General features: G+C 38.0%; 10 protein-coding genes, 2 long non-coding RNA genes, 1 other non-coding gene and 6 pseudogenes across 98 annotated transcripts, besides 38 other annotated features; 9 read left to right on the top strand and 10 right to left on the bottom strand.

The window, feature by feature from the left end:
* Positions 1 to 22,951: 22,951 nt before the first annotated feature.
* Positions 22,952 to 36,360, bottom strand: LOC124900987 (uncharacterized). Its single transcript, XR_007058789.1, has 2 exons — positions 33,501 to 36,360; positions 22,952 to 32,448 (listed from the first exon to the last, which is right to left on the bottom strand). It is a non-coding gene; the product is annotated as an uncharacterized LOC124900987 (long non-coding RNA).
* ERBIN (erbb2 interacting protein) lies at positions 38,194 to 194,165 on the bottom strand. Of its 18 annotated transcripts, none has more exons than XM_047417376.1 (28): positions 193,934 to 194,165; positions 135,886 to 135,985; positions 132,058 to 132,105; positions 127,833 to 128,030; positions 125,876 to 125,993; positions 108,613 to 108,691; positions 107,102 to 107,191; positions 106,015 to 106,071; positions 99,355 to 99,418; positions 97,376 to 97,450; positions 96,290 to 96,434; positions 95,188 to 95,260; positions 94,763 to 94,892; positions 94,323 to 94,438; positions 92,397 to 92,466; positions 82,258 to 82,357; positions 77,542 to 77,663; positions 76,430 to 76,603; positions 74,202 to 74,387; positions 71,959 to 72,073; positions 69,774 to 69,957; positions 65,789 to 67,334; positions 51,720 to 51,863; positions 48,449 to 48,571; positions 45,510 to 45,716; positions 44,332 to 44,424; positions 43,791 to 43,865; positions 38,194 to 42,317 (listed from the first exon to the last, which is right to left on the bottom strand). In XM_047417376.1, exons 4-28 carry the CDS (start codon positions 128,019 to 128,021, stop codon positions 42,210 to 42,212), a joined length of 4,383 nt encoding a protein of 1,460 aa, XP_047273332.1. In that variant the 5' UTR covers positions 128,022 to 128,030; positions 132,058 to 132,105; positions 135,886 to 135,985; positions 193,934 to 194,165; the 3' UTR covers positions 38,194 to 42,209. The 18 variants fall into 18 exon arrangements, with proteins under 18 accessions (XP_047273332.1, XP_047273333.1, XP_047273334.1 ...); XM_047417377.1 differs by having other exon boundaries at positions 76,442 to 76,603; XM_047417378.1 differs by lacking the exon at positions 48,449 to 48,571.
* Positions 108,127 to 108,196: an enhancer, noted in NCBI's record as "active region_22614". NCBI's record gives its function as "activates an Ori minimal core promoter by ATAC-STARR-seq in GM12878 lymphoblastoid cells {active_cell/tissue: GM12878}" and the evidence as "EXISTENCE:reporter gene assay evidence [ECO:0000049][PMID:35858748]".
* Positions 110,095 to 110,184: a silencer, noted in NCBI's record as "silent region_16062". NCBI's record gives its function as "represses an Ori minimal core promoter by ATAC-STARR-seq in GM12878 lymphoblastoid cells {active_cell/tissue: GM12878}" and the evidence as "EXISTENCE:reporter gene assay evidence [ECO:0000049][PMID:35858748]".
* Positions 133,060 to 133,257: a silencer, noted in NCBI's record as "fragment chr5:65283311-65283508 (GRCh37/hg19 assembly coordinates)". NCBI's record gives its function as "represses an EF-1alpha promoter that drives an FKBP-Casp9 reporter gene in an ReSE screen in HepG2 liver carcinoma cells {active_cell/tissue: HepG2}" and the evidence as "EXISTENCE:reporter gene assay evidence [ECO:0000049][PMID:32094911]".
* Positions 135,781 to 136,399: an enhancer, noted in NCBI's record as "H3K27ac-H3K4me1 hESC enhancer chr5:65280169-65280787 (GRCh37/hg19 assembly coordinates)". NCBI's record gives its function as "activates a minimal SCP1, AML or CMV promoter by ChIP-STARR-seq in naive H9 embryonic stem cells {active_cell/tissue: H9 hESC(naive)}" and the evidence as "EXISTENCE:reporter gene assay evidence [ECO:0000049][PMID:30033119]".
* Positions 158,865 to 158,974: an enhancer, noted in NCBI's record as "active region_22613". NCBI's record gives its function as "activates an Ori minimal core promoter by ATAC-STARR-seq in GM12878 lymphoblastoid cells {active_cell/tissue: GM12878}" and the evidence as "EXISTENCE:reporter gene assay evidence [ECO:0000049][PMID:35858748]".
* Positions 159,421 to 159,557, top strand: LOC124900212 (small nucleolar RNA SNORA76). The gene has a single exon (XR_007059159.1). It is a non-coding gene; the product is annotated as a small nucleolar RNA SNORA76 (small nucleolar RNA).
* On the top strand, positions 175,167 to 175,935 carry LOC100303749 (LSM3 homolog, U6 small nuclear RNA associated (S. cerevisiae) pseudogene; annotated as a pseudogene). The gene has a single exon (NR_028474.1). The product of NR_028474.1 is annotated as an LSM3 homolog, U6 small nuclear RNA associated (S. cerevisiae) pseudogene (transcript).
* Positions 194,012 to 194,231: an enhancer, noted in NCBI's record as "active region_22612". NCBI's record gives its function as "activates an Ori minimal core promoter by ATAC-STARR-seq in GM12878 lymphoblastoid cells {active_cell/tissue: GM12878}" and the evidence as "EXISTENCE:reporter gene assay evidence [ECO:0000049][PMID:35858748]".
* Positions 194,192 to 194,816: an enhancer, noted in NCBI's record as "NANOG-H3K27ac-H3K4me1 hESC enhancer chr5:65221752-65222376 (GRCh37/hg19 assembly coordinates)". NCBI's record gives its function as "activates a minimal SCP1, AML or CMV promoter by ChIP-STARR-seq in naive H9 embryonic stem cells {active_cell/tissue: H9 hESC(naive)}" and the evidence as "EXISTENCE:reporter gene assay evidence [ECO:0000049][PMID:30033119]".
* Positions 194,192 to 195,401: a biological region, named in NCBI's record as "NANOG-H3K27ac-H3K4me1 hESC enhancer GRCh37_chr5:65221752-65222376".
* Positions 194,312 to 195,401: a silencer, noted in NCBI's record as "silent region_16061". NCBI's record gives its function as "represses an Ori minimal core promoter by ATAC-STARR-seq in GM12878 lymphoblastoid cells {active_cell/tissue: GM12878}" and the evidence as "EXISTENCE:reporter gene assay evidence [ECO:0000049][PMID:35858748]".
* Positions 195,441 to 196,065: an enhancer, noted in NCBI's record as "H3K27ac hESC enhancer chr5:65220503-65221127 (GRCh37/hg19 assembly coordinates)". NCBI's record gives its function as "activates a minimal SCP1, AML or CMV promoter by ChIP-STARR-seq in primed H9 embryonic stem cells {active_cell/tissue: H9 hESC(primed)}" and the evidence as "EXISTENCE:reporter gene assay evidence [ECO:0000049][PMID:30033119]".
* Positions 195,722 to 195,941: an enhancer, noted in NCBI's record as "active region_22611". NCBI's record gives its function as "activates an Ori minimal core promoter by ATAC-STARR-seq in GM12878 lymphoblastoid cells {active_cell/tissue: GM12878}" and the evidence as "EXISTENCE:reporter gene assay evidence [ECO:0000049][PMID:35858748]".
* Positions 224,558 to 224,607: a silencer, noted in NCBI's record as "silent region_16060". NCBI's record gives its function as "represses an Ori minimal core promoter by ATAC-STARR-seq in GM12878 lymphoblastoid cells {active_cell/tissue: GM12878}" and the evidence as "EXISTENCE:reporter gene assay evidence [ECO:0000049][PMID:35858748]".
* Positions 291,457 to 398,535, bottom strand: NLN (neurolysin). 5 transcript variants are annotated; one of them, NM_020726.5, is made up of 13 exons: positions 398,326 to 398,535; positions 361,914 to 362,173; positions 357,632 to 357,780; positions 343,206 to 343,313; positions 340,459 to 340,561; positions 339,319 to 339,479; positions 334,830 to 334,965; positions 332,256 to 332,622; positions 328,085 to 328,286; positions 311,039 to 311,225; positions 310,575 to 310,703; positions 308,349 to 308,485; positions 291,457 to 297,959 (listed from the first exon to the last, which is right to left on the bottom strand). In NM_020726.5, the coding sequence occupies exons 1-13, from the start codon at positions 398,364 to 398,366 to the stop codon at positions 297,825 to 297,827; spliced, it is 2,115 nt and encodes a 704-aa protein (NP_065777.1). In that variant the 5' UTR covers positions 398,367 to 398,535; the 3' UTR covers positions 291,457 to 297,824. The 5 variants fall into 5 exon arrangements, with proteins under 5 accessions (NP_065777.1, XP_005248616.1, XP_047273400.1 ...); XM_005248559.4 differs by having other exon boundaries at positions 328,139 to 328,286; XM_047417444.1 differs by lacking the exon at positions 398,326 to 398,535 and adding an exon at positions 379,740 to 379,797.
* On the bottom strand, positions 386,973 to 387,646 carry LOC100419549 (PRAME family member 17 pseudogene; annotated as a pseudogene).
* Positions 393,386 to 393,435: a silencer, noted in NCBI's record as "silent region_16059". NCBI's record gives its function as "represses an Ori minimal core promoter by ATAC-STARR-seq in GM12878 lymphoblastoid cells {active_cell/tissue: GM12878}" and the evidence as "EXISTENCE:reporter gene assay evidence [ECO:0000049][PMID:35858748]".
* Positions 397,123 to 397,944: an enhancer, noted in NCBI's record as "NANOG-H3K27ac-H3K4me1 hESC enhancer chr5:65018623-65019444 (GRCh37/hg19 assembly coordinates)". NCBI's record gives its function as "activates a minimal SCP1, AML or CMV promoter by ChIP-STARR-seq in naive and primed H9 embryonic stem cells {active_cell/tissue: H9 hESC(naive and primed)}" and the evidence as "EXISTENCE:reporter gene assay evidence [ECO:0000049][PMID:30033119]".
* Positions 397,271 to 397,350: an enhancer, noted in NCBI's record as "active region_22610". NCBI's record gives its function as "activates an Ori minimal core promoter by ATAC-STARR-seq in GM12878 lymphoblastoid cells {active_cell/tissue: GM12878}" and the evidence as "EXISTENCE:reporter gene assay evidence [ECO:0000049][PMID:35858748]".
* SGTB (small glutamine rich tetratricopeptide repeat co-chaperone beta) lies at positions 397,727 to 454,812 on the top strand. Of its 3 annotated transcripts, none has more exons than XM_005248548.4 (11): positions 397,727 to 397,983; positions 399,911 to 400,032; positions 407,676 to 407,779; positions 412,182 to 412,251; positions 416,362 to 416,461; positions 435,268 to 435,372; positions 439,946 to 440,084; positions 440,184 to 440,246; positions 448,459 to 448,496; positions 448,742 to 448,825; positions 450,383 to 454,812. In XM_005248548.4, exons 2-11 carry the CDS (start codon positions 399,933 to 399,935, stop codon positions 450,492 to 450,494), a joined length of 915 nt encoding a protein of 304 aa, XP_005248605.1. In that variant the 5' UTR covers positions 397,727 to 397,983; positions 399,911 to 399,932; the 3' UTR covers positions 450,495 to 454,812. The 3 variants fall into 3 exon arrangements, with proteins under 3 accessions (XP_005248605.1, NP_061945.1, XP_047273290.1); NM_019072.3 differs by lacking the exon at positions 397,727 to 397,983 and adding an exon at positions 398,631 to 398,823; XM_047417334.1 differs by lacking the exons at positions 397,727 to 397,983; positions 399,911 to 400,032 and adding an exon at positions 415,944 to 416,053 and having other exon boundaries at positions 407,745 to 407,779.
* Positions 398,221 to 398,830: a silencer, noted in NCBI's record as "silent region_16058". NCBI's record gives its function as "represses an Ori minimal core promoter by ATAC-STARR-seq in GM12878 lymphoblastoid cells {active_cell/tissue: GM12878}" and the evidence as "EXISTENCE:reporter gene assay evidence [ECO:0000049][PMID:35858748]".
* Positions 398,901 to 398,950: a silencer, noted in NCBI's record as "silent region_16057". NCBI's record gives its function as "represses an Ori minimal core promoter by ATAC-STARR-seq in GM12878 lymphoblastoid cells {active_cell/tissue: GM12878}" and the evidence as "EXISTENCE:reporter gene assay evidence [ECO:0000049][PMID:35858748]".
* Positions 399,011 to 399,060: a silencer, noted in NCBI's record as "silent region_16056". NCBI's record gives its function as "represses an Ori minimal core promoter by ATAC-STARR-seq in GM12878 lymphoblastoid cells {active_cell/tissue: GM12878}" and the evidence as "EXISTENCE:reporter gene assay evidence [ECO:0000049][PMID:35858748]".
* Positions 401,105 to 401,301: a silencer, noted in NCBI's record as "fragment chr5:65015266-65015462 (GRCh37/hg19 assembly coordinates)". NCBI's record gives its function as "represses an EF-1alpha promoter that drives an FKBP-Casp9 reporter gene in an ReSE screen in K562 erythroleukemia cells {active_cell/tissue: K562}" and the evidence as "EXISTENCE:reporter gene assay evidence [ECO:0000049][PMID:32094911]".
* Positions 421,178 to 421,247: an enhancer, noted in NCBI's record as "active region_22609". NCBI's record gives its function as "activates an Ori minimal core promoter by ATAC-STARR-seq in GM12878 lymphoblastoid cells {active_cell/tissue: GM12878}" and the evidence as "EXISTENCE:reporter gene assay evidence [ECO:0000049][PMID:35858748]".
* Positions 454,507 to 495,713, bottom strand: TRAPPC13 (trafficking protein particle complex subunit 13). Of its 6 annotated transcripts, none has more exons than NM_001093755.2 (13): positions 495,634 to 495,713; positions 485,371 to 485,439; positions 484,697 to 484,796; positions 482,960 to 483,044; positions 473,558 to 473,685; positions 469,858 to 469,930; positions 468,195 to 468,239; positions 465,087 to 465,104; positions 462,239 to 462,372; positions 459,843 to 460,041; positions 458,590 to 458,690; positions 456,356 to 456,506; positions 454,507 to 456,236 (listed from the first exon to the last, which is right to left on the bottom strand). In NM_001093755.2, the coding sequence occupies exons 1-13, from the start codon at positions 495,677 to 495,679 to the stop codon at positions 456,129 to 456,131; spliced, it is 1,257 nt and encodes a 418-aa protein (NP_001087224.1). In that variant the 5' UTR covers positions 495,680 to 495,713; the 3' UTR covers positions 454,507 to 456,128. The 6 variants fall into 6 exon arrangements, with proteins under 6 accessions (NP_001087224.1, NP_079217.2, NP_001230666.1 ...); NM_024941.4 differs by having other exon boundaries at positions 456,356 to 456,503; NM_001243737.2 differs by lacking the exon at positions 465,087 to 465,104.
* Positions 481,244 to 481,691: a silencer, noted in NCBI's record as "fragment chr5:64934876-64935323 (GRCh37/hg19 assembly coordinates)". NCBI's record gives its function as "represses an EF-1alpha promoter that drives an FKBP-Casp9 reporter gene in an ReSE screen in HepG2 liver carcinoma cells {active_cell/tissue: HepG2}" and the evidence as "EXISTENCE:reporter gene assay evidence [ECO:0000049][PMID:32094911]".
* SHLD3 (shieldin complex subunit 3) lies at positions 489,812 to 495,713 on the bottom strand. The gene is made up of 2 exons (NM_001365341.2): positions 495,634 to 495,713; positions 489,812 to 491,272 (listed from the first exon to the last, which is right to left on the bottom strand). The coding sequence occupies exon 2, from the start codon at positions 491,150 to 491,152 to the stop codon at positions 490,400 to 490,402; it is 753 nt and encodes a 250-aa protein (NP_001352270.1). The 5' UTR covers positions 491,153 to 491,272; positions 495,634 to 495,713; the 3' UTR covers positions 489,812 to 490,399.
* Positions 496,198 to 496,277: an enhancer, noted in NCBI's record as "active region_22608". NCBI's record gives its function as "activates an Ori minimal core promoter by ATAC-STARR-seq in GM12878 lymphoblastoid cells {active_cell/tissue: GM12878}" and the evidence as "EXISTENCE:reporter gene assay evidence [ECO:0000049][PMID:35858748]".
* TRIM23 (tripartite motif containing 23) lies at positions 496,407 to 531,050 on the top strand. Of its 5 annotated transcripts, none has more exons than NM_033228.3 (13): positions 496,407 to 496,546; positions 502,485 to 502,647; positions 506,521 to 506,642; positions 508,859 to 509,137; positions 509,697 to 509,879; positions 511,282 to 511,497; positions 515,695 to 515,829; positions 523,560 to 523,689; positions 524,209 to 524,319; positions 526,095 to 526,219; positions 528,792 to 528,868; positions 529,238 to 529,292; positions 530,438 to 531,050. In NM_033228.3, the coding sequence occupies exons 1-12, from the start codon at positions 496,466 to 496,468 to the stop codon at positions 529,254 to 529,256; spliced, it is 1,641 nt and encodes a 546-aa protein (NP_150231.1). In that variant the 5' UTR covers positions 496,407 to 496,465; the 3' UTR covers positions 529,257 to 529,292; positions 530,438 to 531,050. The 5 variants fall into 5 exon arrangements, with proteins under 5 accessions (NP_150231.1, NP_150230.1, XP_016864933.1 ...); NM_033227.3 differs by having other exon boundaries at positions 528,792 to 528,897; XM_017009444.3 differs by having other exon boundaries at positions 528,792 to 528,897; positions 529,238 to 531,050.
* Positions 496,408 to 496,737: an enhancer, noted in NCBI's record as "active region_22607". NCBI's record gives its function as "activates an Ori minimal core promoter by ATAC-STARR-seq in GM12878 lymphoblastoid cells {active_cell/tissue: GM12878}" and the evidence as "EXISTENCE:reporter gene assay evidence [ECO:0000049][PMID:35858748]".
* On the top strand, positions 515,979 to 516,078 carry RNU6-540P (RNA, U6 small nuclear 540, pseudogene; annotated as a pseudogene).
* Positions 531,051 to 533,190: 2,140 nt separating the features above from the next.
* Positions 533,191 to 557,444, bottom strand: PPWD1 (peptidylprolyl isomerase domain and WD repeat containing 1). Of its 6 annotated transcripts, NM_001278926.2 has the most exons (12): positions 557,234 to 557,444; positions 556,901 to 556,937; positions 553,125 to 553,227; positions 551,008 to 551,108; positions 550,742 to 550,862; positions 548,454 to 548,901; positions 543,671 to 543,861; positions 541,127 to 541,316; positions 537,521 to 537,702; positions 535,645 to 535,726; positions 534,559 to 534,741; positions 533,191 to 533,487 (listed from the first exon to the last, which is right to left on the bottom strand). In NM_001278926.2, exons 1-12 carry the CDS (start codon positions 557,300 to 557,302, stop codon positions 533,344 to 533,346), a joined length of 1,851 nt encoding a protein of 616 aa, NP_001265855.1. In that variant the 5' UTR covers positions 557,303 to 557,444; the 3' UTR covers positions 533,191 to 533,343. The 6 variants fall into 6 exon arrangements, with proteins under 6 accessions (NP_001265855.1, NP_056157.1, NP_001265856.1 ...); NM_015342.4 differs by lacking the exon at positions 556,901 to 556,937; NM_001278927.2 differs by lacking the exon at positions 556,901 to 556,937 and having other exon boundaries at positions 550,742 to 550,764; positions 551,083 to 551,108.
* Positions 556,995 to 557,655: an enhancer, noted in NCBI's record as "NANOG-H3K27ac-H3K4me1 hESC enhancer chr5:64858912-64859572 (GRCh37/hg19 assembly coordinates)". NCBI's record gives its function as "activates a minimal SCP1, AML or CMV promoter by ChIP-STARR-seq in naive H9 embryonic stem cells {active_cell/tissue: H9 hESC(naive)}" and the evidence as "EXISTENCE:reporter gene assay evidence [ECO:0000049][PMID:30033119]".
* On the top strand, positions 557,572 to 625,116 carry CENPK (centromere protein K). Of its 33 annotated transcripts, none has more exons than XR_001742177.2 (12): positions 557,572 to 557,642; positions 559,176 to 559,243; positions 565,842 to 565,943; positions 568,191 to 568,247; positions 569,104 to 569,176; positions 577,892 to 577,938; positions 591,541 to 591,623; positions 591,723 to 591,821; positions 592,162 to 592,288; positions 599,212 to 599,265; positions 612,599 to 612,673; positions 618,933 to 625,116. XR_001742177.2 is itself a non-coding variant. In XM_047417481.1 (12 exons), the coding sequence occupies exons 3-12, from the start codon at positions 559,229 to 559,231 to the stop codon at positions 602,263 to 602,265; spliced, it is 816 nt and encodes a 271-aa protein (XP_047273437.1). In that variant the 5' UTR covers positions 557,572 to 557,704; positions 557,877 to 557,937; positions 559,176 to 559,228; the 3' UTR covers positions 602,266 to 602,974. The 33 variants fall into 33 exon arrangements, 26 of the variants coding, with proteins under 26 accessions (XP_047273437.1, XP_016865185.1, NP_001336298.1 ...); XR_007058615.1 differs by having other exon boundaries at positions 617,183 to 625,116; XR_948282.4 differs by lacking the exon at positions 618,933 to 625,116 and adding an exon at positions 604,139 to 604,321 and having other exon boundaries at positions 612,599 to 613,514.
* Positions 557,656 to 558,317: an enhancer, noted in NCBI's record as "NANOG-H3K27ac-H3K4me1 hESC enhancer chr5:64858250-64858911 (GRCh37/hg19 assembly coordinates)". NCBI's record gives its function as "activates a minimal SCP1, AML or CMV promoter by ChIP-STARR-seq in naive H9 embryonic stem cells {active_cell/tissue: H9 hESC(naive)}" and the evidence as "EXISTENCE:reporter gene assay evidence [ECO:0000049][PMID:30033119]".
* Positions 557,796 to 557,935: an enhancer, noted in NCBI's record as "active region_22606". NCBI's record gives its function as "activates an Ori minimal core promoter by ATAC-STARR-seq in GM12878 lymphoblastoid cells {active_cell/tissue: GM12878}" and the evidence as "EXISTENCE:reporter gene assay evidence [ECO:0000049][PMID:35858748]".
* Positions 560,787 to 561,286: an enhancer, noted in NCBI's record as "H3K4me1 hESC enhancer chr5:64855281-64855780 (GRCh37/hg19 assembly coordinates)". NCBI's record gives its function as "activates a minimal SCP1, AML or CMV promoter by ChIP-STARR-seq in primed H9 embryonic stem cells {active_cell/tissue: H9 hESC(primed)}" and the evidence as "EXISTENCE:reporter gene assay evidence [ECO:0000049][PMID:30033119]".
* Positions 566,731 to 566,931: a silencer, noted in NCBI's record as "peak5269 fragment used in MPRA reporter construct". NCBI's record gives its function as "represses an SCP1 promoter by STARR-seq MPRAs in K562 erythroleukemia cells {active_cell/tissue: K562}" and the evidence as "EXISTENCE:reporter gene assay evidence [ECO:0000049][PMID:32103011]".
* Positions 625,117 to 628,877: 3,761 nt separating the features above from the next.
* On the top strand, positions 628,878 to 636,399 carry LOC124900986 (uncharacterized). The gene is made up of 2 exons (XM_047417970.1): positions 628,878 to 633,847; positions 634,088 to 636,399. The coding sequence occupies exon 1, from the start codon at positions 632,073 to 632,075 to the stop codon at positions 633,006 to 633,008; it is 936 nt and encodes a 311-aa protein (XP_047273926.1). The 5' UTR covers positions 628,878 to 632,072; the 3' UTR covers positions 633,009 to 633,847; positions 634,088 to 636,399.
* Positions 634,554 to 635,060: an enhancer, noted in NCBI's record as "H3K27ac-H3K4me1 hESC enhancer chr5:64781507-64782013 (GRCh37/hg19 assembly coordinates)". NCBI's record gives its function as "activates a minimal SCP1, AML or CMV promoter by ChIP-STARR-seq in primed H9 embryonic stem cells {active_cell/tissue: H9 hESC(primed)}" and the evidence as "EXISTENCE:reporter gene assay evidence [ECO:0000049][PMID:30033119]".
* Positions 635,061 to 635,569: an enhancer, noted in NCBI's record as "H3K27ac-H3K4me1 hESC enhancer chr5:64780998-64781506 (GRCh37/hg19 assembly coordinates)". NCBI's record gives its function as "activates a minimal SCP1, AML or CMV promoter by ChIP-STARR-seq in naive H9 embryonic stem cells {active_cell/tissue: H9 hESC(naive)}" and the evidence as "EXISTENCE:reporter gene assay evidence [ECO:0000049][PMID:30033119]".
* Positions 638,441 to 638,940: an enhancer, noted in NCBI's record as "H3K27ac hESC enhancer chr5:64777627-64778126 (GRCh37/hg19 assembly coordinates)". NCBI's record gives its function as "activates a minimal SCP1, AML or CMV promoter by ChIP-STARR-seq in naive and primed H9 embryonic stem cells {active_cell/tissue: H9 hESC(naive and primed)}" and the evidence as "EXISTENCE:reporter gene assay evidence [ECO:0000049][PMID:30033119]".
* Positions 638,441 to 639,067: a biological region, named in NCBI's record as "H3K27ac hESC enhancer GRCh37_chr5:64777627-64778126".
* Positions 638,618 to 638,667: an enhancer, noted in NCBI's record as "active region_22605". NCBI's record gives its function as "activates an Ori minimal core promoter by ATAC-STARR-seq in GM12878 lymphoblastoid cells {active_cell/tissue: GM12878}" and the evidence as "EXISTENCE:reporter gene assay evidence [ECO:0000049][PMID:35858748]".
* Positions 638,708 to 639,067: an enhancer, noted in NCBI's record as "active region_22604". NCBI's record gives its function as "activates an Ori minimal core promoter by ATAC-STARR-seq in GM12878 lymphoblastoid cells {active_cell/tissue: GM12878}" and the evidence as "EXISTENCE:reporter gene assay evidence [ECO:0000049][PMID:35858748]".
* On the top strand, positions 638,820 to 972,002 carry ADAMTS6 (ADAM metallopeptidase with thrombospondin type 1 motif 6). Of its 15 annotated transcripts, NR_135689.2 has the most exons (26): positions 638,820 to 639,397; positions 646,788 to 647,163; positions 649,598 to 649,962; positions 660,402 to 660,570; positions 667,822 to 668,033; positions 668,519 to 668,607; positions 669,120 to 669,265; positions 786,655 to 786,698; positions 791,257 to 791,362; positions 820,609 to 820,755; positions 823,496 to 823,632; positions 829,270 to 829,411; positions 847,297 to 847,400; positions 857,778 to 857,936; positions 860,077 to 860,140; positions 878,534 to 878,636; positions 894,521 to 894,654; positions 895,693 to 895,816; positions 896,340 to 896,420; positions 905,253 to 905,416; positions 905,808 to 905,946; positions 923,589 to 923,718; positions 932,520 to 932,724; positions 947,732 to 947,908; positions 949,967 to 950,123; positions 968,795 to 972,002. NR_135689.2 is itself a non-coding variant. In NM_197941.4 (25 exons), exons 2-25 carry the CDS (start codon positions 647,067 to 647,069, stop codon positions 968,902 to 968,904), a joined length of 3,354 nt encoding a protein of 1,117 aa, NP_922932.2. In that variant the 5' UTR covers positions 638,820 to 639,397; positions 646,788 to 647,066; the 3' UTR covers positions 968,905 to 972,002. The 15 variants fall into 15 exon arrangements, 12 of the variants coding, with proteins under 12 accessions (NP_922932.2, XP_011541419.1, XP_011541415.1 ...); NM_197941.4 differs by lacking the exon at positions 823,496 to 823,632 and having other exon boundaries at positions 668,524 to 668,607; positions 847,293 to 847,400; positions 857,778 to 857,923; XM_011543113.4 differs by lacking the exons at positions 638,820 to 639,397; positions 823,496 to 823,632 and adding an exon at positions 639,426 to 640,020 and having other exon boundaries at positions 668,524 to 668,607; positions 847,293 to 847,400; positions 857,778 to 857,923.
* RPS2P23 (ribosomal protein S2 pseudogene 23) lies at positions 704,481 to 705,407 on the bottom strand (annotated as a pseudogene).
* RPEP1 (ribulose-5-phosphate-3-epimerase pseudogene 1) lies at positions 868,959 to 869,611 on the top strand (annotated as a pseudogene).
* Positions 909,804 to 910,868, bottom strand: LOC100419140 (ribosomal protein L5 pseudogene; annotated as a pseudogene).
* Positions 1,017,250 to 1,017,750: an enhancer, noted in NCBI's record as "H3K27ac hESC enhancer chr5:64398817-64399317 (GRCh37/hg19 assembly coordinates)". NCBI's record gives its function as "activates a minimal SCP1, AML or CMV promoter by ChIP-STARR-seq in primed H9 embryonic stem cells {active_cell/tissue: H9 hESC(primed)}" and the evidence as "EXISTENCE:reporter gene assay evidence [ECO:0000049][PMID:30033119]".
* Positions 1,017,250 to 1,017,768: a biological region, named in NCBI's record as "H3K27ac hESC enhancer GRCh37_chr5:64398817-64399317".
* Positions 1,017,479 to 1,017,768: a silencer, noted in NCBI's record as "silent region_16055". NCBI's record gives its function as "represses an Ori minimal core promoter by ATAC-STARR-seq in GM12878 lymphoblastoid cells {active_cell/tissue: GM12878}" and the evidence as "EXISTENCE:reporter gene assay evidence [ECO:0000049][PMID:35858748]".
* Positions 1,017,751 to 1,018,251: an enhancer, noted in NCBI's record as "H3K27ac hESC enhancer chr5:64398316-64398816 (GRCh37/hg19 assembly coordinates)". NCBI's record gives its function as "activates a minimal SCP1, AML or CMV promoter by ChIP-STARR-seq in primed H9 embryonic stem cells {active_cell/tissue: H9 hESC(primed)}" and the evidence as "EXISTENCE:reporter gene assay evidence [ECO:0000049][PMID:30033119]".
* Positions 1,020,920 to 1,064,540, bottom strand: LOC107986419 (uncharacterized). 2 transcript variants are annotated; one of them, XR_001742681.2, is made up of 3 exons: positions 1,064,411 to 1,064,540; positions 1,054,629 to 1,054,688; positions 1,020,920 to 1,021,488 (listed from the first exon to the last, which is right to left on the bottom strand). It is a non-coding gene; the product is annotated as an uncharacterized LOC107986419 (long non-coding RNA). The 2 variants fall into 2 exon arrangements; XR_001742682.2 differs by having other exon boundaries at positions 1,054,629 to 1,054,685.
* Positions 1,064,541 to 1,067,074: the final 2,534 nt, after the last annotated feature.

Raw genomic sequence — 1,067,074 nt, 5'->3', positions numbered from 1 at the left:
TTTCAATATTCAATAGCCACATGCAGCTATTAGCTACTGCACTGCATGGCACAGAGAACATACCCATCATTTCAGTAAGTCCTATTGGATGGTGCTAGTCTAGACAGTAAACATTTGAGGAGACAATCAAAGACATAATTCAATTTAACAATATTAATTAACGATATTACTTAATCCTTTTGTATAAGTAGATACCACATTTGGTATTGGCAAGAAACAAAAAACAAAGTTAACTCTCTGATATTAAGGAACTCCCCATTTATTACTTCACTAAATTTGTTTAAAAATATTTTGCTACGGGAAGTTTATTACATTTGAGAAATCATCTACAAAAGTTAGAAAAGCTCATAAAATGTCTTAGAAATGATACCTCAGGAAGTGGTTGTCACTGTCTCTCTCATTATTGGATTATCAAATAAACAACTTAAAAAATGAAAATAGACTCCAAATACCCTAGACACTTGTGAAGGTTGTGCACACATGCTGATCACCGTGTTAGATATAGAGTAGGGCCATGTTCCCATCGAACACACAGGTTCCTAATCTGAGTCTTCTTAGAATCAAACAGTTTAGTATTAAGCTGTGGGAAGTACAATTAAATCAAACTAAATTACATTTCTTTTAGTTTAGAAACTGCCTTAGCAACATTTATCCTATAAACAATTGGGTCAGATAGGACCTAGAATCTAGTGGAAGTCAAGGGAAAAACAACTTTCCAGTGACTTATGGCAAAACCCACTCAGGCTTATAGTTAGACCATAAGAAACCAAAGGTCACCTTATGTGTCACAGAAGGTGTTGGTGCAAGCATTCAAGATGATCAAGTTGAATTTCAGAATGGATATATTAACTTACAGACTAAACATATAAAGAATATTGGATAAATGAAGAGAAATCATTTAGTATAAAAAATAACTGTCTTTCATGCACAGTATATTCAAAGACATATTTATTGAAATATTTCAATCCTTTTCAAAATAACTACTTCAGAAATCATATTTGGTTTTGAATTATACACAATTCCTGCTTTCAGACTTCTCCGCTAGTTGCTGGTGGCCAAATATTTGCTATTATATTTGAAAATGGCTGACTCAAGGTCACTTCTTTCCCTTAAAATCTAGAAAGACAAGAGTTACAAAAAGTTTTGATAATGAGGGAAGAACTTTCCATAACCTATTACTCCAGTCTTCACATAACTTTTCTGTGGTGGCAGTCAGAGTATATACATTTTAATAAATTATCTTTTCCATTTAACTTATGTTTATCATAAGCATTTTTTAATGTTGCCTTCCTACCTTCCTAGTTATCACTTTTACAATGTATACAATAGACAAAGTACTGTACTGGGTTCCTTTAATTAACTATTCTTGTATTATTGCCTATTTACATTGCTATCAGTTCTTTGCTTTTATATATAGTATCACCACAAACACCAAAAAACTTTCTAAGACTCAGTAACACTAAGAATCCTATTTTTATCTGATGACAATGAATTAAAAAATCAATATTCTAATGCGTGCCCTCTTTTATATTTAGCAGAATTTAAAACAAACTAGACAATATAGACTTTTAAAAACTGTTTAGAATTAAATATCTAAATTATATTTTACTGTTACAGAAGGCTTCTATATCTAGATTTTGAGGGTGATGGGAAAATTTAGTAGATTTTTGTTGCTGACCAAAATAAAAGATGCCCAGAGACTGTTAATTACAAATAAATGAACATTTGATTTTTCCTATTATAGCAAACCAGTGGAATTCTTCCCTCTTTTTAAACGTTTCAACACAAGTTGGCATTTACCAATTTATTTTATATATTTTACCTATATATATAAAATTTATTTTAGCAATATATTTTATAATAAATGCTTTATAAATAAAAACTTTTAGCTTATTGGTAGGTTTCCTTTAAAATGAAAAGATTATGTACAACTGTATACCTTTTCTCAGCACAGTAACAAGAAGGTTTTCACAAATATTTAGGTAAAAAAGCTGCTGTTCTATACCCTAGCATATGTATACAGTTGCCTGGTATATCAATAAATATTAATAATACTTGAAAAACTTAACCAGTTAAATCCAGTTCATTTAAAAACCATAAATAGGATAATTAAAGTAGACATGTTCTTGCCTTTGTTCCTAAAGATAATGAACATGCCATTGACTTGTGAAGAAACTGAGGATAGACAGCAGATGGAATTTTTGGCAAACATTAGGCAAGCGTGACTGCTGGCAGCAGGAACTGGCAAATGCTCTGGCAAACAGTGCTGATAATACCTCAGTCCATTAAAGAAGTGCTGTCCAGGATTTGCCCGTCAGAAGATATCTTAACTACTTTTTCCTAAAGCCAAGAGCAGCCCCTCTATAACCTCCTATGGGGCCAAGCAGCCAATTTAGGATTCACTCTTGACAGTCTGCTTTGTCAGTTTTCCGGCGAATGTACGTTCATGCCTAGAAATATTGCTAACATAGAACGCTGCTGTTTTGTCTGACAGTATATCACAATCTGAACAGCGCACGCATAATTTATTCATTGATCCACAAATATCTATTGAACTCCAGTGTTGAGTACTTTATTTAATTTTTTTATTTGTATTTTTTGAGACAGAGTCTTGCTCTGTCACCAGGCCGGAGTGCAGTGGCGTGATCTCGGCCCACTGCAACCTCCGCCTCCAGGGTTCAAGTGATTCTCCTGTCTCAGCCTGCCAAGTAGCTGGGACTACAGGCGCGCACCACTATGCCCTCCTAATTTTTGTATTTTTAGTAGAGATGTGGTTTCACCATGTTGGCCAAGATGGTCTCGATCTCTTGACCTCATGATCCCTCTTGACCTCGATCTGCCCGCCTCGGCCTCCCAAAGTGCTGGGATTAGAGGCGTGAGCCACTGTGCCCAGCCGAGTATTTTAATATATACATACCACATCTTCTGTTTTCAAAGTTGATTATGCTGCAAGTCAGCATGAGGCTTCCTATGAATGCCATAGCTCTTCCTCCTGCACACCTCTTCAGGGCCTTTATCACTTTTTATACTCTCTCTTGTAGAGTAAAAGCCAAAGTTGCCCTTACAGTGGCCTAAGAGACCCTACACAAACAAACTTCCCTTATATATCTGACACCATGACCTCTTTTCTCTCTGTGTGTGTGTATGGGGTAGGAAGGTGAGATGTAAAATTCCACTGCAAGCTAGGCGTGGTGGCTCATGCCTGAAATCCCAGCACTTTGGGAGGCCGAGCGGATGGATCACCTGAGGTCAGGAGTGCAAGACCAACCTGCCCAACATGGCGAAACCACATCTCTACTAAAAATACAAAAATTAGCCAGGCGTGGTTGTGTGTGCCTATGGTCCCAGCTACTCAGGAGGCTGAAGCAGGAGAATCGCTTGAACCAAGTAGGCGGAAGTTGCAGTGAGCTGAGATTGCACCACTGCACTCCAACCTGGGTGACAGAGTGAGACTCCATCTTAAAAAAAAAAAAAAATCCATTGCAGAAATACAAACAGTCCTTTTCACAGTGCTGACTACCTATTATATACTTAATTCACCAGAGTGGATATAAAAGACTCTTCCATCAAGAGTTTCCCATAGTTCTTGAAAGGAAACTAACATACATGACAGTATGAGAATAAATAAGTTGTTAATTTTAAATAACAAGGAATGGGAAAGTTCAAAGTTCAGAAATGGCATGATGAGGACTATCTTTTCATATCCAGTTATCATCATGACAACAATAAACTGAGGGCCTCCAAATCTTTCTCTCTATCCCACTCCTTTCTCCTGAGTGCCAGGTGGGCATTTCTAAATGCTCCAAATTAAGCAAGAGCAACACAGAATTCATTATTCTTGATTTCAATTAGCACCACCACCTCGACTCCAGACACAACCTTGGAAGTCACCCCTAAGTCATCTTCAACACTATCTGAATTTTATTTGCCTGACACTTTCTAGGTATGCCTTACCTAGGAAGAGATCCCCTTCTCTCAACTCTCATTACCAGTACCTTAGCTGGAGCCAATATCATTTCTATACTGGGTTGTTAACAACAGTATTCTAACAATGTCACTAACTCTAAGCTTTGTACTCCAGCCACTGCCACACCAATTGATTTACATAGAGTAGATCAATCTTTCTATAATTCGGATCATTTCTGCCACCCACTGTTATCCTCAGAATAAAACTCTGCATGACAGCAATGGTCCTCCTTGTAACACACCCTTTCCAGATGGCATTCTGGATGCTGTTAGGTCTGATGGAAGGGAAGGAGGTGCTCTTCTAGCTAACAAATCTATCAGAGTCTATGTTAGTCAAGGGTGTCTAATCTGAGGGAGTAAAGTGGGGTCTGGAGGAGGGATTTTGGAAATGTGGTTCTAGGCACAAAGCCAAGTTCAGGGTTTCAGGCTTTCAGTTAGGCTCTGCACTATCCCTGTTGGGTAGTTTTAGAGGAGTCAAAGGGAATGGAAGTAGATACTGAACCATGGCTAGTCGTATTCATTTTCTATTACTATGACTATAAATTTAGCATCAACACACACATATAATCTCACAGTTTCTGTGGGTCAGAAGTCTAGGCATGGCTAGACTGCTCAAGGTCCCACCTGCTGCAGTCAAGATATTGGCTGGGCCACATTCTCATCTGGAGTTTGAGGTCCTCTTCCAAGTTCATTCAGGTTGTTTGCAGAATTCACTTCCTTGCAGTTGTACAGCTAAGGCCCTCAGCTCCTAGAGACTGTCCCTTTCCACAAGCGGTTCACAAGATGGCTGTTTGCTTCTTCAAGGTCAACAGGAGAACATCTCTCTTATTTCAAGTCTTTCTTTCAGAGAAGACCTGGACTCAGTCATTCTTTCTGTCTTACGTGCTCTCTCTCTCTCTCTAGCTTCTGTAGCTTTTTCCATTTTATTATTCTCTCCTCTGTGGTACTAGCTGTAAAAATGTATCATGAGGCCAGGCGCGATGGCTCATGCCTGTAATACCAGCACTTTGGGAGGCCGAGGTGGGCGGATCACGAGGTCAAGAGTTTGAGACCAGCCTGACCAACATGGAGAAACCCCATCTCTACTAAAAATACAGAAATTAGCTGGGTGTGGTGGCGGACACCTATAATCCCAGCTACTTAGGAGGCTGAGACAGGAGAATCACTTGAACCCAGGAGGGAGAGGTTGCAGTGAGCCAAGATTGTGCCATTGCACTCCAGCCTGGGCCACAGAGCAAGACTCTATCTAAAAAAAAAAAAAAAAAAAAAAAATGTATCATGAAGGGAATTTTTCTTCCTTTTTTTTTTGTAACTTGTTGAATGATTACTATCATCCAGTATCCTATCAACTAGGTACTATTACTATTCCTATTTCATATATGGGGAAATGAGGCACAGAAACATTCAAGAACTTGCCTAAGTTCACACAGCCAGTACTAGCTAAAGGGTAGATCTGGAATCCAAGACAGTTCGGGAGGAGACAATTAGGTAGTCTGTGTCTGCTCACAAGGACACTAAATGAAAAAGAATACAGAAGAAGGAGTAACTGGAGACAGAAGTAGACTTTCTCTGCAGAGATGGGTATGTGGGTGTCAGGAGAGAGGGCATTGAGAGTAATGTCAACTTATGATTTCCTCTGAAATGTAACTAAATCCCACTTGAATCTGCCATCCAAACAGGGTCTACATCATAGAGATAATGAGATCAGATCTACTGTAAGGCTCTTGTTAAAATGAAGGGCCTATGAGTGTCTTTATCCCTTTGGAATGAACGAGGGATAGAATGAAGGACAAAATTCAATGCACTTTCTAGTGACCCAGATGAAAAATAGAAGGCATATATATCATATTTGTGGATTGCAAAAAGTTAGAATAGCAACTTTCTCAACTTGCAGAATAAGAATTTAGAAAGGTATCAATAGACGGGAATGATAAACTCCAGCTTACAAAGTGAAAGTCAATAGTAATAAATATAAGGTTCTGCCTTTAGGTTTGACTTTCTTTTTTTAAAAAAATTGTGGCAAAAAAACACGTAACATTAAATTTATTGCCGTAACCATTGTTAAGTGTATATTTACTAGTGCTAAGTACATTCACATTGTTGTTGTGCCACAAATCTCTAGAACTTTTTCATCTTGCAACACTGAAACTCTAAATCCACTCAAAACTAATTCCCCTTCCACCCCCACCCCCCAGGCCCTGGTAACACTTTTCAACTTCATGTTTCTATTATTTTGACTACTTTAGATACTTAAAATGACTGGAATCATACAGTATTTATCCTTTTGTGACTGTCTTATTTCACTTAGCATGATGTCTTCAAGGTTCATCCATGTTGTAACATGTTCCAGGATTTCCTTATATTTTAAGGCTGACTAATATTCCATTGTATGTACATACCACATTTCATTTATTCATTTATCTGTCCATGGACACATTTGGGTTGCTTCCATCTCTTAGCTATTGTGAATAATGCTGTGATGAATATTGATGTGCAAATGTTTCTTAGAGATCCCGCTTTGAATTCCTTTGGATATATATCAAGAAGTGGGATTGCTGGATCATATGGTAATTTTTACATTTCTACCAACAGTACACCAGGGTCCCAACTTCTCTGCATCCTCCCCAACACTTGTTATTTTCTGTTCTTTTGATAGTGGCCATCCAGATGGGTGTGGGGTAGTACCTCATTATGGTTTATATTTGCATTTCCCCAATGATTGATGTTGAGCATATTTTCATGTATTTATTTTCACTTCTAAATATTCTTTGGAGAAATGTCTATTCAAGTTCTTTGCCCATTTTTAATTGGGTTATTTGATTTTTTTCTTTTTTAAGAGTCAAGGTCTCATTCTATCGCCCAGGCTGGAGTGCATGGTATTATAGCTCACTGCAGCCTTGAATGCCTGGACTCAAGCAATCCTCCCACCTCAGCCTCTGAAGGAGCTGGAAATGTAGGCATACATGACCATGCCCTGCTACTTATACATTTTTTTTTTTTTTTTTTTTTTGTAGAGACGGGGTCTTTCTATGTTGCCCAGGCTGGTCTTCAGCAATCTTCCTGCCTTGGCCTCACAAAGTGCTGGGATTACAGGTGTGAGGCACTGCGCCTGGCCTAATTGGTTATTGTCATAATGTTGTTGAGTTATAGAAGTTCCTTATATATTATGTATATTAACCCCTTATCAGATATATGATTTGTAATTATTTTCTCCCATCCCATAAGTTGCCCATTTTATTGATTATTCCCTTTGAACACAGAAGTTTTTAAGTTGATGTAATTTTTTTTTTTTTAAGAGATGGGTGTCTTACCATGTTGCCTAGGCTGGTAGGCTGGTCTCAAACTCCTGAGCTGAAATGATGCTCCTGACTCAGCCTCCAAAACTGCTGGGATTACATAGTGAGTCACTATGCCCAGCCGTATTTGTCTATTGTTGACCTCGTTGCCTGGGCTTTTGGTGTCATATCCAAGAAATCATTGCCAAATCCAATGTCTTGAAGCTTTTCCCCTATGTTTTTTTCTAGGACTACTAGAGTTTAAGCCTTTAATTCATTTTAACTTTTGTATATGGTGTAAGGAAATGGTGCAACTTCATACTTTTGCATGTGGAAACACATTTGTTGAAGAGAATGTCCATTTTCTGTTGTGCAGTATTGGCACTCTTGTAAAAAATCATTTGACCAAATATGGAATGGCTTATTTCTGGGCTCTCTATTCTGTTCTATTAGTCTATGTATCTATCTTTATTGGTTTATCTTCAGCAACCCCACATCTTATTTATTCTTGCTTTGTAGTTATCTTTTGAAATCAGGAAGTGTGAGTCCTGCAATTTTGTTCTTCTTTAAGACTGTTTTGGTTATTTAAGGTCCCTTAAGATTGCATATAAAATTTAGGATGGTTTGTTCCATTTCTACAAATAAATGTCACTGAGATTTTGATAGGGATTGTATTGAAGCTGTAGATCCCTTGGGCAGTGTGGACATTTAATATTAAGTCTTCCAAACCATGAGAAGAGATGTCTTTCCGTTTGTATCTTTTTTTCCTTTTTTTTTAGGCAATGTTTTGTCCTTTTCAGTGTACAAGTCTTTCTCCACATTGGCCAAGTTTATTTCTAAGTATTTTATTGTTTATGATGCTATAATACACAGTACTGTTTTCTTAATTACCTTTTCAGATTGTTCATTGCTAGTGGATAAAAATGCAACTGATTTATGTGTGTTGATTTTGTAAACTGCAACTTTGCTGAAACTGTTTAGTAGTGGCAACAGCTTGTGTGTGTGTGTGCGTGCACACAGATGTCTGTGTAATCATCAGGATATTTTACACCTAAGATTATGTCATCTGCTAACAGAGGGAATTTTACTTCTTTTCCAAGTTGGATTTTTTTTTTTTTTTGTCTGATTGCTTTGGCTAGAACTTCCAGTTATATGTTGAATAGTAGTGGCAAGAGTGGTTATTCTTGCCTTGTTCCTGATCTTAGAGGAAAAGCTTTCAGTCTTTTACAGTTGAGTATGATGTTAGCTATGGGATTTTCATATATGGCTTTTATTATATTGAGGTAGTTTCCTTCAGTTCTTAGTTATTAAGTGTTTTTATCATGAAAGGATGTCAAATGCTTTTTCTGCATTGATTACAATAATCATGTGGTTTTTGTTTTTAATATCATTAAGGTGGTATATTATTTTCTTTTTTTCTTTTTTTTTTTATTATACTTTAAGTTCTAGGGTACATGTGCACAACGTGCAGGTTTGTTACATACATATACGTGTGCCGTGTTGGTTTGCTGCACCCATTAGCTCGTCATTTACATTAGGTATTTCTCCTAATACTATCCCTCCCCCATGCCCCCACCCCACGACAGGCCCCAGTGTGTGATGTCCCCCACCCTGTGTCCAAATGTTCTCATTGTTCAATTCCCACCTATGAGTGAGAATATGAGGTGTTTGGTTTTCTCTCCTTGCGATAGTTTGCTCAGAATGATGGGTTTCCAGCTTCATCCATGTCACTACAAAGGACATGAACTCATCCTTTTTTATGGCTGCATAGTATTCCATTATATATATGTGCCACATTTTCTTAATCCAGTCTATCATTGATGGGGATTTCGGTTGGTTCCAAGTCTTTGGTATTGTGAATAGTGCCACAATAAACATACATGTTCATGTGTCTTTGTAGTAGCATGATTTATAATCCTTTGGTTATATACCCAGTAATGGGATGGCTGGGTCAAATGGTATTTCTAGTTCTAGATCCTTGAGGAATCGCCACACTGTCTTCCACAATGGTTGAACTAGTTTACACTCCCACCAACAGTGTAAAAGTGTTCCTATTTCTCCACATTCTCTCCAGCACCTGTTGTTTCCTGACTTTTTAATGATCGCCATTCTAACTGGTGTGAGATGGTATCTCATTGTGGTATTGATTTGCATTTCTCTGATGACCAGTGATGATGAACATTTTTTCATGTGTCTGTTGGCTGCATAAATGTCTTCTTTTGAAAAGTGTCTGTTCATATCCTTTGCCCACTTTTTGATGGGGTTGATTTTTTCTTATAAATTTGTTTGAGTTCATTGTAGATTCTGGATATTAGCCCTTTGTCAGATGGGTAGATTGTAAAAATTTTCTCCCATTCTGTAGGTTGCCTGTTCACTCTAATGGTAGTTTCTTTTGCTGTGCAGAAGCTCTTTACTTTAATTAGATCCCATTTGGCTATTTTGGCCTTTGTTGCCATTGCTTTTAGTGTTTTAGTCATGAAGTCTTTGCCCATACCTATGTCCTGAATGGTATTGCCTAGGTTTTCTTCTAGGGTTTTTATGGTTTTAGGTCTAACATTTAAGTCTTTAATCCATCTTGAATTACTTTTTGTATAAGGTGTAAGGAAGGGATCCAGTTTCAGCTTTCTACATATGGCTAGCCAGTTTTCCCAGCATCATTTATTAAATAGGGAATCCTTTCCCCATTTCTTGTTTTTGTCAGGTTTGTCAAAGATCAGATGGTTTTAGATATGTGGTGTTATTTCTGAGGCCTCTGTTCTGTTCCATTGGTCTATATCTCTGTTTTGGTAACAGTACCATGCTGTTTTGGTTACCGCCGCCTTGTAGTATAGTTTGAAGTCAGGTAGCGTGATGCCTCCAGCTTTGTTCTTTTGGCTTAGGATTGTCTTGGCAATGCGGGCTCATATGGTTCCATATGAACTTCAGATTAGTTTTTTCCAATTCTGAGAAGAAAGTCATTGGTAGCTTGATGGGGATGGCATCAAATCTATAAATTACCTTGGGCAGTATGGCCATAGGATTCTTCCTATCTGTGAGCATGGAATGTTCTTCCATTTGTTTGTATCCTCTTTTATTTCATTGAGCAGTGGTTTGTAGTTCTCCTTGAAGAGGTCCTTCACATCCCTTGCAAGTTGGATTCCTAGATATGTTATTCTCTTTGTAGCAATTGTGAATGGGAGTTCACTCATGATTTGGCTGTTATTGGTGTATAAAAATGCTTGTGATTTTTGCACATTGATTTTGTATCCTGAGACGTTGCTGAAGTTGCTTATCAGCTTAAGGAGATTTTGGGCTGAGAAGATGGGGTTTTCTAAATATACAGTCATGTCATCTGCAAATAGGGACAATTTTACTTCCTCTTTTCCGAATTGAATACCCTTTATTTCTTTCTCTTGCCTGATTACCCTGGCCAGAACTTCCAACACTATGTTGAATAGGAGTGGTGAGAGAGGGCATCCCTGTCTTGTGCCAGTTTTCAAAGGGAATGCTTCCAGTTTTTGCCCATTCAGTATGATATTGGCTGTGGGTTTGTCAAAAATAGCTCTTATTCTTTTGAGATATGTTCCATCAATACCCAGTTTATTGAGAGTTTTTAGCATGAAGGGCTGTTGAATTTTGTCGAAGGCCTTTCCTCCATCTATTGAGATAATCATGTGGTTTTTGTCTTTGGTTCTGTTTATGTGATGGATTACGTTTATTGATTTGCATATGTTGAACCAGCCTCGCATTCCAGGGATGAAGCCAACTTGATCTTGGTGGATAAGCTTTTTGATGTGTTGCTGGATTCAGTTTGCCAGTATTTTATTGAGGATTTTTGCATCTATGTTCATCAGGGATATTGGTCTAAAATTCTCTTTTTTGGTTGTGTCTCTGCCAGGCTTTGGTATCAGGATGATGCTGGCCTCATAAAATGAGTTAGGGAGGATTCCCTCTTTTTCTATTGATTGGAATAGTTTCAGAAGGAATGGTACCAGCTCCTCTTTGTACCTCTGGTAGAATTCGGCTGTGAATCCGTCTGGTCCTGGACTTTTTTCGGTTGGTAGGCTATTAATTATTGCCTCAATTTCAGAGCCTGTTATTGGTCTATTCAGCAATTCAGCTTCTTCCTGGTTTAGTCTTGGGAGGGTGTATGTGTCCAGGAATTTATCCATTTCTTCTAGATTTTCTAGTTTATTTACATAGAGGTGTTTATAGTGTTCTCTGATGGTAGTTTGTATTTCTGTGGGATCGGTGGTGATATTCCCTTTATCATTTTTTATTGCATCTATTTGATTCTTCTCTCTTTTCTTCTTTGTTAGTCTTGTTAGTGGTCTACCAATTTTGTTGATCTTTTCAAAAAACCAGTTCCTGGATTCATTGAGTTTTTGAAGGGTTTTTTTTGTGTGTGTGTCTCTATCTCCTTCAGTTCTGCTCTTATCTTATTTATTTCTTGTCTTCTGCTAGCTTTTGAATTTGTTTACTCTTGCTTCTCTAGTTCTTTTAATTGTGATGTTAGGGTGTCTATTTTAGATCTTTCCTGCTTTCTCTTGTGGGCATTTAGTGCTACAAATTTCACTCTACACACTGCTTTAAATGTGTCCCAGAGATTCGGGTACATTGTATCTTTGTTCTCATTGGTTTCAAATAACATATTTTTTTTTCTGCCTTCATTTCTTTATTTACCCAGTTCATTCAGGAGCAGGTTGTTCAGTTTCCATGTAGTTGTGCGGTTTTGAGTGAGTTTCTTAATCCTGAGTTCTAGTTTGATTGCACTGTGATCTGAGAGACAGTTTGTTATGATTTCTGTTCTTTTACATTTGCTGAGGAGTGCTTTACTTCCAAATATGTGGTCAATTTTGGAATAAATGCAATGGGGTGCTGAGAAGAATGTATATTCTGTTGATTTGGGATGGAGAGTTCTGTAGATGTCTATTAGGTCTGCTTGGTGCAGAGCTGAGTTCAAGTCCTGGATACCCTTGTTAACTTTCTGTCTTGTTGATCTGTCTAATGTTGACAGTGGGGTGTTAAAGTCTCCCATTATTATTGTGTAGGAGTCTAAGTCTCTTTTTAGGTCTTTCAGGACTTGCTTTAAGAATCTGGGTGCTCCTGTATTGGGTGCATATATATTTAGGATAGTTAGCTCTTCTTGTTGAATTGATTCCTTTACCATTATGTAATGGTCTTCTTTGTCTCTTTTCATTTTTGTTGGTTTAAAGTCTATTTTATCAGAGACTAGGATTGCAACTCCTGCTTTTTTTTTGCCTTCCATTTGCTTGGTAGATCTTCCTCCATCCCTTTATTTTGAGCCTATGTGTGTCTCTGCATGTGAGATTGGTCTCCTGCATACAGCACACTGAAGGGTCTTGACTCTTTATCCAATTTGCCAGTCTGTGTCTTTTAATTGGGGCATTTAGCCCATTTACATTTAAGGTTAATATTGTTATGTGTGAATTTGATCCTGTCATTATGATGTTAGCTGGTTTTTTTGCCTGTTAGTTGATGCAGTTTCTTCCTAGCCTTGATGGTCTTTACAATTTGGCATGTTTTTGCAGTGGCTGGTACTGGTTGTTCCTCTCCATGTTTAGTGCCTCCTTCAGTTACTCTTGTAAGGCAGGCCTGGTGGTGACAAAATCTCTCAGCATTTGCTTGTCTGTAAAGGATTTTATTTCTCCTTCACTTATGAAGCTTAGTTTGGCTCATATGAAATTCTGGGTTGAAAATTCTTTTCTTTAAGAATGTTGAATACTGGCCCCTCTCTCTTCTGGCTTGTAAGGTTTCTGCCGAGTGACCCACTGTTAGTCTGATGGGCTTCCCTTTGTGGGCAACCCAACCTTTCTCTCTGGCTGCCCTTAGCATTTTTTCCTTCATTTCAACCTTGGTGAATCTGACAATTATGTGTCTTGGAGCTGCTCTTCTTGAGGAGTATGTTTGTGGTGTTCTCTGTATTTCCTGAATTTGAATGTTGGCCTGCCTTGCTAGGTTGGGGAAGTTCTCCTGGATAATATCCTGCAGAGTGTTTTCCAGCTTGGTTCCATTCTCCCCGTCACTTTCAGGTACACCAATCAAATGTAGATTTGGTCTTTTCACATAGTCCCATATTTCTTGGAGGCTTTGTTCATTTCTTTTTACTCCTTTTTCTCTAAACTTCTATTCACGCTTCATTTCATTAATTTGATCTTCAATCACTGATATCCTTTCTTCCACTTGATCAAATCGGCTACTGAAGCTTGTGCATGTGTCACGTAGTTCTTGTGCCAAGGTTTTCAGCTCCATCAGGTCATTTAAGGTCTTCTCTACACTGTTTATTCTAGTTAGCCATTCGTCTAATCTTTTTTTCAATGTTTTTAGCTTCCTTGCTATGGGTTCGAACATCCTCCTTTAGCTCAGAGAAGTTTGGTATTACTGACTTTCTGAAGCCTTCTTCTGTTAACTCATCAAAGTCATTCTCCATCTTGCTTTGTTCCATTGCTAGCATGGAGCTGCAATCCTTTGGAGGAGAAGGGGCACTCTGGTTTTTAGAACTTTCAGCTTTTCTGCTCTGGTTTCTCCCCATCTTTGTGGTTTTATCTACCTTTGGTCTTTGATGATGGTGACCTACAGATGGGGTTTTGGTGTGGATGTCCTTTTTGTTGATGTTGATGCTATTCCTTTGTGTTTGTTAGTTTTCCTTCCAACAGTCAGGTCCCTCTGCTGCAGGTCTGTTGGAGTTCGCTGGAGGTCCACTCCAGACCCTGTTTGACTGGGTATCACCAGCAGAGGCTGCAGAACAGCAAATATTGCTGCCTGATCCTTCCTCTGGAAGCTTCATCTCAGAGGGGCACCCGGTTGTATGAGGTGTCAGTTGACCCCTAATGGGAGGTGTCTCCAAGTTAGGCTACACAGGGGTCAGGGACCCACTTGAGGGGGCAGTCTATCCATTCTCAGAGCTCAAACACCATGCTGGGAGAACCACTGCTCTCTTCAGAGCTGTCAGACAGGGACGTTTAAGTCTGCAGAAGTTGTCTGCTGCCTTTTGTTCAGCTATGCCCTGCCCCCAGAGGTGGAGTCTACACAGGCAGGTGGGCCTCGTTGAGCTGCGGTGGGCTCCACCCAGTTCGAGCTTCCCGGCTGCTTTGTTTACCTCCTCAAGCCTCAGCAATGGCAGATGCCCCTCCCCCAGCCAGGGTTGCCGCCTCACAGTTTGATCTTGGATTAGCAGTGAGCAAGACTCTGTGGGTGTGGGACCTGCTGAGCCAGGCGTGGAATATAATCTCCTGGTGTGCCATTTGCTAAGACCTTTGGAAAAGTGCAGTATTTAGGTGGCAGTGTCCCGATTTTCCCGGTACAGTCTGTCACAGCTTCCCTTAACTAGGAAAGGGAAATCCCCCGACCCCTTGCTCTTCCTTGGTGAGGTGATGCCCCACCCTGCTTCGGCTCACCTTCCATGGGCTGCACCCACTTTCTGACCAGTTCCAATGAGATGAAACAGGTACCTCAGTTGGAAATGCAGAAATCACCTGTCTTCTGCGTCGATCACGCTGGGAGCTGCAGACCGGAGCTGTTCCTATTTGGCCATCTTGGAACAGAAGCCTTTTTTTCTTTTTTTAGACGGAGTTTCACTCTTGTCACCCAAGCTGGAGTGCAATGGCACAATCTTGGCTCACCTCCTTGCAACCTCCACTTCCTGGGTTCAAGCAATTATCCTGTCTCAGCCTCCCGACTAGCTGGGACTACAGGCACATGCCACCATGCCTGGCTAATTTTTGTATTTTTAGTACAGATGGGGTTTTACCATGTTGGCCAGGCTGGTCTCGAACTCCTGACCTGTGATCCACCCGCCTCAGCCTCCCAAAGTGCTGGGATTACAGGCGTGAGCCACCATGCCCGGCCCTGATTTATTTTCATAAGTTGAACCATCCTTGAATTCCAGATATAAATACCACTTGTTCATGGTGTATAATCCTTTTAATGTGCTGTTGAATTTGGCTTGTTAGTATTTGTTTAGGATTTTTGCACCAAGGATATTGGTGTGTGTTTTCTTTGTTTTTGTCTGGTTTTGGTATTAGGGTAATGTTGGTCTCATAGACTGTCTTTGGAAGTATTTCTTACTCTTCAATTCTTTGGAAGAGTTTGAAGGAGAGTGGTATTAATTCTTCCTTAAATGCTTGGTGGAATTCTCTAGTGAAACCAAGTGATCCTTGGCTCTCCTCTCTTGGGAAATTTTTGATTACTAATTTAATTTCCTTACTAGTTACAGATCTGTTCATATTTTTATTTCTTTATGATTAGTCTTAGACAGTTGTTTATTTCTAGGAATTTATCCATTTCTCCTAGAATATCTCATCTGCTGGCATATAATTCTTTCATGGTAGTCTCATAACCCTTTTTGTTTCTGTGATATCAGTTGTAACAATCCCTCTTTCATTACTAATTTCAACTATTTGAGTCTTTTTTCCTTACTTAGTTTAGCTAAGAGTTTGTCGATTTTGTTGATGTTTTAAAAATCAACTCTTAATTTGTTTTTTTCTGTTCTCTATTTTGTTTATCTCTGTTCTAATCTTTATTATTTCTTTCCTTCTGCTAACATTGGGTTTAGTTTATTCTTTTTCTAGTTCTTAAGGTGTAAGATGAAGTTGCTGATTTGAGGTCTGTTTTCTTTCTTTCTTTTTCTTTCTTTCTGGTCTGTTTTCTTTCTTTCTTTCTTTTCTTTCTTGTTTTGGTGTTAGGGTGATAATGGCTTCATAGAATGAATTAGGGAGGGTTCCTTCTTTCTCTATCATGTGGAATAGTGTTAAAATGATTGGTACTAATTCTTTGAATGTCTGGTGTGAATCCATCTGGTCCTGGACTTTTTTTTGTTGGTAATTTTTAAATTACCATTTCAATCTCACTGCTTGTTATTGGTCTGTTCAGGGTATCTAATTCTTCCTGATTTAATGTAGGAGGGTTGTATTTTTCCAGGAATTTATCCATCACTTCTAGGTTTTCTAGTTTATGTGCATAAAGGTGTTCATAGTAGCCTTGAATGATCTTTTGTATTTCAGTGATGTCAGTTGTAATATCTCCTGTTTTGTTTCTCAGTGAGGTTATTTGGATTTTCTCTCTTCTTTTCTTGGTTAATCTTGCTAATGGTCTATCAATTTTTTTTTTTTTTTTTTTTTTTTAGACAGAGTCTCACTCTGTTGCCCAGGCTGGAGTGCAGTGTCACAATCTTGGCTCACTGCAAGCTCCACCTCCTGGGCTCACACCATTCTCCTGCCTCAGTCTCCCGAGTAGCTGGGACTACAGGCACCCACCACCACCATGCCCAGCAAATGTTTTGTGTTTTTAGTAGAGACGGGGTTTCACCATGTTAGCCAGGATGGTCTCGATCTCCTGACCTCGTGATCCACCCACCTCGGCCTCCCAAAGTGCTGGGATACAGGTGTGAGCCACTGTGCCTGGCCTGGTCTATCAATTTTATGTATCTTTTCAAAGAACTAGCTTTTTGCTTCATTTATCTTTTGTATTTTTTTGTTTCTCTGTTTCAATTTCATTTAGTTCTGCTCTGATCTTGGTTACTCCCTTCCTTCTGCAGAGTTTGGGTTTGGTTTGTTCTTGTTTCTCTAGTTCCTTGAGGTGTGACCTTAGATTGTCTGTTTGTGCTCTTTCAGACTTTTTGATGTAGGCATTTAGGGCTATAAACTTTCCTCTTAGCACTGCCTTAGCTGTATCCCAGAGGTTTTGATAGGTTGTGTCATTATTGTTATTGAGTTCAAATAATTTTTAAATTTCCATCTTGATTTTGTTTTTGAGCCAATGCTCATTCAAGAGCAGGTTATTTAATTTCCATGTATTTGCATGGTTTTGAAGGTTCCTTTTGGAGTTGATTTCCAGTTTTATTCCACTGTGGTTAGTGCTTGATATAATTTAAATTTTCTTAAATTTATCGAGGCTCGTTTTATGGCCTATCTTATGGTCTATCTTGGAGAGAGTTCCATGCACTGTTGAATAGAATGTATATTCTGTGGTTGTCACATGAAATGTTCTGTATATATCTGTTAAGTCCATTTGTTCAAGGGTATAGTTTAAATCCATTGTTTGCTGACTTTCTGTTTTGATTGTCTGTCTAGTGCTGTCTGTGGAGTATTGAAGTCCCCCACTATTATGGTGTTGCTGTCTATCTCATTTCTTATGTCTATTAGTAATTGTTTTATAAATTTGGGAGTGTTAGTGCATATATGTTTAGGATTATGATATTTTCCTGTTGGACAAGGCCTTTTCCCATTATATTATGTCCTTTGTCTCTTTTACCTGCTGTTGCTTTTAAGTCTGTTTTATCTGATACAAGAATAGCTAACCCTGCTTGTTTTTGGTGTCCATTTGCATGAAATGCCATTGCATTCATCATGCCGTTTACTTTGGTTTTGTTTTTTGTTTTTGTTTTTTAACTTGTATTTTTGTTTTATAGGTCCTGTGTGATTTATGCTTTAAGGAGATTCTGTTTTGATGTATTTCCAGGATTTGTTTCAAGATTTAGAGCTCCTTTTAGCAGTTCTTGTAGTGGTGGCTTGGTAATGGCGAATTCTCTCAGCATTTGTCTGTAAACGAGTGTATCTTTCCTTCATATATGATGCTTAGTTTTGCTAAATACAACATTCTTGGCTGATAATTATTTTGTTTGAGGAGGCTAAAGATAGGACCCAAATCCCTTCTAGCTTGTAGGGTTTCTGGTGTTAAATCTGCTGTCAATCTGACAGGTTTTCCTTTATAGATTACCTGGTGCTTCTGTTTCACAGCTCTTAAGACTTTTTTCCTTTGTCTTAACTTTGGATAACCTGATGACAATGTGTTTAGGTGAAGATCTTTTTGCGATGAATTTCCCAGGTATTCTTTGTGCTTCTTGTATTTGTATGTCTAGGTCTCTAACAAGGCCAGGGAAGTTTTCCTCGATTATTCCACCAAAGATGTTTTCCAAGCTTTTAGAATTGTCTTCTTCCTCAGTAACACCGATTATTCTTAATATTATCCCAGACTTCTTGGATTAACATAATCCCAGACTTGTTGGAGGCTTTGTTCATATTTTCTTATTCTCCTTTCTTTGTCTTTGTTGGATTGGGTTGATTCAAAGACCTTGTCTTCGAGCTCTGAATTTCTTTCTTCTATCTGGACTTGTTCAATTCTATTGCTGAGACTTTCCAGAGCATTTCGCATTTCTAAAAGTCTGTCCAAAGTTTCCTGAATTTTTTATTGTTTTTCCTTTAACCTATCTATTTTGTTAAATATTTTTCCTTTCACTTTTTTTTTTTTTTTTTTTTTTGACGGAATCTCGCTCTGTCACCAGGCTGGAGTGCAGTGGCATGATCTCGGCTCACTGCAATCTCCACCTTGCGGGTTCAAATGATTCCCCTGCCTCAGCCTCCCGAGTAGCTGGCACACACCACCACGCCCAGCTAATTTTTTTTTATTTTAGTAGAGGCAGGGTTTCACCATGTTGGCCAAAATGGTCTCAGTCTCCTCACCTCATGACCTGCCCGCCTTGGCCTCCCAAAGTGCTGGGATTACAGGCGTGAGCCACTGCACCCAGCCTCTCCCTTCACTTCTTGCATCATTTTTTGGATTTCCTTGCATTGGGCTTTGCCATTCTCTGGCCCCTCCCTGAATAGTTTAATAATTAACCTCCTGAGTTCTTTTTCAGGTAAATCAGGGATTTCTTCTTGGTTTGGATCCATTGCTGCTTAAACTAGTGTAATTTTTGGGGGGTGTTGAGCCTTGTTTTGTCATATTAGCAGGGTTGGTCTTCTGGTTCCTCCTCATTTGGGTAGGCTTTGTCAGAGGGAAAGTCTAGGGCTGAAGGCTGTTTTTCAGGTTACTTTGTCCCACAGGGTGTTCCCTTGATGTAGTACTCTCCCCCTTTTCCTGTGGATGTGGCTTCCTGTGAGCCAAACTGCAGTGATTGTTGTCTGTCTCTGGGTCTAGCCACCCAGCGAGTCTACCTGGCTCCAGGCTGGTACTGGGGGTTGTCTGCACAGAGTCCTGTGATGTGAACCATCTGTGGGTCTCTCAGCCATGGATACCAGCGCCTGTTCCAGTGGAGGTGGCAGAGGATGCAATGGACTCCATGAGGGTCCTTAGCTCTATGGTTTAATGCTCTATTTTTGTGCTGGTTGGCCTCCTGCCAGGAGGTGGTGCTTTCCAGAAAGCATCAGCCATAGTAGTGTGGAGAGGGACCAGTCGTGGGTGGGGCCCTAGAACACCAAAGATTATATGTCCTTTGTCTTCCACTACCAGGGTGGGTAGGGAAGGACCATCAGGTGGGGGTGGGGCTAGGCATGTCTGAGCTCAGGCTCTCCTTGGGTGGGTCTTGCTGCAGCTGCTGTGGGGGGATGAGGATGAGATTCTCAGGTCACTGGAGTTGTGTAACCAGGAGTATGATGGCTGCCTCTGCAGAGTCATGCAGGTTGTCAGGGAAGTGGAGGAAAGCTGGCAATCATAGGCCTCACCCAGCTCCCACACAAACTGAAGGGCGAATCTCACTCCCACCTTGCCCCCAGCAACAGCCCCAAGTCTGTTTCCACATAGAGGGTGAGTCAGGCTTGAAAACTTGCCTGAGGCTTTCCGCCTCCCAGCTGCAAAAGAAAAGGGCTTTAATTCTTTCCCCTCCCACCCACCCCAGGTGAAGTTTGCAAGCTGGATTCAGGTCCTCCCCTGAGTTCTGGCCAGGAGGCTTCTCGCCCAGTTCAAATTGTTACAAAGTTCAGCTAGGGAAGTCCTTCTCCCCACGGAGTTTTACCCCCTGCTCTTCTGGCCTCCCTCCTGATGGATCCTTGCGGTGCCAGGCAGCAATGAGCTGCTTGGGTATACAGCAAGCTCTCAGGGCCTCCCTGCTGCCTCCTCCAACCCTGTATTTCACTTGGCTCAGCCCTCTAACTTTACTCCACTCCAGGTAAAATTGGGAACTTCTCCCACAAACAGACGTACAGCTTCTCCAGCTGGGGGGTGTGTTTGGGAGAGGAGGGTCTCCCCACTTCCGTGGTTGGGGCACTCACAGCATTTGTGGTGTCTCCCATGTCCTGCAGGAGCAGTCTGCTTCCTTCAGAGGGTCTGTGGATCCTCTCGGGGTTGCTGGTTTATTCTTGCAGTCAATCTGGAGCTAAAATTCACAGTGCAAGCCTCCGTGTGCTGTTCTGTCCAGAGCTGCAATCTAGTTCTGCCTCCCATCTGCCATGATCCTTCCTCTTCCTCTCCCCTAATTTCTGTCAATGTTTGCTTCATATATTTGGGAGCTCTAATCTTAGATGCAGATGTTTATAATAATAAGTATAAATAATTTATAATCAATAATAAAGTTATAATAAAATTATAACTAGTCATTTATAATGGTTTCTAGTGAATTAACACTTTTATCATTATATAATGTTCTTCTTTGTCTCTTTTGACAGTTTTTATCTTAAAGTCTATTTGAAGTCTTAAGCTTTAAGTATGGTTCTCATTAGGTTCCTGTTTACACGGCGTATCTTTTTTTACCCTTTCACTTTTAGCCTGTATGTGCCCATAGATTTAAAATGAGTCTCTTGTAGATAGCATATAGTTGGATCTTGTTTTTTTAATATCCATTCAGCCAATTTATGTCTTTTAATTAATGTGTTTAATCCGTTTACATTTAAAGTAATTACTGATAGGGAAGAACTTACTATTGCCATTTTGTAAACTGTTTTCTGTGTGTCTTGCAGCTTTTTTTGTCCCACCTTTCTTCCCTTGCTGCTTTCTTTTGTGTTTCATTAATTTTTTTTTTTGTACTGACATGTTTTCACTCCCTTCTCATTTCCCTTTGTGTATTATTCTATAAATGTTTTCTTTGTGGTTACCATTGCAATTACATAAAACATCTTAAAGTTCTAACAATCTATTTGAAACTAAAAACAGCCTAACTTCAGCCATGTATTAAAACTCTACTTTTTTACATCTCTACCCTCCCCACTTAACGTTGTTAATGATACAAATTACCTTTTTGTATTGCATATTCATGAACATAATTTTATAATTACTTTTTATGCTTTGGGTTTTTAAATTCTTTACCACATTTAAAAGTGATTTACATGCCTACATTATAATACTGTAGGATTCTATATTTATCTATATATTTACCTTTACCAGGGAGTTCAATATTTTCATATGGTTTTGTGTTGCTCTTTATTATCTTTTTGATTCACCTTGAAGAACTCCCTTCAGCATTTCTTATAGGATAGGTTAAGTGGTGATAAACTACTTCAGGTTTTGTTTATCTAGGAAAAATCTTAATTTCTCCTTTATTTTTTGAAGAATAGTTTTGCCAGATATGGTATTTTTGGATGGCAGCTTTTTTCTCCCCCACTATTTTAAATATATCACCCCACTCCCTTCTAACCTGTAAGGTTTCTGTTGAGAAATCTGCTGATATACTAATAGTTGCTACTTTCAAGATTTTCTCTTTGTCTGTGACTTTTGATTATGACATGTCTCAGTGTACGTCTCTTTAGATTTATCTTAGTTGGAGTTATCTGAGCTCCTGAATTTGTATATCTATCCTGCTCTTCAGATGTGGATAGGTTTTGGCCTTTATTTCTTCAAATAAGTTATCTGCCCCCTTTTTCTCTTTCTTCTTCTGCGTGATGGAGATATATGCTAACACCAATGAATTCCATGAGTCTGGGACCATTGTTGCAATTCATTTGCTGTGAATTTACTTCCTTGATTAAAAGCAATGCTGTATGGAGTATTGTGAAAGTGGACAAGGCATTCTGTAAGTTCACACATAGCAGCTTTGGTAGAAGCATTGTGCATAGGGGAAATAAATCCATATCCAGAGGGTTTATTCCAGCAAGAATACAGTACTTCCCCTTCCACAATGGAAAGTAGTCCATTACAATCAACTTGTCACCAGGTAGCTGGCCAAACACTCCACTACTGGTACCATAATCTTTATTAGTTTTCTATTGCTGCTAATAACAAATTGCCACAAATTTAATGGCTTAAAACAACTTAAGTTTAGTATCTTACCTTGGTCAAAAGTCTAGCACAGGTCTCACTGGGCTAAAATTATGGTATTGGCAGGGTTGCATTTCTTCTGGAGGCTTTATAGGCGAATCTATTTCCTTGCTTTTTCCAGCTTCTAGAGGCCACACACATCCTTTGATTCATGGCCCATTCCTCTATCTTGAAGTTGACTCAAATCCTTCTCATGCCAACATCTCTTTGATTATCTCTTCTGCCTCCTTCTTCCACTTATTAATGACCCTTTTTATTACACTGGGCTTACCCCAATAGTCCATGAAAATCTCCATATCTTAAAGTCATCTGATTAGCAACCTTAATTATGTCTGCAACCTTAATTCCTCTTGGGTGTGTAACCTAACATATTCAAACTTTCAGCAGATTAGAACATGCACATCTTTAGGGGGTGGTCATTATTCTGCCTATGACACTATTGCGTTCAATTTGTCATCTTATATTTAGGATGTTTCAGGTGCGTATACTACTGAGATTGAGTTATTTTCTTTTTTGTTATTATAGTTAAATTTGAGAACCAGTGTTATTTTAGCTAGGCAAAACAAACCAAGTAGTCTTCCATTCTTTTATATGTTTTGGGATTTGGGATTATTTATATAATTTGGGAATAATCTGCTTCTTAGAATTATTGAATTTTTGAAATTTCAGTAAAATCACCCATTAAATCAACTGGACCTGGTGTCTTTTTTTTTAAAGGCTAAATATCTGACTCTGTTTTCAATTTCTTTTATAGTCTTTTAGGATTTCTTCTTCTTTCTGAGGTAATTTTGGTAATTAGTATTTTTTTTTTTTAGAAATTATGCTGTTTGTTTCAAAGTTAGTACTATAAAGAGCTACATAGTACACAGTTCTGTGCTATTTGTCATTTCAAACATATTTCTTCTCCTTCCCCCATCTACTTCACTTGATCATGGTTGGTGTAAGTTTGCTTACTTTATGGTCTGTTAGAAACCAATTTTTATTCTTTATCATTGACTAATTCTACTGGATATTTTTCTTGTTTTAATAATTTCTGATTTTACCTTTAATAATCCCTTCATTGTGCTTATTTAATCTTTATAAAACTTCACAAGTTAAAATTATACTTTTTTCTAACATATTGTTTTCTTAGAAATTCATTTAAAGCTATTAATTTTCCTTTGGGTCTCTTTTTACATGGGTTTTGATCTGAAGCACTCTCAGTATAAGTCACTTAAAATTTTTTTCTTTTCTTTTTTTTTTTTTGAGATAGAGTCTTGCTCTGTCACGCAGGCTGGAGTGCAGTGGCTCGATCTTGGCTCGCTACAGCCTCTGCCTCCCGGGTTCCAGTGATTCTTCTGCCTCAGCCTCCCAAGTAGCTGGGACTACAAGCATGCACCACCATGTCCAGCTAGTTGTTGTATTTTTAGTAGAGACGGGGTTTCACCATGTTAGCCAGGCTGGTCTTGAACTCCTGACCTCAGGCAATCTACTCACCTTGGCCTCCCAAAGTGTTGGGATTACAGGCATGAGCCACCGTGCCTGGCCTAAAATTTTTTTCTAATTAAATTTTTATTTCAACAACAACAACAACAGGAACTAATAGTTATTGAGTCAGAAATCAGGCCAAAACCTTAGGCATGCATTATTTAATTTAATCCTCAAAGCAATTTTATGAGGCAGAGTCTATTACTATCCCTACATTAAAGATGAGGAAAGTATAAGTCATGTAATCTCTACATGTCTTATTCTAGACCACAGAACTAAAAAATAATTTTATTTGAATTCACAAAGTGTATGATTTCAGAACTTATAAACTTAACCACTTTATTATATTGCAGACAGCTGTTTACAAAGGTGTTTGAGAATGTCTAGATAGATGGATTCTTTTATTTTTTCTTGCCTATTTCTCATTTTACTGCATGTTGTGTAAGCTTTCTAAATTGAAAGTTATTTTGTGTTTTACTATAGGGTCATTTTTTCTGGTAAATATTCCATATTTGAAATCAATTAATGTTCTTCAGTTTCATTGAGTATAATATCCACCTCCTCTTCTCTCTCGATAGATAATACATACACGTGTATGTGGTGTTTTTAAGGATCAAACTTGTAAACTGTGCTACTGAAATGCTTATATTTTGTCTCTTTGACAGGTCTATTTCTGAGAGAAGCATATTAAAGTCTCTTACTATAACAAATTTGTCAAATTATTCTTCTATTTTTGTTATTTCTTATAAAATGAACTATAGGATTTTTATAATTATATGATAACTAATTATAAAATTTTTATAACTACATGATAAGAAGTACAGGATTTTTATAGTTACAGGATAAAAGAATCTGAGGCCCAAGGAAACTAAAAAAATAAAATTTTCTTTTTTTTTTTTTTTTTTTATAGAGACGAGGATGCACTATGTTGCCCATGCTGGTCTCGAACTCCTGGGCTCAAGTGATCATCCCACCTTGGCTTCCCAAAGTGTTAGAATTACAAGTGTGGACCACCATGCCCAGCCAAAAATGAACATTTTAATAATGCATTATCTTTTGTAATTCTCACTAAGACTCTGATTAAATATTAATAGCTCCATGATTGTGATATTTACTTTAAAATCTAAATAATACAGAGATATAAAGAGCAAATCTGACAGTGCCCCATCACATCTTTCCCCCTCAAGTATTTCCTGAGAAATATGAACAATGCATCTTTCCAAATCTCTTTATTTTCCTCTCTTCCCAAGTTTTTTTAAAATTTAAAATCACTAGCCAGGTGTGGTGGCTCATGCTTGTAATCCCAGCACTTTGGGAGGCTGAGGTGGGCAGATCACCTGAGGTCAGGAGTTCGAGACCAGCCTGACCAATATGATGAAACCCTGTCACTATTAGAAATACAAACATTAGCTGGAAATGGTGGCATGCACCTGTAATCCCAGCTACTCGGGAGGCTGAGACAGGAGAATCACCTGAACCCGGGAGGCCCTCGGAGGTTGCAGTGAGCTGAGATTGTGCCATTGCACTCCAGCCTGGGCAACAAGAGTGAAACTCCATCTCAAAAAAAAAAAAAATTAAAATCATTGTTATACTTTTCATAGTGTATGTGTAATTTAAATTCATACAATCAATTATTGATTGATTCAGCTTCACTATTATAAACAATGCTGCAATACAATCTCTATTGTTTATGGATATCTACATTATAGCTTTAGCTATATTGGGCTGTTGGATAAGAATTTCCACATACAGATTTATAGAAGTTGAACTATAGTCCTTTTTTACTAAAGTCTATTGATTCTTTTATTTGAATTACAAATCCCTACCCGATTGGCCTCTTCTCATGTCTCCAATCTCAGTTTGCTTCCTTTCCCTTGTACTTGCTTCTGGCCTTTGTACTAACTCTTCTCTCAGTTTGGAATGCTCTTTCCCTTGATTCTCACAAGACTGATTCTTCCTTGTAACTTAGATCCCAACTTAAATGTCACCTCCTCTGAGAAACATTCCCTGGCCACTAAATCTAAAGTGGTTCTCGGCCACGTGCGGTGGCTCACACCTGTAATCCCAGCACTTTGGGAGGCCAAGGCGGTGGATCACCTGAGGTCAGGAGTTTGAGACTAGCCTGTCCAACATGGTGAAACCCCGTCTCTACTAAAAATACAAAATTAGCCGGGTGTGGTGGCACACACCTGTAGTCCCAGCTACTCAGAAGGCTGAGACAGGAGAATCACTTGAACCTGGGAGGGGGAGGCTGCAGTGAGCCGAGATCCCACCACTGCACTCCAGCCTGAGCAGGACAGAGTGAAATTTCATCTCAAAAAAAAAAAAAAAAAGTGGTTCTCTAGTTATACTCTATTACTATATAAGCCTTTTATCAGTAAGAACTCTCTCTGTATTTTTTTAAGCTTCATATTTGAACTCTATTTGGTGTACTACTAACATTAATATAAAACTTTTTTATTCAACATTTACCAGGTATATCTTTTGACATCTTTTAATTTTCAATCTTCTTGTGCTGTTTTAAACATGTATCACTTATAAACAAGATATATTTGGATATTTAAAGACCCAAGGTAAGAGATGAATTAAACCTTTCTCAATTATGTGATTACTGACACTTAGATGTATTTGAACAATTTCAAGTATTGGAAGAAAAATGACAGAATTTTCTAAAATTAAAAATGAGAAATCAGGGCCAGGTGCAGTGGCTTACACCTGTAATCCAGCACTTTGGGAGGCTGAGGTAGGAGGATTGCTTGAGCCCAGGAGTTAAAGAGCAGGCTCAGCAACCTGGTGAGACTCTCTCTCTACCAAAAAAAGAAAAAATTAGCTGGGCATGGTGGCATGCACCTGTAGTCCCAGCTACTTGGGAAGCTGAGGCTGGACGATCACTGGAGCCCAGGAAGTAGAGACTGCAGTGAGCCATGTTCATGCCACTACACTCCTTCTGGGAAACGGAGGGAGGCCCAGTTTCAAAAAATAAAAGGAATTCAGATTGAAAATGCACAAATTTTTAAAAGCACAAGATAAAAAAGAAAAACCCCATTCCTAGTCATATTATAGAAAGACTGAATTCAATCAAATAAAAATTTTTAATTACATGAAATGTAAACAAGTAATTCTAAAAGCTTACAGAAATATCTGTTACATATAAAGGAACAAAGAATCTGAATCAGATTCTTATCAGATATCTTAAAAGTAACACTTTGATAAGAAAGATAATGAAGACTCCAAACAATAGGATGACACCAATAACGTAACAGTAAACTCAACCATGCCCCCTAAGGTCCTAGACCCAACCAGCTAAACAAATCCCATAAACTGCTAGGATTTACCTTTGAAAGCCAGGTGATTTTCCTCTTAAGATCCTGCTGACCTTTTCACTTGGCTTGAGACATTAATATGGGTAGAGCAAGTTGTATTAGCAATTGCCCACACTGCTCTGGCCTGCAAAGTGGAAGTCTAGGACAATTCTATCACCCATAATAACCCTGGCCATTGAGTTGAAGCTGACCTGGATATCTCCAGGGTCAAGGTGATATCATTGAAAGTGTAAGCTAAATTCAAGAAGAAATATTACCTTTTCTAATTGAATAACTCTAATTGGGGATAACTGCCTGCATCAGCTGCACATATGTAATAAGTCAGTCATCCCATCAGGAAGTTCTCTTGAATATCCAATATTTGCACTTTGAAGAGATAATTGCAATCACTTGAGGGATACATGATCTACTGGTGATGTTTCCGTAAACATTTGCAGGTCTCTCATTACCACCCCTAAAGTGCAAGTCACATTGTTTTCAGGAAGAAGGCAAGTTAATTGTCCAAGTTGCACTTACATATCAGTTGAGGGGCACAGATTGACAGTGCCTCCAATGTGGCTTCTTGGCTGGCTTATGCAATGAAGGAGTCCCAGACCAGTTTAGATAAGTAAGTCTACTCCTTATTTTGGAGGAGCTGCCTTAGGGTAGTGAATCCAATTTATCCTGTTTGTGTAAGCCGCCAACTGGATGATATCCATTCAACCCACGGAATGACTGAACGACCATTGTGAGAATGGAGGTGGGAAGTACACCTGAAATATACCGTTACTACTTGACAAATGAGCATGTTGGACCCTTCCCACCTTGCTAGGTCATTGAGTCTCTAAATAGGAATAATTTGGTACAGGCAAAAGAGTCACAAGGCCTCCATAGGTCAGTCATTCCCCGGTAGCAAACTAATAGCGGCTTTTCAAGAGGTGTTCCCCACAACAGGAGATGACAAGTTCAAAACCTCGGGGGCAGCGTCCCATTGCAAGAAACTCCAACTGGCAAAATCTTCAGTCATTGAGACTTATTGTTCAAAAATGTCATTAGGATTTGGGGGTCTTTAGGTAGAGAGGTTGCCACAGATGGCTTCACAGCAATCACAGAACCACTTATAATGCACAGAACCACTTATAATAACTGGTTTGTGGGATAGTCTATATAAAGGACAAAGTGTAATGCTCAAGTAAGGCATATACTATCTCTAATATTAGACTCCATAGAGACCAATAAGGTGCTAGGCCTGTGTTTCTGTGGTGGGATGCTAAAGAGACAACAGCTCTTCCTTCACTTCCAGGAAGACTGAGCATTGTTAATGTGCCACATAGTTCCAAAACACTTAGCAGGCAGGCTCCTGAATTTTTTCAGGGTTTATCAGTCCATCCCTTCTGATGGAGGTGCTATAATTCTGCCTTCAGGGCCATTGACACCAAGGCTTCTCTTTCCAACCAACAGGATATCTTCTATACAGTGAAAGCCTGCAGGAAGAAGGTGAGCAACCATTAAGTCACCATTCAGGTGACTTGTTTCAATCCTACCTTTGCTGCTCAGCCTCTAAACATTCACTAACAGGTAAGATGGTAGGGGATCCTTCTACCACCTTCTTCCAACCAACTGGGCGAGATCACATGCTAGAAAATTTTCTCATTTCCTCTTACCTGCACCACTGGAACCCTTCCCTTTCTTTTTCAGAAAGTCAAGTCTCTGTCAGCATCCCATTTTTATCACCAAAAACTGTCAAGAACTGTGAAGGGTCTGGGAGTTTACCTTACTTGTAAGCCAACAGTTTACACTGCCATAATATCATTAATGCTGGTAAAAGACATAAGACTCTTCAGTCAGAGATAAAAGATTGTATTACTGACAGTACAGTAAGCATCATGTGTTTCATATATATGTTGGTTCCTCCTCCCCCAACCCAGGACCCATGGGAGTGACACAGAGCAGCCCAGGTTGATGGTGCATATGCAGTGGGTTTGCATCAAAGCTGAAGAACTCCAAGGTTAGGAAATCTGAAGCTTGTATAATGGGCTACAAGCAAACCAAGCTAACCTTTGCCCCAAAGGAAAACATAATCCTTATTATATTGAATAGTAAACAAACCTGCCCTCTGCTTCAGAGAGAGTCACGATCTCTGTCTTACAAGATGTCTTACAAAGATTTTGGAAAAGACAGTTCAGATCAAAGGTAACCAGTGCCTCACAAGATGTGCAGAAAAAAAAGACACTCAGAGAGAGTCATCTTCCAACAATAACTTCCATGAACACAAACACAAAATTCTTTACCAAAATATTAACCAAATCTAGCAACATATAAGATGGGCAATATGTGATTACCTCATAGGAATTAACCCAATAACGCAAGATTATCCTTCAAAAATTAATCAATGGAATTTAACATATTAACACATTAACAAAGAAAACTCTATGATTGTCTCAATGAACACAGATAAAGCATTGAACAAATATCAACATCCATCTATGGTAAAACTCTTAATCTAAGACTAGAAAGGAACTTCCACAATCTGATCAGAGGCATCTATCAAAAACAATAAAACAAAAAACCAGCAGCTAACATAATATTAAAAGACTGAATTCTTTCTTTTTAAAATCAGGAAAAGGCAAGTATGTTCTCATCACTTCTATTCAACACTGGACTAAATAGTCCAGCCAATGCAGTAAGGCAAGAAACATAAAGGCATTATATATTAGGATGAAAAATGGAAGAAATATGATAGTCTATAAAAAAACTAGAACTGATACATTTAGTTAAGTCGCAAGATACAAGGTCAATATAAAGTCTCCAACTTGATGGTTCAACTTAATGATTTTCTGACTTTACAATGGTGTGAAAGTAATAAATATTCAGTAAAAACTGTACCTCGGTACAGTATTAAATAAACTACATGAAATATTCAACACTGTATTATAAAATAGGCTTTGTGTTAGATAATTTTACCCAATTATAGGCTAATGTAAGCATTCTGAGCACATTTAAAGTAGGCTAGGCTAAGCTATGATGTTCAGAAGGTTAGGTATATTAAGGCATTTTCCACTTATGATGGGTCTATTGAGATGTAACCCCTATTGTAAGTCAAGATGCATCTGTATATAAAAAAATCAATTGTATTTCTACAGTTAGTAATGAACAATCAGAAATTAAAATTTAAGAAACCATACCATTTGCAATAGCATCAAAATGTGAACTACTTAGGGACACATTCATTAAAATGTATGAGATCTGTACACCACAATCTACAAAATATTGCTGAGAGAAATAAAAGAAGACCTCAAGTAATATCATGCTCTTGGATTGGAAAACCAATATCATTAAGAAGTTAATACTCCCCAAACTGATCAACAGATTCAATGTAATCCCAAGTAAAATCCAAGTAAGCTTTATGTGTTGTAATTAATAAATTCATTCTAAAATTTATTCAGAAATGTAAAGGTCTTGGAATTACCAAAACAATTTTGAAAAAATAGGAAAATTTGGGAAGAATTACTCTACATAATTTCAAGACTTACTGTAAATCTCAGTAGTCAGGACAGTGTGGCACTGGGCATAAAAATAGGGATATAGATCTATGAAACAGCATAAAGAATTCAGCTATGTACCTGTACATACAAGGCCAATTTATTTGACAAAGCACCATGGCAATTCAATAGGGAAAGAACAATGTTTTAAATAAATAGTACTGGCACCAAAAAATGAACCTCAACCTACGTCTCATTCTATATATCAAAGTCAAGTACACTAAAAGTGATGACAAGGGCTTGGAGCTAGATTCAATTAGCTTCTTCTCTTTTCTCTTTTTTTTTTTTTTTTTTTTTTTTTGACAGAGTCTTACTCTGTCACCCAGGCTGGAGTTCAGAGGCACAATTTTGGCTTACTGCCTCCCAGGTTCAAGCGATTCTCATGCCTCAGCCTCCCAAGTAGCTGAGACTACACCTAGCTAATTTTTGTATTTTTAGTAGAGGTGGGGTTCCACCCTGTTGGCCAGGCTGGTTTTGAACTCTGAGCCTCAAGTGATTCACCTGCCTTGACCTCCCACAGAGCTGGGATTACAGGCATGAGCCAGCGCACCTGGCCTCTTGCTTTGTTGAAAGTCTATCTGATGTCACTGCCTTTTAATTGAAATCTTTAGACCATTTATATTTAATACAACTTTTGATATGGTTAAGCTTAAATCTACCATCTTACTATTTGTTATCCCTTTGTCCCTATTGTCGCTGTCTTCACTTTTTCCTCTCTATATGCCCTCTTTTGGATTATTTTATGATTTCATTTTATCTCCTTTGTTACATTATTAGCTATAACTCTTTGGATTTTGTTATTTTAGTGGTTTTTTATGGTTTACAGTATGTATGTTTAACTTACCACAGTTTACCTTTGAATGATGCAGTACTTCACATGTAAGAACCTTATAATATACTTACATCTCTCCCCTCCTGACCTTTGTATTATTGCTGTCATTTTACATTTACATATGTTATAGATCCCACCCTACATTGATTGTTACTTTTGTTCTAACAGGTAAGATTTGAAGATATTTAAATAATGAAAAATTTTAAAAATATTTACCCATGTAATTACCAGTTCTGGTGCTCTTCATTCCTTTGTGTAAATCCAGATTTCAATCTAGTATCATTTTCTTTCTGCCTAAAGTACTTCCTTTAACATTTCTTATAGTGTGAGCTTGATGGTGATAAATTCTTCAAGTTTTTTTATGTCATAAAAAATTTTTTTTCTCTTTATTTTTTCAAAGATAGTCTTTGGTACATACAGAATTCTAGGTTGACAGTGTTCTTCTTTCATTAGTTTAAAGATGTTAATATATTGTCTTCTTACTTGCATTCTTTCAGGCAAGAAATCTGCTATTACCTTTGTAATATATTGAAGACATTTAAATAATAAAAAATTTTTAAAATGTTTACCCATGTAATTACCAATTCTGGTGCTCTTCATTCCTTTGTGTAAATCCAGATTTCAATCTAATATCATTTTCTTTCTGCATAAAGTACTTCCTTTAATATTTCTTATAGTGTAAGCTTGATGGTAATAAATTCTTCAAGTTTTTATGTCATAAAAAATTTTTTTTCTCTTTATTTTTTCAAAGATAGTCTTTGGTACATACAGAATTCTAGGTTGACAGTTTTCTTCTTTCATTAGTTTAAAGATGTTAATATATTGTCTTCTCACTTGCATTCTTTCAGGCAAAAAGTCTGCCATTACCTTTGTCTTTATTCTTCTTGCATGTCCTTTTTCCTCTGGCTGCTTTTAAGGTTTTCACCTTATCACTGGTTTTGAGTAATTTGATTATAATACTCCTTGGTATAGTTTCCTACATGTTTCTTGTGCTTAGCGTTTGTTGAGTTTGTTGGGCCTGTGTGTTTTTAATTTTTATCAAATTTGGAAAATATTCAGTTATTATTTTTCTTTCTGGCCCCTCTTCTCTCCTTCAGAAACTGTAATTACACATATATTAGTGAAATTGACCCATAATTTATAGTTATTGTTCATTTTTAAAAATTCTTTAAAAATCTCTAAGCTTCATTTTGGAGTTCCTATTATTTTGTCTTCAAATTTAGTAATATTTTGTTCTGCATTGTGTGATCTGCTGTTAATCTTATTCATTGTATTACATACCTCACACATTTCTAGTGTAGAATTCACTTCTACAAGTGTAGTTTTCATTTCTAAAAATTTAATTTGCATTTAAAAAACTTTCATGTCTCTTAGCTTTATGATTATCTGGAATATAGTTATAACCATATTAATGCCATTATCTGAATTCTAACATTTGTGTCAGCTTTGAGGTCAGTTTTGATCTATTTATCTCATTATGGGTCATATTTTTCTGCTTCTTTGCATATTTGGTAATTTTTTGTTGGATGGCAGATATTGTGAATTTTATGTTGTGGGTTCTGGGCATTATTGTATGCCTATAAGTATTCTTGAGATTCATTCTGGTTTACAGTTATATTACAAGAAAACAGTGTAATCCTTCCAGGTCTTGCCTTTAAGATGTATTAGATGGGACTGAAGCAGATATTAATCAAGGGTTAATTATTCCCCACCACTGATGCAAGATCATTTTGTGTACTCTACCCTATGCTTGTGAATCATGAGGTTTTCCAGTCTTGCTGATAGGAATAGGTATTATTACCCATTGTGTGTGGGCACAGGGCACTGTTAACTGCAAGTGCAGGTTACTGTTACTTCTAATCCTTTCAGGTAGTTCTTTCCCTAGCCTTAGGCACTTTACTCACACAATGTGCTGCAGTACTTGGGTGAATTTACAAAGGCAACTCTATGCAGTTCTTTGGGGTTCTCTGTGTGCAGCCCTGTTCTCTCCATTATTCTGCCTTGTCAACTGTACCTTCGTTGGTTTCTCTGAACTCTTAGTTCCACTTCCTCAACATAAGGAGTGTGCCAGGCTCTGCAGGGTTCTCCCTTCCTGCTCCATGGCCTGGAAATTCTATCAAGGTAGTAATCTGGGGATAATCATAGTGCTCACCTCTTTTTTTTCTCCATCCTTCAGGGACCACGGTCCTTCATTTCTTGATGTCCAGTATTTTGAAAATCATTGTTTCAAATATTTTGTCTGTTTTTATTCATTTCAGGAGTTAGGGTAAATCCATCATGGCCAGAAAATAAATGCCAAAAAACTTACTCTGAAATGTATATGGAAAAACCAGGAGCTAAGAAGACTCATCCTATAAGATGGTGATTCTCTGTTATCCTCAAACCATAAGCATCAGCATTACCTGAGAACTTGCTAGAAATGTAAATTCTTGGGTTCCAACTCATACTTAGTTAATTAAAAGCCATATGGGTGGGGACCCCCCAACCCTCTAATTGACTCTCATATATAGTGAAGATTGAGGATCACTGCTAATAAGATATTAAGATAGATACAAAGTTTTAGTTATAAAAATAACATGGTACATAAAAGCAAATATAGAAAAATGTTGATAGAAGAATGTAGATGATGAGTGGTCATTATAAAACTTAAAACTTTGCTGAAAAAGAAAACACGACACAGAGGCATGGACAGAAAAACAGACCAAAGGACATAATAGGGGGCTCAGAAACAGTCCTGCGTATACACAGGTATGCAACTGTATTGATATACAATAAAGTTTGCATCGGATTAATAGGAAAAAGTAGCCATCAGAAGAGAAAACTTGGAGCTAGATCTCTACCTTACATCATATTCAGTGGTAGACTCAAGAAGAAAAGATCTAAATGTTAAGTAAATCTAAGTAATTAATAGAAGTAAATGTGGGAGAAAGCCTTTGAACCTTTGTGACTCAGGAATGAAGAAAACTTTTTTAATTAAGAATCATGAAGCGTAAATGATAGATTTGTCCTTATCCATGTTAATCTTTTTTTCTAAACAAACAAACAAGAGATACCATAAACAAAGAGAAAGAGAAACAGGCCATGGACTGGGAGAAGATACTTGGAATGTTTCAAATGACAAGTGTAATAACTGAAATAGACAATAAACTGGCCAGGCACAGTGGCTCATGCCTGTACTCCCAGCACTTTGGAAAGCCGAGGCGGGCAGATCACCTGAGGTCAGGAGTTAAAGACCAGCATGGCCAACACGGTGAAACCCCATCTCTACTAAAAATACAAAAATTAGTTGGGAGTGGTGATGAGTGCCTGTAAGCCTAGCTAGTTGGGAGGTTGAGGCAGGAGAATTGCTTGAACCCGAGAGGTGGGGGTTGCAGTGATCTAAGATCACACCACCGTACTGTACTCCAGCCTGGGTGACAGAGTAAGACTCCATCTCAAAGAAAAAAAAAAAAAAAGAAAGAAAGAAAAGAAAATAGACAAAAAACTGCTACCAATTAGTCTTTACAGAAAATGGGAAAAAAAGGAGACAAATGGGCAAAAAGAATAGGAAATTTACAGAATTGTAAACCTTAACAGCTGGGTAGTTGTCAAATACCCCAGTAATCAGAAAAATGGAATTTAAACCAATACCAAAATAAAATGTTATAGCTACCAAATATGTCAAAGTTAGAAAGTCACATAATATTGTTTGCAAATATGTGAGGAAATGAGAATCTTCACATCTAGCTAGTGAGAATATAAACTAGTATAGATTTTTAAGAAAGTAATTTAGCAGAATTTACTGAAATTAAATAGCCCTGTGACTTAGCAACTATATTCCTAGGTATATATGCTAGAGAAATTTTTGCACAGGTCCATAACATGACATGAATTAGGATACTTACCACTACATTGTCTATGGCAGCAGTGAAGTGGAGAAATTGGCAGTATCACAGGTGTCCATCACTAGAAAGATAGATAAGATGCAGTAGAGTCAAACTGTATTTATTTATATAAACAAAACATATGTAACACTAAATATTTATTGTTTCTGTAGTTACTATTCACCCAAGAATTCCAACTTAGATTTTTCTATAAGCACTTAAAATTAACCAATCTATAGTTTCTTTTAGAAAAAGTTATTTATGGCCGAGTGCAGTGGCTCATGCCTGTAATCCCAGCACTTTGGGGGGCCGAGGCAGGCAGATCACCTGAGGTCGGGAGTTCAAGACCAGCCTAACCAATATGGAGAAATCTCATCTCTACTAAAAATAACAAAATTAGCTGGGCGTGTGGGCGCATGCCTGTAATCCCATCTACTCAGGAGGCTGAAGTAGGAGAATCACTTGAACCCAGGAGGTGGAGGTTGCAGTGAGCCAAGATCGCACCATTGCACTCCAGTCTGGGCAACAAGAGAAAAACTCCGTCTCAAAAAAAGAAAAAGAAAAAGAAAAAGCCATTTATTTGACTGGGCATAGTGGCTCACACCTGTAATCCCAGCACTTTGGGAGAAAAGTGAGAGGATTGTTTGAGGCTAGGAGTTCGAAACCAACCTGGGCAATATAGTGATATTCTGTCTCTATAAAAATAAATTTTTAAGTTGGATTCTTGTCTCACTTGCAGAAACCATCTAGTATTTTACTTCCATTCTTATTTTACCATCACCGCTAATTGCACTTATTTCTGCTCCACTACATGGTTTTGGTCAATATTATTTCTTAGATTTCAGATCTACTTTTAAGATTTATTTTTCATTTCATTGGAGTATTCCCTGGTACTTCTTATGGGGAGGTAAGTTTTGAATCCCTGAATTCCTGAAAGTGTCATTATTTTGCCCTCCAACTTGAATAACTTTCAAATTTTGGATGTATTGCTTTACTGTCTTCTTGTATCCAAATCACTGGTGAAAGTTCCAATGTCAATCTCATCCTGTTCACTTTGTAATCATTTCCTTTACATTTTGGAACCTTTTAAGATGTTCTTTTTTTTTTTTTTTTTTTGAGGCAGAGCCTCACTTTGTTGCCTAGGCTGGACTGCAGTGGCACAATCTCGGCTCACTGCAACCTCCGTCTCCTGGCACGAGTGATCCTCCCATATTACCCTCCCAAGTAGCTGGAACTACAGGCATGCACCACCACACCTAGCTAATTTTTGTATTTTTTCTAGAAACAGGGTTTCACCCTGTTGCCCAAGCTGGTCTTGAACTCCTGGACTCAAGCGATCAGTCCACTTTGGCCTCCCAAAATGTGGGATTACAGGTGTGAGCCACCATGCCTCGCCAGTGATGTTTACACCTACTCTAAAATTTCATGAAGATGTATCTAGAAGTGTATGTTTATAGTTTTGCTTGGTACTAAATGGACTCATTCAGTCTGAGAACCTATGCTGTGCTTCAGCTCTAGGAAAGCTTATTTTTTCCCCTTCATTGTTTCCTTTGAAGGATTCACGTTGGAACATGAGGACTTCTCTTCCATGTCTCTTTTCACATTATTTCTTAGTTCATTTGCATTACTTTCTATGCAATCTAAACCCAAAGAGCTTTTTAATTTGCCCTTGGATGTCTCCTTACTACTCTCCAGCCCAGCTGTTGAATTTACTTTTGACAGTTCTATTTTACATTATAAAGACATCTAAATCCTTTCATTAACAGCTTGTTTTCTAAACTCAATATCCTTTATCCCTCAGAAGATATCATTTTACATATTGATTTCTTTAGACACTGGTACTTCTGTTTGGTGATTCTCATGGTGTCACTATCTGCACTCACGGTGGGCAAAAGGAACATGCCAATGGTCAGATCATGCTAGCTCAAAAGGGCTATACTGGTTTTCCTTCTTAATCTAGGTATCCGCACTCATTGCTCCTGCTTTGAACCAGATGTCCTTTCTGCACACAGCTTGGCATATAAAAGGTGGTTGAACTAAATCAATTCCTTATGATGCAGTATCACCATCATTCTTGGTCCTTTATATTGTCTTCTGAGGCATCTGAAGCAAAATACACATCTCATGGTAGAATTCTCTGGCACTAGCCTTTAAAGAATTTCTCAAAAATTATGGGCCGGGCGCAGTGGCTCAAGCCTGTAATCCCAGCACTTTGGGAGGCCGAGGCGGGTGGATCACGAGGTCAGGAGATCGAGACCATCCTGGCTAACACAGTGAAACCTCGTCTCTACTAAAAATACAAAAATTTAGCTGGGCATAGTGGCGGGCGCCTGTAGTCCCAGCTACTCCGGAGGCTGAGGCAGGAGAATGGCATGAACCCGGGAGGCGGAGCTTGCAGTGAGCCAAGATTGCACCACTGCACTCCAGCCTGGGCGACAGAGCCAGACTCCGTCTCAAAAAAAAAAAAAAAAAAAAAAAAATTATGGATCCAGTGTACTCCCTTTTTTTTTTTACAAAACTGGTAATATTATTATTACATAACACTCTTGCCTATCATAGTATTAATAATCTTTTCTGTCCTTTGTAGGTATGTGGACAGGATGAGGAGATTGAAGCATGCTCCATTTTGCTACCTTGAATAATTTATCTGCAAACAATTCCTCTTGTTCTTGGGAGAATGAATGTTCCTTTGAGGGATGCTGCAGTGAAGGATGATCCAAATATGAGATGTTTAGTGTGCATTCTGGACAGGCATTACTTCTCAGAGTATTAGGTTCTTCTTTTCATGAAGATGAGGAAACTTAAAATCATCTAAAATCCATGCTCTCTGCTCATGCTTTAATTTTTTAACAATTTGTATTAGTTTTTCTTTTCTAACAAGGAAAAGTTTGAAAGAGCAACTGAAAGAAGATCCTTCTAAAGCTATACCTTGGAGGAACACAATTTGATTAGGTTTAAGGAAAGTCAGTATTTATAGGCTTGTTTTCATGAAAAATAAGCTTTATTGAATCCCTTGAGGGGAAAAGCATAATTTTACAGCTTAGGTTTCTTCCTTCCCCAGTGATACTAGTTTCTCAAATTTTATCCTGAAATAAAACCGTGGGCCGATTGAGAAGCTAGATGGGCAGATGCGTGACAGATCACCATTGTCCCTGGTTGTTACATTAGAAAAGAAAGTTGTAACAGAAGGATTCTTTTTGTCAGCCTCTCTCCTAAAGATTCTATAGAAAGGTTCAGGAGTATTTTGATTGTTCTCTACAATAAAACCTAGGTTGTTCTCTTAAAAAAAATTTCAGGTGTTTTCTCTAAACATTCTCTAACATTTTAGGCTTTCTCAGCTTAGGATGAGCTTCTCAGGTGGTTGGATATTAGGACTGTACGTTATAGCTGACCACAGATTCTAATCTTGAAAAACTGCTTCATGAGACTGTAGAAGATAGCATTCTCTTAAGAACTTTCCAAAACTAAATGACTACTTACTATCCCCTGGGCTTATGAATTCTGTAAAGAATTAGCAGCTTTAGGTAGAATATGGTCAACTTTTTCTGAAGGTCCTTATTTAGAAACAAAGGAATACCCAAAGGTCTGAGTTGGCTGCCTGTCTAGATTACTTTTTCTTTTTTTTTTTTAAAGAGGCATCTTGTTCACTTGTTCATCAATTAATGCTCTTGAATCATAATTTTTATTTCAATGTCCATTTCATAAGAAACCTATTCACTGAACATTAAAACAGAAGGCTGTAAGAATGCAACAGACTGAGTGAAAAAAATACCCTTCCAAATAGATTTCACACGTCAATCTCCATCAGAGAAACATTTCCCATCTTAATGCCTCCCTTTAGAAGTAAATAATAATAATTTGAGATAAACTACACTTCTTCCACACCTAGATATACAGGGTTTTAATGCTAAAAAAAAATTGTATATTTTTCATGAGAATTTCTCTAACCCCGAATTTTGTAAATAAACCAGTTTAAACATCATTAGTTTGTTATCTATCCTCTATGTGTTACTTCATCTAGATATATACAAAAATTTGGAATGAATAAATGTTGGTTGATAAAAATATTACATAGCTGCTAATGGGATTTTTTAAGTGCAGCAAATTAATACTTAAAAGTTTGGTTCTGCTTATGGCAAGTTTTGTGTTTAAAAGAATTAAGTGTATATATATATATCTTCATATCCAGTCCAAAGAGGTCAGAAGAATATTTACAAAATAAATATGTAGGGAATTTTAGAATTTCATTGATTCAGATGAAGTGATAATTCCTTAATTAGCATAAATCTTTAGATTGTATCAACTATTGTATGCCGTATAAATTACTCTGATCAGTATTATTTTTTTACTGGTTAGAGTAAGAAATTACTCTTAAAGACAAAATCACTAAAAGACAGTTGTGGTTTTGATGAATTGCTATATAATACTTACTAAAGTTAGTTATGGGTATAGGCCTTAACTACAATTTACTCAACAATATATAAACTAAAAATGTCTTCTCCACTTCCTCAAAAAATTTAATTATTTTATTCAAATTTTGAAACTTTATTACAGCAAAATTCTAATTCAAAGTCCTTGTCATTTAATTTTAGTTTTCCAATACTTTCAAAGAAAACTTGGCTATAATACTCCTCTTGGTAAAGTTTCTTACGCAACTTTATGTGTTGCAAGAATACTATAAAATTTTAACTAACTAGAGTAGGATAAAATGCCAGTGCATATAACATCTGTTGCATTTATAATACTTCAATGTAATGTGCAGACAATGAAGTTAAGGTTTGCTGAAGATCCATTGTTCCGTGAGGCTTAATTCCTTTTCCAAAATTATAATTGGTATATGTGGTTCAAGGTAAAGTAGTTGAAAACTTCACAATTATACTTATTAAATATATTTCTGATTAAAAGTAGAATGTGCCTGTGAAAATCTGAAATCAATAAAAGAAATGTTAGCTATTTTAGAATGCCAAAATTAATATTTAAAAACAAACTAAGAATAAAGGGAACACCGAGACTTGTCTTAAAGAAGCTGTTTGTCATTCTTTTTTTTTTTAGATTACAACACACATACAATAAGTGAATTTTATCAAAATACAGCACATTTCTTCTACTATATCCATAAAAATCAATTCCTATGTAAATAGTACTGAAAATCAACTAAAATGAGTTAAAATTTACAAAGAGTTGTTAAAGGGTTTCAATCAAAATTATTAAAACTATACAGTACAATAACCAATTGATAACATCTTGAAAGAAGTGCAATATTTGAGTTCACATATTTTTAAAAGTGCTGCCTACTTACTCTGACTAGCAAGAATGGAAAGTGAGTCCAACTCACTTTTGCAAAAATAATGTTGGTTGGTGTTTTAAGCTAGTCTTATAAAAGTCTTAATTAAAATCAAGGTTGATAAACAAAGCATAACAGATTAAAAATTCCCAAATTGCATTTCTTAGTAAATAAAAATGAAGTGCAATAACCAAATATTGCTCTAATGAAAGGTTCCAGACTAGCCTCAACTAAACAGTTATTGGTCTTCTATGGCACTTTTTTCTGGTCCAAATAACCATGCATTAATCCTTACCATTACATGTTACTCAAATTTTATTTGATTACATAGAACAAAAACAAATAAAATTAATGGTCTGGATAAACAAAATTAATAAACCTCTATCATCAAATATTTGTTACAGTAACTAGGAACAAAGAAAGGCAGTTGGTGGTAAAACACTATTACACTGATACACATAGAAACCCTTTAAAGACTCTGGAAGTGTTGAGTTCACATTTAATGTTACCTGTAGAAACAGCCCTTTATTTGAACACCTTTACACACTGGCAGGCCTCAAGGACCCATCCCTTTGCTCTATAACTCTCCACAGCAATTCTCTATCACTGTGCCAGTTTCACAAAGCTTGCTTTGGTTTCCTAGCTCCAAGTGTACTGTTTCCTTTTACTTTACCAAGGCAATGCAAGGCCAAACAAAAATCAAAGAGGCTTTCCTAAACCTTCGTAACATTTTGTGTTACAGGCAACACAATCTTAAAACTGGCCATTTTTGTTTCATTTGCTGCTTAAAATAAAAATTATAAATTAGATTTAAATGGAGCACTAATTATAAAACAGATTGCAAGTACCACCATTTGAAAAAAAAAAAAAAATCAGTGGATTTCCATAACACAGAAAATGCATGGACATGCATCTACAGTAGAGTTAAAAATTTCCTGTGACTAAAAAATTAAAAACTGAATCACCAGTAGCAAATGTATAGTCAATGGCTATGACAAGAACAGATCCTGCCGAGCTCATAAATGCAATTATTGTCTTTTTTGCTTTATAAAAAAGACATTACATATTTTATTGCATTATTCTCCTAATAAAAACATACTACCACGTAGCTCTCCCCATCCCCATTCTTTGCTTCCAGATTTTTATAGAAAATAACTGTTTTAGTCTGGCCTTGGAAAGTGAACCCACCAGCACCACCTTCACCTACTCACTCTTCAATTCAATATGCACATAGCAAAAGCCAACACTTCAAATCTCTTGCCCACATCAAAAAAAGTAGTTTCAGGAGAAAAACATTAATACCAGTTGAATAAAAATAAGGGCATAAAAGCTATGAGAGAGATAGCTCTGCCATCTGTCTCTGGGCTAAAATCAAGGCTAACTATTGCCTTGCACACAGTTCAGTCATGTATATGAAATCCAAAAATAAACCTACAATCTATACAAAAACAACACAGGTTTGTTTTTGTAGCCTTGATTGCTATGTTTAAAAACCTAACAAGTTTTATATGGTATGAATTCAACAGTCTCCTTTATATTCTGTACAGTGGTTCTTTCCCTCTAACCACAAGTTCCATTATTTCATTAATGTACAAATTTGAACATAATTTTTTGAGTTCTTCTTTATATATAAAAATAGTCAAAATATTAATTTCCCCTGTAAGTATCTTCCAATAAATCTTGCTGTCTTCCCCGCTTTTTTTGTCCACAGTGCTTATGAGGAAACTTCTCGTACAATGATGAGTTCAACTGTATTCTGGAAAGTTTTTAGCAAGGACACTGCTTGTCCATGTTCAATATTTATAAAACTGTAGCCATTAGCCTAGAAGAGGAAAAATGCTTTTAGGAAAAACATTTTATAGTTATTTATTTGCATTTCTGCCAAGTAGTTCACAAACTTGGAAGAAAATAAGAATCACTTTGGCAACTTAAAATAACATACAGATTCACAGGCCCTACCCAAACCAAGGAATAAAGTCTCTGAAGATGGGGTCTAAAAATGTGTATTTTGTCCAACTTCTCAGCCAATTCTTATGTAGCAGCCCAATGTTAGAAATCACTTACTTAAGAAATAATGTCAGACATGGTGTCGTATAATGCTAATGTGTATCTGAGGTGACCAAACTGTAGCGTAGCAGGGGGCAAGGGCTACTCTTCCCATTGTCTTGGAGCCATCACATCAAGACCACCATATTTCTTACAATTAAGCTTAATATTTACTGAGGTTCTACTGTGTACCAAACACACAATTCTAAGGGTGTAATATGAATTAGATCCTTTGATTCTCATAATGCTCAAAAAAGATTCTTTCACTATCTTATTTTAGAGAAGAGAAAGCCCAGGCATGGAGAGGCAAAGTAACTTGCTCAGTCACAAATTGAAACCCAAATGGTTCAGAAAAATAAATGTGTATAACTGTATGAGTGAGTGTGACTGTGTGTGTGTGTGTATGTGTGTGTGTGTGTGTGTGTGTGTGTGTGTGTGTAGAGGGAGGGAGGGAGAAAAAGAGAAGAAAGAGGAGAATAAATGATAAAGACAATGTAGCAAATTATGAACGACTGGTGACCAATTGATGTAATACTGGTGTTTGTTGTAGTATTTTTGTGGCTTTTTTCTAAGCTTAAAATTATTCAAAAAAAATTTTTTTTAATTAGTTTTATTTTTAGAAAGTGTTGGGACCAGAATTTAAACTCAGGCAGTCTGGCTTTCAGAATCTGTACTTTCAGCTATTAGACATTAATGTCTCTCTCTCCCTTTTTTTTTGGTTTGAGGATTATTTTTTAAGTTCTTTAGTTCTCAGCTAAGAACGGTGACAGTAGGGGTAGAAAATGAGAGCTATACTTGTGTCCTAGGTTTGTCTTCCTTCTAAGACTGTAAGTGTTTAGGTAAAATGAGTAGCTGAATGAACAAAGAAAAGGAGGGGACAGGAAAAAATGAGTTTCGCAGATTTAAAATTTTTCTTCTCCATTTCTGAAAGGACAATAGCCCACATCCAAGAAGTGGTACTCTAATCCCCCTCAAATTAGTAAAAATTAACATTCCTGAGCTTAAACAAAATCCTATGATGTATCAAACTTTTTTTTTTTTTTTTTTTGAGACAGAGTCTCGCTCTGTCGCCCAGGCTGGAGTACAGTGGCGCGATCTCGGCTCGCTGCAAGTGCCGCCTCCCGGGTTCACGCCATTCTCCTGCCTCAGCCTCCCACCCACAATTTTCAAAGTTAAAGTGAAAACATTTTAAACTGTGAAAACATTAGAGTGTTATAAAATGAAAAAAAAAAAGATTTATTTTAATTACCTGAATAATTTTATCACCTGGCTGCAGTAATTTTGATGCTGGTCCTTCAGGTTGTACCCTTGTTACAAATATACCCTTTAACAACAAAAAAAATTATTTAACTAAAAACAGTATGTATAAATAACAGAGTACCAAGGAGCAATTTTTCCTCCACACCATGCAAATATTTGAATCATGGTACAAGTTTTCTCCCTGACTTCTCTGAGTAATACTGTAACAAACTAGTTATTTTTACCTCTAGTAATTCTGACTTTAGTGATTTCTCTTGAGAGTAATAAAATTACTTTTATAGGTGTGTGAAAAAGCAATAAGAAAGTTAAAAATCATTTCATTATATCATAAACATTCATAGTTTTTGGTTAAATTGTTTTAACTTGAACTGATCAAATTACAAAACAAAAAGGTAAGCAATAGAGTGGGGAATCCAGGTGATGTCTACCTAGATTTACATAAACATCTATTAGATTTTCACTTACATTTAAGTATTCAATCGGTAAATAAAACTTTATAGGTGTTTCAAGAATATACAAAGAAAACTTACATCATCATCAGGTCTGAATGGGTTTCCTCTACCCCCGACACCACCTGATATGCTAAATCCAAGTTCTGGATCCTTTTCAACCCTCACTCGAATCTGAGTTAATATGAAAATAAAGGAAACTTACTATTTCAGAAAAAGTTATAATGCAACAACATCCATATTTAAATACTGATTGGTTAAGTCCAAGCAAACATAAACATAAGAATTCATCAAAAATAAATATTTGGTCAGATGAAGTGAAATACAACATAGAATATTATGTTAATGAGTTAGTGAGTTAAAGGCAGAGCTGGGATTATATAAAGCATAGCTCCTAATTTTATTGCTTGTCTTATGAGGATAAGGAATCAATTAATATTGACCCTGTTTTACTTTTTAGACGTCACAGATTTTATATGACATAGTACATAAACACAAAACATGTATATTATTATCAGTTTCCACTTGTGGGACATCTAAATTACACAGTATCTCTGTTTAGTGGCTTGTTACATAAGATATCTAAAAGATCCACTGGTGGTTTTATGATACTAACTCTTTATTTATCAAATCTGTTTAAAGGCTTCAAAGGAGTTGGGATTTTAAAACATGACCAATTGAGAGTTTTTATAACCAAGCTAAAAAAAAAGATGCAAGAATTAAAACTGTGTTATAAAACACTCCCTTTCACCAGAGACACAACCAAAATGAATAAAGCATTTGATCTCTACCTTTCTAATATTATCATTTTATTAATAACTATCAAGATATAAGAATGTGTAGCTCGCTGACTTTTAAAGTACTTTTTAAGATTAAATACTCAAAGTAGTTTGAAGTCTGTAGTCAAATTTCAAAATCTAAGGAATTAAGATTTTAAGTGTCACAGAACAATTTCAGCTTAATGGTCTCCTATTTATATTCTTAAGGAATGTCTGACTACTGTAGTATCAACCAGTTTTGGTAAAGAAACTGTATCAGAATAAATAAATCATGCCCAAAATACTAAATCCTATGTTACATGATCACAAAGTCAAATAAAAATTACCAAGTTTAACGCCTTATAAACGTAACATAAAAATAAAACTTTAAATGGTAATAACTACGTTAATATTCTGTATGGATTTACTAATAATTAAGTAACCTATAAAAATACATAAAAAGCTTAGTCCCATATTTCAAATAGTCTTGATTATTCTTACCTCTTGTTTTGCCAGTTCATGGCCTTGTCTAGGAGAACAATGGGGCTGTGTATATGGAGGCTGGTGGGCCACTTTCAGCATCAAGTAATCAATTAGTTGTTCTCTAGAGGGATGCCTTGCCACAGATGCCTGAGGGGGGTGATGTATTTGACTATAATTTGCCTGAGGCCTGAGAGGCTGGCCCATCTGTCCATTACTCAAAGGCATCTAAGAAAAACATGAAGTATCTTAAAATGACCAATAATAATGTCTTATTTCAAATATTTGGATTTCTTCTTGGAGCATTACAAAAGCACTAGAGTTTTCACATTCTAATTAAGTCAAACAATACCATGCCACTTACTATTTTTCTATAATTTTAAAACTTAAAAGAAATAAGCTATTAATGTCTTAATTCTAAAGTTTCCTGAGTGCTTGTTGTTACACTCACTTTTTTAAGCTTTCAAATGGAAGTACATCATATCTACATTTTAAATTACTTGCTTTTTTGTGAGCTACACTTGTATTTTCTTAGATGTATCTATCTTATAATAACCAAATGTTAAAATGGCACATAGTATACCAAAATTTTAAAATTTAAGCCAGTCTATGAGATGCATATCTTTTCCCATACTAAATCAAACACACATACACAAAAGGTACATTTGCTGACGTTTTTCTTCAGAAAAAAACTAATTTTGTGGTAAAATTCTTTCCAAATTTATTTTTCTGCTTTTATTCCTTCTTTTCCAAAATTAACAAGTCAATTCAGCTATCTATGTAGAAAACTGATTTATTCCTTGTGTGTATGTTAGCAACGTTTATAATCTCTTATTATTAATTCCATAGACTATTAGCCATAAAAATTAAATGTTGACATTCTACCCTATTCATAAAGTAAACAGCAAAAAAATTTAAATTATTAGTTTGTTGTTGTTAGAGAACTATCTTTGTTTTAATGCCTCTCATTTTTAGAGAATAAACCTGACTTAAAATCACCTTTGTAGAAATGTGGCTAATAGCTTATTCTGTTAGCATGAGGAATCTATCTTAAAAACAAGAGGCAGGGTGCAGTAGCTCATGCCTATAATCCCAGCATTTTGGGAGGCCTATACAGGAGGATTGCTTCAGGCCAGGAGTTCAAGATCAGCCTGGGCAAAACAGCAAGACCCCATCTCTAAAAAAAAAAAAAAAAAAAAAAAAAAATTAGCTGGGCATGGTGGTGCACACCTGTAGTCCCAGCTCCTTGGGAGGCTCAAGTAGGAGGATCATTTGAGCCCAGTAGTTTGAGGCTGCAGTGAGCTATGAGCATGCCACTGCACCCTAGCCTGGGTGACAGAGCGAGACTCCATCTCTAAACAACAACAAAAAAGAGGTTACAGTCATATTACAAATATTTGCATATAAAAAGATTTTTGTGTAGAAAAATATGGTTCAGCTATTAACTTATAATTTCCTTGTTGGTTATTAACAGACAGAAAATCTCATAGACAAGGAAATTATGGGAAAACTATGAGGGAAATAGTTGAGGTCCAGTTCCCTAAATTAACCCAAATAGAAAAGTTTGCAGAAAGATATGGCAACACTTTCAGAACTGCATGCTTTTCTTGGTGAACCTTGCTGAAAGATATAAAGTAGTTTAGCTTTGGTATAGATTTGTATTTTTAAAAAAGGCATTCTATTTCACTGTTAAACTGTGTTATACTTGAGAACTTAGTTAAATTCTGAAGTCTAGGAACACACATGGGTATTCTGTGATAGGACACAAGGATGTTACTGACAAATCTTATATTGGTTGGAGAGAAGGAAAATGAAGGGCTATATTAGCCCTACATTTCTGGAGGAAAAAAACCTGTTTATTACTTGATCACTGTAGATTTAATGCAACTGATTTGCCCATGAGTAATTAACTGGTTCTGCTGTTGCTTTATTACTTACATACAATTCTGCAGATAGCCCATGATTTTCTCTACGTTTATACCATTTATTCCTACATGCAAATTCAGTATCTTTCTCCTGGGTAAAATCCAGGTGACAATTACTACTGACCTTAAGACTCCCTGACACCAAATATTTGGTCTTGCCTACATCAGTGTTAAACATACACATGGAATATATTAAGCTACAATTAGCAGATGGCTCAGGAAATTAGAAAGTATTAAACTCAGTAACCCTAAGCCACAAAATATATGTAATGAGAAAAAACTGGATGACAAAGCTCAATTAAAAGAGGGTAAAATAATAGAAACTTAAGAACTTATATATTAGATGAACTTAAGTATTAGATGACTTATGAACTTATATATTAGATGACCAGGTAGCTACTCTGAAGAGCAACATAGAAGTTTTATGTAATAAATAACTATGCTTCATAATTATATCTGGTCATACTAGAGGCATGGAATCAGTTAAGAAAATAAGAAAAAATAGTTGAGGGAGGATAGTAAAAAATTATCTGTCTGGCACTGGCCATACATAGATAATTGCAACAAAAGTACTAAAAACACAACCATCATCTATTCTACCATATACAAAAGTCTTTCAAGATGATTTCTAATTATCATTTGAAGTAATTACATTTGACTTTAGTAATAGTAAAAGATCCTAGAATGAAGAGTTTAACACAAGTTCATTTTCAATTCTCCAAATAGTTTTACTATCAGGAATACCAAAAAGGCCTTGATTCAAATGAAAAAATAAATAGGTGGTACTATATAACAGAAATCTAAATGCAAAAATAAAATAATTCTCCAGGGTAGAAAAATCATGAAATGAACTGAGAAATAGTAGACAGGGTCAAATTCTATTTTGTATTTCTGATATTTTAAAAATCCTTACTAATAAAGGGGGGAAAGCCCTCAAAAAAGTATTTTCATCTAAAGCACATATAATATCTAGTCCAAAAGCTGCAAAATATAGAAAGCTCACAGATACTACATTTTGTTTTCCCGAGCACCCACTTTCATCAAGCTGTCTGGAGGAACATCTTTGTGACTAAGTGTGGCTGATGAGTAGTTCTGCTGTCCTGAAATGAATATACCATCTTGACAAGGATCTCCTGAACTGGATGTCTGGGGATGCTTCTAATGAGCAGGAAATAAAAAGTAAACAAATAATGTTCTTTAAGATGTGAAACCAAGAGGATGACACTTGAGAGAAGATTAGGAAAAAATATTGCCAAATAGTGCAAAGATGAAGACCCAAATCAAACACTGCCATCATTACTGCCATCAATTAGTATCTTTCACTTCTTCCAAAGGTACATAGCAAGATATTTTTGTATGTATGAAAAGCTTATATGAAAACATATTGTTAATCTACTTATGTACAATACACACATGTAGAAGATGAATTTTGCATGTTATTTTTTCCTTTTAGTTTTACTTACAGTAATACCTAGCTTTTAATACCTTTGAACAACAAATATAGTTATTAATCAAAGTTTAGAGTCTCAAATTTTAAGACCAACTAAAACACACTCATGTTGAGCACTATAAAAAGATTTTTGGTAAAAAAAAAAAAAAAAAAATTAACTGCTGTTCTTTCAATAGAACAGTACCCCATGGGATTTTTTTCCCCTAAATTTTAATGACAAGCAGAACCAATACACTTATAGTCTTACAAAACTTATTTTATTGGGATAAGATTGGGGTGTGAAATGAATATAAAATTTGCTTTAGCTTAATTCTGCCACATTGATATGAGTTCAATAGTTTCAGAAGTACTGATATGGAGAAATGCTATTAAAACCAATTAACTGGTTAATATCTTTATAGGCCAAATAATATCCCTGTATTATAGTTTACCAAGCTGATAGCTTTAGGGGAAAAATAAGACTCAATCTCATTACCCCTGAATATTTCTTTCTTTCTTTCTTTCTTTTTGGAGAGAGTCTCACTTTGCCACCTAGGCTGTAGTGCAGTGGTGTGATCAAGGCTCACCGCAGCCTCGACTTCCTGGACTCAAGCAATCCTCCCACCTCAGTCTTCTGAGTAGCTGGGATAACAGTTGTGGTGTCACCATGCCTGGCTAATTTTCTAATTTTTGTAGGCGGGGAGGGGGAAGAGGCAGGGTCTCCCTACATTGCCCTGGCTGGTGTCAAATTCCTGGGCTCAAGTGATCCTCCTGCCTCGGCCTCCCAAAGTGCTGGGATTACAGGTGTGAACCACTGCACAGGGCCCCTGAATATTTTATTATTATAAATATGCCAGGAAGCAAGACACATATGTTTTTCACTTCAATTTTAGTTCTAAACACATCCCTATATATATTTTAGAAAACAAAACAGATTGTGATAAATAGCACTATTGTTACATTCAAAACAGTTTACGGCTAGCAACATAGAAATGCAAACTACATCATCATATTGAAAAATTAATCTAAAATCTACTTTGTTATGACATACTACAGCATACATATAGAGTTAAGGATTTCGAATTTAATCTTAGAAATTATATCCGCAACACATCTATCATGTGCAGTTAGTTCAAACCATGGCTTAGAATTTTTAGACGTGATCTAATTTTGTGTATTTATGCAATGAATACTTTATTTTCCTTCTCCCTTTTTGAGATGTGCTTTTAGAATACATAAATGAATTTAGCTCTCAGCTTGAAATTTTAACTCAAGTGTGAATGTATAACTATGTTTATCTACTTTTTAAAAGAACAAGCACACCATGAATGTAGAAGTAAAATTCAATGTATTCAAAGGCTCCAAATTAAAAAAAAACAAGCACAAAATGTTACTATAAAAGAATGTGGAAAATACAATTGCTCCAGGTGACTATAAATGGCAAAGATTACCCCTGAGTTAATAAAAGCCACTGATCTTTACCCCCAGGGACTCTTGGAATGAGAGACTGATAGTTATCACCCTTCTCTCTCATCTTTTAAATTGGGAGGTTCCTAGCTGGGCGCGGTGGCTCATGCCTGTAATCCCAACACTTTGTGAGGCTGAGGCGGGCAGATCATCTGAGGTCAGGAGTTCAAGACCTCTGGCCAACATAGTGAAACCCCGTCTCTACTAAAAATGCAAAAATTAGCCGGGTGTGGTGGTGCGCACCTGTAATCCCAGCTACTTGGGAGGATGAGGCAGGAGAATCGCTTGAACTCGGGAGGCGGAGGTTGCAGTGAGCTGAGATCGCGCCATTGCACTCCAGCCTGGGCAACAAGAACAAAACCCCGCCTCAAAATAAATAAATAAATAAATGAATAAATAAATAAATAAAATTGGGAGGTTTCAACGTAACTGCTGCCACTCTTAACAGCATAGGAATCACATGGTGGCAGGTGACAGAGGACAGCATACGTCTAGGTCAGGTACAGCCAGAGCCAAGAGAATCCAGGAGATTGCTCCTATTCTGTAACACCAGAAGAAAGCCAGGGATATATTAAAATGGGGGATACCATCGCTCAGGTAGAAGTAAAGGACCCAGAAGTAAGCAAATACTTCACAAGGAAACTATGGGGAGGGGATAAAACAGGGTTATTAGAGACAAAACAGTCTTTTCGGGATTGAAGGAGAGGGGCGGAAGGAAATATTCTAGAGACCATGCTACTACTTCAAGTTGTTATGGGAAAAAAATCTTAAAACAGGGCCATGCCAGAGTTGTTCTTTCTTTCTCTGCCTTTTTATCCCCCACACTGAATTTTGGTTAAAATCATAAACCTTTCTTCTTCACTACTAAGGAAATGTTTAGTAAAATGTGAGTAAGAAAGGATTTGTGCTTTGTCTTTTCACTGACACTTATTACAATTTCTCCAGTCTCACAGTTAATCATGCTCAGTGAATTATGATTAACATTAGTTCAGGGTAGTGCTTTCTCTCAGTCAATTCTCAGTCACTGGAGTTAAAATTATTCCTCCCTGTAACAGGTCTATGGATTACATATAGCATAGCCTTAAAATCCTTAGGAATAGAAAAGTTTAATATTAAGAGAAAACATACTACAAAGAATAGTTTTTGAAGATCTCTCAGTTATTCCTATTGTTCACTTTTTTGCATAAACAAGGGCTGACTACATCATTAGTTTATGACCAAAGAAACTCAGGAGATAATGAATTTATCAGCTCTGAAGAAAGATTTAGAACTAAGCCATGGAAGAACTCAGAGGAAATCAAGGTTTCTAACCCAGAGTAAACATTTTTTTTCCTGGAAACATTAAAACACTTAAAATTTGGGGTTTTCTCTTCTACAAGCTAAAAGTATTGGTCTAGTGTAGGTACTCACTCGAAAAATGTGCCCACCAGAACCTCTTCTGTCTGCAACACTCAAGGCAAGACTGCCCTGGCTGCCATGCAGATCCCTAGAGCTGCCACAGTGAAAACTGCTTACAGTAGTAAAATTGGAATTAAAGGACCTTGACAGCATGCTCTGAATAAAGAGGGGATAGATTTAACAGAGATTAGTGTAGCATGCAAAATCCACGAGACATGTTATATACGTAGACTTATTTACAAGTAACCCCAAAACCAGAGAAGTATCATGCAACACTAATTTTCATTAGTGAAAGAAATTGGAACCATTTACCATGTATTTATATGACAACATATACATATACACAAATTACACGTAAATACAACCATTCACATGTTTAAGCAAAGGAAGAAAGTACAGACATATAACTGCTTTTAGAATGCTATTTCCTTTACTCCTAACACATCTTAGATATATATGTCAGAAAATAGGAGTTGACGCCATATGCTGATGTATGTGTATCTAAAGTCATATACAGAACAGAAATTAATTTCTCTATATAAAGATAAATTTTACCAACACCCAGTAATTCTAAGTCAAATGAATTTTTAGAGAATCTACTTCATTTTATGCAAATTCTAACATATTAAACAAACTGAGTGTTTAAATATACATAACACAAAATATATTTGCAAAAAATACCACTTCAAAAATTTTTTTTTTTTTTAAGAGGTAGACTCCCAGTCCGGAGTACAATAGCAAGCTCCTGGCTCACTGCAGCTTCAAACTCCTGGGCTCAAAGATCTTGCCTCCTGAGTAGACAGGACTACAGGTCCTCATTACCACACCTGGCTAGTTGTTGTTATTATTATTATTATTATTATTTTTGTAGAGACGAGGTCTCACTACACTTGTCCAGGGTGGTCTCAAACTCCTTCCTTCAAGCAATCCTTTTGCCTCAGCCCCCTAAACTGCTGGGATTACAGGTATGAGCCACTGTGCCGGACCACATTTCAATTTCTAAATGTTTAGAAAAATATCTTGCATTAGAGAATAGTTTTAACATACGCGAATTTATGATATACCCTTTTTAATTTTATTTTTTAAAGAGACATGGGTCTTGCTATGTTACCCAGGCTGGCCTCAAATTCCTGGGCTCAAGCCATCCTCCTGCCTCAGGCTCCTGAGTAGCTGGGACCACAGGTGTGCACCACCATGCCTGGCTAGTTTTTTTATTTTTCATGTAGACAGGGTCTCACCACCTTGCCCAGGCTTGGTGAGTATAACTTTTAAAATGCTCCTGCTGCTCTAAAATTACAAGAAGAAGAAAACGAGAAAATGTGTGGCAAATTTTCCCCATTCAAATAAACTGGTATTAAAGATCACTATATTTTAGGAGTTAGTGGTGGCCTTTGCTGCTTAAATTTGAAGAGCCATTGATGGAATCCTCTCACAAACTGAATTCATATGAATACCTAATTGCTAATCCCAGTACTGCCTGAAGATGTACCTCAATAAACACACTGCCTGATTCCCGCTGTTCCACTTGTTTATTCCCAGTGTTATGAACTGCCGTTCTTCCATGTGAGTGCCTTTAGTCATGTCCCTGAGTGCTGAGGGCTTAATGGTCAAACTGGATGAAACCACATTTTGAGCATGGCTTGTTATTAATACAGAAATATCATAACAAGCATTTCTGTATTACTCTTAGCAAATACATTCCTTCTCAAAATCTGAAGTTGACGTCTAATGCCAAGAAATACAGGATTCCATAAAGAAAAAGATCTATAAAATTACCATGTACACTTCCAGTTATTCTGTGAAATCTAAAGTAGTGACTAAAGAAAAAGCTAAACTTATAGCCCAGACCTGCATTTTCCCAAACCATTTCACCAAGGTTAAGGATTTAACGAGGCAATCTGGAGGTTTCATAAACATTTGACTGGAATAAAAAAAAACAAAGAAATCATTCATACATACATAAATAACAGACACACACATTTGCTGTGCAGAGAGCTTTAATGTGTTATTGACTCAAGTGGCCTGATTAACCCTTTAGACAGATCTTGTAGCAAAGCTTTCTCTGTCATCTCCAAACACATGAGCTTACTGTAAATATTTTACTGATGAATAAAGCTGAAGCTCAAAACAGGTCTGGTTTTAAATTCAGGTTTGTGCAGACATCCACGTAAAACTGCTTCCTGTCACAACACATTGTAGAGTGCTCAATTAAATGCTAGGCATAATGTCCTGGGCAATGTTGTTCATTACATACTGATAGTTGTATAATAACGAGTGAACGTAACACTTACCATGTTGTGTTAATCATATTATGGTTTGGAATGCTTAATATCTGAGTTCTCATAAGGAATGTTAGTAAATGCTGATAGTAACCATTCACCTCTGAAATAAAAAGTTCTTATTCCTTTTCAAATTTTGCTTATTAATTAAATAAATCTTGAAATTTTCAAGGTGACATCTACTTTGTATCTTTGAATTCCAGGTACAGTTTTTTTTGTTTTTTTTTTTTTATTTTTGGCAGTGGGAGGTTAAGAGGGGTGACTATTAAAAGGTTTAAAAACTACTTAAGCTTCAATAGATTATTACTACTAACTCTCAGCTGAGTAAAGTAGCAAATTTTAATTTGGGAACTGACCTCATGAGGTAGGGCAGGCACTGTGAAAGCCCCCAGGGTAAAATTTTTAAATGTCTACTTTGCCATTAGAATTAAGATGGTGGGTGTAGGGGAGTGAATAGAGATCCTCCATCATCTTCTACCACTTTGAATCAATGAAGTTTGGAGTCTAAATCCTGCTGCTATTAAAGTAGTTAATTAGTAATATATTTATGTAGCACTTTCAATCTGCTTCTAACGCCCATACATTCTGATTACACCATCTAATGAATAAGCATCAAAGTAGCACAAAGTTGTTATATAAATAAAACAGGGACAATTTTCAGAATTACATGATTTTAGAATGTTTTGAACATAGGAAAAGAAAGCATCCCCACGAGAGACTTGCAGAAATAAAGAGTTAATTTTCACTGGCAAATTACTCAAATTATGCTTCAATATTAAGGATTATTTTTACTGAATAAAATTATTTTTAGGAGGCTGGTGGTAGAATCACATTAAACTCTCAGACAACTCAAAAGAACCACATCTAACATTATATAACCTAAAGTACTATATCTGCTCAGGAAGTAACAGTGGCTTCACCTTATTTATTGTGTCAACTTGAAATTCTTCAGACCAGCTTTTAAAGTTGTTCCCCCTCCTTCACATAACATATATATCATCCTGGGAAAATTACTTAATTATTCTGCGCCTGAATTTCCTTACTGGAAAATGGGATAACAAATAAATGGATGCTGGTTCACATACAAAGCAAAACACACACACACACACACACACACACACACACACACACACACACACACACACACACACACACACACACAGGTCAAAATTAATCTGAAAATCTCTGAAATCACTCGGAATGTACAGTTTTATTTATAGACCCCATATAGTAAAGTTTGAAAACCACTTACCTAGGTTAAAGGAAGAACAAAGGTAAAATCTAGGTACAAATGTTTGGTTATTCAAACCATCCTGCCTTAAAATAATAAATTTCTAGCAGTTAATGGTGGGTAAGAGGGGAAAAGATGAAAGATGGTGAAGAAATCTTAAGGGTGTACATATCACTGAATTGGAATGGGCTGCTCTTTGAAATAATAAGTATGTCTAGCAATCTTAGCAATTTAACATTACTTAAAACAATGTATCTTTTCAGTCTCTTAAAAACACACTTTTTTCTTATCCCACATAATTACTGCCTAGGAAAATTCACTCATTCACATGGTTTGTATCTCAAATTTGCATCACTAAACCTAGTATCGTATTGTGTTCCATGTTACTTGCACACAGTCATCACATCAAATTCAATATATTCAAAACCAACTAAGCTATTTTTTGCCAAACTTTTATACTATACCACAATGCTTTAAAGACTTCATTTCCTTAACTACCAGAACTTTAAAAAAATATTGATTTGGCAGGGCATGGTGGCTCACATCTGTAATCACAGCACTTTGAGAGGCTGAAGCAAGAGGATTGCTTGAGGCCAGGAGTTTGAGACCAGCCTGGGCAACATAGTGAGACCCTGTCTCTATTTAAAAAATTAATTAATTAAATAAGGTTAATGACCAAATATCTCAAATCAGAAACCTTGGCTACCTCTTCAATCTTTTTTCTCATTCCATCCCTAAAACTAAACAATTTTAACCCAAGTGTTTTTCAGACTCATCACCACGAGAGCCAAAACCCCAGCTCAAGTATCTCTCATTTGGCTGTTTTATTATTGAAACTGTTTCCTAAGCTACTTCTTATCAATTCATCCTGAACACTTTTGCCTAAGATATCCTAAAATACTCTATATGCTCAGGAAATAATAGTGGCTCTCTTTTGTTTATTGTGTCAACTTGAAATTCTTCTGATAGGCTTTTAAAGTCATTCCTCTACACTACGTAACACATATCATCCTGGGAAAATTACTTAACTCTTCTGTGCCTAAATTTCCTTATGGTAAAATGAGATAATAAAAATATCACACAGGACTCATGTGAAAATTGAGAAATATTTGTATAGCAAGGTAACTGTACAGTGATAGTAGTTTCTGGCACTTTGTAAATACCAAATAAACTTTATATATTATGACTTTCTAATATTCATACTTTATTATCAAATGTTCTCAAAATACATCTTTAATTCAACCAGGTTGAACTCCTTGTCTCTGCTTTCAGAATTCCTTCTTGATATATAACTTTTACCTTAATCTATTAATCTTAATCCTATTTATCAAAATTGTAAGTTTTTCAAAAAGCACTGTTTGTTGAATAATCCCATCTTCTGTGATTACTATTGCATTTATCATTACCATTTTATCTTTCAAAATGAAAACATTTTAGAAATGTATCAAAAAGTCCCCAAATCTCACCGACAGATAATTACTAGCAGTACATTAACATTTCATCTTTTGAACCAGTTATTACCTAAACTATGAAATAATCTTCTGAACTATATTTTCTGAAGAAGAGATGATTAATAATGAAATCATGAAGAAAATACCAAATTTCCATTGAAATTTCTATTTTTGTTAGTTTTATGTGTGTACGTATATAAGTGTGTATATAAATACGAATGTCTCTATTGACATTTTATTGGTATTGTTTCTGACAGATAAGTATATTTAACAGAAAATTATTCAAGATCATCATCCTTGATAAATAGGTATTTAAAACAAATTTTTACAAGCTAAACATACAGAGACTATCTTCACTTTTTAAAAATGTCTTAATCGAGAAATTGGGAGGAGCCAAGATGGCCGAATAGGAACAGGTCCAGTCTACAGCTCCCAGCGTGAGCGACGCAGAAGACGGGTGTTTTCTGCACTTCCAACTGAGGTACCGGGTTCATCTCACTGGGGAGTGCCGGACAGTGGGTGCAGAACAGTGGGTGCAGCACACCATGCCTGAGCCGAAGCAGGGTGAGGCATCGCCTCACCTGGAAAACACAAGGGGTCAAGGAATTCCCTTTCCTAGTCAAAGGAAGGGGTGACAGATGGCACCTGGAAAATCGGGTCACTCCTGCCCTAATACTGCGCTTTTCCAACGGGCTTAACAAACCGCACACCAGGAGATTATATCCCGCAACTGGCTCGGAGGGTCCTACGCCCATGGAGCCTCGCTCATTGCTAGCACAGCAGTCTGAGATCAAACTGCAAGGCCACAGCGAGGCTGGGGGAGGGGCACCCGCCATTGCCCAGGCTTGAGTAGGTAACCAAAGCAGCTGGGAAGCTCGAACTGGGTGAAGCCCACCACAGCTCAAGGAGGCCTGCGTGCCTCGGTAGGCTCCACCTCTGGGGGCAGGGCACAGACAAACAAAAGACAGCAATAACCTCTGCAGACTTAAATGTCCCTGTCTGACAGTTTTGAAGAGAGTAGTGGTTCTCCCAGCACGCAGCTTGAGATCTGAGAACAGGCAGACTGCCTCCTCAAGTGGGTCCCTGACCCTCAAGTAGCCTAACTGGGAGGCACCCCCCAGTAGGGGCAGACTGACACCTCACACGGCCAGGTACTCCTCTGAGACAAAACTTCCAGAGGAATGATCAGGCAGCAGCATTTGCGGTTCACCAATATCCGCTGTTCTGCAGCCAGTGCTGCTGATACCCAGGCAAACAGGGTCTGGAGTGGACCTCCAGTCAACTCCAACAGACCTGCAGCTGAGGGTTGTGACTATTAGAAGGAAAACTAACAAACAGAAAGGACATCCACACCAAAAACCCATCTGTACATCACCATCATCAAAGACCAAAGGTAGATAAAACCACAAAGATGGGGAAAAAACAGAGCAGAAAAACCAGAAACTACAAATCAGAACACCTCTCCTCCTCCAGAGGAACGCAGCTCCTCACCAGCAACGGAACAAAGCTGGACGGAGAATGACTTTGATGAGTTGAGAGAGGAAGGCTTCAGAAGATCAAACTACTCCGAGCTAAAGGAGGAAGTTCAAACCAATGGCAAAGAAGTTAAAAACTTTGAAAAAAAATTAGACTAATGGATAACTAGAATAACCAATGCAGAGAAGTCCTTAAAGGACCCGATGGAGCTGAAAACCACAGCACGAGAACTATGTGACGAATGCACAAGCCTCAGTAACTGATGCGATCAACTGGAAGAAAGGGTATCAGCGATGGAAGACGAAATGAATGAAATGAAGCGTGAAGAGAAGTTTAGAGAAAAAAGAATAAAAAGAAACGAACAAAGCCTCCAAGAAATATGGGACTATGTGAAAAGACCAAATCTACGTCTCACTGGTGTACCTGAAAGTGACGGGGAGAATGGAACCAAGTTGGAAAACACTGCAGGATATTATCCAGGAGAACTAACCAAATCTAGCAAGGCAAGCCAACATTCAAATTCAGGAAATACAGAGAACGCCACAAAGATACTCCTCGAGAAGAGCAACTCCAAGACACATAATTGTCAGATTCACCAAAGTTGAAATGAAGGAAAAAATGTTAAGGGCAGCCAGAGAGAAAGGTTGGGTTACCCAAAAAGGGAAGCCCATCAGACTAACAGCTGATCTCTTGGCAGAAACTCTACAAGCCAGAAGAGAGTGGGGGCCAATATCCAACATTCTTAAAGAAAAGAATTTTCAACCCAGAATTTCATATCCAGCCAAACTAAGCTTCATAAGTGAAGGAGAAATAAAATACCTTACAGACAAGCAAATGCTGAGAGATTTTGTCACCACCAGGCCTGCCCTAAAAGAGCTCCTGAAGGAAGCACTAAACATGGAAAGGAACAACCGGTACCAGCCACTGCAAAAACATGCCAAATTGTAAAGACCATCAAGGCTAGGAAGAAACTGCATCAACTAATGAGCAAAATAACCAGCTAACATCATAATGACAGGATCAAATTCACACATAACACTACTAACCTTAAATGTAAATGGGCTAAATGCTCCAATTAAAAGGCACAGACTGGCAAATTGGATAAAGAGGCAAGACCCATCAGTGTGCTGTATTCAGGAAACCCATCTCACATGCAAGGACACACATAGGCTCAAAACAAACGGATGGAGGAAGATCTACCAAGCAAATGGAAAACAAAAAAAAGGCAGGGGTTGCAATCCTAGTCTCCGATAAAACAGACTTTAAACCAACAAAGATCAAAAGAGTCAAAGAAGGCCATTACATAATGGTAAAGGGATCAATTCAACAAGAACTAACTATCCTAAATATATATGCACCCAATACAGGAGCACCCAGATTCATAAAGCAAGTCCTTAGGGACCTACAAAGAGACTTAGGCTCCCACACAATAATAATGGGAGACTTTAACACCCCACTGTCAACATTAGACAGATCAACAAGACAGAAAGTTAACAAGGATATCCAGGAACTCAACTCAGCTCTGCACCAAGCAGACCTAACAGACATCTACAGAACTCTCCACCCCAAATCAACAGAATATACATTCTTTTCAGCACCACACCACACCTATTCCAAAATTGACCACACAGTTGGAAGTAAAGCAAGCACTCCTCAGCAAATATAAAAGAACAGAAATTATAACAAACTGTCTCTCAGACCACAGTGCAATCAAACTAGAACTCAGGATTAAGAAACTCACTCAAAACCGCTCAACTACATCGAAACTGCACAACCTGCTCCTGAATGACTACTGGGTACCTAACGAAATGAAGGTAGAAAAAAAAGATGTTCTTTGAAACCAATGAGAATAAAGACACAACATACCAGAATCTCTGGGACACATTCAAAGCAGTGTGTAGAAGGAAATTTATAGCACTAAATGCCCACAAGAGAAAGCAGGAAAGATCTAAAATTGACACCCTAACATCACAATTAAAAGCACTAGAGAAGCAAGAGCAAACACATTCAAAAACTAGCAGAAGACAAGAAATAACTAAGATCAGAGCAGAACTGAAGGAGATAGAGACACAAAAAACCCTTCAAAAAATTAATGAATCCAGGAGCTGGTTTTTTGAAAGGATCAACAGAATTGATAGACTGCTAGCAAGACTAATAAAGAAGAAAAGAGAGAAGAATCAAACAGACGCAATAAAAAATGACAAAGGGCATATCACCACCAATCCCACAGAAATACAAACTACCATCAGAGAAAACTAAAAACACCTCTACGCAAATAAACTAGAAAATCTAGAAGAAATGGATAAATTCCTTGACACATAACACTCTCCCAAGACTAAACCAGGAAGAAGTTGAATCTCTGAATAGACCAATAACAGGCTCTGAAATTGAGGCAATAATTAATAGCTTACCAACCAAAAAAAGTCCAGGACCACATGGATTCACAGCTGAATTCTACCAGAGTTACAAGGAGGAGCTGGTACCATTCCTTCTGAAACTATTCCAGTCAACAGAAAAAGAGGGAATCCTCCCTAACTCATTTTATGAGGCCAGCATCATCCTGATACGAAAGCCAGGCAGAGACACAACCAAAAAAGAGAATTTTAGACCAATATCCTTGATGAACATTGATGCAAAAATCCTCAATAAAATACTGGCAAACTGAATCCAGCAACACATCAAAAAGCTTATCCACCATGATCAAGTGGGCTTCATCCCTGGGATGCAAGGCTGGTTCAACATATGAAAATCAATAAACGTAATCCAGCATATAAACAGAACCAAAGACAAAAACCACATCATTATCTCAATAGGTGCAGAAAAAGCCTTTGACAAAATTCAACAACCCTTCATGGTAAAAACTCTCAATAAATTAGGTACTGATGGGACGTATCTCAAAATAGTAAGAGCTGTCTATGACAAACCCACAGCCAATATCATACTGAATGGACAAAAACTGGAAGCATTCCCTTTGAAAACTGGCACAAGACAGGGATGCCCTCTCTCACCACTCCTATTCAACATAGTGTTGGAAATTCTGGCCAGGGTAATCAGGCAGGAGAAGGAAATAAAGGGTATTCAATTAGGAAAAGAGGAAGTCAAATTGTCCCTGTTTGCACATGACATGATTGTATATCTAGAAAACCCTATCATCTCAGCCCAAAATCTCCTTAAGCTGATAAGCAACTTCAGCAAAGTCTCAGGATATAAAATCAATGTGTAAAAATCACAAGCATCCTTATACACCAATAACAGACAAACAGAGAGCCAAATCATGAGTGAACTCCCATTCACAATTGCTTCAAAGAGAATAAAACACCTAGGAATCCAACTTACAAGGGATGTGAAGGACCTCTTCAAGGAGAACTACAAACCACTGCTCAATGAAATAAAAGAGGATACAAACAAATGGAAGAACATCTCATACTCATGGGTAGGAAGAATCAATATCATGAAAATGGCCATACTGCCCAAGGTAATTTATAGATTCAATGCCATCCCCATCAAGCTACCAATGACTCTCTTCACAGAATTGGAAAAAACTACTTTAAAGTTCATATGGAACCAAAAAAGAGCCTGCATTGCCAAGACAATCCTAAGCCAAAAAAAACAAAGCTGGAGGCATCACGCTACCTGACTTCAAACTACACTACAAGGCTACAGTAACCAAAACGGCACGGTACTGGTACCAAAACAGGGATATAGACCAATGGAACAGAACAGAGCCCTCAGAAATAATGCCGCATATCTACAACTATCTGATCTTTGACAAACCTGACAAAAACAAGAAATGGGGAAAGGATTCCCTATTTAATAAATGGTGCTGGGAAAACTGGCTAGCCATATGGAGAAAGCTGAAACTGGATCCCTTCCTTACACCTTATACTAAAATTAATTCAAGATGCATTAAAGACTTAAACGTTAGACCTAAAACCATAAAAACCCTAGAAGAAAACCTAGGCAATACCATTCAGGACATAGGCATGGGCAAGGACTTCATGTCTAAAACACCAAAAGCAATGGCAACAAAAGCCAAAATTGACAAATGGGATCTAATTAAACTAAAGAGCTTCTGCACAGCAAAAGAAACCACCATCAGAGTGAACAGGCAACCTACAGAACGGGAGAAAATTTTTGCAACCTACTCATCTGACAAAGGGCTAATATCCAGAATCTACAATGAACTCAAACAAATTTACAAGAAAAAAACAACCCCATCAAAAAGTAGGCAAAGCATATGAACAGACACTTCTCAAAAGAAGACACTTATGCAGCCAAAAAACACATGAAAAAGTGCTCATCATCACTGGCCATCAGAGAAATACAAATCAAAACCACAATGAGATAGATACCATCTCACACCAGTTAGAATGGCAATCATTAAAAAGTCAGGAAACAACAGGTGCTGGAGAGGATGTGGAGAAATAGGAACACTTTTACACTGTTGGTGGGACTGTAAACTAGTTCAACCATTGTGGAAGTCAGTGTGGCGATTCCTCAGGGATCTAGAACTAGAAATACCATTTGACCCAGCAATCCCATTACTGGGTATATACCTAAAGGATTATAAATCATGCTGCTATTAAGACACATGCACACGTATGTTTATTGTGGCACTCTTCACAATAGCAAAGACTTGGAACCAACGCAAATGTCCAACAATGATAGACTGGATTAAGAAAATGTGAATACTATGCAGCCATAAAAAATGATAAGTTCATGTCCTTTGTAGGGACATGGATGAAGCTGGAAACCATCATTCTCAGCAAACTATCACAAGGACGAAAAACCAAACACCGCATGTTCTCACTCACAGGTGGAAATTGAACAATGAGAACAGATGGACACAGGAAGGGGAACATCACACACTGGGGACTGTTGTGGGGTCGGGGGAGGGGGGAGGGATAGCATTAGGAGATATACCTAATGCTAAATGACGAGTTAATGGGTGCAGCACACCAACATGGCACATGTATACATATGAAACAAACCTGCACGTTGTGCACATGTATCCTAAAACTTAAAGTATAATAATAAAAAAAGCCTTAATCTTTGATGTATGAAATCTGTTTATATTTTAAAATTATGAACTATAAATTTTTAAGAAAAATAATTATTTTACCATCATAAAATAACCTATTGCACAATATTCTGCTGTTTTAAAAAAATAACTTTAATCAGCTGATAATTTCTTTGTATTTAAAAGATGGTGATGATGAGGATGAAGATAATAGCAATAAACACTTATTTAGCAGTTAGTTATATGTGTCAGGTACCCTTCTAAGTGCTTTGCATGTATTAACCCATCTAATTTTTAAACAATCCTAGTAGTTCCTTTCATTGCACCTAACATACACATGAATCCACCAAGGTAAGGAAAGTCAAAGTTATTTGTCCAAGTAGCTAACTGAGCAGCACAGCTAGGATTCGGAACTGTTAAGACTAAAATTCTCTCTAAATGCTTTTTAAAAAATTTTTTTGAAAGTAATTCTTTAAAAATTTAAATTCTTTTAAAAATGTGGTTTATAAAACATGAATCCATTTAAGATAAAAGTTTCACGTATGTTAGGTAAAAGCAGTCTCACATGTGAATACTTTTTAAGAACTGAAACAGGCAAACACAGCATACATTTAAGAAAGACATGGAGAATAAAATATCCTAAAAGGAATGCAGTAGAGTTATGGTAACGGCAGGATATATACTTTGGTATTTGCTAGAAATGCTTCCCAACTGATGAGCTAGAAGATACTACAGTGTAGTCAACTAGTGGTCTGGAAGGCAGGAGTCTGGGCAAGCAAATGATGAGAGAACAAGCACCCCTCGTAACTTCAAAGTATGATATCCTTGAAAATGGGAGTTATCAGGTGCAGATTTGTGTTCAGACACAGTTTGCCCTGTTTCTTTTCTCATAAGGCTTCTCTTTAGTTTCAATCAACTAATTCACACCTCTAAATTACTAGTGAAAACAACTAGGAAACTACTGTCATATACTCTTCAAGAACCCGTACCGTGAATTTCAAAATATGTAAATATTTCAGGCAATTAAAAAAAAAAGCGGATTGGCACACTGAACAATGAGATAGTTACTACTTGCTTCTTATGTACTGAAATCCAGGTATATCTGTCAGACAGGAGTAGGAAAACAGCCATATAAGATGAAAACTACACAGAACATAAAAACCAAACTCATCTCTTCTTCCAAATCTCCTACTCCTCCTCTATGTCCACTAATAGCCAAAGACATTCCCAACAACCAGTTATTTAAGGCACAATCTCAAGCTTTATCCCTTTTCCTTTCTGATTGATTACAGGAATATTCAATCAGAAGTAAACTCTTGTTAAAAGTCTATTTCAGAGCTCTCTCTTGAACTCATTTGTCTTAACTGCACTGATAAAAGTTCACATTTCATTTCTTATCTAGATTACTAAACGGCATCATAACTCAATCTCTTTGACTACAGCCTCTTCCTCTAAAATCTAGTTCCACAACGTCACCAGAAATTTATTTATAAAACACACCTATGTTACTCTTCTGCTTAAGAAATTTCCAAGTGCCTTAGAAAAAGCACAAAAGTTCAAATAGCCTCAACAGTGTGTACAGAGTTACTAGATGAAATAAAATGCATAGATGAGAATGAAGTAGCCTAATGCTTGTGGATATTTACCTATTTAAAGTTCATTTAAAGTTGAGGACTGCACTAAAAAGAACAATTATAGGCTGAGATTTCATGTAAACTGATATGAGGTACTAATATATTTTAGGCATTTCTGAAAATTTTATTTAAGGAATTTTTAAAAATGGCTAATTGAAGTTGTATGTTCACCTGTTTTTAAGAACACATTTTATATTTAATAAAGAAAGAAAGATAATGCTTGGGTAAAATCTAGTGAGTAAGTATAAAGTTAAATCTTAAAGAAAAATCATGTCTTGTACACTTGGGCCATATGACTATGGCATTCATATTGGTTTTACAAGGATATATATCTGTATCTACATTTTTAACTCCTTTCAAAAGATGAACATCTACACATAAAATTATAAATTGAACACGAGCATTAGTTATTTAATCAACTATTGCTAAGCAACACTAGAGCCACAGAAACACTTAACTGAGTTTAAGTAGGTCAGAAATGTAGAAATTCAGAAAAGTTAAGAATAAATGCCATGCCAGAAGCCATCTGTGTCAGTGACAATGTTAGTTCATATACTGTGGACTGGGGAAAAAATATTAGATGAAATATTTACATTTGCAATACATTTTTTGTTATTGTCTTAACTATATAGTAAACTATTTTTTAAATTTAGATAATCAACAATTATTAATAGCAAAGTTCAGAAAATGCTGAACAGAGGTACGTGTATTTTTAGTATGTGTGCACAATCTCAAAGAGACAGACACATAAACATATAAAATTAATACATTTTTGTTAGAAACAGTGGGGAGTGAAGGAGAGGATAGAAACACACATTATCATCCCAATTGTCCTGGCTGAGTTTAAATTTGGAACTCTATTCCCAGTACCAGAGAAAAACACCTAGAATATAAAGAGATAATCAGTAATTCAGAGAATCTTGTTTCATCATTTTTAAGGAAAATAATTAAGTTCATAAAGAAAATAATGAAAAACTCATGTTCAATTACCTTTTCTAACTTTTTGGCTTCAATATGTCGAAGTACTTGTTCTCTCCAGTCACGAGGAACTTTACTTTTTCCTGGAGGATCTAATAAAGAATGCTCAGAACCAACCCTTGCATTTGGTCTTTTTGAAGGACTAGTCCGTGAATAATTGAAATCACTAACTGACATAGTTCTCTCTGGTATTTCATTAATAGAGGGTCGAGCACTCTGAGGTCTTGATGCATTTGGACCATCTATGCTGTATGTTCGTGCAGAAAGGGGTCTCTGTGATCCTGGCATCATTGGAGGAGTTCTTCCCGCTGAGTGGAACTCTCTGTATGATAAATAATCTCCTTCAGGAATCTGAGCCCGCCTTGTAGAGCCTGGATCACCAAGATTTACAGAGGCTGTGGAGGACACACTACTTTGTCGCTGGATTGTACTTCGAGTTACTGCAGGAATAAGTCGGTCGTTTGGTGAGATGGCCCACATTTCCCCATGTCTTGCTGGGCCAAGTCTCTGATGTAAATGGTATGCAGTATTAGCTCGAACATTGTTATGATTAGAGAAATTCATATTGGCAGAATGTTTAGCATAACTTTGATTTTCTGTGCTCTCTGATCTAGGAAGGAGCTGAGGAGGAAAACTGGCATGGTCTATTTGGGGATTTTGTTTGGAGTGCCACAAAGTGTCTTTGACTGCAGCACTGCTACTGTATTGGATATTATACTGTGGAGGACCATATATTTGAGGTGCAGATTGTGGGCCACTTGTGGGGCCTCTTATTATATTTGGCTCTTCGGGATTATGATTTGAATCAAACTTGAAAATTGCCTTTGTTCCTGATATTAAATCAGAAGATGAGGAAGAACCAGTAAATACCTGCAATGGTTGATCATACAACAGTGTGGCAGACTTGCTCCTGACTATATTTTTTCCATCAACAGCAGATGTGATTTTAACGGTTGTACTTGGCTGCTGAGGTCCATTATCACTAAGAATATCATAGATTTTTAGCCCTCCAATCTCCATATTAGTTATGCTATGAGATTTCACAACAGATCCAACTGGACCACTTTTCTGAGGGGAGAGATCTTCAGTGCTTTTGGAAATACCTAAGTCAACAGAACAATCACTGTCATGTGGTTCAGTCCTATTAGGAGACTGGGAAGTTTCCTCAGAATGTCCATTTACCTTATTTACGGATTCCAAATTAGGATACTTGTTTCCATTTTCCAAGTGCTCAGTTTCCTCTTTAGAATTAATGCTTAAAAAGCTTGTTCCAAGCACAATATCCTGTGTTTTTGATCTTTCCATGATCTCTGGTTGAAATGTATCATTAGTTATAAGTTTATTAAGATTCATATTGATATGATCTAATTTGTGAGTGTCATCAGCTGTGGCTGTTGAGTCAACACTTTTCTCAATTAGAACTAATCGCTCTTCAACATTCAAATCATATTCAGGTAAGTTAAAATCTTTTTTATCATGAGCTTTGAACTTTTCCTCTGTTGAACTGTTTAAAATATCTCCATTTTGTAAAAGGCTGTTAAAATTTTCATCTTCTTGCCTAAAATAAAGATAATTTTATGAAAAACATAATAAAGCCGAGTTTTCTTAGTAACAGGGAACATTAATAAATAAATTGTGTAGGTAGACAAGTTAAAAAAGTTAATAAAAGTCAAAGACAAAAGGCATTTATTATCAAGCATGTAATTTTAAAATATTATCTTAATAGTTAAAAGAGCTTTATATTCAGTTGGAGACAAGTAATACAATTAAAATTCATAGATAATACCAAGATTAATTTTCATCAATACACTCAATCTGATTTGTCACAAAATAATTTAAAGGGCTGAACTATGAATAAAATTTTAATGTTTGCTGCATCTTTTCATGAATGTGCTAAAAAAACAAAATGCTTGAGGGAGGGCAGATATATGGAGAGAAACCTAGTAACATGAATAGTGGAGTAAAGAGCAAAGGACATTTTTACAGTTAATTTTGAAGCCTTACATTATTAACCAAATTAACCATAGTTAACGAAGTACACAGTTGTTATTACATTCAAATATATAGGTAAGAAAATTGTACAAAGCAAAGAACTGAATAATTGTCCAAAGTTTAACATCAAATATGTAAAAGGCATAGAAAGATAAATGAAGTCTAATCACTCTTCTAAGTAGCTAGCTGTATTTGGTAAATACTTTTAAATGTGTCATTCCAAAATTATACAAAATATTTTATTTCTACCTGTGATATTAAGTATTTGTGTCCTCTTGTATACATATTCAAGTTATGTTTCCACAAAAATTCCCTAATACTGGTCTTCCCATTACAAAAAAGATAACTTTCATTACTAGAAATACAGCACAAAAAGGTGTTGCTGTATTCCTTGCTTAGGCTTTATTTCATTATATTAAAAGCAGGATTTAGAAAATATCATACCGCTTTCCCAACAATAAATAAAATTTTATTATTCAACAAATTAATACGATAATATCTAGGAGGTTATAAAAATTAGTATTTTAAACAGCAGCTCATAGCTTCAAATTCAAAGAATAGAAATAAATGATTGATTGTGATTATAATTACACAGTACCTAAACTCATTTTCAGGCATAAAATTCACCTCCCTTTTCCAACAACACGCATTAATATATACAAATTTTACTTAAATATGCCTGAAATTTAAGAACAACTCTAAATGACTATTAAAAATATCCACACATTAAACTTTTGGTTTAGTAGTAACCCCGATCTTTTTTTTTTTTTTTTTGAGACCGGGTCTCAATTCTGTTACCCATGCTGGAGTGCAGTAGCCTGATCATGACTCACTGAGGCCTAAACCTCGCAAGCTCAAGTTAACCTCCCACCTTGGCCTCTCGAGTAGCTGGGACTACAGGCATGTGCCAACATACCTGGCCAATTTTTTTGTAGAGACATGGTTTCACCATGTTGCCCAAGCTGGTCTTGAACTCCTGTACTCAAGCAATCTATCATCTTAGCCTCCCAAAGTGCTCGGATTACAGGCATTCCACCACATCCAGCCAACCCCAATCTGTCTCTTTTTTTTTTTTTTGAGACAAGGCCTAGCTCTGTCACCCAGGCTGGAATGCAGTGGGGTGATCACAGCTCACTGCAACTTCCGCCTCCTGGGCTCAAGCAATCCTCCCACCTCAGCCTCCCAGGTAGCTGGGACTACAGGCACATGCCACCACACATGGCCAACTTTTGTACTTTTTTTGGTAGAGATGGGGTTTCACCATGTTGCCAAGGCTGGTCTCGAACTCCTGGGCTCAAGCCATCCACCTGCCGCAGCCTCCTGAAGTGCTGGGATTACACGTTTAAGCCACCATGCTCAGCCCAGCCAATCCCCATCTTTCTAACAGAGTTTAGCTGATAGAGTAACACTATGGTAGAATGGCAGGGCCTTACTCTGATAACCAAATTTCTTCTTTTTTTTTCTTTTCAAACCCACTGCCAACATTATAGACAACCAATTTCTCAAGAGCCTAAATAATAAAATGTGTTTTAGACTTCAGCTAAATTCCAGGCTATACAAATTAACATTTATCTCTCTCTCAGTGAGTGTGTCCTACAAAATTAAGCCTAAGCCAAATATACACCACCAGTCAAGAGTATCTGAATGAACCCTTTAATGGCAGCCCCTCAAAATGATTCTGCATTTCTAACTATAAAAATACTCCTTTCAACTTAAATTACCTCAAATATGCTGTTTATGTTGCCATATCTAAAAATATATAAATATTCAACTTTTTAACCAGAGATTGAGAATCTAGTCTATTCTTCCCCATTTAAAAATCTAATTTAAGATGGAAATGTATAAAAACTAAATGGAAAATCAGCAATAAAAATGGGGAAATAAAACATATTACTGGAACCACTTCTATAATATTTATTAAACCCTATATATTTATGTATTTGTTATCTGCCTTACTACTTCTATTTATTGTATAAATAAAAAACTGTAAAAGAGGTTCACACACCTGATTTTGGAATTAATATCAATATGAGTTTGTTTCACTGGAGAGCAGAGTGAGGTGTCTTGACTACTATCAGTATTAAGAGAAACTGAATCAGACATCCGAGATGGAGAAGAACAATTGCTGTTATTCTGATTGCTATTGTGTGTAACTTCATCTGATAAAGAATCTGTTTCCTTTGTATCATCTGAAACAAAACAAATTTAAGATTAATGATAAATTCCCCAAGAATTGTGTGAAATTCTTTTCAGTGATGACAAATGGCAATTATACCATCCTGGTTCTATATATGAGGTAATAAATTATATTGATAATTGGAAGCACCCCTGAAAATTCAGTCCTAATACAAAGATTAAATAATTTTTAGATGGTGATATAATTTTTCAAAAAGTAACCAATGCTGGGGTTATTAAGAATTCGATTTAGGCCGGGCGCGGTGGCTCACGCCTGTAATCCCAGCACTTTGGGAGGCCGAGGCGGGCGGATCACGAGGTCAGGAGATCGAGGCCATCCCGGCTAAAACGGTGAAACCCCGTCTCTACTAAAAATACAAAAAAATTAGCCGGGCGTAGTGGCGGGCGCCTGTAGTCCCAGCTACTTGGGAGGCTGAGGCAGGAGAATGGCGTGAACCCGGGAGGCGGAGCTTGCAGTGAGCCGAGATCCCGCCACTGCACTCCAGCCTGGGCGACAGAGCGAGACTCCGTCTCAAAAAAAAAAAAAAAAAAAAAAAAAAAAAAAAAAAAGAATTCGATTTAGTTACTGACAAGGTGATATTATTATGTACTGTTTTCTAAGGTCAGTTAATTTCAATGAATATACTTTTCACCCATTTACAATTTGAAAAACTGATAATGAAAATTCATTTACAACCTTTCTGAACTCAACTGGGCAAGAAATTATTTCATACATATATGGAATTTTTTCCCATCTACTCTAATAAAAATAAGCAATTCAATCCACAAACATATAATCACCAAACAAATCAAGGAATTTTCAAAGGTCAGCTCTTTCTTAATGTTTTTAAAACATTTCATAAACTTGTTTATGAATGGTAAACTCTCAGTATGTAAGGTGGTTGTGTGTGTAGCAATTACATGAACAGAAACAGACAAGTGTTCATATTCTATAATAGGTAGTATAACAAGTAGTATTTTTTTAAAGTAGTGCTACAAATTTTTTTTTAACTAACTGAATTCTAGCCAAATCACAGAAATAGTGTATATAGACATATCCATAGATGATTATATGAATTAAGGATATCTTTGATGTTCTGAGATCTTAGGAGCACAGCTCAAGTAGTCCGGATTGTATTTACAGTTAACAGTAGCAAATGGACTCTAACTTTGATCTCAGTGTATTTAGGTTTTGAGCTCTTAACTTAACCATTAAAATAGATGGTTGTTAAGTTCTTTCTTAGATACACTCCACTTCCACCTCATCATGGGGGTTATTGTGACAATTAGATAATAACACGTAAAATATTTAGTATAGTACCTAAGCAATTAGTGCTCAACAAATTCTAGGTATCACTACTACAAAATGAACCCAAGCTATCCAAGGGCCACCTTGATAATAAGTATCATTGATGCCATAAAGACAAACGGCTAAACATTTGAGGAAGATGATGTAAAGATACTCAGGTGCTAGAGGGGAGGGGTGAGGGAAAGGATACATATCCTTCAAGATCTCTAAGAGTCTAAGATTGTCTTATATGAAAGAATGGCTGGCAGAGGTTGGACGGAGTGTAAAAAAATGTTTTGTGATACAATCAATAAAATAACGAGCACCTACTATACATAAGGTACTGTGCTAAAAGATACATTATCTAGCCTATTTGATGCAAAAATCCTTCATTAGCCTCATTGTATGTCAAATCAGATATGTACACATGGATAAAATTAACTCAAGGATTACACAGCAGATAAGTGGCAGAAATGAACAATCCAAGTTTATCTGTCGGTAAAGTCCATGCCTTTATAAGTAAATTTGCATGAGGAGAAAGAAAAGACTATCAAGGACTTTCCCTAAAAATGAGAGAGAAGGAAAGAGAACCTTTCAGAAAGCCATGTCTAAAAATTTGTTTCTAAAATGTATCAAATAACATAATATTCAATGAAATTTATTTCAAAAAAATTTATAAATTTATTGAGGCAATTTCTATTCTTAGCACTTTCCTTTAACATCTAACCTTTTTTGTTATTACTAAGTGCTACGACTTTTGGCTGGTTAATAGAGGTTTCAATTAATGGTGGTCGCATCTCCGCCATTTTCATCTCTTCATCAGAAGAAAGTTCTTCAGATTCCTAGTGAAAAGGGGGTGAGGGGGATAAAAATTAAATTTTTGTTTCTTTAAATAAATAAATATTAAGTCATAAGACTTTAAAGGGAAAACAAATATTATAAACACATATTAAACCTTTTCAAGATACGGCAATAAAATAACAACCAGTCCTTCCAAGACTGTTTGTACAATTTGTACCTCTATCCTTTTCATGGCACCATTATCCTAATCAAACATTAGGATACTGCTCCTCTATTCCCTTTTTTATACTGAGATGTTCACGTGCTGCATCTCCTATAATATTCTTACAACTATAGTAACTTTCAACCATATATAGCTCTATGAATTAGAGTAACACTCTATTAAAAGCCTTTAGTGGCTCCTCAACACTACAGAACATTAAGTTCAAACTTCTTAGCTTGGCTTTTCAGAGCCTCGTAATCAGGGCCCTGTCTACTCTACTGATCTTATTTCATAATATTGTCTCTGACTTATTCAGTAACATAAAATGTTAATAACATAACATTTTATGTTATTCAGTAACATAAAATGTTATTTTCCATATGTTCCAAATGCCATTCTTTCACTCTCATCATTCCTTCCCCATTTCATTCCATTCTCCTGTATCTGCGAATTAAAATTTTCCAAAACACAGGTGAAATGCCCCCTTCTCAAGGCAGCCATAAATCTTCCTCCTAAATTTCTTTAACACTTAGTACATTTCTAACACACTTAGCACAGTCTATCCTTAATTATATATATTTGCATTCATTTAAATCCCTATATCCACTTATCCATTCTGCCACCTTAGCTCTAAACACAGTGCCTTACACATAGAAATTACACTAAATGAGTCATAAGTTCACTGTAACAAACCTAATAATTTTTTCACAGCCTGTGACATTAGCTTCAGTGCATACCATAGCGTATTGAGTGATATTAACCATCCTTTTTTTAAAAAATTATTCCTGTTGTAAATGACAGCTCACAGGATAACCAGGAAAAGAGATGGTGTGCTTGAATGCATTTTGAAATTTTAGGGATGAAGATGTATTAACTTAAATAGCCACTTGTAGCTAGTATGTACTGCAGTGAACAATGCAGCTATAAATCAGAAACACTTCAGATATTCATATTAAAAAGTTACAGCTTCACCATTTTACATTACCACTAGCAGTGTATGAAGGGAATATAAAATGGTGCAATCATTTTTCATTCATGAAAATATATATCCACACAAAAACCTGTACACAAAAATTCACTGCAGACTTATTCATTACAGCCAAAAAGTGGAAATAATTAAAATGTCCATTAATTGAAGAATGGATGAACAAAGGGTGGATATACACAATGTAGTATTATTCGGTCATAAAAATGGATGCTGTGTTGATATATGCTATAACATACAAAAACTTGAACACATTATGCTAGGTGAAACAGACCAGGCACAAAAGACCACATATTGTATGATTCCACTTAAATGAAATGTCAAGAATAGGCAAATTTACAGAGGCATATAAAGTAGATTTTTGGTTGCCTAGGGCCAAAGGGGATAAAGAGTGAGGAGTAACAGGTAAAGAGTATGGAATTTCTTTCTGGGGTGAGAAACATGTTCTAAAAGTCACTGTAGTAATGGCTGCACAATTTGGTAAATATACTAAAGGCCACTGAATTGAATACTTTAAATAAGTGATTTGTATGATATGTGAGTTATATCTCAATAAAGCTGTTTTTTAAAAAAAGTTCCAGCTTTTATTTATCCACTAGAAGAAACTCCACATCTAAAAACTGTCTCAGACATTCAACCAAAAAATCTTTCACTTTCAAGGATAAATGCATAAATAAGTTAAATAATTGGGTATGCCTATAGTAGTCTTTTCATTTTTAAGTTACAGAAATAAAAGCAATTATGTATTTTACAGTAGCCTAGACTATCTATAATCTAATTCGCATAAACATCTGAATACAAAGGGCATAATAATTTGTAAGTTTAAAGTGACAAGTGAGTGATATTTTTGCAGATATGAAATTTCTCAATGATGAATGCATTAACATATTTTCTACAATCAGTATCAGGTCTTTATTTAGCAACAATAAAATATTAAATTGAAAGTTCTTATAGTTGCTCCAGAATAATCATAAAATCATACCTCAAAAACATCATCATGGTTAACAATATGCTTCAAGTTCTCAGAGGCTTTCATATTTGCAGTCACTGGTAAACTCCCAGGACTAATCTCAGCTTCAGGTTCACTGATCTTCTGTACAGAGTTTCCTATCATATATTTTTCTCTTTCATCAACTTTGCTTTTTACTGTAGTAGTACTTTCTGAGGTCTAAGTAAAAGAAAAGATAAAGAGCTCATATTCTTTAAGTTTTATATCTATTTTAAAAGTTCAGATAAAAATTTGTAAGCAATTTGCCAACTTCCAATTCTGGACTAATCTCAAACATGAAAACTTTAAACATAGAAACCTGTGACACTCACAGATAAAATGCTCATTTTAGGAGCACGTGGCCCCCAAAGATCCATGAGCCACATTAAAATTTAAAAGTTAGCCAAGGTTACTTTCCTCTTAGAAGCTGCCAAGGCTTGTAAGTGTGGACAACTGAGTCACTTAGCTCAGCAAACTCAACTCCGGATGGTTAAAATTGTTTTCTGCTCATTGTGGACTGTACAGTAACTCTAATGACATGGTAAAACTTTTGTTTCTGTGATACAATAATGTGTGTGTGGCAAAGTCCTAAAGGAATATACAGACGATTTAGGGATTTGTGAAAGTTTCTGAAACATCGCAAGGAAATGCCAACTGTCTGTCATTGCAATTACATTTAAAATGAGAATTAGGTAAAATGGACCAATATTAACAGGGGGAAAAATTTCCATAATAATAATTTTTCTGGCATTCATTATCTTCTTTGTTCAGACAATGATTTTTTTAAAGGCTATGCTGACAATACACTGTCAATTGGACATTCTATAGCCAGAGTGGTAATGATAGTAATTATGGACTTCACTGATTATTTGTTTCCCAGTTCAGGTAGCTGAGAACAAAACCTTAAATTTGCAAGTGCAGTCACGTGGCACTTAACAACAGTGGTATGTTCAGAGAAATTTATTAGGTGATTTTTTTCCTCTGTGAACATCACAGAGTGTACTTACACAAACCTAGACAGTATAGCTTACTACACACATAGGCTATATGTAATATTACATATACATACACTATATGTATATACATACATATACATATACATATACTATATTACATATAGGCTATATGTAATATAGCCTATGGCCCCAAGGCTACAAACCTGTATAACATGTTACTGTACTGAACACTATAGGCAATTCTAACACAATAGAAAGTATTTGTGTATGCAAACATATCTGACTATAGGAAAGTTGTGTTATGACATCATTAGGCAATAGGAGTTTTTCAGCTCCATTACACATTTTTTCTTTTTTTGAGACAGGGTCTCGCTCTGTCACCCATGCCGGAGTGCTGTGGCATGATCATAGCTCACTGCAGCCTTGAACTCCTAGGCTCAAGGGATCCTCTCACCTCAAGTCTCCCAAGTAGCTAGGACTACAGGAGCATGCCACCATGCCCAGATAATTTTTAAAATTTTTTGTAGAGACAGGTTGTCTTGCTATGTTGCCCATGCTGGTCTTGAACTCCTGGCCTCCAGTGACTCTCCTGCTTAAGCCTCCCAAATAGCTAGGTCAACAGGCACACATCACCAAGCCCAGCTAATTTTTTTTTTTAAACTTTCTGTATAAACAGTCTCACCATCTTCATCAGGCTGTTCTCAAATCCTCGGTGTAAGTGACCATCCCACCTCGGCCTCCCAAAGTGCTGGGATAACAGGAGTGAGCCACCATGGCCAGCCATCTCCCTTATACTCTTATTTTTTGTTTTTGAGACAGAGTGTCACTCTGTCACCCAGGCTGGAGCACAGTGGTACGATCTCGGCTCACTGCAACCCCCGCCTCCTGGGTTCAAGCGATTCTCCTGCCTCAGCCTCCCAAGTAGCTGGGATTACTGGTGCCCACCACCACGCCCAGCTAATTTTTGTACTTTTAGTTGAGATGGGGTTTCACCATGTTAGCCAGGCTGGTCTCAAACTCCTGACCTCAAGTGATCTGCTTGCCTTGGCCTCCCAAAGTGCTGGGATTAGAGGTGTGAGCCACCACGCCCAGCCCCTTATACTCTTATAGGACCACCATCATATGTATGTGAGCATGTCGACCGAAATATCATTCTGTGGTGCATGACTGCACATTCAGAGTACATGAAAAGGGGCACTATATCAACTGTCATTTAAAAATAAGAACTTGAAATAGGCTTTGGTTAATCCTTTTGAATTTTCTAACCTTCACACCCACATCTTTATTTATATCTTGTTGATCTTCATGTGGTTTCAAATCTCTTCCTGAGTCTTCATTGGTCTCTTCATCTTTTAATCTATGTACAATGGTTTGAACAGTTTTGACCATATTCTTAAGCTCATCTGGGTATGGTGTTGGATATCTTTTTAAATTTCCCTCCTAGAGAAATAAAATAAGTAAAATATGAAGTACAAATATTTCTAATGTCAATCTCAAACAAAATTTAATCTGTAACCCATCTGAATTACATTAGATATCAAGCTCATAGGGATAACTGTGAAGACAGATGATAGGCTTTGAAGGCATTTTAGGCTTGATAAAAATATGGTTTTATGACAAAATAAGACTTTGCAGTAAATTTCAATGTTTTAAAAGTTTTATCAGACTCAAATATTTCCATTTAGAGATATATAGTATGAATATTGCCAAAAATTGTGTCACTTAGCTTTGAAACAGATACACATTTTTCAGCTATTCATCTACGTATATATAAAATTCAGATATTCGTATATTTATGTCTCACATACCAAGAGCCATATTTTTCCAAGGTCAGCCTGTCATTTTCTGAGATTCAGCTAAGTTTGTATAAGGGGCAAATAATTACATTCATTAAGTAACTAAAAAATATGTATTTACTACTCCTATCACTGTGACATGTTTTCAATTCCATAAAGAAACAAAATGTTCATAACAAAGAGTTCTTTATCTCTAAGATTTATAAAAATAAATCATTAAAGAAAGGGAAAGGGGAGAAAATAATCATTACGAATATGGTGGGGGGAGAGTCAGCTAAACTGAAGTTAAACATAAAGGGTACTAATTTGAAATAAAGTGCTGGTTAATTTCTCTAGCCTATAATAACGTTTTCCTCTTATATTTATATATACTATGAAATTTAGCTTTAAATCACATAGTTTTATATTGTTCCCAAATTCTTTCATGTCTGAAATATTTGGAATCAATAACACTTCAAGTGCCTTGAGGACAAGGAATAAATTCAATACTTTGTTATATCCCCAGACATCATAGTATATATAATACCAACTTAAATATCAGCAGACTTGTTTCAAATTTTAAAGAATAAAGAACAGACTCACCCTGGGAGGTGCCTCCCTTTCATCTTTGTCTTCATCACATTCAAATGCAACTTGAGCCCGCTGTTTCCTCTGTTCCTCCCACAATGAAGGGTTAAAACTTTCATTATCTGATATAAACATAACTAGAGAAAAGTAAAAAACAAAAACCTACTATATTTTACTGTAATTATGGAAAACTATCACTTGCTCATAATTTCTGTATGAGTTATGTTCACTACAATAAGTCTAAAATAGTTAAGAATGGTCAATGCAAGAAATTAGAAATCCTAATGCGTTGGCCGATTCTTTATAATGTCCATGTAAGATTTCTTTACAATGTCAATCACATATCCTTTCTTCCCTGAAGCTGATTCGTCTTGTTTTCTTACCAGAAGGGTTCCTGAAGAGAATCTACCAATTAAAATACCATAGATATATGGTTTTGGGCAGTGCTCTAAAAGGTGCTATGGTAGAAATGCAATTTCATCACTGTATTAAACATTATACATAATATGGATTATATACTAAGTTCTTACAATATATTTTCTATATCAAAATGTAAAAATAATGGAAATTTTAAGGTAAACCCAACACTTATATATTCTATCAGATATATAGGGTGAACATCCCTAATCCAAAAAATCCAAAATGCAAAAAATTCTAATGAGCATTTCCTTTGAGCATTGTGTCAGCACTCCAAAAGGTTTGGATTTTGGCATAGTTTGAATTTTGGGTTAGGGAGGCTCAACTGATATGAATTCTGCAAATATTCCGAAGTCAAAAAAAAATCAAAACCTGAAACACTTCTGGTCTCAAGCATTTTGGATAAGAGATACTCAACCTGTAATATCAAAAGCAAAGATTAAACAACTGTCAGTTTTTTGTTATTATTAGGCATCTAAAAAATACATAAGGCTTAAAAATTAATTCATTCAACTATTTATATCATTCCATAGTTGTGCAATACAAAATAAAATCACAAATTTAAAAGAAAATGACTATCCTTTACTCAAAACAGAGAGATTACAAGTACCCAAAATGAGCTTTAAAGAACCCCAGAAACTCCTGGAATACCCAAATATGGTCAATTCGAATATTTCTGCAAAAATAACATAATACAAAAACTTCTAATTATCATTTTTATTAAGCCCTTATTTGGGGCTTGCTTAACCTTTTAAAATCTCATACCCAAATTAAGGATGTCATGAAACCAAATCTTACCAATGGGAATGAAATTCTTTGATTTAGCCTTTTCTTTGTTTTCATTACTCCATTCAAGATTTTTTTTCCCTTATAATTGCTTTTTTAAATTGCTTAACACGTACTCAATGAAGTAGTGTATTTGTTTTTGTTCAAAACAAATGTGGAATGTGATTCAAATTCCTACTGACATACTTTTGTGGTATGATTGGAAAGGCAAGGACAGCCCAGCAGTTTCCAACAAAGTCTATTTTTTAATTCATATAATTCCCTCTCCCTTGTTCCAGGGCAGTAATTTCAATCACCAGCTTGGCCCAGAGATTCCAATTAGTGTTAGATTATTTCTAAAGCAACTTTACACCAGAATTTATTCAGAAGCCCAAGGTAAGTTAACTTATACCATGCTTCTCATTCTTGTCAAATTCTCGTCACTTACACTTTCTACTCTTTAGTATAAATCTCACATCTTTGAAGATTCAGGATATCAGGTAATATCCCTTTCTATCCATTCTAGAGGCTACTCAAACTGATCACCCAGGTATAGACTTACTGAGGACTCTAATATTTTAGCTACAGATTTTCTCTCCACCTAAGACCTGCTAATATCCTGAATGATGTCAATGTGGGATGATAAGCCCACCACCCCAACACTACAACTTTATAATTCCTTGATGTCCTCAATCCCAATGTCCCTATGCACATCAGCTAAATGATTCACAACCATAGTCATACCCAGGACTTTTCCACCTCTTTGACCACTACACCTGTTCTTCCAAATCACTCAATTCCTTATTATTGCTGGTAAACTTTTGGTTCCTTAACTACCTTTCTTTTGCTCCTTGTAAAATCACTCTAGGTTTTACTTCCTTCTCTATTAAGCTTAGATTTTATGATACATTAATCACTACCACTTCCTGAAATGCCCTTACCCCAACTTCCAGAGGCAACTTTCACTTCAATGTAAAAAGAAATGCAATAAAAACCCTCAGACTCATATTTCCACTAATATCCTGCTTTCTTAGCTACAAATGTATTGTTATATGAAGGCATACTTCCCTTTCTCTCTGATTAAGACTGATTCCTCTACCTAGGCCCAAGATCTCACCCCTGCTCTTGCATATTTATTCATCACTATCTACCTTTAGAATCTTTCTTTTTTTCCTCTTTTTTTTTTTAATCTTCCCACCTTCAGAATCTTGAAGGCAAGAATTTTTGCCTTTACTTAGCTCTAGCACGATACCTGTCACAAAGGTGGGATGAAAAATAGAATTAATTAAGTGTGAACAGTGCCTAATTCTCTCAAATTGGTATAAAACCCAAACCCAAACACATAATATTTTTTGACTCATCTATTTCTTGGAGGCACTGGGATAAAGACAAAAGCCTTTCTTATAGGTGAAAGGAAATTCATTCACCTTGTTTAGTGCTGTGTTTATAATACCCATGGGATACTTTAGGTGACACATGAACTCTAAGATGACCCAGAATATCATAATTGATACTGTATTTCAAACTTTTCTATTAGAAACTCTTCCATTCTAAAACAAATCTCAAAATCAAAATTTAGTAGTGGCAAGATTTTGCTACTTCTATTCTTCCTATCAGAAATAAATGTTTTACCTGAATTGTGATCTCTTTTCAAATTAAACAGGAAAGGAATAAATTTCAATGATAGAATAGAAAAAGAAGGCAAGGTAGATTTGAATTATTAAAGTAGAAACCAGCATGAGAAGAAATCAAGGCAAGAATATACCTATGATTCGGACAGTTTAGAGGCGGGATGAGTAAACTTTTTCTATAAAGGGTCAAATAAATATTTTAAGCTTTGTGAGAAGCAACTAATGATAATAGCATCTATTTTGGAGGATTATTGTAAAGATGAGAAGTTACGGATACGTAAAGTGCTTAGCATTGTGTCTGACTCAAATTGGCTATTATTCTTGCATTGTTATAGCAGGTTTAGCTTTGAAATACTCTTGTATTCCAGAACTAGTGCTAAACTATTAGAAAACTCTTTACCTTCTATAGGATAACTATTTCTTGCTCTCTGCCAGAAGCAATAAAAGACTTGCTTTGATAAGTTATTATTTCATGGGTAAATCTGATGACTTGTATTTAGATGTAGCAAAACCTATTCAGCTTTCTAATCCGATTAGAAGATTTGTGAGATAACTAATGTAAAGAGCTTCATTCACTGGAGGTTCTATAGTTAAAGCTTTGAGAATAGGTTTACAAACAACCTCTCTTCCATGTATTTAAATTCACCCATAATCTCCAAATTAAGCAATACAATAAAATATGGAAGTATGTTTCCATAACAAAATATAGTATACTTAATATTAAGCTGTCAATAGTGATTACTGTTTTATGTGAACAATAATTTCATGAATTAGAAATTAAGTTAAAAATAGAAGTGCAAACCCTGCTTATGCTGTAAGCAGTGCCATGTGGGGAATTACAGCAAATACTTGAATGCATCAATAGCTAAGTTTTTTGTTTGTCTTACTCACTGAAACTTATGTCTCAATTTCCTACTTTTCTTTGTCTCTGAAGATGATTTCTGGAAAATAGGAAGTAAGGGTAAGCATCCTCTAAATAATGTTATAATCAGCTATGCAATATACTAGATAATTGTTCTTTTACATGAGAGGACAGAATACTAGCGTAAGTTAAGCATCCCTTATGTGAAATGCTTGGTTCCAGAGTGTTTTGTAGTGAATGAATGTGGCTGTGCTCCAAAAGAACTATTATCATCATTTCAAGATAAGGAAACTGAAGTTCAAGAACCTATTTAACTTGCCCGTGGTATAATTTATAAATTAAGACTTATGATTGAAATGACTGATTTACATTTTTTCTTCAGTGTTTCTATGTACTAAGAATTAATTTATAAATAATTTCAAACCACAGAGATTTTCACTGGTGTCAGAAAGAAGATACATAAAAAATAGTTACTTTAAGTGTAACACAATAAACACACACACACACACACACGCAGAGAGTACAACATATACTAAAAACAATTTGCTCGTTAGTCTAAAAGGTCGTCATACCATAATCTATAAAAACATCTGTGCCCAGTAGTAAAAGGTATACTCCCCCTTGTCGGGCAAAATAAAGAAAAGAATTTAAGAGTAGTATTTATAGTCAGAGTTCAACAGATTATCCTGATCCAGTGTGTAGATCCAAGTGTAATATTAAGTTCACAGGTGAAGAAAATATTTCTTGGTTTAATAATTCTTATCACATAACACTTAACATGTATTCCTAGCATACAGCTAAATGTTTTTAAGTTATCAATTTTAACACTGCGGTTTAATTTAAAGGAATCATTTAAGGAAGCATATGCTACACTTATACTTCTAAATTCAACCCCTGAAATCGTGCCCTATTTTTCCATTATTTCGAAACAAACTGTTTTGGTCAATTCTCTGAAGTCCCATCAAACTGGTAAAAGTCTCTGAGACTTAAAGTTCACTTCACACCTTTTAAATTAGTATTTGTTTTTAACAAGAAAATCGATTATGAAATTCCTACCATCCTCAGTCCTTGGCTGTTGAGGGAACATGTAGTTGGTAAGCACCATTTTCTGGGTCTCTGAATCAGTTTCTTTTTGAAGAGGTATCAGGGGTTTGGACTAGAGAAGGAAAATAAATGCTTAATTTTCAATAACCCTAAAGCAAATATATATTCAGCAATTCCTCTGCATAAGTACACACCACTTTTTCTATAAAGTATCAATGTGCAGGTTACAAACAAATCTAACTATACACAATAACACTTTAGGCATTGATTTGATAACACTTTAGGCATTGATTTGAAACCATATTAAAATCCAACAAATGTAGTTTTTAGTATAAAGCAAGTAAATCAAGCTACTGAAATATCGTTTTAAAAGATTTCATATACTAAGTTTATCCATAGTCCGTTACTTATTAACACAGTGATATATTTAATACAGTTATAAAATAAGCCTTTCCATTGTATATTATTTTGCCCTCTCTAGTATTCCCCTTCACTAAGATGCTTTTGGAAAAAATGTGGAACAGTTAGTCTGGTTATCTAAATGTTTATTCTAGTTAGCAGCTGAAAAGAGAATGATGAAAACAATCAGCTGCTTCTTTTTCTTCCTCTTGTGTATCCTGTCTACAGTAATGACACCAGTAAGTCACTCGGTGGTGGAGTCCCCCAGGAAATTTGGACCTTCTTTTTTCTTATGATTTTTTCCCTAACTAGTCAACAAATGTTATCCATCTATTTTTTAATATAACTAATTCTTTTTGCTATTCACCTAAAATCCTACCAATAAAAGCCTTGGCTGACTCCAGACGGACAGAGAACTACCCAATTCTCCCCTCACATGTCACCCTATTACTTAATTCTTTGCACCTACTCCTATGAAAACCTTCCAGCTAGTTAATTCCATCCTGTAATCTTACTCCCATTTAAACATTCCTTTCTGTTCCTCAGCAAACAAAATCTGCCCTACATTTCAAATTCCTGAACAATTTCCTTAACTCTCAGATAATGGAAACGGTAGCTCTACTCCCTTCCCAAAGACAGTGCTTCTCTCAGGCCTCAAATACAGGTGTTTTATTCTCTCCTACCTCATCCACCCCAAGTCAGGAGGTGAGGGTAGCGCTTACAATGCTGTGACATCATTCCTCCCTTATCCTCAGATTTAAATTCCTTTTCCTTTGAGGCATATAACCCATACCTTCCATAGTCAATCTCCTGTCCTATTATCTACTGGCCTCTTGGTGGTATTCATCTATTCCTGGCTCTTTTACACCAAATTTTTCCAAAGTCACGAGTAATTCAACATATACAAAACACATATGACATTTCCATACTTTTGGCTTCTTAGCAGATGAACAATTTGTGAGAAGAAAAAAATAAGCCCCCTTAGATGAGCATATAAAAATTATATGGGAGGCTTTTAAAAACTCATCACCCTGAAAATCTTCTAAAACTGTTGTAATTGTTGCACAACTCTGTGACTATACTAAAAACCACTGAATTGTATCCTTTAAAAGGGGTTCACTGTATGGTACATGAATTACATGTCAACAAAGATGTAATAAGAAAACTAGTCACCTGTTATTTATGAGGCACAGACAGAAAAAGGAATGAGAACAGTATATCTGGCCTCTCAGTTCCCTGAACACCTAACTTCAGAGATCTTTAATCCGATTTCATTTCACATATTCTATTACTATGCCATAATTCCTAAAATATTCTTCTCTGAAATATAAAGATCACTCATTCAATGAATATTTCCTAAGAGCCTTTTATATTGCAAAGCACTATGACAGGTCCTGTGTACAGAGTGGTGAGCAAAGCATGTATCTTTACTGACTTTACTGTAGAGTTTATGAGAGGAAGAATACAGGTAACAAAATAGGCAACTGCTACTGTAATTCCAAGTGAAATTACAGGGTAGACAGGGTACAGTGTGCAAGAAGAACATACAGGAGGAGAAATTCACTTACCACTATCTTGAATGATTAGCAAAGCATTCCTGAAAGAAAGTCTAAGGTGAGGATAAGAAGGTAAGAAGCCAGGTAAGAAAGAGAAGGAAGAATGTTCCAAGAAAGCAGAACTGATTTAGAGAAATGAGAATGAATGTGTATGGGGTAGAGATGAAGCCACAAGATGAGCAGGCTCTTGAGGCATATGACATAAAGAAAAAAGAAACAATGAAAAGGTTTTAAGTAGGATAGTGCTGGGATCAGATTAAAGAATCACTCAAATCACAATGTGGTTCAGAATGGGTAATAAGGGATTGGAACTGGTAGCAACACTGGAGGCAGAGACCTATTAGGAAGCTACCTCAACAGTCTGTCAGCACTGTTCGAAAGCACTGTAAGGTAAGACAAAAATGAGTACCACAGATTATTTATAATTTTCTTTTTCTTTTCTTTTTAAGAGAATCTTGTTCTGTCACCCAGGCTGGAGGCTGGAGTGCAGTGGCATGATCATAGCTCATTGTAACCTAGAACTTCTGGGCTCAAGCAATCCTCCCGCCTCAGCCTCCCAAGGAGCTGGTACTACAGGTATGTGCCACTGTGCCTGGCTATTTCTTTTTCTAAGAGATGGGATCTTGTTATGTCACCCAGGCAGGTCTCAAACTCCCGGCCTCAAGCAAGCCTCCTGCCTTGACTTCTCAAAGTGCTAGGATTACAGGTGTAAGCCACCACGCCCAGTCTGATTACTTATAATTTTTTAGTAGCCACATATAATAAAATGGCAAAAAAGATGAAATTTTGATAATGCATTTAACTTTACATATTCAAAATATCATTTTAACATATAATCGAAAAAAATTAGGAATATGACCATATATATTATCTGTTCATACTAAGGCTACAAATACCAGTGTGTACCTTACACTCACACCAAATCTCAATTTGGACCAGTCACCTGACACTAGTGGCTATGGTACTGGACAGTGCAGGTCTAAGTGAAAGATGACAGTGAACAGTATTTAAGGGAAGTGGTAGTAGGGATAAAGCAAAATACACAAACACTAGGATGTTTAAGATTCAATAGGGCTTGTCTATCAACTGGACTGAAGTACAGGGAAAAACAGTAGTTAAGGGTTGCATTTCCAGGCCTCTGCCTCCATCAAGTATTATTTACCAAGCTAAAGAAGCTGAGGGGTGTGGGGGAAATATATTTGGGGCAGAACGTGGTATACTCAATTTTGGGCTTGCTGAATTTGAGACATGTAGGTGGCAATGTTAAGTAGGAATTGAGCTATATGAATGTGAAGCTCTGGCACAAGAACTGGGCTGAAGATATTGTTAAGAATAATGAGGATACAGATAGCAATTTCAGGAGAAAGTAGGGAGAAATTAAAGCAGAGCCTAGGGTAACCATGAGAAGCACAAACATGTAAGGCACAGGCAGAACAAATATGTCTGAAAAGGAGACTGAGGAGCAGTCAGGTAAAAGGACAACCAGCAGAGTATGGTAACACAGACATCATGCAGCCCTCCCACTCCACTGCACTCACAGTACTTGCTGATCACCCTCAGCAAGACTACTATTCCTTTGACCTTTTGACATTCTTCCCACCATTTACTCCTGTCTTTGACTCCCCTTTTGTACCACACTGTATCTTATTTAAACCACTTTCTTGCCACAAACCAAGACCTCTTTGCTGCATTATTCTTTTCTTGCACCTGTCTTGGCAAAACTACAGCCCAAAATCCTTCCAGTTGTGTGCTTTCTCTATATTACATTGCTGAGCAAATTAGTATCACCACAAACTTGTGGAGTGATTAATTTGTACTCATATTTGTGTACTGATACTAATAATACTTCAACTAGGCTCTACATGTTACCTGAAAATCCTTCTATGTTTCCTAAACTGTGTTCTGAAAATATCTTCCTTAAAAAAAAAAAAAAGGATTCAAGAACAGCTATGAGGTTGTGCTTGGTGGCTCACGCCTGTAATCCCAGCACTTTGGGAGGCCGAGGTGGGTGGATCACATGAAGTCAGGAGTTCAATAACAGCCTGGCCAACATGGTGAAACTCCGTCTCTACTAAAAATACAAAAAGCTGGGTGTGGTGATAAGTGCCTTTAGTCCCAACTACTCAAGAGGCTGAGGCAGGAAAATTGCCTGGACCCAGGAGGCAGAGGTTGCAGAGAGCCAAGATGGAGCCACTGCACCCCAGCCTGGGCGACAGAGTGAGACTCTGTCTTAAAAAAAAAAACAGCTATGAGTATGGAAAATTCTACATTCTAAGAGTATCATAATGTACACTATTTCCTCTCCTCCCTTTCACAAACGTCATACCCAAGCTCTCTCCAACAGGTTAAGAATTCCTGTCATAGCTTTTCCATCAGTTTCCATCCATTATCCAACTGCTTCTCATATTCTTTTTTTTTTTTTTTGAGACAAAGTCTCGCTCTGTCACCCAGGCTACAGTGTGGAGTGCAGTGGAGTGATCTCGGCTCACTGCAACGTCCGCCTCCTGGGTTCAATCAATTCTCCTGTCTCAGCCTCCCGAGTAGCTGGGGCTACAGGCACACGCCACCACGCCCGGCTAATTTTTGTATTTTCAGTAGAGACGGGATTTCCCCATATTGGTCAGGCTGGTCTTGAATTCCTGACCTCAGGTGATCCACCCGCCTCGGCCTCCCAAAGTGTTGGGACTACAGGCATGAACCACCGCACCAGACCCTCATATTCTTAATCTTACTCACACAGCTTCTTTCCAACAACCTGTAAACATGCTCTGCAATATTAAAGGATCCCTGCGCTTTTCCTGCTGCTAGCTATCAATTTCTTTATGTTCCATTCCATTTCCTTCTCATCCAACCTTCTTAAAGAGTAATCAACATTATGTGATTCCATTTCATCATCTATTTATTCCTTAAACTCCTTCAATCTGGGTTTTGCCATATACCTCTATAATTACTTTAGCTAGCTGCCAAATATAATGGATATTTTTCAGATATAATCTGAACTGACTTCTCAACAGCATTTATCCTATTAACAACTTCTTCCTTCAGGCCAGTCTTAACTCTTCCTTCTTCACTCTTAACTTGAGTCCATCATCATCCAGTTCTCCTTCTACTTCTATGGCTACTCTCTTTAAGCCTCTTAGTCTACTGCCATTTAAATGTTGGGGTTCCTCAGGATTCATCATGCATCACTAACATTTTAAAAGTTATTTTATATAATTCCTTTTGAGAAACAACAAAAGCTATGACACCATTCCCTAGAAAAAGTTAATTACGATCATGGGCTGAAACAAATGTGTATTTCTTCTTGTGCCACAAATCTTTTAAAATAAAGTGAATATATTTTTACAAATAAGCACAAAGAATAAACCTATAATAGTACTGAAAAAAGAAAATGAAGCCTTCAGGAGCAATTTTGAGAAGCTTCTGAAGGTTAGAAATTTTTAAATAGAGAAACCAAGAGCACAGAAACCATACAGAAGAAAATGAAGTCAGGAGGTTCATGGTCACCAGCGTGTTCTATGCATGGCTAACTTGGATATACCAAAGATACTTCTAACTCAACATGTTTAACTAGAACTTAGCATCTTCCCATAAACATATTTCTTTCATTTGTGGTTACTTTTCTTGGTTGTGGCAGTATTATCCACCTAGTCACTGAAGCCAAATCTTTGACCCTCATCTTTGCTTTTACTCTCTTCTCACATACATGCATTGCTTCATGCTCTATTGATGCAATCTTTTAAACTATTCCTCAAAAATACCTGCTCTTCCCCCAGTTCTGTTTCATTACTTTAGTTCAAGGCAACGTGTTCTGTTGCCTAGAGTATGACAATGTCCTCCAATTCAGTCTCCCCTACCTTCATGCTTGGCACTAACCCCTGATGAATCCATCTTCCACCATGCAGCCAAAAAGGCCTTTCTAAAATATCAGTGTGATCATACTATTTGCCTGTTCAATGTTACACTGGTTTCCGTATTATCTATCATAAAAATCACTTCTTCCTTTTATACTGATGGCAGATATGAATAATTGATCATGACTAGAATGAACAAATGTCCATTTTGCCTGAGACAGACACAACTTATACATGTTGTTCTCATGTAATTATCAATGGTGCCCCTTTCACTCCCCCGAAAGTGTCCTATTAGGGACAATAAACTACACAGCCACCCAAATCACAGCAATTTTCCACTAGCTTGAATTTGATCATAAGTCAGAATCTGCAACACAATTTTTCAGGAAGCCACTCATAATTGATAAGAGTACAAGATTTTAAAAAATCTTATTTGCCATCCTTGAGATATAATACAGGTTCCTCTGCATGGCATAGAAGATCCTCCACCAACTGATCTCTATCTGCCTTAGTAGCCTCGTTTTCTACCTTTTCCGTCTCACTGTTACACTCTTGTCACAATGATCTGCTTGTAGAGTTATGGAATATACTATGCTGCTTTGCACCTAAATGCTTATGCTCATGATATTCTTCCAAACCAGAACACTGTTCTCTTTTTTTTTCTTTAAATCTTATGTCTAGTTGGTCATGGTGGTGCAGGCCTATAATCCCAGATACTCAGGAGGCTGGGGTGGGAAGATCACTTGAGACTGGAAGTTTGAGATCAGACTGGGCAACACAGGAAAACCCCACCTTAAGGGGTAAAAAATAGACAAAAATCCTATTCCTCTTTTTTATTTAAAAAAACTATCTTGGAGATAGAATCTTGCTCTGTTGCCCATGCTGGAGTATAGTGGCATGCTCATAGCTCACTATAACCTAGAACTCCTGGGCTCAAAGGATCCTCCAGCCTCAGCCTCCTGAGTAGCCTGGACTACAGGCATGTGCTACCCCACCTGGCTAATGTTTTAATTTATTTGCAGAGACGGAATCTTGCTATGTTTCCCAGGTTGGTCTCAAACTCGGGCCTCAAAAGATCCTCCCACCTCAGCTTCCCAAAGCTCTGGGATCAGAGGTGTGAACCACCATACCCAGCCCCGTTCCTCTTTTGAGAGATAATTCAGGCACTGCAGGCATTTCCTCCTCTGAGAAATTTGCCTTTACATCCCTTGGTTATCTTCCCCATCTTTGATCCTAAAGCTTAGTCCTATTAAGTCTTTTAACCACATTGTATTAAAGTAACTTTCTAAATATTGTTCCCACCTTAAATTGCCTGGCACAAAGCAGTTGTTCAATAAATGGTTCCTGAGAATCACAAAATGGATGAGGGAATAAATTAATAAATAATTGTTCTGCTCATGCCTTCAGCAGCTCATGAAAATTATATTACTGCATGTACTGTTCTACATAGCTGAGCAATTTATTTTCATAAACATTAAATAGTAGAACAATTTACTTTTATAATTCACAACCAAACCTCTGTATACCTTCTCCTCTACATGTCATTCTTTCATAGCAAAATTATTGCTTCATATGGTAAGGGTAAGGGAAATTTTCTAGGTATATCTGATTTGTTTTACTCAATATTCTGTCAAACTTTGAAGAACAAAGACTCCTACCATACAATTTTTGTTTTAAACCAAGTGGAGAGTGAGAATAGAATGAGAGAACACTATAAATATGAAGAAACCGTAGCAGATACTTGGTTAATTTCATTAAAATGAACCATCTGGTATAATTTGCTGGCATTAATTTATCCACAGAAGTGCTACTGCAGGCCAGGCATGGTGGTTAACACCTGTAGTCCCGGCACTGTGGGAGGCTGAAGCAGGGGGATGGCTTGAGTCCAGGAGTTCAAGACCAGCCTGGGCAATATCATGAGATCTTGTCGCTACTAAAAACGTTAAAAAAAAAAATTTAGCTGGGCATGGTGACATGTACCTGTGGTCCCAGCTACTTGGGAAGCTGAGGTGGGAGGATTGCTTGAGCCCAGGAGGTGAAGATTCCAGTGAGTCTTAATTATACCACTGTATTCCAGCCTAGATGACAGAGTAAGACCCCGCCGCAAAAAAAAAAAAAAAAAAGGTGCTACTGTACTAATAGAATTAGTCTAAGAGTTCCTCGAGACCAGGAGGTATGTCTCATTCATTGTGAAGTTAGTAAATGGCATAAGATGGGGTCCAGCAAATTTTTCTGAATCTAGTCGCAAAATTTCAAATCGTTTAAACATATACTATTCAATTAAGAGAAATCAGTTCCACATATAACAGATACGGTAATTGCCTGTGTTAAAAAGCTCCAGTAAAGCTGGGCGTGGTGGCTCACACCTGTAATCCCAGCACTTTGGGAGGCCGAAGCAGGCGGATTACCTGAGGTCAGGAGTTCCAGACCAGCCTGGCCAACATGGTGAAACCCCATCTCTACTAAAAAAAATACAAAAATTAGCCGGGCGTGGTGGCATACACCTGTAATCCCAGCTACTCAGGAGGCTGAGGCAGGAGAATTGCTTGAGCCCGGGGGCACAGAGGTTGCAGTGAGCCAAGATCATGCCACTGCACTCCAGCCTGGGTGACAGAGCAAGACTCTGTCAAAAAACAAAAACAAAAACAAAACTCTAATAAAGGCAATGTATCATTTTAATATTTCCTCTCTAAATTTGCAAAGCAGGTAAATAATGTCTTATTCATAACCATGGATTAACATAAATTTAAGGCTTCTGGGATATTAGTAATGGCTAGGTAAGAAACAGGACCCCAAGGCAGGGTGTGGTGGCTCACGCCTGTAATCCCAGCACTTTTGGGAGGCCAACACAAGCGGATCATGAGGTCAAGAGATCGAGACCATCCTGGCCCTGTTTCTACTAAAAATAAAAAAATTAGCTGGGAGTGGCGGCACATGCCTGTAGTCCCAGCTACTCGGGAGGCTGAGGCAAGAGAATCGCTTGAACCCAGGAGGTGGAGGTTGCAGTGAGCTGAGGTCACGTCACTGCACTCCAGCCTGGCGGCAGAGCGAGACTCTGTCTCAAAAAAAAGAAAAGGACAGGACAAGACAGGACAGGACAGGACAGGACAGGACAGAACAGAACAGAACAGAACAGAAAAGGGTACCCAGTTAAAAACTATGAAGAATCCTTGCGGGTTTCTTTACTGTATTAACACCTCAGGGCTGTTAATATAATCCAGAATTAGAATATAATATAGTTTCCCAAGAAAATTTGGCTGCGGAGTTCATGAGTATCATATGAGACCAGTGTACCCAACACTGGGAAAATACAGCTTTAAATAAATTATTATAAAATATTGCTCAACATCAAATAATAAGCATTAATTTTTTAATTCAAAAGATCAGTAAATTGTACATTCTATTTTGTTAGAAAAACTTACAAGGAATCCTTACACACTGTTGGTGGGAATATATTATGGAGGTTCCTCAAAATATTTAAAATGGAACTATCATATAATCCAGCAATCTCACTACTGGATATATATCCAAAAGAAATAAAATCAGTATGTTGAAGAGATGTCTGCACTCCCATGTTCACTGCAGCAGAATTCACAATAGCAAATCAGCCTAAGAGCCCATGAATGGATGAATGAACAAAGAAAATGTAGTGTGTGTACACAAATACACATACAATCACAATGGAATACTATTCAGCCTTAAAAAAGAAGGAAATCCTGTCACTTGCAACAACATGGATGAACCTAGAGGACATTATGTTAAGTGAAATAAGCAGGAACAAGAAGATAAACTTCACATGTCTTCACTTATATGAGGAATCTAAAAAAGATAAACTCATAGAAACTAAGAGTAAAATGGTGGATTCTGGGGCTGGCGGGGTGGGCTGGAACATGGATTGGGATATATTGGTCAAAGGGTACAAAATTTAAGTTAGGAGGAATAAGTTCAAGAGCTCTACTGTACAACATGGTGACTACAGTTAATAACACTGTTATAGTCTTGAAATTGCCGAGTAGACTTTAAGTGTTCTCACTATAAAATAGGCAAGTGTATGAGATAATGCTATTAAATTCAGAGTTTGAGTCTGATTTCCTAATCGCTCAATATTTTAACAGATTTAGGAGAAATTAGGCAAGTCCAACATAATTCATTACTTATAAATCTACACCTATTTTATAAAAAGTATCTGCTTCTAAATATTTTGAGATTTTTCTTATATAAAAGATATGTTTACATGTGTACCACATGTATAGCTGCTCTTAAATGACCCTATGTAAATCGGAGTGCAAAACTATATAACACAAATAAGAACTCCATTAACTTATAAAATCAGAATGCCCACCTGATTATCTGAGAGCCACATAGCTGTCAATTGCTGTAGCTTTGTAAAGCTAAAGGGTAAATTCTTTAATCTGTAGGAAAAAAATACAAACAAAAATTAAACTTTAAAATGAGAAGATTTAAAATGAATGAGGGTTCAACCTAAAGGTTTTCTGAAAAATGCTATATAGTTGCACATGAAAATAGGAGAAAAAAAAATCGAGAAAAGTCCAATATAATTCTTCGTATAGGACATAAAACAAAATATCTAGTTTTATAAGAATTAGTTTCAAAAATATAATTCTTCAATTGAATCAATTCACCTGGTAAGAAAATGGATAATAGAATAACCTTAAAAATCTGTTGAAAAATTAATTGTCCCTGCCTTAGAGAAAAGAACACATTAAGGAATGTCTCATAACATTGCTTTGGTTTATTTGTACTTAGGGAGAACAAACTGTTATAGGAAACACTCTTAGTGATAGTTTGCTATAAAAACTGCACTGCTCTCTATTTGTGAGCCAGCAGTTACATAATCTAGAAGACTACCCTAAGATGATAATGATTAAAAACAAAGTACAGTCATTCCTCAGTATCTGTGGAAGACTGGTCCCAGGATCTCCCTCAGATACCAAAATCTGCAGATGCTCAAATCCCTTATATAAAATTGTATAGTATTTGCATATAACCTATGCACATCCCCCCATATATTTTAAATCATTTCTAGAGTACTTATAATACCTATTAAAATATAAATGCTATGTAAATAGTAGGTATACTGTATTGTTTAGGGAATAACAATGGGAAAGTTGGTACACGTTCAGTACTGACACAATTTTTTTCCAAATATTTCTGATCTGAAGTTGTTTGAATCCACACTTGCAGAACCCACAAATACAAGGGTCAACTATAAATACTCATTAGAATACTAAATGAAAATATCTTATTTAAGAGAGAATTATCTACTTCAGCCTTGCTATCTTATACCTAACTAGTCTTCCGTGCCTTTCTTTCAGCAACCCACTGTGGGCCGTAGGAATTAAAGGCTGAAACGTGACTTAAGAAAGCAGTGGTTCTTTTAAATAAAACAGAAGTTAGAATATCATAATTAGTCAGAAAATTGAGTTTAAATTAAAGCTCTACCTTACAAGCTACGTGAGTCACCTTAAATCTGAGTCTTAAAACCCTCCTACATAAAATGGGAATACTATTATACTATTTCATAGAGCTGTTTTGAAGACTTCACAAGACACTATGAAAGCAAAAAGTGAAAACACTCTACAAATGCTGTTTAATCATCATTAGTATGTTTACCTCACGAAAAAGTATGGACATTCTGTTTTTAACTTAAACATTGTTCCAATTTACAACCCTAGTGATCAATTTACTCTGCACCTTGGCTTTGTTGAAACCAGATCTCTGCCTAGGAAAATATTAGCAACAGACTAGATACATTCCAAAATTGTTTTGTTAAATAGCAATATTCAGGTGAAGATGTGACTTCAGAAATAAAAGGTAACTGTAAGAAGAGAATAAAGACTATATAGCTAAGTCAACCCAAAATGAACAGTAACAACCACCGTATGATAAATTAACATCAGATAAAATAAGACCACTCTTTGTATTTAAAGAAAAAAATATATACAGTTAAGTCCTCATTTAAGTTATTGATAGGTTCTTGGAAACCAAAACTTTTAGCAAAACTGTGTATGGCAGGTTCTCAAATAATGTCATTTTCTTATAACACTGATGAACGAAAGAAGTGATTTCATTGTATGTTGTTTCACTGAAAGTCACACTTTCCAAGAGCCTATCAATAACACTGAGAACTTACTATGTATATTTAAAGAGCAACAAGCACTAGCTATTCTATTATATATCATATGAAACTTAATTTCATCTAACCAATGTCTCCTATAAACCAACTGATGAATATAGTATTACGAACCTATTATCACTTAAATTAATGACTTTTAATTTTTGCATATCACCCATTTCCTCTGGAAGTGTCTCAAGTTTATTGGAATGGAGAAACAGCACAGTTATATTTTTCCAGCTTCCAATCTGAAAGAGAAATATAAACTGAGTATCAAAAAATTTGGCCTACAGGTTGATCAACATATAAAAAACATCATTTTTGAAAGTTATGAAAAATACTTCACATTTATAGAAGAAATAATGACTAGACTTTCTTTTTAATTAATTTTTATGTACATAAGAAAGCATTTAAGAACCTCTTCTAAATTAACATAGCTAATTATTCAGAAAATAAATAACTTGAAAACTATTTTAGAAAGAAAATAAATGAAGCCACACTAAATAGCTATAATGAAGATAATCAGAAAAAAATGAAAAGACAAAAATCTAAACAAATCTAAAATACATTACCTCTGGGGGCAACTGCTGTAAGTAATTATGATCAGCAGCAAAAGTTCTTAAGTTAGTAAGCTGCCCAATAGATGAAGGCAAAGCTTCAACTTCATTGAAACTACAATCCAGTTCTTCTACTGATATTAACCTTTAATTTAAAAAAAGAAATATATATTATTTGTTAAAGATTTCCTATATATAATCCAAAATTTCAGAACATATAAACATTTGAACTTGACTTTGAAAACCTAGTGAAACCATTTCACAAAGCTAAACTTCACCAATAAGTAGGTTTGTCTATCATAAACACACTCAACCTGTATACTAATTACTTAAATGTTTACAAAATCTTTAGGTCATTTATGCAAATACCTGAAAATATGTATGGCATGCTGAACTGAAAGTAAAATCTTCGAGGGTGTATACATTCACAAAAAACTTACCCTCCTATAGAGTCTGGCAGATACATTAACTGGTTTTCATCTATTTTAAGCGTTGTTATATTCTTCAACGAACCTAATGAGGGAAGAAACAACATACAATTTTTCAGCTTAAAATAGAAGCAAGTCCACCAACAGTCAGTGTGAGACATACTACATCTGACAAGAATTAGAAACAACTTTCCTAACAAACGTATCTAAAAGAGATACCACTCCCAATCCCAATGTTCTATTCCCTCATCCTGTCCTTTCAATCTTCATCCACATCACTATTTAACATAGTGTACATTTGTTTATTAACTCCCACTAAAATATACTGATAGTAGGAACTTTTTTGTCTTCGTTGTTCACTGTTGTAGCTCTGCTTCTAAAAACAATGTCATGGCACAGAAAAGACAGACAATACAAACTTGTTAAATTAATAGACTAAAGAAATGGTAGTATGAAGGTAGTTCATAACAGGTATATAAAAAACTATTCCATATATACTAAATACTAAAACAGTAAAATATTTTTTAAGTTTAAAAAGTGTTGACTAAGAGTAGAATCGTAACAAACTTACAAAAATGTAGTTTTAGCTAAAACCACTACGTGATTTAACTGAGAAATATTTTTGGTTTTTAAATTAAAACATCAAAAAGATGTCAAGATTGAAGTTTTGGGTCCTTTCATCAAAATAATTCAATTCCATTGACATATCATTGAACAAGCAACTACACAGACTCAATCATAGATCTCTCATGATCTGTTCAACTGATCTGTTTTCTTGTCTGAGTGTCTGTAATGAAACAGGACTGAAAAAAGTTACCAAAATAAAAGCTATGACAATAAAAGCTAACAGTTAAGCCAAATTTGCATAAGTTAACTTATTTTAAAGAATTTAAATATATTAGAAATAAAAATGAGATTACCTTAGAGTAAATAAAAAACAGTAATGTCAACAAAGGAGCAAACTGTACAACTGATCACACCAGGAAAAATTCAAATAAAATCCGTTCCTGTGGTAACGAAGTATAACTACCTCATAACAAGTGAAATTTGAGATTATGTGGAAGTCTCGAATTTATTTTAATAAAAATTACATGAATTTGAAAGCAATACAAACCAATAGTCTCAGGAAGCTGCTGAAGTGAATTGCTTGATAATAGGAGGTCTTGAAGGTTTTCACATGTTGAAATTCCTTCTTCAACCATTTCAATATTATTTTTAGAAACATCCAAATATGTGAGCTGTTTCAAACTACCAATAAACTATAAGTAAAAAAAGAAAATCTAATGACTCTATTAACATTAGTAATTTGTAAAAAGTTTAGGGAATAAACTTGATACCAAGTTTTAATTCAAAATTAAATGCTAATACAAGAAAGAAGACTCCCAGGTAGTTTTTTAAATGCCATTAGAAATGTATTCAGTAATATAGCTAAGATGTTCTACTAATTGTAGCATAGCAGAAGTGACAAAGGACATATTCTTTGGGAATTCAGGTATCCATTACCTCCTAAGGAAATAGCATATATGGGGATTCTTGTGGTTTTTTTTATGGGAGTAAACAATTTGTCAGTTGTTAAAACAGAAAGTTCGGCTGGGCGCGGTGGCTCACGCCTGTAATCCCAGCACTTTGGTAGGCCGAGGCAGGCGGATAATGAGGTCAGGAGATCGAGACCATCCTGGCTAACACGGTGAAATCCCGTCTCCACTAAAAAATAAAAAAAAATTAGCTGGGCATGGTGGTGGTCACCTGTAGTCCCAGCTACTCAGGAGGCTGAGGCAGGAGAATGGTGTGAACCCAGGAGGCGGAGCTCGCAGTGAGCCGAGATCGCACCACTGCACTCCAGCCTGGGCAACAGAGCGAGACTCTGTCTCAAAAAAAAAAAAAAAAAAAATTCAGAAAGTTCATGAAAAATATCCTAGTTTACCAATTCCTTGGGCAAAGCAAATTGGGACGTAAGTTCAAGTGATACCATTGGAAAGGACACACTCAACAGTATTAAAAGGAGACATACAAATGTTTATTATGAGAATTCTTAGATTATAATCAAGAATGTGCTCATGAAAAAAAGTAATTTGCTTCTGTTTAATAAAGAATAATTCAATTTTTTTATTAATTAAAAGTAATTATAAAAGGTACAATTCACAAAACTGCAAAGGAGAGCCAGAAATAAGTGATGCCATTTAAAATCTCATATACATACCCCTGGAATAAAAGTCAGTCTATTAGCATCCATCCAAAACTCTTTCAATCCACTTAGTTGCTCAAGTACTTCAGGCTGTTGGGATTAGGGTAGGGGATAGCAGTAATTCAATTAATTTTTATGAATGTCTTTATCTGGCAAAAGAAGCCCTGGGAATTTCTAATAACCTTTAGTTTCAAATCATTAAATAAAAGGAGCAGGGAGAAGGAAAAATAAAAAAGAAGAGCCAGGATGTAAGCCTTTCTACTGCATTATAGTTACTACAGTAAAATTATTATAGAAAATTATTAATGGAGAAATCAAAGAGACATGCCATAGCAGTAGATTACAAAAAACACATTTAAGCTTTGGATTACACAACAGGGGCAAGTTTTTATATAATTTGTAAAGAAATAAAAAATAGGACTCACTGCTTAGAAGTATACAATAAAAATATGCACTCATGCATTATCAGTAAGAAGATACAGCTTTTAGAAAACAGAAAAATTACAAATGTTCCCTGGTGACATTCATTAAGAAGGAGATAAAAGACAACGTGCATCCTAAATGTCCATAATCAGGGAAAGGTAAATAGACAAAGTCATAACTACATGATACAAATATACTGTAATTTAAACCTCTAGTAAAAACTTCTAATTACATGGTAGAAAATTCTTTATAATATGGTGTTGAGGACATCAAAATTAATCCAAGTGTTGTGGCAGACCTTCATATCCAGGCAAAATTTGCTCCTGGGCATTGTCCCTTCAAGTCTGCCCTCTTCAAAGTTATTTCTATCACCTCACAAAGCCATCTGCAATCAATGATCATGTGATGGCACAGAGTACTATCACATCTAATGACCATAGTTAACAGTCATATATAAAAGGCATGCCAATCAGATTTACTGTTAACATATAAATATAGATAAGAATCCCAGATGTAACTTGGATTAAAAGAAATTTCCTTTTGTGCATTACTGTTAAATTCTACTGTAAGTTTTAAAAAGTGTATAATGTTGGAAGACCAAAATGGTACAAAAACTAATGACGATTTTGAAAGCTTGTTGGATTCTTAAAATGAACGAGATTTTTGAAATAGTTAATACGGAAACGGATTCATACAGAACAAATATTGAGAAAGGACGTAACAGATAAATAATTTGGGAAGCACAGCATGTATTTTAGAGAATGAGGTACTCCAAAGTACCATGTTCCTCCTCAAACCTCAGCTGAAATTTATAATATTAATATAATACCCACAGGGCAATACTATAGCAAGCAGTTTTGAGAAATTCCTAGGCTTAAAACCATCATTTGAGAGCTACCACACTTTTAAACAACAAACTTGTAAACTAATTTAAAAGTTTAATAATGATACTCAGCTGGATGAGTTCCTCTTCAAAAAAAAAAAAATCTAGCTTATTTTCTGAGTTCTTTTGGAAAACTCACTAAAGACAAAAGCTACTTAAACACTACTCCTTTCCTTTTAGAGTCAGCTTCATAGCGCACTTGGCATACAAAGCACAAACAAAAAGGTTCTCATTACCACTTCAAAAATAACAGTTGTTTCACTCAATGATTTTCCCCTTAGCTATTAAGTAACATTATAGAGAAGTATCTTATTACTGAATAAGTTAACAAGCAATACCCCATGGAGCTCTCTCTGATTCAGAACTACTTTTACCTGCTGCATTCCAGACTGATGTTTCCCACTTATAATCACTCAAATTTTCTGCTTCCTATGCTAAAAATTGTTTAGTATCTCTTCCATGGACCTCTCATTGATTTTACATTTTATGCTCACTTGTGGTCAGAAGTTCATCTGTCTGGTTAATTTTTCTATCTGTCTGGAAAGTTCTGGCTAAGAAATTTCATATCTTGTAACTAAGAAAAAAAAGTAAACCTTTATCCAATTTGTAAGAGAAATACATTAATTTTCATATTTTGTTCTTCATTAAATATAAGAACTTAGGGAAAGTGAGACTGATGAGAACTTACCACTTCCGTGAATTCGTTACTTCCCAAATCCAGTCTTTCCAGCTGGGTCAGTCTATTCATAGTTCTGTTCATAATGGAGTAATGAAAAATTAACTAGAAAAATATCAATTACATGGAAGCTTTCAAAACAGTCTAAAACATTCTTATGGAATAGGTAATTATTTATGGGCTTTCACATGTTGACAAAATAAAAATATTAATTTTCTAAAAAATTTTAAAAGTCAGATTTCTAGATAAAATAATTATCAGTTATTATCTTATTTTGCCTTCTCATTGGTCTTTTCATTTCTATTTTTAAGAAGCAATTGCAATAAATTTAAACCCACAAGCCAGAATACAAATAATGAGTTTCTATTTTTTCACATAATGAATTTTCATATAGTACAAGTCAGCTAATAAATGTTGGCAGATGTATAATAATTACTACCATAATTACAAAAATTCTTTTTCAAAACTGCTCATATATTTGTAAGACTTTAAGATAACTGTAACTCCGAAAATTAATATTCAAAATGCTAACAGTACGTTGTATTACTCCCCACATGTTCAAATTAAATACAATACAATTCAAAATAAAGTTTTATATGAATCACAAATTAGTAGTTGACATTTATTTTAAATAAAAGCAATAATATACTATTCTTAACTTCCAACTTAACATCAACACTTCTCTGAAATTACAGGAACTTGAAAGATGTACAAACCAGTTTGTAATGAAATAAACTATGTTGCACTTCTATCTTTTCTCTCTCCTTTTACAAAGGTACCCTTTGAAACTAATTCAAACAAATATTTACACTCTTAAGTGGCTATTTTTGTACAACACCTATTATTTAATACATTGAGATGTAACCAGTTACCCAGATAAGAAATTCTGTATTAAGGATTTTGTAGGATATGACAAAATGAGAGCAAAATATAGTTATAATCACAATATCAGTATATTACATTAATATGTTAATACTTTGAAAATGAGTATCATTTAAAATCCACAGGCACTTCAAATTACGGCACGAAAAACACAGACTATTTCTATCTTCTCTGGAATTTTAACAAAAATTAGTAATAAGTAAAATAAAACTCAGTTGCAACATTTCTCCAGCTTTTTAGTCAAAAATATAAAAACAAACACCATCATTGTAATGAAACTGTCATTGGTCTACATTAGAAGCGAATTTTCCCTTTACATTTTAAATATGCCATTCTGTCATCAACTCTTCAATTCATCTCATAATGCCAATTTTTATAAAACTGCTTTCACCTAGATTTACTAAGTGCCTATTCTCAGGTACCATAATTCTGCTTCCTTACTCATATCTTTCCCCAGAAAACCTTTAAGTTCTAGCTTCCTTCATTAACAAGCGAAAGGTTGCTTCCACGATCTTTCTCCAGATGTATAAAATCACATGCTATGATTATAATTTCCTATGTTCAAATAACTATACCAGGTGGAGATTTGCAAAAAGTGAAGAAGATTGTGAGGAGGAAGAGAAGACTGAAAGAACAAAACATAATCTTACATTTCTTGCTTCAGTATTGTTATAATGACAAGATAACAGAAAATTCACATGTAACTATTGAGCACATAATGTCAATGGCATAACAGTTTTAGAAAAGGGTACAAAAATGAAAAGGTGTGCATTGGAAAAATTCAATTACAGATGATATCCTGGAAAATTTATATTTTAAAACAATTTTAGGAAAACGTGAGTGATACAGATATGTAATAAAAAAGAAAATATACTGTCATGTCAAAAAGAGTCTCCACCTCAACTCTCTATAGTTAATACTGACAACTGTGGCTATACTCATACACTTTAGAAATCTCAGAAATAAAACTGCATCCTAGAATAAGATCTAGCTGCCTCTCTCAAGGAGAAAACATAAACAATATCCCTCATATTTTCTCCCATCTGTTTCTAAAATTCATTTGTATTGAACTCATTTCACTTTCTCCTCTCCTCAAAGGAAAAGTAAAACATCTTTTGTGTTCTTAGTACTGTGCCCTCCAGTATTCTTTAGGTAGCATTAAATTTCACTTAACTATATATCTAAAACAACAGCTCTTTCCATTGCTCTAATCTTTGATATAGTCATATAACCTAAATGCACATGACTTTGTAATACTTAAAACTATATCCTCTTGTTTGTGAGGTCTCAAAGTTATAATCAAGCAAAAACCATTAGGAAAGAGAAAGAAATAAAGAGCATCCAAATTGGAAAATAAGAAGTCAAAATTAGTCTTGTTCACAGACAACATGTATCTTATACCTAGAAAAATCTAAGGACTTCACCAAAAAACTGTTAGAACTGATAAACGAATTAAGTAAAGTTGAAGGATATAAAATCAGCATGTGAAAATCAGGAGGATTTACATATGCCAACAGCAAACAATCTGAAAAATCAAGAAAGCATTCCCATTTATAGTAGTTACAAAAAATATGACATACCGGCCAGGTGCACTGGCTCACGCCTGTAATCCCAGCACTTTGGGAGGCCAAGGCAGGCGCATCATGAGGTCAGGAGATCGAGACCATCCTGGCTAACATGGTGAAACCCTGTCTCTACTAAAAATACAAAAATTAGCCAGGAGTAGTGGCGGGCGCCTGTAGTCCCAGCTACTCAGGAGGCTGAGGCAGGAGAATGGCGTGGACCCGGGAGATAGAGCTTGCAGTGAGCCAAGATCATGCCACTGCACTCCAACCTGGGTGACAGAGCAAGACTTCATCACACACACAAAAAATAAATAAAAAAAAATCTATATGTGTGTGTGTATGTATATATAATATATATTATATAATATATATTATATAATATAATATATATTATATAATATATAATATATATTATATAATATAATATATATTATATAATATATAATATATATTATATAATATAATATATAATATATAATATATATTATATAATATAATATATATTATATTATATATATCAATTTATTCTTAGGTATATACATATAACATACCTAAGAATCAATGTAAAGACGTGAAAGATCTATACAAGAAAAACTATAAAACTCTGATGTAAGAAATTAAAGAGGACACAAAAAAATGGAAAGATACTCCATGCTCATGGATTAGGATAATTAAAACGACAATACTATCCAAAGCAATGTACAGATTCAATGTCATCCCTATCAAAACACTGACATTCTTAACAGAAATATTTTTAAAATCCTAAAATGTATACAGAACCACAACAAAAGACTCCAAATAACCACAGTGATGCTAAGCAAAAAGAACAAAGTTGAAGGCATCACACTACTAGACTTCAAATTGTACTACAAAGCCATAGTAATCAAAACAGCATGGTATATAGGCACACAGACCAATGGAAAGGAATTGAGAACCCAGACATAAATCCATGCATTTACAGCCAAGTCATCCTAGAAAAAGGCGCCAAGAAGATAAAATGGGGAAAAGACAGTTTCTTCAATAATTGATGCTGGGAAACTTGATAACTATATGCAGAAAAATAAAACTAGACCTCTATCTCTCACCATACACACAAATTAAACCACAATGGAACAAAGACTTAAATCTAACACCTGAAACTATGAAGCTACCAGAAGAAAACACTGGAGAATGCTAATTCTCAATATAAATATCAAGGATACTGGTTTGGGCAAAGATTTTTTTGTGTAAGACCTCAAAACCACAGGCAATAAAAGCAACAAAAATAGACAAATGGGATTACAGCAAGCTAAAAAACTGCACAGGAAACAATCAACAAAATGAACAAACCACAGAATGGGAGAAATATTTGCAAAGTATCCATCTGACAGGAATTAATAATTAGAATATATAAGAAGCTTCAACAAATCAATAGCAAAAAAAAAAAAAAAAATTCTATTGTAAAATGCACCAGAGATCTGAATAGACATTTCTCAAAAGAAGACGTGCAAATGACAAACAGGCATATGAAAAAATGATCATCACTAATCAGAGAAAACTACAATGAAATATCATCTTGCCCTAGTTAAAATGGCTTATATCAAAAAAGACAGGCAATAACTAGCAAGGATGGGAACAAAGAGGAATCTCTGAACACTGTTGGTGGGAATATAAATTAATATAGCCACTATGGAGAACAGTATAGAAGTTCCTAAAAAAAATTAAAAATAGAACTATCACATAATCCAGCAATTCCACTATTGGGTATATATACAAAAGAAAGGAAATCAGTACACTGAAGGGTTATCTGAACTCCTATGTCTATGGCAGCACTATTCACAATAGCCAAAATATGGAATCAATTTAAATAACCGTCAACAGAAGAATGGATAAAGTATGGTACATATACACAATGGAATATTATTCAGCCATAAAAGAGGCTGCCTGCAGTAACATGGGTTGATCAGGAGGTCATTACATTAAGTGAAATAAGCCAAGCAGAGACAGATAAATATTGCATGTACTCATTCACATGTGCGAGCTAAAAAAAGATCCCAAGCCGGGTGTGGTGGCTCACGCCTGTAATCCCAGCACTCTGGGAAGCCGAGGAGGGCGGGTCATTTGAGGCCAGGAGTTCGAGACCAGTCTGACCAACACAGCAAAACCCCGTCTCTACTAAAAATACAAAAAATTAGCCAGACGTGGTGGTACATGCTTATAGTCCCAGCCACTCTGGAGGCTGAGAAACAAGAATTGCCTTAACTTGGGGGGCGGAGGGTGCAGTGAACCGAGATCATGCCACTGCAGTCAAGCCTGGGCGACAGAGAGAGACTCCGTCTCAAAAAAAAAAAAAAAAGATCTCATGAAGATAAGAGTAGAATGGTGATTAGCAGAGGCTGAGGAGGGTAGTGGGGAGGAAAGAATGAAGGGGAAAGAATATAAATGTATTTATTACCACTGAACTGTACACATAAAAATGGTAAAGACAGTAAATTTTACACATATTTTACCTCAATAAAAACGTATTAAAAAGGCTACAATCATATCTTAAAAGGAGAAAAGAATATTTGCAAATTCACTGAGAGTCTAATTTGAATCTCTAAAAGGTGTTAAAATCAGTTAATTGCCTATGATATCACATAGTAATTATAGGCTTAGCTATCACAGTAAACAATTTACATCTTGTTATTCAAATATCTTAGAAACCAGTCACATTTTTAGCTAAGGAACTATCACTGAGAGTATCAAATCTGTAATGTATACATATCTTTTTGAATTTTAATATGGATAATTTGACTTTAACTTATACTCACAATCATCACTATAAACATTCATCCATGCATTGAACAATTACTCAAAACACTGTCTTTTGGAATAAAAAACAGACACAGTCTCTGTCCTCACAGATAATCAAGGGAAACCAAGGGGAAGATACACATGCACATACATGCAGGTTATATGCTGGTCAGGGAAGAAGAGAGTGACATATAATAAAAACAGATACATTAACATTATCCAGCAAATACTGTAACAGATATAAATGTGTCATAGAAGCTGAGTAAACAGAACAACTCCTGGGGTAACTGGAGATGTTTTCCTTCTCAAGAGGTGAGAAGTTTGCTTGTTTGTTTGTTTTGAGCCAGGGTCTCACTCTGTTCTTATGCTGGAATGCAGTGGTACAATCATTGCACACTACAAGTGCAAACTCTTGGACTCAAGCGATCCTCACTCCTCAGCCTCCAGAGTAGCTGGGACTATAGTTACATGCTGCTGTGCCCGGCTAATTTTTTAATTTTCTATAGAGATGGGGGTCTCGCTTTGTTGCCCAGGCTGGGTGGGCAAATCTTGATGATGCGATTTCAACATGAGTTGGCAAATTTTTTCTGTAAAGGGCCAGACAGTAAATATTTTAGGTCCTGTACACCTAAAAAATTTTAGGGCCTACAGTGATAGAGCAGTGATAACCACTCTAACACCAACAACAGATGCATACAGTAGTGACAACTACTTTATCACTGTAAAGCAAAAGTAGCCACAGACAATATGTACATGAATGTATGTGGCTGTGTTCCAACGAAACTTGTTTACAAAAATTGACAGTGGGCCAGATTTAATCATAGACTGTAGTTTGCCAACCCTTAAAATGTAACACTATAGCAATGCATTCACAGTGTTTTAAGATATTTGGTCAATAAAAGGCCACAGACTACAGTGAATTTCGAGTTTGTAGACCTGTTTCTTTTATAATTAAATCTTTTTTTTTGCTCCTGGATTGCCATCTCTTGTTGTTAGCTTATCATTAGGGAACCAATCATCGCATTTCTAATTTACAATACACTACATAGCCAGACAATCAAGTTCTACCGTTACCAGGCTTCACATGAAGATCCTATGGATCTTTCTAATGAGCACTATGTGTATGAACTTTAGTAGACGAACCTGGGATTTCTGATTTCTATTCAGTATTGAGGTGGGCTTTACATATTTATTATTTTGACTTTTATGTCACACACAAGACTGCATTTCAGACAGCTATAAATCATTACCAACACAGTACCACGTTAAGCACCAACAACAGACACATACATTTTAATATTTTAACACCATTAATTAAATATGATGACCACACAGTCAGGATTTACAAATAATTTGCACCACATTTTAGGTAATAAAAATTTACATTTTTAAAGACTTAATCATTAAAAATTATAAATTAAGTTTTTTAAAGAATAGCACCTTTACTTACTTAGGCAACATTTTTAACTGGTTTTCTCTAAGCTCTAATATTTGGAGTTTAGTTAATCTGCAATACAAAAAAAAAATCATGTATTTAGGACAAAGACAATGAATTTAATAAATTAATTTCATATTCTAATGTTTTAAAGGAAGCAATGTAATTGTGTAATTACTAATTGCAAAGTAATATATTAAAAATTACAGAACATAAAATACAAAGGAAGAAAAGACTTATTTTTGCTCCTCAAAATTGTGGTCAGAGGAAAAGGGTTAGCACTTCCACACATTTTCAAAGCGACAAAGTGAATATCCCAAAGTATCAATCCTCCAGAATTTCATACCTTTTACCAAAAATGCTCACAAAAATTAACTCTTGGTAGATTCAAGAACAATAATGCAACTCTAAAGTGCTGCTCTGAGAAGAAATAATGAAACAAAAGAAGGAGGAGAAATCCTCTGGCACTTCATTGATGTACATTCCACTAAAACTAGAGAGAAAATGAGCAGATTAAGTGATGCAAATGCCAGATACAGAAGAGGAATCTGACAAGTACATCAATGATTTTTAGATAAAAGATGGCTACAAAATTAACATTTAGTTGGCTAGCATTTTCTCTAGTAGTTAATTTAAACTCAGTAATAACTGCATATCTATTATACATTCATCTGTTTGTTTAAAAAATTACTCAGAGACTTGAGGGTGGCAGGGAGATGATGAGGTCGCCCCCAGAAACAGATTCTCTTTTCTTAAGAATTTTGATTCCAGGGGAGAAGACAGATAAATCAATTATTAAATCATTTTAGAATGCTAAGAATATAGCATTCAGTATCTCAAGCATACAGAAATTAACCCCATTGAAACGCCCTGTTTTGGCCACCTAAGAAAACTTTTTTTTTCTTTCAAACTCTCACTGATTATTGTTTACTTGGAAAAATTAAGTCAAAGCCACCAAACAAAGTATAAAAGTCACAATGCTTGGGAATAATTTAAAAAGAGCCTATGAAACTGTAATGAGTAGTACTACCAAAGCAGCTTATAGTTTTGTAAACTTTATAAGAGCTAATAATAAAACGTTTTAGAAGAAACCATAATTTACCTGCCAAAATTTGCTGGCAAGAACTCAAGAAAAGCATCATTCAGATACAACTGGGTTAGGTTTAACAGCTGAGAAAATCCATCAGGGAGCCTACATAAAATACCAGAATTTAAGTTAAGTTCATGTAAGAAATTCAGTCTTTTATTAAAATCTAAGACTCTCACAAGATATTTTCCCAACAGACAGAAAACAGTCGCTTCTGTTATGAGTGGCTACTTTTATGAGAGCCCCTTCAAAGATTTGCCTTTTATAATAACCTACTTGTTTCAATGTATCTTCATCACTTTGTAAACAGAAAATGAGGTAATATTTGTTTTAATAATGTAAAATATGAACAAAACAGTCAACTATGAATGAGCCACAATACATAAAAATATATTTAGGGTATAACTCTGAAATCAGCAGGCACTCTTGAAATCTGTCTTATCTACTCTCAATTCAAAGGACTAGAAAAGAATTTCTAAACCTTGGCAGAGAAATTTTGGGCTGAATAATTCTTTGTTGTACATAGGCTGCCCTGTGCACTATAGGATGTTTAGCTACAACACTGATCTCTACAAACTAGATGCCAATAGTGTGCATGCATGCACACAAATACCCCACTGTGAAAACCAAAAATGTATCCAGAAACTGCCAAAAGTCTGCTGGGGCATGAGAGCCCCCAGTTGAGAACCACTGGTTTAGATTACTTTCAATTTCAATATTTGGCTCCTAAATAATTTTAAGATTATACGATTTTATAATAAGCAAATGAAAAGAAAAAACATTTAAAGCTGAATGACGTTAGGGCCATGTAACAACCTACGTGTGTTAGCTTTACTTCTATTTTTTGTTGATTATGAAACAAGTAAAGATCTAGAATTTGATACTAGAGCAATATTTTCAAATGAAGAGGCTATACATAATCTTTACATGTTGGTTCTGGATTGCTATGCTTCTTTCTAGTCATCTTTTGCTTCACCATTCAATTTTTCCAAAACTTAACAGCCTTGGTGCCAGGAAAACTTTGTTTACAGTCATCACCATCATAAATGGACATTCACAATCTTCTGATACACTGCAACCAATCATATAGTTTTTTCTTTTTTTGTTATTGTTTTGTTTCTGTTTCCTGTTGTTTTGCCTTCTGTTAAAACTGTGAAGAAACTTTTGGTTTCATTGTTTTCAAAAGTTTGAAGGTACCACACACCTGATTTGAAGGCAAAGACACTCCTCTAGGGTGTAAATAACACAGAGTGAGGAAATGTGGATTCTACTCTCATTTCTGACATTAACTATCTGTGAGACTTGGAGCAAAACACTCTCACTATCTCTTTGGGATCACAAATTTACCTCAGTAGTACATGGGGTTAGAATGATTATTTAAAAGATTACTTTTTAACTCTAAAATTGAAATTTTGTATAGACTTAAGATTGATATAAAATTTTTGTTAAAATATGTACAATAATATCTACTAGTTTCATAATTGTTTTATTCACAAAAGTAATTTATAATTCACCTGAGAACTTACTTGGAAATAGGGTTTACACTGGCCTCCACAATTGTCAAAACTTTACAATTTTTTATATTTTCTGGAAACTCCTGTATTCCTAGAAAACAAACAACGATCAAATTAAAAGATCTATTACAAAGGACAAAATAATAACAGTAACAATAATATATGCCTTCCAGATTCTAAAGTAATATACCAATTAACAAGGAACTAGATGAACTGACAACATCAATGTGAACTAAACAATGACCTGCACAACAATTTCTTTATCTTTCCTCCTTTTATTTGCCTCTTTATAACTGCTAATTACTTAAATTGGTTTTTACCTTTCTTTCCTTCTGAAAATTAGTGCCTTCTACATGTGATGTTAAGGACCTAAATTGTAGAACATTTAACATTCTTTCTGTTTCTCTCACTTTAAAAAAAAAGGACCGTTTTTCATTATTTTTATTTGTTTTTAAGAGGGAGTCTTGATCTGTTGCCCACGCTGGAGTACAGTGGGGCGAACTAGGCTCAGTGCAACCTCTGCCTCCTGGGTTCAAGTGATTCTCCTGCCTCAGCCTCCTGAATAGCTGAGATTACAGGCGCCCGCCACCATGCCCAGCTAATTTTTGTATTTCAGTAGAGACGGGGTTTCACCATGCTGGTCAGACTGGTCTCGAACTCCTGACCTCAGGTGATCCACCCACCTCGATCTCCCAAAGTGCTGAGATTACAGGCTTGAGCCACCCCACAGGCCAAGGATTGTTTTTTTAAATGCTGGGCTCTTGATTGAGCTGGTTCCTAATATACATAAGCAAAGCTGAAAATAAAGCTGCAGATAGAAGAGGAAGACAGTCTACATCAGATATGCCAGTGGATATGCCTGAAGGCAGCACTGTCCACCCTAAGATAATGAAACATTTTCTCTTTCCTGCACCTATCCTGTTTTTCCTAACTATATTTATATTCCCCTTTTCTCAACCTTTTCCCTTCACGTAACCCAATGTCATGCTAAAAATATGATAACTGCTTTAAAATGCAGTGATTTCTGAATACTATGATAGATATATTCAAGAGATCTATTAGACATTTCAGCTTTGGAGTATCCTAGACCAGTGCTTTTCCAGCCAAATGAGATAAAGGATTATGGTTTTTAAATTTTCCAATCTGTTGTGGACCAAATACACTTACAAAATACTGTACAACTGGAATAACATCAAACTGCAGTGAAAGATTCTGAGCATTTACTCATTCCTTGAAATTATCACAGCCAAAATAAAGTAATAAATAATTTGTGGACTACCATTGGTCCACAGATCAACTTTAAAAAGCACTGTTCTAATCTAGACTAAAGGAATGCTAATAAAAAACATTTAAGACATTCCAAAAATGAATTTTATATAGCCTGTGTTTGTAAGATCCATTGCTCCATTAACATGATATGATTAACAGGATTGTCATTAGAGAACCATTTCAGACCCTTTCAACTTCATCACTACATGATTTTAAGTAAACAACTTTACCACAATATCATATATAGAATGTCAGGTGATGAAAAATGAATGATGCAAAACCACCAAATAGGAAATGACACAGTAGTAACTGTTTCAGTCAAAACTCATCAATGCATGCTAAAACTAGTGGGTAAAAGTATGATGAAAAACAGGGTATTAATAGAGACTCAAAAGATTATTTCCACAAGACACATGGCAATTAAAAAGGAAAAATTCACTTCACAGTAGAGAAATCTGACAAGCACCACCTTAACCTTCAAAATTGCTTGAAAGTTGGCATCATCAGTTAACATCATCATGTGGCAACTAATCTGAGATGTACTCAAAAACAATATCATATCACTTTGGACATATACTTGCCAAAAACACACAACCTGAATTTAATCATAAGTAAGCACCAAACGAATCCAAATTAAGTAAAATTCTGTCAAATAAATGGCCAATAACTTTCAAAACTATCAAGGTCAAAAAACGACAAAGGAAGACTAAGGAAGTAATGAGAGGAAGACTAAGGACCCACGAGACCTAACAAATAAATGCAATACGCGAAAGTAACAAGTGTTTGTGAGGATGTCAAGAAATTGGGAACTATACACATTGCTGGTAAGAATGCAAACTGATATACCCACTATGGAAAGTAGTTTGGTGGTTGTTCAAAATGCTAAACACAGAATTTTTAACTGGCACTTTTTCGGACTACTAATTCATTTTAATGTTGCATTCCCTGGTCTTTTCAGTTTTCTACTTCTTACATTGATTTTGGTAATTTATTTTTCACTTAATCTAAGTTTTAAAATTTAGTAGCTTTGTATCATTTATTCTTCCCCTTTTGAATGGAAAAAAGTCATTTTTAATAAAAAGATGATAAAATAGGAATGTGGGAGATGTTTCTTTTGAAGATGGGAGACAGGAATTTTCTTACTGGTAAAACAAACTTGGCAATCCTATTCCAAGCCTCCAAATTAACACTGAACACTGATCTACAAGACATTCTTTTTACTTAGAATGCTCTTCCTCCCAGCAAAACCAGTAGGATCTTCTGAAAGCCTATCCTGATCTCTAAACTCAATGAAATTTAACTCTCCAAAGAGTTCAATTATGCATTTTATGGCATTTTTACAATTGTTTACTTTGTAGTACCTGTGTACTCTTTGTATTATTGCTAGGTTTTATTTAGATTGACTCAATTCTCCACTTTAAGTACATGTTACTATTCAGCACATTGTACCTTTGTACAACAAATGTTTGCTGAATTTCACTTACCTACCATCTTCTTTTCTCTCATTCATTTACATACAAAATACTTAACATTATTGAATTTTTCCTTAGGAGTGAAATCTTTATCAGTTCTTCGACGAACAATTGTTTTTAAGTGATCATTCCATTGAGGATGCATTGAAATGATGCTCCTAATATATTACAAGAGCATCCCTTTGCTGAACTGACTAAATATTTTTCAAATGAAAGGGCAGTGTCTGCTGCTGCAGAGCCTAGGGAGAACATGTAGCAGTGCCTGGTGGCAGTGGGGCTAGAATTCTAGGGTACATGTCATGCTCAGACGCCAATGTGGAGTTGTGGAGTTACAGAGTAAGCAGAGGGAGTTTTGAATTACTGTGAAAAAGTTGCACTGAAAATTTTTGTATTTTTTTAAAGTCATTCTGTGGAAATGTTTGCATTTCTCTTGGGTAAATACCTAAGACTGGAATTGCTGAGTTAATTATATGTCTACTGATGTGGTGGATGACACTGATTTTCAAGTAATGATCCGACCTTGAAAACATGGAATGGATTTGGTTGTGGTACATAATTCTTAATACTTTTTAAGAAGTAAAACATTCCATGTTTGGGTGGAGCAAGAAAACATTCTATACAGTTCTCACTGGCATTCAAATTCATTTTAAAATTTAGCTAAATATCTCATCTTTATTGGTTGTTATTAAAATCTATACAGTATTTCGAAATAGCCAAGTAAAAGATATTATTTCCAGGAGTTATAGTATTTTTAGTACATGATAAAGTCTATCTAAAGAGAAAAAGACCTAAGACTATATAATATGTTCTACTGATCTAAAATACCATATGGAGAACAATTTCAAGAGCTTTAAATTACAAATATTGTGTTTAATTCCTATAAAAATGTATTTATTAGCTTAATATTATTTAGTGGAAATTAATGCTTGGATCATCTCCCACAAATACAAAAGAATACTTCATAATTATTTATTTATTTAGCGATGGAGTCTCACACTGTTGCCCAGACTGGAGTGCAGTGGCGCGATCTCAGCTCACTGCAAGCTCCGCCTCCCGTATTCACACCATTCTCCTGCCTCAGCCTCCTAAGTAGCTGGGACTATAGGCGCCCGCCACCACGCCCGGCTAATTTTTTATATTAGGGGTTTTATATATGGGGTTTCACCATGTCACCCAGGATGGTCTCGATCTCCTGACCTCGTGATCCGCCCACCTCAGCCTCCCAGTGTTGGGATTACAGGTGTGAGCCACCGTGCCTGGCCCTGAATACTTCATACTTTTTATATTATAAAGTACTTTATTCCATAGCATGTGGTTTATAAAAAGTATTCCACAAATGCCTGTGAAATTACAAATTCTAAATTACTACTGGCTTTCAGACACATAGTAGTAATTTTGCCCTAAGCAAACAGTTTTGAAACACTGGTTTTCTACTTTTGAAAATTGCTAGCAATGTGTTTAGTCTGACTTCAGTTCCTACCACATACATTTGTAGGTTCTAAATCTGTATCTCCAGTTCCCACCTCCCTCCTTAGCTGCTGCTAAGAATTTTCAAATGCCCATTAGATTTTGTTCACATGCCTCAAACTCAACCTATCCCAAGCTGAAATTACCTATCTTCAAAGTTATTCAGCAAATGTGTTAGTATCAGACACTATGCTATATACCACAGATATTTAAGGCACAGTCCTTTTTCATGAGAAGCTAAAATGCAATAAGGAAAACAAACATTTTCATTTGACTAGCTTCTCCCCCATTAGTAGTGTTCCTTCTCAGTAGCTTTTGCATTTTCTCTTCTTCCAGATCTGTTAAATGTTGGGTACAACCAGGGCTCATTCTTTTTTTTTTTTTTATTATACTTTAAGTTTTAGGGTACATGTGCACAACGTGCAGGTTTGTTACATATGTATACATGTGCCATGCAGGTGTGCTGCACCCATTAACTCGTCATTTAACATTAGGTATAGGTATATCTCCTAACGCTATCCCCTCCCCGCTCCCCCAACCCCACGACAGGCCCTGGTGTGTGATGTTCCCCTCCCTGTGCCCAAGTGTTCTCATTGTTCAATTCCCACCTATGAGTGAGAACATGCAGTGTTTGGTTCCCTGTCCCTGTGATAGTTTTCTGAGAATGATGGTTTTCAGCTTCACCCATGTCCCTACAAAGGACATGAATTCATCATTTTTTATGGCTGCACAGTATTCCATGGTGTATATGTGCCACATTTTCTTAATCCAGTCTATCATTGTTGGACATTTGCGTTGGTTCCAAGTCTTTGCTATTGTGAAGAGTGCCACAATAAACATACGTGTGCATGTGTCTTAATAGCAGCATGATTTATCATCCTTTGGGTATATACCCAGTAATGGGATTGCTGGGTCAAATGGTATTTCTATTCTAGATCCCTAAGGAATCGCCACACTGACTTCCACAATGGTTGAACTAGTTTACAGTCCCACCAACAGTGTAAAAGTGTTCCTATTTCTCCACATCCTCTCCAGCACCTGTTGTTTCCTGACTTTTTAATGACTGCCATTCTAACTGGTGTGAGATGGTATCTCATTGTGGTTTTGATTTGCATTTCTCTGATGGCCAGTGATGATGAGCACTTTTTCATGTGTTTTTTGGCTGCATAAGTGTCTTCTTTTGAGAAGTGTCTGTTCATATGCTTTGCCTACTTTTTGATGGGGTTGTTTTTTTCTTGTAAATTTGTTTGAGTTCATTGTAGATTCTGGATATTAGCCCTTTGTCAGATAAGTAGATTGCAAAAATTTTCTCCCATTCTGTAGGTTGCCTGTTCACTCTGATGGTGGTTTCTTTTGCTGTGCAGAAGCTCTTTAGTTTAATTAGATCCCATTTGTCAATTTTGGCTTTTGTTGTCATTGCTTTTGGTGTTTTAGACATGAAGTCCTTGCCCATGCCTATGTCCTGAATGGTATTGCCTAGGTTTTCTTCTAGGGTTTTTATGGTTTTAGGTCTAACATGTAAGTCTTTAATCCATCGTGAATTAATTTTCGTATAAGGTGTAAGGAAGGGATCCAGTTTCAGCTTTCTACATATGGCTAGCCAGTTTTCCCAGCACCATTTATTAAGTAGGGAATTCTTTCCCCATTGCTTGTTTTTGTCAGGTTTGTCAAAGATCAGATAGTTGTAGGTATGTGGCATTATTTCTGAGGGCTCTGTTCTGTTCCATTGGTCTTTATCTCTGTTTTGGTATCAGTACTATGCTGTTTTAGTTACTGTAGCCTTGTAGTGTAGTTTGAAGTCAGGTAGCGTGATGCCTCCAGCTTTGTTCTTTTCTCTTAGGATTGACTTGGCGATGCGGGCTCTTTTTTGGTTCCATATGAACTTTAGTTTTTTTTGCAATTCTGTGAAGAAAGTCATTGGTAGCTTGATGGGGATGGTATTGAATCTATAAATTACCTTGGGCAGTATGGCCATTTTCACGATATTGATTCTTCCTACCCATGAGCATGGAATGTTCTTCCATTTGTTTGTATGCTCTTTTATTTCATTGAGTAGTGGTTTGTAGTTCTCCTTGAAGAGGTCCTTCACGTCCCTTGTAAGTTGGATTCCTAGGTATTTTATTCCCTTTGAAGCAATTGTGAATGGGAGTTCACTCATGATTTGGCTGTTTGTCTGTTACTGGTGTATAAGAATGCCTGTGATTTTTGCACATTGATTTTGTATCCTGAGACTTTGCTGAAGTTGCTTATCAGCTTAAGGAGATTTTGGGCTGAGACGATGGGGTCTTCCAGATATACAATCATGTCATCTGCAAACAGGGACAATTTGACTTCCTCTTTTCCTAACTGAATACCCTTTATTTCCTTCTCCTGATTGCCCAACCAGGGCTCATTCTTTAGCCTTCTTTTTATTGACAATCATGCCCTTGGCGAATGCATCTAATCTCAGGCTTTAAATATCCATATGGTGACAACTCCCAAATATTTATCTCTAGCACAGTTTTTCTCTTTACTAAACTCCAGACCCCTATGAACAACTAGATCTCAAAAAAACTGAGCTCCTGATTTTTTCTATTAAAAATTACAACTCCCACAGATTTCCACATCTCAACTGATGGCAACTCTGTCCTTCCAAGGGCATGACCAAAATCACTGAGGGCATCCTTGACTCTTCTCTCACATCCCACATCCGATCCGTCATATACTGCTATTGATTCCACCTTCAAGCATATCCAGGGGCTGTCCTCATCTCACTATGTCCATCACTATCACCTCAGATGACTGAAACAGCATTTGAACTGGTTGTTTTTCACCCACATGCCCACAGTTCCTGTCTATATATATATATAGACAGATTAAACTTAAACACAAGTCACATCATGCTCTGAATTATCTATTCAAAACTTTCCAAGTGACTCTATTCTACTGACGGTAAATGTCAAAGTGCATACAAATGCCTCCAAGGCTCTTCATTAGCTGCTCCTGTAAATCCCCACCTCCCTGGCTTCTATTCCTATTGCACTCCCATCTTGCTCACACTGTTTTAGTTACCCCGGGAACAGTCCTCACACATGCTATAGACGCTCACACCTTACAAAATAGCTTCTGGTACATCCTTACCTTAGTTATTCACATGGCTTCAAGTTTTTGCTCAAGGCCTACCCTCAACAACTGTGTTACCTACTCTCCAAAGATGGCTCATTTTATCCTTACAGATAAAGTACACAGGGGCAGGGTGCAGTGGCTCACGCATGTAATACCAGCACTTTGGAAGGCTGAGGTGGGCAGATCATTTGAGGTCACAATTTCGAGGCCAGCCTGGCCAACATGGCGAAAACCCGTGTAAACTGAAAATACCAAAAAAAATTAGCCAGATATGGTGGCCTGCACCTGTAGTCTCAGCTACTTGGGAGGCTGAGGTACAAGAATTGCTTGAACCTGGGAGGTGGAGACTGCAGTACGCTGAGATCGCACCACTGTACTGCAGCCTGGGTGACGGAGATTCTGTCTCAACTCACACATACACACACGCACGCGCGCGCACACACACACGCACACACAGACTGAATTTTATCACAATTTACTTCTTAATTCTCTGTCAACTATCTGTTCTTTTCTAATTATCACGACTTCAATAAATAATGCTTCTTCTTTGACGTATACTTCTTTAGTAACAAAATTCTGCTGGCCAGGCATGGTGGCTCACGCCTGTATTCCCACTACTTTGGGAGGCCAAGGTATTCGGAGTACTGTTTGAGGACAAGGAGTTCAAGACCAGCCTGGGCAACATGGCAAAACCCCATCTCTTAAAAAAAAAAAAAAAAAAAATAGCCGAGCATGGTGGTGCACACCTGTAGTCCCAGCTACTCAGGAGGATGAGGGGGAAGCCTCCCTTGAGTCCAAGAGTTCGGGATGCAGTGAGCTATGATCATGCCACTGTACTCCAGCCTGGGAAACAAACAGAGCAAGACACCGCCTCTTATAAAAAAAAAAAAAAAAAAAAAAAAAGACTGCTGCTCCAATGTGAAATGAAGCTCTAGATTAGATATCACAAAACACAAATGTCTTCTTCAAATCACTCTCAGTTACAGAAGAACTCTCTCTCTTTACTTCTGAGAAAGAGAAAACCCCTTCTGACACCTAGGAGCTGGCCTGGTACTATCACTAGTCCTTGGTCTTAATACAAACAAGCCCTGGCATTCAGATGGAGGCCTCAGTGTTCTCCTGCTGAACAAAACTATTTCACAGAACATCAATATCACACCAATCCATTCTGTAACCATGATATATCAAGACAAAAACACATTTATAATCATGTCTGAAAAAAGACAAAACATGATATTGTCCAAGCCAAAAAATACCAAACAGCACCTTTTCCCAGATAATAAGTGACTGATGTATTGTTTACTGATTACAGCTTTAGTTCTACTCTAATCAACTTCTCTATAGATAACATTAAGATACCCAATCATAGAATTACCCCACTTCTTGACAGCATCCCATCCACGGCAAACCGTTATTTTCTGAAACCTTCCCAATCACCAAGCAAAAGCCCAAATCCTGTATTTTTTTTTTACACCTTCTGCGACCCTCATGAATCCCAATAATATGAGTTTTTGCTCACCATGAAGTAATAAACACAAACTGTTTAACTGCAGGTGAGTCCCTGGTGGTCTCTGCCAGGCAGGTGTCAACATCCCACTGTCCCAGTTGTTGAATTTAAGTCAACAGGAGTCCCTTACTGTTCCTGCACTCCAAAGGCAATGATTACCATACTACAGAATAAAACATTCGAGTTCTGGTCAAAACTAACCGGAAATTGCAAACTCAAATGATGATAGCTTCCAGAGGATAACACATGTATGATTTGGACCAGATATAACACAACAAATAATAATGCCTACGCTATGGTAGGGCACAAATGAGTGCACACTCCAGTTAACAGTCTACATTTATCAAAACACTTGGCAGTGGCCAGAAATCACCAGTCTAAACATGGACAGTGTAAAACATGGTTTTCCTTCTTTCATTATCTTAAATAAAGTGATTTATTAAAACAGCTGGGCTCAAAACGTCAACTACAAAGCAAAATGGCAATTTTAGAAATTTAAAACACAAGAGCAACATACCATAACTTCCCCATCAATCTGTAATATCCTCTTAATCAATTTAACTTCTTTTAGTTTAATGTGAAAAGGCTTTTCCACTAGTTTGTCCCCAGTCATCAGATTTTCTCAAGTTAAAAGAACTGCTTTCTGCTTTGACCACAAACTTTCAATTCACTCTTCCTGGGCTTTTTGACTCAACTAAAAAGAAATACCTTGGTTAACCTCGCTAGTATTGCCATATTAGACAGAAGGATCTGAGCTACTCTTTCTGGTTTCTCTGCCTTGTAATCCCTGGCATTTTATTCATTATGTTCATATAAGAGAATTAATAGCTACACGGTTTTTCTTTTATCTCCCCTCCCCACCAGCTTTCCCCATCAACCACTTTGACAGAATGTTTTAATCACATCTTCTCAGTCTTCCCTACAAGAAAAGCCATTTGATTGCAACAGCAGATCATTTCTCTAATACTGGTTGCTATTTGCAATGGCTTGGGATAGCAGCTTAGAGAACTTTTTATAACTTTAAAAAGTGTACATGCACACATTATGTTTATTGCAGCACTATTTATAATAGCAAAAACTTAGAACCAACTCAAATGCCCATCAATGACAGATTGGATAAAGAAAATGTGGCACATAATACACCATGGAATATTATGCAGCCATAAAAAAGAATGGGTTCATGTCCTTTACCGGGACATGGATAAAGCTGGAAACCATCATCCTCAGCAAACTAACACAGGAACAGAAAATCAAACGCCGCATGTTCTTGCTCATAAGTGGGAGTTGAACAATCAGAATACATGGACGCAGGGAGGGGAACATCACACACTGGGGCCTGATGGGGAGTGAGGGGAAAGTGGAGGGATAGCATTAGGACAAACACCTAATGCATGTGAAGCTTAAAACCTAGATGACGGGTTGATAGGTGCAGCAAACCACCATGGCACGTGTATACCTATGTAATAAACCTGCACGTTCAGCACATGTATCCCAGAACTTAAAGTAAAATAAAATAAAATAAAATAAAAAGCATACATACAGTAAACCAAAACTCGAGAAAAGAAAGAGAAGAGCAAATTAAGACCCAGAACAAATTAACATTCCAGTTTTATCATAGACTGTAAAAGAAAAAACTGAATTTCTTGATAAATACAAATATTAAATCCCTTAGAATTATATACTTCCTAGACTGATCCATTTCATGTGTTTAACAATCTTACAGATGAACTAACAAATTTAGATTAAGTCCCCAGTTTAATAACCAGACCAATAAACAGAGAAGCAAAGAATAGAGGCCATTTCTTTTTATTCCTAAACCATGCTAACTTACCAAATGAAAAACACTGATAAGAACTACATAAAAAATCAGAAACTATCACAGCCTAAAAGCCAAAATCCTAAAAGCAAGTGCTTTTAAAGAAATACAGCTTGATGATATGATGAATAACAAAGTATGCCACAAATTTCCTGCCTCCTTCCAAACAGTGCACAACAGCTAATGAATCTGAAAACTGTACCTAGCATATTATGATAAACTTAAATATTAGACTGAAATGATATAAAAACCTAAAAGGAGAAAACACTAGAGCTTAAATATAAGCGAAACAGTAATAGCTTATATTATTAAATTTTAATAATTTCATGAAATTACATTTTAATAATTTCAAAATATTACATTTGCTTAAATGTACTAACCTTTCTTTTAAGCAGTCTATTATCAAATCAAAAATGCAACAAAATTCAAATTTCTAACATCCAGCCACATCGACCTAATATGCAACCTAATATGTGTGCTTTATTAATTTTTTTTCAACACAATAGACCTATACAAACATACATATTAGGGTTGAATACTACAGGTTGATTAAAATTATCTCAGCTCTCTTAAGGTAAAATGGGTTAAATACACCACTTATGAAGAATATAAGATGAGGAATTAAAATAACTAGAATTTTTACTTGGCAAGGTAACTTCTGACACTATCATAGTCTCTTGTCTCCTTTCAGCTAGCCTTGTTATGAACAATGAAGTGAAGTTTCACTTAGACATCAATTCAAGACTAAAAGGAGAGAAAATACAAGTAACAAGTAAAATGCAAAAAAACCAATTCTGCAAGTTAAAGAATAGATGTGGTCCCTTCTATGTGAGGAATCATATAACAAGAACAGACCAATTTAATTTTTAGTCAAATAAACTAAGACTTATTGGCAGCAATAAGTAACGTCATTCCTCCTTGAGGAAGAACAGTTAAGTACTTTTCCTAAATCTTTTGATCACATAAAGATTATCTCCAACGCCTCAAAAACATTCACAGGTTGAAATAATTGTTTAAAAGTTTTCAATATAGTAGAAGCAACAACAAAATGCTAAACTAGAAAGGTAAAAGAGCTACTCTGCAGTCTAATAGGTTGCCTAACTCTACAACATGTAATTCTTTAAATAGTTATACAAAAGCCTAGGATATTAATTTAATGATGCTGTAGGGTTAGAACATAGCCATAATTCCACCATTCTCATTTTAGAGTAATAAACATGAGGTTAATCCATTTTCATGAAGCATATATGCAAGTTATTTTCATTACTGAGCCAAGCAATACTTCTATACCATAAAGACTGATAGCAAAGTTTACCCAATACATACAATTTCAGATGTATACGATTTTTAATCAATACCCAAATTATCTTGAGTCCCTTTCCTTATACCTTAACAACTCCCATTTAAAAAGATCAGAAAGATACTCCTTTAGGATGAAAAGGTAGATGTGATGACTTCTAAAGTGACAATAATTCTAGAATTCTATAATACTCTGGATTAATTTATCTGTCAACATATGTAGAGATACTCCTTTAGGATGAAAAGGTAGATATGATGACAACTAAAGTGACAATAATTCTAGAATTCTATAATACTCTGGATTATGTGTCAACATCCATAGAGATCTGATGGTAATCAAATTCATTTACTTTGGAATGTATCAGGCACCACCAAGCACTAATACTAAGTACTAGGGATGGAAACACAAATTTCACACTGCCCTCAAGGAAAAGTCTGAAACGGCAGACATTTAGCCTGAATAAAATAATGAGAGGAATAGTCACACAAATCAAAAGCCAACTGATCTAAACACTTCAAAAATGGAAATTGTCATGAAAATCATGAGCAAACTGTTCCTGATTTAAAAGGACCAGAGACACAACAACTAAATGCTGTACATGATCTTTAACTTGTAAGGAGGGATATGCAGAAGGGGCCTAAAGAGTTTAAAAGAGCATTATTAGGCAACAGGGGAATTGTGATGTTAAATTTCTCAAGAGTGATAATGATGTTGTGGTTATTCCGATTCCCCTGTTCTTAGGGGATGCATATTTAAACATTTAGGAGTGAAGACATGATGCCTCCAACTTAAATTTAAATAAGCTTAGCAAAAAGACTTTTGTTTTTATTTATTTATTCATTTGAGATGGAGTCTCATTCTTGTCGCTGGAGTGCAATGGCACAATCTCGGCTCACTGCCACCTCTGCCTCCCGAGCTCAAGCAATTCTCCTGCCTCAGACTCCCGAGTAGCTGGGATTATAGGCGTCCACCACCAAGCCTGGCTTATTTTTTGCATTTTTAGTAGAGACGGGGTCCACATTCGCCAGGCTGGTCACAAACTCCTGACCTCAGGTAATCTGCTCACCTTGGCCTCCCACAATGCTGGGATTACAGGGGTGAGCCACCACGCACAGCCAAAAAGACATTTTATATAAGCAATGATATGCATATATCTTTTTCCTGAACATATTTAAATTCACATACATGAAAAAGAAAAGTAAGACAAATGTAACAAAATGCTAACAACTGGTGGAGCCATGTGTGTTCTTTTACCTTTTACACATGTTTCTTATTTGGGCATAATTTTTTTTTTTTTTTTTTTTTTTTTGAGACAGGGTCTTGCTCTATTTTCCAGGCTGGAGTGCCATGGCATGATCACGGCTTACCGCAGCCTTGACTTCCCAGGCTCAAGCAATCCTCCCACAACAGCCTGAAGTAGTCGGAACCACAGGCACATGCCACCATGTGCAGCTAAGTTTATGATTTTTTGTAGAAACAAGGTTTTGCTATGTCGCCCAGGCTGATCTCAAACTCCTGAGCTCAAGGGATCCTTCCACCTCGACCTCCCAAAGTGCTGGGATTACAGGTGTGAGCCACTGGGCCTGGCCAAAAATTTTTAAGATAGCTAGATAAAAAGCAGGACATCACTATGCATGAATCCAATCTAAATAAAAATTAAATAATAAATTTATTCAAAATATAAATAGCTCTAAAGTTAAACAGCTCAATAACAAAAGGTAAAATAAAATACAGTACTATCTTTAAAGCTAAAATTTATTAGTTATTGTGAACTGAACGTCAGTACGGCACTAACCACTAAAACCTTCACCTTAACCTAGGATGAACATAAGCAAATAATAAATCCTTAAAACAGAAGTCCTGATTTGATCATAATCCTATAAAACATACATTTCAATGACCTGCAACTAAAATAAACAGAATTTAATAAGTGGAGATATATAAATATATATATATATCTATATATATATATTTTTTTTTGAGAGTCTTGCTGTGTCGCCCAAGCTAGAGTACAGTGGTGCTATCTTGGCTCACTGTAACCTCCATCTCCTGGGGTTCAAGTGATTCTCATGCCTCAGCCTCCTGACTAGCTGGGACTACAGGCACGTGCCACCACGCCTGGCTAATTTTTGTATTTTTAGTACAGACAGGGTTCACCACGTTGGCCAGGCTGGTCTTGAACTCCTGACCTCAAGTGATCTACCCACCTCAGCGTCCCAAAGTGCTGAGATTACAGGCGTGAGCCAACATAACTTTGTGTGTGTGTGTGTGTGTGTAGACAGACACCTGGTTAATTAGCTTTCCAAAGTTAACTGTTAATTGTGAAAACAGGATGAATTCTAATAAGCCCTAAAATGCTTCATAGTAAGTCCTAAAATTTAGGAAAACTGATAGGAGAAGGATTACTTCTGGATACTCATATCATTAGGACAAAGAATGACTTTGAAGCTAAGAGCTGTGGAATATGATTACTACATATTTGCTGGCACTGCTGCACTAACTTGGTGGGACTTGTTTATAAAGTTTTTTCCCCAATTCTTATTAAGAAGTATTACATGACAGTATTTAGCGTTTAGTGAAAGTCCTATATTTGGTCAGACCATTTAAAATTTATCCTCATGTGATTCTTTCTTTTTTGTAATTATAAAAGAAATACACACTCATTCTAAAAATTTCAAGGGCTGATTTCTCTCTCCTTCTGAGGTAAGGACTTAACATTTTAGAACGTATCTTCCATACTTAATGAATATCAAACTAAACATACTAAACAAGACTACCTGGCCTTAATAATTTCAACATATATATAAAAGTGATATATCACATCAACAAAACAAAGGAAAAAAATCTCTCAATGGATGCAGAAAAAGCATTTGACAAAATTCAACGTCCTTTCATAATAAACTCTCAACACATCAGGTATAGACGGAAAGCACCTCAACACAATAAAGGCCATATGTGACAAACCCACAGCTCACATCATACTTAACAATGAAAAGTTGAAAGCTTTTCCTTTAAGATCTGGGATAAGGCAAGGATGCCTATTCCTGCCACTTCTTTTCAACGTTGTACTTAAGTCCTACCCAGAGAAAGAAATAAAAGGATTCCAAATTAGAATAGGAGAAATTGAAGTGTCCCTATTTGCAGACAACATAACCTTATATATAGAAAACCCTAAAGACTCCAACCAAAATACTGTTAGAATAAATTCAGTAAAATTGCAGGATACAAAAATCAACATACAAAAATCAGTAGCATTTTTACATATTAACAACAAACTATATGAAAAGGTTATTAAGAAAACAATCCCATTTATAATAGCTACCAAAAAAATAAAATACTTAGAAATAAATTTAACTAAAGAGGTAAAAGACATATACACTGAAAACTATAGAACATTTGATGAAAAAAATTGAAGCAGCACAATAAATGGAAAGAAATCCTGTGTTCACGGACTTCAAAATCAATATTGTTAAAACGTCCATACTACCCAAAGTGGTCTACAGATTCAACCCAATCCCTACCAAAATTCCAGTGACATTTTTCATAGAAAAAGAAAAATCCTATGATTCATATGGAGCCACAAAAGACTGAATACCCAAAGCAACGGTGAACAAAAAGAACTAAACGGCAGGCATCACACCCGACTTCACAATATGCTACAAAGCAATCGTAATCAAAGCAGCATGGTAATGACATGAATACAGACAGACCAATGGAACAGAATAGACAGCCCAAAAATAAATCCACGTATTTTGTCAATTATTTTTTGACAAAGGTGCCAAGAACACACAATGGGTAAAGGACAGTCTCTTCAATAAATGGTGTTGGGACAACTGGACATCCACATGCAGAAGAATGAAATTAAACCCTTATCTTACACCATTTAAAAAATCAACTCAAAATGGATTAAAGACTTAACTATAACACCCAAAACTGTTAAAAAAAAAAAAAAAAAAAAACTACTAGGAAAAAAAAAATAGGAGAAAAGCTCCATGACATTCTGGAGCCTGGCAATGGCTATAACAATGATTTTTCTTAATATGACCCCAAAAGCACAGGCAAAAAAAGCAAAAACAGACAAACGGGATCACACCACACAAAACAGCAGCTGTACAGCCAAAGAAACAACAGAGTGAAGAAACAGATTATGGAGTGGGAGAAAATGTTTGCAAGCTATACATCTGAGAAGGGGTTAGCATTCAAAATATGTAAGAAACTAAAAAACCTCAATAACAAGAAAACAAGTAATCTGACATAAAAATCAGCAAATGACCTGAATAGATAGTTCTCAACAAAACACACACAAATCACCAACAGGTATATGAAAAATGTTCAACATCATTAATCACCAGAGAAATGCAAATTAAATCTACAGTGAGATACAACCTCACACCTGCTAGAATGAGTAAAAAGACTAAAGATAAGTGCTGATGAGGGTGTCGAGAAAAGGGAATGCTTGCACACTGTTGGTGGGGATGTAAATTAGTATAGCTGCTATGGAAAACAGTATGGAGAGTCCTCAAAAAATCAGAACTACCACAAGATCCAGCAATCCCACTACTGGATATGTATCAAAGTGAATGAAATCAGTATGCTGAAGAAATATTTACACTCCCATGTTCATTACAGCACTATTCACAATAGCCAAGATAAGGAACCAACCTAAGTGTCCATCAACGGATGAATGAATGAAGAAAATATGATATACACAATGGAATACTATTCAGCCTTTAAAAAGAAGAAAACCCTGTTAATTTGCAATAACATGGATAAACCTGGAGGATATTATGTTAAGTAAAACAAGCCAGGAACAGAAAAAAAAAAAAAAAATACCACATAAGCTCACTTACATATGGAATCTTGCTGAGGCAGAGGCAGAGTAGCATGGTGGTTACCAGGGGCTGGGGATGGGGAAGCAGGGATGGAGGATTGGAATATGTTGTTCAAAGGGTATAAGATTTCAGTTTGACAGGAGAAATAAGCACAAGAGATCTATCCTGCAACATGATGACCGCAATTAAAAATGTAAAAACAACAACAAAAAAATCCCTTACATTTATTCTCCATGTGCTTTAAGCTATCACAGATTTTACATACACATATTAAACAAATTCTAAGCCAAGGCTATAACATTTAATTTTACTGTATTTGATACAAAACAGGTGGCAAAACTTGTAAAGTCGGGCAACTATCTTTACATAAAACATTCTTAGATGAAGTTCATATTAATACATTAGATTTAACTTATTTTTATATTTTTATTTTTGAAAACTCAATAGAAATCTTAGTAATGAAACATGTTCCCAAGTACAAAAAATTATGGGCAAAAAAAGCCTTACCATTCTTGCTGACATCCAGTTCCCTGAGATTAATAAGGTTTGCAATGGATGCTGGTAACGTTGTTAAATCATTGTCTGGCAAACTCAGTTTGTGTAAAGACTGACAGTTAAAAAGTTGCTATTGAAAAAAGGGAGGAAAGAATGTCAATTATATACATCTTTAAATATTTCATGAACTAACTTTTATTATCAGCCATATTAAAACTGAATGAGTTATAACCTACACTAATACCAGGAAAGATGCCTCATTGTTCTGGTTATGCTATTATGGATATGAATACAACTGAACCATTCAGATTAATTTATATCTTCATACTTCTACCTTAAGTAAAATGCACTTAGTGAGAATAAGTATATGGCTATATCCTCTGTTGAGTTAGTAAAAAAAATAAGTGGCTACTAAATGTGATAAACTCTGGAGCTTGTCTTTCAAGCAACCTTATTCCAAAATGAAAGCCCTATTTAAGAAGAGTATTCTTCTAAAAATGTAAAAGTGTTAGGTGTGATAAGACATAAATGATTCAGTTATTCGCACTGTTGTAGCAAGACTTTCTCTTTTCACCAAAACCCCTAAACCAAGACTCTACTGGTGGTGATTAGAGAAGGAGACAAATTTTGGTCCTCTATATTCTCTAGAACTAGCTAAGGAAGATAAATTGCCTGCTGAAGAACAACATATAAGGAAGAACAGTAAATTATCCAACCACAACCTAGGTTTCTAGTTCATAAACATGAGACCAACAACCTTTAACTTTTATCCATAGCCATATAAAGATTTCTCTGTAAGATGACCCCTAGGATAGCAGTGGCTTTCAAAATGTTCTTACTGACCACCAGAAAAAAGCCTGTTGCATACTGTCATCCAGTATGTATATACACACAAATCTAAAATATTTTCATAAAACAATGGCTATATACAACACACTCTATTTTCTATTTTTTATAATTAAGGTTGCAGGAGTAGGTATAAGATGTCCATTAAATTTGAATTTCAGACAAACAACAAATAATTTTTTAGTACAAGTATATCCCACAGTTTTATGGGACACACTTACACTAACAAATTATTCCTTATTTGAAAATTCTAATTTAAGCGTCCTATATTTCCTAATTCTCGCAGTCCAAATTTATAGTTTTTTTTCCAAAATGCTGCCCACACATACTGAATTGATTTTATGAGCTACCAATGGGTCTCCACGCACGGTTTCAAAAACACTGCTGTTTGGGTGGCAAAAGATCCCAACAATTAAATATATAGCAATTAACAATTAAATATATAGCAATTTAACTGGTATAGGATAATGAGAGGGAAAATTGAAATAGGATAATGAGAGACTGGGATTTAAGAAGAAAAAGTACACTGAAAAAAGTTTAGTGAAAAAAAAACAAGGTGATAACTTGAGAAGGTGTTTCATGGCAACAAACCAACTTTCTCCTTTCAGTTGTTACTAGACTTCAGAAATGTTAAGTCCTCCAAAACCTTTCCAAACAAATTGTAAATGGAGGAAAACAATATCTGTATGAACTCAAGAAAAGCTGTTTAACAATAAAATTATGATATGGTAAAAGGACAATTGCCCTCAATTATAACAATACACATTAATGTCTTATGAAAAGTAGGAAAAGACAGCATTAATTTCAATTATTGCTCTAGTTAAATCTACTGACTCCAGAAATTATTTAGTCTCATTATTTACCTTAATGGCTACAATACAACTAAAATTAAATACAAAATTTTACGTTATCTGCACAAGTATAAAAGCAATTAACTTGAAGAAATACAAGTTTTAAAATCGACTTTTAAAAATTTGAATTGTACGGCATACTCTACGATACAATTAAACCAAAAAATTCAACCACACAAATATATTGGCAACTTTATAGCAATATTAGGAATATCATATTTCTAGATATAAAAATAACCAAAGATAATTCTTGAAAGAAAGTATTAGCATACCTTTGGAAGCTCTTCAATCTGATTAGCATCTAAATAGAGTTCCTCCAAGGTTTTTTCAAAAGTAAAAATCTCTTTCGGAACTTGTTCTAAGCTGCAATGAGAATAATCAAGAGTAGTGACAGTCTCCTCTTCCCCTCGTAGACAGCGACATGGTACCAACCGCACAAACAAACTTCGTTTTGTAGTCATTTTTAGACACTGCAATATTCGAATAAAAAGAAATTTAAAACATACATATTACAACGGTTTTTCAGAACAAATCATTCCAATCTATCACAATTCATATGTCACAGATAAACACTTCTCCTGCCACTATACAAGCACAATGGAACCCATTTAACATTGCTTTAATACCCACATTTATAACTACTGGATTTCAAATTAAACTCAAGCTCTTTAGTACTTCACAAAGCAATCCATGAAGTAGCCATTTACATGCTTCTTCAAAAACTGTGCTTTGAGGCCGGGCGCAGTGGCTCACACCTGTAATCCCAGCACTTTGGGAGGCCGAGGCAGGCGGAACACGAGGTCAGGAGATGAGACCATCCCGGCTAACAGAGTGAAACCCCGTCTCTCCTAAAAATACAAAAAATTAGCTGGGCGAGGTGTGGGCACCTGTAGTCCCAGCTACTCGGGAGGCTGAGGCAGGAGAATGGCTTGAACCCGGGAGGTGGAGCTTGCAGTGAGCCGAGATCGCGCCACTGCATTCCAGCCTGGGCAACAGAGCGAGACTCAAACAAACAAACAAAAAAAACTGTGCTTTGAGTCTGCTTCTTAGTACTCAACAAGAAAAACTCTAATAAGACGAAGATTTTTATTTAATTTTACTTAATTTCTGAGTAAGAGTTCTATGAGTCTTCATTAAGGACATGATTAAGTGCAGTTTTGAGTAGGAAGTGGGAATGCGAAGATATTTTCAGGTCTTCTTAACCAGCCATCAGGGATCAACCACCCTATAACCTTCCTATGAAAAGTCCAAGTTTCCACATGAAAATTCCCACCTACCCCAAGTATATTTTGTTTCAATTAAATATTGGCCATATAGTTTTTCTAAAGAACTTATATGTCTTAAATGTGTTTAAGGTTACACACTGGTGCAAAAACTTGCTTAAATAAAGAACAGATTTCAAATTAATTGAGGGAAAAGGCCAATTCTGAATTAGTGAACATTCTCAGGGCCAACTTTATTAAGTACACAATGTATATACATAGGTTAATTCTAACTAGGCTAAGATTATATTAGCAAAGTAAGATTATATTTGCACAAGTAATAAAGCAATTAACTTGAAGAAATAAAAGTTTAAAAATCGACTTTTAAAAATTTGAATTGTGCAGCATACTCTAAGATAAAATTAAACCAAAAAAATCAAACACCACACAAATACATTGGCAATTTTATAGCAATTTTAGGAATAAATAAAATTAAAATGATAATTAGTGTTATCAATTCTTTCTGTGTAAAACAATCCATTCTTACTGTAGTCAGAAGATTCTATTAGAGTATTAGATTACCTCTAACCAGAACCAAGACTAGGTTAAGGCTAGTAAGGACTCAGGCACAAAATATAAGGAGGTATCAAAAAATTCAGTAATCAAGATAAATACAATATCTTAATAAAATGTTTTAAAAATACAGATTACTGAAAAAGAATCCATGTATAAACAAAATGTCCAATGTTAAAATACAGACAGGATCTGGTATTAGTGATTTTTCCTTTTGCCTCAAGCTGTAACAGGGATCTGCAAGGCACTGCTTCTAATTCTTCTACTTCATATTATATGATATTTTAAAAGTGACAAAGAATAAGATATGTATTTCCCTTGCAATCTTTTTAAAAAAGTGATTATTCTAGGCTGGGCGCAGTAGCTCAGACCGGTAATCCTAGCACTTTGGGAGACCAAGGCAGGCAGATCACCAGAGGTCAGGAGTTCGAAACCAGCCTGGCCAACATGGTGAAACCCCATCTTTATACAAAAAAATTAGCCAGGCGTGGTGGCGGGTGCCTGTAATCCCAGGTACTTGGGAGGCTGAGGCAGGATAACTGCTTGAACCCGGGAGGCAGAGGCTGCAGTGAGCCGTGATTGTGCCACTGCACTCCAGCCTGAGCAACACAGCGAGACTCCGTCTCAAAAAAAAAAAAATTTTTTTTTTACTATACTTACTCAATCACTCTATACCAGGCACTGTGCTAAGTTCTTTAGATAAACTACATGCAGACTCTCATTTCATCATCACTACAATTTTTTTTTGAGATGGAGTCTTGCTCTGTCACCCAGGCTGGAGTGCAGTGGCACGATCTCAGCTCACTGCAAGCTCCGCTGCCCGGGTTCACGCCATTCTCCTGCCTCAGCCTCCCGAGTAGCTGCCCGCCACCATGCCCAGCTAATTTTTTTTGTATTTTTAGTAGAGACAGGGTTTCACCATGTTAGCCAGGATGGTCTCCATCTCCTGACCTCATGATCCGCCTGTCTTGGCCTCCCAAAGTGCTGGGATTACAGGCGTGAGCCACTGCACTCGGCCTACTTACTCAGTCACTCTATACCAGGCACTGTGCTAAGTTCTTTAGATAAACTATATGCAGACTCTCATTCCATCGTCACTACAACTTTCTAAGATATGTGCTGTTATCTGCATTTTTCCATGAAGAAACTGAGTCCGTGCTCTTCTATACTGCTTCTCAATATATAATAATGCATACTTGAAGGAAGGTTCTTAAAACAATTCAAATATCAGTAAATCTTCACTACATACTCCTCCTTCAGAATTTAAAAAAAGAAACTCAGATGTCAAACATTAAATGTTTCCATCTAAAATCTCTGTCAACAAATAAATATCCAGAAAAGTTTACTACTTAGTAACAATCTTTGTTTATATTAAGGCATATTTTATCAGTAAGAATAAACAGTTCATCTAATAAGATTTTAATCGCCAGAAGAGAATTTAGATTTTACCTATGTGCTTATGAGATCATTTTAAAAATTCCAAAAATGAATACAAAATTTCTTGTTCTAGACATTTTAAGAATACAACTGATACTGAGTTAGGAGGACACTTAAGAATGGGAAAGAATTCTATCTGCTATGTCCAGTATGGTAGCCACTAGACACATGTGGCTATTTACACTTAGTATTAAAAGCTAAATCAAATAAAATTAAAAATTCAGCTTATTAGTCACACATGTAAACACTTAATGGCCACTGGACCATACTGGGTCCAAACATATAAAGATAACATATAAAGATGTAGGGCACTTGAGATATAAGACAATTTATAGGGTCAAGTAATTGTTCATGGAGATATAACAATTTCCGATTTTTTTTTCTGTAGAGCTAATCATGTTGCAGACAGACAAACAGAAATTGCAGAACTTCTCTGAAAGGAGAACGAATTCAGAAAAGAAAGATTAGATTGGGCTCTAGGAAGCTAAATAGAGTTGAAATCTCAAAGGAAAACTTTCTGTGAATAGAGACTACAAAGACAGCGGTTTAGACCTCAGATCAAATTCAGTGGGCCTGGTGCCAATATAAAAACGAACACCAAATCTATATAGGCCTGCAAGTGGAAGTGGTATAGACTAAAAACTGCTGACTGATAAGAAAGGCTGAGAACCTTAATTCTTGAGGGCAGAGGAGGAAAGTAACATACGAAAGAGAAGTAAATGAGTAACAGTATCCAAAGACTGATTCTCCTTTACAGAATAACACAAGGAAATAATCCAAAAGGAAGAAAGCCTAGCCTGATCAGAACTGAATTGATCAACATGGGAACTGCTCATTAGAATTTCAGGTATGTGATAAGGAAGAGCCACTTTATAAATCAGAAGTAACACTGTAGACATAAGAATCTTCTAATCACAACGAAGAAGAAAGTGTCGACCCAGAAAATGAGCACAATAATAAGCTTTTTTTTTTTTTTTTTTTTTTGGAAACAGGGTCACACTCTGTTGCCCAGGCTGGAGTGCAGTGGTGCGATCTTGGCTCACTGCAGCCTCGATCTCCCAGGCTCAAGCGATCCTCCCACCTCAGCCTCCCAAGGGTACTACCATGCCACCAGCCACCATGCCTGGCTAATTTTTGTAATTTCTACAGAGATGGGGGTTTCGCCATGTTACCCAGGCTGGTCTCAAACTCCTGCACTGACCTCCCAAAGTGCTGGGATTAGAGGCATGTGCCACTGCAACTGGCTGCTGAAAACTTTCTACCAAAAGAAATTGAAGTTACTTACCACTGGGTTGAATTTATCTCCCTGATGTTTCTTAATTGAGCCAACATTCTATGGAAAGCAAAAAAAGAACCAAAATTAACAATAAAAACGGATCTTTATGACTTTAAGGAACATCTCTTTAAATACCTAATTTATATAAAAGTTAAATTAAACTTCTCAAAAATTAACCTCTGTAAACTGAAAACAGTTAAGACCAAATAGTCAAACCAAAATATTAGCCTCTTAAAAACGTACACACAAGTGTATGCACACACACACACACACATATTTACCAGCTTCTAAATAAATGACTAGCTTTTTTTTTTTTTAAGAGACTGGGTCTCACTCTGTCACCTAGACTGCAGCCCAATGGCACAAACATGACTGACTGCGGCCTCAAACTCCTGGGCACAATCAATCCTCCCACCTCAGCCTCCTGAGAAGCTAGGACTACAGGTGTATACCACCATACGCAGCTAATTTTAAAAAAACTTTTTTAGAGACAGGGTCTCACTATGTTGGCCATGCTGGTCTTGAACTCCTGGCCTTAAGCGATTCTCCCACCTCAGTCTCCCAAAGTGCTGGGATTACAAACGTGAGACACTGCACCCAGCCAAATGGCTATCTTTATAGTGGATAGTCTTCATACATTTATAAACTCTTGAGAGCCCTCATTATATAAATACTCTTTCACCTACCATTAAAATGCCATTAATTTGAACTTACTGAGAAATAACTTTCCAAGCAAATAAACTCGAATGGCCAATTATATTTTAGTAATTTTTCATAGTTCTATGTGGCAGGCACTGTTAATTGTTTATGGGATTTATTTTCCCTTCTAAGATTTTTTTTTTTTTTTTTGGAGACGTATCACTCTGTTGCCCAGGCTGGAGTACAGTGGTACAATCTCAGCTCACTGCAACCTCCACTTCCTAGGTTCAAGCGATTCTCCTGCCTCAGCCTGCCGAGTAGGTGGGATTACAGGTGTGCACCACAACACCTGGCTAACTCTTTAGAGAGACGGGGTTTTGCCATATTGGCCAGGCTGGTCTCAAACTCCTGACCTCAAGTGATCCAACCACCTTGGCCTCCCGAAGTTCTGGGATTAACAGGCGTGAGCCACCACGCCTGGACTTTTTTTTGAGACAGGGTCTTGCTCTGTCACCCAGGCTGGAATGCAGTGGCACAATCACGGCTCACTTCAGCCTCAACCTCCTGGGCTCAAAGGATTCTCCTGCCTTAGCCTCTTGAGTGGCTGGGACTATAAGCGTGCACCACCACACCCAGCTAACCTGTTTTTCTTTTTTCGTGTGTGTGTGTGTGTGTGTGTGTGTGTAGACAGTCTCTCACTATGTTGCCCAAGCTGGTCTCAAACTCCTGGCTCAGCAATCCTCCCACTCAATTCAGCCTCCCAAAGTGCTGGGTTTACAGGTGTGACCTGGCCTTCCTTTCAAGACTCTAGACTATTCAGGGCAGTAAGGGGCCCAGCTCAATTACCACTTTTGAGCTTTCCATGCCTGGAGGGGTAAACAAGAAATGGGTAACACAGTGAAAATCAAAGACTTATATTCTGAAGTCTGCTTTGGGGGTGAAGTGCCGGTTAATTCTGGAAAAACATTTGCTTTCCTGATAAAAGGGAGCAAATACATCTGACACCACCACTCTCCCATTTTTCTAGCCTCGTATGTGTACACAGTATCTAGTGCTGCAACAACCATCCTATTACCGTAAGTCAACAAGGATGAGGATTAATAACCAGCCAATAAATAAGACTGACAGAGGAAAAAAACAAAACAAGCTGGGGTTTCAAACAGCATTGCTAAGCAATTAATGCTGAATTAATGCTAACTATTCTCTATTTCTGGATTTCTTGGTATGTGGGAAAACTAATTCCCTTATTTGCTTTATTAATTATAGCTGAATTAATGCTAACTATTCTCTATTTCTGGATTTCTTGGTATGTGGGAAAACTAATTCCCTTATTTGCTTAAACTATTGCTATGTTTTCTTTACTTGCAGCCAACACATTCCAAAGTGAGACAGCCTAAAACACAAAATAATACTCTTAATAAAAAGTACATACATCATAAATCATCTTTTTCTTAAAAACTGAGAGTAATATCCATTTATGTGTTTCAGAATTTCAGAATTGCCCTAAATACATCAAACTATTTGTCGCTATGCCAAATGGTATAGGACTAACGTGTTTAACGTGTGTGTTTAACGTTCTCTAAGAATTCTACATATACTGCATGCCACAAAAAACAACAACAACAAAGCTGTGTGTACAGCAAGCAAAGCTGGCCACCAAATCTTCTGTCACTCATACACACTCCCACAGACATGACAGTCTGGTGGAACGGAGCTGCCACTAAACTGAAATGGAGTAAGACCATGGTAGGAGCAAGGCAGAGAGAAGAAAGATGTTTGTATTCAAAAACTTTACTTTGAAATACTTGAAAGATATCTGAGTAGGACACTGAGTAAGCAGCTGGATATAGGCATTCAGAGATGTGGGAAGAGATCCAAGCTGTGGATATAAATCTGAAAGTCATCTGCTTATAGATGGTATTTAAAGCAATGAAATAAGATGAGATCATCAAGGGCAGGAGGGCAGACAGAAAAAGAGAACAAGTTCAATGGCTGAGCCCCAAAACATTATAGATGACCAGCAAAGGACACTGAAGAGAAGCAGCCAAGTGAGGCAAAAGAAAACACCCCACTCCAAGAGAAAAAGTGTGATATTCTAAACGCCAGGCGGAAAAAAAAAAAGTTTCAAGGAGGAAGATGTTATCAACTCTGTTAATAAGGACTTAGAATGGCCACTGTGTATTAATGTGAAAGTCATTGATTATCTTGACAAAACCACCTCTGGTTGGTGGGGCAAAACACTATTTGGAAGGGATTCAAGAAAGAACAGAAGAACTAGAATCGACAACTCAGGTAGTTTTGCTATATAAAACATTAGAAAAATCAAGTAGTTGCCGGACCCGAATATGAATGAAGAGATACAACAGCAGATTTGTAGACAGATAGATAGAAACAATCTAGTAGAGAAAGAGAGGAGCTCATTGATAATTTTCGTAAGTAGGATTTGGGCAACCATTCATAGACTGCCCTAGTAAACTTTGCCACCAATTTAAAAAGCTGCTCATGAGGAAGAAAAACAAATCTTGGCTGTAATTGCAACTAGCTAGTTAATATTCACTCGTTATTTTTGAAAAATACAGATACTATACCCTCTCCCTAGAGATTCTGATTTAGTAAAAGGTACAGTATAAAATTCAAAATTCTTTGTCTTAAACAAAATGTCGGGCCGGGCGTGGTGGCTCACGCCTGTAATCCCAGCACTTTGGGAAGCTGAAGTAGGTGGATCACAAGGTCAGGAGATTAAGACCGCCTGGCCAACATGGTGAAACCCCATCTCTACTAAAAATACAAAAATTAACTGGGCATGGTGGTGCGCACCTGTAATCCCAGTACTCAAGAGGCTGAGGCGAGAGAATTGCTTGAACCTGGGAGGCACAGGCTGGAGTGAGCCAAGATTGCGCCACTGCACTCCAGCCTGGGCAACAGACCGAGACTCCGTCTCAAGCCAACAACAAAAAAATGTCATGTGATTCCTTTTTCCAACACAGTTTCAACAATAATCAATGCATGGTCAATCTTATTTCATCTATACCATAGCCACTATTATTTAGCCTTCCCCATCCACTACTTGAGATTGTTTTGACAAAAGTCTCAGTTTGAGAATTACTATAAAAATTGAAAAGTAAAATCAATATAAAGGTTTTTTTTTTTTTAAATACAGCACATCTTCTATTTACCTAAAGAGATCACAAGACATACCTGGCTAGATTTTTTTTCTTTTTCAGTGAGCAATAAAGCTTAATTAACCAGTACTGCGAGGTCACCTTCATGGATTAGCATCCTGCTGTGAGCTGAAAGACTGAACAAGCAGAAGCATAAGCCAAACCCATCCCTCCACGCTCCCCACTGTGCAGATGGACTTACTGAGGCTCCAGCATACACTGCTTGCTCAGCACTTTATCTATTTCAGGCCAAAGTGTCAGCAGAACTGATACCCACAGGGCATCCAAGTCCACATCCAGACCCAGTTCCCTCTGCGGCCCTCTCTTAAACCGAGCCACTGACTGCTGATGGTGAGTTCCCAATCATGGGCTGCACTGAGGGTGCCAGAGGCCTGGGTGGGCATGAAGCCTGGTGGGTATGGAGTGAAGGGGATTTGGGAGTGGCATCTAGAAGGTCAGCATGAGGGGCAGAGAGGAGAAAAAGAACCCATGGCTTGCAGCCAGCAGGGGAAACGGGCCCAGTGCACAGACGGGGCCCCTAGTGAAGCCCATCCAGGCCAACTGCCCTCAGTGTAGATCTGAGTGGAACAGGACAAGACTGATAAGTGAAGAAAATGAGAGAAGCTGAGTGGGCAGGGGCCCCACTGCCTCCTGCCTGCAAGGAGGCCACGCTGGGTGTGCAAACGGAATAGCAAGTACACAAAGATCCTCACTGAGGGGGCCCGAAGAGACATGAGGCCAGAGGAGTCAGTTATTCCTTGCCGGCCAATATGTTAGGACCAGCTGCTCCATGGAGACGATCTGGTCCACTATTTCCCAGAAACTGGAATTTGCTGCTTGATACCTCCTCTTGGGGTAGAGCTGCCACACGGGAAGCAGGTGGGAGAAGGGCAGCTGGCTGGGGGACAGTGGTTCCCGGGTGTGCACTGGCATCTACCACATGTGCACTGTGATGCTAGGTTCATATGTGCTGCCCTGGGAGCTTGAGCACCTGGCCCTTTCTCTGTGCAGGGGACTGAGGCGCACAACCACAGTCACCCAGGTCCTCCCCTTGTCATCCTCATAGATGCCAGGTCTCCAGATCCACAGACAGTTGGGGGGGGTGCCCTGAGATGCGGAGAAGCTTTGGAGGCCATGGCAAGGCTGCACTCTGGGGTCGCCTGGAGGCACACATGTATACTCGGCTGGATTTAAGAGCAATCTTATGTGGTGCAATATTTCATTTTGTAAAAATGTAAAACAAAGCCTCCTCAGGCATGCCCACACCTATTAGATGGTATTTAGTGGTTGTGTAAGATCATTTAGTTTAATCACAGTTATCACAATGTTGCTAATCTGTATTTGGTATATTTGTGCTTAGTTCCAAGTCATTTTATGAACATTATTAACCCCTTACTGATAAGTACATAAATAGTAAACAATTAAAATAATAATATGAAAAAGAATAAAGATAGGAAGGTAAGAAGAGTAAAAAAAAAGTTTTTGAACTTAAGTAATGAAAAAATTATAAACGCTGTGTAAGAGCATTTATAAGGACAACAGTCAAAAACTAAATATATATAAAATGTGATATGCCTACAACATATACAAGAAATAAGGAAAAGATGTTGATGGCTAGATCATACTTATAACTAGAAGATCAACATCAATGTCTGGTCCCATCAGCCTAATTCTGATCAAGAAGAAAGCTGGGTATTATTTCAATATGAACAGTGTTAAAATTTTATATCAAACTATAGTTAGCCTAAACATGTCTAAAAATGTATTACTGTGCAATTAAGTGGTAGACATATACACTGAAGTTACCAAGGAATCCTTACATTTGCAAAATTTTCCATTTTTATATTTTTAGATACAATTTACATAATGAACACATTCTAAGAGTATAGATGGTAGAGAAATACAATCATATAACCAGCAGGAATCAAGACATGGAACATTTCCATCACCCTACAAGGTTCACACTTGCCCCTTCCCAGTCAACATCCTGACCAAGACAGCCTGTCCTGAATAAAAGTACATTTGTGTACAAGCGTTATAAGAACACATGCTTCTGTTCTCATAGGTAAATATATGGGAATGAAACTGCTGAGTCATAGTCTATAAGTAATTTAATTCTACTCAAAACTATTGTCTTACAAAGTGGTTTTATTATTTAACACTCCCAGCAAATAGAATTCCAATTACATTCTCACCAACACTTGGTACTGTTTTCTTAATTTTGGCCTATGTAATTGCAGTATCTGGTTTTTATTTTGCATTTTTCTAATTACAAATGGCTTTGAGGATCCTTATCTGTATCTAGATCTTATTTTGATGAGACAGATCATCAAGCCTCATACTCTAATGGAATAAGACTTTTGGAAAAGAGTGATCAAATTTTGTATATGAGAGGAAGGCAAATTACTGTGATCGAGAGTACACTGGGTTGAAAGACAATTCTCCATAAACATTTCACATTCCTGCATGTTCTCGGTCCTCTGAGCAATGTCATTTACATAAGGTGTTTGTATAAAGACATTCTAGGATAATAACACTAAGCAAGATTCAGAGAGTCCACCTTCCCCTCCCCAGAAAAGATTTGCTTATACTCCAGAGGAGAGGATGGACAGGTTACCAGTAGTCCTAAATAAGATCAGGTTTTCCAATTTGGGGTTCTTCTCCTGTAACGTACACTACTGCATGAGCAGGTACTACAGGACTTTCAGTATGTCACCCTGTGAAGATTAAGGCTCAAAGAACTGACACAAGACATTGCTCTAGTCACTGCTTTTGTGGTAATAATCTCTCTTTGTCTCTAATCTAAAGGTATTGTTTTCTGGCAGGCTTAACTTTTTAGCTTGTAAATAGGGTAAAATCTCAGATTTCACTATTTCTGACTTAACCACTGTAGACTGAAAAACATGGCCAGAATGTTTTACACCACCTAAAATCATGCCATAGAATCTATTTCCCCAACCCCATGAATTTGGGCAGGCCTTGTGACTTGTTTACATCAACTCAATGCAGCATAAGTTTTGTTGGGCAAGTGACAGTCCCTATGCCTCATGATTTGCAAAGTCCACCTTTACCTTCTTTGAATGTTGCCCTGAGAATACAATGCCACAAAGAAGCCTGAGATAAAAGACCACATGCTGATTCACATAATTCAGAGAAATAGTCAACTGCTATCGTTTTAAGCCAAGTGGTGGAGAGATTCTTAACACAGAAACAGATACCTAAAACAATTGTTTTTTTTTTGTTGTTTAAAAATAACTAAAACAAAATTTTTAAATAGTTATTTCCTTTTTATCCTTGTTAACAGCTATAGAATCTGTACCATAAGCACCTCCCTCATTTTTTATACCAGTAATCTGCGGATTTTTTTATTCCCCTCAGTCAATCTTGCTAGAGGCCTATCAATTGTATTGATCTTTTCAAAGAGGAAATGTTATATTTTGTTCATTTTCTTAGAGTATGCTTTCTGTTTCATTGATTTCTGCTTTCTTCTCTATATTTTCTGCCTTTCACTTATTCTGAATTTCTTTTTCTGTCCTTAGAATAAAACTTTCTAATCCTTGTTTCTTTATTAAACTTTAAAGATATAAATTATCTGAGTACTACTTTAATAATTTAAGCACTGCATTTAATAATTTTGATGCTGTCTTTTCTGAATTTATTTAATGTCCTTTCTAATTTTCCATTTGATTTATTCGTTTACTGATGGGTTGTTCAAAATTGACTTCCTTAATTTCAAAATATTTGGTAATCTACCAAACCTCATTTTGTTACTGATTTCTATGTAATTCCAATGCAGTCAACAGAACAGTACTATCATTTCAAGCCTTTGAAATATGTTGAGACTTTTGACGCCCCACGTAATTCTTAGTGAGAGGTTCCACGTGTACATGAATGTCACATACTGCCTCTCTTGGGTATAATGTTCTACAAATGTCAATTAGATAAAATTGGTTGACAGTTGTATTCAAATCTTCTATAGCCTTACCAATTTATGGCTTTTTCTGTAAGTTATCGAAAAGTATAGGCATCTCTTAACTATAGTTGTAAATTTGTCTATTCTTTTATATTTATTTCATGTATGTTGGAGATTCATTATACAGTGAATAGATATTTAGGGCTCATATCTTCTTGGTGAATGGATCCTTCTCACATTACGAGGTTTTTTTTTTCCCGCTAGTAATCCTTGTCTTTTAGTATTTTGCCTGATGTCACGATAGTCATAGGAGCTTTCTCTTGATTAGTGTTAATATGGTATATATTTTCCATGGATTACTTTTAACCAAATGTCTTTACATTTCAAGTACCCATTTGTAGGAAGCATAATGTTGGGTCCTTTTAGAAATCAAATTTGACAATTTCTGTTTTAATGGTGGGCTTAGATCTTTCATATTTTATGTAATTATTGCTATGACAACTTAAAACTATCACATTATTATTTATTTTTGCTTTGTTTTTGTTTTTTTTGAGACGGAGTCTTGCTTTGTTATCCAGGCTGGAGTGCAGTGGCATGATCTCGGCTCACTGCAACCTCCACCTCCCAGGTTCACCCGATTCTCCTGCCTCAGCCTCCTGGGTAGCTTGGACTACAGGCGCCCGACACCGCACCCAACACCACACCCAGCTAATTTTTGTATTTTTAGTAGAGACAGGGTTTCCCCATGTTGGCCAGGCTGGTCTCGAACTCCTGACCTCAAGTGATCCCCCTGCCTTGGCCTCCCAAAGCACTGGGATTACAGGTGTGAGCCACCACACCCAGTATCATATTTATTTTCTATTTGTTCTTTGTTCTTCTTTTCTTACCTTCTAATAAAGTTTTCCTTTTACTCCATTTTATCTCCTTTTGTGGACTTTTAGCTATCCTACATTTTTGGTTGCTCTAGAAATTACAATATACATTCTTCATTCATCATAGCCCATTTTCAAATGATATTACACCATTTCACATATAACCTAAGTACTATAAAAGAGTATGTGTATATTTACTTCCAACTTTTGTGCTCTTATATTTTACTGATACATACTATAAATTCGATAATACATTGTTATTTTTGTCTTTGTGCTATCCACTGTCATCGATATAAATTTAAAAACTAGAAGATAAACTTTCATATTTATTCACACATTTACCATTTCCTTCTGTCTTTATTTCTTATCATAGAACTGCTATTAAGGCTATTTGATCAATTTTTAAAATTTAAGATATTCTATTTTCCAGTTCCAGAATATGCATTTGGTTTTTTGGCATGTCCATTACTCACCTGAAAATACCCAATCCCCCATATATTATCCTGCCAATTGCCTTAATGTTCTTTTCTCCTAATTCCAATAATTGGGTCATCTATAAGCCTATACAATCACCCTTTTCCAGGTCTTTGTATGTTTCATATATTTTATAATATTCTAGACACTGTAAGGTAATAGTCAGAAATTCAGTATAATTTTTACTCATTTGGTTTGCGGGTTTTTTTCCAGACAGGGTCTCAGTCACCCAGGCTGAAGTGCACTGGCACAACCTCAGCTCACTGCAGCCTCAACCTCCCAGGTTCAAGTAATCCCCAACCTCAGTCTCCCAAATAGTTGGGACTACAGGCATGCACCACCACCACAGTCAGCAGTTTTTTATTTTTTGTGGAGACAGGGTCCCACTATGTTGCCCAGGCTGGTCTTGAACTCCTGGGCTAAAGCAATCCTCCTGCCTCCACCTCTCAAAGTGCTAGGATTACAGGCATAAGCCACCACGCCCCACTATAATATTGTTTTAAGTGTTATTTCCCAGGGAGTGCAAGGTCCTTCTACTTCTCCCAGGATAAAGGCTGGAAATTCAGATTTCTAGTAGAGTCCATTTGAGCTGGCAGCAGCTTTAATTAGACTCAATTCATCTGTAATCAGCCCAAATCCCAACCTCCCCATCACCGACCCACAGTCACCTTTTCGATCTTGTCAAATCTGAGGTAGTAGAAGCTTGGGTTGCAGTTCCAAATACTTTTTTGGTTCAGTTTACCTTCAGATTCAAGTCCAACAGGGTCCCAAATTCCAAGCACTCCTTGAATTTGCAGGACTACATGATTTCTTTATGCTTTCAATCCTCTCCTCTCCTGCGACTTCTTGGCAAAATGTAACAGGGACAGACCCAAGCATCATGCTTAATTATTTGATTTTTGCCTTTGAGGCTCTGTCAGAGTCCCACATCTTCCCTAAAGCCCACACTGTCATTCAAGGATCCTAATTCTTGAATGCCTTTATCCTATCCCTTCAATGTCTCTCCATATTATCCGCCTATACTGATACTAGGCACCTGCCCCCAGGCGGGCAAACTGCCACATTCACCTACACAGAACTCTTGTTATTTCTGAAATTCAGATCACTAAGGCTTCCTTGAGTCCACCAATTTTTGCTAGCCCTATTTTACAAAGTGTAGATCAAGGTTGAAGAATCTGTGGAATCCTCTTCCATCTCAGTGTAGCAGGACTGATGTAACTTAGGAAACAAGAGAGCCTCAATTTTTTTTTCAACAGAAAAAGTCGTTCATTCCACAATTAGAAATATGACTACAAATGCAAACATCTCAGACAGAATTAACCATGAAAAACTGACATTAGACCATTCTATAATCTGAAGGAAAAGGTGGGAGAGAATGAGGAAAGAAACAGCTCAATATAGGCTCATAGCAATACTTGGAAAAGGTGAAACTGCATAAAATAAAGACTGGAAGTCTGTGGGTAAATTTCACCTGTTCCTAGCATAGAGTTGACTTGGCTATTTTCAACAATAGGTCAATAAAAGGTGTGCAAAAAGACATTTGTGACAATACAGATCACAAATATGTATATTCACAAAGCTGTTGCTTAATATGACAGGGAAATTAAATCATGACATTGTTTCCAACCTAGAAATAGCTTTCTCGCTCCCTCTCCCTCTCCCTCTCCCTCTCCCCTAACCCTCTCCCTAACCGCGAGTGATCCGCCAGCCTCGGCCTCCTGAGGTGCCGGGATTGCAGACGGAGTCTCGTTCACTCAGTGCTCAATGGTGCCCAGGCTGGAGTGCAGTGGCGTGATCTCGGCTCGCTACAACCTCCACCTCCCAGCCGCCTGCCTTGGCCTCCCGAAGTGCCGAGATTGCAGCCTCTGCCCGGCCGCCACCCCGTCTGGGAAGTGAGGAGCGTCTCCGCCTGGCCGCCCATCGTCTGGGAAGTGAGGAGCCCCTCTGCCTGGCTGCCCAGTCTGGAAAGTGAGGAGCGTCTCTGCCCGGCCACCATCCCATCTAGGAAGTGAGGAGCGCCTCTTCCCAGCCGCCATCACATCTGGGAAGTGAGGAGCGTCTCTGCCCGGCCGCCCATCGTCTGAGATGTGGGGAGCACCTCTGCCCTGCCGCCCCGTCCGGGATGTGAGGAGCGTCTCTGCCCGGCCGCCCCGTCTGAGAAGTGAGGAGACCCTCTGCCTGGCAACCACCCCGTCCGAGAAGTGAGGAGCCCCTCCGCCCGGCAGCCGCCCCGTCTGAGAAGTGAGGAGCCCCTCCGCCCAGCAGCCACCCCGTCTGGGAAGTGAGGAGCATCTCCGCCCGGCAGCCACCTCGTCCGGGAGGGAGGTGGGGGGGTCAGCCCCCCGCCCGGCCAGCCGCCCCATCCGGGAGGGAGGTGGGGGGGTCAGCCCCCCGCCCGGCCAGCCGCCCCATCCGGGAGGGAGGTGGGGGGGGGTCAGCCCCCCGCCCGGCCAGCCGCCCCGTCCGGGAGGGAGGTGGGGGAGTCAGCCCCCCGCCCGGCCAGCCGCCCCGTCCGGGAGGTGAGGGGCGCCTCTGCCCGGCCGCCCCTACTGGGAAGTGAGGAGCCCCTCTGCCCGGCCACCACCCCATCTGCGAGGTGTACCCAACAGCTCATTGAGAACGGGCCATGATGACAATGGCGGTTTTGTGGAATAGAAAGAGGGGAAAGGTGGGGAAAAGATTGAGAAATCGGATGGCTGCCGTGTCTGTGTAGAAAGAGGTAGACATGGGAGACTTTTCATTTTGTTCTGTATTAAGAAAAATTCTTCTGCCTTGGGATCCTGTTGATCTGTGACCTTACCCCCAACCCTGTGCTCTCTGAAACATGTGCTGTATCCACTCAGGGTTGAATGGATTAAGGGCGGTGCAAGATGTGCTTTGTTAAACAGATGCTTGAAGGCAGCATGCTCCGTAAGAGTCATCACCACTCCCTAATCTCAAGTACCCAGGGACACAAACACTGCGGAAGGCCGCAGGGTCCTCTGCCTAGGAAAACCAGAGACCTTTGTTCACTTGTTTATCTGCTGACCTTCCCTTCACTATTGTCCTGTGACCCTGCCAAATCCCCCTCTGCGAGAAACACCCAAGAATGATCAATAAAAAAAAAAAAAAAGAAAAAAGAAAAGAAATAGCTTTCTCATATAATCTTTCTTTTTTTGGGGTGAGACAGTCTCATTCTGTCACCCAGGCTGGAGTACAGTGGTGCGATCTCAGCTCACTGCAACCTCTGCCTCCCGGGTTCAAGCAATTATCATGCTTCAGCCTCCACAGTAGCTGGGATTAAAGTGTATGCCACTACATATAGTTAATTTCTGTATTTTTAATGGAGATGGGGGCTTCACCATGTTCGCCAGATGGTCTCAAACTCCTGGCCTCAAGTGATCCAAGCACCTCAGCTTCCCAAAGTGCTGGGATTATAGGTGTAAGCCACTGTGCCCAGCCTCTCATACAGTCTTGACTGGATTCTAAACTCTTCCCCATAAGATACGATCCTGTAGCAGGATTAATTTCCCCACAGGTATTCCACCAGTTCACTTCCTCATGTTTATGTCTATGCCAGAGTACTTCCCAATCACCTTTGTTTCTCCTAGTAACTTGTAACAACTTCTTTTCCTCCATGAATTCATTATGCATGACTTAGGGAGCCCTAAATGGAAACAGAAAAAGGCAGTCAAATTAACTAGAAAGAACCCTAATTATGATGGGGAATATTAAGTCTATCCTTACAAAGAGAAACAGGCTAAAATACTCTAAACTGATTGTGACCACACACAGCAATATGCTATACCAAGCAGGTATATTTTGTCTCTCATCTTAAAAAAGAATCTCTCCTGAAACCACATCTCTCTCTACAGCTACCAACCCATTACTCTGCTGCCTTTTACAGAAAAATTCCTCAAACAAGTTGTCCACATGCACTGACTTCAATTATTCTATCAAGTGTTCCTAAATCCACTCCAATCACACTTTTGTCCCCATCATTTCAAGAAAAACAGTTCTTAAAACATCTAAATTCAATAGACAATCTAGCCGGGCGCAGTGGCCCACACCTGTAATCCCAGCACTGTGGGAGACCAAAGCAGGTGGATCACTTGAAGCCAAGAGTTCACAACCAGCCTGGCCAACATGGTGAAAGCCCGTTTCTACTAAAAATGCAAAAATTAGCCAGGCGTGATGCCGGGCACCCATAATTCCAGCTATTCAGGAGGCTGAGGCAAGACAATCGCTTGAACCTGGGAGGCGGAGGTTACAGTGAGCCGAGATTGCGCCACTGTACTACAGCCTGGGTGACAGAGTGAGACTCCATTGCAAAAATTAAAAAATATGGCTGGATGTGGTGGCTCACGCATGTAATCCCAGCACTTTGGGAGGCCGAGGCAGGCAGATCACTTGAGGTCAGGAATTTGAGACCAGCCTGGCCAACATAGTGAAATCCTGTCTCTACCAATAATACAAAAATCAGCTGGGCATCGTGGCACATGCCTGTAATCCCAGCTATTCGAGAGGCTGAGGCAGGGGAATTGCTTGAACCCAGGAGGCAAAGGTTGCAGTGAGCCAAGATCACACCACTGCAATCCAGGTCAACAGAGCGAGACTCCACCTCAAATATAAATAACTAAATAAAATAAATTCAATAGACAATCTAAATTCACTTCTCCCCCTTGCTTTCTTAGTAGCTTCGCTTCCCCTTACTTTACGAGATTTCTTCATTTAGCTTCCATCACACCACACATCCTCCTAGTTTTCTTCCTATACCACTGGTCAAACCTCAGTTTCCTTTGCTAGTTGCTCCTCTTTATGCCAACCTCTTAACACATTCCTAATGATACAAAGAACATATATCTTGGCTTTCTTTTCTATATATACTCACACCTTTGGTGATCATCCAGTTTCAATTCCCGAACTCTTATCTACCTTTTAAATACTAAGTACTCTAATGACTGCTGTCTTAGTTTGGGTTCTCCCAAAAGCAATGGCTGAGGTAAGAACCTGAGTAAAAGCAGTCTGTCTAGAGAATGACCTACAGGAGCAGGAAGAGTTAAGATGGGGATGGAAGAAAAGCCAATATAAGGAGTAGTAACTATCAATGTCATCCCTAAAGATAACAGGGTATCAATCTACTTAAACCTCCCAAGAAGCATATAGATGGTCTCTGAAAATTCTCTCCAGATAGGATGAGACGTGAGCTTTTATCCATCCAGTATGATACAGGAGCAGCACTGCCTCTATAGGCATTACCTCTGCCTCACTACCAACCTATGCTTGCTTTCTAATAATCAAAGGTCACAGGACAAATAAGAAGTCTTAGACGCAAAGTTTAATAGCATTTGCATAACATCAATGGTTCTCAATGAGTGTAAGGACACCGCAGCAGGTCCACAAATGTCAAAGCTCCACATCATAATAAGTCCACTGTCAATATACCTATTGAGAAAACACTTATATACATATGGATTTTTGTTTTTGCTGCAATAAAACTCCATGGCCCAAGGGTACTCTCAAGTAGCTGGGACTACATGTGTGCACCACCACATCAGGGTTATTTTTTTAGTTTTTATTTTGTAGAGATGGAGTTTCGCTATGTTGCCCAGGCTGGTCTCAAACTCCTGGCCTCAAGCAATCCCCCAGCCTCAGCCTCCCAAAGTGCTGGAATTACAAGCATGAGTCACAGCGCCTGGCCTCAGCCCACTTTTATGTATTAGCACAATAGATTCTAAACTGATTCCCTAATTCTATTTAGTCAGCACCTAATTTTTTTCCTTAAAATCATTTATTTTACTATCTCCCTTTCCCCTTTAAAAACCTAAAAAACATTTCTTAATCCCCAAACCTCCTTAATCTATTCCCAATTTGCCTTTATACAACTTTACTACTGAATCAAACCCTTTGTTCAGGTGAGGCCTTTTGCCTTACTACTGACTCCTCATTCCACCTACCCAATTCAAGACACTAATTACTTCTTCGGTTCTTTAAGTGGTATTTTAAATGAAAGTGACTATAAATAAAATGTTTTTATGCAGTGTGTCTACTGCCCTAGAAACTGAACCAGACCTGTTGAAAAGCATGACCTGATTTGAGAATCCTAGATGTGAGTGCCAGAGTGCATGAAATTCCACCATTAGTTATTTCTTCCGGTCCCTCTTCATACATCCTCTATTAAAATGCAAATTAATCTGGAAGAGACAAGGCCCTAATTTCTTTTTTTTAATTTATTTTATTATTTTATTTTTATTATACTTTAAGTTCTAGGGTACATGTGCCCAACGTGCAAGTTTGTTACATACGTATACATGTGCCATGTTGGTGTGCTGCACCCATTAACTCGTCATTTACATTGGGTATATCTCCTAATGCTTTCCCTCCCCGCTCCCCCCACCCCACAACAGGCCCCAGTGTGTGATGTTCCCCTTCCTGTGTCCAAGTGTTCTCACTGTTCAATTCCCACCTATGACATGTGGTGTTTGGTTTTTTGTTCTTGGGGTAGTTTGCTGAGAATGTTGGTTTCCAGCTTCATCCATGTTCCTAGAAAGGACATGAATTCATCCTTTTTTATGGCTGCATAGTATTCCATGGTGTATATGTGACAAGGCCCTAATTTCTTAAGGTGAATTTCTTTATAAGTTTATTCTTTCCCCTAAACTGAACAGAAGGAACAGAAATAAAAGAACCAAAAGGAAACCGAAAAAAACGTAGGAATTGGCAAAACAATGAGAGGTCAGGTTGAAGTTCTCATTTTCCTTGGGGTTAATTTAGGCTGGGAATGATTAGGAACACCAAAAACCTTCCAAAGAAAGCTAGATCACTCTCAACACCTTATTACAGCAGGATTTTCAAAGGTTAATTATTACCGCTTATAAGTAAAGCTTTAAAATACCACCACTTGATGACAATCTTATCTTTAAAAAGTTTCACTTTTTGTAGCATTCAGATCTATTTTAGGAATAAAATCCATAATCCTGTAAAACTATCCCAAACATCCCTTAAGGCTGAAGATTTATTTTGTAAGTGAAATAGTATAACAGATATGGAGAGGAAAAGAAGAAAAACAAAAATTTAAGCTTCTACTTAACCAAACATTATTTTGAAAGTACTTAATTTTAAGTAACAAATATTCTTTAAATTTTTCTGTAGAAACTATGGGGTGCTTAGTGCCAAGTTCATTCACATACATGGCACTCCCCATCTCTCTAAAGTACTTTATGCATGTTGAAATATAATCAAAGGTCACAGGACAAATAAGAAGTCTTAGATGCAAAGTTTAATAGCATTTGCGTAACATCAATGGTTCTCAATGAGTGTAAGGACACCGCAGCAGGTCCACAAATGTCAAAGCTCCACATCATAGTAAGTCCACTGTCAATATACCTATTGAGAAAACACTTATATACATATGGATTTTTGTTTTTGCTGCAATAAAACTCCATGGCCCAAGGGTGAGAGACAATCTAATATTTCAATGCTAAGAGTCTGGCAATACTAAGATGGACAATAAATATCCCCCAAAAATGACATAGCAGACCCCCTTGGAATAGCCCCCCAATTCACAATGACTCCTCCTTTCTCTGAGAAAAGGTTACCACAAATCCATAAAGCACCTTTGTACAAATTTTAAAACTGCAGCCCTTATAGGCATACAGCTTGGCAAGCAGCATGTGGAATAAGCAACCTGCACAACATAGAAGCCCTGTTGTGAGAGCTATTCTCCCTTTTGAAAGGGGTGGCCCTCTAACATCTATTTTGGTACCAGGTAACACTGCCCTCCTAGATGGAGCAGATTGGAAAGGGAACGGGCACCTGACTCAAGCCAGTCAATCATTTGCTCTCTCCCCAGGATATGTAAGTGGGACTGAAAGATAGCAAGTCTGTCCCTGCATTTAGCGGAACTGTAACATCTGAAGCCATAATCTATGGAGCTGCCGCCTTCTACCATATGGACATAGAAAGAGAATGCTCATCTGAAGAGAGAAAAATAAAATATAAAATATAAAAGAGTGATGGTTTTGGACTCCTGATGGCCTTCCAGTTATTTGTTCTAATTCTTTTCTGAGACTAACTGCATTCTAGCTGTTGAGTGTCCATAAGAAACTATTACATCCTTATTACCTTATTTTTACTGGTTTTGGTTACTTTCATCCAAGGAGTCTCATTAATATACTTTACTTATACCAAAGCTTTTGAGCTGATATCTGAAAGTTCAAATAAGTGAAAATTCATATATAAATATGATCCTCCATTATTTTGCAAATCACTCTGTCTCTATCTTTCTACCCACGCTCAAGGGCTCAATACCTATTCTTCTAAAAAGGGAACTTTGTGTTCCAAATTTAGGAAATCTAAACCTGAAAACCTGATGCAATACAGGCTTTGAACACTGAAAAAAAAAAAAACCAGCATGCACAAACAAGATAAATCTGCAATTGTCACAGTCACTTCTAGACACCTGGTTGTCTTTTTCATTACACCTCAACCAATTTAGATTTATCATCAAAACGACTAGACTTCCTGGGCACAAAAAGGTCAAACCTAAACACTTTGGTAGCAATTCTGGACTAAAATAACAAAAGGAATCAGTCAAATTAACGTTGAATGACCATATTTGGCTTTCTGATGCTAAATACAACAAATACAAATATGACAAATATGTCAGAAAGAAAACAAACATTTGCTGAGTTACTACTAGGTGCTGAACACTAAAGATACAAAGATAAATGGTCCCTGCCTCAAGGAGTTTCTAATTTTAGATAAAACATGATAGCCACCCAGCCCAGTGGCTCACACCTGTAATCCCAGCTGAGGCAGGAGTTGAGGCCAGGAGTTTAAGACCAGCCTGGGCAACACAACAACACCCTGTCTCTAAAAATAAAAATAAAAATAAAATTAGCCAGGCATGCTGGTGTACGTCTGTAGCCCCAGCTACACTTGGGAGGCTGAGGCAGGAAGATTGCTTGAGCCCAGGAGTTCAAGGCCACGATGAGCTATGATTCACGACTGCACTCAACTCTGAGCAAAAGAGCAAGAGCACGTCTTAAAAAGAATATAAAAAGTTACAAATGTGGGGAAAAAGGAGACCAAATAGTCTGGTGGTAAGGGAAAACAGTCAAATAGGACAGAATAGAATATATAAACCAAAGTGTAGAATCTCTCTACATACAGAAAAATAGTAGTTAGTGTTGCCAGCAGACAAACTTCGGTAGGATAGGCTTTGAAATATATAGGAATGACGTTAGGGTAGTCAGCAGGGGGCTAGAACTTAAAAGCTTTAAATACCATACTAAGTAATATAGACTTTGACTGGTAAGCAGCAGTTTTTAAGACTTAAAAGCAAAGGAGGGACATAGTCTAATTTAAGTTTTAGACAGATCACTCAGTTAGCAATGCAGAGCTAAAAACAATCCTGATACTATTTAGCCAGTAGTATGACTTATAAAATATGAGGGGAATGTCCCTATACCATCTCTTTCACTGCTTGGTTTAATAAACAAAAGTCATTAATAATTTAACAGTGTAGTCTTCATACTTCACTAGATTATGTAATTTGACGTAGACAATTAAAATGTCATGCTTTCTTCTGTTGCTGATTCAATTACTTTGGGGCAAGGTAACAAAAGTGAAACCACTCAATATACGAAAACCAGGTCTTTAAAAAGAGAAACATCTGAAGTTTATCATGCTTAATATTAAAAAACAATTAATAGTAATTCCCTAAACAAAAATGGCAAAACAACTAAATCTGATTATTGAAAAATAACAATATATGACCACCTTGGAACAAACAGAACTGAAAAGCTAAGATATTTGAACAATTTAGGAAGCAGTATCTGAAACTACTGTTCCTAGAAAGCTATGTTTATATGTGGTTTTTATTTGTTTTTGCTCCCTGGGGGAGCAGGGGGTGAGTTTTAGAGTGACACAAAATCAAGCTGTGTCAATGCAACTAGTTAAAACCTGCATATTTCAACACTTGACAATATAATTTTAATAGAAGGAATTCCCAGATAACAAAAAGCCTACCAATAAATCACTGAAAATTCAAAAACAATATAGCTGAACACAAAAGTAGCTGGCTTTGGAAATAATACTGCTTTACATTTGAGTCTAGATTCCACCATTTATCATTCTGTAATCCTGAACACACTACCTCTTCAATCTCAGATTCTTTATGTTAAAAAACAAAGGGCATAAAAGCTACATTTTCGTTAGCTGTTCTAAGAAACTACGAATGTCCAACACAAAGCCATATTGAGTGGCTTTACTTGTACTGCCTTTCCCAAAAGTAACTGAATCAGCAACAGAAAACATAATTATACATAAGCTGAATAAATAATAGTTTTTCCTTTCTATTGAAGATACATAAGAGTAACTTGTTTCTTTGAAAATATTTTATATATACTATTCATACTCACAGGTACTTTTTGTGTTTTCCTGTTTACCTGTTTTATTGGGTGTGGGGTGACCATGGCTTGCTGGCATGCTTGTTCTCACATTAGCATTTTTTTCTTTTTGCTTTATCCTCCCGAAATTGACACATTAGCATTTTTTTAATTGACATATATCACAGTAGCATAAGGTCAATACTAACTCTCATTCACTTATATGCCCTTAAACGCGGTATTGCATTATTTTTACTAAAAGAAGGGAAGAGACCTCTCAATCACGATATTTCCCTTCTTATTTGAAACAAAGATTTGGGAAAACAAAGTAGTTGCTTCGTTCATCTACTTATTTATGAATTGAGCTACATAATTTCTCCAAATTTAAAAATAAAAGCAATAGGCCAGGCGCAGTGGCTCACGCCTGTAATCCCAGCACTTTGGGAGGCCGAGGCAGGTGGATCACCTGAGGTCTGGAGTTTTGAGACCAGCCTGACCAACACAGGGAACCCTGTCTCTACTAAAAATAGAAAAATTAGCAGGGCATAGTGGCAGGCGCTTGTAGTCCCAGCTACTCGGGAGACTGAGATAGGAGAATTGCTTGAACCCAGGAGGTGGAGGTTGCAGTGAGCCAAGATCGGGCCACTGCACTCCAGCCTGGGCAACGGAGCAAGACATCGTCTCAAATAAATTAATTAATTAAATCAAAATTAAATAAAAGTAATAATGCAAGTAATTCTGCCTACCTTCCTTCTTTACTCAATAAATGTAGGTCTTGTAACTAGTTTGATAGTGATGTCAATTTTCTTTTCCACAGAGCCTCTCAAAGTCTGGTAATTGCACCTTGCTGAATGCTACTCTAGTACTTAAATATATTTTCCACACAAGAAAGGCACTGAACACAAGCCAAATATATCTTATTTGATATTCAGTTGAAGAAACAGTGACTTTTTCTTGAACCTATAGAAAATCCTCACCGTGCCGGACAGAGAATGTATAATGGTCTCCCCATCATGATACCTTCTACTTACACTGACTTTAGAACTTAATCCCTAACCAACAAGATGCCACTATTTTGTAGAATGAGGTTGTGGTAGGTATAACATTTTCCACAAATTCTTTTACACTTCTCCCCTCAAGAGGTGAAATCCTCTTCCCCGTCATTGGAATAAGAGCTGGTCTTGGTGACACGCTTCTTAAAAACAAAATATAACAGAAGTGATGCTACATGACGTCCAAGGCTAGGATAAAAAGGCTAATACAGTTGCCACTTAGGCTTTTGCCCTTTTCCTTTCATCCACTTGCCCTCTGAAACCAGCCACTTGCTGTAAGGAAACTCAAGTCTTACCGAGAAGTCACACGCAGGTGCTCTGGCTCATGGCCCTGGCAACCATCTAACTGCAACCACGTAAGAATTTGAGCAAGAACCAACTAGCTAAGCCAAGATGAGCCCCAGACCCATGATAGGTAATACTGATGACTCTTCTTGGTTTATAATATCACTAAGTTTCAGATGGTTTATTTCACAATAAATAATTGGTATAAGGTCTGATTAACCAAAGGCATCTTTGTTGGAAGAAACAATCGTGCATTGCTTGACAGGATGTGTTCTAAGAAATGCACTGTTTGGCAATTTCATCATTGTACAAACATCACAGAGTCTACTTACAGAAACCTAGATGGTATAACCTACTACACCTCTAGGCTATATGGTGTAGCCTACTGCCACTAGACTAAGAACACGTACCGCATGCTGATGTACTGAATACAGCAGGCATCTGTGACACAATGATAAGTATTTGTGTATTTAAACATATCTAAACATAGAAACAGTGCAGCAAAAATATGGTATGAAAGATAAAAAAAAAACTAGTACACCTATTATAAATAGAGCTTGCAGGGCTGGAAATTGCTGTGGGTCAGTGAGTGAGTAGTGAGTGAATGTGAAGGTCTAGGACACTACTGTACACTACTGCAGACTTTATAAACACTTAGGCTATGTAAATTTATTTAAAATTTTTTTTCTTTAATAATAAACCTTAGCTTATTATAACGTTATAAACTTTTTCTTTTTAAAAAAATCTTAACTTTTGTAATAACATGGTGTAAAACACAAACACACTGTACAGCTAACCAGAATATTTTTTCTTTTTCTTAGAGATGGGATCTCTCTATGTTACCCAGGCTGGACTCAAACTCCTGGGCTCAAGGGATCCTCCCACCTCAGCCTCCTAAGTAGTTGGGACTACCAGGCATACACTACCAGGCCCAGCTCCTATATCCTTATTTTATATGCTTTTTTCTTCCTATTTAAAAGAAATTTTTTTTTAACTTTTTAAACTTTTTGGTTAAAAATGAAAACACAAACACACACATTAGCCTAGGCCTATACAGGGTCAGGATCATTACTATCCGTCTTCCACCTCCATATCTTGTCTGACTGGAAGGTCTTCAGGGGCAACAACACAACCGGAACTGTCATCTCCTATGATAACAATGCCTTCTTCTGGAATACTTCCTGAAGGTCCTGTCATGGAATGATTTACAGTTACCTTTTTTTTTTTTTTTTTTTTTTTTTTTTTGAGACAGAGTTTCACTCTTGTTGCCCAGGCTGGAGTGCAAGGGTGCGATCTTGGCTCACCGCAGCCTCTGCCTCCTGGGTTCAAGCGATTCTCCTGCCTCAGCCTTCCCAATAGCTGGGATTACAGGCATGCGCCACCATGCCCGGTTAATTTAGTATTTTTAGTAGAGACAGGGTTTCTCCATGTTGGTCAGGCTGATCTCAATCTTCCGACCACAGGTGATCCGCCCACCTTGGCCTCCCAAAGTGCTGGGATTACAGGCGTGAGCTACCATGCCCGGCCTACCTTTTTATATGGAGGAGCACACTCAAAGATAATAAAAGTTATCATATACTAAATACATAAACCAGTAACAGTTGTTTACTGTCATTGTCAAGTACTGTGTACTGTACATAACTGTACTTATACTTTTATACAACTGGCAGTGCAGAAAGTTTGTTTACACAAACATCAACACAACCCCATGAGTCATGTAATACACTTTAAAATTATGACAGCTATATCACTAGGGAATAGATATTTTTCAGCTTCATTATAATGTTATGAAACCAACATTGTTTATACAGTCTATCATTGACCAAAATGTCATTATGTGGCACATGACTGTATATTAAACAATTTTACAGAAAATGTTCAACTCTAACATTTCACATGAGAACATATACAGAAAAAGCCTAACATACCTTGTTATAGTAGAGGTTAACTGCACCGTCATTTTATTTGCATGTGATGATGCTTCAAGGGACACTATTTGATCCCATGGATTTATCAAGAGGATACAGGCATGACTAAATATATACAAGATGTCTGGGCTTAATGAGCTTACATTCCAAGAAGGAAAAAACAATAGTAAATGATAAGGAAAATTCAGATTGTGTTATGTGCCATGAACTAAAAACACATTAAGGGGAGAGGAATCAGAGGAAGAGCAACTTCAGACAGAGTGAACGAGAGAAATCTCACTGAAGGTTAAATCTGATAAGAATGGGGCCAGGTGCAGTGGTTCACACCTGTAATCCCAGCACTTCGGGAGGCCGAGGTGGGCAAACCACTTGAACTCAGAAGTTCAAGATTAGCCTGACCAACATGGTGAAACCCACCTCTACTAAAAATACAAAAATGGTAGCACATGCCTGTAGTCCCAGCTACCTGAGAGGCTGAGACAGGAGAATCGCTTGAACCCAGGAGGCGAAGGGTGCAGTGAGCCAAGATCGCCCACTGTACTCCAGCTCGGGCAACAGAGTGAGACTCCGTCTCAAAAAAAAAAAAAAAAAAAAAAAAAAAAAAAAAAAAAAAAACAACAAAAAACAAATCTGGTAAGAACAGCCTGTCATAGATCTGGAGAAAAGCAATCCAGCCAAAAGAGAAGGTATAAATGCCTGGATGTGGGAACAAACACCAGTGTGACCACCACATAATGAACACAGAAACAATTATGTAAGATGACATCACAGAACCCAAACAGACCAAGTACCCACCTTATAAATCATAATAAGCAGTTTACATTTTATTCTAATCACAATGAGAATTCATTAGAAAGTTTTAAACAAGAAGAGTAATATCTAATTTAAGTTTTTAAAAGATTGTTCTGGCCAGGCACAGGGGCTCATGCCTGTAATCCCGGTACTTTGGGAGGCTGAGGGGGGAGGATCACTTGAGGTCAGGAGTTCCAAACCAGCCTGGCCAACATAGTGAAACCCCATCTCTACTTAAAAAAAAAAAAAAAAAAAAAATTACACACACACACACACACACACACACACACACACACAAATCAGCCAGGCGTGGTGGCCCACGCCTGTAGTCCCAGCTACTTGGGAGGCTGAGGCAGAATCGCTTGAACCTGGAAGGCAGAGGTTGTAGTGAGCGGAGATTGTACCACTGCACTCTAGTCTGGGTGACAGAGCGAGACTCCATCTCAAAAAAAAAAAAAAAAAAAGATTGCTCTGGCTGCTGTATTGAGAAAGAGCTATAGAGAGGCAAGATTAGTGCAAATGTCTGCAGTACCTGAAAATCAATGCTTCTGCACAGGATATGTGTCATACAAATGTTGGCTATCATTATTATTATTGCTGTCATTATACACAGCCCATGTTTGTTGCAAGTACATAGTTTTCCTTCCTCTGACAAAGTATATATTCCTTGAGGATAGAATTTCAGTAATCTTATACAAATGAGTATATCAGAATTATCTGAAGATTTTACCAAACTACACTGCCTGTTCTCCAACCAGCAGGATTCTGCCCCAAAAGGCCTGGGACACAGTCAAGGTATGTACATGTTATGAGCTCTCCAGGTGATTCCAATATTGTGCCTTAAAACCACTAGTCAGTGCCATTCCTCTTCTGTATCCTCCTCTGATACAACACCAAATCAATGTGTAACAGATTTCTAGAATTAATGACACACACGTTCAATTATGAAGTAGCTGCTTTGAAGCAAATGTAGTAAGAGATTCACTACTGCTTAATTAGTTATATTTCAGGCCTCAAACAATCAGAGGTATTAACCTTCACCTAAATCCATCTAATACTAGAGTTTCATGGAACCCGACTTTCAACTTGAAAGAAAATAGTCACACCGGCCAGGCGCAGTGGCTCACGCCTGTAATCCCAACACTTTGGGAGGCCGATGCAGGCAGATCACAATGTCAGGAGACCAAGACCATCCTGGCTAACATGGTGAAACCCCGTCTCTACTAAAAATACAAAAAATTAGCCAAGCATGGTGGCAGGCGCCTGTAGTCCCAGCTACTCGGGAAGCTGAGGCAGGAGAATGGCTTTTATATTTAATACTCCAGGAGGCGGAGCTTGCAGTGAGTTGAAATCGCACCACTGCACTCCAGCCTGGGCGACAGAGCGAGACTCCATCTCAAAAAAAAAAAAAAAGAAAAGAAAGAAAATAGTCATACCAAAAACGCAAATCACTTATAAAAAAATAAAATTTGTCTATATTAAAATTTCACTACCAAATACAACTCAGCAGCGGTATCTTCATTTGTAAAGGAACAATACATTCTCATTTATTTTCCCTAAGAATTTCATGTAAAGTAGTTTTTTTTGTTGGTTTTTGTTTTGTTTTTGAGATGGAGTTTCGCTCTTGTTGCCCAGGCTGGAGTGCAATGGCACGATCTCAGCTCACTGCAACCTCCACCTCCCGGGTTCAAGCGATTCTCCTGCCTCAGCCTCCGGAGTAGCTGGGATTACAGGCACCTGCCACCATGCCCAGCTAATTGTTTTGTATTTTTAGTAGAGACGGGGTTTCACGGTGTTGGCCAGGCTGTCATGTAAAGTTTTTAAAGATCAAAAGTAAACTCTAGATATAGTTGACAGAGTGATAACTTGAGAATTCCATTTGTTTGGTTGTATCCTACCTCAAAGTTGCCAATTTAATATTACTCAGTTAATAGTTTCCAAATAATAACAACCAATGCATATAGGAAACTACTTTAGAAAAGAACAAAAGAATAAAAAAGTAATTTATTCACCTTTATTTGGATGGATCTATGAGAATTATTGTTATGCAATAAAAAGCTATTCTAAAGTAGTTATTTTAATTAATTCTATCAAAAATTTACCTTTTAAAAAGTAATCAATCACATGATGAAACTTCTGTGAATAATGGAATTATGACCTGATACTCAAATGAGACAAATGTATATTTTGTTGTTTTAAAAAATTAATCTCAAGACAGATCATCTGGAAAACAAAAAACCTTTATCTGGTAACTGGAAAAGTTAATATCCTATGAACAACCACTGTAAGAATTACAAATCAAAAGCATTAGACTAAATGAAACAATCCTAATTTTCAAAGTTTTAAATTTTAGAACCATCCTTAATTAGTATTACTAAACCAAACTGTTCATTGATGAACAATATCAGATTTAAAGAGGCTTTAATTAGAAGTGCATAGTTACACAGAGAGTATTAGTAATGGAAAAATAATTTTGCCAGTTCAAGTATTACTTGTTTATCTTTCTAACCTCAGGATGAGCCTTATGTTTGAAGAAAATTGTGGGCCCTGATGAAAATTACTAAAAGAGGGGGAAAATAATTTAAGATACTTAATTCCCCAGTATTAAATATAAAAGCAGGAATATGAAACACCTTCATTTATGAAATGTCTAAATATAAATATACCATTATTTAACACACTATGTTATAGTAAAAAGCTACGGAGATTTAGGCAGAACCATAGTATACAAATTCAGTTTCTTCTCTCACGTTGCATAAGTCCTAACATTTGGTTTTAGTTATTCCACACCCAAATTACACACACATACACATTTGTAAACCTGTATTTTAAACTATGAAGCCTTATGGATGGATTCTGACATTTTTCTAGTAGCTTAATAGCCAATTTCTCCAATTTCCCAATAAAATTTTCATAATGGCAATTTATGAAGAAAAGAAGAAATGTTGTAATCAAACACATTTTATATACATTTTGGGACACAAGTCAGGAAGGAAATCACTGACCTATAGAACTTTTGCATTCAAATGTAAAAGCACTCACTCTTGATTCTCTTTATTCAGATATCATCTTTAATATACATTATACATTTACAAATAACAATTGCTCTTCCATCCACATAGCTTTAAAAAATGCGACATAGTCAAGCACTCTAGTAATTACTCTAGCAGGCATTTCTTTCAGATATTAACTTAAAATATATACAACTTATAAGAAACCTTACTTGGTTTTACAACAACTCTCTGGTAAAAAATGTCAGACAACTAGCTTTCTGCAGCACCAAAAAGATACAGTACTATGTAAGGCACCTCATTAGTGACTCATCTGTATGCTCCCATGATACCAGCACAGGAATCATGTGAGTCAAATTGACCACTTGCTCTCAAAACCAAAAAGCACCCTCCCCACCAAAGATACCTAAAATTCATCACCACACATTCTCTACCTCAAATGTAAAAGAAGTAGACTACAGAATAAGAGAACTGACAAAAAAAAGTCATCAATAGTCATACTTAGTATTACAAAATAAAGCTGGAATTTCCTAATGGAAATAAGTCTAGATGCTCTTTATTAGACTCCCAACCCCCTCAAAAACAGCATTTTCACTAACTTTAACTGCTAGCTAATGTTAACTTACAAGTCCATGGATCAACCACAAATTAAAAACTCCTGCTCTTAATAATTACAATTAATACATATACATTGGCAATACAGATCTACAATCTCTTATCCAAACTCTTCAGGCCAGTAGATGTGTTTCAGAATTGAGAATTTTTCATTTTGGAAAATACTGCTGCAGGGAAGTATAATTTACAAATATTAACTCTGATGGGAAAACGATATAAATAAACACCAGTATCAGCCTCACATCACAGTTCAGCGTAAGTCACATTTTATCAACCAAATGAATTAGGGAAAAAAGTTCATGCCCAGGGGTGAGACTATAGTGCCAGAACACTTGCTTGTGCATAATTAAGGCCACTTGCCCTCTTCAGGTAGCCCTTTTAACTGGGAGCAAAGTGAAGACAGCAAAAAAAGAGAAAAGTTCAATTTTCAGGAATTTCTGAATTTCAGAATTACACAGAAGGAATTGTGGACCTAAAATTGGAATGTTTTAAGAAGGTTTTTAATCAAATGTTTAAAATTTTTCCCTTTTAATGGAAATTAAACACATATGGATAGGGAGGTTTAGGGAATTAAGACAGTCAGTGGTTGTCAAAAGAGTCATTTTGAAAATACATGATAACATTTTCGTTGTCAAAATGAATAGACTTGCCAAAGGCCAGTGATGGTTAATATCCTGTACCAACTTTCAAATGTCCTCCAGCCATGAAGCTGAAAAAAAAATTATAATTATCTAAGCCTAGAACCTAACTGTAAACATATAAAGACAAAGGGATGGAGTTTTTTTACACACTAGTTTAACAGATTGTAAATTAAGGGAAGATTAAACTTGCTTGAAATTTCCCCAAGTGTTGTCTCTCCACTTCAAAAAATCTTGTCAAGGATAGCAATGCCTCTCTTAATTATAATTTGGTTGTCAATCTGCATGAGTAGCAGTTGCATTCATGAAGAGCCTACATCCAAGGGCAAAAGCATCTAATCAGTGATTCTTAACTCTGGCGGCACATGAGAATCATCTATGCCCAGGCCAACACCCTTAACCAATTAAATTAGAATCTCTAGAAGGTAGGACATAGGCATCAGTATTTTCGCTCTGTTTCATTGTTTGTTTTTGAGGTAAAGTTTACGTATAGCGAAATGCAGAGGTCTTAGGTGTACAACTCTCTTGGAGTAATAAACACCCCAATCAAGATACAGGACATTTCCACTACTCAGAAAGTACCCTCCTGCCCCACATCCAGTCAATGCCCCTACCAAGCAATCACTCCTCATATTTCTAATGCTATAGCCTCATTTCTGCACTTCATATAAACATAATCCATCATATAGTGTGTACTCTTCTGTATCAGACTTCTTTCACTAAACACAATGTTTCAGAGATTCATTCATATACATTTCATCATGAAAAAAGTAGTTCATTCTTTTTGACTGCGGAGCAGTATTCCAGCATATGAATATACTGCAATTTGTTTATCTGTTCTTTCTGCTGACTGACAGCAGAGCTGTTTTAATTTGTGGACTATTAAAGCTGTTATAAATCTCCCTATACATTTTGGGGACATGTTTTCACCTCTCTTGGGCAAATACCTAGGAGTGGAACTGATGTAGCTGTATGTTTAATTTTAAAAGAAACAGGTATCAACACTTTTTGAAGGTTCCAGTTAACTCCAACGCAAAGCCTTAACAATATTTTCTAATGAGGTCATGGCAAAGTATTCTAACATTTTTGTCTGTCACGTGTTCTTTGTTCCAGTCAAGAAAAAATCATGTTGCTTTTTCTTCTTTTAAATTATTTGTATGGGTTGGAAGATTATACTACCTATGAATTTCACTTGAAACAGAAAAAAAGGGGCATTTAAATATATATGCTATATAAAAGGGGGCACACAGTCATAAGTGTCATACGATTTGAGAACCAGATGAATTTGACTGAACCTGTCATCAGAAAAATAAAAATTTATGTGTAATTCCAATGTTGTATTCAATTTGTATTTGAGAACTATGAAGTCCATCCTCAGAATACTTACAAGTCCATGGACCAACCCCAAACGAAAATCTCCTGCTCTTACATTAAATTGTATGAGTCTTGACTTCACTTTGTGTAAGATGACCAAAGCTAGAAATCATAAAATATATTAAACTACATAAAACATATGACAAAGGACACTATCAACTGTGTTTTTAAAAGTTATAAAATTAAAGAATCTAAATATTAATACTTCTTCCAAATCAATAAGATGGCCTCCATAGAAAAATGAAAAAAGGGCAATAAACACATGACTCCTGAAATGAAATAAAACCGGCCAGAATATTTAAGATGCTCACCTCATTAGATGAATTTTTAAGTGATCAAATTACCATTATTTCCACCAGATTGGCAATTAAAAAAAAAACTGGTAACACCACGTGTTAGCTAGCATTATATAGACACATCTATTATCGCATTCTTAGTGGAAGCATATAATAGTATAAATGTCCTTGATGACAATTTGACAACACGTATAAATAAAGTTAATGTGTATACGCAATGTCTACTTTTAAAAATTTACCCTTAGAAAAAGTACAGATGCTCCTTGTCTTATAATGGGGGTTACATGCCGATGAAATATTTTCCACTTATGATAGGTTTAAGTAAAAAATGCATTTAATACACGTAACCTATCAAACATCATAGCTTACTCTAGCCTACTTTAAGCATGCTCAGAACACTTACATTACCCTGCAGTTGGGCAGAATCACCCAACACAAAGCCTATTTTATAAGAAAGTGTTGAACACATCATGTACTCTACCAAACACTGTATTGAAAGTGAAAAACTGAATGGTTGTATTGGTACTCAAAGTAGGATTTCTATTGAACATGTATTGCTTCACACCATCATAAAGTAAAAAAATCCTACATTTCCCTCCCCCTCCCCCTCCCTCACGGTCTCCCTCTCTCTCCCCCTCTCCCCACGGTCTCCCTCTCCTTCCACGGTCTCCCTCTGATGCCCAGCCGAAGCTGGACTGTACTGCTGCCATTTCTGCTCACTGCAACCTCCCTGCCTGATTCTCCTGCCTCAGCCTGCCCAGTGCCTGCGATTGCAGGCGCGCACCGCCCCGCCTGACTGGTTTTCGTATTTTTTTGGTGGAGACGGGGTTTCGCTGTGTTGGCCGGGCTGGTCTCCAGCTCCTAACCGCGAGTGATCTGCCAGCCTCCGCCTCCCGAGGTGCCGGGATTGCAGATGGAGTCCTCGTTCACTCAGTGCTCAATGTTGCCCAGGCTGGAGTGCAGTGGCGTGATCTCGGCTTGCGACAACCTCCACCTCCCAGCCGCCTGCCTTGGCCTCCCAAAGTGCCGAGATTGCAGCCTCTGCCCGGCCGCCACCCCATCTGGGAAGTGAGGAGCGTCTCTGCCTGGCCGCCCATCGTCTGGGATGTGAGGAGCCCCTCTGCCCGGCTGCCCAGTCTGGGAAGTGAGGAGCGCCTCTTCCCGGCCGCCATCCCATCTAGGAAGTAAGGAGCGTCTCTGCCCTGCCGCCCATCGTCTGAGATGTGGGGAGCGCCTCTGCCCCGCCACCCCGTCTGGGATGTGAGGAGCGCCTCTGCCCGGCCGCGACCCCGTCTGGGAGGTGAGGAGCCCCTCCGCCCAGCAGCCGCCCCATCTGAGAAGTGAGGAGCCCCTCCGCCCGGCAGCCGCCCCGGCTGAGAAGTGAGGAGTGCCTCCGCCCGGCAGCCGCCCCGTCTGAGAAGTGAGGAGCCCCTCCGCCCGGCAGCCGCCCCGTCCGGGAGGTGGGGTGCGCCTCTGCCCTGCCGCCCCTTCTGGGAAGTGAGGAGCCCCTCTGCCCGGCCTCCACCCCATCTTAGAGGTGTACCCAACAGCTCATTGAGAACGGGCCATGATGACGATGGCGGTTTTGTCGAATAGAAAAGGGGGAAATGTGGGGAAAGGATAGAGAAATCAGATTGTTGCTGTGTCTGTGTGGAAAGAAGTAGACATGGGAGACTCCATTTTGTTCTGTACTAAGAAAAATTCTTCTGCCTTGGGATGCTGTTGATCTATGACCTTACCCCCAACCCGGTGCTCTCTGAAACGTGCTGTGTCTACTCAGGGTTAAATGGATTAAGGGCGGTGCAAGATGTGCTTTGTTAAACAGATGCTTGAAGGCAGCATGCTCGTTAAGAGTCATCACCACTCCCTAATCTCAAGTACCCAGGGATACAAACACTGCGGAAGGCCCCAGGGTCCTCTGCCTAGGAAAACCAGAGACCTTTGTTCACTTGTTTGTCTGCTGACCTTCCCTCCACTGTTGTCCTGTGACCCTGCCAAATCCCCCTCTGCGAGAAACACCCAAGAATGATCAATAAAAAAAATAAAATAAAATAAAATAAAAATTTAAAAAAAAAATCCTACATTGAACCATCCTAAATTGGGGACGATCTGTACTAAAAAATACACCTAGACATATGTACCACAGTTTCACAAAAAGGGTTAAATTATAATAGCAAAAAATAATGGGAGAGGGTGCTAAATAAATATACCTTAGTAGTGACTGGTTAAATATATTCTGACTCATCCAAACAACTACATTCTAAGCTGCTTGTAATATTATTACCATACACAAATAGCAGCATGGTTATACTACCTTAAAGAAAGCCAGGTGTGGTGGCTCACACCTGTAATCCCAACACTTTTCAAAATCCCCGTTTTGGGTGTATTGTGGAGATCACTGGTGATACAACAATGTCATCTTCAAGTGGAATTATTAAAGTGTTCACCAGAAATCCAACTCCAGCTACGTTGTGCTTCAGGGTGAAAAAATATTGGCAGACTAGAGCAGATTCTTCCAAATGCACAACTTGTGTTCAGGTTTATATACTTTTTGTTTTGAAGGTTGAAATTTCTTTTTAAGAAATTTTTTCCCGCCAGGAGCAGTGGCTCACACCTGTAATCCCAACACTTTGGGAGTCTGAGGCAGGTGGACTGCTTGAGCCTAGGAGTTCGAAACCAGCTAGGCAACATGGCAAAACACCATCTGTACCAAAAAAAAAAAAAAAGTAAAAAAATTAGCTGGGCGTGTGTGGTGGCGAGTGTCTGCAGTCCCAGGCTGAGGTGGGTGAATCGCTTGAGCCTGAGAGGCAAAGGTTGCAGTGAGCCGAGATCACACCGCCACTGCACTCCAGCTTGGTGACAGAAGCGAGACTCCATCTCAAAAAAAAAAAAAAAAAAATCACCTGAAAGAATGCTGTATGATTATTAATCATCCCAGTTCAGTGAAAAGATAAGTAAATGAATGCATGCATGCATGCTATATGGGCATTTAAAAAACATCACCACTACCACCACACACCCACACCCCGAAGGGCCTTCAGTTTCTAATCCCCAACTACCACCAGATTCAATAATGCAGTAGACACTCTACCACAGAGAGCATTCCTAATATCTAACAACAGCCACATTCTAACATAACATTGGACAAATGTGAACTCTTCTTGCTATACAGTGGTCTCCCCTTATTAGGGGTGAATACATTTCCAGATCCCTCAGAATATACCTGAAACCACAGATAGTGTCGAACTCTATACACACCATGTATTGTTGCTCTAATAACTGAGACAGCTACTACTAAGTGACTAATGGGCGGGTATCATATATAGATATGGTAAACAAAGGGATAATTCATATCTTGCCCTGGATGGTGCATGATGGCACAAGATTTCATCACTACTCAGAACAGCATGCAATTTCAAACTTACAAATTATTTCTGGAATTTTCCATTTAATATTTTTGGACTGTAGTTGACTGTGGGTAACTGAAATTGCAGAAGGCAAAGCCTTGTGTAAGGGAAAACCGTTGTAGTTGTCACTGAATTCTAACAACTTACTGACCTGAAGACAGCCAAAATCACCTGGGATATGAGAAAATTTTCTCAAAGAAACACATATATCAATCTATATTCTGATGTTTGTTTGTTTGTTGAGATGGAGTCTGTCACCCATGCTGGAGTGCAGTGGCACAATCTTGGCTCACTACAACCTCTGCCTCCCAGGTTCAAGCGATTCTCCTGCCTCAGCCTCCCAAGTGGCTGGGATTATAGGCACCCGCCACCATGCCCAGCTAATTTTTCTATTTTTAGTAAAGATGGGGTTTCACCATGTTGGCCAGGCTGGTCTTGAACTCCTGACCTCAAGTGATCCGCACACCTCGGCCTCCCAAAGTGCTGGGATTACAGGCATGAGCCACCATCCCCGGCCCCTCAGAGTTGATTTTCTTTTCAAGAAGCAGATTACAGCAATTGAGAAGCAATGCCAAAAGCTAAAAAAATTCAGTGTTTCTAATTCAGCACATACTTTGTAGACACAAAAATTCCTAAATATTCTTGTTGGCCCCCCTATGTGCTAGCATAATTTTCTTTAGAAAAAAAATGGTTGGCATTTTTTAAAAATCCGAACCATTTTAAGACTTTTTTTAACATAAAAGTTGTCCTAAGAATCTATGGTGCACTTTTTGTTTTGTTTTTCTTGTTTTGTTTTTATAAGACGGAATCTCGCTCTGCTACCCAGGCTGGAGTGCAAGTGGGGCAATTTCAGCTCACTGCAACCTCCGCCTCCCGAGTTCAAGCGATTCTACTACCTCAGCCTCCTGAGTAGCTGGGATTACATGCGCCCACCACCATGCCCGGCTAATTACTGTATTTTTAGTAGAGACGGAGCTTCACCATGTTGCCCAGGCTGGTCTCAAACTCCTGACCTCAAGTGATCCCCCACCTCGGCCTCCCAAAGTGCTGAGATTACAGGTGTGAGCCATCGCACCTGGCCTACAATGCATTTTTTTTTTTTCAGTTCTGAAAAACCTCATTCTTTGAGCAAAGATATTCCTGCTAAAATTGTTTCACACTCAATTTTTAAACTTTCGTGGGACATGCCAACCTCAATAAATAATCACATTTGTAGTATATTTATCAAGATAAGTGCTATATATTCATAAAAGCAAATTAACAAAAAAGAAACAGCATGAAGTAGTATTTACAGCACTATGAAACAAATCAAACTAAAATGTTACAATGTTCATCATTTTCATTAAACTGAATCCTCAAATTTGATGTACTCAGGTCCACATGTAACCAAAACTGGACTGGCAAGACTGTCTTACATGGAACAAAGGGCTCTCTCACTTTCTAATACAGTATAGTACTCTCACCTGTTACTCTCATCTCTTGCACAACATACTTTCCCAAGAGTCAATGCATAGACTAAAAAGACTAATTTTCACCAATTCCTACGTGTTTTTCAAGCACAGGACACAACCTCTGAAACCGGAGTTGCAGCTCAGCTCTTTTTTCCTTCTCCTCTCCCCCACAGATTATTTTCAAAATGTATTACTCTCGAGAACAATCTGGGGGTGAGAGGAGAACAATCTAGGTGGGGGGTAAATTATATGCGCTTTTAATATATCGTCTCAATCAAAGACAAGCTGATTCCCTCCACACATCATTATTACCCAACTGTCAGTCAGCAAACTAAACCCAACTGATGTGTTCTTTGGTCACCACAGTTTTAAAAGGGGTAGCGGGTAGGAGAGTAGAGAGTGTAGGGGAGTAACGAGTGTAGGGAAACCAACATTCTGAAATCAGTAAGTTTTACATTTTAAAAAAGAATCCAGGTCTATAATGTTTGGGGGAGGGGGGTCTAATTTCATGCATAGGCACAAAAGAATGTCGAAATTAATGTTCTACAATCCCCCACAGCCTAAACATTCCTAGCTTATATGCAATATGAGATGTGTTGGCTTATGAATGTGCCACCTCTGCTTTATATCAAAGGACTGACAACCAAAAACTATTCCCAGATAATCCATGTCTTAATATCAGTAAGCTTCTAGTTTCAAAACAACAAAGAAAAAATTCACTTGGGTGGGTTAAGTAGAACTATCAAGAAAAACTTAGCAAATAATTGATATCAAATCTCCCCACAATGTTTGTACTACATTTTTTTTAAAGCATAATAAATCCCAGTTGAATTTTCCCAAGGTAGAGTATTGTGACTTGGACGACCACTGTAGTTTTCAGGAAACAGAAATGTAGCAACATGGATCCCTTAGACCTAAACAACAGTGGCTCAAGCCCTGGATTCCTTGAGTTAGGGGGTACCACTCCAGCTATACAACCCTCCCCATGAAGCAAGGAGTCTATTGCGCCAAGAGGACTTGTCTAACTGGAGCACATTTTCTCCCCTAATGCTACATCATTCTATGGGTATGCAGAACCTAAAATATCTGCCCAAACAGCCCTCAACAAGCTTCCAAAGCCTCTTTCACCAGATCAGTACTCCAGAAGGAAAACTATACCAACTAGACTGTGTATCCTTAGGCTTGAAGGGTACCAAGAGTCAACTGTATGCAGAGGATGTGAACATGTTGCTTGGGATGTCTATACAGGTCTGCCCAAATACTCTTAATTGTAGTAACGAGCAGTGGAGAAAGCAGAAGCAGAGAGGGCTGTGGACCAGAAGCCAGATGGTAACTTTGTACCACCACAGTCTGATACAAGAAACTCCAACAAGTCTGAAAATACTAAATTCTAACCTGGCCTCCCAGGGTCTTATTATGGTATACTTACGAAGGAAGGAGGACGAAACTTTTTTTTTGGCAAGTTCTTTTTTAAGATTGATTTATAACTTTTAAATTAGACGTACGGTATGTGACACTCCATTTGTACTCTTGTTCCTAGACCCACAAAAGTTAAGCGCAAGCATGTCTGAAAGGCTTATTTCTCCAAATCATCTCAATCTAAATAAAGCATTTGGATAAGATCCTTTAAGCTAATAGTATTCACTAAACTGTAAACCACAAGTTCTATGAGTTTCAAATTAAGACAAATTAATATACAAGGTATCTGTAAAGTCAAGAAGCATAAAAAATTTTAAAGTATGCTAGCTACATATTCATATAATATGCTCATTATGTTTTTCTTCTATTTCCATATACCTTTTCAGGGAAAGTATCTCAAAGTTTAAACAGTAAGTCCAATTGTTAATCTAGAAAAAAAAAAAGTATAACAAATACACAAGCCAGGAGCAGGGGCGCCAACCCATGGTCTCATTATAATCACAGCTACTTGGCAGGCTGAGGTGGTAAGATCACTTGGGGCCAGGAGTTTGAGGCTGCAATGCACCATGATCATGCCTATGAATAGCCACTGAACTTGTGCCTGGGAAGCATAGTGAGAGCCCATCTCTTTAAAAAATAAAAATAAAAATTTTAGAAGTATAATACAGTATTTAACCTGTTATTCCAGACTTTGTGGACTCTCTGTAGTATATCTATGGTGCTTTTTCCCCCAGATTAATAGAATATACTGCTTCAAATTCAGCACCAGTGAACGGGTCTGAAAGTTGGGGGGAAAAAAAAAGCTAATGATTCTTTATGTGAAAATATAACAGATATAAAAATAAGAGTATCCTGTGTTTTCTGACTTTTCAGGTATACCGTTCAATTATACTTAGGGCCATCTGTCTGGCAGTCATCCCACAGAACATGAGTCCTAATGTCTGAATTGTATTTACATTCTATTGGGAAAATCACACAAGCAGAAAATCTATAAATGCAGATTCAAACTTGCAAAGTAAATCCACGATGACATGTTGTCCAAAACTTGCGACAGTTCCAAGAGAAAGACAAGAAAATTAACATCATAAGGCACTTAACAGCATACATGTGTCAAACACAAATGAATCAGTCATGATACAACCTCCAATTAAATTTCAGCAAAACATCATTTGTTATATGAATTTGGTATTAATGAAAATTTAAATAAATGTTATAGTTTATATACAATTAACTTGTGCTGTTATAACTGTAACCACAGTCTAAAAACAAGGACTTTATACATAGCTTTACGAATGGAGATATTTAAGTACCACTATTTTGAAAATTCAACATTGAGGTGGTATTCCTTGATTTTTTGTTTTTCATTTAATTGAGCTCAAAAGTTTACAAAAATTATAAAAGTTTAGGAAACACTGCTCTAAAATAGCTATGGTGACTAAGCCTACTGAATTTACTACTCACTGGTCTCTGCAGAGGACCTAAAAATACACACCATTTCCAACTTCAAAATTACAGAAGTTATTTAACTGAACGTATCAAGGCCTCACGACAGATTTCTCATTCAGCTTAAATTCTTTATCTTAATATTATTTTTTCATTCACATAATACTTATTGAGCACTTATTATGTGCCAGATACTGCTCAAGGTAATGAGGTAGAGAACAAAGCTAAAATTCCTGCCCTCATGAAACTTATTTCTAATGCAAGAGAGAGAAACACAATAGTCTAAGTAGTCTAAATACTAAATAAGGTAAACTGCCAGAGAGGGAAAAAGATGTGAAAAATACTTAAGAGGCCAGCAGTCTTTAGAATTAGCATCCCCTCATCATACCAATTTTAGGTTCACTTGAAAAATTCACTAATGGGGTTAAACTGAGGGCTTCCACCGGCGTGTCACCAGCATTTAGTCTCTATATAGAATCCAGCTACAGTCCAGCACACACTTGATTGGTGATCAGTACCTTCACAAAATCTACCTTCTAATGTAACAGCACAGCAAGAATTGAGATCCAGAACAATCTTACAGATCAAATGAATTTCAAAAGTGTAAAGTGACTGTATTTGATTGCCCCTTTTTACTACTCTTTACTGGCTTAAGTTTTTACATGAACTAGATACAAGCCCTCTTACTATGCCATATTCTCTTTCATATGCCAATGACATACCCCTTAAAAGACAACTGATCCTACAGGAAAAAAAAAAAATACATATGAATGCTAAAATTACTAGTCAAACCTTTAAGGAGAAATAGTATCAAAGTATCTCCCCGAAAATATCTATATGGTGGTTTAAACATGCCTGCAAATTATTTGGTACTTCTCTCTCAAGAAGGCAGAGCTTAGCTCCCCTCACCCTAAGGGTGAGCTGGGCTTCTAACAGATCCATGATGGAAAAGTAAAAATAGTAACTTTACAGTGGAGAAACCTGGCAGACACCACCTTACCCAAGTGATCAAAGTTCAAATCACTGGTAATAAATAATGTTAATATCATACCCTTTTCTTGATATGGTAAGAAAAGCACTTCCCTTGCGTGATATTCTTTCTAAATATCCACAATCTAACATAATCATGAAAAAAATCAGAAAAACCCAAACTTAGAAACATTCTACAAAATATCCAACCAGTACTCTTCAAAAATCAAAGTCATGAAAAACAAGGAAAGACTGAGAAATTGTCAGATTGGAGGAAACTAAAGACCTGAGGCCGGGCGCCTGTAATCCCAGCACTTTGGGAGGACAAGGCAGGGGGATCACGAGGTCAGGAGATCGAGACCATCCTGGCTAACACGGTGAAATCCCGTCTCTACTAAACATACAAAAAATTAGCTGGGCATGGTGGCACACGCCTGTAGTCCCAGCTACTCAAGAGGCCGAGGCAGGAGAATCCCTTGAACCTGGGAGGCGGAGGCTGCAGTGAGCAGAGATCACACCACTGCACTCCAGCCTGGGCGACAGAGCGAAACTCCATCTCAGGGGAGCGGGGAAATACCTGAAAATTGGGCTGGGCAGATATTTTAGGTTCCTGCATACTGTAGTGGCTCACGCCTGTAATCCCAGCACCTTGGGAGACCTAGGCAGGAGGATCATTTGAGGCCAGGAATTTGAGACCAGCCTGAGCAAGGTAGCAAAACTGTCTCCACAAAAATGAAAATTAAAAAAATAAAAGACATAAAACTAAATACAACATGGTCTCTTACACTGGATCCCAAAATAGCAAGAGGACATTTGTGGAAAACTTGATGAAATTCAATTAAACTCTGTAGTTTAATTAATAGTATTTTATCAAGGTTAATTTCTTAGTTTTGATAAATGTACCATGTCTATATAAGATGTTGATACTAAGAATCCTCTGGACTATTTAGCAGTTCTTCTAGAAATATATAATTACTTCAAAATAAAGTTTTTCTAAACGACAACTAATCCAGTTATTTAACTTATTGTGAAAAAGGAATGGCTGAACATTAGCTGGAGGAATTACGTCTGACAGCAGCACTCATATCCCAACATTCAACCATTTAGTGTTAACACTTCACTTCACCTCCTTCAATTACCAGAAAGTGGGGTTTTTTGCTTGTTTTTTAGCTAGTACAGTCAAACAAAGTGAGACACTACCCTGCCCGAAATTAAATATTTCCTGGGACTGGGACTCAGTATTTTTTTTATAGCACAGATGTGACTGGTAACTATTAGAAAGTCTGAAAATCTCCTCATATTCTTTAGTATTTTCAGGGGTCTTCAAAGCACTTGCATCAAGTGCCAGAAGTAGATCTATACCTGACTCCTGAATAAACTATAAACTTTATAATAATATCAAGTAGCCCTTGTGGAGAAGAAAGGGACTTCTACGTAAATATAAATATTTCTCAACTTTCTTAATATGATACTAAACATACCATTTCCTCAATTGATTTTGCATCAAGAAGCAAAACATGGCCAGGCACGGTGGCTCAAACCTGTAATCCTAGAACTCTGGGAGGCCAAGGCGGATGGATCACCTGAGGTCAGGAGTTTGAGACCAGCCTGGCCAACATGGTGAAACCCCGTCTCTACCAAAAACACAAAAATTAGCCGGACATGGTGGAAAATGCCTCTAATCACAGCTACCTGAGAGGCCGAGGCAAGAGAATCGCCTGAACCTGTGAGGTGGAGGCTGCAGCGAGCTGAAATTGGGCCACTGCACTCCAACGTAAGTGACAGAGGGAGACTCTGTCTCAAAAAAAAAAAAAAAAAAACGCAAAACAGAACTCCAGTATGTCATCCTTTCATTAGGAAATAAAGTCCTGAAATTGTCTGTTACTCATGTAGCAAAAATCAAAATTAGAATAATGATGTTTAGAGGGATGTAAGCAATACTGTTTCCATAAATGGCTATGTCTATGTTATCTTTAGGTCAAGTTAGAAACAAAAAAATCTACCATTGTAAACTACATTAGCCTACCCTCACATATAATTTATCTTCCCTGAGCGTTTTGTATATTTTACCCTTCTCTTTTTATTATTTAAATAGAAAAAAAACCAGCTGGATGCAGTCGCTCACACCTTTAAAGCCCAGCACTTTGGGATGCTGCAGCAGGAGAATCATTTGAGCTCAAGAGTTCAAGACCAGCCTGGGAAATACAGTGAGACCTTATCTCTACTTAAAAAAAAAAAAAATTAGCCAGTCATTGTAGCCCGCACTTGTAGTCCCAGCTACTTGGGAGGCTGAGGCGGGAAGATTGCTTGAGCCTGGGATGCCCAGGCTGCAGTGATCAACCCACTGCACTCCAGCCTGGGACACAGAGCAACATCCTGGGACACAGAGCAACATCCTGTCTCAAAAAAAACAAAAACAAACAAACAAAAAAGAACTCATGAAAAAGATCTTGACAGCTATAGAATACGTGCTGTAAAATCGTTCTCAACAACACTGTCCATTCATTATTCAATAGCTCTTACATAAACAATGTGCACATTAGAAATTATTTAAGATTTTTTTTTTTTTTTTGAAATGCAGTTTCACTCTTGTTGCCCAGGCTGGAGTGGAATGGTGGCATTATCACGGCTCACTGCAACCTCCGCCTCCGAGGTTCAAGTGATTCTCCTGCCTCAGCCTCCTGAGTAGCTGGGATTACAGGCACCTGCCACCATGCCTGGCTAATTTTTGTATTTTTAGTAGAGATGGGGTTTTGTCATGTTGGCCAGGTTGGTTTCAAACTCCTGACCTCACGTGATCTGCCTGCCTCGGCCTCCCAAAGTGCTGGGATTACAGGTGTGAGCCACCACATCCAGCTTATTTAAGATTTAATGCAAGAAAAATATTTGTCTCTTCTGGAGAATTCGTGACATATTTCTTCATTTAGGGTAATGAAAACTCTGGCTCCCAGGAAGCTTAGCTAAATTTGATGTTTTATCACAGCAATTATGTTAAATTACTTAAAAGTAATGTATTTCTTCACTTCTTTCCTTGGATCTGATTTTCTACTTCTATTAACTATGTATTGACATCCTATTAAGTGTCACCTCAAATCTCATCTGTAAGGAGAAATGTTAAAAATAATAATCAATGAAGCTGAACATACAGGGATCCTATTTTAAATGATTCTACTGAAAATACAAAAATTATCCAGGCGTGGTGGCATGTGCCTGTAGTCCCAGCTACTCAGGAGACGGAGGCAGGAGAATCTCTTGAACCAGGAAGGTGGAGGTTGCAGTGAGCCAAGATGGCACCACTGCACTCCAGCCTGGATGACAGAGGCTCCATCTCAAAAAAAATGGATCACAGAGGGAAATGCAAAACTATAAAACTTTCAGAAAAATGCATAAGGGAAATTTTTCAGGATACAAAAATAGCCAAAAAGTCCTGGACTTCACAACAGAAGCACAATCCATAAAAGAATAATAAATGGGATTTCATCAAAATTAAAAGCTTTTGTTCTGCAAAAGATGCTGTTAGAATTAAAAGATAAGGTATGGAATGGGAGAAAATACCTGCAAACTATATATCCAAAAACGGATCCATATAAAGAACTCTCAAAATTCAATACTTACAAAAAAAAAATCCAGTTAGAAAATGGGCAACAGATATGAAGAGAATATAGATGTTGAATAGCACAGTTAAAGATGTTCCACATATTAGCCATTAGGAAAAGGCTAACATGAAATACCATGATGAGATATACTCCTTATCTATAAGAATAGTTTTTAAAATAGTAAAAAAAAAAAAAAAAAGTAACAACCAATTGCTGGCTAGGATGTGGAAAAACTAGATCTCTCATACACTGCTGGTGGGAATGCAAAATAGTACAACCACTATGGAAAACACTCTTTGGCAGTTTCTATCCGATACACCGCAGCAATCATACTCTTATACTTTTATCCCAGTGAAAACTGGGATGTTCACAGAAAAACCTCTACATGAATATTCACAGCAGGTTTATTTCTAATAGCCAAAAATTGACAACAATCCAGATGACCTTCAACATGAAATGATTCAACAAATTGGTAGCACATGGATGCCATGGAGTACTACTCAATAAAAATGAACAAATTATAGCTATAAGCAACAACTCTGGAATCTTCCAAGTAAAAAGCCAATCCCAAAAGTCATGTACTATATGATTCCATTCATTCATTCATTCATTCATTCATTTATGAGACTGAGTCTTGCTCTGTCACCCAGGCTGGAGTGCAGTGGTGTAATCTCAGCTCACTGCAGCCTTGACTTCCTGGGATCAAGCAATACCTCCATCTTAGCCTCCTGAGTAGCTGAGACTACAGGCACACACCACCACACCCACCTGATTTTTGTATTTTTGTAGAGACGATGTTTCATCATGTTGCCCAGGCTGGTCTTGAACTCTTGAGTTCAAGTGAGCTGCCCATCTCAGCCTCCCAAAGTGCTGGGATTACAGGCATGAGCTACCATGCCCAGCCTGATTCCATTTATATAACATTTTTGAAAAGACAAAATGCAGGGGGTAAAGGGAATATAGGAGGGAGATGGCTGTGATAGCAATAAAAATAAAAAATAAAAATAAAAAACAGGTGATCCTTGGGATGATGGAACTATTCTGTATCTTGACTACCAAAATTCCAATATCCTGGTTGTGAAATTATACTATAATTCTGAAACATATTACCACTGGGGTAACTGGATAAAAGATACACAAGACCTCACAGTAGTAGTTCTTAAAACTGTATGGGAATCTATAGTTATCTCAAAATAAAAACTTAATTTCAATGAGAAATCTGAAGTGAAACATATTTATAAACTGGTAGTAGAGAGATCTGAATTTTAACTTTATTTTTATTTTAAAAAGAAAATTAGCTAAAGCAACTAAAATATCCAAGAACAATTAGAAAACTACATAAAATAGTTTATATATTTAAGTTTTAAATTGAATGGCTAAGCAGTTTTTAAGTTATAAATCCAAAGCCACTATTCGAGAGAGGAGGAAAAGGGTGCAGTGTTTGAAATACGGCAGGCAACATGGACCCAAAACAAATTACCAGCACCATAAAGGAGCTCCTGGATCTCCATCAGGCTCATCCTGGATGAACAAATTTATGTGAAAATGAGAAATGACCAAGAACTTAAAAGCAGATTACAGGCATGTGATCAACATTTAAATGACATTGGAAGAAACGGTGACTACTATAGAAACTAATGAAGAAACAGATAAAGAGATATATAAATCAATGAAATGGAATATTCCAACATTCTTTGTCCATGGAGATGGTGTCATACTAGTTGCCTTCCACTGACAGCTGGCTGAAACAAGGAATTTATCCTGTATAGAAAAATACAAGACTTGGTTCAATGGCCTCTTTAAATCTGTAAGACATTCAAAAGAGAAACCTGCATACATTTTGAAATAAATGACTCCACGATTCTTCCACTCCTAAACTGAGGAGATTTGCAGATAACTCACAACTTCCTAAGCTAAGAGGTATTTTTATTTTTCTCCAACCATTCCAATAAATGTGATCAAGATACAGAATTTTTTCAGGAGATCATTTGCTCCATTTTTTTCTTTAAATTTGATATTTGCTTTTTGATTTCTTAAAAAGACTATCAAGAGAGTAAAAATAAAACCCAGAGAATGGGAGAAAATATTTGCAAATCATGTATCTAGTAACAGACTGGGATTGAAAATATATTAACTACTACAATTCAACAACTAAAAAACAACCCAACTCAAAAACAAAGAACTTGAATAGTCATTTCTCCAAAGATATACAAATAGCCAAAAAGTACATATAAAGATACTCGACATCTCTAATTATCAAGGAAATGCTAATCAAAACCATAATAAGGCCAGGTATAGTGGCTCACACCTGTAATCCCAACACTCTGGGAGGCCAAGGTGGATCACATGAGCCCAAGAGTTCAAGACCAGCCTGGCAAACATGGTGAAACCCCATCTCTACTAAAAATACAAAAATTATCCAGGTAGGGTGGCACATGCCTATAGTCCCAGCTACCTGGGAGGACGAGGTGGGAGGATTGCTTGAGCATGGGAGGAAGAGGAGGCTGCAGTGAGCCGAGATTGCACCACTGCACTCTGGCCTGGGTGACAGAGCAAACTCTGCCTCAAAACAAAAAACAAAAAACAAAAAAACCAACAACCACCATGATGAGATACCACCTCACACCCATTAGGATTGCTATTATCAAAGAAACAAAATAGCAAGTGTTGGTGAGGATGTAGAGAAACTGGAACTCTTGTATACTTTCGGTGGAAATATACAGTGGTAGAGCCACTGTGGAAAACAATATGGTGGTTCCTTAAAAAAAAAAAAAAAAAAAAATACTAAACACAGAATTACCATATGAGCCAGCAATTCCGCTTCGGTGTATATATCCAAAAGAAATGAAAGCTGGGTCTCAAGGAGATATTTATCGACCCATGTTCATACAGCATTATCCACAATGGCTAAAATATGGCATCAACCCCAGTGTCTACCCACAGATGAATGGATAAGCAAAATGTGGTATATACATACAATGGAGTATTATTTGGTCTTAGGAAGGAAATTCTGACATATGCTGAAACACAGATGAACCTTGAGGACAATATGCTAAGTGACTCACGAGGTACTTGGTCAAAATAATAGACACAGAAAGTTAAATGGTAGCTGCCAGCGGCTAGGAGGCTTTGGGAGTTATTGTTTAATGGGTATAGAGTTAAAGTTTTGCAAAATGAAAAGAGTTCTGGAGATGAACAGTGGTGAAGGGTATACAATAATATGAATGTACTTAATACCAGTGTAGAATACATTTAAAAATGGTTAAGATATTTTATTTGTATTTTATCACAACAAAAAAGTTCAGAAGAAAAATATATAAATCCAAAGAAGGGAAATTTTAAACATTGGGTGGAAGTTTCAGTGGAAATAATGGTACTTGAGTTGGACTTGGATGAACAGGATGTACACAAAGAGGCCAACTAAGAGCTGTAGAGCAATGACTTAAAAAAAGTAATGATGGGAGAGCTTCTACTTTCATTTAAATCATTTCTCAGAATGAAAACACGCCAACATTCAAATTTCAGTTTTCCAGAAATTGTGAACATGGATTACCAAATGTTGATAATCATTTTTAAAGAAGAGATAACTTTAAAAATCTGCTTCCAAAGATTCAATACAGGTAATTTCAACATCAGTAATACATTATTCCCACATATGCTGTCAGTAAAAAAGTAATCTGATCTTAGGTAATGCAAGTGCCTGATTAGAGAGTATTCCCAATTCCTCCTTCTCATCCCTTCTAACATTCCTGTAATTCATTTCGCTCATCCATAAGCTATAACTACTGAACAGATTGTTGCCATTATCAGCAACAATCAGGGACATGTATACATTTGTCAAAACCCACAGAATGTACAACACAAAGAGTGAAGCCTAATATAAACAATAGACTTTAGCTAATAATAATGTATCACTATTGGCTTATCAATTCTAACAAATATACTGCATGAATGCAAGATGTTAATAATAGGGGAAATGGAGAAGGAGGGTTTGGGAATTTTTTACACTTCTTAATCAATTTTTCTGTAAACCTGAAACTACTCAAAAAACTTAAAGTCTATTTTTTTTTTTTTTTTTGGAGACGGAGTCTCGCTCTGTCACCCAGGCTGGAGTGCACTGGCGTGACCTCAGCTCGCCACAGCCTCCGCCTCCTGAGTTCAAGCCTCCCGAGTAGGCGGAATTACAGGCATGCGCAACCACACCCGGCTAATTTTTGTATTTTTAGTAGACACAGAGTTTCACCATGTTGGCCAAGCTGGTCTCGAACTCCTGACCTCAAGTGATCCGCCTGCCTCAGCCTCCCAAAGTGCTGGGATTACAGGCATGAGCCACTGCACCCAGCCTTAAGTCTATTTTTTAAAACTTGAGATCATGAAGAATTACACACTACTTTAAGGATAAATCTTTCTCTGAAACTTCTTGGCTCAAATATTGATGTAAACTTTTTTTGTAAATTAAGCTGTATCCAGTTATTTCTAAACTAAAAAAATAATCATCTATAACAAACTGGCGTCCGCCAAAGAGAAGATGGAAAACCAGGTCTATCAACTCAGAATTTCCTCACTTAGATGAGCCCAAAACTCTTTTTTTCTCTAACACCTATTAAAAATCTTTGGGAAATAGTATTATTCTAAAGAAACTGTATTCTTCAGAACATACCTAGGAAAATGCTGGTATAATAAGCAAAAAAAACCAACAGAGTCAGGAAACTTGGATTTCTTTTTCTAATCTGAGTTATGTCATTAATAAGCTAAATTACCTCCACATTTCACTTCTCCAACTGGTCTAACAGCTTCCTGTTGTACTAATTAAAAAGAAAAAAGAGGTGGTACTCCAGACTAGTCATTTACAGTGATAGTGAGTGAGTATGAGGAAAACATCAGTATTCTGGGGAACACACCTATCATTCACACAAAATTATCTGTTAAATATATTACAAGAAAGAGGGCCAGACGCAGTGGCTCACGCCTGTAATCCCAGCACTTTGGAAGGCCGAGGCGGGCGCATCACGAGGTCAGGAGATCGAGACCATCCTGGCTAACATGGTGAAACCCCATCTCTACTAAAAATACAAAAAATTAGCCAGGCGTGGCGGCGGGTACCTGTAGTCCCAGCTACTCAGGAGGCTGGGGCAGGAGAATGGAGTGAATCTGGGAGGCGGAGCTTGCAGTGAGCAGAGATCGTGCCACTGCACTCCAGCCTGGGCGACAAAACGACACTCCGTCTCAAAAAAAAAATACTACAAGAAAGGGTAAGGTTAAGGTCTATGAAACACATGGGACAAAAATAAACCTTAGGGTATAAGTAGTGACAAAGATCCTTTTCCTTGTCACACATTTACATGTTTATCATACATGTAAATTACATCAAGCCTACTACAATAATTAAATAAAGGCTCAAAATAACTGTCATTTAATGATATACATAATTACAGTCATCCCTCAGTATCTATGGGGGATTAGTTCCAGAACCCTCACATATGCCAAAATCTGAGGATGCTCCAAGTATCCCTCATATAAAATGGTGTTGTATTTGTATATAACCTATGCACATTCTCCCATATACCTTAAATCATCTCTAAATTACTTATAATGCCTAAAACAATGCAAATGCTACATAAATAATTGCTATATTGTTGTTATTTGTATTGTTCTTTTTTTTTTTTTTTTTTTATTGATCATTCTTGGGTGTTTCTCACAGAGGAGGATTTGGCAGGGTCATAGGACAATAGTGGAGGGAGGGTCAGCAGATAAACAAGTGAACAAAGGTCTCTGGTTTTCATATGCAGAGGACCCTGCGGCCTTCCACAGTGTTTGTGTCCCTGGGTACTTGAGATTAGGGAGTGGTGATGACTCTTAATGAGCATGCTGCCTTCAAGCATCTGTTTAACAAAGCACATCTTGCACCACCATTAATCCATTTAACCCTGAGTGGACACAGCACATGTTTCAGAGAGCACAGGGTTGGGGGTAGGGTCACCGATCAACAGGATCACAAGGCAGAAGAATTTTTCTTAGTACAGAACAAAATGAAAAGTCTCCCGTGTCTACCTCTTTCTACACAGACATGGCAACCATCCAATTTCTCAATCCTTTCCCCGCCTTTCCCCCCTTTCTATTCCACAAAACCGCCATTGTCATCATGGCCCGTTCTCAATGAGCTGTTGGGTACACTTCCCAGACGGGGTGGTGGCTGGGCAGAGGGGCTCCTCACTTCCCAGTAGGGGCGGCCGGGCAGAGGCGCCCCTCACCTCCCGGACGGGGCGGCTGGCCGGGCGGGGGGCTGACCCCCCCACCTCCCTCCCGGACCGGGCGGCTGGCCGGGCGGGGGGCTGACCCCCCACCTCCCTCCCGGACGGGGCGGCTGGCCGGGCAGAGGGGCTCCTCACTTCCCAGTAGGGGCGGCCGGGCAGAGGCGCCCCTCACCTCCCGGACGGGGCGGCTGGCCGGGCAGGGGGCTGACCCCCCCCACCTCCCTCCCAGACGGGGCGGCTGGCCGGGGGGGGGGGGACTGACCCCCCCACCTCCCTCCCGGACGGGGCAGCTGGCCGGGCGGGGGGCTGACCCCCCCACCTCCCTCCCGGACGAGGTGGCTGCCGGGCGGAGATGCTCCTCACTTCCCAGACGGGGTGGCTGCCGGGCGGAGGGGCTCCTCACTTCTCATATGGGGCGGTTGCCAGGCGGAGGGTCTCCTCACTTCTCAGACGGGGCGGCTGGGCAGAGACGCTCCTCACCTCCCAGACGGGGTCACGGCCGGGTAGAGGCGCTCCTCACATCCCAGACGGGGCGGCGGGGCAGAGGCGCTCCCCACATCTTAGACGATGGGCGGCCGGGCAGAGACGCTCCTCACTTCCTAGATGGGATGGCGGCCGGGAAGAGGCGCTCCTCACTTCCTAGATGGGATGGCGGCCGGGCAGAGACGCTCCTCACTTTCCAGACTGGGTAGCCAGGCAGAGGGGCTCCTCACGTCCCAGACGATGGGCGGCCAGGCAGAGACGCTCCTCACTTCCCAGACGGGGTGGCGGCCGGGCAGAGGCTGCAATCTTGGCACTTTGGGAGGCCAAGGCAGGCGGCTGGGAGGTGGAGGTTGTAGCGAGCCGAGATCACGCCACTGCACTCCAGCCTGGGCACCATTGAGCACTGAGTGAACCAGACTCCGTCTGCAATCCCGGCACCTCGGGAGGCCGAGGCTGGCGGATCACTCGCAGTTCGGAGCTGGAGACCAGCCCGGCCAACACAGCGAAACCCCGTCTCCACCAAAAAAATAGGAAAACCAGTCAGGCGTGGTGGCGCACGCCTGCAATCGCAGGCACTCGGCAGGCTGAGGCAGGAGAATCAGGCAGGGAGGCTGCAGTGAGCCGAGATGGCAGCAGTACAGTCCAGCTTCGGCTCGGCATCAGTGGGAGACCGTGGAAAGAGAGGGAGAGGGAGACCGTGGGGAGAGGGAGAGGGGGGAGAGGGAAAGGGAGAGGGAGAGGGAGAGCGGAGGCACCTCTCTTGGTGAAGATGCTGGGCTGGATCTGTATTGTTCTTTATTGGTGTTTGTTTTGGAGATGGAGTCTCATCCTGTTGCCCAGGCTGGAATGCAGTGGCGCAACCTCGGCTCACTGCAACCTCTGCCCCCCGGGTTCAAGCAATTCTTCTGCCTCAGCCTCCCAAGTAGCTGGGACTACAGGCACACGCCACCACACTCGGCTAATTTTCGTATTTTTAGTAGAGATGGGATTTCACCATACTGGTCAGGCTGGTCTCCACCTCCTGGCCTCGTGATCCACCCGCCTCAGCCTCCCAAAGTGCTGGGATTACAGGTGTGAGCCACCATGCCTGGCTATTGTATTTTTTTATTGATTTTCTTCTCAAATTATTTTCAATTCATGATTGGTTGAATTCATGACTACAAAATCCATACATATGTAACCCATGGATAAAGCGGGCCAGCTCTATTACTGTACATCACACTAAATACTAAGCAGTTCAAAGAAAATGTTTATAATTAGTATTAATTTCTTAGAGATAAATAAAAATCCAGTTCAGGAACAACAAGGTTGAAGAGGCCATTCTCATATGACTGATGACACCTTCAAGGGGCAGAAGAGTAGTAGCAGGGACCAATTTCTACTTAAAAGAATCAGTCCTGGCCGGGCGCGGTGGCTCACAGCTGTAATCCCGGCACTTTGGGAGGCTGAGGCAGGCAGATCATAAGGTCAGGAGTTCGAGATCAGCCTGGCCAATATGGTGAAACCCCGTCTCTACTAAAAATACAAAAATTAGCCAGGCATGATGGCGTGCACCTGTAGTCCCAGCTACTTGGAAGGCTGAGGCAGAAGAATCGCTTGAACCCAGGAGGTGGAGGTTGCAATGAGCCCAGATTGCGCCACTGCAATCCAGCCTGGGTGACAGAGGAAGACTCCGTCTCAAGAAAAAAAACAAAACAGAATCAGCCCTAGCCTGGGCAACGGAGTGGGACCACATCTCTACAAATAAATATGCAAACTGGGTTGTGCACACCTGTCACTTCAGCCCAGGAGGTCAAGGCTGCAGTGAGCTATGATCACACCACTGACTCCAGCCTGAGTGACAGAGCGAGACCCTGTCTCAAAAAAAAAAAAAAAAAAGACCTATGCCTGCTCACGAATCTATTACTATACACCCAGAAAATACAAACATATCAACTAAAATACTAAAAGCAATTCTTCAAAAGTCATCACTATAGTAGATAATAAACATGAAACTCAATTGCTTCCTTTATTTAAATAGCCAGATAATAATGCAATTGATGAAATAGCCTCATAAAAACAGAAGCCCTTGCCCTCCCTCCAAAATGTTTTTAGAAATAAATATAACAAAAATATATGGTTTCTTAAAAATAACAAATATGCGTATCAACAAGAAACACAGATATGACAAGATGAAAATCATAAATGCCACTAAAGGGCATCAAACATCAAATAAATGGGAAATCTATCTTCCTAGAAAGAGATATGCTATCGTAAAGTTATCAATGATCTTCTAAATTAATCTACAAATGCAGACCCTCTCAATCAACATACCACCAAGAATTATTATTATTATTATTTTGAGATGGGAGTCTAGCTCAGTCCCCCAGGCTGGGTGCAGTGGCACGATCTCGGCTCACTACAAGCTCCGCCTCCCGGGTTCATGCCATTCTCCTGCCTCAGCCTCCCGAGTAGCTGGGACTACAGGCGCCTGCTACCACACCCCGCTAATTTTTTTGTATTTTTAGTAGAGACAGGGTTTCACCGTGTTAGCCAGGATGGTCTCGATCTCCTGACCTCGTGATCCGCCCGCCTCGGCCTCCCAAAGTGCTGGGATTACAGGCATGAGCCACCGCACCCGGCCAAGAATTATTTTTAGAAGCTGATAAAAATGATTCATGTCCACCTGGAAAATTCATTTAAAAGCAGAGTAACAAAGCAACACTTCCAGATATTAAATATACAATGAAGGGGAGAGAGGTCAAAATAGCATAGTATCATAAAAAACACAACAAATAAAAAAAAGAAAATCCTGACATAGTATAAACATATTTGGGGATTTACTATTGATAAAGGCAGACTTTCAGAAGTAAAACGATTATTCAACAAACGGCACTACAACTAGTTAGAAATTTGGGGAGCATAAAGCTAGATTATTTTTTCACTCCTTAAGCCAAAATTTAAAAAGCTAGGTTATTACTTTTATAATCTTGGTGCAAATACTTTCCAATAATAACATTAAAACCAAAAGGCATAAAGAGACTGACAAATTTGATTACATTAAAATTTAAGCATCCATATGGCAAACACCAGAGCCAATGCATAAGGATAAGCAACACATCAATAAAAACCATGTAGAACACAAAAGGCACACTGTATATGTACTATACCTAAAAGAATTGACATTTAATTTTTCAATGTCATAATTAGTAAGTCGTGGATTTAAATCCAGGCAATCTGACTCCAAAACTTATGTTCTTACATACTATACTATATTGCCTCTCTCAGATGTCCACAAGTATTATAAGACAACCAATACCCATTTTGGTCAAAAATGCATACAGGTAATTTTATATACCATTGATGGAAGTACAAATTGATACACACTCTTCAGAGGGAATTTGATTCTAGCTAGCTATCAATTTTAACTACACATACCGGAGTATATCTGGGAGATGGAATTGTGGAGAATTTTCATCTTCTATGTTCTATATTTCTATGTTTGAATTTTTACAGCAAGATTATTTTTATAATTGGGGAAAAAACAGATTAAGGTAATTGTTTTTACCCTCTGCCTATCAAAAGCCCTTCACCTTATCCAGCCTTCCTATCCTACCCTAAAGTGTCTCACTCTGTAGACATTTGTAAGACAGAATCGACAGAAATTTCAATTACTAAGGTCAGGAAAATAAAGATGACTCCTAGGGTCCCTGGCTTGGGAATGGCTTTTAAAAGAGCAGACAGGACCCTCTGTTGATACCAGGTATCCACGACAAATCAAAAAGCATCTACTATATACAGTCCCTGCTATTTTGCAGTCAGCATCAAGACAATAAACTAAATCTTCTGAAGTCCCCAGGGATTAATAGGGCACCCAAAGGATCCATTTGATGCTGCCAAGATCCTTATCTTTTCCTAGAAGACTGAGAGATTTATTCTAGTCTCAAAGGATATGCCTCTTAAATCACTTCCAAAATCTATAAGGAAGAGGAAAGTCAAACCAACTTATTCTAGGTTGTGTGATAACCTTGGCAACAAGATTCATTTTTAGATCACTAGTTTCTTGCACTGGTCCTACTACAAACATACCCTCCTCTCCCCACCCCCCCTCCATCAGACCTCCCTCCATGCTCCCACAAAGAGTCTAGAGTGACCTAAGGTGTGAAATTCCAAGAACACCATTATTAGGTGCTTCAAGACTTCAGGATCATGCAAACAATATAACCTGAATATATGAAAACCACAGCTGGGTGCAGTGGCTCACACCTGTAATCCCAGTACTTTGGGAGGTTCGAGGTGGAAGGATCACTCAAGCCCAGGAGCTGGAGACCAATCCTGGCAACATAGTAAGACCTCTACCTCTATAAAAAATAGAAAAATTAGCTGGGCGTGGTGGCATATGCCTGTAGTCTCAGCTACTCAGGATGCTGAGGTGAAAGGATTGATTGAGGCCATGAGTTCAAAGCTGCAGTGAGCAGTGATCATGCCACTGCACTACAGCCTGGGCGACAGAGCGAGACCCTTCTCCAAAAAAGAATAAAAAAGAAAAACACAACTGCATCAAAATCACTGCACTCATACTGAAATTGAGCAATTATCTCCACAAATAACTTGTCCAATGTAAAGAGTAAAAGTACTGGATTTCTTCCATCCTCCTTTCACAGTCGCCTCAAGAATTACTAAGGAATGAAATATTTCACATAAATGTACTTTATCACGGAATTAAAACTTGCCTTTTTACAGTTTGGAATTTTATCTCTTTAGAAATACTTCAGAAATTAATTGGACTGCAGACACTTCTGGCTCAAAAATGTTTGAACAAATGTTTACCTTAACTTCCTCACACACATAACATATGGAAACAAAACTATTTCTCACTGTTAGAGATAAGTTACAAGTATGGAAAGGGGAAAAAAAACAACTTAGAGTGAACCTGGTGGTGCTGGATTAGAATTGCATTATAGAAATATGCAGATGCTCCTCGATTTACAATGGGTTTACATCTGGATAAACCCATCATTTAAGCCAAAAATATCACAGGTTGAAAATGCACTTAGTACCCCAATAAAACCCCTGGTAAAGTCAAAGAAGTATAAATCAGGGACCATTGTATATATTTATAGATATATAAATAAAAATAGATGTAAATATGTGTAAGTACATAAAAATATTTCCTAGCTTTGTATATGAAGAGGGCCTGAGAGTAACAATACCCTAAAAACAACAATGTACACAAGCCCCAGATCTTGGCTTCTAAGTATCATTTTCCACTAAAAACAACCAGGAAAAGTAGAAGATATGTTAGAACATCTAATTGTGCTAAAAAACAAGGAGTACTCAAAAAAGGAAGAGGTATCAAAAACAAAAAAGAAAATAAGCCAGGGGGTTCTCACTGGCCAATCAAGAACAATTTGAGCACCAAAATAAATAGTAATGCATTATGTCCTTGCGAAGATAAACCTAGGTACATGTAAATAAGTGAATTTAAAATATGACAAACAAAACAAAATATTTACATAGTTTCAAAGCACCTACCGCAAAATATTAGTTAATTACAAACAGGGAATGAATACCTTAAAAAGGGCAAGTCTGGCAGCCACAACTTTAATCACATAAAGTGAATACCATAATAGGACACACTGAAATTGCCTGCCACCTGATAAGACGTAATAAGAAGAATGCAGCATCACTTTTACAATAACCCTGCCAAAGATCTAATCATAAAAATCTAATCAAAGATCTAATCATGAAAAATATCACACAAATGAAAATTGAGGGGTATTCTACAGAATAACTAGGCCTGTCATCTTCAGATCTTCAAAAGTGTCAAGGCCTTGAAAAAAAAGAGAAAGAAATTATTCCAGATTGAAGGAGAATAAAGAGATGACAACAAAATGTAACACATGATTCCAAACTGGAATAGTTTGCTGTAAAACACATTATTGGGATAATTGAGGTTCAGATGTTAGTAATATATTCATGTTTACTTTCTGATTTTGATGGTAATGATGTCATTATATGCAGGAGAATATCCTTGTTTGTAGGAAATAAACATTAAAATATTTAGGGGTGACGGGCTGGGCGCGGTGGCTCACGCCTGTAGTCCCAGCACTTTGGGAGGCCAAGGCAGGCAAATCATGACATCAGGAGATCAAGACCACCCTGGCTAACACGGTGAAACCCCATCTCTACTAAAAATACAAAAAATTAGCCAGGCGTGGTGGCGGGCGTCTATAGTCTCAGCTACTTGGGAGGCTGAGGCAGGAGAACTGGCGTGAATCCAGGAGGTGGAGCTTGCAGTGAGCCAAGATCACGCCACTGCACTCCAGCCTGGGCGACAGAGCTCTCAAATAAAAAAAAATATATATTTAGGGATGACGACAGGGCATCATGTTAGCAACTTAGTCAAATGGTTCAGGAAAAAAAATGTTCAAACTTTTCCATATGTCAGTCATTGTTTCAAAAATTAAAATTTAATTTAAAAATATCTATAGCAGTGCTGAAAACCTGGGAGGGGTATACCTACAGATAAGAACAGAACGGAATTTATAAAGAATACAAAGTAGGCTGGGGTCGGGGAAATAACAAAATGCAATACACTTGAGGAACCAGACACCCAAAACAAGAAGAAAGTGGGATCTCCAAAAAAGATGAGTTTTCTTAGCAAGAAGGATTAAGAGAAGCATATCCTGAGCGGTCAGCCAGAGAGCAAAACCATAGTAAAACACTGTGTAGCTAAAGCCTCTAGTACAGCTCTATGTATGTAGGAGATGTGACACTTGGACAGTGTGATTATGAAAAAAGGAGACTGCCTCCTGAGGAACAGTAAGCACCTGTACCAAAAGGTCAAGCTACCCACATACCTTCAAAGAGAAACTCGTTAAATATTTCTCCCTTTCCTCTTCTAAGCAATCACCAAAGCCAGAAGAAGGATTCATTGGGCTGGGAACATATATTTAAATGACCAATACAGTAGAGACTAGGTCATCATATAAAACTTTGACTACCATGAAAATCTAGTATTTGAAGAAAAAACAAAAAGCATGACATACACCAAAAGCACAGTAAGATCAAATTTTCTGTAGTGTTAGTAGAATAAACAAAAGACAATGTTAAAAGAACATCTCAGAGATTAAAGGTTACATGCAGACCAAAAATAGGGCTAGAAAACCAAAATTGGGCCAGGTGCAGCGGCTCATGCCATAATCCCAGCACTTTGGGAGACCAAGGAGGGAGGACTGCTTGAGGCCAGGAGTTCAAGACCAGCCTGAACAACAGAGCAAGAACCCATCTCTACAAAAAAAAATAAAACATTAGCCGGGCATGGTGGTGCATGCCTATAGTCTCGGCTGAAGGTGAGGTGACAGGATAGCTTGAGCCCAGGAGTCCGAGGCTGCAGTGAGCCGTGAGTATGCCACTGCACTCCAGCCTGGGCAACACAGTGAGATCCTGTCTCAAAAAAATAAAAACAAAAATAACTCCTATGAAAAACTAGAATTCTTAGAAACTCTGTTCCAAAAACAAGTAACAAAATAACTGAAAACAAATGAAAATCAAGTAAGTGGGCTTAAAGATCAAGCTTCAACACTCTCCCAGAATCCAATACGAACAGACAAGAAAAAAAATTTAATTAATGAAAGTTCCATAAATCCCAACTTCCACCTAAGTTCTTGAAGTGCAGTCCATAGGCCCTGGAAGTCCACAGTCTCTGGAAGTCCCTGAGACACTTTCAAGGAACCTTCCAGGTCAAAACTGTGTTTATAATATTGAAATGTCATTTTTCCCTTTTCCATTATATTTACATTTTACACTGATGTTGCAAAAGCAATGGTTGCAACAGCTAACACCTTTACAAGAACAAAGGCAATGCCTTCAAGCTGCAATAGTACCACTACATATTCCCAGGTTTATGTCTTTTTTTTTTTTTTTTTTTGAGACGGAGTCTTGCTCTGTCGCCAGGCTGGAATGCAGTGGCGCGATCTCGGCTCACTGCAACCTCCACCTCCCGAGTTCAGGCAATTCTCCTGCCTCAGCCTCCTGAGTAGCTGGGATTACAGGCGTTTGTGACCACACCGAGCTAATTTTTTGTATTTTAGTAGAGACAGGGTTTCACTGTGTTGTCCATGGTCTTGATCTCCTGACCTTGTGACCAGCACTTTGCGCGGTGGCTCACGCCTGTAATCCCAGCACTTTGGGAGGCCGAGGCGGGCAGATCACCTGAGGTCAGGAGTTCAAGACCAGCCTGACCAACGTGGAGAAACCCTGTCTCTACAAAAAATACAAAATTAGCTGGACATGGTGGCGCATGCCTGTAATCCCAGCTACTCAGGAGGCTGAGGCAAGAGAATCGCTTAAACCCGGGAGGCAGAGGCTGCGGTGAGCCGAGACTGCACCACTGCACTCCAGTCTGGGCAACAAGAGCAAACTCCATCTCAAAAAAAAAAAAAAAAAGAAAGAAAAGAAAGAAAATCTTCCTCCCTTTTCCAACCAAATACCTGTATAAGGCTGGATTTTCTTCATATACTTTAGCCAAAAGAACATACTGTAACAGATGGAGTGAAGAAGCAGATATGAGAATCGAGCTGTTTTCTATTAAGCCAAACATAAGAGACTTGCAAAAATATAAAACATTGCCACTATTTTTGCTATTTATTTTAGAAAACAATTATATTTTTATTAAAACAATGTTACACTAACATGCAATAGCTTATTTTCAAATAAATTAATTTTTTTTAATTTCTGTTTTGAGTCAAACCAAAAAGTCTGAGAACAGCTGCCTTAGGACTATTACTATTTCTTGTAATTATACCATATTATAACAGAGTGAATCCTCCTACAGGGAAATGAAATGTACAAGGCACTTAGCCTCAAAGTAAGTTGTCCCAGATTATTTTCTAAGTTATTCAGTCATCTTTCCATTTTTCTATTGCTTCACTGTAACACCACAGGTCATAACTTCACAATGCTGTAAACGTACCTTTCTCACGCCTTCTGGGATACCAAAGAACCAAAAACAGCTCATTATGTACATAAGTAAATGGGCTCTGAATAATAATGGCCCTAAAAGTGAAGTCCCCAGACTCTGTCATACCTGTTGTGATTAAGGAGATGTCATTTTTTATTTTCTAGTTTTTCTACTACATTCAATATGCTTTTAAAGCTATAATAAATAACCTCCAGATAAGTAGAGTCTTATTAAGTGAATTTTTAGATATTCTCCTTTTCTATCGTCTTCCACAAAGTGAATTTTTAGATATTCTCCTTTTCTATCGTCTTCCACACTATCACTTAAAGCCTGGCAAGACCTTCATTCAATGGTGTCTGGAACAAAATTTGAAGTGACAAAAATAGAGTGATAGAGTACTATTGTGCTTATTTCATGAAATCAAAGAAAGATAATTTCAAAATTTTAGGGATTCTGTGTCAGAGAAGACATCTAACTTGAAAGGTAGGACAGAAGAGGAAGGTACAGAGAAGAAGGAACAGAGAAATATATCTGTATGTTTTAAGAGGCCAAAAGTATAATAAAACAAGAAGGTAGAGAGGGTTACAAAGTCTTAATACATAAGAATAAATAACAACCTGGTATTATCTTAACAGTCAATTTTAAGAACACTAAAGAGAAAAAGGAAAACTGAGAAAACAAAGTATAAAACAAACAATGGCCGGGAGCGGTGGCTCATGCCTGTAATCCCAGCACTTTGAGAGGCCGAGGTGGGCAGATCACGAGGTCAGGAGATAAAGACCATCCTGGCTAACACGGTGAAACCGCGTCTCTACTAAAAATACAAAAAAATTAGCCGGGCACAGTGGCGGGCGCCTCTAGTCCCAGCTACTCGGGAGGCTGAGGCAGGAGAATGGCGTGAACCTGGGGGAGGCGCAGCTTGCAGTGGGCCAAAATCTTGCCACTGCACTCCAGCCTGGGCGACAGAGCAAGACTCCATCTCAAAATAAACAAAGCAATATACTGATGAATATAAAGTTAAAATACCAGCATGTACACTTAGTTGAAATGCAAAGGGGATATTCAGAATTAAATGGGCTAATAAAATAAGATCAGATAAACTTTTTCCACTGCATGTTTTGAACAGTTTTTTGAGGTGATAAACATAGACTAACAGTTTGGAAAAGAGGGAAATGGCAAAATATAATTAAGAACGACCAACTGAACACAGAGAAAATAAGGCTAGGTAAATGAAGCTAACTATAAATATAGGAAGCTAAGGGAATCAGAAGAGAAAGCTGAATAGCAGCTAAGTTTCTTTTTTACAATTAGGAAACCTAAGAAGAGACAGCTAAAAAGTGAATCTGAAAAATGGGAGTTAGCAGTAGGCCGGGCTCAGTGGCTCACACCTGTAATCCCAGCACTTCGGTAGGCCAAGGTGGGCAGATCACCTGAGGTCGGGAGTTCGAGACCAGCCTGGCCAACATGGCAAAACCTGTCTCTACTAAAAATACAAAAATTAGCTAGGCATGATGATGTGCGCTTGTAATCCCAGCTACTTGGGAGGCTGAAGCAGGAGAATCGCTGGAACCCGGGAGGTGGAGGTTGTGGTGAGTCGAGATTGTGCCACTGCACTCCAGCCTAGGCAACAGAGCAAGACTCCATCTCGAAAAAAAAAAAAAAAAAAAAGAGGAAAAGACAAAGACATCTTTAGAGGTTTATAATAGAGATGTATTCCCAGAAAAAGAAAACGGAAGCAAGCATGTAACAAATTCAAGAAATGAATGAGCAAGGCAAAGAGTCAAAATGCAAGCAGCCAAGTAGGGTATGTAAGGAGAATCTGGATAAGCAGCAATTACGAAAAATAAAAAAGAAACTGCTACCCAGCATCACTAAAATTCTGCATAATCCCAAATACTCTGTAAGTACTGCCATAATCTATTTCCAAAACAAAAGCAGCTTAAAGTCTAAATCGTATTATCCGTAAGCAATTATTTCAAATAAGTAATTTTGAAATATACACCTATTTTCTGAAACTTTTAACTATTTCTTAAAGGGTATTATTTACTACTAATAGTGCAATACCAACAATGTGTAAAATAATCGATTTTTGAGATTTGCCAATGATATATGTTAATGTATCTATAGTTATCACTTCATTAAGAAACAGCATACAATAAAAATTTGGTTTCCATGTTTGTACCTCTGTAAGCTTTTTATACATAAAGTTTACAATAGTTTGATCTCAAATGGCAAGGAGACCTCGTAACAGTACTACTTGAATCAGTTGAAGTCCTGAAAATTCATGATTACCTTCAATAAACAGAGCCTTTAAGTGTGTATTTTGTGCAATATAGACTTTGGAAGTACTCTCTATTTGCCAATTTAATCTTTGAAAATCCACACCATACTAGAAGAATATCCAAATTTTGAAGCCATTTAAAAATATTTTAACGGATGACTCCTCTATTAACCTCTTTTCAAACCTTTGTCACAGTTTAAACAAAGCTTCGAAAATACTTATAGTTTCACAATAGTATAAAACCTAAAATTTAAGTTAATTCGGTGATAAACTAACAGAATTCCAAGAAAACTACGAAGTAAATTATGCCTTGTTGAGGAGAAAAAAAAGAAACACAAAGGTGAACACCTCACTTCATAAAACGTGTTGTCTGCATCGAAACATACTACTCTTCTCCTGAGAAAAAAAATCAAGAACTAAATCTAAAAATAGAGGCTTAAATAGTCATTTTCAAGTGCTACAATACTTTTTTTATACAAAATTTACTAATAAATAACCATCTTCATAAAGCGATAATTCTCTGTAAGGGACTTGCTCTATTAAGGTTTTGTTGCTTTTGAAGCCAAGTATAAGCCATATAAGGAAACTGAAGTTCAATGCCATTTATTTTGTTCACCTCTTTCAGATGCCCAAGAATAACCTCTTTTGCAGCCTAATGATACGTTCCAAAATCATAAAGTAGATGAGTTATGCACTTTAAATTCTTTGATAAAGCTAGTTTGACTTAACAAGAATTATTCCATGGTTCACAAATCTTACCAACAATGAAAAAAAAAAAGAATCTCCTGAGACCATGCCCCGGGGAGGAAAAAAAAAATCAAAACTACAGTAATAAATAAAGGACTGCCTTTGGAGATGTACTTAATGAAGCTGAAGTAGCAAAGAACAAATTGTGAAATAATTTGATCCTGATCTTTAAAACTTATTTTTTCTCTTTGAACTAAAGAAAATCAACTCTCTCCTCGGGTTTCCGGTCATTACGTGAGACAGCATAGGCAATCTAAACATCAATATATATTTAGGATATACCTACCAACAGGATTACCAAATTTATTCAATATATATTCAAAAGTACAGTATTGTATTTCACCTCCCTGTACCGCAAAAATACCGGGAAAAAAAGTAAACAGAAAAAGACTAAAACACCACTGAAAAAAACTTTGGGTTTACTGCTATCAAAACTAGTCCCCATTGGTTCAGAAGTGTTCATAGCTCTGACTGGTGGAATGTCTGCCATGCTTCATGAATCCTGCCCCCACAGATGTAGGCAGAACCTATCACTATTTATGCAGAACCGACCAAAAACATTTGGGACAACACAAAAATGTAAAGACCATACTACTCGAAAAGCACAGCTTTTTATCACAATCACTGTGATTCCCTTGAAAATCGTTTTAAGCGTTTTACTTCCCCTCCCATCGTCTGTTCTGAACTGTACAGAAGTCCTATTAAACGTCTTACAGGTTGTTAATGTTGTTTAATTATCTCTCCCTATTCTTAGTCCTTACTCCTTTTTTCTTCGTAATGGATCAGTTACAAGAAAAGCCTAGTCGATCCTTGCTTTCAATTAATTAAACAAGTTATACGGCGCTAAACGTCTGAAAAACACACACTACACACAACTAAAGAAATATATTACTCACCCTGAAAAACAACTAAGAATGGCAAGATTTTTTGGTTTCTAAAATCTAACTAAATATACTGATCAGGGTTGGAAATAAAAAAATAAAAATAAATACCTCTATATACAATTAACGCAAGCGCCAATATAATCGGTATGAGTATAAACAAACGCGGCAGCCATCTCAATAACAGCAAATCACTCACTGCAGCGACCAAACTTTCTTCCCAAACAGAAGGTGCCTGGCTGAGCAACTTAATATACACTCTATACGTTCCAGAAAGCCAAAACTTCTGGCCCCTGTGCTGAACAAAGGCAATCGTTCTTCGGATTACTAAAAACTTTTCGTCCCACCGCATTCTTACAACCTCTTCCAAAAAATTCAAAGTCCAGATGGTGGGGGGGGCAGGGGGGAGAAGGGACGCGGTGGGGTGCAGTTCGATTATTTAGCCCCTCAATTATTAACCGCTTCGATATGAGAAAAGGAGGGTTTAGGGCAACTTGGAGAAGAGTGAAAAACACTAAAGAATCATCTCTTTTCCGAGTCACAAAGTCCCATGAACTTTGTGACTCAGAGACACTTTTCGTGAAAATTACCTTTCGGCGGGACACCGTCTCAGGGCAGCTTTTTCAAGGCTTCGCTTGACATGATTTCCTTCCCTTCATCAGTCACTTTGGATCCAGCTGAATATCTCTCTCGGGTGAGAGCGGATGTGGACTGGCCTCCCACAGAAGAAGAGTAGGTGGCTTTGGTGGGGGTTGGGGTGCGGGCTGGCTTCCTGGTCTCGAGTTTTGCAGGAGTTTCCCAGCCCCAACGAGGATCTCCGCCGAAAAAAAAAAAAACAAAACTTTTCACTCGTGACACCGCCCGGAATTGCAGTGCGAAACTCACTTCCTGCCTTGGCGAGAAGCAGGATCCAGCTCCGTCCAGGGGAACCCGGAAAACCAGCTCCGCGCGCACCGGAGAGGGGGAGGGGAGGGGACGGCCGCCGGGAGCCTCGGGTTCCGGGCAACCGGCGCGCCCGGCACACCGGACGGCAGCAGCACCCGGCCGGCGGGGGCGAGGACGCTGCCCGGGCGCTCGGCGAGCCTCGGCCGCGCTAGGCCGCCACCGCTTCCTCTCCGTTGCCCCCAGAGCCGGGCGGCAGGGTTATTGTCTCGATAGCGCTTGCCGCGCCCTTCGTCCGCGACGCCGCTGCCGCCGCCACCCGGAGCCGGAGCCGAGGAGTCGGGCAGGCTCAATAGCGGCCCCCTCCCCGGGCCGTCCGTCGGGCCGTCCGTCCTTCCGTCCGTCCCTCCCCGCTTTCCCTACTCGCCCTCGAACCCTCTTCTCCTCCCTCTCCCGTTTTCCCGCCACCGTCCCTCCGCTGCCCTGCTTGTTCTCCTTCGCCAGCGGCGGTGGCTCCCCGAGACGCGCAGGGGGCGGGAGCAGGAGGCAGCTCCGTCTCCTCACGAGCTTGCGGGGCCGCGGCAGGGGCCGAGACTGCGTCCCGCGCCGCCGCGCCACATTCACTCGAGCGAGAGACGGCGAGGGGAGGGAGGACGGAGGGAGCGGAGAGAAAGGAGGAGGAATGGGGCAGGGGCGGAGGGGAGTTACTGCCTCACAGGCCGCGGCGGCAACAGCGCCACCGCCCCGGCCGCGACGGGTGAAGAGGCTGCGCGCCGCGACTCTGCGGCGGGGGCGGGGGCGGGGCGGCCTCCCGCCGGCTTCGCCCCAACCGCCAACAGCCGGGCAGGAGGCCTGCGCGGGCCAGTCAGCGCGCGGGGGCGGTGCGGGCCGACGTCGGCGGCTGGGGGCAGCGGGCCGGGGGCCGGGGGAGGGGCAGCCGGCGGCCGTGGGTTCGCGTGCAAGGCGCGCCGTGAGGCCCACTCTGGCCCAGGCCCCTCGAGGCCTGCCCGCTGCTCCCTGCCCGCTCCCCGACCCCGCACTCCCGGACTCCCGAGCCCCCCAGGGTGGGGAACGCTGGCAACGCCGACCCTGCTGTCTGCTCGCGGCCCAGCGCCCAGCCAGAGAGATAGAGAGCCCACAGGCCTCCGCCGCGCCGGCCGATGGAGTTTCTTTGTACGACAGTAATCGGTGCACAGGGGTTGTTGGAGTCCAGCCCTGATTTGAAGGCAGCAGGTATCTCTTGCAGCTGCAGCACTCCAACTTCCTCTAATGGCACGGTCAGGTCGCAGGAAACCACAGCGGCAGCGCGGTGCAGCTTCCCACGCCCGCCCTTCGAGCTTGTTCCCCAGCGGCGCAGCTCAGCCTCCTCCAAGTCTCAGCCTCATACCGGCGGGGAGACAAAGCTGGCGCTGGGAGTGGGAAAAGGGCCCGCGAAATGGCCTCAAGATCGTGCCTTTGTTAGAAGAAACATGGGTACGCTCCGATGCGACGCAGGCTTCCAACCCCAGCGGTTCGGTGGTGGTGCAGTCGTTGAATTGCGCTGGCCCTAATAATTCAGCCTGGCAGGGTTCGCGTTTATTGCGGAGAGAGACTCTTAAGCATTCTGTCAACACATATGGCAAATAGAAAGCCTCAACCATAACATTGCACAGTTTTTGCAGTTCTTGCTTTAAATATGTTCACAGAAAAGACGGCCTTGTTTTACCCAGAGAAGGAGCGTAATGCGGAGCGAACCATTCGTCACCCCCATTCTCTGCTGCACTTAACTGTGTACAGTGATGATAATTAGCCTCTGGGTCCCTGAAGTCCCTGGTTCAGTTCTTCCGTCTGTATTCTAGAGATAATTATTTATTACCAAGTTTGAATAAAGAGCTATATCCCCTACAGACCTTTTTTTTTTTTTTTTTTTTGGCTTGCCAATGGAAAGAGTTCATAAATTCCACCAAGTAATCATTTACCAAAATGAGTTGTACATTAGTTGCAAACACTTGAAATAACGCCGAAGATATTCAAGTCATTTTATTCAGGTTGGGAGCATTTTTAACTACTTGAAGAACTGCTGGAATTAATACAGATGTTAGGTTATTTAGCATACAGCAGAAGTTGAAGATTTACAGGTAGTACTGAAGTGTTCAGATATATTCAGTGCTGAATTAGAGGTAAGAGTATTCGCTGGAAGCTAGGAAATGGCAGCAGCTATGCCAGTGTTACCAAGCTGGATATCTATGTGAAAATGAATCTTAACCATTGCATAAAAAGCTAAAGTTAGCATATTGTACAAGCTATTTGTAATCATCGCTGGGAAGATTTCTTGCTCCGTTTTCAAAAACCGTTTTGCGCCTGATCAGAACTCAGTGGCATAGCTCTGAACTGAAAGGGTCACTCTCCTAAAGCATCCCAGGATGGAATATCTCCCATACTAGTGGAAAACCAGCTAGATTCTGGGATTCCAGTGTTGCTTCTAATCTCAGGTTGATTCGAGACCCCTTTAAATGTGATGCCATAGATTCGAGTAAACCTAACCCTCCTCTCTAAACTTAACTGATCAAGCCACTGCTTTAGGCTAAGACTTGCCCTGGTCCTAGCCTTTTTAAAATTTATACTCACACTCAGGACCAATCTGACAGACTACCATCTAGGCTAGAAAAGTACCTATAATCAAAAACCCTCCAACTCACCTGAAATTCTGCCATTAGAGTTTTATCCCTTTAAGTAGTTTTTTTCTCTAGCACAAAACCATAATCCTGGGAAAAGTAATATTTTAATCCTTATTAGTCATTTATACCTAATTCATCAGATTGTTTCCCCAAAGCAGCTTTTGTTGGAAGGGAAAAATAGAGATAACTAGAGATAACATATGCTGAGGCTGAGTTGATAGGAGACGGAAATATAGTCTCATTCCTTGGAGCGTTATATAGAGAGTAGAGGATTACAGGCAATAAAAGGACCCTTTTGATGGCTAAATAAGTCCTGCTTACTCATACTGTAAGAATGAGCCACCTAATACACTGGCCTTAAGAGGATGGAATCTGGCCGGTTGCAGTGGCTCGCACCTGTAATCCCAGCACTTTGGAGGCTGAGGCGGGAGGATTGCTTGAGCCTAGGGGTTCAAGATCAGCCTGGACAACATGGTGAGACCTTGTCTCTACAAAACCAAGAAAGGAGGATGGAATCCAGGATACACTTGTCAATACAGTTGACCCTTGAATAATATGGAATTTAGGGGCACCAACCAACTATGTGAGCATATAACATTTGACTCTCCCAAAACTGAACAACTACTAATAAGCCTACTACTGACCAGAAGCCTGATAACATAAAACAGTTGATTAACACATTGCTTGTATCTTATATGTATTATGTACTGTCTTCCTACAGTAAGTAGAGAAATAAATGTTATTAAGAAAATCATAAGGAAGAGAAACTACATTCACAGTAATGTACTATGTCCATACCATAAGTTTACATTGTCTGTTTACAAGATGAATTGTCTGTCTGAAATACCAGGCAACCTCAGCTGCAGGCCTCAGTCTATGGTACATATCAAGCAGTTCAACTTTTTCTTGTAATGTCATGACTTTGCTTCATGGGAACACTTCCAGCATCACCAGTGGTGCTTCGTATGGATGCCATAGTGTTATTAAAGTTTTGCAGTATTGCACTAAACATGATGGAAAATACGTGAGAACCATGAGAGAGAACTTTTTACTGCAATACGCAATTTACTGGAGAGATGAACTGCTCACTCAGAGATGATTAGCATTACACAGCTTAAAGCGAATACTGGCAACACTTAAGCTCGCTGCAATTGCACCAAGCAGTGGCTATGAAATTATTACAGTAGTACAGTTTGCATGACAGTTAATTTTATGCAGTTATGATTTAATACTGTAGCTTTACATTTGTTTACATTTCTCCCCACTACAAATAGCACCATGTTTGGTCTGTAAGTGTGTGCCTACATTTTGATAAATTTTAACTTTTTATGATAGGTTTGTTTATATTTTATGGTAGTAAATGATAAAAATAGACTAGTGTCTACACATATTTTATGCATTCATGACATATATAAAAATTTTCAGTATTTCTAGGCTACACAGTTTGCAAGTTTTTCAAATTGTTGCAAATCTTCAAAAAAAAGTCCAATATATTTATTGAAAAAAAATTGCATTGACCAATGCAGTCAACCCTGCGTGGTCAAAGGTCAACTGTAGTTACCTATTTTGTCAAATATTTCCTTAATAATCTGTTTAAAAAGTATTTTCTCTGGAATTCTGCATCTGTGTGCATACAGAAGGGTGAAATGGCAGGTATATGATCAGAGTGTTCAGCAATCACAAACAACAATTCATCTTTGTTATTAATCACTGAGTATTTAATTTTGTTTCATATAAGCAGCACACACAGAGCCAAATCTTCCATTTATTCTACAAGGTACTCTCATTCTATGCTTTACAGATTAGTTTCCTTTGAAAATCCTCCCGCAGGACGTTACACTAAGATGGACTTAACTTTTCAGTTATGATTAAAGAAGAACTAAAACCCCACCTTAAACAAGGCTGCCTGTGAGTCTGCAACAATTAACTGAATTCCAAGACCACCTTAGAGAGTAAGTTAACTAATGTTTATTGATAGTATAGCTTCAAGTTCCCTGTTGTGATTCTCTGAATGATTCTCTGTGAAAGGCAGAAAATCTTTTCTTTGGGATTCCCCTTCCCAATGGCTGGGCTCAGGAAAGGAATTACTGTCTGCTAGAGATAAGCTATTTCAACTGAAGGAAAGCTTAGGGCCTTAAGCATTCCAAGGAAAGTACACAGCATCCATCGGGGGGAAAAACTGCTCTAAGGGAGAGCTCATCCACTTTTAAAAAGGATACCCCTGTCACTTCCCCATACCAGCCAAGCACCTGCACAGGAGCATTGAGGAGACAAAAATAGAGGGCAAGGACAAGTTTGGGATGATAATTCTTCTTTTCTCCTTTACCAGACCCCTAGTAAAGAACTGGTTACCTAAAACCAGTTTTTAGTAGAGTAGTGTTTGGGAAAAGTGAATCTTCAGGCTAGAATAGGGTTAGATTTGAATGAAGTCTAGAAACATTGGTTCAATTAGATCAAAATGCACTATAACATGTATTTTTAATAGGGATTTGACTTCCCCCTTTTTACTTCCATCTTAGACTCTTGATAGAGAGGCCAGGAGGTTAGGGTGGCAAGTATGCAGGAAAGAAGTTCTTTGGCTCAAAAGAGGCTGTACATGCAAGAACCAATATTATGGATTCTGTAATACTTTGAGAATGGAATCACCTCTCCCATAACATGTTTCGACATTTCAAGCATATTTTTTAAAATATTTTATGCATCGCATGGAAAGTCTGCCTCTATTTGTGAAAAGCTTTTGGAAAACTGATTTTTTTTCCTCTTGTATATGCTTAATAATCTTTTTTTCTATGCTATATATTTTGTAAACTATCAAAGCTGAATTTCTTTCAGATGTCTTATGAAGTTTTTAAATATGGGGAGAGAAATAAATAATGCATTATGATTATTTGTGTGGCTTCTGAAACAAGACTGCTTGAATTAGAAACTTGGCTACTTGAGTGACCTTGAGCAAGTTCCTGAACACCTATAAACATATACTTGAGCATCCTCTTCTCTAGAAAGGAGATTATAATACTGCCTTACAGATTATTAGGAAAACTAAATGGGACAATGCTCATAAAGTATTTAACGCAGTATCACAGTGCTTGGCAGACTCAAAAGTATTAGCTATTACTAGTAGTGCACTCTTTTTTTAGAGACAAGGGTCTCACTATGTTGCTCCAAGCTGAACTACAGTGGCTCTTCACAGGCACAGTCATAGCACACTGTGGCCTAGAACCCCTGGGCTCCAGCGATTGTGCCACCTCAGCTTCCTGAGTTACTGGGACTAGTGTACTACTGGACCAATCGTAGTAAAGGCACCAATAATATGTACTATGCTTCCACTATTTCCATTATTTCTAAGGTGACCATATAGTCTATCATCCAAAGTAGGATACTTTGAGAGTGAACAAAGACATTATTAATAATTACACAGGGGTGGGGCTCAGTGACTCATGCCTGTAATCCCAGCTCTTTTGGAGGCCAAGGTGAGCAGACCGCTTGAATCCAGGAGTTCAAGACCAGCCTGGGCAACATAGTGAAACCACATATCTTCAAAAAAATGCAAAAATTAGCTGGGTATAGGGTGGGTGCCTGTAGTCCCAACTACTTGGGAGGCTGAGGTGGGAGGATCACTTGAGCCCAGAAGACAGAGGTTGCAATGAGCTGAGATCGTGCCACTGCACTCCAGCCTGGGTGATAGAGTGAGATCCTATCTCAAAATAATAATAACAATAAATAATAATTACACAGGGACAGCAAATGTAAAACTAAGACTGTCCTGGATCAACTGAGGCAAATGATCAAACTAATAATTTTCAACTTTGTGCCTTCTTCTGATCCACTTCTCCTCTCCAGTCCTCCCTAGTATGAATCATAATCTATTTCTATCATATTACAATATGCATACCTCTTTCCAAATCAGAGCAGTATTAAATCAACAAAAGAAGTTTATTTAGACTTCTACTTAGACTTCTGTTAGACTGCTTATTGCCCTTCAATGCATGTTTTCACTTAATACTATCTTTCTTTAGGTAATGAAATTGCTCTTTTCCTCACTTATTCCCACACTTAATAAATTTACATTTTTCTATAATATTTTATTTTAGAAAACTGTTTAGCATAAAAAATGCCATGAAAATAGCCAATAAATTGGAATTAAACATAATTCGAGGTGTAGTAAGATGCTTAAATGCCCTGTTCAAAAATGCCAACTATGTTACATAGAAACTTTATTTACTAGTTAAGTATCACATCATTCCTATTTTAAAGTCAGAGTAGGCCAGGCACGGTGGCTCACGCCTGTAATCTCAGCTCTTTGGGAGGCCGAGGCGGGTGGATCACAATCAGGACATCGAGACCATCCTGGCTAACACGGTGAAACCCCGTCTCTACTAAAAATACAAAAAAATTAGCCGGGCGTGGTAGCGGGCACCTGTAGTCTCAGCTACTCGGGAGGCTGAGGCAGAGAATGGGGTGAACCTGGGAGGAGGAGCTTGCAGTGAGCTGAGATCGCGCCACTGCACTCCAGCCTGGGCGACAGAGGGAGACTCCGTCTCAAAAAAATTAAAAAATAAAAAATAAAGTCAGAGTAAATTCTCTCTGTATTGTCAAAAACTACTGTATCATAAGCAGACTACTGGACAAATCTCACCTACGTCTGATTTAATCAGTATTGGAAAATGATGTTTTTCCATTGAGTTTTCTAAAATAATTCTGAATATACTTTGGCACACATACTTTATTCCCTTGGGATGAAATTTATTTTCTGGGAAGTGACTATAAATGCTGTCAATTTCCTTCAAAAATGCTGATCTAAATTATAACATATTTTTAAATATTTCCTCTCCCTTCTGTTTTTCTCTAGCTTCAGATCTATTATTTTAGTTTTCTTAGCATTTTTCCCAGGCTGGAGTGTAGTGCCATGATCGTAGCTCACTGTAGTCTCAAACTCCTGGGCTCAAGTGATTCTACCACCTCAGCCTCCCAAAGTGCTGGGATTACAGATGTGAGCCACCATGCCTGGCTCCAGTTTCCTTAGTTTTTAATTACTTTCAATTCTCTTGTTCTTTTAGTTTTACTCTAAGATGAATGGTTCTCTAAGATGGATGGTTTTCCAATTCTAACTTATTTTCAATTCTTTTGTTCTCCTAGTTTTTCTCTAAGATGGATGTTTCTTTCTACTTCTTGAAATTCCCTCTGAGGCTTTTTGTTTTCTTATACAAAACTATATGTAGTATATCTTTCATATCTCCTGGTATGTAGCATACCAAGCTATTAATAGAAATACTTTTTATTCTTGATATTTTATTTAATTTACCTATATCTGACCACTGGGCAACAAGAGTGAAACTCCGTCTCAAAAAAAGAAAGAGAGAGAGAGATAGAAAGAAAGAAAGAGAGAAGGAAAGAAAAAAGAAAGGAAAGAAAGAGAAAGAAAGAAAGGAAGGAAGGAAAGAAAGAAAGAGAGAAAGAAAGAAGGAAGGAAAGAAAGAAAAAGGTATGGGCACTGACATTAGCATTTACTAGCTGGTGACTTTGGATAAATCATTTAATCTCTTGTGTAATGCTTCATGATTTATAAAATAGAATAAGTCCTATCTAATCTTTCTTTTTCTTTTTTTTTTTTTTTTTTTTGAGACGGAGTCTTGCTCTGTCACCCAGGCTGGAGTGCAGTGGCGCGATCTCGGCTCACTGCAACCTCCGCCTCCCGGGTTCATGCCATTCTCCTGCCTCAGCCTCCTGAGCAGCTGGGACTACAGGCGCCCACCACCACGCCCAGCTAATTTTTTGTATTTTTAGTAGAGACGGGGTTTCACTGTGTTAGCCAGGATGGTCTCGATCTCCTGACCTCGTGATCCACCCGCCTAGGCCTCCCAAAGTCCTGGGATTACAGGCGTGAGCCACCGCACCTGGCCTAATCTTTCTCATAGGATTATTGTGGGCACCAAACAAGATGATGAACATGAAAGCACACTATCAACACTACACAAATAAAAGCTATCCTTTTTTTTTGTATCAAGAGGACTGCAATTCATTATCATCAATAAAATATAATAAGCCATATTAAATATCTATTGACTTAGTTGCTCCGTAATATACATATTTTAGATTACATATTAAATGCAATATCTATTCTCTATAAAGCCTATGCTGTAACCCATAAGAGAAAACAAGCATAAACTCACCAAATCTTATATAAAAATTTATTATTAATCCAGATGCCAAAAATTCAGAAATTTAGATAATTCTGACACTAGCTAGATTTTACACTATGAAAATGTCACTAGGCAAATAAGAAGTGTTCGTTTCAGGGAGAATAATTGGCCTACTTAAAGAAAATAAGCTTTTAAAACTCTAGAATCTGAGAATGTTCAGTAGTGGAAGAATAAGCAGGAAGAAACCTCAGAGGTCATCCTGTTTCTGCTTCAACTGCATTTTATAGCTGAGCGAACACAGGTTTGAAGACTTGCCCAAAGTCACTCTACTGGTTAGTGGCAAAACCATAATTAGAACTCAGTTCCCTCTCACCTCAGTATATGTTCAACCATGCCACATTGCTACCACATAGCAATCCAAACACGGAACAACCCAGCAGCCACCAAAGAAAAGTTTGACAGAACTATGTTGAAAACTCCTGTTGGCAAAAGACACCAAACAAAGTTAAAACATTAGAAAAAATATAAGAAACAATTTAATATCCATATATACAAAGAGCTCTTATAGGTCTGGGAGGAAATAACAATCCAGTTGAACTATTTACAAAATCCAACTGGACAATCCAATTAAACCATTTACAAAAGACATTTTAAAAGTTTACAAAAATACATATATAAAGAGCCAATCAATATTTGAAAACATGTAGGGGCTTTAAAAACCTAGGTGAGGAATAACCCCATTTGAAATGAAATGATAATGAAACTCTAGCCAGCTTTGGCTGTTATTATTGTATTTGGGGCAGTGATTGTTTTCCAGTTCTCTCAAGCAAAGAGAACTCCACTGGACTATAATTAAAGGGTGCTCCCATGACCTGAACAGAAAGGGAAGTGAACTAATCTGATGATCGTGGGTTGGAATTAAACCAGTTTAAACATGGTCCCTGAAACTAGACAAGAGTCTTTCTGGTGCCACTCTCCATGAATGTCAGTAGGGAAGTTCATGGAACTTTTTGAGGAAGCATGGAATATTTGAGGAAGCACCATCTCAAAAGGGTCAGACCTGGGCATATCCTAGTGAACCCCTCCTTGATCATATTCCTCTAGACAGACCACCAGGCTTCTGGGTATGTATTTGCCATAGTTTTCCCAAATTCCAATAATTACATACTTTGCCCAATTCCAATAATTATATACTTTGGAAACCATGGATTTTAAAATAAGGGCTGAACAGTGTGAGATGGCAGCAAATTGTTCTGGCAAATCAAAAGTGCTGTTTGTGTAATGGATTTAAGGCCCTGAAGGGAATTAACTCTCAAATTCTCCTAGGTTAAATGGATTAAAGTTCTATTTGGACTAAAGAATCCTATGGAAGGATCTAAGGAGGCCAGTGCAGGAACAGCTGCAGGAGTCAGGGAGAGAGAGGAAGAAAGTCTTTCTCTTTCTGCCTCTATTTATAATATGGACTTTATCCGCTCTTCACACTTCCTTGAATTTACTTCCTGCCAGCTATTATAAAGACAAGTAATAGGGAAAAAATACGGGCTCAGGTAGAAGAAGGGAAAAAACTAGGCTCAACATAAATTTTATTTATTTTTTTTAGATGGAGTCCCACTCTGTCGCCCAGGCTGGACTGTAGTGGCACAGTCTCAGCTCACTGCAACCTCCAACTCCCGGGTTACAGCAATTCTCTTGACTCAGCCTCCCAAGCAGCTGGGATTACAGGTGCCCGCCCCACCACACCCAGCTAATTTTTTTTGTATTTTTAGTAGAGACAGGGTTTCGCCATGTTGGCCAGGCTGGTCTTGAACTCCTGACCTCAGGTGATCTGCCAGCCTCAGCTTCCCAACGTGCTGAGATTACAGGTGTGAGCCACCACACCCAGCAACATAAATTTTTAAAAGACTAAAACAGGCTGGGCACGGTGGCTCAGGCCTGTAATCCCACCACTCTGGGAGGCCAAGATGGGTGGATCACTGAAGGGCAGGAGTTCAAGACCAGCGTGATCAACATGGTGAAAGCCTGTCACTAGTTCAAATACAAAAATTAGCTGGCATGTTAGCCTAGCATGGTGGCAGGCACCTGTAATCTCAGCTGCTTAGGAGGCTGAAGCAGGAGAATCACTTGAACCTGGGAGGCAGAGACTGCAGTGAGCAGAGATCGTGCCATTGTACTCCAGCCTGGGCAACAGAACAAAACTCCATCTCAAAAAATAAATAAATAAAAAATAAAGGACTAAAACAGACCTAAAACTAGGAATTGAAATAACATCTTTTTAAAAGATTAAAATGTTTGTAGAAAACGAGATGAGAGATGTGAGAGTTAAAATTGTGAAAAAGAGCAAGTAGAGGAAAAAAAAAGATTTAGGGTTAAACTTTCATAAAAGCCAGAACATGAAATGGATTTCAGTATAATGTATACATAAGAAAATTTTTCGATAAATATTTAAAGATGAATGGCATTAACATTAAAAGACGTATTGATTTAAAACTTGTAAATCTATAATATAAAAAATAATAAAACAGTAACAAGTTCTGAATTAGTTAAAAAGAAAGAGAACTGCTAGAAGTCATTCAGTTCCTAAGTGAGTCTGATTTCCCCTGGAAAGAGGATCCTGCAGCACCAGGAGCCTCCGGGGTAGAGAATTAATGAAACAGAAGGCCACTCTGAAACTGCTCTGAGACCCTGAAGCTCATGGCTCACAAAGTGTCCTTCTCAGCTAGCTGTGCAAGCAAGCATCTGACGCCTGAAAGCCCAAGCTTCTACAGCTGATCCAAGCAACACAGCTCAGCCTCTGTAAACTTCTCCCAAGCCTTCCTCCATTCCCTCCTCCTCTTCAATACATTCCTATCAGAATAATAAATTAGGATGCTGGTTAATAGATAACCTGCCTGTACAAGACTATGTAGCTCGGAAGTTGGAGAGCTGGAATCTGAACCCAGCAACCTGAAAGACCAGAGCATAAATGCCAACCATAAACTATATGTAAACCTGTAACTACTTTTAATGCCTGCAACAGTAGATTTCCCACACCATGTATAAGCCAACATTTTCACTTCTAATCATTGGGTTTTGTTTTGTTTTGTTTTAAATCCACAATCTTCTGTCAAATAAAAACAAAAAGTTTTAATTTCAACTTGAAATACTTCCTGTTTTTTCATCTTCCTCTTCTTCTGCTCCTTTCAAACAAAAGCTGATCCCTTTCTTTTATTTTTTCCTCTCCATAAGGGCAATATGTATGTGTTATAGAAAATAAAGGATTTACAAAGTATACAAAGGAGGACAAATAATTCCACTGAATACCAACAGCTAAAAATAAGACCCTGATTATGTTGTTATTCAAGTGCCTGAGTATAACTATATAGACTAGGTGATTTCAAGGCCCTTGCTCCAGAACATAATACTTTTAGGTAGCAGCAATATGTGATTATGCTAGATCCATAACTAGAGTCACATCTTTTTTTGTGAGATCGAGTGAAAAATGAGCCACTCTAGTTTGGTTCTTCAGTAGCTTACCTTGTGGTAAAAACATGTGTTTTTTTCTTAACTTTATTTATAATCATACCGTCTTATTTTACCAAAAAACAATTGTATTGGGATCTTGCTGGTAACCATTCCTTATACGTGTGTAATGGAATATAACAAAAACAGAGTGAACATGGCTCACTCAGTGATGATTTTCAATACCGATATACTAAGTGGTCTCTAAGATCTTGGTATTCTTCCCTTTTCCTTTAATGTAAATAGGACTCATTGATGGTTCTCAGGCACTAGTGGAGAAGATAGTTTAAAAATAATTCCCAACAGAAGTTTCCATTCACAGATTCTACCTTTTACTTTCTCACGCTACCTCATTTAAAGTCTTTTGTGTTTAAAAGTATGTAATAGCCCTAAAAGAAGGTATTATGTGTTTCATCTGTTGCTCCAGAAGAAGTGAAAAACCAGACTATTAACCTGCTGTGTAATCCCTGCACGGACCACAACGCCTTTCAGTGGGAAGCCAGGCTAAGCCAAGAGCAGGGAGGATTGCAGTTTAAACATTGCAGGGTCAAGTTCAACATTTGTTCCATTCACAGAACTCCCACTGACATCAATGGGAGTTTTGTGCAGAGTAGAACTTCTTCCTCAGTTAAATTATTTCTGTAGTGCCTTCTATTTTTCCAGAACATATTCCACAAAGAATGTAATAAAGTATATGTAGTACTTCTCTTTTTTTCAGGCCTATTATTAATTTTAATAAAATTCCATCAACAAAAAAAACATTTTTCTTATAGGACATGATTTAGAAGGTCATTTTGCAGAGAATGTGAAGAGACTTTCATATAATTCTAGAGTCATCTGTTTGCAATTTTTGAGATTTTTTGGTATGTGTGATGTAAAAAGCACAGTTGAATTCAGTCAACAGCCTTTGAACCTCTGAAACTTTGTGCCCTATGATACATCATAATTGACTGATTGGGTACACAGAGTTCTTGAGCTTCTTAGATCAAGATACGTGGAGCTAGATATCAATTCCACAAGTATTCTGAGGTAAATAAAAGTCGCTAAATAGGAAAAGTAAAAGCACTGAAATTTATGTAATTGTTGGCAATCTACATTAGTGAAGAGTTGGAACACTATGTTGTAATTTTATTGGGTAATATAGTAGCATCAATTACAATTGAGTATTTTAATAAATAAATACTCATAATTTATAATTACTCATTGTTTATGTGACTTGTAATTTTAAGGGAACTTCTACTTTAGTATAATATTAGATTTTCTTTCTTTGCATAGCTATAGGTATTATCTAACATTTCTGTCAGTTTGGGAAATTACACACTAATTTACATTACAAAATGAATTACTGTATCTAACACCATAACTTAAGGTCATTTTTGACATTTCAGACTTAACAGAAAATCTAAGGTTTCTTATAAGCCAAAGGAATACTCCAGATTCAAAAATCTGGTATATGTTTTGCTTAATATTCAGAAATATTTTTAAACAGATTGGATTCTAACCATCATTAGTATTCTTTAAAAAGCTTTGGCATGATACATTGATACTTCACATAAGGGAGATGCTCCTTTTTTTCTGTTGCTCAGGAGAGTTTTTCAGAAGGCAATCTGTGGAAGAAGAAAGCTGATAGAAAGTAAAAATAGAGGCTGAGGAAGGAGGATCGCTTGAGGGCAGGAGTTCAACACCAGCATAGTCAACATAGCGAGATCCTATCTCTACAAAAAAATTTTTTAAAATTAGCCAGGTATGGCAGCATGCACCTGTAGTCCCAGTTACTCTGGAGCCTAAGGTGGGAGGATTGCTTTAGCCCAGGAGTTCAAGGTTCCAGTAAGCCATGATCACACCACTGCACTCCCATTTGAGTGACAGAGTGAGATCCTGTCTCGGAAAAATAAAAAAAGAGAGAGAAATGGCACTTTTCTGGCCTACCCACTCTTTGTTATCACTAAACATCAGCCAACTGCAACATTTTATACTGAATTTTAGTTTTCTAGAGGTCCATTCTTCTTTCAAACTGTAACTCCGTCAAGTCTTTCAGAGAATCATGAGATCACACAAACTACTACTTATTAATAGTGTGCTCAATCAGTAAAATCTTCTGAGGAATTCAAACAAGTGTCAGCTATCATCGATATTTACAGAGTGTCTATTATGGACCCAGTACTAGGCTGGGCGTTTCACATGTGATAAGTCATAAAGTAATTTAAAAGACACCAAGTTATGATGTTTTGCATAAATCTATAAGGTATATGCAATTCTAAGAGGAATTGGTTGTTCCATGGGCCTGGGAATCAGCAAAGTCCCTACTTGTGAGTAACCGTGATATGTAGACTGTCCATTCTTTTGTGGCCTTTTGAGTTGGGTACTGTTGTGAGGTTTTTAAGGATGCTATGGCTGGCAGTTTAAAAATATGTCCACAAATTCTTTGACATTACTGTCACCGAGAGGTGCAATCTATGAACCCTCTCCTTGAAAATGGGCTGTTTTTTAATTCTGTTTCAACCAATAGAGTACAGAGGAAATAATATGGTGTGACTTCCCAGGTGAGGGCATAAAAGGCAATGCAGCCTCCACCTTGTTCACTGGAATACTTGCTCTCGAAGACATCAGCTGCTAAGTGAGCATTCTGACTGCCCTGAAGGTGCCATGTATGGGAAAGGCCAAACTAGCCCACATGGAAAGACCACTTGGAGAGGCCCTGTGATTACATACAGGAAATGAGAGACAAAGAGAGAGAGCTCCCTGGCCAGCCCCCAGCTGCCCCACCCTCCCTTCCCCCTAACTGTTCAGCTCCAGCCATAATATATATATTATATAGTTTGGCCATATAAATTACATAAATGTTTTATATGTAAAATAAAATTGTATTTATTTACTTATTTAGAAACAGGGTCTCCCTCTGTTGCCGAGGCTGCAGTGCAGTGATGTGATCATGGCTTACTTCTGTCTCCACCATCTTATAATATATCTCTGACTATATATATATATGTTATATATATATAACTATATAATAAGATAGATAATAATAAGATAATAAACTCATTTCATTCCTTCTTCCGTTATCCTGTTCCCTCCCTTTAGGGAGTCATTTCTATTAGTTTTGTTTTATGTTATATTTTTTAAAGATTTTTCATTCATTTATGTTCATTTTGAGACACCACGAGGGATGACAATTAGGCTTTACGCCAAATTGCTACAGTAATTTTTAGGATCATGACAGTTGTAGATTGAGGAAGAATTAGTCTTCTGATGAAGTGGTCTTCATGAAAACAGGTCATTTTGGTTTTTATCCCCTCACTGCTTCCTCATCAAAGTCTTTTTAAAACGGAGAAGTAGTTCTCTGCCTCTCTTCCTCATGGTTATTTACCTACCACATCTACTAAAATGTGCTTATCTAGTTAAAAGATTTTTTAAATGGTTAGAAAGTAGAATTCATAATAGGATTTCATTTTACATATATAGATGTTTGCAAGAGGAAAACTGGTGACAGCTAGATCACAAAAATTTTTTTCCAGGACATTGGAATAATTTATTCAAGTCAGTATTTCATATCAATTTAGGTTTGTGAGGTTGGCAAGCTTTCATTGAGTTGGCTAAGGCTTAATACATTTGGTACGATATCTCTGGTTTCAGCTCCACACCTCCAATCTCATTCTTTTTTTTTTCCACAAGACTTTATTTATTTATTTTTATTTCCATAGGTTTTGGGGGAACAGGTGGTGTTTGGTTACATGAATAAGTTTTTTAGTAGTGATTTCTGATATTTTCTTGCACCCATCACCCGAGCAGTATACACTGTCCCCTATTTGTAGTCTTTTATCCCTCTCCCTCCTCTCACCCTTTCCCCCGAGTCCTCAGTGTCCATTGTATCATTCTTATACCTTTGCATTCTCATAGCTTAGCTCCAACATATCACAAAATATTGAAGCTACTTATTTATGGAGAGTGAAATTTAAAGTGATTTCATTTTCATTCGTTTTTATCTCTATTTTCTCATTTTCTATATGATAATATACTCAAATAATGCTAAAAAGGTAGTTTTCTTTCCCTTACATAAAAAGATAAAATATTCATTTTAAAATAACCACTCAAAAGTGGAATTGCTGTTTCATGGGTGTAGTTTCTGTTCGGGATGATGAAAAAGTTCTAGAAATGCATAGTGATTGATTGTTTCACAACCTTGTCAATGTACTTAATGCCATTGAATTGTACAATTTATAATGGTTAAAATAATAATGTGTATTATGCATATTATACCACAATTTAAAAACTACATAAAGAAGTTAAAAGTATTACTACGGATGGGCTGGGCGCAGTGGCTCACACCTATAATCCCAGCACTTTGGGTGGCCAAGGCGGGCGGATCACTAGGTCGGGAGATCGAGACCATCCTGGCTAAAACGGTGAAACCCCGTCTCTACTAAAAATACAAAAAATTAGCCTGGCGCAGTGGCAGGCGCCTGTAGTCCCAGCTACTTGGGAGGCTGAGACAGGAGAATGGCGTAAACCCGGGAGGCGGAGCTTGCAGTGAGCTGAGATCGGCCACTGAACTCCAGACTGGGCAACATAGTGAAACTTAGCCTCAAAAAAAGAAAAAAAAATGTGTATATATATATATATGTGTGTGTGTGTGTGTGTGTGTGTGTGTGTGTATTTTTACTACAGATGATCCCTAGAATTAAATGAAACTTCTTATGGACCATGATCTTGCCATGCTTCACTTATGTTCTTTAGACCAGCATCCAAAACACATTATTACTTGCTTGGTATGTAGGAGTAAAAAATATAAATTAATATTTATTGAGGGGCTGAGTTTTTCTTTTTTCTTTTTTTTCCCACAAGCCTACAAAGTTGATACTTTTCTTTTCTTTTTTCTTTTTATTTCTTTTCGTTTGAGACAGGTTCTCACTCTTGTCTCCCAGCCTGGAGTGCAGTGGTATGATCTCTGCCCACTGCAACCTCCACCTCCTGAGTTCAAGCGATTCTCCTGCCTCAGCCTCCCAAGTAGCTAAGACTACAGGCAGCCCCACCAGGCCCGGCTAATTTTTGTATTTTTTCTGGAGATGGGATTTCGCCATGTTGCCCAGGCTGTTCTCGTACTCTTGGGCTCAAGTGACCCTCCTGCCTTGGCGTCCCAAAGTGCTGGGATTACAAGCGTGTGCTACCATCCCTGGCCTCATTTTTTTTTATATATATATGCATTTTTTTCACATAGAGGGGCTGAGTTTTTAAACATAAAATGTGTGTACATTTTACACACAATAAGTCATTTAATAGTCCCCAAAGTCTATGAGATAAATACCATTATTATCTCCATTTTGAATATGAAGAAACTGAGGCTAAGAAAGTTTAAGGCCACTCAGCTAGTTAAGTGTCAAAACAGGGTCTGATTCAAGGTCTGTTTGACATATCACTGCTCTTCACCTCCTTGTTAGAGCAATTTGACTACATCAGCTCTATACAGTGTTGCCATATAGAAACTTGTTACACAGCATCTCCATGGTTATGAAAAATTCTTTCCTAACTTTCCAGCTATGAGTTTACTTAAAGAGTCTGCCATGTTTATTTTTAAACTTTTCTGTTTCCACTATATTTTAAAAACTGATTAGGCCAGGCACAGTAGCTCACGCCTGTAATCCCTGCACTTTGGGAGCCCGAGGTGGGCAGATCACAAGGTCAAGAGATTGAGACCATCCCAGCCAACATGGTGAAACCCTGTCTCTACTAAAAATATGAAAATTAGCTGGATGTGGTGGTGCACACCTGTAATCCCAGCTACTCAGGAGGCTGAGGCAGGAGAATCACTTGAACCCAGGAGGTGGAGTTTGCAGTAAGCCGGGATCGTGCCACTGCACTCCAGCCTGGCGACAGAGTGAGACTCCGTTAAAAACAAAACAAAACAAAACAAAACCCCAAAAAAAAAACCTGATTAACAGAGTTTTCATGGAAATCATTCACATGATTATTATTCTTATTAACTTTATCATCATGCTAAACATGATCATTATGGTACATTTACTTTGGTTAGAGACAAAGTCAACAAGAAGATGCAATTTAAGATGCATTTTGAACACATTTTTCTGAAGCAAGGTTAGTAGCTTTCTGGAAATGATGTAGAAAAGAATCACCCAATTATCTTTCTAAATCCATCAATTCAGAGTCTACAGGGTCCAAAGAGAGGACCAAGGTTTGGTCCTGAGTTTAAAAAACAGAGTCAGCTCACACATTCTTTTTCCAATTTGGAAGCTGAAGTTTTATCCTTTGCTAGTATACTGGAAGGGCAGCACATTAGTTCTAAGACCCACCCCTTACTTCTTCCTCATACTCCAAAGTTCTTAGGAGTGAGTGCTGGTTAAGGGTTGGTAGAATTTATACGCACTAGGATCTTCTGGCATGGCTTAGAGTTCCTGCAAGGACCCTAGAATGAATTCACTCCCTTAGATGCTATTATGAGTTTCAATTTTGAACCAGACCTCTGACCCACTCTTCGACGAGCAATTAATAGGAACAAGTTTCTTTGAGACCCTTGGACTGACCCTTTGGATACTGAAGGCTCAAGTTTGGGATGCAGTAAGCTACCTAGGATTTGAAGTTCAGATGAGCAATGAAATGAAACAGTGTACTGGAAGCCTGCTAATAACTTTGCACTGCATTGACTTAATTTCCCCAAATAAAATATAATAATGAATTCATTTAAAATAAGGAAGCTATTTTGAGAGCTGTCAACACAAATGGAAATTTGGGAGCTGTGCAAACTCACTACTGAAAGAAATATGAAAAACAATTAAAATTATCAATATTACCCATGCTTTTAGTACGAGGATGAAAAAGTAAAGTTCATGCCAAGAATTTGTTCAGTCATGCAGAACTGAAGTCTGAGCATGCAAGTGACTCAATCAGAATCAAAGGAGGATAATGAAATAGGCCTTTGAGACATATAAAGAACATATAAAAATTGGATAAAGACGCAGAAACAAACAAACAAACAAACAAACCACCTCCCACATTCTTGACCCTCATAGAGTCCAAAATATTTGACACTGAGAATATCTTCCACTCTCCTTGTTAAGCCCCTATAAGAAGTTCTTTAAATGAATTTCAACTGCCCATAAATGTGCCCCAGCCATTGTACAAATGATCAGCATTAAACTTTCTCATTTGGAGTCAGGCATGGTGGCTCATACCTGTAATCTCATCACTTTGGGAGGCTGAGGCAGGAAGATTGCTTGAGTCCAAGAGTTCGAGGCTATAGTGAGCTATGATGGTGCCACTGCACTCCAGCCTGAATGAGACCCTGTCTCCTAAAAAAAAAAAAAAAAAAAAAACCCATTTGAAAAGAAGGCATTTTTACCACCCTAATTCAAAGGTTACAAACCTAAATAACCATGGAAAGGCATGCACAGGAAATAATAAATGTATATTCAATGTCCATTACCCTTGTTCATGAGGGAAGCTTTGAAATAGAGAATCCAAAACAAATGTTAACCTCCAAATCACTCATACTTCCACTTGAAGTGTATTTGTTAATTGTAAATTGTTTCCCTATTTTATCTTTACTTAGGTGAGGGCTTCAAAACTTCAGCACTATTGACATTTTAGACTGGACAAGTCTTTGCTGTAGGGGCTGTTTTGTGCATTGTAGGATGTTACTAGTGTCCCTGGTTTCTACCAATAGATGCCAAAAGCACCTCATATTTGTGGCAACCAAACATGTTTACAGACATTGCCAAATGTCCCCTTTGGAGCCAAAATCTCTCCCAGTTGGAAACCACTGATTTACACTGCTATAAAGATTAGTTCACCTTTTCTGCTGGGCACACACCAGCTGGACAATAGGGAAAGTGATCTAGGAGAGAACAAGATGAAGCTGGCCCAGGACAAAGAAAATGTATTGCAGATAACCTGCAGTGTGGATAATCAACAAGTAATTCATGGGAATTAAATATATGGTTGGGAGCATCTTATTAGAGTCAATTGGTAGACAGTGAATGATTGAGGTTGATATGAATACCAGACGTAGTTATAATCACCTTTCGGCTACCCGACTCTGGCTGCTGAAGATCAAATCAAGTATTCCTTTTATAGAACTGCATGACTTGATACACATTGTGCATTTGAGAGCTTGCTTGTTTTTCAGTCATTGACAGCTGGTCTAGAAGAAAGGCTGCCAGACACTTGGGTCATACAACCAATCTCAAAATGCATATTGGGCCTGAGAAGATACAGAGGTGATGACTAAGTATTTTAAGAAGGAAGAAGTAATCACTTCTAACTTAAATGTAATTTGATGGTGTTTCTGCCACATTTAGGCAAAATGTGTTTTAGCCTCCTTTATGTATTTGTATATATTTTATGGACAAAACTTTTATTTTTATGAGAAAGTCTTAAGTTATGACAACAGGATGGTTCATGAATTGGTACTCTGAAGACCACTAGTGCAAAATACAGGCTAAATCTCATGCCCCCTTCCAGTCACTACCTCCCCCTTCCCCACTAGACCAACTTCTAACAGTATAAACTTTCGCCTGTTTTTGTACTTTATGTAAGTGGAATGCTATGTGTATTATCATGTCTGTCTTCTTTCACTTGACATTGTTTTGTGAGATTCACCCAGGTTGTTGTAATTTGTTCTTTTTCATTGCTAGCTGTTATTCCAATGAGTTCATATACCACAATTAATTTCTCTACTGTTGGGTTGTTTTCAGTTTTAGATATTAAAAACAGTTATTTTCTGAAAAAAAAATAGGCTAAAAGGTGCATTCATTAGGAAAACATGTATGTTGACTGTATTTTGTGTGTGTGTGTGTTATTCTATTAATCATACTGACTGGGTCCCGAGCTCTTTTGTTTTCCCAGTGTGAGACATTTAACAAAAAAGGTATACGGATGTGCCCACGGACTGGAAAATAGTTTACTCAGTTGTAATTAATTAATTTTTTTTTTTTTGAGACGGGGTCTCGCTCTGTCACCCAGGCTGGAGTGCAATGGCATGATCTCGGCTCACTGCAACCTCCGCCTCCCGGGTTCAAGCAATTCTCCCGCCTCAGCCTCCTGAGTAGCTGGGATTACAGGCATGCGCTATCACGCCTGGCTAATTTTTGTATTTTTAGTAGAGACGGGGTTTCACCATGTTGGTCAGGCTGGTCTCGAACTCCTGACCTTGCGATCCACCCACCTCGGCCTCTCAAAGTGCTGGGATTACAGGCGTGAGCCACCGCGCCTGGCCTAATTAATTAATTAATTAATTAATTTTATTTTGAGACAGAGTCTTACTCCGTCACCCAGGCTGGAGTGCAGTGGCATGATCTCGGCCTACTACAACCTCTGCCTCTTGGGTTCAAGCGATTCTCCTGGCTCAGCCTCCCTCATTCTCCTGAATAGCTGGTATTACAGGTGTGTGCCACCATGCCCGTCTAATTTTTGTATTTTTAAGTAGAGACAGGGTTCCACCACGTTGGCCAGGCTGGTCTCAACTCCTGACCTCAAGCGATCCACCCGCCTCAGCCGCCCAAAGTGCTGGGGTTACAGGCATGAGCCACCATGCCTGGCCTACTCAGTTGTATTTATATCAAGTTCAACAATCATACTCTCTGCATTCTTTTTTTTTTTTTTTTTTTTTGAGGCAGAGTTTCATTCTTGTTGCCCAGGCTAGAGTGCAGTGGCGCGATCTTGGCTCACTGCAACCTCTGTCTCCCGGGTTCAAGCGATTCTCATGCCTCAGCCTCCTGAGTAGCTGGGATTACAGGCGCCTGCCAACACGCCCAGCTAATTTTTGTATTTTTAGTAGAGACAAGGTTTCACCATGTTGGCCAGGCTGGTCTTGAACTTCTGACCTCAGGTGATCCGCCTGCCTCAGCCTCCCAAAGTGCTGGGATTACAGACATGAGCCACCATGCCTGGCCTCTACATTTTTATTAATAGATTTCTATCTACTTACCCACTTAGAGAAAAAGCTAGAATTAAGAGATGTGTCCAGGGGTTGATCCTTGAATTCTGTTTGTAAAACAATTGTATTAGTGAACTTAATGAAGACCCCAGAGAAGGCATTTACTGCATATCTAACACAGTGCCTGGCTCTTAGAAGACATGTATTTGTTGAATGAATGAGTAAATGAGTTGATAGATGGAAAAATGACTGTTGGGGCAAAATCAATATGATTAATTTTGTTAAATGTTATTTAAGCAAATAATGTTAAAAGGAATTTGCCCAAACGCAGACAGCCAAAAGATGAATGAGCTGAGTTACAGTCTCAGACTAACTCCAAAGCACTTAACCTCTAAACTAGGTGGAATACTCAGAAAAGAAATGCTAATGGGTAAATGTAAGTTCCTGCTCTGAAGAGGCAAAAATAAGTTGCACAAGTACATAATTGTGTATTGTTAATGGCCACTGCTCATGTAAAAGAGACCTCATGGCTTTGGTTGACCACAATGTCAGCTGAGCCCACAGTGTGATACACCATTAAAAAAGCGAATTCTGTCTGAAGCTGCATTAATCAACATATTAAAGCAGTAAAAGTCCTGTTCAACCCAGCTCAGAACCTTTTACTTTTATCTCCTTGACCAATGTCTGGGACAGGATGTTGTAAAAATATTCAGTTCCTTGTCTTTGTGTCCTTGTGTTTTACTATCACCAGAAATATACAGGCTTCACTTCATACGGAAAAGTAACCAAGAACAGATTAAGACTTTCCCTTTTTATTTATTTGTTTTTTTTTGAGATAGAGTCTCACTCTGCTGCCTAGGCTGGAGTGCAGTGGCACAATCTCAGCTCACGGCAACCTCCACCTCCTGGGTTCAAGAGATTGTCATGCCTCACCCCTGAGTAACTGGGATTACAGATGTGCACCACCATGCCTGGCTAATGTTTATATTTTTAGTAGAGACGGGGTTTTGCCATGTTGGCCAGGCTGGTCTCAAACTCCTGGCCTCACATGATCTGCCCACCTCGGCCTCCCAAAGTTCTGGGATTACATGTGTGGCCCACCGCGCCCGGCCAAGACTTTCCAATTATAATCATTCTTGATTACCAATTCTTTGTTTCAGGTCCGATTCTTGCCCCCGTTCCCCTTATTAGGCATGTTGGATTGTCCCTTACTTCTGGCCTATCCTTACTTGGTGTGTTAGTCAGGGTTCTCCAGCAAGACTGAAGAAATAGGATGGATAGATAGATAGATAGATAGATAGATGATAGATAGATAGATAGATAGATAAATAGACAGATAGACAGATGATAGGGAATTTACTAGGGTAACGGCTCACACGGTTACAGAGGCCGAGAAATCCCATAAGCCATCTGCAAACTGGAGACTGTGGGATGCTGCTAGAATGGCTCAGTCCTAGTCTGACAAGCCTCAGAACCAGGGAAGCCAAGCTCCAAGAACCTGGAGGGCTGGGGTGAAGAGGTGCTTGTGTAAGTTTTGGAGTCCAAAGGCTGGGAAACCTGGAGTTCTGATGTCCAAGGGCAAGAGAGGAAAAGTGTATCCCAGCTCTCATGGATAGATGAACACATTCGCCTTTTCTCTGTTTCTGTGCTCTTAGGGGCCCCAGCTGATTCGGTTGGTACCCACCCACACTGAGGGCAGATATTCCTCACCTCCTCTACTCAGACTCACATGCTAATCTTCTCTGGAAACACCCTCACAGACACACCCAAAAATGATGCTTTACCAAGTTTCCAGGTATTCCTGAATTCAGTCAAATTGACACCTAAAATTAACTATCACGCTTGGGAAGCGGCCACCAACTGTCATTGCTTTGGGCTCAAGAGACCCAAGCCAGCAATGTCCACTCCCACAGCCACCGCAAAAATTCTGGTCTGGATCAAACTTGGGCCCCAGTAATTTAGCAAGAGATTTGGCAAGTCTTAGTTTACTCTATGATGGAACATTTTATTTGGTTATGGGAATCTTATTGAGACACACATTGATAAGCTAAGGGCAGCCAAGATGATGAAATACCTAGAAATTGTACCATATATACGCATTTGATCTTGGCCAAAAGACTGAGAAAGATTATGTTACACAAGGAAAAGCTGGTGAAACTGGAGGAGTTTAACCTGGCAAAAAAAAGCAATGATGTGTAGTTGGTACAACTGTATTCTGTACATGAACAGCTGTTCTGCAGGAGAGGTAATAGTCTTAATCTCATTTTATAGGTAGGAAATGCAAATGAGTGAAAGCTTTAGGGGGCATTTTGGGTCTGGTGGGAGGGAGAACCTAGCCATAAAAAGGTATCCGTATTAGTCATGTTGCAACTCAATTCAAACCAGTTTACACACTGAAGAGAATGTATTGTCTTTTGAAACAGAAACATTCAAAGGGGTGATTGGCTTCAGATTTGAGGGAAAAAAGGGATAATATACAGCAAGGATAAGGAATTCATAACATTCCCGAGTTATCCCAAATTATATCCAAAGGTTGGAGAGTTTTAGGGTCAATCTCTTAGAAGAGGTTGGTTTTTAAAATACTTTGAGGAATAAAATGGACACGATTTTCAGGAAAACAATAAAGAATTGTTCTACACTATACAGCTGGGATTGAGAAAAGAGAATAACAGGCATAGTAAGAGGTTCTGTTTAACTAGACTAGAACGAGAAATGTGCAGAACAATGAATCAGAAATTTGAGATAATGGCAGAACCATTGATGAGTGAGTCTCATTCAGGCTCTTATGGTATTTACAAAACACATTAGGTCATGTACTCCTGTAAGTTCTTAAATGTTTACTTAAATTTAAAATGAGATCTGCTTACCTGGAAAAGAATTATTACATTATTTAGAAAAATGAATTGACATGGTTTTAGAATATCGCATATCTTTGGATAATTTACCATGTATGACAATAGTTATAAACTTGACATTTGTAAAGAAAGTATCAAAGTAGGATATAAAGTATCAAGATACTATGCTTTAACATATGATTCTATATTCATGATATATCTTTGGAAGAAGACACAAGAAATTCGTAATTGCCTCTAGGAGGGAGATCTAAAAGGCAGGAGTTGGGATGTAATAGGGTTAGGATCTATGTTCCCACCCCAATTTCATATTCAGTTGTAATTCCCAGTGTTGGAGGTGGGGCCTGGTTGGGGGGTGATTTGATCATGGGGGCAGTTTTCTCATGAATAGTTTAGCACCATCCACTTGGTGCTGTTCCTGTGATAGTGAGTTCTCAAAAGATCTGGTTGTTTAAAAGTATGTAGCACCTCCCCATTCTGTCTTCCTTCTGCTCCAGCCATGTAACGTGCCTTGTACCTCCTTTGCCTTCTGCCATGATTGGAAACTTCCTGCGGCCTCTCCAGAAGCAGAGGCCACAATGCTTCCTGTACAGCCTGCAGAACTGTGAGCCAATTAAACCTCTTTTCTTTATAAATTACCCAGGCTCAGGTATTTCTTTATAGCAGTGCAAGAACCAACTTATACAGAGTATGAGGGAGAATTTTCATTTCAAACCTCTTGGTACTGTTTGGGATTTTATATCATATGTATTTCTTATTCAGCATTAGCTAAATAATTAATAAAAATACTAATCTTGTATTCCTGTTTGGGTCAATATCAAAGTATGAAAGACTCTGTGCCTTTTTCCATTGATCTGACTGTTGGTTTTAATTCCTCTCGTTTTCTACATAATTTGGATCTTTTTTTAACGTTGTTGACCAAAATAGCTAATTGATCTACTATGTTGTTTGAAGACAAGATTTTAAGCCCGATGTATCTTCTTTTCCTTGCTATTGGTGATTGTGGCACCTTGATAGGAAAATTCCTGAGGCACAAATGGTGAGAAGTAATTTAATTGATAACCTCTCAAATGTGTTCAATTTTCTCCATTCCCGCTGCTGCTAATTTGACCTGGGACATTATATGCTCTCTCCTGGCTACCTTCACAGCCTCCTTAATGACTTCTCTCTCTTTAGTCCTATTTCCCTTTAATTCTTTCTCCACACTGTGGCCAGCAATCTAATCATGTCTCTCCCACTCAAAACCTTTGGATGGCTCTTCATTGTCCTCAGGGAGAAGCCTAGATTCCTTCATACGCTCGCAAGTCCTTTCAGGATGTGGCTCCAGCCTCCTCATCTTCTCTTGCCACCCTCACCTTCTGTGTTCCAGCTTTTCCATTCTTGGAATTCACCATGCCCTCTCTTGCTCCCGGAATAGTCTGCTACCCCATCTTTGCCTGGCTAACTCCTATTCATCCTTGAATTCACTTAGATATCATATCCCCTGGAAATCCCTTCAGTCTTCAAAACCTGAGTTTTAAAAAGGCTCTTCTGTGCTTTCAAAGCACCCTGTGCTTCCTTTCATTGTCTGTTACTTCTCTGTACTACACTTTACTTCCCTGATTCCTACACAAGACTCTTAGCTCCATGAAGACAGGGACCTTATCTATGTGCTCAGTTATATCACCAGAACTTAGCACAGGCCCTGGAATGTGTAAGCACTTAAATCAATTAGAGATACACTCTGGAAAAAGAACTATGCTTTCTTTTGTGGTGAAAAATAGGATTGTCATATTGGGTAATGGTGAAACCATGGAAAAGAAGAATCTTATCAGCTAATTTATTAAGTTGTGTTAATATAGTTTTGTTCATGAATATTGTTCTTTACTGAATGCCTGGAAGGAAGGCATTAGAATGTTTCCTTTGGGTTGAGAGTATATTTATGTCTAGGACACACATTAAAAGGGCTGACTCTGATGTTAGACTATTTTGTAGCATATAAGTATACCTGGACATCTGATGTTATCAGATGAGGCCTTTAACTTTTCTTGAAAGTCACCTTTTACTCGCCACCACTCTTTCTCTTTCTTATAGTTCCTACCTCTGCATAAAATACTTCTAAATAACCTCTTTCCAGCTTATAATATTTTATCCTAATATAAACACATTGCTTTACCTCTGAATAAAATGACACGAATTTTAATATTTAGAAAATTATACATTGTAGTTCCACAATTCTAAGATGCCATTTTTTTTGCCTTTTCAGGGAAAAAACAAATATGAAATTAAATGTATCAGTGCAGCGGCTCACACCTGTCATCTCAGCACTTTGGGAGGCTGAGGCTGGCAGATCATATGAGATCAGGAGTTTGAGACCAGCCTGGCCAGCATGGCAAAGCCCCGTCTCTACTAAAAATACAAAAATTAGCCGGGTGTGGTGGCGCATGCCTGTAATCCCAGCTACTTGGGAGGCTGAGGCAGGAGAATCAGGGGGGCAGAGGTTGCAGTGAGCTGAGACGGGACCACTGCACTCCAGCCTGGGTGACAGAGTGAGACTCTGTCTCAAAAAAAAAAAAAGAAAAGGAAATTAAATGTGTCAAGACCCCAAATTAGTTGAAGAAGAAGAAGAAGAAGAAGAAGAAGAAGAAGAAGAAGAAGAAGAAGAAGAAGAAGAGGAGGAGGGGAAGAGAAGAGAAGAGAAGAGAAAAGAAGAGAAGCCAACAATTTTAAGGCTCAGTGCAATTTCCAATACGTTATAATATGAAAGAATGTGTGTCTTAAATACACACATACGCACACACTTATATTTGGAGAAAAAATGTCAGGAAATACAGCAAAATATTAAGGTTGGTGTGATGTGGGATTATGATTAATTTTTCCTTTATTCTTCATATTTTCTGCAATGTTTCTACAAGGAGAGGATCTGTATTTTGGCATCATCAAGAAAAATTAATAAACTTTAAAAGTAGATATGACATATTTAACATGTATTTTGTTTCTATTCCATATTCTTGAGGTCCCTCAGTTCTCAGTTTATGAAATGAATTGACACACTCTTGGCTTAACTTTGGGCTACATGCCCTATTCATTTGATGCAAGTATTAATGGCTTCACTTCTTTTTTTTTTTTTTTTTTTTTTTTTTTTCACAGAAATGCTGTTCTTCCTTCTGGATGCAATTCCATAGAAAGCTTTTGCAGTCCTCATCTTATTATTCCTTGTGTGGCTGCCAATTTCGGTCTTCATTGACACTTGCATGCTTTAGGACATTCAGAAAATGAGTTAGGGCCTCTGACATTCCAATAAATACGGGACATTACAGAAATCAGTTTCCAAGAGTTGCAGATAATATTAGATTTTGTGACTATTGGATTAAATTAGTTAATGATAGATAAAGTGCATACCAGGTGTTCTGTAAAGACTCTTTCCTTCTCATCCTCATGATCCCTGAGAAAAGAATAAAGCAGCTCAAGAACCATTTTTTTCTTTTTTTCCTTTCTTCTGCTTGCAGCTTTTCTTTTTTCTTTTGTTTTCTTCTCTTCTGTTTGCTTCTCTTTTCTTTTCTTCTCTTCTTATATCTCGAGATGGAGTCTTGCTCTGTTGCCCAGGCTGGAATGCAGTCGTGCAATCTCACTGCAACCTTCTCCTCCTAGGTTCAAGTGATCCTCCCACCTCAGCCTCCCATGTAGCTGGGACCACAAGTGCCCACCACTATGCCTGGCTAATTTTTGTATTTTTTGTAGAAACAGGGTTTCACCACATTGCCCAGGCTGGTCTTGAACTCCTAGGCTCAAGCAATCCACCTGGCTTGGCCTCCCAAAGTGCTGGGATTACAGGCGTGAGCCACCACATTTGGCTGCCTGTAGCTTTTCTTTTTCTTTTTCTTTTTCTTTTTTTTTTTTTTTTGAGACAGAGTTTCACTCTGTTGCCCAGGCTGGAGTGCAGTGGCACCATCTCAGCTCACCGCAACCTCTGCCCTCCTGATTCTTCTGCCTCAGCCTCCTGAGTAGCTGGGATTACAGGCATGTGCCACCACGCCCAGCTGACTTTTGTATTTTTAGTAGAGACGGGGTTTTACATGTTGGCCAGGGTGGTCTCGAACTCCTGATCTCAGGTGATCCACCTGCCTCAGCCTCCCAAAGTGCTGGGATTTCAGGCATGAATCACCGCACCCAGCCTGCCTATAGCATTTCCTACCCAAACAAAAAGTTTAGCTCTTTTGTAGATCCCCTTCCTTTGTAAAAATTTAAAGGAGTGTAGCTTGGAAAATGGCACTTCCTATGCTGTAAAGCTAATTTCAATTCTTGACAGCCTGAAAGCTGCTACACTGGTTCACAGGGACAGGACAGAGGCAATGGAGAAATAACCAGTACAATCAGCAATTATGCATCTCAAAGCACTTTTTAGAAAGCTCTTTAGGTAGAAGAATCATGGGAAAAAACATGAGCTCCCTCAAGTAGTGGTGTAGCCCCACACCACCCTGCCAAAAATGTTCTTAGCTACCCATACCTTGTTCATTCAAACTTTTGAGCGATCTTGGGCACTCTGAATTCTGATAGCAATAATGATACATGGCTTCAGTGCTGTCCTTTGTCTTTTTGATGGCATATTTCTAGTCTACTTTTGCTGTTCTTATTGAAGAAATCAATTCCTTTTTTTAAAAAATGAATTGATTGTTTTTTCCAACATGTCCCATGTCAGTTGTATCCACTCCCACAGCTCCAGTTATCATTTCTATGCCAGTGGCTCCCAGTTTTACATCTTTTGCCCAAACCCCTGTCCTGAACCTTAGATGAACAACTGTAAGCTAAATATCTCAATCTGGATGTACAGAAGCATCTCATGTGCTATGTATTCGAAACTTATTTTCCCCCCATATTCTCCTCTTAATTTCCTACCTAGAGGAAGGCCTCGCTGTCTACCTGCTTTCCCAAGCCAACAACCTGTCATCTTTGGACCCATCCCCATTCATCATCCCCTCCATCCAAATGCCAAGTCTTATTGATTATACTTCCTAAATATATTTCAAATCCTCTCTCCCCATCACCACTGCTACTAATAGTCCAGGCCACTATCATTTCTTGCCTCAATTACTGCAAAAGTCTTCTTAATCACCTCCTTGACTTCAGTCTTTGTCCTCGGAGATCCAAGCTACAGATTGCAGCTGAAGTGATTATTCTAAATCACCAACATAATCATGTCACTCTGCTACTACCAAATTTTCAGGATTAAGTCCAAATTTCTCAACATGGCTTTATAAGACTTTCATGATTTGGTCCCTACTTGTTTTAACCCTTTTCTTTCCCGCTTCCCCAAACCTTACTGTAGCCACAGTGAGCTGCTTTCTGTGTGTTCTAGTGTTTCACAGTCTTTGCATATACTAGACACCACTTGGAACACTCTGGCTTCTCTGCATCACCTGATACTGGTTATCAACCACACTCAGTTTCAGATCTCAGTGTAAATGCTGCATGCCTTGGAAAGCTTCTCGGCATGAGTCCCGCCCTTGGCTAAGTAAGGCACCCCCTCTACACTCCCATGGCACCCCATACTCACTCTTGTCAGAGTATATTGCACACTGTTTTCTAATTTTTTATTTACCTGTATGTCTCCCCTTACTAGATTGTTAACTCCCTAAGGACATAAAATGTCTCATTTACTTTTTTTTTTTTTTTTTGAGACGGAGTCTCGCTCTGTCACCCAGGCTGGAGTGCAGTGGCGCGATCTCGGCTCACTGCAAGCTCCGCCTCCCGGGTTCACGCCATTCTCCTGCCTCAGCCTCCCGAGTAGCTGGGACTACAGGCGCCCGCCACTACGCCCGGCTAACTTTTTGTATTTTTAGTAGAGGCGGGGTTTCACCTTGGTCTCGATCTCCTGACCTCGTGATCCGCCCGCCTTGGCCTCCCAAAGTGCTGGGATTACAGGCGTGAGCCACCGCGCCCGGCCTCATTTACTTTTAACTCTCATGTAAAGTGACCCTGTAAAGGTCTTGTAATGATCCTAGTAAAGTCTTGGAATCAGTAAGCTCTCAATGACCATTGGCTGAACTAATGAATGAAGTTGTAGAAGTGATAGGTTCCCTGGCTGCTAGAACACTTACTAATGAAGCTCAAGTTACTCTAATTGTTTGGATTAACAAGTAAATCTTCAGGTCTAGGCCAGATTGGTGGAAATCAGGACTCCTACTTTTGATGGAGAGCCTGGCCTGGACAGTAGGCTCCACAGCCAGCTGTTTCCTTACCAGTGTGAGGCATGCAAATTGTAAAAAGCCCTTAATCCTTAATAATAATAATAATAATTATTATTATTATTAGTTGAAGTCTAGCTCTGTCACCCAGGCTGGAGTGCAGCAGCACAATCTTGGCTCACTGCAACCTCTGCCTCCCGGGTTCAGCGATTCTCGTGCCTCAGCCTTCCCGAGTAGCTGGGACTACAGACATGCGTCACCGCACCTGGATAATTTTTTTACTTTTAGTAGAGACGAGGTTTCACCATTTTGGCCAGAGTGGTCTCAAACTCCTGACCTTAGGTAATCCCCCTGCCTTGGCCTCCCAAAGTGCTGGGATTACCGGCGTGAGGCATTGCGCCCGACCCCTAATCCCTAATTCTAATAGAAGGAACTTCATCTTCCAAGATGAGTTATATATTAGGCAAAGTGAATTTTCTGCTCTTTTCTTCCTTTAAGCATTCACCTAGGGATTAGATGTTTTCAACCTTAGATCCCAGAAGAAGAGATAGGCACAAGAAGATGGAGATTAGTACTGGAGAGTAAAGCAGGGACAGAGCTTTTGAATGAATGGGTTGAATAGTTGGAATACTTTTATGGGAATATACAGAAACAAAGGTGAACAAGAGACAATGCCTCTGGCTGTGTAGAAGGGAAGCATCAGACAACAAGCAAGCAAACAAATCAACAAGATAAAATCAGAAGGTAATAAATACTATGATGTCAAAACAAAGTTATGTGATAGAGGGTGGGGGTGGGGAAGTAGCTGCTTATCATAGGGGGTCAAGAAAGGCCTCTTTGAAGATTTGAGCTGAGATCTGAATGGGGAAAAGGAGACAGGCATGTAAAGAAATGTTAAAAAAAAAAAAAAAAAAAGGCGGGCCTGGTAGCTCACACCTGTAATCTCAGCATTTTGGGAGGCTAGGCAGGCGGATCACTTAAGACCAGCCTGGACAACATGATGAAACCCCATCTCTACAATCAATACAAAAACATTAGCAAGGTATGGTGGGGCGTGCCTGTAGTCTCAGCCACCTGGGGGCCTAAGGCAGGACTCTCTTGAGCCCTAGATGTCGAGGCTGTAGTGAGCTGTGATCGCACTACTGCATTCCAGCCCGGTGACAGAGCAAGACCCTGTCTCCAAAAATGAATAAATAAATAAATAAGAAAGAGAGAAAGAATAATCCCATTGGAAGGGAAGAATAGCAAGTGCAAAGAAAAAATTTACAAGTTTGAAGAACAGCAAAAAGAGTGGTGCGAACAAGGGGAGCATAGTTGCACGTTATGGAGAAAGGGAGGGGTGCTTACATGTTTACACTCTGGGGAGTTGGGGCTTAACAATCAGTCCACTGGGAAGCCTCTGGAGGGTTCTGAGCAAGTGACTGACTTTATCTAAATATCCTTGAATTTACAGACTGAGCAGGTAGAGGGTAAAGTGGGGAAAAGAGAACTTTTTTTTAACCTTTCCTCCTTAAACTAAAACTGCGTATTTCTGCTTTCCAGCATTTCTGTACTCAGAATGAATTGCTGACCTGTTAAAACACATTGATTATACATTTTATTTCCTAATAAATTGTAGTTCTTCCTAAATTGAAGAACTTGGAAATATCACTGCCATTCGTGATTCTAGGTAAAGAACGAACACTTCTTGCACATTGTAATTTTTTTAGTGTCCCTACCCAATGGGAGATTAGAAAGTAATTTTGTTTAAGAACTAAAATTAAAGCAGTCACTAATTTTAACCTATTCTGCTCCCATGTGGTTATCGCAATTAAAATCAGAACTTCTAACAGTCACGTCCAACCAGAAGTCAGTTTTAAACCTTCATTCTAGACCTTTAAGTGAATAGCTGAAATCTTGCAAATCTTCTCTGTTTAATTGCAATTTACACAGCCTTTCTAGTGAAACTGTGAGGTTTAAAGGTGAATTGAATCTGAGTGTAATTAAAAAGTTATTTGGACAGCGTTCCTTGCTGGACATATTATCTACATAGTGTTTGTTAATGATTATAAAGCTGGGTTTATTATCTATAATTTAAAAACTTTATGTGGTTCTCTGTCAAAATAAAAATGTAATATACTGTAGTACTGAAAAAATATTGTTTTTCCTGAGGAGGTCAAAGCACTTCACTGATGTTTTCTCTTTGGTCCTCACCATTTCCCCAAGGTAAGTAGATGGAAAGTGTTATGCACATTTAATAGTTGGGGAACAAGGCCAAGAGAAATGAATGAACATGCCCAAGGACATATAATACGTCAGTGGCAGGGAAGGGATGAATCTCAGGTCTTCTCATTCTCAGAGATCTGGCATTTTATAATGTTGGGCAGGTACCAAACCAGTTCTTGTTTGGCTTGGTACATTTGAGTCCTCATGTATACAATTGCAATGAACTAATAAGACATCTGTTCAAGGTCATATCTCTGTTTGCTATTTACACTGGTGATGATTCTTAACTATTATTTTTAAATGAAGGCATTTGAGGGGTTTAAACAGTGCAGCGAGATTAAAACATTTCATCTAATGTATTGCATGTGGTTGCCTGTCTAGGAACTTCTACTGTCAATAGAAACTTTATTATTTTGCTAAAGATTAGACTTATTACCTGCTGTTTAAGAAATTAGAAACATAGGCTGGGAACGGTGGCTCATGCCTGTAATCCCAGCACTTTGACATGCTGAGGTGGGAGGATGCTTGAGGCCAGGAGTTCAAGATCAGTGTGGCAACATGGTGAGACTGTTTCTACAAAAAAAAAAAAAAACTGTTTTAATTAGTCAGTTGTGGTGGTATGCACCTGTGGTCCAGCTACTTGAGAGGCTGAGGCAGGAGGATAGCTTGAGCCCAGGAGGCCAAGGCTGCAGTGAGCCATAGTCATGCCACTATACTCCACCCTGGGTGACAGACCAAGACCCTGTCTCAAAAAAGAAAACCCAGGAATTAGAAACAGGCTGGGCACAGTGGCTCATACCTGTAATCCCAGCACTTTGGGAGGCCAAATTTTACCAAACACATTTCATGTGGAGGCAGGAGGATTGCTTGAGGCCAGGAATTCGAGACCAGCCTGGGCAACATAGCAAGACCCCATATCTACAGAAAATACAAAATTTAGCCAGGCATGATGGCATTCTCCTACAGTTCCAGCTACTTGGGAGGCTGAGGTGAGAGGATCACTTAAGCTCAGGAGGTGGAGGTTGCAGTGAGCTGTGATTACACCACTGCACTCCAGCCTGAGTGACGGGGTGAGACTCTGTCTCAAAAAAAAAAAAGGGAAAAAAATACACACAGAGACACACACACACATACACTTCATTGTATCATTTTCCTATTGAATGCTTTTTCTTCATAATAGGATATTTGAAATCTGTAGGCTCCTGTAAAAAGTTATAGTTGTTTAAGCTTTGGTTCTTGGGTTGCAGATTGCTTAATGTCCTATCATATTAGTATATGATCTTGCTTTTTTGCCTTCTCTTCTCCCTCCTATGCCTGATTCTTTATTGTAAACAATTCCAAACACATGCAGGCATACCAAGAATATTACAATAAACCTCTATGTACCTACCATCCTGATGGTAATTACATGCAATTATAATTATATAATTATGAAGATTTTACCAAACACATTTCATTTGTCCCTTTTTTTTGCATTTGCCAAACTTTAAAAAAAAATCCCAGACATCAGGTAATCTCATCTTGTATACTTGACCTACATATGAGTCTCTAAAAATAAGAACTTTTAACCCATCGTCATAATGCCATTATCCCCCACCCCAAAATTTAACAATGTCTTTGTATCATCTAAAATCCACTCCTGGCTGGATACAGTGGCTCATGCTTGTAATCCCAGCACTTTGGGAGGCTGAGGCAGGAGGATTGCTTGAGGCCAGGAGTTCAAGACCAGCCTGGGCAACATGACAAGACCCCATCTCTACAAAAAGAAAAAAAAATTCGTTTTAATTTGCCAGGCATTGGCATACCTATAATCCTAGCTAGTAAGAGACTGAGGCAGGAGGATTCCTTGAGCCCAGGTGTTGGAGATTATAGTGAACTATGATCACATCACTGTGCTCCAGCCTGGGTGGCAGAGTGAGACCCTTTCTCTAAAAAGTAAAATGAAATAAAATCCATTCCTTAATAAAATTCCTCAGATTGTTTTTAGAAAAACAGTACTTTCATAGTTGGGGCATTCAAATAGGAAACCAAACGTGACATTTGGCTGCCATGTCACTGTGGCACTCTGGCACAGCTCTCTCCCTTTTTCGTCTCATACCCTGCTGTTGACTAGTTGTAGAAACCAGGTAAGTTGCCCTGAAGAACGTCCCAGATTTTGAAATTATCTGTTTGCTTCTTCATGGTATCACTTGTCTCTTTATTTCTCATATTTTCTATGAATGGAAGTTAGCCCTAGAGACTTGATTAGGTTCAAGTTAAACCCTTTTTTTATTGTTGTTGCAAGAACGCTTCATAGGAGGTGCTTGTGAGCTTCCTGTTACCTCATATGAAGAGGCCCAGAGTGTCTGGTTGTTCCACTCTTAGTGATGCTAACATTGATCAGAGGGTTAGTGTGGTGACAGCTTGATCCCTCTATTGTAATGTTTCCCACCAGCCTTTCAACTAAGGGTATCAATCATTCATTATCTTTGCTTGAATCACTTATTTCAGAGGTCTCAAATCATTATTTTCTAATCTTATTATTCCTTCTGCATTTATTAGCCGAAATGCTTCTGTGAAGAGAAACTTTCCTTATCAACTAAGCTTAGTTGGTTAAAGAGAGAATAAATGCCTAATTCTTTCTTTTTATTTGACAAGTTGATATCCTAGTTACATCCATGGTGTCAAATGAAGAAGGTTTCAATCAACTGCATTCATGATTCTTCTTGAGACTCAAATTCCTGCTGACTTCTTACTTCTATTAACAGTACGTAATGACAGAATTTAACACAGGTGGAGTATTTGCTACACATTGGTTTTTGAGGAAAGCAAAAGATCTCTTCTCTCTTGTATCAGGTACCTCCTCATCTGAACTGAATCTCTTCTTCTGTTTCCTTTAGCTTTACCCCCTAGTGGGTATGAACAAGATATAGAGCCAAAGAGATGGAAAAAGAGAATAAAAAGCCATGTGGTTCATTGTCTGAAGGCAAGCATTGTGGGAGAAAAAAAAATTAAACACTTATTTCAAAGGAACCAAAAAATACTTCTACATTATCTCCAGCCTTGAAGACAAGGAACAAACTACAAAAAGTTCTTTATATCTTTGTTCATGACATATAACACAGCTTTTTTCAGACTTTTACCTTAATAATTCTATAATTAATTGGTGAGGGTAGCAAAAATGGGGATGAGCTAATGACCAGGACTTCTTGCCAAATCTTTCATGTTTCACATCAGAACAAGATCACTAAGAAGAAATATTCTTATAAACCCAAATGCCAAGGCGGCTTATGCTTTTGGAAACCCTATGAGCTCACAGGGTTTGTAGGATCCTAACATTAACAGGGAGCATAGTCCTGTTAATGCAGTTAGCACAGGCCTAATTGGTTGGATAACTTCTTTCTAATAACAACCCTTTATTTAACAACAACATATTTTTATTGTAGTTGTCAGAAATAATTTCATTCTTTACTCATGCACAAAATGAGTTTGGGATATTAGCTTTCAGCAATAAAATGTATAGCAACATTTTAATATTTCTTAATGTTATAGAGAATACAAGCATCATTACTGTGAAATGAGAGTGGTTTTCCAAAGTCCTCTTTCCTTTGCGGAAAGTAAAAAAGGTAAAGTTAATTCACAATTTTAAAAAAATTGGCATGGGATCTTGCTATGTTGCCCAGGCTGGTCTCAAACTTCTGGGCTCAAGTGATCCTCCCACTTTGGCCTCCCAAAGTGCTTGGATTACAGGCATGAGCCACCATGGCTGAACTATAATATTTTTTGAATGGTCCAAAAATTCATGTGGAAAATAATAGCTCACAATAAGAAGGCTTTGCCTCCCATTCACTTTCCTGTAATGGATACTGATCCCTCAAGGTGTAAATTTTTCTCTGGCCTGCCAAGTTAGGCATTCTAAAAATCAAGTTTTATAATACAGCCTGAGATTCTGCAAAGACAAGCAATAATAGGGATAGAGGTCTTAGAATATTTGAAGACAAGATTAAAGTAAGAAATTACCGACTTTTTATAGAAAACAAGCTTAAATGGTGTCTTTTTCTAAAAATAAATGAAAATAATCTTAACACTCAATTCTGCTACCAAATTAGTGGTAGTCTTTGTGGGGAAAACTCATCCAAAGGTTAGATTGGGAAACTCAGAATAACAAGTGCCCAGAGACTAAGGTGAAATAATTGGTTTTGGGTTTCTTGACAGTATTTCTCATTAAGTAGCAGATGTATTTGTGTATGGATATATGAAAGTGGGCATAAAGTGTGAAGATCTTTGTATCACACATTAACACCCACCAGAGACAATCAACCATGAAAGAGACACTAAAAAGCCAAATAAACAAAAATGACTTGGCTAGCTGATGTCAATCAGACTATGTTATTGGCCACCCACTGCTGGCATGATGGCCGCATGAGTAGAGCCTTGCGGAAAGATGAAGGCTGTGCATCAGCCCAGTTGCATGGGCTACCACTTACCAAATCTGACCTAACTGGTGCCGTTGCCAGATGTCCAACATGGCAGTAACAGAAACCAATGTTGAGCCACCACTGCAACACCATCCCCAAGAGACCAGACAGCTACTTGATGAGAAGTTGAATAGAGTGGGCCCCTTCCACTCAATTTTTTTGGACAGTAATAGATAAACGTTTTGGTTATATGTTAGCTTTTCCTGCTTACAGAGCCTCTGCCAGCACTATCTTCCAAGAGCTTATGCAGTATTTGATCCACCAACTGAATTCCACATAATATCCATCTGACCAGAAGACCAATTTTTTGTTTGTTTGTTTGTTTGTTTGTATGTTTTTTGTTTTTTTGAGATGGAGTCTCACTCTGTCCCCCAGGCTGGAGTGCAGTGGTGTGATCTCGGCTCACTGCAACCTCCGCCTCCCAGGTTCAAGCAATTCTCCTGCCTCAGCCACCCGGGTAGCTGAGATTACAAGTGGCACCACCATGCCCGGCTAATTTTTTTGGATTTTTAGTAAATACATGGTTTCACCATGTTGGTCAGGCTGGTCTTGAGCTCCTGACTTCGTGATCCGCCCGCCTTGGCCTCCCAAAGTGCTGTGATTACAGGCGTGAGCCACCGCCCCCAGCCCAGAACACATCCCCTTTTTACAGCAAAGGAGATGTGACAGTGGGCCCATGACCTTGGAATTTCCCTGGTCTTCATCACATACCGAACCAACCAGAAGCTACTAGCCAGATAGAGAATTGGAATGGTTTGCTGAAAACGTGCTTAAGCACCAGCTCAAAGCCAATAATTTGTGAGGATGGGGCATTATCCTCCAGGGTGCAGTGTCCCAGTGGGAAGAATCATGAGACTGAGAACCAAGGGGCAGAAGAAGGAATGATCCTACTTATTATCATTCCCAATGACCCATCTAGGGACTTTGTGCTGCCCATCTGCATTGCATTAGTTTCTGCAGGGTTAGAGATTCTGATCCCCACAGGAAGAACACTGCCTTCAGGAAACACAATAAGAGTCCTGTTGAACCATAAGCAGGTTGTCCTTGAGCACTTCGAGCTCCTTGCATTGAGGGACCAGCAGACAAGAAGAGGAGTCACTCTCTAGGCAAAGATAATTGACTGATTATCAGAAAGAGACAGGGCTGCTAGTACACAATAGGACATGGACGACTATGTTGTGGAACTCAGGTAATCTACTTGGGCATCCTTGTTACCTCCTTGCCAAATGGTGATGGAAATAGACAAAGGAAGTGTCCCTTGCCTGAGAAGGACATGGAGACCATGGGCTCATTCCCCTTAGGAATGATAGTCTGGGTCATGCCACCAGGTAAGCCACCAAAACCAGTAGAGATGTTAGCTGAGGGCCCAGGGATTTTAGAATGGTTAAGAGAAGAGATAAAGTGAGTACCAGTTGCAGTCTCAAGACCAGTCACAGCAGCAGGTGTAGTTTGTTCCACCAACCTTCCCCTTCTAAGGAAGACAGCCCCATTCATACATGAAGCAATGAATCCAAGTAGCACATGGGGTAGTCTATGCTGAACATGGAGATGATCTGCCCAGATCCCCCTGTGAGGAAAGATTTGCTGTCTCAGCTGCTGGGAATGCAATTGACAGACAGCCTTCAACTGTCAGTTCTTGTAGAAATTGGCTCAGCTGCAGAAATCCCCCCTACCAAGGTTACATCCCTCTGGAGGTAGTCCTTATCCAATGACTGGAGTGAGAGTACAAATGTCTGGCTACTTTGGCTCACTGTGGGATAACCCTGAGGAGCCATTTCAGCTCCAGAGCTCCCCTTAGAATTGGCTGAGGCTGCCAGGCTGGCATCACAGCTTGGCTTCTCCCTCTGCCTGATTCTTCCTTCTCTTCTTTCCTAATAAATATCCCAAACACTAAGCTGTGTTTCGGAGTCTGCCTCCCAGGGCACCCAAACTGCAAGTAGAGAATCCTGTTTCCCGGAGTTTCCCTCATCTGCTAATTTCTTTTGTTAGTGACGTCCACGTGAGGTCTATAGGTTGCCTTGTGCAGAGCTGGCACCTCACCTGTCTGAGCCACCACAACCCTGCATTTATTCCTTTCATTACAGCACTCACCACATCACGTTGAATTGTCATCTATGTTACTGTGTTAGTCTTTTCCTCTGAATGATTCGTCTCATTCAGGAAACCAGGGACCCTTTCCTCACCAACTTTTGTGTTCCCAGCACCTAGTGCATATTCAGTGCTTAAACGGTGTTGTTGAATAGTGATGAGTGATGGGAGAAGGCTTAGCCTTAAACAGGCTTTTTGTTTGACTTCTGGAAGTTCTAAGCCTTTATATAAAAAAGTGAAGATCTTTATTAGACTATTTGCTAAATTTGGCTCTGCATCAAAAACAGTCATACTGATCACATCAGAATTTATTTTCCCTTTGTGTTTGAGTATGAATCAAATGATAAGTGGCTACCAGCAGCAAAGGATTTTCCAAGCAAGGGTGAAGGGTGAATATCCTGGAAGTCAGTGCCTTCCTGGTGACATAGCAGTTGTCATTTACTAAGAAGCTGCTGTGCTCCAGGCATAATGCTCAGCCCATGAGTCAGAGAGAGAGAGAGAGAGAGAGAGACAGAGAGAGAGAGAGAGAGAGAGAGAGACAGAGAGAGACAGAGAGAGGGAGAGAGAAGACCATCCTACCCTAGGCAGGCTAATCTAATGTGGAAGACAGGTAAGTAAATAACTTGCAACCGGGCGCGGTGGCTCACGCCTGTAATCCCAGCACTTTGGGAGGCCGAGGCGGGCGGATCACGAGGTCAGGAGATCAAAACCATCCTGGCTAACATGGTGAAACCCCGTCTCTACTAAAAATGCAAAAAATTAGCCGGGTGCCTGTAGTCCCAGATACTCGGGAGGCTGAGCCAGGAGAAAGGCATGAACCCGGGAGGCGGAGCTTGCAGCGAGCCGAGATAGTGCCACTGCAGCCGGCATGGGCGAAAGAGCAAGACTCCGTCTCAAAAAATAAAAAATAAAATAAAGTAAAAATAACTTGCATGTAGATAAACCATGTTCTTCCTCAAACACCTGTGACAGCATCAGTACCAGGATGAGAGTGAAATGTGAAGCAGCAAGGATTCTTTGAAGTGAGATAATAAAAGCCAACAATAACCTGACTTTCAGGGGACACACACACACACACACACACACACACACACACATTATATAGGCCAACTGCATTGGCCAGTTTACCTCTGAGTTCCCCTTCCTCAGCAGTGTAGGAAGGAGCAACCTTGCGTTTCCTCCAGTGGTAAGGGTGCCACGAATGTAGTGGCACAGAACATAGTCCCAGGCCAAGGTGCTGGATACATGGGTGGAACTTCATTTCCTGAAATTTGGGAGTGGAGTGGGCAAGTCTGGAACCCTAAAGGAAAGGAGGAATTACAGGGGTAAGATTAGGTACTAACAAGACTTGGCCACATCAACGCAACACACCACATGGGAGGCCTGGGTTCAGTCCCCGGCCCATTAAAAAAAAAAAAAAAAAGGCCGGGCATGGTAGCTCATGCCTGTAATTTTAGCATTTTGGGAAGCTGAGGCCAGTGGATCACTTGAGGCCAGGAGTTCAAGACCAGCCTGGCCAACAGGGCAAAACTCCGTCTCTGCTAAAAATACAAAAATTAGCTGGGTGTGGTGGTGTGCACCTGTAATCCCAGCTACTCAGGAGGCTGAGGCATGAGAATAGCTTGAACCCAAGAAGGCAGAGGCTGCAGTGAGCTGAGATTGTGACACTGCACTCCAGCCTGGGTGACAAAGCAAGACTCTATCTCAAAAAAAAGAAAGAAGGAAGGAAGGAAAGGAAAGGAAAGGAAAGGAGAGGAGAGGAGAGGAGAGGAGAGGAGAGGAGAGGAGAGGAGAGGAGAGGAGAGGAGAGGAGAGGAGAGGAAAGGAAAGGAAGAAAGAAAGGCAGGAAAGGAAAGGAAAGGAAGAAAGACTTGGCCACAAAAGCAAAGTCAGAGTCCTTTCCTGCCTGGAAGGACTAGAAGCAGCAATGATTTTGCTGAACACCATGGAGCTAATGGCCCTGGATCTGTGACTCTTCTGGTCTAAGAACAAGCTCTGTGGTGGGATTAAACTACAAGTAAGGATTGTTGTGTGACTGTGTGACCCTGTTTTATAAAAGGAGCCAGAGCAATCCATTAGAACTACCACCTGAGGCCATATAAACCAAGGGAAACCAGCTCTCATCAAGGAAGTAGCCCGAAACCTTAAACTAGTTTTTGTTGTATTTTTTTTAAAGTTTTTAAATTGAAACATAATAATTGTACAGATTTGTGGGGTATGTGTGGTATTTTGATACATACATACAATGTGTAATGATCTAATCAAGGTAGTTAGTATATTCATCACCTCAAACATTTATCATTTCTTTGTGTTGGGAACATTTCAAATATTCTCTTCTAGCTATTTTGGAATATACAATATACTGTTGTTAACTATAGTCATTCTACTGTGCTATCAAACACTAGAACTTAACTCCTCTTATCTAACTATATTTTTGTAACCATTAACTAACTTGTCTTCAGCTCCTACCACCTGCCCCACCGTTTCCAGTCTCTAGTAACCATCATTCTACTCTCTACCTCCATGAGATCAACTTCTTACTTCCACATGTAAGTGAGGACAATTTTGTCTTTCTGTGCCTGGCTTACTTCACTTAACATAATGATCTCCAGTTCCATTCAGGTACATTTGCATTGCATTTTAATCTAATGTTCCACAAAGAGGTAGAGGCACTCAAAACAAATCTAATATTGAATCTTCTCAGGATATGAGAACTTGTCTATTACCGGCATGACTTTCAACTTTGGGATAAATATAACATGTCACTGGCATAGTGACACATAACGGAATGGCAGGGTGGAGTCTCTCATGGCAATCAGTAGATTCATGAATATAAGAATGGCTTGTCTAAGATCAGACATAGATGCTATTGTAATCAGAAGAAGAGAGTGGCTCTCCATGCAGTCATTTAAGGATAACATTAACCGTTTTATCATGCAAAGACAACAATGCAGTCATAAACAACAGCTGCATCTGAGAATACATTGTAGTCATCAGAGACCAGCACCAAACTGGGCAATCAAATAGAAGTCCAGTAATTAAGTTTGGAGATCTTTCCAAGCTAGCTACTGGTCCTATTCGCCAATGCCATTTATTAGAAGTATTTTGTTTTTCAATCAGGACTAAAGCATGTGTTGATCAAACTGAAAATGCTACTCCCAGGGACAGGAACTACGCTGGATTCACCTTCCAGAAAGACCTCTTCTAGTATGCTCCTCCTCTGCTTGAAACGGTTCATGGTTATTCTCTCTGATGTAGCAAATGTGCATCATTTTAATTGGCTTTCAAGGCAATCCATTATCTGGCCTCATTCTATATAGTAAAAATTCTTTCTGACTACTTGCATGAATCCTACTCTGGCCACTCTAGAAAGCTTTTGCTGGTGCTATTCCACGTACCTATATCACCGTCTCAGATTCCTTCCCACATTTTCAAACCCCAGAGCCCATTCTAGACTCCCCATTTACAGATACGCAACTGTCCTTGATCCAATCAACCTTCAGTGAGCTCATGCTCAGTCCCTCAGTACTTAGCTTCCTCAGACAAGTTTCTCATTTTATAGGAATGCTCTTCTCTTTTTTTTGTTCCTGTTTGAAGTTTTTAGTCTTTTCTAGTACCTTTGAAGCCCCAATATCTCTCCATCCTGATAACATCCTCATCCCTCCACTCAAGAACTGCCACTATGAATTTGGTGTGAGAGTGTCTCTAGATTGTATACCCAAGAGTGGAAATTTACATTGTAAGCTATATGCATCTTCAGCTTTTTTTTTTTTTAAGAGATGGGGTCTTGCTACATTGCCCAAGCTGGACTCAACTCCTGGGTTCAAGTGGTCCTCCCACCTCAGCTCCTTGGTGCATGCCACCTTGCCTGGCTTACATTTTAAACTTTACCAGGTAATTCCAAACTATTTTATAATGTGCTCGTATCAATTTATATTCCTACCAGCGGGAGATGTGTTGAAAGGAGCACTCCCCCAGGGAAGTAGACTCTGAGACAGAGATTAGCATACAGAAGGTTTATTAGGGAGTGCTCTTGGGATCAACAGTTGTGAAGGGGCAGGGAGTGAAGCAGGACTGGGCTGTGAGAAAGTTGGACTGTGATGCAATCTCAAGGAAAGCCTCAGCTCACCCCACAGAGAGCTCTGAAGCTGAGATAGCCCTTTAGAGTTGTCCCTATTTAGGATGAGGAGGAGGCTAGGTCTCATGTGACCAGTCATTGGATGCAGGCTGCCCCCAGGGAGGGTGCATACCTTGAGCAAGACAATTCTCTTCAGCTGATTCCATAATGTATAGTTTTGTTTCTAGACTTTCCAGTCTGTTCCACTGGTCTATTTGTTTATCCTTCTACCAATAACACACTATCATATATACCTTTGTTGTAGCCATAGATCAATTTTGTGAGAATTGGTATTTATAAAATCTTGAATCTACCTATCCATGAAGATGGTTTATCTCTCCAGATATTGAAGCCTCCTTTAATGTCATTCAATAAAGTATAATAATCTTCATACAAGTCTTGCACATGTTTTATTAGATTTATTCCCAGGTACTTTACACTTCGTGTTGCTATTATAACTGGTATTTTCCAACAGCTTGTTGCCAATTTTAGAAATACAATGGATTTTTATTTTTATCTGACAATCTTACTAAATTCTCACATTAATTCTAATATTTTTCTAATAAATTATTTTCAGTTTGCCAATAATCATAGTATCTATTTCATGTTAACAAATGGACAACAACATGCTTGTATAATAATTCACTACAATACAAAGATGTCTAAAAACAAAACTATTTTCCTCCTCCCCTGTCACATTCCAGGTTCCATGTCTTCCCATTTACTTCATGTTTACTATTATAACAGCCTTCCACACTTTTCTCCTTGTTCACTTAGTATATATATAAATATGCAAAGTGTTGGTTTGTTGCTTTACCAGAACAAGACTATACTAAACATATGATTCTGCAACCTGCTTTTTACACTTGCTTATTATCATGACGTTCTCTAACTCTATCTTTTATTCTATTATCTTTATATGTTTTACATAAATGAACTCATATCATACACGCTGGTTAGTTTTATTGGTTGGTCAGTTTGAGTGCCTCACTCTTAAAAAAGAAACAAACAAACAAAAACCAAAAAAGGCCAGGCACGGTGGCTCACACTTGTAATCCCAGTACTTTGCAAGGCTGAGGTGGGAGGATATCTTGAGGCTAGGAGTTCAAGACCAGCCTGATCAACACAGTGAGACCCTATCTCTACTTAAAAAAAACAACAACAACTGGATAACCAGGAGATTAAAGATGAAGGCTTTGACCCTCCTTCAAAAGATTGCTGAGTTACTTACATTTATCAGTTTAAATAAAATAGGTAAGGTATATATTATCTTTTCTTAATGATTCACATTTTGACATTTTTGACTACAAAGCAAGGTGTTGACCCCAATGAAGACACAGTTAAAGTTAGACACACAGTGCTGAGGGACCAAGTCTGTTAACCTATAAAGTAGTATATGGACACACAAACTAAAAAAGAAGAAGCTATGCTCAGCAAAATATTTGTTAGGCCTCCAAAGATAAAATAACAATCTGACTTTCTTTATCCTAGAGTAATGTACTGTATCAGGTGACTCCAGTTGTTTCAATGGCACTGTGCCAGGACACACAGATCATGTCTGTCCGGTGGGATTAAGTGAGAACAGAAACTGTTCCAATCAGCCTGCCAATAACGTTACTGAGATTTTAAAACTGTAATCTAGTGGTGATTTTAAGCTAGAAAAACATGAGGAACTAAGCATATCGAGACTTGGTCATTCTTGCTATGATTGTTGGAGTACAGCACTCTATTTCTATGGCTGCATATAAAGTCCCATATGTGAAAACTCTAGAACACATGGAGTCTTCTACTGAAGTATGGTGTGTTATCTGCCAAAAATATATTAAATAAACCAAACTCATCTGGTGTTTTCTGTAAATACTTCACTATACTTGTCCAGCATCTTGTAAGTGTCAACTGTGTTTATGAAAATAGAATTCTGAAAATGACTTATCCTATATTCTGTGATTTCACCAAAGAAAGAGCATATTTTTTATTTGTATATTTTAGGGCAGCAATGTTTTAGTATTATAATCTCCTGTTGGTACAGGCATACCTTGGAGATATTGCAGGTTCAGTTTCAGACCACTGCAATAAAGCAAATATCACAAAAAAAGTAAGTCACATGCATTTTTTTGTTTCCCAGCCCATATAAAAGTTGTGTTTACACCATAATCTTTTTTTTTACTTTTTTTATTTTTTTATTTTTTGAGATGAAGTCTCTTTCTGTTGCCCGGGCTGGAGTACAGTGTTGCAGTCTCAGCTCACTGCAATCTCCACCTCCCGGGCTCAAGTGATTCTCCCGCCTCAGCCTCCCGAGTAGCTGGGATTACAGGTGCCTGCCACCAAGCCTGGCTAATTTTTGTGTTTTTAGTAGAGATGGGGTTTCACCATGTTAGCCAGGCTGGTCTCGAACTCCTGACCTCAAGTAATCTGCCCACCTCGGCCTTCTGAAGTGCTGGAATTACAGGCGTGAGCCACCACACCCAGCCTACACTGTAATCTATTAAGTGTTCAATAGCATTATGTCTAAAATAACTGTACATAACTAAAAAATACGTTCTTGCTTAAAAATGACAACAATCATCTGTGCCTTCAGTGAGTCATAATCTTTGTACTGGTAGAGTGTCATGACTCACTGTGGATGGCTGCTGACTGATCAGAGTGATTGGTGGTTGCTAAATACTGGGATGGCTGTGAAAAATTCTTGAAATAAGACAACAGTGAAGTCCACTGCATTGATGGATTCTTTCTTTCACAAAAGATTTCTCTGTAGAATGCAATATTGTTTGATAGCATTTTACCCACAGTAGACCTTTTTTTCAAAATTGGAGTCAATCCTTTCAAAGCCTACCACTGCTTTATCAACTAAGTTTATATAATATTCTAAATCCCTTTGTGGTCATTTCCACCATGTTCACAGCATCTTCACCAGGAGTGGATTTTATCTCAAGAAGCCACTTTCAGGCCAGGCGCCATGGCTCATGCCTGTAATCCCAGCACTTTGGGAGGCCGAGGCAGGCCCATCTCTACTAAAAATACAAAAAAAAAAAAAATTAGCCAGGCGTGGTAGCACGCTCCTGTAGTCCCAGCTACTTGGGAGGCTGAGGCAGGAGAATCGCTTGAACCCGGAAGGTGGAGGTTGCAGTGAGCCGAGATTGTACCACTGCACTCCAGCCTGGGTGACAGAGCAAGACTCTGCCTCAAAAAAAAAAAGCCACTTTCTTTGCTTATCCGTAAGAAGCAACTCCTCATCTCTTCAGATTTTATCATAAGATTGCTGCAATTCAGTCACATCTTCAGGCTCCACTTCTAATTCTAGTTCTCACCATGAGAACTAGAATTACCTGACTTGGTGGGTCATGCCTGTAATCCCAGCACTTTGGGAGGCCAAGGTGGGCGGATCACCTGAGGTCAGGAGTTTGAGACCAGCCTGGCCAGCATGGGGAAACCCTTTCTCTACTAAAAATACAAAAATTAGCCTGACGTGGTGGCATGTGCCTGTAATCTCAGCTACTCGGGAGGCTGAGGCAGGAGAATTGCTTGAACCCAGGGGGTGGAGGTTACAGTGAGCCGAGATAATGCCACTGCACTCCAGCCTGGGTGACAGAGTGAGACTTTGTCTCAAAAAAAATAAAAAAATAAAAATAATAATTCTAGTCATCTTGCTATTTCCACCATATCTGCAATTATTTCTTCCACTAAAGTCTTGAACCCCTCAAAATCATCCATGAGGGTTGGAATCAGCTTTTTCCAAACTCCTGTTAATGTTGATATTTTGATCTTCTCCCATGAATCATGCATGTTCTTAGTGGCATTTGGAATGGTGAATCTTTTCCAGGAGATTTTCAATGTACTTTGCCCAGATCCATCAGAGGAATTACTATCTTTGGCAACTATATCCTTATGAAATGTATTTCTTATATAATAAGACTCGAAAGTTGAAATTACTCCTTGATCCACAGGCTGCAGAATGGCTGTTGTGTTAGCAGGCACGAAAACAACATTAATCCCCTTGAACATCTCCATCAGAGCTCTTGGGTGTCCAGTGCCTTGTGAAGGAGCAGTAATATTTCGAAAAAAGTCTTTTTTTTTTCTTTTGTAGCAGTAGGTCTCAACAATGGGCTTAAACTATTCAGTAAACCATGCTTGAAACAAATGTGCTGTCATCCAGGCTTTGTTGTTCCATTTACACAGCATAGAGCAGATTTACCATAATCCTTAAGGGCCCTAGAATTTTCAGAATGGTAAATGAGCATTGGCTTCAACTTCAAGTCACTAGCTACATTAGCCCATAACAGGAGAGTCAGCCTGTCATGTGAAACTTTGAATCCAGGCATTGATCTCTCTAGCTATGAAAGTTTTGGATGGTATCTTCTTCCAATGGAAGGTTGTTTCATCTACATGGAAAACCTGTCATTTAGTGTAGCCACCTTCATCAATGAGTTTAGTTAGGTCTTCTGGATAACTTGTTGTACTTCTATATTAGCATTTGCTGCTTCACCTTGCACTTTTATGGAGACAGTTTCTTTCCTTAAACCTCATGAACGAAACTCTGCTGGCTTCCAACTTTTCTTCTACAGCTTTCTCACCTCTCTCAGCTTTCATAGTAAGAGAGTTAGGGTCTTGCTCTGGATTAGGCTTTGGCTTAAGGGAATGTTGTGACTGGTTTCATCTTCTATCTCCATATCAACTACTAAAACTTTCTCCATATCAACTACTTTGCTTTCTTATTATTTGTGTATTCACTGGAGTAGTACTTTTAATATCCTTCAACAGCTTCTCCTTTGCATTCACAACTTGGCTAACTGTATGGTACAAGAGGCCTAGCTTTAGGCCTAATGCAGCTTTTGACATGCCTTCCTCATGAAGCTTAATCACTTCTAGCTTTTGATATAAAGTGAGACACACACAACTTTTCCTTTCACCTGAAAGGTGAACACTTAAAGACCATTGTAGGGTTGGTTATTAGTGACCTTATTTCCATACTGTTGTGTTTCAGTGAATAGGAGGCCTAAGGAAAGGTGAGAGATGAAGGAAAGCCAGTTGGTAAAGCAGTAAGAACACACACAGCATTTAGTGATTAAGTTCACCATCTTATATGGGTGCAGTTCGTGGCATACAAAAACAATTACAATAGTAACATTAAAGATCACTGATCACACAATCCTAGTGCTTTAGGAGGCCAAGGTGTGATGATTGCTTGAGGGCAGGAGTTCAACACCAGTGTGGCAACACAGCAAGGCTTCATCGCTACAAAAAAAAAAGAAGAAGAGGAGGAGGAGAAGGAGGAAGAGGAAGAGGAGGAAGAAGAAGGAGGAGGAGGAGGAAGAGGAGGAGGAGGAGATGACGACGATGGCTGGGTGTGGTGGTTGATCCTGTGGTCCATCTCAGCACTTTGCAAGGCTGGGGCAGGAGGATCATTTGAGCCCAGGAGTTCAAGACCAGCCTGGGCAACATAGGAAGACCCTATCTCAACAAAAAATTTAAAAATAGCCAGGCAAGGTGATGGACCTGTGGTCCTAGCTACCTGGGATAGTGAGGTGGGAGGATCACTTGATCCCAGAATATCGAGGCTGCAGTGAGCTGTGATTGTGCCACTGCATTCCAGTCTGGGTGACAGTGAGAGCCTACCTCTATTTTTTAAAAAAATCACTTATCACAGATCATCATTACAGATACAACAATAATAAAAAAGTTTGAAATGTTGTGAGAATTACCAAACTATGACAGAGACAGGAAGTGAGCACATGCCATTGGAAAAATGGTGCCAATAGTCTTGTTTGAAGCCAGGTTGCCACATTCAACTTGTAAAAAATGCAATATCTTCAAAGTGTAATTAAGTGATGCATAATAAAATGAGGTATGCCTGTATTTTATTCTTGGCACCATGAAGTTATAATATTGTCCAAACTAAGTGATTTGTTATTTTTTAAAGTTAGTAGTGGCTAGGTGCAGTGGCTCATGCCTGTAATCCCAGCACTTTGGGAGGCCAAGGCAGATCACTTGAGGTCAGGAGTTCGAGACTAGCCTGGCCAACATGGTGAAACCCCATCTCTACTAAAAATACAAAAATTAGCCAGGCATGGTGTTGCATGCCTGCAGTCCCAGTTATTTGGGAGGCTGAGGCAGGGGAATTGCTTGAACCCAGGAGGTAGAGGCTGCAGTGAGTCTGCAGTGAACTGAGATAGCACCAGTTGTACTCCAGCCTGTGCAACAGAAGGAGACTCCATCTCAAAAAATAAAATAAAATAAAATAAAATAAAATAAAATGAAGTTAGTCATATATAGATTTAATAATCTTTGTTACCATCAGCAACAAATATTAGTATGTATCACATAGAAGGTTCTACTGCACAGAGTTTGAAGAAGGATACTCGAGTACCTAGCATGCAGTTTCTGGTATCCAGAGATTAAGTGTCTATAGAGATAAGATGTCAATGGTTTAAAAAAGATAATGGTAATACTAGCTTTTTTGAACTATGAATTACCATATTCTGGTATTGTCCTAAGTGTTTTTCATAATTATCTCATTAAATCCTCACAATAACCTAATGTGATAGGTAGTATGTCCCCATTTCCTAAATGAGAAAACTAAACAGGACCTTGATCTTCACTGTGAGGATTCATTCCTCTGTTTGATATACTCATTTCTTAAGTATCAGATATTATATAATACAGTAATTCAAGGGAGGGAGAGCTCTACTTGATAGCACTGAATCTGAGCCTTCATAGCTTGGTTGGATTTTAGTGAACGGGGAGGAAGAGTGAGAGCATTTCAGGCAAAGGAAAAGATACTCCCAGAGATCAAATATGAAGGCAAATTTGGTGGGAACAGTTGGGCTCAAGTTAGTATAAATAGGAGAGATGAAAGTGAAATTCAATTCTATCAACAAACTTGTCTAAATGACTGGCAAAAGGTAGTTGAGGGACAAATTGTTGAGTGCTTTAAATATAAAGCTAAGAAGTTTAGACTTTATTCTATAGAAAGTGGTGGGTAAAAAATAATTTAACATGTTTGCATTGTGTAAATTATAATCGTAACACATGTACATTTAAAAAATTCAAACAATACACAAGTGTAGAAAGAATGAGGCAAAGCTTTCCCCTCCTATCTTGGTATAATTTTATTCCTCAGATGCAGTCAGTTAATAGTTTGGGTACAATTTTCCAACTTTTTTTTTTTTTTTGAGACAGGAGTCTCACTCTGTCACCCAAGCTAGAGTGGAAGTGGCTCATTGCAGGCTCTCTGCAGCCTCTGCCTCCAGGCTCAAGCAATCCTCCCACCTCAGCCTCCTGAGTAGCTGTAACCACAGGTGTGCACCCACACCAGGCTAATTTTTTGTATTTTTGGTAGATATGGGGTTTCACCATGTTGGCCAGGCTGGTCTCGAACTCCTGAGCTCAAGTGATCTTCCTGCCTTGGCCTCCCAAACTGCTGGAATTACAAGCATGAGCCACCACACCTAGCCCCAGCCTTTTAAAATTTATAAAAATATAGATCTTTTTTTAAAAACATATGTGGAATTATACTAGACATGCTTTTTGGCAATCTGTATTTTTCTTTAATTCAGTAATGGGTTGTGAACACTTTTGCATATCAATATATACTATTAAGGCTTTTGAACAAGCCTCCAGTATTTCAAAAGCTTGGATGCACTGAAATGAAAACATATCTAGAAAATATATATTACTAATAACATAACCAATGTTGTTATCAATATCTTTGTATGAATACCTTTGCACACTTGCCAATTATTTCTTTAGACTAAATTCTTAAAAGTAGAATTGCTGGATATATATGTATTAAAATTTGAGATATGCTTTCAATTTGCTCTCTGGAAAATTTGCATCAATTTATGCTCTTAAAGAAGGTATTCAAACGCTTTCTGCTCTGTACTTTCACCAATATCAGATCTTATTAACCAAGAAGTTTTTTGAGCAAGGATGTAACATGATCACAGCTTTGGTACATCAGGTAGCTGGCCTATTCCAGATCATTGTTTTTAATGCATGATTCATTGTCTATTTAAAGTCTTAAAGCCAACAACTGGGCAATCGGACACTAAGGAAATGAAGATTTCTAATATATTAGGAAGAGTGACTAAACACAGAATAAATCTCACCTGGCAGAAAACCAAGTTTATTGCTTTAAGTCAGTGGTTCTCAAACCTTGGCGCACATTGAAAATAAATAAATAAATAAATAAATAATAAAGATAAAAAACAAACAGAAAAGCCTTGGCGCACATTGAAATTGTCTAGGGAGCTTTAAAAACTATCAATGCCTGGGTCTCACCCCCAAAATTCTCATTTAATTGGTCTGTGGTGTGGCCTGAATATTGAGATTTTTTTAAAGCCCCTTAGATGATTCTAATATGAGCCACAATTGAGAATTTCTGCTTTAGATGTTAATTTTAAAATTTCGTGAACTTCATGCTCACCTGTCTCATAAAGATGCCTGATGTAGTTTCTTTTTCCTAAGGTCTTAAAAAAAGAATGAGAATTGAAAGTGTGTATGGGTTCCACAATTGTTGGGGGAGATTTCACTAGATTCAAACCAGGTACTGTATAGTCCTAGTCTGAAGGAATATATATTTCTTTATTTGGCAAAGACCCTGGATTGTTTTCCAGGATTTTAGTTCATTTCTAGTTCATTTCTATACTGTGAGCCCAAAGACTAAGAAACACAAATATTCACAGGCTTGAGTCAGATGTTATGTTAGGCCTCAGGTGAATTAAATAAAGTCCTGATAAATCTGCAGAAAACAAACAAAATAAACAAACATGTTTCTTGGAACATTCGCTGGAAGATGAAATGTACAAGTTAGAACAGTTCTGGCCTGGCTGATATACAGAGAAGGCAGGATTTACACAAGGCAAAATTAGTAGAATAATGAATTACCTAGTCCAATGGAGAACTGTTCTTCACGTATTTTGACTGCATGAGATCTAGTTTCTCCCACCTTGTTACTGTATAATCCTCAAACATATTCATTGTGATTAATGACATTGGAAGGAAAATCCCATCATGTTTTGAGGGATGAATTTCCCCTACTCTGCTGATTGGGAAAATGAGTCACTCATTTCCCACAGACCTTAGAATATTTTGGTACTCCATGTCAACCTATCATTGCCAAACAGCAGCTGACACTTTAAAGTGAACTTCTGACCTTCAGAGATGAAAATTATTCTCTTACCATTGGTATTTGGAGTTTCACATTTGCCTGGGTTGGTAACCAAGGCTGTGAGGGCTGCCATTTTCTAAGTATGATGAGAAGCGGGTTGCTGATCATTGGCAACAGAGCATCAGGCCTGGGGTTCATTTTCTGATACTTCACTGGAAACAGGATGGCTCTACTCAATTGTGTGCTGGTGAACAGGCTCTCAGGGCAGGTTGGGTGGGTGGATGGGTGGGGGATACATGGAGAAAGGAAACGGGGAAATGGAGGACCTGACTGGCAGCATTTGCCATTTTCTGAGGTATAAATACCCCCATCATGTCTGATTTCAAGCTACCAAGGTTTAACATTGCCTCATATAACTCTCATAAAAATTATCTCTCTCTCTCTCTATAGACAGACAGATAGATAGATGATAGATAGATGATGATAGATAGATAGATAGATAGATAGATAGATAGATAGATAGATAGATAGATATAGATAGATGATAGATAGATGATAGATAGATAGATAGATAGATAGATAGATAGATGATAGATAGATAGATAGATAGATCACAGTGATATATATATATCCCTGTAACTTCAAATTCCTGGGCTCAAGACATCCTTCCACCTCAGCCTCCAGAGTAGCTAGGACTACAGGCACATGCCATCACACCAGGCTAATTTAAAAAAAATTATGTATATATATATACATATACATAGAGAGAGAGAGAGAGAGGCAGAGTCTTACTATATTGCCCAGGCTGGTATTGTCTTCCTGGCCTCAAGCAATCCTCCTGCCTCAGCCTTCAAAAATGTTGGGATTAAAAAATTTTAAATGTTTAATAATCAATTATCCACAGCATGTAGGAGTTGGCTCCATCACACTGCTGGGTTTGCCTCATTAAGAATCAACAATCTTGGTTTTCTGGTGGGCAATTATAAATTGACAGCCAAGATATAGTATAATTATATAAAAGTTGAGGTCATTTTGTGGCTCAAAATTAAACCTAAACAAGCAGCAGAGCTCTTCTTACCCCTAGACCACAAGTTTCTTAGTACCTACTTTCAAAGACTCTAAGGGTCTAATAATGGAAAAACTCAGCTATTAGTGCTTCAAAGAGGTTTGTTTATAAAAATCTATAGTCTAAAATTAAGCAAAATAATTATTTTGGATGAGGACTTACAAGGTTTGGATGTGTCCCCACCCAAATCTCATCTTGAATTGTAGCTCTCATAATTCCTATATGTTGTGAGAGGGGCCTGGTGGAAGATAATTGAATCATGGTGGTGTTTTCCCCCATATTGTTCTCGTGGTAGTGAGTAAGTCTCACGAGATTTGAATCTGATGATTTTATAAGGGGGTTTCCCCTTTTGCCTGGCTCTCATTCTCTCTTGTCTGCTGCCATGTAAGATGTGCCTTTCGCCTTCTGCCATGATTGTGAGGCCTCCCCAGCCACGTGGAACAGTGAGTCCACTAAACCTCTTTTTCTTTATAAATTACCCAGTTTTCGGTATGTCTTTATCAGCAGCATGAAAATGGACTAATACAAGGACCATGGAATAGATTGAAATATAAAAGATGTTTATTTAACCTGATAGCCAAATCAACTTCTCCCCAGGAATGGTTGCCTACTTGATGGTGCTCTTCTTTTCCCATAAAGTTCAGATACTCTTTTAGGAGTGAGCAGCTATTTCAGGTCTTATTTGAAGCAAATATGAGTTGTAATCTTTTTAGAAGAAAGGGCTTCTGTTTTCTCTGCAATGTTTTATGTCCATCAAGTGTATGGCTCCTAGAGGAGAAGGGAACACTGGCTAGCCTGGCTCCTACTTCAAAAAGGAACAAGATCCACCTCTCCCTAGAAAATTAAACACATATTTCAAGGAGTAGTCATTTTTATTTACCACTGTTCCCTTAAAAATGTCAGAAATGTGTGAGTAAAATGTGTTAGTAAATTACTATTTGAGCCGGATGAGGTGGCTCATGACTAATCCCAGCACTTCGGGAGGCAGAGGTGGGTGGATCACCTGAGGTCAGGAGTTCGAAACCAGCCTGACAGACATGGAAATCCTCGTCTCTATTGAAAATACGAAAATTAGGCTGGGTGTGGTGGCTCATGTCTATAATCCCAGCATTTTGGGAGGCTGAGGCGGGCAGATCACCAGGTCAGGAGATCGAGACCATCCTGGCCAACATGGTGAAAACCCTTCTCTACTAAAATACAAAAAAAATTAGCTGGGTGGGGTGGCTAGCGACCTTAGTCCCTGCTACTCAGGAGGCTGAGGCAGGAGAATCGCTTGAACCCGGGAGGCAGAGGTTGCAGTAAGCCGGGATCGCACCACTGCACTCCAGCCTGGCAACAGAGCAAGACTCCATCTCAAAACAAAAACAAAAACAAAAATTAGCTGGAAGTGGTGGCACATGCCTGCAGTCCCAGCTACTTGGGAGGCTGAAGCACGAGGATTGCTTGAACCCATGGGGCGGAGGTTGCAGTGAGCCAAGATTGCTCCACTGCACTCCAGCCTGGGTGACAGAGTGAGACTCTGTCTCATAAAAAAAAAAAATTACTATTTGAATAATCACCTCTATGGGCTTCCCTACCACGATGTCATTAAAAAAAACTGCTTATTATACAAAAATAATAATAACTTGCATTTTTATAGTAGAAAGGTTAAGAGTAATCTGGAGTTTGAATAGATGTTTATTTGCACATTTAATATGAAATGTGACTTTAAGCAAGTTACGTAACATCTCTAAGACTTAGGATCCTCATTTGTAAAATAAACATAAAAATAGCAACTACTTAATGGAGCTGTTGTGAGAATTAAATGAGACAATATAAATATAGCAGTTAGCATAGGCTTGGCATTTAGTTGGTACATGACAAGTCAAGAAATTATTGTTAGATTGTTACTTTTTTTTTTTTTCTGAGACGGAGTTTCACTCTTGTTGCCCAGGCTGGAGTGCAATGACCCAACCTTGGCTCACCACAACCTCCACCTCCCAGGTTCAAGCAATTCTCCTGCCTCAGCCTCCTGAGTAGCTGAGATTAGAGGCATGCACCACCACACCCGGCTAATTTTGCATGTTTAGTAGAGATGGGGTTTCTCCATGTTGGTCAGGCTGGTCTCAAACTCCCGACCTCAGGTGATCTGCCTGCCTCGGCCTCCCAAAGTGCTGGGATTACAGGCATGAGCCACCGCTCCCTGCCAGATTGTTATTCTTTTGACCCTTTACAAGGTTCTTTAATCAACTCAACCTCACATAATATTTTATTATTATGACGAAAAGTACACAAGATAAGTATTATTATAGCCCTTTTAAAGATAAGGAAATTTTCAACCTCACATAATATTTTATTATTATGATGGGAAGTACACAAGATAAGTATTATAATAGCCCTTTAAAAGATAAGGTAAGGAAGGCCTAGAAACATTAAGAATGTGCCCAAGATGGAATAGCTGCTTGATGACAGAGCTGGGACATGCATTTCATTATGTTTTATATAAAATTAACCATAACACTAATTTGCTGATTCAAAATAGGGTTAAACTATTAAACAGCAGTGAAACTGGTATTCTAATCAGAAGGTTTTTTTAAATTCATGAGTAAGGTAAATGTTGCTAGACACTGATTTTGGAAATTCTATTATTCCTTAAAAACAGCCACAAATTTCTTCTATTAGCAGCAGCAGAAATTATTTTTAAATATTAAACACTTTATATGCTTATATATGTGTGTTTTAAACATATGTTAAACATTTAATTACATTAATTAATTTCGAGACAGGGTTTTGTTCTTTCTCCCAGGCTGGAGTGCAGTGGCCAGATCTAGACTCACTGCAACCTCTGCCTCCCAGGCTCAAGCGATACTCCCATTTCAGCCACCCAAGTAGCTGGGACCACAGGCGCGCCACCATACCTGGCTAATTTTGTGTTTTTATTAGAGATGGGATTTCTCCATGTTGGTCATGCTGGTCTCGAACTCCTGACCTCAGGTGATCTGCCCGCCTCAGCCTCCCAAAGTGCTGGGATTACAGGCGTGAAGCCACTGTGCTGGCCTGTTAAACACTTTGTATCCCTTTCGATCATCAGAATCACCCTCTGAGGTAGGCATTATATTCTTTTTATGGATGGTAAAACAGTAATAGCTAATATTTATGGCCATTTTGTTTGCATCAAACATTGTGCCACGTATTTTACATGCATTATCTCGTTTTAATCAGTTCAACAACCTTCTGAGATAGAGAGCCACTATTATTATCCCAGTTTGCTAATGGAGAGAATATATATGCAAATTTGCTATTAGAATTGAAGAACAGGAAACTTTTTATTATACATTGTTTTATTCTGCTTAATTATGTAATTTAAAGGTCCTGTGAGGATTATTTTGTCAGAGCCAGTCCCATTAAAAATAATCGTTCAAGTAGAGATTGGGGAAAAAAGAGTTGTCAGGGCAAAATTATGCTTAAAGTATGTTTGCACATTCCTTTTTTTTTTTTTTTTTTCGACAGGGTCTTACTCTGTCACCCAGGCTGGAGTGCAGTAGTGCAATCAAGGCTCACTGCAACCTCTGTCCCCCAGGCTCAAGTGATCCTCCCACCTCGGCCTCCCAAGTAGCTGGGACCACAGGCATGTGCCACCATGCCTGGCTAATTCTTGTCCTTTTTGCAAAGACCAGTGTGATGGTTAATACTGTTAACTTCATTGGATTGAAAGATACAGAGTATTGATCCTGGATTTGTCTGTGAGGGTGTTGCCAGAAGAGATTAACATTTGAGTCAGTGGGCTGGGAAAGGCAGACCCACCCTTAATCTGGCGGGCACAACCTAATCAGCTGCCAGTGAATATAAAGCAGGTAGAAAAATGTGAAAAAGAGATGGGCCTAGCCTCCGAGCCTTTATCTTTCTGCCATGCTGATCCTGCCCTCAAACATTGTACTCCAAGTTTTTCAGTTTTAGGACTTGGACTGGCTCTCCTTGCTCCTCAGCTTGCAGACAGCCTATTGTGGGACCTTGTGATCATGTAAGTTAATACTTAATAAACTCTCATATATATGATATATATATGTGTATATATATGATATATATGTATGTATATATGATATATGTGTATATATGATATATATATATAATATTTTATATATCCTATTAGTTCTGTCCCTCTAAGAGAACCCTAATACAACCGGGTTTCTCCATGTTGCCCAGGCTGGTCTTGAATGCCTGAGCTCAAGTGATCCGCTTGCCTCGGGCTTCCAAAGTGCTGGGATTACTGGCGTGAGCCATGGCTCCGGCCTGTTTGCACATTCCTTTGATCTCACACACTCTCCCAGCTTGTAGAATAAGACGACATGCCGCGAAAAACTTGAATTTGGGGGAGTCATTGTATTAGCCAGGTACTGTCCAGTTTGAGTAAAAATAAATTCGGTTTGGCAACTGCACAGTAAATAATAAACTATTCTTAACACTTAGTAACACATCATCGGTTTTCCAAAGATAAAAACGGTGTTGGGGTCAAAGAAGTATGTTGTTTCAGGGCATATGTTGCTATTAATAAAACATTCTCTCTGCAGGAAGTATACACAGACAGCTCACAAAAACAGGAAAGTCACTCAGGAACCTGGTTTAAAACTCCTGGTCTGAACTCATGAAATTGCCCTGAAGTCATAGAGAGTAGATACCACAAATTAGAAGTCAAATGAAGAGCATAGTTTTTTTCATACTTCAACTGGTACAATTCTGTACTTTCAATCCTGTGAAGGCAGATCTAGAGAGACTTATTAATAGAACTTTTTACACCAATCCCTTCATTTTGGGGATAAAGATACGGAGAACAAAGTTAGATAACATCTAGTGTTTTTGCCTGCTCAAATCCATTTCCCCTTCTGGTAACAACCCATCCCATGGAATTCTGGGGGCTGGACTCTTTCCCGACTCAAGGTCTTTTTAGTGTAGAGAGGGGTGATCTCACCTCCAGCTTCAGGGGTGGGCATGTATCAGGCACGGACAAACAGGGTCACATTAACGCACTCACTGACAGGTATGCGGGAGATCTGAATTGATTTAGTACAGAAGGAAAACTAAACCCAAGACCACACAGTTAATGCCAAAGCTAGGACTATAGCCTGAGTCTCCCACCTCTAAGACCAGTGATCTTTTCATGCTACCATGCCACAAAACATACATAAGTTAAAAAAAAGTTCTTACTAATTTAAAAGGTAGCTGTATTTCAGTGCTAATATACCAGACTGTCTCAGGTCTGCACGACTTCCTGTTTGTATGTTAGGTACCTGGAACATAAGCCCACATTTCCTTCTATGTCCTTAAAGAGAGTAATGATTTATAGCAGGGTAAAGAGGGTACAATGATCATTTACTTTATATTCAATGTTCCTCTAAGGCCACTTATAAAAATTATCTTATGCCACCAGGATACCACTATTCATTTTAGACAATTAATGATTACACTGTGACTTATAACCATTTGAAAAGGAGGCTGGGAAAAAATGGGAGCGAGTATAGTATTACATAATGCTTAGAGTGGTCCTATGGGAGTGACTGGATTATAGGTAATTTCCCCCTCATTCCTTTATTTTCCTGGTATGGGGGTAATATAATATTTCAAAAGTAAATAAGCTGATACTTTTGTAGCAATCTGATTATTCAAAGGCCAATTAACTATGCTTCAAATTATTCAACCCCTTTGCTACTCTCTCACAACTCCCTCCTGTTTCTGTTTTGGCTGTTCATTGCCTCCTTAATTCTATCTAGGAGAAAAAGTTGTGAGACTCAAACCAGACAATATTCTGCCTATTTCAGGGCTTAATTTTCATAAGAGTACCTGTGAGAAGGTGTGGCTGGATCAGGGCCAGTGACCAGGGCGCCCAGGAAGACTGTGAACACCCAGGAAAGCCGTGAGCAATAAAGAGGGACAGTTTAAGAATTATCCATATCGATTTTTAATTAACCATAGTAACATGCCCTTTTATGACCTCAGGAAAGTGGGAGTTGGCAGTACTGTACTTAAAATTATATTTGGTTGTCACACCAGACCTCAAACACAAAATGTCTAAACTGAATCCTGTATCTTTCCCTTCCTGAAACAGTTACGCACTCCATCCCCATCTCTATGCATGACTTCCATCATCCACTCAGCCAGAAATGTGGAACTTATCCCCAACTCTTCCTCACTGGCTATACTTAAAAATCATCAAGTCCCTCTTCTGTCTTCTTCCCCATTCTCATGGTTGCTACCTCATCGATTGCTATCTGGACTAATGCAATTAATAGTTTCTCAGCCACCAGCCTCCTCCTTCCTACAGTCCTTCACAATGATCTTTCAGATAAATGGCAAATCCATTTTGAGAGTGAAGGAGAGAAAGGACTCAAGGATCACTCCAAGGTTTCTAAACAAAGCAGCTGAGTGACTAATGATGCCATTATCTGTGATACGGAACAATGGAAAAAGAGGTCCTAGAAGAAGACAACAAACTCAGTTTTGGACACGTTGAGCTTGAAGTGCATGTAGTGTACACGTCTATCCTATAATAAAACTTACCAAATGATAAAGTAATGATCATTTGGTTTGGGAGTGTCTTTCTGTTCTTAGATTGTAAGTGTTTTAAAGGTACAAATCAATCTTTATTATATATTCAGCACTTTTCGCAGTGCCTGGCACAATAAATGTTTGTTAAGTTGCAATCCTTTCTAAATTAATATATGTGGGAGCTTAAATTGCTATGTATTATATGAGTTTCAGGCTAGAGGTGGTGGCTCATGCCTGTAATCCCAGCACTTTGGGAGGCTGAGCTGGGAGGATTGCTTGAGCCCAGAAGTTCAAGACCAGCCTGGGCAACATAGCAAGACTCCATCTCTAAAAAAAAAAAAAAAAAAAAAGTTAGCCCCGTGTGGTGGTGTGCACCTGTAGTCCCAGCTACTCAGGAGGCTGAGGTGGGAGTGAGGTGGGAGGATCTCTTGAGCCTGGGAGGTCTAGGCTGCAGTGAACCATGATTGTGCCACTGGACTCCAGCCTAGGCAATAGAGTGAGACCTTGTCTCAAAATTAAAATAAAATAATTTTCATTTAAAAAAGTGTAACTCATATCACAGACCGAGGGCTAATTCCCTTAATATATAAATAATTATTATAAAATAAGAAAAAATAATCGAAGAAAAATACACAAACAATATAAACAGCTTACAGGTCAGGAAATAAAAATAAATCTTTACATATGGAAAGACCTTCCTTATATTAAGGGAGATTTAAGATTTAAGGGTACAATGAGATACCATTTTCCACCTAAGACTAGCAAGAATTAAAATGTCTACAAACTCATTGTGTTGGTGAAAGTGGGGGAAAACAGGCTTTCTTATATAATTAAGGCAAAATTTTAAATGCCCAAAGCTGTTTTCATCCTACAGATATATTCTTAGATGTGCAAGTTAGCATACTATGCAGTCATTTAGTGCAGGGGTCCCAACCTCTGGGCCATGGACTGGTACGGGTCCATGGCCTGTTAGGAACCAGGCTGCACAGCAGGAAGTGAGTAGCAGGTGAGCCAGCATTACGGCCTGAGCTCCGAATTCTGTCAGATGAGAGGCAGTAATAAATTCTCATAGGAGCACGGACCCGTTTGTGAACTGCACATGTGAGGAATCTAGGTTGTGTGTTCCTTATGAGAATCTAATGCCTGATGATCTGAGGTGGAACAGTTTCATCCCAAAACCATCTCCCCAGCCCCTGACCTCTGTGGAAAAACTGTCTTCCACAAAACCAGTGCCTTGTGCCAAAAAGTTTGAGGGCCGCTGCTTTAATGGAATGAAGCAGTTCAACGTTACTAATATAGACTAATCCCAAAGATAAATTGTTTAGTGAAAGAAGTAAGGTGTAAAGGAGTTTGGATTGTGTAGTAGCTTTGGTGTAAAACACAAGACTATACATACATATACTTCTATATACAAAGTATGTTTCCGTAAGAAACTGGTAATATGGTTTCCTCTGGAGAAGAGAACTGTAGAACTGAGATGTAGATAAGAGAGAGACTTTTCACTGTACACTCTTTTGTGCCTGCTGAATTTTGTGCCATGCAAATATGTTAAGAATTTTACCAAAAGTAGAAGTATGTCTACTCTACGACCCAGCAATTCCACCCCTTGGTATATACCCAAGAGAAATGAGTGCATATGTCCACCAACAGACATGTACAAGAATGTTTGTAATAACTTTTCTCATCATACTAAAAAATCGAAAAACCCCTAAATGTCCATCAACAGGAGAATAGATATATAAATTGAAGTATATTTATTTAATGGAATACCATACAGTAATAAAAAAGAAAAAAATGATGACGCAACTGAACAGGAAAATAATGTTGAGTTACAGAAGCCAAAACAAAAGAGTAAATACTGGGTGGTTCTGTTTATTTCAAGTTTAAAAATAGGCAAAACTTATAAATGGTGATAGAAGTCAGAATAGTGGTAACTATTCTGGCAAGAGTAGGCTAGGAGTATGGGGCAAGAGGATATTGACTGGGAAGAGATAAGAGAAATTGTGGGGTTGCTGGGAGTGTTCTGTGTCTTGAGCTGGTGGTGGTTAAATGGGAATATACCTATGTTAAAAAAAAAAACTGAGTTGTACACTAAAGCTCACTAAATACACTAAATGTATTTTACTGTATGTTATACTTCAATAAAGACATTTTTAAGGCATGAAAAATACACCTTACCAATTTGAAAAAAGTAGATAAAATACTATTAAACAATTTACCTAAATATCAAGTGACTTCTCCCTTTACATTGATAAAAGTCAATGTGGCTGTGTGTGGTGACTCACACCTGTAATCCCAGCATTTTAGGAGGCTGAGGCAGGTGCATCACCTGAGGTCAGGAGTTTGAGACCAGCGTGGTCAACATGGTGAAACCCTGTCTCTATTAAAACTACAAAAAATTAACCTGGCATGGTGGCAGGCACCTGTAATCCCAGCTACTTGGGAGGCTGAGGCAGGAGAATCGCTTGAACCCGGCAGGCAGAGGTTGCAGTGAGCAGAGATCACACCATTGCACTCCAGCCTGGGCGACAAGAGCAAACCTCCATCTCAAAAAAAAAAAAAAAAAAAAAAAAAAGTCAATGCAACTTTCATACTAAGAACCAATAAAAAAAAATAGGGAAACTGCTAGGGATTTCTTTAAACTAAAGAGAGAGAAAAGTAAAGCAACTATTGATTGTAACAATAAAATTCTGATTAAACCAATTATAAAAAACAAAATGAAAGAATTATCTATTATGACCTTAAGTTCTCAAAGACTGTAACATAATGCTTCGGCCCATCAGGGGCTAAAAAAATTCTTTCGTAAATTTGTTAAACAACTTTTAGAAATGTAAGCGTATAGGAGAAAGCTTTGACTGACATTTTTTCAGGGGATGCCATAGTAACCGAGAGAGAGTTCAGTTTGTTGAAAAGTGGTAGTTAGACTTGGAAGGGACAAGGGCAATGTGGAGTAATAGGGTTTATCTGGTCCACAGAGAGGTAGAACAGTGGTGATCTTTGTAGAGAAAAGGTCAGAAGAACCAGGTAGTCAGGAAGAAGAGAGAGAGAGGCAAGAAAGAGACAAGGCTCTAGGCACCCAGAATGTTTAAAAGTGAACAAAAAAAAAGGTATGTGATACTATAAAACAAATTGCTTTAGGATACATCAGGAAAGCTCAAGAATGAGAGGAGGGAGGGGGACAGTTACCCAAAGTGAAAGCAACAAGTCCTGCTTTTTAGACTTTTTCAGTTCAGGAAGGTGCCAAAGGCAAGTATTCAGGTCAGCCCTCTGCACTGAAGGATTTCAACTTCTAGTTTATTAGGGTTTTTTCCCCCTAATAAGTTACTTCTCTGATTAAAAAGTAATAGAAGCTTATTGTAGAAAATTTGGAAAATGCAGAAGAATATTAAGGAGAAATAAAAAAATCACTCAGAGATGAACACTGTAACATTTTGGTATAGTACAATTTATTTTTCCTTCCTTCCTTCCTTCTTTTTTTTTTTTTTTTTTTCAGAGTCTTGCTTTGTCACCCAGGCTGGAGTGCAGTGGCGTGATCTCAGCTCACTGCGATCTCAACCTCTTGGGCTCAAGTGATCCTCCCATCTCAACCTCCTGAGTAGCTGGGACCACAGGTATGCACCACCATGCCTGGCTAATTTTTGTGGTTTTGGTAGAGATGGGGTTTTGTCATGTTGCCCAGGCTGGTATAGGGCAATTTCCAGCAAACAGAGAGCAGCAAAATGTCAAGTCAGTGAAAGGCTCCCTTGCCTTGGGAACACAAATGTTGTTTATTCTTGGAGATTCATCATTTTATTTTATTGGTGCATTTTTTACTAGAAGATTCATGACGGCAGAAAATTTTGTCTGTGTTGTTCATTGCTATATCCCCAGTGACTAGCACATAAGTGGCATTCCAGGAATATTTGTTAAATTACCTTTTTTTTTTTTTTCACATTTACTTAGGAAGATTAGCTGCTATTTCTTATTTTTTCCCTTCCATAATTAAAACATTTTAAATCATTTTCATGATCCATTTCATGACTTTTCTAATTTACCAGATCAATCTAGTCATTAAGTAGATCTATCTGTTGAAGTTGGGAAAATGTCAAATGTAAACTAAAGCTTTGTGGTTTATATGAGTGTCCCCATTTTATTTCTTCTATGAGGCCTTTTCATGCACTATCCCTGAAAACTCGCAAAAACGATTCCTTCCATTCTTTATGTTAATCTATTGTTCATATAATTTATCAAAAAGAACTCGAGGCCTGGTGTGGTGGCTCATGCCTGTAATCTCAGTGCTTTGGGAGGCCGAGGCAGGAGGATCGTTTGAGGCCAGGTGTTCCTAAACCAACATATTCAGATCCTTATCTCTACCAGACCAAAAACAAAACAAAACAAAACTTAGCTGGGCATGGTGGCATGCACCTGTAGTCCTAGCTACTGAGGGAGGAGGATCTCTTGAGCCCAAGAGTTTGAGGCTGCAGTGAGCTATGATTATACCACTGCACTCTAGCTTGGGGACAGCATGAGATCCCATTTCTATTAAAAATAATAATAATAACTTGAAAATCAATTTAACATCTAGGGCATTACAGCTTATTTTTTAAAGGAAAAACAGGATTTTTTTAAAAAATTTATGTTGGGATACTATATTTTTTCCCTCCAAAGCAGGGGTGAGACCTCTTGGCTCACTGCAGCCTCCATCTCCTGGGATCAAGCAATCATCCCACCTCAGCCTCCTGAGTAGCTGGGACTATAGACACACGCCACCACACCCAGCTAATTTTTAAACTTTTTGTAGAGACAGGCTCTCCCTATGTTGCCTGGGCTGGTCTCAAACTCCTGGGCTCAAGGGATTCACCTGCTTTGGCCTCCCAAAGTTTTGGGATTACAGGCATGAGCCACTGCATCCAGCCAGGACTTACCTTTGAATAGTGAAACATGATCAAGGAGATTCCATGATGTTTAGAAGTCTATGAAGGAAGAAAGAATATTAAATATCTTGCAGTAAAATTTTTCAAGGAGGGCAGATGAAATTACTCAAGCTTGAAATAGAGCCACAACTCTGCAGTCAACAGTCTCACTGTTGGAACTAAAATAAGACCCTTGAAATCCTCCAGAATCAGAGGTAGCCAGGATCCTTCAAACACCCCAAGCCAACAAGGCCTCAGTGCCCACAACATAGTTATTTGTGGGGTGGGGGATAACAAAAGAATCACACAGTTAAGCAAAGAGGGGTTTTATTTGTTCACATAACTGGGAAGTCTGGAGGTAGACCTAAGCTAGGCATGGCTGGGTTCATATCAGGGTTCTCTCCCAGCATCTACATGATCAAATCTCAGGAGAGACTGATCGGTACTGCTTGGAGCATCTACATATTTGCTGGAGCAATAATACTAATCAGAGAATAAGTGATTTGAATTGGCAAGGCCTGGGCCACATGTCCATCCGTATGAGTAGAAAGTGGGATCAGCCTCACTCAAAATAAGTGAGGTGGATTTTCCATGAGAAAGAGGGGTTCTGTCAACACCTGGAGTAGGAAAGGGTATTAGTGACAACGTCAAGCCCTGTGCCCCTGGAAAACAGCAAGGATCAGGAAACCATCTCCCTCCAACTTTTTTGTTTTGTTTTGTTTTGTTTTGAGACAAGGTCTTGCTCTGTTGCCCAGGCTGGAGTGCAGTGGTGAGATCTTGGCTCACTGCAACCTCCGTCTCCTGGGTTCAAGTGATTCTCCTCCCCCAGTCTCCCAAGTAGCTAGGACTACAGGTGCACACCATCACGCCGGTTAATTTCTGTATTTTTAGTAAAGACGGGGTTTTGCCATGTTGGCCATCTGGTTTCAAACTCATGACCTCAAATGATCTGCCTGCCTCTGCCTCCCAAAGTGCTGGGATTACAGGCATGAGCCACTGCGCCCAGCCTCCCTCCAACCTTTGTGTTCCAGGAAATGACTTACAGCAAATAATTGCCCTTCCCCATACGACTTAGAGACTTGGAGTGACCCCCTTGTCTAACTATGACAAAGCCATATAGAGATCCTCTAATTTCCCATTCTTTGACTCATAAATGATTAGCTGACCTGTTTGTTTCCACAGGCCAATCTGGACAAAATGCCTGCTAACTGGGCTAAACTTTAGTCAGGCCTCTGTCATTCTTCCAAGTCCCTGAACTTGGCCCACCCTTAAACATTAGAGCTAGGAACAAGCCCTCCTTAATGGCCCCTACTGAGACTAGCGTACCCAGCAGGGGGAACTGTTCCCTGACGCACCGCAGGATAACCTGCTCATCCTGGTAGACCTCACCTGCTTCCTTCCAGCCTGCTTTCCTCCTCCCTGTAAAAGAAAAGCCCTTTTCTGCCTGGTCTTGGAGATGCTTGCAGATCTTACAGTTGACCATCAGAGCATTCTCTCTATTATAATAGTCCTCTTCCTCTTACTGCAATAACCCTTTTGAGTAAAGTCTCACTTTACCTCTGTCCAGATTTGCTATTTGACCCTGGCCAGAGAAAACAATAGATGTCTACCACAACACACTATTATCCAGTTGGATGGGGCTTGAGGGGATGAAAATTAGTTACACCCTCCCTCTAGCTCTCAGTTTTGAGTCAGTGGAGACATAGAAGCAGGGAATCTGGGAGCTCAAAATGTCAGTCTTAAAAAGGAAGGAAGTTCTGACACCATGCTACAACATGGATGAGCCTTGAAGACATCATGCTAAGTGAAATGAGCCAGTCACAAAAAGGACAAACACTGCATGGTTCCACTCCTATGAGGTATCTAGAGTAGTGAAAATCATAGACACAGAAAGTAGAATGGTGGTTGCCAACGGCTGGAAGGAGGGGAAAATGATGAATTGTTGATTAATGGATATAGAGTTTCAGCTTTGCAAGAGGAAAAAGTTCTGGAGACTGGTAGAGATTGGTTAATGCAAATATAATTAATACTACTGAATTGTACACTTAAAAATGGTAAGATGATAAATTTTATGTCATCTATTTTTTTAAACCACAATAAAAATTATTTTTTAAAAAACATTAGTTCACAGCTAATAAAGCTGGTTGGAGAATGTGGCATAGTCTGTGGCCAAATGGGCTTACTGATACTCACTTCCCTGAATTAAAATAAACCTCTTCTAACTTCAGTCCTTTTTGCAGGGCAGGGCTTACTCTAGGAAACTTATTGCAAGGTAAGTCAAGTCCTTAAGGTCTGGCCACTCAGAGAGAAAGAGGGGCTGAGTCACACATTTAGCAATTCTTTCCCTCAATCTTGCCAAAGAAGGTGCTTTTTCCCGAGGAGAGAGTGAGACAAGGGAAGAAGCCCAAGCATCCCAAGCTGTCACTCGTGGGGAGCAGACAGAGAGCTGAGGGGATAAGCATTCACCCCTAACCAGTGTGTTGAAAGAAAAGCTGGGTACCTGTAATCCCAGCACTTTGAGAGGCTCAGGCAGGTGGATTGCTCGAGCCTAGGAGTTTGAGACCAGCCTGGCCAACATGGTGAAACCCTGTCTCTACTGAAAATACAAAAATTAGCCAGGCATGGTGGTGCGTGCCTCTAATCCCAGCTACTTGGGAGGCTGAGGCACCAGAATTGCTTGAACCCGGGAAGCAGAAGTTGCAGTGAGCCAAGATTGTGCGACTGCACTGCAGCTTGGGCGACTGAGCAAGATTCTGTCTCAAAAAAAAAAAAAAGAAAAAAAAAAGAGGAAGGAAGAAAGAAATAAGGAAGGAAGGAAGGAAGGAAGGAAGGAAGGCAGGCAGACAGGCAGGCACATTAGGGCAAGGCTCTCATGCCTGTGATCCCAGTGCTTTGGGATGCCAAGGCAGGAGGGCTTGAGACCAGGAATCTCAGACCAGCCTGGGCAACATGGAGAGAACTCATCTCTACCAAAGCAACAAAACAAAATTAGCCGGGTGTGGTGCTGAGAGCCTATAGTCCTAGCTACTAGGGAGGCTGAGGCAGAAGGATGGCTTGAGCCCAGGAGGTCAAGGCTACAGTGAGCTATGATAGTGCCACTGCACTCTGGCCAGGTGGGTGAAAGAGCAAGCCCTGTCTCTAAATAAATAAATAAAAAGAAAGACGATATTAGAATATAAATTTGAAAATTTATAAAGATGATAAAATTTATCATCTTACCATTTTTAAGTGTACAATTCAGTAGTATGAATTATATTTGCATTAACCAATTGTATTCACAGTATCACTAGGATAACAGGATGTAAAGTGATCTTTCTTTTTTCTAAATTAAACAAATATTATTGTTATGCCTTTTAAAACATAATTCTGCTAACATCAGAAGTACCACATTTATAATAATTTGATACACACAATTTATTAAGTGGCTAAAAGGGAAAAAACAAAGAGAATTATTAATGTACAGTTCACATTTTATAATTATGCTAATTATTTTCTGGCTTTTTCTCATGTAAGGTTCATTAATATCATCAGTGAAGCTGAACAGTTTCAGAATGCTTTTAATTGACATTAATGCCAAAACAAAAGGATAATTTTCCATCGTAAACATTTATCTGATCAACATGTTTTCATTTGAAAAAGAAATACATTCCCCTCAAGCACAAAAACTTTAAGATCAGATACAAGTAGATTAGATATATTTGACTGGATGCACATTTTTAAAAATATATATAATTTAACTCACTATAGTGCTAAGGACCTTCCTAGAGATATTGGATGTGCTTCCAACATCTCTATGGAGAAGGTAGTGTAGATTTCATTTTGCTAGTTTATCAGATGAGAGTAAAAGAAGCGTATTGTGCTAAATTATGTGCTTCAGACCATACAACTAAGGAGTGAAATAGCTGCATGTAAAACTCCATTCTCTTTTCTCTGTGCTTTTCAAAGAGTGTGTGTTTAATTATAAGCTTTTCTGCTGGGCACGAAGGCTCACACCTGTAATTCCAGCCCTTTGGGAGGCTGAGGCAGGAGCATCAGCTGAGGTCAGGGGTTTGAGATCAGCCTGGCCAACATGGTAAAGTCCTGTCACTACTAAAAATACAAAAATTAGTTGAGTGTGGTGGCGTACCCCTGTAATCCCAGCTGCTTGGGAGGCTGAGACAGGAGGATGGCTTCAACCCAGGAGACAAAGGTTGCAGTGAGCCGAGATTGCACCATTGCACTCCGGCCTGGGCAACAGAGTGAGACTCTGTCTCGAGGAAAAAAAAGAGCTTTTCTCTCTCATTTAATGTAATGAAAGGTTATCTATGAAGGTTGCAGTTATTCACAATCAGATTTTAAAGAGAAAAATTATTCATATTGTGTGTAAATTATACTTCAATTAAAAAACTTTTTCAATATAAAACAAAGTCAGAGAAAACTTTTCTCTGTGGGAACTTCAGGCAAATGAATGAGTACATTCAGAGTAGGCTGCAGTATGACACTTTGGATAGCACAGGGCAAAAATATTATACTTTGCATCTTTAAAAAAGAGGTCACATAGATACTGCTATGTCAAAATTGTATATCCTCTATCAGCCCAAAGCACATTTGGCTTGAATAATTTCCACATCCTCAGAGACATTCATTCTCTAAGGAATCAATCCATTTAGGAAATTATGTCCTAGAACTTGTACTAAAAAATGAAGGGGGCTTATCTATCACACTTGTTTTGAGAGGAAAATGGTGTGCTTTAGATAAAACATTACAGTGACCAAAATACCTCCCATCTGTCAACTTTATATTCCTCTCATTCACTTTCACATCATGCACTTGGTAGGACTCATAGGAGAAAAGCAGACAAGAACCTATTTTTACTGCTGTTGAAAGCATGCCAGTTTGGCAAGGGTGTGGAGCAGTGGGCACTCTCATGCACAGTAGGAGTATAAATTGGTTCAGCCTTTCTGGAAGGTAATTTGGCAATATACAGGATGTCAACATTTTAAATAAGCATATCCTTTGGCCCAGAAATTTAATTTCTGGGAATTCATCCCACTGAACAAATTGGACAAACATGCAAAGATATACATAAAAGGCCTTCATGAAGCATTGTTTACAATAATGATAAATTAGAAATCACCTACATCTCTATCACTAGGGGACTGATTAAATACATTATGGTAGATCTGTTCAGTGGAGTATTTTGCAGTGCATTAAAACGACCACGTGGCCGGGCGTGGTGGCTCGTGCCTGTAATCCCAGCACTTTGAGAGGCTGAGGTGGGCAGATCACCTGAGGTCAGGAGTTCAAGACCAGCCTGACCAACATGGAGAAACCCCATCTCTACTAAAAATACAAAATTAGCCGGCCATGGTGGCGCATGCCTGTAATCCCAGCTACTCAGGAGGCTGAGGCAGGATAATTGCTTGAACCCGGGAGGCAGAGGTTGCAGTGAGCCAAGGTCACGCCATTGTACTCTAGCCTGCGCAACAAGAGCAAAACTCCGTCTCAAAAAAACCAAACAAACCAAAACAAAACCATCATGTACACTTGTGTTTATTGCTAAGAAAAGGTTACAAAACAGCATCTGGATTGTGAAAAGTTTTCTACATGCATAGGAAGAAGCCTGGAAGGATGCATAACATAACATGATTATCTCCGGGTTTCAGGGTTTCAAATGATTTTTACTTCTTTATTCCTTTTATGTTTGTTGAAACTGTCCCATCAGCATGTATCACTAGTTTAATCATAAAATATACGTCATAGTAGTCAGCTTGGGCTGCCATAACAAAATACCACAGATTGGGTGGCTTAAGCAACAAAAATTTATTTCTCCCATTCCTGGAGGCTGAAAAGTCCAAGATCAAGATATCAGCTGGTTTTGTTCTTGGTGAGGGCCTTCTTCCTGGCTTGCAGATGGCCTGTTTTTCACTGTGTCCTCACATGGTAGAGACAGAGAGTGAGAAAGACAGAGAGAGAGAGACAGACAGACAGACAGACAGACAGACCAAGAGCCTTGTACCTCTGCCTGTTCTGCTTTTTTTTTTTTTAGGGTTTTTTTTTTGTTTTTTTTTTTTTGAGACAGGGTCTCACTCTGTTGCCCAGGCTGGAGTACAGTGGTGCAATCATAGCTCACTGCAACCTCCAACTCCTGGGTTCAAATGAGCCTCCAGCTTCAGCCTCCTGAGTAGCTGCCACTACAGGCACACACTACCACACCTGGCTAAGTTTTATTTTTTATAGAGACAGGATCTCACTTTGTGGCTCAGGCTGGTCTTGAACTCCTGGCCTCAAGTGATCCTCTCACCTCAGCCTCTCAAAGTGTGGGATTACAGATGTGAGCTGCTGTACCCAGGCTCTGCCTCTTTTTTTTTTTTAGACAGGGTCTTGCTCTGTTGCCCAGGCTGGAGTGCAGTGGCGTGATCTCGGCTCACTGCAACCTCCATCTCCCAGTTCAAGCAATTCTCCTGCCTCAGGCTCCCGAGTAGCTGGAACTACAGGTGCCCACCACCACGCCCAGCTAGTTTTTGCATTTTTTTAATAGAGATGGAGGTTCACCATGTTGGCCAGGCTGGTCTCAAACTCCTGACCTCAAGTGATCTCCCCACCTTGGCCTCCCAAAGTGCTGGGATTACAGGCATGAGCCACTGCGCCCGGCTGCTCTGTCTCTTCTTATAAGGGCATCAGTTCTATAGGATTAGGGTCTAACCCTTATGATGTCATTTAACCTTTATCACCTTCTCATAGGCTCTATGTCTAAATATAGTCACATTGAACGTTAAGGCTTGAACATATGAATTTTGTTGATGACATGTCTTCTGGCTTAAAAAACAATTAAGACATGTATGTTAGGCCCTTCTTGCATTGCAATAGAGAAATAGAGCATGGCGGATCTCGGCTGTAATTGTAGGACTTTACGGGGCCAGGATTGCTTGAGGCCAGGCATTTGAGAACAGCCTGGGCAACATAGCAAAAACCCATCTCTACAAAAAGTTTAAAAATTATCTGGGCGTGGTGGCTCACACCTCATAGCTCACACCTACCCAGATAGTCTCAGCTACTTGGGAAGGTGAAGCAAGAGGATTGCTTGAGCCTAGGAAATCAAGTCTGCAGTGAGCTATGAGCAAGCCATTGCACGCCAGCCTGGGTGGCAGAGTGAGATCTTGTCTCGAAAGAAAGAAAAGGAAAGAAAAGAAAAGAAAGAGAAAGAGAAAGAAGAGAGAAAAAGAGAAAGAAAGAAAGACAGAGAAGAAAGAGAGAGAAGGAAGGAAGGAAGGAAAAGAAAGAAAGAGAAAGACCTGAGACTGTATAATTTATAGAGAAAATATATTTAATTGGCTCATAATTCTGCAGGCTGCACAGGAAGCATATCAGCATCTGCTTCTTGGGAGGTCTTAGGAAGCTTCCAATCATGGTGGAAGGCAAAGGGCGAGCAGGCACATGACATGGCGGGAACAAGAGTAAGCACAAGAGTAGGGGCCATGCCACACACTTTTAAACAACCAGATCTCAGACCAAGAGATCATTTATTACCAAAGAGGATGGCCCAAGCCATTCATGAGAGATCTGCCCCCATGATCCAAACACCTCCCACCAGACCCCACCTCCAACATTGGGGGTTATCATTCAGCATGAAATTTGGTGGGAATATACATTCAAACTATATCAACATGTCAACTTGAACAATTGTTTTTAGGAGAAAATATTTGCAAATCATTTATCTGATAAGAGATTAGCATCTAGAATATAGAAAGAACTCCTATAACTCAACCACACCAAAGAAACCAAGCAATCCAATTAAAAAATTGATGATTTAGGGTCACTTTCAAGGTGGCCAAATAGGAACAACTCCGGTCTACAGGTCCCAGCGAGATTGGCGCAGAAGACGGGTGATTTCTGCATTTCCAGCTGAGGTACCTGGTTCATCTCATTGGGACTGGTTGGACAGTGGGTGCAGCCCACAGAGGGTGAGCCGAAGCAGGGCAGGGCATCACCTCACCCGGGAAGTTCAAGGGGTCAGGGGATTTCCCTTTCCTAGCTAAGGGAAACCATGAGTGACTGTACCTGGAGGAATGGTACACTCCAGCCCAAATACTGTGCTTTTCCCATGGTCTTTGCAACTGGCAGTCCAGGAGATTCCCTCCTGTGCCTGGCTTGGCGGGTCCTATGCCCACAGAGCCTTGCTCGCTGCTAGTGCAGCAGTCTGAGATCGACCTGGGATGCTGGAGCTTGGTAGGGATGGGGAGATCCGCCATTGCTGAGGCTTGAGTAGGTGGTTCTATGCTCACAGTATAAACAAAGTGGCAGGGAAGCTTGAACTGGGTGGAGCCCACCACAGTTCAGCAAGGCCCACTGCCTCTCTAGATTCCACCTCTGGGGGCAGGGCATATCTGAACAAAAGGCAGCAGACAGCTTCTGCAGACTTAAACAACCCTGCCTGACAATTCTGAAGAGAGCAGTGGTTCTCCCAGCATGACATTCGAGCTCCAATAACAGACAGACTGCCTTGTCAAGTGGGTCCCTGACCCCTGTATAGCATGACTGGGAGACACCTCCCAGTAGGGTCTGACAGACACCTGATACAGGCAGGGGCCCCTCTGGGATGAAGCTTCCAGAGGAAGGATCAGGCAGCAATATTTGCTGTTCTGCAGCCTCTGCTGGTGATACCGAGACAAACAGGGTCTGTAATGGACCTCGAGCAAACTCCAACAGACCTGCACCCGGGGGGCCTGTCTGTTAGAAGGAACACTAACAAACAGAAAGGAATAGCATCAACATTAACAAAAAGGACATCCACACCAAAACCCCATCCGTAGGTCACCAACATCAAAGACCAAAGGTAGATAAAACCACAAAGATGGGGAGAAACCAGAGTAGAAAGGCTGAAAATTCCAAAAACCAGAATGCCTCTTCTCCTTCAAAGGAACACAACTTTCCAGCAAGCAAACGAAACTGGACAGAGAATGACTTTGATGAGTTGACAGAAGTAGGCTTCAGAAGGTCGGTAATAACAAACTTCTCCGAGCTAAAGGAGTATGTTCTAACCCATCGCAAGGAAGCTAAAAACTTTGAAAAAAAGTTAGATGAATGGCTAACTAGAATCACCAGTGTAGAGAAGAGCTTAAATGACCTGATGGAGCTGAAAACCACAGTACGAGAACTTCATGAAGCATGCACAAGCTTCAATAGCCGAATTGATCAAGCGGAAGAAAGAATATGAGTGATTGAAGATCAAATTAATGAAAAAAAGCAGGAAGACAAAATTAGAGAAAAAAGAGTGAAAAGAAATGAACAAAGCCTCCAAAAAATATGGGACTATGTGAAAAGACCAAATGTACATTTGATTGGTGTACCTGAAAGTGACGGGGAGAATGGAAGCAAGTTAGAAAACACTCTTCTTGGATATTATCCAAGAGAACTTCCCCAACCTAGCAAGGCAGGCCAACATTCAAATTCAGGAAATACAGAGAACACCACAAGGATACTCCTTGAGAAGAGCAACCCCAAGACACATAATTCTCAGATTCACCAAGGTCGAAATGAAAGAAAAAATGTTAAGGGCAGCCAGAGAGACAGGTCGGGTTACCCACAAAGGGAAGCCCATCAGACTAATAGTGGATCTCTCGGCAGAAAACGTACAAGCCAGAAAAGAGTGGCGGCCAATATTCAACATTCTGAAAGAAAAGAATTTTCAACCCAGAATTTCATATCCAGCCAAACAAAACTTCATAAGTGAAGGAGAAATAAAATCCTTTACAGACAAGCAAATGCTGAGAGATTTTGTCACCACCAGGCCTGCCTTACAACGGTTCCTGAAGGAAGCACTAAACATGGAAAGGAACAACCAGTACCAGCCACGGCAAAAACATGCCAAATTGTAAAGACTATCAATGCTATGAAGAAACTGCATCAATTAACGGGCAAAATAACCAGCTAGCATCATAATGACAGCATCAAATTCACACATAACAATATCAATCTTAAATTTAAATGAGCTAAATGCCCCAATTAAAAGATACAGACGGGCAAATTGGATAAAGAGTCAAGACCCATCAGTGTGCTGTATTCAGGAGACCCATCTCACATGCAAAGACATACATAGGCTCAAAATAAAGGGATGGAGGAAGATCTACTAAGCAAATGGAAAACAAAAACAAAAAACCCAGGAGTTGCAATCCTGGTCTCTGATAAACCAGACTTTAAACCAACAAAGATCAAAAGAGACAAAGAAGGCCATTACATAACGGTAAATGGATCAATGCAACAAGAAGAGCTAACTATCCTAAATATATATGCACCCAATACAGGAGCACCCAGATTCATAAAGCAAGTTCTTAAAGACCTACAAAGAGACTTAGACTCCCACACAATAATAATGGGAGACTTTAACACCCCACTGTCAATATTAGACAAACAAATGAGACAGAAAATTAACAAGGATATCCAGGACTTGAACTCAGCTCTGGACCAAGTGGACCTAATAGATATTTACAGAACTCTCCACCCCAAATCAACAGAATATACATTCTTCTCAGCACCACATCACACTTATTCTAAAATTGGCCACATAATTGGAAGTAAAACACTCCTCAGCAACTGTAAAAGAACAGAAATCACAACAAACTGTCTCTCAGACCACAGTGCAATCAAATTAGAACTCAGGATTAAGAAACTTACTCAAAACTGCACAACTACATGGAAATCAAACAACTAGTTCATGAATGACTACTGGGTAAATAATGAAATGAAGGCAGAAACAAAGATGTTCTTTGACACCAATGAGAACAAAGACACAATATACCAGAATCTCTGGGAGACATTTAAAGCAGTGTGTAGAGGGAAATTTATAGCACTAAATGCCCACAAGAGAAAGCAGGAAAGATCTAAAATCGACACCCTAACATCACAATGAAAAGAACTAGAGAAGCAAGAGCAAACAAATTCAAAAGCTAGCAGAAGGCAAGAAATAACTAAGATAAGGAGCAGAACTGAAGGAGATAGAGACAAAAAAAAAAAGAAAAACCCTTCAAAAAATCAATGAATCCAGGAGCTGGTTTTTTGAAAAGATCAACAAAATTGATAGACCACTAGCAAGACTAATAAAGAAGAAAAGAGAGAAGAATCAAATAGACACAGTAAAAAATGATAAAGGGGATATCACCACTGATCCCACAGAAATACAAACTACCATCAGAGAATACCATAAACACCTCTATGCAAATAAACTAGAAAATCTAGAAGAAATGGATAAATTCCTGGACACATACACCCTCCCAAGACTGAACCAGGAAGAAGTTGAATCTCTGAATAGACCAATAACAGGTTCTGAAATTGAGGCAATAATTAGTAGCCTACCAACCAAAAAAAAAAGTCCAGGACCAGATGGATTCACAGCCACATTCTACCAGAGGTACAAAGAGGAGCTGGTACCATTCCTTCTGAAACTATTCCAATCAATAGAAAAAGAGGGAATCCTCCCTAACTCATTTTATGAGGCCAGCATCATCCTGATACCAAAGCCTGGCAGAGACACAACAACAAAAAAGAGAATTTTAGACCAATATCCCTGATGAACATTGATACGAAAATCCTCAGTGAAATACTGGCAAACCAAATCCAGCAGCACATCAAAAAGCTTATCCACCACGATCAAGTTGGCTTCATCCCTGGGATGCAAGGCTGGTTCAACACATGCAAATCAATAAATGTAATCTATCACATAAACAGAACCAATGACAAAAACCACATGATTATCTCAATAGATGCAGAAAAGGTCTTTGACAAAATTCAACAGCCTTTAATGCTAAAAACTCTCAATAAACTAGGTATTGATGGAATGTATCTCAAAATAATAAGAGCTATTTATGACAGATCCACAGCCAATATCATACTGAATGGGCAAAAACTGGAAGCATTCCCTTTGAAAACCAGCACAAGACAAGGATGCTCTCTCTCACCACTCCTATTCAACATAGTATTGGAAGTTCTGGCCAGGGTAATCAGGCAAGAGAAAGAAATAAAGGGTATTCGATTAGGAAAAGAGGAAGTAAAATTGTCTCTATTTGCATATGACATGATTGTATATTTAGAAAACCCCATCGTCTCAGCCCAAAATCTCCTTAAGCTGATAAGCAACTTCAGCAAAGTCTCAGGATACAAAATCAATGTGCAAAAATCACAAGCATTCCTATACACCAATAAGAGACAAACAGAGAGCCAAATCATGAGTGAATTCCCATTCACAATTACTACAAAGAGAATAAAATACTTAGGAATCCAACTTACAAGGGATGCAAAGGATCTCTTCAGGGAGAACTACAAACCACTTCTCAATGAAATAAAAGAGGACACAAACAAATGGAAGACTATCCCATGCTCATGGATAGGAAGAATCAATATTGTGAAAATGGCCATACTGCCCAAAGTAATTTATAGATTCAATGCCATCCCCATCAAGCTACCACTGACTTTCTTCACAGAATTGGAAAAAGCTACTTTAAATTTTATATGGAACCAAAAAAGAGCCCAAGTAGCCAAGATGATCCTAAGCAAAAAGAACAAAGCTGGAGGCATCACGCTACCTGACTTCAAACTATACTATAAGGCTACAGTAACCAAAACAGCATGGTACTGGCATCAAAACAGATATATAGACCAGTGGAACAGAACAGAGGCCTCAGAAATAACACCACACATCTACAACCATCTGATCTTTGACAAACCTGACAAAAACAAGCAACGGGGAAAGGATTCCCTATTTAATAAATGGTGTTGGGAAAACTGGCTGGCCATATGCAGAAAGCTGAAACTGGATCCCTTCCTTACACCTTATACAAAAATTAACTCAAGATGGATTAAAGACTTAAATATAAGACCTAAAACCATAAAAACTCTAGAAGAAAACCTAGGCAATACCATTCAGGACATAGGCATGGTCAAGGACTTAATGACTAAAACACCAAAAGCAATGGCAACAAAAGCCAAAATTGACAAATGGGATCTAATTAAACTAAAGAGCTTCTGCACAGCAAAAGAAACTACCATCAGAGTGAACAGCAACCTACAGAATGGGAGAAAATTTTTGCAATCTCTCCGTCTGACAAAGGGCTAATATCCAGAATCTACAATGAACTTAAACAAATTTACCAGAAAAAAACAAACCCATCAAAAAGTGGGCAAAGGATATGAACAGACACTTCTCAAAAGAAGACATTTATGCAGCCAACAGACACATGAAAAAATGGTCATCATCACTGGTCATCAGAGAAATGCAAATCAAAACCACAATGAGATACCGTCTCACACCAGTTAGAATGGCGATCATTAAAAAGTCAGGAAACCACAGATGTTGGAGAGGATGTGGAGAAATAGGAACACTTTTACACTGTTGGTGGGAGTGTAAATTAATTCAACCATTGTGGAAGACAGTGTGGTGATTCCTCAAGGATCCAGAACTAGAAATACCATTTGACCCAGGGATCCCATTACTGGGTATATACCCAAAGGATTATAAATCATGCTACTATAAAGACACATGCACACATATGTTTATTGCGGCACTATTCACAATAGCAAAGACTTGGAACCAACCCCAAATGTCCATCAATAATAGGCGCAATAAAGAAAATGTGGCACATATACACCATGGAATACTATGCAGCTACAAAAAAGGATGAGTTTATATCCTTTGCAGGGACGTGGATGAAGCTGGAAACCATCATTCTCAGCAAAATATCACAAGGACAGAAAACCAAATACTGCATGTTCTCACTCATAAGTGGGAATTGAACAATGAGAACACATGGACATAGGGAGGGGAACATCACACACTGGGACTTTTGTGGGGCGGGGGCCTGGGGGAGGGATAGCGTTAGGAGAAATACCTAATGTAAATGATGAGTTGATGGGTGCAGCAAACCAACATGGCACATGTATACCTATGTAAGAAACTTGCACGTGGTGCACATGTGCCCTAGAACTTAAAACATAATAATAATAAAAATTGATGATTTGAATAGTCATTTCTTCAAATAAGATATATAAATGGCCAAGAAGCACATGAAAAAGATGCTCAATGTCACTAATCATTAGGGAAATAAAAATTATACCCATGATGGAAGAAGTATACTTCATATGCACTAGGATGGCTACTATTAAAAAAACAACAACAACAACCAGAAAACAACAAGAGCTGGCAAGGATGTGAGGAAATTGGAACTATTGTGCATTGCTGGAGGGATAGTAAAATGGTACATCTGCTATAAAAAACAATATGGTGGTTCCTTAAAATATTAAACAGAGAATTTGCATATGTGATGGTTAATTTTATGTGACAACTTGACTGGGCCACCATGTGCCCAAATATTCGATAAAACATTATTCTGGGTGTGTCTGTGAAGGTGTTTCAGGATGAGATTAACATTTGAATCAGTAGACTCAGTAAAGTAGATTGCTCACCCCAATGTGAGTAGGCCTCATCCAACCCATTGAAGGCCCTGAATGGAACAAAAGGCTGAGTAGGGAAGGATTCACTGTATCTGATCTGATCTTTGACCTGGGACGTCAGTTTCCCCCTGCCTTTGGACTTGAACTTAAACTAGAACTTACACCATTGCCTCTTCTGGTTCTCAGGCCTTTGGACTCAGTGTGGAAATATATTATCAGTTCTCTTGATACTACAGCTTGCAAACTGCTGATCTTGGGACTTCCACTCCTGGGTAGTCCATTCTTCCATCCAAAAGAATGAAAACAAGGTCTTAGAGATTTACACACCAATGTTTGTAGCTGCATTGTTCACAGTAGTCAAAAGCTAGAAACAATTCAAATGTCCACTGATGGATGGATAAAGAAAATATGGCGGCCAGGAGTGGTGGCTCATGCCCGTAATCCCAACATTTTAGGAGGCCGAGGCAGGAGGATCACCTGAGATCAGGAGTTCGACACCAGCCTGATCAACATGGAGAAACTGTGTCTCTACTAAAAACACAAAATTAGCCAGGTGTGGTGGCACATGCCTGTAATCCCAGCTACTCGGGAGGCTGAGGCTGGAGAACTGCTTGAACCCAGAAGCGGGAGGTTGTGGTGAGCCAAGATTGCACCACTGCACTCCAGCCTGGGCAACAGGAATGAAACTCTGTCTCAAAAAAAAAAAAAAAGAAAGAAAATATAGTGTGTGTGTGTGTGTGTGTGTGTGTGTGTGTGTGTGTGTAATATTATTCAGCCTTAAAAAGGGAAGGGAATTCTTAACATAACATAGATGAATCTCGAGGCTAAGTAAATTAAGCTAGACACAAAGAACAAATGCTGTATGATTCCACTTATATAACATATCTAGGGTAGTCAAATTCATAGAGACAGAAAGTAGAATTGTGGTTGCCACAGGCTGGGTGGGAGGGCAAAATGAGTTGTTGTGTAATGGGTACAAGTTTCAGTTTTGCAAGAAGAGTTCTGGAGATAGATAGTGGTGATGATTGCACAACAATGTGAATATGTTTAATGTCACAGAACTGTATATTTAAAAGTGCTTTAAGTGGCAAATTTTATGTTATGCTATTATCTTATCTCAATTTAAAAAACAACTGTTAGGCTGGGCATAGTGGCTGTAATCCCAGCACTTTGGGAGGCCAAGGAAGGAGGATTACTTGAATCCGGGAGTTCAAGACCAGCCTGGGCAACATGGCAAAACCCTGTCTCTAAAAAATACAAAAATTAGCCAGTTAGCTCGGTGTGGTGGCATGTTCCTGTAGTCCCAGCTACTCGGGAGGCAGGGAGGATCACTTGAGCCCAGGAGGTGGAGATTGCAGTGAGATGAAATTGCGCCATTGCAATCCAGCCTGGGTGAGAGAGTGAGACACTGTTTCAATAAAAATAAAAATAAAATAAAAAACAATTGTTCTCTACATAGAGGTATGTATTCGTTTATTTATTTATTTATTTATTTATTTATTTATTTATTTATTTTTTAAGAGACAATCTATCACCCAGGCTGAAGTGCAGTGGGAGGATCATAGCTCCCCATGCCCGGCTAATTTTTTTTTTTTTTTTTAGAGACAGGGTCTTGCTATCTTGCCCAGGCTGGTCTCAAACTCCTGGGCTCAAGCAATCCTCTCACTTCAGCCTCCCAAAACACTGGGATTGTCAGAGGCATTTGAACCAGAGCAACTCCATCTTGGAAAGGGGCTGGGTAAAATGAGGCTGAGACCTATTGGGCTGCATTTTCAGACAGTTAAGGCATTCTAAGCCACAGGATGAGATAGGAGATTGGCACAAAATACAGGTCATAAAGACCTTGCTGATAAAACAAGTTGCAGTAAAGAAGCTGGCCAAAACCCACCAAAACCAAGATGGCGATGAGAGTGGCCTCTGGTTGTCCTCACTGCTACACTCCTGCCAGCAGCATGACAGTTTGCAAATGCCATGGCAACGTCAGGAAGATACCTATGTGGTCTAAAAGGGGAGGCATGAATAATCCACCCCTTGTTTAGCATATCATCAAAAAATAACCATAAAAATGGGCAACCAGCAGCCCTTAGGGCTGCTCTGTCTATGGAGTAGCCATTCTTTATTCCTTTACTTTCCTAATAAACTTGCTTTCATTTTAGTCTGTGGACTGGCCCCTAATTCTTTCTTGTGTAAGATCCAAGAACCCTCTCTTGGGGTCTGGATAAGAACCCCTTTCCAATAACAGGACTACAGGCATGAGCCACCATGCCTGGCCTTATATCTATTATGACTAAGGAAGATCTAACTTGTCAGAAAACTATCTAAAGCCTTTAAAAAACAGAAAACTTAGATTCATCTCAATTCATATTCTCTTGCCCATGGTCTGGCCTACATTGGGAGGTATTAGTGGCATCAATCCAAATTTACAGGAATTAACTTCTATCCTCTCAGTTCCCTTCAATCCAATTAGGTTTATTTACATATGACCCTTATTTCTCCAGATTGCGCCAGATCCTTATAGACACGGAGAGATTTATCTTCATCAGGTTCTGGGCTAGAGGGGGGTCACTATTCCTGTGACCCTAGTCTGCACCACTCTCTCAGGCATGCTCAACAACCTCAGCTCATGGTCGCAAAAGGAACACGTCCCCTTCTCTTCAATCTGATGGTAAGTTTCTGTTCTTTTCGGGGACTCTCTCCTCAGAGTTGGAGCAGCTTTCATCTCTCCTAATGGGAGAACTTTATTCTCAGTCCCAAAATCCCTTTTGCTGATGCAGTGACGAGGTGAAACTAAGGTGGACCAATGGTGCTTGAGTGGGGCTGGGGTGAGCACGAAGTGATACTGACAAGAGTGCCGGGTCACAACAGACCTGGGCAGGATGGGCTTCTGCCCGGGCTCCATAAGACCCAGGCATCTCAGCAGCTGCCTGATTCTCTGTCTGACTCTGACAGCATCCAGAACTTAGAAGTCTACCCTGTAGCATCGTCCCTTCCACCACCATTAGAAAAATAAAACAACAGCAAACACTGTTCCAGTTCCTTTTCACTATTCAAAGCCCAATTCTGCTTAGTTCAACTTACTTTCAACTGGGCATGGTGGCTCACGCCTGTAATCCTACCACTTTGAGAGGCCAAGATAGGAGGATTGCCGCAGCTCAAGAGTTCAGCATCAGTCTGGGAAGCATGAGATGCTGTCTGTACAAAATTTAGAAGACAAAAAAAAAAAAACTGGGTGTTGTGGTGTTGTGGCCCATGCCTGTGGTCCCAACTACTTGGGAGGCTGAGGTGGGAGGATCACTTGAGACTGGGAGATGGAGGCTGCAGTGAGCCAGTTATACCACTGCACTCCAGCCTGTGCCACAGAGCAAGACCTGTTTCCAAAAAAAAAAAAAAAATCTTCTGGAAAGAGAAAGTGAGTGAGTTCTTCCTGCCATTATATGCAGTGGGCCTTCACGTTGTACTGGCCATATTTTTACCGATTAGCCCACTGCCACTGCCTATGGAGCTTAGGAGAACCTCATGCAAACAGGACTTCTGATTGCCTGCCCTTATCTCCTCCTTCCTTGGGTGAATGGACATCTCAACAGTACTTTGATTCTCAAGGCTCATGGGACTTCAGTGGCAAAAGGGACCTTGGAAAAAAAGTCCAGTTCCTTCCAGTTTTGGATGAAGTTCAAGGATGTTAAATGATGTGGCCAAGAATACAACCATTGTCTGTAGAAATCTCCACCATTAAGTCTAGGAATAATGAGGATGTCTCCCTTTTTGTAGTTGGCTTTCAATCACTGCTTTACATGCTTTCATCAGGGGAGAAGTGAGGAGATAAAAGGAATCCCTGATTGGTCATTCTTGGTAGTTGTTCACAACTTGGATCTAAGTTTTTGTGGTGAAGGAAGTTGAATTCATGACTAAAATGAATAATTTTTTTAAGACTCTATATCTGCTCCACAGTCTCCCATTCTCATGGATATTTAAGAGTAGACAGGGCCGGGCGCGGTGGCTCACGCCTGTAATCCCAGCACTTTGGGAGGCCGAGGCGGGCGGATCACGAGATCAGGAGATCGAGACCATCCTGGCCGGGCGTGGCGGCGGGCGCCTGTAGTCCCAGCTACTCGGGAGGCTGAGGCGGGAGAATAGCGTGAACTCGGAAGGTGGAGCTTGCAGTGAGCCGAGTTCGCGCCACTGCACTCCAGCCTGGGGAACTGAGCGAGACTCCGTCTCAAAAAAAAAAAAAAAAAAAGAGTAGACAGAATTTAGCATATACTGCAATTGCCTGCAGAGACAGAATCATTACGAACTATAGATAACATAGCAACACAGCTAGGTGAAAGTGAATTTGATTTCTGAAACTTCAGTCACAAAGTTGGGAATGTACCACACAAACACATGCCGAATATTTTCAAGCTCAGCTTTGGAAAACTAGGTTCTACTCGTTTTTGGAAAAGGCTGTATGTTCCATGGCTGGGTTACTCATGGTTAGCTGGAATAGATCGTTCTAGCCATCCTTCATGGCTTGTGCAATGATTAGGAAGCAGGATGCTCTGTTGGTGGCTGCATGGAATTGGTGAGATGGGGATGGCTTAAGAGCTGCCCATCAAGGTTGGACAGTAAGATGGACCTGGCTCCCAAGGACGACTCCAGAAGCCTAAGCAGCTGGGACAGGCAGAGCCACGCTTGAAGCGTCTAAAGGACACACATTTCAATTCCAGAAATGGTAACCACTGGGTTTCCATTAAATTAGGCTGGGCACAGTAGTAGGAAAGTCAGATGGTACTTATCACTCAGGACTCAGGCTAAAGGGTGAAATATGAGGCAAGTGTTGGAGAGATAGGGCCAGGGTTAAGTCTGGGATAAGTTGGGTGTAGAGATCAATACAAAGCCCACTCCATCAGAGGCAGGGAGAGGGAAGAGATGGTAACATATCTATCATCCAGGGCTCTAGGGTTTGTCCCTGCAGACACTCTATCCAGTTAACAATGTGAATACTTGGGGACTAATTAGCCCCAGGGGTTATCATCAGGACACTAATAGTTGGAAGAAATCATGTTTGTTCAGCACTCCTGGGTGCTTTTTGTGTCACACACAGAAACATACACACACACACACACACACACACACAGAGAGAGAGAGAGGAAAGAGCTTTATTGTGAGGAATTGGTTTCTGTGATTATGGGGGCAAGGTAGGCAAGTCTGATATGTGCAGGGCAGGCCATCAGGAACGGCAGGCTAGAAACTCTCAGGCAGAGGCGGACACTTTGGTCCATAGACACAATTTCTTTTTTCCTTAGGGAAACCTGAATTCTACTCTTAAAGACTTTCAACGAACTGGATTTATCCTACCCAGATTATCCAGGATAATCCCCTTTCCTTAAAGTTAGCTGGCTGTAGATATTTATCACATCTGCAAAATACCTTCACAACACCATCTTTGGTTGTGACACAGTGTTTGGTTGAATGGCTAGGTACGATATAGCCTAGACAAGTTGACAAATAGAACTCTCAATCACATTGTCATTGAGTATCAGTTAAGTATATGATTTTAGATTTGGAATCCAAGCTTCTGAGAGGTAATGACTCTTGTCCTAGGAAACACACTGTGTTTATTTGCCTTGTACTTCGAAAATTGGAGAAAGACATAGCCAAAAATGTATTGCCTGTCCCAGAGATGTATAAATCTGAGAATAATCTGAAAATAGTGAGACTGAGTCCTATGGTGAAGAACTCAGTGGGGCCAGTTATGGAAACGAGGGACGGCAGAGCTTAGGGTAGGCAGCATAACCTCATACAAAGAAGACAAGCTTGGGAATCAGACACACCTGAGTTTGAATTATAACTTTGCCACTTTGCAAATGCTGAGACCTTAGACAAATTGCTGAAGTGTTAAAAAAAATCTCAGCCTCAGGTGTTTCTTTATAGCAATGGCAAGAATGGCCTAAGACAGCGGGTATTGATTCCTTAGTACAGATGAGGCTGTGTGACTTTCTTCTTGTTTCATTTGTTTGTGTATAGCTCAAATACAGATTCATTCATCACTTAACAAATATTTATGGAGCATGACTATACTAGGTGCTGGAGAATATAAATTGACATAAAATATACGACTGCTGCAAATTCGCAGAAACAGGAAGTAGAATGATGGTTACTAGGGCCTGGAAGGAGGAGGAAAAGGGGATTGTTTGGTCAGTATACAGTTTCAGTTTTGCGAGATGAAAAAGTTCTATTAATCTGCTGAGTAACTATGTGAATACCCTTAGCACTATTGAACTACATACTAAAAAATGATTAAGATGGTAAATTTTGTTATGAGTTTTTACCACAATTAGAAACTTCTAAAAAGAGGCTGGGTGTTGTGGCTTATGCCTATAATCCCAGCATTTTGGGAGGCCAAGGCAGGAGGATCTTTTAAGCCTAGGAGTTCGAGACCAGCCTGGGCAGGGACTCTCTCTCAATCTCTCTCTCTCCTTTTTTTTTTTGAGATGAAGTCTCACTCTGTCCCCAGACTGGAGTGCAATGGCATGATCTCGGCTCACTGCAACCGCTGCCTCCCAGGTTCAAGGGATTCTCTGGCCTCAGCTCCTGAGTAGCTGGGATTAAAGGGGCCTGCCACTACATCTGGCTAATTTTTGTATTTTTTTATTTTTAGTAGAGACAGGGTTTCACCATGTTGGCCAGGCTGGTCTCGAACTCCTGATCTCAGGTGATCTGCCAGCCTCGGCCTCCCAAACTGCTGGGATTACAGGCATGAGCCACCATGCCTGGCCCTTTTTTACTTTTATTTTAGGTTCAAGGGTATATGTGTAGGTTTGTTATATCGGTAAACTGAGTGTCATGGGGTTTGTCATCTGGGTAATATGCGTAGTATTGATAGGTATTTTTTCTGATCCTCTCCCTCCTGCCAGCCTCCATCCTCAAGTAGGCCCCAGTGTGTGTTGTTCCCCTCCTAGTATCCATATATTCTCATTGTCTAGCTCCCAGTTGTAAGTGAGAACATGCAGTATTTGGTTTTCTGTTCTTGTGTTGCTTCACTTAGGATAATGTCCTCCAGCTCCATCCATGTTGCTGCAAAGGACATGATTGTGCCCTTTTTATGGCTGCATAGTATTTCATGGTGTATATGTACCACATTTTCTTTATCCAGTTTACTGTTGATGGGCATTTAGGTTGATTCCATGGGAGAACCTGTCTGTACAAAATAAGAAAAAATTAGCCAGGTATGGTGGTGTATGCATATAATCCCAGCTACTCAGGAGGCTGTGAGGATCACTTGAGCCCAGGAGTTTGAGATTGTAGTGAGCCACGATCACACCATTGCATTTTAGCCTGGGGATGGAGTGAGACCCTGTCTCAAAAAAAAAAAAATTTTTTTTTTATAAAAGAAAAAAGGCAGCTGTTAGGGAGAATAATAAATAAACAAGAGAAATTGGGTAGAAGTAAGTAATTATGATGTAAAAAATCATAGCGATGTGTTATGTGACTAAAGGGCTACTTTAAATTTTAAAAAAATTAAGAGCATTTAAAAAGACAGTATGACCTTATTTAAGTAAATATGTATTTAAGTATCTGCTGCCTAACTAGACCCTACCCACTTACAAGCAATATCCCAAACAATATGAAAAATCTGGCTTCTTTCATACCCTAGGATGTGGAATCAACTATAATTTAAAAAATAATGCCAGTTTTTCCTTTTGTCCAACTAAAAATAGACATGTATATAGTACATATGGAAATAACTTATGTATGCATAAGTATGTATATATATACACACACATATACACTATAAGTGCATATATATACTTGTGTGTATATGTGTGTATACATATGTGTACCTGCCTTAGTAAACACAAAGGCCTGGTTGCTTATCCAGCCTACAAGTAACAAGATGGAATTTGAGGTGACTTTCATTTCATCTTCATACTTTTCTGTATTTGAATTTTTTAAATAATAAAAATGTGTCTACAGCCATAATACCTTCAGCACGCCCAATCTTGTCTAAATAATAAAAATGTGACATTTTTCCTTAAGCAATAAAGCTATTTTAAAAATTTAAAAATGCAATAGAACAAGAATACAGTTCTGCAGTACCAGTCGATTAATGTGAAGTTCTTAGAACATCCCTGGAACATAGTGTTAGGTCGAACTGTTATTATTCTGCTGGTAACTATGTTTCAGGTCCTGCTGTGAGTACCTCACATGTACTGTCTCCCTTAATTTTTATGAAAACCCTCCTTACAAATGTAGATACTGACACAGAGGATATGCTAAAGATCAGTTTTTAGGTAAGAAGACCCTATTTTGTGGACATTTTTTAACCCTTTAACATAATGGCTATTCAAAAGGCCTTAGGGCCTTTATATAAAAACTAATTGCTGAAAATATCCTCAACAGATACTATAAATATATAACTGCTTTATATGATGTAAAATGATGATATGTAAGTGCTCATAAGGTCACTGGAAGTATCAATTTAAAATAAATGAGTTAAATACATTCTAAGACATACAATTTATATAGTGAATTAAAATTTGTATCTGGCAGGCACAATGGCTCATGCCTGTAATCCCAGCACTTTGTAAGGCCGAGGCAGGAGGATTGCTTGAGCTCAGGAGTTCGAGGCTCCTGAGTAACAGGTCAGCTGTTACTATGTCACTGTACTCCAGCCTGGGCAACAGGCCGGGCGCGGTGGATCACCTGAGGTCCGGAGTTTGAGACCAGCCTGGCCAACATGGTGAAACCCCCGTCTCTACTAAAAACACAAAAATTAGCCGCGCATGGTGGCAGGTGCCTGTAATCCCAGTTACACAGGACGCTGAGGCAGGAGAATCGCTTGAACCCGGGAGGCGGAGGTTGCAGTGAGCTGAGATCGTGCCATCACACTCCAGCATGGGAGACAAGAGCGAGGCTTCGTCTCAAAAAAATAAAAATAAAAAAAAAAAAAACAGAGCAACATCCTGTCCTAAAAAAATAAAAATGAAAAAGAAAGAAACAAAATTGGTATCTAAGACCTAAGACTTAGTAGCAAAATTATTACTAATAGTAACAGCTTGCCCTTGAATAGCAATTTACAGTTTACAAAGCACATTCACATGCACTGAATCATTTTGCTTTCCAAAACCACTGAAGGAACTAGCAAGGCAGAAATTAATATACCTGCTGACAACTGCAGAAGCTGAATCATGTATGTATGTATCAGTTAGAATGTCTTTGGCCACAGCTAACAAAAATCTATCTTAACTGGTTTAAATAATGCAGAAAGATATTGGCTCACTTGTGTGAACCTTCAGAGGTGAGAGGTGGTCTTCAGGGCTGACATACCTAGCTGCGCTGACTCTGTTTCTCTAGTTCTGGGCCTCAAATCTGCACACAATAATGCCAGAGGAAGAGATTGTTTCTTTCTGTAGCTTTTTCTTGAAAACTAGGAAACTTTCCTTTAAAGTCCTTAGCAAACTTCTCCTCACCTATCACTGCCCTTGATTAATTCACATACCTATTCCTGAATCAATTATTGGCAAGAGGCATGAAATTATCCTTAGATGACTTGGGATACTTAATGAAAATAAAGGCTCTTGGCCAGGCGTGGTGCCTCACGCCTGTAATACCAGCATTTTGGGAGGCTGAGGTGAGTGGATCACTTGAGGTCAGGAGTTTGAGATCAGCCTGGCCAACATGGTGAAACCCTGTCTCTACCAAAAAATACAAAAATTAGCCGGGCATGGTGGTGCCCACCTGTAGTCCCAGCTGCTCGGGAGGCTGAGGCTTGAACCCGGGAGGCAGAGGTTGTAGTGAGCCGAGATCATGCCACTGCACTCCAGCCTGGGTAACAGAGCGAGATTCTGTCTCAAAAAAAAAGAAAAAAGAGAAAAAAAGAAAATTAAGGCTCTGTTAGGAAGGAGGAAAAAGGGAATGATAATGAATGCTGATTGAGCACTACAACCCGGGAAGGAGCAGTCAGGAGTCTAACCCAACTCTTGAGGCTAAGCCCAGGGATCTCCCTCTGCTCAAAGCACTAATGCCCAGAGCAAGAAAAGGTGTTTCAGAATAATCAAAATGGCAGGAGGCAGGCCACCTAACTTCTATGCTTCTTGTGTGATGACTTCAATTATTTTAGATTTTCAGTAGATTAGGATGCTCATTTTTGGGTTTTATGGGGGACATCCAAGGGGTAGTCTTTAGAAACAACTGTATGTGGGAATCCCATATGCCTGGGTTTTGCATGATAGAAGTCAGATGGATTTCTGGTTTAAAAAAATGTGCTTTGAAAGACACGTTCTGATAAATCACTCAGAAGCATTTTTAAAAATGGTAAAAAGATCAAACAATAAAAAACAAAAGCTTAAAGAAATCTTTAACATACTGACATATTTGGGGTTTTTTGTTTTTTTTTTTTTTTTGGATGGAGTCTTGCTTTGTTGCCCAGACTGGAGTGTGGTGGTGCAATTTAGACTCACTGCAACCTCCACCTCCTAGGTTCCAGCTATTCTCGTGCTGGAGTAGCTGGGATTACAGGCACCCGCTACCACACATGGCTAAGTTTTGGACTTTTAGTAGAGATGGGGTTTCACCATGTTGGCCAGTCTGGTCTAGAACTCCTGACCTCAAGTGATCTGCCTGCCTTGGCCTCCCAAAACTGCTGGGATTACAGGCATGAGCCACCGCACCTGGCCTTGCATTGGGTTTTTAAATAAAAACATTTATTGTAGTTGTAGTTTCAGCTCCTTGTATATCTCTTCTGAATCCTATTCTCCTTTCTCCCTCATCAGAGGAAGCCTTGAATTTATTATCCATTTTCATGTGGATGTTTTTATACTAGTATGTATAGCTCCACCAAAGATACATCATTATTTTGAATATATATATTACATATATATTTTTAACTTAAATAAAGGGCAATCTGAACGAACCCTTCTGCAATGGCATTGTAACACTGCTCTTGAGTTGTATCTACATTGATACATGGAGCTTTAGTTCCCTTATCCTAATTACAATACAGCCCATTGTTCAAATAAACATTATCCACTCTTCTGCTGATAGATGCTTTGGTGGTTTTCAATGCTTTGCCATTGTAAACAAAGCTACTGTGAACATTGTAGTAGATATCTCATGGTGTCCATGTAGAAGTTTGTTTGGCGGTCCATATCTTGGAGTGGAACTACTGGGTGTGCTCATCTTCAGCCTTAGTAGCTAGATTGCTGCCAGTTGCATGAGTGTGAAGCAGAATCACATTGCTGGTTTCAGAAGTATTATAATTTCTTTTATCTCTTTTTATTTCCTTTTCCTATGCATTTGAAACTCTCTAGTCTGTTGAGCTTATCCCATTTTAGTGTATTGAAAAAATTTTTTTCTTTTATCATAGAAAATCATAGTGGCTATAATGAATCTCTTCATCTTGATATGTTAGCCTGTTTTTTAAAGTTTATTATGTATTGGACATAGAGAAATGACAAGATAAAAGGAAATAAATACACATATACAGATACTGGTCATTTTCTCTCCAAATTGTTATTTCAGACAAGATAATTTTTTTCTTGGTAATTTCTTGCTGATTTGAGAGTACATAATAGAATTTATGCGTTTTGTATGGGGAATGGAAAGCATCCCCTTTTCTTCTCATTGTAGAAACCCCAGGATCATAACATTTAAGAACAGCATTGATAACCAATTAGTTTAATTAGTATTTGGCAACCCTGTTTGGTAGAATCCTTGGACTTGCACCTGGAGTGCAGAGATGGCACTACTGAATGATGCCACTTTTGCATCTTAAAGTGTTACTCTATTTTTATATAATGTCTACCTGTGAGATTCAGCTGCACTTGGATATGCTTACAGCAAGCTCCCTGAAGAATTTCTCTGTGTTTGGGGAGAGAAGCTACATCAGTAAATCAAAATTTGCACCCTGTTGACCTAGGAAATACAAAGACAACACAATAAACAAACATGAGATCATATTGCCATTTTGGTTGAGGACTAAGGGAACATTTAATCCCAAGCAGAGTGAGAGAGCGGCAGGAGGAAATAAAATGCATACTGACTGAGCTTGTATTGTTTTCTCCTCCAGTTTGCTTTGTAAAATCCAGATGGGAAAGGAATAAGCATTTATTTCTTTTGCTTTCCCCACTGTTATTTTTTAAGTGTCTTAGCATCAAAAGAAACACTTAGCTTGAAAGTATATTTTCTTTGCTTAAAGAACGTGGTGTGAGAATGTGTATAAGAGGATGGAGGAAGAGGGTGAGATTTGTGGAAACAAATATTCAAGATAAAAATGATAAAAATCACGATAAAAATGATTATTTCCAAGATTTAAGACAGAAACAATTCACTGGGGAGAGTTATTTATATTGTTATGGTTTCTAGAGGGTTGAGCCAAACAATTTGTCCTTCTGTGGTTTTTGTTTTGTTTTGTCTTTTTGTTTTTGAGACAGGGTCTCACTCTCTCGCTAAGCCTGGACAGCAGTGGTGCCATCATCGCTCACTGCAGCCTCTATCTCCCAGGCTCAAGTGGCTGGGACTACAGGCATGCACCACCATGCCCAGCTAATTTTTGTGTATTACGCAGAGACAGGGGTTTCACCATGTTGCCCAGGCTGGTCTCAAACTCCTGAGCTCAAGTGATCAGCCCATCTCAGCCTACAAAAGTGCTGGGATTACAGGCGTGAGTCGCCAAGCCCTGCCTGTCCTTTTGATTATTGATTAGACTGTTTAGAAATGTTAGAAACTGTTGTCAAGTCTGCCAAACAGCTCCTATTACTTCTTCCTTTAGGAACCCAAGATAACAGCCAGATTTTTCTGACAGGCACAATAAAGGTCAACTTTGGTAATATTCCATTAAAACATGACTACAAAAGTTTTTATACATAAGAGGTAATAAAGTAGTTTTAAGGAGTTTTGTTTGAACTGATACCTTTTATTTTATTTTGTTTTTTTTTTTTTTTTGAGACAGGGTCTTACTGTCATGGCCCAGGCTGGAGTGCAGTGCTACAATCTTGCCTTATTATAGCCTTGACCTCCCAAGCCCAGGTGATCCTCCCACCTCAGCCTCCCAAGTAGCTGGGACTACAGGCACGTGCCACCACACTTGGCTAATTCTCGTATTTTTAGTAGAGCCAAGGTTTCACCATATTGCCTAGGCTGGTCTCGAACTCCTGGGCAGAAGTGATCCACCTGCCTCAGCCTCCCAAAGAGCTAGGATTACAGGTGTGAGCTGCCGCACCTGGCCATGAACTCATACCTTTTATTATTCATGGTTAACAAGTCCTGAAAATCCTTTGGAGGAGGTTAGACAGTCTCTTACAGTACCTTTGAAAAGTAAAACTTCTAGTCACCTTGAATTACAAAACAATTGTTTGCTAATCAAGGAGAGCCCTGAAACTGGACACCTTCTTCTCTTGAATATTAGCACCCCTCTTAGATTCCAGCAATTGCCCTTGTTCAAGCCAGCACTTGCCAGCAATCAAGTTCTTGGCTCTCTGTCCTAACACTTCCCTCTTGGTGTTCACCTTCTGATAGGCACATCTGTACTTCAGCCACCACACCAATCTGTCATTGCCATTTCAAATATCATAAAACCTCAATGTTCCTTAAGTGGCTCTTCTGTCTCACCCTCTTCTGGCTACCAGAACTGCATCTGCCACCAGATCAGTAACTTTAACCCAGGAAAGAGTCACTGGGTTCAGGGTGAGAGAAGTGTATCCTGGGCACATGATCCACTTTCTAACGTAATGACTTCATTTCTATTATCCCAGAGGAATGCAGCAGGCGTTCTGACATTTTGTCTACTGGCACAAGAGAAAACAGTGTGTTGCTCTACTAGTGCTCCAGCTGAATTCTGATAGGGTATTAAGAAACTTACTAGGTAGACAGAGGAATTAATCAGGTTTTTGTATGCCTTAACACAAATACTCACCACCCTTATAAGACAAGTTGACTTTAACTGGCTTTTCCCCCACCTCCCCATTAACTTGAACTTCAGAAGATAAAAGTCAACCAGATAGTAGTTTGGCTTTCCTGGAACAAGTTCATAATTATACTTAAAATTTGGTCAATGAGTTTTCAAAGATGCCAAATCTTCCATAGAGCTCTTCTGGATTCTGCAGACATTCATTCATTCATTCATTCATTCATTCATTCATTTTTTGAGACAAGACTTCACTCTGTCACCCAGGCTGGAGTGCAGTGGTGCAATCACAGCTCACTGCAGTCTGGACTTCCCAGGCTCAAAGTATCCTCCCACCTTAGCCTCCTGAGTAGCTGGAACCACAGGTGTGTGCCACCACAGCAGGCTAATTTAAAAAAAAATTTTGCAGAGAAGGGGCCTCACTATGTTGCCCAGGCTGTTCTTGAACTCCTGGGCTCAAGCCATCCCCTCACCTCAGCCTCCCAAAGTGCTGGGATTACAGACCTGAGCCACCATGCGCGGCCCCACCTTTTTTTTTTTTTTTTTTTAAGAGACAATGTCTCACTCTGTCACCCAGGCTGGAGTGCAGTGGCACAGTCATAGCTCATTACAGCCTCTGATTCCTGGGATCAAGCGATCCCCCTGCCTCAAGCCTTCTGAAGAGCTAGGACTATAGGAATGCACCACCGTGCCTAGCTTGCACAGACATTTAAAAAAGGCATTTACTCTTCCTGCAATATTTATGTTAGAAAAAAATTAAAAGGCATTTACTTGTAGAAGTGGTTATATATAGTCTACTCTTACCCTAATCCTTCCAAACCTCTCATTTAGCTGGCAGGCACTGGGACACTGACTGTAATTTAAAACTAGGGTGTTTCACAGAAAAGCCTCCAATCCCCCACTCCCAAATTAAAAAGCACCTAGATTTGTTGTCCATGGCCTCACTAACTATGTTTTTTGCCTCAGACTTCTGTTGTGTTCCTGCTGGGATTTGGAGAGATTTGCCCAGAATCTTTCATTTATTTAATTGGACTTTGGGGAGAAAGGAAGGGTGGGCAGGAGAGAAAGAAATGCTTCACATGGCTGGGTAGACCACAGGATGTAGCTTATCTACTGAAAAATTAGTGACATGAAAATAATGAAACAGGAGGATGGAGCTCTGTGAATTTACGGTTTCTTAAGCTATTATTTCCCTGCCCTCACCTAAGGTGGAATTAGGAATGGAAATGCAATGTTAGGACACCTTCCCAAATGACTTCAGAAAAACTTCCCTATCAGGACCCCCCAGTGGAGGAAATATACTGGGGTCTATAACGGCTTGATAGATGAAGTGTGAGAAATTTTTCTCCTGCCACCTGATCTCAGTTGGAAATTCACTGGCTATCTCGCTGACTGAACAAAACAGAGGATAATAGCCTCTGGCTGAAGATTTTATAATTGAAGCTGAGACAGAGTGGGCCATGTGCATGTTGAGAACAGTGATTGCATTGTGAATTACAACAGAAGTCCCACTTGTCAGTCACACAAATGTTGAAGACCATAGAAAGGCATCTGATTTGGAACAGGGAGGACAAAATGTATCTTTTGGTTTTCCCCACTTTGCCCTGAATACAAAGGGACTGATGACTGCTTTGTTCTGGAATAAAGTCTTACATTCCTTTTAAGACCTATCCATCCAATCATTAAAAGAGAAAGAAAATTCCTGTCTGGAATCACTCCTACCACTTTCTCTCATCAAATGTATTATCTCATCAAAAATTTAAATAATTACATGAATAAGTAAAAGACAAGAAAATAAAATATATAGGTCTGATAGACTAAAACAAGGATTTCTGAGAAGCAGATGATTATTTAAAGAAACAGAAGGGAATGGAGTGTAAGTTTAAAGTCCAGCCCCAGTCTTTGTCTGAACCTTGGAGCCCTGAGGCTTCTTTAGTCTTCCATTGATCTGTTTAGTCAGTTTCTATCCCTACATAAAGAAGTCACAAATAGGCAGTAAGAGGTTGAAATGCTAGGGTGCTTTTTTTGGCTCTTACTGGTGGTAATGGAAATTATTAACACTGATGGGGCCGCGCACAGTGGCTCACACCAGTAATCCCAGCACTTTGGGAGGCTGAGGTGGGAGAATCTCTTGAGCCCAATAATTCCAGACCAGCCCGGGCAACATGGGAAGATCTCATCTCAAAAAAAAAGTTGCTGGGAACAGGAAGTAAGAAATCTTGACTAATCTGGACCATCTCTAAACAACTCAGTGATTATTTTAACAACCTGTTTTCTAGACTTATAGGATGTACCAATGCCTCTTGGCTATCTAATACATATCAGCTTAAAAGGGGTCCCACATCATTCTTCTAATGGCTGTCAATTTATAACCACTTGCACAAAAGTGGCAAAGTGAACATTTTCATCTCTTTTTTATAAGCCCTTTAACTACCAGATCTAAGAAACTCCTGGATATACCAGATATAGAACACCATTTGGTCCCACTCCTGAAATGCTGAAAAGAGAAAAGCAATTATTTTGTTAAAAATAGAAGCCTGCGGTGGCAGGTGGCGTGGTAACTATGTAAAATTTTGTGGCACCACAGTCAAATTGTATAGTGGAGTCAACCAGGGTTGAGGGGAAAACACAGAAAAGTTTTGGATACATGCCTTTCTATTATAATTTATCCCAATAAATTATGAACTCATTTGCCTTCTCCACTCCACTGTGAGCAGCTCCAGTTCTGGGGTGTCTTTTTGTATCCTCATTGCCAAGCACAGCGCCTGACACATAATGGGCACGTTAGAGTCTTTGAAATGAATTCAAAAAACAAATGTTTGAAAGCACATTTTTAAAGACAGTAGTTCTTAATTTCTTCTGATTAAAGCTAAGGACTCTATCCCTAGAAAAATGCAGGTATCCATGCACACGAACATATCTAATATAATTTCAGGGCAATCATGGGACATCTGCTTGCTCTGCCCTTTTCATAGACCCCCCAAGAAAACCAGATGAACAAATTCCGAGGTTTCAATACATAATCATAGGGAGAAGCTGAGAAGCTTTAGAAACGTTCTCCATTGCCAATTTTTTTCTTTTCTTTTTTTTTTTTTTTACAAAAAACATGTTTCTTTCATTTACCTCATGCAGAAACTCTCAGTACACTAAGAAAGGACTCTCATGTAGAAATCTGCCCCCCGCAGGTGTAGAAATAACTTATCCACATAGTTTTAGGTTTAGTTACAAATTAGGTATTTTGCAGTTACCATAGAAAAAGGCATCTTTATAACAAAAGATAATTTTAAAGAAGGTATATTTATTTAACAAACATGTATGAACTATTCATTAACAATCCAGGACTGTGGAGGACAGGGGACAGAAACAAGCCTCGAAGAGATCACAATATGGTGGAGTGCATGCATGGCACACCTGGCTATCTGAATCAGACGTTTGCCTCTGTGTGTGTGATGAAGACAGTAGTGAGTGGAATGGACAGAGAGTAACTGTAAATTCTGTAGGGAGGAAAACGAACGTTTACTCATTCTCTAACAGTCTTTTGCTTTACTATGGTCATATACAACAGTTAATCTCCCATCCTCAGTTCCCAGATACCCACCAGAAAACCGGTAATTAACCTCTGGATAAACTTTCACTGATTACAGATGAGGAGCGAGGCAACCTTAAGCCATAAACAATATTCCTACAGTATGGGGGAGCCGCAATCATCTGAATGCCAGTTTTCAGAGCCAGCCTGTGAACGTTTCATCTGAGGGATGTTTTCCCGATGATCATCTTATCATTATCGCATCTTAAAAGCTGGAGAAGCCCTAAAAGCCGGTTTGGCACAAATGTCAACTCAAGGGAGGAATGCCCTCTGTAACACTCCTGGCAGCTACAGGCTTTCCACAGCAGCGGAATGTATTTTTAACCAACAAAAAGTATTAGAAACAGCTTCCTCGTACTGAACTAAATCCTCCTCATATTTTCCAACCGTTTCTCTAATGGAATTTAATTGTTTCCATTTGGTTTCTGAAGCAATACAGAATTAGCCTATTCTCTCTCCCATTTCCTTCAAGAATTTGAAAACAATTATCATCTGTATTTCTGAATTATCTCCAGACTGAACTTCCCTAATTCTTTTTTATTTTTCTTTTGAGAAGTATTTTCAAAGTTATCACCATCTTGTTACTGCTCCTGCAAACACTGTACTACTTGGCCAAAGTCTGCTTAAAATGTGATATCTAGAAAGGAACACAATATTCCAACAGTAATTGATCTTACACTGGAGTCCGGGGGGATTATTCTTTTGATCTAGGCACATACTTCCATCAACACATTCTTAAAAAGCCTTAGTTCTCGCCTCCCGTCCCCCTCCCCCGGTGTGCTGTACCATGAGCTGATATTGGAATTTGGCCAAATAAAACTGCCAACTCTTTTTTCCTGAATACTACTATCAAGTCAGGCTTCCCCTTCTTTTACCTGGGTAATGGAATGTGTCTAATTTCATTTTGAGCTTGTCTCCACATTGAAATATTTTTAAACATTATTATTTTTTTACTTTTGAGACAAGAGTTTCACTCTGTTGCCCAGGCTGGAATGAAGCGGCACAATGTCGGCTCACTGCAACCTCCACCTCCGGGGTTCAAATGATTCTTCTGCCTCAGCCTCCTGAGTAGCTGGGAGTACAGGCATGTGCCACAACACCTGGCTAATTTTTGTATTCTTTAGTAGAGACGGGTTTCGCCATGTTGGCCAAGCTGGTCTTGAACTCCTGAACTCAGGTGATCCACCCATCTTGGCATCCCAAAGTGCTGAGATTACAGGCGTGACCCACCTTGCCCGGCCAAAATAATTTTAGATGTTAATAACATCATCATACTTAATAATTCCAGCCCTATTATCTGTACATTTGATACCTTTTTATGGGACTTTTTTTTCATTTTTAGCCAAATGACTTGAAATTACTCCCAGTTTAACGTTAATCATCATGCAACTATCTCAGACTGTTTCAATAGCTAGTAATCCACCTGGATAACTATTATCCAGTCACATTCTCCATCTTAGCCACAAAGATATCAACAGCAATGCGTGTCTTGCTGGACGCAATGAACAAACTATTTCTAGCCAGTTTCTCTCATGACAAATGCTAGAGACATTTTATCATAGGAGTACAATTGAGGTGAGCCTCTGGGGTCTATGAAATATGCAGCTAGTACAGGTTCCAGCTCATGTGAGCAGAATAAGGGAGTCTATTTCCTGTTCACCCCTTCCCCTTGTACGTACATCGTGGACTAGATGTGTTGAACCTGTATTTTCTCAGGAAAGGGAACTACAAGGTGAATTCAACCAAATCAAAACTCAGGAATCACGGTGTGGTGTGGGGGTGTGTGCATCGCTGTGTACATTACCTCAATTTTTCAAATTTTGTTTTGTTACAGACGTACAGCATTATTGTGTTTGTTAAAAAAGGCTATTTTGGTCTAATATTTACATCTTATAACCTTTACCTTTTGCCTTGATACAGCTGATACTAGATAATCACTTAGGTGGATCTGTTTCCAGTGGGAAATTTCTCTATTAAAGGTGACTCAAAAAATAAACTTTTTGGACGTTGACTGTTTTTCGAAGAACTGAGGGTATGTATGTCTTTCCTTTTCCTTTTTTTTTTATTTTATTTTAAGACAGGGTCTCTGTCACCCAGGCTGGAGTGCAGTGGCGTGATTATGGCTCATGGCAGCCTTGACCTTCTTGGGCTCAAGCAATCCTCCCACCTCAGCCTCCCAAGTAGCTGGGACTACAGGCATGTGCCACCATCCCTAGCTAATTTTTTTAGTTTTTGTAGAGACAGGGTCTCACTGTGTTGCTCAGGCTGGTCTCAAACTCTTGAGCACAAAGGATCCTCCTGCCTCAACCTTCCAAAGTGTTAGGATTACAGGTGTGAGCCACCACATTCATTTCTTTGTTGCTTTTATTCTCACCACACATTTATAAGAGAAGGCATGTTCAATTTCAGTGGGCTATCCAATTTCAGATGGGAGACATCTAACTGTAATGTGTTGATTTGAGGGAAGAAGCTGTGGTCACTGCATCTATTCAAATAAAATGGATTTTCTCTTTTAACATTCTTTGGGGGCTCAGTTAACTATGTTTAAACCCTATTTGAGGAATCAGTATTCGTTATGGACTGAATGTTTGTGCCCCATCCCCTACATTGAAGCCGTAACAGCCAATGTGATGGGGTTAGGGGGTGGGGCCTTTGTTGGGGGTGACTGGGTTTAGATAAAGTCATGAGGAAGGAACTCTCATGATGGGATTCCTGCTCTCGTAAAAAGAGACACTCTAGGGCTTGCTCCCTGCCACTGCTGCCTGCAGAAGTTTCTAAACCCTTTATGTTCCACATCTGCCTCCTGTCTCTTCCCATGGCTCTCTACAGAGCTATTTGTAACATGTCTACCTGACACTTTTGGGGATGTGGTCAGTAAAAGAGGAAGAGGGGCCTCACCACGAACCAAATTTACCAGCATGTGGATTGTGGGACTTCCCAGCTTCCAGAACTGTAAGAAATGTCTGCTTTTGAAGCCACCCAGTCTGATATTTTGTTATAGAAGCCTGAAGTATGATGGTATTTTAATGTAAATTTTAATGTAAATTTTAATCCACCTGTGTATGATAGAAAATGAATAAATGGTAAACACACACTGGCCTAGTGGGGAGGCAGAATCTCCACAGACCTATAATTCATACATAAAAGCTAAAGGTAAAATGGTAAAGTAGAAAATTGAGTCACTGCCTGCTACTTAAGGCATTTACAAGTACAATGATCATATCAGTAATTTTTCTTTGAAGAGCTATTTCCTCAATTTTGGTATCTCCCACAATGCAATTTTTCATCCGAAGAGCTACAGATATCCACCTCTCACCTTATTAGCTTTAGAAAGGCAAGACCTTGGCATAAGTAGCTCAGGTGATAACTCAAGGCAATTTTTAGTTGTTTATCTAGGTAACATGCAACATTTATACTAGAGGGGGACAAAGTCTACATCAGGTGGCAAAACGTCAAGACATTTCTCTTCTCTGCAGCATCGTAAAACTAAACCTTTAGGATCATGCCTACTATCCATTTGCATAAGATGTTGAAGATTTTATCCTTCACAACATAACAATGCCTAAAAAAAAAACAAAAAACCCGAAAGAGGCCTAAATCCCCTGGATCAATTACCAGGAGAGACCTTATTATATGTGGCTCAGTCCATAAATCTAAAGTGTACATTTGTCCAATTACAATTTACATAGTTATCCACCATTTCAAGCATGTCAGTGATATTCTCTGCTCTGATCTGGAAAAAAAGAACAACTAGACGGATGACCACACTAAAAAAAAAAAAGTTAAGTCCTTTCTTTTGAATTATGCTAGAGAATTTTTAAAAAGTCCTTTCTTTTAAATTATGCTAGATAATTCTTTGAGTATTAATTTTTTTTGAGACTGAATCTCACTCTGTCGTCCAGGCTGGAGTGCAATGGCATGATCTCAGCTCACTGCAACCTCCACCTCCCGGGTTCAAGCTATTCTCCTGCCTCAGCCTCCTAAGTAGCTGGGACTACAGGAACCCAACATCATGCCCAGCTTTTTGTATTTTTGTAGAGACAGGGTTTCACCATGTTGACCATGCTGGTCTTGAACTCTGACCTCAGGTGATCCTCCTGCCTTGGCCTCCCAAAGTGCTGGGATTACAGGCATGAGCCACTGCGCCCGGGCTGAGTTTTAATTTTGTGACTGCTCTTTGGTAGATTTTAAATATTAGAGGTAGGCCCTAAATAGAAAGAACACCATGGTGCTTTTGCTCTCATGCATTTCGGTTTTAACGTTAAAGTATGAAAGAAATATGAGTTCATTTTCATGGATAATAATATAACTTTATTGTGTGCAGCCTTTCCACACCAATTTAGTTTTTCTATGAAATAAGATTTCAAGTGGTAAAGTTACTGTTAAGGAGACACACTGGAAAAAGCTGAAGAGTTTTTTTGTCTGAAACTGAAAAACAGAAAAGTCTAGGGGGAAAGATGTGAGAAAACTACTATAGGCTACAAAGACCACAAAAACAGTTTTGGGGATTAGAAGGGGGTGACATTGAGTGAGTGTGTGGGAAGAGAAGGGCTGGGCAAATTATCTCAGAAGAGGGGGTAGTAGGATTTCAGGTGGATGTTTAAGGTATTTGCTTGGCAGATATAATCTAGGAATCTCCTAGCTCTTGCATTTCCTGCTATCTGTAACTTTATTATGTAGTATAATAATTTTTTATTTAGCACAAAGTTCATTTGGACTAGAGAATCGGAAGGTGCTAATTTTGTCCCCGGCTAGCAAAGTCATACCTGAGGTATGCGCTGGAAAACAACTGGAAGACCTAGGCAGGGGAATTCAAAGTTGTTTTTTTTTTAAATTTTATTATCCTGTCTTGGTTTCCTTATTGAATAGATTTCCACAGGAAAAATACTGTGAGTTTACTGATCTGCTGCAGAATTGGAATTTAGACTCACAATAAAGAGAGTTAAAGATAGATCCAAAGGTTCACTTAAAATAAAAATCACCAGACAGAACAGGCTACTGAAGAGTCTCTTCCCCGTGGTTAAGTTTCATCATACACATAAGGCTTTGGAGCAGCTGTCCTCAAATGCTTCTATCCAAAACCCACTCCTCTTCTGGAGTTTCTGAACCCTTTATGTTCCACATCCACCTCCTCTCTCTTCCCATGGCTCTCTACAGAGCCATTTGTGACATGTCTACCTGACACTTTTGGGGACGTGGTAAGTAAAAGAGGCAAAGTCCCTAACACTTATTAGAAACGTGAGAAGAGAAAAATGTGCTTGGACTTGCTTTAGTATTCTAATTGGCACACATGCCAAAAGACTAACGATCTTGTATGCTGAGGTGGAAATGAGCCTCTAATAAAAGCTACGAAATCCTCTAATACAAGATACAAAAACTTATACATTACACCAGTCTAGCTGAAACATAATTTTTTGATACTCTTTGACTGAACTTTAGACAGAAAAGACAAAACTGAAATGGAGGAACGTAATTTAAGTGTGGCAGAAAGTTGGGAATCATGCGGCCTGATATACAAAGATAAATGCATCACTGAGGCATATTCCCCTGGCCTTGAGGTATGCAGGCAAAGGAGAGGTCACACCTTCCTGGGAGACAAAGGATCAAAGTTGACACAGAGCTCCAAGAAAATATTTACCAGAAGAATGTGATGATTCATTTATCAGTCCAGAAATCCCAAGTACAAAACTTCAAGATACAAGAAGGATCAAATTATATCATATATATGATTCAATTTAAAAATTCTTAGCCCTCTTATATCATATTATCTAGATTATAATAGTAAAAAATCAAGTTACATTCATATGAAACTTTCATAAAAAGAAATCAAATCCAGTTTTATGAAATTTTATAGTACAATTACTTTCTAGTGGGTCTTTTCTTAGGTCACAGTATTTATAATTCCATTTACATCTTTATAATTTTTAAAATTAGAAAACAAAAGGATGTCAATAGAAATCTAAATTTTCACTTGCAAAACTCCCTTCAGTTTCCAGGCCAGTAACACATGGTGATGTCGACTTGTCCTCCAGACATGGACGGCTACCAAAGATCCCCAGTTCACGGAGCATGCAGGCCTCTACTCATTAGGAACGCTTTTTGGTTTGGCTCACGTTTCAAGAAATTGTGGAGCATGTCCATGCCGTCCAGAGATCCCCCAGGTTTCAGGATTAGGTTTCTGTATTTCATTCCAACCTAATAAAATAAAACATCATACCTAATAATTCATGGTTCTAGCAATTTTCCAAATCTCTAGATGCAAAAGAGGAGAGGGTAGGGGTGAAGGAAAAAGGACTTTAGCCTTACTCTGTCTAGATGTTTTCTCTTGCTCACAAACAGCTCTGTAGTATTTATTTATTTTGGTAGCTAAGAGATTTGGAGCTTAAAACTTCAGGTCTTCTACACTGTCCTTTATTATGGTCTTGTCTCCTTAGATTCTAAGCAGTGAGCTGACAACATGAACAAACAAACAAAATATAGCCAAATGGAATATACAACAGGTTCCTATTTGCTATGCTATCTCTCGTGATTTCAAAAGGCTTAGAAAGCAAGTGTTCACGAAGGCTACAAATAGCCTTCTGGGTACTCAGAAACAGTAGCATGGCTACTGTCAAATGGTTTCTGCTGCTTTTATGATGGGCTCATTCAAAACAACAACAACAGAACCCTCTTCCTTATGGATGAGAGAAGAAGGGCTGTACGTGCCCCGCAGGGGAGGGCAAGACATTTTTGTGGGTCCGATGCTGGGAATGAGGACCTTTGGAAAGTTTTCTTTGGGGATGGAGGTCTGGAATTTTAAAACGTCACAGTTCCTCTACTTTTATTTACACAAACACAGGTGCAGATAGAGTGAAAGAAAATAGTTGTTATTCAGTATCAGCATTGTTCAATATTTTCACTTCCCTTTCACTGTCCTTTTAAGGAAACAAGGCAAGACAATTCAGAAGCATAATTCCAAATATACAGATAATAAACAATTCACAGAGTAACACTTAAATTTATATCCATTATATCACTTGATCAAAAGGACTTAGTACAAGAAGAGCTAGAGAATTTCCAGCTCTGTCGTATAACAACATTTTGATTGGTACAACCATCAGAGGTAAATTTAGTCAAACTTTTAAGGAAAATAAAACATGGATGAAATCTACCAAGTCAGACACAAAATGATTTATGTCCTAGGGCCATAAGAACACAAACTTTTGGGGTTACCTTTTGGCTATAAATAGAAATCATTTGCAGCTTATTAATCATCTATAGGCCAACATGTAACTTCACAGTCTGGACTCTAATCAGGAGTAAATAACTAGTCAAAGTTACCTTCTCAGAAACTCTAGGGCTGCACTGTCCAACAGAAACATAATATGAAGCACATATGTAACTTTAAACTTTCTACTAACCACATTTTTTTAAAGTTAAAGAAACAAATAGGTAAAATTAATTTTACTATTTTAAACCACTATATCTACAATAGTATCATTTCAACACGTGTCAATATACACATTATGGAGACTTTTGTTGCTGTTGTTCTAAGTGCTCAAAATCCAACGTGTTTTTTATACTTATGGTACATCTCAATTCAGTTCTTCAGTTGTACTTAGCCTCATTTCAAGCGCTCAACAGCTACACGTGGCTACCATACTGGACAGGTCTAGGGCCCAGAGCATAAAATAGTCTTTAGGAAGGTTTGCTACACAGTGTTCTAGTATGATATTAAAAAGGTACACAGCAGTCTTGTTGCCTTATTTACAAGTTTTCAATCAATTTTCTTAAGAGAAGGCACTCAGTCACTGATACCGAACTTCCCAAACCTGACGACGAGGGCTTGAAGCTAGATTCAATTAGCTCCCTTCCCTTTCCGCCCCCCATTCCTGCCCCTGCCGCTGCCTCTGCCTTTCCTTTTCTTTCTCTCTTTTCTTTTTTTTTTTTTTTTGAGACAGAGTCTCATTCTGTCGCCCAGGGTGGAGTGCAGTGGCACAGTTTAGGCTTACTGCAACCTCTGCCTCCCAGGGGTCAAGTGATTCTTATGCCTCAGCCTCCAAGTAAGTGAGATTACAGGAGCACACCACCACACCTGGCTCATTTTTTGTGTTTTTAGTAAAGATGGGGTTTTGCGATGTTGGCCAGGCTGGTCTCTAACTCTTGGCCTCAAGTGATCTGCCTGCCTCGGCCTCCCAAAGTGCTGGGATTACAGGTGTGAGCTACTGTGCCCAGCCTTCAATTAGCTTTCGGGAAAACAAACAAACAAACAAAAAAAAACATGTCATTTCTTGCCTGTTCTGCAGCAATTCATGACTACTACAGCAGCAATCTAGAATCTAAAATGTGAGTGATGGCTGTGCTTGTCATGGATTTTAATTAAGCTAAGAAGGAGCATATCATGGCTCTTGAGCCCAACCACAATTTACCTCCCTTCCCTTCCTTTCTTTGGTCAAAATGCCAAAATTTGACTAGTGTTAAATTAGTGGGAGGAGCATGGAAAGACTGTGCTCTCTGGGTAGAGCAGTACAGGAAGAACGCAGACAATGTGAGTTAAATTTTTCTGCAGAATTACAAAAATATTTTAAACATTTTATTATGAAAAACTTAAAATACATACTAATAGTAGAGACAACAGTATAATGAGCTCTCACAAACCTATCATCCAGTCTCAATCATCAATATTTCGTCTGCAGAAATTCTTCAGCCTCAAGATGTATGTATCATGTATCTTTTATTTATTAAAAAGACATACGCATTTGACAAGTATAGAAACATTAAGGAAAATTGAAATGAAAGTTTTAAAAAATCACTCCAAATGTGAACATCTGATAAAAGTATTTTCATTTTGTGCAGAGAACTGTAATTTTAGGTAGTAAAGAAAAGGAAGCATTTGAGGAGCTCCATGGTGTTATAAAGAGACAGCTCATGAATGGTAAAATCATTTCAGAGCAGGGCACTGTTTAGTCTCACAATATGTGGCTCAGTACAGCTCAAATCTTCCTCTGCCTATGGCTCCAAACAAGTTGATTCAATTTCCTGAATTACAGAGCAATGGTCTTTTAATAGTTTCATTTCCTTTGCAATGAAGTTTTGAGAAGAGTTTAAGAGTCATTTTGGTAACAGGATCTTGCTTTTCTTAGGGAAAAAAAAATAGTTAAGTGAATTTTTGTGTTTCGGGGGGTACCAGGCTCTTTTGTGTGAGAGAACGTGGTCTGGGAGACATATGCCACAGGTGGAGGGAGTCTTTGCCCTAAGTTGTTCTATTAATACTTTGTTTATAAAGAAACTAACTGTGAGGAAATCAAGAAAAGAAGCTCTAAGACAACTGCTAAAATTTTTCATATTAGAAACATCCTTCAGGAAGATCTGCATACAGTAAAAACTAGAGCTTTCCTATGGAGGAAAACCAGTGTCATCCACCTCTGTGGCTTTTTTAATCCTAGAAGATTAGCATGTATCTTTTGGCAGCTATGCAAGTCTTCTCTAACAGTGACAATTTCTGAAGCAAGATCAGGAACTCTAGACTCAGGCCCGGGTTTGAATCTTGGCTCAATCCTTAGCTATGTGACCTGGGGCCTTGATTTCCTCATCTGTCAAATGGGAATATGCCTACCTCACTCAGTTTCTGGGCAGTTGGAGGAGGTGATTTCAGTATTCTGTTTGCTCTCTAGCATAATATCTGGCATAGAGTGGTAATCAACAAACCTCTCCTCCTCCCATCTCCTTTCCTCCTCCCCTCTCCTCTCTTTCCTTTCACACTGCCCCAGCTCAGTTACTTATATACAGTTCAGGGAAACAAATGCATTCCTGGTGTAGCACTTCCTCAAAATTAGTTCTATCTCCTAATAAAGCTAAAGAAAGGCATAAGGAACTTCATTTTCTCTATTAGTAAGAAATAGAATACATAATTCAGTAGAAATATTAAGTGGGAGAGATAAGGCACTTAGGCACTCATTTTGCTCAATAATATGCACCCTTTCAGGTAATATTTTAATAGCAATAATAATTACCTAAATGAAGGATGTCCATCATCTATCAGCAATGAGAATATATAAATGGGAAACAGATTGGGTCTCCTGCTATCTTGGGCATCTCTGCAGCAGCACATGCAGGCTCTCACTAACTTTCCACCCCTCCTCCATCCTTCCCAGCATGGATGACTCTGGGGAGGGCAGCCAGAGCTGTCTCCTTCCTACACTGAGCGGCAGTCATCAGGGCAGAGAGCGACCAGCCAAGGACGGGGGATGACGATCAGGCACCTGACAAGCTCACCAGCCTGCTCTAAAGCTGGACTTTGAAACCTCTCCTTCCATAGTCCATAACTCCCTCCCAAGAGCACACCCTTTGTTTTCTGTGAGGGTGGGGAGATCTTGAATGGACAAAAATTAAAAATAGAATTGCTTTGACAACAACAAAGGAGGGAGAGAAAAAAACTGGTGCTGACTGAGAGATGGAGACAAGAATAGTAGTAGGAATTGTTGCCTGATTAGAAGAGGTCTTCTGGAAACCTTACTGATTTGTGAGGATAGAAGGGTAAACCTTTATTTCTGGGGAGGGAGGAGATCCAAAGGAAAAAACACACTGGGTAGGAGTATGTATGGGGGGGTAGAGAAGTGGAAGCGGATGGAGAAAACCGTCAGGTCCAAAGAGGCACAAATATGTAAAACATTAATTAAATTAAATAGTTGTGAAGCAGAGAAGGGAACCCAACGCTGAATAAAATAGTTCCTTTTACACGAGTCTTATGATCTATCAGGGAAGATAAAGAAATAGACAACTAACCAGGCAGATTATTGGGGTACTAAGAGCAAACAAAGAAGGGCTGTAAGAGCCCAAAGGAAGATGAACTGCTTCCAGCTGGTTGGGATTCAAGATTTAGAAGGCCTGGCCTTGTAAATATTCAAGAAGTAGGTTGGAAATCAATTCGAATTCCTTCCTTTGTCCCTCAAGTCAGGCGAAACCTGAGGCTACTAGAAAAGGTTCAGTTATAAGAAAAATCAGCTGTTGGGTGGTACATCAGGAGAGCTGAGACAGAGAAGAGAATTAAAGCCATTTGTAAAAACCTTCTGGAGAGGAAATTTCATATTCTCTTTTAGCAACACATTACAGGAAGAATTGGGCCTAAGATTCTGTTTCAAGCACTGGGATCCTTAGCTTTATATTATAGATTCTCTATCAAGTGATTCTTTGTCATGTTTAACCAAGACTCTTCATGTTTTTGTGGCTATTATTTTATGTAAGATGTAGCTCCTTCCTTATGGCATTACAGACTGAAATATAGTTACACTTAACTCTCTTGAATTTCTCAGTATTTCTTTCAGAAGTGATACTTGTTCATATTTCTTCTCCTCTGATGGAAGAAACAAAGCTTAGCAATTTCTTCAAATGCAAAAGAGGAGGAAGATAATAGTAGCTTAACAATATAATTGCCTTTGAATTCACAATGTCTATTACCTCTTAGAAAATTTTCCCACAATGAAGTTGCCTTATAAAAAGAAATGGCCTTGGTTAAAATGCCCCCATTATTTCAACCTATGATTAGCTGCTGGATTCTGAATTCACATTTGGTGACCTTAAAGACCTTTGAGAGCTTCCTGGAAAAGCATTAATCCCAAGCAGTTCCATTCCATAATTATTTAGCAGAACAGTTAGAAAAGTGAAAAGTATGTCTGACAATGAGACAACTTCATGTTCACTGAGAAAAAAGTACTTTAGGTAATATATAACAAAGTAATTAAACAGTTACGATGTGATGTCTATTTACTATGAAGAACAATATTTAAAAAACTACAGATAAAACCAGAGGTAGCAAAGTTTTAGGCTATTATAGGTAAGCAGTCAGTTATTATACTTTGATAGAGGCCCTCAAAACAGAATGAAAACTATACCCTAAAATATTCTACTGCTACTTTCTATAGTTCTGCTTGCCAAGATCTGAAATGGTCCCCAGAGCAGACCCTGGGGTTTGTAGGATGGCAGGAGGTTACAGAGAGAAGGAAGGCCTGGACACAGTCTTCTCTATTGCATAACCAATAACATCAACAACATGTGGTTTCTTAGCTCCCAGCCTCTCTAGTGCCTGGGGACTAACAATAGAAGGCACTGACGCTTTGAAGGGCCATCCCGCTACCTTCTCAAAATGACCCACACACACATTAGGGAGGGTGAGACAACAAAGTCTGCAGGATATATTTTGATTTGTCTGCTTCCCATGACTTCAGATCAAATGAAGTATTCCTTTATATCATAAAAATTCATATTTTTATCCTGTCTATGTATCTGAAGCCACCACTCACTGACATGTGAAACTAAAGCAAATGCACCGAGTTTGGAACAACTCAAGATAATGCCATCTTTCTCAGTGTTGGCTAATAACACTCTGTGGTTGTGGCACAAAATAAGTAATGTATGGTGTACTGGTCTGAAGAAGTATTTTTCTGTTTCTTTTTTTTTTTTTTAACTTTTACGTTCGGGGTACGAGTACAGGTTTGTTACATAGGTAAACTTGTGTCACATGGGTTTGCCATACAGATTATTTCATTATCCAGGTATTAAAGCTAGTACCGATTAGTTACTTTTCCTGATCCTCTCCTTCCTCCCATCTTTCACCTTCTCCAAAAGGCCCCAGTGTGTGCTGTTCTCCTCTACGTGTCCATGTGTTCGCATCATTTAGCTCCCACTTTTAAGTGAGAACATGTGGTATTTGGTTTTTGATTCCTGTGTTAGTTTGCTAAAGGTAATGGCCTCCAGCTCCATCCATGTCCCTACAAAGGACATGATCTTGTTCTTTTTATTTTTTTTTTGAGATGAGTTTCACTCTTGTTGCCCAGGCTGGAGTGCAATGGTGCAATCTTGGCTCACTGCAACCTCTGCCTTCTGGGTTCAGATCTTGTTCTTTTTCTTGGCTGCACTGTATTCCGTGGTATACATTGTTTTTGTGGGGGGAGTTCTTCTTCCTCTTTTCTTTTTAAAATAAATGTTCGCTCTAAAGTAACACTCACATTAGAAAATACAAGTACCCAGTTACCAAAAATTAATGCTTTGGGACAACAAAAGAATTTCTTTTTCTCTTCATCACACATAGCTATAATAATGATCTAAGTTTTTTGGAGACTAGGATTGTTGTCCCAAAGCATTAATTTTTAATAACTGGGTACCTGTATTTTGTAAGGCAAGTGTTATTTTAGAGCAAATATTTGTGGGTTTTTTTTTGAAGAACATCCCCCGCCGCCACCAACAAAAAACCCCAAATAGTATATTGTAGGAGGGAACAAAATGTTTGTTTAAAAATCATCTTTTAGTATCTGCAAAGGGTGTGAGGGTGAGGGGCCAAGGGATTCTTCTTGGCTTTTGGAGCCAGGTCCATTATTGCTGTGACAGCAGAGGATCAGGAAGTGCCATGATACTCAGAGCATTTGAAAGGAAAGGAAAAAGTGTAAAGGAAGGAATTAACACCAGCCTTATGGCATAAGACATCTAATAATAACAGCACTGCTGAATCCAGAATTTTAGTAACACTGAAAATTGTTTTCAACATCACAAGTTTTAACTCCAAGTTGTTGGGATGATGCTTTCTCTAAGTTCAACCCAGCACCTTTGTCTAAATAAGAGTAGTATGGCTGCCTGCCAAACTGTGAAGCCTGAGAATAAGAGGAAGTATAGAGAAGACAATGCAGGAATTGCTTCTATTACACTTGCAAGTTCCTTGGAACCACAGGGATCAGTAATTTGGCTGCTACCTTGACAGCTGGAAGAGAAAAGGTAATGATAGAGGGTTCTGGGTATATGGTCACATAAGGGCAAGCACAGAGGAGGTGATGGCGAAGCTTGGCTGGGAGAGGCAGTGTACACTTATGCCAGGAAGCCTCACCAATGATTGCCAGTAAGACGTCATAATTGTACCTTTACCTAGTTAGACTTTTTTCTCTTTGAAACATTGTTTCTGGCTTCTAAAATAATCTATGTACTATGTAAAAATAAGGAAAAGCTCTAGGAAAAATACAGAAAAAATTAATAATCACTCATAAACTTATCCCCAAAGATAATCATTGACATTTTGATGTACTTTTTTTTAAAACACACTTTAAAATCAACATTCGTATTGTATGGTATAAAATATTTTATAATATGATGTTTTTTCACTTGGTAATAGTTACATTAAATATTGCAGACATAGTAAAAGCTTATTGAAGCCCTTCTTCCATGCTCAAGACCACTTTTTTTTGTCTTTTTTCTTTAAAAACTAGTCTATTTTCCATTTTTTATTTTTATCTTTGGATTTTTAATTTCTATTTGTTTTGGGGACAGTTCTCCAAAAGAGAAGAGAAAAGGTAATGAGAGAAGGTACTGGGTATGTGGTCACATAGTGGCAGCACTGAGGAGGTGACGGGGAAGGCTTGGTCCACTCCTCCAAGTCCACTCATATGTTCAAAGGATGTAAAGATCACTTTTGGTTTTGGATAATTTCAAAGACTTCTTGAACATGCAGTTATGTGAGTGAGACCTTCAATTAAGACTGCTGGAATTTTTGAGATGCACAGATGAAGGAGGCATATATTTTAGGTGAACGAAATAGAACGAATAAATTTGTGAAGGTGGAGAGACCTAAGGGAACACATAAACTTGTCTAACACACAGGGAGTACTGGGAAGTAAAGAAGGGTTTGATTGCCCAGCTGAGGGCTGTGAACAGACAGAGGAATAACAAGCAGCAGGAGGTAAAGAAGAAGGACGAGGGCCTTTGGAGTTGGTAACTGGGTCATCAGTGGTAACTACGGAGGAAGGGTAACTTTCCATTTCTGTTGGTTGGGGCAAAAGCAAGGAAAGAGAGGTTTGCAAAGACTTCTTATACCAAGAAATTAGGCTGTGAAAAGAACAGAGTAGTAGCACTGATTGGGGTTATCAGAGTCAGTAGCAAGTTTTTTTTCCAAGACAGCAAACCAGGAACTCTTACCAGGAACTCCTGGAGCTAGAGACATCTCCTCTGAGACAGGAGAAAATAAGACAAGTATTGAAGTACACAGAAAGAAAGATGAAGGTACTCATTCTCAATGATTTTTTTTTTTTTGAGATAATCTCACTCTGTCATTCAGGCTGGAGTGTAGTAGCATGATCTCGGCTCACTGCAGCTTCCACCTCTCCTAGGCTCAAGCAACTCTCCCATCTCAGCTTCCAGAGTAGCTGGGGCTATAGGCTTCTACCACCACACCTGGCTAATTCTGTTTATTTTTTGTAGAGATGAGGTCTTGCTATATCAAATAGGTTGGTTTCAAATTCCTGGACTTGAGCGATCCTCCCACCTCAGCCTCCCAAAGTTCTGGGATTACAGGTGTGAGCCACTGCAGCCAGCTTCAATGATCTTAATTTTCTTAATAAAGAGGAGAGATCATCTGCTGACAGATGAGAGAGGTGGTGGGAACTTGGAGGGAAATCAATAAGGGGAATGGAGTTGGACCACAGAGAACACTGGGGTCCAGTTCAGGCTACATGCATGACTTTGCAGTTGGGCATGTCAGTGGAGTCATACAATCTTCCCCAGAACACTTTGAATCCTAAGGGCACTATCTCTATGGTGGAGGCATTAAGGGATGGGTCCTGGTTGAAGGTCATGCAGGAATAGGTATGTCTGTGAGAACAATAGTCAGCAGTTGACCTTTGTAAATGGGTTGGCCAGGTAATGGAAAAAGAATTACAAGGACTTAACAGATTGGGTGGGGTGGGATGGGAGATGAAATGCTTCAAAATAATGAAGTATGGGTACCTTGGAGGTGTTATTTCAGGAGGAAGATGGGGAGGGAATGGTGATCTAAATCACATCAATGTATTTCAATACATATGTATAAGGTACTATGCAATCTAGAAAAAACATTTGGAGAAAAAAATCTATTGGTTGAAATCAGTACAGAGAGCCTGATTTTGATAATTTGTTCTTCTAATTTCTGAATCGAAGAATTTAAAAACATACATTGGAAAATGCATCAGCCTTGGAAATAATCTGATGGATGAGACTTCAATGAGAATGGAGATTGGGGGCTGTAAATCAGGAAGGTTTGTCTGGCAGCTACCTGGCAGTCAATTCACTGCATACAGAAAGTAATGGCTCAGGTTAACGAAGCAACTTTGTGACAAAGGTCACAAACTATGTAGTGGGTGGGGCATGCCAGCCACAGAAAAAGGGCGTCTCCCACAGAAAGTGCACAAAGTGTGTAGAGAATATCAAAACACAGGGAAACCATTTACATCAGGAAGGAGTTTACCTTTCTTTCCCAACCTCCTATAAAACTAAAATGTTGTATGGTACATGTCAAAACTAGCAGCTACAGATTCTCAAATCCATAAACAAAGCTTTGAATTTTTAATTATGTAATATATCAGAATGTTAATAAGCAAGAAAATATACTAGTTTTTTTTAAACTATAGAATTAATCACTTGTATACTGCAACTTAATGATGTATGATGATTTGAAAGATGCAGGGCCTCAGAGGTAAAAGCTGTTACCAAGCCTCTTACAGTAAAATCTAGATGTGACCAATATTTTACACTAGGAGTTAAAGGGGAGGGAGCAACTACAAAATTAATAAAAGGAGAAAAATAATACTATACCTCTGGATTCATTATCCCTTCTTTTTTAAAACAGCTGTAAAACATATCCATGGAAAATACTTCACTCCAAAGATATCCATAATATTGGCCATCGTATCCCCCTGCCAAATGTCCAAAGGTAGCTGGCATATTTGTGCCTTTAAAAAAAGATACATTTCAATCAATGTGATAGCAAACGTTAATGATCAGGTTAACAGCTAGCTAAGGTTTCCCTCTGAGGAGGCCAGCTGTGGGAGGAGAGAATGAATGACATGATCTCACCTCTAGTACTCCTTGGGCTGATGTGTCCTCTTGGCCAAGATGTTTATAAACATCTATCAATGGCTCAACCTCAGAGCTGGTTTCGGCCCCAAGCTCTGGAATGCCTAAGGATAGTTTCAGCGGCTTTGTCCACACCCACCAGATAGCTCAGTGTTTTAGAACTGAAATCAGTCCTTTCTTATCTCTTAAACATGTATGTGTTTTGAAAAATAATATTAACCCTACTCTTTGCCACACCTCTTTATATCTAAAATGTCTCAGAATTGCACTTATTTTAGGTTGATAATTACTGAAAAAGAACTTTTTTTTGAGACAGAGTTTCACTCTGTTGCCCAAGCTGGAGTACAGTGGTGAGATCTCGGCTCAATGCAACCTCAGCATCCCAGGTTCAAGGGATTCTCCTGCCTCAGCCTCCTGAGTAGCTCGGATTACAGGTGCATGCCACCACGCCGGCTAATTTTCATATTTTTTAGTAGATACAGGGTTTCACCACTTTGGTCAGGCTGGTCTCAAACTTCTGACCTCAAGTGATCTATCTGCCTGCCTCGGTCTCCCAAAGTGTTGGGATTACAGGCGTGAGTCACCGTGCCTTGCCTGAAAAAGAACTTTTCACCAATTCAATCTACCTGTAGGGCTACTTTATATAGGATTTTGTCAAAAATCCTGAGCTCAAGTGATCTTCCCGCCTCAGCCTCCCAAAATGCTGGATTACAGGCGTGAGCCACCATGCCAGGCCTAAAAATGTCCCTTCTTGATAGCATAACAGGATGGCTATAGTCAATAATAATTTAATTGTACATTTAAAAATGTAATTGCGACACAAAGGCTTGTGACACAAAGGTGCACTATGGCTTACTATGTGGGGAGCCTAGAATGACTCAACGGACCATTCTTATCTTTATTCTCTCTATAAATGTGGCTGACTCATTTTAATAACAATTTCCTTGGTGAAAAAAAATCCACCTTACCAACTACATATAAAAGCACAACTATATATTGGCTTAAAACATACACATACAAATATAAACACGCCCATGCATGAGTCCCATAAATCTCAGATTACAAACTGCTAGTCAAATGCTTTAACTGATCTCAGAATCAGAAACAAGGTGAAGTTCATGCTTCTCCCCCCAAATACCCTTTATTTTTTTTGAGACAGGGTCTCACTGTGTCACCCAGGCTGGAGTGCAGTGGTGCAATCATGGCTCGCTGCAGGCTTAACCTCCCCAGGCTCAGGTGATCCTCTCAACTCAGCCCCCTGGGTAGCTAGGACTGTAGGTATACACCACCACACCTGGCTAATTTTTGTATTTTGGTAGAGACGGGTTTTGCCATGTTGCCTAGGCTGGTCTCGAACTCCCGAGCTCAAGTGATCTTCCTGCCTCAGCCTCCCAAAGTGCTGGGATTACAGGTGTGAGCCACCATGCCAGGCCTGAAAATGCTCCTTCTTGATAGCATAACAGGATGACTATAGTCAATAATAATTTAATTGTACATTTAAAAATAACTAAAAGAGTGCAAGTGGACTGTATGTAACACAAAGGATAAATGCTTGAGGGGATGGAAAAAATAAACAAAATACTATATGTAAAGGAAAAAAAACTTAAAAAGTTCCCCTTCTGCCAATTTCTTCCTGAAAATCACAGGGAAGTCATGATGCATACAGGGAGGGAGGAGCTGAGAGTGTGCTGCCAACACGAATGGCTCTCCCAGCTCTGGGGCGGAGGCCAACTGCTCATGCCTGATTACACTAAAATGCTGCAGATCTGGAGCCACCTTTCCTTCAAGCGCATTTGGACGGGATAACTCATAAGGACATAGTATGCTTATCTGAAAGTCATGGCCTGATTACAGAAATCAGAAACAATTAGGTAATCTGTCTGACAAACTCCATCTCCCCTGCAGTGTTAGGAGAACGCCCTGTGCTTCACAGAGAAATGAACTCAATTCATAGTAGTTACATACCTGGAGTAGCTGCAACTCCTAATATTTCTGAGCAGTATTTGGCATATTCACTTGCAGCATCCAGCGATGTGTTGGTATGAAGAGACTGATCAACTTTGCTCAAAACAATCTGGCGCAGGGTCAGAAGACCTAATAACATAAGAATGTTTGGGCATGTTTTGAAGAAGACAGAACTGTGTGTTTTATTATCACAAGATTGTAGATTCCAAAAACAGATTCCAGTAGTACTCACAAAATGGGAGCAGGACATCTCATTCTACTTAAGATTTAAAAGGAGATGTGGTTTTTTGCCTCAGACAAAATTCCGGGGTTTCCTATTCCAATATATTTAATGTTCTTCACTCCTCATGCTAGCACGGTTGGGATACCACTTAAAATGAAAATAAGTTCTACAGAAGAAGGTGACAGCAATTCTACATTAAGAGATTCTAATTTATTTTCCTTTTTAAAATTAGAAGTCATACCTGTGTTGACCAGCCTAGAAGCAACAAGTTTTTCAAGCAGATCGTCTGCAATAGGGCTTCCATCTTTATAATGTTTTGACAATCTTCGGAGGGAATCGACGTCCCACACCCAATTTTCAAGCATTTGCGATGGCACCTCTACAAAGTCAGTTTCCACATTTGTTCCGCTAAATCGTGCAAAATCAGTCTAGAAAGCAAACACAGAGAATTTTTTTAAAGAACTCAATGAAAGTACATATGCAATGAATAATTATTAAGAGTCACGAAAACTTAAGGCAGAATCAGACTCAACTGTTCCTCTGAATGAGGGGTTAGAATAACCTCATAGTCAAGTGAAAATAAAACACAGCAGCTGAACAGTGTGAAAAACAACCCCCAAATACTCTATATTACAGTAGTAATTTCATTCCTTTGAATTGTAGACAAAGTTGGAACAATCATCAGAAAACCAGAACTGAAAAATACAATCAGTCTAAGCTAAAAACAAGCCTTAAGCTTTGAAAGCAGAAGTATTTTTAAAGAATTTTCCATTAAAAATGAAGAGATCCATTAAACAAGCAATTTCTCCCTAGCTCCTCCTTCCAATTGCTTACTTTTGTTTACTCAATCCATGCCTTTCTGGGGCACTCATCACTCTATTGCTTAGGTCTCAATCCATGCCTTTCTGGGGCACTCATCACTCTATTGCTTAGGTCTTAACTACTTAGGTCTTAACCAAAATTAATTAAAGAGTTAAATCACAACATTATAGACTTTGAGTGTGCGATGCTTTGCATTTTAAACTTTAAATGAGTGGTTCTAAGATTACCATGTTGTAGAAAGTCAGATTTCTACCTCTCAGATTGGGTAGACAATGTTACCTTAAAATAAGAAGCTGCTTTAGTAGGAGTTAGGTTTGTAAATTAATTGGCAAGTGGAGTGAGTTATATGCTATAGGAAAAGAGAAACAACGGATGTATTCAAAAGTTGGAGCACTCCTGGTAAAAACAAACGACCTATTCTGAAGGCCTGAGCTAAGAGTTAAAAAAACAAAAGAGGTTTAAAAAGAGTTTAATGAAACCAAGTTTAGTAAATTCTTGAGTCAGACGTCAGAAAAGCTCTCAAGTAGAAAAACAGAGATTCACTAAAACAGGCTAGTGTTTTTTTAACCTTCACACAGTCCTTCAAACACTTGTAAAACTGCCATTGGCAGAGAAGACAGCATTTATCCTACTGGGTCATCTGCAGAATGGGGCTCCTCATTCCGTTGTCTTTCACTGAACCTCTGTCCTGTTTTTCTCCTCTGATGCATTACATTCCATCCTTCTCTCCCTGACTTCATCATCCCTGGGGCTCCACACGGAGGGGAAAGGGAAGAGGGATGTAACCACCAGAGAAGGCAGCAGATGGGGTGCCGAATCAGCAGCAAATACCCACTCTGCTTTTTGGCCCAGGGCAGAGGCACAGATGTCAACGCCATCTCACATTCTGCCTTCCTCTCTTTATGCAAAAAAATGTTTTGCTTGATTTCTCATTATAATTGTGCCGATTCTAGATATGAAGAGATGCAAATATTAAAGGGGCAAGGATAACTAAATTCACTAGTTGTGGAATTAAGCCACCTCTATTGAGGACATCCCAATAAAAAAAATCTTGCAGGGAAAGAGGTAAGGGTCCCCAGAAATTGAATATTTTATCTCATTATGGTATATGATAGTGTAAGATTACATCTTATATCATAAATAAAACAATCTTATACAATAATAATAGCTAACATCTGTTGAGACTTTCCTATGTTAGGCATTACAGGCATACCTTACAGATATTGTGGGTTTAGTTCCAGACCACTGCAATGAAGTGAATATCACAATAAAGTAAGCCACACAAACTTTTTGATTTCCCAGTGCAGATGAAAGTCTATAAATTTACATTATACTCTAGTCTATTAACTGTTCAAAAGAATTGTCTAAAAAACAATGTACATGGCTGGTGCGGTGACTCACGCCTGTAATCCCAGCACTCTGGGAGGCGGAGGTGGGTGGATCACCTGAGGTCAGGAGTTCGAGCCAGCCTGGCCAACATGATGAAACTCTGTCTCTACTAAAAATACAAAAATTAGCCAGGCATGGTGGCGGGCACCTGTAATCCCAGCTACTCAGGAGGCTGAGGCAGGAGAATTGCTTGAACTTGGGAGGTGGAGGTTGCAGTGAGCCAAGATAGCACCAGTGCATTCCAGCCTGGGCAACAGAGTGAGACTCTGTCTCAAAAAAAGAAAAAAAAAAAATCAAAACCAAAAACACCCACAAAGACAATGTATACACCTTATATGTTAAAAAATGCTAATGATCATCTGAGCCTTTGGCAAGCTATAATCTTTTTTGCTGGTGGAGGGTCTTGCCTCCATCAATGTTGATGGCTGCTGACTGATCATGGTGGTAGTTATAATCAGGGTGCTAACTGATCAGGGTGTAATTATGGAAGGTTGGCATGGCTGTGGCAATTTCCTTCTTCCTTTTTTTCTTTTCTTTCTTTCTTTTTTTTTTTTTGAGACAGGGTCTTGCTCTGTTGCCCAGGTTGGAGTGCAGTGGTATGATCTCAGCTCACTGTAACCTCTGCCTCCCGGGTTCAAGCGATCCTCCCGCCTTACCTTCCCTAGTAGCTGGGACTACAGGTGGGCACCATCATGCCCGGCTACTTTTTGTATTTTTAGTAGAGATGGGGTTTCACCATGTTGGCCAGGCTGGTCTCAAACTCCTGACCGCAGGTGATCCACCCACCTCGGCCTCCCAGAGTGCTGGGATTACAGGTGGGAGCCAACGCAGCCAGCCGCTATTTCTTAAAATAAGACAAAGATGCAGTTTGCCATATCAATGGACTGAATCTTCCTTTCATGAAAGATTTCTTGGTAGCATGCGATGCTGTTAGATAGCATTTCACCCACAACAGAATGTCTTTCAAAATTGGAGTCAATTATCTCAATACCTGCCACTGCTCTACCAACTAAGTTTATGTAATATTCTAAAATCCTTCGTGGTCAGTCATTTCAACGATATTCATAGCATCTTCACCAGGAGTAGATTGCATATAAAGAAGTCACTTCTGTTGCTCATCCTTAAGAAGCAACTCCTCATCTCTTTAAGTTTTATCATGAGATTGCAGCAATTCAGTCACATCTTCAGGCTCCACTTCTAATTTTAGTTGTCCTGCTGTTTCTACCATATCTGCAGCTCCTTCCTCCACTGAGGTCTTGAACCCCTTCCTCAAAGTCATCTATGAGGGTTGAAATCAATTTCTTACAAATTTCTGTTAATGTTGATATTTTGATCTCTTCCCATGAATCATGCATGTTCTTAATGGCATTTGGAATGGTGAATCCTTTCCAGAAGGTTGTCAATGTACTTTGCCAAGATCCCTCAGAGAAATTACTATATATGGCAGCTGTAGTCTTATGAAATGTATTTCTCATAATAATAAGACTTGAAAGTTGAAATTACTCCTCGATCCATGGACAGCAGAATGGCTGTTGTGTTAGCAGGCATGAAAACAACATAATCTTCTGGAACATCTCCATCCAAGCTCTTGTCTGACCAGGTGCTTTGTCAAGGAGTGGTAATATTTTGAAAGGAATCTTTTTTTTTTGAGTAGTAGATCTCAACAGTGGCTTAAAATAGTCAGTAAACCATGCTGTAAACAGATGTGTTGTCATCCAGGCTTTGTTGTTTCATTTATAGGGCACAGGCAGAGTGGATTCAGCATAATTCTTAAGGGCTCTAGAATTTTCAGAATGGTAAATAAGCATTGGCTTCAACTTCAAGTCACCAGCTGCATTAACTCCTAAGAGGAGAGTCAGCCTGTCCCTTGAAGCTTTCAAGCCAGGCATTGACATCTCTCTAGCATTCCTGAAAGTCCTAGACGGCATCTTCTACCAATAGAAGGCTATTTCATCTACATGGAAGATCTGTCATTTAGTGTAGCCACATTCATCAATGATCTTAACTAGATCTTCTGGATAACTTGCCACAGCTTCTAAATCAGCAATTGCTGCTTCACCTTGCACTTTTATGTTATGGAAACAGCTTCTTTCTTTAAAACTCATGAACCAACCTCTGCTACCTTCCAACTTTTCTTCTGCAGCTTCCTCACTTCTCTCAGCTTCATAGAATGGGAGTTAGGGTCTTGCTCTGGATTAGACTTTGTCTTAAGGGAATGTTGTAGCTGGTTTCATCTTCTACCCAGACCACTAAAACTTTCTCCACTCAGCAACAAGTCTATTTTGCTTTCTTATTATTTGTGTGTTCATTGGAGTAGCACTTGTAATAACTTTCAGGAACTTTTTCCTTTGTTTCATAACTTGACTGACTGGCACAAGAGGCCTATCTCATCTTTTGACATGCCTCCCTCGTGAAGTTTGATCATTTCTAGCTTTTGATTTAAAGCAAAAGACTTATGACTCTTCCTTTCACTTGAACACTTACAGATCATTGTAGGGTTATTGACTAATCTAATTTCAACATTGTTGAGTCTCAGATAGGAGGCCAAAAGAGGGGGTGAGAAATGGGAAATGGCCGGTGGAGCAGTCAGTATACATATAACATTCATCAATTAAGTTCACTCTCTTATAAAGAGCATGATTTGTGTTGCCTCAAAACAATTGCAATAGTAATATCAAAGATTGCTGGTCACAATAACAGATATAAAAATAATGGAAAAGTCTGAAATACTGTGAGAATTACAAAAATGTGACATAGAGACATGAAGGGAGCACATTCTGTTGGAAAAATTGCACTGACAGACTTGCCTGGGCAACATGGCAAGACCCTGTCTCTATTTCATAAAAAAGGAAATCACTGATCACAGATCACCATAACAGACACAATAACAATGAAAAAATTGTCCGGGTGTGGTAGCTCACATCTGTAATCCCAGAACTTCAGAAGGCCGAGGTAGGCAGATCATTTGAGGCCAGGAGATCAAGATCAGCTTGGCCCACACGGTGAACCCATGTCTACTAAAAATACAAAAAAAAATTAGCTGGGTGTGGTGGTATGTGCCTGTAATCCCAGCTACTTAGGAGGCTGAGACAGGAGATTGCTTGAACCCAGGAGGTGGAGGTTGCAGTGAGCTGAGACTGCACCACTGGACTCCAACCTGAGCAACAGGGTGTGACTCCATCAAAAACAAAGAAAAAAGTGAAATATTGTGAGAATCCCAAAACGTGAACAGAGACAAGAAGTAAGCACATGCTGTTGGAAAAACAGCACTAACACACTTGTTTAAAGCATGGTTGACATAAACCTTCAATTTGTAAAAAACAAAATATCTGTGAAGTACAATAAGTGAAGGACAATAAAATGAGGTGTGCTCATATCATGGGCTCTTTACATGGATTATCTGATTTAAATCCCAAAATAATTGTATGAAGTAACTATTATCTCCCTTTTTGAGATAAGGAAACTAAAGCATACAGAGATTAATGATGTAACTTCAATTTGAAACCAGGCAGTCTGACTTCATAACCCACAATCTTAACCACAAATGCTAACTGTCTCCGTATCTTAGAGTAAAATGGAAAAAAAAGGTTAAATGATATTACAAAATGACTAAATCCTCTTGGATGGGATCTAAAATACAAAAGTCTTATATCAAACCCTCCTTTATGTGAAGAGTTAAAGTGAGTTTTCAGTGTGCTTCCTTAGAAATTTGACTTCTTCTTTATACTGGAAGATTTTTCAAAGATCAAACATGAAGCTGAAGTGTAAAGACCAGCCTTTGTAACCATCTATCCTGAACTTGCGATTCTGCAATACTACTGATGGCAGTGGTGGCCCATCTCGGCTGCAGTGGGGGAAGCGTGGCTGGGGCTGTGCGCTCCATGGAGCTGGCAGGAGCCAGGAACAGGCAGAAAAGTCCTTCCCCCTTCTAAGTTGGCAGGGCAAGAGCCTCACCCTCCTGGGCATAGCTGCAGCTGCCCAAGCTGTGGCTGCTGACCCAGGTATGCCTGTGCTCTTGGGGGCCAGGAGCAGGCAGGAGCCCTACCCTCCTGGGCACAGCTGCGGTTTCCTAAGCCATAGATGCAGACCTGGGCATCCCTGTACTCTTAGGGGCTGGAAGAAGGCAGGAGCCCCACCCTCCTGGGTGTAGCTACAGCTACCCAGCCATGGCTGCGGACCCAGGCATCTCTGTACTCTCAGGGGCCCCGGAAGCTCCCCCAACCCATTAGCGGCACCTGCTCTGATCTTGGAGCAAAGCTGAGGTCAATCCCAGGCACTGTCACAACCTGGCCAGGTGTCCATATGCTCAGGACAGCACTGACATGCCAGCCCCTTGCTGCCTCAGCCCCTACTGAACTTTGGGCACTGACGAGCATGGGAGGGAAGCTGAGGGGGGAACTGAGCGTGGCTTGGCACTGGCCTGCAGGTGCCCCTCTGCATGAACAGCCTGGGCACCATAAACAGTGGTAGCAGGCAGACAGGTTCCTGGGCAGAAAGGGGTGGGTCCCTGGTGAAGCCCCACCTTCAAGCCAGGGAAGGCCTGAAGCCTGGGGGCCAGGCTGCCAGTCCTGCAGACCAGAGTGGGAACTTATGGTGCTTTTGCCAGGCCCACCCATAAGCCAATCAGCCTGCACGTTCTCCCCTCTGAAGCCCATAAAAACACTGGACTCAGCCAGACTTGAGCTGATGTCAGGACAACCAGCTGCAGAGAGGAGCTACCCACTCCAGGGTCTCCTCTCTGCTGACAGCTGAGCAGACATCGGGACGATCAGCTGTAAAGAGGAGCTACATATCCCAGGGTCTCCTCTATACTGAAAGTTGAAAAGATGGTGGGACAAACCAGCTGCGGAGAGGAACTACCCACCCCAGGGTCTCTTCTCTGCTGAGAGCTGAACCCTCTACAGGATGACCTACCTGTGGAGAGGAGCTATCCACTCCAGGGTCTACTCTCTGCTGATAGCTGAACACTCACATTGGTACACCCTGGTTGTGGAGAGGAGCTACCCATTGTGCGTCTCCTCTAAGCTGTTCTATTGCTCAGTAAAGCTCCTCTTTGCCTTGCTCACCCTCCACTTGTTCGTATACCTCCTTCTTCCTGGGCACGGGACAGGAACTCGGGACCTGCCGAATGGTGGGGCCTAAAGGGCTATAACACAAACAGGGCTGAAACATGCCCCTTGCTCGCCATGCTGTGGGCAACAAGGAGAGAAGAGTTGTGGCCCTTCAGGGAACCCAGACCTAGGAGCTCCCTGAGCTAGGGCTGTGATACCTTCTTTGGGGCTATGTGGTTCCCAGCGTCTCTAAGCTTCTGGGTGCCACTGTGTTCCCCAGTGCCAGCTGTGAAAGCTGCTTGTGGTACGCCTGGTCCGGCTGCAGCCTTGCAGGCAGCCTTGCCTCCAGCGCCTGTGCTGGCACCTGGAGCTGCTTGCACCGCCATAGCCAGCATGCCTGGCTGTGTGCAGTGGCTGGACCCCATGCTTGCTCACTCATGCACCCCTTGCCACTCCACTTGCCCTTGGCAGGCATGGGATCCAGGCCAGTAGTGCGAGCTGAGTGCAGCCTGCCAGGCTGAGTGGGCCCAGTGGGCCCAAGCAAAACCTGGGCAAAGGTACCACTGGTCACAGAGGTTTCTGGCTGGTGATGCGACACCCCAAGGATCCCGTGACACTACTGCACAATTTTCTCAAGGTGATGGTTTTTAAATAGGTACTAACAGCAAATAAAGGCCAAATCACACCATCAGCCACCACCATATGATATACTGACAAAAATACAGACTTTGTATATCCTGCTTGTATGAAGATTTTTCAGTCATTAGTTGCATATGAGGGAGGAAGTCAACCCCAAATGACAACAAAAATGTGTGTATGTGTGTTTGTGTGTGTAGGGGAGGATTCAATATCCAGAAAAAAAATACACAAATGATAATTCATGAGCTAGAGTAAAAACTGAATAAAATAAGAACACAGTTAATGTCATGCAGAGTAGAGAAGAGAGCGCTTATTCTATTCAAAAGCCATTTTGTAGCTGGGGAGACAGCACAGCAAATGAATGAAAGATCAACAATGTCTTCTAAAGAACAAAAGGAAATGTTTGTAAGGAGAAAAAGCTAAAAATAACCCTAGTGCTTACTAATTTCCCGAAAGTTGGTCATGCTGTTTCTCTGTGAGCCCTTTGGGCAACATCATTTAAATATTTTTCAAAAAAGGAGGACAAAGAACCTACAAAATTTGAAAGCTCAATTTGCAGCAAACAACCGAATTCTCAAGAGAAAGGAATGCAGTCAGCCACTGTGTATGTCCACACAGAAACCATGGGTAAGACTCACAATCTAGCAGCCTAATGGATCTTATACAAAACAGCATGGGTGCTGAACCATTACTCACTGTTGACCAGCCAACAAATACCATTCCCCAGTTTTTAAACTATAATCCAAAGAACCCTAAAAAAGTACTTCATATAGTTATCAATGCAAACAATTTGAAGGTGTTGGTAATAGTTGCTTATGGGCCATGATAACTATTGATGCTAATGTATTTCCCAGATAAAGCAGTAAAAAACACACAAAATAATCCAATTAACAAATATTTTTTGTAGCTGACACTTCAAAGAGTTTTAGGGCATTTTTTTTGCTGCAGGAAATATTTAGATAACAAAAGCCTAGAAAACAATGTAAACTTAGATTCCTGTTTGGTTAGAAGTTCTTGAGAGGAAGACAGTTGTCTAAATACACGATTTTGGCCAGGCACAGTGGCTCATGCCTGTAATTCCAGCACTTTGAGACGTAGAAGCAGGAGAATTGATTGAGCTCAGGAGTTCAAGATCAGCCTGGGCAACATTGTGAAACCCCATCTCTACAAAAACTATAAAAAAATTAGCTGGGCATGGTGGTGCATTCCTGTAGTCTCAGCTACTCAGGAGTCTGAGATGGGAGGATCGCTTGAGCCTGGAAGGTGGAGGCTGAGGCTGCAGTGAGCCATGATCATGCCACTGCACTCCAGCCTGGGCAACAGAGTGAGACCCTGCCTCAAAATAAATAAATAAATAAATAAATAAATAAATAAATAAGAGAGTTTTCTTCACTATCCAAGCTAGAGTGCAGTGGCAGAATCTCAGCTCACTGCAAGCTCCGCCTCCTGGGTTCACGCCATTCTCCTGCCTCCCGAGTAGCTGGGGCTACAGGCGCCCGCCACCATGTCCAGCTAATTTTTTGTATTTTTAGTAGAGATGGGGTTTCACCGTGTTAGCCAGGATGGTCTCGATCTCCTGACCTCGTGATCTGCCCGCCTCTGCCTCCCAAAGTGCTGGGATTATAGGCATGAGCCACCATGCCTGGCTGTCTTTACTATCTTTTAAACAAACAATAGGATGTCTAAAATGTACTCTGTTTCAGATTTTTACAACAGATAACTTGATGCTATAGAGATTAACTTTGCAATTCCTACAGTGCAATAAGAACAGGAACAGAATCATATAAATTGAAGCTTCGGAAGTCCTATGAGCTTCTGCTGTATTTAAAGGCCTAAATCTTACATGTGACTGTTCTAATTAAGAGAACAGTTGCTTTTAATGGCTACAACTAAGTGTTATTTCCATGATAGCAAATCCCAACTCAAAGAAAAGGCAGTTGCTGAAATCAATAAGTGTATTGTGCTCATGAAAAAGGACAGGCCTCAGGAGACCTGACATTGGCTGTCTGAGGTGATCCAGTACTGATTTCTTAGCAGTCATTCCACATCCTGGCCTGTCTAATCTATCCCTAAATCCAGGGATGATGGAGAAGTTTATATAACAAGGCAAGGTATTTTTTTTTTAAAGTGACCACTATCTACTAGACTTTGCCATAAACAGATGATTAAAAGGCCATAGTTTTAACTTCACACATACCGAGTGATCACTGGAAATAATAGTAATAAAGATAATGTGTTGACATCCTTCTTTATCTTCACAACTGCCCTATAGTTCAACAGTTCAGTATCACCATCATCCTTTAAAGGACCCAGGAAATAACATAATTTGGAGAAGTTTTGAATACTGCATATTAAGTTCACAGGCTTGCTCCCAAACTAGCTGTACCTTCCTGATCAGGTACATCTTATTTAAACTGCTTCTTTTTAAGATGAAAACAAATAAAGGTACTATTCAAACTCAAATGCTAGAGAGTATGCTTTATTCACCACTGTATTTCCAAAATCCAGCACAGAAAGTAGAGGATGTCCAATAAATATCTGTGAAATGGATGAAGCCCTGGGGAGAATATTTCTGTATGAAGATTCAAACTTAAACAACTCAAAGATATTTTCCCTTGTTATCATTCTTGACCTCAACCTCTCACCTCTCTACTTTTTTTCAATACTTAAAATTCTACTTTTATTATTTTACTTAATATTATGCTTTTAATTTTTTATTTGTTGCACTTCATGTCCTCAAGCTAAATTCTGAACATTCAAGATACTATAACTTTTCTTTCTTTTGAACCCCATCCTACCATAGGTAATATGACATGTCAGACACATAGTCAATAATTCTGTTTCTTAAAATAACTATATAGGCTGGGCATGGTGGCTCACACCTGTAATCCCAGCATTTTGGGAGGCTGACTTGGGCAGATTGCTTGAGCCCAGGAATTCAAGATCAGCCTGGGCAACATGGTGAAACCCTATCTCTACAAAAAATACAAAAATTACCCTGGTGTAGTGGTACATGCCTGTGGTCCCAGCTACTTAGGAAGCTGAGGTGGGAGGATCAACTGAGCCTGGAGAGGTGGAGGCTACAGTGAGCCATGATTGTGCCACTGCACTCCAGCCTGAGTGACAGAGTGAGACCCTGTCTCCAAAAACAAACAAACAAAAAACTAAACATCCCTCTCTTTAAAAAATATTTTGATTTTTAAAAAATAATACATGTAGAAAATGCACTAAGCAAATGAAAGAAATAAGCACATTCCCAAATAAACATTATGCATTAATACATTCATATTTTGGTTTATGACTTCATTTATTTTATTTACACATGTATGTATTGTTTATATATGTATAAGCAAACAAATAAAATAACAAAAAGAAGATCTTGAAAGAAATTACATCTGATGTTAAAGTCACAAACTAAAACAGTGTGCAGGAGTTGGGGCTAGGGAGACAGGGTGACAGCAGAGGCCACAAAGCTGATGATAGGGAGTTCACTGCATTTTAGGACTGAAACCTCAACAGTCAACTCACACAGAGGGAAACCTAGAAATAAATAAATGCATTCATTCCACATTTGCATTCATTCTACATTATTAGAGTGTCATTTAATAAACTTAGGAGAAGGAAGCCCATCCAACACATTTGGAAGACCAAATTCAGACCATGAATAATAGTATTGTCTCCAGTGCATGGAATGGGAGCGCAAATACGCAATAAAGTAGAGCAGTTAGGTCATGACTATTGGACCCTGGGCAGGTCCTTCTATGTCTCAGATTTTTCATTTGGAAAATGGGGACAATAACAGTACCCATCTACTTCAGAGCGTACTGTGAAGATAAAAATGAATGAATGTAAAGCAGTGTGTATATTTCCTGGCACCTGGTACATGTTCAGTAAGTCTCAGCTGCCTATCTTCTTCTGAGCCTGCATATTCTGCCTGACTAGGTATGGTCTTGGCTGGTCTAACCTTGTCTTTCGCTTGTCTTTCGCTTCCTGGGGGTTAATACTGGAGATAAACATACCCACATTGCTCTTCAGCTAATCCTCCATCACTCCCAATACTCCAAGCTGCTCTTTCTGTTACTGTTTCAGGTATCAAATTCTAAGTAGGCAGCAATCATGAAAACAAAACAGAACCAAATACAAACGTGAGGGTTTCCAATCACCTTCCACAGATCTTCACTCAAAACCCACTGAAGGTAAGCATTTGTGAATTCTGTTGAACCTCAAGTGGCAGTAAATTGTCTCAGGGCAGATGGTCTTTTTTACCCCCTTTCTAGTTTTGAGTTGTATATTGATCTCAAAAGAGTTGAATTATACATAAGCATAGTTTCAAGAATACTTCACGTACATATGGCTCCTTATGCTTTTCCAAATGCCTTTTCACATATGCTTGGTTTAATTCTCCCAATCGTCCAGGGAAGTACATAGAATTGCTGTTGTCCCCATTTTCTGAATAAGAAAAATGAGATGGTTCAAAGAGTTTAAATAACTGTCCCCAAGTCATACAGCCAGGTCCACAGATACACAAATGATGTTTGATCCAGTGCTCTTGTCATAACACCAGGGTGCCTTCCTGACTAATACAGGGTACATTTATCTACAGCAGAATCTAATCCAAATATTTAGAGCAGACAAGCTGCTTTATTTATTAGTTTTTAACCAAATTAATGATTTCATGTCACACAATTTGAAGTTCTTCTGCCCATCCCTTTCACGTTTAATTAAGAAGGCTTTAGTGTAATTCTTATGTGTTTCCTTAGAATAACGACATCTTTACAGTTCAAAATTCATCACCGCTCTTAATGTACAACACAACACAGACATCACAATGGAGGCTAAGAGGCATTACTATTCTACAGAAGTTCAAAGGCTAGTGATTACTGACAGCTCAAACCACAATAAAGCCATGCAACAGGAACAGATACTACAGATATCACCTCTTGATTGCTATCTTCAAAATTACCTACCTACCCTGTAAACGTAATACGAGTGAAACTCACGTCCTGAATGAAGAGATAGCAGACATATTGAACTAGTGCATCTACATGTTTGAAAACGGGATGTTCTTGCCAACATGTTTAAATATTACGATGACAAGCTCAAACGAGCCCTTCTAGTCATGAAACCTGCCAACTGCCACAGTGGAGAGCTCAAACACTGAGCTGCCATTTCTTAAAACCAATGTACTGAATACATATGGCAAATTTTTAATTCACTATATGTTTCTTAGGTAAGCTGGAAGTATTAGTGAACATAGAAGTTGTCAATCTCTGTTTTCACTATCATCCATTTTAGGTCAGTACAAAAGGCTTTGAAATTATAAATTTGCAAATATATGGATCGGTGCCTATGAAAAACAAAAGTAGTGATCACTTGTGATGACCTTAAAAGTTCTTAAAATATTACAGGCTATCTGAAAGGATTAATAGACAAGAAGAGATTTTTCAAAGATAATCTCATGAAGATATGACCAAGTAAAGAATTGTACCAACACATTATTCATCAGTATGACACATTTGTGCTCATGGATGAGGTTAGGCAAAACTTTAAGAACTGAATATGTCTACTGTTTCAAGAGAGAAACACTAAGCTGGTGAATGCAATATATATATTAATAGTTCAGTCACGAGTCAGACAGCTCTAAAATGTCAGAGTACCAAGAAAAGATCTTTCTAGTACTAAAGTGACTATCTCAAAAGATCACAATTAATGTAAGAAATAATGGGAACAATGGAATGAGTTGTGGAGAACTGATGGAATACATGGTAAGCATATGATAATAAGTTGATAAGAGGACTGTGCCTGAAAAACGAACATGCATCAAGAGCACTGAAAACCCTATTTGAAGATCACTATTATCTTAATAAATGTGATTAAAAGACCAAAATGCTTCCTTGTGAAATCATCAAATAAGAAGGAAACTGCTATAACTCAGGAGTTCTTAACTTGAGATTCATTATGGTGAGGGCTTCGAGGGGTCTGTGAGCCTTTTGGAATTTCATGCATATTTGTAGGTGTATTTTTCTACAAGAGGTACCCACAGCATAAATCAGATTTTCATAGGGTCCTCAGATCCAAAAATGTGAGCATCCACTATTTTAAAAGCAGGTCATTATTAATCTATGTACAAACATATAACTGGATTTTGGATAATATAAGTAATATACCATAAGTCTAAAATTAAGAAAAATATTTTTGACTTCTAAATTACAAAAAATTTTTTTAAATGTAAACTGGAGTTATCCTAATTAAAGGAAATGTCAACCACAGTGTGGACATTGATAGAAGGTCCACACGATAAATATTTCAGGAATCCTAGTGCTATGATAATAGACTTTATTTATTTATTTATTTTGAGACAGAGTCTCACTCTGTCACCCTGGCTGGAGTGCAGTGGCACGATCTTGGTTCACTGCAGTTTCTGCCTCCTGGGTTCAAGCGATTCTCCTGCCTCAGCCTCCTGAGTAGCTGGGATTACAGGCATGTGCCACTATGCCCGGCTAATTTTTGTATTTTTAGTTGAGATGGGGTTTTGCCATGTTGGCCAGGCTAGTCTCGAACTCCTGCCCTCAGGTGACCCACTTGCCTGGGCCTCGCAAAGTGCTTGGATTACAGGTGTGAGCCACCATGCCTGGCCTATCTTATTTATTTTTTGAGACAGGCTCTGGCCCTATTGCCCAGGCTGGAGTGCAATGGCACACTCTCAGCTCACTGCAACTTCCACCTTCCAGGCTCAAACCATCCTCCCCCTTCAGCCTCCCAAAGTGCTGGGGTTATGGGTGTGAGCTGCCATGCCTAGCCTTGCAAAGCCTAGCCACACTACCGCACCCAGCTAATTTTTTTTATTTTTGGTAGAGATGGGTTTTCACCATGTTGCCCAGCCTGGTCTTGAACCCCTAGGGTCAAAGCAATCCTCCTGCCTCGGCCTCCCAAAGTGCTGGGATTACAGGCATGAACCACCACGCCCAGTCAGTGCTATGAAAATGAATTTTAAAAACACCTAAGAAAGAAAGATTATTCTGAAAGATTTATTTTCCTTGGATTAAAGAGAGATTAAAAATGGCCATATCAGGACATTTCTCTGGACATACTCATATACTATTCCCCTCTGTTTTTTAAAACAAAAGATGGAAGCACCAGGTTAAAGATAAAATGTTGAAAGAACCAGTTTTTAAACAAAGGTGACAGAATTATTTTGGAAATGAATGGGTACATTTTGGGTTATTACAATGATTAGGGCTACTCTGGGATATAGGGATGCTGGATGCACAGGACTGATTCTGCACATGTCAGGACAACAAAAAGACTGTTCCATATCCTGCTCGTCATTCATACCCCCTGCTGGACTATTCACATAAATCAAAAAAACTAGCTGTAACTAAACCGAGAAACTAACCCCACTGTACATATTTTTGCAAAGCATTTTTTTTTTCTTTTGAGACCGGGTCTCACTTTTTCACCCAGGCTGGAGAGCAGTGGCGCGATCACAGCTCACCGCAGCCTCGACCTCCTGGGCTCAGGCAATCCTCCTGCCTCAGCCTTCTGAGTAGCTGGGACTACAGGTGTGTGTCATCATACCTGGCTAATTTTTGTATCTTTTGTAGAGACTGGGTTTCACAATGTTGCTGGTCTTGAACTCCTGAGCTCAGGCGATCTGCCGCCCTTGGCCTCCCAAAGTGCTGGGGTTGTGGGTGTGAGCTGCCATGCCTAGCCTTGCGAAGCATTTTTTACACCATTTTAATTTCTAAGACTACAAGTACTAGGATCTACTGTGTAAGTTGAAGTGAGATTACTTTCTTTTGAAGTTTCCCAGGAGGTGTTCATCATTTTGGAACCTCATGCCACCATTGTCAGCACTGTTCTAGGACCTGAGCTGACAACATAAACCACTTCCATCAGTTTGCACTTGCTGCTGCTCCATTCAGGGTTACTTCCATACAGTGCAAACCTCCAGCATACTTCATTATGTCTTACTGCATAGTCATATCCAAGCATTATCACTTGAAAAATACAAAAATTTCTTCTATTTATATTCAGTGAGGACACCGTATGGATTTAAGAAGATTCTCTGTATAAAGACCATTAAGGAAAACTAGTAAAATCCAAATAAACTGTGGTGTTCAGTCTGGAGTACTGTATCAATGCTGGCTTCTTAGCTATGACAAATGTGCTATTGGAATGGAAGATGTTACAAGTAGGGGTGAGAGGCTGAGGGGTATACAGGCAATCCTTATATCATCTTTGCAAGTTTTCTATGAATCTAAAAGTATCCTAATAAAAATGTTTTTGTTTTTGTTGTTGTTGTTTTTTAAGTCTACCTTTAGAGACATACAGAGATTTCAAATTTGGAAAACTGTACCTTCATTTCTGTTACTATCAGTTTTTTGGGTGGTTTTCTTTTTTTTTTTTTTAAGTCAAGGTCTGCTCTGTCACCCAGGCTGTGGTGCAGTGGCACAATCATGGCTCACTACAACCTCAACCTCCTGAACTCAAGTGATCCTCCCACCTCAGCCTCCCGAGTAGCTGGGACCACAGGCACATACCACCATGCCTGGATAATTTTTGTTTGTTTTACCACGTTGCCCAGGCTGTTCTCAAACTCCTAGACTCAAGCGATCCTTCCACCTTGGCCTCCCAAAGTGCTGGGATTACAGGCATGAGCCACCATGCCCAGCCAAATAACAGTATATTTCAACTATTACGGTGAATTGCTGAACTAGACATTTTCATATGTTAATAATGGTTAAATGTTAGCAAGTTCATATGGTTCATGCTAGAATAGTCTGGGCCTAATTAAATGGACTGTATTACAAAGTTGAGAATAAATGTACTTTTTATTTTCAGAAATAAAAAAATCAGTTTTAATCTACTGCACACATACACCTCCACTCTGGCAAATTCTTTGCATGGTTAGACTATATTATCTATGATTTTAATTTGAAGTTAGTAAAGGCAAATGTTACAAAATTATTATTTAAAAATGAGTAAAGGGTCTAAGAGGATTGAAAAACCACTAAAGTAAACAAAGCATTGATAAGCAGAAGAGACAGATTACAGCACAGTTTTTCTGAGAAATTTATATCAAATTCCTAAAGGATTAAAAGGAAAAAGCAAAGTATTTGTAACCTTTCCTTACAGATAGTCTTATTCTTTTTCCATAGGCTGTTATTCAACAAACATCTTTCACTGGTAGATGAACCTCCAAGTAAAAATATGTTGTGAAAGAGGACAGGATAAGGAAAATTTTGGTTTTGCAGAAGGCCTATAAAATTCTTGAACACATTCAGCTTCTGAAAAAACCTGTTAGGAGCAGAAACCTGACAGCAGTCAAGAAGTTTTCTAAAAAAACTAATTGGCAGGTTTACTGGGGGAAAAAAAAAACTCACCTGTGCACAAATCTGATGCATCACGTGACCAAACTCATGAAAGTAAGTCCTCACCTCGTCGTGTCTCAGGAGAGAGGGACGACCTGCCACTGGCTGTGAGAAGTTCACCACGAGGGCAGCCACTGCCATCATCCGGCTTCCATCAGGCAGAAGGCAGCCAGGCTGGAGACCGAAGCAGGCCGCATGATTGTATTTTCCTTCCCTAGGAGCCAGAAACACGCGTTGGCAACATAGGAAAATTCTCCTCTAGCAACTACACTGGCATGGCCTCTTCCAGTCATTAAGCCATATCTGTTACCAGAGATGCCTTTAAACATTAATTTACCTTTTAGAAAGTAGGTTATTTTGCTAAAATGGAAAAACTAAAGCTAAACAAACAATAACCCCACTAACATTCTGTGTGAGCTCCGAAGTTTCTTTTATTGAAAAATCTCGAGGTAAGAATGAAGAATGCATGTCACACCGACAGCTGAATGTCCAATTTATTTTAATGAGGTTCTACTTTTCTTTTTCAAAGATGGGATTACTAAACACTAAACAATGCTGAAACCCACATTTGAAATAAAAGATACAGTTTGACTCACTAGGCAGCCTTTTCATTAAAATCGGAATAAAAAACTGAATTTCTGACGATAAGGTTTTTCCTTTTATTTGAGGAGGAAAGAATCAGTAATCACAATTAAATAAGCTTCTTTTATAAACTAGACAGGCCTTTTTGAAACAGAATGCTTTTAGTTAGCCTGGGAAAATGCATAAATTATACTATCAATTAGACTATTCTTGTACAGTGTCGTATCTGTGTGGTCTTTCCAAAAGCTATTAGACTTCATTCTCCAAAAGCTATCAGACTTCATTTTGGGAGTACGTGTCCTTTCCCCCTTTTCTTTTGCTCAGAAGACTAATAGTACCTGGTCTTTTTATTTTTTTTTTTTTGAGACAGAGTCTTGCTCTGTCATCCAGGCTGGAGTGCAGTGGCATGATCTCAGCTCACTGCAACCTCTGCCTCCCAGGTTCAAGCAATTCTCCTGCCTCTGCCTCCTGAGTAGCTGGTATTACATATATACAACACCACGCTGGTTAATTTTGTTCTCTTGTTTTGAGACGGAGTCTTGCTCTGTTGCCCAGGCTGGGGTGCGGTGGCAAGATACTGGCTAACTATAATGTCCACCTCCTGGGTTCAAATGATTCTCCTGCCTCAGCCTCTAGAGTAGCTGGGACTACAAGTGCCTGCCACCACACCCAGCTAATTTTTGTATTTTTAGTAGAGATGGGGTTTTCCCACGTTGGCCAAGCTGGTCTCAAACTCCTGACCTCAGGTGATCTGCCCTCCTTGGCCTCCCAAAGTGCTGGGACTATAGGTGTGAGTCACTGTGCACAGCCTAATTTTTGTATTTTTACTAGAGATGGGGTTTCACCATGTTGACCAAGCTGGTCTTGAACTCCTGGCCTCAAGTGATCCACCTGCCTCAGCCTCCCAAAGTGCTGGGATTACAGCCACTGCACCCAGACAGTACCTGGTCTTTTTAAAACCTATTCTGAATACCCTTTTTAAAAGTCAGTTAGACAAATAAAACAAGTTAATCCCTTTTACCTTTATGAAGAGAACATCTTAAGATGACAGGAAGTAAGTATTAACTAGGTCACTACTTTCACAAAGATTACTCTCTGTTACCCACACCAGGGTGCTGGTAGCAATGACCAGATCTCTCAGTACAAAAGAAATTAATTATATCCTGGCAGTGAGACAGCAGAATGAGGTAGCAAGAATTGTTATTTGACGCTGGAAAGAAAATCTGAGGACAGTTATAGGAGACTCCAATATTAAAGGATTACTCCTGAAAGAGTTCTTCGGTTAAAACTATATCCTGATACTTTTTATTTAAAAATAAGACTCATCTATATTTGGCAGGGTTTTACTTTTAGGTCATAATATTAGTGAAAGTAAGTCCATAAAGCAGCAGGTGATGTGATTTGGCTGTGTCTCCACCCAAAGCTTATCTTGAATTGTAGTTCTCATAATCCCCACGTGTCGTGGGAGGGACCCAGTGGGAAGTAATTGATTCATGGGGTAGCCAGTCTCATGATAGTGAGTGAGTTCTCACAAGAGCTGATGGTTTCATAAGGGGCTTTCCCCTGTTGGCTTGGCACTTCCCCTTCCTGCCGCCACGTGAAGAAGGATGTGTTTGTTTCCCCTTCTGCCATGATTGTAAGTTTCCTGAGGTCTCCCCAGCCCTGCAGAACTGTAAGTCAATTAAACTTCTTTCCTTTATAAATTACCCAGTCTCAGTCAGTTCTTTACAGCACTGTGAGAAAGGACTAATACACCAGGATAATCACTTAGGTGCTAAAAGACACTTCTGCCCACCAACTAGATGACACAGTTACTCAACCTACTTTTCAGCACTCAAAGTCAGTGGATTACAAACTTGTGTGTATTACTGAATGAGGGGGATACTATACTCTCCTTTGATCTATTTAAATGATTAGTAATTGTAAGAGGTTGACTTTGCTTTAGAAAGTAGCCTGGGGAGAAAGAGATCCAAATCCTTTTGTATCTGATGAAACACTATGGAATCTATAGTTATTACATGCTATAGACACAATTATAACATTTTTATAATTGTTACCACTGATATCTGGGGAAGATGATTTGCACATATAGTCTTTAATGCATAAAACAATCCTGTAAAAGGATTTCCAGTCCCATATTACAGAGGAAGAAACAGAATCTCAAAGAGGTTATGTCACTCAAGCATTCAAACTCAAATCTGACTGACTGCAAAGGTTTTGCTACTTCTACTAAACTGTGCTGCCTCTCAGCCAGACTGAAGGGAGTGGCCATAGATTATTGGCAGACAGATTATCTAATAAATATTTTGGTGCTCAATTTTATTTATTTATGTTTTTTGAGTTAGAATCTTGCTCTGTCGCCCTGGCTGGAGTATAGTGGCGTGATCTCAGTTCCAGGGTTCAAGCTATTCTCATACCTTGGCCTCCCAAGTAGCTGAGACTACAGATGCCTGTTAAATTTTTGTATTTTTAGTAGAGACAGGGTTTCACCATATTGGCCAGGCTGATCTTGAACTCCCGACCTCAAGTGATCTGCCCACCTCAGCCTTCCAAAATGCTGGGATTACAGGTGTGAGCCACCATGTCTGGGTGGTGGTCAATATTCAATTAAGTAAATGTAGTGCACAAACTAGATGATGATGATAATGACAATGGTAGCAGCTAACTCTGATTAAGCCTTTGCTATGTGCTGAGCAGTCTTCTAAATGCTTTGCATGTATTCAACCAATTTAATCCTTACAGTGACCATACAAAGCAGGTACTACTAATATTCCCAGTTTATAGGACCTATAATATAGGTAAGAAAACTGGGGCACAGAAAAATTAAGTAACCTACCTAGTAAATGATGATGCCAGACATTCTGGCTTCAGACCCACATTTTAAATCTGTATACTAAGAAGCCCATGTGAGAAATATGGAAGAGTAGAGTCTTTTTTTAAATTAATTTTTTTAGAGATAGGGTCTAGCTCTGTCACCTAGGCTAGAATGCAGCAGTGTGATAATAGCTCACTGTAACCTTAAACTCCTGGACTCAAGTGATCCTCCTGCTTCAGCACAGCTAGGACTACAGGTGTGCACACCACACCTGGCTAATTTTTCATTTTTTTTTTTTTGAGACAGGGTCTCACTCTGTCACCCAGGCTGGAGTGCAGTGTTGCAATCTTGGCTCACTGCAGCCTCCACCTCTGAGGCTCAAGTGATCCTCCCACCTCAGCCTCTCAAGTACCTGGGACTATAGGCATGTACCACTACACCTGGCTAATTTTTGTATTTTTTGTAGCAACAGAGTTTTGCCATGTTGCCCAGTCTGGTCTTGAAGTCCTAGACTCAAGCAATCCACCTGCCTCGGCCTCCCAAAGTGCTGGGACTACAGGCATGAGCCACCACACTTGACCTAATTTTTAAATTTTTTGTAGAGACAGGGCCTCACTATGTTGCCCAGGCTGGTCTCGAACTCCTAGCCTCAAGCAATCCTCCCACCTTGGCCTCCCAAAGTGTTGGGATTACAGGCATGAGCCACTGTGCCTGGCCAAGAGTAGAGTCTTAAAGTAGGCATAGCTGAATCCCTAAGGTCCCTTCCAACAACGTGATCCTCAGTACCTTGGATAGAGGTCCAAATAGAACTGTCCCAATACTTCTCCTGTAGCTTTATCCTTCACAGTATAAAGTGTAACACTCTTGTTCCAAACATGAGCATCTGTCATTTGTTCAAATGAAAGTCCCAACAACTCCTGGTAGGTGTTCAGCAAGCCTTCAGTGACCACCTCAATTGGGAAGTATTCCTTGAGGAACTCTTGGTCTATGGAATACTTGAGTTCCTCTGTCTGAGTCATGTAGTAATATAGATCCCAGGCATTGATTTTCCCATCATATTCAAAACCCCTGTCTTTGCATTCCTTTTTCTTCAAATTCAAAATAAACTCTCGTTCTGCTTCACCCAAGGGTTTTAACTTCTGGCTTAAATCATCTGTAAGGAAAAGGAAAAGTTAGTGATCTACTTGCTTTTGGAAGCAAGCATACTCATAAATACCACCTGTGTTTTAGCATGGTGCTTCCTCCTTTGCAGTACTCAATACAGATAAATAAGGCGGAAAGAGGTAAAGGAGGAGGAAAAACGTGAGGGAGGAAAGCAGGCTGTATTATGGAAGCACACTTTGCTCTTCGGGGTTATTGATTTTATGGTCCTAGCCCCTTTTTCTTTTAACACCCCCAGAACTGGGCCATGAGTTCCTCAATTCATCACCAAAGCTCAAGTTTATCTCAGAGAACGCTGACTGAAGAATGTTATTCAGGGAAAAAAGCACTAGTGAAACTAAAGTCATGTACATGATTATTCTTCAATGAAGACAGTCAGACTCCTAAGAAAGCTAGGGAAAACACATCAGATGTGACCTGTGGTCAATGTTATCTAGAAATTCCTATCACTGGGTTTAGTTTCTCATTACCCCATTTCTGTGAAGGTTTATCTGGACACAGCAATTCCAGTTTTTAGCTGGAGAAACTTCTGAGAACCACAAATTATATTGCTGTGGTCAATTTTTCACTTTACTGTATTTGGATAAATGAGTATGGTCTTATGTATTTATTTTTTACATTTTGTTACATACGTTACGATAAAAACATGCCTGGCTCTGCAAAGGACATGGCAGTTCAGAAGGCAACCTCACAATGTGAGAGATGGAGGAGCAGCCCGAGGAATACCGTGAAGAGAAGTGAGGAAACTCATGGAGGATACAAAGATATAGTTTTCCATATATATATCCATGTGCATGTGTGCGTGCATGTGTCTGTGTGTGCGCATGTATGTATACACACACACACACACACACATACATATATATATATATAAAGAGAGAGAGAGAGAGTGAGTGAGTTTTGCTATGTTGCCCAGGCTGGACTCCAACTCTCAGATTCAAGGGATCCTCGCACTTTAGCCTCTCAAGAGGACACTTTGCATAGGAATATGCCAATCTCAAATTAGAAGGAAAACTCCTTTAAATGAATTAAGTTAATCAGGTGGTTACTAAGGAAAATTTTAGTGTATGCAATCACCACTGAAGGAAACATTCTTTACAAACCTGTTAACTCTCTGAGCCATCCTCTTGTATACCATGCATCAGACTGTAGAGTAATTACCTGTTCACACTTCTGTTGTTTCTAGTAAGTGACAAATCCATTGAGAAAAAGACCTTGTCTCTTTTTAAAAAATTATTTTTATTTTTAGAGACAGGATTTTGCTCTGTCACCCAGGCTGGAGCACAGTGGCATGATCATGGCTCACTGCAGCCTTGAACTCCTGGGCTCAAGGGATCCTCCCACCTCAGCCTCCCAAGTAGCTAGAATTACAGGCATGTGCTACCATGCCTGGCTAATTTTTAAATTTTTCTGTAGAGACAGGGTTGGGGTCTCTTTGTTTCCCAAGCTGGTCTTGGACTCTGGGTCTCAAGTAGTCCTCTCACCTCGGCCTCCCGAAGTGCTGGGATTACAGGCATGAACTGCCATGCCCAGCCAAAAGGACCTTGTTTTACTCCTTTCTGTAATCCTACTATTTAGCATACTGCCTAAGGCTGAATAGTTATTTCATAAACGTCTCATGAATGAATGAGTGAATTATACAAAAACAAATATGTACCATTTATGGAGTTTAACATTATAGTTACTAGATAACAGTTTTTATACATATTATTTTATATTAGTTATTAGATACTAGTTTTATGTATATTATTTTATATTAGTTTTGTATATTAACAAGTGGTTTCTGGAATATTAAATGTTTTTTGTTTATGTATGTTTTATTTTTATGTACGTCATATTTGTCAGCTTATTTTATACAAATTCATAAGCAGCCATGCTATGACTACTAAATCCCTAGTGAAGAGAATAAAGCCAGTAACTTTAGTAACTCTCTGTTAGAACCTACATGTCATGTTAGGAATTAGTATAAAAAGCCTAAAGAAGATATAAGATACAGTGAAGCCAGGCCTATACTAGCAATATAAACAATAAGCAGTCCCTACAACCAAGCACACTATCTAACACTTAATAGGTGATCAATATACTTCTCTCAAATGAAGGAAAAGTAGGATGTCCTCAAAGGCATATTATGTTCTGAGGCCTTCTGTCTGGTTGACATGGTATAGCAAAACAGTCATAGAAAAAAAAAAAAGAACTAACCTAGAAAGGCTGTTACGCGGCTTGTGCTCTTTGCAGTGTTCATTTCAAGGACGAAGTCAGCATGTGTGCTATAACCGAGTAGTTTGGCCACCTTGGTTCGCAGTGGGAGTAGCTGCTGCAAAATTATGGTGTTTTCCTAGTAATAAACAACAGCAACAAAATAAAGGCTAATCAATAATTTGATCCAAAGCACTAAAAGGAAGAATTACTGTATGTATTTTTAGGTTTGTAAAATTATCAAATATTTTTAGACCATTTAAATTTCTGGTTCCATTTTGGTGTTATAGGCTTTTTTTTTTTTTTTTGGATTCATGATTTCGTTTTATTTCTGAAACAATTTATGACTTTTTAAACTTCAGAACTATGAGGTCTTAATAAAATTGTAGGTGCTACAAACTTAGAGTGAAAATATATTTTTAAGGAATATAGCGAATCCATATTTACTTCTACTGACAGAACTGCACCAAATATTGGTACTTTCAGTTCCTTTGGACATTTTTATTGTGGTAAAATACACATAACGTAAAATTTATCTTTTTAATTTCATACCCAGTTGTATGGCTACTATTTTTAAAAACATAGAAAATGTGCTGGTGAGGAAATGGAGAAATTGGAACCCTTGCACATTGCTGATGAGAATGTAAAGTAGTTTAGCTGCTGTAGAAAACGGTATGGTGATTCCTAAAAAAATTATACCATATGATCCAGCAATTCTACATCTCAGTAAATAACAAAGATAATTGAAAGCAGAGACTCGAAGAGAGATCTATACACCCATGTCCACAGCAGCATTATTTATAACAGCCAAAAGATGGAAGCAACCCAAGTGTCCATGGACAGATATACAGGTAAACAAAATGTGGTATATATATACAATGGAATATAACTCTGCCTTTACAAGGAAGGAAATTCTGACACATGCTACAACATGGATGACCCTTTAAGGTATGCTAAGTGAAATAAGCCAGATACAAAAAGACAAATATTTTATTATTCCACTTATATGAAGTTCCTAGAGTAGTGAAATTCACAGAGACACAGAATAGAATAGTAATTGCCAGGGCCTGGGGATAGGGGATAATGGGGAGTTAATGCTTAATGGGTAGAGTTTCAGTTAAGGAAGATGAAAAAACTCTGCAGGTGGATACAGGTGATGGCTGCAGAAAAATATAAACATATTCTCAATGTGAATATACTTAATGCCACATGCTATGGTCTGAATGTTCCCCAAAATTCATGTGTTGAAACATAATCCCTTTTGAGGTAGTGTTAAATGGCAGGGCCTTTTGGGAATTGACCAATGAATTAGTGCCTTATAAAAGGGCTACAGCTAAAGAACTTGGGCCTTTTCTGCCCTTCCCCCTTCTGCCATGTGAGGATATAGAAAAAAGGCCCTTTCTAGACACTGAATGCCGATGCCCCTTGATCTTGAATTTCTCAGCCTTCAGAACTGTGAAAAATTTCTATTGTTCATAAATTACTTCGTCTGTGGTATTTTGTTATAGCAGCACAAATGAACTAAGGCACCATAAAATTCTGCTTTTAAAAATGTTTCAGGGATTTTTCCCAAATTAACATTACAAATATCTTTTATATTTTATTTGTATTAAAAATACAAAAATTGATATTATTTTATTATTTTCTTAGCAATGAAATAAAAGTAATTCTCCTAGAGGAAGTAAGTAAATGTTAAAGTAAAAGAAAAAACTGATTCCAATAATCAAATCAGCAAATTATTTATAGACTGGTTTCTAAGGAAAATCACACACTGAGGTCACACTACCTGCATTCAAAATTTGGTTCCACCATTTACTAGTTACCTGATCTTGGGCAAATTCTGGAGCTTTCTGACCCTCAGTTTTCTCATTTGCAAGATGTGGAAAATAAAAATACATACACTGGAGAGTAATCATGAAGATTCAAATGAAAATATATGTAAAGTGCTTAGACAAATGCCTGGCACATAACCAAACACTATATAATTATCTGTTATAATTATTATTATTTTAAAACTAAAATGGAAAACATAGAAGAGAAACATACATAATGTAATTCTCCAAGTTCTAAAATTAAATAGTTTAATTAGATTTTTCTTTCATTTTTTGCAGTTTCTCCAGATCTTCTCTCTAGACTGCCAATTTTCTCCCAATATCTGTTCTCTCATTTTTTCTTTTAGTAATATAACTCTGAATTTTTTTTTTTTTTTTAATTTTCATAGAGGTGAGGTCTTGCCATATTGCTGAGGCTGGTCTTGAACTCCTGGCCTCAAGCAATCCTCTTGCCTTGGCCTCCCAAAGCGTTGGGATTACAAGTGTGAGCCACTGTGCCTGGCTGAACTCTGAATTTTTGCCGGACACTTGGTTACCTAATTACGTTTCCCAGCCTTCCTCAAAGCCAGCTGTGGCCATGTGATACTCAATGGGACAATGGGATGTGAATGAAGTGATGAGTGAAATTTCTGGGTCATGTCTGATAGATCTTTGCCTTGCTGGCTGTGAACTGAAGATGACCTCAATGACCCTGAAAGCCACACCCTGAGGATGGTAGAGCTGTCTTCCACCTCTGGACCACTCACCTCTTGACTTACAGTTATAAGACAAATCTTTTAAAAAAAAATTGTGGTAAAATCTGCCATTTTAGCCATGTAAAATTCAACGGCAATAATACTCATTCTATTGTGCAACCACTACCATCATCTGTTTCTAAAACTTATCCATTACCCCAAACAGAAACTCTGTAACCATTAACTCCTCAGTCTTCCCTCTCCCCATTCCCTGGTAACCTCTAATCTACTTTCTGGAAAGATAAAACTTTTATCTTATTTGAGTTAACTGTGCTTTTGACTTCTGTCAAGTCCCTTAGCCTGGACCCTAACATATGTAGAGATTAATACCAGAAATTGGGTGGTACTAACAATAAAAATGAAAAATGTACAGGAATGGAAGGTAAGGACCCAGACATTGCAGGCTGGGAAGCAGGTTCTCATTATACCATGGGCATTTGTGAAAACTGTTGCTTGCCATAACTCAGACAGCAGGCCATGTACCTACTGAGTCTTAGCCTAGAGGAATTGTTTGGGAAAGCTAATACTGTTGGGAGGTGTTTTTTTGGCATTTGTTGCTTTTTGAAAGATTACATGGGAGAGATAAGCTTGGGTGAGAATTGGCCAGTTTCTAAAGATGGAAGGAAAAGAATTCTGCTCAGGGAGGTTCTGCCTATGGCCTACAATCTTCAGATGGTTGGAAAAGCCAATTGCTCTGTGTTCCTAGTGTTAAGAGAAAAGGCTGTCACTCCGAGTTACTGAACTGCAGACATGAATTTGAGAATGCTGCCTTCCTCCACAAGCTCACTATGTTCAGAGGGCCTGAAAGCAGACTTCATTAAATGGAGGAAGAGTGAGATGGATAAATTCAGAAGACAGTATATAAGATTTGGCAAGTTTAAGAACTATGACCAAAAGTGATATTTGGGTATAGTTATTTTGACATGCATCTGATTAGCAGCAAACAGACAACAAACCTACATTTTTGAGGAGGCTGTATTACCAAAGATATCGTAAGTCTGGCCTACAAAAGTTTGGATTATTTGATCCCTAAAGCAACCCTTGGGATTCTACCTGACATTAGCAGGACCAGCAGTCCCCCAAGATATGGTCATCAAGGATAATGGACAAAAACAATTCCCTGTGGGCAAAACTGGGGGCCATGGAGTAAAATTGATAAAGGAATTCTTATGAGAAAGCAGACCCAAGTTTAGTCCAACAAGCTAACCAAGAAACGTCACCATAGTACAGAATCTTCCCAGTTCCTGAGGAATTTGAAAATTTTAGAAAATTGCTATGAGCTTGCTATGTTTCCCAGTCTTTCTTTTTCCAAATGGGACTTTTCAGTGCGGTTATTCTTTTCCTATGCCATCACTGGGAGTGTTGGGGGAGGGTGTGGGGGTGAGGAGCTGATAACTTGTCTTCCTTTTATAGTTTGCTGGATTATGAGAAGCTACAACCAGGAAGAACTGTATCACCCAGAGATCCTGGTCTTTGAGCTTCAGGCAGTAACTGGGAATTAACAAATGGTGAATGGGTCCTATGTAAGGAAAAAAGGGTCCTCATGGTTACTTGGATAGCTAGAGAGGCAGATCACGGTAGAACTGGCTAGATGACTGAGAATCCCTGTCTACTTCTTCCTTTTTTCTTTTTCATATTAAAGCAGGACTTACCAGTGCTGGATTGTTGATTTAGGAGAGGAGCAACAGAATTCTAATTTATTTAATCCATTCTATTTTTATTAGAACAGCTTATCCTGTGACCACACCAAGCAGGTTGTCAATGAGCAATGAAAAAGCTAAAAGTCTTGTAAGTCTGAGGAATTAGAGATACAGTGCACACACAGGAATATCAGTCTCTGAGCTGACTTTGACACTGGTGAACAAAGTAAACCCTTTTCTTAAAATATTCCATTAAAAACAAAAGAAAGACAAACATTTATAATACCTCTTTGCACCTTGTATTAAAAGCCATTTCCATCCTTCTTCTGGTTTCAGGGATACAACATTTCTTCATGACAGGGAAATAGTGTGGATATTTTAAGGTAATTTTATACTTGTCATCATCTGTCTTTTCTAAACTGTCAATGAAATCATCAGGAAGAGCACCTGCAAAAAATCATTTTCTCATATATCAAATTTTCCACTCATTGCTGGTTTATTTAGTATTGGCATGGTGCCTTTTGGTAGCTCTAGGAATTTTGTGTAGTAATTGAAATTCAAGTAAAATAATGACAATCCTTTAAATATCATTTTGATGTTGCTGGAATTGGGGTGGCTGTTAGAGGCCAGGTGCCTTGGGAGACGGCAATTCAAAATATGAACAGGTTTCAGTAAACTTGTGCAAATGATGTTTCAGTGGAGAACAGGCAAAATTAAGTGAAGAAAGACCCAGGAAAGCTGGGCACAGTGGCTCATGCGTGTAATCCCAGCACTTTGGGAGGCTGAAGTGGGTGGATCATGAGGTCAAGAAATCGAGACCATTCTGGCCAACATGGTGAAACCCCGTCTCTACTAAAAGTACAAAAATTAGCTGGGCGTGGTGGCACATGCCTGTAGTCCCAGCTACTTGGGAGGCTGAGGCAAGAGAATTGCTTGAACCAGGGAGGTGGAGGTTGCAGTGAGGCGAGATTGCGCCATCGCACTCCAGCCTGGCAACAGAGCGAGACTCCGTCTCAAAAAAAGAAAAGAAAAGAAAAGAAAAAAGACCCAGGACTGAGTAAGAAGAGACTAGTTTAAGATACAATGCAGGAAACAATGCAAGTCAAAAAAAAATTTTAAGGCACTGAAGGCTGTTAAACACAACTATAAACTACCAAGAAAAATTATGAAAAAAAAAAAAGATTATTAAGTCCCCTCTGGACTGTCTCTAGAAATTTTATATACCCTCATTAGCCTAAAATCTAATTTTGGTTGGTTTGATTGTCTCTTCTGTAGAAGGGGTGGTGGACTTAGGTACTGGATCATTTTTTAAATAATTATTTGAACTATGATTTAGAAATTTTGTATCTGGAAAGTAAAACAAACTGTGAGGTAACACTATTTGCCTAAATTATATGATTTAATCTAGAAAAATAATAAAACTTACCAAGTTCAGCCTTGGAAAATACAAGGAAGGTATCATCCTCATTGAGGTTTTTGTTAAAATCAATACATAGCTCACTCATTCTTTTCTTCATTGATTTGATTTCCTGAAAGGAAGATAAAAATACAGGGCATTAGCAATAAAAAGAAACTCATTTTTTGCCAGGCACGGTGGCCCACACCTGTAATCCCAGCAATTTGGGAGGCTAAGGTGGGTGGATCATTTGAGGTCAAGAGTCCAAGACCAGCCTGGCTAACATGGTGAAAGCCAGTCTCTACTAAAAATACAAAAATTAGCTGGATGTGGTGGTGTGTGCTTATAATCCCAGCTACTCAGGAGGCTGAGGCAGGAGAATTGTTTGAAAAAAACAACTCATTTTTATCACCATCAATTGAGTAAGTTTCACTTTCATATGAAGATTGACTTCTGTGCCCAAACTCCAGGAAGTACTTCTGTAGAGATGTGCTTGATAAAACAGGTTTCTGCAGTCCACTATGTCATGTCCACGTGTATCTGTGTGTAGCACTTATAGAAAGGCAAGCCTGGTGGTGTCTTGGAAATTAGTTGTGAATTTGAAGAATAAATTTAGGAGGTACAGTAAACACAATATATTGCACATAGTACATACACAATAAATAGTTTCTGAGTGAATGAATAAATCTAGCAGTGCATTACCAATTAGCAAATTTCTAATTGTTTCCAATTCAAAATTTTAATTCAGTAATCAGCATCTGGTTATGAAGTAAACCAAGAGATAAGAGCTGAATAATTCATTCTATTGTTGCTTCGGGGAAAAGGTGATGTTTTAGTTTTATAGAGCTTTTGTAAAAAAAGATGATTTATAGACTCTAAGATTTGCATAAAAAGTATTAGGTGGGAGATCAAATGAAGCAATAAGAAGGAAACCACCAGAAAAAAAAAAAGATACAATTTTATTAATCTGTCCCATTCTTCTAACAATGTTACATAATGAAATTTACTGCTTCTCAAAGTGTGGCCCTGGCTAGGAGCATCAGCATCACCAGGGAAGTTGTTAGAAACGCAAATTCTTGGGACCCCCACACTAAACCTACTGAAGTGCAAACTCTTAAAAGTCGAGTCCTATAATCAGAGTTTTAATAAGCCCTCCGTGTAATTTTGATGCACACTAAATTTGAGACTACTGACCTAACGCACTGTTCAGTGGTGTTTTCCGATACTCTCCCTCAACCCCCTTTCTACCTCTGCCCCACTTTGCAGCGCCCATGTAGTTCACATAGGACCTGATCCTATCTGCAACTCTAGGTGTGTGACTTCTACACCAGTTGGGCCATCCTTCCACCCCCATTGCCCTCAGGACTGTTCAGATAACCCAGGCCTCGTATTCCATTGACTAAAAGGGAATTCAGGATTAACCACAGGATCCACTCTGGGCCATTAAGACATGAGGAGAGGTTTACTGGTGGCTTCTCTATGTCTTTCTGGATGGTGGAGTTTTTAGATTTATAGCCATTTTAGGAATGAAAGGAAGCCACCCTTTAGATAAAACTAACACTGAGGAAGACACAGTAGAGAAATAGAAAAATCAGTTGGCCAATGACTCCACTGTGCATCAGGATCAAACCAACCCATGCAGCTCACCGACCCCTCGACCTTCTAGTTATACAAGCAAATAAATCTCTCGTTTAAACAGGGTTTTGTTAGCTGCAACCAAACATATCTTAACTAATACAGTGTTCATGCTCCAAACAGAATTAAGAATTGACCAGGAAGACAAAGGGTCAGGTAAGTGAGATCAATCACATTTCTCCTCTAACTCAGTGAAGGAAGAGGATACAAGGTGATCAAAGGGCTTTACGTGGGAGAAAGGTACCCATATCTCAGTGGTGCCTGTGGTTATAGCTAACATGCTGACAACACTTGATTTGGATTTCTTCCAAACTTATTTCCAGTCCTGCTGGCTAGAAGAATGACCTGGAAATAAATCATGGAGTATATTTCCTTTCCAAGAAGAAAAAGGTTAATTCTGGAGCCAAGTTTATTTTTGAACCTGGAAGACTTGACTGGCATTAGACAAAAGAAAAAGTTTGAGAGGCATCTTTCAGCAGCTAATCTCTCATCTTTTAAGGGGCATGTGTTAAACATAGGATACTCCATTCCAAGGTGCTGGTTTTAAAACTCTCCATCGGTAAGGATTTTATAATCAGTGCCCCATCTCTGTATGACCAAGGGAGTGAAAAGACAAATCAACTACTAAGACCTGAGAACAGCTCTTAAAGAATGTAAAACAGGGAAGGGAAAATAAGCTCAACACACATGAAATAAATAAAACTTGTACAAGGTTAAAGAACAATTTTAAGTTATCAGTTGTTTGTCTGTCACCATGAGGTTAACAGGAGTTGTAGAATTTAAAACCACTAAATACAAAATACATTGTATTACAGGTTATTCTATTACAACCCATCTGTTTCCCTATTTTCTGTTTTTTGTTGCACAAATTGGGTATCCCTTATCCGAAATGCTTGGGGCTTGAAACGTTTCAGATTTTGGAGTTTTCTGGAGTTTGGAATATTCCCATTATTACCAGTAGAGCACGCCTAACCCACAAAACCTGAAATGCTCCAATGAGCATTTCCTCTGAGCATCATGTTGGCACCCAAAAGTTGCAGACTGTGGAGCATTTTGGATTTCTGGATTAGGGATGTTCAACCAGTATTTTGTTTTATTTATTCATTTTTTTTTTCTGATAAGAAAAGAAAACATAAACTCACATTCTGTACTTGTTCAGGAAGATGGAGCCCATTTCTTTTCCCCATTTTAATTGACTTTTCCAAGTATCGTCTGGCCTCAGGTTTTATCTTCCCCAGATCACAGGTTTCCTGAAATTAAAGAGCATGAAAACCATTTCGGTTGAAACAGTGCACAGGTAAATTATAAACTATGAGGCCACAGCAAATTTATTCATCATCTCCGTTGGGTTATGAAGCACATAGGTGATTACGAGGCAGGCCCTATTGAAGACCTAATTTCTTTTATACTTTAGTGAGCTCCTGCTCATTTAAAACAGAAACATTAAATAAATAAAAAGCTAACTAGAATTTCCTTGCCTTGAATCAAAATCAGCAGTGCCTGTACCACTTGAAAGTGTGATAACAGAGCATTTGCATAATCTAATTCTGAGCATTCTTTATGACTGAGTGGTCTTTTTCACAAAACATATTTCTTACCACAAATCATCTGGATTTAATTTTCTATCATTTGCTAACCTGGTTCCTACTTGAAAGGCAGGAATAGAAATAATGGGTAAATTCTACACAAATGCAGAGTGGGACTCTTTTGCCAATATACCAAACGGGGAGAGCTGGATAAAGCCCGAGCAAAAGCCTTCCAACACTTCAAAAATGCCTTACTGTCATTTGCCAAGAGAGATCAAGGGACTACAGCAAGCCGCATAGGAACAAGTATCTGGGGAAAATGAGTCAGCACTGCACAAAGTGGAGGAAAGCTGGACAGTAAATTTGAATCTATATGCAGCAGCACAAACAACACTCACTCAAAAGAACAGAGGGCCATGGAGGGGAATGGAAAACTCCCCTAGCCACAGCAAGGTAATAAAGACACCAGATGTTTCTCTAAAGCAGGTGGCAGAATACACATGGCACATCTGGATGGCTGGGTAGTTAGTGGTTCCTAAGAAGAAATGGACTCTGGACAGATTCAGCAGGTGTAATGGATTCAGTTTGGTTGAAAGCCAATGAGGGACTTGTTTCTAAAGCCTTATAGGCCTTCTATTGGTTAAAGATTCTCTCCATGACAGACCCAGGCTGTTCAACCCTGAGCATCCCTAATTTCCCAACTAATTAAATCTGTAAAAGGACTGTGTTTAGCTTAGAGACTGCATTTTAGATTGTTGGTGCTAGATCTGTGCTGCAATAATTCTGTAATTGTATATCTTTTGTTGCAGCAGGTAACAGAGTTGTATTTTAACTAAATACTACTTAATACAGCCAACTGTATCTCACTTTGCCTGCTAAAAAATTATTTTATTTTTTTGGAGACAGTCTTGCTCTGTCACCCAGGCTGGAGTGCAGTGGTGCGATTATCAGCTCACTGCAACCTCCGCCTCCCAGGTTCAAGCAATTCTCATGCCTCGGCCTCCCAGGTAGCTAGGATCACAGGCATGTGCCACCACGTCCAGCTAATTTTTGCATTTTTAGTAGAGACGGGGTTTTGCCATGTTGGCCAGGATGGTCTCAAACTCCTGGCCTCAAGTGATCCACCTGCCTCGGCCTCCCAAAGTGCTGGGATTGCAGGTTTGAGTGACCATGCCTGGCCAACAAATAATTTTATGTTACAGTACTAAGGCATTTGTTGTGCATATATTTACTCTGAGGTTATCCTCAGTGGAGGCAGAAAATAGTTAGGCTCCTTTTTCTACAGCAACCTCCCTTTGTATCCCTGGAGAATTTGTGCATGCTGGCATGACTGGAGTTGGAACCCTCCCTAGCTAGTATCAGTGCACAATGGGATGCTAGCAGCAGGTGCCTGCAAAGGGAGGAAACCCACAATGGCCAGGGAGATAACTGGGCTATGGGCTGGTTCCCTCAGGGGTGGCCAGCAGCTCCAATCACAGTGTTCCTGCGGATGTGATTAACTTGGGTTGATCTAGGCTGCCTTTAGTAGCGCCAGGAAGTCTGTCCTGTAGTGTGAAGCACAGCAACAGGAGTCTCTAGACAGTGTGATACTGCAAGCTGTAGAGCTGGGGAGAATCCAGGCTGTAGTTATGTGCAGGGGACTTGGGAGGAATCCCTGGTGAGAAGGGCCTGGCAAGAGCTGGGTAAGTTGTTAAGGACCCAGGCGAGCAGGCTAAGGACCAGAGCAGAAGGCCATCCCAGCAAGGAAAGGAGCCAGCGAGAAGCTAAGGCTACAGGGGGACAGCCGTGTGTGTACCTGGGTTCCTGGGCCACATTTGGCCATGAGCTCAGGACACAGACTCATGACAAAGCCTCAATAGCTGAAGAATGCAGAATTCCTACCCTATGGCTATGCTTAATGAGGATGGGCTCTCATACTAGGTAGACTGCAATCTGCCATATCAGCATGTAGCAGGGCTGCTCTTTCAGAAAGCCTAAAATACATTCAGGATATGAACTCAAAACTCATAGTCTATGTTAAAGTTAAAACTACTTATTCCCAAAATAAATGACACAGGTGCAAACAGGTAGAAGGATATTCTGAGAAAAATCAGCCCGGAATTAGGTCTAATTAAAATATGACTAATTAGGCTGGGAGTAGTGGCTCATGCCTGTAATCCCAGCATTGGGAGGCCGAATTGGACGGATTACTTGAGGTGAGGGGTTCGAGACCAGCATGGCCAACATAGCAAAACCCCGTCTCTACTAAAAATACAAAAATCAGCCGGGTGTGGTGGCATGTGTGTGTAATTCCAGCTACTTGGGAGGCTGAGGCAGAAGAATCACTTGAACCCGGGAAGTGGAAGCTGTAGTCAGCTGAGATCGTGCCACTGCATTCTGGCCCAGGTGACGGAGTAAAACTGTCTCAAAAAAAAAAAAAAATATATATATATATAATTTATATATGTATGACTAATTAACTGTAATGAAATCTTTAACTTACCACAAAAATGACACAACAGAAATCTGACTATTATAACCAGACACTCCTTGCTAGGCAGACACAGGTCTTGGGAAATCCCCAGAGTTCTTTGGTAGGAGTAAGGCACTTCTAAAATGTGCTACTTAAGCACATTCCTATCCCAGAGCTGATCATAGTAATATTCTCTTACAATCTCCAGGCAAGGTCAGAATTACTGCCCAAGGATTTTCTAAGAGGGAATCAGCCAACACTTCTAGACTGTCTTGCTGTAATTGCACCTTCCTTCCTAACAAAAATTTCTCCCCTTGAATCTCAGCCAGGCCATGGGCCTCTTTAGGTGAAGTTTTTCTGCTTATAGAGTAGAAGGCTAAAGTTCTTAGAAGTGATTTTTAAATTTATATGATCTGACAGTATGGAACCTTATTTTAGTCTCTGTGGTGACAAGATTTAATTTTCCGCTAACTTCCTCCTGTAACAAAGAGTTTTAATATGAATGTGTATTCTCTCTCCCTGTCTGCATCTCTCACAAGTATGATTATATACTCATATTACAGACAAGAAAACTGAGGTTAAATGATTTTCCCAAGATCATATAGCTATCTAATGGTTAAAAACAGCAAAAAAAAAAAAAAAACTTTGAATTCTATTTTAATGTTTTTCCCAATGTACCATACTACTGTATTACCATCCTTAATCATTCTTTAAAATTTTATCACAAAAATTGAGTTGATTATTATTATTATTTTTGAGACAGGGTCTCACTCTGTCACCTGGGCTGGAGTACAGTGGTGTGATCATGGCTCATTGCAGCCTTGAACTCCTAGGCTCAATAGATCTTCGCACCTCAGCCTCCCAAGTAGCTGGGATTACAGGCACATGCCACCACATCTGGCTAATTTTTGTATATTTTGTAGAGAAGGGGTTTAATCATGTTGCCCAGGCTGTTCTAAAACTCCTGAGCTCAAGTGATCCACCTGCCTCGGCTTCCCAACCTGCTGGGATTACAGACATGAGCCACTGTGCCTGGCCAAATATTGAGTTTCTTAATTTCCCCCAAACCCTCCCCACCTTCCGTCTCATGACTTTGTCTTTTTCTTCACAAGAACTTTATATTTTCTGTTTCTAAAATCTATAAATAAAAAATTATTCCAGTGGGATTTTCTGTATTATACAAAGGAGAAATTACAATGCCGTTAAAAGAACTATGGAGATTAAGATAGTATATTTCTCTGAATATCATTTAAAAAATGAATTCAGGGCTGGGCACAGTGGCTCACGCCTATAATCCCAACACTGTGGGAAGCTGAGGTGGGTGGATCAATTGAGCTCAGTTCACCAGCCTGGGAAACATGGTGAAACCTCATCTCTACAACAACTAAAAAACACAAAAATTAGCTGGAGATGGTGGTGCAAGCTTGTAGTCTTAGCTACCTGGGAGGCTGAGGTGGGAGGATTGCTTGGGCCCAGGAGGCAGAGGTTGCAGTGAGCCAAGATTGAGCTACTGCACTCCAGCCTGGGCAACAGAGTGAGGACCTGTTGCAGAAAAAAAAAAAAAAAAAAAATAGAATTCAGGGCTGGGTGTGGTGGCTTATGCCTGTAATCCCAGCAGTTTGGGAGGACAAGGCGGGAGGATCACTTGAGCCCAGGTGGTTCAGGCTGCAGTGAGCTGTGACTGTGCCACTGTATTCTGGCCAAGGTGACAGCGTGAGACCCTGCTCATTTAAAAAAAAAAAAAACAAAAAAGAATTAGGAACTTTGAATTTGCTAAGGAATTATAATAGGATAACAGAGTATAGCCGGGTCTGGTGGCGTGTGCCTGTAGTCCCAGCTACTTGGGAGGCTGAGGTGGGAGAATCACTTGAGCCTGGGAGGCAGAGGTTGAAGTCAGCTGAGATCACGTCACTACGGTCCAGCCTGGGTGACAGAGCCAGACCCTGTTTCTAAAAAAAAAAAAATGAAAAACAAACAAACAAACAAAAAACAAAACAAAAACCCCAAAACCAAAAAAACAAAAACCCAAACCAAAAAAATTAAACTAAAATAGAGAAATAACTAATTGTATTATATTTGTAATTTAGTTCTTCTGCTCCCTCTTGCCCCTGCCCCAGTCCATGACATTTACTATAAAGTTGCTATCTTACTACATGGTGAAGAGGACATTCTTAGGTAGTTGTCTGCACTCCTGGGCTAGGGGGATACAGCCAGCACTGCTTGCTGACTACTAATTCAATATGCCATCGCAAGATTCACTGCTTCTGTGTGAGCCACAGCGTAAGGTTGCTGAAGTGAGGCATCACACTGCATGAAGATACATTTTCATTGGGGCTAGTTCAGTTCAACACACATTTACATTTACTGAGCTCCTAATTATTCCTGGCACTAAGGAAACAAAAAGGAATATTCTTGAAGAGCTTTAAGTCACATGAAGGAAAAGAAAGACATATTAATAGATAACATCAATATCACACATCATGTTAAAAAATAGGTAAGTACTTGGAAAAAAGAGGGGCACAAAAGAAGGATGCCTAGCCAATGGGGAAACTAAGCCAAGGTAATTGATGCTTTATATCTGGATCCCTAGGCTTTTAAGACCCCAAAAAAATTGTAAGTTTAGTAGTATTGATTATGACCAATGACTACACTTACATATTTCAAAAATCAAGAAGACATGGAAAATAAAAGGAATGAAATTGTAAATGAATTTGGGATATCTTTTTTTTTTTTTTGTCATTGTTTTAAGGTAGTGGTTCTTTTTAAACTTAATTTTAAAATTTTTATCTCTTCATTTATTTATTTTGAGACTGGGTTATGAGACTGGCTAATTTCTGTATTTTTGGTAGAGACGGGGTTTTGCCATGTTGCCCAGGCTGGTTTGGAACTTCTGGGCTTAGGCCATCCGCTCACCTTGGCCTCCCAAAGTGCTGGGATTTCAGGCATGAGCCACTATACCCGGTCGGTTCTGGTTCTTGTATTTTAATTTGGAGCTGGGTCTCCATGGCTGGTCAAGTAGGAGAGATTACATAATGTTTAAAATCATATACTTAATCTCATGACCTATTCATCTGCACTGTAACATTAAAGCTTTCCTATTTAAATCACTAATTGGCTAAGATGAATTGGCAAGATCAAAGCCTGCCGCTCTAAAAAAAATAAATAAACAATATTACAATAGATCACTGTACTTCTCAAATTTAGCTTGCATAATTCAGCCTCTATTTCATGAAAGAATTCCTCTTGTGCATTTATTCCTTAGCAGGCCACTGGAATAGAATATGCCTGATTGTTTTGACATGAAGACACTGTACATTTTTCTCGCCAAAATGGCTGGAAAGAGCAGGTATGAAATCTTCTTGGATGTTTGTTGGCTTTTTAAAAGCCAACAATTGAGAAGCCCTTGTCAGAATTGGGAAATACTAATACCTGCAGCCATAATTGCTGGCTTCTGACACTTGGCCATTTTTTTAGCTTAAAAGGATGAGGAAGTCCTTGTTTTCACTGCTTTTTCTCTTTTTTTTTCTTAGTGGAATTAAGGATACATTTAATATATGTTAAATTTTTATGTGTAACCTGATATCTGCAAATGGATATAACTATATATATGTAGTGAGGACAAATTAAATCCACCCTTCAACTTATAAAATAGGACATTAATAATACCGTTGCATTTACTTATGCAACAGGTAACCTGTGCAAAAAATAACTACTCTCTTGAATTTTGTGACAAACATTTTTTCCAGTTTTACCACTTATATATTGTATAGTTTTGCTTCTTTTCGAGCTTTATAAAGTATCATATTGTATGCAGTATTCTGCAGTTTCTTTCCTTCACTTTTACTAAGATTCAACTATATTGTTCCATGTTGTTATACTTATTTATTTTAATGCTATAAAATATTCCATTGCATAAATGTGCCACAATTTATAGATCCATTTTCTTGCTGATGGGAATCTGAGTTGCTATGAACACTTGTTCAATATTACCTTGCACAAATGCAAAGGTATCTCTAGGTAAATACTGAGGTGGGAGTGGGAGGATGTGCTAGGTTGTGGAGAATGTAAGCTCCAACTTTCTAATACTAAGTTTTTCTCCAACTTGGTGATGAATCAGTTATACTCTTAGAAGCAGTGCACAAACATTCTTGTTGATCCATATCCACAAAGATAACTTGGCATTGTTGGTTTTCTTAATCTTTGCCAATCTTGTGAGTGAAGAATGGTAACTTATTATGGTCTTCATTTGCATTTCTCTGATTACTAATAAAATTGAACATCTTTTCATACATTTGATTGCTATGTGCGTTTCTGTTGAAATATTTCTACATATCATTTGCCCATTTTTCTACTGGGATGTTTCTTTGTTATTGATTGTAGTAGTTCTTTATATATCCTAGAATGCATCACTGGTTTCATGTTTTGTAAAGTTATTTTCTCAGTATTTGAACTCTTTTCACTTTTCCTTATGAATAGAAGTTATATTAACATAGTCAAGTTTATTAGCCTTATATTTCATAGTTAGCAGTTTCTGCGTCTTAATAAATATATCCCTGCCCAGATATCATAAAGATATCTTCCTGTACAGACATCTAGAAGCTTTAAGCTCTAGTCTTTTATGACTTTAATCCATCAGGAATTGCTTTTCAGTTGGTTGTCAGGAAGACATTCAATTTTATTTTATTTTTCCAAATGGGTAACTTATGTCCCAGCAATTACCGAAGGCCTATTTTCTGGATCTGCCACTAACTGGTTTCTCACTTTAGTTTGATGAACATTTACTGAATGCTTGCTTTTTATCAGGCACTCTGCCAGAGGTGCAAAATAGAATCAAACATGATACCTCCCTCCCTTGAAGGGTTTAACAAACAGTCTACATGGTTTCTGGCAAGCACTTACCCACCAGTGATGTGGCTCTTGGAAAGTTATTGTTTCTGAGCTTCAGTTTCTCCACTTATATTATAAAAAAGCCTATCTCATAAGATTGGAATCAAGGTTATATGAGTCATATTGCTACACAAATGTAAGGCAGTCTTAGTAGTCATACACTGGGAGGGAGAGGACCACAACACACCGGTTAGTCTTATCCTCTACTGTAATTTCTTCCATCCATTTAATCAACAAATTATTTGTTTTGAAGGTTTTAAAAAAATTTTTTGTGGGTATATGGTAGGTGTATACATTTATGGGGCACATGAAATGTTTTGAGACAGGCAAGCAATATGTAATAATCACATTACAGAGAATGGGGTATCCCTTCCCTCAAGCACTTATCTTTTGTGTTACAAACAATCCAGTTATACTTTGTTATTTCCAAATGTACAATTAAGTCATTATTGACTACAGTCACCCTGTTGTGCTATCAAGTAGCAGGTCTTATTCATTCTATTGTTTTTCCTTTTGGTTCCCATTAACCATCCCCACCTCCTCCCCTATTTTGAAGGTTTTGAAACATGACTGCCAATTAAATGATACTCCCCAGACTGAGATGTGGTGTTCCTTGAATCTGGGCAGAATGCGGTGACTTGTCAACCCATATGGTATGGCAGAAGTGATGTCATGTGACTTCCGTGACAGCACATAAGTGCAAAGTAGCTTCTATGTGCCTTGCCGGAACACTCATGTTGGAGCACTGAGTCTCATGAAAGAAGTCCTACCATCCTGATACCACCACACTGTAAGGAAGCCCAAATTAACCCACACAAATGAACCACATGGAGACGCTCTGCGCTATGGACTGAACTGTGCCCTTTCAAGTTCTTTTGTAGAAGCCCTATCCCCAATGTGGCTGTATTTGTAAATAGGCTTTTGGCAGGTAATTAAGGTTAAATGAGGTCAGAAGGGCAGTTCTTAATCTGACAGGATTGTGGCCTTTTAGGAAGAGAAGGAGAGTTCTCCCTGTCTCTCTCCCCTCGCCTTCCTGTACCCCACCTCCCAACCCGTGCCATGTGCACACACTGAGGAAAGGCCAGCAGGGAAGGGAAGGGGCCATTTGCAAGCCAGGAAGAGGGCTCTCACCAGAACCCAACCATGCTGGCACACTGATCTCGGACTTGCAGCCTCTACAACTGTGAAAAAGTTAATTTCTGTCATTTAAAGGATTCAGTCTATGGTATTTTGTTATGGCAGCCCAGTCTAACTAAGACACTGATATTATTTGGCTGTGGCCCAACCAAATCTCATCTTGAATTGTAATCTGAATTTTAATCCCCACGTATTGAGGGAGGGACATGGTAGGAGGTGATTGGATCATGTGGTCAGTTTCCCCCATGCTGTTCTCATGATGGTGAGTGAGTTCTCACAAGATCTGGTTGTTTTATAAGTGTCTAATGCTTCCCCTAAGTTCACTCTCTCTCCTGCCACCATGTAAGATGTACCTTGCTTCCTTCTGCCATGATTGTAAGTTCCTAAGGCCTCCCACCCAGAGGAATTGTGAGTCAATTAAACCTCTTTCTTTATAAATTACCTAGTCTCAGGTATTCTTTATAGCAGTGTGAGAATGGACTGATACAGAGAATTGGTACTAGGATAGTAGGGTACTGCTATAAAGACAAACTGAAAATGTAGAAGCGACTTTGAAACTGGGTCAAGGGCAGAGGTTGGAACAGTTTGGAGGGCTCAGAAGAAGAGAGAAAGATGTGGGAAAGTTTGGAACTTCCTAGATTTACTGAATGGTTGTGACCAAAAATGCTGATAATGATATGGACAATGAAGTCCAGGCTGAGGTGGTCTCAGATGAAGATGAGGAACTTATTGGAAACTGGAGTAAAGGTCACCCATGCTATGCTTTACCAAAGATACTGGGCACTTTGCACCTGCCCTAGAGATCTGTGGAACTTTGAACTTGAGAGAGATGATTTAGGGTATCTGGCAGAAGAAATTTCTAAGCAAAGTATTCAAGAGGTGGCCTGGGTGCTCCTAACAGCATACAGCCATGTGTGTACACAAAGAGATGGTTTGAAATCGGGACTTATGTTTAAAGGAAAGACAGAGCATAAACATTTGAAAAATTTGCAGCCTGACCATGGGGTAGAAAAGAAAAACCCATTTTCTGGGGAGAAGTTCAAGCCAGCTGTAGAAATTTGCATAAGTAACAAGAGCCAAATGTTAGTGCCCAAGACAATGGGGAAAATGTCCCCAGGGCATGTCAGAGGTCTTCACAACAGCCCCTCCCATCACAGGCCTGGAGGCCTAGGAGAAAAAAAATGGTTTTGTGCTCCCCCCTCCTTCCCCTGCTCTCTGCAGCCTCAGGACATAGTGCCCTGCATCCCAGTTGCTCCAGCTCCAGCTGGGCTAAAAGGGGCCAAGGTACAGCTCAGGCCATTGCTTCACAGGACGCAAGCCCCAAGCCTTGGTGGTTTCCACATGGTATTGGGCCTGTAGGTGTGCAGAAGACAAAAACTGAGCTTTGTGAACCTCCTAGATTTCAGAGGATGTATGGAAATGCCTGGATATCCAGGCAGAAGTCTGCTGCGGGGGCAGAGACCTCACAGAGAACCTCTGTTAGGGCAGTGGGGAAGGGAAATGTGGCACAGGAGCCCCCAAACAGAGTCCCCACTAGGGCACTGCCTAGTGGAGTTGTGAGAAGGGGGCTACTGCCCTCCAGACTCCAGAATGGTAGATCCACATGACAGCTTGCACCCTGCACCTGAAAAAGCTGCAGGCAACATCAGCCTGTGAAAGCAGCTACAGGGGTTGTAACCTGAGAACCACAGAGGCAGAGCCACCCAAGGCCATGGGGGCCCACCCCTTGGATCAGTGCGCCCTGGATGTGAGACATGGAGTCAAAGGAGATTTTGGAGTTTTAAGATTTAATGACTGCCTGGCCAGGTTTTGGACTTGCATAGGGCCTGTGGCCCCTTTGTTTTGGCCAATTTCTCCCATTTGGAATGTGAACATTTACCCAACGCCTGTACCCACACTGTGTCTTAGAAGTAACTAACTTGTCTTTGATTTTACAGACTCATAGGCAGAAGAGACTTGCCTTGTCTCAGAGGAAACTTTGGACTTGGACTTTTGAGTTAATGCTGGAATGAATTAAGACTATGGGGGACTGTTGGGGAGGCATGATTGGTTTTGAAATGTGAAAAGGACATGAGATTTGTGAGGGGCTGGGGGTGTGATGAAAGTTTGGCTGTGTCCCTACCCAAATCTCATGTCAAATTGTAATCCAAATTGTAATTTCCGCATGTCAAGGGAGGGAGCTGGTGGGAAGTGAATGGATCATGGGGTGGTTTCCCCCATGCTGTTCTCGTGATGGTGAGTGAGTTCTTACAAGATCTGATTGTTTGATAAGTGTCTGGTGCTTCCCCTGTGCTCTCTCTCCTGACATCATGTAAGACATGCCTTGCTTCCCCTTTACCTTATGCCATGACTGTAAGTTCCTAAGGCCTCCCAGCCATGTGGAACTGTGAGTCAATTAAACCTCTTTCTTTATAAATTACCCAGTCTCAGGTACTCTTTATAGCAGTGTGAAAATGGACAAATACAGACACCTTGAGACTACATGAATAAAGACAGATGCCTGATTAGTTCCTACCTGCTTCAACCCAAGCCACCACTGCCTGAAACCACATGTCAGACCCCAAGTCAGAACTGTCCAACTAATTCCTTTCTGAATTCTTGATCCATAGAAACTGTGAGAGAAAAGAAAATGACGGTTGCTATTTCAGGCCACTAAGGTTTGGGGTAATATGTTATGCATCAATAGATAACTGGAGCCCATATTGCATGAAGAATTATGAAAAGTAATTTCACTTTTCTATGTATTAATTTTAAGTGGAAAATAAAAAGAGCTAAAATAACATTTTATATCCAATTGGGATAATATATTTGATTATTACATATATTATTGGTGTCTTGGGAATATTATTCAGAGCATCCTAATTTTAGTAGAGCAGGCCTGAAATTGCTGACATCATATAAATTTAAGATCCTATTTATCCAGCTTAATGAGGCCTTTATGTGTGGATTTTTTTTTTTTTCTTTCTGAGACATGGTCTCACTCTGTGACTCAGGCTGGAGTACAGTGGCACAACCACTGCTCAGTGCAGTCTCAACCTCCTGGGCACAAGCAATCCTCCCACCTCAGCCTCCCGAGTAGCTGGGACTACAGGCACTTACCACCATGCTCAGCTAATTTTTCTATTTTTAATTAATTAATTTATTTTTTATTTTTTTGAGATGAAGTTTTGCTCTTGTTGCCCAGGCTGGAGCCCAATGGCACAGTCTAGACTCACTGCAACCTCCACCTCCCGGGTTCAAGCAATTCTCATGCCTCAGCCTCCTGAGTAGCTGGGATTACAGGCGCCTGCCACCACACCTGGCTAATTTTTGTATATTTAGTAGAGACAGGGTTTCACCATGTTGACCAGGCTGGTCTTGAACTTCTGACCTCCCGTGATCCACCCGCCTTGGCCTCCCAAAGTGCTGGGATTACAGGCGTGAGCCACCGCACCTGGCCACTATTTTTTATTTTTGTAGAGATGGGTTTTTGCCATATTGCCCAAGCTGGTCTTGAACTCCCGAGCTCAAGTGATCTGCCTGCCTCAGCCTCACAAAGTGCTGGGATTACAGGCGTGAGCCACCATGCCCAGCCATTAATGAAGGCTTTATATGCTATATCATGGCTATCCTATTTAACTTACAGTATCACAGAGAAAATAAATAAAATATTTGGATATCTGATTTTGCCCTTTAGGTACGAATGGGATAAGTTTTACCATTTATTAAAGTGTCCAACTCCAGCAGAGAACTAATACTGGTAATTCTAGGTTTTTAAAAAAATTGCCTAAATAAACATAACCATTTGTCATGGAAGATGTTTAAAGGTAGGTAAATTCACCTAATGACCTTCAATGCAAAAACAAACACAATAGTTATTTTTTATTATCCTGATGTAGAGTTAGCAAATGTTGTAGAAGCCCCTAAAAAATGTTCACACAATAAAAATTATAGAAACCAGAATTACAGAACCAAATCTGAAATTACCTTAAATTGTTAAAATAAAGGCCCGAAATGAACCAGCTCAAATAAAGACACAAATCTGATGAACGCATTGGTGTCTATCAGGTCACTATAGTGTGCCAGTCTACTCTAGAGTCAGCAATTTGTTCCCAAGTTTAGTGGGATCAATCCCAAAACTATAGAAAATTTATTTTATTTTAATTTTTGAGAAGGAGCCTCACTCTGTTGCCCAGGCTGGAGTGCAGTGGCATGATCTCAGCTCACTGCAACCTCTGCCTCCTGGGTTCAAGTGATTCTCCTGCCTCAGCCTCCTGAGTAGCTGGGAATACAGGTGCTTGCCACCATGCCTGGCTAATTTTTGTATTTTTAGTAGAAATGGAGTTTCACCATGTTGGCCAGGCTGGTCTCAAATACACAAAATTTAAAAGTACTCTATGACAAAGAAATGTAAAGTGACAAACCTTTCATATCTTGATAACATTCATAAGAATCACAGAATGTGAAATAAAAACAAAAACATTATTCCAAATAAGAACTTAGAAATCATGATGAAAATAGGATTAATCAAAGGAAACTGGAAATTCTAGGAAAAATTCCAAATTACATAAAAAAAATAGAACAACAAAGAAATGTAATTTGGGGATGAAATAAAATGAGGAGACTATAAAGACCATGATTCAAATCACATCAAATAACTGTGGTCAAAAGGAGCAAGAAGAACAATTTAGCTAATGAAGAATAATCATAAAGTTATTTTCATAACTTACTTTCACCATGAAGTTTATAGACCAAATGTGAATTATTATGAATTATATGATTATCAATTATAGGATGAAAAATGCTTGTCTGATATGAGAAAATAGGATATACATTTTACATGTCTAAATCTTGATGACACATTGTATAATGAGTTACAAATTAAAATGCTATTTAATTTAAAATATTAAATATTCCAACTCTTGTCACGGTCTGCTAAAAAGGAAAAAGTAATTAGGATTCTGCAGAAAGAAACATGCAAAATTAAACAAAAAAAAAGCCTGGAATTTTGAAACTGTTTTTTTTCCCCAAAAAAATTGCTGAAGTGTCATGAAAATAAAAATTGAAAGCTGCTAGGAGGCAAATCAACATTGGTAAAAAGATCAAAAACACCTGGACAGACCCACCTAGAACATTTATTATCCATAATTTCCCCAAGTCTTGAAAAATGTAAGGATGACAGACAGGAATGACTCCGGCATACAGCATCAACAGTATGTCATCAATATTATGGTTCCAAAACCACGAGATATTTACAGATAAACAACTTGATTCCATTTGCTTCTAATTGATTTGGTCTAAGATAACCCTTACATGTAACCATCAAGTTCATAATGTTATTAAAAAGCCTTAACTTTACAGATGTTCACTCTTCTACATTTGGTCTTTAAGTGAATGGAATTAGCAGCTCAACATAACCTCAACGATATAATTAACATTATGTAATACTATATAATGCCCATTATGGTTTTATAATCATTCGAAACAAAAGCTAAGAAAATCCAGTCAGTATGTTTTATTTATGACTGAATGTTCTTTTTTGTTGTAGAGTTTTTCCCTCTTTAAAGGGATTTATAACACCACTTACCTGTAAATGAACAATTCTCTCAAATATATCTCCTCTCATGCTCATCTCAATATCAAAACGAGAAAGTCTTTTGTCTGCTTCTGTACTTGCTGCTCGTACTTCTTTGTCAGAGGATACATGCTGGGGAAAGTCTAGCATGGTCCTTTCCACTGCAGATGGAGAAAAAAACTATCACCACACAACAGGACTTGTCAAATCAGTATTAAGCCAAATACCTCATACCCAGATGAATGATCATGCCAATAAAAGTTTGTTTTATTTTATACTTTCTGTAAAGCCTCCTAAGGCTACCAAGAAAAAGCATCTAATATAGGATTTGGCTGTTCCAGCTGGCATCATTATGAACGGTAAAGATGTGAGCTGAGCACTTATCAAAGTATACTGGGGTACAATTTTTTTTTTTTTTGAGACAGGGTCTTGCTTTGTCGCCCAGGCTGGAGTGCAGTGGTGCAATCACAGCTCACTACAGCCTCAACCTCCCAGGCTCAAGCAATCCTCCTGCCTCAGCACCCCTCTTCCCCAACACCACTGAGTATCTGGGACCACAGGCATGCACCACCACACTCAGCTAATTTTTATATTTTTTTGTAGAGCTGCAGTTTTGCCATATTTCCCAGGCTGGTCTCAAACTCCTGGGCTAAAGTCATCCTCCCACCTCAGCCTCCTAAAGTATTAGGATTACAGGCATGAATCACTGCATCTAGCCTGAGGGTGTAATTTATCAACTGGCAATGCAGGAAGAGAAAGACACAGTTCCTATACTGAGGCTTCTTAGGATCTGGGATGGGAAAAGGGTACATAAAAAGATAAAGACTCCATAGAAAATCTAATCAAAGCAACGGACCCTACCCCAAATGCACACATACATAAAAACATTCAAAATTCCAGATAACTTCAAAGGATCCCCAGAAATCTAAGTGGACACATCCAACAAGTAGCCAGACATTGGAGACAGTCCATTAAATAATAATGATAATTTAGTTTGGTTTAATCTTCACATATTAAAGGTGGTTCCTGGGTTTTTCATCAATTTGTATTTTAACTTTAATTGGGTAAAAATCTCTGATGTCAGTGAAATAACCAATACTATAGAACAAAAATAAGTATGGTTTATAGTGATGGTTGTGTTATGCTGTGAAAATAAGTAAATTTTTATTTGATTAACTTCAGTATTGTGAAGGTATTATAAACAGTAAAATTTCCATATGATATATAGTAGACAGTAGAGCTATCCTTTATACAGCAAGAAATTATACAGTTAAACACTCGTATCAGTCCTCCTAAAACATTGTTACAAATAAAGCTATTAGAAATACCTGCCACAAATATCAGAATAAATCCATAAGGTATATTTTTGAAATATCAAATTATGAAATTATGCTTTTAGGATTTAATAATAATTTTATGTCTGTCGGTTAAGGAAAGAATGGAATAGAAAATTTTGAAATTTAATACAGCACTTATTTAAGTGATACTAGTTAACTATATGGTTGCAATATGTTTACTTTTAAAAATTAGCTATAAAACGGTGGCTCAAGCTCATAATCCCAGCATTCTGGGAGGCTGAGGCAGGTGGATCATCTGAGGTCAGGAGTTTGAGACCAGCCTGGCCAACATGGTGAAATCCTGTCTCTACTAAAAGTACAAAATTAGCTGAGCACGGTGGTGCATGCCTGTAATCCCAGCCACTCAGGAGGCTGAGGCAGGAGAATTGATTGAACCCGGGAGGCGGAGGTTGCAGTGAGCCAAGATTACATGACTGCACTCCAACCTGGGCAACAAGAGTGAAACTCCATCTCAAAAAATAATAATAATAATAAAAAAATAAAATAAATTAGCTATGAAATATATTAAGAAGGAATAAAAATTGCTCATAAACTTATATAAGCAACATCAAATGCAGGAGCCTAAAATTAGAAACATTCTTAAACAAACAAAGGTGCTGAAAGCCATTTCCTTCCTTACTTTGCCACAAAGACCTGGAACCAGATTTATGCTCTCACTGCCAAACCATAGACAATGCTGACGCCCAGTGCCTGACACTAGACAAACAAGGTTTCAACAGCTACTGTGAGAGGCATAATGGACTCAGAGAATATGCCCAGATAAGAGAAAGTTAGTTTTTAAGAAATCTATTCCTAAACTCAAAAATTTTGATAATTAACCCACAAAAATAAATTTATAGAGGAGCAAGAACAAACATCACAAACTTGAAAGTATGCTGAAAAGATCTACTATTGAGAGAAAAACAATTTAAAGTAATTATTTTATAAAGATTTTGTTTGAGCCAGCCATGGTGGCTCACATCTGTAAGCCCAGTGCTTTGGGAGGCCAAGACAGAAGGTTCACTTGAGACAAGGAGTGGGCAACATACATGAGACCAGCCTGGGCAACATAGTGAGATCCCATCTCCACACAAAATGTAAAAATTAGCTGGGCATGGTGGCACATGCCTGCAGTCCCAGCTACTCAGGAAGCTGAGGCAGAAGGATCTCTTGAACCCAAGAGTTCGAGGCTGCAGTGAGCTAGGATTGTGCCATAGCACTCCAGCCTGGGTGACAGAGTGAGACTTTGTCTCAAATGCCTAAGTTATGGGTTGGTATACCATCTTGGCCACAAGTGACTGAAGAAGTGAGCACCTGAACCAAGGACAAACCACATCCAGGATGGTACACGCACATGAAGTTGCCAGCTAGAAAAGCTCTACTGAATAGGGACTAACTCTATCCCTTTGACTTTGACTAATGAAGACAACCAGATCTTTTTATTCACGAGTTTAAATTCAAGACGTGTAATAAGATTGAGAAGCCATTAATGAAAGTGAAGCAGTTGGTAGTAGGAGCAGAAACTGAAACAAATGCTGAGATAAGAGAAAATAGCCAACAAACACTGAGATAAGAGAAAATAGCCAAGTCCTTTTTACAGTGAAACATAGAGTAGAGAACTCTTGGTGATGAAGGGATAGTGGGGGCAAGGAGATGACCAGGTCACTAGGGCTATGCTGGATTCTGATGATCTTTCAAATTCCAAAATGCCCACGAATGTTTACAATATCCAGTTCTGCAGCTATCTTATATTCTTGTATGAAGCCTGGATACACAGCCAAAGTTGTCTGTCATAATTATTCTACAAAGTATGTCCAACCCTTAGAGGTAACCAAAGGGAATCTTCACTCCTTATAACTTGAAGGGTCTAATATGTTATAAAAATAATGTATGTAAGGGCAGAAAATACAGAAAATAGAGAAATACATAAAGAGGAAAGTAAAAATTAGCTATAAACCCATCACCTGATATATTAAACATTCTGATGATTAATCTTATGTGTTAACTTGGAGGGTGTTTTTGATGATATTAACGTTAGAGTGATGAGCCTGAAGTAAAGCAGACTGCCCTCTATAATGTGGTAGCCAAAATCCAAACAGTTTAGGGCCTAAAAGACTCCCTGAACAAGGGAGAATCCTCCTGCAGTCTCCAGACTTCTGCACTACTGGTTCTTCTGGGCCTCTAGGCTACTGGCCTTCGGACTGGAGCTGGAACATCAGCTCTCTTGGGTCTCAAGCCTACCAGCCCCCACTGAGATTCTGGACTTTCCAGACTCCTTAGTCATGTAAGCCAATTCCCTATAATCAATCTATCAATCAATCTCTCTCTCCCCACACATACATATGTTTATATATATATATATACTTACACACACACACACACAGACACACACACACACCCTATAGGTTCAATTTCTCTAGAGAATCCTAACAAAACCATTGATAAAATTTATTTTCTTCCAGTTCTTCTGTGTCCTTTTCCCCATGTCATTAAATACTGCTTGTAATCCATGATTTTAATGGTTATACAGCATTACAGAGGATGGATGTTTCATAATTTATTTATCTAATCTATTAGTTGACATTTGGGAATTGTTTCTAAGCCTATGATATAACAAGAATACCTATTTATACATAAATTGATACATGAATTTTCCATATATATGATTATTTTCTTAGAATAAATGTCTAGGTGTGGAATTAATGAGCAAGGGTATGAATGTCTTAAAAGTTCTGACACATTGTCAAAATGCTCTCCAGAGAGCAGTGTAATCAGAGTGTACATTTTATAGCACCTTTGTCAACATAAACAATTTTAAAATCTTAGATAATTCTAAGCAATTAATTATAATGTAAAAATCAATGCTTGTAAAACTGGAAAACTGAAAGACAGAAAGCATGAAATGATTTAAGATGTCCACAAAGTGAAACACTGATATGCTTCTGCATCTGACCCACCTATATACTTTACTTCTACATCTGCCAGTGCCTGCAGACAGTTCTCGTAAGTTACTTCCTCAATACCGAGCATTCCAACAGCATCGTACACCTGTTTGGTCTGCACAATGAGCTCCTCAGTTCTTGTTTTAATTTGCTCTGGTGAAAGATCCCATCTTAAAACATTTCTGCCAGCCACAGTATAGGAAGACATTGCCTGAAGAGGAGACATCACTTCTCTTCCTAACGTCATTCTGAGTAAAATCCTGGAACCACCAACTCTAAAAAGAATCAGAAAAAGAATAAGAATTAGGGATTTCTGTTGGTCCAAAGTCAACATATGAATGTGCATTATAAAATTAAATATTAAATTAAAAAGAACCTTTTTAAAAAAACAAGCAAATACTCTCAGGTGAACACATATGCACAAAACTAAGTGCCCCTGTATTTCCTATTTTTCTTGCATAATTACATAGTTTTAATGAAATTTGTATAATTCAAACACTGAATTGTTTGTGTAATTAAATCATATAGATAAATAAAGTCAGGTGTTGGAGCTATAATAATTCTCCTTTATAAATTAAATCAGTAATCTTCCCTCCCTCTTTTTTTAAGACAGGGTCTCATTCTGTTGCCCACGCTGGAGTGCAGTGATGTGATCATAGCTCATTGCAGCCTTGACCTCATGGACTCAAGTGTTTCTCCCACCCCAACCTCCCAAGTAGCTGAAACTACAGGGGACATACCACCATGCCGAGCTAATTTTTAAAAATTATTTGTAGAGATGAGGTCTCCCCATATTGCCCAGGCTGGTCTTGAACTCCTGAGCTCAAGCAATCCTCCTGCCTTGGCCTCACAAAGTACTGGGATTACAGGTGTGAGCCACTGCACCCGGCCAGTATCTTTTTTATTTTAATATTTTTCCAATGCTAACTTTCACCTACTATGTACATAGACTCGAAAAAACCTTGCAAGTTTAGCGAGGAAACATTTAAAAACTTCTCTTCTTATACTGAACACCAATTTTTTTTAACCAAAATTTCATGTAAATTAAGAATGACAATTTGAATTTAAGACTTGGAAAATAAACTCTGGGATAGCTATGCCATTATCCTAAAAGAAAAAAAGAAAAAAGAAATTGTTTAGAATAATGATACCAGTCTTTACTCCCTTAAAACATTCAAACTAGTAATACTGATGCCATGTTTCTCTCTCTGTCTATATACATATGCATACATATACATATATATAAGTACATATAATTTTAGGGCTTACAAATAAAAATGTTATATTTAGTAGCTAACATTTATTGTCTGTTCAGGCATGGTTCAAAATACTTCCCATGTAGTAACTCACTCAGTCCTCCAACAACCCTCTAAGTTATATACTGTGGTTAGTCTCATTTTACTGAAGAGAAAACTAAAACACAGAGAAGTTAAGTAACTTGCCTAAAGCCACGCAGCTAGTTGTAGGGTCACAGGTAGGATTAAAAGCTAGGCAGTATGGATCCAGAACCCATACTCTTAACCACTATGCTAAGCTTCATTTCTATTATCTTACAGGATCCCAAAACAACCTTATAAGGTAGGTAGGGCATTACTGTATTCTCTTCTAATAAAGCAATTGAAGCCTCAGAAAGACTAAGTGACTTGTTTAAAGTCATTCACCCAGCTAATATTTATGAGCATGTACTGTATCTAGTTACGTGACAGGCAATGTGGATAAATGGCAAATTGTCTTAGACCCTGACATTCTAATACAGTAGAAAGGACAAATGGATAAATATGCAATTATACTACACTGAGATGAGTGTTATGACAAGTGTAAGCAAAGAGAACTCCAAACGAAGGGAACCCCATTCTGGTCTTGGGGCAGGGGGAATGTGTCAAGAAAGATTTTCTAGAAAGAGCAACTAGCAAACCAACATTTGAACAATGTGTAGGAATTATCCAAAGGTAATGCCATAAGGGGAGAGAAGGCTGAAAAGGTAAGTAAGGTCATTTAGCAAATGAAGAGCCTTGGGAATCATCAGAACATCCAACCTTGGCCAGGCACCGTGGCTCATGCCTATAATCCCAACATTTTGAGAGGGTGAGGCAGGCAGATTGCTTAAGGTCCAGGGTTCGAGACCAGCCTGGGCAAAATAGTGAAACATTGTCTCTACGAAACATTAAAACAACAACGACAACAACAAAAAACTCCCCCAAACATCCAATCTTATTCTGAAGGCAATTCGAGAGCCATAGAAAGGTTTTAATCAGGTGACAGATAACAGATTTGTGTTTTAGAGAAATCACTCAAATTATAATGAGTTGAAAGGTTTGTAAAAGAGATCATTCAAGAGAGAAGTTGTTCTTAGAGCTATTGGGGCTCATGATTAAAGTATATAAAACTAGGAAATAGGAGGAATCGGAATGATTTAAAATATATTCAGGAGTTTGACTCAAAAGGATTTGGTACTGAATGGATGGAGGCGGTGGAGGTGAGAGAGTCAAGAGAGTCAAGGGAAAGGAGGCTTTTTGGGGGAAAAAAGAGAAACTTGATTTTGGACATGCCAAGTTTGAAGTGGCTACAGAACATGTAAGAGGAATTAATATTAAGTGGTAATTTTACTTATAGGAGTACTCAAGGGAGTTTGCAGAGTGAGAAGAGAAAAGCATTGGGGCCCTAACTCTAATATGATCACTGAGGGAGAAGGAATATTAGGCCAATATGGGTTCTAGGACCTTGTGACAAGCAAGCAGTGAAAACAACAGCAAACGTACAGATGTTGAGAAATACTGAAAAGTCTTTGTTGAATACAGCAGCAGAATGCCATTCATGACTCTGGCAAAACCAGTGTCAGGGGAGCAGCAGGGGTACAGGTCAGACTACTATGATGGAGGAATAAGGAAGAGGTGAAGAACTGGAGAGAGTGTGAACCTAGGCAATTCTCTGTGGATCTGGCCGTGGAAATAAGGAGAGCTAACGCAGTGTAGCTAAAAGAGGCTGAGGCACAGAATAGATACATTTTTCACACAGGAGAGACCTAAATACTGACCTCTTCAACTTACTCTCCACAAGAACTCATGTCCACATACTAGTTGATGCTTACAACTCCAGGCTGCCAGGCTATTTTCTAATACATTTTCACATTTCTTCTTCCACCAGTTGAGTTATATGCTAACTAATGGTTAAGCCTGTTGTTCCAAAACCTGTTTATGCCTGTTATGCTTATTTTCATGTAATTTAAATATTTGACTGATTAAATGTATACAACATTTAAAAACTTATTTCTGGGATAGGTAAAAGGTTTCAGAAATACTTTTAAAAAGAGAGTTACAGAAAAATCAACTCCCACAAAAAACTTGTCCTTATGAAAGATTGGGAAAGGAATTGTGACAATTCAGAAGGCTTCTGAATTCATACTACTTATATGTTTCCTTATACGCATGTTCCACTTTCGAGAAGCTGAAACTGGAAATCAAAGATGATGCATTATAGGTGTAGTTTATACAAGAAGGATAGTGAGAAATGCCAATCAAATCATTTACAGTTAGCAAAAGGCCTTGGTTTTAGATCAAAAGTTTTGGGTATAAATATGTTTTAAATTTCCACAAAATATGTAAGAAATTTATCATAGTTATGATTCTACTTGAAACCACTTTTTTTCAATTACATTATTAAGATATTTAGAGAGACTGAGCTCCCTACAGAGATAGGAAGAAATGGAATATAAAACATGAGCAATGTTTTAGACAGAAAAACTACAGTCTTAGTAAAATCAATAAAACAGTAAAATGGGAGTAGTCAGGTTATAGTAAAAATGTGAGATATCTGAATTTAAGACTTCAAGGGTTAAGCAGTTTCTTTGCAAGAGTGTGAAGAAACAAGAGTCTAGTTTGGATAAATTGCCTACATGAACACTGGAGTCAGCAGGTTGATGGTGGATCCCGGGAGTAGAAAGGAAGACTGAACCAGGAACCCGAGTATCTGAAGAAGGAACTCTCAGCTGACTGGGAGAGACAACATGAGCAGGATATAAAATGGGAAAACCAGATGATGAGCCTCAAAGGTGTTTTTACACAATGGTGAAGAAGTGCAGGACATCACAGTGGTTGGAGGGGGCCTCTGGGGGAAAAGAAGATACTGATCTTTCCTCCTTACTTTGTGGTATGGGGTGTGGGAGGAAGAGGGATGCATGGGAAACATTTTTGTCAGGGTTCAGTGGATTTTAGAAAAGGTCAGGAAGAGAAGGGAAGATTCAGGGAATAGTATGAAAAAGTGGAGGAGTTTATTTACCATAGGACAAGGGTTCCAGAAATAACAATGGAGAAGTCAGTGCAGTAGATGGTTAGATATACATGGTTGTCTAGCCATTAACCTCTTCCCCTATCTAATTATATGCACATCTTCCTCTCAACACTCATACACCCCCAACATAGTTCACGTTCTTTGAAGGTAGCTGTCCCTACCCTCAGTACTCTTGCTTGGAATGCTGTGAGAGAAGGGGGTCTCATTCCCACTAAGTGTGAGTACACTTATGTCCTTGATTGCAGCTGGCAGCCATCCTATGAGAATGAGCAGAATCTGATTTACGATAAAACAGACACTTTGAATGGCAGAATAAAGGAAGGAAACCAAATATTTAAAGACACCATAGAGCCCATAGATCAACTAATTGTAAAGCCTGACCATTCCAGTTATGAGTCAGTAAGTCCCCTCTATGATGAAATCAGTTAGAATGGGGTTTTATATTATTTGCCTCATATAGGATCCTACTGATAAAGGAATGAAAACTGATAAAGGAATAAGTATAGGGAGAAACCAACAGTATGGAGGTCAGAGTACAAGAAATGGCAGATGAGTAGAGGGTCTCACATACTTGGTGTTGGTGCAAAATAATAAAGATGTTCAGTTCAGGATTTATACAGTTGGCTGAAAATTTCCAAAATAATTATTTCTGCCAACAGAGGCCACTAAGAAAGAGTCAGTCATGGCCATGACGGGCTGTACTTCAAGGAAGTCCCAGTATAGGTAAAAAGGCTGGCCCTGAGATGACTGAGTTACATGAATATGAAAGAGAAGAACAACGACTAAAACATAGGACATATCCATCTTAACACCCTGTTCTTTTCACCACTCCTCTTAGTATAAACCAATGACTATAGACAAATTTCCATTAGTATCATTAATATTCAGGTTTTTTTTTTTTTTTGGAGATAGAGTCTCACTCTATCCCCTAGGTTGGAGTATAGTGGCACAATCTCAGCTCACTGCAACCTCCGCCTCCCAGGTTAAAGCGATTCTCGTGCCTCAGCCTTCCGAGGAGCTGGGATTACAAGCTTGTGCCACCATGCCTGACTAGTTTTCTGTATTTTTATTAGAGATGGGGTTTCACCATGTTGGCCAGGCTGGTCTCAAACTACTAACCGGAAGTGATCCGCCCACCTTGGCCTTCCAATGTGTTGAGATTACAGGCATGAGCCACCGTGCCCAGCCTATTATTCAGCTTTAAAAGAAAATTACTTCAAGCATTTCACTGATAAGATGACCTTCGTTGGTTTTCATCTATTTCCTAACATTTACTGGAAGGCTGAGTGGTCACAGCATATCTGATTGTTTGTTAAGTCTTATTTTGTTTTTAATTGACACAATAATTGCACATCTTTATAGGATACAGTGCGATGTTTCAATACATGTATACATTGTGTAATTATCAAACCAGGTTAATTAGCATAACTATCACCTCAGACACTTGTCATTTATTTGTAGTGGGAAAGTTAAACTGATAAGGATGTCAATACCTCCACCTCGGCCGGACACATATATGTTTTATAGTTTCCAAGGCAACTAGTGAAAAGCTATTTCTCCCTTAATGTAATACTATTCCCTGAACCTGGAAGGGCTAAAAAGACAGAAACAAAAGCTAGAAATCATGATGTCATGGGTCAACTAAATACATTAAAATTTTTATCTTAATACTTTTTTTCTCACCTTCTGAGATTTTACCTTAATTCTTTTCAGGATTCACAGTTCTTGTTACCAAAGAAAAGGAATGGTGACAGCGGAATGCCTTATACTTCTAACTAAAACATTTTGATCTACTGAGTACTTTCTTTCTGCATTATCTCTGCTTTTCCTCTCCCATCTTCATTTTGCGGAGCATCCCTCCTCTTCCCCTTTGTTACATTTTCAAGCTCACCCAATGCTTTGGATGCTGGTACATTGATCTCGTCTTCCCCTTCCGTGCCTCTGCAGCCCTGGAAAGAACTGCACCTGGGTGGGAAAACCAGTGCACCTGTAGTCATTCCAGCAGCTGCACTTGTATTCTTGAGAACCTGGTGAAGATTTTTCTCTGACTTTTTGCAAGTGAGAGCTACATAAGTCAAAAGCAGACAAACGGCATGAGCCTGTCTTTTCCTACAGCAGTTATTACGTCTAATAATTTGAAAATGAAAAAGTAGATCAAATCTGAGATTCCAGTTGTCTAATTAAACACTAGATTTCTTTTTCCTACTACAAAATTCCAGGCTCTTTATTATTTCTGTCTCAATCATACCTTCTTCATCGTCTCCTCTGTTTTCAAAGCACTTTTCAAAACATGACCTTTGTGAATTTTTTTTTTTTTGAAACAGGGTCTCACTCTCTCAGCCAGGCTACAGTCCAGGTGGCGTGATCATGGCTCACTGTAGCCTCAACCTTCCAGCTCAGGTGATCCTCTTACCTGAACCTTCCAAGTAGCTGGGACTATAGGTGTGCATGACACCTGGCTAATTTTTTGTACTTTTTGTAGAGATGTGGTTTTCCCATGTTGCCCAGGATGGTCTTGAACTCCTAAGCTCAAGTGATCCTTCCACTTCAGCTTCCCAAAGTGTTGGGATGACAAGCATACGCCACTGCACCAGGCCAACACTGTGAAATTTCTAACCAAGAAATAATACAGAATACCATACGGGAATTGACAGGAAGGTGCATTTGCTAGCATTGTAATCTCCTGTGTCCAAAATAATATCATCATCATCATAATAATAGTGTTTAGGCAAAGGAAGAAAGCTGGATAAATTTTGACAGAAATCATCAGGTTACAGAATTTCATTTGGACAAATAAGTATGCCATAGTTATTCTGAGTTAATTATTGCCTTGAGACTTTTGTAAAATATTTTATGGAATGTACTTTCAGAAATGTTGATTTATGGGGTTCATTTTCTTTTGAAGCATAGTTTAAAGTCCTCTACTTCCTCTCATCAAGGCTTTCACCATTCCAGTTCACCTTTCATCTGTGCCATTCATTTTAGACATTTAAATTACTGTCATCACCTATTCAATTAGTTTGTTTTATATTCTAAATGAAACTAGGACTTCTCAAGCACAATGGCCACTGTACATTTCTTTCATCACAAACCCCCACCCCAATGCACTGCACACTGATGAGCAGACAGATGTTCATTATATACTTGAAACAAGATGGGACAAATATGACAAAAACATTAAAGCAACACCATCTTCCCTCATCATCACAAGTAAACATTCATACAGGGAAACACGTTTTATTAGAGCCAGGGCTATAGTGAAACTATATTATGTAAAATTTTACAACTTCTACCTCCTACCAATTTACATTTTTTCCATCCCTTTCCCTGTCACCATGTCACTGTGTTGTACTACATGGTTTGCAGGATATTTCCAGAAATTTGTCCCAATTCTTTGAAACACTTGGCAAATATTCCTAGTATTTGCTTTGCAATTAATGTTTCTCTACAAGCTGCTCTTGAGGTCTGCATTAAATCAATCTCCCCACAAGACCGGAATTCCTGTATAAGTTTAATTATTTCTCTTGTGTGGCTATTACATCAGAAACACTCTAATCCTGATTTCTACCATTTACAAAGTTGTCTTTCTAGCCATTGTTTTGACTAAATCACCCCTCTCCTCACAACTTCTCAGGCCATAGCTCAAGTCCAGGGTCCTTTCATCAGACCATATAGGACTCCTTTATTTCTGATTTCTACAATGCCAAATCCCAGCTACACACCTCACTGAGGTTTACCTGTTTCTCTTTTTCTTTCTCCTTCCTTCTTTTCTTTCTTCTTTCCTTATTTCTCTTTTTTTCTTTATTTTTCTCTCTCTCTCTTTCTCTTTACTTTTTAAAAAGACAAAGTCTCACTCTGTTGCCCAGGCTGGAGTGCAGTGGTACAGTCATAGCTCACTGTAAACTAGACCTCCTGGACTCAAGCAATCCTCCTGCTTCAGCCTCCCAAGTAGCTGGGATTACAGGCATGTGCCAGCACACCCAGCTAATTTAAAAATTTTTAGTAGAGATGGAGTCTTGCTATGTTGCCCATAATGAGCAATTCCTGGGCTCAAGCAATCCACCCGCTTTGGCCTCCCAAAGTGCTGAGATTACAGGCATGGGCCATCGTGCCAGGCCAACTTATCTATTTCCTCAGGTACTCAGTCCATTTCTTTCTTGAAGCCTTCAGCCAAGCAGCACATTATCCACTAGACCTGTGCAGTCCAACACAGCAGGTACATGTGGTTATTTAAATGAATTATGAGTAAATAAAATAAAAAATTCAGTTTCTCAGTTGTACCAGGCACATTTCAAATATTCAATAGCCACTTGTAGTAAGTGGGTACCACACTAGACAGCACAGATAGAGAATGTTTTCGCCACTGCAGAAAGTTCGAACGGACAGCACTGACTGGATGATCCCATTCCTGAGATTCCACATGACAGCACATGTATGCCAAGCAGCCCTGCCTGTGCCCTTCCTTGGGTACCCTTTCTCCTTTCCACTCGCAAACTAGGTTCCTAGGTGTCTTCTCTGGAAGGAAGAAAGGACAGAGAAACAGAGGAAGGGAGAACTCATTTACCGAGTAGCTCATGTGTGCAGGAGTGTTAAAACACTCATCTAATCCTCACAACATGCAGAAATAAGGAGTAAGCACTACTTTCAAGAGCACAGTGTGGCAGAAAAGACTTTCAGTTCTTTCCATAGGGAGCAGGGCCAAGGGTATTGATAATATGATTAGAATATAAAAATGGTTTTTCCACAAGACTGTTTAAATTTCATGTCCTTATTATTTTACAAGTGAGAATTAATCTTATTCACTGACTGAGCTTACTAAGATAGAAGTCACAAAAGTTTACCTAAAGGTTTCTAGTACGAGACCTTCAACACAGCAAATATTTGTGAACTTACTGTTTTCTCTCTGCTCTGTGTCCTTTCACAGCATACATTCTGCCACTGTTCCAAAAGTTCAGCATCACCAGTTGGTGAAGCTCTCCCATCATGCCAGTCTCTTTCTTGGACACTCAACCCCCTACCCTACATCCTCAACCCTGTCACAGGGCACTGGCTTTTCCACTTTGTCTTCACTGTAACCTGGATTCCTGGTGAATGCACTGCCTCTCCCATGAAGTGCACTGACATTCTCTCAGGCTCCTCACACTAGGAGGCCTTGACACAGGGTAAACCTCTCCTTGATCCTCAAAGGGCTGTCCAAATCATTACTGCACTACAATTCTAATCCTCTGAGGCTACTGGCTTCCTGCTACATCCCTTACTAACTCTCTTTGTTGCTGTCATCAACTAAACTCTTTGCCATTTTCTCATATTCACCAAAGAATTAGCTCTACAGTCCCTGTATTAGTCTATTTTCACACTGCTATGAAGAAATACCCAAGACTGGATAATTTATAAGGAAAAAGAGGTATAACGGACTCACAGTTCCACATGGCTGGGAGGCCTCACAATCATAGCAGAAGGAGAAGGAGGAGCAAAGTCACATCTTACATGGCAGCAGGCAAGAGAGCATGTGCAGGGAGCTGCCCTTTATGAAACCATCAGATCTCGTGAGACTTATTCACTATCACGAGAAAAGCACAGGAAAAATCTGCCCCCAGATTCAATGACCTCCCATTGGGTTCCTCCCATGACACATGAGGATTATGGGAGCTATAATTCAAGATGAGATTTGGGTAGGGACACAGCCAAACCATATCAGTCCCTGTCTAAAGTTCCATAATCATCCCAGGGAGACTCTAAGGATGGGTGGACAAGGCTTACCACTCCCTTAACTTCAGTTTCTTTTTTCTCTCTTTTCTTTTTGGGACAGGGTCTCGTTCTGTTGCCCAGGCTGGAGTACAGTGGTGTGATTATAACTCATTGCAGCCTCAACTTCCTGGGCTTAAGCACTTGATCCTCCCATTTCCCTAATAGCTGGGACTATAGGCATGCACCATCATGCCTGGCTAATTTAATTCCTGTAGAGATGGGGTTTCCCTATGTTGCCCAGGCTGGTCTCAAATTCCTGGGCTCAACAATTCTCCCACCTTGGCCTCCCAAAGTGCTGGGATTACAGGCATGAGCCACTGTGCCCAGCCAACATCACTTCCTTAACCTATTTCACTCCAAGAACCTTTGTATTTATTCTTCTTACCACCACTTGGAGATGCTCCTCAGAAATGATAAAGTCAGCTATTCCACTGTAATCACAACCTTCTATGTTTTCAGCTTCCATTTATCTACTCCCATGATTCTTAGTTTTCCATCTCCCTTAGAACTCCAGTCCTTTAATCCCTCTATTTTCTCACTCTAACAGACTTCTCCCACAGCTCAACCCTTCGACCTGGATGACTGCTGTACTTTGTTTTTGTTTTTGAGACAGACTCTTGCTCTGTTGCCCAGGCTGGAGTGCAGTGGCACGATCTTGGCTCACTGAAACCTCTGCCTCCCAGATTCAAGCAATTCTCCTGCCTCAGCCTCCCAAGTAGCTGGGATTACAGGCGTGTGCCACTACGCCCAGCTAATTTTTGTATTTTTAGTAGAGACGGGGTTTCACCATGTTGACCAGGCTGGTCTTGAACTCCTGACCTCAGGTGATCCACCCGTCTTGGCCTCCCAAAGTGCTAGGATTACAGGTGTGAGCCACTGCGCCTGGCTGACTGCTGTACTTTGGCAGGCTCCACTCTGGCCCTCCTGTGTCTGCACTCAGCTCAGATGAGGTAAGGGGATGTGCTCATGCAAAGCTTGCCACTAACATCCTGCAACTGTGCTTTGGGTGACAAGACTCCAGAATCCCTTGCTCAAATGGCTCCCAGAATCTGTGTGGGCCCCTTCCTAGGGTCCATTTTCCTGAGGGTGAACTGCACCATTGGTTTGTACATATCTTGCACTGAGGTGTGGCCATTAAGAGCAGGGAGTGTGGTCAGAGTTTGGACATATAGGTGGGGGCATCCGTACACATGTGAGGCCCCTCATGGTACAGGAGGGGGCCAGGGGTGGGCTTCCAATTGTAGTTTCACCTCAGGTTGCACAACTGTTAGAAGTGAACTTCATCTATCAGGTCAACCATCTCTCACCAAAACCCCAACTTCCAGTCCTTCTGCTATATCAATCTTAAAAACCTCTGCTCAGGACCATTTTAACCAGCTACCTTCTCTATTCTCATAGCAGGCTCTGAACAGAGCTATGGGTTTTGATACTATTATATCATGGCCTCTGATTTGAGTTGGACTCCCAAGCCTTCAGGAAAATCCACCCACAAACATCTGCCTCCCATGACCTATTACTTCAAACTGTGACCAGCCTCCCCGAATTTCTCCTCTCACTGTCAGTAGTTGACCTTGCTGCCTACATTACTAAAGCCATCACACAGAAATTCCCTCCACTTCCCTCCTACGAACATAGCTGCATCTGTATCATCCATTTCTCTTTACTCCTAACTAGTATAAGACAAATCTGACTTGCCTAAAGCCAATTTCTTGCTCTGTGCTTGGGTCCTATCCAATCTCTTCCAGAGACATCACCCATGAAACATCATCTCTCTCAGCAAAATCTTTTTTTTTTTTTTTTTCTGAGACAGAATCTCGCTCAGTCACCCAGGCTGGAGTGCAGTGGCACGATCTCAGCTCACTGCAAGCTCCGCCTCTTGGGTTCACGCCATTCTCCTGCCTCAGCCTCCCGAGTAGCTGGGATTACAGGTGCCCACCACCACGCCCGGCTAATTTTTTGTACTTTTAGTAGAGACGGGGTTTCACTGTGTTAGCCAGGATGGTCTCGATCTCCTGACCTTGTGATCCGCCTGCCTCGGCCTCCCAAAGTGCTGGGATTACAGGCGTGAGCCACCGCGCCCGGCTCAGCAAAATGTTAAATGTCTCATTTGTACTGCCTCTTTATACACACATGTGCTGGAGTATTTACATTTCTCCACCTTAAGTAAAAAAACAAAAACTTCCTTGATCCTGGGTCCCCCACTAGACACCACTATTTCTTCCTTTCCCTTCATCCTCAAGACTTTTCAAAGTGGTCCAGCCAGCCCTACTATCTTTTTGTTCTTATGTCCCAAACACTCTTCACCCTACTTCAATCTGGGTCCTGGTCTCATAAAAAAATGGAAACTGCTCTCACCAAGGTCCCCAGTGATTTCTACTAAATGCAACAGACATTCTTCACTATTTACATCTTGACTTTTTGTGATACATGACAGTGTTTTCCACTCTTTCCTGTTTTTAACTCCCTCTTTTTTGGGAACTTTTCCCTCTTTGGGCTTTTGTGATAATGATTCCTCTTTTCATTTGATGTCTCTGGCTGTTCCCTCATGATTTTTATCATCAGTTGTCTTTTTTTAGGTTTTGTTTTTGTTTTTAGCCCCTTCTCAGGATTCCTTAGAGCTCTTCAGGATTCAGTTCTATGGCCTCTTTTCTTTTCATCTTGCACACCATGCCTGTTCCATTTGTATGGCTACACATGTCACCTATAGCTAAAGACTTCCAGATCTGTACCTCCAGCACAAATCTCCTGAGTTCTAGACCCATATGACCAACTGCCTGTTGGGTAGCTCCACTTGGATGTCAATGGTCACCTTAATACAGTATGTCTAAAATTAAATTGCTCATCTTCCTTGCCCCCAGAACCAAAACTGTCCTCCTTCTTTATTTCTTATCTCAAGGACGATCACCAGTATGTACTCAGTTGTCCAAATCAGAAACCCGGGAGGTTCTGGATGCTTTCTAATCTGTTCTCCAGATTGCCTGCAGAGTAATCATCCTAAAACATAAATCTGATCATGACACTCCCTTTCAATGGCATGGTTCCCCAGTGACTTCAGGATCAAGTTCAAGCTACTACTTCTGAATCTGCCCTAACTACCATGCTGGCTTTCTCAGTGCCATCCTTTTGCTCTCATATCTATGCTCCAGACATAATGAACTACTTTCACATCTCCCTCAAACTGTTAAGCTCTCCTCAGGCCTTTGCAAGACACTACACCAAGAGTTTATATGCATGTTCTTATTTAATCCTCCCAATAAGCCAAGAGGAAGATATTATCAACCCAATTTACTGGCTACAGAGAAGTAGCTTGCTCAAGGTCACATAGCATTTGTGCAGCTGGGATTCAAACCCAAGCCTGACTCCAGAGCCCATATTCTTTTGTATTTTTATTTATAAACTGAAAAGTATCTGAGGGCCCTTATTCTTTATTATCCTATACTGATGCTGCAACTCCCATCCCAGAAAAGGAAATCATCAAATTTCTCACCAATTGCACTTCTCTGATTTTGTACTTTGCTTTTAATGGGGAGAGAATAAGGTGACTTAAAGCATACATGCTTACATCACATGTCTGACTTGTTATCTATACCACTCCCTGAGAGATTGCTGCAGGGGCTGTGGAGAAGTGCCCCACTTTAGCTTTCATCCAGCTCTGAAAAACAGGTCACATAGACTTGGGCAGCTTTTTAGTCACCTGTTCTCAAAGAGTAAAACCACTCAAACATGGAAGACCTGGATGGCTGCCCTCTGCACCCAGGTCTCATTTTTTTCCAGAGCCCTTTAATGAACTGTTCATAGGTAATCAATAAATCACTTGGAAACAGTGTACTCCCAGGAAATGGCAAATTCTTCCTTAAAGTACTCAAACAAATAATCTACATCTTTTATTGATAAGGTTCAGCTGAGGCATTCTTTTCTTTTCTCTTTTTTTTGAAACGAAGTCTTGCTCTCTCACCCAGACTGGAGTGCAATGGCATGATTTTGGCTCACTGTAACCTCCACCTCCCAGGTTCAAGTGATTCTCCCACCTTGGCCCCTTGAGTAGCTGGAATACAAATTTTTGTATTTTTAGTCGAGACAAGGTTTCACCATGTTGGCCAGGCTGGTCTTGAACGCCTGACCTCAGGTGATCCACCCGCCTCGGCCTCCCAAAGTGCTGGGATTACAGGCATGAGCCACTGTGCCCAGCCTCAGCTGAGGTATCCTAAGAAAACACTCTATGCAATAAATGCTGGTTCTTTATTCCCTATTGATAGGATTTATTGACTTGTTACTATCATCTATCATCTGGAATTATGACTATAATTCAGACATCAGCAAAAAAAAAAAAAAAAGGGGAGAGAGAAGCTTATTATAAAAGGACTTCTCAAGAAATAGTTGATTCAGTTATTCCTTCAGCAAATATTTACTGAGGTTACAAAGATGAATAAGACAAAGTTATTACCTTTCAGGAGAGTACAGACTTGTGAGGAAGAAATACGGAAAGAGACATTAGAGTATCAGGTAGCAGGCCGGGTGTGGTGGCTCACGCCTGTAATCCCAGCAATTTGGGAAGCCAAAGAGAAAGGATCACTTGAGCCCAGAAGTTCAAGACCAGCCTAGGCAACGTGGTGAGACCTCATCTATAGTCCCAGCTACTTGGGACGCTCACTTGATCCCAGGAGGTCAGGCTACAGTGAGCCACAATTGTGTCACTGCACTCCAGCCTGGGTAACAGAGTAAGACCCTGTCTCTAAAAATAATAATGAAATAACAGAATATCAGGTAACAAATTCTATATAAATAAGGCAATGGAGAATGAAGAGGACAGTGTGTGTGACTCTGCCTTGGGGAATCTAGGAAAGACTTCAATGAGGATGTAACTTCTAAACTGGCTGAGTCTTTCAAGATAGCTCTATGAGGTAAGGTGGGTACACGGGTTTAATGGGATGTGGAGGGATAAGAGGTAAGGCTAAAATAGGTTAGACCAGATTTGTGTCTTTTTAGTGACTTTCATAAATAAACCAATGAAGGAAACAAAAATGGTTTAATTGGGTTGGAAATTTCTGATGCACAATGTATTAAGATGATGGACAGGTTGGGGCTTAAAGACAGTTCTGAATATTGGTGGCTGCTAAGTCTTGCAAGAAATTCTGGGGCCATTCTTTTCTGTTTTCCATAACTATGAGTTTCTTCTCCATCTCTCATTCTGCACATACAGACATAACCTTAGAACTCAGTTCTCCTCTTTCATACTGTTTGTATATATTTTTTATCATTATTGGCTACAAATAAACAGCTAATGGAATTGATGTAGAGTAACATACTTTTATTTTATTTCAACCAGGATTTGTGGAAAGTTTTCTAAGTATATTCTAGAAAATGTTACACACAGTTACTTCTAACTGAAAGTTCCTTAAATGCAATGCATCAGGATCTATATGTCGGTTAACTATTTGTTCTATATAATCTGTATTAAGAAGTTTAAAAATAAATGATACTTCTTTTGAAGATTGTTTTGGCCTTTTTTATCTGTAAGACAAAAAGCCTATGTTTATAAATTAATCCCCAATGTAGTCCCTGGTGCTTAGTAAATATTTGTTGATGGAATTAAAATCCACGTGAATACTGAGCTTTATTACTACCCAATGCTAGCCATAGCTATACCAGCAAGGCTGACTGATCTGCTTCCCCAAGTCAGGAGAGGAATTGAAGACATTTTTCCTTGTAATTCTACTAGAATGTAAGCTCTTTGGGAATGTGGTCCATGTCTTAGTCATTTTTGTATTTCTTGGCAAATGTGGAAGAATGTGTTCAGCATATAACATATATGTTTTAACTGTTCAATCAATGAGTATAGGAAAGTGATGAAAATCTAAATTAGTCTGTCCTAAAATGACCACTAAGTTCAGTCCCAGACACCAAGTAAATAAAGCAAATAATAAAGCAATCAAAAGAAGATGCTAAAACAACAACAGAGTTGTTGAAGAAAAGTAATTATGTGAGAGACACGTCATAAAGAGACTTTGAGTCATGGATAGATAATCTACAATACATGCCAGTACACTTGAAAAGCAAAGTGCTACAATTCGACTGCTCTTGCCTCCACCTGCTGGTATAGGAAAGTAATTTTTTAGATTGGGCAGAAATTGTTTAGCAACCATAGAAAAATGCTAGGAAAACAGTGGGCTTTCAAAGTTATCTTGCCAAGATAATATATAAACATCCTATAAACAACCATTCACGAAAAATGTACACCATGAACTCAGCTACAAGTATGTTGAGTATAGAGAAGAACTACGCTAAATATGGAGACATTCTGGCCTTTATTTTGAGTAGCCTCTAGCATCTGGTAAAGTCAAAAGCATTATGAGTTTTCCTTCATTGTACAGTCTCTTTTTTGTATTGAAAAAAATTGCATTTGAATTTGAGAACTAGAATGATCATTACAACTTCAATGGTCTAATCTTGGTCTTATGTAGCATAAATATACATTTATTTTGGAAACAGTGCCACATACATCCTTAATGTGTACAACTTCCTCTAGCAGTAAGACTTAAGAACAATGATTATTTTCAACTCTTTTTACAAAATGTTTATGATCCATTTTTTTAAAAAAGGTAACTTTATTTTAGATTTTGTAATGTAATAAGTTTTTGTTTCCAAATTTCATTGTAAATAAATGAAAAGGAACTCTTCAAAATTTTCTTTTTTAAGAGATATGAATAAAAATGTTAAAATGTTAGAAACTACTTAAGGGCATATGAAAAACTGTATGATGCTAGAAATATTTGTAATATTTCTGCCACTGACAAATAGAGCTTTCAGAAAAGGTTCACATTACAAAGTTGAACAAAAATCTCAGGTTCTAAAAAATAAGTAACAAAAGATAATTGGTTAATTTTCTTCTAATTTTGTATATGACACAGCTAACTTAATGATTATAGGTTCTAAATAAATTGATTATACATGAACTTGAAGAGATTTCTTTTCTTAAATCCTATCCCTGGCTTATGTAAAGCCAACTGAGACCACAGAGCATATAAAATCAAGTGCTGCTTCACAAATGAAATAAAGTGTTCCTTGATTCATTACTAATGCGACTATCCACATACATGGAAAACCACAACTCAGATATTCCCCTTTTATTTTTCTCTAGAAACATGAATAAATTGCTTTTGGCACACTTAATTGGTGTTTGGGGCATACTTTTCACAATTGAAGTCCTTAGTAAATTACTCAGGAGAGAGACTCTCCTCTTTCAGTACATTATTTAATACTTAGGCTTGTTAGTGTGTGTCATTTACACATAAATATTTTGTTGTGTGAATGATGATGCCTAGATCCTCTCATCTGAGGCCTGGCTAATAGCTAGTATGCTTCTTGTTAAGACTGGTTCAGTCAAAAATAAGTGTTAATTATTTTTACGTGTGACAATGGTATTATGATTATGTTTTTGAAAAAAAAATTTCACAAAGTGATCTACAGATTGAATGCAATCCCTATCAAAATACCAATGACATTCTTCACAGAAATAGAAAAACAATCTCAAAACTTGTATGAAACCACAAAAGGTTCCAAATAACCAAAGCAATTTTGAGTAAAAAGAATAAAGCTGGAGGTATCATACTACCTCACTTCAAAACTTATTACAAAGGCCAGGCATGGTGGCTCACACCTGTAATCCCAGCACTTTGGAAGGCCAAGGCAGGCTGATCACTTGAGGTCAGGAGTTTGAGACCAACCTGGCCAACTGGTGAAACCCTGTACTAAAAATACAAAATTAGCTGGGTGTGCTGGTGTACACCTGTAATCCCAGTTACTTACTCAGGTGGCTGAAGCAGGAGAATCGCTTGAACCAGGGAGGCAGAGGCTGCAGTGAGCCAAGATCACGCCACTGCACACCAGCCTAGGCAACAGAGCGAGACTCCATCTCAAGAAAAAAAAAAAAAAAAAAGAATTACGTATATATTATATATATATAATATACGTATATATAAAATATATATATATAACAAAGCTATAGTAACCAAACAGCATGGTACTGGCATAAAACAGACACATAGCTGATGGAACAGCCTAGAAAGCCCAGAAATAAATCCACACATTTATGGCCAACCGATTTTGGACGAAGATGCCAGGAACACACGAAAAGACAGTCTCTTCAGGGAACGGTGTTGGGAAAACTGGAGATTCACATGCAGTCGAATGAAATTAGACCCTCATCTCATCCCATATACAAAAATCAACTGAAAATGGATTAAAGACATAAATGTAAGATCCTAAACTGTGAAACTACTAGCAGAAAATGGTTATGGTTTGAATGCTTGTTCCCTTTGAAACTCATTTTGAAACTGAATCCTCAGTTTAACAGTATTAAGAGGTGAAGCTGTTAAGAGATGATTGGGTCATGAGGGCTTTGCCTTCATAAGTGGATTAATCCATTCATGAATTAGTGGGTGAATTAATGGGGAAGAACAGGAGTGGGTTAGTTATCAGAAGAGTAGATCTGTCATAGGAGCCAGTTTTGTTCTCAGTGTGCCTCACTCACCGCGTTATGTCCTCCACCATGTTATGACACACTGAGAAGGCCCTCACCAGATGCAGAAGACCCTCGACCTTGCACTTCCCAGCTTCCAGAACCGTAAATAATAAATTTCTTTTCTTTATAAATTACCTAGCCTCAGGCATTCAATTATGGCAACAGAAAATGAACTAAGACAGAAAATATATGGGAAAAGCTCCATAACACTAGTGTGGGCAATGATTTTTTGGATATGACCCCACAAGCAGAGTCAACAAAAGCAAAAGTGGACAAATGGGATTACATCAAACTAATAAGCACAGCAAAGGAAACAATAAACAGAATGAAGAGACAACCTATAGAATGGGAGGAAATATTTGCAAAATATACATCTCATAAGGGATTAATATCCAAAATATACAAGTAACTCAATAAATTCAATAGCAAGAAAACAACCCCAATAAAAAATGGGCAAAGGACTCAAACAGACATTTCTCAAAAGCAACATATAAATGGCAAACAGGTATATGAAAAAAATGCTCAACATCAACATTAGGGAAATGCAAATTAAAACCACAATGAAACATCATCTCACACCTGTTAAAATAGCTATTATGGAAAAGACCAAAGATAGCAAGTCTTTGGTGGAGAAAAGGGAACCCGCACACACTGTTAGTAGGAATATGAATTCATACAGCCATTATGGAAAACAGTATGGAGGTTTCTCAAAATATTAAACATAGAACTACTATACAATCCAACAATCCCACTACTGGGAATATATCTTTAAAAAATGAAATCAATATGGAAGAGATATCCACACTCTCATGTTTGCTATATATTATTCACAATAGACAAGACATAGAATCAACTTGTGTCCATCAGCTGACAAATGGATATAGAAAATGTGGTATACATACACAATGAAATATTATTCAGCCATAAAAAAGGAAATTCTGTCATTTGTGACAACATGGATGAACCTGGTGGAAAGTGTTAACTGAAATAAGCCAGCAACAGAAAGACACATACTGCATGATCTCACTCATATGTGGAATGTAAAAAAGTTGATCTCATAGAAGTACTATAGAAAGTAGAATTGGCCAGGCATGGTGGCTCATGTCTGTAATCCCAGCACTTTGGGAGGCATAGGTGGTCAGATCATCTGAGGTCAGAAGTTCGAAACCAGCCTGGCGAACATGGTGAAACCCCATCTCTACTAAAAATACAAAATTTAGCCAGGCTAATTTATATATATTTTTTATATATATATTATATATTTATATATATAAATATATATTATAAAATATATATAAATATATAATATATATATTTATATATACATATATATAAACATATATAAAAAATATATATACACACATATATATCATAGGTGGCACGCACCTGTGATCCCAGCTACTCAGGAGGCTGGGGCAGGAGAATCACTTGAACTTGGGAGGCAGAGGTTGCAGTGAGCTGAGATCACATCACTGCACTCCTGCCTGGGCAACAGAGCAAGTCTCTGTCTTAAAAAAGAAAAAATGTAGAAAGGTAGTTACTAGCAGCTGAGGTGACTGCTGGTGAAAGGAGGGAGTTGGAGAGATGCTGGTCAAAGGATACAAAATTTCACTTAGATAGGAAGAATAAGTTCAAAAGATCTATTGTACTACATGATGATTATAGTTAACAATATATTGTATTCTTTTTTCTTTGTTTTATTTTATTTTTTTGGAAACAGGATCTTGCTCTGTCGCCCAGGCTAGAGTGCAGTGGCGCAATCACGGCTCACTGCAACCTTTGCCTCCTGGGCTCAAGCTATCCTCTCACCTCAGCCTCCTGAGACCACTGAAGTGTGCCACTACATCTGGCTTTTTACATTTTTTGTAGAAACGAGGTCTCACTATATTACTCAGGCTAGTCTTGAACTCCTGGGCTCCTGCAATCCTCCTGCCTCATCCTCCTAGGAGTGCTGGGATTATGGCATGAGGCACCACACCTGGCCTTTCCCCCTCCTTTTTATCCTGGAAGTAATATCTTTTCCCTGATCTTCCATATCAATCTCTCCACTCTGTGGTACTTATCACCTTCTGCCTTGTATTCTAATTATTTATTAGTATGTGCCTTATCACTCTTACTAGGTTGTATTGCCTTGGCTTTTTTTTTTTTTTCTTTTGTGAGACAAGGTCTAGCTCTGTCACCCAGGCTGGAGTGCCATGGTGCAATCTTGGCTCACTGCAACCTCCGCCTCCCGAGGTGCAAGCGATCCTCCTACCTCAGCTTCCCAAGTAGCTGGGACTACAGGCACATGCTACCACGCCCTAATTTTTGTAATTTTTGTAGAGATACGGCTTTGCCATGTTGCCCGAGCTGGTCTTGGGCTCCTGAGCTAAAGTGGTCCACCCACCCCAGCCTCCCAAAGTGCCGGGATTACAAGAGTGAACCACTGTGCCCAGTCAACTCTAATTTTTTGATAATACAACTAGGTCTACTTTTTTTCTGTAAATAACTTTGGTATAAAATGACTAAATCTAAATTGGCTTACCTAACATGTAGACATAGGCAACCGGGTTTTTGTATTAAGAAATCTGCACCCAGCTACTTTATATAGGGCTTGAAATATCTACTTTCTACTGAAAGTTATACCTGTAATTGTCAGTATCAAAATGCCAGATCTAGACCTATACTCCCTAGATATCAATAGTGAACACTGAATTTTCAGTTATTATTAGTAATGACATATTTTCATTCATCCATTCAATGAATATATTTATTTTGCATCCCTTATGTAATGACCATGTTAAGTAGTGGAGGTACAGAAATGAAAAACAAAAAAATAGGCTGCTGATTTCAGAAAACTTGTCAACTAGTGGTGAAGAAAAACATTATTAATAATAATGTTTGTACTATGGAAGTATTAATACAGGATTCAGGGGGAAAGAATTTAGTAGGGGTCTGGTAACTTCACCCTCAGAAAGTACAAAGCTAAGATGATGTTACCATTTAGAGATTTATTAGTTTAGAGATTTATTAGTTTACTTTTTGACCCCCTTTAAGTGAGGGGATAAACCCATGAGGGCAGGAGCAGTTTCTGTCTTATCCACAGCTGTATTCTTAGAGTTTAGCTCAGTGGCTTGTACAGATTAAACACAGATTAAATATACATATTTTTTTGGAGACAGTCTCCCTCTGTCGCATAGGCTGGACAGAGTCTCCCTTTGTCGCATAGGCTGGAGTGCAGCAGCATGATCATGGCTCGCTGCAGCTTCGACCTCCCAGGATCAAGCAATCCTCCCACCTTAGCCTTCCGAGTAGCTGGGACCATAGATGAATGCCACTATGCCCAGCTAATTTTTTTTTTAATGTTTTGTAGATACAGGGTGTTCCTATATAGCCCAGGCAGGTGTCAAACTTCCGGGCTTAAGTAATGCTCTTGCCTCAGCCTCCCAAAGTGTTGAGATTACAGGCGTGAGCCACCATGACTAGTCATGTTTTTTGAATACTGGAAAACAAGTGAACAATATCTAAAATGTATAAATACTGTAGAGTGTAAATTCAATATGAAAAAGATAACTCAGGAAAATGGGCAAAAGACATAAACAGGCACAAAATACAAATGGCAAAGAAACACGAAAACATGTTCAAACTCATTAGTAACACAGCAAATATATATAAAAGCCAAGTAATACCATTACAACCATTGGATTGGCAAAAGGCTTGACAACAACAAGAGCTGCTAAGGACAGTGGATCAATGGCTACTCATGAATACTATATGGAGAGAAGGAAGTAAATTAGTATAACCACTTTGGAAAAAGAATTGGGCATTATTTGGTAAAGTTGAGAATGTACATCCTACAACCTAGTAATTGTTCTCTTAAATTCATACTCTTACACATATGTATCAGGAGACATTATAAGAATATTCATAGCAATATTGCTTGTAATATCAAGAAAATGGAAGCCCAAATATTCATTGACAAAATAAAAAGTAAATTTTTGGAATAGTCACACAATGAAATATCTTACAACAGTAAAAATGAACCATATCCATGTGAAACTAGTTTCATTATGCAAAACTAAATCATATGTTGTTTAGGGAAATATACATTTGTTGTAATGTTTATAAAGAAAAGCAAGAGGACAGCAATTACAAAATTCAAGACTGTGGTTATCTCTGGTATGAGGAAAGGGACATGGTTGAAGGGGGCACTCAAGGAACTTCAACGGTACTAGAAATATCATTTTACATATAGATATATTTTTCATACTAGAAATATCATTTTATATATTGACACATTTTTCATCCTTTTAGTCACATGTATATACGTATATGCATTACATTTTTTGTGTATAATATTTCATAACTCTTAAGATAAATGAATAAGTATTAGGCTCTGGAAATGGGAGAGAAAGAAAAGAATGTTCCAAATAAGAGATCAGCTTATGTTAATTTAAGGCCAGGAGATAAGGACATAAACTCTCTGGCTGAAGCATTGAGTTCACTGAGTGAGAGGAGAAGCTGGGAGAGCTACACAGGGGTCAGACTGTATAGGGATTTCTAAACCACAAGAGAGTTTTGATTGTTTAATGACAAGTAAAGAAAAATTGCAAACTGAAGTATGACATGTCACATTTGTAGTTCCTAAAGATCTCTATTTTCATAAGGAAAATATATTAGTGGTAAGCAAAAATTGATGCTGGGACTCATGATGAGGAAGATTTGGATTATGATGGTGATACTGGGAACAAAGAAAGGAGAAAGAATGTGAAGACTATCCAGGACTTGGTGTTGGTGGAAAAGGTAAAGGAAATAGAGAAAAAAGCAAGGAATGGCTCCTAGGCTTTGGACTTGCGTAAATGGTGACACTGAGGCAAAGAACAATGGCAAAAAAGCAAGCCAGGGGAATTCCGTCAATTTAGGAAAAGGTGATATTGAGATTCAACAACATAATAGGTGTTCAATAAGTATTTATTGTATTAGTCCATTCTCATGCTGCTATGAAGAAATGCCCAAGACTGGGTAACTTATAAATGAAACAGGTTTAATTGATTCACAGTTCAGCATGGCTGGGGCGACCTCATGAAACTTAGAATCATGGCAGAAGGGGAAGCAAACACCTCCTTATTCATGTGGTGGCAGGAAGGAGAAGTGCTGAGCAAAGAGGAAAAAGCCCCTTATAAAACCATCAGATCTTGTGAGAACTCAGTATCATGAGAACAGCATGGGGGTAACTGCCTCATGATTCAATTTGGGTGGGGACACAGCCAAACCATATCACTTATAAGATAAAAAAGTGGCTGACTGTGAGACCTCAGGAGCTGTCCAATTGGTAGTTGGAATCTAATATCATTCATCTATTTCTTTTTTAAATAAATAATTTGTGGTTCCCTATTTTGTATCTTGGCAGAGGAGAAAGCTACGAAACCTTAAAAAGAATTCCTATGAGAATAAAAATAATGTATAGATGTATAAATCTCAGTGTTAGAATAGTTAGATCTATGTAGCCCTGACAGTATGGACCTTATACATTGTAGCAAGCAGGCTTCATCAACCTGTGATTATTTCAGTCACTACAACTCCACCTGAGATGTGAGGCAGAAATAGAATTTTCCTTTCGGTGTTGACCACAAGTGGGATTAAATATTAAAGATACCAGCAAAATATGGCTGGGAAATATGAGGACTTCCTCTTGAATGCCAAACAGGAAGCATAGACAATCTCAGAGTGGGCAGAATGGGCAGAGTCTTTCTTTTTTTTTTTTTCCATTCAGGTTCCATTTATTTTTGACATTTTTAAATAACCATCCGTGCGAGGGTAACTCCTGCATCATTCTAGAACTTCAGGTTCCATTTCTGAGTCTAGGAAACAGGTCCCTGAAGGCTTTATTGATGCCAAGTCAGCATTTTCACCCAGTTCTGCCCCCAGCTGAGTCACCTTTGTTTTTCCACTCACAGTCAGCACGTGCCTGAAACACATGACCGTGTGCTTCCTTTAAGATGCACCTGACCGGGCCAGGCTGCTCATGCCTGTAAACCCAGCACTGTGGAAGGCCAAGGTAGTCAGATCACTTGAGGTCAGGAGTTTGAGGCCAGCCTCCTCCAACATCGTGAAACCCTGTCTCTACTAAAAATACAAAAATTACACTTTGGGAGGCCGAGGCGGGTGGATCACGAGGTCAGGAGATTGAGACCATCCTGGCTAACTTGGTGAAACCCTGACTCTACTAAAAATACCAAAAATTAGCTGGGTGTGGTGGTGGACACCTGTAGTCCCAGCTACTCTGGAGGCTGAGGCAGGAGAATGGCATGAACCCTGGAGGCAGAGGTTGCAGTGAGCCGAAGTCGTGCCAGTGCACTCCAGCCTGGGTGACAGAGCGAGACTCCGTCTCAAAAAAAAAAAAGAAAAAAAAATACAAAATTAGTTGGGTGTGGTGGTGCATGCCAGTAACACCAGCTACTAGGGAGGCTGAGGCAGGAGAATCACTTGAACCTGGGAGGTGGAAGTTGCAGTGAGCTGAGATTGTGCCACTGCACTTCAGCCTGAGGGACAGAGCGAGACTCCATCAAAAAAAAAAAAGCACCTGTGTCCTAGATTTTAGTGCCCAAGGGTCCAGAAGAAAGCGTATCCATCCCACTAATCAGGCCTTCCCTAAGAGCAAAGATGGAGGTCCACTTTCTCAGATGGCCATGAGCCACAGGAAGGGCAGGGGACGGGACCAAAAAAGATCCTCTTGGGCTGCCTGACTTCCCTGACTGTACACATCAGCTCAGCCCGAATTGGGGCAAGGATCTCCCAATTGGCATGACCCCTGTTGTCAAGACTCTCCAGATGGGAAGGATACAATTCCAGGCCTAACTTGCTCAGCCCGCCTGTGTGACACAGCAGGTCTTTCAGAGCATTCATGGAGGTCTCGTTTCCATGAAAGTAGAAGGTGGTGAGCTGGGAGCAGTGGCTCAGGGCAGGCAGGAGGAGCCTGAGTTGGGAGTCCTGGATCTGACAGTCCTTTAACGTGAGGGTCTCGAGAGTAGCAGCAACTTTCTCTAGCAGAGCTCCAAGGGGCTCAAGATTGGTGGTCCACATTAGGATATGAATCAGATGCAGCTCCTTTAGCTGACTGAGGCTTGGTTACTAAGACAGACACTCCATGTCCCGATCAGCTAGGTAAGCATGACAGAATATAAAGGCCCCCAAGAGGTTCTTGAGGCACCTGGGGAGAGCAAGAAATTAGTTATGGGCAATGGTGCCAGTTAGAGGAGGGGGGTGGGAAATCATCTCAATGGTAAACTTGAAGTGGGCATTGAGTAATTCTGCACCTTACTACCACACAGGTGTTATAGTAACTGCAATGGGGAAGCCTGTTTCACCCAAACACAAGTTTGTTCCCATCATCAGATGATGGTCTGTGTGCAAGGTGCTGCCTGATGAAGACTCAGATCATTCAGGGGCAGCTCCATTTTAGGCTCAGTCCTTTCAGCCTTGCTTGTGTGATTGGTTCAAGGCCACAAAATCTTTAAAGCCTCTTTACTGCATCTTTCAGCAGACAACCTCATCTCTGGGCCAGAGGAGCCCAGTGGGAGATGTGCACAAAGAACTCAACTGAGCAAGGTCTAGGGACATCAGCTAGGGCCACCTGTCTGCAAAGGTTCCCTGACGTGCCCGCGTCTGCAAACCACCTATCACTTTATACCACTCTCCTGCCTACTCCCTCACCTCTGTCCAAGAAGCACGCTTTTCTCATGTCAACTACTTTTCCTGGGGTTCAAAAGAACCTTTTACAGACAGAGAATTAGAGACAGGATCATTGGTGTTTACTAAGCTGTGAGGACGGAGCTTCTACTGTGAAACGCACAGGTTTGATGCACTTTCCCTTCTTTCATACTCTCCTCTATATGAAGTGTAAGTTTCATCATATTAACTTCAAACACACTTCCTAAAAAGGAATTCACAAATGCACCCTCCCTAGATCTGAACCCCTGACTAACTAGCTCCCTGCATGTCTCTCTCTGTAGCATCTGGCCCGGGCCATCCCTCTGGGCAGAGTCTTTCTAATGTAAGCTATGGTGAACGGGAAATCCAGATTTCATAAGCTGGACTTCCTTTTATACTTCTTGCAGTTTTGCAGTTTCGGTGTTGATTTCCTTTTTGTTTCACTCAATAATTTGAAGAAGTCTTTTTAAAAAAGTCAGCCCTCATGATAGATAAAGGGTTTAAGTGTGAAAAATGAAACATAAAAGTACTAGAAGAAAATGTAGATGCTGGGTGTGGTGGCTCATGCCTGTAATCGTAGCACTTTGGGAGGCTGAGGTGGAAGGATTGCTTGAGCCCAGGAGTTTGAGATCAGCCTGGGCAACATGGTGAAACCTTGTCTCTACAAATAATACAAAAATTAGCCAGGTGTGGTGGCTCACACCTGTAGTCCCAACTACTTGGAAGGCTGACGTGGGAGGACTGCTTGAGACTGGGAGGCAGAGGTTACAGAGAGATGAGATTGTTCCACTATACTCCAGCCTGGGTGACAGAGCTAGACTCTGTCTGAAAAAAAAAAAAAAAAAAAAAAAAAAGAAAATGTAGGTGATTTTTAAAATACATAATCTTGGGGTGGAGAAGGACTTTCTAGGAATGAGACCAAAGGCAGAAATCATAAAGGAAAAGACTGATATTTCTGACTGTATAAAAATTTAAACTTTTGTAGGGATAAAGCAAAAAAGCAAAAAGCAACAATAATCTACCCCAAAAGTTCAAAGATCAAAAACAACTGAAACATCTATGAGGGGCTCTTACAAAGTAATAATCCTAATTTTAAAAATCCCAAAATAAAACTAGGCAATTCACACAAGTAAAAACAGTAACTAATATTTCTCGAGATTTTATTATGTGCCGATGTGGTAGACTGATAACTAACATGGCCTCAATTTTCTACCTGCTATGAGTCTATGTCTCTTAACAATGTGAGTTTGCTGTTCTACCCATCAAGAGATAGAGTCTGTTTCCCCACTTCTTGAATCTGGGCTAGCCTTGTGACTTGCTTTGACCAGTAGAATGTGGCAGAGCTAATGAGGTTCCAGTTCCAACTGCCTTCCACTCTCTCATGGAACCCTGCCACTGACATGAGAACAAGCCAGAGGTGGCTTCTTGGAGGACGAGACGTCACAGGAAAGAGGGCCAAATAGCCCCAGCTGTGGCCATCCTACATCACCAAACATGTGAGAGAGGATAGCAGAGATCAGCAGAGCTGCCTACACAACCCATGGCTGACTGAAGGAGCATGAATGAGTTAAGATCAGAAAAACTGCCCAGCCAAAATCTAGATTTGTCAGCAAAAATAAACATTGATCATTGTACTCCACTGAAATTCAGTTTGTTATACAGCATTTTTGTGGTAATAGGAATGGATATAACCAGGCAATGTTCAAAGTGTTCTATATTTGTTTCAATCTTAAAAGGTGAGTACAGGCCAGGCACGGTGGCTCACGCCTGTAATCCCAGCACTTTGGGAGGCAGAGGCAGGTGGGTCACTTGAGGTCAAGAGTTCCAGCCTGGCCAACATGGTGAACCCCTGTTTCTACAAAAAATACAAAAATTAGCTGGGCATGATGGCGGGTGCCTGTAATCCCAGCTACTCAGGAGGCTGAGGTGGGAGAATTGCTTGAACCCAGGAGGAGGAGGTTGCAGTGAGCTGAGATTGCGCCATTGCACTCTAGCCCGAGCAATAGAGTGAGACTCCATCTAAAAACAAACGAATAAAACAAAAAAAAAAAAAGAAGAAAATAGAAAAAAAAGGATGAGTCCAATTTTTCCCTGTCTCATCTCCTACTTACTTGCCTGACATTTATTCCATGCTAGTCACAATGGTCTCTTTACTTTCTCAAAAACACCAGGCATAGCCCTGCTTTCAGAGCCTTGGTGTGTGCCGTTTCTCCTGCTTAGAATGACCTGCCTCAGGTATTCACATAGCACAACTGCTCATTTCTCTTAGATCATTACTCAAGTATTAATATCACTTTCTTGGTAGCCTTTCCTGTTGACTCTACAATTTCCTTCCTATCGGTACTGAGCATTCCCCTTTCCCATTTTACTTTTGCTCTGCAGCACATTTTCCCATCTAACTTACTTTATATTTTCCTTAGTTGTCTCTCCCACTGGAATGTAAGTTCCATTAATGCAAAGATTTTTATCTGCTTTGTTCATTGCTATATCCCCAGACCAAGAATACTATTTCGCATATAATAGACAATAAATATTTGGTGAATGAAGAAATCAGCCAATCAATTATCAATTTACTGAGGAGGAAACAGATACGGAGAACTTAAGTATTCTTGCCTAAGATCACAATGCTAGTCAGTGGCAAAACCAGCATTCAAACTCAGGCGAGCTGTTTCTAGATTTATATAGTCGACTCTATGATGCTACATGCACTTTGCAATGCGGCAGCTTGGCATTTACATATGTATTCAATACACATCAGTTTCCTTGGTTCTTCATATCTTTAATTCAGGGGATTCTTCCCAAGTAAGTCCTGTGCTTTGTCTTAACCAAAGAGGTGATAATGTTTAACTCTGAGAAAGAACCAGGTTGCTTCTGACCAAAACCAGGGTTAAAGGACAAACAAAAAAGAAAGAAATCAATCCTCGGCGGAGCACGGTGGTTCACGCCTGTAATCCCAGCACTTTGGGAGGCCGACGCGGGTGAATCATGAGATCAGGAGTTCGAGACCAGCCTAGCCAACATGGTAAAACCCCGTCTCTGCTAAAAATACAAAATATTAGCTGGGCGTGGTGGCAGGTGCCTGTAATCCCAGCTACTCCGGAGGCTGAGGCAGGAGAATCACTTGAACCCAGGAGGCGGAGGTTGCAGTGATCCAAGATCGTGCCACTGCACTCCAGCCCGGGCAACAGTGCAAGACTCCATCCTAAAAAAAAAAAAAAAAAAAAAAAGAAAAGAAAACCTATTTTATAACCAAATCCATTTGTACAAATAATGTCAACCTAGCTCTTGATACTTTAACTTAAAAAACCCTTTCTTTACTAGATTTTTTTCCCCAATACTGTTCTCTTAACATTTTGGAGATTATGCCTACTGGTTTTAGAGGAATAATCTCAATTTTATTTAATTACACTTAGACCTGTAAATATTGTTAAGTTTATTAATAACTGTAATTTAGGCTGGGCCCAGTAGCTCATGCCTGTAATCCCAGCACTCTGGAAGGTTGAGGCGGGCAGATCACTCGAGCCCAGGAATTAGAGACCAGCTTGGGCAACATGGCGAAGCCCTGTCTCTACAAGAAATACAAAGATTAGCCGGGTGTGGTGGCAAACACCTGTAGTCCCAGCTACTCGGGAGGCTGAAGTGGGAGGATCGTTTGAGCCCGGGAGGTCGAGGCTGCAGTGAGCCATGATCATGCCACTGCACTCTAGCCTGGGCAACCAAGTGAGACTCTGTCTCAAACAAACAAACAAAAACACCAAGAAAACTGTAATTGAATTTGTCTGACTTTCTAAGATTTTCCATATAAATAAATTTTCACATCAGACAACAAATAACTTTTTGGTTTCCAGACCACAACTCCTGAATTTTTGTTTAGGAATTATACTCACTGAATAAACCTTCCAAAAATGTATGAAAATGCAAATTATAATAAGAGAAATTTCCACTTATCAAACTGGTAAGGATAAAAAAAATTAAAATGCTCAATGTTGGTAACAGTATAGGAAACCAGCATTTACTTACTCACCTGGTAAGGTTATAATTTGGGAGAAAGTTTTTAGAATAGAATAAGATGATAAGTACCAAAGACCTGAAAGGTATGCATGCCCTTTGATGTACAAATTCCATTTGTAAGAATTTATACTAAGAAAATAACTAAAGATTTGGAAAAGGACAATAGGAATGTTTATCCAAGCACTATTACTCATTGCAGGAAGTTGGGAATAGTTGACATTTCTAAAGGCGTATATTAATCAAATTGCATACATCCCCAAAAGGAATATATTATAGCTATTTATATTTTAGGGGATGTTTGTATAATATTAAAAATTATAAAAGAATAACAATATCATATTTATAAAAAGAAAGTCTGTTCATAGAGGAAATTTTGAAAGCTGTTAAGAATTGGCTGTTCCAGGTGGCTGGATTATATATATATTTAATATTTTCTTTTGCTTGTCATTACTTGCTAAGTTTTCAATAATGAACACGCATTGCTGTCATCATTTTAAAAAACCAAGCTGTGTTTTTTAGGCCAGGTGCAGTGGCTCACGCCTATAATCCCAGCACTTTAGGAAGCTGAGGTGGGCAGATCACTTGAGGTCAGGAGTTCAAGACCAGCCAGGCCCACATAGTGAAACCCCAGCTCTACTAAAAATACAAAAAATCAGCCAGGCGTGGTTGTGGGGACCTGTAATCCCAGCCACTCAGGAGCCTGAGGCAGGATAATTGCTTGAACCCAGAAGGCAGAGGTTGCAGTGAGCCGAGATCATGCCACTGTATTCCAGCCTGGGCAACAGAGCGAGACTGTCTCAAAAAAACAAAAACCAAAAAACAAACCAAGCTGTCTTTTCTAATTGCAAGAGGAAGCTAGGCTATTACAGCTATTGTTTCGGCTAAATATTGTTGAGTCAACCTTCTCGTTTGTTTCTTTGACCATGTCACTCATCCCTCTTATTCTATAATATACATTAGGCTTTGCTTGGGTCACATGCTGTACAATCTGAGGTAGGAGGAGGAATTCTCCTGGTTTGCTATGGCAATATAGAGGTTTTTTGCTTTTTGTTTTTTTTTTAAGGCCTTAGCTATTATTTAGTCTAGTCCTTTTCATTTTACAATATAAGGAACCTGGGCCAGGCATGATAGTACACTCCTGTAATCCCAGCACTTTCAGAGGTTGAGATGGGAGGATCATTTGTGGCCAGGAATTCTAGACTAGCCTCGGCAACATAGCAAGATCCTATCTCTACAAACAATTTTTTCAAATTAGCTGGGCATGGTGGTGAGCGCCTGTAGTCCCAGCTACTCAGAAGGCTGAGGCAGGGAGGATTGTTTGAAACCAGAGTTTGAGACCGCAGTGAGCCATGATCATGCCCCACTGCACTTCAGCCTGGATGACAGAGTGAGACCTTGTCTCTAAAATACATACATACATAGGTACATAACTTGAAAGAGGTCCAAGGGAGTGAGTGATTTTTTTAAGGTCACAAAGTGAATTGAACAGCAACTATAATCCAAACTCCAGATTCTCAGTCCACTTATTCCCAAGAAGTTGGCTGAACACCCCAATCAATGATCCTAGCTGGAAGCTGGCCTTGGGAAGGGGATATAGCAGCTCTGCCAACAAGAAAACCCAATGGAAACTGTAAGTCAGTTAGGCAAAAGCCTAGTTACTCCATAACACTAAAATGAACTCCCAAGTGTCAGAGGAAACAGGAAAAACAGGAGAACACAGGGGGTCCTCCATGTTGTCTAATATGAACTCTTTTGGAAGATACTGATTTTGAAACAGAGCAGATTCTGTGATTAAGTCAAGGAAGCCCTGGGTTAAGGACTACCATATATGATGATTAACTGTAAGATATGCCCTTATGTAACAAATTAGTTAATATATTTATGGTAGCTTCTAACAAGGTAATAATTTTTTGGCTATTAGTATATTTATTTTCTTCCATGCATAAACAAAGAATCTAATACCACATATCGGCAGCTCTCAAAATGTAGTCCACAAACCTTAAAGGTAGAGGTATGGGGAGGGGTTCCTGAGACACTTTCAAGGAATCTGTGAGGTTAAAAATCTTTCATAACAATACTAAGACATTATTTATCCTTTTTACTTTATGAACATTTGCACTGATGGCGAAAAGGAATGGTGGATAATACTGTTGGTACTTCAGCACAAATTGAGGCAATGACACCAAACTATACTAGTAGCTATATTTTTCATTGCCATGCACTCAGGCTAAAAATAATGTCAATTTCATTTTAGAATATCCTTAATGAAATGGTAAAAAGTATGAATTTTTATTAAATCTCTACCTTTGAGTTATATGTGACCAAGTACACACAAAGCATTTCTGCTGTGTACCTGAGTATAAGGGTTGTCCTGAGGATTTGGTTGCCCAAATCAAAAGCACTTTTGCAATTGGTTGAACTGTGAGCTGAAATAGATTTTTTTCATGGAAAACCATTTTTTTTTTTTTTTTTTTGAGACGGAGTCTCGCTCTGTCGCCCAGGCTGGAGTGCAGTGGCACAATCTCGGCGCACTGCAAACTCCACCTTCCGGGTTCACGCCATTCTCCTGCCTCAGCCTCCCGAGTAGTTGGGACTACAGGCGCCCGCCACCACGCCCGGCTAATTTTTTGTATTTTCAGTAGAGACAGGGTTTCACCGTGTTAGCCAGGATGGTCTCGATCTCCTGACTTCGTGATCCACCTGCCATGGCCTCCCAAAGTGCTGGGATTACAGGCGTGAGCCACCGTGCCCAGCCCATGGAACACCATTTTTACCAGAAAAAAACTACTGACAGACAAACCAGGGTTATTCAGACTTAAGTATGTGGCAGAAATTCTGTCAAAAATGTAACAAAGTGAGATTGTCACTTCAAGTAAAACAACTGACAGTTTGTGTTACCAATGATAAAATTCTAGCTTTCAAGTGAAAACTAGAATTTTGGAAAATCCTATCTGCCACTGTGAGCTTGACAGCTTCCCAATACTTGAAGACTTTTCCGACTAAATAGGAAGACATTAAGGAAAGTGATTGTTTGATACTGTATAATGAAATATGTCAACATTAGGAAGAACTGTATAACACAGTGAACCACTAAAATTTCCGAAGGACTTATGCTTAATGTTTTAAAAAACAGGCATGGATTCAACATCCATTCAAAGTGTAAGGTACACCATTGGATATTAATGTAACAGTGTAAAACAAGTACATTGATATAGTTTCAAATTCCACTTTGTAACTAACCTTTAAAAAGCTACGATTTGTCAAACTTTGATGTGATATCAAAGAACATCCATGATTATCTTTAAAAAGCTATTAAAATATTCTTCTTTCCAACTTCATATGACTGTGAGGTGGGATTTTCTTCATCTTAAACCAAAATGAAACAGTGCAGCAGCTTAAATGCAGAGGCAGACATAAGAATCCAGTTACCTTCTATTATGTCACACATTAGTTTTGCAAAAATGCGAAACAGTGCCACTTCTGCCGGGCGCAGTGGCTCACGCCTGTAATCCCAGCACTTTGGGAGGCCGAGACAGGCGGATCACGAGGTCAGGAGATCGAGACCATCCTGGCTAACAGGATGAAACCCCGTCTCTACTAAAAATAAAAAAAAAAAATTAGCCGGGCGTGGTTGCGGGCGCCTGTAGTCCCAGCTACTTGGGAGGCTGAGGCAGGGGAATGGCGTGAACCCGGGAGGCGGCGCTTGCAGTGAGCCGAGATAGCGCCACTGCATTCCAGCCTGGGCGACAGAGAGAGACTCTGTCTCAAAAAAAAAAAAAAAGAAAAAAAAAAGAAACAATGCCACTCCTAGGATAACTGTTATCAAAACCAGGAAATAAGTGCTGATGATGATGTGGAGAAATTGGAATCCTTAGGTACTGCCAATGGGAATGTAAAAATGGTACAGCCACTGAAGAAAACAGTATGGTTTCAAAAACTAAACATAGTACTATCCTATGACTCAGCAATTTTCACTTCTAGGTACATACAGTATCCCAAAGAATTAAAAGCAGGGATTCAAACAGACATGTGCACATTAATGATCATAGTAGTAGTATTCACAATAGCCAAAAGGTGGAAGCAACCCAAATGTCCACTGACAAATGGATAAACAAAATGTGGTATATACATACAATGAAATATTATTCAGTTTTAAAAAGGAAATCCCGACACATGCTTCAAAACGAATAAACCTTAAAAACGCTATACTAAATAAACCAGACGCAAAAGGACAAATATTGTCTAATTCCACTTATATAAGGGACCTGAAATACTCAAATTCATAGAGAAAAAATAATGGTTAACCAGGGATTGGGGGAGGAAGTAATGGGCAGTTATTGTGTAATAGGTACAGGGTTTCAGTTTGGGATGATGACAAGTTCTGGAGATGGACAGTGGTGTTGGCTGTACCTCTCAATTGTACACTTAAAAATTATCAAAATGGTAAATTTTGTTATATCTTACCACAATTTTAAAAAAAAGGGAAAAAACCCCACAATGTTAATCTTCTCACTGATTGGGGGGCGGGGGGGTTGGTTTGGAAAATAGTTATTTTTCATTAAAATCACTATTTATGCACCTAGCCTATTTATTAGTTTTGTAAATTAACAACTACTTTAATTTTTTTCCAGCTTTAATGTCTAATATGGTAAATATAGACAGATATACCACACAAACAGAAGCTCTTAGGTCCACGGTAATTTTTGAAAGGTAAAGGGGTCCTGAGAATAAAAAGTTTGAGAATTGTTCTTTTTTTTTTTTTTTTTTTTTTGAGACGGAGTCTTGCTCTGTCGCCCAGGCTAGAGTACAGTGGTGCGATCTCGGCTCACTGCAAGCTTCGCCTCCCGGGTTCATGCCATTCTCCTGCCTCAGCCTCCCGAGTAGCTGGGACTACAGGCGCCCGCCACCACGCCCGGCTAATTTTTTGTATTTTTTAGTAGAGACGGGGTTTCACCGTGTTAGCCAGGATGGTCTCGATCTCCTGACCTCGTGATCCACCCGCCTCGGCCTCCCAAAGTGCTGGGATTACAGGCATGAGCCACAGCGCCCGGCCGAGAATTGCTCTTATATGAAGATTTATTCCCTCCTCTCACCCCTGCATTATGTGAAGTCTTCATTTCTTGGTATAACTTCATTTGACAGCTATATCGATTGCAGCCTGGAGACTAGCAAAAAACGACAGGCTGAAATATGGTCACCAATCACCACATTAACTCTTTGTAATTAACCACTGTCGCCTGCCTGCTCCCTAACTCTACGGACTGAGCAACACAAAGCTCCATCCACACAGACGAGTGGCAATGTGCAAAAGGGAACTGTAGAAAGCTTAAATGCTGACATGTTACAAAGTAGTTTTGTTGATAGCTAGCAAGAAGCACACATTTTCTTTATTCTGTTGAATCTTCATTTGGATTTACAGTTCTGGGCAGATTTGGAAACGGGGATGGTGGCGGCATTGTTTCCGAAAACCAGCGCATCCGTGCAAAGAATTTAATTCCCTCACCATCTTGCTACTGGTCTGTTGCAGTGGGGTGTGGTTAGAGGGCTAGGAAGCAATCCAAAACAGCAGCTCAGGCTGCCCAAAGCCGTGTCCAAGCGATCATTTTCTCCATTTTGGGCCAAGTCAATTTGCACCGGCAAGAGGCAGAATGTTTGTTTTATGGGGAGGAGGAAAATAAAAAAGGAAGTCAGAGAGCATGGACGGAAACAAGCAACACCACCAAAGAGGTTTCATCTCGGGTGGATGTTAAACGATTGGAATGCTAATAATGGGCGCGAGGAGCAAACACAATTGTTCTGAGTCCACAGCTGCGGCACTTTTAATGACAGGTCTGTAGTTCTGCATTGGGATTGAACGTGAAATGATTTTCTTATCCAAACTATTTGCATTCATTTTGGGCCGCGTCTGTGACCAGCCTCGCTGACTGCGGCTGAGGCAGTCCCAAACAAAGAGGAATGGACGTCCTCCCGAGGGAGCGGAGGCGGGAAAGGTGGCCCCAGGTGGCCGCGCCAGGTGTCCCCCAGGGGTCCACCTTGCAAGCCGCGGGGAGGGTGCGTCCCGGGAGCGTCGGAGAGGCGCGGTCGGGAAGGGGTGGGTCCGGGCTCCAGGCACCACACGGCGAAAGACCCCGCCCTGCCCACGGCCAAGGTTAACCCGCGCGCTGGAGGTACCTGCGGAGGCTTCGCACAGCCAAAAGGCACCGGGCGATCATGGGAGCGCTGAGAGGCTGGCGGCGGCGGGCGCGTGGTCCTTCGGCGTGGGGCGGCGAGGCGGGCGGCAGCGCCTGGGCGCCCGGGAGTCTCGAGCCGGCCTAGCCGCAGAGGCCACAGTGGCTGCCTGGCCAGCGCCCTCCCACGTGCGGCAGCTCCACGCCGGCGCCTACCAGCCCCGCCCCGCGCCGTGCCCCGCCCCAGCTCGCGTGTCTGGCCCCGCCCCAGCCCTCGCGTCCGGCCCCGCCCCAGGGGCGGTGCTGGCCAGACCCTGCCGCCTGAGAGAGAGCACAGCCTGGTGGGTTCTGGGGTCTACGGCCTAGGGGCCGGGGAAGTTTGCGCCGCCGCGACCAGTGCTGCGATCCCGAGCCGGGCTCCAGCCCCGAGGACCAGGGGTCGGGCGGGCCTGCCTACGGAACCCCGCGGGCCAGCAGCAGTCGTCTCGCGTCCTCCTGCTTGGTAAGGGGCTTCTGTCTGGCAAGGGTGCGCCTCCCGCCGCTCCGGACCGGGGCCCGCACCGGCACCCGCTGCACACCGGGCAGGGCCGAGGCGAGGCCGGGTACCTGAGGGAGGACGGAAGGGAGGGGGAGCTCGATGCGCTCTGGGGAGAGGAAGGGGGAGAAGCCTATTTCCCTCTTCTCACCCCTTTTCCCCCCATTCTGTTTTTACCTTCTGCCCTGGGGCCTTATTTAGTGCTTATGACCCCGTGGCCTAGAGGCTGACATCGCCTTTAAAATAACTACACAAATAATAAACATTATAGCGGCGGGTACCACACCCTGGCTTTGAATTAGGGAACCTGGGGAGCAGATGGATGATGCGATTTGGTGGAAATCAGCCATGAATGCCGCCTGGCCCTGCGCCACTGTTTGGATGCGATAGTATTCCATGTGAATGAACATGACCGGGAGCTTCCAGCTTGTCCACGAGAGCACAGCCTCTGCAGGGAGCGCCGGTCGGCTTGTAGTATCCATCGACTTGGGCAGCGATTTCCTGACATGTCTGCTGATTAAATAGAAATGCCATTTTTATTAAGAACGACACTCACCACTTGAATAACCTTTCGCGAATGTGTTTCCTCATCAAATAACTCTCAACCTACAAAAGTGGGTAGAGTGTACATTATTAATACTTTTTTTAGATCCCATGAAAAAGAGGAAGATGCTTGGTATACATCAGCTTTTAGTCAGCAGTATGAAATGCCTCTTAACTTAGTACTGAGGCCTTTAGGGGATTTCTGTATGGTGAGATATGCAGTGACAGTCTAAGCTTATGCTGTACATGTTTTGAAGACATTTTTACTTATTCCAAGATTTAACATACTCGTATACCACTGGGTATTAATGAAAATATGTAATAAATTACCTTCACAATACTTTGTGCTCTCCTGACTCTTTACAAAGAGAAAAGATGAAAGGTCATACAGTTTTGTGTTTTGTTTTTACCTTTAATACACTTTATAACCCATATCATCTTTGTAATTTATGACTTTCCTGACTGATTCTTTAAAATAACTTAGTTCAGTGTTTTCATTTTTCTTATCAAGGAAAAGTGTTTAAGCTTCTAAAATGTCATCTATCAAGCACCTGGTTTATGCAGTTATTCGTTTCTTACGGGAACAAAGTCAGATGGACACTTACACCTCGGATGAACAAGAAAGTTTGGAAGGTATGCATCTGCTCTTTGTGTTCATTTATATTATAATTATAAACGAAGACTAAAATAGCTGTAAGCCCAACTTGATGATCTATTGTAACATAATCAGAATTTTTTTTGATCTTTCAAGAGGAGAGGCCTGACTATAAGGTTATCGTATTTCCATTTTCTGAAGCTTGTTTTGTTTGTTTTAACAACAAATTAAGAGGACTATTGTTCATTTATTGAACAAATACTATATGTCAGAAGTATGCTGTTCATATTATAGGCAATTTTTTCTTCACAGCAACTGTTATGTTAGTATTATCCCCATTTAACAAGTGAGAAAATAAAACCAGGGCCAGGCTTGGTGGCTCATGCCTGTAATCCCAGCACTTTGGGAGGCCGAGGCAGGTAGGTCATTTGAGGTCAGGAGTTCAAGACCAGGCTGGGCAACATGGCAAAACCCTGTCTCTACTAAAAATACAAAAAGTAGCCAGGTGTGGTGGCACTTGCCTGTAGTCCCAGCTACTCAGGAGGCTGAGATAGGAGGGTGGCTTAAACCCAGGAGGTGGAGGTTGCAGTGAGCTGAGATCACACCACTGCACTCCAGCCTGGGCCATGAGCGAGACCCTATCTCAAAAAAAAAAAAAAAAAAAGAAAAAGAAAATGAAACCAAATAGCGTAAGCAGATAACACAGCTGATATGTGATAAAGCTGAGATTTAAATCCTGGTTAATACTCTGAAGATCTTGTTGTCTCCATTTCCTAATAGGAAAGCATCCAGTTTAGAAATAATATATAAAAATACCTGAGTCATTTTAATAGCACTATGTAAAAGTCTAATAATTATACCACTAGTGAGATCTGACCAGTGCCTAATTTGGAACTTGAAATGGGAGCATTTCACCTGTGTTTTACGTTAACTTTAATATTGGATTCGGTAATCTGTAAAGTTGAACAGGATGTGGGTGATAGCATCATGTGTTTCCTCGACACCGTCTTTGTTCTTCATGTTTATGTGTTATAAAATTTAAATTCAGTACAACCATAACAAGGTAGAATTCTGCAGATGGGCTTGTGGAGGTTCAGTGAATCTGGTGTCCCTGTGGCCTAAAGTCTTTTATTTATTTATTTATTTTTTGAGACAGGGTCTGTCTGGCTCTGTCACCCAGGCTGGAGTGTAGTGGCACAATCTCGGCTCACTGCAACCTCCACCTCCTGGGCTCAATTGATCCTCCCACCTCGGCCTCCTGAGTAGCTGGGACTACAGGAGTACACTACCACACCCGGCTAAGTTTTGTATTTTTTTTTGTAGAGACAGAGTTTCGCCATGTTGCCCAGGCTGTTCTCAAACTCCTGGGCTCAAGTGATCCACTCGCCTTGGCCTCCCAAAGTACTGAGATTACAGGCATGAGCCACCCCTCCCAGCCCCAAAGTCTTAATTATTGCAGTGAGAGTGCATTTGGAAGAACTTAATAAATGACAGTATAGTTATAAATCCCATCTTGAAACTGCTTCTATAATTTCAACAAGCATTTCCCTGTGAATATGCTTTTAGGAGGTGGAGATGAAAATTGGGCATTTGCTCTAAACCTCCTTGCAGTCTGGTTAGTTGATGTCTTTCCAGGTGGCAGTGAGAGGAGCAGGTGATGCACAGTTGGAGAACATTGCAATCAGTCCATTTAATATTAAGGTCTTTTTGTTCTCCTTGATGATTAGACTATGTGAAAATAAAGTTGATTGGTTATCTAAGGAGAATGTTAGTTATGATTGCTCTGTAGCAAACAGATAAATGCAGTCATTTAAGAAAAGATGTTTCTTTTCTAATCAAAAGCAGCATAAAAGTTTTAAGGGCCAGAAAGAAAATTGAGGGTTTTTTTTTCAAACCAAGATGTTATGTCCTATTTTTAGGATGGTATTCAGCCAAAAATATGTGCCTTCAGCTGTTTGTTATATATGGCAGTCAGAAAGGGTGCCAATTGTTTTTGACTGACCCCTATTTTTGACTCTGTGAGTCTAATTTAATTGAACATGAAATCATGTGGAGGTGTCTGCCCACCTTCTAGACATTTTTAAAAGCCCTAGGAAAGAAGCCTCAGTTCTAATACCAGCTTTACCACTACTGTGAAGCTGGTATATCATCAGCTTTGTCTTGCCATCAGATTATGTCACCCACTCCTCTTAATTATTGTCATCTACTGACATTTGCTTCATTCCTTGACTAATTGTGGTTCCTGCTCACTGTCACTCTCTCTAGCACTACTCCTATTTAGTTCTTGGCAATTGCAATATACTGATTGATGATTATTTTAGTTCCCTGGCTCTCAGTTATTGACCTCATCCAGTGATCTCAAACACTTGATCATATTCTAGATCAGTGGTTCTCAACTTGGGGGTGATTTTGCAATATCTGGATACATTCTGATTGTCACAACTGGGTGAGGCGGGTGGCTGGTATTATTGGCATCTAGTGAGTAGGTAGAGGCCATGGATGCTGCTAATGCACAGGACAGCCCCTGACAAGAAGAAATTACCTGATCCAAAATGTCAGTATGCGGAGATTGAGAAAGCCTTCCCTAGACTTAATCATTACCAGAATTGCATTCCTTCCCTAATCTCTATCCCAAACATTTCACTTCCTGACCACTATTGCCTGTCTTTCCAAGATTACTCCCTCTAGAATCCCTACTCCAGCTATTCTTTGACCCAACCAGTACCTCCAATCTGTTCATGCCTCACCTTTCCCCACACCTCTTCTTACTCATCTTAAATTCCATGGTTGATAATTATAATTATTCCCTTGTATCTCCTTCCCTTTCTTGCAAAGCCCAACTTTGTTTAAATCCAACTCTCCACCTACTTTGTGCCCAACTACTCACACCCACTCATGTAGCCGTAAATAAATGGAGCAAAACACACAACTTTGCTGACTAGTCCCACTTTAAATTCATGACTGTGAACTTCAAGTAGACCTTTAATGCTGTCAGGCAATCACAGTATCTGTTCTAAGTTCATTCATACATTTATTTTCCTAGATGACCATTTTAACACTTTCTCATATCTTCTCAAACCCTCAAACCTCCTTCACTGTCCTCACTTTTAGTTGGTTACCTTGCTTTCTACTCCACCAAGAAAGCTGAAATAATAAGAAAATAGCTGGATATGATGGCACCCACATACTCGGCCTGCCTGCCTGTTTGACTAGCTATTACCATAGATGGACTATTCATGTTCCTTTCTAAATGGAACCCCTCTACTGGTATACTAGATCCCATCCTGTCTCACCTACTCCAGGATATCACTTTAGTTATTTTATTTTTTTAATCTTACATCATAAAATTTTCATACCCTACTGGATCATTTCCATCATCATATAAACTTACCATTATTCTCCCTTCTTCAAAAAAGCAAAAACAAACAGCAAATAATTACTGCTTAATTGTATGTCTCCCTTTGCAGCAAAACCATTTGAAAGAATGGTCTATACTTGCTTTCTCCAACTCCTCTCCTTCTATTCTTCTTAAACCCATTCTGATTAAGCCTTTGCCTCAATCTCTCAATCTATACCACTCTCATCAAGGACATTAGTGATTTCTGTGTTGTTTAATTTAATGGTCAGTTCTCAGCTTTCATCTGAGTTATTAGCTGTCATTGATAATGTTGATGGTCATTTCCTCATGAAATGACCCCCACCACCCCCAGTATATTTTATTTAGTTTCCAGGATACCTCATACTTTCTTGGCTTTCTTATCTCATTGTTTGCTTCTTTTCTGTCCCCTTTTCTGGTTCCTCTTCTTTTCCCTGACCTGGTGTACCCAGGGTCCACTGCTTGATCCTCTTCTTTTCATTATCTATACCCATTTCTTTGGTGATATCATTCGGCTTCTTAGCCTTAAATACCCCTTATTTATATGCTATTTCCCAAATTTATGCCCTCAGCCCAGACCTTTCTTCTGAAGGTCTTATATATCCAAGTACCTACTAGATATCTCCACTTGCATGTCTAATAGGCATCCCAAATTTAACATGGCCAAAACCGAACTTCTGATTCCCCCACCCAAAATCTGTTCTGTATGCAATTTCCCAATCTCTGTTTATGTCAGCGTCATCTTTTCTGTTGCTCAGGCCAGAAACTTGGGTATCATTCTGGACTCTTCTCTTTCTCAAATACCCTGTAACTAATCATTCAATAAATCCTGTTGGCTACACTTTCAAAATATGTCTAGATTTGACATCTCTTATACCACCTCTGGACTGAACTATTTCTTGACTGTTTTAGTGTGATAGCCTCTAACTGGTCTCTCTGCTTCTATTCTTGCCCCTCCATTGGCTGTTCCAAACACAGGCACCAGTGATCTTTACAAACAGAGTATGTGAGTTTCTATCATTTATCTACTCAAAACATTGTTTAAAGGATCTATATAATTTGACTTCTGTGACATATTGTTCACCTACTCCTCCCCTTTCTCATTTGGCTTCAGCCATTATTAGCTTTCTCTTTATAAATGTACCATATCCTCTTGCCTAAGGGCTTTTGCTCTGGCTGGTTCCTCTGCCTGGAATGGTCTTCACAGATAATGCTAACACCCCCGTCTCCTTTAAGTCTTTGTCAAATCTCTTTTCTCAGTAAGGCCTACCCTGAACTCTCTGTTAAACCTGCAGCTGTGGGCCGGGTGCGGTGGCTCACACCTGTAATCCCAGTACTTCGGGAGGCCGAGGCGGGCGGATCACTTGAGGTCGGGAATTTGAGACCAGCCTGGCCAACATGGTGAAACTCCCTCTCTACTAAAAATACAAAAATTAGCCAGGCGTGGTGGCACACGTCTGTAATCCCAGCTACTCAGGAGGCTGAGGCAGGAGAATAGCTTAAACTCGGGAGGCACAGGTTACAGTGAGCCAAGATTACGCCACTGCACTCCAGCCTGGGCAATAGAGCGAGACTCCGTCTCAAAAACAACAACAACAACAACAAAAACCCTGCAGCTGCTTTTCTGCTCAGCTGCCCACACTCTCCATCCTCCTTACCCTTTACTACCTGTTTATTGTTTATGGTCCACCTCTCCATCTCCTACTAGGAAGGAAATCCCAAGAGGTTAGGGATCTTTTCTGTTTTATTCACTGATATGTCAAAAGTGTCTAGAAAAGTGCTTGACACATAGTAGGTGCTTAATAAATATTTGTTGAATTGAATCCAATGGTCTCGGGCATTTCCCTTAGTTGGTTTGGATCTTAGTTTCTAAGTCTATTTGGTAGAGATACTTGCCTTCCTTGCAGCCAATATATTTGTGAAGAGAATCTGAATCAGCGAATGGCAGGTACATAGCATGTGAAAACTTTTGAATTAAGTGTTATACAGATAGGATGTGGTATTACTGAATAGAATTCTTCACTCATCTTTCTCTATCAGTACCAGACTATTTTTGTTCGGTGTTACAGTGAAACAATAAGTATATATAGTATTTGTTTAGATTTTGTGACTTATTCCTGAATGTCTATTATTTTCATTAGGAATAAATAGGAATAGATTCTTCTAAAAGGAAGATCAAATGTAATAATCTCTGTTTGATAAATGAGAATCTTGAGGTAAATGTAAGTTAAATTATTGTACCCAGGTTATTTAATTTTTTCAGCCTGGATTAATAAGGATAACGAGACAGGCCTGAGTTCCAAGGCTGTGGTTAGCTTTGTTCACTAATCCCAACTTCACTAATCCCAATCAATTTCTCAAATCCAACTTTTCTCTCTAATTCATTCTCAATGTTCCTGCCAGACTTTTAGTTCTAAACATAATTTAGTTACGTTATTCTCCCTCACTAAATTCTTTAATGGTTCTCCATTTGCTCATTCCTTGAAGTCTAAATCTTTTTAAAAATGCAATTTCAGGTGCCTTGTCATCTAATGACAGACTTCTTTTGGTTTTTGAAGACAGAGTCTCGCTCTGTCGCCCAGGCTAGAGTGCAGTGGGGTGATCTCGGCTCACTGCAACCACTGCCTCCTGGGTTCAAGCAATTCCCATGCCTCAGCCTCCCGAGTAGCTGGGATTACAGGGGCATGCAATCACATCTGGCTAATTTTTACTTTTTTAGCGGAGATGGGGTTTCACCATGTTGGCCAGGCTGGTCTTGAACTCCTGACCTCAGGTGATCTGCCTGCCTCAGCCTCCCAAAGTGCTGGGATTATAGGCGTGAGCCACCGAACCTGGCCTCCAACGACAGACTTCAAACATAATCCCTCACCATGTCTTTCCACCCACTGTATACCCTAGCCATACCAACCACTTATTTTGCCATACAATAAAAATAGACAAGGCCCCTATCAGCATTTAACATGCTTTATATTTTGCTTATTATATTTGTTGTCTTCCTTTATTAAAATATAAGCTTTATCATGTAGACAGTGATTTTTTTCTGTTAGGTTTATTACTGTTTCTCTACCACCTTAGACCAGTGCCTTACAGATAGTAGGCACTTGGCAAATTTGCATAGATGAATGAATTTTTAAAATCTATCTTCACATAAGTACACCAAGATTAATATTTAGTGCTTCTTCCTATGTGCTGGGGGCTATGTTCTGTTACTATTAATGTTTTTAATTAATGGAGAATTCTGTTTCTCACATTTTTTAAAAAAATAATATTTTAGGTTTGTAGTGAGAGTACTTTTTTTGTTTTGTTTTTGTTTTTGTTTTTTCGAGATGGGGTCTCAACCCGTACTGGAGTGCAGTAGTGAGATCTTGGCTCACTGCAACCTCCTCCTCCCAGGCTCAAGCTATCCTCCTCCTCCCAGGCTCAAGCAATCCTCCCACCTCAGCCTCCTGAGTAGCTGGGACCATAGGTGTGCGCCACCACGCCTGGCCAATTTTTTGTATTTTTGGTAAAGATGGGGTTTCGCCATGTTACCCAGGCTGGCCTTGAACTCCTGAGTTCAGGCAATCCACTCTCCTTGGCCTCCCAAACTGCTGGGATTACAGGCGTAACCCACCACACTTGGCTGAGTAAGTTGTTATTAATGACTTGCTCTTTCTGGTAGCCTTCAACAAGAATATGATGTAATACATATATTGAGAAATTATATTCTAGACAACATTTTTCCTTAAGTGAGGAATAAGAAATCCAGTTGTTGCTAGGTGTGGTGGCTCATGCCTATAATCCCAGCACTTTGGGAGGCCGAGGTAGGAGGATCACTTGAGCCCAGGAGTTTGAGACCAGCCTGGGCAACCTGGCAAGACCCTGTCTCTGCAAAAAAATTTAAACAGTTAGCATGTGGCTCATGCCTATAGTCTCAATTACTAAGGGAGCTGAGGCAGGGGGATCCCTTGAGCCCAGGAAGTCAAGGCAACAGTGAGCTATAATTGTGCCACTGCACTCCAGCCTGGCCACAAAGTGAAACCTTGTCTCTAAAAAAAAATTGGGAAGAAAGAAAGAAAGGGAGGGAAGGGGAAGGAGAAGGGAAAGGGAGAGTGTGAGGGGGAGGAAGGAAGAAGGAAAATCAGTGTGTTTTCCTTGGATAGCTAGTCTATAAACAGAAATTTCTTTGCAGCTGAACCAATGTTTTCCTTATGTTCTGTGATCATAAATACTGAATTTCCATACATTGCAGTTCTATCAGAAAAAAAAAACTTGTTTCTTTTTTAAAATTGCTAATTGTTTTTTACTATTAAAATTTATTTCAAGTTGCAATTCAGTGCTTGGAGACAGTTTTTAAGATCAGCCCAGAAGATACACACCTAGCAGTTTCACAGCCTTTGACAGAAATGTTTACCAGTTCCTTCTGTAAGGTATGTTGTCATTATTTTCTCATTATTAACTGATATGACTACAATTTTATGTTAATAGATTGTTAATAGCTGAGGGGCCAGGTATATGAGTAATTAACTTCATCCTGTATATAAGGTAAATAGTCTGTCTATATGGATATAATTGGGTATCTAAAATATAACTCATTTAATGTGCTTTAGATTTTCATATTGATAACTATTTTCATCCTCTCACCTTTTATATTTAATGGTATGTATTAGTCGACTTTTAAGTTCTTTACAGTATCTGAGTATTTTTTTTCTTGAATGTCATTTCAATGAATCTGAGTATTTTTTGGTTTCCAGCATCTGAATTGATGTTTCCCTAAAACGTGGAATACAGGTTTAAAAAGTTTTAATGTCTAGGAAGCAGCCATGCAGAAATGGATTCCTCTGGAATTGAATCGTCATTTCTGAAGCAGAATTCATCAAATTTGCCCATTGATGGGGCTCCTTAAAACAGGGAAGGGTTAAGGGTCACTGTGCAAAACTAAGACTGAAATCCAAGTTTTCTGATCCCTGCTCCTGGGGACTATTTATACATGGTCTTGGGTTTCTGGCCTTTTCAGGAAACAGACCATAAGACTGTCTGAAAAATGCTAAGTTTAGGGAGTTTAGGGCTCCCACATGTGGGTGAACTCCCACTTGTTTCTTTCTTTTCTTTTTTTCTGAGGCAGGTCTCTCTCTGTCACCCAGCCTGCAGTCTAGTGGTGTGATCATGGCTCATTGCAGCCTCAGCCACCTGGGCTCAAGCAGTCCTCAATTCTCCCACCTTAGACTCGTGAGTAGCTGGGACTACAATCACACACCACTACACCCAGTTAATTTTTGTTTGTTTGTTTTTGTTTTTTAGTAGCGACGGGGTCTTTGTTTGTTTTGTTGCCTAGGCTGGTCTTGAACTCCTGGGCTCAAACCATCGTCCTGCCTTGGCCTCCAAAAAGTGCTCGGATTATAGCCTTGAACCACCACACCTGGCCCACATGTTTCTTTATGACATTGTGGTGCCTCGTGGGCTCCTTTTGTTTTTCTAACTCCGTACTTGAGCTTTAGTATATAATGAAGAATTCTGGAGTGAAGCTGAAACATATCTTACACACTTAAGTCTGGAGTGGACATTGCTGACAATACCACACTTGACTGGATCTTCCAGGCTCTGTTTCTAGAACTTCTTGGGAAGAGGTTGTTAGAGTTGCAATGAAGATGGCAACTTGGCAGTAAATCATCCCCTTTTATTACACTTGGGAGAAAAATAATGCAGTTATTCATTAATTCATCAAACGGATGAATTCTTATTGTATGACAAGATATAAGGAGATAGTGATGTTTATCTCTGTTCCTCATCAGGGAGCTCCCTTTTTCTTCCCTTTGGTGATGGTGGGCTGTGGTTCTTTCATTGTCTGGGCCTGTGGCCCCCTCAGGGAACCCTGTTTCAGTGGCTAGATATGGTTATGGCTAAAGCAGACCTTCTTTGCTGTCAGGTAGGTGAGGCCTGTGCTTGACACAGTTCTTAGATTTTCTCACTCTTTAGCTACTGTCACCATTGACTTAATACTGAAGATATTAGAACTACTTTTTTTTTTTTTCCTTCTCAGGAAACTCTAATTGACTTTTACCCTCTGTTTGAATAAAGCTTTTTCTTTCTTTTGCTGTATCTCCCTGATTGCATTTAATTATAAGAAATTTGTTGCTCACTATCGTTAAAATACAGTTTATTGAAACTGGCTGCCTAGTATATCTTCAGTTGTGTTATATATGTGGTATCATATTTCTTTTTTTTTGAGATGGAGTCTCGCCCTGTCGCCCAGGCTGGAATGCAGTGGTGCGATCTCAGCTCACTGTAGCCTCTGCCTCCTGGGTTCAAGCGATTCTTCTGCCTTAGCCTCCCGAGTAGCTGGGACTCCAGGCACGTGCCACCACGCCTGGCTATTTTTTTTTTTTTTTTTTTTTGAGACAGAGTCTTGTCCTGTTGCGCAGGCTAGAATGCAGTGGCATGATCTCAGCTGACTGCAACTTCTGCCTGCCAGTTTCAAGTGATTCTCCTGCCTCAGCCTCCCGAATAGCTGGGATTACAGGCACCCGCCACCACACCCGGCCCTGGCTAATTTTTGTATTTTTAGTAGAGGCGGGGTTTCCCCATCTTGGGCAGGCTGGTGTTGAACTCCTGACCTCATGATCCGCCCGCCTTGGCTCCCAAAGTGCTGGGATTACAGGCGTGAGCCACCATGCCTGGTCTCATAATTCTTTAGTAGTCCTATTTTACAGCTATGGCTTCATTCCATATATGTTTATTAACAGAATATGGCAGAGAAAGTGTAAATTCACCTGAAATAGCATGACGATTGTTGTAATTAAAGAAATTATTTGTTTCACCAAGTGTACTTGGTTGTTATATTGGTCATTTTATCTTTAGGATACTGCTTTTCTATTTTTTTTCTCCAATTATGTTTATATATCAAGTGGATTCATTCCCTTTATTTAGAATAGGTAGCTCTTGCCCCCACATGGTGAACTGCTCAAATTTATGCAATGAATATGATAATTAGTTTTCAAAGTATAAAACAGTGGCAATTTTCGCAAATAATTTAGAAGGATTGGGAAGACAGAAGAGATTATAATCTATTTTTTAATATGCTATTTTTCTGACCCCCAAATCACTTTTTCCCATGTATAAAGTGCCTAGGCTTATTGGAAAATTTAAAATACAAGGAACCCTAAAGCCAAGTGCTGTAGGACAATAATGTGTCTTTGAATTATATTTAGATCCTGAGTAACTACAGTCAGTTTTAAGCAGTGACCTCTACTTAGGAAGGTTCTCATGTTGTTTCTATATTTTTATTCCAATATTTTATGCTTGGGAAAACTGATTAGTAGATAATGATTTAAAAAAAAATAAGGACAAGACCCATATACTTTGTCAGTAATTTTTTTTACTTGTGAATCTTTATGTCTAATTTGCAAAATATATTTCTGATGTAGAGCTATCAATTTTGTAGAAACTCTAATCAAGACAAAGGTAATGATGGATATATACTACAGTACATAGGGCTGGGCATGGTGGCTCATGCCTATAATCCCAACACTTTGGGAAGCCAACGTGGGAGGATTGCTTAAGCTAGGAGTTTGAGACCATCCTGAGCAACATAGGGAGACCCTGTCTCTATACAATATAAAAAAATTACCCAGGTGTGGTGGCTGCTCACCACACTAGCCCCAACTTTTTTAAAGCAATGAACATATATTAATTTTACTACAATATAAGAAAACACGGCCGGGCGCAGTGGCTCATGCCTGTAATCCCAGCACTTTGGGAGGCCGAGGCGGGTGGATCACGAGGTCAAGAGATCTAGACCATTGTGGCCAACATGGTAAAACCCCATCTTTACGAAAAATACAAAAATTAGCTGGGTGTGGTGGCATGCACCTGTAGTCCCAGCTACTCGGGAGGCTGAGGCATGAGAATTTCTTGAACCTGGGAGGCGCAGATTGCAGTGAGCCGAGATCATGCCACTGCACTTCAGCCTGGCAAAAGAGCGAGACTCCATCTCAAAAAAAAAAAAAAACTGGACAATATGCAAAGATACAAGAAATTAAAATTTTACTTCTGATACACATCTTTCCAGGCTGTTTTTAATGTGTGTGTGAACATATTTATATAATATCATATTATAAATGATTTTTTGTAGATTGTGATTTTGACTTAGTAGGGTATATCTTAGATAGGATATTAGACATTTTGTTCCAAAATTTTCACTAATATAAACAATCCCTTGATCATATTTCTATTCCTATTCTTTACATACTAATTCCATTTTTTTTTATGAAGCAGGATTGCCAGGTATGGGAAATGCACATTTTTTAAAACTTTGATTCACATATTCTTCATATTCTTATTTTTTTTTTTTGAGACAGGGTCTGGCTCTGTTGCCCAGGCTGGAGTACAGTGCCATGATCTCAGCTCACTGCAACCTCTGCCTCCTGGGCTCAAGCCATCCTCCTACCTCAGCCTCCCAAGTAGCTGGGACTACAGGCACATGCCACCACACCTTGTTAATTTTTGTGTTTTCTATAGAGACGGGGTTTCACCATATTGCCCAGGCTGGTCTCGAACTCCTGAGCTCAAGCTGTCCACCCACCTTGATCTCCCAAAGTGCTGGGATTAAGGCATGAGCCACCACGCCCAGTCACAGATATTCATATTTCTAATAAAAAATATATGAGAGGACTTTTCCCCTATTTTTGTTAATACTATTATTTAGGAAGTTGTTTTCATGATGTGGAGTTACAGATGATTTAAAATGTGGGTAATTTATTATTTATTTATAGTACTCTAGGATGATTCTTTATGTAGCTAAAGGGAAGTGCATTGATTTTTATTTAATTTCAGAATGACGTTCTGCCCCTTTCAAACTCAGTGCCTGAAGATGTGGGAAAAGCTGACCAATTAAAAGATGAAGGTGAATATTTCATACAAAAATGACTTACTTAGTAAAGCTTTCTGAAACTGGAGGAAATTACTGTCAATTGATATAGTTCTGATTACACCACCAAGACTAGATTGTCATAAGTGCACATGGCAATTACGAAACAGAAATGAATGTGATGGGTAAGAAGCCTGGAAGTACAGAATGGCTTGTGGGCAGTACAGTTACGGCTTGCTTCAAGAGAAGCAGATCTGTTGTAAAAGTTGCAGAACACATAACTTAAGGGCGAATTGCTTCGGTTTTTGCTACTTATACTGTAGGATCTCAAATTCTTCTTTAACTTAAAAAGAGGAAAATAGTTTTCAGCATTATTTTATCTTTCATATGTTTAGTGTTTTTGAGTTCTTTGAAATTTGTTAAGGTAGGCACATGGTACTTGTTTATTAGCTAGCACTTTTGATTACTACATTATTAAATTTTATACTAGTTGGCTATTGAAGCATTCTTGGTTTTAAGAAATAAGTCACTGTTGAGGATTTGTGTTCCATTTTTCCATTATGTCAGCTATGTTAAGCTATAGACGGGAGCCAGGTGAGGCCTGTAAGATTTGTACTACAAAGCTTTAGGGTATAGTCCTTATCTTTAGCAGTGAGTGACAGCCAATAAATCCTCTGTTCTATATATAGACAGAGGGTTACTAGGGAATATGCTATGTTCAGAAACATTTTCTAGCCTTTTCTTTATTTCATACCTTGAAGAAGGCAGTTGAGTTAAAAAAATATATATCATGGCCGGGCACGGTGGTCTACACCTGTAATCCCAGCACTTTGGGAGGCCGAGGTGGGTGGATCACAAGGTCAGGAGATCAAGACCATCCTGGCCAACTCGGTGAAACCCCGTCTCTACTAAAAATACAAAAATTAGCTGGGCATGGTGGTATGTGCCTGTAATCCCAGCTACTCAGAAGGATGAGGCAGGAGAATTGCTTGAACCCGGCAGGCGGAGGTTGCAGTGAGCCGAGATCACGCCACTGTACTCCAACCTGGCAACAGAGGGAGACTCCATCTCAAAAAAAAAAAAATATATGTGTGTGTGTGTGTGTGTGTGTGTGTGTGTGTGTGTGTGTATAAAATCAGCTGGTATCTAAAAAGGTGGATATGAAACAATTATACTGTTCCTATTCCTTGGGCATGGTCATTTCTCTAGGTCTGTAAATATATACCTATATCACTGTGGTTTTTGCTTTTGTTTTGTTTTTTTTGAGACAGAGTCTCTCTGCCACCTCGGCTGGAGTGCAGTGGCAGGATCTCGGCTCACTGCAACCTCTGCTTCCTGGGTTCATGCAATTCTCCTGCCTCAGCCTCCCGAGTAGCTGGGATCATAGGCGCGTGCCACCACGCCTGGTGAATTTTTTTGTATTTTTAGTAGAGATGAGGTTTCACCATGTTGGCCAGGCTGGTTTTGAACTACTGACCTCATGTGATCCGCCCACCTCAGCTTCCCAAAGTGCTGAGATTACAGGCTTGAGCCACCACGCCTGGCCTATATCACTGTTTTTAATGGCTGTGTAGTGTTACATGATACTGTTTGAGCATGTCTTACTTACCTAGACAGATAATTTTGTAATCCTAAATAACACTGTCTTTGATATTTTTGTCAATATTTATTTTTGCTACTTTGTTCCTTTTTTGAGATGGAGTCTGGCTCTGTCGCCCAGGCTGGAGTGCAGTGGTGCAATCTTGGCTCACTGCAACCTCTGCCTCCCAGGTTCAAGTGATTTTCCTGCCTCAGCCTCCCGAGTAGCTGGGACTACAGGCATGTGCCACCACGCCCAGCTAATTTTTGTATTTTTAATAGAGATGGAGTTTCACTATGTTGGCCAGGCTGGTCTCAAACTCCTGACCTCAGGTGATCCACCCACCTCGGCCTCCCAAAGTGCCAGGATTACAGATGTGCGCCACCACACCCAACCCTGAATTTTTATATGTTAAGTATTTTATATGTTAAATATGTTAAGCCTTTTATCATTAACTTATAGTATATATGTGTATAATATTTGTGGTATGTATATATACATTATGATATCTACACCTTTGAGGTGACACAGGAAAAGACATACAGTACAGTTTTATAATGTAATCATAAAATGCCATCAAGACAAAGAGCCCAACAGCAACATCAAAGTCTCAATAACCCAGAAAATTAAAATGTTTGACATGGAAATCAAACTATCTTTGCTAATATAAACTTTTTGTTTCTTCATAAAAAACAATGTTAACCTCTCAGTTTCCTTAGAGGCTTTCTATTGATTTCTTTTTTGGGGAAGATCCAAATTAATTTTTTTAACTTGAAAAGATATTTGTTGCGATATAATTCATATGTCATACAATTTACTTCTTTAAAGGGTACAATGCATTAGTTTCTCATATATTCACAGAGTTGTGCAGCCATTACCATAATCAATTATAGAAATTTTTTTTTTTCTTGAGACAGGGTCTCACTCTTTCGACCAGGGTGGATTGCAGTGGCAACAGTACAGATCACTGCAGCCTCAACCTCTTGGGCTCAAGCAATCCTCCCACTTCAGCCTCCTGAGTAGCTGGGACTACAGGCACACACCACCACCCCAGCTAATTTTTGTGTTTTTTTTTTTTTTTGTAGAGATAGGGTTTCACCATGTTGCCCAGGCTGGTTTCTAATTTCTGGGCTCAAGCCATACTCCTGCCTTGCCCTCCCAAAGTGCTGGGATTACAAGGATGAGCCATCATACCCGGCCTACAGAACATTTTTATAACCCCCCAAACAAAAACCATGTGCTTATTAGCAGTCACCCTTTATATTCATTTTTGATTCCTAATTTACAGTAATTTGAATATTCTGTTTTTGTTCCTTGGAAATTTATGCCCCACTCTTCCTGTTAAGCAGCTAATGATCTATTAAGAACAAGGCTAATGTGAGAGTTTCTGGTTTAAGAAAACTGGAAAGAATCACAGATACCTTTGAGATGTAAATCATTCCTCCTAATCTCCATTGTTTCTAATATTTTCTTTTTCTTTTTCTTTTTTTTTAAAGACAGGGTTTCACTCTGTCACCCATGCTGGAATGCAGTGGCACAATCATGGCTCACTGCAGCTTCAACCTCCTGAGTTTATGTGATATTCCTGCTTCAGCCTCCAAGTAGCTGGGACTACAAGTGTGTACCACTGCGCCTGGCTAATTTTTTTAATTATTCTTTTTGTTGAGATGAGGGGGGGTCCCACTATATTGCCCAGGCTGGACTCGAACTCCTGGCCTCAAGTGATCCTCCCACCTTCACTTCCCAAAGTGTTGGGATTACAGGCATAAGCCACCACGCCCAGACATATTTTGAACCATTGGTTCTTACAAGTGCAGAGGACACTACTTTTTCATTTAATGGTATACAAAAAATACCCATAGGAAATCTCTTATTTTGCTGACATTTTATTAACTTAGCTAAATTACTGCCAGATGTATCTGCAGATGCCCTTCCTGAAAATCAGTACTTTGCAGGCTAGCCATGGTATCTGAAATTCTCTTTCTAGAAATTAATCTCTTTAAATCCCCTTTTAAAAAGAGTCTAACTCTGGAAGGGATAGCACATAAAAATATTATCTGCCACTATCATGATAGCATGATTAGTTTTATCAGCTTATCCTCAGCAGTGTTCTGAGAACTTGATTATCAGCAGATGTGTGTTTTAACAGGGAAAGAGTGGAAGACCAGGTCCAGATTGAGATGGTGATTAGGGAGGGTGTTGCATCTGGAACGGGCTGGGGCAGCTCTAAAAGGGAGGAGAGAGATGAAGATAAGGAAGGTGAGAAGAGATTCACTTTTGCCATGAGATAGTCATAATTGTTGCATTTACTCTTTTAAGTCTGGATTTTATAAGGTATATAAACATTAATTTTTTAAAAGACTTTGCATTGTTAAAATGATTCAAACACACTGAAAGCTAAATAATATCAACTCTATAGTACAATGTAAAATTTTTTCCAGTGTGACTGAAAAATCATGAGGCCGACTTTCATATAATTATAGTTTCCACGATTAAAATGTGTCTATAAGAGTGTATGTTTTTAATGTATATTATACTTACTGTACATACTGGTTACTTTATTTTAGGCAATAACCACATGAAAGAAGAAAATTATGCTGCTGCAGTGGATTGTTACACACAGGCAATAGAATTGGATCCCAATAATGCAGTTTACTATTGCAACAGGTAAACTAGCACTATTGTGGCAGGTTTGCAATTCTTAAACATTTAGATTAATAGCTCTGAAGGAAAATGCAAATCTTAATTATTTAGAAAATTTTGAAAGTTCAGAAAAATATAAAGAAGGAAGAAAAAATAAACTTAACCAACTTACCACTCAGAGGCAACCACTGTTATTAATCTGTTAGCATATTTTGTCTTACATAAATTTATTTATTTATTTATTTATTTATTTTTTTTTTTTTTTTTGAGACGGAGTCTCACTGTCACCCAGGCTGGAGTGCAGTGGCATGATCTCGGCTCACTGCAAGCTCCGCTTCCCGGGTTCACGCCCTTCTCCTGCCTCAGCCTCCCAAGTAGCCGGGACTACAGGCGCCTGTCACCACGCCCGGCTAATTTTTTTGTATTTTTAGTAGAGATGGGGTTTCACCGTGTTAGCCAGGATGGTCTCGATCCCCTGACCTCGTGATCTGCCTGCCTCAGCCTCCCAAAGTGCTGGGATTACAGGCGTGAGCCACCGCGCCCGGCCTAAATTTATTCATTTTTATTTTTATTTTTTTTGAGACGTGGTCTCACTTTGTCACCCAGGCTGGAGTGCAGTGGCATGATCTCAGCTCACTGCAACCTCTGCCTCCTGAGTTCAAGTCATTCTCCCACCTCAGCCTCTGCTGGGACATCAGGTGGACTACAGGTGCACACCACCATGCCTGGCTAATTTTTGTATTTTTGTTTTTTTTGGTGGAGATGGGGTTTCACTGTTCAAGTTGGCCAGGCTGGTCCTGAACTCCTGACTTCAAGTGATCCACCTGCCTTGGCCTCCCAAAGTGCTGGAATTACAAGCATGAGCCACCACACTCGTCCAGTTTATTCATTTTTAGATTCACCTTTGTTCACTGGTTTTACCAAAAATATGTCCTTATTTTATTGCAGTCTTTCATAAGCATTATTTAAATGGTTACAAATTAATCTCTATTACTACTGCTTATTCTTTTTTATATTTCCAGCACCTATCATTGTGGCTAGCAAAGAAGTACTCAGCAAGGGTTATTTTTGAATAGGGAGATAGACATACCTTAGTTTACTTACCTATTGACCTACTGGTGGACATGGAGGTTGCTTCCATTTTTTTTCAATATTATCATATAAAGCTGCAATGAACATCTGTTGTTTCTAAAATATTTTTCATGCTTTAGATTTTCTGGACTTTGGATTTATCCCTGGAAATGCACTTAGTAGATCTAGAAGTGCAAATTATTTTTAAAATTGTTGATGCAAATTACAAAACTGTCCCATCTTCTTTGAAAATATTTTGAAAATTCTCTCCCTAGGAATGTATCTGTTTTGGCTACACCCTTGATCAGCACTAAGTATGCAAATGATTAATTATTGCTAATTTAATTTTGTTTTCATATTGTTCTAATTTATATTTAAATACTGGTGAGGTTGGATATTTTTCAAATGTTGGCCATTTTTATTTGTTTTTTCCTAAATTTTCTATTTATACCTTCTATAGACTGAATGTTTCTATCCCCTTAAAATTCATATACTAATGTGAATTTTACACCCAATCTCCAATGTGATGGTATTTGGAGGTGGAACCTTTGGAAGGTGATTAGGTTATGAGGCGAGGATTAGTACCTTTATGAAAGAGACTCTGGAGAGCTCCCCTGTCCCTCTTGCCATGTGAGGACACAGCAGGAGGAGTACCCCTACCAGTTCTTAGCTTGTTTGACCCCAGACTTCTTTCTTCCTCTTTCTTGGCTCTGTCCTTTTTAACACGGGTCTGAACCCTATAGGCTGCATTTCCCAGTCTCTTTTACCATCTGGCTTTTGTATGGGTTCAGCCATGGAGGTACTGGCAGGAGATTTGAAGGGTAGAAGGAAGAGAGAAGTCTAGGTATTTCTTTCTGCTTTTTAATTTAATTTTATTTTTTAACATCATGGTGTATATTCAGCAGGGGCTGCTTCTCATCCTTGTCTTCCTACTTCCACCCGAGACACATACTGTTGTTTTGGTCTTTGCCAGGGGACCTTCGGTATTGGACTTTGTACTTTGTCCTTCAGTCTTAGGGATGGTAGTGGCTTCCTGTTGTGAATTTCTGGATTGCTGTACAACCCTGTTTGGCCTCTCAGCTCTTCTGCCACCTTATGTAATAAATTCCCTGAATTAAATTATTCTGTTTTAAATTTTGAAGTTCCAGTAGAACTTTCTACAGTGATCGAAATGTTCTATATCTGTACTGTCCAACTCAGTTGCCACTAGCCACAGTGGCTGTTGAGCACTTGAAATGTGGCTAGAGAGCAATTGAGGAACTAAATTTTTAATGTCTAAATCAATTTAAAATTAATTTAGGCCGGGCGCAGTGGCCCACGCCTGTAATCCCAGCACTTTGGGACGCCGACGCGGGCGGATCACGAGGTCAGGAGATCGAGACCATCCTGGCTAACACAGTGAAACCCTGTCTCTACTAAAAATTCAAAGGAATTAGCCGGGCATGGTGGCAGGCGCCTGTAGTCCCAGCTACTCAGGAGGCTGAGGCAGGAGAATGGTGTGAACCCTGGAGGCGGAGCTTGTAGAAAGCCAAGATGGCGCCACTGCACTCCAGCCTGGGCGACAGAGTGAGACTCTGTCTCAAAAAAAAAAAAAAAAAAAATTTAATTTAAATAGCCACATATGGCTTATGGCTGCTATATCAGACAGCAGAGCCCTATATTAAAGATATAGAACAAAAATCCGTGTGTCTTATTTGCCTTTTAATGTTTTTCATATGTAAAAGTTTTAAAAATTTATGTAGTCCAATTTTTCTTTTCCTTTGAATTTTATTCCAGTGCTTTTAGACTTAAAGCTCTCCCCATTTACAGACTTGACAAATAACTTCTATTTTCTTATTTTTCCTTTCATTTAAATTTTATCATCTCAAGTCTGTTTTGGTTACTGGCATTACTATTTTAACCCATTCGAAACTTGTTATAACGGCCTTATCACCTTTTATTTTATAGTAGGTTCTTAGGTTTGAAAGAGATCTTTAAGTTAACTTGATCCAATATTTCATAAACTCATTATTATCATATTTAGGGTAGTCACACCTTTCTGAGATAGCACTCTCCTCCCCTACCTTTTCTTTTGTGGTTAGGTTATATCTGTTAGAAAGGTCTTCCTTATATTGACACTGAATTTGTTTTCCTATAACTCCTGTAGCTTCTGTCGGTTGGTTTTAGTTAAGGGTAATTCCGGAATAATTATGATTCTTTTTTTTTTTTTTTTTTTTTTTTTTGAGACGGAGTCTTGCTCTGTTGCCCAGGCTGGAGTGCAGTGGCAGGATATTGGTTCACTGCAACCTCCGCCTCCCAGGTTCAAGTGATTCTCCTGTCTCAGTTTCCCAGGTAGCTGGGACTACAGGCATGTGCCACCACTCCAGGCTAATTTTTGTATTTTTAGTAGAGATGGGGTTTCACCATCTTGGGCAGGCCAGAGTTGAACTCCTGACCTCAAGTGATCTACCTGCCTCAGCCTCCCAAAGTGCTGGGATTAGAGGTCTGAGCAACCACGCCCAGCCATGATTCTTCTTTTTCTTTTCTTTCTTTCTTTTTTTTTTTTTTTTGGGAGACAGAGTCTCACTCTGTCGCCCAGGCTGGAGTGCAGTGGCGCGATCTTGGCTCACTGCAAGCTCCGCCTCCCGGGTTCACGCCATTCTCCTGCCTCAGCCTCCCAAGTGGCTGGGACTACAGGCGCCCACCACCACGCGTGGCTAATTTTTTTGTATTTTTTTTAGTAGAGATGGGGTTTCACCACGTTAGCCAGGTTAGCCAGGATGGTCTCGATCTCCTGACCTCGTGATCCACCCGCCTCGGCCTCCCAAAGTGCTGGGATTACAGGCATGAGCCACCGCACCCGGCTCATTCTTCTTTTTCATGACAGTACCTTACATTTTAAAATTTGCTACCATGTTCACTTTTCTTTTCTCCACATTCAATGTTTGAAATTTCTTCTGTTAAACTTCAGGTAGTACAGCTTTAAGTCCTGTACCTTCACTTGAAACTTGTTCCAGTTTACCTCTGTCTGTTAGATATAGTTCCCAGAAGATAAGACAGTATACCTGGCATTAGTCTAACTAGACCAACAGTCTTGTAAGACTCTCATTTAACCTACTTTCTAGATAGCATAACTATATATCAGCATATTCTAGCATTATTTGTTAAGTTCATATTTTGCTTTTGGTATATTACATCCCTCTTTTTTCATAGATTCTATCATATAACTCAATCGTATATATATTTGACAGGTTTTTACCAAATACCTGCTATGCACTAGCACTGCCACTGGAGGAACAATTGGTTGCTTATACTCAAATGCAGGCTCTTAAGTTTTGCCCCTATCAAATTCTATCTTGTTATAATCTTCTATTTATTTGTCTTTTAAAGCTTTTTTGATAAGTAATCTGTAAAGTAATGAATTTGCTCTTACTCCCATTTTCATGTTATCCACAAACTTGAGAAGAGTACCATATCTTATATCAATAACAAGTTGGCTGGGTGCAGTGGCTCACGCCTATAATCCCAGCACTTTGGAAGGCTGAGGCGGATGGATCACTTGAGGTTCGCAGTTCCTGGCCAATGTGATGAAATCCTGTCTCTACTAAAAAGCAAAAACAAAAACCAAACAAACCAGTCAACTACTGGAACTATAATAGAGAAGTGGTTAAGAGCAGGGGTTCTGAACCCAGACTCTTTTAAAAATATATATGTATTTCAGTAGCTTTGGGGGTACATGTGGTTTTTGGTTACACGGATGAATTGTATAGTGGTGAAGTCTGAGATTTTAGTGAAACTATCACCCGAGTAGTGTACATTGTACCCAACATGTAGTTTTTTATCTCTCATCTCCCTCCCATCCTCCCACTTCTGAGTCTCCAAAGTACATTATACTACTCTGTATGCCTTTGTGTACCAATAGCTTAGCTCCTACTTATAAGTGAGAATACACAACATTTGGTTTTCCATTCCTGAGTTATTTCACTTAGAGTTATGATCTCCAGCTCCATCCAACTTGCTGCAAAAGACATTATCTTGTTCTTTTTTGTGGCTGAGTAGTATTCCATAGTATATACATATATACCACATCTTCTTTATCCACTCATTGGCCGATGAGCCCTTAGTTGGTTCTACATCTTTGCACTTGTGAATTGTCCTGCAATAAACACATGTGTGCAGGTGTCTTTTGGATATAATGATTTTTTTTTCTTTGGGTGGGTACCCAGTAATGGGATTCCTGGATCGAATGGTAACTCTACTTTTAGTTCTTTAAGAAATCTCCATACTGTTTTCCATATAGGTTGTATTAATTTACATTTCCACTAGCAGTGTATGAGCATTCCCTTTTCACCACGTCCATGCCAACATCTGTTGTTTTTTGACTTTCTAATAATGGCCATTCTTGCAAGAGTAAGGTGGTATCTCATTGTGGTTTCAATTTGCATTTCCCTGAAAATTAGTGATGTTGAGCATTTTTTCATATGTTTGTTGGCCATTTGTATACTTTGAGAAATGTCTATTCATGTCATTTGCCCACTTTTTGGTGGGATAATTTGTTTTTTTCTTGCCGATTTGTTTGAGTTTCTTGTAGATTCTGGGTATTAGTCCTTTGTTGGATGCACAGTTTGCAAATATTTTCTCCAATTCTGTGGGTTGTCTGTTTACCCTGATGATTATTTCTTTTGCTGTACAGAAGGCTTTTAGTTTAATTAGGTCTCACTTATTTATTTTTGATGGTTCCAGACTCTGTGGATTCTAATTTCTGGCTCTGACACTTACTACCTATGGGACCTTGAGCAAATTTCCTAGTGCATCTATGCCTTGGTTTCCCTATCTGTAAAATGTGGGTAATACTAGTATTTACCTTGTAGGGTTGTTATGGAGATCAAGCAGTATAGTACATTTGATGCATTTCAAGTCAACTTGCAGCCATCAATATACATCCTCCCTAAATACTTAGCATGCATATCATTAACTAGAGTTTAGTATTTACTTTTTTGGGGGTAAAATTTGCTTACAAAAAATGCATAAATCTTAACTGTACTTTCATGGAGTTTTGACAAATACATACACCTGTATAACCTAAAATTCTATCAAGATATTGAAAATTACCATCCTAGCCAGGCATGGTGGAGGGTGCCTGTAATCCCAGCTACCATCAGATGTCCAGGAAGTTCCTTAAACCCCTTCACAGTCTGTTGCCTACAACACTCACCAGAGGTAACCACTGTTTTGATAGATTAGATTCATTTCCTCTAGAGTTTCATATGAAAGAAATCATACATATTTTCTGTGCAAGACTTTATTTGCTCAGCGTAACGGTTTTGAGATTCAACCATGTTGTGGCATGTATTAGTTCATTCTTTTTTATTGATCAATAATATTCTATTGTTTGAATATATCAGTTTGCTTAGCTATTTTTGTATCTATGGCCACCTGGGCTGCTTCTAGTTAAAACAATTTTTTTTAAATGTTGTCCAGATTTTATAGTTATTATTTGTGGGAGGTCATATCCTTAAGAAGTTTAGTTGGCCTCACTAGAGAACTTCATTTTCTTCTTCACATACACAAAAATTCCTTTATTAATCATCAATGTAGCTCCCCAAAATAGAAAATCCAAATAGTTTGTGGAGAATGAATCCTCTTAGCTGTGGTTTGATGGTTAAGTTTTATTCTGTGTAATCAGATTAATTTATATAATGTTTTAGTGTTTTAACATATGCAGTCTTGAAATAAATACTTGAGTGTCATGAAATGTTGTAACCAGATACAAATATTATCACAAAATTTCTTATTTGTACAGCACAATAAGCCATGTACTTTTAAGTATAAATATGGAAAATGTGAGCCTACAAAGTTTATTTTTGATGAGAATAGTCTTATATCCACCAGTACTGTATTAGAAGAAATTTTTGGCAATACCTATGCTTGCTTTTTATTTAATTTTTGTAAAACTGAAATCAATAATTATGCTTCTCTTTTGCACTTAAATTGTATCTTTTTCCCTGAAAAGTGCAGTAAAAGAGCATGCTATTTAATATTAAATAATCAGAAAACTTTATACATTTAATATAAGTACTAAACAAAGCTTTAGGATCACTTTGGTTTTTTTGAGACTCTAGTAGCTATAAATATCTCAGTAGCCTGTAATCTTGCCAACTACCTCTGCCATTTTTCTTTGCCAGCTGGCTGCCAAGAATTGAAAGCTCAGAATAGCCAATCTAAATATTCATTTTAAATTCATTTTCACAATTTTATTACTAATCAAAATATTTTTTACATACTCAACTCACTAGGATGAACTAATGTTTACTTTTTATAGAACTGACTTTTTAATTTGTTAGAAAATGATCATCTGGCACATTTCTTAAGCATGACTCTTTCTTTTCTGGTACTTGTCTTCTATTTTGGCCTTTTAGGATCCTACTGATGCTTTAGGCTCCACTTTGATAAAAGGAAAACCTGAATCCTTCCTTGTAAACATACCATGTAGTTTTGCTTTTTGAATATACTTCTAGCACTTGCCACAATGTGTAACATTTATGTAGGTTTGTCATATGTTTTATCGTATGCTTATCATACGTTCTGCCTTATCTTATATGCATATTTGTTTTATTTCTTCAGGTGAAGGGCAGAGATTGGCACTTGTATCTATTTGTATCCCCTATAGCACCTTATACTGTGCCTTGTAGGAATTCAGCCAATTTTTGTAGGATGAAGTGTATAAAAGATACTGAAGCAACCAGCCATTCACATTAACACTTGTGTACATAAAACAACAACTGATTGAGTATAGGTCTAAAACACCACCAAGTTCTCCATGATATGAAATGAACAACAGTTTTGGATGTCTTCTGTCTCTACACAAACACAATGTTCTTATTTCTTTTGTACTTCAGTGCTGAGTACTTTACCCATAGTCAGCTCATGCTTCAGGGGTGGATGGATAGTTGAATGACTTAAGGCAATAAAAGACAGGAGAGAGAGAGAGCATGATGCAGGGAATTTGGAAGGCCTCTTAGGTGATGGAGAACTGGAGTCGGATTTGAAGGACCAGTAGAACTTGGATAGGCAGAGGAGAGGGGAAGGCATTTCAGATTGGAGAGCTTAGTATAAAAGGCACAATCAAGAAGCCTCAGGCCATTGTAATAAGAATGCTAGTGACAGCACGTAGCCGTGTGAGCTCTGAGAAAGATGGGAACAGAGGCCTCATTATTTCGCATTTTGTTTCCTCCTCTTCTGTGAGCAGCATGTGGTCAGTCAGTCCACTGGGATTTGAGCTTGTTGTTGAATCTCTGTTCTGCACTTACTAGCTACATGACCTTGGGCAGTTACTGTATCTTTTTAAGCCTCAGTTTCCTCACTTGTAAAATAAGGATATTATCCACTTCAAAGGGTAGTTGTAAGGAGTGATAATATGTACAAAGTCCCCAGCATAGTCCTAGACTTGCAACATTTGTTTCTTTCAAAAACAAGGTAAGGCTTCTTTAATTGTAGGAATAGATTTTTGCCATAATTTATTTATGCATGATGTGAGAAATGTGAAGTAGCTTAATTTTTTTCCGTCTCTCTGTAAAAATAGAACATAAATCATATTTGTGCTTTTGTTTCTAATAAGGTGAAGAAAGCAAGGGTGCCTGGAAACATGTGACTCTGACTGTACTGTTCCACTGAAATTTCATTAGTTATGCCCTGATAACCAGACAACAGAGGCAGAGAGCACAGACCACGTTGTTATTCAGTTCAGACATTGGCATGTTTCGCTTCATCTTCCAGAAGATTCAAATATAGCCTGTCTTCTCTTTCCTTTCCTGGCCTCTGAGGCTCAGACGCCTCTCCTGTTCCTTTTGTGAGCTGCACAAATCTGCTTTCACCCTAACTTGCAGTTTGTGATCCAAAGCTGTTAAGATTGAAACACAGTCCCCCTCCTTCCTTACACCCACTCTTCTCTCTGAGTCTGATCCTCCCTGCTTATTTCTTATCTTATTGTCAGAATCTGAAGCCAGATTTCAGGGTGTCTTTCTGTTTCCCTTTTCCATACACCTCCCAAATAGCTAATTTATTTCCTACTCCCTTAGTCCAGGTTCTTAACTTTGGTTGAACTAGTGCAATAGGGACATCAAAATGGCTTTCCATTTCTACTTGCACTCCCCACTCCTGTCTTCTGCCAAGACGTTTTTTTTCTAAGATGTGAAATTGATCATCTAATGCTTGCTTTCAGTAGTTCCAAAATACCTACAGGATCCAATTTAAGCTCCTCAACATGACGCATAAGATCTTTTCTAATCTAGGCTCTTTCTTTTCTCTTAACTTCATTATCTTCACTTTTCCTCCTACCCTATTCCTCTTCTCTCTACTACCTATGCACATGTCATATGAAACTTACTGATTTCTTAAAAATACCATGTTGGGACATCTCTCTGTGCTTTGTATGTGCTTCCCCCTGTGCCTAGAATATTTCCTACCTTATCTAATTGGTCAACTACTAGTCATCCTTCAAAACCCATTATGCTTTGGGAGGCCGAGGTGGGTGAATCACCTGAGGTCAGGAGTTTGAGACCAGCCTGGCCAACATGGTGAAACCCCTGTCTCCACTAAAAATACAAAAAATTAGCTGGGTGTGGTGGTGCGCACCTGTATTCCCAGCTACTCTGGAGGCTGAGGCAGGAGAATTGCTTGAATCCGGGAGGCGGAGGTTGCAGTGAGCCGAAGTCACGTCACTACACTCCAGCCTGAGCTACAAGAGCGAAACTCTGTCTCAAAAAACAAAAGACAAAAAACCCTGTTAGGTGTTGCTTCTTTGGGACGACTTTCTTAATTTCTTTTCTTTTTTTTCCTTGTCACCCAGGCTGGAGTGCAGTGGCACGATCTTGGCTCACTGCACCCTCTGCCTCCCAGGTTCAGGCAATTCTTCTGTCTCAGCCTCCTGAGTAGCTGGGACTACAGGCTCCTGCCACTATGCCCAGCTAATTTTTTTGTAGTTTTAGTAGAGACGGGGTTTCACTATGTTGGCCAGGCTGGTCTCAAACTCCTGACCTCAGGTGATCCACCCGTCTCGGCCTCCCAAAGTGCTGGGATTACACGTGTGAGCCACTGCGCCTGGTCTTCTTAATGTCTTTTCCTCCCAACCTCCTGACCATGCCCCTATGCCCTTCCCCTCCGTGTCCTGTGGAGTGGTGCTGTCCAATATGGTAGCTCCCAGCCACATGTGGTGATTTAAATATAAATTAATTAAAATGTAATACAATTAAATATTGCATTAGCAGTTCCTCAGTTGCATTAGCATATTTCAAATGCTCATTAGTCACATGTGGCTAGGTGCTACTGTATTGGATAGTACAGATACAGAACTTTTCTGTTGCAGAAAGTTCTGTTAGACAGCTTGGCATAGGGTTAGCCACACCTTTCTCTGTGTTGCCTCTTCCTTTTATACTTCCATTTTTGCAATTTATTATAGTATTTGTTTATTTGCATATCTATTTCCCTATTAGACTAGGAAAGGTTGAAGGGCAGGGAGATATTCTCTTCATCTTTGTATAGTAGTTTCGAGTTCAGTGTCTAGGATATTATAGGTATTCCACAAAAGTCAGCTGAATTGGTTCAGTGAATTTTAGGAGGGAAAGTTGTCTCTACCTGATGACTTCTAATGATGAAACAGTGACATGGCAGCGTGTATGTGTGTCTATTTAAAAAAAAAATTAAACCTATTTAAACTTCTTGAGAGAGAATAGTATGATGAACATCTCTCTCTATATGTATGTTCATCACAGAATCAATGGTAGTTAACATTTTGCCATGTTTACTTCCTCTTTTCCTTCCTTCCTTCCCTCTCTCTCTCCTTCCTTCCTTCCTTCTTTCCTTCCCTCCCTCCCTTTCTCTTTCTTTCTTTTTCTCCTTCCTTCCTTCCTTCCCTCCCTTCTCCTCTTTCTTTCTCTCTTTCCTTCTTGATTCATCCCTTCCTTCCTTGCTCTCTCTCCTTCGTTCCTTCCTTCCTTCCTTCCTTCCTCTCTCTCTTTCTCTCTTTCCCTTCCTTCCCTTCCCTTCCCTTCCCGTCCCATCCTGTCCTGTCCTTCTCTCACTCTGTCACCCAGCCTGGAGTGCAATGGGATGATCTCACTGTAACCTCTGCCTTCCAGGTTCAAGCAAGTCTCATGCCTCAGTCTCCTGAGTAGCAGGGACCACGGGACACCCAGCTAATTTTTGTATTTTTAGTATAGACAGGATTTCATCATGTTGGGCAGGCTTTCTCAAACTCCTGACCTGAAGTGATTCACCCACCTCGGCCTCCCAAAGTGCTGGGATTACAGGCATGAGCCACCGCACCTGGCCTCTCTTTGTCTTTCTATTGGGGTATATGGGGTGGGAGGGTGTGTATATGCCTATATACAAATACATAAAATTTTCTTGCTGATCCCAAATACTTCAGCTATATCTCCCAAGAATAGGGATATGTTTCATATAACTATCATACCATTTACATGTAAGAAAATTAGTATTAATACTGAAATCTTTCCATTTGTCCCCAAAACATCTTTTATAGCTATGTGTTTTTATCCAGAATCCAACCACATTTCTTGCATTGTATTTTGTTATGCCACTTTTGTCTCTTTTAATCTAAAAAGTATCCCTGACTTTTTTGATTGATTGTTTTTCACGAGATAGACATTTTTGAAGAGTTCAGGCCAATTGTCTTATAGAATGAGCCATATTCTGGATTTATGTGGTGCTTCCTCATGATTAAATTTAAGTTAAATTTTGTTATGAAGCCTACAAAAATAATTATGTGTACCACTTATTGCATTGTGTTAGGAGGTACATATTTTCAGACTGTCCCATTACTGGTGACTCTAAGTTTGATATCTTAAGGTGATGACCACCAGATCTATTGTTCCTTTTGTAATTTATAAGTAATCTGTAGGGTTTGGTGATGTGAATAAAAAATTATTCCCTAACAAACTTCTATTAAATATTTTATCATCTGTTCATGATCTTTCTCCTTATCACATACGTTGATAGTTGCAAAATGGTGATTTTTCTAATTTTATCGTTTCCTTTACATATATTTCCTCACATATTTCTATAAAGAAGAGCTTTCCTCTCTTCCTTTTTCGGCTTTCTCCCTCTTCCTCACTGAAGCTTTTTTGAGTGTCAAAAAAGCTGGACTCGTTAATTTTTTAAAAATTCGCTATTCAATATGTTATAATCAGTTACCTTAATAGTTATTTTTGGTTCTTAAATTATCCCACATTTGGCTAATGAGAGCCCCTTTAAACTGGTCGTGTATCCTTTTATGTAACTTCATTTTTTTTTTTTTTTTTCTTTAAGACGAAGTCTCGGTCTGTCACCCAGGCTGGGGTGCAGTGGCGCGATCTCGGCTCACTGCAAGCTCCGCCTCCCGGGTTCACGCCATTCTCCTGCGTCGGCCTCCCGAGTAGCTGGGACTACAGGCGCCCGCCACCACGCCCGGCTAATTTTTTTTGTATTTTTAGTTTCACTGTGTTAGCCAGGATGGTCTCGATCTCCTGACCTTGTGATCTGCCTGCCTCGGCCTCCCAAAGTGCTGGGATTACAGGCGTGAGGCACTGCGCCCGGCCTGTAACTTCATTTTTAAAGAACACTTTCTTAGCCAGGCACAGTGGCTCACCGCCTGTAATCCCAGCACTTTGGGAGGCCGAGGCCAGTGGATCACTTGAGGTCAGGAGTTTGAGACCAGCCTGGCCAATATGGTGAAACACCTGTCTCTACTAAAAATACAAAAAACAGCTGGGTGTGCCACTGCACTCCAGCCTGGGAGACAGAGCAAGACTGTCTCAAAAAAAATAATAAAATAATAAAAAAACCAACCACTTTCTTGCTTTCTGAGATAATAAGACATTCCATATTTCCTTTGTACTTTCCCTGTTGTAGCCTTGAGCTCAACTATTTCTCCAAGGAAGCTCTGTCCTTTTCAGTGGAGGATGTATTTAGAAACCAAGATTGGGTTGCAGGACATGATCATTGCTACTAAGGTCTTATTGCTTCTAGGTCCTTTCAGTGGACAGAGCTAGGAAATTGATTTTTTGAAAAGTATCAGTTTATACAGATACCTTCAATTCACTAGCATCACAGAATCCTCCCTTATCTTCCCCCATTTTATATTTGTATCTTCCTTCTCCCATGGTGAAAACCCTTCTTCCATTACCACCAGTAGCTTTACTCATTTGCTGTATCTTTCAGTATCCTTCAGTTGGTATTATAAGCCAATATTACACCACTAGCACGCCTGCTATGTAAACTTCAGGATTTCTTTGCAGTTTTTCATTTGTCTTTGAATGCATCTCACTAAGCATATATACTGAGAATACTGTGCTCAAAAGTGATTTGAATTGTTTTTGATATACAATTAGGATCAATTGTTTGTTTTATTCAGTTTGAAGTTTTGCTTTTTCATCTTTCTGAAGTCTTACTCCCATTTCTATCCCATCTACCCCATTCTCACCCATCCCCTATAGGATGAGAGTGAGACTTCTAATGTAGGTTTAACTTCTGAACTTTGTACGTTTTTTACATAAAATTAAATTTAAAAGGATGATTAGTAAAAATAATACCTCTCTCTATCCTTAATGATCTGATTTGCCTTGTGTTTAATATTAGTGTTTCTACATCAGCTTTCTTTTTTGTTGTTTCAGTTCTCCTGTTTGTCTTTTGCTGTCCTTTTAACTTCAACCTGTGTATGATTATGGTTTAAGTGATATCTTTTGTATCCAAGTTGAGAATCTGAGTTTTGTGTGATAAATTTGAATTGTTTTCTGCTACCTTTTTTAGGGGGGTGAGGAGGACAGACTCTTGCTTTGTAACCCAGGCTAAAGTACAGTGGCATGAACATGGCTCACTGCAGCCTCGACCTCCTGGGCTCAAGTGATCCTCCTGTCTCAGCCTCCCGAGTAGCTGAAACTACAGGCGTACACCACTACACCTGGGTAATTTTTAAATTTTTCGTAGACACAGGGTCACACTGTGTTGCCCAAGGTGTTCTCAAACTCCTGGACTCAAGTGATCCTCTTGGCCTTGACCTCCCAAAGTGTTGGGATTACAGGCATGAGCCACTGCACCTGGCTCTTTTTAAGCATCCTTTTTCTTGGCTGCTTCTTCTCTCCCCCACATCCCCCCCTTCTATTGGATTGATTTTTTTTCTTTCTTTCTAATTATTTGGAAGTTACACATCCTATATCTCTTCTTCTAATGGTTATTCTTGTCCTGCTGTTACTTTGTATTGAGTATTAAGTTGGAGAAACCCATACCACTTTTTCACATGAACTACCAAAACTGGTTTGTTGAACCCTATACTTTCAAATCTTAATTTTTTTTAAACTGAAGCAAAGGACTATGTTTATTTTTAAATAAATATTAACATTTTTATAATTAGTCTGAAAAGTAAGGGCCTCAGTCATGCTGTATGAAGAAAGATTGGCAGAAAACTAGACCTAAAACCACCTTTTCTCTATAGTCTGCCAGACTTCTCCTCCCACTCCATGCCCCCACTAGAATCTAAGTGCTATTGAGGACAGGAATATTATTTTGCTTATTGCTGTATCCATTATTCTTAGAAAAGTGTGCATTCACTGGCCCTCAATAGATATATTAGTTGAATGAATCAAGTAGAAATATTTAGAGAAGAACAAATGGAGTGGTGTAGCTTTACTCCTTCGCTGTATCTTTCAGTATCCTTCAGTTGTTATTATAAACCAATATAATTGGTTTATAATTATAAATTACAATTATATTGGTTTATAATTATGAGGGCAGGAGACATTATGGAAACTTTGAGTTGAAAGATTTGCATGTCAGACAATAATTATACTTGTATTGTTCCCAGTCATTTTAGAAGAGTTTTTTTGGTAGATGTGATATAGCAAGTGTTAACAAATCAGATAAATGGTCCTTGATTGCTCTGAGATTCTGTGCAAAGTAGATGTAATAGTTGTCATCCTTAATTTACAGCCAGATTTAGGTACACAGATAAGTGTTTTTACTTTAGATTTGCTAGATAATCTTAATATATTGTAATGTTATGTGTACCTGTAGAATGACTAGTGTTTTGGGAAGGCATGAATATGCATTTATTAAAGATAAATTTTAACTAAACAAAGAAATACAATTAAAAGGCCAGGCATGGTGGCTCACGCCTGTAATCCCAGCACTTTGGGAGGCTGAGGCAGACAGATCACGAGGTCAGGAGATCGAGACCATCCTGGCTAACACGGTGAAACCCCCGTCTCTACTAAAAATACAAAAAATTAGCTGGGCGTGGTGGCGGGCGCCTGTAATCCCAGCTACTTGGGAGGCTGAGGCAGGAGAATGGCTTGAACCCAGGAGGCGGAGCTTGCAGTGAGCCAAGATCACGCCATTGCACTGCAGCCTGGGCGACAGAGCAAGACTCCACCTAAAAAAAGAAAAATTAAAAATAGTTAACATTAAATCCTGAATGTAGCCATATATGAAACACTTAAAATGCAATCCACATGGTATTATTGTTCTCTTTGAAAACTTTTGCTAGGTAACATTCCAGATGCTCAGAGTATGCTAAGTCCTATGTATTATGTATAGAGGAGTCATTTTCTGATTGTATTTTAAAAATCACAAAGCAGATATCTAAAGGCAAGTATTGCCTTTCAGTTTCCTGAAGGTGTTTAGCAAGTGTTTAGGAACAGATTTGTTGTTTTTTCAAAACCACATAGTTCTTTCTCTGAATTCCCTTTTCAAAATTTTCTCTCTCCATCCTCCCATGAGCCCTTTTACCCTTCTTGCATGTTTCTGTGCATATGTGCGGACAAGTAAACTGTTTTGAAGGTGAGACTCTTGGCAGAAAAGAGATGAGATTGAGGCATTTGCTGTTCTACAAAATCACCGTTATCAGATTTCCAGAATCAGATGTCAGTGATAGATCAGACACTAGGCCTGTGAATTTGCAGATAGTATTGCCTTGCCTAATGAATTAGATATAAGACCTGGACTTAGTATATATCTCATGCTCCGTTTCTGGACAAGATTTTTTTTCTTCCAGTGGCTCTGCTTATTATATATAATAAAATTATTTTAAAAATCTGTCTCAAAAAGTCCATTAACTCCTTTTCTCTCAATAAATGTTGTGAATTCTTAGATGAAATTTGGTTTAGCAGTTTTGTAATCCCAGATTCAACTTCCTGGCCAGGTGCAGTGGCTCACACCTGTAATCCCAGCACTTGGGGAGGCCGAGGTGGGCGGATCACTTGAGGTCAGGAGTTCAAGATCAGCCTGGCCAACATGGCGAAACCCTGTCTCTACTAAAAATACGAAAATTAGCCGGGTATGGTGGCACACACCTGTAATCCCAGCTACTTGGGGGGTTGAGGCAGGAGAATCACTTGAACCTGGGAGACGGAGGTTGCAGTGAGCCGAGATCGCGCCACTGCAGTCCAGCCTGGGCGACAAAGCAAGACTCCGTCTCAAAAACACAAACACAACAACAATAACAAAAAACTCCCTGAGTTGGTAGGATTCCATTGTCATTCAGTTAATTCCTTGCATTACTTCTCTCTCTGAACTGTTCTCCTTCAAGCAACCAGGCAGAATAGACCAGAACATCTGAGGCCTCTGAGGGACCTTCCTGGCTCTATGGACTAAAATCACCTGTCGACAAGAGCTTTCTATAGTGGTAGAAAAAGGAGCTTGCTCTGAGACAATGTCTCATTCCTCCCTTATTGTTATTGTGACACAAAGTTTTTGTCCTGAAAGCACTGTGGCTTAGAAGGCCAAGCATAAATATGAGTTTTCTTGAAATCTCCTTTCTGAGTACGTATGTATCTATGTGTCACCCATTGAAGTATATAAACTTTTCAAGGTTGGTCTCTTAAAATTTTCTCTGAGTTAAGCTACTCTAAAAGGAAGATCTGTACTTGTCTGGAAGGTTGTGCTCCTTATACAGCATAACTTTAATGAATGCTTATTGACCTGGAATCCTCACATTGGATGGGGAAAAGTCAGTGATCCAGACTCACATGTTGTTAATCTGCTTTGTGGAAACCAGGCTATGATGGGAATTTCTCATCATCTTCCTGTTAATTAGAACTAAACTCCTATTTCTTCTCCTTTTCTTCCCACTAAATGTGCTGAATTTTTAGTGAAAATTTAGTAGGTTTATATTCCCAGGTTCAGCTTCCAGAATTGGCAGTATTTCTTTTAGCTTCTTCTATCCAGGATTGGTTTTACATAACACATCTGTTCATGGATACCTAGCAAATAATTGATTTATTACTATGTACATCCAGTATTTGTAGAGTATAATAATAAGCTGGATGTGATATAGAAGTAGTATTAGATAACCCTAATCTATAGTTTGATTGACAGGAGGAGATTAGAACATACTTAAGAAATATTGAGGATTAGCAAGGATCCTCACTGATACTTGGAGCTAGGTGGTGTTTTAATCAGCTTTATTGTTTTCGTGTGTGCTTATTAGATTCCAGCTAGGTCCTTGAAAGACATGACCTTTGACTAATTTCAAGGAAGAGAGATGGTTTACTGGGTGGTTAAGCAAAAAGATTGTTTTTAAGGACAATTAAAACAACATATATGGGGCCAGGTGCGGTGGCTCATGCCTGTAATCCCAGCTCTTAGGGAGGCAGAGGCGGGAGGATAGCATGAGCCCAGGAGTTCAGGACTTGCCTGGGCAATATAGCGAGACCATGTTTGCTACAAAAAGGAAAAAAAAAAAAAACAAATGTGGGTAAAGAGAGAATAAAGGTAGCAAAAACAAGAGTAGTGCTTCTCAGATTGCAGTGGGAGAGGAACATGAGGTCAGAGACTTGGGTTGGCGTGAGACTCTTGTCTGTAGACTGAAGAACATGAAGGAGCCTAAGTTCATTTCTGGGCTTGCAAGCAAAATTTTCAGGGAGTGCTTCTTTACCTTTATTAATGCAAAGGGTACCAGGTCTTGGAGTTACAGTGTTGGAGGCAGAGGTGCTGTGCAGCATAGCATTCTCCTTTGCAGTTGTGAGAAATTGAAGAAGTGGTCAGCACACCCTGGCCCTCCTTGGTCCAAGAAACTTCTGTTTCTTGGTTGCTGGCACCCCACTTTGACTTCTGAGCATCTGTCTTAGAGCTTCTCTTCTTTCCTGTTTCTCCTCTGAGCTATTTCTTCCTATTTGGAAACGTTATTGAGGAGAGTTCACAACTGCAGGGATTTTGATCTAGGCAAGTGTTCTTTTTCCAAAGTTGGCTCTTCAACCTTTTGATGAGGGACAAGATTATGAGAACTTCTGGGAGCCTGAAAGAAATAAAATACAGTTGGCCTTAGAAATGAGTGAATGAGAGAAAGTGCCAGGGGACTGGGATATCACTTTTACTTGTCGTTTAACCCTACCATTAAAGTGATAATAGCACAACCCTCTGTGTAGCCATTCACAGCAATAACTCACTCTTTGTGCCTCCATAGTAGCCAAGATGTCCTAGCTTTTTCACTTTTCTGTTTGGACAAACTAGAAAGGGTATAAATAGGTAGACCAGTTGTATGACTTACATATTTGTCCTTTCTATAGCAAAGCAAACAGTGAAAGGCAGCCTGCATACTTTTTTCTGCACAGAAGTTTCTGAGCTTTTTTTTTTCATTTTATTACATAATTATCTTAGACAGTTTGACTTAGAAATTTAGTGGGAGTGATCTACAAATTGGAACAAGAAAAAGGTAGTATTATTAGTACCTGAAAATCTAAATTAGTGCCTTGAAAACTGCCTTTAATAAAATTCTGTTTTCTTTCTCTTAGGGCTGCTGCTCAGAGCAAATTAGGTCACTACACAGATGCGATAAAGGATTGTGAAAAAGCAATAGCAATTGATTCAAAGTACAGCAAGGCCTATGGGAGAATGGGGTAAGTTCTGGGAGGATGTTCCAAGTAGTACCATGTAGCATCAGGTATGCTGTTCTTAATGGCTTGGTTTTGAATTTCCTGCTTAATGTTTTACCCTCTGAACTAATAAGAGGATAAATAAAACATAAGGGAGGAAATGACTACAATTTCTTTGACTAGGAAGTGAGATGATTGATGACTGATTTGATTGTTGGAGAAAATTATATAACCGTACCACAAATCTCAGATGAGCACTCAATATTGCAGACAGTTAGGCAGACAGTTCTATTATTTTTCCTTCTATAGTCACCTTTCCACTCGCTGATGTGACGATTTCATACCTCTTCCTCTCCCTTCAAATTTCCACTACCCCCTCTCTGGTGACTCTCAACTGATGCTATTGCCTTACACTTAATTGAGAAGCTAGATGCTTTTTGAAGGAAAACAACTCATTTTCCTCCTTGCAAATCCATCAGTCTGCCTACATTTGTATCTACACAGAATGCCCTTTTTTCTTGTTAAAATGGAAGCATTCTGGCTGGGCGTGGTGACTCACGCCTGTAATCCCAGCACTTTGGAAGGCCAAGGTGGGCAGATCACTTGAGGTCAGGAGTTTAAGACCAGCCTGCCCAACATGGTGAAACCCCGTCTCTACTAAAAATACAAAAATTAGCCAGGCATGGTGATGAGCACCCGCAGACCCAGCTACTCAGGAGGCTAAGGCAGGAGAATCACTTGAACCTGGGCGGCAGAGGTTGCAGTGAGCTGAGATAGAGCCACTGCACTCCAGTCTGGGTGACAGATTGAGACTCTGTCTCAAAAAAAAAGAAGCATTCTTACCTAAGACCATTGCCTCCACTCATGCTTTAAGATCCCATTCCCTTGTACCTTCTCCACAACTTTGCAACTATTACAATCCCCTTCATTTTCTACAACATTAGATCTTCCATCTCTAATAGATGATAATGGTTGGCATGTGATCAGGTCATAAAAAGTCATTCACTGAGCCAGGTGCAGTGGCTAACACCTGTAATCCCAGCATTTTGGGAGGCCAAGGTGGGAGAAATGCTTGAGCCCAGGAGTTCAAGACCAGCCTGGGCAACATAGCAAGACCCCATCTCTATAAAAATACAAAAATTATCCAGGAGTGGTGGGGTACACCTGTAGTCCCAGCTACTTGGGAGGCTGAGGTGAGAAGATTGCTTGAGTCTGGGAAGTCGAGGCTGTGGTGAGCCGTGATCGTGTCACTGCACTCCAGCCTGAGTGACAGAGTGAGACCCTGTCTCAAAAAAAAGAAAAAAAATCATTAGTTGGACCCATCCCTTTACCCAGCGTTCCCCTCTAGCCACCATCCCACTTCTCAGTTCCTCGTTCTCTGCCCCTGATGGTTATCTGTACTTGCTGTTTCATCTTTGTCATCTCTTTTTTTCTTTTTTTTTTTTTGAGACAGAGTCTCGCTCTGTCACCCAGGCTGCAGTGCAGTGGCGCGATCTCAGCTTACTGCAAGCTTTGCCTCCTGGGTTCACGCCATTCTCCTGTCTCAGCCTCCCGAGTAGCTGGGACTACAGGCACCCGCCACCATGCCCAGCTAATTTTTTGTATTTTTAGTAGAGACGGGGTTTCACTGCGTTAGCCAGGATGGTCTCGATCTCCTGACCTCACGATCCACCCACCTCGGCCTCCCAAAGTGCTGGGATTACAGGCCACTATTAACTTATTGTCAAAATACATCACTCTCTAGGATCCTGACACTACACTTGCCCTGTTTCCCCTTCCACTTTACTGGATGCTCTTTTCCAGTCTCCCTTGCTTGTTCTTCCTCTCTACCATCTCTAAACAATGCTGTATTTTAGGGTTGCATCCTCTGCTGCTGCTGTTTCTTTGTCTTCTCTCTGCTCAGTTTATCCTGCTCCATGCTTTTAAAATTCATCTACAGTTGATACTCATTATTTGCAGATTCTGTATTTATGAATTTGCCTACTTGCTAAATTAATTTGTAATCCCCAAATCAATATTTACACTGCTTCTGTGGTCATTCATGTACATGCACAATTAGTGAAAATGTGTCTTCTGATGCTCTCGATCTCAACTGAGGGTGAATAAGGTGATGCTCTATCTTTTTGTTTCAGCTCTCATGCTGAAACAGTCTATTTAGTGCTACATTTTTTTTTGTATTTTTGTGCCTTTTATTTGTGATTTTGCTGTTTACAGTGGCCCCCAACTATAGGCTGAAGTGTTATCTAGTATTCCTAAGTGCAAGAGGACTGTAATGTGCCTTATGGAGAAAATATATTTATGAGACAAGCTTCATTCAGGCATGAGTTAGTGCCGTTGGCTATGAGTTCAATGCTAATGAATAAAATATATATATTAAATAAAGTTTCTTTAATCAGAAACACACATAAAAACAAGATTATATATTGATCAGTTGATGAAAATATGACTATTTACAACAGTTGCAGGAACCTAACTCTGTATTTTCCCTAGGAACAATTGTTCAGTATTTGCTAATTCATTGTTCATGGTGACTTTATAGAACAGGACTACTGTGAATAAGAATCAACTATATATATTATCGGATCTAATTTATATGTTTGAACTCCGTACTCATATATTCTACTACTCTTCAACTCTATGTTTGGATGTTTAATAGGTATTTAAACTTAACATGTCCCAGACAGAACTCATGTTCCCTTCCAAAATCTTTCCAATCTCAATACATTGTACAATTAGTTATCTATCCCATGCACAGGTCAGAAGCCTAAGAGTCATCCTTCATTGTTATTACGCCTGACATAAGTACTGATACTCTGTCATCAAGTCCTGTCAATTCTAGTTTCTGTATATATCTTGAATCCAAGTGTTGATCGCTATCTTACATATAGCCCCAGTCCAAACTACATCTCTTACCTAAGCTACTGCAATAGCTTCCTAACCGATCTCCCTGCCTCCATTCTACCCTTCTGCCCATGTAGATCCTCTACGTAGAAGCCAGAGTGAGCTTTCAAAAGCACAAATTGTATCATGTGACTCCATTGCAACCAGAATAAAGTTCAAACTCCAAGCAATGGTCCTCTATCATCTGGCACCCAACTGTTCTCTGACATCATCTCTCCATGCTTTGTTTTCTGTGTTCCCTCCTCATCAGCCCTTGTCCTGTTCCTTAAGAATACCAAGCTTGCATCTTTCTTGGGACCTTTCTGTTTACTGCTATTTCCACTACAATGCTCCTCCCTCATTTTCATGACTGCTTTCTTTACATCACTCAGATCTTTCCAATGTGGCTACTTTTTGAGCAGCTCTCCTATTCATTCCTTTAATATTGCCCTTTTTATTTGCATGCTTGTTGCCTGTCTTCCCCAGGTAGAATGAAATTTTCTTAAAGACAGAAAACTTTATCTTTTTTTTTTTTTGAGATGGAATTTCGCTCTTGTTTTCCAGGCTGGAGTGCAATGGCACAATCTCGGCCCACTGCAACCTCCGCCTCCTGGATTCAAGCAATTCTCATGCCTCAGCCTTCCTAGTAGCTGGGATTACAGGCGTCTGCCACCATGCTTGGCTAATTTTTGTATTTTTAGTAGAGACAGGGCTTCACCATGTTGGCCAGACTGGTCTCAGACTCCTGACCTCAAGTGATCCACCCACCCTGGCCTCCCAAAGTGCTGCTGGGATTAGAGACGTGGGCCACTGCGCCCAGCCAGGATCCTCAGTATCTTTAGATATTATTTTAATAATATTCTTATACATCATAGAGTTTCAGTAAATAGTTACTGACTTGACTCTTGATTAACTGGGGACTCTGATAAAGTATCATACATGGTTGACTGGTAGAAAATGAATTAGGTTCCGATAAAGAGAAAAAGAGAAAAGAAAACAGTAATTTGTTTAAAACAAACCTAAAACAAACAGAAACCCCTAATACTATGTCACCATATATACAGTTATTGTTTAGTTCTATAATAATTTTTCAATAAGTAAATTATAACTAGGTAAATATGAACATTAAAATTTAATACCTCTTTGACTTGTGCCTGGTATAATTTGTTATTTGAATTGTAAAGGATGCTAATTTTATCTACCTCTTTTGATCAGGAATAGTTATCTAATAACTACAGCCTGTTTTCTTAATGGAAAATTGATATTAATTGTTCCTCTGTTAGGAAGAAGAAAGCATGTAGGCCATTTTGAAGCACAAATACAGTTTAGAGTCCTTAAAAATGGTGTTAGCATCATGGATTTATGTGACCACATGATTGTCAACTCACATCTTTTGGAACTTAGTCTAGGCATTTATAAAGCAAATTATTTTACATATTAAGCTTAAAAATGGTAGAGTAAGTAAGATAATCTCTAAGCATTAAATTCATGATCTATAGGACAACCAGGTTATCAGCAAGCAGAATGGAGTGAGTTCAGATATATAGAATCTTAAGTTGGAGGGAATTTTGCTCCCGTGAGCCATAGTACAGTGAATAAATTAAGTGTAATCTGGATTAGAACTGAATACCAAGACAGACAGACGTTTGACGATGTTTGTGATGTCCTGATGTTCTTTAATCATATATCTGATATTCTTATATTCTATTCCCTTCAGGCTGGCCCTCACTGCCTTGAATAAATTTGAAGAAGCAGTTACAAGTTATCAAAAGGCATTAGATCTTGACCCTGAAAATGATTCCTATAAGTCAAATCTGAAAATAGCAGAACAGAAGTTAAGAGAGGTATCCAGTCCTGTAAGTTGTTAATGCCAAATGAGTGAAGTATTTTCTGTCATTCACAATTTATTGTAATTGTAGATACTGGACTGATTCTCAGATATAATTGTTTTACAGACAGGAACTGGACTGAGCTTTGACATGGCTAGCTTGATAAATAATCCAGCCTTCATTAGTATGGTGAGTATACTTTCTTTTCTGCCTCTACTGGCTATGTTTTCCATAGACTATGTAGCTATGCAATTTTTTTTAGAAACAAGTGAGTTTTTGTGGTGGTGGTTGTAGTGGAGTATTGATATAAGGCTATAGCAGGGTTCTGTTTTTTTATTTCCAACTTTTATTTCAAGTGCAGGGGTAAATGTGCAGGATGTGCAGGTTTGTTACATAGGTAAAACGTCTGCCATGGTAGTTTGCTGCACAGATCCTCCCATTACCCAGGTATTAAGCCCAGCATCTATTAGCTGTTCTTCGTGATCCTTCCTCTCCTCCCATCCTCTGCCCTCCAACAGGCCCCAGTGTGTGTTGTTCCCCTACATGTGTCATTGTGTTCTCATCATTTGGCTCCCACTTGTAAGTGAGAACATGTGTTATTTGGTTTTCTTTTCCTGTGTTAGTTTGTTAAGTAAAATGGTAAAATGGCCTCCAGCTCCATCCATGTCCCTGCGAGGGACATAATCTTATTTCTTGTTTTGGCTGCATAGCATTCCATGGTGTATATGTACCGCATTTTCTTTATCCAGTCTATCATTGATAGGCATTTGCATTGATTCCATGTCTTTGCTATTGTGAATAGTGCTGCAGTGAACATACGTACGAATGTGTATTTACAGTAGAAAGATTTCTATTCCTTCGGGTATATACCCAGTAATGGGATTGCTGGGTCGAATGGTATTTCTGCTTCTAGGTCTTTGAGGAATCACCACACTGTCTTCCACAATGGTTGAACTAATTTACATTTCCACCAACAGTGTTAAAAGCATTCCTTTTTCTCCACAACTTCGCCAGCATCTGTTGGTTTTTGTTTTTTTTGTTGTTGTTGTTGTTTGTTTGTTTTTTGAGACAGAGTTTCACTCTTGTCACCCAGTCTGGAGTGCAATGGTGTGATCTTGGCTCACTGCAACCTCCACCTCCTGGGTTCAAGCGAATCTCCTGCCTCAGCCTCCTGAGTAGCTGGGATTATAGGCACCCACAACCATGCCTGGCTAATTATTGTATTGTCAGTAGAGATGGGGTTTCACCATGCTGACCAGGCTAGTCAAATGACCTCTGGTGATCCGCCTGCCTCAGCCTCCCAAAGTGCTGGGATTACGGGCATGAGCCACCACACCTGGCCTGTTTTTGAGTTTTTAATTATAGTTGTTCTGACTTGTGTGAGATGGTATCTCATTGTGGTTTTGATTTGCATTTCTCTAATGATCAATGATGTTGAGCTGTTTTTTCATATGTTTGTTGGCCACATATATGTCTTCTTTTGAGAATTGTCTGTTCATTTCCTTTGCCCACTTTATAATGGGGTTGTTTTTTTCTTGTAAATTTGTTTAAGTTCTTATAGATGTAGGATATTAGACCTTTGTCAGATAGATAGATTGCAAAAATGTTCTCCCATTCTGTAGGTTGTCTGTTTACTCTGTTGATTGTTTCTTTTGGTGTGGAAAAGAAACTCTTTAGTTTAATTAGATCCCATTTGTCAATTTTTTCTTTTGTTGCAATTGCTTTTGGCATCTTCATCATGAAATCTTTGCCTGTGTCTATGTCCTGAATGATATTGCCTCGGTTTATAGAGTTCTTATAGTTTTGAGTTGCACATTTAAGTCTTTAATCCATCTTGAGTTGATTTTTGTATATATATGGTATAACGAAGGGGTCCAGTTTCAATTTTCTCCATATGGCTAGCCAATTCTCTCAGCAACACTTATTAAATAGGGAATCCTTTCCCCATTGCTTTTGCCAGGTTTGTCAAAGATCAGATGGTTGTGAGTGTGCAGTCTTATTTCTGGGTTCTCTGTTCTGTTCCACTGGTCTATGTGTCTGTTCTTGTACCAGTACCATGCAGTTTTGGTTATTGTAGCCCTGTAGTACAGTTTGAAATTGGGTAGCATGATGCCTCAGCTTTGTTCTTTTTGTTTAGGATTGCCTTGGATGTTTGGGCTCTTTTTTGGTTCCATATGAATTTTAAAATAGTTTTTTCTAATTCTGTGAAGAATGTCAATGGTAGTTTAATGGGAATAGCATTGAATCTATAAATTGCTTTAGGCAATATGGCCATTTTCACGATTTTGATTCTTCTATCCATGAGCATGGAGTGTTTTTCCACTTGTTTCTGTTCTCTCTTATTTCCTTGAGCAGTGGTTTGTAGTTCTCCTTGAAGAGTTCCTTCACTTTGCCTGTTAGCTGTATTTCTAGATATTTTATTCTTTTTATGGCAATTGTGAATGCGAGTTCATTTGTGATTTGACTTTCGACTTGCCTGTTGTTGGTATGTAGGAATGCTAGCAATTTTTGCACATTGATTTTGTATCCTGAGACTGTGCTGAAGTTGCTTATCAGCTTAATAAACTTCTCGACTGAGACAATAGGGTTTTCTAGATATAGGATCCTGTCATCTGCATATAGGGATAATTTGACTTCCTCTCTTCCTATTTGAATATGCTTTATTTCTTTATTGTGCTTCATTTCCCTGGCCAAAACTTCCAATACTATTAATTTGTTGAATAGGAGTGATGAGAGAGGGTATTTTGTCTTGTGCTGGTTTTCAAGGGGAACACTTCCAGCTTTTGCCCATTCAGTATGATATTGGCTGTAGGTTTGTCATATATGGCTTTTATTATTTTGAGGTATGTTCCTTCAATATCTAGTTTATTAAGAGTTTCTTATATGAAAGGATGTTGAATTTTCTTGAAGGCCTCTTCAGCATCTATTGAGATAATCATGGGGTTTTTGTCTTTAGTTCTGTTTATGAGATGAATCACATTTATTGATTTGCATATGTAGAAACAGCCTTGCATCTTGGGGATGAAGCCTCCGTGATTGTGATGGGTAAGCTTTTTGATGTGCTGCTTGGATTCAGTTTGCCAGTATTTTGCTGAGGATTTTTGTATCAATGTTCATCAAGGATATTGGCCTGAAGTTTTCTTTTTTGTTATTGTATCTCTGCCAGGTTTTGGTATCAGGATGATGTTGGCCTCATAGAATGAATTAGGGAGGAGATCCTCCTTTTCAATTTTTTAGAATAGTTTCTGTAGGAACGGTACCAGCTCTTCTTTGTACCTCTGGTAGAATTCAGCTGTGAATTCGTCTGGTCCTGGGCTTTTTTTTTTTTTTTTGGTTGGTAGGCTATTTATTAGTGCCTCAATTTCAGAACTCATTATTGGTTTATTCAGGGATTCAATTTCTTCCTGGTTCAGTCTTGGGAGGATGTATGTGTCCAGGAATTTATCAAGTTCTTCTAGAAATTCATTAGTAAAATTTCTAGTTTATGCGCATAGGACTGTTTATACTATTCTTTGATGGTTGTTTGTATTTCTGTGGGGTCAGTGGTAATATCATTTTTGATTGTGTTTGTTTGAATCTTCTCTCTTTTTTCTTCATTAGTATAGCTAGCGGTCTATTTTATTAATTTTATCAAAAAACTAGCTCCTGTATTCATTTTTTTTTTTTTTGAAGGGTTTTCTGTGTCTCTATCTCCTTCAGTTCAGCTCTGATCTTGGTTATTTCTTGTCTTCTGCTAGCTTCGGGGTTTGTTTGCTCTTGTTTCTCTAGTTCTTTTATTTGTGATATTAGGTTGTCAACTGGAGATCTTTCTAGCTTTTTGATTTGGGCATTTAGTGCTATAAATTTCTTTCTTAACAAGAATGAAATTTTAGCTGTGTCTGAGATTCTGGTATGTTGTATCTTTGTTCTCATTCAAAGAAGTTCATTCTTCTCATTCAAGAAGTTCTGCCTTAATTTTATTATTTACCCAAAAGTCATTCAGGAGCAGGTTGTTCAATTTCCATGTAGTTGTGTGGTTTTGAGTGAATTGAGTGCCATGTGGTGATGAGAAGAACGTATATTCTGTTGTTTTTGGGTGGAGAGTTCTGTAGATATCAGGTCCACTTGATCCAGAGCTGAGGTCAGGTTTGAATATCTTTGTTAGTTTTCTGTCTTGATGATCTGTCTACTATTGTCAGCAGAGTGTTAAAGTCTCCCACTATTATTGTGTGGGAGTCTAGTCTCTTTGAAGCTCTCGAAGTACTTGCTTTATGAATCTGGGTGTTCCTGTATTGGGTGCATATATATTTAAGGTAGTTAGCTCTTCTTGTTGAATTGAACCCTTTACCATTATGTAATGCCCTTCTTTGTCTTTTTTTTTTCTCTTGAGACAGAGTCTTGCTCTGTCACCCAGGCTGGAGTACAGTGGCGCAATTTCAGCTCACTGCAACCTCTGCTTCCTTCTTTGTCTTTTTTGATCTTCTTTGGTTTAGAGTCTGTTTTGTCAGAAACTAGGATTGCGACCACTGCTTTTTTCTGTTTTCCATTTGCTTGGTAAATTTTCCTTCATCCCTGTATTTTGAGCCTATGTGTGTCTTTGTATGTATAGTGGGTCTCTTGAATACAGCTCACTGATGGGTCTTGTTTTTTTATCTGGTTTGCCATTCTGTGTCTTTTAATTGGGGCATTTAGCCCATTTACATTTAAGGTTAGTATTGTTATGTGTAAATTTGATCCTGTCATCATGATGCTAGCTGGTTATTTTGCAAACTTATGTGGTTGCTTCACAGTGTCACTGGTCTGTATACTTCAGTGTGTTTTTGTAGTGGCTGGTAACAATTTTTCCTTTCCATATTTAGTGCTTCCTTCAGGAACTCTTGTAAGGCAGGTCTGGTAGTAATGAATTCCCTCGGCATTTGCTTGTCTGAAAAGGATCTTATTTCTCCTTTGCTTATGAAGCTTAGTTTGACCAGATATGAAATTCTGGGTTGGAAATTCTTTTAAGGATGTTGAATATGGGCCCCCAATCTCTTCTGGCTTATAGGGTTTCTGCTGAGAGATCTGCTGTTAGTCTGATGGGCTTCCCTTTGTAGGTGGCCTGGCCTTTCTCTCTGGCTGAATGGCAGGGTTCTTAACGTGTCCATGTACCTCCTGTGGGAAAGCCATGGATGGACTTTAGGAAGCTCATGGATTTTTCCAAAATTATATATAAAAATCTGTGTACATGTGTATGTGTGCATTTTTCCAGGGAGAGCATCATATTTTTCATGAGATTGGCACAGGAATCTGCCAATATATGAAAGGTTAAAAACTACTCTCTTACATAAAAGTGGTCCTAGGAAGATATCTAACATCTGCAGTTTGAGTATTTGGCCATTGTGGTTCCCTAGCTTGCCCCTCAGCATTGTCTGCCTTGTTTTCTATCTTTAGAGTTTATTTGATATAGATAGATAGATATAGATATAGATATCTCATGTGTTTGTCTTCTATTCTTACAAAACAACAAAATAATGTATGGGCCTTTTTGAGAACATACACGCTCTGGTCCAATATGTGGTAACTTTGATTTAGTGGGTTTAGGATGTTACCAGGGCATATCAAGCTCCTGGGGTGACTGTATACTTTGGATGAGAATTATTCTATCCATGATATGCCCTTGGAAGGCAGGAATCAGTTTTTATTCATCTTTTGTTTCCTTCAAAAAATGTGTCTTGCATCCATTAAATCTTCTGTTGAACTGAAATGCACAGATGACTCATTCCCAGTGAGATAAGTCTTTTTAGCAACTGGTAGTTTTTATTTTTCCCTTATCAAATTTCAGCCTTCTTACCATGCTAGCAAATACATGTTTTGTAGATCTTGTGACTTCATTTTTTTTTTTAAGAATGGTTACCCATTCTAGGACTCAGGTTATGGCATTGTAACAAGATGTGAAAAATGGAATTCTTTTAGTTTCAGATTTGGCTTAGGCTCCAAGCTGCTATGTACCAAAATAAGGTGTGAGACCACCATGTAGGAGTTGCAAAAGATGGGGATAAAAAACATGTTTTGTGACTCATAAAAAAGGCCAGGTTGATGGAAATTAAAACATGATTTTTGGAGAGAGCTATTAGAGTTTTAGGGCTCCCTATATGAAGGAATTAGGGAGGCTTGCTCTCATCTCAAGCCCTCACTGAGAAAGGGCTTTTCTGGTACAGAGACTTTCTACCTGATAGTTCAACTGGATAGCCAGTGGCAGAATTAGCTGTGTGGTTTGGGCAGTTACTGTACTGATGAGAGTGGAGCAGAGGTGTTTCCTGTGGACCAAGGTGAGCACACACAATTGTGAGAGAGTGTGTCTGAATATGTTCAAGAGGCTTTCCTGGAAGTGTGACAGGATCCCAACACAGAGAATCTCTGGAGGACTGCCAAGAACCTAAGACTGAAGGGAAAGTCATAGCATCCATCCAGAGGGTAAATTACCCTTTTCAAAGAATAGGTAAGAAATCTCCAGGGCCTAGGGAAAGGAGAAGTGTCTGAAGAACATGAGAAAGTACCCCATAAGAGAACCACAGTAGTTTTTGAATACCTTGCAAACTCAAAAAGCACCAATGCAAAACTAGTAAGATAATACCAGTCATCAAATAAGAACTTTGCTGCTCCTTTCACCTTTCCCTCCATTTAACCCTCAACCTGGAGGGCCACAACTCTTAATCAGCAAGCTGAGGGAAGAGGACTGGAAGTACTACAGGATAAAGAAGCACTATAGGCCTTGGTGTGCTGGCTCACACCTGTAATCCCAGCACTTTGGGAGGCTAAGATGGGCGGAGCACTTGAGGTCAGGAGTTCCAGACCAGCCTGGCCAACCTGGCGAAACCCCGTCTCTACTAAAAATACAAAAATTAGCTGGGCATGGTGGTGCATGCCTGTAATCCCAGCTACTTGGGTGGCTGAGGCAGGAGAATCACTTGACTCCGGGAGGCAGAGGTTGCAGTGAGCTGAGGTCATGCCATTGCACTCCAGCCTGGGTGACAGAGTGAAACTTCATCTCAAAAAAAAAAAATAGCCCTATAGGACAGCGGTCCCCAACCTTTTTGTAACAGGGACTGGTTTCATGGAAGACAGTTTTTCCATGGACCATACCGGGTGTAGGGGGTAGGGGCAGGATGGGGAGAGGAGCGTTAGATTCTCTTGAGGAGCACTCAACCTAGGTCCTTCACATGCGCAGTTCACAATAGGGTTCTTGCTCCTATGAGAATCTAATGCTGCAGCTGATCTGACAGGAGGTGGAGCTCAGGCAGTAATGCTTGCTCGCCCACCGCTTACCTGCTGCTGTGCAGCCTGGTTCCTAACAGTCTGTGGCCCAGGGGTTGGGGACCGCTACTATAGGAAACAAAGCAGTCAATGGTGCCTCTTTTCTACTACAACCGGTCAGTCTGTAGCAGGCCCATGCTAGGAAGGGAGAAGTTTTACCTGTAAATGAAGCTTTATGTATTTGATTGTTACACTGAGACATTAATTGCTGAACTGGAGGTCATTTTATAGAACTTAAAGTGACAGGAGGATTGCTTACTGAAAAGTGACTGGAAAAGCATAGATCTGTTCTAAATTTCCTCTAGGTCCTAGATTGTGGGAGAAGGGGAAGAACTACTGCTGCAGAACTAGTTTAAAGGGATTGCAAAACACAGCATTTCATGTTTATAGCTCATACATCCTGCTTTTCCTGTGTAATGCCTTTAGCACTTATGGGTTGGCTCAGAGGCACCAATCCTGACTGGGACTTGAGGAAAGTTTTGAATTACTTACGAATCAGTCAGTGATCTTTCTGGTAATATAAGCAAGTGGTGGCTTTTCCCAACACCTCATAGAGAGTCTGTGAATATAATCTATTGTCTACAAAGATTTAGACTAAATTCAAATTTTACATAAATATTGTCGACATTACCAATTTGAGGGAAAAAATGTGATGCTTTCAAAATAGAATGTTTTAAAAGTATGTGTGCACATAAATATAATTCCTTGTGCCACTGTAAGCATGGGAAGGATTGAAATTGCTGGGCCCCATGGAGCAAAGTCACATCTCTTAAAAGCTCGTTTGGAATGGACCTTCTCAAGTGTAGGAGATCCCTTAACCATACTTTTAAAGTTCCTATTTTTCCTTTTGGCTTAATTGGTCTGATAGCAGTAGTAAGTAAACTGCTGTCAACATCCTCAGTTTATAGTGTTGTTTGTAATCTCTTTATCCTCACCATGTCTTCTTAATGCCACTTTTTCTAGTACCTTCTCTCTTTTTACATTCCCCTTTACTTTGCATAGCACACTGAAACTCTACAAAATGTTAGTGCATACATGATTTAGCTTTCATTCTTCTAAAAAAAAAATCTTTGCTAAGATCCCTACATATTAACTGCCTTTAATGGGAGGTGCTGTTTTTCAATTCCAGGCGGCAAGTTTAATGCAGAACCCTCAAGTTCAACAGCTGTAAGTATATAGAAAGAGCTTATTACACTTCCCCAACCCTTCCACTTGCCAGGCTCCTAATTTGAGCACATCAGCTCAAAAATGATGAAACTGTTCTGAATGACAGTCAGTTGGAGCTTAAAGCCACACACATTTGGCCTAGCCTCTGGTATAACATGGGTATTTTATTAACTTTTCCTCGTCCAGTTGTCCTATTTGTTAAGAATATATACCAATCCCAGTGATGTATTTCTTGTGTACTCTAGAATGTCAGGAATGATGACAAATGCCATTGGGGGACCTGCTGCTGGAGTTGGGGGCCTAACTGACCTGTCAAGCCTCATCCAAGCGTAAGTATTATTTAAAACAGAAATAGTGAAGATGTATTTTATGTTTTACAGCCTATCTCTATGGTGAGGGGTCAGGGCTTTCTTTTTAAATGTTTATCTTTTACCGTTAGTAACTTTAGCCTCCTTAATGTTACTAAATCTGAAAGAAGTTCATGAATTACAACCACTTTTTAGACTGCAGGGCAGGAATCCATACCTAGATAGTCTGGCCAGCCCTGTCTGTTGAGAAAAAGAACCATGTTTATTATGCTTCCCCCCACCCCCACCCCCGCCCCCGGTTCATTATGCTTTATTTTTTGGGACTTTCAAGTACCAGCAGAATCTTTTTCTTCTTTTCTTTTTTGGCACCATCTCAATAAGGCAGGTGAGGGACAGATATTAGAAAAGTAGATAATTTATATCCCTACCCAATGGCTAGAGAAACTGAGGTACAGGTTAGTGACTTACTAAGGAACCCATAGCACATTCAGTCTTTTCATTTGCAGCCTAATTTTACTTGATTGTGTTGTCAGCATGAAATTAGGGTCCTTGGTTTTTAAGTGGGGGTATCAATACTGTATCTCTGCTTACAGAGGGTCCCAAGGATTGGTGACCTGGTACTTTGAGGGTATGGAGACAAACAGTAAAAATCATATGTCCAAATAAATTGTGATCTCATATATATATAAAGCTATTAATCCCCCATTTTTTCCCAATGAAGATCCAGGAAGTTTTTCAGCAGACTTCAAACTACTCAGGGACACAGATGAAGGTCAAATATCCTCTTAAAATATATATCAATTTAGGTACACATACATAGTTTAAAATCACTTGTTACATACTTTAATGTTCAGGCAATTCAGGAAATTTTTATTCAAACTTTTTCAGTGCCTGTCAACACTTAGAGGAACTACTTGCATCTTCTCATTACTTGAGCACATTGCCTTCACTTATATCAAATTGGCGAAGACAACTTTGCTTTTTGAATCTGTGTCTGATGCTCTCGCTGGACATTTTATATGAAGCCACAGTACCACTTGTTGTTTGTCAGCACAACTGTGTATCCACTTAGAATATTGCATTTTTAGAATGACCTTTAAATGGCATATAATGACATCTAACACTGGCAATAGAGGGTCACATACTACAATTTGTGTTAAACTTCTTAGTGTTTTTAAAATTACTTGTTAGGTGACCTCCAAAAGCATCCCAAACTGGGTGTTATATGAGACTATTAAGACTTGGGTATAAAAGCATTGTATTTGAGCACATACAATAAAAACATATACGTCTTACCCTTTGCTTCTTTGTCATTAGCACTAGAGAAGTAGATTTCACCCAGTTGAGGTACTTATTTTTTTTAGCATGGGTGTTTTGTTTCTTATAAAGAACACTGCATTGTAATAATGCTATATGGAGGCATTGGTAAACTTGTAGATTCTAAAGTCATGGCTCTGAAACTTGTTTTTATAGAAAAAAGCCCCCTTTAGGTAGCTCCTACATTTTCTGCATTTCTTTTTGCGTGGGTAAATGTGACTGGCAATTCCCTATTCAAACCACATTGCCTCTTTACTACAGGGGACAGCAGTTTGCTCAGCAGATACAGCAACAAAATCCTGAACTTATAGAGCAACTGAGAAATCACATCCGGAGCAGATCATTCAGCAGCAGCGCTGAAGAGCATTCCTGATTTAACCAGGGGCTCAAGCCCAAGATACAAATGGTTTATGGCTATGAATGAAGTATTTGTTGTAGATAGTACCCCCTCCCTCCTTCAAAAAACCAAACACCATATCTGATGTGTGAAAATAATGGAGGAAAACCTCTTGTGTATATTCTTAAAGAATAAATCTGTTTAGACAATAGGTTTATCACAAACAAACTCAAAACATAACATGACTCCTTTTGAAATGATCACTAGCCATGTTACGTGCCAATATAGCACTGGGATAAGGTTCCATTTTCAAACTTCTATCATATTTGTATATTAGACTTAATAGCAAAGCATATTTATTGAACTCTAGTAGGGCTATTTGTTGGTAAGCTCTTTAGCTCCAATTTCCCTTAAGCAAAGTTTTTTGAGAAGGGAAATGACCCAAAGGAAAGGTTTCCTATGCTGGTTGAGAAGAAGTGTACTTGCCACTGAGCAGTATGTCAGGAAAGAAGGAATATTATCTAGGTTTAGCTTTGATAAGTGCTATTAGTAATGAATATATAACATGGGAACCAATGTTATCTTTAATGTTGCTTGTTCTGGTGAACAGAGAATCTTAAGAGCTGTTAGAAAGTAGCACTTGATGCAAGGGATGTTTTGAAAAGAAAAAATTGGTAATGCGAATGTATAGAAAGTAAAGGTAGGATGCTCAGGTTTTCTGCATAGTTCTTAACTAATCTTGTCTGCAGTTTGGTATTGATAATATTAGCATGGCCACTTATGCTAAATACACAATAAGATACATTTAGAAATCCTTAATGTACTGGTTAGGTCAGTGGTACAACTGTTTGACTTAATTATCACAATTTCCCCAATGGTAACCTTACCTTGGAAACTATCAAATATAAATATACTTTAACTAAGCCAGTGACCTGGTCCTAAGTTAAGGATTTTCTAAATGGTATTTAATTGTGTGCCCATAAACACTGATTTTTTTTAAAAAGAAAACTTAGTAATTATTTGATGGATAACAAAAAGCATCTATCACTAACATTGCTTGTTCATGTAATCTTCTGTGATAATTTGGCTTGGCATGCCAGTCTTATAATTAACATAATTTAAATTTGATGCAATTTAAATATAACAGGAGACTTAAAATATTTTATTATAAATTAGATGCCATATTAGTTAGTGGAGAAAAGGGGCATTAGGTATTAATTGCATGGGTCTAACTACATTGATGATGAGAGTTTAATTCCAACTAGAGTATATTTTTTGTTTATTAATAATGAAATTGGTGCTGACATGTAATGACTTCACAAGTTTTACGAGGGAAAACTGAAAAAGGAAGTAATATAAATTTTGTGGGGTTTTTTTGAGATGGAGTCTTACTCTTTTGCCAGGCTAGAGTGGTGTTGCAATGTCAGCTCACTGCAACCTCCACCTCCTGGATTCAAGTGATTCTCGAGCCTTAAGCTCCCAAGTAGCTGGGATTACGGGCGCCCACCACCACGCCCAGCTAATTTTTTTTTTTTTTTTCTTGAGATGGAGTCTCTCTCTGTCGCCAGGCTGGAGTGCAGTGGCGCAATCGCGGCTCACTGCAACCTCTGCCTCCCGGGTTCAAGTGATTCTCCTGCCTCAGCCTCCTGAGTAGCTGGGATTACAGGCACGTGTCACCATGCCCAGCTAATTTTTGTATTTTTAGTAGAGACGGGGTTTCACCATGTTTGCCAGGATTGTCTCAATCTCTTGACCTCGTGATCCGCCTGCCTTGGCCTCCCAAATGCTGGGATTACAGGCGTGAGCCACCGTGCCTGGCCGCTAATTTTTGTTTTTAATGGAGAGAGTTCCACCGTATCGGCCAGGCTGGTCTCGAACTCCTGACCTCAAGTGATCTGCCCATCTTGGCCCCTCAAAGTGCTGGGATTAGAGGTGTGAGCCACTGTGCCTGGCCAGGAAGTAATATACAATTAAATGAGTAATAATGCAGATGATTAGGCCTTATAGAACCCTTATCAAAAGACTAATTGGCCGGGCGCTGTGGCTCATGCCTGTAATCCCAGCACTTTGGGAGGCCAAGGCAGGGGGGATCACCTGAGGTCAGGAGTTTGAGACCAGCCTGGCCAACATGGTGAAACCCACCTCTACTGAAAATACAAAAATTAGCCTGGCTTGGTGGCGGGCACCCGTAGTCCCAGCTACTTGGGAGGCTGAAGCATGAGAATTGCTCGAACCTGAGAGGCAGAGGTTGCAGTGAGCCAAGATTGCGCCACTGCACTCCAGCCTGGGTGACAGAGCAAGACTCCATTTCAAAAAAAAAAAAAAAAAGAAAAAGAGACTAAGAGACTAATTATTTTGTATCTTGAAGTTTAAAATCCAACTTTTCTCTTTCTCCTTTGTGACATTAGAACAGTAGTTCTATAACTTCATTGTAAGAATCACCTGGATAATTCATTAAAGATGCAGATTCAGGGCCACGTGTTCAATTCTGATACAGTAGGTCCTGTAATAAGGCCTAGGAATGGCCATTTTTAAACAGTACACTAGGTGGTTTTGATACAGATCCAAGGACTCTAATTTAGAGGAACACTAGGTTAGAGGTTTCTCAGACCTGCAAACACCTAAGCACCTGGGCCAAACAAAGCTACAACGAAGATCTGTATGAAGATATATAGTTCTGCAGAATTTAAAAAGAGCACAATTTAAGTCTTCGGCCCTCAGAAGTTAAATTCATATTCCATCTAAGCCAACTTTGATTTTCATTAAGTTAGAATGAACTCCTAGTATTCCAGTATTACACAGAACGAAGTACTACTACTAACACATAGAAGTCATTACTGTGATATAAAAAGCAAAATAGATCCTTAATTAAAAATTAGTCACTCATATTCAGTGTTGAATAAGAAGTTAAAGTTTCTAGCATAACTATCTTGAGTGCATTAAAAATGCTTTTAGAGCAATAAGATAAGCTTCTAGCTGACTGCCTAGAAAAACAGAAGATACAAATTCAGTGTCAGAAATGAAAGGGAATACACTACAGACACTATAGTTATTAAAAGGCTAACTAGAAAACACCATGACCAACTCAAGGATTGTATATTTAACAACTTAGATGAAACAGATTCCCTATAGGATACAAACTAGAAAGCTCACTGTAGAAACAGATAACCTAAACAGAACCATATTTATTAAGGAAATTGAGTTTGTGGTTAAGTTAAAAACCTTCCAGTAAAGAAAACTACAGGCCCAGATAACTTCCGTGATGAATTTTACCAAACACTTAAGGGAGAAATAATATCAATTCTAAACAATCTCTTCCAGGAAACAGAAGAGGAGGAAATACTTCCCAACTCATTTTATTTGACCAGTATTACCCAGACAAAGATACTATAAGAAAAAAAACTTTAAAACAATGTCTTCATGTGCTAACATCTGTAGTTAAATTAGCCATTCTTTTTACATGAAATAATGGGAATTGGTATATTTCTTCCATTTCATTTTTCTATTTCTTTGCTAATATACCACCTGTAACAAATTCAATCTAGATGCTATCTGTCCACTTGCCTACATTTCCATTCTATTCAAGCCATTTTTGCTCTTCAAGTACCTTGATCACTTTGGAATCATAGCATTGCAAGCTATTTCAAAAAAAGTTGCGTGGTTGGATTGTGCTAGCTACTTTTAAATTTATAAAAAATGCCCCATATATTTTCTTGCTTGTCTGGGAAATATAGTTGCTATCTAACTAGAAAAATAAGAGGGCATTATTAAAGTAACTCTTTAAGCATCGTACTAAATGTTTGACTTCCATTAACCATATTTCTTGTAGTAGCTGTAGCTATTATGATACTGTGTAAAACAGAACAGGTTCTATATATGCAAATGACATTTTCATTTAATGTACCAAATTGTGTATCTAACTTTTATAATATAGGTTAAACAGATCCTTTCTAAGATGGCATTATTTAATCTTTACTTAAAACTATGAAAAATATGTGTAAGTTATTGTTTATAAACAGAAGAGACTATAATTAAAATATAGAGCAGATTCCAAGTGACCATCATTTTACTTTTTAGATTTAAAACAGAATGAAACAGAAGATTTAGTCATAAGAAGATGCTTGAAAAACAATCCAAGTATCCAATGCAGTGGCTATAAAATATTATTTCATCATTTAATCTTAATCATTTTGAAACAAAGACAGACTTCAATTTTACACTGCTTGCACTTTATTTTGTACAGACATTTCATTAATTATTACTCAATTTTGAGGTGCAAACCTTCTGAATATAGCTTTCATTTTGGACCAAACAATTTGTTATGGCAATAAATAATGATGCATTGAAAAACCAATTTTTGTATTTGATTTAATGCACTCTTACATTTAAGAAATTATATATACATTCTTGAATTTCAACTTACCAAAATAGAATAGCTTTTATTTAACAGCCTAAGCTTTTGTTTTCCTGACAAATACTGAAACTTTTTGTTACATTAATGCTGCAAAGTTGTTTATCACCTCAACTTTCTCACTGCTTTGCTCATAACTAAGTGTGATTACATGGAGAGAGAAAGTTTTGTAACAGTAACACATGATTTAGAGTTTAAAATCATATCAGAAGATGGGAATTATTTAAATATACCTTATAAAAATAAGTGGCTTAATCAATGAGAAAAAAACCCAGGGGTTTTTGGCTTATAATTAGAAAATAAGTATTATTCTTAGTTAATAGTTAATTAAAAAAAATCAACAACCTAAAAAGTAAAACCAATTCTGATGTGTTCAGTAGCTGAAAGATATGTATGTTTGTAGGTATAATATACAAATACAGACACAAACCATTACAGTAATTTTGAAAACAACTAGAAAGCTTATACTGTGTTGACAAATATCAGGTTATAAGAGGACTACCCCCTTTGTTTTAAGCAAACTTTTTCTGCTGACCGAATAGCTAGGAAAAAACTGGAGTTAACTGAAATATTTCTAACCAAAATATTACAAAGTTCTAAGAAACAACTCTATCTTCTAGATTGAGGTCAGCCAACTATACCCTGCAGGCCAAATCTGCCCAGCTGCCTCTTTTTTTTTGAGACAGAGTCTCACTCTGTCGCTCAGGCTAGAGTGCAGTAGCATGATCTCGGCTTAACTGCAACCTCTGCCTCCCCGGTTCAAGTGATTCTCCTGCCTCAGCTTCCCGAGTCCAACTGCTTCTTTTTGTGTACACCACTGTACTTTTTTTGCCTACTGGCTGCTCTTGAAGTACGATGGCAGAGTTCAGTATTTGTGACAGAAACCTTACGGCCTGCAAAGCCTAAAATATTTAGTATCTTGTACCTTACATAAAAAGTGTGCTGACTCGTGTTCTAGATAACTTGCTAGGGACAAATGGTCTCAGATACACAGCTTTTGGAGAACAAAGTCCAATGGTCATCTAAAATGAAATGAAATTAAATAATAGGTGTAGAAAATATACACATGTTCATTTCAAATATAAATTACAAGATAAAATCAGATCTCTTCAAAACAAATATTTAATATTTTAACCATTTTACAGGAAAGAAAATTTAAGTAACATATTTACTTCGTTGTTGACGTCATCATTTTACAAAGGTAACAAAAAGAGCAGTTCTGTGAAACTAAATGAAAAGCCTAACATTGGAAGTTTCCTTCAGCTTTCCACTTTAATGGCAGAAGATACCACACAGACTTGTGCGATGTCATCATATTCATATGTTCTCTTTAAGAATGTGTCTGTTAGTCTTAAGCCAGAGATGCTCTATTGAGAGAGAGAGAGATGAGTCTAAGTTTTCATTCATTCAGAGGAAATACAGACATCACAAATGACTTGTAAGTTAACAGCACCCAAATATTGGAATTTTTGAAAAGACAGCATACTTGCAGTCCCTGTACTGAAGAAAGCAGAGTAAGGGCAAGACAGAGCGAAGAACTTGGATGCAGCTTTCCCAGCTGTCTTCCTGAAATTCCACACCAGTGGATGGAATTGGTATTGCACATTTCCAAAACCAGATCCATAGTCCTTTCACTGCTGGAGGAATCAGAATAATAGGAATAAATCTTGTTCATTTCACAAAGAGGTACTGCAATATTTCTACTAGTGACAGTAAACTTGTTTTCTCCATATCCAGGAGAATAAAAACCAGAAAGAGAAAAGCTATTATAACATTTTTTATGTCACTTAAGATAGAACCAGGAAGATGAAAGGAAGTCACACCTTCTAGCACTTAAAATAGCCTCAGACTAATCTGCCTGTCTGGATGTTGGCCTTCTGGTTCTATTACTCAACACTGGCCTCCTGGTGCTGATCTGGTGCTACCATTTTTCTGGGAGACTTCCACACATTTGTGTCTAATCTTGTTGCCATATATTCTCACTATTTCTGTTAGGTACTCTACAGGAAAAGAAGAAAACAACTGATTCTGGTCTAGTCCTTTTGATACCTAATCTATGTTACTTTACCATAACTTGGGAAACAACTGGCAGGATTCATAAGACATAAATACTATTCAGGTTTGCTAACTGGATTATTTACCAAGAAAAGACTACTTCTGCTTATAATAGATATCACCAGTTCAGCTTAAATAAGTTAAAAAAACTTTTAATGAAAGTATGCACATTGTTCTTCTTTAAATAACCAAAAGGCTCATAATGAAAAATAGTCTCCTACCACCATTCACGGCTACTTATGGCTTTTAGCTGTTTATTCTTATACTTGGCTCCAAATTTTAAATTGCTTATTTAAATTTTATTTTTTTTAGACATATTGACTTTATAATATTAACTTGTATATGCCTGAATCTCCCTAACAAGCATTTGAGATGGCTACTATGTGCCAGAGACCAAGGTGGATGCACTACATGAATATTGTTAATTTCACAAAAATCCAGTAAGACTTATATATGTTGTGTGCATGTGTCTGTGCATGTCCCTGGTGTGTAGGGGCAGGGAATGACATTTATATAGAGAGGAAACTAAAGATCTAAGAGACATGTGCTTTTTAGAAAACTTGTATGAATCACCAAAAGTTAAAGTGAACACCAAGAGAAGTTAACTTTTGAAAAAAATAACACTTGTGAGCTGGTCAATAAACTGATTTGCTGAAAAAACTTAAAAAAAAAACCAAAAATTCCCCAACACCCTGTAACACCCTATAAGCACAGGGTCTTTGCCCTGTATTGTTGTTTACTGAGCTCACGATGTGGCAGACACTGAGTAAGGCCATGTCCCTTCTCCTGAATAATTCCAGTCCAGTGAGAAAGAGACTAATACTTACAGTAATATATGAGTGTCACTAAATACACAATATATGAGTGTCACTAAAAAACTAAGTTAAAATTTTCTATGATGGAGAAGGCATGAATACCTGTGCTTTGGAAAGTCTAGGTAGCTTCATAGAGGAAGTGGGTATTTCTGTAATTTTGAAGGATAAATATTTCCTATCTTTCTAATACCAAAAAGAATAAATATGGAATTAAAAGGATTATACATTCACACTAAGAGGACTAGGATTCATCACTGCAATATTATAAAAATACCCCAAATAATAATACAAACCAAGTGGTAATACAAGTAGGAGCAGAGGGCATAGGACTGGAACTTAATTCTATTTTTTTCTGGTTTCAAAGCCCTGTGCTCTTTGCTTCCTGACAGTTCAGATTATGCTCTCTCTTTACTGTCAAAACCCAGTTTTCGAATCAATGATCTCCCCTTACATTAAATCCATAAGCAATGTTTGGTTTCTTAATACTCAAGATACAGCTCAAGTACAAGCATGCCTCAAAAAATCTTGCTACTTCAATTCATAATATATTAATACATAAGAACCTATTAGTTCATGTTTTGGTGAAGGAAGTATAAACAATGAATACCTACCTCATAGGGTGTGACAAATGAATGAAATAAAATACAGAAGATGCATAATACAATAGGCCCTTAAAAATATGTAATTATACTGCTACCAGATGAAGAATTTTACAGTACTCAATATCAACATCAGAGAAGGCTGTATGTCAAGAGGAAAACTTAAAAGGAGATAGTAACAAAAAGATTTTAAAATTATCTTCTAGGCAGGTGAGGTAGAAAGGACATCCATCTACAAACAGTGGCATTACCTGCAGTTTGTTATTTTACAGGTAATATGAAAAGGTTCTTCAAGGTTTACGGTATCTGGTATTGCCTCCAAAGACAACCTAACATCTCCATAACCTGGAGCCTAAGAAAACAAGCAACACAGTTAATGTATATCTATCACAAAACCTTTCCATTTTAATGAAGGCACCACAGCAGCACATTTACTCAACAGCTGTTGGGTTTCCAAGCTGATGTTCTAAGAAAATACTTCTGATTCACTTTACTTGTCTCTCATTTTAAATTCTTTTGCAGCTACTGCCTGTGGAATAGCCTGGCAGACCTGGACTGTTTTTGTTATATAATTATTCCATGTTCAGTAGAGTTAAGATGAATCTCACAGGTAAGTAGTCAGTAAAGAAATTTCAGGGAGTTGAAGGGACACTTTCCAGATGCTGTAGCTTCTATGTGTGTAACTCTAAATAGGTAAAGTTATTTTCTAAAGAAAGAGGGGGATGATGTTGAAAGGAGCCAGGAAGAAAATCATGACTTTTTACAAGACGCACAGATGAGGATGGATTATAACAACACGAAGGCTTGGAACAGGCCATGGCAGAAAAATAACTAACGGCTATATTTAAGTGGGCCCAGGAATCATCATCATCATTTTTTAAAAATTATTGCCTCAAACAGTGGAAAGAAAAGTAAAATTTGGAATATGTCAAAACAGGTAATATTCAGCATAAAGGGAGGAGAATCCTGTCGTATATTCTTACAAGCATAAGAAAAAGAAGCCTGGTAGCTATCCCTACTCTCAGAGAAGAAATTAGGTAAAATATGCAACCAATGCTTATAAGATAACTTTAGTAGAACTCACCTTCTGAGGAGATGCCTCAGATTTTTAACATCTTAAAAATGGTAGGAACTGAGTAGGTGAATGAAGTAAGTCCAAGAGTTTCAGGACATTGCAAAATAGAAAACCTTAATGTGTTTGGAAATCAGAAGAAGAGTGAGCATGTGTTACCAAAGGAGAGACACTTAATAACAGTTATTTTAATTTCTGTGTGATAAAGAACACGTGTATTAAGGATAAATTAACATTTGACCATTTTTCATTCATGGCAACACCAGTCTTCGACCTACCTATCAGTGACACTATTAATCTTTTCTGCTCCAGTAGTAGTAATGCCTTTTATAGTGCTCCAATTTTTTACTGCTGGATGTAGAAAAAATTAAGTTGTTCTAACTACCTGTCTTTCACACACCAAAACCCCAGCGAAGTTTTTTCCAGACTCACCATTCTTTGAAGTTGGCTGGTCTGTAACCTTCCCCTTTCACCTAGATTTGTTTTCCATACTATATCCAATTTTCCAATTACTGTTACTCCCTTAATGATGCCTGCTTTTTCTGCAAATTCATTCTTTGGCTTTAGGCAGTATAAGTACTGGCGTGTATCCATTGGTTGCAAATATGCTCTTGACCCAAACGTAGACACACTGAGAGGGGTGGAGACAGAGACGGAGAAAATTCTCTAGCATCTTTTAAAAGAAAAACCATGGCTGTGATTGTTCCTTTGGATAGGAACTGGATGATGTACCCTCCAAAGATCAACAACAGAACATGTTAACGATTTCAATACAAATAAAAAGAACGTATACTGCAATGATTTATTTTTCCTTCATTTTTTTCAGTTGATATCGAAAATCTTGAGGTTCTTTATAGTAATTGGACCCCGAAAGGCAGGGGTCCCTTTTTTTTTTTTTAAATAATTTTAAGAGACAGGGTCTTGCTCTGTCACCCAGGCTGGAGTACAGTGGTATGATCATAGCTCACTGTAACTTCTAACTTCTGGGTTCAAGGAGGTTCTTTATAATAGAATGTAATATATTACTTATAAAATTGAACATGTATCAATTAACTGAAAAGTGCAACAGAAACCAGAACCTTAAGTATCCTGTCTCTTTTCTCTAAAATTATCAAAGATAAGAGTTTAGAATAATAAGAGACATACCATTCTAAACTAATTTTCAAAATGAACTAAAACATCTAGAAAAGAATGGAAAATTGTTTTCCTCAGTGAGGATGAAAGAGGCTATGAACTTTTCTGTGTGTAACCAACCTAAGAATATAAAAGCAAACTTTTCATTCCTAATTAAGAAATTCAGATGCTATCCCAAGCTATTACCTTCTTCTTCTTCTTCTTCTTTTTTTTTTTTTTTTTTTTTTTGTTTAAAATACAAGGTCTCTCTCTGTCACCAGGCTGGAGTACAGTGGTGCAATCATGGCTCACTGCAGCCTTGAACTTGTGGACTCAAGCGATTTTCCTGCCTCTCTCCCAAGGAGCTAGGAATGCAGGAGTGTACCACCATGCCCAGCTAAATAAAAAAAATGCCAAGTTGCCCAGGTTGGTCTAGAACTCATAGCTTCAAGCAATCCTCTGGCCTCAGCCTTCCAAAGGGTTAGGATTACAGGCATGAGCCACCACACCCAGCCTATTACTTTCTTATCTGTATTATTGTCAACTTTACATTTATTCTTCCTCTTTTAAATTAGCTGTGGAAAGGTGTATGTATTTCCTTTTCACAAAGTATTAAACCATCTATTCCTATGTCCTTTTCTTTTGATGTTGAGAGAGTATTTCTTTTTTTAAACCCACATTCACCCTTACTCTTTTTAACTTCTCTACCATTCCTTCACATTCCTCCATTTTATTATTTGCAGGATAGCAATGATAGGATTCATATTTACCTCACTGGATTTTTATGAGACTTAAAAGACCAAATGCTTTGAATAGTAAAACATGAAATTAAAAGGGCTAGGATCTTTATTTTTATGTAATGGAGGGATGAAGATGGAGCACAGGAGAGTTTTTGGAAAGTGAAACTATTTTGCATAATATAGTAATGGTGGATACATGTTATATATTTGTCAAAACCTACAGTGCTTGACTATAGTCCCAGATACTTGGGAGATCGTTTGAGTCCAGAAATTTGACTTCAGCCTGGGCAACATTAATGAGACCTGTCTCTTAAAACAAAACAAACCAAAAACCAAAAACAATAAAACATACAACAAAAAGTGTGAATTCTAATGTAAATTATAGACATTAGTTAGTAATCAGTGTCAATATCATTTCATCAATTGTAGTAAATGTACCACATTAAAACAAGATGTAGGCCAGGCACAGTGGCTCACGCCTGTAAGGACAGCACTTTGGGAGGATAAGGTGGGCAGATCGCTTGAGGTCAGGAGCTGAAGACCAGCCTGGCCAATATGGTGAAACCCCATCTCTACTAAAAATAAAAAAATTAACCAAGCGTGGTGGCATGCACCTGTAATCCCAGCAGCTTGGGAGGCTGATGCACCAAAATTGCTTGAACCTGGGAGGTGGAGGTTACAGTGAGCCTAGATCAAGATCATGCCACTGCATAGAGCTGGACTCTTTCAAAAAATAAATAAATAAATAAATAAATAAAAATAAAAATAAAATAAAAAACAAGACGTAAATAACAAGAGAAACTGTGAGGAGTGGAAGAGGGTATGTGGAAACTCTACTTTCTGATGAATTTTTCTATGAACCTCAAATTCTTTAAAAAAAGTCTATTAAAAAAAAACCCACTGAAGAGCAATGGATGTTTAGAAAAACATGTATCTTTCAAAACAAGGATAAAGACTTCATAAATTAATATTTACCATTCTCCAGCTTGGCTGACTGAATTTAATTCTGTTACATTGTACATAATAGATGGCTCCAGTGAAACCTTCTCCATAAACATAGGTGAGGTTGTCATATTCTGAATCTGGGCTTCCAGAAATACTTCATCAGTCTGAGGATATGAAAAAAATATCCACCAAGGTGTGGTGGCATTTAAAATATTTATCTCAACAAAAATATCTTATCTATATGAAGAAAAAATATTAACCACAAATGTGATTAGTTCATGCCTGCAAATCAAAGTTACCACAATTAATGCAAGAAAAGAAATCTTCACCCTATCATAATTAACAGGGGCAAAGTCAAGTGTTAGTCAACTGATACCTTGTCAAACAATGGATGGAGGATAACTATATTTTGTCTTAACATCCCAAAATACTTAACTGGAATTTCATTTACAAATACTCTTTCTTTTCATTAGGTATTAAAATATTAAAATGTGCTTTAGTATGATGAATATACCTATGCTCCTATAATTTCAGTATTACGTTAAGATAATTAAGTCTTCATTATAATATGGCAGTATAACTTTGATTGTCATATTAATGCCAATTTAGATAGTGTAGTGACCACTAATACTATGAATAATCTATTTTGTAATCTTGAAGGATTTAACTTTTTAAATTAAAGCAATTTGCGAGTGGTCATTAGTGATTTCTTAGTTCATTTTAAATGTATATTGAGGGCTAAAAAAAGAATATGTGGATTATACTTCACCATCGTAGAGCTTTTAAATCAGGCAAAAGGTATTTTGTAGCCTCAGTGACAGATTTTAAAGCTGATGCTATTTAGCAATATTTGCCAGTAGGTAATTTTAATAATTAGATAAATTAGATAATTAGATAAATTTAGATAAATTAATTCCCCTAATTATGCTAAACATTATTTTATGCTATTTGGTTATTATTTTCCTTCATGTAATTGAAGGATAACAGACTAACTTGATTTATCTTTGAAACAAACCTACATGAAAAATGATACACTAAGGGTATTCAATAATTTTTTTCAAAAGTTTCATAGTAATATGTTTACTACACATAAATAACATAAAATCAACTATGACCAGAAAAATTTGCCACTTAAGAGCTTTTTATTTTTTTGAGACAGTCTCATTCTGTCACCCAGGCTGGAGTGTGGTGGGGTGATCTTGGTACACTGCAACCTCCGCCTCCCGGGTTCAAGGGATTCTCCTGCCTCAGCCTCCCGAGTAGCTGGGATTATAGGCGCGCAATATCATACTGAGCTAATTTTTGTATTTTTAGTAGAGACAGGGTTTCACCATGTTGGCCAGGCTGGTCTAGAACTCCTGACCTCAAGTGATCCACCCACCTCGGCCTCCCAAAGTGCTGGGATTAGAGGTGTGAGCCACTGTGCCTGGCCTATGAGCTTCCCCCAACCCCCACAAGATGGAGTCTTGCTCTGTTGCCCAGAGTAGAATGCAGTGGCAAGATCTCCTCTCACTGCAACCTCCACCTCCCAGGTTCAAGCGATTCTCCTGCCTCAGCCTCCCTAGTAGCTGGGACTACAGGCAGTGCCACCATGCCCAGCTAAATTTTTGTATTTTTATTTATTTTGAGACGAAGTTTCACTCTGTCACCCAGGCAGGAGTGCAGTGGTGCGATCTCAGCTCACTGCAACCTCTGCCTCCTGAGTTCAAGTGATTCTCCTGCCTCAGCCTCTCAAGTAACTGGGATTACGGGCAAGTGCCACCATGCCTGGCTAATTTTTGTATTTTTTATAGAGATGAGGTTTCACCATGTTGGCCAGGCTGGTCTCAAACTCCTGACCTCGTGATCCGCTCGCCTCGGCCTCCCAAAGTGCTGAGATTACAGGCATGAGCCACCGCGCCTGGCTGAGCTTTTTAAACACTAACACCAAGAAAATGAAAATCATTTGCAAAAATATAATGATTAAGTTATAATATAATGTACTATTATCTAAAATAAAACAGATTCTTTAGTTTTTGGGACATGTGTTCAAATGAAAATAGAAATAAAATGATTTATCAGTTTAAAAAAATGCATCATTTAATGGCATTTTTTGGTTACTGGTTCTAAAAAAAAGTACATATATCCCATCAATCCATTGCTTTTAAAAAAATAACCACAGACCCACATTTCAATTTAAAAACTGCAATTTTCTGCATAAATTTAGGAAGAGCTTAGATAAAACGAAAGAAAAACAAGCAGCATAATGGAAAATCAAGTTAGTTTGAACAGTTAGTGTAAAGCAATTTGATATTTTAAAAATTAAGAATTCAGTGCTAAGGCAGTTGATGTTATTACATATGTAATGTGATATAAGCAAATGCTGCTTATTGTAAATATAACTTTGAAAACAAAATTTTAGCCAAGTTGGGAAAATTTGCTTTTCTTCTGTTTCATTTTGTCAAGCGGCCATCATCACCTGACCCAGACTTAAAACTAAAACCACTGTGCATCTGAAAATGAATTTCGATTATACAGTCTACTCAAAGAACTGAAGGCTAGGATAATCGGGTATTTTACAGTAAGATGATGAAAATCACAAGGCCATTTGACACAAGGTAACATACCTCTTTAAAAAAAAAATCTAAAGAAGAAACACTGAAAATGAGAATTGTTTCAGTATGACAATTTAACTTTTGAGCTAATTTTGCCCCACGGAATAGAAAATTGATATAATTAAAAAGTACATAAAATTATATATAATCTTTCTGAAGTCACATAGGTGGTATTCACAACTAACTGTTTTTCCACTATGTTTTGTAAAGAGAGATTAATTAGGCAGAGTCAAAAAGTGGTGAGTAAGAAAAGTATAAAAATTTATAATAAAAAATCAAATTACCACAGAACTGAGGTCACTCTAATGGAAAAATAAAAAAGAATAATTAGAAAAATCAGAGTTAAATGTTAAAGAAAAAAGAATTACTTTAAAATAAAATGCATTTCTGCATTTTTTTAAATTACTAAACAAGACAGCATTAGTAAATAAGAAAGTAAACAGGAAGCAACATAAAGAAATATGACAAACCATTTTTCTAAAAAGGTGAAACTGCTAAGGTTAAATGACAATGGAATAGAGAAGAACCCTATGGCTGAATACTCAACAGTAGCAAACTGTTAAGGGCACATTTTGGAGCAGAGAGGTATACCCCATGACTTTCTAGTTCTATAATTCTTTACCAACATTGCAATTCTTCATAGATAATTTAGGATGAATATATACTATCCTCCACATTCAGAATAGATATACACCGTATACCTTCTCTTAAATTTATGTAATAATGGAATCATCTTTCTAAGGAATATCTTGGGCAATTAGAGTTCCGTTGATCACTTCAGGGAATGTGGGGCTGAACCACTTGAAAAAATTGAGAATTCTCTTCTTCTTAGTAGATTTCATAGTTAGCCTTTTTAAAACTTATATATTTCTTCAATGTTTTATTAAGAGCAATCTCAAATGTCACCTCCATCAAATGCATAGCTGGAAATCATTTTTCACCTCTCTAGGTACCCAGGATGTGTTACTTCACGATTTGGGTTATATGTGTGGGAGGGGCTTACATTATAGTTGCATCATGTCAGTCTCCTCTACTGGATGCAGGTCCCTTCAGAATTGGGAAGATGTTCTGTTTATATTTATCTTCGGTACCTGGCAGGTGACCAAATGTTTGAAACCTAGCTTCTAGTCTCACCAATCTGCCTGCAAGGCTTTTCTATCTTAGAAGACTATAACAAAGTTTCTCATGAACTTGTTTTCCTTTAGGTGATTCACATATTACAGCATTATTAGAAACAGTATCAAAATATATGTTTGAGACAGATGTGGGGCCAATAATATTAACTGTAAAAGGACTACAGCACAGAGCAATAAGCATCACTTACTGATATTACTGTGGTTTATTAACTCCTACAATCTACCTGAAATTCCTGGTTGGGGTCAACATAATCTGCCTCATGCTAGTGGCTGAACAGTATTTGTTTGTCTAATAGGTAATATTAAGTATCTTAGAGAGACCCAAAATGCTATTTGTTCACTCCTGATTTTTAAAGTGAGATCTATTTTCAAAAGTTCAGAATATTACTGAAATTATTTTGATTGAAGTTTGTTAGCAAGATTTAAAGATTATGTCAACATATAATGTTAACTGACAAAGGAAGCAAACAAAATTGTCGTGATTATAAAAATAGAATATTATATATAAGTGAATAAAGACTGCAAAAGAGTATGTATAATGAAAAATCAATTGGTGTGGTGGAATTGTGAATTTTTATTTCTTTATGGAGAGCATGTCACTTCTATAATGTTTATAGAAAAACTAGCAATTTTTAAAATTATTCACAAATCACTCTGAATATTAGCGTTATAAAACTAATTTACAGGTATCTTAGTGTACTACCATATTTTTAATGAAGAAAACCTAAAATAACTGAATATGTGACTCCTAGGAGCCAGTTACAGAAAATAACCCACCTATTGCCCTATTTTAAATTAATTTTCTAACAGAATAGTTAACATTTTCCCCTCATACTATAAATGAAATCTTTTCCAGCAAAAATTAGACTATTTAAATCTCACCATGCTGACTAGCTATACTGTAATTAATCAACAGTGTGGTATTAATAACAAAAAAGAGGGAATAAATGCGTATTACTCCAACTCACCTATCCCCCACAAAAGAAACATCAACTTTGTAAACATCTAGTAATCTTGATGATGCTTTTCCCTCTCGTCAAATAGGTATGCTCTTTCCTATGTACTTGATACTTCATGTCCATTTGTAACCCTGCTTGAATGCCTTCACTGCTTTGACACTTGTTTCCAACCTGCATTCCTTTCAGACTCCAATCCAGTTTTCCTTCTCTTCCATAAAGCTTCTTTAAACTATTCCAAGATCACATTCCCGAGAGCTCTTGCAGCACATCTTTTCGTATCATTCTCACTATATTCCATTCTAGGTAGTTTTGTTATTACATGCATTTTTTCTTTTCTCCTAATAGGTCTTTGCTGCAGGTTAGGTTCCTTAACTTTGACATCTTAGAAATCCTAGTTATAGTATAAATTTTACTGAGTAAAAATTCAGATTGTGGATGGTAAAAATAAATACCGAATTTGCCATGTGATTAAAAATGTCTGATCATTATCTGGTTTTAGAGTAGCAGAGATATAATCTTCATTTCAAAATACTGTATTTGGATATCTTTGAATTTATCACTGGTATGAAACACAAGATTTTGGGGCATAAGAGGGCTAGCAAGAGATCTGATTTTTCTGCAGCTCTAGAAGCCAAGATAAAACAGAATCTTAGAAAAGAAATCCAAGCAATAAATCCTTTCTCCTATGGCAAGTTCTTTTTTTTTTTTGGGCAAGTTCTATTTTATCTCTTTTTTTTTAGGGTAAAAGATAGAGTATCTTCTATTATAAGTTACTTCTCTTTTTGCCAAATTTGTTTTTCCCAAGGAGCTTTTAAAGCCATTACACCAAACTCAGCAACCTAATTCTGGCTGGCAAACTGACTACCCTGGAAATAATTTAATGTGCTAAGCTTCACTTGTCAGTATTTTTCCATGTGAATATTAAATCTATTTTGCAGCGTTAGATCTACTAATTCAATTTTTGTAAAATCCCGAACCACATGTAAATATTCAACAGATTGCTAGTGTAACAACCACCATTAAATGGAATGAGAGGGCAATCATTTAACGAAAGGAGATGAAAGCCTTATAAAATTAACGAGAATAAAAATCAAGACACATTGATTCCATGTAAGCTGAAAAAGATTATGAGACCTATAATAAAATTATTCAATTTTAACTGAAATTTGTGATTTTTTCAAATAATTTACAGTCACGTTGGCGATTTGCTTCAGTATTAGAAATGTATATAAGAGATTTTTAGTCAAATACGATCTTAATGTTTAATATGAAATCCCATTAAACACTCAACACTTACCTCTGCATTGTAAAATTTGGTTTTCACATCCAATGGTTTGAGAACCTGGTTAAATAAAGCATATCAATCAGGAGATTGTTATCATGTGACCATTTATTTATTTATTTAAATCAAATAGTGTAAGTTTGTCAGTCATTTTCCAATTTTAATTGTTAAAAGACTTTTCTAATAGGTATGCAATATTCTTCCAAAAAAAAAAAAAAAAAGAAAAGAAAAAAGAATCCCTAATGTATTTTTTGAGAGGCTACCATTATTTCTTGACTGGGTGATAATTACATTACATGGGTTTTTGCTCCATAATATTTTGTTAAACCAAACACATACATTTTATGTATTTTTCTATATCTATATTCACAAAAACTGTTTGCAAAAAAAAGCAACTGAGCTGGGTGCAGTGGCTCACTCCTGTAATCCCAGCACTTTTAGAGGCCAAGGCAGGCGGATCACCTGAGGTCAGGAGTCGAGACAAGCCTGGCCAACATGGCAAAACCCCGTCTGTACTAAAAATACAAAAATTAACTGGGCGTGGTGGCGGGTGCCTGTAATCCCAGCTACTCGGGAGGCTGAGGCAGGAGAATCGCTTGCACCCACAAGGCGGAGGCTGCAGTGAGCTGAGATCGCGTCATTGCACTCCAGCCTAGGCGACAAGAGTGAAACGCCATCTCAAAAAAAAAAAAAAAAAAAAAAAAAAAAAAAAAAAAAACTGAATCACGTTTTATTTTCTTTCAAAAAGCATACAAATGAATGATTCAGCAAAAGAATGGCAGATTTTTTTTCCCTATGAATAGTATTTTTTCTTCCACTTACAAAGGAATGAAAAAAACCATATACAGTATCATATTTAGATCTATATTTATAATAGACATACGTGGTATTCACATTTCCTCACCACCCCCCCCACATAAATGTGCTAAACCAGTGTTTTGAAACTATTTTTGATGGAAGCTGAAAACTGTATATTAATACAAAACTCAACTTAAAGTTCCAGTGATTCCTGGAGTCTTTGAAGGAAGCTCAGTCTACTCTAAGTCAATTGTCTCTCCTTTAAATTTCTTTAGAAATTTGATATTATTTACTCTCATTTTATCTGGACTTTACACTCATTTTATCCCTTGTCTACATTGTGTGTTTTCTCAGGCCATAAAAACAAGTTATTTACTTTTCGGAGACAGAGTCTTGTTCTGTTGACCAAGCTGGAGTGCAGTGGCGTGATCACAGCTCACTGAAGCCTTGAAGCCTGGGGTCAAGCGATCCTTCCGCCTCAGCCTCCCAACGAGCTAGGATTATAGGCTTGTGCTGTAGTCCTAGGTCATGTTGTCTGGGCTATCTTGAACTGGCCTCAAGTGATCCTCCCCACTTTGCTTCCCAAAGCACTGGGATTATAGGTGTGAGCCACTGTGCCAGACTCAGCTATTTTTTTCTTTTATTTTGAATAAACACCTTCAAGTTTCATTACAAAAACATGTTGGCAATGATAATTCTTCTGCTTTTATTCACCTTAATTTAGTCTGAGTTTAGACTGCTAGTCATATGACACATTCAAAAATATTGAGCTATTTGCTTTATTTGGAGCTTGTTTTCCCTGCAGATAAACGGGAATAACTGTATACTACCAGGAAGAAAAAGGCATATAAAAACTATTTACCATTGTCATATTCAATACCTGAAATTTGAAGAATTTTCTGAAATACATTTTTTCTCCAGCCTGAGTTGTATAACTCACAGCACATACCAAGCTGAAACAGAAAGATGTCTTAACGATTCTGAGTCATTTTTAATTTTAATAGTAAATCAAACACACCTCAATTCTACTAAGAAATTTGGAAAACACTTATATCTATGGTGTGGATGTGTGAGATTAGAGCAGGGGAAAAAGTCAGAATAGATATGGACATAATTACATGAACAACAAAGCTCTGATTAGTAAAATGAGATATAACATTTTTGGAGCACAAAATCAGAAACTTCCTGACTTCACCTGAAAGGTGAAATATATTCCAAAATAATTCTCAGAATAATCAAATATTTGAGTATATAAAACAAGTTCATATAAACTAGAAAAAAATATGGATTAAAAAAATTCCAGCTGGGCACGGTTGTTCATGCCTGTAATCCTAGCACTTTGGGAGGTCAAGGCGGGCGGATCACTTGAGGTCAGGAGTTCGAGAGCAGCCTGGCAAACATGGTGAAACCCTGTCTCTACTAAAATTACAAAAATTAGCTGGGTGTGGTGGTGGGCGCCTGTAATCCCAGCTACTCAGGAGGCTGAGGCAGGAGAATCGCTTGAACCCAGGAGGTGGAGGTTGTGGTGAGCTGAGATTGCGCCATTGCACTCCAGCCTGAGCAACAAGAGCAAAACTCCATCTCAAAAAAAAAAAAAAAAAAAAAGGCCAGGTGTGGTGGCTCATGCCTGTAATCCCAGCACCTTGGGAGGCCGAGGTGGGCAGATCACGAGGTCAGGAGATCGAGACCATCCTGGCTAACACGATGAAACCCTGTCTCTACTAAAAAAATACAAAAAATCAGCTGGGCATGGTGGCGGGCACCTGTAGTCCCAGCTACTCGGGAGTCTGAGGCAGGAGAATGGCGTGAACCCGGAAGGCAGAGCTTGCAGTGAGCTGAGATTGCGCCACTGCACTCCAGTCTGGGCGACAGAGTAAGACTCCATCTCAAAAAAAAAAAAAAAAATACAGATAGATTTCTTAACATAAATGCAATGAGAAATACTGTTATGTAAAAAATTTTAAGTTGAATCAAAAACACTAAAACAATTACAAAGCAGAAACAAACTAGGATAAAATACTTGTAACAATACGAGAAAGTGGTTACACTTTAATACTTAATATGACAAAGGGTTCCCATAAGTTAATAAGCAAAACACCAATAGATCACTCAAAACATCAGAAAAGGAATACACAGTTAAATCACAGTACCATAACTGGCTAACAAAAATGTGAAAATGTTCAGCCTCACAAGTAGTCAGAGAAACACGTTAAAATAATGAGGTAATATTTTTCCATTTATCAAGAGTTGAAAAAATTCTTTATAAGTGATATCAGAGTTGGTGAGGGTTTAGAGAAACTGTCTTTCTACCCTGCTAGTGGTTGGAAGAAATTTAACAATCTTTTAGTGAAAGAGCCTTAAAAATGCTTAATGTGTTCTCATAGTAAAACCACTTCAAATATTCCACATAAGGAAACATTAAGGTGTTCATCTCTGTGTTACTTTTAACAGTGAAAAACCAAAAATAAACATCCAACATTACAGTAAACAAAAAACACTGTACAATTGTGTTAGATGGAGTCATGTAAAAAAAAAGTTTCTTTTTTTGAGGCAGGGTCCCACTGTGTCACCCAGGCTGAAGAGCAGTGGCGTGATCATGGATCACTGAAGCCTTGACCTCCTGGGCTCAAGCAATCCTCCCGCCTCAGTCTCCCGACTAGCTGAGACTACAGGCATGCTCTATCATGTCTGGCTAATTTTTGTATTTTTTGTAAAGATGGGATTTCATCATGTTTCCCAGGCTGGTCTTGAGCTCCTGAGCTCAAGCGATCTGCCCACCTTAGCCTCCCAAATTATTAGGGATTACAGGCATGAGCCACCACACCCGGCCCAAAAACTGTGTTTCCAAAAAATACTGTCTATTGTGTGTGAAAATGTTCACACTGTATTTAAAAAAATAAAACTATGAGCAATATGGCCAAAATTTTGTAAAATATTATTTATACACATTTATTTTATATATATATGCAAAAAGACTGGAAAGAAATATATTAATATTTTAATAGTGGTTGGTTATATGGGGTGGTAACATTAGCAGGTAATTTAATTTCTCCTTTATACTTGTGCTGCCTAGTACTGACTAAGTAAGGCAGGGGCTAGGAAGAGGACTGATCAAAGCACAATACATGCCTTCTAAGTGCTCACAGTAAGAATAGTATAGCAAGGTAGAGGATCTAAAACTAGGTTTGGATTTGAGTTCTATGTCTTCTAAACTAGCTGCTTAATTGTACAAGTCTCATTTTCTGTAAAATGGAGATTTTACACATTTATTACCATTTCAATAAATACTGACTTCTGTTCTCTGCTAGATCCTTGGACTACAGCAGACTTCATGCATCTCCTACTTTAATGGGAAAGGCAGGGACAGGCACTCAATAAGTAAATACGAAACATTTTTTAAAATGATAAATGGTGGGTGCTATAGAAGATACAAAAAGTGGGATTTAATCTAGTCTAGCAGGTTAGGAAAACTTCTTGAGGAAGTAGTGCTGAATCTGAGATTTGAAAGAGAAGTAGAAGTAAACTAAATAAAATGCCATAGGTATTCCTTTGTAAGGGAAGAATGCATTTCAATCCATGGAGTCTGGAGATAAAAGAAGTCAAATAATGACTGCAGGGTGGAGAGGGAGGGATGGGTGGTGATGGTAAGAACTACTGTGGTTTGTTAAGAATTAGGTTGCAGAGAGCTTTGTAAAACATTTGCAAAGTCAGAATTTCCTAAGGACAATGGGCAATCACTGAAGAATTAAGTGACTTATACAAGATCACATAACAAATGATGAAGCTGAAATTTGAATTCTGGGAAGTCTGACTCCAAAGCCCAAAGAATATACATGAAAAAGTCCCTAAAATAGAGCTTGTCACCAAAATTAACTGATTAGATAACAGCTAATATTATATACTTCAATGGGCACAAAGAGAAGCAAAAGTGGTAAAGTAGAGATGAAGAAGAGATAAATGAAAGATATTCAGGAGAATTAATAGGATTTTGTGAACTGACTGGATGCAGGATTTCTAAAGGAGATGAAGAAGTCTAAAATTACTTCAGATGGCTAAAATTTTCATATTGCCTCTCAGACTGAAAGAAAAATAGAGCGTTCACATTCAGATACATACACAAGGCAGGAATACAGAATTTGATTTTTTTTCACAGTGTGCCTTATTTTGGTCCTACATTTCTGAGTTCTCAGGACAGAGTGCATATACCTGGTTAAATACAAAACTGAAAAACTGAATTTAAAAATAAACACTATGAACATCAGTTACTAGCATTTCAAAACACAATAAATTTACTTTTAGAGTGCTACCTGGGTTTTAAACATTTTGTACAGCTTTTCATTTTTTAGAGATTGTAGATGTAAAAAAATAAAACTAGAGATAAATGATGATAAACTGGATTTTCTCCCTACAAAACAAACATTTGGTTTAAACTTTATTTCTGGTAAACATGCCAACATAGAACATAAAATTCCTTTTGAAGTAGGTTCCTATGCTTCATGGTGAATGAAAAGAAAGCAAAAATTTCAAACAAAGGCATATATAAGTAAAAACCTTTGAGAACTAATAAAATTAATCCTTACATGTGTGTTCCAATTTCTTTGACTTCATGATGTATGACATCATCAATACAACAATCCGGTTTAAGTTCAGCCACTGCAGCATTGGAGGCTGAAAGATTTAAACGCTGAGAACTTGTCTGAAGATCAGCCTTGAAAGAAAGTTAAAAAAAAAAAAAAAGTCCAAATGAGACTGGTTACCTACAGGGTGTGCATGGCTATGAGTGGAAAGAATAGGGGAATAAGAATTAGGAAAGAAGGATGAAAGGGGGAGCAACACTTTTATGTGTAAACCTTTCTGTATAGCTCTGATGCTTAGAACCATGGCAATGGCACACCCCCCCAACCCCAAAAAAATAAATAAATAAGATCAAGCAGGAATTAGGGAGAATTCAAAATGGAATATAAACAGTAACAAATGAACCTAACTGCATTACAAATGAAGAATACAATCGGGCTATAGCAGAGGGAAGGGTAAAAGTGGAACTAACCTAAGTAAGTTTGGAAAACAAAATCTTAACTGTAATCTATGGCTAAAGACAAAAAGAATGGTACACAAATATACTCTAGCTACGACACGTGTTTTTTCACCATTTTATGTGTATACTAGGACAAAACAAAATAATACATTGTGGATAACAAGAGACAGGTTTCTTACCTTCAGAGAAAAAAAAAGGTACAAATAAGGAAGGGGGGAAGCTACAATGGTGTTGGACTGGAATTTGAGGCATCAGTATGAACACATGGTTTTTAAATATATATTCAGATGGACTTCACTGAAACAAATAGATATGTATGTATGTGCTAGTATATAACACTAAAAGATAAGTAATCGTCCAAAACAAAATTAGATGTCAGAGATCAATTCGTTTATAAGAGAACTAGAAAATGACATTAAAGCCACCAACTAAGAAAGCACTACCTCATCTAAAGTAGCACTTTCCCTCCACCCGATGATGCTCCATTATATTTCTTTTTTCTCCTTTTGAACATTTATCACTCTGTCTTAAAACTACCCTCCCCCTTATCTCAATTACTTTCTACCACATTCAACTTTTGCTTCCTTTGTAACATTTATCACAATCTATAATTACCTTATGTATGATTTTGTTTACCTGTTTCTTTCTGTCTCCCCTACCAGAAAAGTCTATGGAGGCAGGAACCTCGTCTTCTCTTGCTCACCACTATAGCATGGTGCCTGGCACATAGTAGGCAATTAATCAATATTTGTTGAATAATGAATGGATGAATTTATGATAAAACTTCCAAGGCAAAAAAAAAATTGAGGGAAAGCAAAGATCACATTAGGTCATGGGAATTAGTGGAGGTTTTTACATGAGAGTTAGGATTCTTTTAAGTTTTTGTTTCTTTTATAAAACAGTTTTTTGTTTGTTTGTTTGTTTGAGACAGAGTCTTGCTCTGTCACCCAGGCTGGAGTGCAGTGGCACCATCTCGGCTCACTGCAAGCTCCATCTCCCAGGTTCACGCCATTCTCCTGCCTCAGCCTCCCGAGTAGCTGGGATTACAGGCATGCACCACCACGCCTGGCTAATTTTTTGTATTTTTAGTAGAGACGGGGTTTCACCGTGTTAGCCAGGATGGTCTTGATCTCCTGACCTCGTGATCCGCCCGCCTCGGCCTCCCAAAGTGCTGGGATTACAGGCGTTAGCCACCGCGCCCTGCTAAAAAACAGTTTTGCAGTTAATTCTAACCCAACAATTTTATGTTAGACACTTTGAAATGGGATATTTATTACTGCTGTGTCTTTTGTTATATTCAGTTATAAAACAATAGTAGCTCACATTTATTTGGTACCTATTATGTGCAAGGCCCTGTTCTAAGCATATTATTCATTTAATCCCCATATCCTGAAGTAGGTATTAGTATTATCCCCATTTCACAGACCACAGACAATGAAACCAAGGCACAGAAAAGTAACAACTTTCCCAAGGTTATACAATTCATAAGTAATAAAGCTGAGATTCAAAATTCTTTTTTTTTTTTTTTTGAGACAGAGTTTCACTCTTGTTGCCCAGGCTGGCGTGCAATGGCATGATCTCGGCTGACTGCAACCTCTGCCTACCAGGTTCAGGCGATTCTCCTGCCTCAGCCTCCGGAGTAGCTGGGATTACAGGCGCCCGTCACCACATCTAGCTAATTTTTTGTATTTTTAGTAGAGATGGGGTTTCACCATGTTGGCCAGGCTGGTCTTGAACTCCTGGCCTCAGGTGATCTGCCCGCCTTGGCCTCCCAAAGTGCTGAGATTACAGGTATGAGCCACCGCGCCCAGCCCTAAAAGTTTTTAAACATTTTTTTTTTTTTTTTGGAGACGGAGTCTCGCTCTGTCACCCAGGTTGGAGTGCAGCAGCACCATCTTGGCTCACTGCAACCTCTACCTCCCAGATTCAAGTGATTGTCCTGCCTCAGCCTCCCCAGTAGCTGGGATTACAGGCAAGCGGCACTAAGCCTGGCTAAATTTTGTATTTTTAGCAGAAACAGGGTTACACCATGTTGGCCAGGCTGGTCTCAAACTTCTGGCCTCAAGTGATCTGCCGCCTCGGGCTCCCAAAGTGCTGGGATTACAGGTGTTAGCCACTGCGCCCAGATATAAATTCTTAAACATTTTTGAAATTAGAGAAAAAAAGAAATAATTGAACCCATTGGCTTTCTGTTGAATATGTTTTCCTGTGTGTCCTATGTGTCATTTTAATCATAACTGCAGTTTTTTGATAAGTAGGATTTGAAAAGGCAAAGAGGAAAGGGGTTGGGGGAACTTATTCTAAGTAAGTTGAACAGAGCTAGCAAAATACCACAAGTGTGAAAGCTCAAGATGTCTTCAGAGGACACTAAGAGTTTGGTATAATTGGCCAGGCATTGTGGCAGTTTCCTGTAATCCCAGCTACTCGGGAGGCTGAGGCAGAAGAATCACTTGAAACCAGGAGGTGGAGGTTGCAGACCCATATTGAAAGGGTCTACTTGGAATCAGGGAAATCACACCCAAAGACCAATTTTGAAACATAAAGAAAAAAAATCACCAGGACCTCCAGGAAAAATTATGAAATAACTTACAAGGCAAGAGAATTAGACTGGCCTCAATCCTCTCAAAAACAACATACAGAGCTGAGCAATAAAGGAGTAGCATTTTCAAAAAACATAAGGAAATAAAAATGTAAACAGAAGATTTTAAATCTAGCCAAACTAAACTTGAAGTATTGAAAAACATCTTTGAACAAGGGCTCAGAGAATATTGTACCCACAAGAACTTCCTGAGCAATCTACTTGAATATTTTTAATATTAAAAGCTGCAATTCACAATGACTAACAATAATTATAAATATGCATGAAACAGCATAGTCTTTTTTTTTTTTTCTTTCTTTTTTTTTTTTTTCTGAGACGGAGTCTCACTCTGTCGCCCAGGCTGGAGTGCAGTGGCACGATCTCGGCTCACTGCAAGCTCTGCCTCCCGGGTTCACGCCATTCTTCTGCCTCAGCCTCCCGAGTAGCTGGGACTACAGGCGCCCGCCATCACACCCGGCTAATTTTTGTATTTTTAGTAGACACAGGGTTTCACCGTGTTAGCCAGGATGGTCTTGATCTCCTGACCTTGTGATCCGCCCGCCTCGGCCTCCCAAAGTGCTGGGATTACAGGCATGAGCCACCCCACCCAGCCGAAACAGCAGTCTTTATAAAGCAAAATATATGAGATTTTAGAATATATATATAGAAATACACTAGTAATATGAGACAAACATGCCACTCTTAGTATAAGACGGATGAAGTTAACAATAAATATACAGAATCTAGCCCTAAACAACACAATTGATAAAATAGCTCTTATGAATATATATATATATCTCTAACTTTACAGCCAATAATAAAACATATACATTCTTCTCAAGTACACATGGAAAATTCATAAAAAATCAATATTGGGTCATAAGACATCATCAGTAAGTTCCATAAGCTGAAATATTACAAGAACAACGCTGATTGGAATGTAATAAAACTATAAATTATTAACAACAATTAAAATAGAAAAAAAAAAGCCTTTCCCCCTAAAAAGCTTTTCCATTAAACAACCCTTGGGTAGAAGGTGAAATACGACTGAAATTACAGAATTCTTTAAAAAGTAATGATAAAAATATAAAAAAAGTTTTTAATTTGGGCAATTCTGCAAAGTATTTTCACATTTATTATATTGTCTTAATGTAAGATACGGTGTTTGGGATGTTCAACAATGCTACTACCTCTTTACTGTTGTACAGTAGGCATCAGCTCTTTCTTCCACCATCAATTTTTAATTTTTAATTTATTTTTTAATTTGGTCTCACTACATTGGGCAACAGAGTGAGATGCTGTCTCCAAAAAATAAAAAATAATTAGCCAGGTGTGGTGGTATGCAACTGCAGTTACAGCAACTCGCGAGGCTAAGATGGGAGGATTGCTTGAACCTTGGAGGTGGAGGCTACAGTGAGCTATGATCACACCAACCTGGGCAACAGAGTGAAACCTCACCTCTTAAAATCAAAAGTAATGAGAATAAAAATGCTATGCATTTGAATCTTCAGGATATAAAAAGCAGTGAATCAGAGGAAAATTAACTTTTATCAATATAAATCAAAGAATCAAAATAAAAGAATAAAATTCCTAGCTAAAAAATGGTAGAAAAAGAATAAAGTAAATAAACAGAAGCATAATAAAAGAAATAGAAGCACAACTTAAAGAGAATAGAAACATATGGGATATAAGTAATTTTTTAAGTCTTGGATTTTTTTTGAAGTTAAAATACACAAACCAAGAGCTAGCTAACTTAATCAAGAAAAAAACCAAACCTAAGAAATGACCAGGGGAAAATGTTGCAATACAAGAAATTTTTTTTTTTTTTAGATGGAGTCTCACACTGTTGCCCAGGCTGGAGTGCAGTGGCACAATCTCGGCTCACCGCAACCTCCGCCTCCTAAGTTCAAGCGATTCTCCTGCCTCAGCCTCCTGAGTAGCTGGGATTACAGGCACTCGCCAGCACGCCCAGCTAATTTTTGTATTTTTAGTAGAGATGAGGTTTCACCATGTTGGCCAGGCTGGTCTCGAACTTCTGACCTCAGGTGATCCACCTGCCTCGGCCTCCCAAAGTGCTGGGATTACAGGCGTGAGCCACTGCACCCGGCCAACAGAAGAAAATTTTAAGAGCCTACTTTACAGACCTCTATGCAGATAAATGTGAAAATCTACATGAAATGAAATGGATTATTTCCTAGAAAAAAACAGCTTAACAAAATTGACACCCTTAGAGATAAACTGCTTAAACATACTATATTCATAGGAAAAAAAAAAAAAGAAAAAGTGTTATCAGGGAGCTTCCCCATTTTAAAAAAGAAAAGAACTAGCTCATATGATTTTGCAGGGAATTCTACAAATCGTTCAAAGAATAGGTAATCTAAATGATCCACAGTTCTCTGTATTTGTTTTGTCTTGTTTTTTTTGTTTTTTTTTTTTTCTCAGACAGGGTATTGCCCTGTCATCCAGGCTAGGATGCAGTGGCACAATTATAGCTCACTGCAGCCTCGAATTCATGAGTTCAAGTGATCCTCCTGCCTCAGCCTCCCAAGTAGCTAGGACTACAAGTATGCGCCACCATGGCCAGAGAATTTTTAAATTTCTTTTTTGTAGGGACATCGATCATTATATTCCCCAGGTGAGTCCTGGGGATCCTCCTGGATTCAAGGGCTCCTCCTGCCTTGGTCTCCCAAAGTGCTGGATTACAGCCATGAGCCACTGAGTCTAGCCTGATGCACATATTGTTCCAAAGCACTGAAAATACTGGAAAAACATCCGAAATCTTTTATTAAGCAACCATAATACTGACACCTAAAACCTGATCAAAAGACAACACTCACACAAATACAGGTCAATATCAAGCTGTGCTTCATGACCTATATCCTCTTAAGTGATTCTGATGTCACAATTGGCTTATCTGGCCAGATATGGTGGCTCACATGTGTAATTCCAGCACTTTGGGAGGCTGATGCGGGAGGCTTGCTTGAGTTCAGGAGTTCAAGACCTGCTTGAGCAACATAGCAAGACCTTGTCTCTAAAAAATATTAAAAAATTAGACAGGGATAGTGTCACACCCCTGCAATCCCAGCTACTCAGGAGGCTAAGGCAGCAGGATCCCTTGAGCCCATGAGTTTGAGGTTATAGTGAGCTATGATCATGCTACTGCACTCCAGCCTGGGTGACAGAGCTAGATCCTCTCTCAAAAAAAAAAAGAAAGAAAAAGAAAAATAGCATTATTATATATCATGAGTCTGAATGTCTAGTTGAGCCTAAGACCCCTAGTGAGTACTACACTGCTTATAATTATTATTATAAAAGTGAATAAAGGCATGAAATATAAAATCATGTTTTAGAACATGCATACTACTGTATTCTTTGATCTTTATAGTACTGACATCTTAAAGTATATGCCTTTGCTATTTTATTAATCTCTTATAAAAATAAATTCAATATTTACTGAATTTACTGAATTGCCAGTATTTACTGAATTCCAAGAAATTCAATATTTACAACATAGAAAGACAAAAGTATATGTTCTCAAACTTTTGAAAATCAGATCTTTTCACAATCGAATGTAGAGGTTGGCAAGCTTTTTCTCTGAAGTCATTAGCAAATATTTTAGATTTTAGAGGCCATACAATCTCCGTTTCAACTATATACAACTCTGCTGTGGTAGCTGGAAATCAGCCACAGATAAAACATAAACAAATGAGTATGGCTGTGTGTCAGTAAAGCTTTATTTAAGGACACTGACATTTGAATTTCTTTTTTGTTTGTTTGTAGAGGCGGTGCCTTGCTATGTTGTGTAGGCTGGTCTCAAACTCGTAGCCTGAAGCAATCTTCCTGCCTTGGCTCCCAAAGCACTGGGATTATAGGCAGGAGCCACCACACCTGGCCTGAAATTTGAATTTCATGTAATTTTCACAAGTCACAAAATATTCTTTTCAATAATTTGAAAATGTGAAAACCATTCTTAGTTCAAAAGCCTTATAAAAACAGACAATGGACCAAATTTGGTCTTTGGGCTGTAGTTTGTCAACTCCTAATTTAATGAAAGGCAGAGACCCCATCCATATATGACAAACATATGTACGTGTATGCACAAATTTGCATCCAGTTTCTGGAAGTTGGGTCTATTTGCTCTCTAACGTCCTTGTTAACTTTAAAACTCTATGATCATTTTCAAACTCATTCTAATTAGAGGTCCTTTTTGGAATACTCCAATTACCTGAACTCATCACTCTAAGACAGGTTTTACAAAAACCTCTCCCCCACATACTGTGAGTTCTTACCTTCTTTTTGCTCTTTTTCTTTTGAAGAAATTTCAGGTCATTAGCGGAGTTAGCATATTCTATCTTTTAATTTCTACACTACTTCAAAGGTCTTCTAACTGTTCCATTTTCTACAAAGCATCCCACACAATGTGCTCATATCAGTCTTTCTAACACAAAGAGTGCTCAAAAGCCAACTGCCTGCTGTTTTTTATTTAATTTTTTTCAGTGACAGGTCTTGTTCTGTAGCCCATGCTGGAGTGCCCAGGCAAAACTCAATGCAGCCTCAAACTCCTGGGCTTAAACAATCCTCCAGTTTCAGCTTCCTGAGTAGCTGGGACTACAGGTGTGTGCCAGCATGCTCAACTACTTTTTAAATTGTTTGTAGAGATGGGAGTCTCGTTATGTTTCCCAGGCTGGTCTTGAACTCCTGGCCTCAAGTAATCCTTCTGTCACAGCCTCCCAAAGTGTTGGGATTCTGGGTATGAGCCACTGTGCCAGGCCTGTTTTTTTTTTTCTTAATTAATTTTTTTGTCCATTTTAAAAAATAATTTTTCAAAAAAGGTTAAATAAAACCTTAGCCTGGCTTTCAAGATGCTCTATTGTATGGCTACTGATATGGTTTGACTCTGTGTCCCCACCCAAATCTCATCTTGTAGCTCCCGTAATTCCCATGTGTTGTGGGAGGGGCCTGGTGGGAGATAATTGAATCATGGGGGTGGGTCTTTCCTGTGCTGTTCTCATGACGGTGAATAAGTCTCATGAGATCTGATGGTTTTATTTTTATTTTTTGGGGGATGGAGTATTACTCTGTCACCCAGGCAGCCTGGAGTGCAGTGGCACAGTCTTGGCTCACTGCAACCTCAGCCTCCCAGGTTCAAGTGATTCTCCTGCCTCAGCTTCCCAGGTAGCTGGGATTACAAGCACACGCCACCACTCCTGGCTAATTTCTGTATTTTTAGTAGAGATGGTATTTCACCACGTTGGGCAGGATGGTCTCGAACTCCTGAACTCAAGTGATCCACCCGCCTTGGCCTCCCAAAGTGCTAGGATTACAGGCATGAGCCACTACGCCTGGCTGAGATCTGATGGTTTTAAAAATGGGAGTTTCCCCGCACAAGCTCTCTCTCTTTGCCTGCTGCCATCCACGTGAGACATGACTTGCTCCTCCTTGCCTTCCGCCATGATTGTCCCCAGCTACGTGGAACTATAAGTCCATTAAACCTCTTTCTTTGGTAAATTGCCCAGTCTTGGGTATGACTTTATCAGCAGCATGAAAATGGACTAATACAGCTACTATTCCTCTGTACCACCTTACGGACTCTTACCAAGTGAAATTTGTTCACTGTTAAAAGAACACATGTGTACCACTATGTCTCTGCCTCTGATTACCATGTCTCCCTTGCCTTGTTATCTGTATCCTCCCATTCTTTCAAGATCCTCTTCGCATTCCCTCTCCCCCAAGAAACCTTCCAGATTGACATAATCTCCAGTGATCTTTCATCTTCCATGTTAATGACATACATTAACAAATACTAAACTGCTATTTAGCTTTGACTAGTACATTTTCTCACCCAAGCAATCACAAATCTTGTGGAATAGGAAAAATGTTTTCATGCCTAACATAATACTTTATAACTGTAGGCATTCATTAGTGCTTGTTAATGACAATTAAAAATTATTGTATCAAACGTGCATTTAATGAAGTGCCAAAAACATAATAGATATAAAAAAACCTTTTTTTCTTTTTTTTTTTTTTGAGATGGAGTCTAACTCTGTCACCCAGGCTGGAGTGCAGTGGCGTGATCTTGGCTCACTGCAACCTTCACCTCCCGGGTTCAAGCCTTAGCCTCTCCTGCCTTAGCCTCCCGAGTAGCTGGGACTACAGGTGTGCACCACCACACCTGGCTAATTTTTGTATTTTTAGTAGAGATGGGGTTTCACCATGTTGGCCAGGCTGGTCTTGAACTCCTGACCTCAGGTGATCCACCTGCTTCAGCCTCCTAAAGTGCTAGGATTACAGGCATGAGCCACCATGCCCGGCCTAAAAAAAAACCTTTGTTAAAGACTAAAATACATCCCAAGTAAGAATGTTACTTACTTTTACTAATATGTCTTTTACAACTTGATTGCTATCATTATGAACGCTGATATAACTGGAAAAGGTCTCTCCCAAAAATATATTCCTGTAAAATAAAATAAGTATTTAGGCAGAAATCCATTCAGGTTTTTTTTCTTTTTTTTTTTTTTTGAGACAGAGTCTCGCTCTGTCACCCAGGCTGGAGTGCAGTGGCACGATCTAGGCTCACTGCAAACTCCGCCTCCCATGTTCACCCCATTCTCCTGCCTCAGCCTCCCGAGTAGCTGAGACTACAGGCACCCACCACCACGCCTAGCTAATTTTTTGTATTTTTAGTAGAGACGGGGTTTCACCATGTTAGCCATGATGGTCTCGATCTCCTGATCTCATGATCCGCCCGCCTCAGTCTCTCAAAGTGCTGGGATTACAGGCGTGAGCCACTGTGCCCATCAGGTTTTACATTAAATAATCTGTTTGAGAATCACTAAGAACTTCAAATGGAGAAACATTTACTGAAGGATAGAAATCTGGTGAAATACTGCTTCAACATTCCTTTGTTCACACTAGGCCACTCATTCATTACCTAGTGCAATTCAAAATACAGACGTAATCTATAGAACATGATATATCTTGGCCTTTGACTACTGTACAAAATGCCAACCTCACTAGAGATAAGACTCATTGAAATTAGACCTATGCTAAAGTCTTAGGATTTGTATCTGAATAGGTTAGAGAGAGCCAAGTTTCCATTCTTGAAATAACTTATTCCCTGAATCTAGAAGAGATCTAAGTTACTGATATTGGGGTATTTTTACCAATTTATTTTATTTCCTAGGTTACTTGAATAAAAATCACCAGTGGTTTTATTTTAGTTTTATACTTTTTACATGAATATATTTCCCAGTTTTTCAAGACACTAGTCAATGACCACATTCTGTAAAACTATAAAAACAATCTGTAAAATTTCTTTTTGTCTCAAATTCTGTCTGTTGCAAACAGAGTGGAACCAGGGGCTTCTACCTTATTATTAATCTAGAATAATAATACAGCTAAGGATAACAGAAGAAATAAATTTAGAGTTCCTAATTAGCTGACAAGTCTGATAACTCATTTTGGGAGAGGACTATGATGCAAAAAAACAAAGACTGGCTTCTGAAAAAGATGTTTACATTAGTAGTTAAAAGACTATGTGGCCATTACAAAATATAGTAAGATCTAAAGAAGAAAGTTAAAATTCTATTATGCTAGGAACCACTATTAACATTTTATTTTGGTATATATCTTTTTTTTTTAATAACAGAAAGCCATAATCACATAGTATGATTTTTTAATAATATTTTTGCCCCTCAAATGTATCATGTCCTAGGCGTGGTGGCTCATGCCTGCAATCCAAGCACTTTGGGAGGCTGAGGCGGGTGGATCACCTGATGTCAGGAGTTCAAGGTCAGCCTGGCTAACATAGCAAAACACGGTCTCCAATAAAAACACAAAAATTAGCCAGAGCGGTGCGCACGCCTGTAATCCCAGCTACTCGGAAGGCTGAGGCACGAGAATTGCTTGAACCCAGGAGGTGGAGGTTGCACTGAGCTCAAATGGCACCACTGTACTCCAGCCTGGGCAATAGAGCGAGACTCCATCTCAGAAAAAAAAAAAAAAAGGTAAATGTATCATGAGCATTTCCCCATCCCATGGTTCTGTTTTGAAAACATAATTTGTAATGGCTTTACAAGGTTTCTTATGTGAATATGTCATTCTTACCCAAAATTCTGTGGTAAAGTCAGCATTTCTCCCAACATTAAAACTTCTGCACCATTAACGGTTGAAGGATCATCTCTCATCAGCTGGTTAAAGAGATCTCCTGAATGAAGAGAAAAACATAAAATTCTAACATCTACCCTTTAAATAACTTTTACTTATATAAAGAAATAGCTGGGAGAGATATTTTAAAAAACAACCTCTTGACAAAGATGATATTTAAAAAGTCTAACTTCTAGATTTTAATACAACAAAGCATGTCAAAAAAATTCTGATCTCACAGGGAATGGAAACTTTAGAAACAAAGAAAAATGTACGTCATGAGATAGAAAATATACTAGAGAAAGCCCCAATAATTCTTAAAAAAAAAAGGGAATGCTAATACATACATTGATGCAACATTTGAGGATAAAGGCAATTTTAATAGTATTATGAATATGAATGTATCTTAAACTGTCTCATACTGCCATAGGATATCAACATAATTTGGACTTGTAGAGTATAAGTAAGGCCTGTTACTCAGATGGCCACCTTTCACATGATACAAAAATAGGCAACAAAGAATCCAGCAAATGGTTAGCATAAAATTTACAGGGCTAGGCTTAGTCCAAGGTAATGCAGGCAATTCAGGTTTCAACCTTTCCCTAGGTGCAAATAGAGGAAAGCATGTGCCATACCAGGTAAGTCTTTCTCTTCACATGTTACTGGGATATTGGTGAATAAAGTAGGCTTAGTCAGCCGCATCACTGTGAAGTAAAAAAGTAAAAGAAAACAAAACATTAATACTGCTTAGGGTTAATATTCTCAAGTCTAGTGTATGACATTCATCCATTTTATACTAACATAAAATATAACCTAAATACTTCCTAAATATAATACTACATACTTCCTAAGGTTATCACACATCAGTGATTTATTAAGAATTGTAATGTTACAAAATAAGCACCATTTATTTACAACCTATGAATTATAAAAATTAAATGTAAATACAATATGCATTCATTATAGAAAAACTGGAAAATATAATTTTTAAAGCTTAAAGAGTATTAGGAGCATAAGGCTTTAAAAAAATTCTAAGTGATTTCACCATAAACAATATCAACAAAATATTAACTTTGGAAACTCAGTAAGTGTTTTTTGTTTTTTTTTTGAGACAGGCTTACTCTGTCACCCAGGCTGGAGTGTAGTGGTGCGATCTCGGCTCACTGCAACCTCTATCTCCCAGGTTCAAGAGATTCTCCTGCCTCAGCCTCCTGAGTAGTTGGGATTACAGGAATGCACCACCATGCCTGGTTATTTTTTTTTTTTTTGTATTTTTAGTAGAGACGGGGTTTCACCATGTTGGCCAGGCTGGTCCCTAACTCCTGACCTCGAGTGATCTGCCTACCTTGGCCTCCCAAAGTGCTGGGATTACAGGCATGAGCCACCATGCCCGGCCAAGTGTTTCTTCAAGTAATATTAATTCTGTGTAGAAATTACAAAAATGTCAGAAAACATATACGTTTATATAATTCCAATCAAAAGTAAGATATTATTTTTGGAACATGACAGAATGTGTCTAAAGTTTATTTAGAGAAACAAATAAATGAAAATAAGCTAAGGAAATTAACGGAGAAAAAAGAGGAAGAACTGAATTTACTACATATTATAACATATTTAAGTCCATAATCAACTAATTGACTTATTAATATAAGACCATACCGATATATTAGTTTTTCAAAAAAAAGATAGGATATACTTATATAAAGAAATTGCTGGGAGTGGCCAGGCATGGTGGCTCACGCCTGTAATCCCAGCACTTTGGGAGGCCAAGGCGGGCGGATCACGAGGTCAAGAGATTGAGACTATCCTGGCTAACACGGTGAAACCCCGTCTCTACTAAAAATACAAAAAATTAGCTGGGCGTGGTGGCGGGTGCCTGTAGTCCCAGTTACTCGGCAGGCTGAGGCAGGAGAATGGCATGAAGCCGGGAGGCGGAGGTTGCAGTGAGCCGAGATTGCGGCACTGTACTCCAGCCTGGGCGACAGAGCAAGACTCCGTCTCAAAAAAAAAAAAAAAAAAAAAAAAAACGCTGGGAGAGATATTTTAAAAAACAACCTCTTGACAAAAAAAAATCAATTAAAGGATTAGAAGTTAAAAAAATCAATTAGCAAAAGGATTATTCATTATAAGGTGCAAAGACATGGTTAGCTATCTGGGAAAATAAAATTTAACTAAAAAATTCACTTTAAATATAAATAGACAAAAATTAAGCCACAGAAAAGTAAAAAAAAAGAAATTGAATATTTATTATAGTCTAATGAGTAAACACTCTATAATTTTTTTAAAAATCTTTTTCAGTTACTTCTAAAGACTGTCGTTTGACCACATCAAAATAAAAACAAAAACATAAAATTAAAAAATCATAAAAACTTGTAAAATTTTTCAGAAAATGAATCACAGAGGGCTAGTTCATTATTAAAAGTATTCCTTCAAATCTGGCTGGGCACAGTGGCTCATGCCTGTAATCCCAGCACTTTGGGAGGCCGAGGCGGGCGGATCACGAGGTCAGGAGATCGAGACCACGGTGAAACTCCGTCTCTACTAAAAATAAAAAAAATTAGCCTAGCATGGTGGCGGGCGCCTGTAGTCCCAGCTACTCGCAGAGGCTGAGGCAGGAGAATGGCGTGAACCCGGGAGGCGGAGCTTGCAGTGAGCTGAGATCGCCCACTGCACTCCAGCCTGGGCAACAGAGCAAGACCCCGCCTCAAAAAAAAAAAAATTCCTTCAAATCAAAGCCAAAATACTATAAAGACTATAGACCTACATGGTCAATTCAGAATATAAGTAATGTTCTAGCATATGTAAAAATGTACCACCCAACTACTAATTAACCAACTATGGCATTCATATCAAATTTAGTGGCTTTCTCATTCTGGTTTCAGCTTAAATGTCATCTTTTTCAGAAAAAAAGTAACAGGTCATTCTGTTTCACTCATGGTACCTTGTATTTATCATGCAGTATATTTATTTGTTTATAGCACTCCTTTCCAAACTCCATGAGGTCTAGGCTCTTATGTACTACGTTCAGTTTTGTAGCATCCATATTTGGTGTAAGTTCTGCTATTCAGATCTTCCCTGAATAAAATAATTAGCACTTCATGAAAGTCCCTAAATAACTGACATTATTTTGAAAGTGTAAGTTTCAGAAACTGAAGGCAATTAAAAACCTGCTATATTAAGCAGCTGGCTTTTGAAATAGTCAACAAATGCTACCCTTAAAATTTCTGAAGTTACTCTGTATAGCTAGCATTTACTGAGCATTTACTAGCGCCAGGCATTATGCTAAATATTTTACAAGCTGAACACATTTAATTCTCATGAGTACTCTCTAAGTTGGTATTACATTAACCCCAATATACAGATAGGGCATTGACAATACCTGCAGAGGGTAATTTGCATACAAAGGATTATATTAGTAGATAAGTGGTAGAATCTAGATTTGAACCCTGGTGATTTCACTCTGTTGAAAAATAATTCTCTATAATAATTATTAATTATAAGCCTGGAGCCATAAACCTGGAATGTCATGCCTTACCAGAAATACCCCATGGGAATTCAAAGTAGGAATGTATTCCAAAGAGTATTAATCAGCTACAGATGAATATGGGGAGGCGTTTCCAACCTTCACTCTTATTTTTAACTACGAAAACAGAGAAAAAGGTGCCCTGAAAACAGATAAAAAGGTGCCCTGAAAGTGATACACAGGAGGCAGTTTCTCCCAATTTAAACAGCTAAAATCACTAGACAGGGTCTCATTTTGTTACCCAGGTTGGACTACAGTGGCACGATCATGGCTGACTGCAGCCTTGACCTCCTGAGCTCAAGTGAACCTCCTGCCTCAGACCCACCCCCTACCCCCGCCCACCAAGAGGCTGCGACTACTGTCGCATGCCACCATGCCCGGTTAATTTTTGTAGTTTTTGTAGAGACGGAGTTTCACCATGTTGCCCAGGCTGGTAAGTTCACTTTTAGTACCAGTTGGTGTTTTCTATTTCTTCCCTATTATTTTTTTCATTTCATTAGAAAACAAATCTGAATAAAGAGAAAATACAGTCTCAAGGGAATCCTGAAACATTCCTTTTTTTTTTTTCTTAGTGTCCTGGAGTTCACCCAAACATGTAGCTAACATATTTGCTTATTATAGGTTCCAATTTCTATTATAAAGAAAAGTCCTATAAAGCTTAGTTTTTCATGATTCCTGTGGTTTAGCAGGGGATGAGATGGTGGGTAAAAAATGATCCTCCATTAAAAATAAAGTGATCCCAACTTGGTATTAAAAGCAACTTTTTTCTTCATATTTTCAGATTATGGCCTTTGCAGCAACGTAGATGCAACTGGAGGCCATTATCCTAAGCCAATTTATGCAGGAACAGAAAATCAAATACCACATATTCTCATAAGTGAGAGATAAACAATGAGTATACATGGACACAAAAAACAGAACAATAGACACTGAGGCCTATTTGAGGGTAGAAGGTGGCAGGGGGTGAGGACTAAAAAACTACCTATTGGGTATTATCCTGATTACATGGGTGACAAAACTATTTGTACACCAAACCCCTGTGGCACACAATTTACCCATATCACAAATCTGCACATGTACCCCTTGAACCTAAAATAAAAGTTAGAAAGAAAAAAAAATTAGTGGGCTTCCATTTTAAGCAACCTCAGCCATCTCAGGCTATGAAGAATCCCTCTGAAGGGAATGTTTACCATGCATTATCAAGCTCCTACCATGACAGGCACTGAGCTTCAAGGTAAACATGTCTATATTCCTAGTTAAGTGCAGTCTTATTTTTCTTAGGGAGCTGGTGTGTTTAATAGTAGTAATGACATGTAAGCTGTGTGAGGGCAAGGTCCATGTCTGTCTCCTTCCCTAGTATATCCTAGCACCTAGTGCAAAGTAGGCATTTAAATATGTTAAACAAACATACATGCTTCTACAAAACTTTTACTGTTTTAATCCCTTTGAGCATTTTTATGAGGTGATGTGTAAAACCAATTACAAGATTATGCTTATGGGGAACCTACAATGACTCCAATCATCAGCCAAGTAATAATTAGCACTAACTATCATTAATACTGAATTATCTGTATTAGAAGAAATAAACAATCATTCAACATTTGATACTTTCCTTCAAAACAGGATACATTATCGTTTTAGGCAAAGTATACATTTTGTATCGTTGTTTGAAAACAGCCTATCAATTGTTATTACATATCTTTGGAAACATCATTATAAATCTAGACTAGTCTCCCACTTTGAACTACATTCATGCCACATAAATAGCACTCCAAAGAGAATTGTTTCGAGTTTTATTTTTTAAAAAATTACACTTGAGGTAAGGAAAAAAATACAGTAAAATTAGATTTTAGAGATTAACCAAAATCCAAACTATACAACTTAATTCATGACTAATTCAATCACAGTTTGTAACAAAAGGAACAGAACATTTTTACCTTCAAATTCAGTGTAAACAATAATTTATCACATTTAAAAGAAGGCTGCCAATAAGCAGAACTCAGCAATTTCTTGACTTAATTGACAAGCCTAGGAATTCTAAAAAGTCATTAAAAATTTTAAAACCTGTAAAAATTATTTTATCTATTTCAATCCATATTCATTTCATTCAGAATATTCTTTTTGACAATCAGTGGAATTCATTACATACTAAAAATAACACCATATTTATGCACAAATAAATTAATTTTTCCAGTAAGAGCTAATCTTCCTTTAAGAAGACTTCCCACATATTCACAATACATAATATCACAGAACACCCATATTTGGCCTAAATGCCTCTGAATTGTAGCATTACAAGATGGAAGTTCATTGTGCCTAATAATTTGATTGAGTTTTGTCCAAATGTCTTCCAGAGTTTGGCTGTTACAAATAGTGTGTTCTATTGTCCATCTTGCTCTATAAAGTGAGTGTAAATTTAGTGCCTTTAAACTATCTTGCAATTTTTTAGACAAAGGAGAAACGTTTTTAGTACAATTATTGCTGGGAAGGGAAATACTCCAAGATCTCCTCTTGTGCTGTTTTCCCTTTTCTGATTGTTTACCCAGATTTCCAGAATTAGTCTGTTCCTTCAGTGTGTGTGACCAGGTTAAATGCTGCTTTTTCAAGCTAGGTTGAAACTCCAATAGATCTACTGTGCAATCATAACTGTGTGACTTAGCATCATGTTCTGAAATGGTTAAGTACTGTTTCACATCTTCAGCTGCCTCTTCAGAAATCACAGGTGGTGATCTTTTAGGTCTGAGTGGAAGCTTGGACCCATCATATGGAAACCAAGGTATAAATCTTGATAGCGGACGAGTAGGAAAGTCTTGAATTGCTTTTTCTGCAATTTTTGGCAGTTGTGTGGGATCACTCTCACATGGTCGATAATGTAATATTACTTCTGTAGTCATTCTGCAGTAATCCAGTTACTCTTAGTGATGAGAAAATTTCTTAGTTGAACTCCTCAGAGCTAGAATGTTAATTTATTATTGCAAGATTGTCTCTCTTGCCAAATCAGAGGGAAACAGGACCTAAAGTAGAAGTATTGCAAAGAATAAGATATGGTAGGGATACCCTGCCTACCAACAGGCAGGGAGAAAAGGAAAAACAAAAAACAAAAACCAATCCCAATGTGGTATTTTACCAAAGTGCTATTGGTAAATGTGAATGTAATCTACAAACCTGAAAATTCTTTCTCTTACCAAAATAAGGGATCTGAACTAGATGCCCTATAAAATCACTTCCTGCCTAAAAACGCTAGTAGTCAACATGTTTAACTCAATAGATATAAAGGACTTGGAAGTATCGATATTAATATATTAAGTAATAATAGTCTTAAAACTTTAGCAGAAACAAAGAGTAAATGAATGATTCTTAAAATATTGTTTTCATATGAATTAACAAAAAATGTAATATTTAAAAATTTGAGGCAACTAAATTGAGGACAATGAAATCACTGTAAATTCTAATCCAACATGGTGAAAACCCATCTCTACTCAAAATACAAAAAAAAATTAGCTGGGTGTGGTGGCGCATGCCTGTAGTCCCAGCTACTAGGGAAGCTGAGGCAGGAGAATAGCTTGAACCTGGGAGCCAGAGGTTGCAGTGAGCCAAGATCATGCCACTCAGCCTGGGCGATAGAGCAAGACTTCATCTCATTAAAAAAAAAAAAAATTCTAATCTGTCTGGAAGAAAATTAATCATTTTATACTTAAAATTATGTAGATTTGCCAGGTGCGGTGGCTCATGCCTGTAATCCCAGAACTTTATGGGGGCCAAGGCGGGCAGATCACGAGGTCAGGAGCTTGAGACCAGCCTGGCCAACATGGTGAAACTCCGGCTCTACTAAAGATACAAAAAATAGCCGGCTGTGGTGGCGTGTGCCTGTAATCCCAGCTACTCAGGAGGCTGAGGGAGGAGAATCGCTTGAACCCGGGAGGTTGAGGTTTGCAGTGAACTGAGATCGCGCCATCGTACTCCCATTGCACTCCAGCCTGGGTGACAGGGCAAGACTCCGTCTCAAAAAAAAAAAAAAAATTATATGGATTCCACCAAACAAATATATAGATAGAATATTTGATGATTTCACGTCATTCTCTGTAGTAAAAACTAAAACCATTAATATGGTTTAACTTTGCTAATATGGTTTAACCAGGCTAAGAACCAGTTTTGTGACACTGTCTTCTCCTCATAATCCAGGCAATTAAACAGTATGGAGACCCCAATACCATGGCTTTTGAATTCCAGTTTGGAAGAGAACAAGAAGTCTAGACTCCTATTTTTTTCTCTTAGAGCACAGAAGTCCTCAAGTTGCCCCAAATTAAGTCACTGATAATAAATTCCAGCATATGGTGCATAGGCTCAAGAATGGAGCCTTCCAATATCTGCAAGTTAGGCTTGCTAATCAGGCCCAAAGCTGTAAGAGCCATAAAACAGACTTTTTCACATCCTAACAACAGCAGAAAAAAATAAGTTGAATCCCTTCTCCCCAAAAATCATTAGAGAATTACTTGATGAGGGTTCTCCCACTGCTAGGATAACCATGAGTATGGATTCTTGTCATCATTTCACAATAGAATCACTGTCTGATTCTGAAGAGTTAGAAGAAATAATTTCATTATTTTTACCTACTGATACTGCCCACTAACAGATCTGACAACTCTCAAATTCATAAATAATTGTGATCTTTAACATCCATATTTTAAATATGGATCTAAATGTTATCATATATACTTTCAAGAACTAATGATGCACTAATGTTTTTCTTCCCTGTTCCTTATACTTTCACATTGTAAAATATGGCACTGAGAAATTCTCTTGTTGTCTAAAGTCAATCAGTGTTATACTCAAGGGATGACTTTTTTTTTTTTTTTGAGACAGAGTCTTTGTTGCCCAGGTTAGAGTGCAGTGGCACAATCTCGGCTTACAGCAACCTTCGCCTCCCAGGGTCAAGTGATTCTTGTGCCTCAGCCTCCTGAGTAGCTGGGACCACTGGTGCACACCATCACGCCTGGCTAATTTTTGTATTTTCAGTAGAGACGGGGTTTCATAATGTTGGCTAGGCTGGTCTCGAACTCCTGATCTCAAGTGATCAGCCACCTCACCCAACCAAGAATAACAAGATATTATCTTTAACATTTTACATATTAAAAGATAAAGTGAACTTAAATGACCACTTAAATTAATACATTTGGCATTCAGCATCAGCACATTGAAATGTGTGAAAATTGTTGATTAACTAGAACAATGGGTTAACTATAAGATGGTACTAAAGAGGTTTAATAAAGTTGAAACTATCAGTCAATTTTGAAGCACTTGTCCGTTTAGGCTGCTTATTGTTCTTTTTTTTTTTTTTTTTTTTTTTTTTGAGACAGGGTCTCACTCTGTCACCCAGGCTGGAGTGCAGTGGCGCAATCTCAGCTCACTGCAGCCTCTGCCTCCCAGGTTCAAGCGGTTCTCCTGCCTCAGTCTCCCGAGTAGCTGGGATTACACCACCACACCTGGCTAATTTTTGTATTTTTGGTATAGACGGGTTTTCGCCATGTTGGCCAGGCTGGTGTCAACTCCTGATCTCAAGTGATCTGCCAGCCTCGGCCTCCCAAAGTGCTATTACAGGCGTGAGCCACCACGCCTGGCTTAGGCTGCTTAAATATTCTTTCTTAGGTATCCTTGGTTTTGGAAAAAAAAGAATAACAGAAAACTAAAAATTCCCAGTGGCAGTCTCTGTATCACTGGAATTTAACTTTTTGTTTGTTTGTTTTTTGAGATGGAGTCTCGCTCTGTTGCCTAGGATGGCGTGCAGTGGCGTGATCTCGGATCACTGCAAGCTCCGCCTCCCGGGTTCACGCCATTCTCCTGCCTCAGCCTCCTGAGTAACTGGGACTACAGGCGCCCGCCACCACGCCTGGCTAACTTTTTGTATTTTTATAGAGACGGGGTTTCACTATGTTAGCCAGGATGGTCTTGATCTCTTGACCTTGTGATCACCCGCCTTGGCCTCCCAAACTGCTGGGATTACAGGGGTGAGCCACCACGCGCGGCTGCAATTTAACTGTTTTTAATAGCTTCTAATTTGTATAAATCACACGTAGCAGTTAATAGAACTGTTCCAAATTCCCATCGGAGTAGCTGGTAGAGGAATTATCTCTGAGAATGCTGCTTCATTCTTTAGGAGGCAACACGGACTCTTGGAAAGAGAGGCAGGCCTTGCGTTGAAACACTGCCTCAATCACTAGCTATGTGATCTTGGAAAAGTTACTTAAACTCTGAGAATTAATATTTACTCCACATACTTGAAGTGAGATTGTGAGATAAAGAACACGACAATTAGTTGCTTTTCTTCTTTTCCCTCTTCTCCACGAGTAACAATCCATTTTAATCTCCATTTTAGTCTAGATCATTTGCTCAGGTTAAGCTTACAGGTCCCATCACTGTATCACTAAACATTACAAAGTTCCACAGTAAGAGACAATCTCGCTAACACAGGCATCATTATATGAGACTGATGAGCTTCTAGAAAGTCTGATGACTACATCATAATGGGAAGGATAAGGCGTTCCTCAAAATGGATGCCATAAGTAAAGTAAGCGCAATTCAATTGAACCCGAATGTTTATTGAGCATTTCCTCAGCTCATTCAAGAAGTCATTGTTAACCATATATTAAGGCATCCAAGAAACAAAAAGCGCATTTGTTGTAGTAAAAAACAAATAAAATAAAGCTGAAAAGATTTCAAATAAAAGGTTTCCAGAAAATAGGCATTAAAAAAATTGTCCTAAAAAAAAAAGTGCTGCTGTTTTTTCCTAAATAATGATCTAATTAAATCACCAAACTTACTCAAAATGGCTGTGTACAAAAAATGAGAGTTGACATTAGATCTCGGACATATTTCCCACATACACAGTGATTTGAAGTAAACTGCAGTTTGTTTTGAATAAATCTAAGTTATATGTTGTATTACTATGTATTGCTAAATTCTCTGCACTACTGTCATGCAATACTAATTTTACAGGGGAAGCTGAAGCCTGATTAACTTCGTCAGTGCCACAGGAAGAAACAAGAGACAGAAGGAAAAAGCACTTTGGATGCCCGCTGTAATTCACAGAGATCTCCACGGTAGGAGCGGGACGTCAGCTTCTGCGGCTAAAATCTCGTGACTGAAGCAGCACAGATCAGAAAGAACGATTTACCAGGTATCTATTTCGTTCTAGAAAGGGGCCCATAAACCTAAAAAGCATCCAGGAGAAATCGCTTCCTCCCGCTTGGCGGCAAAGGACAGAGCAGGAGGGCGAGCACTGAGTGTTTAAGAAGGATGAGGCCTACATGGCAAAGGCTTCGATAAGTAGGGAATGCAAGGAAACAGAAAAGGGGGAATCAGGTTCGCAAAAGTTTACCTTTTAGCGCCAGCAGGTGCTCCTGTTTAGGGGGATTCACTTCCATTTTGACCGGCACTTTTGACCCACAGCCTACGGGGGCTGGACAGGTTCAACTTGCCCCGGAAGGAAACGGAAAACCTCGCGTTTGGCAAAACCAAAAGTCAAACGCACTCTCAACCTCTCTCTGGTGGTGGTACCTTAAATTCTCCTACTGTGTCCTTTACAAACTGGCTTCTTTTCAACAAGTCCATTTCTTCTATCTTAGAAACGTAGGCATAAAATACTTTGTTTTCCATCTGCAATCACACATCGCGACTGCAGGAAAAGAAACCACCCCTAGGTAACAATACGCGGCCTCCCAAAGGCCAACGTTGCCGGAGTTTTTTTTTTAAAAAAAAAAAAAAAAAAAAAAAAGAGAGAGAGAGAGAGTGGCATGCTGGGATTTGTAGTTTATACAAAAACCGCGTTGCATGCAGGGAGATGCCCGTACCCCCTCACCGCCCTCAGTTCACGCCCTGGCTGGTTTGGATTCGAGAGGAAAAATCATTAAAGGATCTGGAGTTTTCACCCCAAAACTTTAATCGTTTTGTCCCTTCTTTTTTTTTCTTGTCTTTCCTCCAGCAGCTGCAGACTACATAATGAAAAATAACAAAAGTGCCCATGCGCGAGGCTGTGCAACTAACCACCCGACGATTGCGGGGAGGAGGAGTAAGAGTCGGCTAAGCGGCGCCCAGTGTCCTACTGCGCCTGTGCGCCGGTGGCGTGCGCAGAGGCCTCTGGGTAGGTGGCTCAACCCCGCCTCTCAGTTGAGGACTCTGAAGGCTGTTTCTGTGGCGCTTCCCCTGCGAGGATGGCTACCCTGGTTGTAAACAAGCTCGGAGCGGGAGTAGACAGTGGCCGGCAGGGCAGCCGGGGGACAGCTGTAGTGAAGGTGAGGGACCTTGCGTGCTCTATTCTCCACCATCGGCCTCCCTTCGGTTCATCCTGGAGACCTGGCGGCATCGCCGCGGCCCAGGCTTCGATAGGTGGGATGCGCGGCCTCTGGGCCCCTTTTGGCATTACAAGTCTCGTCCTGTCCTCTGCATCCTTTCTCTCCTATGGCCTGAAATTGCCTGGTCTTCTGCTCATGACATGTCATCATCGGGACATTTGTGAAAAGGAGCTTGCGGGCCAGTGGCAGTGACCTAGACCGGTCTTTTCTCCAGGTCCTCTGCTTTTAGTTAAACTCAACAGACATTAATTAGCTTAGTATTATAAATTGAGTCATCATCATCGTAACTACGTACTAAGTTAGGTGTTTTAGCTCGTTAATATCTACTTATGAAGTAGATGTGAATTCCCATTTTACAGGGAGGAAACCCAGGTTTAGGTAAACAGTGTGTGGCAGAGCCCCGGGTTGACCGGCTTTAAAGTCTGTACTTTTCGCTCTTGTACTGCGTCTGTAATCAGACATCTGTTATTGGGTGAGCTGCCCCCTCCCCTGTTAGTAGTACAGTCTATTAACTCTTTGCACAAGTCTGCAGCATCGTCATAGCTGGGCATTAACGATAGAGTTTATGAATTTTCTTATGCTTGAAGTTTGAGATTCTACCATGTATACATGCTCCAGAATCAATTTGCTAAAAAATCATTTGAAATATGTGGCACTCATTTTTCCCTTCCACTGTTGTGCACGGAAAGATATGGAGGGGAGAACTGATCCCATTGGTTTATAGAGTAACCTTCAGGAGCATCTCTAATCTAAGAGATTGATAATTCTCATTCCTGGCTACATATTAGGATCACTGAGGAGTTTTAGTACACTACTGATGCACTCCTCCTCCAGTTCTGATGAGGTTGACATCAGTATATTTTAGGAATTACCAGAAGTTATTTTAATGTGCAACCAGGGTTATGAATTACTGATCAAGGTAATATATGAAGTTTTTTTCACATCTTGAAAAGTAGACACCTATGATTATTCAGGTAATGTTGGTTTTATATGACAGCAAATGAGACATTTCTTCCCACAATTTAGTATCAGTGAATATTGGTGGTTGTTGATTCAGATGACCTTTAGGTACTAATGAAGTTATTCTACAGGTACACGGCATATCTGATATGCAAAGGAGCCCTCATTATTAGGCATGTTGTGTGACTGAGATTTTATTTATTGAATTGTGCTTTTGCTAAGTAGAGAATACTTGAAGAGCAGTTTGTGAATTAACTTGAAGTTTAAGTTTTATTTCATAATTGGAATGGGTATCATTGCAGTATCTATTTTTTTGTTACCCTGTTTGCCTTACAGTCTCAAAAGTGTACCAAAGCCTGATGTAACTCCAGTTTCTTACAGCACAGAATTTGATACATTGGAGGCTCACCTTGTTCATTTTCATCTTAACATGTAAAATATTCCTGAACTGTGCAATGAAATAGTCCTTTCTGACAAAATCTTCATGCCATAATTTGTAGTAGGTATAGTAGCATAAACTAAAAAAATCTCACTGTCATTTCTATAGATGAAAGCAAGAAGTATTTATTGGAAGGTAAAAGTTGAAGTATATAATGCTAATACTGTGTAAAATGGCCTTTTGCTTGTGAACAAGTTGATAATGACATGGCTTTTATCATTAGAGAAAACAGTAACATAAAAATCTGATATTGTGGCTAGGCGCGGTGGCACACGCCTGTAAAGCACAAAGTGCCTGGGAAGCACTTTGGGAGGCCAAAGTGGGCGGATCACTTGAGGTCAGGAGTTTGAGACTAGCCTGGCCAACATGGCGAAACCCCGTCTCTACTAATAATACAAAACGTAGCCAGGCATTGTGGTGTGGGCCTGTTAATCCCAGTTACTCAGGAGGCTGAGGTAGGAGAATCACTTGAACCCAGGAGGCGGAGGTTGCAGTGAGCTGAGTTTGTGCCACTGCATTCCAGCCTGGGTGACAGAGTGAGACTCCATCTGAAAAATAAAAGATAAAAAATCTGATATTGTGAAATAACTGACATTTAAAAATGTATCACAGAAAGTTTCACACCTTTAATCTCAGCACTTTGGGAGGCTGAGGTGGGAGGATTGCTTGAGCCCCAGAGTTTGAGACCAGCCTGGGCAACATGGTGAGATCCTATCTCTACAAATAATAATAAAAAAAAATTAGCCAGGCGTAGTGGCACATGCCTGTGGTACCAGCTACTTGGGAGTCTGAGGCAGGAGGATTGTCTGAGCTTGGGAGGTCAAGGCTGCAGTGAACCATGCTCAGGCCACTACTCTCCAGCCTGGCTGACAGAGTGAGACCCTTTCTCAAAAAAAAAATAATAATAATAATAAATAACAACATAAAATAAAATATCTGATTGATTACAGTTTGATTTACAAGTAATAAGTTTGAAGCTTTTTTGGCATTTTTTGAAGTGTAAAATTAAGAGCTTTTTCCTATCTAGGGTTTTTTGCTGTTAACCACAATTCCTATTTATAGATACTGAGGAAATATTTTCTTGCTGTATTATTTACCGAGTTGATGCAAAATAGTCTAGTAACTTTATTTTTGGACCTGTGTTTGGTTTGCTAATCAATGGAATTTTATTAGTGCTTTTTGAAAAATACATTAACAGCATAAGGAAGTTCTTTTAAATCTTTGTATAGTGATGGGATCAGAGATACAGGATTGAAATGAACTAAACAATTTTAATATGGTTCTTTGGAGTTTATTGTCATAAATTTACTTTATTAGAGTATCATAATACAGCATTTATAAAATGTTGCATTTATTTTATATCAAATTCTATTGTGAATTTTTGAGACAGAGCCTCACTCTGTCGCCCAGGCTGGAGGGCAGTGGCACAATCTTGGCTCACTGCAAGCTCCGCCTCTTAGGTTCATACCATTCTCCTGCCTCAGCCTCCCGAGTAGCTGGGACTACAGGTGCCCGCCACCGCGCCTGGCTAATTTTTTGTATTTTTGGTAGAGATGGGATTTCACCACGTTAGCCAGGATGGTCTCAATCTCCTGACCTCGTGATCTGCCCGCCTTGGCCTCCCAAAGTGCTGAGATTACAGGCGTGAGCCACCGCACCCAGCCTATGAATATTTTTTCTATATTTAATTGAATTTTTTTTTTTTGAGGCAGGTTCTCACTCTGTCACCCAGGTGGGAGTGCAATGGCACGATCATGGCTCATAGCAACCTCGACCTCCTGGGCTCAAATGATCCTCCCACCTCAGTTTTTGATTTTTTTTTGTAGAGACAGGGTCTCGCTGTGTTGCCCAGGCTGGTCTTGAACTCCTGGCCTCAAGCAGTCCTCTTGCCTTGGTGTCCCAAAGTGCTGTGATTACAGGTGTGAGCCACAGTGCCTGGCCTAAAGAATTTGATAACGTGAAACTTTCCCCTTTTTAAAAAATGTAGGATAAATTGAAGTATGTGTATATATGAATAATAGACAGAATTATACGTGGATAGCTGTTCCCCAGTTGTTTGCCTTTTTCATGGGGAACCAGTGTTCCAATGTTACTGGTGTCCTATGTATCCTTCCAGGAAGACAATACGCTTATACAACAATACAAAAAAAATTTGCTCTTTCCCCACCTTTATGCAAAAATGAATATATTCTATTATTTTTCTTTTTGTTTTAATCATATGAAATCATTCTGTGTATATATGAAAAACTTCATCTTTCTCACTATCCTATATAGTTTTATAGTATTATGAATGTGCCACAATTTATTTTCCAAGCTGATATTGATGTATATTTACTTTCTTTCCAATTTTTTGCTAATGCAAATGATGCTTTAAGGAGTAACATACAGATTTTGTCACACGTGTCTAGTATGCTTGTAGGATAAATTCCTGCAACTAGAATTACTGAGTTATTTAAATTTGGTAAGTATTGTCAAGTTGCCCTCCATAGAAGCTGTATTGCTCAATAAACATTTCATAGCAATTAGTAATGTATGAGAGTGTCTGCTTTCCCACACCTTCACTAACAAAATGTTACCAACATTTTTGATCTAATCTGAAAAAAGTATTTTGATGTAGCTTTAATTTGCATTTTTCTTTCTTTATTTTTTTGAGACCGAGTGTCATTCTGTCACCTAGGCTGGAGTGCGGTGGCGTGATCTTGGCTCACTGCAACCTCCGCCTCCCAGGCTCAAGCAATTATCCTGCCTCAGCCTCCTGAGTAAACTGGGCTTACAGGCGCCCACCACTATGCCTGGCTAATTTTTTTGTATTTTTAGTAGAGATGGGATTTCACCATGTTGTCCAGGCTGGTCTCGAACTCCTGACCTCAGATGATCCACTCGCCTCGGCCTCCCAAAGTGTTGGGATTACAGGCATGAACCACCATGCCTAGCTTTAATTTGCATTTTTCTTATTATGAGTTAGATTGAACATCTTTTCACGTAAAGAATTTTCATCTTCTTTTCTCTGAACAATGTTATGTTTCTTATTTTTATTCATTTTTATCTTCCCAAACCCTTATTTACATTGAAGGACTAAATTTAAATTTCTTTTGAACCATGATAAGATGCAAAGCAATTATGAATTATCACTGTATGGTGAAAGATATTTGCATCTCAAGCACTAAGTCCAAGTTAATTGTAGAGTTAGGTTTAAAATCATAGTAGATTTAGTCTGATTTCTGCCTTGGGTTTTCTGTTTTTTACCTCGTGTTGTGTGTTTGATGATGGTGAGCTTAATTGTTTTTAAATTATTTTACTGGACTTTATGTAAGCAGTAGGTACTTGGTATTTAAAATACCCAGTTCCTGAGGGTTCTTTGGTCCAACAGGGAAAGACGGGCTAAAAGACCAAGGTATTAAAGTGTTTTGGGTGTTACGGTAGACGCTTATACAGAGTACATCGGGGCCCAAAGGACAAGTATAGTCCTTTCCTCAGTGTTAGCATGAAGAGACATGAAACAGTTTCTCATGTTCTGAGAACTATAAGCTGTTGGATATAGTTGGAGCATAGGGTCAGAAGAGTATGGCAGTGAAGCAATAGGACAGGGACCAGATTGTAGCAGGTCTTGAATGACAGGAGTTTGAGGTATGATTGAATAGTACAGTGTGGGTATTTTTAAAAAATTAATGCAAGGTATGAAACACTACAAATATACTTAGAAATAAGTGCTGAAAATGCTTTATTGCTATAAATACAATTTGTTGACTATTTGTAAAACATAAACTTATGGACTTGAGAATCAGAATATGCTGATAAATGGCCTTTCTTTTGACTGACTGTGTAGCCTTGTGCAAGTCATGTGTCTGTAACTAGAGCTAGAAAGACAAACTAGTTTCTAATTCAGAGCTATATTTATTGATAGAGAACAGGAATTGAAATTTAAGATGATTGCTTTTTTTGCCTTTGTATTATTTAATGTACATTAGATAGTAGAAGATACTTGAAAGTTACTTGCAGTCTTTTCTTAACAAGTTCTTTATCATTTGCAGGGGTAATTGTTATCTCAGTACATATTTTAGATTATTTTTGTTGAAATTAATGATAGTTTATTTGTGTTGAAATTAATGATGGGTTAGGTAGTTGCAGAGAAATTGCTTAAGAACCCACCTTCAGTAGAATTACATATTGTTTGTACAGATTCAGATGTAATGACTGAAATCATAATTTTCAAAAGATAACAAAGATGTTAATTTACAGCATCTTTGCCCCAACACTTAGTATTTCAAAGATATTTCATTATGATATAATTTTGACAGGGTCGGTCAAATGGAATGACTTAAAAGTGATTCAAGATTTTACAACCTACATAGTTTTTTTTTCATAGAGGAATAAAGTAACAATGTTGATTCAATATATTAGGTGAATTTTCTTATATACCTAAAATATGTATGCTTTTAAAATTGTTTAAAGAGCACATCCTTCCTTTTCAAATATTAGGTGCTAGAGTGTGGAGTTTGTGAAGATGTCTTTTCTTTGCAAGGAGACAAAGTTCCCCGTCTTTTGCTTTGTGGCCATACCGTCTGTCATGACTGTCTCACTCGCCTACCTCTTCATGGAAGAGCAATCCGTTGCCCATTTGATCGACAAGTAACAGACCTAGGTAGGAAAAGTATTTGTATGGATTTAAGATTGAAAATTGTTCATGTAATGCAAATGTCATAGGAAACAATGTCCTTCCACTTGATTTTTAGAATGATAAAATTCCCAGAAAGTTTCAGAAAGCCTAAGTTTCTATTAAGGTCAATAATCTTCAAGCTATAAACTATCTCACTCTTAGTTACTAATTTTATTTTATCTTCTGAGATGTTTATATTCAATACTTATCTGTAAAGAGCTTTAAGACACCTGAGAAAAACGTGCTACCCTGATTCAAATAAATAAGAATGTGTATCACAGAGTGAATCATTTGCCTGAAGCCATAAACCCAATAGAACAATGTTTTCTTTACAAATAAATAAGCCAATAATGAAAATACAGATAAGTCATTTGAGTCTCACCATGTTTTTATTTACTAATATCAAGGACAGAAGTGTTTGTAGCTTGTGATAATTACTCTTTATTTTCTGTTAAAATGAGTTTGAAGGGTTTGTGGCTTTTTTTTGCAGTTTTCTGTATACTTTTAAAACTTTTCTTTACGTATTTCAAACTAAGTTATTTTCAGATACCAGATTTGGAAATAATAGCATTTACTAACATTTGAACAGTTATTTTACAAACGTAAGTTCTGTAAGTTTACTCTTTTTGATAAGGGAGTTTTCTCCAAAAGAGTTTAAGGTTGCCATTTTTTTTCCAGGTCAGTTGCACTATCTAAGACAGTTTTAATATATTCATACTATTTTTCAAGTGGAACACATTCAAAATAATTTATCCACCAAAAAAGGAAGCAAGAGTACCTATAATTTTAGGCTGGAAGACTTTGAAATGCTAAGAAACATGGTTTTAAAATATTTTCTGGAGAAAGAAAAGGATTTTTAAGGTTTTGGTGATCTTTGATGTATATAAATAGTCTATTTGCCTGACAACTAATAGACAGTAATAACATTATAGATAGCATTAACTTACCAGTAGCCAAGAAATAATAGGGATTGGGAAAGTCTCTGTACTTTTATTTGGTCTTTTATTATGTGAAATATGCATATATCATACTATTTCTTTATATAAAACTATACTTAGGCCAGGTGAGGTGGCTCATACCTGTAATCCAGAACTTTGCAAGGCTAAGATGGGTGGATCACCTGAAGTCAGGAGTTCAAGGCCAGCCTGGCCAAAATGGTGAGACCCCTTTTCTTCTAAAAATGTAAAAATTAGCTAGGCATGGTGGTGGATGCCTGTAATCCCAGCTACTTGGGAGGCTGAGGCAGGAGAATCGCTTGAGCCTGGGAGATGGAGGTTGCAGTGAGCCTAGATCACGCCATTGCCCTCCAGCCTGGGCAACAAGAGCAAAACTTGGTCTCAGACAAACAAACAAAAAAACTATGCTTAAAGAAATAGTAATGTTTTTCAAATAGAGAATAGAACCTTTCTTCTACTTTTTTTTTTTTTTTTTTTTTTAAAGCAGAGTGTTACTCCGTCACCCAGGCTGGAGTGCTGTGGCGCGATCTCAGCTCACTGCAGCCTTCACCTCTGGGGTTCAAGCGATTCTCCTGCCTCAGCCTCCTGAGTAGCTGGGATTACAGGCACCTGCCACCACGCCTGACTAATTTGTGTATTTTTAGTAGAGATGGGGTTTCACCATGTTGGCCTGGCTGGTCTCGAACTCCTGACCTCAAGTGATCCACCTCAGCCTCCCAAAGTGCTGGGATTACAGGCATGAGCCACCACACCTGGCTCTTCTACCTTTTTGAAGAGCACTTTACCTTCTCTACATTAATACCACAATGTGAAGAGTTACTATCCTCAATGTTTAACAAAACTAGAAATTTATGACAGGGAACTAGACTGAATACATCCATCCTCCTCTCTGACTTCTCTGAATCCTGAATCAGAATTTCTCTCTAGTCCAAGAAGAATATGAGTAGTTATTAATACCATTCAGCAATATTCCTGATTTTCTTCTGCTCATATGGTGAAATTACACTTCCTTGCCCTCTTACGCATCACTGTGTGATGTTCATTGATCAGTGAAATGTAAGCAGAAGTGAAGTGTTAGCATCCAGGTAGAAGTTAATAAGAGAAGGTTTATGATTTTCAAAGTAAATTCTTCTCCTTGCTGCAGTGAGGTGGTCCAGATGGTTGGAGGCTCGGTAGGCTGTGTCCCTGTTTGTGGTCAGTGGGGAACAGAGTCTCTCTTGTCTTCCCTAATCCCTGAGATGTTGCATGATGCAAAAAATAAATCTTTGTTGTGTTAAGCCATTGAGATTATAGAGTTGTTTTGACACAGAATTAAGTGATATAAATATTAGGCACTACCTAGTAATAATGCTAGAGGTTTATTTGTATATATTCATTATATAGTGACTGGATATTTAGAAAATTGTCAAGACTATATTTTTAAATGATCACTTAGTGTACTTCTTAACCTTTATGTAAATAGATAGAACTCAGCTTGTTGTAGAATATGTGTTAAAAATTAAGGAGAAAGCCTTCTAGGGGCAAGGCTGAGGATAGATATGTTCAGTCCAGTTTTTTTGGGAGAACCACAACACAGAATGGCTTTTTTTTTTTTAAGAGCCAGGAGGAAGGGGGGCCCTGCAGGCAATGACTCCATCAACCTTTTATATATTTATTCATTTAATGAATATGTATTAGGTGGCAGCTATATCAGATGTTATTTGTTGCATAGGAGTTTACCATAACAAATATTCCTTCTGCTAAAGGATCTGACTTTTATTCATAGGTTCAGGAAGAGTGTGTATGTTGTCCTGGGTTACAATGTTATATGTATTTCTTAAGGTAGGTTGCTGCAAAAAGTATTTGAAAATGCTTGTTTTAGCATGTATAGTAAAAGTCAATGACAAAATAGGACTTGTAAAATTAAATGATAGAGAAATAGGCTGGGCACGGTGGCTCACACCTGTAATCCCAGCACTTTGGGAGGCTGAGGCAGTCAGATCACTTTAGGCCAGGAGTTTTGAGACCGGCCTGACCAGCATGGCGAAACCCCATCTCTACCAAAATATACAAAAAAATCAGCTGGGCATAGTGGCACACACCTGTAGTCCCAGCCACTTGGGAGGCTGGGGCACGAGGATCACTTGAACCCGGAAGGTGGAGATTGCAATGAGCAGAGATCACGCTACTGCACACCAGCCTGGGCAACATAGCAAGACTCTGTCTCAAAAAAAAAGTAAAAGAGATTTAAATAATTTTTTTAAACTGTGGCAAAATATATGTATAACATAAAATTTGCCGTTTTAACCATTTCTAAGTTTAGGGACATTAAGTACATTCATATTGTTGTGCAGCCTTTACCACCATAATTTTTTTTATGTGTATTTAGATTTTTTTTTTTTTTTTTTGAGATAGAGTCTTGCTCTGTCATCCAGATTGGAGTGCAGTGGTGTGATCTTGGCTCACTGCAACCTCCACCTCCCGGGTTCAAGCAATTCTCGTCCCTCAGCCTCCTGAGTGGCTGGGATTATGGGCGCCTGACGCCACACCTGGCTAATTTTTGTATTTTTAGTAGAGACGGGATTTCACCATGTTGACTGGGCTGGTCTTGAACTCCTGGCCTTAAGTGATCTGTCCGCCTCAGCCTCCCAAACTGCTGGGATTACAGGCGTGGGCCAAAGCACCTGGCCAAAAAATAATAAATTTTAAAGTGTGTTTCTACTTGGAAGGCTGAAGGATTCTTCTGTTTTTTAAGAGAGCATTAACAAAGCAATTATTTTGGTATTAAAAATGGGGAAAATTTGAATTTTAAAAATTTAGACATTAACTACTGAACTATATTAGAAATTACTTTTGAGGTATGGGTAAAATGATTAATAGTCCATTTTGTTAGATTTAGTTTTTGTTTTTATATTTATTCTAGGTGATTCAGGTGTCTGGGGATTGAAAAAAAATTTTGCTTTATTGGAGCTTTTGGAACGACTGCAGAATGGGCCTATTGGTCAGTATGGAGCTGCAGAAGAATCCATTGGGATATCTGGAGAGGTATTGATCATACTTGGTGAAATATTTGTTACGAGCATGAATTTTTCTTTTAATAGATGCCATTATTAGCACAATATTACTTCATTTATTTCAGCAGGTAAATTTCTAGAAACACAACTTTTCATTACATTACAGTTCTGAAGGCCAACACTATTCCCAAGAGAAAAAACTAGAATTATTTGAAAATCCTATGCCTAAACTATGCTTTATGTGTGAACTTTTTTTTCCTTATCATAATTCAGTTCTACCAAGAATAAAGTGAAAAGAGGAAGAAGATTATGGAATAGTAAGAAAGATATGTAAGCAACAGTAGAGAAGAGGATGCAAAAGTAGTCAACAGTAAAACTCAATGAGAGAAAGAAAAACTCGATGTAAGAGGCCATTTAATACAGAGGGGAAAATGCCTTAAAGATAGCAGTAACTTCTGAGGGAATTGTTACTGTTATAGCTTCAAGAAAAGGTTAAACTTTGTATAGATGTACTGTCTTTATCCATACAGGTAGATGTCTAGTAAATATCAGAATCCATGAACACTGGATTTTAATAATGTAAAAGTATATTTTTAGCACTTATGTGTTTGCATAGCTGCACATATGTACTATAGGACATGGCTTTCGTAGGCTGTTATGGGTAAAAATATATTTGGAGTAAATATCAGTTAATGATTTTGGTGATCAACTTGCAAACCACATATTTTGTATGAAGGAAAAAAAATGTCGGATTGCTTTCACTTCTCTTTCATTAGATGATGATTTCTTTATACTAAAGTGAATCAGTGAAATGAATTTCAAACTGCAACACTCTGTTTTCTAAAAGTTATGCAGTTCTTTCTGTGCTAAATCTTTAATCTTTATTTCAAAAGACATTACTGTTAGCTAATGTTGACATTATAGTTTATAATTTATTTATTTGTCAGGTCTGGGAAACAGAAGACCTGAATTTTTATGGTACATGTGTTTATTTCTCATAATTGCAAACAAAACTCTTCCACTTTGGATTCATTTTTTATTTAATGTGATAAAGAATGACACCATTGATGTATTTAAACATTTTTATTTTTGAAAAAATTTATACTAAATTTCTCCCCTTCCAATTATGGCCTTTTAATATTGAGTAAAAGTGTTCAAAACATTCTTGATTATCTGACATGTAATTTTTTATCTACTTGAAATAAAAGTAATTATTTCATAATTAGTTATTTTTTGTAATTCCTGAAAACTAGAAATAATATTTACATGCTTACATATAGGTTTTATTTATTTGTTTATTGTTATTTTTTAAGACAGAGTCTCACTCTGTCACCCTTGCTGGAGTGCAGTGGCGTGATCTCAGTTCCCTGCAGCCTCCACTTCCTGGCTTCAAGTGATTCTCGTGCCTCAGCTACCTGAGTAGCTGGTATTAGAGGCATGTACCACCACACCTGACTAATTTTTGGATGTTTAGTAGAGATGGACTTTCCCCATGTTGGCCAGGCTGGTCTCTTACTCCTGGCCTCAAGTGATCACCTGCCTCAGCCTTCTTAAAGTGCTGGGATTACAGATGTTAGCCACTGAGCCTGGCCTATTTTTTTTTTTATTTGCTTAAATCAGTGGTTTTCTGCCGTGATTGTGCAATAGACTCACCTGTGGAGCTATTAAAATAACATGGCGTATAATTAGAAAAATATATACAAGTCTAGGGTTCATCCACAACCTGTTGAAATAAGAATTTCTCTTCCAGACAGCTATGTTTTTAAAAGCTTACAGCTAATTCTGATGCATACTCCTACATTTTCTAAATAGCATTTGTGCTTCTGTCCTTCCTATACATCATCATGACAACTAATATTTAAAGCTATGGGGATGTATTTAATATCAGATTTTTGTAGTTTTACAGAAAGACTTTTGACTTCTCTATGGTTTAGTTTCTTTTGTGTAAAGTGAGGGGATTTGGTGGAAGAGATCTTTGCACCGAATATGAATCTATGAGAATAGTTCTATTTTTGGCTTCAAATTCATAACATATATTGGCCAGTTAATCTTGGAAATAGCTTCTTACCCCTAGAAATGAATGCTTCTCAGATGAGTATTGAATGACCTTTGTTCTTAATGACCAATATATTTTCATATGTAAATATTGTTCAGTTAAGCAAAAAGGATTATGGATTCTATATTTAAAAATTCGTCATGTTATACTGATTGGGTTCAATTTTAAGGCATTAATTTTTTGTTTATCAGAGCATCATTCGTTGTGATGAAGATGAAGCTCACCTTGCCTCTGTATATTGCACTGTGTGTGCAACTCATTTGTGCTCTGAGTGTTCTCAAGTTACTCATTCTACAAAGACATTAGCAAAGCACAGGCGAGTTCCTCTAGCTGATAAACCTCATGAGAAAACTATGTGCTCTCAGCACCAGGTGCATGCCATTGAGTTTGTTTGCTTGGAAGAAGGTTGTCAAACTAGCCCACTCATGTGCTGTGTCTGCAAAGAATATGGAAAACACCAGGGTCACAAGGTATGAATTTAATTATTAATCAGTTGGATCACTGTAGCTACTTTACCAGCTCAGTATTCGTTTTCACTGACCTGGTTCTTTATTCTGAAAGTAGGGATTGAAGAAGAGTTAAGTGATGAGTGATTGGGTTTGGTAGCATGAAAATAAATGAGAGATTTAATTTCTGAATGTTATAAAAAAAAAAAAACTTCAAAGAGGCATCATGATTCTTCACAAAAAAATAGCTTTCGAGCAGGAAACAAACATTCTGTTTGCTTGCATGTTTTCATAATGCACCAGATTGTTTTGACAATATTTATGTCTGTTAGCTCTTACTTAGGATATGATTTTAGAGATAGTCTCTTGGTTTTTTGTTTAGCAATAAACGGACTTCCAAATTTTAAATTACTTCTTTGCAGTACAGTTTTCTTATAAAGGAGTGAAAGTAAATTAGTATTTTTCTGTGTCATAAAAGTCACTTGTGGCTGATGCTTTTTTGTATTAATAGGGATTTAAATAGTTTTTTATATTATTAGTCAATACTATGAGTTCTTTTCTCTAATTATGGTACATTTTATAGCATTCAGTATTGGAACCAGAAGCTAATCAGATCCGAGCATCAATTTTAGATATGGCTCACTGCATACGGACCTTCACAGAGGAAATCTCAGATTATTCCAGAAAATTAGTTGGAATTGTGCAGCACATTGAAGGAGGAGAACAAATCGTGGAAGATGGAATTGGAATGGCTCACACAGAACATGTATGGATTTTTTTTCTTCTTCACTTTCTCATTCTTTTTTATTTTTCATATTTTCACCTTCTACTAAGTAATTAATGGGCAATTACAATTTGCCAGTATTGCACCAATCATTAGAAAGTTTTTTAAAAGTCCCTGTCTTTCAGGAACTCATTCATCATGGAAAAGAGAGAGTTTGAAATATGGTAACTATTTTATGGAGGAGAAGTACAGGGTGCTTTGGCATCACAAAACAGGGACAATGATTTATGGAGGTCAGAGAAGTCCTTATAGAAGAAATGGTGTTTAAACTGAGATTTGAAGAATTTCAGTCAGGGAAAAGAGCAGAACGGGGAATGAGTTGTCCCAAGAAGGGAACAATATGTTAAAATGTTTGTAAGTGAGGATTGTACATATTGTAGAGACTTAAAGAAGCTCACTGTAGTTAGAGCTTTAAGTATTGAATGGGACATGACAAGAAAAGAGGATATGGAGAGTTCAAAGCCAAATCATGCAGGATCTTGTCAGCCATGTTAAAGAGTTCAGAACTTAGTTTAAGGACAGTGATGAGCCATTGAAGAATTGACTTAGGAATGATATAATCAGATTTTCCTCAAGAAAGGTTGTTTTAAATGTAGAAAATGAATTGGAGGAGCAACAAAATTGGAAGCAGGCAGACCTATTAGGATGTTGTTAAAGTTTTCTAGTTAAAATACTAGAGATGTTTATGGCCTATAATACACTAGGGTAGTGAGAGTGGACACAAGTCAATGGATTTGAGATTTTAAATAAGTAGAATAGATAGGTCTTAGTGATTAATTGTTAATATTGATTGGATAGGTAACTTAGAGGTGATGAGGCATGATCAGATTTTGGGTGTATTTTGAAGTCAGCAGAATTTGCTGAGGGACTAGTGGGCTATGAAAGAGAGCTGATAATGATGACTCCGGTTGTTTTTGCTTCAACATCCTGAAGGATGGAGTTGCCATTTACCAAGACAGAGGCAATTAGGTTTGGGAATAGGGGAGACTGGAGATTAGGCATTCCATTTTGCTTGAGATGTCATTTATAAACAGTTGAATTTCCAATGTCTGTGCATTAGGGGAAAGATCTAGCATGGAGATTTATATTTTGGAATTTAATATAGATGGTATTTAAACAATGTCTCGCTCGGTCACCCAGGCTGGCATGCAGTGTTGTGATCACCACTCACTGCAGCCTTGACTTCTGGGGCTCAATCAATCCTCCCGCCTCAGCCTCCTGAGTAGCTGGGACTACAGGCACATGCCACCACGGCTGGCTAATTTTTTCCATTTTTTGTAGAGACAGAGTTTTGCCATGTTGCCTAGGCTGAAATTTTAAATATTTCACAGGTAAAATCTTTATTAACATTACAGTTGCTTAAAATTTATTTTCATTTTCTTAGGTACCAGGGACTGCAGAGAATGCCCGGTCATGTATTCGAGCTTATTTTTATGATCTACATGAAACTCTGTGTCGTCAAGAAGAAATGGCTCTAAGTGTTGTTGATGCTCATGTTCGTGAAAAATTGATTTGGCTCAGGCAGCAACAAGAAGATATGACTATTTTGTTGTCAGAGGTTTCTGCAGCCTGCCTCCACTGTGAAAAGACTTTGCAGCAGGTAGGTAGTTTAAATGTGGTTAGGGACTTAGTTGTAAGTTTAAGTAGATAATTACCAGAGGTATACATTAGTGTGTTTTATTAATATTTTGTGTCTGCTGTATGCAGTAACTTTGTGCTTAGGAAATGGTCTGCAACCTTGAATTATTTCACTAGTATGGAATTATCAGTGTCGTTCACGTGCCTTTCCCACCATAAGCCATGGGTTCTTGAGGCCTTCTAACTTCTTGCCATTCTTCAGTTATGCCAAATCCTTTTACTCTTCTTTGCCAAGCATATATGTAGTTTTTTTTTTTTTTCTGCTTGGAGTGCATATATCTCTCTTTTCTAATAGTGGAAATCTTCCTTCTCCTTCAAGGTCCAGCTTAAATATTTGCCTTTCTTTGAAGCTTTCTATTTGTTGGTCTTTTTTTGAGTGCCTCTCTACCATGTACTGCCTACGTCTGCTATAATTCAGTGGTTCTTCACTGTTAGAGCAAACGTATGTTTTGTGATGGTTGAGATACCATAAGAAATTTGTTACCCAGTTTGCAGATGACTTACTTTTTTAAATAAATGAGATTCAGTTATTCTAACACAAATGTCAGCTTTACCCATTTGTGTTTTGGATCTGTTTTCATAAGTGTGAGGTATAAGAATAACTATTGCCCTAGGAATTTCAGAAAAGCTGCAGTCTGTGTTATCTTCACTGATATATTGCTAATAATTGTGTTGATTTCAAATCATTGTAGGCTAAGCCTTGTACCATTGTAGAGCTTTTTCTCTTAAATATGTGATTACACTTACATGAGAGTGGCCAGTCTATAGCCTCATCAGTCTTGGGTTATCATTTAGTCCTTACCACACTGAATTGTAACAGTTGATATGTATGCTATTTATTAAGTTGATTTTCAGCTCCAAACCTACTCTTCTATCCTCTATTTTGTGATACTAGGGCTAGAACTCTACAGACCTCATAATTGTGTTGCCAGCTGGGCCCATGTTAGGTACTGTCAAGAGGGGGCATAGTTACTCATGTGAGGAGACCACCCTTCTCGGAGGTTTGAGTTTCAGCTCCATGAGCCACTCCTGCAAGTTTCTAAGTTTTAATAATTCTAACTTCTTCCTTTTATTCCTTTAGCACTGGAAGTGGTAGCTATGTTATTTCATACAATTGCTACCTCCTTAATACCTCAGAGTTCCTTTTAACCTTTTAGCTACCTAGTTAATAACTACACCTAGTTAACAGTTTTTATTTTAAGTTCTTTCTATTCAAGTAATGGTGTGATTTGTGTCTTCCGATTTGACCTTGAATGACACAATATGCCTATGTGTTTTAGATGCTGACCTTGTTCATCTTTGATGCATCTTGTTCATCTTTGTGTCACTAAATTCTTTGCATCTAGATAGAAAGAGCTTAATAAATACATGTTTAACTCATGGCGGATAATGAAGCTACATAGCAAAATCAGAGTGGAGTCATGTCCTAAATCATATTTACTTGAACACTTAAAAGTATTTTCATATTTATTTTATGAAAAAGTTTGTTCATAGTTACTGAAATATTTAAGTATTTTAGAGTTTCTGAAGTGTTGTGCCAAAATGACTGGTATATTAGTCCATTTTCACACTGCTTTACAGATACTACCTGAGACTGGGTAATTTATAAAGGAAAGGGGCTTAATTTACAGGTTTGCATGGCTGGGGAGGCTTCAGGAAAGTTAGACAATCATGGGGGAAGGCGAAGGGGAAGCAAGCACCTTGTTTACAGGACGGCAGGAGAGAAAGAGAGAGCAAAGGAGAGGTGCCACACTTTAAAACCATCAGATGTCATGATTAATCACTATCATGAGAACAGCATGAGGGAAACTGCCCCAATAATCCAATCATGTCCCTCCCTTGACATGTGGGGATTACAATTCGAGATGAGATTTGGGTGAGGACACGGAGCCAAACCATATCAACTGGTAATTTTTAATGATACAGTATTATCTATGTTAATGCAAAAAAATCAAGGTCTTGGATTCATTTTTCATATGGACCTATTAGTTTTGTTCTATTTTATAACTACAGAATACTAACCAATGTTCTTTAAAGTTCCCACTACAGAGAAAATTGAACAGAGGAATGGATGGAACATCACAAATTGATCTTCACTTCTGAGAACATAATTTAATCATCCATCCACTCTAAACAAATTATGCATCATCTAAAGTTCTTGGCATGATACTGGATGCTGAATATTTATTCATTTAGCAAATATGTATTGAGTAGCTAACATATGCCATGTATTTAAAATATATCAGTGAACACAATAAGCAAAAAGCCATAATCTTGTGAAATTAGCATTCTAGCAAGAAGACAGGCAATAAACCATAACCATATCTAAGTAAGTTAATTATACTATATGTTAGAAAGTTCTGAGAGCTAATCAAAAAAGAATTCTGCAACTACATGTTTATGTTTGTACAGCAGATTGCATTAATAAGTAGAGTAGTCAGGGTAAGCATTATTGAGGGAAGGTGAGATTTGAGCAAAGATTCAAGTAAAAAGTTGAAGGAATTCGTTCAGGCCGTAACTGGGAGAAGAACATTGTAGTTGAGGAAATGTTATAGCAAAAACCCTAGGGCAGCATGCCTGGTATGTTTGAGGAACAGGAAAATAGGCCTCTTGACTGGAGTAGAATAAGCGAAGGACAGAGTAATAGGAGCTGAAATCAGAGGTTAATAGAGAATTATATGTAAGGAAGGCCCTGTGAGGCATTATAAGGACTTCAATTGTTTTTTTTTTTTTTTTGGCCGGGGGCGGGAGGAGTGGGTTGGGGACAGGGTCTTGCTCCCAGGCTAGCTAGAGTGCAGTGATACAGTCTCGTCTCACTATACCTTCTGCCTCCTGGGCTCAAGTGTTCCTCCTGCTTCAGCCTCCTGAGTAGCCTGGACTACAGGGGCAAGCCACCACATCCAGCTACTTTTTTTGTATTTTTCGTAGAGACAGAGTTTCGCCATGTTGCCCAGACTGGTCTAAAACTCCTGGGCTCGAGTGATCCATCTGCCTTGGCCTCCCAAAGTGCTGGGACTACAGGTGTGAGCCACCATCCTTGGGTGGACTTCAACTTTTACTGATTGGGATAGGACCATTGTAGAGTTTTGAGTAGAAGAGTGACTTAATCTTATATGTTAAAAGGATTTTTCTGGCCTATGTGTCTAAAATAGATTGAAAGAAGGCAAAAATGGAAGGAAGGAATTCAACAGTTAAGCAGCAGTTGTAGAATTCCAGGTGAGAGGTAATAGTGGCTTGGATAATGGGGATTAGAAGTGCCCAGATTCTGGATGTTCAAAAGGATTTGTTAACAGATTGTACGTAGGGCATGCGGGAAAGAGAAAGCAATAATGACTTCAGCGTTTGTCCTGAACAACTGAAACAGTGGAATTGCTGTCAACTAACATGAGTATCTAACAGTGAGCAAAAACAGATAATACTACCGTTCTCATGGAGCTTGCATATTATTGGGAGATCTCTTTCATATAAAGACTATGTTGGTATATGTATAGATAGTCTGGAATAATATTCAAGAAACTGGAAAGTTCTTGACTTTGAGGAGTGGACCTGTATTCTTTATTTTTTTTAACGAATACATGTATATCTGAAATTAATTTTTAAACTTTTTATAGACATAGAACATAGATATAGAAATGTATGCATAAGTATTCAGTTGGCTGAATTTTCAGACTGATCATTAATGTGTAACTAGCACTCAGATCAAGTACCAGAACATTGTCAGTACCCCAGTAGTTCCCTCATACTCACTTCTGGCCACTACCTGCCTTTCCCACCATGATAAACCACTATCTTGACTTCTAATGTATATCTTAATTTTGGTTGTTTTGGTAATTAAATGAAATCATACAGTATGAATTCTCCATGCCATGTCTTCTTATACTCCACATTATGTTTGTGAAATTTCTATCATCACGTGTAGCTATGGTTTATTCTCACTGTGATGTAGTGTTCCATTTATCTATATGCTACAATTTATCCATTCTTTCGTTGCTAAGTCCTTAAATTATTTATTAATGCTCAATTATTATTTTTGTCAAATTTACATTTAACTTTGACTACTATAATGTTAAAACTGCTTTTATTGTGAGTTGGTAATATAAGTCTCTTTTCCTTATTTCTTATAAAAAGTTTATAAGAAATATTGTTTTGCCTCTTATAGGATGATTGTAGAGTTGTCTTGGCAAAACAGGAAATTACAAGGTTACTGGAAACATTGCAGAAACAGCAGCAGCAGTTTACAGAAGTTGCAGATCACATTCAGTTGGATGCCAGCATCCCTGTCACTTTTACAAAGGTAATGTACTGTACTTTATTTTTAGGTATTTTTTCTGACAAATCATAATTGATTTACGTTTCATGATAATCACCTTAAAGAGACAACCATGAAATTCATGAATTAGGGGCTTTTTAAGAAAACTTTTATCAGTGGAAAATAGAAATGGTGTGCTCACTTCGGCAGCACATATACTAAAATTGGAATAAGAAGATTAGCATGGCCCCTGTGCAAGGATGACACACAAATTTGTGAAGTGTGCCATATTTTTAAATTTAAAAAAGTAAAAATAAGAAAATATAAATGGTATATATATGGTATATATAATGAATCTTCCTGTATCCATCACCCACTTGAGCAATTATAAACTTATTTCATCTCCCCTTTTACCTACTCCTTTTCCTACCTGCAATCTCCCAGGGTATTTTGAAGCAAATCCTAATATCATATTATTTCATCCCAATATCTTATTTCATCTATGAAATATTTTAGGGTGTATCTCCAAAAGATAAGGACTCTTTTTAAAAACATAATTGGGGCCGGGTGCGGTGGCTCACACCTGTAATAACAGCACTTTGGGAGGCCGAGGCGGGTGGATCACCTGAGTTCAGGAGTTTGAGACCAGCCTGACCAACATGGAGAAACCCCATCTCTACTAAAAGTACAAAAATTTTTGGCATAGTGGTGCATGCCTATAATCCCAGCTACTTGGGAGGCTGAGGCAGGATAATCACTTGAAACCAGGAGGCAGAGGTTACAGTGAGCTGAGATCACGCCACTGCACTTCAGCCTGGGTAACAAGAGCAAAACCCTGCCTCAAAAACAAAACAAAACAAACATAATTGGGCATGGTGGCATACCTTATAGTCCCAGTTACTCAGGAGGCTGAGGTGAGAGGATGGCTTGAGCCCAAGACTTCAAGACCAGCCTGGGAAATACAGTGAAATTCCCGTCACTTAAAAAAAAAAAGCCAAAATATCATTATTACACCAAAAAAGTTTAATAATGAATCTCTAATATTTTCACTAATATTATCAACTTGTTAGTATTCAAATTTCTCAGATTGTTTTCAAAACAATTTTTTTAATGGTTGCTTTATTTTAGATACAATCCAAGCAAAGTTTCATACTTGGGATTTGGTTGATATATTTAAACCTCTTTTAAAGTGGGTTCTCCCTGATTAAAAAGTGTTCATGTGTACCATTTTGCTTTCCATTTTTAGGGGCTGGTTTTTTTTTAATTTAATTATGTTTTCACAATTATGTGAAATGTTTATGTGATCCAGAGTCAAATGTTCAAAGCAAGGTTTATTCAGAGAAATCTAGCTTTTATGCCTGGTCCTTCTACCCTTTTTACTTCATTCCCCATAGAAAATCATTTAGAATTTTTTCTTAGTTTTAGTCATCATTTTAAAAAGTATAGAGACATATGTTTATATATTTGTATGCACACCACTTGGATTTAAAAGGTGGAATACCTTACACACTTTTTTTTTCCTGCTCTTTTTACTTAGCTGTACATCCTAAACATCACTCTGTAGCAGTAGAAAGTGACATTTTTTGTTCCTTTTTCCAGCTGCAAGGTACTTCATTGTGAGGATATGCCACATTTATTTATCGTAGTAAAAAACACATAATAAAAAATTTGCTATCTCAACCATTTAAAAATGTACAATTCAGTACTGTTAAGTATATTCACATTGTTAAACAGATATCCAGAAATTTTTCATTTTGTAGAACTGAAACTCTATACCCTTTAAACAGTTCCCCTCTGCCCCCTCTCATCGGTCCCTGGTAACCACTATTGTATTTTTCCCTTATGAATTTGACTAGATACCTCATATAAGTGGAATCATACAGTATTTGCCTTTTTGTGGCTGGCTTATTCCACTTGGCCTGTCATCAAAATTCATCCATATTGTAGCATGTGAAAGGATTTTCTTCCATTTTAAAGCTGAATAATATTCCATTGCATGTGTGATATGGTTTGGCTGTGTCCCCACCCAAATCTCAATTTGAATTGTATCTCCCAGAATTCCCACGTTTTGGGAGGGACCCAGGGGGAGGTAATTGAATAATGGGGGCCGGTCTGTCCCATGCTATTCTTGTGATAGTGAATAAGTCTCATGAGAGCTAATGGGCTTATTAGGGGTTTCTGCTTTTGCTTCTTCCTCATTTTTCTCTTGCCACCACCATGTAAGAAGTACCTTTTGCCCCCTGCCATGATTCTGAGGCCTCCCTAGCCATGTGGAACTGTAAGTCCAATTAAACCTCTTTTTGTTCCCAGTTTCGGGTATGTCCTTATCAGCAGCGTGAAAATGGACTAATACAGTAAATTGGTACCAGTAGAGTGAGGCGATGCTGAAAGGATACCCAAAAATGTGCAGGCAACTTTGGAACTGGGTAACAGGTAGAGGGTGGAACAGTTTGGAGGGCTAAGAAGAAGACAGGAAAGTGTGAGAAAGTTTGGAACTTCCTAGAGACTCGTTGAATGACTTTGACAAAAATACTGATAATGATATGGATGGCGAAATCCAGGCTGAGGTGGTCTCAGAGGGAGACGAGGAACTTTTTGGGAACTGGAACGAAGGTGACTCTTGTTACTGTTTTAGCAAAGAGACTGGTGGCATTTGCCTAGACATTTGTGGAACTTCAAACTTGAGAGAGGTGATTTAGGGTATCTGGTGGAAGAAATTGCTAAGCAGCAAAGCATTCAAGAGGTGACTTGGGTTCTGTTAAAGGCCTTCAGTTTTATAAGGGAAGCAGAGCGTAAAAGTTTGAAAAATTTGCATCCTGATTGTGCAATGGAGAAGAAAAACCCATCTTCTGGGGAAAAATTCAAGCTGGCTGCAGAAATTTGCATAAGTAGCAAGGAACCTAATGTTAATACCTAAGACCAAGGGGAAAATGTCTCTAGGCCATGTCAGAGACCTTCATGGCAGCCCCTCCCATCACAGGCCTGGAGGTCCAGGAGGAAAAAGTGGTTTCATGGGCTGGGCCCAGGGTCCCCATGCTGTGTGCAGCCTGGGGACTTGATGCCCTGAGTCCCAGCTGCTCCAGCTGTGGCTGAAAGGGGCCAATGTAGAGCTCGGGCTGTGGCTTCAGAGGGTGGAATCCCCAAGCCTTGGCAGCTTCCATGTGGTGTTGAGCCTGTGGGTGCACAGAAGTCAAGAATAGAGGTTTGGGAACCTCTGCTTAGATTTCAGAAGATGTATGGAAACACCTGGAAGCCTAGGCAGAAGTTTGCTGTAAGGGCAGGGTTTGGAGGGGCGAGGGGCAGAATGATATGCTTGAGATTTTGGGTGTGCCCCCACCCAAATCTCAACTTGAATTGTATCTCTCAGAATTCCCATGTGTTAGGGAGGGACCCAGGGTGAGGTAATTGAATCATGGGAGCTGGTCTTTCCTGTGCTATTCTTGTGATAGTGATTAAGTCTCACGAGATCTGATGGGTTTATCAGGGGTTTCCGCTTTTGCTTCTTCCTCATTTTTCTCTTGCTGCTGCCATGTAAGAAGTGCTTTTTGCCTCCTGTCATGATTCTGAGGCTTCCCCAGCCATGTGGAACTGTAAGTCTAATTAAACCTCTTTTTCTTCCCAGTCTTGGGTATGTCTTTATCAGCAGCATGAAAATGGACTAATACAATGTGTATACCACATTTTGTTTGTTCATTCATCTGTTGATGGAAACTTGGGTAGCTTCCACCTCTTGGTTTACTGGGAATAGTGCTGCTGTGTACGTGAGTGTACAAATATCTCTTCAAGACCCTGCTTTCATGGTCTTTTGGATATATACCCAGAAGTGAAGTTGGTAGATCATATAGTAGTTCTGTTTTTAATTTTTTGAGGAATCCCCATACTGTTTTCCATAATGGTTGCACCATATTACAGTTCCACCAGTGGTGCACAAGGGTGCAGTTTCTCCACATTTTCACCAACACTTGTTATTTTCTGTTTTTGGATAGTAGCCATCCTGATTGGTTTGAAATGATACCTTATTTGTTTTGATATCCATATCTCTGATGACTAGTGCCATTAACCATCTTTTCATATAATTGTTGGCCATCTGTATATTGCCTTGAATATGTCTATTTCTGTCCTTCGCTCACTTTTTGATTGGGTTGACTATTTTTGTTGTTGAATTGTAGGAGTTCTTTGTATATTCTGGATATTAATTCCCTATCAGATCTGTGACTTTCAAATATTTTCTCCCATTTCATAGGTCAATTTTTCACTCTGTTGATTTTGTCATTTTATGCACAAAAATTGTAAATTTGATGTAGTCTATTTTTGCTTTTTTTTTTTTTTTTTTACTGTGCTTTTCGTGTATCCCTGAAGTCACTCTCAAATGCAATGTCATGAGGCTTTTCCTCTGTTTTTTCTTCTAGGAGTTTTATGGTTTGGGGTCTTAAGTTTATGGCCATTTTGAGTTAATTTTTTTAGGTGGTGTAAGATACATAACATCCTTTTGCATGTAGATATCCAGTTTCCCCAGCATCATTTATTGAAGAGACTGTCTTTTCATTGAGTGGTCCTGCACCCTTGTTGAAGATCATGTGACCCTATTCCTGAGGGTTTATTTCTGGGCTCTCTCTTCTGTTCTGTTGGTTTGTATGTCTCATCTTTATGCCAGTACCACATAGTTTTCATTATTGTAGCTGATATGGCTTGGATCTATGTTCCTGCCCAAATCTCATTTCCAGTTGTAATCCCCAATGTTGAAATGGGGCCTGGTTGGAGGTGACTGGATCATGGGGGCAGTTTCTCATGAATGGTTTAGTATCATCCCCCTTGGTACTGTCTTTGCCATAATAGGTGAGTTCTCATGAGATCTGGTCGTTTAAAAGTGTGTGGCACCTCCCCCACCCTCTCTCTTGCTCCTGCTCCTGCCATGTGAAATGCCTCACTCCCTCTTTGCTTTCCACCATGATTGTAAGTTTCCTGAGGCTTTCCCTGAAGCCAAGCTGATGCCAGCATCATGCTTCCTGTACTGCCTGTGGAACTGTGAGCCAATTAAACTTTTCTTTATAAATTACCCAGTCTCAGGTATTTCTTTATAGCAGTGCAAAAACAGAACAATACATTAGCTTTGTAATATATTTTGAAGTAAGGAAGTGTGAGTCCTCCAACTTTTTTCTTTTTCAAAATTGTTTTGGCTATTCAGGGTCACTTGAGCTTCCTTATAAATTTTAGCTTAATTTTTTCTATCTCCACAAAAAACATGATTGGGATTTTGATAGGGATTGCATTGAATCTATATAAATTACCTGGGCTGTTATTCATATCTTAATATTTTATGTCTTTCAATCCATGGACATGGAATGTCTATTTATGTCTTAATTTATTTTAGCAATATTTGTAGTTTTTAGTGTACAAGTCTTTCACCATCTTGGTTAGGTGTACGCCTACATATTAGGTTGGTGCAAAAGTAATAGTGGTTTTTGCCATTAAAAGTACTGGCAAAAGCCGCAGTTGCTTTTGCACCAACATAGTATCTTAAGTCTTTCACCATCTTGGTTGAGTTTATTCCTAAGTATCTTAAACTTTTTTTTCTGTACATGTTCAGAGAAACTTCTTTAGTCATAAACTATAAAAATGATCCCTGAAAGTATAATTTTGATGCTATTTTAAGTAGAATTGTTTCCTTAATTTCCTTTTGGGATTTTTATCATTAATGTATAGAAATGCAACTGATTTTCATGTTGATTTTATATCCTGAAACTTTGTTGACTTTATTCTAATAGGTCTTTTTGTGTGGACTCTTCAGGGTTTTCTACATACAAGATCATGTCATCTGTGAAGAGATATAATTTTACATCTTCCTTTACAATTTGGATGTCTTTTATTATTCTTCTTGCCTAATTGCTCTGTGGGCATCTTCTTGTTCTTTATCTTAGAGAAAAAGCTTTCAGTTTTTTGAGTATGATGTTAGCTGTGGGCATTTCTTATATGGTGTATGTTAACTGAGGCAGTTTCCTGCTACTCCTAGTTTGTTGAATGTTTTTATTATGAAAGGGTATTGAATTTTGTTAAATGCTTTTTCTGCAACTATTGAGATGATTACGTGCTTTTTTTCTCTCATTCTGTGTATTATGCTGATTGATGATGAATAATTCTTGCCTTCCAGTTATAAAGCCCATTTGGTCATGGCGTACAATCCCTTTAATATGTGTTTTTTTTTTTTTTGAGGCGGAGTTTCGCTCTTGTTGCCCAGGCTGGAGTGCAATGGCGCGATCTCGGCTCACTGCATTCTCCACCTTCCGGGTTCAAGCGATTCTTCTGCCTCAGCCTCCTTGTAGCTGAGATTACAGGCGTGCGCCACCATGCCTGGGTAATTTTGTATTTTTAGTAGAGACGGGGTTTCTCTATGTTGGTCAGGCTGGTCTCGAACTCCTAACCTCAGGTGATCCACCCCCAACCTCGGCCTCCCGAAGTGCTGGGATTACAGGCATGAGCCACCACGCCCGGCCTAATGTGTTGTTGAATTCAGTTTGCTAGTATTTTGTAGTTTCCTCCTGGTTGCACCTCATCCTCACTATGTTGGATATGGGGAAGGGCAGGGATGAGTGCACAGAATGCCCCAAATTTTATTACCCCTTTCACTGGAATGCCTTCTTGGTTTTATGGCCTGGGTGCTGTAGTTTCTTAACTGTTCTCTAGAGTTCTCACAGAAGTAGTTCTGTTCCATATATTGTTTTATTTCTGAGGTGTATAACTGGACTTAAGTATAGATTTGGAGCCATAATATACATGGTAATTAAAGCTCATGAAGAGAATGAAAATATGTAGAATGAGAAGGAGGCCTCATATAGACCCTCAAGAATACCAACATTTAAGAGCTGGATTAAAGAAAAATTAGAAGGAACATCCAAAAATGGGATAAAACCAAACCAGGAAAAGTTTGTATCATAAAATCCAAGCAAAGAGTGCTCAAAGGAGTAAGCAAAAATAACACATATATTTTGGGAACTGTTGTAAGGACTTTTATATGTATTCTTAAAAATTAATCCTTTCAAGAATCCTATGTAAATTTTGTACTATTTTAATCCTCCTTTTATGAGATGAAAGAAGTGAAGCAGAGAAATCATGCAGCTAGTAATATATAAAAATGTTCATTATAGCATTATTTGTAATATCATAAAATCAGAAATTACCTAAAATCTATCAGTTGGGGGTTTAGTTAAATTGTGGTTTATGAAATGTAAAGAAGCCATTAAAAGAAAAAGGTTGGTCAATATGTATTGACAGGATTCCATAATATACTGTTGAGTGAAACACATTAGTTTCAATGTGTGGGTAATACTTTTTTAAAAAAAAATTTGTTTTGTTTGTGTATGTTGGCCAGTATGTGCATGGAAAGTGTCTGGAGGGATATACATCAGATTCATAGTAGAAATTTCTGGGAATTGAGCAGCACTTTTTCATTTTAATTGATTTACCCTTATTGTGATTTTTTTAGTATAGCATAAAAACATGTTTAAGATTTAGAGGATTCATTTGAGTTAGAAAATCTGAGAAAATTAAGTGGGTATGTATATTCTGTTATACAAAGACAAAGTGGTCAGTTTTACTAAGGCAAGATTTAGCCATGGGGAAGGATTTCATCTTCTTGAGATCAGACTCAGTATTTTGAGGAATACAATTCAGATTGCAATGGTTGAGGAATGAATAGGAGATGTAGAAATAATAAAGGTGCTAAATGCTATTACTTTCTAACTGCATGTCAAACATATTTAAAAATATTTAAATTGTAGGATAATCGAGTTCACATTGGACCAAAAATGGAAATTCGGGTCGTTACGTTAGGATTGGATGGTGCTGGAAAAACTACTATCTTGTTTAAGTTAAAACAGGATGAATTCATGCAGCCCATTCCAACAATTGGTAAGTATGAATATTGGTTTTTACCTTAATAGACAAACCCTAGCTTACAGCCAAGTTCTTGGGGTCTTATTTGATACTGATCTGTCATGGTGGTGGGCTCTTTTCTGGCTCTAAGATATCAGCATCTCAGAGAAAAAATGCAAGATTGTATGACTATGGGATTGAAATGTGGATGGGGATAAAAAGAAGAAACAGAGTATTGGTGGGACAGTTGGAAGGAATAGAGGATTGGTGATCCTGGCTGAGGGTGTGGGGTGGGGGGTAGTTGTGGAACAGAGCTGGAAGGTACATGGATCCCAAGGTCCTAAGGACCTTGGTGGAGGTTTAGAGGGCTAGGAGCTGTTACAGGTATACATTCACCACGTAGGAGTAGGAATGGGGTTGATTAGGCTTCAGTAGATATTGCTGCATGTAGATAATTTGATAAGTCACAGTTATAAACTGGGGGTTGTCTGTGTTTGATATGTCATTCATTGTAAATACAAATATAGTATAAAAGTAACTTTTTTTTTAAAACAGGTTTTAACGTGGAAACTGTAGAATATAAAAATCTAAAATTCACTATTTGGGATGTAGGTGGAAAACACAAATTAAGACCATTGTGGAAACATTATTACCTCAATACTCAAGGTGAGAGTTAAAAATGACATTTAATTTTTCACATTTTTAGGATGACAGTTTTCAGTGTACTGATTTAACTAGCAAAGCTGATACTTATGATTAAGTCGTTGACTGTATACTTAAGTACCTGTGGCCAGTTTCTTAACTTGTAAAAAATGAAAGTAGAAAGATTAGGATATATACTTTTAGTTTATTCCTGATATACCATTATTACAGAATAAAAACCATACGTAGCTTAGATATGTAGTCAGTTAAGAGTACTCTTGCTTCTCTTAACAGAGAGTGTATATTACCAGTATTATATGGGTGTGACTGCTGGTAGCGTAGTGGTATAGAGTTGAATTTATGTTGTATGATTCTGCTGAATTCAGTTAAACTCAACATTTATCCCATTATAATCTCACTATAGCCCCACTCCCACATTTCTTTCACAAATAGTTATTACCTGCAGAAGAACTTACAGTAGCTTGCTTTTGACCAAACCGTATTATATCATATCTATACTCTACATAGGTTTTAGTCACATTTGGGTCTTACTCTACACTTCTGCCTCATAGACCCCAACATAATGCTTACGCTCATGCCGCTTATTCTGTATGTTATTCTGCTTTCCACCAAGATGAGAGACTGAATAATTATTTTTACTTTGGGATTTTTGATATTATTATGAGCCATAATTAATAGAAAAAATGTATTTTTTTTTTGAGACAGAATCTTGCTTTGTTGCCCAGGCAGGAGTACAGTGGCATGATTGCATTTCATGGTCACCTCTGTCTCCTGGGCTCAAGCAATCTTCCCACCTTAACTTCCCAAGTAGTTAGGACTAGGTATATGCCACCACATTCAGCTAATTTTTTTTTTTTTTTTTTTTTGAGATCGAGTCTTGCTCTGTCGCCCAGGATGGAGTGCAGTGGTGCGATCTCGGCTCACTGCAAGCTCCGCCTCCCAGGTTCACGCCATTCTCCTGCCTCAGCCTCCTGAGTAGCTGGGACTACAGGTGCCCACCACCATGCCTGGCTAATTTTTTTGTATTTTTAGTAGAGACGGGGTTTCACCATGTTAGCCAGGATGGTCTCCATCTCCTGACCTCGTGATCCGCCCGTCTTGGCCTCCCAAAGTGCTGGGATTAGAGGCACGAGCCACCGCGCCCGGCCACATTCAGCTAATTTTTAATTTTTTTTTAATAGAGATAAGGTCTCACTATATTGCCCAGGGGTCTCGAACTCCTGGGCTCAAGTGATCCTCTCACCTCAGCCTCCCAAAGTGCTGGGATTATAGGTGTGAGCCACTGTGCCCTACAAAAATGAAATTTTGAATATGAGGAATGGTTGAAAGTCTGGAGATAGTTAACTTAGACATAATACTTTGGAGAAATAAAAATGGTGATGGTTTTTATCTTTTAGTCTTTTATTCAAAGACTAAATATTAGAAAAGTAGTATTCGAAGAACAAGTAGCATCCATAGGTAGAGGATCATGAGGCATATTTTGAAATTCGTTATGTAAAAAGTTATTTGATATACAGACCAATTTGCATTTGATAGAGCAAGTGTTGTAAATCCTTTCCTAGATGGGGAAACTAAACCTGAGAAGTTATGTAAACTACTTGAAATCATACTGTTAATTATTTGTAGGTGCCCCTGCCATACTAGGCACCCTCTGTGTGAAAATAATGATGGTAGACAAACTCTAACCATAACATAATAATGATATCATTAAATATTTGGTTCATTTACTGAACTTTAGCAAGTGACTATTTTTGTTTTTTTTATTTTTTTTTGGGTAGCTGTTGTGTTTGTTGTAGATAGCAGTCATAGAGACAGAATTAGTGAAGCACACAGCGAACTTGCAAAGTTGTTAACGGAAAAAGAACTCCGAGATGCTCTGCTCCTGATTTTTGCTAACAAACAGGTAATGCATTTTTATATTGGAATATTTATTTTAGTAGTTTTGTGCATGTCAAAAGGCAACTGGAAATATTTCAGAAGACAATCAGTTCAATAGATATTTATAGTTTCTTCTGTGTATTTTGAGTACAATCTATGTGAAAATGCTGTGCTGGGTACCTGGGAGTATACAAAATAGAAATAAGGTAGTTAATGCTCACCAGAAACTCCTGTGTATGCATATGAACACATAAGAGATCTGAATACGAAGAAGACTGATAAGTAACTTAAGTAACACAGTGTTACGGGAATTAGGAAAGTAGTTCTAAATGTGGCATGTTGTAAGATTGTAAAATGTAGAATTTGAGTTGAAATTATGCATGAGGCTGAGTCAGTATGTGAAAGGAAGAACATTATAGACAGAGAAGATAATAGCATGAATGTTTTTAGTTTAGGGAACATCAAGCAGATCTATATGTCAGGTCTCAGTAGAGGATGAAGAGAATTTAGAATAACAGACAAGGCCATGCTGTAAAGGTCTGACAGTGCTAGACTGAGAAATTTAGGTTTTATTCTATGAGCAAGGAGGAGTCATCAAAATGTTGGATTAGTGGGTAATAAGATCATATCAGTGTTTCAATACTATAATTCTAGGGGTAGAATGAATCAGGGCAAAGGACTGGAGACAGGGAGATGCAGTAAATTGCTTAAATAATTCAAGTGAGCATTAACAAGAGCCTGAATTAGAGGAATAGAAAGGCGGAGGCAGATGGAAAAGACTTTGAGGCAGAACTGGTGACTGAATGGGGAGGATGAAGGACTGGGAGTAGCTGAAGATTCCTAGACCTTGAGCCTTTCTAGGAGGATGAGATGCTTTTAAGTAGAGGCAGAAGGAGAGTAGAAGTGGAGCAGAGGAGATGTCATGGGAGGGGAAGAGTAGGATGAAGAATAAAGAATTTTCCCCTTAATAAAAAAGGCAAACTATTAAGAACTGGTATATTTAAGACATGCAAATAAGTCAGTGAAATACCATTTTCTGCTCATCAGATAGTTAAAGATGAAAGTGTTTTATAATCCTCAGACTTATATACAACTGTTACTATTATTATTTTGAGACTGAGTCTTGCTCTGTCACCAGGCTGGAGTGCAGTGGCACAACCTCTGCTCACTGCAACCTCCCCCTCCTAGGTTCAAGCGATTCTTCTGCCTCAGCCTCCCAAGTAGCTGGGATTACAGGTGCTTGCTACCACACCCGGCTAACTTTTGTATTTTTAGTAGATTCAGGGTTTCATCGTGTTGGTCAGGCTGGTCTCAAACTCCTGACCTCAAGTGATCTGCCCGCCTCATCCTCCCAAAGTGCTGGGATTACAGGTGTGAGTCACTGCGCCTGGTCAACACTGTTCGTGGGTTATTAAACTGAGACATTTTCTTGGAGGACAATTTGGCAATACTCATCAAAGTCCCTTACCCTGCAATTCTACCTTTATATATCTGGTAGACAGATATCCAAAGGTTATCCTACAGATAATTTTGCAAATATACATAAATGTATGTCAACTTTTGTGTATGTATGTTTATGTATGTATGTGTATATATATGGATTTATAATAGCACATAAGCATAAAACTTCAATCTGAACATTCAGTATAGGACTGGTTAAATTATGTTGCAGCCACACAATGGAAGGGAATTCTGATATTAAAAATAATGCAGACCATCTGTGCTGATAATGGAAAGATACTCATCTTCAACATGTTTACGTAAAAAACAAACAGAAAACCCTGCAAGTTATAGAAAGTCTAAACTATGTTCCTGTTTGTGTCTCTTTGCATGAGTGTGCATGGAAATTTTCTGGAAAAATATGTTGTAACTGGTGGTTGCTCCTGGGAAGTTGGGGCAATGGGTGTTCAGAGTGGGAATGTAGTGAACTCTTCAATATATAACCCTATATATAAACCATTTATTAAGGTTTCTATGTGTTAATTTTTTTTTTTTAAGTTGATGCCTTACACTTAGGCAGGCCAGGCGTGGTGGCTCATGCCTGCAATCCTTGCATTTTGGGAGGCTGAGGTTGGTGGATCACTTGAGGTCAGGAGTTCGAGACCAGCCTGACTAACATGGTGAAACCTCATCTCTACTAAAAATACAAAAAAATTAGCCGGGCATGGTAGCACATGCCTGTAATCCCAGCTACTTGGGAGGCCAAAGCAGGAGAATCGCTTGAACCAGGAGGCAGAAGTTGCAGTGAGCCAAGATCATGTCACTGCACTCCAGTCTGGGTGACAGAGTGAGACTCTGTCTCAAAAGATAAAAAAATTACTTAGGCAGTATGTTTCCTTTTAGGTTGCAAGGACTTTATTGATTTCATTGTTAAGCTAGCCTTACAAAGTATATACATACACACACATATAAATTAGTTAAACCAAACTAATTTTTTCTATTCTTATTAATCTCAGAATAATTACTGAAAGATGAATCTAGGTTTTTTGTTTAGGCTTCTGTTAGAACACTGTCAACAAATTTCTCTATAAATGGTGATAATTAGAAAAATTATAATTTGGATGGACTGATAAAAAATATGTGTATATATCTTTCAGGATGTTGCTGGAGCACTGTCAGTAGAAGAAATCACTGAACTACTCAGTCTCCATAAATTATGCTGTGGCCGTAGCTGGTATATTCAGGGCTGTGATGCTCGAAGTGGTATGGGACTGTATGAAGGGTTGGACTGGCTCTCACGGCAACTTGTAGCTGCTGGAGTATTGGATGTTGCTTGATTTTAAAGGCAGCAGTTGTTTGAAGTTTTGTGGTTAAAAGTAACTTTGCACATAGTATGTTTTAAGAAATTATACATCTCAAAAGATGGTAATTTAGGATGCATATATATATATATATATATAAAGGAATCTTGGATTGGGAATTCAGTACTTTGCTTTAAAAAAATTTTGTGGCAGAATTAAATTTCTAATTGAGCAGATTAGATTGAATTAAATAGAAACTTATTGAATATACATTCTTTTAAAAAGTATATTTGTTATTTAAGTTTTTCAGATAATATGTGACCAATATACTGGGAAAGAGGTAGTCACAGAGAAAGGGTAAGTGAAGGTTTATTCTTTCAGTGAAAAAAGAATAGCCAATTGAGTGCCTAATGAGACCTCTGTGTGAAGCAAGTGAAGTATAGCTGCTTCTTTTAACCTGCCTTTTCACTGAATGTTGGCAGCATTTAGTAGTAGAAATGACAGTTGCTTAATGAAATAGAATCCAAACTACATATTTGGATAATAGGATTACTTTATGTTTATGTTCAGAGTTAACAGAACACCTTTAATGCTAAGAACTATAAGGTACAGAAAATTAATACTTTATATAGTGTTTTATTAACTTTCTCCTACAGCATTTTGTATAAAACACAATGAGGGAGTGAAATGTTACCCAATTAGGCTTGTCAGGTTAGTAATAAACTGAACAGTAATAAAACTGTGGAAGTAATTGGATCTGAATTTATGAAAGACCCATTTCCAGGACTGAACCTAGGTCAGAGCTCTAAATTGGTCCTTCTATTTTTCAACAAATTTAAAGTAATATTTCTTTCTAATATAATATTGCATCCTTTGTGGGAATGACTATAGGTAAAATGTAGTAAGTAACGCAGAACCAGGGTTGGCTTTATTTAAAAGCTAGTGACCTAAATAGAAAGCGAACTTCAAGAGAAGTTGTAAGTACAGTGGCAAATGCTTATTACTTACTTCAAACTGTTTCCCAAAATAAGTGCATTTATTTTGACAATAAAACTTAAGGCTGTTCATGAGAAGGCCTTGAAAAGTTACTCTAGAGGAAAAATGTCTAAAGAAAAAAAAAATTCAAAAAGTTTACATTAATTATTCAGTGTTGTGAGTAAATAAAAATGTGTGCTCTTTACTGTTTTTCATTTTTAAAGAATATTATTATGGAAGCACGATTTATTTAAATAGGTACATTGAGACTTTTTTTTTTTTAATGTTCTGATACATTAGGATGAAGTTAAATCTTAAATCTTATTAGTTGAATTGTTGTAAGGACAGTGATGTCTGGTAACAAGATGTGACTTTTTGGTAGCACTGTTGTGGTTCATTCTTTTCAAATCTATTTTTGTTTAAAAACAATACAAGTTTTAGAAAACAAAGCATTAAAAAAAAAGCCTATCAGTATTATGGGCAATATGTAAATAAATAAATGTAATATTTCATCCTTTATTTTTCAGGTAAAAGGTCATGCTGTTACAGGTGTAGTTTGTGTGCATAAATAATACTTCCGAATTAAATTATTTAATATTTGACTGATTTCAATAACTGTGAAAAATAAAAAAGGTGTTGTATTGCTTGTGAGAACTTGAACTGTTTACTAGTTAATTGAAGAAAAAGTGTAACACTAAGGTGAACTTGCTTCCCTTTTCACTAATTTTGCTAAACTTTGTAATGCACATTCTTAGCATATAACTGAACACAGTTGAAAAATTGTGCCTGATTATAATGTATGTATAATGGTAGGTGTTTGTGTGTGATTCATTTTTAAAGAAATATTTTTCTCAAGCTCCTATTACTATTTGTGGTTGTATTATTTCACTAATCATTAGTTAAGACTGTGCTAGTCTTCCCTGGGAAACTAAGAAGAGAGCTTTTTTATATACAGTATATTAGAATTTTCCTAGTAGCTGAATTTCTGTATTAGGTCTAAATATTACTGTATGTTATATAAAGCAGGTATGTCAAGTGTATAGCCGTAGTCTATAATTCAGGAATGCTTTATAACCATCAGAAGCCATTATTTGCACTACATATATGATAAGTATAGACAGCAATAAAATGTTAAGATCATTTTTAAGAAGTCCCATCATTATTCTTGAAAGTCTCTTTCTTGAACCATCTACCTAATATTATTGCTAGTTGTAACCAATTTAAGAAGTCATTATTTGTGCTGTGGTTAGGAGAGAAAATAAAACAAAATGGGTATGGGTTGGCATGCCTGTCAAATTTGAGATGTAGTTTATTTGATACAGCAAAATTTTAGAAATAACGTTTTGAATTTGCAACATAGGCCACATTTACTGATGAGAACAGATACTAAACTTGATCTTAACTACACCTGATCTTAGCCAAAAGGCCGAGAAGTAATGTGCAGGCCACATTTAAATAAGTAATATAACCATAGTGTTTTGAAGGCGGAGCTAAAGTTTTACATTGAACGAAGTGAAACTTTGTTACTGCCTTTTAAATTTTAAATGTAAACTTGTTTCATAAGAAAACATAGTATTTTAAATGACCATTTTAGAAAATGGCTTGCAAAACTTAGTGGTAGCTCATGAACTAATACTGCTAAGAGAAAGGCTTTTTATGTAACACTGGGATACTTCTCAATTGGCAAAGTGCTAACAAAGAAGAAGACAGCTGTATTCTTCCCTAAAAGAATAAAGGATGAAAAGGACTAATGAATAAGGATGAAATTATATCCTGATAACTTAAAACATGCTTTTAAAAAGACATGGGCAATGTATGTTTTTAGGTCTGCCGATTAAGTTTTTGATATTAATCGAAAAATTCATTAGTCAAATATGGTTTTCACTCAAAGCAAAATAATTGTATTTGTTGGGGAATGAGGCATCATCACCACTTGGTGGCAATATTACCAAAAATTTAGATTAAATTTTTAGGAATGAATAAAGCTAGGTAGGTAAGACTAAACAACTAAAATTAGAAACAGTAAATGTCACATTGAAAAGTCATTTTCATGTCTAACTTTAAGTTCTACTTTTAAAAAGGAGCATACATTACAGGAGCACAATCTGGCATAATCTCCTATCTATCTCACAACTTTGTAGCACGAAATAAATAAAGAATCCTGCTGATCAATAGAAGGAAAAGTTTAAGCCGATTTAAAACTTAAGAATATAAATTCCCTACACAGGTCTGTTGAGAATGTTCTTCCTGTAAGTTTCTGAAAGAAAGAGTCTTTCTTTCTGGAAACGAAGCAGTGAGTCTTAATAGTTATGAAGTTAGTTATAAGTGTAAGTGAAGAAGATCAATATAAGAATTTGTGCTCATATTGTTTTACTGCTCCAATTTCTACTAATCTCTCCATTGTTAGATACCAAAATTTTTATGTATACTTCTTAATGGTATATTTTCTAAAGATATACTATAACTTGAGGACAGAAAAAATTGTTTACCTATGTTAGAAAAATAATCTGAAAATCAACCTGCATATAATAAACTAAGGACTCAGGTATTCACTTATTCTGAATCTTTCATTTGAAAGAATATTTCATAATTATTAAGGAATATAACACTTTGACCAAAGTAACTTCCTGTTTATTGAGGCTTTACTCACCACTACTTACTAAACAGTTATCAAAAGACTAAAATATTTGGCATTGAAACCTTGTAAAACAAAGGAAATGACATATAATATCATATCCTAGTATTTTTTTCTTATAGGAGGGATCTGCACTCTTCTAAACATAAGGGCGGAATATCTGGCAGGTATTCAAAATTAAAGCACAGTTGTGTACCACTGTCATTATTTAATAGAGTTGTCATCGCACGGGATACCTTCTAAGACCTCCAGTGGATGCCTGAAACTTCAGATGATACTAAACCCCATATATATTGTGTTTTCATATATATATATCTATGATAAAGTTTAATTTATAAATTAGGCACAGTAAGAGATTAACAACAATAAAATAGAACAACTATAGCAGTATACTGTAATAAAAGTTAGTGAATGTGGTCTTGCTGTCTGAAAATATCTCACTGTATTGTACTCACCTATTTTTGGATCATGGTTGACAGTAGAAAGAAAACCATGGGAAAGGGGGTGGAGGAGAGTACTGTAATTATTTAATATTTAATTTGAGGCTGATTAGAAATTACCTATAATGAGTGCTATTTGCCTGAGTTTAGTCCATTTCAATTTATCACCTCCCAGGATTAGAAATATTGCGAGAAAAGTCAAAGGTAATTTTTAAAAAATAGCCTTTAATAAAAAATACAAAAATACTGTATCTTTGAAACATGATCTGTATATTCAGCAAGTCCTAAGCTTCCTAATGTAAAATAATCTGTTTAATATTGTATTTTTATTTGCAAGTACATTAAAACAAATCTTATTTTACTTGACAGTAATATTTATGATGCTGACATCCTCATAGGGCTTATCTGTTTTGGGATTGACTTTGACGTTGGAGATCCTCTGTACAACTTCCATTCCTTTAGTCACTCGTCCAAATACTGTATGCTTATTATCAAGCCAAGGCTGTGTTGGAGGACAAATGGAAAATCTTGGTAAACCCCAATTTCTTTAAATTATATCCTCTGGTTGAGCAAATTAAAGAGAATTTAAGTTTACGCTCCCCTTTAGCATATATTTAAAAAGAAGTACAATAATTTCTCAGCAATAAAAATGTAGCAGCTTTTAAAAGTTATTTCCAGTGTGTTAAAAAAAATAGAAGCATAGTATAATGTTTAATTAAATATCTGCATCTTTCAGACCAAAGGGAACTGGAAGATCTTCCCTAAAGGTAAGTTACTTCACATGGCTTACAGAATTGTGGCTAAGGCTTTAAAAGGTCTCTGGAGGACTCTTACCTGAACAGTTTATTCAGAGGCAGTTTGAAATAGTTTATGCAGCACATACTTTGGCATTAGACAGGTGGGAGTTCAAATGCTAGCTTGGCTACTTGACCTTTTGGCAAGTTAATCATGTCTCACTGTTTCTTCATCTATTATTGAAAACTGGGGATACTGATAGTAGAAGTACTGTGAATACTACATAAAACTATGTGCCTGGCAGATGGTAGTTACATTTTTCCCTTCTTCATCACTTAGTGCTTAATTCCAAAACAAAAACTAGGTAATTTTTATAATTTTGTGTTATGGCATAGCAATAGAGCTAGGTTACCTTATACTGTATTTCATCAAATCTAATGTATTCTGATTTCAGAGATACTAAAATGTGGGGGAAATTGTCTCAAAATTGTGAATTCATATACTCTAATCTTTGTATTCTAAAGACAAGGAAATAGGCTCACAGAAGTGAAATAATTTATTTTAGGTTACATCATCAGTAGAGGCAGAGTTGAGATTGAAACTCAAGTATCTTGAATCGTAGTCCATTGTATTTCTTACTACAGTGGCAGTATTGTTTTACCAATTCTAAACTGATTAGTCACATAATTTTATATTCTTGATCATTTTCATATTTGTATTCTGCTAGATGATATAAATAATGCAGAAAATACAGAATAATGCAGCTCTTCTACTGAGTTCACTCTCTTACATCATAACCTATCAATCTGTAGTTTATAAACAATGATACTGTACTTACCGTTGGTACTACCGTTATGAAAAACTGGGATCCATTAGTATTTGATCCCGCGTTAGCCATGCTGAGTGTGTATGGCCTGTCATGTCGTAATGTTGAATGAAATTCATCTTCAAATTCTCCTCCCCATATGCTTTCTCCTCCCATACCAGTACCTGTTGGATCTCCAGTCTGAATCATAAAGCCCTTAACAGAAAGTACACAAAAACATTACATTGTCCTTTTCGATATATGTACGCTTTGAAGTTTTATTTCTGCCAAGAGTGCTTTGTATTCAGTGTAATATTAACTGTCACTATAAAGTGATTTGATTAAACCCTTAACACTTAAATTTGGATGATGTATTTCCATTGCCCAACCACCACCTTGATTGAAACATAAATGCAAAGGTCGTCTTCTCATTTATAGACATGTTCTGTCTTTCTCAATAACCCAAATAAAGCCAGTTAATACTATCAATTTTAGGATCTGTATGTTATGTTTTATATAATTGCCCTCCTCTTCTCCCTCTCCCTTTCCCCAAATACTCTGGATTTCCTGGAAAGCCTTTTCGCTAATTCCTTTAGGACCCTGAGATCTGACTTTTCATCCTGCCGTTTCTGACCTGCCAGAAACCAAGCACTGTATCAGTGCCCCATCCACTTTATGGAAAGCTGCTCAACAAAATCCAGGGGCTGAGTTCTCTCTCCTCCTCTGGTATATTACAGGTTCTCACAGATCAGATGGCACTGTGGCTCCTCTATGATTGAAAAATCATATCTTCTAGATCTAGACCCTATCTAGCCACGACAAAGAGGTTACCTAGGTTACTGATGTAATCTCAGCATGACCCTTTATTCATTATCTTACCCTTTACTTTAGCTGCTGACAAAATATTGCTTCAGTGTTTCTAATCATGCCACTATTCCTGTTGATTCTAGATGTTGATATTTATGACCATCCACTCCTCCTTTGGCTTCCATAGTGTATTTTTCCTGTTCCTTTCCACTAAACTGATTAAGTGTGAGAGAAGAAGATTCCTTGCGCTTAAATCTCTTGCTATGTAATAATACAGTATTTCTTATATGACATGAAATTTATGTAACTTACCTTAATTATACGGTGAAATGTATGCCCATTATAATAACCATTTCTGCTGTGAACACAGAAGTTTTCCACTGTCTTAGGGCACCTATTAAGACATATGTTACAAATATGAAACCTATTCAGAGCATCTTAAAACAGTTTTCTTTGCAGTTCTGCTTCCTAATGATGTTTCCTTTCCATGTCTTCTGAATGTTTCAGAAGGACAGTTGTTTTTTTTTTTCATAATCTCTAATCTCAGGACAAGCACGGAGGGTCATGTAAGTAGTATATTCTTATTGTTCAACTTAGTTATCTTTAGAACATGACTGCTTAACTAATATTTGAGTTTGACAGTATTAAAATTTCAAGGTCATTTAGCAGTCAAAAAAAATACAGCCATAGCACCTTAAAAATATGTTTTTTTCTTAAGAGACAAGGTCTCACTATATTGCCTAGGCTGATCTTGACTTTCTGGACTCAAGACATCCTCCTGCCTCAGCCTCCTAAAGTGCTGAGATTACAGGCCTGAGCCACTGTACCTGGCCCAATATCTTAAGTTAGTTTACTCCATATAGTATTATAGGTCTGCATGTAGTAGTATAGGTTAAGTTCCTGGGAAAGGTCATTTTCTTACAAAAGCATTGTTATGCTACAGCGACATACTCTTGGCCAAAACCTTAATCATAGAAATGACATCTAAATTTATTCAACTTTAAATGACAATCACACTCAGAGTACGAAGCTTTCTCAATAATATTAACTGAAAATTATGCAATTATTTCATACGGTTCATTACCATGTAATACTTCTAAGAGCTGGAAATGGACGAACCAAGAGAATCTTGTACCCAAGTACATCAGCAAACAAGGCCGAAGAGTACATGGGTTTTGAGCACTTAAAGTGAGACTGTCCAAGAGTCTAGAGCTGCCTAGTTATTTGTTGAGTACCAAGATATGGTATAAAACGTTCATATTCAAAATGTTAATAAATAAGAACTTTTAAGTAAAAGTGTTGTAAAAGATGTCATTTTTTGGGTCAAGAATGGCCAGAGATACTCTACTGTATTTGACATTGTATGTTAATTTTACAGTCTTTTAAACTGTCCAGAAAACTGTTCACCTTTTTTTCAATTGAAGCCCTTACGGTTTTGTTGTAATTTGTTTTTGTAGAAACAGGGTCTCACTCTGTTGCCCAGGTTGGAGTGCAGTGGTTTGACCATAGCTAACTGCAGCCTCAAACTCCTGAGCTCAAGACATCTTTTGACCTCAGCCTCTAGCATAGCCAGGAATACAGGTGCGTGCCACCATGCCCAGCTAATAAAAAAAAATTTTTTTTAAGAGATAGAGTCTTGCCGTGTTGCTCGGGCTAGTCTCAAACTGCTGGCCTCCACTGATCTTCCTGTCTTAACCTCCTGAATAGCTGGGATTACAAGTGCGTGCCACTGCACCCAGCTTGTAGTTCACTTTTAAAACACAGAGCTACTGAAACTATAAAGAGATAGTAGGTATCTAGCAACTGTTGGTAAGGAAACATAATTATCTTTCTCTTAAGGATTTGCTTTGAGAGGAAAGCAAAGCAATCCACAAAACCTAGAGTTCAGATGTGCTGTTAACAGTAACAGTGATACACATTTGTGTATCACTTTACAGTTTACACTCAGCACTTTCATAGCCAATACATTTTGTCCTCGTAATGAACCTATAAAGTATATATGCATAAAAATTTCCCATTTTCTACCGTAACACTTATCAGAAAGCTCAGGAATAGATGTTTTTTATCAAACGTTTCTTCAAAATTCCTTAAGTCAAAGTAACGGGAATTTTAAGTTGCATGGTTTCTTCAGATATACACATTTACATTCTTAATTACATAAGCCAATAAAAACAGTTGTTATACATACTCAACAGGAAAAAGTTTGGTGTGAATGTCTCCCATGCTGGTGTGGATAATGGCACTGTCCGAAACTCGTTTAGGTCCTTCAGCTTGAGTAGCTGCCATGACTTCTTCTTTAGAAGGTTTCTCATTAAAAACATCTCGATCAGAATCTGCACTTTTCGTATCTTCTGGTTCTCGTTTGGTAAACTCAAGGAGGAAAGTAAAAAGTGAGTCAACGAATTAAAGTTTTCATCTGGTAAAAATTTTATGAACAATAGAATTTCTAATGAAGTACTTAAGAAATGTAAGAATTCACATCAGAATCCTTATTTCAGGAATCACTTCCCATACAGGATGTGTCAGGCAATTAAATTATTTTTACATTGTCTAATATGAAAAGGATCCACATAACATACTGAACACATTGATTTCAAATGGAATTTAATTTCTTTGGTTAGAAATTTTCTTGGGCAAACATTTAACAAGAATAATTGTTTCATTTGTGGTAGCTCTCGACTTATGCCTTCTAGTAAGGCCTAACATGCCACCTGTTTGTTGCTCAGTTCATTATTTAGATTGTTTGGATTTGAATTCCAGTTCTGCGACTTTGGGGATGTGAATTCATTTCTTCTCTTCCCTCACTCATATATGATGATAACAGTACATACCTTGCAATGAAGGTAGTTGTGAAGATTAAACGAATAGATATTAAGTCCTTGGAGAACAGTGCCTAATACATAGAGGGTACTATATACATATTAACAGTTGTTATTACTACTATGAGCAGGACCCCATGCTAGGTAGAATAAGGATTCACAAAAATGAATCTGAAATGGATCCTTAATTTTTTTTCACAGTCCCAACTGACCTAGAATCTAAACCCTGAAGCATAGGAGAAAGAATGCAAATTTTCAGTGAAGTTGTAGAAATCTCAGATCCTTGGGGTCTAGGAAGAATTGAGAAAAACCTTTCAGTTGTTAAAACTCTGGACTTCTCAAGGCCTGTTTCTTTAAGTAGAAATGCTCTCTCCTAAGCAACCTCTATCTGATGTAACTTAATTATGGGAACGTAAAGCTAGTGCCTCCATCCCTATCTTGCCTAATGTCATTCCTTGATCTGCTTGGATAGATTCCAAATAAACAACCAAGTTAGGATGCTATCACCTTAACATCCTATTCTCCAGTTTTCAAAGGAATGGCATGTCTGTTGTACTATTTGTTTATATGAATTTTTTAAAGTTATGACTTAGCTGATATATGGATTTGTAAAATCATACTTTTATTTCATGATGTTGGATCTGAAAAATTATGATTTAGCTCATATATGGATTTGTAAAATTATACTTTTATTTCATGTTGGATCTGAAAAATGGGACACAAAATTCATATATATGCATACCATTTTAGTTTTGCTTAAGAATATGTACTAGTAAGACTCAAAGAAAATTCGTAACAATGTTAGCTGTATAAAGCTACAGTGAATGACTTATTTTGTTTCTCTATTTTTTCAAACTTTATAATGAATATATATACTTTGATCAACACACAAGTAAACTTGGAAAAGAAAAAATATAAGTTTTTTGAATAAAGTGGATGGAAAATTAGTGTATGTGTTTTGAGTGTATATCAAGAAATATCCTTTTTTGCCTGTTTTTGTTTAGCAATAGGGTCTTGCTCTGTCACCTAGGCTGAAGTGCAGTGGTGTGATCATAGCTCACTGCAACCTTGAATTCGTTGGCTCAAGAGATCCTACCACATCAGCTTCCAGCATGGCTGAGACCACATGTGCACACCACCATGCCTGGTTAGCTTCTTAAATTTTTTGTAGAGATGAGGTCTTGCTATGTTGCCCAGGCAGGTCTTGGTCCTGGGCTCAAATGATCTTTCTGCTTGGGCCCCCGCAAAGTGCTGTTTTTACAGGGATAAGCCACCATTCCTGGCCAAGAATTATCTTTTATGGGTAATTTTTACTTCCTAACAAAGTTAAATTAAAGGTAAAACGATTAATTTTTTTCCTTCATATACTAATAAATTTTTAGTAATAATTTTGAAAGGTGTAAATGAAATTCTCATCTTAAAAGTATTTACCCATTTAGATGGAAGGTTGGTTGGGGTAGGGAAACTGCTATTTCATACATTTATCAAATGCTGTTAACCTTAATAGCATTACATCAGTTTACAATGTTTTGGAGGAATGAATGAATATACTGTAATGCTGTAGTCATTTCCTAACTTTCTGGATTTAACAGTGAAGAAGACATAGTGCCTGTATTTATGGATTTTATCTTCAGAAGAAGAGCACAGCGTCAGAGGCCAAAAAAATAAATTATTGATGTTCACACAAAAAGTGTGACACATCATATGACAGGGGAAGCATAAGAGAAACATAGCAGGCACATCTAACTCAGACTTGATGTTAAAAAGGGCTTCCAGGCTGGGTGCGGTGGCTCACGCCTGTAATTCCAGCACTTTGGGAGGCTGAGTCAGGTGGATTACCTGAGGTCAAGAGTTCGAGACCAGCCTGGCCAACATGGTGAAACCCTGTCACTACTAAAAATACAAAAATTAGCTGGGTATGGTGGCATGCACCTATAATCCCAGCTACCCAGGAGACTGAGGCAGGCGAATTGCTGGAACCCAGGAGGCAGAGGCTGCAGTGAGCTGAAGTCACGTCACTGCACTCTAGCCTGGGCAACAGAGCAAGATGCCATCTCCAAAAAACAGAGGGGCTTCCAAACTGAAACTTGAAGTATGAGTTAGGAGTTGGAGAGAGGTGTGTGGCTGGTAGAATGAATAGCCTGTGCAAAGGCCCAGAGTTTAAAAAGCACACTCAACTACATGTGAACTTTCAGTATGGTTCGTGTAGCAAATGAATGAAAAATGAAGAAAGATAAAGCTACAGAAGTGAGGAGGGCCAGCCAGCATAGATAGCTGGGGCACCATTAAAGGGTATTAGGCAGAAAATAAGAGTCACGTTTGGGTCTTAAAAAGTTCTCTGATTCCATTGTGAAGGATAGAATGCAAGGGCATAGGTCTCTATACTTTTGATTTTCCTGCTTGGATGAACAAATAAAATTGTGCTACTCCTTCATGGCACGGTAGTTTGATTTTAACTATCTCAGTCTTAGTTAACATGCAAAGTACTTTTAGTTCTCCAGAAGAGAAAAAAAAAATTCCACAGGAATATATAATTCCAAGGTAGCACCATTAAAATAAAAGTCAAAAGGTAAAAAAGGAAATGCATTTAGAGAAGGAAGCTGTGCTAATTTGGGGAAGATAAATTATATTCAAGAGTAAAGGCTGAAAAAATAAAAACACTTTTAAAATCCCACAGTGAAACTATTTTGGATGTAATTATGACTATAACCACTAACTTCCTACTATCTAAAACAACACAAATAGTTGTGGAAACGAGGTTGAAAAATTTCAAAACATGATGGAAAACAGTACAGAAATACTTAAAATCAACTTCTACTTTAAAATTCTACAATATTAATGTAAGATGGTATTCTGGTTGTTTAGGAAGTCTGCTATTAGTGCCAACATTCTCTTCAGTTGAAGGTACAAACAAAGAAAAGTCAAACCAAACTGGAAGGAACATTACCGTCTAATCTCCTAGTACTTACACATACCATATAAAATCTATTCTTTTTGAATGATGTACAGACTATTGTTGGGTCAGCTTGAATATTCTGAAGAACAGGATTTTCAGAAGCTTTCATTTCTATAGTAGTTGCAGCACGATGCTTTTTGGCTATCCCCTGGAACAAAGCCAATTGCATCACTCTAATATTTTCTTGTTTGCCTAAAATCCGCACACACCTAAAAATATAACAATGTTTTATACAACAGAATCACCGAAGTTAATTCCAATTATGACAACTTTACAGATAAAAGCTGGGAATCAACTATCTTATCTATGTACAAAATAACTAGTGAAAGATTTTTAAAAGTGTTTCTCTACCCCCCAAAAGGTATCAATTTAAACTGGTAGGCAGCTATAATTTTCAGGTTAAAAAACAGAAATGAGGCCAGGCACGGTGGCTCACACCTGTAATCCCAGCACTTTGGGAGGCCGAGGCAGGCAGATCACTTGAGGTCAGGAGTTCGAGACCAGCCTGGCCAACGTGGTGAAACCCCATCGCCATTAAAAATACAAGAAATTGGTCAAGCATGGTGGCAGGCACCTGTAATCCCAACTACTAGGGAGGCTGAGACACAAGAATCACTTGAACTCAGGAGGCAGAGGTTGTGAGCCGAGATCGTGCCACTGCTCTCCAGCCTGGGTGACAGAACAAGACTCCATCTCAATAAAAAACAACAACAACAAAAAACCAATCAAGAGAATGAAAAGTCACAGACTAGGAGAACGGCTCATAAAGGACTGTTATCCAAAATATATAAAAAACTCTTTTTTTAAAAAAAAGTATATATATACACATATATATGTATATATATATACACATATATATGTATATATATATACACATATATGTGTGTATATATATATGTATATATATATGTATATACATATATATAAAGAACTCTTAAAACACAACAATAAGAACACAACCCAATTAAAAAATGTCCCAAGGACCTTCACATATACTTCATCAAAGAGATATACAAATGGTAAATAGCATATGAAAAGATACTCCACCTCATATGTTGCCAGGGAAATCCACACTAAAACAAGATACCATTACACATCTATTAAAATGGCCCAAATCTGGAACACTGACAATACCAAATGGTGGCACAGATGTGGAGTGACAGGAACACTCATTCATTGCTGGTGGGAATGCAAAAAGAGTATAGCCACTTCGAAAGGCAGTTTGGCTGTTACAAAACTAAACATTCTGTTACCATATGATCCAGCAATTGTGCTCCTTGGTATTTACCAAAAGGAGCTGAAATGACTACACAAACACCTGTACACAGATGATTATAGCAGCTTTTATACATAACTGCCAAAACTTGGAAGCAACCAAGATGTCTTTCAGTACGTGAATGGATCAACTGTGGTACATCCAGACAATGGAGTATTATTCAGTGCTAAAAAGAAATGAGCTATCAAGCTGTGGTGAGGCATGGAGGAAACTTAAATGCATATTACCGAAAGGAGCCAATCTGGACAGACTACATACTGTATGATTTTAGCTATATCACATTCTGGAAGAGGCAAAACTATGGAGATGGTGAAAAGATCAGTGGTTGAACAGTCAGAGCAGAGGATTTTGAAGGCAGTAAAACTACTCTATATGATAATATGATGGTGGATACATGCCATTATACATTTCTCCAAACCTATAGAATATACAACACCAAGGGTGAACCCTAATGTAAACTATGGACTCTGGGTGTCAATGTAGGTTCATCAATGGAACAAATGGACCACTCTGGTGGGGGACGTTGATAATGGGGAGGCTATGCATGTGTTGGGGCAGAGGGTATATGGAAAATCTCTGTATCTTCCTCTTAATTTTGCTGTGAACCTAAAACTGTTCAAAAAAGTAAGGTCTATTAAAAACAATCAATCATTTGTTTATACAGTTTTAACCTATTCTTATTAAAATTCCATGTCTGTTAACTGTTCTGCAAAACTTCAAAGATTTTGTATTGCCAAGAACTACAATATAAATATGTTTATACATGGAAATGTACAGGACATTTTTTTCTCCTTAAAATATTAAGTTCTGTTCATTTACATTCAGTGAGAGTATCTGATTGTAGCTATTTTGTACTAAGACCAAATGGACTGTTTTCACAAAAAAGGCTTACTGTGGTTTCATGCATTTTAACTTTTGATTTTATGTCTAGCAGGAAGTAATGCTGAATTCTGTGGTTAAAATCTTTGGCAACATTTAACATGAACCAGGCTAATTTAAATCAATAAGCAAAAGACAGACAAACTTGTTAAAAAAAACACACAACAACTTGAAACTATGCATATCTTCTTTCCATTTCTTTTACAAACATGAGTGGAAACTTTCTACATAAGATTATAAACAACCAAGAGACCACAGAAAAATCCAGTCAAAACATTTGGTTAAGTTTAGACATTTGGGGCCATTCCACTTTTCTTGGAACAAACAATACTCCCACTGTTCCCATGATGGAGGAAATGGTCCCCCACAAACACATTTTTAAAAAACATACCTCATATTAAAGCTTACCGGTTTGTCTCTACATTTATAACTTTAATGCCCAGCATTGTTCCATACAGCACGAAGTGTCCAGTTTCATCAAAAACTATATTAATTAATCTTACAGCATCAACCTTCTCCAACTCACGTTCTACAGCCATTCGTCGGCCAAATTCCATGTCTGGTAACTGTTGCCTCATCTGTTGCAGTTCAGTAAACATCTAGGAAATAAACCATTTAGTAACAAAAACTCTATATACATATACCTATATCTATATCAACCCATCTATCTATATATGCAATGAGAATTTAAATAGAAGCAGAATACATATTAAGAGCCACTAACTGTTTGTACTTCTTAAGAGGGATTCTAAACAATATGAAATAGACATTAGTAAGTCCAATCACTAAAAAATAGTATTTCAGGCTGGGCATGGTGGCTTATGCCTCTAATCCCAGCATTTTGGGAGGCCAAGGCAGGTGGATCACCTGACATCAGTTCAAGAACAGCCTGGCCAACATGGTGAAACCCCGTCTCCACTAAAAACATAAAAACTTAGCCGGGCATGGTGATGTGTGCCTGTAATCCCAGCTACTCGGGAGGCTGGGGCAAGAGAATCGCTTGAACCTAGGAGGCAGACGCTGCAGTGAGCCGAAATTGCGCCACTGCACTCTGGCCTGGGGGACAGAGTGAGACTCCGTCTCAAAAAAAAAAAAAAAAAAAAATTGTATTTCAAAATGGTAACTGGTTCTTCTAATTTAAAACAAAACCCGGTTGGTTAATAGAACTACTGCTTTCTCTACAGAATACATCTGCTGCCTTTTAAAAGTCACAGAGTAGCACTTTCCAATGAAATATAACACAAGCCACATAGGTAATTTTAAAGTGTCTAGTAACATTAAACAAAGTATAAAGAAAACAGGTGAATTTCATTTTAATGTTTGATTAAACTCAAAATATCCAGAATATCATCTCAACAATATAAAAAATTGAGATAACTTACATTCTTTTAAAAAAAATTAAGTCTTTGAAATCTTGTATTTTACACTTTCAGCATATCTCAGTTTGGACTAGCCATCTATCAAATGCTCAGTAGACACGTGGCTAGTGACTGTTTATACTGGATAATGCAGCTATAGACTATGAGGTCCTTGAGCAAGGTTACGTGCCTGACATAACAAGCACTCAATTTTTGCTGAATGAATTCATCTCACTAATTTATAACAAATTCATAATATTTCAGAAAATGTCTCAAGTTATTCTGACACAGGGCAGTGAGATTACCATTAGGTACATGTTATTTAGTAGACATGACTATTTCTATAAGTGTCCTTTATAGTTTGGAAATTTGGTTTACTTTTCTTTTGATATTACACAAATTTCAAGATAGGCATCACATCTCAATAACTGTATTAACATATTATGAACCTTCCAAAAGAGTAACGATCTTTACATTCTTTTCTACACAATCAGGGCATCAAACAGTAGCATTCAAAAATAGCTCTCCATTGCAGATGAAAATAAGCCAGACTTCTGTCCCATCTAATTCTATCCTTATTTCATGCTTATATTAACCATAATCTTGTGTTTTCTAGATAAGGTTAGAACTATATACAAAACTCAAAAAATCAAAATGAGGTATGTGTGTTAGGGTATAAGCACAAGGTCAAGGTCTTACAGAACAGTTAAAAAGCCTAGTTGTTAGGTTTTCTTGTCTCTAGTCTCAAAGACAGGGAGACTGATACATATTACGCTGCTTATTCATGTGCCAGGAATAGCCTAGGATGCTGGACTACACATTTTGCAGGGAAGGGCTAATGATCATTTCTGCCGGAGAGAAGACTCAGTTTTTAAGGCATAAGGTCTGTAGGTGGTCATCTGTCCCTATATAAGTATTCCATAAATGTTATCCAACCTGGTAAGTACCTGATCAGAATCTTTTTCAGAGTGCTCTAGACTTCATAGCAGGGCTTCTGTGATATTCAACTGCACAGCCATATATAGTGACCCTGGTTAATAAATACTAAAAGATAATTTACACCATCCCATTCAATTTCTTTTCTGTTAAACTAGGATTCCGACTGGTTAGAAACTACCCTCCTCCACTACCACCTCCTTGAGATTCCAGTCATTTACTAGTCACTAGCACTGTAAGTAATTTAACTGATGGTTGGCTTTTTTGGCAAACTCTCATTCTGAATCTCCACTTCTGTCTTAAGTTCTACTACTGACTTCTTGTCACCTCAGGCTAATCATTTAAGCAAATGTTGAAGACAACAATGAGCAAATAGAGTGGATTGAGCAGCTCAGAGTATGTGTGTTAAGAGATTTGTGCCGGCCGGGCGCGGTGGCTCACGCCTGTAATCCCAGCACTTTGGGAGGCCGAGGCGGGTGGATCATGAGGTCAGGAGATCGAGACCATCCTGGCTAACAAGGTGAAACCCCGTCTCTACTAAAAATACAAAAAATTAGCCGGGCGCAGTGGCGGGCGCCTGTAGTCCCAGCTACTCGGGAGGCTGAGGCAGGAGAATGGCGTGAACCCGGGAAGCGGAGCTTGCAGTGAGCCGCGATTGAGCCACTACAGTCCGCAGTCCGGCCTGGGCAACAGGGCGAGACTCCGTCTCAAAAAAAAAAAAAAAAAAAAAAAAAAGAGATTTGTGTCCAGAGACTAGATTCTGAATATTTCTTTGCCTAAGGGATCTTGGAAGAGCTGCAAGTTAATAGAATTTTAAAATTATATTTAAATTGCAAGTCATATTTAGTTATCTGCCACCATTAAAGAAAGTATTACCGATAAATGTTTCTCCTTAAAAGCAGAGTGGAAAGCTATCTTCTTCCAACAAGAAAATTTGTCATAAGGATAATTTGGCTGGCAAACAGATCTTCACATTTGTCTGGAAATATATTACTTCAGACAGACAGACAACCAACTCATTTATTACCACGTGCCACCAAATCAAGATCGCCACTAGAAAGAGTTGACAGAATTTATGAAGAGCTTACAGCAGGGAATCCAATGCAAATTGGTCACTGCCAAGGACAAAAGAACTGACACTGTCATACAATAAACTTTGCTACAAAGGTTCAATCCAGACTCAGAGGATTCAGAGAACCACTTGATGGCAATAGTTGCAATCACAGAAACCGCTTAACTGCATGGATTAAAAACTCTTATTCCACGACTACATGCTGTAACAAATTCTTGTTAGCAGTCTAACAAGTGATGGCTAGAGTCACTCTTTCAAAATATTTGAGTAACTCTTGTGTGAGGTACTGTTCTCACTGCTGGAGATAGAATCATAAGTTAAAACAGATCACATAGGGCTTAGTCTACTGGAGGTGATACACATTAATCAAATAATATGACCATATCAAATGCTCTAAAAGAAACAGTGATCTACAGTCACATTAAAAAAAACTCTGCTGGCTTGGCACCGTGCCTCACACCTGTAATCCCAGCACTTTGGGACGCCAAGGCAGGCAGATCACTTGAGGCCAGGAGTTCAAGACCAGCCTGGCTAACACGGTGAAACCCGTCTGTACTTAAAAAAAAAAAAAAAAAAAAAAAAAAAAAAAAAAAAACCATCTGTACTAAAAAAAACCCATCTCTAATAAAAAAAAAATATATATATATATATATTAGCTAAGTGTGGTGGCACACGCCTATAGTCCCAGCTACTTGGGAAGCTGAGACAGGAGAATCGCTTGAACCCAGGGGGCGGAGGTTGCAGTGAGCTGGATCATGCCACTGCACTCAAGTGCAACTCTGTCTCAGAAAATAAATTAATTAAATAAATAAATAATAAAAAATAAAAAAACTGTGCAAGACAGGATGACTAGTGAAAGCCTTCCAGGGGAAGTGACTCTTCATTTGAAATTTGAAGTACCAGTTCAATAGGTAATGGAGGAATATGAGGAGGGAGGGCCTCACTCCAGGTGGAGGAAACAACTTATAAAAAGGTCCTGTGGTGGGAGGCAGGTTCAAGAAATAAAAAGAAGACCCAAATGGCAGAATAAAAGGCAGGGAGAAAGGTGACTTATGGTATCACAACATGGTAAGCCATGACTCTGGTCTTGATCCCAAGAACAGAAGGAATTAACTGAAAAGTTCTAGGCAAAGGAATGACATGACCAGATATATGCTTGTAAAAGATGGCCCTGGGTGCAGAGTGGATATTAGGAAGAAGCCAGAATAAATACAGGTAGTAGGCCATGTAATAGGTCAGGCAAAAGAGCATGAACTATGGTTAGTGACAGCTGTGCTGAAAAGAAATTGGTGAATTTAAAGTATATTTGGAAAGCAAAATTGGCAGGACTCCAGTGAATTACACAGAAGGGTAAAAGAGTTAAGGATAACTCTTAGATTTCTGGTTTGAGCAACTAGATGGATACTGGCACCATTTATGAAGACAGGACAAGAGATAGCACCAGGTTTGCTTGTAATAGAAGGTTAGAGAAGTAAATTTAGAAGTAGTCATAGGGACAGGAGTGAATAAAGAGTGAGAAGATAAGGGGTCCTAGAATGAGTTTTGAGGATCTTAACAGCTTGCAAACAAAACAAAATTGTAAAAAACAAAATAACCACAAAAATAAGACAATAATTGACTTGAAAAACGCACATCATAAACCCCTAGAGAAGAGACTTTCAAAGAGCAACACTACAAGACAGAAACAGTTGAATATCTCTAATGTGCTAAGAAAAAAATAAGTCTATCTAAATGTCTATCTGTAGAAAAAAGATCTTTCAAGAAAAGGCATAAAATAAAGCATTTTTAGAAAAGTAAAGTACGGTTAAATTTAAATTACACTTACGCTTAGTGATTCATCAAAGACTCTCATGAGTTTTCCAGTTACAAATCTGAAAATTCTAACTTTTCTATCAGAACCAATAGTAGCTATTTTCTTCCCATCTGGTGAAAAACATACGCTGGTTGGATAAGCCTTACACTTGGCAAATTCATATAAATCAGTGTCAGTTTTATATTCCCAGTTCACATTTTTGGGGAATTTATATTCATGAGGAGGCCCAGTCCAGTATTCAATCATCCCAGATTTGTCAGAAGACACTACTGCTTTGTAAACTGGGTTTAGCCGTATCTGAGTAAGAGGTGATGTATGGAGTTTGTCAAAAATATGAAGTGGCTGGTTATCTCCTCGGCCATCATAAATGAAAATTTTTCCTGTACTCTTTTCGGAAGCAGCAACTGAAGAAATTGCATCCCCTGGGCAATAGATCCACTCACACTGTCCAGGAAAATAGCTAAAATCGTAAAGAATTGAGAGGGAAAAAAAAAGGTCAGCACAACAAGCAAGCATCCCTCCCTATCCCACTACCAAAAATGTCTTGGCTGGTGATTTAGACAGTTTTGGATTCCTTGCTCAAAAGTAGCAGAGACACAGAATGGGGAGGAACAGCTAAGAATAGTTACTTATTTTTTCTCTTTCTGACCTCATCAGTATAATGATAGTTCTAAGGATCTGTCAAAACATAAGAAAAGAACTGCATATAGCAGCACACTTATTTCTCTTGGGCAGATAAGGAAACCTAATCAGATCTGGACCTTAAGATCTTCTGGGACATTGCTTTTTGGATCTCTGTACAACAGTCTATGTATAACTTACTTTAAAATAGATTAGCATGTAATAGTGTATTTTATAAATCCTTTCTTGAAATATTTAAATCAAATATTTTATTATGACAATACGTCAAAGAAAAACACTGTCCTAAAACACTCTCATTACTAACTAAATCTTGATATTAAAACTCAAAGCTTTAAACATTCTACCTGATGAACAAGGCATAACAGAATTCAGACTGATCTAATCAATTGTACTAAAACACTCAAAAATGAATGTTGTTTCCTTCAAAGTAGAGATTCGGAGAAGTGACACTATTATTCTAACCACGGTGCTGATGTTCAAAACCTTCCAGACCTCTTCTTCAAGAATTTCTATCAAAGTCTGAAATATACTCTTCCAAGTATTCTCAAAGGGCAAACATTCAATATCTGTGAATGGAAAGCTTTGAGGAAACAAACCTGGGGAGTAGGACAGGTGATCAAGACAGGTATGTTTGTGCCATTCTAACCATAAATAATGAGATTTATTTCCTTTAGTGGCTCATAAAGTCATAAACTGATTTTGAAGGAAATTCTAAGATGTGAAATTATTTGAATTGTGGGCATAATTCAGCCCACAGTTGGAATTCCATCAGTTGGAATTTCTAGAGACATGGTCTTCAGGAGGTAATTAAGGTTAATGAGCTCATAAGAGTCAGGGTGGGGTCCTAATCTGATGGGCTTGTAGCCTTATAAGAAGAAAAAAAGATCTCCCTTTCCTTCTTCCCTCTCCCTTCCTTCTTCCTCCAACCATGGGAGAACATAGGGAGAAGTAAGAAAGACAGCCCTCATCAGAAATCAAACCCTGATGGAACCTTGATCTTGGACTTTCCAGCCTCCAGAACTGTGAGAAAATAGATTTCTGTATTTAAGTCACCTAGTCTATGGTTTTTTTGTTATGGCATCCAAGCAGACTAAGGCGAGTCCCAAAACTTTCTGACACTGTTATGACTTTCAAGCTGACATTCATTTAGATGTGTATAAATTCTATGTTATCTTAAAAAAGACATGCTTAAAACAAAGTATCAGTCTTAATACTGTACAATCTAACCATAGTTTTAGTATCAATATATTCCAAAGTTTAAAGTCACCAATAAATAGCTTTAATTCCAAAAATGTGAATAAATCTTATAGGAACTCAATTCTATATTACTGAAATAAGTAAAGCAAGGAAGTTAACTGTAACTACCAGTAATTAGATATGACAGAGCTCCAGTAATATTACTAAGTAATGTCAATTTGGATATAAGGAATCCTTGTTATGATGCTGTTTAGAAATTTCTGTGATTGATAACAAATCATAGCAGATGCTTCCAAACATTATAAGGCTTCACTGTATCTAATTTTCCAAGCAAAACCCAACAGCACATTTTATTTAAAGATATGGTAATATACTATTTAGAAATAACCTATTAAATGGTAAAGTCTGATTTACAAATTACTTCAATAAGTTAAAATATATATACTTTTAAAAAGACTCACCCAAGTTTCAGCATGTTGATCATGTCAAAGTTCACTACATCAAACACCTTCATTGCTTTATCATCACCCACAGAACAGAACAATGCTCCCTCAGAGCTAACTGCAATACTCTCAATAACTCCTATTTCAATAAATGAAATTAAAACATTCTAGTAAATAACAGTAAAATAAGTGTGCATGATTCAAAGAAAAAAAATTTAAAAAATTTAAACTTTAATTAGTATAGTTTAGGAAAGAGCTACAAGAAAATGAGGTGCAATTCTTACCCAGGTGACTACGAAAATGTTTAACAAATTCAATTCCCTCTTCTATTTTTTTCCAGAACTTGACATGTCCATCATGACTGGCAGTAATAATAAAATCTGTTCTGCATATATGAAATGTTAAAAGTTAATTTCTAAGACAGATCTATGAATCACTTAGTATTCCCAAAGCAATCATTCACTAAGAATCTGACTTGTGCATAATAGGTTTTTTTTTAAAAAAAACCCTTCTTTAAGCAGACCACTATATTACAGAACACTGCAAATTTTGAAACTCCTTTCTGGATGTCAAAACAGTTACAGCTGTACTAATTTTAACCTCAAGAGCTAGGATCAGAATTGAACTAGAATTTGACATTAAAATAAAAATCTCACTAGGAATCACTACACTTTGGATTCCTTATTGCTAAAATTACCCTACAGACAGTCTTTTCACAAGAAAATAAACTATTTGTCAGTAGCTGATAAGTAAATCTAAACATACTACTTTCATACGCAACAAAATTCAACAAAAGTTTTTTTTATATCCTATACAAGGTATTTTGGTTACTTAAGTATCAAAAAGATTTTGTACAGAAGAATCTTTCCTATTAGGTATGTAAAAATAGAAATCATTTATGGAAACCCAGTATATGTCAGGTACTTTGTACATATTACCTTAGTTAATTTTACAGCAACTCTACGTATTTTTATCATCATTTTATAAGTAGGAAATAGTTTTAAAATGTTAAATGTACTTGCCTCAGGTCCATATAGCTAGAGTGGCTTTCAATCTACCACACCACAAAACCTATATTCTCTGTATTACCTTCCATTGTCTTGGGTTAAAAAAACAAAACAAAAATATTTGAGAAGAGAGTGACAGCAATGCTAATATGTATATATATACTGTTTTACCACACTGATAACTTGAGACTAGAAAAGGTGCTAATATTTGGTCAGAATTATCCTATTTTACATGAAATATAAATATTTTATTTAGATTTATATATGAAATTAAATTTGTCTTCAAGACATCAAGAATAGACTGATCTAAAAAAGTGTAAAGTAATCCACCTACTTCCCATACTCACTGCTAGTATCATCCAAGCCACCATATCTCATCCAGATTTCTATACCAGCTTCCTAACTTATCTCCCTGTATCCATTCTTGCCCTGTTTGAATCCATTCATCTCACCACAGCCAGGGTGGTCCTTTAATAAAAATAAATCTGATGATGTTACTCTCCTGCTCACAGGTTCAAAACCCGTACAAGAAATAAAAAGTCTTCTAGGATTTAGCCCTTGCCTTTTAAATAGCAGCCTAATATGCTATCTAACCTCTCTAAACTTCAGTTTCGTCATCTCTAAAATGAAGAGCATGTACTAACTCACAAGATTATCCTTATGATAAATAAGAAAATTTATGAAAAAGCCTTAACTTGATAGATAAAAAAAGAAAAAGCCTTAGCATAGTACCTGGGACATACTATAAGCTCAACAAACAGTAGAATATTACTACAGTTTGAGTATCCCTTATCCAAAATGTATCGGACCAGAAGTGTTTTGGAGTTTCAATTTCTCAGATTTTAGAATATTTACATTATACTTGCTGGTTGAACATCCCTAATCAGAAAATCTCAAATGCTCCAAAGAGCATTTTTTGAGTATCATGTTCAGCACTCAAAAACTATTGGATTTTGGAGCATTTTATATTTGGGGTGCTCAACTTGTACTATTATTATCCTTCTACACGAACCTACTCATCTGTTTTGAAGGTCCTTTGCTATTCCTAGGGTATGTTAGCCCACATTTTCTCCACTAGTGCCAAAGAGGCCAGGTACCAGTTACTCATATCTTAACTAATGTACCCTCTTCTTCAGGGAAGCTCAGACACTACCTGGTTCACTCCCCTCTTGGCATTTATCTCCAAAGACATACATATAAACTCAGGGGTTCTATCTTAGAGAATGCATTATTTGTACGATATAGGAAAGAACATGTAGGCCTTTATTTCAGAACTTAAGAAATTAAAAATCTACAAAATCTTAAAATTATCTCTATAAATCTACCTCAAAATTGAAGCTTTTTTTTTTTTTAAATAAACTCAGAACAAAGTAAAAAAGATGTGATAGACTTACTTGGTGCATACCACATGGGTGATAACATCTCTATGCATGTAACTGCGCTCATACATGGATGCACTGGGGAGATTATCAAGATAGACTCTTTCAAACTCTAAGACTGAAGAAAAAAAAGTAAAGTATAAGATCTATTTTTAACAAATAAACCAAATACTATTTTGTATTTTCTTTATTTAAAATTGTCTACACTCTACTTGGTATTTTCTCCTGGATTTTAGTTTTTCTCAATTCACAATTAAAAAATCCAGTATGTTATCTCAGTTTTAACGTCTATTATTTCAGAGCACTGAATAGCGTCATTATTTAGTCAGTTACAACAGGTTCCCAGGTACTATATACATGCTAACTGTCCCCAGGACTTAAGAAATGAGTGCTTCTGGCTTAATGTGAATGTTCTATTAAAAAAAAAGAAAAGAAAAAAGAAAGAAAAAGGAAAAAAAATTAAAAAGTTCCATGAAAATATCACAACCATCTTCCTAACATTGTAGACATAATTTAGTGCTAACTTAAAAGAGTCCAGTGGCCATCTGTAAGATGTCTCAGTTAATATTTAAAGCACTGATTCTCTTTCAAGTTATTGACACTGTGTTTGAAACATTTAAACATGGTAAAATTCTTAGATTTTTATGCCTGAGAACATCCTAGGGAGTATCCAGTTGAATGTATCTCAAATTTTTTCCAACGGCAAAACCTGGAAAAAATCCACCTGAAAGAGTAGTAATCTGAGGAATGTCAGGAAATACTGATTTATTATATGAGGTATGAACAATTTTACTAGCAAAAAAAAAAAAAGAAAGAAAGGGATGGAGAGAATGAGGGAGGGAAGTAAGGAAGGAAAGAAGGGAGGGAAAGAAAGACGAAGGGAGGGAGGGAGAGAAGAAGGAAGAGAAAGAAGGGAAGGAAGGAGGGAACGAGGGGAGGGGAGAATTATATGTATCCCAAATAAAATAACTGAACGATGACCAAACGTGCCTAAAAAAAGTTGCTAAATTAAACATGACGAGCTGTTTCAGGCTTGTGTCTGATAAACTACTTTTCCCTTCATTTTTAGGAACAGAACCCCCATTTATATATGGGCATACTGATGTCCAGATATAACATGACCTTTCTCACTTTCCCCTGGAGTGAGGTTTAACCATATGCTAATGAGTAAAAGTGGAAATGTTTTGTCACAGGAAGTCTTGAAAAAGTGTACCCTTCTTCCTTTCCTCAATCCTATAGCTTGGAACTGGGATATAACTGCTGTAATCTTAATAATCATTCAGAGAAATGAAGATGAGGGCTGTACCTTAGTTATGTTGGGCAGAAAGCTGGAGAGAGCCTAGGAACTTCTGGAGCCTCCACACCAATCCTGGACTGCCTGCCTGTCTTGGTACTTCTACACATAAAAGTACAGCTCTATCTCTTCAACATCGTTATTTTGGGTTTTTCTGTAGTATGTAGATAAACTTAATCCTATCTGATCCAGATTCCTTTTTCTGTGTGATAGTTCACTTGTGGACAAATACTTACTAAGAACACAATACGTTCTAGGTCACATGGGCATAAAGAAGAGTAAAACACAGTTCCTGTCCTGAAGAGATATAGTGCTATATAATCATGTCTTTCTGAAAATATATACAACAGTCCAATGTCCAAAGAACATGTTAAAGGGGGTGACTCCATTTCTAGAAAGCTGAAATTGTTAAATACTTGTCCATTTAGACAAAATTTTAAATATTTTTGTAACATTCTATGTATGTTTTTTAGTTTCAATTTTTTTCTTCAAACTGAATAAACTATTGGCTTTTTTTTTTTTTTTTTTTGAGACGGAGTCTTGCTCTGTTGCCCATGCTGAAGTACAGTGGCACAATCTCAGCTCACTGCAACCTCTGCCTCCTGGGTTCAAGTGATTCTCCTGCCTCAGCCTCCTGAATAGCTGAGATTATAGGTGTGCGCCACCACGCCCGGCTAATTTTTTTGTATTTTTAGTAGAGACTGGCGGGGTTTCACCATGTTGGTCAGGCTGGTCTAGAACTCCTGACCTGATGATCTGCCCGCCTCAGCCTCCCAAAGTGCCAGGATTACAGGCATCAGCCACCACACCCGGCCAACTATTGGCTGTCTTAAAACAATAAATAACTGATTAAGAGGAAAGATTTTCACACCTACTAATTTATATCTGTCTCCGTTATATTAAGTTTATAAGACACTTGTCCGGTAACACTAATATCAGCATTTCGATATTTCTGGATTTTTACATTTCTCCTTACTCGTTTAATTAAAAAAGAACTTGCAAAAATATTCATATGCAACAAAATAGCTAAAGACCAGCATAAAAGCTTTAATATGCAGTCATTAAATACTTAGGCAAAGCACTGTACACCAAGCAATGAAACAAAAAAGGCGTGATTCTGGTTCTTACTTGTTTACAGTCTTAGCAGTGGAGAGAAACATTCATCAATCACATGAATAAATATATAATTAGAAACTGCGGCAAGTGCCATAAATAAAATGGTTACTATGGAAACATTTAATAAGAGGACCAGGAAGTAAAAATGATAATGCACTGTAAGGGTGTCAATATACAACGTTCAAAAAAACAGCTTCTTCAAAATTTGGATACATAAAATTTGAAGGCTACCTGTAAATTCAGTATTGATATATAACTACCTCAGAGTTATGATCAAAGTGCTTCAGAAATCCAGTCCAGACTGGAGAAGTCACAGGCTTCCCAGAGAAGATGATAGCTAAGTGCTAAAGGTTGACCAAAAGTCAGTTCAGTGGAAGAGTTGAGGGAAATTATTCCCGGTAGAAACACCATATCTGGGTAGGAATCCAGAGGAAAAAAAAGTACAAGACCGATTCTCGAGTGATTTTAGAATGGGTGGAGTACAAAGTAAGGGGTTGGGAGAGGAAGGTAATGGAAGATGCACTAAGAAGGTAAGGAGAGATCACATCATAAAGGGCTTTATATGCCATGTGAGGGAGTTTGGGCTTTAATGAAAATAATGAGCTGGGCGCCGTGGCTCATGCCTGTAATCCCAGCACTTTTGAGAGGCCGAGGCAGGCAGATTACGAGGTCAAGAAATCAAGACCATCCTGGCCAACATGGTGAAACCCCGTCCCTACTAAAAATACAAAAATTAGCTGGGCGTGCGCCTGTAGCCCCAGCTACTCGGGAGGCTGAGGCAGGAGAATCGCTTGAACCCCGGAGACGGAGGTTGCGGTGAGCCGAGATAGCGCCACTGCATGCGCTCCAGCCTGGGCGACAGAGCGAGACTCCGTCTCAAAAAAAAAAAAAAAAAAAAAAAAGAGAGAGAAAATAATGACAAATCATTGAAGTTTTTTAAGGGAAGGTGCTAAAGTACGATTTGAGCTTAGACCACATTTAAAATGTCTTAAATACTTAAGGAAAACATTTCACAGAAAAACAAGATAACAAAACAACAAAGACAAGAAAACTTAATCTACCCCTTTTCCCACCCCTTTTATTTGATAATAATTTGTGATTATTCCTCGTTAGTGACAAAAAGACTCAGCCCATCGTATCAAGAGCGTGATTTCAAAACCACAGACTTCGGGTTTTGGATGAAAACAAATCTGTGATCTAGGAAGCTTACGTCATTTTCCCTAGATGCGAAAATTTATTAGTGGAAGTGTCAGAGTTGAAATTATCTTTACCTACCATGATTCGAAATAAGCACCGCCTTCCTCTCGCGCCCCAACACATTAATACATTAACACCACTCCTGAACTAAAGCCTTAAAGAGAACTGGTACCCTTTTGCATACCTAAATAAGAGTTCGAAATTCCAACTTCATGTGGCTGCTGTGGGGAGTAAATGAGAGGAGCCAAACACATAAGAATAGGAAAATGTTAGTTTTAGCATCTGTCATAACAAATCAATGATCAAAAGTGTTAGATATTATCAAAAAGACGTTGTACTACGCTTAAATCACTATTTCGTTAAGACATGCAAGTATGGAGTAGCCAGAAGTGAGAGGACGGCCCTCTGTTCTGAGGGCACAAAACTCCACACATCATCCCTCTTCGGATCTGGCTTGAACCCTCCTACTCAGCGGACGCAGCACTCCAATTCGTCCCGGTACTATGTCTGCAGCTACCTTTCCTCTTCTTGGCCAGTGTTGCCTCCACAGGTAAAGGTCCAACCCAGCGCTCTTCGTTCTCCTCATCGTTCTCCTGGGACACCGCCACTGCTACTGCCAGCTCTCTTTCGCTGAGTTCTGTTTTTTCCGGTTCCTCCGGGTCCCGGCGCCTTCTACGTCTCTGCTGAAAATCGCTACCACTTTCCGCCGCCATGTTGTTCGCATCGTCAGAAAAGGCGCGACACAAAACTCAGCTACCAATCCCAAAGCAGCGGCGCAGTCTTCTGTCAGCGTCCGAGCGAGTTTCGGGATTGGCTGGGGTGGGAATGAGCACATCCAATGGGCATGCAGCGCGCGCAGAAGTCCGGGGCTGGCAAGCGCTTCCTGCGCAGCGCCTAGGCGACCTGGAGTTTGTGACGCTGTGATGGTAAGACCTGGGCCGGGGAGGTTGATATAACGGTTGAATCTTGTGGAGCTCCAGTCCTGAAGGTGAAACCCTTATCGCCGGCCAACTAGATACCTGACTTCCCAGCCGGGCTTTGAGTCCCGTTCTTCTCGGCTTCCCGCGCGCCAACGCAAGCTCCATAACCTCACCAATATTTAGAGAAAGATGGAAGGGTGGGGACAGAAGGAAGTGGTTAACTCGCGGGTTTCCTTTCAGATGCACTAAACATGTTTTCTCTCCTGACCTTTATTCTCTCACACACTCTCTGAAGAAGGTGGTGAGTGCTTGTTACTGTTTCTGGGGGTGGGGTGGAGAAGCAGCTACTTCAAATAACCAAAAGACCTAGGGCAGAACGGGTCACTCTTCTTTCTTCTCTCTGGTATAGGATTTCATCTCCTAGCAGTCATCTGAACTCTTTCTCCTCCTCCTCATCTGTCTTCTTCATTTTTAAAAAATTAGGTAAAAAGCACATAACATAAAATGTATTATCTTAATCTCTTTTTTAAAAAATCAAATACAGCTTGTCAAAATGACCTCCGTAAAACACTTCTTTTTTCTCTGCAATTACTTTTGCACCAACCTAATAAAATCCTCGTCGTAAATCTCTTCTCTACTTTTGCCTTGAGATAGGCACCACGTACAGGGAAGGAACTGCCCCCCCATAGTAGGCACTTTATTTTATTTCAAAGGTTCCCATTATTTGACCATTCTACCTAGCAAGTCTCATTTCTTCTCTGCCCTCTGCTCTCATCAGACTACTTTCTTTTGTGTCTCACAAATTTCCCTTGTTCGTTCTTGCCTCCTACTCTTATGTTTTTATGCTTGAAAGCATCTCCACAGCGATTTAGCCTTCATGTTTACAGCTTCTCATCTTTCAGAGACCAATGCAATAATGAGGATGAAGATGATAATGATAATGATAATAATAATGTAGCTAGTTAACATTTATTAAGCATTATTATGGACTAATTCCTTCCGGGTTGGTTTTTCTAAGCTTCCCTATCCTGAATTCCGATAGTACTTGCAGGCAGTGTTGTATACTTTACCATTTCATAGCACTTCTGACTACCTGAAATCATATCATGTATTTAGTTATCCATTCATTTATATTGTCTGCATGAGAATGGAAGCTCTACAAGTACAAAGACTTTTTCATCTACACAGCTAAAGCCAGTGTCTGACCAATGGCACACATTAACATATTTGTTGAATAAATGAATGTATTTTAGAATTATGTGGGTATTTTTTGCTTATTTCATGTATATTAATCTTTTCCCAATTAATAGTACGAGTTTCTTTAAGTATAGTATTATCCCTAAATAAAGAGATACTGTTTTTCTTCAATAAATGATTAAGTATTGTAGTCCTAACTGGGGACCTCAAAAAGTTGACTTGTTCCCTTTCCAGGAAGATAGGTTTAAGGATACAAAATGTGGGAACGGGAAAAGTTCAACTCTTAAGTGTGTGTGTGTGTGTGTGTGTTTTAATTAAACAACTGAAATTTATTTCTCACAGGTCTAGAGGCTGGAGATTCAAGATCTGGGTGCCATCATTTTCTGGTTCTGTTGATGACCCTCTTCCAGGTTACATACAGCTTACATCTTGCATCCTCAAGCGGTAGAGAGCAAACTCTTAAATGTTTCTATATGTTTTTATTCTACTGCCACATTAAATCGCCAAGCCAGATAATTTGTTGAATATTTATCCCTCACCCTCCGCCCCCACCACATGTGCAGAGTTTTGCATTACTTTTGCATATTGATAATGTATTTTGGTGGTCAGTAAAGAAATATTTATGTTTGACTTTTTCGCTTAAAAATATTCTAAAATTCATGATGACTGATTTTGGCTTTGTGAACTTAAACTGTATCTTATGGGTATAGCAGGTGAGATTTTCAGCCTTCTACTAGTTGACATTCAAATTGTTAATAGCTAACACTGATAAAGCTCTTTATATGCTAGCTACAGTACTTATATATATATATTTATATACTCATTTAATTGTCATAACCCTAGGGAGTATTTAATATTATCTTCATTTTATAGGAAAGGAAACTGAGGCATAGAAAGTTTAAGTGACTTGCCCAAGTCTCATAGCTTTTAAATATCAAAACAGATTTAAACCTGTATAGTCTGGTTGCAGAGTTCATACCTTTAAAGTTTTTTTTTCTCTAAGTAATGTGCCAGTAAACATAATTGTATAGACTTATGCAGACATATCTATCTTTAGGATTATTCCTAAGAATAGAACTTCTGGATCACAAGAAATGCATGTAAAATTTTGATGGATATTATCATACAAAGTGATTGTTCCACCAACAGTGCAAGCCTCTTATTTCACATGCTTGCCAGTATTATCTCTTACCAATTTTACATTATTGCCATTCTGAATGAAAATTAATGCTTGTTTAATTTGGATTTTCATAAATTATATATGAGCTTATGAATGTACTTTTTCTGTATTTAAAAGGTATTTGTTTTTTCTTTGAATTCCTCATTTGTGTTCTTTGCCAGTTTCTATTGAATTGTTTTTGTTGTTTACCTTTTTATTGTAAAAATGCAGACACAAAATAAACGTAAAGTTTACTAATTATTATGAGGTGAACACCCTTACCATCATGCTAGTCAAAAAATAAAACTTTGATAATTACCTCAGAAATCTCTCCATTTGGCCCATCCCAGCCACAACCCTTTTCCCCCTTCCACTCTTCCTCCAAAGTAATTGGTAACCTGACTTTTTTGGTAATCTTTTTTAAATTTTTTTTAATGGTGAGTTGTTTGGTTTCTTCTTATGAATTTGTAGGCACTTGTTATATATTAAGGAAATTAGGTCTTGGGTTGCCATATATATTACAAGTATTTCTCCTAGGTTTGGGGGTTTTAAATTTTAACTTTGTTGATGAGATGTTTGTCCATGCAGAATTAAAAAAAAAATTTTGGTGTAAAGATTTTACTTAGTTTTGCTTAGAAAGGTGTTTCCTAATCTAAGATTTTAAAAGTTTCTGTGTTTTCATCCTATTTTTTTGTGATTTCTATTTTGGGTTTTTTGAGGGAGTGAGGAATGACATAAAGATTCAGGTATGAATTTAGACTTATTTTTTTCTCCGCAAATACTATAAATGTTAAAAAAAAATGAGGAAGATTTATATGGACCAAAATATACATTTAAAAAACAGTATTATATATAAAATATATATCTATTTGGATTATTTTTTTCTCCTTGATTTGCCTTGTCATCTCTGTCATGTGTCATGTGTCCATATGTATGTGAATATAGAAAGTCAAGAAAGGCTTTGTATTGTGTTCCATTGCTCAATTTGCCTATTTATGTGCCAGTTCTACATTGCCATAATAGTGTAGGGTATGTCCTCCCATCTTATTTTTCATGAGGATCTTAGGCTAGTTTTGGCCCTTTGTGCTTCCATGTAAATTTTTTTTTTTTTTTTTTTCTGAGACGGAGTCTCGCTCTGTCGCCCAGGCTGGAGTGCAGTGGCGGGATCTCGGCTCACTGCAAGCTCCGCCTCCCGGGTTCACGCCATTCTCCTGCCTCAGCCTCCCAAGTAGCTGGGACTACAGGCGCCCGCCACTACGCCCGGCTAATTTTTTGTATTTTTAGTAGAGACGGGGTTTCACCCTTTTAGCCGGGATGGTCTCGATCTCCTGACCTCGTGATCCGCCCGCCTCGGCCTCCCAAAGTGCTGGGATTACAGGCGTGAGCCACCGCGCCCGGCCCTTCCATGTAAATTTTACAATTTGCTTGTCAAGTCCCATAAAGAGAAACAAAAACTTTCAGGATTTTGGTTAAGATTCAGTAGCTCAACTTGGGGGAGAATTAACGTCTTTACAATGTGGGTCTTTCAGTCCATGAATATGAAGTATCTTTCCATTTATTTAGGTCTGCCTTAGAACTTCTCTGTTAATAAGTTATTGATTAAGCAGTATAAAATGCAGAAGTTCCATATGAATAAAGATATTGAGGAGGGGTATTCTGATTTGCGTTTGATGTGGGGTAGACATCCTCATCATTCTTTATTGCACTGTCTACCTCCTTAAAATTGCCCAGTTTTGAATCTTATGCCACCAGACTCTAATCCTCTTCCATTCTTTGCAGGAATCATCTAGCAAGATTGTTTTACTCACCCTCATTCCTTGAAGATTTTTAGCTCCTGGCTCATTGCCCTTTGCAGTACTACTATCATAATTCTTAGTGATTTTAATATCCTTATAGATGATCCAATAACTTGGCCTCTCTTTTTCTTGACCTTCTTTCCCCTAGTGATTATGTTCTCTCTTGTCTTAGCTACTTATTCCTATGGCCATTCTTTCACTTTGTCCCTGTCTGTACCTGTGGTGCTACACCATAGAAGAAAACATACAACCATGCTCTGGTTTTACTTTAAACTCATGATACTAATCTCAGGTGAGCCTGTAATGCTACTACTGAATAATCCTGTAACTTTATCCTCTCCCATTTTTTTATATATCTGTTTTATACATCTCTTTTCCTGTGCTCTTAAACTCGCAGTACTTTCTTCCCATCCTTTCATAGCTGATAACCGTAGTTACCATTTTACGGAGAAAAGAGAAACAATCCACATAGAATTTCTACAAGTTCCTAGCAACACGTCTACTTACCTACCTGCATCTACACTCTTGATATTCTGATGACCCTCCCATTAAAATGGATGAACTGCATGTCCATTTATCTTAAGCCAACACCTCTACTTATGTACTAGATCCCATTCTTTCTTCTCCCCTTTCTCTCTTGTATTAGCAACATTTCCTTCTTTTACTGTACCGTATAAAGATGCTATATTTTCTCCCATCTTTAAAAAAGAAAAAGTCTCTTTTAACCCTATATCTCCCTCCAGCTACTAACTGTATTTCTCTCTTGTGCTTTAAAGAAAAAAAAATGTGTGTGTGTGTGTTTTCTTTTTGTTTGTTTTGTTTGTTTGTTTTTGGTATGGTCTTAACGGTCTTGCTTTGTCACCCAGGGTGGAGTGCAGTTGTGTGATTGTGGCTCACTGCAGCCTCAGTCTCCTGGGTTCACCGGGCTCAAGTGATCCTCTCACCTCAGCTCCTGAATACCTTGGAATACAGGCATGTGCTGCCATGCCTGGCTAGAGAAAACGTTCTTGAAAACGTTTCATATACTTAATATTTTTAATTCCTTGCCTTCCATTCTTTCTTGAATCCACTCCAATCAGATTTTTATTCTTGCCATTCTTCTAAAACTACTCCTATGAAGGTTATCTGTGGCCTTCATTTTTGTATGTTTACTCCAAGAAAATTGTTGTGATAAATTACCCCAGAATGTAGAGGTGTAAAACAACTATTTATTACGCTCATGAGTTTTGTGCATTAGAAATTCAGACAAGACACAGCAGGAGCAGCTTCTCTGTTCCACAGTATCTGGAGCCTTGGCTAGAAGATCAAAGCCTAGGGGCTTAATTGTCAGAAATGATCGTGTGTATGTCTGGGAGTTGATACCAGCGTTTGTCTGGGAACCTCAGTTCCTTTCCTCATGGACTTTATGTTGATCTCTTCCTTTTGTGCTACTTTGGGCTTTCGCATAACATGGTGCCTGGGTTGCAAGGGTGAGTGTTCCAAGACACAGAAAGCCAGAAGTTAGCTATATTGCCTTTTATGACTTAGTCTTGAAAGTCATGTGGTGTCATTTTCATTGTATTCTCTTTATAAAGACAGCCACAAAGTCACACTCAGTTTCAGGGGGAGAGGAAAAAGACTCTGTCTCTTGATGGGGAATGATGAAATATTGCTGTGAGTATTTTTAGAAAAAACAGTTTGCTCCTCTATATTACTAAATAAATTGTCAATTCTCTGTAATTTACTTGACCTGTCTCCAGTGTTTGACAGTTATCATTCCTTCCTTGAATACATTCTTGGATTTCAGGGTATCATGCTCTTGATTTTCCTCTTAACTTACTGAGTGCTCCTTCTCAGACTATTCAGTTGGTTCTTACCTCAATAGCTCCTGGCCTGAAGATCTTCTCATTTCTAGCTGCACACTCTTCCTTTTCTTATTTCACCTATCCTCACAACTGTAAGTACAGTCATGTGTCACTTAACAACGGGGATATGTGTTGAGAAATGCATTGTTAGATGATTTCATCATGTGAGCACAAACCTAGATGGTATAACCTACTACATACCTAGGCTGAATACCGTAGGTAATTGTAACAGAATGGTATTTTTGTATTTAAACATTTCTAAACATAGAAACGGTACAGTAAAAAAAATGGTATGAAAGACAAAAAGTGGAACACCTGTCTAGGGCTTTTACCATGAATGTAGCTTATAGGACTAGAAGTTGCTCTAGATGAGTCAGTGAGTTGTGAGAAGATATGAAGGCCTAGGACATTACTGTACCCTACTGTAGACTTTGTAAATACTGTACACTTAGGCTATACTAAATTTATTTTTTTAATTATTCAATAATAAATTAACCTTAGCTTGCTGTAAGTTTTTTGCTTTATCTTTTTAATTTTTTAACATATCAACTCTTTCATAAAAACAGCTTAAAACATAAACATGTTGTATAACTGTGCAACAATATTTTCTTTCTTTTTTTATTTTCTAATTTAGAGACAGAGTTTGTCTCTGTCACCCAGGCTGAAATGCAGTGGTGTGATCATAGCTTACTATAACCTTGAACTCCTGGACTCAAGCGATCTTCCTGCCCCTGCCTCCTGAGCAGCTTGGGCTACAGGACTGGGCCACCTCACCCAGCTAATTTTTAAAATTTTTTTATAGAGATAGGGGTCTTACTTTGTTGCCAGGCTGTTCTGGAACTCCTGAACTCAAGTGATCCTACGACCTTGGCCTCCCAAAGTGTTGTGATTACAGGTGTGAGTCACTGCACCTGGCATATTTTATGTCTTTTTTTCTAGCTAATTTATTTATTTTTATTTTTTACTTTTTTAATTTCTTTGTTAAGAACGAAGACACAAACACATTAGCCTAGGCCTAAGGCAAGGTCAGGATCATCAAGACATCAGTAGGCAATAGGAATTTTTCAGCTCCATTGGAACCACTGTTATATGTGCAGTCTGTGATTGACCAAAATGTCATTATGTAGTGTGTAAGTCTTATCTGTGTGATGATGGCTGTCAAATTCATATTGCTAGCTCAAAACTTTGCTTTCAACTGCAGACATGTATATCTAATTGCTTAATCAGCAGCTCCAATAATTGACACCTCAAATGTAGCATATCCTAAACTGAGTTTTTAATCAGCACTTCTCCCATGTTTGCCAAATCTGTTTCTTTTACCATCTTTCTCACCTCAGTAACTGGCAACGTAATAATTCACTTCTCTCTGACAGTCCATATACATGCTGTTAAGAAATTCTGTTGGCTCCATCTTGAAAATATATCCAGAATGGGACATTCTGTGCTGCTTCTATCAATATTATCCTGGTCTACATCTTGCTTGGGTCATTGCAGTAGCTTTCTAATTGGTTTTCCTGCTTCTATCCTTACTGCCTGTAGTTAACCAGAGTTGTATTGTTAAAATGTAATTCAAATGATTCATTCCTCTGTTTAAAACTAATTGCTTATCATCTCAAAGTCCTTAAAATAGCCTACCAAACCCACATGATCTCATCCCTATTGTCTCTCTGACCTCATATTCTACTCTGTCTTACTTAATCTGCTGTAATCACACCAGCTCCTTCACTACTGTGGAAACATGGCAGTCATATTCCTGCATCAAGGCCTTTGCACTTGCAGTTCCCTCTGTCTGAACCCTCTGCCCCTCTTCATCCTTGACCTCATTTCTTTATCTTCTTCATGTCTTCTTACTCAGTTGTCAATTTCTCAGTAACCTTATATGACCACCTTATTTAAAATTATATTGTCCTTGCCCTAGCATTTCCTATGTTTCTTCCTTGTCTTTTCTCCATGGCACTTATAAATCATTTGATATACTACAGTATATATATGTTTTATTTTTTATTTTATTGTCTGTTTTCCTTACTTAGAATAAGGTTCACGGTAGGAGGGATTTTTGTCTATTTTGTTCATTGCTATATTCTTACCCCCTAGATGAGTATCTGGCAGGTAATAAGTGTTCAACCAATACTGCTGAATGAATAAATATTTTTTGCTTTAGTTTTTCTTATAAGGCTAAAAATTCACAAAGCATATATCAATGAATCAGGAGGATCTAGATCCGGATAGTACTACAGATGTGGGAGATGTTACAAATACTGAAGAAGAACTTATTAGAGAATGTGAAGAAATGTGGAAAGATATGGAAGAAGTAAGTTTCAAAAGATAGAAGTGATAGTTAATATAAGATTTAAATCAACTTCAATAATAAATAGACTCAGGAAAGAAATGATTGTGCTAGTTTCCAAAAGCCATTATGTATGATAAATATTTATATAGCTTTTAGACCTATCAGCATTCATTCAAGAAACTTTACACTAGATGAGCTATAGAAAGAAAAATTTTGACAATCCATGCTCCCAAGGAGATTACAATCTTATGGAAACAACAGCCATTATATTATGTTGTAATACAATATTAGATGTATTGTAGAAGTACAAAGACTATACTTAGCAGGAGTGCTAAACCCGGTGAAGGGGTCAAGGATAGCTTTCTGAAAGAGGTAATTACTGGGCCACGCCTGTAATCCCAGCATTTTGGGAGGCCGAGGCTGGGGGATCATGAGGTCAAGAGATTGAGACCATCCTGGCCGACATGGTGAAACCCCATCTCTACTAAAAATACACAAATTAGCTGGGCACGGTGGTGTGCACCTTTAGTCTCAGCTACTCGGGTGGCTAAGACAGGCTGAGACAGGAGAATTGCTTGAACCCAGGAGGCGGATGTTGCAGTGAGCCGAGATAGTGCCACTGCACTCCAGCCTGGTGACAGCAGAGTGAGACTCCGTCTCAAAAAAAAAAAAAAATAATTACTGGTTTCATTTCTAAAGGATAATTAGGAGTTAGCCTGTAAAAGTAGAAGAGGTATACAAAGCATAAAGAAGAAAATGTGTAAAAACAGAGAGTTGACAGAACATTAAATAGAATGTTATGGATAATGTAAATTAGGAGAAGGACTTCTGGGGTAAGACTGGAGAAGTAATCAGGGACCAGAACATAAAGGATTTTGTTGAGTGTGTACTATGGGGAGCCATTAAAAGATTTTAAGTATGGAAGTGACATGATCAGATATGCGGTTTGGGAAAATTACTCTGGTGTTTTTGAAGAAAATAGAATGCAGAAGAGTAAGACTACAGATAGAAAGCATTTAGGAAGCTCTAGTAATAGTCCTGGTAAAAAGTAAGGAAGCCCTAAGTATTGCCACTGCAAATAGAAGAGTGGATTCAAAGATAAGTAGGTAGGATTAGAAGTTAATTTATGTGCAATGGGAGGGAAATATGGTTAGTTTCAGGTTCCTGGTTTGGGCCGTTGGGTGGTTGATGGGATTATTTCCCCAAATAGAGAATATAGAAGTGGGAAGAACACATAATTATGAGTGAAAACATTAATTAATTTAGAAAATGTTGTTTGAAATATATGTACTTTTTCTAAGTTGGTGAGATAGAACTGCCTTTGGTACACTAGAGTATGTTGGTGAAAATTTGTTCTACTTAAGGCAAGCTTGTCCAACCTGCGGCCCAGGATGGCTTTGAATGCAGCACGACACAAACTTTCTTAAAGCATTATGGATTTCGATTTCTTTTTTTTTTTTGGCTGATCAGCTATTGTTAATGTATTTTATGTGTGGCCCAAGATAATTCTTCTTCTTCCAGTGTAGTTCAGGGAAGCCAAAAGATAGGGCACAGATATTTTTAGCATCCTATTCTTCCCAGTAAAGTTTCAGAACTGGTCAAATTAGTGAGGTTTTTCTCTTTTCTTACAATTATTTTTAACATAAATACTTGGTACTTTATATTATTAATGTATTTTCAGGATAATTTTTATAATCCCCCCACCTTTTTATTTTTTGCTTCAGGTATTTTTTCAGTATAGAAGTTTGGATTTTAAAATGACTTAAAATTTGTATAGAGAAATGCTGCATTACAAATGAGCAGAAATAGAATTTACTCGTATTTTTATCTCATATAATCATCATGAACAGTTTTGGACTTTTTTAATGGCACAGAAACAATGTCTCCTGAAGGCTTTATTTATTTTCTTAGGATTTCTTAGGATCTGAACTATCTTCTTACTTGTTATTTTTCTATAGTGCTTTCCCTCTTATTTTTTTATCTCCCACTTTCCAATTATCTGACTTATAATTCATTCTAGCTATTAGTTTTTGGGTTTTTTTTTTTCCTCTTCATTCTAGTGTCTCTTTTTACTTGTGATGTATTCACCTTGGGACTTGTTTGGCTGCCTTAATCGTCTTACATAGTGAGGAATTTCAATAAACTCTTCTCCATCAGATGTTTGTGCTTTAGAAGAGTGTTATATTGGCCTGGTAGAAAAGGAGAGGGGAAGGGAATTTTCTGTGAATTATCGTGTGTGACTTGCCTTTTTTTACTTTTTAAATCAAGTGTCAGAATAAATTATCACTTATTGGAACTGAAACACTCACCGATTCAAATGCTCAGGTATGAATCTTTTTCTTCCTAAAAAATACAAGGTAAGTGGAATTAATTGTATTTTGGAAAATAAATATGTGTGTCTGTATTTTTCTCAAGTTTAATACCTTTGTTAATACCTGTATGCTTAATCATTTGGAAAACTTCTTACTCTTCCTGCTTTAAGAATTGAAAGAATATTCTAAAAACTTTCTAGAACAAGCTATTATAAATAAGAGAGTATTTTCTTTATTATTTGTCTTTTAGCAACTATACATATATTTAACAACTGAGTAAATTGCTTGTTAGTTGCTATTACGCTGCCTTGTTAAAATTAGAACAAAGACCAGCCTGGCCTACATGGCAAAACCCCGTCGCTACCAAAGTACAAAAAAATTAGCTGGTCTTGGTGATGTGGTCATATGATCCCAGCTACTCAGGAGGCTGAGGCGTGAGAATCACTTGAACCCAGTAGATGGAGGCCGCAGTGAGCTGAGATTGTGCCATTATACTCCAGCCTGGGCGAAAGAGTAAGACTGTCTCAAAAAAAAAAAAAAAAAAATAGAACAAAGGCGGCTAACTTTGTGTTAGGTATAATAGTCACAGATATTTTACTATCTGTGTCGAATCTGAATTGATTTTACTCTTGGCCTAAAAAAAGGACTGACATTCATTATAATAATCAGAATTATGGAATTGCTGTAGGAATAGATCAGTGGATCAGTGAAACAGATTAAGAATTAAAATAAAGTTGCCTCTGGAGCAGCGTGAGAGTTAGGGATGCCACCCCCCTGCAAAGTTTTAAAATATTAAGAATGTTTATATTTTCATCTATGAATAGGTATGAATAGTCCACAGAAAATGACTTTGTTTTCTTCTTTTGTAGCTATCATTGTTAATTATGCAAGTAAAATGTTTAACCGCTGAACTCAGTCAATGGCAGAAAAAAACACCTGAAAGTAAGATTCTTATTTTAAATTTGAATTTTTTGTAAACCTATTAATAGCAAATTAATTTAATAATTGTAGGAAAAATTACAAGATCCATTTGGCCTTTTTGAAATTGCCCAAATTTCATTGATACCGAGAAGCCACTTTTTTTCTGTGAATTATTTTGTACTTCTTTTATTATTATTGATAAACATATCTTACATTAGATTATAATAAGCTTGATTATGGAGACGTTATTATAGCTATTATGTTATCCTCATAGACACTGCCTTATGCTCGCTAGAAATGGTAAATTGTTCCTTTTTTTTTTTTTTTTTTTTTTTGAGACAGGGTCTCATCGTGTTGTCCAGGCTGGAGTACAGTGGCACAATCATGGCTCATTGCAGCCCCGATCTCCCGGGTTCAAGTGATCCTCCTACCTCAGCCTCCTGAGTAGCTAGGACTACAAGTGTGTGCCACCATGCTTGGTTAGTGGTTGGTTTTTGTATTTTTTTGTAGAGACGGGGTTTCACCATGTTACCCAGGCTGGTCTTGAACTCCTGGGCTCAAGGGATCCTCCTGCCTTGGCCTCTCAAAGTGCCTGGATTACTGGCGTGCCAGTGATTTGTTTCTTAATGAATGCAATTTACCTAGTGGAAGAGAAAAGTTATAATTTATTTTAGATACTTACACAAAAGGGACACATAGTTTGTATGTCTTCTGTCTTGTCCAGCTGGTGCCAACTATGTTTTTGTCTTCAGTTAGGAAGTAGAAGACAGCATAAAAATTTATAATTGTGATACTCCACTAGTACATCTTTTTTTTTTAAATGTGAGAGCTTAAGTTTCTCTATGCAATATACATCTATACAGGCACATCTCATTTTATTGTGCTTCACTTTATTGCACTTTGCAGACACTCTATGTTTAACAAATTCAGTTTGTGGCGAGCCTGTGTCACATTTTGGTAATCTCACAGTATTTTAGACTTTTAAGTCATTATTACATCTGGTTGGGGGATCTGTGATCAGTGGTCTTTGATCTTACTATTTTAATTGTTTTGAGGAACCACAAGCTGCACCTGTGTAAGACAGTAAATTTAACCAATAAATGTTGTGTGTATTCTGACTGCTCTGCTGACCAGTTGTTCCCCCATCTCTCTCCCTCTCCTTGGCCCTCCCTTTTCCTTAAAACACAAGAATATTGAATTTAGGCCAATTAATAACCCTCCAATTGTTTCTAAGTTTTTAAGTGAAAAGAAGAGTTGCACATCGATAACTTTAAATTAAAAGCTAGAAATGATTAAGTTTCATGAGGAAGGCATGTCAGAAGCCAAGATAGGCCAAAAGCTAGGCCTCCGGCACCAGTTAGCCAAGTTGTGAATGGAAAGGAAAATTTTTTTTTTTTTTTTTTTTTTTTTGAGATGGAGTCTTGCTCTGTTGCACTGCCCTCAGGCTGGAGTGCAGTGGTGTGATCTCGGCTCAGTGCAGTCTCTGCCTCCTGGGTTCAAGTGATTCTCCTATGTCAGCATCCCAAGTAGCTGGGATTGCAGGTGCATGCTACCACACCCAGCTAATTTTTGTATTTTTTTATTAGAGACAGGTTTCACCATGTTGGCCAGGATGGTCTTGATCTCCTAACCTCGTGGTCCACCTGCTTCAGTCTCCCAAAGTGCAGGAAAAATTTTTAAAGGAAATTAAAGATGTTGCTCTAGTGAACACACAAATTATGAGAAAACAGAATAGCCTTATTGCTGTTATAGAGAAAGTTTTACTAGTCTACTTAGATGATCAAACCAGCCATCATTCCCTAAGCCAAAGCGTAATCCACAACAAAGCCCTAGCTCTTTTCAATTCTACAAAGGCTGAGAGAGATGAGGAAGCTGCAGAAGAAAAGTGTGAAGCTAGCAGAGGTTGGTTCATGAGGTTTAAGGAAAGAAGCCATCTCCATAACATAAAAATGCAAGGGGAAGCAGCAAGTACTGAGGCAGAAGCGTCAACAAGTTATCCAGAAGATCTAGCTAAGATACTTGAAGGTGGCTATGATAAACAGCAAATTTTCAATGTAGACAGAACAGCCCTCTATTGGAAGAAGATGCCATCTAGGACTCTTATAGTTAGAGAGAAGTTGATGCCTGGCTCCAAAGCTTCAAAAGGACAGGTTGACTCTCTTGATAAGGACTAGTGCAGCTGGTGACTCTGAGTTAAAACCAACACTCATTTATCATTCCAGCAATCCTAGGGCCCTTAAGAATTATACCAAATCTACTCTGCCTGTGCATTGTAAATGGAACAGTAAAGCCTGGATGACAGTACACCTGTTTATAGCATGGTTTACTGAATAGTTTAAGCCCACTGTTGAGACCTACCACTCAGGAAAAAAAAAAAGATTCCTTTCAAAATATTACTGCTCCCCATCTCTTCACTCAACAGCTCTGATGGTGATGTACAAGGAATTTAATGTTCTCATGTCTGTTGATGCAACATCTGTTCTGCCGCCCAGGGACCAAGAAGCCACCTCAACTGAAGTCTTATTATTTAAGAAATACACTTCGTAAGGCTATAGCTGTCATAAGTCCTCTGATGGTCTGGGCCAAAGTACATTGAAACCTTCTGGAAAGTATCCCCCATTCTAGATGCCATTAAGAACATGTGTGATTTATGGAAGGAGGTCAAAATAACAACATTAACAGGAGTGTGCAAGAGGTTGGTTCTAACCCTCATGGATGACTCTGAGGGGTTCAAGTAACTACAAATGTGGTAGAAGTATCTAACTAGAATTAGAAGTGGAGTCTGAAAATGTGGCTGAATGACTGCAATCTCATGATAAAACTTGAACAGATGAGGAGTTGCTTCCCATGGATGAGCAAAAAAGTGGTTTCTTGAGATGGAATCTACTCCCAGTGAAGATGCTTTGAACACGGTTGAAATGACAACAAAAGATTTAGAATATTACATAAACTTTGTTGGTAAGGCAGCGTCAGGGTTTGAGAGGAGTGACTAATTTTGAAAGAAGTTCTGCTGTGGGTAAAATGCTATCAAACAGCATCTCATGCCACCGAGAAATGTTTTTGTGAAACGAAGAGTCAATCGGTGTGGCAAACTTCATTGCTGTCTTATTTTAAGAAACGGCCACAGCCACCCCAACCTTCAGTAGCCACTAACCTGATCAGTCATCAGCCATTAACACTGAGATAAGGCCTTCCACCAGCAAAACATTACAACTCACCGAAGGCTCAGATTAGGCATCTCAGTTAGCAATTTTTAGCAATAAGGTTTTTTTTAAAATAAGGTATGTACATTTTTAGAAATAATGCTAATACATAATTTAATAGACTACAGTATAATGTAAACAACTTTTATATGCACTGGGAAAACAAAAAATTTGTGTGACTTGTTTTGTTGTGATATTTGCTTTAGTGTGGTGGTCTAGAACCAAACTTGGACTATCTCCAAAGTATCCCTGCATATGATATTCTATTTGGATTGTACCCTCTTTTTCTGTATGTCTTCCTGCTTCTTTCTTCTCCCGCTCTGTTTTCTTTCCTTTAATTGTTCTCCACCCCATGCTTCCCTTCTTAGTCTTCTTTGTAGGCTTATCATTTCTCTTTCCCAATTATTGAAATTCCCCAGGCTGGGCGCTGTGGCTCATGCCTGTAATCCCAGCACTTTGGGAGACCGAGGCGGGTGGATCATGAGGTCAGGAGATCGAGACCATCCTGGCTAACACGGTGAAACCCCATCTCTACTAAAAATATAAAAAATTTGCCAGGTGTTGTGGTGGGCGCCTGCAGTCCCAGCTACTTGGGATGCTGAGGCAGGAGAATGGCATGAACCAAGGAGGCAGGGCTTGCTGTGAGCCGAGATCATGCCACTGCACTCCTGCCTGGGCAACAGGGCGAGACTCCATTTCAAAAAAAAAAAGAAATTCCCCAAGGAGCAATCTTCAGCTGTTTTCTCCTCATTCTCTTCCTATACAATTTTATCCATATTCTTGCTTTAATGACTGTCTTCATGCCAATGTCAGCCATTTTTCCACATCGTTGTTACTACCTGTTAGTCATTAATTTGAGCATTTCTAATAGGTGTGTAGTATTACAATTGTGATTTTAATTTGTCTTCAACCGTATGTCTTATTGCCTTTTTAGTAGTATATTTAGCATCTCAAAAACTGCTCATACTCAAAATTTTTTTTTTTTTTTTTTGAGACAGTCTTACTCTGTCGCCCAGGCTGGAGTGCAGTGGTGCAATCTCGGCTCACTGCAAGCTCTGTCTTCCAGGTTCAAGCAGTTCTTGTGCCTCAGTCTCCCGAGTAGCTGGGATTACAGGTGCCTGCCATCATGCCTGGCTAATTTTTGTATTTGTAGTAGAGACGGGGTTTTGCCATGTTGGCCAGGCTGATCTCAAACTCTTGACCTCAGGTGATCCTCCTGCGTCAGCCTCCCAAAGTTTTGGGATTACAGGTATGAGCCACCACGCCCAGCCTCAAATATTAAAATGTTCAAGTTCTCCAGAGGACCCTATAAGCTATACCAGCATTATATCTTCTTCTCCTGTTTTTATGTGTTATATCTGTAATAATAACTTCCATATGTTCATATTCTCCAGAGGACACTATATACTATACCAGCATTATATCTTCTTCTGTTTTTATGTGTTATATCTATAATAATAACTTCCATATTAGTATACTAGAGCTATCATAACAAACTACTATGGACTAGGTGGCTTAAACAACAGAAATTAATTTTCTCACAATTCTGGAAGATACAAGTTAAAGATCAAGGTGTCAATAACGTTGGTTTCTTCTGAGGCCTCTCCCCTTGGCTTGCAGATGTCCATCTTCTTCCTGTGTCTTCACATGGTCTTCCTTCTGTGTCCTAATCGCCTACTCTTATTAGGACACCAGTCTTATTGGATTAGGGTCAACTCTAATAACCTAATTTTAACTTAATTATCTCTTGAAATACCCAATTCCAAATACAGTCATATTCAAAGGTATTGGGGATTAGGATTTCAACATAGGAATTTGGGGGTGGGGACACATCAACCAATAACAATTTACAAATCTATATATTTAAAGCAGACTTCTCTGCAATATCAAACTCAAGTATCTTTGTACCTCCTAGGCACCTTTTCCAAAATATTTCATAGACACCTCAGATTCATGAACTGACCTTTTCTGTTTCCTCACTCATTGAATGGAGCATATTTGATCAGCTCCCAATTTAAGAGTCCTCCTAGATTCTTTTTCATTTTGCACATACAGCATATTTGTTAAAATTAGAACAGCCGGGTGTGGTGGCTCACGTCTGTAATCCCAGCACTTTGGGAGGCCAGGGCTGGTGGATCACCTGAGCGGGGGGGCAGGGGAGAATAGAACAAAAACATTAGAACTAGAACATATAACTAGTTACTAAATATCGAGTCCTACTGTCACAGATTTACTTCGGGTTTTCATCACCAGTCCATTAGATTATTATAACAGACTTTTTAATCTCTTGGCCTCAATGGGTTTCCCCCACCCTGGCAATGATAGAAGTTTTCAAACTTAAAGAAAAGTTAAAAAATACATATATAGAGAGTTAACTGTAGTAAACTCAGAGACCAGATTCTACAGTTATCAACATTTTCTCAATCTTGTTTTAGGCTTTTTTGGAGTGGCTTTATATAACATACATTTATTATCTCACAATTTCTGTAGTTCAGGGGTCTGAGGACATTTATTATTTCCCAGTTTCTGCAGATAGGAGTCTGGACACAGCTTAACTGGGTCGTCTGCTTAGGGATTTCATGGCTGCAATGATAGATTCTCCTCAAAGGCTTGAGGAGGGATCCATCTCCAAGCTTACTGAAGTTGTTGGCAGAATTTATTTCCTTGTGACTGTAGGATTTATGGTAGCTTTAGTCCATGTTTTTGTTCTTTCTATTGTTCTTCCTTCCTGATCTTCTAAAATTCCTTTTATTGTTTCTGTTTCAAGAACTTCCTTGAGCCGTTCTTTTAGAGTTGGTCTGCTGGTGACAAATTGTCGTAGTTTTTCTTTATCTGAGAATTTCTTGATTTCTCTTTCATTCCTGAAGGATATTTTCACTGGATGTGCAATTCAGGGTTGTTTTCTTTTAGCACTTAAAAATGTGCCACTTACCTCTGCCTCCCTTGGTACTGATGAGAAATGTGCTGTCATTCTGATCGGTTTTGCTTTATAGAGAAGGCGTGTGTGTGTGTGTGTGTGTGTGTGTGTGTGTGTGTGTGTGTGTGTGTGTGTGTGTGCGCGCTTTGAGGACTTTTTCTTTGTCTTCAGCCTTTAGAAGAATAATTATGTTGTACCTTAACCTGGATTTCTTTGGCTTTATCTTACTTAGGAGTCACTCAGATTCCTGAATGTGTGGATTTATGTCTTTTGCAGAATTTGAGAACTTTTTAGCTATCATTTGATGTATTTTTTCAGCAACTCCCCCCACCTTTCTCCTTTCCTGGAATTCCGATAACATGAATGTTAGACCTTTTGTTACGGTTACCCAAGTCCCTCAGGTTTTGTTTAGTTTAAAGAAAATTTTTTAATTGTGGTAAAATATAAAATTTACAATTTTAACCATTTTTAAGTGTATAGTTCACAGTAGTGTTAAGTACATTCACATTTTTATGCAGTGTATCTTCAGAACTTTTTCATCTTGCAAATCTGAAACTCTATACACATTAAACAACAACTCTCCTTTTCCATCATCCCCCAGCCCTGGCAACCTCAATTCTACTTTCTATTAATTTGATTAGTTTAGATACCTCATATAATGGAATCATATAGTATTTGTGTTTTTGTGGGTGGCTTATTTTAGTTAGTGTAATGTCCTCAAAGTTCTTCCATGTTGTAGCACGTTAGAATTTCCTTCCTTTTTTAAGGCTGAATAGTATTTCATTGTATGTATATACCACAGTTTGCTTATCCATTCATCTGTCAACGGAAACTTCGGTTGCTTCATAATTTCATTACTGTGAATGTGAGTGCTGCCATGAACATGGATGTGCAGTTCTCTTTGAGGCCCTGCGTTCAATTCTTTTGGATGTCTACCAGAAATAGTGGATCATATGATAGTTCTATTTTAAGTTTTTTGAGGAACCACCTATACTATTTTCCATAATGGTCACACCATATTTCAATCCCACCGACAGTGCACATGGTTTCAGTTTCTCAACATCCTTGTTAACACTTGTTACTTTCTGTTTTTTTGATAGTAGCTGTCTGCTGTGGCCTAAATATATCCCCCAAAATTCATGTTAAAACTTAATCACCATTATGATAGTGTTAAAAAGTGAGGTCTTTAGGATGTGATTAGTGAGCTTCTTATAGAGGTTGAAGGTAGTATCTAGTCTTTTTTTCCCCTTTTGCCTTCCACTATGTGAGGACACAGCAAGAAGACACCATCTTGGAAGCAGAGAGCAAACCCTTCCAAGGCACTGAATATTCTAATACAAACCTATCTATGAAGCACATGTAGAAAGTTCTTCCCTGTTAGAAGGCTTTCTAGAATAGCAGATACCTTTGAAAGTTTTCAGTAGCCTACTATTTGAGAAGTTTCAAATAGCTCTTCATTAGTAAAGGAAAATTTCTAGCATAAGGATTGAACGCATTAAAATTTGCTATACAAAATTACACATTTGTTTCTACTCATCAGGCTGGCAAAAATTTTAGAAGAGTTTGTAATATTTCTTGCTGTTTTTTCTTCATAGCTCATGGAAATGTCTTTAGAAAGGAAGCTGACATTCTCTATTCAGATTCAAAGTACACATTTCATTCTCTGAAATTTCATTTCTGAGAATCTGTTCTATAGAAATGAGAGCACCAGTACATAAAAACGTGTATAAAAGTCTGCTTACTGCATCCTTGTTTGTTATGACTAGAAACTAGACACAAAGTTAATCTAAAAGTGTTCAATCAAGAGGGCAATCACTCAGTATATTATGGTATATTCATTTTGGAATATCATGCAGCCATTAAAAGTTATGAATTAGACCTATATAGGTCTAGGTTTCCCTGGGGGTTTTATTGAGTGAAAGTAAGATGAATATAATATGTGTGATATGACCCCATTCTTGTAAAACCAATGATGATAAAAATAACCCTTTTAAGTGTATGTAAATGTATGTTACATATGTGTACATAGGATATATGACTACAGGGAAAGTATTTGAGGAACACACTATAGATTATTAGCTTCCCTTTTGAGGGTTTGAAGAACAAAAGAAGAAAAGAAAAAGGCACTAAACAGTACATAAATAGGATCAAATTTATCTAAAATTATATATAGTTGGCTATATGTGCAAAGATGTTAAAAATAAATAAAATGAAAACTGCACACATTTCGTAAAAAGTTGTGTATTGTCAAGGCAGGTGGATCACTTGAGGTCAGGAGTTCAAGACTGGCTTGGCCAACATGATGAAATCCCATCTCTACTAAAAACACAAAAATTAGCCAGGCATGTTGGTGGATGCCTGTAATCCCAGCTACTCAGGAGGCTGAAGCACGAGAATTGTTTGAACCAGGGAGGTGGAGGTTGCAGTGAGCCAAATAGCGCCATTGCACTGCAGCCTGGGTGACAAGAGGGAAACTCTGCCTTGGAGGGGAGAAAAAGTTGTATATTATATAAATGGAGATGGAAAGAAGTATCTTAGAAAACCGCAAAATTAAATTCTTGATTTTTGAGAATTAACTAAATATATGTGTAACTTTGTTTTGTTTTGTTTTTGTAGCAATTCCCTTGACTGAAGACGTTCTCATAACATTAGGAAAAGAAGAGGTAAGCCACTCAATGAATTTGTAGTGACCCCAAATAATTTCTAACTAGATCTATTTTAGATAAGTTCATGGCATAAGAAATAGGATAAAACCACTCTAAAACCATATTAAATTTTCTGCTTTTATTTATGTTTTATTGAACATAATATTTGATTTTTTTTTTTTGGAAACGGAGTCTCGCTCTGTTGCCCAGTCTGGAATGCAGTGGCACAATCCTGGCTCACTGTAACCTCTGCCTCCCAGGGTCAGGTGAGTCTCCTGCCTCAGCCTCCCGAGTAGCTAGGATTACAGGCATGCACCACCATGCCCGGCTAATTTTTGTATTTTTAGTAGAGACGGGATTTCAGTATGCTAGCCAGGCTGGTCTTGAACTCCTGACTTCGTGATCTGCCCGCCTCAGTCTCCCAAAGTGCTGGGATTACAGGCGTAAGCCACCACACCTGGCCTAAAGATTTGAATTTTGAACTCGGTTTTTGCATCAGAACTATTACTGAAGTTAGTGGTTATATGTAAACCTTAATCTCATATCTAGTTTTTAGTTAAACTTCACAATAAAAGCAAAATATTAAACATCGCTTAATGACCCCATACATACATCTCTCCTTCTGCTGTGGACTAAATATTTGTGTCTCCCAAAATCCATACGTTGAAATCTATTCCCCAGTGTGATGATATTAGGAGGTGAGACCTTTGGGAGGTGATTAGGTGCTGAGTGTAGGGCCTTCATAAATGAAATTAATGCCCTTATAAACGTCTGAAGAGACCAGTGTCCTCCCCTTCCATCTTGTGAGGACACAACTAGAAGGTACTGTCTGTGAAGAGGTGAGCCCTCAGTAGACATTGAATCTTGGACTTCCTAGCTGCCAGAATTGTGAGAAATAAATTTTTATAAGATCTCCAGTCTGTAGTATTTTGTTATAGGAGACTGAATGGACTATGACAGAAAGTTGGCACTGAGAAGTGGAGGTGGTACTATATAACAAATACCAAAAAATTCTGAAGCACCTTTGAAACTGGGTGATCAGTAGTAGAAGGAAGAATTTTGAAATGAGTGCAAAGGCCTACATTGCTGTGAGCAGACCTTTAAAGGCGATTCTGGTGGGAACTGAGGTTATAAGAGAGCTGTAGAGAAAGCCTCAGTTTTCTTAGATAATACCAGAATAGTCCTGAAAAGAATGTTGGTAGAAATATGCACAGTATTGGCCATTTTGATAGGTCTCACCTGGAAAGAAAGAACATGTGTCTAAGGATAGAGAGGAAAAAAACAAAGTGTTTTTCCTAGTCTCCGTCACCACTCAATACAACGTAGCACCTCTGGTTACCAAAATGTGTGGGGAATTCTCACCAGCAACCAATTCTTTGGCAGATTCTGCAGATGATGATTCTCTCCTACAAACCAGTTGGGTGTCCTCTTAATTCACTTCAGTTCTGACATAATCTACTTGGAGGTAACATCAGATCCCACAGGTTGAGCGCTCAGTCCCACATGCCTGACCCCGGTTTCAGATACCAGTTGCCAGTAATGGATTGTCGCCTGTATTCTGACTGGCTATAAATCAGGGGTTTCCATGATCCCCTCCTCCTCAGGTTTAATTAATTTGCCAGAGCAGCTCACAGAACTGAGAGATAAACTTACTTTCATTTACTCAGGTGTCATAAGAGATATTACAAAGGATACATGGCTGGGCATGGTGGCTCACACCTGTAATCCCAGCACTTTGGGAATCTGAAGAGGATGGATCACTTGAGCCTAAGTGTTCAAGACCAGCCTGGGCAATATGGCAAAAGCCTGTCCCTACAAAAAAAATAAAAAATCTTCTGTGTGTGGTGGTGTGTGTGTGATGGTGTGTGCCTGTAGTCCCAGATACTTGGAAGGCTGAGGTGGGAGGATTGCTTGAGCCTGGGAGGTTGAGGCTGCAGTGAGCCATGATCGCGTCACTGCCTTCCAGCCTGGGCAGCAGAGTGAAACCCTGTCTCAAAAAAAAAAAAAAAAAGGATACAGTTGAACAGCCAAATGGAAAAGATGTGTAGGGCAAGTCATGGTGGAAGGGACATGGAGTTTCCATGCCATCTCTGGACATGGTACTCTCCAGAAACTTGCCTGTGTTCAGCTATCTAGAAGCTCCCCAAACCCAGTTCTTTTGGGGTTTTATGGAAGCTTCATTATGTAGGTACGATTGATTAAGTCATTTGCCATTGATGACCAGCTTAACTCTCAGTTCTTCTCCCTTCCCAGAGTTTTCAGGGGTGGTGCTGAAAGTCCTAATGTTCTAGTCAGGTTTTGGTCTTTTTTTATGACCAGCCCCCATCCTGATGTTACTGAGGGGCTCCCAGCCATCAGTCAACTCATGCATATGAAAAGATACCACAATAGGGATAAAGACCAAATATATATTTTACAATATCACAATGTTATTGCACAGTGGAGTAAATATCATTCTTATTATAAAGAGGCAGAGAGCTGAATTGCATTCCTGCCCTAGTGTTTTGTGAAAGATAGAACTTATAGGAATGAAGTTGAATCTTTGAGGAAATATTTAAGAAAAGTATTGAAGGTATGGCTTGGCTTCTCTTGACTGTATAGTAAAATGTGGGAAGTTAAAAATGACTTAAATTGCTAATAAAAAATGAAGCTGAATTTAAATGTTTGAAAAATTGTCAGCCTATCCCTACTGTAAAGAATGAGAAAGGCTGTTTGGGAAAGAACTTAAAGGGTGTGGCCAAATGACCATCTGATAAGGAGATTAGTCAGCCATCTCAACTGAAGCCAGGTGCTGTTGTTCAAGACAATGGAAGAATGCAATGTAAGGGCTACAGGAGTCTGTGGGACCTTGGGCCATACTGCCTAGCATGAACTCATTCTCTGCTTCCTATACTTAGACTGTGTTCATCAGTTGCCCCAGGTGCAGCTTCAGTGTGTCTAGGTGTGGCAGAGACTGCAGTGATCACCCTTCTGGAGGGTCATATCTCCTCCAGGGTGCAGAAAGTGCAAGCCAGGGGAAATGGCTGGTTCCACCTGGGTTTTAAAGGAAGGAGCCTCCTGGCAGAGCCTTGAGCTTATGACCTCAGTCCAGGAGAGCCATGGTGCCCAGGCACAGCGATACTGTGAGTGAAGCACAGACAGAGAGCTGCTAGAGGGCCATTTTGCCAAGCTGTGGGAACAAGGATGCTCAGAGCTGTGGGTCCCCAAACACCTGCTCAGCAAAGCTGCAGGGGCAGAGCCACCTGCACCCTAGTGGGCCTTGAAGACAGCATTGAACCAAAGATTATTCTTGGGCCTTAAGATTTAATGTTTACCCTATTGTGTTGGGAGTTAATTGGGACATGTTACCCCTTCTTTCCTATTTCGTTCTTTTGGAATAGGAATGTCTATCCTATGTCGCTCCCACCATTGTATTTTTGAAGCCCATAACATGTTTGATTTCACAAGTTCACAGTTGGAGATCAATTTGCTTCAAAATCTATTGTACTGTGAATTTTATTCATTTAATTTAAATCATATTTAGATGAGATGTTAGACTTCAAACCTTTGAGTTGCTGGTAGAATAAGTTAAGACTTTTGTGGCTATTGGGATGGAATGAATGTATTTTTGCATGTGAGGAAGACCTGAATTTTCGAGTTTTAAATATGAATGTCCAGACAAGGATCATAGACACTTTCTCAAAACTTAAATGTCAATAATGTCATGTTTTTAAAGTGTCAGTTCATAAGGTTAAAATATAGAAGAGAAGATGGAAGCAAACAGAAACTTTTACAAGTTGTAGAGCATGGAAAGAGGTAAGTATGTGCCTAGAGACAGAAATCATGATGAAAAGAGTTTGCCCCCACAAAATTGAAGAAAGTCTTGGGATTTGAAGGAACCTGTTACTGCAAAACTCAGAGTTCAAGTGTGGAGCTAAAATCAAGGCTATTTCTTTAAAGTCAGAATATAGATGGTTAAATCTTCTTAGCTTACTGTTGCTAACTTCTTACCTATATATCTGAGAACCGGAAGTATATGATATGGAGACATTAAACTAGTGAGGCTCTTGACTCAGGGATACCAGGTTGGGTGGTTAATAGGGGTGGTGTGCAGGTCGAAAGTCAGAAAGATCAAGTTAACATTTTTATTCTGCATGGTGTACTGCTAGTTCCCTCCATCGCTCTGTCTGCAGAGGTCCCTAGTTTTTTATTTTATTTATGAAAAATAAAACTTACGAGGAATGAAGTTGAATCTTTCGCTGAGAAAATATTTAAACGAAGTGTTGAAGGTATGGCTTGGCTTCTCTTGAATGTATAGTAAAAGTGAGAAGAGAAAAATGACTTAAAGAAATTGCTAATCAAAAAAGAACATAGCCTTAGACAGGAGATAAAATATTTTGAAAAGAAAATATTTCTAAGTAATAATATATGGAGTCCCCAGTGAAAAAGTAGGGTGGCCACACATCATAAAGCCTTATTCATAAACATAGCATTCATAGTAAGTTTTTGAGTTTTAAATAGGAATGTCCAGACAAGGATCATACACATCTGTGAAATGTCTCCAAGTTGAAAGACAGAAGTTCAAAACAACTGAACAAAGATGAGCCTCAAGGAGAGACACTTCAGGGAACCAACGAGAATTTAAAGAAATAATACCATCCACAGGATAAGAAAAAATTTTGATCCCACAAAATAACAATGCCATTTTTTTTAAAAAGGACCACTTTACACCGTCTAGGATGGCTATAATCAACAGACAATAACATGGGTTGGTAAAGAAGTACAAAAATTGGAATAGCAATACATTGCTAGTGGCAATGTAAAATGGTATACTATTTTAGAAAGCAGTGTGGAAATTTCTCAAAAGGTAAAAGAGTAACTCTATGTCGCAGCAGTTTCATTCCTGGATATATACCCAGGAGGAATGAAAACATGTATGTATCCAAACGAAAAGTTACACATGAATGTTCATAGCATCATTTTTCTTACAGGCAAAAAGGGAAAACAACCTCAAATATCCATCAATTAATGAATGAATAAAATGCAATATATCCTAACAGTGACACATTATTGGACAATAAAAAGAAATGAAGTGGAGATACATGCTAAAATATGGATATACCTTGAAAACATGCTAAATGAAAAAAGCCCGCCACAAAAAACTGCTGTCTTAGTCTGTTTTCTTCTGCTATTGCAGAGCATCACAGACTGGATAATTTATTTTTAAAAAGTTTATTCACCGGCCGGGCGTGGTGGCTCACACCTGTAATTCTAGCACTTTGGGAAGCCAAGGTGGGCAGATCACGAGGTCAGGAGAGACCATCCTGGCTAGCACGGCGAAACCCCGTCTCTACTAAAATACAAAAAAATTAGCTGGGCGTGGTGGCGGGTTCCTGTAGTCCCACCTACTTGGGAGGCTGAGGCAGGAGAATGGCGTGAACCCGGGAGGAGGACCTTGCAGTGAGCCGAGATCGCCCTACTGGACTCCAGCCTGGATGACAGAGCGAGACTCCGTCTCAAAAAAAAACAAGTTTATTCACCTATAGCTGAGAAAGTTTATTTAAAAAGTTTGTTCATACATAGTTGTAGGGAGAATTGAGCACATCTATGCAACTCTACTAGGAAAGAACTCCTGTAAGCTTCTCCCATGTGCCTTTTTCTTTGTCTGTATTAATGTTTCCTCTCACTTTAACTCCAACAGAACAAAGTTCCAACTTTTTTTAACTGCAGAACTTAAAAAGATTGGGAATCTAAGAGCATGGTGCTGTTTTTGGTGAGGGAAGGCCATCTTACTGTATTATAGCACAGCAAAAGGATAGAAGGTGGAAGTGAATACAAGAGACAGGAAACGGCAGGGCTGAACTCCCATGACAACTAACCTATTCTGGCAATTATGGCATTAATCACTTCATGAGGGTGGAGCCCCCACGACCCAATTGCTTCCCAAAGACCCTACCTCTTAACACTGCCACAATGGCAACCAAGTTTCTATAGTCATGGAAATGTAAATAATGGGTCAGGAATGGGAAAAAAGGACAGTTGGAATAATAGAAGAAATAAAGCTAAAGTCGAATTATGAAATTTTACCATTATAAGTTGCAGAATATTAAAAAATCGAAGGCAAGAAATAATAAAATAAATAATACATGGACATTTTCTCAGAATAAAAGATAATTATTCTCCCCCCCAATCCCTACATATATATATATTTTTTCTTTGAAACAGGTTATTACTCTGTTGCCCCGGTTGGAGTGTAGTAAGATTATAGCTGTCTCATCTCAAACTGCTGGGGTCAAATGATCTTCCTGCCTTAGCTTCCCAAGTAGCTAGGAGTACAGGTGTGTGCCACCATGCCTGGCTAATTTTTTTATTTTTTATTTTTGGTTTTTTGTAGAGATGGGATCTCACTATGTTGTTAAGGCTGGTGTTGAATTCCTGGTCTCAAGCAGTCCTTCCACCTTGGCCTCCCAAAGTGCTGAGATTACAGGCGTGAGCCACTGTGCTTGGCTAAGATAACGATTCTTTACATTGAAAAAGATCCACCAAATTTCCAACACAATGAGTTTAGAATGACCCATGGCAGATGATCCAGCAAAATTTTTCCCTTTCATAGCAACTCTTAGCAACCCCAAACTAGCAACTGTAGCTTAGAGTGGCCAGAATCCAAACTTGATGCAGTGCCAGCATCTGTCCCAAAAACTTTCATTTTAGCTATTTTTCATTACAGTTAAAAATAAGAAGGGGATTGTATATTTAGCTTGTTTCTCATTTTACATTTTGTTGTATATTCAGTGAGCCAGCTCTACAGGAGCTGGTTCTATCATTGTATATTTTACTGGTAACTTCTACCTACAGTAACTTATCGCAGTGCAGCTGTTGTTTTATACCATCGGTGACTCAGTAACCATCTGACATCAAACTTTACCCGCCCTGTAATCCTTCCTTTTCTCAAACAGTGCTTTCCTTATGTTTCAGCTAGCAGGAGTTATAGGAAATCTCATTTGTAATGCTAGTTGTGTCAGAGTTTTCTCTAAGACTGCCCTCAGGTGCAATGATTTGTGGGATAGACTCACTGGACTCAGAAGAACTGCTGTTCTCTTGGTTGCAGCTTATTAAAGTGAGAGAGAACATTACAATGAACAAAGGAAAAGGCACATGGGATAAGCTTACAAGAGTTCTTTCCCAGTAGAGTTGTGTGGATGCGCTTAATTCTCCCTGCAACTATGTGTGACGTGGCGAGTTGGCAGCCAGAGAATCTCACTTGAGCCTTGTTTAGGGTTTTTATTGGGAGTCAGTCAGGTATTGTGTAACTGACCTTAACTATGTATACTCCATCCGCATAGAGTAAAAATGCATTTAACACAAATCACATAGTTAGCATAAACTCTCTAATCAAGCTGGTGCCATGTGACCCAAGGTTCTAGACATAGAAAAATGCTCATCAAGTAGAGTATTCCAAGGGCTCAGAGCTTTTTTTCAGGGAACTGACCAAGGGCAGTTCTGAAGACAGGCTTTAGTAATGTCCAAGGTTTTTGCAGTCTAGGTCTGCTGAGTTAACTCTTTCCTGCACAACTGTCTTTTCACCTCCCTCCCTCCCTCCCTTCCATCCTCGACAGGGTTTTGTTCTGTCACTCAGGCTGCACTGCAGTGGCATCATCTCAGTTCGTTGTAACCTTGACCTCAGGCTTAAGGGATTCTCCTACTTAAGGGATTCTCCTACTTCAGCCTCCTGAGTAGCTGGGACTATGGGTGTGCACCACCATGTCTGGCTAAGTTTTGTATTTTTTTGTAGAGATGGGATTTGCAATGTTGCCCAGGCTTGTATGCACTCCTGGGCTCAAGTGATCTGCCTGCTTCAGCCTCCCAAAGTGCTGGAACTACAGGCATGAGCCATGGTGCCCGACTTCTTTTCATTTTCTCTGTGGTGTTTTGGAGAACTTAAGTTCATAATTTGATTAACTCCATTTAATCAAGTTTTCTATTAAGGTCTGAGCTCAAATCTAAGAACTGTTTGCCCAACTCAGAATCACAAAGATATTCTCCTGTATTTTCTGTTAAAAGTTTTTAAGTTTTAGGTTTCAGTATTTAGGTTCATGATCCATTTTGAGTTAATGTTTATGTATATATAGTATGAGTTAGTGATATCGGGTCATTTGTTTTCATTTGGATACTGACTGTTCCAGCGGTATTTGTTGAAGAAACTATCTTTTCTTTTTTGAATTTCCTTTACACTTTTGTTGAAAATTAATGACCATGTATATGTGTATCTATTTCTGAACTCTGTTTTTCTCTATTCTGTGCTTTGGATATTTCTGTTTTTTTGTTCTGTGTTTCTGTCTTTAAGCCAATACCACATTATGTTTTTTACCAAAGCTTTAAAATAAGTCTTGAAATCAAGTATTATGAATTCTCTAACTTTGTTGTTCTTTTCAAAATTGTTTCATATTTCCATGTAACTTTTAGAATTGGTTTGTCATTCTGCCCCATAAAAAGCTGGAACTTTGATTGAAATTTCCCTGAATCATAGGTTAATTTGTGGAAGATTGCTATCTTTAACATACTTAGTCTGAATGCAGATCCATTAGCACTGTATCATCTTTGTATTTATTTAGGTCCCCATTTATTTGATATTTAAACATTTTGTCTCACCAGTGTTTTGTAGTTTTCAGCATACAGGTCTTGCACATCTTTTGTCAAGTTCATCCCTTTATTATTTCATAATTTTGACTATTAAATGGTATTCTTTTAAATTTCAATTTTTTTCTTTTTCCTTTTTTTTTTTTTTTTTTTGTTGAGACGGTGTCTCGCTCTGTCACCCAGGCTAGAGTGCAGTGGTGCCATCTGAGCTCACTGCAAGCTCCACCTCCCGGGTTCACGCCATTCTCCTGCCTCAGCCTCCCAGGTAGCTGGGACTACAGGCATCCGCCACTAGTGCGCCTGGCTAATTTTGTTTTGTATTTTTAGTAGAGATGGGGTTTCACCATTTTAGCCAGGATGGTCTCGATCTCCTGACCTCATGATCTGCCCACCTTGGCCTCCCAAAGTGATGGGATTTCAGGCTTGAGGCACTGCACCCGGCCTTAAATTTCAATTTTTATTTATTACTAATAAATACAAATACAATTAATATGTATATATTGATTTTGTATCCAGTGAACTTGAGAAACTTTTATTCTACATCCTTATTATCTGAGATCAAACACAGTTTTACATATCTTTTCCCTTCTGTATAATTTTTATCTCTTTTTGGGGGGTTATTTTGCTGTCCTAGAACTTGTACTTCAGTAAAATATTGAATAGAAACGGTAAGAATGGACATCTTTGCCTTGTTCCTGATGTTATCGGAAAGCATTTGCCCCTTCACCATTAAGTGTGATGTTAGCAGTAGGTTTTTCGTAGACACTTTTAAGCAGATTGCGGAAATTTTCTTCTGTTACAGTTTATGAAGTCTTATTTTATTTTGTTATTTTATTTATTTATTTATTTATTTTGATACAGGGTCTTACTCTGTCACCCAGGCTGGAGTGCAATGGCACGATCTCAGTTCACTGCAATCTCTGCCTCCTGGGTTCAAGCAATTCTCCTGCCTCAGCCTCCCAGTAGCTTGGATTACAGGCACCTGTCACCGCTTTGGGCTAATTTATGTATTTTTAGTAGAGACGGGGGTTTCACCATTTTGGCCAGGCTGGTCTTGAACTCTTAACCTCAGGTCCTCGGCCTCCCAAAGTGCTGAGATTACAGGCATGAGCCACCGCCCCTGGCCTAAGTCTTTTATTTTAAAATCACAAATTAATATTGAATTTTGTCACTTACTCTTCCTGAATTTATTGAGGTTATTAAATGTTTTTCTCCTTTTTTAAATCTATTGATATGGTGAATTACATTGATTGATTTTTAAAATTGATTTTTTTTTTTTTTTTTTTTTTTTTTGGAGATGGAGTTTCGCTCTTGTTGTCCAGGCTGGAGTGCAATGGCGTGATCTCAGCTCACTGCAATCTCCACCTCCTGGGTTCAAGCAATTCTCCTGCTTCAGCCTCCCAAGTAGCTGGGATTACAGGCATGCTCCACCATGCCTGGCTAATTTTGTATTTTTAGTAGAGACGGGGTTTCTCCATGTTGGTCAGGCTGGTCTCAAACTCCCTACCTCAGGTGATCTGCCCGCCTCAGCCTCCGAAAGTCCTGGGATTACAGGCAAGACCCACCACCGTCCCATCTCTACTAAAAATACAAAAATTGATTTTATCTGTCTGCTTAACTGCATATTCCTATGATAAACCCCACTTTGCCATACTATATTAATCTTTCTTATTTATTGCTGAATTTAAATTGCTGAAATTTTATGAGATTTTTGCTTCTGTGTTCATGAGGAATATTGGTCTGTGGTTTTCTTTTTTGTGATGTCTTTGTTAGGCTTTGATATAAGGTTAATACCAGCCTCAGAACAAATTAGGAAGTATTCTCTCCTCTTCAAAAGAGTTTGTATAGAATAGTAATTTTTTATTCCTGAAGTATTTGTTTGAAGTCACAGAAGAAACCATCTGGGCCTAAAATTTTCTCATAAACTGAATAAAAATTTAGAGATGAAAAAAATTTTCATCTGTGAAAATTTGTAATTACAAATTCTATTTCTCTGGAGCCAGTCATATTTCTTATTTGTCTAAATGAGCTTTGGTAGTTTATGTCTCTCAAAGAATTTATTCATCTGATTTGTCAAATTTAGTGACAAGATTGTCGATAACATTTCTCCATTATCATTTTAATGTTTGTAGTGATGTCACCTCTCTCATTCCTGATATTGGTGATTTATGTCCTTCTCTCCACCCCATAATTAATCTAATTTTATTGACCTTCTCAAAAAACCAATTTTCATTGCTTTTCCCTTATTTTTATTTTTTTATTTTGTACTGATTTAACTTCTTTGTTGTTATTATTATTTCCTCAACTTACTGTGGGTTTTATTTGCTCTTTTTCATATTTCTTATGATAGAAGCTGAGGTTATTAATTTGAGAGCTTTCTTTTCTTTTAAAATAGGCTTTTAGGCCGGGCGCAGTGGCTCACGCCTGTAATCCCAGCACTTTGGGAGGCTGAGGCGGGCAGATCACGAGGTCAGGAGATCGAGACCATCCTGGCCAACATGGTGAAACCCCATCTCTACTAAAAATACAAAAATTAGTTGGGTATGGTGGCATGCACCTGTAGTCCCAGCTACTCGGGAGGCTGAAGCAGGAGAATCACTTGAACCCGGGAGGCAGAGGTTGCAGTGAGCCGAGATAGTGCCACTGCACTCCAGCCTAACGACAGAGCGAGATTCCGTCTCAAAAAAAAAAAAAATAGATTTTTAGTGCTCTGAATTCTCATCTGATTACTGCTTTTGCTTCATCCCAGAAATCTTGATGTTGCATGTCAATTGTTTGGGGGATGAAAAAAAAAAAAAGACAAATTTTGATGTTAATGTTTTTATTTCTATTCAGTTATAATAATTTCCTATTTTCATATTGGTTGCTTCTTTGACCCATTGATTATTTAGATGTATGTTTTTGGTATCCAAATAGTTGCAAAGATTTCTACATACCTTTCTATTTTTCAATTTAATGCCATTGTTAGACCATATTTAATATAATCAATATGATTGCATTGAAAGCTATGTTATTGATTTATATTTTTCTGGGGGAGGGAGGGTTGGGAGCAGAGGATCTTGCTCCGTTGCCCAGGCTGGGTGCAGTGTTGATATCATAGCTCACTGCAGCCTTGAACTCCTGGCCTCAAACAACCCTTTCACCTTAGCCTCCTAAAGTGGTAGAATTACAGGAATGAGTCACCAGGCTTGGCCTTGATTTATCTTTCTTTTCATCCTGTTTTTCTGTTCCTGTTTTCTTCTTTTCCCACTTTCTTGGATTGTGTGTGTTGTTGTTGTTGTCTTTGTTGTTGTTGAGGCAGGGTCTTGCCTTGTTACCCAGGCTGGCATGCAGTGGTATGATCTCAGCTTACTGCAGCCTCCGCCTCCTGGCCTCAAGTGATCCTCCTGCCTCAGCCTTCCAAGTAGCTGGGACTACAGGCATGTGGCACCATGCCTGGCTAATTTTTGTATTTATTTATAGAGACAGGGTTTCACCATGTTGCCCAGGCTGGTCTCTAATTATCAGTATTGGCTTATTAGTTATTTATTTTCTTTGTTTTCATAGTTACTTTAGGGTTTGTAATATACATGTTTAACTTATCACTGATTTATATTTAGAAAAAGCTAATAGAAACCCTTGTGATCAGGAGAATGGAACACTAGTGCTTATTGTAATTCTCTTTAGTCTTCTTTGTTGTTCCTGAAATCCCTCAAGCATACTTCTGCCCCTTGGCCTTTGTACTTACTATTCCCTTTCCCTGGAACATTCTTTTGCTAGAGAGTAACATAATGTTTTCCTTTGTCTTCTTTCTCTGTTATTTAAATGTTACCTGATCAGAGAAGTCTTTCCATATCATACTACCTAAAACATCTATTTCTTGCTCTTCATACCTTTACTTTTATTTTGATTTTTTTTTTCTTTATGACACTTGACCATTGCTGGAGTAAACGTCTGGATTCCCCTCTTTGTTCTGTTCAGCTTTACATCTATCCCTCCTTCAGCAGTGCCTAATAGTCAATGATTGATCAACAAATTTGATTGAATAATTGATTGAATAAATATTGAATGAGTGAGTCATTTGTGTCCGTTTTGTACAGTCTCCTCAGTAAAGGTACCTGGGGCCGGGCGTGGTGGCTCACACCTGTAATCCTAGCACTTTGGGAGGCTGAGGCGGGTGGATCATGAAGTCAGGAGGTCTAGACCAGCCTGGCCAATATGGTGAAACCCCGTCTCTACTAAAAATACAAAAATTAGCTGGGCGTGGTGGCACGTGCCTGTATTCCCAGCTACTCGGGAGGCTGAGGCAGGAGAATCACTTGAACCCGGGAGGCAGAGGTTGCAGTGAGCCGAGTTCATGCCACTGCACTCCAGCCTGGGCGACAAAGCAAGACTCTGTCTCAAAAAATAAAAATAAAAAATAAAAGAAAAGGTACCTGGGCCGGGCACGGTGGCTCACGCCTGTAATCCCAGCACTTTGGGAGGCCGAGGCGGGTGGATCACAAGGTCAGGACATCGAGACCATCCTGGCTAACATGGTGAAACCCTATCTCTACTAAAAACACAAAAAATTAGCCTGGCATGGTGGCGGGCACCTGTAGTCCCAGCTACTCAGGGGCTGGGGCAGGAGAATGGCGTGAACCCGGGAGGCGGAGCTTGCAGTGAGCTGAGATGGCACCACTGCCCTCCAGCCTGGGTGACAGAGTGAGACTGTCTCAAAAAAAAAAAAGAAAGAAAGAAAAGGTACCTACTCTCTTATTACTGAAAACACACCATTATTTTGCCTTTCAATATGATATTAAAATTTACTGCTCAAAACCTCTTGTATTTTTTAATTTAACCATAGAATATTACCACAAATTTAGCGCCTACTGTATATTTACCTTTTCAAATGCTTTCTGCTAGGCTTTTTCACTACTGATGTCTGAATGGAAGTATCCTGGACCACTGTGTAAATTTGACTATCGTTCAGAAATAAAACTGGGATTAAAGACCAAGCAATTAATTTGAATTATTTTATTCTAGTTCCAAAAGCTGAGACAAGATCTTGAAATGGTACTGTCCACTAAGGAGTCAAAGAATGAAAAGTTAAAGGAAGACTTAGAAAGGTTTGTTTATGTTACAATTACTATTAATCATTCATATATATTAAGTGACATTTAAAGTTTTATTTAGATATTGCTTGTATTGTTTTTCCATGTCGAAAGGGAACAACGGTGGTTGGATGAACAGCAACAGATAATGGAATCTCTTAATGTACTACACAGTGAATTGAAAAATAAGGTTGAAACATTTTCTGAATCAAGGTATTAATTTTATGTTCTAGGTTTTTAAAATAGGAAAAGTATTTTATTTTTTGTGTTACATGAAACATAGATGAAGTTAAATGTTACCAGGAATCAGGAGTCTTGCCCTAACTTTTGTTAACTATTAGCTATTATATGATCTTTTATGGGTGACTTGACTTGACTGTACCTTTGGTTTCTCTACTTGTTATATAGACAATATGATTTTCAAAAAGGTAGTTATTTGGTTTGAGCAAATGAAGTTTTAACAAAGTTTTTGATCAACTTCATGAATAACTAGTTACATGTGTGTATGTGTTTTATCAGTTAAATGTTTCTCTTAATTTTTTTAATCTATTAGAATCTTTAATGAACTGAAAACTAAAATGCTTAATATAAAAGAATATAAGGAGAAACTCTTGAGTACCTTGGGCGAGTTTCTAGAAGACCATTTTCCTCTGCCTGATAGAAGTGTTAAAAAGAAAAAGGTAAGTTTTAGAGAAGACATTTATGTAAATTATCATATTTGAAATTATTTTAGGTGGGTTTAGAAGCATATTTTCTTATTTAGTTCAAAGGTATGCACATGTATGGAAATATGCCATTATCACATTATACTTATTGAAAGACTAGAAGCAACCTAATTATTCAATAAAATGGGATTAAGTATATGTATATTTTTGGGGGCAGGGGGGCGGGGGGACAGAGTCTCTCTCTGTCACCCAGGCTGTAGTTCAGTGGCGTGATCTCAGCTCACTTCAACCTCTGCCTCCTGGGTTCAAGTGATTCTTGTGCCTTAGCCTTCAGAGTAGCTGGGACTACAGGTGTGTGCCACCATGCCCAGCTGATTTTTTGTATTTGTAGTAGAGAGGGGATGTCACCAAGTTGCCCAGGCTGGTCTTGAACTCCTGAGCTCAGGCAATCTGCCCACCTCGGCCTCCCAAGTGGGACGATTAGATGCTAGGATTACAGGTGTGAGCCACTGCGCCCAGCCAGAGTATATTTCTTATGTTATATCCATATGATGGGAGTAAGTTAGCTTTTCATATAATGTATTGAACACCTTCAAAGAAGTTAATGAAATACAACTTATTGTTGAATGAATAAAACACTGATGATTAAATTGTTTGAATCTAATTTATGTTTAAAAATTGATAGTGCTTATGTCTGACAGCTAGGATTGTGGGTGGTTTTTTGCTTTTCACAATTTTTTCAATTTTCTGTGATGAGTATGTACAACTTTTTAAATCAAAAGAATGATGTTTAAAATTTGTTACAGATTAATGTAAGTTATTGACTATTTTAATAGTAGCTATAATGAAATAAACCTTTTCTGAAAAAGCAAATAAATATTTTATTGAGTGGCAGAAGATTGTGAACAGTTCATATATATATATATATATATATATATATATATATATATATATATATATATATATATGGTGTTAATAAGACTTTTGAAATTGCAGTAATCATTGAATAATAATATGTTTAATCATTTTCAGCATAAAATCTTTCATGTCTCCCTAGGGAATGAAGTCTGTAAACTCCTTAGAAATCTCTTCATTAGGATTTATACTATGGACTTCTATCTCTTCAGCCTCATCTCCAAGCATTCATCCATCTTTTACATGAATCCATTCAGCTATGTCACCAATTGACCTCTCACTTTTTTGTGCCTTATACATTCTATTTTTTCTGCCTAGGTTAAAACCCTTCCGATCTGGTGAGGGTAGCAGATTCCTACTTAAGACAGTTCAAGCATCTTTTGAGTGAAACATATTATGAAATTTAGGTGTTCTTTTATTGATTTATTTTTATTTTTTATTTATTTTTATTTTTGGGGACCGAGTTTTGCTCTGTCACCCAGGCTGGAGTGCAATGGCATGATCTCCGCTCACTGCAACCTCTGCCTCCCAGGTTCAAGTGATAGATTCTCCTGTCCCAGCCTCCTGAGTAGATGGGACTACAAACGCGTGCCACCGCACCCAGTTAATTTTTTTGTATTTCTAGTAGACAGGGTTTCACCGTGTTGGCCAGGCTGGTCTCGAACTCCTGACCTCAGTTGATCCGCCCACCTCAGCCTCCCAAAGTGCTGGGATTACAGGTGTGAACCACCACACCTGACCTATTGATTGAGTTTTTTAGAGACGAGGTCTTGCTATGTTGCCCAGGTTAGACTTGAACTCCTGGGTTGAAGCTATCCTCCCGCCTCAGCCTCCACACAGCTGGGACTACAGATGTGAGCTACTGAATCTGGCTCTAGGTGTCCTTTTAGTAACACTTTTCAAATGATTTTGTTAGTGTTATTTATGTCTATCTCTCCCTTTATCCCCATGCCCTGTGAGCTACTCGGTGTGTTTAATTCATCTTTGTATCTCTTCTATCTTGCATATCTTTTATATAGAACCTTCTCAGTTCATATTTATTGAATGGATGTGAATATACTAGGAAAAGGAGAAAAAGTTCTGTTTGTTTTTGTTTTTACTATCTGTGTTCTTTTTATTCTTCCCTTATTTATAATTGTCTATAGGCTTTACATTTGTTATGGGCTGTGTCTTCCATTCTATTATTGTTTTTTACCTCTTATTTATTTGTAAAAGTATGACAGCCTCCTGTTGGCCATTTCATTAAAGTCATGATTCCTTGCCTCTTTATGACCTTAATCTTGCAACAACTCACTGATTTATTTTCTGGTCCCAGTCTCCTCCATTTTTTTCAAATTTTTTTCAACATTTTTTTGTTGCTGTTGCTCCACTAATAGAACCAGAGGTTTGAGGCATCCTGAAAAGGAAGCTTGATTACCATGAGCCATTATCGGGTCATTAAGTCAGATTTGATAACCTCACTTCTTTTTTTATGATGTATAAGGACTATTGATACATGTTACAAAGTAATTCTTGTCTCTCTGTTTCTTTCTCTGTGTGTTTCTTTCTCTCTCCCCAACAATACTGTATTTATTAGTCTACTTGGGCTGTGATAACAAAATACCACAGACTGGGTGGTTTAAACAAAAGTTTCACAGTGTAGAGGCTAGAAGTTCAAGACGAAAGGAAGGTACTGTCGGGTTGGTTTCTGGTCTCTCTTCCTGGCTTGTAGGTGACCACTTGCTCACTGTGTTCTCACATTGGGCTCTTTGTGTACACAAGGAAAGAAAGAATTCTCAAGTGTCTTTTCCTCTTTTTATGAGGAAACCATTCATATTGGATTAGGGCCCGATTCTTATGACCTCGTTTATCCTTTATTACGTTATTTAAGACTTTATTTTTAAAAACATAGTCACATTAGGGCTTCCACATATAAATTTTGGGGAGACATCGTTCAGTCCACAACACTGGACTTTATAACTCAAAGATGTATACAAAGAAGAAAGCTAAAAACAACAAAACTCCCTCCATCAGATCATTACCATTAAGTGAACATCACAATTAATGTTAGGTGAATGTCATTTGAGACATCTTGCTAAGCACATATACATATAGAACCATAAATAGATGGATTGATGGATGGCTGGATCAATGTAATTTTGTAAATGCTAATAATAAAATAAATGTAATTTTACTTTTTTTTTTTTGAGATGGAATCTTGTTCTGTTACCCAGGCTGGAGTACAGTAGCTGAGATTTCAGCTCACTATAACCTCCACCTCCTGGGTTCAAGTGATTCTCCTGCCTCAGCCTCCTGAGTAGCTGGGATTACATGTGCGCACTGCTATGCTGGCTAAGTTTTCTATCTTTGTTTTTTAGTAGAGATGGAATTTTACCATATTGGCCAGGCTGGTCTCGATCTCCTGACCTCAGGTGATCCACCCACCTCAGCCTCCCAAAGTGCTGGGATTACAGGTGTGCACCACTATGCCTGGCCTAATTTTACTTAATTTTGAGAGAAGAAAAAGAATGAGTGAAGTTGAACAGTTGAACTCGGATAAATATTTCTTTGCATCAAATGATTTTAGTTCTGGAGAGATCCTTTCAATATAAAGGAAACAAGTGAATCATGAAAAACATGGAAAATTTAATTACAGTTTGTTTAACTTCATATCTCAATTCTAGGCAGTTATTGACTCTGCTGTAAAAGATAAGAAAATTAACATTCTTTTTCCTATACCCTTATTTCTATTTTGTGTTATTTTTACTTTGGCAGGTTATATTTTATTCAGAACTTCTATTTTATTTATATTTTATTCAGAAAACGCCATTTATATTTAGCCTTCATTCTACATTGTATTGGAGTCAGTGCTCATTATCTTTTTTTTTTTTTGAGATGGAGTCTCCCTGTGTCACCCAGGCTGGAATGCAGTGGCATGATCTCGTCTCACTGCAACCTCTGCCTCCTGGGTTCAAGCGATTCTCCTGCCTCAGCCTCCTGAGTAGCTTGGGACTACAGGTGTGTTCCACCATGCCCAGTTAATTTGTTTTTTTGTGTGGGGGGGTTTTTTTTTTTTTGGTATTTTTAGTAGAGACGGGGTTTCACTGTGTTAGCCAGGATGGTCTCGACCTCCTGACCTTATGATCCGCCCGACTCAGCCTCCCAGAGTTTTTGTTTGTTTTTTTTTTGAGTTGGAGTCTCGCTTTGTTGCCCACGCTGGAGTGCAGTGGCGTGATCCTGGCTCACTGTAAGCTCCACCTCCCGGGTTCACACGATTCTGCTGCCTCAGCCTCCCGAGTAGCTGGGAGTACAGGCGCCTGCAACCATGCCTGGCTAATTTTTTTTTTTTTTGTATGCTTTTAGTAGAGACGGGGTTTCACCGTGTAAGCCAGGATGGTCTCGATCTCCTGAGCTGGTGATCTGCCCGCCTTGGCCTCGCAAAGTGCTAGGATTACAGGCATGAGCCACCGTGCCCGGGCCAAGCCTCCAAGAGTTGTTAAGTTTAATCCTTCGCTTGGTTTGATGAGTTTCTTTGACAAGTAATTTGTTCAAGAATTCCTGGGTGTTTAGTCTTTGGATTCTTGGATGGTGTAAATACTTTGTCTTTACACTAAAAGGATATTTTAAGCACTTTTTTTTTTAAATCTCAAGTTCTGTTAGGTATTGCTCCCTGTCTTTTAAGATGGAATGTGGTATAGAGAATTCTGAGGCCAGTCTATGGATGACTTGTTGCTTCTGACTATATCTGGAGAGTTCTTTATATTTGAACCAATAACATAAGAATATTTCACAATGTTGGTTATTCAATATCAGTTTTCCTTTGAAAAAGATATGTTATTTTTCTGGGCAGTTTTAATTCACATTTGTTTCATAGAAATTTTCTTTTATATTTTTCTTCTGCATTTCGTTTGTCTCAAGTCTTTATAATTTAACCTGTATCTTGCTTCTCATTTATTAATCAATACTATAATTGTGCTGTCTTCACCACTAATCGTATGCTCATTTATACCACTCTTTTTCCTTTACTAAGGTATTAGATTTTCAGAGCCTGCTCGGCTCTCTTGATTTAGGAATCATACATATTTTGTTAGTGTTATTTTACTATTTGTTTAATATATTTGTATTTCTGCAAGGCTTTATAAGAATTCCATGGTAATCTCTGACTGGTATCAGGAAAGTAATAGTTGTCACCGTAGTAGGCAACTTTATAATTAATTGAATGTCTGAATTCAAAACCTTCTGATTAGGATTAGTATGATCTTGGAACTTTCTAGCAGTTTCCTTTAGAGTCTGTCCTGTTGAACATTTTTAACAATAACTTAAAGAGATAGAATATGTGGCTATCAAAGTTTACAAATGATGTGAAAGTAAGAGGGCTAGATAGTAAATATGTTGGATGACAGATTGAAGACTATTTCTTAGCTAGTTAGGAACTAAGACAAATAAAATAGGATGATGTTTAAATAGAAATACATAGAATATGTATTTACATATGTACAGAATACATTACATACATACAGAATACATTACATTACAGAATAAGGAAGACATTTTTAGCTAGATATATGAAAAATACTTTGGCATTTTAGATGATAGTATTCTCAGAAGTCCACAAGGAAAAAATAGCTGTCTAAAAGCTAATACCATCTTAAATTTAATGAATAGAATTCCAGTCTCCGTAATTATGAAAGTGGGTGTTCTTTTTTTGTCTTTGGTAGTCAAATCACACCTAGATCATTGTGGGAGACTGGATGAAGGAAAACAAAAGACAAATTAGAGCACATTCGGAGAATAATCATGGTATTGAGAAGCCTCAAATTTATGCCATATGAAAAGTAATTGAGGTGGGGTATGGTGGCTCACACCTGTAATCCCGCACTTTAGGAGACTGAGGTGGGAGGATCACTTGAAGCCAAAAATTTGAGACCAGCTTGGACAACGTAGCAAGACCCTGCCTCTACAAAACAAACAAATAAACAAAAACATTACTGTGGCATGTGCTTATAGTCCCAGCTACTCGGGAGGCTGAGGTGGGAAGATAGTTTGAGCCCAGGAAGTTGAGGCTGCAGTGGGCTATGATGGCACCACTGCACTCCAGCCTGGGTGACAGAGTGAGACCCTGTCTCCAAAAAAAAGAAAAAGAAAAATAATTGAAGAAACAAATGGTGATTAGTATTTTGAAAAAGAGAAGATTTGAGCCTTATAATAGCAGTCTTCAAATATTTGAGGAACTCTTGGGTAGAATTGGAATGAGATTTATTCTCGTCGTTCCAAGGAAGAAACAACTAATGAGTTGAGCTAACATGACAAACTGTCAAGAGCTATAGAAAGATGATTAAGTCTCTCATAAGAGCAAGTTTCCTATACTGAAACTGCATAAATGTACTCTGGAATGTCATTTGGGGAGTTTTTATTGGGGGATTTAAATACTAATTTTTTTATGTGATTATATATAATGTGTATATCTATTATATGCTTATGGATAGTTTTAATTGTATCTTCCAGTTACTATAAGAGTTTTCACTGTCTTAGAAGATATTTCAACTGCATTTTTATGAATCTGACTTAAATACAACGTTTACTTTCAGAATTTTTTGTCACTTAATTACAAATATTTGATTTTAGTTACTTTGTACCATTACAACTAAGAAATATTAATTTTAAAAGTCTTGGCCAAACGCGGTGGCTCACTCCTGTAATCAAAGCACTTTGGGAGGCCGATGTGGGCAGATCACCTGAGGGTCAGGAGCTCGAGACCAGCCTGGCCAACAGGGTGAAACCTCATATCTACTAAAAATACAAAAATTAGCCAGGCATGGTGGTGGGAGCCTGTAATCACAGCTACTCGGGAGGCTGAGGCAAGAGAACCACTTGAATCCGGGAGGCGGAGGTTGCAGTGAACCGAGATTGCGCCATTGCACTCCAGCCTGGGCGCCAAGAATGAAACTCTGTCTCAGAAATAAAAGTCTTATAAAAACAGTCCAATATTTCACCATTGGCAGAAGTGAAGTGGTAATTGTTTGTTATTCACATTTCTCTTGAAGAAAAACATTCAAGAATCATCTGTAAACCTGATAACACTGCATGAAATGTTAGAGGTAAGTGTTTTGTGTAGTTTGTTTTGTCTTGAAGCTGTCTTAGTCATTTGTGAACAATTATACTCAGACTTGAAAAACAAAAAATACTGCTTTAATTCTTAAAGTATGCATCAATCTTTATTAAATATATTTGTAATAATATATCTTTGGTATAAAATTAGTTTCTGTTCCCTGTACAGTACTGAGAGGAATATTGTTATTTTTAAAATAATGTGAATTTAAGGTCTATCTCTTAATCATGTTCCCAAGATTTATTACAGGTAAAATTTTTATCTAGGCATGAGCTGACAGGGTGAAAAAATTTTTTTAATGATGTTATCTAGTATTTACAGAGTAAAATTCTATGCTGTTACATTGACTGTTTAATTGGTAGCTCTGTACTCTATATAAAATACGTAATGAACTTAAAGATTCTTTCCACAAAGTTGTAGAAATTGTACAATTTTTAAAAAATAACATCAGTCTCTTTTCTTACAGTGTAAGTACTGAGTTTTCCAACTTTCTCTGATTTGACATATACCTTGTTTTATAAATACCTTTGACCTTTTCAAAAATGTTTTTGAACCTCAACCATATTATCAGTTACATTAAATACTTTGGAAGATCTTGATATGACAATTCATGGTAAATTGGGCAGAAAGGAAAATGAAATAATTTATGAAGAACAGGGTATTTACCAATTAGTGTACCCCCTTTTAAAATCATTGGTATATTTTGAAGAAAGAGTGATTTCAGAAAACGCGTTTCATTTAACTTAATGAACTAGGTGTTAAAGTCTCTTTTTGCCCAGCTGACAAGTTTTGGTTCCTCAGGATTTAATACAGAGTATTATTGCTTTGAAAAGCAAAATACAAATATTTATTAGATTCGTAATTAGAATATTTTAACATATTTCTAGCTACTCTAGTTTATGCTGAAACTAAGATGACTGTAGTTTCTCATGGATGACTTAACCTTTTTTTTTAATAAAAATTGTCAGTCATGGAAATACTGAAAGGTATTACATGTATAATTTTTTAATAGTGTAACATAGTATGTACCATCTGTGTTAGGCCATTCTTGTGTTGCTGTAAAGAAATACCTAAGACTGTATAATTTATAAGGAAAAGGAGTTTAATTGGCTCATGGTTTGCAGGCTGTATAAACATGACACTAGCATCTGCTCAGCTTCTAGGGAGGCCTAAGGGAGCTTTTACTCATAGCAGAAGGTGAAGCAGCAGCAGACACTTTACATGGCCAGAGTGGGAGCAAGAGGGAGGGGGAAAGGTACCACACACACTTTTAAGCAGCCGGATCTTGCGAGAACTCACTATCATGAGGACAGCACCAAGGGGATTTGCTAAAGCATTCATGAGAAATTCACCCTGATGATCCAATCACCTCCCACCAGGCTCCACCTCCAACATTGGGGATTACATTTCAATATGAGATTTGGTAGGGGACACACCTAAACTATATCAGCATATAAAACTTAGCATTAGAATCCTAAGTTTGTCTCCAAGGCTCATATTGTCAGTGATAAAGGAACTAATCTTAAAACTGCAGTTAGGTTAAAAATAAAACAATATGATTAAAATTAGAAATGCAAAATAGGAAAGATTTGTACTAAAATAAGCTGTTTGTACTAAAATAAGCCATTGCTCTAAAATACAAATAATATTTAATTCTATATTATGATACTCAAAAGAAATGAGGCCAAAGCTTTTTTCCTGCAGAATGTGGGACTTGAAATAATTAATGATAGTTGAAAATGTTATTTCAAGAACTAAGGTATTATTATAAAATTTAATTGAGATTAGAGCTTGATGGATTAATTTGATTTATTTCTATGGCACTTTGTAATTGTATAAATTATGCATTCTCTTTTCCATGTTCCTTAAAATAATAGCATCTTTCAGTTAAAAATTTGGCCTGACAATTCAGAGATACGGAGTCTAATCCAAGATCCACCCCTGATTATGTGCCCCTGAGGAATCTCTTAACTCTTCTGAGTTCTACTTTTGTAATTTGTGAAGGCACCGGAAGATAGCTGAGGAGGCAAAATAATAATTGATCTACATTTAGCGTTTTTCCACTGTATTTCATAACATTAGTATTCAAACAATTGTAACTATTTGTTTCTTGAAAAAACTTTTATAATAGCAGTGCATTTGGGAAAGACAGCTGATTCTCAATCCACATTAGCTAGCTTTCCCAAGCTTGTTTGATCACAGAACCTTGTTTTTCAGGAACTAAGAACATCTTTAGGAGACTAATTCTATGGAATGCAGTTTGGAAAATGCTAGCCTATATAATTTAATACAAATACTCAAAACTCAATTTGTGGTTTTAATTCCACAATATCCTTAACGAAGATCAGGGATACTCAGGATGAAGCTGAAGGAAGTGATGATGATAAAATTGACTCTTGCAAAGATTTATCAGAAGAATAGGTGTTTTGTGGGGGACAGGACCAGTTATTTTTCCTTCAAATATTAAGACACACTTGCTCACTTTCTTTTTAACTTTTTGTGTTTTTTGTGAAATATTAATTTTTTAAGATTTTTGTCTTTATCCTAAAGAAGATATTAATCTCAAAAGAAGTGGGAGGATTGTAAATTCTTTCTAACCAATTTTTAGGAAATGTTTTTCTAAATTAAAGATGCAAAAATTCACTTTAAAGCTTTTTTCATTAGCTAATACCCATAGTCCTTTCAAAAAGGAAATTCAAATTTGTAGATTAAAAGTATTAAACAGTTGTTGAAAAAGAAAAGAGGTCAATATTCTTTGACAAAAAACTTTCTTATAGCTATATTGACTTTTTCCCAAGTAAAGTATATTTTGAATGATATTTTCTCCTAGATTCTTATAAATAGATTATTTGATGTTCCACATGATCCATATGTCAAAATTAGTGATTCCTTTTGGCCACCTTATGTTGAGCTGCTGCTGCGTAATGGAATTGCCTTGAGACATCCAGAAGATCCAACCCGAATAAGATTAGAAGCTTTCCATCAGTAAAAGGATGTTTTCTTTTTTCACACAGTAAAAATTCTTATCATTCAAGGATATTGGAACCACAGGACTATTTGGATAAAAAACATTATTTGCAAATTAATGCGCATAGGCCATCTTACTTTTATTGCAAAATGGCATGTGCTGCCATCTATTATTCATTTTTAAATGGTCATTTCTTATTCAGTGAGTGCTTTAGTGTTTTAAACTATATGGATAAGAATGCAGGTAGATAATATTCTAGGCATAAAACATTTAATGTACCTTACCTCATGCAATATTCTTTGGATTCTTTGTTGATTTATGATATTGCTAATATAATATTTTCTTAAAATATATAACAATATCTTTTATGCATTTTGAGTTCCAGCTGGTGCTTCTTTATATTTAGAAATTATAATGGGAAGGTCATTTAATTTACAGATGGTTTTAAAATTGAGGTAATATCTGAGGTGGCATAATTTAAAAATATTTAGCAAATTTGTTTCATATATACTGTCTTATTTCTAGATTTGTTTAAAATTGGAATATGAAAAACTAATGGATAAAGCTAGCATAAAATTGATATTTTAGTTTGTATTATTAATATATCATGTTACCTTATATATTAATCTACTCTTGATTCTGCTAATTATTACCAACAAAATTGTATTCATGACATTTTATTAATCCTCTGTGAATTTTCTGTAAATAAAATTATTTCTGAAAATCTCTAGCTATTAGTGATGTGGGATATTTTTATAAGTAGCAAATGTTTTTTAAAGGCCGATAAACTAAGATATAGGACTCATTTAGTATTACATAACAAGCTAAACTAGAGAATCCTAAATCCATTTAGTATCATTAGTTTTCTAAGATAAATTTGTTTATTTTTTTACTTGAAAGCGCTTTCTACTGTATATTATCCAAGTCTCTGGCTTACCTTAATTACTTCATATTTTCTAAAGTAAACAAATATTTGAAGTATACCAAATCCCTCTGTAGAAAATACAAATACTATTATATTTTAGGGAACGTAACTCTTTTAGGGGAGGATAATATATAAAGTACCTCCTAGAATACTGCAGTTGGATATTGAAGAAGTGAGCAACTTTTTACTCTTTGAAGTTACTGGAGAGGGAAGAAATGGCAGTGTAGGTCTGACAAGAATTCTTCAGAGCAGGTAGTACTGTTGTCCGTGAAGTACTAGCAAAACACTTTTGGTGTTTGCTAATTAAAACATTAAAAATATGTAATTGAGCCAGACACGGTGGCTCATGCCTATAATTCTAGCACTTTGGGAGGCCGAGGTGGGCGGATCACTTGAGGTCAGGAGTTCGAGACCAGCCAGGCCAACATGGTGAAACCCTGTCTTTACTAAAAATACCAAAAATTAGCTGGGTGTGGTGGTGCACACCTGTAATCCCAGCTACTTGAAGGCTGAGGCAGGGGAATCGCTTGAACCTGGGAGGTAGAAGTTGCAGTGAGCCAAGATTGCGCCACTGCACTCCAGCCTGGGTGACGAGCAAAACTCCGTCTCAAAAGAAAAAAAAAAAGTAATCCTTATGCTTGCAATGCCTACCAATAGACTGTATTCTTCTAAAAGTTTATATGGGGTATGTCAATATGCTTCCAGTTGCTAAATGGAGTGTATCAAATACTTTATTGCATTTTATGACATGTTGACTCAAAAATTAGTAAGTGAAAAGTTGCTAATAGCTTATTTTTAATATTCTTAATACTTTCCCTAGTTTATTGTTTATCCTACAACTTTGTTTTGATGGAATCTTGCTTTTTTTTTAGCATGTAGAGATGTAAAATTTTTAACTTATTTTTGATTATACAAAAAATGCAGATACTACAGATAAAACTGAAATTTCGTTTGATATTTCCTATCCAGGTCCTCTCTGCCTTGGGGTAACCACTATTTGATACATGCTATTATTTTTCATGTTACGTTATGATTATTCTCTTCCATCATTTGACTGTGTCCAGAAGATCATCCATTTTAATGAATCTTGTTTTGCAATAATCAGAGAGCCAATTCACATGATGGTGGATTGTTCGTATCTGTTTAATCCTGGTAAGAGAGCAGAGACAATGGAATTGTACAAGATGCTGGATTAAACTTAGAGAAGGCAGAAAAGTGGAAGACAAGAACAAAAGATCGATTAATAGAAAACATTAACAAATATAGTAATTTATATCAATCAGTTTAAATGTGAGTTGTCTAAATACACAGATACTGCCACAGTGCATTAAAAAACGACTAAACAAGAAATCCACTTTAAATACAGAGATGGAGAAAGATACATCATTTGTTATGGACTGAATGTTCATGTTCCCCTCTTCCCCAGATTTATATGTTGAAGCCCTAACCCCCAGTGCGATAGTGTTTGGAGACAGGATCTTGGAAGATATTAAGGTTAGGTGGCACCCTGACTAACATAAGGTTAGTGCCCTTATAAGAAGGGACACAGAAAGCTTGCTCTCTTTGCCATGTGAAGATACAACTAGAAGGTAGCTGTCTACAAATGAGAGAGCCTTCCCCAGAAATTGACTATGCTGACACCCTGATCCCAGACTTCGTCTTCAGAAATTTGAGAAAATGAAAATTTCTGTTGCTTAAGTCACCTAGTGTATGGTGTTTTGTTAGGGTAGCCTAGATAGACTAACATATGAAACTATACTCATCAAAAGAAAGCTGGAGTAGCTATATTAATTTCATACAAAGCTGACTTCAGAACAAGGAAAATGAGAGGCAATATATGGTGATAAAAGGGTAATTAACTTATTCTTTTCAAAAAAGACACCATAGAAGCTATGTCTTTGACTACAAAGGAATTAAACTAGAAATAAGTAATGAAAATACCTGGAAAATCCCAAAATACTTGTAGATTAAGGAACACACTTCTAAACACATAGGTCAAAGAAGTCTCGAGAAAATATATTTTGAACTAAATAAATGAAACTACAAGTTATCAAAATTTGTGAGATGCGGCTGGAAGCGGTGGTTCATGCCTGTAATCCCAGCACTTGTTGGGAGGCCGAGTCGGGTGGATCACGAGGTCAGGAGATCGAGACCATCCTGGCTAACGTGGTGAAACCCCGTCTCTACTAAAATATAAAAAATTAGCCGGGCGTGATGGCAGGCACCTGTAGTCCCAGCTACTTGGGAGGCTGAGGCGGAGGATGGCCTGAACCCGGGAGGCGGAGCTTGCAGTGAGCTGAGATTGTGCCACTGCACTCCAGCTTGGGCGACAGAGCAAGACTCCGTCTCAAAAAAAAAAAAAAAAATTTTTTTGAGATGCAGCAAAAGCAGTGGCTAGAGGGTAATTTATAGTATTGAGTGCATATATTGGAAAATGTTAAAGATCTAAAATCAATAAGCATCTACTTTAGGAAATTAGAAAAAGCAAATTAAATCCAAAGTAAGCAGAAGAAATAGAGTAGAAATCAATAAAATTGAAACAAAAACAATAGAGAAATTCAGTGAAACAAATGAAATTCAATGAAAAGTTAAAATTTATAAAACTTTTACCATAACAAAAGAAAAAACAAAAATTACTAAAATCAGAAATGAAAAGAGGTGCCATTATTACTCTTCTTGTGAACATTAGGACATTAGAAGGATAATAAAGGAATGATATGAGCAACTCTTGAGTGTACAAATTTGATAACAGATGAAATGGACCAATTTTGTGAAAGACGCAACCTACCAAAACTCACACAAGGAGAAATAACTGCCTTGCATAAACTTATAAAATAAATTGAATCAATTATGAGCTTCCAAAACAAAGCACTGGTCTCAGATGGCTTCACTAGTGAATTCTACCATTCAAAGAGAAAGTGATGCCAATTTTGTCAAGTGATGCCAATTTTGTACAGTCTGTTCTAGAAAATAGAAGCAGAGGAAATGCTTTAACACACTCTGTGAGGCTGAGCACGATGGCTCACGCCTGTAATCCCAGCACTTTGGGAGGCTGAGGTGGGCGGATCACGAGGCCAGGAGTTTGAGACTAGCCTGACCAATATGGTGAAACCCCGTCTCTACTAAAAATACTAAAAAATTAGCCAGGCGTGGTGGCACGCGCCTGTAATCCCAGCTACTCGGGAGGCTGAGGCAAAAGAATCACTTGAACCCTGGGATGGGGAGGTTGCAGTGAGCTGAGACTGCACCACTGCACTCCAGCCTGGGTGACAAAGTGAGACTACGTCTCAAAAAAAACTAAAAAAAACTAAAAAAAAAAAAAAAAAAAAAAAAAAAAAAAGATTATGTGAGGCCAGCATTACCCTGATAACAAAATTAGGTAAAGATGTTACAAGAAAGGACAACTACAGACTAGTATCTCTCATGAACATAGCTGTAAAAATTCTCAACAGAATATTAGCAAATCTAATATAACAATATATAACAAAAAACTATACACCACAGTCAGGTGGCATTTATTTCAGGTATGCAAGGCTGGTTCAACAAATCAGTTCATACAGTCCATTACATTATCACACTAAAGGAGTAAGGTCATGATCATATCAATACATGCAGAAAAGCCGTTTGACAAAAAAAGCCAACATCTATTTGTGATTAAAAACAAACCTCTCAGCCAGCTAGGAATATAAGAAAACCCTCAACTTCATAAAGAATATCTACAAAAAACCTACAGCTAACAACATACTTAATGGTGGGACATCAGATGCTTTCCCTTGAAGAACAGAAACAAGGCAAGTAGATCGCATCATTCCTATTTAATGTTGCACTGGAAGTTCTTGCTAATGCAATAAGACAAAATTCCTATGTCTCAACAAAAAATAATTTGAAACTAAAACCTGAATATAGCAAGTTTACAGAGAATGTATGGTTCATACACATTGAATTACTTTCTTAGATATACCAGGGATGAACATTTGGAATTAGAAATTTAAAACATTTACATTAGCACCAAAAGAGAGTAGAGAGAGAGAGAAGAAAGAAGGAAGGAAACAAAATTAACTTTGTACAAGATCTATATGGAAAACTACAAAAGTCTCATGAAAGAAATTGAAGATAGAAATAAGTAGAATAATATTCCATATTCATGGGTAGGAAGACTAAATATTTTTAAGGTGTTACGTCTTCCTAACTTTACGGATTCATTGAAATCTCAATAAAAATCCCAGCAAGGTACTTGTGGATATTGACAAAATTTTATAGTTAATGAGGGAACGACCCAGAATAGCTGCTAAGATATTTAAGAAGAACAAAGTTAGAGGACTGACACTGACTTTGGCGATGACTTTTTAGCTACAACACCAAAAGCATGATTCATGAAAGAAAAAAATTAGTTGGACTTTATTAAAATTAAAAACCGCTCTGTGAAGGACACTGTTAAAATGAAAAAATATGCCACAATCTGGGATAAAAACTTTGCAAAATATATCTGATAAAGGATTTGTATCCAAAATATACAATGAACTCTTTAAAAGTCAACAATAAGAAAAACCAATTAAAAAGTAGGTAAAAGATCTGAGCAGGCACCTCACAAAAGAAGATATATAGATAGCAAATAAGCATGAAAAAGTTGTTCAACATCGTATGTCATTAGAGAATTCCAAATTTAAATAATGAGATATCACTATGTGCCTACCACAATGGCTAAAATTAAAATATAATACCAAAGGCTGATGAGGATGTGGAGCAACAGGAACATAGCCACTTAGTGTTACGGTTTGACGGTTTTTTACAAAGCTAAATATAGCCCTAATACAGGCATACCTTGAAGATACTGTGGGTTTGGTTCCAGACAACTGCAATAAAACAAATACTACAAGTGAGTCACACAAATTGTTTGATTTCCCCGTACATGTAAAAGTTTTGTTTATACTATACTGTAGTCTAGTAACTATACATAGCATTATTTCTAAAAATGTGCATACATTATTTAAAACAAACCTTATTGCTAAAAAGTGCTGAGATGCCTAATCAGCCTTCACCTAGTAATTTTTTGCTGGTGGAAGGTCTTGTCAGTGTTAATGGCTGCTGACTGATTGGGGTAGTGGTTGTTGGAGGTTCGGGTGGCTGTGGCCATTTCTTAAAATAAGTCAGTGAAGTTTGCCACATCGATTGACTCTTACTTTCACAAAAAGATTTCTCAGTAGCATGGTAAGATGCTGTTTGATAGGTTTCTACCCACAGTAGAACTTTCAAAATAAGAGTCACTCCTCTCAAACCCTGCCACTGCCATATCAACAATGTTTATGTAATATTCTAAATCTTTTCTTGTCATTTCAACCATGTTCACTGTATCTTCACTGGAAGTAGATTCCATCTCAAGAAACCATTTTTTGCTCATCCATGGGAATTAACTCCTCATCTGTTCAAGTTGTATCATGAGATTGTAGCAATTCAGTCACATCTTCAGGGTCCACCTCTAGTTCTCTTGATATTTCTACCACATGTGTGGTTACTTGAACCCCTCAGAGTCATCCATGAAGTTTAGAACCAACCTCTTGCACACTCCTGTTAATGTTGATATTTTGACCTCCTCCCATGAATTGCACATGTTCTTAATGGCATCTAGAGTGGCGAATAATTTCCAGAAGGTTTTCAATGTACTTGAAAATCCAAATCCATCAGAGCAGCCATCTCTGATCTTTTTGTCACCAGGGACCAGTTTTGTAGAAGACAATTTTTCCATGGACCCAGAGTGGGGCTGGGGGGATGGTTTTGGGATGAACCTGTTCTACCTAAGATGATGAGGCATTAGCTTCTCATAAGGAGCATGCAACCTAGATCCCTCACATGAGCAGTTCACAAAAGGGTTTGTGCTCCTGTAAGAATCTAATGCTGCTGATCTGACAGGAGGCGGAGCTCAGGCCATAATGCTCACTCACCTGCTGCTCACCTCCTGTGGTGTGACCTGGTTCCTAACAGGCCATGGACTGGTACCAGAGCACAGGCAGAGTAGATTTTAGTATAATTCTTAAGGGCCCTAGGATTGCTGGAATGGTACACGAGCACTGGTTTTAACTTAAGGTCACCAGCTGCATTAGCCCTTAGCAAGACAGTCTTTCTGTCCTTTGAAACTTTGAAGCCAGGCATTGACTTCTCTAGCTATGAGAGTCCTTAGATGGCATCTTCTTCCAATAGAAGGCTGTTTTGTCTACCTTGAAAATTTGCTGTTTAGCATAGCCACTTTCATCAATATCTTAGCTAGATCTTCCGGATAACTTGGTGCAGCTTCTGCCTCAGCACTTATTGCTTCCCCTTGCGCTTTTATGTTATGGAGATGGCTTCTTTCCTTAAACCTCATGAACCAACCTCTGCTAGCTTCACACTTTTCTTTTGCAGCTTCCTCACCTCTCTCAACCTTCATAGAATTAAAAGAGTTAAGGCCTTGTGGATTAGGCTTTGGCTTAGAGGAATGTTGTGGTTGTGTCTTAGTCCATTTTCTGTTGCTTATAACAGAATAACTAAAACTGGGTAATTTATAAAGAAGAGGAATTTCTTTCTACAGTTACTGAGCCAGGAAGTCCAAGGTTGAGAAGCTGCATCTTATGGGGCCCTCTTGCTGCTGGTGACTCTGAAGAATCCCTGAGTGGCACAGGACATCACATGGTGAAGGGTCTGAGAGGAATATCTCTCTTCCTCTTCTTATAAAGCCACCAGTCCCATTCCCATGATAACCCAATACTCCATTAATTAATGAATTGCGTAAACCATTTTTCTTTCTTTCTTTTTTTTTTTTTGAGATGGAGTTTCGCTCTTGTTGTCCAAGCTGGAGTGCAGTGGCACAATCTCGGCTCACTGCAACCTCTATCTCCTGGGTTCAAGCAATTCTCCTGCCTCAGCCTCCCGAGTAGCTGGGATTACAGGCGTGCACCACCATGCCTGCCTAATTGTTTGTATTTTTGGTAGAAACGGGGTCTCACCATGTTAGCCAGGCTGGTCTTGAACTCCTGACCTCAGGTGATCTGCCCTTCTCGGCCTCCCAAAGTGCTGGGATTACAGGCGTTAGCCACCGTGCCCGGACGCCATTTTTCATTCATTAGAGCACAGTCCTCGTGACCCAATCACCTCTTAAACTCCCTGCCTGTCAATACTGCCACATTTTGTGGATTAAATTTCAACATGGTTTTTGGAGGAGACAATCATTCAAACCATAGCAGGCTAGTCTGATCTTCTATCTGGAAATCTAAAACTTTCTCCATTGATCAGCAATAAGGCTGTTTCACTTTCTTACCATTCATATGTTTGCTAGAGCAGGACTTTTAATTTTTTTCAAGACTTTTTCTTTATATTCACTACTTGGGTAACTATTGGTGCCAGACTCCCAGCTTTTGTCCTATTTTGACTTTTGACATGACTTTTTCACAAAGATTAATTCTTTTTCAGCTGTTGATTTAAAGTGAGAAATATGCGATTCTTCTTTCATCTGAACACTTAGAGGTCGTTGTAGGTTATTAATTGGCCTATTTCAATATTGTATCTCAGGGACTATGGAGGCTTAAGGAGAGGGAGACAAGGGAACAGCTGGTTGGTGGAACAGTCAAAATACACACAACATTTATTATTTAAGTTTGCTGTTTTATATAGATGTAGTTCTTGATTCCTCCAAACAATTACACTGATCTGTGATTACACATCAACATAACAGACATAATAATAATGAAAAGTTTTGAAATGTGAAAATTATCAAAATGTTACAGAGAGACACAAAGTGAGCATGAGCTGTTGGAGATATTGTAGTGGTAGACTTGCTCAACACAGGGTTACCAAAAACCTTCCATTTGTACAACAGACAATATCTGTCTGTAAAGGGAAACTCATTAAAATAAAGCATGCCTTTATATGATCTAGCATTACACTCCTAGGTATTGACCCAAATGCGTTGAAAATATGTCCGTACAAAATCCTGCATATGAATTTTTATAGCAGCATTATTTGTAATTGCCAAAAATTGGAAGGAACACCGACATTCTTCAGTAAATAAATGGATAAACAAAATGAGGTACATTCGTACAATGGAATAATATTTTGCAAAAATATTTGGAGCGATGAAGCTATGAAAAGACATGGAAGAACCATAATGCCAGTTACTCAGTTGGAGAAGCCAGTCTGAAAATGCTATATACTATATGATTCTAACTATATGAATTCTGGAAAAGGCAAAACTATGGAGGTGGGAAAAATATCAGTGGTTGCCAGAGGTTGAGACTGAGAAGGGAGAGTGGATGGAAGCAATGCATAGGTTGTCCCAGTGAGGACTGACTTTCTTAATATAGAGGTGAGACCAAGCGTATTGTTTATAACTGAGAATCTGCCTGACTCACAAAGCAAAACCCAAATGCACTATACAGGAGATACGCCAAGACAAGATGATTCAGAAAGGGTAAACATAAAGGGATGGGAAAAAGTGTATCAAATGGAATTCTTTTGCCCATGTTTAAAGTGGGTACTCTTATTGAGTTTTAAGAGTTTTTTTGTATTCTGAATATAAGTCCTTTCTTAAATGTATGTTTACAAATAGTTTCTCCCAGTCTGTGTCTTGTCTGTTTTTATTTTCTTAATGGCATCTTGAAGCACAAAAATTTGAAATTTTAATGGCATTGTATTTATTAATGGTTTCTTTCATAGATTGTGTTTTTGGTGCCGTATCTAAAAACTTTTTGCCAAACCAATGCACAACATTTTCTCCCAGAAGTTTCACAGTTTTAGCTTTTTTTTTTTTTTTTTTTTAGATGGAGTCTTGCTCTGTCGCACCCAGGCTGGAGTGCAGTGGCATGATCTCCGCTCACTGTAACCTCTGCCTCTCAGGTTCAAGTGATTCTCCCACCTCAGTCTCCCAAGTAGCTGGGATTACAGGCATCTGCCACCATGCCCGGCTAATTTTTTGTATTTTTAGTAGAGATGGGGTTTCACCATATTGGCCAGGCTGGTGTCGAACTCCTGACCTCAGGTGATCCACCCGCCTCAGCCTCTCAAAGTGCTGGGCTTACAGGCATGAGCCACTGCATCTGGCCCATAGTTTTAACTTTTATGTTCGTGTATGTGAACTATTTTGAATTAAATTTTTTATCGGATATGTTATAAGGAGATAGTTTTGATTTTAATACACTGAATAAAATAAATATTCAAGTCCATAGTGATAGAAAATTACAATCAAATGGGAGAGAATGAATAAATCTTCCTTATAGAAGTATTACAACTAATAAACATAGAAGAAAAGTTGTCTTTAGGCAAATACCCTAGTAATAATTTTGTAGACACACAGCAATAATTTAGCGTCTTCTGAAGTGTGCTAAAATTAGTGGGTGAAAATTCAGAATGAAATAGGATCTTTGCATCATCTAAAATTGTATTTTGTATTTCTTACTTACACAGGGAAATATAGTACCTTTATAGTGGAGAAACCCAGCAGACACCACCTTAATCACGTGGTCAAGGTTAATATCACAGGTAATCAGATGTCTCAATAATCAAAATATCTTGATATGATGTAATTAGAAAGACACAACATTGTTTCTGTAGTATTATTGCCAAAAATGCATTAACCTCATTCTAATCATGAGAAAATGTCAGACAAATGTGAATGAAGTTTATCCTATGAAATAACTTGCCAGTACTCTTGAAATGTGTCAAAGTTATGAAATACAAGGAAAGCCCGATAAACTCAAATTGGAGGAGACTAAAAAGAATTAATAATTACTTGTAAGGTGGGATCCTACATAAGTTCCTTTAACTGAAAAAGAACAATACTGGAAAAAGTGGTGAAATTTGAATAGGGTCTACAGTTTAGTTAATACTATTATATCAGTGTTAGTTTACTGGTTTCAATAATTTTAATATAATTATTATAAAATGTTACACATAATTGTATCATGATAACTGACTCGGAGCTTGTAGATGGGGCAGACTGAAGCAATTTAAAACCTTTAGGTGGGGAGGGGTGAAAACAGAGTGGGAGTAAGAGAATAAAAGTGACAAGCCTTAAACATAACACTTTTCTAGTAATATGACCGTGCAAATCAAAATGAAGGAATCTAATGCAAAGATAGCCAAGGCAAACAGATTTTGTTGTTTAGCTCTCCCTTCTCGCTTTCTAACAGAATTGATTTTTGTTTGGGTAATCCACTCTTCTCTATATAGCTGTGCATTTAGCTAAACCAAACGTGCTTATCTGAATCCTTTTTAGTGATTTATTAAAGAATATATTTGATCCAATATTTACTTATTATGTATCTTCTGAGGAACTTTGGAGAAATTTTTTTTTCACTGATTAAAAAAATGCCAGTAGGAAGTGGCTTCTCTTGTTCTGGTGGATATTACTTGGTCTGCATGGGACATCTGGAACTGCTTAGTCATTTTGTAACCATAAGGAGAGCTTGCCATGGCCAAATCTGGCATGTTTAGTATGGCAGAAACACAAAAGAAAAAGAGCAAATTCTGATAATGTTATTGAGCAAGTGAATTAATTTATTCTAGAGATTTCCTACTTGGGAACATGATACGTAAGATAATAAATTTTCCTTCTGGTTTAAGTCGATTGAGACAAGGTTTTATGTTGCTTGAAACTGAAAGCATCCTAGCTAGTAGCAACACCTAACAAAATCATGAAGTGGAACATTTATTTAGTCTTGATAAAATTAGTTTTATAGAATAGTGTGACAGAGGCTTTAGAATGGGTATTTTGAAGATGTTTGAAAAAACAAATTTATTTTAAAAGACTTTTTTTTTTTTTGAGACCAAGTGTCGCTCTGCTGCCCAGGCTGGAGTGCAGTGGCGTGATCTCAGCTCACTGCAATCTCCTCTTATCGGATTCAAGAGATTCTCCTGCCTTAGCCTCCTGAGCAGCTGGGATTACAGACACTCATCAACATGCCTGGCTAATTTTTTGTATTTTTAGTAGAGACAGGGTTTCGCCATGTTGGCCAGGCTGGCCTTGAACTTCTAACCTCAAGTGATCTGCCTGCCTTGGCCTCCCAAAGTGCTAGGATTACAGGTGTGAGCCACCATGCCCTACCAATTTTTGTGTTTTTAGTAGAGACCGGGTTTCACCATGTTGTCCAGGCTGGCCCTGAACTCCTGGGCTCAAGCAATCCACCAGCCTCAGCCTCCCAAAGTGCTGGGATTGCAGGAGTGAGCCACCTCACCCTGCCATTTTTTTTTTTTTTTTGAGATAAGTTCTCACTGTTGCAAAGGCTGGAGTTCAGTGGCTTTGAACTCCTAGGCTTAAGCCATCTTCCTGTGCCACAAGTAGCTAGGACTACAGGTGCCTGCCACCATGCTAATTTTTTTTTTTTTTTAAGAAATGGGATCTTGCTATGTTGCCCAGGCTGGTCTTGAGCTCTTGGTCTCAAGACATTCTCCCGCCTGGGCCTCCCAAAGCACTGGAATTACAGGTGTGGGCCACCATGCCTGGTTAAAAAGAGCAAGGAACTTTAAAACAAAAATAGGAACAAATGAACCAAAATTAGGTTATGAAATTGAATTAATTACAGATTCCATATTGGATTAAATATAATAATTTCAACACAATTTCTGCAAGTAGGATAACTCTTAACTGGCTAGAGTCAGTGAGAATGAACTGAAAGACAGTTGAAAAATTAACCCAGAAAGACTAAGAGGTAAAAATTATGAAGCATGGATAAGAAATGTAGAGGAGAGATCAAAGGACTCTACCATATGTCACATAGAAGTTTGTGATAAAAAGAATGAAGGAATATAAATAAGTAATATCTGAATAGGTTATAGCTGAAAAATCTCCAGAATGGAGAAAAACAGAAGTCTTTGGAAAAGCATGTACACTGAATGCTGTGCAGGATAAAAAAGCTAAATATGCTAAATCCACAACACGACATAGGTTTTTGCTTTGTTTTGTTTTTGAGATGAGGTCTCACTCTGTCGCCCAGGCTGGAGTGCAGTGGCAGAGTCATGGATCACTGTAGCCTCAACCTCTTGAGCTCAAGTGATCCTTCCACCTCAGCCTCCCAAGTAGCTTGGACTACAGGTATGCACCACCATGCCCAGCTAATGTATTTTTTATTTTTATTTTTGTAGAAACAAGGTATTACCATGTTGTCCAGGCTGCTCTCAGACTCCTGGCCTCAAGTGATCCTCTTGCCTTGGCCTCCCAAAATCCTAGGATTACAGGCATAAGCCACTATGCTCAGCATACATAGTTTAGTGAAACTACAACACATTAAAGAGAAAGTATTCAAAGATACCAAGAGAAAGGATAGTAACTTAAGGACAGTAATTATATATCTCATCAGAAACAATAGACATTGGTGCTGGGGGTAAAAAGGATAATCAATCTTGAATCACATAACCAGCTAAAGTATTACTCAAGAATAAGGACAAAATAAATGTTGTAGCCTGGGCAGCAAAGTGAGACCCTGTCTCTACAAAAATAAAAATTAAAAAAAAAATTAGCTGAATATGGTGGGACATACCTGTAGTCCCAGCTAATTGAGAGGCTAAGGCAGAGGATTGGTTATACCTGGAGTTCAAGGTTGCAGCTAACTATTCACTATATTCTATGAAGCCTGGGTGACAGTGAGTGACCATCTTTAAATAAATAAATAAATAAACTTTCTGACATATAAAAAACTAAAAATCTTTCCCACCCATACACATTCCCTAAAATAAGAGTTAACAGATATAACTTCAACCAGAGGAAAAGTTAATCCAGGGGAGGATAGGGTTAAGGAATCAGCCGTGAGCACATAAATTTATTTAAAATCAGTTATGGAAAGAAGAATGTAAAGACATTTAGAAAGAAAAAGTGTTTCTTGAAGAGATGTCACAGGGATATCGTACTTCAGAGCAACTCTCTAGTCAATTAAAAAATACAATATATGTTTAAAGGAAAATTACCTGCAAGGTTACAAAGTTTGTATTAGCCTATTCATAGTGGGAAAAAAAACAGCAATTTTTTCACATTGATATCATATGCACAAAAGTGCATATCTTCAGACATTAGTATTGCAAAAGTAAGTAATAAACATCTGGTAGAAAGTTAACTTACGAGAGAAATACTCGTGGGTTTTTTTTTTTTTTTTTTTTGATACGGAATTTTGCTCTTGTCTCCCAGGCTGGAGGGCAATGGCACGATCTTGGCCCACTGCAACCTCCCATCTCCCAGTTTCAAGCGATTCTCCCACCTAGGCCTCCGGAGTATCTGGGATTACAGGCATGTGCCACCAAGTCCGGCTAATTTTGTATTTTTAGTAGAGATGGGGTTTCACCATGTTAGCCAGGCTGGTCTCGAACTCCTCACCTCAGGTAATCTACCCCACCTTGGCCTCCCAAAGTGCTGAGATTACAGGCATGAGCCACTGCGCCTGGCCAGGTTTTTTTTAAAAAAATATATAAGACAAGATTTCCCTTATTTTTAGCTTATATTTGGGTCAAAGTGTTTTCTGGTTGTTCTTTGACTGTGGAACATGATATTCATACTTAGTATAATGATCGCAAGCAAAGGGTTGTGTTTGCTTCAGGACAGTTGCATATTACAAAGAAGCCAATGTTTTTGGCTTTTCTGTTAAAAAAAAAAATTTTTTTAGCAGGCCGGGCACGGTGACTCACGCCTGTAATCCCAGCACTTTGGGAGGCCAAGGTGGGCGGATCACGAGGTCAGGAGTTCTAGACCAGTCTGACCAATATGGTGAAACCCCATCTCTACTAAAAAATACAAAAATTAGCCAGGCGTGGTGGCACGTGCTTGTAGTCCCAGCTACTCTGGAGGCTGAGGCAGAGAATTGCTTGAACCCAGGAGGCAGAGGTTACAGTGAGCTGAGATCAAGCCACTGCACTCCAGCCTGGGCGACAGAGTGAGACTCTGTCTCAAAAAAAAAAAAAAGTTTAGCAAGTAGACAAAAAGTATCTTAAAGATAATAGAAAAAGTTCTAAATATTTTTAAAAATTTTAAATGTGCCAATTTAAATTATAAATTTCTGTCTGTAGAAAAAGAAGACATCTTTAGACAGAGTTAGAAGGCAACCCACAGAGTGGGAGAAAGTATGGTAACTATCCAACAAAGAATTCACATCTCAAATACATAAAGAGCTCTCCTAAAATCAACAATTAGAAGACATTCATCCTAATTTAAAATTATAGGCCGGACATAATGGCTCACGCCTGCAGAACAGCACTCTGGGAGGCCGAGGCAGGCGGATCACTTGAGGTCAGGATTTCGAGACTTGCCTGGCCAACATGGCAAAACCCCGTCTCTACTAAAAATACAAAAATTAGCTGGGCATGGTGGTGTGTGCCTGTAATCCCAGCTACTCGGGAGGCTGAGGCAGAATCGCTTAAACCCAGGAGGCAGATTTTGCAGTGAGCTGAGATCGAGACACTGCATCCAGCCTAGGAGACAGAGTGAGACTCTGTCTCAAAAAAAAAAAAAAAAAATATTACATTGGTGGGCAGGCACGGTGGCTCACACCTGTAATCCCAGCACTTTGGGAGGCTGAGACAGATGGATCAATTGAGGTCAGGAGTTTGAGACCAACCTGGCCAATGTGGTGAAACCCTGTCTCTACTAAAAATACAAAAATTAGCCAGGCATGGTGCCTGTAGTTCCAGCTACTCGGGAGGCTGAATCAGGAGAATCACTTGAACCTGGGAGGTGGAGGTTGCCGTGAGCCGAGCTTGCACCACTGCACTCCAGCCTGGGTGACAGAGCAAGACTGTCTCAAAAAATAATAAATAAATAAATAAATAAAATTTAAAAATTTATATTGGTTAGAAGACTTAAGAACCCAGGCACAGTAGGTGACGCCTGTAATCCCAGTGATGTGGGAGGATTGTTAGAGCCCAATAGTTTGAGGCTGCAGTGATCTCACCACTGCACTCTAGCCTCTAGCCTGGGTGACAGAGTGAGACCCTATTTCTTAAAAAAACAAACCAAACAAACAAAAAAAGACTCTTCATGTTAGAGAATAAATATCCTGAAAATGTTTTAAATATCTCTTCATATTAGAGAATAAATATTTTGAAAATGTTTTAAAGGAAAGAGAGGACTTCTAGTTTCAGACTAAGATGGAGTAGACACACTCCTCTCTATTCCTCCTGTTAATTGTAGCTTAAAACTTTGCACATTATATGTAATATACATGTTAGGAAATATCTGAAAAGTGGAGCGAAGGCAGCAGACTGCCTAGGGACTTTGGGACACAAAGAGGGACACAGCAGTTTTCTTTTTGCCTTATACGTACCAGACTGGATGCTAGAGAAGATCATAACCTTGAAAACACCAATGGAAGATAAAAGTTTCCCAAAACTTTGCTCTATCAAAAGGATGAGGAAAGAGGCAACACAGTAAGACAGAAAACTTTTCAACTATAACCACCCTACTGCAGCTAAACACCATGGAAAAAATACCACCCTACCACCACCCCTGTCCAAAAAGGCCAAAAGTAGTGGACCTCAGCTTCCACCCTTGTTGAGCTATAACATGGTGTCCTGCCCCTGGGGTGATCAGAGAAGACTGAGTTGGGAGTCAGGACTTTCCTCCCTGCCAGCAGTAAGAAGGCCATGTGGTGGTTCTGAACTTACATACCCACCCAGTAGTAAAGAGGCAACCCTGTTCATTAGAGGAAGCCATGTCAGAACTTTCACCACCATCCAGAGGTAAGGAGGCTTCCTACTCTTGACTATAGAATCAGTGGAGGCCACCTGGCAATCAGTAACAAGGTGCTCCTTCCTTTCCTAGCCAGACTGATGTCAATGGAGGCCTTTGAAGAGGCTGAATTTCCACAGCTGCCCAGATGTCACAAAGCACTTCTGTTTCCCTACCCTGGGTGTCAAAAAGCCTGAGCAGAGAACGTGGACTTTCACCACTACCTGGTAGTGATGAGACTGTGCCCCATTTCCCCTCCACCAGAATTGTGTCAAAGGTGGCCTGCTAAAACAAGATTTGAGTAAGATCTAGAGTGTTATAATAACCAAAATGTCCAGGGTACAATACATGCCCGAAGAACTAGGAAAATCTGAACTTTAATGAAAAAAGACAACATACAGCAACATCAAGATAAAACAGAGGGCCAGGAGCAGTGGCTCCTGCCTATAATCCCAGCATCTTGGGAGGCCAAGGTAGGTGGATCATATGAGGTCAGGAGTTCGGGACCAGCCTGGCCAACATGGTGAAACCCCATCTCTATTAAAAATACAAAAACTAGCTGGGCGTGGTGGTGGGTGCCTGTAATCCCAGCTACTAGGGAGGCAGAGGTAGGAGAATCACTGGAACACGGGAGGTGGATGTGGCAGTGAGCGAGATTGCATCATTGCACTCCAGCTTGGATGACAGAGCGAGACTCTGTCTCAAAAAAAAAAAAAAAAAAAAAAACAAACTTAGCAATTGCAAACATGCCTGAAACAAATGAAAATAGAAAGTCTCAGCAAAGAAATAGAAGATATAAAGAAGAATCATATTGAAAAGTTTAAAATGAGAAGCACAATAACCAGATTCAAGATTCAGTGATGGGCTCAATAGCAACATGAAGAGGACAAGAGGAAAGAATCAGCAAAGTTGCAGCTAGAACAATAGATATGGCCAGGCACCATGGTTCACGCCTGTAATCCCAGCACTTTGGGAGGCTGAGGTGGGTGGATCATGAGGTCAAGAGATCGAGAACATCCTGGCCAACATGGTGTAACCCCGTCTCTACTGAAAATACAAAAAATACAAAAATTAGCTGGGCATGGTGGTGTGTACCTGTAGTCCCAGCTACTGGGGAGGCTGAGGCAGGAGAATTGCTTGAACCCAGGAGGCAGAAGTTGCAGCGAGCCAAGATTGCGCCACTGCTCTCTAGCCTGGAGACAGAGTGGGATTCCATCTCAAACAAACAAACAAAAAACCGAAAAAACAAAGAACAATAGATATTCCTTAATCTGATTAACAGAGACAAAATATGATGAAATCAAATGAACAGAGCCTCAAAGACCTGTGACACTATATCCAGAATCTACAATGAACTCAAACAAATTTACAAGAAAAAAACAAACAACCCCATCAAAAAGTGGGCGAAGGACATGAACAGACACTTCTCAAAAGAAGACATTTATGCAGCCAAAAAACACATGAAGAAATGCTCATCATCACTGGCCATCAGAGAAATGCAAATCAAAACCACTATGAGATATCATCTCACACCAGTTAGAATGGCAATCATTAAAAAGTCAGGAAACAACAGGGGCTGGAGAGGATGTGGAGAAATAGGAACACTTTTACACTGTTGGTGGGACTGTAAACTAGTTCAACCATTGTGGAAGTCAGTGTGGCGATTCCTCAGGGATCTAGAACTAGAAATACCATTTGACCCAGCCATCCCATTACTGGGTATATACCCAAAGGACTATAAATCATGCTGCTATAAAGACACATGCACATGTATGTTTATTGCGGCACTATTCACAATAGCAAAGACTTGGAACCAACCCAAATGTCCAACAATGATAGACTGGATTAAGAAAATGTGGCACATATACACCATGGAATACTATGCAGCCATAAAAAATGATGAGTTCATGTCCTTTGTAGGGACATGGATGAAACTGGAAACCACCATTCTCAGTAAACTATCGCAAGAACAAAAAACCAAACACCGCATATTCTCACTCATAGGTGGGAATTGAACAATGAGATCACATGGACACAGGAAGGGGAATATCACACTCTGGGGACTGTGGTGGGGTCGGGGGAGGGGGGAGGGATAGCATTGGGAGATATACCTAATGCTAGATGACACGTTAGTGGGTGCAGCGCACCAGCATGGCACATGTATACATATGTAACTAACCTGCACAATGTGCACATGTACCCTAAAACTTAGAGTATAATAAAAAAAAAAAAATTAAAAAAAAAAAAAAGATCTAATATTTTTGTCATCAAAGTCCCAGAAAGAGGAGAAAGTGGGTGGGTTTTAAAATAGTGGCTGAATATTTCCCAAATTTGGTAAAAAGCATAAACCTACAGATTCAAGAAGCTGAGAGAACCCCAGCTCAGGAAAGGATAAACCTAAAGAAGTCTACACCAAGACACATTGTAAGTAAACTGAAAAGAGAAGGCAAAAAGTCTTAAAAGCATTGAGAGAGAAAGGATACCTTACCTATGGGGAAAAACAATTGGGAGGACAGTAGATTTTCATCAAGCACCGAGGAGGCCAGAAGGAAGTGGCTTAATGTTTTTCAATTGCTCAACGAACTGTCAGCCCTGTCAGATATCATATATCTGGTAAAATTACCCCTTAGGAATGAGGGGGAAATAAATACATACTAGATGAAGGAAAACTAAGAGAGTTTGTTGCTAGCAGACCTACCCTAAAAGAAGGCTAAAGAAAGTTCCTGGCTGGGTGCAGTGGCTCACGACTGTAATCCCAACACTTTGGGAGACTGAGGCCTGCCAAGCTGAGGCCAGGTGGACAGCTTGAAGCCTGGAGTTCAAGATAACCCTGGGCAATAAAGGGAGGCCTCATTCTCTATTTAAAAAAAGAAAGTCCTGAAACATAAAGGAAATCATCAAAGAAGGAATCTTGGAATATTAGGAAAGAAGGACAACAGGAAAGAGCAAAAATGTGACCAAATACAAGACCGGGTATGTTGACTCACACCCGTAATCCCAACACTTAGGGAGGTTGAAGCCTGTTCTCAAGACCAGTCTGGGCAACATGGCGAGACTCTGTCTCTACAAAAAATAAATTAGCCAGGCGTGGTGTCGTGTGCCTGTAGTCCTAGTTACTAAGGAGCCTAAGGCAGCAAGATTGCCTGACCCAGGAATTTGAGGTTATTGTGAGCCATGATCAATGCCACTGCACTCCACCCTGGGTGGAGTGAGACCCTGTCTCAAAAAAGAGACAGAATCAGACCCTGTCTCTAAAAAAAAAAAAAGAAAAAAGAAAAAGAAAGAAAAAAAGAAAAGAAAGAAAAAAGAAAGAGAAGGAAGATATATGACCAAATACAATAGTTTTCTTCTTGAATTTTCTAAGTTATGTGTCCATGATTGAAACAAAATATATGATTTGATTCTCAGTGATGTAGAGGAAATATTTAAGACGATTGTAACTGGGGAAAGGTAAAGAGGTTTAAAGGAAGGTAGGATTTTACTTCATTCAAACTGATAAAATGTCAATACCAGTAGACTATGGTAAGTTACATAAGTGTTATGTAAATGTAATAAATAAAGCAATCACGTACAAAAAACATATATAAAGAGATATGCCCTCAATCCCTAGATGTATTCCTTGAAGGTTGGGAATATATCTATATGTGTATATTGATATATATTTACATAACATTAGAGAGATATATAATATATAAAAATGTTTCAGAAATTATTAAAGATATTTTAAAAGTAAATTATTTCTAGGCTAGGGTAGCAAATGATAATGTAAGGAAATTGTAGCCTAGTCTTATGAACGTAGATGCAAAATCCAACAGAAAATACTAGAAAAACAATTCATACCAATTATACATACAGTATAAGAAATTTATAATGCTGAAATTCAATTTCTTCCTTCTTGGCATTTTTGTTATTGTCAGATCTTTTATTTTGACAGATGTTACAAACTCCACACTATATTGTTTTTATTCTAACTTAAATAGACTTTTGAATATATATGTGTATATTTTATTTATTTATTTATTTGTTTGTTTGAAATAGGGTCTTGCTCAGTTGCCCAGGCTGCAGTGCAATGGCACAATCATAGCTCATTGCAGCCTTGAACTCCTGGGCTTAAGTGAGCCTCCCACCTCACCCTCAAAAAGTGCTGGAATTACAGGCGTGAGCCACTGTCCTGCCTTTTTATTGGAACATTTCGTTCATTTATATTTACAGTAGACAGACTTCTAAAACCCTGTTCAATAATTTTCACCTCCTGGTATCCCTGGCTTTGTGTTATCCCCTTCCCATTAGGTGTGGACCGGGGAACTTATGACTTGTTTGTAATGAATCAATAGAACAAAGGGACATCACTTCTGAGACTAGGTTACAAAAGACTGTGACTCCTATCTTGCTGTCATTCTGTTGCTCTTTCTCCTTTGCTTACTTTGATGAGGTCAACTGCCATGTTGTGATTGTCCATATTGTAGTTTCTTATCACTAAGGGTGACTGCTTCTAACAGCCCGTGAGGAACTAATTTTTTTCTTTTTTTTTTGAAAGGGAGTCCCACTTTGTCGCTTAGGCTGGAGTGCAGTGGGGGCAATCTTGGCTCACTGCAACCTCCATCTCCCGGGTTCAAGCGATTCTCCTGCCTTAGCCACCCGAGTAGCTGGGATTACAAGCATGTGCCACCATGCCCAGCTAATTTTTGTATTTTTAGTAGAAATGGGGTTTCACCATGTTTGCCAGGCTGGTCTTGAACTCCTGACCTCAGGTAGTCCGCCCGCCTCAGCCTCCCAAAGTGCTGGAATTACAGGCGTCAGCCACTGCACTTGGCCACTATTTTTATTTTATTTTTATTTTTTGGAGACGGAGTCTCACTCTTGTCGCCCAGGCTGGAGTGCAGTGGCGTGATCTTAGCTCACTGCAATGCTCCGCCTCATGGGTTCAATCAATTCTCTGCCTCAGCCTCCCGAGTACCTGGGATTACAGGCACCCGCCACCACGCCTGGCTAATTTTTTTGTATTTTTTTTAGTAGAGATGGGGTTTCACCATCTTGGCCAGGCTGGTCTTGAACTCCTGACCTTGTGATCTACCTACCTCGGCGTCCCAAAGTGCTGGGATTACAGACGTGAGCCATCGCACCCAGCCTTTTTATTTTTATAGTAAAAATATACTCATAAATACTTTGGAAAAAAAACAAACAGCAAAGTATAAAGATGAAAATTAAAAACCCCACCACCCAGAGATAACCACTTGTAACCTTTTTTTATTACTTAACCTTGATCCTAACTGTATGACATGTGCTAGAAAATATGAAATTATGATCCTAATTTTATGAAGTAAAGTGTTTACGTATGCATTTTATGTATATGCTTATAATGTTCTTTATGATTATACTATATAATGAGCTCTGCTTCTTTTACTCTTTGTTGTATTTTTCTCATAACTAGGTAATATTAGAAAAAACATTTTTAAGGCTACTGGATTATTAACAAAGTAGGAGTACCATCATTTATTTTAACAATTTTTCTATTATTGGCTATTGAGGTTGTTCCCAGTCTTTCACTCTTAGAAATAGCACCGTGATCAATGTCTTTATGTAAATTCCTAGAAATAGAGACACTAGGTCAAAGAGTATAAGTGTTTTGTTTTGTTTTGTTTTGTTTGAGACAAGGTCTCTATAGCCCAGGCTGGAATGCAGTGGTATAATCATGGCTCACTGCAACCTCAACCTCCCTGGCTCAAGTGATCCTCCCACCTTAACCTCCTAAGTAGCTGGGACTACAGGTGTGCCCCACCATGCCTGGTTAATTTTTTGTGTTTTTTGTAGAGACGGGGTTTTGCCATGTTGCCCAGACTGGTCTAAAACTTCTGGGCTCAAGCAATCCACTCACCTTGGCCTCCCAGAGTGCTGGAATTACAGGCATGAGCCGCCTTGCCTGGCCACTAAGGCTCTTGATTAATATTGCCAAATGCCTTTCCAGAAAGGTTGAAGCAATTTATACCACCACCAGCAGTGTATGAGAGTGCCCATTTAATGGAACCCTTGCCAACAATGAGTATTTTTTAAAATTTTGTCTATTTGATTATAAAAATCTTGTTTTAATTTATATTTATTGGATTATAAGTGAGATGGAACTTTTTTTCATAGATTACTGGCTGTTTGTATTTCTTCTTTTGTGAATTTTTTGTTTCCTTGATCGTTATTCTAGAACAGTGCTGAATAGACACCTAATGCAAACTGTGTATGTAATTTTATAATAAATTTTCTTGTGGCCTCATTAAACAAGTAAAAAGAAACAGGTGAAATAAATTTTAATGATAAAATTATTTTAGTAATAAAAAATCTTAATAAAATTTATTTAACTACATACACCCCAAATATTATCATTTCAACATTGGCACTAGCTACATTTCAAGTGCTCTTGTGAGTAGTGGCTACCATATTGGACAGTGCAGATTCAGAACGTTTCCATCATAGTGGAAAGTTCAACTGGACAGCACTAGCATGGAGCTAGAGCTTTTGATATTTTTTTATAAGGAAACTTTATATATTTAGTTTTTGTCTATCCTATTTGTTGTAGTTTTTTCCAGTATGCCGTTAACCTTTTAATTTTGTTTATTCTTTTTATTTACTAATATTCAAACAATATAGGTGGATCTGTCATTCTTTCCCTTTGTTGTCTATTCCATTGTTTTAGGTCTACCTATTCCCAGATAGTTAATTCTTCACCTATATTTTCTTCTGTCCCCCCACCCCCATGTTTTTACAGACAGGGCCTCATTATGTTGCTTAGGCTGGGAGTGCAGTGGCTATTCACAGGCATGATCATAGCACACTACAGCCTCAAACTCCTGGCCACAAGCGATCCTCCTGCCTTGGCCTCCCAAGAAGTTAGGACTACAGTGACACACTACTGAACCAGGCTACCCTAGATTTTTTAATGGCTTCATTTGTAATGCAGTTATTTAATCCTGAAATTTATCACATTATTTTAAAAGTGTACCTGATTTATCAAGAAGCTTACTATGGTTGCATGTCTATCAATTTCTCCTTGGAGTTTGTAAGAGTTTCTATTTTAAGTATTTTGATGCTGTGTTATTTAGTGCATAACAGTTCGGGATTGTTGATCATTGTAAAGGACTATGATTCTCCTGGTCCTTTGTAGTAGTTTTTATTTTGACTCTACTTTATTTGAAATTAATATTGTCACCCCTGGTTTGGGTGGCAGTATTTCCCTAAGAAATCATTGCCCAAGCTTTAATTTTTAACCTTCCAATTTTATTTTGCATATACTTTTGTAATTATTGTTTTTGTGTGTGTGTGTGTGTGTGTGTGTTTGTGTTTTTTTTTTTTTTTTGAGACAAAGTCTCACTCTGTCTCCCAGGCTGGAGTGCCAGTGGCATGATCTTGGCTCATTGTAACCTCCACCTCCCAAGTTCAAGTGATTCTCCTGCCTCAGCCTCCTGAGGTAGCTAGGATTACAGACGTCTGCCACCATGCCAAGCTAATTTTACAATTTTAGTAGAGATGGAGTTTCACCATGTTGGCCAGGCTGGTCTCGAATTCCTGGCCTCAAGTGATTCACCCACCTCAGCCTTCCAAAGTGCTGGGATTACAGGCGTGAGCCACTGCACCCAGCCTTTTGTAATTATTTTTGTAACTGTGATTTAATCTTAACTCTGTTAAATTGATTTTTTTTCTTATTGCTGGTCCTTTTATATGTCAATTTCTCCCATTTTTGAGTTGTTATTTTTTATATCACTTAGACTGCTGATATATGCCTTCAATAATTACTTTCAAATACATATCTTATAGTCAGTATTCAATAAATATTGCCTGCATAAAATAATAAATGAATGAATGAAGGAAGGAAGGATGTTAAGCCTTTACACATCATAGAATGTCTTTCTGTTCTGTGGTAAAAAGCGTATGACTTTTTGTTTTATGAAAAGTCTACTTTTTACTCTTGAATGATGGTCTCATGTCTCTCTCTTTTTTTTTCAACAAACAATTTTTTAGCTTTTTTTTTCTTTTAAACATTTAAACATTTTACCAGGATATGTCTAGGTTTTGGTTTCTTTACATTGATTTTACCAGGAAAAGAATGAAACTTTTAATCTTCTAATTTAAGTCATTCTTAAATTCAGGAAGGTTTTTTTCTGGTATGTATTTGTCTGTTTTTGTACAGTTGTTCTGAATCCATTTTTCAGGAATATGACTAATTTTGAGATTGGATCCCAGGTTCTAACCCTCATATCAATAATTAATTTTCATCTGTTTGCTCATTTTATGTATATTTAGAAGGATTTTTGGCAAATGACATAAGATGAGGAATTAAGTTTTTTTTTCTAATTAGCTTGCCTTCTCAAAACTGAAAAAATACACGTTTATTTTCTATATCTTTCATTCTGTTTTTATTTTTTAATTTATTTTTTATTTTTTATTTTTATGGGCACATAGTAGGTGTATATATTTATAGGGCACATGAGATATTTTGATACAGGCATACAATGTGTAATAATCACATCAGGGTAAATGTGATATCCATCACTTCCAGCATTTCTCTCTTGTGTTACAAACAATCTAATTATACTTTTTTGGTTATTTAAAAATCTACCATTAAATTATATTTGACTGTAATCACCCTAGCAAATACTAGGTCTTGAACTAGCAAATACTAGGTCTTATGTATTCTTTTTTAAAAATTTTATTTTAAATTATGTTTTGTAGAGACAGGGTCCCCATATGTTGCCCAGGCTGGTCTTGAACTCCTGGGCTTAAGCAATCTTCCACCTTGGCCTCCCAAAGTGCTGGGATTACAGCCACTATGCCCAGCCATGCATTTCTTTATTATTTTGTACCCATTAACCATCCCCACTTCTCCTCAACCCCCTGCCCCCCACTATCCTTCCCAGCCTCTGGTAACCGTCTTTCTATTCTCTGTCTCCATGAGTTCAATTGTTTTAATTTTTACCTTCCACAATTAAGTGAGAATGTTTGAAGTTTGTCTTTCTGTGCCTGGCTTATTTCACTTGACATAATGACTTCCTGTTCCATTTATATTGTTGCCAATGATAGGATCTCATTCTTTTTTATGGCTGAAGAGTAACTTCATTGTGGAGTACTCCACTGCATACCACATAGTTAGGATTGCTAGTGAGATTGAGCACTTCATTATTTATTTATTGGTCTTAGCTTGTTTTCTCCTGTGACTTGCCTATTTATGGCATTTTCCAATTTTTTTGGTCTGTCTCTCATAGATTTGTGAGTTATTTAATGAGAGATATTTATTCTGTTTCAATTATATATATTGCAAATCCTCCCAATCTCTGGTTTATATTTTTCACTTTTTAATGATCTTTTAATTTTCATTTAATAAAGTAAAACTCATCAGTCTTTTCCTTTATGCTTTGAGTCTTTGCACTTATTTAAGAAATTCTACAATAATTAGAAAATATTTATTTTTACTATATGAGATTCAAATCCCATCGTATTGAAGGAGTAAACTGTATCATATTGAAAGTATATGCAATTTGGCCAGGCGTGGTGGCTCACGCCTGTAATCCTAGCACTTTAGGAAGCAGAGGCAGGTGGATCACCTGAGGTCAGGAGTTTGAGACCAACCTGGCCAACATGGTGAAACCCCGTCTCTACTGAAAATAGAAAAATTAGCCAGGCATGGTGGCATGAGCCTGTAATCCCAGTTACTCGGGAGACTGAGGCATGAGAATTGCTTGAACCTGGGAGGCAGAGGTCGCAGTGAGCTGACATCACACCCTGGGCGACAGAGTGAGACTCCGTCACAAAAAAAAAAAAAAAAAAGTATATGGAATTTGGTTTTAACATTTTATTTTTTTTGAAACAAGTTCTTGCTCTGTCACCCAGGCTGGAGTATATTGGCAGCATCATAACTCATTGTAACCTCAAACTCCTGGGCTCAAGCAATCCTCCTACCTCAGCCTCTCAAGTAGCTAGGACTACAGGTGTGCACCAATATACCCAGCTAATTTTTTTTTTATACCCAGCTTATTTTTAAAATTTTTTTTTTGTAGAATCAGTGTCTTGCTATTGCCCACTCTCGTTTCAAATTCCTGGCCTCAAGCCGGCAATTCCCACTTCAGCTTCCCAAAGCAAGAGATTTCAGGTATGAGTCACCATGGAAATTTGGTTTTAATGTGTTACATCTAGTTTTAATATCTCAGGAGTTGAATTAATAATTCATCATCTTTAGAGAGAGTCACCTGCTTCAATGTAGCAATTAATTCCAAGCAAGTGTATAATCAGAATTCTTCATGTCATTTTTCTGAAAACACAAGCAGTCTAATTTTAAGAAATGGCTTGGTTTTCAACTTAAACATTTAAGTTTAATTTATAGATTAATGTATTAAAATTTTTAAGGGCTTGTTCTTACCTCTATAAATTCCTCAATCCCTGTTCTTTGGCTATCAAATTCTTCTGTCTTTGCTTCTAGTTTTCAGTTTCTGAAATATATACCTACATATAAACAAATTTCTTCCTGTCCCCAATTTCCATTTATTCCATCTTTGGTTTCCTGAACAGGGTTCACTTAAATTTATTAGTTTTCTAAAGACTCCTCTAACTTTTTTTGGGGGTGTGACTAAGGAGTTTGCTGTCAACTCTATTCTGCCCATAATCTTCATTTCTTAATTAAATGAAGAAAGGAAAGAAAAGCTGGAGGGAATGAATGATGGGGAGCCTGGGTGCCCTGAGGAAGGACCCCACTACACTACTGACAATTTATGCTGTTAATCTTTCTCCCATCCTTCCCCAAGGAGACCTCTGGCCTTTTACCAGAGTAACTGCACTGGGGAAAGGGGAATGATCAGACTTTTCAGGGACTTACTGGATACTGGCTCTGAGCTGACATTTATTCCAGGGGACCCAAAACATCATTGTGGTCCTCCAGTTAAAGTAGGGGCTTATGGAGGTCAGGTACTTAATGGAGTTTTAGCTCAGGTCCCACTATAGTGAGTCCAGTGGGTCCCTGGACTCATCCTGTGGTCATTTCCCCAGTGTCAGAATGCATAATTGGCATAGACATACTTAGCAGCTGGCAGAATCCCCACATTGGCTCCCTGACTGGTAGGATGAAGGCTATTATGGTGGGAAAGGCCAAATGGAAGCCATTAGAGCTGCCTCTACCTAGATAAATAGTAAATCAAAAACAATATTGTAAAAACAAACAAAAAACAACAACAAAAACCAATATCGCATCCCTGAAGGGAGTGCAGAGATTAGTGCCACCATCAAGGACTTGAAAGACGAACTCTCCTATTTGGCCCGTGCAGAAGAGAGATGGATCTTGGAGAATGACAGTGGATTATCGTAAGCTTAACTAAGTGGTGACTCCAATTGCAGCTGCTGTGTCAGATGTGGTTTCATTGTTTGGACAAATTAATACATCTCCTGGTACCTGGTATGCAGCCATTGATTTGGCAAGTGCCTTTTTCCCCATTCCTGTTTGTAAGACCCACCAGAAGCAATTTGCCTTCAGCTGGCAAGACCAGCAATATACCTTCACTGTCGTACCTCAGAGGTATATCAGCTCTCCGGGTTTGTGTCATAATCTTGTTTGCAGAGATCTTGATCACTTTTCCCTTCCGCAGGATATCACACCAGTTCATTAGTTCATTACATTGATGACAGTATGTGACCGGATCTAGTGAGCAAGAAGTAGCCAACACACTGGACTTATTGATGAGACATTTGCATGCCAGGGGATGGGAAATTAACTAAAATTCAGGGACCTTCTACCTCAGTAAAATTTCTAGTGGTCCAGTGGTGTGGGGCCTCTCAAGATATTCCTTCTAAGGTGAAGGATAAGTTGCTGCATTTGCCCCCTCCTACAACCAAGAAAGAGGGACAACGCCTAGTGGGTCTATTTGGATTTTGGAGGCAATACATTCCTCATTCTGGTGTGTTACTCCAGCCCATTTATCGAGTGACCTAAAAGGCTGCCAGTTTTGAGTAGGGTCCAGAACAGGAGAAGGCTCTGCAACAGGTCTAGGCTGTTGTGAAAGCTGCTGTGCCACTTGGGCCATATTACCTAGCAGATTCAATGGTGCTTGAGATGTCAGTGGCAGATAGGGATGCTATTTGGAGCCTTTAGCAGGCCCCCATAGGTGAATCACAGCAGAGGCCTCTAGGATTTTGGAGCAAGGACCTATCTTCTGCAGATAACTACTCTCCTTTTGAGAGACAGTTCTTGGCTGGTTACTGGGCTTTGGTAGAAACTGAATGTTTGACTATGGGCCATCAAGTCACCATGTAACCTAAACTGCCTGTCATAAACTCGTGCTTTCTGACCCATCTAGCCATAAAGTGGGGCATGCACAGCGGCATTCCATCATCAAATCGAAGTGGTATATATGTGATCAGGCTTGAGCAAGTCCTGAGGGCACAAGTAAGTTATGTGAGCAAGTGGCTCAAATGCCCATGGTCCCTGCTCCTGCCATCTAGCTCTCTTTCCCCCAGCCTGCACCAGTGGCCTCATGGGGAGCTCCCTGTGAACAGTTGAAAAAGGAAGAGAAGACAAGGGCCTGGTTTACAGATGGTTCTGCATGATACGCAAGCACCACCCAAAAGTGGACAGCTGCAGCACTACAGCTGCTTTCTAGAACATCCCTGATGGACAGTGGTGAAGGGAAATCTTCCCAGTGGGCAGAACTTCGAGCAGTGCACCTGGTTGTGGACTTTGCATGAAATGAGAAATGGCCAGATATGCGATTATATACTGATTCATGGGCTGTAGCAGATGATTTGGCCGGATGGTCAGGAACTTGGAACAAGCATGATTGGAAAATTGGTGATGAAGAAATTTGGGGAAGAGGTATGTGGATGGACCTCTCTTTTTGAGTGGTCAGAAACTATATTTGTATCTCTTATGAGTGCTCACCAAAGGTGACCTCAGCAGAGGAGGATTTTAAAAATCAAGTGGATTGGGTGACTTATTCTGTGGACACCACTCAACGTCTTTCCCCAGCCACCCCTGTTATCACCCAATGGGCCCATGAACAAAGTGGCCATGGTGGCAGGGATGGAGGTTACACACGGGCTCAGTAACATGGACTTCCACTCATCAAGGCTGACCTGGCTATGTATGACCACTGCTGAGTGCCTGATTTGCCAGCAGCAGAGACCAACACTGAGCCCTTGATATGGCACCATTCCTTGGGGTGATCAGCCAGCTACTTGGTGGCAGGTTGATTATATTGGACCTCTTCCATCATGGAAAGGGCAGCGGTTTGTCCTCACCAGAATAGACACTTACTCCAGATATGCGTTTGCCTATCCTGCATGGAATGCCTTATCCACCATCATGGTATTCTGCATAGCATTGCCTCTGACCAAGGCACATACTTTACAGCTAAAGAAGTGCAGCAGTATGTTCATGCTCTTGGAATTCACTGGTCTTCTCCTTATCATTTTGAAGCAGCTGGATTGATAGAACGGTGGAATGGCCTTTTGAAGTCACAATTACAACATCAACTAGGTGACAATACTTTGCAGGGCTGGCGCAGAGTTCTCCAGAAGGCTGTGTATGCTCTGAATCAGTGTCCAATATATGGTACAGTTTCTCCCATAGCCAGGATTCACGGGTCCAGGAATCAAGGGGTGGAAGTGGAAGTGGCACCACTCACCATCACCCCTAGTGGCCCATTAGAAAAATTTTTGCTTCCTGTTCCCGCAACATTACGTTCTGCTGGCCTAAAAGTCTTAGGTCCAGAGTGGAGAGTGCTGCCACCAGGACACACAACAATGATTCCATTAAACTGGAAGTTAATATTACCACCTGGACACTTTGAGCTCCTCCTACCTTTAAGTCAGCAGGCTAAGAAGGGAGTTACAGTGTTGCCTGGGGTGATTGGCTTGGACTATCAAGATGAAATCAGTCTACTACTCATCTTGAAATCAGTCTACTCTTCCTTACCTGATGGAGGTAAGGAAGAGTATGCATGGAATACAGGAGATCCTTTAGGGCCTCTCTTAGTATTACCATGCCCAGTGATTAAGGTCAATGGGAAACTACAACAACCCAATCCAAGCAGGACTAAAAATGACCCATACCCCTCCGGAATGAAGGTTTGGGTCACTCTACCAGGTACAAAACCACAACCTGCTGAGGTGCTTGCTGAAGAGACACAGGGAATACAGAATGGGTAGTAGAACAAGGTTGTCATCAGTACTGACTATGACCACCATTACCAGTTGCAGAAATGAGAACTGTAATTCTCATGAGTATTTCCTCCTTATTTCGTTAAGAACATGTTTATGCATGTATACAGTTTGTCTAAGAAAATATCTTCATTTTCCTTTTTCCTTTATCATGTGACATAAAATTTATTGACTTCATATCAGCATTTAAGTGGTAACTTTATGTAATAGCATTTAGTTTAAGGATTAATGTGCTTCCAGCTTTACAAAGGATAGGGATAGCTGTATTATGTTAGGCATAATTATGACCTTATTATTGTCTTTATTTGAAGATTATGTATGATTTCAGGAGATGTATATGCGTTCAAGTTGACAAAAGGTAGACTTCTGATGGTTAATATTGAGTGTCAACTTGATTGGATTGAAGGATGCAAAGTATTGTTCCTGGCTGTGTTGTGAGGGTGTTGCCAAAGGAGATTAACATTTGAGTCAGCGGACTGCGAGAGGAGGACCCACCCTCAAGCTGGGTGGGCACAATCTAATCAGCTGCCAGCATGGATAGAATAAAAGCAGGCAGAAGAACATGGAAGTACTGGACTGGCTGAGTCTTCCAGCCTCATCTTTCTCCTGTGCTGGATGCTTCCTGCCCTCAAACATCAGACTCCAAGTTCTTCAGCTTTTGGACTCTTGGACCTACACCAGTAGTTTGCCAGAGGCCCTTGGACCTTTGGTCAAAGGCTGAAGGCTGCACTGTTGGCTTCGCTACTTTTGAAGTTTTGGGACTTCAACTGGCTTCCTTGCTTCTCAGCTTGCAGATGGCCTATTGTGGAATTTCACCTTATGATCGTGTGAGTCAATACTCCTTAATAAACTCTCCTTCATATATACAGCTATCCTATTAGTTCTGTCCCTCTAGATAACCCTGACTAATATAGCTTCTATTTTTTGGTTTTTGAAATATATACATGTAAACAAATTTCTTCCCCTCACCAATTTCCACTTATTTCACCTTTGGTTTCCTGAATGGGGTTCACTTAAGTATATCAGTTTTCTAAAGACTGCTAGCTTTTTTTTTTTTTTTTTTTTAGATGTGACGAAGGAGTTTCCTGTCAACTCTATTCTGCCCATAATCTTCATTTCTTAAACGAAGAAGGAAAAGAAAAGCTGGAGTGAAAAGTTTTGAAAGAGAAAAAATTGATCTCTGTAATAATTTTCAAGAATTTTTACTGCAACTAAAATTCAGTGTTTAGTTTATGAAGAAAAAAATGAATGGCTATAGTACATACATTTCCATGGTAACAGAAGTGCTAAATACGGTATTAAAAATGGCAAGATATGCCTGTAATCCCAGCACTTTGGGAGGCCGAGATGGGCGGATCATGAGGTCAGGAGATTGAGACCATCCTGGCTAACACTGTAAAACCCCTTCTCTACTAAAAATACAAAAAATTAGCCGTGCGTGGTGGCGGGCGCATGTAGTCCCAGCTACTCGGGAGGCTGAGGCAGGAGAATGGCATGAACCCAGGAGGCGGAGCTTGCAGTGAGCCGAGATCGCACCACTGCACTTCAGCCTGGGCTACACAGTGAGACTCCGCCTCAAAAAAAAAAAAAAAAAAAAGGCAAGTTGTTTATATAGGATTTATATTGCAAGAAAAAGAAGAAGGGGAAACAAGATTTAATAGATTTAGTGGCTGGGTACAGTGGCTGATGCTTAAAATCCACCACTTTGGGAGGTCGAGGTGGGCGTGAGAGGTGACAGCTGCTGGCAGTCCTCACAGCCCTTGCTCGATCTGGGCGCCTCCTCTGCCTGGGCTCCCACTTTGGCGGCACTTGAGGAGCCCTTCAGCCCGCCGCTGCACAGTGGGAGCCCCTTTCTGGGCTGGCCAAGGCCAGAGCTGGCTCCCTCAGCTTGCGGGGAGGTGTGGAGGGAGAGGTGCAGGCGGGAACCGGCGCTGCGTGCGGTGCTTGCAGGCCAGTGCGAGTTCCGGGTGGGCGTGGGCTCGGCAGACCCTGCACTCGGAGCAGCCCGCCGGCCCCACTGGCCCCGGGCAGTGAGGGGCTTAGCACCTGGGCCAGCAGCTGCTGTGCTCAATTTCTCGCGGGGTCTTAGCTGCCTTCCCGCAGGGCAGGGCTGGGGCCTGCAGCCTGCCACGCCTGAGCCTCCCCCCCGGCCTCCGTGGGCTCCTGTGCTGCCTGAGCCTCCCCGACGAGCACTGCCCGCTGCTCCAGGGCGCCCAGTCAACCACCCAAGGGCCGAGGAGTGCGGGCACAAGGGGCGAGACTGGCAGGCAGCTCCACCTGCAGCCCCGGTGCGGGATCCACTGGGTGAAGCCAGCTGGGCTCCTGGGTCTGGTGGGGACTTGGAGAACCTTTTTGTCTAGCTAAGGGATTGTAAATACACCAATGGGCACTCTGTATCTAGCTCAAGGTTTGTAAACACACCAATCAGCACCCTGTGTCTAGCTCAGGGTTTGTGAATGCACCAATAGACACTCTGTATCTAGCTACTCTGGTGGGGCCTTGGAGAACCTTTATGTGGACACTCTGTATCTAGCTAATCTGGTGGGGAGGTGGAGAACCTTTGTGTCTAGCTCAGGGATTGTAAACGCACCAATCAGCACCCTGTCAAAACAGACCACTGGGCTCTACCAATCAGCAGGATGTGGGTGGGGCCAGATAAGAGAATAAAAGCAGGCTGCCTGGGCCAGCAGTGGCAACCTGCTCGGGTCCCGTTCCACACCGTGGAAGCTTTGTTCTTTCGCTCTTTGCAGTAAATCTTGCTGCTGCTCACTGTTTGGGTCCACACTGCATTTATGAGCTGTAACACTCACAGCGAAGGTCTGCAGCTTCACTCCTGAGCCAGCGAGACCACGAACCCACCAGAAGGCCGAACACATCTGAACATCAGAAGGAACAAACTCCGGACACGCTGCCTTTAAGAACTGTAACACTCACCTGAGAGTCCGCAGCTTCATTCTGGAAGTCAGTGAGACCAAGAACCCACCAAATTCCGGACACAGGAGGATCACTTGAGGCTGAGTTCGTGACCAGCCTGGGCAACAGGGAGACCCTATCTCTACAAAAATAAAAACTTAGCTGGGGATGGTGGTTCATGCCTGTAGTTCCAGCTAAAATATATGTATTTTTTATTAGTCAATTTAAATAAGTAAATAGATAATAAAAATTTTAAAAAGAGACAAGAGAATGGCGGTTACATGGGCCAGTTGACTTGTGAAAATTCATTAGACTGGACACTTGTCATCAAACTATGTAATTATACATTTTTCTGCATGAATATTTTCAATTAAAAGTTTATTAAGAAAAGATGGAGCCATTGCAATGTATGGATCTTGATTCTAATAAAAAGGCATTTTTTAAAGCCCTTTTTGCAATTGGGAAATCTGAGTACAATATTTGATGACATGAGTTATTAATGTTTTAAGAATAATAGTGGTGTATATTTTTTTAGTACTTTTAGAAATACAGGGAAATAATGAAACGATATCTGATGAAATGATAGATGAAACAAAGTTGGTCACACTTGGACACTTGAAACTGGATGATGGCTACATGAGTGTTCATTATACTGTTTTTTTTTTTACTTTTGTATATGTTTGAAATTTTCTGCAATGCAGTTAAAACATTTACACAAACACATATATATACACATATATAAAGTTAAATTGACAGTTCGCCATTTCCCACCCTAATCAATTTTCACCAATTATTCACAGTATTCTTGACCCAATCAACTTGGAGACAGAATCTGTTGGAAAAATTTCATTACTCTGTTTAGACACAGGATGGCACTCTTTGAATAAGTAATTAGCCAAAGTCCACTCCCACTAAGTAAGCTCCTCTACAAGCTGCTACTTTGTAGGGCAGTTTATCTTAGTTGAGGGTAAAATCTTTTCAGAGCTTATATAGATGTTTACTGCTCATACCTTTATTTTTTGTGTGTGTGCTGGCTGTCCCTATTTACTGCCAGTACTTGAAAAATTAAGGAAGGTTAAGGTTCAACACTATTTAAATAGTCATTTGATGCCTACTTTTCTTATTTTTGGTGTTTACAATTATTGCTATATTTTGCTACCTCATGTATTTCACATATATGTACACACATATATATACACATACAAATACGCACACATACATACATACATATGAATCATCTTTATTTAAAACTCAATGCCCACTATTGAACAGATTTCTACATTTTAAATGGCTTTTAGCCAGATACTACTGATTAAGGTCAGGATGAGGACTATTTACTCTGTGGACAGATGCTTTCCACTTTCAACCCTTGAAGAAGAATTGAAATAACTGTATTCTTGGACGTTCTCAGTCTGATTCATGCCTCCTTTTAGCCAACTATTCATAGATTCACCAGAAGAATTACACCTACTACCTCCGGCGTAGGAAGAAAAAAAAAAATCAAATGGGCAATAATGTTAGCAGAAGCTTGATATTTAAGAGCTGGTATTCAGAAAGATCATCCTTCCTACCCCCTTCCCTCCGGTCCAGTTCTCCTTTCTGGTTCTCACCATCGGAAATTGACTTGGCATTAACTAAGGGCTGGAATTTCAAGGCGTCAATTTTCCCCTGCCCCCAACCTCGGAAACTCTTAAACAGCTCCCTATTCTACACTCAATGGTAGAGACAGATAAATGATGCAGCAGATTACACCGTTGAAAGGCAACATTTGTCCTGAGCTATTTTCACATTTTTTCCTGTTTCCGATGTATGTGCCAGACTTTGTTTGCTTGCTTAGGACATGGAAAACACTGGGCATTTTCTCCCCAGCGGCTTTCATTCTCAGCAAATGAAAGTGAAAGTGCTACATTGTAGCGGTATTTTATCCTTAAAGTCTGGACTGGCAGCTTGTGTGTAGGGGGGAGGGAGGGTGGGATTGGGAAGGTTGAAGAACCAGTTTTGAGGTTTTGTTTGTTTATCTTGAGATCGCAGCAGGGTTCCTGTTTTTTTCCCTTCCTTTTTTTTTTTGGTGGTGGGGTCCTACTTCGGATTTATTTTCATTTGGGCAGTCATTGAAGTTTCATTCAATGGACTGACTTAAAAAAATACACTCCACTTGTGGCTTTTCCCGGTTGCACTTTAAAACACCATCCAGTCTCACCCTCATCTGGAAATAATGCAAGCTTCTCTCTTCCTTCCCCCGCTCCCTCCTCCCCTACTTTTTTTTTTTCTTCTTCTTCTTCTTTTAAAGCTCCACATAACCTGAAGTCGATAATCAAATGGAAAATGTGCTGGTATTAGTTTACTTTAGTTTACTTTCCCTTTTGGTGCTAACCTTACTTGCTGAAGTATGTATAAAACACAGGCATTTTGTACACTTGTAGCTACTGAGTCTTGTGCCTGCTGCACGAATCTAAGCTTTAAGTTTCCTCAGAGGCACTGTTTGCGTGCAAGTTTTAACATTTTGATTGTGTGGATTTTAAAAATAAAATTACACGGAGAATGACACCAGAGATCTTAACAGTGACATTAGTCCATCTAAAGTCATTCATCCTTCTCCCTCCCCCTTCATTTTTCCAAGAAACAACTAATAGCAAACCAGGCTAGAATTTCTAAGAGAGTTTAGAGGAGGAGGAGGAAAAGAGGCGGAATGAGATAGGACAGAGAGGTTAGAGAGGCCAGAATTTCTCTCATTCACAGTGTGGAAAAGTTGACATTGTCTAAGCCCTTCTGAATGGCTGGTAGTTGGTTACCCCGATTGTACCTCTACCTCCCCTCCCCCTCCACGTGACGACCCAGGACACATGCGCACCCGACGCAGCCCAGGCACATCTGCAGACTGACGTCAGTGTGCTCTGCCTCCGAGGAAAAGCTGCCAAAATTTTCTCCTGCTGCAATTCAAGTTGGCTGGGGGCCGGTAGTGAGATCTAGGGCTACTTCAACAAAACTTTGCTGCCCTTCCTGCTCCTCTTGTCTTCTTTTCTCCTGATACCTTTTGATGCTCTGCACATGTTATTTGCATAGCAAAGGCACTAAGCTTTCCAGGAAGAGAGGGCACCACTTCCACCCCCAATAAGTCTTTTTTCCCGTCTTTTCTTTCTTTTCCTTTCCTTTTTTGGGGGGTGGGGAGGGAGAGAAAGGGGGTTTGCAAAGGCAGCATCTCAGAGTGATAGCCTAGATGTATTGAAGGCATCTCTTATTCTGCCAAATCGGAAAGTCAGTTCTCTAAAGCCCGGGTTAGCCAGACCATAGGGTTTTATTCTGGCTGCAGAATAACTGGCTGGTGTGGCTTTGCAAAGGGGGGCAAAAAATAAAAAAATAAAAAAAATTAAAAAAAGTTAGAGAGGAGAGGGAGTACGTGAGTCGTCCAGTGCAATCTCTATTGTCTGAAACTTACTTTTTATCAGAATTTGAAGATGAAAACGGTAAGGAAGACTTAACAATATTCAATGGAGCTTTTTTTTTTTAAACCAACAACTTGTGCTTTGCTTGTCTTCCGAATAACGCTTAGAAAACTTTTTTTCTGTGTGTGTGTTTTTTTTTTTTTTTTTAATGGCAATGAGTGAGCTTGACTGAACTCATTTTACAAATAGATATCTTTTTAACTCCAGACTTGTCGGGGGTTGTAGAATTCTGGGACTTGCAGTTATTTTATGATGCAAAAAAAATACGTTTATTTTATGAATATACAATACATGTTTTGTGAAGTGGACTTGATTATGATTATTGTAATCTTTTAACTGATCACCAAATAGTAATCCGGAAGGTAATAATGATGTGTGTGTTTTAAATTGATTTCCAGTTTTCTTACAGAAAAGTCTTATGCATTTTGTAGTTTCATGTCAGTGTCGTTAAGTCTTCAGACAAGTGCATATTTTATGCCTGGGCTCAGAGGGTAGCATTAATGTGCTAGCTGTAGCCCCGATGCTCTAGGACATGTTAAGCTCTTAATAGGCTAATCAAAGAGATGGAAACGTGTGTTTTTGATTTACTTTTGGCCACTTGGGACGTGCTAGACTCATAACCCTCCGGAGCCTTGTTTATCGGGGTAGGTCTGTATATATGGTGTATGGGACCAAAGTTCAGGGATTGAGGAGGGAGAGTGAGAGTGCAGGAATGGGGTATTGGGAAGCCTCTTTCTGATAATATGTGCTACAATTCCTGTCTTTGATGCTTTCTTTCCCTGTACTAGAGGAAAAGTGAGCGAGAGATTGAGAAAGCGCACTGAGAGGGAACAAGAGAGTGAGTTTCTTACTCTTGTTTTTATTTGAGCTGCCGGTGCAACGCGTTTGGGCCAGATGCCAACTGTCTGGGTCACACGCGTTTTATCCAAATAGATTTAGCGCTGCTGTCTGGAAATGGGCTGCTGAATGTTAACTTTAGGATCAACTCAACCAGGGCAGCTCAGACTGTTACCCTCTGTCTGGGCGAAGTGGAATGGTGGGGGCGGGGGGAGGTGAGGGTGTGCAGAGCAGAGAGAAAAAGGGAAACTGAACCATTGCTTGGAACTTTAAAAGAGACACTTGAGTGTGATTTTCAACATGTTCTTTTTATGTTCAAGTGTCGTGGACTAATTTTCTGTTCTTTTTTCTTTCTTTTTAGTTTCTGTTGATTAGACTGAAATGTTTAGATGTGGGGATGACAGTTTTCAGAATTCATGACAGGAAAAGAAACGTAACACAAAATTGGTGTAGTTGAAAGAAATTAAGAAAATTAATTTTGGAGATAATTGTTTTCTTGTGTTGCAGCAAAGTGGTAACTGCAGTCTGGTTTATGTTAATTCTGTGCTTAAATGTGATCGTTAGTGTTTTGAATTTTTGAAGAATAGCATTTAGAGGCAAATACGTTGATTTCAAACAAATCAAATTCATTCATTTGCCACAGCTGCAAATGAAGTCTGTGTAGTGGTCTTAATATTTTTGTGATTCCCAAGAAGAAAAACTTCTAGCCTGAAGACTGAAAATACTGTAATACTCCTTATGTCTGGTCCCAATACCTGTAAGATTAATTCCTACTCTTGTCTACTCTTAGCACTTCCTCTTTCTTTCCTTAGTAATCACTAGTAGTAGTAACTAGGATGGGTCTTTATGCCAAATTTTATCAAGTTTGTGACTTTAGTGAGTGAATGAAGGGAGTTACCATATTAAGAGATAGTTAACAGCATATTTGGAATATGTGTTGGGGGTAGTGGGGAGAAAAAGAGGGGAAGAGGTGGATAGCTCTCTTGCTTCTGCCAAAAAACATGGTTGATTATCAAGCTAAGCTCAAGAGAAAAAATTTATAATACAGAAAATGTGTATTTACTTGCTATCTGGAAAAAAGTGTGAGACTACATGTAATTTAGGGCTTGAGTTTTATAAATCATGGTTTGTATTTTTGCTTTTAGCTCATTTGCTTGATAGATATGTTTTGGGTAATTTATGTGTTTAGTTTCACCTTTCCTTGGAAACCAATCTCACAAATTTTATAAATGATCTAGAAACCTTTATACTTAGAGCCTAATTGTGTCCTTAGCATACAGTAGGTGATAATAAATGTGAGAGAATAAATGGAAATGAAAGAAGTTAATTTTCATATGTAAAAATTAAACACCTGAAAGGAGCATGGTATTGTTGTTTCTTCCATGGAGACCAAATCAGCCTTAAATAAATAACCAGAGTTAAGATGGATGAAAGAAGTTGAGAAGAACATTATACACATTCTTTAGCTTCATAATAATAGTTCACAAGAGGAAATTATTACCTTGGCTACTCCCCGATCACTTGAGTGGGAAGTAAAGATGATAGAGGAAAAAAGACAAGTAATACCCTCCAATCAGGGCAGACTACTGAGGAAATCACTATAGTGCAAGTTGTCTCATCATTTTTCTTCTTAGGTAGTGTAGCTTTGATCCATGGAAGCAGGTAAATGATCCCTTAACTTTACTGCCTGGTGCATTTGTGTTAGGGAGAAAAGCATATGTGAAATCAAAGTGAAATGGACGTTTTGGTTCTGTTTTCAAATTTAAAGTAGTTATAAGTATCATTATCATGACCAAAGTTCTTAACTCCTTGCTGTAAAAGACAATATAACTAGTTGATTGACTCCATCATCATATCTATTATTTCACATTTTTGAGGGAAAGAGGAACATGAAACTATTTTTGAAGGAAGGGCTTTGAAAAGTGATGTTAGATAATGAAGGAAGGAGGGCTAATATTATTTAGCTTAAAGTACAGAGACACTTTACGTCATATGTAATCTAATCTCTTAACAAGTCTTTGTGAGATAGACATCAATATCATGGTTTTATAGATTAGAAAGCAGATGCAGAGAGGTTAAGTAACTGGGGGTCAGGCCAGGACTCAAAGCCTTTGTGCTTTCCACAACATAATGATGTTTCTGCTATACAATTTAAAAGGTCAATGCATTGTGATTTTTGGACAACTGTTTGGTATTTCAATGTTAGTCTGAACTTTGGAAACTATATCTGAAAAGTCACAGCCTCTACATATTTATGGTGTCCAGATTAACCTCCCCACCAGGTGTCAGAAAGTGGGTTAACTCATTCACTTTTATTGTGTAGGTGACTAAGAGCAGTTAGATTTGTTAGTTGTGTTGATTTTAGTTAAATTCCTTTTTTGTTTGTTTGGTTTTTTTTTTGAGACGGAGCCTCGCTCTGTCACCCAGGCTGCAGTGCAGTGGCGTGATCTTGGCTCACTGCAGCCTCCACCTCCCATGATCAGGTGATTCTCTTGCCTCAGCCCCCTGAGTAGCTGGGATTACAGGTGCGCACCACCACGCCTGGCTAATTTTGTATTTTTAGTAGAGACAAGATTTTGAAATGTTGGCCAGGCTGGTCTCAAACTCCTGACCTCAGGTGATCTGCCCATCTCAGCCTCTCAAAGTGCTGGGATTACAGGTATGAGCCACCATGCCTGGCCAGTTTTAGTTGAATTCTATCTAGACTCATTTACTTAATGTTAAGTTTCTTCACTGAGCACTGGAGGCCAAAAAAAAAAAAAATGTGGGGAGGGAGCAAGGGAGTGATAAAGGAGAAAGAAACTCATGTGCCAGCTATTATAACTAGTGTTGGAACTAAGACTATAACTGGTTTGTTTAACTTCAAAGCTCCTGCTTTTTCAACTATGCACCAATGCCTTTTTTACTGCAAATCCTTAAATCATATAGTAGTCTACTTCTGGCCAAATAGGTATTACTTTTTTTTCTCAATGCTACTGGCTTAGTTAACTTGAGCATTTACAGGAGAGTAGGTAAGAGTGAAGGTTATGAAACTGTAACAATTTACAAAAAGAGCAGGACATTTCTCAAGAGGGAAAAATAGTTGCTCCCTAAATCCAGTCAACTATATTGTAAGTTTCTCAGTAGTTTCAAAACCTAGAAAAATAGGAGAAAAAGGGATGAATGATTCAATCAAATCTATCTCCATTGCTAGAAAATTAACTCAAATGTGTTAAGTATATGTTTTTTAAAGGAAGATTATAATCTAAAGTATATGAGGGACTAATTTAATGTCAGATGTTATTACTCAAAACACTCCAGTGATCTAAAAAAATTAAAACAATGAAAATGAATGTTGTTCAAAAGGTGACAATTATACTTTAATATTACATGGGAAGGTTTAGAGTATGGAATCTGTATATAAGTAGGTTGGAAACCAAGATAATGGAATTCTTCTTATTGCCGTTATTGAATAATGGTATAACTTAATCTCTCTATAAATTTTTACCTGAGAAAGGATGCCTGCTATCTTGCCTAAATTAGTGTAGAAGTAATTTCAAGAAGAAACAATGACTGTATGTGAAGTTGTTAAAAACTATTCACATTAACTAACCAATACCACTTATAAATATATCGACTGGGCGCAGTGGCTCACGCCTGGAATCCCAGCACTTTGGGAGGCTGAGGCTGGCGGATCAGGATGTCAGGAGATCGAGACCATCCTGGCTAACACGGTGAAACCCCATCTCTACTAAAAAAAAATACAGAAAAATCAGCTGGGCATGGTGGCACGCATCTGTAATCCCAGCTACTCAGGAGGCTGAGGCAGGAGAATCACTTGAACCCGGGAGGTGGAGGTTGCAGTGAGCTGAGATCGTGCCACTGCACTCCAGCATGGGCGACAAGAGCAAGACTCAGTCTCAAAAAAAAAAAAATCTTCTTTGACATTGGTTGTTATTAACTACTGTTGACTGTTTAAATTTGAGTGCCTTAAACTGGAAGTGTGATATAATACAAAGAATTTAGACTTTAGAACCAGACAGCCTTGTGTGAATCTGGGCTCTATTGTTTTATACCTATCTGACCAGTGAGTTCAGCTTCTTTATTTGTGAATTGGTGGCTGTATTAGTTATCAATTGCTGTGTAACAAATTACCACAAACTTAGTGAGTTAAAACAATACACATTTATTATCACACAGTTTCTCTGGGTCAGGAATCTAGGGGTTATGTCCTCAGCTTTAGGGTATCTCATGAGCCACAAAGTGTTGGCAAGGACTAGGGTCTTTACAGAAGGCTTGACTGGGGAAAAACCTGTTTCTAAGCTCACCTATTACTGAACAGGATTTAGTTTCTTGCATGCTGTTGGACTGAGGGCCTTAGTTCCTTGTTAGTTATATCAGAGGCTGCTCTCAGTTTCTTCAATGTGGGCCTCAACAAATGACAGCTTGCTTGCTTCATCTAAACCAATTAGGGAAAGATGTGGCTAGCAGATGGAAGTCAGAATCTTTTGTATGTAATAACGAAAGTGACATCCCCTCAGTGTTGAGGTATTCTATTGGTTAGAATCAAATTAAGAGGAGGGGAGCAAGGGAATGGATATGAGGAAGCCAGATTATTGGGCTCATCAGAGTCTACACTGCCACAGGGGCAGAGTATATTTACTTCACAAGATGGTTTTGGAGATTAAAAGAAGCAATATGTATTAAAGTTTTTTATTTTTGGTCTGATCTTAAACTACCTTTCTGGTTATTACCTGTTAGTTTTTTTGCACAGGAACAAAATTTGCTATTGCTATTATTACTAATATTGTTTACTATTTCCCATTTTTTTCTGGTTATCTAGACTTTGTGGAATGCATTTCTTCTATTTGTAATGATTACCTCCAGCAATTTGACTTGTAAAATTGTATTCGTCTTCCGGGATCTATCTGAAATGCTTTTTCCATAAACATTCCTTGATTCATTCTTCTCTGACCCAGAAGTCATCTCCCTCATCTGATCTCCTGCAACAACTTTGCACGACCTTATTACGGCATTTGTCAGTCTGCCTTACATTTTTCCTTGTTACTTAGATTATGAGCTCTCCAAGGGCAAGGATTGAATCTTAATCTTTTCTGTTTCCCTTAATCCTTTTCTGTATTCTGATGTTGTTATAACATCATCTTTTAAACATAGTAGGACAATATTTGTTGATTAATGAATTAGCTTTTCCAAGGCTTAGCAGTTTAATAACTTGTAGAGACAAATGTAAGGGATTTAAATGGCTGTTGTTGTTTTATATGTTGTATATACCAATATTTCTATCACCGTAGGGAATGAAGTGTTTCACATAAGTTAATTTTACAGTTAACTACAAATACTTTTTATATGCCTAAAGTGATTTTATTTTAACCACTATTCATTTATTCATTCTTTTACTCATCCATTTTTTTCAACCAACAAATATATAGTAAGAATTTATTATGTGAAAATTTCATATATTAGGGATTTGGAATGAAAATCTTTCTAATCTCTTTTGTGTACTTTCCTAACTTACTAACAGTAACTTACCTTATTAAACGCATTTATCTTCTTATTTTGGACTCAGGCATAGTGTTATGAGTATCAGATATTGAACTATATAACACAGTTATACATACAATAGGAACTGTTAAACTATGTAAGACCCATTTGCCTCTACCCCAAACTATATTACTTTGGGGTTCTAAAACTACATTTTCGTTTTTTATCCTTTTTTTTTTTTTTTTTTTTGGTCACAGTTTGGCTGTTTGTGGCTAGTTTTTAGCTCTTAGTTATTTTCTTCTTCTGATCTGCTGTATGCGGGGAAACCAGGCAGCCAAATATACTATTCTGTATCAAGTGTGAATGGAGACTCTGAGTGAGGTTGTTAGTTGCATGTAAAGTACATGAGCTAGGACTTGAAATCTGTTGTAATACTTGAAATGAAGTTTTAAAATTTTCTTTTAAGTTACATTTCAGAGAGTTGAAATTGACTCACGAGTTGCCTTATAAGTCACATAAGACTTCCGAGTAAAGTCAAGGGTTATAGTACATACAGTTCAACTTTTTAGAAGTTTAGCTTCTGATACTGTCTTAGTATTCACAGATGGCTGCTAAATGTCACTATTTGTAGATCTACTTTGTCAGAAAAAAAAATGATAGGTGCCTTATAAAGCAACACAACAATATCTGGATATGAGTGTGTTTAAAAGGCATGTTATGGAATGGGATTACATATTGTTTGTCACATATAATGAACTGAAGTAGTGAAGTCAGCCGATTTTATTTTATCAAAAGGAAGTTAACTCATTGCCCATCATTGTTATCTTCAAAGTTTTTAAAAAAGAATTATGATTTCTCTTTAGATTCCTTATTTGATTATTAAGTAACTCTGGCATTATGCTGATAACCATTTTGGTCTCTAATTCTGTGTCTAATCTTGTGAATGTTTATTTAGACTATAAAGACTAACAATGGTCTAATTTAACTATATTATTTTGTAGTTATGTCTTTTGGCAAGGATTCAGTACTATATAGGACTTGGATTTTTCCATTCTGGATATTTTTCAGTTAACTTAAATTTTTTTTTTTCTAGGTTAAAAAATGGCCATACTTTAGTAACTAATCAGCCTAATGCTTTGCTTATGAAAACTTTTACCATCATTATTTTTTTCATTTTGGATTGAGAAAATGAATCCAGATATAGAAGAAAGTGCAGGATGTTGGATAAAAGTGGCTCTTAAACAGTGGAACATCCAATAACTAATTTGCAAGAAGTTTTAAAGAAATAAAATTGTTATGCTTCGATTTTGGTATGGTATTGACTCTTTAGCACATAGGTAGCCCTCAAAAAAATCATCCAGTTTTCTAAATTATGGAAATTTTGTGGAAGACGTTGACCTGGATTTTGAGCCTCATCATGGCTTCATCGGAATTTCATAGTGACCACAGGCTTTCATACAGTTCTCAAGGTAGGATTCTTGCTTTTGAAACTGACAAAAAATATTGCTATTAATTGGACAAGAAAAGATTCTGCATATTTAGTTTGGGTGGATAGTTTTTTTTGGGATATGTAGTGATAGGAATAGAGGCCTACTGTGTCAATTCGGTATTAGTTTCATAAATGTTAAGGGCTATGCGTCGTTTAACTTGTCCTACTAGTATTTAACATCCCGTGGATTTTAGAGTTGACTGGTCTTTCTTGGAAAATGATAGACCCCAGGCCTTGTTCTTCTGAAACTTAAACTTTAATAAGCTTGTTCATTACTAGAGTTTATGGGCAAGGACATGTTCAAAGAGAATCCAAACATTTATGCTGTGGAAGAAGAAACCAGATAAATTATGATACAGGACCCTTTTAATATGGACCCTTTGTGAAAAAATACTTTTGCAAACCTGAGAGTTCTGATCTAAAGACTAGAATCTGAGTGTAAGAATGAGAACTGTAAGAAGTGCAACTTTTCACATTCTAATCTTTATAATTTTAATCTATAGAATTGAGCTTTATATCGTAGAAATGATCTTAACAAAGCAGGCCCAGGAGTAAATGTCATTTTGTTTTCCATGGACCAGTCCAGTCCTTATAGAATTATTGAGAGGCATACCTTTTGGATTTCCCTCCCATGAATACATAGTAATAGATAATTTTTTGGTGCCGATGAACCAGATTTTCAAGACTATTACAGATTGATGTATGTATCTAGAAATCCATGTTAAAAAGTGTGGCTGTCAAAGTAAATCAATGAAGCCATGACATTTAGTATGAACTCTAATTATTTATAAGAAGTGAAATAAACACTGTCTTTGAATTTATTTACATTTGGTTATGGTTTTATAGGAGTTTATATTAGTGTGTAAACTCCATGTATAGACACTGAGGCAAATAAGCAGACATTTGGTTTACCTTAGTGGTAAATCTAGCTGAAAGAAGGTACAGCTAAGAAGGTAGATGGAAAATGTTTAGTACATCTAAATGAGGAAAATATGTTCCTCATTTAGTTCTCTGAAATTTTAGTCAAGCTGTTTTTAAAATAGCTTTATTGAGATATTACTACACATACCATAGAATTCACCCATTTAAGGTATAAAATTCAGTGGTTTTTAGTATTTTCGGCATTGTACAACCATCACAATAACCTATTTTATTTTATTTCATCTTATTTTTTGGCACTAGTGTCATCGCCAACATAATCAATTTTAGAACATTTTCATCACTCCAAAAAGAAGCCTATACTTCTTAGTGGTCACTTCCAAATTCCCTCCAAACCAGCCTTCACCTCCAGCTGTAGGCAACTAAACCTTCTGTCTGTAGAGATTTCCCTATTCTGGATATTTCATATAAATGCAATGATATGTGGCATATTGTGACTTGCTCTTTTACTTAATGTTTTAAATGTTAGATAATGAACTTTGATTATGAAGACAGTTGTTCTGAAGGTTCATTCATGTCATAGCATGTATCACTACTGCATTCCTTGTTATTGTAAAATAATATTGCATTGTGTGGATATACTACATTTTGTTTGTCTATTCATCAATTGATGGAAATTTGGTTTAATTCCCCTTTTTGAGTATGATGAATATTGCTGAGCATTCACATCTAAATTTTTATGTGAATGTGTGTTTTCATTTCTATTGTGTATATACCTGAGAGTAGGATTGCTGGATCATATGGTTAACTCCATGTTTAAAATTTTGAGGAATTGTCAGACTGTTTCTCAAAGTGGTTACAGCATTTTACATTCCCATTGACGTGTTTTTGTTTTTGTTTTTCGTTTTGTTTTTTTTTTTGAGACGGAGTCTTGCTCTGTCGCCCAGGCTGGAGTGCAGTGGCGCAATCTCGGCTCACTGCAACCACCACCTCCCAGGTTCAAGTGATTCTCCTGCCTCAGCATCCAGAGTAGCTGAGACTACAGGCGTGTGCCGCAACGCCCGGATAATTTTTTTGTATTTTTAGTAGAGGCGGGGTTTCACCGTGTGATGATTTCTTAAAAAATAATAATTTCTACAAGGCTATAGAGATTCTTTTTTGGATAACTTTCAAAAACAGATTCTGAGCTAAACTCTTTTCTTTTACATATGTGTGCTTCTCATTATTTTTTATTTCAAAGTAAAATTTTAATATTTCTTGTAGAATTTAGCTCTTAGGATCCATGTTTTAAAAATTAAAAAAGTAAAATAGTCCTTCACAAGTAATATTAAAATGATGGCAACTTAATCTTCAGATTTTAAACTTTTATTCTTTCATTTTTGTTTAATATAACTTTTTTTGTACATACCTCACATATAATGATTCATAGTTTTAATTGACATAGTTGTTGTTTATATTGCTGCTTCTTTGTTCCGTTAAATTTTCTTTTCTTCCATGTGTTTTTTTTCTGGATTCTCTGCCTTGTGATTACAAAGAGGAATTCCTGACTTATCTTGAACACTACCAGCTAACTATTCCAATAAGGGTTGATCAAAATGGAGCATTTCTCAGCTTTACTGTGAAAAATGATAAACACTCAAGGAGAAGACGGAGTATGGACCCTATTGATCCACAGCAGGCAGTATCTAAGTTATTTTTTAAACTTTCAGCCTATGGCAAGCACTTTCATCTAAACTTGACTCTCAACACAGATTTTGTGTCCAAACATTTTACAGTAGAATATTGGGGGAAAGATGGACCCCAGTGGAAACATGATTTTTTAGACAACTGTCATTACACAGGATATTTGCAAGATCAACGTAGTACAACTAAAGTGGCTTTAAGCAACTGTGTTGGGTTGGTAAGTAGATGCTATAATTTTAAACTTCTGATGGGAAAATAAGAATTTTGCAATGTAAATGTCTTTCCTCAGATTAAAAAAAAAATATATATATATATAGGTAGTTTAAGTAGGAAGGTAATAGTTTAAAATTTTTTGCTATTTCTGCTGCCTTTGATTTTGATTTTCTTTTTAATAATGTATTGACTTTTCAAAGGGCAGCTTTTAAAACTCTATTATTAGAAGAGGAATGAACAAAACTTCAGATTTCCCTTTAGACTTATGTTTTTCTGTTCAAATAAGATATCTTTTATGCATAAACAAAACTCAGTCATTTTTGAAGAATTTTAGGGTATGTTTGTATGTATATGTGTATTATGGCAGGAAGCCACAACACTGACATTCTTTTTATAATATCTTTCTTTGGTAGGTAACATATCTTAAAATTTCTTATGACCTACTTACAGTTATAAGTTCTCGAAGTAAAATCTTTTATACAGTGTCTATGAGATAATTTTTTATACATTTATATGAAGATTGATATAAATCTTATTTTAGTTAGAAAATGGGTTCTAGGCTGGGTGAGGTGGCTCATGTCTGTAATCCCAGTGTTTTAGGAGGCCGTGATGGGAGGATTACCTGAGGCTAGGAGATCAAGACCAGCCTGGGCAGCATGGCGAGGCACCCATTTCTAAAAATATATTTTTAAGAAAGAATGGAAAAAAGAAAATGGGTTCAAGACTACAGGGTTTATCCTGGGCATTTGAATCCATTCTAGTCTAATGGTAAATACACAGTTCAAAGTTGCACATAGTAATAATTGCAAAACAAAGCAAATTTCCATGCTTTCTCTTCTGTGTTTACCCTGTTCAGGCTAATGTAGCTGTTCCATTAAAGCTGTATCTGTGAAAAGGGTAAAAACATTTTGATGCTCAAGGAACATTTTCAGAAACTTTTTCTTTTTTATTATAACATACCCATATTCTTATTTCTGTTTCAATATAAAATAACTATAATTCGAGTTGGGTTTAAATAAGTTTTAAATTTGAAAGGACTATCAAGAACTACACAATGGAGGAAAACATTTCACTGTAGATGTATATAGGAATGTGCTCCAATTGTCTACTTTCTATCACTGTTAAGTAAAATGAACCAAAATATTTACTTAGCTTGTAAGATTTAGGCTTAATTTCTACAAATAGACAAATTGAGTATACTCATTACTAGTTTCTCTATAAGCAGTGTTAGGACTTTCTCTATAAAACAGATTTATTTTTTTAAATAAAATTATCCAAAATGTGTTCTAAAACTTTTCATATGTTAAAATGGCACACTATTCATTATCATAGAAAAATACTATTCCTAGTTATTGACTAGGTTATTTATGTTTGGCATTAACATTAATTATGCCATTGCTAGTTTTAACAGGGTGATGAAATGAGCACATTCAAGAACAAAACTAATTCCATTGTGGGATTTGAGAGAAGAGTGATTGTAGATATGAAGATAATTTAGAACATGTAGGAGACAATAAGGGCCTATTCGAAGACTATGGCATTGAGAATAAAGAAGACAGAATGAATTTGAACCACATTTAGGGACAAAATTTAAAATATTTGCATCCTATTAATTTTTTCTTTCCTGACATGTAATAAGACAGAGAATACATAGTAGGTAGTTAATAATATTTTAAAAAATTGAAATAGAATTGAACTTGTGAGATACAGGAGAGAAAGCAATTGAAGATGGCTGAGATATCTCTTTTGGATGAAAGTATATATGAATGTTATGAGTTGAGAACGAATGTCAGAGGAGAGCTGGATTGGAGAGGAATTTGAAGAGCATGCCTTTGATATAGCAAATGTGAGGAATCTGAATAAATAAAGGTTAAAGATATCTAATGGTATTTGAGAAATGTAGCTCTGAAGTTTAGAAAAGAATTCAATTCTGGAAACGAGTAACTTCAGAGCCATTAATGTAGGTGACTTTATGAAATTGTGCAACATGCTGTTTGATGACTCAAAAGTGAGAATAAAGTTGAAAATGGAACCTTTTCTACAATGAAGGAGATGACAAAATGTCACCTATTCATCCTTATTGAGACTTTCTGTCTCTTGTTCTCTTTCCCTCTGTTAACACCTATTTTACTTCGTCTCTTATTGACACTGTATGGTCCGTGTTAACTAAGTTTGATTATTTGATTAAGGTGTGATCTGCCAGGTTTGTCCACTGAAGTTACTATTTTTTCCCTTGGCAGTTCGTAAGGAATTTGTGAGCAGATGTTTCACACTTTTACACACCAGTTTTAGTAAACTTTATCTTCATTCTTATTTTGTATGTTACTTTTTTTTTTTTTTTTTTTGAGACAGGGTCTTACTCTTGCCCAGGCTGGAGTGCAGTGGCGTGATCTTGGCTCACTGCAACCTCCACCTCCTATGGATGTTACATTTTTAATCAAATGGAATATGTAAACAAGTGTTTTTTAAAAAATTCTACTTTTCAAAGGCCACCACTTTTAATAAATTCTATGTTTTTAATCATTCTATATAAAATAGTTGTTAATGCAGAGATCATTAGTGTTTTCTAATCGTATCTCCTCACCCATAGTTTTAGTGCTGGGACTCTTGCACCATTCAAAATACAAAATTCCTAACATTATAGTCTGTCAGCTTCATATAATGTCATATTTTAATTTGCTGTGTATTTGGACCATGGTTTCTTACTCAGGTTTTGTTTTTTCTGGAGTTTCTGTTTACTTTTACTTTTTCTCAGTGCGAAAAAAAATATCGTTTCTTTATCAAGTGATTTAATATTTTCCACTTCCTTAGTCCTTTTATCTATTGCTTGAAATACATTCCATTCTTCTTTGGAGGCATTTTTCATGGAGCCATTTAATTAATTTATTGGGCTAATTTCTTGATGTTAGTTTCTGTAACATCTCTCATTTTGGGACTTCTTTCCTAAATTAGTTCCACATCTTTCTCTTTCTGAGTTTACATTCCTGGTTTTGTTGGAGAATATCTTCAAAAATTACCTCAGAACAGCGACTGGAAAGTAAAGTTTCTGAGTCTGTGTCTATTTGAAAGGGACCTTATGCAGCCCTCATGTTTGATTAATAATTTAGCTGAATGTGAAATTCTGGGTTCAAAAAATCATCTTCCTTAAGAATGATGGATGGTGGTACTGGGAAAGGGAATATATAGGGCATAAAATTTATTTATATGGTTTTATAGCTTTAAAAAAGAAAAATACTTAAAGGTCTTAAAAGTTAGCATTGATTCACAGGTATAAGTCTGCTGCTAGTCTGATTCTTGTCCTTTTATTCTTTAAAAATTTTTTTTAGTTAAAAAAAATTTCCCTCAGTGAAAGCATGTTCCTTTTATCCTTCCTGTTTCAGGAACTTATAACATGGCTAACTATGGGTTTTCTTTCCTAATTTCTGCTTGGTATTTGATGGGTGCTTTTAATAAAGACCCTCCTTCAGCTTAGAGAAATTAAAAAAATTATTTCCTTAATAATTTTATCTTCTTAATTTTTTCTTCCTCCCTGCACTCTCTTTCTGGAATTGGTTCTCTGCTTCGCTTATCTTTTTCTCTTTTTCCATTGTTTTCTTTTTTGTTCTAATTTCTATGAGATTTCCCCGATTTCGTCTTCTTTTCCTTCAGTTGATTAAAAAATTACAGCAGTCATATTTCTAATTTTCAAAAGTTCTTTCTCTTTTTCTTGGATTTTCTTACATTCTGTCCTTTTTTTTTTTTTGAGACGGAGTCTGCTCTGTCGCCCAGGCTGGGTGCAGTGGCGCAATCTTGGCTCACTGCAAGCTCCGCCTCCCGGGTCCACGCCATTCTCCTGCGTCAGCCTCCCGAGTAGCTGGGACTACAGGCTCCCGCCACTACGCCCGGCTAATTTTTTGTGTTTTTAGTAGAGACGGGGTTTCACTGTGTTAGCCAGGATGGTCTCGATCTCCTGACCTCGTGATCCGCCCACCTCGGCCTCCCAAAGTGCTGGGATTACAGGCGTGAGCCACCGCGCCCGGCCTATTCTGTTCTTATTTCATGAAGACTGATTATCTTCAGTCCCTCTGAATATTATAAAGACCATATAGCTAGTTAGAAAAGCTCAATGATCCCATTAGACTTTCTGTTCATTTAGTCATGTCCATAGTTGTCATTCTCCCCTTTTCATTATTCATTCATTTCACTAATACTTATAAGTACCTTCCATATAATGGGCACTGTTGTAGGTGCTAGGATTACAGTAGTGAAAAATAAAAATCTCTGTTATCATATAGCTTGTATTCTAGTAGGGTATACACACAAAAAGATAAATAAATAAAAACTATAATACGTTGGGTAGTGATAAATGGCAAGGAGGAAAAAGTATTGAGCAAAGACCCTAAGGGAAAGGAGGAAGGAAATGCTGGCATCTGAGGGATAAGATTTCCAGGTAGAAATTTTAAAGTACAAAGATATGATCTTAGAGTGTTTGAGGAACAGCATGGAGGTCACGTGGCTGTAGCCAAGAGAAAGGGAGGGAGAATAATGGAAGTTGAGGTCAGAAAGGAAACTGGGAGCCAGATGTAAAGGCTTTAGGGGACACAAAATAGAATCAATGATAACTACAAGTTCGAGGCCTGAGCAACTAACATAATCTAGCAGCCATCAACTAAGATGAGAAAGACTCTGGAATTAACTGAGATGAAAAAGCTGTTCGAGGAGTAGGTAGGGGGATGTATATCATGAGTTCAGTTGGAGGTGTTAAACGTGAGATGTTGTATAGGATATTGGATATGTCAGTCTGGAGTTCAGAAGAGAGATATGAATTAGAAAGTTATAAATTTGGGAGTCATCAATATATAGATGCCATTTAAAGCCAAGAGATTATATGAAATTGCTTTGAAGGGAGCATAGGTAGAATAGAGAAGAGGTCTAAGGACTGAGCCCTTGGGCATTCCAAGAGGTCAGGGAGGTCAGAGAGATGTAGCAGAAACAACATAGAACAGAGTAATAAAGCTGAAGGAATATCTGGAAAATGTTCTGGAAGCCAGAAGGAAATATTTCAAGAGGAAAGTGCTGCTGATGAGTCCAAATAAGAGTAGCACTGCAAATTGCATTGAATTTATCATTGAGGAAGTTATTGGTGACCCTGACAAAAGCAGTTTCAGTGAAGAAGAGTTTGAAGAAGAGGCAATGACATGATTGGAGTAGGTTTAAAATGGAGTGGGAGGAGAGAAAAAGAGTATGTAGACAGTTATTTCAAGGATTTCTGGAAAAGCAAAAAAATTTTCAGTAGCAGGCAGAAGTGTGGTCGCAGGAGGTTTTGTTTTGTTTGAAGTGGGAATGATTAGGTAGAGTGAGGGGTGCTGGAATGAAGTTCTTGATAGGTGAGAAAGGATAGAATTTTCCACACAAATAGAATAATTACCTTTAGCTAGGGGAATAGATAGTTCATCCATAATAATAGGGAAAAATAGATTATATGGACATAAGATGCAGGTAGGTGGGTATTTGTGATTGTAGGAATTTGTAGGAGGTTTTGCAATGTCTATCGGAGGGGAATATGAAGGTTTTAGAGGATTAAGTAGAGATGAGAAAACATGAAATAGTTATCCAGGAGAATGGGATACTGAATGAACTTGATAAATATATAATTTCTGTGAAGCATTACAGTTACAGTTAAAATTATTAATGAATCTAAAGTGAGACCAGTCAGCATTTTGTTGTATTTTTCTCTGGCTAAATGCAGCTGCAAAGGTGCAGGCCCAGCAAAGTTGAATCTTATCAAGGTTGTGGTTTAGCCAGCTGGATTCCATGAAGTGAGAAAGAGGTAAGGGAATTGAAGGTGGAATTGAAGCTGGGTTGTGAGGGAAGTGAGGACATGAGGTGGGTGAAGGACAGTGAAAAGGTGATAGGATCAATGGATTATGGGACCTCATGGGGATAAAAGGACTATCCCTTGGAGTTGGCATATTAGAGGGACAGTTTTAGAAAGATAGAAGAATGGGATACTTGAAATCAAGATTATAGAAGGCTCCAAATATTGATAATGCTCAAAGTCTAGGGATTGACTGTGGGCATGGTGTAAAAGGTAAGGTGAGGGACAAGATATTTGAAGGAGAGGAGGTCAAGGAATTGAGAGGGCAGGGAATGAAGAGACCATCTATGTCATTAGTTTTTAAACTAGGTCCATGGATGGGATTCAGGGGGATTGTGAACTGAAGTGGGCAAATATCACATCTTTATTTTTACTAATTCTTAATGGAAATTTAACATTTCTCTCAATTTTAAATATAGGTAACAAACCAATATGTTGATAGCAGTACCTGTGACTTTGCCTCCAATAGAAACCACAGATATTTTCATATCATTACGGTTTTTGCATTCTTTTAAAAATATTTTTATTCATCACTAATTGTGAAATTGTGGTAGTTATTAGAGCCACTGAATATCTTATTTAAGGTGTTACACAAGTTATATGTATTATATTTTAAAAATATTTTGATAACTGTATTTTACTAAATTGGTTTTATTTATAATCCTATATATTTTTTCTGCATTTAAAATATTCTGAGGAGGAGTCCTTAGGTTTCACCCTTAGACTTCCAAAGGGATTCAGGGTATGTGCACATGCACATACACGTATTTTAAGAACCTGTGATGTAAGAAGATATTGAAATCAACAACTATTTCAGGAATGATGTTGCAGAGAATGACGGTGATCTAGAATCTCTTATTTTTAAGGAATGAGGGAACTGACTTGGGATCAATAGATAAATGCAACTGGGAAAGGAGGGAGAAGATCATGGCATGAGGTTCAATGCTGGTGTTTGTTTGTTGAGGAAGGAGAAAGAATTGTTTGGAAATGACAGTGAGTTGCAAGAACATCTGACCCTACCTTCAGGTCCAATAGGAGGCATGTAGAAGACAAAGCAGCCACCGTTCCAGAGGACTACAGGAAAGGAGTGTCATTTAGGGAGCTTCAGGTTTTTGTTAGAGCAAGATGAAGTGAATATTCAGAGATGAAGCTGGTGGTAGAGGAGATTTTGTTGATGATTGACCTTGAGTTTGAGAGAACACAGTAGAAGTGTTTCAAATAATAGGGAGAGGTAGGAGATGGGATCAGAAAACAAGATGTACATAATCATATGAGAATTAGAATTCAGGGGGTGAGGTTTGGGCTTCTCAAAGGAATTTATACCTCAAGGAAAGAGGAGGCATGGTGAAATTAGCCCTAATAGTCCTGAGGCAGATAGTGTAAAGGTGAATGGGGATACTGAGGTAAGTGAGAGCAAGGCTTTTGCCAGGCATGCATAGATTTCTGGTACTCCCACTAAATTCAGGCCCTCCATCATCTGGTTTTCAGACCCTTTCTAATCTCATAATCACTCTCCCCTTCCCTCCCTTCAGTCACTGTAGCTCCTGATTGTTTCTGAAATACTGTAAGTATGCTCCTACCTCATTGCCTTTGCATTTGTTGTTCCCAGTATCTGGTCTGCCCTTTCCCAAGATATATATTTGGCTTGCTCCCTCATTTTTTTCAGGTTTCTGCTCAAATACCACCTTATTAGAGAGGATGGTTGCAACTATCCAATAGTTTGTATAATTCTCTCACTTCTAATTATTCTCTGTCCTTTTTGATTGCTTTTATCTCCCCTCTTAATGTTTATCAGTACCTGCTTCATCATTTATTTGTATAATCAATTAGCTTTTTTTTTTTTTTTTAGACGGAGTCTTGCTCTGTTGCCCAGGCTGAGTGCAGTGGCACGATCTCAGCTCACTGCAACCTCCGCCTCCCAGGTTCGAGTGATTCTCCTTCCTCAGCCTCCCGAGTAGCTGGGATTACAGGCGTGTGCCACCATGCCTGGCTAATTTTTGTATTTTTAGTAGGGGTGGGGTTTCACCATGTTGGTCAGGCTAGTCTCAAACTCCTGACCTCGTGATTGACCTGCCTTAGCCTCCCAAAGTGCTGGGATTACAGGTATGACCCACCACGCCAACCTAATTAGCTTTTTCTAGCTCCTCCCACCAAAATGTAAGCAACGTGATACAGCTGGAACTTTGGTTCACTGTTGTATCCCTACCACATAGCATAGTATCTGCCTTGTGATAGGCACTTGAGAAAGCATATTTTGTGAAAAAATAAATAAATACAGAAACAGCCCTTAGAGGATAAGAGAATTATGGTGTAGTGGTTAAGAGTTCAGGCTCCAAAGTCAATCACGAGTTCATTGTTTAACGTTGCTCCATCTCAGTTTCTCATCTACAAAGTGGAACAGTTAGTGGTACGTCAAAGAGCTATTAAGAAGAGATAATGTTATAAACATTTTACAAAGTACCTAACATATAAAATCTCTGGATTGTTCTTCTAGAGTCTTTTCATTCTTGAAATTAGAGATTGTGTTTACTTACCAGGCTTCTGACTTCATTTTTCCCCAGCAAATCAAGTCTCTTGTCTGGTAACTTTCAATTTTCTTGTGCCCACAGACCAGCATGACTTTAGTCTCTAGCCTATCTGGACTGTAGCCTAGACCTTGCTTCCTACATATCCCTCTTATCAAAACTTATACTTTCCCCCTTATTCTGCAGGAACTGTGTTCAGTTTTTTAGCACATTGTTGATCTACCTGGTAAAGTACTTCATACTGAGGTATTAGAATATGTTAATGGCATATTATGTTATTTCTGCCAGTATTTGCATTTAATATAGGGACTATTTTCCTTAAATTAAAGCAAACAATGGTGAAAATTATATGAAGTGACTCAGGGCTGCTTTTTTTGTTTGCATTCCTCAGCTCATTTCATGTAGGTGACTGCCAATTTAATCTATAAATTAGAGCAACTCTGATTATGTCTTATCATTCCTTCCAAGCATGAGGTACTTAACATGAATTTCCCTAAGCAGAATCATAGAGGTTTAGAATTCAAAGGGACCTTAGAGATTATCTGGACTAGAGGTTTTCAGCTTTCTTTTTAAAGCAGCAAAACCCCTTTTTCAAATGAAATGTTATGTGGAAACTTAATATATAGATTAATAAATAGCACAGCTGATTCCTAAACCCAGGAATCCAAGCCATGTAGGTCTCCCTTTGTTGTCTGGGGCAATCCCCTGAGGGCACTTCCATGGAACCCTTAGGGCTCCCCAGAGTGCTGTTTTAAAACCACTAATTTAGACCAACTCTTTCATTTTTCCAGCTGAGGAAATACACCCAGAGAGTTTTTATTTTATCTGGTGTTACAGGGTAAATTAGTTGGATTAAGAGCAGTCCTCACATGTGCCATACTTAGGAAAACACTATTAGACAAAGGTGGAAATTCTTATTTCAGATGTAGATAACTTTTACCATCTCATTTTTCATCAACAAAGTTCTATTTATACCTATTACATGTGGGACACTTTCTATGGTTTTAACTGATACGAAGAAATATGAGATATAACCCTTTGCCTTAAAAAGCAAATTATCTAATTGGGAAGCTAAAATATGAGTTGAAAACTTATACCAACTTTAAATAAGACTTCACGACTTGAGATGTAACAAAGCAGTGTGGGATTAATTGAAAATAAGTGATACTGAGAATTAGCTCTATTGGAGCTCAGTGGAGGGTGAAGCTACTCCATTTGGACTAGAGAAGGTTTTTAAAGAGGAGAGATAACTGAGTAGCACTTGGCTAAGTAAATAGGGATAAGGTGATATAATACTGTAAGTAAGGGCAGAACTTTGAATTCCAGTACCCTCACTTACCTCTATGTAATATTGGGCAAGTCCTCTGAGCCTGTTACTTCATCTGCAGAATGGGGGATGTATGGGATGTGTGTTAATTAAGAACATATTAATTGATGTAACATAAACCTCAAAATGTCAATGATTTGTCACAATAGAAGCTTATTTCTTCTGTATGTCTGTGTCTACATCAGACATCTTTCTAAGAGGTCACACAGGGACCCAGGTTCCTTCTTTTTTGGTTTCTACCTACCCTAGGTATTTGGAGTTCTCTTCGTTCAGTGGGGAAAGAGAGTAGAAGATTCCACTGCAGAGGTATTCAGAGGTTGGGCTGAAAGTGTTACATAACCCTCTGCCCATATTTTTATTGTGCAAAACTCAATCACAAAGCTATATCTAAACACAGAGGACATAGTTATGTGCATAATGTGGAACTGAAATAAGTTTTAGTGTTCACATAAAATCTGTTACCTCACAGAGTCGTTGTGAGATTGGAGGAAATCACGTATGTGACATGCTTAGTACAGTGCATAGCATATGGAGGTATTTAAATGTCCTTTTTAAAGAATAGGAACATTTATATAATGTTTTAATTGAGTACAGATAATTCGCTAATTTTTTTATTAACGTGTTTTAACCCTGTAAATGGAGAAGTGTCCATTTACTTTTAGCTCTTGGTAATAATGATAACTAATATTTAAAATGATTCTCTTTGGTAAGTTCTTTGTTTATTTTTCTTTTAGCATGGTGTTATTGCTACAGAAGATGAAGAGTATTTTATCGAACCTTTAAAGAATACCACAGAGGATTCCAAGCATTTTAGTTATGAAAATGGCCACCCTCATGTTATTTACAAAAAGTCTGCCCTTCAACAACGACATCTGTATGATCACTCTCATTGTGGGGTTTCGGGTGAGTGAGTGTGCAGCTTTTACAAAGCGTATTGTACTGGATTGCTGCTTTTTCTTTCTTCTGGCAAGTATAGTAAGGTTAGCAATAAAAGGAAGTAGGAGTTTGACTACAATTATAATGTCCAGAGCCCTTTTAATAGATGTCACCTACCAGTAGTTTTAAATCAATTTGGGAGCTCTTTGAGAAGTTTTTAAGCTGTAAGTTTGTATAAAATTCATTTTCTTTTTTTGGTTGAAGGGAAAAAAATAACCATTTTATTTTACTTAGGTAATAGCTATAGCTTTTTTGCACAGTTATACTGTAGTACTCTGTGGTGTTCGTTTAGCCTGATATTTTTATGCTAGTAGCAGGAATCTAGACACTTGAATAAGACTTGAAGAGTCTTAAGATAGTATTCAAAAGTAGTGTTAGCACTGAGCGAGGATACTATAGAAATATGTAGTACGGGCAACAAACTTAGACTTCAGTGGTCAAGGAAAGCTTCATGGAAGAAGTGACTTCTAAGCTGAGGGCTGGGGGAAAAGTGAAGGTAGCTGTGTAGAAGTGGAGAAAGCAGTGGCTATTAGTGTTTCACATAGAGGAAATAGTGTTTATGAAGCTCCTAAACCAAAAGGGAGAATGTCTTATAATTGTTTTATAAGACATGTTTTATAAATTGACAGACAGTTCATGTAACTGGATATTAGAATGTGGGCTGGAGGGATAAAGGTGAGGTTCATAGTGGTTGGGGGAAGTGGTTGTGAGAGATGAAACTGGAAAGATTAGCAGAGGCCACATCATGAAGAGCTTATAAACCATGTTAAGGGGTTTGTTTATCCTACGTGCACTAGAAACCCACTGAAAGGATTTAAACAGGAAGAATAACATAATCAGATTTGTGTTTTAGAAAGACTACTCTTGCAGCAATATGGAGATGGAATTAGAGAAGAGCAAGACTAGAGCTAAGGAGTTAGGAGGATGTTAGTCTAAAGGTGAGAAAATGTAGAGAAACAGGCCGGGCGCGGTGGCTCACACCTGTAATCCCAGCTCTCAGGGAGGCAAGAGGCGGGAGGATAGCTTGAGCCCAGGAGTTCGAGACCTGCCTGGGCAATATAGCGAGACCCCGTTCTCCAGAAAAAGGAAAAAAAAGAAAGAAAAAAAAAAGACGAAAATGAAGAGAAACAGTGGATATAACATAGCACAGCAAAAAGAACATGCGCTTTGATATAGCATAGGACGAATTACCCAACCTCTCTGAGTGCTCATCTTAGCACATACTAGTTACCCAATCAAATTGTAGCTATCATTAAGATGACTGTTTCTAGTACACTAAAGTGTTATTATATTAACAAAAATTTTTAAAGATTTGTTCTATGTAGTTCCAGTAGCTAGAACCAGGGGCAGAATGTTTCAGAGAGATTTCAGCTTAATGCAAAGGTAAAGTCACCAACAAATAGATTTAGTGAAAAATAGAAAGGGTTGGCCGGGTGCAGTGGCTCACGCCTGTAATCCCAGCACTTTGGGAGGCCGAGGCAGGCAGATCACAAGGTCAGGAGTTCAAGATCAGCCTGGCCAATATGGTGAAACCCTGTCTCTACTAAAAATACAAAAATAAGCCGGGTGTGTTGGTGCTTGCCTGTAGTCACAGCCACTTGGGAGGCTGAGGCAGAAGAATCGCTTAAACCCGGGAGGTGGAGGTTGCAGTGAGCACAGATTGTGCCACTGCACTCCAGCCAGGGTGACAGAGTGAGACTCCATCTCAAAAACAAAAAAAAGAAAGGATTGCCTTGTGAATTAGTGTATGATATGTATTATCCTTTTGTTTCTTCTCCATATTCTTCATAGGCTTGTTTTCTTCCTAAGTGTTAAGTCTTCTTTTCTTAATCTACTTTTCCCATTCTGCACACTTTCTTCTTGAGTAATCTCTGAGGCTGTTAATTAGGTCCTTGTTGGTCAAGAATAGTTGGTACCAGAAAAAGACAACTTACAGTGAATCTACTTAAAACATGAAATTAAATTCCATAGTTAATAATTAAAACAAAAGGTTTGTTGGGTCTTTATATTGAGTAATGAAATGAACCATTATGGAAATAAGTTTATCTTATATTTAACAACATTTAGACTGTAAGTATAACTATATGTAAATTCTTTAAAAACTAGGATTCAGGCCGGGCACGGTGGCTCAGGCCTATAATCCCAGCACTTTGGGAAGCTGAGGCAGGCGGATCACGAGGTCAGGAGATCGAGACCATCCTGGCCAACATGGTGAAACCCCGTCTCTACTAAAAATACAAAAATTAGCCAGGCGTCGTGGCACGCGCCTGTAGTCCCAGCTACTCGGGAGGCTGAGGCAGGAGAATTGCTTGAACCCTGAATGCAGCGGTTGCAGTGAGCGAAGATCACACCGAGAGCGAAACTCCTTCTCAAAAAAAAAAAAAAAAAAAAGAAAGAAAGAAAAAAACTAGGATTCAAATATTCAGTTGTTTATTATAATGTAATTATTCTATCATTTTTCCATAATATGCCAGCCTTCACTCTATGATTGTAAAGAAGATCACCTTTTGCAAAAATATTTAAAGATTTTATCATATTCTGAAAAGCTTATCTCTTAATCCTTTCATATTTAAATTATTCTTTTTTGAAGTATGTATCACATTATTTTAACTCAGGCAGATCCTTATTTTTTAATGGTTTACGCATTAGTCAAGCACTTCTCCAATCCATTCTTATGGCTATCATAAAATTCTGCACTTTTGGGGAAAGATATTCTCTTACCATCTCTTATTTGGATTACTGTGAGAATTTCCTAAAGTGTTCCATTTCAATGTTTTTAATTCACTTGCCATTTCTACTACCCCAAACTCTAGTCTATTTATTTTAGACCCTCATTATCTCTTGCCGAGACCACTATACTGACTTTCTAATTATGCTTTTTGTCTCCAGGTTTGTGTTCTTATTTTCAGTAAAATCTGTCCCCTATATCTGGCTGTATCACACACCTTGAAAAACTTCACTGGCTTCCCATTACTGGGAATATAATAGTATTTCCCTATGTTCTGGGCAAGTGTTACTGGGGAAAAAAAACGTTTTGTGTTTACTAGTAAATTTGAGAAATGTCTGGCTAACATCTTAATTGTGATACTGTTTCAACAGCATAGGTCAAGTGAGAGATGTGAATTTATAGGCATACACTACCAGTTAGCCTATTACCTGGAATTCAAGTTTATGTCAAAATATAAGATATGAAAACCCCCTTGACACAGGACATATTTATCTTATATTCAGATATTATTTTTTTCTATTCTAATTAGATTCAAACTACGAATTTTTAAACATTTTATAGAAGTAATAAATGTTCCTTTTAGAAAATTTAGAAAATACAGGACAAAAAGGAAAAGAAGAAACTGAAAATTACTTATTCCAATACCCAGAGATAACTAAGTATTCTTCTAGTCCATTGAAATAGATATTATTATGTCTCTATATCTTCATTATCTACTTATGTATTCATTAAATAAATATTCATTTAGTACCCGTATGCAAGGCTATTCTAGGTGCTGGGGATGCAGCAATAAATAAAGCAGAAAAAGTCCCTGCTCTCATGGAGTTTATATTCTAGTGAGGAAAGACAGTTAACTAAATAAACAAACAAACAAATAAATATATGGCCAACTGTCCAGAAGTAGTAAGTACTATGAACAAAAATAAAGCAGGTCAATGAAATAATGGTGAATGGCTGTATATATTCAAACACTTTGATATTGATCAAAAAGTTAAAATCTTATTTCAGATGGCAATGAAATCCATATATTGATTTTGGGAAAAAGTTATTGTGTTGTATGTGTTTATGAGCAATGTTTCCTAACATGCTATAATCTAATCAAAATTAAATTGAGCAAAGCATGTGTAACAGGTATCATTTGAAGAACTACTAATCTTTATTTTGAAACAAAACAAGTCAATCTTGTTTTCTATTTTAGACTAAGAAAGATAGTAGTTACAGATCATTAAGCTTAACATTAAGAAGTCAATTGGCAATTATAGAATGTATAGTTTTATAATGAGCTAATTATGCTGGATTAACTTAATTTTTAAAATGAAACTGAAGATGTTCTCTCTCTTGATTTTATTCAGTATATGTGTATATGTATAAAATATTGAATATATAATTATATATGATATATATAAAATGCCTTTGATGGATATTCATAAATAAAAATATATAGTTTTAACATTCAAATAATTTGTAGTTTGTTAGAGTGATAGCCAAGCAAACTAAAATTTTTAAAAACTAAAATGTTGAAAATTTTGACAATAACAAAGATGATGATAACAGCAACTACCTTACACTGAATACATTTTTGTTTTTTTTATTATTATTATTTTTGAGATGGAGTTTTGCTCTTGTTGCCCAGACTGGAGTGCAGTGGTGCCATCTCAGCTCACTGCAACCTCCGCCTCCCAGGTTCAAGCAATTGTCCTGCCTCAGCCTTCCTAGTAGCTGGGACTACAGATGTGTGCCACCACACAGCTAATTTTTGTATTTTTTTTTTTAGTAGAAACATTAATTTAGGATTTGAAATATTTTACTGGACAAAATATTTGAAATATTTTACCAACCTGTTCTCTTTTTTAATTTTTTAGTTTTTGAGATGGAGTTTCGCCCTGTTGCCCAGGCTAGAGTGCAGTGGTGTGATCTTGGCTCACTGCAACCTCTGTCTCTCAGGTTCAAGTGATTCTCCTGCCTCAGCCTACTGAGCAGCTGGGATTACAGGCGCCTGCCACCACATCTGGCTAATTTTTGTATTTTAAGTAGAGACAAGGTTTCACCATGTTGACCAGGCTGGCCTCAAGCTCTGACCTCAGGTGATCCACCCGCCTCAGGCTCCCAAAGTGTTGGGATTACGGGCGTGAGCCATCACACTCGACCTGAATACATTTTAAATGAGGACTACCATTGCTATGTGTTTATTGCACAATAATGTCTAATTATTTTCACAATATTTTAAATAAAAAGGAGAAATTGAATGGGTCGGAGAAGGGGAAATGATCAAAAGAATGAAAATAAAATCCTATATTTGGACATTTAAGCTGTTTAGCCAGAGTAAGAGACTAGGCATGACTTGAATACATGAGTGGTTTTATGATCACAGAGGATTGAGCAGGAGAAATTGGAGTTATATTGATGTGGAAAAGCTTTCAGCTGTTTTGTAACAATATTAGCCAATAAAACCTAGTGGCTTACTCAGTATACTTTTAGTATTTCACAGTTTCTGTTGGTCAGGAGTCTGTGCATGGATGGGTCATCTGCTTAACCTCAACCAGGGCTGAATTCTCATCTGGAATCTTGACTGGGGAAGAATCCACTTCTCTACCCCCATAGTTGTGGCAGCATTCAGTTCTTTGTGGTTATGGGTAGCTTTAGTTTTTGGATGATTGTCTTCAGATGCCAGCGTCAGTTCACCAGCATGATTGATTGCTTTCTCTAAGTCAGCAAGGGAGAGACTCTAGACAAATGCTACAATATTATGTAACATAATCATGTACTAATATACTCAAAATCACATGCATCTCATCATCTTTGCTGTATTCTGTTAGTTAGAAACAAGTCACAGGTCCTACCCATATTCAAAAGGAGGAAATCACAAAAGGATGTGAACATTAGGAGACAGAGGTCATGGAGGCCATCTGGAGAGTCTGTCTGCCAAAATTGGATATAGAGAAACACTATCTGGAGGATATTCTATCGAAATAAGAAGTGGTGTTTATGTCTTTGCTTCTCTTCACCTTTAGGGATGAAGACACTCATTTAACTTAGAAGTTTCAGGAGTATTTAACTGATGGGTCTCATGATCATTTCCACCTCATTTCTCAAAATTTATCCATCCTACTGACTTAGCACATTTCTTGCTGCTGTAACAGAATACCTGAGACTGGATAATTTAAGAACAATGAAAGTTTACTTAGCATATGGTTCTGGATGCTGGGAAGTCCAAGAGCATGGCACCAGCATCTGGTGAGGGTCGTCTCATGGAGGAAGGCAAGAGGAGGAAGTGAGTGCACACAACAGAGAGAGGAAGTTGGGCCTGAACTCATTATTTTTATCAGGAACCCACTCCCACAATAACCAACCCATTCCTACAACAATGGTTTTCATTCCTTCATGAGGGTGGAGACTTCAAGTTTTAATCACCTCTTAAAGGCCCCAGCTGTTAATACTGTTTCAATGGCAATTAAGTTTCAACATGAGTTTTGGAGGAGATATTCAAACCATAGCACCTACCAATGCAATTTGTAAAACAGAAAGGCTAAAGAAGTTAGAAAAATGAGAATAGTTACACTTTCTGTCAAGTGTATCATATATTAATCTAATTATTCCTCACTAAATTTTTTAATAAGTGGGGGTGAGAAAGATTTCCTGTTCAATATAAGGATGTGGAAGTGAGATATACAGAGAACCTCTACATGCTCAAGTTTATTTAATGAAGATGATAATCAGTGAGGCAGGTGTTTACAAATGCCATAGTGCTAAAAGGCTGCTTCTATACTGAAGAACCAAATGTCTAGAAAACAAAGGATACATTGCAATCCATGCTAAATATGGTTCAAAGCAAATTATGCTGGAATCGTGATCTTTCAACTATAATTGAATGTCTCTTACCTCTAGGCTTTGGAAAAGAAATATTTTGAGTACTCTGTCAGAATAAAGAGTTGTAGACTGCCAACCTAAGTGAAAAAAGTAATTCGTTGCCTTTTAGAATTGAGATTTCTAGAGCAGTAGAATTGATTCTAATTAAAATAGCTTGATGAAAGCATCTTATTTTAAAATGAATAATCAAAAGTATCTTTGGAATAGATTTTTGCAAAATCAGGGCTATCAGAGCTGTCTTAGACTGATTGAAAAGTTCATACTCTAGATGCTTTTTAAATAACTTTAAATGGCTCTTTAAAGTATATATCCTAAATTTAAATGTATTAAGATGTAATTACTGGAATAATATGAAATGACTATTTGAAAATTATTTTTATTAATTAATTCATTTCTTAGATTTGTTTTGTTTTCATGAGCAGTTGAATGTTTAATTTTTTCAGATAACGTGATTATTTTCAAAAATTTACAGACTTTTTTCTCACTACTGCATTTTCTCATTCTCTTCTCTTTGAAAAATCTTAATATATTAGAGAATTTGTGAGAAGCATGTCTACATGAAAGATCTATAAATAAATATTTTTAATTAGTGAACCTATCTGAATTGGCTGCTTTTATTGTAGATTTCACAAGAAGTGGCAAACCTTGGTGGCTGAATGACACATCCACTGTTTCTTATTCACTACCAATTAACAACACACATATCCACCACAGACAGAAGAGATCAGTGAGCATTGAACGGTTTGTGGAGACATTGGTAGTGGCAGACAAAATGATGGTGGGCTACCATGGCCGCAAAGACATTGAACATTACATTTTGAGTGTGATGAATATTGTAAGTTTGATCCCTCTATATAATATTTTACTTCATATTTGTTGTGTTTTTGACTAAGGTCATAAATTTTTGCTGTGAAGTAAATAATGATAAGAATTTACCTGTCTAAAATGGTAAAAAATTGGTCTAGTAATGTTTCAGTTCCATAAAAATACATTTAAAGATGACCTTATCATTCATTTTTAGATAATATGACAGTTTTAGTGGATTGTTAAATCTTGTTTAAGGGTTTTTTTTTTTTTTTAACTTGAAACATCAGCTCACCCTCTAATTTCCATGCTGTAGTTCATGTCTAGGAGGAAATATTTATTGAGGTAGACTTGTATAAAAACCTTTTACCAAGGCACCTTGAAGGTAGAGTTCTAAGTGATATGGGGTAATGTATACAATGGCTAAATTTATAAAAAATTGTTTTAGCACTTAAAAAACCAAACTATCACCCTATAATTTTTGTCTGACTTTGTGTCTTTTCTTATTTTCTGGAGGTCAGGTTGCCAAACTTTACCGTGATTCCAGCCTAGGAAACGTTGTGAATATTATAGTGGCCCGCTTAATTGTTCTCACAGAAGATCAGGTAAGAATGAGTTAGTTTATATATCTAAGATTGTTAACAGAAGGCTATAGAGCTATAGAATTACTTATTATTAAATAATATGTTTTATTATTGCTTCTATTAGGAAATTCTAGTTGGATATGATTTTTAGCTCTACACATTTAATATCTTAAGCAAATTTTAAATACATTACAAGAATATACCTTTTATGTTAAAGCTATATAGATTAGCTATGTTTCAGTATAAGGGTGAACATTTGCATGGCATATCTTATAATAATGATTTTCATTAGTTTTTGTGTTGATAATCTCACATATGTTCACATTATCATTAAAGCTGGAACTGGAAAAAAATACCAGTTCAATAATATACCAAATGAGCTCTAGGTCAGATATTACAGAGATAAAAATTGGCAAGAGATTATTCCTAGAAACACTGCTTCTAATTATAGTCCCACTTCAGTCTTCAAAAGTTTTAACAACTGACCTTAGTAATTTGTTTGGAACATTTCTGGTATGCATGTTGTATTGCAGCCAAACTTGGAGATAAACCACCATGCAGACAAGTCCCTCGATAGCTTCTGTAAATGGCAGAAATCCATTCTCTCCCACCAAAGTGATGGAAACACCATTCCAGAAAATGGGATTGCCCACCACGATAATGCAGTTCTTATTACTAGGTATGGTTTGTTGCAAGTATTTTTCCATTGATTGTTGTGTTTATTCACTATTGTAATAAATTTGGTTCTATGTAAAGCCTCATTCAGATAATGAGTATAGAGAAAGCAAAATGGTAATTTATTTTTCACTACTGAGAAAGAATGTATTACACTATTATTGTGTTTGCATCAAATGAACCAAATAAGAAAAAAGAAAATATTAAGATTTGACTTAGAAATTTAATAAATAACTTTCCTCCTACTGATAAGTTCTATTCATAATATTTAATCAAAAGCATGTAGATGATTTGTTAACCGAACAAAATACATACTAAAACAAGATTAAAACATATGAGAAAATACATATCTTAAAAATAAAGTGACCATTATCAGTTATAAAATATATTAACTATTTTTACCTTTCAGTTGTGTTAAAGTTTATTAAAAGGGAGGCGGAGACTGGCAGTTATACAACTTACTTGAATGTTTATTTAATTTGAAATACTTTAAGATATATAAACATAAAAAAGCAGATTGATTACACTATGTGTTGAACAGCTTGTCTCTCAAGCAAAATTATTATTTGGTGATAACCCATTGAATTCTTATATTGCTTTCCAGTTTTACAAAACTGTTTTGAGATCCATTTTATTCTTTACTCTCCAGCAACAATTCTGTAGATAGTGTTATTATGTTACTCATGTTAGGAATGAGGGAACTGATAGGTAAGTTTCTCAAGATTACTTAGCTAATAAGTGAAAGAATAGGGCTCAGATTCTGGTGATCCTGTCTTTGATTATACGATGCTATCTGTTATAGTTTTTAATACTCTTACTTATAATTGGTTAGAAACATTATACTTAAATTATTTTAAGATAAGTGTGCCTTTTGACTTCTTATCAATATTTTAAAATAAAAAGTAACAATAAACAATAAGCAAAATGGAAGCATTATTCTCTCTTGGCTAGGTGAAATAGTCTTTGGTATGATGGTTATTTCAATTTGCAAGGCAGTATTTAACATACGTTTCATCTGTGGTATGTTCATTGACTCTACATTAGGTTCTAGGGAGGGAATACAAAGTATATGAGTTAGAATCTTGAGATCCAGTAAGATAATGTAAACTTTAGAAAAAGTTCCCGGGTAACTGAGTCATACAGTGAAATTTCTGAATTTTTTTAATAGTTATACTTACTTTAATTGACTTTATCTACCTGGCATCATTGGTGAGAAAATTTGGTTTATGACATGCTTGCTGAATAAAATCGTATGGTTCTATATTAATATATGTTGACATTTTAGTCTGATAAAATGTGCAACACCTTAGAGTCTTGTGGTCTGGAATATTCTTAAATATACTTAAGGAATTAAAAATATACTAGGAATTGTGCGAATGTGGAAACCTTTCTGTTAAAAAATATGGACATTGATTAGTGTCAATGAAATTACTAGAAGAAGATATCTGTTATATATAGCTAACAAAACGATCATAAATATTTACATGGCTTTTGTATTTATATTTGTAAAGCCCTGTCTTCCCAAATATGACGCACAGTGGGCTCCCAATACTTCACATTTGCATTATTATATCTCCATTGGATTTTTACCTTTTGCCTCAAATGACAGAAGTTACACCAAGCACATATATAGGTATTCAAGTAGTAGAGTACATCTGGGCAATTAGCCCACCTTTCTTTGCACTGGCTACAACATTCAGCTGTCCAACTTTTTATTCTGAATTCGCCTTGATATTTTCCCGATTCTCTGCAGGGCTCTTCTTTGCTTTTGTAAGCTACTTCGAGTGCCTTTTTGATGTTTGAGATTTAAACATAAATTTTTATTTTTTATTTTTATTTTATTTATTTATTTATTTTTGAGATGGAGTCCTGCTCTGTCGCCCAGGCTGGAGTGCAGTGGCGTGATCTCGGCTCACTGCAACCTCCACCTCCTAGGTTAGGTTCAAGTGATTCTCCTGCCTCAGCCTCATGAGTAGCTGGGATTACAGGTGCGTGCCACCATGCCCAGCTGATTTTTTGTATTTTTAGTAGAGACGAGGTTTCACCATGTTAGCCAGGATGGTCTCCATCTCCTGACCTCGTGATCCGCCCACCTCGGCCTCCCAAAGTGCTGGGGATTACAGGCGTGAGCCACCGCGCCTGGCCCAAAATTTTCTTTTTAAACTTGTCTGCTAATGATCAGACTAGTACTAGAAATGATAACAGGATTTAATAAGATTAGTAGTTCGAAGAGTTCATATCATATTATTTTAGATTGGCTAATGTAACAGAGGTTAGAAAAATGCTTTTTGCAGCAGTGTAGAATTCTTTTTTGAACTCTTATTAAAGTTTCAAAGTAACTTCTAGCCTATTTAAAAGTCTATAATTATGTTTGAATTACTAGGGCCATAGAGTGACTTAACAAAATGGGAGGAGTATCATCTTTAATATTTAAAAATTGTTATTTTTTGAGGATCAGAGGAGAGGTACCAGTGTTGGACTCTCTCTTATATATTTTTTATTTTGAAATCCAACGTGTGTTTAAATCATACTGCTAATTTTTGTAAAAATATTTTTGAGAATTCCACAGATGATTTTGTATTAATATTGAAAATTGGTTGATCTAACTCACTTATTAACATGTTCGGGGTGTGACCTGACTGTTTATGGGTAAGATCATGATGCATGTTTGCTTGAAATGTCACCTTACTAGGGAGAATGTATAATGTGTTTATCAAGAATGCCAGGGCCGGGCGCGGTGGCTCACACCTGTAATTCCAGCACTTTGGGAGGCTGAGGAGGGCGGATCATGAGGTCAGGAGATCAAGACCATCTGGCTAACACGGTGAAACCCTGTCTCTACTAAAAATACAAAAAAAACTAGCCAGGCGTGGTTGCGGGCGCCTGTAGTCCCAGCTACTCAGGAGGCTGAGGCAGGAGAATGGCATGAACCCGGGAGGTGGAGCTTGCAGTGAGCCTAGATCGCACAACTGCACTCCAGCCTGGGTGACAGAGAGAGCAAAAAAAAAAAAGAATGCCAGAGGAAAAATGATGGATATGTTTATTTCCACTAGGCCAAATTTTGTCCCAGGGACTCAAAGGTTTATGCAGAAAACCGTTTGAGATTGTAGTTACTTAAGTAACAATAGTTACTTTTAAAAACTCAAAATGTTATCCCGTCTTTTACAAATTATATCTTATTGTTTTATTTTGTTGATTTACATTTAAAACGAACTGTGATCCGCAAAGCTATCAGATCACTCTGACTAGACAGGAAGAAAATAAAGGAATTTTGAATGTTGTTTTATCTGATATCAATAATATTGAATGAACACCAAAGAGCATATTTAAATTATTTATATATATTATACATGTGTATTTTATATGTACATATATGTGTATACTATGTTCTATATAATTATTCATAATAAGTAATATATAATATAATGAATAACTGTTATCACTACCTAGATTTATCAAATCTTAACTTTATGCTATACCAAAGAGCAGCTTTAGGCCATTTTCTAAAATGATGATTACCTCTCTATGTTGTATTAACTATCTGACATCTTAGCTCTGAATACCAAAGTTAGTGCTATAATGTATAAATTTGTGGAAATATGGCAATATTTCTATAGTTTATTATATTTCATATATTATAAATATACATTAATAGTAGAATAATAAAACTGATCTTTCATTTTTGTGATCTATAATTTTAGTTAAAATATCAGTATTAGTAACTGGTATTGATTGCTTTCATAGACTAAGATATGTTAGAATTATTTGATGATTATTAATATTCACCTAAATTAGTGAATGAAATTCACAATGTATCAGTGGTGAAATATGACATTATATACCTATGTCAAGAAATGATTAATATTCTTTACTTGACACTCTAGAAGCAGAATTTTTGAAGGCAAAATACAACTGTACATATATAGTTAAAAAGTTAACTTGCTATAAAACTTGCAAATTGTCTTTATTAAGCTTTTGTATTTTGTTGTTTTAAAATTATTAAATTGACAAAAATTGTGTGTCTTTATGGTATACAAATGATGTTTAGATATATCTCAACATTGTAAAATGGCTAAATCTAGCATTGGCTTGATATGTGTTGCCTCCCATACTTTATTAAGGTTTGTATTGATAAACCAAATTAATAGCTACTTAGGAATAAAAACCTGCAAGTTGACAGATTATTTAATTTAATTAAATTTTCAGATGAAGTCAGGAAATATCCACCACAAGTTTAAAGTCAAGCCAATATCTAAATCTGTTTTGTGGTAAAATACTCAAGAAATCTATTTGTTGTCTGAAATTCAATAGGAATTCAAAGACATGGAGTATATTTGCATCAATGTTTAGCAATTAGCACGAACAGACTAATGCATATATTTCTTGGCTTTCTCTCCTATAAAGTATTGGAATCAGGTTTTTCCATTTTTAAGATAATAATACGTAACAGTTTATATTTAGGGTAGAAATTATAGCCCAAGTTCTTTTTATGGTAACAGCTTTATTGAGATATAATTCACAAACCATACAATTTACCCATTTAAAGTATACAATTCACTGGTTTTGAGTATATTCACAGAGTTGTGCAATCATCATTATCATCAATTTTTAGAACATTCCATCACTCCCAAAGGAAGTCATCCTCCATTCCCTACATTCCCCTCAGTCCCCACTCCTACCCTAGTCGTAAGCAACTGCTAATCTACTTTCTGTCTATATAGATTTACCTACTCTAGACCATACATACAAATGAAATAATACAATATGTGGTCTTTTGTGACTTGCCTCTTTTACTTAGCACAGTGTTTTCAAGGTTCATCCATAATGTGGCATGTATCAGTACTTCATTCCTCTTATTGGCCTAAATTCTTCAGAATTCAAGACACCTTTTAAGACTGCCTCTATAGGCTATTTGTCAATTATTATACTTGTACAGTTTTTCATTAATGAAAAGCACAGGATTTATAAATACATCTCAAAATACAGATGCAAAAATTGCACACCAAGTCAAATAATTTAGTCTTTAATTAAAATGGGCATTTTATCCTCTTAAGGGGTCATGACTGTTTGCTTTGGTGCTGCTGGATTATAAAGGAATTAGAATTTCCAAAGTCACCTAATGTTTTCAGTTGGGAATACAAAAATAGCTATAAAAATGGTTTATTGTTAAAATTTGGCTTGCAGTGTGTGCATTTAAACAAGTTTTCTTATTTTTTAAATAATGTGTTTATCAGGATTATATATTGGTTTCATGGTAATGTATTAGGACAGATAGAGAAAAGGGAAGTTAAATGTGATATATTAACATTTATTTGGTATTCATTTATGGATTTTTAAAAATCTTTAAAGAAATGCCAGTTACCTCTTTTATGACCAGTTAAATATTTTATTTCACTAGCTTTTAAAGAATATATTTGGTTTATACGAAGTGTGAATTCAGATTGTGGGTGAATTAATTTTGGTATGTGGACATTTTGAAGCATTTATTTTTCTCTTACCACGCTGCTTTTTCTGAATTGTTTGAGATGATCATATAGTTCATCTTTCTAAAAGTGTATTAACACAGTGAATTGCAATGATTGGTTTAGAATATTAAACCAACCTTTCTTTCTTTTTTTCTTGAGACAGGGTCTCTCACTCTGTTGCCCACTATTATCTACCCACCCCCATTGCCCATATTCCTCCTCTTCAGTTTCCTTTCCTTTTATCCGTGCCTTGTTGGTTTCTTACTCAGAAGTGTTTATCTTGAATCAGTTACCATTTCAATGTAGACTGACAAACTGGAGTAACTCTAATTTCTTGTGTACACTGGGACACTTTTAAGAGTGAAAGAGGGGGGCTCTGTGTGATGGGTCATGCCTGTAATGCCAGCACTTTGGGAGGCTGAGGTGGGAGGAATACTTGAGGTCGGGAGTTCAAGACCAGCCTAGCCAGCATAGTGAAACCCCATCTCTACTAAAAATACACAAAAACATTAGTCGGGCGTGGTGGCACGCGCTTGTAATCCCAGATACTCAGGATGCTGAGGTAGGAGAATCGCTTGAACCCGAGAGGCGGAGATTGCAGTGAACTGAGATTGCACCACTGCACTCCAGCCTGGGCAATAGAGTGAGACTCCATCTTAAAAAACAAAAAACAAACCACAAAAAAACTGAAAGAGCATGCCATTGACAGTTATGTCTGAAAAACAGGCACATATTAGGACCTGGTGAAACAGGATTATGGTTATCTCAGGCATTACCTATGTTTGTTTGTTGAAGTTCAAATAAAAATGGAAACAAGAAGATGCTATTTCCTCAGTGCCCAAATTTAATCAATTATCTTTATACACACCTTGAATAAATAGTGTACCTTATTTGTAGTAGGCGTCATTAAACAGTTAAAGAAGGATGTATTGTACTAAACTCTAAGGAATAGTAACTTAAGTATTTATATTGGTTTTATGGATGTATTGATGTATGTATATAACCAAGTACCAGATACTTAAGTGCTTTACAGACACTCAATCATTTAAAACCTTAAATAACTGCATGAGATAAGGACTGCTGTTTTTCTCCATATTGGAGAAGAGAGAGCTGAAGCACAGGAAAGTAAATTGATTGGCAAGGTCACACAGTAATTAGTAGAACTAGGATTTGTACCATGCAGTCTTGCTACAAAGTCCTTTTAGAAGAGTTATAAGGATATGCAACAAAAAAAAAATGTGGTATCCTTTAATAACGTTGGCACCTGTGGTAGGCAGACTTCTAGGATGGCCCTCAGTGATCTCTGTCTCCTGATATTCATGACTTTATGTAATCTTCTCCTCTGGACTGTGGTCTAGCGAACTGACATCTTAACAATATGGAGTCTTCCAACTCATGAACAAAGTCTATCTCTCCATTTATTTAGGTTTTCATTACTTTCTCTCAGCAGTGTTTTGTGGTTTTCAGTGTTTTTATACCTTTGGTCATATTTTTTGATGTTATTGTCCATGATACTGTTTTTAAAATTTCATTTTCAATATTAATAGTTTTTCACTGGTATATAAAAATGCAATAGATATTTATATGGATTTTGTATCCTGTAACCTTGCTAAGTTCATTTATTGGTTTTAATAGCTTTTTGTGTGTGTGTCAGAGTCTCTCTCTTGTCTCCCAAGCTGGAGAGCAATGGCACGATCTCAGCTTTGTGATTCTCCTGCCTCCGCCTCCCAAATAGCTGGGATTACAGGTGCCTGCCACCATACCCAGCTAATTTTTGTATTTTTAGTAGAGATGGGGTTTCACCATGTTAGCCAGGCTGGTCTTGAACTCCTGACCTCAGGTGTTCTGCCTGCCTCGGCCTCCCAAAGTGCTGGGATTACAGGCATGAGCCACTGAGCCTGGACTGGTTTTAATAGCTTTTTAATAGATTCCATATATAAAGATGATCATGTTGTCTGAGATGAAAGACATTATGCTTCTTCCTTTTAATAATGAATGACTTTTATTTGTTTATTTATTTATTTTTTGCCTTATTGGAATGTCTAGAACTTCTAATACAATGTATAATAAAGGTGGTGAGAGCAGAGATCCTTGTTTTGTTCCTGACCTCAGCAAGGAAAGAATTCCGTCTTTCACCATTAAGTATGATGTTAGCTATAGGTTTCTTTGTTGATGCGCTTTGTCTGGTTGAGAAAATTTCCTTGTGTTCATAGTTTGCTGAGAGTTTTTTTTTTTTTTAAATCAGGAATGGGTGTTGGAATATTACCAAATGCCTTTTCTGAATTGTTTGAGATAATCATATAGTTTATCTTTTTTAAAGTGGATTAATACAGTGAATTGCAATGATTGGTTTAGAATACCAACTTTTTTTTTTTTTTTTTTTTTTTTTTTGAGACAGGGTCTCACTCTGTTGCCTAGGCTGGAGTGCAGTGTTGTGATCTTAAGCTCATTGCAACCCCTGCCTCCCAGGCTCAAGCAGTCCTCCCACCTCAGCCTCCCAAGTAGCTGGTACTACAGGCGTGCACCACAATGCCCAGCTAATTTTTTGTATATTTTGTAGAGATGGAGTTTCACTATATTGCTTAAGCTGGTCTCAAACTCTTGGGCTCAAGTGATCCTCCCACCTTGGTCTCCCAAAGTGCTGGGATTACAGGCATGAGCCACACTGTGCCTGGCCAAAACAACCTTTCATTCTTAAGATGAACTCAATTTGGTCATCAATGTATTATTCTTTTAATGTAGTTAGATATCTAATTTACATTCCCACCAACAGTGTAAAACTGTTTCTATTTCAAGCATTGTGGAAGACGGTGTGGCCTGGGTATATACCCAAAGGAATATAAACCATTCTATTATAAAGATACATGCACATGTATGTTCATTGCAGCACTATTCACAATAGCAGAGACATAGAATCAACCCAAATGCTCATCAATGATAGACTGGATAAAGAAAATGTGGTACCTATACACCATGGAATACTATGCAGCCATAAAAAGGAACGAGATTATGTCTTTTGCAGGGACATGGATGAAATTGGAAGCCATCATCCTCAGCAGACTAACACAGGAACAGAAAACCAGACACTGCATGTTCTCACTCAAAAGTGGGAGTTGAACAATGAGAACACATGGACACAGGGAGGGGAACAACACACACTGGGGCCTGTTGAGGGTAGGGGAAGGGGAGGGAGAGCATTTGGGAAAAGAGCTGATGCATGCTGGGCTTAATACCTAGCTGATGGGTTGATAGGTGCAACAAACCACCATGGCACATGTCTACCTATGTAACAAACCTGCACATCCTGCACATGTACCCTGGAAATCAATAAAAATATATATATAGTTAGATGTCATTTTCCAAAATTGTATTTTTTTTTTAGATTTATATTTATGAGGGATGTTGTTCTGTAGTTTTTTCTTAGACTGTATTTGCCTGATTTTGGTATTAGGGTAATGTTGCCCTCACAGAATGAGTTATGAGATAGTTCCTTCTTTTCAATTTTCTGGAAGAGTTTGTATAGAATTGATATTATTTCCTCCTCAGATGTTTTGTAGAATTGACAAGAAGCCATCTGCACTAGGAGTTTTCTTTGTGGAGTGATTTTTTTAAACTACCAGTTAAAATTGTTTAATAATATAGGGCTAATTAGGTTATCTTATTCAGTGAGCTTTGGTAGTTTGAGTATTTCAAGGAATATGTTTATTTTTTCCAAGTGGTGAAGTGTATTGGCATAATTGTTTATAATATCTTATTATCCTTTTAATATCTGTAGAATGTATAGTAAAATCACCTCTATGGTATTGGTAGTTTTTGTCTTTTGTCTTTTATGTCTTTTTCTTGTCTTTTGTCTTTTTCTAATCACTGTGGCTAGACATTTTAATAATCTTCTCAAATTTGGTTTCGTTTTTTTTTTTTCATTTTTCTGTTTTCTGTTTCATTGATTTGTTTCCGTCTGTCTACTTGGTTCAGGCTTATTTTGTTTGTGGTTCCTTATGGCGGAAGTTGTGTCATTAATTTGAGACCTTTCTGCTTTTCTAATATAAGTGTTTAGTGTTAGAAAATTCCCCCTACATATAGCTTTATCGCATCTCACAAATTTGGATATGTTGAGTTTCAGTTCCATTCAGTTCAAAATACTTTCTAATGTTCCTTTAGAGTATTTCTTTTTTTTTTTTTTTGACCCATGGCTTACTTAGAATTGTGTTATTTAGTTCCAAATTCCCCCCCACTGCAGAAATTCTTTTGTTGTTAATTTCTAATTTAGTTCCACTGTGGTCAGATAATATAGTTTGCATGACTTGAATGCTTTTTAGTTTATTGAGACTTGCTTTATGGCCCAGAATATTGTCTTTCTTGGTAAATGTTCCAGGTGGGTGCGCTTGAAAAGAATGTGCATTCTGCTATTGTTGGATCGAATTTTCTATATATATCAATTAGATTAATTTGGGTGGTCATGGTGTTTAATTATTCTTTACCCTTACTGAGTTGAACAATTTGATTATGATATGTTTTGGAGTAGTTTTCATCATGTTTGGGGTCAGTGAGCTTCTTAGATCTAATTTAATCAGATTTTCACCATTTTAGCCAATATTTTCTCAATATATTTTTTGGTTTTGCCCTTCTTGCCTTGCTTTGGTGACTTTAATTGCAGATATATTTGGTTGCTTGAAGGCAACTCACGTATGGTCTGCTTATGATTTTAAAGTCTCTCTTCTCTGTGTATTCAATTTTGGGTAGTTTCTATTGCTATGTCTTCAAGGTGACTTTTTTCTACAATGAGTAATCCATCAGTCTGGTCTAATATGTATTTTCATCTTATGTAGTATAATTTTTTTCATCTCTAGTGGTTTAATTTGGGTCTTTTAAAAAATCTTTCAGATCTCTAGGCTTTAGAAAATACAAAAACTATTTTAAACATTTTGTCTACTAACTTTATTATATGTGTCAGTTTTGGATTGGTTTCAATTGACAATTTCTTTATTATGTACTGTATTTTATTGCTTCTTTGCATACTTCGTGATCTTTGATTGGGTGCCTGACATTGTGTTATTTTACCTTGTTGGGTGTCAGATATTTTTGTGTTTCTGTAATTATTCTTGAGCTTTTCCTTGGGGTGCAGTTAAGTTCCTTGGAAACTGATTCTTTCTTTTAAAATTTGTTTTGTAGTACCAATTCAGTGTTCAGTTTAGGGCTAATTATTCCCCAGTACTGAGGCAAGTCCCTTCTGGGTACTCTACCCAATTGCCCTGTGAATCTTGTGGTTTTCCAGTTGGTCTGGGTGGATCTAGGCCCTATATTTAATGTTGTGTAAGTGCTAGGCATTATTACCTCTAATCCTTTTGGGTGATAATTTGCCTGGCCTTAAGTGCTTCTCTTACGTCATATGAGCCAGATTCACACTCAACTGAATAGTTAAGGGGAATCCTTTGCAAATCTCCACAATTATCTCTTTGTGTAGCTGCCTCTGCTGCTGTACTTAGTCCTGTAAATTTTAACTGTCTTTGTCTCCTGTATTTTCTGTTCTGTCTCTTCAACTCAGAGAGTCCACTGGGCTCTACTTTGTTTTCCCCACTCTGTTTCATGGCATTGAATTTCTCAAGGTAGTAAGCTGGGGGCAATCTTAGGGCTCACTTTGTTTACTTTCCCATTTCTCAGGGATCACTGTCCTTTGCTTCCTGATGTCTAGTGTATTGCAAATTGATATTTCATATAATTTGTTCATTTTAAACATTGTATGAGAAAGCAGGATAAATTTGATCCCTATTAATTCATTTTGTCTGGAAGCAGAAGTCCCAGGCAAACATTTTAATATTTCTGTCTTACTTTTGAGAGTAATTGTAGACATCATTCTTCTTTACCCCTAAATACTTCAGTTTGTGCTTTCTAAGAACAAAAACATTCTCAGCTGGGTATGGTGGCTCACGCCTGTAATCCCAGCACTTTGGGACGCCGAGGCATGTGGATCACTTGAGGTCAGGAGTTCAAGACCACACTGGGTAACATGGCAAAACCCCATCTCTACTACTAAAAATAGAAAACTTAGCTGGGTATGGTGGCGCATGCCTGTAGTCCCAGCTACTTGGGAGACTGAAGCACAAGAATTGCTTGAACACGGGAGGTGGAGGTTGCAGTGAACCGAAATCATGCCCACTACACTGCAGCCTGGGTGACAAAGTGAGACTCTTTCAAAAAAACAAAAAAATGGACAAAGACATTCTCTTATATAACCCCAGTACAGTTGTCAAAATCAAGATATGTAGTGTTGATACAGTACTATTATTTAATCTTCAGTTCATACTCAAATTTTATCAGTTGTCTTAATAATATTCTTTATAGCTATTTTCCCCCTCAGGCCACTAACTAACCTAGGATCACACGTTCTATTTACTTGTCTTGTTCAAGAGTCTCTTTTGATTTGGAACAGTTCCTCAGCCTTTCTTTCGCTTGACTTTGACATTTTAAAAGAGTATATAGCAATTTTTTATTTTATGAGACATATCTTCATTTGGGTTTTCTGATGTTTCCTCAGGATTAAATTAGGATTATACATTATGTCCTTTTAAATACTTCGTATCATAAGACATTTGATACTGGGTTTTCCAAATATTGGAAAAGTTTATTTTGATCCCTTGGTTCATCTAATGTCCACCATGTTTCTCCTTTGTAATTTTTCCCATTTTAATTAATAAGTAATTTTTGGCAAGTTACCTCGAGACTGTAAAGATCTACTTTCTTATGAAAATTTTACCCTCCAATTTTGGCATCCAGTGATGATATTCTAACTCTCGTTATTCTTTCGATATTAGGTAGTTGGCATTCTACTTTTTTTTTCTTTCTTTCTTTAAATATGGACTCACACTTCTAAAAAAATACAGATTTGGAGGTTTCCTTTCTAGGGCTCCCTACTTTTTGGGATTTTCCGTCACTTTCCAGCAGCCCTCCCATTTCTGTAGCATTCTGTCCTTTGATTCCTCAAATCAGAAGACTGCCATCTTCTGCTTTATATTTTACCACCCTGCCAGTAAATAGCTTCAATAAACTGAGGATAGGGAAGAGAGGAGGGAGCTAAATGAAATAGATTGTCTCCTCTTAATCTTTCTTGTACAGAAATTCTAGAGTTCGCACCTTGTGTTTTCGTTTGTTTGATAGTTTATTTCTGCCAAATCTTTATGACCTTTGGTCTAATAAATGGTTATAAAATCTTTTCAAATATATTTTTATGTTCTGAATAAAAAATGTATTAAATGAAGGGAAGTAGCTAATGTAAAGGCAAATTAAGTGAACCCCAAAGTACATACTATATCTGCAGCACTGTCCAAGGGAGAAGATGGCCAACAGCAAAAACAAGTATTTCAAGATATAATAGCAGATATTTTCTTGTGTGGGAGATGGATTCAACTATAGTTTTCTGACACTGCCTGTTAAAATATATAGGTACGATGTAGGAATCTGTTTCTTATTTTTTTATGTATGTATGTATGTATAAGATGGAATCTCACTCTGTTACCCAGGCTGGAGTGCAGTGGCGTGATCTTGGCTCACTGCACCCTCCGCCTCCTGGTTCAAGCGATTCTCATGCCTCAGCCTCCCAAGTAGCTGGGATTACAGGCACCCGACACCACGGCTGGCTAATTTTTTGTGTTTTTAGTAGAGATGGGTTTAGCTATGTTGGCCAGGCTGGTCTCAAACTCCTGACCTCAGGTGATCCACCTGCCTTGGCCTCCCAAAGTGCTGGGATTACAGGCATGAGCCACCACGCCTGGCCAGAATCTTTTTTTTATACTGAGCATTGGTGAAGCCTCTGGTAAAATATTATATTCCATTTTGAAAATCAGTTTGAGGTGAATAGCAAAATGAATAAAACCTTGGGAAATAGGTTTTGTGTTGAGAGGCTAATCCATCTAGGCTTATGTACCTTTGGAGGTGACAAAACCAATTTAGTTCTGAATAGTCTTCAAATTGTCAAGGAACTATTTTTGAAAATTGAGTAAATATTCTTGCCCTTTAATAACATCACTCTATCAAAGGGGTAACATTTAAATTATAGTAAGAAAGCATTCACTTGAATATTAAAAATACTTTTTTGAATAAGAGGTTTGAAATACAGTTGGCCCTTTAGATTCACAAGTTCCATGTTTGCAGATTCAACCAATCGTGGATCGAAAATATTCCATGGAAAAACCCGCAATAAAAAATAACAATACAACAATAAAAATATAACAATTATTTTCATAACATTTACACTATACTAGGTATTATAGGTAATTTAGAGATGATTTAGTGTATACAAGAAGATGCACAAATACTACACTATTTGATCACATGCAAATACTATACTCTTTTATATCAGACTGGAACATCTTTGGATTTTAGTATGTGCAGGAGTCCTGGAACCAATCTTGAGAGTATACCAAAGGATGACTATACCTTGTGATATGGTTTGGCTGTGTCCCCACCCAAACCTCATCTTGAATTGTAACTCCTACAATTCCCACCTGTTGTGGGAGGGGCCTGGTGGGAAGTAATTGAATCATGGGGGTGAGTCTTTCCCTTGCTATTCTTGTAATAGTGAATAAGTCTCATGAGATCTGATGGTTTTAAAAATGGGAGTTTCCGGGGCCGAGTGTGGTGGCTCACACCTGTAATCCCAGCACTTTGGGAGGCTGAGGTAGGTGGATCACGAGGTCAGGATATCGAGACCATCCTAGCTAACGTGGTGAGACCCTGTCTCTACTAAAAATGCAAAAAATTATCTGGGCGTGGTGGTGGGTGCCTGTAGTCCCAGCTACTCGGGAGGCTGAGGCAGAAGAATGGCTTGAACCTGGGAGGTGGAGCTTGCAGTGAGCCGAGATCGCACCACTGCACTCCAGCCTGGACAACAGAGCGAGACTCTGTCTCAAAAAAAAAAAAAATGGGAGTTTCCCTGCACAAGCTCTCTCTTCTCTTGTCTGCTGCCATGTGAGACATGTCTTTCACCTTTTGCTATGATTGTAAGGCCTCCCCGGCCATGTGGAACTGTAAGTTGATTAAACCTCTTTCTTTTGTAAATTGCCCAGTCTCAGGCATGTCTGTATCAGCAGCGTGAAAATTGACTAATACACCTCGTTAATAAAGATAGTGGTATTTCCATTTTGAAAGTTTTTTTTTTTTTTTGAGACAGAGTCTTACTCTGTAATCGAGGCTGGAGTGCAGTGGCACTGTGTTGGCCCACTGCAATCTCCGTCTCCTGGGTTCAAGCAATTCTCCTGCCTCAGCCTCCTGAGTAGATGGGATTACAAGTGCCCACCACCAAACCTGGCTAGTTGTTTTTTGTTTTTTGGTTTTTTTTAAATATTTTTAGTAGAGACAGGTTTCACCATGTTGGCCAGGCTGGCCTCGAACTCCTGACCTCAGGTGATCCACCCACCTCGGCCTCCCAAAGTATTGGGATTACAGGCATGAGCCACTGCGCCCGGCCAAGATTTTTTTTAAAATAAAGGAATGCAGCTTGCAGCTGTTTTTCTTAAATGATTTGAATGAAGCCTGGCTTTGAGGTGGGAGCAGTGACTAATTTTCAAGGTTCTTTTAATTTTATGATTCCACGCTAAGGTAAAATAAAGCATGTCTTGAAATAATGTCACAATTTGTTGAAGAAGAAGCAAATTTGATAAGAAATAAATCGGTGGCCTTCAATCCTTTAATTGGGCTTTTTTGTTGTTTTGAGACAAGGTCTTACTCTGTCACCCAGGCAGGAGTGCAGTCGCGCCACTATGGCTGGCTTTGTGAGTGTGTGCATGCGTGTGTGTGTGTGTAGAGATGGGGGTCTATGTTGTTTAGGTTATGTTGCTTAGGTTATGTTGCTTAGGTTGGTCTCGAGCTCTTCAGCTCAAGCAATTCTTCGGCCTCTCCCAAAGTGCTGGGATTATAGGTGTGAGCTGCAGTGCCCAGCCCCCTAATTAAGCTTTAGAAAAAGTTTGCAAAAATGTTTTAAATAATAATGGTTTTTAGGAATAATAGACAATACGGACTACCATCACCATTTATTTGACCTCTAAAGTGCATTTTATTTTAAAAAATATTCATTGTTTTTATTTAAAAAATTTTAAGGCCGGGTGCAGTGGCTCACACCTGTAATCCCAGCACTTTGGAAGGCCGAGGCGGGTGGATCACTTGAGGTCTGGAGTTCAAGACCAGCCTGGCCAATATGGTGAAATCCCATCTCTGCTAAAAATACAAAAATTAGTGTACGGTGATGGCACGTGCCTGTAATCGCAGCTACTCGGGAGGCTGAGGCAGAAGAATCGCTCGAACCCAGGAGGCGGAGGTTGCAGTGAGCCGATATCGCGCCACTGTACTCCAGCCTGAATAATGGAGCAAGACTCTGTCTCAAAAAAAAAAATTAAAATATAATTTTTAACTAATTTTAGAATTACAAAAAAAAAGGTGCAGAGTTCTTTTATGATCCTCATCTTGCCTTTCCTAATATTAACATCTTATGTAACAATAATGCAGTTATCAGGAACAGTAAATTAACATTCTTATAGTATTATTAAGTAACTTAAGACATTCCAAACTGAAAGAAAATACAGAGAAAATATAAGAAACCCATGTAGATTTAGCAGATGTAAACATTTTTATCATATTTGCTTTTAATTATTTGAAAAAATAAAAAATTACTCATAAAGTTGAAAGCTTTCCTGCACCCAACATTTTCCCCCTAATTCCTTGCTTTGAGGTAACCACTATCCTGAATTTGTATGTATCCTCCCTATCCACGTTTGTATTCTTTTGCTCCATTAGCACATATACCCAAAGATTAAGGAATAACAATACATAGAATATGTTTTTATTTTGTGTTTTATTTTTAAAATTAACTTTGTGTTTAATTTTGTCTTTTAATTATACTATCTAAAAAACTGCAGTTATCCTTTCTAATTTGATTTTTTAAATTCATCTTTACTTTCAAGATTTATCTATCTGATGGACATAGGTCTATTTAGTTGCTGTATAATATGGATATATATTCAGACTTTTACCTATGAGCATTTAGATTATTTATCATTTTTCCATTATTATAAACAATTTTAAACGATGCTGCAATCTGCATCTTTGTATCTGTCTCCTTAGGAGTTCTCTAGGGCAAATACCTAGAAGTAGAGCTAATGGGTCATAAGGGATAATCATTTTATGTCTGCTAAGCACTGACTAAGTGCTCTACAATGTGATTTTACCAATTCACATGCCCCAAAGCAGTGTAGAAGAGTTCCAGTTTGTCCCAGCTTGCTTTGAAATGCTTAATACCTTGTAAATAGTCAATAAGTAGCAATTAGTTTTTTTATTATTATTGGACCCAAGTTGATGTTATTTTACTATCTTAAAAATTTTACTAGTAAACAATAAGGGAAGACTTAGAGAAGTAATTTGTGTATTTATCTGTTATGAACTTAGTTTGTCATTGTCTTCTAGCTTTACTGTCTTATTGTAATGTACTTTTCCCTCCTCATGTCGTAGATGAATAAAATCAAGGGTAGTTCCAGTTATATTTCTTTTTTCTATAACAGCTTTATACACCATACAATTTACACACCATACAATTCACCCATTTAGCCTGAGTGAATTGTATAATTCACAGTTTTTAGTTTATTCAACGGTTTTTAGTTGAATATAATCCAACGGTTTTTTAGTTTATTCATAGACTTGCGCAACCATCACCACAATTAATTTTAGAACATCTTCCTCACCCCAAAATGAAACTTTATACTCATTAGTTGTCACCCTCCATTTCCCCAGTTCTAGGAAACCACAAACCTATTTTCTGTCTGTATAGATTTGCCTGAAATTCTGGACATTTCATATAAATGGAATCATAAAATATGAGATCTTTTGTAACTGGCTTCTTTTTACTTGTTGTTTTCAAAGTTCATCCATGTTGTAGCATGTGTCAGTACTCCATTACTTTTTATGGTCAAATAATATTCTATTATGTGGATATACATTTTATTTGTTCATTCATCAGTTGATGGACTGGGTTGTTTCTCCTTTTCAGCTATTGTGGAAAATGCTATGGTGGACATTCATGTGGGAGTTTTTGTGTGGATGTGTGTTTTCATTTCTCTTGAGTATATACCTAGGGGTAGAATTGCTGGCCCATAGATAACCCTGTGTTAACCTTTGAGAAACTGCCAGGCTGTTTTCCAAAGTGGCTGCACTATTTTACATTACCACCAGAAATTTCTCCACATCATGGCCACCAGCAATCTCTCTGTGTCATGGCCAACATGTTTTATTGTATGTCTTGTTAGTTATAATCTTTCTAGTAGGAGTAATGTGATACCTAACTGTGGTTTTGACTTGCAGCTCACTGATAGCTAGTTATATTGAGCATTTTAAAATTTATTCATTGTCTATTTGTATATCATTTTTCAAGAAATATGTAAGGTACTTTTACTTGATTAGATTGTATTTCTTGTATTACATTTATATAAAAAGTTATATAAAATGAACACAACTTTATGAAAAACCAAGTAGTCACTCGGACTATATTAATTATTCAAGTATTTATTCAATAGATATGCTGCATAATGGAAAATAAGTGGATTTTGTAGTCACGCAAACCTTGCATCCTGCTCTTGCCGTCTGTTTGTTGGTATTTGGGGCTGAACACCAAAGCTCTTTGAGTTTGTTGGATTATAATGTTATGACATGATGTGTGAGGTTTTTGGTACAGTGCTAAGCACCTGGTAAGGAGGCATATTAATAATTTGGAGCTATTATTAACTGTGTGTTAGTCACATACTAGGTTTTGAGAAGAAAAAATATGGTGGAATCATAGAAGCAGCAACCAATTTTTCATGGAGAAGCGTCCAAGCATAACTTCATTAGGGTGTGATGTTTTATCAAGGATCTGAAAGTTGAATAGGGATTTGGATAAATGACAGATGCCTGCTCAAGAAGAAGGCAGTGCATGTATAATGATATGGAAAAGGTGAGAAAGAAAATGGCCTCATTTGGGGAACTAAATGGTCAGTATTTTTAGAGGGGAAAGAGTGGGTAAAGAATTATAGGATATATGACTGGACAGTAGAAATTCATTAATTGATTCATTCATTCACCCCATATGTATTGAACTGATAATATGTCATGGTGCTGTTATCTTCTAGGTACCAGTATGAAGTAAGTTAAAGAATGAGCTTACTGGGTTTGAGGAAAAGAAGTGACATGTAGTGAACAAAGGGGAGGATGATATGCAATAATGTTAGAGAGGTTGCAGAGGCCAGTACATGACATAATATAAAGTAAAACAAGCAAACAAAGTTATAGAATAAATCATACAACATTTCTTTTATGTTAAAACAAACTCAACAAAACTAATAAAAAAAGAAATTTAGCTTTTAATTACTTTACATAATGGGTGGCATTGGAGAAATTTAAACAGAAAAGTGACATGATCAGATTCGAAAAATGTTCCTGGCAGGGGTGTGGAGAATAGATTTTGTGTGTGTGTGTGTGATTAAGTGCTAATGTATGCAAAGCAGTGAAAAATGGGTGGAAAAAATTCAATGGCTCTTTTCTTTCTAGTTCAGAAAGGCTTTTAAGAGCCATTTGAATTAACATTTCACTTTCTTTTTTCTTTTATCCCAAAGAATTGGATGCCAGGCAAAAATTATTGAGTTCTGATGTTGGGAGATGGGGAGTTTTTGATGAGTGAGGTAGAACTTTGATGAGTGAGGTAGAGAGGAGATTTGGGGAATAAAGAGAGTGAAAACTCCATTTAGAAACTTATTTATTAGAAGTTTTTCCTCTTTTTTGGTTAAAATTTCATGGTGGATTATTTTGAGATGATATCTACTAAATCAGCTATCTTTTGTACCCTACCCCACTACAAATTTGTCAAAAACTAGCATCTTTAAAAATTTTATTCTTATTTCATAAGTTCTCTACACCTTAATAATAGGCCAATGTTAAAGTAATGCTGATAGAAATAATTCTAAAAAGTCTTTCTAGACTAAGAGAAAACAATATTTGAGTATTTTACCCACCTCTCGCAAAATCTCTTCTCAACTTTCATGCAGTTTTAGTGATCTCATTCATTTTCGTGGTTTTAAGTACCATCTATAGTTAAGTATATACAGCTTTAAGAATTATCTATATCCAAATATACATCTCTAGCCCTGAGACCTCCCCTAAATTCTCTATTTGTATATCCGTTTGCTTAATTGACATCTCCATGCATCTCAACCTTAATATGTCCAAAACCAAATTCCCAATTTTTCCCTCAAACCTGCTGTTTCTGCAGTTTTTCTCATTTCAGATTTTCTCTATGTGGCAATTATGTTTGCCTGTTACAAAAAATGCAAAAGTGGTTTCAGTTAGAAAACTAATATCAGGAAATTGGCATGGGGAAATTAATATATATTAGGTTCAGCTCCCACAGAATATTTAATCATTTCCTCTGTTACCTTGTTTTACATTGGTATTTTTTGTTTGCTTGTGTCTCATATCTTTGGTCCTGTCTTATGGTTAGTTTACACATAGCATGGGCTAAATTAGCAAAACACACATACTTAAAAGTACAATTAAGATGGAAGAAGACAAATTACAGTTTTTGAAAAGGCATATGAAATGAAGTATTTAGGGGATTCTGCCTACCAGCATATTTCTCTGGAGTTATCTATTTAAGTGTCCTTATAGGTTTGGAGAGCCTGAAAGACATACTTAAAATGATACAATATGGCATCAAAAGTTCCCTTGAAAGATAAACATTTATTCCTTCCTTTTACCAATTATAAAGGCTATTGAGAAACCAAAGCCTATGAGACATATAATGTTTATATGGCTGCAGCGGAAAGACTGGAAAAAGTAATAGGGAAATTATTAAAAAATAATTTTGAGGCTGTAGAAATACTTATCTCCTCCAAGAAATACCTTGAAACTGCATTTATTCATTCATTGAGACACTCAACAAACATTTACTGAGTGCTTACTACGTGTAAGTTGTTGGGATTATACAACTGAATAAGTGATAAAAATCTCACCTCTTAACTTTCACTCAAGAGAAACTTGATTATGAATAAGTAAACAAATAAGTACACAATTTTACTGTGTGATATGCATCTGGGGTAGAGAGGAACAGTAACTACATCAAGTAGTAGAAAAGTCTGTTGAGATAACTTTTTAAAAGATTCTGAAGAATGAGGAGTCAACAAAGAATAACAATGGCATGTGTTCTAAGCAAAGAAAAAAACATGTGTAAATGAGATGGGACAGAGCTTGGCTTATTTGAGAATATTTGCTACAAGAGTCTGAAAACACGCTCTTTTTTGCCCCTGCTTATTTTGGCTCTCTTATTCTTTGAACCCCCTTGCCTGTCTGTTCATTTTGAAAAACTGCTAACTGGGAGCTTTATTTACATTGGGTAGGGTTGGTTATGGAGGGCTTCTATTAGGGTGATTGGATATTGGTTGACTTTTTTCCTGAGAGAGCAAAAAAGTTTATAGGTCTTGTCTGTGAGACCATCCAGTTTCTCCAAAGAATAATCCAGTAGTGTCCTGCTTGGTTTTAAATGTTCCGAAAGTAAGATGGGAAAGGAGGGTGGGAGTGTTCCAAGTAGGCACATTGTCATTGTTTTCAGCCTTGGGCTTCACCTTTGCCTTATACTGGGTTGGGTGTCCTTGAAACTGAGCCTCTCTAATTCTGTTTTTGCAGAGAATAAAACTGGGGTCAGGGCTGGGAGAGAGAGCAGTTGTCTAGGTTTGTAGGGGTACCAAGTCTTTTGTATATAGGCCTTGAACCAATCTCTGTTTTCAGTCTTATATCTCAGCCCTTCAATGGTGGTTAATTCTTGATTTTCCGTCTTTTTTTTTTTTTAACAAAGATAATTTTATTGTTATTTAAATTAACTTCGCCTTCATTCAGAAATAGAAAACTAATGTTGATAATAATAGTTGCAATTATCAGCTACTATAATGATAACTGAAATTATCTACTGAAATGATAAAAATGTTATTGGAGTAGACAAAATTTTATTAAATTTAAGACAGATTAGTAAATATAATTTTAAAAACTTCATGAAGTGTATTCTGGTACACCTTAATTGTTAAGTGATAGTTGTTAGAATGCCTACTTTCTTAAAATACTACCTATAAAACAGAAAAGATAGAGGTACATAGTATGTAATACTTTCTAATTTTGTTTGTGAACTCTTGATTATTCAAATAGAACTATTGTTCATATTTTCTATATCAGATATGTTACTAGCTCTGTATTTTATTAACTTTCTTTTAAAACTTCTGCAATTTAGTAATTTAATTTTAATGCTGTACTGTTATTTAGTGTTGGCTTCTTCTGATTAAATGTTCAGTAGTATGATGGTAAACAATATCATATACAAAACATAGGGGAGAAAGGATTTCTTTTCTCACCCATCTAAGGGTTCATGGCTGACACCCCTAATAACAAAAGACCAATTAACAAAAGAAAGCATACAAGTTTAATATATTTTTAAAATTTTTATTTATTTTTTATTTTTGTAGGTACATAGTAGGTATATATATTTATGGGGTACATGAGATGTTTTGATACAGACAGGCAATGCATATTAATCACATCATTAATATAAGTTTTATGCGACACTGGAGCCTTCAGAAATGATGACCCAAAGAAACAGGGAAAACTGTACATTTTATGATAAGTCTGATGAAGAAGCAGATAATTGTGGAGAAACGTGATTGGACAAAAGGGGAGTGATCCAATGGTAATAAACTGGGGGGAACTCAGCAAGGCCTGTTTATCCAGATTCTTCTTTGTGTCTGTCTTCACAGTTAAGGACATTCCTTTACTCTGAGTATAAGGAGGACCCTCTGGAAGAAGGGTCTAATAGCTGATTTTCAGGGAAAGGTCAGTTAGGTTTTATGACCTGCTTCAGTAGAGAAGGGGCAAGGGAAATTCTTTCTAGTTTCTGTGGACTGGTTTAGGAGAGAGGAGATCAGAGAGATCTTCCTGTTTCTGCAGTTTTCTCAATTTCCTTCAAGTAAAAATACTCAGTGTGCCTAGGTACTGTATTTTGGGATAGCATGTCCTGAACCCCATCAATGTAAATTTATTTTCAATTTCATGTTTGACTATTTCTTCCTATTGATCCTTTTTCTCCTAATGGCATTTCCTCATTTCCTCAACTTTTTTCTGTAGTATTTTTGTGTGGTCCTTAATTAAGTCTAGTGAGAAAGCAAGCCTTGATTTCCATACAAGGGTTGACTTAATACAGACTGAATATGCCCTTTGGTCTTCTCCCAGATAAACGCTCTAGAAAGTCATCATCATTGCCAGACAGCAAGGTACTTTGTTGTGTATCAGGGTCCCCAGGAAAATTCAAACATGCAAAATAAATTCTTAAATGGTTTGCAGAGAAAAGTAAGCAACTTGAGTGTAGCATGTAAACTGAGGAGCCATTTTGGTGCTTGGCAGTTAAGTACTTCTTGAAGGTCCCCCTGGTTTTTCCTTGAAGTCTTTTAAATCTGATCCTTCAGCATGTAAGTACTTTTACTTTTCAATAGAGTTGTAGAAGAATAATGATTATATTCATGAGTTTGAATGTTTATTAAATAAAAAAAGACTAAAAATGGTAACACTTTCTTAGTGAACCTTTTTTGTTGGAAACAGAGGCAACAATTGAATCCATGTTGAAATAATGGTTTTTGAGCTTTTAAAGTGAACCTGTTGTATTATTTGTCCTGTTTCACAAATGATTTCTTAAAACAAGGAAAATGTAATAAAACTTTCTTTAACTTTTTTTTTTTTTTTTTTTTTTGAGATGGAGTCTCACTCTGTTGCGCAGGCTGGAATGCAATAGTGCAATCTTGGCTCACAGCAACTGCTGCCTCCCAGGTTTGAGTGATTCTCCTGCCTCAGCCTCTCAAGTAGCTGAGACTATAGGCACACACCACCACATCTGGCTAATTTTTGTATTTTTAGTAGAGACGGGCTTTCACCATGTTGGCCAGGCTGGTCTTGAACTCCTGACCTCAGGTGATCCACCTGTCTCAGCCTCCCAAAGTGCTGGGATTATAGGTGTGAGCCGTGCCTGGCCTTCTTTATTAACTTAATCATGATTAGACTTTTGATTATGTTTTTTTACTTTCCAAACTTAGCTTTTTTTCTACAAGTTTGGCTTTAAATTAAATAATTTTTTTCAAATACTGTTTTGAGTCATACTGGCATTTTTGTTTTTTTTTTTTTGAGACCGAGTCTTGCTCTGTAGCCCAGGCTGGAGTGCAGTGGCATGAGCTTGGCTCACTGCAAGCGCCACCTCCTGGGTTCAGGCCATTCTCCTGCCTCAGCCTCCCAAGTAGCTGGGACTACAGGCACCCGCCACCACGCCCGGCTTATTTTTTGTATTTTTAGTAGAGACGGGGTTTCACCATGTTAGCCACGATGGTCTCGATCTCTTGACCTCACGATCCGCCTGCCTCGGCCTCCCAAAGTGCTGGGATTACCATACTGGCATTTTGACTCATACCTGCATTTAGCTGAATTTGTTTATCTGCTTTTATTCTAAATTTTAGTTTATCTGTATACCAAATAATATATTTGTAACCCTAGCCACTTGGAGGGCTGAGGTGGGAGGATCCCTTGAGGCCGGGAGTTTGAGGCTGCAATGAGTAATGATCATGCCTTGGCACTCCAGCCTGGGTGACAGAGTGAGACCCAGTCTCTAAAAAAAAATAATAATAATAATAAAATAAAATTAAGTGATTGATTCAACTTCCTAATTTGATGTCAAATGATAGAATAAAAATAAAAATAGAAAAATAGAAAATTTATTCAATTATGTTGCTATTGAGTACATTTATATAACCGTAACAAGTTGCTAATATTTTGAAGTGGCATTTTTATAGTTCAAGTCTCTTTTAGGTAGTGTTGGTATTTTTTCTATCCTTTTACTTCTAACCCTTTTCTATTATTTATCATAGGCATGCCTCTATTAAATAGCAAATCACTAGGAGGTTTATTTCTTCATCCTTTTTGACAACCTCAATCTTTCAGCTGTAAAGTTTGTTCTGTTTCTGTTTAGTGTGATTTTTGATGTATTTGAGTAGGCTTTTGTAATCTTGTGTAGAGCTGTTTATCCTGTTTAATATATAATGTGCCTTCTTTATCTGTGGGCTCATATCTTTCATCAATACTAGATGTTTTGCAGCATTAGATTTACAAATGTAACTTCTCAGTTCTTTCTGTTTTCTCCTGGGTCTCTTTTGACATATGTTTGACTTTCTCATTTATCCTCCAGTTCTCTTAAACTTTTTGTTTTGTTTTGTTTTTAATAAGCTTTACTTGTCACTCTATGCAGCAGTCTGGGTAATTTTTTCATATCTACAAGTTCTTAAGTATCTCTTTAGCTGTGATTAATCTGCCACTTAACTCCACTAAATTTTTGTTTTAAAATTATACATTTTTTTGAAAGTGTTGTTTTTATCTTCCTATCCATTTTTGACAATTTTTTTTGCTTTTAAAATATTTTAAGTATTTTTAAATTTTTTATATTTTGCTTTTACTTTCATTTTTTCCCCCAAGTGTCCAGTTCCCCTATGTAAAATAAAAAGAAGATAAATCTAAACTTGATTTTAGCCAAAAGGCTGAGAAGTGATAAAAGTAGGCTAATTTAGAAGCACAACTTAGTCCAGGCACCATGGCTCACACCTGTAATCCCAGCACTTTGGGAGGCCAAGGTGGGTGGATCACCTGAGGTCAGGAGTTCGAGACCAGCCTGGCCAACATGGCAAAATCCTGTCTCTACTAAAAATTAAAAAAAAAAAAAAAAAATTAGCCAGGCATGGTGGCAGGTGCCTGTAATCCCAGCTACTTGGGAGGCCGAGGCAGGAGAATTGCTTGAACTTGGGAGGCGGAAGTTGCAGTGAGCCAAGATTGCACCATTGCACTCTAGCCTGGGAGACAAGAGCGAAACTCAGTCTCAAAAAAAAAAAAAGTCTGTGTGCGGTGGCTCACGCCTGTAATCCCAGCACTTTGGGAGGCCGAGGCGGGCGGATCACGAGGTCAGGAGATCGAGACCATGGTGAAATCCCGTCTCTACTAAAAATACAAAAAATTAGCCAGGCGCGGTGGTGGGCGCCTGTAGTCCCAGCTACTCGGGAGGCTGAGGCAGGAGAATGGCGTGAACCCAGGAGGCGGAGCTTGCAGTGAGCCGACATCGCGCCACTGCACTCAAGCCTGGGGGACAGAGTGAGACTCCGTCTCAAAAAAAAAAAAAAGAAGCAGCACTACTTGAAGTCATGCAATACATTTGTCTTTCTTCTTTTAGGTTTAGTTTATTTGTTCTTAATAATAAGATAATAATGTCCTAGGAAGGTATAACTAATAATGGCTAAATTGCACCAAGGACAGAAAGACCAGTTAGGAAGTATGACATAAATACCATACTGTAGAATTTGAGAGTGGGAAATTTACGTTAAGCAGGAACATCACAAAGACAAGTCTGGACTATTCTACGTGAAAGCCAAGAGGGAGTAGTCAAAAATAACACTGGGTTTCAACTTGTAGGATGAGAATGATTTCTTGCATTTACAGGTATGGAAAAGATGAGGTTATTGGCTTCAGAATATGAGAGTGATGGTAGGATGTTAGGATAGAAAAATCCATTAGGTAGGAAAAAATGCAGGTCTGTCATTCAAAAAGTAAAACTTTATATATTGGCCGGGCACAGTGGCTCACGCATGTAATCCCAGCAGTTTGGGAGGCTGAGGCTGGCGGATCACCTGAGGTCAGGAGTTCAAGACCAGCCTTGCCAACGTGGCAAAACCCCGTCTCTAAATACACGAAAATACGAAATTTTTAAATACACTAAAAATACAAAAATTAGCTGGACATGGTGCCGTGCGCCTGTAATCCCAGCTACTTGGGAGGTTGAAGCAGGAGAATCGCTTGAACCTGGGAGGTAGAGGTTGCAGTGAGCTGAGATTGCACCATTGCACTCCAGCCTGGGCGACCAGAGCAAAACTCCATCTCAAAAAAAACAAAACAAACAAACAAAAAATCTGTGTATATCACTAGGAGAAGGAGAGTTGAAACCAAGGGAGTAAAAAATTATACAGCGGAATTAAATTCAAAAGGGAAAAGACAAAGTCCTAGGCTGTTAAGAATGAAATATAATCAAAATTAGGTCCTAGAAATTGATGTAGAGTCCACTGATCAAGGAAAACAACATAATTAAAAAGCCAGGATAAATAAGATCAGGAAACAATGGCTAAATTTATTGAAATGGTAAGTTTTATTATTTTTAAAATAGAATTGAGGTTTTTGTCTGTGTGTACTTTTTTTTCTAAACAGACCATTTTTGCCTTATAGATGCAACTTTAATGCTTCTTTGATCCATTACTATGTTTCAGAATATACTGTCATAGGATCATTAGTGAGATGTTCTCAGAGCTTTAATCTGAAATGCAGCAGTAATGGAAATGACGCCACCCCGAACTATGCTCATTTAGCCTTTAAAGGTACAATCCATTTACTTCCAAGAGTCTTGATGTAGTAAGATCAAGAGACTTTGTTAACTTTGTGTACTTATTTTCCAATGTCCATTGACAATACAATAAAACAGTTTTTTAAAGTCCCAATTTACAAACAGTACATTTGGTTGATAGGTGGATGAGTTTGAGCACACTTAATCTTTATATATAAGTTTGATTTTCTAACTAAAACTGTCCATTTAATTGCCTACTTCTTGAGTTCTGTAGTAGATCTTTTGGGGAACAGAGGGTTTCAGAAAAGCTTTGATTTGTTCTCTTTTCATGATCCGTACTTCAAAGTGGAATTTTCCTTGCTTGATTACACTTAGAGGAAGAGGGGTGGTGAGGAAGGGTTAAAATCAAAGTAAGCTATGCTTCAAGGAAAAAGAAAAGAAAAAGTAGTCGCAGCCTGGAGAATAAATTTGACCTCTTTAGTTTTATATTGTTGCAGCTAAAACCTGTGATGAGGTCATTCTTAGTGAACTACTTATAACTACTTAGTTCTTATAAATGCTGCCAATGTTTTTTTTAATCGTGATATTTAAGAAAGAAAAAAATTAAGATAAATAGTCAATACATATTGATGAGTTATATGAATTTGTTTATTCTTGGTATTGCTTCTTAGTTGTAAAATGTGAAATGGTTCCAAAGAATGGGCTTTTAGTTCTGTTTTTTGAAGTAGCAGCTATTAAAGTGCAAAATGCATAGTAGGCAAAATGGTGTTGATAGTTTACATTCTGTATTTTGTGATTAAAATTAGACAGCAATCCAAAAAGAGAATATAACTTCAAGTACATTCATGTCATACTTTTGTTTATTCTTTAATGTTTTTCATCCTAGTATGAATTTGAGATTAGTTTTACTGGCATTAAAAAAAAGAAGAAAATATTTTATCTTAATAGCTTTTACACAGGCTTTTGCTGTTAATTGCTATTGATTATCAGCTGATGGTATTGAAGATTTACATCTAAAATGCTAAATTATAGATATTAAAGGGGAATAGAATAATTGTTTTTAATATTAAGTAAGTTACCATCTACTACATTAGTTGGGTTTTATCCAAATTTTGTTACCTTATTACTATTAATGAAAATTGGGGAACCTAAGCTGAACTTTATTCTTAGTCCAGTAAGTCACTCAATTTATTTGATACTTACTTAGAGGAATTTTTAAAATTTATATATACCTTTTATTTCAATAGCTTTTGAAGTACAAGTGGTTTTTGGTTACATGGATGAACTGTATAGGGATGAAGTCTGAGATTTTAGTGCACCCACCACCTGAAGAGTGTATATTGCACCCAATATGTACTTCTTTATTCCTCACCCTCCTCCTATCCTTCCCCCTTCTGAATCTCCAGTATCCATTATAGCACTTTGTATGCCTTTGCATATCCATTGCTTAGCTCCCATTTATAATTCAGAACATACAGTATTTGGTTTTCCACTCCTGAGTTACTTCACTTAGAACAATGGCCTCCAGCTCCATCCAGGTTGCTGCAAAAGACATTATTTTGTTCTTTGTTATGGCTGAATAGTATTCCAGCGTGTGTGTGTGTGTGTATGTGTATATATCGCATTTTCTTAATCCATTCATCGTTTGATGGGAACTTAGAACTTAGGCTTGTTCCATATCTTTGCAATTCTGAATTGTGCTGCAATAAGCATATGAATGCAGGTGTATTTTTGATATTATGACTTCTTTTCCTTTGGGTAGATACCCAGTAGTGGGATTGCTGGATCAAATAATAAATTTATTTTTAGTTATTTGAGAAATTTCCATACTGCTTTCCATAGAGTTTGTAGTAATTTACATTCTCACTAGTAATGTATAAGTGTTCCCTTTTCTTGTTTTTTTTTAATTTTTTAATTTTTTTATTTATTTTTATTTTTTGAGACGTAGTCTCGCTCTGTCACCAGGCTGGAGTGCAGTGGCATGATATTGGCTCACTGCAACCTCCGCCTCCTGGGTTCAAGCGATTCTCCTGCCTTAGCCTCCTGAGTAGCTGGGATTACAGGCATGCGCCACCACACCCAACTAATTTTTGTATTTTTAGTAGCAACAGGGTTTCACCCTGTTGGCCAGGATGGTCCTGACCTCGTGATCCGCCCGCCTTGGACTCCCAAAGTGCTGGGATTACAGGCGTGAGCCGCCAAGCCTGGCAAAGTGTTCCCTTTTCATCACACCCACACCAACCTCTATTGTTTCTTGACTCGTTAATAGTGGCCATTCTGGCTGGGGTAAAGTGTTATCTCATTGTGATTTTAATTTGCTGATCTTCAATTTCCTGTTGATTAGTGATGTTGAGCAGTTTTTTCATATATTTTTTGGCCATTTGTATATCTTCTTTTGAGAACTACCTATTCGTGTCATTTGCCCACCTTTTAATGGGATTTTTTTTTCTTGCTGATTTGTTTTGAGTTCCTTGTAGATTCTGGATATTAGTTGTTTGTGGGATGCACAGTTTGCAAATATTTTCTCCCACTTTGTGGGTTGTCTGTTTGCTCTGATAATTGCTTCTTTTGCTGTGCAGAATCTTTTTAACAAGGTCCCATTTATTTATTTTTGTTTTTGTTGCATTAGCTTTTGTGGTCTTATTCATAAATTATTTGCCTAGGCCAATTTTCATAAGAGTTTTTCCTAGGTTTTCTTCTAGAAATTTTATAGTTTCAAGTCTTAGATTTAAGTCTTCAATCCATCTTGAGTTGATTTTTTTATGTAGTGAGAGATATGGATCCAGTTTCATTCTTCTACACGTGGCTATCCAGTTTTCCAAGCACCATTTATGTTATCATATGCTTTGTTGAAGAGCAGTTGGTTTTAAGTATTTGGCTTTATTTCTGGGTTCTCTATTCTGTTCCATTGGTCTACATATCTACTTTTATACCAATACCATGCTGTTTTTGTTACTGTAGTCTTGTAGTATAATTTGAAGCTGGGTAATATGATGCTTCCAGATTTGTTTATTGAAGAGCCTTTATTCAAGCCATCTTAAGTAAATGTGAAGGAAAAAATTCTAAGAGCAGTGAGACCAAAGCATCAAGGTAACCTATAAAGGAAAACCTATCAGACTAACAGCAGACTTCTCAGCAGAAACCTTGCAAGCCAGAAGGGATTGGGGTCCTATCTTTAGCCTCATTAAATAGAGTAACTGTCAGCCATGAATTTTGTATCCAGCAAAACTAAGTTTCATAAATGAAGGAGAAATAAAGTCTTTTTCAGACAAGCAAATGCTGAGGGCATTTGTCACTATTAGATCAGACATATAAGAAATACTAAAAGGAGTTCTAAATCTTGAAGCAAAAGGTTGATATGCAAGAGAATGGAACCTCTTGAAAGCATAAAACTCACAGAGACTCTAAAATAACACAATGAAAAAAACAAAGTATCTTGATAACAGTCAACGTGGTGACTAATACAGTACCTCATATCTCAATATTAACATTGAATGTAAATGTTCTAAATGCTCCACTTAAAAGATACACACATTGGCAGACTGGATTAAAAATCACAAAGCAAACATCTGCTTTTTTCAAGAGACTCATTTAACATGTAAGAATTCTTACAGACTCGAGGTAAAGGAGTAGAACATGTTTTTTTTTCTTTAAATGGCCTATTGATTTTTTTCTTCCTATAATTATCCATCCTCCTATTATTGTCAGTATGCTCTTTTGTCCTTTAAACAATGTTCAAACTTTAGACTAGAATTCAAAAATACTTTACCATTTGACTCTAAGTCTACCTTTCTAGCTTTTTTTCCAGCTACATCTAATACTTTATATTGTCTTCAAAGGGCATTCCTTTTTCTTTCTTTTCCTTTTTAAGAAATTCAGAGGCCGGGCGCAGTGGTCACGCCTGTAATCCCAGCACTTTGGGAGGCCAAGGCAGATGGATCACCTGAGGTTGGGAGTTTCAGACCAGCCTGACCAACATGGAGAAACCACGTCTCTACTAAAAATACAAAATTAGCCTAGTGTGGTGATGCATGCCTGTAACCCAGGCTACTCGTGAGGCTGAGGCAGGAGAATCACTTGAACCCAGGGGGCGGAGGTTGCGGTGAGCTGAGATTGTGCTATTGTACTCCAGCCTGGACAACAAGAGTGAAACTCCGTCTGAAAAAAAAAATTCAGATCGAATTTATATACCATAAAATTCACCTTTCAAAAGTGTACAATTCAGTGGTTTCAGTATTGATATGGTTAGGCTTTGTGTCCCCAACCAAGTCTCATCTTAAATTGTAATCCCCATAATCCCCATGTGTCAAGGGAGAGACCAGGTGGAGGTAATTGAATCATGGGGTTGGTTTCCCCCATACTGTTCTCATGATAGTGAGTAAGTTCTCACAAGATCTGATGGTTTTATTACGTATAAGGGGCTTTTCACCCTTTGCTTGGCACTTCTTCCTGCTGCCTTGAGAAGAAGATACCTTGCTTTCCCTTCACCTTCTGTCATGATTGTAAGTTTCCTGAGGCCTCCCCAGCCATGCTGAATTCTGAGTCAATTAAACCTCTTTCCGTTATAAATTACCCAGTATTGGGTATTTCCTTATAGCAATGTGAGAATGGACTAATGTAAGTATATTCGCAAAGATGTACAACCATCACCACTATCTAAATTTCAGAACATTTCCATTACCCCAAAAAGAAACCTTGTGCCCATTTGTTGTCATTCTCCATTCTCTCCAGCCCTAGGTAACCACTAATTTACATTATTTCTCTATCAATTTGCATATTGTGGACATTTCCTTTAAATGGAACCACACAATATGTGGCCTTTTGTGTTTGACCTCTTTCTTGTAGCATAATGTTTTCAAGATTCATTTATATGGTAGCATAAATCAGTACTTCATCCCTTTTTATGCCTGAATAATATCCCATTGTATGGATATACCACATTTTATTTTATTCATTGATTTATTCATTAATTCAAAAATATTTTTCTTTTTAAAATTTTTTCTATATTTATTTTAGATTCAGGAGTTGCATGTGCAGATTTGTTGCCTGAGTATATTGTGTGATGCTGAGGTTTGGGGTACAAATGATTCTGTCACCCAAGTAGTGAACATAGTGTCCAATAGTTAGTTTTTCAACCCTTTCTCCCCTCCTTCCTTCTGTCCTGTAGTAGTTCTCAATTTCTATTGTTGCCGTCTTTATGTCTATAAATACCCAATATTTAGCTCCCACCTATAAGTGAGAACATGTGGTGTTTAGTTTTGTGTTCCTGCATTAATTTGCTTAGGATACTGACCTCTAGTTGCATTCATGTTGCTGCAAAGGACATGATTTTATTTTTTTGTTATGGCCATGTAGTATCCCATAGTGTATATTTACCACATTTTCTTTATCCAGTCCCCATTGATGGGCACCTAGTTGATAACATGTCTTTGCTATTGTGAATAGTGCGGTGATGAACAGGAGATTACGTGTGTCTTTTTGGTAGAAAGGTTTGTTTTCTTTTGGATATATACCTATAAGTGGGATTGCTGGGTCAAATGGTAATTCGGTTTCAAGTTCTTTGAAAAATCTCCGAACTGCTTTCCACACTGGCTGAACAAATTTACATTCCCACCAGCAGAGTAGAAGCATTCTCATTTCTCCACAGCATGCCAGCATTTGTTGTTTTGGTTTTTTTAAATAATAGCCATTCTGACTAGTGTGAGATGGTATTTCATTGTGGTTTTGATTTACATTTTTCTGATGATTAGTGATGTTTAGCATTTTTTCATATGTTTGTTGGCCACTTGTATGTCCTCTTTTGAGAAGTGTCTGTTCATGTTTTTGCCCATTTTAAAATGCTGTTATTTATTTTCTTGTTGAGTTGTTTAAGTTCCTGGTAGATTCTGGATATTAGACCTGTCTTGGATGCATAGTTTGCAAATATTTTCTTCCATTCTCCCATTTTTTAAAGTTATTAAATTATTTATTGTACTGCGTTTAAAAAAAACCCAGACAATTATTATTAAGCTCAATAAATGTACATGGGGTACTTGGAAGATTAAGTTCTACAGCTGCCTATTTCCACATCTTTTAATTCATCTGACTCTGTAAACAATAGGGAAAAAGCCCCTATTTGGCAGAGGAGTGTTTTAAATCTGTTGATAGTTTTTTTTGCTGTTTGTTTGAAAGCTCATTAGTTTAACTAGGTCCTAACTGACAATTTTTGTTTTTGTTGCAATTGCTTCTGAGGACTTAGTCATAAATTACTTCCCAAGGCCAATGTCCAGAATGGTGTTTCCCAGGTTTTCTACTAGGATTCTTATAATTTGAGGTCTTACATTTAAAATTTTAATCCATCTTGAGTTAATTTTTATATATAGTAAAAGGTGGGTGCCCAGTTTCATTTTGAATATAGCTAGCCAGCTGTCCTAGCACCATTTATTGAATAGGGAGTCCTTTTCCCATTGCTTATTTTCATTGATTTTGTTGACGATCAGGTGGTTGTAGGTGTGCAGCTTTATTTCTAGGTTCTCTATTCTATTCCATTGATCTAGGTGTTTCTGTACCAGTACCATACTGTTTGGTTACTGTAGCCTTATAGTATAGTTTGAAGCCAGGTAATGTGATGACTCCAGCTTTGTTCTTTTTGCTTAGCATTGCTTTGGCTATTTGGGCCCTTTTTGGATCCATATGAATTTTAGAATAGTTTTTTCTAGTTCTGTGAAAAATGACATTGGTAGTTTGATAGGAATAGCATTGAATCCATAGATTGCTTTGGGCAGTATGGCCATTTTAAGAATATTGATTCTTCCAATTTATGATTATGGAATATTTCCCATTTGTGTCATCTATGATTTATTTAATGGTGTTTTATAATTGTCCTTGTAAAGATCTTTTACCTCCTTGTTTAGATGTATTCCTAGGTATTTTATTTTTGTGCATGTGGCTATTGTAAGTGGGATTGCATTGTTGATTTGGCTCTCAGCTTGAATGTTATTGGTGTCTAAAAATGCTAGGGGTTTTTGTATATTGATTTTGTATCCTGAAACTTTACTGAAATTGTTTATCGGTTCCAGAAACCTTTTGGCAGTCTTCAGAGTTTTCTAAATATAGGATTATATCATCCTATGCGCAGAGATAGTTTGCCTTCTTCTTTTGCTATTTGGATGCCTTTTATTTATTTTTCTTGCCTGATTGCTCTGGCTAGCTCTTCCAATACTATGTTGAATAGGAATGGTGAGAGTGGTCATCCTTGTCTTATTCCAGTTCTCAAGGGGAATGCTTCCAGTGTTTGCCCATTCAGTGTGATGTTGGCTGTGGGTTTGTCATAGATGGCTCTTATTATTTTGAGATTTATTCCTTCAATGCCTAGTTTTCTGAAGGTTTTTGTCATAAAGGGATGTTGGATTTTATAGAAAGCTTTTTCTGTGTCTATTGAGATAATCATATGGTTTTTGTTTTTAATTCTGTTTATGTGGTGAATCACATTTATTGATTTGTGTATGTTGAACCAACCTTGCATCCCAAGAACAAAACCTCCTTTATCATGGTGAATTAACTTTTTGTTATGCTGTTGAATTCAGTTTTCTAGTATTTTGTTGAGGATTTTTGCTCCTGTGTTAATCAGGGATATTGGTCTGTAGTTTTCTTTTTTTGTTGTTTCTTTACCAGGTTTTGGTATTACAGTGATGCTGGCTTTGTAGAGTTAGGGAGGAGTCCCTCCTCCTTGAGTTTTTGGAATAATTTCAGTAGAATTGGGATATACCACATTTTATATTATTTTATTTTATTTTATTTTGTTGTTGTTGTTGGTTTTTTTTTTTTTTTTTAAATGGAGTCTTGCTCTGTTGCCCAGGCTGGAGTGCAGTGGTGTGAGCTCTGTGATCTCCGCTCACTGCAACCTCCGCCTCCTGGGCTCAAGTGATTCTCTTGCCACAGCCTCCCACCAGGCTGAGATTACAGGTGCCTGCTGCCATGCCTGGCTAATTTTTGGGGATATACCACATGTTAGTTATTCCTTCATCCCTTGACAGATTTTTGGATTGATGCCTCCTTTGGGCCATTATGAATAATGCTGCTATTAATAGTCATACAAGTTTTTGTGTGGACATATATTTTCAATTCTCATGGATATATACTTAGGAATGGAAGTGCTGGGTCATATGGTGATTCTATGTTTAACCTTTTGAAGAACTTAAAAATTATTTTCCAAAGTGACTGCATTATTTTACATTTCCATCTTCAGTGTCTAAGTGTTCCAGTTTCTTCACATCATCACCAACACTTGTTATTGTGTCTTTAAAAAAAACAAAAACAAAAACAGGCTTGATTTACTTTATTTTTCTTGTATAAACCCTACATTGTAGTCACAGCTGGAGCCTGGGTCCTCTGCATGGAGACTCTGGAGTGGGTCTTGATGGGGTGGTCAGTGAATTCCTGATAGGGAGACTTGGTGAATACAGTCTCCTTCCGGAGGTCAGGGGTCAGGTGGCTGTAGGTCTTAGAGATGTCATTGAAGTTGGCCTTGGCGAAATTGCCCAGGGTGGCCATGCAGCCCCTGGCTGAAGTGTAGCAGTCATCGATACCAGCCGTCATCAGCAGCTTCTTGGGCATGGGGGCTGAGATGATCCCAGTGCCCCTGGGCACAGGGATGAGGTCACCAGCACAGAGCTGCAGTGGCCTGTCACCTTGCAAGGGATGGTGTGGGGCTTGCTGATCTTGTTCCCCCAGTAGCCTGTGCACACAGGGACAATGGAGAGCTTGGCTGGGATGATGGCCTCGTGTATGGCAGTGGCCACCTCCTTGGAGCACTTAGCACCCAGACCTACCTGGCCATTATAGTCCCCAGTGGCAACAAATGCCTTGAACCTGGTGTTCTGGCCAGCGTAGGTCTGCTTCTGCACTGACATAATCTTCAAAACCTCATCCTTGAGAGAGCCCCCGAAAAAAATCAGTGATCTCAGACTCCTTGATGGGCAGGAAGAAGAGATAGATCTCCTCCAGGGACTTCATCTTCATGTCCTTGACTAGCTGGCCCAGATTGGTGACAGGCATCCACTCCTAGTCCAAGGCCTTGCCTCTGTGAGCTCCGTGGCTTCAGCCCTGGCCCTGACCATGGCCATGACCTTGGCCTCAGATGCCACTGCCGAAGCCTCCACAGAAGCCACTGCGGTTTCCCATCCCTGGGCCCCCGGGATGCACCCTTGCACTGGCATCATCCGCCATTTGGTATTTTCTCAGAGAAGGTTATTGTGTCTTTTTTGTTATAGCCATCCTAGTGGGTTCGAAGTGGTATTTTACTGTGGTTTTTATTTGATTTTCACAAATGACTAATGATGTTGACGATCTTTTTATGTGCTTATTGGCCATGTGTATATCTTCTTTGGAGAAATGTCTATTAAGATCCTTTACTCATTTCTTGATTGAGTTATTTGCCTTTTTATTGTTCACTTGTAATAGTTTTTTAAATAAATTTGAATATTAGACTTATCATATATGATTCGCAAATATTTTTCCTCATACTCTATATTGACTTTTAACTTTGTTGATAGTGTGTTTTGAAGCGTGAAAGGTTTTATTTTCAATGAATTCCAATTTACCTGTTTTTTTCTTTCATTACTTGTGCCTTTAGTGTCATATCTCAGAAATCATTGCTTAATACAAGGTCATAAAGATTTACTCCTATGTTTTTTTCTAAGATTTTTGTAGTTTTAGCCCTTACATTTAGGTCTTTGGGTTCGTTTTGAATTAACGTTTGCATATGATGTGAGATGGAGACAAAGAGTGCTTGTTGTCCTTCTGTATACAAAACACATTTTCACAATTTGTCCTGTTACTTAAAAGTGTTCCTGTACTTGAGCTAGTCTTCCCCTATTCTAAATCACTACCAAATTATATTTTTTAATGTTCTAGCTCAAATGCCCAGAAATTCCTTTAAAACTTCTTTCCTTTATTGCCAAGAAACCAAGAATGATCTTACCTCTCATATGGCTTTATATATATCCTTCTTACAGCACTTTTGTCACTTTCCATCTAATATTATAGCTGTTTATGTAAATATATTAGCATTTTTTCCCTAAGATAAAGTTCATAGTTTTATTTGTTTTCATCATTTAGTGTAGGGGGGCAAAATCTTTCCCTTGACCTTCTTAGAGTTCCCAGCTGAGTCTGAAAATTAAATGGAATAAGACATGTTAACAAGTGAAAAGCACACAAATTTATTTAAGTTTTATGTCACACAGAAGTCTTCATAAGGAAATGAAGACACAAAGAAATAACAAAAGTAAATAAAAAATAAACAATGAAAATAATAAAAAATAATTTTAAAAGCCTGAGTGTTTTTATACTAGGTTTGATAAAGAATGGAAAGTTGTAAGAAAATGTGATAGACAAAGGGGTATGAGCTAAGAGTAGTAGTAAACTGGGGAAAACTTAGCAAGGCCTATTCATTCAGATTCCTCATGGATTCCCGCCTCTTTCTTCAGAGATAAGGATGCTTTTTTCCTCTGGATATAGGGAGGGCACTTTGTACATGAGGGTTTTATGACTTCCTTCCTAGGAAAAGGGAGTGGTCAGAGAGTACTTCATGCCTGCTGTTTCTCAGATTCGTTCAGTTTAACATATTCAATATGCCAAAGGATCATATTTTGGAGCAATGTGTCCTGAACCCCATCATTAGCAGTTAGTATATGTCTGTTGATTTAATTATGTTAATAGATTTCTGGTGTAGTGGGGGCAAAAGGAAATTATAATTGTTTAGAGACAGAGTAAGTTTAGTCTAAAACACCAGTAGAGTAGCAATCTTCAGTGACCACTGTGAATATATAACATGTATATTTTATTTTATTAATGTACATTATATTTTATTAATTTAATTGCTCTAAATGTGTAAGAACAGGATATATATTTTTATTGTAAAATGACGTTAACATTATGGCATCAGGTTACAAGTGCAATTTTTGATGGGATTTGAAATGGCAGACATTAGATAAAAGCATTCTTCAGGGATAGAGAGGAATGCTGCATTATATAATTTAATTGGCCAGTTGGGAGTGATTAATAATATTGCTTATATTTTAAGTCATATTTTAAATATTGAATCTTTTTACAATTAGATGTTTACAATATTATTAAAAGAATTTTCCTTAAAAAATCCCTGCCATGTTTGTTATGAGAAATGTTTTTGGAAAATCTGAGTATTACACTGTCCTACTGAAGAAAATTGCCTGGGAAAACTGTGATTGACAGCTTATGTTAAGGTTTGCAATCTTGCGTAGGTATCATGCCAAGTTTTCATTTATTCACTTTCTTGAAAGTGGAAAGAAATTTAGAAAAGCATAGGCTTACCACAGAGTTCCTTTACAGAAACTATTTTCATGTGAGAAGGTGGCCCGCTGAGCCTGTTTTAGTCTGTGATTCTTTAAGATATGGAGGCCTGTTGCTAGGTCTTATAAGGCCATTCTGAGAGGCTAGAAATTGATCAAAAAGACAAGTTCTTCCTTTGGTGTTACAGAGAAGTAAATGCAGTTTCATGAACTTTGATTTTTGATACGTAGGTTGGAACTGTTTGTTAGCAAACTATTAAGCAAGCTATAGAGGATTGCTAAATCTTGATATTCATAAGATTAAATAGTATAGCAAAGAGTAATGAAGTGCATATAATTAGAGAATTGTAAAGTAATATTAACATTTTCAACTACAAATAATTGGATTAAAAAACTCTGGTATCAGTATTATTTGAATTAGTTATGGTTTTCAATTACTTCAACTGCTAATTTTCAATTATATTATTACTTTTAATTTAGTTTCATCATTTATTTTGTTTTTAGTTGTTATTTGATATCAAATATGTATTTTGCATAAGCATTTTGTTTTTGACCAAAGTTTTCTAATAACCAAATTGTCATATATTTCCTATATGGATCATTTTATTGCTAATGCAGATGTATGCAAAATGCCATCTTCTCCAAATTTTTTTGTGTAGTGACATGTTATCAGTGATGTGTGCCTATGAATGTGAAAATAGCTTATAATACACTGTCAAGGTAAGAGTAATACGATTACTGCTTTAGAAATACTTAAAGGGCATTGTTTTGGTATCAAATCATGTGTATTTGGTCAAGTATTGTGTGTGTGCGTGTGTGTGTTTGTGTGCCTGTGTGCATGTGTGTATGTGTGTATGCAAGTGTGTATGTGTTTTCACTAAAAAAGTACTTCTATATAATGCTGTAATCCTAATCCTCTCTTCCGAGGACTAACTATGAACAGGTGAGACTTTGCATTAGTCTTAGTCATTCTACTATTACAATTTAATTTCTTGGTTTTTAAGGGCTTTTAGTATTTAACATTCCCATTTTCATTTTAAAAATGTATATTCTTCCAGGATATATCACATATTAAGGATTTATAGCATTAAAGATCTTTTCTTGCATTTTGCCACTTTACTGTGTGAAATTGAGGCAAGTTACTTTACTTTGTACTTAAATTTCTTTACCCATAAAATGGACAGTATAATAATAACCTACCTTAGGTAATGGTTGTGAAGATGAAATAATTCATGTAAATGTCTTAGAATGGTGCCTGGTTTAAATTATGACTCAATAAATGATAGCTATTATTAACATTAGTACTGTAGTGGGACTAATTGACTTGGTAGAAGACTTCATGGGATACATAGTATGGCATTTCTAATTCCCTACTTCTTTATACTTAAGGATATAGTAAAGGGAACTAAAGAGCACTCTAGAAGTTTAGTTTGTGTCAGCCTTTTACAAAGGCATAATTTTTCAAAGACCTATATTTAAATGTTACTACATAATATTATTTAATATAAATGTTTTCAGTGACTAAATTGTTTTTCTCTCTTCCTCCTTCCCTTTATACACTTATCTTTGAATAAAGTTGAATCAGCAAGAAGATGCAGCATGTTTTAACTTATGTTTTTCCCTACCTGTGACAACCTATCAAACTCCCACGTCACTCATACTCCGGTTTGAGACATACAGGGACCAGATAGACTATGGGGAAGGATTGACACAAAAATGGAAGACAGCTGGAGTAGGAGGAAAATGCTGATGAAGGAGATAATAGGATTCCATTGGATTACAGTCATTTATAGAAATTTGGCTCTTAAACTTTTCCACTTCTAAATAAAGACTTTTTATTCAAAATTTATTAAGAGAAAGAAAGCTGTATAGGCACTATGGAAAACAGTATGAAGGTTCCTCAAATAATAAAAAATAGAACTGCCATAGGCTCCAGCAATCCCACTGCTAGGTACATATCCAAAGGATATGAAATCAGTATGTTGAAGAGATACGTGCACTCCCATGTTCACTGCAGCACAGCAAATCAAACTCACTGTTGACCGATGGATAAATAGATTTTAAAAATATGATATATACACATAATAGAACACTATTTACCCTTAAAAAAGAAGCAGGCCAGGCTCAGTGGCTCACACCTGTAATTTCAGCACTTTGGGAGGCTGAGGTGGGAGGATCACTTGAGCCCATGAGTTCAAGACCAGCCTGGGAAACATGGCAAGACCCGTTTCTACAAAAAATGCAAAAAATTAGCTGAGCGTGGTGGTGTGCGGCTGTGCTCCCAGCTACTCAGGAGCCTGAAGCAGGAGGATTGCTTGACCTCAGGAGCTCAAGACTGCAGTGAGCTATGATTGCACCACTGCCCTCTAGCCTGGGTGACAGAATGAGTTCCTAAAAGAAAAGGAAGTCCTGTCATTTGTGATGGCATGAATGAACCCGGAGGACATTGTATTAAGGAAGCCAGGCATAGAAAGACAAATACTGCATGATCTCACTTATATGTAGAGTATATATAAAAAAGTCAAAGTCATAGAAATAGAGAGTAAAATGGTGGTTGCCAGAAGTTGTGGGGGTTAGGAGATGTTGATCATAGGACACAAAATTTCAATTTGGAGGAATAAATTCATGAGATCTCTTGTACATCATGGTGGCTATAGTTAATGATAATATTAATATATTGCATACTTGAAAATTGCAATGGTATAAAAGAGAGTAGATTTTAAGTGTTCTTTCCATAGGAAAATAAATATTTGAGGTAATGCATATATTATTTTGATTTAGCTGTTCCATAATGTATACATATATCAAAACATCAAGCTGTATGTTATAAATATATATAATTTTTACTTGCCAATTAAAGAAAGAATGCTAACTCTTGTTGGCTGTAACTTTTACCCATAATTTATTCAACTGATTGAGTTATGAGTAGCTCAATGTAAACTGTTAAGTATAACATGATTGAATTTCTATCTAACAATAATTTATACATGAAGAAATGTTATTTTTCATAATACATTGACTTTTGTTGCGTAGTTGGTTATCTGCAAGTTCTGGTACTTGAGCATTTGTGACATGAGTTAAGTTTGTCATTGGAAGTCCCAACTTTTCTTTTTGATGTGTTTTCCCACATTTTCTCTGCTCTCAGTATTGCCCGTCTTCTTTTCTCTCAAGCACAAGTGTTTTTAGGAAAGAATATGATGAATTCAATCAAATGAAGTTGGAAATAATTTTGTGAAATTACAAATACTGTGTTTTTTCTTTCTAGAGTATGTGATTTTAATAGCGGTCAAACCTTTTATGTAACTTATATTGCATATGATAAAAAACTAAGTCTGCATCTATTGAGATAATCATGTAGTTTTTGTCTTTGGTTCTGTTTATATGATGGATTACGTTTATTGATTTGCATATGTTGAACAAGCCTTGCATCCCAGGGATGAAGCCCACTTGATCATGGTGAATAAACTTTTTGATGTGCTGCTGGATTCAGTTTGCCAGTATTTTATTGAGGATTTTTGCATCGATGTTCATCAGGGATATTGGTCTAAAATTCTCTTTTTTTGTTGTGTCTCTGCTAGGCTTTGGTATCAGGATGATGCTGGCCTCATAAAATGAGTTAGGAGGATTTCTTCTTTTTCTACTGATTGGAATATTGTCAGAAGGAATGGTACCAACTCCTCCTTGTACCTCTGGTAGAATTCGGCTGTGAATCTGTCTGGTCCTGGACTTTTTTTGGTTGGTAGGCTATTAATTATTGCCTCAATTTCAGAGCCTGTTATTGGTCTATTCAGGGATTCAACTTCTTCCTGATTTAGTCTTGGGAGGGTGTATGTGTCCAGGAATTTATCGATTTCTTCTAGATTTTCTAGTTTATTTGCATAGAGGTGTTTATAGTATTCTCTGATGGTAGTGTATTTCTGTGGGATCAGTGGTGATATCCCCTTTATCATTTTTTATTGCGTCTATTTGATTCTTCTCTGTTTTCTGCTTTATTAGTCTTGCTAGCGGTCTATCAGTTTTGTTGATCTTTTAAAAAAACCAGCTCCTGAATTCATTGATTTTTTGAAGGGTTTTTTATGTCTCTGTCTCCTTCAGTTCTGCTCTGATCTTAGTTATTTCTTGCCTTCTGCTAGCTTTTGAATGTGTTTGCTCTTGCTTCTCTAGTTCTTTTAATCGTGATGTTAGGGTGTCCATTTTAGATCTTTCCTGCTTTCTCTTGTGGGCATTTAGTGCTATAAATTTCCCTCTACACACTGCTTTAAATGTCTCCCAGAGATTCTGGTATGTTGTGTCTTTGTTCTCATTGGTTTCAAAGAACATCTTTATTTCTGCCTTCATTTCGTTATGTACCCAGTAGTCATTCAGGAGCAGGTTGTTCAGTTTCCATGTAGTTGAGCAGTTTGGAGTGAGTTTCTTAATCCTGAGTTCTAGTTTGATTGCACTGTGGTCTGAGAGACAGTTTGTTATAATTTCTGTTCTTTTTCATTTGCTGAGGAATGCTTTACTTCCAACTATGTGGTCAATTTTGGAATAAGTGCGATATGTTGCTGAGAAGAATGTATCTTCTGTTGATTTGGGGTGGAGAGTTCTGTAGATGTCTATTAGGTCTGCTTGGTGCAGAGCTGAGTTCAAGTCCTGGATATCTCTGTTAACTTTCTGTCTTGTTGATCTGTCTAATGTTGACAGTGGGGTGTTAAAGTCTCCCATTATTATTGTATGGGAGTCTAAGTCTCTTTGTATGGCTCTAAGGACTTGCTTTATGAATCTGGGTGTTCCTGTATTGGGTGCATATATATTTAAGATAGTTAGCTCTTCTTGTTGAATTGATCCCTTTACCATTATGTGATGGCCTTCTTTGTCTCTTTTGATCTTTGTTGGTTTAAAGTCTGTTTTATCAGAGACTAGGATTGCAACCCCTGCTTTTTTTTGTTTTCCATTTGCTTGGTAGATCTTCCTCCATCCCTTTATTTTGAGCCTATGTGTGTCTCTGCACGTAACATGGGTTTCCTGAATACAGCACACTGATGGGTTTTGACTCTTTATCCAATTTGCCAGTCTGTGTCTTTTAATTGGAGCATTTAGCCCATTTACATTTAAGGTTAATATTGTTATGTGTGAATTTGATCCTGTCATTATGATGTTAGCTGGTTATTTTGCCCATTAGTTTATGTAGTTTCTTCCTAGCATCGATGGTCTTTACAATTTTGGCATGATTTTTCAGTGGCTGGTACCAGTTGTTCCTTTCCATGTTTAGTGCTTCTTTCAGAAGCCCTTGTAAGGCAGGCCTGGTGGTGACAAAATCTCTCAGCATTTGCTTGTCTGTAAAGGATTTTATTTCTCCTTCACTTATGAAGCTTAGTTTGGCTGGATATGAAATTCTGGTTTGAAAATTCTTTTCTTTAATAATGTTGATTCCAAGTCTTTGCTATTGTGAATAGTGCCGCAATAAACATACGTGTGCATGTGTCTTTATAGCAGCATGATTTATAATCCTTTGGGTATATACCCAGTAATGATGATAGACTGGATTGAGAAAATGTGGCATATATACACCATGGAATACTGTGCAGCCATAAAAAATGATGAGTTCATGTCCTTTGTAGGGACATGGATGAAGCTGGAAACCATCATTCTCAGCAAACTATTGCAAGGACAAAAAACCAAACACCGCATGTTCTCACTCATAGGTGGGAATTGGACAATGAGAACACATGGACACAGGAAGGGGAACATCACACACCGGGGACTGTTGTGGGGTGGGGGGAGGGAGGAGGGATAGCATTAGGAGATATACCTAATGCTAAATGACGAGTTAATGGGTGCAGCACACCAACATGGCACATGTATACATATGTAACGAACCTGCACGTTGTGCACATGTACCCTAAAACTTAAAGTATAATAAAAAAAAAAAGAACATTGAATATTGGCCCCCCACTCTCTTCTGGCTTTTAGAGTTTCTGCCGAGAGATCTGCTGTTAGTCTGATGGGCTTCCCTTTGTGGGTAACCCGACCTTTCTCTCTGGCTGCCCTTAACATTTTTTCCTTCATTTCAACTTTGGTGAATCTGACAATTTTGTGTCTTGGAGTTGCTCTTCTTAAGGAGTATCTTTGTGGCATTCTCTGTATTTCCTGAATTTGAATGTTGGCTTGCCTTGCTAGGTTGGGCTGGTTCTCCTGGATAATATCCTGAAGAGTATTTTCCAACTTGGTTCCATTCTCCCTGTCACTTTCAGGTACACCAAGCAGACGTAGATTTGGTCTTTTCACATAGTCCCATATTTCTTGGAGGCTTTGTCTGTTTCTTTTTACTCTTTTTTCTCTAAACTTCTCTTCTCGCTTCATTTCATTCATGTGATCTTCAATAGATGCAGAAAAGATCTTCGACAAAATTCAACAGCCCTTCATGCTAAAAACTCTCAATAAACTAGGTATTGATGGGACGTATCTCAAAATAATAAGAGCTATTTATGACAAACCCACAGCCAATATTATACTGAATTCTAACCAGAGGTACAAGGAGGAGCTGGTACCATTCCTTCTGACACTATTCCAATCAACAGGAAAAGAAGCAATCCTCCCAACTCATTTTATGAGGCCAGTATCATCGTGATACCAAAGCCTGGCAAATACACAACAAAAAAAGAGAATTTTAGACCAATATCCCTGATGAACATCAATGCAAAAATCCTCAATAAAATACTGGCAAACGGAATCCAGCAGCACATCAAAAAGCTTATCCACCATGATCAAGTGGGCTTCATCCCTGGGATGCAAGGCTTGTTTAACATACGCAAATCAATAAACGTAATCCATCATATAAACAGAACCAAAGACAAAAACCACATGATTATCTCAATAGATGCCGAAAAGGCCTTTGACAAAATTCAACACCCCTTCATGCTAAAAACTCTGAATAAATTACGTATTGATGGAACATATCTCAAAATAATAAGAGCTATTTATGACAAACCCACAGCCAATATCATACTGAATGGGCAAAAACTGGAAGCATTCCCTTGGAAAACTGGTGCAAGACAAGGATGCCCTCTCTCACCACTCCTATTTAACATAGTGTTGGAAGCTCTGGCCAGGGCAATTAGGCAGGAGAAAGAAATAAAGGGTATTCAATTAGGAAAAGAGGAAGTCAAATTGTCCCTTTTTGCAGATGACATGATTGTATATTTAGAAAACCCCATCGTCTCAGCCCAAAATCTCCTTAAGCTAATAAGCAACTTCAGCAAAGTCTCAGGATACAAAATCAATGTGTAAAAATCACAAGCATTCTTATACACCAATAACAGACTAACACAGAGCCAAATCATGAGTGAACTCCCATTCACAATTGCTTCAGAGAGAAGAAAATACCTAGGAATCCAACTTACAAGGGATGTGAACGACCTCTTCAAGGAGTACTACAAACCACTGCTCAGTGAAATAAAAGAGGACACGAACAAATGGAAGAACATTCCATGCTCATGGATAGGAAGAGCCAATATCGTGAAAATGGCCATAGTGCCTAAGATAATTTATAGATTCAATGCCATCCCCATCAAGCTACCAATGACTTTCTTCAAAGAATTGGAAAAAACTACTTTAAAGTTCATATGGAACCAAAAAAGAGCCCACATTGCCAAGTCAATCCTAAGCCAAAAGAACAAAGCTGGAGGCATCACACTACCTGACTTCAAACTATACTACAAGGCTACAGTAACCAACACAGCATGGTACTGGTACCAAAACAGAGATATAGATCAATGGAACAGAACAGAGCCCTTAGAAATAATACCACACATCTACAACCATCTGATCTTTGACAAACCTGACAGAAACAAGCAATGGGGAAAGGATTCCCTATTTAGTAAATGGTGCTGGGAAAACTGGCTAGCCATATGTAGAAAGCTGAAACTGGATCCCTTCCTTACACCTTATATAAAAATTAATTCAAAATGGATTAAAGACTGAAATGTTAGATCTAAATCCATAAAAACCCTAGAAGAAAACCTAGGCAGTACCATTCAGGATATAGGCATAGGCAAGGACTTCATGTCTAAAACACCTAAAGCAATGGCAACAAAAGCCAAAATTGACAATTGGGATCTAATTAAACTAAAGAGCTTCTGCACAGCAAAAGAAACTACCATCAGAGTGAACAGGCAGCCTACAGAATGGGAGAAAATTTTTGCAATCTACTCATCTGACAAAGGTCTAATATCCAGAATCTACAATGAACTCAAACAAATTTACAAGAAGAAAACAAACAACCCCATCAAAAAGTGGGCAAAGGATATGAACAGACACTTCTCAAAAGAAGACATTTATGCAGCCAACAGACACGTGAAAAAATGCTCATCATCACTGGCCATCAGAGAAATGCAAATCAAAACCACAATGAGATACCATCTCACACCAGTTAGAATGGCGATCATTAAAAAGTCAGGAAACAACAGGTGCTGGAGAGGATGTGGAGAAATAGGAACACTTTACACTGTTGGTGGGACTGTAAACTAGTTCAACCATTGTGGAAGGCAGTGTGGTGATTCCTCAAGGATCTAGGACTAGAAATACCATTTGACCCAGCCATCCCATTACTGGGTATATACCCAAAGGATTATAAATCATGCTGCTATAAAGACACATGCACATGTATGTTTATTGTGGCATTATTCACAATAGCAAAGACTTGGAACCAACCCAAATGTCCATCAATGATAGACTGGATTAAGAAAATGTGGCACATACACACCATGGAATATTATGCAGCCATAAAAAAGGATGAGTTCATATCCTTTGTAGGGACATGGATGAAGCTGGAAACCATCATTCTCAGCAAACTATTGCAAGGACAGAAGACCAAACACCATATGTTCTCACTCATAGGTGGCAATTGAACCATGAGAACACTTGGACACAGGATGGGGAATATAACACACCAGGGCCTGTCATGGGGTAGGGGCAGGGAGCAGGGATAACATTAGCGGAAATACCTAATGTAAATGACGAGTTGATTGGTGCAGCACACCAACATGGCATTTGTATACATATGTAACAAACCTGCATGTTGTGCACATGTACCCTAGAACTTAAAGTATAAAAAAAAAACTAAGTGAATTATATTTTCTTAATTCATTAATGCATTAATGATATACAATACTAAAATTTTGTCATGGTTTATTGGAGTTTTTTCAGGATTTGGTATATAATCTCTGGATTTCATTGCCAACTTGGGCAAAGATTCTTAAGCATTGATTTTATATTGGGAGAAAGTATAATATTCATGAAGTTATTCATTTGTATCAGGCACTCTTTTTTTTCTGTGCATTCTATGCACTGAAATATAGGAGTGAACATACAAGATTCTTGTTCTCTTCTGAAGAGGTTACATTTTACTAGGGGACACAGGTGAAAAGAAAGATAAAGAAATATGGAATAAGGTACGTAGTGATAAATCCATGAAGATAATGGAGTCTAGAGAGTTATATTATTTGTATATGTGTGTGGGAATTGCTATTTTACATGTAACTTTTTTACGTGGTAACTTGATGTCTTGCTATTTTACATGGTAACTTGTTTTCTTGCTATTTTACATGGTAACTAGTTGTCTCATTCTAAATATGTACTTGGAATAGAATGCCAACAGATTTTTCAAAATTTATTGTATAAGAGTATGAGAGAAAGAGGAATAAATGAAAATGTGAAAGTTTTAGACTCGCCAATTATTTGAATGGAATTGCTTCTTACAAGATAGGGGAAAACATGCTGGAGGAACAGGTTTATAGGGGAAGATCGAGAATTCTTGATCATGATCTTGCTAATTTTAAGATGCTTGTTGATGAGCCTGGATTTCAGAAGGGAAGATAGAAACGGAGTTAAAATTTTGGGAGACATAATTATATAGATAGTATTCAAAGCCATTAGACTAGATGAGATCATACAGGAAGTAAATGTATGTTCAGAAAAGAAGTGTTTCAAAGGTGGAGTCTGGATTCCTTCAGTGTTTAAAGATTAGAGAGAAGAGGGAAAATCAAGAAAGCAGACAGAAAAAGCAGCTAGTTAGATAGAAAGAGAATCACGAGAAAGTGTTGCTCTGAAAGACAAGTGAAAAAATTGTTTCAAGGAGGAAAGCATCATCATCTATATCAGATGACTGTGATAGTTTGAGTAAAATGAGGCCTTAAAATTCATTATTGTATTAGGAGGGATGGAGCTATTGATGACTTTGAAAAGTTATTTTAACAGAGGGGTAAGCAGAAAGATTGACTGGAATGGGTTTATGAAAAAAAAAGGAAGAAAAGGAAGTAAAGACATTGCATATACACAACTTATTCAATGGGTTTTGTCATAAAGCAGACCATAGAAGTCAGGCTGAAGAGTCCATGGAGTTCATGAAGTTTTTTCATTTCATCTTGTTTTGCTTTTTAGGATCATATATTGTATGATAGTGAGAATTATTAAAGCTAGACCAAAATTGATGATGTAGGAGAGACGGGGGAAAACAGTAGTAACAGTGTCCTTAAGAAGACTTAAAGGGAAGGGATCCAGCGCCAAATATGGGGGGGGGTGTCCTTGGATAGGAGCCTGGACATTTATTCATTGTGATAGCAAGGAGGGCGGAGTATGTGCATCAAAATATAATTGGTCAGATTTGGTGTGTGAGCATCTGGAAGTTTCCTTCTGGTTGTTTCTATTTTCTCAGTGAAATAGAAAGCAGTCATTAGCTGAGAGTAAATAATAAGAAGGTGATGTTATAGATTTGAGGAGAGAGAAGAAGTATGAAGTAATCATTGATGAAAGTAGGAGAAAGTCCCTAGTGAAATGTAGTAGCATTGTTGGGTATTGCTAAGGTCTTACTTGAGGTCACTTGTTGATTTTAAAGTGAAATCAGTCAGCATGGTTATATTTTGTCTTCAGTCACATTCATCTGGTTGGGTAGAAGTGCAGGATAGGTAGAGATTTGGATTTCCCTAGGATATATGTTTTCGCAAGTGAGTTCATTGGAGAGAGAGAAGAGAAAGAGACATAGGAGTAGATGCAAGAAGGTGGTAAGAATGACTAACCATGGAGTGTAAGCCAGGTAAAGAGAGAAAAAAATTATGTGAAGACGGTGAGGAACAGTGAAAAGTGGTAAACTTGGAAGATGAGCGATGGTAGAGAGTGCAATGCTTGAAATTAGTAATGACAAGGTCTTGGATATGATTACGGAAGTAGATAGCTAAGGCAGAAGGAGGAAACAACCACTGGAAATAACAATGTTAAATAAATGAGAGGCCAGTGTATTAGGATGATTTAAGTTGGTATTGAAATCATTGAGAGTTACGACATGTGGTAGTGGAGACAGTAAGGGAGGGAAAGAAAGAAGGAGGGATTGAAGAAGGAAAAAGTGAGAAAATCAAAGAATTTCAGTTTCTACAGGTAAGGAGCTTTGAAGTTGCCACTCTATCCTAACAGTACACAAAAATCTGAACAAACTGAAAAATCAACAACTCTTCTTACATCTATAAGAGAAGTGAGATCACAGGACAAACAGTGTCTCCCAAAATTGGAGTGACAGACAAATACAGAGAATCACAACATATCAGAGCAGAAACCTCCATGGAAACCAGTGCTGGGATAGGAAAACCTGACCTGTAATTGACAAATTTCTGGAGGCTCTGTGTGGACAAGTGTAAGAGTTAAAAACTCCAGGAGGACCTAGTTTTAAATGGACCCTCACACTTGAGAATTGTACCTGTAGGAGCTTGACTAGGTTCTCACAGTAAATATTGGAGAAAAACTCCCTTGTGTTCCCAGCAGCAGAAGGGGAAAGGGATCTATCTGGGAATTTGCCAGAGCACTCTGTTCTTTTTAATAAGGTCTGACCTCAGGAGAAACTAGCTAACCAGAGCCTAATCTGTGGGGTTTGATCAGAGCCTAACTGATCTGGGAGAATGGAAATACTCAACTCTAGTCATCCTGTCCCACCTAAAAGGGGAGAAAAAAGACTAGAAAATATTTGTTCAAGAGTTCAGAGGCATAGGTGCACTGAAAGGCTGAGACCTAATTGTAGGACTATAGAATGTTTCCCCTTTCCCCACACCTTATCACCACATTACTAAAGGCCTATTTACAGCTATTGCTTTTACCCAGTATATCATGTCTGGCTGTCAAGAAAAAATTACAAGGCATACTGAGAGGCAAAAAACACAGTTTGAAGAGACAGAGCAAGCATCAGAAGCAGACATGGCTGAGATGGTGGAATTATCAGATGGAATTTACTACTATGATTAATATGCTAAAAGTGTTAATGGAGAATGTAAACAGCATGCAAGCACAGATGAGAACTGTAAGCAGAAAGATGGAAATTCTAAGAAAGAGCCGAAAAGAAAGTGCTAGAGATCAAAAACGCTGTAACGGAAATGAAGAATGCCTTGATGGGCTTATTAGTAGACTGGACATGACTGAGGAAAGAATTTCTGAGCTAGAGGATATATTAATAAAAGACTCTAAATCTCAAAAACTAAGAGAACAAAGACTGAAAAAGAAAAAGAAGAGAACATCCAAGAGCTGTGGGAAAACTACAAAGATGTAATACATGTGCAATGAGAGTACCAGAAAGCAAAAAGAAAAAGGAATGGAAATATTTGAAACAATAATGACCGAGAATTTATCTAAATTAATGTCAGACACCAAACCATAGAAAACCTATTCCTAGGCATGTCGCTTTTAAATTACAGAAAATCACAGAATAAGAAAAAACCTAGCTGGCTGCAGTGGCTCATGCCTATAATTCCAACACTTTGAGAGGCCAATGCAAGAGGCTTGCTTGAAGCAAGGAGTTAGAGACCAGCCTGGGCAACAAAGCAACACCCTGGTTTCTACAACAACACAAAAAACGAAAAAGCCATATGCAGTAGTGTGTACCTATAGTCCCAGCTATTCAGGAGGCAAAGGTAGGAGGATTGCTTGAGCTCATGAGCTCAGGAATTTGAGGCTGCAGTGAGCTATGATCATGACACTGTACGCCAGCCAGGACCACAGAGTGAGACCCTATCTCTAATAAACTAAAATGTACGTTTAAAAATTAAAAAGAAGAAAAAATTCTGAAAGAGGACAGAGAAAAAAAAATCTTACCTATAGAGGAACAAAGGTAGGAACTACATCTAACTACTCAACAGAAACTATGCAAGCAAGAAGTGAGAGGAGTGAAACATTTAAAGGTTTGAGGAAAAGAACACCAACTTAGAATTCTGTACCCTGTGAAATTATCCTTCAAAAGTGAAGGGGAAATAAAGACTTTCTCAGATGAACAAAAACTGGGAAATTTTATTACCAATAGATCTGCCTTGCAAGAAATGTTAAAAGATAGAAGAAAAATAATATAGATGAGAAACTTGGATCTATGTAAATAATTGAAGAGCATCATTGAAGGAATTAGTGAAGGTAAAATTAAAACTTCAATTTTACTATTATTGATCTATCAGACAGATAACAGTTTGTTAAAAATGATAATAGCAACAATTTGATTATGTGTGCTTATGTATCATATGTATGTATCTGTATCTATATATGCTCATGTATAAATGAAATAAATGACTAATATCACAAGGGAAAGGAGGAAGGAATTAGGATTATTTCATTATTATAAGTTACACTACCTATGAAGCAGTATAGTTTTATTTGAAAATGAACTTGCATTAGTTGTAAATGTATATTGCAAACTCTAGAGTAACCACTTAAAAAGGAAAAAAAAAGAAGCATAATTGATACACGAAAATAAGAGAGAAAGTGGAATCATACACAATGCTCTGTTAAAAACCACAAAAGGCAGAGTGGAAAACAAAAATAGGAACAAAGAACAAGAGCAACAAATTCGGTAGATATTAATCCAACTGTATTAATAAATATTGTGAATATCAATGCTCCAAATGCACCAATTGGAAGACAGAGATTGTTAGAGTGAATAAGAAAAATAAGACCCAATGAAACTATATGTTGTCTACAAGAAGTCCACTTTTTCTTGAGACAGAGTCTCATTCTGTGGCTCAGGCTGGAGTGCAGTGGTGCAATCTCGGCTCACTGCAACCTCTGCCTTCCGAGTTCAACAATTCTCCTGCCTCAGCCTCCCAAGTAGATGGGATTACAGGCGCCCACCACCGCGCCCAGCTAATTTTTGTACTTTTATTGGAGACGGGGTTTCACCATGTTGGCCAGGCTGATCTCGAACTCCTGACCTCGGACGATCCATCCACCTCGGCCTCCCAAGTGCTGGGATTACAGGCATGAGCCACCGCACCCAGCCAAGAAATCCACTTTAAATATAAAGACACATATAGATTAAAAGTAATTGGATGGATGCCAGTCCTAAGCAAAACAAAGCAGAATTAGCTTGCTTCTTTTTCTTTCTTTCTTTCTTTCTCTTTCTTTTTCTTTCTTTCTTTCTTTCTTTCTTTCTTTCTTTCTTTCTTTCTTTCTTTCTTTCTTTCTTTCTTTCTTGCTCTCTCTTCTTTCTCTCTCTCTCTTTCTCTCTTTATCTCTCTTTCTCTCTCTCTCTCTTTCTCTCTTTCTGACAGAGTCTCGCTCTGTCATCCAGACTGGAGTGCAGTGGTGCAATCTCAGCTCACTGCAACCTCAAGCGATTCTCCTGCCTCAGCCTCCTGAGTAGCTGGGATTACAGGCACGTGCTGCCATGCCTAGCTAGTTTTTTTTATTTTTAGTAGAGATAAGGTTTTGCCATGTTGGCCAGGCCGGTCTCGAACTCCTGACCTCAAGTGATCTGCCTGCCTTGGCCTCCCAAAGTGTTGGGATTACAGGCGTGAGCCACCGCACCCGGCCAGCTGTATTAATTTCTGATAGAGCAGAATGCAAAGCAAGGAAAGTTATCAAGGATAAAGAAGGGTATTACGTAATGATAAAGGAGTCAGTTCTGCAAGAGACATAACAATCTTTAATGTATATTTGCCTAACAACAGATCAATAAAATATAGGAGGCAAAAACTGAAAGAACTGTTGGGAGAAATAAATGAATCTACTGTTATAGTTGAAGACTTCAGCACCCCTCTATCAGAAATGGACAAATTCAGCAACTGGAAAATCAGTAAGGACATAGTTGAACTCAACAACACCGTCAATCAGCTGGATATGATTGATATCTGTAGACTACTTTATCCAATAACAGCAGAATATATATTCTTCTCAAGCTCACATGGAACAGCTACCAAGACAGACCACATTCTGGGCCATTAAACACATCTTAACAAATTTAAAAGAATAGATATCATACAATATCTGTTCTCAAACCACATGGAATTAATCTAGAAATCAATCACAGCAAGATAACTGGAAAGCCCCAAACAATATGTGGAGATTAAGCAACATACTTTTTTTTTTTTTTTTTTTTTAAGACAGGGTCTTACTCTGTCACTGAGGCTGGAGTGTAGTGGCAAAATCATAGCTCACTGCATCCTCTGCTTCCTGGGCTCAAGCAATCCTCCCACCTCAACCTCCTAAGTAGCTGGGACTACAAGCATGTGCCACCACACCTGGCTGATTTTTCTTTTTTTTGTAGAGTCGAGGTTTCTCCATGTTGCACAGGCTGGCCTTGAACTCCTGAGCTCAAGCAATCTGGTCTCCTGGGCCTACCAAAATCCTGGGATTACAGGTGTGAGCCACCACACCTGGCCATAAACAACATACTTCTAAATAACACATGGGTCAAAAGAAAAATCTGAAGAGAAATTAAAAATACTTTGAACTAAATGAAATGAAAACATAACTTACCAAAATTTATGAGAGGCAGCAAAAGCAGTGCATAGAGGGAAATTTATAACATTGGTTGCATATATTAGAAAGGGAAATAGACTTAAAAAACCTAAGCTTCCATTTTAGGTAACTAGATAAAGGAGGGCTAATTAAACTCAAAGTAAGCAGAAGAAAATGAATAATAAAAATTAGGGCAGAAATCAATAAATTTGAAAACAGGAAGTCAATAAAGAAAATCAACAAAACCAAAATTTGGTAAGATAAAATTGATAAGCCTTTACCCAGCCTAAGAAAAAAAAGACGCAGATTACTAATACTAGAAATGAAAGAGGGAACATCCACAGATCCTGTGAACATTAAAAATGTTATAATGGAATGCTATGAACAACTCTATGCTCTCACATTTGATAACAGAGAAGAAATGTACTAATTCCTTGAAAGACACAGTCTGCTAAAACTCACACAAGAAGAGATAGACAATCTGAATAGACCTTTTAGCTATTAAAGAAATGGAACCAACAGTTAATAATCTTCCCAAACAGAAAGCACTAGGCCCAGATAGTCACTGGTGAATTCTGCAAAATATTTACAAAAGAAATTATACTGATTCTCTACAATCTCTCAGAAGATAGAAGCAGACAGAATGCTTTTGAACCCATCCTATGATGCCAGCATCTCCCTCATACCTGAACTGACAGAGACATTATAAGAAATGTCTTATGCAGACCAATATCTCTTATGAGCATAGATGCAAACATTCTTAACAAAATATTAGCAAATAGAATCCAGCAATGTATAAAAAGAATGACATATCATGACCATGTCCTAGCCATGAAACAGCGTCCTAGCCATTAAAAGATGTATTTAGTGTTTTCTAAAGGCAGAATCAGTGAAGACTGAATTTTCTGAGTACTTATCCGATGGACGATAAGATGCTTTCTGCTTCTAAATCTCTAGTGACTGGAGAGGTAGCCAGAGGGTTGGAGTGGGAAAGAGGTGATGGTTTGACAGCACAGATGAGATGGGTTAGATTAAGAGTAACCAGGAGAGAAACTGGGTGGCCATAGACAGAAAATATCTGTCTGTTTCAATCAGAGAGTAGTGTTGTTTTCTTTCTTATCGCATAATCAAGACATTTGAAATCCTATAAACTTTATTTTAAAGTTTCTTTCTGAATTTAGATGAAGACTGTCACAGCATTCTAATTCTTGGCAATAATTATTAAAAGGGTTGTATGCATGCATAAAAACAGGAGTAGAAACAAGAAATGATATCCTTTGGACTATTTATTCAATTTCTCCCCAAAAGGAAGGTTGTACAAAATGTATTTAGAGTTCTAGTTTGCTTTTTTTGAGATAATTAACTAGTTTACTTCATTTTTTTATTTCTGTAAATTTCCTATGATGAAATAAATAATCAGGTTAAACTTTATTGGCATATTACCTTAATTTTATGTATTTATTTTTTAAGAACTGAAGTGCCATGTTAGTGATTAAGCAAGTGTATTGTGGCTTATGCTGGGCTAATGTGACAAGTATGTGGCTTGAAGCCAGTTAAATGTTTGTATGTTCCCAACCCTACTTAGTGTTTTCAGATATATAGCTGTCATAGTTACTGTGCCTGTTACACCGTTATGATTGAGTCTATTGTTAATAGTACAAGTTATTGCTGAATGTCAAAATTTAAGTTATATTGTTTCTTTGTATCATTGGCTGGGACGATTTTTTTGGTATATCTTTTCAATGTTGCAAATGGGACCAGGGATTTACAGTAGAACTACAGAAGCTTTAAAATATTAACAGCCCATTAAGTACAGGATATGGTTCATGAGGTTTAATGGGAAGTTGTTAAAAGGAGATGGAACTATTCCAATGGTTGGGGAGGCATGGTTAGTGGCAAAGAACAGGGCATAGAATTTCTAAAAGCTTGTTTTTTTGTATAAATAATATTCAGTGTTTGGGCACACTAAACAACAGCAACAGCAAGAAACCTCCTCTGTCTGACAAGCAGTATCTTGGAGCTCACCAAATGAGAATTCCATTTGGTGCATATGTTAACTTTCCTTTTCAGAAGATATCCAACAGTGTTGTGTTAAAAAAATTTCCTGTGGATTTGAGATGCTTGGCATTCATTAAATCAAACCTTAAAGGACTTTGAAATAGCACCTACTTTGTTTAACATTTAAAAAATTACAAGGCTCCTGAGACTAGTCCTTGGGATAGTCTTTAGTGATTATCCAGAGTATAATAAAAATGCAAGATTTTCAGAAGAGGGTATTTAAAAAGCAAAATAGTGTAACACTTAGGAGCATAATGTTTAATATACACCTGAATCTTGGTTCCTTAGAGAGTGGCACACACAGACTCTGTGTCACATGGTCAGTGATTAGAGTATAATGTATCATGTGTGTTCCATACACATACTTAGATCTTGGCTCCCAAATCAGGGTAGCAGGTCTAGTCTTCTACTTGCTTGAATTAAATACTTTTTCCCCTAGTTCCTTAATCCTGAGCAATTTTTGTAACTTTTCTGAGACTCAGTTTTTTTCTCTATGACGCTCTGCTACTTCATAGGATTATTTATAAGATCATATGAAATCAGGTACGTGAAAGCACTTTGGAAATTATCAAGTGTTAAACTTACTATATATAATATTATTACTAGATTAGAGTAGATAAGACAGAAGCTAAGACTCTGTAAGTTTGGAGGGTCAAATACTGGAAACATAGCTCTACTTAATGCTGCTGCTAACTCTTTTTAGTAGACCTAAGTTAGATTTACCACACATGCATCATGGATTTTTTCCTTTGGATTTTATATTAGATCCATATCATTGAAGAGAATTTGAAGAAAACTGAGAGCCCTGTGGAAACTTGAATGAGAATTAAGTGAACATTCAGCATGACTTCCATACCTTAATTCCCTACTTGAGCAATCCTCCTCAACCCAATCCATGTTATTATTCATTATTCACTATCTGGAATGCTGACATGTCCAGCTTTTTATTGCTTCGTGATAAGTTGCCCCAAAACTTGGTGGCTTAACACAACAGCAATCATTTTTATTATTGCTCGTGGTTTCTCTGGGTCAGGAGTTTGGGAAGTGCTCAGCTGGGCAGTTCTGGCTAGGTCTCTAATGCAGTTGTAGTTAGACTGTTACTGGAGGTGAAACAGCAGGGGACTGAAGCAGCTGGGGGATGGCCGGGCATCTTTCTCTCCTAATGTGGTTTTTCCAAGTGGACTAGTTTGGGCTTTTGTCCAGCATGCTGGCTTCAGGGCAACCAGCCTGCTTGCTTGGAGGCTCCAAAGGCCAGTGTTGCAAGAGAAACAAGGGAACTGGACTGTGATGTAAGACTTAGCCTCTGACACTACAAGCCTGCCAAGAATCAAGGGAAAGAAACATAGATCCTGCCTCTTGAGGAGAATGTCAAAGTCACATTATATGTGGATGGGAGATGCTATTGTGACCATCTTTGGAAAAAAAAATTTGCCACATGAATGATTAACTCTGTCACTTCATATATAGCTTTTGCTCCCTATTTACCTGACCTCTCTAGGGCCACTGTATGGAATGATTTATTCTTCCTTTTATTTTGCAGCTACACAGTTTTCCTGACACAAATGAACAAGAAAGAAATAAAAGCTAACTAAAAGTAACAGAACTCCTCTTTTTATATCCTCTTAAACCTAAAATCAACATCATTTTGGAAAGATTGTTTTACACATACAATGAAAAAGAAAAACTCGCAATTTTTCTTGACATCTTACTTTCTTAACAAAAGATAGGCTCCTAAATATTGTTTTGGAAAGCTCATATTAAATAGAAAAAAAGCATTGCTACTGACTTGCATTAAAACTCCAGAAATTCATGCTCAGAGAATCATTTGTACTCTGACAGGCATTGAGGATGTTTAATTTTATTTCCCAAGGCACTGATTTTTTATAGGCTGAGTCTTTGTGTAAGAAAAAATTCAAAAATTGTAGAGATCTGTTTACATAATGAAATGTCCTAATACACCTCAAGGAATTACAAGTTTTCAGATGATAATTCAGCCATTTGGAGAAATGATGAGAGCTAGGTCATAGTGTTAAAATTATGGATATAAACATTAGCTTTTGCATAACAAGTATGGATACAAACATGCATTAATATACTTAAATTGGCATATGTTCATGGAAGGATTATGTTAAAGAAATATGATTGCAATAAAACAGTTTTAGGGGTACACATTTTTAAAAGGAGTTTGCAATGACATTTTTCCTACACACTTTTTTAAGCAATTGTTCAACTGGCCAACTTTCCATATGTCCAATACATGTAATATTTTAAGCCTAGAGAGTAATAAGACATTCTTTTTAGCTTCCTACCTTTGTGTTCTATGGAGAAAGGATAGTTTTGGTAAATAATGTTTTTGGCTTGAGTATTTGAACTAATTTTCAAAGTTGGCTTGCAATGAATGACTATAAATGAGATCTACTGAGCACATTTTGAAAATCAGTTTTTAACAGGAAAAATAAAAGCATTGCTAACTTCAAATGTTGAGAAAATTTGGTAGAGTTGGCAGGGAGTATTTAGAGTATACTACTCACATCTTGAGATTCCAGATAAGTTAGAAAGACATGTAAAATATAATATTTTAATATTTCATGATTATCATGTCTCAGATAGCTGTAAGATTGCTGGATAATTAAAACATTTAAACTCTTAAACAATCGAAGAGATTTTTTATTTTAAATCACCAGGCAGTTTTATAATGTTGGTTTTTCCAAAGTGTTAGAACCTTCTGAAAGTGACCTTTAAATTCTAATATTTAAAGATAATTTAACTTTGCAAAGAAAAGGAGGCTTCTCAGAGAAGTGGCTGATTTCAGGAGTATAGGTTAGGGTCAGTGCTAAATAAAACAATGGGGTCATATAACAAGAACACAGGGATCCTACTGGAGGCATTCCCACTGGCGAACTTGAGACCAATTGAGCACAAAAATATAAAGTATAGTAATAGTTTGTAAATCACTGAAAAACTAGGAATTGATAGGCCTATAAATAGATGAGGAAGAGAGGTTCCTCTTTATAGTAAAATACTGAGGGCTGACTAGTATTAATATATAGAGAGACCTGGAGTTGAAAAATCACCATGATAAAGATTGTATTAGGCAAGGATCATGTATGGATGCTAAATTTGGGGGAGGATTTTGATGAGGAGCAGGGTATTTGATTAACTTCAAGTGTTAGACTGCTTATTAAATTGCAATAAGGAAAAAAAGTCTACTATTTATGTAGTGGAGAAATCAGATAACATCTTGACCAGGTGATAAAAGTTTATACAATGAATGAAGAACAGATAGATCTGGTATTTCTCCAGATGTGATTTTCTTCTCAAGAATGTATAACCTCAAACTAATCACATCAGACAAATGCAAAATGAGGAATTTTTTATTAAAAGAAAGGGAAGATGGTGTCCTTTAAAAAATGTTAATGTCAGCTTGGGTGCGGTGGTTCATGCCTATAATCTCAGCACTTTGGGAGGCCGAGACGGGTGGATCACTTGAGATCAGGAGTTTGAGACCAGCCTGGCCAATGTGGCAAAATCCCATCGCTGCTAAAAATACAAAAATTAGCTTGGTGTGGTGGTGGGTGCCTGTAATCCTAGCTACTTGGGAGGCTGAGGCATGGGAATTGCTTGAATCCGGGAGGCAGATGTTGCAGTGAGCCAAGATCATGCTACTGCATTCCAGCTGGGTGACACAGTAAGACTCTGTCTCAAAAAAAAAAAAAAGTTAATGTTGTAAAAGACAAAGAGGCTGTTGAAATATTCCATGTTAAAAGAGACTAAAGAGATATGACAGCTAAATATAATGTCTAACCCTAAACTGGGTCCTGTACTAGAAGAGAAAAAATAAATACTATAAAAGACAGACAAAATTGGAATATGGATGGTAGAGTAGGTAAAAGTGTTGCAATGTAAATTTATGCATTAAGGTATGCATTAAGTGGATTTCTTAGGATTTACATACTGAAATATTAAGGGGTAAAGGGCCATGATTTCAAATAGTTGAGAAAAAAAAGTGTGTGTGTGTGTGTGTGTGTGTGTGTGTGTAGAGAGACACAGAGAACATGGCTGCAAATAATAAAGCAAATGTTAGCAGTATCAATAGATAAGTCTGGGTAAAAGGAATATGGGTATTCCTTGTGCTATTTTCATTTTCGCAACTTTATTTTAATTTAAATTATTTTCAATAAGTTTTTTTAAGGAACCTGAAAACACCTACCTCATTTTGAAATTAAACAAACAAACAAGGCCAGGCTTCGTGGTTCATACCTGTAATCCTGGCACTTGGGAGGCCAAGTTCAGCAGATCGCTTGGGCCCAGGAGTTTGATACGAGACTGGCCTACATGGCGAGACCCTGACTCTACAAAAAATGCAAAACTTAGCCAGCTGTGGTGGTGTGTGCCTATAGTCTCAACTAGTTGGGGGGCTGAGGTGGGTGAACAGAGATCGTGCTACTGCACTCCAGCCTGGGTGAGGGTGACAAAGTGAGAACCTTTCAAAAAAAAAAAAAACCCTCAAAAAACAAACAAAACCAACTTCCCAAGGCACAGTTTCATAATTTAATAAACTAGTAGAAGATCCATTACTTGGAGACATCTGAAAGTATATCACATAAAGACATGAAGGAGATTCTTTATGAGCACCAAAGTGAACAATATGATGTAATTAGCTCTGGTGTCTATAATTCTTTCTCTCTGTGACGTTTCAACTGATATAACCAAAGATGTGAGAAAAGAAAGGTTGTAGTAAAGATGAAACAAAATAGCAGTGAGTTTATTGATAATATCCTAATTTATTATTTCTGTTATTTTGGACTATTCACATGTACAGTATGAAAAAAGGACCTAAACTATTGTCTTTCCTTTTAGAACATATGCAGAATTAGAGAAGAAATAACATACATTCTTTTCAATGGCCTGAATGACTGAATTTATGCTGTTACTCATGAAAATAGTTGCCTGACCTCTGCTGGTATATTAACCGTTCTGTTGTATCTTGCTTTGAAAGCTCCCTTCTGTCCTGAAGCTTTGTAATTAGATTCATTAATCCTCTAATCTACTCTAGTTTTTACCAGCTCACGGAAATCTCTGTCAGCCTACTCTATCAATGCCTTTTTTACTTATTTTTTTCTCTCATCTTTGATTGGATGATAAAGTTCCTCTTATGAACTGTTTAGGCAGGAGGAATCTTGACACATTCAGACACTTTAAAATGCTCGAGTAAGCAAGTCACAACACCAGGTGAAATCTCTCACTTTAGTGAACCTGGTCTATACTAAAATTTGTCATATTTTTATGACCTTATTAATATTAATATGCTTGTATCAAATTGTGAAAAAGTGACAGGCCATATATAAATGAATAAAACTAAATAGTTTTTTTTCAATGACTTATTTCTACTTTCAGAATTGTTCAAGAGTGCTAGAATTACTATATAATCTGTTAAGCCCTAATTACTTATACTTCTAAGACACTGTGATTTTGGGCTTTGAGAGTTCTCTTGAACACTCTACATCCTGTTGTTTTCATTAAATCAAAGAAAAACGTTTCTAATGACAAAATTCCAAAAATGGCCATTAAAGGTTTCTCTTTATTGTCACTCAAATGACATTGCATAAGCAGTAATTGCTAAATTGGCCTATCTTTAAGCCCATTGATTAATTTTGCCATATAAAGCCTGAAAACTGAAATCAAATTTTGCCCATTAGACCTCCCAATTATTACCAGGAACTGGAAAAAACAAATAAGCCCAGCCAAATGCCAGATAGCTATGTGATAATAAATGTATAGGGGGGAAAAAAGGATGGGTACTAAATTTTACTAACAGCTGGCTTTGGCTAGGTACTATGTATCTAGTATCACAGTTTCAAAAGAGAAATGTACAGACTCCTTGTAAAGAAAAAAATATACTCTCATATCCTCCAATATTAAATTATTTTTGCTTTGTTTAAATATGTACAAATATAAAACAAAATGTTTTTATGCTTATAGCTCTTACAGAATTATAAAGTCATAATAAATTATAATTTTAATAACGACAAAAGTACAAAACCAATAGGTGTTACACCTTACTAGGAAGTTCTTCCATACTAGGAAGGCAGAAATCATTACTGAAACTAAATTGCTTTCTCAAAGTGAGTATGACACAGGTTTCTCTGAGGCTTAGTATGCCTGTACCACTGTATGATAATTATTCTCCCATCATTTTTCTTTATTCCAAGTGTTGGAAACCTTTATTTCTTTCTTTCTTTTTTTTTTTCTTTGAGATGGAGTCTCGCTCTGTCGCCCAGGCTGGAGTGCAGTGGCGCGATCTCAGCTCACTGCAAGCTCCGCCTCCCGGGTTCACGCCATTCTGGTGCCTCAGCCTCGCGAGTAGCTGGGACTACAGGCGTCCGCCACCACGCCCGGCTAATTTTTTTGTATTTTCAGTAGAGAGTTTCACCGTGTTAGCCAGGATGGTCTCGATCTCCTGACCTCGTGATCCGCCCACCTCGGCCTCCCAAAGTGCTGGGATTACAGGCTTGAGCCACTGCGCCCGGCCTGGAAACCTTCATTTCTATAGCATTGTGACTTTTTTGAGCCTTCACTTGACACGAAAACATTCTTTATGTAAGTATTTATCTATTTCTCATATGGCTATGACAATTAAAGTAGTAATATTTGGGGACAGTGCCACCCAGAACACAAATGCCAAAGCAGGCACTGACACTACGTAGCAGTATTTTGTTGTAACATGTTCACATTATGTTTGTTTTTATGAGAATATACTCATGTTCATTTTTTAAAAGATCGTCATCAAGATTTAAATCTAAATGAAATAAGAAATTATCAAAAGGAAGATTTTATAGACTCCTAGGATGAGTGACACTGTATTATCAGATCTAATCTTGCAGATGAGGGGATTGAGGTCTAGAAAATTTAGTAACTTGCATCAGGTCACGCAGTGAGAAAGTACATTTAATCGCGTGCTTTTCTAGCTCCAAAAATCATGCTCTTTCTGTTAAAACAACTTGCCTAAACTAAAAGTTTAGGAGCTCAACTGAGTGTAGGCTGAGGGTTTCAGTGTTATAACTTCATCCCCTGTACCTCATCAGAACCTCATCAGAAGTTTCAGTGTTACAACTTCATCCGCTGCATACATCAGATGCAGTGGACTACAGAAGGATGGTAGTTGTAGGAATGGTAACAGTCAGATTGCATGATATATTTAGTGTGACAATCTGAAAACATTTATTGTACAAATTCTTTTTTTTTGGGGGGGTTGGAGTCTCACTCTGTAGCCCAGGCAGGAATGCAATGGCGCGATCTTGGCTCACCGCAACTCTGCCTCCTGGGTTCAAGCGATTCTCCTGTCTCATCCTCCCGAATAGCTGGGATTACAGGCACCTGCCACAACGCCCGGCTAATTTTTGTATTTGTGGTAGAGACAGGTTTTGCCACGTTGGCCAGGCTGGTCTTGAATTCCTGACCTCAGGTGATAGGCCCGCCTTGGCCTCCCAAAGTGCTGGGATTACAGGTGTGAGCCACCGTGCCCGGCCTATTGTACAAATTCTATTATTTGTTTATTTACTTTAGTCTCATACCTTATATAGGTATTCTAAGGCATAAGAATGCTATGGTATTTAAGTTCACTGTTGTTTCAATTCACTGAATAGTCTTTCATTTGTGGTAGTATATAGTAATCTCCCCCCACTTGCTTTTTCTTTTTTTTGGCCAGAAGATTAACCAACAAACCTCACTCTGGAAATTTTCAGAGTGACCCATGAAAATCCACATGAGGTGAACATCAAACGAGTTATTGATGCTCTCCTTCTTTACCACGCTCTGTGACCATAAATGTCACCACTGTAAAACCGCTGATTATTACCTACTCGGAGAGTAAGAAACTCATTCATGCAATCCAGTGTCTTGTTGTATCCTTCAGACATCAGGCTCATTTGACCCAACCATGAATCTGAAGTTAACAACGACCTTACTGTCAACCTGTCAGACATTTTAAACTTTTAATTTAAAAGGCACACTATAAGTATATATAAGGTGTGAAGTCCTAGTCCTGTGCTGGATATAGAATTACAAAATTTTAAAAATGTGATATTAATCACTTAGCTACAATAGTTTGATGATTGAAGAATAAAGGAATAATTAATCTATGAAGTACATTATATTTCCTATTTTGAATATGTTTTAAATGTGAATATGAATATGAATATATATTTGCACTCATGGGTAATTGTATATATAATGTTAGTTTTCTAGCTTTCAAATTAAACTTCAGACTAATAGTGTAGGTTTTGTTTCTTAGCACTTATGCTGTTATCAATAATTCTGCCTTATATTTGAACCAAAGAATGACTCTCTACTCATGGAATTTCAGGTACCACAGAAGGCCAACATGAGATAATTTTTAAATTGTGTCATTTCTAAATGACTGAAATATAAATTGGCTTGCATTATTGTTCTTCTTTCCATAGCAAATACAGTGAAGTCATCTTTGTTTTTCAATAATCATTTTGTGCTTATCTTTGGCAAAAAATGAACAGTCAATGCTTGTTAAGATGTTGATTAAAGAAGTTAATACTTGGCTGGGTGCAGTGGCTCATGCCTGTATTCCCAGGATTTTGGGAGGCCGAGGCGAATGGATCACTTGAGGTCAGGAGTTTGAGACCAACCTGGCCAACATGGTGAAACCCTGTCTCTACTAAAAATACAAAAATTAGTGGGTGTGGTGGTGGGCACCTATAATTCCAGCTACTCTTGGGGCTGAGGCAGGAGAATTGCTTGGACGTGGGAGGCAGAGGTTGCAGTGAGTCAAGGTCAGGCCACTGCACTCTGGCCTGGGTGTCAGAGTGAGACTCCATCTCAAAAACAACCAACCAACCAAAAAAGAAGTTAATAGTTAAGGTATTGTATCATAGTTCCTCATATCTCCTGTGCTTGGTAGTATAAATTAGCATAATATTTCTGCATCTTGTTGTTAATGTAAATCAACGGTGTTAAACATTTTTCAAACTTACCTTTGATCTATCAGGTACACTTCTAGAAATGCCTTATAAGGACACAAACAAATGTATCATCAAAGATTTGTGTACAAGGATATTGCCATACTATTTATTATAGATAAAAATCAGGTGCAACTTAAATATCCAATAAAGGGGAGTGTTTAAATATACATTTTCAAATATATGAAAAATAGGATAGATGTACTCATCACCCAACTTTAAAAAGGAACATTTTTTAAAAAAAGAAAAATGTGAAATATTATCAATGTTAGACATGACATAATAATATATAGCCTGGAATTCAATGAGAAGAAAAACATATTTAAGATGTAGTTGAGAAATCATTGGTATTCTTTGTGGAGGACTCATAATTCTGGTAGAATTATAGCTTATTTAGTAAATTACATAGCCCATATTGTTAAAATGTTCAATAATAGGCTGGAGGGATTCTGATAAAATTTAGTTGCCGTGAACAGCTTATCTTTTCTCTAACCATAGAAGACATCACTGCTTCTTAATTCTTAGTCCCTTCTCCAATGCTCAGCCAAAATAAGCAGTGGTAAATTGTAATGACCACATTGAACCTTACATTTGGTCAGTGCTTTTACTTTATGAGATACTTCACATAATGTATTTCTTATGTTAATTTTAAATTCCTACAATTGCTTCTTCTCATGTATTATAAAATTGGCTGTATTTGCCCCTTTCTTTATAAAATACTCTGTAATCTGAGATAAGATCATGCCATAGCAAAGGAATTACAAGCATCTTTCTATCCTCATGCTTTAGAAATTTATTGGGAATCAGAATTAATTGATCTTCATATAGAGTGGCTCAAAATGTAAATAATTTAAGAAATTAAAATATAACAATAAATAAAATAAAAAATGATGATAATTTTTACTAAGTGGTACTATGAATCGGTCCTCTGCTAAGCCCTTTATACATAGCAATTGATTTCATACTAATATAATCTCACTTCACAGTGGAGAAAACTGAAGTACAAAGGAGATTACCCAAGATCATGAAGACCCAGTTAAAAAATCGCAAAGCTGAAGTCCAAACTTGGGTCTCTCTGAGTTTAGTTTGCAGTCATTGTTGTCTGAATATTTGTTAGTGTTTATTTTATGCTACTGTGCAATGAAGTGATTCTACATTTGTGAATAAAAAATTCATACTGTCTGTACTACTGGAATTTCTATTCTAAAGGGGAAAGATAGGCAATAAACAAGTAAACAAATACATATTTGCTAATTCTGATGAATTCTGTGCAGGAGAAAACAAGATACAATGTGCTATGATCTGAATGTATGTCCCTCCCTGCCCCTGAAATTCACATCTTGAAACCCAGTATCCAAGGTGATGGTATTAAGAGGTGGAGACTTGAGGAAGTGAATAGTGAGGGCAGAGCCTTCATGAATGGGATTAGTGCCCTTATAAAAGAAGCCTGAGGGAGCTTGTTAGCCCCTTTTGCCTTCTACCATGTGAAGATGCAGCAAGAAGGTATCATCTATGATGCAGAAAACCCTTATCAGACACCACATCTGCTGCTCCCTTGATCTTCTTCCCTGCCTCTAGAACTGTGAGCAATACATTTCTGTTGCTTATAAATTACCCAGTCTAAGGTATTTTGCTGTAGCAAGCTTAATGGACTGAAACAGATAATGGTATCAAGAAGTGGGGTGTTGCCGTATAACAAATACCTAAAAATGTGGAAGCAACTTTGGAACTTAGTAATGGGTAGAGGTTGGAAGTTTTGTGGTACATAGCTGTGAAAGGAGGCTTAAGGACAATTCTGGCAAGTGCTCAGGAGAAGAGGAGAGCTGTAGAAAAAGCCTCAATCTTCTTAGAGATTACTTAAGTGGTTATGAGCAGAATATTGGTACAAATACGGATAAAGTAGGTCATCTTAATGAGGTCTCCCATGGAAATGAGGAATATGTTATTGGAAACTAGAGGAAAGATGATCTCTGTTATAAATTGACAAAGAACTTGGCTGAATTGTGTTTGTGTTCTGCTGCTTTGTGAAAGATGGAACTTCTGAGTGATGAAATAGGATATTGGGCAGAAGAAATATCTAAGCAAAGTGTTGAGGATGTGGCATGGTTTCTCTTGTGGCATGGTTTCTCTTGACTCCTTATAGTAAAATGTGTGAGAGAGAAATGAATTAAAGATGGAATTTATAATAAAAAAGAAAGCAGAATTTGAAGACTTGGAAAATTCTCAGCCTGGCTATATGGTAAAGAATGAAAAATGTTTGGGGGAGAACAGTAAGGGTGTGGCCCATCAAACGTTTGATAAGGAGATTAGTATGGATAGAATGAAGCCAGATGCTATTCATCAAGACAACGAAAGAATGACCCTAAAGGCATTTTGGTAATCTTTGGGGTTGCCCCACCCATCACAGGGTCAGAACGCCAGGGCCTTGGTGGTGGAACGTTTTAAGGCTCTACTCCCCGAGTTCTGATGCAGTGCTCCTTCACAGATTTAGTTGTGCCTCGGGCTGCCTTTCCAAAAGGCATGGGTGGTAGATCACGCTGGTGTTCATGCAGTAGCATCTTCATGACTGTGCAGAGAGCATGAACTGTGGTGGTATGGGTACCTCCACCTAGATTCCAAAGGATGCCACAGAGAGCCTTGGGGCTCAGGCAGAGAATTGCTATGAGGGGAGTCACCATAGAGGGCCCCCACTAGGGCAATGCCTAGTGGAGCTTTGGAGAGAGTCTCCACTAGGGCAATGACCAGTGGAGCTGTGGGGGTGGGAATGCCCCCAACACCCCAGAGCAGTAGAGGAATCAAAGTGCATTTCCAGCCCGGGAGAGCCACAGGCACATGACTACAATTGGTGAGAGCTGCAGTGTGGGCTTCACCAAGCAAAGCCTTGAGAGTAGGATTGCCTGGAGCCTTGGGGGCCTAATCCCTGTCCCAGTATGTCTGGAAGGTGAGTCATGGAGTCAATTATTCTCTAGTCTTAAGATTCAATGTTGTTTGCCCTGTTGGGTTTTGAACTTAGAACCAGCTACCCCTTTCTTCCTTCTCATTTCTCTCTTTTGATTTGGGAACATCTATCCTATGCCTGACCCACCATTGTATTTTGGAAGTTTATAACTTGTTTTATTTCACAACTGGAGAGCAGTTTGCCTCAGGATGAGTCAAACCTTGAGTCTCACCAATATTTGATGACTTTAGACTTTTGAGTTGATATTAGGGTGAGTTAAGACTTTTGGGACTATTGGGATGGAATGTATGCATTTTGTATGTGAGAAGGATGTGAATTTTGTGGGGTCGGAGCAAAAAGTGTATATTATGGATATATATGTCCTCCCAAAATTTGTATGTTAAAACCTAACCCTCAAGGTGATGATATTAAGATGTTGAGCCTTCAGGAGGTGACTAGGTCCTGAGAGCTTAGTCTTCATGAATGCAATTAGTGCCCTTATAAAACAGATCCAAAGGAGCTTATCTTCTCCTTTCACCATATGAGAACACAGCAAACAATTGCCATTTAGGAAGTGGACTTTCACCAGACGTAGAATCTGCTTGTGCCTTGACCTTGGACTTCCCAGCCTCTGGGACAGTGAGCAATAAATTTCTGTTGTTTATAAATTACCCTGTTTAAGGTATTTTGTTATAGCAGACTGAATGGACTAAGATACATAAAAGAGAACAGTAGAGGGCATACTTAGATATGGTGGTCAGGAAAGACCTCTCTTAGGAGTGACACTTAAGCAAATATCTGAAAGATGAGGCATCACCTGTGAAGGGCAATGAGAAGACTACTCCAGGCCTAGAAATAGCATATGCCCTGTGGCAGGAGGAAGGCAAAAATGAAGTATGAAATGAGGTTGAAGATCAATAAAGTGCCAGGTCCCCATTCTTAGAAAGGCACTGTGTTTTGTGTGATGCTGTCTTGTCATCATCTTGAAATTCTTAAGTGCTTTATGCAAGGATACAAGCTGATGGCTCAACATCAATACATAGAAATTAAAATTGAATTTGACAATCATGACCCAAAATATAAGTATCCAATTTCAAATGAGTACTTTCGGAGTTCAACTTGTTCAATTACTTGTATTTCAGGAGAGTGTGGGGCTCAAATCAGATATTTCATAGGAGTAATATTGAGACTTCTTATATGGCCAAGTCAGGTAATGACTAATACCTTATCTAAACATTTATTAGAAATCTTAATCAGTGGATCCAAAGTTGATCTTTGAGGAAAATCTTAGCTTTGCCTGCAGATATGCCTTACTTTCTGTTGAGGTGACAATACCATTTTGGCTTTTTATTATATTAGAAAATCCAAGAGTTACGGAGTTTCCTTCATTTAGAACTCTTGTGCTCCCAGCTTTTTCCAAAGAGTTAACCTCAAATTGTGTGTGTTCCAAAAAGCAAAAGTCTAGCTGAAATAATTTTTAAGAAAAATAGTCCAAGGGAGCTGCTAGCTATCTACTCTTCTAGTTATACAAAAGTCTGTTTTTAGCATTATGATATATTACCATGTTTGAATTATATTATTGTGATTCATTTTACACATTCCACAAATACTAATTTGAAAATAACCTTAATTCCTCACAGAATGGCATTTATCAAGTGAGCTTTTACTCTGTATCTATAAAACTATTGTTAAAGATATCATGTGTTACCCAAATTAAGTTTTCTATAACTTTTCTTTAGTTTCATTTTTTTAAACTCTATGAAGAATCTCTATAGGAAAAGTCTGTGTCTTTCAAAGGATTACTATGTTTTCTTTTATCAGCAACAAAAATGGTATAATCCAGAGGCCAGGCATAGTGGCTCACACTTGTAATCCCCGCACTTTTGGAGGCCAAGGTGGGTGGATCACCTGAGGTCAGGAGTTTGAGACCAGCCTGTCCAAGATGGTGAAACCCTATCTCTACTAAAATTACAAAAAAAAAAAAAAAAAAAAAAAAAAAATTAGCCAGGCACGGTGATCCATGCCTGTAATCCCAGCTACTCTGGAGGCTGAGACAGGAGAATCGCTTGAACCCAAGAGGTGGAGGTTGCAGTGAGCCAAGATGGTGCCCTTGCACTCCAGCCTGGGCGACAGAGTGAGACTCCATCTCAAAAAAAAAAAAAAAGATATAATCCTTCATAGTTTCCATTTTGCTTTGGTTACCTAGAAGCTTATAGCCAAATTTAATGTTTAATACAATGTTTGCCTTTTTAACTGTCACAATAAAGCTAGCACATTTGCTTTTTTCTGTACTTGACCATTTAAAAATTTTCATTTTGCTGACCTTTTGGTGAGGAAGAGAGAACAAGAGAGAGAGACAAAGAGAGAGAATCATTTAGTATATGCCTCATTAGATTGTTTTTGAAAAGAAAGAAAATTAACATTTGTAAATTACATGAGTTATCTCAAGTGCAGTTACTGTATTTATAGGGTTATAATTATGTTTATCATTTAGAAAATAATTTTCTAAGAATTCTGTACTTTTGCTTAATTTACATTAATTGAGCTTTCCTCAATCAGTAGCCAGAATTTCCACAGTTTCAAATCAGAATACTTATACAACTGTTACTGCATATAGAATTTTATATGTCATAAGTCATTATTAGAAAAATTATAAGACAGATGGTCAAAATGTAAAAATGTTTATATTATATGTATTGGACAAGTGTTTAATATCTTCAATAGTAAAAAACTTACAAACCAATGAGAGAAAGCTATACATTCCAGAAGCAAAATGGAAGACATAGGTGATAATTTAATACACACAAAAAATCTGTGGCCAATACAGTTATTAAAAAATGTTAGATCTCACCAGCAAACAAAGAAATGCAAAAATAAATTTTAAAAATTTTGTCCATCAATTTAGGGGCATTTCAGAAGTGATGAGTCATATTCCCAATATGTTTTTGCTTTTTGAGACAGAGTCTGACTTTTTTACCCAGGTTGGAGTGCAGTGGCATGATCTTGTCTCACTGCAACCTCTGCCTCCCAAGTTCAAGTGATTCTCCTGCCTCAGCCTCCCAAGTAGCTGGGATAATGGGTGCTCGCCACCACACCCTGCTAATTTTTGTATTTTTTTTTAGTAGAGATGGAGTTTTGCCATGTTTTCCAGGCCGGCCTCAAAATACTGACCTCGAGTGATCTGCCTACCTTGGCCTCCCAAAGTGCTGGGATTACAAGCATAAGCCACCACTCCCGGCCCCCAGTATATTTTTAAAGGTAGTATAGTATAAAGTGCTAGTTGTTAATTCCGTATGTACTGATATGCATAATCTATAAGATATATAACTAAATTTAAAAAGCAAGATGCAGAACCTATACAGCATTCTCAGTGGTATGCTGGTGAAATGGCTGTCTGGAGAAAAAAAAGTTCTGATTTATACTATTTTTATATTTTCTTGGTGTAACTTATTCCACCATGGCCTATTTTATTACTGATATGCTGTCACGGAAAATGGAGATGGAAAGAGACATGGATAATCAGTCGTCATGAGTCAGTAAGAACTGACTCCAGCACACTGTTAAATAGTATAATGTATATCTATTAGGAATTCGAGAAATAAATATGAAAGTTACTCTTGATTTAACCTTAAGTTAAAAGGCAAATGTATGTATCAAATATTTATTGTCCATATATAATTATTTATATAATTATATATAAACACACATGCATACGTGTGATCCCAGTTTTGTTTCAAGGTTATTTACATGTGTGTGCGTGTGTTTAGGAGGGGTGAGAGGAGAAAGCGGGGACACTGTTTGCCAGGTATCGAGGACATGAAAGTTATGTACATGTGTGTGCATGTGTTTAGGAGGGCTGGGAGGAGAAAGCGGGGTCACTGTTTTCCAGGTGTTGAGGAAATGAAAGTGCTACCAACAGAGTCTTCTCTGTGACAATGTAGAAAAGAAAGAAAATCAGTTTATTATTAAGTAAGCATAACAGAATATGCACACAGGCAGCCTGCTAGAGACTACAAAGTTAGGATGAGATCTCACATAATTTATATGGCAAAGCAGAGAAAAGAACAATAATTTTTATCACCTTGTGACACTCTGTACATCTCATGAGAGCCCTGGGCTAATTCTGGCAGTATGTGTTTACATATGTAGAAGTTATTTGGTCTTACAAACTTTCATGTATCTCTTTACTATAAAAATGGAGCAAAGATGGGGTTCAATCCCTAGAGACATTTATCTATATTCAAAGGTTAAAGACTTGGATTCACCATGTCTTCAAGGAAAAACTCTACAAAAGTGAAGAGGGATAAAAAATGGCCTCTTTGCCCTTTACAAATTGGGAAAATAATTTGTATTTACTCTTACACAGCTGTAAATGACGACTAAAACAAAGGATTAAATGAGGATTAAAACAATTTTTTAAAGTGGTTGTTTGATGACTGGCTTTATTTTTAAATGATTACCTGTGTTTTCCAGATATTTCTAATGAACACATGTATCTTATAATTATGAAAAAATGTTATTAAAAACAGATTTTGAAGACTTGATTTTACAATAAGATCATGACTTTTTTTTTATTCTCTTGAGATTCCTTTTTAAAATCTCCAGTTGTTTTATTGTTAATCAGTGTATGCAGAAGTTTATTACTATGTTCTCTTTTCTATTCTGGAGAATACAGAAAGAAGCACAGAGAATGACTTTGTCTTCAAGAGTTTATAATATATTCAGAGTTAGAAGCTTAATTTATATGAAATAGCAGTGAATGATACAAGCAAATGATATATATCCAGGGATTTCAGTGTGTAGTATGGTGCTGTAGTAAACAGAGAAAGAACTCAGGGTATTCTTAAGTTGAAGAAAGGTTATTTAGAAGAAGTATGTTTGGGGTTAGCTTTGGATGTTGCTTCTTTAGGGGGATGAAAATCCCTTTAGATGAGTGTAACATCATAAGACAAGGCAGGGGGGCAAAAATGAAACTGGAGGAGTTTTTAAGAGAATTATGTAATTTCACGCATATTGAGAGGAGTGAAGAAAGCAGTGTATATAGAATGGATTCCTTTGATGGGGAGAGCCTGGAAGTAGAGAGGTCAATTCGGAGACTTTTGAGAACAAATGAAACTCAAAGGACTAAACTGAATTAGTACCATGAGAATAAAGAGAAAGACTGATAGGCATTGATGGTTGATTGGATATTGGGAGAAGATAGAGAAGGATAAGTTAAAGATTATTCCAAGAGGTATGGGAGAAGAATGAAAGGGAAGAAAAATCTGTAGAATAAAATAATGCTTTTTATATTTGAAGCAACAGTTCTGCATCTAATTTGAAATGTCCATTTGTCAGATGCTGTATGGGTTGGATTGTATCCCCCCAAAAGATATGGTGAAGTCCTAACTCCCAATCCCTCAGAATGTGACCTTATTTGGAAATAGGGTCTTGCAGATGTAAGTAGCTGAGATTACTCCAGTATGGTAGACCCTTACTCTGATGTGGCTAGTGTCCTTATAAGAAAAAAAGACATACAGAGACAGAGACAAACATGGAGAATATGGCCACATGATGGTAGAACCAGATACTGAAATGATGCATGTCAAGGAATACCAATGATTGCCAGCAAAAAACAGTAGCCAGAAAAGGCAAGGAAGGATTCTCCCTTACAGGTTTCAGAGAGAGTATGGCCCTGCTGATACCTTCATTTCAAACTTCTACCCTCCAGAAATTGTGATATGATAAATTTGTGTTATTTTAAGCTAGCCAATTTGTGGTACTTTGTTATGGCTGACATGAGAAGCTACGATGCTGGTGCTATTCTTTCATTCTTCTTTCTTACCATCCCTCCCACCCACTGAAACTTTCTCCCTGGAAAAAATTTATCAACACAAAATAAAGCAAAAAACTATACAAAACACAAATGAGGTACATAGAGTCAAAATTAGAGTGAACAATGTGTTAACATTTTGTAATATTTTGTATCTACTAGTATTTTATTCTCTTTATCATTCTTAAATGGGATTTTAAAAGGGGCTAAATCATCTCTCCGGATTGTGCAGGGATAGCTCATTGGAGTGTGTGCTCTGCATATCCTTTTAGGAGGTATTTAAAGATAGTAATGTCTCTCCAGCTTGTTTGGCAGTCTAGAATTCCATTGCCTAACTTTTTATTCAAGAATATCAGATGTCAGAATGAAGTGACAACTTAGCCATGTGGAAATGGGAAGAATATGGGGATCACAAAGTAAGCAAGGCAGTATGGGTCATAGAGCACATGGGCAAAGGCATATGCTTGAATGCCTTGAGGACCCACTGTAGTAAGAGGAAATATAAAAATGGAGAGAGAAGGAAGTACTTGTCTCTGTCACTCCCACCAGAAATTTCTCACTTGAGTATTTGTATTAATGTTGTTGTCTTTACTGATTTTTTCAAATTTTTAATGATTGAAATGAGATCAGTCATATTCTATTCCAGAAAGTGTTCCCTCTTTTCTTAATCTGTTTTTCTTGTTGAGTATATTTATATATATATAAGTCTTCCATGAGGTAGGGGGGATACTCTCACCCCTTTTTCGACTGTTAAATCAACAACTTTTAGAGATTGGTCAATTAGGTTACCAAACATTTTACATAACTTGGAAACCAAATATTTTACATAATCTGGAAAGTAAAGCTGTTTTGTTAATTTTTTTTTTTAGCTTTTTAATTTTTTTGAGACAGGGTCCCACTCTGTCTTCTGGGCTTGAGTGCAGTGCTGTGGTGGTTATGGCTCACTGCAGCCTCTACCTCCCAGGCTCAAGTGATCCTTCCACATCAGCCTCCTAAGTAGCTGGGGCCACATGTACATGTCACCATGCCTGGCTAATTTTTGTATTTTTTGTGGAGATGGGGTTTTGTCACATTGCTCAGGATAGTCTTGAATTCCTGAGGCAATTGATCCACCTGCCTTGGCCTCCCAAAGTTCTGGGATTACAGGCATGAGCCACCATGCCGGGCCTGTAAAGCTGTTTTAAGTGCATGTGAATATATGAATTTGGGGAACTAACTATGCCTAAGCCATAAGCTTTTATTTCTTTTCTTTCCTTCCTTTTTTTTTGAGATGGAGTCTCCCTTTGTCTCCCAGGCTGGACTGCAGTGGCGCAATTTTGGCTCACTGCAACCTCCACCTCCTGGGTTCAAGCTATTCTTCTGCCTCAACTTCCCGAGTAGCTGGGACTACAGGCGCGTGCCACCATGTCCGGCTAATTATTGTATTTTTATTTTTATGTTTTTATTTTTTATTATTATTTTACTTTAAGTTTTAGGGTACATGTGCACAATGTGCAGGTTAGTTACATATGTATACATGTGCCATGCTGGTGCGCTGCACCCACTAACTCGTCATCTAGCATTAGGTACATCTCCCAATGCTATCCCTCCCCCCTGCCCCCACCCCACAACAGGCCCCAGAGTGTGATGTTCCCCTTCCTGTGTCCATGTGTTCTCATTGTTCAATTCCCACCTATGAGTGAGAATATGCGGTCTTTGTTTTTTTGTTCTTGCAATAGTTTACTGAGAATGCTGATTTCCAATTTCATCCATGTCCCTACAAACGACATGAACTCATCATTTTTTACGGCTGCATAGTATTCCATGGTGTATATGTGCCACATTTTCTTAATCCAGCCTATCATTGTTGGACATTTGGGTTGGTTCCAAGTCTTTGCTATTGTGAATAATGCCGTAATAAACATACGTGTGCATGTGCCTTTATAGCAGCATGATTTATAATCCTTTGGGTATATATCCAGTAATGGGATGGCTGGGTCAAATGGTATTTCTAGTTCTAGATCCCTGAGGAATCGCCACACTGACTTCCACAATGGTTGAACTAGTTTACAGTCCCACCAACAGTGTAAAAGTGTTCCTATTTCTCCACATCTTCTTCAGCCCCTGTTGTTTTCTGACTTTTTAATGATTGCCATTCTAACTGATGTGAGATGGTATCTCATTGTGGTTTTGATTTGTATTTCTCTGATGGCCAGTGATGGTGAGCATTTTTTCATGTGTTTTTTGGCTGCATAAATGTCTTCTTTTGAGAAGTGTCTGTTCATGTCCTTCGCCCACTTTTTGATGGGGTTGTTTGTTTTTTTCTTGTAAATTTGTTTGAGTTCATTGTAGATTCTGGATATTAGCCCTTTGTCAGATGAGTAGGTTGTGAAAATTTTCTCCCATTTTGTAGGTTTCCTGTTCACTCTGATGGTAGTTTCTTTTGCTGTGCAGAAGCTCTTTAGTTTAATTAGATCCCATTTGTCAATTTTGGCTTTTGTTACCATTCCTTTTGGTGTTTTAGACATGAAGCCTTTGCCCATGCCTATGTCCTGAATGGTAAAGCCTAGGTTTTCTTCTAGGGTTTTTATGGTTTTAGGTCTAACGTTTAAATCTTTAATCCATCTTGAATTGATTTTTGAATAAGGTGTAAGGAAGGGATCCAGTTTCAGCTTTCTACATATGGCTAGCCAGTTTTCCCAGCACCATTTATTAAATAGGGAATCCTTTCCCCATTGCTTGTTTTTCTAAGGTTTGTCAAAGATCAGATAGTTGTAGATATGTGGCATTATTTCTGAGGGCTCTGTTCTGTTCCATTGATCTATATCTCTGTTTTGGTACCAGTGCCATGCTGTGTTGGTTACTGTAGCCTTGTAGTATAGTTTGAAGTCAGGTAGTGTGATGCCTCCAGCTTTGTTCTTTTGGCTTAGGATTGACATGGCGATGCAGGCTCTTTTTTGATTCCACATGAACTTTAAAGTAGTTTATTCCATTTCTGTGAAGAAAGTCATTGGTAGCTTGATGGGGATGGCATTGAATCTGTAAATTACGTTGGGCAGTATGGCCATTTTCACGACATTGATTCTTCCTACCCATGAGCATGCAATGTTCTTCCATTTGTTTGTATCCTCTTTTATTTCCTTGAGCAGTGGTTTGTAGTTCTCCTTGAAGAGGTCTTTCACATCCCTTGTAAGTTGGATTCCTAGGTATTTTATTCTCTTTGAAGCAATTGTGAATGGGAGTTCACTCATGATTTGGCTCTCTGTTTGTCTGTTGTTGGTGTATAAGAATGCTTGTGATTTTTGTACATTGATTTTGTATCCTGAGACTTTGCTGAAGTTGCTTATCAGCTTAAGGAGATTTTGGGCTGAGACAGTGGGGTTTTCTAGATATACAATCATGTCGTCTGCAAACAGGGACAATTTGACTTCCTCTTTTCCTAATTGAATATCCTTTATTTCCTTCTCCTGCCTAATTGCCCTGGCCAGAACTTCCAACACTATGTTGAATAGGAGTGGTGAGAGAGGCCATCCCTGTCTTGTGCCAGTTTTCTAAGGGAATGCTTCCAGTTTTTGCCCATTCAGTATGATATTGGCTGTGGGTTTGTCATAGATAGCTCTTATTATTTTGAAATATGTCCCATCAATACCTAATTTATTGAGACTTTTTAGCATGAAGGGTTGTTGAATTTTGTCAAAGGACTTTTCTGCATCTATTGAGATAATCATGTGGTTTTTCTCTTTGGTTCTGTTTATATGCTGGATTACATGTACTGATTTGCGTATATTGAACCAGCCTTGCATCCCAGGGATGAAGCCCACTTGATCATGGCAGATAAGCTTTTTGATGTGCTGCTGGATTCGGTTTGCCAGTATTTTATTGAGGATTTTTGCATCAATGTTCATCAAGGATATTGGTCTAAAATTCTCTTTTTTGGTTGTGTCTCTGCCCGGCTTTGGTATCAGGATGATGCTGGCCTCATAAAATGAGTTACGGAGGATTCCCTCTATTTCTATTGATTGGAATAGTTTCAGAAGGAATGGTACCAGTTTCTCCTTGTACCTCTGGTAGAATTCGGCTGTGAATCCATCTGGTCCTGGACTCTTTTTGGTTGGTAAGCTATTGATTATTGCCACAATTTCAAATCCTGTTATTGGTCTATTCAGAGATTCAACTTCTTCCTGGTTTAGTCTTGGGAGAGTGTATGTGTCGAGGAATTTATCCATTTCTTCTAGATTTTCTAGTTTATTTGCGTAGAGGTGTTTGTAGTATTCTCTGATGGTAGTTTGTATTTCTGTGGGATCGGTGGTGATATCCCCTTTATCATTTTTTATTGCGTCTATTTGATTCTTCTCTCTTTTTTTCTTTATTAGTCTTGCTAGCTGTTTATCAATTTTGTTGATCCTTTCAAAAAACCAGCTCCTGGATTCATTGATTTTTTGAAGGGCTTTTTGTGTCTCTATTTCCTTCAGTTCTGCTCTGATTTTAGTTATTTCTTGCCTTCTGCTAGCTTTTGAATGTGTTTGCTCTTGCTTTTCTAGTTCTTTTAATTGTGATGTTAGGGTGTCAATTTTGGATCTTTCCTGCTTTCTCTTGTGGGCATTTAGTGCTATAAATTTCCCTCTACACACTGCTTTGAATACGTCCCAGAGATTCTGGTATGTTGTGTCTTTGTTCTCATTGGTTTCAAAGAACATCTTTGTTTCTGCCTTCATTTTGTTACGTACCCAGTAGTCATTCAGGAGAAGCTTGTTCAGTTTCCATGTAGTTGAGTGGTTTTGAGTGAGATTCTTAATCCTGAGTTCTAGTTTGATTGCACTGTGGTCTGAGAGATAGTTTGTTATAATTTCTGTTCTTTTACATTTGCTGAGGAGAGCTTTACTTCCAACTATGTGGTCAATTTTGGAATAGGTGTGGTGTGGTGCTAAGAAAAATGTATATTCTGTTGATTTGGGGTGGAGAGTTCTGTAGATGTCTATTAGGTCTGCTTGGTGCAGAGCTGAGTTCAATTCCTGGGTATCCTTATTGACTTTCTGTCTCATTGATCTGTCTAATGTTGACAGTGGGGTGTTAAAGTCTCCCATTATTAATGCGTGGGAGTCTAAGTCTCTTTGTAGGTCACTCAGGACTTGCTTTATGAATCTGGGTGCTCCTGTATTGGGTGCATATATATTTAGGATAGTTAGCTCTTCTTGTTGAATTGATCCCTTTACCATTACGTAATGGCCTTCTTTGTCTCTTTTGATCTTTGTTGGTTTAAAGTCTGTTTTATCAGAGACTAGGATTGCAACCCCTGCCTTTTTTTGTTTTCCATTTGCTTGGTAGATCTTCCTCCATCCTTTTATTTTGAGCCTATGTGTGCCTCTGCACGTGAGATGGGTTTCCTGAATACAGCACACTGATGGGTCTTGACTCTTTATCCAATTTGCCAGTCTGTGTCTTTTAATTGGAGCATTTAGTCCATTTACATTTAAAGTTAATATTGTTATGTGTGAATTTGATCTTGTCATTATGATGTTAGCTGGTTATTTTGCTCGGTAGTTGATGCAGATGGTCTTTACATTTTGGCATGATTTTGCAGTGGCTGGTACCGGTTGTTCCTTTCCATGTTTAGCGCTTCCTTCAGGAGCTCTTTTAGGGCAGGCGTGGTGGTGACAAAATCTCTCAGCATTTGCTTGTCTATAAAGTATTTTATTTGTCCTTCACTTATGAAGCTTAATTTGGCTGGATATGAAATTCGGGGTTGAAAATTCTTTTCTTTAAGAATGTTGAATATTGGCGCCCACTCTCTTCTGGCTTGTAGAGTTTCTGCCGAGAGGTCCACTGTTAGTCTGATGGGCTTCCCTTTGAGGGTAACCTGACCTTTCTCTCTGGCTGCCCTTAACATTTTTTCCTTCATTTAAACTTTGGTGAATCTGACAATTATGTGTCTTGGGAGTTGCTCTTCTCGAGGAGTATCTTTGTGGCATTTTCTGTATTTCCTGCATCTGAATGTTGGCCTGCCTTGCTAGATTGGGGAAGTTCTCCTGGATAATATCCTGCAGAGTGTTTTCCAACTTGGTTCCATTCTCCTCGTCACTTTCAGGTACACCAATCAGACGTAGATTTGGTCTTTTCACATAGTCCCATATTTCTTGGAGGCTTTGTTCGTTTCTTTTTATTCTTTTTTCTCTAAACTTCCCTTCTCGCTTCATTTCATTCACTTCATCTTCCATCGCTGATACCCTTTCTTCCAGTTGATCGCATTGGCTCCTGAGGCTTCTGCATTCTTCACGTAGTTCTCGAGCCTTGGTTTTCAGCTCCATCAGCTCCTTTAAGCACTTCTCTGTATTGGTTATTCTAGTTATACCTTCTTCTAAATTTTTTTTAAAGTTTTCAACTTCTTTGCCTTTGGTTTGAATGTCCTCCCGTAGTTCGGAGTAATTTGATTGTTTGAAGCCTTCTTCTCTCAGCTCGTCAAAGTCATTCTCCGTCCAGCTTTGTTCCGTTGCTGGTGAGGAACTGCATTCCTTTGGAGGAGGAGAGGTGCTCTGCTTTTTAGAGTTTCCAGTTTTTCTGCTCTGTTTTTTTCCCCATCTTTGTGGTTTTATCTACTTTTGGTCTTTGATGATGGTGTTGTACAGATTGGTTTTTGGTGTGGATGTCCTATTTGTTAGTTTTCCTTCTAACAGACAGGACACTCAGCTGCAGGTCTGTTGGAGTACCCGGCCATGTGAGGTGTCAGTGTGCCCCTGCTGGGGGGTGCCTCCCAGTTAGGCTGCTCGGGGGTCAGGGGTCAGGGACCAACTTGAGGAGGCAGTCTGCCCGTTCTCAGATCTCCAGCTGTGTGCTGGGAGAATCACTGCTCTCTTCAAAGCTGTCAGACAGGGACATTTAAGTCTGCAGAGGTTACTGCTGTCTTTTTGTTTGTCTTGCCCTGCCCCCAGAGGTGGAGCCTACAGAGGCAGGCAGGCCTCCTTGAGCTGTGGTGGGCTCCACCCAGTTGGAGCTTCCCCTCTGCTTTGTTTACCTAAGCAAGCCTGGGCAATGGTGGGCGCCCCTCCCCCAGCCTCGCTGCCCTTTGCCGTTTGATCTCAGACTTCTGTGCTAGCAATCAGCGAGACTCCGTGGGCGTAGGACCCTCCGATCCAGGTGCGGGATATAATCTCGTGGTGCGCCATTTTTTAAGCCCGTCGGAAAAGCGCGGTATTTGGGTGGGAGTGACCCGACTTTCCAGGTGCCATCTGTCACCCCTTTCTTTGACTAGGAAAGGGAACTCCCTGACCCCTTGCGCTTCCCAGGTGAGGCAATGCCTCTCCCTGCTTCGGCTCACGCATGGTGCGCGCACCCACTGACCTGCGCGCGCTGTCTGACACTCCCTAGTGAGATGAACCCGGTACCTCAGATGGAAATGCAGAAATCACCCGCCTTCTGCGTTGCTCATGCTGGGAGCTATAGACCGGAGCTGTTTCTATTCGGCCATCTTGGCTCCTCCCCCTAATTATTGTATTTTTAGTAGAGATGGGATTTCACCATGTTGGCCAGGCTGGTCTCGAACTCCAGATCTCATGATCCACCTGCCTCAGCCTCCCAGAGTGCTGGGATTACAGGCGTGAGCCACCGTGCCTGGCCGCTTTTATTTCTTTCTAAATGAAAACATACATTTTGAGGTTCACTGACCTTAAAATATATTTCCTTTTCCCAGAAGAGTATATACTGTTCATTTGGTTTCCATGTAAAACTCTCCCCTTGAACATATTGATAATGAGTAATCTTTATTTCCCTAGGAAATAAAGGAAAATAAATAAAGGAAAAAAAAATAACTTCCCTAGGAAGTTAGTTCTATTATCAGCTGTGAAATCTGAGTGACTCTACACTTTTGTTGCTTCAGATGATTTTTAGAATTGCTGTTTTGGTGCAGAATTAATCACAGCAAGAGAAAATGTATCAATATGGAAAAATATAAGGGCTAAAAAGAAGCCAGATAGCTCATATTCATATAGGTTGCTAATAATATACCCAATGTATAGTACTTAATATCCCTATTACTGCCAATTCTATTAAATAAGATGTCAAAATATTTTAATATTGTCTCATGAGATATCATAAGGCTATATGAGTGCTTAGAATTTCTTGATTTATTAGTTGTTTTCTGTGAAATCTGGGTGGCTGTAATTATAGTTCACATTTGCTGTATTAAGATTCTACTGTTTTTTTTTTTAATGAAGCGTAACAGTGATTAATGGTTTAGCTAGCTAAGAACATAAGAAAGATGTGAATGCCCAGCCAAAAAAAAAGATAGTTTTTCTTTCTGATGTTTCCGTACTTCTTAGTTTGAACTATATGAAATTGCCACTTTTGTAGGTCAAATAGACAACTTTTTATGGTTCAACCTATTATATGGTTTAGAATAATAATGTCTATAGTCTACTCTGCCCTAGCCAGCTCTACATAAAACTTTAACTTGTGGGCTATAAACTTACCCAATTTATACAAATTTTGGCGTAATTATTTCTGTTTTTATTTTTTGTTATTAGGGTTTGCTTTTTAGAGAGGATCTCACTCAGGCTGGAGTGCAGTGGTGTGATCATAGCTCACTGCAGCTTCAAACTCCTGGGATCAAGGGATCCTCCCAACTCAGCCTCTGGGGTAGCTGGGACTACAGACATGCATCACCAAAACTGGCTAGTTTTTAAATTTTTTGTAGAGACAGTCTCACTCTGTCACCCAGGCTGGAGTGCAGTGCCTTGATCTCAGCCCACTGCCCACTCTGCCTCCTGGGTTCAAGCGCTTCTCCTGCCTCAGCTTCCCAAGTAGCTGGGACTACAGGTGTGTGCTACCATACCTAGCTAATTTTTGTATTTTTTAGTATAGACGGGGTTTCACCATGTTGGCCAGACTGGTCTTGAATTCCTCACCTCAAGTAATACACCCGCCTCGGCCTCCCAAAGTGCTGAGATTACAGGTGTGAGCCACCAAGCCTGGCCAAGTCATTGTTTTTCTTATGCACCAAGAAGTTTGGAGGTAGCCAGTCCAAGGGCAGGTGTAGTGGCTTCACAATAACATTGATGTTCCAGACTCTTTCTATATTTCTACTCTGACATACTTAGCCTGTGGCTTTCATTCTTTTTCGTGTTGCTTTAGACCCAAGATGGACACCGCATTTCCAGGTATTACATCTACCTTCCAGGCAGGAAGAAGAGAAGAATTAAAAGCCTCATTCTTTTGAGGCTTCCTCTCATTGCCTACAAAGAAGGGAAGTTATCTTGAGGGGCTTCTCCCTGAGAGTATTTCAGTTAACTATTTTAGCTTCATGTCTCTTTAGTAGAGGAAGGCACAGAAAAAAGCATTGAAAAGCAAAGTGAGGGACACTTTGAAGCAACAAATGGTAAGCCATTCAAGACTAATAAATTGTAGGCCAATTGAGTTGGTTTTTGTATTTTAAAGGCAAGTGTGCTTTGAATAGCATCAGGATCCAAAAGAAATGCTGTTGCTGGTGAAATGATCATTTAAATAAGCAAAAGGAGTTTCTATTCTTAAATGTAGAGAGACAAATTGATTTCTGATAACCATCTTGCTACAGGGAAATGTGAAATTGGAATAAGAGGGCAAAACAGACACACTAGGACCAATTCTTAAAAGTTAAGTAACCTTTAGTCTTATCTTTATTAAATCTTTCCTTTCAAAATATAGCCCTGTAAATCTTCTGAGTTTTGTGACCTTAGTGACAGTAGACTTTTAGCCTTTGATTACTTTGTGAAATAAAATAATGAATTAAAAAAGATAATTTTTTTGTAGTAAAATATGCCATGGTACAATCACAAATAGAATTTTATGTGATTGGTCATATATATACACATATATATACACATATATATATACACACACATATATATACATATAGATATATATATATGTAGTACTGTTTGGTTTATATACAACAGTTGCCAGTTTGTTCCCCAGGAAACAAGATTAATATTCAGGAAGTTTGTAAGTGGGAACTCTTGGGATTTACACCTGTAGGGAAAGGGATGGAAGCAAGATTGGACAAAAGGAGAAGTTGGATCGTGACGCAGTCAGAAGAAAGGCCTCAACCAGCTGCATGGGAAGGCTGTTTGGAGTTGTTCCAGGTTGAAGTAAGGAGGCTGAGCCTTTGTACTCCAGTATTGACCAGTCATTTGATGCAAATTGCCCCTAGGAGATAGTGTGATCCTGGGCAAGGTAATCTGTACAATTGAGGGTAATTCCCAGAGAGGACTAGATAGCTGAGGGATGACAGCAGTTGAGAAATAAATTCTCCAAACTTAATTGTATCTTGGGAAAATCAGATTTAACTTATAAATTTTAGTTTTACATCTTACTTTTTAGGAATATTACCCATGGTAAGTGCAATATTGTACCCATATGTGTTCTCAAGGCTCTAGGGTTGGAGTATTAAAGATGATTTATTCTAGCTCAGGATAAAGAATGCTCTTTTAAGATTAATATGGAAGCTCCACTTGAGACTCCTCCCACCTCCAAAAATATTAAGTTAATTCTGTTTCAGTCACTTATTTGTAACAGCATCCTGTGTATGCCGAATACTAAAGAGGAATAGTGAGCTGTTATTCAGTTTTTTAGTTTTTAATTCAATTTGATCATGGGAATATTCATTTCAGTACAGCTCCATGATTATCTCTAATTTTTTAAGGATTCTGATGTAATGCATAATTCTTGATTCCCTTGTCCTGTCTCATAAAATAACTGGCTTTTATTTAAAAAGTCTCCCCACCCCCCGCATCATTCTTTTTCTTGGAATGAGAGCTCAGAAAGCACAGAGTCTGTCTTGGTTGTTATCCATGCCTCCTTGCCTCTTGGATAGACTGCTAAAATTTATTTTCTTTTGGCCTTTCCCTGAAAGTCATCCAGAAGCAACAGTATTTATAGAACAGAGCAGCTCTACTACTGAACATGGCAGGGGGTGGTGGCGGGAGGGTATCCTCTGGAGTGTGTATTTACTGCAAGAACAGCAGTCAGATGGATTGAATTTAGATTTTACTGATTTAATACTTAGAATAATCTGAACTTTAAATCTATGAACAGTTAGTAAGAATCTGGGGTCAGCAAGATGATAGCTTTAGGAGCATTGATTTTTATGAAATTAGATTATAATGAACACACTATGTGATGGTCCCACACATCTTATATAGTAGAATTAGAATTTTTGGAGTGAAAATCTACAAGGCTAAAAAAATTAGTAACAGTTTAAGCACCATTTTACTCAGCTACCAGGGGCATTGTGACTAACTTCTTGGTTCAAGTGTTTCTGGTCTTGGTTGGATTCAAATATCATTGGTAGATTTTGGTAGAATTCTATATTAAATATTTTCTTTTCCTTCCCATTGTTCTTTTTCTTTGACTATTTTAAGACATTGTCGGAATGAAAATGTTATAGATAGTACTTTTATAAGACCTGCCAACATTTTTTTACCATTACCATTAGTAAATAACTTAAAATATTTTATATAGGATTCTCTGAAGCATAATTTTTACTTCTACCTTTATCTAAAACTAAAGTTATTACATTCCTTTGTCCCTTAGGAGGTTGCATTTATCAGGTTAGGTGTGTTTGCTTCAGGTTAGTTTTAAAAACAAGTTTCTCTGAGATCTGATGCAATGATTGGTTTTAAACCCAGAACAAATGGATTTTTGTTTTGGGGGTTTTATTCAATGACTTTGTACCTATGGTACCAAAAGAGATTTTTTTTTTTGTTTTATTTAATGATTATAAAGTTCAAAAACAGAACCAGAAACTTATCTCTTAGCATTTGATTATATAGAAATAAATGCTCATTTCCTGGAACTATAGATGTATTAAATCTGTAAAGTGCTGAAAAGCATGTACTCAAGTGAAACAATTGGCAGGCAAAGACACATTTTACTTTGTAAAATAAGAGCTTATATAGGATGTTTTATAGTTTGTATTCGAGCTAATTTTACATAAAAATGTGACCATCTATAAAAGATATACTAAATAGGGTCCTTATAACAGGGTTCCTAGTCCCTTAGAAATTCTGTTCCAAATAATTTATTGAATATTGCTCCTTGTTCAGTTAATTTTTTTTTTTTTTTTTGAAACAGAGTCTCACTCTGTTGCCCAGGCTGGAGTGCAATGGCATGATCTCCGCTCACTGAAACCTCCGCCTCCCAGGTTCAAGTGATTCTCTTGCCTCAGCCTCCCAAGTAACTGAGATTACAGGCATGTGCCACCATGACTGGCTAATTTTTTGTGTTTTTAGTAGAGATGGGGTTTCACCATGTTGGCCAAGCTGATCTCAAACTCCTGACCTCAGGTGATCTGCCTGCCTTGGCCTCCCAAAGTGCTTGGATTACAGGTGTGAGCCACTGTGCCCAGCCTGTTCAGTTAATATTGAGAAGTATTTTCTAAGTTTGCCCACTTGCAAAATCATTTGTGAATACTATGCTTCAGCTTATGAGTAGTTTGGTTTTTTATTACTTGATTAGCATAATTCTATGGAATTATTAAGACATATTATTGTCCCTAATCTTGGTATTGTCTGTATACTCCAGATGAGTGATCTGGAGTATATAATTAACAAATGATAGATCTCCTGATTGCAGTGGTCTTTCTGCCACATCATACTGTTTACCGTGGATGACATCATACTGTTTACTGTGGATGATCAGTTGTTTTGGTTTCAGTACAAGTTAAGTAGTTCCTCTCTGCCTGGGCCTTGAGCAAGCAAAACCTCTTTTAAAAGGAAAGAAATAAGTGGTGTTAGGTTATAAATGATGCAGATCTTCATTAGTCTGGCAAGATCTATAACCTCGTAAGTTGATCTGATTTGAGCATCATATCTATAATAAGTAGCCTGTAAGAAATTCAATCAGGCAGGCCAGGCGCAGTGACTCAAGCCTGTAATCCCAGCACTTTGGGAGGCTGAGGCGGGCAGATCACGAGGTCAGGAGATCGAGACCATCCTGGCTAACACGATGAAACCCCGTCTCTACTAAAACTACCAAAAATTAGCTGGGCGCAGTGACGGGCGCCTGTAGTCCCAGCTACTCAGGAGGCTGAGGCAGAAGAATGGCATGAACCCAGGAGGCGGAGCTTACAGTGAGCCGAGATTGCGCCACTGCACTCCAGCCTGGGCGACAGAGCAAGGCTCTGTCCCAAAAAAAAAAAAAAAAAAAAGAAAGAAATTCATTCAGGATTCCATAGTCAATAACTTAACAAAAGGCAGCAGGAAAGCTTTACTGATGATAGTGTTACCAGCGCTGTGTTTCAAAACTCCAGGGGGCATACTCATATTGTATTCTTTATGTTATCCTCTGGTGTTGTGCAACATGATGATACTCCATGATATTTTAAGAATATTGAAAGAGAGTTGTTTAATGAAAGAGCTCTGAAGATTGAGCTCTTTTATTCTGGCTAACTCTGATAATCAGTAAGTCATTTTCCCAGAGAGAATCTTTTCGTCTTAAAAGGCTGAGGTCAACTGTCACAGCTGCAGTTTCTCCAGGGAAAAATAGTCCTTGTACTTAGCCAAAAACCTTTCAATCAATATTTGAAGAGAGAGCCATATCCTGCAGTCAAATTGAGGGTAGTTTTGCCCCCTTCAAACACAGAGCAGTTGGCTTTTTAGATGGATGAACTGCGTTTGGCCAGGTGACAGGAGTTCAGGACACTAGAGTCCTTATCAAATCTTCATGTGATTTTTGTGCTTCAGTTTTTCTAAATTCAAAATAGATTGTGAAGATAGTTCTCAGTTGGCTCTGAGAATTTTAAGTTATGGCTTAGATCAAATTAAATATCCTGGGATTATCTTTAAATGATTTATAGTTAGGCACAAGCTTTTCACAACATTAACATTTCTATTTGATACAGAAAATCATTCTTTTTGAATAGTTGGTGATTTATTTTGATTTGAAATTCTAAATCCCAAAGATAATTTTCTTACCGTGAACATTGTGTTGTTTGGCTGGTAGTTTTCCCTAAAGATTATTTAAAAGTCTCTTATTCTTAATTGAATATGTTACACAGCCTAGAAGTCCACTAAGCAATGCTTCCAAAAATTATTTGCATTTAGTGGATTATGCATAACCCCATTTTAGAGCTGATGAAAGGAGTAAGCTTAAATGCATTTTCAAGATGTTGAAACACTCGTTGCCAAAAAGAAGAATAAATATTGGTCTGAAATGAATTAAAAGTAAATGTTTTCTTTGATACCAGAAAGTACCATTTTGGGATGAAAAGGTAAAGATTTTTCAAATTTATGTTAATGATAACATTTGCTTTTACTTTTCTAATGCTAATTTTAAAATGCCAGCATAGCATTATTTTCAGTCTATGCATAAGGGATGTGTAATTTTTGTAGCACAAAAGGGGTGTGAAGCTATTGTTACAACCTTGCTGGTCGTAGATTAAACCATTTTAGTATGTTATCATATTAACCTAAAAGTAGAAAAATAGAAATAACCATATTTGAAGCAGCTTATGTTGAAATTGTATCAGTAACATACTATAGTATTTTCTGAGTATTTCTCCCAAAAGGTTGAGTATTAGCTATTTTATTTACGTGAGAATTATATCTTATCCATGGATTAGTATGTACTCAGAGAACTATAGTACAATAATATTTAATACAAACACTACTTTGAATATAATTTAATATACAATGAATGTGAAACCGTGACAGGCTTCTGCTGTATCTTGGGGTACATCTTTATGAGTTTTAGATATTATATGGTACCTTGGAAAAATGCTAATTGTTCTCATTTTACCTTTTGGATTTTGGATAAACTGGGGTTTGTTATATATTCCTGCTATATTCTTTGATGCAGAAATTTAAGAAGCAAATTATTTTTATTCAGTGATATTCAAGTTTGCTTTTTAAAAAGATTTCTTGACAGAAATAGGATAGCTCTATTTGATTGCATTTATGAATGATTCCTCTACTGGAGTGAAAATTGTAGACTAAACTCTATTTGTCTCTCGCACCACTGAAGGCAGAAATCTCTTCTGAAGTCAGTAAAAGGTTAACAGGGGAAAAGAAAAATATGTGATGGAAAGAATTGAGCCCAATAATTCTTGCCATTATGGTACTTACATCTGAAACATGTAGAGTACTCTTCAAGCTCTACTTCCCATTGTTGAATTAATATAGAAATATTTATAGAATATGATTATGAGCAGTGTTTACTTTTCTAGATTTATAATTTTATTTTTTAAGAAACAGTCTCAGAGAAGTACTTAGCCTTGGATAATTTTTTGGAGGAAAAACAATATTCTTTGACAAAATTGTCTCTGGTCAAAACGACAACATGAAATGAAATGATTTTTGATTAGATTGTTTAATAAGTTTAAGTACTTTTCTGTTATGTAGAAGATTTCACCTGCCTTCCTAGCAATGCTATAAAGTTGAGATAGCCGATATGGGAAAATTACAGTACAATGAGATGCTTGCCAAATGGTATATATAGCTAGTTACCACTGACTGGGTATCACCAGGACTAGAATTCACATCGCCTGACAGGCTAACTTCATGTTCTTTTCAGCCAACCACAGCCTCATTTTATAATCTGTGGATCACTATGAAGGCAAAGTTTTGATGTTACAGAGATAAGCCCTTTCAAAAATCTACCAGAATGATTCCTTCAGGTATACTACCACTACTTAATACCAAGCAGTTTTCTTGAGTGATAAATTAAAAATTACCATGGTAGGCCGTCTGCAGTGGCTCTCGCCTGTAATCCCAGCATTTTAGGAGGGCAAGGTGGGCAGATTGCTTGAGCCCAGGAGTTTGAGACCAGCCTGGGCAATGTGGTGAAACCTTTTCTCTACAACAAATACAAAAATTAGCCTGGCATGATGGCCCATGCCTGTCATCCCAGCTACTAATGGAGGCTGAAGTGGAAGGATGGCCTGAGCCTGTGAGGTCAAGGCTGCAGTGAGCCGTGATCATGCAACTGCACTCCAGCCTGGGTGACAGAGTGAAACCCTGTTTCAAAAAAAAAAAGAAAAAGAAAAAGAAAAAAAATCACCATAGTAAAAATAACTTTCACCCAAAAAGGTAGAGACTAAATAAGGTGATGCATTGACTTACTATTTCCTAGCCCAGCTAAGGTACCATTTCTAGCCCAACTGATTTAGATCTTTATCCTGGCTTGAATTTGGTGGCACCTCCTAGTCCCTCATGGACTTTTTTTCCACATCAGACAAAACCACTGAATGGTTTTGTGTAGTCTGGCAGGATTGTTAGTTGCGGTGGTGTAGAAGCGGAAACAATTTGGGAGTTGTAGGTTGAAACTGAGGTGCCTAGTTCTATGAAGTGGTATTGGTACTGAACTTTGAGTACCAGATTTATGTATATATTTAAAACATTTTTTTAAAGGTGGATAGTAGTGGTGGCTATTTGAGTGTCTTTGGAATACTGAGACACTCGGCATAATTGTACATCTTATAAAGTGGAATTTTGGAGCAGGATGGGTTGTAAATTCACTGTAAATTTAGAATCCAAACAAAACTCATTTCATGTTTGTCTAAACTATTTTAAACCATTTTGATCTTACTAAAATTTCTTTCTGTAGTCTGTATTTTTGTGTTTAAGGCTAGGTTTTTCTTTTTCACTATGGGGTTCATATTCAGTTGGCCTGCTAAATCACTTCCATACTGGTCCTAAGAGAGGTTCATGCTACTCTGTTACACTAAATCCATTATAATCTTTATTGACAAATAATATTGAGGATCCACAGGATTCACTAAGTTCTTAGGAGACCTGACGTGATAAAGAGAAGATATGATCAGTGCCTACCAAAAGCCCATGTTATAGGGCATTAGAAAAGCATGGTAAACTATTAAAAAAATTGGTAAAAAGTTTTATCAGATATACAGCAGTAAGCAACTTACATGAGGTAGATAAGTTTGGGGTTGTTTTAAGAACATATTTTGCTTCTTCTTTTGAACTCTTATAACATTCACTCTTTTTCTTAGGTGTCGGATTAAAGAATCAGATCACATTGCTTTGTAATGGTCAATTCCCACCGTGTGAATGAAATAAGAAAAATGGTCTTGAATTTTGGATTACAAATACAATATTGCCTTCAATCTACAATTTCATTAATTTTTTACACAGTTACCTACATTTTCTACTTTTTTTTTTTACACTTCATTATAACACATTGACTTGTTTCTTGTTTTTTCCTCAGCTCTATTAAGGTATAATCAACAAACAAAAATAGTATATATGTACTGTGTAGAATGCAATGTATTGCTATATATATACATTGTGACAGGATTACATCAAGCTAATTAACATATGCTTTACCTCACATACTGATATGATTTGGATCTGTATTCCCACCCAAATCTCATGTTCAATTGTTGGAGGTGGGTGCGGCTGGTGGGTGATTGGATCTTGGGGGTGATTTATTGTGGTTTAACACAATTCTCCTAGTGCCGTTCTCTTGATAGAGTTCTCACGAGATCTAGTTGTTTAAAAGTGTGTAGCACCTTCTACTTCTCTCTCTTCCTCCTGCTCTGGCCATCTGAAGTGACTCACTCCCCGTTTGCCTTCTGCCATTATTGTACGTTTCCTAAGGCCTCCTCAGAAACCAAACAGATGGCCAGCATCATGTTCCTATACAGCCTGTGGAACATGAGCCAATTCAACCTCTTTTCTTTATAAATTACCCAGTCTCAGGTATTTCTTTATAGCAGTGCAAGAGCAGACTGATATACATACATACAGTTATTTGTGGTAGAGAACACTGAAAATATACTCTCTTAGCAATTTTTAAGTATACATTATTATCAGCTATAGTCACCATGCTGTAAAATAGATCTCGAAAACGTATGTATCCTAACTGAAACTTTACATCCTTTAATCAAAAACTTCCCCCTTCACCTCTCCCTAGCTTGTGATAACCACTATTCAACTCTACTGTGAGTTTCACTTTTTTTTTTAGACTCTACACGAATCAGTATTTGTCTCTCTGTGCCTGGCTTATTTCACTCAATATAATGCCCTCCAGCTTCATCTGTGTTGTCTTAAATCACAGGATTTCCTTCTGTTTTGAGGCTGAATAGTATTTCATTGTGTTTATGTAGAATGTTTTCATTATCCATTAATCATAGATAGACAATTAGGCTGATTTCATATTTTTGCTACTGTAAATAATGCCACAGTGAATTGACTTTGGACATATACCTGTAAGTGGGATTGCTGGATCCTATGGTAGTTACAATTTTAAAATTTGGAGGGTCCTCCACACTGTTTTCCATAATACTAATTTATATTCTCACTAACTGTGTAGCAGGGCTCCCTTTCTCTACATCCTCTGTAACACTTATTATCTTTTGTCTATTTGATGATAGCCATTCTAACAGGTATGATATGATTTCTCATTGTGGTTTTAATTTGCATTTCCCTGATGATTAGTGATGTTGAATATTCCTTCCTATGTTTGTTGGCCATTTGTGTACCTTGTTTTGAGAAATGTCGTTCATATCATTTGCCCACTTTTTGTTCTATGGATCAGAAGATTCTTTGTACATTTTTAATTGGCTGATTGGTTTTCTTGCTATTGAATTGTTTGAGTTGCTTATATATTTTGGACATTAACCCCGATGAAATATATGGTTTACAAATATTTTCTCCTATTCTGTAAGTTGTCTTTTCACTCTGCTAATTGTTTCCTTTGCTATGCAGAAGCCTTTTCATTTGATACTGTCCTATTGTCTGCTTTTGCTTTTTAAATCTGTGCTTTTGAAGTCATATCCAGAAAATCATTGCCCAAACCAGTGTTGTAGAGTTTTTCTCATATGTTTTTTTCTAGTAGTTTTAGGGTTGCAGGTCTTATGTTTAAGCCTTTAATCCATTTTGAGTTGATTTTTGTATATGATGTGAGTTAAGGGTCCAATTTCATTCTTCTGCCTGTGGCTGTCCACTTTTCCAGCACCATTTATTGAAGAAACTGTGTTTTCTCCATTACTTGTCCTTGGCACCTTTGTCAAAGATCAATTTAGTGCAAAAGCATGAATTTATTTCTGAGCTGTCTGTTCTGTTCCCTTGGGCTATGTATCTGTTTCTGTGTCAGTACCATGGTGTTTTGATTATTACAGCTTTATAGTATATTTTGAATGAGGTAGTGCGATGCCTTCAGCTTTGTTCTTTTTATTCAAGGTTGCTGTGGCTATTTGAGGTCTTTTGTGGTTCCATATGAATTTTAGGAATTGTTTTTTCTATTTCTGTGAAAAATGTCATTGGAAGTTTGGTAAGGATTGTATAGAATCTGTATATTGCTTTGAGGAGTACAGAAATTTTGACAATATTGATTGCACATTTTGGTCTTGTTCCTGATCTTAGAGGAAAAACCTTCACCTTTTCCCCACTCAATATGATGTTACCTGTGGGCTTGTCATATAGGATCTTTATTGTGTTTAGGTACATTTCTTCTGTACCTAATTTGTTGAGAAGTTTTACCAAGAAAGATTGTTGATTTTGTCAAATGCTTTTTATGCACTCATTCAGATGATCACTTGATTTTAGTTCCTTATTCTGTTAATGTGATGTATCACATTTATTGTTGAACCATCCTGCATCCCCAGGATGAATCCCATTTACTCATGGTGAATGATCCTTTTAATGTGCTGTTGAATTTGCTTTGGTAGTATTTTATTGAGAAATTTTACATTAAGCATTTATCAGTGATATTTGTCTGTAATTTTCTTCTCTTGTGGTGTCCTTCCCTGGCTTTGGTACCATAATACTTGCCTTATTAAATGAGTTTGGAAGTATTTCCTCTTTTTCAGTCTTTTGGAAATTTTGAGAAGGATTGATGTAAAGCCTTTAGATATTTAGTATAATTCACTAGTGAAGCCATTAGTCTGGAGTTTTTATTGCTGGGAGTTTTTTTGATTACTGATTTGATCTCCTTTTACATTATTTGTCTGTTAGAGTTTGTATTTCATCATGATTCAGTCATGATAGGTTATGTATCTCTAAGAATTTGTCCATTTTTTTAGCTTATTCAATTTGCTGCCATATAATTTTTCATAGTAATCTTTTAGGATCTTTTATAGTTCTATGGTTCAATTGTATTGCCATCTCTTTTGTTTATGTTTTTTTTGAAACTTTCTTATTTTTTAGTCTAGCTAACGATTTATTCAATTTGTTTTTCTTTTCAAAAGACCCACTCCTAATTTCATTGATCTTTTTTATTGTTTTTTTAGTCTCTATTTCATGTATTTTGCTTTGATCTTCTTCCTTTTGCTGACTCTAGGCTTAATATGTTCTTTTTTTTCTAGTTCCTTGGGGTGCAAAATTGGTTTTTATTGACATTTTTCTTTATTCTTAATGTATCTATTGCTATATACTTTCCTCTTACAAATGTAAGAGTGTGCATCCCATAAGTTTTGGTATGTTGTGTTTTCACATTACATCTTACAAATGTAAGAATGTGCATCCCATAGGTATGTTGTATTTTCATTTTCATTTGTCTCAAGATATTTTTTGATTTTGCATTCTATTTCTTTTTTGACCCATTGGTGGTTCAGGGGTGTGTTGTTTAATTTCCACATATTTGTGAATTTTCCAATTTTTTTCTATTATTTATTTCTAGTTTCATACCATTGATACACATGAAGTAGTTTTACACAGTTTTTGAGTCCAGTAAATTCTATTATTTATGCTTTTATTATTTGACACTCCTCTCCTCCTTTGTCTTCACCCCATTATACCTCACAGCAAACTCTTTACCAAACCCAGTTAGCATTTCCCTGTCTGCACTAGAGGATATTTTATTAATAATATTATTACCCCTGAAAAATACCTTCATTTAAAATAAGAAGCTAAATAAAACAGAATTGAGGTATAGAAGGAAAGTAGAGGTAGAAAGCTAAACACCTTCAATGCTTATTCTCTGAAACACATAATTTTAAGATATCCTAAAACTTCAGAGAGCAGCTGCATCAATATTTAGTTGGAACTTAAAATCCCCAGTAGAGTCCAACTTCCCAGCAAGATAGAGTTTGAGCAAAGTGATAAATGTTAGTATGGTATTATTGGCTTGAATTAATTTGAAGAGACATACGCAGAGGGGATCCTTGGCAGTAATGATAATGCATATAAACAAAAGATACTAAATGCTAAACAAGAAAAGGTGCAAAATATTTTCCAAGAAAAGAACTGAAAAGCATGGCTCTTTGGAGCTGGCCAGCTGCTCTCTGGTCCTCTTGTTTGGCTGTTCCTGTTATATTGCATGCCTTCCATTCTTATGAAATATGCTTTTGAGATAAACAAGAGGGAAAGAATAGCAGTTGTCATTTGACATAATTGTGGAGAGGTTCAATGATACACCACAACCAGAACCAGGATGGAGTTCTCCTGTTTGCCAAAATTAGGGATCTTTCTATTGATGACAGCTAGTTTTCAAGAGACCCACAAAAATGTTTTATTTTTAAGATAAAATATTTGCACCTGAGATTATTTTAGTGGATTATTATGTCTGTCTTCATCTAACATTTTTATGATTGTTTACATTTTTCTGGCTCTCAACTTGCAAAATAAATACCGTATTGATGAATTGAATGTATGAAATACATTGAAAAAATTCAAAATGGGGAACATTTTTTTAGTCATTTAAATGTAGTCTAACAATATGTCTACTAAATGCAGGAGCCCTGATACTAAAAAAAGGAAAAAAAAGTCTGAACATGAATTGTTTCTTAGCATTACTCTAGTGTATAAATGTGTGTGCTTGTGTTTGAGCTAGGAGCGCAGGAATGAAACAATAAAATTAGGGGATAACAGGAAACAATTTTAAAAATAAAGAAACAATTAGAGTAGATAAACCAACCTTATGACAGCAATTATAATTCCAGAACATATTTTCTGAAATAATCTTATGCCTGAAGAGTGTGTATTATTAGTTTTATACAAATTCCTAATCCAATTATAATATACAAACTCTAATAAATTAATTAAAATGAAGCTGATAATGTTAATATAATTAAAATAGCTTTAGCTCTCGATTAGACTTCTTGGTCATGCTTTAGATAAGATGCTTTAGTTCCTTTGTTTATTATTTCCCATAGATAGAGTAAATCCAATTCTATTTATCCAAATTGGCTTTGTGTTTTACCTCTCAAACAGTCATTATTTTGAAATCTAAGTGGCTAAGTGCCATGACGGGCTAAAGATGGATTTAGAGAAGGCATGTGATTTGAGTGAGAGAAAGGTTATCTTTACTTTGGTCAAATGTATTTCTCTTGTTTCAGTAATGCCAGATGTGGGTGTCACAGTTCAATTTCCCTTTTGCCCTAATGATTTTTTTGTGAGAGAGTCATGTCCTATATAGCATAGGAATTGAGTAAGTTGATGATGGAAGTTGAAACCTCAGGTGAAGATAAATTTTCCAACTAATTTGTTATTTGGAGGATCATTCTGAGCTATTGAATCTTGCACTTCTTGTCTAAAAAAGTCACCACCTTGGAAAACTCGTCCTTGTACAGTTTTAACATACCATTATCATCACATCTTTTAACTATTTTATCAGAAAAATGTTTAGGATTGGAAGCAGTGTCAGTGTTAAGGAACTAGAGGAAGAAATTAGAAGATATACTAGATTTGGCCAACAAACAACAAGAGTACTTCAGGGATTTCAAATCTGATTTATAACTTCTTTAAAAATGAAAGTTAACTATTTTTAACAGGACTCACGAGACTAAAAGAATACCAATGTTTTTGGAAGAAAGGTTGAGGAATATTTGAATTGGCAAATGAAGAAAATTTACAAGCCAAATATGCCTTCATAGTTGCCACAATACCTTTCCCGACACTTCATTTATCTTAACTATATTAGGGCTAATAAGTTTTTAGGTTGGCGACCTCCAAGGAAAACCTTGTTGAAGATTCGGAATAAAATACAAGGCTTGATATTAGTTACATTATAATGCCACAAATACCATCTTTCAGTGTCTATTTTTTTTAATTCAATTAAGTGAGAATCTACAGAAATTAGAATATTGTTAGCTGCTTCATAATATTTAGTAAAAGAGATATTATTCCTAAATTAAAGTAGTTTACTGAGCGAAATTTGAAATTTGTAATTAGGTTTTAGTAAAGAAATAGAAGAATAAAGTTAGTAGTATTATCAAATATCAATTCAAAATAACAATTTTATTAACGACTGAATTAGCCATATCTAATAAATTAGCTTACAAACATTTACTCATATTAACAAAAGCAACAATAATTAAAATGTCAAAAATATTTGTTAAGCCTTATTACATGAATGCACAGCTTATATACATTATCTAAGTCTATCTAGATAATGTATATATACATTATTTGTATTATTTGTAGAAATCATAAGGAGCTATAGTAGCCATTATTTTCCCCATTTTATAGATAAGAAAACTGAAGTTCCATAAGTAGGTGAGGGATGAGATAATTCTGTAAGTAGAACCCATTTTAGAACCCTATTATGGAAGACACAGAAGCAGTAGAAATCATTGCCTCTGCTCTCATTGTGATTGCAAATTAGTTGGAGAGATAAAATTAAATGAAAAAAATGAAAAATGCAAAGCAATAAAGAATTAATTGCATAATTTAAGAGCAGCTGGAGCTCAAGGAAGAGATCAACAGAAGAGTAGGCATAAAATGCTTCATGGATGAGGTGAATCATGGATATCTCATATTTACATAGAAAGGTGGTAGAGGAGGTATGGGGAAAGAAAATAACACGTATGGAAGAAACCATGAACACTGCACTTGATACCAGTCCAAAAAGAACAATGAACTAATATGTCAGTCATTACTACTGCAACAATTTAATAATCTATTTGAAGAAAAGGCTTAAATAGTCTTCCAGAGAGAAGCTTTGGGTTTTTTTGCATATATTTTTGTTATAGTGTCAATATTCACTAAAGTTTCCATTGCCTAAACATGTTGGAAGAGACTAACTCCCTTTAGATGAGCCAAAGAAAGAAAGCTTGTGTGTCTTGTTAACTGCTGTACTCACAAAATCTAGAACAGTGCCTCCCTGCACATGTTATGTTCACATTAATTATCTGTTGAATAAATGAATTAATATATAAATATATAGAATTTGTGAGTAACATCACAGTTTTTAAATCTGAGAACATTTAAGCTTTTTCCAAATGTTAATCATTGATAAATATCACAGTAATTTTATTTAACTAGAAACTAAAGAATAGTGAGAGTTAATGTTTACCCAGCATTCCATAGTGATTCAATATTAGGGACAAGAATCTTCACATTTCCTCTCTTCCAAAAGTAAAAGTTTTCATTATGTTACCTTCAACAAATGATAAGAACACTAGACTGTTTTCAAAATTACTGAGTTTGAATCCCACCAAGTTTACTACTTCCCAGCCCTATGCTGTTGGGTAAGTTACTTAACTTCTGTAAATCTCAGTTTGCTCATCATAGATTGAAATTGTAGAATGAAAATAACCTTTTTGCTTCCTATACAGCAGAGGTTATTGAGATCCAAATGAGATAATTTCTATGGGGGAACCATTAACATATTGTAGAAATGTTACATGTTTTGAATCATTTCTTTAATATTAACAATGTTTCTGGCCAAGATGCACCTCATAGATAACAACATAATGTTAAGCCTGTTATTATTATAGCATTAATTATGGAATGTACGTATTTACCTATAGGGTAAGATTCATTCATTCATATAAAGATCTAAGGAGAAATCCTCAGGTAGAAAGAAGTTATTCATATTTAGGAAAGAATGTAGGCCATTGTGCTCAATAGTGAATGAGAAGGAACATAGTGCTGGAGGGTCTCATATGTCGTTTAGGTTCTTAGATCATTTACATATCATTTAGGGTCTTATAGGCCATGACAAGTAGGGTGGATTTATTGGTAAATATATATATCATTATGTTTATTTGAAATGTAGTACTTTTCAACTGAGGATGGCAGTGTTATCTTACTTTTTAATTGGAAGAGAAATCAAGATAAGAGAACTTATAGGTATGTACACAACTGGATTATGAGAGATGAGCAGTTATATATATGCTCTGTGGTATCCTGCACATTTTTTAGGCTAAGTAAAAACAGTAATGGTTATGATATTACTGTGTCTTACCTTAAATTTATTTTAGAGTCATCTGATCTATTCTAAATTTTGTTTGGCCATGAATTATATTTTATTTAGTCTTGTGTAGGACAGGATTTTTCTTTGTTAAAATTTTTTTTTACCGAAGTATTATAGTATATAATTATGGGGATAAGCAACAGTTTCTTACCCCGTCCCTTCCCACTCATAGTTGAGTAGCTTAGCCAAAAACCGCTGTTAATTTTTTAAACCATTACTTCTGGAAATTGGTGCCATATTTCTAAATAATATGATTTTTACCACTAGTTTTTGATTTGTCAATTTGAGACATTCTTTTTATTTACTTCTCTATGGGTAAGAATTTCACTGATTTAAAGAACGGACTCTATGCCTATCTTCCTGATATATTTAATCATTTTAAATTCTTCTTTTGGTTATCATTTTAACTTTAAGCAACAAATTCACCTTTTTTCTTATTTTATCACTTATAAACATCTTTGCATCTATGCTTTGTAGAGGGCAGTATCAGTGCCTGCTAGATACTTTGACAAGTTGGCTAGAACAGCGTTGTTCAGATGGAGCATAGAACATCGAGATTACTTTTCTTCACCATGGCAATTGAGTACTGATCTTTGTCTTCCATCTCTTAAGTACATTTACTTCTGAACTATGTATGCTATATAATTCATATCTGTGATAGTAGTGGGTGACTTGATAGATATTATCTGGCTATGTGTACTTCCATGTTAGCAAGTGATTTATGTGTCAAAGTTTCTACCCAGTGGGAATTAGGTCAGTTTAATTTTGTTGTTGTTGATGTTTTTTCCTTCTTCTTCTTCTCTTTTTTTTTTGTTTTTTAAGAAGACGAATTCTCTCTGTGTTGCCTGAGCTGGAATGGAGTGCAGTGGCTATTCAAAGGTGTGATTATAGCACACAGGGGCTTCAAATTCCTGGCCTCAAGCCATCCTCCCACCTCAGCTTCCTGAGTTGCTAGGACTACAGGCTCACACCACTGTACCACTGTGCCTGGCTAATTTTCTTGGTATTTTATCTGGCATAGCTCCACATATAATAAGGTCATTATAAAAATTCTTTTTTAGATATTTATCCATAAACATTCAAACAGATTTATTCAATTAATGACAGAATCAAATGCCTAGTAGACCAAGGTAACCCAAAGAGTTATAACATATTGTGATTCCCCAAGATTTTCATTGTTTTCTGCAAAAGAAATGTCAGCATTCTGGGAATTTTAAACTTAACTCTTTGAGACTTTGTGAAGTTTTAAAAACATTTTGGTTATTTATACTTTATGCTGTATAGCCCTTGAGACAGTCAATGTCACTTGAGACAATCACTTGAAAGTGATGGAGCAAATTTAATAAGTCTTTCATAATTATATATTTTCCAGAGGACTGTGAATTCTGGCACTCAGTCTTGTAGAACACTTAAACACCTCTTGTAGATATGTGATGGTTAGATTTCCAATGTTAAATTATTGGCAACTGGAATTGGAAAGAAATATGGCGCCATCAAAGCTTTATATCATAAAAGAGATTAGTGTTAGACTAAAGTAATTTTGCAAATTAGAATATTGATTTGAAATTAGAATTATGAAATATAGTAGGAGACAAACATAAAGCATTATGGTTAGAGAGGGAAAATAGCATAAAGTCCAGAGGATGAGTAACTGACTATGTATAAAGTTAGAGGCCGGGTTCAGTGGCTCACACTTGTAATCCCAGCACTTTGGGAGGCCAAGGTGGGTGGATCATTTGAGGTCAGGAGTTTGAGACCAGCTTCGCCAACATGGTGAGACCCTGTCTCTCCTACAAAAATTGGCCGGGCCTGGTTGCGCAAGCCTGTAATCCCATCTACTCAGGAGGCTGAGGTAGGAGAATTGCTTGAACCCAGAAGGTAGAGGTTGCAGTGAGCTGAGATCGCACCACTGCACTGCAGCCTGGGTGACAGAGTGAGACACCCTCCCCACCCCCTCACGCCCCCAAAAATGTTAGAAACTCCCTTAATAGTAAAGTATTGGCATTAGCTCACAATATAATGTGGTTAAAGCAAACAAAATACATTGTGACATAAATATGAATAAAAAATGTAGGAAACTCGAGATTATTTTTCCATTGTCCTTCTCACTTGGTCAGACCCTTACATGAGCTTTGTTTCTAGTTCTCTGTGCTACCGCTAAAGAAGGACGTGGAAAAGTTGGAGAAAGTTCGGAAGAGGACCACAAAGATAATTAAAGGGTTGAAAAAGAAACCTAAAAGAAAAAAATTAAAGTAGCAGGGATTATTGTTCCAGAGAAAAGAAGACTTAGAGGTATTTAACTTATGCCTGAAGGATGGAGGCCAGATGTTCTCAATCTTCACTGAAGGTCAGACAAAAAAGAAATCAACTTAACCTGCAGCATGAAGGATTTAAGTTAAATATGAGGAAAATTTTACACTGAGAATGTTAGAATAGGCTACTATAGAACGTGTGACATCCTTTACAACACTATAGATACTTACTGACAACATCAAAGAGCTCAAAGGGCATTCATCTGATGCACTTATCATTCTAGTAGCTCATTAGTAAACACGTATTTTAGCATTTTTGAATTCTGAGTGAAGAAAATTAACAGCTGATCTGGACATTCTGACTTATGATCAGTTCCATGGAAAATGTGGTTGATTTCATAGAAGTAATGTAATTAAAGTTACAATGAATTCTGTTTATAAGACACTGTAGTGTGCTGCTCCATTAAATCAGAAGGATAGACAATCTGACCTCTGAAAGTCTTTTTTTTTTTTTTTGAGACAGTCTCACTCTGTTGCACAGCTGGAGTGTAGTGGCACGATCTCGGCTCACTGCAACCTCCGCCTCTTGGGTTCAAGCAATTCTCTTGTCTCAGCCTCCCAAGTAGCTGGGATTACAGGTGCCCACCACCATTTCTAGCTAATTTTTGTATTTTTAGTGGAGATGGGGTTTCACCATATTGGCCAGGCTGGTCTCGAACTCCTGACCTCAGCTGATCCACCCACCTCGGCCTCCCAAAGTGCTGGGATTACAAGTGTGAGCCACCATGCCTGGCCTCAAAGTCTTTTTTAAGCCCACTTTCTTTTAACTACACAAAACTTTAAAAGGCAAAGGACAGCTGTTTCTTATCAGTTGGTTTGATGATAAATACCAGTAAAAAAGCGAAATGATTACATTGAAATTTAAATATATTTTAATTCTAGATTTTAATTTTTATATACATATTTAAAAATTTTAAAGTGCTGTGGTGATTTTTTTTATAGAGTAGCTCTTTCATCTGCATTTTTATTATGAAGTCCAGTTTTCAAAATTAGTGTTGTTGAATAATTTGCCAGACTGTAAATAAAAATTCTTTAACTTTGCAAACCAACTTCCAAGGTACTGCCTAGCAGAATTAGACTATTGGCTGCTTGAAGCTAGACTTAAAAGACCCTACTAACAATAGAAATTTTTTCTTTTTATTGAGCAATGTGTAACATGTATATTATGCTTTTTCTTCCTTGACTTAAATAGCTTCTTTGGTTTTGAGGTTTTTGAGGAAGACAAAATAAGCTGTGTACTTTATTTTAAGGCAAAGAGCTGTTGTGGTCTACCATGTTCTGTAAAACTAAAATAATACTGTAGTAAAAATTTGGAAAGAAAAAATTTTAGATGTAGTAAAGTGTATAAACCGTCTTCATATTACAAGTAACATTAAATGGACTGATCAATTTTTTATTGTTCATAAAGCATTTTCATTATATGCTGGTATCAAGTATAGTTTTTAATTCCTTTTTAAATTTATTTTTTGTATTTAAAAAATTTATTGTTTTTATTGTATATTGACAAGTTATAAAATTTTTTTAATGGGCAATAATTGTATATATTTATGGCGTACAATGTTATGTTCTGATATATGTATATATTCATTACTGGATGATTAAATTAAGCTAATTAATATAATTATCACCCCACATACTTTTATTTGTGGTACAAACATTTAAAAATCTACTTCCTTAGTAATTTTTAAATATACATTACATTCTTAACTATAGTCTCCATGCTGTGCAATAGATCTCAAAAACTTATTCCTCCTAAGTGAAACCTTGTATGCTATAATCAATATCTCCCCATTCCCTTCTCTCCCATCCCTAGCCTGTGGTAACCACCATTCAATTCTCTACTTCTATGAGTTGAGATATTTTGGATCCCATATATGAGACCATACAGTATTTGTCCCTCTGTGCCTGGCTTATTTCACTTACCATAATGTCCTACAGGTTCATCTATGTTGTCTTAAATAACAGGATTTCCTTCTCTTTTAAGGCTGAATAGTATTTCATTGTGTATATATTAACACATTTTCATTATCCATTCGTTGTAGATAGACAGAGATTGATTTCATGTCTTAGCTACTGTGAATTACCCCACAATGAACATGGGAGTGCAGATAGCTCCTTGACATACTGACTTTGGATATGTACTCATAAATGGGATAGCTGGATCCTATGGTAGTTATAATTTTAAAATTTGGAGGGTCCTCCACACTGTTTTCCATAATACTAATTTATATTCTCACTAACAGTGTAGCAGGGCTCCCTTTCTCTACATCTTCTGTAACACTTGTTATCTTTTGTCTTTTTGATGATAGTCATTCTAACAAGTATGAGATGATTTCTCATTGTGGTTTTAATTTGCATTTCCCTGATGATTACTGATGTTGAACATTCTTTCATATGTTTCTTGGCCATTTATATGCCTTCTTTTGAGAAATGTCTGTTCATGTCATTTGCCCACTTTTTGTTCTATGGATCAGAAGATTCTTTGTACATTTTTAATAGGGTGATTAGTTTTCTTGCCATTGAGTTGTTTATATATTTTGGACATTAACCCCTGATGAGATGTACGGTTTAAAATATTTTCTCCTAATCTATAGGTTGTCTTATCACTGTTAAATTTCCTTTGCTGTGCAGAAGCTTTTTCATTTGATATAATCCCGTTTGTCTGTTTTTGCTTTTTTAATCTGTGCTTTTGAAGTCATATCCAGAAAATCATTGCCCAGATCAATGTTGTGGAGCTTTTCTCCTATGTTTTTTTTCTAGTAGTCTTATGGTTGCAGGTCTTATGTTTAAGCCTTTAATCCTTTTTGAGTTGATTTTTGTATACGGTGTGAGTTGAGGGTCCAATCTCATTCTTCAGCATGTGGCTATCAAGTTTTCCCAGCACTGTTTACTGAAGAAACTGTGTTTTCTCCATTACTCGTTCTTGGCACCTTTATCAAAGATCAATTGAGTATAAAGCACAGATTTATTTCTGGGCTCTCTGTTCTGTTCCATTGGGCTATGTATCTGTTTTTCGAAATGTGGTAGTTCAATTCCTCCAGCTTTGTTCTTTTTGTTGAAGGTTGCTGTGGCTATTTGAGGTCTTCTATGGTTCCATATGAATTTTAGGAATTTTTTTTTTCTATTTCTGTGAAAAATGTCGTTGGAAATTTGATAGGGATTATATAGAATCTGTAGATTGCTTTGGAAAGTGCGGACACTCTCTGCCAATATTGATTTTTCTGATCCATGAACATGGGCTATCTTTCCATTTATTTATGTCTTCTTTAATTTTTTTAATCAATGTCGTATAGTTTTCAGTGCACAGATCTTTCACCTTTTTGGCTAAATGTATTCCTAAGGTTTTTTTTTTTAATGGTATTGTAAATGGGATTATTTTCTTGATTTCTTTTTTGGGTAGTTCATTGTTAGTGTATAGAAATGCTACTAGTCTTTTTACATTGATTTTGTATTCCGTATTTACCGAATTTATGTTATTAGTTCTAACAGTTTTTTAGTAGAGTCTATTTCTGTATTTACTGAATTTATGTATTAGTTCCAACAGTTTTTTAGAGTTTTCTATATGTTAGATCATATTACCAGAAAGCAGAGACGATTTTATGTCTTTCTTTCAAATGTTTGTGTCTTTTATTTTTTTCTTGTTCTTTTTCCTTTTTTTCTTTCTTTTTTGCCTAATTGCTCTGCCTAGGACTTCCAGTACTATGTTGACTAGAAGTGGTAAGAGTGGGCATCATTGTCCTGTTCTAATCTTAGAGACAAAAACTTTCACCTATTTTTTATTCAGTATGATGTTAGCTGTGGGTTTGTCATATAGGATCTTTACTGTGTTGAGATACATTTCTTTTATACCTAATTTGTTGAGAATTTTTACCATGAAAGATTATTCAGTTTTGTCAAATGCTTTTTCTTTACCCATTGAGATGATCATATGATTTTTGTCCTTCATTTTGTTAATGTGATGTATCACATATTGATATCTATGTTGAACCATCCTGCATCTCCAGAATGAATCCCATTTGATCATGATGAATGATTCCTTTAAGGTGCTGTTGAATTTGGTTTTCTGTTGAGGAATTTTGCATCTATATCAATGAGTGTTATTTGCCTGTAATTTTCTTTTCTTGTAATGTTCTTGTCTGGCTTTGATATCATGATAATGCTAGCTTCATAAAATGAATTTGGAAGTAGTCCCTCTTCTTCAATCTTTTGGAAAACTTTGAGAAGGATTGGTATAAATTCTTTTTTAGATAAGTCAAAATTGGATGCAGCAGAAGATTTCATAAAGGTAAATTTAAGCTAGATTATTAGGGGTTTTGAACTTCAGGCTAACGTGTTTAGATTTTGGGGACAATTGAGTTTTTGAGTGCCAGAATGGCATGAGCACAACTGTGCTTTCTTTAGGAATAATAAGCTATGTACTGTATAAGATAGATTTGAATAAAAGATATTTGCATTAATCCTAACACAGTTAAAGGTATAAATTAGGGATTTGTAAATAGGGTCAGAACTGAAAGGACAAATACAGCTACACTGAGAAAGATTTTTCATTCGTATGAAAGAAGAAAGGAAAGGGAAGACTCAAAAGTGACTTCAAAGTGACCAAAGTTCAGTCTAATAAATTGTACTCCAATGGTGTAAAAGAATGAAAACACTTTCTTATTCTGGTAACGTATAATCAAACCTTTCCTGATTATAGAAAAGTTTCTAAATTTTCTAAGTTGAGAGATTATGTCAGTCTTATGTGCTTTTTCTTTCCCTGATACCTGGTAAGCTCTGGTATTTGTTGAAAAAGTGGTTTAATTTTTTTGATTCACTAATCATGAAAGAATATCTTATTAGGTGAATTTTTATGTGAATCAAACATATTCCATTATCTATTTACCAAGGCAATACTATATTAAATATACCTTTTAAATTGTTTTGATTCCCTTACAAACATACAGCAACTTCATGATCTGTATTTTGATACTTCAAAAATAATTTTTTTCTTATTTTTTCTTATCTTTTGTGGTTTCTTACACATTTTAGGGTTTTCGTTTTCTGTGAATTGGGAAATGGAAATAGGGAGTGGAAATTGGAAGGTTATTAGATTACTGGAAATTAAGGATATTGAGAATGGATTTGTGTAATCCTAAGCTGATATAATCTTTCTAGAGGGCTTTAACTCTATAAACATTATAAACACTTACTATGCTCCAGGAATTTTTTTAGATGCTGGGATACAATCGAGAGCAACAGAGACCACTCCCTAATCTCAGAGAATTTGAGTCTAGTGTAGAAAAACGCATATGTAAAAATTACCAGTTTGATGAGAGATATGTAAGAAAAATTTAAGGAGCTAAATTTTATTAGGGGAATCTCAGTTAGGAAACATTTCCTTCAGGAAATCCATTGAAAAGAATCCGAAGAATTAGTAGGAATAACCTAGCCGAAGAAAGTTTAGTCAGTAGAAAAGTGAGCCAGATAGCATGAATAGCATAGTCAGATGACATAAAATAGAACAAAGCATTTTTGTTTGGGAAACGAAAATAAGACGAATATGTCTTGAGACTGAAAAGAGAGGACAGAGTGGACATAAGGCAACAGAATTGGATAGGAGTCAGATCATGACAATATAAATGATAATCCTTAAATATGTTTCACTCCTTGGAATTTATAATGGAAAAATCAGACAAATATATAAAAATATAGTGATGTTCATTGTGATTAATTTTGTATCAGTGAAAACTTGGAAACAAAAATTTTCAACAATAGAGAATTCTTCAATTACACTTTTCTACATCCATACGGTAAAATATGATAAAGCCATTAAAATGATATCCATATATCTTTCCTGACTTAGAAAGATTTTCAAAATATGTTGGTAACTAAAAATCAGGATGCAAATGATGTAATATCCCATTTTTGTGGATGTATAGAAATATAGTAATAACTTATTTATTGTAAATAAATATGTAACATAATTTAGTGACAGAACAATGAAAGAGAAAGTTATTTTGTTATCCAGGAGAAGGAAAAGGGTTGGAATAGTAATGAAGAAAGGCCCAGAGGACAGATGTTATAATCTGTTGAATTGGGGTTATTGATGATGGCAAAGAAGTGAAAACTCTCTATTCATAGGCTTTTGTAACTGAGCTCTTGTTAGCTAAATCAATATTTTAAAATGGTGTGGGGACAGTTTTGCCAGGGCAAAAGACATTTCTGGCTATCTCTATGCTTTCCAATAAAAAATACCCTATATTAGAATGAATGTAAAACTCAAATTATGATGTGACTAGCCAGGGAGATATTTTACAAATGGTAAATCTTTAATTCATGCTATCAGCAAAAGCATGACGATTAGTGATGTTGAGCATTTTAAAAATGTATGTGTTGGCCATTCGAATGTCTTTTTTTGAGAAATGTCTGTTCAGATTATTTGCCCATTCCTTAAATGGATTGTTTGTACTTTTGCTGTTGAGATGTTTTAATTCCTTATATATTCTAGGTATGATGTTAATCTCCTGTCAGATGAGCAGTTTGCAAATATTTTCTCCCATTGTGTAGGTTGGCATTGTATTCTGTTGATTGCTTATTTTGCTCTGCAGAAGCTTTTTAGTTTCATATAGTTCCATTTGTTTATTTTTGCTTTTGTGGCCTGTGCTTTTGAGGTTTTATTTATAAAAGTTCTTTTCTCAGACCAATGTCCTGAAGCATTTCCCCTACGTTTTCTTCTAGTAGTTTTAATGTTTCAGATATTACATTTAGGTCTTTGATCAATTTTGAATTGAGTTTTGTATAGAGTGAGAAGTGGGGGTCTGGTTTCATTCTTTTGCATATGGTTATCTGGTTTCCCCAGCACCATTTATTGAAGATACTGTCCTTTGCCCAATGAGTGTTCTTGGCACCTTTGTCAAAAATCAATTGGCCGTATATACGTGGATTAATTTTGTGTTCTCTGTTCTGTTCTATTGGTCTATACATCTGTTTTTAATGCCAGTACCATGTTGTTTTGGTTACTGCAGCTTCGTAATGTATTTTGAGTTCTGGTAGTATGGTGCCTCCATCTTTGTTCTTTTTGCTTATGATTGCCGTGTCTATTCGGGGTCTTTTGTGGTTTCTTACACATTTTAGGGTTTTTGTTTTCTGTGAAGAATGTTGTTGGTATTTTTTAAGGAATTACATTAAATCCGTACATTGATTTGGGTAGTATGGTCATTTTAACAGTATTAATTCTTCTGATTCATAACCATGGGATATCTTTCCATTGGTTTGTGTCCTCTTCAGTTTCTTTCATCAGTGTTTTGTAGTTGTCCTTGTAGAGGTTTTTCACCTCCTCGGTTAAATTTATTCCCAAGTATTTTACTTTATTTGTAGCTATTGTAAATGGGATTGTCTTCTGGATTTTTTTCAACTAGTTCATTTATGTATAGAAATGCTACTGATTTTTGTACATTAATTTTGTATTCTGTAACTTTACTGAATTTGTATATCAGATCTAAGAGGTTTTTTGATAGAGTCTTTAAGTTTTCTATATATAAGATTATGTCATCTGCAAACAGGGACAAGTTGACATCCTCTTTCCAATTTGGATGCTCTTCAACTTTCCCTTTCTTGCTTTATTGTTCTGGCTAGGACTTCTAGTACTATGTTGAGCAAGAGTGGTGAGAATATGCATGCTTGTCTTGTTTCAGATTTTAGAGGAAAAGCTTCTTTTCTCTGTTAAATATGATTTTGGCTGTGGGTTTGTCACATAGGGCCTTTATTATGTTGAGGTACTTTCCTTCTGTTATGGTTTAGCTGTGTCCCCACCCAAATCTCATCTTGAATTTTAGCTCCCACAATTCCCACATGTTGTGGGAGGGACCCGGTGGGAGGTAACTGAATCATGGGGGTGGGTCTTTCCCATGCTATTCTCATGATAGTGAATAAGTCTCATGAGATCTAATGGTTTCATAAAGGGGAGTTTCCCTACACAAGCCTTCTTCTCTTGTCTGCCACCATGTGAGACATGCCTTTCACCTTCCACCATGATTGTGAGGCCTCCCCAGCCACATGGAACTGTGAGTCCATTAAACCTCTTTTTTTTTGTAAATTGCCCAGTCTAGGGTATGTCTGTGTCAGCAGTGTGAAAATGGACTAATACACCTTCTATACCTAATTTATTAAGAGTTTTTATCATTAAACAATATTGAATTTTATCAAATGCTTTTTCTGCATCTATTGAGATGATTATGTGGGTTTTGTCCTTCATTCTATTCATGTGATATATGACATTTATTGATTTGCATATGTTGAACTATCCTTGCATTCCTGTGATAAATCTCATTTGATCATGGTGTATTATCTTTTTGATGTGCTGTTGTATTTGGTTTGCCACTATTTTATTGAAGATTTTTGTGTCTACATTTATCAGGGATATTGGCCTGGAGTTTTCTTTTCTTCTTGTCTCCTTGTCTGGTAGTATCAGAGTTATGGTGGCCTCATAGAATGAGTTAGGAAAGATTTCTCTCTGCTTCACTTTTTTGGAGTAGTTTGAGAAGAATTGGTACTTACCCTTCTTAGAAGATTTGTTAGAAATCAGTGGTGAAGTCACCTGGTCTTGGACTTTTCTTTCTTAGAAGTCTTTTTATTATTGATTCAGTCTCTTATAATTGGTCTGTTCAGGTTTTCTATTTCTTTTTGGTCAACCTTAGTAAGTTGCATGTGTCCAGGAATTTATCCATTTCTTCTAGGTTTTCACATTTATTGGAATATAGTTGTTCATAGTAGTCTCTAATGACCCTTTATGTTTCTGTGGTGTCTGTTGTGGCATCACTTTTTTTTATTTCTGAGATATTATTCATTTGAGTCGTCTCTCTTTTCTTCTTAGTCTAGCAAATGGCTTGTCAGTTTTCGTTATCTTTTCAAAAAACCACCTTTTTGTTTTATCGATCTTTCATATTTTTTAGTTTCATTTTCATTTATTGTTGCTCTGATTTTGTTATTTCTTCTACAAATTTGGGGTTTGGGTTTTTCTTATTTTTCTAGTTTCTTGAGATGCATTGTTAAGTTGTTTATTTGAAATCATTTTAGTTTTTTGATTTATGCATTTATTGCTATAAGCTTTCCTCTTATATTGCTTTTGCTATGTCCTATAGGTTTTGGTATGTTGTGTTTCTATTTTTATTTGTTTCAAGAAATTTTAAAATTTTATTCTTAATTTATTCCTTCATCCATTTGTTATTCAGGAGCATGTTGTTTAATTTCATACGTTTGTATAGTTTTGAGTGTTCTTCTTGAACATCTGATGTTTCCTTGTTGATTTTCTGTCTAGATGATCTGTCCAATGCTGAGAGTGACATATTATTGCAGCCTATCTCTCTCTTTAGATCTGATAATATTTGCTCTATGTATCTGGGTGTTCCTGTGTAGGGTTTATATATATTTACAATTGTTATATTCTCTTGCCGAATTGATCCCTTTATTATTTTTTAAATAATACTTTGTCTCTTTTTACAGCTTTTAATTTCAAGTTTGTTTTATCTGATATAAATAGAGGTATACCTGCTCTCTTTTGGTTTCGGTTTGCATGGAATACCTGTTTTTATCTCTTTACAGGTGAAGTGTGTTTCTTGCAGACAATTTATATTGGGTCCTTTTTTTTTTAAATCTATTTAGCCAGTTTATATCTTTTCAATGGGGAATTTAATCCATTTACATTCAAGGTTACTATTAATAGATAAGAATTTATTCCTGTAATTTTATCGATCATTTTCCAGTTATTTGGTTTATCATTTGCTCCTTCCTTCCTCTCTTATTGTTTACTTTTACCATTGGGTGGTTTTCTGTAATGCTGAGGTTTGATTCCTTTGTCTTTATTCTTTGTGTATTTGCTTGACCAGTGAGTTTTATAATTCTACATGTTTTCATGATGATGGTTATTATTTTTTGATTTCCAGATGTGAGATTTCCCTGAGCATGTCTTGTAAGGCCAGGCTAGTGTTACGAAAGTTCCTTAGGTTTTGCTTGTCTGTGAAATAATATATTTTTTTAAATTTCTGAAGGATAGCTTTGCTGGGTATACTATTCTTTGGTGGCATATTTTTTTTTTCTTTCAGTGCTTTAAATACACCTTCTCATTCTCTCCTGGCCTATAAGATTTCTGCTGAGAAATTAGCTGTTAGTCTAATGGTGATTTGTTTATATATGACTTGACACTTTTCTCTCATTGCTTTTAAAATTCTTTGCTTTGACTTTTGACAATTTGACTATGTGTGCCTTGGAGAGGACTTGTTTGGAGTAAATCCATTTAGAGTTATTCGAGCTTTCTGGACTCTCTCCTAAGACTTTGGAAGTCCATCTCTTTCCCAAGTCTTTGGAAGTTTTCTGTTATTATTTCATAAAATATGGTTTCCTCACTTTTTTCCTTCTTTTCTCCTTCTGGAAGCTCATAATACAAACTTTTGTTAACTTATTAGTGTTCCATAAATCCTATAGGCTTTCTTCATTCTTTTTTGTTCCTTTTTCTTTCTTTACTTTTTCTGCCTGTGTTATTTCAAAATACTTGTCTTTCTGTTTGGAAGTTCTTTCTTCTGCCTGATCTAGTCTGTTGTTGAAACTCTTGATTGTATTTATTTCCTTCATTTAATTCTTCTATTCTAGTATTTCTCTTTTCTTCTATTTTTTATTTCATATTTATCTCTATTGAATTTCTCATTCAAATCGTTAATTGTTCTGATTTCATTAAATTGTCTATCTATATTATATCTCACTTTCCTTAAGATTATTTTTTTGAATTCTTTTTCTGGCATTTCATATATTTCCTTATGATTTGGTTTCTGTTACTGAAGAATTATTGTTTTTCTTTGTGGGTTGCATTTTTTTTTTTTTTGCTTTTTTTATGATTGACATGTTCCCATATTGATTTCTGTGCAACTGGTAGAAAAGCTACCTCTTCTAATTTTATGGAGTAGGTTTCATAGGGAAAGATTAATCCATATAAATAGGTCTTGGGGTGTCAGTTTGGTGGGGTCTGTTAGCCTTGGTTCTAGATAGACACAGTAGTATTGTCTGTGTATAGTTTCTTCAGCTGTAATTCACATTAGTGGTGTTTGTGAATTTCTCAGTGACCTTGGCTGAGAGAGTTTGTTTTGATGGTGGCATAGCTTTGCCGGGGTGGGCTTGCTGGGCTATTTCTCAGGTCAGAAATGTATGCACATGGTGGGTTGGCTAGCTTGCAGTCTGACTCACTAGGTTTAGGGCCATCGTGCTATTACTCTGATTGGAAACACAGGCATGCAGTTACTTAGACAGCCTGGGGGTGTGCCTGCCAAGAGTGGCTTGGAGGGCTATTTCTCAGGTCCAGGACATGAGTGCACAGCTGCTTGGCTGGCATGGGGATGTGTCTGCCAGGGTTGGCCCACAGGGCTATTTCTCAGGCCTGTAATGCAGGCATAAGGATGTTCAGCTGGCTTGGTGGCAAGTCTGCTGGGGGCAGGCTGTTTATCTTGCCTAGGACACAGCTGCACAGCTCCTTGGTTAGCCTAGGGCGTGTTTGCCAGTGGTGGCCCACACGGCTGTTTCTTAGGCCTGGGATGTGGTCACATGACTTCTTGGCTGGCCTGGGTGGGTGTCTGCTGCAGGTGGCCCATGGGGCTATATTCCTGGCTCTGGGCTCAGGCACACAGCTGCTTGGCTGGCTGGGAGGGTGTGTCTTTCAGGGGCAGCCCATGGGGCTGCTTCTCAGGCTTGGGATTCAGACAAAAGGCTGCTTGGCTGCCCTGGGGGCATGTCTGCTGGTGGTGGAAGGTAACGCTATATTTTGGAGATCTTAAAATGCAACTTAATCATGTGTTTTGGTCAGTTTCTTCTGATAGCCATGCCTAGGCAAAAGTGACTAGAAGATTAAAGAGTTGAAAGTATCCATACCCAAAAAGTATACCAACGTTACAGTCTCAACCAAATTCTCTAGTTTTGATCTTGCTCAATTGTCCAACGTCATTATGAATTTAGGGTAAAAGAATGGCAACATATGCATTCATCTACTCACTCAAAAGTGGAACCCTGATTTCCCTAAAGTACTGGGCTTTATGTAGATTCCCTATGACCAACTTTCTTAATTCTTTTTCATCTGAAGCCGTTATTACACTTTCACGAAAAGAAAACCAAAAAAGTACCATAGGGATAAGGTGCTATTTTTCTATCCAAATTCAGAATAAAGAACATTTTCCAATTTTATTTCAGCTTTTCTTTTAATTCTTAGCATTCCAGTGTACTTCTTAGCCTAGTCTGAAGTTAGGATCACAGGCCTAAGTTTGGGGGCTTCTGCCACCTGTGGGTTGGTAAGGATTTAGTAGTGACTGATTTTTGTAAAGGGTGTTGAGAGTAAGCAATTAGAATTCCTTTTCCTCAATCTCTTCTTTCTTCAATTTGTACTGCTGCAATAAAAGTCCTAAAAGTATACCAATTATATATTTGGGATAAAGCGAGACTCCTTGCATTATTTTTCTTTGTAATTTTTCCTGAAGTGGCTTGGATCTGGAGGAAAATAAGGTAAACCCACAGTATGGCAGAGAAGAGTTGATGGGATGTAGAGTGAATATGATGCAAAGTAAAAATGAGAAAGTTAGGTAAAAGAAAGAAAGAGGGTGTGAAGTTAGTGAAGATTATTATTATAGCATAAAATTTAAAAATGATATTTAAATATAAGATGGGAGACGACTGAGAGTTATATCGAGGAACTGAAATAAGCTGGTTCATATTTGGCCTACTTTAAGAGACATTGGCTTAAGTGTAGTAGAGCTTGAATTAAATGATTTCTCAAGATTTTTACATTTGTAAGAAATATGGGGCTGACAGCACAGAGAATAGTTTGTGGGAAAGGAAAGAATCAGGAATTTATACATGAAGAAGAAGGAAAATAGGAATAAGAGAATGAATAGAGTAAGAAATATCCCACAAAAAAGAAATTGAAAAAGGTAAAATATGAGATAATAGTAAGTTTATAAAATATGTAAATAATAAACTAAAAGCAATTTTGAGTTTTAAAAAATGTCTCAAATGATTACCTTGCACTTCTGCTGAACATTTTGTTATGTGCAGGTAACATGATATTGAGTGAGTATACACAAAGTATGGAAAAATATTCATATTCATCAATTCTATATTTGAATGGAAATTAAGTATAGTGAAGTTTACCTTCAATAGAAACTTTAATGTTTCAGATTTATTATTCCCAATTTATAGTATAAATACAACTTGATTCTATATTATATAATTCATGGATAAGATGGTGTACTTTTTAATCCATGACTGAAGTCTTTCTTCTGCCCACAGTCTGTTTCTGCTATTCCATGATACATATTCAGGGAAGGCAATTATAAGAATGGCCTAAAGAAGATAAATCTATTAGAAGTAGGTATCATGGTAGATATAGCCACATATAAATTTTTTTTTATTACCTTGTCATGCCTTCCATTTATCAATCTGGAATTTTTATTGTTGCAAACTGAGCTAAGCTAGTATGTTCAGGCAAAACCTTAGGATTTGGTGGATAAAGGTTATCAGTTATAATGAAGGGAAGTTTTAGATCAAATTCCATTATAAATATAAATATCTGTAAAATAAGCAGGAAGGCACAAATATCATATTCCTTATTTTATAAGCTTGATGACATTCCAACTCTGTTATTTAGGTGCTCTGACAATACTTTGCATGAAGAGTGCCCTCAATTTGTATATGAAAATATTATGGGGACAGAATTTATTACCCTTATATTTGTTATCAGGAACCCTAATACTCCAAACCATTGAGTGGACATACAGGACAAATCTCAGATGTGTTACCTAAGTATACATCCTGCAAAGCTTGTGGGGTTTTTGTATGGGTTCATGCAAAGTGGGGCAGTGCTTCTGAAATATTTTGGCCAATCTACAGATCTGGAGCACCACTAATTTTTTCCTTCAATGCAATGAAAAACACATTTTTAACATTCATTAGACATTCATTGGCTAATTATCAAGTTTCTCTTGTGTTTATCATCAGAGACAGGCATAGCTGAAAGAGTTTCTGATTAAAGTTGGTTGTACAGAAATGTATATATGTATGTATATTCTCCCTACTCTCCCACCTCTCCCTTAGATACCCACTGTTATCCTTCCAGATTTATATCTATATATAAACTCAATCTGTATATATACTCATGGTTTGAAAAAATCCTTCTCTACTATACAAACTATTTTCTAAGTTGGTTTTGTCTATAAGAAAAACAAATCTGGTTTAGCATTCAATGTTTCAGCCTCTCTGAAATTCTCATCGTTCTTCAGATATGCCATACTCTTTCTAGACTTTGTTCCTTTGAATACTCTATTCTTTTCTTGGAATGCTTTTACTTTTCTTTTTTTTTAATCTGGCTTAATCTTTAAAACCTGTTTCAGATGTATGTCCTATATGAATCTGTTTCCTAGTTTTCTATGTGTATTCACTGTTTTGTCTGTATTTCTATATTTTGTTTTTAAGTAGGTTATGGCAATAATCATCATGATAGTAGTTAACAAATACTGATTGCATAATGTAACTCTAACTATTTTTACATTTATTTTATTTAATCTTTTTTCAACATTTTTCTGTAATATATCACTTGTGTTTTATTTCCCCAAATAGACCAAAAGTAACTTATTTATCTTTCTATTCCTAGTATATGGCACTATACCTGGGCATATGATAAATGTTCAGCAAACTGGTAGACCAGTTTTAGGAAGGGCACTGTGGAACTTGGAGGTTTAGAAATAGATTCTATTGAAACATCTGTATCTGCATTACCATGAAAAGTCTTCCTTTACGTTTTCTTGAAGACTGCTAGAAAAGGTTGTGGCTATGTAACAATAGGCATAACACACTATGTTGCAAGATAAATTGACTGTGACACCAAGAATATACTTTATGGTGCTTCGATGAGTACACTGGTACCCTCTCTATATCTTACATTCGAGGGTGTTCCAAGCATTGCAGTCCCATGGCTTACCAATTACAAAAGAAGAAATAGAGAGGATGAATATGTGAATGGTCAGAAGAGAAGTTTATGCAAGAGGAAAAGAAAATCCCTTTCCTCAAATGTAAAATGAGCAGGATGAAGAGTTTGAAATTCTAAAGATAGACAGAGGGTATCTCCAGAAATTTTAATGAGTTCAACAACCCAGTGATATGGCTGGTTATAATATACAATTTAGTCTGGTGATTGATAAGTAAGAATGGGATTATTTGCTAACCCTCTCCCCTACTAATATTGACTAATCGTTATTTATATATAATAAAAGAGAACTCTTACAACTTGAATTTCCCTGTAGTTTGTGAAGCTTTACTTTTTAACTGAAATCTTTTCGCTTCTAGCATAAAACAGAGGCAAATAAAAATTTTTAGCCTTTTACATTTATTTTTTACTCTCACTTTAGAAACTTTAAATACTTTTGGTTTTAAAAATGTTTACAAGGATATACTGAAAATGCTTAAAATAAATGTTTATATCAATATTGACAGGATTCGAAATGTAATATTTTTAAAATATGCAACATTATGGACTCAATATTTTGTATTGAGTTATAATGCAGCATGGTATAGAATAAATCTGATCAACATTAGGGAAGGTTTCTATTGACAGATTCATTTAGCCTGTTGTAAAATCACTTAAAAATATTTGTATTTTAGCCATGCTAATTTGCTGGTATACAACTAGGAGAAATATGTAATATAAATTTTATTCCCATTGTTGTATTACAATATCTTTTTTTCTTTAACAAGAACCTGTGCTAGAGTTAAAGCAACTCCAAATAGTGCCTATAGCTCAGAAGTATAAAATGCAGTCTGTGTCTGTAACAAAACCTATTCCCACAGGTTCAAAGGAGATTGGAAATAAGAAGCCACCTATTTGCGTTTTGCAGAAGTAGTAACAGTCTGCAGACAAGGTACTCTAGCTTCAAAACAGTATGGCAGATCGTTTTATGGAACTTGCGATTACAAAAATCCACTTTAACCTTTCTTTCTTACTGGCAGGTGTTCTATTGGCTTGCAGCCAGAGGCTGTGAGTGTAGTGCTGCCTGTGGTGTCCCTCAGCACTGTAGAGTGCTGAAAATGCCGACACTCCAGTTGATTGCTCATAATTGCATTAATTGTGGTCTGACAACTTCAGGAGAGAAGTATGATGAATATAGAAAAATATGTTACAAATCTGATCAGATTACAAATTTCATCTCTGTTTTCTCCATAGATATGATATCTGCACTTATAAAAATAAGCCCTGTGGAACACTGGGTAAGTTTTTTTTGGTTTTTTTTTTTTTTTTTTTTTTTTTTTTTAATAAAGGTAGAATGGTTCTGATTGTCTTTTTGGACCAATGACTTTAATCTTTATTATTAATTTGGTCATTTTCCTTTCTGTACATCTGAAATCCTAAAACCTGTTACACCCAGCCTTTGTGGATATGTCATTTACTAGGAAACAAATATTTATTACCATCATAAATATTATATAAATTTCATTGGCTTTTTTGACAACTGGAATGATTATTAAAATTAACTTAGAATATGATTCAAATTCATTAAAGAATTATAAATCGAGGTTATCACTCATGTTCATATAATCTATCTCTGTAATGTATTTTCTAGAAATACCAAGATTGTGAGAGTAAATGAAAGCAGTCAACATCTTGAAATTTCAGGCTAGAAAAGGAAAGAAAAAAAAAACACAACTAAGGATACTTAATGAAGAGGCACCAAGAACAATACTTTTTTTGGTACAATTTTGTGGAAAAAGTATAGCCCCATAAATTAAGATAGTATTGGAAATTTTATACTACCCAAACAACAACAACAAAAAATAATCTTATAAAATATTATAGCCACAGGTGAAAAGAGAGGACAGGATTATCTTTCTTGTGCTCCCTAAGGGTCATTTGTCTTTTTAAAAGCATTTTTGTAGTATTCTAGAATTTTAAAAATTACACATTGTTACAGAGCATAATTTCATAGTTAACTGCAAATACAAATGGGCAAAAAAGGTAGCTCTCCAGTAGTCTAAATTATTAAGCAACTAAAGTTATTTTAAAGGACAGAAGCTTTTTTTCTCAATTTTTTAAGGTCATAGAGACTTTTTACAGACTCAGAAGGTAAACAACTGAAGATGAATTCTCTAGTTTCTCTATGACAAGTCTCAATTTTCTTATCTGTAAAACAATAGTTATGAAATTGATTCCTATGCACCTCACAAGCATTTTGCAAAGATCAAATTAAAGTAGTTGTAGGAGGAAAAGTGTTATGCAACTGCCTGGGAAGTTCAGTGAAATATCTCTTCGGAAACTAAAATTTCTCTTGATAATTTTACCTGACTTCCCAGGCTTCTCCTACCCATTTCCCTTAGGATTTATGGCTGAAGAAGAAATCTCAAATAGCCAATGCTGAGTATTAACTATGGAGAAGCTTGCTAGTTAAAAAGCATAATGGAGACAGAGCTCTCTTTGCTGAGCGAGCTCACATCAAAAAGATTTACTTTGTAGTGTTTTAAGCTAACAAGACCAACATAATCCAACAGAGGGGACTCTGAACTGGGAACTAACAACTGGCTTTGACAGTTTCAGTACATTAACTTTTACAGTGTATTTAAGCTCTTTGTTCCTCAATTTTGTTATCTATGATGTAGGAGTAATATCTGCCCTTATGCTACATGGACATGGTTAAAATCATTTAAGGAAAAAAATGTAGATGTATTTAGTAAAGAGGTTTATAAAAATGAACTGGTATTATTTAATGTAGAAATTGCCTATTCTTTTAAACTTACCCCCCATATTTACTGTTCACAGATTCTCTAAGTATTTATTAAGTGTTCAGTCAATTTTAGATATAATAGACACTAGACCTCAAATCAGGTGCACATATTAGCCAGAGCTAGTATTTTTCTAGTGTATCTATATTTGAAGAAATGTGTATATACACACATACACACATTTGCACATATACACTCTCTCTCTCTCTCTCTCTCTCTCTCTATATATATATATATATATATATATACCCTCACTGTCTCTCCCTATATATATATTCTGCTTTTTGAAGGTAGGTTATTTACATATGCTCTTCATTGTATTAGATTGGTGCAAATTACTTTGCACCAACCTAATGACATTGGTAAGACACACATACAGTGAATTTTACTTTTATTTTGATAAATAAAGTATTTTGAGAAATAAAGTATTTTGAGTACTGCCTAGTACTTTGATTGTCATTATTGGCAAAGATTTGAGGTGTTTTCCTATGCTACTTCTCATTTTATTTTTCTCAAAATAATGTGTTCTAACTTTGATAGTTTATTAATTTATAGAATCAGTACATTAATAGGTATGTGTCAATGCACTTTCAAGCTCAATATAAGTTATTTTTCAAATTATAAACTTGTATATTGTTTTTATACTACTTCTTGTGAAAACTGAATGAGCTGCATATATATGTATATATACACACACACGTTTTAACTTCATCTATGGAAAATATATTATCAGTACAGAATTGAGCAGATTACTTTTTAAGTTGTATTCTAGTCACTTTCATATTGGTTTTTATACTGATTTTTCCATAGTCTTTTGCTTAATAATTCTGATGACCAATTGTAACATGGCTAAGTAGGCTTAAGGGTGCAAACTGTGGCCATCAAGCTGAGGAAACCTAAATGACCGAAATAGTTATCAAATCGCCATTAACACAATCACACATAAGAATTTTGACAGTCTCAATTTTATAGGTATACAGAAAATTGTGGGGGGTTGTGAAAATACATTAGCATTTAAAATACTTTCATTTTAGTTAAGATTTAGCTTTATATTTCAATAAGTAGGAATTTTCCAAGTATATTCTTTCTGAAGTTGTTGTTCTAGCAGAGATAATAATTTTATATAAGATGGCAGAAGTAAATCTGTGCTTGTAAATACACCTTGAGGAGTCATTGAGAATTCTCAATTGAAAATACAGCCACATGGCACATACCAAAAAACGACACAACAACAACAAAACCCAAAAGCTAACCCATGGAATAATAGATTTTGGGAAATGTAAGAAACATTAATTTAACAATAATTATTCTTAGTAATTCTGCTTTTCTTTTGAAAAAACATACATTTCATAAAGGCCAAAACAGAAACAGTATTCAGAGTGGCTTTGTTCTTCCCATATAATAGGCCACATTGAACCAAATAACTTAAAGCCAGATAATATAATGCAATTTTTAAAAAAATATTTCAGGTATTTTCCTATTCTACTTCTCATTTTATTTTTCTCAAAATAAAAGTAAAATTCACTGTGTGTGTCTGTCTCTTTCTCTCAGTGGAGATTGGAAATGACATTCATTAAAATATTTTAAATATTTAAACAAATATTAAATATTAACCAAAAATTAACTGAAACAAAAAAATAAGTTATCCTGCTCCACTTTTTACATTCTCTTTTTCAGGTCCCAATACCTCTAATGAATGGAAGGGCAGCCCAGGGGTATCACCAGTATTTATAACTCTGTGAGGCAGAAATCAACTCCCTCCCCAACTCTTGCCTGTCTCGCATAAAACAGTAGGAAAAGCAAACGATCTATTAGCAAATCCAGCATTAATCTCATCTCTGTTCCAATGTAGCTGTTGATACTCATATTAGAAAATACAGAGAAACACAACTTCTAGAGCTTTCTTGTCAGTAAAAATATGGATTGAATACCATTTATTGTTTCTAATTAGTACAGCTGGGAAATTATACCTAGCACAGAACATTGCTTACTGTATTCAATAAATATTCATTGAATTGAATCGAAATCACTTTTGGTGGGAAAGTAATTATTAATGTTTGGGTGATGATAGTAGACTACTGACCATAAAAAATGTTTTTCCTACTTCCCCTTCAACTTCTAAATAACTTTTTGTTTCTATGTGCATGAAATATGATTTGGCATCTGTTTCCTTATAAGAGATGACATTTTTGCTTTTGCACAAAAATTCTTTTTTTAAGCACTGCTTTAAAGTTCTGTAGTATTTCACACAGCATGATATTCATTTGAAAGTAAATATTAAAACTTCTACATACTAAAATCCCCAAGGGGAGAATACCTTGAGTAACATAACATTTCACTGGAATCAGCGAATTAACACCATAGTATTTGCTTTATTAGTAAAACTCTAATGCATTGAAGTAAGGGATAGGAGAGAGGAAAAACGACACTGAATGTGTGAATGACTTTCCTCCTATTAAAATACTAAAAGAAATTGTTGCATCACTGTCAGGATTAATTTGAGATTAAAAAAAATGCAAAAACCTCCCATCTTTAACAGTTCTCCTTTCCATCTTTTGAATCATTCATTTTATTTTTTAATAAAAATATCACTTAAAAAATAATTTGGGATTCCCCCTTTTTTTGGTAACTAGAAAGTTGCTTGTATATTTTTATGAACCCACTAAACTTAAACAGATCTCTTTAGAAAAATAATGTGGATATATTTTGCTTTCTACAGCCTGAAGAATGTTAAAATAGAAATGCTTTCTTGAATTCCCTCTTCTGGCTCAAGTTACTAGGTGGTCCCAAGTTACCAGAAGTAAAATTTATAAATCTAACCCCTAGTCTAGACATTTTCCAGCACTGACTGCAGTTCAAAAAATATTAATGTCTAGCCGGCAAAGTGAAATTCCCCCCAGTGATTTTGCAAATGACTAGAAAGTTAACCTTTTGCCAACGGCTCCTTCTGTGCATGGAGGTTATTAAAAAGAATCCAGGCATTTATAAATATAGGCTTTTAAAGACTGAAACACCTTGGCTTGACCCTTTGTGTCTCTTTCTGTTTATTCAGGCTTGGCCTCTGTGGCTGGAATGTGTGAGCCTGAAAGGAGCTGCAGCATTAATGAAGACATTGGCCTGGGTTCAGCTTTTACCATTGCACATGAGATTGGTCACAAGTGAGTGAGTTTAAGAAAATCAAAATAAATTTTAGAACTCTGCTCTTGAGCAACTTGTAACTACTGTATGGAAAGGCTGTGCTGAACCTTATTTTACTACCTTTTTGTCTGATTCCAATAGATGATGTTATTATTGTGGGTATTGGGATAAATCACCTGAAGAACTGGAGACTTGTTAGATAATCTTTGTTATTCAAAGAGTAGTATCCTCAGTGGTGAATGCACCACATTTAAGTTTTTGTTCAGTCTCCTCAATACCTGTTTCCTTATAAAGTCCAGTTATTTAAATGATCTTTATTTTCCTCAAGTGACAATGCATATATATTTTAAAATCATTGACGTCACTACCATAAAATGTATTTTTAGTTTTCACTCTTCATACAGCTGTCAGCATCCCTTTTCCAGGCATAAAGTTTGTGCAGACATTGCTATGTAACTTGTATTTTCAGGTGCATTTGTATGTCATTGATAAAGAAAAAAAAAACTGCAAGAAGTACACAATACCATCCTCCTTTCTTTCTAGGAGGACCTGAAGGTTTTAATGTTTGTTTTAAGTGAACCTGTGCCAAAGGAAAAACTATCTTATGTACCCTGCCCCCACCCATGCAAAAAATACCATTTTTAAAATTTTAAACAACAGGCAGTAGTAATATGAAAGCCTATTCATGTGGAGGAAGAGAAGCTTGATAATACTTTTTTTTTAAAATTTCAACATTTGTGTTGAAATTTGACTGAAAGATGACTTGCCTCAATTAGTCAATTTCTAAGCTGATTCTGATGCTTTTATAAAGGTAAAAACTAAACAAACGAGCTTCCAATTTACTAACAGGATTTTTTTTTTTTAGCAGGAAAGCTCTTCTAAAACAGAAACAGTTGACGTTTAGCAAATGACTAATTATATCTGCTAACAAAAAATGAGAGAAAACTTTAAAATGTTAGTCAAGCATTTTTAGCTAAAACAACCAGCTTACTTGCAAGAACTCCTGACATTTGTAGAATTTAAGTTTTATATTCTGCTTTTTTTGGTGGCGTCATAGATAGGGGAAAAAGAACAAATAAAAATCAATGTTTTTTATATACTTACCTCAGAGGTAATTCCTGAGGTAAATCTGTAGTTCAGCTTTTTTGTTGTTGTTGAAGTGGAGAGTAAAATTGGGTCAGTCGGCTGCATTATTTCAAAATTGCAATCAAATTTTATCAAGTTGATATGATTTAGGTGTAAATTTAAATAAACAGCAAGTTTCAAACCCGGCTTGATTCAGACACAGGAAAAGTCAGTATTACACTCTTAATGAAGACTTTAAAATATTGGTATTCTACTTTCCATTGTAATAAACATCAGGTGAATAAAAGGAAAAGCCCCCCCTTAACCAAGCAGTTTATCTTTAATTCACTTAAAAATCTGGCTAATTAATGACTGTCATACTCTTATGCAATCAAACTGAATTTATTAGGTTCTGTTAGATTCAGTTAAATTGGAAGGTTAGGAAAAGTAACATACAGTGGGTGAACACTGTGTATGTGAAAACACTATTATCTTATGTAGTCACAAGTTAGTCAATGTCAACACACACATTTCACATTCCATTCTTGTATGTACGTACTTAAATAGCTGAGGTAAGGGTTTATCTTTCTTTGTATCTTTTATAAAGATTCTGATTGGGCAACTTCCCAGGTTTCCTAGATTTTGTTGTTGTTGTTGGCCTTATAGGTAAATCCTTTCAATTCTTCCTACAATGAATGGCTTGTACCTTATGTAGAAAAATTGTGAAAGAGAAATAGAATATACCTCTGAAGTTTTATGTATCTTGGAGTAACTTTGTTTCACAGTTAACTCTTGTTTGAAAGTATGAGTGTTAAAAATGGGGAAAAAATTCCACAAAATCCTTGGATTGAGAGCCAGAAAAATGCTTCCATTTAAAAATGTTGTTTGACAGACAAAAAAAAAAATAGGTTTTTCCCCATGTCCAGTTTATCACCATGTTTCTATCCCCCTTCCCCAGACAACTGGGCAGATGTGTTTAGCATATATAGTCTGTTTTGTGTTGCTCTAAAGGAATACCTAAGTCTGAGTAACTCATTTTAAAAAGCGGTTTATTTGGCTCACAGGCATACAGGCTGTATGAGAAGCATAATGCCAGCATCTGCTTCTAGTGAGGGACTCAGGAAGCTTCCACTTGTGGTGGAAGGCAAAGCAGGAGCCAGTGCACCACATGGCAAGAGAGGGAGCAAGGGAGATGCTGTGCTCTTTTAAACAACCAGCTCTCATGTGAACTCATAGAGCAAGAATTCATTCATTCTCCCCAGGAAGGCACCAAGCCAATTATGAGGGATCTGCCCCCATTACCCAAATACCTCCCACCAGGCCCCACCTCCAGTATTTGGGATCACATTTCAATATGAGATTTAGAGGGAACAAACATCCAAACTATATCAACATACTATTTTTTTCAATATGTCAAATTATTATTTGGTCAATTAGGGAAAATTTGTTTCATATGTGAAGATCCCTTTACTTTCTTTTAAGATCTTAGGGTTTAGCCTTTAGGGACTTAGCGGTCAACTCTGGCACAATTCATGTCATCATTAAAATACAGTGATCTCTATTCTTCCTGAACCAAAGCAGTAGCCATAGTAAATATATCCAATATATTTTCAGGTGAAGTATACTGATTTTTTGTGACTTGTATCCTTTATGAGATGGATGTTAAGTGACGTGATGATATCAGGAGATTAATTACAGTGAAGAATATTTGACCATAAACTACTGAGAAGAGCCCCTACTGAGTAACTAGACTGTGTGAATATTTTCTCCCTTTCTTTAAATTGTGTAGAATATGGTTTTGCACCCAGTGTTTACTTGTGTAGGGATATAATATCTATTTAAAATAGCTGTGAGATAACATTTTCTTTGGCTAAGCCTTAGTGACCACTTTTATTTCTCTCCATCCTCTCCATCCTTTTGTGAAAACAAGAAATTTATTTCCTTGTCAAATGAAAAATTGAGGTTTATACTATATTTAAATGACATGTCTAGGTTTAATATAGGCTATAAGCCAAAGGCACTTAATGAAACCTTATAGGAAAGAATGTTCTTTGAAAGATTTTAAAAATTAATTATGTAGTTGCCATGAATTTTATAAGTTGAAAAGATTATAATGTCAAAGAGGGGTGGCAAGAATTCAGCCAGACATCTAGTATATTGAGAAAGCTATCTAGTGTATCTAAACTGTACAAAAACAAATAATCTTAACAAGGGGTCTTAAAAATACTCATTTTTTGGTTATGAATGCATATTGAAGTATGTGAGACTGAAGTGACATGATGTCCAGGATTTTCTTTTAAAAGAAAGGAAAAAAAGAAAGAGAAAACAAGAATAGCAACATCTTGAATTTTATTATCTTGATGATGTGTTTATGGCAGTTCATTATGCCACTGTTTCTACTATTGTATATGTCTGATTTTTTCCACAAAATGAGTTCTAAGATCATACATTGTTTAGGTGTGGCTTAACTCATTTATTAATCATGATTGAGTGAACTTTAACTCTAATATTGAGAGAATTTTTAAAGTATTACAATTTGTAGTCAGACACTGTGGCTCATGCCTGTAATTCCAGCATTTTGAGAGGCCAAGGTGGAGGATTGCTTGAGCCCAGGCATTGGAGACCAGCCTGGGTAACATGGCCAAACTCTGTCCCTACAAAAAATACAGAAATTAGCAAGGTGTGGTGGCATGCACCGTAGTCCCAGCTACTTGAGAGGCTGAGGTGGGAGGATAGCTGAGCCCAGAAGATCAAGGCTGTAGTGAACCATGATCGTGATCATGCCACCGCACTCCATTCTGGGTGACAGGCCAAGACCCTGTCTAAAAAAAAAAAAAAAAGCTATATTGAAAGCTATAGGGATATATTGGTCTTGCTTTAGGAAGTAAATATCAGTATCTTGTCTCAACCGTAGGAATTCTCTCTGTAGATTAGTTAGGAGATGAGTTTTAATGTTAGTTTTATAAAATGAATTAGGAAATATTTTCTAGAATAGTTTGCTTTCCCATAAGTACATTTTAAAACATTATTTAGATGTAATTTACATACATTAAAAATGCACCCATTCTGTATATGGTTCAGTGAGCGTTGGCAAAGGTGTATAACCATGTCCCACCACCACAATCAAGATATGAACATTTCTATTACCTGAAAAAGTCCCCTTTACAGTTAATTTCTACCCTCCTCCCCACTCCTCCATCCCCAGACAACCATGGATCTCCTTTTTACCACTATAGATTAGGCTTGCTTTTCTATAGTTTCATTTAAGTGGAATTACTCAGTGGGTACTCTTTTGTGTCTAGGTATTTCCGCTGAGCATAAGGTTTTTGGAGAGCCATCTGTGTTGTTGTGTCTATCAGTAGTTCACTTTTTTTCTGAATAGTAATCCATATCACATATCACTTTTCTGGTTGTTTTTAGTTTTGTGCTATTATGAATAGAACTATTATGCACATCTGTTCATAACTATTTGTACTGATGTAAGCTTTCATTTCTCTTGGATGATACGGTTGGTAGCATGGTGTTTAATGAAGTTAGTGATGGTGAGCATCTTTTCATGTGCTTCATATACATAACTCATATATCTTCTTTGAAGTGTCTGTTCAAATCCTTTTCCCACTTTAAAAAACTGGGTTGTTCTTTTCTTATTGAACTGTATTATGGATAAAAGTCTTCATCATATTTATGTGTATATTATGTGTGTATATATACACATATAAATATGATAAAGACTTTTATCCATTATATATATAACATGTAGCATATATATTTATCCGTAATATATAACATAAAACATATATAGTTTATATATGTGTATATATCATGATATTTTCTCATCTGTTGCTTCCTGTTTACTTTTTAAATTGTTGCCTTATGAAAAGCAGAAACTTAAAATTTTGATGAAGTGTAACTTAAAATTTTTCTTCTGTGGTTTGCTTTTTGTGTCCTAAAAAAGCTTTGCATATTTCAAGATTGTGAGGATATTTTCCTGGAGAAGATTTATACTTCTAGCTTTTATATTTAGATCTATGCTCCATTTTAATTTTTATGTATAGTAGGAGGTATAGGTTGAGGTTCATCTTTTTTCCATATGAATATCCAGTAACTTCAGCACAATTTGCTTTAAAAAGTTGGTTGGTTTGCAAGGACTTCATGTCTAAAACACCAAAAGCAATGGCAACAAAAGCCAAAATTGACAATTGGGATATAATTAAACTAAAGAGCTTCTGCACAGCAAAAGAAACTACCATCAGAGTGAACAGGCAACCTACAGAATGGGAGAAAATTTTTGCAACCTACTCATCTGACAAAGGTCTAATATCCAGAATCTACAATGAACTCAAACAAATTTACAAGAAAAAAACAAACAACCCCATCAAAAAGTGGGCAAAGGATATGAACAGACGCTTCTCAAAAGAAGACATTTACGCAGCCAAAAAACACATGAAAAAATGCTCATCATCACTGGCCATCAGAGAAATGCAAATCAAAACCACAATGAGATACCATCTCACACCAGTTAGAATGGTGATCATTAAAAAGTCAGGAAACAACAGGTGCTGAAGAAGATGTGGAGAAATAGGAACACTTTTACACTGTTGGTGGGACTGTAAACTAGTTCAACCATCGTGGAAGTTGGTGTGGCGATTCCTCAGGAATCTAGAACTAGAAATACCATTTGACCCAGCCATCCCATTACTGGGTATATACCCAAAGGATTATAAATCATGCTGCTATAAAGACACATGCACACGTATGTTTATAGCGGCATTATTCACAATAGCAAAGACTTGGAACCAACCCAAATGTCCAACAATGATAGACTGAATTAAGAAAATGTGGCACATATGCACCATGGAATACTATGCAGCCATAAAAAATGATGATTTCATGTCCTTTGTAGGGACATGGATGAAGCTGGAAACCATCATCCTCAGCAAACTATTGGAAGGACAAAAAACCAAACACTGCCATGTTCTCACTCATAGGTGGGAACTGAACAATGAGAACACATGGACACAGGAAGGGGAACATCACACACTGGTGACTGTTGTGGGGTGGGGGGAGGGGGGAGGGATAGCATTAGGAGATATACCTAATGCTAAATGACGAGTTAATGGGTGCAGCACACCAACATGGCACATGTATACATAGGTAACAAACCTGCATGTTGTGCACATGTACCCTAAAACTTAAAGTATAATAACAATAAAATTAAAAATAAATAAATAAATGAAATTGGTTGGTTTGTAATTTTCTTTTAATGCCTTTGTCCAGTTTTGGTATCAGAATAAAGTTTGTCTTATAAAATGGGTTAAGTCACAATCAACATTATACTGAATGGGCTAAAGCTAGAAGCATTCCCCACAAAAACTGGCATAAGACAAAAGTGCCCTCTCTCACCACTCCTGTTTAGCTTAGTATTGGAAGTTCTGGCCAGGGCAGTCAGGCAAGAGAAAGAAATAAACGGCATTCGAATAGGAAGAGAGGAAGTCAAACTATCCCTGTTTGCAGATGACATGATCCTATATCTAGAAAACCCCATCATCCCAGCCCAAACATTTCTTAAGCTGATAAACAACTTCAGCAAACTCTCAGGATAAAAAATCAATGTGTAAAAGTCACTAGCATTCCTATAGACCAACAATAGTTAAGCCAAGAGCCAAATCAGGAATGAACTTTCATTCACAATTGCCACAAAATGAATAAAATACCTAGGAATACAGCTAACTAGGGAGGTGAAAGATCTCTACAAAAAAAAAAAAAAAAAACTACATACCACTGCTCAAAGAAATCAGAGATGACACAGACAAATGAAAAACATTCCATGATCATGGATAGGAAGAATCAATAACAAGAAAATGACCATGCTGCATGTAAATTTACAGATTCAGTGCTTTTCCCATTAAGCTACCATTGATATTCTTCACAGAACTAGAAAAAACAGTTTTAAAATTCATATGGAACCGAAATGGAGCCTGAATAAATAGCCAAGGCAATCCTAAGCAAAAAGAACAAAGCTAGAGACATCATGCTACTTGGCTTCAAACTGTGCTACAGGGCTACAGTAACCAAAACAGCATGGTACTGGTACAAGAACAGACACATAGACCAATGGAACAGAATAGAGAACTCAGAAATAAGGCTGCACACGTACAACTATCTGATTTCAACAAACCTGACGAAAACAAGCAATGGGGAAAGGATTCCCTTTTCAATAAATGCTGCTAGGATAACTGGCTAGCCATATATGTAGAAGATTGAAACTGGACCCCTTCTGTACACCATACACAAAAATTAACTCAAGATGGATTGAAGGCTAGTCACGGTGGCTCACACCTGTAATCCCAACACTTTGGGAGGCTGAGGCGGGTGAATCACCTGAGGTCAGGAGTTTGAGACCAGCCTGGCAAAGATGGCAAAACCCCGTCTCTTCTAAAAATACAAAAATTAGCCAGGCATGGTGGCACATGCCTGTAGTCCCAGCTACTTGGGAGGCTGAGGCAGGAGAATTGCTTGAACCTGGGAGGCAGAGATTGCAGTGAGCTGAGATCGTGCCATTGCACTCCAGCCTGGGTGACAGAGCGAGACTCCGTCTCAAAAAAAAAAAAAAAAAAAAAAAAAGGAAAAGAAAAAGATGGATTGAAGACTTAGATGTAAAACCCAAAACTATAAAACCCTGAAAGAACCTAGGCAATACAATTCAGGACATAGACATGTGCAAAGATTTCATGATAAAGATGCCAAAAGCAATTACAACAAAAGCAAAAATTGACTAATGGGATTTAATTAAACTAAAGAACTTCTGTACAGCAAAAGAAACTACCAACAGAGCAAACAGACAGTGTACAGAATGGGAGAAAATTTTTGCAGACTATGCATCTAACAAAGGTCTAATATACAGCCTATATAAGGAACTTAAACAAATTTACAAGAAAAAAAAATCCCCATTAAAAATTGGGCAAAGGACATGAACAGACACTTCAAACAAGACATACATACATACATATATGAAAAAAAAGCTCAACATCACTGATAATTAGAGAAATCCAAATCAAAACCACAGTGAGATAACACCTCAAACCAGTCAGAATGGCTATTGTTAAAAAGTCAAAATTAACCGATGCTGGTGAGGTTGTGGAGAAAAAGGAATGCTTATACACTGTTGGTGAGAGTGTAAATTAGTTCAGCCATTGTATAAGACAGTGTGGTGATTCCTCAAAGATCTAAAGACAGAAATACCATTCAACCCAGCATTCCCATTACTAGGTATATACCCAAAGGAATATAAATCACTCCATTACAAAGACAAATGCACATGTATGTTCATTGCAGCCCTATGCACAATAGCAAAGACATGAAATCAACCTAAATGGCCATCGATAACAGACTGGATAAAGAAAATGTGGTACATGCACACCATGGAATACTATGCAGCCATAAAAAAGAATGAGATCATGTCCTTTGCAGGGACTTGGATGGACCTGGAGGCCATTATTCTCAGCAAACTAACATAGGAACAGAAAACCAAATACTACATGTTCTCATTTATAAGTGGGAGCTAAATTATGAGAACATATGGACACATAAAGGGGGAAAACAGACACTGGGGCCTTTTGGAGGGTAGAGAGTGGGAAGACAACTAACGGGTACTAGGCTTTTTAAACCTGGATGTATTAGTCAGGGAAATAACCTATAAAACAGACCCCCATGACACAAATTTACCTATGTAACAAACCTTCACTTGTACCCTTGAACTTAAAAGTAAAAAAAAAAAAGAGAGAAAATAAAATGGTTTTTCTATTTTTTGGAATAGTTTGTATATTTAATGTTATTTTTTCTTTAAATATTTTTAGAATTCATCAATGACGTCATTGGAGCCTAGAATTTTTATTGTGGGAAGATTTTTAATTAAAAATTTAATTTCTTTATTAGATATAGGATAACATTTTCTAAATCTTCTGAGTCCTTGTTTTGTAATTATGTCTTTCAAGTATTACTCAATTTCAGCTGAATTGCCAAATTTATTAACATTTGTGATACGCTGTTATTGTTTTTTAATGCCTGTAAATAATTATATTCCCTCATTTATTCCTGATAGGTACAATTTGTTTTCTCCCCTTTTTCTTGATCAGTCTAGCTATAGGTTTATTGATTTTATTGTTCTGTTTTTAAAAAACATCTTTTGGTGGCCAGGCGCGATGGCTTACGCCTGTAATCCTAGCACTTTGGGAGGCTGAGGCAGGTGGATCTCCTGAGGTGGGGAGTTCGAGACCAGCCTTACCAACAAGGAGAAACCCCGTCTCTACTAAAAATACAAAATAAGCCAGGTGTGGTGGCACATGCCTGTAATCCCAGCTACTCGGGAGGCTGAGGCAGGAGAATCACTTGAACCCAGGAGGCAGAGGTTGCAGTGAGCCAAGATCACAACATTGCACTCCAGCCTGGGCAACAAGAGTGAAACTCCTTCTCAGAAAAACAAACAAACAAAAAAACCTTTTGGTTTCATTGATATTCTCTATTGTTTGCTCATTTCCTTCCTCTCTTCCTTCCTTCCTTCCTTCCTTCCTTCCTTCCTTCCTTCCTTCCTTCCCTCCCTCCCTCCCTCCCTCCCTTCCCTCCCTCCCTCCCTCCCTTCCTTCCTTCCCTCCCTCCCTCCCTTCCTTTTTTTTTTGTTTTTGAGACAGTCTTGCTCTGTCCCCCAGGCTGGAGTGCAGTGGCACAATCTCGGCTCACTGCAGCCTTGTGCTACCACACCCAGCTAATTTTTGTTTTCTTGTATTTTTGCATATATATATAAATTTTTTTTTTTTTTGGTAGATATGGGGTTTCACCATGTTTCCCAGGCTGGTCTCCAACTCCTGAGCTTAAGCAGTCCTTCCACGTCAGCCTCCCAAAGTGCTGGGATTACAGGCCCGAGCCACCACACCTAGCCTGTTTGCTCATTTTCTATTTCATTGTCTACTCCTTATTATTTCCTTACTAGTTCTTACTTTGGGTTTAATTTGTCCTTTATTTAAAAACGTTTTTAAGAGAGAAGTTTGAATCATTGATTTTGGACATCTCTTCTTTCATAAAATTAGCACTTAACAGCTATAAATTTCTTTGTATGCCCTCTAGCAGCATTTTACAAATTTTATTATACTGTATTTTTATTTTCAGTTAAAAATTTTTCGTGTGTGATTTCTTCTTGGATTGTGATTAGATAATATACTCTGATTTTAATCTTTCTAATATTGAAATATGCCTCATGGTCTATCATATGTTCTACCTTGATGAATGTGTCTCACATCCTTATTTTTAATTTTTGTGTTTACATAGTTGATATATATATTTATGTGATATATGAGATGTTTTGATACAGGTGTGCAATGTGTAATAATCACATCATGGAGAATTTTGGTATCCAACCCCTCAAGCATGTATCCTTTGTATTACAAATAATCCAATTATATTATTTTAGTTATTTTAAATGTATAATTAAATTATTATTGATTATAGCCACCCTGCTGTGGTATCAGGTAGTAGGTTTTGTTCATTCTATTTTTTTGGTACCTATTAACCAGCCTACCCGCATCCCCCACCCTCCCCAACTACCTTCCCAACCTCTGGCAACCATCCTTCTACTCTCTATGTCCATAAGTTCAATTGTTTTGATTTTTAGCTCCCACAAATAAGTGAAAACATGCAAAGTTTGTCTCTCTGTGCCTGGCTTATTTCGCTTAGCATAATGATCTCGAGTTCCATCCACGTTGTTGCAAATGGCAGGATCTCATTCTTTCTTATGGCTGAATAGTACTCTGTTATGTATATGTACCAGATTTTCTCTATTTATTCTTCTGTTGATGGACACTTAGGTTGCTTCCAAACTGGCTACTGTGGATAGTACTGCAATAAACATGGGAGTGCAGATATCTCTTCCATAACATGATTTCTTTTATTTTGGGTATATACCTAGCAGAGGGATTGCTGGATCATATGGTAGTTCTATTTTTAGGTTTTTGAGGAACCTCCAAACTGTTCTTCATAGTGGCTGTACTAATTTACATTCCCACCAACAGTGTATGAGGATTCCCTTTTCTCTACATCTTTGCCAGCATTTGTTACTTTCTGTCCTTTGGATATAAGCCATTTTAACTGGGGTGAGATGATATCTCATTGTAGTTTCGATTTGCATTTCTCTGATGATCAATTATATTGAACAACTTTTTGTATGCCTGTTTGCCATTTGTATATCTTCTTTTTTTTTTTTTTTTTTGAGATGGAGTCTTGCTCTGTCACCCAAGCTGGAGTGCAGTGCCACCATCTCGGCTCAGTGCAAGCTCCACCTCCCAGGTTCACGCCATTCTCCTGCCTCAGCCTCCTGAGTAGCTGGGACTACAGGGGCCCACCACCACACCCGGCTAATTTTTTTTGTATTTTTAGTAGAGACAGGGTTTCACCGTGTTAGCCAGGATGGTCTCGATCTCCTGACCTCGTGATCCACCCGCCTCGGCCTCCCAAAGTGCTGGGATTACAGGCATGAGCCACCACGCCTGGCCTGCCACTTGTATATCTTCTTTTGAGAAATGTCTATTCAAATCTTTTGCCTATTTTTTAATCCAGTTATTAGACTTTTTTCCTGTAGAGTTGTTTGAGCTCTTTATATATTCTGGTTATTAATCCTTTGTCAGATGGATAGTTTGAAAATATTTTCTCCCGTTCTGTGGGTTGTCTCTTCACTTTGTTGATTGTTTCCTTTGCTGTGCAGAAGCTTTTTAACTTGATGTGATCCCATTTGTCCATTTTTTGCTTTGGTTGCCTAGCTTGTGGGATATTACTCAGTAAATTTTTGCCCAGACCACTGTCTTGGAGATTTTCCTTAATGTTTTCTTGTAATAATTTCATATTTTGGGGTCTTAGGTTTAATTAAGTGTTTAATCCATCTTGATTTGATTATTGTATATGGTGAGAGATAGGGTGTATCTTTCATCCTTGAAAAGTATATCTGCCCTTGTTGGGCCTGGTATTCTAGCATTGTCAATTAGATCCCTTTTGTTGATAATGTTTTTCAAGTGTTTGGTATTATACCTTTTCTTTATAGTTGATCAATCAATTACTAAGGGAGGAGTGTTGACAACTCCAAATGCATATGTAGATTTGTCTACTTCTCCTTTTCACTCCGTCAGTTTTTGCTTCAAGTATTTTAAGTTTCTAAATTAAGTGCATTCACATTTAAGATTTTTATGTCAGCCAGGCGCAGTGGCTCACACCTGTAATCCCAGAACTTTGGGAGGCCAAGGCAGGTAGATTACTTGAGGTCAGGAGTTCGAGACCAGCCTGGCCAACATGGTGAAACCCCATCTCTTCTAAAAAATAACAAAAATTAGCCGGCTTGATGGCGCACGCTTGTAGTCTCAGCTACCTGGGAGGCTGAGACAGGAGAATGGCTTGAACCCAGGAGGCAGAGGTTGCAGTGAGCCAAGATTGCGATATTGCACTCCAGCCTGGGCAACAGAGCAAGACTCCGTCTCAAAAAAAAAAATGATTATTATGTCTTCTTGATGAATCAACCTCTTTATCATTATAAAAAGGAAAAAGGAAATGTTTATTTTTATCCTTAATAATATTAGTTATTCTGAAATCTTCTTTGTCTTGTTAATATAGTGGCCCCAGCTTTCACTTTATTGTTTGCATGTTACAACTTTTGTAATTCTTCTGTTTGTAACTTTCATACATCTTTATATTTAAAGTGAATTTCTTTTAAGCAGCTTATAGTTGTTTAGTCATTTTTTAAATCCAGTCTGACAGTACTCATCTTTCAATTGTATCATTTCTTTCACTTATATATACAATGTAATTACAGATATAACTAGGTTTTAGTTGATAATATTGCTGTTTGTTTTCTAGCTTTTTTCATTTGTTTTGGTTCCATTTTCTTTTTCAATTAATTGAATATTTTAAAAATATTTCATTTTAGAATGTGTATCCTGCAGTTTTTGGATGGAGTATTCTATAAATGTCATTTGGATTAAGTTAATTGATGGTGCTGTTCAGGTCAACTAACTATATATCCTTACTGACTTTTTATTAAGATTGATCTATCAATTACTGAAAAGGGGTGTAAAAGTTTCTAACTATAGGCTGGGCGTGGTGGCTCATGCCTATAATCCTAGCACTTTGGGAAGCCGAGGTGGGCGGATTGCCTGAGCTCAGGAGTTCGAAACCAGCCTGGGCAACATGGTGAAACCCCGTCTCTACTAAAAAATACAAAAAAATTAGCGTGTGACAGCAGGTGCCTGTAGTCCCAGCTACTCAGGAGGCTGAGGCAAGAGAATTGCCTGAACCCGGGAGGCAGAGGTTGCAGTGAGCTGAGCTTGCGCTACTGCACTCCAGCCTGGGCGACAGAGCGAGACTCCGTCTCCAAAAAGGAAAAAAAAAATGTTTCTAACTATAATAGTGGATTTGTGTATTTCTCTTTGCAGTTCTATAAGTTTTTGACTCACTTTTGTTTTACACTTGGTTGTTAGGTGCATACACACTAAGAATTTTTTTTCTTCTTCTTAGAGAATTGATGCTTTTAGCATTATGTAATGTCATTCTTATCCATGAGAATTTTCCTTTATCTGAAGCGTGCTGTGTCTCACATTAATATAGCTACCCCAGTTTTCTTTAGATTAGTGTTAGCATGGTATATCTTTTTCCATCCCTTACTTTTAACCTAGCTGAGTCTTTATATTTATGGCAGATCTCTATGGTATTCAACATATAGTTGGGTCTTATATTTTTCGCCACTCTGACAATCTTGGGCTTTTAATTGGCATATTTAAAACTTTCATATTTAAAGTGATCATTGAGACAATTGAATTAATATCTGTCATGTGTGTAACTTTTCTATTTATTGTATTTTGTTTCTTTTTATCTTTTTCTGCCTTTTCTTGTTTTAACTGAGCATTTTATGATTCCATTTTATCTCTTCTCTTAGCATATCAATTATACTTCCTTTAAAATATTTTAGTTGCTGCTCTTGAGTTTGTAATATAATAATTTTATATACAAAATATATTTAATGTGTACATATATATAAATTTCTAACTAATCTAAGTCTGCCTTCAAATAGCACTAAATTGCCTCATGTGTAATGTAGGCTCATTTAAAGAATGTATGTCCAGTTCTTCATTCCTGTTCCTTATGACATTGCTGTCCTTCATTTTATTTATCCACTTACTGTAATAACTAATACATTGTTACTATTATTACTTTAAATAGTTATCTTTTATATCAATTAAGAATAAGAAAAATTTATTTTAGCCTTAGTGTTTTTTAATTTTTAGTTTTTATAGATACATAATAGTTGTATGCATTTATGGGGTATGTGTGATATTTTGATACAAGGATACAAGGTGTATGATCAAATGTGGGTGATTGGGATATTCTTTTTTTGATGTCCTTCCTTTCTGTATATAGACCTAAGTTCCTGAGCGATGTCATTTTCCCTTTTCCTGAAGAGCTTTAAAAAAATATTTCTTGCAGTGCAGGTCTGCCGATAATGAATTCTCTTAGTTTAGGTTTATCTTAGAAACTCTATTTCTCTTTAATCTTTGAAAGATAATTTCACTGGACACAGAATTTACATGGTTTCTGATAGAAATAGCTGAAATTTCTATTCTTGTTTCTCCAGGAGTAAGGTGTATTTTTTCTCTGTATTCTTTCAAGATTTTCTCTGTGTCTTTTATTTTCTGCAATTTGAATATGATATGCATACATGCAGATTTTTTGGTATTTACCTATTTGGTATTTCTGAACTTCCCTTCCTGGATCTGTAGTTGGGTATCTGTCATTGATGTTGAAAAATTCTTAGCCATTATTACTTCAAATACTTTTCTGCTCCCTTCTCTTTTTCTTCTCCTTCTAGTATGTCAATTACATGTACATGGAAGTCACACCTTCAGATATTGTCTCAAAATTCCTGGATGGTGTATTCTGGGGTGTGGGTGTGGATGTGTGCGCGTATGTGTGTATGTGCGTGATTCTTTTTTCTCTCTGTATTTCAGTTTGGGAAGTTTCTATTCACCCTATTATCAAGTTCACTGGTTCTTTCCTTCGCATGTTCAGTCCTTAGCATGTTCAGACATTCATCATTTCAGATATCTAGCATTAAAAAGCTTTTTTCTTAAGAGTTTTCATCACTCTGCACACATTAATTATCTATCTCTTCTTGCATGTTGTTTACTTTTTCCTTTAAAGCTGTTAACATATTAATCATAGTTATTTTAAATTCCCTGTCTGTTTATTCCAAAATCTGTGTCATATTTAATCTAGCTCTGATGGTTGTTTTATCTTTTTTGCCCATGTTTCAGTATGTCTTATATATATTTTTTTTAACTGAAAGCTAGACATGATGTATTGGGTAATGGGAACTGAGGTAAACAGTCGTTTAATGTGTGGTAGTAGGTATTCTGTCAATAATTGCTAATGAATGATGCATGTTTGCGTTGTAAAGTGTAACTCTAAAATGAAACTTGTGGCTCCTTTAAGTCTTTATACTATTTGGAAGAACCAAATGGACTCAGTTTTTTCTGGTATGGAAACATTTTCAGTTAATGTAGCATGACTGAAGCATTTTACTCTGTCAGTTGATTAAGTTTCAAAGCTATATAGTGCCATAGTTTTTTATCCAAACTTGTAAAATCATGCTTAATAATATTATTTTCTTATGTCTCCACATTTACGTTATAAGTTTTAATCACTTTAAAATTTTTAGATTTTTCAGATTAGAACATATTGCTATTATTATTAAAGTAGTACTCCATATTGTCTTTTCATAAATACTAAATTTTGGTCAGGGCCAGTAAGATGCCACAATTATGCTATCTATGAATTCACACACATAAATAAATGCACATACATATACACACATACATATTATATATACAATATATGTAAATTTTCATCTGTAGACATTCACATAATGTGGACATATTCACATAGTAGCTAAAACATAGCTAAAACAATAACGTAAAGACATTCTTTAGAAAAGTTATTAAAATAAAGTCTAACAATTAAATTATTTCAATAATTAGGCTTTTGCCATAGTATGGACTAATGCCAAAAAATAGGTAAGTCCAGTCTGCTGGTTACTGCATTAAGTATCTGGAATTTCAGAATAAACTCTGTGTGTGTGTGTGTGTGTGTGTGTGTGTGTGTGTGTGTGTGTGTGTGTGTTGCAGAAATAATAAAACTACTGAAATAGATTTTGTCACTCTCAAACTTGGGAACTTTGATGAGAGATTTTTCTTCATTTTGCTGGAAAAATAAAGAAGTTAATTTGTAGGCAGACACCATTGTCCTAATTGACTGGTAAGAGTTTTAGCTATCATTAACTAATTCAGCAACATTTTTCTCATAGTACTAAAGAAGACTACAATGGCCAAAGTTTCCTTGTTCCAGCTACCTTCCCTATCTTTGCAATGACTATTATATATACCCCCACACACATACATACACCCCAACATGTTAGTATATCTCTAATAGCTAGCTTCCTCCGGTACCTGGCATCTTTACAGTGACATGAAAAGAAAAATGTGTAAAGTAGTAGCAGAAAAGATATAAATAAATTATGGTACTTTCTTTGACTATTGGAAACTTAACCTTCAACTCAGAAGTGCTTATACCAAATGTGATCATTATTGTGTATGGTATGGGGAGAGTCTAGGTCCTAGATTCTGCTAGGCACCACCCTTATTAAATACATTCCTACCTAAGTTCAGTATCTTGAATTCACTTTTTAAAGTAGATTGCATATAAAGTTCAAAAGTAGAATTAAATTCCAAACTCTGTTTTAGAAAACACATGAGCAAATTGTAATAATTATCCTATTGGGTAAATACTAAATCTAAAAATGTTTGCCAGATGTGGGTATAGAAGGTTCTGACTGAGTACATCCCTTAAATTCTGTCTTTTCTTTACTATAACAAGTGATTCATAGTCAAGCTCAGTTATGTATAAGAACAGTTCTCTAATGGAAAATCATTCTAAATTAAGAATGTCCTTTTATTCCCTTGGTTTTTTTTCTTTTCTTTCTTTTTTTGCTCCAATGGGAAAGCTTAACTTTGAGATTTTTACAGTGGCACAGTTTAGACTATCATTGTCTCATCATTTTAAAAAGTTGCTTCTTAAAGAAAAAATTAATCATATTAAACAGCATGAGGAAACTGTTCTTTAATCTGGTAATTTTATGTGTGTTATCTCTTTGAAGAACTGACTGATCATCTATTTATTTTTTCCTTTGGAGGCAGACTTTAAAAGTACATGTTCTATGTACTAGTGATTGTTTAACAAAATGCTTGACAGAGTTTAAAGTACTATGATTATCTAACAAAAACAATGATGTTGATATATTAGCAACATGATTATCTTCAGTTTAAAAATTAAGATTGCTTAGACAGAAAAATTTAACGAGGCATTTTAAGATTTTCCTTCGCTATACAGATCTTCTGTTTGGTTTGAAAACATCTGTTATGATTTTAAAAAGAATCTCCAGACTAAATGCAAATTAAATTTACACTCAGTAGGCTATGTTTGCTCTTTCCATTCTTACAAATCTCCCAACAGAACCAATAAGAATTGTGTACCTAAATCAAGAGTAAGCTATTATTTTGTGGTACAAAATGCATTATGTTATTTTCACAGTGTTAGGGGGGATCATATAATATAGGAGGAAATGACACAAAATATGATCACAAATGGGCTGCCTCATATATCTTAAAAAATGAAAAGGTATGATAAATTCTGTCGTTTATAATAGCATGCTTTTACCCTATGTAAGGAAATTTTGTTTTGTTAAATGACATTTCAAAGGAAAATATCATTTGCATAAAAAATGATCTGCTTTAATGTTTAAAATATTTCAGAAAAGCATGCATGTCAATAGACTGATACATGCTGAGTTACAGAAGCTTAATTTAATGAATAACCTTTATGGCACAATTTCTCTCAGTCTCTGTATAGTAACCACTTTGTCTCTGACTGATGATGCCACTTGTTTTGACCAAAAACTCTCCCCTTTTACCCTTTTATTACTTATTATATAGTATTATATATTTTATTACATTATCCACCATTAAGGGAGGTATGTACACATATGATGCTTCCAAAATTCTGCCTCTCATGGTTTACAGTTAGTCAGCAGATAGTCTCCCATTGATGCACAATTTATTTGGATTCAGAGATTTGCTGAGCACCTAATTCCAGAGATTTACTGAGATGATTACAAGGGATACTGTGCATTGTGGATATAGTGATGATGAAAACAAAAGTCTTATCCTGGAAGAACATCTTTTTTTTTTCACTTTTCTCTTTTTCTTACTCCAACTCTTGATCAGTTACTTCAAGAGCAACTTCCTCTAACCCGCTTGCATTCATGAGCCAAAACAAAAAGCAAAATTACTAGGCTAGGGATGTGTAGTGTTATGAAGAAAAGTAACACACAATTTTAAGTTTGAACATAAAATAAAATCAGAGTCATTTACCTATAGAACTTTTTGATAATACTTAAAAGTCCCCTTTAGAACTTCTTCAGTTATTTTCATTTACCTTTTCCTTGTTAAATCTGCTTTTCTTTAAATACCACTAGTTCTATAGAAAACTTTAAAATATGTTTCATTCTGCTAAATTGCTAATGCCAACAGTATTGTCATATACTATTCTTCATTTCACAGACAATGATTTAGTGTGCAAAATAGGTTAAATAGGCTTATTTGAGCCATTCTCAGAGATAAAATAACAATTTATACCATTATTTTAATTCAATTCAATCTAACTTTTTTTGAGACACAGTGTCATTCTATCACCCAGGCTAGAGTGCAGTGGCATGAACACAGCTAACTTCGCCTCAACCTCCTGGGCTCAAGTGATCCTTCTGCCTCAGCCTCCCATGTAGCTGGGACCATAGGCATGTGCTACCATACCTGGCTAACTTTTTGATTTTTTGTAGAGACAGGGTCTCACTTTGTTGCTGTATTCATCCACTCTTGCATTTCTGTAAAGAAATACCTGAGACTGGGTAATTTCTAAATAAAAGAAACTTAATTGGCTCACGGTTCTTCAGGCTGTACAGAAAGCATGATGCTGGCATCTGCTTGGCTTCTGGGGAGGCCTCCAGGAACTTAAAATCGTGGAGGAAGGCAAAGGGGAAGTGAGGTATCTCGCATGGCGGGAGCAGGAGCAAGAGAGAGAGGGAGGAGGTGCCACACACTTTTAAAAGACCAGATCTCACAAGAACTCACTCACTGTCCCAAAGACAGTACCAAGTGGGGGTGGTACCAAACTGCCTCCATGATCCAGTCACCTCCCAACACACCCCACCTGCAACACTGGGGATTACAATTTGACATGAAATCTGAGCAGGGACACAGATCCAAACCATATCAGTTGCCCAGGCTGGTCTGGAATTCATGGACTCAAGTGATCCTCCCACCTCAGTCTCCCAGAGTGCTGGGATTATAGGCATGAGTCACGGTGCCCAGCTATACCATTATTTTTAGAGCAAATTTTTTCAGGGTTCCAAGAATGAGCTTCAAAACTTGAGAACCAAATCAATTTACAAAGCCAAGTCTGCTGTCTTGTGTAGTTAATCTGAGAGGAGAAATCAGTTGCCAAATTGTAGAACAAAGTATTCTGTATATATTCGGGTATGTATATTTAACTATATAGAAACTTTCTTTTAAAATATTCTGTGTGTGTGTGTGTGTGTGTGTGTGTATTATAACAGGGGTCCCCAACCATGGCCTGTTAGGAACTGGGCCGCACAGTGGGAAGTCAGCTGCAGGTAAGCAAGGGAAGCTTCATTTGTATTTACAGCTGCCCCCTTTGCCCCCTCCCCACCCCCCCACTGCCACATTGCCCACATTACTGCCTGAGCTCCACCTCCTGTCAGATCAACAGGGATTACATTCTCATAGGAGCGAGAGCCCTTTTGTGAACTTCTTATGCGAGGGTTCTTAATTGCCCACTCTTTCTGAGAATCTAATGCCTGATGATCTGTCACTGTCTCCCATCACCCCTAGATGGGACTGTCTAAATGCAGGAAAACAAGCTCAGAGCTCCTACTGATTCTACATTGTAGTGAGTTGTATAATTAATTCATTATATCTTACAATGTAATAATAATAGAAATAAAGTGCACAATAAATGCAATGTGCTTCAATCACCCTGAAACCACCACCCCCCCGCCACCAACCCCACCCTGGTCTGTGGAAAAGTTGTCTTCCCATGAAACTGGTCCCTGGTGCCAAAAAGGATGGGGACCACTGTTATATCACACATCCATGTGTCCACCATTCAGATTTAACAAACATTAATATTGTCCCGTTGCTGTTTTGGGGCTTTTATTGTTGTTCCTTGAAAAGGTTGCCAATATCATATTGCTTTTAATTACCATAGTTTTATAATAGGTATTGAAGTTCTCCCCTCCTTCTTCAAAATGATTTTGGCCCTTTCTGACTCTTTACTTTCCTATATTAATTTTGGAATCTTAGTGTCAGTTTCTATTTAAAAAACTGATAGAATTTTAATTAAGCTGCTTATTCATTCAGCCTTGATGATGGGTTTGCAGGAAATTTACATGATTCCTAAGTGTTTTCTCATGCACTGAATGAAGACCTGTTCTTATATAAGGTAATGTAAAAACCTAGGTAGGGCCATCCAGGGAGAGTTATGCTCCAGAGAAGAGAGAAACCTTTGGATAGGACAGGTGATGAGATAAGGCCAAATAAATAGAATGTCTTTTTTTCCCTTATAGTGGAATAGCTGCAATTCTTAAGATCCTATGTTATTTAAAATTATGTTTAAAAGTATTACTTGCATATGAAAAAAATTGATTACCAGCCAGTTTCCAGTTCACAATTTTATAGTTAGTTTTCCTACAGAAATTAAATGATTAAAGGTTTCGATCAAACCTAACAGAACAAACATAATTGCATCATTTTTTCCTTATAAGTCACACTCCGCTAGCACTGTCTTCTCTATTTCTTTGGCCTTGACCTGGCATTTTTACATGGAGCACAATGCATAGGCACCAGTAGTTCTTAACAAAAGCACACATAACCAAATAACACTCCAGTGAAGTACCTAGACTAAAGCAACCATGTGTTCCTATGCTACAGACATAGGCTTTTTATTTTTTTCTTCGAAGTTGGTCTAGTTCCCAGTACCCCCTGCTGTATAACCAACAGGGGTCTAGTTAAAGCAAATTATGTTAACTAATGAACTAAGCACATTATATCCAATTCACATTATGAGAACTTTACTAGTTTGGTCTGGCATCAGAGCTTAGATAAAGATTCAGTCAGGAAATTGTCAACATCATGGAAGTCCTGTGGATTGCTGTAAGTGTATGTCCCAGAGGTTGGAGAACAAGGGAGGCTGCGACTTTAATACCCCAAAGTCAAATGGGATCCTTGCTTAAAAAGAAATGAAGTACTGGCCAGGACCTCAGAGTCTCAGGAGCAAGGGAACTAGACAAGTGGTTTAGTTTCTCAGACTGGGATATAAAAGAGTGTCTTGTTCACAAGAAACAGGACCAGAGCCTAACTACTAGAATTCACTTGAAAACTGGAATAGAACTGGACCGACAACATGCCATATTTTAATGCTGCTCTACAAAGCTAATGACCTCCATCCCTTTAAATTCTCTCTAACAATGAATGAAATTGGTCCCTGATCCCATGAGCAGAGTGGAGCCTTGCTGTATATGTGAATTGTATAACTTCAGTATGGTAATTGCAGGAACAAACGGGCAGAAAAAAGGGCAAAGTTCATCATAGTGAAAATGGAATTCATGGCAGATCCTCTGGATCCTACGTTTTATAAGAGACTGTTGATTAGGTCTGCATTTTAACCTCGTGAGTCTCCTCAGTTTATCCAAATGAAATAAATCGACCTCCACTGAGATTCAGTTCACTTCACTAAACCTCTAAGCCTTCATCACCAATTGTTAGACTGTTTATATGCTAGGTACAGTGAATAAAATGAAATATAAAACATACTTTTTGCTCAGTGGGATGACTAGTAAAAATGGAATTCAGTGTCAAGCTATACACATAGGCTTAAAAATTTATTATTAACAGCCACTTTGGAAGACACTTTGGCAGTTTCTTATAAAACTAAGCATACTTGTAACATAGGATCCAGCAATACTTAAATGTGGAAATCAAACTATTAACGATTTCAGAAGATAATATGGAAGTAAATCCCCATGACCTTAGGGTAAAGAAGGATTTTTTAAATAAGACATAAGGAACATGAAATGTGTAATTAACCAGTTCAACCACATTAAAATGAAGAGTTTAATCAAAAGATACCATAAAACAAACAGCACAGTGGAGGAAAAGATATTTGCTACTGTGTTACAGTCAAACACATTTAACTGACACAGTCCAGTTTCAAGAATATATAAAGAACTACAAATTAATAAAATCAAATACTCCAATAGAAAATATGCAAATAGTTGAACACTTTACAAAAGAAGGCATCTGAGATGTCAATAAGCGTATAAAAAGATGTTCAACCTAATTAATATTCAGATAAAGGCAAATTATACCTACTATGTTTGGCACAAATTAAGAAATCTGAAAATACTAAATATTGGTGAAGATGTGGTGCAGATAGGATTCTTACACACTACAGGTGAGAATGTAAATTGGTGCAATCACTTTGACAAGCTGTTTGGCATTGTCTAGTAAATTTGAAATGTTACACAACTTATGACCCAAAAATCTATTTTGCACATCTATCCTAGAGCAGTGATCCCTGGGATGTCTGAGGCATTTTCAGATCAAAGCTAGTTTCACAATAGTACTAACACCTCATTTGCCTTAAAAAAAAATTATATTGATATTTGCACTGATTGTGCAAAAGCAATTGCGGGAATAAATGCTGACACCTTAGCATGAATCAAGACAGCCATGCCAGTATTCAGTGTGTTTGTAACTCCCATACACTCACAATAAAACCCATGCCATTTTCACTTAAGAGTGTCCTTGATGAAGCAGCAAAATTATTAGTTTTATTAAATCACAACCTTTGAGTTCATGTCTTCTTAATAGTCTATGTTACTCATTACTGCTGCATGAATGCTGGCTACATGATATTTCTGGGTCAGAGGCAAAAGATGTTATTACAGTACAGCAAGCATCATAAGCATCAACATATTTACATTGGTTCCCCTTGGCCCCAAATTCCACAAGGGTGACACAATATGGGCCATATAAATGCTGCACACGCAGTGAGTTTGCATTGCAACTGAGAAACACAGAGCTTAAGGAATCTACCACTTTTATGGCAAGTAATAAGTTAACCTGTTCGTTGTCCAAGAGGAGAGATGTTACCTCATCTCTGAAAATTACCCGGACAAATGGCCTGAGTAAAAGAACAAGTGATCAGGCACCTGCAGCAAGATGTGGAGGATCACAAAAGGCCCAAGGACGACTGTCTCTCCCAATATGTATCTGTCTCCATGTGTGCCTGTGTGTGTGTGTGTCCATGTGTGCATATGTGTGTGTCTGTCTCCATGTGTGCATATGTGTGTGTGTGTCCCTCTGACTTTTTCTCTGTCTCTGTGTTCGTGTTCCTAAAACCCTCCACAAATGAGAATCATTAACTCAAGGTAATCTGAAATGTTTACTAAACACATAAAACTGGCAATGAAGATATTCTCTTGTTACCCACTGTTCATCCATTGGGGTGGGCCCGAGGTTTGCCAACACTCCTTTGTTCTTGTTTTTGTTCTTCTTTTTTTAAATTATTATTTTTGAAACTCAACAGCAGAGAGTTGAATTAGTTTTCTTTTCTCTCTATTTATCTATACTTAGTTCAAGGCACAGCATCATTATCAGTATCAGTTCAAGCAGGGACCCTTCTTGTTTAATACCTGTTATTAGTTTTTATATTTCTATAGTCCCACTTATCCCCTCTCATAGACAGCTACTCAGATAAATTTGATATGTATATTTGAATCCCTATGTATCCTCGTAAAATATTGCAGGTTGTTTTGCATGTGTGTTTACTTTTTACTTTTTAAGTTTGAAATGATTTCACATTTACAGAAATATTGCTATAGTAGAAAGATTAACCATGTGTTCATTACCCAGATTCAAAAATAGTAAAGATTTTGCAACCCTTGTTTTATCTTTCTCTATTTATATGTCCATAATATTTTTCTGATCTCTTTGAGAGTAAGTTGTAGACATTATATCCTTTATTCCTAAACATTTCAGCATGTATTTCCTAAGAACAAAATATATTGTCTTATATAGCTGTCATACAATGGTCTAATTAGAAAGTTTGACATTGATACACTACTGTTATCTAGTATACAGTTCATACTCCAATTTCATTTATTGTCCCCAGCAATGTTTGTTTTCTGTAGCATTTTTTTTCTCCCTAATCCAGTTTCCATTGCATTTACTTGTTATCTTTTGAGTATTTAATCTGGAATAATTCTTCAGACTTTTTTGTTATTCAAGATTCTGTATGTAACTTTTGTTTACTTATGTGGTGTAGTGCTAAAGATCTTGTTCCCTTTCTTAATTTTTTTTTGCTGTTTTTAAGATCCACTCATATAGGCCAGATATGGGGGCTCACGCCTGCAATTCCAGCACTTTGGGAGGCCAAGATGGGAGGATCACTTGAGCCCAGAGTTTGAGATCAGCCTGGGTAACATAGAGAGATCCCGTCTTTATGAAAATTTAAAAATTTTCCAGGTTTGGTGTTGCAGACCTGTGGTCCCAGCGACTTGGGAGAATGAAGTGGGAGGACTGCTTGAGCACAGGAGGTCGAGGCTGCAGTGAGCCATGATTGCGCCACTGCACTCCAGCCTTGGTGACAGAGCCAGACCCTGGCCCCCTTGCACCAAAAAAGATCCACTCATATTAATGTGTAGACATCTATCTTGTTTGTTGCTTCTAACTTCTGCTTAGTATTCCACAGTATACATCTGCCAAAAAAGAAATGTATTTTATACTCCAGCCTGAACGTCCTATTACAGGGATCTTTTGAAGCTGATGTCATGAATGTCAGTTGTAAACTTAACATTGTACTTTGTGTCACTGTAAGTGAACTATTTGACATTGCCAGATCATTTCTGGGATTTCTTATGTTTGAAATGTAGATTACAGAAGTATATATTCTCTTAGATGACTAAAACCTAAATCCTTGAGACAACTATCTGCATCTAAATCCTTGAGATAACTATCTGCATCTGACACCTAAACTATAAAGATTGTTAATTGAAATAAAACTCAGGATTTTCTCCTTCAGTACTTGAGTTCATTGGTTTTAAAATCTGTTGGCTTACATACATCTGATTTTTTAAAAATCATGTACCTTATTGTGTATTTTTCAGTTGATGTCCAAAATTTTTCTTTTTATGACTAAGTAATTGCAAAGGATAGAATTTCCAGTGTTGCAGATATTGTTATTTAAAAATAGAATTGATATATCCCTCTCTTAAGTATATGCAGTTTAATCTAAATGCCATAGCAATTAGGTAACTACCATTATGCATTTAAAAAATACATGAACTGGCTCTATAGTCAAAATTTATATCATTTTCCCCTCTTTTAATTCAATGTGCTCATTCCCCTTTAGAACTTTATCTTAATGTATATTTTAATATATCCTAATATATTTTAAAAGATATTTTATGCTTAAGAGTATTTTTAAATTATATACTGTATTATATATCTCTACAGCAAAAACATGTATATGAAAGTTTATTAATTTGTTTCTATGATCAGAAAGAAAATTTTCTTCTGGATTTAATGTTCGTTACATTACAATAATTATTAGTTTCAGTGACTGATTGGAAGAATATATACATATTACAAATTTTGATAAATAAATACATAAGTAAAGTTTTTATTAGAAGACATATCATTAATTGGATGTATTTTTTCAATTATTGCATTTATCTCTGTATTGCTATAATGAGGCAGGATTTCAGCATCAATTCAATTTCTATAGATGTGAATGCTGAGAAAATTTGTTCACATAAGAAGTAGACAGGGATAAAAGGAGTTTATTATAGAAATACCACTCAACTCTTTGAACTCCTTTTGAATTATTTGTCAAAATATAACCATGGGAATCTATCATCAAAGAATAGTTTTAACCATTGATCAGCTGGTTATTTGATTATATGCTCCTGCAAACCTGGTAAAAGTGAGGAACTGGAAACTACCTGATATGGTTTAATTAAAATCAACCATCAAAAGTTATTCTCTTAACATTGACACAAATGTTCAATTGCCTCTTTTCTTGGCACCATGTTTTTATATTCCAAGGCAATGCACTATTATAAAATTATAGATGGGTGAAAGATATGCCTTTCTTTGTAAGACAGGAGATAGGATTTTAAAAGTAGAAGCTTGATTTTTTTTAGAAAAGAGTGCATAAGGAGTCGAGAATCTCAAAATTGATTCTCTTAAAGCCATCTGAGCCTGTCTACACACCTATCTTAACATGAAACAGGGATACGTATAAAATTGCCACTAAAAGGAAATAGTATTTTTAAAGCTATCGTTACTTGAAAAGAATCATAGTGTTAACACAGTAGCATCAACCTTTCAGAGAAATAAGAAACATTACACATTTACACTACTGAGGTCTTTATGTGAATCCATAGTTGATTATTTTGACAGAATATATGTTTGATTTGACACACTTGAAACTTCACCTTCACATTCCTTGAAGACCATTCAAAGAGACTTACTCCACTGTGTTGAGGTCAGACTAGAATACCAAATATTGGTGTTCTTGGAAGGTTATTTGATGTTTTAATTTAGGGCTCTGGATACTCTCATACATTTCTCTTTCTTTGCTTATTTTTGTTCCTCCACCTGAATTACTAGCTCTTCCTAATATGTGTATATGCACATATATGGGGCTGGGAGAAAAATATATATATTTATGTATAATATATATTTACATATAACATATAATACACATATTATATGTATATAATATATACATGTATATGTATATAATAATTATATATTATATATTAATATTTTATATATAATTTAGATATTAATATATAATAATGTATATGTATATAATAATTATATGTATAAGTATATAATATATGTATAATATCATATAAATATATAATATATGTATAATATCATATAAATATATATTATATGTAAATATATATTATATGTGCATATATATATATATATATATATTTTTTTTTTTTTTTTGGAGACAGAGCCTTGCTCTGTTACCCTAGCTATAGTATAGTGGTATGGTCTCAGCTTACTGCAACTTCTGCCTCCTGAGTTCAAGTGATTCTCATGTCTCAGCCTCCTGAGTAGCTGGAACTACAGGAGCACACCACCACCCCCGGCTAATTTTTTCTGTATCTTTAGTAGAGACAGGGTTTCACCATGTTGGCTAGGCTAGTCTCGAGCTCCTGACCTCAGGTGATCCTCCCGCCCCAGCCTCGCAAAGCGCTGGGATTACAGGTGTGAGCCACCCGGCCCGGCCTATGAGGACATATTATATGTCTTTATTATAGCTCTTTTTATATTGTACTTATGAAAGTCAGTTCATTGTGCTTCCTAAGCATGTCTCAAATCTAATTCTACCTGTTTATCCGGCACCCTCGTTCAGACCAATATCAGTTCTCAGTTGGTAATGATTTTCTGACTACTCCCCTGGTTCCATTCTCTTCCTACTTCAGGATCTCCACCATGGAGTTACTATAATTACTTGTCTAATAGACAGATCAATTCCATATTCCCTGACTCAGAAATCTTCCATTGCTCTTACTTACAAGTCTTCCCTGTTTCTATGCTGCCAAGAGGACTCATATTAATATTTACTTTTATTAATTATCTTGTACTTACCTATTCCCAACTACCTTTCCAGACTTTTTCTCCAGCAACTATCCTCATCTATTTTACACTCTAGTGACATTTTCTTGAACACGTATCATGGTGCACTTATTAGAATATATGTCGTAACAGACACATAAATTTATTTTCTTAGTAATATTCAACCAAAACTTCTGGTTACTTGTGAAGAAACGTTAAAATGTATATGTAATCTGTTTATACACATACATTGTATAAACACATACACATATATATGGTATGTAGTGGGTATATCCTTTTCAGAAAAACATTTTTATTGTTAAAATGTTTTTTTAGATCACATTGTTAGCACTAAGCATGGCTATATAACACAGGAAAAAAATGACAAACAAAATATTTTAAAAATGAAGGAGGCTACGATAAAAACCAAAATCCTTAAGTATATCAATGGTTTTCAAAAGGTGTTTTGAAACACACATACAAACGACCACAAATTACATGTGTGTTAAATTCTCTTTTATTAATATTAATGAGAAAAAGGACTTACGGCCGGGCGCGGTGGCTCCCGCCTTTAATCCCAGCACTTTGGGAGGCTGAGGCAGGCAGATCACGAGGTCAGGAGATCGAGACCATCCTGGCTAACATGGTGAAACCCCGTCTCTACTAAAAATACAAAAAATTAGCCAGGCGGGGTGACAGGTGCCTGTAGTCCCAGCTACTCGGGAGGATGAGGCAGGACAATGGCGTGAACCCGGGAGGCTGAGCTTGCAGTGAGCCGAGTTCGCGCCACTGCACTCCAGCCTGGACGACAGAGCAAGACTGCGTCTCAAAAAAAAAAAGAAAGAAAAAGAAAAAGGACTTATGTATTTGGCCTATATCCTAAAACTCAACTGATCATAGCTATCTTCTTGTAGTTCTCTTTTGGATTCAGCATAGTGAGGTAGGATGAACACTAACATGTTAAAAGGCAGGTTCTGCTAACAATTCCAACACTGACAAACTGTGTGATCTTTAGCAGGTCGTTTATCTTTGCTAAATCTGTTTTCTAATTTATAAAGTAAGGACTGATATACAATATATTCGGCTCAAAGAGAAATTGAAACGTGCGATAACAGGTGAGAGTATGTGATTACATTTAAAGAGATTTAGACATGTATTGTATCACTGAAGTATTCCTTATTCCTTAGTCTCTTTAATTTTAATCCTAAATTTCTTTAGAGGATCTGGCCTATCCTGATGGAAGGCATATGTTGATAAGGCTAATAAATGGCCAAATAAGGAAATAAGGGATGTGTTGGGGTTTTTTTCTTATTTATTTATTCTATGTTTCTTCCTCATTAAAACAGTTTTGGTATGAACCATGATGGAATTGGAAATTCTTGTGGGACGAAAGGTCATGAAGCAGCAAAACTTATGGCAGCTCACATTACTGCGAATACCAATCCTTTTTCCTGGTCTGCTTGCAGTCGAGACTACATCACCAGCTTTCTAGAGTAAGTAATCTCTGGAGAGTGATGATAAATAGCTCCAGAAGTAAGCCACTGGTAGAAGCCTAACATGTAGTGCTTTCAACTTTGCATAATGAGTAAGTTTTATAGGGCCTACTGATGTTTCAACTTTTTCCTAAATACTTTAATATATCATTGTGGCAATTTTTTTTTCTTCATATAGAATTTATAGAATAGAGGAAGTGGAGTAAGGATGTAAGTGGGACTGATGGTGTGAGTGTTACAATTGTTTAATAAATGGGAGACAATTTCAGAAAGCATTCAGATTTGCATGATTTAATAGCACATAGGCCAAATTTGAGTTCAGTGATTACATATTTTATTTTGTCAGTGAAAAAACTGAGTTCTATAGGAAAGCCAAAGTATCTAATAGTAACAAACAACAACAACAACAAAAAAAAACCAAACACCAAGGAAATGAACACTTTGAGAAAAAGATTTGTTTTTGAAAGTGTATTAAGCGATCCATTTTTCTACAGTTTGAGAACTTTTTGGTCCTTTAATGTATATTCCAAGAGTCTGGTTATTTAAATGTGAAGAATACAAATTAGCTCAGGTATAACTATGTTAAGAAAATCAGATGTTCTTCCACATCTCACTTGCATAGGGCTTCAGGATTGTACTTTGGAAACTGATAGACTTGGGTCTCACTTTCTAAGTGCGTGTTCCTTAACTTTTCTAATCTTCAGTGTCCTAAGTTGTTAAATGAATTTAAGTCATACTGTTTATGTCATCAGGTGTTATATATGTGATTATATGTCATGCTATAATGTATATAAAATACATAACAGACATTCTTTAAATGGTAAATATTATTTTAAATAATATCAAGATTTCAGTGCTTTATTGCTTTACCATTATTTTTAACTGTTTTGTGCCATTTTTTTCTTTAGGGAGGAGAAATTAAATACTCTGTGAAAAAGTAAGGTATACATAAAGCACAGGCCAGCAATGGAAATTCTTCTTAAAAATTGGCTCTGTTCAAAGTTTATATTAAAATGATTATATTGTAAAATTTTAAAAATTCAAACAAGTTACATAGGGTAACATTATTTATTAAAATTTCCTTCATATCTACTAATAGCCAGAGCATATATTTTGAAAACTATGATTAGATATTTTTAAAAGGTCACAAACAAGAGACTTTAAATTACCTAGCACAATGCTTTATTAAAAAACAAATCAAAAGATAAATGTTTAAAATGAGCTCTTTTAATGTAATAATAAAGTTGAAGGAATTTGAAATTTATTTCAGAAGGTAGTTCTTCTGATAACCATATTATAACCTAATAATTTTTAATCTTAGTAACAGAAAATTATAAGATTATACTTGCCTACAGTGAAAACTGATTGAAGTGCTATAAAGGTAGACCACAGAGCATTTGTAAGATATCTTTTGGTCGTTCTTAATACAAAGCACTAGCAATATCATTTTCTAAGATGGTTTTAATGAGATCATTTACCTAAATTTTAAACATTTTTGAAGATCCGCTCTCCCTAGACATCAAGTCAGATCTGGAATTTCTCCCTTGACTTGGCTTATGTTTTTATAATGGAGTCTTAATGTCCATCACCAGAAAGACAAACTGTATAACATGCTCAAGATTCCTGTGCATTTCTGATGGTTGCTCTTATCTTTTTTGTTTGTTTGTTTTTTTGTTTTGTTTTGTTTTTGTACCATTTTCTTTTCTCTTTTATCTTGTGTCTGTCCCATTGGCTATATTGCACAGCTCATTTGCTAGTACCATCTCTGTATACTAAATACAAGGACCAGTTGTGATCTTCTACCAGATCTTGTCTACTTGAAAGCATACTGAGGCTAAGACACTCCAAAAGGGAATCCCTAAATTGCTGGTAAAATGCAGTTTAAAAATCACCCACTGGTTTGGTGAGGGACATAAAAGTATTACTAGTTTCAATAAAGTGTTCCATTGAATTAATTAAAATAATTGATCCAAAAAGCATTATTTAAGCTTTATAGCATGTATGTGTAAGCATGATTAGTGTTGACAGTGTTCTAATGGGCTTATTTGTCCTGTATTTTATAAAAATATTTCTCATGTGCATCCTCATGGGAATGCTCACAAAGTTAAAACTATTAATGAAAGATAGATGTGAAGCACAATGGGTAGAGACTTGGGGAAAACTTGGCTTTCCCTCCTCTTTAATAATAAAACTAAACAAATCTGATTATAATCTGACCAAGCAATAAAGGGTTTTTAAACACAAAGCTCTTTAAAAAGGTCAGTTCACCGGAGCACAAAGACATAACAGTAACTTTCTTGAATTTCTTTGTTCCTTTTTATTAATGCAGTGAACTTAATTGCTTTAACAGCTATGCGTGATATTTTTTAAAATCCAGTGCTATTTTGATCAGGGATTGAGGTTACATTTATGTTTTATAGTTGGCTAGAAAAGGCTCATAACATTTTATTTTAGCTTCTCTTCTCAAGAAAAAGAATCTTGAAAGATGAATTGTTTAGGAACTGCAGCCCAGCCAACAAAACGCATACCTTTCTCTACTTAGTAGCTGTATAGGCCAAAGATGATGGTGGATTTTAACAATGAGCTTTCTATGATTTATAGAGATTCACAATTCACTATGTTCAACTGAAAACTATTCCATGGCCAATAGAATACAAAGTCTCTCGTGTCATTCTAAAACACTAGATGCTATTGATCAATCAGGAGATGGTGTTTACCAACTCCCAATATTTTTTTTCAGATTTCTTAAACTCGGTGATTCAATAAGTGGTTCATGAATCGCCCAGAAGCCGTCCTGATTAAATAATAAAGAACCCATTTCCGTTAAAATGGACGTGTTATGCCAGCTTCTGATGTTTTCCGGCGACGGCTTTGCAGGTAGTGTCTTTCCTATCTGCCTGCGGGACTGATTTATTTATTTATTTAGACTATAGAGAAAGGTGAACCTGGTATTATGGCTCACACTCATTGATGACTATGGACCAATTTACCAGGCAGTGGAAGACAGCCAGAAGTAATTTAAGCCAGTTTTTCATACATTTTCCACCACTTAGCAATAATACAGAATAATTTCATAAAGGTTTCAAAAATTATGGGGGCTCTGTGAATCAACTCTTGCTCTGTTAAAATTAAAGTCTGTTAACTTTTTTGAACTGTCAAAGATCCATAGCAAAATTTCCTACAGTTCCAAATTAAATACAGAGTAGACATTTTCACAGAAAGAATGGAAGCTGAACGTATTAAGAGAAGCAATGTTACAGTCGGAGTTGACCTAGGAAGAAAGGTGATTGTAGATCTACAAGAGAACTGATATAAGATGAGCAAGATGACCAAAGCACTTACATTTCCTCTCTAGCAATGACCTTCAAAGGTCAACATCAGACTATTATATAAAAAACAATCTTTATAGATGGGACCTTTTTAAAAAAATGTAGAATCTAAGAGCTTGGCAAAACAGGTTTCTCCTCCTTCTGTTTATCTGATACATTTGGGTAACCTTACTCTAACCATAATAACTTTGATAAGTCATAATTACATATAGGGGGAAAAGGGTAAACCATTCTCAATACAGTATTTGTGTCTTGAAAGCTTCAAGCTCAGTTATATTAAGGGTGAGAGAAAAAGATTTGCCTTAGAAGGCAGTACATTGTTAGCTTCATTGAGAAGACTGACAAAGCAGTTTATGAGACTATAGTACGTAAGACAGTTGACTTACTGTAGATGATATCAACCCAATTCTATTTTGCTTAATTTATGTGAATCAGCCCAACTTAGTGGAATAAAAATAGGAGGTGGCATTAAGTGTTAACTTTTTGTTGTTGTTGTTAAGAGACTGTTAAGATATATACAGGGTTATATAGAAAGATTTCTTTTTTAGATTGACCCACTGTATTGTAGACTAAAATTCATATTTTATGGTATAACTGTTATAGTGAAAATACATCTAAAATCACAATTAAGAGTATATCCTAATGTGTTCTGGAAACAAAGCCATGAGTGCATATTTTACATAGGGATCTGTAAATTTTTGCTGATGACCGAACTGTAACTCATATTCCTATATTCAAGGCTAATTTTTGGATTATGTAAATAAGACCTCTCTAAATTAGAAGTAGAATTCATAAAATATGACTTTCTCATCATACTGCAAACATTTTGAGAAATGTAAATATACTTTGATTTACTGTGAATTTCATAATCAAGGGAGAAGTATATTCTAAAACTAATGTATTTTTTTGCTTAGTCTTAGAAGCGTAAACAAAAATAGAGTCTAGGAATTCAATAATTATCTGTGTTGCTGTCGATATTAACTAGGGTTTGGGTTTTTAGTTGTGATTATATGCTGCTAGGGAAATAATCACAGGTCTACTTTTTATATGTACAATTTTGATCTGACAAGTATATGTTTAATAATAAATTGTAACTACATAACATAGATGGAGACTAACACTATTCTACATTTAATAATGAGTGAGGTTCATGTTTTCTGAGTGGACAAATTTGCGTATTACACCAACATACAAACCATCTATGTTTAAAATTATTATTTGATGAGAAGATTTGTATATAATATCACTACAGTGCTATTATAATTTTGATAGTAGCATAAATAACACTGGACATGTAAGAATTGTATAGTTTTATCTCAATTAGCTATAAGACAACTTATATCTAATATTTTATGAAAGGAAATATTAGGTTGGCACAAAGGTAATTGTGGTTTTTGCCATTAAAGTAATTGCAAACACACAATTACTTTTGCACCGACCTAATAGATTTACACATTTATACCAGGAGACATACAAAAAGTGTTCATATCAGCATAATTTGCAATTCTTAGAAATTGGAAATAATCCAGATGTTTATTAGTAGAGGAATTATAAATAACTGTGACATACTTATAAATGGAATATTAAAGAACAATAAAAATGAACAGGCTACAATTAGATTTACACACATCAACATAGAAGTAGCTCATATTCACAATGTTGAGCAAAAGAATAAAGTTACAAAAGACTACCCACAGTATGACTACTTTTATATAAAGTCTCAAAACTGGCAGATGAATAATTAGACAGTAAAATTATTAAGCAAAACAAGGAAATTATTATTATAAAAAGTTAGGATAGTAGTTACCTTTGGGGGTGGGGGGAAATGAGGGATATTACTGGAATAAAGCACTTGAGAATTTTCATAGAAAAAAAGTAAGGAAAAGCACTCCCAGGGTTAAATATACATTGCTCACATTTATGTCTTCTACCTCTGTATCTATATCTGTAATATTTCATAATGGTAATTGATGACTCAGAGGCATGAAAATATCCAGAATTATTTTAAGAATTAATTAGTAACTAATAATTATCATCTATAGGCTTTAGTTACTTGAACATAGCAGGAAAGTAGCAGACAAATTTTGGTTAACATAGTTCAAAAAGCATTTTTCTTGCTTAACCCTTAGTTAAGAATTAAAATATAGGCCAGATGCAGTGGTTCATGCCTATAATCCCAGCACTTTGGGAGGCCAAGGCAGGAAGATCTCTTGAGACCAGGAGTTCTAGACCAGCCTGGGCAAGATGGTGAGACTCAGTATCTACAAAAGATACAAAAATTAGCCAGGCATGCCTCTGGTCCCAGCTCCTCCGGAGGCTGAGGTGGGAGGATCACTTGAGCCCAGTAGTTCAAGGCTGCGGTTAGCTGTGATCATGCCACTTCACTCCAGCCTGGGTGACAAAGCGAGATCCCATCTTAAAACAAAAACAAAAGAATTAAAACAGGAAAACTATCCCATCCCTCAAATATTTAAATCAAGGTTTTACTGTATATACCAGATATGGTTACTAGAAGGAAAATGTACTACACATGTAGTAAACGTGTAGAAATGTACAACCAATTTAAATCCACCTTGCAGATACATCCCCACATTTGCTTTACTGGAAGACACTTGACTTGTAAGCCTTGCTAATTTGTACAAATATAGCCAAATCCATTTCAAAAGTCCTTTGTTTATTCCATGTTTCTAAATGCTGGTTCATTTTTAAAGATCCATATGGTTTTCCTTTATATTTTATTTCATATGGTGTTTTATTCTTCTGTAAAAATGTACTGGAAAAGGAGAACAAGACTTGTCTAGACTACATTAATACAAAGCAATAGGTGCTTCCAGAGAACTAAAACAAAAATACACTTTTGGGATAAACTTTCTTAGAAGAGTTTTGACCACAGGTGCCTGCAGTTCATGGCATTCTTGGTGGGGTGAAGGCCATTGCAGTTGTCCTCTGGTTTGGTATTTTTTAAAGAACATGAACCATGATTAGAAAACCACTAATATTAATATATTGAAACAATAATTTTAGATGAAGCAATTATTCTTGCTTCCTTCTGGGTTAAGTCAGTTTCCAATTTGCCATCAGAAAAGAATTTTTTCCTCAGGATATCTATTCTTAAATTCTTCTTTGGGATCTACACAGTTCTTCCTCTGATTCTGGGTTAATTTTATGTATTACTAAAAGTAATTATTTTAAAATTTAAATAAAATAAGTTGGTGTCACCAAAAGCTGGTGTCACTTAGGTGAATATATCCTGCACTTTTTTGGTTATGCCATTGTAAATATTTTTTGCCTATTGGATACCTACTTCAGTACACAATTTAAAATAAATATTTTCCATAAAAAAGATTTATAGTAGTACTTAACTTGTTATTTTATTTTTATTACATATTTAATTCCTTTCATAAAGATATTTATAATTTTATTGTCAGTAGAAATGAAACAGATATTTTAGAAGAAAATTGGGGAATTAAACTACTAATTCAGTTATCTCACCAATATCCTAATCAAAATGGTTCTTTTTCCATTGTACTATTCAAATATGACCTCTTTGTCATTAACCTTAATATATAATTTAAGATTTACTAGTAGCATTACATTTGCCTAAAGTTTGCATATCCTTATAAATTAAAGATATTTTACGTAATAAAGCCAAAAAAGCATTATTTAAAAAATTCATCTAGAGGTAATTTTTCTTGCTGAGGTACATGTCAATTTCTAAAAGTATAATAAAAAGGAAATAAAAAAGTGTTCTGTTATGAAAACTGGATAGCTGGGTGAAAAAAGTTTGTTCTTTGTTAGTTAGTTAGTTAGTTAGATACCTTGAGCAGTGACAAATGAAATGATTGTAGTAGCCAGTGGTAAAATCCATCTGTATTAGTACCATACTTAATATTCCTTTTAAATATTTCTTATTGATTAAAAAATCAGGAGGGCATGAAAGAAAGGAGAAGGATATAAAGAAGACAGTAGTCTGTCTCTTTGGTCTTTAACTCTATATCACCGTAGGAATAGTATGGTTCAGTTTTTAAAAGGTATTAATTTGCTGCTGTGTGTGAACATACCTTTTTATAGAACACATTGACTTTGACATGTTAAGAATATGAGAAACTTTTAAGTGAATAGCAAAGTCATTGTTATGCATAGTTCTTTCTTAGTTATCTATAAATGAAAAATTGTACTGTCCTAAATAACAGTTGAGGAACTTCTACTTGTGAAATTATTTTCCTTTGGCAAAGTGGATGGAAAAGATTTGGAAAAAAAAAAAAAAAACACAAGTGCTGGCACAATGGACAGGAATGTTGGAAAAAATTTTTAAATGTTGGCATAGGAATTCTTTAAAAATTCTAACTTACTCACATGTGAAATGAAAGTAAAAAAGCATCTGTCCTATTTTATGCACACTGACTAAATAAAAATGAACAATTATATTTAGCAAAGTTTAAAGCTCTTTAAACTAAGGTATTTTGTCTGGGTTTTGGCGACCTTTATGTTATTTGTTCTACTGAATTAAAATATTATGTTTGAGTGCAGGCATAGCTTGAAACGCAGAAATTATACAAAGAAGAGAACATTCTCTTTTCCAATTCTGATGATTCTAGATGAAATATGAAATTTTTGAGAGACTAAACACTTCTAATATATTTGAGAGGAAAACTTTGGTCGTTGGCCTCATCTGTCATTCAACCCATTTATTAGTGAAATATTTCAAGAACCTATGGACATGCCTTAACACAACATCTATTGTTCTGCCCAAGGTGGAACTATATAAATTAGGTCTTTAAGGATTATAACCATAATTATTTTTTTTTTAATTTTCTGCATTTCATGTTTTTAATTCTACTACCAGATGTGGTTATATTTTCAATAAAAACAAACAAGAAGCTTAGAGCAATATGAAATTCTGTTTTGATTCCTTGAGAAATTAGCTTAAATCAAGGCCAACGTGACATTTTCATATTGTTGTCTGAAATGATTTTATTGTGTCTTGGTGCTAAAATGAATTATTTGGAGCTCTTATTCAGGTTTCAGTAAAGCTATTCTGTTCTGCCATGTGATTATTTATTGGGAGAATGTATTGTTTTTCATGCGTCAAGTTATTAAAACAAAGCTCAACACGTGGTTTCATAATTGTGACTAAAATAGCCCATAGAATACCTAATTTCCTTTGATCCTTTATGTTGAACAGTTCAGGCCGTGGTACTTGCCTTGATAATGAGCCTCCCAAGCGTGACTTTCTTTATCCAGCTGTGGCCCCAGGTCAGGTGTATGATGCTGATGAGCAATGTCGTTTCCAGTATGGAGCAACCTCCCGCCAATGTAAATATGGGGTAAGAAGTCTTCATCCTTATGTTTCGTCATTTATACGTGTTCTTCCATGACACAGATGTTAAGATGGAATTACGATGAATGTCGGTTCCCTCTAGTAATATCTTTAATTTAAATATGGCTTTTGACACTGCAGTTTTTCTGACATCATATGTACAATATTTTTTCTAAATGTTTCAATAATCCTAAGTTAAGCACATTACAGATTTCTTGTGAGGGATGCAGGTAGAATTTTAGTAATTCTTAATATATTTTTTCTTTAAATCTTGAATTTATGATGCCAACTTTATTTCGTCTTTTGAAATGTTATGGCTTTAAAATCCCTCTGCCACTTTTCTGATACTCTTATAATTGAGCTAAAGGGCATTTTTACATTAGCTAGACAGCTTTACTTTTATTCCTACTTGATAGTGCTAAGTCACTTCATGTTGCTTCATCCACTGCCCACATTCCAGCACCACAACCAAGCAGGAACAAGATGACATTAGCTCAAGTAGTGAAACAAGGAAAATTGCTATGAAAGAAAAAAAAATGTAGGCATCATAATTTATTCTGCATGTCTGCCTTAAAAAAAAGTCACAGTGTCTACATCAGAAAATGAATAAAATTCTTTTTAAGTTTCATAGAGCAAGATTTTAGTGGACATGTTCTTATTAAGAACACAATATAAGCATAGTGAATGAAAAAATTGGTTTTTAATATGTCAAATTGCTTACCAAAAAAATTCAGATTTAAAAAATAAGTTGAGAGCCTTGATTTTTTTTTCTTTTTCTTTTTTTTGAGACAGAGTCTCGCTCTGTCGCCCAGGCTGGAGTGCAGTGGTGCAATCTTGGCTCACTGCAACCTCTGTCTCCTGGGTTCAAGCAATTCTCCTGCCTCAGTCTCCTGAGTAGCTGGGAATACAGGCGTGCACCATCATGCCCGGCTGATTTTTGTATTTTTAGTAGAGACGGGGTTTTGCCATGTTGGCCAGGCTGGTCTCGAACTCCTGGCCTCAAGTGATCTGCCCACCTTGGCCTCCCAAAGAGCTAGGATTACAGGTGTGAGCCACTGCGCCTGGCCTGATTTCTATTTCTATGCAAATAGTCTTTTAAATCCTCTTTTAGAAATAATAATAATTAAGGGTTAAGGTAGTATTGTACTGTATCATTGCACTGTATGTATCCTCTTTAGGTACAGAATAAAAGGAAGTGTTTTCTTAAATATCTCTTTGGTGACAAGTATATTATTATTATTCTTGTTAGGCTTTAGCAGCACATTTGTGCACTAGCTTGAAAGATTGTGTGTGATTATATGATATGTAGAACCTTGTGTAAAACTTTGGCTTATCCTTAATCTTATTTTGTATGGTTCTAGTTTCTTTTGTTCTTAGGTTGTTTATGTTTCAATAAAAGTCAGTCGAACTTTAATCATAGTCTTTCTATATATACTTACGGATTAATACATTGAAATTCATGATCAAATGAACTTAGAAAATTTCTGTTAGATTATTCATATCTATGTCTCTCATTTCTTTGTTAGCAAGTGAAATAATCTATATTTTTGTTTTCTATTGGAAACTGGATTTTAACTCTACATGCAAATTTCTACATTAGATAATTTATTCAGTTTTATAGAATCTATGGCTACACGATATAGTCTTTTTCTCTCTCAAATAAATTAATAAAAATTTGACTTAATTCTTCTTGCTATATCTATATATCTAATTCAGTTCAGACTAATTGATTTGAAATGAGATAAAGAATACAAAATTATATATTTTTACTTTATGTTCCTGATATTCTGCTTTTATATTCTTTTTATTTGAGATGGAGTTTTGCTCTGTCACCCAGGCTGGAGTGCAGTGGCACAGTTTTGGCTCACTACAACCTCCACCTCCTAGGTTATTCTCTCACCTCAGCCTCTGAGTAGCTGGGATTACAGGCGCTCACCACCACATCTGGCTGTTTTGTATTTTTGGTAGAGATGGGGTTTCACCATGTTGGCCAAGCTGGTCTTGAACTCCTGACCTCAAGTGATCAGCCCGCCTCGGCCTCCCAAAGTGTTGGGATTACAGGTGTGAGCCACCATGCGTGGCTTGCCTTTATATTCTTAATATGTTTTGTTTATAAAGACTTCTGTAATAGATACAAACTAAAATTGGAAAACTTTGAGAAAGACATTAGTATCTTACAGACCTACACAGTTTTAAGTATTTTATCGTGAATCCTTTTCACTTTGATTTGTAGCAAAATAATGGTTTCCCTAGATTCATATACTATATGAAAATGCTTGTGTTATTTGTTTAAGTGCAATATGTTACTAACAAAGTGTATTGAGTCATAATTGATTCTTTACAATCACTCCCACCTCTGAACTTGTGTCGGTTTACACAAATCTACGCTGGTTTATATCTGGTGAATCCCTAAGGTTTTAAACAATTCTAAATACTACTTTGGAAAACAATAGTGGCTTCAAAGGTCAGAGTCCAGTGGGTAAGCAAATCATACTTCAGATGGCAGCTGAAGGGAAAAACAAACCAGCCCTGATTTAGGTAGCTGTCTAAGTGTAGCATGCTGAAATGAACACTAAATACAGTTGCTGTAGACTTAGGAGAATATTTTAGAATTTTTGAGAGGAGATACATCTGGTGTTGAAAAATCATGAAATGATTCCTCTTTCAACTAGCAGGTCTCTCATGATGTCAGGAAAGATTTTAAAGAACTACAGAATGGGCCAGGTGTGGTGGCTCACGCCTGTAATCCCACCACTTTGGGAGGCCGAGGTGGGTGGATCAAGAGGTTAGGAGATCAAGACCATCCTGGCTAACATGGTGAAACCTCATCTCTACTAAAAATACAAAAATTAGCTGGGCGTGGTGGTGCACGCCTGTAGTCCCAGCTACTCAGGAGTCTGAGGCAGGAGAATCACTTGAACCCGGGAAGCGGAGGTTGCAGTGAGCCGAGATAGTGCCACTGCACTCCAGTCCAGCCTGGGCTACAGAGGGAGACTCCATCTTAAAAAAAAAAAAAAGAAAAGAAAAGAAAAAAAGAAAAAAGAAAAAAAAAGAACTACCGAAGGATCTATACTGCAGAAGTGATCAGCTTTCCATCTCTTCCACTTGGCCATAAAGTAGTCATTGCTGGGTTACCAATGATTACATCTGTAGTTATGAAAAATCTTGCCTGAATTCTTAGTGAGTAGGTTCATTAATATACATGTTAGTTATGTTTGGAAATTTACATGAAAATTTTTCTGTTTTATTTTACTCAGGGCAACATTTTTCACTATTATTCTTGCATATCATCTTTTCTTATTTTTCAAGTGTTCTTAAATTCCTATAGAAGTTGTGAGGAGGTTGTAATGGCTGTAAATACAAAGAACAAAACAGTACAGTACAATATACAGAGTAATATAGTTGTATAATGCAGTATTCTATAAATGATATATAGTTTCTGGTATTTATGTAGTGACTTTTTTTCTGAGCTACTTCAGATTGAGTTGATAAAAATCATAATTATTGGCCAGGCACGGTGGCTCACGCCTGTAATCCCAGCACTTTGGGAACCCAAGGCAGGTGGATCACCTGAGGTTGGGAGTTCGAGACCAGCCTGACCAACGTGGAGAAACCCTGTCTCTACTGAAAATACAAAATTAGCCAGGCGTGGTGGCACATGCCTGTAATCCCAGCTACTCGGGAGGCTGAGGCTGGAAAATGGCTTGAACCCAGGAGGCGGGGGTTGCAGTGAGCTGAGATTGTGCCACTGCACTCCAGCCTGGGCAACAAGAGCAAAACTCCATCTCAAAAAACAAACAAACAAATCATAATTATTATATAATATTTTATAGGTGAGGAAACTAAAAATACAGAATGTGATATACCTACTCCAAAGTAAATAAATAAATAAATAAAGTCCTAATTGATGTCAGTTCTGTTTTCTATTAGGAATAGTAATTATGTTAATGAAACACAGGTAGCAGATGTATTTTGTTTTACAAGACACTTGTTATTAAATTTTTATCAGGTAATGTCTGTTACTAAAAATCTTCTCTAAAGTCCTGTCCCCGTCTTTTTTGGGGGAGAGGTGGTCGGGGGACCTTCTCTAAAGTCATTTTTTAGGGTCATAAGTTATCAGATGTCTGAAACTCTTGAGTCCTGGATTTAAGTGAATTTCTTTTCTTTTACCTTATATAAAAAGATAGGACGTCTTCAAGGTACCTGCAAAGCTAGATTCTTACCAGATCATCTAAAAATATCTGCTAGCTCTGTTGTAGGTTTCTAAGGGGCCTTGGATGATTCCTGGATGAAAATACATTGCAAATAAAACAGCAGTATCAGTATGTCCAAGAAATGTTTCTTTGGCTTTTTAGAGTAATAAGCTCTTTCCTGTAAAACTCTGGAGAATCTGTTGTCTCTTCCATTTTCCATTAATCTCTTTTTTATTAGAAAAGAATTACAAAAACTGAATTATCAAAAAGCATACTGCAGTAATAACAATAAGTTTAAACGTAGGAAGGAAGTCACTAATGAGCCTATATAATGTAGGGGCTGTGGGTAATCTTTTGACTGCTTCCCAAAAAGCATAGATTAATTCAAGGCTCAGCCTCAGCTTTAGCTCTTTATTTCTTTATTCTGTCACTTAAATCAAATCTCAATTATTGTTTTCCAGTACACTTAATGGTTCAGTATAGGTTAACAATATCCAGTACATAATTTACTGTTAATTATTAAGAGCTGATTGTTCATCTACAGGTAGATTTAAGACCACAAAATCAAAGAAATTTTATAGACATCATAGCTTTGTTTATTTATGGGAAATTTTTATTGTCTATGAAGTTTGTCACTGTTTACATAGACTTAAATGTTAGCACATAAATGCATAATAGTGTGTTGTACATGTTACTGCTTATTTTAAATGTAGAACTGAAGAATGTTTTATCAGTAGGCCATATATCCTGAACCATAAATGGGAACACATGAGCTAATACATGGTGTCATGATGGATGGAACAGCATATTTTTATCAGAATATTTTAAATAAAAAAAAATCTGTTCACCATAAACTATTACTATGACCTAAAATTGACCATTAATAGATTTTACTCAGTTTTGGGCACTTTTTTCAGCGAACAGCAGCCAGGTTGTTCTTGTAAACTTCAGACAGCAAAAAGGTATGACAAGCATGCAAATTGTCTTTTATTTACCTGGCACATGACATTCAATAAATGTTTTCATTTCCTCTATGAACCTCTGTCATCCGTGATAACATTTCGGTATAGCTGATAATGCTGGTACTGCTTTAGGAGAATCTGAACCTTTTGTACTTTGGGGAGCATGTTAAGATATTCCAAGGCGCACATACTGACTCAATTTCACTCTTCAGTCTCAGCTCAAATGCCAGTTTCTCTTCCGACAGGCCTTCTGTCTGATCATTCGCTATTAAAAAGGCTTTCCTCAGTTACTCTGTTTCACATTATACTGTTTATTACTTTCATAGCACTTTTAGAAATCCATAATCATGTTGCTTATTTGGTTACTTATTAAGTGTGATCATGTAAATGAGGCCTTTTCTAACAACATTACTTAATATTGTACATCCACGTGCACACACAGACACATACACACACACTTCCTATCATTTTCCTTAACATTTATCATTTCCTGACATACTATCTATTTTACTTGTTTATCTTGCTTATTACTACTTTCCCCCCTAGAAAGTATTTTCCTTGGGGGCAGATATTTTGTCTGATTCACAGCTGTATCCCCAGTGGCTAGAACAGTGCCTGGCTCATGGTAGGTGCTCAATTAATATTTGTTGAATGAATGAGCTGATAATTATAATGGGAGTGTAACTGCCATGAGGGGAAGGATTCCACCTGACTTGTTTATGGCTATTTGTGTAGTGACTAGTTCAATGCCTGGCATATGGGAACTCAATAAATATTTGACAAATAGATGAGTGAGAAGAGTTATCTGGTGAAGAGAGTGGAGAGAGGACCTTTGGGAAGACCGAGAGCCTGTGTATTTGAAGAGGTGAGAGAAAGCCACTGTGCCCAGTGCTCTCAAATAAACACCACACAAAAGAAACAGGAGAAAAAGGTAGAAGCCAAGTGTAACTGCACCTTATAGGCCACGTTAAGTTTCTATCTTAAAAGCAGCAAGATGCCAGAAAATAACATAATGTCTAAGGCATATTATGTCTTAGGAAACAAATGTAATTCTGTAATCTGGAAAACCCATGTTAGAAAATTAAAGGCTTTTATAAAGTGATCTGTGGTGTCCTCTTTTCCCTTTTCTCTTGCCCTCCAAACACAGCCTACGCAGAGTACTAAAACAGCTCTGCCACTAATGATTCTCCAGTGTAGCAATGTCCTTACTTTTATAGGTAAATATAGAATTTATTCTTTTTATACTAGAGGGTGCTTATAACTCTGAAATGAGATGAATGGAGGTGTTTGTGTGTAAAGGTGTGTGGGCTCCATAATTTTGATTTAAGATTGCAGAATCCCAGTGTGTTGTAGTGGAAACATAACTTATAAAAGGAGAATATGACATAACTTTAAGACTTCACATTAATTTTTACTCTTTCCAGTGGAAATACATTTGTGACCATTGTTATATTTTACTTACAGATCACCAAACTTGAAAGTTTTCTCTTCTACTTACCTCAATTAGATGATTAATGATAGAATAATCTACAAGTGGTTGAGTGCCATATTTGTTCCAAACTTTAAGTGATAAGAGACTTTTAGGATTTAATATTAGAAATGAAGATCAAGAGAGTAAATATAGATATAAATTTGGATTTATTAATTTATAGTAAGAAATCTAGCCACATAGTTTATATTCATTCAATTCCATTGAAATCTGCATATTTTCTCACTGAAACAAACCTACCCAGTAGGCCAATTTATTATTGAAAAATTATTCAGTAAGCCTTGAATAAAAATATGGGGTAGTGCATAGATTATTTTCTTAATATATTAATTAATAACTATAATAATAATGCCATCAAGCTGTGCCTACCTGAATATAGCTCTTTGATGTCAGGGTAACTGCTAGAGACAAGATAGTTGAGTTCTCTGATCAAGGTATCCTTTCCCTGGAGAGTATTTAATAAAAACTGACATGCTTTGTCTCTCAGACTCATGCTTATTCCCTTTTGTTTATTTTATTATTTTATCACCACCAATTAAAAAAGATTCAGTTATTATTGCATTGTTATTGAGAATCATTCTTTCATATAATTGTATGTTAGTTGTACGAGTCTTTTGGGGATATCACTGGCCACCTATACAACTTTTTTAAGAGATACAGACAACTTGGGAGAGGATAGCAGGGAAATACTGAGAAGTACATATAAGGGAATGAGAAAATGAGTTTGAGTAGCCTGTAAAAAAGAAAGCTAAATGTTGGCCTCAAAAACCATTTTCTGGTTTTGGAACACTTATTACAGTTTGATTGCTGGTAACAAATTGTTCTGCTTCCCTACCAAGAGCATAAAATATCCCACAGTTGTCTTAATTTTTACAGCTGGAAGGTTGTAGATTAGGTATTAGGAAGAATTTCAAGTTATTAAATATTGGAATGTTAAACTGAGAAAGATTATAGAATCACACTTTCCTTGAAGATTTTAAGGTGGTATAAATATTCTACAGTGTTGTTTTATACAGGTTTAGGGAATAAAAGGTGTGTAATTATTTTAGCACCTCAATATTCTTTTGAAATCCAAACATATATTTATCAGGCATATACTTGACAAGAAGTTTATTTGATTTTTTTCTTAAATTCTAAGCTAAAATCATAAGTCCATGATCACTTGTATCTTTAAAGATTACTAGTTTTTACCCTGCATTTGCTTCTTAGAGGTTTTTTCTTTTCTTTTCTTTTTTTTAACCATTTAGTCAGTTTTGAATACTTTTAAGTTGGTGATTAGTTATATAAATGGGATTTGTGGATTAAGGGTTTTTTTAGTTTAGTTTTTGGTTTTTTGCCATTCTAGGATCTGTTGTACTTAAATTTCCCATTACCCGTAACATAACAGGATTAAACTATTTAAGGCAAAAATAAGGGTACATTATCCTCTTTCTTCAGATGGCTACTAAACACCTGAAACTAGGCCATAAGGTCACCATATGTTGGTTTTCAATTTTCCTTTGTGTGATCAAATGATAAGTAACCTTTCTAAGCACTGATGCCCCTTCCTGACCTTTAGGGCTCTGCTCTCCCTCTTTACCTTCAGGATCCTTTATTGCAAGCAGCTGTTGAGAGGTGTTACTGATAGGCTAATGTGGACAAAGAGGATGTTTCATATTTAGAATCAAGGACCCAACATGCCTAGAATTTAGAGTTTCCCAAGGGCCAAAAGTGTGCGCATGTCTCTTTTTTAGTCTTTAAACTTCATTTTAAAAAAATTTTAAAGCCAGCCAGCAGCTGTAAACCAACAATAAAATCCTAAGCTCCTCAACCGTTAGACCCCACCTTCCTTCTTGGCCAAGGTTATTCCAAAGTAAACCTGAAAATCTAGTTGAGGCCACGATGGGAAGGTGGGGTCAGACATACCTCATTATACCGTCCTCTCTTTGGAAGGTACAGCTGACCAACATTATCATTAAAACAGAGATCTTAAGATTGATGAAACAGACTCTTTGTAGCAATAAGATACCAAATTCCAACCTGACTCTCGTATAGCATCACATGACGGATAGCAGGCCCCGAAAGAAATGGAAAAATTTTACCCTAAAATCTATTTATTTGGCATATGTTGAAGCGGCCCTGTAGAGCTGTCTCTTGTAGGGAGAAGACACATTCTGCTGAGAATCCCCTTCCCTTTCCAGGTCTTTTCCCTGATCCAGCAGAGAATTAACTGGGAGTCTGGCACCTTTTTAAGTCTAATAAGAAACATTTACAAACTATTCTCTCTGGGAAGCCTGCTACCTGGAGGCTTCATCTGCATAATAAGAACCTTGATTTTCACAATTCCTTATCCTAACCCAGACATTCTCTTCTATTGATTCCAGGTCTTTAGATAATAACTCTTTCAACCAACTGCCAATCAGAAAATCTTCTACTCCATCTATGACCTGGAACTCCCCACCCCTTAAAATGTATAAAACCAAGCTGTAGCCTGACCACCTTGGGCATATGTTCTTAGGATCTCCTGGGGCCATGTCATGGGCCATTGATGACTCATATTTGACCTAGAATAAATCTCTTCAAATATTTTACAGAGTTTGACACTTTTTTGCCGACACAATAAAGACACCATTTTCTCTTCACATACTGCTTTCCTTAATGATATAATAATTGTAAAATGATTTTATTCTTTCATGATGTCACCTCCTCCCCTTGTGTAAGCTGCTAATTTTAATTTTCCTCGGTAAATAGAAGAGTTTCTCTTCCCATTTTTTAGTCTGGTTTAACGTATATAGTTTCTTAAAAATAATGAAAACATTAGAAAAGGTAATTCTAACAATTTTTAGAAATTATACTCTTTGTGAAACAATCATTCCATTCTGATCAAAAAAGCCCTATTTTAGTTCTTTACAAGGTTATTTTCTGCATATTAGGTAAGTTATTTTACATTAGATGATTACCATAAAACTGTTTTCTAAATATATTTTTATTACCCACTTATATTTGTTAATATTTTAAATTATTGTTAATATTTACAAATAGTGTTGTTCATTTCAAAACTCATGTAAACCAAAAATCTGTGAATTGATACTAAAATTTTAAATAAGTAGGAGTATTTTTAAATGTCTTGTTTCTTGGAAGACCTTGAAACACTTTTGTGAAATATGTTAACAGTATCTTTTTAAAATCCACACCCAAGTGTTGATATTACATTTGGAAGTTCAGTAATAATAATGCATAAGTTGATTCCTAAACTCATATATTGAGTGAAGATGTTATAAATTAGTATATAATAGTTATAATTTGGAGATATTGTCCGTTAAAATCAAAGTAAAAAATAGGAGGGTATTAAGTTTAGTGAGGTTTTATATTTTATTGGAATACAAAAGTAAACCATTACTAATCAGCCTTAATTGGCCAGTGACATTTTTCAGTTCTGATACATTTAAGAGAAATGGGAAAGTAGCTTAGGTGTGTGGTGATTATCTGGGACATTGATATCGAACAGAGCTGATTCAAATCTACATCTAGTTAGAACTGAAACAAATTGCTAAATTATTCTGAACCTAAAGTTTCTCACATTTTCTAAAGAGATTACCATGATGAATAAATGAGATACAAATATGAATATGCCTGGCATAGTTGTTGATAGTATACCCTGAAAAAAAATTAGTTCCTTTCTTTTATTCCTGCCTACAACATCCCTACATGATCCCTAAGTGATCATGAAATATGTGCTGAAGTATCTACAGTGATGGGGATTCAGTTTTAGTTCATCATGGTTCACTCTGACTTTTGGAAGATTCTTCTGTATATAGAACTGAAATCTGCTTTTACGCATTGATTGAACTGACTTCTCCTCTAGGTTGTCCTGCATATTTTTTCCCCAGTCATTTATAAAATTGACTTTCTAAACTCTAGGAAAATAGTTCCAGTTTCAACAACAGGACAAATAGTAAACACAATCATTCCTTCAGGTATGAAAACAAGAATGCTAGATAAAATAAAACTAATAAACTCAACTAAATTTAGTTCATTTAGCTACAACATGTACTTATGTGATCAGAAAGGACATAGGAACAGTTGAGGAATGATGCCAGTATAATGCACAAGCCTTGTTTTTTTCATGTGTGAATGTTTCCTAGTATATTAATGATTTGAAGCTATCGGGCAAGCTTTCTCATATTTAAAGATATAGTCTATAGCATTAAAGACTCTTAGAAAGGCCTAAAGAAAGGTCTTTTTATAATTCAACATGGTGGTTGGCTTAGTGGCTTTATTTCCAAAACACTAAGCTCTTTATTGCAGCCATGAGGGCAGATGATGAAGCTGTGAAGATACACATCTTTTGTATCATTTGTGTTATAGTTTAAAAGTTGATTGATAAAGCTAAAGTCTGGATCCAATTCTTAATTTTTATGAAAGAGGTTTCTATTGGAGGCAAATGTCCTCAAAAGCCAATGTCTCTAAGAAGGAAGCATTACAAACCACAGAGATTAAGGCTGCAAAGGATCAGCTGATTGGGATGCTGGGAACAAATGCCAGCAGAGATTTAACTGTGCAAATGCTTTAATGAGGCAAAAAATGGCTCCCATAAGAAACTGAAGCCCCAGGCTTGTGCCTCACATAAGAACAAAGTAAAACCATATACAGCCTACATGGTGCTGACCAAATAAATCAACATGACAAATTGGTTCAGTGAAAACCTTGGGATGTGTGATAGAAATAAATGAAGGTGCACTTCTACAATTCAAGAGGCACAGAATACGCAAAGAAAAAATAATATTCACTGAAGATAAGCTTGAATACAAAATAACAAACAACACGAGGAAACAATCCACCATGAAGTTGACAGATAGGAAGATTAATGATCCAAGAGAAAAAGATAGGGAAATATCTAAGAGAGGTTAAGAAATAGGTGGTTGAAATGAGAAGGTCTAACTTAAGTTAAATAGGAGCTTTAGAAGAAAGAATAGGAAAGATACACATTAAAAGAGATAATAACTAATAGTTTTTTAGAATCAAAGAAAGACATAGAAATCAGAGCATGAATCTCAAGTAGATAAATAAAAAGAACACTTAGATATAGTAATGAAGCCCAGGCAGAGTGGCTCATGCCTGTAATCCCAGCACTTTGGGAGGCCGAGGCAGGCAGATCACTTGAGGTCAGGAGCTCAAGAACAGCCTGGCCAATGTGGTGAAACCCTGTCTCTACCAAAAATACAAAAATTAGCCAGGCATGGTGGCAGGCGCCTGTAATCCCAGCTACTCAGGAGGCTGAGGCAGGAGATTTGCTTGAACCCGGGAGGCGGAGGTTGCAGTGAGCCTAGATGGCACCATTGCACTCTAGCCCGGGTGACAGAACGAGACTATGTCTCACAAAAAAATAAATAAATAAAAGATACAGTGATGAAATTGTCCCAAAGCAGATAGAGAAAAAAATTGGAAGCAACAAGAAAGACTACAAAGGTCGGGTACGGTGGCTCATGCCTGTAATCCCAGTGCTTTGAGAGACCAAGGCAGGAGGATTCCTTGAGCTCAGGAGTTCAAGACCAGCTTGAGCAACATGGTGAAACTCTGTGTCTACCAAAAAATACAAAAACTAGCTGAGCGTGGTGGCATGTGCTTGTAGTCCCAGCTACTTTGGGGGATGAGGTGGGAGGATCACTTGAGCCTGGGAAGTCAAGGCTGCAGTGAGCCATGTTCACACCACTACACTTCAGCCTGGGCTACAGAGTGAGACCCTGCCTCAAAAAAAAAAAAAAAAAAGACTGTAAAGAAGAAACAGCAGTTAGACTGACAAGTGACTTTTCATCAGCCTCCACAGAAGTCAAATGACGATGAATTTTAACACCTTCAAATGCTAAGGTAAGATAAATGTCAGCCTAGTATATTCAATTTAAATATCATTAAAAAATGAGAATACAATTAAGATATTTTCAGAAAAATATGAAAAAGTGTCCCTTGCTAAATTAACTGCTAATGGATGTATGTCAAAAAGAAAGAAATTGGATTCAGAAGATAGTGGTAAGATATAAGAAGAAATTGGCATTAAAAGCACTGGTAAACACAGATACAACTAAACAAACATTGACTATCAAGTCTTGGGCAATGGAAAAAATGCTCAACATCACTAATCATCAGGGAAATGCAAATTAAAACCACAGTGAGATACCACCTTACTCCTGCAAGAATTGACATTATTAAAAAGTCAAAAAACAATAGATGTTGTCATGGATGTGAGGGAAAGGGAACACTTACACATTGCTGATGGACATGTAAATTAGTACCTCAATGGAAAGCATAAAGGAGATTCCTTAAAGAGTTAAAAGTAGGTCTGCCTTTTGATCTAGCAATCCCACTACTGGGTATCTACCCAAAGGAAAAGAAGTCATTATATGGAAAAGACTCTTGCACACGTATATGTATATTTATAGCAGCACAATTCACAATTGCAAAGATGTGGAACCAATCTAAGTGCCCATCGACTAATGAGTGAACAAAGAAACTGGTATATACACCTTGTGGAATACTACTCAGCCATAAAGGGATCAAAGTATGTCTTGCAGCAGCTTGAATGGAGCTGGAGGCCATTATTCTAAGTGAAGTAACACAAGAGTGGAAAACCAAACATTGTATGTTCTCACTTATAAGTGGGAGCTAAGCTATGAGTATACCGAGGCATACAGAGTGATATAATGGACTTTAGAGACTCAAGGGGGAGGGTGGGAGGGGTCTAGAGGTAAACTACATATTAGTTACAGTGTACACTACTCAGGTGAGAGGTGCACTAAAATCTCAAAATTCACCACGGTATAATTCATCCATGTAACAAAAAACCACTTGTACCCCAAACGTTATTGAAATAAAAAATTTAAAAAAAAGTCTTGGGCAGCGGGTCATTCAGAAACTTTTAGACTTTTGTAGGCAAGGAAAATTCCCTTCTAAAAACTAGCAGACAAGGATAGAGATTTCAATTCTTAATTTTGCCAGAAAGGAACATTTTGCAAAGCGTGCCATAAGCATACAGACCCTGCCCTTGGGAATTTTACAGTCTACTGTAACACCAATAAAGTAAAAAATTACAACTTAACAAATAAGGACAGTCCATTAAAATAAAAAGCATTAGTTTTATGGAAAAAAAAAAAACTGTCCAGTCTTGGTATGGTGGCTAACACCTGTAATCCCAACACTTTGGAAGGCCGAGGCAGGAGGATCTCTTGAGCCCAGGAGTTCAAGGTTGCAGTGAGACCTCAAAACGAAATAAAGCAAGCACCTGTTCACATTGACATCATCCTTCTAATTTTGTCAAAGAACATTAAAAACTTTATCATAGAGCAATACCAATCCATGCCATTTGGGCTACATGTCTGACTATAACCTACATTTTCCTCTGAAGTGCCCATGAATTCTAAGTGATTATTATTTTTTTATAAAACCAACATAATGCCTGGTGCATAGCAGATTCTTGATAAATATTCTAGAATGAGTTGGGAAAAAGCTATTACTTTTGTATTGCCAGGCATTCCTCCTAACTGATTGGAAGTTGACCCCATAACATTAGAGATTCCAATTCAAATTTACAGTGTCATATAACAGAAATGTCCTTTAGTGGGGACTGTGGATAACTTCTCTCTCCTTCCTTAAACTCAAGAGCAAGCACAAAGACCCAAATTTCCCTTACAGAGCCTTCCCAAAACAAAATTTAGGATTATCAAGGGGATTCTAACACACAGGTGCTGATTTATTAATTCACAGAGGTTATGAAACTAATCTTAATAAATCTTAACTTCTATCAGGATTCATGAGTATGTGAAAGAGAGCTAGAGCTAAGCTGGTGGATAGTAAAAAGAAAAAAAGAAAATCATTCTTTCTCACTATACTTCAGCACCTCCTATATTTTATTTAGGGAAATCTGCCTACTATGATGGTTGCCATGCAAATTCCCCAAGAGGCAAACAATTTCAGCATCCATTTAACTTTATTAGAGCCTGGAACCTATGTTAGGCTGCTTATTCAGCAACTAATATGCATGTGCAAATGAAACTGACATACCTATGCAAATATATCATCCATGTTCTAGGATTTAGCAGTTTAGAGAAAGAAGTGTATTTCTGAAAGTGTGGAATTGATCTCAAGTTCATTTAGGAAGTCTACTTCTTGTTTACTTGGTATGAAATGAAATTTTCTTTTTATCTTTCAAGAGAGTATCCTTTAAAAGAAAAAAAAGTCTTGGGAAACATTCCGAAATTGGATACCAGTATCTTTCTTATTCAAGTTGAGATTCAAATTGCAAGATCTATCTGAAAACTCTTCAGAGCCTTCTCCATGACTAGTTCTACATTTTGGGAGTGTTCCTCAACATAGAATTCCACTCCCATACTTTAAACAGTGATTTTACTGTAAAAGAGAAGTTAATATGGTAACAAAATTTGAATCCCCAGGAGCCCACCAAGGTAACAAAATGCATTAGAAGTGGAGATCTAGTTTTCAAAATGCATCATTCTCTAAAAGGTAAGAGGGCTCTATTGTGAATCTTCAGATTAAGGTTTTGAAAAAAGTATCTTAAGCACCTGCTACTTTGGGTAGAGATTTTCAAGGCACTTTTGGAAAATAAAGTTTCTGTAACCTGACTAAATAGTGTGTTTTCCTGATAGATGCAATAAGTATCGTCTTTTTCAATAATAGAACTTTCATCGCTTAGTTTTGTCTAAAGTAAACTTTAGGCTTCTTTTACCTTTGTCTAAAGTAAGAATGCAACCTAATAAAGATCACAAAAGATCAGGAGTATCATCCAGGACTATGGATGAAAATTTTTCATAATCTTTATATTAATCTCTATTAATGGTCCTCTGTTTTTATGAACACATTTTTCCTTGAATTTGGATAGATTTTTGATACATGGAGCAATATTTCAAAGCCCTTAAATGTTACTCTTACTGCTTTTTAAATATTAAACTACAAGAATATATTAAGGAATATAAACTAAAAAACCATCTTTTTATTTATTTTATTTTTATTTTACTTATTTATTTGTTTTTATTTTACTTTAAGTTCTGGGATACATGTGCAGAACCTGCAGGTTTAAAAACCTTCTTCTATAGAAAAAGAGTAAAGTAGTATAAATAACCTCTTAAAACATAAACTAAAGCTTTGAAAGAAAAGTGAATTTGTAATATTGGATCGTAAACATGAGAACGTTTTATGTTTATGTTATGATCCACAGTACATGATCCCTTTCTTTCTCTTTCTTTCTTTCTTTCTCTTTCTTTTTTCTTTTCTTTCTTTCTTTCTTTTCTTTCTTTCTTTCTTTCTTTCTTTCTTTCTTTCTTTCTTTCTTTCTTTCTTTCTTTCTTTCTCTTCTTTCTTTCTTCATTTCTCTCTGTCTCTCTCTCTTTCTTTCCATCCCTTCCCTCCTAACTTCCTTCCTTCCTTTCCCTCCCTCCCTACCTCTCTCTCTCTTTCTTTCCTTTTTTTTTTTTTTTTTTTTTTTTTTTTTGACACAGAGCCTCATTCTGTCATCCAGGCTGGAGTGCAATGGTGCAGTTCACTGCAACTTCTAACTCTTGGGCTCAAGCGATCTTCCCACCTCGACCTCCTAAACTGTGGGATTACAGGCATCAGCCACTGCGCCTGGCCCATGCTCTTCTTTTCTAATATTTTGTCTCTCTAGGCCACTAGTTCTCCAAATGGAGTTTAAACATTTTTAGGTATTTAAAAGCCTAATAGGACCAGGCACGGTGGCTCACGCCTGTAATCTCAGCACTTTGGGAGGCCAAGTGGGGGCAGATCACGAGGTCAGGAGTTCAAGACCAGCCTGGCCAACATCGTGAAACCCTGTCTCTACTGAAAATACAAAAATTAGCTGGGCATGGTGGCGGGTGCCTGTAGTCCCAGCTACTTGGGAGGCTGAGGCAAGAGAGTCGCTTGAACCCAGGAGGTGGAGGTTGCAGTGAGCTGAGATTGTGCCACCGCACTCCAGCCTAGGTGACACAGTGAGACTCTGTCTCAGAAAACAAACAAACAAACAAACAAAAACCTTAATAGACACTATATATCTCCTCTCTGCCTGGTAGGAGGCACCCTAAAGAGGAACCCAAAGAGATCCCCTCAATTTTTTATACTCTGTGGGGCACTTCCATTTGTAGGACCAGTTAACCAGTGACATCGATATTTCATTGCCTTAATTCTGATTGTGTTTGTAATGTGAGTTCTTATGTTTTGGGAGTTAAAAGATCAGTTGAGGAATAAAAGCAAAAGGATTAAATGTGATGTTAGTTTACTTTTGCATTTCAGATAATCATTTTTATTATAAATATATATTATACTAAGTTCTAGCTTAAGTTAAAAACTTGTAACATTGGTAATGATGCTAGTTGGTGATTATATATAAAAATAAACTGAAAATTTGACTATTTTCTTCAAAAGGAAGCTTTTTGGGGGCGGTTGAAACCCTTTATGTAGGAATAATATTGAACGGCTTATTTTAAAATCTGATATGTTAATATAGTATTAACAAAAAAGTATTTTATATTGTCAATATTAGAATAAGTGTTGTAATTTTCCTATGCTGAGGTAGGATAATGGAAAATCATAGGAAAGGAGACAACTCCACACAACATACCCAAAGCATTCTATAAACAGCAGCATTTGTTCAAAACCAAGTTTCCTTTCATGGAGGTAGGCTAAATTGATGTACTGAAAATAACGTTGTTAGATTGTGCCTAGGCGTATATGAATGTTAAAAATTACTCCAAAATATACTTCAAAATTTAAAAAATTCATACATTAAATTCTTATCCATTCCATGGTCTATTTTCCTGTTTTAAAATTGTCTTCATTTGAATATTATGGTAGATCTAAGAAGTCATTTTCCTGGCATCTCTTTATTAGTAATTGGTAAGTTTGTATTATTGTATATTCTTGAGTGTAATAAACATATATTTCCTTTCTACATAGTCATTTTTTTCTCCCTATTCATCTATATTAATGAAATTTCTATACACTATTGTAAAAAGATCCTAACTAATATTAAAAGCTAAGATATACTTTATCTGCTAAAATAAGAATTGCAAAGACAAATAGTTAAATGATACTGCAAGATGTTTCATAAAAACCTCCTCCAAAATCCTCAACTGCGATGCTTCAGCAGCAAAAGGTACCCAGGGTCTCTTGAAAGTAATGCAGAGTGACTGTAAGTGTATTTTATGGAAGAATTGGACATGACTCTATTTCTGATCAACTTGCTTTTGCCTTCTTTCCTAGGAAGTGTGTAGAGAGCTCTGGTGTCTCAGCAAAAGCAACCGCTGTGTCACCAACAGTATTCCAGCAGCTGAGGGGACACTGTGTCAAACTGGGAATATTGAAAAAGGGGTAAGCTCAATGATTTACTACCTGTTTGACATGTATACAAAAGTGATAAATTGCTGGTACTGATATTCAACCACCAGGAAGTCTTATATATTCATTTAAAATCTACTTGAAAATAATTAATTCCTAGAACAATAGGTTAATTGTCATACCTTGGTAGCTGCAAATATGCATTATTTAGGAAATTACAGTTGGTAAGTCTATTTTAGGTCAGTTTCACCTTTATTTTGGTATATGTATGTTATATTTGTACCAAAAGTAATGCAACAACAATCTTTTTGTTATGTAATGTAGTCTGTTTACTCATATAACATAGTCTAGTTTTTCTGGTAAATAATTCCCCGGAAAATTATGCAACCCAGAAGTAGACTTTATAACTATAGTATTACTAAAGTCACTTTTTTTTTTTTTTTTGAGACAGGGTCTCATGGTCTCATTTTGTTGCTCAGGCTGTAGTGCAGGGGTACGATCTTGGCTCACTGCAACCTCCACCTCTGGGGCTCAAGCAATCCTCCCACCTCAGCCTCCTAAGTAGCTGGGACTACAGGTACACACCACCACGCCCAGCTAATTTTTGTATTTTTCGGTAGAGACGGGGTTTCACCATGTTGCCCGGGCTGGTCTCGAACTCCTGAGCTCAAGTGATCTGCCCACCTCAGCCTCCCAAAGTGCTGGGACTATAGGCATGAGCTACCACACCCCATCTAAAGTCACTTTTAGATTGCAGTATGAGAGAAGGGACTAGTAGAAAAATAATAATTAAATAATTTATTGAACATAGAAATTAGAGCAAATAATTTTAGATTCATCAATCTAGCTTTCAAAAATATAATTATTAAGACTTATTTAAACATGCTTGGCACAGTGGCCCGCCCCTGTAGTCCCAGCTAAGTGGGAAGCTCGAGTGGGAGGATCACTCAAGCCTAGAAATTCGAGTCCATCCTATGCAACAAAGTGAGAGACTCTGTCTCTAAAAAAAGGAAAAACAACAACAATTGTTGAAACAGATAGTAGCAGTTTGTGTACTACTCTTAAAATTTTATAGGAATTGCTATTTATGTAAATTTAAATTCTAGAATTTATTTCTATAGACTGAATTTGCAATAACTATTACTGTCATCTGTTCTCAGTTCTGACTTCTTCCATGTTAGCTGGGCTAGTTTCAACAAGGATTATGCTGAGTTTCAGCTTGCAATCTGATGTTTAAGTAAAAAAGAATGAAAGCTTTTGGGCAGCTGTCACAGTTTATTAATCCTTGCTGACGGCTTCATTCAGGACCCATGACCTAGTGCCATGTTGATGGCTTTTCCATGCTAAGTTTGGAAATGTTGGTAAATTATGCTAAATATATGAACTGATAGGGTAATTGAAAAAGGATTTAGAATCTTTTTTTTTAAGATATTGTAAGTAGCCAATAAAAATACAAAGAAATTCATGCACTACCAAAAATTCCTTCTATTTTTTTTCACTAAAGTAATAGAAAATATTAGGAATTGCATTCTTGAAACAACAATCCATATTTACTTTGGAACCAATAATTCTTGTCAATTTACCTCAGTCTCTACTTAGAAGAAATACACAACCATAAAGAGGGAGAGTCACAGGGAGAATCTGTTTCTTTATTTGCCATTGATTTATTATTATTCTCATGATCAAGTTCATGGTCCACAGTAAACCACTAGTAGTGGCTATCTGAGAACACATAGCTCAGCTCCACCAGTAAATTATATTGTAAATACGTATTTAATACTGATCATTTGTGCTTAAAGCAGGGCCATCAAATGTCATATCTTATAGCATATATGTGCGTATATATGATAGAGATGATAAATTTCTTGGAAATTACAATTTGAGGGATAACTAGAAATACTCTCAGACAATTTTAAAGCTAATGGTATTGAATTTAAATTTCAATAAGCAAATAGAGAGGAAATGTAATTTGTGTTTTTTTTTTTTTTTTTTTTTTAGACGGAGTATAGCTCTGTCACCAGGCTGGAGTGCAGTGGCACTATCTCGGCTCACTGCAACCTTCACCTCCTGGATTTAAGCAATTCTGCTGCCTGAGTAGCTGGGATTACAGGCACATACCACCATGCCCAGCTAATTTTTGTATTTTTAGTAGAGATGGGGTTTCACCACTTTGGCCAGGCTGGTCTCCATCTCCTGACCTTGTGATCCGCCCACCTCGGCCTCCCAAAGTGCTGGGATTATAGGTGTGAGCCACCGTGCCCAGCCAAATATAATTACTTCTAAGCACAAATAAGAATGATCACAGACAAGAGAAAGTGATAAAATGGGGCAAAATATATTTGATTTCTAAAGATTCACCTTCTTAATCTAGGTTAATCATCAACTTTTTGATCCATAAACCCTTTCTTTAAATGAAGTCTATAGAATTCTAATATATATACATTTGAAAAAAATGGAAATGCTCTGGTTTAAAAAGCCTCTTGCCTGCCCTTTACCCTGTCTTTGGACCTTTGCCAGCTTCTGACATACCTCCAAAGGCCTCCATGAAAAACTATTTAAAAACCTTGTAAATATGGCAAAGTTTATATGTCAAGGGGTCATTTATATTCACAACATAAGAGTGTACTATCATAAGGCCAATATAGCGGATATCACTGTCTAAAACTTATCTACAAAACAAATCTTTGTTGTTTTTCCAGAGACCTGGAAGATAGATAAAGTTTTAGGAATGACACTAATAAGTCTTAAAAAGAATGAATAAATGAATGAAAAAAATACAAATGCAGATTCCTAGAAAGGAAAAGGATAGAGCAGTAGATGGTCCTCAGAATAACCTTATTAACTTTGAACTTATGAAGAAGCTTTCAGAAAACTAAATCAGCCTGCATTTTTAAGAAAAAACAAACAAAAAGAACTAGACACGTGAGCAAAACACTTCTTTATTTTTTATCTTTTACTAACTGTATTGACCATGTTACCTCTTGTATGAATTTTTGTTGTTAATTTTTGTTATTTTTTTCTCCTTAAGAAGGAAGAATATTTACTGTTGCCAAATGGAGATTTTGCCCTTAGGGCTATAATATTTGGAAAGTAAACCAGACCTCAGAATTTTGACCCAGAGCAAAACAGCCCTGCAAAGAGCTATTGACAAAATTAAAGTGGAATTTTCAATTAATCTGGTCAACTTTCTGTGGTTAGTTTGTATACTTGCCATCTAAAAATAATTGACATCCCAGTAACAATAATGACAAAGATGATGAATATTTAAGAAGTACTTACGGCCGGGCCTGGTGGCTTATGCCTACAATCCCAGCACTTTGGGAAGCCTAGGTGGGCTGATCACCTTAGGTCAGGAGTTCAAGACTAGCCTGGCCAACATGGTGAAACCCTGTCTCTACTAAAAATACAAAAATTAGCCGGGCATGGTGGCAGGCACCTGTAGTCCCAGCTACTCAGGAGCCTGAGACAGGAGGATCACTTGAACCCAGGAGGCGGAGGTTGCAGTGAGACAAGATTGCACGCCATTGCCCTCCAGCCTGGGCAACAGAGCAAGACTCCATCTCAAAAAAAAAAAAAAAAAAAGTACTTACACTATGCCCATCACATGTTGCTAAGTACTTTACAATCATTCTTATGTTTAATATTAAGAGAAATCATATGAGGTAGGTACAGTTTTAACTCCATTTTACAGAAGAGAAAAATAAGACTTACTAGCCCTAAATTGAACAGTAATTTAATGGCATAGCTGACATTTCAGCCCAGGTCTTTCTAATTTCAGAGTTGAAATCTTTGCCTCTCTATGCTGACTCTAATTTTACTTTATCTTCACATGAGAAATTTTGCAAAGTAAAAAAGCAATTTTTCATTGTCACGGGAATCAAGTGGGTCACTAAGCCTAATCTAGGTGGTGACAGTGTATTTCGCCCTTTAGTACTAAACAGATTTTTCATTTTTCTACCTGTAAACAGTGTTTCCTTTTAGGAATCACAATAAGAAAGCAATGTGAGTAGAACATTGAGCTAAGCATATATGATTGTGTGACAATTGGTAAAATAATGAATCTCTAAAATGGGAGACAACCAATTTCTATATATTTCGTAGAGATAATATAAGGATAGAATTAGATAATATTTCAGTGAGCTTTTTGCGGGCCTCCTCAGAGGGAAAGTGCTAACATATTACTAGAGTATCATCAATACTTTTCATTGTTATTTGCCAACCTTAAATGATGGTGGGCAGAAAATTCTTTGGCAGACTGCCTTAGCTGGCAGTAGAGAGTATAAGCATGAGTTTGTGTGTCTCCGAGAAATGGATGAAATATTCACAACCTCTGGTCTTAACTCTGAGTTTCAAAACTACTCTCACCAGAAGGAACAGGAAAGAACCTATACACTGTCTAGCCAGCAGAATAAAACCAAAGCTGCTCATAGTTTTCTGAATAAATCTTTTTTTAAAAGGGAGGGGGTAGAAATACTGCTCGAGTGATAGCATAGACATATCCAGAGGATTGAATCCATGATGATCTCGTCAAACTCTGGCTGCAAAAGATATGGGATCCCTGCCCAGGGGCGCAGTTCCACAAATGTTCCATGTAAGTATGGGAACTGTTCCATGCACATTTAACAGATGGAGTAAGAAATATGGCCAAAAAATTAAAAACTGATCTTTGCGTGAGTCCTGGGGGGTCTGACATCGCTATTACAGCCATTGGATGTTCGCCTGAATAAGCCATTCAAGGATTGAATAAGAACCATATGGTCTGAATGGATGTGCTCAGGGACAGTAGCATTAACCAAAGGAGGAAATTTGATGAGCCCAGACGGTGCGCTGGTACTGTGTGTCTATGGGTCAGTCTCCTACAAATCAATTAATATAACTTTCAGCCAGAGAGCTTTCCTTGGATACAGCATCAGCAATAGCCCTTTGGACAGGAATCAGAGCAATGCCATAATTGACGAAATAGTAAATAAGGATTTAGATTGTAAAAACTTTGATAGTAGTGTTGGCATTGTTACTGAACAGGATATTAAGGATAATCAAAACCCAATCCTTGTAATCCCTGTTGGTGACCACAAAGAAGGCTTCAAATACTGGCTTATAGCCAATAGATTGATTTAATGACTCTACAAGACCCAATTAGAGATATAGCCCAGTATTTGGGTTTACATGTAAGTGACATTGATTCCTAATATCTTTCCATAGGAAACACAGGGCTGGATTAGAATAGTATTATTAAATGCCCTTCTAAAGCACTGGATATATAATAGGACGTTTGCAGCCTTAGTTCTTAATTTACTTAGGGTAGAATACAGTATGTTTTGACTGGTTCCCAAACTATAAACACAGGAAGTGAAGAAAGAATAGTTCTTCCAATTGCTGTAGAAATCTAAATAGTATGGGATGACAACTTCTGATTTAGAATTTGGGCTGAAATGTAGCTTTAGCATTCCTGCACCTGCACAGTGGAAAGATAAGGCTTTTAATAGTGCTGTGCTCCAACACTCAGCTCTTCTGACTTGGGAAGAATGTTCTGTATTGAATCACTAATATTACTTCCTGCAAAATCTTAGAATTTCCTTAGAGGTCTCTTATTCCAAATGCTGCCTGGACCCAGTACTGGATATTAAAAGGTATACCATAATCACATCTAGAAAAAAATTTTTTTTAAATACTGCATATACTCATCTTGAAGTTTTCCTTCATGGAAATGTGACAAATTTTCAAAGTTAAATTATTTGATTTATAATGTATCTTTCTTAAAGTCCCTTGATGTAGATCATAATATTTAGTAGTATAATAGCAAGAGATGTTGTTTAATAATAAGTAGTGTTTCTAAAGAAGGCTCTTAAAGCCTGACTGGAATATACCATCTTTCTAGATTGTGTTGAAAACATTTATTTAATTTAGAAGAAATGTGAAAAGCAATAATGAACAATATAAGATTTTATTCTTGGAAAAAAATATGATGGCTTCACTTCTTTAACCTTTATGAATGTGGTTAAACATACCCCAATTAGCAAGAAGAAGGCCAAATTTATCCAATTTATCCGGATAATTTAGACTAAAGTAACATGACTGTTATTTAGAATAGTCCAAAATCACTAGATTGGATAACCTTTGAAAATAAAGATTAGAAACTTGTTTGCATCTACATATTTAACTTTTCTAGTTTAAAACGTAAAGTAAAATTCTATCTCTCTGTAAATAGAGCTTTTACAGGTTTGGTAACTTCAGGTAAAAGAAAGAGTAAAAACAGATGGCACAACACTCAGAATCTCATTATTATGTGGTTATAAGATTTATATATTCCAAGTTGCTTTATTTGGTGTAATCTAATTATTCTACTCATTATTTACACACATTAAACTCTTAATTTATATTGATTAATGCAATCAGCTAGAAGAGTCATTCAAATCACTTGATCCACATGAAGTCCCCATGGGCTTCTTAAAGCCCTTTTGTTAATTAAATAAGTTTCTTCTCTTAAAATCATATACTACATTGATGTTTACTACTACCAAAGGAGAAAAGTAGCCATAATTATAAAGAGATCCATTTTTATAAATAACAAAGGAGGAAAACAAAACACGAACACTTCTGCAGAGATCAAAATCAAACAAGTTGTTCCGTAGGTTTTTAACTTTTTTGAAGGTATGTATGCGTTGAACTATTTTAAAAGTTTCCCTAATCTAAACCATATTGGAATCAAGAACTAAAATTAGTTTCCATTTTATAGTTAAGGAAACAAAAGAGAAGAAAGAAAAGTGACTTGCTTTGGATCAAAGATATTGCTAGAACTGAAGTTTGTAACATAAAGTCCTACACAGACCAAAGTTGTTAACTTGTTAGCTAGTTAACTAAGTTGTTAACTAGTATTAAATTAGAGACTACACTCTTGTCAACTGCTAGGTGACTGATACTTATATTACAAATTATTTACCCATTAATGTTTGTTACTTAACTTTCTGATAAAATTACCTATTATGATATAGCTCCATGGAATAGATATAACCAAAGCATGAATTTATGCAGTATAAGGCCTTTTAGCAAACCATTTATGAAATACTACTGTTGTGTAGACTTTAGTGATGAACACTGAGCAGCATTTTACGAAGTGAATATTGTATTTATCATTTACCTAAAGAATGACTTTAGTTCATGTGACTTTTCTCACTGCCCTACATTTTGTGAGCATTCTAGAAATGTGTAATAATATTAATAAATACTTTGGAACCTACATCTTTAAGTATTCTTGTAGCTCTCACAATTCTTTTGTCACCTGACAAATGAAAAAACCTGACTATTTTTTCTCTACAAATCATAGGTATATACAAAGAGGTCTGAAATAACGTGTATCTACAGCTGTGTTTAAAAAAAAAACTCTAGTATTATTTTGTATTTTATGTAGTTATAAAAATCCAGTAAAGCATGTTATTCTTTAATGTCTTCAAATACATAATCATACACCTCCAATGGATTTTTTTTTACCACTAATTTTTTTACGTATTTTAGACAGATAATCCCTTTTCTACTAGTATGTGATCTTGGGCAAGTCAATTCCTTTAGGTTCTGGTGTCCTCATCTGAAAAACTGAAGTGCTTAGGCCTTATGAATTCTGAAGTTCCTTTGAGCTTTAGATTCAACTCTGTGATTATATAAAATAAATGTAAAATCAAGCTTTAATGTTATTTGAAATCAATAATGCTAAGTTTCCAATTTGAAAAAATAGGCATGTTTTAAGATTTGAAGTTTCTGAAAGTGTCAGTTCTCATTAATTGCAGACAGGGAAAAAAAAAAGCAGTTAATTGCTGGCCAGGACTATACTGCTCAGTTATTTGCATAGGAAAACTGGGTGCAAACATAAATATTTTTACACACAGTTACTTGTAGTAAGAAAACCACAAAACTGGAGATTATTTGGCCAGATGTTGTGACTTTTGTATAGGTGCAGATCTGATGCAATTAACATATCACTATAAAAATTGTTCTTCAAGACCAACTAGCTAAGTCGTAAGTTTTCAAGTGGAACATTTTCTCCTTCTCAAGTATACATTATCAGTAACCCTGATCACAGGGTTGATACTATATTATTGGTTTAGCCAGCTGCCTCTTCTTCATCATTCTGAACAGATGATCTTTTTTTCTTCATGATAATTTTTATTGCTCAAAACTCAATAATCTTTCTTAATATCCTGTTTTAATATATATCAGACTTAGGGTCAGATATTCTTCCCTACAGCCAAGGAAATGTTAACTTCCTCTTGCCTAATTTTTTATAGACAAATAATTGCTCAGCACTGCTCTAAAAAGTCCGTTATGCTGTTACAACTAGCACAGCTCATTGATTGTCAATTTGGTACCATCTACTAGGAAACAAATATGAATTTGGTTTCTTTACCCTCCAGTATCTCCAGTTCCTTCCTGCCATGTGATAACCAAAATAGGACACAATTCCTTAATTTAACTACTTATTAATTAATCTAATTAATTTTTGTTGCATACATACTATGTGCCAATTAATTAATCTAATAAATTTTTGTTACATACACACTACATGCCAAGTGCTATTCTAGGCATTCATTGTTTCCAATAAAACGTTTTGTGGTGATGCAAATGTTCTGCATCTGCTCTGTCCAACATAGTAGCCACTAGCTACCTGTGGCTAGTGGGTCTGAGGAACTGAATTCTTCAATTAATTTAAATTTAAATAGCCACAAGTGACTCTTGAGGCTTTTACATTACAAAGAAGTAATTTGATAAGTAAACAGGGCAATTTAAAGTAGTGGTAAGTGGTAAGAGGGAACTAAAGCAGTAGGACAGAATCACTGTTACATGGTCTGGGAGCAGGAAAGGGTATTGAGGTATCATTTTAGAATGAGGATGGTCAAGGAAAGATCTCTCTGTTGAAATGACACTTGACCTGAGACTGAAAGATGAGAAGACAGCAGTAGAAGGAATTGGGAACAAAGCATTACTAGAAGGACCAGTAAATTCAGATGCTCTAAGGAGGAACAAGATTAGTGTATGAAGGTGGAAATCCAATGTGTCTGGAGTAATCTGTGTAAGAGAGAGAATGGGGCTGAGGAAGGAGGCAGGGGCTAGATCACTAAATCTACTGTTGATCAGTGTTATGGAAATAGGAAACCACTGAGTTTTTTTAAGCAAAAAGGTGGCATAATGTGATAGCATGTTTTTAAAAGATCTTTCTAAATGCTCTCTGGAAAATAGATTCTAGGAGAAAAAAGTAGAAGCACAATGATCAGGTAAGAAGCTACTCCATTTGCCAGTTTGATCTAGAGTATAGCGATGAAGAAGGTGAAAAGTAAAAGAATTCCAGGGATATTCTGGAGATAAAACCAACAAAGCTTGGTGATAGAATTAGTATAATAAACTGATCACTTTCTAAGTACCACATCATGATCCCTTTTCATTTTAATATAAGGTTGAATTTTTATTAAACAACCTAACATTGATGACATTTGTTCAACTTTGCTGATAACCATGTTCCTTATTGTTATTCATATAAACAAATGACTTTCATAGTAGCATTATTTTGGTGTGTCAAAGTTTGATAATTTGAAAAATGCATCAACAAAAGTCTACAAATGCTTGGTTTAAAAAAGACTTTCATTTTGCCATATTCTGCAAATAAGATTTATCATGCTAGAGTTATGAGTTGATTTTGTGATGTCTGTGTCTCAATAAATTATTCCTGGCTTTCTACTTAGGTGCAGTATGTGTGGTTTATTACGGAGAGTAGAGCTGAGCAGAATTCCAGTACATATGTTCATGTGGGGGCCATACACATGGCTAGTCAGTGTATACAAGGGTTTTTTTGTACCCAGTCCCTAATGTCTTGGCATTACTTTTATTATGTCTGCAGTGCTCATGTAGATGAAATGCCACAACACATTCTTTTACTATTGTAGCCTCAACCGGCTTTTTTTTTTTTTTTTTTAAGAAAGAGCAATTACCATCATAAAAATTCCTTACTGGGGAACCTTCCATATTGCGTTATCATTCCATGAGTCTAATAATAGTGAAATATAAAGAAAAATTTTAAATAAAATACTAAAATATCTAAAAAAGACTTTGAGGTCTATAGCTAGCTCTATAATGAGAAACACTAAAAGTCAAGAGGAATAGAAACAAGGGAAAAGAAGCAATGTGACTTTTTTTTAGAACTCCCAATACAGGTTAGAGGCTTATAAATCATGGTCTAGCTAAGATAATTCGCAAGTCACATGCACATTCACCAGTGTCTAAACACAGTTAGAGAACTATCTGTCTGTTATCAATTGGGAGAATGCTAATGCCTATAGTTGGTCAGTACCTGACCCTTATGTATTTCTATCCTGATAGCTCTATCTGCCTAAAAGCTAATTCTGTGTTTTCTGTGAAATCTTGCAGTGGTGTTATCAGGGAGATTGTGTTCCTTTTGGCACTTGGCCCCAGAGCATAGATGGGGGCTGGGGTCCCTGGTCACTATGGGGAGAGTGCAGCAGGACCTGCGGGGGAGGCGTCTCCTCATCCCTAAGACACTGTGACAGTCCAGCGTAAGTAGCTAAAGTAAGCCGGAGCCAACAAAAAGACACAGTTGGAAATGATTCAAAGCTGTGGTTTCACATGTTATCTGTAAAAACGTTTCGCTAGTGAGCCAAGTACTTGTCTTCAGAACAAGCCATAGGCACAGGAAAGTGGAGGAGCTTTGTTAGACAGACTTTCTTCTTCTTCCTTTCCCCTTATTGTGTAACCAAAAATAAAATGTAAAAAATAGAAAGTATTGTGTATCTGTCCCAGATAAGCCAGACTTTTAATCTAATAATAATCAGATTTCCTCCTCCAAAAACTACTGAATTATGGATGAATCCAGATCTGGTCTTAGCTACATTACTATTATTCCCAGGAAACCTAAGGTCTTTTCACATGTCACATAAAATTATTACTGCTACATCAGTATTAAAAGGACCAATGAGAGCACTTCAAGGGTTGAAATGCCTTGATTCGCATCACAAATCACAATGAAAAGAATACTGCCCATGTGTTAAAATAGTTTCCATTCATATGCCCCCATTAATCATCTTCCGGAGCTGCCACCACTTTTCTCCCCATGACTGTTTTATGCAGGTCAGACTGCACCTCTTCCACCACTGTTTTCTCCAGCCAGAGTCCCCCTGGCACAAGGCCAGCACCATCAGTATTCTTTGCTAGCTCTGTTGCTTCTCCCTCCTACCAGTGCTCCATGCCCATTACAGGTGAACGGTTCCTCTAGTTGTACTTTCTTGTCCTCCCTGAGACTAAACTGTTCTTTGGCTGCCGCATGTCAAGTGCCCATTTTTGTCTAGAACGCTGGTTGAGGACCTTCTTTCCCAGCTAGTATTTGATGGAGAATGATGTTATGATAACGGCTTTTCCTTTTTTTTTTCTCATTCTGAAATAAAAGATGGTCTATTTTTATTTTTTAGTTTTTCTCCATTTTTAACTCAGGATCCCTCTCTTTGGTTCCTGTCTCCAACTGTCTTTTTTCTTTTCTTTTACTCTTTTTAGCTTGTTTTGCTTTATGTTAGTTCTGTGTTTCCATTCTCCCACTTCCTATCAATTATTCCTCTCTTGCTAAACAGAGCTTCCTGTTACCCATTCATAAACCAGTCATGCTACCACCATCCCCACTATCTTGTTTTTGTCTGACCAACCCATTTCTCTCAAGCTGGTTCAAGCTGAGCCATTTCCCTTCCTTACTTAGAGTCAGCATTCACTGGCATTCAAAATATATTCAAAATGTAGCTTTAATGATCCCATTGATACCAGTGAGCCAAAATTATAATTTAGACTTGATCTTTTTAAAAAAATTACAGAATAACTAACGTAAGTTCAACTGAAAGCTGCTATAAATTAATCAAAGTATAAAAAACCCTGTGATAAATAATATACCCAGATACTTAAGGGAAAAAACTGGACCTCTTTTAAAAGAAGAAATTAGTTGTTTTTATCACTCAATGGTAGTATGCCCAAATAATAGCAATGGTTTTCCCTAATGTTAAATCCTTTAAAGATTAACTTATATTAGTCAAATATTTGACGTCTTACTGTTTCATTAATTTTGGTGAAATATAAAATATTTAGTATTTATATAATGCAAAGCCATCTGATTTTTAGATTTAAATTTTTAAACTTCATGGACTATTTTGAAATAAGATGGAAATTTGTTTTTGCATTATTCACTTTGAATGAAAGCTATTTCCAAGGAGTTATTTCATGTCTCCTTGCTTCCTGTCTGGAGTAAAAACAAACTTTCCATTTCCTAGTTGGTGAACATATAGCATCAGATTATGGATTTTGTTGAATATGATTTAAATGGCTTTTCATTATAAATAAGTGATTTTTACTATGATAATTAGAAAATATATTGATTCAATTGATTTTCTTGAGAATGTAAATCATGACAATTAAGAATCTTATAAATTACTAGTAAATTAATACAAAATTAATAGTACTATTAATAAAATTAATAATAAACTGCCTTAATTTTTATGTTCAACAACCATAATTATTGCTAACAATCACCAGCATGATTACTTTAATAATTAAAACATGTCAAATGATATATTTTTTGAAAGTAAACTTTAGTATGTTTTCATCAAGTAATATATATACTCTTTGTATGGACAGATGTATTAGTATTCACATTTTAAACACAATGTTTTTTCAGACCTTCAGGAGGTGGAAAATATTGCCTTGGGGAAAGGAAACGGTATCGCTCCTGTAACACAGATGTAAGTAAAACCAAACTCTGTTATGAAAAATTAGCTTACTCTTTCCCTAGAGTAGGGAAATTTTTTTAATTTTAAACTATTTGATAAGAAATACATGTGTGTGAAGGTCACATTAATTTTCTAAATTGTTAATAATGAATGGAGCTGGCCTCAGCTCCATCAATTCCATTAATAAGGGTCAAGGGGGAGCTCCAGTACTGGGAACAAGTATATTCTTCCCCAACAGATATCAAGAGAGGCACACACACCCTGAACTGCCCTGCCCCACACACTCACAACTTCAACACCACTATCTTTCTTGACTCCACAGAATTAATCTTATTATGCCCTTTATTCCATTTTATGTTTGCCACTGCAAGAAGCCCCAGACTCCTACATTATCCCTCATCCAATAGATAAGATGCTGTATATTTCCTCCTCTGTTCTGTTTTGTATCCCTGCCCAACTACTGAAACTTCTTCTGTACTTTCAGGAATTCAAAACCCCTAATACTCACTTCTCTGAATTTTCCTTCCTTTCACCTTCTTACTTTAATGGAAACTAGCTCTTCCTCTGAAGATATTGCTTCTCCTATAGTCTTCAAACTGGGTAGGCTTTTGTTTTCTCTCTTAGCCCTTGAATGACTGAGCCTCAAAGTGGATTGACAATGTTTATATCTCATTACTCCTCCAGATCACTCTTCCTCCCCCTATCTAAAAACCACAGCTTTTAATTAATGTCATTAGACTGTTAACATTTTCATGCTTTCCACCTCTACTACTGTCTTAATTCTTGGTGATTTTATAAATATGCAGATGATTGTTCACTTCTGAATTTTTTTCATAAACATACAAACATTCTCCTATCTGTAAACAAACAAACCAAAAAACCATGCTAGTTATTTTCCCATTGCCTTGTTTCCCATTGAAACAAAATTTCTCAAAAGACTTGTCTGTACTTACTGAATCCATTTCCTCTCTTCACATTATTTTTTCTAGAATTGCTCCTATCAGGTTTTTGCCTTGATCATTCTATGGAAATACTCTTGTTAAGTCACAGGTGATTTCCATGCTGTTAAATCTAATAGTCAATTCTAAGTCTTCAGCTTACTACTTCACTTTCAATAGGCTTCCGGGAAACTACAACATTTTAGTTGTTCTTTTACATTAATGCTTACTCCTCTTCCTCCTTCATTGGCTCCTACTCTTTTTGTTTGTTTGTTTGTTTGTTTGTTTGTTTGTTTGAGACAGAGCCTTGTTCTGTTGGCCAGGCCAGGCTGGAGTGCAGTGGCGCCATCTTGGCTCACTGTAACCTCTGTCTCCTGGATTCAAGCAATTCTCCTGCCTTGGCCTCCCGAGTAGCTGTATTACAGGTGTGTGCCACCACACCTGGCTAATTTTATATATATATATATATACACTTTTTAGTAGAGACTGGGGTTTCACCACATTGGCCAGACTGGTCTCGAACTCCTGACCTCAGGTGATCCACCCGCCTCGGCCTCCCAAAGTGCTGGGATTACAGGTGTGAGCCATCATGCCCGGCCAGCTCCTACTACTCTTTACTCTGACCTCAATGTTAGAGTACCCAAGAGTTAGTCAGTGGCCTGTGTCTCTGCTCTACCAATACTCCTTTCTTTGGTGATCTTATCTGGTTCCATTGCTTTTGTACCATTTATTTGCCATTTGACCCAAAATTTATATCTTCAGCCTGTACTTCTTTCATGAATTCCAGGTTCATATCTTATATTTAAATAGACTTTTAATGGACATCTAATGTTTAACATGTCCAACTGTTATCCCCAAAACATTTTCTCTACTCGTTCTTCCAGCAGTTTTTCCCATCTCAGATGTAACTCCATTTGGCTTACACCAAAAATCCTGGAGTCTTTCTTGACACCTTTTTCTGTCTCATAGCTTATATCCAATTCCTCAGGAAATCCCATTAGTTTTGCCTTCAAAGTATATGGTAGGTGCTGCCTAACTTCACTACTGCTGCTCTGGTCTAAGTTACCATTATCTTTCACAGGATTACTCTAATAGCCTTTTATGAGGATTCCCCTTTGCTATCCAGTCCTCGATATAGGAGGCAGAGTGAATCAGATTATCTTTTACTCAAAACCCCTCAATGGCTCCCCATTTTACTTAAATCCAAAGTCGTTACAATGGCCTGCAAGGTCTACACAATCTGGCTTTCATTACTTCTCTGAACTCATCTCTTACTATTTTCTTTCTCGTTATCTCTGCTCCAGCAACATAGGTCCCCTTCCTTAAACATGCCTGACATGCTCCTACCTTCGGGCTTTTGCAGTGACTATTCCCTTTGCCTTGTGTACTCTTCTCCCAAAATATCTGTGTGGTTAACTCTCTCGCCTCACCTTTACTCAACTGTCACCTTTTCAATGAGACCATTCTGAGTACTGAACTTAAAATTGCAACCCTCTCCACTCCCTACAACTCTAGGACTCCTAATCTTCCTTACCCTACTCTATTTTCTGCCCTTCTATCACCTATATAGTTGATTTGTCATATTTAATTCTATTAAAATTGTATTTTGGAGTATTTTGGAATAATTACATGTAGCTTCAATTATGATGATCTTTTAGAGTTACCAGTATTATTTATTCATTTGTTTAAAAAATAATTGAATGCCTATTGTATATTAGACCATGCTTGGGTGAGAAAGACAATCTCTGCCCTCAAAGAGCTTATAAATTTATTGGGAAATCACTTAGGTACAGACAATTATAATACAGAGTGGTAAGTGATATGATGGGATTCAGTATGGGATGCTATAGAAGTGCATAGAATGGCACCTAACCTAATTAGGGACTTAAGGACTTTGTCCCACAGGAAGCTAGAGACATGAAGGGCAAATCTAAGGAGACCAGAAAAAAGTGAAAATGAGAGCATCTTAGAAGGAAAATTAAGTGCAAGGCCTAGAGGCTAAGAAGTGTGATCTTTATCTTGGGACATTTGAAACCATTGAAAGAGCCTCAGATTGATGCTTTAGATGAGAATGGATTGGTGAAAGACAAGATTACAACAGAACAATAAATCAAGAAAAACGTAAGGATATTGGTAAGAATGATTGAAGTGCTGAGCCATGGGCTCTGCGCTAGGAATAACAGTGGAGTCCAAAGAGGGCTAACAGGGAATAAATTAAGGACCTAACTTAAAAAGCCATAAAAATCAAAGAACCAGAATAGTAGGAAATACAGGGTGAGAGAGATAGAAGGTGAGGAGATCAGAGAATGAAATGTATTTGAATTAAAGATATGACAAGTGAGAATATTCTCAATGATGACAAATCTGGAGTGTGGCCATGGGAGTGTGTGCCTAACTTGACTGGAGGTAAAGGAGTTCAAAGAACTTAAGTCTTGAGAGGGGGACCTTTAACATATGGATATTAAAGTCACTCAGGATGCTACTGGAACTTAAAATATAGGGTAATACTGTGAACAGGCTATCAAACTCCTTAATAAATGAGAAAGCAAGGCACAGTGGCTCAGGCCTGTAATCCCTGCACTTTGGGAGGCTGAGGCAGGCAGATCTCTTGAGTCCAGGAGTTCAAGACCATCCTGGGCAACATGGTGAAAACTTGTCTTAAGCAAAAAAAAAAAAAAAAAAAAAAAAGAGAGAGAGAGAGAGAGAGAGAGAAAAAGTGACCCTTATTTATTAAACCAGATAGGGGTGAAGCCAGATAGTGATTTGGATGAACGGTGTGAATCTCAGAAGAATGGAAGTTTTATATAAGGGTAGAAGAACTGAATACCTATCTACAATATATCACACTTTTAGGTAGAAGTGAGAAAAAATCAAACCCACCTCTCAATTCCCAACTCATTCCATTATTATATAATTGCAGGGTTGGGCGTACATTTAGACCCTAATGATATATGTATTATATACTGTAATGTGAATAATGGTAACAGGAAAAAAATGCCAAACATCTCAGCTTGTTGCATTTTATTCATGAGTTATATGTTAGATGTTCAGATTGTAGAACTTACTATTGGTGGGTTGAGATTTCTATTACTGTCTTTGTCTTCTGTTTCATCTTTCAGCAGATTATAAGGAGATACAGTTAACATAACTATATTATGGATACATATATATTTATGTTTTCTTCATTAATATTGACTCTACTAGCTCAGAACTTGAGGCAATTCTGCTGTCATACTAAAATGTATTTTCATGCTATCCAAGTTAATAAAGTTGTCTGAATGTAATTTTGTTTAAGCTGGGGCTTGCTTTAATGTAATCTAATATATAAAAATTTACCAAATACCTAATCTACACTAGCACTGTCTAATAGAACTTTCTTCAGTGATGAAAATATTGTATGTGTGCACTGTCCAGCCCGATAGCCACTAGCCAAATTAGCTATTAAGGACTTGAAATGTTGCTAGTGCAGCTGAAGAACAGAAATTCTAAGTTTAATTAGTTTTAATTTGAACAGCCCCATGTGGCTGGTGGCAACCATATAGGACGGTACAGAGCTCGACAGTCTAGCTATGCAACAGAAAAATTCTCGTTATAAAGAAGATTGTAAATTTTATGTGTAAAATTCTCAAAACAAATCACTGTTAGCTCATAAAGGGTTCACACCTGTAATACCAATTACTCAGGAGGTTGAGGTGGGAGTATCACTTGAACCCAGGAGTCTGAGGCTGCAGTGAGCTATGATCACACCACCACACTACAGCCTGGGTGACAGTGAGACCCTGACTCAAAATAAATAAATTTTTAAAATTAAATTAAAAAATGAATAAATACATAAATAAATGTAGAGAGACTTCCATTTTTGGTCATGATAGACTAGGTTATTCTGACAAAATTTTTTTTAATTGCTCAGTAAGATTTTTTTTTTAATCATTTAAAAATTAGCAAAGAACTGACAAAATAATGAAGGGGATGCCAGGAGGTCAAATTCTATGAGAGAGGGGAACATAAAAAGATAAGTAGAGCATCCAAGCACCTAAGGTACTTCTGCCCTGATGATATTGAGAGGAAGAGAAAAGATAAACTGTTCCAGTGTTGTTTCTGAAGTATTACGAAAGTTGTCCCCGGATCTCCTCCCCTGCTCCTCAGCAAATTTTTTTCAGGTTTTCAAACATCACATGCTCTCAGCCATAAGTGGGAGCTAAGCTATGAGGATGCAAAGGCATAAGAATGATGCAATGGACTTTGAGGGCTTGGGGGAAAGGGTGGAAGGGGAGTGAGGGATAAAATACTACACACTGGGTGCAGTGTCCGCTGCAGAATCTCAGAAATCATCACTAAAGAACTTAGGCATGTAACCAAACAGCACCTGTTCACCAAAAACCTATTGAAATAAAAAAATTAAAATTAAAAAAAAATTTCTTCAAGTTTTATTTGCCAGGAGGTCACTGTGGCCACCCTTAAAGCAGCCATTGACAAAAGGAATGAGATTACCAGAATTGGTTTAGATTAATAGTGATTTGCCCTAAAATGGGGTTAGGGTCACCCCTCCTGAGAGGTAGATTCGTAAGCAAAATATCGAACTTCTATTAGCAAGAAAGCAGAGAGTAATGGATAGTGGGTACGCCACAGGTGTCTACCTCAGAGCTATTTTAATTTCTATCTTTACTAGTAGAAGTAGTAGCCACAGATGTAGTGGTAGTAGTAGGAGCAACTGCTGCTGACATTTACTGAGCACTACTATGTACCAAACATATTATTGTAATCATATTCTCTTCCCATACTGAGAGAAGTTCTCCTCCTTCTTGTCAGTAGTGAGTTGGTTTGGTGGAGTATTTTATATTTCCATTCTTTCAACATAAATCTAGAAAAACTATGATAATATAAAGTTTTGGTATAGTTTGCTCTGTTACAAACTTGCTTCTGCAACACAAATTATCTTCTATTTGATTGTTATTTTGTGATATTAAATAATATAGCAGTGGGAGTCAAACAACATCAGCATAGCTGAGGAGCAAAGGAAAATTGGACTGCACATGATGACCGTTCACCCCACATTCTATTTTTTGCTCAGTTTGGCCACGTGCAGCATCATAGGAGCCCTTATTATGTGTTTCTGCCTGTTCTTCCTACACTGGCCTCCTGTTTCTCTAACTCAACAGTCTCAACTGATAAGCTTTCCTTATTTTTTCAAGTTTTTAAAAAGATAAAATCTTACATTTACTCCAGTATTTCTTTGCTAGGAATTTGCCATGTGTTTAAAATATTGTGCTAGCATTTTATTAGAATTTTTTCTTTTTGTTTTAATGCCCTGTCTTTGAATCGTCTGCCTCTAACCCAATTTTTCCCATATGCCTGCTATTTTTAGTGTGCAATTTTGCGGAAAGAGATTTTTCATGAATGCGTGTGTCATATTAGAGCAGAAGCGTCTACATTTTAAAAATCTATTCTAACAGCTTCTATTATATAACCTATGGAATTTAATAATAAATCATAAAAGGTGAGGTGATTGGAGTTAAGACTGAGTAATGTGGCCGGGCGTGGTGGCTCGCTCCTGTAATCCCAGCACTTTGGGAGTCCAAGGTGAGCAGATCACTTGAGGTCAGGAGTTCGAGACCAGCCTGGGCAACATGGTGAAACCCCTTCTCTACAAAAAATACAAAAATTAGCTGGGCATGGTGGTGCGTGCCTGTAGTCCTAGCTACTTGGGAGGCTGAGGTGGGAGGATTGCTTGAGTGGGAGGATCACTTGAGCCCAGGAAGCGGAGGTTGCAGTGAGCCGAGATCGCATCACTGCACCCCAGGCTGGATGACAGAGTGAGATCCTGTCTCAAAAAAAAAAAAAAAAAAAAAAAAAAAAAAAAAGATTGAATATTGTAAGCAAGACTTTAGTATTTTCCAGTTAACAAAGAATAGGTGTTACTATTGGAACAGTATGGTATTATGTCTGTGTTCTTTAAATTAACTTTGATGCTTTTTCTAAATGTGTAATAGTTTAAATGTTCTTTTTTCCAGTGATGCCCAGGTGTCTGTTATGTGTGAGCCACCCCAATTTAAAGGATTTAAAAGAATATACCTTTCTTTTATCAAACCAGCTTCCTGCCTTAGTATATATTTTACATAATTTAATACTATGCATATCATGCATATTGAATGGTCTTATAAATAAGATTTGAAAGAAAACTTTCCAACTAGTTAAAATTAATTTGACAGTCAAGGACTAGATAACAATCCATAAGCGTTTTTGGCTTGGTCATTTGCGATCCCAAAACTTTTCTTGAAACTTAATTAGAAGTAATACAGTGAATAAGTTCAAATGATCCTGGAAGAATTTTCTAATCAGTGCTCAAAAAAATAAGATAATGTCAGATAGCCAAACAAGCTGGAGAACGAGAGTTCTTTATTTATTGCCATGAATCTTTGAGACTTGCTGTGTGTTTTCTAATGTATGCTCAAAGTGTAAGTTACAATAGAAAATAGAAAATTGGCTGGGTACCATGGCTCACAGCTGTAATCAATCCCAGCACTTTGGGAGGCGGAGGCGGGTGGATCGCTTGAGCCCGGGAGTTTGAGACAAGCCTGGGCAACATGGCAAGAGACCATCTCTACAAAAAATACAGAAAGTAGCTGGGCATGATGGTGCATGCCTGTAGTCCCAGCTACTTGGGAGGCTGAAATGGGAGGATCACCTGAGCCCGGGAGGTTGAGGCTACAGTAAGCTGAGAGGCTCACTACCCTCCAGCCTGGGTGACAGAGACCCTGTCTCAACAAATAAAAAATAGAAAAAAAGAAACAGAAAAGAAAATAGAAAATCCAGAATATTAGGCTGATTCAACTGTGTTTAATAGATTTTACCCGAATTCCTTTAGGACCTTGCAACCCAGTCTACATAGCCCATGTAATATAGTAGTCTTGATCCTCTCATTTCTGTGGTTGAGAAGTTGGTGCTATGGATTACTGCATGGTTCTCATGGTTTTACATATAATAATAATAATTGTTATTAGTTATAACTCTCTGGTTAGAGTTGTTAGCTTATAGCACTATATTAAAATCAAAACTAAAAAATATAATAAATTAGAAGATCAGAGGAAAAGGAAAATAATATAAATATATATAATTTAAAATATATATAAAATTGCCAGGCACAATGGCTCATGCCTGTAATCCCAGCACTTTGGGAGGCCAAGGCAGGTGGATCATGAGGTCAGGAGTTCAAGACCAGCCTGGCCAAGATGGTGGGACACCGTCTCTACTAAAAATACAAAAAATTAGCCGGGCGTGGTTGCGGGCGCCTGTGATCCCAGCTACTCGGGAGGCTGAGGCAACAGAGCGCGACTCCATCTCAAAAAAAGAAAAAAAAAAGATTGGTCACAAATTTTGCTCCGAGCGGAATTCCTAGTAACCCAAGTAAAGAGACAAATGTTATCAGTTCTAAGATTCATAATGTCTTGTGGTCATGAGAAAAGGAGATACATCCGCAACCAAAAAGGAATACTTTATTATTTTGAAGCTTTGATATTCCTCCTATGTGGATCCCTACACTGGTGAATCAGATTGAAACATACAAGGCTTATAGGACTCTTTTTTGCTTAGGTTAATGGAGAAATTAGGACCTAGAGTCAACATAGGCCAAGTAGTCTTAAAAAGTAGCAAGCACAAAAACAGTATATCTGCAGTTTCTTTCTAATGCTGATTTAATTTCTACCCCAAACACTTAAGAGGTATAGAAATGGTAGGAAGAGAAGAGAGCTCTTTGGTGGAAAGGGAACAGGGTTGCCATTAACTCCTATCCCTCTTAACCCGATTTCAAAGAAAAGATCCACAGAGATAGAAGAAGCAACTTATGAAGACAAAACTTTCATTCTAAGAATTTAAGAATAGATCAGAAAAGGATGTCAAGCTGTAAAATTGTCCTGCCCACTCTCAACAGCAACATAATTAGCCTAGATGCCGAAGGTATTCAGTTACTAGACTCTGAGGCTGATTAGTTGCATCAGGATGTGTTGGATGGGCAGTTGGTTTCCTGCATCACTGTTTTTCACCCTAGAAAGTCTTCAAAAGCAGCTACACAAGGACCCTTTCTTTGATATACACATTATGGTCTCCAGGCTGGAATAACAGGTAAAGACAATAGCTGCAGTAGGAACAAATTAATACACTTTTCATCTTGAAGCTACTGAGAAACCAGGAGCATTTATTAAAGATATATAGGAGAACTGGATAAAATTTGGTCCTTCTATTAAGCCAGGAACTACAATAGAGTTTTTGGCATCATGAGCTAATCTAATAGACATGGCCTTCTGGAACCTGGGTTTGGAGGGCAGAATTTTATGGAACTCATAATGCTTGAGAGTTCATTGACTGACACAGTTCTCGTTTTTGCACATAGAGATAAATGGTTGATTAGGTCCTGACAGTTTTTATAAATATGCAAAGGTAGAAACTAACATGATTTTCTGGCAGAGCCATTATGAAAAGTGAAGACCCCAGATCTGTGCTCAATCTTCTGAAAAATGTTTGCTTAGGAGCTGCTCAAAAATATACTTTTAATTATTATGTATATGGAATCTTCTTTTTACTGGCCTAAAGAACACTGACTACTAATCAGGCATTTCTGTTTTTCTGAACAATTTTTCATTCAAATGACCTAAAACTATCATGCAGAATGTTCTAAGAGGATACAAATTGATGTACATATTGTAACTATTTTAAGTAGCAGAAGTTAAAGGTTAGTGTTGTGAATACTAGAAAACTTACTTTTTGTAAAGAGTAAAAATATGGCTATATAAAGGTTATAAACCAAATTTCATATCAAAGCCTAAAGAAGAAATATTAGCTACTATGAAAAGGACTTTTCCATATTTCTAAAAGGAGTTTCCTGGTGCTTAGTTGTTTTCCAAAAACAAAATGATCTTTGTATTTTTCTTATTCCATATTACTTGTGATTTGGTGTTTACTTGATAATATGATTATGATAGAACTTCTGGTGAAACATATAAGCTCCACTTTGGCTGGGATGGAAAGGCACATTATTCTTGCATATTAAACATTTGATTTCCCTTCTTTATGCATAAAAGCTATAAAAATATATGGAGGAAAAGGGTTTTCCAGGTCATCTGTGGTCTGTTCTAAGATTTAAGTATAGGTTATGTAGTACTTGGGTGTGTTCTCAGTCAGCTCTGCTAGAGGAGTATATTATTCAGCAATTTTTTTCCTTTTCAATGCATTGCCTAAGATCATTAAACAGTGTTTTTGCTTTGGTTGTGGCAGACAGGAAAATTATATATTTGGAAGTAGGATTGTGGTGAAAATAAAAGCATGCAGTTGGAAGTTAAATTAACTTGAGTGTGAATCCTGACTGTGACACATGTTGCTATTTGACCTTGGCAAATCACCTAACCTCTCTAAATTTCTGTTGACTCTTATATAAATAGGCTGTATGAAACTTGCAGAGTTGTTTGACAATTAAAAGAAGTAACATACATAAAACATCTAGTGCTATTCCTAGTACCTAACTGGTATTCAATACCTCATCAAATCTTCAAATCACTTTTCTGAAGAGGAAAGACAAGTATTTTTAAAAAGAGGAAACTAAAGCTTAGCAACAGGCTAATGCTGTGAAAGAGATCCAGTAAAGCATGGAATTTCTATCTAGTGCTCTTAAAAGAGATGAAGCCCTTGGGAGGTGGGTGTGGCAAGGTAAGCTTTTCTGAAAGAATTGGGTCACCTTAGACATTGTCTTACTTCCAGTCTAACCTCACCAGATAGCTAGCTGAGAACCAGATAGCTGAGAACATTCTGAAACTACACATCTTGCCCTCAGGGAGAGTTGCAGGGTAAGTGAAGACAAGGTACAGAGTTGATCCATTGATGAACAGTGTTATAATCATGTCTTAAATTATAATTAGAAAACAAATATGTGTCAACCACTTTATTCTTATAAACATACTTTATATATGTTACTGGTAGAAGGTATGCGAGTTACCAGTGGTGAATTCCTATGGGTCTGCAGCAACCTCAATTCTTGCCTCCTCAGAAGAAAGAATACAACTGAGGGGCATAAGGCAGAAAAAGAGACTGAGGCAAGTTTCAGAGCTGGAGCAGAAGTTTATTTAGTTTATTTAAAAGGCTTTAGAACAGGAAAGAAAGGAAACGATGCTTGGAAGAGACTGCACCAAGGTCAAGTGCAGTGTTTAACCTTCATCCTAGAACTTAATAGGCTGGCCCCTTTCTCATGATTCTTCCCTTAGGGTGGGCTGCCCACATATGCAGTACACTCCTGCCCTTGGGAGGTGAGCATTCCCAATGTGTTTAGGAAGTTGTACGCATTTTCATCTGAAGCTTTTCTTCCTTTTTCTGGTGGAGTGACCCTGGAAGGTCATACTCCACCATTTTGTCTCTTAATGTGCATGCCCAGGAAGTTGCTTCTCCCCAGCACGTGCATTCAGTTAACACTTTAGTGCAACAGGTGTGGACCATCAGGAAATGGCCTCTCCCTGGCACCAGCTGCCAGTTTATCACTTTTAGAGAGGCAATATAATAATTGCCAAACTGTCACCTGACATTCCTAGTGGGTGGAGGAGAGCCCTTTCCTACCCTGCTCATGCCTATCTAACTACCTGTAACATACACACAGACAGACATGCGCGCACACACACACACACGGCAAAAAACAGGAACAATATCTTGGTAATCTTTCTTAATATGAATTTTATGGTGTATTTATATATTTATGATGTATTGTATATATATTTATGGTATATTGTATTTATTATGTTTTGAGAAATAAGGACTAGGTTTTTAGCACAAAATAGAGCTTGTTTGTTTATTTTGTGCTTTAAAAATACTTTTAAAAATTACAAAGTAAAACTTTGTTTCTTAACCTTTTTTTGGAGACAGTCAGGCTCTGTTGCCCAGGCTGGAGTGCAGTGGTATGATCTGGACTCACTGCAACCTCTGCCACCCAGGCTCAAGCAATCCTCTCACCTCAACCTCCCAAGTAGCTGGAACTACAGGCATGCACCACCATAATTTTTGTATTTTTTGTAGGGTTTTGCCATGTTGTCCAGGCTGGTCTCAAACTCCTGAACTCGAGCGATCCACCCTGCCTTGGCTTCTCAAAGTGCTGGGATTACAGGAGTGAGCCATTATGCCTGACCTGTTTTTTAATGTGTTTATAAGCTCAGGGAAAGAGTTTTGCTGTAGGTAGATGGCATTTTAATTAAATTCAGACTATTTAAGGCATATACAAGTAACTTTAATTTTTAAAACCTGCATAGAAGATTATAGTATCAAGCATGACACTACATTCAAGTTTGTCTGGACAATGTGGGTTATCTGCCCTTGTTTTCTTTTGCTTTAAAAGTAAATATATAGTGAAAAAAAATCAGAAACTATTTGGGAGAAAAAAGAGAAGAAAGTTGAATAAAAACTGAGGTTGAGATGCTTCACTACAGGCATTGACCACTAAATTTAACTGTATTTGAATGCCCTAGTATGAATTACTTTATCAGTACTATCTGATAACTAGGGAGTCAGGAAATTTGTTTGCAACTTTTAAAAGAGGGTATAGAAGCAAGGCTTTTGTTAGCGCATATGGTACCTTTGTGTAATTTATAAAAAGATGCCCATCTGGGTGAACACATAAAAATGTATCCTTTCACAGTGCCTTGTCAAGTGCATGACTTGCTAAGCATGGCAGGGGTTGGATTTCAAACTCCCTCAACAAACAGGGGGCAATCTACTAAGAATATGTTGTTTTCCTGTAGAGGAAGAAGAAAATGAAATTTTGGAAGTGTTGAAGGTTGATCTAGTGTAACAGGGATGACGCAAGAGTGAATTTGGTATGAAAGCAAAAGGAAGAAGCAGAAGGTGCAAAAGGAGTAGAGAAAGGAAGCAGATGAACAGAAGACCAGTTTTGCTCAGTTTGCAATTTTCCCTGAGGCCATAGGAGTCATTCTATCCTTCCAGCCTGCATATCTTCCTTTAGAGGAGGAGAGGAAAGGAAAGGGAAAGGGACAAAGGCGTTTTCATTCTTGGCTGTCTTATCATATTACCAATAAGAAATGATACATCATTTTCAGAATTTTCCTCATTTTCAAGACATTTTGATGTGTATTTCTCTTGAAGGTAAGAGTTTTGGGGGTATATTTTGCAAATGAAAAAAAGGCACAAAAAGGATTGGGGACTTGCCAACGTCACCCTATTCTTTGGGACAAAACCAGGATTAGAACCCCAGTAATAGAAATGCCACTAAAAAGTTTGTAAGCAGAAGCTAGATTTCTTTCTGTAGCAACTTTTAGGCCTCAATGAATTATTCCTTTTTTTAGATTTGTCTACCAGTACAAAGTATTGAGTTTAGTCAGAAGGAGATACTTCTAAACAAGATAGTTGGAAGACTATTGTTAACTTATACAGATCTCTGGGAAAGAGAGTGGTGATAAAGATGCTATTATTAATTTATTTCTTTGAAAATACTAAGATCTAAAGATGCTGAGACCTGCAGCTTTGCTCTCCAGATTTATGTGGGGCCCTGCTAGTTTGTTTTTTAAAGGAGAAGACGCTTGGTGAGTGTTAGCACTAGAAGGCTGAAAATCTGTCAGGCTTTTACTTTAAATATCTGTTGCTTATGCCCACTGCTTTCTGTTATGGTTTCTGCATAGTGTCAGCATTTATTATCCTTAAGTAATTTAAAAAGCATTATTCTTTAAACCCTCTACTATTCCTAAACAAAACAAAAATGTGTTTTACGTAATTTTTCCTTAAGGAATTCCTCTTTCACTCTCATTTTTTCAAACCAGCATATATAATTCCAACTGAGTCTATTTTTAATCAACGCAAATTCAGAGCATTCCCTGATGGAATGAAATCAGGAAAGCAGAATATTGGCTGATGTATTCTAGAAACAATGGCGTGGAATCAAGTCCCCAAGTCTACTTCAATTCCCTGAAGCCTTTCCATTCTCTATACTATTCTGTGAACACCCTGAATACACTCCTGCCTCAGGGCCTTTGGATTTACTGTGTTCTGGAAGATTCTTTTCACAGATATGTACATAAATCATTCCTTCAGTTCCTTTTCACTCTCCACTTGAATGCCACCTTATCAGAGAGGATTTCTTTGATCATACTGTTTAAAAAAACTTCCCTCCCACCTCACTGTCAATCTCCTTATCTTGCTTTATTTTTCTTCTTTCTCATCTCCAACTAGAGTAAACTCCACGAAAGCAGAACTCTAATCTATTTGGGTTTTGTTTTTCTGTAACCCTGCAGCCTAGATTATATCTGCCAGCTATTAAGCATTGTATTAATACTTGCTAAAATGAGAAGATACTTAAGGCCTGTCCTTGCTGCCTTGTTTTAAGAGGACTAACAGTAAGTTATGATGTGCCCGTAGGAAAGCCATCAAGGTCCAGATACCTTTCAGTTTAGGGTAAGATTTGTTCAGTGTGGATCCAGAAGAAAGGAGAAGGATAATTGGGTTATAGGACAGCAGGTTTTGACTGAAAGTAAGGAAGAACCTGCGAATAATTGCAGCTGTTTGAAAAGTGTTTGATCTTTTTTTCTGTAGATGTTTATATAGATTGTATGACCGCTTTGGAGATAATTATAGAGGAAATCCAAGCATCTTATGCAAATTAGATTATGTCACTTCTAACCTGAATTCTTAAAAGGTATGATTCTATATTGACTGAGAAATTAATAATTGAGTTTGGTTCTGTGAAATGCTGCCAAACAAATATATCTATATTATGTTAACACCCTATACCGGGGTTGACAAATTGTACCTCTCAGGCCAAATCTTATTGGTTAACTCTTTTTGTAAGTATTTTTATTGGAACACAACCATGGCCATTTATTTACATATTGTCTGTGGCTTCTCTCACACTATAATGCACAGTTGAGTAGTTGCAACAGAGACACATGGCCTGCAAAGCCTAAAATATTTACTATGTGGACCTTTAGAGGTAAAGTTTGACAACTTCTGCCCTAAAGCGAAAAAATATTATGTGGAAACCTATCTTTATTCAGTTTTCCAAGTAGTTCATGATGATGATGATGATGATAACTGTTGTATCAATTAAAATTTAGCTATAATATAATAGACCACTCTGACTATTAAAATAGAGGGAATTTAATGCAGGAAATTGATTACATGGATGATGAGAGTCTGACTAGTTCCTTCCAGGAAGATACATAAGAGGTAGTTTTGTCAGAGCCCAGAGGCTAGAATCACACAGCAGAAGCTGGAATCATAGGGTAGAAGGGTAGGGAGGATGGAACTGTTACCTGAAGATGGAGCTACAAAAAAGATTCTTCTTCTGCCTGAGTTGCTGCCCAAGGCACAGAGGAAAGGAGAAAAATACCCTGGCTTCTCCAACTAGTGCCTCCCATTACCTGAACCCAACCATAAGTCAGCTGACAAAAAAGCCTGGGAAGTGGAGCTTTCAGGGTTTGTTCCCCTAAAATATAGAGCAGAGTAGAAGAGTAAGGAATGAGTGTAAGGACACCTGCGTAGCTGCTAATAATTATTAAGTGCTACCTTAGGCCAGGTACAGAGCTAAACAGTTTGTGTGAATATGTTGCCTAGGAAGTAAATACGAGTATTACCCCCAGTTTATAGATGAGGCTTAGACAAGTAAATTTCTCAAGGCCGTGAATTAAATTAATGACCAAATTAGACATAATCCAGGTCTGCCTTACTCCGAAACTCTTGCTTTTATCCCTCTCATTTTACAAGTGAGAAAAAACGTAATTTGGAAAGATAAGAAAGTTGCATCTGGTTAATGACAGGGCCAAGTCTAGAACCCAAATTGTTCCTATTAGGTTTTTGTACATTTTAAGGAAGCTAAAACCTGTAATGCTATTATTGTAGCATTTGGAGAGTGTCCAGAGGAGACTCCCACACTTATCGTGAAAGTATCCTTGTACGCTGAAACTATTACTAAGCAACCTTTCTGTACCCCAGTTTACTTCATTGTAAAATGAGATTATTAATTATATCTACCTCAAAAGAGTGTTGAGAAGGAGTATATAGATAATATATCTAAAGATCCCGGAACAGTGTGCCACATAATAAGTACTTAGTAAATACTAGCTCGCTATTGTTATTGTTAATCTTTTTATTATGCTCACCCTGAGAGTGGTTATCACAGGAAAAAAGTGGATCAAAAATGTCATGAAATGTTATCAAGTGCTTCATTAAATAGTAATATCCCCATATTGGACATTTTATTTTTCTTCCATTTAGGAGAATTGTTAGAAGATACTGAAAAATTGCATTTTTGTTTCGTTTGCCTTTAAGCGAACGGCCTTCATGATGTCTTAGTTTTTTAATTCAAGGTCTTTTTAATGTACCAGTGCTTATGCATGTGAAATATCATTTCCTCTTATGCTTCTATATAGTTCATCTCTTTCATCTAGCTTGGCCTTTTTCCAACCATTCCCAATATGTGAACTTTTCCTTCCTATTCCCATGGCTTTTCTTGGCTTCATTCTTAATAGTCTCCCACTCCCTGACGAGTCCTTTTTCTTTCTTAACTAGAACAATTTCTATAATACTTTGGTACCTGCTGAAGATGTTTTTCTTAACTGATATATCCCTAGCTAATCATAGGACACATTTATATTTCACTTGTATCCAGCACATATAGACAATCTGTAACATGCTGTCATATGCTATATATATTGCTTGAGATGGTTCTTTTTTCATGGTCGTTTTTCCATTTGTGTCTTGTTTTTCCAACAAAGTTGAAAGCCATGCTTGGATGAACTTTAGGTGACTGGTGCTTTATAAATACTTAAGTGCTGTGTGAAAACTTATAGCTAGAGTTCAAATTATTTGTTTGTTTTTTTTGTTTGTTTTTGAAATCGTTATTTGCTTTTAAAAGTAGTCTGCTGCATGACAAAAGTCACTAACAACTTTAGTCCTTGTGTGGGATTCACTAAAAATAGCTTGAAAAGTCAAGGATTCCTTTAACCTAGAGCACTCTGAAGATCCAAAGATTAGCAGACCAGGAAAAAAAAGACCCTGAAAACATATCCTTCCAGCCTGATACACCTACTAGCCTATGGTAAATATTTTTCATTTTTTTTAAAGGCAAGCAAGAAGGTAATTTAACAAGATTAATCACTAGATTTGGCATTGGAATGTCATATTTTAATGTGCTAAAAACATTTTAAAATGCAGGGCTCATAACAGAGTGTGAACCTGCTGCCACTATTTTCAGAATCTGAGGCTTTGGACTTGATGTGGTGAAAATTGAACCGTATTATATACGAAGTAATGATGACCATGCAAATATTTGCACATTGTGGTCTATTGTTACTGCATATTCTTCAAAGTGACCATTTACAATGTACTGTCCTCAGAAAACTATATAAAGCAAACACAGAGATCTAAGGGAGGGTAGTAAAAAGCCTCAAAACAATCTCTGAGTGTGCCTGTAACATACTTGTTATTTATTCCCAATTCAGAATTTTCTCTAGTGACATATTCTTTTTTTCCATATTTTAGGAGAATATTTTCTGTCAGTCTTTCAAAATCAATATTTTTAGTTTTTAAGTACTACAGCTGTTGAACTTCACAAGATAAGTCAAATTAAGTCACATCACTCAAACACTATGAGCTTTATAATTCTTTGTGAACTTAAAGGTTGAGTTTAGGATGACCCTGTGGTATATAGAATCTAGAGCTAGCTGGATTGGCAGGATTTTTCTCTTTAAAAAACTTCAGAAGCATTTCTGAATAGAAGGAACATTTCCAACTTTTAAAAACAGATAATCCTTTTTTCACCCTCTTAACATCCCTCTCCACACCTCAAACAAATGTACATGTTTTGGGCCATTTTGTATTTTATTTTCTGTGATGTTAATAAATTAAATGTAAATCATAATAAGTCCAAATCCCTTTAATTTCAAGATGTTTATACTTGAGGTCTAGCATTTTGCCTACTTTATTCCTCATTTAAAGTATGGTTTTTGTCAAGGCTAAACAGTAAATAGCTATAGTAGTAGGAGTCCAAACCACAATTAATAGTGCTGAATGTTGTTACAAACCTGCTTCTTGATTTTTTAAAATAAAGATCAGGGAGTAGCTATGGCAACTGGACCTCAAAAACTGTTAACACAAAGGATTTTGTGTTTTAATTTCTTCATCTAGGTTTTATGTGTCTTTATAAGGAGATACCTGATGGACTACAAAGAGGATTATGACATGTATCCAACTGTAAATTTATAGGGAAATTGTGTAACGCTTTGTTTAAATTACTTCAGTTATATCTTCTATAGTTAAGATTATAATTCACACACTTCAATCTGAATACGGATTGTAAAACAGTAAAGCAAATGCCAGAATTATAGCCACAGAATAAGGTAGTGAGTTAATTTGATGGAGTTCATTTTAGGGACATTGTCCCTTGCTTTTGGTATTTTCCAACAATGGTACCATTTATGATTTTATTTTATTTTAGCCATGCCCTTTGGGTTCCCGAGATTTTCGAGAGAAACAGTGTGCAGACTTTGACAATATGCCTTTCCGAGGAAAGTATTATAACTGGAAACCCTATACTGGAGGTAATGTATAACCTGACAGAGCATTCATGCTTGAGCACTTTGCAAATATCAAAGAATATACAAATATATACAAACACATGCATACATTCATGTACATACTAGTTAAAATTAGTGTTTGCCAACAAAAGCAGGGAAATGCTTATAGTACTATAAAGGCTTCATGGTTTATTTGCCCTGTAATAAGGTTTATATATTAGTACAAATGATCAGAAATCATTTCTTAAAACCTAATTATGTTTAACAAGGTATAAAATTCCTTGAAAGGATATCTAGACATCAAAACCATGTAGTATTTTTTGAGTTCTGCTTGAGGCTTCCTTAGGGTATATGTAAGTTACATTATAATCTTTAAATGTTTGCAATTATCACCCTAAAACAAGTTATAAGAATATAAATCAGGAAACTCTGTGTCGTTGCTTAGTCAAAGGCCAAGATTATTGTTATTCTTTTTCAGAGTTAGAAAACATTTTTGCTCTTTAATTTGGGCATGTATCAGGCACTGATTGTTCAATAAGTAGAAGTATTTTACACTCCCAAAATATAAATTACATTTTGCTGAAAATTTCTCTTGGAGGCCAGGCATAGTGGCTTATTCCTGTAATCCCAGCACTTTGGGAGGCCGAGGCAGGTGGATCACCTGAGGTCAGGAGTTCGAGACTAGCCTGGCCAGCATGGCAAAACACCGTCTCTACTAAAAATACAAAAATTAGCCGGGCATGGTGGCATGTGCCTGTAGTCCCAGCTACTTGGGAGACTAAGGCAGGAGAATCACTTGAACCCAGGAGGCGGAGGTTGCAGAGAGCCAAGATCACGCCACTGCACTCCAACCTAGGCGACAGAGTGAGACTCCATCTCAAAAAAAAAAAAAAAAAAAAAGGAAATATACTCTTAAGATAAGTTTACTGTTTGCTTGCTTTTCCAGTATCTTATATTAACAGAATTTTATAGTGACAACTTTATATTTACCACCAAGATTCTACCATTAACGTTTTACTATACTTTCTTCATACATGTCTGTTCTTCTCCCTATCCATTTATTAATCCATCGTACTTTTTGATGTATTTCAAAGTAAATTGCAGTCATTAATGTACTTTCCTCTAAGTACTTCAGCATGGTAACATTATCCACAGTTCAATTATTTGTTTACTTTTTTCTGTTAAGGCAAGATTATGTACAGTGACATGCAAAATTTTAACTATGCTTTCTCTGGTTTTTGACCAATGCACATACTTAAAAAATCCTATTGAGATACAGAACATTGGCTTTACCTCCAAAATTCCTCTAATCTTTGCCTTAGTCAGTTTGGACTGTAATTACAAGTTACCATAGACTGGAGATCTTAAAATAGAAATTTATTTCTCGGTACTGGGGGCTGGAAATCCAAGATCAAAGTGTCAGCATGGTTAGAGTCTGGTGAGGGCCCTCTTCTGGGTTGTGAACTGTTGTTTTCTCATTGTATCCTCATGTGGCAGAAAGCGTGGGGAAAAGAGCTCTCTGGGATCCTTCTTATAAGGCTACTATTCCCATTCGGAGGGCTCCACTGTCATGACCTAGTTACCTTCCAAAGGCCTCATCTTCAAATTGGGGATTAAGATTTCAACATACGGGTTTTGGGGGGACACAAACATTCAGTCCATAAAAGTCATTATAGTCCTTTGCAGTCAATAGTTGCCTCTCCCTACTCCTCCTAAGAGACAACCATCATTCTGACTTTTTTTCTCACCATAGTTTAGTTTTGCCTGTTCCAGAACTTCATATTCTATTGTAAATCTTCTTTAAGCCTAATGTTTTTGAGATCTATCTACATTGCTGTATATAGAAGTGGTTCACTCTAGCCAAGCGCAGTAGCAGACACCTGTAAGCCCAGCTACTTGGGAGGCTGAGGCGGGAGAATCACTTGGGTCTAGGAGTTCTCTTAAAAAAAAAAAAGTTTATTCTTTTTTATTGCTGAGCAGTATTCCATCATAATAACCAGTTTTTCCATTCTGCTGTGATGGACACCTGGGTTGTTTCTAGTTTTTAGCTGTTATGAGTAAACTGCTATGAACATTTGTGTACTATCATTTTGTGAGCATATGTTTTCATTTTCCTTGAGTAAATACTTAGGAGTAGAATTGCTGGGCAATAGATTACATGTGAATTTAGTTTAGTTTTAAAAGAAACTGCCAGATGTTTTTCCAAAGTGATTGTAGCGTATTTCACTCTCACCGACAATGTCTGAGGGTTCTATTTGTTGTGCATCCTTGTCAATATTTGGTCTTTTCAGTCTTCTTCTGGTGGGAGTAGAGTGGTATTTCAGTGAAATTTCCGTTTCCATTTTCTCATGATAATGTTAAGCACGTTTTCATATATTTATTGGCCATTATATATCTCCTTTTGTACTGTCTATTCAAATCTTTTGCCTATTTTTAATTGGGTTGTTTTACCTTCTCAAGTGGTAGTCATTTATAAGTTTTACAAATGTTTTGTCACATTCTGTGGCTTTCCCATTGCTTTTTAAATGGTGTTTTTATCCATATAAGCTTTTAATTTTTCTGTTTTTAATTCCAATTTTTAAATAATTTTTCTTTCTGGTCATTGTGTTTTGTGTCCTAAGGAATCTTTGCCTACCTCAACTTAAGAAAATATTTTCATATGTTTTCTTCCAAAAGTCTTATTGTTTAGTCCTTACATTTACATCTATGATCTATCTCAAAATAATTTTTGGTATGATTTGTATCTGTAGTATATTTATGGATTTTCTGTTTTGTTTTGTTGATCTGTCAGTCCTGTGCCAGTACTACACTGACTTGATTACTATAACTAGAGTATAGTCATGAACACAGTTTTTTTTTTTTTTATACATTAAGTTCTAGGGTGCATGTGCACAATGTACAGGTTTGTTACATATGTATACGTGTGCCATGTTGGTGTGCTGCACCCATTGACTCGCCATTTACATTAGGTATATCTCCTAATGCTATCTCTCCCCCCTCCCCCTACCCCACAACAGTCTCCGGTGTGTGATGTTCCCCTCCCTGTGTCCAAGTGTTCTCATTGTTCAATTCCCACCTATGAGTGAGAATATGCGGGAACACAGGTAGTTTAAGTTCCATTAACTTTGATGTTTTTTATAAGAGTTCTTCCAATATGCTAACTGATTTGCATTTTCATGTAAATTTTTGCATCAGTTGTTAATGTCCGCAGAAAAACCTGCTGGACTTATGAATGGTGTTATGTTGAATCTATAGATCAATTGAGGGAAAAACTGAGTATTAAACCCTATTGAATTTTACAATTTTTGAACATGGTATATCCCTCAATTTATTTATGTCTTTAATTTCTCCCAGCTATGTTTTTCCTTTAAGTGTAAGGTCCTGCATGTACTTTACTAAATCGATTCCTGAGTGATTTATGGTTTTGACACTATTGTTAATAAAACTTTTGAAAATTCCATTGACATTTGTATATTAACTTTGTATTCTGTGACCTTTCTAAATTCCCATATTCCTTTTTTTTTTTTTGAGACAGGGTCTGGTTCTGTTGTCCAGGCTGGAGAGCAGTGGCGCAATCTCGGCTCACTGAAACCTCCACCTCCTGGGCTCAAGCGATCCTTCCACCTCAGCCTCCTGAGTAGCTGAGACTACAGGCGCACACTGTCATGTCCAGCTAGTTGTATTTTTTGTAGACACAGGGTTTCACCATGTTGCCCAGGTTGGTCTCCAACTCCTGGACTCAAGTGATCCACATGACTCGACCTCCCAAAGTGTTGGAATTACACATCCAGCCTAAATTCCCATATTCTAATTGTTTTACAGATGCTCAGAATTTTTTTGTTAAACAGTCATGTTGTCCTGAAATAGAGACAATCTATTTGAATCTTTATGCCTTTTATTACATTTTCTTGCCTTAATGCACTGGATTGGGCCTAGAGTATAATTTGTACATGTATTGATTGTATTTTTTATTCTTTATCCTATTAATATGCTGAGTGACCTGATAGATTTGACAATCTCAAACCAAGATTTTTTTTTTTTTGAGAGAGAGTCTTGCTCTGTTGCCAAGGCTGGAGTGCAGTGGTGTGATCACAGCACACTGCAGCCTCAACCTCCTGGGCTCAAGCATCCTCCCACCTCAGCCTCCTGAGTAGCTGGGACTGCAGGTGTGTGCCACCATGCCTGGCTAATTTTTGTATTTTTTGTAGAGATGGGGTTTTGTCATGTTGCCCAGGCTGGTCTCCAATGCCTGGGGTCAAGCAATCCACCCATCTCAGCCTCCCAAAGTGCTGGGATTACAGGCGTGAGCCAACAGGCCCAACCTCAAACCAAGCTTATATTTCTAGGATAAACCCCATGTGATCATGATGTATTTTTTTATGTGTTATTGTATTTAACTTAATTGATAATGTTTTATTGTGGATATTTGCATCTGTGTTTAAATTTGTAAATATTTTTCTTGTAATTTGTAAATATTCTTCTTATGATGTCTTTGCTAAGTTTTGGTATCAGATGCATTCTGGTTTCCCAAAATAGAATCTTTATTTATTTTTAAAAGAATTTTAGGATTGGTGTTATCTCTTCCTTAGAATAGATTTCACTAGTAAAACCAGCCAGGCTTGATATTTTCTTTGTGAAAACCTGTTATTAAAAATTTAACTCCCTTAAGAGAAAAGGGCTATATGGTTGTTTTATTTTATTTTATTTTCTTGTGGAGTTTTCTTTTTTTTTTTTTTTTTTGAGACAAGGTCTCCCTCTGTCGCCCAGGCTGCACTGCAGTGGCCCAATCATATCTCACTGCAGGCTCAATCTCCTGAGCTCAAGAGATCCTCCCTCCTCAGCCTCCTGAGTAGCTAGGCACCACGCTGGGCAAATTAATTTTTAATTTTTATTTTTATTAGAGACTACATCTTCCTATGTTGTCTAGGCTGTTCTCAAACTCCTAAGCTCAAGGGATTCTTCAATCTCAGCCTGCCAAAGTACTGGGATTATAGGTGTGAGCCACCATGCCTGGCCTTATTTCAGTTTTTTATTTTGTGTCTTTAAGAAATTTATGTTATATCCATGTGGTCCAGTTTATTGACATAAAATTGATCATAACATTCTCTTGTTATGCCGTTTAATATTAATATTTATAAAATATGTAGTGATGTATGCTTTCATTTCTGGTATTGATAATTTGTGTTTTCACTGTTTTTCTTGGTCAGTCTTGTTTGGGATTTATCAATTTTATTAATATTTTCAAAGAACCAAATTTTGGCTTTGGTACTCTTTTCTGTAATTTGTCTTTTTTCTAGCTTATTAATTTTTGCTCTTATAGTTATTATTTTCTTATCTATTTTCAGTTTCTTTCGCTCTTTTACATTTCCAAAATTTGATGTTATATTTTATAGCTTTTAGTTCAAACTATTTTATTTACATTGTGAGTTCTTTGACCTCTGGGTTACTTAGAACTGTTTTGTTTTAATTTCCAAATATTTGAAATTTTCTAGAATTTCTTGTTGTTCATATATAATTTAATTGCATTAAGATTAGAGAATGGGCCAGGTGTGGTGGCTCATGCCTGTAATCTCAGCACTTTGGGAGGCCAAGTTGGGAGGATTTCCTGAGCCCAGGAGTTGGAGACCACCCTGGGCAACATAGTGAGACCTTGTCTATACGAAAAATAAAAAATTAGCTGGGTGTGGTACCACATGCCTGTAGTCTCAGCTACTCAGGAGGTTGAGGTGGGAGGATCACTTGAGCTCGAGAAGTGGAGGCTACAGTGAGCTATGATCACACCACTGTAGAGTGAGATCCTGTCTTAGAAAAAAAGAAAGAAAAAGATTAGAGAATACTCTTTTCTTGGTGAATGTTCTGTGTATACTTGGAAAGTAATGTTTTCTGCAGTTATTGGCTACATAGTGTTCTATAGATATCTATGAGATCAACTTGGTTGAGAATGTTGTTTTCAATCTTTTATATTCTTTCTGATTTTTTTCTACTCTCATTCTATCAATTATTGAGAGTGCTGTGTTAAAATCTCCAACTATTATATGGCTTTGCTTTCATTTTTAAAAAGATTTTGCTTCATGTATTTGAATCTTTTTTATTAGGTGCATATACCTTTGGGATTGTTTTGCCATAGTATAGGAGAAGAAGAAGTGTCTGAAATAATTTACAGACTTAATAATTGCCATCTACATAATTTCATGCAAAGTGAATTAATCCTAAATTCATACTAAGCATTAACTTAAGGTAATTGGTTAATATGACCTTTCATTTAGAAAATCATTTTAAATTCTTTCTGGAATTAACAACTGTATTAGTCAGGGTTCTCTAGAGGGACAGAACTGATGGAATATATATAAAGGGAAGTTTATTAAGTATTAGTTCACACGATCACAAGGTCCCACAATAGGCCATCTACAGGCTGAGGAGCAAGGAGAGCCAGTCTGAGTTTCAAAATTGAAGAATTTGGAGTCAAATGTTCGAGGGCAGGAAGCATCCAGCATGGGAGAAAGATAGTCTGGGAGGCTAGGCCAGTCTCTCTTTTCACATTTTTCTGCCTGCTTATATTCTAGCCTAGCTAGCAGCTGATTAGATTGTGCCCAACCAGATTAAGGGTGGGTCTGCCTTTCCCAGGCCACTGACTCAAATGTTAATCTCCTTTAGCAATACCCTCACAGACACGCCCAGGATCTACACTTTGTATCCTTCAATCCAATCAAGTTGACACTCTGTATTAACCATCACAACAGCCTTACCTTTCTTTCCCCAGTTTCACTGAGATATAATTGACAAATAAAAATTGTATATAGTTAAGGTGTACAATGTAATGTTTTGATATACATATATGCTGTGAAATGATTACCATAATCAAGCTAATTAATGTATCCGTCACCTCACATATTTACCTTTTTTGTGTGTATGATGTGAATACCTAAGATCTACTCTCTTAACAAATTTAAAGTATACTATACATTATTCTTAACTATACTATATTAGATCTCTAGAACTGATCCCTCTTATAACTGAAAGCTTGTACCCTTTGAGCAACATCTCCCTATTTCCACCCAATCCCTGATAAGCTCTCTCTGTTTCTATGAGTTTGACTTTTTTAGATTCCACATATAAGTGAGATCATACAGTATTTGTATCTGGCTTATTTCACTTAGCATTATGTGCCCCAGGATTTCTTTATTTCTTTCTTATTTAAGATGGAATGATATTTCATTACATATGTCTATATAAAACAATTTTCTTATCCATTCATCTGTTGACAGACACTTGGGTTGTTTCCATATCTTGACTAATGTGAATAATGCTTCAATGAACATGGGAGTGTAGGTATCTCTTCAAGATAGTGATTTCATGTCCTTTGGATATATACCCAGAAGTGGGATTGCTGGATCATATGGTTATTCTATTTTTAATTTTTGGAGAAGGCTGCATACTGTTTTCCATAATGGCACTGCCAGTTTACATTCCCACCAATAATGTATATAAGAGTTTTCTTTTCTCCACATCCTTACCTACACTTGTGATCTTGTGACTTTTTTGTAATAGCCATCCTAACATGTGTGAGGTAATATCTCATGGTGGTTTTTATTTGCATTTCCCTGATGATTAGTGATTTTGCACACCTTTTCATGTACCTGTTGCCATTTGTATCTCTTCTTTGGGAAAAAAAAAAGTCTATTCACATTATTTGCCTATTTTTTAATTAGATTTTTTTTTTTTTTACTATTGAGTTGTATGAGTTCCTTATATGTTTTGGGTATTTTCTCCTATTCTGTGGATTGCCTTTTCATTTTGTTGATTGTTTCCTTTGCTGTCCAGAAACTTTTTAGTTTGACATAGTCTCGCTTGTTTATTTTGGCATTTTTTGTCTGTGCTTTTGGTGTCATATCCAAAAAATCGTTGCCAAGACCATTGTGCTGGAGCTTTGCCCTTATGTTTTCTTCTAGTAGTCTTACGTTTAATTCTTTAATCCCATTTCAGTTGATTTTTGTGTATGGTATAAGTATCCAATTTCTTTTTCTTTCTTTATTCTTTTTTTTTTTTTTTGCACGTGACCATCTATTTTCCCCAGCATCACTTATTGAAGAGACTGCCCTCTCCTCACTCTATTTTCTTGGTACCTTTGTCAAAGATTAGTTGACTATATATGCATGGGCTTATTTTCAGGCTTAATATTTGTCCCATTGCTCTACTTATCTGTTTTAATAAAGTACTATACTGTTCTGATTGCTACAGGTTAGTAATATAGTTCAAAATCAGGAAGTGTGATGCCTCTAGTTTTGTTGTTCTTGCTCAAGATTGCTGTGGCTATCTGGAGTCCTTTTTAGTTTCATATGAATTTTAGGATTGCTTTTTCTATTTTTGTGAAAAACGTCATTGGAATTTTCATAGAGATTGCATCAAATCCATGGATCACTTTGGGAAGTATGGACATTTTGACAATATTGATCTTTCCAATCCATGAACACGTGACATCTTTCCATTATTTGTGTCTTCTTCAATTTTTTTCATCAGTGTTATACCTAAGTATTTTTAGGCTATTGTAAATAAGATTGTTTTCTTAATTTCTATCTTATGTAATTAATTGTTAGTGTATAGAAATGGACTGATTTTTGTATGTTGATTTTTGTATCCGTATTTACTGAATTTTTGTATTAGTTTTAACAGTTTTTTGGTGGAGCCTTTAGGGTTTTCTATGTATAAGAATATGTTGTCAGCAAACAGAGACAATTTTTCTTCTTCCATTCCATCTTGCATGCCTTTTATTTCTTTTTCTTGCTTACTTCCTGTGACTAGGACTTCAGTACTATGTTGAATAGAAGTAGTGAGAATGGGCATCGTTACCTTGTTCCTGATCTTAGAGGAAAAAATGTCAGCCTTTCATCACTGAGTATGATGTTAGCTGTGGGCTTGTTGTATGGGACATTTATTGTGTTGAGGTATATTCTTTCTGTACTTAATTTTTATAATGAAAACATGTTGAATTTTGTCAGATGCTGTTTTTGCATCTATTGCAATGATCATTTGGATTTTGTCCTTCATTTTGTTAATATGGTGTATTACAGTGCCTGATTTGTGTATGTTGAACCATCCTTGCATCCTCAGGATAAACCCTACTTGATCATGATGAATGATCCTTTTAATTTTTGCCATTTAATTAATTTGCTAGTATTTTGTTGAAAACTTTTGCATCCATGTTCATCAGGGATATTGGCTTATAATTTTCTTTTCTGTTAGTATCTTTGTCTGGCTTGTTATTAGGGTAATGCTGCCCTCATAAAATGTATTTGGAGTATTCCCTTCTCTGCAATGTTTTTGAAAAAGTGTGAGAAAAATTGGTATTAATTCTTCTTTAAATGTTTGGTATAATTCACTGGTGAAGTATAAGGTATCGCACTTTTATTTGATGAGAGGTTTTTTTTTTTTTTACTGTTTCAACCTCTCTTCTTATTATTGTTCTGTTCAGATTTTCTATTTGTTCATGATTCAGTCTTTGTTTTATGTCTCTAGAACTTTATTCATTTCTTCTAGTTTATCTAACTTGTTGACATATAAGTGTTCATAGCAGTCTCATGGTCCTTTGCATTTCTGTGGTGTCTGTTGTAATGTCTCCTCTTCCATTTCTGATTTTTATTTGAGGCTTTTCTCTTTCTCTCCTAGTATAGCTAAAGGTATGTCAATTTTGTTTATCTTAAAAAAAATCAACTCAATTTTGTTTATCTTTTCAATTTATTTTATTTTCTCTATCTATTTCTGCCCTGAGCTTTGTTATTTCCTTCCTTCTTCTAACTTTGGGGTTAGGTTGTTCTTCCTTTTCTAGTTCCTTGAGATGTAAAGTTAAGTTGTTTGAAATCTTTCTCCTTTTTTCATGTTAGACATTTATTGCTATAATCCTTTTTCCTTGAAGTGCATCTCCAGCATCTCATAAGTTTTGGAATGCTGTGTTTCTATTTTTATTTGTCATAAGGTTTCTTGTTGGTTTGTTTTGTTGTTGTTGTTTGTTTGTTTGTTTTTCAGACAGAATCTCATTTAGTCATCCAGGCTGGAGGGCAGTGGTGCAATCTTGGCTGACTGCAACCTCCACTTCCCAGGGTCAAGTGATTCTCCTGCCTCAGCCTCCCGAGTAGCTGGGATTACAGACATGTACCACCATGACCAGCTAACTTTTTGTAGTTTTAGTAGAGACTAGGTTTCAACATGTTGGCCTGGCTGGTCTCGAACTCCTGACCTCAAGTGATCCACCTACCTCAGCCTCCCAAAGTGGTGAGATTACAGGTGTGAGCCACTGCACCTGGCCACAGGTCATAAGATACTTTTAGATTTAATTTTTTATTTCTTCTTTGGCCCATTGATGGTTCAGGAGCATGTTCTTTAATTTCCACATATTTGTGAATTTTCCAGTTTTCTTTTTGTAACTGATTTGTAGTTTTATACCATTGTGGTCAGAAAAATACTTGATATGATTTCAATCTTAAATGTGTTAAGACTTGTTTTGTGGCCTAACATGTATGTATCTTGGAAAATTTTCTGTGTGGGCTTGAAAAGACAGTATGTTTTGATGCTTCTGGATGGAATTTTTTGTATGTCTATTTATTCTATTTGCTCTAAAGTATAATTCAAGTGCATCTTTTTCTTATTGGTACCCTGTCTGGATGATCTATCCATTGTTGAAAGTAGACTACTGAAGTATCTTCCTATTGAATTGCTTTCTATTTCTCTCATTGTATTTTAATATTGCTTTATATATTTAGGTATTCCAATGTTGGGTGCATATTTACAATGGTAAATTGTACTGAATTCATGAATTGACTCCTTTATCATTATATAATGACTTTCTTTGTCTCTTATTACAGTTTTTGACTAATAGCCTATTTTGTCTGATATAAGTATAGCTCTCCCAGCTCTCTTTTGGTTTCTGTTTCCATGGAATATATTTTCCCATCACTTAACTTTTAGACTATGTGTGTTATTAAATCTGAAGTGAGTCACTTGTAGGCAATATAGAGTTGTCTTGTTTTTTTTTAAAAAAAATTCATTTTGTTTTTCATTGTAGAATTTAATCCATTTACATTTAAAGTAATTATTTTTCAATAATTACTTACTAGTTATATCTTGTCAATTGTTTTTGGCAGTTTTGTAGACTTTTTTTGTTCCTTTATTTTTCTTTGCTGTCTTCCTTTGTAATTTGATGATTTTCTGTAGTAGTATGCTTTGATTTCATATATATATGTATTTTATATATATTTCATATATATGTATTATATATATTTCATATATATGTATTATATATATATTTATACATATGTATTATATATATATTTCATACATATGTGTTATATATATATTTCATACATATGTGTTATATATATATTTCATACATATGTGTTATATATATATTTCATACATATGTGTTATATATATTTCATACATATGTGTTATATATATTTCATACATATGTGTTATATATATTTCATACATATGTGTTATATATATTTCATACATATGTGTTATATATATTTCATATATATCATGTATTATATATTTCATATATATCATGTATTATATATATTTCATATATATCATGTATTATATATATTTCATATATATCATGTATTATATATATTTCATATATATCATGTATTATATATATTTCATATATATCATGTATTATATATATTTCATATATATCATGTATTATATATATTTCATATATATCATGTATTATATATATTTCATATATATCATGTATTATATATATTTCATATATAATGTATTATATATATTTCATATATATAATGTATTATATATATTTCATATATATATATATATATATATATGCTTTAGGTATTTTGCTTTGTGATTACCATGAGGCTTATATAAAAATCTATAGTTATAATAGTCTGTTTTAAGCTATTAGCAACTTACCTTCAATCATATACAAAAATTTGACACTTTTACTCTTCTATTTTATATTTTTCATGTTACAGTCTACATCTTTTTATATCGTAGTCCATTCACAAATTAGTGTAGCTATCAGCCTCTTCTGGCCAGCAGGGATTCTGCTGAGAAATCTGCTGATAGACCTATGGAGTTCCCTTGTATGTTATGAATCTTTTTTCTCTTGCCTTCAAAATTCTTTGTCCTTGATTTTTGACAGTTTAATTATAATGTGTGTGTGAAGTCTTCATTGGGTTCAGCCTTATTAGAGATCTTTGAGCTTCATGTATTTGAATGTCCATATTGCTCTCTAGATTTGGGAATTTTTCAGCCATTATTTCTTTAAATAAGCCTATTCCACTTTCTTTTCCACCTAAGATTCCTATAATGTGAAAATGTAGTTATCTTGGTGATGTCCCATAAATCCTTTTTGTTCTTTTTTGCCTGACTGGAGATTTTTAAATGACCCCTCTTCAAGTTCATAAATTCTTTCTTCTGCTGGATCAAGTCTACTGTTGATGCTATTACATTTTTCATTTTATTCATTGTTTTCTTTACCTCCAGAATCTGTTTTTATTAATGATTTCTATCTATTGAACTTCTCACTTTGTTCATGTATTGTTTTTCTGATTTCATTAAGTTGTCTGTGTTCTCTTATAGCTCCCTCACCTTCCTTAAAACAATTATTTTGGATTCTTTTTCATGCCATTCATAGAGCTCCATGTCTTTGGGGTTGGTTATTGGAATATTACCATGTTTCTTTGGTGGTATCATGTTTTCTTGATTTTTCTTCTGGTTTCTTGAAGTACTGTGTTGCTGTCTTTGCATGTGGAGAACGCAGTCTTTACTAACTGGCTTCCAGAGAAAAATGTCTTTACCAAACAGCCCAGTTAAAGATTCTGAGGCTCTCTCAGACCTTTTCTATGGATGTCCCTACTCCACACCTCTTATTCTCTCTTGGGGAGGAATTCTTAAGAATGTATCCCTCTCTGAATTCCACAAAGCTGGACCAGGTGCTGAGAGCTGCCTGTTTGTTTTTTCTAGGGTGGTTCCCTAAATGCTCAAGTTGTATGACTTCTCCCAATCCTGCAAAGTTGTGTTGGCTGTCTGCATAAAATGCTTACTTTCAGTCCATAGGAGCATGCTTGGGCTGCTGGCCTACAGCAGTTGGGGGAGAATGGGGCATGCAGAGTTTTTGAGGCAACTGTTGACTAGTTATGAGGTGGCCCATAGGCAAAACATCTCAAATGGCTCATGAGTTGGCTTCCCAACAGAGTCCATGGAGTGGTTACTTGGGCCTATGGCCTCTCTTCTCTGCTCCCAGCCTCTTCCAACCACTCAGCCATGCTGATCACCTCAGTATTCTGGATGAGGCAAGAAAACAGTAGGACTCTTGGGCAGCGTCCCACACAGCTAGGGAAGCTTGGTGCTTACTCTCTATACTCTCACTTTCCCCTGTGGGAGAATCAAAGGCTGGGGAGGGTGGCAGGGAGTCTCTCTTTTCACTGAGCTGTGCTGCCTTGAGGGAGGTGTGATACAGGTGAAATTAAACTGGTCTTAAACCTCTTCGATTTGTCTGTTTGGGGAATTTTTTTTTTTCTCCAATGGCATGCTGGAACTTTTCTGCTGGAGTCCCATAAAGGTACACTTGTCTATAAGTAGCTGTCAAAATTGATCCTTCTGCAGGGAGATGATAGTAGAAAGCTCCTCTTCCACCATCTTGCTGATGTCACTCTAGTGGTACCTTTTCTGAAAGCTCATTGTATCAGAAGAAGCTGAACACATCTTCAGCAGTAAACAAGAAACTTATTCCCATTTTCATCACTTAGTATAGTGGGCTAAGGAATATAACCATAGTATTTATATGTCCTGCCTATCAAATATTACGTTACATAATTAATGTTAAAATTGAATAAACAGAAGACTCAGCTTCTCTTTTTAAAGCCTAATGCACAAAATGCTATATTAAATTCCAAAGCATTATGATAAAAAAATGAGAGAAGAACTGTATTGGGTAATAATGAAAAAATTTCCAGTAAGATTCATGGACATTTTGGGTAATTTAATTCATGAGAATCATATAAAAATAAATACAAGTAGTTTTATTATCAGTTTGGGAAGAAATTATTTTATTTATTACTTGTTATTTCTATGCTCAGTATGGCAAAATTAATCATTAACCTAACGCTAAAAATCACATTATAAGTTAGATAGAAGTTCTATAGCCTAGAAACATTGAAAATGGAAGAAAACATAGACTCAGGCCAGAGGTCGTAAGTTGGCAATTTAGGGACCAATTTTTATCTACATACATATTTTAGCCTCCCACAGTATTTTTTGTAACAAAACTTTGAATCAATTGTTACATTTAAAAACAAGAAGAGTTTAGATGGAAAAAAAAATTAAGTTTTCATCTTCTCTTGAAAAAACAGACTGACAATATTGGACTATCTTCTTGCATAACAACATTCAACTGTAGCAGTCATCTCCTATACTGGAATGTGCTGTCTCTAATTTATCATTGACTCTACCACCCAGTCGATTTTCTTTTTCTTTGCTTACCGTCAACCTGCAGAAACATGATTTCTAAGAACTTCACTGAGATGTAGCCATGTCATTTCATCTTTCTGCTTTATTTCCTTTATTAGAAGTAGTCTTCTTTATTTCAAATAGAAGTTTTAGCAGCATAATTAGATATGGTCAAAGTGATGAAGTAGAATTACAAAAGAAAATATTTTAAGTCATGATTTCAGTCAATAATTACATACTTACAAATAGTAGCTTTATCTTGTGCTGCTTTTAATACAACAAGTCCACATTTATTGCTATTTTTCCAATATACTGTAGTTATGATATGTACTCTGTTTTTTAAAATTGCAGTTACCTAAGCCTATTTTTAACTTCAGCCTTAAAAAACACAAATTTCAATGACAAAATGAAAATGCTCAAATTGCTGTGTGTATTTATTCACAAACAAAATTAGTGTTTTAATTATTCAAATATAATACTATATTTTATATTTATCCTTGGCTAATTTCATAAGAATTAATCAAATTTAAAGCTATAATTAATTTTAGTTTTGATTTGCTAATCTCATAAAAATTTATATCCATGCTAAAGCCAAGTTCACAGACTATGATATGCTTAAGGCAGGTACAAATTTAGTTTTATTTTATAACTACCATATCCTTGCTTGATGTGGCAGAGTTTTTGTATCAGCTTCAGTAACATATGTAGCAGAAACTTCTGTTTGTTAGACAAGGTTATTTTATTTTCTTAGGTTTTTTTAAAAAATTGTTTTTCTTGGCCAGGCACGGTGGCTCACGCCTGTAATCCCAGCACTTTGGGAGGCCAAAGCAGGTGGATCACCTGAGGTCAGGAGTTCAAGGCCAGCCTGACTAACATGGTGAAACCCTGTCTCTACTAAAAATACAAAAATTAGATGGGCATAGTGGCAGGTGCCTGTAATCCCAGCTACTCAGGAGGCTGAGGCAGGAGAATCTCTACTCAGGAGGCAGAGGTTGCAGTGAGCTGACATGGCACCATTGCACTCCAGGCTGGGTGACAGAGCAAGACTCCATCTCAAAAAAAAAATTGTTTTTCTTTCATTTATTTTTTTAAAAAACATTCAATTACCTTCACTATGATCCCTTTTTACCAAAATTGTAAATATATAATGGAATATAGAAATATAAAATACATTATAAATATATAATTATGTTATAAATAAATAATGGAAATACCTGAAATTTTTAAACCTGAAAACTGCTGAGCAAGTCCCCCTTTAAGTTGCACCACCAATTAAAATAAAGGTGAAATTTTAGAAAAGGGGGAAAGAAACCTACACAATCAGGCATATAAGCAGGGAATGATGTCTACGTGAATTATAAATTTGCCATAGATAATACTGAATCACTGTTCATTAGGACAACCACTCCACTTATTTCTCTTCTACTGTATTTGTCCAGGTGGGGTAAAACCTTGTGCATTAAACTGCTTGGCTGAAGGTTATAATTTCTACACTGAACGTGCTCCTGCGGTGATCGATGGGACCCAGTGCAATGCGGATTCACTGGATATCTGCATCAATGGAGAATGCAAGGTTGCTCAGATTTTACTCCTTTCTGTTGGGGTTTTTGAGACTTTTATCTTTTTCTCATTAACTCCTATTTAATACTATGTTTAATTTTTTAAAAAAAGGGGACCACATTTTAGAGAAATTCAATTTCCATTAAGAGTAATAAAATATGTAAAGGTAAAATGACCCATTCATATTCAAGCACCATACAAATGTACTTTATTCTGGTATTCTAGTTATTTTTACAGTGATTGCCAGAAGTATGAAAATATTTTGGATTTTAATTTCCGTTATTCTTCTGTTCTGTTTACAAACAAGATGATAGAAAAAGAGAGAGAATGAGGATTCAGCTCTTATTCATATTTCTACCATATGTTCTTTTTGGAAGATTATTTGATACATTTCATAGCATAAATTTTCCTCAAAGTGTGAAACAGCCATGCTCCTCCTACTTTATCTCCTTTTGAAGCATTTACAATGGTTTTCATTGTGGAATTAGTCTTTATCTTATTAAAGCATTTACTTTAGGGAATTAGTCAGACTAGTTGGGAATTGTAGGAGCAAATCCATGCTATTTTCCTAGACCTGTGTATGATTGTAACATAATAAGAAAAGCCACAAAAACCACTATTTTCATAAATTTTTTTACTTGTCTGGTTTTGTTTTACTTTAAAGAGAAGGACAAATTAAGTGCTTCAAACTGAGAAAGACAAGATAAAAAGCACCATTTTACTTAGTCTCATAATTTCTTGGAAAAGTTTCTATCCTTCTGGCTACTTGTCTGCAAATATATCTGATGATTCAGTTTGTGTATGATATTTGTGTGTGTTTATGTATCTGTGGGCAAGGGGTAGTTTATTTTCTTGAAGAAAAAGTTATTTTTGTAGTAGTATTCAAGTTTTTCAAATAACAAAGACCCAAGTATGGTTTTTATTCACGGATTACCTTATTTTTCTTTTCTTTACTGGAAAAACAAGCAAATAAATAAGTTATATGTATTTCATTAGTTATGATTCCAAGAATTTCTCTCTTGACACACTGAATATTCCTCTCTGTTTTCAGCACGTAGGCTGTGATAATATTTTGGGATCTGATGCTAGGGAAGATAGATGTCGAGTCTGTGGAGGGGACGGAAGCACATGTGATGCCATTGAAGGGTTCTTCAATGATTCACTGCCCAGGGGAGGTGAGTATGTAGAGAGAACTCTTCCTCACACCTCTGGTGTACTTGGAGGAGCCAAAACCCTCGCTTCGCCTCCCCCTGTTTTTCAGATTTCTTTATTTAGGCAGACAATGTTTTCTTCCCCAAATTGCTTTCAGTCATTTTAGTGTTAAATGTGGCTTCAAGTAAAATATTTTAAGGAAATATTCTCTCTCTCTACTTAACTTCATTTAGCCATGTTTCTTAAAGGTGTACATTCTCACAGAGGATTGATATGAGGGGCATGTGCTGAGGAAGAAAAGGAACCATTATTCGTGTTGAGGCTTTTAAAATATCTTGAGATAATTTTAGAGAAAAAGACTGTTAAATACTGTTTCTCTAAAATGTATTCATGAACCCAAAGGGTAATTTGCCCATATTTCATAATTCATAAAATGCAAAGTCAAAGAGAGAATGGAATAATAAGGAAACTATTACTATTGAATGGTTACCAAATACTCATTTCCTGACCAAGGCTGCTTAATACTGGCTATCTTCTGTGTTCCAGGCTACATGGAAGTGGTGCAGATACCAAGAGGCTCTGTTCACATTGAAGTTAGAGAAGTTGCCATGTCAAAGAACTATATTGGTATGTTAGACTGGTATGCTAGTTTGCTGGATTTTAAAAGTAAATGAGGAAAAGTAGCACAGTATCATGAAGGAAAAGGCATGCTTCTTTGAGGTAGATCACTTTCATGCTAAAATGAAGTAAGCTCTAAGTTTTATAGAACACATATACAATGCTAAAGAGAAAAATTAGAGTTTATAGCTTACTCTTCACCGGGTTATTTTATATATTTAAAAAATCAGGCCAGGCGCTGTGGCTCACACCTGTAATCCCAGCACTTTGGGAGGCCGAGGCGGGTGGATCACAAGGTCAGGAGATCGAGACCATCTTGGCTAACACAGTGAAACCCCATCTCTAATAAAAATACAGAAAAATTAGCTGGGTGTGGTGGTGGGCGCCTGTAGTCCCAGCTACTCGGGAGGCTGAGGCAGGAAAATGACGTGAACCCAGGAGGCAGAGCTTGCAGTGAGTGGAGATCCTGCCACTGCACTCCAGCCTGGGGGACTGAGCGAGACTCCGTCTCAAAAAAAAAAAAAAAATCACTATCTCAAAGAGATATCTACACTCACATGATCATTGCAGCATTATTCACAATAGCTAAGATATAGAAACAACATAAACGTCTGTCAACAGATGAATGGATTAAAAAACTTATTTTATCTGTATGCAATAGAATATTATTCAGCCTTAAAAAAACAAGGAAACTATTCATTTGCAACAATATGGATGAACCTGGAGAACGTCATGCTAAGCTAAATAAGCCAGACACAGAAAGGCAAATACTGCATGATCTCATTTATACGTGGATTCTAAAAAAGTCAAACAGAGAGTGTAAGAGTATTTACCAGGGGGCAGGGAGGAGGTGGAATGGGAAGATGTTGGTCAAATAGTACAAACTTTCAGTTATAAGAGGAATAAGTTCTGCACATCTAATATACTTTAGTTAATAAAATGTATCGTATACTTGAAATTTGTTAAGAGAATAGATCTTATTGTCACCACATACAAAAAAGGCAACTGTAGGAAGTTATGGATATGTAAATTAGCTTGATTGTGGTATTCATTTCACAATGTTTATGTATGTTGAATCATCAGATTGTACACCTTAAACTTAATATTTTATTTGTGAGTTATACCTCAACAAAGCTGGAAAAAAAAGAAAGTATGAAAATATTTCCCAAAATGGATGTATTATTTTATATTTCTATCAGTAATATAGAAGAGTTCCAGCTGCTCTACATCCTTGTCAATACTTGGTATTGTCAGTCTTTTTAATTTTATCCATATGGATTTTTTTGTAGTGAAGTGTCTACACAAATATTTTACCCATTTAAAATTTTTTTTTCCTTTTTTTGAGTTATGAGTTCTTTATATATTCTGGATATAAGTCTTTGTCAGATATATTTTATGGATATTTTCTCCTAGTTTCTGCTTGCGTCTTCATTTTTTGAAGTGCCTTTTAATTTTGATGAAATTCAATTTATTAATTTTTTAATGGTTTGTGCTTTCATGTCCTATCTTAGAAATTTTACCTGCTCCAATATTGCAAAGATAGTTTTCAGTATGTAAGAAGTTATAGTCTTTATTTTTATGTTTAAATATATGGTCTACAAAATATAAAATATATTTATTAAATGTAAAATACAAATGCAAAATATAGTCATTAAAGACGTGTATTGTGCATACTACGACTGATACCTATGAGGGGGAGAGACAACCAGGCAAATCTATTTGGGGAAGAACAATTATTTATTTACTTGAATAACACCCTATCCTTTGATTTAACACTTAGAGTAATGACTTAAGACTTAAAACTATGATAAGAAATGTAAGATACATGAAATTCAAAAATAAAATTGAAAAACACATACAGTCAATTTTAAGTTAATTTTTATATAAGGTATAAAGTAAGGGTTGATGTTCCATTTTTTCATATGAATATTCAATTGCTCTAACACTACTTGTTGAAAAGACTATCACTTCTTCCATTGAATTACCCTGACACATTTGTGAGAGATCAATTAAGCATACATGGATGAGTCTATTTCTGTTCTCACCCATTGATCTAGGTTTCTGTCCTTAAACCAACACCACACTGTGTTGAGTAATCGAGCTTCCCAGCGGGTCTTGAAATCCAGAAGCATTAGTCCCTGAATGTGTTCTTTTTCAACATTATTTTTGCTTTTCTAGGTCCTTTATATTTCTATATACATATTAGCATGAACTTGTCAATTGAGACAAATCTTTTTATACAGAAAGAGAGTATATGGAATCTATAGGTTAATTTGTGGAGAATTGACATCTTAAAAATACTGAATTTTCTAATACATGAAAAGATTTACCTCTACATTTATTTAGGTCTTTTTAAAATTTTTTCACCAATGTTTCATTTTCAGTATATAGGTCTTGCACACATGTTCTGTTAAATCTAATCATGCTTTTTGGTGCTATTGTAAATATTATTGTATTTTAATTTAATTTCCAGTTTTTTGTTGTTAGGGAATAATATAGTTTATTTCTTTTTATATTGCCCTCATGTCCTGAGACCTGGTTCACTCACATATTACTTCTAACAGTTGTTTTGTAAATTCATTTGGATTTTCTCTATAGATTATCATGTCATCCTCGAACAAAGGCACTTTTACTTCTATCTTTCCAATCTTTATGCCCTTTATTTCTTTTTTCTTGCCTTATAACAGAGTTCATGACCTTTAGTACAATGCTGAATAAATGAGGAGACTAGGCAGCCTTTTGTTTTCAACCAATCATAAGGGCAAATCATTCCTTGTTGTTATTGTTTTTAACCATTAAATATAATGTTAGCTAGAAGATTTATGTAATGACCTTTGTCAGTTTGAGGATGTTCCCTTCTATTTCTAGTTTTTATTAGAGTTTTAGTCATGAATGGGTATTGAAGATGTCTGAATCTATTGACATGATTAGGTGGGGTTTGCCCTCCCTTTCCCTGTTAATATAGTAAATAAATTGATTGATTTTCAAATGTAAAATCCATGTAGTATTCTTGGGATATAAACCACTTTTTCATGATCTATTATTACTCTTATATATTGCTGGAATTGATTTGCTAATATTTTATTAAGAATATTTGGACCTATGTTCATGAGAGATATTTTTCTAGAGTCTTTCTTGTGATTTCTTTGCTGGTTTTTGTATCAGGTTAAGCCTGGCTTCATGAAATGGCTTTAGAAGTGTTCCTTTCTCCTCTGTTTTCTGGAAGTCTGGAGAGAATTGTTTCTTAATGCTTGATAGAATTCAACTGTGAAGCTATCTAGAATGGAGTTGTCTTTGTGGAAAGTTTTTAATGAAAAATTCAATTTTTATAACAAAGTTTTCAAATTTATTGGCATAAAATTATGCATAATATTTTCTTATTATCTTTTTAATATCTGTAGGATCTGTAACAATGGCTCTTCTTTTCATTTTCCGTACTGAAAATTTGTCTCTTTACCTTGATAATCCTAATGAGGGCTTTATTGTATTGATCTTTTTAAAGAACAAGCTTACAGTTTAAATGATTTTCTCTATTGTTTGTCTATTTTGCATTACATTGATTCCCACTCTTCTTTTTTTTTTGAGACGGAGTCTCGCTCTGTTGCCCAGGCTGGAGTGCAGTGGCGCAATCTCGGCTCACTGCAAGCACCGCCTCCCAGGTTCATGCCATTCTCCTGCCTCAGCCTCCCGAGTAGCTGGGACTACAGGCACCCACGTTGACGCCCGGCTAATTTTTTTGTAATTTTAGTAGAAACGGGGTTTCACCGTGTTAGCCAGGATTACCTCGATCTCCTGACCTCATGATGCACCCGCCCTTCGGCCTCCCAAAGTGCTGGGATTACAGGCGTGAGCCACTGCGCCCGGCTAATTCCCACTCTTCTGTTTGTTTCTTTTTTTCTATTCACTTTGTTTTAATTTGTTCTTATTTTTTCTAGCTTCTCAAGATACAAACTTAAATTACTGATTAAAAATCTTTTTTCTGCTATAAAACAAGCATTTTTTTTACCATAAATTTTGTCAGACATATGATACATTTTATTTTCCTTATGAAGTTTTAAATATTTCCTTATTTATCTTGTGACTCATGACTTAGAAGGTATTATTTAATTTCCAAATATTTTGGTGTTTCACAAATACTTTTCTGATACTGATTTCTAGTTTAATTGTATTTTGGACAGAAAACACACCTTATATGATTTTAGTTTTTTGTTAAGGTTTTTTTATAGTCTAGCACATGTGCACTTGAGAAGAATGCATATTCTGCTATTTTGGGGTTAGTATTCCATTAATGTTCATGAAATTAAAGGACACAACTATCCTTTGGTTGGATAGTTTTTTCACATTTTTTATATTCTTATTTGCTGCCTTCTTGTTGAAGAATTACTGAAAGAATTACGTCGATATCTCCCATTAGAATTGTGGATTTGTTTACTGTTCTTATTAATGGCAAAAGCTGCGATTACTTTTGCACCAACCCAATAGTTTGTAAGATTTTTGCTTCATTTATTTTGAAACTATGTTTTAGGTGTATAGACATTTATGATTGTTACATCTTCTTGATATATTGAGCATTTTATGATTTTCAAATGTTCCTCTGTATTCCTGATAATATTCTATGACCAGTCTGGCATGGTGGCACATGCCTGTAATTCCAACCACTCAGGAGGCAGAGGCAGGAGAATCATTGAGCTTAGGAGTTTGAGATCAGCCTGGGCAACATAGTGAGATACCCATCTCTTAAAAATATTCTTTGATGCAAAGTCTGTTTTATCTGATACTAATCTAGCTACCCCAGCTGTCTTCTGATCAGTGTTTGCATGGTAAATCTTTTTCTATCTATTCACTTTTCATATGTAGGTACGTCTGTCTTTAAAATCTGTTTCTTGTAGAACACATGTAGTTTAATCTTGATTTCTTATAATGTCTAACAATCATTGCATTTTTAAATTCTAATCTTTAGTTTGGTGGGGGGGTTGGGGGTCGGCAACTATCGCTGTTAAGGGTCAGACAGTAAATCTTACAGTCTGTGTTACAACTATTCACTTCTACCATTGTAGTGTGAAAGCAGACATAGGTAATAAATAAATGGGTGTGACTGTGTTCCAATAGAACTTTATCTACTAACACAGGAGGTGGGTCATAAGTTTGGTGACTTCTTGTTTAGATCATTTATATTTAATGTAATTATCAATATCGTTGGGTTTAAGCCTACCATCTTGCTGTTTTTCTGTTTGTCCTGTGTGTTTTTTTTCCGTTTAATCCTCCTTTCATGCCTTCTTTTAGAATAACCATGGGTTTTATTGTATTCCACTTAATCTCTAATAAATAGCTTATTAGCTATACTTCTTTGCTCTGTTTAATTAGTGGTTGCTTTATGATTTACAAAATGCGTTTTTAATTTATCATAATACATTGCCAAATAATATTGCACCATTTTATGTATAATGTAAGACCCTTACAACAGTTTACCTCCATTGTCCCATTCCATTCTTTGTGCTGTTTTTTTTAATACTTTCTACTTCTTTATATGTTATAAATCCCACAATATATGGTTATTATTTTTGTTTCAAAGAGCCAATTATCTTTTTAAAAAATTTTAAAACAAGCAAAATTATTTTGTATTTACCCACATATTTACCATTATCTGGCATACTTCCTTTCTTTGTATAGATCTCAGTTTCCATCTATTATAAATATGTGTGTATATACATGTAATGTCATCATGTTTCTTCTCATTATGTTTTCCTTTAAAGTTCTTGCATATATTTATAATAGCTACTTGAAAATTATTTTCTGCTAATTCCATAATTTTTGTTATTTCTGGGTCTGTTTCTTTGGCTTTGCCTTCCTCCTGTTTGAATCACATTCTCCTCCTTTTCCACATTGGTAGTAATTTCTCATTGGATGTTGTACACTGTGAATGTTTCTTTGTTGAGAGCCTGGATTTTGATTTATTTTTTTAAAGGGTGTCAAGTAACTTGTAGATCTGCTTGATCCTTTTGATGTTTGCTTTTGAGCTTTGTTTGGGTAAATCCAGAATATTCTTTATTCTAGAGCTTGCTCAGCCCTCCTGCAAAAGCATGATTCTTCTTGGGTCTCTACTGAATGGCCTGGTGATTGAAATGCAGTAGTTCTGCTTACAGCTCCACAGTAGATTTTTTGCCTGGCTTTATGTAATTTTATCCTATACATATGCAGATCAATATTCAGCAACAGATTTCCTCCTTCCTCTCTTGTTCTCTGGTCCTGCATATTCCAGCTATGTCAGCCTTCCCAGTTTCTGATCTCTCTTCTTCACTTGGTGAGACCACTGTGTTCTGCTTGGGTTCTCCACCTAAAGAAAGTGTCTCCAAGCAGAAAGTTGTGGAGATCATGGTCTCTGCACAGTTCTGGTCAATGCATGAGAAAAGCTGATTCATATATTTTATGAGTTTTCTGATTATTTACAATGGGAGGGCAATTCTAATACCAGTTATTTCAGCATGAAAGTGAGGAGAAGTTCTATTTATTTGATGTTTAATCCTTTGAGATAGTTTTAGTCTCTCCAGAAACCCTTAGTGAGACCTAAATGAGTTTTTATTTTAGTTAAAATATCATTCCATTTCTCTTAAAGCTTTTAAAAATAAGGGTACATCCAGAGTGTGTCTTCAGGCAGAATATCAGTATCATCAGGCTCTTCTTTTATTTAAGAAGACTCCTTTATTTTTACACCATAATTTTGAATTATTTTCTCCATCAATAATACTCAAAACAAAAAGATTTCTAGCCTCAGCTTTTTCCCCCTTTGGTAATTCTCTTTTCATAATGCACTTCATCTTCCTTTAGTCATTCTTCCTTAATGCCTCTTAAATGGTTGGTGTTTTTCTGAGCTACATTATGGCACCATTAGTTATATATTCCTAGCAGCCAAGAGGTGTTAGAATTCCTTCATTTAGTAGTTGTAAAAAAAAAAAAAGGAAGTGAGAGCTCAAACTGAAGGAGAATTTAAAGCCACATAGTTGTTTTTATCTTTATTTTTACTATTTCATATATGACAGTCTCAGATGTCCTTATAAAACCAAATGTTTTAAACTAGACAGAAAACCACTGCAAGTGAGAGTTGAAAATAAAAAATTTTAAGTACACAAAAAGTTCAAGGCCAGGTATTTCTTCTATTTGCTTGTTCCTATCTCAAAAGGTTAATTAGATTTATTTTGAAGATTAAATGAATCTTCAAAACATGTCTGAAGTTAAGAAACTACAAATATTTTTGCCAGGCAAATGGGGGTCGGGAGATGACAATGGTCTGTAGTATGAAGGACAAGAGCTGGAGGTCTAGGGAGTCAGAGACTCTGCACCATGACCCTTTAGTCCTTTTGGGCTACTTGTTTATCAGGTCTGACGAATCAAAGTTTTTGCAGTCAGCTAGCATACTAACAAAATATTAAGCTGACATGTTTATTTGTTTCCTGTTTGTTTATAGGAGTTTTTGTACGGTAGTACTAAAAATACTTTTTCAGCTACATGTGCTTTTAAACTGTGTGTGTGTGTGTGTGTGTGTGTGTGTATTTCTTGTAAGAGATTTTTTTAAAGTATGCATGTTTATCTATCAATATTTTTTCTGAGTTTTTTGTCATGCTTAGAAATTTTTCACAACACAATATTATGAGAAAAAAAGTTCTTTTATATTTTCTCCTGACATTTTAAGATTTAACTATTTTTATATTTAAATATTTACCCATCTGGCATTTATCCTTTCTCTTTTTTTAACTTTGTTTTTATTGAGGTGAAATTAACATTACATAAAATTAACCATTTGAAGTGAACAATTAAGTGGCGTTTGAAACATTCCAAACATTTACATCACCCCAGAAAAAAACCCATATCCATTAAGCAGGTGAATCCCCATTCTCCCCATTCCCCATCCCCTGGCAACTACCCATCTGCTTTCTGTCTCTGTGGCTTTTTACCTACTCTGGACATTTTATATAGATGGAAGCATACTATATGTGATCTTTCCTGTCTGGTCTCTTCCATTTAATGTTTTTGAGTTTCATCACATTATAGCTTGTTATCAATACTTCATTACTTGTTATGGCTGCATAACATTCTGTTACATTATAATACCACAATTTGTTTATTTATTCATCCACTGATGAACATTTGTGTTGTTTTGATTTGGTGCTACTGGAAATAGTGCTACTATGAATATGTGTGTCCAAGTATTTGTTTGAGTACCTGTTTTCAATTCTTTTGGATATGTGCCTAGGAGTTGAATTGTGGCATTTATTCTTATATAAAGAAAGAAATATAAATTCAGCATTTTTTTGCCAAAAGAATAGTCTTTTGCCTTAGCCCCATTTCTTGTTCTTTCCTTTACTAATTTAAGATACTTCCTTTATCATAAACAGAATTCCCATATGAACTTGGGTCTATTTCTTAAATCTCTTTGATTCGTGTTCTGTCGATCAGTCTGTGTCCAAGTGCAACAGGTTGTCCCCACCCCATATCCATTTAATTACTATTTCAGTATTTGGAAAGGAAAGCCTGCTCCCCACCCTCATGTTAAGTCTCATCCCTAGTTATTCCTTTTCTCATAATTTTCCTTGTTACTTCCACATGTTTATTCCTCCAGGTTAACCTTTCGTTGCTTTCTATTAGTGACATTATAAATACTTAAGTAATATCTTCTTACCATTCACATGAAAAATACCATTTTAATTTGTACTTAAGAATATGGTCAAGAGTCACATCTCTAAATGGAAATCGGTATTCATTGTATACTTTATTGCAGTAATTAATCAGTGACACTTTGGTAAATGAAATTTCACATTTTTAGGTGAATTGTGATTTGTTTTCTAGCTTTAAAATCTGAAGGAGATGATTACTATATTAATGGTGCCTGGACTATTGACTGGCCTAGGAAATTTGATGTTGCTGGGACAGCTTTTCATTACAAGAGACCAACTGATGAACCAGAATCCTTGGAAGCTCTAGGTCCTACCTCAGAAAATCTCATCGTCATGGTAAATGCGTCTTTGCCATTGTATTTCTTCTGTTTTTAATTCCCCCTTGTGAGGTAGGAAGGGGCAGGTTTTATTATCTCTGCTTTACAGGTGATGAAATTAAGGTAAATAAAGATAAAATGATTTACCCAAGGGTGTTAGAGCTGTGCAGAGTTAAGGCCATAGTGCTCTTGCTTGAATAGTATTTTTATAACCAAACAAGACAGATGAAAGCAATGGCTCCAAAATACCCATGAAAATGGGAGGAGAAAATTTGATATAAATGCATGTGTTTTATATTAAGTTTCCTGTAAGACTTGTTTTGACATTTTCTTCTTCAAAAGGAATAATAAATATCTGAATGAAGGCTCATTGTATTTTAATTGTCTTCACCAGTTGTTTTCAATGGCAGGTTCTGCTTCAAGAACAGAATTTGGGAATTAGGTATAAGTTCAATGTTCCCATCACTCGAACTGGCAGTGGAGATAATGAAGTTGGCTTTACATGGAATCATCAGCCTTGGTCAGAATGCTCAGCTACTTGTGCTGGAGGTAAGATGCCCACTAGGCAGCCCACCCAGAGGGCAAGATGGAGAACAAAACACATTCTGAGCTATGCTTTGTGTTTGTTAAAAAAGCTAATTGGAAACATTTCTTGCAGGTTTGCTTCAAGCTGTAATTTAGCAAAAGAAACTTTGCTTTAATTATATTATATTCCATTTGTTTTCAACCTCATGTAATTTGTGCAGATTTGTTGGTAAAATACATCTTGGCACAATGAGTGTCTCTGCTGGTGCTTCTCCCAAGACTATCTTGAAGGTGGGCTGTTTGCCTTTCGTGAACACATTCTTGGTAAAGAACATCAAAAGTTTTAAAAAAGAAAATGAGCAAGAATCAGACATCACAGATGCAACTTCTTGTAATGGGAGATGAGAATGTACGGCTGTGTGCTTGTTGTGTGTGTTTGTGTGCCTGTGTGTTTGCCACAATCCTATTCAAACTCCCTTCTCCTGCCATCAAAGTTAAGGGGCTGTATACTGGGATGCTACAATAATTACTGGTATCTGGGTTCTGGGTTAATGGTGTATACTGACCCCATTACAGTCCCTCAGAGGTAGCTGCTAGGCGGTGGTTGGTGATGTGTTGGTTGTCCCATGTGCGTTTTTCATGGGTGCCTTTTCCCTACAATTTACTCTATTCCTAATCCTCCTCCCTCTAGTGGCCACCAATGCAATTCTTTACCTCTGGCTGGGAGAGCAGGACAGTTGGCTTCCTTCAAAGCCAACACCCTTGCTGCTGCATGGACTGGTGAGTAGAAGTGCTGTGCAAGCAGCATCTTCCTTCTCTCTGGAGACTAAATGCATCGCCTCCACCGTACACCTTGATCCTAACAGGCAAGGAAACAAACCTGTCCTTCAGGCCTAGGCTGGACTAGATCACCTCACCATTCCAGAAGCAAAGATTAAATTTTAAATAGTGATATTTATTTTGGGAAAAATTAAAATAAAGTAAATCATCCAATACATTACCTATACTCCTTTTTTAAACTATGCAGAAATATATGATTTTTATATAGACTTCATCCTGTCTTGTATTTGCATCTTCTGATTTTCAAGTCTTAAATCAGAGAGGTTATTTTTAGAGAAATAATTAACATATAATCTATTCAGTATTTTTATTTTATTTTATTACTTATTACTTTTTTTTTTTTGAGACAGGTTTTTGCTCTGTTGCCCAAGCTGGAGTGCAGTGACACGATCATGGCTCACTGCAGCCTCAACCTCCTGGGCTCAAGTGATCCTCCCACCTCAACCTTCTGAGTAGCTAGGGAGCACGCCACCACACCTGGCTAATTTTAAAAATTTTTGTAAAGACAGGATCTCACTGTGTTGCCTAGGCTTGTCTGGAACTCCTGGCCTCAAGCATTCCTCCTGCCTCAGTCTCCCAAAATGCTGGGATTATGGGCATGGGCCATCACGCCCAGCCTAATTCAGTATTTTTAGTCTCATACAGAATTAAAGCAATGATTAACTACAACTCCAATTTCAATATAAAGTCTATACAACATGAAAAAAACAAAAAAGATGAATAATAATATATTAATGTACTCTACTGTGTAAAGTATCATGAAACATGGTTATGTATAATTCGTGACATATTTTAAAAGATCTCTAGTTCCCATCCATTTTATGTGTAAAATGGCTGGTGATTTGTAATGTAAAGTTTTTAAAGCCATAGGACATTACCATTTTTAAATAAAGAAATATTTGCAACTAATTGATCAAGTATATGCCATTGCATTATTTTTAGTGGCATTTATACATATATCTATCTTTTATCCAATTCAATTCTTTTTATTCTATAAATTAACTTTTCCCTTTGCATATTCCAACAAAAAGTCTTCTAGAACAATACATACATAATTCAGGCCCTGAGGCAAGGTGGGATAAACTTATTAAAGAATAATTTAAATAATTTGAAGTTTAGGAAATCTAATAAGGATAGTCTAAAGTTAAAGTGGATTAGCTTGGAGAAAAGAAAGCTAAGGGGATGCATATTAGCATACGACAGAAGGTTGAATGGGAAATTCTTAGAGCCGCTTCATCTTTGTACTGAAATTGCTATATTTGGGGATGGTTTAGATACAGTCTTGTCTGAGACCAAGAAAGGATTAAATGAATTCTTAATGTTCCTTCAATCCTATGATTCTATTTGTTCAGAAAGGAGATAATCCAACAAAAAAGCAAAGAAGAAGAAGAGGAAAAAGGCCATGAGAACTGAATTTGGAAGAAAAAAATATAATTTTGTTGAAGTCAGAAAGTAAAAAGTCTAAATGAGTGTTATTTTTTTCCATAACACTTGCATTGAGAAATAGAAGTGATTTCTTGTGGTAGGGGGTAAAAAAAAAAAAAAAAAAAAAAAGAGAGAGAAAAGCCTCTGGAAGGGAGAGCTTTCTCTTCCTTGTTATTTATTCTTCTTTCTGTGATCTGGAGCTACTGGTCTTAGATACTGGAGGTGGTTCTGGGAACTCACATTAGGGTTGGTTGTGGGTGATTATGAGCATTCTTGAGGCTATTGCCTTCTTCAAATGAGGGATATAGAGGGCATGGTGTAAAGAGCTGCCATTTGTTTCGGTAAGTGGTTCTTAAAGTCTGGTCCCGCCAGCAGCATCAACATCATTTAGAAACTTGTTAGAAATGCTAATTTGAGCACCCCATTACAGACCTACTGAACAGAAACTCTTCGAGTGGGGCGCATTAATCTGCGTTTCAACAAGCCCTGCAGGTGATTTTGTTGCTCGCTCAAGTTTGTGTACCACTGGTCTTGGCTGACAGAGAAACCAAACCCAGCACTCTAGACACGTGGAATCCGTGTCTTCATCACTGAAGTCTGTGCATCTTTGTAAACTCATTTTGCCCCTAGAACAATATCCGAAACATAGTAGGGGCCCAATAAGTGCACCTTATTGAGCACCTTAATGAGGCCAATGGTGGCCTCCCAAAATGCTAGATGAGTGAATGAGTAAAAGGAATTAATTTTGGCAATTATATATTTGTGCTTGTCCTTTCTAATGTGGGAGATGAAAGTTTAGAGTTGCTACTTTTCTTATAGAGTGGGGCAAAGCTTTGCCAAGGAAAAACAGTATCATTTTAATTAGCATAGGTAGGTAAAACCAAGCTCCTCTCTTTTTTACTTTGTTTTTTTTGTTTATTTTTTGTTTTGTTTTGGGTTTTTTTGTGTTTTGAGACAGAGTCTCACCCTGTCACCCAGGCTGGAGCACAGTGGTGTGATCTCGGCTCACTGCAACCTCTGCCTCCCGGGTTTAAGTGACTATTCCACCTCAGCCTCCCAAGTAGCTCAGACTACAGGCGCCCACCAACACGCCTGGCTAATTTTTGTATTTTTAGTAGAGACGGAGTTTCACCATGTTGGCCAGGCTGGTCTTGAACTCCTGACCTCAAGTGACCCACCTGCGTCAGCCTCCCAGAGTGCTAGGATTACAGGCGTGAGCCACTGCACCCAGCCATCTTGCTTACTTTGAATAGGTGGAAAATATTTCCTAGGATATAGAGTGCAGGAATCAATTGTTGAAGTTGCTCTTCTTACACTTTTAACCCCAGGTTCTTAAGAAGCTTACTTTTAACCCTCACTTTTAACCCCAGGTTCTTAAGAAGCTTATGATTGAGGGAAGTAAAGTCCCTTTAGAGTTTAGGAACTTTGACCCAAGAAAAAGCCAGAGTCATCTTCTCCTTAATGAAACTTCATTTTATCGTTAAGAAACCCTTCAAGAAGTCATTTCTACTTACCTTTCACTCAGAAACTAAGGATGAATTCTAAAGTCAGTTCTTTTTTTGTTGGTTTTTTGTTTTTGTTTTTGTTTTTGCTGTCATTAAGTCTATTGTCTTTATAAGGGACATTTTGGGATGGTTCCACCTCATCATTTTAACTTCTTTCTTGGGCTTCTCATAGACTGGATTCTCTCCTGTGGCAGCAAGAGCTTTCTTATACATCTTCCCCATCATGTCTGGAGTTACACTGTTCTTTATGTGTTGAGAGAACTGTTTCTTGTAAGCATCTTCATCTTCCTCCATTAAGTAGCACATGTAATCTGAAACATTCTGGCCCATGATGTGCTTCTGGTGTACTTCCACATTAAATTATTTGCTTTCAGAATCATAACCAGGGAATTGTTTGGTACTGTGAGGGATAGACAAGCCTCCATCCATAGCTTCCTTTGGGGTGCCAAAAACTTTATTGCCAGTGGTAGTTCTGGCAAGGCCTGCATCCAGATAGCAGATAAAGACACCTGGTTGAACATCAATGCTTTCCACATTATATTCATCTCCAATCAACTCCGCTTGGCCTTCATAGATCTTTTTTTTTTTTTTTTTTTTGAGACGGAGTTTCGCTCTGTCGCCCAGGCTGGAGTGCAGTGGCGCGATCTCGACTCACTGCAAGCTCCGCCTCCCGGGTTCACGCCATTCTCCTGCCTCAGCCTCCCGTGTAGCTGGGACTACAGGCGCGCGCCACCATGCCCGGCTAATTTTTGTATTTTTAGTAGAGACGGGGTTTCACCGTGTTAGCCAGGATGGTCTCGATCTCCTGACCTCGTGATCCGCCCGTCTCGGCCTTCCAAAGTGCTGGGATTACAGGCGTGAGCCACCGCGCCCGGCCGGCCTTCATAGATCTTATCCATGCCAAACCTATTGAAAAGCCTGTGGGCCAGCAGCAGGCCAATATAGTACGCTGCAGCATCATTTGTCAGGCCAATCTTCACACCATATTTTGGCAGTTCATGTGCGTATGCTGTGCAAACTATCATATCCCCTTACATATGGGCATAAGCAATCTGACAAATGGTATCTCTGTTTGTTATGTGAGCTATCAACCTGTATTTGGGTGTGTGTTTTTTATTTATTTATTGTCTGCCACTTGACAGAGACCTGCAGGCCCAGCAGTGCTAGGTGGGAAAAAGGGATAAAGTCAGTTCTTAACTGAGATACTCCATGTTCATCTCTCCAAGGAGGTGCTGGGTGTCTTGAGGCTGTCAAAATTCTTTTAAGTGGCAAAGAGAAAACAAGAAAGATCTCAAAGAACTTTCGGTGGCAGTCTCACAAGATCCTTCAGTGTTCTCACTTGTTATTTTCCTGCATATGTTTTATTAATATCCAGACCTTTGGGCTTTAATTGAGTTTGGGAGCAATAATGATAGCTTTCTCTTATGAGATCTTTTAAGATAAGAAGCTTGAGACTTTTTCTGTTGCTTAGCAGATCCAGTGACAAATCTAATGCTACAGGAAACATTGGTGATTCAGTCCAAGTAATGGTCTTTTCTCTGAGTCAGTAATGAAACACTTCCTTTGCCTCATAAGGAACATTGAGATGCTATGGGGTGTTGTCTTCAGTATATGTGTGATTTTTGAGATACTGCTGTAACTCTTCCTCAGAGAGAAATCCAAGCCCAAAAACATGGCTATTTCCAGAACCATTGCTACTAGAATTTGTTTCTGTATTCCTTACCCAAACATATTTATACTTTATAATTTACTGACTCCCGAATTTATATGCTACCATTGGATTAGTGATTATAATCAGTTGCTAATTAATGAATCTTGTCTGGGTAGGGAAAGTTGTATTGTTTTAAAATACAAAGCTGTAGGAGATTTTTAAAAGTGGTAATTTATGCCAGTATACCTATGCACTGTGACTTCTAAAGTTTCAAATAACAAATACTGTATATTCATCCTTTGATTTTATTCATACATATTCTCTTTTTACGATGTTTGGCTAGATATGTGGTTCTCAAATTTAAGCACACATCAGAGTTACCTGAAGGGCTTGTTAAGACACAGATTGCAATGTTCTACCAACAATTTCTGATTCAGTAGTCTAGGGGAGGCTTTAAGAATTTACATTTCTAAGTTTCCAGGTGTTGCTGGTGCCACTGGCTCAGGAACTGTACTTCGGGGCTCTGGGGTAGACACTTAGATTTCCTAAAGTAAATGCCCACTAAACAGAGTGACAAGTCTTTTAGGTAATAATCTATATTATAGTTGTAACCATAGTATCACTAATCTTTTTGGTGACAGGTGGTTCTACTGCTCAGCTATGCAATAATAAAATTGTAAAGTTTAAAACATTTTCTGGTACTATATTTCATTTGATCATCTTCAGTAGCTCCATAAGATAGGCAATGAAATTACTAGTCATAATTTATAGGTAGAATTCAAGTAATTTGCTGAAATCAAGACCTAGCAACTTAGTCTCTAGTGACCTTTTTAATTTAGTAATGAGGTGTTCTTTTGTAATAAAAAGAGCTTTTTCACCAGTTGGCTGCCTCAGTAGGGAAACATGATATATCCCCACCCATAAAGATCTCCTTCACTAGCTTGAAATTTCATTTTTTCAAATGCCTTCCATAGAGCAATGGTTCTTAACTTTGGCTGCACAATAGAATACCCAAGGAGAACTTTAAACAATGATGATACTTTGTCCCCACCCCCAGAGAGTCTTCTTTAATTGGCTGGGGGTGTGGCCTGGACATCAGGCTTTGAAAAGTTCCATAGGTAATTCTAACATACAGCCCCGGTTGAGAAGTACTGCTTTTGAAACTGATTAAAAGTTTTAGTCTTCAAAAAATTAACATTCAGATGCAAGTACCTCTGGGAGCATTACTAACACAGATCTCTGTTTTTAAGTGGCTACTAGTTGAATTCTAAGGTTATGAGACTTAGGAATGAGTATCTGGGATGGGAAAGTAGAGAGGAGCATCAGAGAAGGGAATGAAAGAAGGAATAGCATGCCACTTAATTTCATAATTTTGTTTAATATGGCCATTGGCCTTGGGCATGCCTATATATTTACAGTTTTCCTTCACTTGGTGGATCATTTATAAACATCCAATTAATGTAATAAATGCTTTTAAAACTGACTGAAATTGTGCTAAACAGATTTCCCAAAGCTCTTTATTCTGATTTCAAGTTTATCTGATACAGAGCTAAAATGAGTAGATGGTCGGGTATTCAACCAACTTTAATTTAGATGCACAAGTCAGAACAGAAGAGGCATATGGCCCCTGTTTGAACTCAGTTATTATGAACACTGATACAATTTGTTTTCTTTTAAATTACAGTTCTAATCAGAGAAGACCTTCATTTTTTAGGAAGTTACTTTCTTTAAGAGAATGAATCTTTGCAGAATGCAGCAATATTCATGATAATTTTCTACCCTACTTTTCTGGGTGTGTTCTCATTTCCCTCTGTTCATACCATTCTCATTTCACTCCCATCCCCTCCTCTTATTTAATATTATACAATGCTTAGGCTTTAAAGTGAAACCTTCCAAAGCCCATTAACTGATAATTGATGCTATAGTGTTGTATTTAACTTTGTACCTGTTCTGTTAGAAAATAAACCTTAAGAATAGTTTATTTGCAGTACAAAGAAATGTCAGAAATACATACGATATTTTATATTTATTATAATTTTATATTTATGCTCTAAATATACAGTCTGTCCTGCCATTGGCTCTATTGACACTCCTGATAACTTTCTCCAATTTTTTTTCCTAGATTTTTCTTTCTTCTTCTTTGAATAGAAGTGCAAAATTGTGTACCAAAGTTTCTGCTAATACACAAAAGCATCTCTCTGCCAAACATTGCTTTGCAGTTCTTTGGGGGAAGAGATAAAGCTATGCTTAGATTACTGAGGAGTTAGGAAGGAGACAGTTTACTGTTAGAGATATTTTTTGTTTTGTTTGAAGATCAAAGAGCACAGATTTTATTTTACATATACTAAATGATTATACAGGAATGTTTCTGATCAATCATCATTGACTATTTAAAATGCTATCATTACTTTTACATTTACATTTACATAGTCTAATTTTATTTGTATGTTTGATGCTTCTTTTATTATACTTTTTCTTCCCTGAATGTCATTTTAAGCCTAATGTATGAGTCTGTGTGTGTGTGTATTTGTGTGTGTGTGTGTGTGTGTGTGTGTGTGAGAGAGAGAGAGAGAGAGAAAAAAAACAGCATATAAACATAGAAGATATTTATGTCTTTCTTTTTTTTGAGCTAGGACAAATTCTTTTTATTTTACTTTTTGAGTCTTTACCTGATTCTTTTTTTTTTTTTTTTTTTTTGAGATGGAGTCTGGCTCTGTTGCCCAGGCTGGAGTGCAGTGGCACGATCATGGCTCACTGCAACTTCCACCTTCCTGGTTCAAGCAATTCCCCTGCCTCAGACTCCCGAGTAGCTGGAATTACAGGCGCATGCCACCATGCCCGGCTGATTTTTTTGTATTTTTAGTAGAGACGGGGTTTCACATGTTGGCCAGACTGGTCTCGAACTCCTGACCCAGGCAATCCACCTGCCTCAGCCTCCCAAAATCATCTGGATTCTTATACATGTTGTGGCTGGTTTCTACTCTTTGAGATTTTTAAGACCATTTATATGATTTCCAACTACTATTTTGAATTTTCCTGATGTGGGACCACGTTTTTCAAACTGTACAAAGGTGCCCAAGGGCACTGCAGAACATTGTACATTTTCAGGGGAAACATAGCGATATTGATCTTACAGCATACAAATCATTACAAAGAAGTTATTTGGAACTAACTACAAGTAAAATTCTTAGTCTTTTTTTTTCTGTCTTGGGGATGTTATTTTTAAAATTAGAGATACTAAGGATACTGTGAACTGAAAAAGTTTGAGAACCCCTGATTTGTAAAATGAGTATCATTAAAGTTGGATTAAAAATGTCACCTAACTTCCTTTTACTAGATGTTGAATTTCATTTCAGAAGAGAAAATAAATGCATATAAGCTGCTCATTATTCAGGGCCCTGGTGATGTTCAGAATTTAAAACTGGAGACTCTTCTGTACTTCTAGCTAAGAGACTAGAGGTTTTGAATAATATGTAAATTTCTCATATCTATATTCCTTCCGATGCATCCTCCTGAATATGTTTCCTTCCTCTGTCTCTGTTAGTTTGGGGTAAGAATAGTGGGTGATTAAAGCAAAGGAAAAAAAGAAATGAAGGAAAGAAGGAACTATATATTTAAAGGAGAAATTGCTAGCAACTTCTTTCCTGACAGCTAACAAGTTTATGTGATAACCTATACTATTGCATTTATTAATAACACAATTTTCAGATTACTTTTAACGAATCTGTCATGCCTTGGCCCCTTTAAAAAGTTGGGTATTTCTACATTGTTTCTATGGAAATGTTGTTTGTTCATGTTATATATTTCAGGAATGATACAACAAAGCATAATGTTGACTTAAAAGTATAGTAAGTCCATTCTAAAATGACAGTTTTTAAATTATTTAAAAAAGTAATTATTAGAAAATATGTAGTACAGTCTTTAGGCCAGTACTAATAGCTGACTAAAAGAGAACAGTTCTCAAAGTACCAGATAAAACAGAGACAAATGCTTTACATTTTCAGAGATGTCCTTTTAATTTTTTGTCAATTCTAAGATGTCTAACACATTTAATATCACTAAGAGGTTAATTCACATTATTAGTGAACTAACAGAATGTGCTTCAAACAAACAAGGGTTCTGAGACTTATGTTTTACGGACGTAATAACAAAAATAATGACTAACACTTGTATTGCAGCTTATAAAGGACACATTCACTGTAACTTTCACAGAAACTCAAAGCAGAGGAGCCCCAAATGGAGCATAGGAAAACAAAGTCCAGTTGTTGTTTTTTTTTTTCAAGATTCAAAATAGACTTGATTGAAATTAAGTGCGAAAGACATAAAAAAGGTTGAATCTTATAACTAAATGTGCTTATCTTTCACTTAGGAGTTACCAATCCAGAAGTTATTTTCAGAGTTAAATAAAAGATTACAGAGGGAAACTTTAGTTTGAATAGTTAAAAGCACTTTATTCAATGCCATTCATTTCCCTCTGAAGAAACATAATTATATAGTTAGTTTTAAAGAAAAATTCCCTGTGAAAGATAGTTTCTGTGTGGGGTTGTACAATGTACTATTATTTTTTGAAATCATGAAGGTCCTTTTACATTTGAGTCCTGTATATATCAAACGTAGATATAAAACCTATCACTGAGATTTTTAAAATAATACAAATCCCCTATAAAAAAATGACTTGAGTTTAGGAAGAACAAAGGTTTGCATTCAGCTTTGTTGATCATTATTCCCTAGTTTTCACTTTGGTCTTTGAAAAATAATATATTTATCGGACTAGACAATGGTCTGTCACTGCATTAACCATGACATCCCCCTATTCACTCTCTCCCACAATTCCCTCCTCTCAGGTCACTTTCAATGTTGTGAAGGAAGAGTGTCCTTTAACCTGGGATTAGCTGTACCCAGCATCATAACAGGGCACCTGTGAACATCACAGCCCCCAAGATCCTAGGCTCTGTAATCATTAACCTTACTGGGTTAGTTCTTATATAACTTGACTCTTGAGATTGCAGAGTATCTCTTCTATATAAACTCATGTTCGTGGTTGGTTCACACTTCTGGAAGCTAATATGTGTGTTCATTTATTTATCTATAATAATTTTCATTTATCTTTTTTCCTTAAGCATATGGCTTCTCCTATATAACTACTTTTACAAAAATTCTTTGAATTATCCTGCATATTTTCAATATAACTTAAGCTTAAAGTCTTACATATGAAGAGTTATTTTGATAATCTTGACATGTTTTGCTGTTTACTTCTGCATGTTGTGGATTGCATTTTCTCTAATGTGAAGATTTATAACTGAAGGCAAGAAATCTCTGCTAAGCCAAAATATTCTCCTAGTACTGTTTCATCATTTCATCAGTCCTCTTTCATCATTTGTGTTGCTTTAGTGATTATATTCTTCCCTAACACGAGCAGGGTTTGGATACATATTCAGTCACTGAAAAACTTGGGTGAATCTGAAACCACAGTTTGAGTGCATTCCTATTGTATTAATGATCTATATATCACAGGTCATGTTTCACTTCACAAAAATTCTTTCCAAAATAGTATTTTTAACAGTCATAACATTATTCATCTTTACATGTTTGAATGCATAAAATACTTTTGGAAAAAACAAAGCCTTTTAAAAATAAAGCCTTTTATTATGGTAAGCATGATCATCCTGATTTTGTGGGAACTTATGATATTACTATTTCCATCTTTAGTTGAAGAAAATGAAGATTTTTAGTTTAAAAGCTATACAGTTTGTATATGATTATATCCTTATTTTAACTCAAATTTGAAATATTTCAAGATTTGGTTCCTAGAAAGGGATTTTATATATGTTTAAAAGAAAAGCCTGTCTATTGATGATAAATACATTACACTGTGTGGAAGAAGCTCAAGGCCTTTGTACTCTCAACAATATTCCTCTAAAATTTAAATAAAATACCAAAAACAAGCTCTTACTTAAGGTCATGGAGATGACTTTCTAGTATAATATAACTAATCCTTTCTTTTTTCTAGAGACAGGTCTTTCTATGTTGCCCAGGCTGGAGTGCAGTTGCACAGTAATAGCCCACTGCAGCCTAGAACTCCTGGCCTCAAGTGATCCTCCTGCCTCAGCCTCCCGAGTTGCTGAGATTACAGGTGTGAGCATGTACACCCATGCTGGGTATACCAGCATGATTTAATTCTTTATATTAGGAAACTTGCCTTTCACAATTTCCTATTTCTAGTTAGTATTCTGCCTCTTGACATGTGTAACCCCTTTGACATGTACCTCGCACTGGTACAAACTTAGGCACTTGAAACAAGACTGCAAAACCAAATGAAAAGAAACATGCCTGTTTTCTAGACTTACTCTGTAGAATACAGAGGAAAAGCAGACACATAAGGGAGAGAGAATTGGTGGAAAAAAATGTTGAACAATTGAAATGTGGAGGAAGAGAAGAGAAGGCAACTTTTATAGAAGTTTGGATCTGGAAGAAGCATTCTAAATTATCTTTATGTATTTGATTACCTCATTTTACAAAGAAGAATGAAAACTTGCCTTAGGTCATTTACCTAAACCACTTAGAAGTCAAAAAGAGGTAACTAAACATGGCAGAATTTGGGATGAGAAAAAACAAAGGAACAAGATAAAGTGAAAGGTAATATCATTTGGCTATGAAAAGAGTTTGGCTATGAAATTTGGCTATGAAAAGAGTTCTTCAGATCAGTGAGGATCAGGAAAAGAGAAATCAGACAGTAATAAGATAAAATGGGGAAACTATAAACTAAAAATATTAGACCTGAAAATGCACTATTTTATTAGATATCTTCCATCATGTAATATAATTATAATGGTACTTGCCCTGTTCCACCCCACCCCCATTTTAGTGTAATCTCATTGAGGTCAAGACTGTCTTACTCAGTAACTTTCTCCCTTATAGTACTAAAAAAGTATACATTAGACATAGTAGGAACTAAATTAGTTAAAAACTTAGATACTTTATATGGAAAAGATTACTCTTAATAGCTAAGGAGTAATAGGAATTCTCTCCAGGGATAAGCTCAGTATACGTATGTTCCACCCTACCTTACCATTACTAAACACAGTTGTTCTAGAAAAATACAATATTTTTAGAGCTACATTTTGCTTTTGATCATCCTTTGTTTACTTAGGACATCCAGTTTTGCTTAGGACAGAAGGAAATACACTGAAAAGGACAGAAGGAAAGACACTGAAAAGAGAAGGGAAGCCTTTGAAAGATAAAAACTAGCAGGAGGCTCTTCAGAAGAAGGAACCATATGAGTGGAGTTGATTGGTACCCTGGGTTCCAGCTGTTAGATCCAAGGCAGATGGGCTTTGCTCTGCCCTGCAAATGCTTGTGTCTGGCCAACAATCACACGGCACAACAGCCAGATTCCAGCAGTGAAAGGCAGAGCGGAGAGACATTTTTTTTCCTGGCACTTGTCACTCTTTGGATGCTATCTGCATTAAAGATTTAAATTAAATTAATATTGCTGGCCATATGCTCTGTATACTGTAGTTATATAGTGTTGTCTTGGTTGCTAGCTACTATGGATGCTGTGGCTAAGCAAATTGTTGCCTTAGCCACCAGACACATTTTTAGTACAAGCTCTGACTTTTTAATGTTACCTCCTTCTCTTCAGAAAACTGTTTCTTGGGTAGATATGATGTGCTATGTCACTAGGTTAAATTATTTAGATGTTGGTTAGCCCATCAATTCCAAGAATACATTTATATTTCTTTCTTTTTATTGTTGACTCATTCACAGGAGGTTGTAGAATGCCCATTTATCCATTACATGGTCTATCACTGAAATGATGGGACTGATGAGTAGAGTTGAGAAGACTTAGAAAGTCTTTCTCCTGCCCTTAACCACCCCCGACCCATCCTTCTTGGTTTAACACATGTCACCCTTTCAAGTTAAATTCAAGTTGTAATTTCTGTACCTTGAGTGCCTTCTTTCTACTTTTAAGATGGTAAATTGCCCTGAGAAAAGCAATATATTGCCAAATACTATGTTACAAATGAGTTTACAAAATTATTTAATTCTCTGAAAGAAGAGAAAGATAGGAACACATGAGAACATTGGGCAGCTAATAAGAGGAGTAGAGGGACTGGAATGGAGGGAAGAAATGAAGAAGAGCGATGGTCTCTGAACTCTTTGCTCAGACTGGGACTCACTTGAACCATCACCACCCCCTAGAGTAAGAACAGCAGATGGTTTCCATCCAGGACTCATTTGCCATTTGATGGGCTTCTTGCACCTTTTCCTTTGGTACATACTGTATAAAAATGCCATTAAAGCCATTTCTTGATATGTAGCTAGAGCAGTGATTCAAGTGGAATATGCCTTCTTCCCATTGTATAAAAGAACCTTTGATGGGAAAATAGATCTTTAACTTTGAACTATTGGCAGAAAATTAAATATAGGATCTGACATTTAAACTTATGGACAAAAAGTGAGGGTTACATTTCTGTGGTAAGGACCATCATATTTGAATCTTTAGTATCAAAGAATAAAAAGATAAGCAAATTAAAAGTCTCTAAACAGAATATACCTTTTGTAGAGGGTTTAAAGTAAATATATATTGGCAATATCATCTCTTATAATTAACTTTCGTAATATGAAGCCATTACTTTTTTTAAGCATGGAGGAAGGATTGCATTAAAAAAACATATACATACAGTTTGCATGCCAGTAACTTTAGGTGTTTAAGAATAAAATACAATTAGTGTATTTTTATTAAATTCTGCAGAACATCTGCTTATTTCCAGGGGATCTGGACACTAAGCCACTAGAATTTTGTTTTTGATTAGGTACACACTGACTGGTCATGTGGACATTTTATGTTTTGGTTATAAACTATAAGTCTTTAGATTTGAAAGCATCGTGGTTTCGTGTAACTGGATGTAATTATTCCCAACCGGGTTTAAAATCAACATCTTAGCAATGTTTTACAGACTACTTTAAAAGAAGTTATGTACAAGAGGCTTGATCATATAAAAAGAATCTAAACTCAATCATTTCTCTTGTGGACTTAGTTTAGATTATTTCCAGTTGATCTGTATTTTCTACTTTCTAAAGTTAAAAGCTGCATTTTCCTTAATTCAAAAGTATGTGTTTAAAAATCCATTCATTTAGATGCCTTGGTTTATAGAGTTATCCTGTTGCTACTGACTTAAAAAGAAAAAAAAATCTGTAAACCTGCCAAGTGTGGGAGTAATAGTTGGAAGGAGCTTTGTATGCTGTTGGAGGAAGATAGTACAGTGTTGTAGGAAGATTTGGAATAGATTACTGATATAGTCAATTCTTGAGTGTGAAATACCACACTGTCTAATATAACATTCTAGAAGAAAATTAATAAAAGACAAATGTAAGGAAAACATGCATCTTCATAAAATATAGAGCAATTTCAGCTGTCTATTCAAGGACTTTAATTTTTACTTCATAAAAAATAGCATTCTGAAATCATGAAGCTAAAATGAACACCTAAGTACTCTTGATTCCCAGTTTTTAAGAAGTATGGAAGGAAGGCATGATCAAAATTAAGTCAATTCATAATTCTTAGCACTTAGCCCAATATCTCCCAAGAGATACTGTGTTTATATCTCATAAACACAATGCTTTGGTTTAGTAACTATCTCTGTTGAATGAATGAATGAATGAGTAAATGAATGAATGACCTGCCAACTACATTTAGCTGACAGTTTTAGTTTGGGTATACATGTAATTTTTAAACTAATTACTGGATCCCACTAAAGAGCAAAATAGCCCTGAAATTAAAGGGGTCTGAAACAAAATATTGGACTATGGGTCAGTTTTATTTCTTCCTTGTGGTTTTGTGTAATTTTCCAAATTTTTGATAACAAATATTATGTACCAAATTTTTTTCAAGATACATACATTGTTAGAATTTATCATAAAATGAAATATAAATCACAGCTCTACTAACTCATATCTCATCTATGATTCAAATTGCAGAGGCCCTGCTTTTGCAATAAAGGCTACTTTTGAAAACAAATGTAATTATAGCCAAACAACATTTCTAGGGTTAAGTTAGAGAAAGAAGAATTTTATCTTGACTTAATTCAGTTTCTACAAGTCAAGGAAACTGAATTAATGTTTCTGCCACTGAAACAAAACCAGATCAGTTGTATTTTGTAGTGTTGAGAATGTTTATTCCTTCCTGAGAAATAACCAAGATATGTTTTGGATGCCAGTGTTCTTGTTTCAAGTATAGTCATGTTTGAATGACTTAAAAAAAAATAATCACACTAACCAATAAAAAAAAATCCCCTGCTGTCCCTGATAGAGGCAAAATATTGAACCAGGATGGATGGATAATCTGAGCCACTGTTGGAGTTGGTAGTTGACTCCTATGACTAATGGTAGAGGTATCTGTCTAGGTGGACCACATGGACCTAGTTATCTGCCCACTGGAATGACACAATGGGGAGATATCCGATGAATATCATGGAACATCTGTGAATGGATCACAACTATGCCTGATGTGAATCATTCTTCCCTCAAAAATTCTAAAGTTTAATAGTTAAAAAATTCCAAACTGTTGTCGTCACATAAACTTCATTGTTTGGCTTATTTTAGGGGTTGGGAGGGAAGGAATACAATACATACTCTAGGACATTTTGCCAGTAAGTTGTTTGACTATGTTTAAGACCCCTAAGTTTAGGAAAACATAAAAAATGGTTGCAGAAGGTGATCAGCAAGAGCCCTGGGTCAGTGCAAGCAATAAAAAAGACTAACTGCTCACCACTGTCATGGAAGCTACAGGATTTAAGTGTCATGAGCTTGGTGGATTTAATAGTTTGCCCTGTCAGTCTTTAAATTTAAAGGGCTTAGTTAAAGGTAGGTGTGCATAACATGATAACGGAGGCACTCCCACCTGCAGAATTTCTATGATTTAGGGGAACTTGGGGGAAGCATTTGGTGTGTAGCTCTTTAGGTGACAGTTTCTTTCACTGAATGATCCTGTTTCACATATATTTCCCTAATTTGTGATCACACTGTTTTTTTAGGGCATTATTACTTGAAACAACTGGGAAAAAAAAAAGAAAAACAACTGAAGGATTGTGTGGGATTAGCTAGGTGTGAAGCTGTGGTTTCCTGGATACTGCTAATGCTGCTTTTACAACTCTTTCTGGGTAATTTAGCCTACCTGTTTATAGAGATGGGGTGGGTGAGTGGGGGAATAGCTTAGTGTGTGCTTTTATTTCTATTGCCAGGAGTAACCTGTTACCGCTATATGATCTGAAACATTTAGCATTGTCTTGTAGTTTGACGTGTTTCTCTTTGATATCTTGATATACCTGTCTGCTTCTTTTGTTTCCTTGACACTAAAGAGAAAATGAGTATACATAAAATCTGTTCATCAGGAACATTTACAAATACGAGTGTGTGTTTGTGTGTGTCTTTATATTTTGTGAAATGTGAGCAAGTTATGGTGAATATCTTTGCCAATAATTGACATATATTTAATATTTTATAAACTGTATGAGAATATTTTTAGCTGTGGTAAACATATCACATAGACTAATTTTTTAAAATGAGATAAATTAATATTTGAATGAACTGTGTATGTATGTATTTGACAGTGGTATAATCAACAGGGGTCAACTCTGTTCGAATAAACAGACTAGTTGGTTACAGTCCAAAAGAGGCCCACTGCAATCTCTAATTTCTAAACAATGAATGGGCTTTTAGAGAGATAAATATATAAACGGAAGAAAAAATGAAATGTGTGGATGTGATGTATTCCTAACAAAAACTAAATAGATGGGATTTGTTCTACAAAATATCAAAAAGTAAATTTGTCCCTATTGTTCTATTTTTAAATAAATATACAATCATTGTTTTGCATTGAAATGCATATTTGTACATTTTATTTGATAATATTATTTTGGGAAATTGTAATCTGTTGTTTTGTTTGTTTGTTAAGGGAAGCACGAAGAAGAATTTACAAATGTGAATAAAATTGTTTAAGATTACCAATAGTTTCTTTTCTGGACTTGAAATAGTTACGTTTCTAAATATGAGAAAAATAACTTTGCCTAAAATTTCAGTATAATGACCAGGTCTTCTCTCCATTTTAGAGAAGCAGTCCAATGTGGAACAGATAAGACGGCAGCGATCCAGTGAGGTCAATTCCCCACAGAGGAAAGCTATGCATACCTAACTTAATGGAAGGTAAACTTCTCTTCAATTAATGATGTCCTCCTTTTCTCAAGGTGTCCAAAGACAGGAGGTGGTCTGTAAAAGGTTGGATGACAACTCCATTGTCCAGAACAATTACTGTGATCCTGACAGTAAGCCACCTGAAAATCAAAGAGCCTGCAACACTGAGCCCTGCCCACCTGAGTAAGTAAGGGAAAGAAATGAGAATTATTTTCTTCAGGTGCAAAGAGAAAAACATTATGTATTCATGTTTGGAAATATATTTATATGATGAGAATAAATTAGGCTGAAAAAAGGTAGAAAACATCCTGAGAGGGAGGAATTTTGATGTCTCTTTTAGTGAGCAAAGATTCCTATTTATCCATAGATTTCAGTCATTAACTTCTTTAAAGCAGGAACTTCAATGAATTTTGTTCTGACACAATGCTGGAAATGATCATATTTCATCAATTCTAAAGCACACATCTTTTCACATTTTAGCATCTCTGAAATTAGGATTCAACTTGCAGCTAATGGTGTCTTACTATAATAATTGACATTTTTCCCCTCTCTTAATGGCACATAAAAAAAAAGTCTTAGATGTAATAAAATATAGTGATTTATTTACACTCCTGTCTTTTCTACATATTTGTCCTAAAGATCTAAAGACCTCTTTTTTTTTTTTTTTTTTTTTTTTTTTTTTGAGACGGAGTCTCGCTCTGTCGCCCAGGCTGGAGTGCAGTGGCGCGATCTCGGCTTACTGCAAGCTCTGCCTCCAGGGTTCATGCCATTCTCCTGCCTCAGCCTCCCAAGTACCTGGGACTACAGGCGCCCACCACCACACCCGGCTAAATTTTTTGTATTTTTAGTAGAGACGGGGTTTCACTGTGTTAGCCAGGATCACCTCGTGATCCGCCCGCCTCGGCCTCCCAAAGTGCTGGGATTACAGGCATGAGCCACCGTGCCCAGCCAAGACCTAAAGACTTTTAAAATGGTTTAGAAATACTCTGGAATAGAATATCAGGGCTTTAATTTGCTGACCCAGTTTAAAGTTCTGTTGTTGTAAGGCATCCTATATTCTGAGTGTTGGGTACAGGCATAGAGGTATACTTCAGTCTCTTTCTGTTGATTAATGCAGCAATACAACTCACTGTAAAGGGATTAACAAGGAGAGAGCCCATTCATTTTAATGATGGTTTTAAATGAGACCTGCTCTCAATGAGCCACACATTATAATCTGTAAGAACAGAAATGTTTCTTGATTGAGCAAAAGGCTCAAGATGATTATGTGATGTTGAGTTGATCACGACAAAAGTAATCTTTGTAGAGATTTTGCCTGATTGAAAACTGCAAGAGAAAACATGTGTGATTGGCATTTCATTCTTGTTTGAGAAATTGGATGAACTGTTATCTTCCTGGTTAATTAATCATCCCAACATGAAACTGATAAGGCAAAAGAGAATAAGCAAATGAATTTGTATGTTCCAAACTCTCTACAACTGGAGAGAAAAACTTTATAATGAAGCTTCTCTAAAAATGACTAGAGTGGAGCTACATAAACATGGAAGTTAAAATACATAAATAATCCATGTCCCAAATAACGTTTAAACCAAGGTGCATTTCTTGTTCAAGGTGCATTTCTTGTTCCAAAGCAATAATGCCTTTTGAACTTCCATTATTTAAAGTCAGTGTCTGCCTGAACATTTGAATCTTAAAGGTGATACTCACTACTAGTCCCTTGAAGAGGTGTAGGGTATTGGCAACCAAATAAGAAGCACAAGGAATCTAGAGTGATAGTTTTTGTTCTAAGACTTTTGCAATTTTACATTGAGTTCTTTTCAAAATGTTATCACCATATAACTAATCTCTTAAAATCCAGACATGGGAAAGTATCAAAATGTGACCTATCATATGTGTTACAAAGACAAGTTATTAAATTTTTTTCACATTCCTCTTTTCTGCCAATTATTTTTATAAATTTATCTCAAGAGAAACTGAGAAACTGTAGAGCAATGCGATGCTCAAAATCCATGGGCCAATTTTGTCCCTTTCTATGTTTCCAGTAACTTCAGCATATTTTCATGTCATTGTGAGTCTCAGTCTATTACGTTAATTCTCTGACATTCAGGATCTTAAGTAGTATATTTGGCATTTGATCAGCCTGTGAAGGCATCTGAGTGAGCCTGGTCACACCCTATTCCATTTTGGCCTAAGCTTTTTCATTTGTTTAAGCTTAAAAGTTTAAATGTCCAGTGTCCTTAAAGATTTCAGTTGTTGGTCATTTCATCCCATAAGTTGTGTGTTTGAGTATTACATTGGAGGTTTGTTTTTGTTTTTTAACAGTTTAAGGATAATTGACATATTGATGTACACTATTAAAATTAAGCTTTCTATCTCCTTATGTAGTTCTGAAGTGAAGTTACTTACTTAAGTTTGGAGATGGGGAATGGAATTCAAAAGAAAAGATACAGAGAATATGGGAAAAATAGAAAGTTTAGTCTGATGGGTTTTTTTTAAAGACCTAAATGTAGATACTTAAAATATTACTCATTATTAGCCTACTTCTCTTAGTTGCTTTTTAATTTCTTCTTTAGTCTTTTGAATTCAGACTATGGAAAAGGAAATTTTAATTCTTCAAAATGGTTATATATGCTTGACTTGTGGTGGGATTACATCCTGATAAACCTATACAAAGTTGAAAACATTGCAAGTTGAAATGCATTTACTTCACCTAACCTACTGAACATCATAGCATAGCCCAGTGCACCGTAAATGTGCTCAGAACACTACCATTGGGCAAAATCATCTGGCAACACAGTACACTGTAGAGTATTGGTCATTTACGCTCATGATAGCGTAGCTGACTGGGAGCTGCAGATTGCTGTTGCTGCCCAACATCTAGAGATACTATTGTACCTCATATTGCTAGGGTAGGAAAAGGTTAAAATTCAAAAATTCAAGTAGTTTCTACTAAATGTGTATTGCTTTCTTATCATGTAAAGTTGAAAAATCATTAGGTCAAACCGTCAAACATCAGGGACCATCTGAGATTCCCAGTTGACATTGGTATTATAGAGATAGAAATCATAGAAAGGCTACTGAATTCAGTAAAACTTTACGAGTGTGAAGAAAGCAGATAGGTTTTTTTTAGATGATCATGTGATAGGCAGATAAGCAAAAAGAAGGAAACAAAAAAACCTATAAACCACTGTTAATACTTTGATGTATATATTTCCAGTATTTTTTCTATGTATACAGAGGCATGTGTATATAAAAAAAATTGTATTACACTACTTATGACACTTTATAGTCAGTTCTCAACATTTGGAACATTTGAAGTCTTTGACAACGTTTAGTAGATATGTGATTGTTTATTTAAATTGGTATTCCACTCTTGAACGATTTTGGCTGTACTTTTTATTTTGATCCCCTGCAATAATGCAGCATTAACCACTTTTGCTTCTGAAACTGTTCTTTATAATTATATATGCTAAATAAAGAAGAAAATAATTTATAGTTCAAATGGAAGCACATGTTAGTCTTTGAGATCACATTGTCCAATTACTTTCCAGAAAGATTGTGTGAATCTATATTCCGATTAACAGTCTATGAGAATGCCATTTTCCTGGAAGTGAACAACAGTCGTTATTATTATTTTAAAAATAATCTTTCATTATTTTATAGGGGAAAAGCCCTGATATCTAATTGCTGTCTTATTTTGCATATATGGGACTGCTGATGGGACTGAACATTTAAAAATTATGTTTAGTGGCTGTTTGTACTACTTCTCTTTTGCCTTTTATCATCATGGCCTGTCCTATTGAACTACTTATCAATACTTCTATTGAAGTATTTATTATTTTGTTATTGATTTGAATGAACTCTTAATGTATTAAGGATATGAACTCTTTTATCTGTGTTCTGAATATTTTTTCCTAGTTTGTCGTCTATTTTCCATGTTATTTATGGTGTTTTGATCTATTTTTACTGATAAAATTTAGAAAATCTTATTTAAGAAAGCTGTCAAACCTTTATTTCTTCATTGGTACACTGTTTAGAAAGGTCTTCCCCACTCTTATACTTTCAAAGTTTCTTTTTTTATTTTTAATGTAAACATTGATCTATCTGAAATGTTTTGCCTGATTTGAGGAAGGGATCTATACTTATTTTCAATCACGATTGTTTTCCCTATACCATTAGTTTAAAATTCTAAATCGTATTTTTTATCAGAAAGTATTTTTTCAAATAATGAAATATTTCAAATGTCTTTAGTTATATTGAGAGAATTTATAAGTACAGTATACAAAAAGGGAGAACAGTAAGATTTGTCCTTATAGAGAAAATGACGGAGGACTAGGAAAAATAGACAAAACAGGCATTGATAGAGAAATAATATTATGTTTATTTGGAAGACTTTGAAGACCCAGAGGAGTCCTTGCTGGGGAAAGTTATCATGTTCATAGCAGCAACTCTTTTTATAAGAAAGAGTATAGTAGTCAAGGTAGTAAAGTGACTATGAATGAAAGTAGTGGGATCCATGACATAGCCTTAAATAACTGGAAAAAAAAAAAAGGAAAGGAATTAATATTAAAGGATATGATTGGTAAGAAGCTAATCCCCAACCATAAGAAAAAAAAATAAGTTGGAATCCAAAGAGAAAGGCTGAGTTAAGTTTTTACCATGCCGTGTTTTAATAGCAAGAGTATTTCTGCATATGACCTCATGTGAAGAATCCTTGAGTGATAAATATTATTCCTGTATGATACTGTGGTTTTTAAAATTGTGAAAACCAGAGAGGTGAAAACAAGAGAACTATTCATTTTAATAATATTGTGACCAAGAATTTAAAAACATTTATTAATCAACTTCAAGTTGGAAGACACTGTACTTTGGGAGAAATGGTTCTCTTTCCTGAGGGTAATCTAATTGGGCAAATATATACAAAAATAACTACAGTACAAGACAAAATCTGTTAAGTACAATAAGAGAGTTATAAGCAAAAGTGCTGAAGGAAACTTAGGGTGGGAAGAGATTAATTTTTATCCAGTGGCTAGGTTTTATTTAATTGGTATATTTTAAGGTATAATGTTTAATAACCATTATTCTGAGTCATTGGACCTCACCCATGGACAACTGTCATCTCTTATTTTAAGCTTAGAAAAAAATTCATTAGAGTCATCTATAAAACTCCAAAATTTAAGACCTAGGAAGAATCATAGAAATTATTTAGGTCCACTCCCATCATTTCACAGACTGAGGTATGCTAATATCCAGTGATGTTTTTTCCATTACATCAGACATCACCAGCTTGGTAAGGTACAAATCAAATGTCTGGTGGCACTTTGATACATCTAATTTTGCTTGCTTCATTGACACATTCTCAGTTGCTACAACTTCAGAGATGTTTATTATGTTGATTTTTAAAAATTTAGAAAAACCTTGACTGTATAATGTTTAGGGCATACAGTGTTCTGCTTAATATTAGTTTCACTTTCCAATTAGCTGAGAAATGAAAAAAAATTCTTTTTATTTTTTTAACAACTTTTTGTTTTGAAATTTTTTTAAGTTAATTTAAAATGTAGGAAAGTTTTTTATCTTTGTAAGTAGACAATAATTTATATAAATGAATTTCTCTTTGAGTAAAGATATTATTGTCAAATTCTGAAGATTTTTACAATTTTGCTATGTTGTGTTTGTAAAAAGAGTTGATGATTAGACCCTTGACTCTGGGACAAAGCCTAGGAAATCTCTCTCTTAATCCTAATATTTAATATCAGTTTATTTTCATATGCTCTGCCATTTTCCTTTAAATTAAAAAGCAAAAACAATATTCTGGTTTTATGATGATTATTTCTTCAAAAATATTCTGGTTTACCAAGGTTGGGGCAAATTTTTTATACTGTCTCTCTTATTCCCTTCTCCAAATTATACTATTTTTTGTAATAATAAGAGATCGGGACTGTAGGTCAGATTACAGAGGCTGCAGCAAGCCACTCTTATTTCAGACACTCGAACATGAATCCCACTAATTGTTAATGTCTAATAGCTATGAAGGACTTGTGAAGATAAAGACAATTTGTGTATTGGGAAAAGCTCAGAAAGAAACAGCCCCAGAATTGTTCCAGCTATAACGATTCGGCAATTTATATTCCCAGAGAGAATTTCTGTATTCATGTTTTTGCCACCAAGTCTAGAGGAGGGAAAGAAGACAGAGAAAGAATGCCATCAGAGGGTCAAATACGTGGAGAAGGAAGACAAGGGAAAGCAGTATGTCTTAAACTAGATGGGAGAGTGGAGAAACTGAGACAAGCAGATGCAGTGGTAGAATTGCAAAACTGTTTAAATAACTAGGGTGTGATTTAATCCTTCAGAGAGACATGGGAAGGGATGATACGATGAGCAATAAAGATGCAACAGGGACTGAGTGTGAAGCCTGAAATGAGAGTTAAAGTCAGAAAGGAAATTGGGAGGGTGATTAATACTTCTGATTTCATATATTCCAAGTTAAAGGCTAGAGTGATACATCTAGGTTAAGTTTCTGAGGAGAGATGGAATGGAAGAGGGGACAAAGAATAAAAAGACAGAGGTGTCCCTGACCCTTTGCAACACTTCTGAATCATTGTGGTTACTCGGGACACCTGTGTTTAATTTGAAGGCCTCCATCCCTCTTACATTATGAGAACTAATGAGATCATGGCTGGAGGTTGTGTGACTGAACTTTTTGTGACTGTAATACACATTTCTGTTTTATCCCCTAATCTTGGTGATGAAATCACTGTTGCAAAGTTGAATCAGAGTTTCACTATGGCTGGCATGCAAGTATTATTTTCAGTACACATTTTCCTCCTTACCAAAAATGGTACTAACAACTGGGGATCATGTTCATCTGTGGAAAACAGAAAGGAAAGAATATGAAAATTACTTTAAATCTCCCTTGGAAAATGACTTAGAAAAAATGTTTGTGTCAGATTTTTTAAATTCAAAATTAAATCATCATTCTTTAAATGAATTTTAGGCTGAAAATTTGTAGATGTTGATAAAATATAATTTAAATTTGAAAAACTGGCTAACTATATTTCTAAATGCTGGTTTTCTTTATAAGTAAAGACAATACGAATAATAATGAACAAAGGCCAGTGTTGGCTTAATGCAGTCTCAAATTTAGGATACTAGTACTCTGACTTCACTAAAGTATTATCTTCCGTATACAAAACTGGCACAATGGAGCTATGCTCACAGAAACAGTGAGAAATTTGCTCTTAAGCTTTCCATATTCTTCTCTCTTGGGAGTCTCCCACCTAAAAGCATGAGCATGTTCATTGAGAATAACTGCATGATTTATAATTATGGATTGAAGAAAATGTCTTGTGATCCCGTGCTTGTAACCTATATTTTACTATTCAGCAATGTTAAAATGAATTTCGATTGAAATAGCAATCAATGGGGAATCCAGTCCTGATTCCATCATTGCTCTTTTCACGATTTTGGAGAACTGTTTTCCTAACACTGGATCTTACTTTCTTCTATAAAACAAAGCACAATGCCTTGAACGTAGTAGACATTCAGCAAATATTTAATAAATGAAATACAATATGTCAGTCAAGACCCTTGTTTCAGATAACAAAACTTCAACTTGAGCTGGCTTCAGCACATAAGATTTACGTAACACAGCTGAGGGAAGTGTAAGGGGGAACCTAGCTTGAGAAATGGCTGGAATCAAGGACTCACACACCACCCAGGCTTTCTAGCTCCTGTGCATTCTTTGAAATCAGCTAATTTCACTTGACAGGGAACCCAGCCACTGCAGCTCTGAACTCATCATCTTATGCACCTTTGTGACCAGAAAGGAAAGGGTCCCTTTTGCTCCAGTTGAGATATAAAAATTCTAAACCAGAATTCTCATTGATCTGATTTAGATCATGAGTTACATCCCTTAGACTAATTAATGTGTCCAGAAGAGTGAATCCTGCAGAAGTGTTGCAAAAAAAACAAAACAAACCACAAACCCCCTGAAATTATGTATGTGAAAGTTTATGACTTTAGGGTAAAGGTGTAGTATACCTACAAATGTGAGACATGTTATTTTTTTCTAAGACATTTGCATTTCTTTCCACATTAGCTGTGTAGAAGCTGTTTTTAGGAGCCAAAAGGTTGAAACAAGAGATCTGCCTGTTTTCATAGAGCTAGCTCAGAGCTCTGCTCTTGCCGAAGGTGTTTTAAGACTCCCATGTTCTCAGGATGGATACCTGGTCTTCTCTGTCCTTGTAAGGACATTCACATCCTATCTTCATAGAGGTTTATTTCTAGAAATTGAAAAACAAATCCTCAGCTTCCTTAGAGTGGTTTTAGCATAAAATTTTTAATTATGGGAGAACCTGCCTCAATGTGATAATAATAAAAATACCTACTATTTCTTGTTTGTTATATGACAGACACTATGTTAGAAGCATTCAGTGGTGTGCTGGAGCCAGCTAGTATTGGTTCATAGGACCCTATTATTAGCATATCTTCTCCTGTTCACCTTTAGTATATCAAGCTGGTAGCTTGAAATTGGCCATAGTGAGGTTTTTACACTACAAAAATTGGCAAATGCCACAAATCAGAACTCCCCCACCCCCTGCCATAGGGAGCCAGTGGTTAAACATTTATTAGCGCATCACTGGGAGCTTTATATATATGACCTTATTTAACCCTCGTGACAATTTTTTATGAGATTGATCATTGTTATCCTCATTTTAGAATGTAATTAAAAAGGAGAAAAATAAAAGAGGTTTAAAGACATAGTGCACTTGTTTGAACCTGGGTTCTGTCCACACACTACACTTTAGAAAGCAAATGACAGTAAAGGTCTTTTCCTTAGCAGCTCTTTCATTTGCCATTTGTCTTATTAACCAACATTGAAATGTCAGCTCGTAGTCCATCAGTGAAAGTGCCTTCACTTAGCTAAAAATCTCTGGATGCACTGAGGAAATGCTTTTCTGTGTTTCTTCCATGTCTTGCTGCAGGTGGTTCATTGGGGATTGGTTGGAATGCAGCAAGACTTGTGATGGTGGGATGCGCACAAGGGCAGTGCTCTGCATCAGGAAGATCGGACCTTCTGAGGAGGAGACGCTGGACTACAGTGGTTGTTTAACACACCGGCCTGTCGAAAAAGAGCCCTGCAACAACCAGTCATGTCCACCACAGTGGGTGGCTTTGGACTGGTCTGAGGTAAGGAAATCTGAGGCTATATGTATATGTTTTGAAATGTCCTAACTATCTATCCTAAAGCAGTTAATATTAAGGACACCTGAACATCTTAGAACTCAACAAGTAAGGGCTGTGTAACAGTGACCATGTTATATTTTATTGCTGCTTGTCAGGAAATAAGGGGTGTTTTTGGGTGGGTAAGGGAAATCAGCGAGAAACTTGTCATCAATTTGATTAAAAATAAGTCTAAAGTAAATTTGAAATAACATTATAGTGGGTACTCTTATAAGTGGTTTTTCTCCTTCTTACTGTTGAGCACATCACAAGTTTAGAATTTGCGATACATGATTAAAAATTGAAGTTCAAAAGGAGAGTCAAGAACCTTTCTTACCCCAAAAGTTATTGAAGACCTAGAATGACCTTTTCTAGGATCTCATTTGGAAAGCACAATTTTTAAAATATCTTTTTTCAAGTAATGTAGCAGCCTAATTACGTAACTCTTAGGTATGAATTGTTATCAATTCATTATCACTTACGACCTATCTATATATTTTATGTCTTCTATTTCAACTGTGAAAGAAACATGGAGCTGAAGGTTATAACATAGGAAAACATCAAATTTGACTTGATCATTCCCTTCACTTACATGAGGAAGACCTGACCAAGATAATGTTTTCTTGGCATAGATGTGTACAAAATACCTAATAAAATCCAGAGCCACTCAGAAAAATTATCTTATGAAAAATTAGGTAAGAGGTAGTTAATTTTTGACTCCTCAGTATCCATGAGACAGATACGTATGCATACTATATAATTTTCCACATCTCCCAAAGAAGGGCTGAAGCCTTCTGTAGTGTGTGTTAAGTGTTAAGAATGAGTACCTTGCTATATAACCAGAGATATTTCTTTCAAGTTAGCAAAACAGGATGCATCTCAGACTCTGTTCTAATATATCCTGCCAGAAACATTGTGGTACTTGCTTTGGGTATTTCCTGTAGACCTCATACATTTGTCAAAATACAAACAAAAATATTAAACGTTGTTCTTTAGGAACCTTTGGATGTTACTATTCCCCTGTGAATCTTACTGCTTGAGTGGCCTTATTTTGCTGGAGCACAGGACTGAAAGAAGCACTGTGTTTAAGATGGTACATGGAAGTGGAGATTCTGACCAGTTGTGGTTATCCATGGAATCTTTGGCAGGAATTGGGAGTGTTCTTCCAAGTTTCCTAGCCATAGTCCAGCTTCAGTAATTACATTCTGCCTACCTAAGTTAGATTTTTTAGTTATATATTTCAATCATATGTAGAGATATCCTTGGTATTATTCTGTCAGTGGTCATGGAAAACAGTATGGACTCTCCTGTTCCCTAACGGGATACATTAACTCCTAATTGATTTGAAAGATAAAATCCATTGATAAAGAATAGACATTCTGCAGAGTTGTACACATGTTAGTGCCCAGGACCCTTATAGAAATCCATAAATATTCATTGGTATGAGAAATTTGTTATGGGAAAATCATAATAGGAGACCTAATGATTGGCTGCCACAGTTTGAGGGCTTCAGGTCAAGTCAGTAAGTTTGAGTGATTACTAAACATACTGGGATAGGCACCATGGGTAACATGAAAGAATCCCATAAGCTTGGGCAAATGAAAAATACCCATGAAACAACTAGAGAATAATACATATAAGGCAGTGTGTAATAAAACAGTGGATTGTGAGGTATAAATGTATAATTAATATGGAAATTCAGAGCTGAGAAGGGCAGAATAGCCTGGAGTAGGATCAGAAGGCTTTTTAGTTGATGGGATTTAAGCTGAATATGGAGGGGTATAGAGTTGGGAGTAGGGAAGAGAATAGGGAAGCTAGAGAAAGGATGCCTGAAAAGAGAAATGGCTAAACAGAAACACAAAGAGTGGATAATGAAAGCAGTGTGAGAGAAAAGGGTTTGTTTTTAAGAATAAATGAAAGACTGATAGTGATAGGTACTAGGAAGGTTAGAATACAGAACTCTATACTATATCACCCTTCATAAGCAGAAGGAATGCCTTCTGAGAAATTTCTAGAAGAAGTTGCTGCCAACCACTAAAATATCAAAACTTCATGTAAGCCTCATTTCACACTGATCTTCTGACCTACACTATTCTGTATCATTATATGTTTTTAAATAAAACAACCACATATAGTCACCTTGAGAGATAGCTTGTGTATATTAACTGATATGCTTCCATTCCAAATTCTATTTTAAAGTTTCCTTCAGAATTCAACTTCACATAGGTTGATCTTACCCCTCTATTAGAATTTTGATTCTTATCTATCCAGTCTTTGAAGTGACTCACTCAAATGGCTCTAAGAGGCTCTAAGGCATTTTTGGAGGCTGCCTGAAGATGTACATCTAAGCTGAGGACACTTTTAATCGCATTTCTGCAATACTCTTTAACATGGCTGAGTCAAAGCTTAGGGGCAAGAAATGGTGCTGAGGGGCTGGAGTACACATGTGGGGACCACTGCCTCAGATAAAGCATTGTCCAAGGGAGCTGCTGTTGTCTTTCCACAGACAGGAAACAATTCTGGGATAAGCACAGGTCGAAAACTGCTGCTGTTACTGTCTCAAAATTTCTAGTTGAGCACCATCTTTACCACTGTCATCATCCCTTGTTCAAGAGGAAAAATGGTTTTTGCCCCATACTGTTACTCCTGTTTATTTCCCCAAGGGGGTATGTGGGGTGTGTTTACTCTCACGCTTCCATTACCTTAGTTTACCAGGCAGCCCATCTCTTTCCTTCCCTAGATGGGTTAACAATAAGTAAGAATAAATAACGTTAAATAGATGTCTGAGTAGCTATTGTGAACAAAATGAGAACAAGGAGCCTGTTCTTCCCAAAGGAATGGAACACCTCCCACTAATGAAAAGAGAAGGTCCCAGCGGAAGAGCAGGCGGTATTCAGTCTCTTTCAGTTAACCTTTGGCAAATATTTCACACAATTTTTTTGACACACCCATGAAAACCTCCCCTTTCTGCCCCCTCCCCACTTCCAACTCTCAGCTGTCTGAGCTCTGCTAATCACAAGGGTGAGGTTCAACTGGTGAAAACATATTGCAGCAAGAGGAATTTGCCCTTTGACCCTTTCCTTTTCTCTGCCGGCTACTGTAGTGTAAAATTTCCATTGTTGTAAAGCCAGCGTCAGTGAAACCCACCCAGTACTTATGGCAAAAGGAAAAAAAAAAAAGTTAAATTACCTTGGCGGAAAATGGCTCATCAGCAGCCTTTTCTGGAACTAATGAAGCCACAGCTTTCGCATATCCTATAATCTATACTTGGGATCACCCAGGCTATTTGGACTTTACATAGTTTTCTGTTTTTGCCCTCACTGGGCAAGTAGCTCTTGAAAGCATTGCTGCATACTGTGGATGGGGTCCAGCAGCCCTAACCCATGCTTTTGATGTATCAAAATGGTTTATTTGACTCCTATAGAATAATGCCCATTGAAAAAGATACATTTCTTATACTTACTCTTGGACAAGTGGGTAACTGGCATCTTACTCAACTGACTTTATAGTACGTATGTTTAGATAGCATTACTTACGGAAGATGGGGAAAATCTACCTACAAGGGACTGTGTTTTGTTTGATAAGACAATTGTGTCAGCACCTTGCATACTCCTAGGTTCTACTCTGGTCCTTTGACTAAGTAATTTAAACCCATCTCTCCAGGGAGAACTCAGTGTAACCCCGAAATGTTGATGTTTCTGTCCTTTACAAGTGAGGGCCAAATTGTTTTCCCTGGTTGGTTTCAAATACTTTTTCTGCAAAATATATTTTTGCTTCTTCTTAATCATGGAACATTAAGCTGAAGCATAAATGCATCCCTCATAAAAGTCACCTCCTGTGTCACTGAGATGAAAACAAAAAACAGAAGGTCTGGTCGGATTTTAAATGATCATGAGATTCTAATTATATGAATAAAGAGGAAAAAATAGGCATTTACCCACATAAGGAGAAATAATGAGAAATAATTTTACTAAAGAATAGACTGACCACTAGTCTTCTAAATTTTATAATATCTTCTACCCTGCTACCTAAAGGTTTATTATGAGAAAGAATGAGATGAATTTTGATGTTTATAACTATTCTTTGATCTAAAAAAATTATTATTGAACTAAATATCCCAATTTCTAATTATTACTAATAGATTTTAATGCACACTCAAAAGTTACGCAAAAACATACTCTTTGCATGGGTATAGGCTAATGATTATCTCTGGAGACTGCTCCGAAGCATTCATAATTAAATTAATGTCTATACATTACATAACATACATGTCTATACATACGTAACCGTGGCTCATCTTGCTTTTCTAGAAATTTTTATTTTTTTATTTTTATTTTTATCTTTTACATAGCTAAGTAAAACAGAGGACTTCAGATGGACAAACACATTGATAGTAGTCCCCCCTTATCCACAGGGGACATGTTCCAAGACCCCCAGTCGATACCTGAAACTGCAGATAGTACTGAACCTTATATATACTATATACTTTTTTCCTATCTATACAAACCTATAATAAAGTTTAATTTATAAATTAGGCACAATAAGAGATTAACAATAATAATAATAAAATTAAAATATTATAACAGCATACTGTAAAAAGAGTTCCGTGAATGTAACGTCTCTTTCAAAATATCTTTCTATACTGTACTCATCTATTTTCAGACTTCAGTTGATTGTTGGCAACTGAAACTGGAAAATGAAACTGTGGATAAGGAAGGGATTCTGTATTTATCAGTAGGGTAAAGAGGGAAAAATGAAATTTAGGCTCAAGAAAGCAGAAGGAATAAGTAAATATAAAAACAAACTGAGGACTTCTCTGCTTGAACATCTCTGACATAAGGTCAGAAGGACTTGCTAGAGTTCTACTTAAATGAACCAGGTTAAAGTGGCATTTCTGTGCCTTTACTATTTTTACAAGCAATTTTTAAACATTTAATTTTATAATCACCTGTAAGAAGTACAATATTTGCAGAGAACAGAGTTGAGACTCTGGCTGTAGACATGTAATATTTGTGGCTGGATCTGCAGGGTTCAGGTGTAGTGTATTCACTGAGTAACAAATGTGACAGCAATGTAGTTTTCAGTCATTCACTGTCTTGAAAATCTGGTTGATTTTCAGTCATTTTCTTGAAAATATGGTTGAAAATCTCTGTACCTCTGTTACTATAAGATAAAATATCCTTGGCTAAAATGGTGAATTTTGAGGTGTAATTTTTCTAAAATGATTTCTTGCCTAAGTAAATGTCATTATGTGTTTAGCTTTACACATAACTGCACATTGTTCTACAGAGGGTTAGTCTTTGTGCATGTATCTTTCAGAGCTTTATTTTTAGTAGGAAACTGCCATCAGGATTTGTTTCTACCTCTTAGCATTTCAGTTTCCACACCTGTAAAATGGATATGTAACAGTACTCACTTCATGGAGTTTCTATGAGGATTAGGTAGATTATTACATGCCAAGGATTTAGAACACTACTTGACACAATAAATATTGTGCTGCTATGTCTTCTCATCCTTCTTTTTTTTTTTTTTTTTTTTTGAGATGGAGTCTCGCTCTGTCACCCAGGCTGGAGTGTAGTGGCACGGTCTCGATTCACTGCAGTCTCTGCCTCCTGGGTTCAAGCAATTCTCTTCCTACCAAATAGCTAGGAGTACAGGCACGTGCCACCACACCTGGCTAATTTTTTTTTGTATTTTTAGTAGAGACAGGGTTTTGCTATGTTGGCCAGGCTGTGGTCTCAAACTCCTGACCTCATGATCCACCCACCTCAGCCTCCCAAAGTGCTGGGATTCACAGGCGTGAGCCACCGCACCCAGGCTTATCCTTCTTATTATCAGTCATATCTGGTTTGGTTTTGGTTTGGGTTTCCTGGGGACTTCTCAGATGGAGATGAATGAATTGTCTTTCTTCGCATTCTTCATCTCCCCTAATTGTAAGCACGACCTGGCATATGATTTTAGGAAAGGCAGCTAGATACTACTACATTCTTAAAATAATAACAGAAGCTTCTTGCCACTGGAAAAAGTTATTAGAATAAACAAGAGATGTATGTCCCAGACTTTAATATGCATACACATGATTTTAAAATGTGAAGGAGGCAGGGGAGTGGCACAAGTGCATTTTTCAATGAATGCTTCCGTTAGAAAACTAATCATAGCCTCGAAATACAAAAACTGAGTTCCGTATACATCCTATATGTTTTTGCCTAGCATGTGGATGAAGTGGCCTTGTATCCTCTTGGACTTCACCTCAACTTATTCTTACAATAATTCATATTTACTATGTATTGTCATGAGTTTGTTTCTGCCAATACTAAGAGCAGCCTGTGAATACAATAATAACAGAGAAATGGATAATGAGTAGGCCCTAAAGTATGGGTCACAAGGCCTAGGATTTAGTTCCAGCTTTACCATTTGCTGTTTATCCTTAATGAAGTCTCTTAAGCTTTCCTCATCTATAATAATTCTTAAAAATTTGTTTAATAATGTTTAATATTTGAAAATATTTTCTGAACTGTTCATCTTTAATGAAATGTAAAGTAGTATAGTAGTGTTTTTGTTACCAGTGATAATATTAAGCTTTAAGAGAGTGGCAGAAATCCTCTTAAGTCTTTGGTTTGAACAGTGGAGGAGACTTGGCATGAAGCGAAGAGGATTAAAACAAGTGGAACAAGTTCAAGAGATAGAAATGGACTCGACACAAGTGAGGCAAGCTCAAAGACTTGGATTAGGTCTTTATTCATTCTACAGAAATTATTGCATGCCTTGGTTTCTTGAAATATAAGTGATTGTTGTATTAAATTAGACAATACATATAAAGTACATAGTACAGTGCCTGACATCCAGAAAACACTTAGTAAGAATTAGTATTAGAATGGCTCCACCATTTAATATATATGTGACTTTTTACCAGTCACTCTAAGTTTGTTTTCTCATTTTAAAAACAGAATAATAATTGCCACCTCATAGGAGAGTTGTAAGGACTATATAAATTATAGCATTTAGCACACTTGGTATATACAGTATTTATTAAATGACAGATGCTATTAGTGGCAGTAGTAGTAGTAGTTACTGTAGCTGCAACAGCAACACTATTTGCTTTGTGCCTGACACTGGGCTAGCACTGGAGAATATTGGAAATTATTTTATATGGCTGACATATAGAGAGATGAGCCTCAAGAGGTAAGTAGAGCCTTACTACTGTGGGGTACTAAGCATATATAGAGTTTGAATTTTTATCTTGAAGGCAATAGTAAGCCATTAAGGGATTTTTTTTTTAAATCAAAATGCAGTATAATTGGATTTGTGCTTTAGAAAGATCCCTCTGACTAAAGTTTAGGGAGTGGATTTGAGTGAGGCAAGAGGAGGAAACAGGAGACCTACTAGAAAGCCATTACAAAATTTCATATGGGAAATGATGTTTGTCTGAAGTAAGGTTAGTGGCAGTAGAGATGGAGAGAAATCAACAGGTGTGAGACAGATTTTGGAGTTGGATTAATAAGATCTAGTGATGGATTGTAGGGGTAGAGTGAGGCAGCACCAGGTTATGAGGATATTGATTTGGCTATGAAAAGGAATAAAAGGAATCAGGAATTTCTCTCTTGATCTTCACTCCCTAACTAAAGCCTCTTCTCGAGCTACACTGAAAAAATTGTGTTATCCCCTTTCAAAATGCATCTTAATGAAACCTTTTCTAAGTTGGAGGAAATGCATTCTGTGATTATATTCATTGTGATAAAGAGTTTGCATTGAATCATTGATGTTCATCTGAAAAATTTGTTAATATTTTTCTGTCTTTCTATGACATACTCCAGGCTCAAAGATTGCCCCTAACAAAATCCATGTGTGTACATGTGCACGGTGTTCACCTAGATAGCCTCATCCACAACTAGTACATCTTGATTTACCTAATGGTAAATCAAAATTGTCACCTTTCCAGATAAAGAAGAGCATATATTTATCAAGTGTTTACTCAGAGTCCTCAGCTGGCTCCTGGGGGATGTGTGTGTGTGTGTGTGTGTGTGCGCGTGCGTGCACATGTGTGTGTTTGCATGCACACAAGCATGCAAAGATGAAACAAATGGAGTAATTTTAAGGAGCTTATAATCTAATAGAGATGAAAAGACATGTAAATACATAATTATAAAACAGGCTGATGGTGTTAGGGACACGATAATTTATGTGTTCTACATCCACTTATATGGTACTTTTAACATTAATCTGTGTTTCCATGTCTGTCTCCTAAATAAGACTCTGAGCTCCTTGAGGGTAGAGACTATTTCATTCATTTTTTTTTTCTGAAGGTGGACAGGATTCTTTTTATTTTTTATCCAAGTAGCCTAAATGACAAAAGACCAGTATCCGCATTCATTTCCACACAGTCCTAATTCATGACAAATGTACTTATTTTCTGCCATATAGCCTCTTTCCTAATTAAGAGAACCACATCCTATTCCTAAGTTATTACTATTAATGACAGCACAGGTATCAAACTTCAAGGTGACTTGTTTGGGCACCCCTTTTTCTTTTGTTTTGGCTAACACCTTACTTGTATCATTTATGAGCCCCCACCAGTCCTCAGTCCTTAATCTTATTTCACAAACTATGGTCATGGGAGGCTCAGATGGGTCATAACACACATCAGGTTGGTCATTTCCTGGGCTACATACCTTGTATAGAATAGTATTATACAAACAAGTTCTTTTTAGAGTCCTGGTACACTTATAATAACCATAAAATAATAGGACTGTAGCAACTTTTTGTCCTACCTCAGTGACTTGATGTATACACTGGAAACAGTCCTCAGTCTGAGGAAGGTCAGTTGAAGTCCTTACTGTACAAGTCCAAATTTTAAGGAAAATGAGTCCCGTGATGAGTTTTCTCATGCTTCGGCCATGCGTGGACCAGTCAGCTTCCGGGTGTGACTGGAGCAGGGCTTGTCATCCTTTTCAGAGTCACTTTGTAGGCGTTAGCGAAGCTCCCGTCCACGTACAGCTCACAGTCTACTGATGTTCAAGGATGGTCTCGGAGGTTGAGCCTGCTAGAATAAACTGAGTCCAACACCTCTACACAGTTATGTTCAACTGGGCTCTCTGATACCGGGAGCAAGGTGGTGGGGTTTAGGGTGTTGCAAACTTCAGTGGTTATGCGGGGATTTTCATATAGCAAGCTTTGGTACTTGGTTAATCTGGCATTTGTTAACCAATGATGTCCTTTGATAGTCATTAAAGTTACCACAGTATGGGGGGCCTTTATATTCAGGTTTTGCCCAAGGGTTAGTTTATCTGCTTCTTGTGCTAACAGGACCATTGCTGCCAGGGCCCTTAGACATGGGGCCAGGCTTTGGAAACCCCATCTAGTTGTTTTGAGAGATAGGCCACTGGCCTTGGCCAGGGCCCCACAGTTTGGGTTAAAACTCCAGCTGCCATTTTTTTCTCTTTCTGACACATAGGGTGTAAAGGGTTTTGACAGTTCAGGTAGCCCCAGGGCTGGGGCCGACATGAGTTTTTCTTTTAACTCATGAAAAGCTTGTTGCTATTGGTTATAATAGATGTAGTTTATCCAATCTACATTTTTATTAACTGTCACCCACCAAAATATTGACTCAAATCCTGCCTCTATTTGATTTCAAGCTTTAAATTGATGTGGTATTCCCCGTGGGACTCCAATTGCGTCTAAATAGACGTGAGAGTTGAAAGACCCATAAGGGGCTTTCTCGCACGATGTCTTATTTTTCCTCCCTCTGATTGATGAAATGTCAGGGTGAAAGGGATAGCTAATTGGACTAAAATACAAGTGCCACTCCAGTTATTCAGCAGAGTGCCCAGTAAAGGTCCACCACAATACCATCACACATCCGCTCGGGGATGAACAAGAGCTGACTGATTGATAAGCTCTTGACAATTCTTAAGCTCACTGCATCCCTTCAGGTCTCCAAGGAAGCTAAGTTTCCTCCCTGTCGTGAGAGACACGAAGTGAACTTAGTGTTGGAAGAGGGAGGCTGGATGGCCCTCGGGGACTGACCTGCAAGGTGCTGGACATTGGGATATAGCAGAGAGAGCTTGGCACGACTTATTACTCCAGGTTGTGGAATCCTGGAAGAGAGCTACCATGCAGCCCACGCCTGGTCGACTGGAGGACCACCTTAGTGGAAAGGGGACAGTCTGGGCCTCTGGCCTGCCATGTGCACAAGCATAATAATTGCTTTTGTTTAACGTGCAGATGGAATATTTGATCGACTCCAACCAGGCATTTGCATCTTGGTATCCTGTTTTAATTGCCAAAGTTTGTTTTAAGTCTTTAACTTTTATGATCCTCGAGTAAAATGAATGTACGATTTTAGGAAATTACAAAAACTGGTTGGGGCAGTCCATCCTTGCTCTTTAGTGGTCCACAGAATGTTGGACCAACTACAGCATAAAAGCTCTACATTGGGGGGCAAGAATCCTGGTTGACACTAGGGTCTTTATCAAAATTTCCCTGGATTAAATGGTCCTAATTTACTAATGCCCAGTCTGAGAAGAGTCAGGAGGGACAGAGGTACTTTTCTGAAGTAGAGAGCTGTCTTTGACTTGGCAGGTCCCCACAGGGTATAACAAGGCAAGCATTAAATGCAATAGTTTGAGGCGAAATTGACTTGGTTATGTTAATAACTAGATGGTCAGCAATAGAGCGAGGGAAGAAGAAAGAGTAATAGAATAGATGAAAGAGTTAAATTTTTCTTAGCTTTAGTTTGATAAGGTTTTCCCCTGGGACTGTGGCCCACGACTCTGGAGGTGGGGGCGCTTTGACTCGGGTGTGATGAGTCCATCCCTTTTCCGCTCTACGAACGGCAGTCTCAGTGGTTAACAGCACAAGGTAGGGTCCTTCTGAGGCTGGCTTGAGTTTTTCTTCTTTCCACCCTTTGATGAGAAGGTGATCTTCAGGCTGGTGCTGGTTTACTGGAAATTCTAGGGGTGGTACCTGTGCTAAAAGACTTTTAGTTTTGAGGGAAAGGAAAGTGGAAGATAAACCAAGTATATAATTTCTAAGAAATTGACCTTTTGTTTTAAATGTGGGGACATCAGCAGTGGACTTTATTGTCCTTGGTGCCTTCCTACTGAGAAATTTCCTTTAGCACCTATTTTTATTAGTTTTTAGACCAAAGAAGCCAAACACCATTTTATATCTGACAGTGCTTCCTGTATGATTTTTATACCAGATAAGCTAAATTTCACCTTTTACTGTGCTATTACTGTGCTATTAATGTTAAACTTAGTTTTAATAAACTTTGTAGACATTTATTCAATTTTTAATGTCAGACCATAAGGTAAGATTTTTATAGACTCTTTTTAACCTTTTATAATCTTTGTTAAAGAGCAGGTTAGTGCTTTAAGAAAAACCCATTGTGTTTTTACTTTAATGTCCAGTTCACAGAAAAACTGGATGATACCCCTTTAACTTTAGCCAATATGTTTACACACAGAATTTTCTTTACAATTAACGTTTTAAAACTTGCTTAAATCTTCAAAACAATATATACTTTTTAACCTTTTAATGTAGGTAAAAATTTACATTGTTATGCCTCCTTATAATCCTTTTACCAAAGGTATATTTTACTTTCCTTATACAACTTGCACATAAACTGTTTTGTTTTACATTCAGGAGGCCTAGTTACTTTTAAATTATACAACATTTCTTGCATAAATTCTTTTTTTAATAACATTTTTTTCTTTCACGACTTTCGCAGACAATTTTTCGACATGCCTCAACTTTCTGACTTATTACAAACATTTATTTCTTTAAATAACCAGTTAATTTATTTCAGGACAAGAACTTCCCATATAACACTCTTTTTACATAAATTCTGCCCCCCCCTTTTTTTCCCTTTTTTTTCCGAAGATGATAACCATTCTTTTCCAAAGCGAACTTCTTTTATGTCTGTGGACTAGACTGTCTTAAGGCCACAGGATTAGAAGTTACCATAATACATGTTACACTGTTAACTTTTAGCAAACTTTACTTTTGTTGAAAACCTTTTAAGTTTGGGATTTCAATTATCCTTTGCTATTAATAAGACCTTGTTCAGTCCAAATTAACTTAGAATTGGTATAGATGTTTTTTTTTTTTTTCCTTCAATTACCTGGGAGGAACCATCGATTGTCCTGTCCTGAAGGGAGTTCCTCCTAGGTCTGGTCAGACCTTTGTATGGTAATTAAGATTTAGATCCCCTGTAAGGAAACCTGCTGGGTTAAGGGAATTTTCAGTGGTTAATGTTAAATCATCCTTTTTTTTTTTTCCTTAGGATACTTCTGAACTGGTGAGATGTGCTCACAATGAGGTTTCCTCTAAAAGTTATTTTTTTTACTTTCTTCTGTTAGCAAAGCAGTTGCCTACAGATTGAATGCTTCTGGGCCATCCACAGGTTACTGGGTTAAGGATTTTTGATAGGAAGTCCTCAGTGCTTTCGGGAATACGCCCTTGTTTACACTGACAACAAAGTGGTATTAGAGTGTTACAGGGTTACGGAGAATACCTTTAATTATCAATTATAGGTTTTAAATTTACCTTGGCTTTTAAAGGAATAGGGTACACTGTTTTTTTTTCCTTAACTTCTGGTATATTTCTCTCTTTCTCTCTTTCTTTCTCTCTTTGACTTTCTGTCTCTCTCTTTTTGACTTTGCTTTTGCCTCTGTCTCTTTCTGCCTCTCTGCCTCTCTCTTTCTCTCTCTCTCTCTCTCTCCTTGACTCCCTCTTTGTCTCTCTGTCTCTTCCTCTCTCTCTCTTTGCCCCTTTTTCTCTCTCTTTCCTCCTCTGTCTCTCTCTGCTGGTCTTTCCTTGTCTCTGCCAGCCACTTATGCTGCTGTTCTCTCAACCACTGGTGAGGGGGGTGTGGGGTCTAAAACCAGCTGTAACCAAGGGTCTATGTATGGGAACTCATCTGGGTGCCCTGGCTTACAGGTTACCTTGTGCCATACCTTTGAAACAAGGGACCTGTCCAGGCTTCCTTCTGATGGCCAACCCACCTCTAATGCTGGCCAGTCTATTTCACACAAAGTTCTAAGTTTTCCTGGTGTCATAGTAACACCATAATCTCCCTTAAATCCTTCCTTGAAATTTTTCAACATAGTTCCTAGTGGGGTGGGCTTACTTTGTGCCTGACCCATGCTTCTTCGAGACAAAACACCATGCTCACACCACAAAACAAAGAACGAGTAAAAAGGGCACACACACACACTTTTACAGTTTACACCAAACTCAGAATCAAAACCAAAATCAGAGTATCCAGAAATCCAAGCCAGGTCAAAAACAAAACCAAAGTATCAAGCAATCCAAGTCAAGTCAAAAACAAAAACCAAAGTGCCGGTACAGGCAGACCGTGGGTGATCAGGCCACGCTTCCACTCAAATGGAGTGGGCAAGTTCCAAAGACTAGTCTTACCAAGTTTCAGATGTCCAGACTCCAAGTGCCAGTTCCTTCCCGGTGTTCAGCCACTGCGTTGATCGTCCACGGGGGCCTGCCACGTGCTCCTCTGGCGAGGCGTTCCACCAGGCCAATTGCCTACCCAGGAGTGCTCTCAGGATCCGCATCGGCCAAGCTGGCTGGAGTGCCCCATAGGGATGCTCCACAGGGCAGGCCTAAGCCACCTAAGGGGCTGCCTCGACCGTCCGACTGTCTGTTAATCACCTCGCTTCCCGGTCAGGGAACCAAGAAATGTAGCAGAACAAGCCACGGGCAAAACCCCTCAGACACCGAGTTAAAGAAGGAAGGGCTTTATTCGGCCAGGAGCTTCAGCAAGACTCACGTCTCCAACAGCCGAGCTCCTATTTCATTCATTTTTATATCTCTCCAGTCTAGTGTAGTTCCTGTAGGAGATCTGGAAATGTTTCTCGTATGAAAGGTATATATACAGTGCTTCCAGATGTTGTGGGTAAGGTCCTCACTTGATTGAGGGGAAGGAAGTATAGATTTTTTTTTTTTTTTGAGACAGAATCTTGCTCTGTCTCTAGGCTGGAGTGCAGTGGTGCAATCTCGGCTCACTGCAACCTCCGCCTCCTGGTTCAAGCACTTCTCCTGCCTCAGCCTCCCAAGTAGCTGGGGCTACAGACACACACCACCACACCCAGCTAATTTTTGTATTTTTAGTAGAGACAGGGTTTCACCATGTTGGCCAGGATGGTCTTGATCTCTTGACCTCTTGATCTGCCCACCTCGGCCTCCCAAAGTGCTGGGATTACAGGCGTAAGCTGCCGTGCCTGGCCTGAATTACATATTTTAAGGAAGGGTCCAGACATACAGGGGAGAAAGCTGGAAGACTCAAGTCAGCTACCATGTTAAATAGGTGACTTCTAGAAACACCTGGAGATGAGGTACATAAGATTTGTGACATAGGGAAAAACATCCTTCCCTCAGTATGACGAACAAACAGACCCAGTTCTAAAGAACAACTTCCTTAGATTTGTAACTGATGGATGGGGAAAAGTCCAGAGATTTTCTGTGCAAGAAACCTTCACCTGTGACCAAGTATTCTTAGCGACCCGACATAAGAATAGTTTATCTAAATCAACCCTGAACTTGCTTCACAGACACAAGTTCTTTTGGTCTACTAATAACATACAAATTCCTTTTAGAAGACCACACCCACCAAGTAGGAAACGAAGGTTTCCACATTCCAAAAATTAGCAGAATCTTATCACAGCTGACGGGGCTAAGGATAGAGAGGAATAGAGGAATCAACCTATCCCCAATAGAGCAAGAAAATGAGTTAGCCAAGAAAAGCAAATGTTGGATTTAGCTCTTCAAGACCTTAAGAAAAAGATAAAAGTACCTCTGCTTCAAAACTTTTAAGGAACGTTGTATCTGAGAGACTTTGCCTAGAACTTAGTATATGTGTATATTCTATACTAAAACACACATTTACATGAAGAAAGACTTTCTTCAAATTTTCCTCTGTCTTTAAACTGTCGTGATTCATTACTATTTGTTTTATTTCCAGTGTACTCCAAAATGTGGTCCAGGATTCAAGCATCGGATTGTTCTGTGCAAGAGCAGTGACCTTTCTAAGACATTCCCAGCTGCACAATGTCCAGAGGAAAGCAAACCTCCTGTCCGCATCCGCTGCAGTTTGGGCCGCTGCCCTCCTCCTCGCTGGGTCACAGGAGACTGGGGCCAGGTAAGGCGTTTGTACTGTGGGCTCCTGCTGAAATAGCACCTTGAGACACAAACCTGAGGTTCCTTGTGTGATCATTGTAAGGGCTTGAGAGATGAGTAAGAATTAACACGTAGAAGTCTAAGTATGAGGCATGAGTGTGAAACAGTGCACAAACCACAGCCACCACATGTGGACACATACAGAGTGAGCCAGTGATTCTCCCACACCCACACACTTCCCACTTCAGATTCTATTCTTCAGATCCATTGTGGTTAAAATTAAAAGAGAAATAGAATAACCGATAGAGATCTGAACAAGCTACCAAAACTTTGGATTCTAGTCCCAGCTGTCAACTGAAAAGGAACAAATCAGTTAACAGCAGTGTCTTCATTTTCCCACTTGCAAAATAGAGATAATTACTCTTTTTTTTTTTTCTTTTGAGATGGAGTCTCACTCTGTCGCTCAGGCTGGAGTGCAGTGGCGCGATCTCGGCTCACTGCAAGCTCTGCCTCCTGGGTTCAGGCCATCCTCCTGCCTCAGCCTCCCGAGTAGCTGGGACTACAGGTGCCTGCCACTACGCCCAGCTAATTTTTTGTATTTTTAGTAGAGACAGGGACTCACCATCTTAGCCAGGATGGTCTCGATCTCCTGACCTCGTGATCCGCCCGCCTCGGCCTCCCAAAGTGCTGGGATTACAGGTGTGAGCCACCGCGCCTGGCCAAAAATATATATATTTTTAAGGCTCTTCATGAATATCCTTACAAGTCCTGTGGGTGCTTTCAGAGTTTTTGCAAACAAATCCAACAGGGCTTCAATGTGTTGACCCTGTAAACATCACCATCCCCTGTGTTGGCACCAGTTACTTCCTCATGCCTTTGATTCCAAATTTCATAGGCTTTCTGGTATTCTCGATGGCAGGCCCATAGATTAACCCAGCTTCATTCTTCAGCCTCAGCAGCTGATCAGTCCCAAGTGAAACTAAGCCTCTCGGACAGTAACTTCAGTTCTGAAGTGACTGAATCCCAGAGTAGATGCAAAAGGAGAGGGAGACACGCTCATTTGAGAACACAGACTACTTCTCAGGTTTGTGTGGCTGGCAATCCCTTAGAAAACCTGAGGGACTTATTTAAGCTCTTTTTTTTTTTAAATGACCCCATCACCAGGCTCCACGCCTGTCACTGCTATTACACTGAACTAATAGTTTAATCACATACAGGACACTCCAATAAGCCATCAGGTTATTTACCTGCACACCTATAATAAATAGGGAGCAATAGTGATTTCCTAGCCCTACAATCTCTCATTATTCTACTTCATCACAAGGATTTTCTCATGACACTCCTGCTAGAGTTCACCAGCCTTGCCGGGAATTGTTGGAGTGATAGCAAGAAATCTCTATGTATTATCTTCTGGGAAGTATATTGAGTCTGTTTGCTAGGGTAATAACATGATCTTTGACTTTCCAAACCAGTTTGATAGTAGAATGACCTAATCATACACCTCTCAAAAATGAACCACATGTGGGCTTTAAAAGTTAATATTGTGGCCAGGCGCGATGGCTCACACCTGTAATCCCAGGATTTTGGGAGGCTGAGGCGGGCAGATCACGAGGTCAGGAGATTGAGACCATGCTGGCTAAGATGGTGAAACCCCGTCTCTACTAAAAATACAAAAAATTAGCCGGATGTGGTGGCGGGTGCCTGTAGTCCCAGCTACTCGGGAGGCTGAGGCAGGAGAATGGTGTGAACCCGGGAGGCAGAGCTTGCAGTGGGTTGAGATTGTGCCACTGCACTCCAGCCTGAGCGACAGAGCGAGACTCTGTCTCAAAAAAAAAAAAAATTAATATTGTGGCTGGGCGTGGTGGCTCATGCCTGTAATCCCAGCACTTTGGGAGGCCAAGGCAGGAGGATTGCTTGAGGTCAGGTTCGAGACCAGCCTGGCCAACATAGCAAGACGCTGTGTCTCAAAAGAAAAAAAAAAAAGTTCATATTGTGTTGTATTTGAAATGACATAGTATATTTTTTACCTCCTGAAAATTGTTGAGATTAATATTTTGTTTCTTTGTGTCTTTGGATTTAGTGTTCTGCTCAGTGTGGCCTTGGACAGCAGATGAGAACTGTGCAGTGTCTCTCCTACACCGGACAGGCATCTAGTGACTGTCTAGAAACTGTTCGGCCTCCATCAATGCAGCAGTGTGAAAGCAAATGTGACAGTACCCCCATTTCTAATACTGAAGGTGAGTTTTCCATGGAGGAGGGGCCTGTGGTTTCTAATGACCCACCTTTACTGTTCCCAGGGTCTGAAGAGCACAGTAAACCCACTACTGTAGTGTAGTTTGAGTAGAGCATTTGTGAAAGCTGCTTATATGCAGACAGCAATCAGGAAACCCAAGTTTTTTCCTGACTTTTTAAGTAACTTTATGACCTTGTTAAGTCACTTAACCTCTCTGGAGCTAAGTTTATCTATAAAATAAGAAATTGGAGTAGATAATCTCTAAGATCATATCCAGCCTTGTATTCTAAGTTTGATTTATAGTAGGACTTTAGAGCTGTTTCCTAATGAACTACTCTTGAAGTGCAAACTTCTGTTTCTTTTTGGATATGACAGTGGATCTCTATCATTCTGAAGATTTAAATTCATTCTTGTTATACATATAATGAAAGCATATGTTTGAAACTACTTGCATTTTAAATGCTAATTTTCTTATCGTAGAAAAGTAGAAAAATAATTATGTAGCTGTTTATAAAGGTGGACAAAGTTCTTTGTGCTCTGGAATTTCTCTTTCTGTTTTGTTTTTGTTTTTGTTTTTGTTTTTAATTATACTTTAAGTTTTAGGGTACATGTGCACATTGTGCAGGTTAGTTACATATGTATACATGTGCCATGCTGGTGCGCTGCACCCACTAACTCATCATCTAGCATTAGGTATATCTCCCAATGCTATCCCTCCCCCCTCCCCCCTCCCCACCACAGTCCCCAGAGTGTGATATTCCCCTTCCTGTGTCCATGTGATCTCATTGTTCAATTCCCACCTATGAGTGAGAATATGCAGTGTTTGGTTTTTTGATCTTGCGATAGTTTACTGAGAATGATGGTTTCCAATTTCATCCATGTCCCTACAAAGGACATGAACTCATCATTTTTTATGTCTGCATAGTATTCCATGGTGTATATGTGCCACATTTTCTTAATCCAGTCTATCATTGTTGGACATTTGGGTTGGTTCCAAGTCTTTGCTATTCTGAATAATGCCGCAATAAACATACGTGTGCATGTGTCTTTATAGCAGCATGATTTATAGTCATTTGGGTATATACCCAGTAATGGGATGGCTGGGTCAAATGGTATTTCTAGTTCTAGATCCCTGAGGAATCGCCACACTGACTTCCACAATGGTTGAACTAGTTTACAGTCCCACCAACAGTGTAAAAGTGTTCCTATTTCTCCACATCCTCTCCAGCAGCTGTTGTTTCCTGACTTTTTAATGATTGCCATTCTAACTGGTGTGAGATGATATCTCATAGTGGTTTTGATTTGCATTTCTCTGATGGCCACTGATGATGAGCATTTTTTCATGTGTTTTGTGGCTGCATAAATGTCTTCTTTTGAGAAGTGTCTGTTCATGTCCTTTGCCCACTTTTTGATGGGGTTGTTTGTTTTTTTCTTGTAAATTTGTTTGAGTTCATTGTAGATTCTGGATATTAGCCCTTTGTCAGATGAGTAGGTTGCGAAAATTTTCTCCCATGTTGTAGGTTGCCTGTTCACTCTGATGGTAGTTTCTTTTGCTGTGCAGAAGCTCTTTAGTTTAATTAGATCCCATTTGTCAATTTTGGCTTTTGTTGCCATTGCTTTTGGTGTTTTGGACATGAAGTCCTTGCCCACGCCTATGTCCTGAATGGTAACGCCTAGGTTTTCTTCTAGGGTTTTTATGGTTTTAGGTCTAACGTTTAAATCTTTAATCCATCTTGAATTGATTTTTGTATAAGATGTAAGGAAGGGATCCAGTTTCAGCTTTCTACATATGGCTAGCCAGTTTTCCCAGCACCATTTATTAAATAGGGAATCCTTTCCCCATTGCTTGTTTTTCTAAGGTTTGTCAAAGATCAGATAGTTGTAGGTAAGCGGCGTTATTTCTGAGGGCTCTGTTCTGTTCCATTGATCTATATCTCTGTTTTGGTACCAGTACCATGCTGTTTTGGTTACTGTAGCCTTGTAGTATAGTTTGAAGTCAGGTAGTGTGATGCCTCCAGCTTTGTTCTTTTGGCTTAGGATTGACTTGGCGATGCGGGCTCTTTTTTGGTTCCATATGAACTTTAAAGTAGTTTTTTCCAATTCTGTGAAGAAAGTCATTGGTAGCTTGATGGGGATGGCATTGAATCTGTAAATTACCTTGGGCAGTATGGCCATTTTCACGATATTGATTCTTCCTATCCATGAGCATGGAATGTTCTTCCATTTGTTTGTATCCTCTTTTATTTCCTTGAGCAGTGGTTTGTAGTTCTCCTTGAAGAGGTCCTTCACATCCCTTGTGAGTTGCATTCCTAGGTATTTTATTCTCTTTGAAGCAATTGTGAATGGGAGTTCACTCATGATTTGGCTCTCTGTTTGTCTGTTGTTGGTGTATAGGAATGCTTGTGATTTTTGTACATTGATTTTGTATCCTGAGACTTTGCTGAAGTTGCTTATCAGCTTAAGGAGATTTTGGGCTGAGATGATGGGGTTTTCTAGATAAACAATCATGTCGTCTGCAAACAGGGACAATTTGACTTCCTCTTTTCCTAATTGAATATTCTTTATTTCCTTCTCCTGCCTGATTGCCCTGGCCAGAACTTCCAACACTATGTTGAATAGGAGCGGTGAGAGAGGGCATCCCTGTCTTGTGCCAGTTTTCAAAGGGAATGCTTCCAGTTTTTGCCCATTCAGTATGATATTGGCTGTGGGTTTGTCATAGATAGCTCTTATTATTTTGAAATACGTCCCATCAATACCTAATTTATTGAGAGTTTTTAGCATGAAGGGTTGTTGAATTTTGTCAAAGGCTTTTTCTGCATCTATTGAGATAATCATGTGGTTTTTGTCTTTGGCTCTGTTTATATGCTGGATTACATTTATTGATTTGCGTATATTGAACCAGCCTTGCATCCCAGGGATGAAGCCCACTTGGTCATGGTGGATAAGCTTTTTGATGTGCTGCTGGATTCGGTTTGCCAGTATTTTATTGAGGATTTTTGCATCAATGTTCATCAAGGATATTGGTCTAAAATTCTCTTTTTTGGTTGTGTCTCTGCCCGGCTTTGGTATCAGAATGATGCTGGCCTCATAAAATGAGTTAGGGAGGATTCCCTCTTTTTCTATTGATTGGAATAGTTTCAGAAGGAATGGTACCAGTTCCTCTGTGTACCTCTGGTAGAATTCGGCTGTGAATCCATCTGGTCCTGGACTCTTTTTGGTTGGTAAACTATTGATTATTGCCCCAATTTCAGCTCCTGTTATTGGTCTATTCAGAGATTCAACTTCTTCCTGGTTTAGTCTTGGGAGGGTGTATGTGTCGAGGAAGTTATCCATTTCTTCTAGATTTTCTAGTTTATTTGCGTAGAGGTGTTTGTAGTATTCTCTGATGGTAGTTTGTATTTCTGTGGGATCAGTGGTGATATCCCCTTTATCATTTTTTATTGTGTCTATTTGATTCTTCTCTCTTTTTTTCTTTATTAGTCTTGCTAGCAGTCTATCAATTTTGTTGATCCTTTCAAAAAACCAGCTCCTGGATTCATTGATTTTTTGAAGGGTTTTTTGTGTCTCTATTTCCTTCAGTTCTGCTCTGATTTTAGTTATTTCATGCCTTCTGCTAGCTTTTGAATGTGTTTGCTCTTGCTTTTCTAGTTCTTTTAATTGTGATGTTAGGGTGTCAATTTTGGATCTTTCCTGCTTTCTCTTGTGCGCATTTAGTGCTATAAATTTCCCTCTACACACTGCTTTGAATGCGTCCCAGAGATTCTGGTATGTTGTGTCTTTGTTCTCGTTGGTTTCAAAGAACATCTTTATTTCTGCCTTCATTTCGTTATGTACCCAGTAGTCATTCAGGAGCAGGTTGTTCAGTTTCCATGTAGTTGAGCGGCTTTGAGTGAGATTCTTAATCCTGAGTTCTAGTTTGATTGCACTGTGGTCTGAGAGACAGTTTGTTATAATTTCTGTTCTTTTACATTTGCTGAGGAGAGCTTTACTTCCAACTATGTGGTCAATTTTGGAATAGGTGTGGTGTGGTGCTGAAAAAAATGTATATTCTGTTGATTTGGGGTGGAGAGTTCTGTAGATGTCTATTAGGTCCGCTTGGTGCAGAGCTGAGTTCAATTCCTGGGTATCCTTGTTGACTTTCTGTCTCGTTGATCTGTCTAATGTTGACAGTGGGGTGTTAAAGTCTCCCATTATTAATGCGTGGGAGTCTAAGTCTCTTTGTAGGTCACTCAGGACTTGCTTTATGAATCTGGGTGCTCCTGTATTGGGTGCATATATATTTAGGATAGTTAGCTCCTCTTGTTGAATTGATCCCTTTACCATTATGTAATGGCCTTCTTTGTCTCTTTTGATCTTTGTTGGTTTAAAGTCTGTTTTATCAGAGACTAGGATTGCAACCCCTGCATTTTTTTGTTTTCCATTTGCTTGGTAGATCTTCCTCCATCCTTTTATTTTGAGCCTATGTGTGTCTCTGCACATGAGATGGGTTTCCTGAATACAGCACACTGATGGGTCTTGACTCTTTATCCAACTTGCCAGTCTGTGTCTTTTAATTGGAGAATTTAGTCCATTTACATTTAAAGTTAATATTGTTATGTGTGAATTTGATCCTGTCATTATGATGTTAGCTGGTTATTTTGTTCATTAGTTGATGCAGTTTCTTCCTAGTCTCGATGGTCTTTACATTTTGGCATGATTTTGCAGCGGCTGGTACCGGTTGTTCCTTTCCATGTTTAGCGCTTCCTTCAGGAGCTCTTTTAGGGCAGGCCTGGTGGTGACAAAATCGGTCAGCATTTGCTTGTCTGTAAAGTATTTTATTTCTCCTTCACTTATGAAGCTTAGTTTGGCTGGATATGAAATTCTGGGTTGAAAATTCTTTTCTTTAAGAATGTTGAATATTGGCCCCCACTCTCTTCTGGCTTGTAGGGTTTCTGCCGAGAGATCAGCTGTTAGTCTGATGGGCTTCCCTTTGAGGGTAACCCGACCTTTCTCTCTGGCTGCCCTTAACATTTTTTCCTTCATTTCAACTTTGGTGAATCTGACAATTATGTGTCTTGGAGTTGCTCTTCTCGAGGAGTATCTTTGTGGCGTTCTCTGTATTTCCTGAATCTGAACGTTGGCCTGCCTTGCTAGATTGGGGAAGTTCTCCTGGATAATATCCTGCAGAGTGTTTTCCAACTTGGTTCCATTCTCCGCATCACTTTCAGGTACACCAATCAGACGTAGATTTGGTCTTTTCACATAGTCCCATATTTCTTGGAGGCTTTGCTCATTTCTTTTTATTCTTTTTTCTCTAAACTTCCCTTCTCGCTTCATTTCATTCATTTCATCTTCCATTGCTGATACCCTTTCTTCCAGTTGATCGCATCGGCTCCTGAGGCTTCTGCATTCTTCACTTAGTTCTCGAGCCTTGGTTTTCAGCTCCATCAGCTCCTTTAAGCACTTCTCTGTATTGGTTATTCTAGTTATACATTCTTCTAAATTTTTTTCAAAGTTTTCAACTTCTTTGCCTTTGGTTTGAATGTCCTCCCGTAGCTCAGAGTAATTTGATCGTCTGAAGCCTTCTTCTCTCAGCTCGTCAAAATCATTCTCCATCCAGCTTTGTTCCATTGCTGGTGAGGAACTGCGTTCCTTTGGAGGAGGAGAGGCGCTCTGCGTTTTAGAGTTTCCAGTTTTTCTGTTCTGTTTTTTCCCCATCTTTGTGGTTTTATCTACTTTTGGTCTTTGATGATGGTGATGTACAGATGGGTTTTCAGTGTGGATGTCCTTTCTGTTTGTTAGTTTTCCTTCTAACAGACAGGACCCTCAGCTGCAGGTCTGTTGGAATACCCTGCAGTGTGAGGTGTCAGTGTGCCCCTGCTGGGGGGTGCCTCCCAGTTAGGCTGCTCGGGGGTCAGGGGTCAGGGACCCACTTGAGGAGGCAGTCTGCCCGTTCTCAGATCTCCAGCTGCGTGCTGGGAGAACCACTGCTCTCTTCAAGGCTGTCAGACAGGGACATTTAAGTCTGCAGAGGTTACTGCTGTCTTTTTGTTTGTCTGTGCCCTGCCCCCAGAGGTGGAGCCTACAGAGGCAGGCAGGCCTCCTTGAGCTGTGGTGGGCTCCACCCAGTTCGAGCTTCCCGGCTGCTTTGTTTACCTAAGCAAGCCTGGGCAATGGCGGGCGCCCCTCCCCCAGCCTCGCTGCCGCCTTGCAATTTGATCTCAGACTGCTGTGCTAGCAATCAGCGAGACTCCGTGGGCGTAGGACCCTCCGAGCCAGGTGCGGGATATAATCTCCTGGTGCGCCGTTTTTTAAGCCGGTCTGAAAAGCGCAATATTCGGGTGGGAGTGACCCGATTTTCCAGCTGCGTCCATCACCCCTTTCTTTGACTCGGAAAGGGAACTCCCTGACCCCTTGCGCTTCCCAGGTGAGGCAATGCCTCGCCCTGCTTCGGCTCGCGCACGGTGCGCGCACCCACTGGCCTGCGCCCACTGTCTGGCACTCCCTAGTGAGATTAACCCGGTACCTCAGATGGAAATGCAGAAATCACCCGTCTTCTGCGTCGCTCACGCTGGGAGCTGTTGACCAGAGCTGTTCCTATTCGGCCATCTTGGCTCCTCCCCCTCTGTCTGTTTTTTATTCATTGGGAAATCCCTTTATTAACAGCAGATGCCCCACCCCCCGGCCACAATCGTGACTTTTTAAAATCTGTTATTTAAATGAAAGTAATTTCTTTATTCTTTTAGGCATTCATTAGGAATTGCTTGAATGCTACTACGTGCGAGTCACTATGACAGAAATTATCAAGAATGTGAAGACAAACATGGCATAGTGCAGAAGTTTAGACTGCCTTCTCACATGAAAATACAGGCAGGGTCAAATATATGCACATGAACAACACCTGAAGCCGCAAATTTAAATTATAAGGCCCTGAAAAAACCTATCATTAATATATAGTCAAATAATTTGTTAATATTTTTCAAGTGAAAACTATATGTTTATAAACCTCTTCAAGAGAGATCTCTTTCTTTTGATCAACTCTGTCTAATTCAAAGGATTCTTAAAAATAATACTCACTATTTAAAAGTGTTTTCTTGGGAATTTTAAGAAAGTGATCTTGTATGACAAGATCCAGACACCTTGCATCTTTGCAAATGGTCTGTTTTTTTATACTTAAGCCTCAACACAATGCACTTATTATACACATAATTTACTCTTTCAAAATGTATAACCCTATGCTACATTAATTAAAAATCACAACTTTAAATTTTGCAGAATCTCTGGCTTTACTGCTACTTCTTTTTTGTCCCTTTAGATTCTGGAAATCTAGCTTTCCCTCTCTTGAGAAGGGCTCAAAATCCATAACAAACAAAAGTATTTTTCTTGGAAAAAAATTATCTTTTAAATTATCTTTAAAAAAAAAAATCTCTTAGCTGGGTGTGGTGGCTCACATCTGTAATCTCAGCACTTTCAGAGGGTTGAGTTGGGAGGATCACTTGAGCCCAGGAGTTCAAGACCATGCTGGGCAGCATAGTGAGACACTGTCTCTACAAAAAATAAAAAAGTTAGCTAGGCATGGTGGTATGTGGCTGTAGTCATAGCTCCTTGGGAGGCTGAGGCAGGAGGATCACTTGAACTCAGGAAGTTGAGGCTGCAGTGAGCCCTGATCATGCCACTGCACTCCAGCCAGGGCAACAGACTGAGACTCTGTCTCAGAAAAACCCCCCCAAAACAAAACAGAACAAAATCTGTCTTCTGTAAGACTCCAGCAAATGATTTCTTTTATCCATTGTAAGTTAGCAATAGATCACATGAGTTTGGGGTTCTCTTTTTCTTTCAGAATTGGAAGATACAAGGTTAAGGTAGGAGAGAGGATATAACTATCATATTAAATTATTCTGTGTTGGGTATTATGTTAGGCCCTTTATATATATTATCTGTCTTATATATCTCACATACACAAATAGATCTCTCTCTGCAAGTGTGTGTGTGTGTGTGTGTGTGTGTGTGTGTGTGTGTGTAGTATCTTATATAATCCTGACAACAAGCTTCTAAGAGTTGGTATTATTAATGAAGAAAGTGAGGCACAGGGGAAGATAGTGATTTGCCCAGTTTAAAGATTAGGAAGTAGTAGAGTCAGGATCTGAACCCACATTTGGTAGGGTCCAAGTACCTGTCCATTTCAACTATATTTGCATGCTATTCTTAATTTAGTCTTTAAAGTAGGGTATTTTGACATAAAAGCAAGAGTTTCTGATTTTGAAGTAAAACATTTCTGGCATGACTGTCAGCCTAATTCAATAGATTAAGCCTAAGTCATTGCTGAAAGAACTGCCTTTTGACATGCCTAAAACAATATATCTGTGGAAGTTATGCTCATACCTTCATTTCAGACAATTTTAATAATTTCTCCAAAATCTTCTCTATAATGCATAATCATTATAGATAAACTTTGCAGTTTATGTATAATAAGTTTCAAAACTATTTTCAGAGTAGGCAGAATATCATTTGTACCTGTGCTAATGTCTGCCTTAAGGGAATTGTCTTAAAATGGATACGTGTTAATTTGAGGTTTCTTGGGTTATTTGGAGAAACACCTCATGGTTATTTCATCTACCTGGCTAAATCGCTTTTTATTAATATTATTCTAAAGTAAGCAGTAAAAACAATATATTTAGACTTCTCAGTAAAGGAGGAAATTTTTAGGAAATTATTAATCCTGCAAAGTATGACTCATGTTAGAATCATTATTATCTAAAGCTGTCAACTCATTTAAAAGAAAGAAGATAACTCTCTTTACAAAATTAGATTTAAAGTACAAATGATACATCTGTCATAACTTGTTTTGTGTTCCCTTTAATTTCCCAATAGCATATATGGAATGCATTTAAATATCTGAAACTATTTGTTCATTTAATCAGCAGCTAATTACTGAATGCTTTCTGTGGCCAGCCTCTGCTATTTATTATGGAAAATTTAAATATATTTATAAGTTCATAGTCTTTCAGGGCAAATACTTAAATGAAAATTTTTTTAATTCAAAAAAATTTAAGAAAGGAAGGGGAAATGTGTTGTGTGGAGCAGTTTGCACAAGTGCTCAAATGAAGGACCAATGAGGTAACATTTTCCATCAAGGCAGGCTTCATAGACTAAGTAATCAGTAAGCCATCTATATAACACATAGTTGGAAAAACCCAGTGTGTACCTTGGGAAAAGTGAATAAAACATTATGAGCTGAATTACAAGTTTTAATCCATAGAGATATGGAATGGACGGATAACATAGATTTCAAAAGAGACAAGGAGGCCGGGCACGGTGGCTCACGCCTGCAATCTCAACATTTTGGGAGGCCAAGGGGAGAGGATTGCTTGAGCCCAGGAGTTTGACACCAGCCTGGGCAACATAGGGAGACACCTTCTCTACAAAAAATTTAAAAACTAGCTGGGTATGGTGGCACGCATCTGTAGTCCAGCTACTTGGGAGGCTTAGGTAGGAGGATCACTTGAGTTTGGGAGGTCGAGGTTGCAGTGAGCCATGATCACACCATTGCACTCCAGCCAGGGTGACAGAGTGAGACTCTGTCTCAAAATAAATAAATAAATAAAAAGAGAGAGAGAAGAGGTTCTAGTGTGAAAATAATGCAAACGTGGTCTGTTACGGTTTGTAGGAGGCAGATCAAGGAAGAAAAGAGGCCGGGCATGGTGGCTCACGCCTATAATCCCAGCACTTTGGGAGGCTGAGGTGGGTGGATCACATGAGATCAGGAGTTCAAGACCAGCCTGACCAACATGGAGAAACCCTGTCTCTACTAAAAATACAAAATTATCCGGGCATGGTGGCACATGCCTGTAATCCCAGCTACTTGGGAGGCTGAGGCAGGAGAATTGCTTGAATTTGGGAGGCAGAAGTTGCGGTCAGCTGAGATCACGCCATTGCACTCCAGCCTGGGCAACAAGAGCAAAACTCTGTCTCAAAAAAAAAAAAAAAATGGAGGAAAGAAATGCCTTTTAGCAAGGAAAAGTTAAGAAGAAAGTTGGAGGCCGGGCGCGGTGGCTCACGCCTGTAATCCCAGCACTTTGGGAGGGCGAGGCGGGCAGATCACGAGGTCAGGAGATTGAGACCATCCTGCCTAACATGGTGAAACCCCATCTCTACTAAAAACAAAAAATTAGCCGGGCGTGGTGGTGGGCACCTGTAGTCCCAGCTACTCGGGAGGCTGAGGCTGGAGAATGGCGTGAACCCGGGAGGCGGAGCTTGCAGTGAGCCGAGATTGCGCCACTGCACTCCAGCCTGGGCGACAGAGCGAGACTCCTCTCAAAAAAAAAAAAAAAAGAAAGTCGGAGAAGGAGCAGTTTCTGGTTAATGCAGGAGAGTGGAAGAGGTGGAAGAGGATCCCCTTTCCTCCAGCACAGTCAGATTCCCATGACTCATAGTACGAGGCTACTGAAAAACCACTTCAACTCTACCCCAAGACAGGGCAGGATTTGGGGAGACGTATTGAGATCTAAAATAGTCTTTCAGTTGAATCTCTATGAATTAAATGGGCCACAGATAGAATGTTGAGAATTGTTTTGACTACCAAGGTTTGGGTAATGGTCTCCCTCCTATCAGTATTTCATTATGAAAAAAATTAGAAGTTTCAAACATACAGCAAAGCTGAAAGAATTTTACAGTGAACATCCACCATCTAGATTATATTACTTTTAATGGCAAAAACTGAAATTACTTTTGCACCAAACCATAGCATTATCATTTACTGAACATGCTTTTTCATATATGTGCATATATCTGCCCATCCATTCCTCAAGCTTATGATTTTTTAAATAACATCCTACATTCATCCAATCATTAATTTATTTACTTAGCAAACATACTTACCATGTGCTAGGCACCAAGACTATGAACGCAATACAACAGGTTCCCTGTTCTCAAAGGTTTAGTAGGATTGGCAACATACAAATAATTTTGACAATATGAGCAGTACTGTTCCAGGCGTGGCAAGAAGTGACCATGAGTGCACAGAGGAGCAGGTAATCAGCAGAAGCATCACAGAGAAGGCAAGCTGAGCTGGACATGGAAGGTAGGAAACAGTTTACCCAGAAGACATTGAAATGCAGGGCATTCCTGACAGAGGACAAGTGTGTGCAGTCACAGGGGCATGGAGGCAGTTTGCTATCGCTGCGGTGGGTTGGGAGATGAGCAGGCAGTGCAGATGAGGCTACAGAGAGAGAGGCAGGGACTTGGTTTTGGAGACTCCACATGTAGTGGAAGGAAGCTAGGACTCTATCTTTGGGTTATAGGGAACAAGTGAAAAAAAACTGGGGTTTGATATGCTCAGGATGACAGAAGGGTAACGAAGCAGAGGGAGGGCAGCCTTGTGTGGGAGTAGAATGAGAAAGAATTTTTCTAAGAGTCCAGGCAAGAGAGGATGGAGGCGTGAACTAAGGCAGATATTGTAGGGATTAAAAGGAGAGTGATGAACTGGGGGGAAAATAATAAAATGAAAGGAGAATAAAAAGAGCCTGATGAACAGTTAGACATGGAGATGAGAGATATGGAGGCGTTCAGGATGACTCCCACATTTCAGATTTAGGTAACTGTGTACCATCATTAATCATGAAGGAATTCAGGCATCTGTAGGGAAATTAAACACATTAGTCCTCTGAAGCTTTAATAAGATAATGGAATTTGAATAAGATTAAAAAATAAAATAAATTGAGAGAGATTGAAGAAATGGAGGGAGGTCAAGCAACAAATGATAATAAGGAAATCAGAAGCAGGGTTTCAAAAAATTAAAATAGCAAGAGGGAAATGGGAGGAAGAAGAAGGGAGATACAATTTGCTGTGTTCAACATCTGCTTTAGTTTTTTGTTTCTGAAAGCCTTTGGCAAAGGGTTAAAACATTATAGGCATGATCTTGACAGACTGCCACTGATGAGGGTAACACTATGTTGCTGCTAAAAGTGAATTAAAGCCACCCTGGGTATCAGTACATTTGCAATACTACTCAGAGTAATTTTTTGAAGTACATATGTCAGTTGGGACTAACCTCCTCAAGCTCACCTGAAATTCTATCCAAAATGCCATTTTATTCATCTTTCATGCAGTTTCAAGTTCCCTTGTAGTTTATATAGTGAGTCTTTTCAGCTTCTCAATAGTACAAGGAACTCTGTCACAGAGTATTTATTGCTGTCAGGTCGTGATTCATGGTGTGCCATGGGCTGGTAACCAATCCAGGAAAGGTGTGGTTAGTGTACAATGGTTTACCAGCCCAGGATGTCTAATAGTGGCTTTGGTGGCTCTTAGACTCCCTCATGTAAATAGCTCTGGGAAAGCTTAGGCAGCTCCAGAAATCTCAAACCAAGAATTTTGGTCAAACTAGCTACTGCATTTGGGTTTTAATGTGGAACCTGATGTATTAAAATCAGTAAAGGAACGATAAAGGTCATTTGAAGGCTTTGGTTTCAAAGAGGTGAGGAAGGCCAGTTTTTTTCTTTACCACTTCAAAGAGTTCGTAATTCACTTAGCATGCAGGTTCACATTCCTGGCTGTCTGGTCTGGAGGGAACCCTGGATTTGGGTTGAGATTATACCACCTCCAGGTTGAATGTGGGTGGCATCCAGGGAATAAGACTAAATAAAAAGAAACTTGAGAAAGCAAAGAGAGAAAGGAATGGTCTAGTCTATGGGAAATTGAAATCAGTGTAAAGTTCGATAGCTGATATCATCTTGCTTCAAGGATAAAAATAAGCTGGTGTACTGTTCTGTTACAATGAATAATGTTAGGTTCCCAAGCAAAAGTTGCCATTTCATCCTTTTCTAGTCTGAATATGTAAAATGTCAAGGGGTCAAGTACAACTTTATTAGGAGAAGTACACTGAGTTCACATTCCCCACCCCAACTCCTGTGCCACGCATGCACAACCTTTGCTATCTCACTTCTCATCAGGTTCTGCATTTCCATGGGCAGTTTGTCAGAAGCACAGCTGTTTGTACTTTTTAAATCCAAAAGATAGACCTTTAGGTGCTTAAGTCATAACTCTTCACTTACTGTTTTCTTCTTCTGAACCACATAAGGAGTTTACAGAAACAGAGGGCATGCATTCTCCAAAGAGAGATGCTGATGGTCCAACCTGGTCATGAAGGGTATCTCCCAACTCCAGTGAGACAAGTAGGCAAGCTTTGTAACATTCAGTGACATAAATGCAAAAGCCCTGCATTTGAGGACTTGGTCTTGTATTTCTTGGACCAAATCAAGCCTTCAAAGTCACAATTAATCTGAATCTAATTGCATTCTAAATTCATAAACCTCTATTCAGTATATTTTGAAAGCAAGTCTTTTAGGTCAGAGTTTTGAAAGATTAATGTAAAGCACCTGGGGAAAAACTCATTGGCACATCAATGTTAAGTAGATTCATGTGTTGCCTATGAAACAGGTTGTCTAATTTTATCATTCAACTCTACCAAAACCCAGATTACCAATGAGAACCACTCCAGCATGCCTGGCAAATTACTTCAGATTCTAATAATGGATCCAGTTCACATTTCAGCGCCTAGGGGCTGGCTTTCAGCCCTTGATGTCTTCCCAAGTCTCTCTGAGAAGAATTTGGGAATTCTCCGTAAAGTCATTCCCACCAGAAGTCTCTAGTCCTGGGTAAAGTGTAACTTTTCTTTCAGGGGTGGAGTGGGGTGTAAAAAGAGGAGAGAATAATTAGGTTTACAAAATGTTAACTAGAAACCACAAGATAAGGACCTCTTACCTTTCCAATATCCTCACAGGAAAAGGGTAGAAAGGGTGTCTTGTCATTCTTCTCCTAGGAGAGTACTTAGCTGGTACATGATGATAGTCGAAGAGAAAATAAGCCTCCTTCATCTTAAAATCCTTGACCCACTGGCTTAGATTCCACTACTTAGAAAGCAGTAAGTAGATAGATATAAGTGTGTTTGCATGAAGAAAGTATGACAGTAAAGCTCAAACCTTCAAAACAAATTAACTACAGAGTGATTATAATACCAAAAAAACCTGAAACTAAGTAATTCTTTTGAATGGACCTCTTAGTATTATTTATTTGCTGCACATTATGCACTACTTGGGTATAGAGGAATTTTGAATTTTTAAACATTTTAAGTATCAGCTAGAAATCAATGCCAACTGTAAATCATTCAGAAATTAAAACAGAACATTTGTTATTGTTTTAATTTCAATGGGATATGTGATTTAACTTATATACAGCTTTTCCAGAATATTTTTGGTGGTGGTGGTGGTTTTTTTTTGGTGTTTTTTGTTTTTGTTTTTTTGGTTTTTTGTTTGTTTTGTTTTGTTTTCGTTTTTTTGTGTTTTTTTTAAACAATAGTAAGTTGTACTGCTCAAGGGTAGAAGAGAAAAGGCTTTCATAATTTCACTGGGCTTTAAGGATGAGGCAGATTAATGAAATAAGTTTTATAATTAAGGCCTCTCAACGACATCAGCATAATTGCAATGAGCACAGCAAATCAGTCCTCTCTAGCTAAGCTAAAAGTGGTAGATGGGTTGAATGCCCCAATATAATTTAAAACTGGTACTAATATTTTGAAGATTACTTTCAGTTTTCTGTAATAATGGGGCTTTAAAACTTCTTGGTGTGTCTAAAATCACCTTTTCACTTGTGTACTTTTACAAAATTTGAGGAGGAATATATAGTGACAAAAAGTATAAAGGGATAATTCAGGCTATTCTAAATAATTCAGATGCTATTCTGGAAACCTCCTTTTAAAAAACATAGATCCCCTTCTCTAAGGTGGAACAGCAAACTCTTAAAGAAACGAAACCTGACTATGATGCTCCAAGTTGATTTATCAGTGTTGTCAGCCAAGAATACAGAGTCAGAGACAGGTAGAAACTTCTTGCGTTTAGATGCTAAGAATATTGCTGAAATAGAATGGCTCTGGAGTCAGATAAACCTGTTCTTAGACCAACTAGCTGTGTGACCCAGCATGAGTTTCATAATCTTTTTGAGCTTATGTTTTGCTGTCTATATAAAGCTGACATTTTATATACGGTCATGGACTGTATAATGATGTTTTGGTCAACAACAGACTACATATACAAAGGTGGTCCTATAAGATTATAATACTATATTTTTACTGGATCTTTTCTATGTTATATATTTAGATACACAAATACTTACCACTGTGTTCCAACTGCCTACAATATTCAGTATAGTAATATGCTGTGCAGGTTTGTAGCCCAGGAGCAATAGGCTATACCATGTAGCCCAGGTGTACAATAGGCTATACCATCTAGGTTTGTGAAAGTACACTCTAAGATGTTTGCACATTGACAAAATCACCTAACAATGCATTTCTCAGAGAATATCCCCATCATTGAGCAACACATGACTGAACTTAAAAGGATTAACATATATATATAATATATGTTTATGTTGTGCCTTACACAAATGATATGCTTGATAAATTATAATTTTTAATGCTGTCACTACTAAATTAAGCTCTTGTGGAGTTAAAAGAGAATAAAAGATGAGTCGTGGTTGGTGAATAGATTTTCATCAAATCTAAAGATGTAATGAACTGATTCTTCTAGTCAGGCCAGTTCCTAGAAGGCAAAACCAAGAAGTAGGAACCGGATCTTCCATACAGCCTAGGAATCTCCATATTAATGTTTGAGTCCTGAAGTCTCCAGATCTCCCACAGGTCTTTCCCCACTCCTGCCCTCATCATAATTTTCTTGCTTTCTGTTTAATAGCTTTCTGATATTTTGCTTAAATGCGTAAATGTGTAACCCTTTCTGAGACTATATTTATTTTGACAGGGATCCCAGAGAAATAATACATGATAGTTGTTCTCAGAGGCAGATGTTTTGCTGTTAATAATGAGAACTAATGAACAATGCTTACTCTGAGCCAGGTGCCATGGCACATGCATTATCTGTATTACCTCATGCAAACCTCACAACATCCTATGAGCAGACCTTATCATAGTCTTTATTTTGGAGATGAAGTATCTGAGATTTAGAGAGGTGAAGTAACTTGGCAGAGGACAATCAACTCCTAGAAGAGGCAGAGCCAGAATTCACCCCCAGGCCCACCTGAATCCAGATCTCCTGCCCCTAACTACTGGGTTGTGTTGCCGCTGCAGGCAACTCAGGGGACACTCATAATCCCAACGTCCCTAAGCTTGATCCTGTTCCCAGAACCTACGGACTTCCTGCTTCCAATCAAGTTAAGTGGGAACTAACTTAACAAGGGTATTGGGAAGTTCAGAAAGGAACATCCTGATAGCTGGCCTCCAGCCTGCCCACAGGCTAGATACTGCCTCTGAACAAAAGGCTGTGTTCTGGGCCTCTGCATGTAGAGAAGAGTCTTATTTCTAGCACTCATCTAAGGAACAAAATCCCTGACTATTCATATTTGAGTTTTTTGTTTGTTTGTTTGTTTTTTGAGACGGAGTCTAGCTCTGTCGCCCAGGCTGGAGTGAAGTAGCACAATCTCAGCTCACTGCAACCTCCGCCTCCCGGGTTCAAGTGATTCTTGTGTCTCAGCCTCCTGAGTAGCTGGGACTACAGGTGTGTGCCACCACACCTGGCTAATTTTTGTATTTTTAGTATAAATGCGGTTTCACCATGTTGGCTAGGCTGGTCTCATGCTCCTGACCTCAGGTGATCCACCCACCTCAGCCTCCCAAAGTGCTGAGATTACAAACGTGAGCCACTGTGCCCGGCCAACTATTTATAATAGCCTTAATGGGTGGGTGGGTAGGCAGGTGAAGGGAGAAGCAATTTATGAATATTCTATTTCATTCATTATGTATTATAATTTAAACTGGTGAATTTACTTCTAATTTGCTCAACTCAGAGTTTTCTTGGTCCAGCTACTCTTCTAAAAATGGAGTAGTAAATCTAATGAAGTTGTTCCCCAGGAAATACTCCACTTTGTTTTGTCTGCAAACTGACTTGTGTCTTTAGGGCAGTATTTTCTTAGTAGTAGTTCAAATATTGCATCCTCATTGAGATATTTGGAGAGTAACTCCTTGCTTCCTTTCTGTCAGGCAATAAAGATACTAATAACTAATAATTGTAATAATAATAGCAATTCAGTATCCTACACTTATCCCATACTTCCTGTGTTCCAGGCACTGCTGTAGTTGACGTTCGTAAGGATACACGTGTAGTCTTACATGTTACACGTTGAGTGTGGGTTCTCTAATCATTTCTGTTTTACAGATGAGAAAACTTAAGCACAAAGAGGTTAAGTGATTTGTCCCTCTTCTACCTTCTTCCAGCTAAAACTTAAATTTACTGAGAATCCTGGTGTGAAAAGTTTTAATTCATATTTCTAGCTATTAATCTCTTTGTAAGTGAAATGTTGAGTAAGGGAGCTGGGTGGTGGCAGAGATGTTTTCAGTGGATTTGGGAGTTCCAGTTTCAAATTTTAAGACTTTCACCAAAGGAGCCTTTAAAAATTGAGATCAATAAGATTGTTATCTTCATATTCAATAATAAGAACTGGGAACTTTTCCATGTCTTTGTACTTAATTTTCCATGTTTATCATATGGCTCATGTGATAAACTACAATGTATCTGATCTCTTAGAACTTCAGTGGGTTTTTGAAGCCAGGAAAAAACAAGCAAACAACAAAAACTGTCTGTAACACTGAACATTACCCACTGCCCAGCCTGATTCCTAATTACCTTCAACAATTTACCCAGGATGCTTCAGTATAACTACCTGGAAAAATGAGGGTGGAACTTTGGTTCTAGCAGGCATGTGAAAATTTCATTACTAAGTTTACAGAGTATCCTAAAGTCTCCAAACAAAAGTGACCAGAATACTGGAAAAGAATATTATTGCTAGCAGTGGGGTTGTATGGAGCCAGGGGGAGTTCTGAGAATCAAAGGCCCATGTCCCTTTCTCTACACTGGACCCTCATCCCACCTTCTGCAACCAGCCTCAAGGGGAGATGGAGAAAGAATCATTTATTCACCTTCTGGCTGCAAGAACTGCAGACTGCAACTGTGGCAGTTCTAGCACTGAGGAGAAAATACACATAGGAAAAAAGAAGACCATGTCTCACTTCCAAATTAAAAAAAGACATTTCTACATGTTTCCATAACCCACAGACTGCTGCCATTTGAGGCCAACCCCTCAAAGCTTTCTTCTTTGTCTAGTGTAGTTGCTGAATCTAGGCCACTCTCAGCAATCCTTTTCATTCACCCAGGCCCATCCCCACGCCTCACAGATGCAGAGATTCTCTGGAGACGTGTACTTTGGTATCAAACAATGCAACTCATGTTTGATTTTGGATAACCTTGCACTGTTGAATAAAATAACCCTTGAGAAAGAAGCAATAAAAGTGCTGTAAGAAAAATGACTCATGTTTCCAAGCTGTCTAAAGTGATCACTTATCCTAGCAAATGGTAATTCTTTCAAGACACAGTGGGCATACACCATACTTATAAAAATCTGGAAGGAAAGCCTTGCAAACATTTTTTTAAATTGTGTTAAAATATATCAAAAGAATATTTCTAGTAGACTGTACCAGGCAGGGTATGCTTAAAAACAAAAACAAAAACCACATGGAGGTCGAAGCCAAGGTGGATTGGCCCAAAGGGGGTCCTTGCTGAACATGCAGGCCCATCGGCTTGTTTATGTACTTGTTTATGTGCCTCTAATTGTTTTCCATTTTCTGCCCCCATTCGTTAGAGTGCAAAGATGTGAATAAAGTGGCTTATTGCCCACTGGTGCTGAAGTTCAAGTTCTGCAGTCGAGCATACTTCAGACAGATGTGTTGTAAGACCTGCCAAGGACACTGACCCACAGAAAGCCAGAGAGAGTGCCTTGTCATTTCATCATGGAAATGCATCCATCAAAGAGAGCCACCCAGAGGAAGAGGATTGATGTCCTTGCAAATGCATTACCCTGTGGAAAACGTAACCACTGGTCAGCCCTAGCTGACAAAATTTCAATATTATTTTAGCTTCTGTGAAGTGGGATTTATTGATCCAAAGTGCTGGACACGGTATTAGGAGGGAATGCCAGATTGGAGAGATCCAAACAACACAGGGAGACTTGCTTACTGTGGAGCGTTTGTGTTCTTTCGAGTAAATCCAATAGCCTGTTTACCTCCTTGGACCATTAAGATAATTTTTATTATGGACTTAGCAATGACACTGAATCCATTTGTATTTAAAACTGTTTAAAATGTAGCTGTTATGACTTGGTCAACTATGGAAGTGAAGAAGGTTCAGAATTCTTAAGTCATAGCTTAAAAATATTTACTGTACTTTATCTCACTACAACAGCACCACAATTTAAATTATAAAACGGGCTTTGAACTATAATTTAAGGAGCAATTATAAATCAAAAGTAATGAAAGTTTGTATTATTTTTCTTCATTCCACTTAATTTCCTTAGGAATAATCCCCTGGTTCTGAACACTGCTGTGAGCCATATATAAAACTATATTAAACTGAACAATAATGAGGGGCATAGTTTAAAGCAGTGCATCAGTTACTGCAGCTGTGCAAGTCTATAAACTCAGTGCTGAAAGACTGTGGCCAACTTGCCATTGTGCAAGTAAAGCTGAGATTTCCATTAAAACTTTAAGAGAAAAACATTTCAATTTCATGCAGAAACCAGACCTGGGGTATGGTACAGACCAAAGGACCAGGCCCTTTGCTGCCACCACACAGGATGCCTTAGTTCTTATTTGAGTCCCTCCAACTCACTTGTGTTTACATCCTCCCCAGCCACAGCACGGCTTCTGCCCTTTGGATTGCTGCACGTGTGTTGAGCTTACTGAGATGATACCATGCAAAAGATAGACTGGCTCGGTAACCAGGCAGACCCTTTTGCAGTTTGTTGACAATTACGATGAGTTCCAGATGTCCCTTCTTTGATATGGTAGAAGGGCATTTATTTATATGAGAGCAAATGTGTGTGTGTGTTTGCGGGCGCTTTTAAGTGTGTGGATAGATGAGTGTGCTTGCACATAATGTGCTATTTCTGTGAGTTTTAAAGTAGGCAAGGGATAATAACCAAAGAAGAAAATTTCATGAAGACTAGACATCATAAAGCATAATTTTAATAGTCACTCAACCAAGTATTTTTTATTTTTTATGGATACTCTGAATGGCAATTAAATGTGAAACCCAGTTTCTTGGGCAAGTCAAATTCTGGAATCACATCCACCTAAATTAAAATGACTAGCTCGTATTTTCCCCATCTTCAAGTTTCACATCCTGGTCATCAAAAGACTCGACAGCAAGACTTAGAATGAAAAAGGGTACTTGTTTATATTAATATTTTTTACTTGAACACGTGTAGCTTGCAGCAGGTTCTTGATGAATGTGCTTTGTGTCCAAAATGCCTCCCCATTGTACACAGGTGTACACCATGCATGCACCAACACCTAAAACTCAAAACTAAATGGCTATTTTGTAAGGTTAATACTTTCAGTTAAACAGCATGTTTGACTTGATTCCATCATGGTGCTCTTAAATTACATGTCAGTGCATCACATATATCATGATCTAATGCAGATGACTAGGCTTTTTCCAAAAGGAAGACAGACCCTCAGACACCAAAAGCCAATCTAAACAACTCCCAGGTTTGCTGTGGACAATCAGCATGGAATGTTTTCTGCACTCTCAGTCATGACCATCTGTATCTTGTTACCTGCTTTCTCTCTCAACACCACAGTTCTCAACCCTGAGCCTTCCAGAGAGAGCTATTGATGATACAAGAGGAATCACCAGGGCCCGGATCTAAGATGCCCTTAGAAGACCAGCCCAAGTGCCGTCTTAGCCATTCAGTGAAGGGCAAACAGCCCATGGGTAGTATGGCCCGAGCACTGAATTCCCTTGCGCCTTTTCAAAGAACAGTTAACTTGGTGCTAATGTGCCCTGGTGAAATAAATAAAAGATGGGCAGTTTCTGTGGCATTTTAGGCATAGGTTTGCAATCCAGATCTGATTTTCTCCAACATAAATATCAGCTCATGTTCTTATTTCAAAAAGATTTCTTATTACCGACTAAAAGCTATTTTTTACCTCACCTGGAAACTACCATTGTGAGGGCCATCCCCCAGGCACTGCACAGCACCTTGGCTGATGCTGGAAGAGGAGGGCAGTCAGTGTCACTTCTGGGATGTGCCCCAGCACTGAGAACAAAATGCAGGCATCCCCCGGGGCAGCATCAGAGTGCCTTTCTAGAGGGAGCCACGCACAGAATGTAACAGGATGAAACAGTTTCAAGTAAGCCTTGAATTGAAACCTGAGTAGGTTAAAACAATTCTATTTCATAGCACATCACAATACTGCTGCTACTCTGTAGCCACCCCCATGGCTACATGATGCCCTATTCCTAAATAATAACAATAGCATTGTCAGTGGAGGCTGGGCCACCATGGCAGACCTTCCAAAAGTAGTGAGCTACATAGACTACTTAGGGAACCCCAGGGAAACTGGTACCCTACACCTGGGAGCAGTATCTGCCACTGGGATAAAGTCCTACTAAAAAAGGAACGGTAAATGTACCCTAATGATTAAACCCCGTGAGATACATATGATTTCCAAATAGTCCATTTCATTAGGAACTTTTTTGTTTGAATGAATGTCACATAGGTATCCTCAGTAACACAGAACGAAATTACCTTTGTATTATTGTGATTAGTTGTTGCTTATTATTTTATACTCAGTAATAATGTGGTACACTGTTAATTTTTTTGCTTTTGTAAATTATATTCTAATTTATTGCCATGTTTCCTAACACTTGTCCTACATTCATTCTCCTGCTTGTAATGAAAATGAAAAAATCATTGTAACACTTGATGGAGTGAAATTCCACGCCAGGCACAGAATTTTTTTGACATAGATAATTTAGTAAAATAAAAATTCAGCTTATAATAATGATACAGATTGAAGTTGTCTATTCCCTGAAAAGCCTGTGTTAAACTGGTAGTACCAGGAATGAATTCCCTTGGGATACCACACCTACATTATCCAAATTATCCAAGTAGTATCTTGGTTGGGATGATTTGCTGTATCCTTATTACCCTCCTCAGAGATGGCATCTATTTCTGTGTGTTTTAGTCCTATCTAAATGCAAGAGTGTCAGGTATTACTGGTGGGGCTACATCCCCAGCCATCATCAGCCACTCTTCTAAGGCCCCAAAGGAAGTCCAGACTGGCCACGGCCACACCCCCTCAACTGCTAGTGCACAACTCTTTCGCTTTCCTTTCCTTTTTTTTTTTTTTTTTTTTGAGACGGAGTCTCACTCTGTCGCCCAGGCTGGAATGCAGTGGCGCGATCTCGGCTCACTGCAAGCTCCGCCTCCCGGGTTCACGCCATTCTCCTGCCTCAGCCTCCCGAGTAGCTGGGACTACAGGCGCCCGCAACCACGCCCAGCTAATTTTTTGTGTTTTTAGTAGAGATGGGGTTTCACCGTGTTAGCCAGGATGGTCTCGATCTCCTGACCTCCTGATCTGCCCGCCTCGGCCTCCGAAAGTGCTGGGAATACAGGCATGAGCCACCGTGCCCGGCCCTGCTCTCCTTTTCTTGCCTTCCATGTAAATTATTTAGTATATTAGAGGATGCAAGATAGTTCACTGTGCCAAGGTCACTAAACCAAATGAATTCATACTTGAGAGATTTTTCTAGTCAGGGCAAAGAAACGTGATGAGCTCACTTTCTACCTTTAGCATTTCCTTTTGGGCTGAAGATGAACTAATGGCTCAGTCTTTGCTGAGTTGAGGAATACAATGATATGCAAAGGAACTCAGAAAAAAATTTGAATATGAAGGTGACCCTCTTGCATGCTTAGCTATTCGAGTACTTTATTTTCTTTTTCTTTACTTTCTTTCTTTTCTTTCTTTCTTTTTTTTTTTTTTTTTAGATGGAGTCTCACTCTGTCGCCAGGCTGGAGTACAGTGGCGCGATCTTGGCTCACTGCAACCTCTGCCTCCCAGGTTCAAGCGATTCTCCTGCCTCAGCCTCCTGAGTAGCTGGGATTACAGGCACACGCCACCACGCCCAGCTAGTTTTTGTATTTTTAGTAGAGACAGGGTTTCACCATGTTGGCCAGGATGGTCTCGATCTCTTGACCTCATGATCTGCCCACCTCGGCCTCCCAATGTGCTGGGATTACAGGCATGAGCCACCACTCCCAGCCAGCTATTGGAGTACTTTCATAATGACAGCTTCATCAGTTACATAAGAAGAGTGGAATTGGCTGGGTGCAGTAGCTTATGCCTGTAATCTCAGCACTGTAGGAGGCCAAGGCAGGTGGATCACCTGAGGCCAGGAGTTGGAGACCAGCCTGGGCAACATTGTGAGACATCATCTCTACCAAAAAAAAAAAAAAAAAGATGTGAAATGTCCAGGCTCGATGGTGCTTTATTCTACCCACTCTGATGTCTCATACACACCATACCCAGTTGTTTCTTCATTAGAAGAAATCAGGTTGCATCACGTGAGACAATTAGATAGTCTTAGAAGAGTATTTCTCCAAGGTTACCCTAGCAGCCAAAAGCTGCTGAATTATGAATACTCAGTTCATGAGAAAGCCATGGATACCAACCATTTTAACCTCCCACTGCAGTTGCAAAGGATAGTTCTGCTGGGGTTGGGGAGGGAGAAATACCAAGAAACAAGATTTACTTTAGCTTAGATTCTTAAGTATCGAGTCTAGTATCTTTTCAGCTACAGTTGTTTTCAAGTTTCCAACTAAATGCCTTTTTTCCCTTTGACGTATCAAAAGGACACTATCCTGCTTAGGGTACTGACTCCAAGGACAGTCTGCCTTCCATGGAGACTCAGCCGTTCCTCAGGGAGCATGGGGCTCATCCTTAAGCCTTTATCCTCCAAAACGCCAGATGTTTTTCCAAGCAAATTCAGGAAAAAGTTGGGTGTTGGGAGCAAAAACGTGAATTTGCATGGCTAGTATAAGACTTATTACTTTTTAAAGAAGGAAAAAGAAATCTTGTTCAGGTAGAAAAAGAAATCTTGTTCAGGTAGAAAAAGAAGTCACAGCCCAAGAGAACTGAAAAATTCTAATTAAGTGGTCACAGGAAAGTTGCTGCATTTAAAAGTGGCAGATACGTGGCCAGGCGCGGTGGCTCACGCCTGTAATCCCAGCACTTTGGGAGGCCGAGGTGGGCGGATCACGAGGTCAGGAGACTGAGACCATCCAGGCTAACATGGTGAAACCCTGTCTCTACTAAAAATACAAAAAAAAAAAATTACCGGGTATGGTGGTGAGCACTTGTAGTCCCAGCTACTAGGGAGACTGAGGCAGGAGAATGCCGTGAACCTGGGAGGTAGAGCTTGCAGTGAGCCGAGATCACGCCACTGCACTCCAGCCTGGGCGACAGAGCAAGACTCTGTCTCAAAACAAAAAAAAAAGTGACAGATAAGCTTTGTTTGGAATTCTGTTTCATTCATATCATCAGAATGTGTGGAATAAACTAACATACGTTTTTAAAAAGAACAGCTGTTCACAATGGTTTTGTGCCTGAGTTCAAAACCTCAAGCTTCAACTTAAAAAGAAAATGGTCTTTTCTCCCATCTTTTTCTCAGAGGGCTATTTCTAGCATTCATTGTCCCTCATTTCATCCACAGATGATATCTGAGTCCTGAAATGGAACTGTGGTTTGAAAGCTGGCTCCACTTTGTGGGGAAACCAAGGTTATGCCCGTGTTGTCTTTTGATCAATGGCTCCTCTTAGCCCACTGAAAGCCTTCAGCTGCATAGGTAATGAAGTGAATTTCCACAGCTATGTCCTGTCTTCACCAGAAAGACACTGTGTGGTTTGCACAAGGGTCCAATAATACATGATGTCCCTGACTGCAGGGATTGGGGAGCCTGAATATTCCCATTCACCTCAGGGCACATGACAGCATGCCTAACCAATCAGATTTCATTGCCCAGCCCTTAAGGCTTGTGAAAATCAAGAGGTTTCTTCTTGGGTTGGATACCCTACCTTGCAGAAAGTTCTCATGTAAGAGGCGACAAGTTATCCCACCAACTTTAGGCCTCTCAGAAGTCAGAGTGCCTTCCTCAGGTCGATGGTTCAACACTAGGTGGCTTCTACAAGCTCAAGGCTGATAGGATTCTGGGAGGAGTGTAGTCTGTGCCCCCCAGCAAGGGGAGTTGTGGATAGCAAGTCCCCTTATGGGCCCACAGAACTATGCTCACTTTGAAATTCCTGCTGGCAGTGCAGTAATTTTGAGATGAGGCCCCTGAAATTCCAAGCAAAGGTGGCAGCAGGAAGTCCTACTCCAGGGCCACTCCAGGCCAGGTGTGAGCCTCTGTGTCTGGAGAGTGGCATCAATCATGGTCATTCATTCATACAGCTAATATTTGCTGAGCATCTGCTGCACCCAGGTCCTGTGCTAAGCACTTAACATATGCTGTCTTATTGAGTGTTTTACAACAAAACTAGGAGGACAGTACTATCAGTCCCCATTAACAAGTGCCAAAACTGAGGCACAGAGAGGTTAAGTTGCCAGGGGGTCACAGGACCAATGCGAGAAGTATCACCTCTTCAGCACACAGCGGGGCAGCTGCTGGATCTGCATCTGGGGCAAGGAAGTTGGGAAGGGTGCTCGTTGGCTAGAGAGATACCCACTCACCAAACCACAGGAAATAACATCCTCTTTCCTGAGGAACAATGGTCCTGAGGCCTTAGGAGGGGCCTCAGGAGTCAGGGAACAGGGAGCTTTGGGTTCCCGTCTTGGTAGCTGGTGGTATTGACTATGGGAATCTCAGTGTGTGATAACAGAATTACAAGTGGGGACCTAAAGTGGTTTCTAAGAGTTAATGGCAAGAGGAGGAAAAGGAAGGTCAGAAACATTCTAGGATGGAAGATGTCTCAATGGCAGTTAGCAACCAAACACAGCGTAGGGAGCTCTCATCTCCCCTGAAATACCTTGTCGTAAATCATGCAGCCTATCCCTGCCTGATAGTCTAATGCACCATTTCCAGACGTGCCAGACAGATGGCCTAGTTGACCTATTTCAACATAACTGGAACAGAATGATTTCCATGTTGGCTCTAGGATACATTATAAGGAAGAAAGGTGAGTTTCTTTCTGTTTCAATCACAGCAAGACCATCAGGGCTTGAAAAGTTGGGCCATCAGGTTGCCGCCAGCAAGCACATTCTTTGACCTTCTGTGGTGGGTCCACAGAGTGGAACCAGGTGTTCTTTCAGCCCATGCCAGAATGTATTGGCCGCCCAACTGGCTGCCTGCCTCCACCCCACCAACGGGGCTTTGGCTGGCCCTCTACCAAACAGCTGTTTGGGGAGACACAGGTGGCCACCCACGCTTGTGCCCAGGCCAGCAGCTGCGTTGGCCTGATTCATCCTGGCAAGATGGACCCTCCTGTGCCTCTGCCTCTGTGCCCCAACTTCTCCCTGAGCCAGGTCACTCAGGGACTAGGGAGAAGGAAAGCCAAAGGGTAGATACACTGTGTATTAAATGCACTCATAAACCTGTTTCGTGGCCCAGAGGCAATAAACAAGAGAATACTTCTTTCAATATCATCAATTTTGGTATTTTATTTTTACTCATTCAAATTAATGTTATGTAAATGAATAGAACTTTAGTTCCTGTTTCTTGTTTGTATTATTGTTAGAATAAAAATCTTCTCCTGTTGCTATGTATCTATAATAAATATGAAGGTAAAAAAGGATTACATCCCAACTTCAGCAAAATGCTATCTGGGAGACCATGCTAGGTGCCCAGATAATAACAACCACAGGAGCATGATTGGATATACTGAAAAAGCACCCACAGAAGTGGCTAAAATATAATATGAGCTGAATGAAAGAGGGTAGCAACATCCATGTTATCACAGCCAGGCTAATTGCAATAAGAAATAATTCTATTCATGAAGTTTAGAATAGGAAAAAAGCAAAACTGAGAAATTAAATATTTTATTTTGAGATTTAAAAGAGACTCTATGTTGAAACTATGAAATAAGATAATAAGCTGCGGGCACATCTAGCTTGAGGAGTATCTCAGTGTAGGTAGGGCCAGGACCCCACCTGATGCGCTTAGGGTCCAGGTCCCCACCAATGTGGAAAGCTCCTGCTAGAGGGAAGTAGTAGGGGGACCAACTGTTTCATTTTATCTCACATTTAAATACAATTACAGAAATAATTGTACAAACTATCCTGTACTGGCCTCTAAAATCAACACATTAGAACTCCACTTTCCAAATGAATGTTGTCTCCTTCCATGTAGCAACTGGAGATCACTCCGTACTCATTCTAAGAGTAAAATCATCATTCAAGAAAGTTTTAAAATTGCTTTTTAGACTGTCTCCCAGGGTAGGATAAATTTGATTTTCACAAAAGCCCAAACTCTTTCAAAATAAAATCTGGTAAGTAATTTGCATATAATCATTATGGCCCCAAATGTGTCTTACAAACTGACCCAAGGTAATACCATGAAAGGTATTCCAAATATGCTTTGAATAAGTGACCTTTAAAGGATTTTGTTCATTTGGATAAAAAAAAAAAAATCCTGGTGTTTTTGTCTAAAAATTATTAGGATGTCTTCATTATTCTACTTAAAATTCATATAATACAACATTTCATTAAATGTACTGTTATTTCCAATTCTAAAGTTAGCTGGAACCTGAACCACCTAAATGGCATATCTCTCTGTCAGGGTAAAGAAAGATCTCTGACATTCTTTGAGGACTGAGTAACCCTTAAAGCCAGGAAAACAAACCACTTCTCCAGAAACTGGAAATGAGCAAACAGCTATCCTTACAGGATTCTCTTTCTTAGAGTCCCTAGAGTACAAAGTCTCCTTCCCAAGGGACTAATTAAGGGAAGTCTGTCAGCAACTTTAATGAGGCCACTGTGGAGCATGCAAGCCCCCGAGTCTGCTTCCTGACTACAGAGTCGGGGAGATGGGACCATACCGATGTGCCCTTTTCACACTACTGTGTGTTTGCTCAAGTTCTGTAGCTTGAATCATTTCCCATTTACTTACATGAGAATTCCAAAATGAGCCTGTCTTTTGACTGATCCTTAATTGACTGTGTGCACCAACTGACATTCCAGCATTGAGTGTCTTCTCCCTCAGCCTGCTTTCCTTCCAGAGTTTTCAAGGAAGTTGTTAATGATATGTAAACAAATACTTAAACCTATGGGGAGAATACTATTATTTTAAGGAATTCCAAGAGTGACTCTTTTGGAGAGGATAATTACTCCTTTATTTAACTTTGAAGTTTGAGTTCCCATCATGAGTTTTTTAAAAAAAATTTTATATATATATGTATATCTCAAGACACAAACATTTTTCCCTAACATTTCTGCGGAAACTTGCCTTAAAGTCCACAATCCTTATATCTTCTTCTCCCGGAAAGAACCTTTTTAATGCACAGCCCCTCTAAACAGCTTTTAAAGGCTCCATGGGTGGCCAGGAATTCCTATTTGCCAAATTTAGCAATGACAGCTATGGTTATGGACACTGTTGGAGTTGATTGTCCCTAAATCAAGATGAAAACTTAACCTTAAAAGTAATGTTTAAATTTCTCCCCCTCAGAGAAAATATTTGCAAACTATGCATCTGACAAAGGTCCAATATCCAGAATCCAGAAGGAACTTAAATAATTCAACAAGCATAAAACAAATAGCCCCATTAGAAAGTGGGCAAAGAACATGAACAGATACTTTTCAAAATAAGGCAGACAAATGGCCAACGACCATATGAAAACAAGATCAACATCACTGATTATTAAAGAAATGCAAATCAGAACTACAATGAGATACCATCTCATAGCAGTCAGAATGGCTATTGTTAAAAAAATAAATAAAAATAGCAGGTGTTTGTGAGGCTGCAGAGAAAAGGGAACATTATACACTGCTGGTGGGAGGGTAAATTAGTTCAGCCACTGTGGAAAGCAATTTGGAGATTTGTCAAGGAACTAAAAATAGAACTACCATTCAACCCAGCAATCCCATTACTGGGTATGTACCCAAAGGAATATAAATCATTCTGCCAAAAGACATATGCACTCATATGTTCATTGCAGTACTATTCACAATAGCAAAGACTTGGAATCAGCCCAGGTGCCCATCAATAGTGGACTGGATAAAGAAAATGTGGTATTAATACATAAAAACTGGGGAGGTGAAAAATCTCCAGAATGAAGACTACAAAATACTGCTCAAAGAAATCAGTGATGACACAAACAAATGGAAAAACACTTCATGCTCATGTATACAAAGAATATCATTAAGATGGCCATGCTGCCCAAAGCAATGTATAGATTCAACGCTATTCCTATCAAACTACCCACGATATTCTTCACAGAACTAGAAAAAAACTATTTTAAAATGCGTATGTTTAAAATAGTTAAAAAAAAAACTATTTTAAAATTCAAAAAAGAGCCCAATAGCCAAGGCAATCCTAAGCAAAAAGAACAAAACTGGAGGCATCACACTACCCAACTTCAAACAATACTACAAGGCTACAGTAACCAAACAGCATGGTACTGGTACAAAAACAGACACATAGACCAATGGAACAGAATAAAGAGCCCAGAAATAAGGCCACACCCCTACACGCATCTGATCTTCAACAAAGCTGACAAAAACAAACAACGGGGAAAGGATTCCCTATTCAATAAATGGTGCTGGGAGAACTGGCTAGCCATATGCAGAAGATCAAAACTGGACCCCTTCCTTACACCATACACAAAAATGAACTCAAGATGGATTAAAGACTTAAATGTAAAACCCACAACTATAAAAACCCTAGAAGGCAATCTAGGCAATACCATTCTGAACGTAGCAATGGGCAGATGCCAGAAGCAATTGCAACTAAAGCAAAAATTGACAAATGAGATCTAATTAAACTAAAGAGCTTCTGCACAGCAAAAGAAACTATCAACAGAATAAATAACCTACAGAATGGGAGAAAATATTTGCAAAATTTGCATCTGACAAAGGTCTAATATCCAGCATCTATAAGGAACTTAAACAAATTTACAAGAAAAAACAAATAACCCGATCAAAAAGTAGGCAAAGGACATGATCCTCCAGACACTTTTCAGAAGAAGACATACATGCAGCCAACAAGCATATGAAAAAAAGCTCAATATTCCTGATTATTAGAGAAATGCAAATCCAAACCACAATGAGATACTATCTCACACCAGTTAGAACAGCTATTATTAAAAAATCAAAACATAACAGATGCTGGCAAGTTTATGAAGAAAAAGGAATGCTTATACACTGTTGGTGACAGTGTAACTTAGTTCAATCATTGTGGAAAGCAGTGTGGCGACTCCTCAAGGACCTAAAAACAGAAATACCATTTGATCCAGCACTCCCGTTACTGGGTATACACCCAAAGGAATATCAATCATTCTCCCACAAAGACACATGCACGCATATGTTCATTGCAGGACTATTCACAATAGCAAAGACATGGAATCAAACTAAATGCCCAACAATGATAGACTGGATAAAGGAAATGTAGTACATATAGGCCGGGTGTGGTGGCTCACACCTGTAATCCCAGCACTTTGGGAGGCCTAGGTGGGTGGATCACCTGAGGTCAGGAGTTCAAGACCAGCCTGACCAACATGGAGAAACCTCGTCTCTACTAAAAATACAAAGTTAGCTGGGCGTGGTGGCGCATGCCTGTAATCCCAGCTACTCGGGAGGCTGAGGCAGGAGAATCCTTGAACCCAGGAGGTGGAGGTTGCGGTTAGCCGAGATCGTGCTATTTCTCTCCAGCCTGGGTAACAAGAGCAAAACTCTGTCTCAAAAAAAAAAGAAAAAGAAAATGTGGCACATATACACCATGGAGTACTATGCAGCCATAAAAAAACAAGATCATGTCCTTTGTAGGAACATGGATGGAGCTAGAGGCCATCATCCTTAGCAAACTAATGCAGGAACCAAAAACCAAATACCACATGTTCTCACTCTTAAGTGGGAGCTAAATGATGAGAACACATGGACACACAGAGGAAAACAAAACACAGTGGAGCCTACTGAAGGGTGGAGGAAGGGAGGAAGGAGAGGATCAGGAAAAATAACTAATGGGTACTGGGCTTAATCTGGGTGATGAAATAATCTGTACAACAAATCCCCGTGACACAAGTTTACCTATGTAACAAACCTGCACATGTACCTCTGAACTTAAAAGTTGAAAAAAAAAAAAAAAGAAAATGTGGTATATACACTCCATGGAGTACTACCCAGACACAAAAAAGAAAGAAATCATGTCTTTTGTAGCAACACAATTGCAGCTAGAAGCCTTTATCCTAAGTGAGTTAGCACAGAAACAGAACACCAAATACAAAAACAGAATACCAAATATATGTCCTGTCTTATCAGTGGGAGGCAAACACTGGGTTATACATGGCCATAGAGAGGGGGACAATAGACACTGAGGACAACTGGAAGGGGGAGGGTAAGAATGGAAAAACTATATATTGGGTATTATGCTCACTACCTGGATGATGGGATCAATCATACCCCAAACCTCAGCATCATGCAATATACCCATGTAACACATGTGCACATGTGCCCCCTGAATCTAAAATGAAAGTTGGGCTGGGCACAGTGGCTCATGCCTGTAATCCCAGCACTTTGAGAGGCCAAGGCAGGTGGATCACCTGAGGTTAGGAGTTCAAGACCAGCCTGGTCAACATGGTGAAACCTTGTCTCTTTTAGAAATGCAAAAATTAGCTGGGTGTGGTGGCTGGTGCCTGTAATCCTAGCTTCTCAGGAGGCTGAGGCAGGAGAATGACTTGAACCCGGGAGGCAGAGGTTGCAGTGAGCCGAGATTGCACCATTGTTCCAGCCTGGGTGATAAGAGCGAAACTCTAGCTCAAATAAAGAAAGAAAGAAAGAAAATAAAATGAAACTTGAATTTTTTTTTAAAAAAATTCCACATCAAAATATTCTAATCAGATCATTCTTTCCATCAATTTCATAATAATTCAATTGCCAATAACTGATTAAGAGAAAAGCCCTATGAGACAGACAGATGGGGTCCCTTCAAGTAGTTCTAATGCAGGAAAGAGTGAGAGGTTATGTATTTAGCTAAGGCAATATCCTTATGAGGGAATGGGATGCTAACAAATGGTATTTCCTACACCACTGAAAATATTTAATTTGGTGTTCTTTGCTTTGGGCAAGAACTTATCAACTATTGTTTGTTTATTTTTGTTTTGTTTTATTTATTTTGGAAATTATCAAACATATGCAAAAGTAGAGGGAATCGTTTAATGACTGCTCTTTCTTCACCCAGCATCTGCAATCAACACGTGACCAATCTTGTTTCCAACTATACTGCCTTACCCTGGATTATTTAGGCCATCATTATACCATTTCATCATGAAATACTTTGAAATGTGTTCCTACAAGCTAAGGACTCTAAAACTACACTACTGTTAATTCATATTTTTGTTGTAGAATTGAGTTTGCTCTTTTTTAAACTACTGTCACCAAACTTAGGGAAAATAATAGTAGTTGTATATACCACCTAATGAGCACGTGGTATATACTATATTCCAGGCAGAATAGTAGATGCTTTTTGTCCATTATCTTATCATCATCATCATCATTATTGATTTTATAGAAGAGGAAACTGAGGCTAAGAGATTGAGGCACTCATCCACTGGCAAGTCCCAGCCCAGCAGGACTGCAGAGGATCAAGACTTATAAGAAAACCTTTCTAACACCAGTGCCTGCCTTGTTTTTCCAGCGCAAATCATACTCAGGAAGACAAACATCCAACGTCATCCTCTGCTTCTTGGGCCCGGAAGAATGTTATAAAAATAAGTAACTCATGAAGAAAACAAATCTTCCTTCTTTGGCCTCTTGGGTCATGGCTGGATCGAGCCTTAGCTGCACAAGACAGTGTTGCCTTGGTGCAACTGCTTTGTTGATGCAGATGCCCTCAGCTCTATTTTTCTTTACAATCAGCAAGTTGAAAAGTGTGTGCATGTCTATGTGTCTGTGTGTATAGAGAGAGAGTGTGTGAAGGCACCCAAGGGTTTATTGGTACCTCAGTCAAAAAAGTTAAAGCTCAGTGAACGACTCTTTCCTCTTTTTTTCCTTCTCTCTAAGCAGGAAACCGAATGAAGGGCAGGAGTGAGAATCACAAGCCTTTCCTATAAAAGAGTGGCCAGAAAGGAGAGCTGCTGGGCTACAAACCAATCTGAGTCTTAGTCCAAGAATGAGTTTTTCTCAAGTTAGAGCAGTGGTTCCCAGAATTTCAGATTTCATGGATCAGTAAAATTTCAAAAATACTTTGGAGACTAATGTACGGTTGCTAACATTTTGCTCTGCCAAGTACCATTTAAAAAAAAATCTTTCATTTATTATTACCATAAAAGTTACCTTTCTAAAAGAAAGTACATTATAATACCATCACAAAGTGTGTACATTTTTGTTTTAGTAGAAGCTACTACATTGCCCTTATTTTTCTATTTAGCGTCTGCAAAAGTAGAAGACTGAACAAGTGACCTAGACACTAAAACAGGTCCTTGTTCTGCAAGGTGCCAGGTGCTCCTCTTCCGTCTCCCCCACCTACCCTCATGTGTAGCTTCCATCATCTGCACTGGCTTCCATCATCTGCACAATGGCAGCAGCAGTGCCAGGGACACATGCAGAAGAGGCTGAGGCTAGCAAAGAGGAAAGGCTGTTTCTGCATGTGTGTCACTTTCTATCCTGGACAAATAGTGTTTCCAGAAACCCCAGTAAATTTACCCTCAGGACACAATGGCCAGGGCCAAGCCACATGCCTACACCCTAGCATGAGGGAGGCTGAGAAGATCTGCAGCAATTTTGCCTCTGTACTGGAAGCTGCCTCTGCAAACAGAAGCCAGAAATGGCTGTTAGTAGAGACCAGGAGATCACATCAGGTCTGGAAAAGCCTCATCTGGGGCTAGCAAGCCCAATATTTAGGAGTGAATCGATTAGAACTTCCCATGCTGAGGCCTGCAATGCCTGCTGAGCATCTATCCACAATCTAAGACATCTTTTATTTAGCCTCATCCAAGTTTAGAGCAAAGATTTGTAAAAATAACTATCAGTCTTCCTGCATTTCAAGGGAGCCTGAAGAAGCCTAGCCAGATGATATCACAGCTCTGTTGAGAAAAGCTTGAGTAATTTCCTATCATTTCATCCCCAATTGCATATTAACAATTATTTTCTTTATTAAGAGTCTTACTGAATATTCATGAAAACAAAGATATTCAAACCCTCAGAATCGGCCTTCCTTTGCTACATAAAAGAAATTGTAACAGCTCCTAGTTAGAGTTGTTGGTGTAATTAAAAGGAACGTTTTAGTATCTTGAAGAGCTACGGAAAGTGCCATAACACATAGTGATTTTAAAACAGCATTTTAGCCTGCAGTAGCTGTCTCTTTCATGACATACACCATCGCTGAAATTGGATAGAAGATACATTATAATATTAAGCAAAAACTGAAGAAACACATTTCCCGGATAAGATGACAGAATGAAACAATAATATAGAATTTCTCTTCCCCACAACTTAAGAAAATATAACAAACAAACAAAAAAGAATAAGAAGACCCCCATGCCCCAAACCACCAGCAGTAAACAAGCAAGAGACACAGAATAGCCTTTTGCTGTCAGTATTAAAAAATGGCACTTAGGAAAGATGAATCAATAGATTCCTGAACATTCTCACTAATGCACTCAAATGGGGAAAGAAGCAGACCGAGGGACTGCATAGGTGGCTCTGGCAAAAACAAGAAAAAATTATCACAAGCAGAAGCCCCTGCCTGCTGCACTTCAGAGACAAGAAAGGCCGCAATCTATGACAAACAGTAAGGGCCTTTCTCAAGAAAAATTAAACACAGAATTACCATGTGATCCAGCAATCCCACCTCTGTGTATATACCCAAGAGAACTGAAAGCAGAGGCCTGAAGAGATATCTACACGTTCATGTTCACAGCATTATTCGCAAGGGCAAAAGGTGGGGCAGCCCGTGGGTCTATCAACAGATAAATGGATAAACAAAATGTGGTATATATAATCTATATAATATAATATATATGTGATATATATATATAACAAAAAAATATGTTATGCATATATATATAACATATATAATAGAATGTTAGCCTTTAAAAGGAAAGAAATGCTAACACATACATGAGCTATCTAGAGCAGTCAAATTCATACAGCCAGAAAGTAGAATGGTGGCTGCCAGGGACTAGAGGGCGGGGGAATGAGCGCTTAATAGGTATACAGTTTCAGTTTGAGAGGATAAAAAAGTTGGTGTTGGATGGTGATGACGGTTGTACAACAGTGTGAATATATTTAATGCTACTGAACTCTATGCTTAAAAATGGTTAAAATGGCCAGTCGCGGTGGCTCACACCTGTAATCCCAGCACTTTGGGAGGCTGAGGTGGGTGGATCACTTGAGGTCAGGAGTTCGAGACCAGCCTGGCCAACATGGCACGAAACCCCATCTCTACTAAAAAAAAAAAAGTTAGCTGGGCATGGTGGTGCACGCCTGTAATCCCAGCTTCTCGGGAGACTGAGGCAAGAGAATCGCTTGAACTCAAGGGGCGGAGGTGAGCCAAGATCACGCCACTGCACTCCAGACTGGGTGACAGAGCAAGACTCTGTCTCAAAATTTTAAAAAATGGTTAAAAGGGTAAATTTTATGTTATGTATATGGTACCACACACAAAAAAGACGGAAAGACAAGCCATAAGGACTTGCCATCTCCAAAGGCACTGTGTAGATTGGGGGAAAGCTTCCATGTCCACAGGAAAGGGATCTCCCAGCTGCATACATGTATGGGGTCATGACACAGGCCTGCGGTGGGATGCATGGTTGCTCTCAGCTGCTCCCTGCCTTCCTCATCCCTGCCAATTGCCGTGTGCTTTACAGTGGCTCCCGCTATGGAAAAGAGTCTGTTTCCCTGCCCCATTGACTTTGGCCTGGCCATCCTACTTATTGTGTTCAGCCAGTGGAATGTGAGCAAATGTGATATACTCTGTATCCTGGCCATTGGTGGTTGACTTTCTTTTTTCCCTCTGCCATGAGATCGGCTTCTCCCAAATAGGCACTGCTTGGATGGTTTCCATTTTGGAGGCTCATTTTAGTGTATCCTCTGCCTTGTCTTCTCTCCATAATCCTCAACCTCACTTTGCTCAGTAGGGGGAATGGTTCCAGAAAGCATTTGCCCTAAATAGAGTGTTCTTTTCCATCACATGCCTGGCTTCCCTATCTTGTGAGTAAGGTCCTAGCTGAGGGTGACTATTCTGAGATTCTGTGGTGAAATCTTCTTCCTCTAAATTTGTGTAGAGAAATGAAGAGTCCATCCTCATAGCCTATGGGAAAATCCTGGAGCTCTTGCCAGAGCATCAGAAGGGACAGGCCATTGCTCCAGACAGAGGAGGGTGCCCAAACTCAGAGTGGAGGGAGAATGCTCTTTGACCATAGCCTGGTCCCTAAACTTTTGTCTTTAGCCCGTGTGAATACATTCTCCATTATTCTTGGTTTTCTTTTCTATTCCAATCTTCAGAATTTTTCTCCTCGTCTCACTTGAGATGTGTAAGTTGCTAAATGTGGGGCAGATCCCTTCTTCCCCTGTGTAACTCTGTAGGAATTCTTGCCTGTTCCCTCAGTGTCTGACCAAAATAGGTACAGTCATGAGAGCTGCTGCTGCCCACAAAATGCAGGCTGCTGTCCCCTGGGCTAGGGAACAGACAGAAGGAATGACAGCAGGTTTTTCCTAGGAGAGTCTGTGGCAGAGATCAGGATGCACACACTTGCCAGACAGAAAACAGCCCAACATGATGATCTCAACTATTTTTGATTGCTAATTTCTAGTTACTGTGCTGAACACAGAGTGAGAAACAATCCGTGCTGGGGGAGTTTGTAGTCTAAGCTGCCAATGGTGTGCCCCATGCACCAGGCTGGTCAATAAATATCACTGGAGACCTGGCAGGCTGTCAGGAGGGAAGGACACATTGGATCTGAATAGTTCAGGCACTCAGTCCAAGAGGAGAGAAATGGGATTCAGCCAGCAGTCCAAGTCTGGCCTGGTTGAGAAGTTGTAACAAAATGATAAGTAATCATGCTTGTTTATGATCAGAGAGCTTTTTATCCCACAGGCCAAGGTACTCTTGAACACACTTTCTGAATGTGTCCAGTGGCCTCAGAAAGTTCTGACTGACCACATCATCCCCATCTTTGAGGAGGAGAGGTTGAGTTATGGAGGTGTGAGTCAGCTCTTCCATGGTTGTAGGGTGCAAACAGCCCCAGAATTAGGTTTCCTGCCTTGCAACCAAGGGACGCATGTTTTAGGCCTCTTGCCTCTTCCACGGGACTCTTCTGATACAAATGTCACCTGCCAAACATCCAAAAATTCAAAGGCCCAACATGGCTTTGGCTTGGAACTTAAGTTGGCAAACGATTGGCAATGTGAAATGGAGACCTTTCCAAAAAGGGGCAGGGAAACAGCCAAGCAGGAGGTGAGTGTGGCTCCACTTCCCCAGTGTCCTCTGCTGGAGGGAGCGGATAGACACTAGACACCTCTGCTCTCCCCATTGGGCCCCACAGGCAACGCCGAGCCTGGCAAATGGGAGAGACTCACCCCTCAGGGCTCTGTTGGCCATCTGAGGCACTGGCTAACACAGGTGTGAACAACAGGTTCCACACTTGGCTGGCTCGGCCCAGCCCCATCTCTGAAAATGAGCGCATGGCTCAGAACCCCTGGAAGTGCCCACAGGGGCTGCTAGTCTGGGACAGTTTGAAACGCTAGTCCAACTTAACCAGAAAACTAAATGGCTTCTCTACAAGCATGGTTGCCAAAGAGATCATCAGTAAAAGGAAAAATCAATATATTGAATTTTTTTAAAAAAAATTAAATGGAAGCCAACTAGTTTAACTGAAGAGGCAAAATACTCAGTTTTTTAAAAATTCACTAGAAGCCAGCAAAGAGGATAAAATACAAAGCCAGGAGGAGTTGCCAGTCCTTAGAGACATGGCATAGTGAATATGGCGCACCAGCTGGCCAAAATGACAAGATTGTTGTTGATGGGCAGAGTCCTCCAGGGAGATGGGTTTGGATGGTATTGCTCCGGGATGATCACAGTTGTTTACATCTGTTCCTTGGAATATTACACAAGATTATATTCCAAGCCCTGTGCCTCAGAAACCTGGCTACAGTTCCCTCGGAAGCACAGTGGCCCTGTCTTGAGAAGAATCTTCCAAGCACGGTTAACCAGAGGGCCAAGGTGACACTGGCAGAAAGAGCACTGGATGAGGGATCATAAGAGCTGAGTCCTACCCCTGCTTCTGCAACCTGTCTGTACATCACTGGCTTCAGTTCCCTCTAGGTAAAGTGGAGTTCATACTTCCCTACCCTGTGTGTTGACTTGAGGCTCGAATGACATTCTATGTGTCAGATGTAAGGTTGTGGGTGCCCCAGGGCTATTCCACCATTACCCTGGCTTATTGTAGATCTCAAGGTGGTCCTGTCCCACCATCCTTGTCAATGTACGGGCTTGGCCTTCCACTTCACCTGCAGCTAATCGCGTGGAACCTTGGTGTAGATGAGCCAGTGGAATTTCCCTGGGAATGTGGAATTGGGATTCAAGGATGCAGCCCATCTATGTGTATGGCTGCACCTGCAGGACACATACACTTGTGTTCTGTGGGGTGGACATCTGCCATGTGTGTGGAGGCACAGAGGATGCTGATTTAAATAGAGAGGAGGCCAGGCGCAGTGGCTCATGACTGTAATCCCAGCACTTTGGAAGGCCAAGCGGGAAGGATCACTTGAGTCCAGGAGTTCAAGACCAGCCTGGGCAACAAAGCAAGACCCTATCTCCACAAAAAAGAAAAAAAATTAGCTGGGTATGGTGGTGCATGCCTGTGGTCCCAGCTATGTGGGAGACTGAGGTGGGAGGATCGTTTGAGCCTGGGAGGTCAAGGCTGCAGTGAGGCATGATGGTACCACTGCACTCCAGCCTCAGCAACAGAGCCGAGATCCTGCCTCAAAAAAAAAAATTAATAAAAAAATAAATTGGAGAGAAAGCAGCCACAGAGAGACAGCCAAAGAAGAGAGTCTGTCTGGCCCCACAGAGAGAGTGGCTGCCTTTGTTCCAGACAGCATCGCAGAGTCTGAGTTCAGTCCCTTGTTAATCATGGCTCTTTCGCTGCTATTCCATGAGGCCCTCCTAAATTCTTATACCACGTTCTCTTTTTTAAACTCACACTAGATTTGAATTCACTTCTATTTGCAATTCTAATAACCTTAGCTAACCGTCAAGAACCTTGCAGGTCAGATGAAAAATCTTAGCCCTTATCTCATAAGCAATGGGGACAGTACACAGCCAGTAAAGCAGAAGCTCCTCAAACTATCACTTAAATACAACATCGAAATGTGTCTGACACAACATCTTGCACATAATGGTCACTCAATATATGGTCCTTGAATTAAAACATCAAAATAGGATATAAGTCATGTGCAGGACTAATACTGTAGTTTAGTAAAGGAGAGCAAAACAATGAAAACAAACTGCTGAGCCCTCTCACTAATCTTCCTAATAATTAAATAATCTATTTATTTAGGAAATGGCAGGGGCTTCATCTCTTCTAAGTAGTATATTTTTCAGAATATGTGTATATATTCTGGCATCAAATAGTGTTTAGATAGTACAAGAAAGGCAACATTAATGAGGTCTTCTTTTCTGTATGGTAATTACAGACAAAATACTTCCAGGAATAGGTATTTTCCAAATACATACAAATATTAGAAAAATGTTAAGAGAGGAAACCTAGATATTTCCTTTCCAGCAAAGCAGTACTTCTCAACTCTTCACTCATGCTAGATTTGATTTTGCTTGTTTGTTTTGAGACAGGGCCCTGCTCTGTCAGCCAGGCTGGAGTGCAGTGGCATGATCATAGCTCACTGCAGCCTTGATCTCCCAGGTTCAATCAATCCTCCAATCTCAGCCTCCTGAAGAGCTGGGAATACATGTGCGTACCACCATGCTTGGTTAATTTTTTTTTAAATTTTTAATAGAGACAAGGTCTTGTTATGTTGCCCAGGCTGGTTTCAAACCCCTGAGCTCAAGTAACCCATCCACCTTGGCCTCCTAAAGTGCTGGGATTATAGGTATGAGCCACCAGGCCCAGCCTCATGCTGTATTTGGAGACTGTGTTCAAAACCCCAGAGTAATGGACACAGATAAACTAGAGAATGAACACATAAAAATACCACGGTAAGGAGACAACATTCAAGAACAAGGTCTTGGATCAGAGAATATTTGGCATGAAGATGTCTTTGCTGCAGTCTGAATGCTTATGGATCCCAGGCCCCAAATTCATATGTTGAGACCTAATCCTCAATGTGATGGTATTAAGAGGTGGAGCCTTTGAGAGGTGATTAGGTCCACTCTCTTGAATGGGATTTGTGTCCTTTTAAAAAATGCCTGAGGGAGCTTATTTGCCCTCTTCTGCTTTGTGAGGACACAGAAAGGACTGCCATTTAGCAAGAGGGCCCTCGCCAGGATCTGTTGGTGCCTTGATGATCTTGGACTTCCCAACCTCCAGAACTGTGAGAAATAAATGTATGTTGCTTAAAAGCCACCAAGTTTATGGTATTTTGTTATAGCAGTCCTGAACAGTATTTTGTTATAGTAGTCCTGTGGTATTTTGTTATAGCAGTCCTACGATAACCTTTGCAGGTTATCTTTATACCTGTCTTTAAATATCTTAAATATCTTTAAATATCTTAAAGATTTTCAAGTTGGAGAGAAATTAAGCTTGTCATGGATTATTCCAGAGTGATAAACCACAGGGACATTTTTTCATCTGAAACAAACAACATTGTTGTTGTCCCAACATTACATAGTTCTTATGGTTTTTCCACCTCTTCTAGTAGCAGTGCCACACAGTGGGCCTATGACCCAAGAGGCAGGGCCTCTCAGGGAATGTATACCTTGTCCCTTTCTAGTGTTTGCTGCATGACCTGTGAATTTCATTTTCCTGGTGAAGCCAAGTTGGATCCGTGTTGCGAGCAACTGAAAGAGTCCTGCCCAGGATTTATAAGAGTGATGTGACAAGAAGCAGGCAGTTTCTAAGCAGTGAGTTCTCACCATGCAGCATGATCACAGAGGGCCAAGAAGTAGCTTCATGAGGTCGCTTCAGAGATTGAAAAACTGGCTGGGTGTGGTGGCTCATGCCTGTAATTCCCAAACTTTGGGAGGCCAAGGTGGGTGGATCACTTGAGGTCAGGAGTTTGAGACCAGCCTGGCCAACGTAGTGAAACCCCGTCTCTACAAAACAAAAAAACACAAAAATTAGCCGGACATGGTGGTGCACAGCTGTAGTCCCAGCTACTAGGGAGGCTGAGGCAGGAGAATCACTTGAACCCGGGAGGTGGAGTTTGCAGTGAGCTGACTGGAGTGCCACTACACTCCAGCCTGGGCGACAGAGCAAGACTCCATCTCAAAAAAAAAAAAAAAAAAAAAAGAAAAACCAAGAAGATGTTGTCTGCACTAACTGCCCCCTCCTCACCTCTTGATTACTGCATAATAGTAACATTCTCCCTGCAGTTTATTCACTGGGAAGCTGAAAACGATGCATCGGACATGCCATATGAAAATAAAAAGCCAGTAAATCATGTAAATAAATTAATACTATACTCAATTACAATGGGAATTTATTACTCATCTTATCTTTATTTAATAGCTATCTCCTCTGTGCCAACACCTGGCACAAATATTTCCTAATAAATTAGAATATAGGTGGATTTTTTTCATTTTAATAATTTGCAGCATTTAAAGGAAATTACTTACTTGAATTCAGAGATTTATCTAAAATCCAAGTATACTCACGAGGACAAGAAACTCTCCCTAGACTCACCCTAGGTGCACTCCTCCCTGCAGGAGACGGCCCTGTGTCCTGGATTTAATTCTAATTTCCCATTTGCTTAGGGCAGTGGAGGGAGGCCTGCCCTATATGGGTGTCTGAAGCAGGTTCTTTCATGTCCCAGGATGAGATTGGCCCTTCTGGCACGTTGGCCCCTGGCAGAGGGATTACATTAGTGTCAGATTTCTTACCTTACCCCTCAACCCCAACAGACACAGAAGCCTCTCTCCAAAAGTCACCATGGGAAAATCACCCCGACCAGACAGAAAGCCCCATGACTCTGCAGGCGGAACCTCCACAGGCTGGCCCAGAGCGGCAGAAGCTGCTGGAATGTTTAAGCAAAATTCCTTGTGGCTCTGGCCCCTTGGCAGCCATTATTGCTGCTCTCTGGCCCCGGCTGTGTATCCTCAAGGCCTCTCAGATCGCCACAGGCAGTGGCCTCAGATCTCCCTTCCATAAACACTTGTCACAGTCACCCATTAGCACTCATCAGATGCTGGAATTACTGAACATATGAAAGCAGTGTGGGAATTTAAGGGTTTGTCATCTTTTTTCCAATAGAGTAGGGGCCTTTATAGGGTGAGGGTGATCAGACAAAACTGAGATCTCTATTCCCGGAGAGAAAGAAAACTTAAAAATCATTTAATTATGACATTTGGGCTTCATATTAACAAGTTCAACATTTTCCAACACCCTTCAACAAAGCCTCGCAGCCTCCAAATGACTTCAGTTTTCTTCAAGACAATCCACTCTGTGTCTGGGGCATCATTCTGATTTACAGAGCATTTCAAAATATTTATATTTTTTTAGGGTTTCCATCACAGCTTCAGCCAGTAACCTGCTGTGTTTGAAAATGTCTGGGCAGTAATTGTCATTGTTTGCAACAGCTATTTTGGACTGTAGTGAGTGCTGTGGCATTTCGTAGAATGTAGGAATGCAATTACTAAGGTTGTATACATAATCCAAGTGACCTCCTGGCTTCAGAAGCTCAAACCCTAGGAAAAAAAAGGATAACAACAGCAAAACTTTTGTTTAATTTTTCTTCTGTAGTTGGTCAGTGGTAGGTGGATTATATTATGGCCAATTTGGCAAAAAAATGATTAGTATAACAATTCCTTATAAGTACAAAACAATGTTGGTTTAAACATTCAAGAAGGAATATGCCTGGGATGATGGGCACTTCTGACCCACTTTCGTACCTAAGTGTTTCTGGAGGAAACTGGACACTGAGGGGACGTCTGGGTCCTGGAATGACTCATCCTCATGATGACTGCTTTTTACCAATTAGAAAAGGGCACTCTGATGTCATTTAAAAATATGTTGCTAACAGCTAAGGGCGTTAGGTTTTAAAAGATACAGGAGAAAAATCGATTCAGTAAGAATGAGACCATTTTGGAGTCAGTAAATGAATGTACAAGTTGCTCTGCATGTCATTTGAGACTGAGGTTTCTTGGATCTTATCCGTTTCGGAGAGGCTCAGATTACTCCCAAATTATTTTCTCTCCCCACGCTCCCTTTTTTTAAAATTTCAGATACTATCTGGAAACTGCACTGCTAAAGCCCGCCGATAGTGTGAAACAGAGTTGTTAGACCTAAGTTCAGATCCATAAACAGAATCTCTTGATTTCCAAGCAATCAGTGGTTTAGATCACTCTGTTGCTAGAAATAAGAAATTGTCCTGAACGATTTCAAATCTTTTAAAAAGAAAAACACAATAAAGTGTCAAATAGAAATATCCATGATCATTTTCTTGGTACCTTCCAGGCATAATGCATCAGCTCCCACCTCATCTCTGTCTACCCCTGTGTAAAAGTGCCTGTAGCTCTGAGACCCGGTGGCTGGAGCCTCTGGCTGGAGCTTTCCTTCAGGCTGAGCTCTGGATGGAAGTCGGGGCTCTGTTTGCTGCCCAGGGCCTTTTCATGGTGATGGTCTTTGCTTTCCAGCTGGTTTGTAGACTGTCAAAGTGCCACCAGGAAACTGCAGTGAAGCTGACCCTAGCGGGTCCTCTAAAGGCCTGTGGGGGCGTGAACAGTGAGAGCAGTGAGAGAGCCCCGGACACTCTCATTGCTTGGGATTCATCTTTATCCCACTTTTTTCCCAACCTCCTCACTACACCTACTGTTTTCTCACCCCTGCATGGAATTATACTAAGTATAGACAACCCCCAACCCCCCCCACCCCTCAGCTCCCAAAAAACCACACATTTGTTCTGAAGCACTGCTGTAAACTGCCAGCCTGGCTGGTTCTGGCCAAGCTCCCTAGACATCTATGAGAACAGCAAACGCCAAGCCAGGAGCACACACGGGCTGTCTCCAAAGGAAAGCACTGCCAGCGTGTCTCAGTGGGGGAAGAGCTTCGTCAGGACGGGCTAATCATTCCCAGTGAAGCTGAATGCTGCAAGACTGCGTGGAGACAGCTGTCAGACCTATTGTTCAGGAGGTGGCAGCAAGCCCAAGGGGCTAGGGAGGGGGTCCCCAAGCCCGGACTCCAGTGGCGCTCAGATAGTGGTCATGATGATTACATCTAAAGTGTCCACCACCTAAAGAGGTGGCCGCATGTGCAGTCTCATGAGAAATCCTCCAGAAAGCTCCAGCAGGAAGTTCTTCTCAAGGAGAATCTCAAGTTTTTTCTTTTCAGATTGGGCGCATGACCAAGATAAAATGTGTTAGTGGCTACTGTTTACATAAATTGTATGGCTCTGAAATGGCAATTTCGTATCCAGACAGGCATATCTGTCAGCCAAAGGAGCTTTTATAATGTAAGCTTTACTAGGTACTTCCTTTCTCTTTCACGTATACTCAGTTACCCTGGTTTGTCCTTTATTACTGTAAGCATGGCTTTTGATCAAAAGAAATGAAAGCATTGACATTTTGGTCCATTCATTCATTCATTTTAAAAGGAGGCTGATGCTTTTGTGATGTAAAGATGTTCCATGGGAAGCAATGACAGCCTTTGCTGGAAGAGCGGATTTAACAACAAATACATTATTCTTGCAGAATTTTTCCTTGTGCCAGGAAAGCAAAGGACTCTGAGCTTCATGGGGGAAAGAAAGCCGCTGTGTCCATGTGAACACAAGGCAGGGGAAAGGACTCCGGACCTTGCCAGGCTCACTCCAACCATAGGCAAAATGCCTCACACCACGAGCTAGCAAATTATATCTTCAATATGTCTTTAACTCTTTAAAATTTAGCTACCAGGGGACTGGGGAGGCTACAGATTTATCATCTGTTATTTATGCCTGAGTCTGAATAAAAGATTTGAGAGCAGATTTTGATAGAAGAAAATCATAGAATGTTAGAGTGGAAACAGTTTACAGAAAGAATATCAAATCTAGGCCAGGTGCAGTGGCTCATGTCTAGCACTTTGGGAGGCCGAGGGAGGCAGATGGCTTGAGCCCAGGAGCTCAAGACCAGCCTGGAAAACATGGCGAAATCCTGTCTCTACAAAAAAAATAAAATAAAATAAAATAAGAGAAATTAGCCGGATGTGGTGGTGTGCACCTGTAGTTCCAGCTACACAGGAAGATGAGGTGGGAGGATAGCTTGAGCCCAGGAAGTCAAGGCTGCAGTGAGCCGAGATTGCATGACTGCACTCCAGCCTGGGTGACAGAGCAAGACTGTGTCAAAAAGAAAGAAAGAAATAAATCAAATCCAATGTCCCACTCCTACATTATACCTTTCTAAGTGGCCTGTGAACAATACCAGTCTATGGGACGGTCCTGTGGCAGGGTTGTTCTTTGCAATTTGTAGGGGAGGAAAAGCAATATCTTTTCCTGTCCATCACAAGGTTCATGGCTGATACCCCTATAACAAAAGACAGATTAAAAAATGAAAAACATAAGAAATTTATTTAACCAAAGTTTTATGTGACATGAGAGCCTTTGGAAATGAAGACCCAAAGACCTTATGAAAATAATGAATTTTTATGTTTAGGTTTGGCAAGGAATGGACAGTCCATGTGGAGGTATAACTGGAAAAAAAGGGGGTCTGACCTAATGGTAATAAACCGTGGGGACCTTAGCCAGGTCTGTTTGTTCAGATGCTTCTTGGCCTCTCTGTATAACATGCCTTCCCTTCATGCACAGGGCAGGACACTGGCCACATGAGGGTCTTTGAAAGAGAGGGAGCAGGAGAAGCTCAGAGAGACCTTTCTGCTTCTGAGCTTTTTACAGTTTCCTCCAGCTTTAAATACTCAGTATGCAAAGGGGCCATATTTTGGGGTTATGTGACTGTACTCCATCACACTTTATCACCAAGTGATATTGTTCCTAATTCTGTTATTTGGAGCAAAATACAAGTTACTCTTTTCTACCTAAAGGCCTTCAAATATTCAAGGATAACTACCCTGTTTCCCTTGGTTCTGTATTCTCTAGGTTCTGGTCCTTGTTCCTTCCACCTCTCTTTAAATGGTATGATTACCAGGTTCCCTCACATCCTACCTGCCATTTACCAAACCTAATCCAGTGGATCAGTGTTCTTAAAATAGAGTGTCTAGAACTGAGCACAATATTCCAGATGTTCTGTGGCACACAGAGGGAACTCTGGAGGGGGGTCCCCAGCGGCATGCTATGAATATTAGGCATTGCCCATATCTTATTTAATATTAGCCATGATTTTTGATAAATATGTATGGAAGACCTGTTTGTCACATTCGAGAATAACAAAACTAAGTAGAATAGCAAATGCAAAAGATGTCACAAACAAGAGACTGAAGCATCAAGGAGTAATTTCCTATGGATAAATATAAATTTTTTCGTTAAAAATAAGTACAGGATGGGGTTACATGTCTTGATACCAGTTCATAGAAAGCAAGTTGGCCTCAAGCTCAACATGAGAGCAGACTCTGAGAAGATAACTGTATTGTTTGGAGTACAGAACATGGGGTCCCTCTGTGCTCCACACAAGAGCTGGAATATTGTGCACCGTTCTAGGCACCACAATTTATTTTATTTTATTATTTATTTATTTTTTTGAGACGGAGTCTTGCTCTGTCGCCCAGGCTGGAGTGCAGTGGTGTGATCTCGGCTCACTGCAAGCTCTGCTTCCCGGGTTCACGCCATTCTCCTGCCTCAGCCTCCCGAGTAGCTGGGACTACAGGCGCCCGCCACCACACCCAGCTAATTTTTTGTATTTTTAGTAGAGACAGGGTTTCACCATGTTAGCCAGGATGGTCTCGATCTCCTGACTTCATGATCCACCTGCCTCAGCCTCCCAAAGTGCTGGGATTACAGGCGTGAGCCACCACACCTGGCCTATTTTATTTTTTAAATCTGGTCAAGTGCAGTAGTGAGAAGGGGGAAAGGATAGAACAAGGAGTTCAATCTGTAACTGTACAATTCATTGAGATCACTGGCTACCTTCAGACCAACCTCTAGGCACCATATTTTAAAAACACTGAGCCACTGGGCAACTCCTGCTTTCATCCCTTGATTGCCAGACCCGTGTATCTTCCTTTTGGGGAATACATACATATAAAAGACTTTGATCAAAGTAAACATTGCATCACAGAGGATGGGGCCTCATCTTCTTAAAGTGTCTAAGCTGGGACTCCAATTCAGTATTAAATAGGCAGTTTCTATGTCCTATCAGGCTGGGAGCTTCTGTGTGATATAGTAGGTGATATGACCAGTGGATCCCATGATTAAGAAACCCATTCTCTCATCTCCTTTGCTATAAAGTGGGCCCCTGCTCTAATATGATGTTATGTAGATCTTATGCCAACAGATCAAATGCCCCAAAAGCTCTCAGATCATGGGGCTAAGGGTCTTAGGACATGGGATGCAAATCTATATGCAGACTATGTGTCTATCTATTCCTTTCAGAATGAATCATTAGCCCTTCCTAAGTGGAAGGGACTCAATGAAGTCAATTTGCCACCAAGTAGATGGTTGGTCTCCTTGATGGATGGGACCATATCAATAACTGAATATTGATCCCTGGTGCAGTCAGATTGGACATTCAGTAGCAGCAGGCACAGTTAAATCAGTCTTGGTAAGTGGTTGCCCACAGTGTTGGGTCCATTTATAGTGTCCATCTCTGCCACTAAGACCACGTTGTTCATTTACTCATTGGCATGTATCTGTCTGTTTTTAATGCCTCTACTGTAGAAGATGCTCTCTGGTGAGAATAAACATGCTATATTAAAGATCTGCACTCTTTGCACCCACTTCGATATATTCATCTGTATGCTTCTATCCCAGAAAACCTGTCCCTACATTCCAATATTTCTTCTGACAAGCTTCTGACAAGCTGGCCAGGCCATTCACCACTGCCTATCAGTCAGATTATATTCTAACTTGAGACCACTTCTCTATCTACACAAAGTAGATGATCAGGTACATCACTAAAATCCCTGCCTATTGGAAGCATTTTCTTTCACCATTCTCTTTCAAGACCACTTGTGAGTCAGGTTGTAGTATAATTGCATCTGTTTTCTGCTTTCACTCACATACCAAGCAGATTTATGTGTGAACGAAGCTCGGGTTTTCTCCTCCTCTGAGAGCTGGTTTTAAGGACTATCTCATGCAGCAATAGGTGTGTGGGAGGGGAGCTGATGCAACAGCGGTGGATGACACATGGGTGTGCACATGCGTTCTGGTCCTATTTGTGCTCAACCCTGGGTAGATTGTTGCTGGGCCCTCTCGACCGTATGACTTGGTGAGTCACGTAACCACGCTCATGATGAGCAGTTCTGGACACATGGTGTCCCATGGTCAGATACTTGATCAGGGCCCAGTAGCATGCCAGGAATTTCTCCCACCATCTTGGGATTCTATATTGACTTCGATTCACTATTTGGGGGGAGGTTTCGGACATTTGTACTTCACAGTCCCCATTATGATATTCCTTATCCCACAGGCTAATCTGGGGTCACACCAATCACCAGTATATCTTTCCTAATTATGCATTCAGGAACAGGGGAAATGTCCATGGCCCCAGTGGACCCACTGTGAGTGGGACCATGGCCCATTACATTCTATTTATTACTTCCCTTATTGCTATGGTTGGAAAGTTTGTGTCCCCCCAAAATTCATGTTTTGAAACTGTATCCCCAGTTGTATGGGGTATGATGGTATTCAGAGGTGGGGCCTTTGGGAGGGGATGAGATCATGAGGGCAGACCCCTCATGAATGAAATTAGTGCCCTTACCAAAGAAGCCAACGGAAGCTTGCTTGCTCCTTCTGCCAAGTGAGGACCCAGCAAGAAGATACCATCAGTGAATCAGAATGTGGGCCTTCCCCAGACACCAAAATCTGCCTCCAACTTGATCTTGGACTTCTCAGCCTCCAAAACTATGAGAAATAAATTTCTGTTGTTTATAGGCCACCCAGTCTATGGTATTTTGTTACAGCAGCATGAATGGTCTAAGACACCTAAATATGCCTACACTAATAGGGGGTCATGATGATGTTTTGGGTCTCTGGCTTGATGTCATCGATGAGGTAAATCAATGTCAGCTCAGACCTTCTGTCCAACAGTCCTCAAAATATTGGGCATTCCCCTTTCCCCAGCATTCGGTCAACCAATTAAATGTCTGTAGATCCCTTTGAGGGAGTATTTGTGGAATCATTACCATGTACATCTATTAGGGTATTTTAGGATCCTTCTATTTTTCCTTTTAATGGTTTCAGGCCTAAAAACTGGCTCAGGTCTGGAAATTGGATAAGGTAATGGCTTCTTATTAGGGCAACTTCCTCCAGCTTCCTGATCACTCATCCTTGGCTCTTCTGATAGTACAAGGAGAACACTACTCTTGTGGGCTGCTTATCTATTCTGCCCCACTATGATGGTTAATTTTATGTGTTAACTTGCCTGAACCAAAGTGCTCAAATATTTGGTCAAATATTATTCTGGATTTTTCTGTGAAGGTGTCTTTTTGGATGAGATTAACACTTGAATCAGTGGACTTTGAGTAAAGCAGATTAACCTCCATAATGTGGTTAGGCCTCATTTAATACCTTGGCAAGGACCCCAGAAGGTGATGTTGGCAAGGAGCCCAGGGGTGATAATGATGTACGTTCACCTCCTGGGGTCCTTGCCAAGGTATTAAATTCTGAATTTAATTGATAAGCTCCCCTTTCTCAGTCAATAAACTCTCCCTTATCCAATCTTATATTCTAGCCTCCTTAATCAAGTACCTTCAGAATTCAGGGGAGGTGTACTCCCCTGGCTCCTGCTGGGGAAGGCCTTAACAGAACAAAGCTAACCTCCTCAGAGCCGGAAGAAATTCTTCCTGCAGAGTTCTTTGAACTCAAACTGCAACTCTTCCCTGGGTCTCCAGCCTGCCAGCCTACCCTGCAGATTTCTGACCAAGCCTCCACAATGATGTAAACCAACTCCCTAAAATAAATAGATTTTTCTCTATATGTACTCATGCTGCTGGTTCTGTTTCTCTGGGGAACCTTGACTAATATACCCATGTTTTATTATCTATCTCCATAACTCTCTGAGAGTCAGGCCCACTTGGCTGCCACTCCCATCTTATCACATTAAAATAATTGGATCTATAATTACTGTTTGGCTTCTGAGGGTTACATGCCACTGTCTCAACTCTATTGTTTCAGGGTTGTAGCATCCTCATTGCTATCAGGGAATCTGGTTCTGTAATGGCCACTATCAAACGTCTACTAATGATGTTGCTGCTTCCTCACTAGTGCACCCCTGCTGGCCTTGGTAAATGATTATTGTGTTAGTCCATTTTGCATTATTATAAAGGAAAAGCCAAGGCTGGGTAATTTATAGAGAAAGGAGATTGATTTGGCTCTGGGTTCTGCAGGCTGTACAAAAAGCACAGTGCCACCATCTGCTTCTGGTGAGGCCTCAGGAAGTTTTTGTCATGGCAGAAGGGAAGGGGAGCCAGTGTGTCACGTGGCAAGTGAGGGGGCAATCAAGAGGGAAGGAAGGAGGTAGCAGGCCCTTCAAACAACCAGCTCTTGTCTGAACTAAGAGAGAAGTCAGTCATTACCTCATTACTATCGGGAGGACACCAAGCCATTAATGAGGGATCTGCCCCCATGACCCAAATACCTCCCACCAGGCGCCACCTCCAACACGTGTATCGTATTTCAACATGAGATTTGGAGAGGACAAACATCCAAATGATAGCAATTGTCTGAATCCATTTGGGTTGATATAACAAAATACCATAAACTGGGTTGCTTATGAACAATCCAAATTTATTTCTCACAGTTCTAGAAGCTGGAAATTCCAAGATTAAGACTCTGACAGATTCTGTGCCAGGCACTTCTAGATAACAGTCTTTTCGCTGTGTTCTTACATGATGGAAGAGGTGAACAAGCTCCCTCAAACCTCTTTTACAAGGACATTAATTCCATGCATGAGAGCAAAGCACCCATGACCATCTCCCAAAGGCCCCAACCCCTAACACCTTGGGGATGAGGATTTCAACTAATGAATTTCAGGGGGGACGCAAACATTCCAACCATAACAATGATGAATTCTCTGGACCTTCCCATGGAACATAATCATTGATAAGTTTTTCAGCCTCACATAGTATATCTACTTCAACATGCCCACCTCTCCAAGTCTTTTAATTCCTCCTTCACCAACTGCTACAGCAATTCTGGCATCTCAACCTCACTTAGCATAACCATCACTCTTTTCTTGCTACTAGGAGCTATCCTAGCAGTGACTTATCAATTAAATTCAGAATTTAATACCTTGGCAAGGATCCCTCAAATGAAGTCTGTCCACTGACAGCACTCCCAGAGGCTGGACAATTTCTTTCTTGTCACCATAGGAGTTAATATCAAGATTTTGCAATTATGTAAAAGTCTTCTTAAATTTTTTACCTTAAAACATTTCTTTTTTAGAGATGGGGGTCTTGCTATGTTGTCCAGACTGTTCTTGAACTCCTAGCCTCAAGTGATCCTCCCATCTTGGCCTCCCAAAGAGCTGGAATTAAAGGCATGAGCCACTGTGCCTGGCCTCTTTGATTATGTATTTAATTTTCAATAACCTCTCATACTTTTTAAGTTATACATAGTCTTCTTTGGCCTTAACTGTGAAATCTTGTCTGTATTTCCTCTGACATTTTTGAAATCTTCTTTCCTTAACTTTAGGCAACATGGCAGATTTAGCTGACATAGATTAGACCCCTTCCACTATAAAAAGAAATATGAACTATAATAATAACCAAAAATTGATGTAATATAGCAGTAATTAAAAGTTGCTATGTTGGCAGCCAACAGAGTGTAACACTGAGGGCCTTTTGGGGTAAGGGTCTAGGGTTTTAATGAGGTTCTACTGACCCTAGACCCTCACCCCAAAGGCCCTCAGTGCTACACTCTATTGGCTTTGGAAGGAAATACAGACTTGGTCATGTCAGAATTGATCCTCTTCCATAAGGCTCAAAGCTTAAGAGACATTTCAGTTGATCAAGAAACAGGAAAATTTAATGAAACACTTCTTAACTCATTTTATAATACTAGATCATACAAAGACATTACTAGAAAAGCAAAGTAAAGACCAATATTTCTCAGGAACACAGAGAAATCATGAAGAAAAAAATGTAGCAAATCCGATCTAACTATATATATAAAGGATAAAACATTATTATGATCAAGCGAAGTTTATCCCAGGATTGCAAGATTGGTTTAATATTTGAAAACCAATCAGTGTAATTCACTATATTAGTAAACTAAAAAAGAAAAACCATATGATCATTTCAATAGATGCAGAAAAAGCATCTGACAAAATTCTATACCCATCCACGATTAAAGAAAACAAAACAAAACACAACAACCAAAGAAAACCCCTCAGCAAACAAGGAATAAAAGGGAACTTTATCAACCTGATAAAGTCAATAGAGAAAAAACCTTACACTTAACATCATATTTAATGGTGAAAGACAGAATGCTTTTCCCTTAATATCAACAACAAGACAAGAGTGTCCATTTTTCCTAATCTTATTCAACATAGAAATAGAGGTCCTAACCTGTGCAATAAGGCAAGAAAAAGAAATAAAATTATATAGGTTGAAAAGGAGTAAAACTGTTTATTTGTAGATGACATGACTGCCCACAAAGAAAATAGTAAGGAATAAGCAAAAGAGCTAATGGAATAAAAAAATACATTTAGCAACGTTTCCAGATATAAGGTCTATGAACACAAATTATTTGCATTTTTATATTTAACAAAAACAACAGAAAATTGAAACGATTTTTTAAAAAGCCCAATAGCATTTACAATAGCATCAAAAATAAAATACCTAGGGATACATTTTTTAAAATATGTGTGCAATTTGTTTAATTAAAACTATAAAAGATTGTGGAGGGAAACTAAAAATCTAAATACATGGAGAGCTATATCACATATATAAACCTACACACTCAATATTGTTGAGTTGTCAGTTCTCCAAAAATTGATCCAGTGATTCAACATAATCCCAATCAAAATTCCAGTACACTTTTGTAGACGTTGACAAGCCTCAATAATGTCCATTTAAAATTTGAAGGTAAGCGCTAAAAGAATAATAAAAGGATCATCACTTCGAAACCAGTAAAAGGAATAAATAAAAAATTAAAACCAAACAAATCTGTATCAATCTGAAAGAAAAGAAAAGAAAAGAGAAGTTACAAAGGAAAGAAACAGCACGTTAAAAAGATGAAACAAAATCATATGGTAAAAATAAGTTCAAATATATTGGTAATCCTAAGACTAAGTAGCTTAAATTTAATTGTTGAAAGATAGCAATTCTCAGGCTGTATTATTATAATAACAAAATCCAGCTATTTGATGTTTTCAAGAGACTGATTAAAACATAAATACACAGAAAGTTTGAAAATAAAAGAATGGAAAAACTATGTACCAGGAAATTTTAAATTTAAGAAAGCTAGTGTAGCAAGAATTAATTCTATCTGAAAAACATAGATTTTAAGGAAAAAAGGTAGGCTGGGCGTGGTGGCTCACACCTGTAATCCCAGCACTTTGGGAGGCTGAGGTGGGCAGATCACAAGGACAGGAGATTGAGACCATCCTGGCTAACACGTTGAAACCCCGTCTCTACTAAAAATACAAAAAATTAGCTGGGCGTCGTGGTAGGTGCCCATAGTCCCAGGTACTCCGGAGGCTGAGGCAGGAGAATGGCATGAACCCAGGAGGCGGAGCTTGTAGTGAGCGGAGATTGCGCCACTGCACTTCAGCCTGGGCAACAGAGCAAGACTCCATCTCAAAAAAAAAAAAAAAAAAAAAAGAAAAGAAAAAAGGTATTATATGAATAAAATATAAACTTTCAAATAATAATATAAACAATTTACTTCTATATAATATGAAAAAGCTACTTAATTAGAATATAAACAATTTACTTGCTTTATGAAAATATAAAAATTTCACACAATAATACTATGAGTAATATAACACTATGGGCAATATAACAATCCTGAACCTATACACACATCTAACAGTACTGCATATAAGCAAAATATGACATTCAAGGAGAAATTGGGAAGATATTAATCTTATCACTTAGAAACTGATAAGATCAAACAGACTAAAAATAGTAGGATAGAGAAGATTTGAACCACACATTAAACCACACAATGTATGTCAACGGACATAGATCAAATCCTGCATGCAAAAGATAGAGATAGTCTTTTTAGACAAAAAGGGAATACTTAAAACTGAGCCCCAATATAAATATCAACAAATGCCAAATAATTGACATAACATTTATCCCATCCTCTCACCACACTCCAATAGAATTAGAAATCAATAACAAATTTAAATTTGATTTCCTAAAGTCTAAAAGAAACATTTATACGCAGTAAATGAGATGACTTTATGACTTTCTTTCAAGTTTTTGTACTTCATTTCCCCACTGTCAACCAAATTCTTCTTGGCCAAAATTAAGTCCAGACTAGCAGCTTCCCTGTTGTTTACTCATTCTTTTAAGAGATGAAATTGTAGGTAGGAAAGGCCAAAATGTTATCAAGTGTTCTGCTTTTGGTTGAATAATACTTTTAAGATATGTCTACATGGTTAAAACATTTTATTGCTATTACATCAGTTTAATAACCTGTATTAAGAAAATATTATTTAAAACTAAAGTATTTCTCACATGCTCAGCCTGGCCAGGCTGTCTGCAATATGCTCCTGTGACATTATCATATCCATTTCTGAATTCTTTTATTTTTCATCCAGATGTTCTTTGCCTTGCTTCTGCCCTCAGGTTTATGAATTCCCATACAGGTACATAGCTTCATGACTCAAGTCCTATTTCCCTAACCCTTATTCTATCTTAAGCTTCTCTTTCAAATGATCTTAGTTCAGTATAATATTCCATTTATTCATATAAAGCCACTGTACTTTCAATAAATCTGTATAAGCTTACATTTCTAAAAATTTTAGTTAGTATTTTATTGGTTTGCCATGCTTGTCTCTACCTTCAGTCCATTAGTACACTAATAACAAAGCCAAAACTTGTTTCTCAGCCTTCTTTCATTTTCCCCTTCAACAGGGAATTTTTTGGTACTTTCTTCACTATGCTTCTTCCTCGGGCACCTTAGTATTCCTCAGTAAGGTATACTTTCACAATTTTTTATTCAGATACCTTTCTTTGAGATGGAGTCTCACTCTGCCACCCAGGCTGGAGTGCAGTAGTGCGATCTTGGCTCACTGCAACCTCTGCCTCCTGGGTTCAAGCGATTCTCCTGCCTCAGCCTCCCAAGTAGCTGGGATTACAGATGTGCACCACCATGCCAGCCAATTTTTGTAGGGATGGGATTTCACCACGTTGGCTAGGCTGGTCTCGAACTTCCGACCTCAGGTGATCTACCCCCTCCTTGGCCTCCCAAAGTGCTGGGATTACAGGCATGAGGCACCACGCCTGGCCTAGATCCTTTTAAAGTCCATTTTTCATCCTGATTCTACTTCTTAAGAGCTTTGTTTTCTTAAGCAAGTACTTTACCTTTCTGTGCTTCAGTTTCCTCATCTATAAAATAAGGATAATAATAGTACCTATATTATAAAGTGGTAAAAATTAAATGAGTGAATACATCTAAAATGTTGAGGTCAGTGTACATAGAGCTTAATAAAAATTAGCTTTTATTAAAATGATTTGCCCTTGAAATTCAGTTTATAACCCTTTTGATTTATTTGGTGAGTCTTCTGTCAAATACATTCTTGCAAGACTTTTTGTGGCATATTCTGTCCCTTGATTTCTGGCTCACAGCCAGGAAACTCAACAACTTTTTGACATCACCGGCAAAGCTGTTTGTTTACTTTTCAAAGTCAGAATCACAAAATAGCAGAAAAGTTTTTTTTAAAAAATCGATTCCTGGCCGGGCGAGGTGGCTCACGCCTGTAATCCCAGCACTTTGGGAGGCCGAGGTGGGTGGATCACGAGGTCAGGAGTTCAAGGCCAGCCTGGCCAAGATGGTGAAACCCTGTCTCTACTAAAAATACAAAGATTAGCCAGGCATGATGGCAGTCACCTGTAATCCCAACTACTTGGGAGGCTGAGGCAGGAGAATCGCTTGAACTCGGTGGGCAGAGTTTGCAGTGAGCCAACATCATGCCACTGTACTCCAGCCTGGGTGATAGAGTGAGACTCTGTCTCAAAAAAAAAAAAAAAAAATTGATTCCTAAATCATTCTGTCTTCTACCCACCGTCTCTGTCATTAGAAATACGTTCCAGACTTTTTCTGACTCTATCTAGTTCTATACATGTGAATCAGCAGACATGAACAGGCTCAAGTACAAGTTCCAGAGCTTACAGCTAAGGTTGATTCCACAATCTTTAGAGTGGAAGTCATCAGCCAATATTACCCCTGTGCTCTTCCCAAACAAATGCCAGGAGGTTTCTGATGTGATGATATCTGGGAAGCTTTAGTATTCCAGGCTTTAAAATCAAACTGAAGCAAAGGTTATTTTTAGTTGACTAGCCACTAGTAACTATGAAAGCACAATTTATTTTCCTTATGGTTTTCTACCAGATCATATTATTTAATTCATTCCTTTACGTTGATTGTTTCTTATATGTCTTTTTCATCTTTTCTTTTTTCTTTTTCTTTTTTTTTTTTTTTTGACTTTCTAGATTTCTTCCATTCTGCCAAGAAAATCATCATCCTCTCTAGTATGCTAGAGAATAGGCCCATGCCTCATGAGCCTTTTGGCTTCCCTCAGCAGAGAGACCAGCCTGCCTCAGCAGAGAGACCAGCCTGCATCTGTAGTGAACACACTTAGGGACTACGCTAAGTAGGAATCAGAGTCCTTAAATGTAAGGTCCCTGGAGCAGTTTCCTCAATATAAGCAAGCAGGCCTTAGCTCACCCTTCTTCACACAGTTCCTGGTAACTTCCACAGACTTTTCCTTGTAAACCTTCTAGGGTCACCCATTATGTAGCCATTACCTTACTGCCCTACAGTAGATTGTTAACAATTAAGCCGTTATTATTATTATTTTATTTTTATTTTTTAGACGGAGTCTTGCTCTGTCTCCCAGGCTGGAGTGCAGTGGCGCGATCTCGGCTCACTGCAACCTCCGCCTCCCGGGTTCAAGAGATTCCCCTGCCTCAGGCTCCCGAGTAGTTGGGACTACAGGCATGCGCTACCACGCCCAGCTAATTTTTTTGTGTATTTTAGTAGAGACGCGGTTTCACCATGTTGGCCAGGATGGTCTCGATCTCCTGACCTCGTGAGCCGCCCGCCTTGGCCTCTCAAAGTGCTGGGATTACAGGCGTGAGCTACCGTGCCCAGCCCAATTAACCTATTAACCACCCCTTAGGCACTCCCAAAGAGAACTTGGTAAACTCTTTCCTTTTCCCCTTTAAAGTGCGCTTAATTTGTTGCAGTCACATCATTCTGAATGTAATTCCCATGAATTCGGCTATCAAAAAGACTAGATAAGACAGTGACATCAGTGAAAATGGTGGAGTGGAGAAAGCCAAAGTTTGTTCCTCCCTAAAAGCAGCAAATAAATTAGCAAAAACCATCAGAATCAACTTTATTGGAACTCTGGAAATGAATCAAAAGTTTACAGCAAGCAGTTGAATGCTAAGAAAAAAAATCCCAGCTGAATCTTTTTTTTTTTTTTTGAGACGGAGTTTCCCTCTGTCGCCCGGGCTGGAGTGCAGTGGCATGATCCTGGCTCACTGCAACCTCTGCCTCCCGGGTTCAAGCAATTCTCCTGTCTCTGCCTCCAGAGTAGCTGGGACTACAGGAGCACACCTCCACACCAGGCTAATTTTTGTATTTTTGGTAGAGACGGGGTTTCGACATGTTGACCAGGCTGTTCACGAACTCCTGACCTTGTGATCCGCCCACCTCGGCCTTCCAAAGTGCTGGGATTACAGGCGTGAGCCACCGTACCCCGCCCTGAATCTTGATAAGAGAGCTTTATGGCATTTTATCTTAACCTTGACACCATACCTCAGCTTGTTGGCAAAATTGAAGACAACAGCCCACATTTCTGGTATAGGTTCCTAATACTGAAGGGAGCAGAACAGATCTTATTCTCAAAGATTTGTAGTTGTTTTGACCTCTCTCAGGGTTCTCTGAAGGACCAGTTCAAAGGACTTTCCTTTATGTAACCTAATCTGGAACTCTTCCCGGACTGAGGTGGCTACCCAGGGGCCATTTGCCGAAAATACCGAAAGGCAAATGTATTAACCACTGCTACCTGGAGCAAGTATCTGTCTAGTAAGTTCAGTGCTTGGGCTTCCTTGGGAATAGTTTCTATTAATTTTTTCCCTGTGTATGGGCCATAATTTCTTGTTTCTTTTCCTGACTCACAATTTTTTTGTTGAAAATTGGACATCTTAGAGCTTTTAATGTTGCAACTCCAGAAATAAGGTTCTCTCTCCTCTCTGAGATTTGTTGTGGTGTTGTTGCAGTTGTCATTTTTTGAACAAATTTTGTAAAGTCTGTGTTTGTGTGTGGCTACAGAAGTCTTTGTTCATTTAGCTTAGTGGTCATCTAGTGATTCAACAGAGATTCCCTGAAATAATTGGAGCCAAAAACAAAAACCAAACTCCCAGTCTTTGTAAATAGGCTGTCTGTGTATATTGAGGCATGCCTTCAACACTCAGCCAGGCAGTTTACAACGCTTTCTCTTGCCTGCTCAATTCTGCTGTTGAACCTCTCTAATCAATTTTTTAAAATTTTGGTTATTATACATTTCAACACTATAATTTCTGTTTTTTTCCTATAATTTATAAGTCTATCTGTTGATATTCTCTATTTGGTGAAACATCATTCTCATACTTTCCTTTAGTTCTGTGTACACGGCTTTCTTTAGCACATTGACTATACTGAAAATGTTGATTTGAAGACATAATGGCTGAAAACTTCCCAAACTTGATAAGAGAATCCCGAAAGCAATGTGAGAGAAGTGACTTATCATGGACAAGTGATTCTCAATAAGATAAACAGCTTTCTAATCAGAAGTCAGTGAAGCTAAAGGGTAGTGGGACAACATACTCAAAGTACCAAAAGAAAAAAAAGAAAACAAACTGTCAATAAGAATTCTATAGTTGGCAAAACTATGCTTCACACAAATAAGGGAGAAATTAAGACTTTCCCAAATTAACAAAAACTGTGATAGTTTATCCCTTGTAGACCTGCCCTACAAGAAATCCTTCAGGCTGAAATGAAAAGACACCAGAAGGCAACTCAATTCCAAACAAAGAAATAAAAAACACCAGTGAAGGTAACTACATAGGTGAAGACTCAGTTTTAAATTATTTTTGGCTCATAACTTTCTTTTTTTCTATATAATTTAAAAGACAGCACCCATTCTACCAATCTCTGCATCTTAATTGGAGAGTTTAATCCATCTACATCTAATATAGTTAATTATAAAGAAAGACTTACTTCTGCTATTTTTTATTTGTTTTCTATGTGTCTTATAACTTTGTTTTGTTTCTCAGTTCCTCTACTACTGTCTTCTTTGTGTTAGATTTTTTCTAGTGTACCATTTTGATTTCTTTCTCATTTCTTTTACTACGTATTTCTTAAATATTTTCTAGTAGTTGCCCTGAGGATTACAATTAACATCTTAATTTATAAAAATCTACTTTGAATTAATATCAACAGCACACAAACACTTTGCTCCTATAGAGTTCCACTCCTCTCTCACCTTGCTTATGCTGTTATGACAAATTACATCTCTCTATATTTTATGCCAATCAACATTGATTTCTAATTATCCCAGGATGCAGAAGTACTTCAACATATGAAAATCAATCAATGTAATATGCCATATTAATTATGGAGAGAAAACCCACATGATTACCTTAATTGATGTAGAAAAAGCATTTGATAAAATGTAACACTCTTTTATGACAAAAACAGTTTAAAAACTAGGAATAAAAGAAAACTTCCTTAACAAGATAAAAGCCACATATGGAAAAAACCCACAGCTATCATTATACTTAATGGTAAACAATGAAAGCTTTCCCCTAAGATTAGGAACAAGACAAGGGTGTCCATTCTAGCCACCTCTATTAAACATTGTACTGGAAGTTCTGGTCAGAGCAGCTAGGAAAAAAGCGGGAAAAAAGAAATAAAACACATCCAACTTGGAGAGGACGTTGTAAAACTATTTCTATTCACAGATGACATAATCTAATATAGAGAAAATTCTAAAGAAAACATACAAAAATCAGTTGCATTTCTATACAGTAGCAATGAAAGTTATAAAAATAAAATTAAGAAAATAATTCCAACAAATGGTGGTGAGACAACTGGATAAATTTAACCGATGAGATGCAAGAATGAATGAATTTGGATCCTCACTTCACACCATATACAAAAATTAACTCAAATAGACTAAAGACTTTAATATAAAGATTAAAACTCTTGGAATAAAACATACGGGAAATCTTCACAACCTTGGATTTAGCAATGGATTTTTAGATATGACACCAAAAACAGGAAAAATAGATAAATTGGACTTTATAAAAATGAAAGTCGTTCATACATCAAAGGACTCTACCATGAAAGTAAAAAGACACTCCACAGAATTGGAGAAAATATTTGCAATTACATATTTGATAAGAGTCTAGTATTTAGAATACATAAACACTTACAACTCAACAACAAAAAGATGAACAACCCAATTAAAGAACTGTCAAGGATTTAACAGATATTTCTCCAAAGAAAATATACAAATGATAAATAAGCACATGAAAAGATGCTCAACATCCTTAGTCATTAGGGAAATCAAACACACACACAAAATGAGTCACCACTTCACACTTACTAAGATGGCAATAATAATAAAATGGAAATTGAGTGTTGATGAAGATGTGGAAAAATTGGAATCCTCATACATTACTGGTGGGAATGTAAAATGGTACAGCCGCTACGGAAAATAGTTTGGCAGTTCCTCAAAAAGTTAAACATGGAATTATATGACCCAGCAATTCTGCTCCTAGGTATATACCTAAGAGAATTAAAAACAGGTGTTCCAACAAAAACTTGTGCATGCTTGTTTATAATAGCATTACTCGTTATAGCCACAAAGTGGAAACTACCTTAGTGTTCATCAACAGATGAATGAATACCCAAAATGTAGTATATCCATACAATGGAATATTGCTCAGCCATAAAAAAAGAATAAAGTATGGATGAACCTTGAAAATATTATGCTAAGTGAAAGAAGCCAGACACAAGGGCCACATATTGTATGATTCCATTTATATGAAATGTTCAGAATAGGCAAAGCAATAGAGACAGAAAGCAGATTAGTGGTTGCCAGGCTGGAAGGAGGGTAGAATGGGGAGTGACTGATTAATAGGTACAGAATTTCTTTTGTGGGTGATGAAAATTCCAGAATTAGATCATGATGATAGTTACAAAATCCTGTGAATGTACTAAAAGCCACTGAATTGCACTCTTTTAAATGGTTAAAATGGTGATTTTTGGGGGAGGAAAAAAACTAAAATCTAGATTCAGAAAGAAAATTAAAAGATAAGAATGATATTTTTATCCTCAATGCCTGTTGTTATACATTATAAAATTGACCTTGCAAAGTTAAAGGAAGATTTTGCTGCAAATCAAATTAGGGTGACTTACACAGGTATAGAAACTGTGTATTCCAAACTTCTTGAAACAATCTGATTTTACTTAATTGTATTATTTTCAATAAAGGTGATTCATTATATGGTAAACAAAAAAAGCCTAGACAAATAGCATACTTAAAATTACAACAGTCAGTGATTCCACCTGACTTTCTATTCATTAAGAGTGTGTCCCAGAATGAAGGTAAATTGGTAAAAAGACATAGATGATTAGGCTGGGTACGGTGGCTCACGCCTGTAATCCCAGCACTTTGGGAGGCCGAGGCGGGTGGATCACCTGAGGTCAGGAGTTGGAGACCAGCCTGACCAACATGGAGAAACCCTGTCTCTACTAAAAATACAAAATTAGCTGGGCGTGGCAGTGCATGCCTGTAATCCCAGCTACTCAGGAGGCTGAGGCAGGAGAATTGCTTGAACCAGGGAGGCGGAGGTTGAGGTGAGCCGAGATCGCACCATTGGGCCATGAGACCTAGGTTTGATACCTGACACTGGAAAGGGATTAACCATGAAGACTTCAGGAAGTCACTTAACCTCTCTTCAGCTCAATTTCTTTACTGAGATGCCAATCTACATAGACTAATAATTAGCCTCAGAGGGACTAGCGTATAGTATACATGTAATACATTATTATCATAATTTCTATAGATTGGCCAGTATGGGAAAATAAGAGAAAACTACCTCAAACCTGCCGGAGGAAGTTATGGCAAATTTCCTAGATCTCAATTGTCTTAAGCCAGCCAGGCTGACAAGGGAAACACATTCTATGCAAAAGGAATTACATATGCAAAGAGACAAAAGTATGGAAGATAATGACATGATATTGTATCAGGAACACAACATTGAGGTAACTTGGTCAGGGCATGTCCAGAAGGGGCAGAAGGTGAGCTGGAAAATGTCAGTTGGGGCCAGATCATTACAGAGTACTCCATCTTGAGTATATCACTTAAGAACTTTAAGAAAAGGAATGCAGTCAGCTTTGCATTTCTAGAAAGATAACTGGCTGAATGGGCAGAATGGATTAAAGTGAGAGGCAGTTCATCAAGGTAACAAGTTTGGAGGCTAGCACTTCTATACCAACAGGATTGGCATAGATGGAGACTAGAAGTGTAACTGACAAATGTTATTGATCGAACGGATATTGGAGGAGAGAAAGGAGGCATCAAAAAGTAACTCTAGGGTTGGGCGTGGTGGCTCACACCTCTAAACCTAGCACTTTGGGAGGCTGAGGCAGGAGGATCATTTGAGGTCAGAAGTTTGAGACCAGCCTATCCAACATGGGGAAGCCCCATCTCTAATAAAAATACAAAAATTAGCTGGGTGTGGTGGCACACGCCTCTAATCCCAGCTACTCAGGAGGCTGAGGCAGGAGAATTGCTTGAACCCAGGAGGTGGAGGTTGCAGTGAGCTGAGATGGCACCACTGCACTTCAGCCTGGGCAACAGAACAAGACTGTCTAAAAAAAAAAAAAAAGTGACTCTAGGCTTCTAGATTGTGCTCCTTGGAGGATAAGGACCACAGGAAGAGGAGCAGTTTGGGATACAGTCAGAAATATAATCAGCTCTCTGTATCCATAGGTTCCACATCCCTGGATTCACCAACCACAGGTTGAAAATATTAGAAAAAAATTGCATCTGTACTGAACATGTATAGACTTTTTTCCTTGTCATTATTCTCTAAACAATACAGTATAACAACTACTTAAATAGCATTTAGATTATATTAGGTATTATAAGTAATCTAGAGATGATTCAAAGCATATGGGAGGATGTACGTGGGTTATATTCAAATGGTACACCATTTTATATTAGAAACTTGAGCATTTAAAGATTTTGGTATCCACAGGAGGTGGTGGAACCAATCCCCCACAAATACAGAAGGACACCTGTATATATGTGGAACCCAACGGGGAAATACACATTTGAGAATAGGTGGTAGCTGGTATCATTAATTCATTATGTCCAGCAAAGTATTAAGTTCTATGATGCTATGACATGGACTTGCTCTTAGGGATTTATAGACTAGTGGGGATAGGTAAGGTATTTCACAAGTAGATACGTTAAGATGTGTGAAAAGCAGTGTTGTAATCAATGAAATACAGAATAGCTAACCCAGATTAGGAGTCAGAGGAAGCCTCTCTGACAATGTAACATTCCCACTTTGACTTTAAGGGCAAGTTGCAATTAGCTGGAGAAGAGAAACTAGGCAGAATGAACACTATGTACAAAGGCCTAAAGGAGAGAGAGCACTGCCCCTGAGGACCTGAAGGACATTCAGGAATACTAGAGCAGGGAATGCAAGAGATGGGGAAAAGAAGCAAGCAGGAGTGAGGATGTGAGGGGCCTCATAAGCCTTGGAAATAAATCTGGGTGTTTGGGTCGGGAGTATCTTGATAAGACTGAGTTCTAGAAAGGTCATGGTGCTGCACCAGAGAATGGCATAAAAGGGTGTGAGGTTGTTTGCAGAAATCAGTTAGAAGGCTTTCAGTGGCCTGGATGAGACAGATTTGATTTATTAATCAGAATTGTTTCAAGGAGACAGAAACCACCTCAAAAAGTTCAATTAAAAATGAGAAACTTCTTGGTTTCAGTAACTGAATCACAGAAAGACAAGGGAGCTGCTGGCCAGCAAGGGATGGATGGGGGAATGGAGTGCTGCCAGGACCCCTTTTCTACTTTTGCCCTCATCTCTGTGCATCTTGGAAAGTTTGCTGTTCATCTTTCAGGCCTGGTAGGGTACATGGCCTGTTGGTGGCTCTGAGATCACATCTCTACAGCTTCTAACTAAAGGAGACATTTTGTCTCTGATTCAGAATAGATTCAGAATACAAGTTCCCAGGAAATGCTGGGATTGGCTGGGCTCGGATCATGTGCTAATGTCTGGACTCAATTCTGTGGCCAAAGTACCTCTCCCCTTGGAGAGATAAGAGCATTGTCTAAGGGACATGGTCACCCCAATGGTCAAGGAAGTAAGGTCTGTTACCAGGAAGGCTGTAGGAAGATGCCGGCAGTCCCGGGCAGACACAAAAGCACTCTGGATATTCAGGTGATAGAATTGACACAAAAGCACTTCAGATATTCTGGTGGTAGAATTAACTGAATTTGGTGATTGACTGATTGTGGGGGAAAGGCAGCAATGAGCCAAGGATGACACTTAGATTTCTAGCTTGGGCAAATAGGAGGATGTGGGAGCCATTCTCTGAGACAGGAAACACAAGAATAGAAAGAGATGGTTTGAAAGAGAAAGTGAGTTCAGATTTGTACCATAGGAGTGCTGAAGAGCACATGGGACGGCCAATTTGAGATGCCCAATAAGGGCCTGATGCACAGAAGAAACAGCCAAGCTGGACAGAGATTTGGGAATCATCAGCACTGGCAGGGTCACTGCAGCCCCCGATTGGATGTGATCTTCCAGGAAGAATGGAGAGTGAGAAAAGAGGAGGAACTCTGGGGGCACCAACATCCAAAGGAAGATCAGAGAAAACTAAGAAGTAGCAAGAGAGAGGAAGAAACCAGGAAAGAATCCTATTATTGTGTGAATTATGGTTCATAATGGTTATGAAAGCTAGCACGGAGAATTAAAAAGTGATGGGAAGTGGAAGGGAGAGGACATGCCCTCTAGTTTCTAAGAAGCTCACAATCTGTAAGACCAGATAAGATCAGAATACATCAGCTAACAATGCAAGTAATGTATGACAGGTACCAACATGAGTTCTAGGAGGAGGAAGACAGCAGGAGCATTATGGATTGGGGTAGCCAGGGGAAGTAGGATATAAGTAGACCCTAAAAAGTGGGTAAGACTTGAATAGCTGGACACTGGGATTGGAGAGAGGAAATTCGGGTTAGAGGAATTTCAGGTTGGAGGAATTTCACGCGCAAAGGAGGAACTACACCAGGAGCACTCAGGAGATGTGCTTATGTTGGGGACTGATGACAGATTATTTTAGGAGGGTAAGCTTGGCCAGATGGAGAGGGCTTTGAATGCCAGGCAAAAACACCTGGTAATAAACTTTAGTTAGTAGGCAGCCTTCAAAGGTTTCAGATACTCCCTAAAAGAAACTGACTTGTGTTATTTTCTTACCCCTTCAAAGCATCCCTGTGAGACCAGTCCCTGTTATCTAAACGTATTTTTCTCCTATCATGTCGTGTCTTCCTTTGTTGACTTTATTTCTAAAAATATTAGGTGTGACTCTGACACTTTTGGTATCTGGGACTGCTCAGCAGCTTTCTCTAGCAGGTAGTTAAGTTTTCTTTTCTTCTACCCTATTACTTCCAGTTCCATCCCTCAGGGACCATGAGAAACAATTCCACTTCTCCTTATGTTTATATTCGGAGGATGCTTATAGAGTTTCCACATTCCCTGTGCTTTGAGCTCAGCCAAGGTATACATACTTAATTCTTTTAATCTCTCCCCCTAAGTCACTCCCTGTGGCCCCTTAAGCATCCTAATTGCTCTTCTCTGAAAGGCAGCCAGCTCATTATGTGCATCTTCCTTGGGAGGCAATGAGGAACATAGTATTCCCCGTGTGGTCTCACTAGACTCATATATTACCTCCCAGTTGCATCCCACGACTGGACATGTGGAGCCGCACTCCTTCTGCTCCCCGCTCCCTACAGTGCGCCCTGGCCTCAGTAAATCCCTTATCTCAACAGGTTATCTCCCATTTCCAGGTGGCCTGTTCCAAAGCTTGGAACCTGTGTTCACCACATGTTCAACCCCCAGCTCCCGCCTCAGGAGGTCTCTTACTGGGGAAGGTGGCCCGGAACCAGGACGAGTATCTGTGGAAAATTGCAGCTAAGCTTGCGTAAGTAAACCTTGGAAGAGGAGAGGCTGCGGAGTGCCCAGAATTAAGAGATGCCGCATCCTGCCATGAGCTCCCCGGCCTGCCCGGCTGTGACAGTATTCAACAAGGTGCAACTTGGAGGCTTCGCCTCTGTTTCCAATTATCCCTTTTATCTCTGCTCTAGCCCCTCTCCTTACCTAAGTGTTTTCATAGCTCTCAGTCATTACTGTTTAGCTTTGTGAGGATAAACGTGAAACCAAACAAATTATACATATCCTGTCTCAAGATGTGTTATCACCCTCTGACTAGAAACCCCCAGAAGCCTGCGGCTTTTGAAAGTTCTAGGTTTTTTTTTAAGCTTTGAAAAAAAAATGGTGGCAGAGGTTAAACTGCCTTTGAGAACGCCAAATGTTTGGATTTCAGTGAAGGTTGACATGGAAACCCACCTGAGGCTTCCTCGAGTGTCTCGGGAGGTAATAAAACCCGAGCTGGATGCTCCTGCTGCTGGGGGAGGAACAGCTCCCAGGGCGGCCAGGTGGGGGCGGCGGGGCCTGAGGAAGCTGCCCGGGGCCGCACAAAAGGGAAATCGAGGAGAGGAAGCCAAAAGCCAGAAAGGGCACGACGGGGGCGTGGGTGCGGGTGTCCGGGGAGACCTCGGCCGTCCCAGAACTTTCCAGGGCCCGGGGACCTGCGCCGCCCCGACTGGAAAGTTGGTGTTTTTACTCGAAGCCCTTTCTCTGGGCAGTTTAATAACAAACAGCGGCCGCAGCAATGGCGTCCGCGCCGGCAGCGTCGGGGCGCCCGGAGGCGGGGCGCGGCGGGGCGGGACTCTCCTCCCGCTCGGGCCCGGGGCGACCGGCGCACCCCACAGCCGCTCCCGGCGGCCGCCGAGGCGAGGGGCGGCAGAGAAAGGTCGGGAGCACTGAAGCACCGGGGTTGCCGGAGGCGAGGGCACCCAAGTTTATGCAGCTTGGGGTGGACGCTCGACTGCTGAGCTGCAAATACACAGAAAGCTTTGCCCACCGCTCGCCCCGTAGGTTCATCGCTTTATTCCCATCTACACCCAGGCACAGGAGAACTAAAGTGAAGAGAATTATCTTATGTTGGTTTCTTGGGGAGGAGGCGTGTGGAGGGGAGAGAGCCCTCCGGGAGAGACGAGGGAGAAAGGCAGAGGGAACCCATAGGGAGAGGAAGCAGGACGCCAGTGCTGCTTCCTAACACCTCTCTTTGTCTCCATTCAACACGGATTCCTCCCCATGGTGGGCCAGCCTTAGAGGACACATTCGTCTTTGCCCCCAAGGCCACCACAGACTCTGTGTTTCTACCCTGAGTACTAGAGGATGCCCTAGAAAAGAAATCTTGAGGACCTCTCTCTTTGAGACTTTGAGGGCCTCCACCTTCCAGCCACTGTTTCGTCCAAATCTGGGTTATCCATTCAGTAAAGGGTTGCCAGCTGAAATACAGCACACTGAGTTCCATATGAATATCAGATAGACAACGACAAATTTTGAGCATGAGTATGACCCACACAAAAATTCGTGTGCGTTTGTTTTATTAACTCTAGCAATCCTAATTCAGTACGTATTTCTGATTCTTCTTCAATTCCCGTCCAGACAGCAACCCTCTGAGACAGGAAGGGAGCGTGCTCTCACCAGGCACCATTTCCTGCCTCTCCCTCGGTCCCCTCTAAAATTGGTAAACCTCAGGTGTTTTCTAGGGAAGTCCCACCGTAAGTGGAGAAAGAATAAAGATGGGAGTAGAGATCAGGGGTGAAGTAGTTTAAGGTCACCTAACCAAAAATTGGAAATTTCAAACGCAAGAGCTGAGTTCTCCTTTATTGGAGGAATTAACAAGATGTGCTGTGAACATAAGAGTTAAATAGTAGTCGCCTTTTGTAAGCAACTCTAACAGAGGTTTACATTTGGGATTAATAGTAAACTCCCCAGGCCTTACTGACAGAAGAATGTAGTTGCCCAAATAAACAATGTTTTGATCGGGACTCGAGACCAACCCTCCGAGCACTCAGCCTCTTCCTAGCAGGAGCATTTCCCAACTCTGAAGTAATTTGTAATGTGCTGGGAAAACATTTTCAAAAAATGGATATCTAAGATACCATAAAAGGGAAAACAGTTCTCGCTTTTGAAGTAAGAAATACCATTTGCAGTAAAATTTCTTCCGTTTGCATTTCTGAATTATGTCTTGATAAAGCTAGGCTTACAGTGCCCGAGTGCTGCCTCCGACCTAGTAAGGAAGAGTCTAATGGAACAGTGTGGGTCTGGGGTTTACTGTCCTCTAAATATTATACTGTCTTCTTGGTACATAAAAATAAGAATACCTCCCAATGATGGGATTACTGTAACTGGCCTTTACTTCCCACTGTAGGCTTCCTGGAACTGGCCTTTCAGACTGGAAGACCCCTCAGCACAATTTTGTCACACCGTCTCTCAGCGGCCACTGTTCCTTCAAGGGTAGAAAAAGTTAACATTTCCCAATAGCACTTTGACTAGAAACATGAATGTGCTGAGAAGCACAGAAAACATATTGTTTTACTGGGAGGTCTCAAATGACTCCGGGAGGACTCCCTTGAAAAGGCCCTGGCTCCAGGTCAAACTCCAAAAGTGCTGCTCACTCTGCCCCCTGGTGCAAGTCGGTGTGCGGCTCACCCAGAAAGGAATTCTTCCCCTTTCCAGGTGGTGTTGTGGACAGCTTTGGAGGACCCTGCTTCCCAGGGGACCAGTGACTGTTTCTCTATGTGTCATGAGCTGAAGGCCTGAGGATCTGAAGATTTGGATTCTCCTCAAGTTCACTCCTTCAACAAGTATTTGTTGATTACCTCCTGTGTCCATATCACTCTTCACCAGGTTATCAAGGGAGGCAGGCTTGTGGGTGAAGGGTGAATTCCGAGTCATCGTGGGGAGTGATGAGGATGGGGAAGGGCAAGGAGAGAGGATGGGCACACAGGAGCTGAGCAGCAGTAAAGCTGCCGTATGCCCATGTCTAGCGCTGTGGCTGGCACAAAGCAGATGCTCAGGAAATGAAGCATTCTACTGCAAATGGTGTTTCTTACTTCAAAAGGAGATGGAGGTGGGTGTGCTCAGGAAATACTTGTTAAATCTCTTTAAGGATGAAATATTCTGGGTGACTTTATGTTATTCCTAAGCCAACTTTTTTGTTCCAACTTATTAAGTATCTTTTATCGATACTGTTAGGTAAACAGGTGCATAGGAGAGCCAGGGTGACACCATTTTAAAATCAACTGTATCTTAAATCTAACAAGGCACGGTCATGACCATGTCCTAAGATGTTTACAGCTAAGGAAGCAGCTTCATAATACCGGCAAGAACAAACTCCTATGACGACAAAATGCCCAGATGCACCAATATCACAGGATAATATATACTTTTAAGATGATTATAGCCATGCTTTCATGTGCCCACACACTAAAATGCCAAGGATAACTTCCATTATATCAACAAAGTAATACATTTTGTCACATTGTCAGCCCACCCACACATACATATAACTTAGCTTAAACTTTACATAGATAAGACCCCTATAGAAGAATTTACAACAAAGATGATATATTCCTCCTCTTGCTTTCTGAGGACGCCCTACTTTGTATCTGAGTAGCTTTCAATAAACTATCTCTTCTCACTGTACACTGTAACTTGCCTTGAATTCTTTCCTGTGTGAGATTCAAGAACCCTCTCTTGGGGCCTGGATCAGGATACCTTTTTCTGGCAACAATACTACTTTAGTAATGTTTTGTACTAAACAAAGCTGTTTTTTTGTTTGTTTTGTTTTGTTTTTTTTTTTTTTTGAGACGGAGTCTTGCTCTGTCACCCAGGCTGGAGTGCAGTGGTGCAATCTTGGCTCACTGCAAGCTCCGCCTCCCAGGTTCACGCCATTCTCCTGCCTCAGCCTCCCAAGTAGCTGGGACGACAGGCGCTTGCGACCACACCGGGCTAATTTTTGGTATTTTTAGTAGAGACGGTGTTTCACCATGTTAGCCAGGATGGTCTCAATCTCCTGACCTCGTGATCCGCCCACCTTGGCCTCCCAAAGTGCTGGGATTACAGGCTTGCGCCACTGCGCCCGGCCACAAAGCTGTTTTTTGGTTTATTTTATTTTTCTTCTTGGATGGTTATAAACGTCGCAGCATGTCAGACTCAACATTCCGATCTTGGATTGCAACTGGCCGGTAGTGAGTACTGCAGCCACAGGTTGTAGGAGATGGGAGTGAGTGTGCATTGACCCAAAGGCAGGCCTGGCATTTCTCATGAAATCTCTTACAAAAGTTTCCTTGTGGAGTTCCCTTATTCCTTATGGGTTAAGGATTTCTTAATCCATAAGGAATAAGGGAAATCCTTAAGGATTTTGTCAGACGTGGCTTATCTAAGTTTCCTTACGGAGATGCTCTATCTCACTGAAATCTAGCAAGTGATGTTTGGGCTTAGGATGGGAAGGCAAGGAAAGCAGTTAGCTAGAAAATTGGTATTCGTCGGGAGCCTACTAAGGAATGCAGTGTGGGTATCCAGCTCATGACAACATGCAGGTTGTTTAAGTTTGCTTGAATAAAGTAGACAGGCCTCTCCTCCGTCTTTGGCTGGCAAATAAGAACATATCTGGGAGACATCCATCAAATCCACATGGTTGGCTGCTCACTCTGTAAGAGAATTTATGGAAAAGTTTGTCCAGGAGTTGGCATAAGAAACAATGCTACTGATTATTCAAACAATTAGATATTTATTGATTCCAGACAGAACATTCCATAGCACTCGATGTGGTGGGAGATGGAGGAGGAGGAGAAGGCACTGTCTCTTCCTGTTGGAAACTTGTTGAGTAGTTGAGGATTTGAAGCTAATACACGCAAAACAACCAAGTACCAAGTACAAGAAGGGCCTGGGTCTGAGGGGTTGGAGTGCAAGGAGGGACCTGAGGTAGTAGTGATAATATGGCAGGCCAGGCACTGTGTGTGCCAAATGGACTGAGTAGGTCATTTCTGTTCATCTTCACACCAGCTCTATGATATTTGTACCATTGTTTCCCCCATTTACACATGAGGAACCTGAGCCTTAAAAAAGTAAAGGAGCTTGCCCGAGGTCACCCTGCAAGAAAATGGCACAACTGAGCCAAAAACATTTGTATAGGAGAAAGTAAGAGAAAAAGTGGGTGGAAAATTGTCATTTAGTGGAACAAACACTGTTTCCTTGCCTTCCTCTATCTTTAAAGTGCAGATAATAATCTCTACCTTTCAGGATTGTTAGGCAGGATAAATGAGAGTGTCTGTGAACATTTCCATTGCGACACTGCCTGGTGCTCAGTGGGAAGTTAGACGGCACCACATTAGGGAAGGGAGGTGAGGACAGATATCCCATAGAGGGAACTGGGACATGACTAATGTGGAGCAGTGGGAAGTAAGTTTGGAAGGGAAAAGGGACCCAGTTTATAGAGGACCTGAAACCTAAGAGAGAAGGTGAGCATTGATGTAGCATTAAATACTTTAACGAAATTATTAATACTTTTCTGATTTTTGTAGTAAAAATACAGTCATAAGAACTTCGGGGGAAAAAAAGCCCAGAAAAGTATGAAGGTGAAAATTAAAAATCTTACCCGCAGAGATAACCACTTGTAACCTTTTTTGTGTTACTTAACCTTGATCCTAACTATGACATGTGCTAGAAAATATGAAATTATGATCTTACTTTTATGAAATAAAGTGTTTTTATATGCATTTTTTATATATGCTTACAGTATTCTGTATGATTATATTGTATAATAAGCTCTGCTTTTTTCACTCTTTGTTGTGAACATTTTCCTCATAACTAGGAAATATTAGAAAAAACTTTTTAAGGCTATGGACTATTAACAAAGTAGAAGTACCATAATTTAACAATTTCTCTATTATTGGCTTTTGAGGTTGTTTCCAATCTTTCACTATTAGAAATAGCACTGTGATGAATGTCTTTATATATATATAAAACTTTAACCACATTAAAAAATTATTTCTTTGGGCTGAATTCCTAGAAATAGAGACACTAGGTCAAAGAATATAAGAATTTTTAAGGCTCTTGATTCAGATTGCCAAATGCCATTCCAGAAAGGTTGAAGCAATTTATACTCCCACCAGCAGTGTATGAGAGTGCCCATTTTATGGAATGCTTGCCAACAATGAGTATTTTTTTTAAACTTTGTCTATTTGATAGAGAAAACATAGTATCTTGTTTTAATTTGTATTTCTTGGATTATAAGTGAGGTGGAACTTTTTTTCATAGTTTATTGGCTGTTTGTATTTCTTCTTTTGTGAATTTTCTCATTGTTTCCTTGATCATTATTCTAGAACAGTACTGCATAGAGACCTAATGCAAACCGTGTATGTAATTTCAAATTTTCTTGTGGCCACATTAAACAAGTAAAAAAAACAGGTAAAATAAAATTTAATAATAAAATTATTTTAGTAATAAAAATCTTAATAATACAATATATTTAACTAAATACACCCCAAATATTATCATTTCAACATTGGCACTAGCTACATCTCAAGTGCTCTTGTGAGTAGTGGCTACCATATTGGACAGTGCAGATTCAGAACGTTTCCATCATAGTGGAAAGTTCAACTGGACAGCACTAGCATGGAGCTAGAGCTTTTGATATTTTTTTATAAGGAAACTTTATATATTTAGTTTTTTGTCTATCCTATTTGTTGTAGTTTTTCTAGTATGCCATTAACCTTTTAATTTTGTTTGTTCTTTTTATTTACTTATATTCAAACAATGTAGGTTAATCTGTCACTTTCCCTTTGTTGTCTCTTCCATTGTTTTAGGTCTACCTATTCCCAGATAGTTAATTCTTCACCTATATTTTCTCCCCTCACCTCCCTTGTTTGTACAGACAGGGCCTCACTATGTTGCTCAGACTGGAGTGCAGTGGCTATTCAGAGGCATGATCGTAGCACACTACAGCCTCAAACTCCTTGGCCACTAGCGATTCTCTTGCTTCAGCCTCCCAAGAAGCTGGGACAGCAGGCACATACTACTGAACCTGGCTCTCCTAGGTTTTTTTAATGATTTCATTTGTAATGCAATTATTTAATCCTGAAATTTATCACATTATTTTAAAAGTGTACCTGATTTATCAAAAAACTTACCATTGTTGTATGTCTGTTAATTTCTCCTCAGAGTTTTTAAGAGTTTCTATCTTAAGTATTTCAATGCTGTGTTACTTAGCGCATAACAGTTGAGGATTGTTGATACTTGTAAAAGAGTATGATTCTTCTGGTTCATTGTAGTGGTTTTTGTTTTGACTCTACTGTGTTTGAAATTAATATTGTCACCTCTGGTTTTGATGGCTGCATTTACCTAAGATCATTGTCCCAGCTTTAATTTTTTAACCATTTCAATTTTATTTTGCATATAGTTTCGTATTCATTTTTGTAACTGTGATTTAATCTTAACTCTGCTAAACTGATTTTTGTTCTCATCACTGATCCTTTCATATGTCACTTTCTCCTGTTTTTGAGTTCTTAAATTTTTTTTTTTTTTGAGACGGAGTTTCGCTCTTGTTGCCCAGGCTGGAGTGCAATGGCACAATCTCGGTTCACCGCAACCTCCACCTCCCAGGTTCAAGCAGTTCTCCTGCCTCAGCCTCCCGAGTAGCTGGGATTACAGGCATGCACCACCACGCCCGGCTAATTTTGTATTTTTAGTAGAGACGGGGTTTCTCCATGTTGAGACTGGTCTCAAACTCCTGACCTCGGGTGATCTGCCTGCCTCGGCCTCCCAAAGTGCTGGGATTACAGGTGTGAGCCACCGCGCTTGGCTTGAGTTCTTAATTTTTTATATCACTCAGATAACTGATATATGCCCTCAAGTAATTGTTTTCAAAAAAGTATCTTATAGTCAGTACTCAATAAATGTTTTCTGAATAAATGCATGAATGAAGAATTTAAGCCTTTGCACATCATAGAATGTCCTTCTGTTTTGTGATAAAAGCATGACTTTTTTTTTCTGTGATAAATCTACTTTTTACTCCTGAATAATGGTCTTGTGTCTCTCTCTTTTTCCAACAAACTTAATTATTTAGTCTTTTTTTTTTTTTTTACTTTTAAACATTTTGCCATGATATGTCTATATTTTGGTTTCTTTATATTGGTTTTACCTGGAAAAAAATGAGACATTTTTAATCTTCAAATTTAAGTCACTCTTAAATTCAGGAAAGTTTTTTTCTGTTATATATTTGTCTGTTTTGTACAGTTGTTCTGGATCCATTTTCAGAAACATGACTATTTTTGAGATTGGATCCCAGGTTCTTCCTTTATATCAATCATTAATTTTTATCAGTTTGCCCATTTAATGTATATTTAGAAGGAGTTTTGGCAAATGGCATAAGGTAAGGAATTAAAATTTTTTTCTAGTTAGTTTGCCTTCTCAAAATTGAAAAAAATTACAACCTTATCTTCTATACTCTCATTCTGTTTTCTTATTTTTATTTTTTAAATTAATTTTTAATTTTTGTGGAAACATACTAGGTGTATGTATTTATGGGTTACATGAGACATTCTGATACAGGCATGTAATGTGTAATAATCACATTAGGGTAAATGGGGTATCTATCACCTCCAACGTTTCTCCTTTGTGTTACACACAATCCAATTATAATCTTTTAGTTATTTTTAAGTGTACAATTAAATTATTTTTGACTGTAGTCACCCTATTGTGCTACAAAATACTTATTTATTTTTTCTAACTGCTTTTCATACCCATTAACCATCCTCAGTTCCCTCCAATCCCCGACTACCCTTCCCAGCCTATGGTAAACATCCTTCTAGTCTCTTATCTCCATGAGTTCAATTATTTTAATTTTTAGCTCCCACAAATAACTGAGAACATGTGAAGACTTCCTTTCTGTGCCTGGCTTATTTCACTTAACATAATGACCTCCAATTCCATCCATGCTGTTGCAAATGGTGGGATCTCATTCTTTTTTATAGCTGAATAGTACTCCATTGTGTATATGTACCTCATTTTATCTATCCATCTGTTGATAGACACTTAGGTTGCTTCCAAACTGGCTATTGTGCAGTAAACATGGGAGTGCAGATATATCTTCAGTAATGTGATTTCTTTTCTTTTGGGTATAAACCTAGCAGAAAGATTGCTGGATCGTATAATAGCTCTATTTTTAGTTTTTAGTTCTCCATAGAGGTTGTACTAATTTACATTCCCACCAACAGTGTATAAAGATTTCCTTTTCTCTGAAAGGTCACATATTTCTGTTTCTCCAAGATTGGTCCCTGGGTCCTTATTTAGTTCATTTGGTGAGGTCATGTTTTCCTGGATGGTATTGATGCTTGTTGATGTTCACTGGTGCCTGAGCATTGAAGAGTTAGGTATTTATTATAGTCTTCGCAGTCTGGGCTTGTTTGTACCTGTCCTCCTTGGAAACGCTTTCCAGGTATTTGAAAGGAATTGGGCATTGTGATCTAAGCCATAACTGCATTAGGAGGCACCTCATGAGCAGTAATGCTGTGGTTCTTGCAGACTCAGAGGTACCGTCTTGGTGGTCTTGGATAAGATCTGGAAGAGTTCTCTGGATTACCACGCGGAGAGTCTTGTTCTTTTCCCTTACTTCCTTCCAAGCAAATGGAGTCTTTTTATTTGTGCTGAGCTGCTTGGGACTGTGGGTGGGGTGACACAAGCACCCTGTGGCCTCCACTGGGACTGTGTTGGATCAGACCTGAAGCCAGCACAACATTGAGTCTTGCCCAAGGCCTGCTGTAACCACTACCTGGCTATTGCCTATGTTTGCTCAAGGCCCTGGGGCTCTACAATCAGCAGGTGTTGAAACCAGCCAGACTCGTGTCCTTCCCTTCAAGGTGTCGAGTTCTCCCAGGTCCTAGGCAGGTCCAGAGATGCTATCCAGGAGCTAGAGACTGGAGTTAAAAACCTTAGTGGCTGAGCTGGCCCTCAAACCACTAGACACAGTCCTTCTCACTCTTCCCCCTACTTTGCACAGGCAGAGGAGCCTCACCCCATGGCCACTACCACCACAGGCCCACTGAGAGTAATGCCAGGTAACCATTGATGCTCCCTTAAGGCCCAAGGACTCTTCAGGCAGCTTGTAGTGAATGCTAACAGGCCCAGGACTCACCCTTCAGTGCAGTGGGCTGTCTTTTGGCTCAGGGAAGGTCTAGAAATGCCAGCCAGTAGCCAAGTCTTGGAATCAGGGACCCCAGGAGACTGCCTGCTTCTCTACCCCACTGTGGCTGAGCTGGTACCTGAAGACAGCACATCTCAGAGTCTCACCTAAGGCCTGTGTCATGCTACTTGGTATTGCTGCTTGTTATTCAGGCCCAAGGGCTTTTTAGTCAGTAGGTGATGGATCCTGCTAAAACTTGGTCCTTCCCTTCAAGGCAACAGTTTCCCTTCTGGTTTAGGGTGTATCTAGACATGCTGTCCAGGAGCTAGGACCTGGAATAGGGGCCTCAGGATTCTGACTGTTGTCCTATCCTACTGTAGCTGAGCTGGTATCCAAGATGTAAGTCAAAAGTCCTCTTTACTCTTCCCTCTCCTCTCCTCAAGTGGAAGCAATACGTCTCTTTTGGAGCTGCTAGCTGTGTTGCCTGGGGTTGGGTGAGGAGTGGTGCAAGAACTCCCTTAGCTTCTCCGGCTGGTGTCTCAGTAAGTCTCATGCCTCCCAACTCCACTGGCTCTCAACCCAGCTCAGCACTAGGACTTACAGTCCTTGTGGGCTAGAGTGCCGTTCAAATTTACTTAGGGCCCCTGGGCACTGCAGCCTACAGTGGCAGGGCTTGCCAGAACTGAAGTTCTTGAAGTTCTGACCACTGGGATGGGCAATTCTCCTCTGACTTGGGCTGGTCTGAATACTTCCTCCATGAGCAGGTACTAGCTGAATTAAGCCCAGTTTTGTTTTCCACCATAATAGGGCAGCACTGAGTTCAGTGCAAAGCCTCACAATCCGCTGCACTTCCCTCTCCCAAGTGTAGAGCCTCTCTCCATGCAACGCTGCCACTGTTGGGGTGGCAGATGGGGGAGGGGTAATGTTGGTGATTGAAGACTGTCTTTCCTACCCTCTTCAGTGCCTCTTACCAAGTACTGTGAGTGCTCACCTGATTTTTGGTCCTAATGAAGGTGCTTTTTTTGTGTGTAGACAGTTGTTGAATTTGATGTTCCTGCAGGGGGGATGATCAGTGGGGGTCTTCTATTCTGCCATCTTGCTCTGCCCCCACTCTGTTATCAAGAATGTCAATTGTACACTTTTGGGGCTGTGATGCATATGTCACGTCTACTATTACGTTTTTTATTTTAAAATGTTTTAAAATCTCAAGCAGCTTTCTTTTCATCCCAGCCTGTTTACTACTCATAGTTTTCTGGTCTTGTTTCATAAAGTACATATCCCCTTACGTCTTATTGATGATGCCAAATAGCTTTATCAAATATTCATAGTTTTCAGATGCCTGTTTCAGCAAAAAATTTTCTCTCATTCTTTCTCTTATTTTATATTTATTTTTATAAATGTTTTGTTGCTTAATAACTTACATATATAAAACTATATATAACATATAAATGGACTGCTCCATGAATTTTCTCAAAATGTAACTACCACTCAAATCATGAAAGAGCACAGTGCGAGCGTGAGAGAAGCATACCTCACACCCTCTCCCAGTTACCACTCCTAAAGTAATCACTATATCCTGACTGCTGTCACCATCTATTAGTTTTGCCTGGTTTAAAACTTTATATAAATAGTTATTTCATTTTATTTATTTTACCTTTTCAGTTATTGTGAAATAGGAAGAGATAGATCCAGATCTGGTATTGGCCAACAGACTGGGTGGTGATTGCCTTGTCCCTTTCACTATCTTCTTCAGCAGATGGATTCCCCTTCTCAAGAATGAAGATGCTAGGTATATGTATTAGTTTGTTCTCATACTGCTATAAAGAAATACCTGAGACTGAAAAATTTATAAAGCAAAGAGGTTTGATTGACTCACAGGTCCATATGGCTGGGAGGCCTCAGGAAACTTATAATTATGGTGGAAGGGGAAGGAGGCACATCTTACATGGCAGCAGGCAAGAGACAGCATGTGAAAGAGGAACTGTCAGACACTTACAAAACCATCAGTTCTGGTGAGAACTCACTCACTATCAAGAGAACAGCATGGGGCGGGGGAACCACCCCCATGATCCTATCGCCTCCCACTAGGTCCCTTCCTCAACACATGGGGATTATGGGGATTGCAATTAGAGATGAGATTTGGGTGGGGACACAGAGCCAAACCATATCAGTATACTTTCTAGTCCAGTTTTCTAGAATGTTGAAATGTTACACTCTTATCTCCTCTCTGATTCCTTGATTCTGAGAACATATGATACAGGAAAAATATAATTCTCAGCACATACTATGAATTAATTAGGATTTGGTTCAATGCATGAAATAAAGGAAAAATCACAGCAACTTACAAAAGAGACATTCCTTTCTTTCTCAAAAAAGAGTCCAAAGACATCCAAGGTTAGGATGACAGTTGTGTTCCACAAAGTCCTCAGAACCCAGGCTCTCCCCAGCCTTCTGCTCCACATGCCTAGGGTGTGGCACTCATTATCAGAATCCAAAGTAACCATTAGAATGCTAGGCAGTAGAATGGAAAAGGGGGTGAGGAAAAGGGAGCAAAAGAAAAGTGCTAGTTGTTTCAAAGAGATTTGTGCATCTTCCATGTATATGCCACAGATCACAGCTATTACTCTATTGTATCTTTATCTGTGGCCTCTGCCTCTTTCCTGGGGTTCCAACTCACATTTCTCAGCTCTTACTAAGGATTTGTCTTCTCTGTCCCTCAGGAACCCTAAATGAATATATCTCAAACCAAATTTATTATCTTCTCCAACAATCCTACTTCCTACATATTCTATTTCCATTCCCACTTCACAGTCTAAACTTGAAACTTGGGGGTGGTCCTCACTCCGCCTTTCTTCTCTCTCTTTCATGTTAAATTTGTTGAAACTCTTTTTATTTTTACTTTCTACATACCTCCTGTGTTGATTGTCTCCTCTCTCACTCCCCTTCACTGTCAGAGGTCCTAATTATTGTTCACGTCGATCAGCTTTCTAACCAATATCCTCGCTTTTCCTTCCATTCCCCTTAGATCCATCGCCAACATCTGTTTAGAGTGATCATTCTAAAATAACAATCTGATCATCCTACATTTCTGTTTTAAAATGTGTAACCATTTGCTGTTACCCAAAACAACGGTTCATTGGTTTTTTCATGTCAAGAAACATTGTGGATACCCACATATATATTAATTGAGAAATTATGTAAACCAAAACCTACTCTGAATCCAGCAATAATGTTAAATTTTTTTGGATTAATAAGCATGGAATTTGCTTACATTGAACCAATAGTAATATATATTTGGAAAGATAACATGTATTCAATCTGGAGACAATGATTGGTGGATTGGTGAATGCCTTGCAATGACTACTTACCACCAATTGAGACCCATGGCTTTAGAGATGACATCAAATTAATTAGTGGGCTATAAAAGATGCTTTAAACTCTTGAAACCAACGTTTCACTTTTCTCTCTTCACCTTCTGGTCTCTTTGCTCTCCTCACCTTCTCACTCAACGGCAGCCACACAAGCTGCCCCTCTTTCTGCCATTCCTCACTCATCACTTTTCCCAGGAATGCCCTTTCTTCCTTTTCTCTGCCTGGAACACCCTGACCTTATTCCTTAAGACCTGACAAAAACATCAGGAGAAACCTTTTCAGATCCTTAGAGTTAGTTGCACTCTCATGCAACTCATAGCATCTCACACATCATCTCAAGCAGAGCTCTTACTGGGATAGGTTTTACATGTGTCTCCCTTGCCAGATTCTGGGATCCTAGGTGGCAGGGACTGGGTCTTATTCATCTTTATATCCTGGGCTCCTGAAATAGTGCCTGGTACATAGTAGGTGTTCCTGTAAATAGAGGTTGATGGATTCACAGTGACTGCTAGGATATTTTTGGCAACCTTAGAGCAGTTTCCTGGCAGAGGAAAAAAGTAAGATAGTCTTGCCCTTGATGTCCAGGTTCTTTTCTCATAATTACCACTCCATACCAGAACAAATAATAATCAATCATATATTTAGCCATTAAAAGTATAGAAAGTTACAACTGGAGGGAACTGTGGCTCTCATCCAATACGACTCCTTCATATTGCAGATCGAGAGACAACATTGAGCCTTTTCTCTTCTAGATGCAGTAACACAGTTTTCAACTTCCTCCACATTCTGGTTCTTGATTAATTTTCTTTGAATCCTGACTCCAACATTCCTCCTAGGTTGTAGGAATATGTTGCTCCTTTATAAAATGTGTAACTTTTTGTAGTCACTAACATGAATGCCTGCAATCCATAGATGACATATTTTTTAATGATCGAGACATTTCAGCATTCTTCATGGCCAACTCCTTTACCAGGAAGTATCTAAGAAAAACCAAGATTGGCAGATCTGAATTTTAACTTCACTTAGTTCTCTTGCACAAGCTCTGGTGAAGGTGCAAATGGGTAATGAAGGGCCAGGAGGCAAGTGGCCAAAGGAAGAGTGGCAACCTGGACATTCAACCCCTAGAAAACAGAAAACTTACTGGAGTCTACTGTCATCTAGGAGAGGAGCACCTGCCTGGTTTTGTAACTTCTGAGTGTTGAGTGTCCATTGCTAGGTGTTAAATGTGAGATGAGTACTTTTGTGGCAATATGGATGAATTTGTATGGGGGGATGATGTGTATGGAGCTGGTCGTAAGTAACTTGAGGGGAATGTGAAGAATATTTGGTTTTGGCAAGATGCAATGATGCTAAATATCTTTAGGGCACTGTGTATTACATGGAAAAAAATTAAACTTTTTTATGTTGCATCCAACTAACTACCTTGTCACTTCGAGGACAACAAAGTGGTAGTTATTGTTGAAGACATGTGTGGAAGAAAATTTAACAGAAGTCAGTTACAACCTAGGAGTTCTGAAGAGCCTGCCCAAGAACTAAACTTTATTATTGCCTTTCCATGGAGGGAAAGCCTGGGCATCTCTCCAAATTTAAATGAAATATTACTGCTAGCGATTAAATGTGAAAATTGGGTGGGGTTCAGTGGCTCATGCCTGTAATCCCAGCACTTTAGGAGGTCAAAGAGGTAGGACCACTTGAGCCCCGGAGTTCAAGATCAGCCTGGGCAGCATAGATAGACCCTATCTCTATGAAAAATAAAAAGAAATTAGCTGGATGTGGTGGTGCAGGCCTCTAGCCCCAGCTACTCAGGAGGCTGAGGTGGGAGGATCATTTGAGCCCAGGAATTCGAGGCTTCAGTGAGCCATGATGTACCACTGCACTCCAGCCTAGACGGCAGAGCGAGATCCTGTCTCAAAAAAAAAAAAAAAAAAAAAGAAAAAAAAAAAAGAAAGTGAAAATCCTTCTACGTTCAGTAGCCTATAGATGTGCAAGCATCTTTACCAATCTGTGTTCCATCTTTGGACAAGTAAATGTGACCTGAACTCATCTGTCTATTTATACTTTATTCAAAATTTCTAACTCGATAAAGGGATACAAATTCAAGTCTAGAGAAGTTAGAATCCTGATTGTTTACAAAACTTGTCCATCAAATAGAGCTGGTGTAATTAACTCTGGCACCCCTAAATTCATTTTGCATATTCAATGGTTCCTATGAAAAGCTAGATCCGAAATAACAAATGCACAGACAGCACCATTAGCAGGGTGCGGGCATCACACATTTTTCCTTGGGTTGCTTCTGTTACCAATCAAACTTGCAGACCTGAGCTAGAGCATTTCTGACACTTAAGTCCCACAAAAAAGATGCTGTTCATTTATTTTGGCAGTGGGTTGTACTATTCTAAGAAGGCAGCTGTGCGTGGCAGAACCCAACATTATAACTCAAAATCTGTCCTGTCTTAGCATTTGCAGGACATTGGGTTGTGGCATTTTAGAAGGAGATGAAACAGATAGGAAGATATATTAAGGAACAGCAGTTTAAATGCTATGACTTGTAAAATCCCTTATGTGCAGTACAATGTTTTTAGTTATTAAAGTGCATATAATTTAAAGGGCAATTTACTTTACATCATTTGTACTGTTGTATATTCCTTCCATATTAGTCAATTATATTTCTTTGTAGACAGTTTTAAACTTGTGCCGTTCAATAGTAGCTCACGTGTGTGTTTAAATCTTAAGCCAACATGAGATTTACATTGATGTTGTAGAAATTCTAGTGAGAATTTTTCAAGTTATATAAAATTTTCTACAAATGCTCTACTTAAATATAATATTTTGCACATAAAATAAGCCAGCAATACAATAGCTGAGAAGTGGGCTTTTATTTTTCACCTTACACCTTTCTGGAAACACAATTGCAAACTCACTCTGTGTGGATTTCAAGGCACACAGGGAAACATCCATGTATATAGCCAGGGAACAACTTTATCTGCTAGGAAGAGAGTGACTTGCTTCTGGGCTCACGTGACAAAAAACTCACACTTGAATGATAGACACATCTTTTTCTTTCTGTTTGTTGGCAGATTGTCCACTATAGTAGTTTGCATGCTAAGCAGAATTGGAGGGTGTGAAGGAAACGAGAAGATAACAACGTGCCTAAACAATTTTTCTTCTTTCCCCCAGCATGAGGAGTATACATCAGAAGTTTATTTCCCCTATAGTCAGTACCTAACTATCTTTATGGAGATGCTAATCAACTTCTTTAATAATGCTTCTGGAATAAAATACTACCACTGTTCGGGGTCAAAGACACACACCGTATTTTTTTGTCTTTGCATATATGTTAGAGCCTAATTCATTCTATAGTGTCTATGTATGTCATTGTACATAGTATTTATCTATCTATATCATTGTACATAGTTGTCTGCATTTTATGATGTTGGAATAGAGATTTGGATTTGCAATTGAGATACATCTATATTGACTTTTTTGTTAGTTTGTTTTTTAAAAATTCTTTCTCAGATTATTTCGTTTTTTCTATTCTGCTTTAGGCCAGACACTCTGAAAGGGTCTGTACATGGAACAGACTGGGCATTGTTGGTGGTATGTACTGCAGTTCCATGGAAACCATGTCTATGAGTCAGAAAGCAAACACCAGGCCTGTTGTATTGATACCAGGAGGTGTGTTACTAATATAACACCTGACATGTGTGAACTGGCCAGACATCTCCCCAAGAGATGCTGTACAGGATGCCATGAGGGTTGGAGCTAATTGGAAGTATAATCCATGACTATTTGGGGAAGGCAAAATCATACCATCCTAGAGGCAGGCCCATTCCTTTGGCTTCTCAGTGGGGAGCTTGTTTTCTTATTAGTGCTGATGGTTTTATTGCAGTCAGTGGAAGACAAGAGACCATTTGCTTCTTGCACATCAATCAATCACTTCTGGTCCTGAGGCCTCAGCAGAAAGCAGGCCACACAGCTTCACTCCTGAATTCTTGGAGAGCACTCAAACAAGTGAGCTAATAACTACAAGACTCTAGTGAATCAGACTTTATGGTCGGAAGAAGTGTGAAGAAAAACCCAAATGTCTTCAAATGATTAAGTAAAACAGGTTGCTTATCTATTGTTTTCTAGGCATCATGAGCCTGCTCTAAGCCAAGGTTTGCTAACGAAGGCCTTTAGCCTGTTTTGTATGGCCCACAAACTAAAAATGTTTTTAAAGCATTGTTTTTTAAAAAAAAAAATCCCAAAAGCAGAGAATATGGGACAAAGACTGTATGTGGCCCACAAACCCTAAAGTATTTACTATCTGATCTTTTACAGTAAAAATGTCTAAGCAATAAGGTGCAATAATGAAGATAAGTTTCTCATTTATAGCTGCCATACCACTTCTCTGTCTTCCTCAGAGTCCACCTGAATTGTCAGTGGGCCCAGGAGAGGACTTTGACTTTGACTTAAGGGATTCTATGAGAACCATGTGTAGTTTTGGGGTTTCCTGCACCACTTTCAGGTAGGCCTTAGTATAACCTAACAGTGCTTTATGTTTGTGCTCAGCAGGTCATTAGATGGAGAACCAAGGGCTTACAGAAATTACACTGAACATGAATTAGAAAGATCCCCTCTAATTCCCCAGACCATAACAGGGCTTCCAGTACAGCCAGCCTTTCAGCGATTACACATGTTCATCAGATCTTTGGAGCCATTTAATACTTTGGTGTTTTTCCTCTAATACTCTTCTTTAAGAGCTGGCCCCCCTCCAAAGTTTTGGAAAGATAAGATTCTAAATTAATTCCTAAATTCTCTAGTTAGATAGAGACTGCCTTTCAGTCCAGGTTCTTCTTTGTTCTTTGATCTGGATCCCAGGAGAGTCATGAATGTTTCTGCTGCTGCAGCTTTTTCTGAATATTGCTGGTATCTTGAAGGAAAATCTTCAGTCTGCTGATGTACCCCTAGGCTGACTACAGAGGGCTGACGGTAGGGGAGTTGGAGCAGGGAGCATCCTTTGTCTTGCTTTCTTTTTGGGCCAACACAAATCCCAAGGCTCATATGGGTAGGGTAATCCCTGCCCTCTGAGGCTAAGCACCGCCCATACCTGCAGACTGGGTGAGAACCTGGGATTTAAACAAACTCCAGGGCTGGCATACAGCACCATTTCTTTTTATCATTTCCCCTACTCTTCTTTGATGTTACCCCAGCTCAGGCCCTCATCATCAATCACTGAGACCAGAGGGGTGACCTCTTCAGAGATGACTCTAATCCCCAAAGTAAATTCAGTCTACCCTATACCCTATTTCCAGGGAGCTGAAAACATAGCCATATCACCAAAAGTTAAAACCTTTCTTTTGGTTCCCCATTGCCTACAAAATAAAAGTTCAACCCTGCCACAGTATTTTGAAATCTGCCTACTTCCCTAGTAGATCTGCCTCCTTCCTTACCCCACCTCTTGTCCTTCAGCCATGGTTACTGAGAGGCAGGCAGTTTCTTAAGCAGACTGCTTCACTCATGCCTTTACTCATGCTGGTCCCACCACCTCCTAAAATGCCATCCCTCGCTTTTTCCCAGTTTGCTTTACTAATCATCTTTCTTTTCTTCTTTTCTTTTCTTTCTTTTTTTTTTTTTTTGAGAGAAGTCTCACTCTTATCCCCCAGGTTTGAGTACAATGGCTCGATCTCGACTCACTGCAACCTCTGCCTTCCAGGTTCAAATGATTCTCCTGCCTCTGCCTCCCAAGTAGCTGGGATTAAGTCGCCTGCCACAAGCCTGGCTAATTTTTGTATATTTTAGTAGAGACGGGGTTTTACCATGTTGGCCAGGCTGGTCTCGAACTCCTGACCTCAGGTGATCCGCCCGCCTTGGCCTCCCAAAGTGCTGGGATTACAGGCGTGAGCCACTGCACTTGGCCTACTAATCATCTTCCAAGTTGAGATCATGGGTCATGTTAAGGGTTGAAATATATCCCCCTGAAAGATATTCAAGTTCTAAACCCCAATACCTGTGAATGTAACCTTATTTGGAAATAGGGTATTTGCAGATGATCAAGTCAAGAATGGGGTCGTTAAAGTAGGCCCTAATCCAAAATGACTGTTGTCCTTACAAAAAGGAGAAATTTGGACACAGAGACAGACATGCATAGAAGGAAGACAATGAGAAGACATAGGGAGGAGATGGCCATCCATAAGCCAAGAAATGACTCAGGCCGCAAGAAGCTAGGAAAGAATCATGGAACTGATTCCCTCTCCCAGCCTTCAAAGGGAACCAACACTGCCAACACCTGGATTTAAGACTTCCCACCTCCAGAACTGTGAGACAATAAAGTTCTGTTGTTTGAGCCAGCAAGTTTGTAATATTTTCTTACAGCAGCTCTAGCAAACTAATACATGTCACTTTTGGTGTACAACCTTTCTTGAGCCACATAACATCAAAATGAATAGCCTACCATTGAACCCTAGCTTTTCCCAAGAATATCTCCCAATCCCATCAGGTGTAATATGATAAAGCTGTGCTTTTCAAATTATAATGTGCACGTGAATTACCTGGTAATCTTGTTACAATGCAGATTCTGATTCATTAGGCCTGAGTTGGGACCTGAGGTTCTGAATTTCTAGCAAGCTACCAGGTGATGCTGATAACTGCTGGTCCACAGGTCACATTTTGAGTGCCAAGACTTTAGAGCACTTGTCTACAAGGCTATAATATTCCTGAGGTCAAAGACTATGCCTTTGAATACCTAGTGCTTGGAGCAGTGCTGGGAACATGACAGGCACATAACAAATGCTGGTTGAATGGTTGATGAATGAGGAATGAATGAGTCTATGCTCTTAGGAGTATGTCTTTGGTATTGAACGGTTCATAATAATTCCCAAGATAAGTTGGGCATACAATAATTGCACTGTGAAGGGCCTGTTAGCTTTCCCGTGCTTCATCATTTTTATGCATTTAAAATTCTTCTTGGAAAGGAAAAGAAACTCCACATCAAGCATTTGAAGAAAGACATTCTGGAATGTCACACTGATGGTAGGGAGCTGAATGGGCTAATCTTTCTGTATTAACTGTATTTGAACCAATTCTTTAACACTAGCTTGCAAAAGCCACCTCCTTCCTCTGACTCTTCTCCACTTCTACTCTCTGTGTAAGTGCCCAGAAGCTGGTCACTGAGAGCAAAATGACAGGAAAGAAATGTACAAGATTAAGCTCAGAATTGGACTCTGGCACTGTACACTTAAAACAGCTCCCTGAGTAGGTAAAATAATCCCTAGTTACAGATAGAAATTTGAGGTTTGAAGTAGTTTGTCCAATGTTATCAAACTATTGAGCAGCAGAACCAGGGGTCAAACAGATTGAATGTCAATGCCTGTGCCTTTTCCATCACACAGAGAATGCTGAAAAAGAGAGAGCTAATGGTCTAACTGGCCACACAGTTCAGATATCTGTGGTGCTTTCCTCTTTCCTCCCAGCAGAAAATTTGAAAGCAGTAGAGATTATAGCTCAGAGGAAATTACCCAGCTGCTCTCTAAAATATTCCAAATCTGACAGTCACAGAGATGCCTCGTTTTTCTGGCATTTTCAAGGAACATAATCTTTAATATAAACATTTTCCAGATTACTAAGATTCTTGCCTTTAAATTTTAAAAATTATTGTAATAATTCTGGGTAGAATAATTCTAAAATACAGTATACTTACTTTGCTACCTTAAATTAGTTCTATCTTTTCTTGATGATTCAGGGCCACTATCATGGATTGTCAATTCCAGAATGATGCTGAAATTCATTCATATTGTCAGGTATTATTGAAATATTGAACTGTGTGTTCCTACATTAAATGGTCTCAGATTTTTTGAGAAAATATTTCTGCTCTTATAGTTCTTTTTCAATTCTTTCTTTGATCTAAAGACTATGAGTTCTTCCTTTTTGCTGTTGTCAGTGAATTTGCTTCTAACATTGTGTTATGTCTAATGTGTTGATTTCATTCTCAAGGCGGGGAAACTAATATGGAAGCTTGTTAGAAATATATGCAAAGTAAAAATGAGTAGGATATGAGTTGAGCATCTAAGAGATCTCTTTCAGAGTTAAGGTATGAGATTTTGTGCTTTTTAATAGTTGTTTTTGACTGCTCGGAGACTTATGTTCATGTCCTGGCTCTGAACATTATATTTTGAAGTTGAGATCATCTGGAAAATGATCTCTATAAAAGTATAATGTTGCTATACAATATATTAACTTTCTTCCTGGAAGTCAGTGGAAGGCAAATAGTTACTTCCTCTTAAGGATTCCTGTTGCCTACAGAACAGCTAATTACAGTAAAACCTCATTAATATGGAACAACTCAAAAAGGAAGATATTCTGAATTAATTTTTTAAAATCTCATTTACAGTAGTTTTTGCCTGGCATGGTGGCTCATGCCTATAATCCCAGCACTTAGGGAGGCCAAGGCAGGAGGATTGCTTGAGGCTAGGAATTTGAGACCAACTTGGCCAGTATAATGGAACCCTGTCTCCACACACACATACGAAGTATTTCTTTAAAGTTATATGGGCCTCTTGCTTTCAAAATAAAAAAGTGACTCCAATTATCTGCTAAGAAAATGTACTAAGACTTCTTGTTGGATGTATTTTGTTGAATAGATAACAATATCTTTTGGCTCTAAACATATATTCAAATACTCTTTGTCTTAAGTAAATTAAACTTAGTTCTATAATCATATGTATAGTATTGCTTCTCTGTTAAGTCATTTCTAAATAGTGAAAAACTTTTTAGTCTTTACCAGGTTGAATTATCACAAATCCCTAATTAGTAAAGTCTAGTTTTCATACATGTATTTCAAATATATGTAATTTTCATAGAAAAGATTTAACTGCTAAAGAGTCATCTCAATGACCCTTTGACATTTCACAATTTAAACAATTTAAGATTTTTCTCTACCTTTGGAAGTAGTTTAAACCTGAAGAGTAATTTTATCCATACTTTTAAAATTATATACTACAGTTTCTCATTTTGGAAAAATGAGAAAGGGAAAAAGGAAGAACAAGCAAAGATGAAAAGGAAAAAAGAAATCAAAATTCAAAGTGATGCCATAAGGCAGGCTGGAGGCAAAAGAACAGGTCCTGCAGGGATGGCCTGGTAATGAATGGAATGCATAGACTGGAGGCAGCCTCTTCCTTATCATTACTCACAAATGACCCTTTTGTTCATCTAAAAAAACCAGCATTTGAAAGAGATCAGTATCCACAAATTAGTTATTTTGAACATGCAAACAAACCATAAAGATTATTTTCTAGACCCTGGCTTTCATTCCCAGTAGCTTAGAATAGAGAGATTCACTACAAACTATTGTACTTTTACTACATTGAAAGTAATGGCGGGTGTTGTGGCTCACACCTGTAATCCCAACACTTTGGGAGGCTAAGGTGAGAGAATCACCTGGGGTCAGGAGTTTGAGACCAGCCTGGCCAACATGGCGAAACCCCGTCTCTAATAAAAATACACAATTAGCCATGGTGGTGCATATCTGTAATCCCAGCTACTCGGGAAGCTGAGGCAGGAGAATCACCTGAGCCTGGGAGGCAGAGGTTGCAGTAAGCCGAGACTGCACCACTGCAGTCCAGCCTGGGTGACACAGTGAGACTCCGTCTCAAAAAAAATAACCAAACAAACAAAAAACAAACAAACAAACGAACAATGACAACAACAAAAAACCTTAATTAATGGCAAAAACTGTGAATACTTTTGCACCAACCTAATAAAAGTACATTGACCTCAGATAATCCAACAAATTTCTCAGTTCTAATAGGCTTTCCTGGTTTAACAGAAGCTTCTCATTACAAAATAATCATCATTAATAAAAACAAGAAAATTGTGCTTCAAACGTCTCTTTCCTTTAATATCTCTTTTCCTACCTTTTATCTGTTCTTACCTTTCATCCTCTTGTAATAGTGCAATTTTCTTCTTGTTTCAAAAAATTTTTATAAGTAATGAAATAGGCTTATATGTTGCAGTTAGAGCTAAATACACAAGGCAGAATATGTAGTTTAAAGATATTTACAGCTTACCAGCCAGAACCACATGTAATAGGCAAAAGCCTTCATAAAATAAGTATGAATGTAAAATAGTTAGCTTTGATTTCTGTTTATCATGTAGAAAAATTATAGGCCATTCCTTTGGCAGTAATAGTACTAACAGAAAGAAAATGGAAGGAAGGAAGAAAGAAAGGAAGGGAGGGAGAGAGGGTAGGAGGAAGAGAAAGAAAAAAGAAAGGAAAAAGGAAAGAAAGGAAGGAAGGAAGAATGTTTTTATAAGATGTATGCTCACACAATCTAAACAAATTCTTAAAGAAACATGACCACCTAGGTGCAAATTAATTACTTTCTTAAACTTCAGTCATTTTTAACCACTGTTTTACCAACCTTATTTTTTCTATTTTGATTTAAAGAAAATGTTATTCCCACACGGTGCTTCAAAGAGCAGGAAATTGTCTCACAATAATCTCCTTTAAACTTGCTGCTCATACACATCAAAAGGGTTTAACTATTTGTGCCCCAAAAGGATCTAGACTGCTTCCAAGCTGTGGGAGAGTAACCTACATTCTACTAGGGAAAATGTAACTTGTATTTGCCTATACTGTATGTTTCCTTTCCAAATTGGAAGTTTCTAAATAAGAAAACAAGGGGGAAAAAGCAGGATGATCAAGATGTCAATGACACTTTCCATAGCCTGTAAAAACTCCATGATGGTTTCTTTCTAACTAGAAAAGATTTCGCAGGAAGAAGCACTCCTTTTTGTAAACTCTCCTCTTTCTACAGCATTGAAGCCCAATTTTGTATAAAAATTAATTTGTATTGAATTTCTAAGCTCCTAGTTGTTCTTAAAACTGCTTCTCAAAGAAGCTTAGATCTTTTCCTGAGTGTTTAAAAATAGATTTGAACAGAAGTTTTAATAAAAAGCCAGTGTGGAGAAAAGCCAGTATTATCACAGAGCCCATTTTTGCAGGTGAACGTGAGAGTATGTCAGAGTCAAGAATTACCAATGGTTCTAAAATCCAACTACAAGAATGCTCCTATCTAATTACACATGCCACTCATGTCACTGGTTTTGACCTATCCTCTGTCTCCGATCCCGGACAATTGATGTACAAGGTTCATTGATGTTTCACGCTTTGGTTACCTGTTTTTCCAAGCATTTTCAAAAATAAACATTCCATATATGTGCTAAACTCTTCCTCAGTCTTGTGTTTTATCAGAAAAATAAACTTTAAATGCTTTTTGGCCAAGATAAAATATATTTGGTTCGATTTTGTGCCAGACATTTTTTTCTTAAGTTTGGAAGATCTTAGTGGACTTCTACTTATGGAATGTAGTGTCTTGGAGGGTGTGTGTGTGTGCGCACATGTGTGCGTGTGTGTGTTGTTTTTTAAGTAAACATTGAAACATGTAAGTGTTATTTTAGGTAGATGTTTAAGAAAATTTCCCTCTCACAAATGGACGTATGGGTGAGAATTTCATAGTCTTCGTGCTTCAATGGTCCAAGTTTCCAAGCGCTCAAGGATTGCACCCCCGGGAAGCCCCAAAATTTTCCCTTAAGAGAGACTGCTCCAGCGATTTCTAATGTCCTCACTGATCTTCCTTTAACAGTGAATCAACGCGTATTTCATCTGGTATCGAAGGGGACCATCTCTTTCTCCTCCATACTCAAGTACCTCACCCATGTCAACAACAGAAAAGAATGTTGTCTGTCTGTGAGAATATAGCTCATTTGAATTGGGTGTTCTGTTAGCTTTTTGTGGTAAGAGAAAAGCATTTCAACAATTCTCTACGCTTATGCTGGAAAATGCGTCTCATCCCTGGTCTGTTATCTTCTTTTTGCATAGAGTGAGGTAAAGAAATGATTTATCTTCTCAACTGTATGCTCAGCATTGTCTCGGTTAACTTCCCTTCCAGGCTCTCCATGGGAGTTGAAAATTTATATTTCCTTGCTTTTGTTTGCTGATTGTATAAAGGATTCTTATCTTCCTGTTTCAAGTTAAGTCTCACAAGCTAGGATTTCCTTTCATTAGTAACACTTTGTCCCCTAAACATTTTTTCGCTTTTCCTTGCATTTGTTGATACTCCATTTTACTTATTTCGTTTCTTTCTTTTATCATGTGTATTTTAAGAAGGCATGGCTTTTCGGCCCTATCCACTGCCTTTTTTTCTTTTTCTATTTCCTTGGAAGAGCAAACTATTGTTTCTCTCCCTTTCTCTTTCTGTTTCTTTCTCCCCTGTCTTTCTTTCATTGCTATTTAAAATGACGCCAAAGCTGAAGTCCAATACTCATCCCAAGGGCCCCGATTTTTTTGTTTCTAAAAGCACTACCAATCAGGACTTAACATTCGTACTGAATAGCTATTCTCAAATTAGAATCTTCTCTTGTCACCCACCTAGCTCAGTTGTCCTTTGGGGTGTAAGCTTAGCTCTGTTCAGATGAAATAGAATATATGCCAGGGAGAACAAAAGAACAAAGACTCCCTCATTCTCTGGGTTCCCACCTATGTAACCATTAGCAAAAAAGGACTCAGCACAACACCCCAGGTCTAGGACTCAGGTGTTTCATACCAAGATGCATGTGTGCGTGTGTGTGTGGGGGGGGGGCGCGGGGGGGTGGAATAGATAATTTCTGTAAGAACAAAGAAAAATTGATGAATGTCATGGACAAAAGAAATAACATTGCAAGTTAAATTCAATTTTAGTAAAACACAGCAGAAGTTATATTTGCAAGATATTTTCCAAGTTGCAGTTGATGGCTCATATTTTTAAAACAATATTTAATATAATAAAATTCCAAGTCAATAGCGGAATTGGAATAGTGCTTTGGAATTTGTACAGTTAACTAAGTACAAATTTGGCTTGTAGTAGTTAATTTAGTTGGTGTTTTAAAGTTTTTCCCTTAAATAATACCTTAAAAAAATTTCAACTGATTCAAACATTACCCTACTAGAGAACTGGCCGCAGTAGAAGAAAAATTTGTTGCCCTGAAACGTCTGGGACATTGTCTTATGAAATTATTTGTAGTATACAATAATGAGAAAAGGTCAAAAAAAGGCTACCTAAAAAAGAGCATTTTTAAAGTACAGCAAAGGCTTACCTGACTTCCCCTCGTTTCAGAATTTCTAGCTTTCATGATTTTGTTGGATGTTTTCTATGCATACGCTGTTAAGGCCTCATACCACAATCCAAATGTACCTTCAAAAGACAACAGGCACACCAGATGACCTCTCCCCCACCCCAGAATCCTCCCTGCAGGCACTTCAGTTCAGCTTCTCAAATGCTTCAAAGTGACAGAGAAAGTACACAAGTGGCCTTCAGACATGTCCTATATCTAACATGGCCATGAAATTCATCAACGAATTCAGGCTAGTCTTCAGGATCATGTTGACATCTATCTCAATATAATTTCAAGGAGATGTCTTTACCATTTATTTAGTCATGTCTTATCAGTGTTTGACTTTTTTTCTTTTTTTTTTTTTTTTGCAGCATATAAAGTAAACCATTCTTTTTCAAAGTATGGCCTGCAGACCAGTAGCATGGGTATTACCTGGGAGTATGCTAGAAATGCAGAGTTGTAAGCCCCACCCCAGACCTACTGAACCCGCCTTTAAGATCTCCAAGTGATGCACATCAAAGTTTGAGAAGCACTGAGAGTCTCCTTACAACTTACACTGCTGTGAACATCTTCATGCACATGTATTTCCCCTGCTTGGGGATGGTTTCGTTGTATTCCATTCCCAGAAATGAGATTATGAGTTCTGAGAATTTGCAGATGTGTATGCTTGCCAGAATTTCAGAAGGGAACTTCAAGAGCCAGAGGGGTGGGTGTGGCCAAAGGCTATATAACCTGAGGATTAGTTCAGTTAGTGCCCCCTGGAGGGAGGGAATTATAATTGATCTGTTGGGGCCCTCTGCCTTTAAACGTCTTGTAATTTGAAGAGCAAGCCTCATATTCTCATCTGGAGGCAGGGCCAGAGAGGAAAATAACTTTCTGTTCCGTCTCCCTGCGCTGTAGACTCACAGAGCTTCTTGCAGTGCCCATCAGATTGCAAAGCTGACAACTCCTAAATATTCCAGATACAGGCCAGAAACCTCCTTAAATTACATGTCTAGAGAATTCATTCCTGACTTTCTCTGAGTCATGAAGAAAAGAAATGCTGCTTTCAGGGGCCTTTAGATTCACCTTCCAAGCCACAGTAATTCTAGCTTTGTTCTGGCATCTATAACCCAAAGGATCACTGTGCTGCTTCCTTGATGGTTCCCTAAGTCTCCTTTCCTCCCCAGGAGCTGCAGATATTTTCTTTCACAGATAATCTCCGCCCTGTGGGGGTCTGTGATTCCAGTGCTTATGCCATACTCCTTGGGTTCCAACATGTTGTCCAGACTTTTCTCTGCTCCCTGCTGCTTTCACAGCTGACCTGCTCTTCTCCTCCAGCATCTCCAGTTTTTCAGCTGGCTTCTCAGTTGCTGGTTTTTTTTGGTGGGGGACAATGCCACATTCTGAAGTTTATGATATGCTTTCTTGATAGTGATATTGTCCAGATCCTCAGTTTGTTTCTTAGTGTTTCTTAAGCCTGCCTGTCAAAGCTGCCACACGTCAGGCCTGCTTATCTGTGTGGATGTCTGGAAGAGAGTCTGGCAACTTTTCCTGTTGGTTTTACCTTCATTCAGGGATGATTGCAAATGGCATCTGGTTGTCTTAAAATTACTGGAATATCAGTATCCATCCTGGCAGACTTGACTAGATCACCTACATGCTTTTACAATTTCTTCTGAACAGATATTCTCCAATTAAGTTGCTCTCTCCTTTCCATCAGTGACAGAGTTTAATGTTATCCCATATAGAAATGGAAGTATGCTTTCTCTCCCCTACTATTCCATATGGGATTCAACCTGTAAGTCGCCCTTTATGTTTAGGTAGACAACTTTTGTGTTTGAGCATGGTACTATAATAAGCACGATTTGGAACAGTTTGTGTAAGTGTGTGTGTGTGTGTGTGTGTGACAGAGAGAGAGAAAGAGAGACAGAGAGAGAGAGAGACAGAGACAGAGAGACAGAGACAGAGAGAGAGAGACTAGCTGACCTTTACCTATAGTTCATTTTGCTCTGAGATAGGTAAAGTGGAGTAACTTGTCTCCAAAATGGCAGCCATCAAGTCCTTCCCTTCTTGTATTCCTTCTCCCATCGAGGGTAGAATTTATGCCTCTACTTCTTTGAGTCTGGGCTGGTCTGTGAATACCATGATAAATAGAATATAGAAGCTTGTAGCTTCTTCATGGCTCTCTTGGAATTTTGGCTCCGGGAAAATCCAGCCACAATATAAGAAATCAGACTTCCCTGAGACCACCATGCTGTGAAGAAGCCCACCATGGTCACATGGATAAGCCACATGAACAAAAATATGAGCAATAAGCCCTCAGCCATCCCAGCCCACATGCCAGACATACAAGTGAAGAAATCTTTAAAGACTCCAGCCTCTGCCTCCATCCAACTGCAATTATATGAAGGACCTCAGAAAAGAACCACCCAGCTGAGCCCTTAAGCCCCCAGAACCATGAAATATAATATTTTATTTTATTTTGAGATGGAGTCTTGCTCTGTTGTCCAGTTTGGAGTGCAGTGGTGCGATCTCAGCTCACTGCAACCTCCACCTCCCAGGTTCAAGCAATTCTCCTGGCTCAGCCTCCCGTGTAGCTGGGACTACAGGTGCTGGACACCACACATGGCTAATTTTTGTATTTTTAGTAGAGACGGGGTTTTAACATGTTGGTCAGGCTGGTCTCGAACTCCCGGCCTTAGGTGATCCGCCTGCCTCAGCCTCCCAAAGTGCTAGGATTACAGGCATGAGCCACTGTGCCCAGCTGAAATATAATATTAAATTATTGCTGTAAACCATTAACTTTTGGGTATGGTTTGGTGTACATCAATAGATAACTGGAATACCAAATATCTATTTTTTGTAAGAAAACCTTTCAGATCCAAGGTAGTAAAGCAATGGCATCTGTGACTGTGTGACAGGGTTGGAAGTTCTGCTTCTACTTGGCTTTAATAGATATGGCATGCTAAATTACTCTAGAAAGGGTAAAGTAGCTACTTTAATTTGCTATCCAGATGTGGCTTGGATGCGCTATTCTCCAGAGCTGGGTGATGGTGGACATCAGTTCAGTGCTAATAGATTAGCTATGTTCTAGTAATTTATTCTTGGAGAGTCTGACATTATTAACACTGACTGAGTATGAAAATAGGCAATAGTCATAGAAAGTTAGAGGAGGAAGGGGTCTTGTAGAGGAAATCACCTAGTCCAGCTACCTATACATATTTTTTTAGATAAGCAGAAGTGCCCAGAGGTAAAGTGTCTTGCCCAGATCACAGAGCTGTTTCGTGGCAATGCCAGGAAAAAAATGCAGGTCTCCTGGACTAGGCACAGCTCCTTCACCATGCCACTCTGCTTCTTGGACACTAAGGAAACCCTGAGGAAATTCGTATGCAATCTGGTTTTATTCTCCCTTTCATTTATTGTCTGTCCTATATACTATTGATCTGTACAATGGGACAAATACCTACCTCTTATGATTACTAGGAGCATTAAAGGAGATAGCTTATGGAAATATTTGGCACTTGCTATGTACTCAATAAATGGTAAGTACCTTCTTTAAGAGCCTAGTAAAACAAATTATTTGGAAAACCATCTCAAGGGCCTTTAAATTGAAAGAATTTCCCTACAAACAATACCCTAGGTATGAGAAATTCATCACTGGGGAGGACTACAGAGGATAATTCAACATGCATCCAAGTTCTAACCCAGACAAGTAGACATTTAAACGACCTGTGAGAAAAGAAAGGAGCGGGTTGTGGATAATTAGCACGAGCGCATGGAATAACTCACCATCCTGCAAAGGGAAACAGACAGGGCTGAGTCAGCTCTGGACGTGAGAATTAGAAGACAGCAGGCCGGGATGTCTGGAGTTCCTTCTGTCAACTTTTTATAAAAATAAGTACCTCTAGCTGTCTGTCTGCTGAGGAGACGATCCATCACCCAGTCTGTGAAAGTAGCTTTCCTTGAGCCCATCTCTCCAGACTTCTGTTGTGGTTACACGTCTCACTGTGGTTATCCCCATGTCTGCTTCTCTGTCTCCCTTGTATCATATGTGCTGTGTGTGTAAAACTCTTTATGTGGAGTCTGGAAATGGTTTTTAATACATTCAGAGTAACAAGCCATAACCTCCACCTTTAATACCTGCTTCTGCCATTTCTCATCACCGGGGCTGCAAGCACATATGGGAAGCATCCGCCCGTGAAGGCTCGGGGCCCCACCGTGCATGGAGAAGCAGATGGGGAGAAAAGGGAGCTATTGTACTGAACACCTGTTCAGCCATCAGGACCAAAAAACTGAAGTGTTCTAGAGGCCACGTGGTACAACGGACAGAGCCCCAGTTGTGGACATGCTAAACAAGAGACGCCACAGGTGTAACTATCATGATGATTTTAAGTGATGAGCAGAAAAATAATTTTCACTAGTTTTCTGCTCACCAAATGGTAAGGTGAAGTTGTTTCAGGGCTGTTGGGAGACGCCCTTGGAATTAGATTGATAAGTTCAAATTCCAGGTCTGCTGCTGGTGGCTTCATGATTTGTGGTAAACTATTTAACTCTCAGCTACACTTTCCTCACGTGGAAAATGAGGGTGATAATAATGCCTATTTTACAGGCAAGTTGTAGAGAAGATGACACGGGAATGGTGTGAGTAAAGTGCCTATCACCACCCGTGAGTATTGCAGATGCTCCATTAATTATAACCATTATTATATTGGCAATGACTTTCAAACTAAAAGAGAAAATGCTGTGGAATGAATAAAATTAGTTTACTCATTTGGACCAATTCTTCAGCCTCCCCACACCTATTAAATGAGGATTGCTTTGTCTGACACACTCTCAGATCTTGTGAATCTTAACATTAGCTCTAGCTGAGCTCCCTTTTCCCTGCAACATCAAGATGTCTCACTCCAGAAGATGTGAGGGACTTCAGAATTTTAGTCTGAGGGTCAGGATTGGTCTGAATCTGTTTATAAGACAAATGCAGAGCTTTTTGTACTTGGTGGAAAATTGTTTCAGCTCTTCCTCAAAGGGGCACATTATAAACAGCTGCTACTATTGTTTGTCCTTTAAAAATGTTATTGTTCTGTATAAAGAATAAAAAGGAACTTCTAGTCCTATGTGCTTTGCTAACAGTTTTGTAATGAGTATAATAGTGAATTGTGTTTATAGACTTGACTAATAATAAAAAAAAGAGAAACAACTGTTTCTTAAGTGCCTGCTATGTGCTAGACACTTCACAATCCTCCTCTGAGGTAGGTATGGCCATTTCCATTGTACAACGGAGAAATCTGAGGCAGGAGGTTAGGTATCTCACAGAAATCCCAGCTGGTGATTGGTGGAGTTGGTGTTTGAATGCACATCTGTCTGAGGCCTTGCTCTGTCCAGTCTACTTGACTTCCACCAGGCTCAGCTCCATTTGCTTGACTTTAATGAGGACCCAGTAGAAACTCAGCCTCACGGTTTTCTCAGGCCGCTTAGATCCTGCAAACTGTCCTTGCTCTCTCTCATCTTCTGAGTGTCCCTGCTGCTTCCACCCTGGCTCCAGATGATAGAAACTCTCTGTGCATATGTCAGTTATTACAAGATGCTGTGTGTGAAACTTTTAATCAAGTATTTCAATGCCACATCTGGAAACAATAATCCAGATGTTATAAACCACTTTGGCCAGCGGTTGCCAGACTGCTGTCCAGGTGATGAGTGCAGGACACCCCCTCTTCACATGTGGAAGATGATCTGGAGGGACTGAGAGCTGGGAAATTTTTAACTACTGTGCTGCCTCCCTCCCTGAAAAAGACATTAGAGACCTGAATCACACAGCTCCCAGACCGAGGGTGTCCTGGCCTCAGAAGAATGTCCAAGCTGAAGAATAATTGGCCCATTTTCTTCACAATCCCTAGAGTTGTACTGGAAACAGTGGTTGGGGTTGGACTGTGCACCTGCAACGCTATGGGCACTGTCCCCAACAGCCTGAATTCGGAGTTTATTTATAGGTTGCTTTCTTCCCCCTCCCAAGCCTCTATGGAGAAAGCTCTGAATCCCAGAGCAGCTGGAATCAAATAAAGGGATACCATGGAAAATAAAGGGATGGGGCAGGGCTTCTGCCATAAGGTCCAGATTTTGTGAGAATTATGACACCATCCAGAAGTGGTAGGGCTCCTGTGAACCACACAACTCCATTATAAGACAAAAATGACACAGGTAACTGATTCCTAATCAAATTTATGGTTTGCTCCATATTGCCCAGGCTTTTGGTTTTGAGCCCAGTGTTCATTGTTGCTATTAATTGCCAGTGGAGGCCAGCCTACTAATAGGGAAGCAACATGGCATCATGTAAAAAGGCTTAAAAAGTATGGGTGTGCAATTTAAACTATCTGCATCCAAATCCATTTCCTTCAACCTGTGTGACCTGGGATAAGTTAACCTTAATGGAGACTAAGCTTTCTCCTTTAAAAAAAAAAAGCGATGAAAATATCGCCCGGGCACAGTGGCTCACGCCTGTAATCCCAGCATTTTGGGAAGCTGAGGCAGGCGGATCACTTGAGGTCAGGAGTTCGAGACCAGCCTGGCCAACACAGTGAAACCCTGTCTCTACTAAAAATACAAAAATTAGCCAGGCGTGGTGGCAGGTGCCTGTAATCCCAGCTACTTGGGAGGCTGAGGCATGAGAATCACTTGAACCCAGGAGGCGGAGGTTGTTGTGAGCTGAGATTGTGCTACCACACTCCAGCCTGGGCGACAGAACAAGACTCCATCTCGAAATAAATAAATAAATAAATAAAAAATATCAAACTTCATAGAGGATTGTGAGGCTCTAAAGAGATGACGGATGTAATACACTTAGCACAATATAAGTGCTCAATGAACATCATTGTGGTGGTGGTAGCTGCTGATAAAAATTTGTTTTAAGAAAGCCTGATGTCTTCCTGTTAGCTAGAAGACCACTTCTCCACTTGGGGAATAGAAGGTGCTAGGTGTCACTAAACTGTTGGTGATTTCCACCAGAGAAGGGAAAGACCAACGGGGAAGGGCTGAGAGCTGTCTGATGCTGTTCACATGCACTCTAGCAGACTCCACTTATAATCTGGCCCAACCAGCTTGATTGAAAAAGCCAGCCTCTCCACAGGAATTTCACACATGCAAATGAGAATTTTGATGGTCCTTGTAAAATAACCTCTAGTTTAGTCTGAACAGTCCCTGCCATTTGAGAGCCAAAGTCCCCAAGATGGGCCAAATTCACTGCACAATTGCTCTAGTCTGAACCCAGCCTCAGAGACCACAGAGGTAACAGTTTTCAATCTTCTAGTCCCAAGGATGCTCCCAGCATTGCTGCTGAATAAGCCAGCCCTTTGGTTACTTCAGTGCAGAGTGAGCCAGACAACCGTTAGTCCTAGGAAACAAAAGTCAACCCACATTAGCACCCACCTTTTAATACTGTATTTTCAAGCAAAAATGTCAATGTAATCTTTAAGAATGAGAATTTTTTGGTTTATCAAGAAAGTAGCACCCTTTTAAGGTATACTCATTTGTAGATTTTTCTTGATACTTTCAAGATTTTGGCTCTCCTTTATATGCCTGTAATTATTTACTTACCTCCTTGAGAAGGATTTTTTTAAGGTTTTCAGGAGAGTGAAATAGTTGAGCTCTTGGAAATATTTAAGTATAGTTCTACTTTGTTTTATCCAGTACATCTGGATTATTTTAGCCCTAGGCAAAGATCCATTAGCATCACACAAAACTATGTTGTCTTCAAACTATATTTTTGACTAAAATTTTCACCTTAAAGAAAATGATGTTTATACTGTTTAACACAGAAAAGACTCATTCATACTCTGACTTCTTGGATGATCTCTTTGTATTTCCTTTCTGTCTTCCTCTCCCTCAAATGTGGGCCTGTCCCAAAGGTCTATGCTTGGTCTTCTTCCCTAATCTCTCCTCACTGCAGAGATTTTAGTCATCCATATTGTTTGACCTGTCACTTCTATTTAGGTGCTGTCTAAAGAGTAATGCTCAGAAAAAGAAGTGAATGATCCCTACTTCAAAAGCATTGAGCTTGGGGAGCCCACAGGATGTCCAAATAGAAAAGTCCAACAGAAACATTTCCCCCAGTGCACACAAAGACACTGTTAAGTAAAAGCTTTATTCAGGTTTCTCTTGCCTGTAATCATGCCTTGAAAAAGCTCCTATTTTAATAAATCATGGGCCATATCTGTTTGACAGAGAAGCTGATGAAGCAGGTCTATTTTTCTTACGTCGTTTCTTTCTTTCTTTCTTTTTTTCTTTTTTGGCCCTTGGGGTCTCTCATTTCTTGCTTCTGTTTATCCAAGTTTTATTTACAGTATCCTAATAAATCTCTACGTTGCAGGATCATATGGACATGTAGACAGTTTCAGGGGTTACCCAGGAGCACTGTAATGTTAGGAAGCAGATGGCAATGCTTTACTGTTGAGGACACAGGGACCTCACTGCATGATACTGAAGTCAAGTTTCTCTCACTTGACTTAAGGAAAGAGATTCAAATGGAGGACAAGAGGGAGTCTTATATAGATCCTGTCCAAACCACCACTGGGCTAGGAGCAGCAGAAAATGTCCATGCTATCCCTTCCTCAGCTGGGTAATGACACATAGAAAGCTACTTACTTCCACAATAAAAGCGCATGTAAAAATTCTAATATTCAAATGCCCCTAAGTATCACCTGCCTACAGCTGTCAATGAGGTCACATCAGTATCAGTTCCTTAACCCCCTTCTCAAAGCTTAGCTATATTATTTCCAGGTGTCCCCAAGACTGTCCAGCCTGGGTTAACATTTTGATGTCATTCCATATGAACGTACATTTGATGCATATTGCTTTGTCATCTTCTTTTTCACTTGTAGTTTACTATGAACTTTCTCCAATGAGTTAGATATTTTTTCCATAACATGATTGTTTATGTTTATATCACATGGATAATTTGTTTAAACAGTCTTCTATTGTTGTACCTTTATTTCCAATAAAAAATAACTTTGTGGTGAATGTCTTTGCTTATACAGCTTTGCATACATCTCAAATTATTGGCCTGAAATAAATCCTTGGGCATGAAATTGCTTGGCCATAGGTTATGCTAATTATAAGAAGTAAATTCTATTATTGTAAATAAGTAATGATAAGGATATCAAATACTACTAAATATGGGTTAATGGGTGGCAGTTCCTCTGGAGAGAGCTTTTAAAAACAAAAAGATACTTACGGCTTTTTAAAAAAATGCATCTTAAGGAACAAAAACCATACCAAATTTATCAATACAATGGAATAATTTTGAATTTTGAAACTGCTCTATAATCTGACATTTTTGCTTCCTAAAATTTAAATTAGATACAGTATTCATATGTAGGAATTGTAAGCATCTATTTAAAGAACATTAATATATAAATTATTAGTGATATTCATCACCAATAAATCATGCAAGTATGAACAGGCATTCTGCACTTTATTTGAAAGCTCAGTACTTGAAGTTTCTTCATTCTCTACTAGAGAGATTTTTAAGTTTTAGTGGTCTATAAAGGATTAAGTGGAATGTATGACTTGTATCCTTCGCTAGATTTTAAGAGAAAGGAGTTGTCACCAATATATTTTGACCAAATACCTTATTAAAGACACAACGAAGAATGGAGCTTGGAAGCAACGGTAGCCCAGACGCCTCTAACAGCTCCATCATTCTGTACTTTAATAACTCATTGGCAACATTATGAAGTAGTTTATGTTCCAGACTTTGCCTCCTGGTATCTAGATTTTTATAGGTGTTTTGATTGAGGTATAGAGGAGGCATTTTTTGGCTGCTGATTTCTATTCCAGATTGTGGGATGTGAATAATTTGGTAAATTAACATCAATGGGTTAGACTGTTCTTTGTTACCAAAGGCCCCTGGGCTGCCCATTCCACTGGATGGTCACATTAATTTGCAACCACAGGAGGATGGCTGCTGGGCACATACGCCCACATTGAATTTCCTTTTGCAGGTTTTCTCCCTATTTTGAATATTCAGGTAGCCACTAAAGTCTGAGGCAGCTCTCTCTTGTGCATTCATAATTCTGGCTAAACCTAGGGCTTCCAAAACTAATATCAGGGAGGAAAGATCCAAACCTTAGTGCTTTTGTGGCTTTTTTTTTTTCCTGGGGCCAATTTTCGGCTATGTTTCCAATGATCAGTCTGTACTCCTAGTTATATACTAAATACATAAACTGTGTGTGCTACAAATGATGTTTTTCTAGCCTGTCCGTATAGCCTATTAAACCAGAGTTGGCAGTTTTCCATCCCTTAGGAGAAGCATTTGGCATAAATAATATTGTCATTTGGGAAGGCTAGACATGGTTTGAAGAAGTGACCTTGTATAAATATTGTCTGAGGTATGACTGAGGCTAAATTATATGACAGAGAGCTAGTATAGTCTGGGCTCTGGGCCCTCCTGGTAATGAAGTTGCTTCTTGTAGTAATGGAACCATCTGAATTGAAAATGTAATCAAATACATCAGAGGCTGTTAAAAGCACAAGAACCAGCTTATTTATGAGCCCCCAGGGTCCAGAGGATGAGAAAACGGTGCTGGAATTTCTTTGTTGTTCAAATGGCTTTGTCTTTTTAAAAGACAAGATGTCCTAGAAAGTGCCTTTTGTCCTTGCCACAGAACTTCCCTCAGTGTTGAGACTGCTGGTCAGGCCAAGAGTTTGTTGATTTCCCCGCCCACGTGTGGGGTGAGAAGCTGGCACAGAGCAGAGTCTTGGGTATTGCTGGGCTATTTGTGGTTGACCTGGTAATATCAGTAGCACAATACAGTCCCCCCAAAGACAGTTACTTTCCATTCCCTCTCTTAACACCCTAGTTTAGGATTTCATTTCCTCTTTCTTGGACTGTGTTGTTCTACCAGCCTCCTAATTATTCAGAATTCCTTCCCTTCACTTTCTCTTCCTTCTACTGATTTGCTAGATTTGTCTTTCAAAAGCATGATTTTCATCAATCCATCTATGTATCCATTTGTTCCACAATTATTTGTTGAATGCCAACTGTGTGTCAAGCACTTTGCTACCTGCTATAATAAATAAAATTTATAGTCTAGTGAGGAAACAGATGTTTGACAAATAATCACACTACTGGACATACAATTATAAGCAATTATAATCTTGCTTCTTGCCTACAGAAGACTCTTTTTTAATAACTCACCTCCTTCTTCAGCACCTTCTTCAACCCCTTCTTCGGCACCCTCCTTCTCAGCCAACTCTGCTGAGGGGGAAGGGGAAAGTATTAAAGGTTCTAGCACATCAAAGTTCCAGAGGGTGTTGCAGACCAGTTGAAGCTGGTAACTGGGAAGTGCTAATTATAAAATTATATATTAGGTATTAGCATTGGGGAAATTGTACAGGAGTTTATAAAGAAGACAGAGGAGTTGCCTGAAGCTGGGGAGTCTATGCCCTTGCCCAGAGAAGGGGCGAATTATTGAAAAAGAGTGTACTGTAGGAAAGAAGCAAGATTCTTTGGTGGTGTGAAACAAAGGAATCTCATCTAGACTGAGGAGTCAGGAGAGGCTCCACCAAGGCAATGATAATTAAGTTGCAGTGTGAAGCATGCACAGGTCTCAACTTGGCAGAAAAGGGGCTGGGGAGGATAGACAGGGTGGGTGGGTGGAGTGCTTTCCAATCAGAGGAAAGGCTGCAGCTGGGGGAAGTATGACGCCATTCGAGGAATGAAGAGACCATCAGCATGGCTGGAAGTACAGAGAGTGAGGGCCACACCGGGAAGGTTACGTAGCTCATGTTAAGAATTGAGGTCTATATTCTCAATTAACCATTAAAATGAGCCATTAAAGAGTGTTTAAGCAGGGCTGTGATTTGACCAGGTTTGCATTTTGAAAAGACAACTTGGGCTGCAGTGAAGAGGACCAATTAGCAGGGGCCAAAGAGATCAGATAGGAGGATAACGGCGAAGCTGGGTGTCAGCAGTGGAAATGAGAAGTAGACAGGTTTGAGTATTATTTATGTGGAGGAAAAAACCACAAGGTTTGATGATGGATTGAACATGAGGAATAGGGCAGAGGTAATCATCAAGGAGAATTGCAAGACTCCAATTTGTGCAACTGGATTGGTTGCACATTTACTAAGCAGGGGAATACTGAAAAAAGGAACTAAATTTTGGGAGAAAATAATGAGCAAAGCCTTGAAGCAAAAGCATGCTTGGTGTTTTCAAGGAAGAGCTAGGGGAGCATAGTAGCTGTTAAAGTCACAGAGGCATGATTGCAGAAGGAGGCAGAGTCTGTCTTGTAGGAGGACAAGCCCAAAATCAAGAGACCAGTTGGGTGACAATAATCCAGATTACCATTAATTACCATAATCCAGATAGAAGATGGTAGTGGTGGCTTAGATCAAGGTGGTGGCTGAGAAGGTGGTGAGAAGTGGCTAGGTCCTGGATAGATTCTGAATATAGAACCGGCAGCACTTTCTGATGAATTGGTTGTAGTGAGAATGAAAGAGAGGAATAGGATGACACCAAGCCTTTTGGTTTGAGCTACTGGAAAGATGGATTGCCATTTACTAAACTGTAGAAGACTTCTGGAAATTCTGTGGTTTTATTTTTTTATTTTAATTTTATTTATTTTTTTTTTTTGAGACAGAATCTCTCTGTGTTGCCCAGGCTGGAGTGCAGTGGTGTGATCTCAGCTCACAGCAACCTCTGCCTCCCAGGTTCAAGCTATTCTCATGCCTCAGCCTCCCAAGTGGCTGGGATTACAGGCATGTGCCACCACACCCGGCTAATTTTTGTATTTTTAGTAGAGACAGCATTTCTCCATGTTGGTCAGGCTGGTCTTGAACGCCTGACCTCAGGTGATCCACCGCGTTGGCCTCCCAAAGTGCTGGGATTACAGGCGTGAGCCACCTTACCCAGCCAGGGGTTTGATTTTGAATTATGTTTGAGGCCTTTTTTCGATAAGCAAGTGGAAAGATTGAGTAGGCTGTTGGATATATGGACTAAAGCTCAGAGGAGAGATCCAGAAAAAAATGTATAAATTTGGGTATCTTTGGGGATTAGACAGAAGGTACTCCAACCCATGAGAAAGGATGAGTTCACCAAGGGAGTAAGGATAATTAGAGAAGAGGAACAAATGTTTAGGAGCTAAGCATAAAGAATATAATTCTAATCAATAATGTTCAAGGTTATCATCACTAGTAATAAGACCTATCAACAGCATTTACCCCGATATGATGCATTGAGAAGGGCACACCTTCATGTCTGTGGTAATTTTGCTAAAAAATACCATATAATATCCATTTAACCACGATAAAATATCAGACAAGTCCAAATGTAGGCATGTTATACAAAATAACTGAACAGTACTCTTTAAAAGAGTCAAGGTCGGCTGGGCGTGGTGGCTCACGCTTGTAATCCCAGCATTTTGGGAGGCTGAGGCGGGTGGATCACTTGAGGTCAGGAGTTTGAGACCAGCCTGACCAACATAGTGAAACCCCATCTCTACTAAAAACACAAAAATTAGCCAGGCATGGTGGCACGTGCCTGTAATCCCAGCTACTCAGGAGGCTGAGGCAGGAGAATTGCTTGAACCCAGGAGGTGGAGGTTGCAGTGAGCAGAGATCATGCCACTGCTCTCCAGCCTGAGTGACAGAGTGAGACTCTGTCTCAAAAAAAAAAAAAAAAAAAAGAGTTAAGATCATGAAAAATAATTAATGACTGAGAAATGATTACAGATTGAAGGAAATTAAAAAGCTGTGACAATTAAATGCAACATGGGAACCCAGATTGGATACTATTAAAACAGAAAAAAGATATTAGTGGAAAAACTGTTGAAATTTGAATAAAGACTGTAGTGTAGTTAATAGTATTGTACCAGTGTTATTTTCCTGGTTTTGATCATTGTACTATGGTTACATAAGATGTTAACAAGGGAAGATAGTTTAAGGAAATGGAGGAATGTTCTGTTTCATTTTTCCAACTTGTCTGTAAGTCTTAAATTATTCCAACAGAAAAAGTTAAAGAAAATTAAGTTTATGGCTTTTCGGTCCGTACCCTAAGGATGTGGCTGCCCTCATGTCTGGTCTTTCTAGGTAAGCAGAGAGATGCTGGAGAAGGAGATAGGGCCACCCTATAGGGTCTAACTGTGCGAAAGGCTTTGAACTTTCCTTTGAGATCCAGTGAAGGGGTAGGCAGGGTAAGTGGGGGAAGAAGAGAAACCAGACATGTTTGTTTTCGGCAAAAAGAGACAAAAAAACAGAATAAATACTGTGTTAGGCCTGGATTCAGGCAAACACCCAGTTACTTTCAATTATTCATCCTGTTCTCCAAACAGAATTGACCATGAGTGACTTCATGACTCACAAGGGTGTTAGCATATTGTAACGTCTGGCTGGGAAGATTGCTCAAATCCCAAAGGATTTGACTCGAGGAGCCTTGCAGCATTCTGCTTTTTCCTGCCACGCCTACAGCTCAGGCACAGTTGTAGAGTGGATTTGAAGTTTATATGCCTGAAAGGTAGGTTGTATGTGCATTATATCTGACCTTCCCTGTTTGGAATGATTCCAGAACAAAGAATGCAGCTGGATTGAGATACCAACCGGCAGTGAGTGAGGATATGCCTGGAATAGACCTAATAGGAATGAGGAGAGAGACTCCCACAGCCAACTCTGTGGAGGGAGGACAGGGGAGCATTACAGGTTCCATCACACTGAAGTTCCAGAGGGTGTTGCAGACCAGTTGGAGATGGTGACTGGGGCGTGCTAATTATAAAATTATGTATTAAATATTAGCATTGGGGAAATTGCAAAAGAGGTTTCTAAAGAAGACAGAGGAGTCCCTGAAGCTAGGGAATCTATGCCCCTGACCAGAGAAGAGGTGAATTACTGAAAAAGATACACCCTTTAACCTCCCTACTGTCCCATGGGGAACAGGTCAATAATCAGGGAGAGGCTCTTAATCCCTGGAGGCCAGGGTATGATCACCTCCCTACCTCTAACCTACCTCATTGCCTGACCTGGCAGGAAACTGTGCACGTCCACCCTCTGTTCTCAGAAACTCTGAAATCTTGCAGTCCAATACCCTAAGGCTCTAATGCTACAAAATGCTACTATTAATGGTAGCTGTCAGTTTCTAAATGCTTACCTCATACTAGGCTCTTTATATAACTGTTTCTAATTCATTCAACAACTCTTCAAAGTAGTCATTATCATCCTTATGTTTTACAGAAGATTTTATTGGTGAGGAAATAAATGTTTAGCTTTTCTGAGATCACACAACTAGTGAGTGGCTAAGCCAAGATTTGAACCCAGATCTGATTTCCTATTGAGTCACAGAACTTTCCAATGAACATGTTGCCTCTCCTATCTCCAGTGAACCCCAGGGTCCAGGAGGAAGTACACCTTGGGGAAACATTAGCCACTCTGGGAATGCTGTGACTGTGGGCACAGAGCAGCCTTCCAGGAGTAACCCCAGCTACTCAGAAGGCTGCTCTGTGCGCACGGCCATTTCTTGAAACCTGTGTGAAATTTCAAGAAATTTCACTGGGGTTGGAAAATTAGCAGCCTGTGTCTCCTCAGGCCAGATTCGGTGGCCTGGTGCTGCTACAGGCAGTCAACGGTAACTGAGGTCTGTGGAGTGTGAGGGGGAAGGGCATGAAGTCACGAGGGGCACACCTGGGCTCCTGATGGTGGAAAATCACAAGGATGTTTTGTCAGCGTTTGCCTGCAGCTACATTTCTGGCTGAAATTTTGGATGGCTTTACCAAGCCTCAAAGGCAGAAAGAAAAAATCATGTTGAGAGAGACAGGCGCTTTGACGGGAAACAAGGTCTGGGTGCTAGCTGGCTCTTTGCCATGAACTTAACACATGAAGAGGAGCAGAGAAGCTTCCTTGTTACCATCAGACTGTCATCAAATTGCCCTGGGCATCCTACAGAGAGAAAGGTAGCCAGGCCTCCAACCTGAACAAACCCTTTGATGCAGCATTACAGAGGAGTGCAGGACCACAAAAGACTGTGTAACGACCTACCACATTGATAAAATAGATCCACTATGAACTATTTTCCTAATGAGGCAAGAGCATTTCATGTGTTGGAGACATTTTTAAAAGCCAGCATTTCCTAGAAAAAGTGAGTGAGAAAAAAAGAAAAGTCAACTTCACACCGTGTTGTGAAGAGGGAGTAAAGTCTGAACTCCAAAGCACCATTTATAAGATCAGCCCCTGCCTTTTCCTTGTTCTATCTCCCATTGTTCTCCTCTGCAACCTTTGTTCCATCCACACTGTTCTCCTGCTGTTGTGCTGTTGCATATCTGTCCTCTCTCCCAGCATAGCCCCTGCCTCATTCCTCTCCCTGCTCCCATCAGCTGAGTAGCTCCTACTTGTCTTTCACAACCGAGGTCAGTACCTCTCCCCTGGAAGGTCTTCCCTGCCGACCTGAGCTTAGGCAGGAGCCATCCCATGTGCACCCAGTGGATTCTTCTGTCAAACCCTTACCATTCTGCTTATTTAGCTCCTCAAAAGCAGGGACTGAATTTTATTATCATTCTCTAGCTCTTAATGTCCTAGGCTTCAGGGATACTTGGTGAACAAGAAAGTCAGGCCATCTGGCTGTGAACTAGACATCTCTACATGGATGTCTCACTGGCTCCTCATACTAAATTAACCTGTGCCTTTACCTGGCATCTTTATCATTCAACCTTATCAACCATCTTTGACTCTTTTCTCTCTCCCCCACCTCCTTTATTTAATCATCCACTAAATCCTGTGTATTTAAATAACAATCAGACTTAGAGCTTAATATGCTTTAGGCATTATGAAAAGTCCTATATAGGTATATGTTAACTCATTTCAGCCTCACAACAACCCAAAAGGTGGAGTCTCTCATAGTATACAGATGAGGAAATTGAAGCAAAAGAAGGTGAGTAATTTGCCTGAAGTCACACAGCTTAAAAGCGATGGAGCTAGGATTGGAACCCAGGCAGTCTGGATTCAAAGCCCTACCTCCTAAATATTTCTCAGTCCCACAGGCCGCCGTTACCTCATTCCTCCTGCAATCCATTCCCCATAATGTAACCAGAGCAATTTTTCCAAATAAACTCTCCTTAAAAACTTCCACTGCTCCCTAACATACTCTAAACAGAATTCCAATAACTTTAGACACTGATAAGCCCTTTTCCTGTCTGCTCTTGCCCACCTTCCAGCCTTGACTCTTGCGACCCTTCCTCTCAAAGCCTGAGCTGTTCTGCAGTTGGTTTCTGTGTGTGAAACATTGTAGACTCATTCTCCCTGCTAGCCTTCAGCCTCATCTTAGATGTGACTTACATCAGGAAGCCCTCTGTATGAGTCTGTTCTCACACTGCTATAAATAACTACCTGAGACTGGGTATTTATGAAGAAAGAGGTTTAATTGACTCACAATTCCACAGACTGTACAGGAAGCATGGCTGAAAGGCCTCAGGAAACACAAAATCATGGCAGAGCTCAAGTGCCTAGAGTGCAGCAAGGCTGTGCAGGGCAGCATGGCCACAGGCCTGGCCCATGAAACCTTTCAGTCCTCCTAGGCCTCCGGGCCGGTGATGGGAGGGGCTGCCACACAAAGATCTCTGAAATGCCTTGGAGGCCTCTTCTCCATTGTCTTGGCTATCAGCACTTGGCTCCTTTTCACTTATGCAAATTTCTGCAGCCTGCTTGAATTTCTCTCCTGAAAATGGGCTTTTCTTTTCTACCACATGGCCAGGCTGCAAATTTCCCAAAGTTTTATGCTCTGTTTTCCCTTTGAATATAAGTTCTAGGCTGACTGTGATGGTTCATGCCTGTTATCCCAGCACTTTGGGAGGCCGAGGCGAGTGTATCACTTGAGGTCAGGAGTTTGAGTTAGTCAGCCTGACCAACATGGTGAAACCCCATCTCTACTAAAAATACAAAAATTAGCCAGGTGTGATGGCAGGCACCTGTAATCCCAGCTACTCAGGAGGCTGAGACAGGAGAACCACTTGAACCTGGGAGGTGGAGGTTGCAATGAGCAGAGATTGTTCCACTGCACTGCAGTCTGGGCAAGAGTGAGACTCTTTCTCAAAAAAAAATATATATAAATATAAATATAAGCTCCAAATTTAGGTCATTTTTTTTGCTCACGTAATATGTTGTTAGTAGCAGCCAGGCTACATCTTGAATGCTTTACTGCTTAGAAATTTCTTCTACCAGATATCCTAAATCATCATGTTCAAGTTCAAAGTTCCACAGATCCCTAAGGCAGGAGCACAATGCAGCCAAGTTCTTTGCTAGGATATGATAGAAGTGACTTTTGCTCCAGTTCCCAATACATTTTTCATTTCCACCTGAGACCTTCTCAGCCTGGACTTCACTGTCTACATTTCTATCAGCATTTTGGTCACAAACATTTAGCAAGTTTCTAGGATGTTCCAAACTTTTTCATCTTCCTGTCTTCTTCTAAGTTTTTACAGTCTTCCAAACTCTGCCTGTTACCTAATCTCAAAGCTGCTTCCCTTCCACATTTTCAGGTATCTTTATAGCTCTACCCCACTTCTGAGACAAAATCTCTGTTTTAGTCAGTTCTTGCTGTGCTATAAAAAAATACCTGAGACTGGATAATTTATAAAGAGAAGAAATTTAATTGACTCACAGTTCCACAGGCTATAGAGGAAGCATGATTCTGACATTTGCTTGGCTTCTGAGGAGGCCTCAGGAAACTTACAGTCATGGTGGAAGGCAAAGGGAATTGAGGCATCTCACATGGTGGGAGCGGGAGCAAGAAAGAAGGGGGCAGTGCTACACACTTTCAAAAAATCAGATCTCATGAGAATTCACTCACTATCATGAGAACGGCATCAAGGAAATGGTGCTAAACCATTCATGTGAAACCACCCCATGATCCAATCATTCCCCAACTAGGTCCCACCTCCAACATTGGGGATTACAATTGAAAATGAGATTTAGGAGGGGACACAGATACAAAGTATATTAGCCATTCTTCAGACCCCATTGGTGGCAGCAGTGGACTGAGTAAGCTTATCTTTGTGTTCTAGGGTGGTATATGCTGGTGTATGTTGGTAGTTATCAGTAGGCCAATTTTTGGGCCTCCAGATAGCTTTCATGGATGCTGGTAGTGACCACAGTGGGCTGGGAAGGTGAACAGTTTCTTGGGACCCTCTACCATCATGAAAACACATGAAAATATAAAATTTACTGGTAAAGCAATCACACAAAACAGGAAGGGAAAGGACTCAAATTGTATCACTACCGAAATTCACCTAACCACAAAAACAATCAATAAAACAAATGGAGAAGAACAAAGAATATATAAAACAACCAGAAAACAATGAATAATATTACAGAAACATGAATTAAAATTTCCACTGAAAACATGTTGAATGAATGAGATCATGTCCTTTACAGGAACATGGATGGAGCTAGAGGCCATTATCCTTAGCAAACTAGCACAGGAGCAGAAAACAAAATACTGCATGTTTTCACTTATAAGTGGGAGCTAAATGATGAGAACACATGGACACATAGAGGGGAACAACAAACACTGCAGCCTACTGGAGGAGGTAGGGTGGAAGGAGGGAGGGATCAGGAAAAATAACTAATGGGAACTAGACTTAATACCTGGGTGATGAAATAATCTGTACAACAAACACCTGTGACATGAGTTTACCTATATAACAAATATGCACACATAGCCCTTAAATTAAAAGTTATAGAACACAAACAAAAACATGTAGAATGGCTAAATGAAAAATTTTTTTAAAACCCACATGATCTAATTATATGCTGCTTACAAGTAACTCACCTTACTAGTAAAGACACAATTAGAGTGAAAGTAAAGAAATGAAAAAAAAAATTCCGTGTAAACAGAAACCAAAAAGGACCAGGAATAGCTACACTTATATCAGATAAACAGACTTTATATCAATAACAGTAAAAAAAAAAAAAAAAAAAAGAAAGACAAAGAAGGTCATTATATCATGATAAATTAAAGGGATCAATCCAGCAAGAGGATACAATTCTAAACATATATGCACCCAACACCAGAGCACCCAGATTCATAAAGCAAATATTGCTAGATCTAAATAGGGAGATTGACTGCGATGCAATAATAGTGGGGAACTTCTACAGTATATCGCACTCTCAGCATTAGATTGATCATAAACAGAAAATCAACAAAGAAACATTGGATTTAAACTGCATTTTAGACCAAAATGAACCTAACAGACATTTACAGAAATTTCTATCCAACAACTGCAGAATATACATTCTTTTCATCAGCACATAGAACATTCTCCAAGATACACCATATGTTAGGCCACAAAGCAAGTCTCAACAATTTTTAAATATCAAAATCATATCAAATATCTCCTCAGATCATAATGGAGTAGAACTAGAAATCAATACCAAGAGGAGCTTTGGAAACTATACAAATACATGGAAATTAAACAACATACTACTGAATGACCACTGATTCAACAAAGAAATTAAGATGAAAATCAAAAAAGGTCTTAAAATGACTGAAAATGGAAACAACACACAAAAACCTGTGGGTTACAAAAACAGTGCTAAGAGGGAAGTTTATAGCAATAAATGCCTACATCAGAAAAGGAGAAAGATTACAAATTAACAGTCTAACAATGCACCTCAAGCAGCCAGAAAAGCAAGAACAAACCCAACCCCAAATTAGCAGAAGAAAAGAAATAATAAAGATCAGAGCAGAGCTAAATGAAATAGGGACTAATAAAACAATACATAAGATCAATGAAACAAAAATTGGTTCTTTGAAAATATAAACAAAATTGATACACCATAGCTAGATAACCAAGAAAGCAAAAGACATAAGCAAAACCACAAATGAAAAAGGAAACATTACAACTGATATCACAGAAACACAAAAGATCATCAGAAACTGTTAGGCACAACTACAAGCTGACAAAGTAGAAAACCTAGCAGAAATGCATAAATATAACCTACCAAGATTGAGTCAGGAAGGAATAGAAAACTGGAACAAAACAATAACTAGTAGCAAGTTTGAAGTGATAATAAAAAGTCTCCCAGAAAGAAAAGTCCAGGACTGGATGGATTCACAGCTGAATTCTACCAAATGTACAAAGAAGTACTAATACTTATCCTCCTGGAACCATTCCAGAGGAGGGAATGTTCCCTAACTCATTCTATGTGGCCAACAGCAGCCTAATACCAAAACCACACAAGGACAAAACAGAAAAGAAAACCACAGGCCAATATCCACAATGAACACAAAAACAAAAATCCTCACCAAAACACTAACAAACCAAATGTAGCAGCACATCGAAAAGATAATAGAGTACAATCAAGTGAGATTTATAATAGGGATGCAAGGGATGGTTCAACATATGCAAATCAACAAACATGATACATCACATCAACAGAATCAAGAAAAAACACTGTGTGATCATAGAAGCAGAAAAATCATTTGATAAAATTCAATAGAAGCAGAAAAGTTATTTGATAGAATTCAACATTTCTTCATAATGAAAACTCTGAACAAACTAGGAATAGAAGAAACATACCTCAAAATAATAAAGGACATATATGACAAACTCACAGCTAATGTCTTTATGAATGGAGAAGAGGTGAAAACCTTTCCTTTAGGAACTGAGGCTGGGCACGGTGGCTCATGCCTGTAATCCCAGCACTTTGGGAGGCTGAGGAGGGTGGATCACAACGTCAGGAGTTTGAGACCAGCCTGACCAACATGGTAAATCCCATCTCTACTAAAAATACAAAATTATCTGTGTGTGGTGGTACATGCCTGTAATCCCAGCTACTCGGGAGGCTGAAGTGGGAGAATTGCTTGAACCCAGGAGGCAGGGGTTGCAGTGAGCCAAGATTGCACCATTGCACTCCCGCCTGGGCAACAGGAGCAAAAACTCTGTCTCAAAAAAAAAAAAGAACTGAAACAAGACAAAGATGCCCACTTTCACCATTCCTATTCAACATTGCACTGGAAGTTCTGCCAGAGTAATAAGGCAAGAGAAAGAAATAACAGGCGTCCAAATTGGAAAAGAGGAAGTCAAATTGTTCCTCTTTGTGATATGATCTTCTACCTAAAAAAAAAAAACTAAAGACTCCATCAAAAAACTATTAGCTTTCATAAGTGAATTCAGTAAAGTTACAGGGTACAAAATCAATGTACAAAACCCAGTAGTGTTTCTATACACCAGTAATTATCTAGCTGAGAAAAAAATCAAGAAGGCAATACAATTTACAATAGGCACAAAAGGTAAAATACTTAGTGATGAATTTAACCAAGGAGGTGAAAGATCTCTATAAGGAAAACTGTAAGACACTGATGAAAGAAATGAAAGAGGACACCAACAAATGGAATACATCCCATGCTCATGGATTGGAAGAATAAATAGCATTAAAATGATCATATCACCCAAAGCAATCTACAGAGTCAGTGCGATCCCTATCAAAATATCAATGTCATTCTTCACAAAATCAGAAAAAAAAAATCCTAAAATTCATATGAAACCCAAAAAGGACCCAAATAGCCAAAGCAATCCTAAGCAAAAAGAACAAAGCTGGATACATTACATCACTTGACTTCAAAATATATTACAAGGCACCAGGTGTGATGGCTCACACCTACAATCTCAGCACTTTGTGAGGCCAAGGCAGGAGGATTGCTTGAGCTCAGGAGTTTCAGACCTGCCTGGGCAACATAGTGATACTTCATCTCTACTTAAAAAAAAAAAAAAAAAAAAAGCAGCTGGGTGTGGTGTGGTGGCACATGCCTGTAGTCCCAGCTACTTGGGAGGCTGAGGTGGGAGGATCACTTGAGCCCAAAAGATTGAGACTACACTCCAGCCTGGATGACAGAGTGAGACCTTGTCTCCAAAAAAAAAAAAAAAAAAAAAAAAAATTACAAGGCTATAGTATTGTAGTATTGGTATAAAAATATATAGACCAATGGAACAGAATTGAGAATCCAGAAATAAAGCCACATACTTATAGCCAACTGATCTTCAAAAAAGCTGCCAAAAACATACATTGGGTAAAGGGCACCCTCCTGAAAAAACTGTGCTGGGAAAATTGGATATTCATATGCAGAAGAATGAAACTGGACCCCTATCTCAGCATTTACAAAAATCAACTCAAAATGAATTAAAGACTTAAACATAAGACCCAAAACTATTAAAATACTAGAAGAAAACCTAGGGAAAACTCTCCTAGTCATTGGTCTAGGCAAACAATTTATGACTAAGTCCTCAAAAGCACAGGCAACAAAACAAAAATAGACAAATGGAACTTAATTAAACAAAAAACCTTCTGCACAATAAAGAAATAATCAACAGAGAAAAGATAACCTGTTGAATGGGAGAAAATATTTGCAAATTATTCATTTATTAGGGGACTAATATCCAGAATTTACAAGAACTCTAGCAATTCAACAGGAAAAACAACAACCAACAACAAATAATCCCCTTAAAAATAGGCAAAGGATATAAGTAGACATTTCTCCAAAGAAAACATACAGACGGCCAACAGGTATGTGAAAAAAATGCTCAACATCACTAATAATCAGAGAAATGAAAATTAATACCACAATGAGATATTACTTTACCCTAATGGCTATTATGAAATAAAAAA

Source organism: Homo sapiens, chromosome 5 (genome assembly GCF_000001405.40).
Source record: "Homo sapiens chromosome 5, GRCh38.p14 Primary Assembly".
In the NCBI taxonomy this organism is placed as follows: Eukaryota; Metazoa; Chordata; class Mammalia; order Primates; family Hominidae; genus Homo; species Homo sapiens.
This window is presented reverse-complemented; position numbering and strand designations above follow the sequence as displayed.

Bases quoted from the DNA above. Each gene is read 5' to 3' on its own strand.
- LOC124900986 (XM_047417970.1), top strand. From the start codon at position 632,073: ATGGAAAGGGCAGCGGTTTGTCCTCACCAGAATAGACACTTACTCCAG.
- CENPK (NM_001349367.2), top strand. The intron at 569,177-577,891 runs GTAAGATTCTTA...TTGTTTTTGTAG, and splicing joins GCAGAAAAAAACACCTGAAA to CAATTCCCTTGACTGAAGAC. The intron at 599,266-602,106 runs GTAAGTGTTTTG...ATTTTCTCCTAG, and splicing joins CACTGCATGAAATGTTAGAG to ATTCTTATAAATAGATTATT.
- PPWD1 (NM_015342.4), bottom strand. From the start codon at position 557,429: ATGGCGGCGGAAAGTGGTAGCGATTTTCAGCAGAGACGTAGAAGGCGC. The intron at 534,742-535,644 runs GTAAGTTACATA...CTTTCTGTTAAG, and splicing joins CATTTCACCGTATAATTAAG to GGCTTTATGATTCAGACTGG. The intron at 533,488-534,558 runs GTAAGTACAGTA...CCTCCAACACAG, and splicing joins TCATAACGGTAGTACCAACG to CCTTGGCTTGATAATAAGCA.
- ERBIN (XM_047417376.1), bottom strand. From the start codon at position 128,021: ATGACTACAAAACGAAGTTTGTTTGTGCGGTTGGTACCATGTCGCTGT. The intron at 92,467-94,322 runs GTTCGTAATACT...TTTTTCCTACAG, and splicing joins ATTAATTTAAGTGATAATAG to ATTAAAGAATTTACCCTTTA. The intron at 67,335-69,773 runs GTGTGTGAACCT...TCTTTATTTTAG, and splicing joins GATATTAATTCCAAAATCAG to GCAAGAAGATGAAAATTTTA.
- SHLD3 (NM_001365341.2), bottom strand. From the start codon at position 491,152: ATGACTACAGAAGTAATATTACATTATCGACCATGTGAGAGTGATCCC.
- NLN (NM_020726.5), bottom strand. From the start codon at position 398,366: ATGATCGCCCGGTGCCTTTTGGCTGTGCGAAGCCTCCGCAG. The intron at 334,966-339,318 runs GTATTATAAATG...GTTTATTACTAG, and splicing joins TTAATACAAGGTGCAAAGAG to GAAAACACCATAATTTTGCA. The intron at 311,226-328,084 runs GTGAGTTTTTTT...TTTGCTTTCTAG, and splicing joins TGCATCAGATTTGTGCACAG to ACTGATTTTGCACGATTTAG.
- TRIM23 (NM_001656.4), top strand. From the start codon at position 496,466: ATGGCTACCCTGGTTGTAAACAAGCTCGGAGCGGGAGTAGACAGTGGC. The intron at 502,648-506,520 runs GTAGGAAAAGTA...TATTTATTCTAG, and splicing joins TCGACAAGTAACAGACCTAG to GTGATTCAGGTGTCTGGGGA. The intron at 515,830-523,559 runs GTAATGTACTGT...TTTAAATTGTAG, and splicing joins TCCCTGTCACTTTTACAAAG to GATAATCGAGTTCACATTGG.
- SGTB (XM_005248548.4), top strand. From the start codon at position 399,933: ATGTCATCTATCAAGCACCTGGTTTATGCAGTTATTCGTTTCTTACGG. The intron at 407,780-412,181 runs GTATGTTGTCAT...ATTTAATTTCAG, and splicing joins TTACCAGTTCCTTCTGTAAG to AATGACGTTCTGCCCCTTTC. The intron at 412,252-416,361 runs GTGAATATTTCA...ACTTTATTTTAG, and splicing joins TGACCAATTAAAAGATGAAG to GCAATAACCACATGAAAGAA.
- TRAPPC13 (NM_001093755.2), bottom strand. From the start codon at position 495,679: ATGGAAGTGAATCCCCCTAAACAGGAGCACCTGCTGGCGCTAAAAG. The intron at 473,686-482,959 runs GTAAGTAACATT...CTTTCTTTCAAG, and splicing joins TAAAAGACATATTAGTAAAA to GCTGATCTTCAGACAAGTTC. The intron at 458,691-459,842 runs GTGAGTCTGGAA...TTGTTTTCTTAG, and splicing joins CCAGCCAACTTCAAAGAATG to GCTCCAGGTTATGGAGATGT.
- ADAMTS6 (NM_197941.4), top strand. From the start codon at position 647,067: ATGGAAATTTTGTGGAAGACGTTGACCTGGATTTTGAGCCTCATCATG. The intron at 660,571-667,821 runs GTGAGTGAGTGT...CTTTTATTGTAG, and splicing joins CTCTCATTGTGGGGTTTCGG to ATTTCACAAGAAGTGGCAAA. The intron at 947,909-949,966 runs GTAAGGCGTTTG...CTTTGGATTTAG, and splicing joins TCACAGGAGACTGGGGCCAG to TGTTCTGCTCAGTGTGGCCT.